Source organism: Aotus nancymaae, unplaced genomic scaffold (genome assembly GCF_030222135.1).
Source record: "Aotus nancymaae isolate 86718 unplaced genomic scaffold, 86718_ANA_hifiasm-v0.15.2.pri h1tg000115l, whole genome shotgun sequence".
NCBI lineage: Eukaryota > Metazoa > Chordata > Mammalia > Primates > Aotidae > Aotus > Aotus nancymaae.
The window spans coordinates 11,584,711-12,738,143 of record NW_026988530.1 but is presented as its reverse complement, the minus strand read 5'-3'; the positions used below and the strand labels follow the sequence as shown (position 1 = coordinate 12,738,143).

At 36.1% G+C, this 1,153,433-nt stretch overlaps 1 protein-coding gene, 1 long non-coding RNA gene and 2 pseudogenes across 3 annotated transcripts; 1 reads left to right on the top strand and 3 right to left on the bottom strand.

Moving 5' to 3' along the window:
* Positions 1–72,716: 72,716 nt before the first annotated feature.
* On the bottom strand, positions 72,717–73,922 carry LOC105727610 (importin subunit alpha-1-like; annotated as a pseudogene).
* Positions 73,923–507,893: 433,971 nt separating this feature from the next.
* On the bottom strand, positions 507,894–1,085,728 carry SPOCK3 (SPARC (osteonectin), cwcv and kazal like domains proteoglycan 3). 2 transcript variants are annotated; one of them, XM_064371038.1, is made up of 10 exons: positions 1,085,546–1,085,728; positions 897,441–897,486; positions 814,123–814,231; positions 722,318–722,441; positions 688,656–688,770; positions 564,512–564,631; positions 526,904–527,125; positions 521,281–521,343; positions 517,453–517,590; positions 507,894–515,121 (listed from the first exon to the last, which is right to left on the bottom strand). In XM_064371038.1, exons 1-10 carry the CDS (start codon positions 1,085,726–1,085,728, stop codon positions 514,952–514,954), a joined length of 1,290 nt encoding a protein of 429 aa, XP_064227108.1. In that variant the 3' UTR covers positions 507,894–514,951. The 2 variants fall into 2 exon arrangements, with proteins under 2 accessions (XP_064227108.1, XP_064227109.1); XM_064371039.1 differs by having other exon boundaries at positions 507,894–515,115.
* LOC110568954 (large ribosomal subunit protein eL33-like) lies at positions 794,463–796,935 on the bottom strand (annotated as a pseudogene).
* Positions 886,910–893,426, top strand: LOC110568953 (uncharacterized). Its single transcript, XR_002479101.2, has 2 exons — positions 886,910–887,275; positions 890,838–893,426. It is a non-coding gene; the product is annotated as an uncharacterized LOC110568953 (long non-coding RNA).
* Positions 1,085,729–1,153,433: the final 67,705 nt, after the last annotated feature.

Genomic DNA, 1,153,433 nt, shown 5'->3' with positions numbered 1-1,153,433 from the left:
AATCAAATTAGAACTCAGGATTCTGAAAGTAACTCAGAACCAGACAACTTTATGGAACTGAACAATTGGCTTTTGAATGTTGATAGATAAACAATGAAATGAATGCGGAAATAAAGATGTTCTTTAAAACCAATGAGAATGAAGACAAAATGTACCAGAATCTCTGGGACATATTTAAAACAGTGTCTAGAGGAAAATATAAAGCAATAAATGCCCACACAAGAAGTAAAGAAAGATCTAAAATCAACACCCTATTGTCAAAATTGAAGGAGGTAGAGGAGCAAGATCAAAAATACTCAAATGCTAGCAGACGTCAAGAAATAACTAAGATCAGAGCAGAATTGAAGGAAAAGAGACACACAAAAAAATTCAAAATATTAATCAATCCAGGAGCTGGTTTTCTGAAAAGATCAACAAAATAGACCACTAGCCAGATGGATAAAAAAGAAAAGAGAGAAAAATCACAGATGCAATAAAAAGCAATAAAGAGATATTACCACTGATTCCATGGAAATACAAACTACCGTAAGCAATTACTAGAAACAACTCTATGCACATAAACTAGTAAACCTGGAAGAAATGGATAAATTCCTGGAAACTTGCCTCCTCCCAAGCCTAAAACAGGAAGAAATCAAAACCCTGAATGGAGCAATAACAAGGGCTGAAGTTGAGGCAACAATTAATAGCCTACCAACCAACAAAAAGCCCAGGTCCAGATGGGTTCACAGCTGAATTCTACCAGACCTACAAAGGGGAGCAGGTACTACTCCTTCTGAAACTATTTAAAACAATCCAAAAAGAGGGAATCCTTCCCAAATTATTTCATGAGACCAACATCATCCTGATACCAAAACCCAGCAGAGACTCACCAAGAAAACATCAGGCCAATATCCATGATGAACATAGATACAAAAATCTTCAACAAAATACTGGCATCCAATTACAGCAGCACATCAAAAGCTTATCCATCACAACAAATAGGCTTCATCCCGGGTATGCAAGGCTGGTTCAGCATATGCAAATCTATAAACATAATGCAGCTCATACACAGAGCCAACGACAAAAACCAAAAGATTATCTCAATAGATGCAGATAAGGCCTTAGACAAAATTCAACAGTGCTTTATGCTAAAAATTCTCAGTAAACTAGGTATTGATGGAACCTATCTCAAAATAATAAAAACTACTCATGAAAAATCCACAACCAGTACCATACAGAATGGGCAGAAACTGGAAGTATTCACTTTGAAATCTGGCACTAGACAAGGATGCCCTCTCTCACCACTCCTATTCAATATAGTATTGGAAGTTCTAGCCAGAGCAATCAGGAAAGAAAAATAAATAAAGTGTATTCAAATAGGAAAGGAGGAAGTCAAATTGCCTCTATTTGCAGACGACATGATTGTATATCTAGAAGATCCCATTGTCTCAGCCCAAAATCTTCTGAAACTGACAAGTAACTTCAGCAAAATCTCAGGAGAGGAAATCAACATGCAGAAATCTCAAGCATTCCTATACACCAATAATAGACTTAAAGACAGCCAAATCAAGAATGAACTGCCATTCACAATTGCTACAAAGAGAATAAAATATCTAGGAATACAACTAACAAAGGATGTAAAAGACCTCTTCAAAGAGAGCTACAAACCACTGCTCAATGAAATAAGAGAGGACATAAACATAGGGAAAAACATTCCATGGTCATGGTAAGGAAGAATTGATATCATGAAAATGGCCATACTGCCCAAAGTAATTTATAGATTCTACAATATCCCCATCAAACTACCTGTGACCTTCTTCACAGAACTGGAAAATATCACCTTAAACTTCATATGGAACTAAAAGAGAGCCTGCATAGCCCAGTTAATTCTGAGCAAAAAGAACAAAGCTGGAGGTATCACACTACCTGACTTCAAACTATACTACAAGGCTACAGTAATCACAACAGCATGGTCCTGGTAGCAAAACAGACATATAGACCAATGGAACAGAACAGAGGCCTCAGAGGCAACACCAAATACCTACAACCATCTGATTTTTGTCAAACCTGACACAAACAATCAATAGGGAAAGGACACCTTATTTAATAAATGGTGTTGGGAAAACTCTAGCTAGCCATGTACAGAAAGCAGAAACTGGACCCCTTCCTGATACCTTACACTACAATTAACTCCAGATGGATTAAAGACTTAAACATAAGACCTAATATCATAAAAACCCTAGAAGAAAATCTAGGCAAAACCATTCAGGACATAGGCATAGGCAAGGACTTCATGACTAAAACACCAGAAACAATGGCAACAAAAGCCAAAATAGACAAATGGGATCCAATTAAACTCCAGAGCTTCTGTGCAGCAAAATAAGCAATTAGTAGAGTGAACTAGCAACCAACAGAATGAGAAAAAGTTTTTGAAATCTATCCATCTGACAAAGGGCTAATATCTAGAATCTATAAAGAACTAAAACAGATTTACAAGAAAAAACAAACCAACCCATTCAAAAGTAGGTGAAGGATATGAACAGACACTTTACAAAAGAAGACATATATGAGGCCAAAAAACATAAGAAAAATGCTCATCATAACTGGTCATTAGAGAAAGGCAAATCAAAACCACATTGAGATACCATCTCATGCCAGTTAGAATGGCGATCATTAAAAAATCTGGAGACAGCAGATGCTGGAGAGCATGTGGAGAAATAGGAACACTTTTACAACGTTGGTGGGACTGTAAATTAGTTCAGCCCTTGTGGAAGACAGTGTGGTGATTCCTCAAGGACCTAGAAATAGAAATTCTACTTGACCCAGCAATCCCATTACTGGATATACATCCAAAGGATTATAAATCATTCTATTATAAAGGAACATGCACATGAATGTTAACTGCTGCACTGTTTACAATAGCAAAGACCTGCCAACCCAAATTCCCCACAGTGATAGACTGGACAGGGAAAATGTGGCACATATACAACGTGGAATACTATGCAGCCATAAAAGGATGAGTTCGTGTCCTCTGTAGGGACATGGGTGAATCTGGAAACCCTAATTGTCAGCAAACTGATACAAGAACAGAAAATCAAATACGGTATGTTCTCATTCATAGGTGGGTGTTGAACAATGAGAACATATGGACAAAGGGAAGGGAGCATCACACACTGGTGTCTGTTGGGGGGGACTAGGGGTGGGAGAGTGGGGGTTAGGGAGTTGGGGAGGGATAACATGGGGAGAAATGCCAGATATAGGTGACAGGGATGGAGGTAGGAAACCAATTGCCATGTGTGTACCTATGCAACAATCCTGCATGTTCTTCATATGTACCCCAGAACCTAAAGTGCAATAAATTTATATAAAAATAAATAAATAAATGTTTAAAATAAAGAAATAAATAATTAAAACAGCAAACTTCTGAAAAAGGAAAAATAATTATGTTAACTATGCTTCATTCACAATACTGACATTAAAAAGTGCCACCCAAATATTATTGCACAAAGGACTATAGTTCAATAGTTATAAAAAACAATATGCACTATTAATGGTAATAAGTATAACAGTAATAAGCCTTATTGTTAGTAAGTTCATAGTCTTTAAATCAGTATTCCACTTTTAGCCAATAATACAATGGAGGCACAATGATTTTTTGCTCTATTTTTCATAAAAGGAAAGAGTTAGAACCTAAATGTTTGCTTAACATTATTCCTTCTGGACTTTCTTTTTTTTATTGCATTTTAGGTTTTGTAGTACATGTGAAGAACATGCAAGATTGTTGCATAGGTACACACATGGCAGTGTGATTTGCTGCCTTCCTCCCCATCACCTATATCTGCCACTTCTCCCCATGCTCTCTCCCCCAACCCCAAACCCGCTGTCCCTCCCCTATTTCCCCCCAACAGATCCCAGTGTTTCATGCTCCCCTCCCTATGTCCATGTGTTCTCACTGTTCAAAACCCACCTATGAGTGAGAACATGTGGTGCTTGATTTTCTGTTCTTGTGTCAGTTTGCTGAGAATGATGGTTTCCATGTTCATCCATGTCCCTACAAAGGACAAGAACTCATTGTTTTTGATGGCTGCATAATATTCCATGGTGTATATGTGCCACATTTTCCCTGTCCAATCTATCATTGATGGGCATTTGGGTTGGTTCCAGGTCTTTGCTATTGTGAACAGTGCTGCAATGAACATTCATGTGCATGTGTTCTTACAGTAGAACGATTTATAATCCTTTGGATGTATACCCAGTAATGGGATTGCTGGGTAAAATGGAATTTCTCTTTCTGGGTCCTTGAGGAATTGCCACACTGCCTTCCACAATTGTTGAACTAATTTACACTCCCACCAACAGTGTAAAAGTGTTCCTATTTCTCCACATGCTCTCCAGCATCTGTTGTCTCCAGATTTTTTAATGATCGCCATTCTAACTGGCATGAGATGGTATCTCAATGTGGTTTTGATTTGCATTTTTCTAATGACCAGTGATGATGAGCATTTTTTCATGTTTGTTGGCCTCATGTATGTCTTCTTTTGTAAAGTGTCTGTTCATATCCTTTGGGCACTTTTGAATGTGCTTGTTTGCTTTTTTCTTGTAAATCTGTTTTAGTTCTTTGTAGATTCTGGATATCAGCCCTTTGTCAGATGGGTAGACTGCAATTTTTTTCCCCCTTCTATTGGTTGCCAATTAACTCTAAAGGCTCTTTCTTTTGCTGTGCAGAAGCTGTGGAGTTTGATTAGGTTCCATTTGTCTATTTTGGCTTTTGTTGCCAATGCTTTTGGTGTTTTAGTCATGAAGCCCTTGTCTATGCCTATGTCCTGAATGGTTTTGCCTAGATTTTCTTCTAGAGTTTTTATGGTGTTAGGTCTTATGTTTAAGTCTTTAATCCATCTGGAATTAATTGTAGTGTAAGGTGTCAGGAAGGGGTCCAGTATCTGCTTTCTGCACATGGCTAGCCAGTTTTCCCAACACCATTTATTAAACAGGGATTCCTTTCCCCATTGCTTGTTTTTATCATGTTTATCAAAGATCAGATGGTTGTAGATGTGTGGTGTCACCTCTGAGGCTGCTGTTCTGTTCCATTGGTCTATATCTCTGTTTTGGTACCAGTAGCATGCTGTTGTGATTACTGTAGCCTTGTAGTATAGTTTGAATTCTGGTAGTGTGATGCCTCCAGCTTTGTTCTTTTTGCTTAGAATTGACTTGGCTATGCAAGCTCTCTTTTTGTTCAATATGATGTTTAAGGTGGTTTTTTCCAGTTCTCTAAAGAAGGTCATTGGTAGCTAGATGGGGATAGCATTGAATCTGTAAATTACTTTCAGCAGTATGGCCATTTTCACAATATTGATTCTTCCTAACCATGAACATGGAATGTTTCCCCATCTGTTTGTGTCCTCTGTTATTTCATTGAGCAGTGGTTTGTAGTTCTCCTTGAAGAGGTCCCTTACATGCCTTGTTAGTTGTATTCCTAGGTATTTTATTCTCTTTGTAGCAATTGTGAATGGCAGTTCATTCTTGATTTGGCTGTCTTTAAGTCTGTTATTGATGTATAGGAATGCTTGTGATTTTTGCATATTGATTTTGTATCCCGAGACTTTGCTGAAGTTGCTTATCAGTTTCAGGAGATTTTGGGCTTAGATGATGGTGTCTTCTAGATATATAATCATGTTGTCTGCAAATAGGGACAATTTGACTTACTCCTTTCCTATTGAACATCCTTCATTTCTTTTTCTTGCCTGATTCCTCTGGCTAGAACTCCCAATACTATATTGAACAGGAGTGGTGAGAGAGGGCATCCTTGTCTAGTGCCAGATTTCAAAGGGAATGCTTCCAGTTTTTGCCCATTCAGTGTGATATTGGCTGTTGGTTTGTCATATATAGCTTTTGTTAATTTGAGATAGGTTCCATCGATACCTAGTTTACTGAGAATTTTTAGCATAAAGCACTGTTGAATTTTGTCAAAAGCCTTCTCTGCATCAATTGAGATAATCATGTAGTTTTTGTCTTTGGTTCTTTATGTGGTGATTTACGTTTATAGACTTGCACATGTTGAACCTCCCTTGCATCTCCAGGATGAAGCCTACTTGATCATGGTGGATAAGCTTTTTGATGTGCTGTTGCAATCGACTTGCCAGTATTTTGTTGAAGATTTTTGCATCTATGTTCATCATGGATATTGGCCTGAAGTTTTCTTTTCTTGCTGAGTCTCTGCTAGGTTTTGGTATCAGGCTGATGTTGGTCTCATAAAATGATTTGGAAAGGATTCCCTCTTTTTGAATTGTTTGGAATAGTTTCAGAAGGAATGGTACCAGCTCCTCTTTGTATGTCTGGTAGAATTTGGCTGTAAACCCATCTGGACCTGGGCTTTTTTTGGGTGGTAGGCTCTTAATTGCTGCCTCAACTTCTGTCCATGGTATTGGTCTATTCAGGGTTTCAACTTCTTCCTGGTTTAGGCTTGGGAGGAGGCAAGTGTCCAGGAATTTATCCGTTTCTTTCAGGTCTACTAGATTATGTGCATAGAGTTGTTTGTAATAATCTCTGATGATGGTTTGTATTTCTGTGGAATCTGGGGTGATATCCCCTTCATCTTTTTTTTTATTGCATTTTAGATTTTGGGGTACATGTGAAAAACATGCAAGGTTGTTGCATAGGTGCATACGTGGCAGTGTGATTTGCTGCCTTCCTCCCCTTACCCTTCATCATTTTTTATTGCATCTATTTTATTATTCTCTCTTTTCTTTTTTATCAATCTGGCTAGAGGTCTATTTTGTTGACCTTTCTGAAAAATCAGCTCCTGGATTTATTGATTTTTTGAAGGGATTTTGTGTCTCTATCTCCTTGAGTTCTGCTCTGATCTTAGTTATTTCTTGTCTTCTGCTAGGTTTTGAGTTTTTTTGATCTTGCTCCTCCAGCTCTTTCAATTTTGACCATAGAGTGTTGATTTTAGGTCTTTCCTTGCTTCTCATGTGGGCATTTATTGCTATATAGTTTCCTCTAGACACTGCTTTAAACATGTTCCAGAGATTCTGGTATGTTGTGTTTTCATTCTTGTTGGTTTTGAAGAATATCTTTATTTCTGCCTTCATTTCATTGTTTATCCCATCAACATTAAAGAGAAAGTTGTTCAGTTTCCATGAAGCTGTGTGGTTCTGAGTTAATTTCTGAATTCTGAGTTCTAACTTGATTGCACTGTGGTCTGAGAGACTGTTTGTTATGATTTCCATTCTTTTGCATTTGCTGTGGAGTGATTTACTCCCAATTGTGTGGTCAATTTTAGAGCCGTTGTGATGTGGTGCTGAGAAGAATGTATATTCTGTGGATTTGGGGTGGAGAGTTCTGTAAATGTTTATTAGGTTTGCTTGTTCCAGGTCTGAGTTCAAGTCCTGGATATACTTGTTAATTTTCTGTCTGATTGATCTATCTAATATTGACAATGGGGTGTTAAAGTCTCCCATTATTATTGTGTGGGAGTGTAGGTCTCTTTGTAAGTCATTAAAAACTTACCTTATGTATCTGGGTGCTCCTGTATTGGGTGCATATATATTTAGGATTGTTAGCTCTTCTTCTTGCATTGATCCTTTTACCATTATGTAATGTCCTTCTTTGTCCCTTTGGATCTTTGTTGGTTTAAAGTCTGTTTTATCAGAGATGAGAATCGCAACTTTTGCTTTGTTTTGCTCTCTATTTGCTTGGTAAATCTTCCTCTATCCCTTTATTTTGAACCTTTGTGTATCCTTGCATGTGAGATGGGTTTCCTGGATACAACACATCGACGTGTTTTTTCTTTTTATCCAATTTGCCAGTCTGTGTCTTTTGATTGGGGCATTTAGCCCATTTACATTTAAGGTTAACATTGTTATGTGTGAATTTGATCCTGCCATTTTGATGCTAGCTGGCTGTTTTTCCCATTAGTTGATGCAGTTTATTCATTGTGTTGATGCTGTTTACCATTTGGTATGTTTTTGGAGTGGCTGGTACTGGTGGTCCCTTTCTATGTTTAGTGCCTCTTTCAGGAGCTCTTGTAAAGCAGACCTGGTGGTGATGAAATCTCTGAGTACTTGCTTGTTTGCAAAGGATTTTATTTCTCCTTCACTTATGAAGCTTAGTTTGGCTGGATATGAAATTTTGGGTTGAAAGTTCTTTTCTTTAAGGATGTTGAATATTGGCCCCCACTCTCTTCTGACTTGTAGGGTTTCCATGGAGAGATCTACTGTGAGTCTGATGGGCTTCCCTTTGTGGGTAACACTACCTTTATCTCTGGCTGCCCTTAGCATTTTCTCCTTCATTTCAACCCTGGTGAATCTGATGATTATGTGCCTTGGGGTTGCTCTTGTTGAGGAATATCTTTGTGGTGTTCTCTGTATTTCCTTGACTTAAATATTGGCCTGCCTTGCTAGGCTGAGGAAGTTATTCTGGATAATATCCTGAAGAGTATTTTCCAGCTTGGATTCATTGTCTCTGTCACATTCAGGGACACCTATCAAACATAGACTAGATGTTTTCACATAGTCCCACATTTCTTGAAGATTTTATTCTCTCCTTTTTACCCTTTTTTCTCTAATCTTGCCTTCTCATTTTATTTCATTGCGTTGATCTTCGACCTCTGATATCCTTTCTTCTGCTTGGTCAATTCGGCTGTTGAAACTTGTGCATGCTTCATGAAGTTCTCGTGTTGTGTTTTTCAGCTCCAACAATTTACTTATATTCCTCTATAAGTTGTTTATTCTCATTAGTATTTCATCAAATCTCTTTTCAGTGTTCCTTGTTTCTTTGCATTGAGTTAGAACATGTTCTTTTAGCTCACAGAAGTTTCTTATAACCCACCTTCTGAAGCCTGATTCCGTCAATTCATCACTCATTCTCCATCCAGCCTCTTTCCTTTGCTGGTGAGGAGTTGTGATCCCTTGTAGGAGGAGAGGTGTTCTGGTTTTGGATGTTTTCATCCTTTTTGTGCTGGTTTCTTCCGATCTTTGTGGATTTATCCTCCTGTCATCTTTGTAGTTGTTGACTTTCGGATTGGGTCTGTGAGTGGACGTCCAGTTTGTTGATGATGAAGTTATTGCTTTCTGTTTCTTAGTTTTCCTTCTAACATTCTGGTCCTTCTCCTGTATGACTGCTGAGGTCCACTCCAGACCCTGCTTGCCTGGGGATCACCTGCAGCAGCTGCAGAACAGTAAGGGTTGTTGCTGGTTTCTTCTTTTGCTATCTTTGTCCCAGTCTGAACTCTCCTTTGTGAGGTGACTCTTTGGATATACAGGGGTCAGGGAGCTGCTTGAGGAGACAGTCTGTCCTTTATAGGAGCTCAAGTGCTGAGCTGTCGGCTCTGTTGTTCATTCAGAGCTGCTGGGCAGGTACATTTAAGTCTGCTGCAGCAGAACTCATAAATGCCTTTTTTTTTTCCCCATGTGCTCTTTTCTGGGGAGTTAGGGCTTTATTTATGAGTTTCTGTTGTGCTGCTGCCTTTTTTCAGGACTTCCTTGCCCAGCAAGGAGGCAGTCTAGTCACTATCTGTTTGCAGAGGCTTTGCAGAGCTGCTGTGGGGTCCGTGCAGCTGCCATGTGAGCTTCCATGCAGTCTTGTTAATGTGGGTGTAGTTAGAACTGCCTCAGCAATGGCAGCTCACCTCTATTATGGTGGACTCTCTCTGTAATGGCGGGTTGCCTCAGCTATGGTGGGTTGCCTCAGCTATGGCAAACTACCTCCCTAGTGGTGGAGTGTCTCGATAATGACAGATGCCCCTGCCCCACAGAACTGGACCATCCTGGGTTCAGCTGTACTTTCTGTGGAACTCTCAATCCAGAGAGTTTCTAATTGCTGTTATTTTGTGGGGGTGGGACCAGCTGAGCCTGATCACCTGGCTGCCTGCCTCAGACCCCTTTTCTTTTTTTTCTTTTTTTAGTGGAACTGTTGACTCTCTCCCAGGTGTTCTAATTGCCTGTTGAAAAGGTGCCGGGATCTGTGTGATCTCCCGTGCGGCGACCCACTGCACAGGCTGAAACAGCCGCGCTGAGATTTGTAGTGCTTTTTTGCCCAAGAATCTCTTGGCGTGGCTCCCTGTTTCAGTCCCCTTTTTTATCAATGGGTGACTCTGTCTCCCAGGAGCTCCAAATGCCAGCTAAAATGGTGCCCAGACCTGTGTATTTTGTACGGAGAACCACTGCGCTAGGGCACTGGCCAAACAGCCATGCCAGCCAAAACAGCCGTGCTGGTGACCCGAGGGACTCCTCTGCCTGGGAATCTCCTGGTTTGTGGGCAATAAAAATCCATTTGGAAATGCAGCGTACACTCACCCTCCACACTTTCGCTGGGAGCTGCAATCCTGAGCTGCTCCTAATCGGCCATCTTGGATCCCCAGCAGTCCTTCTGGACTTTTTATTCATCCTTATCTCTATGTAGTGAATGCTCCTGTGCCTTCAACCTGCATAATTCCTACCACTTACTACTATGTTGGGCTTATCTTAAGATGCTTAACAAATACTTGTTCCATTAATACATTAAATTTATTTAACTGAGTACCTGTTAGAGAAAAAGTTTTAATTCAAATGTTGCTGTTACAGATATTGGTGGATTCTACTCTTGTTTGTTTAGCTTTGGTTTTCAAGTTTCTGCTTTGCTACATGGTTGAATTCAAGTGTGTAAAATATATATAATAAAGCAAAATCTATTATTTGAGTCACAGCATGTGAAATATTGGAAACATAACTTGATAAAATATTAATGTTATCTATTTGATAAAATCATATCTCTTAAGTTTACCATTTAGTGTTTTGGCTTATGTCTACACAAATGCCTAAGACTAAAATTAGTCAACTTTTTGTTGGCTTTTCATTATTTTAAACCACAATGAAATTTTATATGGCAATCCAAATGTATAGTTTATTTAATTTACTTTGAGTTTTCCTGATTAATCTCTTTGCAAACTGTATTAAGATGCCTTTTTCAATTATTCTCTCTCTCTGAAAGTTTTGCTTCTGTTGATTCCTTATAGTGGAAAATAAATAAATAAAGCTTATTAAATGCAGCTATTTTCCAGAGCAATAATATCTATGACCAAGATTGAAAGGTAATTCAACTACTATATATAAATATTTATTAAAAAGGTGCTCAAAGCTTTGATTCACATCTTCTGCTTTGGGGACATGGAGCTCCAGAACCCCAAAATGGTGTTGATTACAGAATAGAGAGAGTCAAAAATGCCTTTTATTTCCAACAGAAACAGAGGCCAAGGAAAATAGTATCTATACTTTTATATTGCAAACCTATGCCATTTCACATACTCATTTTTATGTGTGACGATTGGACACTCTAAACACTTTGAAAAATGCAATGACTTTGTGGTTCAAAGAACACATGTTGAAACTAAAGTAAGTCTCAATTGCCTTATTTTTCAAAGTATGTAACATTATTGCTCTATTACAATAAAACCAGGATTGTTGATCGTTGAGAAAAGGGCAATAAAAATAAAACCTAAAGGTCATGGTAAGGCCAGAAATAATGAATCAAAATGAAGGTATATGATCTTGGCATTCATATAAAATAAAATCGGCCATGAAAATTCACAATGAGACCAAGGCTATGAACACAATATAATAGAGAAAAGCTGGCCTTAAATGAATCCCAGAGGAAACCGTGCAGAATCTCTCTCTGGATGAAAGATGAATTCCAAAATACTTGTATTCATTAAAATTATTTGAAATGAGAAATGGCAAGCATGCTTTGGCATATATTTAGTCACTTCAGGGTACCGATACATTGTTAGTATTCAGCACTGATACCAGTGGGCACATTTGTACAGTTATTTTCCTTTTCTTGTGAGGTGAATGCAGTATTGTTTCCACATGCATACATTCCTCTATAGGCTTAATGAATGTATTTGTCTGTTGGCAGGTGCATGCAAATATTGTTAGATTGAATATGTGATTGTTTCTTTTTCAGAAATGTAAATTGAATGTTTTAAAAGCATTTTAGGTTCACCTTCTGAGTATGCTAGGCAAAGAACATTGTGTGATTCATTCCTTTTGCAAGGATAATGCAAAATAAAAGCCACTTCTCATCAGCATACAGCTTTATATCTCAAGTTCTAGATTCAGCATTTGGGAGTATGCTTCTTTTTATATACAGCTTGGAAAATAATGCATATTTAGTAAAGACATGTCACATAAATATGCTTTTGAGCACCAAGGAATACATTTTCATAGTCATCAAATGTTTATTGAACACTTACATGTGCCAGTTCTATTATATTGTCATAATAATCAATGTAAACATAGCAGTGAACAAAGTATATAAAACTCTTTACTCTCATGGGGATTACATTCTAATGGAGGTTAAAGAGAGAAAGCAAATCAAAGAAGGAATTGATATAAAATATTAGATAATAAGTGGTATGAAGAAAAATAAAGCAAGTAAAGGAAAAGTGTGTTGCCCAAGGTGAGATGTATACATTTACTAACTTGACCATATTTATGAATGAAATAATATAATATCTGACATTTTCTAGAAAATAATATATAGTTCAGTGTAGAGAAATAGAAGGGGCCATGGAAGAAACTCGACCATGAGTTGATATTTCTTTTACCTAATTGTTATGTGCATGGGGGTTCATAACCCTGCTCTCCCTGCTTTTGAAAATGTTTGTGAGATTTTTTATTTAGTTAATAAAAACAGGGTTCACAAACACTTTCCCCAGGAAGATAACATTAAAGAGCCCAATGGAAAGAAGTGAAAGATACAGGTGTAGGAATAGCAGTTACAAGCTGTTGAAATCATTGCATGCCTAGAAGGTTCTAGAAATAGTAAGAAGGTAAGTGTTGCTAGAGTGGAATGAGAGAAATTGAGAATATTAGGACATGATATAAAGGAACCAGACTGTGTAGGTCATTGCAAGAATTTCACTATGAATAAGATGGGAAATCACTGGAGAGGTTCAGCAGATAATAGATAATCCAATTTGAAATTTAGAAGCATCACTATGGCTGTGCTGCTTAGATAACACTAGAGATAAGCATGGAATTTCTGAGACTAGTCAGTTGGTGATTTCAAAATGCAGAAGATGGTGGCTTGGATCAACATGTGATAATGAAGTTAGTGAGAAATGGTCAGTCCCTGAATGTGTTACCAGGTGGCATCAATAGGTTTTGCTGAAGGAAAAAATGTGGGTTTTGATTTATGAGAGAAAGAAAAGACTCATGGATGATTACAAAGTTTGGGCTCATGCAAACAGAAAGAAGAATTTTTCTATTAAGTGAGAAAAGGAGAACTGCAGGAAGACTAATTAGGGGGAGATTGTATTGTTGGTCTTAAGAAAGACAGGAGTCCAGTCACGGTGGCTCAGCCCTGTAATCCCAGCACTTTGGAAGGTGGAGGTGGGTGTATCATGAGGTCAGGAGTTTAAGATCAACCTGAACAAAATGGTGAAACTCTGTCTCTACTAAAAATACAAAAAGTAGTCGGGCATGGTGGTGGATGCCTGTAATCCCAGCTACTCAGGAGGCTGAGGCAGAGAATTGCTTAAACCCAAGAGGCGGAGGATGCAGTGAAAAAAGATAGACAGAGGTGAGAAGGCACTTAATGTTTTAAGATAAGAAGGGATCATATTCCAGAGTCTCTCTTGATGTCTGCAGATGAGAATTGCAGCTACAGAGGAGTGATAGGCTTATAGTAAGCATATAGGGCTTTCTCTTGAAAAAATATTTTGGAAAAAGCAGAGTGTTTTTATATTTCCCAGTAGTATGTTTTATAAATGTTTCATATAGTTCTAGTTCTCAAATGTTTCCATTTAGGTGCTAGAAACTTATAAACCTGGTCGGTGCCTGAGAGTGCCCAGTGGTGAATTTGAGTGGCAAAGTGTAATCATAATCTATGACACTACATGCATTTCCTAATCTGCAAAAGCTACATTGCAAATAATTATATGAAATCCGTAGAAATGATTATCACTTGGGCATTAATATCACATCTGACTGATTATTACCAAGACTTAAAAAAATTACTTGTCTCCTTAAGATGGAAATAATTTATCTTAAAATCAATATTTACATTTACAAAGTGCAAGGTGCTTACATATATATCATATGTTTTGATGCTGATAGCACAGGACCTTTGCAAAAACACTGTTTTTCCTATTTTAAAATTGTGAAACTTGATATTAAGAGGTTGACTCATAACTAGGAACAGACTGCACACAACTAAAGCTACAATCTATACCACCTATTACCTTATATCACTTGTTAATATTGCTTTATACTTGACTATGAACATGTATATATGACCATATTTATATATACACGCACATGTATTTATCTATTTACACACATGCATGTATGTATTAACATATGTATTAATCCATTCACACAATGCCATATAAAATACCCGAGACTGGATAATTAATAAAGAAAAGAGGTTTAATTGACTGATGGTTCTCAGAGCTGTAAAGGGAGCATAGCAGTGTCTGCTTTTGGGGAGGCCTCAGGAAGCTTCCAATCATGGCAGAAGACAAAGGAGAAGCAGGTGTCTTAGATGGCAGGAGCAGAAACTAGAGAGAGCTATTGGGGAGGAGCTGCACTTAAACCACTGGCTGTCATGATAATTATTATAAGGGGAACAGTACCAAAGCGATGGTGCTATGTCATTCATAATAAATCTGCCTCCCACCAGGCCTCACCTCCAACACTGGGCATTACAATTCAATAAGAGATTTGGTGGGAACACAGATCCAAATCATATCGGTATATATATGCATACACACACACACACCACACACAACACACATACACACACACACACACACACTTCATTTAGCTAATGCTGTGTGTAAAGCTACCCCAAGACCTAGTGGTATTAAACAAAAATGATTGTATTATGCTCAGAGATTCTGGCCTCATCAATGTATGCCTTTATTCCATGATGAATAGGATCTTGGATTGAAAGTTTCAAATGGCTGGGGTCCCTTGAACACCTGGGGGCCAGGGTTATCTGGATACTGTTTAGTCATGTCTGGCACCTGGGATGACAAGACTTGAACCCGTTGATCAGACTATCTTCTCACTGCCTCTCCATATAGACTGGACTTTCTCCAGGCATGACAATCTCTGGGTTACTGACCATTTTGCATAGAGGTTCAAGGGTCCAAGAATGAGTATTTCTGTGAACAAGGCCTTTACAGCACAGCCATAAACATCACCTAGTGGTGCTTATGCCATGTTCTGATTGTCAAAACGGTCACAAGATTCAAGGACAGGCAACACAGACTTCATTTCTCAAAGGGAAGGGTATCAATACATGGCTGTGTTTTAAAGTCACCACAGAGACCAGCATGTTTAGAGGTTAGCTCTTACCAAAGTTTGGTAATCTTTTATAAAAATAAATACATTCAGTAAGTCTGAATCAACATGAATGTGTTATAGTAACAGTATTTCTGAGGAACTTGGGTTTTTAGTTCCTGAGTCTAATATTGAGGCAGAAGTCCTAACATTCTCTCACACTGCTGGACAACTAAAAGTCATATTTCCTGCTCACTGCAGGTAGTTTCACTTAGAAATACAAATAAAAAACCAAAGAAAACCAAGAGATAAATTGTTTGGAGACCCATTAAGGTAGTACATTGAAATAAGGGCTGTAATAGAATGTTACCAGTGAAAACAGAAACAAAATATGTCCTTGGTGTTAAAATTGACTTATGTAATCCTTTTGCATTTCTATACAAGCTGAAGATCCAAAGCTGAAGCAAATGCAAATACAGCCTCAAGCTATTGAGCAAAAGAATAGCATGCATTTACAGAGCAGTGCTTCTTAACCAAGAGTGCTACTGCCTTTTTTCTCTCCAGCGGGCATTTGGAAATGTGTGATTGCTTTTCACAAGCACTGGCAGTATTATTGGCATATAATCAGGATGGAGTGCCCATAAATTCTAAACATCTTGAAATAAAGCCAGTCCCATACAGCAAAGTATCATCCCAACCAAAATTTCAATGGAGCTCTAGTTGATAAATATTAATAGAGTGGACAGTCTAGAATATATTAACTTGCTTTCTGTAATAGATAACATGTGTATATATGTGTGTATGTATATGTATATATACAAATTAATTTATCATACCAGAAAATGGCAGCCATTATCACTGACAATCCCCATGAATGAATACCATAATAGAAAATATTTTCTAGTCAGTTCTTCTAAAAAGTTTCAGAAATATACATATGGCTCCTTTAAAAATTTATTATAATTTCCAGATAATATAGTACAATTTACATTGCTAATAAAGTCCAAGTTTTGTTGTTGATTGCCAAAGGGGAAGTGAAGTAGAAGAAAGAGTAGTCAATTGCAGCAATGTGGTAATGGTGACCATGGGTTTAATTTAAAAAATTGATGAAAGTACTTAGGAAGAACGTATGACCTGGTCTTGGTTTGAGGGAAATCAGGACTGTCTTTCTGGAGTGTGAGGAAAAAGCCTTGAGTTAGAGGAAAAGAATGCATCAAGATGATGATTTGGAGTATGGCAGTTCTGGCCACCTGAGCATGGTTCAGCATTATTGGAGCTTAATACATACAGTAAATGACCCAATTAGATCTGGAGCAAGAAGGACCTTCAGGATCTGACAGCGAAGTGTTAAGCAGGGGAATGATATTGATCTTTTGGCTTTAAGAAAACACTTTGCCTACATATAGGGAAAGAAATGTGGGAAAACAAACTAGAGGCTGGGATCCAGTTAAACCAGGAAAGAGACAATGATGGCACAAACTAAGTAGTGGCGTGAGGGACAGCAGTAAATTGAAGGAATCAGGAGATAATAGGATGTAGAGGAGTTAGGAACTTGGGAATTCGAGGCATCTAATATGTAGTGGCAAGGAAGGAAATTGAGATGGGGAATATAGGAGGAAGATCAGGTATTTTGTGTGTCATGGGAAAGGGGAAGAGTAATAAACAGTGAACCTGCTGAGCATATTGTAACGCAGTGTGCATGTTGTCAGAGATGCACAGTAGACAGTTAGATACCCAGGTGGAAAGCACAGAGAGACAGCTGGCCTGCACACCGAGACTTGAAAGTTTGTTGCTATATTGTATTCAGCCACCTTAACACGAAAGATTCAGAATGCCTTACAGATAACATGGTAGGGTCATTTAGGGAACTTTTTGCTTATTTATTTTTTTTTTTTTAAGAGGAATATGACTACTGGGGAAATGACATATCTAGCATTCAATTATAATGTAAATCAGAGACAACCAATTGGAAATCTCATCAGATTTAAATGATGAGAAAAATAGACATCAGCAATAAAAATTATATCTTCAGATAGAAAGATATCTATCTATCTGTCTATCTATCTATCATCTATTTCTATCTATACTTCTCCTGCATTCTTATTAATAAAGCTCTGAACACTTAAAGTCCAGTGTTTCAGCCTAGATTAAAATCCAATTCAAAAGCTGAGCATAGTCATCAGCAGTTTTCTTTTCCGATTTATGAACTTGGCTCAAAGAAAAAGATTTTCATATTTTTGGCAAGGTTGCAAAATTAAGTTAGTTAGAAAGCATTATCATGGAGAAAATAGATTGTGGCAGATGTAAATAATCAATAATTGAGGAGGAAAGAGAAAGTGTACCAAAAGAATGTCTAGCAGGATATGCCTCTGTCATGGGAAATGAGTAATTAAACTACTAAGATAATTTGCCTTCTACATCCTTTCTCTATCGTTCTATAGATAATTATAATGCTATTTTACTGAGGTTTTGGGGGAAATTTTTATGAGTTTTATAATTGAATATTTACAAAATTTAATAAATTTTGACTTTTAGAAAAATCAGTATCAAAGTAAGGACGATCTAAAAGGATGATTGCACCTCTATCTATATGCAGAAAGATTAATGTGGGATTAATAATTAGAATGAAAAATAACTGCTAGTCCATGTCATAAAATTTGTGTTTAACTCAAGGATACAAAAGATGAAGCTAACCTATAGCCTATCATTTAATAATGATTTCAGAATATGGGAATTATTAGATTAACAACGATTTTCTGAACTCATTTATTCATTATATATTTACTCAACAAATCAGTATAATAGCGAACAAGAGACACAATGTGTTACCCTTAAATCATTTATATTCTGTGATATAGGGGAGATAAAAACCTAGTTATAGGTAAGCATTCCAGTAAATATAAAGTTTTTAGTGAAAAATTGGTGATTAATATTCTGGATTCAGAATTAATTTGCAGATTTCCATTTTTGGCAATACACTAGAATAGATTATCTCAAAACTTTTCAGTAATAGTATTAGATTTCCATTTTTGGCAATACACTAGAATAGATTATCTCAAAAGTTCAGTAATAGTATTATAGACAACTAGAATAAAATATTAAAAGAGGCTCCATTATCAAAATGCTTAGATGAGTTTACAGAAAAGTAGTAAAATCCTCAGGTGCTAAAAAGTGAACAAGGATTTGGAACCCAAAGCATTAACATCAGGTAGAGACAGAAGGTGAAACCTTGCTCCTTTTGAAGTGGGATAATGCAATTAAGATTCATGAATAAAGATGAGATCTCAAAAGGCTTTCTTCTAAGGAAAAGGCTGTCATGTAAAAAAATTCCGCTCATGAATACAGAGAGATGTGAGACAAACTTGTCTGTCTTGGCCTGAATTCTGTGTCAGAATAATCATCATTATCCATATCTATGGGCCGGTATGTGCTGATGTTTTGGATTGAATTTTTATTATTCATGACATTAGGAATCTTCAATTAAAGATATTAATACAAAATTTGCCTCTTTATGACAAACACCACTGGATTTCTTATCACTAGCAAACCATGTCTATCTCTGGATAGATGTGACTTGATCCAGGTCATATGCTGTTTATACAGATAAAACTCAGCTGAATGTGAGCTCATAAGTCCAAATCACAAAATATAAGGAAAGGGAAAATCCATCACAAATGAGTCAGTAGCAAAAAAGTCACAATATTCTTATCTATACTTCCTCCCAAACCTCACATACCAGAAGGATTAGACTCTAAGTTAAATGTTTGGTATTGCTAAAGATATAAATATGTCCAGTGCATAAAAGTATTAAAGGCTTGAAAAGTAAAAAGCAGTTTTGAAAGAGACTCAACTCAAAGTTTTAGAAATAAAAATCATTATTCATTTAACATAGACAAAACTCTCAATTTATAGATTAACAGGTAAACTACACACAACTGAAAAAAAAAAAAACAAAATAAAGATCTAAACAGTATCTCTAATACAATGCAGAGTAAAAAGAAGAAAAATAAGGAATAGAATTTGAGTCACTGAGCATGGATCAAGGATTGCACTAATCATTAACAAGATATTTCAGAAAAATCAGATAGAGAAGAGGGAAGCAACTCAATTGAAACAAACTGTAATAGAATGCTTATGAATTCATAAAGTAACTAGATCCTCAGCATAAAGAGTTATAATGAGTCATGAGCACGATAAACAATAAATACTTACCTTGGGGTGTTGTACTGAAATATCGAAACTCAATGGCAAGGGCAATATTTTTAAAACAACAAGAGAGAAAAGGACAGATTACTTAGAAGTCAATGATCATGAAAATTAGGCCTGGTTTCTCATCTGAGAAAGACTAAACTGTAAGATAGTAAAATATCTTCTAGGTGGTGTATTAAAATAACTGTCGATATAGAATTGTATGTCTAAATGTACCATCATGCAAGAAGGGTGAAATAAAACTGTTTATAGACATACATAGAAAGGGGAAAAAATACCTTGCTGAAAGAAAGTAGACCACTAACTTTACAAAATGAGAAAATGAACCCAGAAAGTAAGGGTAAAATCCCAAAGGAATGATCACTGCAGAGACTAATGTTTATATGGGTAAATCTAAACAAAGATTGATAGTTTAACAAATAATAAGGGAGATGATAGTTAACAATGATAATGAAGTACTAATCATTCCGGAAATACAATAACAAAGAGTACTAGAATTTTGGATAGCCTAAGATGAGAAACTAGTTATAAGTTCCAAAGAACTTCGCAAAGTTATTTGTACTGTTCAAAAGTGGATGAAAGATGTTATTAAACTGTAATTTGGTTTAATCTATAAACATACAAATCAATTTAAAAAAAAGTGAGGATGCAGAAAGATCAAAAGAAAAAACTGTATATTTTGTATGTGTGTTTAAATATACACATGAATGCATGTTGTATATTATATATATGCATATATACACATGCCAACATATGAACATATATGTACATATGTATATAAATATGAAAATTGTGTGTGTATATGTATAGTTAGAAAATATACATACATGTATGTATACATATATTTATATGCATACACATGTGAATACATATACATGTATATAAATGTGAAAATTGGGTTTATGTATGTATACATAGAATATATATACATATATGTACACATACATAGATGTATATATATAGAGAGAGATTTATTTTGAGGAATTAGTAGACACAATTGTGGCAAATTTAAAATCTGTGGAGCAGGCTGGCAAGCTAGAAACTCAGACAGGAGGTGATTCTGCAGCCTTGAGACAAAATTTCTTCTACTCTACAAAATCTTGGGTTTTTTGAGCTTAAGACTTTCAACTGACTAGATGAGGCCTACCTGTGTTATTAAAGGTAATTTACTTAAAGGTCAACTCGTTATAGATGTTACCAGGTCTACAAAATACTTTCACAGAAACACCTAGATTAGTATTTGACTAAACAACTGGGTACTATAGTCTAACCAAGTTGGCACACAAAACTATTTAAATAACTAATTATATATATTCACAATAAACGTAGATAAAAATGAGTGGTCACAAAGGGAGATGTATGAATAAGCACATGGAAATGTGATCATCATGATTAAGGGAAATGCAAATTAAAACCATAATGAGGTCCCATTAAAATGTTCAAAATAAAGAAGACTGAAAACAAATATTGGCATAAAGCAAAATGATCATAGTATATTTTGTGGTAATACAAAATGGTTCAATCACAGGGCTTGGAAAATTTATTTATAAAGTTAAAAGGTATACTTACTGTTGGATTCAGCAAATCAACCCCTAGGTACATATCCTACAGATATGCAAATATATGTTGAGGACTGAAATAGAAGTCCTAACACATTCCAACAGACTAACAGACTCTCCTTTGGCTAAAAGTCCCCCAAATTTTGTTCCCTACCACTGCAGGACAGAGACTGGCCACATTGCGTTGACTTCCATCCTCTTTTCTTTTACTAATTGGGATGAAATTTTCTCAAAAGGTTGGCTTGAAAGAACAAAAGGCCCAAGGCCTGGACCAGTTGATGCCTCCCTCCTGATTTTACAGTTCTGATGTGACAGCTCTTACAGCCACATTTTTTAAAACTCTATTGCAATTCATTTAATTAATTAATAAACATAATTTTATTGTTTCCTTTTCTTTTTTTTAATTGCATTTTAGGTTTTGGGGTACATGTGAAGAACATGCAAGATTGTTGCATAGGTGCATACGTGGCAGTGTGATTTGCTGCCTTCCTCCCCTTCACCTATATCTGGCATTTCTCCCCATGCTATCTCTCTCCAACTCCCCACACCCCTCTGTCCCTCCCCTATTCCCCCTGAACAGACCCCAGTGTGTAGTGCTCCCCTCCCTGTGTCCACGTGTTACGTGTTCTCATTGTTCAACACCCGCCTATGAGTGAGAACATGCGGTGTTTGATTTTGAGTTCTTGTGTCAGTTTGCTGAGAATGATGGTTTCCAGGTTCATCCATGTCCCTGAAAAGAACGCGAACTCATAGTTTTTGATGGTACAGCCACATTTTTTTTAAGAGACAAGTTCCTGTTCTGTTACCCAGACTGCAGTACAGTGGTATGATCATGGCAGCTTCAAACTTCTGGGATCGAGTGATCTTCCTGCCTTAGTTTCCCGAGTAACTGAGACTACAGATGTGTGCCATCACACTCGGCTTATTTTTGTATTTTTTGTAGAGATGGAGTCTCACTATGTTGCCCAGGCTGGTTTCAGACTCCGGGCCTCAAGTAATTCTCCAGCCTCGGCCTCCCAAAGTGCTGGGATTACCAGCATCAGCCACTGCATCCCACAAGATATTTTTCTTGATAATTGACTGCAGGCCTGGAACTAGTTTTGGACAGTCTCCTGAGGATGCATGGGACTTGTGCCCTACATTTCACCTTTTAAGTTGTAGGACTTAGTTATAATGTATTTAAATGTTAAATTAGTGCCCCAAAGTGAACATGGGTCACATGGTTCTCTGTGTTTCATATGGATGCTTCACACATATCTACATGAATAGTCATAAACTCTTCCTCTATGCTGTTGAATATGTACACCCTGCCTCTCCTTTTAGCATATATACCTACCTTTTCCTCCTCCCCTTTGAGGCTTTAAGGTCTTTGCTGGAGGCTGGCTTCCTGCCTGCAGGACAGTCTCCTTAGAAATAAAGTTCATATATATATATATATTTCAGCTTTTTAAAACTTGTATTCTGTTGGATTTCAGTGGCAACAAATATTTCCTTGTAGTAGGATTATTATTATAAGAAACTATTGTAAGTTTCTTTTTATTATTATTACTGTACTTTAAGTTCTGGGGTACATGTGCAGAACGTGCAGGTTTGTTATATAGGTATACACGAAGTTCTTTTTAAAATTTACTGACACTGTGACTCTTTTTTTAGTCAACAACGTTAGCAAGGAAGGCTTGTACAAAAATGTTTATGGTGGTTTAATTAATAAAAATACTAAAGTGAGGTCGGTTGTGGCTGTTCACACCTGTAATCCCAGCACTTTGGGAGGTCAAGGTAGGCGGATCATGAAGTCAAGAGATGGAGAGCATCCTGGCCATCATGGTGAAACCCCATCTCTACTAAAAAAATTACCCAAGCACGGTGGTGCGCACCTGTAGTCCCAGCTACTCAGGATGCTGAGGCAGGAGAATCACTTGAACCCAGGAGATGGAGGTTACAGTAAGCCGAGATCATGCCACTGCACTCTAGCCTGTGTAACAGAGCCAGTCTCTGTCTCAGAAAAAAAAAAATCTTAATGGAAATCAATTCTATGTTCACCAATAGAGAATAGACAGACAGATTGTGGTACCATTGCACAATGGAATACTACATTTCAATAAAAAGGAACTCATTTCTAGTTACTTCTAACAGCTGAACCATGAATGAGTAACAAAACTGTTATGCCCAGTGGGGAAAAAGGGCCACTTATAAAATATAAGTACTGTATGTTTCCATCTAAATGAATTTCTCACACAGACAGAATTACCCTATACTGATAAAACTCAAATAACTTTTGTGGTAAGGGCATATTGACAGAGGCGTATGCAAAAAGCTTTTGGGGTTATGAAAATAGTCCAAATATTGAGGAGAGTGGTGACATTTATTTCCTCAAACTTCTCGAGTGATGTACTTGACACCTGTATTTTTACATGTTCTATAACTCAACTGAAAACAGAAAATAAAGAAAGAGTAGGATTTTAAAAATCATATGAGGCATTATATGAACATAATGCAGGTAGTTTAGTGATACTAATATATATATATATACACCCCAAATTGAACTCATGAAAAAGTAGAGATTAAAAACTATACCCCTAACCTTAAATATCTTGTCTATACTTAGCTCTTCCCAAAAGTAAATTACCAGGGCGAGACAGAAATGATATTGGGGAACAATTACTTCTTTTTTGAAACTGAGTTTCACTCTTATTGCTCAGGCTGGAGTGCAATGGCACAATCTCAGCTCACTGTAACCTTCGCCTCATGGGTTCAAGCAATTCTCTTGCCTCAGCCCTCCGAGTAGCTGGGATTACAGGCATGTGCCACCACATCTGGCTACTTTTGTACTTTTAGTAGAGATGGGGTTTCTCAATGTTGGTCAGGCTGGTCTTGAACTCCTGACTTCAGGTGATCCACCCGCCTCAGCCTCCCAAAGTGCTGGGATTACAGGAGTGCACCACTGTGCCCAGCCAAGGGGAACAATTACTTCTAATCTTCTAGTGAACTCAAAACAGAAGGACTATTCAGTGATTCCAACATGTATGGTACAAGCAATGAACATTATAGATTTCAGTCAGTATATTAAGTAGAATAATCTTACAAATGACATCAGAAAACTAGATTTAGCAGATATATGCACATATGTGTTTGTGTGTATTTTTTTCTAAAATACAAGCTAGTATAAAATTTTTGAAAAATTAATATAATTATCCACACAGATTAATTAAAAATCATGTCTCTCATAGTATATGCATAAGATATAATTCAATTAAATTGAAAGTTACTCATGATAGAACAGTTAAAAAATTAGGAGTTGGAGAGAAATTATTTTACCAGTTTACTCAATAACCATAAATGGGGTGGGTGCTAGCCTATACTGTCTTTTAAATTTTTACTTGTTTTTGAAATTGTATTTATTTTTTAATTGACAAAATTGTATATATTTATGGTGTACCCCAGGATGTTTTGATGTATATATACATTGTGGAATGGCTAAACCAGGCTAATAAGCATACATATTACTCCACGTATTTCTTAATTTTTGTAGTGAGAATCTTTAAAATCTACTCTCTTAAAATTTTTCAATTTTTTGAAACCAGGCATAATTTCCATTCTTTCCAGCATGGACACTTTGTTCATGGGCCCACTGAACTATGGCTAGGGGAAGACACTGGCTAGCATCCACAAAGTACATCATTTATTCTGCTTGGTTATTAACAGCCTCCTTTGCTCTGGAAAGTCTTTGGTATGCATTCACAAGTAACACAAGTATCTTCACAGTCTGTTCCAATCTGAGAGGTTCAGCCACATAACTCTTCCCTAGATTCCCTCATCACCAATCTTTCAATCCTACTCCCCCTAAATCCTGAACATCCACCCAAACTGTTAGCAGCTGCCCATGAACCGGTATCGTTCTGTACTTCTACCCATCTCTTCTCCAGACAAAGGGAACCACCAAATACACGGCTTAAAGCTCTGAGCACTGGGATTATTTTCCCTCACTTTGGTTCTGCACCATCTTGGAAGGCTCGTACTGCAAGGCTCTAGCTCTTCCCTTCTGGGTGACACCATGATATCGTGCATAGTCATGTAAATTAGGCTGAAGCTTTTCTGCCTCTGGACAGACAGTTGGCTATAAGCAACTCCCCAGAATACCATATGCATGGATTCACAGAGAGGAGCAATGCAGTAAGAGTTGTTTTTGTCTGAAAGCCCTAACCTGTACTGATGGAACTATGCTGAAATATTCAAAGTAAATTATTGACTTTTAATTTTTTAAATTACTTTACTTTAAAAAAAAATTTATTTATTATACTTTAAGTTCTGGGGTACATGTGCAGAACGTGCAGGTTTGTTACACAGTTACATGCGTGCCATGATGGTTTGCTGCATCCAATCCCCTGTCATCTACATTAGGTGTTTCTCCTACTACTATCCCTCCCCTATCCCCCCACACCCTGCTATTTCTCCCCTAGTCCCACATCCCCCAACAGGCCCCAGTGTGTGATGTTCCCCTCCCTGTGTCCACGTGTTCTCATTGTTCAACACCCACTTATGAGTGAGAGCATGCAGTGTTTGGTTTTCTGTTCTTGTGTCAGTTTGCTTTACTTTTATTAGTTTACTTTAATTTTGTCCTCAATTTATAACTCTCCATCTTCCAAGAATAGTACATTCCCTTTATTTATTTATTTGTGTATTTATTTATTTATTTATAGACAGTCTCACTCTGTCACCCAGCCTGGACTGCAGTGGTATGATCTCAGCTCACTGCAATCTCTACCTCCCTGGTTCAACCAATTCTCCTGCCTCAGCCTCTGAGTAGCTGGGATTACAGGGGTGTGTCATCACACCAGCTATTTTAAAAATACTATTTTTAGTAGAGATGGGGTTTCACTATGTGGGTCAGGCTGGTCTCAAACTCCTAACCTCAGGCAGTTAGCACACCTAGGCTCCCAAAGTGCTGGGATTAGAGGCCTGAGCCCCTGTGCTCGGTCCATTCCATCTATTTTTCAAGTTTTTTTTTTTAATTTTGCTTGCATTTGATGTTTCATAATCTTTATAACTTTATAGATTTTGCTCATATTTCTTGATATTTTGTCTGTTTACAACTAAATCTATTGCTTTTTAAAAATTTTCCCCCATTCTTGATAATTATAGCCTTTATTATTTCCATATCTCTTTATATTTATGTCACTGACAGAACCATCAGTTTGAGTGACACATAGGATTTCAGAGGCCACGACTAATAAAAGTAGGATAAACACTTCAAGTTTAGTCTGAGAGCATGACTGGCTACCTACTTGGAATCCAGTGCAAAATAAAGGATGTAGGACCCCTTGTTTCAAAATCAGGTATAAAGTACTTTAAAAGACACTAAAATATAAAATGACTCTTCCATGTTTTCCGTAGCTGCTGTCTCTACTTGTCATGGTGTTTGTAACATTTTCTATCTAATCACTGTACATACAGTTTTAAATTGTTAATGTTAATCTTATCATTCATCTTTCTGTTTTGCAATATTAGTGTCTAATGCAAATATAAGGTCACTTACCTAATTTGTGAAGTTACTAAATTATTATAATTCATATTTTGTAGCTCCGTATCCTTCTGTATTCCATTCTTATTAGAAGAGTAAAAATCTCACACAAATTTAACTCAATTGATTTTATTCTACTTCCTGATATGTGTACATTTCAGCAAAATTTCTAGCTTTGCCTAACTGGTGAGTAATAAAGAACCAAAAGGGAAAGGCACTATGGGGTATTCCATTTACATCATGAATTTGTTTTAAGAAGTTGGCTAATTCAGGGAAGTATCACAAGTAAGAAAGCATATGATAGGGTTCCTTGGTCATTGACATTTCTCAGAATGCCATCACCTTTCTGAGTTCAAGCAAGTTCTAGTTCCAGTGGAAAATATGGCCCCTTGGGACTATTAGCAATCAGCACTGTAGTTGTAGACCTACCATATTTACCTTGCACTTACTTTGAATCTTGTTGACGTCAGGTGGGAACACATCATAGGTCCATCAGAATTCTATGCTCAGGAGACATGGCAAACCCTATGTGAAAAGGGTGGCAAGGAATGGCAGACATGGGCGTTACATAAATCTCCTCTTCTCACATGAGTACATGCTCAGCTGTCCCTTCAAACTTTACATACACGAGGCACACATTCAAACATAAAATAATGATCTAGAGAAAGCTACAGAAGCACACTGAGCCAAGTCCTGGCCATTGTGAGCCTGTCATATGCTCATGAAGACAGCCCTGTCTACAAAGCATACACTTTCTTATGCTGCCGTATTGTTTGAATTGGGTTACATTAGCATAGAAAAGACACTTCTGCCACTTGGATTTTTCATGCATAGTTTTTTTTCCCCCACCACAGACTGTAAAAATCACTAAACTGTGAACTGTGGAGTAATAATAAAAGAGTGTTCATTCTATAACAAAATATCAAGAAGATATCTTGCAATATTAAAATGTTATCCAAGGTAGTAATTTTGCATTTTCAGCCTATATTGTATCTTTAAGTGATCTATTATTCTGTTTAACTCAAGGATGCTTATGTTTAAAAAGTTACTTTAGTTAATAATGACTTTTTAAATATGTATAATTTTGACATCAATCAGAAATTTAACTATTAGTGATATTTTAGTAAATATTCTGTCCTTCTTAATTGAAATATTAAAAAGTTATTTTTATTTTCTTAAAAGATTGTTTGTTTTGTTGGCAAATTTTTGATAATAAGCTCATACATGGTACAGCTTTCCGATTATTTTCAATTATTTTATTCTAACCCGTAATGATGTCTTCCTTGGCACTTTCTTTTACTTTGATTAATTTTGTAGAAAAATTCCTGTCATATTGTCGAGAAACAAATTCCCCAGTGATTCTATGAAATAAAATAATATTTTACATAATAATTTAGAAACCAATTTTTCTCTATCATCTGGTTATATTTTTTACTTTTATTTTATATGAAATTAATACTCTATGTTTTATCACTTAATTTAAATTCATATGTAAACTGTCATGAATGACATGAATTAAATGCAATAAAGGAAATGTCAATTTTAATCTTCACTCATTCACTTAACAAATATTTATTAGGAGCTTATTGGAAGGAGAGGAGCTATTATTTATTCCAAGGAATACTTAATTAAATCATCATTCTATAGTAAAAGGCAAATGTTAAAAAGCAAAGTAAAAGATGGAGAAAAGAAAAAAGAAATAAAATTAAGATATAAGTTTACAATAGAGTAAATTAATCAAATATAATTCTTTACTGATTCATCTCTTTTAACATACCATTTTGAAACAAGAATTTCTTATGAAAAAATTGTTTTTATCAGTCATTACTTTTCCTCATGTTCTTTTTAATGCACTAAACAGATTTGAGTTTTTGAAATACTGATACAGCTTTCTGAATATATAAAAGTATATTATTAAAAATAGAGAGTTGAGTTTAGCTTTCTTCCTGTGACTTTTATATTTAATAGCTCCAATGTATTTGATGAAACACAAATAAATCAGCTCAGATGAATTTAACTGTAATATGTATGCTAATATTCTTTGAATTCAATCTGTAAAGGAATCAGAAACTGAAGTGACCAAAAGTTGAATTTTATGTTTCCTGAGGGATTCCCTTGGAATAAGCAAGACATACAATGACTATTTGGGAAACATGTCAAAAATGCAGTGACCTGAGTGCCTTGCCTTTCAAATGGATGGAGGAAAAAAATAAATAAAACACAAGAAACAATTTTTTCTGTTGATAATATGACATACAATCATATCACTTATTTTCCTATGATCAAAACTGTATACATATAATTATTATATTTTGAAAATTAAATATTTTAAAGTTTTTTTATCTTTTGGCTTCAGGATCCAATAACATTAGAATGTTCTAGATAAATACTTATTTTTTTGGTTCCGTCACTGTCATTCATAAAGAAGATTAGCTGCTCTCTATATGATGAAATGAGGAGAGGGAATAAAATGTTTGTTTGGTTGCTGTCATCACAAATGTTAGGAGAAGTGAACCGTATTACACGACTGGTGGCATAATAAACTTGTAAAGCATTTCAGTGGAGAAATTTATTTCATTCCATTTAAATATGTATGCAATTTGACCCATTCATTTCATTTCTAATAATTCATTTTTGAGAAATATCATAGTCTTACATACTCTTTCCTTTATATAGAATGTTTATAATAGTATTGCTTATATTGTGAAAAATATTAACTAGGAAATTGAATAAATAAATCTATGTGACAGAGAATCAGCAGGCACAAACATATTGGTGATAGATTAATACATAACATATAATAAAATTTAATTATATTGAATATATCTTATTAAAATATATAACAAGTGTAATTAATGACATAATAATAAAGTAACTGTAATTAATAATAATGGGAAATATGCATGGTATGTTGACAAACTGTTAAATATGAAGATAATTACAAAATGTTATTTCATCATGTTTCAGTACAAGTAGAGATGTGTCTGTATATTATGCCTATCATAATAAAGTGAGGTGAGTGTAGAAAAAGACTCTTGCAATATTTGTCACAAAATTGATGGCAGTATTTGTCTTGCAATATCTGACTCCTGCAATATCTGTCATGTAGTTGTTGGAGTTACAGAGCTTTATATTTTCTTATTTTTTATTTTCTAAATGCTCTATTATAAACTTACTAAAATTCAAATATTAAATATTCTTTGTATAAAAGAGGAAAGTACAATGCCATTAACAAATTTTGGGATAGAAATGACCAAAATAAATTTTAGTTTCACCATGAACCCTCAAGTGAAATATGAATTTGTATTAAGTTTTCCAAACAGCTGTTAAAGCATGATTATTTAATATATAACAACCTTTTCCTGTTAAGAATGCACATAGAACTCTACTTAGGTAAGATATAGCTAAAAGTTAAAATGGGTTGATTATAAGGCAAAAATTAAATAAAGAAACCCCCTGCAGGACAGATCTGAACAGTATTTGAAACAGAAAGTTTAACTTGACTTCATATTTAGATCTCTGAGCTAAACCCTGTATTTCTTGGTAACCTGCATAACCTCAGCTATTTTGCATTTCAAAGTGAGAAATCCAGCAGCTGTAATCTTATTTTGGCTTTTAACAGTTAGAATACTATGTTAAATTCATTTTACATCTTTAACCCTTAGTTGCTCATATATAATGTAATGCTATTAGCACTATTTAAAATGTTTAAAAGGAATGACTGGGAGGAGATGGAGGATAGGAGACAGGGCTCACATCTAACTCCTACATGGATAAACAGACAGCATGTGGAGACTCATACCATGATAGTTTGTTCCAAGAACTACCTCAGGAACATACCAGGAAAACCAAAAGAATTCACAGATCCTTTGAAAGAAGCAGCACACTGCTGCAAATTCTGTGAGACAGGTAAAAAATTACAAGTTCCCAAAGCGTGAGGGGAAAAACCTACCTCGGAACACACATCTGTACTGGGGAATCTGAAAATCCAGATAACAAAAGAAAGATGTAACCTTGCCTAGAGATGAAATGGGTTTAGGGAATCCCAAGAAATATAAAAGTAAAAGCAGTAGTGGGAAGTGGCTTGAACACACACCCAATCTCCAGCTTGAGCCATGGGAGGCAACCTCTGACTATATCTTACAGGGGCCCTTGGGGAAGTCAGCCAGTGGAATTGAAGAGGAGTTGATGGGCAAAGGAAGCTCCCAACTGAAACCGGTAGTGGTTTTGACTGGGCATGAGTTTTCTTGAGCAGAGTCTGGGGGACAAGCAGCAGCTTCTGTGGATATGAGCAAGCTAGTACGAGAGCTCAGAAGCTTCCACTGACAGAGTGGGCAGATGGAAGGAGGTGAAGTCCAAAAGCTGAAAGTCATGCTTGCTTTCTCAGCATGGATACTTCATGGCCTGGGTCAAGGGATCAACCCATGGGACATGAGAATGTGAATAGCATTCCTTGAGTTTCAGATCTACCCATTGAATTAATCTACCCAAATTAAAAGGAACCAGAAAAATAATTCTGGTAATATGACAAACCAAACCAAATTCCTATGACATCCCCAGAAGATCACACTAGCTCCCCAGCAATGGATCGAAACCAAGAAGAAATCTCTGAATTGCCAGATAAAGAATTCAAAAAATTGATTATTAAGCTACTCAAGGTGATAGCAGAGAAAGATGAAAACCAACTTAAAGAAATTTAACAAATACAGGATACAGATGAAAATTCTCAGAGAAATAGATATCATAAAGAAAAAAAAAATCCCAACTCCTGGATATGAAAGACAAATTTACAGAAATAAAAAATTCAGTAAATAGTTTCTTTCTTTCTTTCTTTCTTTTTTGAGACAGAGTCTTCCTCTGTTGCTGAGGATGGAATCCAGTAGCATAATCTTGGCTCACTACAACCTCCACATCCAGATTCAAGAGATTCTCATGCCTCAGTGTCCAAAGTAGAGACCACAGGTGTGCACCACCATGCCTGGGTAATTTTTGTATTTTTAGTAGAGAAGGAGTTTTGCCATTTGCCCAGGCTGGTCTTGAACTCCTGGCCTCAAGTCATCCACCCAACTTGGGCTCCCAAAGTGCTGGGATTACAGGCATTAGCTGCTGTGCCGAGCTGACAGTTTCAACAATAGACTGAAACAAGCAGAAGAAAGAACTCCAGAGTTTGAAGACAAGGCTTTGGAATTAACCTAATCGGACAAGGACAAAGAAAAATATAATTTTAAAAAATGAACAAAGCCTCCAAGAAATTAGGGATTATGTTAAAAATTAGGGATTATGTCAAACAGCCAAACCTAAGAATAACTGGTGTTCTTGAAAAACTTACTTGAGGGAATAATTGAGGAAAACTTCCCTAGGCTTGCCAGAGATCTAGACATCCAAATACAAGAAGCTCAAAGAACAGCTGGAATATTCATTGCAAAAAGATCATCACCTAGGCACATATTCATTAGGTTTATCTAAAGCTGAGACCAAGGAAAGAGTCTTAGAAGCTATGAGACAAAGCATCGTGTAACCTATAAAGGAAAACCTATCAGATTAATAGCAGACTTCTCAGTAGAATCTTTACAAGCCAGAAGGGATAGGGATCTCATCTTCAGACTCCTGAAACCAAATAATTGTCAGTCAAGGATTTTGTATCCAGTGAAATCAAGCTTTATAAACAAAAGAGATAAAGTTTTTTGGGACAAACAAATGCTACTGCTACTAAGCCAACACTACAGAAATGCTGAAAGGAGTTCTAAATATAGACACAAACCCTTGAAATATGGCAAAATAGAATATCCTTAAAGCATATATCTCACAGAGGCTATAAAAACAATAACACAATGAAAAAAAAAAACAAATTATTAAGGCAGCAACCAATACGATGAATAGAACAATACCTCACATCTCAATACTAACTTTGAATGTAAATGGCCTAAGTACTCTGCTTAAAAAGATACAGAATGGCAGAATGGATAAAAAAACCCATCAACGAAGTATCTTCTGTCTTCAAGACACTCGGCTAACATGTAAGGACTCACATAAACCTAAGATAAAGGGGTAGGAAAAGATAGTCTACTCAAATGGAAAGCAAAAGCAAGCAGCAGCTATTCTTATAGCAGACAAAACAGACGTTAAAGCAACAGCAATAAAAAAAGACAAAGATGGATATAATGATAAAAAGTCCATCAAGAGAATATAATATTCCTAAATATTTATGCACCTAATACTGGAGCTACCAAATTTATAAAACAATTACCACTAGACCTGAGAAATAAGATAGATGGCAACACAATAATAGTGGAGAGCGTCAGTGTTCCACTGACAGCCCTAGACAGGTCATCAAGACAGACAGTCAAGAAAGAAACAATGGACTAAAGCTATACCCTACAACAAATAGACTTAACGGATATTTACAGAACCTTCTACCCAACAACTGCAGAATATACACTCTTTTCTTCAGCACATGGAACATTTTCCAAGATAGATCATATGATAGGTCACAAAACAAGTCTCAAGTTTAAGTTTTAAGAAGATCAAAATTATATCAAATATCCCCTCTGACAACAATGAAATAAAATGGGAAATTAAATTTAATAGGAACACCCCAAACCTCACAAATACATAGAAATTAAATAATCTACTCTTGAATGATCTTTGGGTCAACAATGAAACCAAGATGGATATTAAAAATTTTTTTGAGCTGAATGATATAGAGACACAACTTGTCAAAACCTATGGAATACAGCAAGAGTGGTGTTAAGTAAGTGGAGAGTTCATAGCATTAAATGCCTACATTATTAAGTCTTAAAAAGCACAAATAGATAATGTAAGGTCACATCTCAAGAAACTAGAGAAGGAAGAACAAACCAAACCCAAACCCAGCAGAAGGAAAGAAATAAAAAACTTAACTGAAATTCAAACAATGAAAAAATACAAAATAGATGAAACAAAAAGTAGTTATTTGAAAAGATAAAAATGATAGACTGTTACTGAGATTAACCAGGAAAGAGAGAAGATTCAAATAAGCTCAATTAGAAATGAAACAGGAAATACTACAACTAATACTCCAGGAATACAAAAGATTTTCCAAGACTTCTACGAACACCTTTATGCACACAAACTAGAAAATCTAGGTAAGATGGAAAAATGCCAGGAAACATACAACCTTCCCAGACTATATTTAACCTTTGAGTATATACCCAGTAATGGGATTGCTGGGTCAAAGGGAATTTCTATTTCTAGGTCCTTGAGGAATCACCACACTGTCTTCCTCAATGGTTGAACTAATTTACACTCCCACCAACAGTGTAAAAGTGGTCCTATTTTTTGACATCATCTCCAGTATCTGTTGTCTCCAGATTTTTTAATGATCGCCATTCTAACTGGCATGAGATGGTATCTCAATGTACTTTTGATTTGCATTTCTCTAATGACCAGTGATGATGAGCATTTTTTCATATGTTTGTTGGCCTCATGTATGTCTTCTTTTGAAAAGTGTCTGTTAACAATCTTCATCCACTTTTGAATGGGTTTGTTTGTTTTTTTCTTATAAATCTGCTTTTGTTTTTTGTAGATTCTGGATATTAGCCCTTTGTAAGATGGGTAGATTGCAAAAATTTTTTCCCATTGTGCTGGTTGCCAGTTCACTCTAGTGACTGTTTCTTTTGCCATGCAGAAGCTTTGGAGTTTGATTTGATCCCATTTGTCTATTTTGGCTTTTGTTGACAATGCTTTTGGTGTTTTAGTAATGATGTCCTTGCCTATGCCTATGTCCTGAATGGTCTTCATAGGTTTTCTTCTGGGGTTTTTATGATGTTAGGTCTTATGTTTAAGTCTTCAATCCATCTGGAGTTAATTTTAGTGTAAGGTGTCAGGAAGGGGTCCAGTTTCTGCTTTCTGCACATGGCTAGCCAGTATTTCCAATGCCATTTATTAAACAGGGAATCATCTCCCCATTACTTGTTTTTGTCAGATTTGTAAAAGATCAGAAGGTTCTAGATGTGTGGTGTTGCCTCTGAGGCCTCTATCTGTTCCATTGGTCTAGATCTCTGTTTTGGTACCAGTACCATGCTGTTTTGATTACTGTAGCCTTGTAGTATAGTTTGAATTCCGGTAGTGTGATGCCTCCAGCTTTGTTCTTTTTGCTTAGGATTGTCTTGGTTATGCGGGCTCTCTTTTAGTTCCATATGAAGTTTAAGGTGTTTTTTTCCAGTTCTGTGAAGAAGGTCAATGGTAGCTTGATGGGGATAGTGTTGAATCTATAAGTTACTTTGGTCAGGGTGGCCATTTTCATGATATTGATTCTTTCTAACCACAAGCATGGAATGTTTTTCCATCTGTGTCCTCTCATTTCTTTGAGCAGTGGTTTGTAGCTCTCCTTAAAGAGGTACTTTATATCCTTTGTTAGTTGGATTCCTAGGTATTTTATTCTCTTTGTAGCAATTGTGAAAGGAAGTTTTCTCTTGATTTGGCTCTAAGTCTGTTATTGGTGTATAGGAGTGCTTGTGATTCTGCACATTGATTTTGTATCCTGAGAATTTGCTGAAGTTTCTTGTCAGTAAGGAGATTTAGGCTGAGACAATGAGGTCTTCTAAATATACAATCATGTTGTCTGCAAATAGAGACAATTTGACTTACTCCTTTCCTAATTGAATGCCCTTTTTTTCTTTTTCTTGCCTGATTGCTCTGGCTAGAACTTCCAGTACTATACTGAATAGGAGTGGTGAGAGAGGGCATCCTTGTCTAGTGACAGATTTCAAAGGAAATACTTCCAGTTTTTGCCCATTCAGTATGATATTGGCTGTGGGTTTGTTGTAAATAGCTTTTATTATTTTGAGATATGTTCCACTGATACCTAGTTTATTGAGAATTTTTAGCATAAAGGTTGTTGAATTTTGTCAAAGGCCTTCTCTGCATCTATTGAGATAATCATTTGGTTTTGTCTTTGGTTCTGCTTATGTGGTGAATTACATTTATAGACTTGCATATGTTGAGCCAGCCTTACATCCCTGGGATGAAGCCTACTTGATTGTGATTGATAAGCTTTTTGATGTGCTGCTGCAACCAGTTTGCCAGTATCTTACTGAAAATTTTTGCATCTATGTTTATCATGGATATTGGCCTGAAGATTTCTTTTGTTGTTGAGTCTGCCGGGTTTTGGTATCAGGATGATGTTGGTCTCAAAATGATTTGGGAAGTATTCCCTCTTTTTGTATTGTTTGGAATAGTTTCAGAAGGAATGGTACCAGCTCCTCTTTGTATGTCTGGTAGAATTCGGCTGTGAACTCATCTGGACATGGACTTTTTTTCATTGCTAGGCTATTAATTTCTGCCTCAACTTCAGCCCTTGTTATTAGTCTCTTCAGGGTTTCTACTTCTTCCTGGTTTAGGCTTGGGAGGATGCAAGTGTCCAGGAATTTATTCATTTCTTCCAAGTTTACTGGTTTATGTTCATAGAGGTGTTTGTAGTAATCTCTGATGGTAGTCTGTATTTCTGTGGAATTGGTGGTGATATCCCCTTTATTGTTTTTTATTGCATCTATTTGATTCTTCTCTCCTTCTTTTTTTATTAATCTGGCTAGCAGTCTGTCTATTTTGTTGATCTTTTCAAAGAACCAGCTCCTGGATTTATTGATTTTTTGAAGGGTTTTTTTGTGTCTCTACCTCCTTCTTTTCTGATCTTAGTTATTTTTTGTCTTCTGCTAGTTTTTGAGTTTTTTTGATCTTCCTCTTCTAGCTCTTTCAATTTTGATGATAGGGTGTCGATTTTAGATCTTTCCTTGCTTCTCATGTGGGCATTTATTGCTATAAATCAATATCGTGAAAATGACCATACTACCAAAGTAATTTACAGATTCAATGCAATTCCTATCAAGGTACTGGCATAATTTTTCAATGAACTAGAAAAAAATCCTAAAATTCATATGCAACCAAAAAACAGCCCACATAGCCAAAGGAAGGCTAAGCAAAAGAACAATCTTGAGGCATCACATTACTTGACTTCAAACTACACTACAATGCTATATTTACCAAAACAACATGGTACTGATATAAACAAAAGCCAATGAAACAGCATAGAGAACCCAGAAATAAAGCCAAATGCTTACAGCCAACTGATTTTTGACAAAGCAACATAAAATGGGAAAAGAACACCCTATTCATTAAATGCTGCTGTGATAACTGGCAAACCACATGTAGAAGAACGTAACTGGACCCCCATCTTTCACCTTATACAAAAATTAACTCAAGATGGGTCAAAGATTTAAATCTAGGATCTGAAATTCTACAAATTCTAGAAGATAACATTGAAAAAACCCTTCTAGACACTGACTTAAGCAAAGGCTTCATGACCAAGAACCCAAAAGCAAATGCAACAAAAACAAAGATAAATAGATGGGACTTAATTAAACTAAAAAGCTCCTGCACAACAAAATAATTAATCAGCATAGTAAAACAGACAACACACAGAATAGATGAAAATATTCACAAACTATGCTTCTGACAAAGTACTAATATTCAGAATCTACAAGGAACTCAAACAAATCAATAAGAAAAAAAAACTCATTCAAAAATGGGCAGAGGGCATGAATAGACAATTCTCAAAAGAAGGTATACAAATGTCCAACAAACATGATAAAAGCCTCACTCAACATCATTAATCATCAGGGAAATGCAAATAAAAATTACAATGTATACCTTACTCCTGCAAGAATGGACATAATAGAAAAGTTTAAAAAATAATAGATCTTGGCAAGGATGTGGTGAAAAGGGAACACTTTTCAACTGCTGATGGGAATGTATACTAGTACAACCACTATGAAAAACAGTATGGTGATTTCTGAATGAACTAAAAGCAGAACTACCATTCAACCCAGCCATCCCACTTCTGGGTGTTTACCCAAAGGAAAAGAAGTCATTATATGAAAAAGAGTCTTGCACACACACATTTATAGCAGCATAATTTGTAATTGCAAAAATATGGAACCAGCCTAAATGCCCACTGACCAACAAGTAGATTAAAAAAATGTAGTATATATACACCATGGAATACTACTCAGCCATAAGAATAAATAAAATAATAGCATTCACAGCAACCTGGATGGAATTAGAGGTGGTTATTCTAAGAGAAGTAACTTAGAAATGGAAAAACAAATATTATATGTTCTTTCTTGCCAGCGGGAGCTAAGCTACGAGGACAAATAGGCATTAAGAATGATGTAATGAATTTTGGAGACATGAGGGGAAGGGTGGGAGGAGGGAGAGGGATAAAAGACTACACACTGGCTGCAGTGTACACTGCTCAGGTGATGGGTGCACCAAAATCTCAGTAATTACCACCAAAGAACCTATCCATGTAACCAAAACCTCCTGTTCCCCAAAACTATTGAAATAAGTAAAAAAGAGGTTATTTTCCCAAGTTCATATAGTTGAGAGATATTGGAGCCATTAAACCAGTAAGGGTGAAGAGAAAAATAGAACTGTGATATGGGATTTAGTGGTTTCAGACACCTACATCGATGGTATCTGCCTTGAGGAATGAGATACATGACAGTCCAGTGTGTTTCTTATTTCAATTTTAGAGATGCACAACAATAAAAAAAAGTAGTTGTAGAATCAAAGCAGATAGTTATATCCTCACTTAAATGTGAATAAAATATAATTGAGTAGAAGAAAATTAAAGAGAATAAAGATTATGTTGTACATATGACAAGTATTCAAAAGTCTATGTTTTGAAAAAAAAAAATGTTTGTGTGCTCTGAGCCTCAAATTTTAAAAAATATTTAAAACATTAGATCTAAATGCAATGTGGTGTTCTGGATTAGATCCAAAAAAAGAAAAAGGACATCCATGGAAAAACTAATGAAATCTGAATAAAGTCTTTAGTTTAGCTAATAGTAATAAACTAATGTTAATTTTCTGGTTTTGGCAAATATACTAGGGTTATGTATATGCCATATTAGAGGAAACTGGGTGAAGGGTAGATAAGGACTCTGTACTCACTTTGCCACTTTTTTGTAAATTGATTTCTTTGTTTGTTCTATTAAAAATTTCTATATCAGCAGGTCATCTCTTAATCAAATACCTCCTGGCCATCTAATTTTCTCTACATATGTATTTAAAAATTTGTCCTTATTTAATACTTAGTTTTCATGTCTTTTTTATTGTGCTAACTATACATAACAAAGTTGATGATTTTAAGTGTACAATTCTGTGGCACTGAGTACATTTACTTTATTATATAATATTTACTCGATCCATTTGTAGAACTTTTTCATTACCCCAAACTGAAAGCCTGTAGCCATTAATATGTCTGGTTTTGATTTAATTTTTTTTTTTTTTTTTTTTTTGAGACAAAATCTCCCTCTGTCTTCCAGGCTTGGAGTGAAGTGGTGCAACCTCCACCTCCCAGGTTCAAAAGATTCTCCAACCTCAGTCTCCCAAGTAGCTGGGATTACAGGTACCCACCACCATGCCCAGCTAATTTTGGTATTTTTAGTAGAGATAGGGTTTCACTGTCTTGGCCAGGATGGTCTGGAACTCCTGACCTTGTGATCAGCCTGCCTCAGCCTCCCAAAGGAATTACAGGCATGAGCCACCATGCCTAGCTGTTTTAATCTTAAAGAGAATGGGTCCTATGTTTAACTCACTCTGCCACTTCACCTTTACCTAGCTAGATACTTAAAATACTTTTATAATGATGTTTCTCTATGGCAATATGAGAGATTCTATTTAAATAAAAATGTAGAAACAGCTTGGTTTCCAATTCTAAGCAAAGAAAAGGGAGCTTAATTCATCCTTGCTTTAAAAAATAATAAATAAAACAGAAATAATCATTGTTATTTTCCAGATAGAATGATTGTTGTATGTCAAGGAGTTATAGAAAATGTATATGGTTTTATTATCTTATGTTTGCTATTTTTCAGCTTGACATATCTTTGGGTCTTTTTTTCATGTTTTATGTGTGCAAAAGCAATTTATCTCAGAATTGGAAAATCTTGATTCCATTTGTTGGATCTGCCGCAAATTAACTTGGTATTTAACTCTACAGAGTGTATTAAGTATACCCAATTTTAGTTCCTTCGAATCTAAAATAAGGGAATACAACTTAATTTCTAGGTGTATTCCCAATTGTAAACTATGAATGATCTTTATCACTTCCTATTAATTTATTTTGCTTTTTTAAAGATTTTTATAGATAAAAACTTTAAATGGTCTGGAAATTTTAAAACAAATTTGCAAAATTTTTGGCACTCCTCTACCAAAAAGTGGAATTGACCTTAATGATTCACCCCTAACAAGAAGAATGTGGTAGAAGTTTCACGGCATAACAGAGTCTGGGTTATAAAAAGCAAACAGCCTCTGGCTGGTTCTATGGGCCACTTGATTTAGAACTCAGCCACCATGTTATAAGGGAGCCAAACAGCCACATAAAAAGTTACCTTACAGGTTTTCAGTCCTGGCCCCAGCCCAGCTGTGCTTCCAGCCAAGAGCCAACATCACCTGCAGGCATGACAGTGAAAGGGTCTTCATTAGATTCCAGCCCCACTTGAGGGCGCTAGAGTAGAGAGAAGTTGACTCTACTCAGCCCTGTTCAAGTTGCAAATTCATGAGCAAAATATATGATGTTTTTATTTTAAGTAACTAAGTTTTGAGGTAGCATTTTTGCAGTAATAGTTAACTGAATGTAAGAGTAGTAATCAGGTTTATATAGTATATATTGTTGCTATTGTGCAAAAGCATTCCAGTGCATATGGAAGAGAATAATGATACAGAAAAGAATAAGAAGAAAAAAGTTGATAAACAGTGAAAGAAAGAATTAATTCATGTCACAGTAAAGTTTAGGAAAATATGTGGCTCTGAAATGGTAGGAGAGAATTACATGGTAGGAGAGTTGTAGCAGAGCAGCCTTGTCTTATGACTCAGTAAACATGATCAGGTGATATTGAAAGAAGAGTAGTTGACCTCTTATTAAAGTCCAAAAACTAAAAAAGGTAAAATAGGCTTTCTTTTTTCTAAAATAATGTTTCTTTTTGTCTCCATTTTCTGAATAGCTTATTGAAGTAGAGGTTTTTGGTTTAAACAAGAGAAATGAACTATATTTTTTATTAGTAAATGGCAAGTCCTCAGACATAGAGTAAATCATAAGCCACCAAATAACTTACATCTCAAAATAAAATGTTTCTTCAAAATTTGTATGACAGCTGTTGCACATGTGTAAGCATACCTCCAATTTATAATGGACTACTTCAAAACAGGTTTTAGGGTTTAATTTAACAATCTGTTCTAGCCAAATATCTATAGATACCTGTTATAGACTCACATTACTCCTAGGTTGAAAATTTGTACTAAACATTGTCTCAGTTATTAATAATAACAATAACAAGGTTTTTTTGTGAGATATGTCGGTGTTTGGATTAACACTGGAGTTTATCTACAACATATTTTGGTTGTACGAAGTGTTAGCAATTTGTCTTAATTATAAGCATAATAATTAGTTTTGAATATATGCAACACCCATGTTTGTTTCTGTAATATATAACCCAAGCCTGGTTGTTGGTATAAAGTTGTGTTACAAAACCAATAATACTGATGTTACAGGATTTATATTCTAGCATGGTATAGACAACAAATAAACAAGTAAACAGATATGTTAATTATACATACCATAAATGCAATAAAGAATATAAAACAGAGTAATTGGATAAAGACGGAGAGAGCAGAGACTTCATATGTATTGCACAGAGACGGAGTAATGTGAAGGAGACAGCTTTCCAAAGACTGGGGAGGTGTCATTCCAGACAAAAGGGGCACTATGGAGAAATAAGACTGTCATTCAAAAGTCAGAAAGAAGTTCAAGGTGCTAAAACCTAATCAGTGAATAAATTGTTTGTATGTAGGGGGGACGGGGCACGGGGGCGGGGATTGTCTTTACTTCCACATTTTCTTCAAATTTATTGGTATTTGCTAATTATAGTATTAAGGAAATTTTGTTCCCTATACAATGTTATACTGTGCCCTAGGCTTAGCTGGAGAGATATCCTCTGTATTTGTTCCTGGTCGGAGTCTCCCTCTGAACATTCTCGGGCAGCTTCCTCTGTTTTCTTCCCAGTGTGCTCTGCCATATGGGAACCACAAGAATGGTTATACAACTCTATTCTCAGTGCAGAAAGAAATTCTTCATCTTGGACTAGAGTCAAAATGGATTCCTAGTCCCAGTGAAGAGGCATATTTGCTAAGAAGAATACCTCTGGTATAAAACCATTATATATTTTTCTCTCTCTTTAGAGAGCAGAAAATTTATTTTTTGTGATAATGTAGGCTACCACACATGAGAAATGTTTGTCATTATTATTGAGATAAGACTCTGAACTCTTATAAGCAATGTTTTGTTACATAATGGAAAAGGACAATTAAACTTGACACTTTAATAGAAAAATTTTCTCTCCTACTTATACTTTAGCTTTATAACCTTTCTATGTCATCAAATGTATGCATTGACAGGAGTTTCAACTGAATTTTCTCTAGAAACCTTGTTTAGCTAGATGTTTACCCATCCATATTAGTTTTCCTGCCTACATCACCTTTTCTTTTTCTATTACACACCATTTCTTTCTAAATACCAATACCCTGAGTAAAAGAGGAATCTTGCAGAGTTCTGCTTTGCTTATTGAATAATTTTCTTTTCATAATTCTTTCACAGGATATGCCCAAGAAGCCAAACTCTTTCCCTTTTAATTAGGATGTTATCTGAGTTAATACCTTTTTTTTTACACGTGCCATTTGTTTATTTTTGTATAAATTTTCAGGGTACTAGTACAATTTTGTTACATGCCTAGATTGCATAGTGGTCAAGTTAGGGCTTTTAGGGTATCCATCTACCAAATATCATTCCCAATTGAATAAAGTTATCTAATAATATTGCCAAAAGGGATTTGGAGCTGGGCTTTCTCCTTATCTCATTTCACTCAATAAACACAAGTAAAACCAGTGTAGAGCTAATGGCAGGAATAGCAAGAAATGCTACATTTATTAATTTTATAACTGATGTTCACATTCTAGTTTATTGTTTTAATCTCCTATATTTTGTTTTATCATTTTCTTTATAGCAGTATTTTTAAATACTGAAGAAAAATCAAATATAAAAAGTCACTGAGAAACAACCATTAAGGTTTGACTCTGTGCTAACATTAGTGTTGCTATATGTATGTGAAGACAATTATTTAAATTAATGGATATGAGCAAAGTCTAAGAAATTCCCTCCAGAGAAATGTGGTTGGCTCAGATTTGCATGACTGCTAACAATATCGTAGAGGTTGGAGCAAGACTTACAACCATCAGACATAGTTAATAGATGTTATAGTAATTATCATTGCATTGAGTTACTCACAGTCAGCCAAGGGAAAAACTGTAGGTAGTTGAAATGCTTCCAGAAGACAGCTGCTTGGACATGTCAGAAAACTAATTAAAAAGTACTGGGACGAGCATGGCACTGAGAGGTCGAGCTGACCATGTGAGAGCCCTGCTGAGCTTGTGATGGCAGGATCACCACCAGCTTACTCTTCAGTAAGAAAAGATCTCCATTATTACAAGGGCAATGCCAGCCCACAAGGTGGCATTAACCACAAAGCAGCTAAAGCATTCCATGGGAGTACCCCTGAGGAACACCAAGCAATAAGGCTTTTGGGTAAACACACCATAGTTCATCATTATGACAGATAAACTCTCTGGAACTGTCTAGTGACAGATTGCTTGTTAATGAATAGCTTGTTAATAAGCAGGGCAACTGAAAGTTGAATGCTGATGTTGAGTTAAAGGTCATACCTGTCAATCTGTTTATGTCGAAATGTTTGTCCTTCATGGAGTTGCTACAAGTTTTCTTTAAATAAAGCATGAAGAAAATGTACATTGTATATTTGAAGCAGATATTAACAGAGGAATTTTCCTTTCACTAAAGCCTAGCTTAGGCAAGTACCACACAAACTGTAAGATACCCTAATGTATCATCCAGCCAATGTATACCTTAGATGCAAAGAAAAAGTATTCTTTAAAATAATTTATCTTCTTTAGCCTATCGACATTATAATTACCATGGATAATTTTACTAAGTGGTCTGAGACTTGAAAGTATTCCCAACCAGGAGGTGACTAATGGAAGTAGAATTTTTGATAAGCTTTAATTGGTTGTTGAGCTTAAGGAGTTATTTGAACTGAAGTTAAATAAGCAATTTCAAATATTTTAAGTCCAAAATGACTATCGATATCTACAAGGTCACTGAGTGAATGTACTTACTTAAAATCTTGGAGAATGCATTTGGATAGAAATACACAATGCTGTGTACAGAGATTTCTTATGGCAATTACAAGATTTAATGTGCCCTGCTGTGATAAACACATTATACTTACTGGCCTCTGTCAGAAAATCTGGCTTTGTTAGCCATGGATTCAGTCAGGTTGAAGATATATGATGAAAAATGTTGGGCAAAAAAGTTAAGGAAAAAAGATATCACATTTAGATAGGTCTAGAAAGTAGCCACTAGCTGATGAGTTGAGGACATTGGTGTAACGTCTACCTTTGAGGCTATAATATAGGTGATGCAGAGAGCTTGCTGGAATACAACTTCTTTCTTCTGATTTTTTTTGTGTAACATACATTAATTTACAGCAATGTCATATGCATATATCTGCTTTAAACAACCACACATTTTTCACTACACACATATAACCTTTTTATATATTGTTATCAACAGATATAAAATTTACTTTAAATTAATCTGAAATAATTTGGCAATATGTATTGTATTTTTCAAGTGCAAAATACAACTGAATCTGTAATTCCAAAATTTGATCAAATTCATTCACAAAAGTAGTAAATTTGTGACTTGACTGAAATGCTAGAGCTAATCATGTTTTCCTTTTCTTTATTTTATCTCAGAAATGCTTTGTTATGCCCATCTTTTGCCAGTGTTAATTGTTGCAGGAGGCAGATACAATGCTGCTTCTACTAAGCATTTTTTTATAATACTTATAAATTTGTTGGGTGTATTATTATTCTATGATGTAAATGTACTGCCAATCAGGATGGTTTGGCCCCCATATTTGGAAAATTGCAAATAGTTTTGAAAACAACTTTAAAGTACATATTTCAAATTACCATTGACTTTCTACTCACAAGCAATGGAATGGGAAATGAAAAACATCATAGCCACAAGCAGAGGTAAGATTTTGAAAGAGGATGCATAATGGTATTTTTGTGCTTAGATATACCTGAAACATGTATTGGTAATTTGTGAGTAGCATCTATTGGAATAAGACCTGCAAGAATCTCCAAGATGAGAAATTAAAATGGAATTAAGAATGACTTTCACTCCATCTACCCCTTTTAGAAGGGGTGGTAAAAATTATAAACAGCCTTAGTTATTAACATTAGTGGTGAGTCAGATGATGAGATATTCAAGTGCAAAAACATAGAATGAATAAAGTCTAGTGTTTGATAGCACAACAGGGTGGGAACAGTCAACAAAAATTTAGTTATTTTAAAATAACTTAAATAATGGAATCAGAATGTTCCTAACATAAAGAAATGCTAAATCTTGAGGCGATGTATACCCCGTTTACCCTTGTTAGGTATAGTGGGTTCCTCTTCAAACAGCTTGTTCAGCTGTTTGAAGTGGCAGAAGTATTGTATCTGCCTCCTGCAACAATTAACACTGGCAATTAACATCTCCCCATTCTTTACTCTCTGACTCCCTTTCACCTTCCTGCCCTAGTGACCTGCACTCTGGGCAATCTCTCCTGCCTCTGCCAGCCTCCTCCAACATGGCTGGTCATGTCTCAGCCTCAGTTTGCATTCCTTTCCTTATTTAGAAATATGTTAGCTTTCTAGCCCCCGGTAAACAAATGACCCCTTCCTTTTCCTTTTTCTCTCCATCATGCGCCCACCTTATCTGAGAGAAAGTCTAAGTATTTAGACAATAAAGGCTAGTTTAGATGGTTTGGTCTGACCCTAGTCAATGGGGACAGACACAGATGTAAGGACTGCATTAGGAATAAAAACCCTCAGTCTCTTTTGTTCAGTGTGCTCTTGTGATCATGACCCACACAGGCAGTACCCTTTTGTAGGAGTAAACTGCTTTGCTGGAAAACCTCTGCCAGAGTGCTAATTCCTCCTTGTGGCACCGAGCATTCATTTCTAATACCCTGATGTGATGAGTACATATTGTATGCCTGTATCAAATCATCACATGTACCCCGTACATCTATACAACAGCTATATATCCATAAAAAATTAAAAAATAAAAAAAAACCCTAAAACAATACCACATTAGAATCCTAACTTGGGCTCTCCCTTTTCTCCAATCACAATATTAATAAAGACATAGAAACAAATCTCTTTTAACGAAGCATACACACAAATCATGCAACACTGAGAAAGAAATGTCTCAGTAGAGTGAAATTTCTGGCTGATGTAACTGGAAGCTAAGATTTTAATCCATCTGTGACAGGCTCTGAAATCCCTGACCTTTCTTTTTCCTCCATCATTGCATGTCTAAATAATTATAATCATCACTCTCAATTATTACATGCCTACTGTGGCCAAACACCTTCTGTTTATGGCTGCTAATTCACACATGGTTCTGTGTAGTGGACAGTGTTATTCCTGTTTACACAGGAGAAAAACAAGTATTCATGGGATTTAACTTGACTTACATCTCATAGATAGAAGAGACAGAACTAAAACCCAGCTCAATTGTCTCATTGCCTTGCCTTTCAGGAACTTGCCTCTCAGGAACTTGAACTCAGGGAAATTAATGTTTGAAGAATTTTCTCTAATTTTTTGAAGAAGTGAAAATGACAGTATTTTATGAAGCAGACTAATTCTATAATTTTCCTTTATGCTGACATGCAATAAAACCAAATGGAAACTTTGTCAGAGAAATAGTTTGACAATTCTGTTAGGCTTTCAAAAGCAAATTTCTATGAATCTTTTCAGAACAAATTAAAAACAAAGAATAACTCAGTAAGTGGAAGTTCATTAACACTTGGCTTAGAGAGTTGAGTCATCCCATAAAGACCAGAGTTTGCAACACCTTAGCAATTATTTGTGCAATGCAACATCCTGTTAGGGATGAACTGCTTTAAGTGTCACCAGAAAGATACACTCATCCTTGGAGAAGGCTGTTGAATGAACGAAGTTTCACCTTTAAAATGACAACTCAATCAATAATCAGTAGAGACAGGGAGTTGTTGCATAATCACAATAGAAGCCACTTAACCTGAGTGATTGCATTGATTGTCAATTTTATCTCTGAGATAGTTATATGAGGTAAGAAAAGAACTTAGATCTGCATCAGCAGTTCCACTTAGGGAAGTGCTAACAGTTTGGAAAAAAGATTTCTAAGCATAAATTAGAGTTTTAAAGACTCCCTCAAAATGAGATTTGGTCCTCTTAATGTATTTAAGCTGTTTAAACTTTATTAGCATGTAATGCTGCCACTGAGTATCAAGTTTTATGAGATTGTTCAGGAATGCCTGGTATGGTCTTTGATTGTGGGCTACAGGAATGTATTCAAAGGTGACTTTTGCAACAAGACTTAAAGTCATGTAAGTCCAGGCATAAATAAGGGCCAGCGAAGGCCCTTCCCAATACCCTTTCTTCTTTTCTGAATAGAGAGCAAGAAGTGTAAGCAATTTTATTCATCATCATTCTTAGTTATTTGGTGAGTTTATAACAGCAAATTATTAGCAAGCCAGGATATAGGTATTCCTAAAGTTCTTACTATAAGGGCAGCAAGATGTTTCCTCAAATAAACTAACCCTGAAATATCATTTTTCCATGCCTCCTTTTTCTGTTGCCTTTAAATTTTTACCTTTAAGACACGATTAGAACAAATAAAACAATTTGAACAATTGAAAAACTGTTTTACTGTTTTTGATTAGGAAAGCTCAACATAATGTTTATTCTGAAAATTTATACTTTTGTTGCAATACCAATAAAAATAACAGCATTTTTCCTGAAATAAGACAGGTCAATCTTCTTATATTTAATACGTATATTTTATTTATTGCAGAAGAGGATGTTATTGTTTTGTATGCATGTAATTTACTTTATTTAAGGCTAGTCTAGTGAAACAATAGGATTGGAAGAGGAACAAATAAATCTGTAACTTGTTATCATCAATTTGTTGTAAATATTACTGCACTCGGACCAGCCTGCATGTATTTTTATTATGCAAATATACATATCTTAGTTATTATATTCTTAATCTTACTTTTTAAACTAAGCATGATATTTTTAAGTTCAAGGCATATAAATTTGTATACATCTAATCTGTTGCTTATAACTATTGCATAATACTCCATAGTGTACATGCACCACATTAATCTATCTCCTCTGCCAAACAGGGGCAGCTACACTGACTAGAATGTCTTCCTGCCAGATGTAATGCTGTGACAATATCCTGGTTCATTATGCAGTTGAGCATTTCCATGTGATATATACCTAAATGTATATTTTCTGGTCTACAAATATCCCAGAATGTTCTTCACAAGGGCACCATCCATTTACATTTCTATTACTTAATATTTCTAGACTCTATACCCTGTTTCCATCACACTGCTCTTAACTTTGTTTAGGTCCTGAATTACATAGGCAATACTCTCCAAGTTAGTTTTCTATATGCTATCTTGTCTCTTCGGATTCACTTCCCTATCAGTGCCAGAATGACCATTGCAAAGCATGTCTTGTGGTATCTTGTCTTGCTTTTTCTTTTTCTGTGGATCTTTTCAAAATCTTTGTATTATAAGTAACTCCTTTAAAACTTTCTAACTCCTCACCCCACACTCACCAGCCTCTGCCAAACACAGGCAGACAAACTTAAAGGACTATTAACTAAGCCATTGTAAATGTCTTGGATTCATAATTAAGTAGATATTTATTACTTTAATAATTTATTTCTAACATTAACATGTTCTAAGCAATATGATAGAGAGTATGTAATCAAGAGTTAGCTGGAGTTGGTCTGCTTTCTTATAGAACTTACATTTTACTTTCAGAAATAGGTAATAAGCAAGTAATCAAACATGTAAAACAAAATAAAAGATTACAGAGCTCAAGTCCATATATATAAATATATCTCACACTCTTTTCTTAATATTTTGTATGTATGGTGCCCTCTTCCTGAAAATTCCATTCATTTTTCACGTGGTGTTTCTTCTATTCTACGGACATAGCTTTTATTTTTTTTTCTCATTGTTTAAGGGACTATAAGAGAAATCATATTTTTTTCACTGTATGTTCTATGTCCAGCATATATATCAAAGTTACCCAATACATTTTTGCTGAAGTAATTAGTATATAAAATCATCTGTTAGGATATAGTTGCATACTTTTAAAATTATCGTAATTAGACGTTATGGTGAATGCATCAAAAAATGAAAAGTTGTCCTTTTTAGGAAAGTTATAATCTACTTCCAGAAACAACTAAAGGTGATGATACTATATTCTAAATGCAAAAATGTTGTATACAAAAGGAAAGATAACTATGTATAACAGTGTGTAAAAGTGTCAGAGATACATTGGAAATTAGTGAGCTTTAAAAGCTGAGTAGAATTTAGGCAAGCAGGACATAAAGTTTATTCTAAGGGTGGAAATGTATAGAGGTTCCCTAAGTGGGGTAGTTGAGAAACACAGAGAGCTCTGTTTCGTAAACTTGGACTGAGTGCAGAGAATGTTCTAGGTCTCAGGTTAGTAGGTCTCTGTTAATACAATGATAAACCCAAAGGCTGGTTGTGAGAGCATTTTGACTTGTGTGGTTAATTCAAGATGGAGACTGGGAAGATATGAAGTAGGTCTGATTGTCACAGTGTGCATGTGTGTGTGAGTGAGTGTGTGTGTGTGTGTTCTTGAAAGCCAAGCAAAAAACCTGAGTGTTTTCTTTATAGGCAATATGTTTGAAACTAAGAAATGATAAAATCCGTGAAAGAAAAAATGAGCTGTATCATAGTTGTGAACAGAGAATATTAGATATAAACAATTAAAATGAAAGCCAGGAGTTAGGAAATCATTTTCAGTGCCAGAAACTTTTTATATGATGGCAACAGTGGAAATATTAAGGAAGGATAAAAAAAATGCCAGCCCTTATTTTTTTTTTAAATTGCATTTTAGGTTTTGGGGTACATGTGAAGAACACTCAAGATTGTTGCATAGGTACACACATGGCAGTGTGATGTGCTGCCTTCCTTCCCATCACTGATATCTGGCATTTCTCCCCATGCTATCTCTCCTGAACTCCCCACACCCCACTGTCCCTCCCCTATTTTCCCCCTACAGATCCCAGTGTGTGATGCTCCCCTCCCTGTGTCCATGTGTTCTCATTGTTCAGCATCCACCTCTGAGTGAGAACATGCGGTATTTGGTTTTCTGTTCTTGTGTCAGTTTGCTGAGAATGATGGTTTCCAGGTTCATCCATGTCCCTACAAAGGACACAAACTTATCATTTTTGATGGCTGCATAGTATTCCATGGTGTATATGTGTCACATTTTCCCTGTCCAGTCTATCATTGATGGGCATTTGGGTTGGTTCCAGGTCTTTGCTATTGTAAACAGTGCTGCAATGAACATTCATGTGCATGTGTCCTTATAGTAGAACAATTTATAATCCTTTGGATATATACCCAGTAATGGGATAGCTAAGTCAAATGGAATTTCTATGTCTAGGTCCTTGAGGAATCGCCACACTGTCTTCCACAATGGTTGAACTAATTTACACTCCCACCAACAGTGTAAAAGCGTTTCTGTTTCTCCATAGACTTACCTTTAAGAAATATGTCATGCCTGATAGGATATTAAGACTAAAGTACAGACATGAACTAAAATCACCTAAAGATTTGCATTTTTAGGGTCTAGAAATTGGTTACCAAAAACATATATGCAGAGATAACATTTTTGTTGGAGAAAATGGTGTGTTTACTTTTTTTATAACACTGAGTTGAAATGGAAATATTCCATAGTTCGCTGAACATACGTGAAAAGTTAAAAAAAAAAAGTTACTGTAAAAGAAAATGGCAATATAAATAAAATACAAAGGATAAAAGGAAATCAGTATATTTTACACATCACTGGGCTGAATATATTTGTTAAGCCACCAGTGTCTTTTGAGTGTGTATATACACATTTTCTACTCACTATGTGTCATGCTCAATGTGCTAAATTTATATATATTATGGTCAAAACTTATTCTGATAAAACCATTTTTAACATTTAATACTAATCACAAATTTAATTTATTAAATTTTCTTAAAATTTAATTTTGCAATGACACCTATTTTATCTGATTTTTAAATTTTCCAAATATTTTGAACAATAAGAATCCATATTTTACTTAAACAAGAATCTGTTCTAAACTATAATACTATTTTAATATGTATTTACTATGGTTTAATCCATGTTGTCCTTCTCTCTGTTCAATCTTACACTTTCTTGGAACAGTATTCAAGAATATTATAAAAAAGAACAAATAAACATGATTTCTCTATTTGGTTACTGATCAATGTTAAACAGAAAGAGAGGGTAACATTGAATAGTAAATAAATGGAAACAGTAGTCACACCATAAACTTCAAAGTCAAACTGGCAAAAAAGAGAAATACTAAGGATACCCACACACATGGAAAGGAAGAAGGGAATTGCCCATCAGGGAGATCATGCTGTAATATTTAGGAAAGGGAGTGGCCAAAACTTAAGATATGGAGATTAAGTGAGATCTAGAGAAAAAAATAAGACACTGGCTTTGTGGCCTAGAGTAGACAAATGTTTTGGTGTAGGGTCATATGAATTATAAAGATAGAGTGATGTGAGGCTAAGATAGAGATAAAGTACTATTCTCTTTGAAGAGTCTGCTAAGATGTTATAAAAGAATATGGAGAAAGATGTGGAAAATATTATTTTACTCACTAAATTTTATTATTATTACTCTTATTTATTGTACTTTAAGCTCTGGGGTACATGTGCACATCCTGCAGGGTTGTTGCATAGGTACACAAATGCCATGGTGGTTTGCAGTCTCTGTCCCCCCATCGCCTACATCAGGCATTTCTCCCAGTGTTTTCCCTCCCCAGCCTCCCCACCCCCTGCTGTCCCTTCCCTAGACCCCTTCCCCTCAACCTACCCCTGTGTGATGTTCCCTTCCCTTTGCCCACGTGTTCTCATTGTTCAACACCCACCAATGAGTGAGAACGTGAGAAATTTGGTTTTCTGGTCTTGTGTCAGTTTGCTGAGAATGAAGGTTTCCAGATTCATCCATGTCCCTACAAAGGACATGAACTCATCATTTTTTTATGGTTGCATAATATTCCATGGTGTATATGTGCCACATTTTCTTTGTCCAGTCTATCATAAATGGGCATTTGAGTTGGTTCCAGGTCTTTGCTATTGCAAACAGTGGTGCAATGAACATACCTGTGCATGTTACTTTATAATAGAATGATTTATACTCTTTTGGGTAGATACCCAGTAATGGATTGCTGGGTCAAATGGTATTTCTATTTCTAGATCCTTGAGGAATCACTACAATGCCTTCCACAGTGGTTGAACTAGTTTACACTCCCACCAACAGTGTAAAAGTGTTCCTATTTCTCCACATGCGCCCAGCATCTGTTGTCTCCAGATTTTTTAATGATCACCATTTTAACTGGCTGGAGATAGTATCTCAATGTGGTTTTGATTTGCATTTCTCTAATGCAAGGCTGGTTCAACATATCCAAGTCTGTAAATGTAATCCACTGCATAAACAGAACCAAAGACAAAAATCACATGATTATCTCAATAGATGCAGAGAAGGCCTTCAATAAAATTCAACAATGCTTTATGCTAAAAACTCTCAATAAACTAGGTATCAATGAAATGTATCTCAAAATAATAAAAGCTATTTATGACAAACCCACAGCCAATATCATACTGAATGAGCAAAAACTAGAAGCATTCCCTTTGAAAACTGGCACTAAAAAAGAATGCCCTCTCTCACAACTCCTATTCAATAAAGTATTGGAATTTCTAGCCAGAGCAATTAGGCAAGAAAAAGAAATAAAGTGTATTCAGTTAGGAAAAGAGAAAATCAAATCATCTCTATTTGCAGATGACATGATTGTATATTTACAAGACCCATCATCTCAGCCCAAAATCTCCTTAAGTTGACAAGCAACTTCAGCAAACTCTCAGGATACAAAATCAATGTGCAGAAATCACAAGCATTCCTATACACCAATAACAGACAAACAGTGAGCCAAATCATGAGCGAACTCCTATTCACAATTGCTACAAAGAATAAAATACCTAGGAATACAACTAACAAATGATGTAAAAGATCTCTTCAAGGAGAACTACAAATCACTCCTCAAGGAAATAAGAAAGGACATGAACAGATGGAAAAACATTCAATGTTCATGGTTAGGAAGAATCAATATCATGAAAATGGTCATACTACCCAATGTAATGTATAGATTCAATGCTATCCTCATCAAGCTACCATCGACCTTCTTCACAGAACTGGAAAAAAGCACTTTAAACTTCATATGGAACCAAAAGAGAGCCTGCATACCCAATATAATCCTAAGCAAAAAGAACAAAGCTAGAGGCATCATGCTACCAGACTTCAAATTAAACTACAAGGCCACAGTAATCAAAACAGCATAGTACTGATACCAAAACAGAGACATAGACCAATGGAACAGAACAGAGGTCCTGGAAGCAATGCCACACACCTACAACCATCTGATCTGTGACAGAACTGACAAAAACAGTCAATGGGGGAAGGATTCTCTTTTATTTTATTTTATTTATTTATTTTTATGTATTTATTTATTTTTATTGCATTTTAGGTTTTGGGGTACATGTGAAGAACATGCAAGATTGTTGCATAGGTACACACATGGCAGTGTGATTTGCTGCCTTCCTCCCCATCACCTATGTCTGGCATTTCTCCCCATGGTATCTCTAGCTATTTTATTCTCTTTGTAGCAATTGTGAATGGCAGTTCGCTCTTCATTTGGCTCTTTTTAAGTCTGTTTTTGGTGTATAGGAATGCTTGTGATTTCTGCACATTGATTTTGTATCCTGAGACTGCTGAAGTTGCTTATCAGTTTCAGGAGATTTTGGGCTGAGACGATGGGGTCTTTTAAATACACAATCATGTCGTCTGCAAATGGAGGCCATTTGACTTCCTCCTTTCCTATTTGAATACCCTTTATTTCTTTTCCTTGCCTGATTTCTCTGACTAGAACTTCCAGTACTATATTGAATAGGAGTGGTGAGAGAGGACATCCTTGTCTAGTGCCAGATTTCAAAGGGAATGCTTCCAGTTTTTGCCCATTCAGTATGATATTGGCTGTTGGGTTGTCATAAATAGCTTTTCTTATTTTGAGATACGTTCCATCAATACCTAGTTTATTGAGGGTTTTTAGGATAAAGCACCATTGAATTTTGTCAAAGGTCTTCTCTGCATCAATTGAGATAATCATATGGTTTTTGTCTTTGGTTCTCTTTAAGTGGTGAATTACATTTACAGACTTGTGTGTGTTGAACCAGCCTTGCATCCCTGGGATGAAGCCTACTTGATCATGGCAGATAAGCTTTTTGATGTGCAGTAGCAATCAGTTTGCCAGTATTTTATTGAAGAGTTTTGCATCTGTGTTCATCATGGATATTGGCCTGAAGTTTTCTTTTCTTGCTAAGTCTCTGCCGGATTTTCATATCAGACTGATGTTGGTCTCATAAAATGATTTGGGAAGGATTCCCTCTTTTTGGATTGTTTGGAATGGTTTCAGAAAGAATGGTACCAGCTCCTCTTTGTATGTCTGGTAGAATTTGGTCATTAACCCGTCTGGGCCTGGGCTTTTTTTGGGGGGTAGGCTCTTAATTGCTGCCTCAAATTCTTACCTTGTTATTGGTCTATTCAGGGTTTTGACTTCTTCCTGGTTTAGGCTAGGGAGGATGCATTGTCCAGGAATTTATCCATTTCTTCTCTTTTTAATAAATGGTGTTGGGAAAACTGGCTAGTCGTGTGCAGAAATAAGAAACCACCCATTCCTTACACCTTACACTAAAATTAACTCCAAATAGATTAAAGATTTAAGCATAAGACCTAACACCATAAAAATCCTAGGGGAAAACCTAGGCAATACCTAGGTTTATGTTCAGAACATAAGCCTAGGCAAGGACTTTATGACTAAAATACTGAAAGCAAGGGGGAGATCCAAGATGGCCAGTTAGGAGCAGCTCAGGATTGCAGCTCCCAGTGAACGTGCAGAGGGTGAGTGGATGCTGCATTTCCAGACAGATTTTTATTGCCCACAGACCAGGAGATTCCCAGGTGGAGAAGCCCCATGGGTCACCAGTGAGGCTCTTTTGGCTGGCACGGCTGTTCTGCCAGTGCCCCGGAGCAGCGGTTCCTGGTACTGAGTAAATGGGACTGGGTCCCCTGTTAGCCAGCAAGGGGAGCTCTGGGAAGCTCCAAGAAGGCAGAGTCGCTCATTCATCTGATTAAAAAAATAAAAGGTGGACTGAAACAGGGAGCCAGGCCAGGAGATTCCCAGGCAAAAAAGCACCACGAATCTCAGTGCTGCTGTTTCAGCTGGCACAGTGGGTCACCGCAAGGGAATTCACACAGATCCCAGTGCCTTTTCAACAGGCAACCAGAACACCTGGGAGAGAGCTAACTGTTCAACTAAAAAAAAAAAAAAGGCTGCCAGGTGAACAGGCCCAGCTGGTCCCACCCACACAAAAACACAAAAAAACAGCAATTGGAAATGCTCTGGATTGAGAGTTTCACAGCAAGCACAGCTGAACCCGGGATGGTCCAGCTCTGTGGGGGGCATCAATCATTACTGAGGCACTCCACCACTACAGAGGCAGCCCATCATTGCTGAGGCAGCCTGCTGTTGCTGAGGAAACCCACCATTACAGAGAGAGTCTGTCATTACAGAGGTAGGCCACCATTGCCAAGGCAGTTCTAACTACATCCATATAAACAGGACTGCAGGGAAGTTCACAAGGCAGCTGGGAGGAGGCCACAGCAGCTCAGTGAAGCCTCTGCAGGCAGACAGTGATTAGGCTGCCTCCTTGCTGGGCAGGGCAGCCCTGAAAAAAAAAAAAGGCAGCAGCACAGTGGAAACTCTTAAATAAAGCCCTAACTCCCCGGGACAGAACACCTGGGAAAAAAACGGGTTTATGAGTTCTGCTCCAGCAGACTTAAATGTACCTGTCTGGCAGCTCTGAATGAACAACAGAGCTCACAGCTCAGGACTTGAGCTCCTATAAAGGACAGACTGTCTCCTCAAGCAGCTCCCTGACCCCCATATATCCAAAGAGTCACCTCATAAAGGAGAGCTCAGACTGACATTTGGCGGGTATCCTTCTGGGACAAAGCAGAAGAAGAAACTGATAGCAACCCTTACTGTTCTGCAGTTGCTGCAGGTGATCCCCAGGCAAGCAGAGCCTGGAGTGGACCTCAGCAGTCCTGCAGCAGAGGGGCCAGAGTGTTCGAAGGAAAACTAAGAAACAGAAATAACTTCATCATCATCAACAAACAGGATGTCCACTCAGAGACCCAATCAGAAAGTCAGCAACTACAAAGTTGACAGGTGCATAAATCCACAAAGATGAGAAGAAACCAGCACAAAAAGGATGAAAACACCCGAAACCAGAACACCTCTCCTCCTACAAGGGATCACAACTCCTCACCAGCAAGGGAAAAAGACTGGATGGAGAATGAGTGTGATGAAATGACAGAATCAGCCTTCAGAAGGTGGGTAATAAGAAACTTCTGTGAGCTAAAAGAACATATTCTAACCCAATGCAAATAAATTAAGAACATTGAAAAAAGATTTGATGAAATGCTAATGAGAATGGACAACTTAGAGAGGAATATAAGTGAATTGATGGAGCTAAAAGAGACAACATTAGAACTTCATGAAGCATGCACAAGTTTCAACAGCCGAATTGACCAAGCAGAAGAAAGGATATCAGAGGTTGAAGATCAATTCAGTGAAATAAAACAAGAAGGCAAGATTAGAGAAAACAGGGTAAAAAGGAATGAACAAAGTCAACAAGAAACATGGGACTATGTGAAAAGACCTAATCTACGTTTGATAAGTATACGGGAATGTGACGAAGAGAATGAATCCAAGCTGGAAAATACTCTTCAGGATATTATCCAGGAAAACTTCCCTAACCTAGCAAGGCAGGCCAATATTCAAGTCCAGGAAATACAGAGAACACCACAATGATATTCCTCAAGAAGAGCAACCCCAAGGCACATAATCGTCAGATTCGCTGGAGTTGAAATGAAGGAAAAAATGCTAAGGGCAGCCAGACATGAAGTTCAGGTTACCCACAAAGGGAAGCCCATCAGACTCACAGCAGATCTCTCAGTAGAAACCCTACAAGCCAGAAGAGAGTAGGGGCCAATATTCAACATCCTTAAAGAAAAGAACTTTCAACCCAGAATTTCATATCCTGCCAAATTAAGCTTCATAAGTGAAGGAAAAATAAAATTCTTTGTGAACAAGCAAGTACTCAGAGATTTCATCAACACCAGACCAGCTTTACAAGAGCTCCTGAAAGAGGCACTACACATAGAAAAGAACAACCAGTACCAGCCACTCCAAAAACATACCAAATGGTAAAAAGCATCAACACAATGAAGAATCTGCATCAACTAACAGGCAAAACAGCCAGCTAGCATCAAAATGGCAGGATCAAATTCACACATAACAATATTAGCCCTAAACATAAATGGACTAAATGCCCCAATCAAAAGACACAGACTGGCAAATTGCATAAAAAGACAAAACTCATTGGTGTGCTGTATCCAGGAAACCCATCTCACATGCAAGGATACACAAAGGCTCAAAATAAAGGGATGGAGGAAGATTACCAAGCAAATGGAGAGCAAAAAAAAGCAGGAGTGGCAATTCTCATGTCTGATAAAATAGACTTTAAAGCAACAAAGATCAAAAGAGACAAAGAAGGACATTACATAATGGTAAAAGGATCAATGCAACAAGAAGAGCTAATGATCCTAAATATATATGCACCTAATATATATATTATATAGGAGAACCCAGATACATAAGGCAAGTTCTTAATAACTTACAAAGAGACTTAGACTCCCACACAACAATAGTGGGAGACTTCAACACACCATTGTCAATATTAGACAGATCAACAAGACAGAAAATCAACAAGGATATCCAGGACTTGAACTCAGACCTAGACCAAGCAAACCTAATAGACATTTACAGAACTCTCCACCCCAAATCCACAGAATATACATTCTTCTCAGCACCACATCACACCTACTCAAAAATTGATCACATAATTGGAAGTAAATCACTCCTCAGCAAAAGCAAAAGAACGTAAATCATAAGAAACAGTCTCTCAGACCACAGTGCAATCAAGTTAGAACTCAGAATTCAGAAACCAACCCAGAACCGCACAGCTTCATGGAAACTGAACAACTTTCTCTTGAATGTTGACCAGATAAACAACAAAATGAAGGCAGAAATAATGATGTTCTTCGAAACCAATGAGAACGAAGACACCACATAGCAGAATCTCTGGGACACACTTAAAACTGTCTCTAGAGGAAAATATATAGCAATAAATGCCCACATGAGTAGCAAGGAGAGATATAAAATTGACACCCTATCATCAAAATTGAAAGAGCTAGAGAAGCAAGATCAAAAATACTCAAAAGCCAGCAGAAGATGAGAAATAACTAAGATCAGAGCAGAATTGAAGGAGATAGAGACACAAAAAACCCTTAAAAAAATCAATAAATCCAGGAGCTGGTTTTTTGAAAAGATCAACAAAATAGACAGACCACTAGCCAGATTAATAAAAAAGAAAAGAGAGAATAACCAAATAAATGCAATAAAAAACGATAAAGGGGATATCCCCACAGATTCCACAGAAATTCAAGCCATCAACAGAGATTATTACAAACAACTCTATGCACATAAACTAGGAAACCTGGAAGTATAGTCCCAGCTACAAAAAAAAAAAAAAAAAAAAACCTGAAAGTAATGGATAAATTACTGGACATTTGCCTCCTCCCAAGCCTAAACCAGGAAGACGTTGAAACCCTGAATAGACCAATACCATGGACAGAAGTTGAGGCAGCAATTAAGAGCCTATGACCCAAAATAAGGCCCAGGTCCAGATGGGTTCACAGCTGAATTCTACCAGACATACAAAGAGGAGCTGGTACCATTCCTTCTGAAACTATTCCAAATAATCCAAAAAGAGGGAATCCTTCCCAAATCATTTTATGAGACCAACATCATTCTGATACCAAAACCTGGCAGAGACTCAACAAGAAAAGAAAACTACAGGCCAATATCCATGATGAACATAGATGCAAAAATCTTCAATAAAATACCAGCAAGCCGATTGCAATAGCACATCAAAAAGCTTATCCACCATGATCAAGTATGATTCATCCCAGAGATGCAAGGCTGGTTCAATATACTCAAGTGTATAAATGTAATTCACCACATAAACAGAACAAAAGACAAAAACCACATGATTATCTCAATTGATGCAGAGAAGGCCTTCGACAAAATTCAACAGCCCTTTATGCTAAAAACCCTCAATAAACTAGGTATTAATGGAACGTATCTCAAAATAATAAAAGCTATTCACGACAACCCAACAGCCAATATCATACTGAATGGGCAAAAACTGGAAGCATTCCCTTTGAAATCTGGCACTAGACAAGGATGCCCTCTCTCACCACTCCTATTCAATATAGTACTGGAAGTTCTAGCCAGAGCAATCAGGCAAGAAAAGAAATAAAGGGTATTCGAATAGGAAAGGAGTAAGTGAAATTTTCTCTATTTGCAGATGACATGATTGTATATCTGGAAGACCCCATCATCTCAGCCCAAAATCTCCTGAAACTGATAAGCAACTTCAGCAAAGTCTCAGGATACAAAATCAATGTGCAAAAATCACAAGCATTCCTATACCTCAATAACAGACTTAAAGAGAGTCAAATCAAGAACGAACTGCCATTCACAATTGCTACAAAGAGAATAAAATACCTACGAATACAACTAACAAGGAATATAAAGGACCTCTTCAAGGAGAACTACAAACCACTGCTCAATGTAGTAAGAGAGGACACAAACAGATGGAGAAACATTCCATGTTCATGGTTAGGAAGAATCAATATCGTGAAAATGGCCATACTGCCCAAAGTAATTTACAGATTCAACACTATCCCCATCAAGCTACTGAAAACCTTCTTCACAGAACTGGAAAAAACCAACTCAAACTTCATATGGAACCAAAAGAGAGTCCACATAGCCAAGTCAATTCTAAGCAAAAAGAACAAAGCGGGAGGCATCACACTACTGGACATCAAACTCTACTACAAGGCTAAAGTAATCAAAACAGCATGGTACTGGTACCAAAACAGAGATATAGACCAATGGAACAGAACAGAGGCCTCAGAGGCAACACAACATGTCTACAACCATCCAATCTTTGACAAACCTGACAAAAACAAGCAATGGGGAAAGGATTCCCTGTTTAATAAGTGGTGTTGGGGAAACTGGCTAGCCATATGCAGAAAGTAGAAACTGGACCCCTTCCTGACACCCTGCACTAAAATTAACTCCAGATGGATTAAAGACTTAAACATAAGACCTAACACCATAAAAACCCTAGAAGAAAATCTAGGCAAAACCATTCAGGACATAGGTGTAGGCAAGAACTTCATGACCAAGACACCAAAATCATTGGCAACAAAAGCCAAAATAGAGAAATGGGACCTGATCAAACTCCACAACTTCTGCATGGCAAAAGAAACAGTATTTAGAGTTAATCGGCAACCAATGGAATGGGAAAAAATTGTTGCAGTTTACCCATCTGACAAAGGGCTGATATCCAGAATTTACCACGAACTAAAGCAGATTTACAAGAAAAAAACAAAGAAGCCCATTCAAAAGTGGGCGAAGGATATGAACAGACACTTTGCAAAAGAAGACATACATGAGGCCAACAAGCTTATGAAAAAATGCTCATCATCACTGGTCATTAGAGAAATGCAAATCAAAACTACATTGAGATACCATCTCACGCCAGTTAGAATGGCGATCATTAAAAAATCTGGAGACAACAGATGCTGGAGAGGATGTGGAGAAATAGGAACACTTTTACACTGTTGATGGGAGTGTAAATTAGTTCAACCATTGTGGAAGACAGTGTGGCAATTCCTCTAGGACCTAGAAATAGAAATTCCATTTGACCCAGCAATCCCATTACTCGGTATATATCCAAAGGATTATAAATCATTCTACTATAAGGACACATGCACACGAATATTCATTGCAGCACAGTTTACAATAGCAAAGACCTGGAACCAACCCAAATGCCCATCGATGATAGACTGTACAGGGAAAATGTGGCACATATGCACCATGGAATATTATGCAGCCATCAAAAATGATGAGTTCGCATCCTTTGTAAGGACATGAATGAACCTGAACAATGAGAACACATGGACACAGGGAGGGGAGCACTACACACTGGGGTCTGTTGGGGGGAAATAGGGGAGGGACAGTGGTGGGCAGGGAGTTGGGGAGAGATAGCATGGGGAGCAATGCCAGATATAGGTGATGGGGAGGAAGGCAGCAAATCTCACTGCCACATATGCACCTATGCAACAATCTTGCATGTTATTCACATGTACCCCAAAACCTAAAATGCAATAAAAAAAAATACTGAAAGCAATGGCAACCAAAGCCAAAATACACAAATGGGATCTAATAAAACGTAAGAGTTTCTGCAAAGCAAAAGAAATAATCATTAGAGTGAACCAACAACCAATAGAATGGGAAAAAAAATTGAAATCCACCCATTTGACGAAGGGCTACTATCCAGAATCTACAAAGAACTAAAGCATATTTACAAGAAAAAATACACAACCACATCAAAAAATGGGCAAAATATACGAACTGACACTTTTCAAAAGAAGACATTTATGCAGCCAACAAACATATAAAAAAATGCTCAATAAATTTTTAAATGAAAAATAAATATAAAATTTTTCTAGGAAGAAGAACTTAAGATAGAATGAAATCACTTTTCAGATGTTGAGTTTTTTGATTTGCATCTTTAATCAACAGTCATTGTTTGATCAAAAACAGTCAGAGAAAAAAGTACAACAGAGTACAGTATTGAAGCCCAGAGTTTATACATGCCAGATATCCCTCTAACTGTCTATGTCAAGTTGAAATTCAGTAAATGGAACTTTGATTATCTTAATGAAATAAGATAATATATTGCAATTGGTTTTTAAGCAGAATCTCCTAGTTCAAGGCATTAAAAGTATAAACCAGTTATAACATGCCAGAAATCATTCAGTTCCCTGAAATGTTTGTGATTGTGCTAATTCCATTGGGATTGCATTGGGTTTTGATCTTGATAGACAAAAAGGCTAATTGCCAAAGAAACATTGAATTATTTTTCAACTCTCTGTAAGAAAGGTTAAAGACATTAAGATGGTGAATTTGCTTTCTAAACTTGTTCTATTAAGTTGTTTAATTATTGGAGAAATCTGACTCACCAAATGATTTATAGCTGCTACTGATAGAACAAAAACATGAGATAAAATTATTGTATCTCTGTGTTATGTTGTCAGTAGAACTGTTTTGTATCCCTTAATTTCATTTATCTGTGATGTTACCTGACACATAATAGGTACTCATCATTATTTGTTGAATAAACAAATAAATGCCTCTCATGTCAAATAATATTCTGTCTCCTAGTCTTCTATTACACACAATAGTGTTAGGGTTTGCAGTTTCTCATTTCCCTCATTTTTTACTATATAGTTTCTAAATAATACAGAAGCAATTACAGTGTACAGGTGTTTCTGGCAATGACTTTTTGCATTAATTTATACATTCTGTGATAACTAAATTAATAGTAGCATTTTTCTGGGCAAGGAAAGAGTGACCTCTGACTGGAGCATTTCTCTAACTTTGTCATATGTTATGAGAAACTAAGATAAATGAAAATAATTAATTTTCTTATCTTTCTCTTTCACAAACACAGTTCTATTTTAATTAAATTAGTATTTTTGAGGTAACTTTCAAGTTATATAATTTAATCTGCAGTAATCTTGCCTATAGCTACATTACAACATGACTTGTGCTAAGAAAAAGGTCTAGTAATACATGTCAGGTTGAAGAGTAATACATAATTTTATTCATCCATCTTCAACATAACTTCTTGAATGTGGGATTAAACTTTAATATTTGTAGGAGGAAAACAACAAAGCATCTGCAGAAGCTTTTATAAACTTAGCTTTCTAGCATCAAATCAAATGACTACTCTATTCTTATGAAAGTATTTTCAAAAATGAACCATAAAGGAAAACTTGAAATGAAATGAAAAATGAAAGATTTTCAAAAATGAACTCCTGATCTCTCTTCCTAACTGGCTGTATTCTTAGTTCATCAATTTCACTTAATTCCAACACTATCCTTCCCCATCTCAGGCTAAAAACACAAGAGGCCTTCTTGAATCCTTTCATAATTCTCATACTAAACATTCGAAGTATCAGCCAGTTCTGTTGGCTGTATTGTGAAAATAGTCTAACATAAGACAAGGTGTCACCACCTCCCCCAGTCTCCTCCTAGGCTGAGGCTCATTAACTCTCACCTGGATGAGCAGTAGTTTCCTATCTGGCTTCTCATCTATTCTTATCGTCTTCTCTCTATGGTCTATTCCCAACAAAGTAGTCACGGTAGTCTTTCCAAAATGAAAGGTACCCAATATCACTCCTCTAAAACAACAACAACAAAAACTCCAATCGCTCTTTATTTAACTCAAAATCAAATCCAAAATTATTTATTTGATCAATAAAGCCTAGCCTACAAACTACACTCATCTGTAAGTCCTGACCTCCCTGTGACCTTCCAGACTGAATCTCTTATTTACTCTTCATCTCTTTCTTACTCACCAGTTCCAGCTATGCCAGCTGTGTATTTTCAAATAGGCTGGATACACTTCCCAAAACCTATGTACTGGCTGTTCCTCTACCCAGATGTATGTACCCTTTATCTCTTTCAAGCCTTTGTTCCAATGTCTTCTCATTTGAATCACAGCCTTTCTATATACTCATTATAGTGCATCTTCATTGACTGCTTTATTTTATTTTTATTTATTTATTTTGATTTTTGTTGTTTTTTGAGACGGAGTCTCACTCTGTCACCCAGGCTGGAGTGCAATGGCATGATCTGTAACCTCTGCCTTCTGAGTTTAAGTGATTCTCCTGCCTCAGCCTCCCAAGTAGCTGGGACTACAGGTGCATGCCACCATGCCCAGCTACTTTTTTGTATTTTCAGTAGAGATGGGTTTTCATCATGTCAGCCAGGATGGTCTCAATCTCCTGACCTTGTGATCTGCTCATCTCAGCCTCCCAAATGCTGGGATTACAGTCATGAACCACTGCACCTGGTCCTATTTTATTTTTCTACAGAACTTCTAATCTCCTGACATGTAGTAGCATACAATATAGTTTATATGTTTATTACATTCTGTATGCCTCCAACCAGAATATAATTATTATAGCAGCAAGGATTCTTATGTGTTTGCTTAATGATATAACGTTAGCAATTAAAAGAATGTGTGACACAAAGAGTTGGCACACAATAAATATTTGCTGAAATAATGAATGAATACATGAATGAGTCTCAAACACTGTAACAAGTTCTTTATGTATACCTCATTTAATACTTACAACAGCTTTCTGAGGTAGTGAATGTTATTTCTTAGTTAAAAATAATTAAAAATAACTGCTACTTACAGATGTGACTTGAGCTTTCAAAGTCATACAGCTGGTAACCCACACAGGCATACAGCCATAACACAATCTTACTTTTCTTTTTCAGAGTCCATGTGATATTACTGCCCCTATGCTGTCACAGAATCTCATAAAACTTTTGGCAACAAAAAACCTAAAGTTAATTTGGTAAGACAAACTCTCTGCATTGACAGGGAGTGAGCCATGGAGCCAGATGCTGGGGCTCACCTCTTTCTTCTGATGCCTGTTTGCTGTTTGTCCTTGGAAAAGTCACTTACTTTCACTTTGCTCATGATTTCATGCCTGTAATAGTAATAATAGTAACAATCACATCAAAGGGTAGTTATGAGAGTTAAACAAGTAGCTAGGGTGTATGGAAAGTATGTAACACCTAAGCACAGTGCTTGCTATGAGTGTCATAAGCTTTTAAATTTTTTTCAAATTAAGATAAAATTCACATACAATAAAATATATCATTTGAAAGTATGCAATTCAGTGGTTTTTAATATAGTCACAAAGTTGTGCAATCATTATTATTTTCAAATTTCAGAATATTTTCATCATTCTGCTCCAACAACTGTGTGTCCCTCAGTAAGTCACCCTCTAACCCTTTTTTCTCCAGCCTCTGAAAACCACAAATCTACTTGATTTATCAATTTGTCTTTTCTAGATGTTTCATACAATGAAATAATATCACACTTGGCCTTTTGTGTCTGACTCTTGCATGTAACAAGTTTTAAAAATTGATCCATGTTATGGTATGTATCAGTACTTCATTCCTTTCATGGCTGAATAATATTAGAATATATAAATATGTCATAGTTTACCTATCCATTTGGTGACAAACAGGCATTTGAGATATTTTTGCCTTTTATATATCAGGAATTATTATTCTGTGATGAATTGTGTACAGCTTTTTGGGTTGAACACATATTTCAACTCTGTTGAATAAACACCTAGGAGTGTAGTGGTTTTTTGTTTTTTTGTTTGCTTGTTTTGAGATGGGGTCTCACTCTGTCACCCAGGCTGGAGTGCAGCGGCACAATCTCAGCCCACTGCAACCTCTGCCTCTCAGGTTCAAGCAATTCTCCTGCCTCAGCCTACCAAGTAGGCAATGCACCACCATGGCCCACATAATTTTTGTATTTTTAGTAGAGACAGAGTTTCACCATGTTGGCCAGGATGGTCTTGAACTCCTGACCTTGTGATCTACCACCTCAACCTCCCAAAATGCTGGGATTGCAGGCATGAGCCACCACCCCAACCAGGAGTGTAGTTTTTGAGGTCCCATAGTAAATTTATGTTTAGACATGTAAGAAGCTGTCAAAATTGCTGTTTAAAGTAGTTGTACCATCTTACATTTCCATCAGAAGAACGTGCAGGTTCTAATTTCTCCAAATCACTGTCATTACTTGTTATTGTCTATCTCTTTGATAATGGCATCCAATACGGTATAATGTGTTATCTCTTTGTGGTTTTAATTCACATGTTCCTAAAAACTAATGATGATATGATAGAATAATGAGCCCTCAACGATGCCCACATCCCAATCCCTGGAAGTTATGAATCGGTTATTTTACATGGCAAGGGAGAATTAAGGTTGTAGAAAATCAGTTGACCTTACAATAAGGAGGCAATGCTAGATTACATGAATGAACCAATGTAATCACACGGGTTCCATGAAAGTGAAAGAGGGAACCAGATGAAGGTCAAAAGAGAGGGAGATAGAGAGATATGAAGATATTAGCTTGGTGCAAAAGTAATTGCTATATTTGCCATTACTTTTCATGGTATATATAAACTGTGAGAGCTTTATATAATTTTTGCCATTACTTTTAGTGAGAAAACAGCAATGACTTTTGCACTAAGATTAATATTATGAGACGCCCTTTGAAGACAGAAGAAAGAGACATAAGGCAATGAATGCAGGCAGCCTCTAGAAGCTGAAAATCAATAAAATAGATGTTTTTCCTGGAGCTTTACTCCAGAAGGAGCATAGCCTTGAGAACGATTTGGGACTTCTTAGCTTTAGACCTATAAGCTAATTAATTTGTGTTAAGTCACTAAATTAGTTACAATTTGCCACAGCAGTAATAGGATATTAATACAGATGTTGCACATATTTCAATATACTTACTTTGCAGAAATCTTTATTCAAACCTTTTGTCCATTTTATAATTGAATTTTTGAAGAGTTGTAATAGAAGCTGTGGAGTTTGATTAGGTCCCATTTGTCTATTTTGGCTTTTGTTGCCAATGCTTTTGGTGTTTCAGTCATGAAGGCCTTGCCTATGCATATGTCCTGAATGGTTTTGCCTAGATTTTCTTCTAGGGTTTTCATGGTGTTAGGTCTTATGTTTAAGTCTTTAATCCATCTGGAGTTAATTTTAGTGCAAGGTGTCAGGAAGGGGTCCAGTTTCTGCTTTCTGCACATGGCTAGCCAGTTTTCCCAACACCATTTATTAAAAAGGGACTCCTTTCCCCATTGCTTGTTTTTGTCAGATTTGTCAAAGATCAGATGGTTGTAGATGTGTTGTGTTGCCTCCGAGGCCACTGTTCTACTCCATTGGTCTATGTCTCTGTTTTGGTCACAGTACCATGCTGTTTTGATTACTGTAGCCTTGTAGTGTAGTTTGAAGTCTGGTAGTGTGATGCCTCCAGCTTTGTTCTTTTTGCTTAGAATTGACTTGGCTATGTGGGCTCTCTTTTGATTCCATATAAAGTTTAAGGTGGATTTTTCCAGTTATATGAAGAGGATCACAGGTAGCTTGGTGGGGATAGCATTGAATCTATAAATTAATTTGGGCAGTATGGCCATTTTCACAATACTGATTCTTCCTAACCATAAGCATGGAATGTTTCTCCATCTGTTTGTGTCCTCTCTGATTTCCTTGAGCAGTGGTTTGTAGTTTTCCTTGAAGAGGTCCTTTACATTCTTTGTTAGTTGTATTATTAGGTATTTTATTCTCTTTGTAGCAATTGTGAATGGCAGTTTGTTCTTCATTTGGCTCTCTTTAAGTCTGTTATTGGTGTATAGGAATGCTTGTGATTTCTGCACATTGATTTTGTATCCTGAGACTTTTCTGAATTTGCGTGTCAGTTGGAAGAGATTCGGGGCTGAGATGATGGGGTTTTCAGAATATAGAATCATGTCCTCTGCAAATAGAGACAATTTGACTTCCTCCTTTCCTAATTGGATATACTTTGTTTCTTTTTCTTGACTGATTCCTCTGTCTAGAACCTCCAATGCTGTACTGAATAGGAGTGGTGAGAGAGGGCATCCTTGTCTAGTGCCAGATTTCAAAGGGAAAGCTTCCAGTTTTTGCCCATTCAGTATGATACTGGCTGTGGGTTTGTTGTAAATAGCTTTTCTTTTTGAGATAACTTCAGTCAATACGTAGTTTATTAAGAGTTTTTAGCAGAAAGCATTGTTGAATTTTGTCAAAGGCCTTCTCTGCATCTATTGAGATAATCATGTTTTTTTTTTCTTTGCTTCTCTTTATGTGGTGAATTATGTTTACAGACTTGGGTATGTTGAACCAACCTTGTATCCCTGGGATGAAGTCTACTTGATCGTGATGGTTAATCTTTTTGATGTGCTGTTGCAATCAGTTTGCCAGTATTTTATTGAAGATTTTTGCATCTATGTTCATCATGGATATTGGCTTGAAGTTTTCTTTTCTTGCTGAGTCTCTCCATCACATTCAGTTACACCTATCAAATGTAGATTAGGTCTTTTCACATAATCCCGTATTTCTTGGAGGCTTTGTTCATTTCTTTTTACTCTTTTTTCTCTAATCTTGCCTTCTCATTTTATTTCACTGTACTTCTCTAAGCTGTTTATTCTTGTTTGCATTTCATCAAACCTTTTTTCAGGGTTCTTAGTTTCTTTGCTTTGGCTTAGAATGTGTTCCTTTAGCTCAGCGAAGTTTATTATTACCCACTTTCTGAAGCCTGTTTCTGTCAATTCATCAGACTCATTCTCCATCCAGCCTGGTTCCCTTGCTGGTGAGGAGTTGTGATCCCTTGGAGGAGGAGATGGGTTCTGGTTTTTTATGTTTTCATCCTTTTTTCACTGGTTCCTTCCCATCTTTGTGGATTTATCTACCTGTGGTCTTTGTAGTTGGTGACTTTCTGATGGGGTCTCTGAGTGGATGTCGTTTTTTGTTGATGATGGTTATTTATTTCTATTTCTTGGTTTTCCTTCTAACAGTTAGGACTCCTTCTGTAGGACTGCTGGAGGTCCACCCAGATGCTGCTTGCCTCAGGATCACCTGTGGAGTCTGAAGAACAGTAAGGGTTTCTGCCAGTTTCTTCTTCTGTTATCTTTGTCCCAGAAGGATACCCAGCAGATGTCAGCCTGAGCTCTCATTTATGAAGTGTCTCTTTGGATATATGGGGATTATGGTGCTGCTTAAGGAGACAGTCTGTCCCTTATAGGAGCTCCAGTGCTGATCTCTGAGCTCCATTCTTCTGTTCAGAGCTGCTGAGCTGGTATATTTGAGTCTGCTGCAGTGGAACTCATAACCACATTTCTTTGCCAGGTGCTCTGTCCTGGGAAGGTGGGGCTTTATTTATAATTTCCTGATGTGCTGCTGCCTTTTTTCAGAGATGCCCTGCCAAGCAAAGAGGTAGCCTAGTAACAGTGTGGAAGCAGAGGTATTGCTGAGCTGCCATGGGCTCTGCCCAGCTGCTGTGTGAACTCCCTTGTAGAGGTATAGTTAGAACTGCCTCAGTACTGGTGGTCTGCCTCAGTAGTGGCCGACTGCCTCCATAATGGTGGATTGCCTCAGTAATGATGGACTGCCTCAGTACTGGAAGACTGCCTCAGTAGTGGTGGGCTGCCTCGGTAATGGTGGATGCCCTTCCCCTGACAGAGCTGGACAATTTCAGGTCCAGCTGTGCTTGCTTTGAAACTCTAAATCCAGAGTAATTTCAGATTGCTGGTCCTTGTGGGGGTGGGACCCACTGAGCCAGATCACCTGGCTCCCTGTTTCAGCCCCCTTTTTTTTCAGTTGAATGGGTGACTTTGTCTATCAGGTGTTCCAAGGTGCCAGTTGAAATGGCTCCCTGATTTGTGTGAGTTTTTGTGTAGAGACCCACTGCGCCAGCTGAAACAGACATGCTGGGAGATTCATGACACTTTTCTGCCCAGAAATCTCCTGGTCTGTTGTTTAGTAAAAATTCATTTGGAAATTTGGTGATCACTCACCTTCTGCATTCTCACTGGGAACTGCACTCCAGAGCTGTTCCTAATCGGCCGTCTTCAATGAATATGTTGAATCTCTTGGTTTTTAACCATTTGATACTTCTTGTACTCTAGTATTCTTTTGAGTTTATGTCTCTCAATAATATGATTCTAATATATTCCTCTTCTGCTTGTGTTACCAAAGGCCTCATTCTGTGTCTTCCATGAAAATTCCTATCTGAAATAGAAATTGCAACTATTTTGGTACGTGATAAAAATAAGTTGACCCATTAGAAAAAAGATTATTTGGCAACATTTCCCCATAAATAAAATTCTGACTTTAGCAATACATGTTACATCCTGCTATATTTTGGTTGTGTTTCTCAAACATCATGCCACTCTTTGAAATCATATTAACTTTAGCACAAAAAATTATTTGTTAATATAACTTTATCTTTCAGTAACACTTGGCAATTTGTTTACGTTAGGATTTCAGTATACTTCACTGTCTTGTTGATAGAGGTATTGCTAATGAGAATGAAAGGAGAAAAGGAAAATGAGCCACTTTAAGAGGTGAGGTAACAATCTGTAAAAATGGTAGCAGCAAATTCATAAAGGGATTTATTGTTGAATCCAGACATTAACTACTAGTCCAATGAAATCATCAAAACAACTCAAAAATACTTTCATAGGAAGCAACAAAACCATGCAATAAGTACATTAAAATACGTAGCTAAGCAATAGAAATAACCCAAAATACTTCACAAAAGGTATCCTGGAAGACATGTTTAGTAAATTGGTGTTCAATGAAACTTGTTTGTTTTAATGATAGATACGCAACCCTCTATGTTTTACACAAAGCGTGACTATTGATAGATTTAGTGTTTTATGGTTAAACATAATGAAACCTTATAATAATTGCAATTTGATGGGTTTTCAGTTTGTTGAAACCACCAGCCAATTGAAGCAAGTTAACATATCCATTTTCTTATTAAGATCTTGTTGACTTGTGTTCACAGTTTAATACAAAGCAAGACTTTTGAACCAATTTGAATGATTGTCATGGCAAAATTAAGGATATAATTTTATAGCTGTTCTTGTTCCTAACTTACAGTCAAGGCAAAGGTTCAATTTAAAAACTATGAGGCAACAGTTTTGTTCTCCTATTAAAATTATAGACTTAAAAGTTTATAGTTGTTTTGTTTGTTTTAGACAGAGTTTCACTATTGTCACCCAGGCTGGAATGCAATGGCATGACCTCAACTCACTGCAACCTCCGCTGCCTCCCAGGTTCAAGCGATTCTCCTGCCTCAGCCTCCTGAGTAGCTGGAGTTACAGGTACCCATCACCATGCCCAGCTATTTTTTTTTTTTTTGTACTTTTAATGGAGACAGGATTTCACAATGTTGGCCAGGTTGGTCTCAAACTCCTGACCTTAGATGATCCACCCACCTTGGCCTCCCAAAGTGCTGGGTTAACACACATGAGCCACCACAACCAACCGAAAGTTTACAGATTTTTAAGTGAAGCTTCTTATATTTATAAGGATACTTTTCCTGAACCAAATCAGCATCAGTGCACTGAGAAATTGGTTAGCACAACATGGATATCTGAAGATTTAAAAATTTGTTAATATTTATTCTTTAAAAATTACTTTCAAAGGATGTTTGTCAGATTACAGGAGGCAATTTTTAAAATCTCATCTTGCCATAGACCTTAAGTTCTTGAAAGCTGTTCTTTTGTGATAATTTACTCTATACTGGTGGGCTTTGTGGTAAGTTTTAAATGATCTTTATGTATTAATGCAATCTATACAACATTTAAGTGAAATAATAAATCTGAGTTGTTCAATAAAACTATTTTTCATGAGACAATTTTAAGAGACATTTTTTCCGTGTATGGAAATTGAAATGGGAGTCTTTTTTTCCCCCAAGGACTAAAAATGTGGGTGCTTATCATTCAATAACTTTGTTTATAGCTAAAACATTGAATACACAATATGTAAATCTTGAGGTTGCTAAGCTTTTTAGCACACAAAGTATATTTAGAGCATAATTGAACTATTGCCTGTCCTACTTCATTTCTAGGACTTTTGAATATATTAAAGAGTTGGCCAAGTTTAAAGCTTGTAACTCTCCTTTCCAGGTTAAAACAGCCTAGACATTTAAGTTATTGTGTTCTACAATTTTCTTTCTACTGTGACTTTTTACTTACAGTGATATGTACATGTTTACATGTCATTTTTTACTTAAAAAAGTATGAAAGTATATACTTTACTTCCAATAATATGTATATATGTTACATATATGGAATTTGGGTAGTTTCTGATTTTTGCAGATGTTATTTACAATATATAATTATATGAAATGCAAAAATCAGAAACTATAAATCCAGTATATCTGATTTCCCAATTTTCCAGATTTCCCATTTTATTATGATATTAAATATATTTCCATTTCATTTACTATTTATTTTGTGCTTTAACATTTACTGTGGCTTTCAGTTTTTATATTTCACTGTTTAGTTTTGCAATATTCTGACATGAAGTCACCTTATTATAGATAAATCAATTCATACTATTAAAACAGTTTGCTTTATGTGAATAAATTTGATACCACCTGACAAGTGTCACAAAGTTTTCTCTCCAATTAGCTTTTTGGTGTGAGTCACCTCAGTGTTCCCTCTATTATTTTTCTTTTATATCTCATCTTTTTTGGAGGCTCTAAAAATTAATGCTTCATTCATCCGGTATAAATTAGGGATCAAACTTGGCCATCTATATAGATTTTCTAATTTTTGAGTTTTAAGAGCATGTTGTCTTTTCTGAATGGTGAAATATTTCCAATTTAAAAACATAACTTAAAAGTGTGTTGACTTCTTATCTTAATATGAACTTCAAATTTAAATTTTGAAAGCAGACAGATTTAGTGAGTTCCTGTGAAGAATGAAGAAAGGAAGGGTTACTTATAAAATGCCTGTCAGACTTTTGTGTTGTTACATATTTAACATAAAATTGAACGACCTGGAAAATATTTAATAATACTATTATATCTCTGTCATAAAAAGATACTTCCAAAACATCAAAGTGACATCTCAGAAAAGCATTTGTTAACAGTGTAAAAAAAGATTATTTTCCTGTTATTCATTAATTCCCTGGCAAAGAGCTTCCTTTTGTGTCTTAAAATCTGCCTTAGAGAGAACACTGACAAGGAATGGGACTAATCCATGATTCACAAGTGGCTGTATCTGGTCCTGACAGCCAGCTGTGATGTTTGACATTGTCCATGTAACTTCCTTCTGAATGTTAGTTTTGGGGTTGGTGAGTAGGCTGGGAAAGATGGCGAGTGCTCCTGCATCAATCACAACCTGTATGTTCATCTGTACCAGTGACATTCCCTATGGCTCTTAGTGCAGGAGTCACAATAGGCAATTCAGAAGCTCCTAGAAGCTTCACAAGTTGGGGCACAACTCCTGTTTTTATGACCATGTCAATTTGTTCATTTGGACCATCAATAAGGTAGGAAATAGCCCAACAGGTATCTGCTAATACTTCTGAATCATCATGATGCAGGAGCTGAACTAAGGTAGGAAGGATCTGCTCAATAGCATCTAATAGCGGTGAAGGATTCTTGTTGTGGCAAAGATTTGAAGGTGCCAAGGAAAGATTACATAAGTAACCACACACTAAAGATGGCATATCAGGAACTGCAAGAAGAGCCAACAGTGAGTCAAATGCACTGTACTTAATAACCAAGTCTTGGAACACTGAGCCATCACCTGCAATATTTCCTAGAGCCCATACAGCTTGTTCACTGATGTGAGCATGGGAAGATGCCAACAGAGAAATGAATGCTGGGATGGCACCTCCATCTACCACAGCCTTGGTTTGTTCTGATGTCCCAGAAGCAATGTTAGTGAGTGCCCAAGCAGATTCAAACTGAATCAAACTACAATCAGTTCTGCCAAAGAATGACACAAATTTTGGAATCAAACCAGCCTGTATTATGTTGTCTATGGGGGGCTGTTTTTCTTAGAAAGTAGTTTCCAGGCAGCTTGAGTAGCTTGGTGCTGATTTTCCACATTGTTGCTATTTATGCCTTTGATAATGTCATCAACAGACCAATTTACAGTGCCCTGGTTGTGGTTTTCCTGCTTTGGATAAGTAGCATCATCAGGAAATGAGCTTACATTTCTCCTCTTCAGCATCTGATCATCCTTCTTAGCGTTCCTCAGCTACACATGGACTTCTCTTCTGTGATGCCTCATTTCTGTATTGTCTTTTCCCTTGTTTTTGAACCTGTTAAGACAGGCAGTTGGTGTGTTAGCATTCTCGTTGGTGGACATGGTTATGAGACAAAGGGAGAAAGCTGCAAAGTGGGCCCAGGCTTCCACAGGAGGCTAAGTGGGGATCTGCAGCTATGGGGTGGCTGCACTCAAAGTGACCACCTCTGCTCAGCTCAAAGACTGTGTCTATTTTGGAGTTTTTTCTATATTTTTGTATCAGTAGATAATTTTTAATTGTTGTATAGTATTCCACTGCATGGATATGCTACAATTTGTATAAACATTCACCTCTAATCAATTGGATTGTTTATAATTTTCAGCTGTTATAAATATAATTGCTGCAAACATTCTTGTACAAATTATAATATATAGCTATATTTTCATTCTTAGGAGAGAATTGCTAGATCAGGGCATAGGTGAGGAAAACTAGTTTATAAGACACTGTTCTATAGTCTTCCAAAGTGGTTGTATTGTTTTCTATTACAAGAATATATGATAATTTGATTGCTCTTAATTTTTGGCAATAATTTATGTGGCAAGTCTTTTTGATTTTAGGCATTTTAGTAGTTTTGAAATTGAATGAATTGTATCTCACTGTGGTTATAACTTTCATTTCTCTGAGGAATCAAGGTAGGCAATTTACTTTTTATGTGAATGTTGGTTATGCTAAAAAAATCTGTACAGGTGTTATGCTCATTTACTTTTGATTTCTTCTCTTCTCATAATTTGTGGAAACACATACACCAACACACACACACACACCAAAACACACACACATTATATATATATATATACACACACATATATATACACACACACACATATATATATACACATAATTTGTGGAAACACACCCAACACACACACCAAAACACACACACAAACATGTATATATACACAGATGTATATATATGTATATACATATACATACACACATCTATTATTTATTCCAGATACAAGTCTTTTGCCAGATAAATGTATAACTATTAGTTCCCCACAGTCTGGGGCTATCTTTTTCTTTTTATTCTCTTCACAGTATCTTTATTATTTATTTATTTATTTTTAAATTTTACTTTAATTTCTGGGATACATATGCAGAACATGCAGTTTGTTGCACAGGCATACATGTGCCATGGTGATTTGCTGCACCTATCAACTCATCATCTAAGTTATAAGCCCACATGCATCAGGTATTTGCTTTAGGTATATCTAATTAAAACATCAGGAAACAATAGATGCTGGAGAGGATGTGGAGAAACAGGAATGCTTTTACAATTTGGTGAGAGTGTAAATTAGTTATTTCTTGTCTTCTGAGTTCGTTTGTTGTTGCTTTTTGAAGTGGTCGATTTTAGAGTAAGTGTTGCATGGTGCTGAGTGTGTATATTCTGTTGATTTGGTGGGGAGGGTTCTGTAGACATCTATTGTCCACTAATGACCTAATAGACATAGACATTGGTCCAGAGCTGAATTCAAGTCCTGAATATCCTTGTTAATTTTCAGTCTTGTTGATCTGTTTAATATTGATAGTATGGTGTTAAATTCTCCCATTATTATTGTGTGGGAGTCTAAGTATCTTTGTAGGTCTCTAAGAACTTGTTTTATAAATATGCGTGTTCCTGTATGGGTGCATATATATTTAGAACAGTTAGCTCTTCTCATTGCATTGATCCCTTTACCATTATGTAATGCTCTTCTTTGTCTTTTTTGATCTTTGTTGGTTTAAAATATGTTTTATCAGAGACTAGGATTTCAATCCTTCCTTTTTTTTTTTTTTTTTGCTTTCCATTTGCTTGGTAAATATTCCTCCATTCAACCCTTTATTTTGAGCCTATGTGTGTCTTTGCACATGAGATGTGTCTCCTGAATACAGCACACCAATAAGTCTTCACTCTTTATCAATTTGCCAGTCTGTGTTTTTTAATTGGGGAGTTTAGCCCCTTTACATTTAAGGTTATATTGTTATGTGTGAATTTGTTCCTGTCATCATGATGCTAGCTGGTTATTCTGCTTATTAGTTGATGTGGCTTCTTCATAGTGTTGTTTGTCTTAATATTTTGGTGTGTTTTTGCAATGACTGGTACCAGTTTTTCCTTTCCATATTGAGTGCTTCCTTCAGGAGGTCTTGTAAGGCAGGTCTGGTGGTGACAAAATCCCTCAGCATTTGCTTGTCTGTAAAGGATTTTATTTCTCCTTTGCTTATGAAGTTTAGTTTGGCTGGATATGAAATTCTGGGTTCATAATTCCTTTCTTTAAGAATGTTGAATATTGGCCCCCACTCTCTTCTAACTTGTAGGGTTTCTGCAGTGAGATCCACTGTTAGCCTGATGAGCTTTCCTTTGTAGGTAACCTGACCTTTCTTTCTGGTTGCCCTCAACAGTTTTTTCTTCATTTCAACCTTGGAGAATCTGACAATTATGTGTCTTGGAATTGCTCTTCTTGAGGAGTATCTTAGTGGAGTTCTCTGTATTTTCTGAATTTGAATGTTGGTCTGTCTTGCTAGGTTGGAGAAGTTCTCCTGGATAATATCCTGAAGTGTGTTTTCCAGCTTGGTTCCATTATCCTCATCACTTTCAGGAACCCCAATCAATTGTAGATTTGGTCTTTTCTCATAGGCCCATATTTCTTGAAGGTTTTGTTCATTTCTTTTCATTCTTTTTTCTTTAATATTGTTTTCACACCTTATTTCAGTAAGTTGATCTTCAGTCTCTGATATCCTTTCCTTCACTTCACTAATTTGGCTATTGATAGGTGTGGATGCTTTACCAAGTTCTTATGCTATGTTTTTCAGCTCCATCAGGACATTTTTGTTCTTCACTAAACTGGTTACTCTAGTTAGCTGTTCCTGTAAGCTTTTATCAAGGTTCTGAGCTTCCTTGCATTGGGTTAGAACATGCTCCTTTGGCTCAGAGGAGCTCGTTATTACCCATCTTCTGAAGCTTACTTCTGTCAATTCATCAAACTCATTCTCTGTCCAGTTTGTGCCCATGCTGGAGAGGAGTTGCAATCATTTTGAGGAGAAGAGACATTCTGGTTTTTGGAATTTTCAGCATTTTTTCACTGCTTTTCCCCCTCATTTTCATGGATGTATCTACCTTTGATCTTTGAGGCTGATAACCTTTGGATGGGGTTTTTGTATGGGGTTCCTTTTTGTTGATGTTGATGTTATTGCTTTCTGTTTGCTAGTATTCATTCTAACAGTCAGACCCTTCTTCTGCAGGTCTGCTGGAGTTTGCTGAAGGTCCACTTCAGAGCCTGTCTGACTGGGTATCACCAACGGAGGCTGCAGAATAGCAAAGATTTCTGCCTGTTCCTTCTTTTGGAAGCTTCATCCAAGAGGGCACCAGCCTGATGCCAGCGAGAGCTCTCCTGTATTAGGTGTCTGTCTACCCCTGCTGGGAGGTCTCACTCAATCAGGAGGCACAGGAGTCAGGGTACCACTTGAGGAGGCAGTCTGTCCCTTAGCTGTGCCTGAGCACTGTGCTGGGAGAATTCTCCTTGTCAGGATCTGCTGCACTCTTCAGAGCCAGAAGGCAGGACCATTTAAGTCTGCTGTAGCTGCACCCAAAGCCACCCCTTCACCCAGATGCTCTGTCCCAGGGAGATGGGAATTTTATCTATAAGCTCCTGACTGGGGTTGCTGCCTTTCTTCTAGAGATGCCTTGCCCAGAGAGGAGGAATCTAGATATGCAGTGTGGCTACAGTGTCTTTGCCAAGCTGCAGTGGGCTCTGCCCAGCCTGAACTTCCCAGCAGCTTTGTTTACACTGTGAGGGGAAAACTGCCTATGCAAGCCTCAGTAGTGGCAGATGCCCCTCCCCCAACCAAGCTGGATATTCCCAGGTCACCTTCAGACTGCTGTGCTGGCAGTGAGAATTTCAGGCCAATGGTTCTCAGTTTGCTGGGCTTTGTGGGAGTGAGACCCACTGAGCAAGACAACTTGGTTCCCTGGCTTCAGCTCCCTTTCCAGGGGAGTGAATGGCTCTGTCTCACTGGTGTTCCAGGTGCCACCGGGGTATGAAAAAAAACAAAACAAAAAAACAAACTCCTGCAGCTAGCTTGGTGTGTGCCCAAACCCAGTTTTGTGCTTAAAACCCAAGGCTCTGTGTAGGCACACAAGGGCATCTCCGGTTTGAGGGAGGCAAAAACTGTGAGGAAAGTAAAGTCTCTGAGATAGATGTCATAGTCCTTCACAGCTTCCTTTGGCTGGGGGAGGAAGGCCCACAGCTACCTGCACTTCCCAGGGAGGTGATGCTCCACCATGCTTCTGCTCACCCTCCATGGGCTGCACCCACTACCTAACCACTGCCAGCGAGATGAACAGGGTACCTCATTTGGAAATGCAGAAATCACCCACCTTCTGCATTGGTGTCTTTCAGAGCTACAGATTGGAGCTATTCCTATTCAGCAATCTTGCTATTACCCTTCACAGTATCTTTAAAGAAATCGTTTCTAATTTTGTTGATGTCCAATGTATAAAAGTTTCTTTTGTGTTTATTGCTTTTTTGTGACCCATCTGAGAAATCTTTGTGTAGTCAAAAGTTGTATTTTCTTCTATGTTTGCACTTGAATGTTTTATAGCTTTGTTTTATCTCGAGATACATAATCCATTTTGAGTTTATTTTTATTTGGTGTGAGTCAAAGGTTGTGGTTAACTTTTGTGTTTCTATAGAGACATACAGTTGTCCCAGTAGGATTTTTATTTTGAATTTCAAAATCAAAAACAAAACATATTCTGATTGAATTATTCTGTTATCTTTATAAAATAATCAACTGATCAAATATAGGCTAGTGTGTATCTGAAATTTCAATTTTTCTTTTATTTTCACATGCTTTGCTAGACCAAAATCATCCTATATTGTCTTGGTTTTGGAAATTAGACTAAGTCCACCAACTTCGTTTATCTTTTTCAGTATCATTTTGGCTAATATGGGCTTTGTTTTTTTTTTAATTTCGAGGTACACTTTAAAATTAGTGTCATTATGTATAAAAATAACAGCACTAAAATCTTGATAGAATTTTTGTTAACCCACAGAAATATTTTGAAAAATTTTACATCTTAAAATATTTAGTCTGTCAATCTATAATTAAACTAGGAATTAAATAAAACATCCTCTGACTAATAAAGTGTCTGTACCAAAAACCTAGAGTGAACAACTTGAAAACATATCTATGTCTTGAAATAGATTCTGGCTTCCCACCATGACAAGAATGATAGACTTGCCTTGCTAATAATAACAATTGTAGATTGGACAAAACATATGAGATAACTGTTTAGGTTTTGAATCTGGACAGTGCAGTATTGGATTTTTGAGAGAAGGAAAAATAAGAGGTAACTGCCATGATTACTCTGGTTTCCTGATTGAGGTACCTTTCTTATCACGACCCGAGGAAGTGTAGCCCAAGCAGAGTGGATGTCTCATGGAGGGGAGGCACAGATACACTTTCTAAGCTGCTAAGGCAACTGAAATTTACAGGGAAATTTGTCAAGGAGGAGGATGTCAAGGGGAAGTTGAAGTGGAGGGGCAAAAGTACTCATGAGACTCATGTTGGGTGCTTTGAAAATGACTAAACTGAGATGTCAGAAGACATTAAGTGTTGGGAATGTTAAAATTCTGGCCCAATCAGAAATAAGACAACTCACAGAGTGGCTCAATTATTGAGTGGTGAGCTATGAAAATCCACACCTAAAAATAGATAAAGTTCAAGTTCTAAGATAAAATTTATGCTCATCTAGTAAAGTGATAAGCCCAAAGTTAAAGAGGAAGTTCTTTAAAAACATCCAGGGCAAAAGAAAAATTTTATATGGAGAACAGTGTAAGTGATTATTGAATTTTCATCAGAAATATTGGAAGACAGAAAACAATGGATATTTTTTAGCTGCTGAAAAAAAACAGTATTGAGTCAGAAATGTATATTCAGCAAAATAATCCTTCAAGAATCAAGGTGATCAAGGACATTTTCAGATAAGTGAAAACTAAATGAATAATCACTAGCACATCTGCAATCCCAGAAAATAAAACAGGTAGTTCTTCAGGATGAATGGAAATTTTGCCACATGTTAATTTGAATATAGAGGAAAACATTAAGAGTACCGGAAATAGTAAATACATCTACTAGAACTAGTAGGTGAGTATAGCAATATTGTAGAATAAAATGTCAATATCCAAAAAAATTATTTCTATATAGTAATAAAAATATGCAGGCTGTTATACTGGAAACCTCAAAGCATTGATGAGAAAAATTAAAGAAGTGCTAAACAATCAGATACATATGCCATGTTCATAGTTTGGAAGACTTAGTAAGTTGTCGATATACCATTTTTTTCCAGATTGATCAATAGATTTAAGGCAAATCCCAAGAAATCACAATGAACATTTTTTTGCAGACAAGATTTTTCTAAAATTTATATTTAATAACTAATCAACTAGAATAGCCAAAACTATTTTGATAAGAAGAAAAAGTTGGAAGACTCATCCTGTCAGACATTAAATCTTGCTACAGTAATCAAGGCAGTGTAGCACTGACAAAGAAATACACAAATATCAATAAAATGAACACAGTCTAGAAATAACTTACAAAAAGTCACCAAGAAACATGGGGTGAAAAAAGAATCTTTATTTCAGCTACATGCATTAGCCAAATTCATAGAGCTGTATACATAAAAAGAATAAATTTCACCTTATATAAATTTTACCTCAATCAATATAATTTTTAAAAATATAGTTGTTGGGAGGATCCAAGATGGCAGATTAGACACAACTCCAGCGCACAACACCCAGCGAGAGAGATGCAGAAACCCAGATATCGCCTAGCTCCAACGGAGGTACCAGGTGCATTTGAAAGGTTCTGGTCGGATGGTGAGCAAAGCCCACTCAGGGCAGACCAAGGTGGGGAGGGATGCTGCTTCACCCAGAAAGTTGCTTCTGACTGGAGAGTCAGAGGCTTCACATCTGGCACTCCAGTCCAGATACAGCACTTCCCCCAAAGCCTCAGCAATACACAGAACAGGGGATCTTTGCCAGTCGAATGCTGGGAATTACAAGCATGGAGTTGAATAAGAGCCTGCAGACTGAGCTATTGCCCCCTCCCCTCTCCCAGAGAGAGAGGAGCTGTAAGCGGGAGCAGCTGGGCAGCCCCTACCCCATGACTGGAGAGAGAGCTGAAAGGGGGAGACTGCCGGGTGTGGCTTGTCGGGTCCCTCCCCTCCCCTACAAACCCCAGAGGGCTGAAGCTCTGACTCTAGTGGGTTTCCTAGCCAGTGCTACAGTCTGAGATTAACCCTGAATGATCCAGCCAAGTGGAGGAAGGGCACAACCTACCACTAGAGGGGTGGGACTGGGCTACATGTTTTAACAAAAATCACAGGAAGCCTACATAGCAATGGGATGGTGTTCTTGACAACCCAGCAGTACCTACAGGTCAGTGGAATAGGCGAGCCTAATCTCCCAGCATAAACAAAAAAGACACAGGAAACTTCCCTAGTAACTTGAAGGAGTCCCTAGAAACCCAGTAGCACCCCCACAGGCAGGCAAGCAACCTCATCAAGCAGCTCTCTGACACCACAGTCAGGTAAATCCACAAAGATAGGAAAAAACCAGCACAAAAAAGGTGAAACCACCATAGACCAGAACACCTCTTCTCCTTCAAGGGATCACAACTCCTCAACACAGGATCACAACTTGACAGAGAAGGAGTGCGAAGAGTTGGTGGAAACAGGATTCAGAAGATGGATAATAAACTTTTCAGAGCTAAAGGAACATGTTCTAACTCAATGCAAAGAAACCAAAAATCTTGAAAAAAGGTTAGACAAAATGCTAACTAGAATAACCAGCTTAGAGAAGAACATAAATGACTTGATGGAGTTGAAGAACACAGCACGAGAACTACATGAAGCAAACACAAGTTTTAATAGCCAAATCAATCATGCAGAAGAAAGGATATCAGAGATTGAAGATCTACTCAATGAAATAAAAAGAGAAGGCAATACAAGAGAAAAATGAGTGAAAAGAAATGAACAAAGCCTCCAATAAATATGGGATTATGTGAAAAAACCTAATCTATGCTTGATCGGTGTACCCCAATGTGACAGGGAGAATGAATTGAAGCTGGAAAACACACTCTAGGATATTATCGAGGAGAACTTCCCAAGTCTAGCATGGCAGTCCAAATTTCAAATTCAAGAAATACAGAGAACTAACAAAGACATTCCTCAAGAAGAGCAACCCCAAGGCACATAATTGTCAGATTCACAAGGGTCAAAATGAAGGAAAAAATGCTAAGGTCAGCCAGAAAGAAAGGCCAGGTCACCGACAGAGGGAAGCCAATCAGACTCACAGCAGATCTCTCGGCAGAAACACTACAAGCCAGAAGAGAGTGGGGGCCAATATTTAACATCCTTAAAGAAATGAACTTTCAACCCAGAATCTCATATCCAGCCAAACTAAGCTTCATAAGTGAAGGCGAAATAAAATCCTTTATGGACAAACAATTATTGAGAGATTTTGTCACCACCAGACCTGCCCTACAAGAGCTCCTGAAAGAAACACTAAGCATGGAAAGGAACAAGTACCAGTCACTGCAAAAGCAAACCAGTTGGCAAAGACCAAAAATGCAATGAAGAAAATGAGTTAACTAATGAGAAAGAAAACCAGTAACAAAATGGCAGGATCAAATTCACACATAACAATATTAACATTGAATGTAAATGGCCTAAACGCCCCAATCAAAAGACACAGACGGGCAAACTGGATAAAAAGTCAGAAACCATTGGTGTGCTGTATTCAAGAAACCCATTTCACATACAAAGACACACATAGACTCAAAATAAAGGAATGGAAGAAGATTTCCAAGCAAATGGAGAACAAAAAAAGCAGGGGTTGCAATCCTAGTCTCTGATAAAATGGACTTCAAACCAACAAAGATGAAAAGAGACAAAGAAGGACATTACATAATGGTAAAAGGATCAATCCAACAGGAAGAGCTAACTATCCTAAACATATAAGCCCCAAACACAGGAGCACCCAGATATGTAAAGCAAGTTTTTAATGACCTAAAATGAGATTTAGACTCCCACACAATAATAGTGGGAGACTTCAACACTCCACTGTGAAGATTAGACAGATCAACGAGACAGATAATTAACAAGGATATCCAGGACTTGAATGCAGAGCTGGACCAAGTGGATCTAATAGACCTATATGGAACACTCCACCCCAAATCCAGAGAATATACATTTTTCTCAGCACCACATTGCATTTACTCTAAAATTGACCACATCATTGGAAGCAAATCACTCCTCGGCAAATGCAAAAGAACAGAAATCATAGCAAACAGTCTATCAGGCCACAGCACAATCAGACTAGAACTCAAGATCAAGAAACACACTCAAAGCTCCACAACCAGTTGGAAACTGAACAACTTGCTTCTGAATGTTGACTGGATAAACAATGAAATGAAGGCAGAAATAAAGATATTCTTTGAAACCAATCAGAATGAAGACACAACTTACCAGAATCTCTGGGACACCTTTAAAGCAGTATCAAGAGGGAAATTTATAGCAATGAATGCCCACCAGAGAAGAGAGGAAAGATCTAAAATCAACACCCTAGTATCAAAATTGAAAGAACTAGAGGAGCAAGATGAAAAAAACTCAAAAGCTGTCAGAAGACAAGAGATAACTAAGATCAGAGCAGAACTGAAGGAGATAGAGACACAAAAAACCCTTCAAAAAATCAATAAATCCAGGAGCAGGTTTTTTGAAAAGATCAACAAAATAGACTGCTAGCCAAATTAATAAAAAAGAAAAGGAAGAAGAATCAAATAGATGCAATAAAAAGCGATAAAGGGAATATCACCACTGATCTCACAGAAATACAAACTACCATCAGAGATTACTACAAACAGCTCTACCCACATAAACCAGTAAACCAGGAAGAAATGGATAAATTCCTAGACACTGGTACTCTACCAAAATTAAACCAGGTGGAAGTTGAAAACCTGAATAGACCAATAACAAGGGCTGAAGTAGAGGCAGCAATCAATAGCCTACCAACCAAAAAAAGTCCAGGTCCAGATGGGTTCTAGACTGAATTCTACCAGACGTACAAAGAGGAGCTGGTTCCATTCCTTCTAAAACTGTATTAAACAATACAAAAGGAGAGAATCCTCCCTAACTCATTTTATGAGACCAACATCATCCTGATACCAAAACCAGGCAGAGACTCAACTGAAAAAGAAAACTTCAGGCCAATATCCATGATGAACATTGATGCAAAAATCTTCAATAAAATACTGGCAAACAGATTGCAACAGCACATCAAGAAGCTTATCCATCATGACCAAGTAGGCTTCATCACAGGGATGCAAGACTGGTTCAACATATGCAAATCCATAAATGTAATCCATCACATAAACGGAACCAAAGACAAAAACCACATGATCATCTCAATAGATGCAGAAAAGGCCTGCGATAAAATTCAACAGCGCTTCATGCTAAAAACTCTCTAAACTACATATTGATGGAACGTATCATAACATGATAAAAGCTATACATGACAAACCTGCAGCCAATATAATGTTGAATGGGCAAAAGCTGGAAGCATTCCCTTTGAAATCTGGCACTAGACAAGGGTGCCCTCTCTCACCACTCCTATTCAACATAGTATTGGAAGTTCTAGCCAGAGCGATCAGGCAAGAAAAAGAAATAAAGGGTATTTGATTAGGAAAGGAGGAAGTCAAACTGTCTCTATTTGCAGAAGACATGATTGTATATCTAGAAGACACCATCTTCTCAGCCCAAAATCTTCTAAGACTGATGAGCAACTTCAGCAAAGTCTCAGGATACAAAATCAATGTGCAAAAATCACAAGCATTCCTATATACCAATAACGGACAAACAGAGAGCCAAATCAAGAGCGAGCACCCATTCACAATTGCTACAAAGAGAATAAAATACCTAGGAATACAACTTAGAAAGGATGTAAAGGACCTCTTCAAGGAGAACTACAAACCACTGCTCAATGAAATAAGAGAGTACACAATCAGATGGAGAAACATTCCATGTTCATGGTTAGGAAGAATCAGTATCATGAAAATGGCCATACTGCCAAAGTAATCTATAGATTCAATGCTATCCCCATCAACCTATCAATGACCTTCTTCACAGAACTGGAAAAAAACCAATTTAAACTTCATATGGAATCACAAGAGACCCCGCATAGCCAAGAGAATCGTAAGCAAAAAGAACAAAGCCAGAGACATCACACTGCCAGATTTCAAACTATACTACAAGGCTACAGTAATCAAAACAGCATGATACTGGTACCAAAACAAAGACACAGAGCAATGTAACAGAACAGAGACCCCAGAAGAAACACCACACATCTACAACCATCTGATCTTTGACAAACCCAGTAAAAACAAGTAGTGGGGAAAGGACTCCATGTTTAATAAATGGTGTTGGGAAAACTGGCTAGCAATGGGCAGAAAGGAGAAGCTGGGCTCCTACCTGTCACCTTACACTAAAATTAACTCCAGGTGGATCAAAGATTTAAACATACAACCTAACACCATAAAAACACTAGAAGAAAACATAGACAAAACCATCCAGGACATAGGCATAGGCAAGGACTTCATGACTAAAACACCAAAAGCAATGGCAATAAAAGCCAGGATAGACAAATGGGATCTAATTAAACTCCAGAGCTCCTGTAAAGCAAAAGAAACCATCATTACAGTGAATCAGCAACCAACAGAATGGGAAAAAAATTTTTGCAATCTACCCATCTGACAAAAGGCTGATATCCAGAATCTACAAAGAACTAAAACAGATATACAAGAAAAAAACAAATAACCCCATTCAAAAGTGTGCGAAGGATATGAACAGACACTTTTCAAAAGAAGACATATATGAGACCAACAAACATAAGAAAAACTGCTCATCATCACTGGTCATTAGAGAAATGCAAATCAAAACCACACTGAAATATCATCTCACGCCAGTTAGAATGGCGATCATTAAAAAATCAGGAGACAACAGATGCTGGAGAGGATGTGGAGAAATAGGAACACTCTTACACAGTTTTTGGGAGTATAAATTAGTTCAACCATTGTGGAAGACACTGTGGCGATTTCTCAAGGACCTAGAAATAGAAATTCCATTTTACCCAGCAATCCCATTACTGGGTATACATCCAAAGAACTATAAATTGTTCTACTATAAAGACACATGCACATGTATGTTCATTGCAGCCCTGTGTACAATAGCAAAGACCTGGAACCAACCCAAATGCCCATCAATGATAGACTGGACAAAGAAAATGTGGTACATATACACCATGGAATACTATGCAGCCATAAAAAACGATGAGTTTGTGTCCTTTGTATGGACTTAGATGAATCTGGAAACCATCATTCTCAGCAATCTGACCCAAGAACAGAGAGCCAAGCACTATATGTTCTCACTCATAGGTGGGTGTTGAACAATGGGAACACGTGGACTCAGGGAGAGGAGCATCGCACACTGGGGACATTGGGGGTAGGTAGGGGAGAGACAATGGGGTGTGGGGAGGGAGGGGGTGTGGGGAGGGATAACATGGGGAGAAATCCCAGATACAGTATACATCTAAAGGAAAATAAATACATTTAAAAAATATATATAGTTGTTATACTTGATAATTGTTTAATCCTACTGACATTCACTTCATAATCCAAATCATGACTAATGACAAAAAATACAAAACCTTATGCCATATACCAGGTTACTTTTGAATACTAATGTTGATATTTAATCAGATTTGATATGTTATAAATGAATACTGAACATAGATTTCAAATTCAAAATATCAACTATCGCTAAAATCCAAAATACCAATTTTTGCTAATTAAGATAAAACATTTAATTAGAAAGATAAATAATTGCTTATAAGAATAATATAACTTCAGTAGGTAAAATTCAGTTATTATAATAATAGTATTTTGGCACTAGACTTTTCAGCACATGGAAATTTGGAAAAGATTGCATATATTTATGAAAAGTGTTATGAGCTGGGTCAGTAGAATGATTTACATTTGTATAGTACACAGGCTGTTTGAATAAGTAAAGTTATTTTCTCAAAACGCTTAATCCTTAAGAAAAATCATTGTAGGTAAATTTTATTGTAAGATTTCAGGTAAGATTTTTTTCCTTAGTAAAATCTTATTTCATATTTCCATATTTGGCATTTAAGAAAAGTTAGATTTAGTTTGAAGTAAGATTCTCTTGGAAGTGAAGTTCTCCCTAAAGTTTTGAACTCTACTTTTCTTAGTTTTTCTCAACTAGACTTAGATCATTTATTGTTTAATTATATGAAACAAAAACTTGTGGAACAGTTTGGGCAAGATTTTTCTTTGGATCCAAAGGACAGTTTTTCTTATTCTAAACTATTTTGGTCCATGAAGCGTGAGTCATTTTCTCTGTACATTTTCTGTGTTATTTCTCTCATTTATATAATTTAGAATGTGACAACTCAGCAAATATGATATCATTATTGGGGCAATCATATTTATATTTAAATATAATCTTTGTGGTAATATTTTATGTCCCATTAGAAATGAAAGAAGATATTAGAAGATATATTTTCATAACAGAAAAAATGTTTCTTAAATTAGAAAATGGTCTACTTGTAAAATTGATAAGATTTTTCTTTTAAAAATCATTTTATTTCTTTCAGATATTATGGGGGAGGCATACAAGATAACAAAGATGCTTTTCATGGCAAATAATGCTTATTTCTAATTAACATATTAATTACTATACATATTGCTTTCTACCAGTGTGTTGATGCAAATTATATATGCTGCAAAATAAGTAACTCCACTGTGAATGTTTCTGTATTCTGATTTGTTGTATTTTCTTTCACTAATATTTGATTAAGAGTTTGAAGAGCCAATATTAGAGAGAAAACAAAGGACGTGTGTGGGGATGTGTTGCCCTGCATTCTTTCCTTCTGTATAACGATGTGAGAGTTATCTGGCCAGGTCATATAAACACCATACCAGAGGCCATCACTGGCAAAATTCAGTACTGTAGTACTCATGTTCCAAAGCATATTTTGTACTCCTTTCTCACTGTAAACAGAGTAGGTTGAGCAAAATCTAAATGTTTCTTAATGAGGCAGTGCAACTTTAAGTAACATCAATGTGTAGGATTATTTACCTACATGCTAAATGGCCTCAAGTGTGCAAAATTAGTCACAATATACGGAGGACTACGAACAAAGGAAAAAGGACTGGCCTCTGTTCAGTAGTAGCATAGAGTCTGGCCTTCTAATTAACTTAACAGATATTTATTGGCAATACTCTTAATTTAACAGCTTTGATCACCTACCCATTCTATTTGCTAGATTGACCAGAGGGCAGAGGAAGGATAAAGAATATTGACATGTTATTTCTGTTTGAGCATGTGTATGTATGTATGTATGTATATGTGCATGTATGTGTGTGTACATGTATGTATATGAGTAAAAAGGAAATGAATGTATGTACATGAGTAAAAAGGAAATGAATGCATGTATAAAGACAAGTTTATGAGACATTCATACAAAGAGATGAAGTTCATGTCTAATAAACTCATTTTTTTTTTCTTTTTTTATACCGGTGTCTCACCCTGTCACCCAGGCTGGAGTATAATGGTGTGATCTCAGCTCACTGCAACCTCCACCTGCCAGATTCAAGCGATTCTCCTGCCTCAGCCACCGAGTAGCTGAGGTTACAGGCATCATACCAGTTTAATTTTTTTTTTTTTTTTGTATCTTTAGTAGAGATGGGTTTTCACCATGTTGGCCAGGCGGGTCTCAAACTCCTGACCCTGTGATCCGCCCACCATGGCCTCCCAAAGTGCTGGGATTGCAGGCGTGAGCCACCGGGCCCAGCCAACTCAATTTTTTATGTCAGGCATACTACCATCACTGTGGTCCTTGGGGAAGCAGAGGGCCATAGGCAGGACTGAGGGGTCCGGGCCACAAAAAAGAGGAAGGTACCTCTTCAGCAGGGGACCACTTCATGAGACAAAAAGTGGCCCCAGCAGGAATGTGGGCAGATGTGGATGGATTTGATTTTGGCTGGGTTGACAGAGAACACTGATAGGCAGCCCAATGATGTGCTGTTAACTTTGCGGAGGCAACCGTCCCTGGAGCAGCAATTCTGGAAAATGCATAAGAGCAAAAAGGATGATGCTGCTCCACCATCATCAAGAAGGATGAGTCCTGCCTGGATGCTCCAGCTCAAGGACTACTTGCCAACAGCAGAGGTATAGAACCTTTTTGATTAGGGAACTGGCTGAGGTTCCTGGCTTGGGGGGACACCAGACAACCAGTGGCCGCTTGTGGAACTGGCAATCTACTGGTCCCCCACCAATGTACAGTGGGGGCTGGCACGGGTGGACACTGGCATAGATTTTAGCCTCGTCTACAGGAAAGTGGATACATTTCCAGGCAAGGCTGCATGCACAGATGGCTATGGAGGCTGGTGAGTGAAAGTGAAATGTATATCTTTGCACCTTGACATTGGCTGGTTGGCTTCCAGCTTACACACTGTGTATGTCTTTCCCATACCTGAATACATTCTGCAGGTGGGCATATGCATCAATGGGCCCAGGTCCTGCCACAACCCCAATGGGTTACTTCCACCTGTCAATACTGCTTCCTAGGTGGGCATATGGAGATACCCGAGACTATGAAAAAGTTAGAAGAGGTGCACATAGTGTGTGTCACCCACACCCCTACAGTTCTCCAGTATGGCTAGTCAGGAAGCCTCACATAACCTGGTGGATGATGGTGGATAATCAAGAACTAAATAAAGTAATATCTTATTTACATGCAGCTGTACCATCTTTCATGGATTTGATGGACTGTTTGATTATGGAATTGGGGCAATACCATTCTGTAGTGGACTTGGCCAGTGCATGCTTCTCCATCAACATTGCTGCAGAGAGCCAGGAAGAATTTGTCTGCCTGGGAAAGGTGACAGCGGGCTTCCACAGTGTTGTCACGGGACTACGTGCATTGCCCTGCCATATGTCATGGTCTCATTGCCATGGATTTAGCCCCTGGAAATGTCCAAAGGGGGTCTGCGTATTGAATGATATTGATGATATTATGTTAACCTCTAATCTCTTGCAGATTTAGGAGCCACAGCACCCCTCTTGTGACATTTGGCAATACGTGGTTGGGCTGTCAATGAATCCAAGGTCCAAGGGCCTGGATTGTCTGTCAAATTCTAGGGAGTTATCTGGCCATACCAGAGGTCATCACCTGCAAAATTCAGGCATATTTCTGGCCCATCACAATGAGGCAGCTACAGACTTTTGTGGGCCTCTTGGGATACTGGTGGGCATTCGTGCCCCATTTGGCTCAGATGATGAAACCATTGTATCAGTTGACAAAAAGAAAAGGAAATACCTGGGATTGAGACAATGAGCTGAGATGGCTTTTCTGGTAGCCAAATGGGCCACACTGCAAGTGCCGGCCCGATGAGTAATTAACCCAGGATGCCCATTTGAACTCAGTGTGCAGGTAACTACAGATGGTTTTGACTGGGTCCTATGGCAGAGCTCAGAGCACTTTTGAACACCGGGTTTTTGGTCTCAACTTTGGAAGGAAGCTGAGCTCCAGTATTCATCAATAAAAAAGCAATTAGCAGCTGAATACACTGACCTTCAGGCTTGCAAGAGTGTGATGGGATGGGCCACAGTAGTTGTGTGGATGGCTTACCCAGTAGCCTGGTGGGTACATTCATAGGTAATGACTCCCTGGACTGGGATGGCACAGATATCCACATTAGCAAAGTTGGGCCCCTACTTACAACAGCGGAGACAGTGAGTGTGAGCTCCTTAGCAGCAGAATTACCAGACATCTTGGGACCTGTAGTCTTGTTGCAAGATAAGGCCATGGGTCAGCCTGGGGCACCCTTAAATTTTGAGCCCTTCCTATTTAAATAAGGGTGGCCCCACATTCCTGATGGGGCATGATATACAGCTGGGTCCAGCCAGCATGTTACTGCTGCTTGGATTGCTGTTGCAGCCCAGTCTAGTACTGATACCATATGGTTTGATACCAGGTGTGGACAAAGTAGTCAACGGGCTGAACTCAAGACAGTGTGGATGGTGATCACCAAGGAGGAAACACTTATGGTAATCTGCACTGATAGTTGGGCAGATTATAGAGGCTTGACCTGTGGTCAACTACCTGGAAGTTAAAGAAATGGCTAGCTGGCCACAGGCCCACTTGGGGCCAGTTCGTGTGCAAGACCTATGGGAAAGGGGCCTCCAGAAGGATGTAACTATTTATCATGTGTCAGGCCATGTGCCTTTGGCTGCCCCCAGCAGAGGAGGCAGATTCCCTGGCCAAGCTCCAGTGGTTGGAGGCAGCACCTACATAAGACGTGGGCCTATGGCTGCATTGAAAACTAGGCCGTGCAAGGGGTAAACTAATGCAACAGGTCAGTGAGAGCTGGAGTCCATCCTTGCCTTACCAGAAGTGCCCAGCATGCACACAGGCATACCTCAGATGGAGACAGCTTTCCAATGTCACACAAGTGATGGTAGGGCAGATGCCGTTGACAAACAGAGATGGCAAACAGGCTACATCAGGCTGCTGCCAAGGTCACAGGGGCATGCACACATGCTGATGGCTGTAGACACCACCACAGGTCTGCCGTCTGCCTACCCTTGCAGGATGGCCAATTAGTGACATACCATGCTGGCCCTGCAATACGTGAGTGCCCTCATGGTGGTCCTCTAACAATTAGAATGATGGGAGAGCAGATTTTTCTGGACATCAGGTACAACAGTAGGTGCAATGGATGGACATACAATGGTGGTTCCGTGTTCCATATAACCCACAAGCTGCTGGTATGATCAAGCGATATAATGGACTCCTGAGAATGGGTTACTTCCCTGTCTTTGTGGGGCTGGAGTTCAACATGGACCTGGTGCTCCAATCTTTGAATGAACAGCCGCAGAAAGTCAGCCTGGCCCCAGTGGAGGCACTGCCACAACAGGCCATTGCCCCCACCCGGTTACAGATACACACCAACAATGATCTCCTCCAATCAGGTATGGGGATGAATGGTAATCTGTTGTTGCCTTCTTCTATGCCACTATAGGAAGGGGAGCAAAACACCTGGCTTTGGCCATGGACTCTCCAAGCCCCCCATCACCAACAGTTGGCTACTGTAGCCCCCTGGGAAGAGGACCTACAGTGTGATTTACATGTCACTCCTTGGGTATTTAATATATGCCCTCTGCAATTGACCATTCATAGGGGAATGGCCAAGGAAGAAGCCTTCCTCCTAGGGTCATATGTATTGTCTGTGTGGCCTATGATGAGCTCCCTAGCAACTTTCACATGGATACAGGACCTAAAGGAACCATGGGGAGCTGAGAAGATGTGGTACCATTGCCCAGGGCAAAAGCCTTGGGGGTTGCATTGTTATCCAGAGATGACAAGTTGGCTTCTATTTTGCCTGAGGGGCATGACTTACCCTTGTTAGTCCTGTACCTACTTAGTAGTTTTGACCATAGGTTGACATGCTCCAACAGCACTGTGGAATGGCCCCACACCTTCACTGAGGTGACCAATGTTTCCAACTGTTGGATCTACACTGCCCTTTCAGCAGTTGCAGACATACCTGGCACATACATCCAGCTTCTGTGGAAAATTGGACATGGTTCCCAACTTGGGGTCCCATGGCAGAAGTATGTGACATGACATGGACAGTTTTGGATGGGGGTTGCCACAAAACCCAGGGCATGCCCATCCCTGGCTAACCCATAGCTCTATAATGGATGGGGCTGGTTATGGGAGAACACATGGTGTCCCCACCACAGGTACCATGAGGTATAGAGCAACATTAGGGTAATGTCACCCATAGCCTGCACAAATATAACATATGCCACCACTCGGTGTGGTGGAATAGGCAGCCTCATCAAGGTCAGACCACAATGTACTTTGTGCCCCCTGGGAGTTTATGGGTCTGTGGAGACGTGGGATGGGCATATTTGCCAGCGAATTGGACTGTCTGCTGTACCTGGGGGTGTCCTTATGTACCTGCCACTGTTATTTCCACATTGCCTAGACACACACATAACTGGGAGGCCCTACCTCCCTTTTTATTTTTGTGAGTGCAATGAGCCCCCGGTGGCTCTACCCCTTAGCATTAACTGTCCCTGAAGCAGATGTCATAACTGTAGAAATGCAAGTTAAGGCCCGTGGGGAACACACCGCTTGAGCCTTGAATTGCATCCAAGTGACCCTCCTTCTCTTGACAAATGAGGTGGTTCAAACCAGGAAGGTGGCATTGCAGGACCAGGTGGCCCTAGACATATTGACTGCTGCCCAAGATGACACCAGATCTCTTTAGAGATACAATGTTGTTCCTTCATCTCTGATGATCAACAAAACATAACAGCAGCTTTGCAAGGAATTTCTTGGGAAATCAAGGCAGTTTAGAGCCTTACTGATGACCCCCTACAGACATGGTAGCCATCCTTGGGCTCTGGCCTATGCTGGAGCCTAATAATTATGGGCAGCATAGTGAGATATTAGTGGTGAGTTATTGCTTTCTGTATTGCTGCTGTGGCCTCTGAGTCCAGGGTTCTGCCCTGCAGGCATATCTCCCTACTGGGAGGACTCCCTTGGTTTAGTGGGTGGAGTGTAAGGAAAATGACTGTGTTTGAGTCAGGAGTAGGCCAAGGCAGACATTCAGTACAGCATGACACAGCAGGTTTGGAGTGTAGGTGCACACCCCCAAGCATTATGTAATCACATTGATGTAGCTATTTAATGTAACCTGTTTGTGTGAGCTCATATCTGGCTTTGAGCCATTATTGTCTGTAAGTGACATAACTGCACTGCTGACTCTGTAGTGAAGGAAGATAATAAAGCCATGTCACAACTGCCTACAGTCCCTCAAGTGTTCTTTCAGCTAACTGCCACCCATCCACCAGTTCTTATTCTACCCCAGTTTGGGTTGAAACCTGATGAGTGCTAGAAAACCTGGCATATGATCTCTGACAACTATTTGGTTGACAAGAAGTAGGTGGGTCACATGGTAAGGGAAGAAATTCAGTCACAAAGCAAAAGAGGGTGAAATGTCATAACGAAAAACATTGTGTAATGGAAGATTTTAGTAAAAGCATTTTCCTAAGCCTGCACTGGGAAAAGTATTGCTTGCTGTTTCAGGGCAAAACCATGAAACAGCAATCAGCACCCTGGTGCTGACAGAGTGTGGAAGCAATATTAAGGTGATTCTGTGACTAAACAGGGTGAATAAATATCAGTTTTAGGGAGACCAATAGCTCTGCTGAGCATTCTCTTTTCCACAATGGACTTGAGATCTGAAAATGGGCAGGGTCAAATCTATCTTTAAATACAAGCCTTTGTGGCTTGCCTCTGGTTTCCTTCTTATACTATACTTAAAGGAGGAGTATTAGGTTTGTATTGGCATCTCCCCCTACACAGATACATCTAACAGTAGAAACTCAGTGAAATGCAAAGAAACATCTGAGGCCTTCAATTCCCAGTTGATTAACTGATAACAGATCAAGCCAAACTATAAATAATTTTGTTGGCATTCTTTTGATATTGGGAAAGATTTTCTTTCCTACTTATTTCCTCCACCTACTCCCTATTATCTTCTTCAAATCTTATAAAGGTCTTATCTATGATCTTTTCACTTTATTTTCAGTGTTTTAATTTGTACATGTAAAATGACTCTTCTATAGCTATAAACATCTTAAAACCTCTTCTTTCTAATAAAGTCCTCTCCACATTCCATATTTCTCTTGAAATAATATGGTCCTATCTTAATATTTCCTTTTATCACTAAAGTTTTTGAAAGGAGAGTCAACATAGAATTCAGTAGTGAACCATTTTAAGCAACCTGGCTTTCATTCTCCAATACAGATTCATAACCCAAAAGCTTTCTAGTTATGGAGTCCCACCAAAAACTTACCCAGATCCTAATTAATTTGACTGCTTTTACTAGTGTAAAAAGACACCAGTATTTAAAAAGCTTTCTCATTTCTTATTTCAATTATAGTGCTTTCACTTTGCATTCTTTTCTAACAGACTTTCTTATCCTCTTTGTGAGACATTCTTCAATGGTGGTGGGGTTTTATTTTAAATATATTTTTTTGTCCTTGGACTACAGCATTCTACATACTAACCTGGACAATATTTTCTAGGTAACTTGACTCAGATCTCACCTAAAACTCACGATACATATACAAATTCTCATCTTCAACTTTAATCTCTTTAGTGAGCTTCAGAGTCCTATTTATAATCCCGTCCTAAATATCTTCCATCAATGTCCCATATGAATCTCAAATTCAATAGGTTCATATCCAGTTGCATTGTGTATTCAATCTCTCCTCTGCAGTATGAATCACTGCTCTTTCCCCTACAGTATCTATCTCAAAAAAATGACTTGCTTTTCGTGTGGTCATGCTAGCGAACTAGGGTTTTCTTTTGAGTTTCTTCATCTATTTGACCTCCCTGCATCAAAATGAGTACCACATCTTTTCACTTATATTTTACTTAATGTCATGTAAATATCATTCCTACTCTCTATGTCTCTGCCTGATTTTAAGTTTTCACTATCTTTGACTTAAAAACTGTCATGTTGTCTATCTCTAATTCTTCCACTTTATTCTTATTTGAAATATCCAGTCAGTTAATTTTTCCAAATTAAAAAATTGATCATGTTAATCTCATTTCAAAAATTCTTTAGTACATTAAGAAAACAAATATTGAGGATGACATCACAAAGTTCTTCAGAATTAGCCCTTCTTTATTCTCTTTGTCATGTTTGGGAAACAGCTTTTATCCTCTCCACAGTTTTCTAGTTTTCAGTTCAGTGATTTACTCTAATACTTAATTGTGATGACTGTGAGGTAACTGCTAGGGTTCAGTTCACTTGACAGAGAACTCTGTCCCTATTATAATTTAATCATATTGTATTGGACATACTTCTTCCACTTGGTTGCTCAGGCAGTGAGTGGTTATGAAGCATATTTGTCATAGTCTTTCTTTTCATTTCATGTCTTCAACTATCTCTTTCGACCAATGGTCTAAACTATAATGGCTCAATTTTAGAAAGCTTTTATACTAATTTAATGTAATTGAAATTGAAGTGTTTTATATTTTCCAAATGCAAATAAATGGTAAAACTGCTTGAGAGAAAATGATTTTAACTATTCCTTTAGGAAAGAAGCTTGCAAATATTCATAGCTCTCCTACAATTATGTATTCTTTAATTTGTATTTGTTAGCTGAATAAAGGTTGTTTTGCTCATAATTATTTTGAAATATGGCAATAATTCATTAGAATATCTATAATGCATTTTAATTTTAAATAAACACAGATTTCTTATACTATGTATTTGATGTTTTAATATTGTCTTTTTCCACCTGAGGACTAGGTTTTCCTGCAAGTTTAGGATTGCCAAGTTACTGGATAAACATGGTACATTTTCCTAAAGCATCAATTTTACATAAAAAAAGTTGAGAAAAGTTTATATTACATTTCACAATTTTACTCGGCTAGAATAAAACAGGTGAAAGCATTTTAAAAACCCACAGTGAGACTTTAAAATAAGCTTTTTATTTTATTTTTTTTGAGACAGAGTGTCACTCTGTCACCCAGGCTGGAGTGCAATGGCATGATCTTGGCTCACCAACCTCTGCCTCCTGGGTTCAAGTGAGTCTCCTGCCTCAGCCTCCCAAGTAGCTGGGACTACAGGTGCATGCCACCATGCCTGGCTAATTTTTGTATTTTTAGTAGAGGGAGGATTTCACCATGTTGGCCAGGCTGGTCTAGAACTCTTGACCTCATGATCTACCTGTCTTGGCATCCCAAAGTGCTGGAATTACAAGTGTGAGCCACCATGCCTGGCTATTTAAATGAAATTTCTTACATACATCAGACATTTCAAACCACACACCAAGATGGGGAAAATTTTGACTTACATCTGGTATTGAGCTTCTTCCAATGGAAAATATTTCAGAAAGACAGTTTGCTATACAGAAATTATTTTAGTGTTTGCTTACGTTTGTTTGTAAGTTTAATTTTATGTTTTTTTTTTTAATGGAGGAATATGCAGTGATAAGAAATAAAGAATTGTTTTTCTAATATTTGATTCAAATTTCAGATTTGGCTTTGAATTTAGGGAAAATGGTCACACATATTGTAGCTTTCTGTAAAATGAAAGACAAAATGTTGATCTAGTATAAGAAGACAAATAAATTGAATTTCTGGCATCTGAGTCTCCATTTATAAAACTGCCTTTGCAAAAATTGTAATAGTGAGAAAAATTATGACAGTGAAAGAGATTTGACCCAAGCAAGTCCATCTTGCCGTTCACCTCCAAATTGTCCTCATGTATTCCTGGGCATAGGCTGAGCTAACTATAGGAGGAATTTAGTTTATAGTGTAACTAAAACAAAGTTAACAGCCCCTTCCTGAAACAAACCCCCTCCTTTCCTAGGGAACTGACTGTCTTTGTAAAACTAAAAAATTAGCCAAAAGGTTAAAAATCATGGATCAGGAGTCATGAGTCAGAGGCTACAAGATTCCTAAACTCCCCAATTGCTCCTATGGATAACATCACTATTGTAAAACCTAAGATTGGTGTTCTAAGTATTTTTCAGGCCCTGCCTTCTGATGGACCAGTGATGGACAATTTTGGCACCATCCAGACCAGTAAACTGGTTCATCTGGTCTTGAGGCCCTTACCCAGGAAATGACTTAGTACAAGAGGACAGCTTCAACTCCTGATGATTTCATCCCTGACCCAACCAATCAGCATTTTCTATTCCCTAGACTCCTGCCCACCAAACTATCTTTAAAAACCCTAGACTCCAAATTTTCTGAGATGGATTTGAGTAATAATAAAACTCTGGTCTCCTGTTTAGCCAGCTCCACATGCGTTGATCTCTCTATTACAATTCCACTGCCTTGATAATTCCGCTTCATCTGGGCAGCAGGCAAGAAGAACCCATTAGGCGGTTACATTTATGCCTCTTCTATTAGGCAAGTTATAACATTGTCATATATCTTATTTAACATTCTACTTGATACATATATTCTCTTTACATCCTTTCTAAAACTTAATCTACACTTTACAAGTGACATTTTGGTGATGAAAATCACTATATAACATTTGTCCCTATTGAATTGATAGAAAATTATTTTTCAAATTAATTGAAAATGCACCCTTTGGTGCATTCATTATTTAGTTCTAGTTTAGTCAACATTTCCACAGAAATTTACAAGCATTCCTATTCTATATCAAGTGTTCAACAGCTTTCTACAAAGTTGCAGTTTCTTTCTTCATCTTTTCTTATCTAAATAACTCCAGTCACATCATGCAAACCACTTTGAATCTTTTTAATGATCCAACATATTTTCCTTTTTATGTGCTTTAGATTGGCAAAAACACACTTAAATTATCACACCTAAAGTGGACATGAGTCTCAGAATATGGTTTAACCAGTCATGATTACAGTGTATATAATTTTTTTTCCTTCTATCTCATATGTTAAAAAATATGATTACAACATTGTTCTCAGTTTGGAATAGTTCCCCTTTAATATTCTTCTACATCCATTTTTATTTACTTTAATGTCCTTTTTCCTCATCTGCAATTTGTAAAATGGTCTATTTGTAAGTTAACTCAATATAATTTAGATTGCCACAGTAGACAATTACTTGACTCAGTTTCAAATTAAAGTGCTGGAAAAAAAAAATGGAAGCTCTAGTAATTTTAGATTGCTCTACCCTAAACCTAGCAATTAAAAATAATTGCCATATTTTCTATTTTTTTGTTGGAGTTACTCAGTCTGGATGTGTCCGAGCTTCTGGCCTGTTAAAATAAAAAGGAAAAAGATACATTACTTCTAATTATTACAGAGATTTACAGTAATTAAAACAGCTTGATTTGGGTAAAATTAGGTTGCTAGCTTTTTTTAACTTTGGTTCTACATACTTTAAAAATGTCTCAAAGGGCATTCATTTCAAATGATTTAGTTTTGACCAGAAATCTGTGGTCACCGATTTCTAGTCAAAACTAAATTTTCATCACTAAAAATGTTCAAGCAGAAGTGGAACATCTGTGGACCATATTGTTGACGAAATTTCAGTATTGATCTGGGAGAATACAGGGCCTACCAGAGGTTTGAAAAGCAGCACAAAATAACCAGTTAAATAACAGTTACCTGTAATGAATAAATTGGTGAAGGGTCTCATTTTGAATTCACCAAAAAGAAACCAAAAAAAATTACATTATTTGGGTAAACCTGTGTGAGCTTTCCTTCAGCTCAGGAACTTCCCTCAGGCATGACATTTATTGGAAGCTTAGATATAGGAACATTTATATTTTCCTTTAAAACACAAACAGATTGAATAGAATAGGATGAAAATGCCATATGTAATCCTTAATAATAACATATAAATCATAAATATTAACCTGGTTGGTGAATGCATATTGCTATTTCTCTTAAAGTCTTAATTTCACAAGAAAAAATGTCTGTAATATTCCGCATACTTTAATTTCATCCATATGTGTGGTGTGGCTTTTTCATGTGTTGAAATTTTCTTTATATCTGGGTTTTTATTCTTTTTTTTAAAATATATATTTTATTGCACTTAGGTTCTGGGGTGTATGTGAAGAACACACAGGATTGTTGCATAGGTACATACATGGCAATATGGTTTGCTGCCTCCATCCCCATCACCTATATCTGGCATTTCTCCCCATGATATCCCTCCCCAAATCCCCACCCCCCACTGTCCCTCCCCTAGTCCTCCACAACAGATCTCAGTGTATGGTTCTCCCCTCCCTGTATCCATGTGATCTCATTGTTCAACACTCACCTAGTGAGAACATGTGACGTTTGATTTTCTGTTATTGTGTCAGGTTGCTGAGAATCATGATGGTTTCCAGGTTCATCCATGTCTCTATAAAGGACACAAACTCATCATTTTTTATGGCTGCATAGTATTCCATGGTGTATATGTGCCATATTTTCCCTATCCAGTCTATCATCAATGGGCATTTGGGTTGGTTCCAGGTCTTTGCTATTGCAAACAGTGCTGCAATGAACATATGTGTGCGTGTCTTTATAATAGAACGATTTATAATCCTTTGGATATATACCCTGTAATGGGATTGCTGAGGTAAATGGAATTTCTATTTCTAGGTCCTTGAGGAATTGACACAGTGTCTTCCACAATGGTTGAACTAATTTACACTCCCACTAACCGTGTAAAAGTGTTCCTATTTCTCCACATCCTCTCCAGCATCAGTTGTCTCCAGATTTTGTAATGATCACTGTTCTAACTGGCATGAGATGCTATCTCAATGTAGTTTTGATTTGCATTTCTCTAATGACCAGTGATGATGAGCATTTTTTCATATGTTTATTGGCCTCATATATATCTTCTTTTGAAAAGTGTCTGTTCATATTCTTTGACCACTTTTGAATGTTTTTTTTTTTTTTGTAAATCTGTTTTAGTTCTTTGTAGATTCTGGATATTAGTCCTTTATCAGATGGGTAGATTACAAAAATTTTTTCCCATTCTGTTGGTTGCAGATTCACTCTAATGATTGTTTCTTTTGCTGTGCAGAAGCTCTGGAGTTTAATTAGATTCCATTTGTCTACTTTGGCTTTTGTTGCCAATGCTTTTGGTGTTTTAGTCATGAAATCCTTGCCTATGTTTATGTCCTGAATGGTATTGCCTAGGTTTTCTTCTAGTGTTTTTATGGTGTTAGGTTTTATGTTTAAGTCTTTAATCCACCTGGAGTTAATTTTAGTGTAAGATGTCAGGAAGGGGTCCAATTTCTGCTTTCTGCACATGGCTTGCCAGTTTTCCCAACACCAATTACTAAACAGGGAATCCTTTCCCCATTGCTTGTTTTTGTCAAGTTTGTCAAAGATCAGATGGTTGTAGATGTGTGGCATTGCCTCTGAGGCCTCTGTTCTGTTCCATTGGTCTATATCTCTGTTTTGGTACCAGTACCATGCTGTTTGATTACTGTAGCCTTGTAGTATAGCTTGAAGTCAGGTAGTGTGATGCCTTTAGCTTTGTTCTTTTTGCTTAGAACTGACTTGGCTATGAGGGCTCTCTTTTGGTTCCATATGAAGTTTAAGGTGGTTTTTTCCATTTCTGTGAAGAGGGTCATAGGTAGCTTTATGGGGATAGCGTTGAAGCTATAAAATACTTTGGGCAGTATGGCCATTTTCACAGTATTGATTCTTCCTAACCATGAGCAAAGTCCTTTTCTTTAAGGATGTTGAATATTGGACCACACTCTCTTCTGGCCTTAGGGTTTCTGTCAAGAGACCCACTGTGAGGCTGATGGGCTTCCCTTTGTGAGTAACCCGACCTTTCTCTCTGGCTACCCTTAGCATTTTTTCCTTCATTTCAACCTCGGTGAATCTGATGATATGTGTCTTGGGGTTGCTCTTCTTGAGGAATATCTTTGTGGTGTTCTCTGTATTTCCTGTACTTGAATATTGGCCTGCCTTGCTAGGTTGGGGAAGTTTTCCTGGATAATATCCTGAAAAGTGTTTTCCAGCTTGGATTCATTCTCTCCATCATGTTCAGGTACACTTATCAAATGTAGATTAGGTCTTTTCATGTAATCCCATATTTCTTGAAGGCTTTGTTCATTTCTTTTTACCCTTTTTTCTCTAATCTTGCCTTCTTGTTTTATTTCATTGAGTTGATATTCAGTCTCTGATATCCTTTCTTCTGCTTGGTCGATTCAGCTATTGAAGCTTGTGTATGCTTCATGAAGTTCTTGTGTTGTGTTTTTCAGCTCCATTAATTTATTTATATTCTTCTCTAAGCTGTTTATTCTCATTAGCATTTCATCAAACCTTTTTTCAACGTTCTTAGTTTCTTTGCATTGGGTTAGAACATATTCTTTAAGCTCAGAGAAGTTTGTTATTACCCACTTTCTGAAGCCTGTTTCTGTCAATTCATCAGACTCATTATCTTGCTAGTGAGACTTGTTCCCTTGCTAGTGAGGAATTGTGATCCCTTGGAGGAGGAGAGGCATTCTGGTTTTGGGTGCTTTCATTTTTTTCTCTGGTTTCTTCCCATCTTTATGGATTTATCTACCTGTGGTCTTTGTAGTTGGTGACTTTTGGATGGGGTCTGATTGGGCATCCTTTCTGTTGATGATGAAATTATTTCTTTCCGTTTTTTAGTTTTCCTTCTAAGCCAGGACCCTCTGCTGTAGGACTGCTGTAGGTTCTCTTGAGACTCTGCTTGCCTGTGGATCACCTCCAGCAGCTGTAAAACAGTAAGGGTTGCTGCCAGTTTCTTCTTCTTTTATCTTTGTCCCAGAAGGATACCTGCCAGATGTCAGTCTGAGCTCTCTTTTATAAGGTGTCTCTTTGGATATATGGGGGTCAGTGAGCTGCTTGAGGAGACTGTCTGTCCCTTATCATGGCTCAAGTGCTGAGCTGTGAGCTCCATTGTTCTGTTCAGAGCTGCTGGGCAGGTACGTTTGAGTCTGCTACAGTGGAACTCGTAATCGCCTTTTTTCTCCTAGTGCTCTGTCCTGGGAAGGTGGGGCTTTATTTATAAGTTCCTGATGTGTTGCTGCCTTTTTTCAGCAATACCTTGCCCAGCAAGGAGTTAGCCTAGTCACAGTCTGCCAGCTGAGGCATTGCTGAGCTGCTATGGCTCTGCCAAGCTGCTGTGTGAACTTCCTTTGGATTTTGTTTATAGAGATATAGTTAGAACTGCCTCAGGAATGGCAGTCTGCCTTGATAATGGCAGTCTGCCTCAGTAATGGCTGACTGTCTCTGTAATGGTGGACTGCCTCAGTAGTGGCAGATTGCCTTGCTAACGGTGGATTGCCTCGGTAATGGTGGACTTCCTTGGTAATGGTGGACTGCTGCAGTAATGGTAGACACCCTTCCCCTCACAGAGCTGGACCATCTTGGGTCCAGCTGTGCTTGCTGTGAAACTCTCAATCCAGAGAGAGTTTCAGACTGCCAGTCTTTGTCAGGATGGGACCCCCAAGCCAGATCACCTGGCTCCTTGTTTCAGCCCCCTTTTTTTCAGTTGAACTGGTGACCCTGTCTCCCAGGCATTCCAGGCTCCAGTTGAAATGGCACCCAGATTTGTGTGAGTTTTTGTGCGGAGTCCCACTGCATGGAATCATACAGCTGTGATGGAGACTCATCGTGCTTTTCAGCCCAGGTATCTCCTGGTCTGTGGACAGTAAAAATTCATTTGGAAATGTGGTGATCACTCACTGTCTGCATTCTCGCTTGGAACTGAACTCCAGAGCTGTTCTTATTTGGCCATCTTCGCAGTTAAGTCTGGGTGTTTTTTTTTTTTTTTTTTTAAGCATTTTGATCACACAATTCATGAACTAAGTGCTGCCAATTCTTGAATTTTTAAAACTTCATATGTATGCAGAATAAAGTGCCTATAGCTGAAATGAAAGAACATAACATTCTAAAAATAAATGTTTGAAATGAAAAATAGTCTGGTCCTTTAATCAAACATTTATTAAGTTCCAACATGGGTCTGCCACTCAGTTGAACACTGTATCCCAATGCTTACCATAAGTTTCCATGCCACATATCAGTGTGGCTTGGGTGTCATTTGTCCATTCACCTTGATTTTGAAATATATATATATATATGCTTTTGACTCAGCTCTTCCAGTCCATATCTGTGATGACAATTATTTTCTCCATATCTATTTTTGGAGCTGAAGGAAAAGTTAAGGTTTTGTCTTAAGTCATTTTTTTTCCTTTATTGTACTTTAGGTTCTGGGGTACATGTGCTGATCATGCAGGATTGTTGCAAAGGTATATATATGGCAATGTGGTTTGCTGCCTCCATCCCCCCAACACTTATATCTGGCATTCCTCCCTATGTTATCCCTCCCCAATCTCCCCACCCACAGCTGTCCCTCTCATTGTCCCCCAACAAATCCCTGTGTGTGATGCTCCCTTCCTTGTGCCCATGTGTTCTCATTGTTTAATATCCACCTATGAGTGAGAACATGCTGTATTTGATTTTCTGTTCTTGTGTCAGTTTGCTGAGAATTATGGTTTCCAGATTCATCCATCTCCCTACAAAGGACACAAACATCGAATTTTATGGCTGCATAATATTCCATGGTGTATATGTGCCACATTTTCCTTGTCTAGTCTATCATTGATGGGCATTTGGGTTGGTTCCATGTCTTTGCTATTGCAAATAGTACTGCTATGAATATACATGTCCATATGTCTTTATAACAGAATGATTTACAATCCCTTGGATAGATACCTAGTAATAGGAATGCTGGGTCAAGTGGAATTTCTATTTCTAGGTCCTTGAGGAATTGCCACACTGTCTTCCACAATGGTTGAACTAATTTACACTCCCACCAACAGTGTAAAAGTGTTCCTATTTCTCCACATCCCCTCCAGCATCTGTTGTCTCCAGATTTTTTAGTGAACACCATTCTAACTGGCATGAGATGGTATCTCAATGTGGTTTTGATTTGCATTTCTCTAATGACCAGTGATGATGAGCATTTTTTCATATGTTTGTTGGCCTCATAGATGTCTTCTTTTGAAAAGTGTCTGTTCATATCCTTCACCCACTTTTGGATGGGTTTGTTTGTTTTCTTCTTGTAAATCTGTTTTAGTTCTTTGTAGATTCTGGATATTATCCCTTTGTCAGATGAGTAGATGGCAAAAATTTTTTCCCATTCTGTTGGTTGCTGGTTAACTCTAATGATTGTTTCTTTTCCTGTACAGAAGCTCTGGAGTTTAACTAGATCCCATTGTCTATTTTGGCTTTTGTTGCTGACACTTTTGGTGTTTTAGTCATGAATTCCTTGCCTATGCCTATGTCCTGAATGGTTTTGCCTAGGTTTTCTTCTAGGGTTTTTATGGTATTAGGTTTTATGTTTTTTAAAGGGAGAGAGGTGTGTTAAAAATTTATGGCTGTATTTTATTATGTTTGATTATTAATGACCTGTAATTACAACAATATATATTGTATCCTTTAATCTTCCTAAAAAACATGTAAATTTGGTATTGGTATTAAATCAGTTTTGTAGATGAGGAAGAGGGACATAGAGAATTTAAAAACACACTCAACATTTCACAGCTAAATGATAGAGAATTTAAAAACACTTTCAACATTTCACAGCTAAGTGATAGAGAAGGCTTTGAGTCAGTCTGCCTGACTCAAGATCTGAGCACCTAATCACTATGCCATGCTTAATTATAATAAATATGCTAAATTACCTACTGTTGATGGTGATTTTTGCATTGTACTTGTTTTAAATGTTCTCTAATTGATCATCTTTTATAAAACAGATATTCAAGAATATTTTCAAAGCAGTAAATGAAAAATTTGAAAGCTACAGAGAAGTGGCAACAACATTAGGTTTGGCCTGTACAATTATCATATACATTATTTGACTTTCATCAAATTACTTCATGTCTTTGATTTTTTTTGAATTGTAGTTAAACAGTAAGTTCAATTTAATAGTGCCTTAATTGAATCTTTGAGATTTTAGGTGGAACTTCTTATTTTCTAGGTTTGTTCCACAATAATGTGTTTCTTGAAATTTTTCCATATTACATTTAAAAATTAACTTAATGCCAATAACAAGGGAAAATCCTTCTGGTGCTGGAAATAGATTCAAGTGGAAGATTTAAATTGTAGTTTTGTTTTTCATATCTTAAGCTTATTTATAGAATATGAATTCAATCACTTTTGCTTGATATGCTTTGAAATTAAATATAGACATTTCTAAAATATTTTTCACTCTAAGTGTAATTATATTTCTTAATAAGAAATACTACTCTTTATTAATGAAAAAATATTCTTAAAATATTAGCCAAAACCTTAATAGACACCTCAGCAAAGAAGATATACAGATGGCAATTAGGTATGTGTCACAATGCTGCACATAATCTTTCTTCAGGGAAATGTAAATTAAAACACACCGAGATATCACCACACACCTCTTAGATAGGCCAAAACCCAAGACATTGACAACACTACTGCTGGTGAGGATGGAGCAACAGAGATTTCAACCATCACTGTTGGGAATGCAAAATGGCACAGCCACTTTAAAAGATGGTTTGGTGGTTTCTTAAAAAACTAAACATAGTCTTACCATATAATAACAGCAATCATGCTTCTTGGTATTTACCTAAAGGAGTTGAAAATTTATATCCATACAGAGCCTGCACATGAATGTTTATAGCAGCTTCATTCACAGTTGTCAATCTAGGAAGCAACAATTATGTCCTTCATTAGGTGAATGGGAAATAAACTATGGTATAGCCAGACAATGGTTATTTTTCAGTGTTAAAAAGAAATGAGCTATCAATCATTAAGTGATATGGAGGGATTGCAAATGCATATTAATATGTAAAATAAGCCAGTCTGTAAGGCTTCATGCTGTATGCTTCCCATTATGTGACATTCTAGAAAAGGCAAAACTTGGGTGACATAAAAATGATCAAGGGTTACCAGAGATTTTGAGAGAAGGGGAGGAATGGGCAGAGAACAGAAAATTTTTTAGAGCAGTGAAATGTAAATTTTAATAGTGTCAAATATCATTTTCAATTTGTCCATACTCATAGAAAGTGCACCACCAAGAGTGAGCCCTAATGTAAATGATGAACCCAGAATAATAATGATGTGTCTCTCAATGTAGGTCCATCAGTTGTAACAAATGTACCACTTTGGTGGAGGACATAAGTACAAGGGAGGCTATATGTATGTGTGGAGACAAGCAATATGTAAGAAATCTCCACACCTTCTGCTCAATTTTCCTGTGAACCTAAAACTGCTTAAAAAATGAAATTTATTGAAGTGAAGAAGAGGAAATTTAAAAATACATTAAAAATATATTGGATCTATTGTAGAGTTATAAAAATGACTGAAAAAGTGGGTAGGAAACATTGGGTATAAACAATAATTACATTGGAAGAGAAAGAGGAAGAGTGTATCAAATGTCAGAATGGTAACCTGGAAATGGTGACTAGAGGAGGTGCAAAATGAAGTGTGAACCTTTTCTCATGGCTGACTGATAATGGAGAGAAATACAATCACATAGAAAGTGGCTAGGAGTGGTGGCTCACACCTGTAATCCCAGAACTGTGTGAGGCCGAGGAGGGAGATCATCTGAGGCCAGGAGTTCAAGACCAGCCTGACCAACATGGTGAAACCTTGTCTCTACAAAAAATACAAAAGAATTAGCTGGGCATGGTGGTGGGCACTTGTAATCCCAGCTACTTGAAAGGCTGAGGCCAGAGAATCCTTTGAACTCGGGAGGCAGAGGTTGCAGTGAGCTGAGACTGTGTCATTGCACTCAAGCCTGGGTGACAAGTGAAACTTCCTCTCAGAAAAAAAAAAAAACAAAACAGAGAAAGTGAACTGTTTAACAGCTTTTTAAAAATTTATTGTCATTTACTTTATTCAATTGATAATTAGTAATTGTCTTTATATTAAAACATGGTAGAAAACTTACCATTGTAATGATCTAGTTAAAATGTTGTATATTTTTAATTATAAATCCACATGCACCAGCTATGATTTTAATATAAATTATTTTCTAGGACATGTATGTTATAAATGTGAAAAATTTACACTGAATCAAAATATTCTTATATAAAGAAAATAGAATGGTGAAAGAACAGCAAACATTCAATATTCATCTGACATTGTCTTTATTAATTTTGTCCTCTCATGAAATTGTTCAATAAAGGTTATAAAGAGGATGATAGAAACACCTAAAATAATTTGCTTCAAGAAAACGTAAACTGTGTGAGGTAAAGGAAAGTAGTATAAAACAATATATTATTAAGTTAGGTCTGTATATATTCTTCAAAAATATTGAAAATTAGCTGAAAATTAAGGTGTACAGTTATTTTTCTTCTGTATATGATTACTCATGGTAATTTCCTCCATCCTTCTGTTGACTATATTTTACAATACCTTTAGCCTATTGAGATTATTACATAAACATTTTAATAAAAAATTTTATGAACAAAATTTGTTTAGTTGCATGGAGGAAGAAATCTAGGCCGGGCGCGGTGGCTCAAGCCTGTAATCCCAGGACTTTGGGAGGCCGAGGCGGGTGGATCACGAGGTCAAGAGATTGAGACCATCCTGGTCAACATGGTGAAACCCCATCTCTACTAATACAAAAAAATTAGCTGGGCACGGTGGCGCGTGCCTGTAATCCCAGCTACTCAGGAGGCTGAGGCAGGAGAATTGCCTGAACCCAGGAGGCGGAGGTTGCGGTGAGCCGAGATCGCGCCATTGCACTCCAGCCTGGGTATCAAGAGCGAAACTCCGCCTCAAAAAAAAAAAAAAAAGAAATCTAATTGTTACAAATAGCTAATCTTTCAAAAATTATACATTAGAGACAAATTATTCAAGGTAAAAAATTATTGAGGCAGCATTAGTTTAGAATATAAAGATGAGGAAGTCAAATTACAATGTATTGAATCATCATTTACTCCAATTACATTATACACATTGCAGAAAATGCAGTGTATCTGATTGCTTTTATGCACCAAGCATATAAAGACAATCTTTAGAAGAAAATAGAATAATAGAACTATTGGTATTTGAAATCATAGCCTCCTTGAAATTTTGGAAACACAGATTCAAAATTGACAAAAATTAATTATGAATCATCTCATAATATACAATATATGTATACACATTATTAAAAATGTTCATTTTAAGGCAGATTGCATTAACAATATAAATACATAATATGTAAAATGAGAAGTAAAACTGTGAAGAATACATACACAAAATTATTCAAACTTACTAATAATAAATAAAATGCTCAGTACGTGATAGAGGCATGTCAAAATTATTCGAGCCAGTTTGAAGAACCTTCCAATGGCCAAATCTGAAAATAGCAGTAATAATAGTAATCGATTGTAATCATGGGAAACATAATCATCCATAAGTCTGTGCTGATATATGTAAATAATTGAATGAATAAATAAGTGGACATGAAAGAATTTTTCTTCCTTACAGTAGAATTACAATCAATAAATGAAGGAATAATAAAAATATAAAATCAACACTTAGTGAACATTACGTTATTATTTGCTGTAGACAAGAATTATCAATATATGCTAAACTTAATGAATAAAAGTAGGATTAAAAATAGGTTAATTGCATAGTTTGAAATGATCTCCCAAGAAAATATGTATTAATTACAAAGGGAAAAATCATAGCAGAGAAACCTGTCATATTCCACCTCAACCAAATGATCAATGTTAAATTTACTGTAGAAATATTAATGTGATACCTTGTTTGATATTATGCATTGAGTACTGTCTCAACATTAATGTTGTGATTTTCACAATTGCATTATGGTTTTTATATTATGGGTATTAATATTTGGGAAAGCTAAGCGAGTTTGAGTTTTCAGTGAGCTATGTTTATGCTACTGCACTCCAGCCTGGGTGACAGAGCCCCTGTCTCAAGAAAAAAAAAAAAAAAACAGAAAATTTATAATTTAACTAGGAATATATTTAATAATTTATGTATATAATTTAACTAGAAATATAATAATTTATAATTATATTTAATTTAACTATATATAACTAAATATAATTTATATCTGTAGGAACATATACATATATGTTTGGTTAGATAGAGGATATTTATATTTATATGATTATATACAGGCACCATGAGTGTGTGTATATATATATACACACACACATATATGTTTGGAAAGTTAAATTACAATATGATACCAAATGTAACATATCAATAAGGGCTTTTTGGTTCAAAGGGGAAGAAGAGGTTATTACACTCTGATATTTGAAGAGAGCATCAAGTTCAATCTGATTTTCCTGAGTAGGATTGAAATTATCCTAAATGTGAATGCAAGATCAGATGGTTTGGAAGATCACATTATAGACTCAGACATATTTAGAAAACTTTGATTTCGTTCAGGTATAAATGAATGTTTTTGTTTTTGTTTTGAGATGGAGCCTTGCTCTGTTGCCAGACTAGAGTGCAGTGGGGTAATCTCAGCTCATTGCAATCTCTGCCTCTCTGCCTCCTGGGTTCAAGCGATTTTCCTGGCTCAACCTCCTGAGTAGCTAAGATTACAGGAGCGTGCTACCATCCCCAGCTATTTTTTTTATTTGTATTTTTATTTTAGTAGAGATGGGGTTTCACCATGTTGTCCAGGATGGTCTTGAACTCCTGACCTGAGGTGATCCGCCCACCTCCACCTCCCAAAGTGCTGGGTTTACAGGCATGAGCCACACACCCAGCCAAATATTTTTTGAAGTAATAATTACAATATGGTTATATATAATTTATCATGAAATTACCATTATTCGTTCATCCTTAGAAAATCATTTTATATCTTATATATATATTTAGCATATATATATATACACACACACACATACATATATATATATTTTGGAAAGTTAAATTACAATATGATGGCAAATGTAATATATCAATAAGTGCTTTTTGGTTCAAAGGGGAAGAAGAGGTTACACTCTGATATTTGAGGAGAGCAATAAGTTCAAATTGATTTTCTTGAGTAGGATTAAAATTATCCTAAATGTGAATGCCAGATAAGATGGTTTGGAAGATTGTATTGGAAACTCAAATATATTTAGAAAACTTTGAGTAGTCCATTCAAGTAGAAATGAGTATTTTTAAAAATAATAATTACAATACATTCATATGTAATTTAGCATGAAATTACTATTATCCATTTATTTATCCTTAGAAAATTATTTTATCTTCACAATAACTTTATTAAGTATCTTCTATCATTTTATTCACTTTTGTGAATGAGAAACAGGCCTTTAAAGATAATGTAAATTGTCAGAGATAAAGTGGTGGAGCTAGTTGGTCTGACTCTAGAGCCTCATTTCCCTGGTGAGAAGAAATTCTCTTCTAGAGATTAAACTGGTTTCATTTTCTGATTTAGGGAGATATGTAGCAGAGAGGACAATCTCCTCAAAGGCATGGAAGGAATTTATGTTGTGAATGCTTTTAAGTAATCAAGCTCTTTTGTCAGAGTTGGATGGTAATCACTGCTCTAGTGTTTGTGGGTTATTTTTAAAAAGCTACCAGAACTCTTCAGATATATAAAAAAATTGCCCCTTGCTTCTATGGCCTTAGACCACTTGGAAGCAATCAAACTGAACAATAGTCTAGGCAGACAAAGTAATCAGCTCTTCTATGTTAAAGGACCTGAAATGAGGGGTGCCTGGACGTGGGGAGGGAATGAAGAATGAAAGTCACTGAATCTCTGGGTAAAATGATGGACCATACCTGGTCCCTTCTAGATCCCAGTTCAAGGAAACACAATGGAAACTGAGAGTCATAGGAGTCTATATCCAAGGGAAAATTTTGTTAAGTTCAGTTTTAGATATATTGAAAGTGAGATTCATTTAAGCCATCCAAGTTTAGGTGTTCAGTAAACTGTTTTATCCCCAGGGAATGATTTGGTATTCGGATATAGGTTTGGCAAGTCATCAGTAGATTAACAAGCAGTATATTAGCAAGCATAATGCAGATATTAGCAGATACAATCCAGTCGATACAATCTGATCTGTAAACTCAATGAAGTCCTAGCAACCTACCCAATCTGAACCTTCATGAAAGTTCATGTAGCAATAACACATGGCCAGATCATTGAAAGGACTCGCAAGATCCTAAAGAGAGAAATCACAAGACTCCATAGAAAATTCTACAATAAAGCCCTAAGAAAAGTAAAGATATAGTACAGCAGGAGAAAGAATTATAGTCAACCATAGTGACATCTGCAAACCTTCAGGTGCAGATCTCAGGCTGTTTCTCAATCACATAGAATAACTGTCTTTAGATTGTTACACCAAGATACGTGTGAGATATCTTGGTCTCAGGGCAACCAAAACTTGCCTTCCACAGATAAGCTCTGAAGTTTGTTTGTTTGTTTGTTTGTTTGTTTGTTTGTTTGTTTTTTGAGACAGAATCTAACTCTTATTGCCCAGGTTGGAGTGCAATGGCATGATCTCGACTCACTGCAACCTCCACCTCCTGGGTTCAAGCAATTCTCCTGCCTCAGCCTCCCAAGTAGCTGGTGGGACTATAGGCATGCACCACCACACTCAGGTTTTTTTTTTTTTTTTTGTATTTTTAGTAGAGACAGGGTTTCACCATGTTGGCCAGGTTGGTCTCAAACTCCTGATCTCAAATGATCTGCCTGCCCACCTTGGCCTTCCAAGTGTTGGGATTACAGGTGTGAGCCACTGCACCTGGCCAAGCTCTGACCTTTGAAGCTGTATTTTAATGATACTTGCTGAGATCTCCTTTCTCTGGAACACTTTTTCTCTACTATCTGATCTCTCTCTTCACACCATCTTAGCTCTCTTTCTCTGAGCAGTCTCCATGCACTATCTACACATATTTCCTGGGTATTTCTGAAATCTTTGTGTATGCCACCTCAGAACTTTCTGGTCCTCCTGAGGTCCTTAGCTACTCCCTGTGAAGTCTGCCCTTTTGTGGTGCCTTTGGTGATGCTTACACTCAAATTGGAGTCTGCAAAGAATTTTCCTCTTCTTAATGACTCAGCCTCAGTGCTCTATTGCAGATCCATTCACAATATTCATGGTAGAGCCGTGACATTTCTGCAAGGTATGTTTGTTATTTCTGAATTCTGTGATTGCAGGACCCATCATTTTCTTCCTACCACTCCTGTTTCCTTGATTAAAAAGCCTTCTGCTCCTGCTATCTTTGGGAGTGAGTTGCTACTTTTAAGGCATGTTTTCAGGTGGAATTTCTATGACAACATTTGAAGACATCACCCAAGTTTGCTGTTTGTTTTAATTTAGTTATCCTAGTTTTATCTGGTATTTAGTAGAGTTACACATTGCATCAAGATGTTCAAAATTATTTCATAAAATTGTGTATCAGTAAAAGTGATTTTTAGTCTATGATCATTTTTTATTTTTAAATGACTTTGTTAATATACATTGGACTTTAAACAAACTATGCTTTTAATAAATATGAATATTTTGAAACAAAATAAAAGTACTGCTGTGTAAGTACTTGTAGGATGGAGTAAATTCACTTCTATGAGTTTTCATCTATGTATACATGTTTACTGATATATACACATATAAATGCTACTAAAACAAGCTTAGGTAGCATTTACCAAATCAGTAGTCCACAATTAAAAATTTTCTTACCACTTTTTCAAATATACCCTATTAAACAGAGCTATCCAGTATGGGAAAAGCAATTTGCCTTAACAGAGTGTTGAAGACACACTAGCTTTGCTAATGGATAGACATCATTTTACCTAGACATTAAAAGCAGGTATGTATTTAGAAGAATCTGTTTTATCATATTTCATTTTTAAAGGAACATCACAGTTGAGCTTTGCAAGTTCGTTAAAAACAAAGGCAACAAGAGAAAAATAGCAGTTCAGCATGAAAATCTACAGTAAAGAACAGTAACTTCTTATCTTTTTCAGGAAGCATTTTTGAAAACAAATCATCAAATCTGGTGCAACTTCAAAGAAGAAACCATTTCAATAGGATAAATCCAGAAGTCTGTAGTATACCTATCATTACAGAAATGACTGCATGGAAAATGAACCTATCAGCCGGGTGAGTTGGCTCATGCCTGTAATCCCAGTACTTTGGGAGGCTGAAGCTGGTGGATCACTTGAGGTCAGGAGTTCAAGACTAGCCTGGTCAATATGGCAAAACCCCGTCTCTACTAAAGATACAAAAATTAGCTGGGCATGGTGGCAGGTGCCTGTAATCCCAGCTACTTGGGAGGCTGAGACAGGAGAATTGCTTGAATCCAGGAGGTGGAGTTTGCAGTGAGCCAAGATAGTACCACTGCACTCTAGCCTGGGTGACAGAGAGAGACTCAGTCTAAAAAAAAAAAAAAGAAAAGAAAAAGAGAAAATGAACTCATCTGACCCATGTATCCATTACATTATTTAACTGGACAATTAGCTTTGTCAAAAACATAGTTTTGTATTTTTTTTTTTAAGACAGGTTCTTGCTCTGCTGTCCTGGCTATAGTGCAGTGGCTATTCACAGGCATGAACAGCACACATGATAGCTTTGAACTCCTAGCCTCAAGTGATCCTCCCACCTCAGCCTCCTGAGTAGCTGGTACTACAGGTGCATGTCACCACACCTGGCCTTTCATTTGGTATTTGAGGAATGTTACCATGTGTTAAAATGCATATTATGAGATCTATGTAGTACAGCTCTACCTCAGATTTACTATGAGGTCAATTCCAGATCACTGTAATAAAGCACATGTGACTGCAATAAAGCAAGTCACACAGATTTTTTGGCTTCCTCATGCCTGTAAAAGTTATGTTTACACTATGTTGCAATCTTTTAGGTCTGCAATAGCATTATGTCTAAAAAAATGTACAAATCTTAATTTAAAAATACTTTATTGCTAAAAAATGCTAAAGGTCATCTGACACTTCAGTAAGTCACAATCTTTTCACTTGTGAGGGGTCTTGCCTTGGCATTCATGGCTGCTGATCAATCAGGGTGGTGGTTACTGCAAGTTAGGGTGGTTGTGGGAGATAGCAAAGTGGTTGTGAACATCTTCAAATATAAGACAACAATTAAATTTGCCACATTGATTGACTATCCTTTTCACAAAGTATTTCTCTGTAGTATGCAATACCATTTGGTGGCATTTACACATAGTGGAACTTCTTTCAAAATTGAAGTCAATCATCTCAAACTCTGATGCTGCTTTATCAACCAAAGTGATGGAATATTCTAAATCCTTTGTTGTCATTTCAACAATGTTCACGGTATCTTTACCAAGAGTAGGTTTCACCTCAAGAAACCACTTTCTTTGCTCATTCATAAGAAGCAACTTCTCATCCACTCAAGCTTTACCATGAGATTGTAGCAATCCAGTCACATTTTCAGGTTCTACTTCTAGTTCTCTTGCTATTTCCACCACATGTGCAGTTACTTCCTCCTCTGAAGTCTTGAACTCCTCAAAGTCATCCAAGAGGGTTGGAATCAGCTTCTTCCACACTCCTGTTAAGGGTGATATTTTGACCTCCTTCCTTGAATCTCAAATGTTGTTAATGGAATCTGGAATGGTGAATCCTTTCCTTGATCCGTGGGCTGCAGAATCTTTTGCATTAGCAGGCGTAGCAATACTGATCACTTTGTACATCTTTATTAGAACTCTTGGTTGACCAGATGCATGTTCAATGAACGGTAACGTTTTAAAATGAATCTTTCTTTTTTTTCTGAGTCATACGTCTTAACAGTGGGTTTAAAATATTCAGGAAACCATGTTGTAGAGAGATGTGCCATCATTAGTCTTCGTTGCTTCATTTACAAAGCAGGCAGAGTAGATTTAGCATGGGGCCCCAAGATTTTCAGAATGGTCAATGAGCATTGGTTTCAACTTGAAACTGCCTTCTGCATTAGTCCCTAATAAGAAAATTAGCCTTTTTTTTAAAAAAAAAAAAAAAAGAAAAAAAAAGCCTTGAAGCCAGACATTGCCTTCCCATCTCTAGCTATGAGGGCCTCCATTGCATCATCTTCCAATGAAAAGCAATTTTGTCTACATTGAAAATCTTGTTTTCCACCTTCATCAAGGAACTCAGCTAGATCTTTTAGATAACTTGCTGCAGTTTCTACTCAGCACTTACAGCTTCATCTTGCATTTTTTATACTATGGACACAGCTTCTTTGCTTAAACCTCATGAGCTAATCTCTGCTATCTTCCAACTCTTCTTTTACAACTTCCTCACCTCTCTTAGCCTGCATAGAACTGCAGAAGGTTGAGACCTTGTTGGGATCAGATTTGGGCTAAGGGAATGCTGGGGCTTGTTTGCTATTTTATCAAGACCTCTCAAACTTTCTCCATATCAGCCATAAGGCTGTTTTACTTATCATTCAGGTGTTCACTGGAGTAACACTTTTAATTTCTTTCAAGAACTCTTGCTTTGCATTTACAACTTGGCTGACAGTCACAAGAGGCCTAGCTCTGACCTGTCTTGAATTTCAACATGCCTTCAACACTAAGCTTAATCATTTCTAGCTTTAGATTTAAAATGAGAGATGTGTGAGTCTTCATTTCACTTGAACATTTAGAGGCCATTGTAAGATTTCTTGTTGGCCTAATTTCAATATTGTTGTGTCTCAGAAAATAGGGAGGCCTGAGGAGAGGGAGAAAGATGGGAAATGGCTAGTTGGCACAGCAGTAAGAATATACACAATGTAAATTGATTAAGTTTGCTATCTTCCATGGGTGCAGTCCATGTCACCCCAAAGCAATTACATTGCTGATATAAAACATCAACTGATCACAAATCACCATAACATATATAATAATGATGAAAAAGTTTGAAATATTGTGAGAATTATCAAAATGTGACACAAAGACACAATGTGAGCACAGGCTGTTGGAAAAAATGGCACCATTGGGCATGCCTGGTGCAGGGTTGCTGCAATCCTTTCATTTGTAAACTATGAGGTGTCTGCAAAATGCAAAAACACAAAGCGCAATCAAATGAAGTATGCCTTTGAAACAGCCTATCTCTACACTGAAAATAAATTTAGATTAACATTTTTGTTTGTTTCTAAATATCCCAAGGTGTCATGCATATAAAATTCCTTAAAATGAAAACCTTGTACTATATTATCAGGAGTTCCATACACAGTGGCCTGTAATGAGTGAGTTAGTATTTATATTTGTTGTTCAATTTAAATCACATCCTCACAATGGGATCATATTGAGATATATTAGGTTGGAAGAAGAAACGTATGTGAAACTGTACCAGAACATGTTAGTCAGAAAAAACATTTTCTTCTGCCTGTTTACTTCAAGGAATAGGTATTCTGGTAAAGTGTGAGGAATCCAGTCAAAAACTGGGTAACTACTATGTCTCAAAAATTTGGGCTGCGTTGTTGTTGACATATGTCAGTGTTTATCCCTGTGGACATAACAACCTAAGATTAAAAAGCATCCCCATCACCTTGCCCAGACAGCATATTCTGAAACACTTCCTTCCAGTAACAAGGAAGGTTTGGAATTATGTGGCGATATTGAAAAAAAAGGATTTAATTTAAAGAAAGCTAAGAAAATCAACTTAAATATTAGAAGTGGGCATTTTCCCAGGTGTTCTTCACCGTATTTACTATATAGAACTGCTCTTCTACGTAAGTTTGTAAGTAATACTATCCTCTATAGTGTCCAAGTTACTCCTTTCCCATGTTGTGAATCTGAAGACTTAGATCATAGTATTCATTTGCTACAGTCAAATAAAGATTCTTCTTCTCTGAATACCAGGTTCCCCCTCACCTGCTGCAGCAGAATGACACAAGGAGCAAACATCTACTGCCTGGCCATAGTAGGCCCTCAAATAACAGAAGTTACTTTCAGCACTTTCTTCATGAGACAGGCTGGACAGTCATATTATTTTGTTTTGTAGACTGTTGTGAAAGGCCAGTTTATTATGATTTTTTGTTTTATTTTTATTTTACTACATTGCTGACTTGATGCTTTAGTAAAATATAATAATTAAACAATAAAAGTAATAATTATCACTATTGGTATTTAAGAGCCGTTATTTCCTAGGTTGTAGGCGGTGCCCTTAGAGTCATGTGGACCCCTCTGCAGATTGTTAGGACACACTAATAGGCAGATCTCAGCCTCCTCTCTGCTTACCCAGCATATTCTAGCCACCTGTCCAAACTGCAGTCCGTTTTTCTTTTCCTTTCTCTCTCTCTCTCTTTTTAAACTTAACAAGCTATTTTCTCTTTATTGCTTTGTTTCCTTCCTCCAATTCTATTTCCTCTTCTTTTCTGTTAACTTTTATTTTAGGTTCAGTGGTACATGTGCAGGTTTGTTATACAGGTAAATTCTGTGTCATGGGTGTTTGGTGTACAGATTTTTTCATCATCCAGGAAATAAGTATAATACCTTCTACGTAGTGTTTCCATCACCCTGCTCTGGCCCACAGCTCCTGGGCCGGCCCCGCCCCACTGCCTGTCACCTTGGGTGGTTTTTCACCCAGTGTGGCTGGGTCCAGGGCTTTTATAGGCTCAGAATGGGGGAGTGCATGCGGATTGGTTTGTGAGGATAGAAAAGAGCTAAAACAAAGACACCACTCAAAGGTGGGCATGACAGTGTAACAAAAACAATTAGGGAAGAGTAGGTATAGGTAAAAGAGGTGGAGAGTGAGGCTCAATCAGAGGAAAGAGCTCCACTGGGAAGAGAGGTTCTCAGTCTGGTGCATGGATCTGACCTGTAGCTTGGCTTTCCGGCTTTAAGTTGTCTTTGGCTGGAAGATGGGTTTTCCCTGGAGACCTGCCCTTATTTGCGTGGGCATTTGACTGCCTCCTGCTGCTATCTCAATGTCTAGAATATATTGTTTCATATACACTCTCTGCTTTTCTAGTTCGTTAATTTAGTTCCTGATACACCATATCAGGGAACAGAAGCAGTTGCCTTCTTCCATCATCAGAGGATATTTTCTCTGGATGTAGAATTCTACTTGCACAGTTCAGTTTTTCATTTTGTTTTTATCCTCTCAGCACTTCAAAGCTGTAATTATACCTTCTCCTGGCCTCCATTGTTTCTGATGTGAAGTCAACATTCATTTTTATCCTCCCTGCCCTGTAGGCAATAGGCAATGTGCTATCTCATTGAAACTCTGTTCATTTGGTTATCAATATTATTTTTTCTTGTTGTTCTGTTTGGGTAATTTCTATTCACCTGTCTTCAATTGCATGGATGCTTTATAATTTTGTGTCCAATCTGTTGTTAACTACAGTAGATTTTTAAAATTCAGACATTTATTTTTTTAGTTTTACATATCAATTTAGTTATTTTTAAATATTTAACATCTATTTTAAAGGTCTATGTGTTCACCTGTTATATCTATAATTTTCTATGAAATCTTTGACATATTTGTTTTCCTTCTTTTACTTTATTTATGTTAATATTTTGAAACAACATATTTCTCTGTTGCCCAGGCTGGAGTGCAGGGGGACAAACATGGCTTATGGCAGCCTGGACATCCTGGACACAAGCAAAGTTCCTGCCCCAGCTTCCCCAGCCTCCCCAGTTGCCAGGACCACAGGCATGTGCCACCACACCTGGCTAATTTATTAATTTTTGTTTTTTAGTGATGGGGTCTCCCTGTGTTGCCCAGGATAGTCTTGAGCTCCTGGGCTCAAACAATCCTTTTACCTCAGCCTCCCAAAGTGTTGAGATTACAGGCACGAATCACCCTGTGTCTTCCTTATTTTAAATTCTTAGCTTCTAATAAATATTTCATTTGTGGGTCTATGTCTATTGACTGATTTCTCTTTAGGCTCCAAGTCAAATTATCTTTGATTTTCCATGTCTAGTAATTTTTAAATTACATCTTGCATATTGAGATTAGAGACTAAGGATTCTGTTATCTTTATGTGAGAGTATTGACCTTTTTTTTTTTTTTAATCAGGTAGCACAGTTGATCTTGTGCAGTATTGTCTTTAAGCTTTGTTGTTTTATTTTTGCTTTTAGGCCAAGAGCAGAGCCATAAGTCCAGGCATGTGTTCCTTTCTAAAATGAGGTACTTATTGAGATTTCAACAGATACTCAATGGTTTTTAATGAATCCTTTCCAACTCCTTCTCCATCCTTTTGCTGAACAGCCTCAGAAATTTCTACCGAAGATTTTTAGCCTTCCAGTTCTTGTACTTCTCTAAGCTACTTGTAGGCTGATACTACACATTTATGGTGTAGGAATCAGTCAGGAATTAGAAGGGGTGAGATACTACCCCACAGACTCTCTCTTTTCCCCAGTTTTCGGCCACTGTAGCATACCCAAATGCCAAATTCTGACTTTTCCCCCAGAATGTCAACAGATCATTTTTCCTTTTTGGGGGAGAGGGTGGGAGGGACAAACATTCAGACCACAGCAAAAGTACAAGCTTCAAGAAGCCAAAACCCATGCTTGTATTTTAGTCTGAACTTTATTTTTTACTGAAGCTTAGGAATCCTCTTCCCCCTTTCTAGTGTTTGATGTACTCTATTATATATCTTATAACTCAATAAGAATTAAAATTCAAATTTGGCTGCTAAATAGAGTATTCATCTCTTTCCTCCCTCTTTTTGGCTCTTCAATTAGAATTGGTATCAAAGAATGGAGGTGCAGATAATCCTCCTAGTCATCATTTATGAAGCTACTCCCTGGAAATAAAACCAAACCCTAACCTCTGTTCAAAGCCAAAGTACAAAATACCTCATGGCTCAGTTAGAATTACAAACAGTTTACTAACAATAGTGACAGGCAAGACTAACAAACAGAAGTCTTATGACACTTTGAGTAAAAGTTTCCTCCTCTGTTGTATTTGTTTGAATAATATTTTTGATGACAGGCAGTTTTAGTGTTCTTTTCTCAACTTCAAAGTTTATTGTGTAGAGTATATCCTTTTTTATCAAAATTAATCTGTATTAGAATTTTTAGAGCCTTTTAAAGATTGTACCTCAAATTATTCATCTGGAATAATTTCTATAGGATATAAACATAAATTCACTTTATTCTCTGTGTTGCTTCTATTCTAACCAGATAGATGATAGATATGAAAGATAGATGGATACTTTTCAATATCTTCATGAGTCATTCCCAGATATCTTGTATAATTCTCAGAAAGCTCTGTTTCCCTACTTTATTGTATAAGAAAAAATATTATAACAAGTCATATCTAGAAAATTCTAAGAAAAATTTTTCATGATTTAAAATATGACAGGACCACTCCGCCAATTTTGTATTTTGTGGTAACTATATGATTTTCACAAAGAAGAACAGCAACATCATTTTCTTCTGGGCAACTTACTGGATATGAAGATTCCCAAGAGTAGGATATGGTCATGTCAAAATTCACAAAAACTTACCAGATACTGGGCTTCTTGTTTGAGCCTGAGTTCAGATAAGATAATATTATTTTAGAAAATATTATTATAATGTTTATTTTTCTGCCAAATTTCTCAATTGTGTCTGTTAATCCCTGGGATATACTAAGTGTATTTTTTTCCAAAGCCTTTATTTGCTATGGAAGAAACTTGAGGCTGCTTCTCATAAAACAATAACCCCAAATAAAGACTTTAAAATAAATTCTTCTCTTTAGACCTGAAATGTTGGTAAATCTCTGAATGGAAGACTTTTCTTACTTAATTTAGGTAACTTTAGTCCAGAAAACCATCTTACACTTCTGACATTCTATATTTGAAGTATAAAGCTATTTACAGAGATTTTGAACACTAGTGTAGAGATCATTTACATTTAGTATATTTTGGAACATCAGAACAGTTTCAAATCATATTTTTTTCCCAAATTTTTTCTAATTTTTAATATACCTTTGATATAGAAAAATTATTTACTCCTAGAATACATACACATATTCACTTTCATTTAAGGAAGAATCTAAAAAATAAATTGTGTTTATATAATTTATTAATGAAAACCTCTTGTTATAATTGAATACATTATTAAATTACAATTTATAAGTTTGAGATTTTGTCCTGTGACTACCAATTGCTTTCAAATAAAGCTATCAAAATCACAGAGCTGCAATAGCAAAATTAGTTTTTGACATGCACAAAAATAGAATTTCCTACAGTTAAGTGTAATTCTACATTGGTTCTAATTTTTAGATAGAGAACTAGCAGAGAAAGAGAACACACAAAAATGCTATTAGCTTACGATTTTTAAAAAATATTTCTTTGTACTGGGTTTGCACATTTTTTTATGTCTTATACTTTAAGTTTTGGGTACCTGTGCAGATCGTTTGCACATTTCTTAATAAATCTTTTCCTACATATTAAATCTTCTCTGATGCTATTATAAATATGGTTTTCTCAACCCTTATGTTCTCTAGTTTATTTTTTGTGTGTGCATAAGACAATTTATTTTGTACATTAAACTTTACCCTACTACTTCACTGAATTGTGTGTTTATGACTTTGTGTTATCATTGATTCTCTGAGATTTTCTAAATATTATGTCATATCATCTGCAACTACAGATTGTTTTACTTCCTCATATTGCAATGCCTTTGACAATTTCTCTTTCCAATTGTACTGGTTAATACCTCTAGTAAAATGGTGAATAATAATGGGGTAGTGGGCATCTTTGTTTTGTTCCTGATCTTGGTGGAAATGCTTCTTGTGTTTTCCATAAAGTTTAACCTCCATTCAATTACTTCATTGGAATTCTTGTGCATTTATTTTTGTTTTATTAATTTGATATTTTTTCCTATTTATCTTTGTTGCTCTAAAATTGTGTTTAGGGTGGTGATAAGTCTTTGCTTTTATTAATTTGACTACACACAAAGAATAAAGAGTCCTTTTTTGCATAATCGTAGGCCCTGGAGTATCACTGTAGTGAGTGGAGGGCTTACTGTTTTTCCTAAAAATTATAGTCTGCAAATGGCATCTTTCCAAAATACATGTGGCATAAGTTTCTGTCTATCATAAAAGAAAATAGCTGTTTTCAGGAATATGAGGCTTAATGTAATTTATTTGAAATCATATTTTAGGATTAAATTCAATATTGTACAAAATGGCTCATCATGTCTTATTCTTGTTTGTTTTATTATTATTATCTTTTGATTTGGTTATGATAGAAGATGGACATTTCTGATAACCAAGAGAAGCATTTGTTATTTAAATAAAGCCATTTTCAAGTAAATAGAATGTGAAAATTAGAGTGGCTTGGGTCAGAAACATTCAACTAAATTTAATCTTTGCCAATCTCAGCAAAATTTAGTCATTAATCACTTAATTTGTTTCAATGTGAATTACAGATGGTTTAAGCTTTCACATGTTACATTTCAGCCATATTTTGTTAAAATATCTCATTTTCTAGTTATTTATATAAAAAGATGATTTGTGTTGTCTTGACTTCATCTTGTTGCTTAGATATTCCTTTAATGCCCTGGATTCTTGAAAAAACACACTTACTCTTCGGGATCCCTTGGTGATCTTTCTACTATTTTCTATAGCAGATGTTATATGCCACTGGAATATGCAGTTCATTTGGTCGGTAACAGTCTCTTAAGATTTTAAAAAGATACAAAACTTTTATTAGCATGAATAGTATTTTGTTAGTTATAGAAGCAAGCCCTTTTAATAAACATTTCACTTTTATAAAACCAAAAGTGCAAGGAATGAAATACATAAAAATTACAAAGAAATTATTTTAATAATTAAAGTTAATATATAAATATTATTTAATTTTATAATTATATTGATAGTTGACTTTTCTTATCTAAAAATGTGAATATTTGTTTTACTTTTAAGAGAAAATGTATTCTATAACTACAATTATAATTTAAATCAATTGTTTTTAAATTAGGGACACTGTTGATTACAAATGTAAATTCTGCAAAAATGCAGAAAACATAGTCATTGATTTTATTGTATAGGAAACTTTTTTTTTAACTTAGCAACTAAAAATAATTTACATAAAAAATGAATATTTAGCATTTGTGAAATTTCTATTATGTCATTTTCTAAGATTCAGAAAACAAATACTTTTTTAAATAGCTATTTGAGATTGCATTAATGCAAAATATGGTCAAGATTTGTTTTTCCTTCTTAGAAATGCTATGTAGTTTTTCCTTTTCCAGAACGTCTTCTAGTGATAGATTTGATTCTGTGAGCATGGCTTGGAGACAGTCTGTGGCCTGTGTTGCTGCTATAAATATAGCAGATTCTCAGTGAAAGAGGTACATAGTCACAGCACTCAATCTATTATTTTGAGAAATATCCCTTTACTATGATTCAAACCCGAATATCCAACTTTCTAAAAGACATTTACACTAATGTGTACCTAAAGCACCTCACATTTAGTATGTCCAAAGTTGGATCTTTCCTTTTTTTAATCATAACTCATCTGTAAGCCATGAGTCTACTACTTCTCCTTCATTCTCAATTATAGTTTATTGTATCACAATTCTCACCTAAAATCTAAGGATGAATTTTGGAAGAAAGACAGAATACCATGTGAGCAGGACACACAGAGTGTGATACATTTCAGAATTTAGAGCCTCTCTAGCTCTGCTTTTCTTTATGGGCCAGCAATGTTAACAGCAGACCCTTTTTCTGCCCTTTCCCCTTGACCCACCATTATACTGATACAGCTGCTCTGGGTTTTCACATCTACTGTTTCCATCACTTGAAATAATTTTGTTTTAAATGTCTTCTCTCTAATGTGTCATTTCTACTGTCTAATAACTTCTGCTTCTGACTTCTTTCCATGAGTCTTGTTAAAAAAAATCTACACAAAAAGTATTTTAAAGAAAAGGAAAAAGTATTCTTGCAAAAATTCGCAAGGCAGATTTCAGAAAGATTGGCTCAAAAAAGATAATGAGTCATTAAAAGAGAGTATAAGTCACAAATTACCACAGATAATTTAGCCAAATATAAAATAAGCTCTAAAACAATTTTTCCTTTTACTGTAGTAATGTTTACCTATAAATTTATTATTTGGTTCATATAATAATCAATGAGCATAAAAAGCATGCTGACAGAAATAGTATCAACCATAGAATAACCAACTTTTATTGAGCACTTACTATATGGCAAAAATTCTGAATATATCATCATGTGTATTCTCATTTGAATAAAATAAAAACTGTGATGTGGTATGATTATTTTCCATGTTTTACAATTACAGACTGGACTCACAGAAATGATAATTTGAAAATTGTATATTCTCATTAGCAAATGTTGATAACAATATTATAAGAAAGTAAATGAGTTTGTATACTTAGCACTAAACAATAAGAGATTTAGAGCAAGAATATTTATGTTCAATATCTAAAAAGTAGGAATGAAATAAGAAATACATATTAAATATTTACTTTTGTACATATGCAGGTATAAATAGATAGCTTATTTGATAAGTATAGTTTATTCCATTAAATATATTTTAAGAATATATTCATCGATACTTATGCAGTATGATTTGATTTACTAAGTCATGATACCAATATATGTATAAATAAATACACCTAAAGTTACTAAGTTACAAATCAAATTGTTAGCTTGGTTGTTTTTGAGTGGTGGCATAAGAAGTAATTATTTTCATCTATGTAAAACAAATTCTTTAAAATGTACATTTATTATCTTTATAAAAAATGATTAAGTTAGAATATTATGTTTGTATGTGTATTTTTTAACATATACATTCTTTGGAAATGATATTTGATATCTACATTGAACTGGAAGTAACAAAGAAACTGTAAAAGCTCTTATTAGATTAGTTAGTAAGTTGCCAGGAAGAAATTGTAACTTAAATATCCTCATGAGTTCTTCTTTGGGTAGAGGAGCTCAGTGGAACTAAGCTATCAATTAAAACCCCATAGTAACCAACCTCTCTCAAATTCAGATAGTAAATAAGCAGCATCTCTTACATGTACTATGACATTTCCTATACAACATGCATATACTTTGTCATAGGTGAGGATGATCACCCCTTTAGGTAGCGGCTAAAAATGGTGGTTTTTAAATTTCCAGACAGTTTCACAGCAAAATGACAATGCTGAATACAGGAATGCCAGAATGTTTATCCAAAACACATTTGGCAATTTTAAAGTGATTTTCCCAAGCAAGGTGAAAACGAGTATCTGCTAGAACATTACTTTATGTTTTGGGAACAATGTCTAAGATATTTCTGGAGTGTTGCATTCTTTCCAAGTACTATCACATGCAGAATACATTAATGGGAGGAAGATCATATAAGAAGTTAAAAACAGTAAAACAAAAAAATAATGAGACTTTGTGAGAATTGAGAAATTGCAGCACACCTTTGATAAGTTCCAACCCTGAGATTACTTTTACACACTACGAGAGCTGAGCATAAAACAACAATTATTATTAGAGTTACCAATGAAAAAATTAAAGAACAACAACAACAAAAATGCACCACACCAGCTTCTTTGGTATCAAAAGTCTCAGTGTCGTAGGTACAAACCCTTAGTTCTTAAACTATTGAAGAAAATAATTTTACTGTTAAAAATGGAAACTTTGGCCAAGTGCAGTGGCTCAGGCCTGTAATGCCAGCACTTTCAGAGGCCGCAGCGGGAGGATCACTTGAGCCCAGGAGTTTGAGACCAGCCTGAGCAACATAGTGGGATCTTGTCTCTACTAAAAATTAAAAACAAACAAACAAACAAAAAAACCATGTGTGGTACCACACACCTGTGGTCCCAAATACTCTGGATTCTGAGGCAGAAAGATAGCGATTGCTTGAGCCCAGGAGGTAGAAGTAGCAGTGAGTCTTGATTGCACCTTTGCATTCCATCCTGGGCAACTATTGGGGCAGACATTATTCAAATCTTCACCTTTTGCTGAACTTTTTATTTTTTCAGATTCATTTTAAATTACGTATGTCATACCTATACTTGTCTATAATATTTAAGTAGGCCGTTCAACCAAAACATTGTCAGTGCTAAGGTCATGATTGACTTGATTCTCTCACTTCCTATGAGAGCCTGCAATTTACAAACCCTGTAGGCTTTTAACACTGAATCACACAGAGGACTTCTTCATTCATTTATCAGACCCTCCCAAGCCTAAGGACAAGAATTCTACAGTGTTCTTTCTTACACAAGCCTCTGCCCCAGAGGTGTGTATGACAAAGCATGAGGTGGGAAATTAGGTGCATCCTGTTGCTGCTGCTTCTTGGGACATTTTTCTCATGTCCCAAAGATGATTTTGATACACAACCCTGATTTAGAAATATTTGGTAGAATATAGGGTTCAGCAAATTTGCATTTTCTTTGAGAATTAAATACGTACATCTAATAATATTATTTCTGGGCTGGATATGCTAGGTCAGACCTGTAATCCCCACACTTCGGGAGGTAGAGGCAGGAGGATCACTTGCTCCCAAGAGTTGGAGACCACCCTGGGCAACATAGCGGAATCCCATCAGTTCTACAACTCTTTTTTAATTAACGAGGCATGGTGGTACATGCCTGTAGTCCCAGCTATGTGGGATGCTGAGTTAGGAAGATCACTTGAGCTCAGGAGTTCAAGAGTGCAGTGAGCTATGATTGTGCCACTGCATTCCAGCCTGGATGACAGAGTGAGACCCTGTCTCTAAAAAACAAAAAGAAAAGAAAAGAACACTATTTCTCACCTTATTTGTTTCTCTAGTCACATAGGTCTTTTTGATTTTCTAGCATACCCAGTTCTTTTCTAATTCGAGGTCTTTGCACATGCCATTCCTTTACCAGAAATGCTATTCCCTACACTGGCTTGGTGACCAGCCCTTCATATTCTAAGGGCTTCTAGCTTAAATTCTGCACAAAATGGCCTTTTCTTGATTTTGCTACATAAAGTAGCATCTCATGTTATTCTGGAGCTCATCCCCTCTTATGTGTCGTTTGTAGAACTTTTTACAATGTGTAAATATGTAGTTTATAATACATATACAAATCTATCTCCAAACCACAGTTAATGGCCCAAGTAGATAGGAATTTTTTCTATCTTCTCTACTTTAGCATTCACAATAGCCAGTGCAGGGACTGACAAGAGTACATACGATTTAACTTGTTGAAGGAATGCATGAAAAAGACGTAACTGTATTACCTTAACTTTAAAATATGTGAACACTATGGACATATTGACAAAATATATCAGTCATATCCATTTAATTTTAATTTTATTATTTTTGTTCCTTAAACTATTGAAGAAAATAATTTTACTGTTAAAAATAGAAACTTTGGCCACGTGCAGTGGCTCAGACCTGTAATGCCAGCACTTTGGGAGGCCACAGCGGGAGGATTATTTGAGCCCAGGAGTCAATAAAAACCTCCAATTTGTCAAAGATTTTATCATAGGTAGATCTTATATTTATCAGCTTATTCTTAACTGTAAGGTGTTAAATTTTAGTATTTAATGTTGCATTAATATTTTTATCATACTTTATAGTAATGATTTAGTGCATATCTATTAAAACTAATCCTCTGAGAGTCTTAGGTCCTCCAAGTGCAGAACTTTTACAAGTTCTAAAAAGGATATTAAAAGAGACTGCTAATGTATTATATCACACTTATTGACTTGTGTATGTTGTACCATCCTTGCAGGAATAAATCCCATGAGATCAGGCTGAAAGATCCTTTAGATGCTCTGTTGAACTCAGTTCACTAGTGTTTTTTGAGCACTATTTTATGTATATTCATCAGAGATACTATCATTTTTTTTTGGAGTGTCTTTGTTTGCCTTTGTTATCAGAGTAATGCTGGCCTTGTAAATGAGTTTGCAAGTATTTCCTTCTTTTCAATCTTTTTGAAGATTTCAAGAATGCTTGGTATTAGTTCTTTAAATATTTGATAGAACTCATCCATGAAGTTATCATGTTCTCAGCTTTTCTTTGATGGGAGATATTTTATTTCTCATTCAATCTTCTTATCTGTTATTAGTCTGTTCAGATTTTTGATTTCTTCATGATTCAGTCTTGGAGGGTTGTTGTTTCCCAGAACTTATCCACTTCTAGGTTAGCCAATCTGAAGGCATATAATTGTTCACAATAGTTCTTTATGACCATTTGTCTGTATCTCTTATAATGTCTTTTCCTTCATTTCAAAATGTATTTATTTGAGTCTTCTCTCTTCTTTACTTAATCTGGCTAAAAATTTGTCAATATTGTTTTTCTTTAAAAAGCAACCCTTAGCTTTGTTGATTTTAAAAATTTATTTCTAGTCTCTATTTCATTATTATTTCCTTTCTTCAATAACCTTGGACTTAGTTTGTTCTTTTCTAATTCCTAGAAGTGACATACTAGCCTCTTCATTTGAAATATTTCTTATTTATTTAGGCATTTACTGCTATAAACTCCATCTCAAACTGCTTTTGCTGCAGTATAACTTTTGGTATGTTGTGTTTTCATTTCCATTTTTCTCAGTATAGTTTAAAAATATTTCAAATTTCTTTTTGACATATTGGTTATTAAGGAGCATATTATTTAATTTTTATATATTTGTGCATTTTCTAATATTTTTGTTATTGGTTTCCAGTTTCAGATCATTGTGACTGAAAAAAACACTTGATATGTTTCAGTTTTCTTAATTATGTTAATCTTTGTTTTATAGCCTAATATATGATCTACCCTGGAGAATGTTCTGTGTGTTCTTGAGGAAAATGTACATTCTACTACTGTTGGATGGAATGTTCTGTGTGTTTCTGTTAGGACTATTTGGTCTAATGTGTACTTCAAGTTTGTTGTAATTTCAATTAGGATTTTTTTTTTTCTATTTTGGTCTTCAGGTTTCTTACTTTAGAGTAACTATAAGCCAAGATAGCCATTCTTTTATTTTTTTTAATCTGTTTTCTATCCTTTATTCTGAATTTTTCTTTGTCAATGGCTGTATCTAACATGGACCCATGCATTTTGCAGTACATGTAGTTAATATATGAATGATTAATATAGACAGAGACCCTATAGAAATTTCACCTGGGACCCCATGTGTCCTAAGAGCAGTGCCGGCATCTTCTCCTACCTAATTCCCTTGGATCCAGAAAAAGCTGCCCACAGTCTAGTCCCCAAGTCCATCATAAACCATTTCCGTCAACCCTACAAGTGCTTTTTAGCACAAAAAGCCCAATCTAGCAACCATGTTCCCCAAACAGAGAAGTATTCTTTCCCAAAGGTTAATGAAAATGTCCATCTCCAGCAGCTAAAGGACTCCTGGCATCTTTATTTATTTATTTATTTATTTTTAATTGCATTTTAGGTTTTGGGGTACATGTGAAAAACAGGCAAGGTTGTTTCATAGGTGCACACGTGGCAATGTGATTTGCTGCCTTCCTCCCCTTCACCTATATCTGGCATTTCTCCCCATGCTATCCCTTCCCAACACCCCACACCCCCACTGTCCCCCCCACTCCCCCCAACAGACCCCAGTGTATAGTGCTCCCCTTCCTGTGTCCATGTGTTCCTATTGTTCAATACACGTCTATGAGTGAGAACATGCGATGTTTGATTTTGTGTTCTTGTGTCAGTTTGCTGAGAATGATGGTTTCCAGGTTCATCCATGTCCTTACAAAGGACACGAACTCATCGTTTTTGATGGCTGCATAATATTCCATGGTGTATATGTGCCACATCTTTCCTGTCCAGTCTATCATTGATGGGCATTTGGGTTGGTTCCAGATCTTTGCTATTGTAAACTGTGCTGCAATGAACATTCGTGTGCATGTGTCCTTATAGTAGAATGATTTATAATCCTTTGGATATATACCCAGTAATGGGATTGCTGGGTCAAATGGAATTTCTATTTCTAGGTCCTTGAGGAATCGCCACACTGTCTTCCACAATGGTTGAACTAATTTACACTCCCACGAACAGTGTAAAAGTGTTCCTATTTCTCCACAACCTCTCCAGCATCTGTTGTCTCCAGATTTTTTAATGATCGCCATTCTAACTGGCGTGAGATGGTATCTCAATGTAGTTTTGATTTGCATTTCTCTAATGACCAGTGATGATGAGCATTTTTTCATATGTTTGTTGGCCTCATATATGTCTTCTTTTGAAAAGTGTCTGTTCATATCCTTTGCCCACTTTTGAATGGGCTTGTTTGTTTTTTTCTTGTAAATCTGTTTTAGTTCGTTGTAAATTCTGGATATCAGCCCTTTGTCAGACGGGTAGGCTGCAAAAATTTTTTCCCATTCTGTTGGTTGCCGATTCACTCTATTGACTGTTTCTTTCACCGTGCAGAAGCTGTGGAGTTTGATTAGGTCCCATTTGTCTATTTTGGCTTTTGTTGCCAATGCTTTTGGTGTTTTGGTCATGAAGTCCTTGCCTACTCCTATGACCTGAATGGTTTTGCCTAGGTTTTCTTCTAGGGTTTTTATGGTGTTAGGTCGTATGTTTAAGTCTTTAATCCATCTGGAGTCAATTTTAGTGTAAGGTGTCAGGAAGGGGTCGAGTTTCTGCTTTTTGCATATGGCTAGCCAGTTTTCCCAACATCACTTATTGAACAGGGAATCCTTTCCCCATTGCTTGTTTTTATCAGGTTTGTCAAAGATTGGATGGTTGTAGGTATGTTATGTTACCTCTGATGCCTCTGTTCTGTTCCATTGGTCTATATCTCTGTTTTGGTACCAGTACCATGCTGTTTTGATTACTGTAGGCTTGTAGTATAGTTTGATGTCTGGTAGTGTGATGCCTCCCGCTTTGTTCTTTTTGCTTAGAATTGACTTGGCTATGCGGGCTCCCTTTTGGTTCCATATGAAGTTTAAGGTGGTTTTTTCCAGTTCTGTGAAGAAGGTCATTGGTAGCTTGATGGGGATAGCGTTGAATCTGTAAATTACTTTGGGCAGTATGGCCATTTTCACGATATTAATTTTTCCTAACCATGAACATGGAATGTTTCTCCATCTGTTTGTGTCCTCTCTTATTTCGTTGAGTAGTGGTTTGTAGTTCTTTGGCAGTTCGTTCTTGATTTGGCTCTCTTTAAGTCTGTTATTGCTGTATAGGAATGCTTGTGATTTTTGCACATTGATTTTGTATCCTGAGACTTTGCTGAAGTTGCTTATCAGTTTCAGGAGATTTTGGGCTGAGATGATGGGGTTTTCCAGCATACAATCATGTCATCTGCAAATAGAGACAATTTGACTTCCTCTTTTCCTAATTGAATACCCTTTATTTTGTTCTCTTGCCTGATTGCTCTGGCTAGAACTTCCAGTACTATAATGAATAGGAGTGGTGAGAGAGGGCATCCTTGTCTAGTGCCAGATTTCAGAGGGAATGCTTCCAGTTTTTGCCCATTCAGTATGATATTGGCTGTTGGTTTGTCATAAATAGCTTTCACTATTTTGAGATACGTTCCGTCGATACCTAGTTTATTGAGAGTTTTTAGCATAAAGGGCTGCTGAATTTTGTCAAAGGCCTTCTCTGCATCAATTGAAATAATCATGTGGTTTTTGTCTTTGGTTCTGTTTATGTGGTGAATTACATTTATAGACTTGCGTATATTGAACCAGCCTTGCATCCCCGGGATGAATCCGACTTGATCATGGTGGATAAGCTTTTTGATGTGCTGTTGCAATTGGCTTGCCAGTATTTTATTGAAGACTTTTTTTATCTATGTTCATCATGGATATTGGCCTGTAGTTTTCTTTTCTTGTTGAGTCTCTGCCGGGTTTTGGTATTAGGACGATGTTGGTCTCATAAAATGATTTGGGAAGGATTCCCTCTTTTTGGATTATTTGGAATAGTTTCAGTAGGAATGGTACCAGTTCCTCTTTGTATGTCCCGTAAAATTCAGCTGTGAACCCCTCTGGACCTGGGCTTTTTTTGGGTGGTAGGCTCTTAATTGCTGCCTTGACTTCAGACCTTGTTATTGGTCTATTCAGGGTTTCGACTTCTTCCTGGTTTAGGCTTGGGAGGAGGCAAGTGTCTAAGAATTTATCAATTTCTTCCAGGTTTTCTAGTTTATGTGCATAGAGTTGTTTGTAATAATCTCTGATGATGGTTTGAATTTCTGTAGAATCTGGGGTGATATCCCCTTTATCATTTTTATTGCATCTATTTGGTTATTCTCTCTTTTCTTTTTTATTAATCTGGCTAGTGGTCTGTCTATTTTGTTGATCTTTTCAAAAAACCAGCTCCTGGATTTATTAATTTTTTGAAGGGTTTTTTGTGTCTCTATCTCCTTCAATTCTGCTTTGATCTTAGATATTTCTTGTCTTCTTCTAGGTTTTGAGTTTTTTTGATCTTGCTCCTCTAGCTCTTTCAATTTTGATGATAGGGTGTCAATTTTAGATCTCTCCTTTCTTCTCATGTGGGCACTTATTGCTATATATTTTCCTCTAGAGACTGCTTTAAATGCGTCTCAGAGATTCAGGTATGTGGTGTCTTCATTCTCGATGGTTTCAAAGAACATCTTTATTTCTGCCTTCATTTCATTGTTTATCCAGTCAACATTCCGGAGAAAGCTGTTCATTTTCCATGAAGCTGTGCGGTTCTGGGTTGGTTTCTGAATTCTGAGTTCTAACTTGATTGCACTGTGGTCTGAGAAACTGTTTGTTATGGTTACCGTTCTTTTGCATTTGCTGAGGAGTTTTTTACTTCCAATTATGTGGTCAGTTTTAGAGTAGGTGTGATGTGGTTCTGAGAAGAATGTATATTCTGTGGATTTGGGGTTGAGAGTTCTGTAAATGTCTATTAGGTTTGCTTGTTCCAGGTCTGAGTTCAAGTCCTGGATATCCTTGTTAATTTTCTGCCTCATTGATCTGTCTAATATTAACAATAGTGTATTGAAGTCTCCCACTATTATTGTGTGGAAGTCTAAGTGTCTTTGTAAGTCTTTAAGAACTTGCCTTATGTATCTGGGTGCTCCTGTGTTAGGTGCATATATATTTAGGATCGTTAGCTCTTCTTGTTGCATTGATCCTTTTACCATTATGTAATGTCCTTCTTTGTCTCTTTTTATCTTTGTTGCTTTAAAGTCTATTTTATCAGAGATGAGAATTGCAACTCCTGCTTTTTTTTGCTCTCCATTTGCTTGGTAAATCTTCCTCCATACCTTTATTTTAAGCCTTTGTGTATCCTTGCATGTGAGGTGGGTTTCCTGGATACAGCACACTCCTGGGTTTTGGCTTTTTATCCAATTTGCCAGTCTGTGTCTTTTGATTGGGGCATTTAGTCCATTTACATTTAGGGTTAATATTGTTATGTGTGAGTTTGATCCTGTCATTTTGATGCTAGCTGGCTGTTTTGCCCATTGGTTGATGCAGATTCTTCATTGTATTGATGCTCTTTATCATTTCGTGTGTTTTTGGAGTGGCTGGTACTGGTTGTTCTTTTCTATGTGTAGTGCCTCCTTCAGGAGCTCTTGTAAAGCTGGTCTGTTGGTGATGAAATCTCTGAGTACTTGCTTGTTCACAAAGGATGTTATTTTTCCTTCACTTATGAAGCCTATTTTGGCTGGATATGAAATTCTGGGTTGAAAGTTCTTTTCTTTAAGGATGTTTAATATTGGCCCCCACTCTCTTCTGGCCAGTAGGGTTTCTGCTGAGAGATCTGCTGTGAGTCTGATGGACTTCCCTTTGTGGGTAACCTGACCGTTCTCTCTGGCTGCCCTTAGTATTGTCTCCTTCATTTCAACTCTGGTGAATCTGATGATTATGTGCCTTGGGGTTGCTCTTCTAGAGGAATATCTTTGTGGTGTTCTCTGTATTTCCTGGACTTGAATATTAGTCTGCCTTGCTAGGTTGGGGAAGTTTTCCTGGATAATGTCCTGAAGAGTATTTTCCAGCTTGGATGCATTCTCTTCGTCACATTGAGGTACACCTATCAAACATAGATTAGGTCTTTTCACATAGTCCCTTATTTCTTGTTGACTTTTTTCATTCCTTTTTACCCTGTTTTCTCTAATCTAGCCTTCTCGTTTTATTTCATTGAGTTGATCTTCGACCTCTGATATCTTTTGTTCTGCTTGATCAATTCGGCTGTTGAAACTTGTGCATGCTTCGCGAAGTTCTCGTGTTGTGTTTTTCAGCTCCATCAATTCACTCATATTCCTCTCTAAGTTGTCCATTCTCATTAGCATTTCATCAAGTCTTTTTTCAAGGTTCTTAGTTTCTTTGCATTGGGTTAGGACATGTTCTTTTAGCTCACAGAAGTTTCTTATTATCCACTTTCTGAAAGCTGATTCTGTCATTTCATCACACTCATTCTCCATCCAGTCTTGTTCCCTTGCTGGTGAGGAGTTGTGCTCCCTTGTAGGAGGAGAGGTGTTCTGGTTTCTGGTGTTTTCATCTTTTTCATGCTGGTTTCTTCCCATCTTTGTGGATTTATCCACCTATCGACTTTGTAGTTGCTGTCTTTCTGATTTTGGTAATTTTAAGTCTGTAGCAGTAGAACTCATAAACCCCCTTTTCTTCCCCCGAGGTGTTCTGTCCCAGGGAGTTAGGGCTTTATGATTTTCTGGTGTCCTACTGCCATTTTCCCTGTCCACAAGGTGGCTGCCTAGTCACACTCAGCCTGCAGAGGCTTCGCTGAGCTGCTGTGGGCTCCGCCCAGGTTCCCTGTGAACTTCCCTGCAGTCCTGTTTATATGGGTGTAGTTAGAACTGCTTCCGCTATGTTGGCCCACCCCTGTAGTGATGGAGTCTCTGTAGTGGCGGGTTTCCTTGGTTATGGCAAATTGCCCTGGGAACTGCAGGGTGCTTCCGTAATGGAGGATGCCCCTCCTGCACAGAGCTGGACCGTCCCGGGTTCAGTTGTATTTCCCGTGGTGCTTTTTTGGCCCGGGAATCTCCTGGCTTGACTCCCTGTTTCAGCTCCCCTTGCTGGCTTTGAGGGGACTCAGTCTCGCTCACTCTTCACAGGGAGCCACTGCCCCAGGGCGCAGGCCAAGCTGCCGCGCCGGTCAAACCTGTGGCGCCGGCGACCCGTGGGGCTCCTCTGCCTGTGAATCTCCTGGTCTGTAGGCAGTAAAAATCCGTCTGGAAATGCGGCGTCCACTCTCCCTCTGCACTTTCTCTCGGAGCTACCATCCCGAGTTCCTCCTAACCGGCCATCTTGGATCTTCTCTCCCTCCTGGCATCTTTAAATAATGATCATTTTCCAGGCTCTTAGCCTCACCACACATCCACCCTACCTCCTTTCCTATCATTCTAATTCTAAACCTGTCAGGATCCAGCCTGAGCCTAGTCATCCTGTGTGTGATGTTTATACACTGACAGGCTGTGAGGTTAGAAACTCTTGTTTCAAAAACTGAACACAATCTTGTAAAATATGTAACCTCAGACAAGTTACTTAACTGAAGCTTCCATTTCCTTTTATGTGCTATAAGGCCAATTCTTTTTATTTTTCCAAAATTGTTTTGAGAATTAAACATGTTAACATGTAAGCCCAAAGCACAGGGCCTGGCAGAGAATGTTCAATGGGTGATTAACACCAGTTCCCTGTCTTTCTTCTCTTCAGTAACAGCAGTTTAAATTGCTCCTCTGCAGGTCATGTTTGCCTATTTGGATCATGAAAAACACATTCTTCCCAAAGGTGGTTTACATTTCCTTGGCCCCTCTGGGTCAGATTCTGGGCCAAGGGGTGGGGAAGAACTAACTCACAGACTGATCTTTTTGGAGCAAGTCTCTGGAGACAAAAGCAGAACAATCACTGCCAATTTAGAAAGCTCAAAGCAAAACTCATGAAACATTGAAACAACTGCTAGTGGAGGCCCAATGAAGAGACAACACTTGTTGTGGAGAGATAGACTTTTTCACCAATTTAAAGGTTCTCCAGTTGGGAATCCAGGTATTTGATATTCTCTCTGTGACAGGACGGAAAACAGAATAACCATATCTATTTAATAGCTGTCATTAGTTCTGCACTTGAAGACTTTCAAAGCACTTGGCAACACTTGGTCCTACAACTGCACAAGTCAGGCACATAGTGCATTAACTTCGTCTCTAAGGACAACTCAAGCCCAGGGTCAAAATGCCACTCTTTCTGCTCTAACCCTCTGCCCAGCATAAAGTTCATGTTGCATTCATCAGTTAGGAGGTACTGCTCTTTCCTTAGTTATGCACAAGTTCAAGTGAATGAGCAGATAAAACACCCTGAAACTATGTGCAGGAAGGAAGAATCCCAATAGGATGTGACTAAAGAAATAAATGAGCACTTTGACTTCAGAAGAAAGATGCTCTCTTTTACCAAGAAGCTATTGAAAACAAAGCTATGCAGTAGCAACAAGGCACAGTGAGAACCCAGTCCACTTTTTCATGGGCCTGGCTTCTGACTGGGTCACAGAAAGTTGGTGAATCTGGGCTTTGGAAGGCACCCTAGAGCTTCTTCACTCTAGTCCCCCATGCCATGGAGGATGTCCCTGATATGTGATGGTCCAACCACTGCTGGCCACTCCCAGACAAGGGTCTCTCACTCCCTCACAAAGCAGCCATGTGAAGGAGGGCCAGCCTACAACCAGGGGCCCCTTCTATACCTCCCACCTGTTGTCTTACTTTTGTCTTCTATATCAGTGCAGAGAAAGCAAATTCCTTTTCTGTGTGACAGGTCTATAAGGTGCCTGCTACATCCTCCTCATTTGTTTCTGTTTCAGTTCAAGCATCTTCAGTTCCTTCCACCAACCTGTATATGACATGCCTCTACACACCTCAGCACCTCAATTGTGTTTCTCTGGACATGTTTCGTTGGTGTCCACCTATGGCAGATACTGTTCATTGGCCAGTTCAACAAATGTTTGCAATTCTTTTGCTTTGGCTACTCCCAATGTAAAGAATGAAAAGCAAAACATTGCCTTTCCAAATCTTCCCTATAACTAGGGGTGGCCATGTGACCCAGTTCTAGCCATTCACACATAAGCAGAGACTTAGTGAGGGGCATATGAGGAAGTTTTTGCCTTTTTAATTGTAGTGAATTGTAGTGATAGATGCTACTAGTACAGTCTCTTCACCTTTTCCTGCCCCCTTGAAAGCAGATCAGATGCCTGGAGCTGGGGTAGCCATCTTATCACCATGAGAGACAGGCAAAAAATATCTCAGAGACTCAGGCAATGACATTGTTGAAGTGAGAATTGCCACCACCAGCTGTCTTCTTCCACACTTTCAGTGTAATGAAAGGATGAAACCTCCTGTGACTCTCTTGCCTCAGGAGAAAGCTTCATGAGAAGAGATGGTCTTGCTGGACACCTCTCAAGGCCTTCTGGGAACCGCAGGAAGTTAAAACCCAGATGTCCTCTTTGCTTGATAGTTCCTTGTTTCTCCCAGAAGTCTGTAGGGCCTGTGGCATCCAGGTGGTTGACACTTGGTTTTGCAGTTCCTCGTGGGACCATCTTTCCTTCTAGCCAACTCCCAAAAACCTGACAGCCAAGTTGGGAAGAGAAATGAATGTTGCTTTCATGGTTTCTCTAACTTGGCTTCCAAGATAGTCATTCTTTAGAAGAAGTCTCACCAGAGAGAAAATTAGGTTCAGGTGTTTCAGGTGAAACACAGATAAGAAGTAAAACCAAAATGCATGAAACAAAATGAAATCATTATGCACAACTACAAGAGAGGTTGGGGTGCTGAAGGGAGGACAATGGGTGGTCTGGAGGTGGCAGGAAGTTCAACCAGCATGTGGGGAGTGCAGGAGAGGCCCCGTGGAACTATACCTTTATTAAGGTTCATGGGCATTATCCCTTTGGCTTTTCCATGGGGGTTGTGAAGTGGCTAGTTTAAAGAAAACACACACAAAGAGAAGAAATTATTTACCAAAACTGGTGTTGACCATTAGGTTTTTTTGTTGCCTGTAGCTGTAGGTTGTGTTGGGTTTGGGGTCAGTGAGATGAGGAACAAGTGGGTTATATCACAAACAACACACAAGGAAGGATGGTGGTATAACCAGGACAAAGGTGACACAGTACACTGGATTTCCATCAACTTATGTCAGGCCTCAAAATGGTTATTGACACAACAACTGTATTAAAGTATTTTATGAGAAAGTGCTATGTTTCCTTATTGATTTTCTCTCTGGATGATATATCCATTGCTGTACATAAGGTATTAAAGTCCCTTAATATTATTATTTATTAGTCAGTTTTTCCCTTCGGATCCATTAATATTTGATGTGTGTGTCTGTGTGTGTGTGTGTGTGTGTGTGTGTGTGTGTGTATTTGATACTCTAATGTTGGGTACATATATATTTATAATTGTTATATCCTCCCGATATATTTATTTATTTTAGTCATGTAATGTTCGTCTGTGTCTGTTTTTATAGTTATTGACTTAAACTCTGTTTCATCAGATAAATATATAGCTACTTATACTCTCTTTTAGATTTCATTCACATGGATCCCTTTCCATTCCTTCACTTAAAGTCTCTGTGTGTTCTTAAAGGTGAAGTGAATCTTTTCTTATGAGCAGCATATAGCTGGATCTTGGTTTTGTTTGTTTGTTTTGTTTTTATTCATTCAGCCATTCTGTCTTTTGATTAGGTAATCTAATTAATTTGCACTCAAAGTAATTAGCAAAAGGTAAGGACTTACTACTGACATTTTGTTAATTGTTTTCTCACTGTTTTGTGGGTCCTTTGTTCCTTTCTATCTCTCTTGCTGCCTTTGTGATTTAATGGATTTCTCTAGTGGTGTGCTTTAGTTTCTTTTTCTTTATCTTTTGTGTATCTACTATAGGTTTTTGTTTTGTGTTTACTATGAGGCTTACATAAAACATTTTATGGTTATACTAGGCTAAAGTTGATAAAGACTTAAATTGTATACAAAATCCCTATACTTTTCATCCCCTCAATTTCATGTTGCTGATGTCACAATTCACATTGTTATATCATATATCCCTTAACAAATTATTATTGCTACTATTATTTCTAATAGTTTTGTCTTTTAATCTTCACACTAAATATATAAGTGATTTATACAGTATCATTATGTTATTATAGTATTCTGAATTTGACTATGTCTTCATTTTTCCCAGTGAGTTCTATACATCCTATGTTTTCATGTTACTACTTAGCATCATTTTCTTTCAGCAAACTTCCTTTAGCATTTTTTGTAAGGCAGGCTTTTTGTGATAAACTCCCTTAGCTTTTGTTAGTCTGATAAAGCCTTCATCACTTCTTCATTTTTGAAGATTTTTGCTGATTAAAATATTCTGGGTTGACAGGTTCATATATTTTTCTTTCAGAACTTTAAATATGTCATCGTATTATCTCCTGGTTTGTGTGGTTTCTGATGAGAAATCTACTGATAGCCATATTAGAGTTCCCTTGTGTGTAGTATGCTTCTTTTCTCTTACAGCTTCAAGGATCCTCTTTGATTTTTATGGTATGATTTTAATATGTCTTGGTATAGTCTTGTCTGAATTGAGCCTTATGGAAGCTTTGAAGCTTCCTGTACCTAGATATTTAACTTTATCCCCAACTTTGGAAAGTTTTTAAAAATTTTTTAAAAGTCATTTTTCTTCTCCTTTCTCTTTCTTTGCTTCTTCTTGGATATCCATAATATGTAAATTGGGTTGCCTGATGGTGTCCCATAATTTTTATAGGCTTTCTTCATTCTCTCCTCTTTTCTCATCTTTTCTTTTCTTTTCTTCTTCTTTCCTTTGTTACTCTGACTAGGTAATATCAAATGACCTGTTTATGACCTCACCGATTATTTCATCATCAAGTCCTCTTTAGAAGCTCTCTATGGAAACTTTAGGTTTGGTTATTGTGTTCTTTAGCTCCAGAGTTTCCATTTGTTTTGTTTTGTTTTTTAAAAAAGTATTTCTATCTCTTTGCTGAACTCGTTTGTTGGCTATTGTTTTTCTGATTTCATTTAGTTGTCTACCTATATTCTCTTGCAGCTCATGAATCCTCTTTAAGATTATTACTTTGATTTTTTTCAAGCAAATCATCAATATTTATTTATTTTGGATTGGTGACTAGTACTTTATTTTGTTTTTTTTTTTTTAAACTGTGCAATGATTTCCTGATTGTTCATGTTCTTTGTGGCAATGTTGGTGTCTATGCATTTGAAGAAAGAAGGAATTATTCCAGTCTTTGCATACCGGCTTTGGCTGTGGAAGCCATTTACCAGCTCATTGCAAGATTCTAGGCAGCCCATCTGCCATGGTCTATGGGAAATTTGCTCTTGGAATTCTTATGCAGGCTAGCCTCATGCCTGGGTTAACAGGTGAGCAGACTTGGCTGCTATATCTGCTGTGTTGGCCCTGGACCCTGGGTTTATTGCAGATGGACATAAAACTTGAGTCTGCCATGATGAACATCAATTATTGGTCCTGGAACAGGCCTGGACCCTGAGTCTGTAGGAGCATGGGGCTGCAGAGGCTGGCCTGGTGTTGGGCAGGACAGAATACTGGGTCTGTGGGACCCAGCCTGGGGTCCAGGGTTAAGTCTGGTATTAGTATTCTTCTGAAGCTTAAAGCCACAAAGGGTAGCCTGGTGCTGGAGTGGGTCTAGAGCCTGGCTGTTAAGTGTTGCTTTGAAGTTTGAGGCTGTGGAGCTTGTCCTGGCACTGGGGCAGACTGGGTCCTGGGTGAGCAAGGACCATTCTGGAGCTCGGGTTCATGAGTACAAGCCTGACACCAGGGAGGGGCTGGAGGCTGCATCCATAGAGGCTAAAGTTGTATTGGGGGTGGCATGAAGGCTGGGACTAGTGGGGCTAGCCTGGTGGTGAGGCATGCCTGGTCCCTGCAGAGATCTAATGTCTGGCTCTGCAGAGTCTAGCCTGGCACTGGGATTGGCCCAGAGGCTTGGTACTTGTGTACCAGCCTGATGACTAGGATTACAGGGGAAAGCCTCTGCCTGGTAAATATTAATAGTATTAATATTTTGTGCCTTTTTTATAGTTTTTATTTTTCTTTTATTTCTTTAATCTCATTACCCTTTCTTGCTTTATATTCTTATAAATTTATGCTGATATCTACCATCTTTGCAAAATATTACATAATTGCTTGTCTTGTTATATGTTTCTGCTGACTCTTGCTCATGGTAACTTGTTTTCTCTTGTGCTTTTTCCTTTTTTTTTAAAAAAATTATAAGTTCAGAATTATTGAGAGTATTTATTAAGCCCATACTTTGATGACTGCGTATAAGTGCCTTTCTTCAGGTAGTGATCCTTTGCTTCTGCTGGTATGTGGAAGCATTACTAACTCAGGGACGTCTCACACAAATAGTTATTATTATTTTTATTATTTCAAAGACCACATAGAGGCATTTGGTTTTCCATATATACATGTAGTGTGAATTACAGCCCAACATAAATGCAAATACAAGTTCATGATAAGAAAGTTTCAGGGAATAGTCTTTTTTCTATTTTGCAGTCAAGGAAGAAAACGACAATTTTTAATTGTTTCAATTTCAATTGTTTCCATCTTCAGAACAAGAATTACTTTCCTCTTAGTTTAACCATTAAGATGCAACCTGTCACAAATTGGAGCTTAATGCAGAGACATCTCTAGTATGATTTTCCATTCTACTCTTCTTTCTGGCATGTGGCCTATTAACATTCAAGTGACAATGATACTACAGGGCAAATGCTGTCTACAAGAGTGGCTTACCCCTATAATCAAGCATTTTCTTGACATTTTTGGCCTCAATATTCCATAAAATTCTTTTTTTATTCAATTATTCTGGGTATACCAAAAAGGTTTGTTCAAGTATTTAGTGTGACATCTTGCCAGAAATTAACTTCAGTAGCATTTATATTCTAATACTTCTGATTCTGTGATGCCATCTCTTTGTTGCAGTAGAGTATTTTTTGAATTTTCCAATGCTGTATATTAGAAGTTTTATTTAAAATATTTTGTAATAGTAGGACCTAGAATGATATTATACAGTATTTATTAGGAAATTCTTAAGAATATTGTCATGATCTTTAAACAATATATTCTTAGTAAAATTAAATAACAAAGTCAATGACACTTTAAATTCTATTTTTATTTGAATTGTTATCTTTTAACATTTTACTTCTTTTGTGAGGTATATCTCACACACACACACACACACACATACACACACACACACAAATATAGGAAAAAAGTTCATCCACCTGATAATTCAAAACTTTCCATTAAATAAAGTCTTGGGTGGCAGATTAAGTTTAAACTAAAATTTCACCATTTATAGAATATGCTAATAGAAGCTATAAATATATATGTATGTACATATATATATAAAATCTTTGCATTTGAAACAGTGATCTGAGAAAATTATATGCTTAAATACTTTTATCAACAAAATGAAAGAATTAATATAGATGAACTAAACGCCTAGCTCAGAAACTAAGAAAATAAAAATGATAAAGAAAATAACAAAAATGAACATGATTTCTTTTTAAGTAATGAATAGAGAAAGAGTAAATCTAAATGACAAATTGATACAATATTTTCTTGATAGAGTTAACTAATAAGGAACCATAAATTTAGATCAAGAAAACATAGAAGGAAGGAACTGGGAACTCTGTAAAACTATTGAATATCAGAGTTGTCAAACATTTTATAGATTACTCCAGATCATGGAAAATAAAAGTAGCTTAATTATTTGTATGAAATAAGTATATCATTAATACCCAAACCAAACCTAAAGGAAAGCAGTACCAAAAATGCAACTCTAATACAGAGATTATCACCATAAATGTCAACTCTGTAAGAACATTTGGTAGCTGAATTTTATCTGAGAAAATCTCTCAGGTCTTTGACTATGATTTCATTACTTTGGAAGAGGATAATGTTTTCATTTTGAAGTTAAAATAAGCCTTTCAACTCTAAGCTTAGCATATACCTTTCCTAAATTCAAGTCAAAGCTTCTCAGAATAACTATTATAAACTGTAATCACTTTTGAAGTATTGGTCTTCCTGTAAACACAAGAAATATCTTAGCTAATTAATTGTTTTACCCATGTTTCACACTTTAAAAAGGGTAATGCAACTATGCACAATTGGCGCCCCATACTCATGGGTTCCACATCTGTGAATTCAGTCAATTGCAGATCAAAAATATTCAGGAAAAATAATTGGATGGTTGCGTCTGCACTGAACAAACATAGGCATTTTTTCCTTATCATTCCCTAAGCAATGTAATATAACAACTATTTACATAACACTTACATTGTTATAGATATTGTAATTTAGAGATATTTAAAGTATATGAGAAGATATGAGATTATATGCAAATCCTATGCCATTTTACGTAAGAGATTGAGCATTCTTAGATTTTGGTATCTGTGGGGGATCCTAGAAACAATTCTCTAAGGATATGGAAGGCCAACTGTATTTTAAAGAGTGTGTTTGTATGTGTGTACATAATAAATATTTTTTAAAAGTCTTAAATAACATAACTTGACATCTAGAATTTATTCAATTACATTGAGAAAACTTCTGAAGTAATTTCTCAGAGAAAATACAATGCCTAATTCTATTTGGTAAGGTTAAATTTTCTCTTTGAAAACGAAAATTGCCAAGCTTTTCAAAGGCATAGAAAAAAGATTACACATGTAGGAAAACAGATATGGCGTAATTTGACTTTGACATAGTGTTTTAATTAAATGTGGAATGATGAAAAAGGCATACCTGTTCATTAGTATCTTACACATATTCACAAATGTTATGTTAATATTATATTAATATATAATATTTGCTATAATGGTGAAACTTCTCAATATGACAGAAACATGTATCTCAGCTACTTTCCTCCAATAATAATTAATGTTATATAAAATTTTTTAATCCAAAATCTTCCTTGATGAAAATAAAAGGATTATGATTAAAAAAATCTTAATCTAAATCTATTGTGATTCTCAGTTGATCTGTACTTATACTGTATTTCAGCATCAACTCGAAGTTATTATTTCTCCATTGTAATGTATATTAGTAATGTTACACTCACATGGCCTCTTTGACCTGTTTTCTGCTTCATTCAAAAGTTAAGTTATAATAATTTTCAAACCTTTTACAACCCACATTAATTCTAAAATATCTTTCTTATTTGCATGAACTGAAGCTTCATATAAGTTTTTAAACCTATGAAATAAGGTCAAGAATGAATGTCAATAGCTACTGGGAAACAAGGGAGGAATCAGCAGAATTTTAGAACAAGCATGATGGGGAAAGGACAAGGATCCTAAGGGCCTCAATCTAATTTCATCTGACCAGAGGCAATTAGTCCACAAGGTGATATTGCAATGACCAGCAAAAAAGCAGACAGAGATCTTCTGTGCTTACTCCATTCAGACAGACACTCTGACTCAAGAATACCTGTTTTGAAGGGGTCGAAGGGATTCATGTCATTATTTTTACTTGAAGGTTTTTAAATTGGTGATTTTTAGAAATTTTTGTTTTATATATTCTCATTTGACACAATTAGGTAAACATAGCCTTCTGATTCTGAAGGTAACACATTTCACTACAGAAAATTCTGAATATGGATTTGATCCATATAACAAACAACTATAGTATAAGTTACCATCAGACTTGTGAGCAGGGAGAGGAAGAGAAAGAGGGAGGAAGTAAATGTGAAGGAGAGGGCCAGGAAATTGGAGACAGGTATCTTAAGATGTGACATCAGAATTTCTTTCATGGTAAGACACCTCTTTGTTTAGTGACATATAATTGCAACAAATCATGACAGGAATATGTAAAAACCATCAAAGAACTATGGCAAATGCAAATATAAATTCAGCACTTAATAAGTAACTAGCTCTTCTTCACACAATAAAATAAAATCTTAAAATAAGCAGACATGAAAAGAATTTATTGAGGTAGAATAGTCCCATTAACATGGTTAAAGGCAATATCTCCGAAAGAAGATTTCCTGGAGGAGACAAGGACCAATGTATTTTAAGAATTTGGATGTACAGTATTTAACATTTAGTTTTTGTATGTGATGCATAGCCATGGAACCACTTTTAGTTTTTCTCTCCAGTTAAATAGAGCTACCACACCTCTAATAGATAGATACTTCATTTTAACTTGAAGAAATAGAGAGTTTGGGCTGGGTGTGGTGGCTCTCGCCTGTAATTCCAGAACTTTGGAAGGCTGAGGGTGGTGGATCACCTGAGGTCAGGAGTTGGAGATAAGCTTGGCCAACATGGTGAAACCCCATCTCTACTAAAAATACAAATATTAGCTGGGTGTGGTGGTGGGCACCTGTAATTTCAGCTACTCAGGAGGCTGAGGCAGGAGAATCGCTTGAACTCGTGGGACAGAGGTTTCAATGAGCTGAGATCACGCTACTGCACTCCAGCCCAGGCAACAAGAGGAAAATTCTGTCTCAAAAAGAAAAGAAAAAAGAAAGAAACAGGGAGTTTGGCCAATGTCAAAGAGTGAAATATGTATATTCAAATGAAACAAGAAAATTAACTATGTCTTCCCCAAATATCTGTAGTAATTGAGTAGAATGTTGGATTTTTCACTAAACCTGTAATCCTTTAATCAGATTACCTAAGTACAAATGGTTCGGGGAGGACACAATTGTAGGAAATCCAGAGACTGATATACATATAACTTACTCTTGTGTTTGATCAGATAGATCGCCCCTATAGGGACAAAACAAAACAAAAACCACAAAACACACATTTACTTAAAAGGAAACATAATCTGCAGAAATATAACTCTATGACAATAGAAACAACATTTTATACGTTAATGGGAACTGTCTAGATCCTCAAAGTAGATCCTTTGATTTGTCTTAGTAAACTCAAAATTATCCCCTCTCCCAACCAAATTGATGAGTTTCTCTTCAAACGTGAACAGAAAATGCTAAATTAAAGAACTCAAACACATAAAAATACTTGTTGTATAACTATTTATGAGAAATGCCCAGAAAATACAGAAAATAGATTAGTGGTTACCTGGGGCTGTGAGTGGTAATGGAGATTGTAATGGGCCCAAAGGATTTTATTTGGTGATTAAAATGCTCTAAAACTGGATTATGAGGGTGAATGCACCTCCATAAATTTGGAAAATTTAATAAATGATCATTAATTGTTCACTAAAAGTGGGTGAATTTAAAAGCAAGTTACACCTCAGTAATGCTGTTTTTAAAAATGGTCCTGATTTTAATATATATTTTTTCTTATTTCTAGCCATTGCTATCTCAACAACAACAAAAAACCCTTTATAGAAGACCTGTTTTCCAAGTGCAGTTACATTGGGGGACAGGGCTTCACCATATGAATTTGGGAGAACACAATTTAGTCCGTAACATGTGGGTCAGATACTCCTTTTCCATCTTGTAGCTAAGCCTTCTGGAATATATGGCTTCCAGGAATGATATGACAGACACTTAGCATTTTCTTCAAAAATTGCACAGAAGTATCTATTATAAAAATTATAACATTATAAACTGTATAAGTGGCCTACATTAAGAAATTAGGGTAATTATATCAATTTGATTGAACACTGTGTGACAACTTAAAATCATATTGTAAAAGACTATATTGTGAGAAATAGTCATGCTATAATAGATATGAAATAAAAAGGAATGATTTCATGATGTGACAGATGGCGATATATTTTTTAATAAAAAATTTATATCATAGAGGTTAGAATTGAAAATTAATATGACCATTTTAACTATGGTTGAGAGTGAATGATGAATAACCTAAGAGGCTTTAAAAAAATTCTATTTATAGAAGTATTATCTTCATCAGATACTAAATATATGACTTCCTATAATTCTAGACTTTCTATTCCAACACAGTATGTGTTTATTCATGTTGAAATAATTGTTTTTTATGTATTACACTTTTATAAAATTGTTATAATTTTGAATGTAAATTATTAAATAAATCAAAACTAAAGTGATTCATTGAATTTTTTATGCACTATAATTCCATATTAAGTAGAAGAATCTCTTTAGAATGTTGATTGACATTTCTTTTCTAGATAAGTCAGCCACTTGGAGAATGAAAGAATAAATATCACATTATTTTATTTTCTATCAAAAACATATTCTTTAAATATTCATTTTGCTCAGATTTTCTCTTTTATCTAAAGATGAATTCTGTGGTTTTCATTCCTATAGATTCTGCTTAGAATTTCTTGTTTGGTCAGGTAGGTAGATATGTACGTAATTGCTTTTAAATCCAAAAACCTTTGTTTTTGGACTGTGCAAAGGTTAGAAGTGGATTTGCATTTCTAAAATGGTGACTTTTATTCTGCAGGAGTTCTTAGTAACTTCTTGAGTGTGGCAGACTTTGGAACATGTAAATTTTTTGCTTGTAATGTTATCCTGTGATAGGGTTTTGGCAGGTACACACACTTCCCTATTTTATTTTGAGTCTAAGTTAAATGTTTTCTGAAAAGAGATACATGCACTGAACTCTTCCCACTGCGAATCAAAATGAGGTAAAATAAAAAGATCAAGACAAATGAGATCTAATACTTCTGCCAGTTTTAATGTCCACTGTGTTTTATACAGTATCTTTTTTTGTTCACTTTGGAGATTTTTACTAAAAATTGCACAAAATAAAATATTGTGCAAAGATGTAAGGTTTTTTTTGAAACTTGAAATGCATTAATAAATAGATGATTAAATAAAAAAAGAATTTCTTGTTTGGTTTAAATGTAGGTATTTTTATAGATCATGGTTTAAATGATAATTCATTTAAGATTTTAAAAGTAAATATTATTCTTAAATGTGTTTTAACTTGGTTGATATATTTATTTGGTATGGGTTACCTAAATTATGTTTCTACATTTATTCAACAGTTCAACAAATACTTAATTGAGTGCCTATTTTCTGAAGCAGATAATCTTATATCTATAACTAATAATACTATGCTGGAATAAAGAAGTTTGTAATAGTCTCATAAGTTTCAAGCTTCTCTAATTTTATTTTTAATTTTATTGATATAAACTTGACAAAAATATATATTCAAGGTATACAATGTGATATTTTGACATTTATTCACATTAGGAAATGATTACCATAAACAAGGTAATTAATATATCTATCCCCTCACATAGATACTAATTTTATTTTTTCTTAGAGAGTGTCTCTCTGCCATTCAGGCTGGAATGCAGTGGCATGGTCATATAGCTCACTACAGCCTCAAACTCACAGGCTGAGGCGATCTTCCTGCTTTAGCCTCCCAAGTAGCTAAGATGACACATGCATACCACTATGCTTGGATAATTTATTTGAATTATAATAACTTATTTTATGTTTTTTGTAGAGACCGGGTCTTCTGTGTTGCCTAGACTGTTCTCAAACTCCTGACCTCAAGCAATACTCTCTCCTCAGCCTCCCAAAGCCCTGGGATTACAGGATACAGTGAGGTACTAAACCTGTCCTGATCTTTTTTTTTCTCTCTGTGTGGTGAGAACACATGAGATCAGCTCTCTTAGCAAACTTCAAGTATGAAGTACAGTATTTGTTAACTATACAGAGAAGATTCAAAATCAGAAATGATAAAGGAAACATTATAACAGATGCCACTGAAATCAAAGAGATTCTAAAGGACTATTATGAATATTATACATCAACAAATTGAATAATCTAGAAGAAATAGATAAACTTTTATAAATAGAAAAACCTACCAAAATGGAATAAAAAAGACATAGAAAACCTGAACAGACTAGTAACAAAGAGATTGAGTCAGTGATCACAAACCTCTCAACAAAGAAAATTCCTGGACCAGGTGGCTCTCTGGGTAAATTCTACTAAACACTGAAAGAAGAATTAAGATCAATCCTTCTTAAACTCTTCAAAATATAGTAGAGGAAACACTTCCAAACTTGTTTTACCAGGCTAGCATAACCCAGATAGAAAAGCCAAACAAAGATATGACAAAAAAGAAAACTACTGGCCAATATCCTTGATACAGATACAAAAATCTCCTATAAATCACTAGAACACTGAATCTAAGATTACATTGAAAGTACTATGACTAAATGGGATTTATCCTTGGGTTGCTAAGATGTTTCAACATATGCAAACCGTTCATTGTAATATGTCACATCCATAAACTGAAGGGAAAAAATGATCATCTCAGTAGACACAGGAAAAACATTTGACAAAGTTCCACATCTATTCATGGACAAGATTTTTAACAACTTATGTGTAGAACAAATTTACCTCAATACAATAAAGGCTGTATATAAAAGGTTCACCACTATCATAATTAATGGAGAAAAATATAAAGCTTTCCTTGTAAAATGTAGTATAAGAGAAGGATGCCCTCCTCACCACTGCTATTCAACATAGTATTGGGAGTTCTTGCCAGAGGAATTAGACAGGAAAAGAAATAAAAGTCATTCAAATTGACAAGAAGTAAAATTTTCCCAGTTTGAAGATGACAAGATCATTTATGTAGGAAACCCTAAAGACAACAACAACAATAACAACAAGCCTCTTAGAACTAGTAAACAAATTCAGTAAAGTTATGGAATACAAAAACAACATATAATATCAATTATACTCCTATACACTAACAACACGCTATCTGAAAGGAAAGTTAATTCCCAATAGCAACAAAAATAATTTAATATTTAGGAATAAATAACCAAAGAAATAAAGGACTTGTACACTGAGTATTAGTAAACATACGTGAAGGAAGTTAAAGAAAACACAGATAAATGGAAAGGCATCCTGTATTTATGGGCTGGAAGAATTTATATGAGAATGTCCATCCTACCCAAAGTGATATACAGAATCAATGCAGTCCCTATTAAAATTTGGATGACATTTTTTTACATAAATAGAAATATCTTAAAATTTGTGTGGAACTACCAAAGACCTCAGATAATCAAAGTAATCTTAAGCAGGAAGAGCAAAGCTGGAGGCATCATACTAACTGGTTAGAAAATATTACAAGTTACAAGACTACAAACAGAATGGTATTGGCATGAAAAACAGATACATAGACACATGGAACAGAATAGAGAGTCCAGAAAAAAAATTCAGAATTCTATGGTCAACTTATCTTTGACAAGAATGACAAGAATACACAATAAGGAAACTGAAAATCTCTTCAATAAGAGGGGTGTTGGGAAAGCTAGATATTCACATGCAAAAGACTAAATTTGGAACTTTATCTCAAACCCTATATAAAAATTAACTAAAATGGATTAAAGACTTAATTAATCATAAGACTTGAAGCCATAAAAGTATTAGAAGAAAACATAGGGGAAAAAATGTCTTGACATTGTTCTGAGCAATAATTTTTGACTTTAATATCAAAAGCACAGGTAACAAAAGCAAAAATAAACAAGTGAGATAGCATCAAAGTGAAATATTTCTGCACAGCAAACACAAAACAAAACAAAATCCCACAATCTATACATGTGTTTTTATATGCACCTATTCCCTGATCAGGTTGCTATAGTAGGTATTCTACAACTCAAGAGTGAGACTTACTTAGTGCTTGTTGCTTGGTCTTGACCTGGTCCCTTCGAAAGTATTTTTTTTCATTTTTAGACTTTAAAATTATGTTTCCACTCCTGTCATGATGTTCAAGCTTGCTATTGGCAGAGGTTTACTATTAATATTGGAAATATCATTGCTTTCTTTTTTTCTTTTTTACCTACTGCTGCCATTACCTAACATCTATTTGACCTCAATTTTTAACTCTGCAAGGATGGAGGTTTGGAGAAAGATAGGTAAGGTGAGTGAGGAATTTCCTTTTTGACTAGGAAGTTTGCAGAGTTTTAAGATTGGAAAGTTTTAGAATTGATCAGGTTTAATCCTAACTCCTTCTCTCCTGGATGTTTTCAGTTCTTTGAGGAAACCTCATTGTTAGACATCTTTCAACTGGAGTTAAATTTATTTTTATCTTTGTGTAGATAATCTTTTCCTTATAATTTTTGCTTCTTAGCTCCCAGTGATGTCCCAGAATTCCAGTTTCTCTTTGATCATGTCAATTTGTCCTGTCCAGGGAGTCTTCTTCAACAAGTTGTAAGACACCTGCTCCCTTTGGTGCATTATTCACAGGTACCCCACATGCTTTGTCCTTGCAAATTCAAGATATATTTGCCATTCTCCAATTGGAAAGCCCAGTAGAGCAGCTAATCAATCTCTCATTTTAGTCCTCGGATTGTGCAGGAAGCAGTTAGTATGGTGTCTGGCATGGATAAATATTCTATGAATGTCAACTACAATTTTTCAAGGGAGAAAGTTTGACAGGTAGAACAGAGGTGTAACTTTCTCTCTTGAGTTAAGAAAAGGCAATAGTGGTTGAAAGAATACACATAGTTCTCTCCAAAAACCCTTTCTGGATAAGTTAGGTTTCTGAATTTTCTAAAATTAGGTTTACGGTTAAGAAAAAGCCTCAGTAGGCTTATATCCATATTTAGGAAGTATGAATGGTTGGCTACTGACTCTGAATAATGATTTTTAACTTTGTTGTAATAGCTGCTTTGCAACATGCCACTTCAGAAATGTACTTTATATATTCAATTTTCAGTTGAACTATACTATTTATAATTGTATTTGCTGTCATTATGTTAATTACCTGTGTCCAAATTGCAGATTTTAGTCTACTTTTTTCTTGATTTCCTAGTGACTAATTTCAAACTAAATTTTATTAATCAATTTTTTTTTTGACAGAGTTTCTCTCTTGTTGACCAGGCTGGAGTGCAGTGGCGTGATCTCGGCTCACTGCAACCTTCACCTCCCGGGTTAAAGCAATTCTCCTGCCTCAGCCCCATGAGGAGCTGGGATTATAGGCACCCACCACCATACCTTGCTATTTTCCGTGTTTTTAGTAAAGACAGAGTTTTATAATATTGGCTAGGCTGGTCTCAAACTCCTGATCTCAGGTGATCCACCTGCCTCAGCCTCCCAAAGTGCTGGGATTACAGGTGTGAGCCACCACACCTGGTCAATTTTACTATTGCTTGTATTCAACTTCTTCAGTTGAATCAGCCTATTTATTTTCTTATTTTCTTAATAATTTATAATGTTTAATTCTATGAATCTACCCATGACTAAACCTTTGGTTGTACTTCAACAATAAAAAAATTGTATGCTGGGCTTGGTGGTTCACACCTGTAATCCCAGCACTTTGGGAGGCTGAAGCAGGCAGATCATGAAGTCAGGATATGGAGAGCATCCTTGCCGTCATGGTGAAAACCCGTTTATACTAAAAATACAAAAATTGGCTGGGTGTGGTGATGCATGCCTGCAGTCCCAGCTACTTGGGAGGCTGAGGCAGGAGAATAGCTTGAACCCAGGAGGTGGATATATTTCTTATCATGTTTCTATATTTATTCAGAGGCTCAACAAATACTTAATTGAGTGCCTATTTTCTTAAACAGATAATCTTATCATTAAAACCAATAATAATTATGCTAACATAGTCTGTAATAGTCTCATAAGTTTCAAGCTTCTCTAATTTTATTTTCAATTTTATTGATATATACTTGACAAAAATCATATATATTCAAGGCAAACAATGTGGTGTTTCGACATTCATATACATTGTGAAATGATTACCTTTAAGAAAGTAATTTATGTATCTATTCCCACACATACTTATGATTTTTATTTTTTCATAGAGAAAGGGTCTTACTCTGCCATTCAGGCTGGAATGCAGTGGCATGATCATAGCTCACTGCAACCTCAAACTCCCAAGCTCAGGCAATCTTCCTGCCTTAGCCTCCCTAGTAGCTAATTTTCCTATTTTTAATAGAGACAGGGTTTCACCATGTTGGCCAGGCTAGTCTTGAACTCCTGACCTCAGGTGATCTGCCCACCAAAGTGTTGGAATTACAAGCGTGAGCCACCACACCCGGCCTATGAAACATTTTATCAAAAAATTTTTTTTTGTGAACAGTGCAAGTTCTGCCGTTTTACGGCAAGAAAAATAGAGTGTGATTGCAGACTCATCACAGTCTAAAATAATATGTGTCAGGTATTTTGGACAGCCAGGATTTAGAGAATAAAGAAGAGATATAAAATCATACCAGGCTTGTCAATGTCTTCCTTAGAATCAAAGATCAAAACCTACCATAACAAGGTAGGAAGTCATCATTCCAGCACAAATAAAGAAAATTATTGGTTAAAATTAGAGGTGGAACACAAATAAATATATAAATAAATAAAAACAACCTGATAAAGAATAGAGGGATTTGAGGAGTAGAAAAAAGAGTTATGAGACAATTTTAAATGAGAGAATTTTAAAACACTGAAGCCTGAGACAATAATCGTCTTTTATTTTGATATTTTCACTACAAATGTTAATCACTCATATTTTCCATGAGTCAAATGAGTCAGTTATTTCATTTTAAGTATTAATTACTGGTTTTATGAATACAAACTATGAATTTGATGACTAATCAAGCACAATGACATTGTACACTTGCCTTAGGTAATGTGGTTTCATTTTCAGTGGAAGTAGAAATCTCATTAAAAATGAGTTTAGGCTGGGCGCGGTGGCTCACGCCTGTAATCCCAGCACTTTGGGAGGCCGAGGCGGGTGGATCATGACGTCAAGAGATCGAGACCATCCTGGTCAACATGATGAAACCCCGTCTCTACTAAAAATACAAAAAATTAGCTGGGCATGGTGGCGTGTGCCTGTGATCCCAGCTACTCAGGAGGCTGAGGCAGGAGAATTGCCTGAACCCAGGAGGCGGAGGTTGCGGTGAGCCGAGATTGCGCCATTGCACTCCAGCCTGGGTAACAAGAGCGAAACTCCGTCTCAAAAGAAAAAAAAAATGAGTTTAAAAGGAAAAAATAATTTTATCTAATGGAGTCAGATCCTAGTGATAAGAATTAGAGAGAGAAGTGCACCCACACATATATACTTAACAAAACTAAATGTGAAATCGTGAGACACTAACTCAGGGTAAATTGCTATTTACTACTCTCCTATTCAGCCAATCATGCTTTTGTAGAAGGATGAGTCATGTAGATACTGAAAAGCACTATTGTGCAAGGCCTATACACAATTCTGGAAGAGAGAAATGGCCTTTTTAAAATTTTTTATATGGGCATTGCAGATTTTAGCATCCTGTTGATTTTTAAATTTTGTATAGGCAATGAATGCAGCACTGAATAAAAGAGAGCCATTTATTAAAAGTTCAGGGAACTTACTGGTGTGCTGCTGTTCACTGCTGTCCTCTGTTGCCATGGTAACATTATATTCTATGCAAAATGGGGTTGGGTGGTTGTAACTAGCCACGGTTTCTATGCCTTTGGAAGGGCATGATGCTGTTAAATTGGTAATATCATAGATGGGCTTAAATTTAAGAAGTTCAGAAGAGGATTATAATGATTATTCATAGCACAAGGTTTTTTTTAGAACTATAGACATCATAGGAAGAAAATAGCACTTTAACATATGATAATGATTAGTAAGGCAAGATAGGGAAGGAAAACTACAGATTTTGTGTTATCCACTTCTATAACATGTGATTCAATCCCTCATCACTTGAACTAATAAAAATAAATTATTTGGCCATTTAAAGAAAATTCAGAAGGAAGTGCTATGTATTTTGACTTTATACAATATATTCTATAGCTTTATGTTATGGCTGATCATCTGTTTAATCAAATTTCAATGCAGCAAAATAAACTCTTGGGAGAAATTTCTATTTGTCTCAAACACCTTGTTAAAATAATATACATAATTCTGAACTGTATATTGCCTTTAGAATACTATATTATTTTCTCAAGTTTCAATAGTAATTCAATTTCTGTAACTTTCAGCTCAGTGGATTTTGAATAGCTAACATAAAGTTTGTAGCTTAGCTCACAGTGAAATACCTTTTTTATTGCTTCTAAGATATCTACATATTGCTGTATTGAAGGCACTTGCTAGTGACAAATAGATTTTCATTTGTCTTGTGCTCAAAAAAGGGTCATAAAATTGGGTCAGAAAGGGGAATTCCACTGAGTGGAATTAGTAGTCTATGTATTACAGATCTGACTGTGCAGTAACTGCAACCCTGATGAAATCTAGCTCTTCATTTATTGCACCTCTTCACCTGCCCAGCTGAATGTGGCTTGGGACAAAATCAAGATGATACTGATTAGCCACTTTCTAAATTTATGACTATGAATATTGACTGAGCATTAATATTGCTTGACAATAATCTTGCTATACTTCATTTATTTTTTTTCCTTTTTTTTTGAGATGGAGTCCTGCTCTGTTATCCAGGCTGGAGTGCAGTGGTGTGATCTCTGCTCACTGCAGCCCCTGCCTCCCAAATTCCAGCGACTCTCCTGTCTCAGCCTCTCAAGTAGCTTAGACTACAGGCATGTGCCACCACACCCAGCTGGTTTTTGTATTTTTAGTACAGACAAGGTTTTGCCATGTTGCCCAGGCTGGTTGTGAACTCCTGGCCTCAAGTGATCCACCTGCCTTGGCCTCCCAAAGCGCTGGGATTATAGGCATGAACTACCATTCCCAGCCTGTAATTCCTTATTTAGACAGTTATTTCACATCATCCCTTCTGTTTTCTCTGACTCCTTCTTTTACTATTCCCACCTGTCCACCCTTTTCTAGCTACGGTGTTCTCCTTACCGTTCTTCCGATGTAATTTTGTTTTAATGACTTCTATATTCCATTCTCCCTCTCCCTGGAATACCATTCCTCGATATAGTCACATGGTTAACTACCTTAGCGTCTTTGAATCTTTACTCAAATGTTACTTCCCAGTGAAGTGTTCTGTGGAACTTCTATTTAAATTGCCATATGGCCAAAATTTCTGCACCCATTTACCTGGCACTTCTAATCCCCGTGACTTTTCTCTAGTTTTTGCATTGTTCCCATCATCTTCTATCACACTACTTAATTTAATATTTATTATGTGCCTAGTTTTTGGCCAGTTTCCCTCAGTAGCATTTACAATCCAAAAGATAGGAGATTTTTTGTGTGTCTTATTGATAAATTTGGTATTTAAATATTCCCCAAGCACCAAGAAGTTATTTAATAGGCACTTATTTGATAAATAATTGAATAAATAAGTTTGTTATCTGCCTATTTTCCAGGCTTTTATTCCCCTTAAGTATAGAGTGTCTAGTTTGTTTTAGAATGATACCAAATGCTTTCTCTTTTTGGAGTTCTGAATGAATCTTTAATATGGACTACACCAAATTAGACCACCACTTTGACTTTGGTTTACAAAATGTTGTTGTGTGCATTTTCTGGTTTATTTGCGTTGTTTAAAAACAGTGTTCTTTATCCTATAATAGGTAAAATTGACTCATAATCACAGAATCAATCAGGCTCCAAATGTTTTGATACTTTCAATCGACCTTTGGTATGTTCTTGGCAAACCAGTGTTTTTAGTCAGGGCTAGAATTTTTGCTCAAGAGAGCAGTCTGTCCATTACCAAATATAGTTTTGAGCAGATACTATTATAGTACTATGTACATATACCCACTTACATTTAGTTCTTCAGTGATAAAATCTGTAGTGAAAAAAACACAAGAAGATCCAAGATGGCCGGTTAGGAGGAACTTGGGATTGCAGCTCTGAGAGAAAGTGCAGAGGGTGAGTGGATGCCGCATTTCCAGACAGATTTTTACTGCCCACAGACCAGGAGATTGACAGGTGGAGGAGCCCCACGGGTCACCAGAGCTGCTGGTTTGACCAGCACGGCCACTTGGCCTGCACCCTAGGGCGGTGGCTCCCTGTGCAGAGTGAGCGAGACTGAGTCCCCTCTAAGCCAGCAAGGGGAGATGAAATGGGGAGCCAGGCCAGGAGATTCCCGGGCAAAGAAGCGCCACGAATCTCAGAGCTGCTGCTTCAGCCAATGCAACAGCTCCCATGGCAGCATATTTTTACTGCCCACAGACCAGGAGATTCACAGGCGGAGGAGCCCCATGGGTCACCAGCACTGCTGGTTTGACTGGCGCAGTCGCTTGGCCTGCGCCCTGGGGCAGTGGCTCCCTGTGCAGAGTGAGTGAGACGGAGTCCCCTCTAAGCCAGCAAGGGGAGCTGAAACAGGGAGACAAGCCAGGAGATTCCTGGGCAAAAAAAGCGCCATGGGAAACACAACTGAACCCGGGATGGTCCAGCTCTGTGCAGGAGGGGCATCCTCCATTATGGAGGTACCCTGCAGTTCCCAGGGCAATATGCCATAGTCAAGGCAACCCGCCACTACAGAGACTCCGTCACTACAGGGGCGGGCCAACATAGCAGAAGCAGTTCTAGCTACACCCATATAAACAGGACTGCAGGGACGTTCACACGGAAGCTGGGCGGAGCCCACAGCAGCTCAGCAAAGCCTCTGCAGGCTGAGTGTGACTAGGCTGCTACATTGTGGGCAGGGAAAATGGCAGCAGGACAGTGGAAAATCATAGAGCCCTAACTCCCTGGGAAAGAACACCTGGGGGGAAGAAAAGGGGGTTTATGAGTTCTGCTGCTGCACACTTAAAATTACAAAAATCAGAAAGACAGCAACTACAAAGTAGACAGGTGGATAAATCCACAAAGATGGGAAGAAACCAGCATGAAAAAGATGAAAACACCCGAAACCAGAACACCTCTCCTACAAGGGAGCAAATTCCTCACCAGCAAGGGAACAAGACTGGATGGAGAATGAGTGTGATGAAATGACAGAATCAGCTTTCAGAAAGTGGTAATAAGAAACTTCCGTGAGCTAAAAGAATATGTTCTAACCCAATGCAAAGAAACTAAGAACCTTGAAAAAAGACTTGATGAAATGCTAACAAGAACGGACAACTTAGAGAGGAATATGAGCGAATTGATGGAGCTGAAAAACACAACACAAGAACTTTGTGAAGCATGCACAAGTTTCAACAGCTGAATTGACCAAGCAGAAGAAAGGATGTAAGAGGTCGAAAATCAACTCAATGAAATAAAACGAGAAGGCAAGATTAGAGAAAACAGGGTAAAAAGGAATGAACAGAGTCAACAAGAAATATGGGACTACGTGAAAACACCTAATCTACGTTTGATAGGTGTACCTGAATGTGACGAAGAGAATGCATCCAAGCTGGAAAATACTCTTCAGGATATTATCCAGGAAAACTTCCCCAACCTAGCAAGGCAGGCCAATATTCAAGTCCAGGAAATACAGAGAACACCACAAAGATATTCCTCTAGAAGAGCAACCCCAAGGCACATAATCGTGAGATTCACCGGGGTTGAAATGAAGGAGAAAATACTAAGGGCAGCCAGAGAGAAAGGTCAGGTTACCCACAAATGGAAGCCCAGGAGACTCACAGCAGATCTCTCAGCAGAAACCCTACAGGCCAGAAGAGAGTGGAGGCTGATATTCAACATCCTTAAAGAAAAGAACTTTCAACCCAGAATTTCATATCCAGCCAAACTAAGCTTCATAAGTGAAGGAAAAATAACATCCTTTGTGAACAAGCAAGTACTCACAGATTTCATCATCACCAGACCAGCTTTACAAGAGCTCCTGAAGGAGGCACTACACACAGAAAAGAACAACCAGTACCAGCCACTCCAAAAACACACGAAATGATAAAGAGCATCAACACAATGAAGAATCTGCATCAACCAATGGGCAAAACAGCCAGCTAGCATCAAAATGACAGGATCAAATTCACACATAACAATATTAACCCTAAATGTAAATGGACTAAATGCCCCAATCAAAAGACACAGACTGGCAAATTGGATAAAAAGCCGAAAGCCATCAGTGTACTGTATCCAGGAAATTCCCCTCACATGCAAGGATACACAAAGACTCAAAATAAAGGGATGGAGGAAGATGTACCAAGCAAATGGAGAGCAAAAAAAAGCAGGAGTGACAATTCTCATCTCTGATAAAATAGACTTTAAAGCAACAAAGATAAAAAGAGACAAAGAAGGACATTACATAATGGTAAAAGGATCAATGCAACAAGAAGAGCTAATGATCCTAAATATACATGCACCTAACACAGGAGTACCCAGATACATAAGGCAAGTTCTTAAAGACTTACAAAGAGACTTAGACTCCCACACAATAATAGTGGGAGACTTCAACACCCCATTGTCAATATTAGACAGATCAATGAGACAGAAAATTAACAAAGATATCCAGGACTCGAACTCAGACCTGGAACAAGCAAACCTAATAGACATTGACAGAACACTCCACCCCAAATCCACAGAATATACATTCTTCTCAGAACCACATCACACCTAATTCTTCTCAGAACCACATCACACCTACTCTAAAACTGACCACATAATTGGAAGTAAATCACTCCTCAGCAAATGCAAAAGAACGGAAACCATAACAGTCTCTCAGACCACAGTGCAATCAAGTTAGAAATCAGAATTCAGAAACCAACCCAGAACCGCACAGCTTCATGGAAAATGAACAACTTCCTCTTGAATGTTGACTGGATAAACACTGAAATGAAGGCAGAAATAAAGATGTTTTATGAAACCAACGAGAGCGAAGACACCACATACCAGAATCTCTGGGACACATTTAAAGCACTTGCTAGAGGAAAATATATAGCAATAAGTGCCCACATGAGAAGAAAGAAGAGATCTAAAATTGACGCCCTATTGTCAATATTGAAAGAGCTAGAGGAGCAAGGTCAAAAAACCTCAAAGCCTAGCAGAAGACAAGAAATAACTAAGACAAAGCAGAATTGAAGGAGATAGAGACACGAAAACCCTACAAAAAATCAATAAATCCAGCAGCTGGTTTTTTGAAAAGATCAACAAAATAGACAGATCACTAGCCAGATTAATAAAAAAGAAAAGAGAGAATAACCAAATAGATGCAATAAAAAATGATAAAGGGGATATCACCACAGATTCCGCAGAAATTCAAATCATCATCAGAGATTATTACAAACAACTCTATGCACATAAACTAGAAAACCTGGAAGAAATGGATAACTTCCTGGACACTTGCCTCCTCCCAAGCCTGAACCAGGAAGACGTCGAAACCCTGAATAGACCAATAACAAGGTCTGAAGTCGAGGCAGCAATTAAGAGCCTACCACCCAAAAAAAACCCAGGTCCAGATGGGTTCACAGCAGAATTCTACCAGACATACAAAGGGGAACTGGTACCATTCCTACTGAAACTATTCCAAATAATCCAAAAAGAGGGAATCCTTCCCAAATCATTTTATGAGACCACCATCATCCTAATACCAAAACCCAACAGAGACTCAACAAGAAAAGAAAACTACAGGCCAATATCCATGATGAACATAGATGCAAAAATCTTCAATAAAATACTGGCAAGCCGATTGCAACAGCACATCAAAAAGCTTATGCACCATGATCAAGTAGGACTCATCCTGGGGATGCAAGGCTGGTTCAATATACGCAAGTCCACAAATGTAATTCACCACATAAACAGAACCAAAGACAAAAACCACATGATTATCTCAATTGATGCAGAGAAGGCCTTTGACAAAATTCAACAGCCCTTTATGCTAAAAACTCTCAATAAACTAGGTATTGACGGAACGTATCTCAAAATAATAAAAGATATTTATGACAAACCAACAGCCAATATCATACTGAATGGGCAAAAACTGGAAGCATTCCCTTTGAAATCTGGCAGTAGACAAGGATGCCCTCTCTCACCACTCCTATTCAATATTGTACTGGAAGTTCTAGCCAGAGCAATCAGGCAAGAAAAAGTAATAAAGGGTATTCAATTAGGAAAGGAGGATGTCAAATTGTCTCTATTTGCAGACGACAGGATTGTATATCTAGAAGACCCAATCATCTCAGCCCAAAATCTCCTGAAACTGATAAGCAACTTCAGCAAAGTCTCAGGATACAAAATCAATGTGTAAAAATCACAAGCATTCCTATACACCAATAACAGACTTAAAGAGAGCCAAATCAAGAACGAATTGCCATTCACAATTGCTACAAAGAGAATAAAACACCTACGAATACAACTAACTAGGAACGTAAAGGACCTCTTCAAGGAGAACTACAAACCACTGCTCAATGAAATAAGAGAGGACACAAACAGATGGAGAAACATTCCATATTCATGGTTCGGAAGAATTAATATCATGAAAATCGTCATACTGCCCAAAGTAATTTACAGATTCAATGCTATCCCCATCAAGCTACCAATGACCTTCTTCACAGAACTGGAAAAAACCACCTTAAACTTCCTTTGGAACCAAAAGAGAGCCTGCATAGCCAAGTCAATTCTAAGCAAAAAGAACAAAGCGGGAGGCATCACACTACTGGATGTGAAACTCTACTACAAGGCTACAGTAATCAAAACAGCATGGTACTGGTACCAAAACAGAGATATAGACCAATGGAACAGAACAGAGGCGTCGGAGGCAACACAACATATCTACAACCATCCAATCTTTGACAAACCTGATAAAAACAAGCAATGGGGAAAGGATTCCCTGTACAATAAGTGGTGTTGGGAAAACTGGCTAGCCATATGCAGAAAGCAGAAACTCGACCCCTTCCTGACACCTTACACTAAAATTGACTCCAGATGGATTAAAGACTGAAACATAAGACCTAACACCATTAAAAACCCTAGAAGAAAACCTAGGCAAAACCATTCAGGACATATGCGTAGGCAAGGACTTTATGACCAAAACACCAAAAGCATTGGCAACAAAAGCCAAAATAGACAAATGGGACCTAATCAAACTCCACAGCTTCTGCACGGCAAAAGAAACAGTCAATAGAGTGAATTGGCAACCAACAGAATGGGAAAAAATTTTTGCAGCCTACCCGTCTGACAAAGGGCTGATATCCAGAATTTACAACGAACTAAAACAGATTTACAAGAAATAAACAAACAAGCCCATTCAAAAATGGGCGAAGGATATGAACAGATACTTTACAAAAGAAGACATACATGAGGCCAACAAGCATATGAAAAAATGCTCATCATCACTGGTCATTAGAGAAATGCAAATCAAAACTACATTGAGATACCATCTCACGCCAGTTAGAATGGCGATCATTAAAAAATCTGGAGAAAACAGATGCTGGAGAGGATGTGGAGAAATAGGAACACTTTTACACTGTCGGTAGGAGTGTAAATTAGTTCAACCTTTGTGGAAGACAGTGTGGCAATTCCTCAAGGACCTAGAAATTGAATTCCCATTTGACCCAGCAATCCCATTACTGGGCATATATCCAAAGGATTATAAATCGTTCTACTATAAGGACACATGCACACGAATGTTCATTGCAGCACAGTTTACAATAGCAAAGACCTGGAACCAACCCAAATGCCCATTGATGATAGACTGGACAGGAAAGATGTGGCACATATACACCATGGAATACTATTCAGCTATCAAAAACTATGAGTTCGCATCCTTTGTAGGGACATGGATGAACCTGGAAACCATCATTCTCAGCAAACTGACACAAGAACAGAAAATCAAACATCGTATGTTCTCACTCATAAATGGGTATTGAACAATGGGAACACATGGACACAGAGAGGGGAGTACTATACACTGGGATCTGTTGGGGGGGAGTGGGGCAGACAGCGGGGGTTGGGGTGTTGAGGAGGGATAGCATGGGGAGAAATGCCAGATATAGGTCAAGGGGCGGAAGGCAACAAATCACACTGCTACGTGTGCACCTATGAAACAACCTTGCATGTTTTTCACATGTACCCCAAAACCTAAAATGCAATAAAAAAATAAATAAATAAAAATAAAGAAGAGGAAAAAGAAAAAAAAGAAAAAAACACAAAATATTTTGTGGTATAATCCTTACAGTTTTTGTTTTTATTTAATGTCTGACTTAATTTCTTCTTGACAAAATGACAAAATTAGCTTAAAATACACATGAAATGCATTCAATGTACTGCATGAAATTCTGTTTTCTACCTACTTGATTCTGATTCCATTTATGCATGTGTATGTATATAAAAAAACTGTATGTTGGTATTAGTTGGTTTATTTATTTAGAACATGATGTTAGGCACTCAATAAATAAATCCTGGTGATATAAATATAAATGAGGCATCATATTGCACAAATGCTTCTGTTTGGAGAAAGTCAATCATCACACACAGTCCCAGTTAAAAATAGAGACACAGCAACATATAATTACAATAAAACATAGTGCATATGGCAAATAATAAAAAATATTTGTTTAATAAGGATTTTAAAATCTAATAGAAGAACAAAAAGACAAGGAGAATTAGAGGCAATGATAACCGTCACGTTTTTGCTTGTATATAGTCTATGGTTACATCATTAATCAAGATGTAAGAATGCTACAACAGTAGCTGACTTTTCAAATGAGATACATTCAGATGATGTATTGATTTTGATGAGCTACTGTGAATTTTATAATAGATATTTTTAATAAGAAGTTTTAATTGTTTACCTGGAATTAGCAAAGGGGGTTGTGAAAAGAGATAAGGATGTAGAAATAATAAAAATACAGCTCATTTGAAGAGAATGGACAGAATTGAGTTAAAATAAATGTGATGGTGACTGTCAACTAGAGGGTCCATCCCACCTTAAGATGTGTGTATATATATATAAACCTAGTGAGTGCATGGTATAAGATTATTATGTGATTTATATGAGAACATTTAGTATTGTTAAAGTAATTTATGAACTATATATTTGGAAAACAAACAAAAATATAGTAAATGGTGTAAAATTCAGGACATAAATATGCACCAAGTTGTCTTGACTGATGGAGAAGAGAATCTAGTTTTTTCAGACCAAACTCTTCATAAATCCTCTCTACGGGAGGACATATTTTTAAAAAACTGCTGTGCCTAAATTTTTTCTATTTATAAAAAATGTAAAACAACAGAATTAAAAATAAAATCCTAGAAATTAAATCCAGGATTTCATTGAAATTCTTCAATCAAAAGTATTCATGTTAGATTTGGGTACTTTTTCTAGAGTTGAAGAGAAGCAGCATTGTGTAAGTATACTAGGCAGTGTTATATTAACTGGATTTACTGGAGCAATGAAGGATCTACTGAAGCGGATTGTTTTGGCAGGAAATTTTTGTTCCCCACATCATAGCTATTGTAGTATTTTCCTAGAACCAAAGTTAATAGACACGTATTCCCAAATTGCAGGTAGGGCAATATGTTCCCAGAACCAGCTGTTGAGAGATCCCTTCCTTATTCCCAGGTTTTGATGAAAGTGGTTAATTTTGGAGCTAATAGTTTAAAAATGAGCATCATGATTCATTAACAGATATAGCAGGGTCCTTGGGGGCCAAAGTGCATATTTGTGGGGAGTCATTGTTGGTCTCAGTTTAGGCCTTGCTCTGGGAGCCTTTCTAATTATTTGTAAATATCTGACACCTTATATTAAATACATTTTTATTTAAAATAGCTGAAGTGTGGTTTTTCTTATCTGCAACTCATATTGTGTTTGGTACCCAAAGTAGGTCTATGTAATAGTTGTTTTGGATGGGAATTTATTCTGTTTTATTGAAGTCAGTGAGAATCTGATTGATGTTATAGGGCAGGAAGCTGGTATTCCATGCTACATAGAGCTGACATTATCATTTGTGTTGAACTGGAATAAATTGTCCTTTGAAAACAACTTTAACAGGTGGAGTAACAAATGACATAGTAAAATACGATAGGTATGATGCATACAAGGCAGGCTGTTTTGTGCAAAACAGAAGTAAAATACCAGGTTATACATTTTAAATTATCTCAAGGGATGGTGGCTGATCCAGACATTTGTTATAATTACTTAGAGAATATCTTAAACTTTTAAGCTCCAGGGCTCATACAGCCAAAATTAAGACCTAGGGTTTGATCCAGCAAGTTTCTAAATTGAATGTAGAATGACTTCAAAGAGTTTTATGAAACAATTAAGACATTAACCTGTGAATTGTAAAGCTGGCATTTAGGAATGTTTCAGTAATTCTGAGTACACTGCAAACCAAAGATCTCTTTTCTATGCCAATAGAAATACTTCCTAATTTTCTGTTTAAAGAGGCTTGCATGAAACAATACCAAATCCCTAGGGATATCACAGAGATTACTGCATAAATAAGATCTTAAATAAAAGTTTATGAAACATATTACAAGATTCTTTCACTTAGTTGTTTTGTCTGTGAAAAAAGATATTTATTCCTCAAAAAATTAATGTAAGTTAATTAAAAATTAGATAGTGACTTAAATTGAATATGGTATTTATACTGGACAAAATGGTACACAAGTATTAACTGGAGAATATTTTACTTCAAACAAATAAATAGAAGAGTACTGCTTTCACTTGACAGGGATAACAGTACACAATTCTGTTTTTCTCAAGCATGTATCAACTCTCCTGAGAGAAAGTAATCATTTCATCATGCCATAGAACATCATGTTGGTACAATGCATTGGTGATATCATGTTTACTGAACTTAGTGAATAGAAAACAGCAGATATGTGTATGTATCTGGATGGGGCACATATATGGCAAAAAGTGGCCTCTTTCTTGAGTAGAGTTTCTTAAGATCCAGTGTTCTGATACCGGAAATACTGATTCAAATGTGAAGGATAAATTGGGCTGTCCCCTATACACTCTACCATTATCAAAGATATACTGTGCTCTTACATGAAAGCATCAAGTACCCCATTCGGGCATACTTCTCTGGCTCAACTGCTGTGATTATGATGTGTCTTTATGGTTTTTTTTTTTTAATATTTATTTGCTTGTGGCCCATTATGTTTCATGAAACTGTAAATTTATAATTTTCATCAAATTTGGAATATTTTCAGCTATTAGTTTTTCAAATATTTTGCTTCTCCTTTCTTATCCAACCCCATTTCTCCTCTCCTTTTGGGATTCCAGTTACATCTAAAGTAGGCTGCTTGATGTTTTTCCCACATGATGCTTTGTTCATTTTTTTCTTCAGATATTTTTCTCTCTGTGTTTTAATTTGATGGGCTTATTGCATGTCTTCAAATGTATTTATTTATTAACATTTTCTTCAGTGGTATTAAATCTGCAGCTAACCCCATTCAGTGTATTTTTTATCAGATATTATGTTTTTCATCTCTAGATGTTTAATTTGGATCTTTCTAAAATGTTCCTTACTTGCCTAATTATGTTCATGTTTTTCCCTATATGTGAAATTTATTTATACTCTTTCAATGTCTTTATCCGACAATTCTGCCATTTCTTCTTATGTGTCTACTAATTAATATTTTCTTGATTATGGATTATATTTAGTTTATTTGCATGCCTGATCACTTTTGTTAGATGCCACATTTTGTGAATTGTATTTTTAGATGATATATTTGTATTTCTTCAGAGAATGTTGAGCTTTTGCTACAATGTAGTTGATTTACTTGAATTCAGTTTTGACCTTAACACTTAGTTTTAAACTTTGTTAGGGTTTATCCAGAGTGATCTTTAGCTTAGGGCTACTTTCCCTTCTCTATGAAGACAATATCCTTTGAAGACTCTACTTCTACTTAATTCTGCATGTAGTAGGAGGTCTTTCCATCTTATTGATGAGAACATAAAAAGTCAATAAGCCTGTGTGAGCTCTTGGGAATTTTTCACCTATTTTCTGGAGGTAAATTTTGTTGTTGTTGTTGTCTTCCATAAAGTTCCCTCACAACATGGACAGATCAGCATTCAACTAATCACTTGTACAGACTCCTTACACATATATGAGAGTTGTTTTTCTCTCTCTTTTTGTGTGTACATGTGTGGCAACCAGGGACTGCAGTAGAGGGAATGGGGAGATAGTGGCCAAAGGATAGAAAGTTGCAGTTATACGTAAGTTTATTGCCATGCTGTTTACAATAGAGAAGACATGAAATCAACCTCAATACCCATTAATTGTGGATTGAATAAAGAAAATGTACATGTACACCACAGAATACCATGCAGCAGTAAGAAAGAATGAAATTATATCCTTTGCAGCAACATGGATGGAGCTGATGGCCATAATCCTAAGTGAACTAATGCAAGAACAGAAAATGAAATACTGCTTTGGATTATGTTCAACATGCAGTAGACACTGCAGATTGTTAGAGGGGAAGGGAGAGAAGAGGGTGTATGTTGAAAAACTACCTACTGGCTACTATGCTGCTTACCTGGATGCAGTATACTCATGTAATAAACCTGCACATATATCTTAATAAAAGTTGAATCAAAAAAAAAAAGATGAGTGAGTTCAGGAGTAAGAACAGCATGATGACTACAGTTAATAATACTGTATTGTATATTGGAAAGTTGCTAAGAGAGTAGGTTTTAAGTACTCTCACCACACACACAATGTAACAAAGTGAGAGGATAGATATGTTAATGAGCTTTATTTTAATTATTTCAAAATGTATATGTATATCAAAAGATTACATTGTGCACTGCAAAATACATGATTTTATTTGTGAATTATATCTCAATAAAGCTGGAAAATAAAAAAGAAAGACTACATTCATTCAATACCTAAATTTAAAGGTAAAGAAGACTTAAGAACTATTTGTGCTCTATTTTTAGCACACTAGCTTTACATTTTCAGGACAGCATAATTATCAAAATGTAACAATTTTTTTCTCAGTTCTTGTTTCCAACTTTTGATCCAGTCTTTACTATGAGTATGTAAAAAGAATAAAGTGCATTTTTCTCTTTTCTTTTATCTCCAAAATGCTAGTAAAAATAGTTCTGTGAAAATTAAATGACTACATACATTAATCACCTCACATAGCTTTTGGCAAAGCAATTTCCAAATAAATGCAGGCTAGTACTAAATGGGCACTTCTTAACGTATCTGGCCCTAAATTCTTGCTATAGATGTCAAATTGGCATTTATGTGCAGTTTCCCTTTGACTTATGGGTTCCTTAGACTCAACAGCATAAAGCAACAACGTTGATTCAACAGAAATTTCAGCCATTGAATGGCTGTGCTTCAAAACTTAACTAAAGTAGTTAAATCTCAGAAAGAATGAAAAAGTGAAATGTATTACTCTCCTAATTGCTGGCCTTATATTAAAGTCAGTGATAGGACTTCCAGATCGTGTATAGAAACATACTTCTATTTGTGACGTTTCCCCATTCTCTGAATTGAATATTAGTATTTCTTCCTTTGATTTCCCACAACTTGCTATTTGCAAGATATTTTGTTTTCCCAAATAAATAAGACTCTCTGGTGGCACGTTGAAGATAATTCAAGGAAGAAACAGAGCTAAACAAATTAGCAATTATGATTAGATTAAATCAGTGTTACACATTGATGAATTTGTGCTCAGTTCACACAGATTTTCTTTAAATAGTATTTGCCTTTAAAGCTGGAAGCATTCCCTTTGAAAACTGGCACAGGAAAAGGATGCCCTCTCTCACCACTCCTATTTCAACATAGTATTGGAAGTTCTGGCCAGGGCAGTCAGGCAAGAGAAAGAAATAAAGCATATTCGAATAGGAAGAAAGGACATCAAATTGTCTCTGTTTGCAGATGACATGATTGTATATTTAGAATACCCCATGGTCTCAGCCCAAAATCTTCTTAAGCTGATAATCAACTTTAGTAAGGTCCCAGCATACAAAATTAATGTGCAAAAATCACGAGTGTTTCTATACACCAATAATAGACAAGCAGAGAGCCAAATAATGAGTGAACTTTCACTCACAGTTGCTCCAAAGAGAATTAACTACCTAGGAATAAACTTACAAGGGATGTGAAAGACCTTCAAGGAGAACTACAAATCACTGCTCAAGGAAATAAGAGAGGACACAAACAAATGGAAAAACATCCCATGCTCATGGATAGAAAGAATCAATATCATGAATATGGCTATACTGCCCAAAGTAATTTATAGATTAAATTCTATCTCCATCAAGCTACTGTTAACATTTTTCACAGAATTAGAAAAAACTACTTTAAATTTCATATGGAACCAAAAAGGAGCCCATATAGCCAAGATAATCATAAGCAAAAGAACAAAGCTGGAAGCATCATGCTACCTGACTTTAGACTATACTTCAAGGCTACAGTAACATAACCGAACAGCATGGTACTGGTACCAAAACAGATATATAGGCCAACGGAACAGAACAGAGACCTCAGAAATAATGCCACACATTTACAACTATCTGATCTTTGACAAACCTGACAAAAGCAAGCAATGGGGAAATGATTCCCTGTTTAATAAATGGTGTTGGGAAAACTAGCTAGCCATAAGCAGAAAACTGAAACTGGACCCCTTTCTTACATCTTATGCAAAAATTAACTCGAGGTGCATTAAAGACTTAAATGTAAGACATAAAACCATAAAAATCCTAGAAGAAAACCTAGGCAATACCATTCAGGACATAGGCATGGGCAAAGACTTCATTACTAAAACACAGAGAACAATGGCAACAGAAGCCAAAATTGGCAAATAGAATCTAATTAAACTAAAGAGTGTCTGCACAGCAAAAGTAACTATCATCAGAGTGCACAGGCAAACTACAAAATGGGAGAAAATTTTTGCAATCTATCCATCTGACAAAGGGCTCATATCCAGAATCTACAAAGAATGTAAACAAATCTACAAGAAAAAACAGCCCCCTCAAAAAGTGGGTGAGAGATATGAACAGACGCTTCTGAAAAGAAGCGTATGTATCATGTCACAGTTAGGATAGGAGTTGTGAGGGATTGTAGGAAGCTTTGGTGATTCCTTTTGAAATGTAGCAAGGTCTGCAATACCCTCCTTACCCCAATCATTTAAAAGTTGCAAAGGGCTAGGTTAAAACAAGGAATGGCAGGCAATGGAAGACTGATCTTAGGTTTTTATAAAAGAAAGCATTGGCATTAGTGTAATTATTTTAAGACTCATCTTGATGAGATATCGGCAGTATATTTAAGTCTGTTTTATGCATCAGACTTCTTGTGTAAAAGGGATTATGATGACATAAGTAAAGATGGCAGATCATACCTCATTCAGAGGTGCTTTAGAAGGAAGACCAAGGTTAGATGATTTGTTATAAATTTTTACTTGATCTGCGATTGCAACGTAAAGACTTTTATGAAAATAACTTCTTACTTACCTAAAAATGTGTTGTAAGCTGTCATTGTTATTTCAAATTCCCAATTATGTAAATGGGAGAAAGGTATAATTCAAAATGCAAGGAACTACACTCCTATTTTCTGAACCAATTGTGAAAAGATTATTTCCTCTACCTAGTATATTCTAACTTGCATTTCTGTCATTGCCAGCCTGTCCTTCTTCCCCAGGCCTCTCCATTAGGTCACAGAGAACATATGTTATATATGGTGTGGTAAACCATATGGTAGTAAGATACAACTCCCCTAAACCAGTTGCTTACAACAACGAAGTCTCGTGTTTTGCTCATAACACAGAACACGGTTAGCTGTGACTCAGCTGTGGCCCTGCTGCATGTCTTCTTCATTTTGGGACAAAGCCTTTCTCATCAGCCTCTTCCTAGAATATCACCAGTCATCATATCATTGTGGAATAGGAAGAGGATGGAAAAAATGCATATATGACTCATACATATATGATTAGACACACAGAGATACACAAACTTGTATGGGCATGTGTGCATGTGTAGTGCAGATAATAAAGGGCCATTTTAAGAATGTAACAAAATTGTAGTTTCAGTTTGTACAAAGAAGCAAATAGAGACTAAATGTGTCTCAAATCAGTGATGTGCTGGAGCCAGCTTGCAATGGCTTATGAGAGCTGATTATTCACATCTCTTCCCAACTCCATAGTTATCCAGTGACTGCACATTGGTGGCTTGAAATCTGCCAGGGCGGGAGCACTTAGACTGTAACACTACAAATCAGGGCTAGTTGAGGCCACTTTCACTCTAGCACACCACTGCTTACAGGTAGCAAAAGTACAGCTAAACGATAGTCCTCAGAGTAGAGTAGAGGGGTTAGAAGTTCAGTTAAAGCCATGAATGTGTTAGAATCTGAAGATTGTCAAGGATGATCCACAGGCAGAAATCATCAGGCTGTCTGTCACTTTAGCTTGTATAGGTTGCCAATGAGACAGGAGCAGAAAACGGTGGTCTTTCAGGACAAAAGTCTAGCTGCACCACATGATTAGCTACAGACACAAATCAAATAACTAAATTTGCTTTTATAGCTCCTTGAACACAATGTTTACACAAGGAACCTCAATGGACTCATATATTTTAAAATGTTTATTCTTGATATATGGGGTTCTTTCTACACACCACCTGCTTAAATTCTGCAATGAAGTTAATGATCCCTTTAAATTCAGGATAAAGCAGAGACCTGATACAAACTCACTTATGGTACATTTGTTTTTGCAATGTTTTATTTTTTAAAAATGCCAAGATTATTTGCCTGAGAATGTATTTCTTACGTTAAGCTTATTCATAGACTTTACCAGAATTGTATAACAGATACTTTAAAATTTATTTGAAGTGGATTTACACTCATGCCTGTGTAGATGAGGTCTTGTCCTCATAGGTAGCATCAGCAACAGCAGAAAGAAAATATATTACAAAGCTACATTTTAAATTATTAAAATTTTGCATAATTTTAAGTTATCTAAATTATAATAACTTGTTCTAAATATTTTCACACCAAAACTCTTCCTTATAGATAACCATATTAAAAGCTTTTATGCATCTAACACTTTTGTTTCTTAAAGCAATGTCATCTCAATGCCAATATACAAACAGGTAACATTTGGACAAACAAGAACACATATATATTTTCAGAAAATGCAACTATTCAATGCATATTTTCTGAAGTGTTCTAAAATTAACAATATTTATCTCACACACTTTTTAATATATAAATATTTCCTTTTATAGATAATTGTTAATTTATTGATGATTATTATTTGCTTATTGGGCTGTTTCAAAACATTGGTATCATAAACAGCTGCAGAAATATTCTTTATGCACATAGATGTGTATGTATATATATCTTTGCATGCTCATGCTAAAGTATCTGTAGGAAAAATTCTTGATGGTCATATTAGTGGAAAACAAAAATAAATGTAGATTGAATTAATTTATATGGTTAATTAATCCTGTTCTGTGTATCAGTTTTTCACACATATGAAAAAGGCTTCATGGAAAGCATTTGCAGGTATGAATTAACTGTTTAACATGTCCTTCCCGTACTTCAAAATCACTTCAAATCTTACATACAAATGTGTATTGTTTGATAAAATGGTCATAAAATATCCATGGTAAAAATAATATATATTTTTAAAGATGACAGAAAAGCACTATTGTATTTCTTGATGAAGCAAATGTGGAAAATATAGATTCATTCAGGGGTCACCACTGGCATGTGTTTTACTTCACTTGATCTTAGGCAAAAGGCTGAGAAGTGATAATTGCCTTGCTTAAGTCCTAAATATTTATCAATTCTTGTGGAGACAATCTGATCCAAATTGGAGCAGCAGGAAAATTATCCACTTTGCAAAGTATTACACTCATAGTCTTTTCCACATCTTTAAAAAATATATGAAGAAAGTTAATGAAGTTTAGGCCAGGTAACTCATTTAGAGTATAAATCATCTTAAATATTGAGGGATGTTTCAGCTTCAATGTTTATATGTGGGGCAGGGGGCAGCTATGTACATTTTATATATACTAGTAAAAGCAGAGATTTTTTTAAAATGACAAATTAAATAATTATTTTAGAAACTAAGCTCATGAGATTATGATAATTTTTTCAAAGTGAATATTAAGTTGGGATAAGAGTATTCTTCTGTTTTGTTGCCTTGTGGTTATCTTAAATTGAATACAACTTCTAAAGGTAAATTGAAGGATGTGCAACTTTAACTAATGATATTTAAATTAAAATAATTTCATCAAGGCATTCAAATTGGAAAAGGAGAAATACAATTATGTATGCTCACAGATAACATGATCTTATATGTAAAATATCTTACAGATTCCATACAAAAACAAAATTATTTAATTGAGTAAATTAAATTACTATTTAGTAAATGAATTCAGCTAAGTCACGGGGTACAAAATCAGTGTATAGAAATCAGTTGTGTTTCTATAAACTAACATGAACATTTCAAATACAAAATTAAGAAAACAATTTCATTTACAGTAACATCCAAAATAATAAAAATTTTTAGGAATAAATCTAACCAAGAAGGAGACTTTTATGCTGAAAATTCCAAAATTTTTGTGAAAGTAATTAAAGACACCAATAAATGAAAGACATTCCACATTCATGATTTGGAAAACTCAGTATTGTTAAGATGTTAATACTAACCAAAGTGATCTACATATTCAATGCATTCTCTACCAAACAATTTTTTTTTTTTCTGAAACAGAAAAACGCTTTCTAAAATTCACCTGAAATCTTGAGGGTTACCAAATACTTAAAACAATCTTGAAAAAGAATGATGTTGGAGGTTTCACATCTGATTTAAAAACTTATTGCAACTCTACAGCAATCAAAACAGAGTAGTGGGATGGGCATTAAGGCAGCCATGTAGACCGATGTAATAGAATAGAGATTCCAGAAATATACTCTCACATATATGGTCAAGTGATTTTAAACCTGGGTGCCAAGACCATTCAATAGAGGAAAAGACAAGTGGTGCCAAAAATCTGAATAACTACATGCAAACAGATAAAGTTGAACCCTTACTTACCCCACACTCGAAGTTAAATCAAAATTGATCAAAGGGTAAGAAAACATAGGATAAAAGTTTAGGACACTGAATTTGACCATAATTTCTAGAACTTGACACCAAAAGCACAGGCAACAAAGCAAGAAAATTAACAAATTGGACCACAAAATAATTAAAATTTCTGTACATCACAGGGCACCATCAACAGAGTGAAAGGCAAGCCAAGGAATGAGAGAAAATGACACATTTGACAGTGGATTAATGTTGAGAGTATGTAAGAACTACAGTTTAACAGCAACAAAAATGAACAACACAATTTTTAAAACATGGAGAAAAGACTTGAATAGATATTTATCTAAAGAAGATAAATCATCAACAAACAAATGAGAAGATGCTCACTATCACTAATAATTAGCAAAATGCAAATTAAAACCACACTGAGGTATGACTTTATACCCATTCAAATAGTTATTCTAAACAAAGGAACTAACAAAAAAAGCCAAAAAGAAATCAAGCAAGCAAGCAAACAAACAAAAAAAAAAAAAACAAACACAAAGTAAGTGTTGGTGGGAAGTGGAGAAACTGGACCCTTTGTTGGTGGGAATGTAAAATGGTGCAGTCACTACAGGAAAGGTAAAAGGAAGTTCCTCAAATAATTAAAAATAGAATTACCATATGATCTGGCAATTTTACTTCAGAGTATATATCCAAAAGGGATAAAAATAAGGACTCAAAGAGATATTTGTAAACCCTTGTTCATAATAATATTATTCACAATCTAAGTGTCCATCAGTAGATAAATAGGTAAACAAAATTTGGTATATATGTACAATGGAGTATTATTCAGTCTTAAAAATAAAAGAAAATTTGACTCACACTACAACATGCATGAACTTTAAGGACATTGTGCTAAGTGAAATTATAAAGACATAAATACTGTATGATTCCACTTATATGCTGTACCTTGCATAGTTAAATTAATAGAGTCAAAAAATAGAATATTGGTGTCAGAGGCTAGAGAGACAGAAGGATGGAAAGTTGTTGTTTACTAGGTACTCAGTTCTATTTTTTCAAGATGAAGAGTTCTGTGGATGAATGGTAGTGATGGTAGCAAAACAATGTGAATGTACTTAATGCCACCAAACTACACATTTGAAGATAGTTATGATGGTAAATTTTATGTTATATGTATTTTACCACAATAAAAAATTTTTAAATAGCAATATTATCATAAATTTTTAATTGATATTGAATTCCTAGTATTCCGAGGAAATTATATGTTTAGTACATGTGAGGAAAAATAAAACTGTCCTCCCACATTAGAAAAATATAGTAATAAAATATTATACTTTGTATACTAGTATTAATAAGAAAACAAAATGAAGAGATGAGTTTAATTTTAAAATTTAATGACTTGTACATTAGTAAAAGAACCTAAGAGTTTTAGAGTAAGTTTATATTAGGTTTCTTATAGTTTTGCAAACTTACCTCAATCAATGTCTTCATAGATGTTATTTCAGAACTTATTGAGCATTTATGTAGTCTAAAATGATTTTATTACTCATTTGTAATATAAGAACTTGAACTGCTATGCACATTTATTAGAGTAGCTATTTCTGGTCTATCTATATTGTTTCTAGTTAACAGAACTGAATTTTGTGGATTTATGAGGCATCCTTGTCTGGAGAAAGGACATAGCTATACAAAGTGTCTAATTGATACTAATTATACTTTGTATAAAATGGGGAAGCTCCATCATAAAGTGACTCCCTGTATGCAATGTTCCACATGCATCAATCCTAGCAAATCTCTGTGAAAGCTGAAGTCATAACATATGCTATTACAGGGGAAAAAGGGAATTAATGGGTAGTATAGGACTTCTCCAAGAAAAGAGTGCTTAGCCTGCCATCTGTATTATTTGAATCATTAGAAATGTCTGGTTACAGTAAGATTTGTTATTTGGATGTGTTTCATTCAATAATTCAACCCTTTTTGTTCACACAAGGTATAACTCTAATAAAAGACATAATAAAATTCAAGACTAAATGTTCTACTGACACAGAGAAGAACATTGTATTATATAATGCTAAAGACCATAGATTACAGGAAAAACATGCAAGAGATTATATTTGTCAAATGAAATCAGGTAGAAATCTCCTTTGTATAGCAGAACTACAGAAAATTAGGGAATACACAAGTAGAAATAGAAATGATACAAATTAAGTGATTAAAAAAACTACTCTCAAAGACTAAGTCAAGTGGATACAATTTTAAAATAAGATAGAGAATATAAGAACATTACTTGTTAGCGTAATTATTAATATAGAACTACAGGGTTTAGTTTGCTATTTTGAGCTTGATAAAGGAAAATGCAGCATATTCTTAAATAATCATACTGCATTTATAAAAATCCATTATGCATTAAGTAAAAACACTGTAAGATACATAAGGTAGCAGTAGGAAACATACTCTTTTGATCAGAATACAATAAAAACTAAAAATAATAACAAAATAAAAATTATAATCATCATCCTACAGAAAATCAGCATTATTACACTAAATAATGCTTGGGCCCAGAGAAGAAGCAAAATTTCAGAGTGTTTAATGACAAATGATAATAAACATGCCAAAATCATAATCTATGAAACATAATTACAGCAATGATCATTGAAAAATACAAAGCTTAAATGCTTACATTAAAATGAAAAAAGGAAAATAAATTTGTAACTCTTAAAACTAGAAAAAGAAGGAAGATAAATTGATAACTCTTAAAACCAGAAAAAAAAAAAAAAAACATGGCAACACTACTTCCCCCAACCCCCCAAAAGACTAAAACTACTGTAATAGAAAATATAAAAACATACTTTAATGTGGTTAAAAAATTAAATAAATAAATGTAGGACTAATAAAACTAATACTAAATACAAAAGTTTAGATCTTAAGAAAGAAAACAGATAAACCATTAGTTAGCCCAGTGAAACATAAAAAGACATAGTACAAATATGGAAATTAAGAAATCACTGGAGAGGATCCAAGATGGCTGAATAGGAACAGCCCTGGAGTGCAGCTCCCAGTGAGAATACAGAGGGTGAGAGATCACTGCATTTTCAAATGAGTTTTTACTACCCACAGACCAGGAGATTCCCTGGCAGAAAAGCACCACAAGTTTCCAGCATTGCTATTTCAGCCAGTGCAGTGGATTGAGAGTTTCACCGCAAGCACAGCTGGACTGTGCTGGACTTGGGACAGTCTAGCTCTGTGGGGAGAAGGGCATCCACCATTACTGAGGCAGTCCACCATTACCAAGGCAGTCCGCCATTACCGAGGCAATCTGCCATTTCTGAGGCAGTCTGCCATTACAGAGGCAATTCACCATTACTGAGGCCGATCGCCATTACTGAGGCAGTTCTAACTATACCTCTATAAACAAACCACAAGGAAGTTCACACAGCAGCTGGGTAAAGCTCATGTCAACTCAGCAATGCCTCTGCTGGCAGACTGTGACTAGGCTACCTCCTCACTGGGCAGGGCATCTCTGAAAAAAGGCAGAAGCATGTCAGGAACTTATAAATAAAACCCCACCTTCCCAGGACAGACCAACTGAGGGAAAAAAGGCAGTTATGAGCTCTGCTGCAGCAGACTTAAACATACCTGCCCAGCAGCTCTGAATGGAACAATGGAGCTCATAGCTCAGCATTTGAGTTCCTATAAGGGATGGGCTCTCTGCTCAAGCAGCTCACAACCCCCATATATCCAAAGAGACATCGAATAAAGAAGAGCTCAGGCTGACATCTGGTGGGTATCCTTCTGGGACAAAGATAACAGAAGAAGAAACTGGCAACAACATTTACTATTCTGCAGCCACCACAGGTGATCCCCAGGTGAGCAGGGTCTGGAGTGGACCTCCAGCAGTCCTACAGCAGAGGGGATTGACAGTTAGAAGGAAAACTAAAAATCAGAAAGAAATAACTTCATCATCAACAAAAAGGACGTCCACTCAGAGACCCCACCCAAAAATCACCAACTACAAAGACCACAGGTAGATAAATCCATAAAGATGGTAAGAAACCAGCTCAGAAAGGATGAAAACACCCAAAACCAGAATGCCTCTCCTCCTCCAAGGGATAACAACTCCTCACCAGCAAGGGAACAAAGCTGGATGGAGAATAAGTCTGATGAATTGACAGAAACAGGTGTTCAGAAGGTGGGTCATAACAAACTTCTCTGAGTTAAAAGAACATGTTCTAACCCAATGAAAAGAAACTAAGAACCTTGAAAAACAGTTTGATGAAATGCTAAGGAGAATAAACAACTTAGAGAAGAATATAAATGAAATATGGAGCTAAAAACACAAAACAAGAATTTCATGAAGCATACACAAGTTTCAATAGCCAAATTAACCAAGCAGAAGAAAGAATATCAGAAATTGAAGATCAACTCAATGAATAAAATGAAAAGGCAAGATTAAAGAAATAAAGAGTAAAAAGAAATGAACAAAGCCTCCAAGAAATATGGGATTATGTGAAAAGAACTAATCTACATTCAATAGGTGTACCTGAACATGATGGAGAGGATAAATCCAAGCTGGAAAACACTCTTCAGGATATTATCCAGGAGGACTTCCACAACCTAGCAAGGAAGGCCAATATTCAAGTCCCAAAGGCACATAATCATCAGATTCACCAGGGTTGAAATGAAGGAAAAAATGCTAAGCGCAGCCAGAGAGAAAGGTCAGGGTACCCACAAAGGGAAGGCCATCAGACTCACAGTGAATCTCTCAGCAGAAACCCTACAAGCCAGAAGAGAGAGAGGGCCAATATTCAACATCCTTAAAGAAAGAAGTTTCAGATTAGAATTTCATATCCAGCCAAACTAAGCTTCACAAACAAAGGAGAAATAAAATTCCTTATGAACAAGCAATTACTCAGAGATTTCATCACCACCAGACCTGCTTTACAAGAGCTCCTGAAAGAAGCACTAAAAATAGAAAGGAACAACAAGTACCACCCACTCCAAAAATGTACCAAATGGGAAAGAGCATTGACACAAGGAAGAAACTGCATCAACTAACGGGCAAAACAACCAGCTAGCATCAAAATGGCAGGAACAAATTCACACATAACAATATTAACCTTAAATGTAAATGGGCTAAATGCCCCAATCAAAAGACACAGAGCGGCAAATAGGATAAAAAATCAGAACTCATTGGTGTGCTGTATCCAGGAAACCCATCTCACATGCAAGGACACACATAAGCTCAAAATAAAGGATGGAGGAAGATTTACCAAGCAAATGGAGAGCAAAAAAAAAGCAGGAGTTGCAATCCTAGTCTCTGATAAAATATACTTTAAACAAACAAAGATCAAAAGAGACAAAGAACGGCATTATATAATGGCAAAGGGATCAATGCAACGAGAAGAGCTAACGATCCTAAATATATATGCTCCCAATACAGGAGCACCCAGATACATAAAGCAAGTTCTTAACGACCTACAAAGAGACTTAGACTCCCACACCATAGTAGTGGGAGACTTTAACACTCTGCTGTCAATATTAGACAGATCAATGAGACAGAAAATTAACAAGGATATCCAGGACTTGAACTCAGATCTGGACCAAGCAAACTTAGACATTTACAGAACTCTCCACCCCAAATCCACAGAATATACATTCTTCTCAGCACCACATCACACCTACTCCAAAATTGACCACATAATTGGAAATAAATCACTCCTCAGCAAATGCAGAAGAATGGAAATCATAAGAAACAGTCTCTGAGACCACAGTGCAATCAAATTTGAACTGAGGATTCAGAAACTAATGCAGAATTGCACAACTTTATGGAAACTGAACAACTGGCTCTTGAATGTTGACTGGATAAACAATAAAATGGAGGCAGAAATAAAGATGTTCTTCAAAGCCAAGGAGAATGAAGACACAAGGTACAAGAATCTCTGGGACACATTTAAAGCAGTGTCAAGGAAAATTTATAGCAATAAATGCCACATGAGAAGAAAGGAAAGATCTAAAATCGACACCCTATCATCAAAATTGAAAGAGCTAGAGAAGCAAGATAAAAAAAACTCAAAAGCTAGCAGAAGACAAGAAATAACTAAGATCAGAGCAGAATTTAAAGAGATGGAGACACAAAAACCCTTCAAAAAATCAATAAATCCAGGAGCTGGTTTTTTGAAAAGGTCAACAAAATAGACTGCTAGCCAGATTAATAAAAAAGAAAAGAGAGAAGAATTAAATAGAGGCAATAAAAAATGATAAAGGGGATATCACCACCATTTCCACAGAAATACAAGCTACCATCAGAGATTACTACAAACAACTGTATGCACATAAACCAGTAAACCTGAAACAAATGGATAAATTCCCAGACACTCGCATCCACCCAAGCCTAAACCAGGAAGAAGTTGAAACCCTGAATAGACCAATAACAAGGGCTGAAGTTGAGGCAGCAATTAATAGCCTACCAACCAAAAAAAGCCCAGATCCAGATGGGTTCACAGCTGATTTTTACCAGACCTACGAAGAGGAGCTGCTACCATTCCTTCTGAAACTATTCCAAACAATCCAGAAAGAGGGAATCCTTCCCAAGTCATTTTATGAGACGAACATCATCCTGATACCAAAACCTGGAAGAGGTCCACAAGAAAAGAAAACTGCAGGCCAATATCCATGATGACCATAGATGCAAAAATCTTCAATAAAATACTGGCAAACCAATTGCAACAGCATATCAAAAAGCTTATCCAGCATGGTACTGATACTAAAACAAAGATATAGACCAAGGGAACAGAACAGAGACCTCAGAGGCAAAGCGACACATCTACCATCATCTGATCTTTGACAAACTCAGAAAAAACAGGCAATGGGGAAAGGATTCCCTGTTTAATAAATGCTTGGGAAAACTGGCCAGCTATGTGCAGAAAGCAGAAACTGGACCCCTTCCTGGCACTTTACAATAACATTAACTCCAGATGGATTAAAGATTTAAGCATAAGTCCTAATCCCACAAAAACCCAAGAAGAAAACCTAGACAATACCATTCAGGACATAGACATAGGCAAGGACTTAAACATGACTTAAACACTAAAAGCATTGGCAACAAAAGCCTAAGTAGACAAATGGGATCTAATTAAACTTCAGAGCTTCTGCACAGCAAAAGAAACAATCATGAGAGTGAACCAGCAACCAACAGAATGGGAAATATATAAATAAATATATATATATATGTAATTGCACTTTATATATATAATATATATTTTTCTTTATATATATATATAAAGAAATCACAAAAGAATAAGATAACACAAGTATGCAAAATAAACAATCACAAAGAGAAGAAATAATTCTTGAAACAGATAAAAAATCTTAGGAGAATGATTTGTGCAACTAATTTCAAATAAACTTTATAATGTATATGAAACAAATAACCAAAACTATACACATAGAAAGAAATTACAAACAGACAAATTGCCACAGAACTAAAATAAAATCAAAATTTCTCACTGCCGATTTTGTATCCTCCACACTAATAAATGATGCTTTCATAGAAGAGTTCTATCAGAATTTACATCTCCACAAATCTTAATACTTCTTAAATGATTCCAGATTATAGATAAAGTAAGAAAACTTTCAAATCATTTTTATTAAGGAGGCATAACATTGATTCCTAAATCAGATAAAGAAATCATAAGAAAAAAGTCTCATGATTATTGATTGTACAATTTTAAGTAAAACTGTTAGCAAAAAATCCAACAGCACATCCAAAAGTAATACAGCATGCTATGGTATTTTTGGTGTTGGTATTTTTAATACAGTATTTTAATATGTTATATGATATTTTAGTATGCTATTTTACAATTTTAACATATGTTAATGTTTAATTATTTTAAATCAACAGTAATCAAGACAATATTAATAAAGCAATACAACTGATATTTTTAAGGAGAAAAAATCAAATGTTTATCTCTTTACAATGCTGAAAAGGCATCTGACAAAATGGATATACTTTACTGATAAAAATTACTTGAAATAGAAATTGAAGAATATCCTATTAACACGGTAAAACATTTGGGACAGAAATAAAGAGAATGATCATTATTTTACACCTGCTAGCTAACATTTTATTAGCCAGTCTAGTGATGCAATCAAAGGAAAGGAGATGTACAATAATCTGAAAGAAAATTTAAGATTATTGTAGATAATAATATACTATATTAGAAAAAAAATCAATGAAACACTAAACAAAACTCAGAAAGTCAGCAAGATATAAAATTAACATAGAATAAATAAATTTTAATATTCTTCATACACACAAGCAGTAACAGTTCACAAGATTTAATTAGAACTGAAACTTCTTCTATTATTAACATTAAAATAAAATATGTAAGAATAAATATGAGCACGAGATTTGAGAAATGTATATCACAAATATTTAATCACTCCCAAATTAAAAAAAGTTATAATAGAACAAATAGAACACCACCCCTTTGAAAGAAAAAGTCAACATAATAAACGTGCCATTTTTTTCTTGTTAATATATGACCTAAATGGAATAGTAGCACTATTATGTGGGAGTGCTAAACAATTTTTTCTAAAATTATATGAAGGGTAAATGGTAAATAATGCATCTTTACCAATCAGTTGTTTCTAAAGTTATATGAAGGGTAAATGGTAAAAAATGCATCTTTACCAATTGTTTAGAAACAGTCATTTCTAAAGTTACATGAAGGGTAAATGGTAAAGAATGCATATCCTACAGGGAGTGCCTAGTCCAATCAGATATTCTAATGTACTCTTCAGCATTTACAACTAAAATACCACAATATCAGAAAACTAGCTTGACAGAAAAATAAAACAATAAAAAATCCAGAAGTAGCAGAATAAATTCAGAGAAAGCAGAGGAAAAGAAATACTGGAGGGTCATGCCCTAGGGATAGGGTCAAGATCGATATAAAATAAGTCTTACCCAACTGCACCCTAGGCCTCAGCTCAGTCCCTGACTGTACTGATCTGGTGAACCTGCTGAAGGGCATCAGGATCTGTGATCATTCCACATGCCAAGTAAAGACAAAAGGGAACCAACTATGGAGGAAGAAATATCATTGGAGGATGCTAAATTGAGAGAGAGAGAAAGAGTGTGTTTACAAAACATCTGGCATTCAATCCGAATGTCTAGACACGTGAAGCAGCAACATCATATGACTAAAATAAAAGAAAGAAAACATAAAAAGGGAACAAACTCCGCAGTAATATGCATGTTAATCTTAGAAGTCAAGAATTTTAAAATAGCAACATGTTTAAGCAAGTAAAAGATCACATGTATAAAATGAAAAATGGAATCTTTGTATAATAACTAAAAGTCATTCAAAATCTAAAATATATAATATCTGAAATCAAAAATACGATGGATAGGCTTAAGAGTAGATCAGACAGAAAAGAATATAGGATTAGTTAATTAAACGTCAAAACAGGTAAATAAAATACATACAGACTGAAGGAGAAATTACTATAATTCCTTACAGTTGGATAATTTAAGGAACTCAAAATCTTCTACATAGTGTTCTCACATAAAGGTAATGCTGATAGTACAGTAGGATAAATAAATGACAGGCAGCCATTGATTATTTCACAAATTTACAACTGAAGTCCTTCAAGACTGCTTTCTAAATGACACAGGATTTACTCCATTGGATTATGAATTATCAAGATATGTGGATGGTAACTTTGTGTTAGGGAAGTGCAGTAACAGTTTACTGAAAGATCTTTTTCATTCTGCTAGTCCTCTTACTAAAATCAGGCTACATAACTGTTTACACCACATGCAAACCAATGATCCATATATTCCTAAATGAAGTTGCTATGCTAGTATTAGAGGCCTCCAGGGAAATGTAAGACTTTAAAAATATATTATAAATCACTAGCTAGCATATCTCATTCTTATATTAACCAAGGGTCAATGGCAGTCTTCCAGGTGTTCTCAGAGAATATCACAGTTTCCCCATTCCATCTGCAGGATGGCTTTGTACTTATTAAGATATTTAAAACAAGGCAGGGCACAGTGGCTCATGTCTGTAATCCTAGCACTTTGGGAGGCTGAGGTGGGCGGATCACAAGGTCAGGAGATCGAGACCATCTTGGTTAACATGGTGAAACCCCGTCTCTACTAAAAAATACAAAAAATTAGCTGGGTGTGGTGGCATGCACCTGTAACCTCAGTTACTTGGAAGGCTGAGGCAGGAGAATCACTTGAACTGGGGAGGCAGAGGTTGCAGTGAGCCGAGCTCACGCCACTGTACTCCAGTGGGCGACAGAGCGAGACTCCATCTCAAAAAAAAAAAAAGATATTAAAAACAAACAGGAAAAAATAAGCTATAAAATTTATGCAACATATCTGTCTATCTATTTTATCTATTTTTAGATTTGTCTCTGTCTATATATCTATATCTATATCTCCAGCATGACAGGAGAGACTGGGTAGTAGGAATACTCAGAGACACTGGTCAAAAGTTTTCCTTAACTAATGAAAGACTATAGATTAATTAAACTATAGATCTACAGATTCAAGAAGTTCAGATAACTCCAACAGAAAATAAATAAATAAATAATAAATAAACCAACCAAACAAATAAACATCCCAGCATATATCAGTCATACTGTTGAAAATGAGAAACAAGAATATTCTTTTTTTTTTTTTCTTTTTTTTTTTTTAAGAGGATCTCTCTCTGTCTCCTGGGCTGGAGTGCTGTGGTGCAATCTTGGCTGACAGCAATTTCTGCCTCCTGGGTTCAAGCAATTCTCATGCCTCAGACTCCTGACTAGCTGGGATTACAGGCAAGCACCACTACAACGGACTAATTTTTGTAGTTTTAATAGAGATAGGGTTTCAACATGTTGGTCAGGCTGGACTCGAACTCCCAACCTCACATGATTCAACTGCTTTGGCTTCCCAGTGTTGGGATTATAGGCATGAGCCACTGCATGCACCCAGTCAGATTCTTAAAGGTGTTTATGCCAAAGAGAATATATATATTGACTTTAAAGTGGACTTCCTAAGAAGAAAATTGAATAAAATATTATAAGTACTGAAAGCAAATAACTATTAACATAGTAAAAATATTCTTTAGAAATGAAGAAGGCAGATACAAGTTTTCAGACAAATAAACCTGTCCATTTACTCCCAGAAGACCTGCTATAAAAGACGTGCTAACTGCTAAATGGAGTTATATAGGAAGAAGAATAATGATTATGAAGGAAATATGTAGATGTAAGTAGGGATAAAGGCACTAGAAAGAGTAAAAATGTGAATATTTATAAATTATTGTTTACTGACAATGCAATGATAGTAATGTCTTATGGAGTTAAAAGAAGAGAGTATTAAAATTCATGAAAACACTAATGCAAAAATGGCATGGAACAAATAGAGTTAAGGTTTTAAAAACGATAATCTTTAGATTCTAATAACAGAAGGAAGCATCCTTAATTCCAAAGGTAACCCATAGAATACATAACTAACATAAGGGCAAATAAACTTAGAAAAACATTTATTTAATTCAAAGCAAGTCACATATTAGCACATTATGAAAAATCACCATTCTAATAAGTCTAATGTACATTTTAAGAGAAGAATTTCAAAAATGTAAAACAATACCATTGAATGAAACCATGCTCATTGTTCACTATGATAATAAAGATATAGTGACAGATCAATTTTAGTCATTGCATTGTAAAGGGGTTTAATATATTAACTAAAATTTAGAAACTAGTGTATAATGTTATAATTATATTGAACTTCAAAGGTTCTTTGTACCAGTTGTCACTATTTGATCAATATGCTAATTGACTAGTAGAACACAGACTATTTAGGAACGTGGGAATACTGAAACAAGGAAACAGGCTCTGAGTTTAACTAGTCTCTCACAGTTTGATTCTTACCAAGGAAATATTAATAATCTTCACTCATAAGATTTTCATAGGCATTGCAATCAGTAGTTTTCAGTGGAAATAGCTACTTCTGTTTCTGCCCTATATAGAATATTTGATTCATCAACATGGTATCTATTCTAAAAATCTACTAGAATTACAATTGATGACCAAAATTTATGTTGGTATCCTTCATGTTTTCTCTTTGGTGTCTTTTAAAATACCTAACTTTTTAAAAGCTATTAATTTTACTATTGCCTATATATACAGGGCATTACAAATCTATTATAATTTATGTATGGAATTATTTCTAAAGATTATCTAAATATCCAAGGAGATAATTTAATTCGAGCCATCATGTAAAATCACTTTATTTAGATTACCTATTATCTTTGCTGATGAACTCAGTGAAAATCTTATAGCTAAATTCATAACTCATGTAATTAACTACTTGAGAGTTTTAAAATATATTATATACCTTGTTGTACTTCCTGTCTTCCCACTTCTTCCCAGCCTGCACCAGTTTCTGTATCTGGTATGTACTCAATAAGTATCTGTTAACTAAATGAATACAAAAGTTTAAATCAAAATATAAATGGTCACAATGTCTTTGTAGAACACATCTACATTTCCAAATGTAACACAGTCAGTCTTTTTCCTGGAGACATCCCTTTAATATGTTATTAGATGCCATGAACCATCCAAGGCAGCTATAGCAAGAGGTAGCAGTTCCATTTTAAATTACATACTATTTGCATTAAAGTGATTTAAGAAAAAATGTTAAGTGGCTTCACAAATGTTATTTTTATTTATTCTATATATTTAAGAGGTATTCAGGAAAGCTTAATTTTCTCTATTTAGAAAGTTTTGCATTGTCTTATCCATCCATAGTATCCAATATCTCTATCATAATGTTCCTTTCTTTTCTTTTTCTTTTTTTTTTTTTTTTTAATTGCATTTTAGGTTTTGGGGTACATGTGAATAACATGCAAGGTTGTTGCACAGGTGCACACGTGGCAGTATGATTTGCTGCCTCCCTCCCCTTCACCTATATCTGGCATTTCTCCCCATGCTATCCCTCCCCAACTCCCCACCCCCCCCACTATACCCCCTCCCCACCAACAGACCCCCGTGTATAGTGCTCCCCTCCCTGTGTCCATGTGTTCTCCTTGTTCAACACCCGCCTATGAGTGAGAACATGTGGTGTTTGATTTTGTGTTCTTGTGTCAGTTTGCTGAGAATGATGTTTTCCAGGTTCATCCATGTCCCTACGAAGGATGTGAACTCCTCGTTTTTAATGGCTGCATAATATTCCATGGTGTATATGTGCCACATTTTTCCTGTCCAGTCTATCATCGATGGGCATTTGGGCTGGTTCCAGGTCTTTGCTATTGTAAACTGTGCTGCAATGAACATTCGTGTGCATGTGTCCTTACAGTAGAACGATTTATAATCCTTTGGATATATGCCCAGTAATGGGATTGCTGGGTCAAATGGAATTTCTATTTCTAGGTCCTTGAGGAATCGCCACACTGTTTTCCACAGTGGTTGAACTAATTTACACTCCCACCAACAGTGTAAAAGTGTTCCTATTTCTCCACATCCTCTCCAGCATCTGTTGTCTCCAGATTTTTTAATGATCGCCATTCTAACTGGCGTGAGATGGTATCTCAATGTAGTTTTGATTTGCATTTCTCTAATGACCAGTGATGATGAGCATTTTTTCATATGTTTGTTGGCCTCATGTATGTCTTCTTTTGTAAAGTATCTGTTCATATCCTTCGCCCATTTTTGAATGGGCTTGTTTGTTTTTTTCTTGTAAATCTTTTTTAGTTCATTGTAAATTCTGGATATCAGCCCTTTGTCAGACGGGTAGGCTGCAAAGATTTTTTCCCATTGTGTTGGTTGCCGATTCACTCTATTGACTGTTTCTTTTGCCGTGCAAAAGCTGTGGAGTTTGATTAGGTCCCATTTGTCTATTTTGGCTTTTGTTGCCAATGCTTTTGGTGTTTTGGTCATAAAGTCCTTGCCTACGCCTATGTCCTGAATGGTTTTCCCTAGGTTTCCTTCTAGTGTTTTTATGGTGTTACGTCTTATGTTTAAGTCTTTAATCCATCTGGAGTCAATTTTAGTGTAAGGTGTCAGGAAGGGGTCCAGCTTCTGCTTTCTGCATATGGCTAGCCAGTTTTCCCAACACCACTTATTGAACAGGGAATCCTTTCCCCATTGATTGTTTTTTTCAGGTTTGTCAAAGATCAGGTGGTTGTAGATATGTTGTGTCGCCTCCGACGCCTCTGTTCTGTTCCATTGGTCTATATCTCTGTTTTGGTACCAGTACCATGCTGTTTTGATTACTGTAGCCTTGTAGTAGAGTTTGATGTCCGGTAGTGTGATGCCTCCCGCTTTGTTCTTTTTGCTTAGAATTGACTTGGCTATGCGGGCTCTCTTTTGGTTCCATATGAAGTTTAAGGTGGTTTTTTCCAGTTCTGTGAGGAAGGTCATTGGTAGCTTGATGGGGATAGCATTGAATCTGTAAATTACTTTGGGCAGTATGGCCATTTTCACGATATTAATTCTTCCTAACCATGAACATGGAATGTTTCTCCATCTGTTTGTGTCCTCTCTTATTTCGTTGAGCAGTGATTTGTAGTTCTCCTTGAAGAGGTCCTTTACGTTCCTTGTTAGTTGTATTCCTAGGTATTTTATTCTCTTTGTAGCAATTTGTTCCTTTCTTTTCTTTTTTTTTTTTTTTTTAAATTTATTTATTTTACTTTAGGTGCATACTATATCTGGCATTTCTCCCCATATTATCCCTCCCAACCCTCCCCTTCCTCCCCAACCCCTGCTGTCTCTCCCCTACCCGCCCCAAAATGCCCCCAGTATGCGATGCTCCTCTCCCTGAGTCTACCTGTTCTTGTTGTTCAACACCCACCTATGACTGAGAACATGCTGTGTTTGGCTTTCTGTTCTTGTGTCAGTTTTCTAAGAATGATGGTTTCCAGATTCATCCAAGTCCCTACAAAGGACATGAACTCATTGTTTTTTGTGGCTGCATAGTATTCCACGGTGTATATGTACCACATTTTCTTTGTCCAGTCTATCATTGATGGGCATTTGGGTTGGTTCCAAGTCTTTGCTATTCTAAACAGTGCTGCAATGAACATACGTGTGCGTGTGTCTTTATAGTAGAACGATTTACAGTTCTCTGTGTATATACGCAGTAGTGGGATTGCTGGGTCATATGGAATTTCTATTTCTAGATCCTTGAGAAATCGTCACACTGTCTTCCACAATGGTCAAACTAATTTATACTCCCAACAACTGTGTAAGAGTGTTCCTATTTCTCCAGAACCTCTCTAGCATCTGTTGTCTCCAGATTTTTTAATGATCGCTATTCTAACTGGCATTAGATGATATCTCAGTGTGGTTTTGATTTGCATTTCTCTAATGACCAGTGATGATGAGCATTTTTTCATATGTTGGTTGTGTTCATATATGTCCTCTTTTGAAAAGTGTCTGTTCATATCCTTTGCCCACTTTTGAATGGGCTTGTTTGTTTTTTTCTTGTATATCTGTTTTAGTTCTTTGTAGATTCTGGATATTAGCCCTTTGTCAGATGGGTAGATTGCAAAAATTTTTTCCCATTCTGTTGGTTGCTGATTCACGCTAATGATGGTTTCTTTTGCTGTACAAAAGCTCTGGAGTTTAATTAGAACCCATTTGTCTATTCTGGCTTTTATTGCCATTGTGTTTGGTGTTTTATTCACGAAGTTCTTGCCTATGCCTATGTCCTGGATGGTTTTGCCTACGTTTCCTTTTAGTGTTTTTATGGTGTTAGGTTTTATGTTTAAATCTTTCATCCATCCGGAGTTAATTTTAGTGTAAGGTGACAGGTAGGGGTCCAGTTTCTGCTTTCTGCACATTGCTAGCCAGTTTTCCCAACACCATTTATTAAACATGGAGTGCTTTCCCTATTGCTTCTTTTTGCTGGGTTTGTCAAAGATCAGATGGTTGTAGATGTGTGATGTTTCTTCTGGGGTCTCTGTTCTGTTCCATTGGTCTATGTCTCTGTTTTGGTACCAGTACCATACTGTTTTGATTACTGTAGCCTTGTAGCATAGTTTGAAGTCTGGCAGTGTGATGCCTCCTGCTTTGTTCTTTTTGCTTAGAATTGACTTGGCTATGCAGGCTCTCTTTTGGTTCCATATGAAGTTTAAGGTGGTTTTTTCCAGTTTGTGAAGAAGGTCATTGGTAGCTTGATGGGGATAGCATTGAATCTGTAGATTACTTTGGGCAGTATGGCCATTTTCACAATATTGATTCTTCCTAACCATGAACATGGAATGTTTCTCCATCTGTTTGTGTCCTCTCTTATTTCATTGAGCAGTGGTTTGTAGTTGTCCTTGAAGAGATCCTTTAAATCCTTTGTTAATTGTATTCCTAGGTATTTTATTCTCTTTGTAGCAATTGTGAATGGCAGTTCATTCTTGATTTGGCTCTCTGTCTGTTATTGGTATATAGGAATGCTCATGATTTTTGTACATTGATTTTGTATCCTGAGACTTTGTTGAAGTTGCTTATCAGTTTGAGAAGTTTTTGGGCTGAGATGATGGGGTCTTGTAGATATTCAATCATGTCATCTGCAAATAGAGACAGTTTGACTTCCTCCTTTCCTAATTGAAAACTCTTTATTTCTTTTTCTTGCCTGATTGCTCTGGCTAGAACTTCCAATACTATGTTGAATAGGAGTGGTGAGAGAGGGCATCCTTGTCTAATGCCTGATTTCAAGGGGAATTCTTCCAGATTTTGCCTTTTCAGTATGATATTGGCTGTAGGTATGCCATATATAGCTTTTTATCATTTTATGATACTTTCCATCAATACCTGGTTTATTGAGAATTTTTAGCATGAAGGGCTGTTGAATTTTATCAATGGCTTTTCTGCATCTATTGAGGTAATCATGTGGTTTTCATCTTTGGTTCCATTTATGTGATGGATTACATTTATGGATTTGCCTGTGTTGAACCAACCTGGCATCCCCGGAATGAAGCCTACTTGGTAATGATGGGTAAGCTTCTTGATATGCTGTTGCAATCTGTTTGCCAGTATTTTATTGAAGATTTTAGAGTTGATGTTCAACATGGATACTGGCCTGAAGTTTTCTTTTTTAGTTGAGTCTCTGCCTGGTTTTGGTATTAGGATGATGTTGATCTCATAAAATGAGTTAGAGAGAATTCCCTCCTTTTGCATTGTTTTGTACAGTTTCAGAAGGAATGCAACCATCTCCTCTTTGTACATCTGGTAGAATTAGGCTGTGAACTCATCTGGACCGGAACTTTTTTTCGTTGGTAGGCTATTGATTGCTGCCTCTACTTCTGCCCTTGTTATTGGTCTATTCAGGGTTTCTGCTTCCTCCTGGTTTAGTCTTGGTAGAGTACAAGTATCTAGGAATTGATCAATTTCTTCCTGGTTTACTGGTTTATGTGAGTAGAGCTGTTTGTAGCAATCTCCGATGGTAGTTTGTATTTCTGTGGGATCAGTGGTGATATCCTCTTTATCATTTTTTATTGCATCTATTTGATTCTTCTCCCTTTTCTTTTTATTAATCTGGCTAGCAGTCTGTCTATTTTGTTGATCTTTTGAAAAAAGCAGCTCCTGGAATTATTGATTTTTTGAAGGGTTTTCTTGTGTCTCTATCTCCTTCAGTTCTGCTCTGATCTTAGTTATTTCTTGTCTTCTGCTAGCTTTTGAGTTTTTTTTATCTTGCTCCTCTAGTTGTTTCTATTTTGATGATAGGGTGTCGATTTTAGATCTTTCCTCTATTCTCTGGTGGGCATTTACTGCTATAAATTTCCCTCTATACACTGCTTTAAAGGTGTTCCAGAGATTCTGGTAAGTTGTGTCTTCATTCTGGTTGGTTTCAAAGAACATCTTTATTTCTGCCTTCATTTCATTGTTTATCCAGTCAACACGCAGAAGCTAGTTTTTCAGTTTCCAAGTGGTTGTGCAGGTTTGAGTGTGTTTCTTGATCCTGAGTTCTAGTCTGATTGCGCTGTGGTCTGATAGACTGTTTGTTATGATTTCTGTTCTTTTGCATTTGCTGAGGAGTGGTTTGCTTCCAATGATGTCAATTTCAGAGTAAGTGCAATGTGGTGCTGTGAAAAATGTATATTCTGTGGATTTGGCATGCAGCATTCTGTATATGTCTATTAGGTCTGCTTGGTCCAGCTCTGCATTCAAATCCTGGATATCCTTGTTAATTTTCTGTCTCGTTGATCTGTCTACTATTGACAGTGGAGTGTTGAAGTCTCTCGCTATTATTGTGTGGGAGTCTAAATCTCATTTTAGGTCGTTAAGAACTTGCTTTATGTATCTCGATGCTCCTTGTTGGGAGCGTATACATCTAGGATAATTAGCTCTTCCTGTTGGATTGATCCTTTTACCATTATGTCCGTTTTTATTTCTTTTGATTTTTGTTGGTTTGAAGTCCATTTTGTCAGAGACTAGGATTGCAACTCCTGCTTTTTTTTGTTCTCCATTTCCTTGGTAAATCTTCTTCCATATCTTTATTTTGAGTCTATGTGTGTCTTTGTATGTGAGATGAGTTTCTTGAATACAGCACACCCATGGTTTCTGACTTTTTATCCAGTTTGCCAGTCTGTATCTTTTGATTGGTGCATTTAGGCCATTTACAATCAATGTTAATATTGTTATTTGTGAATTTGAGCCTGCCATTTTGTTAGTGGCTGGTTTTCTTTCCCATTAGCTGACCCATTTTCTTCATTGCATTTTTGGCCTTTACCAACTGATTTGCTTTTGCAGTGACTGGTACTTGTTCCTTTCTGTGCTTAGTGTTTCTTTCAGGAGTTCTTGTAGGGCAGGTCTGGTGGTGACAAAATCTCTCAATAATTGCTTGTCTGTAAAGGATTTTATTTCTCCTTTACTTACGAAGCTTAGTTTGGCTGGATATGAGATTCTGGGTTGAAAGTTCTTTTCTTTAAGGATGTTAAATATTGGCCCCCACTCTCTTCTGGCTTGTAGAGTTTCTGCCAAGAGATCTCCTGTGAGTCTGATTGGCTTCCCTCTGTGGGTGACCTGACCTTTCTCTCTGGCTGCCCGTAGTGTATTTTTTCCTTCATTTCGACCCTGGTGAATCTGATGATTAAGTGCCTTGGCGTTCCTCTTCTTGAGGAATATCTTTGTGGAGTTCTCCATATTTCTTCAATTTGAAATTTGGACTGCCTTGCTAGGCTTGGGAAGTTCTCCTGGATAATATCCTAGAGTGTGTTTTCCAGTTTGGATTCATTCTTCCCATCATATTCAGGTACATCAATCAAGCATAGATTAGGTCTTTTCACATAATCCTATATTTATTGGAGGCTTTGTTCATTTCTTTTCACTCTTTTTTCCTTGTCTTGCCTTCTCTTTTTATTTCATTAAGTTGATTTTCAATCTCTGATATCCTTTCTTCTGCTTGGTCAATTATTAAAACTTGTGTTTGCTTCATGTAGTTCTCATGCTGTGTTTTTCAACACCATCAAGTCATTTATTTTCTTCTCTAAGCTGGTTATTCTAGTTAACATATCGTCTTATCTTTTTTCAAGGTTTTTGGTTTCTTTTCATTGAGTTAGAACGTATTCCTTTAGCTCAGAAAAGTTTCTTATTATCCATTTTCTGAAGCCTGTTTCTGTCAATTCATCACACTCCTTGGTCAAGTTGTGATCCTGTGTTGTTGAGGAGTTGTGATTCCTTGAAGGAAAAGAGGTGTTCTGGTCTTTGATGTTTTCATCTTTTTTGCGCTGTTTTTTTTCCCATATTTGTGGATTTACGTGGCTGTGGTGTCAGAAAGCTGCTTGATGAGGTCGCTTGTCTGCCTGTGGGGGCGCTACTGGGTTTCTAGGGACTCCTTCAGGTTACTAGGGAAGCTTCCTGTGTCTTTTTTGTTTATACTGTGAGATTAGGCCGGCCTCTTCTGCTGACCTGTAGGTGCTGCTTGGTTGTCAAGAACGCCTTCCCGTTGCTACGTAGGCTTCCTATGTAGGGGTGGGTTGTGCCCTTCCTCCACTGGGCTGGATCATTCAGGGTTATCTCAGACTGTGGCACTGGCTGCACAATCCACTAGAGTCAGAGCTTCAGCCCTCTGGGGTTTGTGGGGGAGGGTAGGGACCTGCCCAGCTGCACCCGGCGGTCTCGCCTTTTTAGCTTCCTCTCTCTCCGATCATGGGGTAGGGCCCACCCAGCTGCTCCCAATTGCAGCTCCCTCTCTCTCCAGGCCAGGGGAGGGGGCAATAGCTCAGTCTGCAGGCTCTTATTAAACTCCATGCTTGTAATTCCCAGTGCTTGACTAGCAACAATCCCCTGTTCTGTGTATTGCTGAGGTTTTGGGGGAAGCACTGTATCTGGACTGGAGTGCCAGAGGTGGAACCTCTGACTTGCCAGTCCAATGCCCTATCTGGGTGAAACAGCACCCCTCCCCACCTCAGGCTGCCCTGAGTGGGCTTTGCTCACCCTCAGACCAGACCCATTGAAATGCACCTGGTACCTTGGTTGGAGCTAGGAGATCTCTGGATTTCTGTGTCTCTCTCACTGGGCGTTGTGTGCTGGAGTTGTGCCTAATCGGCTGTCTTGGATTGGATCCAATCTTTTCTTAAATCACACCAAGGAATATGATTGCTATCTCTTGTCCTTAACCTTAACTTGTTTACCTTCTAAGCCTGTTGCTAACTTATAAAACACTGATTTTGATTGTCAATTGTAATGTCAATATGTGTCATCCTAAAGAATTTTAAACTCTTTGATTGGAGGTAAAAATCAATTTTAAACATAACATGTGTTCAATTAAAATAACGTTTTTGGTTGGTTACAAAAGTTTGATTAAATCTAAGAGCTAATACATGACACAAATCTTCAACTATGAGGAGTAACTTGAAGATAGAGTAAAGAGTTATATTTAACCTCCAAACAATGTAAGTCAAAGGAGGCTTAGTTTTTAAGAACAAAAATAAAATATATTGGAAAATGAATCTATTTACTAATCCTTTATATATGGCAAACTGCTAAAATATTGTGAAAACTCTAACCTATTCCATTTAGTTTTTGACATTTTCTAGAGTGAGATATCAGAGCTGATCATCAACCACACAGTTGCTTAGCAACTGATCCATAAGAAGGAAGTAAAGTGACTTGTTCATAGACATTGTAGAATGTGACTGCCCTTAAATTATTCCAGTAATAAAATTATACAGAAATACAAAAATACAGGATAAAGTTCTGAGCTCTCAAATGTGAAACTAAAATTACTAACCTTTGAAAAGCTAATTGATATAGCACAGAAATCAGTACATAATCACTTTACCCATTTTGGAGGTGATATTTTCACTTCACGAGTACTTCACATGTAATAGGAGTATTCAAAAAGCAATCTAAGTGGAATACAGTGTTTAAAAGAAAATAAAAAATTTCATTTCTTTTTCTGTCTCTATATTTTTAATTCATGCATGGAAGTTGATGGTTAAAATTGAATTAAATGTCAAGTTATCACTGTCATTTGTAATTTGGGCAACTTAAAAATTTTAAATATGATAAAACACATTTTTTAAAGTAGTGAGAATTAAAAAGTTTATTAGTCACATCAGATGGGTTATAACACCCACAGGGTACCTTTTACTAACTAGTTGCAACTTTAGTGGTAATCATACAGTTTAGTAGAGAAGCAAGAGCTACATTCACATGAAAGAGAACGATAAAATAAGAAGTAAGAGAATTTCCTAATTTCCTATATGTAAAAGTAGATTCTGCAGTATAAAACACAGTCATATTAGTATTCAGTAGTAACTGACATGAATGTAAGAAAAATCACTTGCACACACAGTCTCTTGATTTATGGCCAAAAATGGATGGTTTAAATTCATGCCCGGAGAGTAAACTCTCAAAGTCTTCAGACATATTCTCCTTTCTCCCTTGTTATAAATTTTAAAGGGACACAGATGGTGACCCACTACAAATTTATGACAGCCTAAAATAATTTAGCCAAGTGTTAGCAAATGGTTATAAATGTCATGATTTGTTTCTGCTTTCAGATTTACCCCAGAGCATTCTACACACATATGTTCAATATATGACACATAGCAAACTTCAAAGGAAAATGAACACAAATTGAACTCTTCCTTTCTCTTCCTTTCACAAAAAGGGCAATTTTAAAATGTTCATTTTTACCATGATTCATTGGTGGCTTCAAAAGTAACCACTTTATTATGGATAGAGTCACATATTTCTTCCCCAAACATGGTAATGAAAGGTGAGAATAAGTAAAAATATTTTTCATACTAAATTTATAAATTTTCCTCATGGAAAGTTTTCTGAAAAGTTAATTTAACAAAAAAGCTAAACTTACTATATAATTTATTTTGTAAACTCACTGCTTGAACACTTAAAATAGCCAAAGATTGGCTGAGAGCAGTGGCTCACACCGGTAGTCCCAGTACTTTGGGAGGCCAAGGAGGGCAGATCATGAGGTCAGGAGATCGAGACCATCCTGGCCAACATGGTGAAACCCTGTCTCTACTAAAAATACAAAAAAATTAGCAAGGCATGGTCACAGGTGACTATAATCACAGTTACTTGGGAGGCTGAGGCAGGAGAATTGCTTGAATCCAGGAGGCAGAGGCTGCAGTGAGCTGAGATTGGCCGCTGCACTCCAGCCTGGGCAACAGAGGGAGACTCCATCTCAAAGAAAAAAAAATAGCCAAAGGTTACAAGTCAGTGTTCTACTGTGTTGACTTAATTCACATTTTAGCTGTCATATAAACACTGTGTAAAGTGCTTCTGAGAATATTTTTAGTGCTTAACATTGTTTCCTTGATGTTTCTCATAGAAATAGTTGTTCTTTTTGTTTCTTCACAGAATCCCTATGCATACAATATGTAAATGATGTCTTTTTCCAACTAGTACATTTACTATTTCTTATAAAGCTTATGGCAAATGATGTCATGAAAAAATTTACAACTAAGTTTTTTAATATTTGAAGTTTGTTCATGCATTTTCTCATTTCTCTTTCTTTTCCAATGTAAATAAATTTATGTTGCTTAAGCCACTCAGTCTATAATATTTTCTTTTTGCAGTCTTAGAAGACTAATACAGGGACTCTAGCAATTTAAAAATGTGATATATTTGTCTTCAATCCATTCTTATTTGATTTTTGTATATGGTAAGAGGGGAGGTCGAGTTTCATTCTTCTGCATATGAATTTCCCAGTTTACTTGGAATTTGTAAAAATTCTCTAACTCCTTTTAATTTCATGGGTGAAAATAGTCAAAATAATAGGCTAGTAAACTAGAAATAATTCACACTTTTAATAAGAATACAGTTTTTCTCTTTTTTAGCCTCAAATTAGGATATCAAAATGAGCAAATTCCGCAATTATCATACAAGTTTGGATGTGTCTTTTTCACATCTCAGATTCACAAATCTGAGAATATGCATTTAACAGACATATTTGTCCCTCAGGTAAAGTATGTTTCACCTGTTGAACAGAATTACTTTGTTTAGAACTACTGTGTTTATTTCTAGACTCACTTTTAATTCAACTTTCACGTCTGTATCTTAGTTTACAAAATTGAATATTTACAAAAAGAATGAAAACACATTTTTCTTAGTTTCTTATTTCTGAAAAAAATGTATATTTCAAAGCATGAGAAGTCAAACTTTATATGTGGTTTTGAAGAGATTTTCATGCTTCAAAATTTATTCTCAAGTTCATTAACTCTATTGTAATTGAGAATTCAATGTAAAAATTTAGTTCCTTTTCATTTTCTTATCTAAAATAAGAGAATATTATTCAAGGAAGATCTTATTCCCTAGGTTAATAATCAATTGACAGGTTTAATGGAGAGAATAACAAAGAGATTAGAAGCTACATAATATTTATTCTGATTTAGAGAATATTAAGAATATGATTTCATTTAGAGTTTCTTAGAACTTTACTATTCACAATATGCTTAGACATTGTTTATTTGCCTTTACTTATATCACCTTAAGTTAGATATTCTTATTCCTGCTTTTTCAGATGACAATATGGCTTAGGCCAAATGATTTGTGCAAAATTCTTCAGATAGTCATGGAATTAACTACTGTTTTTCAATCATAGCTCTATTTATGCAATTGCAGGTCTTTGAGATCCTCCATTGGAGCCACATGCAATTTTACTTTAGAATTGTAAAAGCACTGTTTTCATCCTCCATACAGCACAGTTTTCCGGCGACCAGTATGAACACTTGAAAATTCCTTGTTTTCTGGTCTGATCCTTTCACTGGTAAACTAAGACAGTGATTCCAGTAGGGGCTTTTATAGTGCACCAAGGAAGTAGCATAGTGTTTCTCAATGGGATATCTGTTTTCAGTTTACACTTTAGTCAAGACTTACTCTTGCCTGTGAATGTTTCAGATGGATTTTCTACTGACATAATGCACAAAAACTTTGATCCTAGATATAGAGCATCTGCAAAGAGACTGAATAGCAAATCCTTACCAAAGACCAGAGTAATAAAATAAATTACTTCAGAGAATGAAGCAGATAATTCCAATTATGCAGAACAAATGGAATGAAACAAACTTTTTTACAGAACTGTGATGAATTGAATGTCTGTGTCCTCTTCAGATTTACATCTTGATGTCCTAACCTCCTAGTTGTGGCTATAGTTGAAGATGGGCATGCTAAGGAGGTAATTAAGTTTAAATGAGCTCTTAGGAGTAGGATTAATGTTCTTATCAGAAGAATTGCCAAAGAGCTCATTCTCTTTTTCTTTATGCATGTGGTCTATAAGCCAGGAAGGGAGTTCTTAACAGAAATCAAATAGACCAACACCTTGATCTTGACTTTCTAGCTTCAAGAACTCTGAGGAAATAAATTATGTTGTTTAAGCCACTCAGTCTATATTTTGTTATTGCAGTCTTAGAAGACTAATACGAGGGCTCTAGCAATTTAAAAAATGTGGTAGATTTGTCTTCAATCCATTCTTAATTGATTTTTGTATATGGTAAGAAGCGGGGATCTAGTTTCATTCTTCCGCATATGAATTTCCCAGCAACATTTATAGAAGAGACTGTCCTTACCCCAATTAAAAAATTAAATAAATATGTATGCTATAAACTACAAGCTGTTATTAATGTTAAGGGCATGTAATTAAGACAAAGGTAGAGTAATGGTATCATGAATATCTTGGTATGCATCAAAAAGCTTGCAAGATAGATGTATTTAGAGACAATTTTCTCAATAATACAAGAAATTACTGAGAAATAATGAAAAAATACTGAAGACCAATATCACAACACACTGCATAATGAATAAAGATTTCATATCAAAATGTCAGTGTATCCATTCTGTTTTTTTAAATTTTTTTTTAACTTTTGTGGACACAGTAGATGTGTATATTTATTGTGTATGAGAGATATTTTTATGTGGGCATACAATGTGAAATAATCACATCAGGGTAAATGAATTATCCATCACCTCAAGCGTTTGTCCTTTCTTTGTGTTACAAACAATTCAATGATACTTCTTTAGTTCCTTTCAAATGAATAATAAATTATTGTTAATTGCAGTCACCCTGCTGTGCTTTCAGATACTAGATTTTAATCTTTCTAATTATTTTTGTACCCATTAACCATCTTCCCTCCTACCCCCATCTTCCCAGTCTCTGGTAAGCATCATTCTGTTCTCGATCTCCATGAGTTCAATTGTTTTAATCGTTAGCGCCCACAAATAAGTGAGAACATGTGAAGTTTGTCTTTCAGTGCCTGGCTTATTTCACCTAAAATAATGACCTCCAGTTGTGTCCCTGTTGCTACCTATGACAGAGTTTCATCCTTTTTAAAGACTCAATAGTACTCCATTGTGTACATGTACTAAATTTTCTTTATCCATTTGTCTGATGATGAACAATTAGGCTGCTTCCAGATTTTGGCTATTGCAATTAGTGCTGCAATAAACACAGGAGCACAGCTATCTCTTTGATATGCTGGCTTCCTTTATTTGGGGTATATGCCTAAGCAATGTGATTGCCAGATCACATGGTAGCTCTATTTATAGTTTTTTGAGGAACCTCCAAAATGTTTTCCATAATTGTTGTACTAATTTATAATCCACCAACAGTGTCTGAGGATTCTCTTTTTGTTATTGCTTATCTTTTCGATATTTGTTATTGCTTATCTTTTTGATATAAGCCATTTTAACTGGGATGACATGATATTTCATTGTAGCTCAGACTTGCATGTCTCTGATGATAAGTGACGCTGAGCACCTTTTGATATGCCTGTTTGTTATTTGCATGTCTTCTTTTGAGAAATGTTTACTAAGATGTTTTGCACATTTTTAAAATCAGATGATTAGCTTTTTTCCTATAGAGTTGTTTGAGCTCTTCATATATCCTGCTTATTAATCCTTTGTCAGATGGATAGTTTGCAAATATTTTCTCCCATTCTGTAGGCTTTCTCTTCACTTCATTGATTGTTTTCTTTGCTGTATAGAAGCTTTTTAACTTAATGTGATCCATTGGTTGCCTGTGCTTGTGGGGTATTACCCCAAAAATTCATTTTCCAGTCTAATGTGCTGATGAGTTTCCTCAATGTTTTATTTCAGTAGTTTCATAATTTGAGTTCTATAGTTAAGTCTTTAATCCATCCTGTTTTGATTTTTGTATATGGTGAGAGATATGGATCTAGTTTCATTTTTCTGTGTATGGATATCCAGTTTTCTTAGCCCATTTATAAAAGACATTGTCCATCTTCCAATGTAATTGGCAATATTTCCAAAGTTCTTGGCAATTTTTTAAAAAACGAGCTCACCGTAAAATTATGGATTTGCTTCTGGATTTGCTATTAAGTTCTGTTGGTCTATGTGTCTGATTTTGTGCCAGTACCATGCTGTTTTGGTTACTATATATTTGTAGTATCTATCATTTGAAGTCAGGTAATGTGCTTCCTCCAGTTTTACTATTTTTGCTTAGAATAGCTTTGTTGATTCTGGGTCTTTTGTGGTCCCATATAAATTTTAGGATTTTTTTTATATTTGCATGAAGAATGTCATTGGTATCTTGATAGAGATTGCATTGAATCTGCAGATTGCTTTAGACACTATGGACATTTTATATTTATTCTTCTATACATGAACATGGAATATTTTTCATTTTATTGTGCTCATTTCAATTTCTTTTATCAATGTTTTATAATTTTCTTTGTAAAGAACTTTCACTTCTTTGGTTAAATTAATCCTAAGTATTTTATTTTATTTGTAGTTATTATGTATCAGGTTAGTTTCTTTTCAGATTGTTTGCTGTTGGCATATAGAAATACTACTACTTTTTTAATGTTGATTTTGTATCCTGCAACTTTATTTAACTTACTTGTTCTAATTATTTTGTGATGAAGTCTTTAGATTTTTCCAAGTATAAGATCATTTCATCTGCAAACAATAACTTTTTCTACCTTTTCTCTTTCTTTCTTTCTTTTTTCTTTTTCTCTCTCTCCTTCCTTCCTTTCTTTCCTTCTTTCTTTCTTTCTCTCTTTCTTTCTTTCATAAAACAAAGAGGTTTAATTGGCTCATGGTTCTAGGCCACACAAGCATGACACCAACTTCTTCTTAGCTTCTAGTAAGGGCCTCAGGATGCTTACAATCATGTCAGAAGGTTAAGAAGAAGCAGGCATATCACATGGCAAGAGAGGGAACAAGAAGGGGAGTGAGGTCCCAGAGTTTAAAATAATCAGATCTCACATGAACTAAATGAGCAAAAACTCACTTATCACCAAGAGAATGATGCTGAACTATTCATGAGGGATCCATCCCCATGATGCAATCACCTCCCACTAGTCCCTATTTCCAACACTGGGAGTCATATATCAACACGAGATTTGGCAGGGACACACATCCAAACCATATTACCATTTCTCATGTGACAATGAATGGGAGTCATTGGTCATAGGTGTGGACATGAGACCATTTGGCAATTTTAAGACATGGCCCTCAAATTCCTCAACAGCATTCCAACTGAGAGATAGAATATCTGTCAATCATCTGTTTAGACCTTTCCCTTGGCTTTTGCATTCCTTGAATTCTGTCCTTACACTGTCCAATATGCTTATGCTTGATTTTCTCATAGTTTTGTTCAGTTGTTCATAGGACTGATTTCTATTCTTTATATGTGTGTACTAACTTGATTCATCCTTGCAAAAACATATCTTCCTCAGAACCTCAAAATTCAGGGTTGTAATTTATACCTGATAGAAGGAACTGACATCCTGAAATTACCCACACAGAACCAGAAACTGAAGAATCAAAAGAACACAAAGAGTTTCCTAAAAGTACCATGTCAAATGATTCACCAAAAGGAGCTACTCAAGAGAAGCTGAGAATTACTAGCAGAGTTTATATATGTTTATATAACAATATATAAATTTGTTTTCTAAATATATTGTTACATATCTATAAAAATAATATACTTAGAAAATATATTGTTTTCTATGTAGATTGCTCATCTAATATTCAGAATTAGTTTAATATATATTTTGGTTGTCTTTGTAGAATGTCAAGAAAAAGATATAGCTGGGGAAAAAGAAATGGTGAACCAAGGAGATACCATCTAAAAAAATGAACTGTTATTTCCAGAAAGAATAGTGCCTCTTTCTGAATGTTTCCTTGGGCATAAACACTACGCCATATATATACTTGCATGGCAACTGAGCCACAGGGGTACAAAAACAACATATACCTTTCTCAGCCTATTTGTGCTGCTGTAACAGAATATCGCATACCGGATAATTCATAAAGAAACAGAAAATTATTTCTAACAGTTATGGAGGCTAGGGAAGTTCAAGATCAAGGTGCTACCAGGTTAGTAAGCACCAAATGTTCAAGGCACAATCTTAGAAGTAGCCACTGATTCTAAGATGGTGTCTTGAACATTGCTTCTTCTGAAAGAGAGAAACACTATTCCTTACATGGCAGAACAATGAAAAAGAGCAAATCCACTCCCACAAGCCCTTTTAATAACAGCATTAATCCATTTGTGAGGGTGGAACCCTCATTACCTAAATATCTGTCATCAGGTCCCACCTCCCAGCACTGTTGCACGGGGATTAAATATCCAGTAGAAGAATTTAAGGAGATTCATTCATACTATAGCAGTGTATTTCTTTCTTTTAGCTACTTAGCCAGCATCATGTATTGTTTATTGATATGTAAATTAAATAACTCTTAGAGAAGTAATATGCATCAATTACATATTTGGTGCCAGGAATATGACATATTGTGGGTGAGGCAAACAATTATTAATAAATAATTCAGTATAATATAACAAAGATAACATAAGCTCATCCAACCCACATAATTCATTTGTTCTATTTCCTTAAATGAATATAAATCATTATAAATCTCTTCAAGTGATCTTTTCAACAAAAATTGACTATCATAATACCAGGTTGAGTGCTTCATGCTGAGTATCCTGAGTGTCTAGCAGTAAACTTTGAGTTTATAGTTTGGTAAGATATTTACTGGATGATGTCAGAACATAAATATGTGACCCAATTTTGGAGCCCAGGAAAACTACAAGAGAAGGAAGTAACAACTAAGCTGAGATTTGAAGCCAATGTATTTGTTCAGGTGAACAGGGAAAAGGGATGGTGAGAAAGAGTAGGTACTAATCAAGGAACTGATTAAACTTTAATATATATTCCAATCAGAATAAAATTAAGTCTATTCTCTCTGGTTCCTAATTTGGGCTGTGCTGATGTCCTTGATGAGCCAACGTTAAATCACTGGGTCTCAGGGAGACTGTGCAGCACTGCACTGCTTACAACAGACTTAACTGGATTTCTTGGGGCTGGAGAGTTTTTTGTACCATCACAGGCATACTGTTACGCAATTTTCTTCTAGGACAAACAAGAACAACAAAAACAACCAAAATGATCTGGAGACAACAGATGCTGGAGAGGGTGTGGAGAAATAGGAACACTTTTACACTGTTGGTGGGAGTGCAAATTAGTGTAACCCTTGTGGAAGACAGTGTGGTGATTCCTCAAGGACCTAGAAATAGAAATTCCATTTGACTCAGCAATCCCATTACTGGGTATATAGCCAAAGGATTATAAATCGTTCTACTATAAGGACACATTATGTTCATTATAAGGACATGTTCACTATAAGGACACTGAATGTTCATTGCAGCACAGTTTACAATAGCAAAGACCTGGAACCCACCCAAATGCCCATCGATGATAGACTAGACAGGGAAAATGTGGCACATATACACCATGGAATATTATGCAGCCATCAAAAACGATGAGTTCGCCTCCTTTGTAGGGACATAGATGAACCTGGAAACCATCATTCTCAGTAAACTGACACAAGAACACAAAATCAAACACTGCATGTTCTCACTCATAGGTGGGTGTTGAACAATGAGAACACATGGACACGGGGGGGGAGCATCACACACTGGGGTCTGTTGGGGGGAAATAGGGGAGGGACAGCGGGGGGTGGGGAGTCGGGGAGAGAGAGCATGGGGAGAAATGCCACATATAGGTGAAGGGGAGGAAGGCAGCAAATCACACTACCACATTTGCACCTATGCAACAATCTTGCATGTTCTTCACATGTACCCCAAAACCTAAAATGCAATTAAAAAAATTAAAAAAAATCACAAAAAAAAACAACCAAAATGAAACTTCTAAAGATCACTCTTATGGACAGTGTTTATTCTTTGACAAAAAAAAATCCTTTAAGTAAAAAAAATTCATTCACTTATTAGAGAGTTGCTTATAATTACGTGGTGCATTTTTATTTTCTATAAAAAATAAAGAGCAACATTATTCTGTCTTCACCATCCAACCCCCATCTCCCCCAAAAGTGGGAACATCCAGAAATATAATCTACTTGAAAACTGAAATATCTGTGCATGCAATAGAGGTTTTAAGGGAAAGTTTTCAAAAGAACATATGCTCCACAGTTCATTCTGAGGCAGTTTTTGGTATTTACAAGTAGGTGCTGTTCAGATACTTGTGCAAAGAACTATTCTAAGACAGAACCTAAAACTTCCTGAAGTTAATGGATTGCAAATACTGTATGAAAATCAACACTTTTGGTGGTCCCCAAATCTTTCCAGAATGCATTTCCTTATTAATGCAATTCTCTAAACTAAAACTAAACTTTTAATTCTCCTTACTCTAAATTATATTTTTCTTACTTAAAAGTCAGTAGTTAATACTTGTTTGCTGTAAAAAATATTCATGGATGTTTCTGAAGCTTTTCCCCAAAGGAGAGTTGGCTGAAAGTTTTTGTCTTAGAATATTTTGTCCTTTACAATGGTTTGGAAACATTGCTTTTATACTGACCCATGGTATTAATTTTAACTGACTTCAATTCTTTAGCGCATTTGTAAACAATGTTACCATTTAAAAGAAAAAGTTGTGTTCTTGAAATTATTATTTCCACAGGGCCGCTGCACATGCATTGGGATATAAAAGCCATAAACTCATTTATTATTGCAAATTGTACATGGACTATGTCAGCTATGGTTCTAAACAATTGATTTGTTAAATGGAACAAGTCCATTTACACTTTAATAGCTTAATATCTAATGTTAATTTGTTACATTTTAGACATTTGGGGAATTAATGGAAGCTTTATAATCCACTGACAAATTATCACCAGAATAGTCATATGCCATAAATAATGTTTCTTTAATGTGTGACATAAAATTAACTCAGAAGAAAGACATGTAAGTAGGTATGATATATGACTTCTTTTAGAACCAATTCAATGAATCATTTATTCAAGTCTTATTGTTGATTTTATTTATTATAAATATATATGAAATCATAGTTTCATAAAATGCCATTCATGAAAATAATAACTGAAAAGTTAGAAGTGTAGATTCTGCAAATAAATAATTATCATCATTTAGGCTGAAGAAATTTGATTATTTTAAGGGTACTTTGAAAATGGCATATTTTCCTATTATATAGTTATTAAATTCTTACCTTTAGAGGAGGAAGTATTTTTCCCAAATTTTCTATTTCTTAGCATATAAAAAGAACTATTTTTATTATACAGGCTGTATGTTTTATGCTTAATGTGATATATGTAACTATTTTGGGGGTTTACTTTAGCTTTACCTATCAAATTTCAATTTTCTTTAAAATGGTTTACAAGTATTAAGTTCTCTTCAAAAAAAAAAAGATAAGGAAATATGTCAAGTATTAAGGTTTGCCTCAATCAAATAAACCCATTTTTTCTCTTTATTTCTCCAAACCCAGCAGTAAGTATGATATTTTAATTCTAACTGAACATTATATACTTTACACAACTTAAATGTGAAGACCCTCCTGTGGGCAGCCTCTGATTTTGCAAATGTAAAACTCAGGCTCCATCCCAAAGTGGGATTAAATATTTTCCTTATTACCAGAAGCAAATCTACCCCAAAAGAGTATGAAAGAAAAGTGTACTGAATATTCTTTAGGGTAGACTGGAGAATGATTTACCCACAAAACATACTACATACAGATGTGTGTTTCCAAGCCTCTCTCAGCTGAAAGATTGCCTTTCTCTCCTATCCAGACTTCCTTTCTAGAATACATTGCTCCTAAAGAAAGCTCTTTCTGCAGCTCAGATGGATCCATTTCCCTCAGAACGAGTATACCCACTCAACAGACCAAAGCTCTGAGTGTAACGAGCCCAATGTTCTCCAGAATTTAGTTTAGAAATTATATAATTTTACTTGAAAGCATGCCTCCTCGGGAATCTCACCTCCCATCCTATGAGCCTTTTGAAAATACCCCAGAAAGTGGAGAAAAATTTTTTAGTATAATTTATTTAGTAAATAAATAATAAACATGTTGAGAGAAGGGAGTAAAAAAACTGTTGTAATTAGTAATTTCCCCATATTTTAATAAAAGATATGTGTAGTAGAATTTTTTATGCATTCGGTTTGCAAATGTCATATTGCACCTGGTACTATTTTGTTCAGTATCTGTGTGGGACTTGACACATTGAATCTAAAGAATTCCTCCATTGAACTATCAGCTTATCATTTCTTTGTATTTCAAGAAGTTTTGCAGGGCAATGTTGAAGAGTGCACATTTTCAGCTAATCAAAAATTTTAAATTGTCAAGTATCTGTTATGCTGCCCTGCAGAAAATGATGAGAAGAAGATAGTCTGAGTTTATTTTGTTCAATCTATGGAGAAGGTCATATCCTGTCTTCCTTGTCAAATATTCCATATAATATAGAACAAAAAAGGAGACAGGGTTGGGTCGTGATAAGAAATTAAAAAACAAAAAAGACTTTTGACCAAGTCGGCTTAAGAATCCAAGAAGTTTTTCAACATGCACATGAACATTTTACTAGCTGCTTATCCTAGATATTTCAAGATTCAATTAATTCCCATGTTTCACAAGTAAAGTTTCTAGTCAGATGTATGGTAATTTTTTTTTCAACTTTTAGTTTTGGGGGGTATATGTACAAGTTAGTTACAGGGTAAATTTTGTGTAACTGAGGTTTGATACACGAATGATCCCATCACCCAGGTAGAGAGCACACTACCTAAGAGATCGCTTTACCCTTCCCCTCTCTCCATCTTCCCCCTCCCCGTCTCTCCATCTTCCCCCTCCCCCCTCCAGTAATGTGTTGATTTTCTTTCCCTTCTCTATGGCATATACCATTAGTATGCCCTCATTAAACAGTTACTATCTTTCTGTATTTGTTTTCTTTTTGTGCAATTTCTGCACAAAATGCAATTGCATTACTACTTCTGTAGTCTGGAGCCATAATTTTCCACTTCTCATTCCAATCATAGTGCACTATTTAAATGTAAAGAGAACTGATTGACAAAATCATCTCATAAAGCACTTCCGTTATAATTCAGTATCACCTGATATTTTTGCATTAAGATAGAAAGTTACTTTCAACAACAACAAGAAAATTAAAGAGCTTTCCTGGATCAATCCATTATGCAAAAAAGAATATTTCAGCTATGCCTTATACAGAGGCAAAGAATTTGTGTCATATCTATAAGCTGTGTCTAAAAAGTACACAGTACCCATGGTTCTGGAATAGAACTGTCCCAACGCACACATTATAAGCTTCTCAAATCCCAAGGGAATTATAGGTATGGGGAATGTTACAGGGCAGTTGAATTATAGTGACAAGCCTTTAAAGAGGAAGAGATATGTACAAGAAAAGATGGCAAGAGAAGCTATCCCTATCTATTGAAGCCAGATTGCTGCTATTTTTTATGACACATGGTTTATACCTGGAGTAATTTATCTTTGTAACTATATCTAACATATAGTCTTTTCACCATAAAAATTTTTTTTACATGGTTTATACCTGGAGTAATTTATCTTTGTAACTATATCTAACATATAGTCTTTTCACCATAAAAATTTTTTTTAAGTATAATGGTTTTCCGCTAAATTGTACATAGTACTTACACCGAGATATATTCTCAGTGTGTGAATGATTCTCCCTGAAGAACTGCTTAAATTGATAAATAATTTTAGAAAAAGCAAACCAGCATGCATTAACTGGTGTACAAATGAACAGGAAATTTTATACAAGCAGTGGAGATTTCCAAACTGATAGAGCATATGTAGCTTTTAAGGTAAGTAACCACCCTTCTGGAATTGGAAAGCATAAAGAAGTGGTATATGGCTGCATTCTCTTTGTTCAAACCCAGATGTGACACCAGCTAGCTCTGGTCTCAAGGCTCCAGTGTGGTCATTAGTATTTGTAAGACACTGGAAAAGATGGTGAAAGGCAAATAATAATTATATTAGATTATTGTGAAAATTGCATTTTAAAATGTATATTCAACTCTTTGTACAGAATTAAATATGCAGTAAACACTAATTCATATGGGAGTTATGGTTGCATGAAATACAATGACTTTATTTCCTACACTGTATTTTACCTGTTCTTCTCAGTAGTTTGACCTCTTGTGAGAATTTTAAATCTAGTTATCTTTTTCTGCAAAATAAAAAATAAAAAAAGGTAAATACTTGATTTCTCACCCATATTATCAGAACAATAACACTAAGAGCAATAAGAGGCCCTCAATTTGGCATTATTGTTAATAATTATTAATAGTTATTAACAATTATGTTATTATTAATAATGCCAAATTATTAATTAACCTGATTAATATTTGAATTCTTCAACCAATCCAATAATATGTTTCATAAATACTGTGTATGTTTTCCCTGTCTCTACTGTAAAGTTTTCCTCTTTTCTATAGTAAATGCTATTAAAGAAATTATAAATATAATTTATTTTATAAACAAAGTTTAGACAATTTGAATTCATCATATGGAAAGCCAAGACTGTCAAACGTAACACTCCGTAACACACAACAATAATTTTAGGCTAGATGTATGATTTTGCAAAATAATTAGCTTACATAGATGCCTGAAAATTTCTATTTCTCTTTTCTCTCATAAAGTACAAATATTGTATGGGATTTTCTATAATAACCTAATCAGTTTTAAGTGGTATAACTAGTTAAGTCCAAAATGCTTTCATATAAATTTATGGAGGCAAGATAATTTGTTATCACAAAATAAAAAGTAGAGCATATATCAACACAACATTTGCCAATTTTGAAAAAGTGCTTTACAAATGCCATAGGAAATAAAGTAATTACAATACTTTCAATTTATTTGGTGCTCAAACTTCCAGGTTTACCGCTGAAATTATTATCTTTACATTGTAACTTTTATTGTTATGGCTCCTCTCTAATTTGGTCTTAAAATCTCTCTCTTGAGAATGACCACTAAGCCAACATAGCCATACTCTAGGAGAGCCTTGAAGAGGGCAAAGTTAGGTGTGGGTGTTTGTGTCAGGTGAAACACAATGGGGAGATGAAAACAAAATGCGTGAGACAGAAGACAGTTATTAAGCGCATTTATTTAGAGAGGTTAGGGATGCTGATGGGTGCAGCATCCCTACCAGCTGGTAGGGAAAGAGAGACAGAGTGAGAGGGTGAGAACAAAAGAGAGAGAAAGAGGGACTGTGTGAGATTACCACACAGCTAATGGAGATTATCCCTTAGGCTTTCCCAAGGGAGACTGTGGATTAGCTTTTTTTTTTTTTTTTTGTCTTTTTATTTATTTATTTATTTAGTTTTTATTGCATTTTGGGTTTTGGGGTACATGTGAAAAACATGCAAGGTTGTTGCATAGGTGCATATGTGGCAGTGTGATTTGCTGCCTCCCTCCCCTCCACCTATATCTGGCATTTCTCCCCATGCTATCCCTCCCCAACTCCCCACCCCGCCGCTGTCCCCCCCAACAGACCCCCGTGTATAGTGCTCCCCTCCCTGTGTCCATGTGTTCTCCTTGTTCAACACCCGCCTATGAGTGAGAAAACGCATGGGAAGGTGGAATTTATTTGCAAGATTCTATCATAGTTAGCAGCTCTTTGAGACGTGTTAGGTTTGGGGTTAGTAGGATAAACAGGTGTACTATATCACACACAATGAAACTGGGAGGGCAAGTTTTAACTCAGTCGCAGGTGATGGGGTGCTACTGGGTTTCAGACCATTTATATCAGGCCTACAAATGGATACCAAGGCAGTAGCAACTGTATTCAACAAATTTGGACACCTTATTAATTCTCACATAAACTCTGTAATTTGGCTATTATTATGGTATTGTTTTGAGGCTACTGAGACTCAAAGAATCATGTAGTTTTCCAAAATCTTACAGCAAGTAAAAGGCAAATTTCAAATTTATAGTATGTCTGTCTGAATCCAAATCCCACACGCCTTTTACTATGTAGGAAATTAATTACTCTGTTTCAAGAGAAATGAACACTCATGTTTTTTCCTTGATCATTTATAAAGGAAAACGCTATACTTCTGTGCTTGCTGATTCTACAGAAGAATGGATAAGAATATGGATAGTATTGATGTATTTATCTTTAGTTAAAACTGACTTTTGATTATCTGAATCTGTTTAATCACTTAAGTGAAACCCTTAAAGTGTCAATTACAGGGGCTTTTCCATGCCAAAAAGACAGGAAGCCTGCATCACAATTGCCAGAAATCTTTACTCCCACTCCAAAGCCAAAGTCACCTTTAGGCAAATCCCTAGGCTCCTTACCCACCTCTTAAGCACGGGATAAGAAGCCAATAGGCTTCACTTCGCCACTGTGTAGCCTTAACTCTTTGAAATATGGACTATGAGCTAAATTTACCTACATTTTGCTGATGATGCTTTGTTTCTGTTACTATTTGTTATTTCATATCTATTCACTTACATGGCTTACTGTTGACAATCTTGTTAAAATGAATGTGGGGAGTGATAATATAAAAAGTGCAAAATTCTAGTCTCATCAGGGGAACTCAATAACTACCAGCTTTCCCCTACTCATTTTGAAATTTGTTTCCAAATGTCATGACAAGTGTACAGAAAAATGATTGATTTTTGTATGATGACATCATATCCTATAATCTTGAAAAACTCATTTATTAGAGTTTTTTTATGTTGTTTTATGTTTGTTTTGTGGGTTTTTTGGTCAATTTCTTAGGATTTTCTACACAAACAATTATGTCATCTGCAGATAGGGATAATTTTATTTCTTCCTTTTAAATCTTTTCAGAGACAAATGCCTTTTGTTTCTTTTTTAATTTCAAGAGAAATTAACACTTCATGTTTTTGCCTTGATTATTTATAAAGGAAAACACTTTAGTTCCATCCTTCCTAATTCTACAGAAGTAGGAATAAGAATATGGATAGTATTGATGCATTTATCTTTAATTAAAACTGACTTTTGATTATCTGGATTTGTTTGTTCACTTACAACATTAAGTGAAAGCCTTAGAGTGTTGATTATAGAGGTTTTTATTTTATTTAAGATAAATACCTTTCATTTCTTTTTAAATTTTATTCTATTTTAACTTATTGTGCAGTTTAGGATGCAGTAAGATGTCCAGTTCTATTGATGATAGTGGACATATGTGCTTTGTTCCTAATCATATCTAGAACTATTCAGTCTTTCTTAAGTACGATGTTAATTGTAGGGTTTTGTAGATGCCCTTTATCAAGCTGAGCAATTTCTTTCTCTATATAGTATGCTGGGCATTTGTTTTGTTTTGTTTTTATCAAAAGCGGGTGTTGGATTTTGTCAAATGCCTCTCTGTCTTAATTGAACAATAATGTGATTTACTTTTTTAGATGAAGGGTTAGCAAACTTTTCTAGTAAAGAACAAAGTGTTTTAGATTTTGTGGACCATATAGTTTCTGTTGCATCTGACTTTTGTCTTTTAAACAATGCTTAAAAGGTAAACATTATTTTCAGAATGTGGTGCACAGCAAAATAGTCCATTAGCGCCATTTTACCCTGGGACAAGACTTTGCCAACTTCTGCTTTAGAGGAGTTACTAGAGGGGTTATATTGATTTTTGAATATTGAGTCGGCTTTGCCATCCTATAACTAACCTCATTTGGTTTTACTTGTATATATCCCCAGATTTTATTTGCTAATATTTGGTTGAAATTTACTTTTCCACCTCTTTTAATAAAGGATATAGGTTTGTAGTCTTTTTGTTTTGCTCTGTTAATTTCAGAGTAATTCTGACTTCATAAAATGAGTTGGAATATATTACCTCCTTTGTTTTCTGGAGGAGATTCTGGGTAGTTGGTGTGATGACTTCTTTAAATGTTTCACAGATTTTCTCAGAGATTTCTTTTACAGAATGTTTTGACCTATGATATAAATTTCTTTAGTAGATATAAAGTGGTTTAGCTATTTATTTAACCTCATGTAAATTTTTGTAGTTTGTAGTTTTCAAGAAAATGGTACCTTTCATCTAGGTTTTCAAAGTTGTGTGCATAAAACTTTTCATTATTTTTATTATCATTTTTATATCTACAGGGGATAAAATGATATTCTCATTTGTCCCCAGTGCTGATAATTTATATTTTGTTTTTATCTTTGTAAATATTGCTTGAGATATTTCAATTTTATTGTCCTTTTCAAAGAGATTGCTTTTGGTTTACTTGTTCTCATTGTTTTTCTGTTTTTAATTTTATTGATTTTTTTTATTTTACTTTATCGTTTTTTCTTCTCTTTGCTTTGAGTTTATATTGTACTTTCTAGTTTGACTAAGATAAAAATTTGTATTATTCATGTGTGGCTTTTTTTTCCTACTTTTAATTTTTTTTAAGTACTGCTTCAGCTGTATTCCACAAATTTTGTTTTACTTCCCTTTTTGTTTAATTCATAATATTTCCTAATTTTTGACTTCTTGTTTGACAATAAATCATTCAAAAGTATCTAATTTAATTTTCATATTTTGGAGATTTTCTTATCTTTCTTTCATTGTTTACTAGTTTTAGTCCATTATGGTCAGAGAGTACATTTTTGTAAGATTTAATTATTTTATGTTTGTTAAGATTTGTTTTATGAAGGATAAGTTGTTGTAACTATTTTCTCCTACAACTGTAAAAAAGGCACAATACCTAGTGGGTCTCTTTGGTTGTGGAGGTAACATATTCTTCATTTGGATGTCACTTTCACCTGTTTACTAAGTGACGCAAAAGCCACTTGCTTTGAGTTGGGGCACAGAACAAAGAAAGGCTCCGAAACAGGTTCAGGCTGCTGTGTCAGCTGGTCTGCAACTTAGGCAATATGATCCAGCAGATCCAATGTTCATTAATGTGTCAACAGCATATAGTGATATTTAAAGCCTTTGGCAGTCTCCTATAAATGATTTCTCAGGCCCTTCAGATTTTGAAGCAAAGCCCTGCCATTCTCTGCAGATAACTTCTCTCATTTTGAGAAACAGGTATGGCTTGCTACTGAGGCTTAGAGACCATAGACCACTAGATTACCATGTGACCTGAGCAGCCGGCACAAATTGGGTATTATCCAACCCACAAAGCCATACACTTGTACATACACAGCATGACTCCATCATCAAATGAACATGGTAATGCAAGTCCTAAAGCATAAATAAGTTACATGAAGCAGTTCAAATATCCACAGTCCCCACTTCTGCTATACTGCCCTCTCTCCTCCGTCCTGCACCTCATGGGAGTTTTCTATGGTCATTTTCCAGAGCAAGGGAAGACAAACATGGATTACAGAAAGTTCTGTGCTATATGTGGGCATGACCTGGCAAGCTACATTACAACTACTGCCACTTTATGGGATATTTCTATAGGACAGTGGTGAAGGAAATTCCTCCTAGTAGGCAGAATTTAGAACAGTTTTTTATTTACTTGGAAGGATAAATGGTCAGATGTGTGATTATTTACTGGTTCATGGACTGTGGCCAATGGTTTAATTTTGTGGTCAAATACTTGGAATAAACATAATTGGAAAATGTGTGACAAGGAAATCTGGGGAAGAGATGTATAGATAAATCTCTATGAATGGACAAAAAAAATGAAGATATTTGTGCCTTATGTGAATTTTCACCTCTAGCTACAAGAGGATTTTACTAATCAAATGTATATGAGGACCCATTCTGTAGATACTCCTTGGTCTCTTTCCCCAGCCATGGCTGCTAACACACAGTTGGATTGTGAACAAAGTGACCAGAGTCACTAGGATGAAGTTATATGTTGAATAAGCAAGGAGGAAATTTTCACTCACCAAGACTAACTTAGGTATGGCCACCTCTGAATGTCCAATCTGCCAGCATCAGAAACCAACACTGAGTTCCCGGTCTGGCACCATTTCCTGAGGTTATCAAACAACTACCTGGTTGCAGGTTGATGAGAGTCGATCACATCTGTTTTATAAGAACAGGATTTTGTTCTTACTGGAAAAGACACTAACTCCAGATATGGATTCACTTTCCCTGTATGCCATGCTTCCGCCAACGCTACCATCTGTGGACTGACGGAATGCCTTTTCTACTGTCATGACATTCCACACATAGTTCCTGATCAATTAACTCAATGCATAGCAAAATAAGTGAAGTAATGAGCCCATGCTCATTGAATTTACTGGTCTTATCATGTTCCCCACATCCTAAAGAGGAGATAAGTCATCATTTACACTGCCAACTAGGGAGTAATACTTTATAGGACTGGGACAAAATTTTCCAGAAGGCTGTATATGCCCTGAATCAGCATGCAATGCACAGTGCTGGTTCTTTCATAGCCAGGATTCATAAGTCCAGAATCTAAAAATTGGAAATGGGAGTAGCACCACTCACTGTTATGCCCAGTGACTTACTATCAACATTTTTTCTTTCTGTTCTCAAAAAGGTATGCTCTGCTGAACTAGAAGTTACAGTTCCAAAGGGAAAAATGCATCCACCAGGAGACACAACAGCAATTTCATTAAATTTGAAATTAAAACAGTTGCTTAGCCACTTTGAACTCTTTATGCCTCTTATTTAACAGGCAAAGAAGGGAGTTACTATGTTGACTGGGGTAATTGTTCCTGATTACTGAGTGAAAATTGGACTACCACTCCACAATGGAGGTAAGGAAGACTATGTTTGGAATATAGGATCTCCCTTAGGGAGTTTCTTTGCACTACCATGTCCTGTTATTAGGGTCATTGGAAAATGACAACAACCCAATCCAGCAGGACCATGCACGGCCCAGATCCTTCAGGAATAAACTTTTGCATCGCTTCACTTGGTAAACACCATGATCAGCTCAGATGCCTGCTGAAAGCAAAGAGAATACAGAATGGATAGTGAAAGAAGAGAATTACAAATACCACTTATAGGATATAACTAATTGCAGAAATGAAGAATGCAACTGACATGAATATTCCTTCTTATTTTATTATGAATATGTGTTTGCATATATATCAAATATCTTTGTTTTTCCTATCTCTTATTCTCTTATCATGTAACATAGAATGTGCATGGACTTTACATAATAGTATTAAGTATTGCTTATTTTATGTCATAGTATCTAAGTTACAGCATATCAAGAAGAATAGTAAACATCACTCAAGGTCCTTGTTTTTTGCTAAAGGTGTTAGTGCATTTTCAGTGCTATTCAACATGTTTGCATCATGGTAGGTAATATTATATTCTTGTTAGTGTTTTTCATTTGGAGAGGGCAATGAATATGGATGTCAAGTTGGAGGATGGACTTCTGATGCTTAATTTTACATGTCAACTAGACAAGGCAAAGGGGTGCCCAGATATATGGTGAAATATTATTTTGTGTGTGTCTGTGAGGGTGTTTCTGGATAAGATATACATTTGAATCAGTAGACTGAGCAAAGTAGATTGCCCTTACCAATATGAGTGAGTCTCTTCCAATTCACCGAAGGCCTGATCAGAGCAAAGTGTGAATAAAGAGATTTTTTTTCTGTCTTTCTTTGCCAGGGAACTTTGCTCTTTTTCTGCCTTCAAACTCAGACACAGGCTGGAACTATACCACTGGCTCTCCTGGATCTACAACTTGCTAACTATAGATCTTGGAACATATATCCTATTTGTTCTGTTTCTCTGAAGAACTGACTGATGATTCTCATGGCATATTTTTTTTCATTTTTTTTTTTAACTTACCTATATTGGTGTATATTTGAATTTAGTTCCCTGTAGACAGAATAGAATTGGTTGACTTTAAAACTCATTTCTGACCGTCTGTCTTTTACTTGGTGTGCTTAGGACAGTTACATTATATGGGATTTTATTGTTTGCTTTTCCTGTTTCCTTTGCCTTTTTCCCACTGATTGCTTTCCTCCTTCTGTTGTTTCATTTGAACACTTTTTAGTATTCTATTTTCATTTATCCATTGCATTTTGCGTATATAGTTTCTGTGTTGACTGTTGTCGTTAATTCTTGCTACCGTTATTTTTTATAATAGTTGCTCTATGGATTGCAATATATACACTTTACTTTTCACAGTATATTTTGAAGCAATTATTTAGTGCTTTAAGTAGAATATACAAAACTTACCACTCTATAGGTACCTTTACTCTCTTTTCTTTTGTTTTAGTGGTTCTATTTATTAAAAACATCTTTAGACAATTTTAATTTTTCTATATCAACTGTCAATCATTTATGTCAATTATGTTAAAAAATTCCTGGGGAAAGGAAAAATCTATTATATTTAATGCTTTCCTACTCACTCTTGAAATAAAATGAAAGTTTTAGCTAAGAAACAGAGGATCTAAAGAGGAACCAAACAGATTTTAAGCAGAACTTTTGCATGATTAGCTTAAAGAGTAGATTTCAGTTACCCTGAGCATATTTATTCTAGACATACCAAGTATGTAAGGTTTATAGACAATAGTGATCAATTCATTAGACCACTAAATAAAAAGAATGTAATGATTAACTAATGGTGGCAGAGGCAATTGGGAAGATAGATTATATAGGATAAGAAACAATAGTTATGTTACGTGGAGGAACATGAATGCACTTTAGATGTTGAGTCTGAGCTCTTTCGAGGAAATAATAGCTTAAATGTTTACAAGAAGACATCTCATTCCCATGGGTCTCCTCTAAGACAATTGTCTTTATACATTGATTTCCACCAAATATTTTCTTAATAGTGAACAGAGAAATATTTTAGCTAGTAAACAGAGTGATGTGAAATTACTTAACTCATATAAATAGCTCTTTTGTGATAAAATTATTTCTAACAATAAGCAATTTCACTGTATATTTGATCAACTTAACAGTCATTTAATATTTGCCAATTATGACAGTAAAAGCACTGTTTCTGAGATACATATGGGAAATCTGTATACGTTCTTGGTCAGCTCAGAATGTCTTTTTGAGTAATTAAAGTTCTGTTATATGTATCCAGGGGTCATGCTAAAATATGTAAACACTTTTGCTTAAGAGTTCTGGGATGTGAGGAATATGTCCTCTCTGGAAAAATGATGGGTGATTTCCCCATATAATAAATATTGGCTTAATTTTACCAAATTATTTTGGTTCATTAAACTGCGCACAAGGGGAAAAAACAGTTTTATGTTTAAATCAGGCTTCCAGACAACTTAAAGTAATGAGTAAAAAAGATACCCAGAAGCCATTTAGACACCTAAATGAATCCTATATTGAATTTCTAGTCTCAGAATATCAGTGCTTATTCAACTAGCAACAATTACTTCGATGGATATTTAAGGAGTGGTGGCAAAATCATTTCATAAACAGAGTGAAGTAATGCATTGTTAATGCTTTCTTACCAAAGTAAAAAAAAGTAATAGCAATAAAATGAGAGAGAGAGATAAGGAGAAAAGTGCAGAAAGAGAACTGACAAAGAATAAAAAAGGCAGCTTACATAACCAGGCTTCTATTTGGCTGAAAAATAGAGACTTAAAAATCATTGCTTATTCACTAATCTATAGTCACTCTTTCCCATGGTTCAGAGCGCTTTCCAGGAGCCTATAACTCTCCACCTGCCCTTTTTCAGGCACAATACCAGAAATGCCCAATCTTTTCTCTCTGCCCTCAGAACCCCAGCTCACTTTCCTTCACTTCAGGACTTGATATTTCAGTATACGTCAGGTCTTAATGATGGATTATTCAATTTACTCTCCCCTGTAGAACTATTTACATTTCAATTGTGAACATGTCCCACATGAATTTTCTTTTCCTTTAACTTTACTGAGGTATAACTGGCAAATAAACATTGTACATATTCTTAGCATACAATGTGATGTTTTGATACACTGTGATGTGATTAAATCACAATAATTAACATACCATCACTTCACATATTTGTCTGTTTTGTGTGTGTATTGAGATTATTTAAGATTACTCTCTTAATTTTCTTATATACAATGCATTCTTATTAACTAGAGTCACCATGCTATACATTTCATCTCTAAAATTTATCCAGCCTGTCTAACTGAAATTTGACAAACATCTCCATATCCTACAAGTCCCCGAGGCTCTGGCAATCATGGCTCTGATAATCATCATTTTATTTTCTGCTTCTATGAGTTCAAATTTTAGGTTCCACATACAATCATGTAATATTTGCCTTTCTGTATCTGGCTTATTTCACTTAGTATAATGTTCTCCAGGTTTATTCATGTAGCTGCAAATGATAGAATTCACTTATTTCTTTAGGGCTGAATAGTATTATATATAAAATTTCACACTGTATCCATTCATCTGTTGATGAACACAGGTTGATTCCACAGCTTGGCTATTGTGAACAATGTTCCAATAAACATGAGGGTGTAGATACATCTTTGACATACTGATTTCTTTCTTTTTTCTTATAATTGCAACTTTTACTTTAGATTCAGGTATACATGTGCAGGCTTGTTCACTTGCATATCTTGTGTGATGCTGAGGTTTGGTGTATGTTGATCCTGTCACCCAGGTACAGAGCATAATATCCAATAGTTAATTTTCAACACTTCTTCTTTTCTCCCCTCTAGTAGTTCCCAGTGTCTATTGTTGCCACCTTTGTGTACATTTGTACCCATTGTTTAGCTCTCACTTATGAGTGAGAACATGTGGTATTTCGCTTTCTGTTCCTGTGTTAATTCACTTAGGGTAATGCCTTCAGCTGCATTCATGTTGCTGCAAGGGACGTGATTTCACTCCTATTTATGGCTGCACAGCATTTCATGGTTTCTATGTACTACATTTTCTTTAACCAATCCACAATGATGGGATCCTTAGTTGAGTTCATGTCTTTGCAATTGTGAATACTGCTGTGATGAACACACAAGAAGTGTCTTTTGGGTAAAATGATTTATTTGTTTTTTTGGCTATATATCCAGTAGTAGGATTGCTGGCTCAAACAGCAGTGCTGTTTTAAGTTCTTTTTGAAATCTCCAAACTGCTTTTTACAGTGGCTTAACTAATTTACATTCCCTCATGTAAAAGAGAATACAGTGGATGAGTGCTCTCTTTTATCCCTGGCCTTGGCAACTGTTATTTTTTGACTTTTTAATAATAGTCTTTCTCACATGCACACGTATGTTCACTGTGGCATTGTTTACAATAGCAAAGACCTGGAACCAACCCAAATGCTCATCAACGATAGACTGGAGAAGGAAAACGTGTCACATATATACCAGGGAATACTATGCAGCCATAAAAAATGATGAGTTCGTGTCCTTTGTAGGGACGTGGATGAACCTGGAAACCATCATTCTCAGCAAACTGACACAAGAACAGAAAATCAAACACCACCTGTTCTCACTCATAGATGGGTGTTGAACAATGAGAACACATGAGCACAGGGAGGGGAGCATCACACACTGGGGTCTGTGTGGGGGAAATAGGAGAGGGACAGCAGGGAGGTGGGGAAGTCGGGGAGGGATAACATGGGGAGAAATGCCAGATATAGGTGATGGGGGGATAGAGGCAGCAAACCACATTGCCATGTGTGTACCTATGCAACAATCCTGCATGATCTGCACATGTACTCCAGAACCTAAAGTACAATAAAAAAGGAAAAATAATAATAATAGTCTTTCTGACTGGTACAAGATGGTATCTCATTGTGGTTTTGATTTACATCTCTCTGAGGATTAGTGATGTCAAGAGTTATTTTCATGTTTATTAGCTTCTTGTATGTCTTCTTTTGCAAAGTGCCTGTTCATGTCTTTTGTCCATTTTTGATGGAGTTATTTGCTTTTTACTTGTTGAATTGTTTAAATCCCTTTTAGATTCTGGATATTAGACCTTTGTTGGTTGCATCACTTGCAATTATTTTTTCCCATTCTGTAAGTTGTCTGTTTACTCTGTGGATACTTATTTGCTGTGCAGAGCTCTTTAGTTTAGTTCGGTCCCAATCCCCAATTTTTGTTTCTGTTGCAATTGTTTTTGAGGAAGTGGTCATAAATTCTTTCCCAAGCCTGATGTCCAGAATGGTGTTTCCTAGGTTTTCTTCAAGGATTCTTACAGTTTGAGTCTTACATTTAAGGCTTTAATTCATCTTGAGTTAATTTTTGTATGTGAGGGAAGGTAGGGGTCCAGTTTCATTCTTCTGCATATGGATAGCCAGCTATTCCAGAAACATTTATTGAATAGAGAGTCCTTTCCCCATTGCTTTCTTTTGTTAGCTTTGTCAAAGATAAGATGGCTGTAGACATACAGCTTTATTTCTGGGTTCTCTGTTCTGTTCCATTGGTCTATATGTCTGTTTTTGTACTAGTATCATGCTGTTTTGGTTACCATAGCCTTACAGTATAGTTTGAAGTCAAGCAATGCAATGCATCTAGTTTTGTTCTTTTTGCTTAGGGATCACTTTTCTATTCTGGTTCTTTGTGGTTTCAATAGGAATATTAGAGTATATTTTTCTTACTCTGTGAAAAATGATGTTGGTAGCTTGATAGGAATAACTTTGAATATGTAGATTGTTTGGGGCAGTATGGCCATTTTAATGATATTGATTCTTCCAATCCATGAGCATGAAAGGTTTTCCCATTTGTTATTGTCATCTCCTATTTCTTTCAACAGTTTTGTAGCTGTTCTTATAGAGATCTTTTGCCTCCCTTGTTAGATGTAATCTGAGATACTTTATTTTGTTTTCACAGCTGCGTAAATGGGGTTATTTTCTTGTTTTGGCTTTCAGCTTGGATATTATTGGTGTATAGAAATACTAATAATTATTGTATATTGATTTTGTATCCTCAAACTTTACTGAAATCATTCATCAGTTCCAGGAGCCTTTTGGCAGAGTCCTTAGGATTTTCTATGTGTAGAATAATATTGTCAGTAAAGATAGATGGTTTTTCTTCTCTTCCTATTTGGATGCCCTTTATTTCTTTATCTTGCCTGATTGCACTGGCAAGGACTTTCCAAAACTATTTTGAATAGGAGTGATGAGAGTGGATACCATTGTCTTATTCCTGTTTTTAAGAAAAATGCTTCCAGGTTTTTCCCATTCAGTACAATGAGGGTTGTGGGTTTGTCATGGATGGCTCATATTATTTTGAGGTATGTTCCTTTGATACCTAATTTCTTGAGAATTGTGGTTATGAAGAGATGTTGGACTTTATCAAAAGCTTTTTCTTTGATATACTGATTTCATTCTCTTTGAATATATATACCCAGAAGTGAGATAGCTGAATCAAATAGTTCTATTTTTAATTTTTGAGGAACCTCCATACTGTTTCCCTTAATGGTTTTACTAACTTACATTCCTACCAACAGTGTACAAGTGTTCACTTATCACTACATTCTCACTAACACTTGTTATCTTTTGTATTTTTGATTAAAAAAACCATTATTACTGAGGTGAGATAATATCACATTGTGGCTTTAGTTTGCATTTTCCTGACAATTAGTGATATTGAGCATCTTTTTATATACCTGTTTTGTATGTACTCTTGAGAAATGCCTATTCAGGTTCTTTGCCCATGTTTTAGTTAGTTTTCTTGGTATTAAGTTGTTTGAGTTCCTTATATATTTTAGATATTAGCCTTTTATTAGATGTATGGCTTACAGATATTTTCTTCCAATCTATGGTGCATTCTCCAAAAATGTAGTTTCACTCTGTTTATTGTTTCCTTTGCTGTGCAGAAGTTTTTATTTTATTTTTTTATTTTTTAATTGTACTTTAGGATCTGGGGTATATGTGCAGTTCATGCAGGATTGTTGCATAGGTACATACATGGCAATGTGGTTTGCTGCCTCTCTCCCCGCGTCACCTATATCTGGCATCTCCCCATGTTATCCCTCCCCAATCTCTCAACCCCCAACTCTCCCCCCATCCCCCACCAACAGACCCCAGTGTGTGATGCTCCCCTCCCTGTGTCCATGTGTTCTCATTGTTCAACACCAGCCTATGAGTGAGAACATGTGGTGTTTGATTTTCTGTTCTTGTGTCAGTTTGCTGAGAATGATGGTTTCCAGATCCAACTGTCTATTTTTGCTTTTGTTGCCTGTCCTTTTGGAGTCATATAAAAAATATCATTGCCTAGATCAATGTCAAGAAGTTTTTACTCTATATTTTCTTCTAGTAACTTTAAAGTTTCTTGTATTTAAGTTTTTAATATATTTTGAGTTTATCTCCATGATGTTAGTAAGAGTCTAATTTCATTCTTCTGCATGTGAATATCCAGTTTTCCCAACACTATTTATTGAAGAGACTCTCCCTAAAAGGGATAATTAAAAATATATTGACACAAACAGAAATGGAAACACAACATACTAAATCCTATGAGATGCACCAAAATCCAAAAGCAGTTCTAAGAGGAAATTTTATAGTGATAGATTCCTGCATTTTTTAAAAAAGAAAGATCTCAAATAAATAACCTGACATTATTTTTCAAAGAATTAGAAAAAGAAAGACAAAGCCCCAAATTAGCAGAAGAAAGGAAATAACAAAAATTAGAGTAGAAATAAGTAAAATGCAGGCTAAACAACAGAAAAGATGAACAAAACTAAGAGGTTTCTGTGAAGTGATAAGCAGCACTGAGAAACCTTTAGTTACACTAAGAAAAAAAAAAAGCACAAATAAATAAAAGCAGAACTGAAATAAGAAGCACTGCAACTAATACCAGAGAAGTAAAGGATCATAAGAGACTACTATGAGTAATGGTATGCTAACAAATTGAATAACCTAGAATAAATGGGTAAATTCCCAATAAGATACAATCTACCATGGCTGAATCACAAAGAAATTTTAAAAATCTGAACAACACAACAACAAATAGATTAAATAAGTAAGAAAAATATACCCATCAAAACAAAAGCACAAGTTCTGATGGCTTTATGCTTGAATTTTACCATCACTTAAAGAACAATTACCAATTCTACCCCAATTCATCCAAAAAAGTTGAAGAGTAGGAACACTTCCAAACTCATTTTCTGAGGCTAGAATTACCTTTAAACCAAAGCTAGTCAAGTGCATTGTCAGAGAAGAAAATTAGAGGCCAATATCGTTGCTGAACATAGCCACAAAAGCCTCAACAAAATACTAGCAAACCCAAATCCAACAGCACATTACAAGAATCATTTACCATTGTGAAGTAAGATTTATTCCTGGGAGGCAAGGATGATTCAATTTAGGTAAATCAATAAATGTGATATAGCACATTAACAAAGTAAAGGAAAAAATATATGATCATACCAATAGATGCAGTAAAAGCATTTGACAAAATTCAACATTCTTTCTTGATAAGACTCTCTGAAAATTAGGCATATAAGGAATTTACCTCAGCAATAATAACCACATATCACAAGCCCCGAGCTAACATCCATGATATTCAATAGTAAAAATTTAAAAACTTTTAATATCAGGAACAAAAAGACAAAAATCACTTGTATTCAACATAGTACTGAAAGTCTTTAAAATTAGACAAGAAAAAGAAATAAAAGACTTCCAAATAACAAAACAGGTTAAAGCAAGCTAACATGACAAGATCTTATAAAGAGAAAATTCTAAATGCTCCACCAAAGGACTACTAGAATAAACAAATTTGGTAAAGTCAGAGAAGAAAAAAATCAATATACAAAAATCAGTAGTATTGTTGTACACTAACAATGAAAAAAATATCAAGAAAGCAATCCTATTTATAATAGCATTAAAAAAGCAAAATACTTAGGAATAAATTTAATGAATGAAGTGAAAGATCTGTATGCTGAAAACTATAAAACATAGATGAGGCCAGGCATGGTGGCTCATGCCTGTAATCTCAGCACTTTGCGAGACTGAGGTGGGTTGGATCACTTCAGGTCAGGAGTTCCAGACCAGCCTGGCCAATATAGTGAACCCCATCTCTACTAAAAATACAAAACTTAGCCGGTCATGGTAGTGTGTGCCTATAATTCGAGCTACTCTAAAGGCTGAGGCAGAAGTATTACTTGAACCTGAGAAGTTGAGGTTGCAGTGAGCTGATATCGTGCCACTACACTCCAGTCTGGGTGACAGAGTGAGATTTCATCTCAAAAACAAAACAAAACAAAACAAAAACAGAAAAAAAACACACAAAAGAACATCGATGAAAGAAATTGGAAAAGATACAAGTAAATGGAAAGACTTTCCATGTTCTTGATTGGGAGAATAAATGTGAAAATGTCTCAAGGTAATCGTAGATTCAGTGTAACCTTGATCAAAATTCTGCTGAAAATTTTCACAGAAATAGAATAAACAATCCAAAAATTCAACAGAAAAGACCCCAAATAGCCAAAACAATTTTGAGCAAAATGAAAAAAAAAAATAGCGGTGACATTACACTACCTGATTTCAAAATATATTACAGACCTAGAGTAATAAAAACTGCATGTTGCCACTATAAAAACAGACCTATGGACAAATTGAACAGAAATGAGAGTCCAGAAATTGATCCAGTCATTTTTGGTCAGTTTTCTATAAAGTTGCCAAGAACATAAATTTTTGTCTATGAGACCTACCTATTTAAATAACTGAGAATACTGTCCATATGTCATTTAACAGTCATGCACATACTGTTGAAAGTCTCACACAAAGCATTCACCTAGATTGCTTTTTTCCTCATATAATTTAGTTATCAGCTTAGATAAACCTTCCGTAAAGAGATCCCTTCTTCTATTTCCTAAAGACGTTTTAAGTCTCTATCATAATATCCCGATGTGTTCTATCATGGCACTTTTGGCAGTCTGAAATTAACTGGTTAATTCACTTTTTATTATTAGTTTTATGCCATTGTGCTGTGTGTGTTTTATGAGCATGTGGTCACTTAAGAAAGTGGTTAGCACATAGCATTTGTTCTATAAACATACTGAATAAAAATATAATTCAACAGCTAAGAAATTTGACAAATAACTTTGAACATATTAATATCTGTCGATAATTTCATTACTATTTGTGTAAATAACCTAAAAATTTAGAAAAATAGTTTGCAATTATTTGTCCATTTTAATGTTTTTATGACTTAAAAATATGAAATCTAAATGCTTCAAAATAGCAAAATTATAACAAATTATTAGAATGCATGACTTCAATAGAATATCATGCACTTATTACATATTTTATGAACATGAAATTAGAAGATATGCAGATTATGTTTATTTTTATTTTATTACACTCATTTACACTTCAGTCAATTTTTTTAATATCAAAAGTTTGCTTCTCATAAAGCCTCAAAGATCTTTGTCATGCAGTAATAAAACAGAAATAATTTTCCACAGGTACATCTAAGATATCATTCCATGGTCCTCACCATATGCTTTGCATGATTAACTCGATTAAATTTGACTCAGCACCTGCTACACAGTCTCCGTGAGAACAGAATATAGCACTGATTAAACATATCAAAAACTGAGTTTTATATGTTCATGACTGAAATAGAGAGAAAACATAATTTTTTGCCCATATACCGTGAAGTAGTCAGTCCTACACTTCACAGCCCACTTTTGGGTGCATAGGATTATGTGGCCTTTTCTTGACAATGAGTTGTAAATGGGTATGATCAGGATTTATTTCTCTTCTCTCTGACAGAGCAACAGGCAATCTTTAACACAGTAATTATTAAACTAGGCTGGTGCTTCAAATTATCATAATATCAATTATGATTGAGCAACTTGTACTGGACAAGTTATGTGAGGAAAAAATGTTTACTATTTGAAGATACCGAGATTCAAGAATATCTTGTTGCTGTGGCATAATCTGGTTTATGCTTATTAATATATTATGCCTTAAAAACTTGTACATCCTTTACTACATTGTGTGATATATATTATTTATATTAAATGTCTAAGGAAACTGGATTAATGCAGTATGTCTAGCATAATTATTATACACCATTGTGACAACTTTACTTCGCACATGTGATCCATGTTTTGTATCTATTTAATGCATCCACAGGCTCATGCTGTAAAATCTTTGACTTCCTGCAGCAATCTCCTCCTGAGAAAAATCAAAGTACTTAGAATGATTAGATAATTAATATGTAGAGCATGTTAGAAGCCATCAAGGATTCTAAAAAATCATTAGTATCTATTTATACCTGTGCTTTAGTGAAATATAAAAATTAGCTCATCCATCAGGAGAACCCCTACATTTACAGCTATTCTGACCTAAAAAGATATAGGGCAGGTCCTCTGAAACCTTTAAATATGATTTAGCTTTAAATGAGGACTTTTAAAATAGGTCAGTATGTAATTTGTCAACATTGTCTGTTTAGAATTTAAGAGAGTTTCTTGTCTTGTAACAAGTTACAGGCTCTTTAACTTATTTTTTGGCATATAAAAAAGGTTGACGTTAGTGACAGCTAAAGCAAAATGGTAGAACATTTCGTATAAATCTACTGCGTAGGTACATTGTGCTGTAGAGGTTAATGGCAATCCTTATTTCAGGATGATACCTCAGGAGCCTAAAGTAATCTTTCATCTCTTCCCGTGAAAAATGAAATCTGGTAAGGTGAGTCCTGGTTGAGAAAGAATTGTTAGCAATTTTTTTTTACATGCTATAAATGACATCCTCTAAAAGGAAGTAGGACTAGAGTCTCCAAAGCATGATTTTGCTTCTAAGTTTCCAGTTATGAGGTATTTTAAGTAGAAATGAATCTTGTAAACAAATGTGATTGGTAAAGTCAGGATAAATAAAATATTAAAGAAGTATAAATCTCTTATCCACCATGATCAAGTAGGATTCATCCCGGGGATGCAAGGCTGGTTCAATATACACAAGTCTATAAATGTAATTCACCACATAAACAGAACCAAAGACAAAAACCACATGATTATCTCAATTGATGCAGAGAAGGCCTTCGACAAAGTTCAACAGCCCTTTATGCTAAAAACTCTCAATAAACTAAGTATCGACGGAACGTACCTCAAAATAATAAAAGCTATTTATGACAAACCAACAGCCAATATCATACTGAATGGGCAAAAACTGGAAGCATTCCCTTTGAAATCTGGCACTAGACAAGGATGCCCTCTCTCACCACTCCTGTTCAATATAGTACTGGAAGTTCTAGCCATAGCAATCAGACAAGAAAAAGAAATAAAGGGTATTCAATTAGGAAAGGACGAAGTCAAATTGTCTCTATTTGCAGATGACATGATTGTATATCTAGAAGACCCTATCATCTCAGCCCAATATCTCCTGAAACTGATAAGCAACTTCAGCAAAGTCTCAGGATACAAAATCAATGTGCAAAAATCACAAGCATTCCTATACACCAATAATAGACTTAAAGAGAGCCAAATCAAGAACGAACTGCCATTCACAATTGCTACAAAGAGAATAAAATACCTAGGAATACAACTAACAAGGAACGTAAAGGACCTCTTCAAGGAGAACTACAAACCACTGCTCAATGAAATAAGAGAGGACACAAACAGATGGAGAAATATTCCATGTTCATGGTTAGGAAGAATTAATATTGTGAAAATGGCCATACTGCCCAAAGTAATTTACAGATTCAACACTATCCCCATCAAGCTACCAATGACCTTCCTCACAGAACTGGAAAAAACCACCTTAAACTTCATATGGAACCAAAAGAGAGACCGCATAGCCAAGTCAATTCTAAGCAAAAAGAACAAAGCGGGAGGCATCACACTACCGGACATCAAACTATACTACAAGGCTACAGTAATCAAAACAGCATGGTACTGGTACCAAAACAGAGATATAGACCAATGGAACAGAACAGAGGCGTCGGAGGCGACACAACATATCTACAACCACCCAATCTTTGACAAACCTGATAAAAACAAGCAATGGGGAAAGGATTCCCTGTTCAATAAGTGGTGTTGGGAAAACTGGCTAACCATATGCAGAAAGCAGAAACTCGACCCCTTCCTGACACCTTACACTAAAATTGACTCCAGATGGATTAAAGACTTAAACATAAGGCCTAACACCATAAAAACACTAGAAGGAAACCTAGGGAAAACCATTCAGGACATAGGCGTAGGCAAGGACTTTATGACCAAAACACCAAAAGCATTGGCAACAAAAGCCAAAATAGACAAATGGGACCTAATCAAACTCCACAGCTTCTGCACGGCAAAAGAAACAGTCAATAGAGTGAATCGGCAACCAACAGAATGGGAAAAAATTTTTGCAGCCTACCCATCTGACAAAGGGCTGATATCCAGAATTTACAATGAACTAAAAAAGATTTACAAGAAAAAAACAAACAAGCCCATTCAAAAATGGGCGAAGGATATGAACAGATACTTTACAAAAGAAGACATACATGAGGCCAACAAACATATGAAAAAATGCTCATCATCACTGGTCATTAGAGAAATGCAAATCAAAACTACATTGAGATACCATCTCACGCCAGTTAGAATGGCGATCATTAAAAAATCTGGAGAAAACAGATGCTGGAGAGGATGTGGAGAAATAGGAACACTTTTACACTGTTGGTGGGAGTGTAAATTAGTTCAACCACTGTGGAAAACAGTGTGGCGATTCCTCAAGGACCTAGAAATAGAAATTCCATTTGACCCAGCAATCCCATTACTGGGCATATATCCAAAGGATTATAAATCGTTCTACTATAAGGACACATGCACACGAATGTTCATTGCAGCACAGTTTACAATAGCAAAGACCTGGAACCAGCCCAAATGCCCATCGATGATAGACTGGACAGGAAAAATGTGGCACATATACACCATGGAATATTATGCAGCCATTAAAAATGAGGAGTTCGCGTCCTTTGTAGGGACATGGATGAACCTGGAAACCATCATTCTCAGCAAACTGACACAAGAACACAAAGCCAAACACCACATGTTCTCACTCATAGGAGGGTGTTGAACAAGGAGAACACATGGTTACAGGGAGGGGAGCACTATACACGGGGGTCTGTCGCGGGGGAGTGGGGGAGACAGCGGGGGGGGAGTTGGGGAGGGATAGCATGGGGAGAAATGCCAGATATGGGTGAGGAGGAGGGAAGCAGCAAATCACACTGCCATGAATGCACCTATGCAACAACTTTGCATGTTTTTCACATGTACCCCAAAAACTAAAATGCAATAAAAAAAAAAAAAAGAAGAAGTATAAATCTTATAAACGTACTCAGAAGGAAAATATAATAAGAAAACCACACTTTGGGATCGATCCAAGATGGCCGCTAAGGAGGAAATCGGGATTGCAGCTCCGAGAGAAGGCGCAGAGGGTGAGTGGACGCCGCATTTCCAGACGGACTTTTACTGCCCACAGACCAGGAGATTCACAGGAGGAAAAGCCCCACGGGTCGCCAGCACCGCTGGTTTGAGCCGAGTGGCCGCTCAGCCTACACCCTGGAGCGGGGGGCAGTGGCTTCTTATGCAGAGCGAGAGAGACAGAATTCCCTCTGAGCCAGAAAGGGGAGCTGAAGCAGGGAGCCAAGCCAGGAGACCCCCGGGCAAGGGAGCGCCAGGAATCTCAGAGCCGCTGCTTCGGCTGATGCAGCGGCACACATGGCAGCGGATTTTAACTGCCCACAGACCAGGAGATTCACAGGCGGTGAAGCTCGCCGGGTTCCCAGCACCGCTGGTTGGACCGGAGCAGCCGCTCAGCCTGCACGGGGGCGGGGAGCAGCGGCTCCTTGAACAAAGTGAACGAGACTATGTCCCCTCTGGGCCAGCAAGGGGAGCTGTGGCAAGGAGGCAAGCCAAGAGATTACCGGACAAAGAGGGCCCCTCTGGAAACACGGCTGAACCTGGGACGGTCCAGCTCTGTGGGGGAGGGGCGTCCTCCATCAGGAAACACCCTGCAGTTCCCGGGGCAATTTTCCGTAACCACGACAACCCGCCACTACAGAGACTCCGTCACTACAGGGGCGGGCCAGCATAGCGGAAGCAGTTCTAACTACACCCACAGGACTGCAGGGAAGCTCACACGGAAGCTGGGCGGAGCCCACAGCAGCTCAGCGAAGCCTCTGCAGGCTGAGTGTGACTAGACTGCCACCTTGTGGGCAGGGAAAACGGTAGCAACACAGCTGAAAAACATAAAGTGCTAAACCCCTGGGCCAGAACGCCTGGGGAGAAGAAAAGGGGGTTTATGAGTTCAGCTGCTGCAGACTTAAAATTACCAAAATCAGAAAGACAGCAACTACAAAGTCAATAGGCGGATAAATCCACAAAGATGGGAAGAAACCAGCGCAAAAAGGATGAAAACACCCAAAACCAGAACACCTCTCCCCCTACAAGACAGCATAACTCCTCACCAGCACAGGAACAAGACTGGACGGAGAATGAGTGTGATGAAATGACAGAATCAGCTTTCAGAAAATGGATAATAAGAAACTTCTGTGAGCTAAAACAACATGTTCTAACCCAATGCAAAGAAACTAAGAACCTTGAAAAAAGACTTGATGAAATGCTAACAAGAATGGACAACTTAGAGAGGAATATGAATGAATTGATGGAGCTGAAAAACACAACACGAGAACTTCGCGAAGCATGTACAAGTTTCAACAGCACAATTGACCAAGCAGAAGAAAGGATATCAGAAGTTGAAGATCAACTCAATGAAATAAAACGAGAAGGAAAGATTAGAGAAAACAAGGTAAAAAGGAATGAACAGAGTCAACTAGAAATATGGGACTATGTGAAAAGACCTAATCTACGTTTGATAGGTGTACCTGAATGTGACGAAGAGAATGCATCCAAGCTGGAAAATACTCTTCAGGATATTATCCAGGAAAACTTCTCCAACCTAGCAAGGCAGGCCAATATTCAAGTCCAGGAAATACAGAGAACACCACAAAGACATTCCTCTAGAAGAGCAACCCCAAGGCACATAATCATCAGATTCACCAGGGTTGAAAAGAAGGAGAAAATACTAAGGGCAGCCAGAGAGAAAGGTTGGGTTACCCACAAAGGGAAACCCATCAGACTCACAGCAGATCTCTCAGCAGAAACCCTACAGGCCAGAAGAGAGTGGAGGCCGATATTCAACATCCTTAAAGAAAAGAACTTTCAACCCAGAATTTCATATCCAGCCAAACTAAGCTTCATAAGTGAAGGAAAAATAAAATCCTTTGTGAACAAGCAAGTACTCACAGATTTCATCACCACCAGACCAGCTTTACAAGAGCTCCTGAGGGAGACAATACACATAGAAAAAAACAACCAGCACCAGCCACTCCAAAAACGCACGAAATGGTAAAGAGCAGCAACACAATGAAGAATCTGCATCAACCAATGGGCAAAACAGCCAGCTAGCATCAAAATGACAGGACTAAACTCACACATAACAATATTAACCCTAAATGTAAATGGACTAAATGCCCCAATCAAAAGACACAGACTGGCAAATTGGATAAAAAGCCAAAACCCATCAGTGTGCTGTATCCAGGAAACCCACCTCACATGCAAGGATACACAAAGGCTGAAAATAAAGGGATGGAGGAAGATTTACCAAGCAAATGGAGAGCAAAAAAAAGCAGGAGTTGCAATTCTCATCTCTGATAAAATAGACTTTAAAGCAACAAAGATCAAAAGAGACAAAGAAGGACATTACATAATGGTAAAAGGATCAATACAACAAGAAGAGCTAAAGATCCTAAATATATATGCACCTAATACAGGAGCACCCAGATACATAAGGCAAGTTCTTAAAGACTTACAAAGAGACTTAGACTCCCACACATTAATAGTGGGAGACTTCAACACACCATTGTCAATATTAGACAGATCAACGAGACAGAAAATTAATAAGGATAGCAAGGACTTGAACTCAGACCTGGACCAAGCAAACCTAATAGACATTTACAGAACTCTCCACCCCAAATCCACAGAATATACATTCTTCTCAGCATCACATCACACCTACTCTAAAATTGACCACATAATTGGAAGTAAATCACTCCTCAGCAAATGCAAAAGAACAGAAACCATAACAAACAGTCTCTCAGACCACAGTGCAATCAAGTTAGAACTCAGAATTCAGAAGCCAACCCAGAACCACACAGCTTCATGGAAATTGAACAACTTTCTCCTGAATGTTGACTGGATAAACACTGAAATGAAGGCAGAAATAAAGATGTTCTTCGAAACCAACGAGAATGAAGACACCACATACCAGAATCTCTGGGACACATTTAAAGCAGTCTCTAGAGGAAAATATATAGCAATAAGTGCCCACATGAGAAGAAAGGAGAGAACTAAAATTGACACCCTATCGTCAAAATTGAAAGAGCTAGAGGAACAAGATCAAAAAAACTCAAAACCTAGCAGAAGACAAGAAATAACTAAGATCAAAGCAGAAATGAAGGAGATAGAGACACGAAAAACCCTACAAAAAATCAATAAATCCAGGAGCTGGTTTTTTGAAAAGATCAACAAAATAGACAGACCACTAGCCAAACTAATAAAAAAGAAAAGAGAGAATAACCAAATAGATGCAATAAAAAATGATAAAGGAGATATCACCACAGATGCCACAGAAATTCAAACCATCATCAGAGATTATTACAAACAACTCTATGCACATAAATTAGAAAACCTGGAAGAAATGGATAAATTCCTGGACAGTAGTCTCCTCCCATGCCTAAACCAGGAAGAAGTCGAAACCCTGAATAGACCAATAACAAGGTCTGAAGTCGAGGCAGCAATTAAGAGCCTACCACCCAAAAAAAGCCCAGGCCCAGATGGGTTCACAGCCGAATTCTACCAGACATACAAAGAGGAACTGGTACCATTCCTACTGAAACTATTCCAAATAATCCAAAAAGAGGGAATCCTTCCCAAATCATTTTATGAGACCAACATCATCCTAATACCAAAATCCCGCAGAGACTCAACAAGAAAAGAAAACTACAGGCCAATATCCATGATGAACATAGATGCAAAAATCTTCAATAAAATACTGGCAAGCCGACTACAACAGCACATCAAAAAGCTTATCCACCATGATCAAGTCGGATTCATCCCGGGGATGCAAGGCTGGTTCAATATACGCAAGTCTATAAATGTAATTCACCACATAAACAGAACCAAAAACAAAAACCACATGATTATCTCAATTGATGCAGAGAAGGCCTTCGACAAAATTCAACAGCCTTTTATGCTAAAAACCCTCAATAAACTAGGTATCGACGGAACATATCTCAAAATAATAAAAGCTATTTATGACAAACCGACAGCCAATATCATACTGAATGGGCAAAAACTGGAAGCATTCCCATTGAAATCTGGCACTAGACAAGGATGCCCTCTCTCACCACTCCTATTCAATATAGTACTGGAAGTTCTAGCCAGAGCAATCAGGCAAGAAAACGAAATAAAGGGTATTCGATTAGGAAAGGAGGCAGTCAAATTGTCTCTATTTGCAGACGACATGATTGTATATCTAGAAGACGCTATCACTTCAGCCCAAAATCTCCTGAAACTGATAAGCAACTTCAGCAAAGTCTCAGGATACAAAATCAATGTGCAAAAATCACAAGCATTCCTATACACCAATAATAGACTTAAAGAGAGCCAAATCAAGAACGAACTGCCATTCACAATTGCTACAAAGAGAATAAAATACCTAGAAATACAACTAACAACGAACGTAAAGGACCTCTTCAAGGAGAACTACAAATCACTGCTCAACGAAATAAGAGAGGACACAAACAGATGGAGAAACATTCCATGTTCATGGTTAGGAAGAATTAATATCGTGAAAATGGCCATACTGCCCAAAGTAATTTACAGATTCAACGCTATCCCCATCAAGCTACCAATGACCTTCCTCACAGAACTGGAAAAAACTACCTTAAACTTCATATGGAACCAAAAGAGAGCCCGCATAGCCAAGTCAATTCTAAGCAAAAAGAACAAAGCGGGAGGCATCACACTACCGGACATCAAACTCTACTACAAGGCTACAGTAATCAAAACAGCATGGTACTGGTACCAAAACAGAGATATAGACCAATGGAACAGAACAGAGACGTCGGAGGCAACACAACATATCTACAACCACCTGATCTTTGACAAACCTGAAAAAAACAATCAATGGGGAAAGGATTCCATGTTCAATAAGTGGTGTTGGGAAAACTGGCTAGCCATATGCAGAAAGCAGAAACTCGACCCCTTCCTGACACCTTACACTAAAATTGACTCCAGATGGATTAAACACTTAAACATAAGACCTAACACCATAAAAACACTAGAAGGAAACCTAGGCAAAACCATTCAGGACATAGGCGTAGGCAAGGACTTTATGACCAAAACACCAAAAGCATTGGCAACAAAAGTCAAAATAGACAAATGGGACCTAATCAAACTCCACAGCTTTTGCACGGCAAAAGAAACAGTCAATAGAGTGAATCGGCAACCAACAGAATGGGAAAAAATTTTTGCAGCCTACCCGTCTGACAAAGGGCTGATATCCAGAAATTACAATGAACTAAAAAAGATTTACAAGAACAAAACAAACAAGCCCATTCAAAAATGGGCGAAGGATATGAACAGATACTTTACAAAAGAAGACATACATGAGGCCAACAAACATATGAAAAAATGCTCATCATCACTGGTCATTAGAGAAATGCAAATCAAAACTACACTGAGATACCATCTCACGCCAGTTAGAATGGCGATCATTAAAAAATCTGGAGACAACAGATGCTGGAGAGGATGTGGAGAAATAGGAACACTTTTACACTGTTGATGGGAGTGTAAATTAGTTCAACCACTGTGGAAAACAGTGTGGCGATTCCTCAAGGACCTAGAAATAGAAATTCCATTTGACCCAGCAATCCCATTACTGGGCATATATCCAAAGGATTATAAATCGTTCTACTATAAGGACACATGCACACGAATGTTCATTGCAGCACAGTTTACAATAGCAAAGACCTGGAACCAACCCAAATGCCCATCGATGATAGACTGGACAGGAAAAATGTGGCACATATACACCATGGAATATTATGCAGCCATTAAAAAGGAGGAGTTCACATCCTTCGTAGGGACATGGATGAACCTGGAAACCATCATTCTCAGCAAACTGACACAGGAGCACAAAGTCAAACACCACATGTTCTCACTCATAGGAGGGTGTTGAACAAGGAGAACACATGGACACAGGGAGGGGAGCACTATACACGGGGGTCTGTTGGTGGGGAGGGGGTATAGTGGGGGGGTGGGGAGTTGGGGAGGGATAGCATGGGGAGAAATGCCAGATATAGGTGAAGGGGAGGGAGGCAGCAAATCATACTGCCACGTGTGCACCTGTGCAACAACCTTGCATGTTATTCACATGTACCCCAAAACCTAAAATGCAATAAAAAAAAAAAAAGAAAACCACACTTTGATGATGTCTCAATTGTTTTTAAAAATGAAGAAAACTATTAGCAGAAAAATAATATAAAAGCAAGATATATATGTCATACATTAAATGTATATGTACTAAAAACTCCCATTAAAATGCAGAGCTTGATAAAATTGCTAAGCAAAAAAACATTTAAAACGAAAAAAAATTGAAAAAGAATTTAGCACAGAGCTTATAAATAGACATCAGCTAAAGTCAATAAACCTAATACTAACAGATATTAGGCAATAATAAAAGATATGATAAAACAATAAATAACCATTATAAATCTACCTGTGTAAAACATAGCAGCCAAGTGCATAAAGTAAAATCCTATTTGATTATAAAGAAACTTGATAAAACAATTCATATATAGTGAGAGACTTCAATATAGCTCCTTAAGAATTGAACATATAAAAATAAACAAAAGATAAAAAAGACAAAATAAAAATTAAATGCTATGTTCAATCAAGCTGAATTAGTAATTTATTTATAGAACCAGTTCCATATATCTAAGTAGAACATATATATGTATATACTAATATATCTAATATGTATATACTACATATATCTAAGTAGAACATATTTATACATATGTATGTATATACATATATATGTTCTACTTAGATGTATACATACAAACATGGGGCATTAACCAGAAATATGTACCAGGCCAAAATTTTTTAAATTAATTCATTTAAAAGTAGACAGCAAGATAAATTATCAAATCAACATATGACAAAGTAAAAAATATGTAATAAATTAACAGAAAAAATATTAATTGCTTGACAAGAAATTCATATCTAGAGAAATCTTTGATCAAAGACTTAAAAAGACACTAGAGAGTGCTATTGTCTAGATACTAGAAAGAAATCAGTAAGAGAGACTGTACTAATACCAAAGTGTTTGTCACCATAAACCTTCTCTAAAGAATACTTACAATTAAAAATATTTTTAATTTTAAGAAGAAATTTATAAAAAAAGAATAAAGTGCTTAGATTAAGATATAGGAATAACAATACAAAACAAGAAACAAAGGAGGATTATTAACAAAGATAAAAGTGATATTATTAATAGAAAACAAGTAAATAGAAATAACCATTAATACATTTAAAATATTTCCTTATAAACACCAATAAATGTCTTGAAAGCCTGAGCAATTTTTTAAAAGAGTGAAGACAAAGCACACAATATAGGAAAGAGATTAGAGGTCTAGCTACAGATTCCAGAAGGTTTTAAATAACTGTAAAAGAATGTACCATGAAAATGTGAACCTTGATAACACACATGGAAATACTCAGAGAAAATGCATGATTCCTTACTAAAATAGCAATGCTCAAAGTGTAATTTAATTAGTAATTGCTAGGATGATATACTCCACATATTTGCTTGTGTATCTCTATACTTTTAACCATAATATCTGCATACTGTATAGCAAGAGTATAATTTTCTTGGATTTTAGCTTTTTGTTTCAATAGTTTCTGTCATTCTTCTGACTTTTAGCTTTCATTGGCATAGACACAAAGATCATTACTGATCTAGCTTTAAGGATAGCTTGATTTTCTTGTTTCAAAATTTGAAGTTGATAAAATAATCTCCAGATAGTCCTAAATGTGACTGTAATGTAGGGAAAAGTTTCTGAAATAAATATATTGAGAAAAAACTTCATGAAAGCCATAATTTTCATATAATATGCAAGTTATATACACTCAAGCTTGATTTCCATTCTGAGAAAGAGTAGAGATAAACTTTTCCCAAAATCAGTGTGGATGAGAAGTTCCTTGGTGTTGTTATTTAAAAATCAGTTAATATTAAAACAACCCCCCTGGGAATTTCTTCAATAAAAAATGACCTAAGTGAAAAAAAAAATGCAAATGACCATTTGTTTTAAGCAACCATTAATTATACCCACACTGGCATAAGCTTCAAGTAGAGAAGACTTCTTTTGTCCAAATAATGCATTAATCATTTTCTTTGTAGTTTTATTGAACATCCTTGATTGATTTTGTTCTTTACTGAAATAAAACTTATCAGACCCAATCATTTCAGCACCTGACTTCTTTGCTGTACTTAAGAAGAAAAGGGCATTTGGGGGCACTGCTCTATTTATATCAAAACAGCAGAAAAATCCTATTATATAACAGTGAGTTTCCCAATAATAAACATTCTGACCTGCAAAAATTGACTTCCTATTTAAAGTCAAAGCAGCTGCATGACTATTACTGCCATGCATTGTGATTTATTTCCTCACAACTATGACTGCATTAATTCAAATAATATCACAGTCCTCTGAAAGTGTTCATTGTGTTCGGATACCTGCTATCTCTCCTTCCTTTTCTGAAATTCCACGGCATTTGCCCATCCTTGAGTTTACTCTTAGGTGTATTCATATGTGTCTCCCTAACTCCATTCTCAGCTCCTAATATCAAATGTGGTGGTTTGTATTTATTTTTGTGTTTCCTACAAAGCCGACAATGCAGTCTTGAATTAAATAAGGGAGTAATTGAAAAGACATAGTAGCAGATAAGGTATTTTAATAAATTCAAATATTATTTATTACCACACGCAACTTGCTTTTAGATTGAAATTAATATTTTATATATCATTATGCTCCCTACATGCAGTTCATGTTGTCAAAATTATCTAAGCCCTAAGAAAAGTGTGCATATGATTATGAGTTATATCTTTTATATCTTGCCTGTCTGGGAACAGAGTATATAGCAGAAATTTTCTATTCAATATCATCATGAAAAAAACAAATAAAGCCCTTCTGCAGTATTCCAAATGTGCATTCATTGCCAGGCTTTTAAGCATGACAATCATAATTCAAAAGATCTTCAATGAGAGTAAAACCAGAGGTTCTTACATTACGACTGTAATGCAAAGAAAATGCTCATTATTACCATCTATATAAATAGAATATAAAAAACAACTTCACAAAGTAATAGAAACCTAACTCAGAGCTTACACATACAGACACATATATCTGTACACTCCAAGAGATTCTAACGTATTCACATTGAACTAACGTGGAGTGGAAGTACAAAGCATTTCATTCCCAGTAAATATGATCAAGTGAGGCAGTGAGTCTGGATCATTTAGACTAAAATACAAGGTATTTTTCTTCCATTTGACATCAAAATATCTTGTTTTTTTCTCTTCAGCTTTCCATTTAATAATAATAGTGCATTTGGGTGCTGTTCTAGGCTTTTTAAAAGTACATATAAGTAGTGGTTAGAGCAATTGGTATGAAGTCCATTCAACAGAAATGAAGAATAAGGAGTGTCTAGTGATTACAAAAGGACAGAGGCAGTAAATTTCTGAACAGGGACTATGGGGCAGACATCCTGATTTCTAGTTCATTGCTTTTTTTTCTTCAAATATAACACCTCTCACGTGGTTATAAAGAAAGGAAGATAAACAACATTTGTATATACTAAGAGTTATGTTCTTACAGTAAAATTATTTGAAATACTCTAAATAATCTATATGAAGTCCCAATTTTAGTGAATTTTAGTGGGGTGACTTCACATATGTTGATTGAAATTGGCTGACATCAGCAAGTAATAGGGTAGTCCAGACCTCCACTACTCAGTCGCTTCCTTTGAAAGACAATTATTAATGACTATTTGTTCTGTTTTTAAGCAATGATTTTCCAAAACTTTATTTGCTTGTTGTTCTTCAGCTAGATTATGAGTCATTATAGTTATGAATCATATCTTCAATTTCTTCTGTGTTTGCATGAGATTCCCAGTGCCATGTTCTGCAGAGGAGGCATATGTTCACCTGACTGTTAAATTCCTGACTATAAAATTTTACCATAAGTGAAAATTTCTAATCTTTTTATTTCTATTTATTGTGTTTGAATTAAATAATATTACAATCTGTGGCCTTATCTATAGAATAGATTTAATTCTCAAGTGCTTGTTAGCAAGAGAAGTGAATGATTAATCACTGCCAAATCTCAGTGTCCTACATTTGACTTACTCTCTTTGTACGTAATTTCTAGCTATATATTTTAATCACATCACTTCATATGACAATAGACTTCAAGGCCTTAACTACAATAATTTGAAGTTTAGAGATGCCTATCAGGTCTTATTTAGCTTCATCGATTTGAGCATTTTAACACAGGGTAAATCAAGTTAAATACCAATGGCTTCTTTTTAAACTCTAGAAATTAACAAAAGAGCCACCTAGCAGCTCATATGAGAAAGAAAACCTTACTCATTTAGGTTTGTGGTTGAGAATAGGATCAAAAATGATTTCTTTATCTGGTCGTGTTTTCCAGCAGAAGCCTGCAGCACCAATAGACTTCCTAAGTCATCACCCTGTAGCAGCCGCCTTAAGTGCACACGGGCCCCAGTGTGATCACTCACTTCGCTGCACCTCAGAGATGATCTCAGGTCATGCTTTGCCTCATGCTTAAACAAAGAAATGGTACAAGAACTGCATAAAAGCTACAGTATGCAGTAGGCTTTTATTTTTTCTACTATATAGGTAGATTCTGTAATAGACTCAAGGTAAGGTCAGGATATGCTTGCTCAGCTATGTAACTGTTTATACCAATTCCCCAAAATTACTACGATTTCAGAAATTTAACATTCTTTTCCGGATTCAGACTCTTTTAATTGTAAAGATGCAAACAACACTTCACAGTCAGGAATGTGTACTTTGTTTATTATAAAAACAAAACAAACAAAAATCCTCTCCTTCTTCATTACAGCCTACATTTCATGGTTCACCATTCAAATGGTTTACAAAACTCAACGCTTACCAGAATCCTTTGGGGAAATTTTTAAAAATACAGTTGGCAGATTGTATAGACCTACTATGTCAGACAGTCTAGGCCTAAAATCCAGAAATCAATGTACTTTGGACCTCTTCAAATCATTTTATTTACATAATCTATGTCCTGCATTTGGAAAACGCATTTCATTTAAACTAATTTTTTCTAGCATTCAGGCTTTCAACCACTGGAAACAATTCTATGTAAGTGAATCGGCAAGATATAGTAAATAAATGATAATTTGAAACATCTGACAAACCTCTTTATTTGTTTCAAAAAGAAACTCATGGACAGTGGATAACACTTGCCCTGAGTCAGGATGGAAAAGGCATCATCTTTTCTTGTGACTCCTTATCTGTTTTCTTTCTCGAATCATTATTATTTCTTAATACAGACAGGGTTTTGCCATGTTGCCCAGGCTGCTCTCAAACTCCTGAGCTGAAGCAATCCACCCACTTTGGCCTCCCAAAGTGCTGGCATGACAGGACTAAGCCACCGTGCCTGGCTGTTTTTCTATTAGAAGATTCCTTATCACTAGTAGCGGCAGCACAGTGTACTGGAAAAAGAATAGGTCTTGAAGCCTCACAGTTGTGAAACTGGACATGTTGATATACTTCAGTTTGCCCTGATGGTAAAAACTGGATTATAAGTACTTAATCCACAGATTTGCTGCCAGTTTAAAATTATGTAACGTTGTTGGTTATAAACCAGATAATGCTTTGAGAATACACTGTTTTAGGGAAATGTTAATTTCTTTCAGGACAAGAGGCACTGTCTTGGATTTTGTGTATTTTAATTTTCATCCTTTTCTAACCACTGCTATTTATAAAGTATGTTATCTCAGTAAGAGAACCATAATTCCAGGGCCCTAAAATTTATTAATGTGAAGAAAATTTAAACTTTACAAAGTCAGATTTCTGTGAATGATTATGTAAGATACTACCATATAGACTTGCAGCCCTGTCAGCAGAAAATAACTATAGAACGTGGACATAGTGAACAAGCCACTACATGAAAGCACTAAAGAGAGAACAAATGCAGTTAAACACTGATGGGGAGTTTGCATCACCATCAGTGGAGAAGGGGTACACAGAAAGCAATAACAAGCATAGAAATTGTAAATATTACACAAATATGAAAAATATTTTGCCATTGTCTTCTTAATTACTATATAATTCATAGATTTGTTTAAAGTTAAATTTGTAGTGTTGTTTTGTAGCGTTACAGAACATAGAAATATAATGTTAAAACTAGCTCATAAAGGACAGGATGGGGTGATGATCTTGTGGCTGCAAAGTTTCTGTATTTAATTTGTAGTAGTTTCATAATAACAGCAACAATTGTGAAAGCTAAGGATTTATACTGTAATCCCCTGAACAAACACAAAGAATGAAATATAAAAGTATGAGGTTTTAATATAGAAAAATACTCGAAAAGAAGGAAAATTAAAGAAAAAAAGCAGGACAAATTAAACCTAATAACAAAATGGTAACTCAACTATATTAAAAATTATACTAAGTGTGCAATTAAATAGAAAGGGTTTGTCAGATTGGATTAAATAAACAAGACCTACTTATGTGCTATCTACAAGATATGCAGTATAAGCATAAAAAATGATTGAAAGAAAACTGATAGAAAAAGATGTACTACATAAGTAGCAGAAAAAGATGAGATGACTAAATCAATATCAGATACAATATATTTTAATAGAAATAATCCATCATTCAAGATAAAAATAGTATTTAATATTTTTAAAAGGGTCAACTTGTCAGAAAGAAAAAAAAATCACAAAAATATTTTACCTAACAGTCTGCCTTCAAAATACATTCAGAAAAATACACAATTACCAAAACATACTTAGTGATTTTAACACCATTTCTTAGCAATTGTCAAAATAAATTGACAAAAAAAAATAGGAAATATACAGAAATACTGAACAATACTATGAACTGTGTTGACCTAGTTCATATTTATAGAACACATTTTTTTTTCAAGTACCCATATGAATACTTGAAAGTATCCACTAGAATTTACTGGACCAATAAAATGTTTTCCTAAATTTAAAAATTATAATCAGAGATTATTTCTCTGAAAATGTTGAATTAAATTAAAAATTAACAACTATAAGACAACTAGGTAAATCCAAATATTTAATTTTAACATAAAATAAAATTTTAAACAATATAATTTTACATAGAAATATTCAAAAGTGAAATCACTAGGCTAATAGAAAATATTACCAACTAAATAATAATAAAATAAAACATATCACAATATGAGAAAATAAAACATATCACAATATGAGTACTTACTAAAAATTCACAGCTTTTAATGCATATATTAGAAATACAGAAAGATCTAAAAATTAATGTTTCCAACATAAGAAACTAGTAATAGAAAAATAATTGCAAAGCAGAGAGAGAAATAACTAGGAGCAAAAATTGATCTTACATAAAATAAGCAGAGGAGAAATCAATAAAACCAAATGCTAATTCTTTGAAAAATATCTATAAAATTGGTAAAATGATACACAAACAGATAAAGAAATAGAGAAATTGCAAATGACCAATATCAAGATAGAAAGAAGAGACATCGCTAAAGGCCCTACAGACACTAAAAGGAGAATACCAGAATAGTATTAATAATGTATGCAATAAATTTGACAACTTAGATGAAGTGGACAAATTTACTGAAATATAAAAATGCCACAACTCTCTGAGAACACATAGAAAACTTAAAAATATCTATATTGAAGAAATTTAATTTGTAATTAAAAACCTTGTCTTCAAAGAAAAGCTAAAGCTCAAATGTTCTCATTGGTGAATTATTTCAAATATTCTAGAAAGACATTATAATGATCTCTTATAAATTCTGTCAGAAAACATAAGGAGGAGAGATAATATTTCAACTGAATTGAGGACTCCAGTATTACACTGACATCAGTATTTTTTCCAAACACTGTGGACATCATAAAAAGGGAGAACCACAGAGTAAAATTTCTTATGAAAATAGATGCAAGACCTTTTACAAAATATTAGCAAATTGAAATAGGTCATCTATCAAGAGGATCATACAATATGAATAAGTGGAAGTTATCATGGAGGTGTAATACAGTTTTAATATCTGAAAATCCATTAATATAACTTAATTGTGTTTATACTAAAGGGAAGAAAAATTATGTAAACAGTACATAATTAGGAAATTGAAAGAGATCTTGAAAAAAATTCAACAATGATTTATGTTAAAAATTTTCAGGGCCCACCGTGGTGATTCACACCTGTAATCTCAGTGCTTTGGGAGGCCAAGGCAGAAGGATTACTTGATGCCAGGGGTTTGAGACCAGCCTGGGCAACATAGCAGGACCAGGCCTCTACAAAAAAAATTATATAAAAAGTTATCCAGGTATGGTGGTGAATGCTGTAGTCCTAGCTACTTGGGAGGCTAAGGCAGGAGGATCACTTGAGACCAGGAGTTTGAGGTTAGAGTGAGTTATGATCCTGCCATAGTACTTCAGCCTAGGTGACAGAGCAATAGCCTGTCTCTAATAATAATAATAATAATAATAAGTAGTTGTAGTAATTTTTTAAAGCTTCAGCACCTACAAATGTAAATGAATTCCTTTAATCTAATAGAAGACATATAAGAAAAACTCACAGCTAATATAAAATCAATGATAAAAGTCTCAAGGCTTTCTACTTAAGATCAGGATAAAGTAAGGACATCTCTCACAAATTCTATGTAACTATTTACTGGAAAGTCTAGTCAGTGCATTGAGGCTGAAAAAGGAAATAATAGTAATGTAGATTGGAGTAGAGCATGTAAAATTATATTTATTTACAAGTATCATAATTATGTAAAAGAAAATTCTAAATTGAATGTAACGTCTATTAGAATCCTATAAAATATGCTTGGAAAAAAGAAAAACAAGTCCAAAAATTATTTGGAAGTGAAAGTCATCTAGAACAGTGCATTGAATTTTGAAAAAGAACAAGAGTATGTAACTCATACTGCTTCAAATATTTACTATTGCAGCTGCAATAATTAAGAGAGGCTAACATTGAATAGACACATGATTAATGGGACCAAATACAGATTCCAAACACCTATTTGTTCCATTTATTTATTTATTTATTTTTGCAAAGATGCCAAGGTAATTCAGTAAGGAATAATAATATTTTCAATAAGTGGTATTAAAAAGACTGAATATTTGTAAGAAAATAAAATGAAATAGGCCAGTCACAGTGGCTCATGCCTATAACCCCAGCACTTTGGGAGGCCAAGGCATGTGAATCACAGGGTCAGTAATTCCAGACCAGCCTGGCAAACATGGTGAAATCCTGTCTCTACTAAAGATACAAAAATCCGGTGGGTGTCTGTAATCCCAGTTACTCAAGAGGCTGAGGCAGGAGAATCGCTTAAACCTGGGAGGCAGAGGTAGCAGTGAGCCCAGATCATGCCACTGCACTTCAGACTGGGAGACAGGGTGAAACTCTGTCTCAAAACAGAAAAAAAAGAGAAATAAACCTGTGTCTCACATAAAATGTATCAAAATCTTTCTATTTCTTTATACTTCTCTGAGCTAAAATTCACAATTTCTATAAGAAAACAAAGAAGGAAACTTTTGTGACATTGAGTTAGGAAAAGATTTCTTAAACAAGACAAAAAAAAAATGAATCATACAAAAAAATTGGTAAAGTAGGCATCAAAAAGTTAGTCTTTTGAATTCTTTTCTTCGTAAGAAAATGAGAAAGTAAGCCACAGATTGGAGGACGAATTACAGAATGTACGTCTGACAAAAGTCTTCCAAAAAGTTTTTTTTCAAAATAATCCCAAACTTAGAAAACATACATGTTTTTCATCTGAGGAATGGATAAACAATTGTAATATTCAGCAGTAAAATTAGCAAAATACAGTAAAATAACCTAGATGAATCTCAAAATATTAGTTTAATACAAAAAACTGTGGTGTACTATTTATAGTTTGATTGACATGAAATTCTAAAAATGAGATCCACAGTTAAAAAAATAATAACGGTTTACAAGGAGTCAGAAAAAGACATGAATTATAAATATTTGAATCTCTATCTTGATTATGGTGATGGCAAAAGAGGATATGAAAATTTATACCAAAAATTGATTAAGTCTGTCGTATTATAAAATATATTGTCATAAAAATGCAGAGAAAAAATAAGTCAGACATGGTTAAATTTAGGTGTTGGAAATGCTGTTCCAGTATGACTATAATAGAACTGAATATCTCAGTTTGACCTGTGTGTTGATGGCTGGTAGAGGTAACTTAATCTTAACGTCTGATTTTCAATACTACGAGAAAAGCTGAATTAACAGAGAAGAATAAAGAATAGTTTTGAGAGAGTTCAAGACTCAATTTGAGAGGTTCAAGACCCGATTTTGTGTGTCTGAAGGCATCTACTCTGTCTGACCTACAACTTCTTAGGTGATTTATAAGGAGGATCTTCCATCACTCAATGTCAGTTTCCTTTCTTAAAATGATATCATTTTAAGATGATAACATTCATTCCTCAAGAAAAATATATTTTCCACATTTATGGATCATGTTACCTAGAGTTGTCCATCAAAGAAACAGCTCAAATGAAAGTAAATACTTGCACATCCTAGCATTTTTCCTTTTCTATTTGGAGCTTTTATTTTAAATTCATCATTTATTTCCTTAACCATAGCCTTCCATACTATTATATTAACCAGACTGTATGATTAATCTCTCAATACGAAGCTCTATTTAGAAGTTGTAGTAATATGGAACATTTCCCTTGCTATTAAAAATTGGTAGATGTAATGCATTAAGTCAAGCAGAGAAAGACAGATTGCAAACTCCCAGTGACATACATGACAGAATTAAATAATATACATAGATATATAAAAACACATTCTGTCCAACTTAGAAACTAGAAGCACCACAAGTACCAGCAAAACTATACATTTATAAAAATACATTATTTATTACCTGTTGAGCAAATGAGTAAAATGGATAACATAAATAGACATTATTTTTAATAGCATTATCTAAAGTTTTGCTTCTATTCCTTAAAATTCTCAAAAGCTACCTTCTGGCTTTCTGTCACTTTAGATTTACCCTATACCTTCTCCAAAATGCAGAAAGATAACATATACCAAAAATAGATGAATTCTGGTGTGTTAGAGGCTGATAGAGGTAATGTACTCTCTAAAGTGGTATAGAGCTAGACAGAAGGTAAAATGAATGTTCAGTGACAGCACTTGTTGATCATAAGAAGGTGGTGGGTTCAATCTGTGACCCGAAATACTGTGAGTAACCAAGGCCTTAACAGAAAGTAACTAGTAAGTAAAAATGCTATAGCTAAAACCTATGTCCAAAGTGAGAATACAAAATAAAAACTAGAAGATACAATTATTGTAATGACCAAGAGACACATAAGAAGTCATCCTGAGAAGTTTGATTCTGTTGTTCTTACATGAGTCTGTTTAGAACAAGATGGCCTATTTAGGAACACAACACTCAAAGATACATGTTAATTGTCTGATGGGACTTTATGTTTGCCAATCTGTTAAACATTAAACACTTCTCTAGATTAAAGTAATTTTCCAAATCCAGTCTAATTCAATGTAGGCTATACTACACTTGAAAGGGCATGGGGAAAAATGTCGGGACAATTGCACAGTGAGAGAAAAAGCATTGTATATGACAATTATCTCTGAATTCAAATGTGTGGAAATAGTTCACTACTTCCTCCAAAAACTTCATCACTTGAACTGTCTATTCTAGTATTACACTTATATTCCCCATTCAGGGAAATTCTCACCCTATATCAGCAAGAAAATAAGTAGCTAACACAGGAGAAATTTCTAAATGTGGACAAAAATATCAGTTGATAGTCTGAAAGCAGATCTTAGCTTCTTAGGCTTCAATATGTGTTGTATAAAATATTTCTACTGATTACTGCAACATATTACTTAAGTAGATATTTAAATGAGATTTATTTAGCAGATTGATTGTTTTCAATGTAAGAATACCGCCTAGGAAGTATTAAGTTTAGAAACAAATTATGAAAGTTAAATTTTGCAAATTTTATTTTTCAAAAATGTGAAATGATTTAGTTATATATTCTTACTGAAAATGATAATTGCAGTGTCTGGCCAGCAAACTTTAATAAATATTTGAAGAGTTTTGTTTACAACCTAACTGACATTGGACTGAGGATAATAGGTGCTCTTGATTTATCTTAGAAACTGAGAGATAGTTTTCAAAAATATCATGTTACAATGTAGTACCTAATTGAGATGCATATACTGTATTGTAATACTAAAATTTCCCCTAAAGTAGCCTGTAATCAGATGCCTAATGTTCATATCAACACTTTATGAGCAAAATGTTTGAGATTGTTGTAAAACTCCCTTAATCCTTAATAAAATGTACAAAGCAAGATGAAATATTTTTCAACCATATAATTAATTACAAATGCATACAGAGTTAATGCAGATAACTCCCTAGTAGAATAGATTTGTGAATGAATAAATGTGATGAACTATGATGAATAAAGAATAACTTCTTATACTTATAATTTATATGTAGGTCACTGCACTTTAAGTGACCTACAAAATACTGTCAAATAAATTATCTAATTCAGTCCTTACAATTAATAATAGTACAAGTATTGTTTTCTCTTTATGTAAAATCATGAAGAAATGTGACTTAGAAATATAAGTAACTCATTTTATATGCAAGCAGTTGGTATGGGTACAACCGGACTAAAATCCAAACAATCTCATACAAATCATGTACCACTTGGTCAATAAATCAGACAATTTTCATCCTAACATTTTCAGAGAAGTCAAAGTATAAAGCACAGAAGTACAGATCACAGAGAGTTTGTGTCTGCCTATTGTGTTTATTTTTTGTTTCAACATTATTTCAGTTAAGGTGACTGCTCTTATCAAATATATGACAAATGGATTTATTCTGTTTTTTAAATACTGAGTTATGGAAATTTCTTCAACTGATTAAATGCAAAAATAAAAAAGTGACATACTTATATCTGTAAGTATAAATATATTTAAAAATTAAATATTAAATTTCGCTTGAAAGGAAAAGCTTGACTACTTTAAAGAAGAAATCTAATAAAATTATGTACTCTGATGAAAAAATACTTAGGTAATACAGAAAATAAAAATATTAAAATATATGAATATTCTCATTTAATATTGTCTTTCCAGGTTCCATTTTTTTTATATAAAAAACTGTAGGTAGTTATTTGTCTTTACTGAATATCTCCTCCTCTTTGACATGGGAATAATTTTTCCTCTATTCATCTATATGATCAAGTAGTGAAGTAAATAGTAGGTCTTTAAAAGTATAAACACACAAGAAAATAAAAAAGTTCTTGTATTTCAAAGAAATTTAAGAATTATATTGAATAAGTCTTTTTTTCTTATATTTTGTATTTTGCTTTTATCGCAAGTGTCAGTAAAAATTTAGTATTAGACTATAGTGAATATACCTTCTCTAATCTCTGCCACTACCAGAGTTCTGAATACATGGAGTTCTTTATCATGGAAGCACTTTTTGAATGTCCACATAGCCAAGGCAATGCTAAGCAAAAAATACAAATACAAAAAAATAAAAGCCGGAGGCATCACGCTACCTGACTTCAAACTATAGTACCTAAACAGAGATATAGAACAATGGAACAGAACAGAGGCCTCAGAAATTACACCACACATCTACAACCTTCTGATCTTTGACAAACCTGACAAAAACAAGCAATGAGGAAAGGATTCCCTATTTAATAAATGATGTTGGGAAAGCTGGCTAGCCATGTGCAGAAAGCTGAAACTGGATCCCTTCCTCATACCTTATATAAAAACTAACACCAGATGGATTAAAGATTTAAACATAATACTTAACCATAAAAGCACTAGAAGAAAACCTAGGCAATACCATTCAGGACATAGGCATCGGCAAGGACTTCATGACTAAAACACCAAAAGCAATAGCAACAAAAGCCAAAGTAGACAAATGGGATCGAATTAAACTAAAGAGCTTCTGCACAGCAAAAGAAACTATCATTAGAGTAAAAGGGCAACCAATAGAACGGGAGAAACATTTTGCCATCTACCCATCTCACAAAGGGCTAGGATCCAGAATCTACAAGGAACTTAAACAAATTTACAAGAAAAAAACAACTCCATCAGAAAGTGGGCAAACAATATGAACAGACTTCTCAAAAGAAGACATTTATGCAGTCAACAATCATATGAAAAAAAGCCCATCATCACTGGTCATTAGAGAAATGCAAATTAAAACCACATTGAGATACCATCTCACACCAGTTAGAATGGTGATCACTAAAAAAATCAGGAGACAACAGATGCTGAAGAGGATGTGGAGAAACAGAAACTCTTTTACACTGTTGGTGGGAGTGTAAGTTCAACTATTGTGGAAGACAGTGTGGCAATTCCTCAAGGATCTAGAAATAGAAATATCATCTGACCCAGCAATCCCATGACTGGATATATACCCAAAGGATTATAAATCATTCTATTATAAAGACACTGCACAGATATGTTTATTGTGGCACTGTTTAGAATAGCACTTGGAACCAATCCAAATGCCCATGAATGATAGACTGGAAAATGTGGCACATTTACACCATGGAATACTATGCAGCCATAAAAAAGGATGAGTTCATGTCCTTTGCAGGGACGTGGATAAAGCTGGAAACCATCATTCTCAGTAAACTGACAGAAGGACAGAAATCCAAACACCACATGTTCTCACTCATAAATGGGTATTGAACGATGAGAACACATGGACACAGGGAGGGGAACATCACATACTGGGGCCTGCTGGGGAGTGGGTGGCTAGGGGAGGGATAGAATTAGGAGAAATATGTAATGAAGATGACGGAGTGATGGATGCAACAAGCCACCGTGGCACTTGTAAACCTATGTAACAAACCTGCAGGTTCTGCAAGTGTACCCTAGAACTTAAAGTATAATAAAAAAAAATTTTTAATTAAAAAATAAGTGAAAAAGGAATTCTGATAGTTTATTTGTAGATTATCTTGCATTTTTCATGTACTCAATTGTGTTGTCAGCAAATAAAAAAAAGAGGATACAGTACAATAAAATGAGAGCAATTATATTCAAATATATATCAAAAAGACAAAACAAGATATTTCATAATAAACAAAAACTGAAAGAATTTGTTACTAGAAGAACTGCCATACACAAAATACATCTTCTTAAAGGAAGAACTTCAGGCTTAAGTGGAAGGATACTATTTAGTATAAAAATAAATCAAGAGCATCAGTAAAGTTAATTAATAAGTAATGTGGAAAATAGCAAGAGGATATTTCAGTTTGTAACTTTTTTCTTCTGTCTGATAAAAATACAATGACTAAAAGCGGTAACTACTTATTTATTTATTTATTGAGACAGAGTCTCACTCTGTCACCAAGACCTGGAGTGTAGTGGCATGATCTTGGCTCACTGCAACCTCCACCTCCCGGGTTCAAGCAAGTCTCCTGCCTCAGCCTTCTGAACAGATGGGATTACAGGCATGTGCCCCCAAACCCGGCTAATTTTGGTACTTTAGTAGACCTGGGGTTTCACCATGTTGGTTAGGCTGGTCTTGAACTCCTGACCTCAACTGATCTGCCAGCTTCAGCCTCCAAAAGTGTTGGGATTACAAGCATGAGCCACAGCACCAGGCCAAAATAACTACTAAAAAAAAACCCCAAAAGTACAGAGCTATATTTCGGAAAATTTTGTGTATACTATTGAAATTAGACCAGTATTATTCCCCCATTTAGATTGTTTTAAATAAAGATGTTTATTTAATCCCCACAGGGCCACTAAGAAAATAACCCAAAATACATATATATGTATATATAGCTCTGTACTTTTTGGGTTTTTTAAATTCAACATATACATATATGTATATGTATGTATACATATATGTATATATATGTGTACATATGTATATATATGTACATATATATGTATATATTGAATTAAACATTGAACCAACAATGAACTAAAATGGTACATAAATGAAGGGAGTAATGAAGGAATCATCTTCCACCTTAAGAAGTCAGAAAAACAAGACCAAATTAAACTCAAAGCAAAGAAAGAGGGATATAAAAAATATTGGAGTAGAAATAAAGGAAATGAAGAACATAAAATTAATGAATCAATAACATCTAAAATTTGTTTTTTGATGAGTTCAAAATGGACAAAACTTTAGCTGCTAACATGATTAAACCCTAGCTTTACTAAAAGTACAGGACTCTACTTAACTAAAATCAGAAAAAAAAGAGGAATATCACTACTGATTTTCAGAAATAAAATGTTATGAAAAAATATGATTAACTGCTAAATTTGATAACCTAAGTAAAATGGATAATTTCCTAGAAAGGCAAAAACTGTCGAAAATGAAAAGGAAAACTCAAGAAATAAATGAAAGTTTGAATAGACCAATAATAAAGAGCAATGTGATTGAATTCATAATTTAAAAACCTCTCGAAAAGAAACCTCCACTCCTAGATTATTTCACAGGTGAATTCTGCCAAACATTTGTAGAAGAATCAACAAAAATTCTTCAAAACTTATTATAAAAAATAGAAGATGAAGTAAGTCCTCTCAATTATTCTATGAGGCCAGTATAGACATAGATAAAAAATCCTCAGCAGAATAATAGGAAATAAAATCCAGCAATATATGAAGGAGATTATAAACCATAGCCAAGTTAGACATACTTGGGAAGTGCAAAGTTGGTTTAGCAAAATTCACAGAAATCGTGCCATGTAATATACTATATTCACAGGATAAAGAACAAGAATTACATGAACTTCTGCATCTATTCACAAAAGCATTTGATAGAATTCAACTTCCTTGCATGGTAAGTGCTTAACAAACTAGGAATAGAATTGACCGTCCTCAACATGATGAAGAACATCTATTAAAAACAGAAAAACAAAACAAAACAAAACAAAAACCACAGCTTACATCATACTAATAGGAATACACTGAAAGCTTTTCCTCCAAAATTCGGAACAAGACAAGAATAGCTGTTGCTGCTTCTTTTCAGCATTCTTTGAGGTTCTAGCCAGTTTTATTAGGCAAGAAAAATAAAAAGGTCTAAAATTAAATAAATTCAACAAAAGAGTTATGTCTGTACATTGAAAACTATAAACTTTTGTCAAAAGAAATTAAAGAAGACATATAAATAGAAAGACATCCTGTGTTCGTGAATTGAAAGACATAATATTGTGAAGATGTCAGTCAATACTCCTCAAATTGATACATGGAATTAACATATATGTCTGATAAGGATATTATATCCAGAATACAAAATGAACTAATGCCATTCAACAATTAAAACATAATTTAAAAATGTAAAATAACGTGAATTGACATTTGTTTAAATTAGATATACAAATGATCAATAAGCAAATGCAAAATGTTTAACATCAGTAGTCTGTGTAATCTGAGATACCAAAGTAGATACCCCTTTATCAACTAAGATGGACTATAAGGTTAAGGAAACAGAAGTTACCAGGGCTCTGAGATCAGTTGGCATGACAACTTCCTAAACGTCTGTGGCTACTAGTAAAATCGCACTTTTGCTAAACTCCCTAGCAATAGGCTCTATCAGGCAAATGGTAAGATCCTTCCTAACTCTGATTTACAGCAGAGACCACTACATCTCTGATTAGAGGACTGACCTCGGGTTCTTTTCCAATAAGCTATTGTAGACTTTAGGCCAGTTTCAGCCAGCTTATGTAAACTTCACACAAACCGCTTTTGTGTCCTATAGTTCATTGTTTGATATAAAGAACCAAATTCCACCTCATTTTTTTTTTGTATTTTTAAAATTTATTTATTTTACTTTAGGTGGATACTGTATCTGGCATTTCTCCTCATGTTACCCCTCCCCATTCTCCCTTCCCTCCTCACCTCCCACTGTCTCTCCCCTACACCCCCCAACTGCCCCCAGTGTGTGATGCTCCTCTTCCTGAGTCCATGTGTTCTTGTTGTTCAACACCCACCTATGAGTGAGAACATACGGTGCTTGGCTTTCTGTTCTTGGGTCAGTTTGCTGAGAACGATGGTTTCCAGGTTCATCCAAGTCCCTACAAAGGACACGAACTCATCGTTTTTTATCGCTGCATAGTATTCCATGGTGTATATGTACCACATTTTCCTTGTCATTGATGGGCATTTGGGTTGGTTCCAGGTCTTTGCTATTGTACATAAGGCTGCAATGCTAAACTCTGCCCCAAAGATAACATGGGATATATGTTAGGTATAGGTTTCCCCAATGCACAATCACTCCACTTCTCTCATAAATATGTACAGCTTTTCACCCAAACCCACCAAATTTTTTTGTGTAATTCAAATCCTGTGAGGCATAAAAACCAACCTGGCCTTTCTGTCTTTGAAGAGAGAGCATCTTTGGTACATGCTAAAGACTGTCTCTTCTCTGTTTGCAAACTGATATTATGAATAAAACTCTTCTTTCTACTATTCTGCCATACTGGTGGTCTTTTGGATGACAAGTCATTAGGAGAATGCAGATCAAAGCCACAACAATATATCACTTACACACACTGGGATGACTAAAATTAAAAAAAAAAAAAGATAGTAACGTGCTGACGAATTTGTGGAAAATTAGAATACAAATATATTACTTGTGAAAGTATGAAGTGGTGGTGCAGTCACTTTGGAAAACAGCTTGTCAGTTCCTCAAAATATTGAACATAGATTTACCACCATATGATCCAGCAATTACTCATCTAACTGTATACACAAGAATACTATGCAGGTGAGAGTTAGGAATATGGATAGTTTATAACATTCCTAGTTCAAGAGCATTTCCTTATATCTGTATATTATGAATTCTTTAGAAAACAGATTTGTTTTCAGGTGCTAGAAGAAAATAAACCAATTTGGGGGGAGTTCTTGTTTGCTTTTCTAATTCCCTTTACCACTGTGATGGTTTTATATGTCAACATGGCTAAGCTCTAGTACCCAGTTTTTCAATTAAACACTAATACAGGTTGGTGCAATGAAGGCATTTTGTAAATGTGGTTAATATCTAGTCAGTTGATTTAAGTGAAGAATATGACCTTGATAATCTGAGTGGGCCTTATCTAACCACTTGCAAGGCCTTAGGAGCAAAGCTGAGGTTCCCCTGAAGAAGAAGTCTACCTCAAGACTACAGCATTAATTACTCTCCAAAGGGTTTCCAGCCTGTGGGCCTACCCTACAGATTTTAGACTTTCCAGGCTCCACAATCAAGTAACCCAGTTCCTTGAAGTAAATCTCTTCAGTCACCAAATTTCCAAGGTTGCCTAACTTCCCAGTTACCACCTTCTCTGCTAGAACCAATGTCTTCTCAGGACTAAATTTCAGGTCTGTCAAGTATAATTTTCAAAATATTAAAACCATAATTAGAATATAAATATGTAATGATCTCATGTCGATGTTTGTTTATTTACCACATTAATAAGGAAATCAATAGTATTATAGGATAACAGGGAGGATATAAATACTTATATGTGTATATATATGTGTATGTGTTCAATGAAACAAAGATACCAATAAATGCTGAATCAAACTGAATAGTTTAATAAAAACATGCGAAACATCCTATGTATAATAACTTCATATACTTTAATTATAAAATTAATTATATCTTTTTGCCTTATTATCAAATTTTGGATAATTTCTTACATATTCCATACACTCGTAAGTTCTTCCCTGTAGGAGTTCTTTGATCTACCAGGTGTCAGAAATGTTCTATTTCTTACTTGGTGTAGAACTTTTTTGGATGTTGATGTTATACTGTGCTTTATTGGTTTTAAGATTTCCACTTCCCTCTCTGAATAGTTGTATGAAATGAGCTTGATGTTTTTCTATTCGCAAACAAATTTGTGTTCATGGTACTCTGTTTTCCAATTATGCTAAAGGTGTAAGTTATATGTGTTTTTATTTGCTGTCCTTGGTTGATTTCAGGGTTTTTTTTTTTTCTTTTGAAGGCACAAGAAAGGATTCCAATCTTTGCAGCTACCATTATTCTAAGGCAACCCAGGAATTCATATTATGTTATGTATATCTCCATATATATTTACTAATGTTAAATAAATCAACTTGATGTGAAATACATGATTTTTGTCTTCTCTACCCTGAACTTTATCTTTCTATGTTTCCATGTACCTATATTTCCCTCATATAATCTTATTAAATTATCTTTTTCTTTCCACTCGGGATTAATTTTCAAGAAAGACGTAAGGCACTTAAGAGTGTTTACAATCACTGTGCTTTTTCTTCAAAGGTTAGGCTATTATCATTTAATCTTTTACATTTTAATTATAGAAGTAAAATCAATGGCCTGTGTTAAAATAATTTCAAGGGTCAGCAAGTAAATGAAGAAAGTGTAATCTGAGGCATGTGAGGTTTCCGGAAACTCCTGCAGGGTATTAAGCAGCTGCCTGCTCACAAGTCTAAACTAGAAGCAAAGATGGAGACAATCCATTTAGGATGCTTAGAAAAGAGATTATTGTGTCTTCATCTACTTCTCCTTTCTCCCCACTCTACCAAAAAAACTTACTCACTTGGGGTTATAAAAGAACTTGGAATGAGTTTTCCTATGTTACTACTAATAAAGAATATTTCATGCATTTTTTGAGATAGGGGAGAAAATTTCTAGATGAAAAGAATCTCAGAATTCTAATCAGAAACAGATTGATAATTTTCTCTGTTTGCCTTTTATTAGTCCTTTCTCTGATGCCAGTCTGATATTTAGTGTCTACCTATAATTTCAAATAAGAGTAGTTTACTTTCCCCAGGAGTCTGGCTTAAGTCTGTCTGAGGTCTTTTCCTGTTTTCATTATATTCTTTGTGTCATCTATGGTCGGTGAGAAAAGGATTCCGTGAAGATCCTGAGCAGACACCACTCTTGCTCTCAGTCTTGTGTAGATTTGTGAAGCAGCACTTCTACTGCCTCATGGTTTCTGGCATTCCAGACACCTGAGGTGGATCGTTCAGATGGGGGTAGTGGTGTAAGGTGAGGATTGATAATAGGAACAGAACATGGTAAATAAGAACCCTCACATGAAAGCTATGAGAAAGGACACAGGAGGAAATAAGCTGGGCATCCTGTGCATTTTGACTGTTAGGAATCCATTTGTTTATTAGCAAGATTTAAGTATGTTCTAACTGCATGTATAATAATTTACAAAAAGCAATTACTGATAAACTGCTGTTTATAGATGGCAAAATAAACCAATAAAGATGAAAACTGAGCATTTATTTAAATTATTTAAGTATATGGATTTAAATTAAGCATTAAACATAATTATAATACTTAGGTTCATATTTGTGGAATCAATATTTAAGAAAATTCACTCTCTGCCTAGTTAATGTTCTACACAATAACCATTAAGAATCCCTTGCCTATGTATCAGCTTGGCTCTTTTGTAAATTTTATTTAATTATAATAAGAAATACAATTGTTACATCTTTAATCTTTGCAATTTACAGCTTTTGTTTTACCCCTGCTTAAAACATTAAATGTTCATTATGTGTTTATGTGCTTTCATATTGTTCCTACAAATAAATATTTCAAACTTATACCTAATCATGGCATCACCACCTCAATTGTTTAGATACATTTTTAAAAAATGAAACTAAATTTTTCCTACCTAGAATTATATAAAATATATGTTTAATAAAGCAAATGAGACTGTGTATTAGAGACTACCACTTGAAGCAAGCCCTTGTCTATGTCTAATCACTTACCTTCAGTCACGTCTCTCCTTCTTTTTCCTAAATTCTGTTCTTTAGACTTTTTTGTTATGTTTTCTTTTGTTTTTAAAGGAAGTTGGGAGGATATTGTTTTATATACACAGGGAATCCTGTTGACAATAAAGAGAGTCCCATATTTCAGTTGGTTTTATGGTTGTATAAGTTGAAAACTCTTTAAAAACTGTCCTAACATGCTGAATGGTCATGAACAAGTCAAACAAATAACTAAAAAATTAATATAATCAGTACAATGTGATTTGTAGAAGCCCACTTTGATAGATACTTGCATTGTTTAATAAGAACAATTATTCATTTCTTTTAGTATTAGTGAGTTACACTTTACAAATATATATTTCAAACCTCAAAACAATTTTGTTAAGTAATTATTATTAGTAAGCACATTTTGTAAATGGGATATTTGAGATTTACAAGGGTTAAGCAACTTTCTCCAAGAAAAATGACTAGCAAGCAGTGAAGAGGACTCATGCCTATCCAGTCCAAGTCTGAAATCCATTCTCTTAACTATGACTCCAGCAGTCTCGAACCGTAAACTGAAGGTCTCTGAAGACCACTTTAAGAGTCTCCAATACCCCTTTAAAGGATCTTTTAGGATAAAATTGTTTTCCTAATAATACTAAGATGATATTTTTCTTTTTCAAGAGTGTACAGTGAGGTTTTCTGGAGGCTACCTGACAGGTGATATCACAAGCTGAACACAGAATTAGTTATAGTAATCTTGATTCCTTCTATTGAGCCAGACACTAAAAATATTTGATAAGTTAAATACAATGTCATTTCTCTCACGTTTGTATTTTGCAAAACATAACTAAATTTATTTAAATATTATTTATTTTATATAATAGATTCATTATTACTAAATATATAAATATTTTAAGCATCTGTTTTAGTTTCTAATGCAGTTAATAACATAGTGCACATATATAAACAAAAAGTCCTTTGAGTTCCTAAAATATTTTAAGAGTTCAGTCACAACCTGAAAGCAAAGGTTTGAAAACCATTGTGTTAAACTGCACTATTTATCACTTCCGATTACAAATTTCAATATATAATTGAATGATATCCTGTACATTTATTGTAATACCAGTACAACTAAGAATCATGGTTCTACTATTTTTTTTTTTATTGAATTTTAGGTTTTGGGGTACATGTGAAAAACATGCACTATTTTTGATTTACTATATTTTATTTTAAAGATTCTATTATCCACTTCCACTAGGTGGTCATTCTGATCTATGAGGATTTTACATTTTTTTAATTAAATTGCCAGACTTTAGTAAAACCAATTGTCAACCTAAATGTGTTAATTCTTTTTCCTCATGTCATGTAAAGTCTCATATCAAGTACCATTGGCAACTTAACATTCTCAATTTGTTCCACAAAAATAGGCAGTTTTACAGTATGAAGTTACAATAGAAGACCCATCAATCAAATGAATGGAACCCTGACTCAACAGAGAAGTAAATTCTTGGACACTATGAGGATGTAAACTAAAAATAAAATCCTAAGCACCCACATGCCATCCTCTGCATGGACTTACTCTTCAGCCAGGACTCTTAAAATGTCACCTGAGAGACTGTTTCAGGCCATGATGGGAAGTGGGGATTGGATGTGCCTCATTCTACCTCTCTGGCATTCACATAAACACAGACTTCAAGTGGGATAAGAAACATTTTACAACACATTCTCCCTGAAGCCTGCTACCTGAGGGCTTCCTCTGCAAATAAAACTTTGGTCTCCACAACCCTCTATCTTAACCCAGACATTCAATTCTGTTGATCCCAGGTCTTTAAATAAACTCAACTGTCATCCAGAAAGTTTAAAAATCTACCCATAAGCTGGAAGCCCCCACTTTCTGGACCAAACCAATGTATTTCTTAAATGTATTTGATTGATGTCTCATGCCTCCCTAAAATATATAAAACCAAGCCGCACCCAAACTACCTTGGGCACATGTTCTTAGGACCTCCCAAGGGCTGTGTCACAGGCCATGGTCACTATTGGCTCAGAATAAATCTCTTCAAATATTTTACAGAGTTTGACTCTTTTTATGGAGAGGGAAACAGTAATAAAATAAAGATTCTTCTGGGTTTTTGTATCAGGATGATGTTGGTCTCATAAACTGATTTGGGGAGGATTAAATCTCTTTTTGGATTGTTTGGAATCGTTTCAGAAGGAGTGGTACTAGCTCTTCTTTGTATGTCTGGTAGAAATTGGCTGTGAACCCATCTGGACCTGGGCTTTTTTTGGTTGGTAGGCTATTAATTCCTGCCTCAACTTCAGCCCTTGTTATTGGTCTATTCAAGGTTTCGACTTCTTCCTGGTTTAGGCTTGGGAGGGTGCAAGTGTCCAGGAATTTATCCATTTCTTCCAGATTTACTGGTTTATGTGCATATAGTTGTTTGTAGTAATCCCTGATGGTAGTTTGTATTTCTGTGGAATCTGTGGTGATATCCCCTTTATCGTTTTTTATTGCACCTATTTGATTCTTCTCTTTTCTTTTTTATTAATCTGGATAGTGGTCTATTTTGTTGATCTTTTCGAAAAACAGCTCCTGGATTTATTGATTTTTTGAAGGGTTTTTTGTGTCTCTATTTCCTTCAGTTCTGCTCTGATCTTAGTTATTTCTTGTCTTCTGCTAGGTTTTGAGTTTTTTTAATCTTGCTCCGCTAGCTCTTTCAATTTTGACAATAGAGTGTCGATTTTAGATCTTTCCTTGCTTCTCATGTGGGCATTTGTTACTATACATTTCCCTCTAGACACTGCTTTAAATGTGTCCCAGAGATTCTGGTACTTTGTGTCTTCGTTCTCATTGGTTTCAAAGAACATCTTTATTTCTGCGTTCATTTCATTGCTTATCCAGTAAACATTCAAGAGCCAGTTGTTCAGTTTCCATGAAGTTTTGTGATTCTGAGTTATTTTCTTAATCCTGAGTTCTAATTTGATTGCACTGTGGTCTCAGAGACTGTTTGTTATGATTTCTGTTCTTTTGCCTTTGCTGAGGAATGATATACTTCCAATTATGTGGTCAATTTTAGAGTAGGTGTGATGTGGTGCTGAGTAGAATGTATATTCTGTCGATTTTTTGGTGGAGCGTTCCAAGGATGTCTATCAGGTTTGCTTGGTCCAGATCTGAGTTCAAGTCCTGGATACCCTTGTTAATTTTCTGTCTTGTTGATCTGTCTAATATTGACAGTGGAGTGTTATAGTCTCCCACTATTATTGTGTGGGAGTCTAAGTCTCTTTGTAGGTCATTAAGAACTTGCTTTATGTATATGGGTGCTCCTGTATTGGGTGCATATATATTTAGGACCCTTAGCTCTTCTTGTTGCACTGATCTTTTTACCATTACGTAATGCCCTTCCTTGTCTCTTTTGGTCTTTGTTGGTTTAAAGTCTATTTTATCAGAGACTAGGATTGCAACTTCTGCTTTTTTCTGCTTTCCATTTGCTTGGTAAATCTTCCTCCATCACCTTATTTTAAGTCTATGTGTGTCCTTGCATGTGAGATGGGTTTCCTGGATACAGCACAGGGATGGAGTTTGAATTTTTAACCAATTTGCCAGTCTGTGTCTTTTGATTGGGGCATTTAGCCCATTTACATTTGAGGTTAATATTGTTATGTGTGAATTTGATCCTGCCATTTGATGCTAGCTGGTTGTTTTGCCCATTAGTTGATGCAGTTTCTTCATTGTGTTGATGCTGTTTACCATTTGGTACGTTTTTAAAGTGGCTGGTACTGGTTGTTCCTTTCTATGTTTAGTGCTTCTTTCAGGAGCTCCTGTAACACAGGCCTGGTGGTGAGGAAATCTCTCAGCAATTGCTTGTCTGTAAAGGGTTTTATTTCTCCTTCGCTTATGAAGCTTAGTTTGGCAGGATATGACATTATAGGTTAAAAGTTCTTTTCTTTGAGGTTGTTGAATATTGGCCCCCTCTCTATTCTGGCTTGTAGGGTTTCTGCTGAGAGAGATCTGCTGTCATTTCTGATGGGCTTCCCTTTGTGGGTAACCTGACCTTTCTCTCTGGCTGCCCTTAGCATTTTTTCCTTCATTTCAACCCTGGTGAATCTGATGATTATGTGCTTTGGGGTTGCTCTTCTTGAGGAATATCTTTGTGGTGTTCTCTGTATTTCCTGAACTTGAATGTTGGCCTGCCTTGCTAGGTTTTGGAAGTTCTCCTGGATAATAACCTGAAGAGTGTTTTCCAGCTTGGATTCTCTCTCTCCGTCACATTCAGGTATACCTATCCAAAGTAGATTAGATCTTTTCACATAGTGCCATATTTCTTGGAGGCTTTGTTCATTTCTTTTCATGATGAACATAGTTGCAAAATCATCAATAAAATATTGGCAAACAGATTGCAACAGCACATTGAAAAGTTTATCTATCATGATCAAGTAGGTTTCATCCTGGTAATGCAAGGCTGGTTCAACATACTCAAGTCTATAAACATAATCCACCACAGAAACAAATCCAAAGACAAAAACCACATGAGTATCTCAATAGATGCAGAGAAGGCCTTTGACAAAATTCAACAGCTGTTTATGCTAAAAACTCTCAATAAACTAGGTATCAATGGAATGTATCTCAAAATAATAAAAGCTATTTATGACAAATCCACAGCCAATATCATACTGAATGGGTGAAAACTGGAAGCATTCCTTTTGAAATCTGGCACTAGACAATGATGTCCTCTCTCACCATTCCAATATAGTATTGGAAGTTCTAGCCATAGCAATCAGGCAAGGAAAAGAAATAAAGGGTATTCAATTAGGAAAGGAGGAAGTTAAATTGTTTCCATTTGCAGATGATATGATTGTATATTTAGAAGACCCCATCATCTCAGCCCAAAATCTGTAAGAAACTTCAGCAAAGTCTCAGGATACAATATCAATGTGAAGAAATCACAAGCATTCCTATACACCAATAACAGACTTAAAGAGAGCCAAATCAAGAACCAACTGCCATTCACAATTGCTACAAAGAGAATAAAATACCTAGGCAAACAATTAACAAAGGATGTAAAGGACCTCTTCAAGAAGAACTACAAACCACTGTTCAAGGATATTAGAGAGGACAAAACAGTTGGAAAAACATTCCATGCTCATGGTTAGGAAGAATTGATATTGTGAAAATGGCCATACTGACCAATGTAATTTACATATTCAATGCTATCCCTGTCAAGTTACCAATGACCTTCACAGAACTGGAAGAAACCACCTTAAACTTCATATGGAACCAAAAGAGAGCCTGCATAGACAAGACAATTCTAAGCAAAAAGAACAAAGCTGGAGGCATCATGCTACCTAACTTCAAACTATGCTACAGGCTACAGTAATCAAAACATCAAGGTACTGTTACCAAAACAGAGATATAGACCAATGAAACAGAACAGAGGCCTCGAAGGCAATGCCACACATCTATAACCATCTGATCTTTGACAAACCTAATGAAAACAAGCAATGGGGAAAGGATTCCCTGTTTAATAAACGGTGTTGGGAATACTGGCTAGCCATGTGCAGAAAGAAAAAACTGGACCCCTTCCTGACACCTTACGCTAAAATTAACTCCAGATGGATTAAAGACTTAAACATAAAACCTAACACCATAAAAACCCTAGAAGAAAACCTAGGCAAAACCATTCAGAACATAGGCATAGGCAAGGACTTCATTACTAAAACACCAAAAGCATTGGTAACAAAAGCCAAAATAGACAAATGGGATCTAATTAAACTCCAAAGCTTCTGTACAGCAAAATAAACAATCATTAGAGTGAACTGGCAACCAACAGAATGGGAAAAAAATTTTGCAATCTACCCATCTGACAAAAGGCTACTATCCAGAATCTACAAAGAACTAAAACAGATTTACAAGAAAATAACAAATAAACAAACCCATTCAAAAGTGGGCAAAGGACATGAACAGGCACTTTTCAAAAAAGACATCTATGAGGCCAACAAACATGAAAAAGTGGTCATTATCACTGGTCATTAGAGAAATGCAAATCAAAACCACATTGAGAAACCATCTCACACCAGGTAGAATGGCAATCATTAAAATATCTGGAGACAACCGATGCTGGAGAGGATGTGGAGAAATAGAAACACTTTTACACTGTTGGTGGGAGTGTAAATTAGTTCAGCCTTTGTGGAAGTGTCACGATTCCTCAAGGACCTAGAAATAGAAATTCCATTTGACCCAGCAATCCCATTACTGGGTATATATCCAAAGGATTATAAATCATTCTATTATAAAGACACATGCACACATATGTTCATTGTAGCGCTGTTTACAATAGCAAATACCTGGAACCAACCCAAATGCCCATCTATGATAGACTGGACAAGGAAAATGTGGCACACATACACCATGAAATACTATGCAGCCATAAAAACGATGAGTTCGTGTCCTTTGTAGGGACATGGATGAATCTGGAAACCATCATTCTCAGCAAACTGACACAAGAACAGAAAATGAAACACAGCATGTTCTCACTCATAGGCAGGTGTTGAGTAATTACAACACATGGACACAGGGAGGGGAGCATCGCACACTGGGGTCTGTTGGGTGGAATAGGGGAGGGACAGCAGGGGGTAGGGAGGTTGGGGAGGGATAACATGGGGAGCAATGCCAGATAAAGTTGATGGGGGGATGGAGGCAGCAAACCACATTGCCACGTATGTGCCAATGCAACAATCCTGCATGTTCTGCACGTGTACCCAGAACTAAAGTGTAATAAAATATATATTTTTAAAAAATCTGTTATCTTTTTAATCTTGGCATTTATTCCCATTAAAATGCTCCTAATTAATAATCCCTGTCATAAGAGATCAAGGTCAGATGGAAAACAGTATGCAAGAGGTGAACAAGGAGGTTTTGGGTTAGTCTGTGAGGAGACTATAAAACCAATAGAAAGAGAGAAAAGACAAGACAAAACTTTTCAAGACTATCCATATAAAGTCATCACGTATCCTTGGGAAAATCCATGAGCACATGTTCACTGACTTAAGAGACTCTCATGGCTGTTGTTTAAACTCATTTAACTCATGCCAGGTAACAGCTCAATCCAAAAATGAAGGATTTACGAAGTTCATTTGTATGTGAGACCAAATATCTATGTTTTTCTCAAAGCATAATTTTGAAGTGTTAATGTAATTCTATGTAGAACTGAGAAGAGATGTTTGACATTAACTGGATGCCAGTACAAGTTTAGTAAAATGATTGAGTAAAAGATTAAGCATTGATCACAGTATTAGCTAAATACTTAGCTAACTCAGCAATGACATTTACCAAGCCCATTTTCTTATTTTAAGAAGATTACAAAAAGATGTAAATATTAAACTATTCTTCACTAAGACAGCTAATGATTCATTGGAGCTGCTTAATAAAGATAAGAAGAAAATAAGCCTTTTTTTCAATAATTTTACTGTGATAAACTATATCTAAAAAACTAATATTGATAATAAAAGAAGTAATGCATTACGTTGTATACTGGAGAGGTAAAAGGGAACCTCACATACAAAGGGAAAATATCAATAGAAAAATCAAAAGAAAAATATCAAAAGAAAATATCAAAAGAAAAATCTTTTTTTTATGAGAAGTGAGTTTTTGCAACTTCATTTTACCTGTTTCCAGGAAAAAGATAGAAATTATAATTAATATCTCAAGTTTTATATGTATTCTTTTGAACTTGCATTTTATTTAAATTTAAAGTACAGAATATATAATTTTTACAAAGACAAAAAATGTTGGTATGTTGTTGAAGGCATGTACTGCATTTAATTTTGCTCTGTAGTCCACCTTGGCCAAATGGAGCTAAAGTACTCACAGCTCTTAGTCATGCATAAGAGCTATTCTTAGTGAACTAGCCCCAGTCTCTAGGATTGCCCTTTCATCTCCCGTTACTCTGCTCTTTGTTTCTTTAACTAAATTCTTCTCCTAAAGCATGTTGGAGCTGGGATTTCAGGAACAATGTTAAGTATAAACATATAGCGTATTTATAATATGAATTATAATATATCTATTCATACTACATGTTCGTTCAGAAATAATAGTATTTAAAAGATGAATTTATCTTGAATTTAATTAGCTTCTTTCTTTAGCAATTCATAGTAGATGACAACACATAAATGTTTAAGAGCTGAAATAGATATTGTAGAAGATGGAAGAATAGCACTTGATGTGAGAGAGAGTATCTTTGCATATAGTATTTTAATAGGTAGTATGATGTAGATTATTTCATACACTGATCAACAGCTTCCCTGATGAATCTACATGAATGGTCTACTTATGGGAATGTAAAGGCAGTAATGAAATGGGTTTGGTGCAGGAAGCGCTAAGGAAGCTGCACTTTGGGAGTTGCAGTACTTCATGCAATATTTCTGGCTATAGAAAAATGTCATCAATATCCTGGAATAAAACTCCTTCTCGTAAGAAAATAATCAATGACTGTTAGTTTCAATCAATCATCCAGTTAAAATCTGAAATGATAATAAGAAAACCTCTAGAATTTTTCTGACATAATTTTGAATTTAAGAGATAAAAGATATCTGGAACATGAAGGAGGAAAATATAAAGTATCCTACAAAACAAGAATAATCTTTCTTTATTCAGGAACACTGAGTACCAAAATTCTAGAACAATGACAGAAATTTTTAGGGAAAAATATTGTGATTCAACATAAATACTCTTTATGATATTGTATTTCATGTTTATGAAACAGAAGGACTTGCTTTGGTATATGATAACTCAGACACACATACATCCCCATAATATATAAAATGAAATTTGAGAGAGAAATCAAGTAAATAATTCATGATTAGAGATGTTATTAGAAAAGTAGAAGCAGTGAATCAAATTGAATAATGAAAATTTCACTCTAAATAAATGTTATGAATCATACAAATATGATTACAAAGAAAAACATAAGTATAAAGAGATATAAAATACTCCTCAGTAATGACTGAGATATTCAAATCATTAGATTATGAATATTGTCATTGTTCCTAAGTATCCCACTCTATATGGGTTAGTTTCTTCCAGGAGGCATTTGTATTTGATATCTGCAGGCTCTACATACTTGGAAACACTTGGCAATAAATATCTATCCACTTGATGTTTTGGATACTATCCAGGTAGGCCTTGAATATATGTAAGGCCACAACATTACAGAAAACTTTAATCCATTTTCAGGTGAGATATAATTTCTCCCACTACCCAGTGCCTCGCAGGCTCTTCTGCTAAGTTTCTAATATGATCTCTCCAAGCAAACAGTGAACTTTTCACTCTATTCCCACACATCTCACAGACATTGAAACAGAAGCTCAAAGTCAGCAAAGATTGGCAAGGGCCTTCAGGGACTCACAGGCTTTTGAGTTTTTTACCTCTATGAATTTCTGCTTTCATTCAGATATTTGACATACAGTCACTTCCTTTACCTTCTTTTTAGCTCAGAAGCACATTGAAAAATATACTTTAATGAAGTTTCCCTTATGCAGAATGTGTACGTTCTGGAGATTTAAGGTATAGCATAGTGACTATAGTTTAGAATACTATATTGTATACTTGTAATTTGCTGAAAAAAACCTTAAATATTCTTACCCCACACACAAAATATGATAACTCTGTGAAGTGATGGATATAATAATTAACTTGATTATGGAACATTTGACAATTTATACATATGTCAAAACATCATGTCATATACTTTATATGCAATTTCTGTTGACAATCATACCTCAATAAAGCTGGAAAGAAATTTATAAGCATAGTTTTTTATTATATATAGAATTAAATTTGCTTTACAACAAATTCATTTGACTTCATTGGTATTGTTTTCCCTAGAAATTTTAATCTCCTTCTTTTTACGAATGTATAATAAAATGTTAAAATTGGTGTATTTCCAACATTGTTCATTTTACATTATATTGTCATTTGAAGCATATAAATCCCCTCTAAACAAAAATGGCTTGGCTATAGATGACACATATGGATTAAAGAAAAGCAGAGGACCTCTTTGGCCTGTGATGCAGAGAGAATCAGCCAATCTTATTCTTTTTCTTGAAAACATAGAATAAGAAACACAAAAATAATTAGGCAATAATTGTTAGAAGCTACAGTTAAGAGATCACTGCTAGCATTCAGACTGCAGAGTCATCCTTGGGAGAATGACCTAAAAACAAGCTAAAGAAGCTAAACAGTAGTAAGTAAGAAATATTGAGTGTGCAAAGTGTGAGGCAGGGCCAGGATCCAAGACATTTTTAGCTTCCAGATATGTCTTACATACAGAACCACTTTCTAAACTCCATCTTATAAAAGCACTATCCCATCAAAATAAAAAATTAACATTTACTGAAAGTTAATTCTGTGTCAGATAGTAATCCAAATGGTTCACAAGGATTAACCCATTTTATCTTCCCAACCATTTTAAGAGGTTGGGACCACAATTATTACCACTCTGCATATGGGAAGACCAAGACACAAAAAAGTAACTTTTCCTTAAGGCCATAGAGCGAGTAAATGATGCCTCCCAAAGTCTAACCTTTGAAGTTTCTTTTGAGAGCCTGCACTCTGAACCTTAGTTATAATGTACTGACATCCATTTACCATTCCTGTATTTGCATTTCAGAATCCCTTCTCATGTCATGTATATCTTTATAGTAAATACTCCTTTGCTTGTGCTAGTTTAAGTGTGCTTTTTTTCTCACAAATAAGTCTGCCTCAACATATTCCTGCATGTTTCTATAACAACGTGAATTTTCTCCAAGCAAATGTTTATTACATAAGTACTCTACTGTTACATTGCTCTTCTGTAGCCAACAGATCTCTGTGACAACAAGCCCCATTTGAGTCAGGGTTTATCATCATATCCAAATGTCTATCAAAATATGTGGCACACAGTATGGCTTTGTAAAGATTGTTGAAAGAAATAAAAGTGAATGAATGCTATTGACACATTAAAGAACACATATGAGAGAAAGAAAAAAATTTTTCAGTTCACTAAAGACATTTGAAGTGTTTTTCTACAAGTTTTATTAATAACTTAATTCAGCAATTTTTTATTGAGTACCACCAACCAGGCCTTTTTTGCAATTTTAATAACAAAAGTAAATTTTGATTTAATTTAATGTATCTCTAGTTGCAGGAGACATAACTCTTAACAAGACAGATATTGTTCCTTCCTCCACTGAACTTAGACTCTAGCAGTGGCGAGACAGATGATGAAATAAATAGTTATAATAAATCATGCCAAGTGTCTGATAAGCAAAATTTAGGATCCTGAGGAGGTCATAAAATAATCATGATGGGCAAGGGGAAGATTACACAAGGAGGAGAATTTTCATCTTTAGCCTAAAATGTAAGGTTTAGCAGATAGGGAAGCAGGGAGAAGAATATTAAAGTTAAGAAGCACTATGGGTAAAAGCTCCAAGACTGTCATATTCAGGGAGCCAGATATGAATTTAATTAATTTATATTTTATAGATAATCAGGATACATCCAACATCTACACAATATCCATTCCACACTGTAACTATGTGTGATCACATAGTTACACAGAACACAATAGGATCTTCTGTGATCACACAACACAATAGGAAGCAGAATCCTAAGATAAATGATTATCATTATAGTAGCTCCCATAGCACTGGAGTTAGCAATATCCGAAATGAAACCCCATTCATAGGAATACTTTCACAAAGATTCTGTGAGCATTAAAATTATATCCAAAATCACTTCTCATTTCCCACCCCTTTCCATCATCATTTACTGCAATCACTTCCATCTATTTGAAATAAAAGAGGAGGCTGAAGTGATTGCTTTTAGGTAGGCTCACAATCTTTTTTTTTTTTTGTCTTGTGTGGTCTCCAATTCCCTCTTTTTGAGAAAGAAAAAATAGCCTTGAGAGTTTTCATTTGAAAATTGTTATGACATTAAGAGCTAGGCCATGGCTTTCTTCTTTTAAACATACATAATTTCAAGAAAAACAACATCTGAGGAGGCCACTCTGTGACCGAGATGCAAGATGACACCTTTCTAACTTTCACTGAATACATATAAAAACAAGAAACTGTGCAAACCACAGACATGACCGATTTCCCTCCCTCCCAACTGCCTCAGCGAATGCTGCTTCGTCACCAATCAGTCTCCAACAGTCACTCCTCCCTTCTCAGTAAAAACAACAACAAAACCCCCAAAAAATTAGATACCCAATTATAGAATTACTCCCTCTTCCTGAGAACTCCCAGGTCAGAGAAAAGCTCTCTGCTTACTTCAGGCTTCACCACCATTTTCAGGGACCTCCAAAAAAATCATCTGTAATAAGCCATAATCCTTTAACAATTCTCACTTAATGCTTTTTGCAGAGGTCTTCATTGTTGCACTGCAGATATGTTCCTGGTGGTCTGTAGCCAGACATTTTATTTGTTTACTCCATGCATTTTATGAACTTCAGCTGTCTTTTATAAACACTGAAACTTTGACAGCATGTATCTTTAAGCAAAACATCAAAAATCCTGCTATTACTATGTTTCTACAACCTTATTTGCAGAGCCTGACAAATAATTTTGCAGACACATTTCTTTAAAGAAACTTTAAATTTATTTTGTTTACTCAATAATCAGGGAAGGGAAAAAGAAGAGCCATTCAAACTGTAGGCAAAAGGCAAAAGGCAAAGGGAGGAAGTTTGCTTTAGACATTGGACATGTTTATCACGAATAATGTAATTAAACAGGCTGAAATGTAGTAGATGTGGGAAGTGGCCATGGTGGTGAAGCCTGAAGTAAGCAGGGATTATCTCACGAGAAGCCTTGAAACCACGCTGCAATTTTTACACATTATTCCATATGCAATGCCAAATAACTGACCAATGTTAAGCTGGGAAAGATAATGAGGTGTGAATTTTGAAAGCATCTCTTTGGGGCTAGCATCTATAATGGAATAATACTGGAGAGATGAAGGTAATTAGGAGGCAGCTGAGTTGAGGAATGCTTGTGTTTATGCAGGGACTGTGGAGATGGAAGGGAGTACATACACTTGATATGAAAAGGTAGAAATGCTAGGGCTGCATGAGTGTCTGAATGGGATGGGGAAGGAATAAAGAATCACATCAAAAATTATATATTAGGGAATAGAGAAGATGATACTAGCATCTACTCTGGAGCGCTAGTGCATTTGGAGACGAAGTTCAATTTTAGATGTGGAAGCAGAAGTGCCAGAGGCATTTGAGAGGAGGGTCTAAGATTCAGTCGAACATATGGGTCAATAGCTCAGTAGAGATGTTTCTCCTCAGGGTAGAGATTTGAGAACTAGCAGCATTCAGATAATAATTGAAGCTGAAAGAGTAAGTGTGGTTGCCCAGGGGGAGAGTACATAGGCACCTTGAACTCTAATGCTGCAGGACCCAGGAAAGAAATATAGATGTGTAAACTGTCCCCATATAAACGCATAGGAGTGGAAGAAAAAAACAGAGTTCATGCCCTTCTAAGAGATTTTTTTTTTTTTTAATGTATGAATTGCATATAATCTGGAAAAAGACCAAAACAAACAAACAAAAAAAATCAAGAGGAAAGGAGAGGAGAATTTTTAGGGCACAACTCTGAAGAGTGTTCACACTTTCATAATAGGCTGGTAAAACGTGGTTAGGAAACAGAGGGAGAAGAGAAAACCATGAAAGTGTAGTGCCACAGAAAATGATGAAAGGTAATATTTTAAGGAAGAAGAAATGCCAGAAGTGTCCAATGCTGGGACCCTCTTAAATAAGTTATGGGTTTAAAAGGTCACGTTAGTCTTAGTGATGACGATGAGGTTGGGCTGACTGGCAGGAAGAGCTTCTGAGAAGCGTCTTTACGATCTGTTGTTAGGTTGAGGATTTAAAAGGATAAAGGGACGAGAGACAAAGTTAGCATCTGTAGTCAATCTATTCTGTGTTATAGCATATAATAATACACAGAGATATTGCATAATAAACTATGCTCACAGACTATTTTATACCCCTGCTTTGCAGAAATAGAACCGAAGTCCTCTACCCGTTTGTGCTTCCGCGCCTTCCACTGCAGTCCCTTAGGTAGCGCCAAAGAGCTGTATCCGGGTCGCCCTGGGGCGGGCTGAGGACAGCGGAAGCACCCTCGGTGCCCCTGGAGGTGGCCGGAGGAAATGGTGTTGGGGTGTACACTGAGGCCTCGGGGAAGGGAGGCTTCCGGGGTGGCACCGCGCCTCGTCCTGAGCGGCAGGAACACGGTCGGCTTCCGTATTGTGCCCTGTTGCAGGGCTCATTACCTTCAGTTGGTGAAGACTTTGTCTTTTGTTTCCCAGCCTCAGTGCGGACAGGCTAACTCCGTGAATGACCGGTCTGCCCTGCGCTGCTGCTGCTCTGTGCAGGAACCGGAAGTGGGTCCAAACCTTCATGTAAAGGTGCGCTTTCCGCGGGGGCGGGGCCGCCACGAAAAGTGAGGGAAAACCTGTGGGTGCAGGCGCACCAGGCCCCAGGGTGAAGAACCGCTGCTACGACCGCGACAGAGGACAGGGTGGGGCAGGAGAGCAGCTGCGCAAGTCTGTTCCCAGGCATCCGTGCTTCTGCCTCCTTTAGTGACTGGCGCTGCACCACGCTTTCTTCCTCCCAAGAGGGATTCTCTCAGGCTTTGGTCCCCTCTCCCTGAGGGGTGGTCCACATGCGGGTTATGTTACTCATTGACCCACTAGTCCCCTGTGCATGTCAAAGTCAGACTGAGGTGTGGGGTGTGTTTGGGAGGGATCTGGTGGTGCGGTGACTCAAGGGCAGAGATCCCTGCACAGAGCTGTGGCCCACCATGAATGACCACCATGAATGGCCACCAGTATGGCACCTGTCGTGTGGGTTCAGGCCTGAGGGGAGTGCAGCATGCCTGCATGAGCATCCCCGGTGAGTTCCCAAATCGTCACAGATAGCACTGCCGTGGGTTGTGAGGGCAGAGGAGCTTCCCAACAGCGTAGCAGTCCACATGATTGTTGGAGGGGTGAGGGGAGCAGAGAAGCCCTCCTACCAACCCTTTCCGTGGGACTCCGAGTTCCTTGGGAGTCAGTCTCCGCAGATTCCTGCAGCTTTCCTTTTCTGCAGCCCGGCTTTTCCCATAGGCACTCCTACAGGCCCTGGCTTTCTTCGCTCAGTTTTCCATTTGGAACTCGTCCATTCACCAGTAACTTTATCTTCTTTATGGAGATAACTGGCAATCAATGGGTCTAGTCAGACATCTTGAAAAACAACCTTCTATATTGTTGGGATTTTATGGTTTCACGACGTGAATGGGCACAGTAGTAATGTTAAGTATTCTGGACTCGTGATGCATATTGTAAATGCCATGTCTTTCACCACGTCTGAAAAATGTTCACGCAGTATTTCTTTGGAAGTTGCCCGTACCCTTTGCTTTTATTCTTTCAATAACTTATATTGCATATACCCTGGAGATTATTATTCTATTCTCCATCTCTCAATCTCTTTTCCATATATTTAACTTTGATCACACTCTGTGTTTCATTCTCAGCAAATAATCAGTTCTAGGGGACATTTATTCTTTTCTTTGCCACGTCTAAACTGTTGTTTAAACCATTCACTCATGTTATCATTTCAATAGCTGTTGTTAGTATCAAGATTTTATTTTTCAAATCTGTCCTTTTAAAAATACTGTCATCCTCTTCTTATATCTTCCGTTTATACAATTTTGTTTTTATCATCATAAATATCTTTATTTTTGATCTTCATTAATTTTTCTGTTATCTGAAATTCAGACTAGCTCATTATATGTGATGCCTTTTGTTTATGGGAGATTATTATTATTATTATTATTTTAATTCTAAATCATCCTCTTTTTGAATCTTATGTGACCTGGCTTGAGAGTGTTTCTGTCCAAATCAATTTGGCATTTGCTTTTGCCAAGTGTCCAAGGCTCTCTCCACCTTAGGACTGCCTAATCTGTTATTTATTCAGTGTAGAGTCCTGAGGTACTCAATAACATATATTTACATCACAGACAGATTAAGGGCATAAATGTGATTCTGAAATGTTAAGGATCTCAAGTTAAAAGACATGTTTCCATTACATCTACCTCTTCTAAGACACTTTTTATTTATTTATTTATTTATTTATTTATTTATTTATTTATTTATTTATTTTTTGAGACACCTGTTACTGAGGATATATCCAGTTTTATGTAGAAGACTGAATTGCAATTCCACATAGACATCACTTCGCAGTTGATGTCTTGAGATTTATCTTATTTTCTTCTAAACTCATCTATACTTAAAGACATAATAGTTTTTTGAGTATTTTAAATTATTCTTTAGTGAGAAGGGTTTAGTCTATGGAATGTAGTTCATGGAACAAACAGAAATTTCGTGACTTAATTGTTGAAGTTATCCTATTTCATTTAATACTTGCAATTTGGAAAAATCTATGTTTCATAATCAGTTTAGTGTTCTACATTTTGCTTATTGAGTTTCCTTCAGTGATTTATTTTTCTTTACTTATTCATGGTTTTGTGTTCCCCTCAAACCTCTACAGATGAAGCTATTAGACTCTCTAGAATAGAGGCAGACAAGTGGAACAAACTAAACTTTCTGATGTTGAGAGCTGCTGTAGAAGTATTGACAATTCATTACCCTTGTCCTGAAGAATAGAATGGATTTCTTTCTGCCTCTAGGACTTACTGTGTGAGTTATTGTCCTTTCTCCTCCCCAGGTACTAAAATGAAACTAACTCCACCATTGAAATTAATTTTCCTTCAGGTCCCCTAGGGTTGTAGGTTTGGGCCAACTTCCAATAATCACAAGCTAAATGTAGAAAATATGGTTCTTCTCAAGATGATTTACACAGCAAGTTTTGGAATTTGTATTTAGAAAAGGAGCTGTAAGATCAAGTCAGGGCTGTTCAAGATGTCAATACTACAGAAGGTGAAAGTTTTTTCACAGGAAGAAAATGGAAATCTTTGATCTTTTCACTTTAACATATAGAGATTCTCAGAGTCAATGCCCACTACAGACTAAGGTGCCATCTACAAATAGGAATGAACAAATGGCAAACTAAGACATTAAATAATTTGGCTGAGTGCAGTGGCTCATGCCTGTAATCCCAGCACTTTGTGAGCTGAAGCAGGTAGATCACCTGAGGTAAGGAGTTTCAGATCAGCCTAGACAATATGATGAAACCCTGTCTCCACTAAAAATACAAAAAGTAGCTGAGTGTGGTGGCAGATGCCTGTAAACCCAGCTACTCAGGAGTCTGAGGCAGGAGAATCGCTTAAACCCCTGAGGAAGAGGTTGCACTGAGCTGAGATTGCACCATTATACTCCAGCCTTGGTGACAAGAGCAAAACTCCATCTCAAAAAAATAATAATAAATAAATAAAATAAAATTGAAATATAATTGTGTAAATGTTAACAAATATAAAACCAATTACTTCTTTCAACAAATAAAAAGGCTAACACAGTTTTGAAGCTACTGAGGATTTCCATTGATTTCTGTTAATGAGTATTCCTTCTTTCTTGCTTTCCACTCCATTTAATCAGTTAGAAAAGGCAAGTCTGCTTATTTTCAAAATCCTCATTTCCCAATGGTAAATTGAAAACCTAGAAAACAATTATGGAAGAAGTGGCAGAGCAAAATGCAATAGTCACTCAGGCTATTTAAAGTTTTCCTGAACATCCATTTTCAATTGCTTCTTTTTCATTTAAATGCTTTGTACATATGCCCTCAAAAACCTAGAGTCTAGAATTTGAAAACTAGTTTTGACCAATGTATAAAGTGTCTCCTTAAAATGTCACACTAAAGAACAGAGTTCTAGAGTGTGCATAAAAATATTCTTTCTTTTTGGCCTTCTAATTTCTGCAATCTAATGTTTGGATCAAAATAAAAGATAATTTATATTATTTTAAATTATAGTAAATCAAATTCATTCATAGTTATTATTTTATGTATCTCAGGAGAAATTTCAGCAACTGCTTCATAAAGAGTGGCTAAATAGAGTTTTACATCCATGTATTTGGAAAAAAAAGAAAAAAATGAAGTCATCTCCATTTAATCATATTGCAGCTTTATTTTGAGAAAGATTTGCTTTGCTTGTTTTAAATTAGGACACAGAGGAGAAAGAGTGTAATAATGCCTTTCAGATAACTAAAAAGAATGGTGCATTCTTGTGTTGCCATCTCTTTTTAGCATCAATGAGGCTACAGGCTCAGCAGCATAAAAGCAATTGTCTCTTTAAGAGCTAAATCTTATTTGTGCACAGCATTAGCAATAGCCCCAAGGTAACAATGAAGATGTTTTCAAAGTATTGCTTGGGAATTTGTCAGTGATTCTCATTGACATTAATGGGAGTTTTATAGGCAGCTTTGCTCCCTTCACTTTGAAATGTGTGTGAGAGAGTTTCTGCAAGTGTTTTGTGCAGTCTTTTTACAAATTTCATGAAGAAATACTTTCAACTATGACTGTGTCTAAAAAATGTTGAAATAACTGTTAATCTGGGGAACACAATCAACTATAAATGATGATATCCACTTTAATCAAAGTGGTTATTTCAATTTTTAATAGTGGACATTTTACCTATCCTCTCCCTTTCATATTTTAGCTTTTTAAAATGGATAGTACATTTGTAGTTGGTATGAATTGATACACTTGTAAGAGAACTGATCTATTGCACCATATAACTGGAAATAATATATGAAAATACAATATCAAAATGTTTATTTTTACAGTGGCGAGCTTTGATATTAGTTATCTATTGACTTATTTATAATGCTTAGCACTTCACTAGACACAGAATATAAAGGTGGTAAAAGAAAACCATGGAGTTTACTATTACTAAATTAATAGAAATCAAATGCTCATAACAGAAGTACTTGTAAAGCCATAATGTGAAAAGCAACATGAAGAGACACATACATAATAAGAGGAATAATAGGGAGGTCCAGGAAGGATGTGGAAAGAATAGTCCTTCAGCTGAGTTTTTAAAGGATGAGTTGGTGTTATTATGGTAATAGAGGGATGAGGAAAAACATTACACAAAGAGGGCATATCAGTGAAAAACAGTTTTGTGATAGAAAGGATTATAGCAACTACTTTAAATTTGTAATAGGACACTGTGGCTTGAGTGGGCAAAAGTAGGAAGTCATGACCCATGAAGCGGCAGGGATGGTAGCAGAAACCAGACTGCAGTGATTTTAGTAGATGATGTCAGAGAATTTGGTTATTAGGTGGGAGAGTGCACGTGAGAAATGAAGGAGAAAGAGCCCCTTATAAAACCATCAGATCTTGTAAGAACTCACTCACTATCATGAGAACAACATGGAGTAAACCACTCCTATGATTCAATCACCTCCCACCTGGTCCTCACTTGACACGTGAGGCTTATGGAGATTACAAATAGAAATGAAATTTGGATGGAGACACAGAGCCAAACCATATGAATTTTCAGTGCTAATAAATCATTAAGTAATAAAAGGGCTAAAATTATATATAAATACATAGGCAGCTAGACAAATATAGATAGAAGTGTCTATTGAATTTAGCCAAAGAGAAAGAACAATGGTGATATTGGAAAAGGTATTTGCATTTGTAAGGTCAGAAAAAATCATCTTAATAATTGGCTATGAGCTCAAAAAGATTAGCAAACCAAAGATTGGAAGGATCAAAGTCTGGAGAGTTGTATGTACTGTATTTGATTCAGAAGAGAGTTCCTCTAGTATGTGTAAATACTGATTATTATAATTCAGTACAGAAATTAATAGAAGAGTCAAGAGAGTTCAGTGATAGTGAATAGAGTTAAGTGACTAGGAAGGGCAGAAGGATTTGCCTTTAAAAGCAAGATGGAAACTGATATGCCCTATGTTAATGACAGGGAAGAGGGAATCTATGAGCCAGGTAAACTGACAGATTTGTCAAAGGAAAAGTTTTGTCTCAAACATAACAAATGAGTATATTTTGTATCCTGTACCTTTGCAGCCTAAAACAATCTTTAATAGTGGCATGTTTAAAATTAGAACTCTATTATTGCTTGGTGCTCTGCCTCTCTTTTCTGTCTGATTCCATTTTATGCTTTCCTGTTAGTTGGCTGTATTGTGCACTGATGCTGAGGTGTGAAATTTTTAAATTCTAACATCACATACAGATGTGTCTCTAACATTTGCTTTTTCTATATGCTGTTATTATTCTGATAGATGATACTGATGTCATCTTGAACCGTGTTTTCAGTCTTTCCTTTCAACAACTTTTATGTATATATAAAATAGATTCTTTCTTTCCCATACACACAAACACATTCTTTTAAACTCGAGAACTAAAACAAAACTTGCTTTCTGAAAAACAAAACTTTATAATACTGAATGTGGTGAGAACAGATCAGATTCAATCAGGTCTTATGAAGTGTGCTTTTGATTCAAACTAAGTGTAATGCATTATATTTTCCAATTTTAATTACTCTTTAGTAAATTTCTTCCTATCTTTGAATTTTTAATATAATAAGATTACAATAGCCACTATTAATTGAAAACCCATACATTGCTAGAATCTGTGTAAGGTCACATTCCTCTGTTACCTTATTTACTTGGTATAACAATTATGGAAAATTTATTGTCATATAATTTATTTTGTATAATTTATATTGTATTTAAAATTATATTGTCTAATTTTTAAGAGAAAACATCTACATAGAGAACACATTCAATATTCTGAATAATCAAACTTATTTTAAATCAAAATTGAATTTACTTTTAAGATAGAAATAGATAAATCACAAAATGAAAGATATTTTTTAAACAATGAGAGTTTATTATTGTTGTAATGAGTTTGTTCAGCTCTGTAGACAAAATACTGCAAGTTTTGGTTAATAAGAAACTTTGCAATGAGTTTATTTTCATTTCAAGCACAGTAATAGGCATTACATTGTATTGGCCTGAAAGCCAAGTAGTGGTATGAATTTTTTTCTATAGACCGTGTATGTGTTTTCTCTAACAAAGAGAAACCCAGGTGTCATTGGCTCTCTTTTCATTGCTTCCCAAATTTGATCTGTCTCTGTCCAAAAAAAGAAGACTGGGCCCTTGACTAAGCCATCTCACTCAGAGTACCTCTTCAGAGAGAACGGGGAAAAATCCATTTGCTTTTTTAAAGAAAAACTGTGATCTAAGCCCTGATCTGGTTTCACAGGAACTTGGAGAGGGAGTTTCAAGCTGCAGCCAGGCAGGTACTTGATAGACTTCGCATTACTGGATCAACAATGTTTTCTCCCCTGTCTCACCTGTATTTGTAAACTGTACAGCCTGGTGACTGACAATGCCAAAGATGAACAATAAGCAGAGATCAGAGAAAGAGATGAAAAGACGCTGTGTTGGAAGAGGAAGCAATCAGTTCTTCATCATTCTATCAGAGCTTCTGCTTTGTGAGCGATAGATCGCTGTCAATCACCAAGAAAGTAGGATGAGAGGAACACAAAAAATCTCATTTAAATAACGTGTTCAGAGTGTTACAGGGATTCACAATCAGCAAGAGGTGAAGAGTTTTCCTGTCACAGATGCTAAAATACTTGTCTCTCTGGTTGACTTAAGATTATATTAAATGGTATGTACGTACACCAGTAAATAAACTCTTCTTTGTTTATAAAGTGCATTGTTATTCCAACCAGAGTAAATATAAGCCTCATTTACTGATGAGACAAATTGTACCAAATTATTTCAAGAAAACTAAGGTCTTTTTTTTAACAAAGTTTCCTTTCCTCTAACTGCCAGAACCTAAGGAATTAAAACTCAATAATAAACAAAGGACGAATATAGACATTTTTAAAAAGAAGACATACAAATGACCAGCAGGTATATGGAAAAATGCTCAACATCATGAATCATCAGAGAAATGCAAATCAAAATCCACAAGAGAATATCACCTGATTCCTATTAGAATAACTATTACAAAAATATAACAAGTGTTGGTGAGAATGTATTAAAAAAAAGAGAATATTTGTACACTGCTGATGTGAATGTAAATTGGTACAGCTCTTACAGAAAACGGTGTGGAGATTTCTCAGAAAATTAAAAATAGAACTGCTATACAATCTAGTAGTCCCACTACTGGTTATATATACAAAGGAACTGAAATCACTATGTCAAAGAGTTATCTGTACTACCATGTTTATTGCAGTATTACTCACAATAACCAAAATATGGAATTTACTTGAGTGTTCATTAAAAAGGAATGAATAAAAAAATGTGGTTTTATATATATATATATATATATATATATATATATATTTAATATTCAGCCTTGAAAACAGAAGAAAATCCTGTCATTTGTGACAACATGGATGAACCTGAATGACATTTGTTAAGAGAAATAAGACAGGAACAAAAAGACAAATGCCACGTGATCTCATTTATATGTGAAAATTTAAAAAGTCAGACTCACAGAAGCAGAGAATAGAATAGTGGTTGACAGAAGCTTAGGGTGGGGGAATTGGGAATATGTTGGTGAAAGGATACAAGATTTTAGTTAGATAGGAGAAACAAGTTCAAGAAATTTATCATACCTATTATACATCATAGTGATTATAGTTTATAACAACATATTGTATATCTGAATATTGGAAAAAAAACATCCTTTGAGAGGTCAATATCACACTGCGATAACTTGTGATATCCATGTTCTCACTGTTGGGCAGCATTTCTCACAGTAAAGAAGCTTTGGTGTCACTTATTGAAAACAAAAGCAAAAGCCCTCTGTTTTGTTTCTTGGAGAATATTTAAGTAATAAAAAAAGTTTTGACATTTTCTATTACAACATAAAAATGAAAGATTGACCAGAGTTCAGGCTTTGTCAAAATCATTCTTCTTAAATAGAAAGGACCCACTAGTTCAAAAAAAAAAAAGAAAAAATTGTGAAATTTTAAATTTTATTTTGGATTTAAATTTCTAAATTTTTCATATTATTGTTATTCCAAGAACACAGACGAAATCACCTGAAGTTCAGAGTCATCATGTTAGAAACCAAGAAGAAAAGTTGAATTATAGGCAGTTTTTCAAAGAATCTGATATTTGCTTTCTGCTCTGTAAATCTCTGCAAACATTGTTCCATATGGCCGCTTCCAAAAAGCAGTTTTGAGATGGGGCAAGTCTTAGAGCCAGAACACATAGACATAGTCCTCTATCTTTTACTAAAGACTTCGGCCAATCTTGGAACTATATTACTGAATATAATTAAAATTTCCTCTGGCTTTTCAACTCCGTGAAAGCATGGACTGCATTTGCATTGCTTCTTCCATAGATTTTTACGGCAAATGAAAATGACAGGAGTGGACCCTTGAGCTAATTGACACAATGCTGAGAAAAATTTAATCATATACTTCCATTAATGTAATATGATTATAAATGCAGCTAGCATAGTTCCTAGTACATAGTAAGTATCCAATGTGACTTCTTTTTTTTTCCTACTTTGAACATGAATGATCTAAGAACTAACTCACTTATAAGAACTGACATCTGCTAATCTCTCTCTCTTTCTCAAGATAGTTTGGGTCTTCTTCCTGCCATAAGAAATAATGTGTTACCTTTTTCAATGTTGTTTTTGATGTGTGTGTAAGATGCATAGAATGAATTTTACTGTGATATATGGTTGACACTTGAACAATGAGTGGCTTGGGGACCAGCACCATGTGCAGTCAAAAATCTGAGTAAAAGGTTTGCCTCCCCATAAACTTAACTACTAATAGCCTAATGTTAATCAGAAGCCTTATTGATGACACAGTTGATTAGCACATTTTCTCTTCTGATTTTCTTTAAGCTAGAGAAAAGAGAATGTCATTTAGAAAATAAGAAAGAAGAGAAAACATATTTACTATTAAGTGGAAGGGGATCATCATAGAGGTCTTCATCCTTGTTGTCTTCATGTTAGTAGGCTGAGAAAGAAGAAAGGTCCTGCTATCTCAGGGGTGGCAGAGGAGGAAGAAAATCCATGCACAAGTGGACCACACAGTTCAAACCTAGGTTGCTCAAATGTCAACTGTATTCTTAAATAGGTGTTTTAATGAAAAAAAAAAAATCTTTCTCTCATATACATCCCAGAAAAGCTCATTTAAATGTAAACTGATGTTTTAAGTTAAAAATGTTTTATTTCTTTTTTCTATTTGTTGTTATTATATCAAGAAGAAGACTACTTCTGATGCTTAGCTCCAACCATCTCAGAAATATCAGCAATCCCCTAAATTTCATAGAAAATTAAGACAATATAAGTCATACACCAAAGTCTTCTGTGTCTTTCTGTTATTTTGTAATGAGCTCTAGTTTTGAGCATGGAGCACATGGAAAGAAGATAAACCAGGCTGCTGAAGAGTCCATCACATCTGTTCAAATGTGCTCTGGCTAGTGTCTCATCACTATTGTCCTCACACATGCTCATAGTCACAATCAATAGCACTTTCATCATCTTTTGACTTATTGAAAGTTATTAGTAAAGTGCAAGAGAGATGCTTTTGTCTTTCAAGAAATAAGCTATGGACATGCTGTAAGTACCCAAAATTACATTAAGCCTCATAATATATCCTGGCCTAGTATATGAAGATTGTGACTGAGTTCATACGACATTTCTGGAATCATATTTTTGTTTCTTTGTTCTACTTCAGCATAGCTACATAGCTATTAAGTGTGAAAAACATAATAATGTTCATTTTAATAGGAAAAGTCAATGCTAAATACTCTAAACTGTGTCTAAATGTCTGTCATTTCTTCTAAAAACCAGTCATCCATGTCAAATAATTCTCTAAGTTCGTTGAGGCTCGTTTTATTAACAGTTCACTCTGGGGGAAGACAGAATGTTGAAAAGAAGAAACATAGGCAACTACAGGGAGGAAGAGAAGATAGATCACATTTCTATGACTCCTTTGTATATATCAGACTAAAAAGAAAAAACAAGTCCGACTTCAGTATAGCTACATCACTAGGTTATAGCTAGTTTAGCTAGGTTAGTATAGCTAGGACATTTACTCTGAATTACTGAAATATCATCTTTAAGACTCAGAAGAGATGTGCAGTAAATAAAAACAGCTAATCCTTAATGAGCACTTACTATGTGGAAGGTTCTCTGCTAAGCCTTTTGGCCTCTGCTATGAGGCCTGAGAGAAATGGCAGCTTGCCTCAGCTTATCCTCAGTTGTCCACTAGTCCATGAGTCATTGTAGTCATTAACTCATCAAAAAAAAAAGAAAAGATTTTCTTTTTTCTATTTTAGTTACTGTGTTTTCTGCCACATATGACAGTGCCTGGCTCAAAGTAGGCACTCAACAAATACTAGAAATATCGTCTAAAGCAGTCCAAAGCCCTTAAAGTTAGAAATTAAAAGAAAGCAAAGATGTGAATATTATTTTGAGAATTCTATGTCTCATAATACTGTTGCTTCTTGTAAGGTGATACAAGATATCATTTGTAAAATGTGTACTATGATGAATATATGAATGGATTAAATTGATCTTTTGTATTCCAATTTTTTAAATTGAAATACAATCTGAGGAAGGTCAAGTTGCTCTAGGTCACACAGGTAATAAGTCTCAGAATGAGAATTTGAGCCAAAGAAATGTGGCTCCAAAATCCAGCTTCTCAACCATTAAGTCATGCTGCTTTGCTACATAGCTTTATTATGAGCTTATGAACTAAATGTAAATAAGCAGATTTAGAAATGTTTTATTGTTAATTACTGTTGAAAATTTGTATTTTGTGATATGTACATCCAAAAATGCCTTCGTTATGATTATTTGATTCTTAAGCAAATACTTAGGAAATAAGAACAGGTGTCTCAAACAATAAGGTATCTTCCAGTTTTCAAAAGTCATTGATTTTAAGAACATATTTGGATGTGCTTTTAATTTTCATAAAGCTATTTCAAACTCAAGCTTCTGTACATGAAACAATGCCACAGAATCAAATAGATATTTATTAGTTATTTAAAACTTTTTGCCAATGTAGCTGATCATTTCTCAAACTATACTTCCATACCTATGAGGAATGATGGTGGCTGAGTCCTGAAATATAGAAGAATAAAGTTAAGTTCATCCATTTCCTCTGTTTTACTATCAGACTATTCTAACTTAAACTCAGTAAAATATTTGTTAGAGAGGAGGGAGGTGCAATCAGTTTTAACAACTTCAACAATTATTCACATGCATAACAGTAAATCAGGTTGATCTACTGGCATTTCAAAACTTTGCCCTTATGCTCCTAACCACATAACAATTGTCAAAAATATTGACTTTACCTCTTCCTCACTGGAGGTTTCAAAAAGTCTAATGTAGGCCTGGCATCATTTAGAACACGGGAGAAAAGACTTGGGGAGGAAGTGATGTGGAATGGAGACAGAGGCTCACACAAGAGTTAATAACATAGGTGATATAAGTTAGGTTTGCAGATGGAGGGTTTCCTTTTTTTTTGGTATATTTTAAGTAAGATCATTTAGCCCCATTAAATAACAATATTTCCATTTAAAAATAATTTAGGTTCAAGTAGTAAATTTGTAATTTTCTGAGAATAAAGTTTGAAATTACTGCACATATAATTTGCCTACCTGTGCTATTGATAGATTGTAATGAAAAGGAAAATTTGAAAACAAAAACAATAAAAGAACAGCAGCTCATTTACATAGAATCTCTGAGCTGTTCAAGTCAATTTTCTGTTGCCTTTTGGCAAATGTTTTTCATCGGCTTCAGACGTAGGATGCATTTGCATTGGTTTCAATAGCTCTCTAACAGCTGAAGCTGCAGCATGAGTCCAAAGTCTAATAGCAACCTTAAAATAAATCACTTTTACTCCATGTAATAAGGCAAAGCCATTTTACTAATGGATCACAAAGAGGGTATGAACATGACACAAATGTTAGAATAAATTGAATATGGTGAACACTATTAGTTCTGTAGACTTCACTGCTAACGGCTGTAGAAGATGTTCAACAGATTGGATTGTCAAGCTTTTTTTTTTTAATGTTCAAAATGAATGTTTTTAAGTGGCTTAATTTAAATTGTAGAACTGATAATGTTTGTGTCCCAAAAGTTCATATGAAAGAGCTCTTATATTTTTCTTGTCTTCCATATTTTCTAAGTATATTTCCAAATAGATCCTTTTATTTAGAAATCCTTATTGATTATAAAATAAAAACCCAGAAGACACACATGTATACCCGAAAACCAATTCCAAAAGCCCAGACAATGCCTGGTGGAGTATAATGACATTCCTTGAAATTGCTTATGTACACAGACATGAAAGTGCACTTAGTAGATGTATTTACAGCTTTTGCCACAGTCTAATTAAACAGCACATCCATCATATATATTGTCTGCATCGCTAAGAATTGTATAAATCACTTAGAAGCAAAGCAAGCGGTGAGTCGCTTCTTCCTCCCCACCTGCTGTTACTAACTGTAAACAAGCAACAGCTACAGGGAGAAAACAATCTTTCATACCAGAAAGTGATAAATGATACGATTTCCTGTTCTCAGTACTTCTTGGCTCAGACCAACAAAAATCTATATGTGCATTGTAATTATTGCACATTATTTGCTTGGAAATGAAATTTATCCTGTGATGTGAATCAACATCATTATTTTTCTATTTAGGCAAAAGAGAAAGATAATTTTTCCCAAGATGATAGAGTAGTGACTATGCGAAAGGGGTGTGCATGTCAGACAAACTAAATTAATTTCAAATGATAACTTCCATCACAGGCACGACTGGCTCTTTCTTTACAGCACAATTTTTCTATAATTTAAATGAAAGGAAAAGAGAGTTTAGCATTCACATTTTTAAACCAATAGAGTCTCAGTTTTCATTTTGAGCTTACTCAAACATTGGGAATTTGAAAAGAAGTGACATTATGAAGAAGAACTAACATATTGATAAGTGACTTCAGATAATTACTGAGAAGCTTTAAATCAGTCTTATGAGCTGACCATAACGTTACCAAGTTGCACACTCCTAAGGTGTCCAGTTGTCTAGAAATTAAGGGGAGAAAGGCAAAGGATTAGTGAAAAGTAAAGAATGGCACAAATGTTACTTTCTTAGAGAAATTTGAAAAACCGTCACCATTTTAGGGACTTACTGAAAAGCATAAGGGGAGAAGTTAGGGGTTTTCTTACTTATTCAAAGTAAAACCTGATTCCTTCCTTTCTCCAATGAGAAAAACTTAAAGAATAAAACTTGGTCTTTCAAATTGGCAACACAGTGAAGAGCATCAATGGGAAGGACGAGCATTAAAAGGTCATCGTTTCTTACTCATGGAAAAGCATCCCTTGGCAACCTCACGGGAAGGAAAAGCGTGCTCTGCTCACTACTTCTGACTTTTCACTGAATTTATGCACTTTATTAAAATCCTGGAAGTATTATGAGCCAAACACCTCTTTATAAATTACTTACTATGACCCAAAGAGATGATTTCACAATGCTTTCCTCTGGGTGAACATCTGAAAAGAAATCAGCTCAGGGTCAGAAGAGGCAATACCTGTGTGGCGACTGTTTCCATAGTTTCACCAAACTTCCTGAGGACCACTTGGTGGCTCCGTCAAGGTGTGCTCATGGAAGGAAAGTCCGGGCATGATTATACAGTGGTGGAAAAGCCATGTGGAAGGAGCTAGGACTCCACCAATTGGTTTTGTTTATTTCTTTGTTTTCTGTTCCTGGGAGCTGAAGAGATGGAAAGATGCAGGGAAGGAGAGAATGGTTAAGAATTATTGAGTTCTGCAAATTCATTCACTTCAATTCTTTAAATTATTTCTGACTCAGATGAGAAGTCAGCAATTTTTCATCTTTGCTTTTTCTACCCTGTATTATTCAGTTGGAGCCAAGTGCCAGAGGCTTAGTCGAACAAGGAGGAAGCAATTCCATAGAAATCTGACAATCCTTGCCACATATATACATGCTCTTTAGATAGGGACATACACTCATGCTTCACATTTTGAAACACCAATTTTTATAAACGCTTTTATGATTAAAGGTGTATTTCACAGAGACACATGCTTAATTCAAATCAGAAGGAAAATTGATTTGTTAAAAATAATTGCTGCTCTTAGATTCTTTAGTCAAGTTCTGTGACACCATGGCAGATTGCCTGCTATTTTTAAAAATTCCACTCAGCCCTATTATGATAGATCTCTGCACACCTGAAAATCTTGGATATTATCCATATTTGTGTTTACTATGTAAATGTAAAACTTCAGGCACATAATTTAGAGATTATTCTTGAAAATGTAGCATATTTGAGTTATTAGCAATAAAATACTAAGAGGTACTCCTGGTAAGAGCAATCTGAAGAGGTCTCCAATTTGGTTAATCTCTCACAGAAGAAATCAAATATAAAATCAGGAAAAATTTGTCAGAAACATTTCAGGTACACTGGAAATTAACCAAAATTAGAAAACAAATTGAGGCGTATTTATCCTGGAAAAACAGAAAAACTGGAGTTGGTGGTCTTGCTGGAGAGACCATCTCTATCCTCTCACCCTATTTACATGTATACAGTGTTAGTTGCATCAGATTGGATCTGGCCAGGAAAAAAAAGGAAAAAATAAAAAAAAAAACAGCAGCTTTGGTACCCAACATAGAAAATTCAATCCAGAACCAGAGATGTAAAAACCTATGGCTTTGCTAACTACGAGTGGCAGATTTTGTCACAGTCAGGAAAAATTGAGTTTTTGGTCCTATTTCAGGGCAAGAAACAGCCCAGCCAGAAATTTAACAGGGATATTCTGAAAACTGAGGAAACCATGGATAGAAGGAGTGAGGTGAGTTCTCCAGAGTCCCTAGGCTGACTGAAGCTATGCTTGTGTGAGAAAGACAAGGGATTCCTGCAAATCACGAGCTCCAAAGGAGATTTGAGAACAGGCCACAGCATCACATGTGTTCCAGCCTGCATCCTCTCCAATTAGCAGATGAAAGCTTTGTGAGCTGTTGGTGCTTAAGCATAACCTCCATCCACAGCGGCAACCGATGACTAAATTATGCAGACTGAAAAATAAGAATTAAAAAACTAACAGAAACATCTGTGGTGGTACACTGAGGGAGAAAAAGAAAACAGAATCCAGAGTTGTTGACATAGCATCTAAATGTCCAGCTTTCATAATAAAACAATAGCAGATATGCAAAGAAACAGGAAATTCTTACTAGTATTAAGGGTGAAATACAGTCAATTTAACCTGACTTAAATGGACCTTGAAGCTGGATTTAGCAGACAAAGGTTTTAAAGCAGCTATTACAATCATAGTAAAAGATTATGTAAAAGGAAGGAAATGATAAAGATCAGAGCAGAAGTCAATGAAGTAAAACAACAATAAAATTAATGAAACCAAAGTTGATTTTGTGAAAAGATTATCAAAATTGATAAATTAACTACGCAGACTAAGGAAAAAAGAGAAAGCAATAATTATAAAAACAAAAAAATGAAGGAGAACATTTTATTTAATCCTCATAGTAATTCTTTGAAGTAAGTGTGTTATTGTTCCTATTTTACATAATAACAGAATTTTATAACTATTCAATAAATAACCAAACTAATGTATTTGAAAAAAATACAGGACAACTATCATATGTTGGTTACTCTTCCAAGCACTAGACATAGAGTGGTGAATGAAAAAGACAAAACTTTCTGTTCTCTTCTCATAGAACTTATCTTCTAGTCAGGGAAACAAGAAAATTCTAGCTCTCTCTCTCTCTCTCTCTCTCTCTCTCTCTCTCTCATTTACCTGATTGAAGAAGGGACTCAAGAGGGAAGCCCGGGAATCGGCAGAAAAGCACCACGAATCTTGATGCCGCTGTTTTGGCCGGTGCAATGGGTTGCTCAGATTTCAGTGCTGGGAATCAACAAGTTGGACATCCACTCGCAGACCTAATTTGAAAGTAGGCAATTACAAAGACAACAGGTGGATGAACTCACAATGAAGGGAAGAAACCAGCGTAAAAAGGCTGAGAATACCCAAGATCAGAATGCCTCTCCTTCTATAGGTGATCACAGTTCCTCATCAACAAGAGAACAAGACCTGATTGTGAATGAGTGCGTTTCATTAACAGACTTAGGCTTCAGAAAGTGGATAATAAGGAACTTCAGTGAGTTAAAAGAACATGTTCTAGCCCAATGTAAAGAAACTAAGAACCTTGAAAAAAGATTTGAAGAAATCCTAATGAGAATAGACAATTTAGAGAGGAATATAAGTGAATTAATGGAACTGAAAAATACAATATGAGAACGCCACGAAGTATGCACAGGTTTTAACAGTCAAATTGATCAAGCAGAAGAAAGGATATCAGAGGTCAAAGACCAACTTAATGAAATGAAATGAAAAGACAAGATTAGAGAAGAAAGAGTAAAAAGAAATGAGCAAAGTCTCCAAGAGATATGGGACTATGTGAAAAGACCTAATTTACGATTGATAGGTATACCTGAATATCATGAAGAGAATGAATCCAAGTTGGAAAATATTCTTCAGGATATTATTCAGGAAAACTTTCCTAATCTAGTAAGGCAGGACAATACTCAACTCCAACTAATCCAGAGAACACCTTAAAGATATTTCTCAAGTAGCGCAGCTCCAAGACACATTATTGCTAGATTCACTAGGGTTGAAATAAAGGAGAAAATTCTAAGGGCAGCTAGAGAGAAAGGTCACGTTCCCCATAAAGGGAAGCCTATCAGACTCACAGCAGACCTCTCACCAGAAACCCTACAAACTAGAAGAGAGTGGAGGTCAATATTCAATATCCTCAAAGAAAAGAATTTTCAACCCAGAATCTCATATCCCGTTAAACTAAGCTTTATAAGTGAAGGAAAAAGAAAATTTTTCACGAACAAGCAAGCACTCAGAGATTTCATTACCACCAGGCCTGCTTTACAAGAGCTTCTGAAAGAAGCACTACAAACAGGAACAACCAGTATCAGTCATCCCAAAAACTTACCAAAACGTGAAGAGTCTCTATAATGAAGAATCTACATCACTAATGGGCAAAATAGCCAGCTAGCATTAAATGACAATATTGAACTCACAAATATTAATATTAATTCTAAATTTAAATGGATTAAATGCCCCAATCAAAGACACAGACAGGTAAATTGAATAAAAAGTCAAAACCCATCAGTACGCTGTATCCAGATCTATTTCACAAGCAACAACAAATAAAGACTCAAAACAAAGGGATGGAACAAGATTCACCAATTAAATGGAGAGCCAAAAAAAAAAAAAAAAAGAAAAGAAAAAAAAACAGGAGTTGTAACTTTCGTCTCTCACAAAACAGACTTTAATAGTTACAAAGACTAAAAGAAACAAAGAAGGACATTACATAATGGTAAAAGGATCAATGCTATGACAGGAGTTAATGATTATAAATATATATGCACCCGATACAGGAGCACCCAGATACATAAGACAAGTTCTTAATGACTTATAAAGAGACCTGGACTCCCACACAATAATAGCGGGAGATTTTGACACCACATTGTTAATATTCGATGGATCAATGACATAGAAAATTAATAGGGACATCTATGATTTGAACTTAGACCTGGAATAAGTAAACTTAGTGAATATTTATAGAATTCTCCACCCCAGGTCCACAGAACATACATTTTTCTCAATATAACATTACACTTACTTTGAAAGTGACCACATAATTGGAAAATTGGAAGTAAATCACTCTTCAGCATTTGCATAGCATTTCACAGACTTAAATGAAATATTGGTTGACTGTTTGTTTATTTTCTTCCCTTCTTCCTTCCTGTCTCCGTTGTTAAGCACAATTATTGGCATAAAAGAGGTTTTTAATACATATTTTTAGATTGCATTCCAGCCTGGGCAATAGAGCAGGAATCCTGTTCTCCCTCCCCCTTTTTCTCTCTCTTTCTTTCTTTCTCTCAAAAAAATAAAATAAAAATAAAAAACAAAAACAAACAAGCAACAAAAAAAGTAAAAAAAAAAAAAAAAGGATAAATCAAGTAGAAGTGATAGAACAAGTGGCATAAAAATAAATAAAGTAGAAGCAATGGATACCAGATGGTTGAATGGGGAATGCTATGTAATTTCAGATAAAGTGGTCAGGAGAAACCCTGCTGAGACAATAACATTTAAACAAAGACTGGAAGGAAGTGAGCATGTGATTCATGATCATAGTAGGAGAAATCAGTTTCCAGCAGGACAAAAAACAAACTGAATTTGTTTCTGGAAATTTCTAGGAGAGCAAAAAAGAACAAAGAAATGAAGTACATCCATGGAAAATAAGAGAAAGAAGAGATTTATGTTAAAAAGTTATGGGAGAAAATTGATGATGTAAAGCCTCACCTCATAATCTAGTGGAAGGTTTTAAGGAGATCTGAAATACAATCTGACTTGTGTTTTAATCTAATGGTACTGAAATGTCTGTTGAATAGGTTGAAGAATACAGCAACAGAGGCGATTGTGTGTCAAGAAAGTAAGTTAAGAGACATCTAGAGGGCTATCGCAACAATCCAGGTGAGAGAGAAAAGTGGCTTGAACCAGGATGGTAAGTTGGAAGCAATGAGAAGTGGCAGGATACTGTATGATCATTTTATGGCAGAGACAAAGGATTTTTTCTTGAATTGGGTATGGGGTGTAAGACAAAAGAAGAAGTCAAGAAACACACTAAAGATTTTGGTCTGAGGAATTAGTTTTATAGAATTGTCAATCATTGAGATGAGCAAGATCCTTTTTTTTTTGAGATGAAGTCTTACTCTGTCTCCCAGGCTGGAGTGCAGTGGCACAATCTTGGCTCACTGCAACCTCTGCCTCCCAGCTTCAGGAAATTCTCCTGCCTCAGCCTCCTGAGTAGCTGGGATTACAGGCATGTGCCACCACGTCCAGCTAATTTTTTTTTTTTTAAGTAGAGACGAAGTTTCACCATGTTGGTCAGGCTGGTCTCAAACTCCTGACCTCGTGATCCACCCGCCTTGGCCTCCCAAAGTGCTGGGATTACAGGCATGATAAGCAAGATTCTTAGAAGACCAAACTTGGAGTGGAAAAGCAGGAGTATGGTTTTGGAAATATGATGTTTGGATGCCTAGTAGATATACAAATGGAATAAGTAGATATTTGGGCATACAAATCTATAGTTTAGGAGAGAGTTTTAAATACATAAATGTAGTAGTTGTCAGCATGATGATGATATTTGAAGCCATTTGACTTTAAGCCAGCCATTTGTCTTTATAAATCTGATTATAAAGACAACAGTAAAAGAGAGAACTCTATCTCATCCAAAACAGAGAAACAGATAAGGAATGATCAACAAAACAAACTCAGAAGCAATGAGGTATGAGGAAAACCAAGATTTGGTGTCTTGAAAGACAAGTGTATTAGATATCTGCAGGTATATAACAAACTACTGTAAAATGTACTGGCTTAAAAGCAAACCATTGTTTGCTTATTGTTCATGGTTCTGTGGGTTGATGTGTTAGGCTGGGCTCTGCAGGTGTAGCTTGTTTCTACTCCATGTAAAATCACCTGGGCTCTTCTATACCTCTGGACCTCATATGGTAACAGTGGCATGGCTGAGGCCTCTGCTCACAAGGTCTCCTCACCATCTGGAGGTCAACTTTGGATTGTTCCGATGGAAGAAGGTTTCCAGTACAGAGAGCCCAAATTCTGCAATGTTCCTGAGGTTCAGGCTCAGAGCTACACAAGTCATTTCTATCATATGCTCTTGGTCAAAGTTGGCAACAAGTACAGTTCAGAAAAAGGGCACTGAGAATTAAAACTGTTTTGCAAAAAGCTATAAAAAATGTCTGACAATTCTTTGCAATCTGCCTATTTAGTGAAGAGAATGTTTCAGCAAAAGGAAATGGGAAACTGTTTACTGTTATATCAGGTAAGATGAAGGTCAAAAATGCACTTTTCATTAATACAATTAAAAGCTCAACCAAATTGTTTATAAAGAGAATGAGATCATGAGGAATACAAAAGGACCATGTTTAATTATTTTTTGTGTGGGAGTTATGCATATCACATGAGAACTTTCACAGTTTGAAGAAATTTGATGCATTGCCATGGGCTTTTAATGATATATTTAAGAAGCAACAGTGACCTTATTCACATTTTTATAGGATTTTAGTTTTCAGCCCCTACAGGTTCCTTTGTTAATTCAACCAGGTAGCAATTTGCTGTAGTTTTTATGTGAAAGAATGTTATTGAGAACTATATTTTTAAATAAGTCAAGGGTAACACCATGACAACTAATGTTTTATTCTCTGAAATAAAAAGCTTAATGGCAATTTAAAAAAAAAATAAGTGCTTGATCCGATATAAATGTATTTTTAAAAGGCTTACAATTTTAAAGTTGAGAAAAATATTAAAGATTTGAATATATAAAATTGCATTCGATTTTTCTATTTAAAAATATACTTACATATGACCTGAAGAGTAACAAGTTCACTTAAAAGAACACTAAGTGATTATTTTCTCCATTAAGGTAAAAGATAAATTATTTTTAATACTTTTTTTTCGATTGAGTGAAATTTAGTATATAACAATGAGAGACTCTTAGATGGCTATTGCTACAAGAAAGAAGAGCAAAAATTACTTTTGGAAAAATATCTTTGTTCTTACATTTGGAGTAACTAGAGACAAATAATCTCTTGTCATATGATTAAGTACCAAAGGAAGACTATTGTGTTTAAGTTGTGAAAAATCATCACAAATTTAGCACTAGATTTTTAAAACTACATACGTAATATTTCATTGCATAACCAATAATGATTAAAGCCAAAAGTCTAAATTAAACAATGCAGTTAAACAAAATTAAAAAAAATTCCACTAGTGTCAGATAACCAGTGATAACATTTTAAGCAAATTATTTGAAACATATTTCCATTCTAATATAAAGTATATATAATATGTATATAAAGTTAAGAAATTTAATATGTTCTGGCTGTAACAACTTGGATTTTTCATCCAAACATATATATCCTCGATTATTCAATCATTATATTATCGGAATTAACTTTTAACTTTATTGGTACTTATAAATTATTTAAAAATCTGTTTTTGTTGATTTTTCAATATTTTTGTTTTATTCTTGTAAATAATAAAAAAAATACATCTCTCATATACATGCCTTTATGTGCTATTAAAGTATCTTACAAGAATAAACTTCTATATCTGTGATATGATATGTTCAAGTTTTCATATATACTGCCAACTTGCTATTATTTTTACCTCCAAAAAAATATAAATATTTTTTCACTAGATGCAAGAGAATATTTGATTTTATAATTAATAAAAATTTAATCTATGCTAAGTTCATTTAAGTCCTTTGTGAGTTTAAACACATTTATTGTTTTATCTTGTTGGTTATATGGACTTCTAAATCGTGATTTGGCAAATCATGTTCCTAGCCCATTCCTGTCTCATGGTATTAAGTTTTCCTTTTGACTCATTTTAAAAACGTAGATGAAGGATATTATTCTGACATAGTTATTTGTAAATAATTTATTCTAGACTCCTCTCTGGTTTTTAGTTTGGTGACATTTTTCTAAATGAAAGCTGTTAACAATCCTATTATTTTCCGTCTTCTGTGTCATCTCCTGAACTCATCTAGGCACTCGTCATCCTATCTCCTTTCGGTACACTTTGCAAGATTTGTGCATTCTACTCCCACTCATAGATTATGCTTTCCTATTAAACTTGTGTGGTCAAACCTCATCATTTACACCTCAACTTAGAAATCATCACACTATTATTTCTAAAGTGGAGAATTCTACAGCAACATAATGATCTGTCTTTGACTCTTCCTTTTTTTTCCTTTATAGAGTTTATTTTAATTCATAATAATTTCATTTTTAAGAAAAAAATAGCTATATTTGTTGAATGTTAACTCTGTAAGGGCAGAGATTTTATCTGTGTCATTCATTGTCAGATGCCAAGAGTTTCACAGTTTAGCTATATCATATATGTTTAACCAATTTATTAAATGTATGAAAATGTTCCTAATTAAAAAGCCACTTATATATCCCATTACATTAAAATCTAGTCTTATTATAGTTTTATTTTTATATTTAATTCATTAAGCTACTTTTATTTTGCTGAAGTAGTAAGTAGGAATATGACTTTTTCAGTCAAAATTTGATAGATATCACATAATATGTTTATGTATTTATTTTCTTGTTGACTTAAAATGTCAACATGATTAAATACCAATGTTTTCCCCAAAAATGGTACCATTTCTGGAATATTAAATTGTGTCTCACTGTTCTGTTCCATGGGCAGTGACTCTTATCAAGATAAAGACTGGGAAATCATAACTAGGAGATATTGAAAAGAATTATATTTATGGAACACTCGAATAGGATGAGACTATAGTCACATAAATATTTTAAGCAAACGATCACCAGATGGCATCCAGAAAGTAGAATGTCATTATCAATCACCTAGGTAAGCCTAATGCATATTAGTTAACTTCTACTCTTAGCTGCCTGTATGGTTTGGGTGTATCCCCACCCCAAATCTCTTTTTAAATTGTAACTCCCACAATTGTGGGAGGGACCTGGTGAGAGGTAATTGAATCATGGGAGCTGGCCTTTCCCATCCTGTTCTCATGATACTGAATAAACCTCATGTGATCTGATGGTTTTGTATGCGGGAGTTTCCCTGCACAAGTTCTCTCTCTTGTCTTTCACCTTCCTCCATGGCTGTGAGGTCTCCCAAGCTATATGGAACTGTAAGTCCATTAAACCTCTCTTTCTTTACAAATTACCCAGTCTTGGGGATGTCTTTATCAGCAGCATGAAAACATACTAATACACCAATCTGTGCTTGCTTAATAAGCTCTTGACAGTGACCATGGTTTTGGGAATGGATGCTGTGCATGGAGTTGCCACTACCATCATCACTAGCCTAAAAAAATCCAAGACATAAAAGGAAATCCTGAGAAAGTTAATTTTCCTAGGATACTCTGGGCACGAAATCTTAAGCAGTGGCAAGCAGGCAAAGATAAAGATATATTTTTGTCCAATCATCTTATTATTGGCCAGCTAATATCATTCTGAACACCTTCATCAGAGTATGTCTTGAAAGTTGTTGGCTACTGTTTTTTTCCCCATGTTCAACCACAAGCACCATGCTAAGAGAGCTATTTTTAGGAACACCTCCTTAGACTGAAGCAGTATCTATCACAACAAAAGTGCTCATTAAATCTTAGCTATTAGCATTTTAAAACTATTATTAGTCTTATAAATAAAGAAATCTATATTGTAAAATCTTAGCATTAAAAATATTTTTCTTGGAAAATATAATTATTTCAAATGTTAAACAAATCAACTATTTTCTGCAGTATATATATATTATATAAAATTTAATAAGCCCTTGACCCTAAATATTCTACTAGACACTAGTTGCCAATGTCATCTTATGAGAGCTGTGAGGAAACCATTGTTCTTTGTTCATCATAATGATAAGTGTTTGTTCAACATGATTTTTGCATGTTGAACATGAAGAAGTCAGCCAAGAGACAATTAGTAAAGTAAATGCCCATTTCAAAGTAGCAATGTGGATTTATTTAATAATTTACAGATTATCTTCCTCTCTTTAATTATGCTATGACTTCATTAACAGATAACAGAAGGAATTTGGAGAATTTTATCTTTAGTTTTTAGCATAAATAAGCTTCCATTAGGCCATAATTGTAAAAGCAACTCTGCTTTACATTATCTATTGTTTTTTTGTGCAATGCATTTTGCAATACCTGAGCTCATTATTTTTGATACACCTGGGCCTGGACTTAAGCTCAAATTACAGAGTGCAGAAGAGATATTATGACCTTGAAATCATAGAAAAAATCTACACAAACTGAAACAGAGAAGGAAAATAATTGAATGAATTGATCATGAATTACCTATGGAATAACACACCATGTTCTAACAGTGTGTGATTGGAGTCTCAGATGGAGAGGATAGAGAGAATGATGGAGAAATCATACCGTAAGAAATAAATGAAAATTTTCCAGATTTGATTTTAAAAATCAACCAAAGTTATGGTGAAATCCAAGCAGAATAAACACATAGAAAACCTCAAGTATGCATAGCACAGTCATACTACTAAAAACAAAATGAAGAAGAAAATTTTAAATGTAGTCAGTGAAAAAAATATAAGCTATTATATACAGAGTAAGTAAACACATATTTCCATAGCTTAAAAAAATTGATAATCAGTGACATGAACGCTTAAGCAAAATGCATCAAATGTTGTGTAATTATCTAAAACAAATGACACTCTAGTCAAGTCTATGTTTTCTGCATAATATTAAGAAAAATTAATTTTAATGTTTAAGTCTTCAGTGATAAAATACAATAATTTTCTTCCTCTGTCCATTTTTTTTTTAATTGAACTTTAAGTTCTGGGGTCCCTGTGCAGATGTTGCAGGATTATTGCATAGGTGCCATGGTGGTTTGCTGCCTCCATCACCCCGTCACCTACATCAGGCATTTCTCCAAATGTTATCCCTCCTCAACCTCCCCACCCTCTGCTGTCCCTTCCCTAGCTGCCCACCCCCAAGCAGACCCAAGTGTGTGATGTCCCCCTCCCTGTTCCCATGTGTTCTCATTGCTCAACACCTGCCTTTGAGTGAGTATATGTGGTGTTTGGTTTTCTGTTCTTGTGTCAGGTTGCTGAGAATGATGGTTTCCAGATTCAACCATATCCTTGCAAAGGACATAAACTCATCCTTTTTTATGGCTGCATAGTATTCCATGGTGTATATGTGCCACATTTTCTTTATGCAGTCGATCATTGATGGACATTTGGGTTGGTCCAGGTCTTTGCTATTGTAAACAGGGTCTCAATGAACATACGTGTGCATGTGTCTTTATAATAGAATGATTTGTAATCCTTTGGGTATATAACCAGTACTGAGATTGCTGGGTCAAATGGAATTTCTATTTTTAGATCCTTGAGAAATTGCTGCATTGTCTTCCACAATGATTGAATTAATTTACACTCTGAGCAACAGTGTAAAAGTGTTCCTATTTCTCCATATCCCCTCTGGCAGATTTTTTAATGATCACCATTCTAACTGGCATGAGATGGTATCTGAATGTAGTTTTGATTTACATTTCTCTAATGACCAGTGATGATGAGCATGTTTTCATATGTTTGTTGATCTCATAAATGTCTTCTTTTGAAAAGTGTCTGTTCATATCTTTCTTCGACTTTTGAATGGGTTTGTTTGTTTGTTTTCTTGTAAATCTTCTTTAGTTCTTTGTAGGTTCTGGATATTAGGCCTTAGTCAGATGGGTAGACTGCAAATATTTTTCCCCATTCTGTTGGTTGCCAGTTCACTCTAATGATTATGTCTTTTGCTGTGCAGAAGCTCTGGAGTTTAATGAGGTCTCATTTGTCTATTTTGGCTCTTGTTGTCATTGTTTTTGATGTTTTAGTCAGGAAGTCCTTGCCTATGCCTATGGCCTGAATGGTTTTGCCTAGGTTTTCTTCTAGGGTTTTTATGGTGTTAGCTCTAATGTTTAAATCTTTAATCCATCTGGAGTTAATTTTTGTGTAAGGTGTCAGGAAGGGGTTGAGTTACAGCTTTCTGCACGTGGCTAGCCAGTTTTCCCAACACCATTTATTAAACAGGGAATCCTTTCCCCATTGTTTGTTTTTGTCATGTTTGTCCAAGATCAGATGGTTGTAGACTTGTGGCATTACTTCCGAGGCCTCTGTCTGTTCCATTGGTCTATATCTCTGTTTTGGTACCAGCACCATCCTGTTTTGATTACTGTAGCCTTGTACTATAATTTGAAGTCAGGTAGTGTGATGCTTCCCAATTTGTTGTTTTTTGGTTAGGACTGTCTTGGCTATGCAGGCACTCTTTTGTTTCCATATGAAGTTTAAAGTGATTTTTTAAAAAATTTATAAAGAGGTTTAATTGGTTCCTGTTTTTGCAGGCTGTACCGTTTATAAAGAGGTTTAATTTATAAACAGGTTTAATTGGTTCCTGTTTCTGTAGGTTCTGGGGAAGCCTCAGGAAACTTACAATCATGGCAGAAGGCAGGTGGAAGCAGGCAATGTCTTACATGGCTGGAGCAGGAGGAAGAGAGGGAAGTGGGAGGTGCTACACACTTTTAAACAACCAGATCTCATGAGAACTCACTATCATAGGAACAGCAAAGGGGGAAAATCCACCCTGATGATCCAATTACCTCCCATCAAGGCTCCTCCTCCAACAATGGGGATTACAATTTTTTTTTTTAATTGCATTTTAGGTTTTGGGATACATGTGAGGAACATGCAAGATTGTTGCATAGGTACACACATGGCAGCATGATTTGCTGCCTTCCTCCCCTTCACCTATATCTGGCATTTCTCCCCATACTATCTCTCCCCAACTCCCCACCCCCTGCTGTCCCTCCCCTATTTCCGAAGTGTGTGATGCTCCCCTCCCTGTGTCCATGTGTTCTCATTGTTCAACACCTGCCTATGAGTGAGAGCATGTGGTGTTTGATTTTCTGTTCTTGTATCAGTTTGCTGAGAATGGTGGTTTCCAGGTTCATCCATGTCCCTACAAAGGACATGAATTCATCATTTTTGATGGCTGCATAATATTCCATGGTGTATATGTGCCACATTTTCCCTGTCCAGTCTATCATCGATGGGCATTTGGGTTGGTTCCAGGTCTTTGCTATTGTAAATAGTGCTGCAGTAAACATACATGTGCATCTATCTTTTTTTTTTATGGGGGAAAAAATTTAAAAATCTCTCCCCAGCATTGAAACTTCCTGTAGGCTAGTTGACCAAATCTCAACATTAGCTCCCAGGTTATGTGTGTCCAAGCAATATATGCTTGAACAAATGCAGGTTGTGGGTTTTTTTTTTTTTAAGAAAGGAAAAAATAAAAAAAAAGGAATATAGAGAGAAAGGAAGAAAAAAAGAATGGAGGAGAGGAAGAAAAAGGAAGAGAAAGAGGAAGAGAACGGAAGTATTGCTTTATTGCCCAGACTAGAATGCAGTCTAAAAATGGGAATTGAAAACCTCTTTTATGCCAGTAATTGTGCTTAACAATGGAGACAGGAAGGAATAAGGGAAGAAAATAACAAACAAGCAGCCAACCAATGTTTCATTTAAACCTATGAAATGCTGTGCAATTACTGAGGAGTGATTTACTTCCAATAATGTAGTCAATTTTGGAATAGGTGTGATATGATACTGATAAGAATGTATGTTTTGTGTATTTGAAGTGGAGAGTTCTACAAATGTTTATTACGTTTACTTGTTCCAGTCTGAGCTCAAGTCCTGGATATCCTTGTTAATTTTCTGTCTCATTGATCTGTCTAATATTGACAATGTGATGTTACAGTCTCCCACTATTATTGTGTGGGAGTCTAAGTCTCTTTATGAGTCATTAAGAACTTGTCTTACGTATCGGGTGCTCCTGTATTGGGTGCGCATATATTTAGGATCATTAGCTCTTCTTGTTGCATTGATCCTTTTACCATTATGTAATGTCCTTCTTTGCCTCTTTTGATCTTTGTTGCTTTAAGGTCTATTTTATCAGAGGCGAGAATTGCAACTCCTGCTTTTTATTTATTTATTCATTTATTTATTTTTTCTCTCTGTTTGATTGGTAAATCTTCCTTCATCCCTTCGTTTTGAGTCTTTGTGTATCGTTGCGTGTGAGATTGGTCTGGATGCAGCATACCGATGGGTTTTGGCTTTTTATCCAGTTTGCCTGTCTGTATCTTTTGATTGGAGGATGTAGTCAATTTAAATTTAGGATTAATAATAATATATGTGAATTTAATACTGCCATTTGATGCTAGCTGGCTGTTTTGCCCATTAGTTGATGTAAATTCTTCATTATGTTAATGCTCTTTACATTTTGGTATATTTTTGGAAAGTCTGATACTGGTTGTTCCTTCATATGTGTAGTGCTTCTTTCAGAAGCTCTTGTAAAGCAGACCTGGTGGTGATGAAATCTCTAAGTACTTGCTAGCTCGCAAAAGATTTTATTTTTCCTTCGCTTGTGAAGCTTAGTTTGGCTGGATATGAAATTCTGGGTTGAAAGTTCTTTTCTTTAAGGATGTTGAATATTGGCCCCCACTCTTTTCTGGCTTGTAGGGTTTCTGCTGAGAGATCTGCTGTAAGTCTGACAGGCTTTCCTTCATGGGTAACCGGACCTTTCTCTCTGGCTGCCCTTAGTATTTTCTCCTTCATTTCAACCCTAATGAATCTGATGATTATGTGCCTTGGGGTTGGTCTTCTTGAGCAATATATTTGTGGTGTTCTCTGTATTACCTGGAGTTGAATATTGTCCTGCCTTACTAGATTGGGAAAGTTTTCCTGAATAATATCCTGAAGAGTATTTTACAACCTGGATTTATTCTCTTCATAACATTCAGGTACACCTATCAAATGTAGATTAGGTCTTTTCACATAGTCCCATATTTCGTGAAGACTTTGCTCATTCCTTTTTATCATTTTTTTCTCTAATCTTGCCTTCTCGTTTTATTTCTTTAAGTTGGTCTTTGACTTCTGATATCCTTCCTTCTGCTTGATCAATTTGACTGTTAAAACTTGTGCATGCTTCATGAAGTTCTCGTGTTGTGTTTTTCAGCTCCATTAATTCACTGATATTCCTCTTTAAATTGTCTATTCTCATTAGCATTTCGTCAAACCTTTTTTCAAAGTTCTTAGTTTCTTTGCATTGGGTTAGAACAAGCTCTTTTATTTATTTTTATTTTTTTTATTTGCATTTTAGGTTTTGGAGTACATGTGAAATACATGCAAGATTGTTGCATAGGTGCATATGTGGCAGTGTGATTTGCTGCCTTCCTCCCCTTCACCTATATGTGGCATTTCTCCTCATGCTATCTCTCCCCAACTCCCCACCACCCGCTGTCCCCCCTACTCCCCCCCAACAGACCCCAGTGTATAGTGCTCCCCTCCCTGTGTCCATGTGTTCCCATTGTTCAACACCCGTCTATGAGTGAGAAGATGCAGTGTTTGATTTTGTGTTCTTGTGTCAGTTTGCTGAGAATGATGGTTTCCAGGTTCATCCATGTCCCTACAAAGGACACAAACTCATCGTTTTTGATGGCTGCATAATATTCCATGGTGTATATGTGCAGCATTTTCCCTGTCCAGTCTGTCATCGATGGGCATTTGGGTTGGTTCCAGGTCTTTGCTATTGTAAACTGTGCTGCAATGAACATTGGTGTGCATGTGTCCTTATAGTAGAACGATTTATAATCCTTTGGATATATGCCCAGTAATGGGATTGCTAGGTCAAATGGAATTTCTATTTCTAGGTCTTTGAGGAATCGTGACACCGTCTTCCACAATGGTCGAACTAATTTACACTCCCACCAACAGTGTAAAAGTGTTCCTATTTCTCCACATCCTCTCCAGCATCTGTTGTCTTCAGATTTCTTAATGATCACCGTTCTAACTGGCATGAGATGGTATCTCAATGTAGTTTTGATTTGCATTTCTCTAATGACCGGTGTTGATGAGCATTTTTTCATATGCTTGTTGGCCTCATGTATGTATTCTTTTGTAAAGTATCTGCTCATATCCTTTGCCAACTTTTGAATGGGCTTGTTTTTTTTTTTTCTTGTAAATCTGTTTCAGTTCGTTGTAAATTCTGGATATCAGCCCTTTGTCAGATGGGTAGGCTGCAAAATTTTTTCCCATTCTGTTGGTTGCCAATTCACTCTAATGACTGTTTCTTTTGCCGTGCAGAAGCTGTGGAGTTTGATTAGGTCCAATTTGTCTATTTTGGCTTTTGTTGCCAATGCTTTTGGTGTTTTGGTCATGAAGTCCTTGCCTACACATATGTCCTGAATGGTTTTGCCTAGATTTTCTTCTAGGGTTTTTATGGTGTTAGGTCTTATGTTTAAGTGTTTAATCCATCTGGAGTCAATTTTAGTGTAAGGTGTCAGGAAGGGGTCCAGTTTCCGCTTTCTGCATATGGTTAGCCAGTTTTCCCAACACCATTTATTAAACAGGGAATCCTTTCTGCATTGCTTGTTTTTATCAGGTTTGTCAAAGATCAGATGGTTGTAGACCTGTTGCATTGCCTCCGACGTCTCTGTTCTGTTCCATTGGTCTATATCTCTGTTTTGGTACCAGTACCATGCTGTTTTGATTACTGTAGCCTTGTAGTAGAGTTTGATGTCCGGTAGTGTGATGCCTCCCGCTTTGTTCTTTTTGCTTAGAATTGACTTGGCTATGTGGGCTCTCTTTTGGTTCCATATGAAGTTTGAGGTGGTTTTTTCCAGTTCTGTGAAGAAGGTCATTGGTAGCTTGATGGGGATAGCGTTGGATCTATAAATTACTTTGGGCAGTATGGCCATTTTCACGATATTGATTCTTCCTAACCATGAACATGGAATATTTCTCCATCTGTTTGTGTCCTCTCTTATTTCGTTGAGCAGTGGTTTGTAGTTCTCCTTGAAGAGGTCCTTTACATTCCTAGTTAGTTGTATTCCTAGGTATTTTATTCTCTTTGTAGCAATTGTGAATGGCAGTTCGTTCTTGATTTGGCTCTCTTTAAGTCTGTTATTGGTGTATAGGAATGCTTGTGATTTTTGCACATTGATTTTGTATCCTGAGACTTTGCTGAAGTTGCTTATCAGTTTCAGGAGATTTTGGGCTGAGACGATGTGGTATTCTAGATATACCATCATGTCGTCTGCAAATAGACACAATTTGACTTCCTCCTTTCCTAATTGAATACCCTTTATTTCTTTTTCTTACCTGATTGCTCTGGCTAGAACTTCCAGTACTATATTGAATAGGAGTGGTGAGAGAGGGCATCCTTGTCTAGTGCCAGATTTCAAAGGGAATGCTTCCAGTTTTTGCCCATTCAGTATGATATTGGCTGTCAGTTTGTAGTAAATAGCTTTTATTATTTTGAGATACGTTCCATTGATACCTAGTTTATTGAGGGTTTTTAGCATAAAGGGTTGTTGAATTTTGTCGAAGGCCTTCTCTGCATCAATTGAGATAATCATGTGGTTTTTGTCTTTGGTTCTGTTTATGTGGTGAATTATACTTCTAGACTTGTGTATGTTGAACCAGCCTTGCATCCCCCGGATGAATCCTACTTGATCATTGTGGATAAGCTTTTTGATGTGCTGTTTCAATTGTCTTGCCAGTATTTTATTGAAGATTTTTGCATCTATGTTCATCATGGATATTGGCCTGTAGTTCCCTTTTCTTGTTGAGTCTCTGCCGAGTTTTGGTGCCAGGATGATGTTGGTCTCATAAAATGATTTGGGAAGGATTCCCTCTTTTTGGATTATTTGGAATAGTTTCAGAAGGAATGGTACCAGTTCCTCTTTGTATGTCTGGTAGAATTCGGCTGTGAACCCATCTGGGCCTGGGCTTTTTTTGGGTGGTAGACTCTTAATTGCTGCCTCGACTTGAGACATTTTTATTGGTCTATTCAGGGTTTTGACTTCTTCCTGTTTTAGGCTTGGGAGGAGGCAACTGTCCAGGAGTTTTTCCATTTCTTCCAGGTTTTCTAGTTTATGTGCATAGAGTTGTTTGTAACAATCTCTGATGATGGTTTGAATATCTGTGTCATCTGTGGTGATATCCCCTTTATCATTTTATATTGCATCTATTTGGTTATTCTCTTTTCATTTTTATTAATCTGGCTAGTGGTCTGTCTATTTTGTTGATGTTTTCAAAAAACCAGCTCCTGGATTTATTGATTTTTTGAAGGGATTTTCGTGTCTCTATCTCCTTCAATTCCGCTCTGATCTTAGTTATTTCTTGTCTTCTGCAAGGTTTTGAGTTTTTTTTATCTTGCTCCTCTAGCTCTTTCAATTTTGATGATAGGGTGTCAATTTTAGTTCTCTCCTTTCTTCTCATGTGGGCACTTATTGCTATATATTTTCCTCTAGAGACTGCTTTAAATGTGTCCCAGAGATTCTGGTATGTGGTGTCTTCGTTCTCGTTGGTTTTGAAGAACATCTTTATTTCTGCCTTCATTTCAGTGTTTATCCAGTCAACATTCAGGAGAAAGTTGTTCAATTTCCATGAGGTTGTGCGGTTCTGGGTTGGTTTCTGAATTCTGAGTTCTAACTTGATTGCACTGTGGTCTGAGAGACTGTTTGTTATGGTTTCCGTTCTTTTGCATTTGCTGAGGAGTGATTTACTTCCAATTATGTGGTCAATTTTAGAGTAGGTGTGATGTGGTGCTGAGAAGAATGTATATTCTGTGGATTTGGGTTGGAGAGTTCTGTAAATGTCTATTAGGTTTGCTGGTCCAGATCTGAGTTCAAGTCCTGGATATTCTTGTTAATCTTCTGTCCTGTTGATCTGTCTAATATTGACAATCATGTGTTGAAATCTCCCACTAATATTGTGTGGGAGTCTAAATCTCTTTGTAAGTCATCAAGAACTTGCCTTATGTATCTGGGTGCTCCTGTATTAGGTGCATATATATTTAGGATCGTTAGTTCTTTGTGTTGCATTGATCCTTTTACTATTATGTTATGTCTTCTTTGTCTCTTTTGATCTTTTTTGCTTTAAAGTCTATTTTATCAGAGATGAGAATTGCAACTCCTGCTTTTTTTTGCTCTCCGTTTGCTTGGTAAATCTTCCTCCCTCCCTTTAATTTGAGCCTTTGTGTATCCTTGCGTGTGAGATGGGTTTCCTGGATACAGCACACTGATGGGTTTTGGCTTTTTATCTAATTTGCCAGTCTGTGTCTTTTGATTGGAGCATTTAGTCCTTTTACGTTTAGGGTTAATATTGTTATGTGTGAATTTGATCCTGCCATTTTGATGCTAGGTGGCTGTTTTGCCCATTGGTTGATGCAGATTCTTCATTGTTTCGATGCTCTCTACAATTTCATGTGTTTTTGGAGTGGCTGGTACTGGTTGTTCTTTTCTATGTGTAGTGCCTCTTTCAGGAGCTCTTGTAAAGCAGGTCTGGTGGTGATGAAATCTCTGAGTACTTGCTTGTTCACAAAGGATTTTATTTTTCCTTCATTTATGAAGCTTAGTTTGGCTGGATATGAAATTCTGGGTTGAAAGTTCTTTTCTTTAAGGATGTTGAATATCAGCCCCCACTCTTTTCTGGCTTATAGGGTTTCTGCTGAGAGATCTGCTGTGAGTCTGATGGGCTTCCCTTTGTGGGTAACCCGACCTTTCTCTCTGGCTGCCCTTAGTATTTTCTCCTTCATTTCAACCCTGATGAATCTGATGATTATGTGCCTTGGGGTTGCTCTTGTTGAGGAATATCTTTGTGGTGTTCTCTGTATTTCCTGGACTTGAACATTGGCCTGCCTTGCTAGGTTGGGGAAGTTTTCCTGGATAATATCCTGAAGAGTATTTTCCAGCTTGGATGCATTCTCTTCATCACATTCAAGTACACCTAGCAAATGTAGATTAGGTCTTTTCACATAGTCCCATATTTCTTGTTGACTTTGTTCATTCCTTTTTACCCTGTTTTCTCTAATCTTGCCTTCTCGTTTTATTTCATTGAGTTGATCTTCGACCTCTGATATCCTTTCTTCTGCTTGGTCAATTCGGCTGTTGAAACTTGTGCATGCTTCGTGAAGTTCTCGTGTTTTTTTTTTTTAGCTCCGTCAATTCACTTATATTCCTGTCTAAGTTGTCCATTCTCATTAGCATTTCGTCAAATCTTTTTTCAAGGTTCTTAGTTTCTTTGCATTGGGTTAGAACATGTTCTTGTAGTTCACAGAAGTTTCTTATTACCCACTTTCTGAAGGCTGATTCTGTCATTTCATCACTCTCATTCTCCGTCCAGTCTTGTACCCTTGCTGCTGAGGAGTTGTGCTCCCTTGTAGGAGGAGTGGTGTTCTGGTTTTGGGTGTTTTCATCTTTTTTGCACTGGTTTAATCCCATCTTTGTGGATTTATCCACCTGTCAGCTTTGTAGTTGTTGACTTTCTGATTGGGTCTCTGAGTGGACGTCCTGTTTGTTGATGATGAAGTTATTTCTGATTCTTAGTTTTCCTTTTAACTGTTTGGCCTCTCTGCTGTAGGACTGCTGAGGTCCACTCCAGGCCCTGCTTGCCTTGGGATCACTTGCAGCAGCTGATGAACAGTAAAGGTTGCTACCAGTTTCTTCTTTTGCTTTGTCCCAGAAGGATACCTGCCAAATGTCAATCTGAGCTCTCCTTTATGAATTGACTCTTTGGATATATGGGGGTCAGGGAGCTGCTTGAGGAAACAGTCTGTCCTCAGGTGCTGAGCTGTGAGCCCCATTGTTCATTCAGAGCTGCTGGGCCGTTAAATTTAATTCTGCAGCAGCAGGACTCTTAAACCCCCTTTCTTTTTTTTTCCAGGTGTTCTGTCCCAGGGAGTTAGGGCTTTATGAGTTTCCGCTGTGCTGCTGCCTTTTTTTTTTCTTCAGTGCTGCCCTGCCCACAAGGAGGCAGCCTAGTCACTCTCAGCCTTCAGAGGCTTCACTGAGCTGCTGTGGGCTCCACCCAGCTGCCATGTGAACTTCCCTGCAGTCCTGTTTATATGGGTGTAGTTAGAACTGCTTCCGCTGTGTTGGCCCACCTCGGTAATGGCGGACTCTCTCTGTAATGGTGGGTTGCCTCGCCAACAGCGGGTTGCCTCGGCAATGGCAGGCTGCCTCAGTATTGGCGGACGCCCCTCCCCCACAGAGCTGGACCGTCCCAGGTTCAGCTGTGCTTGCTGTGAAACTCTCAACTCTGAGCATTTCCAATTGCCTTTTTTTTTTGTTTTTGTTTTTGTTTTTGTTTTTGTGGGGGTGGGATCAGCCGACCCTGATCACCTGGCTCCCTGTTTCAGAGCTTTTTGATTTTTGTTGAACGATCGGCTCTCTCCCAGGTGTCCTGGTTGCCTGTGGAATAGGCGCCGGGATCCGTGTGATTTCCCGTGTGGTGACCCACTGTGCCACCTCAAACTGCGGCTCTGAGATTTGTGGCACTTTTTTTGCCCAGGAATCTCCCAGCCCGGCTCCCTGTTTCAGCTCCCCTTGCTGGCTAAGTGGGAACACAGTCCCGTTTACTGTGCACTGGGAGCCGCTGCGCCGGGGCTCAGGCAAAACAGCCACGCTGGCCAAAACAGCCATCCTGGCGACCTGTGGGGCTCCTCCACCTGGGAATCTCCTGGTCTGCGGGCAATAAAAATCTGTCTGGAAATGTGGTGTCCACTCACCCTCTGCACTTTCACTTGGAGCTGCGATCCTGAGCTGCATCTAACCAGCCATCTTGGAACTCCCCAGAACAAGTTCTTTTAATTCACAGAAGTTTCTTATCGTCCACCTTCTGAAGACTACTTCTGTTAATGGAACACACTCGTTCTCCATCAGGCCTTGTTCCGTTGCTGATGAGGAACTGTGATTATTCTCTTTGTAGTAATTGTGAATGGCAGTTCATTCTTGATTTGGCTCTCTTTAAGTCTGTTATTAGTGTATAGGAATTCTTGTGATTTTTGCACATTGATTTTGCATCCTGAGACTTTGCTGAAGTTGCTTATCAGGTTCAGGAAATTTTGGGTTGAGATAATGGGGTCTTCTAAATATGCAATCATGTCATCTGCAAATAGAGACAATTTGACTTCCTCCTTTCCTATTTGAATACACTTTATTTCTTTTTCTTGCCAATTTCTCTGGCTAGAACTTCTAATACTATATTGATAGGAGTGGTGAGAGATGACATCCTTGTCTAGTGCTAGATTTCAAAGGGAATGCTTCCAGTTTTTGCCCAGTCAGTATGATATTGGCTGTTGGTGTGTCATAAATAGTTTTTATGATTTTGAGATACATTCCATCAATACCCAGTTTATTGAGGGTTTTTAGCATAAGGGCTGTTGAAATTTGTCAAATGCCTTCTCTACATCTATTGAGATAATTATGTGGTTTTTGGCTTTGGTTCTGTTTATGTGGTGAATTACATTTATAGACTTGCATATATTGAACAAGCCTTGCATCCCCAGGATGATGCCTACTTCATCATGATGGATAAGCTTTTTGATATGCTGCAGCAATTAGTTTGCCAGTACTTTATTGAAGATTTTTGCATCTATGTTCATCATGGATATTAGCCTGAAGTTTTCTTTTCTTGTTTAGTCTCTGCCGGATTTTGGTATCAGGATGATATTGGTCTCATAAAATGATTTGAGAAGGATTCCCTCTTTTTGGATTGTTTGGAATAGTTTCAGAAAGAATGGTACCAGATCTTCTTTGTATGTCTGGTAGAATTTGACTTGAACCTCGACTTTTTTTGGGGTGGTAGGCTATTAAATGCTGCCTCAGCTTCAGCCCTTCTTATTGGTTTATCAGGGTTTTGATTTCTTCCTGGTTTAGGCTTGGGAGGATGCAAGTGTCTAGGAATTTATCCATTTCTTCCAGGTTTACTAGTTTATGTGCATAGAGTTGTTTAGAGTCACCTCATAAAGGAGAGGTCAGACTGACATCTGGCAGGTATCCTTCTGGGTCAAACATAGAAGAAGAAGAAACTGGTAGCCAACCTTACCGTTCTGCATCCATGGCAGGTGATGCTCAGGCAAGCAGGGCCTGGAGTGGACCTCAGCAGTCCTACAGCAGAGGGACTTGACCATTAGAAGGAAACATAAGGAACAGAAAGAAATAACTTCATCATCAACAAAATAAACACCCACTCAGAGACCCCATCTGAAAGTCAAAAACTACAAAGGTCAGAGGTAAATAAATCCACAAAGATGCAAAGAAACCAGCGCAAAAAGTATGAAAACATGCAAAACCAGAATGCCTCTCTTCCTACAAGGGATCACAACTCCTGAACAGCAAGGGAACAAGGCTGGATGGAGAATGAATCTGATGAATTTACAGAAACAGGCTCCAGATGGTGGGTAATGAGAAACTTTCCTGAGCTAAAAGAACATGTTCTAACCCAATGCAAAGAAACTAAGAACCTTGAAAAAAGATTTGGCGAAATGCTAAATAGAATAAACTGCTTAGAGAGGAATATAAGTGAATTCATGGAGTTGAAAACACAACACGAGAACGTCATGAAGCATACACAAGTTTCAAGAGCTGAATTGACCAAGCAGAAGAAAGTATATCAGAGGTCAAAGATCAACTCAATGAAATAAAATGAGAAGGCAAGATTAGAGAAAAAAGGGTAAAAAGAAATGAACAAAGTCTCCAAGAAATATTGGACAATGTGAAAAGACCTAATCTACATTTGATAGGTGTGCCTGAATGTGACGGAGAGAATGAATCCAAGCTGGAAAAAACACTTCAGGATATTATCAAGAAAAATTTCCCCAACCTAGGAAGACAGGCCAATATTCAAGTCCAGGAAATAGAGAGAACACCACAAAGATATTTCTCGAGAAGAGCAACCAAAAGGCACATAATTTTCAGATTCACAAGGGTGGAAATGAAGGAAAAAATGCTATTGGGTAGCCAGAGAGAAAGGTTAGATTACCTACAAAGGGAAGCCCGTGAGACTCACAGCAGATCTCTCAGCAGAAACCCTACAAGCCAGAACAGAGAGGGGGCCAATACTCAACATCCTTAAAGAAAAGAACTTTCAACCCAGAATTTCATATCCAGCCAAACTAAGCTTCATAAGTGAAGGAGAAATGAAATCGTTTACGAACAAACAATTACTCAGAGATTTCATCACCACCAGACCTGCTTTACAAGAGCTCCTGAAAGAAGCAATAAACATAGAAAAGAACAACCAGTACCAGCCACTCCAAAAACATACCAAATGGTAAAGAGCATAAACACAATGAAGAAACTGCATCAACCAATGGGCAAAACAGCCAGCTACCATCAAAATGGCAGGATCAAATTCACACATAACAATATTAACCCTAAATGTAAATGGGCTAAATGCCCCAATCAAAAGACACAGACTGGCAAATTGGATAAAAAGCCAAAACCCATCGGTGTGCTGTATCCAGGAAACCCATCTCACATGCAAGGACACACATAGACTTAAAATAAAGTGATGGTGGAAGATTTACCAAGCAAATGGAGAGCAAGAAAAAGCAGGAGTTGCAAATCTCGTCTCTGATAAAATAGACTTTAAACCAACAAAGATCAAAAGAGACAAATAAGGACATTACATAATGGTAAAAGGATCAATGCAACAAGAGAAGCTAAAGTCCTAAATATATATGCACCCAATATGGGAGCTCCCAGATAGATAAGGCAAGTTCTTAATCGCTTACAAAGAGACCTAGACTCCCAAACAATAATAGTGCAAGACTTTAACACCCCACTGTCAACATTAGACAGATCAGCGAGACAGAAAATTAACAAGGATATCCAGAAATTGAACTCAGACCTGGACCAAGCAAACCTAATAGACATTATAGAACTCCCCACCCCAAATCCACAGAATATACATTCTTCTCAGCACCACATCACACCTACTCTAAAATTGACCACATATTTGAAAGTAAATCACTCCTCAACAAAGGCAAAAGAATGGAAATCATAACAGTCTCTGACCACAGTGCAATCAAGTTAGAACTCAGAATTCAGAAACCAACCCAGAACCACACAGCTACATGGAAACTGAACAACTGGCTCTTGAATGTTGACTGGATAAACAATGAAATGAAGGCAGAAATAAAGATATTCTCCGAAACCAGTGAGAACGAAGACACAATGTGCCAGAATCTCCGGGGCACATTTAAAGCAGTATCTAGAGGAAAACATATAGCAATAAATGCCCAAATGAGAAGCAAGGAACAATCTAAAATCGACACCCTATTATCAAAATTGAAAAAGCTAGAGGGAAAAGATAAAAAAAACTCAAAAGGTAGCAGAAGACAAAGAATAACTAAGAAAAGAGCAGAACTGAAGGAGATAGAGACACAAAAAATCCTTCAAAAAAATCAATAAATCCAGGAACATTTCAGATTGCTGTGTTTTGTGGGGATGGGACCAGCCGAGCCTCATCAACTGGCTCCCTGCCTCAGACCCATTTTTTTTTCAGTTGAATGGGTGACTCTGTCTCTCAGGCATCCCAGTCACCAGTTGAAACAGTGCCTGGATTTGTGTGACTTCTTGTTCATAGACCCAATACACCGGCTGAAACAGCCACTGGAGATTCGTGGCACTTTTTCACCTGGGAATCTCCTGACCTGGCTCCCTGTTTCAGTCCCCTTTTTATCAGCTGAATGGGTGACTTTGTCTCCCATGTGTTCCAGTCCCCTGTTGAAAAGTCACCGTGATCTGTGTGATTTCCCATGTGGCAACCCACTGCTCTGGCTGAAACAGCTGCACAGAGATTTGTGGTACTTTTTTGCCTGGGAATCTCCTGGCCTGGCTCCCTGTTTCAGTCCCCTTTTTATCAGTTGAATGGGTGACTCTGTCTCCCAGGAGCTCCAATAGCCAGCTAAAATTGCACCTGGATCTGTGTATTTTGTGCAGAGACTCACCACACTGGCCAAAACAGCCGTGCTGTCAGCCTGTGGGGCTCCTCCACCTGGGAATCTCCTGGTCTGTGGGCAATAAAAATCCATCTGGAAATGCAGTGTCCACTCACCCTCTGTGCTTTTGCTGGGAACTGCAATTCTGAGCTGCTCCTAATCAGGCATCTTGGATCCTACCCTGCGTTGATCCTGGTACCATTATGTAATGCCCTTCTTTGTCTCTTTTGATCTTTGTTGGTTTAAAGTCCATTTTATCAGAGACTAGGATTGCAACCCCTGCTTCTTTTTTTTTCTCTCCATTTGCTTGGTAAATCTTCTTCCATCTCTTTATTTTGAGTCTATGCATGTCTTTTCATGTGAGATGGGTTTCCTGAATACTGTACACCTATGATTCTTGACTTTTTATTCAGTTTGCCAGTCTGTGTCTTTTGATTGGGGCATTTAGGCTGTTTACAGTTATGTTAATATTGTTATGTGTGAATTTGATCCTGCCATTTTGTTTCTGGCTGGTTGTTTTGCCCCTCAGTTGAAGCAGTTTCTTCATTGTGTTGATGGTCTTTACCATTTGGCATGTTTTTGCAGTGGCTGGTAATGGTTGGTCCTTTCCATGTTCACTGTTTCCTTCAGGAGCATTTATACTCCTTGCTGATACATCGTTTTTTAAAGAGGACACCACATCTTCCTCTTCAGGATACTTGGGTGAGACTCTTCAATAGCTACCTGGATTTAGATTCCCTCTTGGACTTGGGGAGGACTCCTCAACAGAGATAGGAACCTGGACCACAAGTGAGATCTGTAGTTGGAGGAAAACTTGGACTTGGACCTTCGTGGGGATCTGGACTTGGAGGTTGACAGAGATCCAGAGTGAGTGCTGACGAGACTTGGGTGGCTATAGCAAGATCAGCTGGGGGACCTGGACCGACTCCAACTCCAGGATGGGCTGCGATGCTGCCCAAGGCTGTGGCTCTGGCAAAGGTAGCCACAGCCTCTGTATCTGCCGGGTGGCAGTTCCTGGGGAGGCTGTGGTGAGATTCTAGCTTGCGCTCATCCAGCACACCCAGTCCATGCCATCCATGGCATCCTTGGTGTTGAGCTTGTCATGGAAGTAAGCAGACCAAGGCAAAGCCGGGGGACTCCTTGGTGTTGCGTCCCACAGGATGCACACATCACCCACGAACGTACATCTCCAAGACATGCCTCAGCCTGTCGAGAGAGGTGCAATAGGTCAGGTTGTCCACCTTGAGGGAGGTCAAACCCTCCAGGTCGGGAGGGGGTGACTGTAGCTCATGGCTCTGAGAGATGGCCCGATCCCGATAGCAAACTGGTGCCAGCTTCTTCAGCTCTGAACAGTGGTGCAGCCTTTTCTCTGGCAGTTAGTTGCCTTCCAAGTGGGGACGCCAGAGAAGGCCTTGAGTGAGAACAGCACCGAGGAGCTCTGCAGGCCAGTGCACCTCAGCAACAACTCCCTCTGTTTCTTTAATGATTTAATGTTTAATAATTGAAATTTGGATCTTTATTATATCAGATTTTTCTTTGTATTTCTAACTTAAGTAAACTCAAAGAGCTTCCAAATGATATGCATTTGTTTTTAATGAACATAAAATGTCCTTCACAGTGACGATGTTAGTCCTCATGCAATAATAAAATGTTGAAATGGTTACATCCTGGAAAAATTGTCTATTGTTTTATATATGCAGCTTTTGTTTTTCACCAGTGTCTTCAAATCATGGTTATGTTTAATCCATTACAAGCACGTATTGAATCCAGTAAATAGAAAGTTCAGTGGCAATTTAAGGAGATTAAAAAAGAAGAAGTTATGGCTCTCAAACTTAAGCAGCTTACAATCATGGTGTTGACTTACTTTCATAAAGTAAGTCATTACTTTATGAAAATCAGTGAATCTCCATTTCTCAGGTACTAGAAATAAGTTATCCTAAGAACAGGACCATTTTTCATTCATTTATAAATATTTAGTGAAGACATTCACAGAAATTGGAGACACAGTGATGAGAAAGACAAAATCATTGAACCAATGACATTTGTATTTTAAAGGGAGGGGCTGACACATAAGTTAACCGCTGTGGTATATTACGACACTAGTGATATTTATGGTTCATATAAGATACTATGGAACTACAGAGAAAGAAATATAGTTCGTCAATAATAATCTGTGCCATTTTCAAAGGCAAGGAAGTTATTCAATATTTTATCTCAGCAGCCTAGTGCAATACTTTTGAAAAGGGGTGTTCAAAATGTACTCGCTGAAATCTATTCTAATGCCAAACAAGTCCTCTTAGAAAAGTTCACACGAGTTAACTCTTGAAGGACATTAGTAGATTTTCAGGCAATCAAGAGAGAACAATATATAATATGTGCAAAGATGAGGAGACATGAATAAAAGAATTATAAATATTTTGCATATCAGAACAAAGAAATGAAGAATGGAGCAAGTGAGATTCACAAGATACAGATTATGAATTTTTTGTGGCATTTCAAAGCCTTTGAATTTTACCCATATGCCAAAACAAACAAATAAACAGAAACAAAACAAAACAAAACAGAAAACCTCTGAAAGCTTTGAAGTAGGAGATTGATATTTAGAGAAAAGCCACACTGAAGGCAGGAGACTTCATGGGAGTCATCTCAATAGCCCCAATAAAAGTCAACAGTGGTTTGAAGTAAAGTAGTGAGTCTCTATTTAATCAACTGTCTCTCCACAGGATGTAATAACTAGTGAAAGAAGGAAGAGTGAAGAATAATTTCTAAATTTCTGTTTTGATAAACTGAGTTGATGGTATTATTTAACTCCATATGTGTTTTATCACTCACTATTTAAGACCAAAAATCTCCAGATTTAAAAGCAGATTTCCGTAGCTAACCCTGCCCCAACATGGTGTACTCCTCCACCTGCCCTGAGAGCTTAACTCAAAAGACATACACTTTTGGGAGCTTTCGTAGCCTTGCTCATTGCCTGAAAAACCAGGTTACTTACTCTGGGTAATTTGGGGCAAGCTCAAATCCCACTGCTACTGCTGCAGCTGGTGCCCTGTTGCAACCACCACCGCCTGGCTAGAGGCTACTGACAGTCCATTATCATGTCTCCAGGTAGAAGAACACTGCATCCAGAAAGAAAAAAATAAATACATGACCTCAGCTATCACCACTGCATAAAACACCCTCACTAAACAGAGGTCCTGAGTCTGCCTATGTGACAAGTTCATTACAGTCATAACCAGCATTTGAGAAAACCAGCACACTCATCCTATCTACAATGAAGGAATCTCACAGAGTCTATGTTACTTCTTTGCCACCTCCACCAGTGGTACCCACTCAGAAGGCTTAGATCACATCACCAGATGCCTGGAGAGTTTTAACCTCTATTATTTACTCCATCAAAGTAATTCTTTTGTCCGACATATTTTCTATGTTTGGGGTGGAATGCTGGATATTAGAACAGACATTGAGTTATATCACATGCAGAATGCTAGTGTAAGTGATAAGAAGTTTTTTCATAGAAGATATATTAGTTGGTCATAGCAGAATTGAGGGTATGCTGTTCGAATTCGTAAAAACAGGGAGGTGAAAAGGAGTCTTGATGATGAAATTTATGGGACAGAGTTCTGGTGAATACATAGTGTGTAGTGCTCCTAGGAAAATAGTAGTAGTTAGGGCATTTATTATGATAATATTCATGTATTCTGCTATAAAGAAGAGGGCAAATGAACCTGTGGCATATTCAATGTTGAAACCTGAGACTAATTCTGACTCTCCTTCTGCTAGATCAGAAGGGGTTCAGCTAGTTTCTACTAGTGTGGAGATAAATTATATTACGGCTAGGGGCCAAGATGGTAGAAGCTGTCAGAGGAATTCTTACATTGTGATGGGTGCATATAAGTTAAATGAGCTGCTTATCAGTAGAACTGATAGCAGGATGATGGTTCGGGTGACCTCATGTGAAATTGTCTGGGTCACAGCTCATCATGAGCCGATTTGTGCATAATTTCAATGAGATGCTCATCCTGATCATAGAATACAGTAGATGCCTAAGCTTGATGTGGCTAATATAAATAGGAGGCCCATATTAAAATTAATTAGAGGGTCTGATATAGGGAGGGGAGTTCATAAGAGAAGAGTGATGGAAAGGGTCAGGGTTGGAGCAATAATAGAAAGGGTAATAGATGTTGAGGGCCACAAGGGTTCTTTGGTGAAAAGTTTTATTGGATCAGCGAATGGTTAGAGCCACCCATAGAGACCTACAATGTTGGGTCTTTTGCGTAGTTGTAAATAGCCTAAGATTTTTCATCCGATGAGTGTAAGGAATGCTATAGTGATTAGAGAGGGATTAACAAGTAGGAGAAGGTTAATTATAGGCATATTATTTCGAAGAGGAGCTGAACTTCTGATTATAAAGTTTTAAGTTTTATGCAATTGCTAGGCTCTGCCATCTTAACAAACCCTGTTTTTGGGTAGGGTGGGTGATGATTTGTTAGATGGAAATAGCATCATCTATGGGGAGAGTACGCTTTATGAAGTGGACCCTATTTCTCTTGTTCTTTTGTTCTGGGAGAAATGTTAAATAGATAGAAACTGACCTGGATTACTCCGGTCTGTACTCAGATCATGTAGGACATTAATCATTGAACAAACGAACACTTAATAGCAGCTACACCATTAGGATGTCCTGATCCAACATCAAGATTGTAAACCCTATTGTTGATATGAACTCTAAAATAGGATTGTGCTGTTATCCATAGGGTAGCTTATTCCATTGATCAAATTGTTGGGTCAATGAGTATTAACTCACTTAGACTAATGCAGTCTTAGTTTAGGTTGTTTGGAGGTTGAATTATGCTCTGAGGTCACCCCAACCAAAATTTTTAATGCAGGGATAGTAGGCTAGGGCCTGTAGGCTTTCTGAGAGTGTTTATTTGCATTAACAAATAAAAGCTCCACAGGGTCTTCTCATCTTATTTGTTTATATCTGCCTCTTCACAAATAGGTCAATTTCACTGATTGAAAGTAAGAGACAGCTGTACCTTCATGTGGCCATTCATACAAGTCTCTATTTAGGAACAAGTGATGATGCTACCTTTGCATGGTCAGGATACTGCAGCTGTTGAGCATATGCCACTGGGCAGCTAGTGCCTCTAATACTGGTAATGATAGAGGTGATGTTTTTGGTAAACAGGCGGGGTAAGATTTGCTGAGTTCCTTTTACATTTTGTAATCTTTCCTTAGAGCATGCCTGTGTTGGATTAACAGTATAAATAATAGGATGCTTATTATATCGCTTATTAATATTAGGCTGTTAACTGTCAGTGGATTTATTCCAGTATGATGTAAGCTTATGCAATGGAGAATATCTTTATGTTATTTATATTAATATTATTGCTTCTATTAAATAATAGTTTAGTCCAACATGATATTAGGAGTTCAGTGGATTGATTAGAATTTAAGATAGATATTGAGCTTGAACTTTTTATTCTTTGTAGGTAATATTTTTTACTCTCTGTAGGAAGGTTGTTTCCTAGGATGTAAAGAGCTGTCCCTCTTTAGAGTAACAGTTGAACTTACACAGAGATTAAGTAATTCTGTGGGTAAGTTTAAACTTGAACTAAGATTCTGTCTTGGACAACAAGCTATCACCAGGCTCGGTAGACTTGTCACCACTACTCATGAATCTTCCCACTATTTTGCCACATAGGTGAGTGTGCTCTTTCTTGGGTAATTCAGCTGGTTTCAGGGGACTTGGCTATGATTCACTGAGTAAAGTTATTTCTAATTAATACATTGTGCAAAAGGTATTAAAAAGTGAACACCACAGGGAAATAAGATGCACTTTAAAAGATCCTTCCATTCCAGCTCCACAGGAGACAGTGAAAATGCCCACACACAAACTACATAACTATTACAACCAACATCTAAGAAAGTCATCACAGAAATATTTTACATAACCAAGAAATTTTACAGAGTCTTTACCCGTAAAAGCACCAAGAACCAAAGTAGGCTACAATAACCATAAACATGAAAATCACATCTGTAAGAGGAAAAAATAAAATAAAAAAACACAGTCCAATAAAAAAGTTTCAAGACAATTTGATGATTTCTATACAAATAAGAAGGAACCACAAAAGTAATTCTGATAGTAACAAAACAGGGTTCTATAACACCCCAAAAATATTACACTAGCTTCCAAGCAATGACTCCAAACCAATAAGAAATCGTTGAAATATCCAATAAAAAATTCAGAAGGTTGATTATCAGGCTACTTAAGGAGATACCAGAGAAAAATGAAAATCAACATAAAGAAATTAAGGAAACAATTCAGAATATTAATAAAAAATTTTGCCAAGAGATGAATACCCTAAAGAAAGACCAAAAAATGAAAATAAAATGAAAAACACACATAGGAAAATACAAAATGAAATGGAAAGTTTAAATAATAGACTAGAACAAGTAGAAGAAAGAATTTCAGAGCTCAAAGACAAAGCTTTCAAATTAATCCAGTTAGGCAAAGATAAAGAAAAAATAATCAAAATAATTGAACAAAAGTATCTAAGAAATATGAGATTATGTGAAATGGCCAAACCTAAGAATGACATGTTCCTGAGGGAGAAGAGAAGGCTAAAAGTATGGAAAACTTATTTGAACAAACAATTGAGGAAATCTTCTCTGGCCTAATATCAAAACCAAGAAAGTACATAACAAAAAAGAAAACTACAGATCACAATCCCTGAAGAACATAGATGCAAAAGTCCTCAACAAAATGCTAGCTAAATAAAACTGCACATTAAGAAGATAGTATATCACAATCAAGTGGGTTTCATACCAGGGATGCAGGGATGGGTTAACATAGGCAAGTCAATAAATTTGATACATCACATAAAAACAGATTAAAACAAAATAGTCTCAATATACACAGAAAAAGCAGTCGATAAATTCCAGCATCTCTCTATAACAAAAACCCTCAACAAAACAGGCATAGAAGGGGCTTACCTCAAAGTAATAAAAGCTTTATGTGACAAGCACATAGCCAATATTGTACTGAATGGGAAAAAGTTGAAAGCATTCTCCCTGAGAACTGGAACAAGACAAGGATACCTCCTTTCACCACTTCTATTTAATATAGTACTGGAAGTTCTAGAGAGAGGAATCAGATAAGAGAAAGAAATGAAGGATATCCAAATTGAAAAAGAGTAAGTCAAACTTTCACTATTCACCAATGATATGATTATATACCTACAAAATTCTAAAGACTTATCTGAAAATCTTCTAGATCTGATAAACAATTTAGTAAGGTCTCAGGATACAAAATCAATGTACACAAATCAGTAGCACTGCTATGCATCAACAATAATCAAGCTGAGAATCAAATTAAGAACTCCAACCCCTTTACAATGGCTGCAAAAGTAAGATGTCTACAGATATATGTAAACCAAGGATGTGAAACATCTCTGAAAGAAAAATGACAAAACACAGCTGAAAGAAATCATAGATGACACAAACAGAAACATATCTCATACTCAAGGATGGGAAGAATCAATATTGTGAAAATGACCATACTTTCCAAAACAATTTATAGATTCAATGCAATTCCCAGAATAGAGAACACAGAAATAAAACCAAATACTTACAGCCAACTGATTTTTGACAAAGCATACATAAACAAACATTGGAGAATAGACACCCTATTCGATGAATAGTGCTGGGAAAACTGGCAAGCCACATGTAGAAGAACGAAAGTGGATCCCCATCTCTTACCCTATACAAAAATGAACTCAAGATGGATCAAAGACTTAAATTTAAGACTTGAAACTATTAATGTTCTAGAAGATAACATTAGAAAAAAATTTCCTGAACATTGGCTTAGACAAAGAACTCATTACTAAAACACCAAAAGCAAATGTGACAAAAACAAAAATAAATAAATGGGACCTAACTAAACCAACAAGCTTCTACACAGCAAAACAAATAATCACGAGTAAACAGACAACCCAAAAAATAGGAGAAAAAGAACGAGAATGCAGAATCTACAAGGAACTCAAACAAATCGGCAGGAAAAAAAAAGAAACCCACCCAAAAATGGGGAAAAGACGTGAATAGACATTTCTCAAAAGAAGATATACAAATGGCTAACAAACATGAAAAAATGCTGAACATCACTAATCATCAGGGAAATGCAAATCAAAAACACAGTGAGATACCACCTTACTCCTGCAATAATGGCCACAATTAAAAGTCAAAAATCAATAGATATTGGCATGGATGTGATACATAGAGAACACTTTTACACTGCTGGTGGAAATGTAAATTAGCACAACCAGTATTGCAAACATTATGGATTTTCCTTAAAAAACTAAAATTAGATCTACCATTAGATATAACAATTCTACTACTGGATAATTACCCAAAGGAAAAAAGTGATTAAATAAAAAGATATAGGCACATGTATGTTTATACCAGTACAATTAACAATTGCAAAAATATGGAACCAACTTAAGAGTCCATCAAGCAACAAGTAGCTAAAGAAAATGTGATATATATACATGGAATATTACTCAGCCTTTGAAAAAGGAAATATTGTGTTTTGCAGAAACTTAGATGGAGCCGGAAGCCATTATTCTAAGTGAAGCAACTCAGGAATGAAAAATCTAATAATATACGTTCTCACTTCTAAGTGGGAACTAAGCTATGAGGACGCCAAAACATACAGAGTGATGTAATGGACTTTGGGGATTTGGGAGGGGAAGTTGGGGGTGGGGGTTAGGAATAAAAGACTATGTATTGGGTACAGTGTATACTGCCAGGGTGATGAGTGCACTGAAATCTCAGAATTCAGCACTAAAGAACTCATCCACGTAACCAAAAATCACCTGTACACCAAACACTACTAAAATGTAAAAAATAAAGGAAGATGGTCAGAACCGAAAGATACCCTGTTGCAATGGAGCAAAAGCATGTGAAAAATAAGACCATAGTTTATGCAATAAGTTTATTTATTTCAAATAATAAGTACTCAGGCACAAGGCCAAATACATGCAGAAAGGATGAACAGTGATAACTAGATGAACTGAAAATATTGGATCTGATTTTTACTAAATATTGACTGACATTTATATGTCACTATATAATGGCAAAGAAATGTAACAATGGTGGTGGTGTTGAAATATGCTAGAAGAAAACCCTATTATTATTAAAACATCTATGCACTTCAGGCAAACAAGGTACATAACTATTATTTTATTGCAAGCACACTGTATATGCAATGGCTGACAAAAGCAACTCTTTTCCTTAAATAATTTGCTTTTTCTATCTTGGTTTCATTTTTACCCAACTAATGAGTGCCACAAAAAGGAGACACTCCTAACAATATACACCAATATATCTCTATTTTAGATTATATTATAAAATGACAGGTATTCTAAATTTGGTGAGGTTGTTGAAGTAAATATTCAGGTTTTTAGCAGTTAAATAATTTATTTTCATTTGATTTGGAAAAATAAGGAGACCCTGGTAGGTTGTCTGAAACCGAGTTAACTAACTGCAAACCTCTGGGAAACATTTTTGTGGAACTCAAAAATGTTTAAAAACCCAGTGCTTAATAAACATTTGTTGGGTGATTGAATATTAACAACTTAAATTAAGCTTACTTATTTCTTCCATGTTCTTGAGAAACATACTGCATTTAAAATATATAATATCAAAAAGGTTCTGCTTATAAACCACTCAAGAAAATATCAAATGGCAGTGGAATATAATGTAAGATTTAATAAATTTAAATAATGAGAAGATACTGAAAAAAAATATTGACAGTTAGAAATGGCCCTACTCAAAGAGCTAATCAGAAACAGAGCACAGGTAGAATGAGAAAGAAATCAGAATGTACTTTTGTGTTGAGAAGAACAAAGAGCAGAATATGCAAATGCTATAGGATAGAAAAGAGGGATAGCATAAATTTGAATTTAGAAGAAAATAAATTTGAATAACAACACGGAAAAGTCAGAGGAAGACCTAATTTCTGTACTTGTCAAATAAAAAAGTTATGTCTATGGGCCAAAGTGAAGCAGATAAGGTCAATGTGGACAAAGAGTTATTTTAATTTCCTGGGGAGGAAAGATGTGACCAAAGACCAGAGAAGAGGGGATTTAAGGAGACGGAATCCTGATAGGATGAGAGACGTTAACAGACGGCTTAAGGAAAGTAGTGGTAATATCTTGAGAATTCTTAATGTGTATTTTCATGATTAATGTGTGCCTACAACTAATACAATAAAGGAAGTGCTTTTTGTTTTGGGGTGTGTGTGTTTGAACATGCGTAAGAAGAAAATGCTTAAAATTATGTTTCTTTAGATTTCCAGTTATAAGAAGCTAGTATTGTAAATGATCAAGAATGTGGGCCTCAGATTCAGGAAGACTAGGTTAAAATAAAAAATTTTATTTGCTATGTGATCTTGGATAGATAACAAAATAGTTCTGAGCCTTCCTTTCTCCTGTGAGAAACGGGAAAATAGAACATACCTTACAGGGCTGTTGTGAGGTTAATTGACATAATACATAAAAAGCCTTTGGCACAGGCCAGAAACATACTTATTAATTTTTCCTAGAATTAGCATCAGAAACTCTGTTGAAGAATGACAAATTATACTGTGAAAAGAAAAATCAAATTAGATGTGTCTATGTGAGTGTCTCAAACCTTTCTTTGTCTATTTTAATTGCCTGGGGGTAAAAGCAACTCATTCTGGTTCTGTTCCAAACCCCTGTTCCCTGTCTTTCGCTGGCCTATTCTGCCCAGCCGTTATTTATTAAGTATATTACATTAAGTACCATTCAAGCAGCAATCGAGTTACTGCTTGAGAAAATAAAAGCAAACTTATAAATACTTAGGAATTGTCATATTAAATACAGTTATTGCAATTATTTTCATTTTGACAAGATTTTTAATTGAAGGCTAGAGACTGAACATTTCCAAATCATTCCTGGGTGGAAGAACCACGTTCACATCTAATCATATTGAGTCCTCTTTTTCTCTCTGTCTTCCTCACTCCATTTCTCTGTTCCACTGTTTTCAGCAGAGGCAGGTCTCTGTGCACCAGATTACTCAGGCTCCCTTTGCTCCTGGCTTCTACTTGAGTTTAACAGATCAGAGGTCAGAAGGAGAGGGGCAACATGATATTTATTCTCCCACCTGCCTGGACACAGTTTGAGGGTGGCTACTCTTTTTAGGATCACTACACCCACAGCTAGAGCTGGAGGAGTGTCTGTGGCTCTTTTTCCTTTGACCTACCCACATCTATCCTTGTGTATGGCTTTGCATTAAACTCCGTTACCTCTTTGACTTTGCATTCTGTTTTTTGGGAGTGTGAGGAGGTGAGGCTCAGAGGGCTTCAAAGTGTTTCTTTTAAGTGGCCTTTCTACTGGGATAGAATTCTAGAGGTGAATTTTTAGTTATTTAAGGTATCTGAAGAAATGCTGTAGGAGGAGCAGAAAACACAGCACTTGTTTTTTGTTGTTGTTTGAGATAAAATTTTTTTACTAGTTCACTGTTGACTGTTGAGGGATGTTAAAGGAGTGGGAAGGGCTGAGGGTTGATTTAATATAGAGATTAACGATTATCTTTTTACCATTTAATAATGTCTACCCTCACATTCACATCTTCTAATTTGAGTTCTTAACCAGTACTATCATCTTAATGTATCCATACTTATCCTAAAAGTGAATAACAGTTTGTCAGAGGCCATATAATTATCTCTTATATCTCCTTGAACTACATTTTTTTTTCACATGTTCAAAACACTGAAATTCATGGTATAAAGTCCTATTGGTAAATTGCCGAAACCAAATTCTGATGGCATAGTATTGATAATAAGAGAAATGAGGGCTATTAGTGGTAGATGAAACCGTTTAAAAGGCTGACCATAATAACTAGAGCAAATAAGAACTCAATATGCTCTTTAAAACAAAAATCTAAATACTTTTAGTCTTTTCTTCAACATGGTGTTTTTGTTCTTTCTTTTGCTTTTATGTTTCTTTCCCTTTTTCAATGCTAGAACATGGACATAGAGCTGATGATCTGGAGGGTTGTTTTGTATTGTTTTTCGCATAATTGTAAGCAACAATTTAATATTTTTTATGCAAAAAAGTGGCATATTCAGCCAAAATTGTTCAAACTTGTATATATTTTAAAATAGTCCATCATGGCTGATTGATACAGTGGACTTTTTCTTTTCACCCTTGAACACCATCAACTAAGCATTAATTCCAGTGAATGTTTTAATGTAGGCAGTAACAAACCCAGACCTGTTCAAATTATGGATATCATATTCTTATTGTGCATTCAAACTATGGGGCATACTTTTTGATATCTTCCAGTGAAACTTAACATCAAGATGTTTGCATAAATAGAAAAGTGACTTTTTTTAATAAAGTAATCTTTATTTCACATTCAAAGTGCACAAAATAATTTATTTGACACACACATTTGGATTATCTGCATCTCAATTATGTTTTATTGTTATACTAAAGTATTTATTCTAAATTTCTTGTTTGATTCTTCTGTGACCCACAGTTTTATTTGTATTCTATTACTAGTTTGGCTCTTAAACACCTGTTTCTTTCTGCATGGAGCAACACAGTTGAAATGTTATAGTTTCAGGACCATTCCACAGGGTTTCTGTTCTTCTGTTCATGCAAGGCCAAACGTTTCTAAGGTTCTCAAAGAGGTTGGATTTCATTTAAAAGCAATATTTTCTGTGTTAAACTCAGCACATATGAAAGATGTGAATAAAAATTAACTAAGGGAAAATTAAACTCAGGTTATGGAAAAAAAAAGAAAGATCACTGCCAATTCACAAATACATAGTATAGAAAGCAATGCAATTACTTATTTGCCTGACTCTTCTTTAAACTCTTCTGGTCTCAAGAAAAAAAGAAAAAGAAATATCTGTAGATTCCAAAGATAGATGACAATGAGGAAAAAGGATGATAAGATTTTGCTTCAATGTAATTAAAAAAAGTGAAAGAAGATGTAAATGGTTAAAATGAGTGTATTTTAGGAAGAATTCATTATCCACTATTTTGATATTGGTTAATGATTTTAAAATCTACTTGAGAAGTGATTCTAACATATAGGTTAAAACAAGAATTTTTTTTTTTCCTGATACACAGATATTTATTGAAAGCAGGTATGATATTTCGCTCTCGGAATGCAAAGGTAAACAAGATAGGCTGAAATTTAATTTATAACATACCAAGAGAGATCTATTCAAATTAAGCAAACAAATGATAAACATAATAAATGCTGACAGTGATGCCAAATCAAAGGGACATTTAGCATATGTTCAACTACATTCATTTCCTAAGACATATACACATCACACATGAACATACAGTTTTTTTAAAAAAATAAGGGGGTATTTCTTCCAACCATTAAAGAGTGTATTCTACTAGAATGGGCATGTGGTGAGAGACCTGGCTGTACTGTTCTCTTAGTCTTTGTGTGTCTTGTAAATAGATCATTGCAATGCATTGCAAGTAGCTGAGTGATTCTAATATTCAAAGATGTATATTTTCATTCAGCATATCCACTAAATCTGAACCAATTCCTTATTCTTGAATTCAGCTGACAAAATGCTGAGCTAGTCTAACATTGCAGGCATTATGAGAGCATCCTAAAGGATTTTCAAAGCTAAATTTGATTATTTGTGGTTTTTACTTATTCCCCAAACTAGAGTGAGAGTGAGAGTTACCCCCACTCTAATTTGCAGGAGAATGTTGATGTTTACTTTGAATTTTACAACTGCAGTTCCACAATCTCTTATCTGTAGTATTGAAATCTGAAAATATGAAAATTGAGACATTTTTTCACAATCTATTTTGAGACAAAATATCACTTCATTAAAAGCTGACCTGAACTGATAAGAAGCTACTTGTAGTGTGACTAGTCATCTATTTCTGTGTAGAAATATTCCTTCCTTTAATTACTAGGGTTTGCCTCAGACATTGTTGGGACATTACACAATATGAGCCCTATGCCTTGTATGACATATCCAAATCTCCCAATTCAGAATGCCAAACATGTCACTCCTCAAGCGTAAAACAAGAATTTTTAAAAGGCATTACAACTTTGAAAAAGGAAAATAACACTCAGATGTATTGTTATTACTTTTTCTCTCCTCCTAAAATCTTGTGTGAGCACTTTTTAATGTAATACAACTTTAATCAAGGTCTAATTACCAATGTAGTTACTTCTTATGTTAATTTAATGAGAGATTTCTTCTCTTATAATTAATTTTGAAGATAACTTTATGCTCACCCTGTTATTTTGAACTATTGTTTCCTTAATTGAAGAATATTGAAATTAGTCCATATAAATTACAGCTGTTGCTGGAGGAAGAAATATGTTCTGTGTAGTCCTGTCTCCAGCAACCTTACTTATCCTGTTATACATACTTTCACTATGATAACCAATAGCCAAAACTATTTTTTAAAGAATACAGTTATATTCTAAATCCATGACATCTTTGCTCAGCTCAAATAGGCACAATAATTGTAGTCATTTGATACTGAAAAAAAACTTCCCTAGAGCAAGAGTTAATATATTCACTTGCTATTGACCATGACACATTTAAATAAAAATTCAAATAAAAATTTGAATGAATATACAAATAAATATACATGCATATTTATTCATTTGCATTTCTGAATTATAATACAGTAATTTAAAATATTCACTCTCTACATAAGTTATCAATGCAAATCTTGGTCATTTAGAGTGTCTGTAACTGGAAGTAAAAATTTCGTTAAGTGATTGAGTTATTGGATCTGGACAACACCATGAATACCTTGTAAATTTGCTGTGATATTTGTATACTTCTCAAATACTTGTGTTTTTTTTTTTCTAATATATTTTGTCATAGTTTGTGTGGCTTCTACTCCCATCCTTTGGGGAAAGAAAGGATTAATATGTAAGCCAGAAAAATAAAACAAATTAATGACATTTTTAATATATTGCTGTTTTGTGGGCTTCTTTGCTAACTAAACATTCTGATTTCCAAGGCTGTCCCAGGCCATGGATGATCCCAGCTACTCTAAAGAATATGGGTCAGGAATCACAAATCACTGCATACTAGAGGAGTAGCACAAAGGTTTATTTTAACAGAATCCTTTGCAGCATTTAAAGCAGACCTCTAGGAGTTAAGTTCTCACCTGATAACAGCCAGGGTTGCAGAAGGTAAGATCCATATGGGTGACTGTGGAGTCCACAATCGCTCAGAAGCCACATACCATGCAGGAGCCTGTGTTCTCTTGTAAGAAGTTACAAGCCTGTCTTTCAGTGTCCTGAAAGACACAAACAAGTTACAAGAGTCACTGTCCTCAGAGAAATCCAAAAACCACTGCTTCCAATCAAGAATTAATAATTCGTTTATTATTTATCTACATACAGATGTGCTGCGCCAATCACAGGTCATTTGATTCACAAATAACTTTCCTTAGAAGCAGTAGACATTCTTACCCTTATTAGGTTTTCAGGAGAACAGAGCTAGAAGTATTCAAGACTGGCAGATACACAGCAAAGCAAAGGATGTGTTTTCCCTTTCAAACAAATGTCTTGGCAGAATTTGCTCTTAATGGACTTTTTTGGTTGTTACTGCTAAAGAGACTCAACACAAAAATAGATTTGAAGTTCAAACATTTTATATAGAATATGTCACAATTTCACCCTTAGCTTATCTAAAAACAATGGGCAGCACTCATCGAATGCATTAATTTTAAAATGTACTATATATATATATATATATTTTTTTTTTTTTTTTGTGATGGAGTTTCGCTCTTGTTACCCAGGCTGGAGTGCAATGGCGTGATCTCCGCTCACCACAACCTCTGCCTCCTGGGTTCAAGCAGTTCTCCTGCCTCAGCCTCCCAAATAGCTGGGATTACAGGCGCATGCCACCATGCCCAGCTAATTTTTGTATTTTTAGTAGAGACGAGGTTTCACTATGTTGACCAAGATGGTCTCGATCTCTTGACCTCATGATCCACCCGCCTCAGCCTCCCAAAGTGCTGGAATTATAGGCATGAGCCACCACGCCCAGCCCTATTTTAGAATTTTTGTGAGTACATAGTAGATGTATATATTTGTGGGTTATATGAGATGTTTTGATACGGGCATGCAATATGAAATAAGCATATCATGTGGAACATGGTATTCATTTCCCAAAGCATTTATCCTTTGTGTTAAAAACAATCCAATTACATTCTTAAAGTTATTTAAAAATATACAGTTAAATTATTATTGACTATAGTCATCCTATTATGTTATCAAATAGTAAGTGCTCCTTTTTTATTCATTAACCATGTCCATTTCCCTCCCAACTGCCCACTACCCTTCCCCCAGCTACTCTAAAGAATATGGAGCAGGAATCACAGCCTCAATGACAATGTGTTCATTGTTTTGATTATTAGATCCCACAAATAAGTGAGAACATGCAACATTAGTCTTTCTGTTCTGACTTATTTCATTTAACATAATGATTCTCCAGTTCCATCCATGTTGTTGCAAATGACTGGATCTCATTTTATGGCTGAATAGTATTCCATCATGTATAAATACCACATTTGCTTTATCCATTTATCTATTGATGGGCACTTAGGTTGCTTCCCAATCTTAGCTACTATAAACACTGCTGCAACAAACATAGGATTGTAGATATCTCTTTGACACACTGAATTCCTTTCTTTTGGGTATATATGCAGCAGTGGGATTGCTGGATTATACAGTAGCTCAATTTTAATTTTGGAGGAATCTCCAAACTGTTTTCAATAGTGATCATAGTAATTTACATTTCTGCTAACTGTGTACAAGTGTTCCCCTTTCTCCACATTTTGCCAGCATTTGTTATTATCTGTCTTTTGTATTTTAACTGGGGTGAGGTGATAGCTCCTTGTAGTTTTGATTTGCATTTCTCTGTCGATAAATGACATTGAGCATCTTTTCATATGCCTGCTTGCCATTTGTAGGTCTTCTTTTGAGGAATGTCTGATTCCTTATTTTTTAAATCAGATTATTATATTTTCTTCTTATAAGTTGTTTGAGCTTCTTGTATATCCTGGTTATAAATCCCTTGTCAGGTAAGTAGTTTACAAATATTTTCTCCCATCTTGTGGGCTGTCTCTTCACTTTGTTGGTTGTATTCTTTTTGCTGTGCAGAAGCTTTTAAACTTGATATAATCCCATTTGTCTATATTTGCTTTGCTTGTCTGTGCTTTTGAGTTATTACTCAAGAAATATTTGTCCAGACCAGCATCCTGGAAATTTTCCCCAATGTTTTCTTGTTGCAGTTTTATAGTTTGACATATTAGATTTAAGTCTTCAATCTATTTTAATTTACTTTTTAGTAAGAGAGGGGCTTAGTATCAATATTTTGCATGTAGACATCCATCATTCCTGGCACCCATTTATTGAAGAGATTGTCTTTTCCACCATTGTATGCTCTTGGCGTCTTTTGTCAAAAATGAGTTCACTGCAGGTCTATGATTTGTTTCTGGATTTTCTATTCTGTGCTATTGGTCTATGTGTCTATTTTTATGCCAATACCATACTGTTTGGATTACTATAGCTCTGTAGTATAATTTGAAGTCAGGTAATGCGATTCCTCCAGTTTTGTTCTTTTTGTTTCATGTAGCTTTTTCTATCCTGGGTCTTTTGAAGTTCCATATAAATTTTAGGATTATTTTTTCTATTTCTTTGAAGAATATCTTTTGCATTTTGATAGGGATTGCATTGAACATGCAGATTGCTTTTGGTGTTATGAACATTTTTGTTTTCATTTGAGACAGAGTTTCACTCTGTCACCCAGGCTGGAGTACAGTGGTGCAATCTCAGCTCACTGCAACCTCTGCCTCCTGGGTTCAAGCTATTCTCCTGCCTCAGCCTCTTGAGTAGCTGAAACTACAGGCACATGCCACCACACCTGGCTAATTTTTGTATTTTTAGTAGAGACAAAGTTTCACCATGTTGGACAGGATGGTCTCAATCTACTAACCTCATGATCTGCCTACCTCAGCCTCCTAAATTACTGCCTGCCTCAGCCTCCTAAATTGATTACAGGTGTAAGCCACCACATCTAGCTGATGAATAATCTTCCTAATGTATTGTTGGATTCACTTTGCTAGTATTTTTTTGAGAATTTTTGCATCAATATTAATCATAAATATTGGCCTGAAGTTTTCTTTTTTGATGTGTCTTTGTCTGGTTTTGGCATCAGGGTAATATTGGTCTCATAGAATGAGTTTGGAAGTATTTCCTCTTCTTATATTTTTTGGAAGAGTTTGAGTAGGATTGATACGTTTTCTTTAAATGTTTGGTAAAATTCAGAAATATAGCTATCAGATCCTGAGTTTTTCTTTACTGGAAGACTTTTTATTAAGGTTTCAATCTCATACTTTGTTACTGATTTGTTCAGGTTTGGAATTTCTACATGGTTCAATCTTGAGAGATTGTATGTATTTAGGAATTTGTCCATTTCTCCTAGATTTTTCAATTTATTGATATGTAGTTGCACATAGTAGCCACTAATGATCATTTGCATTTCTGTGGTGTCAGTTATAATGTCTTCTTTTTCGTTTCTGATTTTATTTACTTTGATCTTATTTCCTTTTTCCTTAGTCAGGCTAATGACTGGTCCATTTTGTTTAACTTAAAAGAAAAAATTGTTTCATTGATCTCTTGTATTTTTAATTTCAATTGTATTTATTTCTGTTCTGATTTTTACTATGTCTTTCTTTCTAATTTTGGGTTTGGTTTGCCCTTGCATTTATAGTTTCTTAAGATGCACCATGAGATTGTTTATGTGAAGTTTTTTCACTTTTTTGATGTAGGCAGTTAGAGCTATAAACTTTCCTCTTAGTACTGCTTTTACTGTATCCTACAGGTTTTGGTATGTTGTGTTTCCATTATCATTTGTTTCAAGAAATTTTTCAATTTCTTTCTTAATTTCTTTATTTTACCCACTGGTCATTCAGGAGCGTATTGTTTGATTTCCACATATTTATACAGTTTCCAAAATTCCTCGTGCTATTAATTTCTAGTTTTATTTCATTGTGGTCAGAGAAGATGCTTGATATTATTTAAATATTTTAATACTTTAAGACTTGTTTTGTGACCTAACATATAGTTTATCCTTGAGAATAACCCCTGTGCTGAGGAAAAAAATGTGTATTCTGCAGCTCTTGAATAAAATATTCCTTAAATATTCATTAGATCTATTTGGCCTATAGTGCAGATTAAGTCTGATGTTTCTTTGCTTATTTTCTGTCTGGACAATCTATCTAATATTGAAAGTGGGTTGTTGAAGTCTCCAGATATTATTACATTGGGGCCTCTCTCTCTTTAGTTCTAATATTATTTCCATTATATATATGGAAGCTACAGTGTGGGGGTGCATATTTAAAATTGTTATATCCTCTTGTTGAATTGACTTCATTGTCATTACATAGTAATCTTCTTTTTCTCTTTTTATAGTCTTTGTCTTTAAACCTATTTTGACTGATATAATTACAGCAACTCCTGCTCATTTTTCGTTTCCATTGGCATGGAATATCTTCTTACTCCTTTTTATTTTTAGTCTCTCTGTGTCTTTAGAAGTGAAGTGTGTTTCTCATAGGCAACAGATCAGTGGGTCTTGTGTCTTCATTATTTATCCTCTCTGTGTCTTTTGATTGAGGAGCGATATAGTTTGGCTGTGTCCCCACCCAAATTTCATCTTGAATTGTAATAATCCTCATGTGTCTAGGGTGTGGCCAGGTGGAGATAATTGAATCATGGGGGCAGTTTCCCCCATACTGTTCTCATGGTAATGAATAAGTCTCATGAGGTCTGATGGTTTTATAAATGGGAGTTGCCCTGCACAAGCTTTCCTGCCTGCCATCATGTAAAAAGTGATTTTGATCCTCATACCTCTTCTGCCATGATTGTGAGACCACCTCAGCCATGGGGAACTGTGAGTCCTTTAACCTCTTTCCTTTATAAAGTACCCACTTTCAGGCAGGTCATTATTAGCAGTGTGAGAACAGACTAATATAGTAAATTGGTACTGGTAGAGTGGGGTGCTGCTATAAAGATGCCAGAAAATGTGGAAATAACTTTGGAACTGGGTTGGCAGAGGTTGGAACAGTTTGGTGAGCTCAGAAGAGGACAGGAAAACATGGGAAAGTTTGGAACTTCCTAGAGACTTGTTGAATGGCTTTGACCAAAATGCTTATAGTGATATGGACAATGAAGTCCAGGTTTAGGTGGTTTCAGATGGAGATGAGGAACTTTTGGGGAACTGAAACAAAATGACACTTGCTATGTTTTAACAAACAAACTACCTGCATTTTGCCCCTGCCTTAGAAATTTGTGGAATTTTGAACTTGAGAGGAATTATTTAGGGTGTCTGGCAGGAGAAATTTCTAAGCAGCAAAGTGTTCAAGAGGTGATTTGGGTGCTGTTAAGAGCATTCAGTTTTATGTATTTACAGAGTTATGGTTTGGAATTGGAACTTATATTTAAAAGGGAAGCAGAGCATAAAAGTTCAGAAAATTTGGAGCCTGATGATGTGATAGAAAAGAAAAACCCATTTTCTGAGGAAACATTCAAGCCAGCTGCAGAAATGTGCATAAGTAACAAGGAGCCAGATGTTAATCACCAAGACAATGGGGAAAATGCCTCCAGGGCATGTCAGAGGTCTTCACAGTAGCCCTTCCCATCACAAACCTGGAAGTCTAGAGGAAAAAGTGGTTTTGTGGGTCAAAACCAGGCCTTGCTGCTTTGTGCAGTCTTAGGACTTGGTGCCCTGCATCCCAGCCATAGCTAAAAGTGGCTAGTGTACAGCTCGGGCTCTTGCCTTAGAGGGTGGAATCCCCAAGCCTTGGTGGCTTACATGTGGTGTTGGGCCTGTGAGTGAATAGACGTCAAGAATTGAGGTTTTGGAACCTCTGCCTAGATTTCAGAGGATGTTTGGAAATGCCTGGATGCCCAGGCAGAGGTGTGCTGTGGGGCAGAGCCCTCATGGAGAACCTCTGCTAGGGTAGTGTGGAAGGAAAATGTGGGATGGGAGCACTCACACAGTGTCCCTACTGGGGTACTTCCTAGTGGAGCTGTGAGAAGAGGGCCACTGCCCTCCAGAGCCCAGAATGGTATATCCACCGACAGCTTGCTCTGTGCACCTGGAAAAGCCATAGACACTCAATGCCAGCCCATGAAAGCATCTGGGAGAAGGGCTTTACCTTGCAAAGCCATAGGCTTGGAGCTGCCCAAGGCTATGGGAACCCACCTCCTTCATCAGCATGACCTGGATGTGAGACATGGAGTTCCAGGAGATCATTTTGAAGCTTTAAGATTTGGCTTCCTGGTTGGATTTTGGACTTGCATAAGGCCTGTAGCCCCTTTGTTTTGGCCAGTTTCTTCAATTTAGAATGGGCATATTCACCCAATGTCTGTACTCCCATTATATCTAGAAAGTAACTAACATGCTTTTGATTTTACAGGCTCATAAGCAGAAGGGACTTGCCTTGTCTCAGATGAGACTTTGGACTGTGGACTTTTGAGTTAATGCTGAAATGAGTTAAGAATTGAAAGACTGTTGGAAAGGCATGATTGGTTTTGAAATATGAGGACATGAGATTTGGGAGGGGTCGGGGTAGAATGATATGGTTTGGCTGTGTCCCCCACCAAAATCTCACCTTGAATTGTAATAATACCCATATGTCAAGGCATGGCCAGGTGGAGATAATTGAATCATAGGGCGGTTTCTCCCATGCTGTTCTCATGGTAGTAAATAAGTTTCATGAGATCTGATAGTTTTATTCCTCCCAGTTCATTTTTAGGCAAAAGAGTATTAGAAAGAAAAAACTAGGGTTTTTGTTTGTTTGTTTTAAGGTTTGGGGGAATCACATTTCTCAGTGTGAGGGATACATCTGAGGGGCATGTCCTGTGGTATAGAGACATGGTTACCCATCTTGCTTTTCTTTTATCCTGAATAGGGCATCCCCATTGTCCTTGGGGTTCTGGAATAAACCAGTCTTACTCTGTCCCCTTAATTTTGACTCCATCTCATCACAATTATCCACTTGAGCATAGAGGAGATACTGGAGTAAACACTAGGCCTCCTGTTCATACTTAGGGTTCTGGAATAAACTAGTTAAGTGTACCCCTAGCCTTGTCTTTATCTCTGTTCTAATGGTAATCTGTTAGCCTGGAACCAATCTTCATCTGTGTCCTGTGGGTCTCTTGCACCTGTGGCCATGGGCTGGCCTATATCCTTGTGTCCATGACCTTTTAATGACTCTCAGTCAGAGCATTCTAGCAACAAAATGATTAACTCTGTTCTCAGATTTCCTTCCCATATTCTGTAAATAGATGAGAAGCCTGTTTTTCAGTTAGCTGCCGGAAAGGGACTGGACTTCCCTCCTGCCTCCCTTTGAGCATGACCTCAAAGGTCTTAATGCATATTGAGAAGGGCATGGAAGTGATTAGAGAAATGAAGGCTACAGGAGGAAGTGGGAGGAAGCGAGAGAAATCCTCATGGAAAGAAGCCTTCATATGTTTGCAAAAACAGCAGCCGTTGGATTCCAAGAGGACAATGTTTATTTGCCCTGTTGACGTAAAGTAATAACATCTGGAGGACTTGGGACTCAGGGTCAGAACTCAAAAATGGAAAAGGAAGAATTTGTCTCCTCTTAAAGGGATGTGAACTCAAAGAAAGCAAAAGCAAGTAGGCGGGATCCTTAAAGGGCCAGAGTGAAGTCCTATGCAGTCAGGCAAAGTGCTTTAAAAGCCACCAGAAAACTCCACTTTGAGGCATAACAGGAACAAAAGTATATGGTAAGTCATAAGGAGCTGGCAGAGCCAGAGTTCTAATTATTGTCTGTTTTGGTAATGTTCCAGTAAACATTGAAAAGGAACCTGTTTCTTTGCTGCTATGTGAACGCAAGAGCCATGGACACACAAATAACAGAGAGTCTGTGTTTTAAGAGAGGAAGATGTCAAGTGACATGTGAAGTGAAAGAATCGAGGCTGACAATTCCCTGAGGCAGAGGGTCCAGTAGGTGCACAAGGCCATTTCAGAATATACACAGAAGAAACAGGAGAGGAGGAAAAGAGGGTCTTTTGGGAAAGAGTCAATTTTAGTTAAAAAGCAGAGTAAACCCCAGACATTGCATAGTTTTAGGCTTTAGCCCTACTACTCTCACAGATCTCCATCCAGAGGGCAATAGTGCCTCAGCTCTACTTGGTGTGGACCCTAAGACCCTTTCCATGCCTGCAAGCCACACATTAGGGTGAGCTGAGAGAGCATCTGGAGAGACAGAGCTACTTGTGGCTAAGAGGGATCATTCTGGGGGTTGGTTAGTAAGCAGGAGAGCAAAAGGGAGAAGAAAACCGTGTACAGGGGTTGAATGCCTCTAGCTGAAGAAGGTGAGGGGTTGGGGTCTCTTATCACAAGGGAACGTATTGAAGTCACACGGCACCAAAGTATGTTAGCAGTGATGAATCTGTATGGGTCCACAACCTCAATTCTTGCGTCCTCAGAAGAAAGAATTTGAACTAGGAGGCATGAGGCAGAAGAAGAGATTGAGGCAAGTTTTAGATCAGGAGTGAAAAAGTTTTCAAGCAGGAGTGAAAGTTTATTAGAAAACTTTGCAGCAGGAAAGGTAGAAAGTAAAATACACTTGGAAGAGGCTCAAGTGGGCGACTGGAGATATTAAGTGCCTCATTTGACTTTTGACTAGTGGCTTATATGTTGGCATGCTTCTGGGGCCTTGCGTTCCTTCTCTCCTAATTCTTCCCTTGGGCTTAGCAATCTGCATACACAGTGGCCTGCTATCACTTGAGAGGGCAGCATGCAGTGTGTTTACTTGAGTTGTACACATGCCCACTTTAAGCCTTCTTACCTTACCAGCCAGATGTCTTGAGGAGGTCATATACCAGTCACACACCACCACTTTGCTTCTTAATGCCCATGCTTGAGCCCTGTTGTTCAACTCCTGAGATCTTAGCAGGAAGCTGTTTGTTGGGAGACTCCCTTTCCCTGGGACTGACTGTCATCAATTATTATTTTACAGAGAGATTGTGACAACTGCCTGACAGTCACCTGATGGTCACCTGATATTTCTGGTGGGGTGGGGCAGTGGGGAGAGGGACTGACTGTCATCAATTATTATTTTACAGAGAGATTGTGACAACTGCCTGACAGTCACCTGATGGTCACCTGATATTTCTGGTGGGGTGGGGCAGTGGGGAGAGGCTTTACTGCCCTCTTCGTGTCTGACTAGCTATTACTCTCACAAGTTTATCCTAGATGGATTTTATATTAAAGCATTGGCTTAGCCTTGTTAGTGGAATGAATTCTTGCCAAATCCAAAAAAGTGAGCATAATTTGATGTCTCAGCAGTGTTCTAAAACGTGTGTTGCTGACACTTTCTAACGTAAGTACATTTACATTTCTTGAACTTTGCTGATATTACACCTACTTTAAATGATCCATAATGGGCAAGGTAAAGCATATTTGTTTTTTATCAAAATGTATGTATTCAATTTGTCCTCATCCTTTTAAAAACAAATAATTTTAAACTTTTTTTTTGACAGCACATATATGCACACTTATCCTGTTCCCAAGTTAGAGAAGTTATAAAGAGAGATTCGTTTGGATGTTCAAGATATCTTCTGAGATTTGTATCTTCAGGTATGATTGCTTTTGGGTTGATTTCAGATGAGTTGTGATTTTGGCCTGATGACATCATATCTTCAGATACAGCACATTTCACTAGTCAACAGTATGAATCGTAAAAATATTCTACAGTACAAAAGAAAAAAAGTTGATCATGTGCTTTTTCCATTTATTGGCATTCTTAATGCATAATCATTATTATGTCTTTGAATCTTAGAATTTGTGAAAATGCCACACTCATAAGAATTGAAATTTTATACTGAATCCTTTTAAGATGTTTCTTGGTTACATGTTCACATTGCAACATCACATATAAATGTTGTATAATAATGTTATTCTAAAAATTTCATGGCATTTAAAAAATGCTCATGTCGATATCTTCACTATAAAATTGATGGAAAATCTGAGAATAATAGAAAACTAGATGTTCATATTATATAATAATTAAAATTGGGGATATTTTGTATCTTAAAAGTAAAAATTAGATTTTCAAACATAAAAGTAACTTGTTAGACCCAGAATATCATTTCGTGCTGGATGAAGAATATTTTTACAATTCATACAGTTGACTAGTGAAATGTGCTCTATCTGAAGATAGATCTTTTGAGTAATCCTGGATCTCCTCTCTGGTAAACTTTGTGATCTTGGGAAAATTCTTTAATATCTCTGAGCTTCAGTTTTCTTAGCCATAAAATGGGGAAAACAATTATTGCACTAACTTTACAGAGTTGTTTTTAAAATTACAGAAATAAATACATGCACAATGCCTAGAAGAGTACCTAGCCCATAATGGGCCTTCCACAGCTGCTACCTATAGAATAATATCTTTCTTTTCTTTTCTTTCTTTTTTTTTTTTTGAGACGGAGTTTTGCTCTTGTTACCCAGACTGGAGTGCAATGGCACGATCTCAGCTCACCACAACCTCTGCCTCCTGGGTTCAGGCAATTCTCCTGCCTCAGCCTCCCGAGTAGCTGGGATTACAGGCACGCGCCACCGTGCCCAGCTAATTTTTTTGTATTTTTAGTAGAGACGGGGTTTCACCATGTTGACCAGGATGGTCTCGATCTGTTGACCTCATGATCCACCCGCCTCGGCCTCCCAAAGTGCTGGGATTACAGGCATGAGCCACCGAGCCCGGCCCTAATATCTTTAAAACAGCAGCAAACTTGCAGTTCCATTTAAATCCTTTTTATGTTTACAATTTCATGTTTTAAAACGTGACAGAGAAAAATCATGTTGCAGTGCACATAGGTTCATGAGCGTTACAACCAGCTAGACCTCATTTAGTTTACCTTTAAATTCCTCACTTACTAGTTGTGTGACTTTGGTTCTAGTTATTGTTCCTCAACTCAACATTGAAATGAACAGCAATTTCCCTTTCAAACCCTAGTCAGTGCTAAATAACCTAATTTAGATAATGACCTACACCTAACATATAGGTAGCAATTAGTGATAGTCTGTTATTGTTATCTAAGTATTCAATTAAATAATAAAAAAATTATAGATTCTATTTATTTTTAAATGCCAACATTTGTTTTTATCTTTCTTTTAAGCAAGTTGCACATTAGCATTTTAACATAAAGTTATGAATGTGCTTCATGACCACAGTTAATAATATATAAGAAAGTAGATTGCCAACTGAAGATCTTGAGGCCATAAGCTCTTTGTGGCCTGTAACAACCTTTTCGATTTTGTGCATTCCTAGTTTCCTAGAGCATTCTTAATCAGTCTTTAGAGACAAAAATGTAAAAAATTATGAAAGTAAATGACTTGCATAGATTGATTTTGTGGTCTTAGCCTTATGTGTAGCAACCAATTAGGGAGGAATGAAACATTTAGTTAGCAATATACTGTCCACATACATGTGTGGCAAAATAAAAAATTAGACATTTTGTGTTTACTTTCTTTTATCTTAAATAGCTAATTATTATTAAACCAATTATACAACTGTCAGAATTGATCAATAAAAGACTTTTAAAATTATTGCCAACATTTTGGTTCATAAAAATTACTAAAAGATTTTGTGTGGTGGTTCAGACCTGTATTCCCAGGACTTTGGGAAGCTGAGGCAAGAGAATTGCTTGAGTCCAGGAGTTCAAAACCAGCCTGGGCAAAAGAGTGAAACCTTGTCTCTACATAAAAAAATTAGCTAGGCATGGTGGCACATGCCTGGAGTCCTAGCAACTCAGGAGTCTGAGGTGGGAAAATCTCTTGAGCCTTGGTAGTTGAGGCTGCAGTGAGCTGTGATCGCACAACTGCACTCCAGGCTGGGAAATAGAGTGAGACCCAGGTCTAAAAAAAAAAATTACAAAATGAGATACAGAAGGAAGATATATCATGAGTTAAGTTACTTTTTGAGATCCAGAATATACTATCAATATCAGAAAAAAGAAACAGACAGAAGAGGATACTTATGGCCAAAATAAGAACCAGGGTGGGACAGAGTTCTGGATAGGTTTGGAGAGAAACCCAAATCCAAATTGAGCTCTTCAGACTAGATTAAAGGGTAAAATTATACGGCTTATCTGCAGTCTAGTTTAGGGATCCATTTTAAAGAACGCTACAGAATCTCTAAAGTTCAGTATTTTAAATGCTTCCTCTAGTGTGGGTAGTATTTTGAGATTTTTCTTTTCTCCTACAGGTTATAATGGCAGTAATCATGCATTTTAGTCTCGGTGCAGGGAGGGGTCCTTAATTCTATTAACATTTCTTTTCAAAGGTATTTTGGTCAGCTTTCAGGTAGAATGAAGAAATCAGGGATTGCTTTCATGAGTCCACTTTCTACATTCGTGACAATGTGAACAATTTTTTATTTGCTATTAGGCTAGACTATTTTGGATAAAAATTCACATGCTCCAGCATAGAACACTTAATTGTACCTTGTATTTGGGTAACTGTATGTTCTTTCAATCATGGAGAAAAATTTAATATACACTAAACTAATCTCAGCAGGATTTACAAAGTCTAACATGAGCTATTAAAGTAAAACTTTATAAAGAAAAAGTATTTAACCCAGTGGTAAATTAAATTAATATGGTGAGTATTTTTATATAAAGTAGTAGGTTTGGCTGTTATCTGAAAAAAATTGTTTAAACAAATGTAACATTTCATAGGTGTTTCAATATGGTATCATCTTCGTATTACATGCTCTCAGAAAACTTTTCCTGAGATGATTAGAATTATTTAATTATAAAAAAGCAGTAATTAAGAGAACATGTAAAAAACAAATGACTAAAGCTGTATGACTATTTGTCTACCATGTTGAGTAAAAGGTTTGATATTATTAAAGGTTTCACAGTATTTTTCCACTGCCTTTGGGGCCAGATGAATTTTTGTGGTTATATATTTAAGTGCTAAGTAATTTCTTTTATTTTTTGTCATTTTATCTGAAATACCTTCAGGTTATCAAAAAGTTGCAAAGTAGTACAAAAAGTTTCCATACACTCTTCGGCTAGCTTCCCCAAAGATTAGCATTTCATATAGTTGTTTTATATAGTATACTTGTCTCAACTAGAAAATTAGTATTGGTATCCTGTTAACTAAATTATTGGATTTTATCAGGTTTTCCATTGATTTTTTTTTTTAATCTGAGATCCATTCCAGTTGTTACCATATCTACTTATTTATTGCCAAATCTGTACATTTGTCAGTTTTTTCTTGCTTTTCAGGACCTTAACAATGTTGAAGAGTACCACTTAAATATTTTACAGAATGTCCCTAAATTTGGACTTGTTTGATGTTTTCTTACAATTAGGCTGCATTATAGTTCAGGAGAAGAATAACATGCAGGCAAAGTGGCCTTGTCTTCTCATTATATGAAGGATGCGTGAGAATATTACGCATCCCTTGTGATGTCAACTTTGATCACTTATTATCTTAGACCATTTGTGCTGCTATCACAGAATACCTGAGAGTACTGCCTGAGAATGAATAACTTATAAAAAAACAGGACTTTATTTTTTCACAGTTCTGAAGGCTGAAAAGTCTGAGATCAAGGTACTAGAAGGTCCAGTGTCTAGGGAAGGCATATTCCTCATACATGGTGCCCTCTAGATGCCCTGAAAAGGTGAAAGGTGTGAAAGGGCAAAAACAGGATGAATAAAGGCTTCATGCTTTCATGAATGAAGAGCAAGAGGGGCCTAAGCAGCATTCCCCTCAGCCTTTTAATAAGGCACAAATCTGGATTGTTCATGAGTGCAGGGCACTCACAAATGGAATCACTTCCACAAAGGCCCACTTCTTCATAGCATCACAATGAGAATTAACTTTCAACATAAATTTTGAAGGGGACACACATTCAAATCACAGCACTTGGCCGCCATAGCTTCAAGTTTCTCTGCTTTAAAGTTGCTGTGTTATCTTTTTCATACTCTAATTATTAGAAGTTAGTCACTAAATCCAGCTCATACTCAAGAAGAAATAAATTAACCTCTAATCCAGGAGTAGTAAGTTTCTGTGCCACAATTAGAACTCATCTATAAAGATTTGCCTCTTCCTCCATATTTAGACCTTATAAAAAATCTTAGGTTAGAATCCTGTATCAACATTACTTATTTTGTTGCTTAAATTGCTTCAGCTTGGGCTGTTGGGGCTGTTTCAGATTGACTTGTGTGTCCTTTTGACGTGCTCTCTTCTCTTATTTTTTCTTATTTTTCCTCTGTTTCTTTCAGCACTTTCTTACTCTTTGCATTAAAAAAAAAACCTGTGAGATCATCTTGTCATTTTCTGGTCCCAACCTTGGAGTCAGTTGCTCCTCCAAGAAACCCAGGTGTCTTTTAGTGGAGAATAATATTTACAAATCAAGATGTAAGTTCCTGAAGTATCAGTGACACTATTCCCTCTCAGTCAACAGAGCAAGGAAATATGTGTATATATACAAAACTCAGTATACACATAGGTCTGTATTTTTTTCTATTTACCTCTCAGCTATCTATCTGATTTTTGCTCCCCACATCACCTTCCTCCATGTTTGACCTTCTTGCCACTCTATTATGAGTATATTATATTTACAGTTAGGGTCCACCTGGAGAATCCAGCCTTGTCTTCCTATCTCAGGATCCTTCACTTCATCACATCTGCCAACTCCTTTTGCCACATAAGGTAACATTCACAGTTCTGGAGATTATAGACACTTTGGAGGGAAGGGAGAGAGAACATTTATTCTGCTTAGCACATGCTTCTCAATTTCCTAATTAAATATCCAGGAATATTTTTATTCATAAAAACACATGACTAGAGATTTAATTAAAGTATTACATATTAGTAAATAATTGAAATCAACTGAAACCTTGATTAATGAAAAACTCTATATTAAATGTATAACATGGAATACTACATTTTAAAACTATGATAGATTCCTATTTACTCTGTACTGAGAGATGCCCAAAGTATGTTATTAAATAAAACAAAATTAGATTAATAAAGTATCTTTATTCAAAAACAGCTTTTGTGGAATAAGTGTATGTGTGTGTGTGTGTGTGTGTGTATATATATATGTGGAATAAAAGTGTATATATATATATTTTTTGTATGTACTTATGTATATATGTGATTCATGCATATATAGAAAAATATGAAGAAATATACATGCTAACCATTAAGAGCAATTACCACTATAGGGCTCCATTTGAAGTACAGAGAGTGGGAGGAATTTTTAGCATAAGAACTTTTGCATTTGATTGTATACTCCTGAACTGCTTGACTTTAAATAAGTATATATGTCTACTGTATCATTAAATAATATTAACATCTGCTTTCTATTGAAATTACTCAAATAAATTAACAACCAGTGCCTATAAAAATTATCTTATCTAATATGGAGGGGAATGGCCCTTGTGTTTCGTTCAGTTATCATTATGAGAGAACAAAAACAAGCAAATTATTTCAATCTTTTTTTTTTTCTTAATGGCTTAAAAGCTCTGCTCAATTTCCTGGAATGCACCATAATAATTGGTAACTGATATTCTGTGATATTGTTGAAAAAATTTGAGCATTTATATGTATACACACTTCCTTTCTATTTTTTTGTAAACAATATAAAATGAAAGCACAGGAAATAATGTGCTGTGCAGGTAGCACATCGCCTCAGAGCTATCAATGGTGTTGAAGTCACTGGTACCTAACAAGAAACGTCAGCTCAGTCACAGCCTCAGGTGCAATGTCTATCTTTGTCACAGGTTTCCATTTTCCATAACAAAGTATTTATCAAAACATTCGACAGGCATCACTAATCAAATTACAATGATATGTTTTGGGCTTTGATGGGCAAACCTTCAGAATGTCCTCAAGTCTGTTCAGCAATTTTTCTGGACACCCCTTCATCTGGGCTTCTGATGCTCTACTCCAAGGCGCACAGCCTTGGAAAGCAGGATGCGTTTCAGATCCCCTTACCTCTTCAGTGAGACACTTGGGCCCAATTTGGTGGGAACAACCAGCAGAACCACATATGGTAGCTGAACAACTTCCTATAGCCACGTGTCATGAAAGGAACTGAGACAGAGGAGATTAATGAGCTAATGATTGAGCACCACTACCAGGTGGCAATGATTTGAGATGAGAGGACTGATGCATAAAAAGTTAAAATTTATAGCTAGAACTGTGAGACCTAAATTTTTTTTAAAAAATCTGGTTTGTATAATTGATGATGTATACCCTTGTTATTAAATTATTATACATACAGGGCCAAATATGTGTATGTGCATATTTTGATAGGAGAAGTAGGTTCATGTTTTACATGAAAACATGAGATGTTGGCTAGGATTATTTCCAACACATTTTTCTTTACAGAACAAGGCACTGGAATGCACAGTGACTTGCACTTGCCACTCGCCTCTAAAATACATTTGACTACACATTTATCTAAATTAGAAAAAATGTAAGCTTCTCTGAACATAATTTGAGAACAGTTTCAACCCAGAGTCATCTTTCAATGAAAATAAGACCAGAAATAAATGGCTACAATTTCTTGCCATTCACTGCATCTACACCATTGTGTAATATGAGTTGATAGCACTTTCCATCAAGAACTGGTGTCTATTCCCTTACTTGTTGAGCCTGACTGGCATGGGCCTAGTGACTTGCTTTGGTTAAGAGAATGTGGCAAAAGTTGTGGTGTGCCAACTCTCAGCCTATCTTCAAAAGGCCAGGAAATTCATGCTGTCTGTCTGGAACCCATGTCATGCTATTGTAACAACCTATACTAGTTTGCTGGGGGATGGTTATTGTTTAAATAACTAAATCTTCAGGTCTTTTGCTATGCAGTGATACATTAACAATGATGGACCACATAATACCAAAATAATGTGGAAATGTAAGGATAAGGGAATGCTATAATTACCTTAGTACCATTTAATCATCAGCTATTTCTGATATTTTTGTTATGCTTTTGTTTTTTTTTACAAATGTATGCCTAAAGTTTGCCATATTGTCTATTTCAAAAGAAGTATGATAGACCATCAATGTTCCTTTGAAAATAGAAAATTTTATATGTTCGATATGGTTTTTATTAAATAGGAGGTTATATTTTAATTTCAAATGTATTTAGCATATATACTTAACATTGTATCAAACATGTATAATTTTGTGATAGCATACATACAACGATAGCATACACACAATGACAGATAGATGATAGATAGATAGATAGATAGATAGATAGACAGATGTGGTAGGTAGACTTCTATGATGCCAATAATTCCCATCTCCTAGTATTCATGCCTATGTATAATCCTCTCCTCTGGAGGGTGGGCTAAACTTAGTAATTTGTTTCTAACCAATAGAATTTGGAAAAACAGTGGAATGTCACTTCTGTGATCGGTTTACCAAAGTTTATCACTTTTGTGATTAGGTTATAAAATATTAATTGTTGGTAGCAGAATCTTTTTACTGCTTTCTTGACTTACACGTGTTGATGAAACAGGTTGCCGTGTTGGAGAGGCTCTTTCCTATAATGTGATAGAGCCAACCAGCCCCCTAGTCACATCCTCTGAATGGTCCCACCAGTCAGAACTGCTGTGTTCCTCCTCTTGCCAGACTACAATGCCCAACCTAAGTACCTTGTTTACTGCTAATACAACCAGTACTGGCATCCATAGGCAACTCAGTTGGTTTCTAACACATCTGAGATCTCATTTTCTTAATTCCTTCATTGGGTTACCTGGGATGTCACTTTGTACAACTCTTTATATTATAAATTCTTTCTCCTTTATCTATTCATTGAGATTGTTTGTTCCAACTTGAAGAAGCATATTTATGTGTTCTGTAGATAAACCAGAGCAGTTGGGTGTTGGGAAGTCACACAGCAAGGCAGATTGGTTCCAATAAAAATCAACTATCCCACAATATAACTAGGTTAACTCACTCTCCTATCTTCTACAATGACTACTTTTACATTTCTCCAATAATACTTGAAATTGTAATATTTCATCCACCATCTTTAGTAAATGCATTTATGTTATACTTCTTGAGAAACTGGGACACTAGATTCCTTTGGGAAAAATTGATTAGCATCGACTAATCAATATAAAAACCTACCTACATCTGTCATAATTCTCACATCCTTTGATTTTATATTTAAAGAGTTGTTAATTTGCTTCTAAGAATAATCCCTGCTGCTGTCTCCCCAGGAAAAGACTATGATTTTTAATCTATCTTATTGAGTCGGCACCTGTAAACTAAATCTTTTGTCTGAATATTTAAACATGTTCAGAGCTCAAACTTGAGTCCATATTTATCTCAGCTAATATATACACGTATATATTATGTACTATATAAGTACTTTTGTAGCCTCCAAGCGTATATGTGTATGTATATGTATGTGTGTATATATATATGTATACCTATACACTTAGGGGCTACAAAAGTACTTCAAAGTTTGGTTAATGACAGCAGCATTGACTCAGCTTTGTATGCCAGAAACCTAATATTCATCTTTGACACAGTCTCTCCCTTCTCTCTGTGTTTATTTTTAAATTATCTTCATTCCTTTCTATTTCTGCTGACTCATGCTAGTCAAAGCTAACAATTGTTTTTGAATCATTAAAGTATCATCCAAACAGATTCTCCATGTATATTCTGGACCTTCATCAATCTTTGTAATATAACCAATATTATCTTTTCAATAGAAACTGGTAAGTGATTTTGTTAACCACAACCATTCTTTTCATCACCCCATTCTTTATTCCATACCTTTTTCTTCAGGAAAAGTTTGAGCTTTTAAATATAAATTAAATATAAACAAATATAAATAACATAATTATTTTATTATAAATATTTATATAACAGTTAAATATAAATGCTATTATATTTAATTGTTTATATTTTTTAATTAAATGTATTATTTGATGAATAAATTCAATATATGATAATAGGTACATCTGTTTTTTATTTATTTTTAATAGGAGAAATAGTCATATGAAATTTATTTAATGTACATAAGCAAGGGGAATCACAGGAAAATGATTACCCAATAACCCAATGAGGTCCAGATGCTTATATGCCCTTCTTCATAGCACAAGGAGTAAATAACAAAGTTCCTTTGAGCTCTGAGGCAGGTGATGAGAAGGCAGGTGGCAGAGGTGTGAACGAAGGTAGTCTTTTTATCCAGACAAAGCTTTCCAGGTAATTTCCTGGAGCTGCCCTCGGAAGAGTGGTGGAGAGGTCTGTCTCAGTGTGGTGATGATTCTGTCTCTTCTCTTCTCTGGTGGTTCATCTTTTCTGGTTATTTGATGTGATTCTTAGGATGGAGGTTTTAAAACAATTGCATTTCTTTTGGAAAGTAGCCTTCTTAGTCAGAAAGGAAATTCTAGAGAGGGTCCATTTTTTAATTCATGAAGAAATAAGAGAGACAGGGAGGAGGGGAAAGGTCAGAGAAAGACCTTGGTTCTGAGGCTTGTTTCTAAGGTTCTTCAATTTTTTTTAATTCCAAGCCCTTAGCATGCCAAAGCATCATATTTTGGGGTATCACTTTCTGTACACCATAGGCCTCGCAACTATATTTTCAAGATCTATTTTTTTTTTTTTTAACTTAGGTTTTCTGTCCTTTAAAGGTGTTCTGTGGTCTATGTAAATGTGAGTTACTAAATACCTATTGTGAGTAATGTCAATTATTTTGTAATAAGATAGAAAAAGATTATAAAGCATAACCCAAGTTCTTAAAAGGAAGCCTGAATGGAAAGGACTACTTCATCCACAAAGAGGATAATTTTTGAAGAGTCTCTGTCTCTCAGAAATAAGACCCAAAGGGACAAAGAAGTCCAGTAAGGTTTCCAATAACTACCAGCTATCGACACAAAATGGAGGGCGTCAGGACGTGAGATAAGGCAACTGCTTTTAAGGTTTTACTTTGTTAGATTGCTACATTAGTAGTTTCCCCAAACTCATTATTAATGCTATCATTTTTTTCCATAGGTTTATGGGGAACAGGTGGTGTTTGGTTACATGAATAGGTTCTTTAGTGGTGATTTCTGAGATTTTGGTGCTCCCATCATCCGAGTAGTAGATACTGTATCAAATTCGTAGTCTTTTATCCCTTACCCTTTCAGGAAAAAAATGGTACCATTAACATATTTGCATTTATACTTAATTGTTGTCTTCATGAGCTAGAAATTTGTATGACCCTATAAAAATAATTTCTTAATAATTATTGAAGTGAATGAATGAGTCAAGAATGTGATCAAATTCCTAGTTTCTTCATACTTCTAGTAAACACCAGACTTCTATCTACAACCTTTGAGAACCTACAGTGTCCCTACCCATCTCTCCAGCTTCAATGAGCATAATGATATGTTCAGCTTCAGCTTCATTAAATTTAGTTTGGTTCTTGGAATTTCTAGGCTTTTTCCACATATTTACTGCTTTTACTGTTTCTCATTCTCCTCCTAATATGTGTGAGCTAGAGCAAGGTTAGGCTCATGAAGAAAACTACCATGTGTTTAAAATTTCATTTGTATGATTATAAAAGCTAATAAATATAATAAACTATCAAATAAAATATTTATCTTAATAAAAATAAAACAGACATGTATATAAAGTTCAGATTTTTATCTGTCTGAAATTTTGACAAAAATGTCGAAGACTACTAAATTTATGATTGTACAAGTTTCAGGCTTCTGTTGAAGGGAGATTTGATATTTATATGTCTGATAAAAGTAGTGATTTTTGTTAAAATGAAGGTAAAGATGGTTAAGAAAATATATATGACATTTTAACATAATTTCAATCCCTGTTCTTTCAACAAAACACCTAGGCTTATTCAATGATAATTAAATTTCTTCTAAATTATTATTAAATGTAAAAGGCAAATTACAAATATTGAGAAATAAAAAATATAGATCAAAATTACTTAAACTGAATTTAAACACTTAGAAAATGTAGCAAAACCTTATATATCTTTATAAAAATGGATGCTGTGTTTAACTTCAATTTTGTTGTTAAAATAAATAACTGATGTAATGCTTTGCTAATATTTCATCCAAAATTATAAATTTAGGAGTGGTATGGATTTCTAATACTGTAATGTGCTCCTCAGCCACTATTTGCCTCCACTATGAATTCAGTGTTAATTCATGAGTACTTTAGATCCACACATTGGAGTGCGAAAAGAACCAAGAAAATAGGCTGTCAGCACCACTAAGAAAGAAAAATTCTTTATGTAAGAATTGATTAAGTTCTTGCTATCTGAGAAGAAGAATTTGACAGTTAATAAATTTGTCTTTTTACTTACCTAACAGCTCCCACTGATCAAATCTTCACTGCGCTATAAACCTATGTCTACTTCTGACGTTGGCAGTGTGAAAATCTATAAACCCTCATAGCATTCAGACATAGTCGCCTTTTGTTTCAAGCATATGGGGAACGAACCGTGGAGTGTTCCTGGGCCACTGATGGCAGTGGTGAGGATGATTGCTTGAGGTTCTGGGCTGCACTGTATCAGTGCAAATCTGTGTCCTGAGTGATACTTCTGTGCCTGCATGTTGTTTATTAAATTTATTTTGCTTGCATTTGTAATATTCAGAGTGTCTGTTGCACAGTACCAAGGCTCATAAAGTCTTTATATGTCAGACATTTTCTTTCTCCATAGAAACATCCTGCATTGCAAATGCCTGCATACCTTTCAGAGCTCATTCAAATATTAATTTCCCAGAAAGCTTTTCTCAAGCCCTGCACTAGGTCAGTGTGTTCAGTGTACCAGTCAGTATATTTTATACTGCCTGCTATAGTAAGAACATGCCAATATTCCAGTGACTTTACACAAAGAAAATTCATTTCTCACTCACCCAAACTCTGATGCAAGATAGACATCCTTCATCCACCTTGAACCAACCTCATCTGGAATACATGGCTCATGGCTACTGCAGAGGAGGAAGGGAGAGATGGAGATGACATGCTGATGATTGTCTGTTCTAACCCAGTACTGAGTCATGTCATTTACCTTCAATCCATTGGTCAAAGCTAGCACCATTCCTAACTCTAAGCTATGGTGCAATATACAAAAGAACTCATAGATAACCACTAATAAATAATTCAGGCAATCTTTCTGCTTACCAAATATCCCTTTGTTTTGTTCTTTCCATCAAAACAACAGTTTCTGTCTTCTCTGAGAGAATCCACACAAAGTCGCCTCCTATTAATGTATCCATGTAAACATCCAAGATTGCTAAATAATGCAGTAGCCTTTTCATCACCTATGGAATTTTCTTTCTTCAGCCAAAAGAAATACATAAATGCAAATTACTTCCACCTTCCCACACCACATGCTAAAAATAAAATGGTGAAATGTGAACTGGAAAACTGCAATAATCACTTTATTAAGAGAAATGATGAGAAGACATAACTATCACTGGTCCTTAGCAATTCTAAAGGCCCATTGGACAGGCGTTGGTAAAGCTTGCTGTCTTTAGAGTCTGGGGGAATTCTTTAATGAGGATTTGAATCCTTTCTCCATAGAAGCCTCTTTATCTTTCTTTGTCTACTTTTTATGTGTGTGTGTATGAAGAAGGTAAAGGACTACATCCTTGAGTGCTGTTCAGCTTTCATAACCTTTTCCTTGTGAAAAGTATAAATATCTAAATAATGTTTTAAGGATGATAAACATTTTGTAAATTCCGGATTTGTGATTTCTTTGGCAATTGCATCATTCAAGACTATTGTAAGCTTTTGTCTATGGTTTCCAGTCACTTCCGTGTTCCGTTAAATGCAGTCAAGTTCCTTCCCGGGGACAGGCTAAGTGTGATTCCTTTGCTTCCTTGCCACATGCTCATCTGTCTTACCCTAACACTGGCTTCCTGGAAGCCATTAGGTTTGCTCGGGAAGGTCAAACACTTCATCAGACCTTTGCTCTGAGTCACTTGATCCAACTGAGAGTTCGGTGTCTGCCACACCTTAAATCTCATTTTTTCTTTGAATGCAATTGAGCTACTTTTATTAACTGTTTTTAATTTTTCCGTTATTCTATCTAAAATTTAAAAAAATCAAAACCAAAACAAAACACAATCTTAATTTCTTCCTTAGTTATCTTCTTTTTTGTAATCACAAACATAGATGAGAGGTGTCAAATTTCATTACTAATCTTATATTTTTCAAGTTATTCCTCATATCAACGTTTAAACATATTTCGGCTGATAATTTTTTTAAGTGTTTGCTGTTTCATTTTCTATTCCCCAACTTCAGTTTTTTGTTTTACTATTTACTGCCCCTAAAACTCTATCATACATTTGAATTTTTTAAAGCTAGGCAACGTCCAGTTTGGTTGCATGGCCATTTTCTGTCATGCATCTGTGCCATCTGAAACACACAGCCTCCAAGGTCACTATGGTAGAGACACATAAAGCAGACAAACCATCTGAGCCCCTAAGAGGCACATGTGATTATCTGCATCCTATTCATTGACTGAATTCATTGAATGGTTCCAAAATATTTGTAATGGGCACTGGGAAATGTGAAGGAGCTTATTGGATACCAGTGTCCATCAACTGTCTATGCCAAGGTCTATCTTAAGATTTCATAGACCAATATAAATTTGGCAGGATTTGCTCTTAGTTTTATTCACTTGGATCTGACCTCATAATTAGCTTCCCTGCCACTGTGCCCCAAGTCTCCAACAAATCGTGTCCAGAAGCCAGATGTCAATTTCCTGCTCCATTCAAAATACAGCCCTGAAGTCCAGCTCACAAAAAAAACAAGCAAACAAGCAAACTTACCTCAAAAGAGCAAGCTCCCAAAGAGCCTTCTTTACCTGTGAGTTCAGAGGTGGGGTGGGGTCAGAGGTAGATCCAAAATGCTTTCTTAATATATGTTTTCTTTGACTTTTTCTTGATCAATTTGTATAAATATTGAACACACATACATGCATACATGTAAACTTTCATAAATATACATACTTTTAATTTTTTGCTTTTTTATGCCTTACTTCTCTATTCTCTTTATTCTTTGCCTCCATACACAACAGTTTCTGTTACCATAACCATAAACCCATACAAAAACTCTCTATATTTTTATCCATCCTCCTATAACTATATAGATTTGTGTGTATGCATGTATTAAACACATATAAAAGGTTATTTTGGCCATTATTTTAGAGACTGACATCTATCTTACTACTTCATATATATATATATATGTATATATGTATATAAATGAATATATATGTACATATATACAGGATTTCATAAATAAAACTTTGAGAAGTGCTGTTCTAGCATATTATTTGTATTGACTGCATGGTGTTCATGGTGTGGATTTGACTTCATTTATTTAAGCATTTCTCATTTGCACATTTTCTGTATTTTCTAGTCTTTGCCCCTGTAAGAATTTCTGCAGTAGGTATGTTTTTGTGGCCATTATGCTTTCATTCCTGTGAGAAAAATTCCCGGGGGTAAGACTGTTAAGCCAAAATGTATATGTATTTTTAATTTTAATAGATATTACTAAAGTGCTTTCCAAATAGGCTGTAACAATATATGCGTTCACCAGTGATTTGTGAGATTATTCTTTTTCTCATATCCAGCACAATAGAGCTGGGTTCCATTACAGTGCCATTAGAGAAGATAGTAATCTAGTGGGATAAATGTATCTCATGGTTTTGATTTTTCATGTTTTTTATACTAATTTCCAGCCAGATTTACTGAATTAAAAAGAGAAAAATATTGTGCTCTTCCAAAATTGTATAACTTCTACAAAATTTGGGAGAAATAAATACTGTTTTTTAATTCTATGAAATACATTCATCCCAAGTACGTGGCACACTTTTCCATTTTTTGAGATTTCCTTTATGTCTTCCGATAGGACTTTATTGCTTTATTTATATAGGTCCCGTGCTTTTCTGGTGGGTGTTGTTTCTAAGTATTTTGTTGTTATTGTATCTATCATGGAGCGAATTGATTTGGAATTTGACTTCTGGCATGTCGTGCTATCCCAGAGATAAACTGTTGATTTGTGTATTTACAGCTTTTGTCAACTTTAAGTTTAGCAAAACACTGTCAGAAAACACTATCAGATAAGCAGAGCTACTGAAGTAAAAAAATATATATATATATATATTTAATTGATACGTTGGTTTTCTGAGATGAGGTCTTGCAATGTTTCCCATGCTGGAGTGCAGTGGCAAGATCTTGACTCACTGTAGCCTCTGCCCCCTGGGCTCAAGTGATCCTCCCACCTCAGCCTCCAGAGTAGCTGGGAGTACAGACGTGTGTAACCATATGCAGCTAATCTTTGTATTTTTTTGTAGGAACAGGGTTTCTCTATGTTTCCCAGACTGATCTTGAACTCCTGAGCTGAAGTGATCCTTGGGCTTCTGCCTCTCAAAGTCTGGGATTACAGGCATGAACCACTGCTTCCAGCTGGATGTTAGTTGATTCTTAACAGCACCTCAAAAAGGGAAAGAAGAGAAGAATACAGTTTTAGAGTCTGGACTGAATAACTGATTTTAAGACAAGCCTTGCAAAGTTGGGAATTATTTGAAATTGGGCAGTGTGCATGACAGAATAGCTATAGACTCATGGGCATAGTGAGATGGCATCTTCAACCAAAATTTGGTCAACAGGCTTCTAGTCTTGATAATTCAGATGTTTTGTGTTTTTGTAGATTCACATTTTATTTTCAGAACATAAATATTTCATAGAGTCACACTCCAATGTATCTTTTATTTCCCTCAGTCCTAATTATACAGTCACAAGAAGGTATTCAGGTAACTGTACTTTTTTTAAATTTTTTAACCACTGGGGAAAAACTACATTAGTTAAAGTTTACAGACCTTTTTCTCTTTAGTCACTAGTCTGCCCACCATGGAGATTACGTCATAGTCTGTGAACAGAAGCCATTCAAATCTTCACTGTTTCTCTGCTGTATTGTGGATATATGAAAAGGCTCTGCTGGTAGTCTTTCCAACATCTATCAGTACTAGATTTTTGTTGTTGTTGTTCTTTTTGTTTGAAGGTCATTTGTTGGATCACTTGTTGGAACAATGTCTATGCAGCATTTTTTCACACTGTGGAGATGACACATTCAAACACTACTGCACAAAAAACTACTAAGATAAGGATGTGATTCAGGGTTTGTGATCATGCTTCAAACAGGAAAAAATAGTACAGAAACTCTATTTCTCTGCATGTTTGGCTACAAAGACTAACTCAAAGGAATGGTTGCTGAGTATTGTTAAGACAGATACCTCCATATTGGGGCATGATTTCATAGGTTTTTAAAATATATATTTCTGACCATCTGATCCAGTGTTTTATGGTCATCTGAAACGTCATTTGGTGCTTGAGTTCAGTAGGAGATGATATTTCTTATTACGTGAAACTAGTGTCAGAGGAAGTTACCTGCCATCCAAATGAATGCAAGTTTAAATACAGTAATTATGTAGGAAATTATATCCTCTTAAAATTAAAAAGATTATATCATCTCAAAAATAGAAGCTTCTAAAGGACCCTGGCCTGAGGTCTTAAGCTAAGATAGATTTTCACAATTTGAGGACTACTTAGAGCTCTTCAATTGTAAGATAGAGAACTAAGTCTCAAAGTTGTAGAGTTTTACTGTTGCTGTAGCTGTTGACAACTTCTAGTAATCATTTTCCTTGAGGATCAAGTATGCATATTTTTTGTTGTCTTATCCAGAAGCTAAAATTTCCTGTACCAGAATCAGAATCATAAGAGTGGAATCGCTTTTTGAGATGTAGCACAAAATTAATATATAATGATGTGTTTAATTATATTCTGGGGGTAAATAATGCTATATAAAGTGAGAGTACTGAAAATCTTCAGGGATTCTTGACTTTTATCTTTAATTATATTAGGATTATCCTTGACTAACAAGGGAATTAGAACATAGTAATTTAGGAATACATCTTTTGGTAGAAAGTTCCTTAAACAGTCTTTGACTATAAAAACAAATATGTTTATTATGCAGCCATCAAAAATGATGAGTTCACGTCCTTTGTAGGGACATGGATGAACCTGGAAACCATCATTCTCAGCAAACTGACACAAGAACACAAAATCAAACACCGCATGTTCTCACTCATAGGCCGGTGTTGAACAATGAGAACACATGGACACAGGGCGGGAGCACTACACACTGGGGTCTGTTGGGGGGAAATAGGGGAGGGACAGCGGGGGGTGGGGAGTTGGGGAGAGAAAGCATGGGGAGAAATGTCACATATAGGTGAAGGAGAGGAAGGTAGCAAATCACACTGCCACGTATGCACCTATGCAACAATCTTACATGCTCTTCACATGTACCCCAAAACCCAAAATGCAATAAAAAAGAATAGCAAAAAAAAAAACAACAAATATATCATTGAGATGTACACAATTATTTAAATATATTGGTAGTTGTAATTTACACATAGTTAAGACAATTGAAATTTATATTTTTGATAGAGATTTTTAGGTTAAATTTAAGAGCTTTAGTAGAGTATTAATTATTAATTAAAATTTAAATAATGCCAAAGAATCCTAATTATTTCTATTAACTTCATTTTATATGGAGAAAGACCAAAACTTCATGTTACCTGGTGACTCACTGCACAAGTTAAGGTTTATAAGACTTTTTCATAGTTGAATTTTCTTTTAAATTTGGAATCAGAATTGAGGAAAGAAAAAAAAATACTGAGAGGGGTCATCAGAAGGGACAAATAGTAAGAAAATAATGCTATATAAATAAAGAAGTGGTTATGAAAATGACTTTTAAATACACAACAAAAAATGCTGAATATTAATAACAATTCTTTTTAAAAAATAAAGACATTTCATCAAAATGATTTTGGATTATTTCAAAAATTTCATCTAATTAAGTAAATATTTTAATAATGCTAAGTGTATCTAGATACAGCAAAAAAAGGTCACTTTACAGAAAGAGAACACTAATTCTATGTTTTTTATGTATCACCCATCCATCAGGGTTAGGTAAATTATCTGTAAGTTTTCTTTTTCATGAATAAAACCCTTAACATTGACACTACTTTGTAAAACTTAAACAAAATACACTTTATATTTTAAATTCACAATTTATAGACATTATCAAACCAGAGATACAATTTTACCTTTCAGATCGTTTACATTTTTAGTGTGGTCTCAAAATTTTTGTCTTCTATTTTTTTTTAATTCTTTATAAATGTTTAAAATTAATTAATCTTAATGGACACATGAATGAAAAACATTTTAATTTTAGCATTAAATTATGCAAATGACAAAATTTTGTCTAGATTGTCATTTTGAATTGTTATAATAGATGTATTATTATGTAAAATAAAACTTTATGCATATAAAAATTCCCTTAAGAAAACTCTTCTTTGTTATCTCTGATTTGTATTTTATTTCTCAGAAATCATTTAAAATAATTACCTACTTGGGAATATTGGCTAGCTTTTGTTTCTATACAAGAAAAAACTAAAGACAGAAACAAATAACTATCTATTTTGCTATCTTTTTCTCCATAGAATATGTTATATATAACTGACAAATTTTTAGGTGATCATGTGTGTATATACATTAACTCATATTTGGTTACTGGAGTTATTTTTCTATAAAAATTTAAAATGCTAATTTAAACTTTGTTTCATCAATAAGACCTCTATATTTTTAATATTGAAATTTTACCTGTTTCTAAAGACCATTAATTAACTTAAATTTAATATGTGTCTAGGGTCCTCAAACTGGTCAAAATCCTAAAATTGTAATTTAAGCCAAGACAGTATTTTAAAATAATTTGTAGGATTATGAGATGTCATAAAAATAAATCCTTTAAACTATTTAAAAGAGATAAAATATTGAACTATAACTGAATGAAGCATACCTTTATATTTTAAGATTTAGGCAATTTGTGGAAATAATAATTTACCGTAGAAGTCTGGGTCCATAGAAATGTGCTGGAGATGTAAACAGTGTGAATTATAAGAAATTAAGTGCAGGTCTTGTGTCAAGTAAAATCTGTCCTAACATTTTTTCCCCCTCTGTTATAAATCAGAGACAAAATACAGTTATTTTTAACACAAAAAATAATTTGTTCAATAAAATTCCCGCATATTATCAATATAATGTAAACTCTAATATAAACAAATCTCATTTGTAGATATAAAATAATATTTTCAAAGCTCTAACTGTATAGCTTCTTATCAAAGAACAGAGATTTTTACTCAAACTCACAATTGTTGCACTACTACACAAAGTAATAACAATAGTATTTTTCATATATTTTGCATATTATTGAAAATGTACTTAATTGGATCTTTCTAAAGCATAAACAGAAACTTCAGAACAATATTTTATGTTCAATAAATTTTCCTATTACTATATGAGTAAAATCTAGTATATATTAATCTACTAAGTATGAAACCAATGAGCAGAGTTGTTCTTTTATATTGATCTAAGTGAACTATCTTCTAGAATTGAAAAGTGACTTTACTAAGATGCCGCTCCCTTTAGTTTTCTGATGAGTCTCTTAATTGGAGTTTTATTATTCATTTTCTGTCTAAATACTATTTAAAATGTTGATAAAAAGAAAAAGGAAAATGCTTTAATTCAAATTTTTACATTTAAAATTCTAATTACATAAATGTTACAGGTAAAATTCTAATTACAAACATTTTTACAGGTAAAATTACATGTTTGAGAAATGTAATTTTCAAATGTAATGTAGTTTTCAAATGTACTTTCTCTTTCTTTCTTTCATTCTCTCTCTCTCTCTCTCTCTGCCTCTCTCTCTCTCTCTCTGTGTCTCTCTCTCCCCCTCTCTTTAGTATACTTAGCTTAATACTGGGAAAACTTGAATATTTATAGATTCAGGGAAGAGGACAGTGGATGGAGGATAATAAATTTTAAAATGTAAGTGAGAGAAATAACAACCAATCAAGATCCTTACAGTGGTAAGATGGATTCAAAACAAGGTAGACATTAAACTGAAAAGAAAGGGAAAAAAAAATACTGGAAGTTTATTCAGAATTATTGAGATGGAGAAGTTATATAGAAATATTGAAGTTGAAACAGAAAGACTAAAGACCTAATGTTACTTGGTTCAGCTATATGCATAAATTGTGATAAAATTGCAGTCTTGAAATACCTGATGAAAAAATGCTGAAGAATCGAAAAGAATGTATTACGAATCAGGGTAATAATGTATGAGTCAGTGGGCAATTAAAAATTGTTAAATGCCAGAGTGGACTCTAAGATGGTTCATGAGTATGGTGATCCTGCAATTTGTTACTGTCACCTCCCATGGCAAAATGACTTTAAAAATGTGATTAAATTAAAGCATTTTGGCCTATAGATGGAAAAGTCATCTTCAATCATCCTGATGGTTGTACTAAAACCTCCTGGTTTCTTGAAAGCAGAAAATCTTTCCCAGGTAGAGTCAGCAGGACATGTAAATGAGGAAGAATGGTCAGAGTCAGAGAGACCATGAATACTCAGATTTTTAAAAATTTATTTACTTTACTTTAGGTGCATACTCCGCCTGGCATTTCTCCCCATGTTATCCTTCCCCACCCTCCCCTCCCTCCCCACCCCCCACTGTCTCTCCCCTACCCCCCCCAACTGACCCCAGCATGTGATGCTTCTCTCTGTGAGTTTTGAAGACTAAAAAAACTACAAGCAAACAGTGGAAAAGGTAAGGAAACATTTTTTTTTCACAAAGTCTCCAGAAAGAAACACATCTTGCTGACACCTTGATTTTTGCCTAGTGAGAACTTTCTTGGACTTCAATCCTATAGAACTTAAGATGATAAATTTGTGTCGTTGAAGCCATTAAGTTTGTGATAATTTATTGCAACCACAATAGAAAACTTGTATAAGCATGAGTTGTCTATCTTTTTTTAGTTTTTCTCGAATTTCAAGATCCTGAAATAAAAGGACAAAAATCAAAGATTTTTCTCAGTAATAAGGATATGCAAACAAGAGCAGAAGAAGGAAAAAGCTAATGCTTTAGCTGATAGTGTAAAATTGTGTATATCATGCATGCCTGTGACATCCATATTTCCATGAAAGTTGTTCAAGTGCTGTGGGTACTTATTCTTGTGCCACACTTAGGACAAATTATTAAGCAGAAAAGGCTTAGAAGACTAGGTAATTTACTTTTCTGTATTGATCACAATTTATATTTGTAATTTTGTTGCTCTTTATTATGTAATGTTTTAGAATCAGCTCAAAATTGTGTAAATTTTCTTCTCTTGAGCACATTGTTCTACATGAATATAACCTTCAGACTAATAGGCATTTTTGCCTGTTTTTTACCCTATTTATGACCAGTGCCTGGAATACAATAGGCTCTTAATAAGTTAATCAGTATAGATAATATTTTAGATCATTTTTTCAATTTTCATATGCATTTTTATTGCCGATCTCATACATTACTCAAACTGTGTGTAGAAGCCAATCACATTGTTTGCAGCTTTTCCTTCTGACTGAGAGTGGAAGATTCAATGGCTGGAGATGTCCTGGATCCTGAACTGCCATGGCTCACTCACACTGTGGGCAAACGACTGGGGGAAATGGCACACATCCTACTGTTGAGTTGTGAGAGGAAGTTCAAGAATATTCCATGGTACCAACAGAAAAGGAAGTCCTAGTTTCCTATGTTTTGATAGTTTTTGCATGGAAATATATAATATAAATATAGAAATATCATAAACGTGTATACACAGCTCACAGATTTTTCAGAAAAAATGCTTGCATAATCAGCACACAAATAAATACATCATGACCAGAAGCAACCTTGTAGCCATTGCCAGTTGCTTACTCACCCTTACCTCTGCCTCCACAGATGGACACTATCTTCTACCACCATAGAATAGTTTTACTTGATTTTGAAAATTATCTGTGTAGTGTACACACACACACACACACACATATACACACACATAACCATATTGAACTACTTTGAATAATCTAGCCTGTGGCAGTTGCATAGTTGCTGATAAAATTTGCTTTAGTACTTCTTGGGACTTAAACTTATGAGCTCTTCAGGGAAGAAAAAAATATCAGGTAATTTTTTAGTCAATAGGATCAAAAAATATAATACTCATAGATTAGAAAGAGTTATTATATCACTGTGCTCCCTTAAGCAAACAATGTAAAACAAAAATTCAACAGGAGAAAACAATATAAATAATTTGTTCTCTGTTAAACTCTTTAAAATTTTAAAAGAAACAATGAAAATAAACTATATAAATAATTTTTTCTCTGTTAAACTCTTAAAATTTTTAAAAGAAATAATGCCAGCCAGGTGCAGTGGTTCATGCCTGTAATCCCAGCACTTGAGAGGCCGAGGTGGGGGGATCACGAGGTCAGGGGTTCGAGACCAGCCGGGCCAACATGGTGAAATCCCATCTCTATTAAAATACAAAAACTAGCCGGGCATGGTGGCACACACCTCTAATCCCAGCTACTCAGGAGTTTAAGGCAGGAGAATTGCTTGAACCCAGGAGGCGGAGGTTGCAGTGAGCCAAGATCACACCACTGCACTCCAGCCTGGGTAACAGAGCAAGACTCTGTCTCAAAAAAACTAAGAAAAGAACGAAAGAATGCCAATGCAGAGCATATCAATAAATATGTTAATATTGATTTTTTGCAATAAAGATTTGAAAATTACAAAGTGGTTGCATAAATGAAAGTGAGAATTTTTTACCAAACTAAAGCCTCCTAGAAACTCTGTGTAAACATGTTTCTAGGATAAAAAGAGATGAATGATTAGGTAGTAAACAGGTCACCAATTAATGAATTTGCTAGCTATATTTTTAATACATTAGCCCATCTTTGATTTCTCTGTGAAAAATAACCTGTGTTTAAATTTCCAAGAGCTTGCATGTAGCAAGTAAATTAGGATAATTGATATCTCTGGAAGAGAAAAATAAACAAAAATGATCTTTGTCTCTCTAGTTACAAAAGTAGCCATAACCTTTGTTTCTGATCTTTTGAACTATTTTATCATGATGCTTTCATTAATTAATTTTAGAAAAAAAATTAATATTTCTATAGTGTTCAAAACAGTGATGCTTGTTTCTGAGCATTCCATTAAGTAGCTGACAAAGTATATCTCAATAAAAAACAGTATTTTCCAAATTTAAGATCCAAATATTATAGTGAAGAATATATTGTCGGCCTATATTTCTTAAGTAAAAGATACAATTAAAAATGTATATTTATGTCAAAAAGTAGGAAAATGCATAGAAAATGGTATATCTTAAAATGTTGAATTTTACTAAGCAATCTTTTTAAGAAATTATAATGTAGCCTCTCCCAGAAAAGTATGGTCATAACTTCTCTCTCCTCAAATTTCCAACCACTTCTCCCATCTCCTTACTCTCAGATACTGACTTTGACTCTAACTTCTTTGAGAAAACAGTAGAAATAAGAAGAGAAGTTCCGTAAGATTCCTCAGCATCTTCCAATCTACCTTTATCTGATCCAATATATGCCCCTTACGTCTTATTACTATTAGTGAAGCTCAACTTCTTTATTTGTGCACCAGTCCCTTCCCCTGTTACCACATGAGCACATGCTGTAGTAACTCTGTCCTTTCTGCATCATGTTTTCCCCATCTATGGTATCTCCACATTGCTAGATGACAATCCACTTGTCTTCCCTTAGTCCTCAGTACTTTATGTATCAGCATCATCTGCCAATATGGATCACTTCCTCTGTCTTAAAATGTGTTGAATTTTTTCCCCTAGCTTTCAGATGTTACCCTCTTGTTGTTCCCCAACTTGCCCATTTGTTTCTCTATCACATTCACTTGTTATTTTCTCCTCTTCTTCTGACTGCCTAAAATTGCAGTTTCCCAGGCCTCCTTGACCCTATTTTTCTATGTAATTGTACTCACTCCTGTGGTGTTTTCATTTAGTCTCATGACTTTACCAAATATCTCTGATGACTACTAAGTTTTCTTTGCAGCCCAAATTTTCTTCCTCAAATCCAGACTTACTTATCCAAAGGTCTACCTGACATCACCTTTTGTATATATGATGGAAATCTCAAAATTAACTTGCCATAAACTGAACTGAACATCTTCCATCACAAACCTGCTCGATTCTTATTATTTTCATTGTATCTCTCTACTCTGTAATGGCAGTTCCAAGCCCTTAACGGCTTAGACCAAAGGCTGTAGAGTTAACCTTGACGAGCCATATGCGTAAAGAACTTATTTGCCAGTACAATACCTAATAAAAGTTTCGTTCTCAAAATACATACTCTTAAAATTCAAAAATGAGGAAATAAACACTTTTAAAAAGGCAAATGATCTGAATGGAAATGTCACCAAAGGAGATATACAGATAGTAAATAAGCATATAAAAATGTCCAACATTGTCAGTTATTAGAGAAATACAAATTAAAATCAAAATGCTATCCTAGTCTTAGGTATTTATGCAAATAAATTGAAAACTATGTTAACATAAAACATGGAGTACATATGTATATATAAAATATGGAAAATATATATGTGTATATTTATATTTTTCAGTTTTATTAAAAATATCCAAAATTTGGAAAGGACCAAGGTGTTCTTCAACAGATAAATATAAACAAACTGACATATCCATACAACAACATACTATCTGCAATGAAAAGGAAGAGGTTTTTATTCAGGTAACAACATAGTACTGGATGGTAGATACATAGCTAGGCATTTCTCAAAATTCACAGACTATACACCATAAAATTTACTGCATGGAAATTGGGAATTCACGTAATGGAATGTGGAGTATAAAAGAGGACTCTAACTGCATTACAAATGTGTGATATATATTAGGAAAGGGGGTGGGGGAAAGTTAGATGACCTATGTAATTTTGGAAAGCAGCTTTTTCAGTGGTTATTGTAAGCAAAAAAGGCAAAAAGAACTGTGGGTACACACTTATCTATTTGGTAAATTTTTCACAAAGGCACAGGATAGCATTTTTGATACTACTTTATTTATATACTGGAGTAGTAAAACTAAGTAAATAAATTGTCAGAGAGACATTACAAATAAGCAATAGAGGAAAGCTAGAACAAAACCTGTACTGCTGGATTTGAATCAGATAAACAATTCATATATATATATGAATATATATATATATATATATTTAACTACATGAACAGGCCAGATAATAATAAATTATTTAAAGGAAACTAACTTAACTCTGTGTGATTAAAAACTAGTTAAAAACTAGCATGATATATAATCAAATTTATATTTCTACTTTAAGTTAATTGACAGTATTTAATTTTTAACAGAAAAAAGTTTAAATTTTTTACCAATGGGTTAGGACTGGAAAGCAGATATTTTTACTAGCCTTAACAAATGATGTGATAATGCTAAATAATGATATAAAATTGTTAGATATTTTATTCAGTGTCATTTCATTATTATGGCCTTTTCCTGTAAATTTAAAAACGTTATTTTTAATGCTAACTTTTGGAGGATTGAAGCCATATATAATAATGATATAAAAATTTACTGTCTTGGAGTATCTAAGGAAAATCTGTTCAACCATTTCTGTAATGAGAATGAGTCCTGAAGAATATTACTTCACACCATCATAGATAATTGCAACTCTATTTTAACAGCTTGCTAAGCAAGATAAATTAAATTGATTGCTATCTTCAAATAAAGGAAAATCGACTTAGTTACTATAATTAAAATATGACTATTTTGAAAATCTTCTTACAAATAGAGCGAATGTTTCTTATGCAGAATTACATATTAATAATATACAATTTCCATGTTTTACTATGCAAATTAATTCAGTTATCTATATCATACTACATAAAATACTTAAAAAACTACCCTCTCACTGATAATTTTAGATACCGCTGAAATCCCATTAATGAGTTTGTACTCTTACTATATAGTTGACTATTTTTCCTATGATACTATGGAGAGATGTCGGCAAATGAACGAATTTTTTCTGATTTAGAAGAGCTAATTCTTTATCAAGATTTTATTATAGTCTTTTTGTATCAAAAGAGAGCCCCTTGAGCCAGACACTTACTGTGTGGTGCACACTTGTAGGATGAGTAACTCAGAAGGATGAGGCAGGATGATTACTTGAGCCCAGAAGCCCAGAAGTCTAAGCCTGCAGGGGGCAATGATCTTGACTATAAATAGCCACTGTACTCCAGCCTGGATCACAGACTCCCTCTCAAAAAAAGAGCACTTTCATAAGCAGTTTTCTACAATTCTTCATTTTCAGACAAAGTAAATGTTACAAAGTCAGAAAAAACTACAATGCTCTGCTCTGAAAGGCACTCACTAGATTTGCTTTATCAGGATTCAATTATTCCACCTTGGACACGATGTACCCTCCCTGTGGACTCATGGAGGTCCTCAAACTTGGGGCAGAAGGGGCTGCAGGACGCTGGTCCAGCTTTGTTTCCATTTGTCAGTGCACATGACTTACAAGATGGCTAAAAATTTGGAGAAATAAATGTTTTATATGGGACAGTAATATATTGATAGAATGACTCTCTTTTAGTTTATTATTTTTTGTAGAACTCAACTCATTTTCTTTACAAATAGTAACACAAAGTTTCTTTATAAATTCCACTTATCTGCAACATGGGCATATAAACTAAGTAAAAAATAATCGGGCCATGGATTTTAGTGTTGGAAATGTGAAGAAACTTCATGGTGCTTGGGAACAGTAAGAACCTAACACCTAACCTTTTTTTTCTGGTAAATTCGTATAATTTTCAATATAATCTTTTGTACTTTTTAGGTATCAGTCAAGTCATAAGTTCATAATAGTTTCTTCCTTTCTCTCTTTCTTTTCAATTTTTTATTCTATTTTTTTTTGAGACAGAGTCTTGTTCTGTCCACCAGGCTGGAGTACAATTGGCTATCTAAACTCACTGTAACCTCTGCCTCTGGGTTCAAGCAATTCTTCTGCCTCAGCCTCCTGAGTAGCTAGGGTTACAGGCACACACCGTACCACCAGATAATTTTTGTATTTTTAGTAGAGAAGGAGTTTTGCCATGTTGGCCAGGCTGATCTTGAGCTCCTAACCTCAAGTGATCCTCCTACCTCAGCCTCCCAAAGAGCTGGGATTACAGGTGTGAGCCACTGTGCCCAGACAATTTTTTTATTCTTAATTAAAAGCTAATTTATATTCCATGTCTGACTATACTTAACAGTTATAGATAAATAATAATTAGTAATGGCCAAAGCAGAATCATTTTATTCTTAACTTTAATGAGAATTACATATAGTGTCATTAATAACATATTTAATTTGACATAGAAATGTGTTCATATATATTAAAATATATTCTATTATTTTTACTTTATTAGGAAAGAGTATTGAATTTGTTAAATTTTGGGGGGAACTCATTTAATCTGTTAAGAATATAACACTCCAATTTCATTATGGAGTGGTATATTCTCCATGCAGTGTATTTAATGTTATGTAGTTATATTTATCGATTTATATTTCAATTAAATTTAGAGTATGTCTTGCTATTTTTTTTTATTTTGAGATTTTCTTTAGTTAACAGAGTGGAATATTGATTTAAATAACATTATAATCTTCTCTGTTACCAAAAACTTTATGTAAATATTTACCGGAAACTTCTCACTACCCAAAACTTTAAAGTAACTAGAAATTTTAATAAAAATTGGCCACTATTTTCAGTGATAATATGCAAATACTACAATTGTTATTATTGCAAATCTTATGCCATGTTGGGAAACACTGCAAAGGAGAAAGGACTTACAGAGTGCCTATATAAATTGGTATGAGCCGGGCGCGGTGGCTCACACCTGTAATCCCAGCACTTTGGGAGGCCGAGGTGGGTGGATCATGAGGCCAAGAGATCGAGACCATCCTGGTCAACATGGTGAAACCCTGTCTCTACTAAAAATACAAAAAATTAGCTGGGCATGGTGGTGCGTGCCTGTAATCCCAGGTACTCAGGAGGCTGAGGCAGGAGAATTGCCTGAACCTAGAAGGCAAAAGTTGCAGTCAGCCGAGATTGTACCATTGCACTCCAGCCTGGGTAACAAGAGCGAAACTCCATCTCAAAAAAAAAAAAAAAAATTGGTATGAGTGACATATAAACAAAGAAGAACAAACTGCAGAAGGCCACAGGAGGCCTCTGAGGGGGAAGGCCTTTTCATGCCTCATGTTCCAGTGCAAGGTGACCTCAGCTCTGTTACCATAAACATTGTGCTCAAGGACATAAAACCCCTTCATAGCACTATGACGTAGCCAGACTTGTAGCTCCTTGTAAGCCCTGAATTCCCTCAGCTGTACATAAATAATAAGCTAAAGATAACCACATGTTCTTGTTTTGTGAAACTCCCAAACTGCCACTGTTATCAATCCTTAAGATGACACACCAGTTCTGGCTCACTGATTCACTTCCGGCTCACTGATTCATTCCACCATCACTCCACCACTACCCTATAGATGAAAGTGATTGTAATTAGTAAATAGTGTGGACAATCAGAGCTCGGGGCCTTCACTGTTTCCTCCAGAGTAATAAACTAACGGCTCCCTGGTCCCACTTCTTCTCTTAATCTGTCTTTTTCTCATTCCTTTGTTGCCACCAAACTCGGGGTACCCACAGGTGATGTAGGGCTGGCTCCCTACATTCTGGTGACCAATGTGGGGCTCATGGATCCCTACAGTGCCAAAAAACCATATTTGTAGAGATCTCATATATAGCTTTTCAATTTTATAATGTGCACATAGAGATGGGTGGATAAATACTCTTTTACTAGCTATGGGAGCAAAGCCATATTAGATCAGTTTATTGCCATTAACATTTCTGAACATGTTAATTTTATGTTAGACAATTTGCTAGCAGATGGATAGCAGAAAGACAAAACTTCAAAATTACACATAAATATGGTTGTAAAATGAATTAGGATAGAATAAAATAGCAGAGATAAGTAATGAAGACACATCCAAAGGATAAATCAATATATGTACCATACAAAATTCCTTTCATTGTTTATTTTTTATATCCAGAAAATATTCCTATCATTTATTATTTCTGAGCCAAAAAGTCAATTAATTTCCAATAGTATCTTACTGTAACATAGAAAGCATGTTGCAGTACAATCACAGATAAATGGCTTCCCAGTTAAAGTCCTATGATTAAAATCCAACAGGATTCTCCTGAACTTTTGCCCTCACGTCAAACTGAGCTTATACATTTATTTTTCATTTACCCAAACTTCTGGATCACAATATGATAATTTAAAAAATTAAAGTAGTGACACTATAAGATGACAAATAAGAGTTCTTTGGTTTTACTCCTCTCTAAGAACTCTAACCAGTAGCTATCCACAGACAAGAATACCACCGTGAATATATGCAAACTTGAAAGTGAGACTGAGATACCTCTTGGACCACAAAAGCAGGAAAAGCCTTGATCAAACAGTGAGAGGAATGACTCTGTTTGACTGTGTAACAGCTTCCCCAGGACAGTATGGCACCACACAGAGAGAGTTTCCCCAGACTTTGAGTTTTTCTAGTGGGAAAAGTGAGTTGGAAGTGAACATCCAACTTCTGGGATTCTTCACAGGAGGCTCATACCTGATTCATTTTACAGAAAACCTTGGTTATATTGACAAGCTAAACCACAAGGAGTCATTTAAGAACCAAGAGCAGGGATGGGGCCCATAGCAACAAGCATGCAGATCTCGGTGGTTGCTTGCATTTTAGCAAATGAAGACAACCACCCAACAACAGTTCTCTGCATTACACTTCAGAAAACATGGTTGGTGGGTCTTGCAGGCTTAAATCTCTGACTGGCTGCCCTATGCAGCCCAGTAGCTCTCACTGAGTCTTCCACAGGTTAATTCTAGCCAGCCACTGTGCCAGCCATTGAAGCCAAAAGGCTTCATCCAGGATGGTGCCAGCTGCAGCAGTCCTGGACATAGTGTACCCTCTAGTGCTACAACAGCCTCAGTGGTCATGGGTTTAGGGACCACAACAGAGGGTCTGCTTAGAATTTCTGGACAGATTTACTGTTGAAGGACATTCTCATTCAAAGCAGACTAAAAATCTTCAATAAATATATAATTCTTAAATGCACAGATATTGATACCTAACCATAAGGATCAAGAACAATCAGGGAAACATTATTACATCACCAAACAGACATAATAAGGTGCCAGTGACTGACCGTAAAGAAAAATAGATAAATTAATTACTTTCTAAAGAAGTTAAAATATCTCTTTTAAGAAAACTCAGCAAACTTAAATAAAATGTAGAGTAATAAATCATAAACTTAGAAAAATTTAACAGAGAGATTGAAATAATAATCAAAACTAAGCAGAAATTTTGGAGCAGAAAATACAATGAGCAAAATGAAAAATAAAATAGAGAGCATGAACAGTTGACAGAAAGAATCTGTGACTCAAGACAGGTTATTTGAAAATATATTGCCAGAGGAGAAAGGAGAAAAAAATAATAAAAAGGAATTAGGAAAGCTTACAGTACTAATGGAACACCATTACAAAAGCAAATGTTTGAATTATTGGTGTCAAGAGGGAGTAAAGAAAGATAAAGGGGTTAGTGTATTTAAATAAATAATTGCAAAAAACTTTCCAACCTTGTAGAAAGACATAAATATCCAAGTACAGGAAGGTCAAGAGTTTCCACACAGATTCAATTCAATTAAGACTACTCCAAGACATAATGTAGTCAAACTTTTAAAATCAAAGACAAAGAAAGCATTCTGATAGTAGCAAGAGAAAAAAGCAAATAACATGTAAGGAAGTCCCAATACACATAGCAGCAAATTTCTCAGCAGAAATCTTACAGGCCAGAAGACAATAGGATGATATATTCAAGGTACGGAATGAAAAAACAAAACAACAACAACAAGAAAACACACAAAAGAGCAAAATTGACAATCAAGAATACAGTACCCAGCAAAACTCCCTTCAGAAATGAAGAAGAGATAAGACTTTCTTAGATAAATAAAAGCCAAGGGAAGCCACAAGACCTACCTTACAAGAAATGTTAAGAGTTCTTCAAGCTTAACAAAACAAAAAAAATGTTAATAGGTAACATAAAAACACTTGAAAGTACAAAATTCACTGGTAAAAGTAAGTACATGGTCAGAGTCAGAATACTTTAATACTCTGTTGGTGATATATGAATTGTTTATATCTTTAGCATAAGGATTAAGACAAAATGTTAGCAATAATAATTAAAGTAATTTTAAGGAATATGCAATGTGAGACGGTGTAAATTGTGACAACAAAAATTCAGAATGAAGAGAAACAAGTAAAGTGTAGGAGTTTTATTTGCAATAAATATTAAATTGTTATTAGCTTATATAGTTATACAGTTAAAACTATGCAATGTTTTCTCATGGTAACTACAAAGCAAAATCTTACACATGCACAAAGCAAAAGCAAGAAGTCAAAACATACTGCTAATGAAAAATCACTTAAGCACAAAAAAAGATAGAAAGAGCTAAAGAAAGTACCTGCAAATCAAGAATACAAAAACAAAATGGCAGTAATAAATTTTTACCTATCAATAATTACTTTAAATGTAAATGGTTAAATTTGCTTATTAAAAGGCATAGTATGGTGCAATGGATTAAAAACATACACACACACACACACACACACACACAACAAGACCCAACTATATGCTACCAATAGCAACACCAAAATAAGTGTATTTCAATTACAAGGAAACACATAGAATGAAATGATGGGATAGAAAAAGATATTTCATGAAACTGGAAATTTAAAAAGAATAGAATAGCTGTACTTAGATGAAACAGACTATCAATTTAAAACTGTAAAAAGACAAATGAGATATCATATGATGATAGAGGGGTCAATTTAGCAAAAGGACATCATAATTGTAAATAAAAATGTGCCCAATATTAGATCACCTAAATATATAAAGCAAACATTAATAGATCTGAAGGTGAAATTAGATTGCAATACAATAATATCAGGAGATTTTTATCCCCACTTCCAGCAATTGACAGACTATCTATAGAGATAGTCAACAAGGAAACGTGGGATTTAAACTACACTCTAAACCAAATGGAGCTAACAGACATATATAGAATATTTCTACCCAATAAATGCAGAATGTACATTCTTCTCACCTGCAAACAGAACATTCTCCAGGATGGAAAATATATTAGTCAACAAAAAAGAGTTAGCAAATTCAAATGAGTAGAAATTGTATCAAGTATCTTTTCTGACAATTATTTAAAGCAAGAAATCAATAACATGAGTAAGTCTGGAAAATTTGCAAATACATAGATATTAAAGAACATGTTCCTAAGCAATAATGAGTCAATGAAGGAATTAAAAAGTATATTAAAAATTTAGTGAGAAATATGAAAATGGAAACAAAACATACTAAATTTATAGACTACAGCAGAAGCAGTTCTAAGAGTGATGTTTCCAGCAACAAATGTCAACAAAAGACCAACAAACAAACAACCGAACTTTGCACCTCAAGCAACTAAAAAACAAGAATAAACAAAGACAAAAGTTAATTGGAAAAGAAAATAGTAAAGATTAGAGAAAAAAGAAATGAAATGGAAAATAGAAAATAATTGAAGGGATCAATGAAATTTAAGGTTGAAATTTTGGAAAGATAATATCAACAAACCTTTAGTTAGAGTAAGAAAAAAGTGAGAAGACTCAAATAAATAAAGTTAGAGAGGAAAAGGGAGATGATATGGTTTGGATCTGTGTTCCTGCTCAAATCTCATGTTGAATTGTTATCCCCAGTGTTGGAGGCGGGGCCTGGTGAGAGGTGACTGAATCATGGGGGTGGATCCTTCATTAATGGTTTAGCCCCATCCCCACGGTGTTATTCTAGTGATACTGAATGGGTAAGTTACCATAAGATCTGGTTGTTTAAAAGTGTGTAACACCTCTGTACCTCTCTGTCTTCCTCCTGCTTAGGCCATATAAGACATGCCTGCTTCCCCTTTGCCTTCTGCCATGATTGCAAGTTTACTGAGGCCTCTCCAGAAGTAAAAGCTAATATGCTTCCTGTACAACCTAGAGAACTATGAACCAGTTAAGCCTCTCTTCTTTATAAATTACCCAATCTTGGGTATTTTTTTAATGGCAGTGTGAGAATGGCACACAGGAGACATTACAGATGACATAATAGATATGTAAAAGATTGGAAGACACAGTTAAAACAATTATATGGCAACAAATTTAGTTACATTGGAAAAAAGATGAATGTGTCTGAACATATACAACTTATCAAGATTAAATTGTAAAGAAAATTTGTACAAAATAATAATGAATAAGAAGCTTGAATTAGTAATAAATGTTTTTCATCAAAGAAAATCTCAGGACCTGATGGTTTCACAATTGAATTCTACAAAACATTTAAAGAAAAACAAACCAATTCTTCTCAAACTCTTTAAAAAAATTGAAAAGGAAAGGATACTTCCTAATTTATTTCACAATGCCAGCATGACCTTGATAACAAAACCAGACAAGGTCACAATAAAAACAATAACAAAAATACAGGTCAATATCCCCAATCAACATAGATGCAAAATTTCTTAGTAAAATACTATCAAACTGGATTTAACAGACCTTTAAAGATCATTCAACATGATTAAGTAAGATTCATCCTAAAGATGCAAGGATTGCTTAGCATACATAAATCAATAAATATAAGCATCACATTAATAGAATATAGGGAAAAACAATCATTTCAATAGATGAGTATTGGACAAAATTCAATGTTTCTTCATCATAAAAAACTCTCAACAAATAAGATATGAAAGGAATTTATATCAACATAACAAAGTCCACATACCACAAACCAACAGCTAACATTCGATTGAATGAGGAAAAGGTGAAAGATTTTCTGCTAGAAACTGAAACACACCAAGAACGACCACTCCTGCTGTTTCTCTTCCACATGGTACTAGAAGTCGTAGCCCAAGATATTAGCTGAGAAAAAAAATAAACAACATCCAAATTAGGAAAGAAAAAGTTAAATTGTTCTCAATTGAAGGTGACATGATCTTTTATATTAAAAAAACTCTAAAGACTCTATGAAAAAATGGTTAGGACTGATAAATTTAGTAAAGTTGAAGGATAAAAAAATCAGCATACAAAAAATTAGTAGCGCTTCTATACACTAACAGTAAACCATCTAAAAAAGAAAAAGAAAACAATCTCATTTACAATAGCTACAAAAAATAGGAATTAGTTTAACCAAGGGGGTGAAATATCTTTATACTGAAAATTGTAAAACATTGATGGTAGATATTGAAGAAGACATGAATAAATTGAAAGATGTATCATGTTTATGTATGGAAAGAATTAATATTGTTAAAACATTCATACCATCCAAAGTTATCCATAGATTCAATGCAGTCCTCATCAAAATATCAATGACGTTCTTTATAAAAATTTTAAGCATCTTAAAACATTCGTGGAACCACAAACAACTTCCAATTACCAAAGCAATCTTGAGCAAAAAGGGAAAAGCTAGAGGCATAACCCTTCAAATCATTGTATAATCAACGTAAATGTCCCTCAATGGACTAGTGAATAAAAATTGTAGTAAATATACACACTGGGATATTATCTAACAATAAAAAAGGAAATCCTGGCGTTTTCAACAACATGGATAAACCTGTAAGAAATTAGATTAAGCAAAGTAAGCCAGGCAAAGAAATACAAAAACCACATGATATCACTCATGTGTGTGTTCTCCAAAAGACTGCCAGGATGGCTCAATAGTAAAAAAGAGAGTTGAAGGATAAAAAGTCAGCATACAAAAATTAGTAGTACTTGTACACACTAACAGTAAACCATCTAAAAAAGAAAAAGAAAACAATCTAATTTATACTTGCTACAAAAAATATTTAGGAATAAATTTAACCAAAGAGGTGAAATATCTCTATACAAAAATTTAAAAACATTGGTTTGTGTGTGAGGAAGAAAAAACCTCCAGCATGGGAGAAAGGTGATTACTCCTTGAAGAGGGAAAGGAAGGGTTGGGTTTTATGCCTCACGAAGTTGGTATCATACAATAAAGTCAGATGTAATCAATAGGATGGTGGGGAAAAGCTATAAAAGCCCAAAGTAATTTATAGATTCAACACTATCCCCATCAAGCTACCATGAACCTTCTTCACAGAACTGGAAAAAAACACCTTAAACTTCATATGGAACCAAAAGCGAGCCCGCATAGCCAAGTCAATTCTAAGCAAAAAGAACAAAGTGGGAAGCATCACACTACCAGACTTCAAACTATACTACAAGCCTACAGCAATCAAAACAGCATGGTACTGGTACCAAAACAGAGATATAGACCAATGGAACAGAACAGAGGCCTCAGAGGCAACACAACATCCAATCTTTGACAAACCTGACAAAAACAAGCAATGGGGAAAGGATTCCCTGTTTAATAAATGGTGTTGGGAAAACTGGCTAGCCATGTGCAGAAAGCAGAAACTGGACCCCTTCCTGACACCTTACACTAAAGTTAACTCCAGATGGATTAAAGACTTAAACATAAGATCTAACACCGTAAAAACCCTAGAAGAAAATCTATGCAAAACCATTCAGGACATAGGCATAGGCAAGGACTTCATGACCAAAACACCAAAAGCATTGGCAACAAAAGCCAAAATAGACAAATGGGACCTAATCAAACTCCACAGCTTCTACACAGCAAAAGAAACAGTCATTGGAGTGAATCAGCAACCAACAGAATGGGAAAATTATTTTTCAGTCTACCCATCTGACAAAGGACTGATATCCAGAATCTACAAAGAACTAAAACAGATTTACATGAGAAAAACAAACAAGCCCATTCAAAAGTGGGCAAAGGATATGAACAGACACTTTACAAAAAAAGACATACATGAGGCCAACAAACATATGAAAAAATGCTCATCATCACTGGTCATTAGAGAAATGCAAATCAAAACTACATTGAAATACCACCTCATGCCAGTTAGAATGGCGATCATTAAAAAGTCTGGAGACAACAGATGCTGGAGAGGATGTGGAGAAATAGGAATACTCTTACACTGTTGGTGGGAGTGTAAATTAGTTCAACCATTGTGGAAGACAGTGTGGCGATTCCTCAAGGACCTAGAAATAGAAATTCCATTTGACCCAGCAATCCCATTACTGTGTATATATCCAAAGGATTATAAATCGTTCTACTATAAGGACACATGCACACGAATGTTGATTGCAGCACAGTTTACAATAGCAAAGACCTGGAACCAGCCCAAATGCCCATTGATGATAGACTGGACAGGGAAAATGTGGCACATATACACTATGGAATATTATGCAGCCATCAAAAATGATGAGTTTGTGTCCTTTGTAGGGACATAGATGAACCTGGAAACCATCATTCTCAGCAAACTGACACAAGAGCAGAAAATCAAACACCGCATGTTCTCACTCATAGGTGGGTGTTGAACAATGGAAACACATGGACACAGGGAGAGGAGCATCACACACTGGGGTCTGTTGGGGGGAAATAGTGGAGGAACAGCAGGGGGTAGGGAGTCTGGGACATAGCATGGGGAGAAATGCCAGATATAGGTGTTGGGGAGGAAGGCAGCAAATCACACTGCCATGTGTGTATCTATGCAAGAATCTTGCATGTTCTTCACATGTACCCCCAAACCTAAAATGCAATAAAAAAAAAAACAGAAAAGAAAATTGGTACTGAGGAGTTGGGCGCTGCTATAAAGACACCTGAAAATGTGGAAACAGCTTTGGAACTGGGTAACAAGAAGAGGTTGGAAGAGTTTGGAGGGCTCAGAAGAAGTCAGGTAGATGAGGGAAAGTTTGCAATGTCTTTTTTTCTTTTTTTTTTTCCTTTGAGATAGAGTTTTGCTCTTGTTGCCCAGGTTAGAGTGCAGTGTCATGATGTCAGCTCACTGCAATCTCTGCCTCCAGGGTTCAAGCTATTCTCCTGTGTCAGCCTCCAGAGTAGCTGGGACTATAGGTGCACACCACTTCCCTTGGCTAATTGTTTTCTTTTTCTGTATTTTTAGTAGAGATGGGATTTCATCATGTTGACTATGCTGGTCTTGAGCTCCTGACTTCAGGTGATCTGCCCATGTCAGCCTCCCAGAGTGTTGGGATTACAGGAGTGAGCCACTTATGCAAGCTATAAGCCTGGTGGCTTCCATGTAGCATTCCACCTGCAGATGTATAGAGTGCAAGAGTAGTGGATTCTGGGCAGCCCCTGCCTACATTTCAGAGGATGTATGGAGAAGCATGGACATCCAGGCAGAAACATTCTTTAGTGGTGAAGCCCTCACAGAAGCCCTGCTAGCCTTCATAGAAGCCCTCCTAGTGTGGAGGGGAAATGCAGCATTAGAGACCAACTAGAGAGATTCCACTGGGACACTGCCTAGTGGAGCTGTGGGAAGGGGCCCACCATCCTCCAGATTCAAGAATGGTGGAACCACCAGAAGCTTCAACTCTGTACCTGTAAAAGAAACAGACACTCAAATCGAGCCTATGACTATAGCCCCAGGGGCTAGAACCTGCAAAGCTGCAAAGATGGAGCTGTCCAAGGCATTAGGAACGCACCCCTTGCACCAATATGCCCTGAATGTGGGACATGGAGTCAAAGGAGATTACTTTGGAGCTTTAAGATTTAATGACTGCCTTTCTGTGTTTTAAACTTGCGTGTGGCCTGTAGCCCCTTTAGTTTGTCTGATTTCTTTTGGAATGGGAATGATTACCCAATGCCTATACTTCCATTGTACCTTGGGAGTAAACAACTTTTAAAAAAGAATTTTACAGGGTCATAAGTAGAAGGGGTTTGCCTCCTTCCAAATTAGACTTTGAACTTTTGAGTTAATGCTGGAATGTGTTAAAAATTTGGGAGATTGTTCGGAAGGCATGATTGTATTATACAATGAAAGAAGGACATGATATTTGGGAGAAGCCAGGGGCAGAATGATATAGTTTGGATTTTTGCCCCTGCTCAAATCTCATGTTGATCTACAATTTCAAATGCTGGAGATGGGGCCTGGTGGGAAGTGTTTGGATCATGGGAGCAGATCCCTCATGGCTTGGTGCTATATTTGGGATAGTGAGAGTGTTCTCATGAGATAAGTTCATTTAAAACTGTGTAGCATCTCCTTCCTGCAGTCTTTCTCTCTTGTTCCTGCTCTGGCCATGAGCTGTGTCTACTCCCCTTTGCCTTTGACCATGAGGAGAACTTTCCTGAGACCTCACTAGAAGGACATGTCAGTGCTATGCTTCCTGTACAGCCTGTAGAAGCATGGGCCAATTAAACCTCTGTTGTATAAATTACCCAGGCTCAGGTATTTACTGATAGCAAGGCAAGAATGGCTTAACACATATAATTTAAAATTAATACATTTGAAAAATAAAGATTGTACTTTTTTTTATTATTTGATCATTTCAGAGTAAGATAGAATGCAAATTTTGAATATTCAAAGAACAGTGGTATAGCAGTGAATAGGTGTTATGAGTTTTGCTCATTGTTTTACTGATTAATTTAGAAAACTGACATTTTAAATTTATTACGAATTTTACATTTTTCAATAATTCTGAAAGTGCAAATATCAATTTGCTTTTGGAAGTAAAAATTTCCTATGTGAGATGAAGTGTAATATTTAAATATGCCTTTTAGTTATACACATATAAAATAACTGCCTACTCATTTTTGGAGAGTGATACCTAAATTCACTGAAAGAAAGCATACCTGCTTCAGACAGCATTATTGAGTATTCCGTTTAGGAGTGGATGCTGAGCTTTGTTCATGTAATACAAATTGAACTTAGGCTTTGCAGTTTATATTGTCTTTAGTGGAAAGTTGCTTTTCTGTATCAGTTAGTTAGTTGTTGTTTGGCAGTGAAGCTGGGGCTTCTGGGTTGTACACTGTTGTCTACTGAGCACTTTGCTTGGCCAGAACTCCCAAGAGACTTTCAGGAGGAACATCCAAGTCAATACCCTTCTCAGTGCTATGGAGAAAAGACTGAAAAGGAACTATGGCTGATTTTGGTGCCATGCAACCATACTAATGTGTTAGTATCCACCTTAGATTTTATTTGAGATTCATTAGCCAGACTTAATTATTTTATTTTATTTTATTTTATTTTTTCTCTGTTAAAGAAAAACAGAGCTGAATAATAGTTTTAGCGGTTAAGCAGATCTTAACCAGGAACTATTGCAGTGCAGGAAAAGAGACTTCAGTATAAACCAAACTCAATTCAGAATACAGTAAGAACAAGTGTGTGTTCATAGCCAAGGAATAGTTTGGGTAGGGTGTGGAGCTCAGCGAATGAAAATTTACTAAGAAGAAAATTTGGGAATAAAGGGATATTCTGGTTAAGTTGACCTACCAGGATTCTTGCTGAAGGCAGACTAGGGTGAGCAGACTCATCTGCAGGGTGGTGGGAGGGAATAAACATTCGAGACCAACCTGACCAACATGGTGAAAACCTGTCTCTACTAAAAATACAAAATTAGCCTGGCATGGTGGTGGACTCCTGTAATACCAGTTACTTGGGAGGTCAAGGCAAGAGAATCACTTGAACCTAGGAAGCAGAGTATGCAGTTAGCCTAGATTGCACTGTTGCACTCCAGCCTGGGCAGCAAGAGTGAAACTCCATCTCAAAAAAAAACACCAACTTATTAGATGAGGATGATCAGACATCAAAGAGGGGTTTGTTCTAAATGGGATTACCAAAATTCTTGCTAAAACTAGGTGATGCCCTTGATAGGAAAAGGCACTGAAGATCTAGACCTAGAGGGCTTAAAGGAGTCTGACTAGAGTTTGGCCAAGGAGAAAATCTTTTTGTTACTATTCATGTCCATAAATCAGACTAGCACCTATACATAAACGCTTTAATCACCCCATGAAAAATTAAATAATGCTCTGAGTAACCTCTTTCTACAGTCAAATACTTCCCTATGTCAGGTCCATTAAAACAATTATGACAGTTTGACTTCTGGAAAAACATCCCCACTTGCTCCAGAAGTTGGCCCAGCCATGGAAAATTCTCCACTGACACAATGAAAAGCAAGTTTTCTTTTGAAATGCTCCCTTGCAGCCAATCAGGGACTACCAAATGTGCCTGAAGATGGATTAGAAATCTTCCACTTCCCAAACTCCCACCTTAATTAAACACTTGCCAATCAGACACTCTTTCAGTGTTTCCTCTTTTAACTCTATCAGGTGAACTCTCCTTTGTAATACCTCTTAACCCCTACAGAAACAAAAGTAATGCTATTTATAATAACCCAAATCTACACAGAATCGCAGCGGTACTACGTGCGGTAGCCAAATCTACACAGAATCGCAGCGGTACTACGTGCGGTAGCCAAATCTACACAGAATCGCAGCAATACTGTGTACAATATCCCAAATCTAGAGCAACCACATGCCTATCAACTAGAGAATGGATAAATAATAAATAAAAAAAAATCAATATTCATGCAAAGAGCAAATGCTTGAACAAAATAAAATGCATAATATAGAACATTATAAAGCAATGAGAATGCAGGGGATATTATGGATGGATCTCACAAATATAATGCTGAGAGAAGCCAAACACAAAACAATGCATATTGTATGATTTCATTTACATTAAATTCACACACAGGAATATCTATTCAGTGTATTTGAAGACAGGATTATAGTTACCTAACTGAGGGAGAGTGATAGAAAGACAGCAAGGGTAAGTTTTTGGTCATATGTTGCTTGGTCTGGGTGCTAGAGGGACAGTGTTCATTTCATGAAAATTCAATGAGATAGAAATGAGCAAATTATGCATATTTATCTTTATATGTGCATACTATATTTCTAAAAAGATATTTTAAAACGTTATCTTCTCTTATTGCCATAGGCTAGAATTTTATATACCTCCTGAGACATACTAATGTGATATAAAATAATTTTGGAAATATTGTAAGCAGTATTAATTTTCTCTGCTCAAAGAAAAAGGAACTTAAACTTATGAAAAAACATTATCAATGTTAATGGGTGAGTGTATTAATGGCTAAGAGTATTTTTAAAACATTCTCATCTCAGTTCACTATTTACACCCTATTATACAATTGTCAATATCTTTCAGAATGAATCGGGTAAAAGTAGAAGACTTTTTCACTCTAACATTTTAAAATACACATTTTTTTTTTCTCTGACCATGCTCACAATAATATTCTTCAATTTCTATTTTGAATAGAAACACTATAGTAAAACTTCAGGGCAGTTCAAGATCTTGGACCAAAACAGATTACATAAACAAAATTCAATAAATAGAAAACTCACAGTTCTTATCAATAGATTGTTGTTTTACAGGTCTATATCACTTCAGAATAGTACTGTTTGTAAGACCTTGCTAAGGAATGGGTTTGAATTGTTCTCCTATGTGGCCCTGAATATCTCATCTCCAAGACAACCAATCACTACCATACACTTGTCTACCATGGAGTTCATAACACCTTGCCTACATACTTAGCTTTTCAAGGTTCCCTGAATTATTTGTACAGATCTACACTCAGCTTTTACTTACTATATACAGTTTCTGAACATAAAGAGCATAAAGTCAAATCTAACTCTAAACATAATTATACCTTAAAGCCTTAAAAGTTATAAAATTGCCATTAAAAAGTCCAGGCCAACTATATATAGAGAATATAAAAAGCAAAAATAATCAGTAAGTCAAGTCAAAATCTAATGTTGAAACTGACCCAATAGCCCCATAGACAGTTGTTTTGGATAAACATATAAATTGACCCTTCTGGTCTTAAAAGTTGAAACTTGTATTTTTTTTCTGAGTTCCTTCCTCAGGAAAGGATGCCTGGCCTCTCAGAAAGCATGAAAGAATGGAAACTTCCCAGATCCTCTCACCCAGAGAATGAGATGCCAGGATGCTCATTCATCAAGATTGCTTCCTTACTTCTGCTTACTTCCTGTCTTCCCACACATGCTTACATTTTTTCCTTGCTATATAAACCTCTACTTTAGTTGGTCAAGGAGATGGACTTGAGACTGATATCCCATCTCCTCAGCTGCAGCACCCAATTAAAGCCTTCTTCCCTGGCGTTACTTATCTCAATGATTGGCTTTCTGTGCGGCAAGCAGCAGGACCTGGAACAAACTCTTGTGTTTGTGTAACAATTTGCTGATTTCTACTCATACCAAGAAATGTTACTTTTGCTTGTACTCACTCATGGACTCCTCATTCATTTGCTTATGTGATTGAGCTTTTTCTTTTGGAATGTCATTGTTTCATAGTGCTACTTTCATGCTCCATTATGAACTAGAACATCTGAGTTTAGTGGCACAACTACTTAATATTTTGAGAAGCAGGGGCAATTTTCTAGACCTCAGCATTGTTAGAAAATACCGATAGTGGCAGGAGGCAAGCAACTCCTTGGCAGAAAGGGTTGGGTCCCCAGTGAAACCCCAGCTTCAATCCAAAGACAGTTTAAAGCCTGAAAGCCAAGCTCCAAGTCTGGGATAAATCCACAGACTGAATTGAGAACCTCTCTTTCCATTTTGTGTGCTTTCCTCTGATTGCTTCCCATCCATCACCTATTTTTCATGTGCCTACAGTTCCCTAATTTTTTTTTTTTTTTGCACTGTCATGCCTATTTCTGAGTGGTGCCATTTTTTAGCCTTTTTTGCATACTCACAAACCAATCAGCATGCACTCCCCCATTCTGAGTTCATAAAAGTCCCAGACTCAGACACACTTTGGGTCTTTTGACTTCTGCATTGGGGGAAATAGCCATCTTTGGGTGGGGGGACACCAGTTTCAAGTCCCCTCTTTGTTGAGAGATTTTCTGTTGCTTAATAAAACTCTTCTCCACCCTTCTCTCCCTTCCTTTGTCAGTGTAATCTTATTCTTCTTGGATGTGAGAAAAGAACTCAGGACCTGCTGAATGTGGATATGAAAAAGGCTGTAACACTATAGCCCTCCGCCCTTCACTGGTGCCAGGCAGTGATGCTACATGGGTTTTATGTGGGGATCATGGGTTACAAGTGGGGAAACATCCCTCAGATCTCGTTCCCAAATAGAAGTAGATACTGCATTAGTGTTTTTATTATAATAAAAGGAGAAAGACCATTGCCAAATATAGATGAGTGTTTTAAACTCACGGACAAGATTGATCCAACCGGGAAGGCTAAAGAAGGGTTTTGAGGAGAAACTTGGAACTTCTCCTGGAGTCTAACATTCTCCTTTCCATTCTTTCCTTCACAGAGCAAACCTCTGCTTCCAGGATTAGGCAGACAGGAAGGCAGATACAGAGAAAGACAATTTACCTCAGCAAATATCCGTGAGCAGAAACTTCTGTGGGAACTAGTACTGGCAGAAGAAAACCTAAACTATAAATAAAGAATTCTAGAGACTCAGTGTGGACAAGTTTTAAAGTTAAGAAATCCAGAGATCATAGAGAAATCTACCCATTTTTGTGAATTTTATCTACAAATTCTCACAGTGAAGATAGGAGAAAAAACAATTCCTTCTTCCAGCAGAGGGAGGAGGAAAGTAGACTCATTGAAATATGCCCAAAACATTCTGTTTTTAACAATTACTTCCCTCATGAAAAACCACTCATTATAGACTAAACTGAGTTATGCCAGGGCCTGCCTGACCTAGGGTTAGAAAAATACTCAATTCTAGCCCATAGCCTTCCACATGGGGGAAGAGAAATATTCAACTCCAGCTACCTCTGGCCATTCTGTCCTTCCTGAAAGAAACAGGGAAAATGTAAACTGACAAGGACTTGTGAAGGTCATAGCCTAGGTATGTCTGTTTATTAAAAGTCTAAGACCTATTCAGGGGACTATGGAATGCAGAGAAGGCATTCTATAGTCCCCTGAATAGGTCTTAGACTTTTAGTTCTTCTCTATTCCCCCAACTCACTACCTTCACATCCCCAAACACCTACTTACCACAGCTTCTATTACTAATATACCACGCCTGCTTTCAACAAAGATTATAAGTCACATCAAAAAGCAAAAAAACAAAAGAAAACAAAACAGTTTTTAAATTTTTTTATTATACTTTAATTTCTAGGATACATATGCAGAACATGCAAGTTTGTTACATAGGTATGCACATGCCATAGTGGTTTGCTGCATCCATCCCCCCATCATCTACATTAGGTATTTCTCCTAATGTTATCCCTCCCCAATCCCCCACCCCCTGATATCCCTTCTCTAGCTCCCACACTCCCTGACAGGCCCCAGTGTATGATGGTCACCTCCCTGTGTCCACATGTTCTCATTGTTCAACACCCACTTATGAGTGAGAACATGCAGTTTGGTTTTCTGTTCTTGTGTCATTTTGCTGAGAATGATGGTTTCCAGCCTCATCCATGTCCCTGCAAAGGACATGAACTCATCCGTTTTTATGGCTGCATAGTATTCCATGGTGTACATGTGCCACATTTTGCTTATCCAGTCTATCTCTGATGGGCAATTGGGTTGGTTCCAAGTCTTTGCTATTGTAAACAGTGCCACAATAAACATATGTGTGCATGTATCTTTATAATAGAGTGATTTATAGTTTTTTGGGTATATGCTCAGTGATAGGATTGCTGAGTCAAATGGTATTTCTATTTCTTGATCCCTGAGGAATTGCCACACTGTCTTCCATAATGGTTTTAAAAGACAGAGAAAGCGTAAGAACCAGACTCAGATATGGCTAGAATTTTGAAATTATCAGACTGGGAGTTAAAAAAAATAATTAATGTGCCAAGTCATATCAAAGGTGATCCATTAATATCCAGTGGCTAAAGGAGACAACATACATGAACACATAAGTAACAGAGGCAGAAATGAAAATTTTAAGAAAGAATAGAATTAAATGCTAAAAACAAAACCACTACCATAAATGAAGAATGCCTTTGGTGGATTCATTAGTAGACTGGGCATGGCTGAGGAAAGAATCAGTTAACTTAAGGGCATGTCAAAGGAAACATCCAAAGCTAAAAAGCAGAGAAAACAGACTAAAGGAGAAGAAAAAAAGAAACCTGATTTTCTAAATATTGTGGGACTAGTAAAAAAGGATAATGTGTGTTACAGTAACAACAGAGAGAGAAGCGAGAAAGGAACAGAAGAAATGTTTGAAGAAATAATGACTGATAATTTTTCCCAAATTAATGTCAGACACCAAACTACAAATCTAGGAAGCTCAGAAAGCATCAAGCAGGATCAATGTCAAAAAATCTACATTTATATCACAGTCATATTCACTGGCATAGCATATCACTCTGTATCATATTCACTTCAGAAAATCTTGAAAGAGGGCAGAAGAAAATGTACATTATCTAATGAGGAGCAAGGGTAAGAATTACATTGATTTTCAAAATCAATGCAAGCAAGAGAATGGAGTAAACTATTTATAGTGCTGAAAAACAACAACATAGAATTCTATAACCGGCAAAATTATCCCTGGGAAATGAAAAAAAAGTCTTTCTCAGACAAATATTGAGGAACTTTGTTACCAGTAGATCTATCTTACAAGAACTGTTACAAAAGTTAACAGAGATACAAAAATGACAAAGATGAGAAATTTCTATGTATATTTTTTAAACTACAGACAAAAATCAAAGAAAGTAAAATAAAATATTTTATTTTTCTGATACTCAACTAATCTAATATACAACAGTTGGTTCAAAACAATAACAGCACAAGGTATTCCATGATGATAGCCTAAAGATACGTGAAGTACATGGCAGCAATGATAAAAATCACAAAAGGGAAGAAGTGCCTTTATTAGAAGGCACTTGCACTATCACTGAAGTAGTACAGTATTATTTGAAAGTGGACTTGGATTAGTTTTAAATGCATATTACAAACTCTAGGGGAACCATTAAAAAAGGGAAAAGAAGTATAATTGATATACTAAGTAAGAAAAGAGAGAAAATAGAACCATAAGAAATGCTCAAATGAAAACAAACACAACTAATAAATACTGGAGGACAAAAAATGGAAACACAAAATAAGGGAAAAGGATAGAAAACACAACAAATATGATAGAGATTACTACAATTATATCAATATTCACTGTTAACATAAATGTAATAAATACATCAAATGAAAGATAGACTGTCAGAGTTCATCCAAAAATTAACACCCCAACTCTATGTCATTTATAAGAAACTCACTCTAATTATGAAGACACAGATAGATTGTAAGTATAGAGACAGAAGAAAAAAAAAACTATGGTAAAAGTAATCAAAAGAGAACTAACATAGCTATATTAATTTCAGAAAAAACAGCCTTCACAACAACAAAAATTATCAGGAATAAAGAGGACATTACATACTGATTAAAGGGTCAATTTTCCAAGAAGACATGACAATCCGTAATGTGTATGTGCATAACATAGTGTCAAAATTAATGAGACAAAAACTGATAGAACTGTAAGGTGAAAGAAAATACATTGTATAGATGAAGACTTCCACACATCTCTACCCACTATCAGTAAACAAGACAGGGAGCAGAAAATTAGAAAGAACATAATAGAACCGAACAGCATAAGTGAGCACTGGATCTAATTGACACTGATAGACTACACAACAGCAGCAGCAAACACATTCTTCTCAAGTTCACATGGGAATTTCTACCAATATAGACCACATTCTGTACCATAAAACATACCTTAAAAATATGGGAGAATTAGGATCATACAATGTATGCTTTAAGATGACAATGTATTTAAAATAGAAATCAATACCAGAAAGCTAGCAAGTGATGGCAGTATGAAAAGATATGTCAACAGAACTCAATACCAGGAAGATAGCATTGGTTTTTGCTCACATACAAACTTGTCCACACTGAATCTCCAGAATTCATTACTTACATGTTAGGTTTTCCTATCCTAGTTCTAGATCCCATGAAGTTTCTGCTCATGGATTTTTTCTCAGATATATTGACTTTCTCTGTATCTGCTTTCCGTATACTGAATTTTGGGAGCAGAAGTTTGTTCTGTGAAAGGGAGAAAGAATGGGAAGAAGAATGTTAGACTCTTGGAGAAGTTCCAAGTTTCTCCTCAAAACCTTTCTTTAGCCTTCCCAGTTGGATCAATTTTATTCTGAAGTTTAAAAGTTCATCTATATTTGGTGATGGTCTTTATCCTTCGGTTGTAATAAAATGACAAATTCAATATCTACTCCTATATGGGAACCAGATCGGAGAAATTTTTCCCCACCTGAAGCCCATGGTCTCCTGATGACTGTCATTTTTAGTTCCTTTAGCCTGACTTTAGTGATAAACCTTTCTTTAGTGGACAATTATAAAGTTTTCTAAGTGTTTAAGTTCTGTTTTCTAGATGTTTATATAGTTTTTGAGTTCCAAAGTTCTGATTATTATAAGGTAAGAAGCGTCACTTTTATTTCTCTATGCTGATCATTGTGCTTACATGGTTTTCTCTCAAGGATGTTTTTAGAGCAGTATTTTGGGCCACTTGTTTTGTACAAGATTTGCATCTTCTGAAGAGTTAAGAAGTCAATGGGTAAATAATACAAGTCAAATAACATCTCAAGAAAGGTTAAAAAATATTTTGTAACAAATTAACAAAATTACAAACATCAAAATCTGTGGGATACAGCAAAACCATTATTGACATGGAAATTTAGAGCATGAAACTCACATATTAGAATAGAAAAATAATCTAAAATTGATTACCTAAATGTATACATTAAGAAACTAGAAACAGAATAAACTAAATCCAAAGTAAGAAAAGAAATAAATATTTGAGCAGAAATTAATATTTGAGAGCAAGAAATTACAGAGAAAGATCAATGAAACCAAAAGTTGGCTCATTAAAAAAATTAATAAAATCAATGTCTCTAGGCAAGCTAACAAAGAAAAAAAGAGAAGACAAAACATTAACATAAAAATGAAAAAAATTACATTACTGCAAATTCCATGGGCATTAAAGACTAGGAAAAAGTAATATGAAAAACTCTATGTCTACAAATTTGATAATTTATAAGAAATGGACCTATTCTTTGTAAGACACAATCGGTCAAAACACACACAAGAAAAATAGTCAACCTAAAGAGGTCTTTATTTATTAAATAAATAGAATAAATAATTATTATTCTAAGAAGAAACACCCGGTACTAAACCAGAAACAGAAAACACCAGGCTTAGACAGCTTCATGGGTGAATTTATTTATTTATTTTCTCCTTTTCTTCCTTCGAATTATTTTTTATAAAGCACATAACCTAAGATCACTGGTGAATTTAAACAACCATTCAAGAAACATTATACAAAGCCTAAACTGCCTCTTCCAGAGGAAAGAAACAGGGGAAACACTTCCTGGCTTATTTTATGAAGTCAGCATAACCCTAATACTAAAACCAAACAAAACCATTATATGAAAGAAAACTAAAGACTAGTATCTCTCATAAAAAGGTATGAAAATTCTCACCAAAATGTTAGCAAATTGAATCCAACAATGTACAAAAGAATTATATGTCATAGTAGAGTAGGATTTATACAAGCTATGCAAGGCTGTTTCCAAATTCAAATCCATTAACATAATTCATTACATCAGCCAGCTAAAGAAGAAAATCACATAATCATATATATATATATATATTTTTTTTTTGGGGGGGGGGATGGAGTTTCGCTCTTGTTACCCAGGCTGGAGTGCAATGGCACGATCTCGGCTCACCACAACCTCCACCTCCTGGGTTCAAGCAATTCTCCTGCCTCAGCCTCCCGAGTTGCTAGGACTACAGGCGTGTGCCACCATACCCAGCTAATTTTTGTATTTATTTTAGTAGAGACGGGTTTTCACCATGTTGACCGGGATGGTCTCGATCTCTTGACCTCGTGATCCACCCGCCTCAGCCTCGCAAAGTGCTGGGATTATAGGTGTGAGCCACCGCGCCTGGCCACATAATCATATAAATAAATGAAGAAAAACATTAGACAAAATCCTACACCTACTCATACTAAAAGAAAAAACCAAAAATCTTTTTTCTTTTCTTTTTTTTTTTTTTTTTTTGAGACGGCGTTTCGCTCTTGTTACCCAGGCTGGAGTGCAATGGCGCGATCTCGGCTCACCACAACCTCTGCCTCCTGGGTTCAAGCAATTCTCCTGCCTCAGCCTCCAGAGTAGCTGGGACTACAGGTGCATGCCACCATGCCCAGCTAATTTTTTTTTGTATTTATAGTAGAGACGGGGTTTCACCATGTTGACCAGGATGGTCTCGATCTCTTGACCTCGTGATCCACCCGCCTCGGCCTCCCAAAGTGCTGGGATTACAGGCATGAGCCACCGCGCCTGGCCCCAAAACCAAAAATCTTTTAGCAAATTAGGAATAAAGAGAAAGTTCCACAACTTGGTAAAGAAAATCTATTTCAAAACCACCTTCTAACATTCTACTTCATGGAGAGAAACTAGAAGCTTTCCTACTATGATCCAGAACAAGATAAGGATGTCTCCTGTCACTATGCCTTTTCACTATCATAATGGAAGTCGTAGCTAATGCAATAAGACAAGGAAATTAAATAAGAGGTATATGGATTGGGAAGAAGGAAATTAAAATATCTTTATTTGCAGAAACATGATTATCTATGTAGAAAATACCAAGGAATTGACAGAAAACACCTAGAACTAGTAAGTGATTATAGTTGTAGCATACAGGCTAATGTATAAAAGTCAATAGCTTTCATAGACCAGCAAAAAAAAAAGGCATTTGAAATTAAACACAGAACACTATTTACGTGAATCCAAAAATGAAATACTAATTTAATAGAATATATTTGAGAGTTAAATTAGGAAAGCTACCAAACTCTTAAAGAAAATCAAAGAATGAAATAAATGGAGAGATGTTTCATGTTTATAGATATAAAGAGTCAATATTGCTGAGATGTCAGCTTTTCTGCATGTGATCTGTGGATTTAATGCAACACCAGCTAGTTATTTTGTGGATATCAACAAAATGATTCTAAAGTTTATGTGGACATGGAAAGGGAAAAGAGTAGCCAACACTATACTAAAGAAGAACAAAGTCAGAGGAGTGACACTCCTGGCTTCAAATAGTATGATAAACTATAGCAATCAAGACAATGTTGTATTGGCTTAAGACTAAACAATGTATCAATGGAACAGAAACATGAATCCAGAACTTTACCTATACAAATATATAGTCAGCTGATCTGGACTGACTGTAACGATGCCTTGATTAGGAGCAAAGACAATTAAATGTAGAAAGCTGCTGAGACAACTGAACATCTACATAAAAAATAATCAATGTAGACCTTACAGCTCTCAGAAAAGTCAACTCAAAGTGGATAACAGGCCAAAATGTAAAACTCAAGACTACACAATTCCTAGAAGATGATGTAGTATAAAACTTACATGACATTGAATTTGGCAATACTTTTTTACATACAACACCAAAGATTCAACATGAAGAAACAATGGATAAAGTGGATTACATTACAATTAAAAACTTTTGTTCTGTAAAACACTATCAAGAGAATAAAAAGACGAGCCATGGACTGGGAGAACAGTAAAAGATATATCCGACAAAACTGTTATCCAAAATGTAAAATGGATAATCCACATTATCCATTCCTTCTTTAGCTTGAATCTTTGATGTTGTTTCTAAAAAGGTATTGCCAAATTCAGTGCCACACAGATTTTATACTGTATTATCTTTAAGAATTGTGTAGTCTTGTGTTTTACATTTTGGCCTGTTATCCACTTTGAGTTGACTTTTCTGAGAGCTGTAAGGTCTACATTGATTATTTTTTAATGTAGATGTTCAGTTGTTTCAACAGCTTTACACATTTAATTGTCTTTGCTCCTGATCAAGGCATCATCACAGTCAGTCCAGATCAGCTGACTATATATTTGTATAGGTCAAGTTCTGGGCTTATTTTTCTGTTCCATTGATAGACTAATACAAAGAACTCAAGAAAATGAAAATGCATAAAAGATCTGAATAGACATCTCACCAACATAGATATACCGATGATGAGTAAGCATGTGAAAAGATGTTCAAAGTTATATGGTATCATAGATTTGCAAACTAACACAACAATGAGATATCACTATATACCTATTAGAATAAGAAAATCTTAAATACTAACAACATCAATTGCTGACAAGGATGTGTAGCAGCAAGAACTCTCATTCATTGCCATTGGCATGCAAAATGGTACACTCACTTTGGATGACATTTTGGCATTTTCATACAAAACTCAACATACTTTTACCATAAGATCCAGCAATCACATTCCTTGGCATTTCCCAAACGGTGTTACCAACTATGCCCACAAAGAAACCTGACATGGATGTTTACAGCAGGCTTATTCATAACTGCCCAAATATAGAAGCAAGCACAATGTCCTTCAGTAGGTAAACAGACAAATAAGTAGTACTACATTCAAATGGATGGATATTATTGACTGAAATAAAGACATGAGCAATCAAATTATGAAAAGATTTGGAGAAACTATAAATGCAATTTACTGAATGGAAGAATCCAATCTAAAAAGGCTATGTGCTATATAATTACAAGTATTTGACATTCTTATTTTTTTAAAGGCTAAACTATGGAGATGGTCAAAAGTCAGTGATTGCCAGGAGTTTCGAGAAAGAAAAGGAGGAAGAAGGTAGAGCACAGGTGATTTTTAGGGCAGTGAAGCTACTCTGTGTGATTGTACCTATGCACCAATGTCAAAACCATACAGTATACAACACAAAGAGTAAAGTCTAAGGTAAACTATGTACTTTGATTGATAATAATATGTAAATGTTTGGTTCATTGATTATAGCAAATTTACCACACTGGTGTGGGATGATGGTGGAGAAAGTTGTGTGGTTGTGTGTAAGGATCTATGGTAAAATTATGTAAGAACTCTGTACTTTCTGCCCAATTTTACTATGAATAGAAACCTGTTATAAAATTAGTGTACTGATTTAAAAATAATAAAAACTCTGGTTGACCACATGTGTGGTTTTAAATTCATTTTATTAGATAAAATAATAGAACAGACACAATAGCTGAAATATATGGCCAAAGACTTTCACATTGCCTCCCTCCATGTACTTACATAAAAAAACTTATCTTTTTGTTGTGGTTTATTTGCTATTTCTGCAAAACCAGGACCACTGGCTTTTTCACGTTTTATGGGAATGAGCATTAGCAGATGGTCAAACGCTATTTTACCTGGCTTCTTACTCTGAATTTGCCTTTCATTGTCAAGAGAGTGATATTTACTCATTCACTCAACAATATTGAGACCCTGTTATGTGCTGGGAGTAATGATCTGATACTCCTGGTTGAGTGCCATGGTAACGTGGGAAACATGGAAAATTGGCATTTGGACTTGAGGTAGTCCTGTGCTTTAGCTGCCGTTGACCTCAGGCAGGTTATTTCCCATATTGTCAAGTTCACCTCACCAGTAGACTACCGTGAAGTAGTTGGTAATAAAGTTTTCTTTTTCCCTCTCTTGATTTCTGTTTTCCTTGGGAATCTTGAATGGAGAGTACTGCTATCCTGGATTTGTCATGCAACAGTCACAAACATTTATCCCCTACAATTTCCCTGTAAATATAGGTCTGATCAATCCACAGACTAACAAGCCTCCATCCAAGGAATGCTTTGTTAGTGTTTGTTTTATTTTTAATGGTGTCAATAGCGGAAGAGTGTCCTGGCTCCTGTCTCAGGCACCATTCAGATAATTAGTTCTCTCCAGCAGACAAACATATTTGTTCTCAAATAGTGTTTGCAAACCACTGCTCAAAATAAAACTAGCAAAAATTGACAGCCCAGAAGACTTGGAGGGTTTCAGTTGTTTTGCTATTCCTTCTTAAATATTTAAAATGCTGTTTTGATAATAAATTCTTCAAATCAAAGTAAGCAGTGAGCTTTTACTTCTGTTTTATTTGGGGTCTTGCATTATTAAAAACATGCATTCTTGATGAGGAGCGGGTAAGCCTGGAATATGAAGGACTTCGCTAGTTTTGTGATACAATTATTTTACAGACTGAATATCCAGCTCAGCTCCAGGACCTCACAGTATGAAATAACTGTAGTTTTCTGTGCAAAACTTAGCCTAAAAAAGAAAAAAAAAATTCTAAAATTATTAGATGTCTATAAATGCATGAAAGATAAAACTTCAATTAGCTATGGTAACATAGCTAAGAAATAATGTTTCTTTGTCAATTACTATTATCTAGAGCACCATCAGAGCTGGGAAAGTAGATTTTTTTTCTAGATTTATCTGAATTCAATTGGTTTATTTGAAGTTATATTAGGTCTGATAAAAAAGTAACCTGAAACACTAAACACTTTATTATCAATTGTTTATTAAATGCTTAAGAGCTTGTGCTTGGTATTGAGGGATTTATTTCTGCATAAAATATGCAGGTATTAATAATAATTTTCTACATAAAACATGTTTAACTAGGATTCTGTATATTATTACTACTAGCTTATTCTGAGACAGATACTCAGAGCAAAAGAATAACATTAAACTTGAGTTATATGAAATTGTGACACTCCATGTGAACAAAAGACAGACTTGCCTGTTGCTACTTGTTTTTCTAGGGATAGAGCCTTATCTGACTTAGATACCTAACATCTGAAATTCTTTTAGGCAATCACAAACAATGAAAGATCTGCTTCTTTCCATTTATGTTTTTAATTCGTTAAAATCATCTAATCTTAACTGGATCCATCATTTAGTGGTCAACACTCTGGACTCTAAAATTGCCTAATCTAGAAAAATAATAGTATGCCTAGATTTGGTCATCATTTTTTCAATTAAAAATCCCATGGCAACTGGTTAATTTGCCTCTTTCAATGGCCATGCAAAATGTTTTGATATATTCTTATGTGTCCTTTCATAGATTGCAGTAATAAACAATTGTCAAAGCAAAGCAAATATTAGTTGATATCTATATGTGTATCTAACTATCCCTATCTATGAAAATCCTACATAAATGACATTTTAAAGTGCATCAAATATTCTCTCCGGGCATGAACACTGCTGAAGCAAGCTAATGCTCAGCTTATCATCATTATAATGCCATTAAACATTTAAGGGCTCTCTCACTGAGACTGGCAAAATAACTCAGCAATTTCTTCATCAGACTCTCTTCTGCTCTTTTTATTCATAATTTCATTTTTAATATCTTTCAGTTTTATCTAAAAAGAACACTTTGCTAGAAATTCTCATTTGGTGAGAATCAAGAACCTTAGAAAACGTCTTGCTATTTTCTGCCCCTGTGTTAATTTTTATGACTGAAATATACTAAGATCCTTGACATGTGTCCCGTCAGCAGGAAGAATTAGATTAACTAAAATAGGAAGAAATAGCCTTTACTTGATTTAACGAATATGTAAGCTGTAAACCTCCTGCAAAAATGTAAGCATTAATTCTTATGGCCGTTACAGGAAACAGAGAGATTACAAAAAATAAAGACTTTAGTCATTACTTAAAATCTTTTATATACTCTGAAGTTTTACTTAATATTTTTGAGAGAAAAATTTTAATGCTATTTTCCAAAAGAGGATCAACAGATCTTCATGATATTAATCTAAGAAATAATAATTAATTTTAAATAGTTATAAACAATTGTTTCCTTTAATAGTCTCTTAAAATATCTTAAATACAGAAACACTGTGAAGGAATTTTTAAAAATAATACATGGTTAATGCCCTGGAACTTCTTATGCAAAGCTGACAGGTAACACTTCTCAAAATAGATAGATATAGATATAGTTATATGTTGCTACATAGAGACATATAGCAATAATTCCATGGTAATGTAAAAGCAGTTGCTTTGTACTATAATAAACACTAATCATATAAATTATTAATAAAGTAAAACAGAAGTAGAATTTAATGAGAACCATTTCTTGACTTAGATCCTCAAAATCCAAACTGATGGGAATTATTTTTTTAAGTACCATGAAAAAATATCAAATTTTAACAAACGTGAAAATAGAAACAAGAAGATGCCACTATAGGCAAATTCTACTGAATATGTACACTTTAGCATTACCAACAGTGATTTAAAGACTTAACTCCTTTTCCTTTTTAATTTTTTTTTTTTTTTTTTGAGACGGAGTTTCGCTCTTGTTACCCAGGCTGGAGTGCAATGGCGCGATCTCGGCTCACCGCAACCTCCGCCTCCTGGGCTCAGGCAATTCTCCTGCCTCAGCCTCCTGAGTAGCTAGGATTACAGGCACGCGCCACCGTGCCCAGCTAATTTTTTGTATTTTTAGTAGAGACGGGGTTTCACCATGTTGACCAGGATGGTCTCGATCTCTTGACCTCGTGATCCACCCGCCTCGGCCTCCCAAAGTGCTGGGATTACAGGCTTGAGCCACCGCGCCCGGCCTCCTTTTTAATTCTTAATGCACTAGAGCAAGAGTCACCAAACCTAGCCCTTACACTTTTTATCTACTTTTTCATATAAGGTTATATAGATATATGGCCATACTCATTGCTTTGAATATTGTCTACAGTTGTTTTTTTCGCTAAAACTGTGGAATAGCTGCAACAGAGCTGGTAGCTCACAAAGCTAAAATATTTACCATCTGACCTTAAAAATGTTTTCTCTATGGAGTTACCACCTTCTTGACTTGGATGAGTGTGTGTGTTTCTGTGTGTGTGATGTGTGTGGATGTGTGTGTGGATGTATATGCATGTGTGTGTGTGTGTGTGTGTTAGAGAAATAGAATGAGACACAGAGATAGAAGGGAAAGAAGTAGAGACTTCATCTGTTAGAAGTTATTTTTATATTAATGAGGGGCCTTTTGATGTGAAAATTCATGTATTCAGAAGAATAGCAAGGGTGGTTTAAATTATGAAAAAAAAAATCATAAAGTGTAGGAGCAGTGGGTCTTCCAATTTCCCGAAAGGGAAATTTTAATACAATTTTTAAAAATATTCTTGATTTGATGGCATATATAATGTGAATTCCTTCAATACATATTATGATTTTCATTTTAGATGCAAAGTCTATATCAAGAACTTGACGATGTAAAAAAAATAAATGAAAGAGGTAGAGCATTCTGGGAAAATGGCAGAGTGAGAACTGCCAGTTATCTGTCTCCACACCTGGATAAAAATTGCACTGGCAGAAGCTGCCTAATGTAACTAAAGTTATGTGCCACATAATGACACTTCAATGACAGACTGCACATATGGCAGTGGTACCATATGGTTATAATATTGTATTTTCACTGCATCTTTTCTTTATTTAAATATGTTTAGATGCACAAATACTTACCATTGTGCTACAACGACCTCCAGTATTCAGTAAAGTAACATGCCGTACAGGTTTGTACCCTCATAGCAATGGCTATACCATATAGCTTAGGTGTATAGTAGACTATGCCATTTAGCTTTGTGAAAGTACACTCCATAATGCTCTTACAATGAAAATTGCCTGAGAATGCATTTCCTAAAATGTATCCCCTTTGTTAAGTGATGTGTGACCATATTTGGAAGTGTAGAGACTATTTAAAGCTTGTGACTTCCAGCAGAAGGCTTGGATGGTAAATTGTAGTTATTTTCAGCCAATTTCAGCTTTTAACACACTAACTACTGGTCCCCCACCCTCCAGTATCATGGCAGGCAGCCATGCACATGTTCTTGGAGCAGTTTGCACTCAACTTGCACAAGCCAGGGTGGGGAAAAGCAATCCTACCTGCCCTACCAATCTTGGGATTCTGTGCTCTGATTGCTGTTTCTAATGATAGAGGTACAGACAAAGATATGAGTGGTCATTACTGTTGTACCCCCGTACATTATCACAAGCCTCCTCACTGTAGCACAAGTTACTTCTAGGTGAGTTAGATGAGTGGTGCTTTCTTTTTCCCCTCTTCATTTTTCTCTTTATCCACTTTTTTTGGTGGTGCCAGACATTAAACACCAGGATATTCAAATGCAACTTCATATACACAAAAAAACAGAACTGTACATACTTCAGGTTCAGGAAAAGCATGAGATCTTACATTAGGCTGGTCCTTATGGAGAAAGCATGAAAGAAAATACTGTACTAAATAAATAAATAACAGCAAATCCTAGGAAGAACAAAAATATGATTTCTCTAATTATTACTTAATTAGATTAAAATGTCCAGTTTTCAACAAAAATCATGCTAGGAAACTGTGGCCCATTTAAAGGAAAAAAAAACTCAACAGAAATTATTCCTGAAAAAAGACCTGATAAAAGATATAATAGATAAGCACTTTAAAACGACTGTCTTGAAGCTCAAATAGTTTTAAAAAGAGATGTACAGAAAGACAAGAATACAATGTATAAACAAAAATGGAAACAATAGATATAACTCAAAAAAGAAAGAAAATAAATCCTGAAGCTAAAATGTACATTAACTGAAATGAAGAATTTACTGAAGGGATTTGAAGGCATATTTGAAGAGTCAGAAGAAAGAATCAATAAACTTAAGGATAGGATAACAAAAATTATCAAGTCTGAGGAGCAGAAAGAAAAAAAAATCGAAGGAAAGTTAACACAATCTGAAGGACCCATGGGACATCATAACCCTGACAAATGTCCCAAATTTGATAAATGACATGAATATTTATCTAAGAAGATAAATGAACTCAAAGTAAGATTAACTCAAAGATACTCTCAATGAGACATATTTAATCAAATTTTCAAAAGACAAAGAGAATTTTTAAAGTAGCAATAAAAAAAAGACACCCAATATAAAAGAGATCCTTAAAAAGAATGTCAGCAGATTTCTCATCAGAGACTTTGGGGGCCAAAAGGAAATGCATTAATATATTTAAAGTGATAAAAGAAAAAAATAATACACACACATTGTCAAACAAGAACCTTTTATCTGGCAAACCAGTTATTCAAACATAAGGGAAACCAGTCCTTCAAAGTAAAGAGACTACTTTCATATATGCAGTCTGTCATTGACTGAAATGCCATTATGCAGCATATAATTTTACTTTCCTAAAGAAAGGTTCATTTTATTTTCTAAATAAACAAAAACTGAAGGAGTTTATTACCATGAGCCTGCCCTGTGGAGTTGGGGAGTGGGGAGCTCAAGGAAGCTAATGGGTGAAATGAAGAGATACTGGAGAGTAACTTGAACCCATATGAAGAAGTAAATATTTCAATAAAAGTAAATACATGGACAATTATAAAACAAGTTGTATTTCAACGATGGTTTGTACTTTCTGTTTTGATTTTCTGCATAAGAGACTAATGCATTTAAAAGTACAGTTTATCTTTCAGGCACACAATGTAATTTGAGGATATCAACAACTGACAGGAATAGAGACAGAGTTTTATAGGAACAGGTTTTTTATATATTATTGAAGTTCAGTTAGTATAAATTCAAATTAAGTTTTCATATATTTAAGAGGTTAACTATACTCCCTATGGGAACCACAAAGAAAGTAACTATAGCAAATACCCAAAAGCAAATGAGAAAGGAATTTAAGCATTTCACTATTAAAAATAATCACCTAAACACAAAAGACTACAATAATGTAGGAAGTGAGGGACAAAAAAGCCATTTGGTATATATTTTTTAAATGTTAAAATGACAAAAATGCCCTCCTTTTTCAATAATTTCTTTAAATGTAAATGAATTAAACTCTCCAATTAAAAGACAGAGTGTCAGAATTGTTTAATACCTTTTTAACTATATACTCTCTATAAGAGAGTTACTTTAGATCTAAAGACACACATTAATTGAAAGTGAAAGAATAGAAAATGATATTTTATGCAAATTACAATCAAAAGAGAGCAGGGCTAGCTATAATTATAGCTTTAAATTAAGCTTTAAATTAAAAGTTTAATTTAAGAGAAATTAAACTTTAAATTAAAAGTTTACAAGAGAAATTAAGCTTTAAATTAAAAGTTCACAAGAGAAAAGGAAGGATATTATATATTAATAAAAGATTCAACCCAGCAAGAAGATATAAAAATTAGAAACATTTTCTCACCCAATGACACACCATCACAATATATGAAGCAAAAACTAACAGAATTGAAGGGCTAGACAGTTCTACAATAATACTTGGAGACTTTAATACCCAACTCTCAATAACAGATGGAACAACAAGAAAAAAGATAACTAATAAAACAGAGGACTTGAACAACACAAAGAGCCAACTAGATTGAAGACATATAAGGAACAATTTAACTAACAACAATAGCATCTACATACTTTTCAAGTGCATATGTGGCATTTTTTGTGACACACCATGTGCAGGCCACAAAATAAGTCTTAACAGATTTTAAAAGATAAAAGCCTCTTCTTTGTGCACAAGATGTAAAGGTTTTAAATCAACAATAGAAGAAAAACGAAAATTTACAAATTGGTGGAAATTAAACAACACATGTTTTAGCTACCAATTCATCACAAAGTAAATTAGACAATACTTTGAGATGAATGAAAATGAAAACACAACATACTAAACTTAGGGATACAGAGAAAGCAATACTAAAAGAAAATTTATAGTTATAAGCACATTAAAAAATAAGAAATACTTCAAATCAACAATCTGGCTTTACAACTTAAGGACCTAGGAAAAGAAGAACAAACAAAAACTTAGGCTGACAGAAACAAAGAATGAATAAAAAACAGAGCAGAGATAAATGAAATAGAGACTAGAAAAAAAAAGAGAAAAATCAATGAAATAAAACATTTTTCCTTTAAAAAGATCAACAGAATTTATAAACTTTTAGCTAGATGGACTTAAACAAGAGAGAAAATTCAGATTACTAACCTCAGAAATGAAAGTAGGGGCATTATTACCAATGCTACAGACATTAGTTAGATAACCTAGATTTATATGGACAAACTGCTAGAAACATAAAAACTGTAAAGACTAAATCACAAATAAATAGAAAATCAAAATAAAACTATTAATATTAAACAAAAGTAATAGACTTACAACTAGTAAACTAGATTATATCAGTAAACAAAAATTTGCTGAAAAATAAAAGCCATGTGCCTGATGGCATCTCTGGTGAGTTCTACCAAACATTTAAAAAAGTAACACTAGTGGAGTGCAGTTCCCAGCAAGAACAATGCAGATGGTGAGTGATCACTGCATTTCCAAAAGAGTTTTTACTGCCCACAGACCAGGAGCTTCCCTGGCTGAAAAGCGCCATGAGTTTCCAGCATGGCTGCTTCAGCCAATGCAGCAGGTCTCCACACAAAAACTCACACAAATTTGAGCAGCCATTTCAACTCATGCCTGGAACGCCAGGGAGACAGACCCACCCATTCAACTGAAAAAAATGGGGCTGAAACAGGGAGCCAGATGATCTGGCTTGGTGGGTCCCAATCCAACAAAGACCAGCAATCTGAAACACTCTGGATTGAGTTTCACAGCAAGCACAGCTGGATCCAGGACAGTCCAGATCTGTGGGGTAAGGAGGTTCACCATTACCAAGGCAATCCACAACAACCAATGCGATCCGCCATTACCAAGGCAGTCTGCCATTACTGAGGCAATCTGCCATTACTGAAGTAGTCCACCACTACTGAGGCAGAGCACCACTACCAAGGCAGTTCTAACTATACCTCTGTAAACAAAACTGCAAGGAAGTTCACACAGCAGCTAGGCAGAGTGCATGGCAGCTCAGCAATACCTCTACTGGGAGATGGTGACTAGGCTACCTACTTGCTGGGCAGGGCATCTCTGAAAAAAGGTAGCAGCACAAGAGGAACTTATAAATAAAGCCCCACCTTGCCAGGACAGAGCACCTAGGGAAAAAAACAGTTATGAGTTCTGCTGCAGCAGACTTAAATGTACCTGCCCAGCAGCTCTGAACAGAACAATGGAGCTCCCAGCTCAGCACTTGATCTCCTATAAGGGACAGACTGTCTCTTCAAGCAGCTCCCCAAACCCCATATATCCAAAGAGACATCTCATAAAGGAGAACTCAGGCTGACATCTGAAGGGTATACTTCTGGGACAAAGATAACAGAAGAAGAAACCAGCAGCAACCCTTACTATTCTACAGCCACCACAGGTGATCCTCAGGCAAGCAGGGTCTGGAGTGGACCTCCAGCAGTCCTAAAGCAGAGGAACCTGACAGTTAGAAGGAAAATTAAAAAACAGAAAGAAATCAATTCAATATCAACAAAAAGGACATCCACTCAGAGACCCCATCAAAAAACCACCAACTACAAAGACAACAGATAGGTAAATCTACAAAAATGGGAAGAAACCAGCGGAAAAAGGATGAAAACACCAAAAACCAGAATGCCCCTCCTCCTCCAAGGGATCACAGCTCCTCACCAACAAGGGAACAAAGATGGATGGAGAATGAGTCTGATGACTTGTCAGAATCAAGCTTCAGAAGGTGGGTATTAACAAACTTCTCTGAGCTAAAAGAACATGTCCTAACCCAATGCAAAGAAAATAAGAACCTTGAAAAAAGGATTGATGAAATACTGAGAATAAACAGCTTAGAGAGGAATATAAATGAATTGATGGAGCTGAAAAACACAACATGAGAACTTTGCAAAGCATACACAAGTTTCAATAGCTGAAATGACCAAGCAAAAGAAAGGATGTCAGAGTTTATAAATGAACTCAATGAAATAAAATGAAAAGGAAAGATCAGAGAAAAATGAATGAAAAGAAATGAACAAAGCCTACAAGAAATATGGGATTATGTGAAAAGACCTAATCTACATTTGATAGGTGTACCTGAATGTGATGGAGAGAATGAATCCAAGCTGGAAAACACTCTTCAGGATATTATCCAGAACTTCCCCAACCTAGCAAGACAGGCCAACAACATTCAAGTACAGGAAATACAGAGAACACCACAAAGATATTCCTCAAGAAGAGCAACCCCAAGGCACATAATCATCAGATTCAGCAGGGTTGAAATGAAGGAAAAAAATGCTAAGGGCAGCCAGAGGGAAAGATCGAGTTCCTCATGAAGGAAAGCACATCAGACTCACAGCAGATCTCTCAGCAGACACCCTACAAGCCAGAAGACAGTGGGTGGCAATGGTTAACATCCTTAAAGAAAAGAACTTCCAACCTACAATTTCATATCCAGTCAAACTACGCTTTATAAATGAAGATGAAACAAAATCCTTTATGAACAAACAATTGTTCAGAGATTTTGTCACCACCAGGCCTGGCTTACAACAGCTCCGGAAAGAAGAGCTAAATATAGAAAGGAATAACCAGTACCAGCCACTCCAAAAATGTACCAAATGGTAAAGAGCATCGACACAATAAAGAAACTGTATCAACTATTGGGCAAAACTGTCAGCTAGCATCAAAATGGCAAAATCAAATTCACACATAATAATATTAATGATAAATGTAAATGAGCTAAATGCACCAATCAAAAGACACAGACTGGCAAATTGGATAAAAAGTCAAAACACATTGGTGTGCTGTATCCAGGAAACCCACTTCACATGCAAGGACACACATAGGCTCAAAATAAAGGGATGGAGGAAGATTTACCAAGGAAATGGAGAGCAAAAAAAAGCAGGAGTTGCAATTCTAGTCTCTAATAAAATAGACTTAAACCAAAAATGATCAAAAGACACAAAGAAAGGCATTACATAATGGTAAAAGTATCAGTGCATTAAGAAGAGCTAATGATCGATAAAATAGACTTTAAACCAAAAAAGATCAAAAGAGACAAAGAAAGGCATTACATAGTGGTAAAAGGATCAGTGCATTAAGAAGAGCTAATGATCCTAAATATATACACACCCAATACAGGAGCACCTGGATACATAAAGCAAGTTCTTAATGACCTACAAAGAGACATAGACTCCCACACAATAATAGCGATAGACTTTAACACTCCATTGTCAATATTAGACAGATCAGCAAGACAGAAAATTAACAAGGATACCCAGGACTTGAACTCTGATCTGGACCAAGCAAAACTAATAGACATCTGCAGAACTCTTCACCACAGCATCACATTGTACCTACTCTAAGATTGACCACATAATTGGATGTAAATCACTCCTCAGAAAGTGCAAAAGAAGAGAAACCATAACAAACAGTCTCTCAGACCATAGTGCAATCAAATTTAACTCAGCATTCAGAAACTAATTCAGAACTGCACAACTTCATAGAAACTGAACAACTGGCTCTTGAATGTTGACTGGATAAACAATGAAATGAAGGCAGAAATAAAGATGTTCTTTGAAACCAATGAGAATGAACACAATGTACCAGAATCTCTGGGACACATTTAAAGCAGTGTCTAGAGGGAAATAGATAGCAATAAATGCCCACATGAGAAGCAAGGAAAGATCTAAAATTGACACTCTATCACAAAAATTGAAAGAGCTAGAGGAGCAAGATCAAAAAAACTCAAAACCTAGCAGAAGACAAGAAATAACTAAGATCAGAGAATAACTGAAAGAGATAGAGACACAAAAATCCCTTCAAAAAATCAATAAATGCAGGAGCTGGTTTTTTGAAATGATCAACAAAATAGACAGACTGCTAGTCAGATTAATAAAAAAGAAAAGAGGCTGGGCATGGTGGCTCATGCCTGTAATCTAAAGACTTTGGAAGCCAAGGCAGGCAGATCACCTGAGGTTGGGAGTTCAAGACCAGCCTGACCAACATGGTGAAAGCCCGTCTTTATATAAATAAATAAATAAATAATAAAAAAGAAAAGAATCAAATACATGCAGTAAAAAAATCATAAAGGGATATCACCACTGATTTCACAGAAATACAAACTACCATCAGAGATTACTACAAACAACTCTATGCACATAAACCAGTGAACCTGGAAGAAATGGATAAATTCCTGGACACTTGCACCATCCCAAGCCTAAACCAGGAAGAAGTAAAAACCCTGAATAGACCAATAACAAGAGCTAAAGTTGATGCAGCAATTAAGAGCCTACCACCCAAAAAAGCTCAGGTCCAGATGGGTTCACAGCCCAGTTCTACCAGATAAGCAAAGAGAAGCTGGTACCACTCCTTTTGAAACTATTCCAAACAATAGAAAAAGAGAGAATCCTTCCCAAATCATTTTATGAGACCAACATCATCCTGATACCAAAATCCAGCAGAGACTCAGCAAGAAAAGAAAACTTCAGGCCAATATCCACAATGAACATAGATGCAAAAATCTTCAATAAAATGCTGGCACACCAATTGCAACAGCACATCAAAAGGCTTATCCATAATCATCAAGTAGGCTTCATCTCAGGGATGCAAGGCTGGTTCAACATATGCAAGTATATAAACGTAATCCACCACATAAACAGAATCAAAGACGAAAACACATGATTATCTCAATTGATGTAGAGAAGGCCTTCGACAAAATTCAATAGCCCTGTGTGCTAAAAACTCTCAATAAACTAGGTATCAGTGGAACATATCTCAAAATAATAAAAGCTGTTTACAACAAACCCACAACCAATATCATAATGAACGGGCAAAAGGTGGAAGCATTTCCTTTGAAATCTGGCACTAGACAAGGATTCCCTATCTCACCTCTCCTTATCAATACTGTATTGGAAGTTCTAGTCAGAGCTATCAGGCAAGAGAAAGAAATAAAGGGTATTCAGTTAGGAAAGGAGGAAGTCAAATTGTCTCTATTTGCAGAAGATATGATTGTATATTTAGGAGACCCCATGGTCTCAGCCCAAAATCCCCTGAAACTGATAAGCAACTTCAGCAAAGTCTCAGGATACAAAATCAATGTGCAAAATTCACAAGCATTCCTATACACCAATAACAGACTTAAAGAGAGCCAAATTAAGAATGAACTGCCATTCACAATTGCTACAAAGAGAATAAAATACCTAGGAATACAATGAACAAAGGATGTAAAGGATCTCTCTCTTTTTTTTTTTCTTTTTGAGATGGAGTTTCGCGCTTGTTACCCAGGCTGGAGTGCAATGGCGTGAACTCGGCTCACTGCAACCTCCGCCTCCTGGGTTCAGGCAATTCTCCTGCCTCAGCCCCCCGAGTAGCTGGGACTACAGGCACATGCCACCATGCCCAGCTAATTTTTGTCTTTTTAGTAGAGACAGGGTTTCACCATGTTGATCAGGATGGTCTCGATCTCTTGACCTTGTGATCCACCTGCCTTGGCCTCCCAAAGTGCTGGGATCATAGGTGTGAGCCACCGTGCCTGGCCAAGGATCTCTTAAGGAAAACTAAAAACCACTGCTCAATGAAATAAGAGAGGACAAAAACAGATGGAGAAACATTCCATGCTTATGGTTAGGAAGAATCAATATCATGAAAGTGGCCATATTGCCCAAAGTAATTTATAGATACAACACTATCCACATCAAGCTACCAATGACCTTCTTCACAGAACTGAATAAAAAAACCTTAAACTTCATATGGAACCAAAAGAGAGCCCGCATCACCAAGTTAACTCTAAACAAAATGAACAAAGCTGGAGGCATCATGCTACCAGACTTCAAGCTATACTACAAGGTTACAGTAATCAAAACAGCATGGTACTGGTACCTAAACAGAGATATAGACCAATGGAACAGAACAGAGGCCTCGGAGGCAATGCCACACATCTACAACCACTGATCTTTGACAAAGCTCACAAAAGCAAGCAATGGGGAAAGGATTCCTTGTTTAATGAATGATGTTGGGGAAACTGACTAGCCATGTGCAGAAAGCAGAAACTGGACCCCTTCCTGACACCTTACACTAAAATTAACTGCAGATGGATTGAAGACTTAAACGTAAAACCTAACACCATCAAAATCCTAGAAGAAAACCTAGGCAAAACCATTCAGGATATAGGTGTAGGCAAGGACTTCATGACCAAAACACCAAAAGCACTGGAAACAAAAGCCAAAATAGACAAATGGGACCTAATTAAACTCCAGAGCTTCTGCACAGCAAAAGAAACAATCATTAGAGTGAACTAGCAACCAAAAGAATGGGAAAAATTTTTGCAATCTACCCATCTGACAAAGGGCTATTATCCAGAATCTACAGAGAACTAAAACAGATTTACAAGAAAAATACAAATGAACAAATCCATTCAAAAGTGGGTGAAGGATATGAACAGACACTTTTCAAAAGAAGACATATATGTGGCCAAAAAACATATGAAAAAATGCTCATCATCACTCGTCATTAGAGGAATGCAAATCAGAACCACATTCTGATACCATCTCATGCCATTTAGAATGGCGATCATTAAATAATCTGGAGACAACAGATGCTGGAGAGGATGTGGAGAAATAGGAACACTTTTACACTATTAGTGGGAGTGTAAATTAGTTCAACCATTGTGGAAGACAATGTGATGATTTCTCAAGGATCTAGAAATAGAAATTCCATTTGACCCAGCAATCCCATTACTAGGTATATATCCAAAGGATTATAAATCATTCTATTATAAAGACACATGCACACGTATGTTCATTGCAGCACTGTTTACAATAGCAAAGACCTGGAACCAACCCAAATGCCCATTGATGATAGACTGGACAGGGAAAATGTGGCACATATACACCATGGAATATTATGTTCCCATAAAAAACAATGAGTTTGTGTCCTTTCTAGGGACATGGATGAACCTGGAAACCATCATTCTCAGCAACCTGATACAAGAACACAAAATCAAACACCGCATGTTCTCACTCATAGGCTGATGTTGAACAACGAGAGCACACATGGACACAGAAAGGGGAGCATCATACACTGGGGTCTGTTGGGGGCGAGTAGGGGAGGGGCAGTGGGGGGTAGGGAGGTTGTGGAGGGATAACATGGGGAGAATTACCAGATGTAGGTGAAGGGGGGATGGAGGCAGCAAACAATCTTGCCATGTATGTACCTGTGCAACAATCCTGCATCATCTGCACATGTGCTCCAGAACCTGAAGTGCAATTTTATATATATATAAACTAACACTAATCTTTCTCAGACTTTTCCAAAAATTGAAAAGGATGGAATACTTCCTAACTCCTTCTACGAGGCTATTCATTACTCAGATATCAAAGACGAACAAAGACATTACAAGAATGGAAAACTGCAGACCAATATTCATTATGAATATTGATGCAAAAATCATCAACAAAATACTAGCAAACTGAATTACATAGAATATTAAGGAGAGAGATCCAAGATGGCTGATCACTAGCAGCTCGGGCACGTAGCTCCCAGTGAAAGCGCAGAGAATGAGAGGATGCCACACTTTCAGATGAATATTTGTTGCTCACGGACCAGGAGATTCCCAGTGGAGGAGCCCCACGGGTCACCAGAGCAACTCTTGTGGCCGGCGCGGCGGTTTTGCTGGTGCCTTAGCGCAGCAGTTCTAGGTGCAGAGTCCGGAGATTCCCGGGCAGAAAAGCACCATCAATCTTAACACCGCTGTTTTGGCCGGCACAGTGGATTGCTCAGATTTCGGCGCTGGGAATCAACAACTGACGTCCGCTCAGAGACCTAGTCAGAAAGTCGGTAATTACAAAGATGACAGAGGGATAAATATATAATGAAGAGAAGAAACCAGCCTAAAAAGGCAGAGAATACTCAAAATCAGAATGCCTCTCCCTCTACAGGGGATCGCAATTCCTCATCAATAATGGAACAAGGCTTAATGGAGAACGAGTGTGTTCCAATAATAGAAGCAGGTTTCAAAATGTGGGTGATAAGAAACTTCTGTGAATTAAAAGAACTTGTTCTAACCCAATGCAAAGAAACTAAGAACCTTGAAAAAAGGTTTGACGAAATGCTAACGAGAATAGACAATTTAGAGAGGAATATAAGTGAATTGAATGGAGCTGAAAAACACAACACGAGAACTTCGCGAAGCATGCACAAGTTTAAACAGTCGAATTGATCAAGCAGAAGAAAGGATATCAGAAGTCAAGGACCAGCTCAGTGAAACGAAACGAGAAGACAAGATTGGAGAAAAAAGGATAAAAAGGAATGAGCAAAGTCTCCAGGAAATATGGGAATATGTGAAAAGAGCTAATTTACATTTGATAGGTGTACCTGAATGTGACGAAGAGAATGAATCCAAGTTGGAAAATACTCTTCAGGATATCATTCAGGAAAACTTTCCCAACCTAGCAAGGCAGGGTAATATTCAACTCCAGGTAATACAGAGAACACCACAAAGATATTCTTCAAGAAGACCAACCGCAAGGCACATAATTGCCAGATTTACTAGGGTTGAAATGAAGGAGAAAATACTAAGGGCAGCCAGAGAGAAAGGTCAAGTTATCCATAAAGGGAAACCTATCAGACTTACAGCAGATCTCTCAGTAGAAACCCTGCAAGCCAGAAAAGAGTGGGGACCAATATTTAATATCCTTAAAGAAAAGAACTTTCAACCCAGAATTTCACATCCAGCCAAACTAAGCTTTATGAGCGAAGGAAAAATTAAATCTTTTGCCAACAAACAAGTACTTAGAGAGTTCACCACCACCAGGCCTGCTTTACAAGAGCTTCTGAAAGAAGCACTATACATATAAAGGAACAACCAATATCAGCCTTTCCAAAAATATATCAAAAATCAAAGAGCATTAACACAATGAAAAATTTACACCAACTAATGGGCAAAACAGCCAGCTAGCATCAAATGGCAATATTAAACTTATATATATTCTAATTGGATAAAAAGCCAAAACCCATCAGTATGCTGCATCCAGACCCATCTCACATGCAACGATACACAAAGACTCAAAACAAAGAGAAGGAGGAAGATTTACCAACCAAACACAGAGTAAAAATAAACAAATAAACAAAAAGCAGGAGATGCAATTCTTGCCTCTGATAAAGTAGACTTTAAAGCAACAAAGAGCAAAAGAGGCAAAGAAGGACATTATATAATGGCAAAAGGATCAATGTAACAAGAAGAGCTAACGATTCTGTAGATCAACCAGACAGAAAATTAACAAGGACATCCAGGACTTGAACTCAGACCCAGAACAAGTAAACTTAATAAACATTTATAGAACTCTCCACTTCAAATACACAAAACATACATTACAACCTCACACCTATTCCAAAAGTGACTACATAATTGGAAGTAAATCACTCCTCAGTAATCGCATAGCATTTCATAGGTTTAAATGAAATATTGGTTAGCTGCTTGTTTGTTATTTTCTTCCCTTATTCCTTCCTGTCTACATCGTTAAGTATAATTATTGGTATAAAAGTGGTTTTCAATACCCATTACTAAATTGCATTCTAGCCTGGGCAAGAAAGCAATACTCCCATTCTCTCTCTCTCTTTTTCTTCCTTTTTCTTTCTCTTCTTCATTCTTATTTTTCTTTCTTTCAAAAAAAAAAGAATATTAAAATGATTATGCAGTATGACCTGGTGAGATTTATTCTTTAATGTAAGAGTAATCCAATATTTAAAAATAAATCAATGTAATACACCATATTAATATAATGAAGATGATGATCTCAATTGATGCTGAAAAGGCACATAACAAAATTCATCACCTTTTTTTGATAAAAACAAAGGTCTTTTTTTACTGGTGAAAATACTCAATAAACTAGGAATCAAAAAAATTAGCTCAACATAAAAGGGCCAGATTATGGGGGGAAAAAAAAACATTGGCCACAGTGAACATCATACTCATTGGTTAAAAACCAAAACCTTTTTCTGTTGGATCAGAAACAAGAAAAAGATGCCCACTTTCTCTGCTTCTATTCAACATAATACTGGAAGTTCTAGCCACGGCAATTAGGCAAGGAAAAAAAAAGGTGGAGATGCATCTGAATTGGAAAGGAAAAAATACCCCCATGTGAAAGAACAAATATAGAACCTTACCTAATACCATACACAAAAATCAGTTTAAAATATATCAAAGGCCTACCATAGACCTGAAACTACGTAACTTGCAGAAGAAAACATAGGGCAAACATTTTATTACATTGGATTCGACAATAGTTTCAGAATATAATACTGAAGGCACAGGTGACAAAAGAAAAAGCTAGACAAATGGGACTTCATGAACATTTAAAATTTTGTGCATTAAAAGACACTATCCACAGAGTAAAATGGTAGCGCACAAATTGGGAGAAAATATTTTCAAATCATATAGACCTAGCAGATCAATATCCAGAACAAGGAACTCCCAGCTGAACAAACCAAACCCAATTCAATAATGAGAAATGGATGTGAGCAGCCATTTCTCTAAAAAAGATACACAAATGTGTACAAATGGTCAATAAACACATGAAAAGATGTTCAACATTAGTAAAATGCAAATCAAAACTACATTGAGATACCATCTCATACACATAGGACAGATACTGGCAAAAAAGCATAAAATAACTCATGTTGGTGAGGATACTGGAACCCTGGCATATTGTTGGTAGAAATGAAACATGATACAGCCACTGTAGAAAAGAGTATGGTGGCTGCTCAAAAAAATTAAAAATAGAATTATCATATGGTCCGATTAATCCTACTTCTGGATATATGCCCCAAAGAATTGAAACCAGCATCCCAATGAGATATTTTTACCCTCATATCCATAGCAGCATCATTCACAATAATTAAAACATGGAAGCAGCCCAAATGTTAATCACTGATAAATAAGAAAATGTGGTAAGTACATACAATGAATATTAATCAGCTTTAAAAAGAAGAAAATTCTGATATACACTACAACATGGAAGACACATGAGAGCACAATGCTAAGTGAAAGAAGCCAAGCACACACACAAAGAAAGAATACTGTGTTCTTCCACTTCTTTTTTTTTTTTTTTTTTTTTTTTTAAGTAATAACATGAGATTTAATGATGAAGACCTACTGCCAAGGCACTGGGGACACTGATGAATTAGTCATAGCTCCCACCATTGTGAACATGATACTAGGCAACAAGCTTTGTGTCAAATAAATATATTCCTCTGTTATATATTTATTATATTTTAACCATAAGTCTTAATGGTTTGATGAGACAACATTGAGAAAAAATGAAATATGAGAGATTTTAGCATCATCACAACTAATGCTGCTAAACAGAGTTATTAAAGATGTGGACATTATTGCATACTTTTTTTTTTTTTTAATTGCATTTTAGGTTTTGGGGTACATGTGAAAAACATGCAAAGTTGTTGCATAGGTGCATTCATGGCAGTGTGATTTGCTGCCTCCCTCCCCCTCACCCATATCTGGCATTTCTCCCCATGCTATCCCTCCCCAACTCCCCCCCCTGCTGTCCCCCCTCCCCCGCAACAGACCCCCGTGTATAGTGCTCCCCTCCCTGTGTCCATGTGTTCTCCTTGTTCAACACCCTCCTATGAGTGAGAACATGTGGTGTTTGGTTTTGTGTTCTTGTGTCAGTTTGCTGAGAATGATGGTTTCCAGGTTCATCCATGTCCCTACAAAGGACGCGAACTCCTCATTTTTAATGGCTGCATAATATTCCATGGTGTATATGTGCCACATTTTTCCTGTCCAGTCTATCATCGATGGGCATTTGGGTTGGTTCCAGGTCTTTGCTATTGTAAACTGTGCTGCAATGAACATTCGTGTGCATGTGTCCTTATAGTAGAACGATTTATAATCCTTTGGATATATGCCCAGTAATGGGATTGCTGCGTCAAATGGAGGAACGTACAGGATTCAAAATCATAGAGACAGAAAGTAGAATGGTAGTTTGCAAGAGCTGGGAGGAGGGACAAATGAGGAGTTATTGTTTAATGAATATAGAATTTTAATTTTGCAACATGAAGAGATGTGGAGACAGATGGTAGTAATGGCTGCTCTCTATAAGTGTATTTAGTATCACTGAGCTATATAATTAAAATGGTTAAGATAGTATAATTTATGTTATATGTATTATATCACATTATTTAAAAAGGTGAAAAAATGAAAGAACATCACTTTCCTCGAAGCATGCACAGTAATGGTGCTGAAGGGGATATAAGGTAAATATACTTTTACACTTCAATAACCTTGTTGTGCTCAGTATGTACATCAACATGTCATCCAACACCCTGACCACTCAGTAACCAGATTATATACCCTGTATAGTAGTAACTATATATCCTACATAACAATTGTGTTCTACTCCTTTCTCAACTACTCATTCCCATGGTCATATTCTAGAACACTTCCTTGCCAGAAAATCCACCACTTCCAAAATCTTAATCTCCAATATCACAGACTGACCTACACTTTTCATTTTTCTATTGATTTTCTCTACATTATCATTCGGCCGTGTTCAAGCCTATCATATTCCCAATCCTTTGATTGTATTGCTTGACTGCATGTCCTCATCTCCTGTGTTTCTTCCTTTCTCAGATCTATTGCCAGGACTCATAACTATCTGATCAAATTAGTAATGCATGGTCCAAAGCCTTAGACAAACAAAACATTTTTATCATCCATAATTTTCCAAGGGTTTGGAAGATACCTCCCAGGAGCTGACCAAGACCAATTCTGAAGTCAATGCTTTATTTGTAACATGAAGGGTTTGAGCAACCCTTGTCTGCCAGTTCTTTCTTTCCTGCACATATTTTTTATGGAAAACTGCTCGAAAGTTATAGATCCTTCGTGTACAATTCTTTTTCTCTAGTTATTCCAATGTGGTTAGAGTACTAGAGAATATTCAAAGGTTAAAATAAATAATAAAACCTTTTATTAAAAGGAACTGTATAAGAAATGCACATGGCACTATGTGAAACTCAGATTGAATTAGTGGAGTAATAGAAAACAAATGATATTTGAAACTAAGAAGTAAAATTGAGCAATAATTTAACCTCAAGTCAAGTTTGATATGCCCTCTTCAGTTTCTAAACATAGAGATGAAGGAAAATCAGGTTTAAAAAAACCCCAAAAAACCTAAAACTAAAAACATTGCAGAAAGGTGCTGTGACCATGTGGAAGCCATGTTTGTCCATAAGCTCTGGTTCGCTTGAGACAGTCCAAGTTCACAATTGTTTTTACACACAATTATTAATACTGTTCCTTTTCACTCTTAAAAAAAAGTCTAGTTTAGTTGATAAATTATATGGCTACTGGAAGCTGCAATCATTGTGGAGAAAACAGTTCCAGTGAGACAGAGAAAGTGCTTCATGAGAAATGTATTTTTTTCTGTGATGTGAATGTCAGATGAAACCGCCATCCAATGTTATTGGTCTTATATGAGACACTTTGGCCAAATCCTAAATGTTTCCTAAAAGCTAATTTTTGAAATAATTATTTTACAGGTCATAGCTGCTATATGCAGGAGAGTTTATCCCATAAGAACAAATATATCATTGCAAGAAAGAATGTAATCTAAAAAATTTGATCCTGGATACATTATACTTTCAAATAGGTTTGGCAATAGTACAGATAAGTAATGACAATAATTGCTTAGCTTCTTGACATATCATTTTGTAATATTGTGTGAGCTTTAAAATTAATCGTTTATTAGAATTTAAGCTCTGTGAATGATAGTACTGTTGTCAGTACTCTATTTCCAGTGCTTGGAATACAAAATTAAATGTGCTTTAGAATGAATGATTGCTGAATAAACCCCTGTTTTTATGTGGTGTCTTATTTGATCTATAACCTACAAAGTATTGAAAATGTGTTTATATTTGGGTAACAGATATGAATTTTAACACTTTAGAATTTTCATTACAAATCTAAATATGATACTGTCTGTTTCAGAAAATAATCAGTAATAACTAGAATTTACCCATTATTATATAATTTCAGTATAATTTTATAAGTATTCCTATTAAATCTTTTCTTTCATGTTAAGATTTAAAATCGTTTAATCTTAATTATCTAGTAGTTGAGATCAATGTCACTCTACACTATTGTATGTCTTAAGGAAATATGGAAAAATTACCATGGTGACATTACTGATTGTCTCTGAATATTGGGGAAAAAACCAAAATGCCAAAACACTGCAGATCTGGGGAGCATCCACCTTTCCCTCACATGTGATAGAACAAGGTTCCTTGGAGATTTAACCTCTCATTTACATGCAGCTACATAGCTTGCACAAAATATGCTATCAAAATAAGTTAGCTTCAACTACATTTGTAGAAAACACTTTATTGAGAAAGACATTTTATGTAGAAAAATATTTGCAAATGCCCATAAGAGAATCATGGAATATAATTTATTTATTATACATGGAAAATAAAATTCAACATCTGAAGGTTTGTTTTTTCATTCATATGGTATGAAACTCTAAGACTAATATTGTGTTAAGCTTATCAGTTTGAAATCTCGGTGTTTAGAATGGGAAAGAAAATAGGGCGTAAATAAAGATTTTGTATTGCTAGAATTTGAGCTCTGTCTTTAATCCACTGTAAAGTGTGTTTTTTGGCAATTCCCTGAAACTGTCTTGAGAAAAAGAAAATTGGCAGTAGCCAGGACTCACAGTTTTTTCAATGACAACATTACTTCAGCTAGATGACAAAAAAATATAAAAACAAAAATAGAGAATGACAAGAGTAAAATAAATGTCTAATGAAGTAATTTTTAAATAGCCTCTCATATGTTTGCTTCTACAGCACTTTTCTGTCACTACTTCATGATCCTAAGTGATTATGAAGACATTTATTTGTGTGGGAGGCAGAATAATGCCCCTCCAGTGAGGTCCACATTCGAATCCCTTGAACCTATGAAAATTTTACCATCTATGCCAAGGGGACTTGATGTTGCAGATATATTTAAGAATGCTGATATGGTTAAGAAAGTATGATTATTGTAAATTATGCAGGTGGATCTAATGTTATCACAGGGATTCTTAAGTGGAGGGGGAAGGCAGATTTATATGGTGTGAGAAAGAAAGACTCACCGTTACTGTCTCTGAAGTTGGCAGAAGGGAGTCATGAGGAAGTGAATGTTGTTAGCGGCATGAAATAGTAAATAGCCAGGAAACACATTCTCTTCAGAGCCATCAGAAAGGAAATGCAATATTGCATTTCCACTTATCAAAATCTGTTCTTCTGAAAATGACCTGATATATTCGATGCTACCTACAATGTAGTAGAAACATCTACATATTACATAACATATGGGTAGCTGAACACAAAACCTTCAGTATATCACTGAATAAAAGATACATCACACAGTGAAAGGTGAATTTTACGTTTCAGACCAGTGGGAAAGCAATGGGAGACTAATCAGTGATTTTCTCATGCCTTCTCTCTCTTAATAGAAAATGATCACTCCTTCTTCAAGTTTTACTATTAAAAATCTGTTTGTAGTTGTCTGTTTTGATGCCCTAAAGATTGCAAAGCATTGATACTAACCTGTTGACTTTACTGTAAGTAATTCGGATATTTTGTGTAATCTAAGAAAGTATAAATTTTGATTTAAGGAATAAGTAAATATTAAAACTGTTTATATCATGTCCTCCTTGTGGATAAAGTTGTTAATGAGCTGTTTACTCTAGAAACGTCCTTAATATGCATTGCTAAATCTTGCAGCACTTTCATCTTTGAAATGTACTGTTTTCTACCACTTTTTAGGCTAACTTGCATGAATTAATGCCAAGTGAAAGCACTGAACTTTACATTAAAATTTTTTGAAGTATTACATTTCCTTTCATATTTATTTATCATTTAAAAGTATGAATACTATTCTCATTTAAGTATTATCCCAGTGGGAAGAAGTACTTCCAAGAAACCAGTGTGTCACCAAACATAATAAAATCAAGAGAATTACTTCAAAGGCATAAACTTTAAAAAATGCTTGTAAAATGCATTAACGAAGATATTATTTGACATCTGAAAAAGTATTTTATCTTTAAAAAGTATATTTTTAAGATATCATTATAAACAAATTCTATATTATAGCCCTGCTTATATTTGTGCAATAGAAGCCAGTGGCCTCAGCCGTATGTAGAAGAACGTGGATTATTTGCATTAAACGATCTCTGAAACAACACTTATCCATGATAAGTTAAGGTGACTATCTTTGAGCTCATAGTACATTGCCTTATTTACTACAAGTTTATAAATACATTGATATAGGTTAGATTAGATCTTCCTTTTTTTATCTTTTTGTCCCAATCTTGGCTATTTTTAGCCTTTTACATTTTCATATAAGTTTTGGAAGTTGATGTTGCTTTCAAAAATATCTGGGATTTTAATTGAGACTGCAGTGAATCTAAGATGCCTACTTGGTTTGTCTGGTTGGTTTTGAATTGTTATTTTTCAGTCTTCTTTATGTATTTTATTCAGAGTATTAGTTACAACTAGCAGGAGGAATAGATTAGAATGCATATATTCCATGTTGTCTGGATCCAGAGGTACTGTAAGTTAATATTTTAAAATATCATTATGGAGAATGTCTCCCACAGAAAGACATAGCCTATGAATGAATAATTAGCCATATAATTTCATTAGTCTTTATAAGTCTTTAAAAATATATGGCAAAGTTTACACAAGCAAATGAAAGAATAAATGACAAAGTGGAACCAGTTGACTAATATATTTAGCAAACAATAACAATCTATAATATGTAAAGATAACTTTTAGTCAATCAATCAATATACAACATGATTTGAAAATAGAATAAACTTTATTCATAAAAGTAAACAAAATTAATAATAGTCCCAAAATATAAGTCATACACAACTCAAAGCAAAATAAAGTATTAATGAGATACCATTTGTACATATAAGATTGGCTGACAATAAAATATTTTATAACATTCAACAATGGAAAATGTTGGGAAATCATTACACTCAAAGAGTATTAGTAAATATAAAAATGTATAGAAGGCATGTATGAGGGCAATTTGAACTAATTTGAATTTTAGGTATTTTTTAAGCTAGCAAGTCTACTAGGAATTTATCTTACAGATATTTACATACATGTAAAAATGAAATAGATAATGTTATGCACAGTAGCATTCTTTGTAATAAAGAAAAACCAATAATATTCACATCCATAAATAAATATTTTGTTATTTATGATATATCTCCCTTTATTGAAAATCTGTGAAGGTAGAAAACCTATTCTGCCATGTTTGTAACTGTATCTTTAGTACTGAGCATTAAGTAGTACATACATATTGAATAAATGAAGGAAGCAATCATGGCATGGTGGCATGTGCTTATAGTCCCAGCTACTCAGGAGGCTGAGGTACAAGGATTGCTTGAGGGCTGCAGGGAGCCATGATCCCTCCACTGCACTCCTGCCTGGGTGGCACAAGAAGACCTGTCTCAGAAAAAAAAAGGAAAAAAGGAAAGAAAATCTCTCAACTTTATGTTTTCTGGACTATTACAATCTTATTTTTAAAAGAGTCAATCCCTTCAGCCACAATGTTTTAAAAGCAGAGTTCCATCATGCCTAAGGAGGGGCAGTCTCAGAATAAATATATCTCTGAGTCTACATAAAATGACTCTAAAAACATATTTCTCCTTATTTTTTATCATTAGTTCATAATAACCCTAACAAATTAAATGAAATCATTTCAAACTTGGAGCAACATCCAGAAAAGTTAAATACATTGGTTGGTATTACATGAAAACATAAAAGAAGTCTTTCAAAACTTCTAAATCCAGGACTCCAGAGGACATCTTTAAGTATTCCTGACTGAGGATATATCAAGTACACAATTGAACACACTGAGACTGAACACACAATTGCTCTCTTATTATGCAGTAATAGCTACATCAAAACCAGCAGGATGTTATATCATAGCACCAAGTGGAGGAGAAACCCAGCCAGGTATTCAAGTACAATAAAAAAGAAAGGATTTGTTGCAACAGCAAGGTTTGATTCCTAAAAGTAATGACTTACAAACTGAGCTACATATAATGTCTGATCTACTTTTGTTTTCAGAATAAAAATCTGTAAGTTCAACATGTCCCACTTAGCAACAAAGAAAAGAGATAAGGTAAAACTTGGTTAGAAAGAACATGTGACTTTTAAAACAAAATGATGACCTTTAGAATACCTGGATATAAAGCTATAAAGTGATTCATATAACCACTAGAAAATTCTCATGCTAATTATCTTCACATCTTTTCATTAATATTTAGCAAAGAAGTGTCATCAGGATAGGTAGGACATTTTTGTTTCATTTTAAAAGCTCTTTTTTCTCAAATTAAGCTGTACTGCTACTAAAATAGTTGTAATACCCACAGTGAATGTTGATTTCAATTGTGTAATGCAATGCCTGTCATACTCAATAAATACCTGTTAAACGAACAAAACTAATGCGTATGTATGAAGCTGTGTTTTTTATGTTGAATAAAAGTTAAAGGTCTTTTTTCTATTGTTCCAAAGCACGTCTTAAATGAAGAAAGTGCACGGTAATGGTGGCCGTGGTTCCCCTGTCCCCTCAGTTATGCCTAAGTACTTCCATCCCAGCTACTGCAAATGCAGGGCGCTAGGTGCTCCCAATGGAGCCCCACCCTGAAATCACCAGTGGCTGAAAGACATTGCCTGGCCCCAAATTAGGTAACCTCTCAGAGGCTGCATGTGTCCAATACTTGTTACTGTGGATGTCCAAAACCCAACTCCCTGGCCTTAGTTTAAAACTGAGAAGAGACATCCCACCCAGCTCCCAAGGCCTCAGTGAGTAACATATCATAAGTCAGCTTCTCCTTCCATCATCCCCTCATAGGTGTTCCTTCCAAAAGCACACACAAATTAAAATCCTGCACATGCATTTTACACACAAAGCTTGTTTTCTGCAGAATCTAAATTCAGAGAGTGGGTCAAGAGTGGTCTGAGGAGGCATACTCAGAAAGGATATTTGGAGGTGGACATGCCTCCTGCCTGTGAACACGGAGGAATCATCACCCTCACTCCACTGAGAGTGGATATGGTAACACCTGGCATGTGGTAGCAGTACTGATGTTAAATTTCTAGAAATGTTGAACTGGGAGGAAACACTGGCTGAGCAAATGCTCTAGCAGATACAACTCAGGCATATGGAAGGTGTTGAGAAAGTCATAATTATAAGGACAATGGAATCAGATAGGCCATGAAGAGTGCAATTGATGCCCTAGAGAAAAACAGTGAAGATATCCTTGGCAACATATAAAAAGAAACTAAGTTATCGCAGCTGCAGAGAAAAAAAAAATCTGAAGATCCACTTTGTATATATAGGAAGAGAAAATCACAACCCTGGTAAATTATTTTTTCCAGGGTTAAGGCCCTGATGAAAAGGAGGACCTGGAAATGTCTGACTGGCATGTCAGAGTTAATGAAAATCTTGAATCCGAGATACTCAGAAATTCTTGAGTGGGAAGAAGTGGCCCTTTCCTCTCTGCTGAAAGCTAGCAAGGGTTCTAGGATTCTGCCTTGCAAGGTAACTTATGGCCTCTGCCTCCAGGATTGCTTCCACATCGTCTGAGTGCCAGAGCAACGACTAGTTTAATTCATAACAGAGCCATTCTGGGACTGCTCAGGAAGGAAAGAGCCTATGCCCCCTAGTAACTCCAGGATCTGGCCAACATGTACTCCAGAACAGAAGCCAAGAGAAGGTGTGGAGGACGGGATCCTGAAATTCCTCAGTTACAGCTGGGAGACATGAAGCTGTGTAAGGGAGGGTTCACCTCTAACAGAAGCCATATACAGAGAAACTAATCATAGGAGTGGATTCCCACAAAGATACAACTTGGCTGCAATTAGCAGTTTAGGAGGTACCCTGAATGTTGGTTCAAAAAAGATCCTAGGATTGGCTCTTGGAAGATAACAGAGGGTGATGGCCCACACTCAGTGAAATAAAAATGCCAGAATTGTCACAGTGAAAGGGACCAACGGGTTTATACTAGTGGGCATGTAAGAGTACATATACTGTGGCATATGGAGAGAAAGAGAGAGAGAGAGAGAGAGAGAGTGTGTGTTTGTGTTTCCAATAAAAGATTATGTAGACTCTGTATATAATACACATGTGTAATATACATTTCTATATATGGGGAGAAACTACCAGCTAACTTTGTTCCACGGGAGGGCCCAGAGGTTATTTGTCTCATCAAAATTAAAATGAATATACTGGAGACAGGGATATCAGTACCATTGAGAAGCTCAGTGCTGGCTGTCCTCGTGCTCAGATTTCATTGCATTTTCATCTATGCCACCTAACAGCAACAGAGATAATATAATCCCAAGTGGAGGTGTCACTAAACTTCTTAATTAAAAGTGAGTACAGTTAAATAAATGAGCAGTAAGTTTGCAATGGCAACTGGGGGGCCAGACCACGGAGAACTATGAAGATATTTAACAGAGCCTGGCCTTGCTGGCAGTAAGGTAAATAGGCATTGAGCAAGAGTATTGATCTACCTGAATAACAAACTGAAAGCAAGAAGAATGATCAGGACACTAAAGGAGATTGAGAATTATTGCCTAGTTCCCAGTTCTTAGCTACTTCTCAGACCTAGGACCCACTGACTGAAGGAAAGGACAGGCCCCAGGAGGAAGAAGCCTGCAGCACTGGGGCAAATATGTGCAGCAATGGTTCCTCTAGTCTTTCTCAAAGGATCATGTAGTCATTTTTGAATGTTAGTACAATGGGAATAGGGTGCCATTCAGGCATTGTGAGAACTTCTAGAAACGGTCTTGAGTTAACACTGATTTCCAGAGATTCAATGTATCACTATGGCCTCTGTGCTAGGGAAGGACAAAGAGACACAAGTAATAGACAGAATTCTAGGCCCAGGACCAGGCTGCAGTGGGTATACCACACTCCATGGGCATTGTTCTAGTCACTGCATGTGTAATTGCAATGGGCATATGCCACATATTGGACATTGGTTCCTTAGCTTGTGGGGGGCATAAGGCATCAGTGAAAAAGAGTAAGTAGAAACTTTTGAAACCCCACACAATCAGTCAAGAAAGCAAACCAGAATACTATCATATCCAAGTGGGAATGGTGGAGAACGGCACCACTCTTAAATACCTGAAAAGCAGAAGTGTTATCTCCATTGTATTGCCATTTATTGTAGTAACATGGTTTTCCAAATGTGCAACACATACTGGAGGATGAAACTGAATTACATCAATTTCAATGAAGCTCAAGCTTCTTTTGCAGCTGCTGTGCCAGAGATGTTGTCCTATCTGGAGAAGATTATTATGGCCTAGGGTACATAATATGTAATCTTTGGATTTGCCAGTGCGTTCTACTCAATTCTGAAACATAAAACTCCTGATACTACTCCAGCCCTTGAGGAGACCAATCAGTTACTTGGTGACCAGTTAATTCTACTGAATAGCAACTCACTTAGTTAAGAACAGACACATATTCTGGATATCAATTTGCCTCTTTCCTGCCTGCAGGGTCTCAGCTGCAACTTCTGTCTGAGTGTTGACAGAATTGTTTTCTACTGATACAAGATCACACACAGTATTGTGTCAAAACAAAGCCTGCACTTTATAGCAAGTCTGCTGAGAAAGTTGGGCAGTGGACCATGGGGTTTTCTGGTCCTGTAGCATAATATGCTATCCAGACACTGCCACCAAGATAGAGCAACAGAACAGCCTGCTGAAGGCTCCGCTAGAACACACACTCAGAAGCAGGAATTTGTGAAAATGGGTAGACATTCTCTAGGTTACCGCGTACATTCCAAATCAGGGGTTAGCAAACTATGGCCTACATGCGAAATCCAGCTTTGCATTCTGCTTTTGTAAGTAAAATGCTGTTGGAACATGGACATACTCACGCCTTCACATACTTCCTTCAGCTGCTTTGCCACATCAACAGCAGAGGTGAGTGGCTACTAGAGAGCAGATTTACACAAAATCTAAAATATTATCTATTACTTTAAGAAGAACCAAACCCCTTGCTACTCCCTGCTATAAATCAGGAATCTTTATATGGTGAAGTCTCCAATTGATACAATTCGAGTCTGAGAGCTAAGATGTGGAAGTAGATATGGTCCTCCTCACCTTCAGTGTACGGAGAATTCTAAAATTTTCCTCTCTGCTGTATATTTTCTCCTGGAGCCTGGGCAGAATCTCTAAGTATGAAAATACAGTCACTGGCATGATTAGGTTATGGTACAGGGACCAGCTGACTTTAAGAAAGCAAGATTTACCTTGGTGAATCTGATCTAAGAAGGCCAACTCTTGAATGCAACCCTGCTCTTCCTGAAGAAGAAATTCAATACGAGGAGGATTCCACACCCCAGAAATCCTCTGCTTCTGACTTTGCAACGTAACAAGAAAGCTGAGTAAGTAGCCTCTAGGAGCAGAGAGTTACCTAAAGCTGAAAGCCAACAAGGAAAAGATTGATTTCAGCACTGTAATCACAATTCTGCAAACAACTTGAATAAACTTGAAAGAGAATCTTGAGCTTCACATAAGAGAGAAGCCCTGGATGACACCTTGATTTCCGTGTTCAAGATCCAAGCAGAGATGACCTGCGGCAACCAGGACATGGTTATAACCATACATGGGAGTTATTTTAAGCTGCCAAATTTGTGATAATTTTTATGTAGCGATAGAAACTCATACACAACCACTGTGAGTACTTCATTTCCCTTTTAATCTGAGTTCTGAGTGTTTAAAGTTTAGGGTAGAAGTCTTAAACTGTGGGAAATAGCAAGATTTCTGTGAAAGTTTAAGCTGTAGATACCAAGGAATCAAGAGGAAAGGAAAGGAGCCACCAGTGATAATTTTCCATGAGAAAAAGGACTCATTACACCATAAGCATTGGGAAGAACATACTGGGTTCCAAGACTACAGTTGGATACCTCTTGATACCCCTTGTTGGCAAATAGACCAGTATAGCAGCTATGACTTGATAAGTGTAGAGAGGCCAAAGATAGAGACCCTTCAGATCCAGAATTTATACCCAAGATTTAAGGGTGTATAGAATAGATACTGCAGCTGCAGGGGCTAGAGTTTATTCTACTAAACAACCATTGTTGTTGTTTTTAAGAGACAGAGTCTTACTCTGTTTCCCAGGCTGGAGTACAGGGGCAAGTGGTGTGATCACAGCTCACTGCAGTCTCAGTTTCCTGGGCTCAAGTGACCTTTCTTCCTCACCCTCCTGAATAGCTAGGGCTACAGGCACACATCACCTTGCCTGGTTAATTCTTTAGTAAATAGGAGGTCTTGCTGTGTTGCCCAGGCTGGTCTCCAACTCCTGGGTTTAAGTGATCCTCCCACCTCAGCCTCCCAATGTGCTGGAATTATAGACATGCACAACCACACTCAGCCTCTTTTTCAGGAAATGAAAACAAGTAGAATTCAGGAGGACCTCTTTCAAGGTAGGATACATTTATTATACTGAAATAGATCTGAGTAGCACAAGTGATGAGCTGTAGTGACGCCATAGGGAGCCACACAGATGCCATGTTTTAGACTGAGGCACATGCTTCTGGGAGTGCTGGCTTCAGACATTCTACAGATGAGTCTTTCGCTTGGGATAGTCTGCATTCTGTAACTGGTGAATGCAGAGCTCCAAATTCCTGCTCCTCTGGCCCTCTTTGGGGTTAAAACTTAAGAGCCATATCAGTTCCAGAGCTCTTGAGAGGATCAGCTAGGGCTTTTGCTGTGACTGCAGCTGAGTCTCAAATCTACTTATGTCAAGCTTGTTCCAATCATTCCCTCACAGGTATTGTTCGCAAGAGAACCACCCGATAAATTTTTGACATGACGTACAAATCCCCATACAGAGGCAGAGGAACTCATCATTAGACACAATTGTCTGAAGGTACGTTCTGCAGACACCCAGTCAGTAGCATATGTTTGTCTCTTGAAAACCTTGTCTCAACAAGGTGCACAAACAGAGCTTAGAGGCTGAAGAGAAATACTTGCAAGTTTGAATCACTGAGGCCCATGAGAAAATATTGGTAGATGTTTCTGATTTCTCACTTTGGAGAAAGAAAACAGAGAGATGCAGTATGCTATGGTCTGAATGTGTCCCTGAAATTCAGGTGTTGGAAACTCAATCTCTCATGCAACAGTGTTGGAGGGTGAGGAGTAGGGGGCATGTTTCAGGCCATTGGAGAAGGACCTATGAGAGTAGGGTTTGCTCTCTTGACCTCTTGCCCTTCTGTCTTCTGCCATGTGAAGAAGGCCTTCACCAGATGCCGGTGACTTGATCTTGGACTTCCTGGCCTCCAAAATTATGAGCAGATAAATTTATGTTCCTTGTAAATTACCCATTCTTAGATATTCTGCTACAGTAGCACAACTGACCTAGGGCACAGTAGGACAAGAATGTAAATGCAACACTTAGACTCGTAAACGAAGGCTGTCAAGTTAGATTAAAGCAACAGCAAATTGAATACACCAGAATGTGAAGTGTTTTCTTCAATATTGTCTTGGTAAGAGGTGATAAAAAAAGAAATCAGAGCATTTTTCAGAATAAAGATGACCAAAGTAATTATGTAATACGTATATGTGTTTTAGCACAAATAAGTGATATATACAAGAACTGTTTTTAAAGTATACCAAATACTAGTACCCATAGCTAGCTGTATCAAATTCTGTGAATTTGCCTTAATTGCTTCATTTTTTAAAGTAACGGACTTTATTTTTTGAGCAGTTTTAGTTTTATAGGAAAATTGAACAGAAGTAGATAGAGTTCCCATGTACCTTCTGTCCCAAATAGTTTATTTTAGTAACAACTTTCATTACTGTGGTACATTTGTTACAACTAATAAACCAATATCAATATATGATAATTAATTTAAGTCCATAGTTTACATTAGGAATTCACTCTTTGTGACAGGCAGTTCTGTGCATTTTAACAAATGTAGTAACATCATAAATCCAGCATTACAGCATCAAGCAAAAGAGTTTCACTGCCCTAAAGATCCCCTCATTCTACCTATTCTGTCTACCTTTTCTTCTGCTGAAACCCTGGCAATGACTAATTATTTTCTCATCTCTATATTTTCACCTTTTCCAGAATGTTATTGTTTGATACCTACGTAGCAGAACTTCTTCTGCTACTACACACACTCACACAGCACAGTACTTCTGGCAACAGATGTGTGTTACCCCACATACCAGGTAACTCTCTAGCAGACATCAGCTCAATGGAATTTAACTGAATTCTGATACTACTTACCTGGAGATACTGTCAAATCTTTTAGGCTCGGGGCTCAGTCTCACAAGACTGCCTCCCATTTCTTTTTCTGGTTGTAAGTAGTAGGTTGTTAACTTATACATTTGACCCACTGGCTATAAATCAGAATTCCCACAATCCCCTCCTAGGGTTCCATTAATTTGCTAGAGTACCTCACAGAACTCAGGGAAGGACTTCACTTAGTTTACAGGTTTGCTACTAAAGAATACAATAAAGAATATAGATGAACAGCGAGGTATAGAGATACATAGGGCGAGGTCTGGAAGAGGCCTGCATGCAGAAGCTTCTGTCTTTTGTGAAATTCCAAATTCTTTCTTCCTGTTTATTAACATATCTGCCATTCATGACATTTACCTGTCAGTTATAATCACTGGATACATTGTTGATATGAGTATTTTGAACAAATTTTTATCAATTAGCTCAATTATAATTTTTTAAAATGCCATTTATTTTGACATCATGTATTTTGTTTTGCCATACTTCTGCTTTTTTTATGTAGGTTTGAGTTTCTAAGCTATATCACTTTCCCTCTCTCTGAAGTACTACTTTTTACAATTCTTGCAAGGCAGGTCTATTGGCAATACATTTTTGCTTGAGAAAGTCTTTATTTCTCCTTAACTTTTGAAGGAAAATTCCATTGGGTTCAGCATCCTAGGTTAGTATTTTATTTTTCTTTCAACACTTTCAATATTTCACACTGCTTCCTTCTTGCTTGTTTTCTAAACAAAAGTTTCATTTAATTCTTATTCTTGATCTCTATAAGTAGGGTTACCTGTTCTTGCCCTCACCTCAGCTTCTTTTAATTTTTTTTTTTTCATTTTAATTTTCTGCAGTTTGATACAGTGTGCCTAGGTGTAGACTTTTTGGCATTTGTCCTGCTTCGTGTTTTCTGAGATTATTGGATCTGTGGTTTGGTGTCTGTCATTAATTTTGAAAAATTTTCAGCCATTACTACTTTAAATACATATTCTGCTTCTAGTTTTTCAATTCGTTAAACATGATGAATCTTTTGTGATTGTTCTATAGTTAGTGAACATTTTGTTTATTTTGTTTTCTTTTTCTCCATTTCAGTTTAGGAAGTTTCATTTTCAAGCATGCAAATTATTTCCTTGTCCATATCTAATCTGCTGATAAGCATATAATACATTCTGCATTTGTGTTACAGTTGTTTTTTGTTTGACTCAACAATGTCCTTATAACATTTTTTTAAAATGCTCATCTCTCAGCTGACAACAGCCATGTGATCTTGCTTGTTGTACACCTTGTCCATTAGAGCTCTTGACACATTAATCAGAATTACTATAAATTTCTAGTCTGACACTTCCAAAACTCCAGCCATATCAGTGCCTGCTTCAGATGTTTACTTTTATCTTCAGACTGCATTTTTTGTCTTGCAGCATGCCTTTTAATTTTTTTCTCATTTTGTGGCTGGGGAGCATGAAAAGAAACTGCAATAAATAGGCCTTAGTGTGAGGTTTTATAAGATTACTAGTCAGAAGTGTCTACTCTTTATAGTAGCTGTGTGTGTCAAAGGTATCACGTCTGCTAGTGTCCTTGTTTTTGTTTTCCTGGATGTCTCTGTGTGTCTTTAGAGACTTATTTTAAACAGGACTTGAGTCTTCGTGTTCTTTCCATTGTAATCCCTTATACAGGAGCAGAGCATGTTATGTAGTGTAAAATGTGTTAGGAGAAGCAGTCTATAGTCCTGTTCTTCAAGTTCAGTCTTTAGGGAGACTGTGCACCAGATATGTGACCTTCTAAAGTGCTTCTGAGGTGTTTTAGGATTTGTTTTTGTTTTTTTAATCCGTAGAGATGCTAGAGGGTGCTTGAGTTGGGTTTTCGTTTTCTTCCAGTTAGGTTCTGGAAAACCCAAATTATGTGGGCTCTGGTACAGTAGTTTCATTTGAAGGCAGGCTTCTGTTAAAGAGAAGAGAACGTTCTAGAATTATTTTGAAATTGTTACTTTTGTCCTCCTGCTACTGGAAGCTGGAGGGGACGTTTCACTGATTTTCACAGGAGAAACTGGTGGGACTCCTGGAGGGAAAAATCATGAAAATTTTGAGTCTCCCAAAACTGGGCCCCTTAATTTTTAACTGTCAGCTCATGCACACCAAGAGTCCAGCAATTCCTGAATTATAATTCTAGTGTTCTTCCAGCACTGGATCCAGTGGCAAGGTTCTGCTCCTGGGTTTTTGTTTCAATTAAGTAGTGATTTTCTCTGTTTACCTGTCTCTCCAATTTTTTATGGCAGCAGTTTGCTCGTGACCTCAATTTTCTGACAGATCTAAAGAGTTGTTGATTATCAGCTTGCTTTTTTTTCTGTTGTTGTTGTAAAGGCAGAAATGAAGGCTTCTCATCTCTTTATATGTCATATAAGACACCAAAGTCCTTTAAATTCCTTTAAAAACAATCTACTACAAATGCAATGGAAGCTCCCGAGTGATCTTCAGTGATTTCATTCCAACTCTAGCCTTAGGTATCGTCTTAGTTCTGGCTGATACAAAGAATTACCATAACCTGGGAGATTTAAGCAACATGAATTAATTTCTTGCAGTTCTGGAGGCTGAAATTCTGAGATCAGAGTTCCAAGAGTCATCAGGAAATAGTGGGGCACTTTTCTGAGTTGCAGCGTGCTATCTTCGTTTGTTTTTAGTGGCAGAAAGAGAGTGAGAAAGAAGTTCTCTGGGTTCCCTTTTAGGAGAGCACTATTCCCATTAATTAGGGCTTCACCCTCATCATCTGGAATACTTTGCCAAAATCCAATTACCCTCCAAAGACTCCACCTCTATTACCATCACCTTGGGGATTAGGATCTCAACAAACACATTTTGAGAGGACACAACATTCCAACACTTTTTGGTCCTGTGCTTTCAAAATCCATGCCCTTCTCAAATGTAAAATATATTCATTTCATCCCAATAGCTCTAAAAGTTTTAACTCATTCAGTATCAACCCTAAAGTCTGAAGTCTAAAATCTTACCTAAACATCATCTAAATCAGTGGTGACTTAATAAATGGGTGAGACTCAAGGTATAATTTATCCTGAGACAAAATTTTTCACCTGCAGATTGTGAAACCAAATGAGTTACATGCTTCCAAAATACAGCGGAGGCACAAGCATTGATAATCATCCTTATTCCAAGAGTTGGGTAGGGAAGGGTGTAAGGGTAAGAGGTTCTAAGCAAGGCAAACTCCATGAGAACTGACGGCCTGAGAATAATCCTCTTTGGTTCCATACCCTACCTTCCAGCCCCACTAGAGTGGCAGTCCCACCTTCAGAAAAACTGGGGCAGAGGTCCTGACTTCCGGAGCCACTGAGGTGGCAGTATCATGCCCACAGCTCACTGGAACACTGCCCATGCTGTCTCTTTCATAGTGACTTCACCCCTGCCACAGTGCTTTGGGGTGGCCCCACCCATGCCATGATTATTGTCTGTCAGGGCAAAGGTAGCACCCCCAGGGCTCTGCAGGGTGGCCTCCACCCCCCAGGGCTCTTCTGGATATGGTTCTTGTCCTTTGAAATCCAGGTGAAGGATCCTGCTCCCTAGGCCTGTGCATTTTGAGCCTTCTTCCCTTGTTTTTGAATGTAACATGCTTTTGCAGCTGAACAGCTCTATGGTCTGGCCCTAGGTCTAAGAAGTCTGGCAGTCTTCCACCATTTCATTCTGTTTTCTCTGTTTTCTTTAGTTCCTGCTGGCAGTGTTTCTGCTGTTGTAATCCAATCTCCATTCCTGGCTTTCGCTGAGATGGTTGATGTAGTCTGTGGTTCACACTGTGAGTGTTCTCTTCTGAACACTGTTTCTCATTTTTGGTAATATGTACAGGCAGGGAATTATCTGAATCTTCAAGTTCTGGTTCCTTTTTTGATTATCAATACCATCTTCAATTCATCTTTCTTCCTACATGTTAAGATAAGCAATCAGGAGAAATCAAGCCACTCCTTTAGCACATTGTTTGGAAATGTCCTTGGCTAAATATACAATTTCATCACTCACAAATTTACCTTCCACAAAACACTAGAACATAAATATGATTCAGTCGTGTTTTTTGCCAGTTTATAGCAAGGATAGTCTTTCCTCCAGTTTCCAATAACATGTTCTTCATTTGCATCTGAGACATCATCAGAGTGGTTTCTACCATCCTTATTTCCACCTGTATTCTGTTCATGATTACAAAGATATGCCCTGAGAAGACACAGGCATTCTCTACAGCCCTCCTCTTTTCTTTGCTAGCTCTCAACAGAATTGTCTTTAAAATTCATTTATGACAATCTAGGTTTTTTCTAGCATGTACCTCCAAACCCTTACCCAATTCCGAAGTTACTTCCAAGTTTTTAGGTATTGTTACAGTAGCGCCCTCACTTTGAGGTACCACTTTCTGTGTTAGTGGGTTCAAATTGTTGTGACAAACTCTCACAGACTGCAGACTAAACAATAGAAATGTATTCTTCACAGTTCTGGAGACTAAATATCTGAGATCAGAGTGCCAGGGTGGTTCAGTTCTGGTTAGAACCCTCTTCTGGGTTTCAGACAGTCTTTTTCTATTTCCTGACATGAGATAACAAGGATGAGAAAATCTTCCAGGATCAGGATTTTTTTTCTCTTTCTTGAGATGAAGTGTTGCTTTGTCACCAAGGCTGCAGTGCAGTGGCACAATCTTGGCTCACTGCAACCTCTGCCTCCTGGGTTCAAAGGATTCTCCTGCTTCAGCCTCCCAAGTAGCTGGGATTACAGACATGGGTCACAATGCCCAGCTAATTTTTGTATTATTAGTAGAGATGGGGTTCCACCATGTTGGCCAGATTGGTCTCAAACTCCTGACCTCAGGATCCACACAACTCGACCTCCCAAAGTGCTGAAATTACAGGTGTGAGCCACTGCTCCCAGCTTTTTTTTTTTTTTTTTTTTAATAAAGGCACTACTCTCATTCATGAGGGCTCCACCCAGTTTCCTTCAGTTTCTTAGTTACCTCCTAAAACCATCACATTGGGATTTCATTGGGATTTAGGATTTCTACATATAAATTTAGGGGGACACAAACACATTTCAAGTGTTTGCCATATAGAGGAGTAATATTATACATCTATTTTATATGTGCATACCCATACAAAATATATAGTAACATTTTTGCCCATTTAAAAGCCTCATGTAAGCAATTATATTGTGCGTAATTATTTCGTCTTACATTATATTTTATAGATTTGCTGATATTAATATATGTGGCTCTAATTTTCGTTTTGTTTCCTTTTTACAAGGATTAGGAGAAGTCTGAGATTTTATACTATTTGCAGGCTTGCAAATCAGCCTGCTACAGTTTTATAGGTGTTGAAGACATAACACTCCTGGGTCAGAGACAACAGATATTAATTTTCTCAATAGTCGCAGAAGTCAGAGGATCTAACACATTTTCTTTTGCGTCACAGGAAAATTGAAAGAGGTCCAGGAGACTCCTGCGCATGTAGAGAATTATGTTACAGGAGAGAAACACTGAACTGCAGGGAACCTGAGTGTTTTCAAATGGATGGTAATCATGCGTAACATTCTTCCATCTTCTAAGACTGTTCGCTGCACAAAAATCCTTGAAAAAATAATATGAATCAGTGGCAGTCAGTTACTTTTCTCAGAAACATGAGAAAATATGAAAAATCCATGGAGAATTATCTCTTTATGGATATTGGTTGCATAATAAAATCTGATTCATTAAAGCTATTGCTAATTTTATTAACAATTTATTACTTATTTTATGTAGAATGCTGCAGTCAACAGATTTGTGCGAATCTTGAACATATATGTGTATATATATGAAATATGTAAATCTTATATACTTATTTAGGGAATATAACATATACAAGATATATATTTCATAATATATGTAAGATTTATATATTTCATATATAATATATGAATTTATATAAATATATATAAATCTTAAGCATATATGTATGTTCAAGAGAAGCGTATGTGTGTATACATATACATATATTATCCAAATGAGTCTTCCTTTTTAGTATGATCTTAGGTATTCTGTTTTTTATTGCTATTGTATTGTTTTATTCTGTCTTTTTATATATTAAACTTATATTCACCACCTTGTTGAAGTCTTATATTATATATCTACTTTTTGCCAGTAGATAGTTTCTGTTATTATCACAACCCCTTAAGCCCTAGAAAAGAGTCACTCAGGTATTGTACCTAACAAAAATCATGAAAAATGCTTCATGAGAAAAGTAATTTATTGTCAAATAAGATGAGAACAGCATTTATTATTTACTTTATAAAGTTTACAAGGCACATAAGCATATGAAGCTTTAAGAAATTTTGATAAAAAATACAATTTGATTTTATTTTCTATTGTTTCTAAAATTTTATTTTCTATTGTTCTTTGCTTGAAATCTTTTCTCTAAAACAACTACATCTTCCTGTTTAACTATTTTTACACTATATATTTTGGAAAATAGTACATTAAATAATTTCACCTTTAGATTTTTGCAATTTGAGCCCATCTTTGGGGGGTAGTGTGTGTGTGTACATATAGATATACATATATACATATATATGTTACATGTACACATCATACATACACACACATGCACACACTCATACACTTTGGTGATGAGATAAGTTACACTTTTAAATGCTTTCATTTTAGCTTCACTAGGAAAGAAAGGCTAAACTCTTTTACTAAGTAGCCATTTATAGAGCATTAGTTTCAATCAAGGAGAATGAAAAGAAATAGAGCAAAGCCTTATAACAAGAAAGCACTCATTTCCTTTACCTCAGAATCCCAAACACATTGGCAAAGATGAAAACAACTTTCCTGCTGATGCTATTATCTATGATAGCAAATCCTTTCTTCCTCGCAATGTGTCTGGAAGAACAATTTGTCCCACAGGTGACAGAGGCAATACAAATGGGCAGGTGAAGAATTTCAGCATACAGACAATAAAAAATATAGATGGCTGGACAATCACCCACAACAAAAGAGCCAAAAAACCCGAATTTCATTGCTTGTGTTTGTTCCAACTTCGCCAGCTCTTTCTCTATTTTCTTAGTGTTCCTGTAGAGATGAGGAATTCACACAAAATGATCCTTTTCTAAGCCACACAGAAACAAAACAGATTGAAAACAAAGACACAAAAAGAAGAAAGAATTTATTTTAAATTTGTGATGCTGGGAAGTCACACAAATTTCATTTTCTTTTGCTTGTATGATTACTTGGAATGAGAGTAATTTTGTTAAACACACTTTTCTTCCAGTAGCTCTTAGGAAATGGCCTTGTGCTTAATGTTCTAGTCTAAGGTTTGAATGATGAAATGTTGTTAAAAAAAAAAAATTATGGGGAGAGTTTTTTTTATTTTGCAAGTGCTATTTTATAGAAAACACACTTTATATTTTTTAGATAAGTAATCTTTTAAATTATAAAAGTTATACAAATTTGAAATAAATGTGTAACTTACTGAAAGGTACACAGAAATCTTTAAGATTTCTTCTGATTCTGCCACCCAGAGAAAAAGAGACTACTAATATCTATAATGTGTGTGTGTGTGTGTGTGTGTGTGTATGTGTATAGATACTTGTCTCTATAGGATTCTATTAGATGAAATTTCTAGTTAGATGCATTCATGTTACACAATTTTATTAAAACTATTTTTATTGAGGTAAAATATACTTATATAATTTACCATCTTTACCATTTTTCAGTGTGCAGTTCAGCAACAATAAATACATTTATGTATTTTTTCTTTCATCCTCCTCCTTTTCTGGCCTCTGGTAAAAGACTATTGAAAATTATGCTGCAAGTGTAAGTGTAAATACAGTTAAAAATAGTATACACTCATTACTTTCTCCTGAAACATACCAGCAACTGGAATTGTTTAGATATATAGATGTAAGTAAACATGACATTTGATATGGCAAAAAAAATTGGAGAACATAATTTTTCAATTCATTTTATGTTGAGGTAAAGAAAATAATAGGTGGAATTATAAAGCATAAGAAATACAGACATCTTAGATACTGAGAAATAGTCAAACTAGCCTTGCTTTAATCTTTTCATGTACCTTTATTTGTTAATTGGAAGAAATATTTTTAAGTAATGTTCTCTAATGTGGGATCTTACCATGATCTTCATAAATTGTAGGAAAGAGAAACAAGAACATGTGTAATGAAAAGATCATTCCTTTTATTTCTACTTAACATAAAAGGAGGAAAGCCACACATTTTCATATTGCCTAGATTAAAGGATTTAATCCAAACTTCAAAATGGACAGTTGAATAACCTAGAATGCTCATAAAATTGATTTATCTCTTTTATCTTTTTGCTGGATATTCATGATTTTAAATACATTCTTATAGTTTTATAGGAATCCTAGTTCTTCTTCTGAAGCTTGAAAGCAATCTTTTGGGCACTACTCATGGTCCTTTCCATTACATCCTAAGCAATTTCCCTCTTGCTCCAAGCATGTCCTGTAACAACCTAAATTTTATACCACAGGGGATGAATCACAGACAGAATGCATCCCAGTGTGGAAGAGCATCTTCTACAGAAGAAAACTTGTCACTAGTATGTCTATATAGCTTACAATCTGCAGTGGAAAATGCCCATGATTTCATCAGACAGACCTGGCTTTGAACATTGTCACGATCTTTCATCATTATCCTGTCATCTTTGAAGCACTAATTATCACCAGTGAGCTTCAATTTCTACATCTAAAGAAATGGAGATAATTTGCCCTAGAAGACATGTGTATGCAATGTGCCCTACATGAGTCATTTTTCACTGAATATGGTTTCCCTAAAATTGTCTTCTGTATGATTTGCTTAATTTTATTCTTAAAGCAATCTTGTGAGATAGTTCCTACTCTTTCTATCATTCAAATTTTGTTGTGTAGCCAATTAAGAAATTAATATAAATTGAAAAATGGAGAGGCCATGATACAAGGTCTGGTAGTACATTTAGATGTGAGATTGAACCTAAGAAACTGGAAATTATCATACCTAATAGTCTGTAAATATTATAAACTCTGGCCATGTGTAATAATATGACCAGAAAAGCAAAACAAAACAGAAAAACAAGAAGATACAGGGAAGAGCTGTGGGACAACAGGTGATAATTCTAATTCTCATATGCCTCATAATAAAATGAGTTCATTCAGTCTGTCTAATTTGAAGTAGATATTTTGTCCATTTTTTTAATATTATGCTTTAAGTTCTGGGGGACATGAGCAGAATGTGCAGGTTTGTTACTTAGGTATACACATGCCACGGTGGTTGGCTGCACCCATCAACCCATCATCTATATTAGGTATTTCTCCTAATGCCATCCCCTCCCTAGCCTCCCAGTCCCCAACAGGGTCCAGTGTGTGATGTTCCCCTCCCTGTTCCACACTTGCACAGAAGTAAACCTGTCATTAGTGTGTCTATATACACTCTTCCACAGTTTACATCTGTGGAAGATATTCTTCCATATGTTCTCATTGTCCAACTCTGCCTTATGAGTGAGAACATGTGATGTTTGGTTTTCTGTTCCTGTGTTAGTTTGCTGAGAATGATGGTTTCCAGCTTCATCCGTGTCCCTTGCAAAGGATATTTTATGACTGCATAGTATTCCATGGTGCATATGTGCCACATTTTCTTCATCCAGTCTATCAATAGTGGGCATTTTGAGTTAGTTCCAAGTCTTTGCTGTTGTGAACAGTGCTACAATAAACATATGTGTGCATGTGTCTTTATAGTAGAATGATTTATAACTCTTTCGGTACATACCCAGTAATGGGATTGCTGGGTCAAATGGTATTTCTTGTTCTGGATCCTTGAGGAATCGCCACACTGTCTTCCACAATGGTAGAATGAATTTACACACCCACCAACAGTGTAAAATTATTCCTATTTCTCCACATCCTCTCCAGCATCTGCCGTTCCTTTTTTAATGATTGCCATTCTAACTGGCATGGGGTGTTGTCTCACTGTAGTTTTGATTGGCATTTCTCTAATGACAAGTGATGATGAGCTTTTTTTCACGTTTGTTGGCTGCACAAATGACTAAGTTTTAAGGGTGGCATTCAATCCAAGAGTTTTAATTCTTTGGGTAAGTCATTTCACTTGGGAGCCTCAATTTACTCATCTACACAATAAATTTTTTTTAAATGGCAAATTTTAAAAATATCTTTTCTTCTATTCTCACTCATAAATGGGAGTTGAACAATGAGAACACGTGGACACAGGGAAGGGAACATCACACACCAGAACCTGTTGGGGAAGGGAGGCTAGGGGAGGGATAGCATTAGGACAAATACCTAATGTAGATGACAGGTTGATGAGGACAGCAAACTACTGTGGCACCTTGTATACCTAAGTAACAAACCTGCACGTCTGCATGTGTCCCAGAATTATATCCATGATTATATCCAGAATTATGTCACATGATTATCTTGAGGGTGTGCTGGGAGTGAAGTTTCCCGATGGTTGATCACAGATGCGGATGTGCCAGACTGCAGGCCTGAAACATGGAGAGTCTCCTGGAACAGGGGTTTTTACAGAAACCACCACCTAGAACCCCTTTAAATGATTACGTTTATTCTCTTTCCTGCTGTCCCATTTTCTAATTTGTTTCACTGGATATGTGTCTCTTTCCTCTCTAGATCAATCTGTCCCTGGTCACTGGGCAAGGAATAGATAACATGAGAAACTAATTCTATTTGAGCTAACGCATCTTCATTTCCAAGTTCTTACTCTCAATTAGTTTTAAGTTTGTGGGATTGTGTAAATATAAGCTTGACAAATGTTCATGAATAACAATAAAAAAGTATTGCATTTAACTAGTGATAAATCTGATATTTCTCCTTTTTTTCTTCTCCCATGATTTTATCTTTATGCTATAAAAGTGCACTCACATCAATATTTCATTCTTAAACTTTTTCCTTCACCTAATTCTTTTTTTAAAAAAAAGTTCTTTTTTTTATTGCATTTTAGGTTTTGGGGTACATGTGAAGAACATGCAAGATTGTTGCATAGGTACACACATGGCAGTGTGATTTGCTGCCTTCCTCCCCATCACCTATATATGGCATTTCTCCCCATGCTATCTCTCCCCAACTCCCCACCCCATGCTGTCCCTCCCCTAATTCCCCCTGACAGACCCCAGTGTGTGATGCTCCCCTCCCTGTGTCCATGTGTTCTCATTGTTCAACACCCGCCTATGAGTGAGAACATGTAGTGTTTGATTTTCTGTACTTGTGTCAGTTTGCTGAGAATGATGGTTTCCAGGTTCATCCATGTCCCTACAAAGGACATGAACTCATCATTTTATATGGCTGCATAGTATTCCATTGTGCATATGTGCCACATTTTCCCTGTCCAGTTTATCAGCGATGGGCATTTGGGTTGGTTCCAAGTCTTTGCTATAGTAAACAGTGCTGCAATGAACATTCGTGTGCATGTGTCCTTATAGTAGAATGATTTATAATCCTTTGGATATATACCCAGTAATGGGATTGCTGGGTCAAATGGAATTTCTATTTCTAGGTCCTTGAGGAATCGCCGCACTGTCTTCTACAATGGTTGAATTAATTTACACTCCCACCAACAGTGTAAAAGTGTTCCTATTTCTCCACATCCTCTCCAGCATCTGTTGTCTCCAGATTTTTTAATGATCGCCATTCTAACTGGCGTGAGATGGTATCTCAATGTAGTTTTGATTTGCATTTCTCTAATGACCAGTGATGATGAGAATTTTTTCCTATGCTTGTTGGCCTCATGTATGTCTTCTTTTGTAAAGTATCTGTTCATATCCCTCGCCCACTTTTGAATGGGCTTGTTTGTTGTTTACTTGTAAATCTGTTTTAGTTCTTTGTAGCTTCTGGATATCAGCCCTTTGTCAGATGGGTAGATTGCCAAAATTTTATCCCATTCTGTTGGTTGCCGATTCACTCTATTGACCGTTTCTTTCACCGTGCAGAAGCTGTGGAGTTTGATTAGGTTCCATTTGTCATTTCTGGCTTTTGTTGTCAATGCTTTTGGTGTTTTGGTGATGAAGTCCTTGCCTATGATTATGTCCTGGATGGTTTTGCCTAGGTTTTCTTCTAGGATTTTTATGGTGTTAGGTCTTATGTTTAAGTCTTTAATTCCTCTGGAGTTAATTTTAGTGTAAAGTGTCAGAAAGGGGTCCAGTTTCTGCTTTCTGCACATGGCTAGCCAGTTTTCCCAACACCATTTATTAAACAGGGAATCCTTTCCACATTGCTTGTTATTGTCAGGTTTGTCAAAGATCAGATGGTTGTAGATGTGTAGTGTTGCCTCTGAGGCCTCTGTTCTGTTCCATTGGTCTATATCTCTGTTTTAGTACTAGTACCATCCTGTTTTGATTACTGTAGGCTTGTAGTGTAGTTTGAAGTTGGGTAGTGTGATGCCTCCAGCTTTGTTCTTTTTGCTTAGAATTGACTTGGCTATGTGGGCTCTCTTTTGGTTCCATATGAAGTTTAAGGTGGTTTTTTCCAGTTCTGTGAAGAAGGTCATTGGTAGCTTGATGGGGATAGCATTGAATCTGTAAATTACTTTGGGCAGTATGACCATTTTCACGATATTGATTCTTCCTAACCATGAGCATGGAATGCTTCTCCATCTGTTTGTGTCCTCGTTGAGCAGTGGTTTGTAGTTCTCCTTGAAGAGATTTTATGTTCCTTGTTAGTTGTATTCCTAGGTATTTTATTCCCTTTGTATCAATTGTGAATGGCAGTTCATTCTTGATTTGGCTCTCTTTAATCTGTTATTGGTGTATAGGAATGCTTGTGATTTTTGCACATTGATTTTGTATCCTGAGACTTTGCTGAAGTTGCTTATTACTTTCAGGAGATTTTGGGCTGAGATGATGGGGTCTTGTAGATATACAATCATGTCGTCTGCAAATAGAGACAATTTGACTTCCTCCTTTCCTATTTGAATACCCTTTATGTCTTTTTCTTGCCTGATTGCTCTGGCTAGAACTTCCAATACTATATGGAATAGGAGTGGTGAGAGATCACATCCTTGTCTAGTGCCAGATTTCAAAGGGAATGCTTCCAGTTTTTGCCTATTCAGTATGATATTGGCTGTTGGTTTGTCATAAATTGCTTTTATTATTTTGAATTATAGTCCATCAATACCTAGTTTATTGAGGGTTTTTAGCATAAAGGGCTGTTGAATTTTGTCGAAGGCCTTCTCTGTATCAATTGAGATAATCATGTGGTTTTTGTCTTTGGTTCTGTTTGTGTGGTGAATTATGTTTATAGACTTGCGTATGTTTAACCAGCATTGCATCCCCGGGATGAATCTTACTTGATCATGGTGGATAAGCTTTTTGATGTGCTGTTGCAATCGGCTTACCAGGATTTTATTGAAGAGTTTTGCATCTATGTTCATCATGGATATTGGCCTGAAGTTTTCTTTTCTTGCTGAGTCTCTGCCAGGTTTTGGTATCAGGATGATGTTGGTCTCATAAAATAATTTGGGAAGGATTCCCTCTTTTTGGATTGTTTGGAATAGTTTCAGAAAGAATGGACATACCATCTCCCCTTTGTATGTCTCATAGAATTTGGCTGTGAACCCATCTGGACCTGGGCTTTTTTTGGGTGGTACGCTCTTAATTGCTGCCTCGACTTCTGCCCTTGTTATTGGTCTATGCAGGGTTTCAACTTCTTCCTTGTTTAGGCTTGGGAGGATGCAAGTGTCCAGGAATTTATCCGTTTCTTCCAGGTTTATTAGTTTATTTGCATAGAGTTGTTTGTAATAATCTCTGATGATGGTTTGTATTTCTGTGGAATCTGTGGTGATATCCCCGTTTATCATTTTTTATTGTATCTATTTGATTATTCTCTCTTTTCTTCTTTATTAATCTGGCTAGTGGTCTGTCTATTTTGTTGATCTTTTCAAAAAACCAGCTCCTGGATTTATTGATTTTTTGAAGGGTTTTTGTGTCTCTATCTCCTTCATTTCTTCTCTGATCTTATATATTTCTTGTCTTCTGCTACGTTTTGTGTTTTTTTGGTCTTGCTCCTCTAGCTCTTTCAATTTTGATGATAGGGTGTCAATTTTAGATCTCTCCTTGCTTCTCATGTGGGCATTTTTTGTATATGTTTTCCTCTAGACACTGCTTTAAATGTGTCCCAGAGATTCTGTTAAGTTGTGTCTTCGTTCTCATTGGTTTTGAAGAACATCTTTATTTCTGCCTTCATTTGATTGTTTATCCAGTCAACATTCAAGAGCCAGTTGTTCATTTCCCTTAAAGCTGTGCGGTTCGGAGTTAGTTTCTGAATTCTGAGTTCTAACTTGATTGCACTGTGGTCTGAGAGACTGTTTTTTATGATTTTCATTCTTTTGCATTTGCTGAGAAGTGATTTACTTCCAATTATGTGGTCAGTTTTAGAGTAGGTGTGATGTGGTGCTGAGAAGAATGTATATCCTGGGGATTTGGGGAGGAGAGTTCTGTATACGTCTATGAGGTTTGCTTGGTCCACACTTGAGTTCAAGTCCTGGATATCCTTGTTAATTATCTGTCTTGTTCATCTGTCTGCTATTGACAATTGGGTGTTAAAGTCTTGCACAATTATTGTGTGGGAGTCTAAGTCTCTTTGTAAGTCTTTAAGAACTTGTTTTATGTATCTAGGTGCTCCCATATTAGGTGTGTATATATTTAGGATAGTTAACTCTTCTTGTTGCATTGATCTTTTTACCATTATGTAATGTCCTTCTTTGTCTCTTTTGATCTTGGTTGCTTTTAAGTCTATTTTATTAGAGATGAGAATTGCAACTCCATTTTCTTGGTAAATCTTCCTCCATCCCTTTATTTTGAGCCTTTGTGTGTCCTTGCATGTGAGATGGGTTTCCTCAATACAGCATACCAATGAGTCTTGACTTTTTAATCCAGTTTGTCAGTCTGTGTCTTTTGATTGGGGCATTTAGCCCTTTTACATTTAACATTAATATTGTTATGTGTGAATTTGATCCTGCCGTTTTGTTGCTAGCTGGATGTTTTGCCCATTAGTTGACACATTTTTTTTCATTGCGTTGATGGTCTTTACCTTGGTACATTTTTGGAGTGGCTGGTACTGATTGTTCCTTTCCTTGTTCACTGCTTCTTTCAGGAGCTCTTGTAAGACAGGTCTGGTGATGACAAAATCTCTTACCAATTGCTTGTTCATAAAGGATTTTCTTTCTCCTTCGCTTATGAAGCTTAGTTTGGCTTGATATGAAGTTCTAGGTAGAAAGTTCTTTCTTTAAAGATGTTGAATATTGGCCCCCACTCTCTTCTGGCTTGTAGAGTTTCTGCAGAGAGATCCACTATGAGTCTAATGGGCTTCCCTTTGTGGGTAACCCAATCTTTCTCTCTGGCTGCCCTTAGCATTTTTTCCTTCATTTCAATCCTGGTGAATCTGATGATTGTGTCTTGGGGTTGCTCTTCCTAAGGAATATCTTTGGTGTTCTCTGTATTTCCTGGACTTGAATGTTGGTCTGGCTTGCTAGATTGGGGAAGTTCTCCTGGATAATATCCTGAAGAGGGCTTTCCAACTTGGATTCATTCTCTCCGTGACATTCAGGTACACATATAAAACGTAGATTAGGTCTTTTCACATAATTCTATATTTCTTGGAGGCTTTGTTTATTTCTTTTCACTCTTTTTTTCTCTATTCTTACCTTCTCATTTTACTTCATTGAGTTGATCTTCAATCTCTGATAGCCTTTCTTCTGCTTGGTCAATTCCACTATTGAAACTTATGTATGCTACATGAAGTTCTTGTGCTGTGTTTTTCAGTTCCATTAAGTCATTTATATTCTTCTCTAAGGTGTTTTTCCTAGTTATCATCTCATCTAACCTTTTTTCTAGGTTCTTAGTTTCTTTGCATTGGGTTAGCACATATTCTTTTAGCTCTGAGAAGTTTATTACCCACTTTCTGAAGCCTGTTTCTGTCAATTCATCAGATTCATTTTCCATCCATCTTTGATCCCTAACTGGTGATGAGTTGTGATCCCTTGGAGGAGGAGAGGCGTTCTGGTTTTGGATGTTTTCATCCTTTTTGCACTGGTTTCTTCACATCTTAGTGGCTTTATCTACCTTTGGTCTTTGTAGTTGGTGACTTTCAGATCAGGTCTCTGAGTGGACATCCTTTTTGTTGATGATGAAGTTATTTCTTTCTGTTTCTTAGTTTTTCTTCTAACAGTCAAGCCCCTCTGTTGCAGGACTGCTGGAGGTCCACTCCAGACCCTGCTTGCCTGGGGATCACCCGCAGGGGCTGCAGAACAGTAAGGGTTGCTGCTGGTTTCTTTTTCCGTTATCTTCATCCCAGATGGTACCTGCCAGATGTCGGCCTGAGCTCTCCTTTATAAGGTATCTCTTTGTGTATACGGGGGTTGGAGAGTGGCCCGACCCCCAAGAGACAGTCTGTCCCTTATAGGAGCTCAAGTCCTGTGCTGGGAGCTCCATTGTTCTGTGCAGAGTTACTGGGCAGGTACTTTTAAGTCTGCTGCAGCAGAACTCATAACTGCTTTTTTTCCCAGGTGCTCTGTCCTAGGAAGGTTAGCTTTATTTATAAGTTTCTGTCATGTTGCTGCCTTTTTTCATAGATTCCCTGCGCCCCACAGAGTAGTCTAGTCACTGTCTGCCAGCAGAGGCATTGCTGAGCTGCCGTAGGCTCTGCCCAGCTCCTTTGTGAACTGCCTTGGTAGTAGTGGTCACCCTTTCCCCCAATGAACTTGACTGTCCTGGGTTCATCTGCACTTGCTGTCAAACTCTCAATCCAGAGTGTTTCAGATTGTTTGTTTTGTGGTGATGGTACCACCAAGACAGATCGCCTGGCTCCCTGTCTCTGCCCTCTCGCTTTCAGTTGAATGGGCAACACTGTCTCCTAGATGTTCCAGGCAACAGTTGAAACGGCCACCCAGATTTGTGTGAGTTGCTGTGCACCAACCCGGCACCGGCTAAAACTGCTGTGCTGAAAATTGTGGTGCTTTTTGGCCCAGGAATCTCCTGGTCTGTGGGAAGTGAAAATTTGTTTGGAAATGTGGTGGTCACTCACCCTCTGTGTTGTTCTTGCTGGGAGCTGCACTCCAGGGCTGTTCCTATTCGGCCATCTTGGATACTCCCCAGTATATTTATTTCTATAGAATCCATTTGCTTACCAGAAGCTCAAGTGACAGAACTGTTACATTTTCTAGGGCATGTCAAGTTGCCTAAATAAAATAGATCTATATACTAGTGCATAATTTTGGAAGAACTCAGTTCTCTGAAATAATATAGAAACAATAATATTTCCTCAGACTCCTCGTATACTATTTAAACTTAAAAATCACATGAATTACTTGATACCTTGATGCTTCCATGAATAATTGTCATAAAGATAGATTCTCACAGTAAACAAGATATTATAGGAGCTAGTGTCTTACACTGTGAAGAGTGCAGATATACTGTAGAAATACTATGCAAATGTATACTTCAAAAAATCCTTTAGCAGATTTTTATCTTTGACTGGCTGTTCCAAATAATGTGCATAAAAATGACTCTCTTACAGATCAAAAAACAAGTAGCAAATCTACAGAGATTTATAGATACACAAAGTCTAGACTGACAAATTCAGAAAAAAGAAATACCATAGGGGAATGCTTGAGTTGTGAAAACTCAACTTAGAAGGATACAATCTGGTAAAACTAGAATGACCCCCTACAGTATCAGATAAAACCTCAAACTGTCTTTGGTTGACATTTGTCTACAAAGCAACCTCTAGGGGAAAATTGGTGTGGAAATGATGTCAATAAGGTAGTGTAAATCCTGCAGGTTGTGAGCAATAGAAATCACCTGAGAGGTGTGCGTGTGTGTGTACACACACATACACATGTGTATATATATGCAATTTTTCTCACCTGAGAAATATATACAATTTCATATATATATATACACATACACATACATATATACATATATATGGATAAAAAGAGAAAGAGAGAGAGAAAGAGACAGAGGAAGGAAAAGAGACACTTATGAACAGTAGAAGATAATTTAGAGGGCCTAAAAGGAGTGAGATTTTTCAGATCAATAGAGCCTGGGGGTCTAGGAAAGAGATGTCTGGATAGATCTATAGAATTGGATGCATAGTGCAAAGCTCTTTATATTTGGAGGACTGTTAATACTCACCAACAACTAACCACTATAGAAGAACAGTAATCAACCAGGTGGATAGGATGACTTAGCCAATAGATATGAGTCAGTTTCTATCCTCAGCCTCCATGATATTAATACAATAGGCTCATGAATGGAATAGACATGTGGCAGAGATGGAGGCTATCGATAGGGCCAACACCTTGGATTTCTTTCACAAATTCTAATCCAGTCACTGCCTCTGCTGAATTTTGATCCTGTCACGAGAAGATACTGAAGTTAAATCTCTGATATGGTGCCATGTCTCAAAGAGACCAATACGCCTTCTGATGGCAGTTGAATTACATGGAATCTTTTCCAGCCAATAAATAGCAATGATTATCTTGATCAGGATTAGTATTTGCTCTTGATATAAACATGCATATCTAACCTGCGACGCCTCAGCCAACATCACTATTCAAGGGCTCACAGAGTATGTACTATTGACATGGTAACCCACACAACATCATAGCAATGATTTATTGGTGCCACAAAACCACAGGATTGAATGGTTCTGTTACAAAATGCCCCACCCAGAAATGGCTGACTTAATAGAGTAGTAGAAAAGATTCTTGAAAACATAGCAGGAAACCAGCTTGGAGATAACACCTCAGAGAATAAGGTGCCATCTTTAAGGATAGGTAATAGACCTTCAACAAATTGTTATTACATCTTTATTTGCCCTCCATTGACAGAAAACATGAGTCTGCGAACCATGGGTAGAGATAAAAGTAACCTTCACTTTTAAAAACCAATTGAGGATATTTGTATTTATCCCACAACTTCTTAAACTTTATAAAACTGGATATCCTAGTTTCCATAGAGGAGACAAGTCTATGAAGGAGTATGTTCAGAGTCTCAATAATTTTAAATTAGGAGCTAGTGTCTAGTCAATCTAAGCTCTTCATTCCAGTAGGCAGGCAGCCTCCAAAATGAGTTACAATACCAGCAGGAGTAATTGAAATGGAATGTCCTAAGGATGCAGGCCTACTCCTTCTTAATAGGGTCAGGAAGGAATATTTGACATTTATATGATCTGCTGAGCATCTTTTGCTACTGTATGTACAGTGTTAAATGAAAATATTCAAGGACTGCAGCTATATCCAGATAAAAACATAAAAAACAGGCTCAGAACTCTCAGTGATGTGGGTCTGCGTCACCCTACCAGCCAAGCCATGTCAACAGTGGAAGTGCTACCCAAGGGTGAGAGGAAAGTAAAATATGTGGTAGAGAAGGGATATGATGAATAAATACTACGGTTCGAGGATTAACGACAGCATTTGGAGCCATAGTTTATCCCACTAAACCTGCTTCTTCCAAAATGAAATTCTGACTAACTGGAGTCTTGCATAGAGGTTGCCCAGTTACAGTAAATGTAATGTGATAGGTGCGGTGGCACGTGCCTGTAGTCCCAGCTACTCAGGAGGCTGAGGTGGGAGGATCGCTTGAGCCCAGTAGTTACCGGCTGTAGTGTGCTATGCTGATCAAGTGTCCGCACTAAGTTTGGCAACAATATGGTGACCTCCCAGGAGCGGGGGACCACCAGGTTGCCTAAGGAGGGGTGAACTGGCCCAGGTCAGAAATGGAGCAGGTCAAAACTCCTGTGCTGATCAGTAGTAGGATCGCACCTCTGAATAGCCACTGCACTCCAGCCTGGGCAACATAGCGAGACCTCGTCTCTTAAAAAAAAAATAATAAAATAAATAAATAAATAAATAAAATAATAAATAATAATAAATAAATAAAATGTAATGTGAGTACAAGGAACAGACTGATGTAGAAGCAGTTTCCGTTTTCCAGTTAGTACGCCCTTTCCTCAGTGGCTGCAAGTGTCCTGGCTGATGGCTTCTACCTGTGACCTTTTTGAAAGGAATTCCTCGGCTGATGGGGATCAACAGCACCAGGAAGAGCTGGGAGGTCACACGTTTCACCAGCAGAGTAGCCACTGTCTGACTAATAAAGGACTACAACATTCAAAGCCCTGGATGAAATGGGGACGAAGTCTCTGTTGTAATAAAGACTTCAGAATCCAATCTCTACCATGTGGATCCGGCCAGTACTAGAACTGAGGCCACATTCTTGCATAGCTTCTTCCCCTCCTCCTCTTACTTTGTTCAATCCCTTAACAGATTTTTTTTTCTTTCCCTGAAAAGTATTTCTCCAATAAATCATGTTCCTTTGAAACCCTGTCTCAGGCTTTGCCTCTAGAGCACCCAGTGTAAAACAGTGATAATCTGGATATAAATACTTATATGCTGCCTCTATTTTACTATGCATCTGAGTCAAAGGAAAATAAAAGGTGATACCAAATTAACCTGACTTTGCCTGAATTAAGCCATTTTATGGCCAAAGACTAATGCACAAGGGTTATCTGAAGGCTTTCTTTACTGCCTGCCGATGATTGATTCCAGGTAATGATGGTTAATGTTTAGAAGTCAGCTTTGAGTAATAAGAGTTTAAAATATTGTCAAGAATTTAAAGGAGTATATGCAAATTAAGAGGCAATGAGGACAGATGAATAAATAAGTTCCAGATAACATTTCTTAAAACTAAAACTATGACTTAGTAGGTGATTTTTTTCCAGTTTCATGGAGACAAATCATCTATATTAAAATGTAAATGTTTTTAAATTTCCCACAAAACAATTAGTAATTCTGTGGACACCAAGGAACCGTATAGTTTGAAACATGCTTCAAAGAATGGTAAGTTCATACCTAAAATATTTATTTAGAAAATTAATAGATTTTCTCCAATTTCAACTTTAGGTTACACACCAATACAGCTTTAGACAAACAAGTGAAGCAGAAAGCCATAGTGTGTCACACTGACAACCATTCCAATAGCTCTGAAAAGTGCAGAACAAGCAGCTGACTTAAGTCACTACCATGGAGGCCAGATGCTGGTATTTCACATTCTCTATTTGAGTCTACTTTTGTAAAATGGTATGTATTAGGCTCATCTTTTCAAAGAAAGAACTTGGAGAAATATGAGAACATTGAAATCTCAATACCACAATTACCAACCATAAATTATTTCTGCCTCATGTTACTTGAGGTCAAAAAATCAGCCCGTGACAGTTGTAAAATAAATGAGTAGAAGGTCATTTGTTTCCACAAAACTGGAAAACAGCACTGACAAAAGATGTGTGAAATAGATTCAAATATTCATTAAGACTATGTAAATTTTTTAAGGCTAAGGCCCTGTACACTAACCCAAGTTATTACAGAAATAAATTGTTCGATTAAATAAAATAATATATAAAAGTTCAAACATGTATTTTGCATCAAAGGATTTTAATCCAATTAAATAGTATATTAATTGAAAGGAAGTATAGTAACTCCGTTAATCTACTCATGCACATTTTGAAATAAAACTTTAATATAATTATTACTGCTCTACCCAGAATATGACTCTTCATTTTAGCAAAAATTTCCAATTTTATGCTCGTATTTATTTGTAGGTCTCAGATATTATTGCTACAATCATATTTTTTCACTCTGTAGTGCATTATTCACTTATCCAATCATTCATTAACTCAGCAAATGTATATTGAAGAATAGTGAATATATAATATGGTCAAATACAGTTCAATAGTCTGTAAATACATCGTAGAATGCTACAAATAGAAATCTCTAACCTCATGAGATTTATTATTTACTGAAAAGAGACAATAAAAAATTAATAATGCAAATAGTAATCTTGTTTAAGGGCTCATGAGAACAACAGAGCAAGGAAGGCCAAAGACAATGTCATGAAAAAGGAAGAAATTCAATTTTAAATAATGTAGACAGCCAGCCAACTTTTGGGTTGATATTTGAATAAAGACCTAAAAAGATGAGAGTGTGAGCTACAGGATATTTGGAGAAAAGTGTTCTAATGCAAAGTTCTTGAGGAAAAATTGTGTCTGGCAATTTTAAGGAAAACAAAGGGGTTAATCATGCTGGAACTGAATGCTATCTCCCTATGTAAGGGAAATAGCAGCAGGTGAAGTCAGAGAGAAAATGCAGGTGTGTTGAGAACATGATCACATATCCTTCATGACTCATTTGAAGCTTTTATTTATTTATTTTTTTGAGAAAGGATCTTGCTGTGTCACCCAGACTGGAGGCAATGGCACAATCCTGGCTTACTGCAGCGTCAACCTCCCAGGCTCAAGCAATCTTCCTGCTGCAGCTTCCCAAGTAGCTAGGACTACAGATGTCAGTTACTATGCTCAGCTAATTTTTGTAGTTTTTGTAGAGATCAGGTTTCACCATGTTGTCCAGACTGATCTGGAAGTCCTGAGCTTAACTGTTCTGCCTGCCTCTCCATTCCCAGCCAGTAGTGGCTTTTAATAAGTTAACTAGACAACTATTGCATGACTTCAAGGAAAAATTACATTTATCTAGCTAGGATTAACCAGATCATTGTAGCTGCTAAATTCAAGGTAAGTGAAAAGGGATAATGGCAGAAGTTAGGGGAAATAGATGTGAAGCCCTTCCCATCATCTACAATACATGCAATAATAGATTAGAGAAGAGTTGTAGCAGTGGGTATTGAAAAAATAAGTTGGTTTCTGGACAGATTTTGAAGATAAAACCCACAGAATATGGCAAGAAAGAAAGGAGATTAAGAACACTCTATGTTTCGGCCTGAGCTACAAGTTGAATGTTGTTGCCATTTACTGAGTTTGAAAAACTGATAGTAACAGGGTTGGCAATTAAATATCTGAAGCTCACTTTAGGAAATGTTAGGTTTTAGAAGTAGTGGATGTAAACAATTCTAGTTAGTCAACTCATGCAAGGATACCAAGTGGGCCATTGATATTCTGTCCTGGTGTTCAGGGGAGAAGAGCTGGCTAGTGGTATACATCTGGGGACCTTGAGCACATAGATTACATTTACTGTCTTGAGGCTGGATGAAATAACCCAGGGAGAGAGTACAGTGAGGGGCAAGAGGTGAGATTTAAGCACTGAGCTGTGGGGAACTCTAATATTTAGACAATACAGCAAAAGATCTGGCAAGTAAGACTGTGATAAAGCAGCGACAGAAGTGAAAAAGAAATAAAAAGAAACATAAGTGAGAATGTTTTCTCAGAAACTAAGTGAAGAAAGAGTTTGAAAAAGGAGAGAGCAGATCAATGTGTCTGCCACAAGCTATTCATTCATAAATAGAGTAGATGTCCTCTGCATACCGAATTTTAATATGGATGTTTTATCTTTCAGTTCTAATTTCTCAGTCTCATTTTTTCTTTGACTCATGAATTATTTAAAAGCATGTTTGTAAGTTTCCAAATACACATGAATTTTCTTTATCATTTTTATCTTAATTGTCTAATAATAAAAACTTAGCCTATACTCAGGGCTGACGTTCAGTCAGTACATGACAGCCAGTATGTGTCATCATCCCTCAGTATCTGAGGAATTGGTTCTGGGACCCCCCTCAGATACCAAAATCTGTGGATGCTCAAATCCTTCATGTAATGGCACCATACTTGCATATAACTTACACACATCCTTTCGTATACTTTAAATCATCTCTAGATTACTTATAATATCTAATACCATGTAAATGCTTTGAAAATAATTGTTATACTATATATTTTAATTGCATATTTAAAAATATTTTCTATGGCTGTTTAAATTTTGTGGTGGGAAAGCCACAATTATGGAAGGGCTGACTGTATTGCTTTATGATTATTAATCAAATATTCAATCGGACTGGTCAGGCATCTTTTTAAATTTATCAGTCCCATCTTGTAACAGTTGATAAATACTTTGACCATTGCCTCTGTCTGTATGAAACTGTTCTTTGAATTTTGTTGGGATTTGTGGTCTAGTGCATGATTGATATTTGTAAATGTTATAGATTTCCTTGAGTAAAACACATACTCTCTTATAGGTTCCATTCATATTTTATATGTTCATTAGACCAAGCATGTGTACTGTGTCAAATATTCTATAACCATTGTTTTTTTTTGTCTCTTTTATTTTTTAAATTATTTTGTATTTCTTTGTTTTGGGGGCATAAACAGGGTCTCATTATATGGAAAGAATTACGGTAAAACAACTATAGAAGGACATTTATCGGTTGCTCTAATTTTATTAATTTTTACTGCATGTACTATGAGAAATGCCAGTGTCTTAAACTGTTAAATCTTTTGTCTCACTAATGCTTTTAAAATTAGTGGTATTCTCTCTATCTAATGATGATGCATTTTTAATAGTCTAGTTTTTGTTTTGCATTTATAAAGCTACACTCATTTTCTTTTCCTTTGTGTGTATGTATGTATGTATATATGTAGTTTGTATGTGTATATACATATATGCAAACATATATTTATTTTGCAAACTTCCATGACATTATCTTTTGGGTGTTGTTTTTTTTTGTTTGTTTTTTGAGACAAGTCTCACTGTCATTTGGGCTGGTGAACTCCAGTGGTGCAATCTCAGCTCACTACAGCCTCAACCCCCTGGACTCCAAAGGAGCTGGAACTACAGGCATGCACCACCATATTTTTAGTAGATACAGGGTGTTGTGATGTTGCCCAGGCTGGACTTGAACTCCTGGGCTCAAATTATCTGCCCGCCTCAGCCTGCTACAGTGCTGGGATTCCAGACGTGAGCCATTGCACCTGACTGACATTAAAATTAAAATGTATTACTTGCAAAGAGCATACAACTGTTTTTTTTAAAAAATAATAGATCTATTTGTTGCATTTAATCAACTTATTTTTATAGATATATTTTGCATTATTTCTACAATCTCATTTATTTATATTTTTTCCACATTTCATTGCTTTTTTGACTGCCTTTTTGAGTGTTAATACATTTTTATTTCTTTTATTCTTCCTCTTTTATCTCTTTAAAAATGCTTTGCTCCCGAAATTACATATTTAACTTAATAAACACAAGTGTCTCTATTTCTCTAGAAAATATGAAGGATTTTAAATATTTAGCAAACAATTTTTTTTCCTTCCAACTTATGTAATATTCTGACCCAGTATGTCATTGAAAATGTTCTTGCCAAGATCACCCATGATTCTCTGTTGCTGAGTCCAGTCCAAACTTACCACCCTTTATCTCACTAGGTCTTTCGGCAAAGCCTGACCACTCTTGTTTCCATGCATATACAACCTCAGGCTTGCTTTTCTGTAATACTTCATTATCGAAGAAACTGAACACAGTATTTTGGCTTGGATGAATTTGACAAACTAGAAGACACAAAATTCTGAAAAATATATTTGAAAACCTGGCAGGTGTGGTGAGAAGGAAGAGAATAAAATCAGGATTCTTTCCAAATGGGTGTTCTGATACATTGTTCTGTGCTTCAAATTAGACCTTTGAAGAGGTGAATCACTTTAGCATAAATAAAGCAAATATGAACCATCTTTCACATATATTATCATATATTATACTTTTTTCTGGTTGAAATTTTATTACAGCAATACTTGATTGCTTGTGTCAACACATAACTTATATAATCATATAAAAATTCCCCTGGTAAAAAGAAAATGTTAGTTTTATTTCTGAAATCATTTAGGCAAAAACAATGTTAACCAAAGATAAGAAAAAAATTGAATTTAAATGAAAATAATCAAAAAAGAAAGTCAGTGAAAACTAACCTACAATGACTCTTGATATTGAAATTAGTATACTGACTATTGTTAAAATACACTTCAGCAGACAAACATAATGAACTCTCTGGCTAAAAAGAGACATACTAAAACAACAAAACAGAACCAAATGGCCATGGCAGGCTGAGAGGCTGGTCACGTATCCCCGTGCTCACAAAGAAAATACATGTCACTATCTGTCACAAAGTTTTTATTCCTATAATTAAGCAGAACCAGTTTCTCAAAAACATGTCAAAACAGCTACGGCTGAAAATTCCCCAACTGACCTCAGACAGAACACCTGGTGGAGACTGACTGACCAGCTGGAACCTGCTAATTAGAAAACTTGTAGCTTCGTGCCTTAAAGACCATCCAATCCAGGCTTTTCTCCTTGCCCTTCTGATAACCTCCTGCTTTGTTGGCCTGCCACAACTCAATAGACTGAGATGGGCCTTACAAACCTTCTTTCCTGATAAACTGCCACAAACTTCCAGCCAGTTTCCACTGGTTTATAGAAGAGGTACAAAAACCTCCTTTGTGCCCAGTAGTTCCCTATGAGACAAAATCCCCCTTATTTTAATATTGAAATCCCACTGCAAAGTGAACGTAGAATTTATGTTACATTTGTTTAGCCATTACACACGTGCTTGACTTCCCTCAAAAATATACATACATTTTTTCACAAACTCCTCCACAAATCTCCTGTTTTATGGTTAACACTATAAAACAAATAAACTTAAAATGCTTAGGAAAATAACCATTAAAAATGAATAATTTTAGCTGAGAACTAGAAATTATAAAAAAAGAAATGATACTTTTGTTTTTTAAAGAACTGAATGGAAACTCCGACCAAAAAAAAAAAAGTTAAGCCAAATTAAGAATTCAGTGAATGGTGTTAAAGGATACATTGTAGCCTCCAAAAAAAGAAATGTTGAAGTCTGATTCCTCAGTATTCATAATGAGATGTTAAGTGAAAATAGTACCATTTCAAAGGCAATCAAGTTAAAATGTGCTCACTAGAATGGGCCCTGATCCATATGACTGGAATCCTTATAAAGGAAAAATTTGAACACAGAGACAACCACATGTGGAAGACAACGTAAAACAGGGAGAAGACAGTCATCTATAAGCCAAGAAATACCTGAGGCTACCTGTTTGCCTGTGTGGTATGGCAGTCCCAGAAAAATGAGACGTTTGTATTAGGTCTATGCACCAACCTTATATAACTGTGTGTTACACAAAACTGAAGAGAAAATTATCAACATAGGGGAGAACTCACAGTAACCCTTCTAGAATAAAGGAGAGACATTCAAAATAATAAAACAGGAGATAAAAGATATAGAGAATATAGTGAGAAGTGCTAAAATAATATTTAATTGTAGTCCTACTAGGAGAAAATATAGAAAATAAGAGAAGTAATATTTGAAGCAATAATGACTAAGGTTTTCAAAAACTGATGAATGCCAGTAATCCAAAAATTCAAGATGTTTAATAAAACACAAGCAAGATGAATGAAAATAAAGCTTTAAAAAACTGTAGTAAGAGAAGATTCAAGATGGCCGGTTAGGAGGAACTCGGGATTGCAGCTCCGAGAGAAAGCATAGAGGGTGAGTGGATGCCGCATTTCCAGACGGATTTTTACTGCCCACAGACCAGGAGATTCACAGGCGGAGGAGCCCCCCGGGTCGCCAGCGCCACTGGTTTGACCGGCGCAGCCGTTTGGCCTGTGCCCTGGGGCAGTGGCTCCCTTGCAGAGTGAGCGAGACTGAGTCCCCTCTAAGCCAGCAAGGGGAGCTGAAATGGGGAGCCAGGCCAGGAGATTCCCGGGCAAAGAAGTGCCACGAATCTGAGAGCCGCTGCTTCAGCCGACGCAGCGGCTCCCAGGGCAGCAGATTTTTACTGCCCACAGACCAGGAGATTCACAGGCGGAGGAGCCCCATGGGTCACCAGCACCGCTGGTTTGACCAGCACTGCCGCTTGGCCTGAGCCCTGGTGCAGTGACTCCCTGTGCAGAGTGAGCGAGACTGAGTCCCCTCTAAGCCAGCAAGGGGAGCTGAAATGGGGAGCCAGGCCAGGAGATTCCTGGGCAAAAAAGCACCACGAATCTGAGAGCCGCTGCTTCAGCTGATGCAGCAGCTCCCAGGGCAGCGGATTTTTACTGCCCACAGACCAGGAGATTCACAGGCGGAGGAGCCCCATGGGTCACCAGCACCGCTGGCTTCACCGGCACTGCCGCTTGGCCTGAGCCCTGGGGCAGTGGTTCCCTGTGCAGAGTGAGCGAGACTGAGTCCCCTCTAAGCCAGCAAGGGGAGCTGAAACAGGAGTCAAGCCAGGAGATTCCCAGGCAAAAAAAAAGTGACACAGGAAACACAACTGAACCCGGGACAGTCCAGTTCTGTGGAGAATGGGCGTCCTCCATTACGGAAGCACCATGCATTCCCAGGGCAATCTGCTGTAGTCAAGGCAACCCACCACTACAGAGACTCCGTCACTACAGGAGCGGGCCAACATAGCAGAAGCAGTTTTAACTACACCCATATAAACAGGACTGCAGGGAAGTTCACACGGAAGCTGGGCGGAGCCCACAGCAGCACAGTGAAGCCTCTGCAGGCTGAGTGTGAATAGGCTGCCACCTTGTGGGCAGGGAAAATGTCAGCAGGACAGTGGAAAATCATAAAGCCCTAACTCCCTGGGACAGAACACCTGGGGGGAAGAAAAGGGGGTTTATGAGTTCTGCTGCTGCAGACTTAAAATTACCAAAATCAGAAAGACAGCAACTACAAAGTCGACAGGTGGATAAATCCACAAAGATGGGAAGAAGCCAGTGCAAAAAGATGAAAACACCTGAAACCAGAACACCTCTCCTTCTACAAGGGAGCATAACTCCTCACCAGCAAGGGAACAAGACTGGGTGGAGAATGAGTGTGATGAAATGACAGAATCAGCCTTCAGAAAGTGGATAATAAGAAACTCCCGTGAGCTAAAAGAACATGTTCTAATCCGATGCAAAGAAACTAAGAACCTTGAAAAAAGACTTGACGAAATGCTAACGAGAATGGACAACTTAGAGAGGAATATAAGTGAATTGATGGAGCTGAAAAACACAACACGAGAACTTCGTTAAGCATGCACAAGTTTCAACAGCCGAATTGACCAAGCAGAAGAAAGGATATCAGAGGTCGAAGATCAACTCAATGAAATAAAACGAGAAGGCAAGATTAGAGAAAACAGGGTAAAAAGGAATGAACAAAGTCAACAAGAAATATGGGACTATGTGAAAAGACCTAATCTACGTTTGATAGGTGTACTTGAATGTGATGAAGAGAATGAATCCAAGCTGGAAAATACTCTTCAGGATATTATCCATGAGAACTTCCCCAACCTAGCAAGGCAGGCCAATGTTCAAGTCCAGGAAATACAGAGGACACCACAAAGATATTCCTCTAGAAGAGCAACCCTGAGACACATAATCATCAGATTCACCAGGGTTGAAATGAAGGAAAAACTACTAAGGGCAGCAAGAGAGAAAGGTCGGGTTACCCACAAAGGGAAGCCCATCAGACTCACAGCAGATCTCTCAGCAGAAACCCTACAGGCCAGAAAAGAGTGGGGCTGATATTAAGCATCCTTAAAGGAAAGAACTTTCAACCCAGAATTTCATATCCAGTCAAACTAAGCTTCATAAGTGAAGGAAAAATAAAATCCTTTGCGAACAAGCAAGTACTCAGAGATTTCATCACCACCAGACCAGCTTTACAAGAGCCCCTGAAGGAGGCACTACACATAGAAAAGAACAACCAGTACAGGCCACTCCAAAAACACACGAAATGTTAAAGAGCATCAATACAATGGAAAATCTGCATCAATCAATGGGCAAAACAGCCAGCTAGCATCAAAATGACAGGATCAAATTCACACATAACAATATTAACCCTAAATGTAAACAGACTAAATGCCCAAATCAAAAGATACAGACTGGCAAATTGGATAAAAAGCCAAAACCCATCAGTGTGCTGTATCCAGGAAACCCACCTCACATGCAAGGATACACAAAGGCTCAAAAAAAAGGGGATGGAGGAAGATTTACCAAGAAAATGGAGAGCAAAAAAAAGCAGGAGTTGCAATTCTCATCTCTGATAAAATAGACTTTAAAGCAACAAAGATCAAAAGAGACAAAGAAGGACATTACATAATGGTAAAAGGATCAATGCAACAAGAAGAGCTAACGATCCTAAATATATATGCACCTAACAGAGGAGCACCCAGATACATAAGGCAAGTTGTTAAAGACTTACAAAGAGACTTAGACTCCCACACAATAATAGTGGGAGACTTCAACACACGATTGTCAATATTAGACAGATCAACGAGACAGAATATTAACAAGGATATCCAGGACTTGAACTCAGACCTGGAACAAGCAAACCTAATAGACATTTACAGAACTCTCCACCCCAAATCCACAGAATATACATTCTCCTCAGCACCACACGACACCTACTCTAAAATTGACCACATAATTGGAAGTAAATCACTCCTCAGCAAATACAAAAGAACGGAAACCATAACAAACAGTCTCTCAGACCACAGTGCAATCAAGTTAGAACTCAGAATTCAGAAACCAACCCAGAACCACAGAGCCTCATGGATAATGAACAACTTTCTCCTGAATGTTGACTGGATAAACACTGAAATGAAGGCAGAAATAAAGATGTTCATTGAAACATACGAGAATGAAGACACCACATACCAGAATCTCTGGGACACATTTATAGCAGTCTCTAGAGGAAAATATATAGCAATAAGTGCACACATGAGAAGAAAGGAGAGATCTAAAATTGACACCCTATTGTCAAAATTGAAAGAGCTAGAGGAGCAAGATCAAAAAAACTCAAAACCTAGCAGAAGACAAGAAATAACTAAGATCAAAGCAGAATTGAAGGAGATAGAGACACAAAAAACCCTTCAAAAAATCAATAAATCGAGGAGCTGATTTTTTGAAAAGATCAACAAAATAAACAGACCACTAGCCAGATTAATAAAAAAGGAAGGAGAGAATAACCAAATAGATGCAATAAATATGATAAAGGGGCTATCACCACAGATTCCACAGAAATTCAAACCATCATCAGAGATTATTACAAACAACTCTATGCACATAAACTAGAAAACCTGGAAGAAATGGATAAATTCCTGGACAGTTGCCTCCTCCCAAGCCTAAACCAGGAAGAAGTCGAAACCCTGAACAGATCAATAACAAGGTCTGAAGTCGAGGCAGCAATTAAGAGCCTGCCACCCAAAAAAAGCCCAGGTCCAGATGGGTTCACAGCTGAATTCTACCAGACATACAAAGAGGAACTGGTACCATTCCTACTGAAACTATTCCAAATAATCCAAAAAGAGGGAATCCTTCCCAAATCATTTTATGAGACCAACATCATCCTAATACCAAAACCCAGCAGAGACTCAACAAGAAAAGAAAACTACAGACCAATATCCATGATGAACATAGATGTAAAAATCTTCAATAAAATACTGGCAAGCCGATTGCAACAGCACATCAAAAAGCTTATCCACCATGATCAAGTATGATTCATCCCAAGGATGCAAGGCTGGTTCAATATACGCAAGTCTATAAATGTAATTCGCCACATAAACAGAACCAAAGACAAAAACCACATGATTATCTCAATTGATGCAGAGAAGGCCTTCGAGAAAATTCAACAGCCCTTTATGCTAAAAACTCTCAATAACCTAGGTATCGACGGAACGTATCTCAAAATAATAAAAGCTATTTACAACAAACCGACAGCCAATGTCATACTGAATGGGCAAAATTGGAAGCATTCCCTTTGAAATCTGGTACTAGACAAGGATGCCCTCTCTCACCACTCCTATTCAATATAGTACTGGAAGTTCTAGCCAGATCAATCAGGCAAGAAAAAGAAATAAAGGGTATTCAAATAGGAAAGGAGGAAGTCAAATTGTCTCTATTTGCAAATGATGTGATTGTATATGTAGAAGACCCCATCATCTCAGCCCAAAATCTCCTGAAACTGATAAGCAACTTCAGCAAAGTCTCAGGATACAAAATCAGTGTGCAAAAATCACAAGCATTCCTATACACCAATAACAGACTTAAAGAGAGCCAAATCAAGAAAGAACTGCCATTCACAATTGCTACAAAGAGAATAAAATACCTAGGAATACAACTAACAAGGAACATAAAGGACCTCTTCAAGGAGAACTACAAACCACTACTCAACGAAATAAGAGAGGACACAAACAGATGGAGAAACATTCCATGTTCATGGTTAGGAAGAATTAATATCGTGAAAATGGCCATACTGCCCAAAGTACTTTACAGATTCAATGCTATCCCCATCAAGCTACCAATGACCTTCTTCACAGAACTGGAAAAAACCACCTTAAACTTCATATGGAACCAAAAGAGAGCCCTCATAGCCAAGTCAATTCTAAGCAAAAAGAACAAAGCAGGAGGCATCACACTACCGGACATCAAAGTATACTACAAGGCTACAGTAATCAAAACAGCATGATACTGGTACCTAAACAGAGATATAGACCAATGGAACAGAACAGAGGCATTAGAGGCAACACAACATATCTACAACCATCCGATCTTTGACAAACCTGATAAAAACAAGCAATGGGGAAAGGATTCCATGTTCAATAAGTGGTGTTGGGAAAACTGGCTAGCCATATGCAGAAAGCAGAAACTCGACCCCTTCCTGACACCTTACACTAAAATTAACTCCAGATAGATTAAAGACTTAAACTTAAGACCTAACACCATAACAACCCTAGAAGCAAACCTAGGCAAAACCATTCAGGACATAGGCGTAGGCAAGGACTCCATGACCAAAACACCAAAAGCATTGGCAACAAAAGCCAAAATAGATAAATGGGACCTAATCAAACTCCACAGCTTCTGCATAGCGAAAGAAACAATCAATAGAGTGAATCAGCAACCAACAGAATGGGACATGGATGAACCTGGAAACCATCATTCTCAGCAAACTGACACAAGAACACAAAATCAAACATCTCATGTTCTCACTCATAGATGGGTATTGAAGAATGGGAACACATGGACACAGGGAGGGGAGCACTATACACTGGGGTCTGTTGGGGGGAAGTGGGGGGGACAGCAGGGGGTGGGGAGTTGAGGAGGGATAGCATGGGGAGAAATGCCAGATATAGGTGAAGGGGAGAAAGGCAGCAAATCACACTGCCACATGTGCACCTATGAAACAACCTTGCATGATTTTCACATGAACCCCAAAACCTAAAATGCAATAATAATAATAAAAAAAACTGTAGTAAAACAGCAAAACCCCTAAAACAAAACAAAAAAAATTAAAAACCACATCTGCAACAATAAAAATTTTTTTAATCTTATACTCCTCAATATGTTTTGTAAGAGCCAAGTACATGTAATAAGCAAGTTATTCAATGTGATAACTGCATGTGTCTTCTGTCTTTCAACACTCCTCCAGAATCTTTACAAAATAATAATAAATAAAAACCATCTTCTAAAAAATAAAAACAGAAAATTATGAAGGTATTCTTAATTAGAGGGTGAGATTCTCAGAAATACTGTTGATTGAAGAAATTGTAAGCAAATACATCTAAGGATGACTGTTAGTACTTCAATAAAAGAGACTGCGTATAAACTTTTTTATGTTTAAATCAGAAAAATAAGTTTGAGCTATTCATACATGGACGTTTTATTGATAAAAGAGAAAGTGGAGCTGATCATTGCCCTAATCTTCAAATTGAGCTGTCCAGATTCACTGTGGCTTCTAAAAGTTTATGGAAAGAGAAGCTTTAGGTATAAATTAAACCCTAAAACTGACTCCTGGTTCTTTTACTAGCACCAACCTGAAAAAATACAGCTTTATATGTCTTATTTATCTGTAGTTTTCACCGTGTATGGATAGGTAAAGATAAGAGTGTTCATATTAAAGAACACAATTTTCTGTTGTTATAAAACATTCAGAGATGTGACAAAATGAGCAAAAAATTCTCCAGATCAGTATTAAAAAATGCATATTCTAGTTACTTCAAGTAGTATATTCAGCTAAACTGTAGGAACAAAAATCTTTTGGATCATAAATGTTCATCATTATGTATTTTTATTGTTAACCACATGAAAAATAAAATATAACTAAAACAATGAGATGGTTCCATTTCAATGTGTTAAATTTTTTAAGAGTCAATAACATATTTACTGGCATATCTCAATATGTTAAAAATGAAAATATTTAAAAATTAAATGTATTAAAGGTCTTTCCTTCTTAGTATTTAGAGCACTATATCATTGGTTTTCATGTTATATGGTATTCTGTGGTACTTTTGTATATTAATTTAAAGAATTTCTTATTTTTTGACATCACAATTGATTTTGTATATGTGTACAAGTTACTTACCATACTTCTCATAGAAATATAGAGTCTCTGTGTCCTTTCTTTCAATCTTGAAAAACCCTTGTTATTGTCTGTGTGGAAAGATTAAGATGGAAATGATGCCGAGTGATTACCAAGGCTAGGTTGAGGAAGGTGATACACTCTCCACCTGGTTTCCTCTCTCTCTCTCTTTCTCTCTCTCTCTCTCTCTCTCTCTCTCTCTCTCTCTCTCATTCTTTCTCTTTCTCTCTCACTCTTTGGATGATGACTTTGGAGTCTTGGATCACATGGAAGAGTCAGTCACCTAGGAATTCACCTGGGAAGGTACCTTGCTGGAGATGTCACAGAATGATCCCACACAGAGATAAAGGGATTGGCTGAGGAAACACAGCTATTCCATTCCTCAACTCTTTGAAAAACAACCTCAGGTGCCAGACATGTGAGTAAATCTTCAGCTGGTTCCAGCACTCGTCTCTATCTGAAAGTCATGAAGTGAGATACTGAGTAAGAAATGCCTAATGGAGTCCAGTTGATGCCCAGAATTATTAGAAATAATAAAATGATTAATATTGTTTTAAGTCATTAACAGAGTGATTTGATTTGTAGCAATAGATAATGAAGATAGATATTTAGGTCGTCTCTAATACTTTATCGTTTAAAAATAATAGGTATAAATCTTGGTGTTCTCATCTAATTATTTCTTCGGAATAAATTACTAGAAGTGGAATTGCTCTTATCAAAGACTATGCATATTTTTTACTTCTCAATTGCTCTCTGCTATTATATTGATTTACACACCCAGTAGTAGTGCTTACGAACATCATTGACAACCCTGGATTATATCATTAATTCTGCTAATCTAATAGAGTAAAATGATTTCTCAGTGTTCTCATTTGAATTTCTTTGATTGCTATTGAGATCTAACTCTTCCCATATTGTTTTTGAAACACACACACACACACACACACACACACACACACACAGATTTTATGTACTTTGAAATATTCATGGGAAATACGATCAAAAATTATACAAGTATTTCTCTTCCTATTAACTTAATAGAACAGAAAGTCAAAAGTGAAAAACATTGTAAAATTATAAATTAACACATTAGTTAAGACTAGGTAGGACTTAAAATTAGATTGCGATTAAGACTGAATTATTTCAAAATAGATTAACTGCCAAATTCCCAGGCTCAAGTGATTTGAGGAGAGGTTATATCTTGAAAATCATTCTTGTAAAATGCATTGAAACAGACCTCTCTTGTCCTTCAATATGTATATTTTCTTTTTTTTAAACGATGTTTTTTAGAAAAGAGTCTGTTCTTACGAAGCCATCACTGTTGTATTCACACACTACCCCTAAAGGTTGACCTTTATTGCAGGAATGTCCACTTCCATACACAGTCACAATGGAAGGCTGAGGGGGAAAGTGTAGTCTTGGTTTACTTAAACCCCTAGGGAATATCAGTTGTATTGTTATAGAATCTGGAAGAGACATGCAGGACACTAAAACTCTGACACATATTTCCCAGGAGGATGCTTTTGTCAACAGGGCTCAGAAACCATAAAGAACAAAACCAACAATGAAGGCAGGACAGGTTACATAAAGTTAAATTTAAATCTTCAAAAATAGGCCATAAATACATTCAAAATAAAAATAAAAAACCAGGAGAAGACATTTACCACCTGGAAAAAAAGGCCAAGAGTTAATATCCCCAAAGTCCAAAGAGCTCCTATAAAATAAAAATTCAAAAGATATTCAATTCAACTGATAAATGCATATGAAAACTACAGGATTATTATCTTTCAGAATAATCAATAAAATATAAAAACACTAATGATATTTCATTTTTATCGATTAGAAGATAATTTTAAAAGATTGAAATGTTTAGTGCTGGGAAACACAATTGTACTTTTGATAAGAATTTAACTTGTTATAATCATTTTAGAGAACAATTTGAAAATGATCATTAAAGTTTAAATAAGACAAGTAGGTAAGCATATGCATGCGAGCATGTTCAATAAAGCATTATTTAGAATAGCAAAATATTGGAAAACAATATTTCAAAATTGGGAAATGGTTGATTATTATATGAAGCATGTGCTTCACACAACAAATACTAAAAGGGCAAGCTTTCAATAATCAACATTATATTCAATAGCATTAGTTGATCTAAGAGAAAAGAGAAAAAGAAGGTGTTATAATTAGAATTTTGCATGTCTCACATTAGATCCTTAATTAAACTCCATAAGGTTGGTGCAAATATCACCAGTAAGGAGCCTAATTTTTAATACATAAATTAATAAGCAACGTTATATATCTAGTACATAAGAAAAGCAAATTTAAAATCAGAAAATCTGAAGAGATAGTGGATGATTAGCATATGAGTACTGTTAGGAGAAAATGATGAAGTAATTTTTGCCAAGTTGGGTGGTAGGAAAAAAGTGTACATGGGTGTTTGACTATATGATTTGTGGTGGGGACAACTGGAAGTCAGCATCTTCAGTAGAGACAGAGAGTGTGTGCTTCACCAATGATTAGAAGCTTCACCAATGATTAGAACATGGGTGGTGCTTTTTACTTAATAGTAATTTCGCTATTAGTAGAACAACATAAACATTTTTAAAATTCTGTCACATCACTTATTTTCAAAATGGTTCTATTTGCTGTCTGTCTTTTTCAGGATTGTTGAACAGAAAGAATAGCACATTACGGGTCTGATAATATGTTTAATATGTACTCACATGTAATAACCTAATGCAGAAAATTTCCATGAATATTTTCAGATTTCTAAAAATTTACATGAAAATGTCTTGAATTATTAGTGTAATTCACAGTCAAAAAACATTTACGGCATTTAGGTTTATCATACTGACCAAAAATATCACCACTTATGTACAACATCAGCTGTGTATTAGTTGCTACAATATCAAGTCTACATAATGTTTAGTTTTGTGTAAAAAATGAAATAATATTCCTATTACATGGTTTTCATCCATTTTATTCTGCTTTCTAACTCTTCTAAAATTAAATAAGATACTTCTCATCAGTCTCTGTGACATATATATTCAATGGCTAGTATGTAGGTGGTTTGAAGCTTGGGTTTTGTTTTCTAAACATTAGATTTATCTCCATTTTCACAGATGATAACCTGTATCAATTACTAATTACTCTCTAGTGCAAATGGAATTTGCCAAAGATAGAAGGGAGTTGAGAGATGGTGACATCTCAGAGAATTCAGAGTATTATACAAACTTAGAGACAAGTAATAAAAATTATAAAAGCGTTGACATATAGACCCTAATGTAAAAAGTTTAATGACATTAAGTCTAGTTAAAGAAAACAAAAATTTATAAATATATAAAAATAATTTTAAAAAACTGTTCAAGCATTTTGGAAAAAATATGTACTCTCTGAAGCTGAATAAATAAATAATAGGATTACTAAGTGTTTTTTTTCTGGGATGGCTTACATGTATGTGGCCAGGACTACACTAGCTGTCATAAAATTCTCACATGGTTGACGGAAAGTAAACTTAAAGCTTATGAAATATATTCTACCTACATTATAAGTGAAAATATGCCAAATCAAGTTACTCTCCATGACCATACATCAAATTACAGTAACAAAAATAGAACTCAGTTTTCTTGGATCTCAGTTTTGCCCTATAGTTATTATGCTATGATTTACTTTCTGTTTCTTCCTACTTTTGATTAAGTGCCTTTTTTTTTTTTTTTTTTTTTAGAGAGAGAGAGAATAGGAAGGAGAAAAAAGGAAGAGAAAGAGAGAGAGAGAATGGGGAGGAGGGAGAAGGAAAAGAAAGAGGGAGAGAGAATGGGAGTATTGCTTTCTTGCCCAGGCTAGAATGCAATTTAGTAATGGGTATTGAAAACCTCTTTTATACTGATAATTATACTTAATGATGTAGTCAGGAAGGAATAAGGGAAGAAGATAACAAACAAACAGCCAACCAATATTTAATTTAAACCTATGAAATGCTATGCGATTACTGAGGAGTGATTTACTTCCAATTATATAGTCACCTTTGGAATAGGTGTGAGGTGGTAATGTATGTTTTGTGTATTTGAAGTGGAGAGTACTATAAATATTTATTAAGTTTACTTGTTCCGGGTCTGAGTTCAAGTTCTGAATATCCTTGTTAATTTTCTATCTCGTTGATCTATAGAATCGTTAGCTCTTCTTGTTGCATTGATCCTTTTGCCATTATGTAATGTCATTCCTCGCCTCTTTTGATCTTTGTTGCTTTAAAGTCTACTTTATCAGAGGTGAGAATTGCATCTCCTGCTTTTTGTTTATTAGTTTATTTTTACTCTCTGTTCAATTGGTAAATCTTCCTCCTTCTCTCTGAGTCTTTGTGTATTGTTTCATGTAAGATGGGCCCGGATGCAGCATACCGATGGGTTTTGGCTTTTTATCCAATTAAAATATATGTAAGTTTAATACCAGCATTTGATGCTAGCTGGCTGTTTTGCCCATTAGTTGATGTGAATTTTTTATTGTGTTAAAGTTCTTTGCTTTTTGATATATTTTTGGAAAGGCTGATATTGGTTGTTCCTTTATATGTATAGCGCTTCTTTCAGAAGCTCTTGTAAAGCAGGCCTGGTGGTGGTGAACTCTCTAAGTACTTGTTTGTTCGCAAAAGATTTAATTTTTCCTTCGCACATAAAGCTTAGTTTGGCTGGATAGGAAATTCTGGGTTGAAAGTTCTTTTCTTTAAGGATGTTAAATATTGGTCCCCACTCTTTTCTGGCTTGTAGGGTTTCTGCTGAGAGATCTGCTGTAAGTCTGATAGGTTTCCCTTTATGGGTAACCTGAACTTTCTCTCTGGCTGCCCTTAGTATTTTCTCCTTCATTTCAACCCTAATAAATCTGGCAATTATGTGCCTTGGGGTTGGTCTTCTTGAAGAATATCTTTGTGGTGTTCTCTGTATTACCTGGAGTTGAATATTACCCTGCCTTGCCAGGTTGGGAAAATTTTCCTGAATGATATCCTGAAGAGTATTTTCCAACTTGGATTCATTCTCTTCATCACATTCAGGTACACCTATCAAACGTAAATTAGGTCTTTTCACATAGTCCCATATTTCCTGGAGACTTTGCTCATTCCTTTTCATCCTTTTTTCTGCATTCTTGTCTTCTCGTTTCATTTCACTGAGCTGGTCCTCGACTTCTGATAGCCTTCCTTCTGCTTGATCAATTCGACTGTTTAAACTTGTGCATGCTTCGCGAAGTTCTCGTGTTGTGTTTTTCAGCTCCATCAATTCACTTATATTCTTCTCTAAATTGTCCATTCTCATTAACATTTCGTCAAACCTTTTTTCAAGGTTCTTAGTTTCTTTGCATTGGGTTAGAAAAAGTTCTTTTAATTCACAGAAGTTTCTTATCACCCACGTTTGGAAACCTGCTTCTGTTATTGGAACACCCGTGTAATCTATTAAGCCTTGTTCCGTTACTGATGAGGAATTGCAATCCCCTGTAGAGGGAGAGGCATTCTGATTTTGAGTATTCTCTACCTTTTTACGCTGGTTTCTTCCCTTCATTATATATTTGTCCGTCTGTCGTCTTTATAATTACCGGCTTTCTAACTGGGTCTCTGACGTCCAACTTGTTGATTCCCTGCGCCGAAATCTGAGCAATCCACTGAGCCGGCCAAAACAGCGGTGTTAAGATTGATGGTGCTTTTCTGCCCGGGGATATCCGGACTCTGCACCAAGAACTGGCATGCTAAGGCACCAGCAAAACCGCCACGCCGGCCACAAGAGTCGCCCTGGCGACCCGTGGAGCTCCTCCACTGGGAATCTCGTGGTCCGTGAGCAACTAATATTCGTCTGAAAGTGTGGCGTCCTCTCGTTCTTTGCGCTTTCACTGGGAGGTACGTGCCCGAGCTGCTAATCATCAGCCATCTTGGATCTCCTGTTTTGTTTTTTTTTTTACAAAAATTGATAGAAAAAAAAAGCCTATGCTCAATTCAGGCAAATTCAGAAATATCTGAACAGAAAAATCCAGAACTGAGGCTGATAGTGGTGGGTGCATGGTTGTGTTATCAGATCATAAAGGTATTTAGTATTTGGCATTTGGCTTTCAGCAAGTTAAAAATACTTTAGTTGTACCTTTGTGAAAAAATAGAATGATGAATTGAAAATACTCAAACACAGATAATGTGCCTCTCACATTATCTAACAGAGCATAAAAGCTGAGTGACAAGATTTATTCTGTTCTCCTATAAAAATTACTGTCTTTGGCCAGAATAACAGAAGATAATTGACACTAGTGTCTTAATGCTAAATTGAAAGAACTACCCTGTTGTTTTAATTTTGTGATAATGAACTCTAAAGAATGCCTCTTCCTCTAGTACACATATGGCCAGATTGTATCTCAAAATGCTTTTCTGTCTAAATATCCAGAATAAATACCAAATAATGCCACTATTATTATGCAAAATCAGCATGATGTGAAGATTCAGGTACATGAAATACAGCAACATGGTACTTAGAGAAGTTTTTACTGAGCCAACTTTCATTCCCACAACATGAAAACAAAATCAATTCTGCTTAAGATAACATAAGTGATGCTATAATTGAGGCAATCTTTACAATACAGCTTGTGCAGTGACAAGAGGAAATGCAAGCCATTTTTATTTTGTTGGAAAACGGCTCAAAGGCAAAGAGATTTTAGCCCTTGGAGACTCGCAATAACCTATAATGAGGGCAACAGCCATCATCCAAGAAATATAACAGATGGCAGCATGGTTGCCTCACTCAGACACAGGTTACAAAACAGATGAATATAGGATTTTAATATTTACAATATCTGAAGAAGATGGCTCTTAGACCAGGCAGTAAAACCAAAAGACGTATAGCATCAAGAATGTCAAAACTATTATAAATTTTTTTCTTTTAATATACATTACTCTACATTGGATTCGAGTTCCTTATCAATATGACCCAAAACAATCCCTGGAGTTTAAAGTCCTTAAAGAAAGGAAATGTATTTTGTCCAATGCTATAAAATCGAAAGTTACATAGTGAGTATTCAAAAATATCTATTTATATTTGAATTAAAATATAATAGAAAGTATCAGAGTAGATCCATAAACAGAAACAGAAATATGTTTCCCATTGTGTCAAACTGCAAAAGAGTTTGGAAAGACCTCTGTCTATAACTCACCAAAAAGTATAAAGTTGGATGAAATATAAAAACACCTCTTTAGTTTCATTGCCAAGCAAATGCAGCAGCTAAGACATGGAGTGAGGAAAGAAATTGAGATCCAAGAAATGATGGAAACTCATTTTTGTGAGATTCACATTAACTGTCACTTTTTCCCCAGGCATTTCCCATTATCTGCTGAGGCCTTGAAGTTCAGCTGAACTGTGGTCCAGAGTTGCTGGCAGCCTTGCTGACATGGAAGGCAAAAATTAAAATATACGTGTACTAAGAAGACAGGAGTTGACAAAGTGCTAGACAAATTGGATTATTAGAGGAGTAAATTGGACATTCTGCCTAGGTTTGTCCTCAAAGTTATTTGGTGATTTTGAAATGCTCTGTTTCAAAAGGAAAGAAACACAGTAGAAACATACTGCTAAAATGTTAAACAAAAAGCCTAAGCTTTGGCCATCTCACCGACCCAAGAACACACACACACACACACACACACACACACACACACACAAGTGTACCTTAGAATGTTAGAAGAAAGAGAAAACACTTCATTTTTACAGTTAAAACCACAGAAAGAAAGAACCTTAAACTACCTGCAAACCAGAATAAACCCACTTAAATTAAACTTCAGATCACCTTCATTACTCTTTATTAAGTTGGTCTGCCTTCCAGAAAAATTAAACCTTCTCTGGAGGAAGGAAATATGATCTGCAGACCCTGAAAGTTTTCACATTCCATGTATAACATTAAACCAGAAATTACCATGTATACAATAATAGCACTGTTTTAGTTATCAACTATTACATAGCAGGTAATTTAAAAATTTGGTGGTCCACAACAGCAAACATTTTATTATCGAGACTGTTTCTGTGCATCAGCAACTGGTGTAGGGATTGGCTGGACATTTCTGGCAAATGGCCTTTCACATAGTTGTGGTCAGACTGTTGAGGAGGCCTCACTTGTGGGCTGTAGCAGCTCGGGGACAGCTGAGTATCTGTCTCCATGTAAACTCAGAGAACTTGGCCTAGAGTGACACAAGGGAGGTGCTTAGAACACAAAAGTCAAGGAGGCTTTCCCGCTCAGGGTCATGAAAGTGCAGATGTGGCACTTCCAAGGCCTTGAGAGGAGTGTCTTTTGGAGACACCTACAGTACAAAACTCAAAAGCACATTTTTTTTTTTTTTAATAGAAAGTCTTCACTTGCAAGACTGTAACGGTAAATATTTTCTTTTTCTTTTTCCTCTTTTTTTTTTTTTCCTCTAGGCATCTCTTTTGCCTCTTGTTCCTCCTCTGAACACTGACTTAGGGCTCACAATGTATTGTATTTCTGTGTGGCTTAACTTGGCATTCTTGGGAGCATGGTGGTCATAGGATACATGGTATAATCTACGGTGATTGAAGGCCTCAAGATAAGTTGTTATCCCAAAAGATAAGTGGAAACTCTATCACCATTCTAAGCTAGCTTCAACTTCTATATAGCACTATTTTCATTGCATTTTATTGAATACAAGGGAGTCACTAAGGTCCCACAAGTTCCAATGTGAGGTACGTATATATCACCACTTGATGAGAATAGTATCAAAAAATCTGGAGATTGTCTTAAAATATACCATCTGAATCATTAACAAAATCCAAACTAAAAATGAAACAGACCTAAAAGTAGTCCAGAGATTAAAATAATTAGACATAAACTTTGAAAGGATTAAATAATTATTTTTAAGGAAGTCAATAACAAGATGGAGAATTTCGCCAGTAAATTGTAATCTGCAAAGAAAATCAATATTCTAGAACAGAAAATGCAGTAACTCAAACTAAGAACTCATTTTTGAGTTTAGCGACAGATCATTAACATTGGAATAGAAGATTATTGATCCGAACTAAAAGAGAAAAAGTACCTGGAGTAAGGAATAAAATAAACATAAGATACAGCGCCAAAAGATCTAACTAACATCCATGGAATTACAACACAGAAGGAAAGGAGAAAGGAAATGGGTCAGAAGCAATGTCTGAAGAGCTACTGACTAAAAATTTCTCAAAACCAGTGAAAGACAGCAAACCCAAGATTCAAAATTATCAATGCTCAAAGGAAGACATATATCAAGAAAATCACACCAACAAATATTCTATTAAAATAGCTGAAGACGAAAGGTAAAAAGAAAAATCTGTGAAGCAGTTGAAGGAATATGTTGTATGACTTTCAGGGTAGCAACAATAGGATGGACAAATGACTTCTCATCAATAATTATGGGTGTCAGAAGATAAAAATATGACATGACCAAAACACTAGATGAAACTACATTTTTATATGCAGCAGAAATAATCTTCAGAAATGGAGGCAAAAGTTTTCAGATGATTATAAATTAATAAATTTTTTGATGGGCAGATTCAGACCAAGAAAATACTACAAAAAAATTCTCAGGCACAATGAAAATGTTCCCAGACTGTAATGTTATTATGAAAACATGAAGAGTTTGTGAAATTGTAAATATAAGAGAAAACTCAAATTACTATTGTTTATAAGGGTAACAGTGTCTGTAAAGTTATAAATAAGTTCTGTAAGTAGAAAACTAGAAGTAGACTAACATTTCCTTACCCTGATATAATTTATCTATAAAAACCTGCTGTTAACCTCATAACTGTGAAATAGTGAAAAATTTTCTTCTGTATCTGAAAATAAGTCAGACTATCTACCTTTACTGTTTGTAGTAAATGTGTACTAGAGTACCTTACCTGGACAGTAGACATTTGTTTATGTGTGTATTTGTGTGTGTGTATGTGTAAATTCACGTGTATGTGTGTCTACACAGTACTATGTAAAATTTGAAGATGGCAACGTTGTTTAAATAGAAAGTAATAATATTACTTATAATGTAATTATTAAGTAAATTAACCAAATCTGCTGGATTTAGTGTCAATATAAAACTCAAATCTGTATATAATTACACCAAAAAAATAGCAAATTAAATGTATACACACAGCCACTACTTGTGATTCACTCTAAGAAAACATTTAGTAAACACTCCACTCAATATGTCAATTTTGGGGGTAGCATGGGTACAGAGTATCTCTCTGTTGCCTCAGCTGCAGTACAGTGGTGCAATTACAGCTCACTGCAGACTTTACCTCCAGGGTTCAAGCAGTTGTCCCACCTTGGCCTCCTGAGTAGCTGGGACTAAAGGCATGCACCACCATGCCCAGCTAATATTTGTATTTTTTGTAGAGACAGGGATTTGCCATGCTGCCCAGGCTGGTCTCAAACTCCTGGGCTCAAGCAATCCTCCAGCCTTGGCCTCTCAAAATGCTGGGATTTATAGGCGTGAACCACCATGCCTGTTCAGAATATGTCAAAATTTTAAAATTATTTTTAAAAATTAAAGATGGCTTTAATGACTTAAAAGTTAGCCATTTATGATTGTTAGGCTTAATATATTAAAAGCTTAATTCTTTCCAAATCATAATTTCAAGAAAATTGCAGAAAACAGAAATCCTGCATGTTTTTGGTAGCTATTTACAAGATGATCTAAAATTTACAGGGAAATTCAGTCTTTGAAATATTCAAAACAGTCTTAAAGAAGTAGAACACCATGAAAGATTTACCATTTCAGATATAATAGATTACTACAAAGCTATAGTAATTTAAACTGTATAGTAATATTTCAATAATAGATACATAAATGAAATATAAATGAGTCTCAAAACATAAATATTTATGTATTTTTTTCACCTGCTTAACAACAAAGTAATATTATGATAAGAATAATTATGGGATTATTATATTGATACACAATGCTGGGTGAACTGATATCCCTGTGCAGATAATAACTTTGCCTTTAATCTTATATCATACATAATATCAATTTCAAATAGATTTTAAATTTAAATGTAAATGGCAAAGCAATAATGTTTCTAAAATATTGCATTGAAGAATATCCTCCTGACTTCAGGATTGGTACATATTTCCCAATTATAATTCAAAGAGCAGTAAAGACAAGAGGTCGATAAATAGGATCTCATTAAAATTATGAGCTTCTCTTTATCAAAATAAACCACTGAGAGAGCTAAAATGAAGGAAAAAGAAAAAATATATTTATAATGTATTTATTCAATAAGCACTGGTATCCAAAATATGTAAAGAACTTCTAAATATCAATAAGCTAAACACAGAAAACTTAATGAATCAGTGGGCAAAAACCATTTACAAAGAAGATATTCAATTGGAATTCAATCAATGAAAATAGTGTATACAATTGGACAAAATTAAAACCACAAAATAATATGGCTATAGATCAGAACAGCTAAACTTACATAAAATAAAACTGGTAATATCAAATGATAGCAGATATATGGTGTAGATTGAACTATCATAGGCTACTTTTGACTTTGTAAATTGGTACAATCATTGTAAGAAATTGGTGATTATCTACTAAAGTCAAATAGATACTTGTTCTAGAACCCACTATTCTACTTTTTTGTGTCTGCTAATTTAAAATAATAAAAATATGCACATATATGCACCAAACAACATTCTCTGGGGTGTATATAGTAGCATTATTTCTTCTATTACAAATTTAAAAACCAAACAAATCTCTATCATCAGTAGAATATTGTTGAAAGCTTTTATTGTGTTCCTGCAATGGAATATTACACAGCAATGAAAAAATAAACCCTAACTGTATGCAACATGTATGTTCGAATCTCAAAACAGTACTAAATGCAACAGACAAGAAAGCATTCTGAGGGTACGATTCTACTTATATTACCTTTTATTTAAGAGAAACTATTCTAAGGTCATAGAAGTCAAAATAATGATGACCACTGAGTTGTAATGACTATAGGGAGACCCAAAGGAGACTTCTAAAGAGCTATACACTTTTCTACATGTGCATTATGTTTAAATATAGAGATTTATTTTAAAATAGGGCTTAAAACTGGACTCTCTTATGTTGCTGATAAATAGAAAATGGTGCAATCATTTTAGAAACAGTTTGCAGTTTCTTGTAAAATAAAACCTACACTTAGCACAGCAGTGTCACTCCTGGGTATTTACCCAAGACGAATGTAAATATATTTCCACACAAATGTTTATAGCAGCTTTCTAACATCATGGGTAAACACTGAAAGCACCCCAATGTTCTTTAACAAGAAAAGGCATATCATTACATTGGACAACTATTCACCAATAAAAGTAAATGAAATACTGATCAAATAGTAACAGAGATGAAGCTGAAAATCCTTCAACTGAGAGAAAGACTCTAGGCACAAAAGAATACACGCAGTGTGATTCCATATGAAACTCTAAAAATGACAAAGTCATCTTTAGTGACATAAAGTAGTCCAGTAGTTTTTGAGGGTCAGGTATGTGTATAGTTGACTGGGAAGTGTCATAAAGAAAGTTGAGGGTAATAGAAATATTGTGTGTATTATTTTTTCTAGTGATTACACAAGTATATGAATTTTTCAGATCTCATCAAAATATATACTTAATGCAGTTCATTTTGTTAAATGTAAAGTATAACTCAGTAAACTTGATTTTTAAATGTATATAAATATATATCTAAATTATACATATGCATAAATATATAAAGAATTAAGTAAAATATTATTTTAAAATAAGGCTTAAATAGTGATGCTTCAAATTCAGCTTGTTTATAATCTTTCTGCTTTGCTACAAAGGCAGGTTTACTTAATACACTGTTGGTTTGTATCTTTTAATCCCCAGTTGTCCTAAATGCAAAAAAAAAAAAAAAAAAAAAGGAAGGAATAAGGCTAAGATTTCTATCAGTTTAAGCCAAAAATGGCAAAAATATCAATTGAGAGAAAACAATGTAGTTGTAATATGCTACAGATAAAAGCCTGAAGGGAAGGAATGATGTGTAGTGCAGATAGCAGCCATCTGGATTCTTTGTTTTTTGAGCGTTTCAACAACAAATAAATGTTCATTTCCCAAGGAGACCTACAAATCAAGATAGATTGACAGCTTTCTTTTTTAAAGTGGCGAATGCTCAAAGGTGCTCCTGGGAGGACACAGTAAACAAGCAACATCATCAGACCATGATTGTGTTTAACTTGGTCCTGCTATGCAGAAAAATGTGAGCAAAGAACACATAAATCCAACTCACTTTCTAAATCACTGTTAGTCGGACCCCCTCTTCTATCAAACACTTTGATATTAACACACACAATGCTATCTGCCTAGTGTTTATCAACAATAAGGAAATGTTAATAAAATATTATTTTCCCAAACATCAAATCCCTACTCCAAATAATACTTAATGCCAAATATTTTCTTGGTATTGGATTTTGTTTCCAATCTTTCAGATTAATTAAATCCTTGCCTTCACTTTATATAAGATATACAACCTGTTTTCTGTAGCCAAAGCCCAATAGGTAAAGTAGGTGAGAAATTCACAGTATACATACTAAGATGCCTTTTTGAATTTTGCAGTTCGTGTATCATGTATCAAGTCACAGGGGGAATGAAAGAGAATTCTAGGCTAGTAAAGCAATGATAATGGTCATGATTTGAAATAGAAGCTGACAAGCAAGCGAAAGTGTATTGGGGAAGGTTTGCTGTCTTGTACCATTTATTCTCATTTATTCCAGTCAACAATGCCATTGCAAGACTGACAAGAGGAGATATTAATGTAAATTAAAATTGAGAATTTTTATTCACGCTTTGATATAGCTTGAACATGTGTACCCACCAAATCTCATGTTGAATCATAATCCCCAACGTTGGAAGGGAGGCCTCATAGGAGATGTTTGGGTGATGGTGTCAGGTCCTCCATGGCCTGGTGCTGTCCTTACAATGGTGAATGAGTTCTCACCAGCACCAGATCTGGTTGTGTGTGACACCTCCTTACTCATTGTCTCTCTCCTGCTTCCACTCCCCCCATATGAGACACCAGCACCCCTTCATCTTTCACCATGATTCTAAGCTCTCGGAAGCCTCCTCAAAACAGATGTCAGCATTATGCTTCCTGTACAGGCTGCAGAACCATGAGTCAAAACTTCTTTTCTTGTAAATTACACAGTCTCAGGTATTTCATTTTGATAACGCAAGAACACCATCATGCATCCAGAGAAATAAAAAATGTGTCTCATTCAGTTAATGGAATTTAAAGGAAACACAGTTCCTCTGTTGAGTAGAAGACATACCATTTCTGATCTTTCCTTATCAACTCAAAAGACTTCTATTTCTACTATAGCTTTAATAACGAATTAGGAATAAAAATAATTAACATTTTCTGGGAAATCTTCCTGCAGAAGATCAGCCTTGGATCAGTTTTCTCTCAGTCTACCCCAATGCAAAATCACAGCTTCTAAACCTCATGCAACAGTCTTTAAGGATTGTGAGGCTAGTCACTGACATTTTTATTGAAGACAATTGAAGATAAGAGACATGACAAACAAAAGTCTTTGAAAGAATGGCCCAGAGAATCACATTATCCAATCCGTTGTGTACACGAGGCTCTATCTACAGGTGAACTGCGGGCTCAAGAGAAAGCTGACTAGAGCCTACAGTATTGCTCCCACGCGTCTCCCTCTGCCTGGGGAAAATGTATCAGTCCTGTAGAGTGGAACAGACATTGACTTGGCTTGCTCATTCTCATTACAAGATTCATTGATGACATTTATTTGCATTGGCAGCAATTGTTTAACCACATTCTTTTTGGACCTGACACTTAGAAAAGTTGAGAGCACTTTTGAGGAAACAATTTTTATAACGTAAAATTAGATGCAATGGCCTCCTAGAAGTTAGCCCAAAGCTTAATCTACCTTAGCATCTCAATAAATCCATTTTTGAGAACCAGGTACTAGATTCTGTATAAATGTGGAATTTCCAGAAGTTTGGGCTGTATCAGAAACAGAGTAGCAAATTAGAAAACACTGAAGTCAGTCCCTGTCATCCCACAGCCATGTCCAGTACAAGATGGCCAGTCAGTGTTCTGACAGACTAGTGATGAATATCAGCCTGAAAGAGACACTTCAAGGAATTCAAGGCAGCCTGGCAGTTTTCCCAGAAAAGGTTTTAGGACATTAATGACAAGATGCATCTTTACTATCCCACATTGTAGGCTTCATATATTCCCTTTCTGATAGCGAGTTTTCCATGAAAAGTATTTATTCCATATGACCTATATCCACTGAGACCACCCATGAACACTGAGAAATCATCCAGGCACCCGAACACGCTCCTACTCCCCATCACCTGTGGCAGTTGAGTGCATGCCTCTGTGCCTTCACTAAAGAGTAAACAGCGGAATGTCCATATGACAAGGAATATTGATTCAGAATTTCAAAATGACATTTTTCCCTGAGAACAGAGACAAATGGCCCAGCATTTCCCACTCTAGACCTGCTGGAGTAGCATTATTGAGAAAAGTAATGGAGATGGAATAGTATCAGTAGATGTTTATGTGCTGTGTTTTCAATTGCATTCTAAAGTAATGCAGATGTTCAATTCCAGGCATAAGTTTTGAGCTGCAAGACTTTTTAGCTCAAGGACTAGCAAGGCACTGAGCCAACATTTTATGGCATCAAGGTCCAGGATATAATAACAATAGGACATTGCAGAACCTGCCAGCTTGGTGTTCATAGTTAAAAGGAGCCACTAGTCCTAAATCTGAAATCATCAGATCTGGCCTCAAGCATTCCAGTTGCAGCTGCATTCTATTGCAAACTACTCTCAGGGTTTGATCAGCCTTCTTCATGGTTGTGAAAGGACAGATCTCTCTCCTAGCATGATCAGGGAGTGAACTCCAAGCTTTATGTTGGTTACTGTTGATTGGTTTAACCACTCCACTGTAGTTGGTTTATGGGAGCATTTCAGGAGGTGACCAAACTGTAAGGAATCAATCCTGGATGTGTTATTACTCACCCTCCATGCTCACAGATGGTTTGGCAAATCACATGTTCTTCAAATTATGTAAATTGATTTTTAAAGTCAGGATCTTTTCTTAGTATCATAGTACAGTGATACTTTTGATTACATATTAAAATATTATATTTCATACCAAAATATAAAATAAAACTGAATCAATTTTTTGTAATGAATATGATTTTTATATTTGGTAGGCACTAATGTTAAATGCTGCAAAGTCTCATATACAAAATATATTTAACAGCAAATTACATTTTTCTCTCATCCAAACAAGAAGAAAATCATGGCATTAACAGCAGTAGGTGATATCGGCCGAGTCTGGGCTGCCAGAATCTGAGGACAGGTGTCGTGTATGAGGACTAGAAGATCTATACTCTGATTATCAGGGAAGGGAATTGAGGAAGTAATAAGAAATCTAAAATTTGAAGTCCATGGGCACATAGAGAGGCTAAGCTCTAGGTGAAGTGAAGTGTTTCCAACAAGCAAGGGCCAACAGGCAAAAAAAAAAAAAATGAAACAGAGTTTGCCAAATTAAATCTAGAACGAGTGCCAGAGCTTAGAAGGTCACTCATTCTAGATTTAATTTGGCAAACTCTGTTTCATTTTTGCCAGTCTTTTATGAGATGTCTGTAGAAGAACCTGTAGGCTGAGAAAGATCCATAAAGAACATCCCTAGATTAGAGTGGAATCATCTAAGCAAGTGATTTTAGCATACTGCAATCACAGATCCCTTCAGTAATCCAAATAAAGCTATGAGCCATTTGCCACCTGTTCCACACTGAAAAGGCACATGGACTTCAACAATGAGTTATTATAAAATTAATTATTGCCTTTCCTTTTTGCTTCACCCCATTTATCAGAAAATAAGCAGCATAAATGAAATTGTAAATATTTTCTTCCACCTGAGGGAATTTTTTTTTTTGAGTTCAGAGTTTCCAAATGTTTCAGTCTTTACAGTGGAATTGAGTTAAATTGTATTAAAAGAGGAGAGTAGGGGAAATTTTATACTTTGAATTGAGAGAAGAATCTGACAAACACATAGAAAGGGTTAGGGATTCAGAGACTCAGAAGACAGTTGACTGTTTTTCAGGTGCTGATGAATAAGACCTGAAATGGCAGGTCTACTGGTGAGGGCAGCTGCGGGTATACTTGGCACCAGAAATCAGAGACGCTTATTGAGAGTAAGCGACTCTAAAATGTGGCTAGAGGAGGAGCTGTCCACAGAGCCTTGGAAATGAGCATTTCATCAGTGATCAGTGATCTTTGACAATTTTTCATAAATTCCATCATGTGCAAGGTTTTTTTGCACAATAAGAAAGAAGAAGGGGATATAATGGATATGGGGGATTGAGGTGTAGCATAAATTCCCGCTTTCTTTGAGTGTTCATTCATTCCTGTACCATATACTGGGAAGCCTAAACATTACACTGTCTAGACTCTCGATGATTTCAGAATGTGGTTCAGATTTGTAGTAGGATGCATTGTAAGTTGAGGAGAAACCAAGGCAGAAATAGTACTCCCAAAGCTTCTGTTACTGTCACATAAACCTAGTTTTACAGAAATTTACTCATTCAACTGCTGTGTTAGCAGAGACTTATTGCAATGCATCTATTTTTCTGATGTGCAAGATATTGGTTTTATGACTTGAAGTAGTGAGAAGCTTCTTGAATGTGGAGGATTCCTGACGAGCAGCAGAGTATGGCTCTAAAGCAGTTTCTCAATTTGAAGGCAGTAGCTGCTTTGGTAGACCACCAGGGGAATCAAGTTAAAAATTTCTCCCAGAGTCTATATCTGTAACCCTATCAGTCAATCCATAAAATATTAATATCTCAGAACAAAATCCCTTTCTAAGAATTCTATTTTCTGCAATGTAACTTGAACCGCTATGAAGCAGCATCACCAGATGACTGAAATTAGATGTTTCACTGACCGGGCAGTTAGGGCTAAATTCATATTTGATGAAATTTTTTTAAGTGTGTCATGTCTTGAAACCAAGTGTAACGTACTAGTAGTTCATGTTGATCATGTAAATGTGAAACTAAACTTTTCACACTGTGTCAAGGAGTTTACAGAGTTCTCTCAAGTCTTGTCCAAAGAATCACATGCTAAGAGGAGGAATCCAGTATAACAAAGCATGAGGAAGTCAACATAAGAAGTTTTATGTTAGAGGCTGTCCTCGGATAGCTATCATAGAGGAAAGAGTTCATGCACAAACACATGATAAAGCAAACAAAAGCGTAATCAAACGTGAGAAAAATAAAGATTTTTTTCTTGCAGTCACAGTCTCAGAGAAGAGGAGAAGAACACATTAGGGTGGGCGGGCATATGTATCTAGATATTAGAGCTGAAAAACTAAAAATAAATAAAGCTACTTACACTGAACAGTTTAGTTTTCTGATGTGATGTGGAAGTTTGCCTCTCTTCAATTTTAGACTTAATGCGGTCATTTGAGAGACTTCCCAGCTCTACAACCACAATTCACCGGAGTATCCCAGCTATCACAAATCTTGATTAAAAATAATGTATAAGAATGTACAAAAGCATGGTCAAAGAGAAAAAAAGAAGTAAGAAGAAGAAAAAACATCATACTTCTCTGATTCCTCATGCCTGGGATACATAGTAGCCTGTTATTTCTCAGGTAATTTTCTGAATCTTAAAAAATAAAAACAAGAAAATAAAAAAGTAAGAAAACAACAAACAAATGAAAACAAAACCTAGTATCAGAAATGGAAAAGTCAAGGATTGAGAGAAAAAGAGAGGGAGAAGTGTAATAGTATAATTTCTTCAGTCCCAGCGATCTTGAACATTCATAAAATATGGCTCAAAATTTGCATTTCTTGCCCATTTTTGACTTGATTCAAAAGTATCGTCTAATTCACTATCTCATTTCTTTTTTTCCCCAAACAGTATTTGGGAAAAGTCTCATTTATCAAAAAGCTTTTCTGTCTTGTCCATAGCTCTTCAAGCAGAACACAAGCCCATAGGCCTTAGTCCAAGAAAATCTAAACCAAAATGTGATGCTCTTTGAGCCTTTTTAGGGGATCTCATCCCATCCTGCTACCTCCTTTTACCTAGTCCCCAACTGCTTGTGCATTTACAAAACTTGGGTTTCTCTGGACATAGCTTCAAATACTTCAAACACTCAGCCCTGACCTCAGCTCTACTCCCAACTCTCTGGTCTTTGCAGATTTTTTGTGTTTCAACTGTTTGAACCTCAGGTTGATCTAGATTTATACTGTCTGACTCATGAAGGCTTTTTAAAATGATCCATAGACATAGATATCTCCTTGGTTCTTTAATTCCAGATAACTTTGTTGAAGTGTTAAAATAGTTGTGTCTTTTATGGACATAGTCTTCAAACAAATCAATGTGTTCCTATTTTATACACCTCAAAGAGATAATAGTTTGAGAAGCATAGGTCACTGATGGGTTGGCAGCTTTTCTCATTTTATATAAAACACACTGGTGACTTTCAATGTCAATTTTTCTTATATCTCATGGCAAATTTACCATCTTCTTTGGTAGCAAGATATAAACATATAAACATAACAGAAGGTCAATGAGCAGCAGAGGACTTGGAGAAAGGATCACTCACTTTGGAAGCTTATAAAATAATGTCAATAAGAAATATAGCGCCATTATTTTAAATTAAATTTGCACTATTTTTCAAAGTTATTGCCCTCAAAACTGTAGTCTTATTTCCTTTGTATTGTCCTAGACTGATTGATCATATTCTTGTACAAATGACAGAAATACATCTAAAAAATTTAAGTGCACTTAAATGTTTTCATGGTGGTATAAAACCCAAATACTTCCACATTTTAGTTCCATTCAATAAAGTTGTAATAACCCTAACTTTACACAGGCATATTTTATTATTTATCTCTCTTTGGGATTCTGGAAAAGCGTATTCCTTTTCATCATAAAAATACATTCTTCGTTTTTGCAAGATTATTAGTTATTATTTGCAAAATTAAAATATCTTTAAAAGTCAGCATCCTGATCGTTAATGTGCGATTTGTTCCATTTGTATTCAGGATTTCTTGGTAGAAATAAGCTGCCATTTCAAATTAGATCCTCCTAATTATGTTAAATTCATTCTTTTATGAACAAAAAGCCATGCTAAAAAAATTCTTAGAAATAATTATTGACTCAGCCTATAAACTGCTTGTAAGAAAATATTTTTCATATAACATAGTTTTATTTATTCTCCCTTGAAAAAAAACTGAAAAAAATCTGTTGACTGATCTTTTGGCTTTTCTGTTCAGAGATTCATCTGACATATAATGTTTATTATTATCAACAAAAACAGTTATTAAGTTTTGAGACATTATTCCAAGGTAATAAAATCTAGCTTGCTTCATTTTCTTAAAACTAGTGACATAATATAGTGGGAATTTAATGGGTTTGGAATTTGGCAGACAGGCAAGTGTGAATTTAATCCTATTTCACTATACACTCTGTGACCTAGAAAGAGAACTGTAGGAACCTGTTTACTCATCTGTAAAATGTCCACAACAATAGTCAATAAGTAGATTGTGATGGGGTAAAATAAGGCAGCGTAGGAGAAAGCAACCAACAATTTTTGCACATACTGAAGGTGCAATAACTGCTAATTTATATTCTTTTCTCTTCATTAGTCATGAATTTTGTGTATTTTTCTTTTCCCCCAACTATGTTCTCTCTCTCAACCTCTCTCCCTCTTCCTGTTTCTCTCTTCCCTTCTCCCTCACTCTCTAATCCTCTCCTACACAGACATACCTACACACACAGAGCATTAAAAACTAAAACTTAAAGACACAGAAGGCATACACAATGATGGTAATGGACTTTGTTCAATCCTATTCTATTATTTCAGTATACATACAAATGTATATACAGATAGCTAAACAAATTTAGTTGATTGTTTTGATTGTGAACACCATGAGATCATAAGTGTAATGCTTATGATTCAATTCAGTCATCCTACTATCTGACCAAAATTATACCGAACTTTTTCCAAGATAATCAAAGGCTTAAATCAACCATCACTTTGCCTGAAAAAGATGCCTGTGCTATCCTATGTGCCTGTGTGGTTGCAATCATACAGAGATGTTATCGATTTATGTAATCGAGGATAAGACTGGATAGAAATTTGTTTAGAATATGAATTTATTTATAGTCAGCATCACACACACACACACACACACACACACACACACACACATGCACACACACACACGGTTTCTTTACCAACCTTAAGAAACCCTCATTGTATCTCTTCAAGAGGAGATCTCGCTCATCTCTTATGAATGGCAAGTCATTCATTTCTCATTTAGGTTCCTCCCCATTAGCCTTGAAAAATATCATCTAGAAATCTAAAGTGAAGAACAAATAAATTAAATAAGTGATAATAAAAAAAACTATGGCTAATTTCATGCTTCATATATTTAAATAAAAATGGTATGCCTTATGTGTTGAATAATAACTGCTTGGAAGCAGGCAGTAGATTCAGCAGGTAATAGTCTGCTTCAATAAGAATGTAATTTTCTCTGGGGATTTGTATGACTCTGTGAGACGCTAGTAGCCATGATTGACATAGTATAAATTACGTGGAATTGGGCAAATGCCATCATGCAAAATAACCAACAGTTTCAAGGGCTGACTATACGTGTTTCAAGCTGTATCTATCTTAGGAATGTGGACCCTATCTATAACATAAATTTTTGGGTATCATGTTTGTGGGGAGTGGGGTAATATACTGAGGAATCATATTGGGAAAACAAAAGCTCACCGGTAGTCTCATTCTCCAATTGGTCACATCATTTAGTAGTAAGTATACCTCCTGTTCCAGAGTACTGTACGTATGCATATGAAGTTCAAGTTTCAGGTCACTTTCATAATCACTGAGAACGGCAGAGTACTCTTAGCCAAAAGTTTGCCCTAGTTGAAGTGTCAAATTAAAACTGAATTATGAACAGTATTAAATAAAGCTACCTGATCTTGTGGGAGACTAAGGGTGTAGAACTGGGCTAAGACATATTCTTAGGGCAGTATTGGTGTCAAGCATTGAACACCAGCATTGGCAGAGGTTCTGGTACTTGTAATATTCACCTAAATGGTTTGAAAAATATTTTTAACAAAACCTCATAGGTATTTTTTCTTTAAATTCAGAAAAGAATTGTCCTTGCTATATCCTCATGTGTCTTTGTACTAGTTGCTGCTGGAACTGTTATTTCTTCTTTTTTCATCAATGACAAATAGCCTTAGTACCAAATGATAGGCCTCACTTCTTTCCTTCTCTTTCTTTGTATTTCTCAGGTACAAGGGAGGAAGGACAAGCACCAGCTCTGCCCTTGTTCTGCTTCTTTCATAATTGTGCTTTTGATATACCTTATCTGCTGCATAAAGAGACATAAGGGAAACTTGATTAGTAGACTTAAATTCCGTGCTTATGTGGAGATCTTGATACAGACATCTTATGCACTGTTCTTCCCTGTAATCTATTCATCTCTGGCCTTAAATAAGAATCTGTCAGCCTAATAAATCTGCCTCTGGTCTATCCAACATAGTCAAGATTAATGCAGAGGCTATCAAAGCACCCCTTCCTCTGAGGAGGCTTACACAATGATTTGCTTGAATCTCATCAAAGTCACACTACATACCATATTTTATAAAACATATATATATATTATAGGCTCAAATAAGTCCTCAAATGCATATTCATTATACTGTTTCCAGATGGAATTTTCATTTGAGTGAAAAAAATTTCATCACATAAAATATCAAATGTATTTATTTTGCAAATAGCAAACTTAGTTCCATTTCGCCATCAATCATTTTGCCATCAATATTTGCCAATCTTTTCTCCATAAATATTTGGAAAAATATTGAATATGAATGAAAAAGAGAAGAAAGGAAAGAAACATATTTCAAGATGGTGAAATTAGCATGTGGGGAAACAGAGGTGGATGGGGACACTGAAGCCAGTACCCATGTCTGGTGGTTTGGTGACTGCCCGCACATAAACACAGCTGGCAGCTCATGATCTATGCAATTCAATCAGAACACTTCAGGATCAAAGTCCATTCCAAAGCTTTATGGACACATTATGGACACAGCAGTCTGCAGAAAATCATGAAGATGTGTGAAGGTTCAGTTAGATCTTGGATATCTTGATTATTCTTATAGTAGTTTTTGCAACATTCTATCCTTAATAACCAGCTATTTTCTCCTCTACATTACTAAAAATATGCTTCCCAAAGAGAAGGGCCTCCTGTCAGGTATAGACTACTGTTTGTTAATATTCAAAAGCAGTCCCCTTGCTTTGTCTGTATAGTTTGGGAATTATCCTGACTTCTTAAGGCAACACAAAGAAATTAACTTGCTTAGTTTACAGAGTGATTAGTGGAAATACCTCATGGGAAGACTTTCATTAATTTGTCATTTTTCACTGAAAACAGGTGAAAAGCCCTAAGAATCATCCATAATTTCTCTTATGGATGTAAGAGACATTCACTTATCTTCTGAATGAGAATAATCTGGTTTAAAAATGCATTACAAATGTAGTGATGGTGCTGATCACAAAATTCCTAAAACTTTCATTACTGAGGCAAGTGTATATTTAGCCTGGAGGAAATAAGCCTCATATAGGCATTTTCTCGTCATTTTATTTTAGAAAGGTAAGTCTGAAATGACTCTCATGCTGGCAATGGTAATATTGGCATTCTTGATTATATGTTTATATTTTTACCAGACAATTATAATATGCCTGTTATGTAGTTGACTACGTGATTCTACATTTCATATTAAGATATTTAGAGAAATATTCCTAAATAGAAACAGATCAGCATTAAACTTGGTACCAAATTGTCAGCTAATGGACTGAATATGTCACTTTTGGCATTCTGCCATTTATATGACTGAAAACTGACTACAATAATCTTACCGGAATTATTCCAGTGAAAGCTGAGACATGGAGGCAGTCCTTAGAATTTACATAAAGCCTAAAGATAATATACAGAAGGCCTCGTTTAAACAAACTACCCAAAGCCAGAGCTTTACTTGGCAGTATAATACTTCAGCAAACGTTTACTAGTGTCCAGCTTATGAAACCCAATATGTTAAAAAGGGAATATAAAATTGAAAAAGACACATTTTGACTGTCCAATCCTCCACTGTCTTGTGGAGAAGGCAAGTAAATAAACATATCCTTTTGAACAGCATGGTAACTTACATGATACGGGTAGGCTAGGAGTGCCCAGGAAGACAGAAAAAACCTTCACTGGCTCTAGACTTGAGCTGACCCAGGAAGCATAATGGAGTACAAATTAGCAACTGAAAAGTGGGAGGAGAGGCCTGCATTTCCAAAGCGGGAAACAATTTCAGCATGAAAATAGGAAGTGAATTGGCTGAGAATGTCTTAATCTTCCTGAAGAGAGGTAAGCCAGATGTGAGGATGAAGAGTTTTTCAGGGACCACTGGTGACCCCTTCCAAGCCAACCAGCTTGTCACTGTGCACCACTTCATTCTTTAACCCCAAGAGGCAGGTCTTTCTAGCAGTTGCTTTCTTCTTGAGCCTGCTTCCTGATTTGCTAATCCAGCTGTACTCTGAGTTAGTTCCCTTTTAAAAATGCACAAAGATTATTTTAGTCCTTTAGTTCCCAAGAACCACAATCTATCCAGTTCTATTTATGTCCATGCATTTTAATCCAATGAAAGCATGGTAATCAGAGAGTAAAGAAAAGACTGAAAGTGAGCCTTGAGTTACTCTTCTGAATTTGGGGAATTTATCTTTAAATTATTAAAACTCACTGACCCTGTTTCATTTTCAAGTATTTTCAAGTCATTCTTAGCATTTATACAAAGTAGTATTCAGCAAAAGTTGATCTTTTCACTATGACATGTTGGTACATGATTACAACCAACCCTCAAAGGGAAAAAAAATCAAAAATAAGTCTTGATTTGTAATGTTTTCCATAATGATGGAAAATACTCCAACTATGACCAGCTGAGCCATGACATCTATATTGATATCATTGAATTCAATGGTAAGAGATTTGGTGACTAAAAAAATGAATTTGCAAATTACTTTAAATTAATGAATAAATTAACAGACTTACCAAGAAAAAAATTAATAAACAAAAAATGTAATTTGATTTTTTTTCTGCTAAAAATTTCAAGCAACACATAAGTGTTAGAAGGCAAGTTACCATTTTGCAATAAGAAAGGTGTAAATCTTAGTAGACAAGCACAATTTGAGGTTCTGTGACTATGTAGATATAGGAATCAATATACTTTTTGATGTCATCCTAATGACCATAGAAACTTCAATTCATTTATTTTATTTGTACATCAATTTTCTCAATCCAAAACTGGAAAATATGAACCAACACTCAGATAATAAGGAGAATTCAGAAATCTTTAAATATGGAGCACTCTAGAATCAATAAGAATTGGAGTTCTGTCTACCTTTACATGAATAATATTATTAAACATTGACATGTTGGCTGTGATGTATCTGCTCTCCAAAACATGGAGCTAAACTTTTCACAAACTTGGTTTTTTGTGATATTTTATTGATACTTCAAGCCCATTTATTTTCTCTAGTCAGAGAACGAGTTCACCAACAAAACATGCCAATTGTTCCTCATACTTTTGAATTCACAAATAAAATAATTATAGTTAATTATAAACTAAACAGAATGTTTTGTTAATATTACATAATATATTGAAATGCTAATCTATGGCATAGAGGAAATTGTTTGAAATTTTAGGAAGAGGATCTAAAGATACAATAATAACAACAAAGATATTGACCAATAACATTTCTAAACAGCCAGTTTTGCCCAATGGAAATATGATGTAACCCATACATGGAATTTAAATATTTTAGTAGCCACTTTTTTAAAAGTTAAAAAAGACCAGGTGAAATTAATTTCCATGGTATGTTATATAAGAAAGTATAACCCAAAAATTATCATTTTAACATGTAATTAGTGTAAACATTTAAAAATATTTACATTTTTCCTACTTAAAACTTAAAGCCTGATGGGTATTTACACTTATAGCATATACTAATTTGATGCAAATTTGTTTTTAAAAAATCTGTATTTAGAATTCCTGAAATTTACAGTTGAAAGTAAGACTCACATACCCAAGCTTTTCCAACTATACTTAAAATTTTCCCATAATAAATTCAAACACAAAATTTTCCTTTATTATTTGTATACACACTAACAAACCTGATTCTTATTTTAGAAAATTTGATTTATCTTTGAAAATGTCCCATATTTTAAAATTGCAATAACTCTGGTCCTCTGACCTATTATTGCTGGAGAACTGTACACATAATTAAAATTTTTTTTCTAGTTGAAATTATTCTTTAACATATATAAAAAATTCAAAATATCTAAGCCAGGCAATTAATTATTTAGTCTGCAAAATAACAAAATTTCGTTGTATATTTAGAAGCCCTTTCACACAAAGCATACCAGTCTGTTAATTGGACAGTGTCTCTTGTATGACACATCTAAGGTTAAGTATCTTCAAATTTTCAGAATTGGAATCCATTAGTCTTTGATATTATTAGAATGGTTTTGTATTTTATGGAAAATTGTTTGATGGCTTCACTGAAGATTCTTCAATTTCTGTAAAACATCTTTTTTAGTCTTTTCATCATAATTTTCTCAAAAAAATTTATCATCGAAATAATATTTTTTACTATATTTTCACCTAAAAATGTGGTGGATTTTTATGCAAAAACTCAGCCACGTTTTAGCTGGCCAAAGTTATAAGCTGATAACATATTTTAAAATCATCAATAATTTTTGTGCTCACTTTATTCTGATTTTAGACAACTAGTTTTGTTATAGTTTTTTGAAGGTTGGGAGAAAATTCTTCATCAAATTTATTATTTATTTGGCAAAAATAGCTTTTAATATTTTCCCTTTTGTCAAATTTAATGTATTTGTTTCACACAACAGACAGCTCACCTATTTTACTCTGCTGAAACAGAGTATCATTATCTTTAATCATGAAATGTGCTAAATTCTCTTTCTCTCTCTCAACTTTTCTGATAACAGTTGTAGCTTTTGCATCTTCATTTGATTTTTACGTCAGAATTACTCCATTGTTTAAAACAAAATAGTTTCCTGCACTTAATTATGCAAATTGAATCTACATTTTTGCATAAGTCTAGTACTAGACATGATATGTGTCCTAAATATGCTACAATGCACCAAAAGTGTCTTATGCACTGCAAGTTTAAAATGTCCAGGAAATCAAAAAATTATGTTTAACAGAGAAATATTTTTTACAGTATACTAATCATGGTTTTCAGGAGAGAGAAGATCAATAGGAGAGAGACATATATAATGTATATATAAAATGTATATAGAAGGTATATATATCCTATATAGGATCTACATATATATATCTCAGATATATAGTAGCTATACATATATTTCATATATATAGGAGTTATATATATATATATTTTTTTTTAAGATGGGGTTTCACCATGATGGCCAGGCTGGTCTTGAACTCCTGACCTCAGGTGATCCACCCACCTCAGCCTCCCAAAGTGCTAGGATTACAGGCATGAGCCACTGTGCCCGGCCAGGAGCTATATATTTTTAATATATTATATATATGAGAGGAAATTTATTTGGGGATTGGCTCAGGCAATTATGGAGCTTGAAAGTCCCATGACAGTCTGCAAGCTAGAGCCCCCTAGATGGTGGTAGTTGGCTCAGTTCAAGTCCAAAGAACCAGGGAAGCTGATGTCACTGTCTCAGTGTGAGGCCAATGGCCTGACAACCCAGGGGTCTGCAGGGTTCGTCCTGGAATGCATAGGCTGAGAAGTTTCAGCAAATGGATCAATACATTCACCTTTGTGTCTTTCACCTTTGTTTCTTTTTTTTCTCTGCAGATCTCCAGCAAATTGGAGGGAACATGTACATCTTTAGGATGTATCTTCCCAACCTAATCCACTCAGACTCACTTGCTCATCCCCTCTGCAAACACTCTCATAGACACACTCAAAAATAGTGCTTTATCAGTGTTCCAAGTATTCCTTAAACCAGTCAGGTTGACACCTAAAATTAGGAATCACACACTGCCTTCGTATTAACACTTAATCAAAATAAAAAATTTAGTTGTTCCTCAGATGCACGAGTCTCATTTCAAGTCCTCAACAGCAACATCGGCTAGCGATGAGTATAGCAGTATGGATTCTGGGACAAACCACCCTATAGGACAGCACAGGTTTTAGAATAAACCACAAAATAGGCTTAGTAATATGGTATTCTTAAGTTTTTAAAGTTTCAAAGCAAAAAACTTCTTGGGTTGTTTGAATGCTATTTCACTTAAGGCAGGGTAAAAACAACAGAACTTGCAAAGTATGTGCCCCTGGTTGGAAGACAGACATCCTCCTCCTGTGGGACAAGGATGCTCACAGTCCTTTTGTGAAAGGTAGTAAAAGAATTATCATTCTAAAGAGTGTGACAGTCAAATGTGGGCGGGGTCCTTTTCACGTACCTTCTAGGACAGTTCCTACTTAGGTGTACAAATATTTCCCAGGATTTATAATAAAATGATCCATTAAAATCAATACAACACTGATTAAAATAACCTATTTATCATTTCAGTTAGGTACACACATATCTATATATATGTCCCTTTTTAGGATATCTAAATACTCAATAATTACTATACAGTTTCAGTTTTTATATTTTTATTTATTTTTAAAAACTTTTTTGTTAAGTGCCTCTTGAAGTAATAGCAAGTAACTTCAATAAGTATTTCATAATTTAGGTCTTCCATATTCTGTCAAATATACCTGGGAGAAATGGTGCCCTCTTAATTCAGAGCTTTGCACACTTCTTACAACAACCTTCCACTTACTAATGCTAAGCATTATGCGTATTTGCTTCAGTCATAGTCATAACACTTTCCAAAATAGAAAAGGGGCTGCGGCTTCTTTAAAAGATAAAGAAATAAAGGACAAATGGTGAGACAGTGTGTGTGAACAGATGTTCGTATTTCTATTTTAGTACTTAATCTCTGGACCACATTATCCTGTGGGGAAAACAGCCACTGTGACTGCACACAGCCTAACCCAGATCATAAAACTTTGTGGAAAGAATCCCTCCTTTTACCCTTCATGCTTTTATGAATCTTTCAACTCATATTACCATGGTGAATATTTTAAAAATTCTGGTGTATCGACGGACTTGCAACTACACTTCCCAAGTGACCTAAGGCTGTTCTGCCAATGGAGTTTACTGTGCCATAAATTGGATCATCACAGTTTTACTCACATCAGATCCCAATGGGACCGAAAACTGCAAGAAGATTGTCAAATATTTCAATTTGTTATTCTGTCACCCAAGATCCCTTTTCCCTCAGGCCCCAAATAGCTATGTGCAGTGGGATCTCAAAGAAGAGAAAGTGGTGAACGGGAATCTTGATACACATCGAAACACCCTGCCACATGTCACAAAATATTATTACCCTGAAGCAGACAAACTTATTAAAAGAGAAATGTGTAATACCAAAGAGTGAAAAATTGCCTTTTATATTACGACAACATCTCTTATCTGGAAATATTCCAAGGTGCTTTTTCAAGATGTGCAATTTGAATGACTTTGCTATATTGAAATACATTGACATATTGATTAATTTCTCAGTAGCTGAAGAATATATTTGTTTTAGAACATGTAAATAAAAAAAAATTCTTCTTCTTTAAGGTCCTCTCACCCTGCACATCAAGTTCCATGTCCTGTGCTTCCCATTCCACCTGTATAATTGCTTCCTCCTGAAATCACTGTTTGTGTGAAATTTATGTGAGTTATTGATCGCATATTGCTATTAATCTACCATCTGTTTTAAGATCTTTTTTAATAAAGAGCAGAAACGGTCTCATGTCTCAGAATGGATGGATTATTTTAAAGACTCAGGAATGATATAAGAGATAAGGAAGTTAGGGATGTCCTTGAAGAAGTGAAGTCATGGTCGAGATGGAGCTCATGCAAGTAGGAAGTGGAGGAAAGTCCCATCAAGGGACCTACACAGCAAGTATGCCAGCATTCCATAATAGACACAAATCGCCCGTTCTCAGACACAGCAAGTGTGCCAGCATCTTACACTATACACTAATCACACATTCTCACACATCACATATGCCAGCGTCCCACAGAAGACACAAATCACACATTCTCACACAGCAGGTGTGCCAGCATCATACAGTAGACACAGATCACACATTCTCACAAAGCAGGTGTGCCCCAGCATTATACAGTAGACACAGATCACACATTCTCACACAGTGTGCCAGAATCACACATTCTCACATGGCAAGTATGCCAGCATCTTACAGTAGACATGAATCACACAGTCTCACATGGCAGGTGTGCCAGCATCTCAGGTAGACACGGATCACACATTCTCACATGGCAGGTGTGTCTGCATCTTACAGTAGACATGAATCACACAGTCTCACACGGCAAGTGTGCCAGCATCTCAGGTAGACACGGATCACACATTCTCACATGGCAGGTGTGTCTGCATCTTACAGTAGACATGAATCACACAGTCTCACACAGAGAATCTGCTTTCCTTTCATGCTAAGCCTTTATGCCTGCTGCTGCCTCTACCTAAAATGCCTGGCCTGTTCTACATACCTGAATAAGCCTTACTAACTCTCGAGTGTTCTTTTGATGATTTTCTTCCTTGTGGTTATCATATTCTATGTTAAATGCTCATTACACTAGCCCATTTTCCCTCTTAGAACTGCACAATGCACCCCCTGAGGGCAGGGTTTCTATCCATCTACAACAATGCCTACCATGAGCTTGGCACATGATAGACACCACTAAGTGGTTGTTGAAGAAATGCAAGCAAATACATGTGCCTAAGTCTGTCCACCTGGTCTCTATTAAAACTAAGCAAACTAATTGCAGAGAATCAAAATGTTGGTTTTTTGCTTAAGTGAAAAATTATTGATGCTTTTATCTGAATCCTAGAGTTGCTAGAATAGCTGACTTAAATTTTTATAACATACCTTTATTCTCATTTCTTCTATCAACATTTACTTCCTTCCTTTAATGCATGATGCATGGTACTATTTGCTCTTAAAAAAAGAGTGAAAATTGCAGTTTCTTTCTTCAAAGACTTAAAAGGCCAGCAGGAGAGACTTAATGAAAAACAATAAAGAGATCAGTTACAACATAGAAATAGATAATGCACCAGTCAGTTTATTTTATGCTCTAGCAACAAAGCACTGAAAAATCTCAGTAGCTTCTGCGCTACTTGACTGTATCATCTTCACTCAGGTATACAAACTGGGACAGTCTGTGGTGGGACAGCTTCTATCTGCATTGCCCTCCATCTCCTGGAGTAGGAAAAGGATCATGGAGTAGCGTGGAGTATGCTGACTCTAAAACTTCTCGCCAAGTCTGCATTCATGGCATTAGGCAAAGCAAGTCACAGTTTCAATTTAGTCAAGCAAGCTGGGCATGCATCATCCTCCCACAAGGATAAGCACCTCAAGGAGAGACATTGAATACGGGTGAACTGAATCCCATCTTGACTTGTACTGAGTCTTGAAAGATGAGTTGGAATTATGGAGACAGAGAAGGAAGAGTGCTATTCCTGACACTGTGCCAAGACACAAAGGCAAATGGCAGCAGGACACATTATTCTGGCTAACCAAAATATACAATGTGTGGACACAGATGTCTGGGTAGATTGGAGGGGCCATGTTAAGGGTTTGGAAGTGACTGAAAATCATTAAATAATTCAAGCTGAGAAGGTAATCCGGTGCGCATTTTAGTAAAAATAGCTGCAGCCATCTGAAGAAGACGTTAATGGAAGTTGGAGTTAGGAGAATATGGAAAGAACAGTGATGTGTGAGAAGACAATTACAGCAATCCTGATAAAAAGTGTTAAGAGATAGAGATAATGTGTGAACAGAATAGAAGAGAGCAGCAAGAAAGGTGTTTTCTTATGCTGCTTCAATTTTACTCAGTGCCTTATGAGTAGGTCCAAGTAATTTACATTAGATATAATTGCAAGTTTCTTATTTCAGAATATAGGGGAAGTTATTCAATTGAGACAAATTAAAACTTTGGAAAAAAAGGTCATTGTAACTTTTGTTTTTATACCAATTTACTCTCGTTGACATCTCTGTCATATACTATCATTCTTAATTGCCCTATACAATCATTGTATCGTTTTAAACTATAATGAAACATGAGAGACTATAATCTTGAAAAATAGTGAGGAGAGAGATGGTTAAAGTTATTTGAATATTCTTTTCTCTGGATCTTGGATAGTAAGGTTAGGAAAATATCATTTCCATTCATATGTTTAAGAGTTTTATCTAAAACAAAAAAGAGAAGGTACCCCAGGAAACTCTAACAAAAGGTTACTGACATCTAATCACAAAGAGTTTGGAATTTTTTTTAAGAGTTGCCATTTTTTTTGTCAGTCCTCTTTTGGCATTCTTGGTTTCAAACCTTTAGCATACCTAGGTGCTTTGATTTTACAAAGGAAATTAAAAAAATGCAGTGGCTGCAAATAGCATTCACAGCTTGTGGGGACAATAATTAAGAGAGTTTAAAGTACATAAATAGCTACTTTAATTGCTGTATTTTAATCCAGAGTCCAGAAATATTGAATGTGGCCAATGTGTTCGATGTCTTTGTAAATTTTGGTAAATTAAGTAATAATATGCAATAGGTTTTATTCTTCCAACCATATAAACTAAAAAATGCCCATGCAAAATCTCTTTTAAGATGTTTTCAATATCCTCATATATATTAGTATGCTTTATAAAATCTCTGGAGAAATTAACATCAGGGACCAGTGTCATAAAATAAACTCTTTTAGAAGGAATAGAATCATCATCTGTTCAACAAGATGTACAATTTTAACTAGTTTGAAAATCTTTTGATAAATATCTTTATAGCATAACTGATACAGCTAAATGAAAGCAGAGAAGTAAAAATATATATTATTTTTTGTTATGTTATTAAAGAAAGAAAGTGTTTGAAATACACTTTCATTTTGAAAATGTTCTGGTTAGCCTGTTCCTTGCAAAAAGCTAAAAGTAGCTTCATTTGGCTAATAGAGCTTATCACCAAAGTGTAAATATAGGGAAAGTAGCATCAAAAAAACAAGCAAACCTGAAGGCCAAAGGAAGCAGAAACAAATCATGTCTATCAGAACGGGAGTCTGATTCAAACTAGGAAGAGTGTCAGGTCAACGTGGTGAAAAATCAGGAGGTAGAGGGGCAGTCATGAGAAATCACAGGGGAAAATTTATCTTCCATGTGATGAGCTATCTTTTATGCAGTAAAAACCTGACACTTTAAAATGTGAAAAGGATTTTTTTTTTAAAGCACCTGCTGTTCTGTAGAAGCACTCAAGAAGAAACTGTTCCACTTACACAATAACTATGGAAAGGGCCAGCCAACTACAGTAAAGTGGAAAATCTAGAGTTCGTAATAGTCAGTTCCTCAACAAATCTAAAATTACAAAATTAGAAACATTGCAGGACGTTTCAAAAACATTATATAAAATTTAGAATCTATTGAAGAGTACAAAATGGTACAAAAAATAAAATAAAACTCTTTAAAATTTCACCATTACAAATGCACACATAATTGCTCAATATGGTAAGTGAAATATTTGGTTCTCTCTTATAGATACAAACACATATATATGTATAGTATACATATGTATATCTGTATATAAACATAGCATTTTATCTATGATAAACATTCTTGTGTATATATACATGTATTTATGTATGTATATGTGCATATATAATTGTATAAATATGTGTATTAGTCCATTTTTGCATTGCTATAAATACCTGAGACTATATAAGGTATAAGGAAAGGGTCCAGTTTCAATTTTCTGCATACAGCTAGCCAATTTTCCAAGCACCATTTATTAAATAGGGAATCCTTTCCCCGTTGGTTGTTGTTGTCAGGTTTGTCTAAGATCAGATGATTGTAGATGTGTGGTCTTATTTCTGTGGTCTATATTCTGTTCCATTGGTCTATGTGTCTGTTTTGGTACCAGTACCATGCTGTTTTGGTTTTTGTAGCCTTGTAATATAGTTTGAAGTTGGGTAGCATGATGCCTCCAACTTTGTTCTTTTTGCTTAGGATTGTCTTGGCTACATGGGCTCTTGTCTGATTCCATATGGATTTAAGGTAGCTTTTTTCTAACTCTATGAAGAATGTCAATGGTAGTTCGATGGGAATAGCATTGAATCTATATATTACTTTGGGCAGTAGGGTCATTTTCACGATACTGATTCTTCCTGTCCACAAGCATGGAATGTTTTTAATTTGTTTGTGTCCTTGAGCAATGGTTTGTAGTTCTCCTTGAAGAGGTCCTTCACTTCCCTTGTTAGTGTATTCTTAGGCATTTTATTCTCTTTGCAGCAATTATGAATGGAAGTTAATTCATGATATCACTCTTTGCTTGTCTATTGTTGTATAGGAATAACAAAAATTAACTCAAAGGGGTTAAAGACTTAACTGTAAAACCCAAAACTATAAAAACCCTAGAAGAAAATCTAGGCAATACCATTCAAGACACAGGCATGGGATTTGACTTTACGACAAAAACATCAAAAGCAACTGCAACAAAAACAAAAAATTCACAAGTGAGACCTAATTAACTAAACAGCTTCTCCACAGCAAAATAAACTATCATCAGAGTGAATAGATCACCTATGGAATAGGAGAAATTTTTGCAATCTATCCATCTGACAAAAATCTAATATCCAGAATCTACAAGGTACTTAAACATATTTGCAAGAAGAAAACAAATAACCCTACTGAAAATTGGGCAAAAGACATGAACAGACACTTATCAGAAGACATTTATGTGGCCAACAAACTTATGAAAAAAAGCTTAACATAACTGACCATTAGAGAAATGCAAATAAAAACCACAATGAGATACCATCTCACACCAGTCGAATAGTGATGATTAAAAAGTCAAGAAACAACAAGTTCTGGTGAGGCTGTGGAGAAATAGGAGCGCTTTTACATTGTTGGGAATGTAAGTTAGTTCAAGCATTGTGGAAGACTGTGTGGCAATTCCTCAAAGACTTAGAACCAAAAATACCATTTGACCAAGCAATCCCATTACTGGGCATATACTCAAAGAAATATAAATTATTCTATTATAAAGACACATGCACATGTATATTCATTGCAGCACTATTCATGATAGCAAAGACATGGAATCAATCCAAATGCCCATCAATGATAGACCGGATAAAGAAAATATGGTACATATATACCATAAAATAATATGAAGCCATAAAAAGGAACAAGATTATGCCCTTTGCAGGGACATGGATGAAGCTGGAAGCTATTATCCTCAGCAAACGAACACAGGAACAGAAAAGCAAACACTGCATGTTCTCAATTATAAGTGGGAGCTGAATGATGAGAACACATGGACACAGGGAGGGGAACAACACATACTGGGGCCTGCCCATGTATTAACTAGAAATAACTTTACATAGAGAACCATAGCCAAGTCCTCCAAAATCAGATGAGCTACACAAGGATAGCTGAAAGAGCACATCCTGGTTAGGGGGTGGTGGGGGGGCAGAGGAACAGAGTGAATCAGCATAAATAGCTAATGCAATTGGGGCTTAATACCTGGGTGATGGATTGATAGGTGCAGTAAACCACCATGGCACATGTTTAACTATGTAACAAACCTGCACATCCTGCACATATATCCTAGAACTTAAAATAAGATTTTATATATAGAATATATATATCTTATAGATTATAGATATCAATTATATTATATAGAATATATATCTTATAATTGTAGATATCAATTATATATCTTATTAGATTATATATTATATATAATCCTATTAGATCATATATACCTGATATATAATCTGATCATATATCTGATATATAATCTGATTATATTATGTATAATCAGATAAGTATATAATCTGATATATATATAATCTGATTATATATTTTTTATATAATTTTATCAGATTATATATATCAGATTATATATTATATGTATAATCTTACTAGATTATATATATATGTATCTGAGACTGGGCAATTTATAAGAAAAGAGGTTTGATTGGCTCACAGTTCTGCAGGCCGTACAGGAAGCTTAGTGGCTTCTGCATTTCCAGAGGCCTCAGGACACTTACAAACATGGTGGAAGGCAAAGTGGAAGCAGGGACATCACATGGCAAAAGCAGAAGCAGGACTGGGATGGGAGGTGTCACACACTTTTAAGTGACTAGATATCACATGAATACACTCACCATCATGAGGACAGCACCAGCACCACGAGGATGTTGCTAAGTCATTCATGAGAAATCCAACCCCATGATCCAAACACTTCTCACCAGGTCCTGCCTTAAACATTGGGGATGACATTTCAACATGAGATTTGGGCAGGGATGCAAATCTAAACTAAATCAATATGCATGTGTACATATTTGCATATATCTTTTGTATGTGTGAATATATATACAGTCTATAAGCAGAAAATTTATATATATTCTTTTCATGTATATATATAAATTGTTGAGAAAATATATATGAATATTTTATATGATCTCTATATGTATAAAAATACTACTCTTTATATAGACATATATTCATTTTATTTATATACTGTGAACAATTATACATGTAATCAAGAATTTTCCTCAAGTATCCATTTTATTTGTTGCATGATATTCCTTCTTTTGTTTGTTTGATGTGCAGCAGCGCTGATTTACCATTTTCCTGGCATTAGGATAATCAGATTGTTTTTGATTATCTGTATTACGAATAGCACAATGTTGATGAGATTGTAGATAAATTCTTCACAAACATGATTTTATTGATATGTATTTTGGACTTTAGATGAAGTTTGCCATATTATCCTCAATTTTTTTAACCCATATTTACAGTATTGGAACATTACCATACCTGAGTTTATTGTTATCAGAGGGGTGTGTATATGTATTTTGTTTTAGAAATTTAATCATTAAAATCTATTATTTATGTAATCAAGGAATATTTCCTTCTTTTTTTTTTTGGCAGAATTTGCAGTATTTCAAACACACCAACACATAAATACACAAGGTGATGGATTTCCTAATTACTCTGACTTGATCATTACACATTCTACCATAATGCTTTTACATTGTTGGTGGGAGTGTAAATTAATTCAGCCATTATGGAAGAACAGTGTGTTGATTCCTTAAGGATCTAGAAATAGAAATACCATTTGACCCAGCAATCCCATTACTGGGTATATACACAAAGGATTAAAAATCTGTCTATTATAAAGACGTGCACACATATGTTTATTGCAGCACTGTTCACAATAGCAAACACTTGGAACCAACCCAAATGCCCATCAATGATTATACTGGATAAAGAAAATGTGGCTCATATACACCATGGAATGCCATGCAGCCATAAAAGGGAATATTTCTTAATTGGAATATTAGTCCTATGTGTATTTCATTGCTGCAACTCTTTGTCAAATACATTGAGTTTAAAATAGGTTTACAGTATTTTGTTTCATACATAGTTAAAACAGTTAATTATTTTATTATTTTAATATAATAATATCTATCTTTATTTTAGAGTTTCTGATTTTGGAAATATTATTAGGTCTTATTCTATGCAAAGATCCTATAAGTAGTATTTTTCCTTTAGAACCTTTATGATGCTCTTTTAAAAATTAAATGTTTACTAATTTTTATATTTAATAATCAAAGATTTATTAATTTATTTTATGTACATGTGACTTAAGATATAAATTATATATTTTTTCCAGGAGACTTACTAATTATGCTACTTGACTTATGAATTATTGCTGCACTAATTTTACATATCATGTATGTATGATGTGAAAATAGATAGATATAGATATATCTATCTATATATTTAGAGACAGGCTCTTGAACTCTGACAGTCTTGAGTGCCATGGCGCCATCATAGCTCACTGCAACTTCAAAATCTCAAAATATTGAGCTCAATGAATCCTCCTGCCTCAGCCTCCCAAAGTTCTGGGATAACATGTGTGAGCCACTATGCCTAACAAATACATTTTATTTTTATGTCTTTGGATATTTTTTAAATTTTGTATTGAAAGAGTTACAGTATTTTCATAAGAGTAGATTTACGGGGACATTTAATATATGATATAACATGTCCAGATATTTACTATTTTCTAAAAATAACATTGGTTATACTCATCACTCCCAAGACACTTACTTGCAAGTGACAGGAATTCATTTTTCATTCACTTATATTAAAGAAATTATGTTTTAATAATTTAATTATTAATAGAACTTAAAAAGGTTTGAATAGAAACCTTTATTTGCTTGGTTAGCTGAAGTATGGATTAAAAGATGGCCCACTGTGAGCAAGCTGGAAATGTCTGATCTGCCTTGGTTTAATGTAGTGAAAGGGATCCAAAGACTTAGGGGACTTGGGATGCTGGACTGGATTAGTCACTTTAGACCTACTCATCCCAGCTGGGAGGGTCCAGAAAATATACCTTTGACCAATATTTTGTGAAATAGATTTGTGAGGGCAGCTCCTACATCCTTGAAGTGTTCTGTGATTGCTCTTCTCTGTATGCCAGATCTTACAGTAGAAACAGCAGTCAACCAACTACAAAATTTAAATGCAATGGTATCCTGAGGTGGCAGGGGCCAAGTGGCAGCACTCACTCATCAAAGGTAAGGTGGGTGTAACTACCGTAATGAACAACAGATACAAAGCAGCAATCAAAATAGTCTGACTCATGTAGAGTTCTGTTATTGGGTAATTAATCACAGAATTCCTAGAAGCAAAGGTGTTAGGAAGCCTGTTGCATTGTTACTTAATTTATATAAGCAGAAAACTTCCAGATTGAGTAGACAAAAGACTAATTTAAATTATAAAAACAGAGAATCATGACCCCTCAATCATTTTTCAGACTTGAACCATTTTACTGACCCAGAACACTTTGAATGAAGGAAAGACCAGTTTCCCTTAAGGAAGGGCCCCACTACACTATAGACAATTAATGCAGTTCATCTTTCTCCCATTCTTCCCCATGGAGACCTCTGGCCTTTTAACCAGGGTAACTGTGAACTGAGGAAAGAGAAATAATCAGACATTTTGGGGACTCTTTAATAAACTCCTCTCTATCTACTCATGTATTCTATTATTTCTGTTTCTGACTAATACAACATTCTTTCCATGGTTAATTTTTTGAGAGTTTTAATCAGGGGTGGATGTTGAATTTTGTCAAATGTTTTTTCTTTATCTATTGGGATTATCATATTTTTTCCTTCTTTCTCTTAATATGGTGAATCATATGTACTTATTTGCCTGTGTCAAATAAACCTTGCATCCCTGAGATATATCCCACAACATCATGATGATTAATCCTTTTAATATACTGTTGAACATGGTTTGCTAGTATTATGTTGATATTTGCATCTATATTCATCAGTGATATTTCCCAGTAGTTTTATTATAGTATTTTTGTCTAATTTTGGTGTCAAGGTGATGCTGGCCCCATAAGTTTGGAAGTATTCCCACTTCTTCAATTTTTGGAGTTTGAGAATAATCGATATTAGTTCTTTCATAAGTATTTTGTAGAATTCATCTGTGAAGTCATTTGGTTCTAAGCTTTTCTTTGATGGAAGATTTTAAATTACTAATTTAATTTGCTTACTCATTGGTCTGTTCAGATTTCCAATTTATTCTTTGTTCACTCTAGCTAAGTTATATGTATTTTAGAAATTAATCTATTTCTTTTAAGTTGTTCGTTTTTTCACAACGTAGTCTGTTATTATCATTTATATTTGTGTATTATCAGTTGTAACATCTCTTTTCTATTTTTTTTTTTTTTTTAGTCTTTATTTCCACTATTTCTGCTCTGTTATTTGTTATTTCCCTCCTTCTACTAATTTTGGGCTTGTTTTGAAAGTTCCTTGATGTGTAGCCTAAAGTTGTCTACATATTTGAGGTTGCTCTTTTTCAGATGTATTTATTGCTATGATCTATCCATTTAGAACTGTTTTTGATGAATTCTATAATTTTGGCAGTTTGTATTTTCATTTGTTTTAAGACACTTTCTCCTTTAATTTCTTCTTTGATCCAATAGTTATTGTTTAATTTTTACATATTTGTTAATTTCTCATAATTTATTCACTTGTTAGTTTCTAGTTTCATATAATCTTAGAAAAGTTACTTGAAATATGTGATTTCAGTCTTTTTAAATTTATTAAGATTTGTTTTGTGGTCTATTCTTGAGAAGGCTTTGTAGGTACTTGAGAAAAATGTATTTTCTGTTGTTGGTATCATGTTTAGTATGTCTATACAGATCCATTTGATCTAAAGTGTGGTTCAAGTTCAATGTTTCCTTATTGGTTTTCTGTCCAGATGACCTGTTCTATGTTGAAAGTGAGGTATTGAAATCCCCAATTATAATTGTGTTCCAGTCATACAATTATTATGTTCTCTTGATGGATTCACCATATAATGACCTTTATTTTGTCTCTTTTGCCCTAAAGTCTATTTTATCTGAATTAAGCATAGGTACACTTGCTCTCCTTTTGTATCCATGTGCATAAAATATATTTTTCCAACCCCTCACTTTCAGTCTATTACTCTCCTCTAAGGTTAAGTGAGTCTTTTGTAGGCAGAATATACTGGGGTGTATATTTGTATGAGTGTGTATATATATCCATTTTGGCTGCTGTGTTTTTTGATAGAATTTAATTAATTTACATTTAAAGTAATTATTGATAGATAAGGAACTTACTGGTGCTGTTTTTAATTGTTTTCTGACAGTTTTGTAAATTTTTTGTTTTTTTCTCTTGTTTTCTTTGTGATTTGATGGCTTGTAGTGATATGCTTTAAATATTTTCTTTTTACCTTTTGTGTATTTATTATAGGTTTTCACTTTGTGGTTACCCTGAGACTTGTATAAAATGTTTTATATTACAGTAGGGTATTTTAAGTTGATAATTTTGATTGCATACACAAACTGTACACTTTTACTCCTCCCACATTTTATGGTTTTGATGCCATATTTTATCTTTTTGTAATTTGCATCTCTTAAAAACTTATTGTAGCTTTAATTGCTTTTAATAGTTTTTCTTTTGTACTAATTCTAGAAACATAATTGATTTACCTACTTCCATTATTGTATTACAGGGTGTTGGATTTGACAATATTCTTACTTCACCAGTGAGTTGTATACTTTTATATGTTTTCATGCTACAACTAATGTCCAACCTGAAAAGCAACCTTTAATATTCTGTGTAAGGTTTGCCTAGTGGTGGTAAACTGCCTCAGCATTTGTTTGTCTGAGAAAGTCTTTATCACCCCTTTATTTTTGAAAGACAAGAATGCTTGGTATAGTATTTTTGATTAGATTTTTTAAAAATTTCGAGATGTTGAATACACCATTCTACCACCTTTTGGCCTTCAAGGTTTCTGCTGAAAAATTCTTTGATAGTCTTATGGATATTCCTATATATGTGAGAATTCATTTTCTTCTTGCTGCTTTCAACGTAGTCTAATTTTTAGTAATTTGATTATAATATATCTTTGTGTGGCTCTTTTTGGTTCATTTTATTGGTATATTTGGGCTTCCTATAGCTGGCTTTCTGTTTCCTTACCCAGGCTTGGAAAACTTTCTGCCATTATTTCTCTGAATAATGGTTTTGGTTGTTTTTGTTTTTCCCTTTTTTGTCCTTTTATCTCTCTTTTCTGTTTGGCATGCTAATATTGCATAAGTTGTACTACTTGATGATGTCTCAAAAGTCTCTTAAGCTGCCTTCACTCCTTTTTTTTCCTGCTCCTCACATTGGATGATTTCTAGTTACCTGTTTCAAGTTCACTGACACTTTATTCCCTCAGTCCAGTCTGCTGTTGAATTGCTCTATTGAATTTTAAGATCAGCCATATTCCTCAGGTGTGTAATTTTTTTCTTGCTACTTTTTTATACTTTTTGTCTTTGTTGAAGTTCTCTATTTGTTTTTGCATTGCTCTCTTGACCTTGATAGGCATTTTAATCACCAGTATTTTGAATTTTCTGTCAGGAAAATCACATATGTCCACTTCACTTGGGTCAGTTTCTAAGATTTATCTTGTTCTTTTGCTCAGAATATATTCCCAGGTTGTTTTATTTTCCTTGACTTTCTGTGTTTGTTTCTACATATTGGATAATATGACTACCTCTTCTAGTCTTGCCAGTTTGGCCTCATGTAGGACAAGAATATCACCAATCCATCTGTACAACGATTTTAAGATGCCCCTCTAATCTTTGTGCTTGCTCAGACTCCTGTCTCTGTTTTAGGTGGCCCCCTCCAACTTAGGATATACCGTGTTATATCAGTACCTCAGACTGAAAAAGTAGGATCTAGCCTCTTTAGATGTAAGTTATAAGGTAGGGGTCTTGGCTGTGTTCTAGTTCCTTGTATCTTCACGGTGAAGCTGAGCACGGATGTCTATCTTCAACTCCCTCTCCACTAAGCCAGAGGGTGTGTGGCAAATGTCTGAACTCACTTTCATGCTTCATCCTTTGATCCTGGGGAGATACCAGAATATGGTCTGTTGTATATCAAACTATTTGGTTTAGAGCCACTCAAAAATGCAAAGCACGATTGACTCCCAGAGCATATTCGTTAAGATGACAGTCCCTTGAGTGGGAACTATAGAAGCTGTGGCACTCAGTATACTGCCAAACTCCTTCCAGGAAGAGTGGGTAGGTGTGAATTTATCACTGTGATGGGCTGAAAGGAAGTGCCAATCTTGGTTCCTGCTGTCAAAGGGTTATTGTTTGCCTAGTAATCTCCCTGATACAAGTTAGTTAGCATCCAGGCCATCAAGTATCCACTGGAATTTTGTGCTCTAAGTCCCTTCCAGACTTTCCTCCACTGCTCCAAGAGGATGTAGCCCCTAATAATGCTTATCTGACTAAGACCATGTCTTTGTTCTGTAATTTGGGGAGACTCATATATGCCTATTTTCTTCCATTCCCCAAGTTAAGAGGTTTAGCATGAAGTCCCTCAGAAGGTAGCTGTGAAAGCTGGGGTACTCAATGCATGTCATAAACATTTTCCAGGGAAAAACAAGAAGATACATTTTTAAAGCCCATTGTTTGAACTGCTCCTGGGGCACAAAGGCTCTTAGAGTGCTTACATGCCCATGTGAAACTATCACTTTTTTTCTGTGGCTTGTATAGACTTGCATACACTTAGTCCCCTCTACTCCCAGAGCTAAGAGGGTTAGGATACAGTCCCTCAAGTGGAAACCTAAAAAGTTTGGGTGCTAGTTGTGTGAACTAACTCCTTCCAGGAGGGAAATTAATAAATCTTAGAGTTATTTCTGGGGTAAGTAACGGGAGCAGGTTGGAGAAGTGCCACTCTGCCTCTCAGGCTGCCAACTGGGTTAACATTTATCTGCTCCTTTAACTCTCTGATACAAGTTAGTTAGCAGCCAGGCCACCAAGTATATACTGGAAAGGCATATCACAAACCTGATTTGGGGAGAGACAGAGGCCTACATATTTTAAGCCACTTTTTGGTACTGCTCCCAGGAAGTAAAGCCCCTGGAAGCCCTTGAGCTACTAAACTATCACTTTTTTCCCATGGTCTAGGAAGACTCATGCTGTATAATTCTCATGCCGACATAGTTGTTAATTAAGAGCCATATTGTGGGGAACCTTAGAGTTAAGGTGTTGCATGTGAAGTCCAAACTCCTCTCCACAAGGAGAAGCTGGATATTGGAGATTCCTTTCTTTATTTTATAGTGCCTGAGTATGTCTAAGCTTTTCTGACCCTTTTGATATGAATGTGATGTGATGGGCTACTTTTATTTGTAGCCCAAATAATCAAATTAATAGAATAAGTAGATGTGTAGGTATTTGTTAGGATTGCAAAATTTACTGCCAAAAAGGTTGTACCACGTTACATTCCTACCAGCAATGTGTTGAAATGCATGTTTTTACACAGCCCCAATTATAGATTGTGTTTCTTTTTATAGAATTTTATATCATGGTAGGCAATTCAAAGCCATTTTGAATCCAGAAAGGCAAGAGCCAAAAAAGAGGGTTCAAGAGGGCCAGAAATGTGCTGTTGCATGTGGAGGTATGTACAGAAAGGTGGGAAAACAGAGCTGATAGGAATCCGCTGCAATCATAAGCATTTGTTGAACCCTAACATTTTATCGGAATAGACCGACCTATTTTTTTCCATACAATTTATCTCTCTTAAAAAAATGAAATCTGCAATCCACCATTAACCCCAGTCAAGGAAAATTTCCTGTATTATAGAACCACTTCTTCTTTTTGGAGAATCTCTTACTTCCCATCCACGTAGATGAGTTGGTCACTCTGGTTCTGTAATGATGATTTCACAAATCTGATGGTAACCAAACAGGGCTAATCAGGGTTAAATCTAGACTTTCTTAGAGATTGTTTAGAAAAATAATGCTCTCTCTTACTACATTGGTTTAAGCTAACAGTGCGTTAACAAGATAAGAATACCAAGAACTGCCACAAGGCAATGTTTTTTTAGCTGGAAGTAAATGCAAAGGACAGCAGAAAAGGCAAAGAGGTGAGAGAGAGTACATTTTAAGGAAAGTAAATCTTTAGATTAAGCTGGGCCTATAGGCTAGCACACCCTGGACCTCTACTGATAAAATGCAGTGTTTTCTATTTTATTCATAGTAGTTTAAGTTTGGTTTCTTTTAATGTGTAGCCCAAATAATCAAATTAATAGAACATTATCTCAGAAATTATCTTATCCTTAGGAGACTCTTTAGTCATGTTATAATTATAATATTTCCTATAAATAAATACTTTCTCCTAGTTCAATTTCTGGTCATTAGGTTTCAAAGGATAAGAGAGTGTCCCTGAAACAGATGAACAGGTTCTTATGTTTGAGCAGTACAGTGAATGGAAAGTATCTTAGCTGTCAAGGGAGACTGAAGCATCCACATGGGACTGGCAATTGATTTTTCCAGTGAAATAGCACTGAGGCATATTTGAGTTTATCAAAGCATTTCAGAGTAGACCTCTTTAAGGTTCAGTGTGATCCATAGAGCAAATACTATCATATCTGTCAAATCTCTACTGATGGAAATGATCATTAATACGCTTTAGTTTTTAAAACACACTTGCATTTTAACAAATTCTGTTTTCTGGAACACTTTTCTAACTCTCCAAACCTGAGCCATTCTTACAGCTCTCCATTAACGTATTTCCAGAACCCAGCAACTATCAGACTTGCCTTTTGCTAATTGGCTCAATTGCCAGCCCGTCTCCCCTATCTCAGACTCTAGCTCACTGTATCCTACCCTGCATTCTGAGGTCCCTTTAGTGTTATGAGCTGTTTGCTTTCTGCCTAACAATTTCACTCCTTAACAAGTGTTCAGCCTCAGCTATATCTAGTGGTGGTGTTTACTGTTGTGATTTAAAAAAGGATAAGCCATTCTCATGTCAGTGAGATTGATATGCAAATGATAGCTACATTTCAACACTGTAAGTTCCATGAGAAAGGGGTAAGAGGTGTTATAACTCACTATGAAAATACAGTGGAGGAACAGAATAACTGTCTAAAAAGAGGTACTAGTTCATGGGAAAGGCTTCATGGTTAATATGAGACTTGAGGGGCAGTTTAATTTTTTATTTCCTTGAAAATTTGCTCCTTTTTTGCCATATCTAGGATTTCCATTTTTTGTAAGAAAAGGGATTAAGTATTATTTATTTGTAAATTTGCCAAATGCTTTTCCCTATGAAATTATATATCAAGATCATTTCTGTTTTGAAGTTAAGTATATTGAAGACTTCAGTTAAACACTTGTTTTTATAAAATTACTATTTTTAGGAATAGGGTTTTATTCTGTTTATCAGGCTGGAATGCAGTTCCATGATCATAGCTCACTGCAGCCTCCAAATCCTGAGTTCAAGCAATCCTCCTGCTGCAGCCTCCTAAGTAGTTGGGACTATAGGAACATGACATCGTGCCCAGCTAATTAAAAAGAAAAGAAATTTTTTTTTTTTTTGGCAGAAACAAAGTCTCACTATATTGCCCAGTTTCTATTTCTATGAAACAATTAAAGAAGTCAGACAATTCACATTATTATACTAGAACTATTGTTATGTAGGTTTGGTAGATTATTTACCAGTAGTTTTACTATCGGTATTACCGAAGAAGGAGACCCAGGCACCTGGGATCACCTCCCCCTTCACCTCCACACTACATTTCAATAGAAGAAAAGGCTGGCTGACTGGCGGCACCTCCTGAATCACCTTCCTATAAGATAGCAGGTAAGGTATGGGGGAATCTCTCAGAAAGACATTGTTTTTACTTAAACAAGATCAAACCCCCATCCCACTCCTCCATCCAGAGACCAGAACCCTTTCGCATGTAATTCCTAAAACTGTAAACCCAAGACCCTTTCAAATGTGATTTCTAAAGCTGTAAACCCAAGGCGCTTTCACTTGTAATTTCTAAGGCTGTAAACCTAAGATTCTTTCACATGTAATATCTAGAGTGTAAGCCTATATAAAGGCAGAGCTTCTCTTTGTTAGGGGAACTTGGCCGTTTGGACGCAACATAAAGCCTTGCTCCCGGGCCGTAATAATAAAACCGCTTCCTTTTCTAGTTCCATGTCCGAGAAGTCTGTTTCTCGCAGCCGCTCCGGCTTCACTACTATTACCATTGGTAGTTATAGGCATTTATATAAGAATATAAAATAATCACTCAGTATATTACTTTAATACCCAATCACTTATTTCCTCATTAATTTTATGAAGAAGTTAACTTAGAACTCAATTATATTACAGCATATGCTTTTATGATTAAGCAGGTGGTAATGCTTGGACTGTAAGCTCAGTCTGCCAAAAAGAAACTTCCTCCTACAATCAGAAATTAATGTGCTTGTAGGGCAACAGCAATTTGTTTACGGCCTTTTCATGCAAGGAAGACATCATTACAGGCCCCATCAATACCAGCACAACTTTGATAGAACCTTCAGTATAATTAGTTTTGAACATATTGAAATTGATAAACAACTTTCCAAGTGTGATTATATTCTACATATTTGCTCATTACATGTGCTGTGGAAGGAAGAATAAACTTCAAAATGTTTCAAAGTAAGTTCTTTGATTATATAAAAATAAACGTTTGGGTATTTTGTTTCTCTTTTGCATGTACAGGTGTAGGAAACTGTGTGTGTGTGTGTGTGTACGCGCGTGCACATGTGCACATGTGCTTTGGAAACTGACTCATGTTTTCTATTGCTTTGCAAGAAGAGAGAAGTAGAAAAGAGTGGTAACAAATGTAAATGAGAGGCAACAGCCTTCAGCCATTTCTGAGATACTAGAACTTGAAGGTAAAGCATGAATCACCATGTTTAACAGAAGTTTGAAGGAGTATGGCATAGCATAATCAATTATTTTGCAGCCAGTTATAAATATCCATGTGGAAACATTAACAAGGTATACTACCATGAAACAAGATAATCTTTAGTCATTCTTTTTATTTTTTGATGAAAACAAAGGCAAGTGAATTGTTGGAGTGGCTGAAACTTTCAAATCAAGGTCTCACCTGGTCAGCAAATCTGATGAACTGTTAACTAGCCAACATACTGCTACACGGAATTTGCAAGATTGAAGGAGGGGATCAATTAAAAAATAAGTTTTCACAACTTCATTTGAACTGCATTATTTCAAGTGTTATATAATTGCTATCAGGATAAAACTGTACTTGACAGGAAACATGCTGAAGAAAGGTATTTTTTCTTCCATTAGAGGGTGGCTAGGGCAATACTTTTGACTAAAGGTGAAAAACAAAAAAAGAAAGGCCTACCAGCATAGTTATTTGACCAAACAACATTGACTTTATTTAATTTGGTAGCCATTGAACACTGCACAGGTGCTTCTGCTAAGTCTAGAGAGCATGACTTTTTGGACTCAGGCCACAATTATACTAACCATTTGTTGCTCATCTCTGGCTCCAGGGATACAGCTACTTTCTTTTTCTTTTAAAGGGATACCACTATTCATTGAATTCCTTCCAACCCCTCTCCCCATGAAGACTTTCTGGTTAATAGCCTGTATTTTTCACAAAGAGTTTCATCTATAATGGCCATTTGGGATGATATATGCATATATATGTGTATGCTATAGGGGAATAGAAATTACAAAGGTCATGAAAATCCAATAGAACTTTCCCAGATTAATTATATCTATTATTATCCTCTTCTCATTTGGGCACTGACAAATGTAAAATTGACTGATTTATTTTCTCGTCTTTAATGTGTTATTTTCATTTTCAGAAGTCAGTATTGGAGATACAAAAGACTGCATGGGGCATTACCCATCCAGGTGTAGCCTCATCCACAATAATGCATGCATGAACAATGCCCTAGGAATGCCCTTTGAAAATGATTAATAAAGATGTTATATTTTTAACTAGGTACTACAGTAAGAGAATGTAATTTCTATTACATAAATTTAATTTTCATTTCGGGCTTTATAATTTGTCATTTTTTTTTCCTTGAGCATGAAGGATTAAAATAGACTGTGATATTTATAAATGTTTAACAGATCTTCCTTACAGCATATCCTAGACCGTGTTTTAAATGAGCAGCTCTTTGAATGGAGCCCCATCAAAGTTCAGGGCTAAAATTCATCTGCCTGAGGTAGTCCATGAACAGAGTGCAATTGTTTTGGTTGAGGAATGACAATGCCTGTCCTGGCATTAAAGCAGCTCAGGCTGCAGCCAACCCTGGGAAGAATACAGCTGAGTTGCTATATCAACTGTTGTGCTCTTGCAAGATTCTAGACCAGATTCTGGCACAATGGTTCCTGTGATCACATTAGAGCATATGTTATTATCCAGCTAAAACTAGTCATAAAGTCACTTCCTATCAGAGATCTTTATAAAAGCAACTAGAAACTATTGGCAGTAGTTTGGTACATACTGAACATTCTTCAGAGATATTTGTGAAAGTTTTCTGTATACCCTATGGTTTGCAATTCTCTTTCTCTTTTTTTTAAAAAAAATATTTTAAGTTCCGGGATAGATGTGCAAGACATGCAGGTGTGCTACACAAGTAAACATGTGCCACGGTGGTTTGCGGCATCTATCAACCCATTACCTAGGTTTCAAGCCCCACATGCATTAGCTATTTGTCCTGATGCTCTCCCTCCCACTGCCCTTCCCTGACAGGCCACAGTGTGTGCTGTTCCCCTCCCTGTGTCCATGTGTTCTTACTGTTCAGCTCCCACTTCAAAGTGAGAACATGCGCTGTTTGATTTTCTGTTCCTGTGTTCGTTTGCTGAGGATAATTGCTTTGCAGTCTAACCTCCGTCCTTAAAAGGACATGATCTCATTCCTTTTTATAGCCACATAGTATTCCATGGTGTTTATGTGCCACATTTTCTTTATCCAGTCTATCATTGATGGGCATTAGGATTGATTCCATGTCTTTGCTATTGTGAATAGTGCTGCAATGAACATATGTGTGCATGTATCTTTATGATAGAATAATTTCTATTTCTTTGGGTATATGCACAGTAATGCGATTGCTGGGTAAAATGGCATTTCTGGCTCTAGGTCTTTGAGGAATTGCCACATTGTCTTCCACAATGGTTGAACTAATTTACACTCCCACTAACAGTGTCAAAGTGTTCCTATTTCTCCACAGCTTTGCCAGCATCTGTTGTTTCTTAACTTCTTAATAATCAGCATTCTGATTGGCATGAGGTGAAATCTCATTGAAGTCTTGATTTGCATTTCTTTAGTGATCAGTGATGTTGAACTTTTTCTTATACATTCGTTGGCCCCAAATCTCCTTAAGCTGATAAGCAACTTCAGCAAAGTCTCAGGATACAAAATCAATGTGCATAAATCAAAAGCATTCTTATACACCAACAATAGACAAGCAGAGAGCCAAATCATGAATGAACTCCCAATCATGATTGCTACAAAGAGAATAAAATACCTAGGAATAGAGCTAACAAGGGATGTGAAGGACCTCTTCAAGGAGAACTGCAAACCACTGATCAAGGAAATCAGAGAGGACACATAAATTGTAACACATTCCATGCTCATGGATAGGAAGAATCAATATTGTGAAAATGGCCTTGCTGACCAAAGTAATTTATAGATCCAATGCTATTCTCATTAAACTACCACTGACATTTTTTACAGAATCAGAAAAACTACTTTAAAATTCACATGGAACCAAACAAGAGCCCATATAGCCAAGACAATCCTAAGACAGAATAACAAAGCTGGAGGTATCATGCTGCTCAACTTCAAACTATACTGCAATTTTCTTTAGAAAAAAAAAAAAAGTTGGTAGGGGGCGATTAGGTTGGGCACAGTAGCTAATGCCTCTAATCCCAGCACTTTGGGAGGCCAAGGTGGAAGGATCACAAGATCAGGAGATCAAGACCATCCTGTCCAACACGTTGAAACCCCATCTCTACTAAAAATACAAGAAAGTTAGCCGGGCGTGGTGGCACGCACCTGTGGTCTCAGCTACTCGGGAGGCTGAGGTGGAAGAATTGCTTGAACCCAGGAGGCGGAGGTTGCAGTGAGCCGAGATTATGCCACTGCACTCCAGCCTGGCGACAGAGCAAGACTCCGTCTCAAAAAAAAAAAAAAAAAAAAAACAGAAAACAAAATAAAAAAACAAAAATGAGCCGGGCATGGTGGCATGCACGTGTAATCCTAGCTACTCGGGAGACTGAGGCAAGAGAATCACTTGAACCCAGGAGGTGGAGGTTGCAGTGAGCCGAGATGGCGCAACATCTCTGGGTACAGGGAGAGACTGAGCCTCAAAAAGAAAGAAAAGGGCAGGGGATCAAAACACAAATAAGAATTTGACGCTAGTTAAAAAAAAGAAGAGGTAGCTCCTGTAAAGCTATGTTGAAATAGGATGCTGAGTGAATGGCTGGATGGGTTTCCTTACTAGCCAAGTGTCTTAGTCAGTTTGTGCTGCAATAAAAGAATATCTGAGGGTGGGTAATTTATAAAGGAAAAACGTTTATCTGGCTCACATCGTGCAGGCTGTACAAGAAGCCTGGTGCCAGCATCTTCTGGTGAGAAAGTCAGACTGCTTTCTACTCATGGTGAAAAGGGAAGGAAAGAGGTGCGGGCAGAAATCACATGGCAAAGCAAGGAACAAGAGAGAGGGAGGAGGTGCCAGACTTTTTTCAACAACCACTTCTTGTGGGAACTAAGTGAGAAGTCCCTCACTCCTACAAGAATCTCACCAATCCATTCATGATAGATCCACCCCCATGACCCAAACACCCCGCAAGCATCCCCAACCATTAACACTGGAGATCGGATTTCAGCATGAGACCTGGCGGAGCCAAACAGACCATATTTAAACCATAGCACCGAAAGAGCAGTTTACTCTCACCCGCCTAGGGTATAAGTGATTCAAGTTAAAAATGCATTTGTGGCCCTGAAAGACTTTAAGTGTGTTAAATGCCAAGTGTATATGGTAATTAACATAAAACGTAAGGTAACGTAACTTACTTATACTTATTAATTGACTTCCATTTCTCCTCACTATAAATTGTCAGCATGCAGTTTCATTTTAAATAATAATCCTTCTAGGAATACCCAGTAAAAAATAATACCAAGATGACTCACATGAAAACAAAAATTTATTCAAATTATGTCAAATTTTAGAAACTAAACTGAGATTGACATAGTCACACATTGCTTCTGTAATTATGAGGTTGATACCAAATACACATTGAATTAATAAATCAAATAAAGAGTCCCAATAGTCTGAGATTCACATGACCAACTGAACCAGCCTTGTACAAAATCATTCATTTTTTCCTCTGGCCAAATATAACGTATACACAACCTATTTTGCTATCATTTAATTTTATGAGAAGAAAGCAAGGTCTAAATTAGAGGCTTCTTTGGGTTAATTTTTCCACAAAGATGTCTTACAGTAAAGGGCATTTTCCTTTTATATTTTATGTGTTTCTCTCCAGATGAGCAAATTAGTTATGAAAAAGTTGTTTGGTGAGAAAATCATGAGCACCTGAAACACATTATCCTAAAAGAGAAAAATGTTTAAATATTTACATTTCATAGCAAGAAATATTGCACCTGGCTAAAACAGACTGAGAAGTAGTTTACCAATAATAGTCTATTATCAGGCTAATATTCACTTATATGAGAAAATAAGAGTTCTCGCATTTTTTACAAATGTGACATGATTTGTCACATATTTATTTACACTCTTTAGAAGTTATTTGAGAAAGTCAAATTGTTTTGTCCATATGTCTCATAGTTCCACCTCTATTTTTTAATCCCCCCAAACATAATAAATTGTTTTTAAATTATAACACTGCTTTTTAAAAAATTTTGCTTTCTCTTTTAAATCTAGTCACTTCTAAATTACACTTTGATGCAACCTCTGGTAAGCTCTTAAACAGATTTATAGTCTCTAATTATTGTTTTTATTTCAACTCTGGCATTTCAACAACTTACCCCATGGGGCTAAAAAGAATATTGAAACTTAGCATTATTTAATATACCAATTAAAAGGACACATTAAGAATTAGTATTACAGTGAAACTACATTAAGAATTTTCTATAAATAACCACTCTTTTAGATAAGAAATTGTGGATAATCAATGTTTTGAAAAGGTTAGCCCTTAAATAGGAATTATATTGTAAGAGAACATTTATGAGAGCTCAAGAGAAAGTTGATATTGGACTGCATTGAGTTGATGTTTCTTAAGTTTGTGATTTAGTTTCTATATTGACATCCCTGGTGAACTTAAGAGACCACTTTACTTCTCTGGACTGGATGTTTTCTAACAGAAAACAGGAATAACAATTTCTATATTCCCATCTTAAAAATATGATGGATCTATAAATAGTGGATGATTTATCGATTGTGCTTTTCTTCATTTTCCTCTTCTTAATAACTATTATTCAGTGCTGTGTGGCTAGGCACTGTTTTAAGTGCTTTTATAAGTATTAAAGTTTGTAATCCTCTGTCACAATGCTCTAAGGTGAGAATTAATATCATACCTATTTTACTGATGAAAAAATGAAGCCATGGAGATGTCAAGTAACTTGCCTAAAGTCACACAGTTCATGAGAGCCAGAGCCAGGATTCAAGACTGGTAGACTGTACCGCTTATGGCTTTTACCACTATGCTTACTATCTTTTTTTATTGTAGCTAAATTTTTTGAGCTAGGTATTTTACTAGAATTTGCACTAAGGCACTACTATAGCCTTATGAAATCCAAACACTGCTATTACTTTACAAGTGAAGAAAATCAGTGACAGCAAAGTTCATTATTGGCCCAACATCACAAAGCACTATCAGATGGAGCTCAGAGATTTACTGCCAGGCACTGCATTTCCTGTACTGCTACACAAATACACTTCATTCAACAGTGGAATTAATTTGTTTATGTTCTGCTTCACTTTACAAGGATTTCAGATGGCTTCAAAACATGTTGTATGTTGTTTAAGAAGAAGTCATCAGTTTCGGATCGTGGTTGCATATTTAAATGTGGAAGTAGCATGACATGGCTAAATAACTCGTGGAACCGGGAGGCCTGGGTAAAGATAGAGCATTGTCATGGTTCCATCCCAACCGCCTGTACACGGATGGGGGTGACACCTGTCTTGTCAAGCACCATACAGGCTACTTCAACTCACAGCCAGTCGGCCTCAATTAGTTGCAGGGCCTCAATCTGACTGTGAAGGAAAAATGAAGATATTACATGTGTCCGTAAAGGAGAGGAAAACCGGGAATGATGAGTGTTCATGATTTCTAAGATACTTCACCTCTAATATAAGAAAAACTAATACCCACCTCTTAGCTTATTGAATGAATTTAATGTCTATGATATTTGATGTATGGTACATACACTAAACTGACACAAACCTTAGTACATGTTTCTCTTGAAATACACCTATTCAAAAATGAGTGATTACTTAGAGAAGCCAACTAGTTAAGATGCTTGGGTTTGGAGTTTATTTTTTCATTTCTTCATATGACTTTTGCTATGGCTTATAAGCTTCCTTAAGTAACAAAAATAATTACATTTATTTGGTATTTACTATGTTCCAGACACCATGTGTTAACTCATTTCATCTTCACACTGACTCTATGATGTGAGCACTGTTTGTTATGTTTACTTGGTATATGAGGGTACTATCAACTAGATCATTTGTTTGAATTACTGTGAATAAAGCTGTAAAAAGAGAAGATAATTCTGACAACATATCTTGAAAACTTCAGTAATACTGCTGTTGTTAACCTGTTTTAAAGTTTTGAAAAAAATTAGCATTTAGTGGACACCTACTACAGGATAAACACAGTGCTCCTGCTTTAAATTTCTGTGCATGTAACCTTCATATAAATTCTCCAGGATAAATACACTAAGCTACGTTGACAGGTGAGAAAGATGACATGTAGACTCCAAACCTAGGAATATATGTATTTGCATATTTAAGGATGAATGAGATGGATGATCACTAAAATATATCAAAAATGTTTTCCCCAAGGATGTCTTTGAAAGAGTTGAATATGAATGTGATGGTGTTTATTGATTTTTGCGATTTTAAAAAATCTTTTCACCTACAATGGTTTACTATGCCATTTTAAATCAAGTTGAACCATATATTCATTTATCTTAATTTTACTTACTAAGCTTTTAACTGAGAAATTGGGAAATTAGGTAGCGATATTAAGTAGAACAATGACAGCAGACATTCATATACAGTTGAGGAGAGAAAATAATTACTATTCAAAAGGACTATTCTGATTTGTCTTGCCCCAGGAGGGATGACGTATATATCGTATACAGTGAAAGCTTAAGATGTTCTCTTTGACGTGTTCATTGACTTAATCATTAATAAAAGTTTCATGAAGCCAAGTTATAATTCATGAAATATTTTTAAATCACAGAATTAAACAGTTGATATTATTTTCTATAAAAATGTGTACTAGAAATAATGAAAATGTCTCCATTATATTAACCTTAATATCAGTTATTAGGTTTAAAATAATGTCAAATAGAATAAGCTTCAAGAAGCTAATATGATCATTTATTTACATCTCCATGCCACTTTAAATATTCTAGATTTTAAAATTTTCTTATTTCATCTGAACAATGTATGATATGGTCTAGCACATTTTATTCATTATGAACAAAAGATAAGAGAAATAAATGTGAAGCAATGTACTGAATTTTTTAAATTCAAAGAAAACACTGGGTGAATCGTGCATGCACACGTTTGTGTGTGCATATGTGCACACTTGTATCAGGTAGAGCCAGCACATTACTGATAATGACTGTGTTCGGTTTGGTTCATTCTCCACTTTCCCCCAAGCTATCAGGAATCTCTAAAATAGACTGTGTATGAAGCCCTTCATATTTCTCCACTTTCCCCCCAGCTATTAGGAATCTCTAAGGTCAGCTGTGTATGGAGCCCTTCATATTCTGTTGCATACAGCCAAGTCTTCATCAATTTTATATAAAACAGATCATCAAAATGTTTGTTATAAAACGTGTATTTATTCGTGCAATTCTGTAAATCTGCTCTAAATAAGCTATCACCAGCCTATAAGGATCAATGCTTATGAGACAATTTTCAAATCTTTAGTTTCATATAAAATCAAAATACTGTAAAAATGTATACACAGAATAAAGTACTTTTAGCAGCTGTTTTATTAATTAGAAAATTTTTGCTCATAATTTTGATATTTTGGTTTGATGGATTTTTTTCTATTAAATGACTGACAGAAATACAGAGTTTCAATTAGGCCACATATCACATTTTGATCAATATTATAATATTTTATGTTAATTATAAACTTGACTTTTTTTCTCCCAATAGTATTAGGCAGCATTACCATCCTGAATATGTACAGCAATAAAGCATCATTAGTTTCTGTACTAGATTTTGGCATATAAGGAATACGTGTTATTTTATTTGAATGTTTCTTCTTCTCATTTTCTCTAATGTTTAAATTTTCAATTTGCTGTAATTCAGAAGGTCTTGTAATTTTTGAGTTGCATGTGTGTTTCCTAAATAACACAGATGAGAAAGATAAGACACTATTATAGACTCTATAGTATGATGTTATACCTATGAATCAGATTTCAATTTAAGAAAGAACTAACTGTTGAGGTACTTGGTTTCTTCTTAATTAAAATGTTAAGATTTTGGGTTTGTATCAAGGACTTTTGTTGGGGGTTCAAAACACCTCATTCTTTATTCAAATTAAGTCTAGTAAACATCCACCTTTGATTTATTCCAATGGAGATTATAACTCTGTTGTATTAAGGGCTAGGAATTAAATGTATTGTGTCTTTACTCTTCATAGTTATTTTGTTAATTAATGAATCTCTAGTGTCTAGAATACTGTCTGCTTTACAGTAGCTATCCAATATTTATGTTTTGGGGGATACATGTATAGATATAATTGTATTGTATCAAAATATTTAAAATGAATTAAATGATAATGAAAAGAGCTAATATACACTACAAATAGAATTTTAAAATGCACACATAAAAATATATATTGTATACAAATGATTTACATAAAGTTTTATAGTGTAATTTTTTTAATTTTCTATCTGCTGTTGAGTTAGTTGCTTTCTTGGGAGTCTCAGAGACACTTCTTTAAAAAATAGCTTAACTTCAACATTACTATATTTGTTATTTTAAATTCATTTGCTAAACCTCTGTATAGAATTTGATTTTGTTTCTTCCCAACCAATCAGTTATATTTATATACATTTGTTAAATAGACAAGGCTATTTAAATCTGACAACTCTTCAAAATGCTGTTGCTATAGAAATTTAGCCAAATATGTTAAGTATGACTCCATAAAAATGGGTTTTAAAATACAGCCTTGACAAAAATATGATTCATTTTACAATATTATGACAAATGAAACAAATTAAAACAAACCACCACCAACAAAAATACATTTTTAACATATGTTGAAAAATAATATTCAAGATTCCAAGAACCCTAATTTTGAAATTCTAAAATTCAGGAAGTTCCCCTAGCTAGTTAGCAATGCATTCATTTTAAAAATCAAGGAATAGCTTAGGAAACCTTCATGCTACCACGTATACTCTGGAAAAACCATTAAGGAACAGTTTAATTTGGTTACAAGATTCTTTATTTTGTAAACTGTACATAAACAGTAAAAAAAAAGGAAATGCATTATACTTTAAATATTACATAAAGTCAACATTAAATTTTGTATTGAGTGTGTATAAATTAAATGGAGATAATTCATCAATTTTGCTTTCAATTAATTGTATACTGGGAAACCAGTTTATCCACTGTTGAAATTAAAGATACCAATATGTAACATTCAACAGGTTTTTCCATTTTTATTATGGGCACAAAACCATTGGTTTGATATACTTAAGAGTGATCATGTGCCAAATGTCTACACAATTAATTAACATGCTAACTTAAATACAGTGGTTAAAGTAATTTTTGCTACAGTTAAATGTTAAATGCTACTTTACACAATAATCATAAACAAGTCCACATGGCAATTATGTAACAATAGAAAAAAAGAAAGAAACATATCCCATTTTTCTTCATTCCAGCAGCAGTACCTTTACTGATATTAATCTGTTAATTAGGTGTGCTTATACATTGCCTAATATACTATATTGGTATGCATGCTAAAATCTTTCTATTTCTATTTTTGCAAGGCACCATACAATACGTTCTCTAAGTTTTGGCACTACTAACAAAAAAATACATAATTCTAAGATTAAATGCAAATTTTTATCTAAAATGAGAAATAAAATGAAAATTAAGAATTTAAAATTTGACCTTGGGGCAAATAACAAACTTTGTAAAAATATGGTTTAAATGAATCTTTCTCGTCTTCCTAATTTAAATTCTGCACCCTAAGTTGCTGGCCAGAAAGATAAAGAAATCTAGAAAGGCAAACAAATCATGTTATTAAAAAATATTTTTAAAAATCTGCATGAGACTGCCATCCAAATTAAAATACACATTGGAAAGAACAACTAAATTTTTAACTTTCAGAATCCATGGTTTTTCCATACTTGCCATTTTGTAAAATGTCCTATTAGATCCAGAATAATATCAGAGTTAAAAACACCACTGTTAATTTAAACACAACGGAGAACTCTACAATTGTACCTTTGTTTTTCTTGCCATGTGGTATCTCTCTGTTATCTTGACTCATCTAGGTCTAGCAAGATGCTACTTGGAATTGCAATTAAAGTCATGCATATTTTTCTTCAATCCTTAATGACCCAGGTCATTAATAAGTTATTTGTTTTAAATTTCTCTTAGAATTATCTTTCAAAAAATGAACACTATGATCCCAAGCACTGGTCGTCATTTTGCTTATGGAAGATTTACAAAGTTTCGTTTCATGAAAAATTTATGGTAATAACTTCAAAACTTTATTTTGTCTGGCTAGGCTGCATATGTATTTTCTTTTTATATAAGGAATATGAAAACTCAAAGCAAATGATTATTATTTAAACATAAAGTTCTACAACTTCAGCTGTAATTTTTCAAGTAATTATACAAAATATATGTGAGGTTTAGAATCATTTTGTTATTGGGCAAGAAGATAATTTTAAATAGGCTATCGCTTTTGTAAATATTAGAAATGTAGAATTTATAGATTTCAGCTGTCATCAATCAAATGTATCCATCATGGTCATCACCACCATCATCATCATCCCCTTCATCTTCATCATCGTCTTCTATTTCATCTTTATCATTCATAATATCGTCTTCATCATCCTCATCATCAGTCCATTCATGAAAATCTCCACTAGCAAAATCTCCAGAGATCTCAAAATCTATCGCTTAAAAAAAGTGAAAGTAAACATAACCCTTATTTGACTGATTAGTGAGATAATTTCTGAGAGATAAAATCCTTAAGAAAATTAAGAATATTTTGTAAAAAGTAATTTGTTTTCTATCTTATTTATCAAAGACAAGTAAAGATCCATTATCTGGAAAAGTATCACATGTTAAAACCGATTATTTCTTAAAATGTATTTGCTAAAAGCAGAATCATTATTGAGGTGTGTTATGCAAGATTTCCAGTCCAGTAATATTGATCTCAGCCCAGTTTTTACATAAATTTATGTCAGATTGTCCATTTTACAAATAATTTAAAATTTCTTCTACAAGTGTGACAGAATAATTGCCCCACCAAAGATGTCCATTTCCTAATCTCCAGAACCTATACATACGTTACCTTACATGAAAGGGGCTTTGCAAATGTGGGTAAGAAAAGGAGCTTGAATTGGAGAAGCTATCCTGAATTATCCAAATAGTCACTTAGGTTCTTAAAAACAAAGAATGTGTTCCAGATATATTGGGAATGAGCTATGACTACAGAAGAATGATCAGAGATGCAATGTTTTTGGCTTAAGGTTAGAGGAAAAGGTCCATAAGCCCAGGGATTCTGGGGCAACGAAACAGTGTTTCCTCTAAAACCTCAACAGGAGCACCACCCTGCTGACATCTTCATGTTGAGCTTAGTGAGACCTGGTTGAACTTCTGATGTACAAAACCGTAGGATAATAAATTTGTGTTGTTTAAGCCACTAAGTGGGAATTAATTACTACAGCAACAGAAAACTACTATTTTACAAAATATTTTTAAAGTAACTATCAGTATTTGTGGAGGCAATAATGGACATACATCTTAGCACTCACTGTGTATTGACTTTTCAACTCCTCAAATGCTACAGTGTGTTTATTTTCTACTCTTGCTAATATTTTATTTTTATAATTCTTTGGTAGCTAATTACAACAAATCCTATTTGATGTAATTCAAGGTTTGTAAATTGGTTGATCTCTCAAGACAACACACTAAAATCTTCATCTTAACTGAAGAAAATATTGTTTCTATTCTCCAACTTCATCTACTGTATTAGTTACAAAATGTTAAGAAAACTTAGATGTCCATGTTTCAAAGACAACGTTCTTGTTCACTTAAAGAACTCATCTCCGTATAATTTTTATATATAACATAAAAAGTTATTTATCTATCATTGTCATCAAACAACTGAAATAATTAATAATGCAACTACTTTACAGTATATATGACAAAGACATATTCCCTGAATGTAAAATTTATGTAAGACAGCTACTGAAAATACTCCTTCTTCCTACTTACATCTTATCACATTGGCCAGGTCAGCAAACCAAAACTAAGCTATTAAAAATGTTATGAACAAACAAATTCAGAGCAGGAATTTAAAGATTAAATGAGATTACTTTTATTGTGCATCATCTTTTCCTTAATAGGCTTGGTTTATTAGTCTGAAAATTCCTTGAAGAATACATCTAAATATTTCTAAAATGCAAGACTGAATAACTACTTCATTCTCATTTTTGCTCATTTATATTAATTGAAACACAGTGAATTAATTCCTGATGTGTGTGTGTGTGTGTGTGTGTATAACAAAGTGGCTTTTGCCATAAAAACTATCTATAATACAAAGATAATTGACACTTGCCTTCTAGAAAAATGTTTTATGAAGTACAAATGGTACCACAATGGAAACTTTTAAATACATGCATATGATGTTCAACTAATTGTTAACATTCTATTTTAAATACATACATAAATGCAAGTACCTAAAAAAGAATTAGACTATTAACTATAATTCCCTTTAAACAAACTACATTTTTCCTCACTCAAGCACAAGGAAACACGCTCATATAGCTGTAATTTATGGATATTTACTTTAAAAAGTTTTGGTTTTCTTTGGCTAGTGAACCCACATATTCCCTAAGTCACCATCTCCAGAGGTATATAGAAAAAAGGGAGTCATCTGAATATGATAAATAGGGTTTTTTGACAGTAGGAAGAATGAAAAAGGGCTGCTTTACCTGAGAGGAAAAGAAATACGGAAACAGCTTTCTGCATTTGAAGTAGGAGAGCAACCCAGCTTTTAATTAATCTCTCTAGAAAATCTAAATTATGCAATGGCCACTAATTATCTATTCAAGTTTTTAACATACTAGAAGCAAGTCTTTTTGTCACTCCCTCCACCCTATATATATTCTATGGTCTTTGCATAGAGTAAGTCCTCATTGAATTCTTGAACAAATGAATGAGGCTCTAAAGCACTTAATTCTGTGCTTGGAAAATTAGGAAATAAGTAACCCTCTCCTTACCACAGTCTGCAACACCATTTATTCTGGATCCCATGACTTCATTTCCATATCTGTCAACACACCAGCACTGCCCGACACTGCCATGGCATTGCGTTGGCTTGTAATAACCATCTTCATCACACAGGGGGATATAATGTCCTGTGGAAACAACACGTAGACATACAAACACACACATACAGTTTATGCATAAGCTGTGCTCCTTTTGATAGGCACCCATATGCATTAATGCATCAAAGACATACACATATGGAGTGTCCACTATATTCTAGGATAGATACCAGTGATGCCTTAGAAGAAATCAGGGAAGTCTTTTCTGTTATTATTGCCATAATAAACTGCTTATAGTTCATGGATTCATCTCCTTTGTTCAGCAAATTACTATCTTACTAGTTCCCACACTGTGAAGTGTAGTGTTTCACAGGCACGATACGGAATTAAAATCTGATTGGTGCCATGCTTATAGTAAATCACCCAGACCACTTAGCATGGCACACCTGTCACCATCTGCCTTCATCACTGCCAACTTTCTACTTTCATTTCCACAAAGGTTCATTCCTGTATGCCAAGCTCTTTCCAAATCAAGCTATCTGTTTTTCCAAATTCAATGCTGTTTCATCTCTTCAGGCATTGTTTATCTCAACTAGAATCTCTCTCTTCTCTCTTCCATTTTAGGATTTGACTTAAATGTGACCCACAATTTAAAGAGTTTTTTTCAAGTGAAAGATTTCTGATTACTTCTTGCATTGTATGTGTGTGTTTTTGTGTGTGTGTTGACCGTCACTGAATACTTTCAACACTACATTGTGATATCATCTATGGTTAGAAATATTTAGGTTCTCTTCATTTTCATTGTTGTGTAAACAACATCTGAAACCCACAGTCTAGTGGGAACACAGTCTATTGGCAATGGTAGAACAGATAGACACTTATTTTTATTTATTTATTATTTATTGAGACTGATTCTTGCTTTATCACCCAGGCTTGAGTGCAGTGGTGCAATCTCAGCTCACTGCAACCTCCATCTCCCAGGTTCAAGCGATTCTCCTACCTCAGCATCCTTAGTGGCTGAGATTGTAGGTGTGCACCACGACACCTGGCTAATTTTTGTGTTTTTAGTAGAGATGGGGTTTCACCATGTTTTTTTTTTTTTTTTTTTTTTTTTTTTTTTTTTTTTTGAGATGGAGTTTCGCTCTTGTTATCCAGACTGGAGTGCAATGGCGCGATCTCGGCTCACCGCAACCTCCGCCTCCTGGGTTCAGGCAATTCTCCTGCCTCAGCCTCCCGAGCAGCTGGGACTACAGGCACTTGCCACCATGCCCAGCTAATTTTTTGTATTTTTAGTAGAGACGGGGTTTCATCACCATGTTTTTAGGACTGATTGAACTCCTGACTTCAAGTGATCCGTCTACCTCAGCCTCCAAAAATGCTGGGATTATAGGCATGAGCCATTATCCCTGGCCAGACACTATTTTTTATATGTATAAAATATAACATACTCTATGGCACAATGCTCATGATAAATGCTTAATTAGTAATTTAAAAGTGATGTCATGTTCTTTAGTAAGTACTCCAACACCAGAATATAAGTTCTAGCAGATAAGAATATTTTCTTTTATTTTTTGACTGTTTTTTTTTTCTGTGACCAGAAGCAAAATAGTTCTTTGGTGAAATTTTAAAAAAATTAAGTAAACGGATAAAAGACAAAATTACTTAGTGTTGTAACCATATGGGATAATAATTTCACTATCTCAAAATGTTCGAAAATGGTTATACATAGATTATTAACTTAGGTTAAAAACTATAATTTATTCAAAATATCTGAACTACTAATCTTTCAATGAGATACACAGAATATCACTCACTTCAGAACACTTTCTCTGGACTGAAGGCCAGAAAAAAAATAAGGAAAAAATTCAACATTGTTACATCTACATCTTTTACAACTACCATGATTTGACATATTTGACATACAAATGTTAGGATGTATATTTACTGTGACCATAAATGATAATTTATGCCAGCAAAGTTGGTTGATGTTTGCAGTTTCAGCATAATTCTCTTTTAGATTCAAAGACTGAAATCAGGACATGTGGCACCATACTCCTCTGTAACAAGTGATCAATTTCCTACCCAAATTAGAAGAGATGCTTAAAGCCTTTCCTGTTCTCTGTAATAATTTTCATTTATATATGAAAGAAGAATGAAGATAACTATTCCCAAATGGGCATAATTTTTTTATAGCTTCAAATAATCAAAACCTGGATTCTAATAAATTTTTGTTACTAATAAACCTTATGTAGAAAATATTTTTAAGTTTAATTTCAATGGTTTTCTCCATGGTACATGGCTAAAATCTTTCTTTTTTCTTTTTTCCTTTTTTTGAGACGGAGTCTTGCTTTGTCGCCCAGGCTGGAGAGCAGTGGCGCCAACTCGACTCACTGCAACCTCCATCTCCCGGTTTCAAGCAATTCTCCTGCCTCAGGCTCCTGAGTAGCTGGGATTATAGGCACATGCCACCATGCCAGGCTGAATTTTGTATTTTTAGTAGAGGTGGGGTTTTGCCATGTTGGCTAGGCTGGTCTTGAACTCCCGACCTCAGGTGATCTGCCCACCTTTGCCTCCTAAAGTGTTGGGATTACCGTGAGCCACTGTGCCCAGTCAGAATGCACTATTTTCATCTGCAAGCTGTGATATCTCATGCATCTTATAAGAGATTTAAAAGAAACATGACATATTGTAGCATTTATCCTGGGTAATTTTCACACTTAAAAATGTTTTATTACAAAACATTAAACTTTTAATTTTGTATAATGGGCACTGAACCAAAGATTTGCAAGTAATATAAAAATCCTCTTATTGAAACATAATATATTGTAATTACAAAGATAGCAAGTCAAAATATAGCACAGATTAATCAGATCCAGACACATTAGAGTTATGTGCCACTAAATACACAAGTGTGTTAATATACATGAAAATAAATATTGCATGTGTGGTGTCATGCATTGGATTATAAAACAGAAAAAGATCAGTGGTAAAACTGGTGACATCCAAATGAAGTCTGAAGCTTACTTATAGGATTATAGCAATGCTAATTTCTTAGGTTTTTACAAATGTTCCATTGTTATTTGGCACATGCAAGATGTTATATTTAGGGTAAGCTGGGTGAAGAACGTTCGGAAGCCATGTACATTTGTAACTGTTTTTATAAATTTAAAACTATTCCAAAAACAGTTTGTTTAAAAATTGTATGATTACAAGAAATAAAACTCTTATAAAATAGTTTAATGATCTGTTTATAGACAAACATTCAAATATTTCAAGGCTTTGAATAAAATTTGAAATATCTATCTACATACTTACATATTTACTTATTAAAAGTAAGATAGCAAAAAAATACTAATGAAAAATGCTAACAAGTCTGTTCAAATTTCCCTGAGGTACTCAAAGTATCTTTTCATCCAATTTATAAAAGTACTTGGTTTAAATAACACATATATATATATATGTATTTGTCACCAGTTCTTAAATCTTAAACATAGAACTGAATTTTCTGCTGAGGTTATAACTTTAGCATTGCTTAAATCCTTCTTTTGACTTAATAACTTTCAAAATGAACATCATATTAGGGTAATAAAACAGACATAATATCTTTCAATAAGTAAGGTAATAAAAGTAAGTTTAATGGCTTTAAAAAAGTTCATAAATTTTGTTGCTGAAATTTAGCGCAGTCTATCTTTGTTGGATTAATATTGATTTTATGTTGCTGTTTCCCTGGGGTTATTTATGTAAGCAATAAAGCCGTCAGAAGAATGATCTATTACTCACCTAGGAGCTTCTTTACCCCTTGCCGCTTCTGAATATTGCTGAGCTCCGTCTGGCAAGGTGGGTCTGCAATGACATTAAAAATGTTACTTCAAGGATTGTAGTTAAACAAAGAAAGGATAATTTCTATGTTAGTCTTTGTGTGCCTTAGAAAACACATATTACATATTAATTGGTTTACTTATGAAAATACCTTCATATAGTATGTGTCAATCAATCAATCATCTATCTGATAGCTAGTTATAAAGAGAGATCACTCATACTGCTTCCTAATTGTCAACAGATCACCTTGGTTTTCCTAGGAATGCCTGGTTTGGATTTTTTAAAAGTATAAAACATATTTATATGACAAAAAATACTTCTTATCATTTACTTTTAAAATGTCAACCAACTCTAACAGTAATGTAAATTCAATGAATTGACTACTGTTGAAGCAATTAACTTATATTTTCCCCTCATTTAAATATCTGTGCATAACAAAAGTAATCTATGAAAAAGTTAATGTTTCTTTCCAGTTATGTTAGAGACCCTATTATAAATTTTAATATTGCATAATGTTAACAGATATTGTTCTTTTTAGTTTCATCCATATATGCAACTTAGAAATGGGACATAATATAAAATTATGTCTGATAAGCCATTAAATAAGCTGAAGACATTTCAACCAGTTTGGAAATAGTCTTTGCTTATTTTCAAACTCAAACACTTGAAGGAGGACATTTGTAGAGAAATGTAAAATTCTAAACAGTCACAATATAGTTTGCCTTATATTATTACTCTTATATTTACTGTTGGATCTTCATATCTGTGAGTTCTGCACCTCTAATGGAAAATTTTCAAAAAATAAAAATCTAGAGATGATTTAAAGTATATAAGAGGGAATATGCATAGGTTATATGTCAATACTTTGCCATTTTACAGAAGGGATTTAAGTAATTTGATTTTGGTGTTCACAATCGGTCCTGAGATCAATCCCTCTTGGATAATGAGAGATAACTGTATGTAATCATATACATATATAATATGAAATATATATAGTCTTGTCTGAAAGCAGTTCAATGGATTTTATATTCATATTCCAAACACTTGCTGTTAATGCTTGCTATATAAAAGTGGCATTATAAAATATTAAAACTGCAAAATAATATACTAGTTCTTATTGTCCTGTGGTACAACTTTTTAGGTAAAAGGCAAAGTATAATCAATTTAAATGATTTAAAAATCATATAATACCTTGAATTCAAAATATTCAATTATTAAATTGTATGCAACAAAGTAGAATAAAGAATGCGATAAGTGCTTAACATATACTTTGTAGTTTAATATGTGACTTCCATCTTGCAGAATCTAAAAAGTTTCATCTTACAGAATCTAAACTGTAACGAAAAAGAAGTGTGTTTGAAAATCTTGTATAATTACCATATTGTTTTGAAATGTATCCAATTGATCCGTTGGTTATTCCTAACAATCTCATGAGTCTCCTATATTAAAGCATTAGTAATCAGATTGCATAGTTTTTTATATAGACATTTAAGATTTTACAGCCCTCCAAATATAACATCTAAGAATTACAAGGAAAGAGTCCAGTTGGAGTTTCAATATTATATTAAAAACAGTTCTTCTAGTTACAATTGGCTAGTTATTGTAAAGTAGAAATAATATTTCTAATGTTTACCTGAACATCCTGGCGCATTTGTGTCTGTACGTGAAAATCCGGGTACATTTGATCTGTTTTTTGATTAGCAAACTCACAGAATAAGCCTGACTACCAATGCTACAAGCCCTGTGTAAGGGAACATTTTATAATTTCAAGAAAAATCATGACTGATTGGACTGTCCAAGTACATATAATATTTGATTTTAAACTATTTTCTTATTATTTATAAGCCAGCTCTGTAAGTCTGGCCTTTAGGCATTCTTAAGAGCACTTAAATTAGATTTCATCATTATTTAAACTTACTTGCAAACAACTGATTTAGATAAAATAATAATAACCCAACTAATTGCATTAAAGTTTGGCCAGAATCAGACTATTACGTCTATACAGGGTTTGAACTAATAGGTTAACATAGGGTATAGACAAGGATTCATCTCATTAGATTTATTTCCCGTACTGTGTTAACTACCAAGTGTTTTAAGTTTATGCTAAATTCTTATGTTACGTGCTTAAAAACTGTATGAGAATCACAAATCAGTAAAATGTAAGATTTAATTTAATCAATTTTTATTAATTGTTCTGAACTAATATGAGACAAGAATAAAAAAAAGATGTTAAATTTCCAGATGTTATTTGTTTTTAAAATAAAATTGTTTATTGTTCTGCATTCTGAATTTAAAGACCCAAACCCTACATTGGAGTCACTGCAGAAGGAATTGGTAGTTTTCAATACAACAGTAACAACACATTTTTATTTACCCATGAAATTCTGAACTAAATGAAACGTAATTGGGATAAATAAAGGTAAAATGCTATGTGTTTACAACAGTTACTACAATATAAAGTATGATTCTATAGTTGAAAGTAGTCATTTCTAAGAAATTTCTAAGAAATATTTGTTTTTAGCTGTCAAGTATATACGGATAATATAGAGTGAAAACTGAAAAGAAACTGGACATATGGAGTTTTGTGAATGAATCTTTAAGTTGGCAGTGTATGGCTGCACAGGCTGCATACTGCACAAGTCCACCAGGGACCATCTACTTGAATTGCACTTTCGATTGTGCTCTGAGGTTTTACAATAAGCCAGCCCTCTAACAGTTTTTAAGTAAACTGCACTCATGCACTCTTCTTCTCAATACTTTATTGGTCATGTGGCCTCTCATAGAATGGTTATACTTTTAAAATTTTATTAGGTTCATTTCATCCATAGAAATTTCAAATATTCACAATTCCAAATCTTCCAAATTTATTTCATTTAATAGAAAAACCGTATCTTTTCAAATAATGAATTAATCCCTTGTGCACTACACATTGATATCTCTTCCTGTTAATTAAATATATACATAACCTCCAAAAAGTCATTAATTTTAATCGCATTCCTAAGAAAAAAATACTGCATAAACTAGTTATTGTATGTTGATGTTGTTGTTATTCCATACTGAATAAGATGTTATTCCGTACCGAATAAGACTTTCCAATACGTTGCAGTGATGATTCTACGGCATTTTTTATATAATTATGTTGCTATTTCTGAAAGTGGAATTAAACTATTTGGAGACAGAAATCAGAGTTTCATTTGAAATACCAGTTTATTCATGCATTCATTTTATAATGTGAAGTTATTAGTTATAAATAAACTTCAGTCCTTAGCCATAAAATGGGAATACTTATACTTTCACAGGGCTATTTGAGTAATAAATAATTTTATGTACATAAAATATAGGTAGAGCTGAATAAATGTTAGTTTTCCTTATCTTTCCCTTATCTTACACAACAGGGTTTTCAATGAAATAGAAACTAATACATGATTTACTTTTTATAATAAGTAAAAGTAGACATACTGTTATGAAAGCACATTCTTAACATATAAGGTAACTGAAATTCCAATTTAATATTCTTCTACTCACTTTTTCGGGATTACTTAGAATAAAGAATTCTACAGATTACAACCATGTTCATTTTGTATTGCTTAATTGTCATGATTTTAGAAAATTAATGATTTTAGAAAATATATATAGTCATGAATTATGTATATAGTCATGAATTTAGAAAATATATATGTACATGAATTATATGTGTGTGTATATAGCAGCTATATAGAGAGCAGCTATATATGTGTGTATACTATATATATATATATAGCTACAATGAACTTAAGAATTTCAGGAAAACATTCTTTATAAGATGAAATATTTAAAAAATGTTTTTAAATTAATGGTTATTTTAAAATAAAATTACTTATTGAACTAAAAGAGTACATAAAAACAAAGTTGTATCATGTCACTAGCACACCCTCTCAGTTACCCTGAGAACTTCTATAATTTCTAGCAATTAAAGTAATGAAATATTGGCCAACAGTTTAGCCAAACCCTTCTAAGCATTAGAGAAACTGTATAAGCTCTTTTACCAGCTTAGGTAGCGTTTATTAAATTATTTCTGCTATGCATCACAAGATCTCAGAGAGTAAATCTTCGTATGGCTATACAAAAATTGGCACTTTGGGAGAATGCTGCTTTTTAAATGAAACATAGATAGAGTAAAATTTTTCTATGGGGACTTTTAATCAATTCTACAATTATTGCTACAAAACCCAAGAATGCTCTAAGATAAAGGTATTTATCTATTTCTATTGACAAAGCATTCAAAGTTACTCAGAATATTTTAAATGTTTGTGTATATACACCAAAAACATGCTAGCATGACACCAAAAACAACTAAAATAACATTTGTCATCATAAGAAAAGACTACATGACGTACATTCTGGCACTTTAGTTGGATCTACTACTTTTTACTATTTAAATTATTTAAATGTACATTAGTCATTAATACTAGTATATATTAATAGTTACAGTTAGGAGAACCTAATTAGAAAGCACATATAGAATGAAGTTAACAATGTGTGTTTGTGTGTGTAATAAATATTTTAATACAGTAAATGTTTTCTTAAACTTTGTTTAGACTGGTTTAAAAATTACTGTACTCAACTAAAGCTCCTGTTGACTCACCAATAATCAATTTATGCATACTCATTTCATCCCTAATTACTAAACTAAGTATGAAAAAGTAATTGAGATAATAAAATACCCCATATAATGTGTTAGTTTTCCATACCGAAGACTGAGAATCATTGATAAAGTATCTTGTTATTCCTCTTAGCTCTCAAGAATTTTAAAAAGCATTCACAATAGCAGGCTCTACCACATTAATTCCCAGGGTATTTTCCTAAATTAACATCAAAATTACACTTACCATTGTTTCCTTAGTTTCTCAAAACTTTATCATAATGTGAGATTCTTGTTTTTTCCCCATACACACTTAATATAGATTATCATTCGATTGATTCTGTGTGATTCCAATTTTACATTATCCAAATATACAAAGATGCATAGAGAATTGGTATTATTCCAAATCTTCACTCGCCTCACCTCCTCCTTCGTATTAAAGACAATTTTTCTGCTAGTGAATTTTATAAAAGTCAAGCTATTTTGAAAAGTTCGAAAGACTAAATCATTTTAAACTCACATGAATAAAAATGTCCTTATGGTAAATGCTCTGGTTCATTCAACTCATTGAGTAAGACCACAAAATAGAACATTAAAACTCTGCAGTATAGTGATAAAAAACCCATTTATTTTATATTGTGGGCAAAGCAGATAGCAAATTAATTTTAATGATTATTTTTGATATCTATTCTTGTATCTCTGTGTGCTTCTTGGTGGTTCATAATGGAAACTATAATGAAGTGCATTAATATAAAATATTGATTACTATTTTTCATCTTATTTAGCATGTGTCGCATCTCTAGCAGAGTTATTTGTTCAACATGCAGCTTATTTGCTTTTATTAAACACTTGAATTACAAAAATGTATATAAAATGAATGGGCATAGTATACTATTTTATTATTAAAAATAAGTAAAATTTGACTTGCAGGTCAACTATATGCATCTGTAGGTGTTCTTTTACCTTGCTGTCTCTGGAAGCAGTAGCACCATTCATTGTTAGATATTAAACTGTCCTTGTATGTGTCACAAGAGTTGAAGAATGCCTTGGTACACTGTTCATTCTTATCAAGGTAAATGCTTCTGAGCTCTGACTGGTCCAATAGCAGGTCATAGTTTGTATCAAGTCTGTTAAACATCCAGCCAAGTGAGTCCTTGCAAATTGGCAAGATACTGGTATCAAATCCTAAAGGCAAAGAAAGAAAATAATTAGGTAAATATGAAAGACACCATTAGCAGAAAGCAAAACAAGTCAAACATAGCAGGTAGCTAGTGTAGGACATCTAATGAATAGTCAGAGAAGTAGAGCATTAAATTCACCTTGACTAATTTGTTTCAAATTAAAGTGGACACAGTAATATCTACATTTCAGGATAGTTCCGAGAATTAATTAACTTGAAGTGCTCATATGAAACTCATATGAGTTAATTAATTAACAAGAAAGCATCTGACACTAATTAGTCATTCATTAGATTGCAGTTACTATTATAATTATATATTTTTTATATTACTTTACTGCTCAAGCTTCTTTTGAATAAACAGTATATAATGATAAATGTCTCATTAGATACATGTAAATATTAATTTTAAAACATCCTATGAACAAAAAATAGAATTCATTTTGATTATCGAACTGAAAATACCATTTTAACACAAAAATACACAAAATAAGTAATAACTTTACATAAAATAAAAAATAATTTTAATAATGCCCTATATCTTGGTAGGACTATGGTGACTGTGCTATTTCAAGAAAATTTTACAATTGCAAATGTGTTATTATGGGAGGCCAGATGATGCACTGGATAGAGCAGATATAGAGAGATGACAGAACTGAGTTTGTATTCAAGCTACACACTATTCCAAATGGGTTATCCCTGGTAAGCTGCAGACCTCACTAATCTCAGTGTCCTAAATAGCATCAGATGTAATGTCAGTGCTTTGAACAATCTTAAAAGACTTTTTTCAACAATTCTTACATTTAAGGTTTCGGTAGGCCCTAATATGTATGTTGCTCATCTAGTTGCTATTAAATTTGCTTTTTTCTATTCATTACAAGTGAAAGTAAACTAATTACTCAGTTGTTTGCATGGAAGGGAAGATGTATTAGACACACGGGGACTTATGAAAACAGTATCAAAAAGATGCAATCTTCAACAACAGGGTTTGAGTAGTAGTATAAACATTTATTAGTGCAATTCTCTCAGGTTTTGTCGCTAATTTTATGTTCTAGTAATACAGAATCAATTTTGATAGTTTTTTCTTGTTACATTTTATTATAAAATTAATAGAAATAAAGATGTAGATACTTAGGATTAAAATTAAATAGGAGATTTGGGAGCTTGAAAAATTTAAAATTTTACAAACTTTTTGGAATTTGTTTTATTAATTTTTCAGCAGATATTTAGTGCTCATGTCTGTGAATCACCATATGAGAAAATGGGAATACAAATTAAAAGATGTATTTGTGGCATTTTGATAAAAGTATAGAGAAGGAATTTCAGCATTTTGTTTGTTTAAATTATCTTCGTAAAATTGTTTATAGAATCAAAACAGACATCACACTCAAACAAACAGTAAACATAAATTCCTTATTTCCTATTTACTGTGCAGGCCCTGACCTTGGTTCTGGAAATGTAATGTTTAAAAATGTAGATTCAGTCCCTATTCCCTTGAAGCTTATTTTTAAAACAGCATATTTTGAGATATTGGTTTAAACTACTCTTTTTACCAGAAGTTGCCAAATGCCCAAGGAGTACATGAATAAAGCAAACTTGGTGTGAGATTTCTGGTGTGTCCTTGATCCAAAGTATACAATGCTTTGCATAGAGAAATGGCCATTTCATTCTAAAGTGAGTATCTGTTATCTACCTTATGGCTGGCAGAAAAAGAGCACTGGTGAAAGAGAGTTGGGTACAGCCACACAGATGAAAGACAAAAACTTCTCTGGGATTCAGCCAAGCCTGAAAGCTCAGACTCAGTTTGGAGGATGCAGAAGTAGATGAGATATGTGCCTACAGGTTTTCTATGTCAGAGGAACTTCCCAGAGATACTAAGCAAAAAACCAAGACCAGGGGATTCACCAATTAGGGTTTTCTGTCAGGAGAATATATGCAACCTTCTAACTACAATGTCTAGAGATGAAACATGCAATGAATTAAATGAAACATATACTGGATGGTATTAAAGCACATAGGAAATATTATATGAAAAAGAAAAAACAACCATGAGCCTTACTGAACCGTGGGACTATGTCACTCGCCATAACATATAAGCAATTGGGGTCTCAGAAGGATAGTGGAAGTGTGGGGTTTTAGAAAATTATATGAGAAAATGACTTAAAACTTTTTTAATTTGATGAGTATTACAAATACACAGCTACACAAAGTACAATTAACATCAAGTAGCAGAAAGAAAGAAAACCAAACTGAAGCATGCCATAAACAAATTGATGAAAGTCAGCATCAAAAAGAAAAAGAAAAGCTTAAAAGTAACCAGAACAAATACCAAAAGAGGAGAAATTTTATACAGAGAAACAAAGATGAGAATGACAACAAGCTTCTCCTCAGAGGCTATGAAGACCAGAAGATAATGGAACATTTCTAAACTGCTTAGAAAAAGAAAAAAGCCTTACCTAGCAAAATTATCTTTCAAAAACTAAGCTAAAAGAAAGACCTTCTAAAAAACAATTTAAAGCTGAAATATTTCAAGAGCTGTTAAAATAATTTATTGACAAAGAAGGTAATAATGCCATATGGAAATCTGGACCTACAAATAGAAATGAAGAGGGCCAGAAATGCTATATATGTGGGTAAACAGAGAAAAGTTTTTCTCCTCATTTTAATCACTTTAAAAGCTAATAAGTTGTTTAAAGCAAAAACCATAAAAAAGTACTGTGGAGTTTACAACATATATAGAATTAAAATATATGAAACTAATAGCACAAAATGTGTGTGTGCTGGGCTATGGGGTGGAAGTGTACTCTGGTAAGTTTCTTACAGTGTATGTGAAGTGCTATAATATTATTTGAAGGTACATTGTGGTAAGTTAGTGATGTATACTATAAAGCTAGAGCAAACATCAAAAGTAAAATATAGTTAATGAACTATGATAGTTTTGTTTTACTGCTGTAACAGATGACCACAAAATTTAATATCTTAAATAACATCAATTCATTATTTTATAATTTTGTAGGCTGATAGTCCAACAGAGATCTCAACACACTAAAATCAATGTTTCTGTAGGACTAAGTTCCTTCCTTGGGGCCATAGCAAAGAATCTGTTTCTTTGTTCAGTGGTGTTGGCAAGATTTAGTTCTTTGAAGTTATAGTATTGGGACCTGTATGTCCTTGCTGGTTATAACTAGAGGACAATTTCCCCATAGCCACCAACCACATTTCTAGGCTTGTGGTCTCTTTCCTCATATTTCAAAGTCATTTCTTCCACTCCCTTTTCCATCTCATCTCCTTCTGGCTACAGGTGGGAAAAGCTCTCCACTTTTAAGAATGTATGTGATTAGATAGGGTATATCCAGATAATCCAGGATAATATTCTTATTTAAATGTAAGGTGATTCCTAACTTTAATTCCATCTGAAATCTCAATTCCATTTGCCATGTAATATTACAGGTCCAGAGATTAGAATGTGAACATCTTTGATAAGTAATTATTTGCCCCCCATCTAAACCAAATATGGAGCTGAAATGCAAATAATGAAAAAGCATAAAATGGACATGTTTAATTGAAAAAAAGGCAAAAAGAAAAAGAAAATAACAGCAAGAAAATAAAATAATGCAAGATGAAATTTTTAAATGCAACCAAAATGACAATCATTAAGTTAATATGGGCTAAACCCTTAAATAAAAAGGTAGAGATTGTCAGACCAGACAAAATTGTCAACTCAACACTATGCTGTCTCTATGAGACCCATTTTAGATATAAAAATACAGATTGATTAAGAGTAAAATAATGGAGCATTTATTCATAAAAACTGGAGTGGCTATGCTTACATAAGACAAATTAGACACCAGAAATGGAGTTAAAAGTCTAATTTTCATTGTGGTGACACAAATCAGATTTCAGGTTTGAACTTCAGTTTTCATTTTATGTTTCTCAATCTCGTTCATAAATATTTATCATATAATGCTATATATACAATGCTATAATGATATATTATACAAAGTGACTGTATGATAGATTATATAAACATATATATTATATAGAGATGATATTATAGCATTATTCAAGAGCTCTCATAGTCACAAAATAGTAGCTATTCTTTAAAAAGTTCAGAAAATTTTTCCTCAAAATAATTTCATTTTATATTTGCGGCATCAATAGAATAATATTTGAAAGGTATACATATAATTTACAATACTATAATCATTTAATATCTAACATTCTTCATAGTATTTGTTGCTTCATCATCCTGATGACTCTTGTAGCATAATTTTGTTTATTAAGACAATAATAACAAAAATATAAGCTTGCTTTATCTTTGAATTTCAAGGTAATAGATTATTTTGAAGAATCCCCACATTATCTAGCTGTGTACATTAAGGCCTAGGCATATTAATAACAAACAAGGCAAGATAGCAGCAGAACACAGTCCAGTGAACTAAATACAAGTTAGGTAGTTTGATATCCTCAGTCCAAACCATTATTATTACATTTCATCAAATTGATTTTTTACCAAGCATGCATGTCTATATGCATTTCATTTATTTTTAATATAAAAGATACAATTTTGTTCTAATGTGTCGGAATGTCATTAAATATCTGTGCACACTGTGTGTTTAGAAATATTCTTTTATATTGATACATGAATTGTGGAATAAGCTTTCCTCAGATTAGAGCTACAGAAATTATTGCAAGTTTAAATATACTTTTGTTTCACACTATATTGACAAAAACAATAATAATGTATTTAAACTGTCAAAGATGTTTACATGGTACATCACACAGTTATTTATATTACCTCTTTTAAAGTCTTTATCCTGTAACTACTGTTATTTCTGGTAAAATTTTCTAGACTCATATTTCTCCTAATTATATACCATATTTTTATAGTTCTTAGCATGCTTGGTAAAATTTAATTGGATACCGAACTTTATGAATTTTAAATTGCAGCTTACTTCATTTTGTGGTACTCTTCCACAGTCTTAGGTTTTATTCTGACAAGTAGTTAAATAATTTGCACATCATCCTGATCTTTTTAAGGATAGCTTTAAAGCAATCTTTTCCATCCTGTGCCCCCGAATGGTATTGAATGCAGCCCAACACAAATTCATAAACTTTCTTAAAACATCATGTGATTTTTTTGCAATTTGTTTTTTAAGCTCATCAGCTATTGTTAGTGTTAGTATTTAATGTGTGCTCCAAGACAATTCTTCTTCTTCCAAGGTGGCCCAGGGAATTTAAAAGATTGGACCAGGTTTAAAGTGTTTTTAGGGCAGGCACAGAGCAGCCTTTGTCCCAAAACTAATTTATCCTTACTACTAATGTTTATCTTATTTTATTATATGGATACACAAGCATTTGTTTATTCATTCACCAGTTGAAGGACATTTTGGTTATTACTGGGTTTGGTTACTCCAAAGTTTTTATAAACATCCACAAATATGTTTTTACATGAATATATGTTCTAATTTTTCTATCATAAATATCTTGAAATAGGATTTCTGGGTGATATGGTTTGGCTGTGTCCCCACTCAAATGTCATTCTAAATTGTATCTGCATAATCTCCGCATGTCATGGGAAGGAACAGTGGGAAGTAACTGAATTAGGGGAGCAGTTTCCCCATGCTGTTCTCATGATAGGAGTAGGTTCTCACGAGATCTGATGGTTTTATGTGTTTGGCATTTCCCCTGCTGGCACTCATTCACTCTTCTGCCCCCCTGTGAAGAGGTGTCTTCCATGATGATTGTAAGTTTCCTGAGTCCTCCCCAGCCATGTGGAACTGTGAGTCAATTAAACCTCTTCCCTTTATAAATCACCCAGTCTCAGATATGTCTTTACTAGAAGTGTGAGAACAGACTAATACATTGCATCATATGTAAGTTTGAGTGTTGATTTAGAAAACACTGTCAAAGTGTTCTTTAAAGTGGCTATAGTACTTTGCATTCCCATTTGCCACGTGTGAGAGATCCAGTTACTGCCATCTGCACCAGCACTTGGTACTCTTGTTTATTTAGCTATTTCCATTCTAACATGTATAAAAGAGGTATGCCATTGTGATCTCTTCATTCATCATTTCCCTAATGATGACTAATGTTGAATCTCTTCATGTGTTAATTTGACATCCATCTATTTCCCTGGTGAAATGCCCAAATATTTTGCCCATTTTTTTTAAAGAGCTTACTTTTCTTTACAGCAGTTTTAGGTTCACAGCGAAATTGAGAGGAAGGTATGGAGATGTATCATATATTCCCTGCCTTCACACATGCACAGCCTCCTCTGTTATCAGTGTCCCCCATCAGAGTGGTACCCTTGTTCGAATGGATTAACCTACATTATCATGCTCACTCACGCTCCATCATTTACATTAGAGTTAATTCTTGGTGTTGTACATTTTATTGTTTTGGACAAATGTATGATGACATGTACCCACCATTATAGGATCATACAGAGAAGTTTCACTGCCCTAAGAATCCTCTTTGCTCCACCTGTTTACTTCTCCTTCCACCATATCTCCTGGCAATCATGAGTTTTTTTACTGTCTATGTAGTTTTGCCTTTCCCAGAATGTCATATGGCTGGAATCACACAGCATGTAGCGTTTACAGATTGGTTTCTTTTGCTTTGTAATATGCACTTATGTTTCCCCCGTGCCTCTTTATGTCTCATTAGTCATTCTTTTTAATGTTGAATAATATTCTATTATCTAGATGTACCTGAGTTATGTTAGCCATTCAGAAACTGAAGAGCATCTTGGGTGCTTCTGAGTTTTGGCAAGCATAAATACAGCTGCTGTAAGCATCCATTTGCAGATTTTTGTGGGGAGAGGTTTTCAACTGCTTTAGGTAAATACCAAAGAGAGCAACTGCTGAATTGTGTGGTAAGAATATGTTACATTTTGTATGAAACTACCAAACTGTCTTCCAAAGTAGCTGCACTATTTTTTCATTGCCATCAGCAATGAATAAGAGTTTTTATTGCTTCCTTCACACCTTTTTGAAGTTCAGTTGTTAGTTTTACTATTATTAAGCTTTAACTGTTTATTTTTGCTAGATGCAAGTATTATTTAAGTATGTATTTTGAAAATATTTTCTCTCAGTTTGTGGCTTGTCTTTTCATTTTATATTGGTATTTTTTGAAATCAATAATTTTAAATTTGATGAAGTTTGATTTATCACTTTTTCCCTTTACATGTCATATCTAAGAAACCTCGGCTAACCAAAGTTTACACATATTACTCCTTATATTTTCTTCTTTAAGTTTTATAGTGTTAGATTTTTCATTTAAATAGATTGAATTTTACTTAAGGTAAATAATGCCCTTGGAATTCTATTTCATCCACTTCGCAAATGGACAAAAATGAATGCTGAAGCCATGCTTCCTCCATTTTGGGTAGGATGAGAACTACAGTGAAGCTTTCAGCTGAGAGTCCTGACAGTGTTTTTCATTTCTGTGAATGCTCCCTGTGTTTTGCACATGCTGGAGGGTCATGCATTGACATCTTGTAGGACATGGATGTAATACTGGGTGGGGTAATTGCAGTGACTTATTAGTAATGATAGCTCCTTGGATGGAAGAGAATGGCTCAGGCAAATACTAAATTCTAGTGTCTCCCTACTTGTTACACTCAGGTTCTTTCTCTATCACAGAACTCAGAAGTTATGCAGGCTGAAACACTTCCAAGAACTCTGCTTCTCCCATTTTAACTCCTGCCTTTCAGAACTATTATTCTTGATTTGCTTCTGAGGCTGCACATACTCAGTGTGAAATCCAGGTACAAATGAATGTTTCCCCCAGCCCAATAAATTCACCAGTGCATTCACTTTCTCCCTTGTCCTGAATGATGAAGTGTGAAAACTGCAGGGAAGAATATTCAGTCAAAACTGCCTCAAAATAAATTCCATAACATTCAAGATTTTGAAGAAAATCGTGCAAAATCAGTATGTTTATGGATTAGTACAAATCTCATTTTATTTTATAATCAATCTTAAAACTACCATGAAGCTAAGACTGTACATAAGAAAAGTTAAATATAAACAGTTAGAATTTATTATTGCTCTCCAGTTTTTTCACATTTAAGATTTCGGACTAGTGAATTAAATACTACAAATAATACAGTAGAATGTCAAATGAACACAAAGTACATAATAGAATAAATGAATATTTTTGAAAATACTAACAGCATATAGCATTGCATAAAGTATGCAATGCTATATGCTGTTAGTATTTCCAAAAATGCCACATTCCATATTCATTTATTCTATTATGTTATTCTGAATGTGTCTATGTTGTGTCTGAATTGCAATGTGACCTCTGAAGTGTATCAACAAAAACTTTTCTTTCCCTAAAATATCCTGTGTGAAATTTCCAGGAGCATACAATTCACATCATCATAATAATGGTGAAGAAATTACATGTGAAATATTATGTAATAGCCATCTAATACAATCAAATCTGCTATTCTTTCAAATTAGAAGAAAGAGAGGCAAAAACTAAGGGAAAATTTAAATTTATAAAATTGAAATATGATATTATTGGGAAATTGATACAACAGAATATTCATAAGGACTTTTTAGGAGTCTAAATATTACTTAAAAATGACCTTTTAACTAATTCAGAAACAACATACTGTGGAGTTTTACAAAAATTATTTTTTTAGAGCGAATTCAGATTGCTAGGTATGACTCTAAGTATAGTCATCTTGAGATTTCTCTCTTTTTTGTTTATTTGCTTGTTTTTGAGACAGGGTCTTGCTCTGTCACCCAGGCTGGGATGCAGTGGTATAATCACGGTTCACTGCAGCCTCCACCTTCTGGACTCAAGCCATCTTCCTACTTCAGCTTCCCAAGGATAGGACTATTAACACATGGCACCATGCCTAGAGAATTATTTTTTATTTTTATGTTTTGTAGAGACAGAGTCTCGCTGTGTTGCCCAGGCTGGTCTCCAACTCCTGGCCTCAGGCAATTTGCCTGCCTTGTCCTGCCAAAGTGCTGGGACTACAGTAATGAGCCACCATGCCTAGCTTCATCTTAAGATTTCTGGCATCTCTTGACTTCATTAAAGTTAATTCTTAGCTCATGGTTTCTACAAGGGTCTCCTCTACTTGTTATGATTATTTTCACAAACTTTTGTAATTATTTTTCTAAATGGAAGTAACCAGGTCTCAAATCTATAAGAAATGTCATACCAGAAATTAAAAGAAAATCTTTAAATTTTTAAATTTTATTTTTTTAATATGTATATATTTCATTGCATTTTAGGTTCTGGTGTACATGTAAAAAACATGCAGGATTGTTGCATAGGTACATACATGGCAATGTGGTTTGCTGCCTCCATCCCCATCACCTATATCTGGCATTTCTCCCCATGTTAACCCTCCCCAACTCCCTACCCTCCACTATCCCTCCCCTAGTCCTCCACTGTGTGTGATGCTCCCCTCCCTGTGTCGACGTGTTCTCATTGTTCAACACCCACCTATGAGTGAGAACATGTGGTGTTTGGTTTTCTATTCTTGTGTCAGTCTGCTGAGCAAAAACTTTGTAATTTTTCTATATTGCAAAAGTCAAGTAATTATCATAAAGATGTCCCAATTTCCAGAAGCATACAATTCACATCATTTAAGCTAAAATTTAAATTCTGTTATGAGACTCTATACAGGTGTGAAAAACTGACACTTTGTTTTGCACTTTATTTTGCAGTGTAATAAAAGTACCTGTTTTTAGACTGAGATGTTTGACAATCACTAATAAGATTCTAGAGTTTAAAGCTAAATTGCACTGTGTTGAAAATTTATACCAGGGATTGTATAAGAAGATAATACTTTAAAGACATTTTTACAACATTCTGTTCTCTTATTTATTCATTTTTTTCAGTCTTCTTCTTTGTTCTTTCACTATTTAGCTCCTAAATATTGGTATTCTCCATGTTCATTTCCCAGCTAATTTTTATCTAGTGTACATAGCTCTTTATGGGTGATCATTCAATTATACTGTTTTAGCTAACATTCTGATCACTCACAATCTTGATCTCTAATCCAGCTACATCATTTGAGCTTCATACTACATGTATATCAGCATAGGAACACCAACTTTTGTAATAATTTTTCTAAATGGAGGTAACCAGTTCTCAAATCTTATAAGAAATGCCATACCAGAAATTAATAGAAAATCTTTTTAAGCATTTTATCTATATGGCAAAAGTCAAGTAATTATTGTAAAGATATTTAAGCTAAAATTTTAATTGTTATGAGACTAACAAATGTGTGAAAAACTGACAATTTAGTTTTATATTAACTAATATGTTGACTTTGACAATATACTAGTTTTATATTATATATGTAAATATAAAACTATATGTGTTGATTGGTGAAGGTTTTCTTCTATCTCAGGATGAAAACTCAGGAGGTCCCATAATTTGTTCATCTCAGCTTTCAGTAACAAAAAGTTGTATTGTCCTTGTCAGGAACAAATGTAAGTTAATTGTCATTGTAAAATGTCTAATTTTATACAATAATCACAATTCCAAACTTGATTTTTCCTTTCTGTAGCTGGATATTTTTCTGGTGCAAAGTCAGGTATGGAAAAAATGACGTTTCTTTAATCATTCTCTATTTTTACTTGTAACTCTCCTCCTCCATCTTTTTATGACCACCTCAAGTTTCTATGTGGATGGACGAAAGGTACGTAAGAGTGGGCAGGGAGTTTCTTACTAAATTGATAACTGTCTCAGGAAACCTTTGTGCTGTATGGACCTATCAGGTTTTAAAAGCTTCATCTATTTTTATACTCCTAGATCCCTTTTTGGGTCTTGCAGGGGTCCACAGAGTAAACATACAAGCGTACATCCCATCATATGTGATATTTTTCTCTGGCTACCACCTCTTCATCCCTGGATATCTGTGATCCAGGTTTCGCTGGAGTTTACTCAGTATTCCCAACAGCCCTCTTGGGCAGAATTTACATTCGTTCTCACCTGTGGCATTCAAATCTGGTCCACAGTAAGTATTCTTGTATTTCTTGCCCAGACCTTTAATTTCAAAGCAGTAGCAACTTTGTTTTGACACCAAATAAGTAAGCAGATCATGGTTGCCTCTGACTTTTAGATTTTTCTGGTGAAATTCAGGCCATAGTCTGCTTGTCTGGGAACACATACCAAGCTGTCTGAGAGGTTCTGTTGAAATCCCTCTCACAATTTTAAGTGCTAAGTACTCTCATCCCTCCTTATGGGAATGGTGAAAGCATAGTATAGGTCTTTCCAAAGACCCTCTTCACAAATTTTGTTGCCCTCTTTGCTGTCTTTCCTCTTTCAGATTCTCCTTTTGGATATGATGATGGTTTAAGTCCAACTTACTTACATTTGCAAATACCCTCTCATCAAAGCTGTACCTAGACTACTGTGTGGATGAATAAAAGGGACCCAAGATGGTCCCTTTTGGGAGGGATATTTTTAGAATTCTTCCTACCACAGTGTCTCTACAGAGAGACTATTCGAGCAGAAATTTAAAGGAAGTGAAATGACTAATCTGGGGGAATGGGAGAAGGGCATTCCACGTAGAAGGACAGGAAAAGTCACGGATCTATGGTCAGAGCATGATTAACTCTGAAACAAAGAACCGAGGCAGGTGGCGGGGTCGGAGCATGAGAGGTCTGCTCACTCACATGGTCACAGTGGAGACTTGGCTTTTACCTAGAGATCCTCTCTCTTCATCTCTGCTTCTTTTTCTCAAGGATGGCTTCCAAGTGATTGACCTGACCCACTGAAATAATGGACTTAACATTTACTGAGTTGAGAAAGACTGCAGAAGAGCAGGCCTGTATGGGGCATCTGGCTTTGGGTATGTTAAGTGTGAAATATCTGTTGAACTTTCAAGAGAAGATTGGAACACGAAGTCAAAGGTAAGATTCTGGACATTAAAACTGGAAGTATAAATCTGAAGCCCATTTGTACATAGCTGCTTTTCTAAATGGGATACTGAACAAAATCTAAAAGGTAATGATTACAGAGAGAAGAAAAAGTATCAAGTCTTTGGGACTACCAACGTATAGATATCAAACAGGTGAGAAGCAATCAGGAAGGTAGACTCAGAGAGCAGCCCATGAAGTCAAAAAGCTCTATTTATTTACTATTGTAATCCCGAATGGCTGGGGCAATGCTTGGCAATTAGTATGAATTTAAAAATATTTTGTAAAGACCAATTAGATGCATTAAGTGCTAAGTATATGCCAAATAAAGGGTGGGGCACATGCATGAAGAATACAAAATATGGAACAGGTATAAATATGTATTCAAACAACAAGAACAAACTCAAAGTGATAAGTGGTAGAGCAGGTGCTTTAAGAACAGAGGAAAAAGAAAACAGTGTTAAGTGTGAGGAATGCTCAATAAAGGATGAAACGCATGAGGTGAAATTTGAAAATTTAAAGAGTCCAGTAATAGTGCTTTGTGATGGAGAGAAATTTATCAGAGGGACAGAAGGAGAGGAGGAAGTAGATTTAAAAAAAGCATATTCTAGTCTGGGCACTGTGGCTCATGCTTGTAATCCTAGCATTTTGGGAAGCCGAGGTGGGCGGATCACAGGGTCAGGAGATTGAGACCATCCTGGCCAACATGATGAAATCCTGTCTCTACTAAAAAAACAGAAATTAGCCAGGTTTGGTGGGGTGTGCCTGTAGTCCAAGCTACTCAGGAGGATGAGGCAGGAGAATCACTTAAGAGAATCACTAATTAAATAAATTAAAGAATTTATTTAAAATAAATTAAATAAATTAAAGAATTAAATAAATTAAAATTTTTCTCTAGAGAGTGGATAGAGGTTTTTAATATAATTCATTTCAGAAAGTTTTAAATGCATATATTGATCTATCTCAATGTAAGCTATTTGTATTTACATGAAAAGAAACAAAACCATTCAGAAACAGTATAATTAAAGCAAAATAATTGCTATTAATTTTTTGTAAACCTTCCCAAATTAGGTAAAATGCAATAGGAAAACATTCTCTGTGCAAGCATGTATATGTGCCAGTGTGTACATGTATACTAAAGGTAGTTATTGCAAGCTAGCTGAGTCAGGTACTTGATATTGGTTTGCTATTACTTAGAGTCTGAGAGATTGATTGAGAAATTATATAATAAGTGAAACACTATAGGTGTCAAGCCCAGTGTGGTGGCTCATGCCATTAATCCCAGCGCTTTGTAAGGCCAAGGTGGGAGGATCACCAATGTCTGTATAAAAAATAAGAAACTGCACCTATAGTCCCAGCTACAACTAGGGAGACTGAGGCAGGAGCATCACTTGAGCCCAGGAGTTTGGGGCTATAATAAGCTATGATTGCACCACTGCACTCTAGCCTAGGTCACAAAGTGAGATCCTGTCTCAAAATCAATCAATCAATCAATCAGTCAATCAAAGTTACATTTCTTACTCCAAAAAACCTGGGGTTAAATCCTCGCTCTACTATGACTAACTCTATGACTTTGGGTTTTCCCTCTCAACCATTTTCAACTATAAAGTGAAACAAGTAATACCTACTTCTCAAGAACTGTAAAGGTTACATGAAATAAGGCAAATATTTATGTTTAATTGCTGAACCATATGGTATTGGCACTATTACTAGATGGCAACTTCCAGGTCCACACCACCATGTGCTTATTAATATTGAAAATACTTTTGCTTGTCCTGCCTCCTATCCTCCCACACTCTGCAATCTTCGTAATCCTTTAGAAAGGACCAGAGCCCCCACAGAACGTCTCATCTTTTGTAAGACTTGTCAAGCAATGTCTCTTCTATTCAAAGATATTTCAAAAAATTCTAAAAAGCAGAAGCTATCAGACATACATATTTATTTACAACAAAAAATTCAACATTTCCTGATTATTTATGTTATTGTAGAAAATGAGGTTATTTACTTCTAGAATGTAAACACATAAGCAGTCTATGTCCTAATCTTATGAACTAGCATGCCTATATTATCAATTGTACTTAGTTTGCAAGGTGCAATTGCTTAGCCCTTAAGGACAATTGCTGAGTCCTCAAGTAAATCATTAGCATAACTGAGATGAACATAAATCAAAGTAAAATCATTCAAGTGAAAGCAAAATCTGGGTAATTGTGCATTTCAAAACCTATTCTGAATGAATGAATTGTCCTCACTCATGAAAGTTTAATATTTTAAAGTACTGTAATACTGTTAGATTTGGCAAGGGGAAGGGGCAAACAGTAGATAATGAAAAGAAAAATACATTCTGGTCCACACAAGATTCAATATACACTGCGAGGCGTTGATGATTCAAGGACAGGTAAGACAAAATTCCTCTCTTTAAACTGTCATTTTAAAAATTATTTCAAGCCAGAGAAATCAGGCAAGAAAAAGAAATAAAGGGTATTCAATTAGGAAAGGAGGAAGTCAAATTGTCTCTATTTGCAGACGACATGATAGTATATCTAGAAGATCCCATCATCTCAGCCCAAAATCTCCTGAAACTGATAAGCAACTTCAGCAAAGTCTCAGGATACAAAATCAATGTGCAAAAATCACAAGCATTCCTATACACCAATAGCAGACTTAAAGAGAGCCAAATCAAGAACAAACTGCCATTCACAATTGCTGCAAAGAGAATAAAATACCTAGGAATACAACTAACAAGGAATGTAAAGGACCTCTTCAAGGAGAACTACAAATCACTGCTCAACGAAATAAGAGAGGACACAAACAGATGGAGAAACATTCCATGTTCATGGTTAGGAAGAATCAATATCATGAAAATGGCCATACTGCCCAAAGTAATTTACAGATTCAACGCTATCCCCATCAAGTTACTGTCTTCACAGAACTGTAAAAAACCACCTTAAACTTTATATGGAATCAAAAGAGAGCCCACATAGCCAAGTCAATTCTAAGCAAAAAGAACAAAGCTGGAGGCATCACACTACCAGACATCAAACTATACTACAAGGCTACAGTAATCAAAACAGCATGGTACTGGTACCAGTATAGAGATATAGACCAATGGAACAGAACGGAGGCCTCGGAGGCAAGACAACGTATCTACAACCATCTGATCTTTGACAAACCTGATAAAAACAAGCAATGGGGAAAGGATTCCCTGTTTAATAAGTGGTGTTGGGAAAACTGGCTAGCCATATGCAGAAAGCAGAAACTCGACCCCTTCCTGACAGCTTACACTAAAATTAACTCCAGATGCATTAAAGACTTAGACATAAGACCTAAAACCATAAAAACCCTAGAAGAAAACCTAGGCAAAACCATTCAGGACATAGGCGTAGGCAAGGACTTCATGACCAAAACACCAAAAGCATTGGCAACAAAAGCCAAAATAGACAAATGGGACCTAATCAAACTCCACAGCTTCTTCACGGCAAAAGAAACAGTCATTAGAGTGAATCGGCAACCAACAGAATGGGAAAAAATTTTTGCAGCTTACCCATCTGACAAAGTTCTGATATCCAGAATTTAAAACGAACTAAAACAGATTTACAAGAAAAAAACAAGCCCATTCAAAAGTGGGCGAAGGATATGAACAGATACTTTACAAAAGAAGACATACATGAGGCCAACAAGCATATGAAAAAATGCTCATCATCACTGGTCATTAGAGAAATGCAAATCAAAACTACATTGAGATACCATCTCACGCCAGTTAGAATGGCAATCATTAAAAAATCTGGAGACAACAGATGCTGGAGAGGATGTGGAGAAATAGGAACACTTTTACACTGTTGGTGGGAGTGTAAATTAGTTCAACCATTGTGGAAGACAGTGTGGTGATTCCTCAAGGACCTAGAAATAGAAATTCCATTTGACCCAGCAATCCCATTACTGGGTATATATCCAAAGGATTATAAATCGTTCTACTATAAGGACACATGCACATGAATGTTCATTGCAGTACAGTTTACAATAGCAAAGACCTGGAACCAACCCAAATGCCCATCGATGATAGACTGGACAGGAAAAATGTGGTACATATACACCATGGAATATTATGCAGCCATCAAAAACGATGAGTTTGCGTCCTTTGTAGGGACATGGATGAACCTGGAAACCATCATTCTCAGCAAACTGACACAAGAACACAAAATCAAACACCACATGTTCTCACTCATAGACGGGTGTTGAACAATGGGAACACATGGACACAGGGAGGGGAGCACTATACACTGGGGTCTGTTGGGGAGGAGTGGGAAGGGACAGTGTGGGGTGGGGAGTTGGGGAGAGATAGCATGGGGAGAAATGACACATATAGGTGAAGGGGAGGAAGGCAGCAAATCACACTGCCACGTATGCACCTATGCAACAATCTTGTATGTTTTTCACATGTACCCGAAAACCTAAAATGCAATTAAATAAAAGAAAAATAAAGAATAATGAAATAAAAAAAATTATTTCAGATTCCACTGTCAGTAATTGTTGAATATGGTCTTACAGAAGCAATATTGCTTCAGACAAATAATTAAGTTTTGGATTTTTTTTTTTTTTTTTTTTGCTAAAGCAGGAAGGGAATGAGGACTTGAGTAGGCAGATTCTTGTTGTACTCTGCACTTTGAGGAAGGAAGTCATGTGTAGTGAATTTCCAAGTTTTGCTGTTTTTTAACTAGGAGGTAGGCAGAGTTTTCATGATGCAAGGTAGCAATAACACTGGTGGAAAAAATGCAGACATTTTAGAGTGGAGAATCAGAAATTTGTAGGTAGCCACTGAGGAAAGAGGAAGAAATGCAAAAAGAACACGAAATAGATTACCACCAAATACCACCTACCCAAAACACAGATGATCTACCAGCCACATATGTATACAACAGGCTTCAATCCCCTCTGCTAAAGACTAGAATGCTGAATTGAGATTGGAGCTGGCACCCAAGGAAATGAGTTTCCATTTTGAGACCAACAAAGTTAATCATCTGTTAAATCAATCAAGCAACACTCTCTGGGGGAAAATAATGCAATACAGCATCACAAAATTCCATATTCATAAGGACCAGAACACTATCCTGAATTTTGAGACATGCTAAAAGCCGGAAATATGGAAGTCATTCTCAAAAAAAAAAAAAAAGATAATCAATTAAGAATAAATTTGAGAGACTGGAGGATCCAAGATGGCAGATTAGACACAACACCAGCGCACAACACCCAGTGAAAGGGACGTAGAAACCCAGAGCTCTCCTAGCTCCAACCGAGGTACCAGGTGCATTTCAATGGGTCTGGTCCAGGGTGAGAAAAGCCCACTCAGGGCAGACCGAGGTGGGGAGGGGTGCTGCTTCACCCAGAAAGTGCATCTGACTAGCAAGTTGGAGGCTCCACCTCAGGCGCTCAGGTCCAGATACAGCGCTTCCCCTAAAGCCTCAGCAATACACAGGACAGGGGATCTTTGCCAGTCAAGCACCAGGAATTACAAGTGCAGAGTTGAATAAGAGTCTGCAGACTGAGGTATCGCCCCCTTCCCCCGCCCGGAGAGAGAGGGAGCTGTAGGCAGGAGCAGCTGGGTGGGCCCTACCCCATGACTGGAGAGAGAGAAAGCTGAAAGGGGGAGACTGCCGGGTGCGGTTGGTCGGGTCCCTCCCCTCCCCTACAAACCCCAGAGGGCTGAAGCTCTGACTCTAGTGGATTGTCTAGCCAGTGCCACAGTCTGAGATTAACCCTGAATGATCCAGCCCAGGGGAGGAAAGGCACAATCCACCACTACAGGGGTGGGACTGGGCTACATGTCTTAACAAAAAACACAGGAAGCCTATGTAGCAACAGGACTGCCTTCCTGACCACCCAGCAGTGCCACCAGGTCAGTGGAAGAGGTGGGCCTAAACCCCCAGTGTAAACAAAAAAGACACAGGAAACTTCCCTAGTAACCCAAAGGAGTCCCTAGAAACCCAGTAGGCACCCCCACAGGCAGACAAGTGACCTCATCAAGCAGCTCTCTGACACCACAGCCAGGTAAATCCATAAAGATGGGAAAAAAACCAGTGCAAAAAAGGTGAAACCACCAAAGACCAGAACACCTCTTCTCCTTCAAGGGATTACAACTCCTCAACAACACAGGATCACAACTTGACCGAAAAGGAGTGCGAAGAATTGATGGAAACAGGATTCAGAAGGTAGATAATAACAAACTTTTCAGAGCTAAAGGAACATGTTCTAACTCAATGCAAAGAAACCAAAAACCTTGAAAAAAGGTTAGATGAAATGCTAATTAGAATAATTAGCATTATTCCAGCTTAGAGAGGAACATAAACGACTTGATGGAGTTGAAGAACACGGCAGGAGAACTACGTGAAGCAAACACAAGTTTTCATAGCCGAATCGATCAAGCAGAAGAAAGGATATCAGAGATTGAAGATCAACTCAATGAAATAAAAAGAGAAGGCAATACAAGAGAATAAAGAGTGAAAAGAAATGAACAAAGCCTCCAAGAAATATAGGATTATGTGAAAAAACATAATCTATGCTTGATCAGTGTACCTGAATATGACAGGAAGAATGAATCCAAGCTGGAAAACACACTCCAGGATATTATCCAAGAGAACTTCCCAAGCCTAGCAAGGCAGTCCAAATTTCAAATTCGAGAAATACAGAGAACTCCACAAATATATTCCTCAAGAAGAGCAACCCCAAGGCACATAATCATCAGATTCACCAGGGTTGAAATGAAGGAAAAAATGCTAAGGGCAGCCAGAGAGAAAGGTCAGGTCACCCACAGAGGGAAGTCAATCAGACTCACAGAAGAAACTCTACAAGCCAGAAGAGAATGGGGGTCAATATTCAACATCTTTAAAGAAAAGAACTTTCAACCCAGAATCTCATATCCAGCCAAACTAAGCTTCATAAGTGAAGGAGAAATAAAATCCTTTACGAACAAGCAATTATTGAGAGATTTTGTCACCACCAGACTTGCGCTACGAGAACTCCTGAAAGAAATACTAAGCATGGAAAGGAACAAGTACCAGTCACTGCAAAAGCAAACCAGTTGGCAAAGACCAAAAATACAATGAAGAAAATGAGTCAACTAATGAGAAAGAAAACCAGCCAGTAACAAAATGGTAGGATCAAATTCACACATAACAATATTAACATTGAATGTAAATGGCCTAATTGCCCCAATCAAAAGACACAGACTGGCAAACTGAATAAAAAGTCAGAACCCATCCATGTGCTGTATTCAAGAAACACATCTCACATACAAAGACACACATAGACTCAAAATAAAGGGATGGAAGAAGATTTACCAAGCAAATGGAGAACAAAAAAAAAGCAGGGGTTGCAATCCTAGTCTCTGATAAAATGGACTTCAAACCAACAAAGACCAAAAGAGACAAAGAAGGACATCACATAATGGTAAAAGGATCAATCCAACAGGAAGAGCTAACTATCCTAAATATATACGCCCCAAACACAGGAGCACCCAGATACATAAAGCAAGTTCTTAACAACATAAAACAAGATTTAGACTCCCACACAATAATAGTGGGAGACTTCAATACTCCACTGTCAATATTAGACAGATCAATGAGACAGAAAATTAACAAGGATATCCAGGACTTGAATGCAGAGCTGGACCAAGCGGACCTAATAGACATAAACAGAATGCTCCACCCCAAATCCACAGAATATACATTTTTCTCAGCACCACATTGCACTTACTCTAAAATTGACCACATAATTGGAAGCAAATCACTCCTCAGCAAATGCAAAAGAACAGAAATCATAACAAACAGTCTATCAGACCACAGCGCAATCAGACTAGAACTCAGGAGCAAGAAACACACTCAAAGGTGCACAACCAGTTGGAAACTGAACAACTTGCTTCTGAATGTTGACTGGATAAACAATGAAATGAAGGCAGAAATAAAGATGTTCTTTGAAACCAACCAGAATGAAGACACAACTTACCAGAATCTCTGGGACACCTTTAAAGCAGCATTGAGAGGGAAATTTATAGCAATAAATGTCCACCAGAGAAGAGAGGAAAGATCTAAAATCAACATCAAAATTGGAAGAACTAGAGGAGCAAGATCAAAAAAACTCAAACGCTAACAGAAGACAAGAGATAACTAAGATCAGAGAAGAACTGAAGGAGATAGAGACACAAAAAACCCTTCAAAAAATCAATAAATCCAGGAGCTGGTTTTTTGAAAAGATCAACAAAATAGAGCACTAGCCAGATTAACAAAAAAGAAAAGGGAGAAAAATCAAATAGATGCAATAAAAAATGATAAAGGTGATATCACCACTAATCCCACAGAAATACAAGCTACCATCACAGATTACTACAAACAGCTCTACTCACATAAACCAGTAAACCAGGAAGAAATTGATCAATTCCTAGACACTTGTACTCTACCAAAACTAAACCAGGAGGCAACTGAAACCCTGAATAGACCAATAACAAGGGCTGAAGTAGAGGCAGCAATCAATAGCCTACCAACCCAAAAAAGTCCAGGTCCAGACGGGTTCACAGCCGAATTCTACTGTACGAACAAAGAGGAGCCGGTTCCATTCCTTCTGAAATTGTATTAAAACAATACAAAAGGAGGGAATCCTCCCTAACTCATTTTATGAGACCAACATCATCCTGATACCAAAACCAGGCAGAGACTCAAATAAAAAAGAAAACTTCAGGCCAATATCCATGATGAACATCGATGCAAAAAACTTCAATAAAATACTGGCAAACAGATTGCAACAGCACATCAAGAATCTTATCAATCACGATCAAGAAGCTTATCAATCACGACCAAGTAGGCTTTATCCCAGGGATGCAAGGCTGGTTCAACATATGCAAATCCATAAATGTAATCCAACACATAAATGGAACTAAAGACAAAAAACACATGATTATCTCAATAGATGCAGAGAAGGCCTTCGATAAAATTCAACAGCCCTTCATGCTAAAAACTCTCAATAAACTAGGTATTGATGGAACGTATCATAAAATGATAAAAGCTGTATATGACAAACCTACAGCCAATATCATATTGAACAGGCAAAAGCTGCTAGAGTTCCCTTTGATCAGGCACTAGACAAGGATGCCCTCTCTCATCACTCCTATTCAACATAGTTTTGGAAGTTCTAGCCAGAGCAATCAAGCAAGGAAAAGAAATAAAGGGTATTCTATTAGGAAAGGAGGAAGTCAAACTGTCTCTATTTGCAGATGACATGATTGTATATCTAGAAGAGCCCATCGTCTCAGCCCAAAATCTTCTCAAGCTGATAAGCAACTTCAGCAAACTCTCAGGATACAAAATCAATGTGCAAAAATCACGAGCATTCCTATATACCAATAACAGACAAACAGAGAGCCAAATCAAGAGCGAACACCTATTCACAATTGCTACAAAGAGAATAAAATACCTAGGAATATGACTAACAAGGAACGTAAAGGACCTCTTCACGGAGAACTACAAACCGCTGTTCAACGAAATAAGAGAGGACACAAACAGATGGAGAAACATTCCATGCTCATGGTTAGGAAGAATCAATATCGTGAAAATGGCCATACTGCCCAAAGTGATTTACAAATTCAATGCTATCCCCATCAAGCTACCAATGACCTTCTTCACAGAACTGGAAAAAAACACCTTAAACTTCATATGGAACCAAAAGAGAGCCCGCATAGCCAAGTCAATTCTAAGCAAAAAAAAAAAAAAAAAAAGCGGGAGGCATCAAACTACCAGACTTCAAATTATACTACAAGGCTACAGTAATCAAAACAGCATGATACTGGTACCAAAACGAAAACATAGACCAATGGAACAGAACAGAGACTCCAGAAGAAACATCACACATCTACAACCATCTGATCTTTGACAAACCCAGCAAAAACAAGCAATGGGGAAAGGACTCAGAAAACTGACTAGCAATGTGCAGAAAGCAGAAACTGGACCCCTACCTGTCACCTTACACTACAATTAACTCCAGATGGATCAAAGATTTAAACATAAAACCTAATACCATAAAAACACTAGAAAAAAACATAAGCAAAACCATCCAGGACGTAGGCATAGGCAAGGACTTCATGACTAAAACACCAAAAGCAATGGCAACAAAAGCCAAAATAGACAAATGGGATCTAATTAAACTCCAGAGTTTCTGTACAGCAAAAGAAACCATGATTAGAGTGAATCGTCAACCAACAGAATGGGAAAAAATTTTTGCAATCTACCCATCTGACAAAGGGTTGATATCCAGAATCTACAAAGAACTAAAACAGATATACAAGAAAAAAACAATGCCATTCAAAAGTGGGTGAAGGATATGAACAGACACTTTTCAAAAGAGGACATATATGAGGCCAACAAACATATGAAAAAATGCTCATCATCACTGGCCATTAGAGAAATGCAAATCAAAACCACACTGAGATATCATCTCATGCCAGTTAGAATGGTGATCATTAAAAAATCTGGAGACAACAGATGCTGGAGAGGATGTGGAGAAATAGGAAAACTCTTATACAGTTGGTGGGAGTGTAAATTCGTTCAACCATTGTGCAAGACAGTGTGGAGATTTCTCAATGATCTAAAATATAAATTCCATTTGACTCAGCAATCCCACTATTGGGTATATACCCAAAGAACTATAAATCATTCTACTATAAAGACACATGCACATGTATGTTCATTGCAGCCCTGTGTACAATAGCAAAGACCTGGGACCAACCCAAATGCCCATCAATGATAGACTGGACAAAAAAAAATGTGGTACATGTACACCATGGAATACTACACAAGCATAAAAAACGATGAGTTCGTGTCCTTTGTAGGGACTTGGATGAATCTGGAAACCATCATTCTCAGCAAACTGACCCAAGAACAGAAAGCCAAGCACTGTATGTTCTCACTCATAGGTGGGTGTTGAACAACGAGAACATGTGGACTCAGGGAGAGGAGCATCACACACAGGGGACAGTTTGGGGGGTAGGGGAGAGACAATGGGGGGTGAGGAGTGAGGGGTGGGTGGGAGGGATAACATGGGGAGAAATGCCAGATATAGTATGCACCTAAAGTAAAATACATAAATTAAAAAAGAAAGAATAAATTTGAGATGATTCAGTTGGGATTAGCATATCATTTTAAAGCAACTAAAATTGTTAACTTCAATAAAGTAAGAGAAAACATGCTTGTAATAATTGCAACAATAGAAACTAACAGTAGAGAAATAGAAATTATAAAAATGAACTAAATGGGAATGTAAGAATGACAGTAACAAAAAACCCTTGTAAATTAAAAAATACAAATTAAGTACATGGATCTAATAGTAGAACTAAGCTGACAAAGGAAAAGGTAAGCAAAGTTGAATAAAGATCAATCAAAATTATCTAATTAAAAAAAAAGATTGAGGAAAGAAAAACTAAATAGAACTTCTGAGAACTGTTAGTTAATATTAAGTGGTATGACAAATATATTTAAAGCTCCAGAAGAAAGAAGAAAGGTAATAGTGTAAGAAAAATATTTGAAGAAATAATGTCAGAAAATGTGCTTAAATACTTAAATTTACAGATTAAAGATATGCAGGAGTTTTCAGGCAGAATGACACAAAGGTAATTCCTAATCAAACTTTCAAGAACTAAAGATTAAAACCAATTTCTGAAGCAGCAAGAAGAATATGACATATAGAAGTAAACAATACTTTAATTTGTCTGGCATCTCTTCAGAAATTTTAGAGACCAAAAAAGAGTTGAATAATATCATTAAGCAAAGAAAAAATTTGAAAACTTTCAACTCAATAATCTCCATTTATGAAAATATTATTTAGGAGTAAAGGCAAGGACTCTCTGCTTTGACCTAGAATGCAGGAAGTTTAGAGTATTGCTCACAAATAAACAGTGAGAAAAGTATGAGTAATTAGCAAAACCACAATTTTCTTGAGTCCATGAGTGAGTTTTTGTCCCAAAGCAATGCAATAACCCAGAACCAAAAAAAGACATGTGCTTCCAAGAAAGGGTGGAATGTGAACACTTGCTTACTTAAGACAGATACCAAATACCATGTAAGCAAATAAGAAGAATTCAATTTCTATTTTCAGTGAATCACTAAAGGCTGAGTGTAGGCGTGTATGACAGCAAATAACCTCTGGAAACCACAAAAAGAAGAGGAATTCATGTCTCGACAGACATGACTCCAGGGATCTCAGTGCATGCTCTCAAAGAAGACTTAGGGCATGATAAGCAGCCCAGGAAACCATCTGAGAAGCAGAAGTTGCTGGGGGAAAGGTATGAACTCCCATCCACATCCCTCTTCCCTACATACCTTATGGAACAAACTATTAAATTCCTAGGGGTAAGGCCGATAGCCCATCACTCTGTAGATACAGGCGAGAATCCCTTGAACCAAGGGAAAAGGAAAAGAATTAAAAACACAGGTATACCTGGGAAGGAATCAGGAGAATATCCTGAGTACAGAGCACTAAAGAACCCCTTCCACTAGGGGAGCAATAGGATTTCTAAGAAAGTCCCACCTTTGAGATTCAGACACACAGCATCTTCCTAAAGCTGTAGTTTAACAAAAATACCAAGCAGTGTTCCCACTACCAGAGTAACAAATGTTGCCTAACAAGTACCAACTTTCCACCAATGGTGGAGGGGTACACTCAAGGAGGGGTCCCTCTCTGAGGCTCAGTTGCACAGGAAAAAACAACATGAAACAAGTGAAGAAAAACCTGTGGCAAGCCAGTCTCATGCTAAGCACAAGGCAATGCTATAGTTAACAAAACCAAACCCAAAACCTAGTTTAATTATCTGAATAAACTGGCTCAACTGCCTTACTAAAAGCTTCGCAAAAGAAGAGGCATCACCATTTCTAGGCACAAATGCTATTTATATCAATCTCTACTGTTCTATACAAGATGTCCAGTTTTAACCAAAAAGACAGAGACATGTATAAAAGGAAGAAGAAAATAAACCAACAATAAACACTGCCAAGAGACAAGGCACTTGATAGAACAGATTAGAAATAACAGATGTAGACATAATCAGACAATCTAAAATTACAATGATTAATAAGTTAAAGGCTGTAGTATAAATGGTGAATACTTGCAATAAAACTATGGGTGGTAAATGTAGGAAAGAAACAAATAGAATTGTTTGGGAGGTGAAGGCAGAGGAAGTTAAGGAGAAAGAGAAGGAAAAGAAACCAGAGAAGGAAGATAGGAGACAAAGGAGGAAGAAGAATGTGAAAAGAAGTAGGAGGAAAACAGAACATAATAAAGCTGTGGTTATTAAAAAATGGTCTCACAGAGAAGTAATTAAAATATCAGAAGAAGAGAGACAGAACATGGGGTTGAAGAAATATTTCAATGATTGATTGAGAATTCTCCAAAATTAATGGAATACGTCAAACCACAGAGATAAGAATCTTAAAGAACACCAAACAGAATAAACACCAACCAATCAAACAGTGATACTAACAAAATCTAGATGCACCATAGTCAAACTGTTTAAAGAGTGATGAGAAGAAACATCTCTAAAACAGATAGATATTTCAGTAGAAATACATATTTCACTAGAGTAGTAAGAAAATAGCAGGTTTGTCATCAGACACCCACAGGCCAGAAACAACGGCATGACAGGGATAACATGCTGAAGAAGAAAAACAAAACAAAACACAACACAAAGCTCTTAACCCAGAATACTTTACCCAGTGAAAATGCATTTTAAAAAAGAAAGAGGAATATCTTTAAGTTTTATGGATATATAATATCTTTACACATTTATGGGTACATGTGATATTTGGATACAAATATACAACGAATAATGACCAAGTCAGGGTAATCGGAGTATCCATTATCTCAAATATTTATCACTTCTTTGTTTTGGGAACATTTCAAATCCTCTTTCTAGTTATTTTGAAACATACAATAAGTGGACAGTTTACTATAGTTGCTCCACTGTACTATCGAACATGAGTTCGTACTACTTTTAATCTGTGTTTTTGTACCCATTAACCAACATGCATCACACAATGATGAAGAATTAAACAAGAAGCCATAGTAACCCTAAATGTATAATGTAGATATCCTAAAAGAGTCTTCAGAATATCTGAGGAAAAATCTAATAGAACTGAAGAGAGAAATAGACAATTACATCTGAAAATGTCAATACTCTTCTAAAAAAGTACTCACCAAAGTAAGTAGATAGAAAAACAGTAAGGGTATAGATCTGAAAATCACTGTCAACAACTTGGCATAATTTATATTAACAGAATAGTCCAACGAATAATAACAGAATATATGTTCCTTTTAGGTGCAGATGGAACATATTCCTTACCATAAAATAGACATCAACAAATTTAAAGAACTAAAATCATTCGAAGTCTGATACCAGAACTAAAGAGAATTACGTAGAAATCAATAATAGAAAGAAATATGAAAAAATGGATAGCATTTAAAAAGAAAACTCAAACATAAAAATAAACATAATAACTGCAAATACATTATTTTTAATTCAATAAGGGTACATAATTTATTGCCAGAATCCTAGCTCACATTAATAAATTGTGAATAGGTTTGAAGATTTAAGTACAAAAATATATACATTAGGAGAATGTACACATCAGTATTTTTGTGAGACTTTCTTAAAAAACACGAACTAAGAGATATTCTAAAGTCAAAATAGAAAGGATGTAGTGAGAAAATATTTGCAACACAATGAAGTGTTAAAAGGTTAAAATGAACAGCTAGTGATAAGCAAACTGCCACATACTGTGCATAGTATGATCTTATATTTTTTAAAATAGGTCTGTTTATGTGAGTATGTAGTTTTGTATGAAAATGAAGCAGGATTTGGCAGGGCACAGTGGCTCCCTCCTGTAATCCCAGAACTTTGGGAGGCCGAGGTGAATGGATCACTTGAGGTCAGGATTTCAAGACCACCCTCGAAAACATGGCAAAACGCTGTCTCTACTACAAATACAAAAATTAGTCATGCGCTTGTAATCCCAGCTAGTCTGTAGGCTGAGGCAGGAGAATCTCCTGAACCTGGGAGGTAGTGGTTGCAGTGAGCTGAGATCGCGCCACTACACTCCAGACTGGACAACAGAATGAGACTGTCTCACACACACACACACACACACACACACACACACACACACACACACAAAAGTAGGCTGCTAAGGTTTTATACCTCATGACAAAAGGGAATGAATGAAGTTGGTGAAAGGATACTTTCTCCATATACCTTCACATGCTATTTTTTAAAATAAGCATGCATTACTTGTGTATTCAAAATACAAAATATAAAAATAAAGACAATGGAAAATAAACAATGTTATATAAATTATTCCTTGCTGTGATATTTATCACATTACTTATGTAATCAAAATACAAAATATAAAAATAAAGACAATGGAAAATAAACAACGTTATATAGATTATTCCTTATTGTGATATGTTGAAAATTGTTTAACACTCATTAATATCTCAAAGAAATCATAATAAAAGTAATTGCTTTTTTATTGGCGAGCATATGGTTCAAGAACTGCAGTGGTATATAGAGTCATTTGCTTTCACATTAAACAACCCCAGATATTTATTTTTTTAAGTTATTCTACTTGATTTTATATATACTTCTTCTGGGTTTAAACTATCACTTTTTTGATGCTTTCAAGACACCTATTTTGCAAACATTCAAGTATTTTATGTATTACTCAACTGGCATTGGAGTAAAGTTCAACAGGAATAATATTTATAATTGATTATAATTGACTAAATATATGTGGTAATGTAAAATTTTCTGTTTTGTTTTATTTTTCTGCAGATATCTTTTATTAACCACTTCATGTTCTTTTTCGGGGGAGGGGTGTTGTTTCATTTTGAATAGATTCTGATAGTTCAGACAGCTGGTTAAAATTGCCTGAACATCCTACATGGTTTTATTTTGAAATTAAATGTTTACATTATTGAAAACAGAATGTAATAAAGTTGACAACATTTCATTCACCCAGTGAGAAGTGTTAAAAAATCGCCAATGCTGATAGTAATTGCCATTATCTGGAATAATACAGTTCCTAAAGAATAAAGGATAAACAAAAGTTTGGTTCCTAGCAGATCCAATGCGGTAATTTCTCAGGACACAATAATGTAACAAAATAATTTCACTGCAGTTCACCATTCACTTAGTACTTTTATTTTATAGCAATACCTTTAAACTACATGGAATTACATTTATTTAGAGATATATGAAATGTATAATTTCAATAAAATTAAAATATACAATTCTTAAGGTAATATCTTAGTAATACTTAAGTATATAATTAAATTTTATTATAGGGAGTTATAATTTACAGAATAAAAGAGAAGAAAATGCCAGATGTCTCAATAATTAGAACCAAAATCAATGATCTGGATATCTCATTTTATTACTTGAAATAAGAAAATTTATCTAATCTTCTCAAACATTTTGTTTTCAAAAGATGAAGTCTCTTGCTATACCTAGAAGATTCCTAATTGCATTAAAATGTGGCATTGTTTTAAACCATCTGATTCCAAATTCAATCTTTCTCTTAATGTGAAGACAGCATGACATAAAGTGAGCAATATCTTGGTAAGAAATTAGAATGTATTCATTCACCCTGGAGGTTTAAGTAATTCCATCATTTTCTCTGACTGAGGAGAACATTTGGTGTGTAGGAAAGCAGAAATAAGACATTATCTTAATTTGAATCAGACTGCTAATCTAGGGATTTTGCATATGATGATAATGTCCTGATGCTTTCCAAATTGTTAAAGGGAAAATTAGTAAAATGTCACTTTCAAAAACTATATATTCTCGATCGTGGCCATATTTTTAAAAGCCTGGGTATAGTACTTCTGGTGCGCAATTTTTGGAGATTTAAATAATAAAACACAATCAAGCTATATTAATAATAATAGGCACAACATATTCTTACTGAATAAAGCATCACCAAGTATTTTCATGCTAATTATAACAGGATGAGAGGCTAAATAGTTCCATTTCCTTCAACTTCTTACCGTAAAACACATTTTAAGATTCTTACTATCTTAGTTACTTTTCTATGATCCTTCCTTTGTTTTGCAGTGACAGTTATAAAATACATCCAAACAAAATATGTTCAAGAAGCCTGACTTTATAAAATAAAGATTAGGTGTTGGTTGTTAAAAAATAATGACAGACTGTATAAACTTGACTTTTTAAAAAGCTATGACATTTTTGACCATTTTGTCAACTCAAACCATGTAGCTATGCAATATTTACACTGTCCAAGATTCAAGCAAAAAAAAACAATTCTTGAGTAACGACTGTGGAATTCTTTATGAAAATGGTGTAATAAAATTTGGTTGATTAAAATCTCAGGTTACTATCATAATGTGTTTAAGAGTTAAGTATAATTACTAAAGTAAGTACTAAAAAGACTATATTTCATCATATTTTAAATTTTAACTAATGCAACATATATAGCAATGTTAATTTGATAGTATGTGAGGCTAGCAAATCCCCCTTTTTTTATAAAATTATATTCCACTTTCAAGGTTAATTGACTTTTTGAAAAAGCAGAATATCATTCCATTTAAGTTTCATTAAGCTTTGACCCTTTTAATCTAATTCTGCTATCATCAGAATCATGTCCTTTTGGAAACTATGTTATGTAGCAAACCTAAGAAAGCAGCTACAGGCGATTTATCACTTTTCTGGAGTTAGTACATTGTCTAGGTAACAATATATGATTAAATTTCTTAGTTTATTCAGTAAACAAATTGTTACTGAGTCCCTAACATACGCCAAGGCCTTTTCTAGTAGCTGTAGATACTAGTGGAAAACCATTGACCTTAGAGTGCTTCTATTTTATTTAGAAGAGAGAGAAAATAAACTAGTAAACATTTGTGCATCAAGTAGCAATATTTGCTAGAAAGAATAACAAAGCAGCATGAAGAGGAGATGGATGCTCTGGGGTGCCATTGCTATTTTAGATGGGATGGAAGGGAAGGCACCTGGTGAGGGCTGTTTGGGCAAGAAGCTGGATGAAGTGAGGGAGTTAGCCATACAGAGACTTGGGGGAAAGTGTTCCAGGACAGGTAAAAGGCAAATATGAAGCATTTGCCTTTATTATGAGGAATTATATTAATCAAAACTTCTACAACACTTTCTATAAGTCACAGAGAAGCCAGCAGGCAATGGTGAGTCCCTGAGAGTAATCTGTCCTCACAGTTTTTAGCAATCCGGCTTATGATTAGGAAATGAAGTTAGAGAGCATGCTCCCATTCTGCATTCAGCCTATGGATCGTGAGCAGCCATGCAGTTAGAATATAAATGCTATGAATTGACATTAGCATCATGGGTTATGAGAGTAGGATAAAACAAAACAAAAATATTATGGCTTAATTTGTTTCTTTACCCATTATAACACAACTGGAAAATTAAACCCAAATAAAAGGTGTGTGTTACTCAGGGAGAGGGAGAGAAAATAGCTTAAAGTCTAAAGACTGACTTAAATATAACCAGTAGTCAATTCTTAGATGACTTATATCAGGTCTCTAAAAACTATTGTTTTGGCTGGGCAAGGTGGCTCACGCCTGTAATCCCAAAATTTTGGGAGGCCAAGGCAGGTGGATCACGAGGTCAAGAGATCGAGCTCATCCTGGCCAACATGGTGAAACCCCGTCTCTATTAAAAATATAAAAATTAGCCAGGCTATGGTGGCGCATGCCTGTAATCCCAGCACTTTGGGAGGCCAAGGCTGGTGGATCACCTGAGATCAGGAGTTCGAGACCAGCCTGGTCAACAGGGTGAAATCCCGTCTCTACTAAAAATACAAAAAAATTAGCCTGGCGTGGTGGCACATGCCTGTAGTCCCAGCTACTTGGGAGGCTGAGGTTGGAGAATCACTTGAACCTGGGAGGTGGAGGTTGCAGTGAGCTGAGATTGCACCACTGCACTCCAGCCTGAAAACAGAGTGACACTCTGTCCCAAAAAACAAAAACCAAAACCAAAAAAAAAAAAAAAAAACTGTTGTTTTGTAGTTCCAAAATTGGTAATTTCCTAAGGTTCAACTTAATATATGCATTCATGCTTGACAATGTTTGGCAAAGCATGCGCCCTTGCTTTGGCCACGATTTCCAGCTGACTTCTGGATTGTACTTATGGGCCTTATTACTTTATATTTGGGGGTGGAAAAGATCACATACTAAGACTTTGCAGTGAAACAGAGTGCTGAATTTTTCAGGTTATTTAAGGAGATAAAGTATTGACAAAGAAGATACATGCTAACATCCTTTCTGCTCTTTCCTCCTGTGTGCTCAGCAGCTCAGCACCAGCTCAACTGGACCTCTGCAAGTCATTCATTAACTTTCCACTTGTATGTTAGTCTATAAAGTTAGACGAAAAGGACGTAAATATTGAGGATTGTTTTTCAAGAAACTGCATATTCTATTCACACACATTCTTATAGTATAGAAAACAAGTGCTATGGTATTTCTAGATAGTAAATGTGACCATTTTAATGAACATTACATTTATACTTTAAATGTAATTGGAGATACAGATTCATCAAAAGACGAAGATCTACTTCAAAGGTAATATTGTACACATGAAACAATAGATATTGGCATGTAAATATTCTTCTTCTTCTTTTTTTCTTTTTTTTGAGATGGAGTTTTGCTTTGTCACTGAGGCTGTAGTGCAGTAGCACAATCTCAGCTCACTGCAACCTCCCCCTCCTGGGTTCAAGCGATTCTCCTGCCTCAGCCTCCCAAGTAGCTAAGATTATAGGTGCCTGCCACCATGCCTGGCTAATTTTTGTTTTTTTGTATATTTAGTAGAGACAGGGGTTTCACCATGTTGACCAAGCTGGCCTTGAACTCCTGACCTCAGGTGATCCACCCACCTCAGCTTCCCAGAGTGCTGGGATTACAGATGTGAGCCACGGCACCCAGTCTTAAGAATTCTTCCTTGCACAACCAGAAAAAGGTGTGATTTGGCCCTCTCTTGCATGTTTGCCCCTAACATCACTATTCTGATACTAAATACAAACAAGCACAAAATACTTGGTAAGTAATAACTAAGATAAACAGAGATTGGTATTGGAAGAAACAGGTGATTTACTTAAGTTTCTTATTTTAATTACCATTCAAGAATATATAGTTCTATTCATTGAGCATCAATAACAAATAATTTTAAAATTAAGTAAGATAATAAACAACATTTAATAAAAAACACAAACAAGCATTTTTCTACATTATTATGCAGACCTACTGTCATATGTTCTATATTAAACTTGAATGGTTAGGCATAGGGTTATTAAGAATAACTCTAATGTTTTAAAAATTCAATTCACATAATTTTAAAAAGACTGGCAAAAATGATTGGTTTAATATTATTTTAATAAAATATAGCTATGACTCTAGTGTTATCAGCATTAAATATAATACAGATTACATTATTATTCTATTTGGATATATTTTTCCTAAACTTGTATAGGTATACTGATGCAATTAGTTAGCATTACAACTAAGTGTTTGCGATTATAAAAAAACATAAATTTGGCTGGGTGCAGTGGCTCACGTCTGTAATCCCAGCACTCTGGGATGCTCAGGCAGGCGGTTAACCTGAGATCGAGTTTGAGACTAGCCTGGACAACATGGTGAAACCCTGTTGCTGCTAACAATACAAAAATTAGCTGTTTTGGTGGTATGTGCCTGTAGTCCCAGCTACTTGAGAAGCTGAGTCAGGGTAATTGCTTGAATCCAGGAGGCAGAGGTTGCAGTGAGCTGAGATGGCACCACTGCAGTACAGCCTGGGCAATAGAGTGAGACGTCATCTCAAAAAAAAAAAAAAAAGCATAAAAGTTTAACCAAATTAAATCTTGTAAATGACAAGCTTTGTTTAAACAGTAACTATGTTTTCTAATAAAGCCAACTTAAAAAAATCTCCAATAACTTTTGATAATTTAAAACGTTAGATGTATATTAGATTAAGTTAGTTAATAGGTATTCCTTAATATCTAACGTAATATCTAGACCATTTTTTAAATGATAAAACACAAAGGCATGCTTTGTAATTTATATACTTTTCGTCTCTTATTTTTGTAGTTTAGAGAGGCTGTATATACTTGGCTCTGTTAATAAACATGTTGATTCTTGCCAGATTAAAATGTTATACTATAAAGAAGGATATGGATATTAAAAAAGTATAAAATTTATATTCATAATATCTGCTTATTTACTACAAAATGCTGACAAACCTTACAACTATCCATCTCATAGTTATAGCTATAAGATAAAAATTATTATAATTAAAAATTATAAATGGTTTTCCTAGGAAAAATCATGACATAAGGCAACTTTGTAAATAAGATATACAAGACATTTTTAAAAGATATAGTGCTATCCTAATAGAAAATGACTAATCATCCTAAAAGTTTATGAAAAATGAATAAAATGTAAAAATTATAAAAGATTCCTTAAAAAACATTACTTTTTCATGGTCAAGGTTGACTAATTTTTAAAAGGTTTCTTAGAAGTTTTTAAAAATAGAATCAAATGTTATATTGATGTAAAACTAAAATTTGATTTTTCTGTATTAAAATGACAAAATGTTATTGGACTTCTTGTTTGCTACAAATAAGAGACTGTAAAATACGTTTTAATTTGTTTTCAGTATAAAATGCTGGAAGGCAAACATTCTATATCATTTTATTGTATTTTTTAATATACTTTAAGTTCTGGTGTACATTTGCAGAACATGCAGGTTTGTTACATATGTATACATGTGCCATGGTGGTTTGCTGCATCTATCACCGTGTCATCTACATGAGGTATTTCTCCTAATGTTATCCCTTCCCTAACTCCCACCCACTGCTATCCCTCCCCTAGCCCCCAACCCCCAACAGGCTGAGGGTGTGTGATGTTCCCCTCCCTGTTCCATGCATTCTCATTGTTCAACACCCACTTATGAGTGAGAACATTCAGTATTTGGTTTTCTGTTCTTGTGGCAGTTTGCTGAAAATGATGGTTTCCAGCTTTATCCATGTCCTGACAAAGAACATGAACTCATCCTCTTTTGTGGCTGCATAGTATTCCATGGTATATATGTGCCACATTTTCTTTGTTCAGTTTATCATTGATGGGCATTTGTGTTGGTTCCAAGTCTTTGTTATTGTGAATAGTGCCACAGTAAACATACCTGTGCATGAGTCTTTATAATGTAATGATTTATAATCCTTTGGGTATATACCCAGTAATGGGATTGCTGGTGTGTATTTCTAGTTCTGATACTTAAGGAATTGCCATACCATCTTCCACAATGGTCGAACTAATTTACATTCCTACCAACAGTGTAAGAGGATTCCTATTTCTCCACATCCTCTCCAACATCTGTTATTTCCTGATTTTATAATGATTGTCATTCTAACTGGCAGGCGATGGCATCTCAATGTGGTTTTTATTCGCATTTCTTTACTACCTTATCAGATTATTTTTTTCTGCCTTATGAAGACTTTTAACTACATCCTTAATTATTAAAAATAAACAAAAACTAAAACACTCCAATGTTTGCTTACTGTCATATTAAGAAATCAAAACCAAACTTTGGGTTTTCACAAGAAAGACACTTAATTGCATGTAATAAAGGAAAGTTGATCAAAATTGTTAACAAAGATATTAAACTTGATAAAATGGAATGTAGGGGTGATAATATCAGATAAGTTGAAAACTGTGTTTTTAGTTTCCTCCCAATTTTTATGTTTAAATTCACTACTAATAAAAAAATACAAATTTAATTAACAATGAAATATAAGAGCATATTCATCAGAATGGAAAAGTTAAAATGAATGGTGATTTTTTTTTGCTATTAGGGATGCAGGTAAAAGTTAACTCTCATGTCTTGCTGGTAAAAATGAAAAATGCCCTAGGCTTTTTACAATGCAGTCTGGCAATATCTATGATCTTATGTAATTTAAAATGCGTGCACATTTTGACTTATTCCTTCCACTTCTTGTAATCTTTCTCTTAGAAATAAAAGCATACAAATTGACTACACTAATTACTATCATGAAGAAAATAATGAATATGATCAATAATCATTCCTAGGGCACTAACTGAATGACTAAACTATGGTATAGCTACACAATGTAGTACAGTGATTGCTTCTTTGATTCATTCATTCATTAACTCCTTTCAGTTTCATTTAGTGAATACTATATGCTAAACTCTGTCCTACGTTCTGGCAATGCAGTGGTGAATAAAGATTTCTTACTTCATTGAGTTTAAAGTACTCTGGTTGGGAAGGAGAGAGACAATTAAATAAACAAGTAGATCATCACTATCTTAGAACTGATAAAAGCTCTGAAGGGAGAATAAAAATAGAAAGGAGATGGGAGTCTAATGTTGGATTCCCTCACAGGGTGCACAGATCTGAGGAGTTGAAGGAGTCAGCCATGTCTTGTCTATGGATTTGTCATATCTATTCCAATGAATAACTTCCCTTTGGAATTTTTTTTCTGGCTGGCCTCTGACTCCTTCAAGCAGTATAAATAATCCCGAGAATATTTAACTCTAAAGAAGCTTCTTATAATTCATCTACTACCTTTAAAGAGTCTCATGGCATTTATTGACAGAAAAAACTAGAAAGGGAAATATTTATGAACGTGTACAATTGCTCAGCACCTTGCAGAGTATTGTAGATGTTCTCCATCATCTATTTCTGTATCTGAAAGGAAGCATCAGTCTGAACTCAAGCTCAAAGTAAGAATCTTAGAGCAAGCAATGAAAATGTTCAAGTATGAATATTGGAAGTGAATATGAATTTTAAAAACAGGTGTGAACATGAATCTTCAAAAATCAATATGTAAGGGTGTGGAATAGACCTTCTCCTTAATCCAGACATCTTTTCTTCATAAATCCAGAGGCAAATATATGGAATCATTATTTCTATTAGGCAAATTCAAGCTAAAAGTCATCAAAACATTTACATTTGCCAAAAAATTAACCAATAAATCCAGAGATAAGCTCAAGGGACTCTCCTATAGGATATGAAAAATACCATAATTTCTTCCTGAAATTAATAAAAAGAAATATATGGATAGTCATTACACATTCAAAGACAATTACTAACCTAAAGGTAATGGCTTAATTGCACTTCTGTATTAAATCGTTTCAGTATGCAAATTAGATTCATAACTACAGTAAGTTGAAATTGTAGAAAATTCCTTAACGTAAAAACAAAAATAAAGCATTTTAGGTATCTATAGAGGATTATACGATCTTACTACATAATTTTGTTAGAAACTCCACTTTGAGGGTAGCAGGTGAGAGTGGATGGATCATGTCACGATAGGTGATGAGTATCACAGATAGCTCTTCTGTGTCAGCCAAGAGATGTGGCTCATAATTCCTGCTCCTTCCCCTTTACTTGTGTTTTGGAGCACATGCTTCAATCTTTGAAAGATTCAGCCTGTGTTTCAGTATCATTTTATATGCATTAAATAATACATACATTTTTATACAAAAGAAAATAATATAAAATGAAAAGTTTACAAAATTATTCATAACAAGTACCTTATTTCAATTTGTATTTCTTATTTCCAAGGAATTAAAAAAAAATCTTTTAGAGAATTATACTCATAAACAACAACAACAACAACAACTTATGGCCGGGCATGGTGGTTCCCGCCTATATTCCCAGCACTCTGGGAGGCCAAGGAGGGTGGATCACAAGGTCAGGAGTTTGAGACCAGCCTGGACAACACTGTAAAACTCCATCTCTACTAAAAATACAAAAATTAGCAGGACGTGGTGGTGGGCGCCTGTAATCCCAGCTACTCAGGATGCTGAGGCAGGAGAATCACTTGAACTTGAGAAACAGAGGTTGCAGTGAGCTGAGATCACGTCATTGCACTCCAACATGAGTGACAGAGCATGACTTTGTCTCAAAAAAAATTGTAAGAGGTATAGGGCTCTTTTTTCCTTCTGTGTTTGTTTTACTTATCTAATTTGCAGATATCCTCTCTTGTCTACTGATCCATTTCACAGAGGGTCAAAATAGAGACATCAGCAAAGCAATCTTGGCTACCACATGGGGGAGTCCTGTTGTATTCTCTAAAAATCTAAATACTCCAAATTTTTACCTTTATTTTCCGGTTGTTCTACTCTTTAGCACCTTAATAAAACACTGAAGAATATCCCCCTTCTTTCTATTCCACTGAAAGCTAAACACCCTCTGAGGAGACATTCCTTTTTCCTCCAATGAGAGTTGTCCCAAACGCCTTATTTCCTTGCAAAATAATACAGGTGTGCTTGGAAGTAATAATATTCTGATTTTTACTCAGTATATATGCAGTGAATAAATATTGAAATGTGTGTTTTGTTCTAAGTTGTTCACTGGAAATAAAACCTCTTATCAGATGATGATACAGTAGCAATGATCAAACAGAGATATCTTACTGCTTCTCTCAGGCCTCAGCAATGTTTCTGTCTTCTTGTTCTGACTCCCACTTTCATGAAGGGCCTTGAACCAGTCCCGCAATCTGTTTGCCACTTCCCTGAACTCCAGGTCACTGCATGCTAAAACAGAGAAACAACAGTGTTGAAAAATATCTCAGTATAATGTCAGTGCTATTTGCCCCATTATTCCAACAAATTGAAAGATAACAGCAACGAAAAGAAAAGAAGTAACTGTGTTTCAGCTTTTCAAAGTTAAATATATGCTTCAAAATAAGATGTAATATGACAAGAACATTTTATTTAATAAAGAAGTGGCATCAGTGGAATTCTATTTGTATTCTTCATTAGAATATGGCACTTAGAAGATCTGTATTATTAACACCACAAAAATTGAGAACTAATATTTATGTCATAAATACTTTTTTATGATGGGGTGGTAGGTCATCTGAGAAAATAAAGGGTTGAAAATCTGAAATGAATATTATATATTTATTGTTGGCCATATCTGCTATAAGATGTCACAATTTATTCTTCATTCATATACTCGGTATATGTAGGAATGCACTATTATAAATACATGATGTTCCTATTTGACTTAACATTAGTATTTGCTAAGCACAGAAAAAAGACAGCTATATAACCTGTAGTTAGGGAAAAAAAAAACTATAAAATATTTAAGAAAATACTATAATGTTTCTGTTGTAAAAAGAATTATTGCCAAACTTTGACATTTGGACTAAAGTAACTTCCTCTTCCTTTTTTAAAGATATCATTATGTATCAATAATTATATTCTTTAAAAATAGTTTACTCAATAAGCAATACCAGAATATATTATGTGCGTGTGAGTGGCATTAATATATAGTATTCAAATTTAGTACTTCACTGCAAAAATATTTTGAAAATGCATTTTAAAAGCCACTAATTTACATTGTTTAGAGGACACTGTTAGTGCAGACCATGATGCAAATGTGCAATTTCCTCAACTAACAAGTAACTCGTGCTAATACTCATTTGTCCATTTGGTTAAAATATTATGCAATTATAGTATGATTTATTACATTTAATATATGCCATACACATTATATCATTTGTATCACAAACAACATAATGTAATGTAATTGGATGTAATACCATCCCAGACCATTTCCTAGCTCTAAAGCATGCGTATTCAATCTTTTGGCTTCCCTGGGCCACATTGGAAGGATTGTCTTGGGCCATAAATAAAATACACTAACAGTAATGATAGCTGATGAGCTAAAAAAGAATTGCACAAATACATGCACGTTGTGCACATGTACCCCAGACGTAACGTATAATAATAATAATAAATTGCTAAATCATCTCATAATGTGTTAAGAAAGTTTATAAAGTTGTGCTGGGTCGCATTCAAAGCTGTCCTGTGTCAAATGCAGTCTGTGGGCCATGGGTTGGACAAGCTTGATCTAAAGGAAATAAGGTCCTAAATTTAAAGAAATTCCCCAGTACCTGGTATGGTGGAATGACCAAATTAGCAAATCACTGTGACATTTTAGAACACTGGAGACAAAATGAAGATCTTTTAAACTTCCATGGGGGCAAGTAACTAAAATTGTTACATACATGGAATAAGAAATCAGAAATACCTTCCAGTTTTTCAATAACATTGGAAGGCAGCATTGCAACAGAAAAATTATTTTATATTTCTAAGAGAAACAAGGTAGGAAAGTAAGGTAAAGAAATTTTTGCATGTACAAGGTTTGAAAAACTAACCATCCATACAACCTTTGCCCAGGATGCTACTGCCATATGAGATACACCAGAGAGAAAATCGACAAGAGGATGTCTGAGTCACAGGAACTACAGAAGAGAGAGGTGAGGGCGTTTCTAGGAAGCTGGTGAAGGGTAATTACAGAGTGTGTGCTGTGTGCAGAGCAAGACAGCAGGTAGGATTGAGGATTTTCGGCCAGCAACAGAGCAATGTACAGAATTCATTGGTATCCTTTCATCCAGGGAAAACAATAAGCAATAGTGAAAACCAAAGAAACCGTCACTTTTACTGATAAGATCCACCACAGCTGAGGCTGAGGTGATAAGGCAAAAAAATAGCATACTCCTGATATGAATGCTTACACTTTAGCCTGGTGTGTCTGTTTAAGCCTTCTGGGCATAGGTCTTCTGCTCCCCTTATAGGGATAGGCACAAGAAACAAAAATGTACTTGAAAATGAGGAATTCTGCATACTCGTACATGCTTGTGTAAGCATCACATATCTCTAGAAGAATTTCTATGACGATGTAACTACCAAGGGAACTGGATTAATGGAAGAAAGTGGTATGAGAGTTTTATTTTTACCATTCATCTCTTCTTTTAAATTATGTACTATACAGTTGTATTAATGTTCAAAACTCAAGAAAAAAATTAAAATTAAAAAACAATGACAAATGCGTTTAACCCTTGACCAAGCAATTCTGTTTCTTAAAAGGTATCGTGCAGCTATACTACATGTATACAAACACATTCATTTAAATTGTGCCATGTTGTGTATTCAGCACTTTTTTAATAGCAAGTTTGTTAACAGCATAACACTCTATCATGCACATTATGGAGGTGAGATCTGAGGAAAGGCAATGAACATTTATTGATCATATTCATCAACTCAAACATTGGGGTATTGGCATCTTTAATAACACCATCAGCTAGTGAATTCAAGTCCTGGTACTTCTAATTCAAAACAATTTCTATTATTTCAAATGAACACCTTTCCTTATGAAAAAAACAGTACATCAGTAATATATGTACACAAGGATACTGTAGGGTCACATCCCAGATTCTTAGTATTTGTTATTCAGAAAGGTTCATGTATAATGAGAATTGATTTGATAGAGATTTGAGGAACAGTTCAGTTTCCATAAGTCCAGGACATCTTAGTTTTGGAGGCCCCAATCTGTAGCATTTATTAAAAATTATACTTCATGTATAGAACTTTTGAAAACATTTTAAACAATTTTTCAAGTTAGTTTTCTTTTGCCAACAATTAACTGATTTACTTTAAAACTGGCAATGATTTATCTGAAAACTATTGAACAAAGCAGGGATTCTGGCCAAATTAGAAACTTTAAACCATACACTTCCTGAAATTAATTAAATTTGCTAAATATAAAATTTAAAAATTAACCAAGTTGACATATTTTATAACTATTAAATGAAGTATTTATTAATATTAATTATGCATTTTTCATTTTGTATTTCAGAATCAATAAATATTTTTTCAGCTCTCAAACTTTTACATAAGTTGTTACATTTTAATAGGCACAAAACTCTCTGCCTATTACAAAAATCTCTTAAAATGACCCTCGTTCCCTCACATTGTACTAACTGAATGTTTCTGTTCACCCAGATTCATATGTTGAAACCTAATCTACAATGTTAGGGTATTAGGAGGTAGGGACTTTGGGAGGTGATTAGGCCTTCACCATTGGGATTAATGCTCTTTTAAAATGGAGCCCAGTAAGATCCCTCTCCTTTCCCCACATCAGAACACAGCAGGAGGAAGGCCATCTGGAACCGGGGAGTGTTTTCATCAGATATGGAATTTGCTGGTGCTGCCCTCATTTAGGGCTTATGGTCTCCAATACCGTGAGAAATGAATTTCTGTTGTTTATAAGCCTGTGGCATTCTGTTATTCTTAGCCTTAATTGACTATGACACACTATAACATGCTGAAATGTGGTTATCAAGAACACGAGTTGATTAAAGAATGAATATACTCGTATCTGGCAATGTGAGTTGTTAATTATGACTATGTTATTCAATAAGGAAGCTCAGAAGTAAACACAGAGGTCCAGGCAGAGGGGATGCTCTGGGAAGTTTCAAAGCAGAGGCAGAGTCCACATTTTATTGTGTATTATTTTTCAGGAAGTGTTATCAGTTTTGTTCCAATAGTACATTTAACAAGTTGTCTTCCATCTCTGTTACCCTTGATTGACAAAGTTTTTAAAAGCACTTCTAAGGTCACTATTCATTTTTGCTTAACGTTAGAAAATAACACTTTACATCACAAATGATGAAATGAAGTAGTATAGGTATTCATGATATAAAGAAATTCAGTAAATTTAGTTCACAAAATACAAGGCATAAATTATTATTTTTTCCTTTATGAATTTTTGGTGACATTTCTCTAAGTCTGATCTATGAGGCGAAGAAATGCAACACACCATTACCTCTCTCCATAAATAACAAATATTTGCTATCACCATCTTCCACCAATGTAACGTTTAGGAATTTTGATGGTCTTCCTGATGGGATTAGTTTGTATGTGAGTGTGGTACAGTTAAAATCTGGCAGAATACAATTACTCTAAAGGCAAAAAGGATTGAGTTGGCTCCGATGTGATTATTTTCCTTCAAGACAAGCCAATTACACAAAGAAAAGTCCAAAGAACACGTCTCAGTGCCAACTCCAATCCTCCCATTACATAGAGCCAGAATGCCCTAGAGACGTGAAAAGGACGATAGACGACAAAGTGCTCTGCTGGCACAATGTTCACTTCAGATTGAGCAGCGAGGAGGATTTATTACTTGTTGATCTCTACTCTTAATTACAAGTACGGATAATCATATATTCTTGAATGGTCTCTATTTTTATACCTTGCTGCGACAGGCACAAAAGGTAATTTATAAATATTTATGATTTAAGTGGCACAGATTCCCACCTTTATTTCTGAGTGGCTTTTTTTTTAAATAAACCTTTGAGTATTTGCTTTATTTGATCTTTTATTCAATACACGTTCAGATAAACCTGCCTACAAATACGTAAAGAATAAGATGAAATTACATAATCTTGAAGAACTCTTTTGGCTTTTTATTTATTTTTCAGTGACTTTTAGTTTATGATATCCTTTCAAGAATCTCTATCTCCTTTTCCCACACTCTAATCTTCCATAATCATTGTTTCTTTCTTTCATTGGAAAGGCCATTTCTGAATCATCTAGCTGTTAGAAATTTTAAACTCTAGATTACTTTACATGAGTGATTGAAACATTTTTGCATTTTTAATAACAGTATTAAAAACTGTTTTTTTCTGAGTAACATAGTAGGAGATGCCAATTTTGTAAATGTATATTCTTACATATAACAATAAAAATAAACCAGTATATTAACACCAAAATCAATAAGTAGTTACTATGAAATATTTATTGTGTATATTTGCTATGCATATTTTGCATAGCTTGAATAATATCAGATAAACAATATTTACTCTTAAACCTTTTCATTATGTTATAAAATGATAATTTTTTAGGGATTTACAATAGCAAAGACTTGGAACCAATCCAAATGCCCATCAATGATAGACTAGATAAATAAAATGTGGCTCATATACGCCAATCGATACTATGCAGCCATAAAAAAGGATGTATTCATGTCCTTTGCAGAGACATGGATGAAGCTGGAAACCGTCATTCTCAGCAAACTGACACAAGAACAGAAAACCAAATACTGCATGTTCTCACTCATAAGTGGGAGCTGAACAATGAGAACATATGGACACAGGGAGGGGAACATCAAATATCGAAGCTTGTCAGGGGGTGGGGGTCTAGGGGAGGGATAGCAGGGTATGAGGGGATTGGGGAGGGATAACATTAAGGGAAATACCTTATGTAGATGATGGGGGGATGGGTGCAGCAAACCATCATAGCACGTGTACACCTACCTATGTAACAAACCTGCACATTCTTCACATGTACCCCAAAACTTAAAGTATAATAAAAAAAAATCTGACAACAAAATACCGTGAAGTGCTGCATAACAATGTTTCAGGGCAACAAAGGACATCATACACAATGATGCTCCCATGAGATTACAATGGAGCCGAAAAATTCCTATTATCTAATAACGTTATAGTTTAACACATCACTCATGCTTGTAGTGATGTTGTAAACAAATCTACTGTGCTGCAGTGGTAAGAAAGTCTGATACGTATAATTATGTACAGTATATAATACCCGCTAACTACAATAAACAACGATGGTAGTGATTTAGGTATGTATTATACTCTCCTTTTTATCACTATTTTAGAGTGTGATCCTACTTGTTCAACAAGAAGTTGACATTAGGACAGTGTGCTGTGTGAAGCCCACAGAAGCCTCATGCATCTCGGGTTTCCTGCATCCTTTGACTGTGTGATCTCCGTTGACTGAATCTCTTGTTTAGTTCACCATGACCCCTAACTGTACAAAAGGCTCTGCTAATCCTGCCAGTAAAGGTTCCTTAGAGCGAGTGTCGTGGAGACCAAATGAAAAGTGATTAAGGCCACGAGGGTGGAAAATCAGTGACGGCTATTGCTCCCCAGCAGGCATATCCCGTTCCACCATAGCTATGATCAAGAGCAAGAACAAAGTGACAGAAACTGTGAAGGAATCTGCTTCTTGGAGGCAACAAGACTAACGAAAACTCAAGAATGGCCTATATCAGATATAAAGAAACTTCTGATGATCTGGATTAAAGAGCAGATGCAGATGCGTATCCCTCTCAGCACCATGATAACTATAACCAAAGTGAAAGTTTGTTTGCAATGTTGTAAGAAAAGACAGGATCCAACTACAGTGTGGAATTCACTCTAGCTCTGGGTGGTTTAAATAGCTCATGATTGATTATTCATTATATAACGTAAAAGTGAGTGATGAGTATGCAAGTGCTGACGTGACAGCAGCTGAAGAATTTTTGGAATTTCCAAAAATCAGATTGTGTGATTCCACAGTCAGACAAGCTGATTGTGCAGAAAAATTACTTGCCAGAGCAAGTCTTCAATATGGATGAAAACCCCCTATTCTGGGAACAAATGCCTCAAAGGACTTTCATCCCTAAGGAGGCCAACTTAATGCGGGATTTTTTAAGGACAGGGTAACTGTGTTGCTTGGGGGCAGTACTGCAGGCTGCAAATGGGAACACTTTGTGAGCTGGCACAGTGAGAATGCCAGGGCTTTCAAGCATATTATCAAGAAGCACACACTGCCCGGGTACTACAGAAGCGATCGTTTATGGATGACCCAGCTTCTCTCCCAAGATGCCCTTCTGAGTTGCTACGTCAGCAAAATGGAGAAGGACTGTTTGAAGAATAGCATGCCTGTCAAGATTTTGCTTATTGTTGATAATGCTCCTGCACAGCCTCCTTTCAGGGGTGTCCATCCCAAAGGGAGAGTTTTTCCTCCAAATATCACCTTTTTCAACCAACTAATGGATAAAGGAGTAATAGCAGCTTTTTAAAAAAATTTTTCTTTTTATTGGTTTTATATTCAGTCTTTTTTTAAATTTAAATTTTTTTTTTTATTATATTTTAAGTTCTGGGGTACATGTGCAAAACGTGCAGGTTTGTTACATAGGTATACACGTGTCATGGTGGTTTGCTGCATCCATCACCGCATCATCTACATTAGGTATTTCTCCTAATGTTATCCCTCCCCAATCCCCTGACTGCCTGTTAATTCTCCCCTAGCCCCGACCCCCAACAGACTCCAGAGTGTGATGTTCCCCTCCCTGTGTCTATGTGTTCTCATTGTTCAACACCCACTTATGAGTAAGAACACGTGGTGTTTGGTTTTCTGTTCTTGTATCAGTTTGCTGAGAATGACGGTTTCCAGCTTCATCCATGTCCTCGCAAAGGACATGAACTCATCCTTGGTAGACTGGATAAAGAAAATGTGGCACATAGACACCATGGAATACTATGCAGTAATAGCAACTTTTAAGTCCGACTACCTGAGGACACTTGCCCAGGCTACTGCTACAACTGAGGAAGACCCTCAGAAGCCACTGATGCTGCTCTGGAAGGATTATGCCATCTACGACTGAATCCAGGATCTTGCTTGGGCATAGGGTGATGTTGCCAAGCAGTATATAAATGGCATCAGGAAAAAGATACTTAAAAGGTCCATACACAATTTTAAACACTTTTACAGGAATAGAAGTTTGCAAAAACCAACAAGCCTGTAGCTGAGGTGGCAAAAAAAGAAAAAATCTGGATGTAGATGAAGATGACACTGAGGAGCTCCTAGAAGTTATTCCTGAGAAACTGGCTAATGGGGAGTCGTTGGAACTGAAGCAGGAACACATAGCTAAAGGGGCAAAATAAAAGGGAATTGAGAAGAAAAAGAAGAGGAACTCTCCACCCCCAAGAAAGTTCACAGTAAAAGATTTAGCAGAAGGCTTTGCAGACTGTAGACATATTAATGAAAAGAGTGACACCTCCTCAAAAAAAGCCCCAGGCAGATCCTTCAGGAGGTATTCTAGAAGAAGGCATTGTGATCAGAGGAGGTGACAGCTCCATGCCTGTCATTGCCTCCGAAGACCTTCCAGTGGGACAAGATGTGGAGGTGCAAGGCAGTGATATTGATGATCCCAACCCTGTGTAGGCCTAGGCCAATCTGTGTGTTTGTGTCTTAGTTTTAGAAAAAAAAAGTTTAAAAGAAAAGTCAAAAAATAAAAAAATACTTATAGTTCAAGGATGTAAAGAAAGTGAAATCTGTGTATAGTATACAATGTGTTTCTATGTTAAAGGAAATTTTATTATGCAGTATCAAAAAGTTAAAAAAAATTAAGAGTTTATAAAGTAAAATAGGTACAGAAGCCAGGTTTAATTTTTATGAGTGAAAGAACATAGTTTTAAATATTGCATCTATCCTAATGGACAGTATCTCTAAAGCCTCCAGGGTCCCAGGCCTTCACATGCACTCACTGCTTACTCGGTGACACCCAGACCAGCTTCCAGTCCTGCAAACTTCATTCATGGTAAATGTCCTATAGAGACATATCATTTTTAATCTTTATGCCATATCTTGACTTCACCTTTTCTATGTCTATATGTGTTTAGTTTCACAAATGCTTACCATTGTGTTACATTTGCCTACAGTATTTAGTACATTGCATGATGTACAGATTTGTGACCTGGGAGCAGCAGGCTACACCATGTAACCTGGGTGTATAGTGAGCTACAGTATGTGGATCTGCTTAACTGTGCTCTATGGTGTTCCCACAATAACAAAGGATAAAATATATCATTGATCATATTCATCAACTCAGACACTGAGTATTAGCTTCTTTTATAACACCATCAGCTAGTGAATTCATGTCATCTTGTACAAATCATAGGTACTAGGTAGGACATCTAGTACTAATTCAAAACAATTTCTATTATTTTAAATAAACATGTTTCCCTACCAAAAAATGGGAATATATTCCTGCCATCAAACAACACATGACTATATCTGGTAGATACAAAAATTCCATTATATAAATATATCATAGCATGCTAAAAATTCCCACAATAAATATTGTGTCAAGAATATAGTTCCTAGTTTATGGGCTTACTAAAAAGACATAGGATTAGCTTTTATTCAACACATAATTACTGTATCTTATTACTGTGTTTCCTTTGAAAAACCTTAAAAATGGAGTTGCTGGATCAAATAAGATAAATATTTAAAGGCTCTTAGTACATATAAATAACTTGTTTCTGTAATATACACACTTCAAATTCCAGAAAACATTTCAAGTATATTTGAAATGTGTACTGTTTTATTTATAATTTATTTGTAATTGAATTGTTGAGAAATGAAGTAGTAAAGGAATGAAGCAATTGAAACAACACAATGAAGTTTAGAAAAATTCTCTAGTATAAAGCAGCACAAATGGTATTAATTACATATTTATCTAGGACAATAAAAATAAATGTAGAACGCATATTTCACAGAGTAACAGACACTGCACAATGCAAGAAGGCCAGAAACAGAGAGTTTCCTGAATTCCCCCAGGAATATGTTCAAGAAGCTTTAAGATAAATGTCAGCTTCTACATTCTGTTCAATTGTGAGATATGTTTTCGACACAGAGCCAAGTCAGAATGTTTTTCTGAAAGCAAAATTAAAAAAACATATCCATCACTGCCTTGAGGTAGATGATACATGCACAAAACACCAAAAAAAATTAATTAGAGAAAAAATAGAGAATAAGCAAACATTTTCTGGCTAATAAGTAAATGATGCTGAACATTTACAGGCATATTGGAGTTTTCTTCTGTCAAAATCGATGGGTAAAGACTTTGTGAGAAAGCAAACAAGCAGAGGCTTAAGACGTTAGGAAAAGATTGAAGGGACAAAGTGTGAAGGAAGGGAAGAAGATCAGCATGTCTTTGGCCTGATGAACAGCAATTCCTTTGATCAGCTGTAATAACAGCTGTTTCAGTTGAGTGGCTTATAAACAGAAATATATTTCTCAGAGTTCAGAGGCTGTGCCGAGGGGCTGGCAGAGTCAGCAGGTTCAGTGTCTGCTGAGGGTCCCCTTCCTAGATGGCATTTCTTTCATTGTTATAGTTTCACGTGGCAGAAGGGCTAACGAGCCCCCTTGGGCCTCTTTTATAAGGGTACTAATCAAATTCACTTGGGCTCAGCCTTTATGACCCAATCACCTCCCACAGGGAGCCTTAGGGATTAGGAATTTGAATGGGACACAAACGTTCAGCATAGCACTATGCTAGAAGCTTAGCCTGGTTAATAAAGAGGAACTGAAAATGTAAAGCAGGATATATATGTAAATAAATAAGTACACACAACTGACACCTAATTGCCTGATTTTAGAGTAAAATTCACATAAGCATCATTCCAGGGCAGGTTTGAGCAATTCTAAGCTTTCTTGCTTAAAATTTTCAGTTTAAAAATTCCTCCAGGAATTGTCACAGAGGGACAGATTTGGAATGGAGTCTGCGGCACTGGTGTATCTGTTGTACAAAAGTGCAAAATCAGGTAAGTTGGTATCCAATTGTTCTCTGACAAATAAAGCACACACACATGAGCACACGTGCACATATATCTTCAAAAATTATTCCTTACCAAGTATTACTTCAGTCTGAGTGTGCTCTATATTAAAGTCACACTAAAACTTTTAAGTGATAGATTCTGAAAGTGGAAGCATGAATCCTCAGCATTGCTATAAATCACATAGTTTTATTAAAATATAAGGTGCAATTTCTATAGCCATTAAAGAATATTGATGTTCACAAGTATTTCTGAAACTTTGTGATTCATAAATAATTTGCCTTTTGCAGATCAGCCTAAGGATGGAGCTGTTCTGCACTGAAGGCATTTTGTTCAGACATTAGTGACTACAAGTTGAATAGATGAGTCTCCATGCAGGCATTTGGGCAGTAGTAATGCATGATTCATTATATTCTGACAGCCAGTGACATTTGGGGTTATATAAAGGTCTCTCAAAAAATCAGGAGCAACTGGGGACAGGACCAAGTGACAAAGTGGCATTTCAGGCAAACGTCTTAAAGATGACAAACTTTGTTGGAATATTTAATGTCTTGCAAAACATAGATAAATCTATGTATGTCCTGAGGACAGGGAGAGAATGAATATTAGCTTGTGCCAACACACTTTTTAATCTAAAGCATCTGAATCAATATATTTGAGGCTTCAAATATCTGCTGATCTTTTGTACTAATGGAACACGAAACTAAAACTTAAATTTATCTATGACATTTACTAAGAATGTAACCAAAATGCTATTAAAATTCGATGTCTAGAGTTATTGTTACTAATTTGTATTTCTGGAAAGAGCAGTGAGATATACTTCTCTAATTCATCTGAATGTATACAGGATTCTTCCTATTATCTTATTAAATGCAAATTAACTGTGGAGTTGATCAGAGGAACAAGCCTCCTCTAATTTAATAGCTACTCTATATTCTCAAAGAAACCACAGTACCCTGCAGCAATAATAAAACTGAAAGAAAGAGGGGTTCACTAGCAGTTTCTATGGGACGAAGGGGGTTTGAAGATTTCTTTTATTGGCAGAGGTGTGAAAGCAGCATTGCACTGTGACCTTTGGCTTGGTTTGGCCCAGTCCATACTTAGGAAGTCTAAGCTTAGTAAGTCGTAAGATTTCTTAGTAAGTATAAGCTTTGTAAGTAGTAAGATTTCTGGGGCTGCCATAACAAAGTGCACAGGCTGGGTGAAAGATAAATAACAGAAATGTATTTTCCTATAGTTCTGGAGGCTGGAGTCCCAGATCAAGGTGTCAGCAGCTTTGCTTTGTCCTGTGGTGTCTATTTGGCCTGCTGAAGACAATCTTCTTCTCTTTGAAGGCCATGAGTCAGACTGGATCGGGGCCGCCAATGTGACCTCATATTACCTTATTTACCTCCTAAACGTCTTATCACCCAAATACAGTCCCATTCTGAGGCAGAGGAGCTTAGGGCTTCAATATATGACACAATTCAGGCCATCATGGTAGGCAAGCCCTGAGCTGGAGACACCTTATCCCAAAGTCACAGGACGTAATTGTTACCATCTAAAACTTGCACTATGGACATTAAAAAGTTCTTCTTCTCAAACATATGTTTTTAGATATATTTTAAATCTTTATATACATTTAGAAATCTTTGTATGTGTTCCTTTTTGAATCTTAAACTTTACATACCCTTGACAATAACCACTCATACTTGCATATTGAATAAAGTGATGGAAAAAACAAATGTACATGTCCCCTTTGTCTCCAAGTTCAACTGATGGTGCTGTGTCTAGAAGCAATGCATTTGTCTCTAGCCAGTGCCAGCCTGAGAAAAATACACTGATTAAGCAGTCAATTCTACTACTGCATTTCCCAAGACATTTGCAACAATCACAATTCGGTGGAGTGTTGTGTGTTGTTTTGTGAAGAAAGGTTCCAAAGTCAAGTCAGTGTTAAAAATGCCCAAGTTGGCCGGGCGAGGTAACTCATGCCTGTAATCCCAGCACTTTGGGAGGCTGAGGTGGGCAGATCATGGAGTCAGGAGATTGAGACCATCCTGGCTAACACGGTGAAAACCCATCTCTACTAAAAATACAAAATCTTAGCCAAGTGTGGTGGCACACGCCTGTAGTCCCAGCTACTTGAGAGGCTGAGGCAGGAGAATGGCTTGAACCCAGGAGGCGGAGATTGTAGTAAGCCGAAATCACACCACTGCACTCCAGCCTGGGCAACAGAGCCAGAATCTGCCTCAAAAATAAACAAACGAAATTCTTAATTTCAGAGAGATCCAAGATGGCTGGTTAGGAGGAACTCGGGATTGCAGCTCCGAGAGAAAGCGCAGAGGGTGAGTGGACGCCTAATTTCCAGACGGATTTTTACTGCCCACAGACCAGGAGATTCACAGGCGGAAGAGCCCCACGGGTCGCCAGCGCCGCTGGTTTGACCCACGTGGCCACTCAGCCTGCGCCCTGAGGCAGGGGGCAGCACCTCCTCCTGCAGAGTGAGTGAGACTGAGTCCCCTGTAAGGCAGTAAGGGGAGCTGAAACAGGGAGTCAAGCCAGGAGACTCCTGGGCAAAGAAAGCACCACAGGAAACACAACTGAACCCGGGTTGGTCCAGCTCTGTGGGGGAGGGGCATCCTCCATTAGGACACACCCTGAAGTTCCCAGGGCAATTTGCAGTAACCAAGACAACCTGCCACTACAGAGACTCCATCACTACAGGGGTGGGCCAACATAGCGGAAGCAGTTCTAACTACACCCATATAAACAGGACTGCAGGAAAGTTCACAAGGAAGCTGGGCGGAGCCCACAGCAGCTCAGCGAAGCCTCTGCAGGCTGAGTGCGACTAGGCTGCCACCTTGTGGGCAGGGAAAACAACAGCAAGACAGTGGAAAATCATAAAGCCCTAACTCCCTGGGACAGAACACCGGGGGGAAGAAAAGGGGGTTTATGAGCTCTGCTGCTGCAGACTTAAAATTACCAAAATCAGTAGGACAGCAACTACAAAGTCAATAGGCGGATAAATCCACAAAGATGGGAAGAAACCAGTGCAAAAAGGATGAAAACACCCAAAATCAGAACACTTCTCCTCCTACAAGGGAGCACAATTCCCCACCAGCAAGGGAACAAGACTGCATGGAGAATGAGTGTGATGAAATGACAGAATCAGCTTTCAGGAAGTGGATAATAAGAAACTTTCATGAGCTAAAAGAACATGTTCTAACCCAATGCAAAGAAACTAAGAACCTTGAAAAAAGACTTGACGAAATGCTAATGAGAAAGGACAACTTAGAGAGGAATATGAGTGAATTGATGGAGCTGAAAAACACAACACGAGAACTTCGCGAAGCATGCACAAGTTTCAACAGACAAATTGACCCAGAAGAAGAAAGGATATCACAGGTCGAAGATCAACTCAATGAACTAAAACGAGAAGGCAAGATTAGAGAAAACAGGGTAAAAAGGAATGAACAAAGTCAACAAGAAATATGGGACTATGTGAAAAGACCTAATCTACGTTTTATAGGGGTACCTGAATGTGACGAAGAGAATGCATCCAAGCTGGAAAATACTCTCCAGGATATTATCCAGGAAAACTTCCCCAACCTAGCAAGGCAGGCCAATATTCAAGTCCAGGAAATACAGAGAACACCACAAAGATATTCCTCTAGAAGAGCAACCCCGAGGCACATAATCATCAGATTCACCAGGGTTGAAATGAAGAATAAAATACTAAGGGCAGCCAGAGAGAAAGGTCAGGTTACCCACAAAGGGAAGCCCATCAGACTCACAGCAGATCTCTCAGCAGAAACCCTACAGGCCAGAAGACAGTGGGGGCCCATATTCAACATCCTTAAAGAAAAGAACTTTCAACCCAGAATTTCATATCGAGCCTAACTAAGCTTCATAAGTGAAGGAAAAATAAGATCCTTTGTGAATAAGCAAGTACTCAGAGATTTCATCACCACCAGACCAGCTTTACAAGAGCTCCTGAAGGAGGCACTACACATAGAAAAGAACAACCAGAACCAGCCACTCCAAAAACACACAAACTGGTAAAGAGCATCAACACAATGAAGAATCTGCAGCAACCAACGGGCAAAACAGCCAGCTAGCATCAAAATGACAGGAGCAAATTCACACATAACATTATTAACCCTAAATGTAAACAGACTAAATGCCCCAATCAAAAGACACAGACTGGCAAATTGGATAAAAAGCCAAAACCCATCAGTGTGCTGTATCCAGGAAACCACCTCACATGCAAGGATACACAAAGGCTCAAAATAAAGGGATGGAGGAAGATTTACCAAGCAAACGGAGAGCAAAAAAAAGCAGGAGTTGCAATTCTCATCTCTGATAAAATAGACTTTAAAGCAACAAAGATCAAAAGAGACAAAGAAAGACATTACATAATGGTAAAAGGATCAATGCAACAAGAAGAGCTAACGATCCTAAATATATATGCACCTAATACAGGAGCACCCAAATACATAAGGCAAATTCTTAAAGAATTAAAAAGAGACCTAGACTCCCACACAATAATAGTGGGAGACTTCAACACCCCATTGTCAATATTAGACAGATCAATGAGACAGAAAATTAACAAGGATATCCAGGACTTGAACTCGGACCTGGAACAAGCAAACCTAATAGACATTTACAAAACTCTCCACCCCAAATCCATAGAATATACATTCTTCTCAGCACCACATCATACCTGCTCTAAAATTGACCACATAATTGGAAGTAAATCACTCCTCAGCAAATGCAAAAGAACAGAAACCATAACAAACAGTCTCTCAGACCACAGTGCAATCAAGTTAGAACTCAGAATTCAGAAACCAACCCAGCACCGCACAGCTTCATGGAAAATGAACAACTTTCTCCTGAATTTTGACTGGATAAACACTGAAATGAAGGCAGAAATAAAGATGTTCTTCGAAACCAACGAGAATGAAGACACCACATACCAGAATCTCTGGGACACATTAAAAGCAGTCTCTAGAGGAAAATATATAGCAATAAGTGCCCACAAGAGAAGAAAGGAGAGATCTAAAATTGGCACCCTATCGTCAAAATTGAAAGAGCTAGAGAAGCAAGATCAAAAAACCTCAAAACCTAGCAGAAGACAAGAAATAACTAAGATCAAAGCAGAATTGAAGGAGATAGAGACACGAAAAACCCTACAAAAAATCAATAAATCCAGGAGCTGGTTTTTTGAAAAGATCAACAAAATAGACAGACCAATAGCCAGACTAATAAAAAAGAAAGGAGAGAATAACCAAATAGATGCAATAAAAAATGATAAAGGGGATATCACCACAGATGCCACAGAAATTCAAACCACCATCAGAGATTATTACAACTCTATGCACATAAACTAGAAAACCTGGAAGAAATGGATAAATTCCTGGACAGTTGCCTCCTCCCAAGCCTAAACCAGGAAAAAGTCGAAACCCTGAATAGACCAATAACAAGGTTTGAAGTCGAGGCAGCAATTAAGAGCCTACCACCCACAAAAAGCCCAGGTGCAGATGAGTTCACAGCCTAATTCTACCAGACATACAAAGAGGAACTGGTACCATTCCTACTGAAACTATTCCAAATAATCCAAAAAGAGGCAATCCTCCCCACATCATTTTATGAGACCAACATCATCCTAATACCAAAACCCGGCAGAGACTCAACAAGAAAAGAAAACTACAGGCCAATATCCATGATGAACATAGATGCAAAAATCTTCAATAAAATATTGGCAAGCCAATTGCAACAGCACATCAAAAAGCTTATCCACCATGATCAAGTAGGATTCATCCCGGGGATGCAAGGATGGTTCAATATACACAAGTCTAAAAATGTAATTCACCACACAAACAGAACCAAAGACAAAAACCACATGATTATCTCAATTGATGCAGAGAAGGCCTTCCACAAAATTCAACAGCTCTTTATGCTAAAAACTCTCAATAAACTAGGTATCGATGGAACGTATCTCAAAATAATAAAAGCTATTGATGACAAACCAACAGCCAATATCATACTGAATGGGCAAAAACTGGAAGCATTCCCTTTGAAATCTGGCACTAGACAAGGATGCCCTCTCTCACCGCTCCTATTCAATATAGTACTGGAAGTTGTACCCAGAGCAATCAGGCAAGAAAAGGACATAAAGGGTATTCAATTAGGAAAGGAGGAAGTCAAATTGTCTCTATTTGCAGATGACATGATTGTATATCTAGAAGACCCTATCATCTCAGCCCAAAATCTCCTGAAACTGATAAGCAACTTCAGCAAAGTCTCAGGATACAAAATCAATGTGCAAAAATCACAAGCATCCCTATACACCAATAACAGACTTAAAGAGAGCCAAATCAAGAACGAACTGCCATTCACAATTGCTACAAAGAGAATAAAATATCTAAGAATACAACTAACAAGGAACGTAAAGGACCTCTTCAAGGAGAACTACAAACCACTGCTCAATGAAATAAGAGAGGACACAAACAGATGGAGAAACATTCCATGTTCATGGTTAGGAAGAATCAATATCGTGAAAATGGCCATACTGCCCAAAGTAATTTACACATTCAATGCTATCCCCATCAAGTTACCAATGACCTTCTTGTCAGAAGTGGAAAAAACCACCTTAAACTTCATATGGAAGCAAAAGAGAGCCCGCATAGCCAAGTCAATTCTAAGCAAAAAGAACAAAGCGGGAGGCATCACACTACCGGACATCAAACTCTACTACAAGGCTACAGTAATCAAAACAGCATGGTACTGGTACCAAAACAGAGATATAGACCAATGGAACAGAACAGAGGCTTCGGAGGTGACACAACTTATCTACAACCACCCGATCTTTGACAAACCCGACAAAAACAAGCAATGGGGAAAGGAATCCCTGTTCAATAAGTGGTGTTGGGAAAACTGGCTAGCCATATGCAGAAAGCAGAAACTCGACCCCTTCCTGACACCTTACACGAAAATTGACTCCAGATGGATTAAAGACTTTCAGACCTAGCACCATAAAAACCATAGAAGAAAACCTAGGCAAAACCATTCAGGACATAGGCATAGGCAAGGACTTTATGACCAAAACACCAAAAGCATTGGCAACAAAAGCCAAAATAGACAAATGGGACCTAATCAAACTCCACAGCTTCTGCATGGCGAAAGAAGCAGTGAATAGAGTGAATCGGCAACCAACAGAATGGGAAAAAATTTTTGCAGCCTACCCGTCTGACAAAGGGCTGATATTCAGAATTTACAACGAGCTAAAACAGATTTACAAGAAAAAAACAAACAAGCCCATTCAAAAATGGTCAAAGGATATGAACAGGTACTTTACAAAAGAAGACATACATGAGGCCAACAAGCATATGAAAAAATGCTCATCATCACTGGTCATTAGAGAAATGCAAATCAAAACTACATTGAGATACCATCTCACGCCAGTTAGAACGGCGATCATTAAAAAATCTGGAGACTACAGATGATGGAGAGGATGTGGAGAAATAGGAACACTTTTACACTGTTGGTGGGAGTGTAAATTAGTTCAACCATTGTGGAAGACAGTGTGGCTATTCCTCAAGGACCTAGAAATAGAAATTCCATTTGACCCAGCAATCCCATTACTGTGTATATATCCAAAGGATTATAAATCGTTCTACTATAAGGACACATGCACACGAATGTTCATTGCAGCACAGTTTACAATAGCAAAGGCCTGGAACCAACCCAAATGCCCATCGATGATAGACTGGTCAGGAAAAATGTGGCACATATACACCATGGAATATTATGCAGCTATCAAAAACGATGAGTTCGTGTCCTTTGTAGGGACATGGATGAACCTGGAAACCATCATTCTGAGCAAACTGACACAAGAACACAAAATCAAACACCACATGTTCTCACTCATAGGTGGGTGTTGAACAATGAGAACACATGGACACAGGGAGGGGAGCACTATACACTGGGGTCTGTTGGGGGGGAGTGGGGGGGATAAAGGCGGGGTGGGGAGTTGGGGAGGGATAGCATGGGGAGAAATGCCAGATATAGGTGAAGGGGAGGAAGGCAGCAAATCACACTGCCACGTATGCACCTATGCAACAACCTTGCATGTTTTTCACATGTACCCCAAAACCTAAAATGTAATAAAAAACAAACAAACAAACAAAAAACAACAAAGAAATGAACAAACAAAAACAGAACTGAAAATGCGTTAAACTAGATATTTAAGATGCTTTCAACCAATATGCATCTCCAAGATTGATGTAATATCTAGTGCCATCAAAACTTTTTTTTTTTCATTGCAATAGAACAATATTTTCTTCTGGGCAATAATATTCTATGGATACATATGTGTGTAATATATGTCCTTTTATTCAAATGATACTTCATAAAAGGGAAACTGAACTACACCTATTATGTATTTTCCAGGAATACCTAATTTTCACAGTAGAAGTACACTGATAATAAATAGATCTCCAAAATTATTGGATGGATGGATGAATAAAACAATGGTGACTACAATGGCACTCTTTTTTTTTTTTTTACTGGAATCCAATCTCTTTTGAATTTTTTCTTTGATACCAGGTGGACTTTTAAAAATTATTATATTTTAAGTTCTAGGGTACATGTGCAGATTGTGCAGGATTGTTACATAGGTATACATGTGCCATGGTGGTATTCCTAATGTTATCCCTCCCCTTGTTCCCCACCTTAAAATAAATTTTCCTTGAGATTCTTCTTTTGTGGGTATAGCAAACTTTAAATATCCAGAAAATATGTTTTGTAATACATACAGTTTACAAACATAATCCTGCATTCTAGTAGGTTTTCTTTCCTATTGGATGATTATTTAATGATCACATATATCTACATTGTGTAAAAATAATGGTTTGATATGATTTGATAGATGAGGCAAAGTAACGCAGATTATTATTTTATCCAATAGACTGGCAGATTAATCTTTAATGGCAAAAGACAGACAGCAGAGGTTGCAGAAAGTTAGATGGTAATCAAAAAATGCATATTTAATCAGATGAGTTCCATTCAGGAACCTGCCAAGAACTGCTTTTGCTCCTGCATAATATTGATAGAAGGCATCCCTGCTATTATAATCAATTCTAGTAGCCATTAAGAAAATTACTGTGGGGTTAAAAAAAAAAAGTTGTAAGCTCAAAGGTTGGTACACTTGGCAATCATCTGAAATAATAAAAACTGACTTGCTTTGCAAGAGCAAAATACATAAGTCTGAATCAAGTAGATAAAATTTCAAGTTCATAAAATACCATAAGTACATGTTTCAGAAAACTGTTTACAATAAATACTATTTAAATAGCTTAGTCAGTTTCTTCCACATAGTTAAAAGGTCTAGTCTAAAATTGCATTTAAATATAGTTGCTGTTTGTGGGAAAGCACAACAAAAGCTTAACAAGTTTATACACCAGACACTGAATTCAAAGGTAATTGAGAATTGTAGAAAAGTAATATTACTTAAAAGCAACGTTGAAAAAAATGCTTAAATTATGAGATGTTGTTAAAACAGGGATATTTTTCTTAATTATCACCTCACTGTTATTTAAATTTCATGTATGTAAACAACATACATTTAGATGTAAGTCACTTTTTAATTTGAATCCACAAATTAGAAAATGTTCTTTATTATTGTCTCAAATACTTCACATGGCTCAAGTCTTTGGCAAGATCTCAATAATAAATTATGTGAGCTTTTTGATTACAATCAGTACATAATGCTACATGTTTTATATCTTCAGTTTTACAGTTGACAGTAAGTGAATAATTTTGTTTTAACAAGGTCGTTTATTTATTTCTTAGGCAATTAACCTATAATTGATGCTTCTATTTTGCATGTGAATGAACTAAGTTAAACAATGATAAAATTGAAAAGGCTATTTTCATGAAAATATTTCTTATAAAATAATATTTTAAAATATATATAATATATATTTAAAACATCTTCAACACTATTGATGCTTCGTATATATCAAATTTGTGAGTATATTATGTAAAGTACGTGACAACATTTTAGTAAAATTTTGAAACATACAATTGTTTGTTTGGATTATTAGTGTTTCATACTATTAATGCATTTGTCTTAAAGTAGGCATCCCTATAATTAAGGTTCAAATACTTGCAACACTGACTCTAGGAAGTTTTGGTAGGATGGTAGTCTCCCAACTTCATTCATGTGGGATGTATTCCAAGACTCTCAGTAGATACTTGAAACCTTGGATAGTACTAAAACCTATAAATACTATGTTTTCCTATACACACATACCTATAATAAACTTTAATCTACAAATTAGGCACAGTAAAAGATTAACAAGAACTAATGGTAAAATAAAATTATTATGATATACTGTAATAAATGTTTGAATTTGATCTTTATCTCTCAAAATATTTTATTGTACTATAACTGTACTCATAGGTTTTAGGACTGTAACAGAAACTGCCAAAAGTGAAACTGCAGATAAGGGGGGAATACTGTATAGTTATATCAGATCAAAGATAACTGAGAATTCAGCCAAGCACTGTGTGGTAGACCAAGAATATAGACTTTATTGTTGAGTTTTGCAAGTAGTAAGCAATTTGCAGTGAGGGGATGCAGCTGGCTTGGAGAATAGATGCTTAACATAAAAATTTCAGTCATATGGCCAGCTTTGGGGCTGAGTGACTATGCACAAAGCCTATAACAACAACAAAAGCAAAACAGGGTCAGTGGATTCTCCAGGTAAGATGGATCATATTAACTCATCTTCATCATTTCAGGAGTTTTTTACGTGTCTGAGTGCAGAGTGACTGATTAGCAAAGTCATGCCTGGAGCCCTGAAAGCTTCACCATGCTGTCACTATGCGTGTTCTGTTGTTGCCTGTCCTGTGTTCTTAACAGAGCAAAGAAAATGTACATTAGTAAAAACCTGACCTGCCCCATTATTTTACTCATCAGTGTGAACTCAAGACCACTGCTGCCAGTTGAGCAGAATGAATGAGGTACTCAACAATCCTTTTTTGACTGAACTCATTTCTGTCAGATTCTTTTGCCAATACTGAAGTTTGAATAGGACACATACTATAAAAAAGAAATCAAAATTTAATGATCATGTTTCAACTCTTCTATTTAGTAGGTAAGAAGAAAAAATTCTTACTATTTGTATTCCTTCGTAGGTTATATATACTTTGCAATATTGATCTCGGATGTCTTTTGAGTTATATAATATCTTCTCTGCTCCTAAATTTTCTTTCCATAGAAGTTCACAGTTTTCTTAAGATTTTTCTTCCATATATTAGTTTCAATAGCATGTCAATGATATAATAACTACTTCTAACTCAGGATCATTTTATCTTGCTATGTTCTCTATTACATTATAAGGCTGCAAAACTTTAAATTACATTTCCAGAATCCCTGCAGCATATTTCCAGACTAGATTTTACCTTAACAGAGACTCAAGCTAGATTTGAAACACAGAAAAAGGGCAGTCATCGTATTTTTGTTCCTCTAGAAGGAGGAAGCAGACCTATGAGCGTTGTTAGATGTGAAATTTTGCAGTTGCCCTTTGTTTATTGTTTGATTGTTTGTTTGCTTGTTTTTTCATAAAAGTCACTAACCTCTAAGTGATGTGGTAGCTGACTTTGGTACCTACCATCTCTCTCTGTGCTATGGACTGAATTATTTATCTCCCAGAGACATATATTGAAGCCCTAACTGCCAATGTGACTGTATCTGCAAATCGGGTCCCTGGGAGATAATTAAAGTTAAATGAGGACATATAGGTGGAGTCCTAATCTGATGAGACTGTGGCTTCATATAAGGAAGAGATTATTTCTCTCTCTCTCTGCCATGTGAAGGCACAGCAAGAAGGCTGCCATCTGCAAACTAGGAAGAGAGCCCTCACCGGAACTCCCCCATGCTGTCCAGCACTCTGATCTCAGACTTCAGCCTCTAGAACAGTGAGAAAAGACACTTCTGTCGTCTGTCATCCAGTCTATGGCATTTTATTATGGCAGACTGAGCTAACTAATGCACTTCCTGTAATCTAGCAAAACTCTGATTCTACTACCTGCCTCCCTTGGCTTTGGTTTCTCCAACATTTTCAGTGTTATGGCAACATATCATATTACCCTGAAATACCTTGAGCGGTTCCTGCATTTTTAAGTTTGTCTATAAAGTCCTCAACTACAAACAGAGGCAAAATTGGATGGGTTCTCATGGATTAAGAATATTTCCGTTTGATGGTGTGAAAACCTCATTATTTCTCAAATGAAGTCATTTTGCTCCCTCTTCAAATCAGAATCAGTACTACAGAAGACCGATTTTAGTGATCTTTTAAACAAATATCTATCATTAGGAAATGGATATAAATTTGGTTCTTAGACATCTTTGGAGTATAAAAACCAGAGTTTTAAGAAAACATAGTAATGAAAATACACTTAGATCAAATATTACATGGTTTATAGATTCTGTCATACTTCTTTCATTAATGATGATCTTAAACAGTAAAAAATAAAGTGAATATTACAAGACTGATGTGCTCAAAACTATAAATTTTAATTTATTACATTCTTCTGCTTGCCTTCCATCATTCCTTCCTTCTATTTTTGTTCCTTTTTTTGATCCGTCTACTATTCTCATAAAGTGTCAGTGTGGACAATTGATCAGAAAATTCAAAAATCTTTTGATAAACAGCTTATATACTGGAGGACAAATTTTTTTATGGCTTAAGCAATACTATCCCAGTGAATATTCCTTTTCAGTTCTTATTCCAAATATTTAAGCCATTCTCCTCTGTTGAGTGATTAACACCATCCTATGGCTAATGAATAAACGAAGATAATTTTAAAAATTAGCAAACAATTCTGATATATATTTATGTTCATTCCATGAACTCTGAGCCCAAACGAAGAGATACTGAAATAGGATAATACATTGAGTCAGAGTCAATGTCTGAGCTCTGCGTTCAATTCAGACAAATTATTCTTTCAGGCTTTGTTGTTGCTTCATCAGTTCGATAAAGCTAATGACATTTACTTTGCTATGTTGATGTAATAATCAACTGATATAATATGAGATAAAGAGATAAGCGACACCTGATAGCTGGAGATGACTGGGCACCAGCTGTGAAGCTTTGGTGTTCCTAAGTTGTTCTGGCCTCCCAGCTAAGCCATGGTGCTTCTCAGAACACCAATGTCAGTCAAGGCCACCCATGACCATGATGGAGTAAGACAAAAATGCAGTCTACTCTGTAATCATGTTAGAGCACAGACAAAACCAAAAATTTCTCCATACCATGAAATTAATCAAATATGTCTCTTCATCACCTTTCCTGACTAATATGAATAACAATCACAAATTTATCTATCACAGTTTTAGGTCTACTTCATTTCTACCCACTTCTCCATAAAAATTATGACACCTTAAACATGCAGTTATTTTCTCTTTTGCCAATATCCAATCCAGAGTCAAGCCTCAGTCTGTTGAACCCTTCCCCAAATCACTGAACACAAGTGCAAATGTGTACTGTCCTTTATTGCAGTAAGCCAACCAACCTCCCTTTGTCTGACATTGTGTGGGTCCCTGAGATCGTCAACTGGAGGGAACTGACATGTGCATAAAGGAAATAAATCATAATAACATATCACTAACATTAGTTTTATTTAATTTCTCTTCACATACCAACTAACTCCATTAGATAAAATGTTGAATGCCAGACATTACAGAAAGTATCCTGGTACTCATTCTCAAAAATAATATTTTCAATATTTCGTTAATAGAAATATTTGCTATATATGCTTTTATAGATATTTATTTTCAGATTAAGAAAGTTCCATATACTTACTAACTCCTTGAGCTTTTCATCATCAATGGATATTGAAAGTTATTAAATAATTACAAGCATGTGACTTACAATGCAGTTTTTTCAGTGTTATAAACAAAACTGATTTTTTAATGTTAAAACTCCCTTTAAATCCTGGAATTCATCCAACCTTGTGGTGACATATCATACTTTCTTTAAAAATATATTCATAGATTAACTGTTTTATTATTAGTTTAGGGTTTTTACAACTACGATTATGAATGAGAACAGCTTATTAATTTCCTTAATATACTTTGTTACCAAATAATATTGAGCATATAACATAAATTGGAATGTGCCACTTTATCTTCTGTTATTTGAAAGAAGTGTGAATGAGTTTTTTTTTTTTTTTTAAATCTGGGCCTAGATTTTCATTTGTAGAAAGCTGTAAATTTGTAACTCTACATCTACAAATAGGATTGAATTGTTTAAATTTTACATTTCTTGTTTGTCAATTTAAGTAATAACTTTTTTCTGTATTTATCTGGTTCAACTTTATATTCAAATGTATTGACCAAAAGTTTTAAATTTTATATTTTTTTATTTCTGTTGACTCTATTGTACTATCCTTTTCTTTATAAATGCTATTATTCATTTGTGAATTCCTTCTATTTCACATTCCCATTATCAGTTGTTTTACTACTACCAAATACCCAATTTTTGTCTTTTGTAATCCTCTCAATTGTATTTTTATTTGACATTTTTATTCATTTGTCCTCTGGTCTTTATTATTTTCTTTTTTCTTTGCATTTAATTTGTTATTTTCTTTTAACTTCTTAAGATAGATTATTTGATCACTGATATTCTGCTTTTCTTTTCTTTTGCATCTAAAGTTTGCAGGCTAAAGATTTTTTTCTAAGCATGGTCTTAGCTCTGTGCCATAAGTTGTGATACCTAGTATTTATTATCCTGTAGTTTCAAGTGTTTTCACTCCACTGTGATTTTTCTTTGACCTGTACATTATTTGGTAGTATATTTCTTAATGTGTAATGATGTGTGGGATTTCAGTGTCATCTTTGATATTGATTTCTAGTTTAATTGCATCATGATTAGAGACCATGGAATGATTCATATACGAGAGTGGCAGAGTTACTTGTACACAATGCTCCTTGGAGATCAGAACAGGTAAGAGTTTGGTGATTGCTACATGTGGTAATATGGAGTGTAATGCTAACCTTCAGATTGGTGATTGCTACATGTGGTAATGTGGAGTGTAATGCTAACCTTCAGATTGGTGATTGCTACATGTGGTAATGTGGAGTGTAATGCTAACCTTCAGATTGGTGATTGCTACATGTAGTAATATGGAGTGTAATGCTAACCTTCAGATTGGTGATTGCTACATGTGGTAATGTGGAGTGTAATGCTAACTTTCAGATTGGTGATTGCTACATGTGGTAATGTGGAGTGTAATGCTGACCTTCAGATTGGTGATTGCTACATGTGGTAATGGAGAGTGAAATACTAACCTTCAGATTGGTGACTGCTACATGTAGTAATATGGAGTGTAATGCTAACCTTCAGATTGGTGATTGCTACATGTGGTAATGTAGAGTGAAATACTAACCTTCAGATTGGTGACTGCTACATGTAGTAATATGGAGTGTAATGCTAACCTTCAGATTGGTGATTGCTACATGTGGTAATGTGGAGTGTAAAGCTAACCTTTAGATTGGTGATTGCTACATGTAGTAATATGGAGTGTAATACTAATTTTGATGCAGCCATCCCAGGACATGATGGAAGAGAACTGCTATTATTTGCAACACAGTATCCTTAATCATAGTGATAAAATTACCTCATTTAACTTTCAAAGCTATATATTATTATAATTCAATCAAATTTTAGTTTTGAAATATACCAGTTCTCAAAAACCTTTTAGGTTTTTTTTATTGCTACTTGGCAACAGTATTTTAGGAAAATATTTTCATTTTATTATTTATATTGAGACTGCCTAGATTGAATAATAAAGATGTTTAATTCTTAGTTATTTCAAATTGTACAAAGGTAGTAAGCCATAGTGAACTCTTAAAATTAAAGATCTGTGTTTTGCCCATTTTGTTGCATACTTCAAAAAATATTTAATCAGAACCTTAAAGTATCCAGAAATGTTCATTTTCAAATACTGATTGGTGTTTCCAATCAGTCTTTTCCTGTATTAATCATTCTACACAATATCTTTGATTTAATAAATTCATTGAGAATTTAATTCCTGTTCTTAGTGGGCTTAGGACCTCACCCAAATCACAGTAATGCACAAAATTAATCAAGTATTTATTCCATAATGATTTTCTATGACCCAATATATGAGATGTACCATTTAATGTTTTGAATCACTTTCAACTAGGTCTTCAATATTCTAATAAATGCTGTTTAATTTAAACTTAAATTCTAATAGGGCTTATACTAAAAGTAAAGTTAACATAAGAATTATGGTTAATATAAAGTAAGATAACAGAGGCAAAGTTAACGCAATGTAATTGTTCATTCACATAAAAATAAAATAAAGTGGTATATGTGATTTTCCCTTAAGGAAAGTATGCAGATGATAGAAATTTCATTTAAGAAAAATTGTCTTGAAAGGCCGAGGTGGGTGGATCATGAGATCAAGAGATCGAGACCATCCTGGTTAACAAAGCGAAACCCTGTCTCTACTAAAAATATAAAAATTGGCTGGGCGTGGTGGCACGTGCCTGTAGTTCCCAGCTACTCAGGAGGCTGAGGCAGGAGAATTGCCTGAACCCAGGAGGCGGAGGTTGCAGTGAGCCGAGATCGCGCCATTGCACTCCAGCCTGGGTAACAAGAGCGAGACTCTGTCTCAAAAAAAAAAAAAAAAAGAAAAATTGTCATACACAGAAACAAATTTATCATAAAAATTTCATTCTAAACGCAGGAAGAGATTCTAACTAAATGATACTGGATTTTTTTTTTTTTTTTTTTTAGAAATAGTGCTTCTATTTCCATTGTATTTCTATTTGTATTAGTTCAACTAAAATATTTAAAATATGTCAACAGTATGATATTGGAATGAATTTTTCTATTTTGTGAAATACTTTCATCAGACCATAATTCTTCACTGGGATGAATTAAATGTATTATTTAAAAATCTTTAAGGTTATATATTTTCAAAGTTCACACATACACACATATACTCACACACATATACATACAGAGTAACAATATATTATTATAATTTCTTTAAAGTCCATTGGTCATATGCTATCATTAAAGGTATTATGGGTTTTGGGGGTTTGGTGGGAGTATACTCTAAAATCAATAAATATAAGTACTTTTATTTTGTCTCTCCTTAATGTAGCATAATGAATTTTCTATTCCAATGATTCCATTTCATTACATAATTAACATAAACACTATAGTTATCATATCAGGGAAACACAGCTGCTAATTCTCACTGCTTCAGATTAATGTTCCATACACACATCCTGTCCATGATTAATGTATCATAAAACTTAAAATGATTTAAATTAAAATACATTTTCATGAAGTAAATCTGATCGCATTGTCTCACCACAATTGGGAAGACCACTAATCGTCTGTAGGACAAAGGCTAAATAATTGTACAGATGAATAAGCAATAAATATCCAGGGAAGGTTTACAAAGGGTGTGCAGCATATTCTCACATAACATATCATGGTCACTCTAAGATTCAAATCTGAAGATTGAAATGAAAACTCAAGGATTAGGTCAGCTCTGACGAATGTACCTGAAATGGCATCAATATGTCAGTTACCTGAAATTGAAGAGCAGCAACCCTAAAAATATTACACAGCAACTAGAAGTTTACCAAATATTTATTCACTCAAATACTAATTCATTTCAGTGAGAAATTATCAGAAAAAGAAATATACAAAAATAGAATTAGGAAAAATTGGAGTAACAGATATAACTGCATATTTTATAATATAACATATTATGTGCCTCAAATATAATATTATAAAATATAATTATATATCAATTAAATTTGGGAGGAAATAAGAAAATATGTGTATTTTAAATTGCATATAGAGGAGTCTTCAATAAGTTTATGGAAAATGCATATTATGAAAAAAACTGCATGGATTTCAAAATTCTTTTTTACCAAAATAAATTCATATTCTCAAAGAGAGAGGGTATGAAAAAAGTAAAAGATAAAATACAAATAAATAGACTGATATTAATTTGTTATAACATGTCTTAACAGAATCTAATTTGAGGCACTAAGGAGGATCAATTTGCAGAGTCCCTATCAGAGCAATGTGAATTCTGCTAAAACTCAAGCACAAGTGAACATCAAATTTATGGTAAAACTTGGGTAAGAACAGTGAAATTACTGATGCCTTACAAAAAGTACACAGGAACAATATCCCCCACCCTAAATCAGCAATTTACAAATGGATAACTTTCCACTTTAATAGGAAAGAACCCGGAAAATCTTCACTAGAGTTCTTCACTACAAAAATCCTCCTGTTCATTCTCATCAAACACGGGCAATTTGGCGAGCGTTTCAGTGAGAAATCATTAGGCACCCAGCTTACAGTCTAACTTGGCTCCTTCTGACTTCTTTTTGTTTCCTGATCTTAAAAAATCCTATTGGGCATCTGTGATGGTTAATGTTAGGTGTTAATTGGATTGGATTGAAGGACGCCTAGGTGACTGACAGGTAAAGGCATGTCCATGGGGGTTTTGCCAGAGGAGACTGACGTTGAATCAGTGGACTGAGAGAGGAAGACCCATCCTCAATAGCTGGGTAGGGACCATCCAACAGGCTGCCAACTCTGCCAGAACAAAGCAGGTGGGAGAAGGTGTGAGAAGCTGGCTTGCTGAGTCTTCTGGCTCTCACCTTTCTCCCTTGCTGGATGCTTCCATCTGTTTCTCCTGCCCTTGGACATCAGGTTCTGGGTGCTTTTTGACCTTTGGACTCTTGACTTTACACAAGTAGTTTGTTGGGGGCTCTCAGATCTTTGGCTGTGGACTGAAGGCTTCACTGTTGGCTTCCTTGCATTTGAGGATTTAGGTGGACTGTGCCACTACTGGCTTCTTTCTTCCTCAGCTTGTAGATGACCTATGCTAGGACTTCACCTCTGATTGTGTGAGCCAATTATCTGCAATAAACTCCCTTTCACATACACATATATCCTATTAGTTCTGTCCCTCTGGAGAACCCTGACTAATACAGCACCCACTTTTCTCTAGTTACAAGTGTAAAAAGACTGCATGGTAAATTCTCAGAGCCTCAGTTGTTTAGGGATGGACTCAATGATGGCTGATATCATCACTACAAATGTGTCCTGAACTTGATGGAGCTTATCTTGAAAAATGAAATCCATATTTTTTACTTTTATCTTCTGATTCCATTTTCCATGAAGTTTTTGAAGTTCCCTTGTATATATATATACTCATTTTTAAAAACGGCTGTTACAATGAGTATAGAAAGGCTTAATTTTAAAATTTCATCGTAACTTTTTTCCTTTCAGAACTAAGATCTAACTGATGTAGGAGAAACATTTTTGTATTTCGGAATTTTCCACATATTGTCAGACTGGTGATAGCGTGCCCATCAACTAACTAGTAAAAAACAAAAGAAAAAAAAAAGACCTATGATCACAAAATTGTATAATTACAAAAAGTGAATGAAAAACATTTATAATGTTATTGAATGTAGCTTAAATACTGACCATACTGACCTTATTAGGAATGAGAAACTGTACATTTATTTGATGTGATTATAAAATTATGAATAAATAAACTTGTCTTCCATGAAACATCTACATTCACTGAATATGATCTACTAAAAAAGGTGTGCATATTTTTAAGATTTAACACATGTAGGGCAGGCAGGGTGGCTCACACCTGTAATCCCAGAACTTCAGGAGACCAAGTGGGAAGACCACGTGAGGCCAGGAATGGGCAACATAGCAAGATTCTGTCTCTACCAAAAATGTCAAAAATTATATGGGCTTGGTGGTGGGCACCTATAAACCCAGCTACCTGGAAGGCTGAGGCAGGCGGATTACTTGAGCCCAGGAGTTCGAGATTACAGTGAGCTATGATGATGCCACTGCATTCCAGCCTGGGCGACAGAGCAAGACCTTATGTCTTAAGTAATAAATAAATAAAGAAAGAAAGAATAAAAAAGTTACATCTGCTAATTGGCTTTTAACATGATTAACCCATTAATCAACCCTAAGAGGCATTATCACTGTTTTAAAAATGAGGAAACTGAGGCTCAGACTATATACATAGTTAACCCACATCTATACAGCTAGCTAAATTGCGTAACGATTTACCAAATCCTGTTATTAAAAGCTTTGCAACTCACATCGTTCTTACTATTAAGCTACTACATTCTTACAATTACAGAGGTTAAAAACATAAATGCATAATCTGGTAGGAACTATTAAATAATTCCTATATTAAGATAAAGTAATCATCTAGAAAATGAGTTTAAATAATTTCTGCTTTAATTGCAGTTCATTTTGTCGTTTTCTGTTCTCTTTGAAAATGAAAGTAATTAATTTCAAATTCATTTAATGAAATTTTTATATAAAGAGGCTCTGTTTTTCTAAAAATTAGTTATCCTTCAAATTGTTTTGGCTTTAAAAATGAACAGGCTTTGTTCATAGATTCTATCTCAACTGTGTATATATATGTAGTTTTCAGTATGTGCTGTCCTTCTAGGCTGTCTCAAACTTCTTTCTATATCCTGGCTAATTGGTGCTATATGCTGCATTATTCATTCTGCTAAATTCATGCCAAAATGATTCTTATGTATATATACATTTTGGCCCTGAGGATTTTCAATTAATTTCATTGCCATCAAGTTAAAGCATTTTGTGTGTTTTATAAGGATGCAATTTTCCAGTCTGCCAAATACGTTTTGTTTTTGTTCCCTTCAAGGGCAAGCTTCCTCTGGAGCCACATAATATCACCATGTTGACTGGAAAGGATATTATATACAAGTCAAATACTTTACGTTAGGATGAATGCATAACCAATTTTAAATCACAGAAACTCTATTCAGTCTGACAAGATATTGAAAAGGCACATCATCTTTATTCTCTTCCCCAGCCCAAACCTAGTGAAACCACAGAAGTAAGAAATAAATATGGATAAAAACGTTAAGGAAAACACTATTAAAATTCTCCTTGAAGATAGAAGGCCGGCCGGGCGCAGTGGCTCAAGCCTGTAATCCCAGCACTTTGGGAGGCCGAGGTGGGTGGATCATGAGGTCACGAGATCAAGACCATCCTGGCCAACATGGTGAAACCCCGTCTCTACTAAAAATACAAAAAATTAGCTGGGCATGGTGGCGCATGCCTGTAATCCCAGCTACTCAGGAGGCTGAGGCAGGAGAATTGCCTGAACCCAGGAGGTGGAGGTTGAGGTGAGCCGAGATCACGCTATTGCACTCCAGCCTGGGTAAGGAAAAAAAAAAAAAAAATAGAAGGCCTCTGTGATTTGGTGTTAAGCAGAAAATCTTGGCTCAGAGGTTGAGGGTCCAGTGCAATGGGAAGGGTTTGATGCCCTTTGTACTGGGTATGCCATTTCCATCCTTTCCATTTTGTGGTAGAACAACAGTGTCAAGAACATGACCAGTCTGAATGTTCACACTATTTACACAGTAGCCTGACAGTTTTATGAATATTGGTAGAAGACCCAGACTCAGGGCAAGAAACAAAAGTCAGTTTATTACCCATAGCAACAGGAACAGCCAGAGGATAATCATTTTTCTTGCTATTTCCCCAAGGTCTGATTCACAGGGCAATGTGATAAGGGCCAGATGACACAGCAAGGACAGATAATACCTGCCTGTGTGGTGAGTTGCATGAAACTTGAGTTTAGGAATCCTGCATCTTTGTACTGAGCTGTGGGCAAACTTTCCCTCTTCACTAGGTAAGAAACATTACCTCTTATTTTCCAGGACATAAACCAACCTGCCTTTTACTCTAAAGGGAAACACTTTCATCTTCTTCTAAGGCTGTTCACCATGCGGATGTCCTTGAAAAGGCATTCCAGAATGAGGGCAGTCAGTGCCTTTGCTCATAATATAGGCATAAATGTGAGGGACCCATTGAGTATTGTATCTCAACTGAGAGTAGCAGAAATTCAGGGTCACAGAGTGATATCAAGTGAAACAAGAATCAAAATTGGGTGGAAAGCAGATTTTGTTTCATACAAACACATTATCTACTTCTGAGTGTCCCTGGACACCACTTCCTCATCCCAATTCCGGAGCCATTAAATCAAGAGAGAGAAGAGCGCTAAGAAAGAATCCAATTTAAGGAATGTAAAAACTAGAGCAGGCAATTAAAATCTAAAGAAAACCAAGGTAACAACATTAATATCAAACAAAATGCAAGTAGAAAAATAGCTTCAAAGGCAGAGAGGGATATAATGCAGATTTCAAGGGCGACAGGGATTAAGAAACTGGGACAGTAATTGACAGATACACACATAGCGATACAGCTCTAAAACACAAAATAAGGGCCTTGAGTTAATGCATGCAATGTGTCTGGTCTTCTTCTAAACTATTTAAAATTACCAATTCTTTTAATAACGTCAGTAACCCTATGACTTAGGTTACTATTATAATGTTCCTTTTTGAAAATTAAGAAAGATACAAAGAGTTAAATAATATGTCCAAGATTACATACTGATCACTTTTGTCAGATAACTGTTTTGAAAACAAAAATAGGTAATCTTCTCACAGATGAGTGAAAATGTCATATTTATCTTTCTGTTCCTGACCTATGTTACTTAATATAATCTTCCCTAGGCTCATTCCTGTTGCTGTGAATGACAGGATTTCATCCTTTTTTTGTGGCTGAATGGTATTCCATTGCGTGTGTGTGTGTGTGTGTGTGTATGTGTGTGTGTGTGTATATTATTATGAGCCAACTAAAAATAAAAGAGGATCCTTTTAAATTTCTCAGTATAGTGCCTATAATTATAAAGGTATTCAATAAATGTTAGCTCTTATTTTGTGATTCAAAACACTTGCTTAGTATAGTACACCAGTACAGTTACTAGCATTATAGTAAAAACATTTTGATGAAGATTTATGCAGTAACCTTTTAGAAAGAAGTTGTTTCCAATTTTCTTCTCTTGGCACAATTAAGTTTAACTTACTTTTTTGATTTATGTAGTTTAATTTGGATCATAAATTACTAGCTGTATTTACTTTCTACATACATAATATAAACTTAAAACACCATATCTAGTAAGTTTCTCTTTTTCTTTCTTATTACCAATTAGAATAGACGCATACGTCACTCATCACAACTAATGCTAAAAGCTGTTGTTGAAAATTGCACCTAAGACTTGTGCTTCTTTTAAAACTTCTGTGAAAATTTAATAGGAATACAAGATACTTTTAAAAGTCTCTAAACTTTTTAATAATTTGAGACATAAAAATCTATTCCCACGCATACATGTGAAATTACCACTGATTTTTAGCATAGCAGATAAGCACTCTCCTGTTAATATTTGGACAAAGAACAAAGCAAATCCAATTCTTGCTTATCCTTGTCACTACTTTTAAACTCCACATACTAAGGAAAAAAGAATACATGATGATCTCAACAGATGCAGAAAAATCATGCAGCATACCTAATACCCACTCACTCATTCTCAAGAAAAATGCTCAAAAAAGTAGGATTAAAAGAGAGTATCCTCAATCTGACAAAGGGCATCTACAAAAAATTACCTACGACTAACATCATAATTTAAGGCGTTAAGACTAAATGCTTTCCCTCTACGATAAAGAACAATGCAAGATGGAGTCTCACTCTGTCACCAAGACTGGAGTGCAGTGGCACAATCTCGGCTCACTGCTGCAATGCAACCTCTGCCTCTCAGGTTCAAGCCATTCTCCTGCCTCAGCTTCCCAAGTAACATGCACCACCACGCCCGGCTAAATTTTTTTGTATTTTTAGTAGAGATGTTTCACTGTGCTGTCCAGAATGGTCTCAATCTCCTGATCTTGTGATCCACCTGCTCAGCCTCTCAAAGTGCTGGGATTACAGATGTGAGCTGCCATGCCTGGCCGATATCTGTTCTTACTACTACACTCAACATAATGTTGGGCCTTCAGTCAGAGGAAGGAGGCAAGGGAAATAAACATAAGGTAACAAGATTTAAAAAGGAAAAGGTAAAACAGTCTTTATTTGCAGACAACATGATCTGTATAGAAAGTCCTAAGAAATACACACAAACATACACACAATTACTAGAACTAATAAAAGAGTTCTGTAAGGTCACAGGATATAGGATAAATATACATAAATATAATTATATACTCCTAACAATGGACAATCAAAAAAAGTAATCAAGAACACAATTCCATTCACAAAAGAATCAAAATGGATGAAATAAGCATAAATTCAACAAATACACACTGAAACTACAAAAGTTGCTGAAAGAAATTAAATATTAAATAAATTAAGAGATATCCACATTCATGAATTGGAAGACTCAATTTAAAAAAAAAAATTTTTTGAGACAAGGTCTTACTCTGTCACTCAGGCTGAAGTGGTGCAATTACAGCTCACTGCAGCCTTGAACTCCTAGGTTCAAGCAATCCTCCTGCATCAGCCTCCCAAGTAGATGGGACTGCAGGCATGCACCACCACACCCAGCTTAATATTTATAATTTTTCATAGAGACGAGGTCTAGCTATATTGCATAGGATAGTCTTGAACTCCTGGCCTCAAGTGATCTTCCTGACTCACCCTCCCCAAATGCTGAGATTACAGGCATTAGCCACTGTGCCCAGCCTGGACTAAGAATTTTTAAGATTGCGATTGTGTTCAAATTCGTGTACAGATGGAAGGCAATGCCTATCAATTCTCAGGAGAGTCTTTTTCAGAAACAAGCAAGTTGACTCTAATTAAAACAGTGAACAGCATAGTGACTATAGTTGTGATAATAAATATTTTGACAGTTATTTAAAAAGACACATTTTATATGTTCTCATCACAAAAATTGATGACACAATAGATATGTTAATATGTTTGATTTGATCATTCCATATACATATATCAAAACATTGTATTTCATAAATAAATGAAGTTATTATTCATTAACTAAAAATAAGGTAAAAATAAAACAATGTAGTGCTGGTATAGTATGACATTACATACTTATACAGATAGACATTTAGATTAATGAAACAAAATTGAGAATCTAGATATAAATCCTTACATTTAGGATCATATTTTTTTTTTTGACAGTCTTACTTTGTCATCCAGGCTGGAGTGCAATGGTGCAATCTCAGCTCACTGCAACCTCTGCCTGCTGGGTTCAAGTGATTCTCCTGCTTCAACCTCCCAAGTAGCTGGGACTACAAGCATGCACCACCATGCCCAGATAATTTTTGTATTTTTAGTAGAGACGGGGTTTCACCATGTTGGCCAGGATGGTCTTGATCTCTTAACCTTGTGATGCGCCCACCTCGGCTTCCCAAATTGCTGGGATTACAGGAGTGAGCTACCGAACCAAGGCGAGGGTTATATAAATTTAAGATTTATAGTCAACTGATTTTTTTACAAGGATGCCAACTCTCATACCAAACACTGACTTAAAGTGAAAGTATCCCCAACTTTAAGAGTTAAAACCCAGCACTTTGGGATGCTGAGGTGAGTGGATCACTAGAGCACAAGAGTTCAAGACCAGCCCAGGCAACATGGCAAAACCTTATCTCTACAGAAATTAGCCAGGTATGTTGGTGTGCACTTGTGGTTCCAGGTACTTGGGAGGCTGAGATGGGAGGATTGCTGGAGTCTGCGAGTGGAGGCTGCAGGGAGCGGAGACCATGTCACTGCACTCCAGTCTTAGTGACAGAGTGAGACCCATCTCAAAACATTTTTAAAAGGAATTAAAACTATAAAGCTCTTCAGAAAAAAACAGAAGTAAATCATTGTGACCTTTGGTTAGACGATGACATCTTAGCTATGAAACCAAAAACACTATCAATAAATGAAATAATTGACAAACCTCATAAAAACACAAAACGTCTGCAGGTCAAAAGACATTACCAAGAATGTGAAAAGACTGGTCACAGCTTGAGAGAAAAATGTTTCAAATGATATATCTGATTAAAAAAAAAACTGCCAGAAAACATAAAGAAATATTGTAATTCAATAATAAGACCTAAAATAATCCAGTTGAAAATAGAAAAATCCAATTAAAATATAAAACGTTTGAATAGGTATTTTATTAAAGAAGATATGCAAACTTCTGATAAGCACATGAAAAGATGCTCAACATCATTAGTCCGTAGGAAAATGCAAATAAGCAATAAAATGAAATACCACTTCACAGCTACAATTTGTCATGGAGTATACAGGTGTTGCCACAACTGGAAGTCTCATACACTGCTCGTGAAAATGTAAAATGGTGAAGACATTTTGAAAAACGGTTTGGTAGTTCCTAAAAAATTTAACTGTAAACTTACTTTATGACTCAGCAATCCCACTGTTACAGAAAAGAAAACATATGGCAACACATAGGCTTGCATGGAAATAATCAGAGAAGTGTTATTGACAATAATCAAAAAGTGGAACCTGTCCAATTTTCATTTCCTGGCAAATGGATAAACAAAATGTAGTATATCCTTGCAATGAAATACTATGCAGCAATAAAAAGGGACAAAGTACTGAAACATGCTACCACATAGATGAACCTCAAAGAAAGTGACACTAAGAAGAATCCAGACACCAGAGATCAGAAAGGAAAATTTACAGAGACAGAAAGTAGATTAGTGGTTGCCACAAGATGGGGATGGGAACTAAGAATGTCTGCACATGAGCATGAGGTTTCTTTGGGGATAATATACATGTTCTAAAATTAGATGGTGGTGAAGGTTGCACACATCTGTAAATGTGCTGAAATTATGTGAAATGGGGTGAACTTTATGGTATATCAATTATCTAAATATAACTGTTAAAATTGCATGTTATTGTTGATTAGGATAGACTAATTAACTATCAAATGTTTGAAAAAATATACAAATGACTGAGTAGGCATTTAAGTAGAATTGCATTTTAGGGATGCTTTTTAAAACTGAATATTCTGGAAATATTTCTGCCTTTTTTTAAACCGAATTTGATCCTAACAATACAAATAATATTGAAGACTGATTCTGAATTATATGATCACACTAATCATATCGGTGCTTATCTCACCATGAAGCTGCCACATTCCCTGGTGTCTACGTAGCACAGTTATGAGTGGCGTTTGCTCTGAAGCTTAATACTCTATCTTCACATCCTTGTTTTTTCATTCACCAATGAAATGAACTCAGACAAATTGCTTAATCTCTCTGTCTCTTAATTTTCCCTCTGAAAATGTGGATCGGTACTTGTCACATAGAGTCATTATGGGAATTATAGGAGCTATCCCATATAAACCTCTTTGAACACTCTTTGGCCATCAGAAGCCCTCAGTAAATTTTGGCTATCATTTTTAAATGTCTCTCAGATTTTTCAGCCCTAAGGATGTATAGATTTGCCCACAGAAGCGGTTTCTTAATTACTTTGAGAGCTTTCTTGGCATTCATAGGATGTCTGATCTCTCTTGCGGAGAACTGGCAGCTAAGCTGATTGTTTCTTGGATTGAATAACAGTCCTTTTCAAAGGCACTATTACACTCCATACACTCCAAGCTGTCTTTTTCAAATAGGATTGAGTAGAAATCCTGACAATTGGTTCCTAAAAATCTTTTATTCCTGTAATTTATCATCTTTTTTTCCCTTAAGTACATATGTCTTCTGTTCAGTCCATCTAGAAAAATGTGAATAAGTTCTGGGCCTTTAACTCTAGAAAGGTAATATAAAAGTACAGATGTGAAGGATTTGAATTTATTTTGTTTATTAAGTGGCTTTCGTTGGTTTAATATCTTTTTTCAAAAAGTGAGAGAAGCTCACATTTTTTTCCTCTTGCTGTTAATGGTACAAAAAGAGAAAACAATAAAAATAAACAAGCAAAATATTAGTTTATCTTGGCTAACGACTAACGAAAATGCATACTTAGGAAGCCACATGTGTATGTGACTGGAGTTGATATTCAGGAATTCACTTCACTGCTTCCCAAGAGCTCACACTGTGACTAACACTCACGTTCTTCTTTGGACTTTTTGTAAAGGTCATTTATTTTGTAACACATTTAAGGCTTCATTGTGAAAACATAAACCTTTGATTTTTTCAAAAACAAACTTGCATTTTCACCAACGGAATGTGAGTCAAAGTCATAAACACTTTAAAGCTGGGACAAATGAAAACAGCTTTACTTTACTCTACCATTTTCCTTCATCTTCTGACCAAATCCAGAGGACCTGCTACAGGACTCTGAAGCAGAGACACTAAATAAAAAAATCCTGGGGCCGGGCGCGGTGGCTCACGCCTACAATCCCAGCACTTTGGGAGGCCGAGGCGGGTGGATCACAAGGTCAAGAGATCGAGACCATCCTGGTCAACATGGTGAAACCCCGTCTCTACTAAAAATACAAAAAATTAGCTGGGCATGGTGGTGCGTGCCTGTAATCCCAGCTACTCAGGAGGCTGAGGCAGGAGAATTGCCTGAACCCAGGAGGTGGAGGTTGCAGTGAGCAGAGATCGTTGCAGTGAGCAGAGATCGCGCCATTGCACTCCAGCCTGGGTAACAAGAGCGAAACTCCGACTCAAAAAAAAAAAAAAAAAAAAAAAAAAAAAATCCCAGGTGCCTGAGTCACAGCATGAAAAGTCGACTGATGTGTATTTTATTACCCGGCTACGTGAGAAAGAGGTAAACTTTTACTGTGCCAAGTTGCTGAGATTTAGGTATTGTCTTATTGCAATACTTACCTTATGCCGACTGACATAAGTCATTTTGTAATTTCTGTGAAAATTCTGACCCATTCTTTTCCAGAACAACAATAAACATGATTTCAGGGTCAGGAACACTGGCAGCAGCACTGTGGTCCTGAGGCAGGTCACGGGGAGAAGAATAAACTCTTACCAACATGAAAATGGGAATATCCATTCTTTCCTTTGTGAATATGCATTGCATCGGCATCCCTAGTCTCTTTAGCTCCACCACAATGACGTTATGAGGTAGGTGTTACATAAATAAGCCAAAGATAGCTTCTATTTTTTTGCCTCTAGGTTAATAATTTCTTGATGGCAGGCTGACACCCATTTCCTCAAAAGCCCACTGACACCAAACTCAAATTTGTAAACATCCAATTATTGTTAAAAAAAAAAAAAGTCCAAGCAAGCAATTTTTTCCATTAGCATCTGTCTGGTTTGCATAATCTACGAAACCTCACCCAACAGCTGTTATCTGTTAATGACATCCGGCCTTGCAGTATTAAGGCCCTAAGCCGCTGCCAGGGAGTTCTCTGACCCAGGGACCCTTGCCCTGCTCCTGACATCACCAAGACGTATCAGTACTCATCCGATCACCTTCTACATTGAGTTCCCTTCTAGACGCTGACCTGGAACCGTAGCCTCTCAACTGTCTCATGCTGTGATGGATTTTTATCTTATGCAACCTGTTCAATTGCTACCCAACAAAGTTTGTTTGCTACTACCTCTAGTGACCATATCTTTTTCCTTGATCAGCCCCAAATCCCTTATTCTACATATATCCAATAGATTATCCCATTTATAACTATAGGGGTAGAGTCTTTGGAACATTGAGTTGCTGAGGCCACCCTGATCACTGCCATCCCATAAGTTGTTTACCTTTCATTCCACATTTATAGAGTCTGGATCTTATTCCAGAGTATTTCTTCTCTCTCTAGTATGATAATATCTGATGGATCTAAACTAATTTATTACTGACACATTTCTGAATGAGCATGTGACCCATTTCCAACCAAAGACACAGAGCACTAAGTCTGCTGGGAGAGTCCGTGAAAGGTTTCTTAGGTTAACACACAAAAATAAAATCAAGACATAAAGAAGAATCAGGCCTATTCTATTATTGATCATTGCTGGTTCTTCACATGATTCCTGAACTTGCAGAGGCCAGTATTTTGTTACACATTAGCTTGAGAAGAAGATTAAAGACACAAGAATAGAAAGATAGAAAGAACCTTTCCCTTTGATGATGGTGTTAACTAAATTTATCAATCCCAGATCACCTGTCTTTATACATATTACAGGAGATCATCAATCCCATTATTTTTACGTAATTGACTGGAGTTCTCATATCCTTGCAGGGAAAATTACACTAATTGATACACTTTACTAAAGTTGTATTGCCAATGGGGAAGCAAAGCAATTTAAACCTACTCTATGAAGATGAATACATGAAATTAGCAATATTAGTCTACTGTAAGAATGAAACCACATTTAATTAGATGGAACTGTGGAATAATAATTTGGCCTTGAAATATTTCATTTATTCAGACATTGTGTTATTTGTGAAATTTTTATACTCATAAGGAAGCTAAAGATTTCAAACATATATGACCCATGGAAATAAAAATAGTCACTATTATGTGACAAATAAAGTACCTAAGAAAAGAATCTACTTGATGAAGGTCTCAAGTAATATTAGATTTGATCTTGCCCTAATTTTACCATAGGTTCCAGTGTTTTTCTTTTCTGTTTTCTGACCTGAAAAGTAAAACTATTAAGAGTCTACTATTGTTAATTTAGTATAATAATATATTATTATTAAGGTATTTTACTGCAAAGCTTACCTATACTCATCTGAAATGTAACAGATATCAAAAATATTTTTCACAACTTAAAGGGAACAATTTTACACGGCTGGTGGGAATGTAAACTGCTACAACCCCTGTGGAAAACAGTACGGAAATTCCTTAAAGAACTAAAAGGAAAACTGCTATTCAATCTAGCAATCCCACTACTGGGTATCTACCCAGAGGAAAAGAAGTCATTACACGAAAAAGAGACATGTACACGCATGTTATAGCAGCACAATTGCAAAAATATGGAGCCAGCCTAAATGCTCATAAACCAATGAGTGGATACAAAGTGTAATAAACATACACGATGGAATACTATTCAGAAAACAACTAAATAATGGCCTTGGGAACAAGTGGATGGAGCTGGAGGACATTAGTCTAAGTGAAGTGTCTTAGGAATGGAAAATCAAATCTTGTATATTTTCACTTATAAGTAGGAATTAAGCTCTAAGGATGCAAAAGGCATAAGAATGATAGAATGGACTTTGGGGACTTGGGGGAAGGTGGAAGGGAAGACTGAGGAATAAGAGACTGCATATTGGGTAGAATGTACACTGCCAGGTGACAGGTGCACTGAAATCTCAGAAATCACCACTAAATAACTTACCCATGTAACCAAAACCACCCATTCCCAAAAAATCTATTCAAGCAATTTTTTTTTGAGAAAGAAAATAGTATAATAGAATTATAAGACCCAGAAGCCAAGATGTGGGTAAGGGTTAGATACAAAGCACAGAGTATTCATATTTCAAATAAACCAAAGCAGAACAGAGATTATAAACATTTTTAAAAAATAACTTGTAAAAAAGATTTCTTTTCCTGTAGTCTACAAAACAGAGATCAATACAGAGCTGTATTTTGTACTGTGTATCATTGTATGTCATCAATTCTAAGATGCACTTTTTTTCTCACTTAAATGTTTTACAATTTGGCAATTGAAGGTGCAAAGTAAAGTAAGCAACTTCTTAGTGGCATATAATATAATGGTGCATCATCTGTTCATCTTCAGGTCAATGGACCATGATAATTTAATAGACTGTCAAGTCAAAATTTATTTATTCATTCACTCATTCATTCAAGTAACAGGAAGGAGCAAACATTTCAATAAGATAATAGTCCAACTAATTGTTCTGGGCTCCATATCATTTGGTGTGGCTACCATTCTTGTGAAGAGTTTTCCAAATGGATATTGAGGCTAATTTCCAAGCCATGAACTTAATAGGTCAAAGAATATGTCTAATTTTAGAGTCAATATATCAAATATTTTTCTTTTTCAATTGACATTCTAACTTTGGATGATGTGAGAATGCACGTATCCCATATTTCCGTGAGCACAATACTTTCATAGGAATATGATTTTTGTCTTTGTGGCATTCCTCTTTTGTTCTTTTCTTTAGATCTACCTTACTCTCCCCTTTGTAGTCTTCTAGTGTTTTAGGTGAAGTTAGGTTTGATTCACCTCTAGCCCTCAAAGAGGGCAAAGGGCCTGGATGGAGAATCTGATTGTCCAGTCTCACCAGTCTCCAGAGATCAGATAAGGAATCAGACTAAGACAAAACTGAAATAATTAGAGACCTTTTTTTTGCTGGGCCAATTAAGGAAATAAAAATAAGAATTTATTTGGCTTTGCTTGTTTATTTATTTAGTAATCTAAAGTTTACGGGAAGTACAGACTCGAAGCTGCAGTGGTCTCTATATTCAATCAAACTTTATCTTTCCAATGGTGTTTTTCATTTTACTTTTACTTTGCCAACATTTTCTGGAGCGTTATAGCCTGATAATTAGCATTAACTTACCTGTTGATAAAGAACCAATAGCGTCAAACTATATGAACTAATTCTAAGTGAAGTTCTCCTTGAATACTTAATCTTTGACAAGTGATTTAATTACTATATATCTCCTTCCTGAGAACCACCTCCTGCCTTTGGAAAGGAGATAAGAAGAGGTAATTAAGAGATTTGCTGTTTACTTAAGATAAGGGTGTGTACAGCAGCTGGGAACACTGCCTGGAATGAGACAAGCATCCAAAGAATGGCAGTCATTACAGCTGTTCATTGAGTTGAATAAAATTTAATAACATTTATTTGATACTTCTTGTGCCATGGACGTGGATTTTCTAGTAGCACGTTTTATTTTGTTTACGGTAACACAGAGCTGACCTCAGTTACCACTAGGCTTTCCCATAGGAAAAATAAATGGCTCTGGTCAGTATTCAGAGAAAACAACAGCAAAAACGACTAAAACAACATCATTTTAAGTGAGAAAAATACATTCGGACTGTATATTCTGGCCAGCTTTAGTTGGCTGTTACTTGCTCTGATTAGCAGTAAATCTGTAGAGTATGCTGAAACCAAGTAAGTTCCCCATATATGACAGCATTTTGCACCTGACACCCACTTCAAATCTGAGAGTGAGAAAAATGACCCTTATATATACTTTACTCATCATGGAAAAAAAAAACTGTATGACAGAATGTAAATCATTCTAAGACCACATTATGAGGAACACATGCTAAATATGTCTCATATTACAGAGCATCTATCTTTTTAACTAAAAACTTTTAGCAGTCCATAAATTTGATTTAAATTTCTCCAAATCATTGAATCTGAATTATTATTTAAAAGAAAATACATCAGACACATACATAAGCAGCACAGCATTCAACAGCGTAATCAATTTTTTTATATTGCAAGATTAATTAGTTTTAGTATAGTATCTTCAGCTTTTAAAAAATTGTTAGTTGATATGTCCAATAGATTTATTCTTACATATATTCTAAATACCATAGAACTAGAATGAATATTAATTTCTTACAAATGGAAAAATATGGAAAACAACTAGCCACAGTTTATAAATTTAGTGTCATGATATATTATTTGTTCTATAATTTCAGACTTAAATTTTTATAAGCCAGATTTCTCAAACTTTCCTTTGTATTCAATTAGAAAATGACATCTTTTTCCAAATATAATTTAGCTTGGGATTTACAGATTTTTGTTTGACTATTTCCAGGGAAGAAAAATATTTATTATCAGCAATACACAGGAAATAGATAATATCATGTAGCTTATCATATTACATGGGAACAATTTTTCCCAGTTTTTACTTTACACCCGGAGGTGTCTCATAGTATCGTATTACTTATCTCCCGAGGCACACATATTATTATTATATTATCATAGGGTTTAATCATATTTCTAAGATAAAAAGCTTCCTCCTTGACACTGTGGTGGTAGGAAAATGATTGTTTTGCATTGTGGAAATGCAGAATAAGCATTTATCTGGGTTGATTCTGTGTTCATTTTAACACATTAAGAACAAAAATGTCTGCAGAATATGGGATATCACATACACAGTGACTGTGGATTTGCAAATGTTACATTTCAATGAAATAAGTATTTCTTTTGATTGTGGATCTTTATTTCACTCAAGCTTGTCCAAAAAGGCTTGAATCCCCCAAGAGCAATGTATCTTGCTTTTAACAGAGAGGAACGTGCTGAGATGTAATATTTCTACTGAAAAGACTGGATGCATCTACTGTTTCCCTATTAAAAATAATTTTATCTGAAATACTGAAAGTCTTGTGAGTGTGTTTGCTTATGAGGATTTTAAGTAGCCAATTTAAATGATATAAATAACTGATACCAGGTCTATTAGGTTTTGGCAATTGGTTTCTAAAAAACTTTACAGGAATGATGTAATCTCACAACACACAGAGAGACAAGCACAAACACAGACACAGATTAGATTAGATACTGCTGATATAGACTTTAGAGAATACATAATACATCAGAGTAACATGGCTCAACACAGCCAAAAATGTTGTAATGCTTTTTAACTGGAGATTACACCATGTAAGGTTAGCAGATAATTTAAAGATCACCTTTGTAAAGAATGAGGGCATTCATAACTAACTGGATGGAGGAAAATATCTGTACTCACTAACACTGTATTTTATTTTGTAAATAGGGCTGAATATACATTTAGGGCCAAAAGACTATTATAACTACTTTTCTGTCTTGTCCAACTTTCTAACGTGCATGTTTTATTTGATTTACCAATATTTTAAATTGAATAGAGAATGATTACATTTTACTATTTATTTAGTTATTTGCTAAAAGTACTAAAACAGTTTTATTTATTTATTTTTTTATTGCATTTTAGGTTTTGGGGTACATGTGAAAAACATGCAAGGTTGTTGCATAGGTGCATACGTGGCAGTGTGATTTGCTGCCTTCCTCCCCTTCACCTATATCTGGCATTTCTCCCCATGCTATCCCTCCCCAACTCCCCACCCCCCCCTCTGTCCCCCCTCTCCCCCCCCACAGACCCCAGTGTGTGATGCTCCCCTCCCTGTGTCCATGTGTTCTCATTGTTCAACACCCACCTATGAGTGAGAACATGTGGTGTTTGATTTTCTGTTCTTGTGTCAGTTTGCTGAGAATGATGGTTTCCAGGTTCATCCACGTCCCTACAAAGGACGCGAACTCTTTTAAAAGCACAAGCATTTTGGAATGATCTTCTAACTTATTAGTAGTCTCAATACAAAAATACTTTCTATGCAAATTCACACTGAGCAAGTTTCCTGCTTGGTTGGACAGTCTATATTATTGACACAAATTTAAATTTCTTAAACAAACAGGACTTATTGAATGTATCGTCTACATCTCAGATAGACCATACTGTTAATAACATCTCATAGCTTATCATAATACGTGGGCAACATTTTTTCCCACTGATTGCTTTACACCAGGCATTGTCTAATAGTAGCATATTACTTAACTCCCAAGACACATAGATTAATATCATAAAGTTTAATCATATTTCTAAGATAAAAAACTTCCTCCATGACATTGTGATGGAATTGACTGTATCATCTATGTTTCTTGAAAATTTGTATTTGTGAGAATTTTAAAAATATCATTTCTGTTTCATCTGGCAACTATTTGAATTTTTAAATGCTCACCTTTCTGGACCAGCAATGTTTCACTGTCTTCAGGCTAAATAACTTAATTTCTTATATCACTCTTCATTTTACATAGGATATCTGTCCAATACCACCCTTTCTATTCTATGGTTTGCATATCCTAATCTGGACACTCCCATTAAACAGGCTGCCTTAATAACCTAATAGTAACTGTTGTCTCTTAATTTGCATATTGAAAACTATTACAAGTAAATTTGTTTTTTACATGAGTTGCTTTCAAATCAGGTCATTTTTATTCTGTCATTTCAGAAATGAGTTTTAGGACTCTAAATACATGTCTTAATAAATGTTTCTGTTCATTTAAATCTTGTTGTTTAAAGATACTTTATAACTTAATTTAACAACTCTAATTTCACTATATCATTCATTAAGGGATCCATTCTTCTTCAGCTTATTTCATATTAAGATTCAACAAGCGTTGTGTGCAGTGTTTTACTCCTGAAATCCCATCACTATGGGAGGCCAGGGGAACCTCTTCCCCTAGAAGGGACGAGGAGTTCAAGACCAGTCTGGTCAACATGACAAAAACCTGTCTCAACTGATACTAGGTATCACAACTTATGGCACAGAGCTAAGACCGTGCTTAGAAAAAAATCTTTAGCCTGCAAACTTTAGATGCAAAATAAAAGAAAAGCAGAGTATCAGTGATCAAATAATCTATCTTAAGAAGTTAAAAGAAAATAACAAATTAAATGCAAAGAAAAAATAAAATAATGAAGACCAGAGGACAAATGAATAAAAATGTCAAATAAAAATACAATTGAGAGGATTACAAAAGACAAAAGTAGAGACAAAAATTAGCTGGGCATAGTGGCACACACCTGTAATCCAACCTACTTGGGAAACTGAGGCACGAGAATTGCTTGAACATGGGAAGTAGAGGTTGCAGTGAGCCAAGATCATGCCACGGCCCTCCAGCCTGGGCACAGAGAAAGACTTTGTCTCTCTCCTGTCCCCCTCCCACCCTCCAAAAAAAAGATTCAAGTATATCTTCTATGTATCTTTCTAGGTTTTTGGGGAAACTGATCAACAAGGTAGGACCAAGGACCGACTAATATCTAAAAGAAGCTAGATAACTTCCTCAAGGAAGAAACTATTTATTTCTTTTGTAATATTTTCATTGATTTGTACAAATGTCATTAAAAATTATCTTTAATCTTGAAATGAGGTGCTGCAAACTCTCCAGCACTTTTTTTTTTTTTTATTGCACTTTAGGTTTTGGGGTACATGTGAAAAACATGCAAGGTTGTTGCATAGGTGCATACGTGGCAGTATGATTTGCTGCCTCCCTCCCCTTCACCTATATCTGGCATTTCTCCCCATGCTATCCCTCCCCAACTCCCCACACCCCTGCTATCCCCCCTCCCCCCAACAGACCCCCATGTATAGTGCTCCCCTCCCTGTGTCCATGTGTTCTCCTTGTTCAACACCCGCCTATGAGTGAGAACATGTGGTGTTTGATTTTGTGTTCTTGTGTCAGTTTGCTGAGAATGATGTTTTCCAGGTTCATCCATGTCCCTACGAAGGATGTGAACTCCTCGTTTTTAATGGCTGCATAATATTCCATGGTGTATATGTGCCACATTTTTCCTGTCCAGTCTATCATCGATGGGCATTTGGGCTGGTTCCAGGTCTTTGCTATTGTAAACTGTGCTGCAATGAACATTCGTGGGCATGTGTCCTTATAGTAGAACGATTTATAATCCTTTGGATATATGCCCAGTAATGGGATTGCTGGGTCAAATGGAATTTCTATTTCTAGGTCCTTGAGGAATCGCCACACTGTTTTCCACAGTGGCTGAACTAATTTACACTCCCACCAACAATGTAAAACTGTTCCTATTTCTCCACATCCTCTCCAGCATCTGTTTTCTCCAGATTTTTTAATGATCACCATTCTAACTGGTGTGAGATGGTATCTCAATGTAGTTTTGATTTGCATTTCTCTAATGACCAGTGATGATGAGCATTTTTACATATGTTTGTTGGTCTCATGTATGTCTTCTTTTGTAAAGTATCTGTTCATATTCTTTGCCCATTTTTGAATGGGCTTGTTTGTTTTTTTCTTGTAAATCTTTTTTAGTTCATTGTAAATTCTGGATATCAGCCCTTTGTCAGACGGGTAGGCTGCAAAAACTTTTTCCCAATCTGTTGGTTGCCGATTGACTCTATTGACTGTTTCTTTTGCCGTGCAGAAGCTGTGGAGTTTGATTAGGTCCCATTTGTCTATTTTGGCTTTTGTTGCCAATGCTTTTGGTGTTTTGGTCATAAAGTCCTTGCCTATGCCTATGTCCTGAATGGTTTTGCCTAGGTTTTCTTCTAGTGTTTTTATGGTGTTACGTCTTATGTTTAAATCTTTAATCCATCTAGAGTCAATTTTAGTGTAAGGTGTCAGGAAGGGGTCCAGTTTCTGCTTTCTGCATATGGCTAGCCAGTTTTTCCAACACCACTTATTGAACAGGGAATCCTTTCCCCATTGCTTGTTTTTTTTCAGGTTTGTCAAAGATCGGGTGGTTGTAGATATGTTGTGTTGCCTCCGACGCCTCTGTTCTGTTCCATTGGTCTATATCTCTGTTTTGGTACCAGTACCATGCTGTTTTGATTACTGTAGCCTTGTAGTAGAGCTTGAAGTCCGGTAGGGTGATGCCTCCCGCTTTGTTCTTTTTGCTTAGAATTGACTTGGCTATGCGGGCTCTCTTTTGGTTCCATATGAAGTTTAAGGTGGTTTTTTCCAGTTCTGTGAGGAAGGTCATTGGTAGCTTGATGGGGATAGCGTTGAATCTGTAAATTACTTTGGGCAGTATGGCCATTTTCACGATATTAATTCTTCCTAACCATGAACATGGAATGTTTCTCCATTTGTTTGTGTCCTCTCTTATTTCGTTGAGCAGTGATTTGTAGTTCTCCTTGAAGAGGTCCTTTACGTTCCTTGTTAGTTGTATTCCTAGGTATTTTATTCTCTTTGTAGCAATTGTGAATGGCAGTTCCTTCTTGATTTGGCTCTCTTTAAGTCTATTATTGGTGTATAGGAATGCTTGTGATTTTTGCACATTGATTTTGTATCCTGAGACTTTGCTGAAGTTGCTTATCAGTTTCAGGAGATTTTGGGGTGAGATGATGGGGTCTTCTACATATACAATCACATCATTTGCAAATAGAGACAATTTGACTTCCTCCTTTCCTAATCGAATACCCTTTATGTCCTTTTCTTGCCTGATTGCTCTGGCTACAACTTCCAGTACTATATTGAATACGAGTGGTGAGAGAGGGCATCCTTGCCTAGTGCCAGATTTCAAAGGGAATGCTTCCAGTTTTTGCCCATTCGGTATGATATTGGCTGTCAGTTTGTCATAAATAGCTTTTATTATTTTGAGATACGTTCCGTCAATACCTAGTTTATTGAGAGTTTTTAGCATAAAGGGCTGCTGAATTTTGTCGAAGGCCTTCTCTGCATCAATTGAGATAATCATGTGGTTTTTGTCTTTGGTTCTGTTTGTGTGGTGAATTACATTTATAGACTTGCGTATACTGAACCAGCCTTGCATCCCCGGGATGAATCCTACTTGATCATGGTGGATAAGCTTTTTGATGTGCTGTTGTAATCGGCTTGCCAGTATTTTATTGAAGATTTTTGCATCTATGTTCATCATGGATATTGGCCTGTAGTTTTCTTTTCTTGTTGAGTCTCTGCCAGGTTTTGGTATCAGGATGATGTTGGTTTCATAAAATGATTTGGGAAGGATTCCCTCTTTTTGGATTATTTGGAATAGTTTCAGTAGGAATGGTACCAGTTCCTCTTTGTATGTCTGGTAGAATTTGGCTGTGAAACCATCTGGGCCTGGGCTTTTTTTGGGTGGTAGGCTCTTAATTGCTGCCTCGACTTCAGACCTTGTTATTGGTCTATTCAGGGTTTCGACTTCTTCCTGGTTTAGGCATGGGAGGAGGCTACTGTCCAGGAATTTATCCATTTCTTCCAGGTTTTCTAATTTATGTGCATAGAGTTGTTTGTAATAATCTCTGATGCTGGTTTGAATTTCTGTGGCATCTGTGGTGATATCCCCTTTATCATTTTTTATTGCATCTATTTGGTTATTCTCTGTTTTCTTTTTTATTAGTCTGGTTAGTGGTCTGTCTATTTTGTTGATCTTTTCAAAAAACCAGCTCCTGGATTTATTGATTTTTTGTAGGGTTTTTCGTGTCTCTATCTCCTTCAATTCTGCTTTGATCTTAGTTATTTCTTGTCTTCTGCTAGGTTTTGAGGTTTTTTGATCTTGCTCCTCTAGCTCTTTCAATTTTGATGATAGGGTGTCAATTTTAGTTCTCTCCTTTCTTCTCATGTGGGTACTTATTGCTATATATTTTCCTCTAGAGACTGCCTTAAATGTGTCCCAGAGATTCTGGTATGTGGTGTCTTCATTCTCGTTGGTTTCAAAGAACATCTTTATTTCTGCCTTCATTTCAGTGTTTATCCAGTCAACATTCAGGAGAAAGTTGTTCAATTTTCATGAGGCTGTGCGGTTCTGTGTTGGCTTCTGAATTCTGAGTTCTAACTTGATTGCACTGTGGTCTGAGAGACTGTTTGTTATGGTTTCCGTTCTTTTGCATTTGCTGAGGAGTGATTTACTTCCAATTATGTGGTCAATTTTAGAGTAGGTGTGATGTGGTGCTGAGAAGAATGTATATTCTGTGGATTTGGGCTGGAGAGTTCTGTAAATGTCTATTAGGTTTGCTTGTTCCAGGTCTGAGTTCAAGTCCTGGATATCCTTATTAATTTTCTGTCTCCTTGATCTGTCTAATATTGACAATGGTGTGTTGAAGTCTCCCACTATTAATGTGTGGGAGTCTAAGTCTCTTTGCAAGTCTTTAAGAACTTGCCTTATGTATCTGGGTGCTCCTGTATTAGGTGCATATATATTTAGGATCGTTAGCTCTTCTTGTTGCATTGATCCTTTTACCATTATGTAATGTCCTTCTTTGTCTCTTTTGATCTTTGTTGCTTTAAAGTCTATTTTATCAGAGATGAGAATTGCAACTCCTGCTTTTTTTTGCTCTCCGTTTGCTTGGTAAATCTTCCTCCATCCCTTTATTTTGAGCCTTTGTGTATCCTTGCATGTGAGGTGGGTTTCCTGGATACAGCACACTGATGGGTTTTGGCTTTTTATCCAATTTGCCAGTCTGTGTCTTTTGATTGGGGCATTTAGCCCATTTACATTTAGGGTTAATATTGTTATGTGTGAGTTTTCTCCTGTCATTTTGATGCTAGCTGGCTGTTTTGCCCATTGGTTGATGCAGATTCTTCATTGTGTTGCTGCTCTTTACCATTTCATGCATTTTTGGAGTGGCTGGTGCTGGTTGCTTTTTTCTATGTGTAGTGTCTCCTTCAGGAGCTCTTGTAAAGCTGGTCTAGTGGTAATGAAATCTGTGAGTACTTGCTTGTTCACAAAGGATTTTATTTTTCCTTCACTTATGAAGTTTAGTTTGGCTGGATATGAAATTCTGGGTTGAAAGTTCTTTTCTTTAAGGATGTTGAATATCGGCCCCCACTCTCTTCTGGCCTGTAGGGTTTCTGCTGAGAGATCTGCTGTGAGTCTGATGGGTTTCCCTTTGTGGCTAACCCGACCTTTCTCTCTGGCTGCCCTTAGTATTTTCTCCTTCATTTCAACCCTGGTGAATCTGACGATTATGTGCCTTGGGGTTGCTCTTCTAGAGGAATATCTTTGTGGTGTTCTCTGTATTTCCTGGACTTGAATATTGGCCCGCCTTGCTAGGTTGGGGAAGTTTTCCTGGATAATATCCTGAAGAGTATTTTCCATCTTAGATGCATTCTCTTCGTCACATTCAGGTACACCTATCAAACGTAGATTACGTCTTTTCACGTAGTCCCATATTTCTTGTTGACTCTGTTCATTCCTTTTTACCTTGTTTTCTCTAATCTTCCCTTCTCGTTTTATTTCATTGAGTTGATCTTCAACTTCTGATAGCCTTTCTTCTGCTTGGTCAATTTGGCTGTTGAAACTTGTGCATGCTTCGCGAAGTTCTCGTGTTGTGTTTTTCAGCTCCATCAATTCACTCCTATTCCTCTCTAAGTTGTCCATTCTCGTTAGCATTCATCAAGTATTTTTTCAAGGTTCTTAGTTTCTTTGCATTGGGTTAGAACATGTTCTTTCAGCTCACAGAAGTTTCTTATTATCCATTTTCTGAAAGCTGATTCTGTCATTTCATCACACTCTTTCTCCGTCCAGTCTTGTTCCCATGCTGGTGAGGAGTTATGCTGCCTTGTAGGAGGAGAGGTGTTCTGGTTTTGGGTGTTTTCATCCTTTTTGCGCTGGTTTCTTGCCATCTTTGTGGATTTATCTGCCTATTGACTTTGTAGTTGCTGTCTTTCTGCTTTTGGTAATTTTAAGTCTGCAACAGCTGAACTCATAAACCCCCTTTTCTTCCCCACAGGTGTTCTGGCCCAGAGGGTTAGCGCTTTATGCTTTTCAGCTGTGTTGCTACCGTTTTCCCTGCCCACAAGGTGGCAGTCTAGTCACACTCAGCCTGCAGAGGCTTCGCTGAGCTGTTTTGGGCTCCGCTCAGCTTCCGTGTGAACTTCCCTGCAGTCCTGTTTATATGGGTGTAGTTAGAACTGCTTCCGCTATGCTGGCCCGCCCCTGTAGTGACGGAGTCTCTGTAGTGGCGGGTTGTCTTGGTTACGGCAAATTGCCCCAGGAACTGCAGGGTGTTTCCCGATGGAGGACGCCCCTCCCCCACAGAGCTGGACCGTCCCGGGTTCAGCCATGTTTCCAGAGGGGCCCTCTTTGCCCGGTAATCTCTTGGCTTGCCTCCTTGCCTCAGCTCCCCTTGCTGGCCCAGAGGGGACACAGTCTCGTTCACTTTGCTCAAGGAGCCGCTGCTCCCCGCCCCTGGTGCAGGCCGAGCGGCTGCTCTGGTCCAACCAGTGGCGCTGGGAACCCGTGTAGCTTCTCCACCTGTGAATCTCCTGGTCTGTGGGCAGTTAAAATCCGCTGCCCTGTGTGCCGCTGTTTCAGCCGAAGTAGAGGCTCTGAGATTCGTGGCGCGTCCTTGCCCGGGGGTCTCCTGGCTTGGCTCCCTGCTTCAACTCCCCTTGCTGGCTCAGAGGGAACTCTGTCTCTCTCACTCTGCATAAGAAGCCACTGCCCCCTGCCCCAAGGCGTAGGCTGAGCGGCCACGCCGCTCAAGCCAGCGGTGTTGGCGACCCGTGGGGCTTCTCCTCCTGTGAATCTCCTCGTCTGTGGGCAGTAAAAATCCGTCTGGAAATGCAGCGTCCACTCACCCTCTGCGCCTTCTCTCGGAGCTGCAATCCCGACTTCCTCCTAAGCGGCCATCTTGGATCTTCTACAGCACTTTTTTAAAAAAAGTTATTTTGGCTATTCTGTTTTGCTTTTTCATGTACATTTTAGAATTAATTTTTCAACTTCTATCAAAAACATACAAACAAACTAGCAAAAAGAAACCCAAATCTGTAGGAGTTTTAGTTTATTATTGTGTAGAATCTATTGAAAAATTTGGGGAGAAATGGCATTTTAGCAATGTTGAGTCTTCAGCATCATTAAAATGGTACATATCTCTCTGAATTTGCTAAGTCATTTTTGATTTTGCTCATTGATGTTTTGTAGTTTTTATTTTGTAGGAAATTGTGTCAAGACAATGTTAACCTCACAAGGGGAGTTGGCATATATTCCTTTCTCTTCTATTATCTAGCAAATTTGGGGTAGAAACTGGTATCACTTTATTTTTCTTAAATGTCTGTTAGAACCTGCCAGTGAAGATATCTGGGTCTGGAGTTTTATTCATGGGAAAGTTTTTAATTACAAAGTAAATTGTATTAAAATATATAGGATAAAAATATATAAGGCTATTCAAGATATAAATTTCTTCTTAAGTAACCATTGGTAATCTATGCCTTTGAAATCATTTGTCCATTTCATTTAACATATCAAATTCATTGAAATTAGTTGTTTGCAACATACTCTCATTATGCTATTAAATAACATCTATGGTGATAGGGGTAATGTGTCTTCTCTTTTATTTTCTTGAACAATCTCAGAAGAGTCTTGTCTATCATATGGACCAACTTTTTGTAAAACATCTTTTGGTTTCATCAATGTTCTCTATTTTTGTTTTTTAATTTCATTTATTTCTGCTCTGTTCTTTAATATTCCCTACCCTCTGCTTTCTTTATATTTAATTTCCTCTTTTTTCTCTAAGTTCTTAAGGGGAAAAGCTTAGACTGCTTGTATGTCTTCTTTTGAGGCTCATCTAATGGTTTTTGCCTCCTTTTTAATGAGGTTTTTTGTTTTTTGCTTAAGTTCTTTATAAATTCTAAATGCAAGACCTTTGTCATATACATAGTTTGCAAATGTTTTCTCCCATTCTGTAAGTTGTCTGATTAATCTGTTGATAGTTTCCTTTGCTGTGCAGAAGCTCTTTAGTTTAATTAGGTACCATTTTTCAACTTTTGTTTTTGTTGTAATTGCTTTGGAGAACTTAGTCATCAATTATTTCCCAAGGCCAATGTCCAGAATGATGTTTCCCATGCTTTCTTCTAGGCTTCTTAGTGTGAGGTCTTACATTTAAATCTTTACTCAATCTTGAGTTAATGTTTGTATATGGTAAAAGGTAGGAGTCCAGTTTCTTTCTTCTGAATATGGCTAGCCAGCAATGAAATACCCCACATCAGAGAAATGCAAAGCAAAACAATGAGACACCATCTCACACCAATCAGAATGGCCATCATTAAAAAGTCAAAAAACAAAGCAAAACAAAACAGATGCTGGTGAGGCTGTGGAGAAAAGAGAACATGTATACATTGTTGGCAAGAATGTAATTAGTTCAGCTACTATGGAAATCAGTTTGGAAATTTTCCAAAGAACTTAAAACAGAACTAACTTTCAACGCAGTAACCCCTATATTCTGGTATATAGAAAAACGAAAATAAATTGTCCTACCAAAAAGACACATGTATTCTCACTGCAGTATTATTCACAAGAGCAAAGACATGGAATAAACCTAAATACCCATTAGCAGTGGATTAGATAATGAAAATGTGGTACATACACATCATGAAATACTATGCAGTCATAAAAAGAAAAAAGTAGTTTCCTCGCAGCAATGTGGATGCATCTAGGGGCTATTATCCAAAGCAAATTAATGCAGTAACAGAAAACCAAATAGCACGTATTCTCACTTATAAGTGGAAGACACACACTGGGTACTTATGGACATAAAGATGGCAACAATAGACACTGGGTCCAACTACAGTGGGGTGGGAAGAAGGTGGACGAGGATTGAAAATCTAACTGTTAGGTACAATACTCACTATCTGGGTGTCAGGATCAATTGTACCTCACACCTCAGCATCATGCAATAACCCCATGTAATAAACCTGCACATGTACCCCTGAATCTAAAATTAAAATTGAAATTATTTTTTAAAAAGCAAATACGTGTGTGTATGTGTGTGTGTGTGCGTGTATGTGTATTTTTAATTTCACTTGTGACTACCACTTTAAGTAATTGCTTATTTAGAAGTGCATTAATTTTCAAATATATAGTAATTTATAGTTTAATTTTATTTTTGTCAGGTAATATACATTACATGATTTCAATTCTGTTGATGTTTGCTTAATGATCCAGAATATGGGTGACTAGGTGAATATCATATGTGCACTTAAAAAGAATGTGTATTTTGCTCTTTTGGGGTGATATGTTCCATAAATGTCAATTATGTCAAGCTGGTTGATAGTACTATTCACGTCTTCTATAAACTTACTGATTTTCTCATTTTTTGTAGTATTGGTTATTAAGAGACAAATGTTGCAGTTTACAACTCAAATAGTGGATATATCTGTTTTTCCTTTCAGTTCCTAGCAGTTTTTGTTTTGTGTGCATTAAAATTACGTTGTTAAGTGTGTATACATTTGGCATTACATTTACATTTATTGTAATTTTTAAATATTGTTGGATTTAAACCCACCATATGCTAGTTACAAATTGCTAGTTAAATTCTATTTGCCCCAACTATTCCCCATTCTTTTTTGTCTCTTTTTCTGCCTTTTGAATTAATTGAATTTTTATGATATTCTTTTTTCTGCACAAATGGCTGTTATATCTCTTAGTCTTGCCTGGTGCACCTAGGGCCTGCACTGTGTCCTTTTCACCATTCTTGCTTCTCCTTCCAAATTCTGCTTTCTCTCTGTGGTTGCCTTTGGGCATGTATCATGTCACCTGCCCTCTCTTGACGAAACATGGTTCTATTTGTTCCTCTGCTTAAGAGGGGTCCTGTCTTTCCTCACGTAGAGAGATTTTGCTTCTACCTCAGCCTTAGAAGGAAACTGGCAAAGATGGTTTCCAATACCTTACTCAGATTTGCTTCTACTCCTCCCCAAGAAGCAAGAGCTCTTGTGCTGCTTTGGGGAGGAGAGGTGAGAGAATGTGTTCCCCCAGAGACTTAACACTATTGCACACTTCTCTGGTCTTTTACCCTGTCCCAAATCTTTCTCTTGAGCACCAATAAAAGTCCATGGAAAATAACTTAGCGTTGATTACAAATTCTCTTTGTTTCTGGCTCCCATGTATCTCAAACCAACTCATCTTGTTGTAATTGGGCTTTGCTAACTCATAACAATTCCCCAGCTTCTGATTGCTCATAAGTAGCCACTTTTTTCTCAAATGTTCTGCCAAATCTGAAACAGTCCATGTGACCTGTCTTTATTGGAGAGATCTTGCTCCTCTTTGAAATTCAGTTTGATTGCTTTACCACCACAGCTCTCTGATGAGCTCAAGAAAACTATAAATTTTAGAGAGCTAGGTACAGTGACTCACGCCTGAAATCCCAGCAGGTTGGAAGGCCGAGGCGGGAGGATCACCTGAGGTCAGGAGTTTGAGATCAGCCTGACCAACATGGTGAAATTCCGTCTCTACTAAAAGTACAAAAATTAGCTGGGCATAGTGGAGAGTGCCTGTAATCCCAGCTACTGAGGAGGCTGAGGCTGGAGAATCGCTTGTACCCGGGAGGTGAAGGTTGTTGTGAGCTGAGATCACGCCATTGCATGCCAGCCTGGGTGACAGAGTGAGACTCTGTGTAAAATAAAATAAAATAAAATAAAACAAAATAATATTTTGAGTACTAGGCCTTTTCTCTATCATCAGGTGATAAAATTCAAGTGGGATCCATATTCTCTTAGGGATGCCTACAGCCAAGTAAAAGCCCAAGTCTGTGTTCCTGGATGAGTGTAATAGGACATTTTCTTTGGTATTTTTCATTTGATTGTGTTTCACAAAATACCTGAACTGTTAAATAGTTTTGGAAACTAGATGAGAAGGAGCAAACAAAATGAATAAAAAAATAGTCTAGGAAATGAACCCCTTGTTTCATAAAATATATATGACCACAGAATTCTATATTTTGCTTGAGAGGATTTTATGTGTGAGGGTTTCTAAGTATTTTCTCTGTCTCTTTCTCCCCACTTTCTTCATCTCTCTTTGAATTAGAAAATTTTGACTATGTTTGATCGATCTGTACTTCTACTGTACTGATTTCTCAAAAATAGTTGTATAAACTAAGCTTTACTTTTTTTTTTTTTTTACTTTCCCAACACCTTCTTGGGTAAATTTGGATGGTTTTTACTATTCCTGAAATAGATCTATGAAGATTTACCATTATTATGTAAAAATATGAATTTGCAGTGCATAAACAGATTACCAGTAAAAATGTCTTTCTGTTAATTTACTGTGATATTTATATAAGTACTGTTAATAGCCATAATATCTTACATTTATCTATAAAATTGTTACTCATCATAAAATAGTAAAGGTTTCTGAACTAATTGGCTATAGTGTTAGAGTATAAAGAAATATTATCATTATTGAGATTATTTCTTCCTACAATTAAATATTATAATGTCCAAAAAACCTTTGGTCTATTTACAGAATTCATAAAGCCAAGAATGATTATAAGGTCAACATTGACATCAGCATTTGGTTTGAAAGATTCAAAAACAATATTTAAGTAGAAAATATCTGAGGAAACAAAACAAATCCTTTATTTTTTTAAATATCTGAGGTTATTTTTTTAAACATCTGAGGTTATTTTTTGTGTTATATCTTATTCAAAGAGGGCCAAACGGTAATAGCCAATGTAGAACTAGGCCTTCCTTTTTTATACATTTGTATGAAATCATCACTGTTCCTTTTCTGTTAAACTATTTCTTAGACAATTTGTTAGTTATCTTGTATGTTGTTCTGTATTCCAGCTTTAGTGGGATACACGTTTGTGAATTTTAAACATTGTTTATCTTTTGTAGACACTTTTTCTTCATCACCACAGGAATTTCACGAGACAATATAAATATTCCTTCAAAAAATTGTTTCATTATTAAAACCTTTGAGAGGCTTTCAAAAAAGTGTATTGTTATGTTAACTATATGAACCTTAGCAGAGTAAAATTTTCTTGTAAGCTTTATTCTTAGTCTTTCTGCTCTCAAGTTGTCTGCATCTAATAAGAAAAATAGATGAAATGAGGACCCACTATATCCTAAATTTGGTATTTTAGCTAAGTCTAGTACCCGTTCTCAGTCTTTTGAGTTATTTTCTGAAAGTTTAAAGCACAAAACAGTGTAAGAATAATGTAACATAGATTCATATATTAAGTTCCCAACACGATTTTATCATTTTATTTGGCTTTCTTAGAAATATTTTTAAAATAGAACATCATTAATATTTTGGTTGCCCATCCTTTTCATTTTCTTTCTCTAATGGCATAAAGAAACAACTACAATGAACTTACATTAAAACTACCACAAGGCATTGTTTGTAGAGCTTGAGAGGAAATTTTGTTGTTGCTTTTTTAGTCGAATCTACTGACACATATTTTTCCTTATGTGAGTTGAGATTTTTTGCCCTGTGAATTTACCTCAGTGAAGATTGTTTTTTGTGACAGTTCCATTTCCTAGGTGGTAAAAATGTTCCGTATGGAGTGGTTTTTGTTTTTGCTTCGTCTAGAGTTCTATGGATTTCTGTTGAACATGGCACTCCATTCCCGAAGACTCTTTTCATCAAACTTTAGTAAGTCTCCTCTGAGTACTTTCTGACCAGGTTTGACCTTAGGCTTTTTGCTCTATCCTTGTAGAATTTAGCCTGAGAAAGAATTCTGATATATCAATTTAGTGAAAATCTCCCGCTCTTGTTATCTGACCACCATCCATATCTTACCTCCCTGGCCTACTTTCAGAGATAAGTCTGATGAATCAAACAAAAATTTCCCTTAGTCCTGAGGCTTTATCTTAGTAATTTTCCATTCATGAACTGGACCTTGCTACTTGGCTACCAAATCCTACTTGTCCATGCTGCATTTGGAATTGAGTTCAATGTTGTTCCCCTTGCAAGACCTCATTGCAGTGGTTCCTATACCTGTGGCAATGGCACAGCTTGAATACAGTCTACCTCAACATCTTTAATAAGTGCCCAGAGAGGACTTTCTCCTTCATTATTGCATCTTCAAAAAGCTGGCAGGAATTTTGCTCATTCTTCTTTAAAGACTAGGAAGCGTTTAGATTCCTGGCTGATTTTAGGTGGGTCTTCTTTCTGAGTGGTGTGAAGTTAGAAACACCAGCTTTAGCCATTAAGCCTTAATAATTCCAATGCCCCTGTGAATAATTTCAGAATAAGCCCACCAATATCTTCTGGACTTGAGCTCTATTTTATTTTAAGGTAAGGACAAGGTTTCACAATGTTCCCTAGGCTGGTCTCAAACTCCTAGACTCCAGCGACCCTCCTGCCTCAATCTCCTAAAATACTGGGATTAAAGGCATGAGCCATCACACCTGGCCTGCATAGCTTTTTACTGCTTGCTGTAGCCATTACATTATATATACGAAACATCAATAGATTGCACTAATATTATCATTTCACTAGTTGTACAGAACTCTAGAAATTGTACTTCCCATTATAGCACTTTACCTTCCCTTATTTATGATGCAAAGTCATAAGTTACAGTTTGCTTCTGTCCTCAAACAAAATTAAGAGCACTCAATAGGAGAAGGGAATTCAATTGTGTTTACTCAGACTTTTTCTTACCATGCCCTTTCTTCCTTTCTGATGTTCCAAGATTGTTTCCTTTAGCATTTTCTTTCTTATTCAAGACCTTCCTAGAGTTATTCTTTTAGGGAAGCCTTGGTTGCTATATCTTTTCTTTCTTCTTGTGAAATAGATTGTGTTGCTTTCTTCTTGCCCCCATTGTTTCTAATGTTAAGTCCATTGCCAAACAAATTGTTTACGCTTTATAGAAAAATGTTGTTTCCCTCTCATTGCTTTCTTGATTCTTCATCTTTAATTTCACAGAAGTTTGACTATGATGTGTCTCAGTGTGGATTTCTTTAGTTTTATCTTGTTTGGGATTTGCTCAGCTTCCCAAATAAGTTTATGTCATTTGTCAAATGTGCCATTTTCCACTGTTATTTTATCAAAAACGTTTTCAGCTCCACTTGGCTTTCCACTTCTGTCCAAGACTCAGACACAGCCCAAACCTCAACTCTTCCTCACAAAACCCCCACAAAAGCCCCCTGGGTTTTGTATAGAGGGGCTGATTTCATTTTGGCAAAATCAGTCCACTCTCCCTCTGAGAGTATATTAGTGTGCTTCAGTAAACTTTGCTTTGAGCTTGCATTTTGGTGTTTAGTTTGTATTTCTTTACTCACTGTCACAACAACTGAGATTGCTGGTCCAGAGCTTCAGCTCCATTGACCTCCTCAGTTAAAGGGTCCATCCCAATGCAGAATTCCTAGTAATATCTTCAGTAGGAAAAGGGAGTGGTGCCTCATTACTTCCAGGGGAAGTGAAGTCTAAATTCTCTGTATGATTTGTATTGACACTTCAGTGAAGGTCATTTCCACCTAGTGGAGCAGAAAATTCCAGCTCCCTACACAGCAGTTTTTTCATAGTACTTTGGTACACAGTTGGGGTGCTTCATAGTCACTTGAAAATGTTCAAAGTCTAGGCTCCCCATTCAGCCCTGTCTGATTTGGGTTAGTATTGGCTACGTTATTTAAAAAACTTTATTTAGATGCAAGAGAACAATTACTGTCTAAAGTTTTCTTTCTTGCTAGATTTACCTTATCCTTGTCCTTTGGCAATAAAGAGCAAAGGGTTTAGTTGGGCTTTTTTGTTTATCTGTGCCCATCATATCTAATGCCCATCATTTCATCTTTAATGCGCCTATCATATCTAATGGACTTTCTAGGTTCCAGGTTTTCTAGTTCTGTCAGCTCCAAGTCTTGTTTATACAGTGCAAAAAGAAAACCCAGGGAACTCACCTGTTCTTTGGTTCCCGAGGTCCCTACCTAGTTGGCCACCTTCTCCCTACATTTCAGAGTCATGTTTTTCATAAACATAATTTTCAAGTTTCTAATTGTAGTTAGGAGAAAGAATAGGGAAAACAGTGTCTTATCCATCTCTCCAGAAGCAAAAGTTTCTTTTTTTTTTTTAATTAATTTTAGAGTGATTCTTTGAGAGGAAAGAAGCAAGCCTAAGTGTTGTGAGTCTGAAGTTTATCTCTTCAATTATTAGAGACTAATATAAACACGCTAGAATTTTGGGTCCAAAAAGGCTTTAAACATGGAGCTCTGGCTATTTAACTTAAGGTCAGTTATCAATTCCTAATTTCTTTAATCATTTCCATTTCTGGCTGAGGTGTGCCAGATGTGAGCCATACCAGTAGGATGTCACAGAACAATAAGAATATTAGGTGTAGATTCAAGCAAAAGAAAAATAACTTCACATAAATTTATACAATTATAAATTGTTGATTTACAATAAATTTTTTTTAAAAAGTCAAAGTAAGAAAAAAACAAAAATACTTTTACATTATGCTCTGGCTTCTATTGTTAACAAATAATAAGCAATCATTCTCTACTTCTTCCAAATTTACATCTATTTAGTTTTCCTGTACTTTCTAGTTCTTATTTTTGTGTTGGTCACTTTTGACTAGGTCTTATAAATATGCCCTTACTTAATCTTTTTTCATTTAATTTTTCAATTACTTGCTTTCATTTCTTAGTATGGAAGATTATAAAATGTCTTTAATTGCCCTTTTGCATATATGTTATTGCAAAGTAATATTCCAAATCCTCTTCTCTGTCTGTGGAAGGCAGAATTCTAAGAAGACCTCCACCATTCCCACCTCCTGTTCCACATAGCCTATACGATGCCTTCTGGAGTATGAATAAGAACAGTGCCTTATGTCACTGTTGAATGATGAAATATTTCTCCCATGATTAGGTTATGTTTTCTGGCAAAAGGCTAAGGGATCTTGCAGATGCAATTAAGCCTCTAATCAGTTGACTGTGACTTAATCAAAAAGGACATCAGTACATTTGGACCTCATCTAATAGGTGAGTCCTTTAAAAATGGTGTAGAAGTAAGGGACAAGATACAGCAGCAAAAATGTTGTTACTAGTCTTGAAAAAAGAATCTACCATGTATCTTGTAGTTTCAAGGAAATACATTCTGCCAACTATCTGCTAGGCTTGGAAGACATCCCTGGGGCTCCCACATGACCCTCATCCTGGCCCATGCTTGACTGCAGTCTTGTGAGTACTCAAGCAAAGGATCCAGTTGGCTCTGAATCTACAGAAACTGTGAAAGTATTAAATGCATGTTGTTGTAAGCCCCTAAGTTAGTCATACTTTGTTATGCAACAAGAAAATAACTAATATGGTGTCCCTCTCTCTATCCCTTGAATCTAGTTTGGCAACACAACTTCCTTTGTCAATGGGATGTTGCCAAAGGTGACACGAGCAAAGGCTTGAAACCATCCTAAATGACGGTGCTTGAAATTCTAAGATCATCATGTAGAAAAGGCTGAGCTAGCTTTCTAGGTGATGAGAGACCTAGTTATCCTCATCATCCCAGATAACATCGAGCTAATGACCAGGTATGTGAATGTGTCCATTTACACAATTCAGCCCCAGCCCAGCAACCAGCTAGGCATAAACACAATGTGGGCCAACAGAGTGTGGCTGAGCCAGCCCAGACCAAAAGTGGTTCTAAGCCACTACATTTTGGGGAAGTTACTTAGAAAAGCCCACTGATGTCTGTGTTTCTCTGGGTCAAAAACAAACAAATAAACAGAAAGTACCAGAATGGCTACCTGAGTTCAAATTCTACCACTGTCATGACTTGTATTAACCACTTTTCCCCCATCTTTATATTAGGTTTGATATGCCTACCTCATAGTATTTTTGCAGTGACTACAGGAAATTGATGTAATACATGTCTTAGCACAGACTTTATGTCATGGTCAATTCTGTGAATCAACCTGGCTTGGCCACGGTATCCAGAAGTTTGATCAAACATAATTCTACATAGTTCTGTGAAGGCATTTTTTTTTTTTTTAGATACAATTAACAATTAAATCAGTAAACTCTGAGTAAAGATATTATCCTCCACAGTTGGGTTGAGCCTCATCCAACCAGCTGAAGACCATACTAGCAAAAAGTTGACTTCTTTTTGCCAATTGACCACCTTGGACTCAAACTGTTAACACTTTTTGGGGTGTCTTGTCTGCCAGGGTCTGTCTGTCTCTTTCTGTATCTCTTTCTTGAGATATGTAGAGATATAGATAGATACAGATAGATACGCCTAGATATAGATCTTCCTAGTAAGATATTACTAGTAAGAAAATATATAGATATCTAGATCTCTCTCTCTCTCTCTCTCTCTCTCTCTCTCTCTCTCTCTACAGATAGATCCGTTTTGTTGTTTCTCTGGAGAACCCTGGCTAATACAGTATATATACAAAGGGTAACTATCATCATTTTTCCTAACTATAGTTGCTCAAAATATACTGAAATAGCTTTCTGCTTAGTGATACCTGGTTCTAATCCTACTTGTCCATGTTTTTTTTTCTTTGTTGATCTTTGGATTGCTGAGGCAGAATACAATGCATGTGCTGTTACCAAAGGTAAAAGACTTGTTAGTAGCTATAACCTAGCATGAAAATTCACAGACAACATGATTGAATTAACACTATAATTTAAAATGATGTTAAACAAATATAAACTTTTCTACTGTAACCCACATTATTTAGTAATATTACAGCACAATAAATAATCTTTCTGATATTACAGATAAGGATAAATTAGCTACAAGAAATCATATTTTATAATACTAAAATGTTGAAATCATATAGTAATTAGTAATTTATAACTGAACCATTTGGTAAAAAAAAATTAGTAATTTATCACTGAACTATTTTTTTTAAAAAAACCATTGGTATACAAAAATATTTTGCTTCCTTTTAATAAATGTTTATTAATTTTAAAAAGTGACATAGGGCATATGAAATTTTAGCAGAAAAACCATATGCCCTAGACAATGACACTTCCTTGTACAAAAAAAATTCAAATCTAACTGTGGCTTTAATTTATGTTAAATACTTCACTTTGTGCTATAACTTATAATCTCATATGTTTTCTCATATTTCAGGAAAAAAATACTTCCTGAGTACTGTTTAAGTAATTGAAGGAATTTTGATGCAGTTTATATTTTATAAACAATGTGTCTACGAGAACAAACAAACCAACTTTACCAAATTACCAGAGGGCAGGAAATTGGCTCCAGAGTTCAGTTTGCAAATGGCCAGAACATTTCTTTTATAATTACCAAGCAATAGTTCAACAATTTCAAACCCATAATCCAAAATGCCCTGTTCTGAGTTATTCCCACTAAGTTATTAACTAGGTGATTTTTAAAGCAATGGGACAAAAAATTACTCTATGATGCAATAAAATTTTCTGTATAGAGGTATACAGTCACATGTCACTTAACTATGAGAATAGGTTCTGAGAAATGTATCATGAGGTGACTTGGCCCTTTCAAGAACATCACAGAATGCACTTACATAAGCCTGGAGACAATGGCCTAATGGTCAAGGCTGTTGATGCCTGGCTACACACCAGCAGGCTCCTGTACTGAATACTGTGAGCAACTGAAACACAATGGCAACTATTTCTGCATCTAAGCATGTCTAAGCATAAAAAAGGTAATGCTTTGAGCTAAGACTTAATGAGGGCTACAACCTCATCATCAAACAGGAATATTCCAACTCCATTATAATCTATGAGACCATCTTTTTATTTGCCAACAATTGAAACGTTGCAATGTGGTACCTGACTTTTTTTTTTTTGATCTGCTAGGAATTATGGCTAAGAAAGAAAATTAGAGAAATGCTATTACTATACTAAAGGTATAAGAATATAGCAACAAGCTGGGCACGGTGGCGCGTGCCTGTAATCCCAGCTACTCAGGAGGCTGAGGCAGGAGAATTGCCTGAACCCAGGAGGCGGAGGTTGCGGTGAGCCGAGATCGCGCCATTGCACTCCAGCCTGGGTAACAAGAGCGAAACTCCGTCTCAAAAAAAAAAAAAAAAAAAAAAAAAAAGAATATAGCAACAAAAATGTTTCTATCTTTTACCTGTTAAATGACAGATTCATATTCGTTCATTATGTAAAAAATGGATGATATAAATGCAAGTAATATTATCATATATAATTTTGTATTATTGTAGATTAATAGATTATCCTTTTAATTAATTTGGACTAATATTATAGTCCAAACATCCCAACGGTGAACAGGAATAAACAAAGTTGAAAAAATATTTATGATTCAACCTATCTACATGAAAAACAAAGATGACTAATGTTCAATATTTCAGTAACAAACCAAAACATCATTGATCATACATTTTTGCCAGAGAGTTGGTAAAATACTTTAAAGCCTGCTTTTATTTTTGGACATTAGTTCATTTTCCTTCACACCTGAATTTGGTATACTGTAATGCCCTAAGTAAATAATAGGAGCTTCATGCTGTAGTGTGCTAGTGTTATGTTATGTTTTATTTATATTTTAATGATTTGGGTGTAATTTCTTAGGTTTCTGGTAATTGGCAAATCAATTTAAAAATTTTCAATAGCCTAACAGAATACTGTAGTCTATAATGACATACTTAAGAAGTGCAACAGAAGATTTAAAAAGAAAATTGATTCCCCATTTTCCAAGAAATGTACACAAAGCAGTATCATCCCAGGTAAATGTTCCTAAAATGTGGTTAAATCACAAAAGATATTAAACTGAATCAATCTCACAAGAAGAAAGGCTGTGCTTAATTTTGACAAAAAATTGACTTTTGACAAAAATAAAATGGTGCTCTGTAAGCAAAATAATCTCTCTATCCATCAAGAGATCTATTAAAAAAAAGTGAGAGAAAGAAGAAAACAAAAATCAAGCATTCATTTACATCAGAATTGAAGACTGATAGGTCATCTGGTACTGCAAAATACTGGTCATGTGATGGAGGAAATAGACAGATTAAGTTTCCTTTTCAAGCAAAGTGCTTTACATTTACCAGTTCACAGGCCATCTGGGAGGAGTTAAGCAACTTTGGAGATTCCTTTTATTATTCTGTCAGATAGGTAGTATAGGGAAACTTGTTAAAGATAGACTGAATTTCTGCATTCAGGCCAATGATTTAGATAAATTAAAGGTTTCTGAGGAATGCAACCTATCAGGACCTTCTATTTTCTAATATCATAAGGCACCTGAATACACTGAACTTGCAATTCTGAGGGAAAACAGAATTGATGCTCTGTTAAAGAATATGGAGATATTTATACCTGGACACAATGTTGTGAAGCAAACAGCACCTGAGATTACCTTTATGTAGCCCTGGAATTTGGAGAAAATAGAGCATTCCTGGGCATAATTAAGCCACAATTTAAAAGGGAAATCCTACATTGTTGTTGCTGTTGTTTTTAAATAAGAATCATGTTTACTTTTTTTACAGTTTTCAATGACAATTTTCAGGATTATTTGAGTAATCCAACACCAGCCATCTCTGTATAGGTCTGCTTTAAAAAAAGACTGATTAGGCAGAATTTACTCTATATACAATAAAACAAACAGAGAAACAAAAGCAATATCACTAAAGTTTTGATAATTCTGATACCAAGCATATAATAATTCAAAGACTTCTAGTTATGCAGCCAAATTGGGGAAAGATTTGTATCGTCTGAATTCTGTGAACATTTCATGAAACTACTAAAATCAAAGCTAGAAACCATTTGGCTTATAACCAAAAATCAAATCACAATCAAGTTGCCAACAAATTACACACAATAGTTCCTGAAATTCAGAATGTTGGATAGTGGTGTTCTCATGGAAACTTTCAAAAAATTGTAACAACCAATACTTCAGTTTTGTAGCAGTACATTATAGCTACCATAATAATTTCAATATGATATTATTGAATTCAGATTCAATAATATCTACCTTTGCATTGAAGTTTATAAAGGCTCATATTGCAAGTTACTTACAAACTGATGGAGTATGGTAGAGCTTTGATCAACTAACTCTTCAAATGACTGCAGCATAGATGTACTTCTGTTGACTAGGAAAGGGAGTCAGAAACTTTGAATTTGAGGAGAAGGGGAGTAAAATACTAAAACATTTGCCTGCCGATTACCTCTGTCAGGGTTTATAGAACGCTTGGGATCAATCAGTTGGCCCTAAGGCAGACAAAATCCTTTTTGTGACAGAGGGATGTTTCAAAATGCTCAGAGATATAAAACACCATGTAAAGAAATGGTCAGTAAGCATCTTAGCTGGATGTACTAGGAAAGCATTTGCATTTGAAATGCTTGGTGAACTGCCATGTGCTTTGAGTGTTCCAGGCTGGATACGTCATGAAACAAGTACTTGCCTTCAAAACCAGTCAGATGAACAAAGGTGACCCAACATCTGAACTCTGTTTTATGTACAAACAGAATTTATCATATCTACCTTTGCTGTTCTTTGGTTCAGAGCTTAAATATAAGACGCTTGTGCAGGTGCTCACTGATAAGATTCTGGGAGACAACGTGCTTAGCCAGCGTTTGAAGAGGGCCTGTGCAGAGGTCATGGTGTAATTTCTCCCTGCATGCTACTGTTTTCTTCTTTTTTTTTTCACTCCTTTAGCTCCAACTGCAACATTGTACCCCCTCTGTATTATCACATGGATAATTTTGTTGACTACTTTATTCTAACCAGTGATGTAAAATATGTCATCGATTGCTGTTCGATAGTCACCAACACCACGGGCATCATCAGACTTCATTTTATTTAGAAACCCAAGAAATTGTGTAAGTAAAGAAGCCAACATTTTACCAACTTTTTTTTTTATTTTCATATGAATATAGTTAGAGAATTTAGAACTGCAAGAATGCTACAACACAGGCCTCTTCATTGAGACTATAGTTTGTGGAAGTGAGACACAGCGTCTTTCAAGTAAGTCAGGAAAATAGTATATACCATCAATATTAATGGACTGATAACTAGCTGGTATTTTGATCAGTAAAATTTTTATGTTCATTCCTGTTTCTATACACATAATTTATGTGTGTGTGTTTGTATTTCTGTCAGTCTGTACATTACATATAAAGGAGATGGTAATTCCTTCATATAGTAAAAATAAAAAAAATTCAAATCTGTTCATTCTGTACTATAGTGGATTATTTTATTTGGTTGATGCAAAAGTAATTGTGTTTTTTTTTTGGTCATTAAAAGTAAAGTAAGTAATCTGGAGTCTCCACCTCACTGGAGAGACCACTAATAACAGGCACATTTAGAGAAAAATCATTTAATACTTGTTTGGTTGGGGAAGGTTTCACAAGACAGCAAGAAAATTAAAGTCATCTAGATTCATTTACTGTTTTAAAATATTTTATTTTAATTCTGTTAAAGTACACATAACATAAAACTTACCAGTACCTCCATTTTTGGGGCACACATTTCTGTAGTATTAAGAATATTCACACTGTTGTGTAATTACAGCAATGTAATTTTCATCATGCAGAACTAAAACTCTGTACTCATTAACCAGCAACACTCCATTCACCCTTACTTCCTCAGTTCCTGGCAACTACCATTCTACCTTCTGTCTCAATGAATTTGACTATGTTAGCTACCTCATGTAAGTGGAATCATAGTATCTATCTTTCTGGAACTGGTATAGTTCACTTAGCAGAATGCCCTGAGGTTCATCCATATTGTAGCATGTGACAGAATTCTCTAACTTTTTAAAGGATGAATAATATTTCATTTCTGTGCAGATCACATTTTGTTTATTCACTTATCTCTCAATGAACACCTGGATCGCTTCCCACCGTTTACCTAATGGAAAGAATGCTCCTATGAACACTGGTCTTCCAATTATTCTTTGACACTCTGCTTTCATTTTTGAGGGAATATATCCCAGAAGTGGAATTGCTGGATCATATGGTAATTCTATTCTCAATTATTTTAGGGACTGCCATACTGTTTTCCATAGCAATTGCATCATTTTGCATTCCCATCAACTATATACAAGGGTACCAATTTCTCCACATCTTTGCCAAGACTTACTATTTTCTGTTTCTTGACAGTAGACATATGAATATGTATAAGGTAGTGTATCACAATGTAGGTCATTTGCTATGTTTCAATAAACAAATTGGAATGGAATAGAAGATCTCTAGGTTAAAGTGCTATGCAATACACTCGTGATATGCTAGGGGTCTAGATTTTGAATGACTCTGAATGCAATTTTAAGAAATATGAATTTTATTTTAAGGAAAAGAAGTGAAAAATAAAATCCTAAACTTTCCAACCAGTGGAGATAACTAAACCTTTTGGCAAAGGAGATTCCAGAGATACGTTGAACACTGAGTTCCTGCTGTAACAGGATAGGAGGTCGGACAGGCCCCATTCAACCCCTCCATTCCCAGTCACCATAGGAGGTCAGACAGGCCCCATACATCCAACCCCTCCATCCCTGGCCACCATAGGGGGTTAGATAGGCCCCATCCATCCAACCCCTGCATCCCTGGCCATCATAGGAGGTCAGACAGGCCCTATCCAACCCCTCTATTCCCAGTCACCATAGGAGGTCAGACAGGCCCCATTCATCCAACCCCTCCATTCCTGGCCACCATAGCGGGTTAGACAGGCCCCATCCATGCAAGCCCTCCATCGCCAGCCATCATAGGAGGTCGGACAGGCCCCATCCATCCAAGCCCTCCATCCCCAGCCACCATAGGAGGTCGGACAGGCCCCATCCATCCAAGCCCTCCATCCCCAGCCACCACAGGAGGTTGGGCAGGCCCCATCCATCCAACCCGTCCATCCCCAGCCACCATAGGAGGTCGGACAGGTCCCATCCATCCAAGCGCTCCATTGCCAGCCACCATAGGAGGTCGGACAGGCCCCATCCATCCAAGCCCTCCATCGCCAGCCACCATAGGACGTTGGACAGGTCCCATCCATCCAAGCCCTCCATCGCCAGCCACCATAGGAGGTCGGACAGGTCCCATCCATCCAAGCCCTCCATCGCCAGCCACCATAGGAGGTCGGACAGGCCCCATCCATCCAAGCTCTCCATCACCAGCCACCATAGGACCTCGGACAGGTCCCATCCATCCAAGTCCTCCATCACCAGCCACCATAAGAGGTCGGACAGGCCCCATCCATCCAAGCTCTCCATCGCCAGCCACCATAGGACCTCGGACAGGTCCCATCCATCCAAGCCCTCCATCGCCAGCCACCATAGGAGGTCGGACAGGTCCCATCCATCCAAGCCCTCCATCGCCAGCCACCATAGGAGTTCGGACAGGCCCCATCCATCCAAGCCCTCCATCCCCAGTCAGCATAGGAGGTCAGACAGGCCCCATCCATCCAATCCGTCCATCCCCAGCCACCACAGGAGGTTGGGCAGGCCCCATCCATCCAACCCGCCCATCCGCAGTCACCATAGGAGGTCGGACAGTTCCCATCCATCCAAGCGCTCCATTGCCAGCCACCATAGGAGGTCAGACAGGCCCCGTCCATCCAAGCCCTCTATCACCAGCCACCATAGGAGGTCGGACAGGTCCCATCCATCCAAGTCCTCCATCGCCAGCCACCATAGGAGGTCGGATGGGTCCCATCCATCCAAGCCCTCCATCGCCAGCCACCATAGGAGGTCGGACAGGTCCCATCCATCCAAGCCCTCCATCGCCAGTCACCATAGGAGGTCGGACAGGCCCCATCCATCCAAGCCCTCCATCCCCAGCCACCACAGGAGGTCGGACAGGCCCCATCCATCCAACCCGTCCATCCCCAGCCACCACAGGAGGTTGGGCAGGCCCCATCCATCCAACCCGTCCATCCCCAGCCACCATAGGAGGTCGGGCAGGCCCCATTCATCCAACTCCTCCATCCCCAGCCACCATAGGAGGTTGGGCAGGCCCCATCCATCCAAGCCCTCCATCCCCAGCCACCATAGGAGGTTGGACAGGCCCCATCCATCCAACCCCTCTATCCCCAATCACCATAAGGCTTTCTTCATCAAGAGTTAAGCAGAAAAGAACCCTCTGAAAACACCTGTGCCACTCCTGACACTGCCCTGCTCTTCTATGGTTTCCATAAAACAATCAACTCATGTTCTTTTCTGAGAAGTGACCACCAGCCACACAGGGGTTCTGTCCAGTCATAAATCCCTGTGTTGTTCTTTCTTTCTTTGAAGGGTTTGTTATGGCTACTGACCAGAGGCTATGCTTCCCAGACCATCAGCATGGTCCCTGCATGCCACAACCCTTTATGAGAAATAAACCTCTCCTTTCCAAATCTAGGAACTTCATCACTCTTCAGATGACAGAAGTTAGCAGAGCTTTTAAAGGAAAGAAGTATATGTAATCCTGTGGGATTGAATAAAGTAGAAGAAAGTCTCAAAACATATTGTTAAAATCGTAGTTGTTATATTTTATTGCTGGTATTAAAATATTAATGTAACTATTAAAAAAAAGTACATGAACTGCCTGTAAAAGTCTGAATTAGTGAGACCAGCTTTGGACTAGACATGAGCAGTTGAGTTTTAACTTCAATGCCTGGACTGGTTATTTTCTTTTTATTATTTTAATTTAATTTTTTAATTTTTTAATTGCATTTTAGGTTTTGGGGTACATGTGAAGAACATGCAAGATTGTTGCATAGGTACACACATGGCAGTGTGATTTGCTGCCTTCCTCCCCATCACCTATATCTGGCATTTCTACCCATGCTATCTCTCCCCAAATCCCCACCCCCTGCTGTCCCTCTCCTATTTCCCCCCGACAGACCCCAGTGTGTGATGCTCCCCTTCCTGTGTCCATGTGTTCTTATGGTTCAACACCCACCTATGAGTGAGAACATGCAGTGTTCGATTTTCTGTTCTTGTGTCAGTTTGCTGAGATGGTTTCCAGTTTCATCCATGTCCCTACAAAGGACACAAACTCATCGTTTTTTATGGCTGCATAGTATTCCATGACTTGATTCTTTTCTTTTATAAAATAAAGACCCAATATCATTTCAAAAATGATAAATTCTCAAAGGAAAAATCTAAAATTTGATTATATATTTAAAATTGTATCTATTTAGATATTGAAAGAGGTTGCTAGTATTTCTAAAAATTAAATTGTAATTTAAAATTTATTCAACACAAAAAACAGTAATAGAAGAACTAAAACTGGCAATATGTGAAAGTCAAGGTCAAATGTAAGAGAGGTGAATAGTTATTTTAAGAATAAGTATAAGGACTCTTTTCTAAATTGTTTACATCAATTTTATAACATAAAAATGAATCTATTAAGCAGCATGAAATATTTCCTATGTGTTGATCTCTTATTTTTATAAAGTATTTTCCTAGAGGACCATATATTTTTTTAAACTGAAACAACTGTTCAAGGCCACAGTAACACCTTTCAATTTGGTGTGCATAAAGGCATTAAACCTCTCTCTCAATTTTTCACTCAGAAGTTTTCAAAGCATTTTACAGGATGAGTAATGGAGCTAAACAGAGGTTGTACAGTGGGCTGGGCATATTAGCTCACTCCTGTAATCCCAGCACTCAGAGAGGCAGATCACTTGAGGCCAGGAGTTCCAGACCAGGCTGGCAAACATGGCAAAAAACCATCTCTAATAAAAACACTAAATTAGCTGGGCATGGTGTCACGTGCCTGTAGTCCCAGTTACTTGGAGGTGGAGGCATAAGAATTGCTTGAACCCAGGAGGCAGAGGTTGCAGTGAGCCGAGATCACATCACTGCACTCCAGCCTGGGCAACAGAGCAAAACTCTGTCTCTGAAAAATGAAAAAAAGATAATCTTCAAAGTCAGCCATAGACAGAATCAACAACGAAATCAGCCAAAAACAAAGCACCATTTTCTACAAAATGTAAATCAGCCTTTTAAAACAATGTTAGTTTGAGCAATACGAAATTTCCAATATTCTGATTTTTTTACCTACAAAAAGGCAATTTCATATAGCTCAACTCAATATATTTTGCATTTTTTACTGGCATTCTAATCGTTGTAGATGTATTGAACTTATACATAAACAAACTCTCCCTCCCAAAGCAAAGAAGAATAGTACTGTCCTATATCAGCAAACCTTTGAATGTTAGAATTCTCCTTGTATTGGTGTCATGTTTTGTGCAGATTCTTGCTGTGAGAGGAGGATTCTGATATTCATTGTTTCCCAACAGCACTCTAACAGGTAGTCTACATGGTAAACTCTCAACAAATATGTGACTTGATTTGAAATACAAATGTGTTCTATTTGAAATTGTCCAAATCCTGATTTAACTAACAGATTATGTTTGCTACTGTTTGCTCAGCTTTGTTCACTGAGCAGAATAATTAAGAAATACCCAAATAGGAGGAGAGATCCAAGATGGCCAGTTAGGAGCAGCTCAGGATTGCAGCTCCCAGTGAAAGCCCAGAGGGTGAGTGGATTTACATTTACAGACGGATTTTTATTGCCCACAGACCAGGAGATTCCCAGGCAGAGGAGCCCACAGGTCGCCAGTGCAACTATTTTGGCCAACGCAGCTGTTTTGCCAGCACACTGGTGCAGCAGTTCCTGGTGCACAGTAAACGGGACTGGACATCCCCATTAGCCAGCAAGGGGAGCTCTGGGAAGCTCTGGGAAGGCAGAGTCACTCACTCATCTGATTGAAAAAAAGGGAACTGAAACAGGGAGCCAGGCCAGGAGATTCCTGGGCAAAAAAGCACCACGAATCTCAGCGCTGCTGTTTCAGCTGGCACAGTGGGTCGCCGCATGGGAAATCACACAGATCCTGGCGCCTTTTAAATAGGCGACTATAACACCTGGGAGAGAGCCAATTGTTCAACTAAAAAAAAAAAAAAAAAGATTCCGAGTCAGGGAGCCAGGTGATCAGGCTCGGCTGGTCTCCCCCCCCCCCCCCCCACACACACACACAAAAACACAGAAAAAACAGCAATTGGAAACGCTCTGGATTGAGAGTTTCACAGCAAGCATAGCTGAATCTGGGACAGTCCAGCACTGTGCGGGAGGGGCGTCTGCCATTACCAAGGCACTCCACCACTACGGAGGCAATCTGCCATTGCAGAGGCAGCCTGCCATTACCAAAGCAACTCGCCATTTCAGAAAGAGTCCATCATAACAGAGGCGGGCCACCATTGCCGAGGCAGTTCTAACTACACCCATATAATCAGGACTGCAGGGAAGTTCATAGGGCAGCTGGGCGGAGCCCACAGCAGCTCAGCGAAGCCTCTGCAGGCAGACAGTGACTAAGCTGCCTCCTTGCTGGGCAGGGCAGTCCAGAAAAAAAAAAAAAAGGGCAGCAGCACAGCGGAAACTCATAAATAAAGCCCTAACATCCCGGGTCAGAACACCTGGGGAAAAAAAGGGGTTTATGAGTTCTGCTGCAGCGGACTTAAACGTACCAGCCCAGCAACTCTGAATGAACAACAGAGCTCACAGCTCAGCACTTGAGCTACTATAAAGAACAGACTGTCTCCTCAAGCAGCTCCCTGATCCCCATATATCCAAAGTGTCACCTCATAAAGGAGAGCTCAGACTGACATTTGGCAGGTATCCTTCTGGGACAAAGCAGAAGAAGAAACTGGTAGCAACCCTTACTGTTCTGCAGCTGCTGCAGGTGATCCCCAGGCAAGCAGGGCCTGGAGTGGACCTCAGCAGTCCTACAGCAGAAGGGCCAGACTGTTAGAAGGAAAACTAAGAAACAGAAATAACTTCATCATTAACAAACAGGACGAACACTCAGAGACCCAATCAGAAAGTCAGCAACTACAAAGATGACAGGTGGATAAATCCACAAAGATGGGAAGAAACCAGCGCAAAAAGGATGAAAACACCAGAAACCAGAACACCTCTCCTCCTACAAGGGATCACAACTCCTCACCAGCAAGGGAACAAGACTGGATGGAGAATGAGCATGATGAAATGACAGAATCAGGCTTCAGAAGGTGGGTAATAAGAAACTTCCATAAGGTAAAATAAGATGTTCTAACCCAATGCAAAGAAACTAAGAACCTTGAAAAAAGATTTGACAAAATGCTAACGAGAATGGACAACTTAGACAGGAATATAAGTGAGTCGATGGAGCTGAAAAATACAACATGAGAACCTCGCGAAGCATGCACAAGTTTCAACAGCTGAATTGACCAAGCAGAAGAAAGGATATCAGAGGTTAAAGATCAACTCAATAAAATAAAATGAGAAGGTAAGATTAGAGAAAACAGGGTAAAAAGAAAGGAACAAAGTCAACAAGAAATATGGGACTATGTGAAAATACCTAATCTACATTTGATAGGTGTACCTGAATGTGACGAAGAGAATGCATCCAAGCTGGAAAATACTCTCCTGGATATTATCCAGGAAAACTTCCCCAACCTAGCAAGGCAGGTCAATATTCAAGTCCAGGAAATACAGAGAACACCACAAAGATATTCCTCAAGAAGAGCAACCCTAAGGCACATAATCGTCAGATTCACCAGGGTTGAAATGAAGGAGAAAATGCTAAGGACAGCCGGAGAGAAAGGGCGAGTTACCCACAAAGGGAAGTCCATCAGACTTCTCAGCAGAAACCCTACAAGCCAGAAAAGAGTGGGGGCTGATATTCAACATCCTTAAAGAAAAGAACTTTCAACCCAGAATTTCATATCCAGCCAAACTAAGCTTCATAAGTGAAGGAAAAATAAAATCCTTTGCAAACAAGCAAGTACTCAGAGATTTCATCACCACCAGGCCTGCTTTACAAGAGATCCTGAAAGAGGCACTACACATAGAAAAGAACAACCAGTACCAGTCACTCCAAAAACATACCAAATGGTAAAGAGCATCAACACAATGAAGAATCTGAATCAAGTAATGGGGAAAACAGCCAGCTAGCATCAAAATGGCAGTATCAAATTCACACATAACAATATTAAACCTAAACGTAAATGGACTAAATGCCCCAATCAAAAGACACAGACTGGCATATTGGATAAAAAGCCAAAACCCATTGTTGTGCTGTATCCAGGAAACCCATCTCACATGCAAGGATACATAAAGGCTCAAAATAAAGGGATGGAGGAAGATTTATCAAGCAAATGGAGAGTAAAAAAAAGCAGGAGTGGCAATTCTCATTTCTGAAAAAATAGACTTTAAAGCAACAAAGATCAAAAGAGAAAAGAAGGACATTACATAGTGGTAAAAGGATCAATGCAACAAGAAGAGCTAATTATTCTAAATATACACGCACCCAATACAGGAGCACCCAGATATGTCAGGCAAGTTATTAATGACTTACAAAGAGACTTAGACTCCCACACAATAATAGTGGGATATTTTAACACCCCATTGACAATATTAGACAGATCAATGAGACAGAAAATTAACAAGGATATCCAGGACTTGAACTCAGACCTGGAACAAGCAAACCTAATAGACATTTACAGAACTCTCCAGCCCTAAATCCACAGAATATATGTTCTTCTCAGCACCACATCACAACTACTCTAAAATTGATCACATAATTGGAAGTAAATCACTCCTCAGCAAATGAAAAAGAAAGGAAATCATAACAAAGAGTCTCTCAGACCACAGTGCAATCAAGTTAGAACTCAGTATTCAGAAACCAACCCAGAACCGCACAGCCTCTTGGAAACTGAACAAGTTTCTCTTGAATGTTGACTGGATAAACAATGAAATGAAGGCAGAAATAGAGATGTTCTTTGAAACCAATGAGAACGAAGACAACAAAATACCAGAATCTCTGGGACGCATTTAAAGCAGTCTCTAGAGGAAAATATATAGCAATAAGTGCCCACATAAGAAGCAAGGAGAGATCTAAAATTGACACCCTATCGTCAAAATTGAAAGAGCTAGAGGAGCAAGATCAAAAAAACTCAAAACCTAGCAGAAGACAAGCAATAACTAAGATCAGAGCAGAACTGAAGGAGATAGAGATAGGAAAAACCCTTCAAAAAATCAATAAATGCAGGAGCTAGTTTTTTGAAAAGATCAACAAAATAGACCACTAGCCAGATTAATAAAAAAGAAAAGAGAGAATAACCAAATAGATGTAATAAAAAATGATAGAGGGGATATCACCACAGATTCCACAGAAATTCAAACCATCATCAGAGATTATTACAAACAACTCTATGCACATAAACTAGAAAACCTGGAAGAAATGGATAAATTCCTGGACACTTGCCTCCTCCCAAGCCTAAACCAGGAAGAAGTCAAAACCCTGAATAGACCAATAACAAGGTCTGAAGTTGAGGCAGCAATTAAGAGCCTACCACCTAACAAAAGCCCAGGTCCAGATGGGTTCACAGCCAAATTCTACCAGACATACAAAGAGGAGCCGGTACCGTTCCTTCTGAAACTATTCCAAATAATCCAAAAAGAGGGAATCCTTCCCAAATCATTTTATGAGACCAACATCATCATGATACCAAAACCCGGCAGAAACTCAACAAGAAAAGAAAACTACAGGCCAATATCCATGATGAACATAGATGCAAAAATCTTCAATAAAATACTGGCAAGCCGATTGCAACAGAACATCAAAAGCTTATCCACCATGATCAAGTAGGATTCATCCTGGGGATGCAAGGCTGGTTCAACATACACAAGTCTATAATTGTAATTCACCACATAAACAGAACCAAAGACAAAAACCACATGATTATCTCAATGCAGAGAAGGCCTTCGATAAAATTCAACAGCCTTTATGCTAAAAACCCTCAATAAACTAGGTATTGACGGAACATATCTCAAAATAATAAAAGCTATTTATGACAAACCAACAGCCAATATCATACTGAATGGGCAAAAACTGGAAGCATTCCCTTTGAAATTTGGCACTAGACAAGGATGCCCTCTCTCACCACTCCTATTCAATATAGTACTGGAATTTCTACTAGCCAGAGCAATCAGGCAAGAAAAATAAATAAAAGGTATTCAATTAGGAAAGGAGGAAGTCAAATTGTCTCTATTTGCAGACGACATGATTGTATATCTTGAAGACCCCATCGTCTCAGCCCAAAATCTCCTGAAACTGATAAGCAACTTCAGCAAAGTCTCAGGATACAAAATCAATGTGCAAAAATCACAAGCATTCCTATACACCAATAACAGACTTAAAGAGAGCCAAATCAAGAACGAACTGCCATTCACAATTGCTACAAAGAGAATAAAATACCTAGGAATACAACTAACAAGGAACGTAAAGGACCTCTTCAAGGAGAACTACAAACCACTGCTCAATGAAGTAAGAGAGGACACAAACAGATGGATAAACATTCCATGTTCATGGTGAGGAAGAATCAATATCGTGAAAATGGCCATACTGCCCAAAGTAATTTACAGATTCAACGCTATCCCCATCAAGCTACCAATGACCTTCTTCACAGAACTGGAAAAAACCACCTAAAACTTCATATGGAACCAAAAGAGAGCCTGCATAGCCAAGTCAATTCTAAGCAAAAAGAACAAAGTGGGAGGCATCACACTACCAGATATCAAACTCTACTACAAGGCTACAGTAATCAAAACAGCATGGTACTGGTACCAAAACAGAGATAATAGACCATTGGAACAGAACAGAGTTCTCGGAGGCAACACAATATATCTAGAACCATCCGATCTTTGACAAACCTGACAATAAAAAAAGCAATGGGGAAAGGATTCCCTGTTTAATAAGTGGTGTTGGGAAAACTGGCTAGCCATATGCAGAAAGCAGAAACCAGACCCTTTCCTGACATCTTACACTAAAATTAACTCCAGATGGATTAAAGACTTAAACATAAGACCTAACACCATAAAAACCCTAGAAGAAAATCTAGGCAAAACCATTCAGGACATAGGCGTAGGCAAGGACTTCATGACCAAAACACCAAAAGCATTGGCAACAAAAGCCAAAATAGACAAATGGGACCTAGTCAAACTCCACAGCTTCTTCACGGCAAAAGAAACAGTCATTAGAGTGAATCGGCAACCAACGGAATGGGAAAAAATTTTTGCAGCCTACCCATCTGACAAAGGGCTGATATCCCGATTTTACAATGAACTAAAACAGATTTACAAGAAAAAAACAAAGAAGCCTTTTCAAAAGTGGGTGAAGGATATCAACAGATACTTTACAAAAGAAGACATAAATGAGGCCAACAAACATATGAAAAAAATGCTCATCATCACTGGTCATTAGAGAAATGCAAATCAAAACCATATTGAGATACCATCTCATAACTGTTAGAATGGCGATCATTAAAAAATCTGGAGACAACAGATGCTGGAGAGGATGTGGAGAAACAGGAACACTTTTACATGTTGGTGGGAGTGTAAATTAGTTCAACCATTGTGGAAGACAGTGTGGCGATTCCTCAAGGACCTAGAAATAGATATTCCATTTGACCCAGCAATCCCATTACTGGGTATATATCCAAAGGATTATAAATCGTTCTACTATAAGGACATATGCACACGAATGTTCACTGCAGCACAGTTTACAATAGCAAAGACATGGAACCAACCCAAATGCCCATTGATGATAGACTGGACAGGGAAAATGTGGCACATATGCACAATGGAATACTATGCAGCCATATAAAACGATGAGTTCATGTCCTTTGTAGGGACATGGATGAACCTGGGAACCATCATTCTCAGCAAACTGACACAAGAACACAAAATCAAACACCGCATGTTCTCACTCATAAGTGGGTGTTGAACAATGAGAACACATGGACACAGGGAGGGGAGCACTACACACTGGGGTCAGTTGGGGGGAAATAGGGGAGGGACAGCGGGGTGTAGGGAGTTAGGGAGAGACAGCATGGGGAGAAATGCCAGATATAGGTGAAGGGGAGGAAGGCAGCAAATCACACTGCCACGTATGCACCTATGCAACATCTTTCACGTTCTTCACATGTACCCCAAAACCTAAAATCCAATAAAAAAAAAGAAAGAAATACCCAAATAATTCCAACAAATTGGGTTCTTTGACTCTGTTAAAAATCTTTATAAAAATGTATGGCCTTACCATCAGTTATAATTCATCTAAAGATTTCTGTCAGTCATATTATAGACAGTCCATAATATTTAAAACAATGTATGCTATTTTGATATAACTTAAGAATTTAATTCCTAACCAATATGTTATCAAATTTATACAGTTGACTAAATTGTTTAAGTAGGAAGGGGAGTATTGGAGGTAGAGAGATGCTAGAGAGTTTCAGATACAGCAAAATTGTTTTCCTGTGGAATTCCAATAGTTAAGAGGTAATGAATAAGTTAATGAGCTGTTGACAAAACTGATAAAAAAAATAAGTAAGATCCCTGAGCAGCTACTAAGGAGTGGGACTATTTTTTTTTCTGTTGATCCAGAGCCAGAAACTTCTTTCCATTATTATCACCAGGAGTATCATGTTGGGGCTCAGAAACGGATGCTCCAAACTACAGCACATCGACATGCTGAATTAAGAATTCTCAAAGTCTCTCTAACTTTACTCACCCCACTGCCTGTCTCAAAGTAGTTGATGTTCCTTTATCTGCCTAAGAAGCACAGCCGCCTCCACGAACCTCTGTTTTCCTTTTCCTTTAAAACCAAGAATGTAACCACACCTGAAATGACTTTTTCACTGTCAAAAAGAAAAATGAAATTCACTGTAAGTGAATTTTCAGCAAATCTTCAGAGGGCCAAGAGAAAGTTTCCCCCTGACCCCAGAACAATCAGCTCAGCGCTTCTCATACAGATTTTTGTGATCTTGACGTTTCATTGAGAAAAGCTACATACATTTTTAAAACATACATACAAAAAATCAAAATAAATTGCAGCTTAAGTTCACAACCACCTGTGGTATACAAACCAAGGAGATCAGAGAGAATTGGCCACCAACAGGGGCAAAGCAACTCTATTTTTTTCCCACAAGCAGCTAATCTTTACTGGTGACACAGGGTTAGTGCTAGCTCCTGAGTGCTGTGAAATTTTAACCAACATTTTTCCATGTAGTGCAAACTGCTTCTTATTAAATTGGGTCAACTACTCTTTACACACATGAAAAAATATTTTTGCTGTAAAATAAATGCCTTTACTCAGTATTTTGTATGCACAGGCAAAAAACAAAAATGTGGTCTTGACTGTCTTCTGTCTACTACCATTCTTATTTAACCCTACTTAATTCCTTGAACTTGTAGGTTATGCGTAATGTGCCAGGAAAATCTTACATCAGAATCACTTGGAGGGTAATTAAAACACACATTCTGGACTCCTGTTTCTTGAGTTTTTGATTCTGTAGATGTGGGGAGGGGCCTGAAAATTTGTATTTCCTGAGGAGCTGCATTGAGCTCCTCAGGGAATGTGGTCTCCATATGCCTGCCCAGAGCCTCTCAGTGCCTCCCACCTCTGGCAGAAACCTGAGCTGCATTCACACAAGGCTTTCTCTCCACCCATTATGGAGGTTCCAGTATGCCTTGGACCCAAACTTGTTCAAGAAATAACCAGAGACAGGAATTTCAGGGTCATCTTCTTTCCTGCAACTGAGGTAAAATTTGGAAGAAAATTTAAAAGTTGAATTTAAATTTTCTATCATAAGTGATCTGAATACACAAGAAAAATATATTTTCAGAAGGCATTTAACAGATAAAATTTCTGTCCAGCTCCAAATACAAAGTCATTCAAGCAATTCATTCATATGCAGAGAAAGTAGTATAGGAACTGTGTGCCCGACAGGCTAACCACAGTCCTGCAGGAATTTGTTTGTACATTGTTCGCCTTTAGACCCTTTGCCTTGCCAAGAAGAAGTGATCTATATGATCCTATTCTCTTATAATTGTGTTCTCCTTTTCTGTGCATCTTGGGAATAATGTTACAATGGAATAAATTCTTAACTTATAGTCCAAAAGTAAAACTAACCCTGGCTAATTCCTTTAGCCAACATTTTGAATTCTAACATTAACAAAACTGGCTTCGTAACATAATTATGTTACAATATATGCTTATGGGTATCCCTGTAGTACCTAGCATAGCACTTGGTTATGGAAGATACTTGATAGATTTCTTTTAATAGAATGTGATTTCTTCCATTATACTCACTGGCCACTTCAGACCCATTTTTTTTACTGTACTTTAGATTCTGGGGTACATGTGCATATCATGCGAGATCGTTGCATAGGTACATTCATGGCAAGGTGGTTTGCTGCCTCCATCCCCCCATCACCTATACCTGACATTTATTTTTCGCCATGTTATCCCTCCAATAGCCCCCCTCGACGGACCCTGGTGTGTGATACTCCCCTCTCTGTGTCCAAGTGTTCTCATTGTTCAATACCTGCCTATGAGTGAGAACATGTGGTGTTTGATTTTTCTGTTCTTATGTCAGTTTGCTGAAATGATGATTTCCAGGTTCATCCATGTCCCTACGAAGGACATGAACTCATCATTTTTTATGGCTGCACAGTATTCCATGGTGTATATGTGCCACATTTTCTTTGTCCAGTCTATCATTGATGGGCATTTGGGTTGGTTCCAGGTCTTTGCTATTGTAAATAGTGCTGCGATGAACATGAGTGTGCGTGTGTCAGACCCAATTTAATACCAAATAGTTAAGAGTTAGACAATGCATGGTGGCTCACGCCTGTAATATCAGCACTTTGGGAGGCCTAGGTGGGTGGATCACCTAAGGTCAGGAGTTCGAGACCATACTGGCCAACATTGTGAAACCCCATCTCTACTAAAAATACAAAAATTAGTGGGGCATGGTGGTGCACGTTTGTAATGCCAGCTACTGGGGAGGCTGAGGCGGGAGAATCACTTGAACCTTGGAGGCAGAGGTTGCAGTTAGCCGAGATCACACCACTGCACTCCAGACTGGGTAACAGAGTAAGACTCTGTCTCAAAAAAAACAAACAGTTAGTATCTGGCAGCATCAGATATACATAATTCTACTGTGAAATTGGAAGGCTCCCTATTTTACCAAACTCCTGTGAAATCTTATGCTGTGAATTTTATCAGCTTCTTTGCTCTGTCTACATTCTCCATGCTTCCGTCTCAATATGCAATCTTTGGTCTATGGCAAATGGTGACTCTTCTATTAAGCCCATTCTGATTTCTTCCAAACTTCAACAGAATTTAGTCTCCATATTTTCATGCTACTTATTTACCTTTACCTCATATCATAGCACATATGAACAGAGTAAATAGACTAAGAATTCTTGGAGTAGAATAATCTATAATTTTCTTAAACTGCATCTGCCACAGTGACTTACCTTTCAGTAACAGATTTTTGGTAAATACATAATAGCGGTAAATTTTGTATTTAATATAAAGCATAATACATGTGATAATACATGTGAAACAAATTATTTATGAAAAATGAAAATAGGATAAATCAGAAAAATATGAGAATGCAAAGGAGGACTATCAGTTAAGGTACTGCATGAGCAAAGATGTAACAATATTTTTAAAATAAAACCAACATAAACACATTATTTTCTTCCTGTTCACTGTTGGGCTCTTTTCATTGTGAGTATAAATATATTTATACACACAGACACCCACACATACAATTTACTCTATGTATATACAAAGTCACAAGTCACTTAACATTTTAGTCAACAGCTGGCTGCATATTCAATGGTGGTCCCATAAAATTATAATGGAGCTGAAAAATTTGTAGCCCATGGTAATGAAGTAGAGGTTGTCAAATTATAGCACCATGCATTCCCTTTTTGATGTTTAAAAGCATGAATACTTACCATTGTGCTACAGTTGACTATAGTGTTCGGTGCAGTACCATGCTGCACAGGTTTGTAGCCAAGGAGCAACAGCTGTACCATATAGCCTAGGTGTGCAGCGGGCTCTGCCATCTAGGTTTATGTAAGTGCACTCTGCGATGTTTGCACAATGAAGAGATCACCTCCCCTAACACGTCTCAAAATGTATCTGTTATTAAGTATTATACAAATATACATATACATATACATATAGAAGGCTTAGACTGGTAAACAAATATAAAAAATAAACACTGGTATTATGTCTAATAGAGATTTATGTCTTAACCACATCTAGTCTGTCGGAGCAATTAATTTCTATTAAGTCAACTTGAGTTTAAAATTGCATAAATGTATTTACTCTTCTTCAGTCATCAATTACAAAGAAAACAAACTGGTCTTGAATATTTGAGCTAATATTTGACACACAATAGATACAACGTATTATAAACAGTGACTATTTTTAGTGCCAGAGCATTTTAACATCTGTAATCACACACATATGCCAGTAAGATGAGCTTTCTTAGAAAATTCATGTTTCTTATAATCGACTGGAATAAAATTATTGCTATGAATTGGACAATTCATTCACCTTGGGAACTTAAATAAACTATAATTTTTCTTTGTAAAGAAAGATCAGAAGGGGAATGTTTCAAGTATAATTAGCACCCAAGGGGTTCCTTGTACTAAATAGGACACATCTTCAGACACAGGGCACCACATTTGAAAAAAACACTCTCCAAAGACATTACAGGAAAACCCTACATAGTCAACAAGAGCAGAAGTATCCTATGTTTTATAAGGAATCTGTGAAGACAGTTTACAAATGTATCTATGACAAGAGCAAATATTTGCCAGTATCTATCAAGAAGACCATAACCTATTTAGGCTAACCATAGTGGCTAGAATTTATCTTGCCACTGGAATGTAAGAGAACGTAAGAGAATCTAATATAACTGCAAGCCACTCAACTAAGTAGTGATGAGTGACAGATTCCTGTGTTCTTATAAATCAGGCAGAGTAGGTGTCATATCACCTAAAGTGTTGTAAGTAAAATACAAAAATCCTATTGGCACTGGATTTTTAGGACTCTCCAGGGAAGATTATGCTGGGAATGATCACACTAGCAAGATGCCCATTTAGACAGGATGGTGTTCTCTGCATCAGAATCTTCTGTTCAATAAGTATCATACTGCAATCACTTTTTACCTGTCTTTGGTGGAGGCTTTTTAAGTAAAATTATTCAGGAAAATATTTTATTACTGAAAAATTTAGCAGCAATAGAGTGTTTTTTCACCACTCTGAGAAACCATGAGGTACACAGATTTAAAACAAATTTAAAAAATGAAGCAAGAAAGAGGAGAGAGAGCTAGAGAGACTTTAAATAGCTAATGAGACTGTGATAGAAATTTAAGTGCTGCAAATAGAATCAGTGAGATGTCTACTTAAATCGGGTAAAATCGATGATAAAGGAGTGCAAGAAATTTATGAATAACCTAGTATCTATAAAATAAACTCATTCAATAAAGAATGGGAAGAGAGCAGAAGTCCAACACCACTTTTTACTAAGGGTTAAGAAGTTCATGATGGGAAGAGATGGGAGGCGTTTCATAACCTCCTGTTACATTCCTCACTCAGGACACATGAAAACACGTTTGCACACATACATGTATTCATATGTACATGCAGAAAATATAACTCTTTGTATAAGTTAATTGCTTTGTAAACCTCACAGAATTCTTGTTATAATGTGGGCTTGGTGAATCTCAATTAAACTTTTCTGGGAACAGCATAGTCTGGAATAAAGTTATTATTTTGGGTACTATTGCACACAAATATTTTAATAGGAAGGACCTTAACTGGCAATTATTGGTTTTTGTTTCCTAGGCAAGTAGCTGCAGTAATTAGTCCTCCTGACTCAGAATGAAAAACAATTAGGATCATCCAAAAGCCAGAACTCAGATTCAATCTCCACTAGAAGGTTGACATACAGACCTTACCATAAGACAAGTGCAGTAAGCAACACATTTTATTAGTTTGATTTTGAGCCACAGAATATGATTATGCAAAGGTGAATGATAAAAATAAAAACCTAGATAAATTAAAAAAAAATCATCCTGAAGGAAACTCTGTGAAAGAATAAGTGTCTATCCCTCAAGTCATTTAGGTTAAAGCAGCAACCAGTCAGTCAATCTCCCCCACTCCTTCCTTTCTATATTTCTCGAAGTCTCTTACTAGCAATACTAGAAACGTTTGTGCTTAGATATACTTCGATAAAAAGCAAATCCTACTTTACTGAACTCCACTTTATAATTCTAGGTCAGCACTTCTTAAAATGGCAAAACAACCCATTTCAGTAGATGTTTAACTATAATGCCGAGACTGCCTTAAGCAATACGTTTGTTGAAGACTAAAGTGAAATAAATTTTCCTTTGTTATATGCAGGATGCCAACTGCCCATCCCACGCCATTTACATGTGGATCTCTCCAGCCTGGTGCTCCAAAAGGCAACACATTCCTGAAGAACTGACCTCTGAACTCCCGCTGGTCATCCACAACACACTGGGGTTTCTGAGAACCTGATTTGACCTTTCCTTTCCTGATCGGACACTTTAATTGCAATCTGTATTGCAGTGAAAACTTCAGGAAAGTCCCTATAAAGTAGACTGTTTGGGCAGCAGCTGCAAATTTCTTTCAACATTTGTCTGTTGTGCGATTCCTCTTCACACGCTTCCCTTTACTTTTCCATATTATAATAATTTTCTTTTACATCTGTGGATCCCTTAGCTACACTTTAGTAATCTCCAGAAAATATTTTATTTCCTTTTACCCGTCTAGAAATTTACAGTGTCTCCTAGCAAGCCCGGATGATGGAATTTTGTTCAACAGATACTGTGCTTAATCAAATAAAGTTTTTCCTTGGCTCTCTTAGTTGGCTGTGTTTTTTAGCACAGCAATTTAAACCCTGTTTAAGTGTGTATAAATTCAAGAGTTCATGCAGCAAGTAGGTTCAGATTGGATCAAAAGACAGAAATAGAAGCCTAGAAAATAAGTGCAGTGATTAAATTTAGAAAAAGCAGGTGGGAAGTAGGCTTCCTACTCGATGAACTTGATATGGCTTCTGTGCCTTGGGATATTTGAAGGTAACCAAGTTAGGAGTCTTGGAAAGAAAAAAAAATAGGAAGGCAGTAAAACTGTGAAAAAGACTTGAATGTAGCAAATTAAATAAAAAGTAACAGAATGCGCCTGTCAAGTTCATGGGCTCATACATCAGTGACATGACATTGAGAGAGTAATTAACCAATCTTGGCTAAGAGTTAGTATTGCTAGTAACTGTTTCATCTTACATTACAAAATAATCTGAAGTTTAAACATTTTAAGAGTTCTCCTTACAATTATTTGTTATGTTTTTAGAAACATAAATATTGGGATAATCACTTAATTTTTCTGAGAAGCTGTTATAAAGTTTGTAAAATGCTTATGCTAATATTACACAAATCATTTTATTTGATGATACTGATTTTTCCCATTTCTAGCAGATAAGTCAAGTAAAAATGAGGATTGAACTAGATCTTTACCATTTCTTTCTTTTTCTCTCAAGAGCTTTCAACCGGCATTTACTATCTATCATAGGACTCTTTGTTTACCCCTTGGTTTAATTTGTATTATCATTTACAATTTGTGGTCACAAATATTATAATTTTTACATACTCATAATTATTCCTTCAAATTCAGAGAATACAGAGAACAGCACTAAGATATTCTTCAAGAAGAGCAACCCCAAGACACATAATCGTCAGATTCTCCAAAATTGAAATGAAGAAAAAATGTTAAGGACAGCCAGAGAGAAAGGTCAGGTTACCCACAAAGAGAAGCCTGTCAGACTCACAGTAGATCTCTTAGCAGAAATCCTACAAGCTAGAAGAGAGTGGGGGCTAATATTCAAATTCTTAAAGAAAATAATTAACAACCCAGAATTTCATATCCAGCCAAACTAAGCTTCATAACGAAGGAGAAGTAAAATCCTTTCCAGACAAGCAAATACTGAAGACTTTTGTACCACTAGGCCTGCCTTATAAGAGCTCCAGAAGGAAGTACTAAATATGGAAAGGAAAAACCAGTACCAGTCACTGCAAAAAATACACCAAAACATAAAGACCAATGACACTATGAAGAATCTTCATCAATGAATGTGAAAAATAACCAGATGGCAACATAATGACAGGATCAAATTCACACATAACAATATTAACCTTAAATATAAACAGGCTAAATACCCCAATTAAAGGACACAAGCTGGCAAACTGGATAAAGTCAAGACCCATCTGTGTGCTGTATTCAGGAGACCCATCTCATGTGCGAAGACATACACAGGCTCAAAATAGAGGGATGGAGGAAGATTTGCTAAACAAATGAAAAGCAAAACAAAAACAAAAAAGCAGGGTCTCTGATAAAACAGACTTTAAACCAACAAAGATCAAGAAAGATAAAGGGCATTACATAATGGTAAAGGGATCAATGCAACAAGAAGAGCTAACTATCCTGAATATATATGCACCCAATACAGGTGCACCCAGATACATAAAGCAAGTTGTTAAGACCTACAAAGAGACTTAGACTCCCACATAATAATAGTGGGAGACTTTAACACCTCACTGTCAATATTAGACAGATCAATCAGACAGAATATTAACAAGGATATTCAAGACTTGAACGCAGATCTGGACCAAGCAGACCTAATAGACATCTACACAACTCTCCATCCCAAATTGACAGAATGTACATTCTTCTTAGCACCACATCCCACTTATTCTAAAATTGACCACATAAGTGGTAGTAAAACACTCCTCAGCAAAGGCAAAGGAATGGAAATCATAACAGTCTCTCAGACCACAGTGCAATCAAATTAAAACTAAAGATTAAGAAATTCACTCAAAACCACAAAACTACATGTGAATTGAACAATCTGCACCTGAATGACTGTTGGATAAATAATAAAATTAAGGCAGAAATAAAGATGTTTTTTGAAACCAATGAGAATGAAAACACAATGTACCAGAGATTCTGGGACACAGCTAAAGCAGTGTTAACAATGAAATTTATAGCACTAAATCCCCATATTAGAAAGCTGGAAATATCTGAATTTGACATCCTAACCTCACATTTAAAATAAGTAGAGAAGCAAAAGGAAACAAATTCAAAAGCTAGCAGAAGACAAGAAATAACTAACATCAGAATAGAACTGAAGGAGATAGAGACACAAAAAACCCTTAAATAAATCATGAATCTAGGAGCTGATTTTTTGAAAAGATTAACAAAATAGACCACTAGCAAGTCTAATGAGGAAGAAAAAAGAATCAAATAGACATAATAAAAAACGATAAAGAGGATATCACCACTGATGTCACAGAAATACAACCTACCATCAGAGAATGCTATAAACACCATTACCCAAATAAACTAGAAAATCTGGAAGAAATGGATAAATTCCTGCACCCTCCCAAGACTAAATTAAGAAGTTGAATCCGTGAATAGACCAACAACAAGTTCTGAAATTGAGGCAGTAATTAATAGAGCCTGCAAACCAACAAAAGTCAGATGGATTCACAGCCAAATTCTACCAGAGATTCAAGGAGGAGCTGGTATCATTCCTTCTGAAACTATTCCAAACAACAGAAAAAGAGGTACCCCTCCTTAGCTTATTTTATGAGGCCAGCATCATCCTGATACCAAAATCTGGCAGAGAAACAACAAAAAAAGAAAATTTTGAGCCAATATAACTGATGAACATTGATGCATAATTTTCCAATAAAATACTGGCAAAACAAATCCAGCAGCACATCAAAAAGCTTGTCCACCATGATCAAGTCAGCTTCATCCCTGGGATGCAAGGCTGGTGCAACATTTGCAAATCAATAAACGTAATCTATCACATCAACAGAACCAATGACAAAAACCACAGGATTATCTCAACAGATGCAGAAAAGGCCTTTGATAAAATTCGGCAGCACTTCATGCTAAAAACTATCAATAAACTAGGTATTGATCAAACATATTTCAAAATAAGATCTATTTATGAAAAACCCATAGCCAATATGGGCAAAAGCTGGGAGCATTCCCTTTGAAACTGGCATAAGACAAGAATACCCTCTCTCACCACTCCTATTCAGCACAGTATTGGAAATTCTGGCCAGGGCAATTAGGAAAGAGAAAGAAATAAAGCTTATTTAAATAGGAAGGGAGGAAGTCAAATTGTCTCTGTTTTCAGTTGACATGATTGTATGTTTAGAAAATCCCATCTTCTCAGTTCCCAAAACTCCTGAAGCTGATAAACAACTTCAGCAAAGTCTCAGGATACAAAACCAATGTTCAAAAATCATAAGCATTCCTATGCACCAATCCAGAGTCTACAAGGAACTTAAACAAATTTACAAACAACAACAACAACAAAACCAAACCAAACAACCCCATCGAAAAGTACATGAAGAATATGAACAGACACTTCTCAAAAGAAGACATTTATGTGGCCAAGAAACATGAAAAAAGCTCATCATCACTGGTCATTAGAGAAATGCAAATCAAAGCCACAATGAGATACTATCTCATGCCAGTTAGAATGGGAATCATTAAAAAGTCAGGAAACAACAGATGCTGGAGAGGATGTGGAGAAATAGGAATGCTTTTACACTGTTGGTGAGGGTGTAAATTAGTACAACCATTATAGAAGACAATGTGGCCATTCCTCAAGGATCAAGAATCAGAAATTCTATTTGACCCAGCAATCCCATTACTAGGTATGTACCCAAAGGATTATAAATCATTCTACTATAAAGACACATGCACAATATGTTTATTGCAGCACTACTTACACTTCAAAGACTTGGAACCAACCCAAGTCCCACTCAATGACAGACTGGTTGAAGAAAATGTGGCACAATACACCACAGAATACTATGCAGGCATAAAAAAGAATAAGATCATGTTCTTTGCAGGGATATGGATGAAGCTGGAAACCATTATTCTAAGCAAACTAACACAAGAACAGAAAACCAAAGACCACATGTTCTCACTCATAAGTGGGAGTTGAACAATGAGAACGTATGGACACAGAAAGAGGAACATCTCAAACTGGGGCTTGTAGCAGGGTGGAGGCAAGGAGAGGGAGAGCATTACGACAAATATCTAATTCATATGGAGCTTAAAACCTAGATGATGGGGTGATAGGTGCAGCAAACGACCATGACTCAAGTATAGCTATGTAACAAACCTGCACATTCTGCACATCTACCCCAAAACTTAAAGTAAAATAAAAAAAGAAAAATTATTCCTTTCAGCATGTGTCTGTTGGTAGGCATCAGATACCCAGCTTAAATTTATTTTACAAAATCTGAGTTATGTAATAAATAGTATTAATCAACTTATACAAAATATTTGGATTTTTGTTTAATTAATTTAAAAAGTACTGGGTGTAATATTTTGTCTCCTGACTATCTCATAGAATTGAAAAGGGCATCAAATTAAGAAATGAAGTAAGGGAGATCCAAGATGGCTGGTTAGGAGGAACTCGGGATTGCAGCTCCGAGAGAAAGCGCAGAGGGTGAGTGGACACCGAATTTCCAGACGGATTTTTACTGCCCACAGAACAGGTGATTCACAGGCGGAGGAGCCCCACGGGTTGCCAGCGCCGCTGGTTTGACCGGTGCGGCCGCTTGACCTGCACTCAGAGGCAGCGGCTCCCTGTGCAGAGTGAGTGAGACTGAGTCCCCTCTAAGCCAGCAAGGGGAGCTGAAACGGGGAGTCAAGCCAGGAGATTCCCGGGCAAAAACACGCCACGAATCTCAGAGCTGCTGCTTCAGCCGACGCAACGGCTCACAGGGCAGTGGATTTTTACTGCCCACAGACCAGGAGATTCACAGACGGAGGAGCCCCACAGGTTGCCAGCACCGCTGGTTTGACTGGCGCAGCCGCTTGGCCCACGCCGAGGAGCAGTGGCTCTTTGTGCAGAGTGAGCGAGTCTGAGTCCCCTTTAAGCCAAAAAGGGGAGCTGAAATGGGGAGTCAAGCCAGGAGATTCCCAGGCAAAAACGCACCACAGGAAACACAACTGAACCTGGGATGGTCCAGCTCTGTGGAGGAGGGGCGTCCTCCATTACAGAAACACCCTGCAGTTCCCAGGGCAATTTGCAGTAACCAAGGCAACCTGCCACTACAGAGACGCCATCACTACAAGGGCGGGCCAACATAGTGGAAGCAGTTCTAACTACACCCATATAAACAGGACTGCAGGGAAGTTCACATGGAAGCTGGGCGGAGCCCACAACAGCTCAGTGAAGCCTCTGCAGGCTGAGTGTGAATAGGCTGCCACCTTGTGGGCAGGGAAAACGGCAGCAAGACAGCGGAAAAACATAAAGCCCTAACTCCCTGGGACAGAACACCTGGGGGGAAGAAAAGGGGGTTTATGAGTTCTGCTGCTGCAGACTTAAAATTATCAAAATCAGAAAGACAGCAACTACAAAGTCGATAGATGGATAAATCCACAAAGCTGGGAAGAAACCAGTGCAAAAAGGATGAAAACACCAGAAACCAGAACACCTCTCCTCCTACAAGGGAGCACAACTCCTTATCAGCAAGGGAACAAGACTGGATGGAGAATGAGTGTGATGAAATGACAGAATCAGCTTTCAGACAGTGCATAATAAGAAACTTCCATGGGCTAAAAGAACATGTTCTAACCCAATGCAAAGAAACTAAGAACCTTGAAAAAAGACTTGATGAAATGCTACCAAGAATGGACAACTTAGAGAGGAATATGAGTGAATTGATGGAGCTGAAAAACACAAGACGAGAACTTCACGAAGCATGCACAAGTTTCAACAGCCGAATTGACCAAGCAGAACAAAGGATATCAGAGGTCGAAGATCAACTCAATGAAATAAAATGAGAAGGCAAGATTAGAGAAAAAAGGGTAAAAAGGAAGGAACAAAGTCAACAAGAAATATGGGACTATGTGAAATGACCTAATCTACATTTGATAGGTGTACCTGAATGTGATGAAGAGAATGCATCAAAGCTGGAAAATACTCTTCAGGATATCATCCAGGAAAACTTCCCCAACCTAGCAAGGCAGGCCAATATTAAAATCCAGGAAATACAGAGAACACCACAAAGATATTCCTCTAGAAGAGCAACCCCAAGGCACATAATCATCAGATTCACCAGGGTTGAAATGAAGGAGAAAATACTAAGGGCAGCCAGAGAGAAAGGTCGGATTACCCACAAAGGAAAGCCCATCAGATTCACAGCAGATCTCTCAGCAGAAACCCTACAGGCCAGAAGAGAGTGGGGGCCGATATTCAACATCCTTAAAGAAAAGAACTTTCAACCCAGAATTTCATATCCAGCCAAACTAAGCTTCATAAGTGAAGGAAAAATAAAATCCTTTGTGAACAAGCAAGTACTCACAGATTTCATCACCACCAGATCAGCTTTACAAGAGCTCCTGAAGGAGGCACTACACATAGAAAAGAACAACCAGTACCAGCCACTCCAAAAACACACAAAATGGTAAAGAGCATCAGCACAATGAAGAATCTGCATCAACCAATGGGCAAAACAGCCAGCTAGCCTCAAAATGACAGGATCAAATTCACACATAACATTATTAATGCTAAATGTAAACGGACTAAATGCCCCAATCAAAAGACACAGACTGGCAAATTGGATAAAAAGCCAAAACCCATCAGTGTGCTGTATCCAGGAAACCACCTCACATGCAAGGATACACAAAGGCTCAAAATAAAGGGATGGAGGAAGATATACCAAGCAAATGGAGAGCAAAAAAAAGCAGGAGTTGCAATTCTCATCTCTGATGAAATAGACTTTAAAGCAACAAAGATCAAAAGAGACAAAGAAGGACATTACATAATGGTAAAAGGATCAATGCAACAAGAAGAGCTAACGATCCTAAATATATATGCACCTAATACAGGAGCAGCCAGATACATAAGGCAAGTTCTTAAAGACTTACAAGGAGACCTAGACTCCCACACAATAATAGTGGGAGACTTCAACACACCATTGTCAATATTAGACAGATCAACGAGACAGAAAATTAACAAGGATATCCAGGACTTGAACTCAGACCTGGAACAAGCAAACCTAATAGACATTTACAGAACTCTCCAGCCCAAATCCACAGAATATACATTCTTCTCAGCACCAAACCACACCTACTCTAAAATTGACCACATAATTGGAAGTAAATCACTCCTCAGCAAATGAAAAAGAAAGGATATCATAACAGTCTCTCAGACCACAGTGCAATCAAGTGAGAACTCAGTATTCAGAAACCAACCCAGAACCGCACAGCCTCATGGAAAAAGAACAACATTCTCCTGAATGTTGATGGGATAAACAATGAAAAGAAGGCAGAAACAAAGATGTTCTTCGAACCCAACGAGAACGAAGACACCACATACCAGAATCTCTGGGACGCATTAAAGGCAGTCTCTAGAGGAAAATATATAGCATTAAGTGCCCACATGAGAAGATAGGAGAGATCTAAAATTGACACCTTATTGTCAAAATTGAAAGAGCTAGAGGAGCAAGATCAAAAAAACTCAAAACCTAGCAGAAGACAAGAAATAACTAAGATCAAAGCAGAATTGAAGGAGATAGAGACACGAAAAACCCTTCAAAAAATCAATAAATCCAGGAGCTGTTTTTTTGAAAAGATCAAAAAAATAGACCACTAGCCAGACTAATAAAAAAGAAAACAGAGAATAACCAAATAGATGCAATAAAAAATGATAAAGGGGATATCACCACAGATGCCACAGAAATTCAAACCAGCATCAGAGATTATTACAAACAACTCTATGCACTTAAGCTAGAAAACCTGGAATAAATGGATAAATTCCTGGACACTTGCCTCCTCCAAGCCTAAACCAGGAAGAAGTCGAAACCCTGAATAGACCAATAACAAGGTTTGAAGTCGAGGCAGCAATTAAAAGCCTACCACCCACAAAAAGCCCAGGTCCAGATGGGTTCGCAGCCGAATTCTACCAGAAAAACAAAGAGGAACTGGTACCATCCCTACTGAAACTATTCCAAATAATCCAAAAAGAGGGAATGCTTCCCAAATCATATTATGAGACCAACATCATCCTAATACCAAAACCCGGCAGAGACTCAACAAGAAAAGAAAACTACAGGACAATATCCATGATGAACATAGATGCAAAAATCTTCAATAAAATGCTGGCAAGCCGATTGCAACAGCACATCAAAAAGCTTATCCACCATGATCAAGTCGGATTCATCCCGGGGATGCAAGGATGGTTCAATATACAGAAGTCTATAAATGTAATTCACCACATAAACAGAACCAAAGACAAAAACCACATGATTATCTCAATTGATGCAGAGAAGGCCTTTGACAAAATTCAACAGCCCTTTATGCTAAAAACTCTCAATAAACTAGGTATCGATGGAATGTATCTCAAAATAATAAAAGCTATTTATGACAAACCGACAGCCAATATCATACTGAATGGGCAAAAACTGGAAGCATTCCCTTTGAAATCTGGCACTAGACAAGGATGCCCTCTCTCACCACTCCTATTCAATAAAGTACTGGAAGTTCCAGCCAGAGCAATCAGGCAAGAAAAAGAAATAAAGGGTATTCAATTAGGAAAGGAGGAAGTCAAATTGTCTCTATTTGCAGATAACATGATTGTATATCTAGAAGACCCCAATGTCTCAGCCCAAAATCTCCTGAAACTGATAAGCAACTTCAGCAAAGTCTCAGGATACAAAATCAATGTGCAAAAATCACAAGCAATCCTATACACCAATAACAGACTCAAAGAGAGCCAAATCAAGAACAAATTGCCATTCACAATTGCTACAAAGAGAATAAAATACCTAGGAATACAACTAACTAGGAACGTAAAGGACCTCTTCAAGGAGAACTACAAATCACTGCTCAACGAAATAAGAGAGGACACAAACAGATGGAGAAACATTCCATGTTCATGGTTAGGAAGAATCAATATCGTGAAAGTGGCCATACTGCCCAACGTAGTTTACAGATTCAACGCTATCCCCATCAAGCTGCCAGTGACCTTCTTCACAGAACTGGAAAAAATCACCTTAAAGTTCATATGGAACCAAAAGAGAGCCCTCATAGCCAAGTCAATTCTAAGCAAAAAGAACAAAGTGGGAGGCATCACACTACCAGACATCAAACTATACCACAAGGCCACAGTTATCAAAACAGCATGGTACTGGTACCAAAACAGAGATATAGACCAATGGAACAGAACAGAGGTGTCAGAGGCAACACAACGTATCTACAACCATCCGATCTTTGACAAACATCATAAAAACAAGCAATGGGGAAAGGATTCCCTGTTCAATAAGTGGTGTTGGGGAAACTGGCTAGCCATATGCAGAAAGCAGAAACTCGACACCTTCCTGACACCTTACACGAAAATTGACTCCAGATGGATTAAAGACTTAAATATGAAACCTGACACCATAAAAGCCCTAGAAGGAAACCTAGGCAAATCCAATCAGGACATAGGCGTAGGCAAGGACTTTATGACCAAAACACCAAAAGCATTGGCAACAAAAGCCAAAATAGACAAATGGGACCTAATCAAACTCCACAGCTTCTGCACGGTGAAAGAAATGGTCAATAGAGTGAATCGGCAACCAACAGAATGGGAAAAAATTTTTGTAGCCTACCGTCTGACAAAGGGCTGATATCCAGAATTTACAATGAGCTAAAACAGATTTACAAGAGAAAAACAAACAAGCCCATTCAAAAATGGGCAAAGGATATGAACAGATACTTTACAAAAGAAGACATACATGAGGCCAACAAGCCTATGAAAAAATGCTCATCATCACTGGTCATTAGCGAAATGCAAATCAAAACTACATTGAGATACCATCTCATGCCAGTTAGAATGGTGATCATTAAAAAGTCTGGAGACAACAGATGCTGGAGAGGATGTGGAGAAATAGGAACACTTTTACACTGTTGGTGGGAGTGTAAATTAGTTCAACCCTTGTGGAAGACAGTGTGGCGATTCCTCAAGGACCTATAAATAGAAATTCCATTTGACCCAGCAATCCCATTACTGGGCATATATCCAAAGGATTATAAATCATTCTACTATAAGGACACATGCACACGAATGTTCATTGCAGCACAGTTTACAATAGCAAAGACATGGAACCAACCCAAATGCCCATCGATGATAGACTGGACAGGAAAAATGTGGCACATATACACCATGGAATATTATGCAGCCATCAAAAACTATGAGTTCACGTCCTTTGTAGGGACATGCATGAACCTGGAAACCATCATTCTCAGCAAACTGACACAAGAACACAAAATCAAACATCATATGTTCTCACCCATAGGTGGGTGTTGAACAATGGGAACACATGGACACAGGGAGGGGAGCACTAAACACTGGGGTCTGTTGCGCAGGAGTGAGGGGGACAGCCAGGGGGTGGGGAGTTGGGGAGAGATAGCATGGGGAGAAATGCCAGATATAGGTGAAGGGGAGGAAGGCAGCAAATCACACTGCCACGTATGCACCTATGCAACAACCTTTCATGTTTTCACATGTACCCCAAAACCTAAAATGCATTAAAAAAAAAAAATGAAGTGTTACTTTTAAATCACTAAATGTTTTTTTTTCCCATTATCAACATCTTTTTTGTCACAATTTTTCTGTTATTAGCTTATCAGATCAATCATTGTACCGAGTAAGGCAAAGTTAGAATATTTACAAATATAGGAAAAATTTCTAGGAGCATCAGTCTATTGAAAAAACAGTTTAAAATACAGGTGTCTGTGCAGTGTTTTTTGTAGAGAGTCCGATCAATGATTTCAGTTAATAATTAATTTAATTAGATATTCTGGTTAGTTAGAATTATATTTTTACTGTGAATTATAGCTTGTTATGATTCAGCTTTTACTTAAAAAATCAGGATAATTTATAGTAAGTACCTCTTATCTGATCCAAAAATGCATGTCCACTCTGAAAACATAATATTAGATGTTCACTGTTGAGTTTATTAGGGCATTAAATATAATATTTTCACCCCTTTGCTCCAAATAAATTTGTATAGTGACTAAGACTATTTAGACAAAGTATAAATGCACAATAAGAAAAGTCTTCTGTTTTAGCAAAGGAAAATCTTTTAAAAAATATGTGTAATATTCTGGGAATTCAGATTTTTTTCTACAGAAATAATTAACATAACTGGGGTCTTCTATGCCTTGCTTTTTATATACAGCGCTTAATAGTACTAAAACATCATTTAATGGCTATATTCAAATCCACATATGCTTTATTAAGGCACTTCTGTATTACTGGATAGTCAGTTTTCTCCAGATTTATGTGTCATAAATTTTGTTTTCTCCAATGGCTACCTATGTTCAATAGTCATTTCATGATAAAGTTAGTGTCAACATTTTAATGTATTTATAATGTTGTGTTTCTGTTCGTTCTCATTTCACCACACGTTCCCAGTCCTAGGTATTATTATTTTATCATTATTGTTTAGTTAAATTGAAAGTCTTTTAATATGTATTTTATTTTCTTTTAAAGTTTTGTGCATTCTTTTGTTAACCCCTTTCTTTAGAGATTTTCTTTCTATGGAGAACTAAAACTTGCATTTGCTTATACTGTCAACTTGGTTATTGATGTTATACAGAAATACTGTTTATTTCCTAAATTATTATCCTTGTGATCTTCCATCCAGATCTTCCTAAATTTTCATGATTGCTTTCAAATTCTCAATCTGTTTGAGTTTATAAAAATAATTATATTATTTGCTAATAGCAATAAGTTTGTGTCTCTTTTCTAATCTTCTTATTTATTCTGGTTTACTAAATTATAGGCCAGAATTTCTAATAGTAGTGTATATTTTCCTCATCTTAAAGATAATTCACTTGAGTTATGATAAACATGGCATTTTTAAGAATATTTTTGGATCATTTTGGGGGTAAATTGTGGAAATCTAAATCGAATCAAGAAAGAAAAATTCCCAGCAAGGACTCATAAATAGGTGACCATATAAAATAATCAGCATCATCAGTGAGTTGAGATACAAGTTCACAAAAAATTTCTCCTCAAGTCCATTAATATAATCAGAACATCATATCAAAAACAATTATTTAAATGGAACAATCCCAGCATAGAATACAGATACATATTTAATTTTTATAACAAAGCCCAGGAAAACATTTATAACAATCCAGTTAAATAACGTAAGATAACAGTCACCTTTTTTTCTATTATTACTCCTACTACCACTATTACTATTATCATAATTATTTTTTTCTTTCAACTGAACTTTGTATACCCACTGGTAATCAGTTAGTTCACATGTTGTACTTTGCAAATTTCCTGCCAAAATGTATTTCAAGAAAACTATTCCTTAGTAACATGGAATATAGTACTAACTTATGATCAAACTAGGAGTCTGGTTGACAACTTTTATGAAAATTGAGTATTTCAAAAGTACATACTCCTGAAAAGTATTATAGTTCCAATCAGAAATGAGCTAGTGAAATATCCACAAATATAAATAGGTTTCTCTATTGCAAAGTTTTTAGTTTTCATGAATGCATTATCATCTCAGCAACTCCATATTACATGTCGATGTTATTGCTAGGTTGAAATAGTTCAAGATAAATATAATTAAAAACATGATTCTTAAATTATTTATCATACAAAAAAGCGAGATTCTGAATAAATATAGTGATGAATACTTCAGTTTTAACTAAATTGGACCATGACAGTGGAGCTACTAAGAGTGAACAAACCGAACCTTCTCCTCCGCAAGCTTATCCTAAGTTAGACCCCCCCATATGAGAACACGGGAGGAGACATCTGATGAAGGAATCATTTTAAATGCACACTTTGCAAAATTCAGAGTGGAGTTATTCAGTGAGATTCTGTGGAATAAGATAGTCCACAGTCTTATTTCAAATTATTGTTTCCTCTGACATTCTGGATGAAGATCACAGTAACTATAATGATAATTATAATAACACTAATTTCCCAGATATATAGATAGAAGTTATTTTTATGTCTTCCATCCATAAAGTTTTCATATGCATGAGAAAGAGGTAGAGAAGAGTAGAGAGTTACACACTGGTGAGAAAAAGGAAATATTATTTAAAATTATAGGATAGGTTTCAGTACAAAGGAAGTCTGAGTTTAAGCTACTATAATTATCATAAAACAGTCACTACTATTACTTAGTAACTAATAACATGTTGAGATGAATGGTTTATAAGTATAATACACTGAGAATAACTTCCATAATTTTGGAAAAGTTATTTGGCTAAATTTTAAATGATTACTGATTAATAAATTATATTAAATAAATTAAAATAATTAATTACAGGTAAAGACAACTAATGATTTTAAAGATTAGGCAAATGTGTAGTATATGCTAATATAAAGATAAAATAAAATAATTATATTTAGACATAGTTATAAAATAATAATAGGCATATAAATTAGGGCATAAAAGGATTATGATGTTTTTAATCTTAAGTACCGGATCTTAATTTGTGAAAGGAAAAACTGAAATTTAGAAGCACATTATGTTGAAGTAAAACTAATCTTGACTGCCAACATATATATTTTCCAGAAAAAATGTTTCTGTTTTAAATTTAATTACTTTTGTATGTATATAGTATATATGTATATGCTACATATACTATTTGATTTGTTGGATTAAGAAGTAAATGACATTATTTTAAAAATAATTTTGAGAATTTAAACTTCTTCATTTCCATTTCAGTTGCAATTTTAAGAAAATAAATTAGCTAACTGTAAACTACTTCATAATTTTGAGTTTTTGTTGTTCTTTCTTGCTCCTGTAGTTACACATTCTGGTAGCAAAATATAAAAATTACCAAGGTGCAGTGGCTCACACACGTAATCTCAACAATTTGGGAGGCTAAGATGGGAGGATCGATGAGACCAGTAGTTTAAAACCAGCCTGTGCAACATAGCAAGACCTTATCTCTTAAAAAAAAAAAAAAAAAAAAAAAAGCTTGGCATGGGGACACAGGCCTGCAATTGTAGTTAATCTGGAGGCTGGGGTGGGAGGGTCACTAGGGCTCAAAATAGAGGGCATAGTGAGATATGATTGTGCCACTGAACTACATCCTGGGCAACAAAGTATGACCCTGTCTCTAAAAAAATTAAATCTTACAATGTATAATCTTACACTGAGTGTCATTTGGACTAATTTGGAGGTATGAAGTTAAAGTTTTTGGAGAAACATTCCATGTTCATGGTTAGGAAGAATCAGTATCGTGAAAATGGCCATACTGCCCAAAGTAGTTTACAGATTCAATGCTATCCCCATCAAGCTACCAATGACCTTCTTCACAGAACTGGAAAAAACCACCTTAAACTTCATATGGAACCAAAAGAGAGCCCGCATAGCCAAGTCAATTCTAAGCAAAAAGAACAAAGCGGGAGGCATCACACTACCAGACATCAAACTATACTACAAGGCTATAGTAATCAAAACAGCATGGTACTGGTACTAAAACAGAGATATAGACCAATGGAACAGAACAGAGGTGTCAGAGGCAACACAACGTATCTACAACCATCCGATCTTTGGCAAACCTGATAAAAACAAGCAATGGGGAAAGGATTCCCTGTTCAATAAGTGGTGTTGGGAAAACTGGCTAACCATATGCAGAAAGCAGAAACTCGACCCCGTCCTGACACCTTACACGAAAATTGACTCCAGATGGATTAAAGACTTAAATATGAGACCTGACACCATAAAAACCCTAGAAGGAAACCTAGGCAAAACCATTCAGGACATAGGCGTAGGCAAGGACTTTATGACCAAAACACCAAAAGCATTGGCAACAAAAGCCAAAATAGACAAATGGGACCTAATCAAACTCCACAGCTTCTGCACGGTGAAAGAAACAGTCAATAGAGTGAATCGGCAACCAACAGAATGGGAAAAAGTTTTTGTAGCCTACCCGTCTGACAAAGGGCTGATATTCAGAATTTACAATGAGCTAAAACAGATTTACAAGAGAAAAACAAACAAGCCCATTCAAAAATGGGCGAAGGATATGAACAGATACTTTACAAAAGAAGACATACATGAGGCCAACAAGCCTATGAAAAAATGCTCATCATCACTGGTCATTAGCGAAATGCAAATCAAAACTACATTGAGATACCATCTCACGCTAGTTAGAATGGTGATCATTAAAAAATCTGGAGACAACAGTTGCTGGAGAGGATGTGGAGAAATAGGAACACTTTCACACTGTTGGTGGGAGTGTAAATTAGTTCAACCACTGTGCAAGACAGTGTGGCGATTCCTCAAGGACCTAGAAATAGAAATTCCATTTGACCCAGCAATCCCATTACTGGGCATATATCCAAAGGATTATAAATCGTTCTACAATAAGGACACATGCACACGAATGTTCATTGCAGCACAGTTTACAATAGCAAAGACCTGGAACCAACCCAAATGCCCATCGATGATAGACTGGACAGGAAAAATGTGGCACATATACACCATGGAATATTATGCAGCCATCAAAAACGATGAGTCCGCATCCTTTGTAGGGACATGGATGAACCTGGAAACCATCATTCTCAGCAAACTGACACAAGAACACAAAATCAAACATCGCATGTTCTCACTCATAGACGTGTATTGAACAATGGGAACACATGGACACAGGGAGGGGAGCAATATACACTGGGGTCTGTTGGGGGGGAGTGAGGGGCACAGCAGGGGGGTGGGAAGTTGGGGAGAGATAGCATGGGGAGAAATGCCAGATATAGGTGAAGGGGAGGAAGGCAGCAAATCACACTGCCACGTATGCACCTATGCAACAACCTTGCATGTTTTTCACATGTACCCCAAACCCTAAAATGCAATAAAAAAAAAACAACCTATATCCAGATAATCTCAGGAGGATGAACATAGTATTCAATCATAGATCATAAAATAAACCCAGGAAAACTCACATTTCTCTGAGAAATAGTAATCTAGCTTATGCATATTTTTATTTATTTATACATTAGAAGAAAACGACAACTGTTGAGAAAGTCAAACAATATCAATAAAAAAACTTTCTTCACTTAATCCCACAAAAATAAAACAATGACTACATGCTAAGTGTAAATTTCTCAAACTACTTGGAATTGGGGCCTATTTAAAGTAAACAAATGGTCTCTGGCCAAAATATACAAAATTTCTCTATTATCTTTTTTTCTATGCTATGATATACTGGCATGATTTTATGTTTACACATTAGTGACTTTAATGAAATTTATAGTTTTGATGATCAAGCCTAATTTTTGCAAATAAAATTTTAAAGAACTGTATGCTAAGAAAATCAATTAAAAGCAAATGTTTAGTTGGATGGGAGAACTGTTGGCGTTTTAATTAATTATTCAGAAAATTACAAATCTGTTCCCAGGCTAATGGAGCAGAGTTCTCCATTTGACTCAACTGAGCGACTGCAGACAAACGCTGGGAGGACTCTCTGGTGCCTGATCTTGCAGGATCAGCAGGAATCATTAAAAGGACAGTGCTGCTAATTTCACAAAATGTAAATTGCTGATATTTTGGTCTTTTTGGTTCAAGCAATCAGAGTTAAACACATGCCAAAGTGTATAGTCAAAAGTCTTAAAGCAGTAGGCATACGGCCATCTAAGTCAACCAGGGAAATTAAGATCTTTGGCTCTCCCTTTTCTCTCTCAGAGCTCCAAACTAAACCCTCAAGGAGAGCAGCTTTTGTTTTGCATATTTGTGCTCTTGAGTTCCAGAAAATCGGGGTCAGAAGATAACAACAGTATAATATCTACAATTTATGAGAAAGAAATGGCACTATGTCTAGTTAAAAATTTTTACACTGAGTCACAGTGCCGTCTTTGTATTCAAAAGGCAACTGATCAGCATTAGATACCAATACATTTTGTAACAAAAACTAACACATTCTGTGTGTGTGTATGTGTGTGTGTGTGTGTGTGTGCGTATTTCAGATTTCCAGTTTTAACTCCAACATGTAAGGAGCTTCAAAGTCATTCCCATATTTACACTAAGAAAACCTGAAGAAACTGGAAAACACTGACTCTTTTGGGACCCTTTAGATAACAGATTATAGGGCAAATCATCACACTGACTCTCAGAGTTGAGCAATTCCATAGAGATAGAGCATCTGGATTTTTTTTTTTTTTTTAGTTAAAGCTTAAGCTGATGAATGCCACACACAGGTAGAAACACTTAAATAGTAATGTTGATTAATTGCTAGAGGCTGAGTGTGGTCCAGATTGAAACTGAGAAGCTCCTGGGGCTACAATCAAAGGGGTAGAGGCTCATACTTTTACAGCTTGTCCTCCAGGAACACTACAATGTCGTCATGGGAGGATCTCAGAAAGTTCTCCAAGAGGCCCTGGAAGCAGGAAGGGAAGTGTGGTTATCATGAAATCTTCTTAGACTATTCTCCCTGATGAATCCCTGGTCTTCGGGAGAAGGACTTCACCAGAGGGCAATGCTGGTCCAATATCCCAGTTCACGGACGTAATCTCTGTTCCACTCCCACAAGAGAGAGACAGCTAAGATCAGCTTAGTTGGAACCAAAGCTATCAATGTAGTAAATTGATAGTGGTACTATTATATTTGAAGCCTTCAAGATTCCTTTGTCAGTAACTGATATAGCACGAAAAAATTAGTAACGGAATAGGGGACCTAAATAGTGCTACCAATCATCTCAGTCTAATTGATATTTACAGAATACTCCATCCCAAACCCGCATTCTTCTAAAGTGTGCATGGAACATTCACCAAGACAGTATATATTCTGGGCCATAAAACACATCATAATAAATGTAATATAATAAAAATTATACTAAGTATATTCTTAGAACACAAAGGAATTAAACTAGAAATCAATAAGAGAGATTGTTGAAAAAGCCCCAAATATTTGATAAACAAAATATTTCTAAATAACACAATTATTAGAATTGTGAAGTCTCAAGAAACACTAAAAATTACTTTGAGCTAAATGAAAATATGACTTATCAAAATCTTTGAAATGTAAAGAAGTGCTTAGGGGGAAATTTATTGCATTGAATAGTTATGTTAGAAAAGAAGATAACCTAAGCTTCCTGATATGGTTTGACTGTGTCCCCACCCAAATTTTATCTTGAATGGTAATCCCCATAATCCCTACAAGTTGAAGGAGGGACTTGATGGGAGGTGACTGGATCTTGGGGATGGTTTCCCCCATGCTCCTCTCATAATAGTGAGTAAGTTCTCACAAGAACTGATGGTTTTATAAACATCTGGCATTTCCCCTGTTCACACTTGTCTCTTCTACCACCATGTGAAGAGGTCCTTGCTTCCCCTTTGCCATCCGTCATTATTTTAAGTTTCCTGAGGTCTCCCCAGCCATGTGGAATTGTGAGTCAACTGAATCTCTTTCCTGTATAAATTACCCAGTCTGAGGTATTTCTTTATAGCAGTGTGAGAATGAACTAATACAATTCCACCTTAAGAAGCTAGAGAAAAAAGAAGGAATGAAATATAAACAAGTAAAATTAAGAAAATGATAATAAAAAAGCAGAAGTCAATGTAACTAAAAACAGTAAATCAATAAATAAAATCAATGAAACCAAAGGTGATTCTTAGAAAATATCAATAAAATTGAGACACGTTTAGATGAATCAACCAAGAAATAAAAAGAGGGAAAAATTAGCAACATCAGAACAGACAGAAAGGTCATCACTATTGCTTTTATAGACATGACACGGACAACAAGATAATATTATTAATAGTTCTATGCTCATAAATTTGATAATTTCTATAAAACAAACCATGTCCTTGGCAGACTCAGACTACCAAAATTCTTTTAAGGAGCAATACATAATCTGAATAGCACTATACCTATTTTAAAAATGGAATAATTGGTTAAAACATTGCAAAAAAAAAAAAAAAAAAGAAAGAGAGAAAGAAAAGACCTGCCCAAGTACTTCACTGGCAAACTCTACGGAACATGTAGAAAAATCAAATTACCAATTCTACACAAAATCTTCCAGAAATTTGAAGAGACAGAAACACTACAAATAATATAAGACAGTCTTTACCCTAATACTAATGCCAGATAAAGACATTATAATAAAAATAAAAACTAAAATATGACTATAAATGCAAAAAAACTTTAAAAATTCTATTAAATTTTTTGATATATAAAATAATATAAAAGGATTAAGCAGAATTTATTCCAAGAAGTAAGCCAAGTTCAGCATTCATAAATCAATGCAATTTAACATATTATAATATCAAATAGGCTGGGTGTGGTGGCTCACGCCTATAATCCCAGTAGTTTTGGAGGCCGAGGTGGGTGGATCACGAGGTCAAGAGATTGTGACCATCCTCGTCAACATGGTGAAACCCCATCTCTACTAAAAATACAAAAATTAGCTGGGCATGGAGGAACACGCCTGTAGTCCCAGCTACTCAGGAGGCTGAGGCCGGAGAATTGCTCGAACCCAGGAGGCGGAGGTTGTGGTGAGCCGAGATCGCACCATTGCACTCCAGCCTGGGTAACAAGAGCAAAACTCTGTCTCAAAAAAAAAAAAAAAAAAGAGAATATCAAATTAAAAAAATGACCATATCAACTAGTGCAGAAAAGTAAGTAACTAAACAAAGTTTAATACTCACAAAGTATAAAGAAAAACTTTCTCATTCTAATAAAGAGCATACACACACACACACACACACACACACAGAGAGAGATATTTATCTTAATTATTTTGACAGGCTGCAAAACCTAAGGTTGAGAACAAGAAAAATATCCTCTCTTATCACTCATATTAAACAGAACAGTAAAAGTCTGAGTAGTGTAATAAGACCAGAATAAGAGATAAAATGAGTAATAGAAGGTGGAAAGTGTACATATGGGATAAAGAGAAACAAAATTATCTTTATTCACTGACAACATTACTGGCTATATAAAAAATGCCAAAGAATCTACAAAAATCTCTTGAAAATAATAAGCAAATTTCGCACAGTTGCAGGATACAAGATCAGTCTCCTAAATATTAGCAATGACAAACTAAAACTCAAAATGGAAAAACAAAATGAACTATATATATGTATATACACATAAACTTATGTCCACATAAAAACTTGTACATGGATGTTTATAAAATTTTAATCACAATTGCCAAAACTTGGAATAAACCATGATATCCTTCAGTATATAAAATTGATAAATACAACACAGTGGGGCAACCAGACAAAGCAGTATTCTCCAGCACTAAATAGAAATGAGCTATCAAGCCATGACAAGACATCAAGGAAACTTAAATAAACATTACTAAGTGAAAGGAGCCAATATGAAAGGCTATGTACCTTACGATTCTAACTACATGACTGTCTTAGTTTTTATTTTGTTGCTATAACAAAATATTTGAGACTGCGTAGTTTATTTTAAAAAGAGGTTTATTTGGCTCATGATTCTGGTGGCTGAAAAGTTCAAAATTGATATCTGTATCTGGAGAGGATCTTCTACTGCTTCAATTCCTGGCGGAATGCAGAAGGGAAGCTGGCATGTGTAAATAGGTCACCTGGTGAAAAAGGAAGCAAGAAAGAGAAACAGGGGAAGCCATAGTCTTTTAAGCTACCTTTTCTCTCAGGAACAAATTGGGGAGAGGGAGAAGCTCATTCACTCCCGTGGGAGGCCATTAGTCTCCATGAGGGATCTGCTACCATGACCCAAATACTTTACACTAGGTCTCACCTCCCAACACCACCAGACAGGAAATCAAATTTCAACATGAGCTTTCATGGGGACAAGCCAAACTACAGCAATGACATTCTGGAAAAGAAAAACAATGAAGAAGTTAAAAAAAGATCAGTGGTTTCTGGGGCTTGAAGAGAGGGATGGAAAGGTGGAGCACAGAGCATTTTTATGGCAATGAACTACTCTGTATAATATCATAATGATAGATACTTGTCATTATAAATTTGTCCAAGCCCATAATATGTATAATAACAGGAGTGAACCTGCATCTAAACTATGGACTTTAGGTGATAATGATGTATCAATAACTTTATCAATTCCAACAAATGTACTAGTCTGATGGGAGATGTTGATAAGGAAGAGGCTATACATGTGTAGATGTATGGGTTATATGTTAAATTGCTGTACCTTCTGCTCAATATTGCTGTGAACCTAAACTGCTCCACAAAGAAAGCCTATTTTAATAAAAATGAGTTTTCATTTCAAATACTTATAGGAGACATGTATTGCACTTTGAGAATCATGATGTAGATAAATTTTAATGTACTTTCTTAAGATTCCCTGTTACTATTAAATTTGTTTGATTCCTGACCAATACATTCATAAACTCAACTCACTTAATTTGAACAATTATTTTCTGTGCATTTTCTACAAACAAGGCCCTGTGGAAGATGCTAAGAACATAGGTTGGTAGTTGGGAAGGGTATAGAATGCAACAGAAATAAAAGGGACAGATTCTAAAGAAAAAACATGAAGGCAAAGTGGCATCGAAGATCTCAAAAGCAGGTGGGTGTTCACTCAGAAGCATGTGGGTGTTCACTCAAAAGCATCTGGGTGTTCACTTAGAAGTAGAAATGGATTTGATAACAATATCATTGAGGACAATTTCACCGGTCTCTTTTGAACGTACACACACCTTGTAGTAGCTTTTGTCCCAGACTGTCATTCCAAAGATGCACGTATAGCAAATGATCTTAGGAGGTTGAGATCGTGTCCCCATGCAGGGGAGAGAACAAAATGTGTTGCTCTCCTGAATAGTAAAGGTAATGTATTTCTCTGGGGTAGAGGTTGAACAAGTTTGCTACTATCCTCTTTATAAGGATGGTGGTTACCTAAGCTCAGCATTCCTCAGCTAAGACTCAACCCCATCATGTATACAGCATTCTCCTGAGCTGAATCCCACCTGTAAGCTTGCAATCAAGGGGAATGAATGCCAACATGAAGCTCTTGTGAACAGTAAAGTCCTGTATCTCTGCTCTCAAAGTCCCCTGTATACTGCCAGCATCTGTGGCAGGCTGGCATGTTAGCTTGCAAGTAGAGAAAAGCATCAGACCCTTAAAAAATATAGGTCTTTCATAAATAGAATTGATTAGATACTGTGCTAAGGGCATTGTATCTGTGTGTTCAATTTGACCTTCACAAATACCCAGTGGATTTTACTTTACCTATATTGTAGAAGAGGAAACTGAAAATTAGCATATATTGCTAACTTCCTCAACGTCAAGCTTCAGGTCAGTGGCAGTGTCACCAAAAAAATAAGCACATACATGTGTGGCTCCAACATCTGTGAGTTTAAATACTGGGATCAAGGGATTCCCTGGATACTTAGGTTTTAAATAGAAGACTTTATAATAATGAAAATTTTTAGAAAAGTAAATTGTGGGATTTTATTTGGTACAAGACATATATGCAAAATGACAGAAATTAGAACAGATACAAATTTAATATCTTACTGGAAAAAGGAATCCCTAAAGTAGTTGAATTTTAATAATAACTCTTTTGCCTGACCTAGTTAAGTAATTATATCAATACCTTCTATTTATATGACTAGACAAGAATATCAGAAGGTTGTGCTAATCTGTCCAAATTGTAAGAGATTTTTGTTTTAAACAAATAACTGTGCACCTTAATTTGTGCTATGCTTACATATGGCTAAAACCTTTAAGAAAATTATCTGATAGAAGAGTGAGTGATCTACAGGTTTTTTTAAAAGGACATATAGATCTATTTGTCATATTTATAATATGTAAATCACTAATGCCATATAAATATTTATAATATGTTGGTTATTACTTTTGACAATCAGTACCACTTTTCTGCAATATTTTTGCATATTTAAAAAATAAGAAGCTAAAACTATGTATTATTAAAATACTTTTAGAAAAAGCAAATAGTTCAAAAAATCCCAAGTTATATAGCTTTAGATTTTCTAGTAGGTATAATATTTTAGACTATATTATCAATTTTACAGGCATAATACTTAATCACGACATTTCTTTCATGTGTACATGATTCATACAGCATTTTCTATAATGTAAATTATTCCTGTCTATAACACTAGAAGGTAGAAGACAAAAGATCAAAGCTTTCACGTATTAAGGGAACATGCTATTTTATCTGGCATTAAATTCTCAGCCATACTATGTACCAATTCTATGTTCAAAATAAAGACTTTTCTGATATTGAAGCTCCTAAAAAGTTTACCATGCCCACACAGTATTTAAGAAAATATTAAAGCATATAGCTATAGTCAAGAAAACCAAAGGAGACAATATAAGAACATGGAAAATATTAAATTAGAATAATTGTGAATATAGAGTAAGAGTGGAAATTACAAGTGTTACAGATGAGAATTTGCTGCAGGTTTAGGACCAAACAGATCTGGACTAGAACACAGTGTAGAAAGGTCTACAATAGACAAAGTGCTGAGTGAAGAGCAAGTGGTTTCTAAGCAGCAGAAAGCTGTGACGTCGCCACATTTTCAGAAATTTGGTCAGTAATTGAAACAACTCTGAAGGAATTTAGACAGTCCACTACTCATGGCACAGCAGGTTAGCAAAAGCTTCTTGATCACATGAGTTCCCACTGCCCTGCACATCCCACAGAGGCAGGAGGAGCCAGCCTAGCAGAAGGCCAAGCACACAGATATGTGGCATAGCTGAGGAGCAACGGGCTCAGGAAAAGCACAACCTAAATGGAACCAAGAGCAAACTCCCTCGCGGCTGCCTTGGAAGAAGGCATTACCTTTACTACCATGGCAAATCAACACATCTCCTCATAGAAGTGAGGGGCTTTATGATAGTCTAATTCAATAACTCCACTCACGAACATGAACGCAAACATTATTCCAGGGACATTTGCTTGGAAAGATAGTTCAACACTTGTGGGAACACTGTGGAGAATTGCTTTCCTACATACTGCTGGGAATGTAACTGGTCCTACAATTTGAGACTAAAGAATTCTGAAAATATGGCAATGGAATTTTGTTCTTTCATCTTGATGAAAAGAAAAAAAAGCAGCTATTTAGAAGCTCAATGGAAGAGAGTGAAGAAACTGAAGAAACAAAAACTTACGGCCTGGGGGTAATTATTAGCATAAAATAAATACGCATAAAAGTAAAAGCAGAAAAAAAAATCAAATATCATGTAGAATTTGGCGTGACTTTAAGCAAATGTTGACTAGATGGTCCATCAGGTCTTGGCACTCTCAATTTACTAGTACAAGGATGTACAGCATTTTATAGTGGTGATGGACATGTATATACAGCGTAATACACTGTATTATAGTAAACAGTATTTATAAACAATATTAATAGTATTGGTTGATTTTTAACGTGTAGCATCAAACTCCAGACTAACCATGCAAGACTTGTATTAGTTAAACAATATTACTTAAGTGTAAACAATGTAAAATATATATAGTGAAGGAAGTCGAGATGAATGAGCAGAATTAAGTTAGAATTAAGGGTACTGGGGACACTTTTCTGAACTTTGATGGAACAAGAAAAAATTTTACATTTATTATTGAAAGGTTAAAAATTAACAATGGGATAACTTTAATAATAATTTACTATCACCATGGGAAGGCTGGGGAAGAGAAATAAGATAAATATTTATTTTTCAAAATAGTAAATATTGCCTCTAATTGATACATTATCAATGAAGGGATACACACATCAAAGTTACAATAGAAAAAACCAAAAGAATGAAAGACTGTAGTGGTTAAGATGGTTACTTCCAATCAATAAAACAGGATTTTAAGGGCTTGTGCAAGAAGAGTTGATCTCATTATTGTTTGATGTGTACTAGTTAGTATTTTACCATGTACACAAATTATTTGTGTCAAAAAATCCTCTTATAGAAACTGAAATTCTGAACCTCTCAGGGCCATTTTAGATGTATTGATTCTGATTCAAAAAGTAGATTTCTCTGTGGCTATTTTCTCTGGTATCATTGAAATATTCCTTGATTATTCTTGCTTTCGGTAAATTGTGTTATTACAGTTGAAATATTTCTTTTACGGTGTTAAAACTGTTAAATTTAAAGTAAAGAGTTCCACTACAGAAACAAAACAAAACAAAACAAAACAAAACAAAAACGTAGAGACCTCATCTTCAGAAAACATAAGCTAAGTACAAATAAATATAAATATATTCTAAAGCAAATGTAACAGAATTTAAATCAAGTGCTATTAAATGCCAGATCTTTGGTAGAGAAAGACAAGAAAAAAAAACAATGAAAATCTCAAAAGGAAAGTGAACAGGAGGTAAAACGTTTCGGAGTACATTATAATGTAAAAATTCTCATTAACAGGTCATTTTTGTTCAGAGATAAACCATATTTTCATTATTAGAGATGATTTGGGAAAAATATATTAGAATTACTGAATTAATATTTTTTTGTGATAATAACTTCATTACAAGTGATTTTACATTTTACAGATATTACTAATAGTGTAAAAATAGTAGAAACTAATAATTTTGCCAGTAAGTGGAAATTTGATATGAATATACTTTAAAGAAAATGCAGATAAAAGATTAATTAGTAATTCATTAAGTCAATTGTCTATTGCTACCATAGCTATCTTCCTGCATCACCTTGGAAACATGAAAAATGCTGCAGGAAAGATATAAACAAAATGACTGGGTGCTGTGGTGCACACTTGCAATCCCAGCAATTTTGGATGCCAAGGCAGGTGGATCACCTGAGGTCAGCAGTTTGAGACCAGTGTGGCCAACATGGTGAAACCTTGTCTCTACTAAAAAAATACAAAAATTAGCCAGGCACAGTGGTGCATGTCTAAAATCCCAGCTACTTGGGAGGCTGAGGCAGGAGAATTGCTTGAACCCGGGTGGCGAAGGTTGCAGTGAGTGGAGATCATGCCATTGCACTCCAGTCTGGGTGACACAGCAAGACTCCATCTCAAAAAACAATTAAAAAAATTAAAAAAAAATCTAAGGAGAGAAAAATAAATGATGCATGTTTCCTTGTTGGCATCTCAGAATATTTATTAAGTAATATTTTATGAAAATTTGGCTCTCGAATATATACACTATCAGACATTGGCCAAAATCATAGGCAACATAAGCCAGTACATTTTTAGATGTTCAACAAGCAAACTCAAATGATTTAACATTGCTTCTTTAAAATGTATATTTAACTCTTAGCTTGTAGTCAGTTCACTACAAAAATACAATGTCAATTCTTTATATATCTCCGCTTGGTAAAATAATACAAATACTCTATCTCACACATAACACTAACATTATGTATTGTTATTGAAGGAACACATGACATATGGCCATAACAGAAAGAGAGACTCCAAAGGGCTATAGGACACTGTAACTAGGGGGCAGCAATCATCACTTCAGACCCTTGCTTTGATGCTTCTTACTTGTGTGACTCTAGATGGGTAACTTCTCCGTGGTTCAGGTTAATCATCTGTAAAGTGAAGTAAGGATACAAATAGCACCCACTTCCTAGGGCTTTGCAAGGACTAGATGAAATAGGTCCTGTAAATACTACATGCACCTAAAGGAGGGTCCAGCATATACCAGTAAGAGCAAAATGATATTAGTCCAGCCCTTTCACTCTAAAATGGCTAATAATTTAAGCCTAATAATTTTTTCTTTTTGAAACAGAATCTCGCTCTGTTGCCAGGCTGGAGTGCAGTGGTGAGATCTTGGCTGACTGCAACCTCTACCTCCCGTGTTCAAGTGATTCGCCTGTCTCAGCCTCCTGAGTAGCTGGAACTACAGGCATGCACCACCACACTCGGCTAATTTTTTCTATTTTTAGTAGAGATGGGGTTATCACCATGTTGGCCAGGTTGGTCTTGATCTCTTGACCTCATGATCTGCCCACCTTGGCCTCCCAAAGTGCTGGGATTGCAGGCTTGAGCCACTGCGCCAGGCCTCGCTACTGATACTCTGATTGCTAAAGTCTGTGGTCATTTCTCACGAACATCCATTCTGTAGTCAAGAGTGAAGCTCTTTATCTCTTTCCAGTCAGAATTATTCCTCAGCTTCTGGTACACTGATCTCTCCTGTTTCTCTCTAAGTCATCCATAGATTCTTCTTCCTTTTCTGACCCATGCATATTAGTCTTTTCCAGAACTCAGCCCCTGCTTTTCTCACTTTGTGATCCTCAGGGGATTTCATTCACTGTCATAATCTGATGTATAACCTGTAAATTCTCCAGTGTTTACTTTAGAAGAACCCGGACTACTTCTCTTAGATGTGTAAACACAAGTGTATCTACACTTGGTTTGGCCATTGGTGCCTTAAAAACAGTGCCCAATATTGAACCTAACAACTTTCCCATGTCATTTGAAATCTCTAACAAGTTTTCCATCTTGGTTTTATCACCATAATCTTCTCAGGAGTTATCATTAATTCTCCTTTCCCTTCCTGAAGTCAATCAACGAGGTGGGGCCATTTAGCTTCCTGAACGTTTCTTGAATTTATTATTTGCTTCCTATCTCTAATATTTTAATCACAGTCATTTCAAGCCTTAATTCTTACCAATTTCCTAACTGCTCACGCTTCTCCATTCTTGAACCATCATGTTTAACTTTTATATATCCCTAATTAAGTATTTATAAATCCATATATAACATTTCTCATAAATGTTGAATTCACTAAAAATCTTGGTGAACTGGTTTGTTCAATAATTTGTTAAATATATTACTTCTTTGTTATATTATTCTCTATTTATTCACAGACCTTTGTAATATGATTTCCAAATGAACTAATCCAACGGATACTGAAAAGAAGTATTGTAATAAAAACTCAGAAAACCATACAAACTTTCAAAATGTACTTTTAAATTAGCTGTTATATAGAATAAAATGTAATATAATTTTACCTTTGTAATGTTTTTGAAATTAAAAAAAATTCACAGGCACAGTTTACAGTCATTAACATATAAACAGAAACATCAGTCACAAAATTGTGTCATTTTTTTCCTTTTCTTATTTTAATCATTTGCAAAATGTCTGAAGTTTGTTATTTGCAAATACAGAAAATGATATATCCATAACAGAAACAATTTATTCCTAAGATAAATGGATTCATTTAGTAAATTAATAGTAATTGATCAAGTGATTTCAAAGTATAATTACAAAATATAGAATTATATATATAGTCTTTACTTCAGCTAACTTACTTGTTTCAAATATACTTTACAGAAAAATAATTCATTTTTATTTATTGCTTTTAATTCAATATGGCTTCATTATTTCTTTTGCTCCACAAAACATAGATAATATTTGTCCTATATCTAAAATTGACAATCTTTGCTGATTTTTTCCTGTTTCTGAAATATCAAATAAATAATTTCTTTATGAGCCTATGTAAATACTGCATTCACTTTGCTTTCCTTTCTTATTTTGAGGCTCAAAATTATCATCAGATCCTGAAATCTCCCTAGATTTTTTTTTAAAGCTGGTAAGTTACATAAAGAAACTATAAACTCAAATATTATTTCAAAAGACTGTTCAGAATGTGGGTTGCTAAACTTCAAATATATTTCATTATTCTTTTGTACACAAAAGGATTTCACAGAAGATCTTCTAAATACAAATCAATTGACCTCATTTACTTATTTGGAAGGCTGATACAGTCTATTCTAGAAGTGGAATAGCAAACATCTCCTTATTATCTATCGTACCTTATATTTAAATATTGGTAAAAGTAAATGTTGAATATGTGGTAGATCATACTTTTTAAGATACATACTGGAGGGAAAGGGGGATGACAGCCATGTGCATTCATAAATAATGTTTCATTTTGTACTATTATTTGTGGGTATATACTTATTATGTATTTCCTTCTTTGTAATAAGCTTGAATGGCATGTGGTTTCTAGGTTAGAATTAAAATGTGTAAATTAAACTTAAGGTAAGTTCAGCATGCAATGGCTTAAAGTGTAGAGATGATAGTCTGAAAAAGAATATTCCCTCCAGGGTAATTTTATGTGTTTTTTCAAGAAACGTACACATCTTAACATCCAGATCTCAGGAAAAGTGTTCACTGATATCATCCTCTTAATATATTGCACATATCCATTTTAAACTAAGAAATACTCAGCTTCTGATTTGAACTTCTGTTTGTATTTAAATCTAACATTCAACAGAAAGTACTGGTAGGCCAAACCACACAGTACCGCGGTGCTGACCGGGATGGCATCAGTTCTGATTTGTCGGGACCCAGTTCAAACTTGTTAAATATTGTAAGAATGACGACTGCTTTTAAGTGAGTGCTTATATTGCATTTTGTAAATAATTATCTTAAAAGGACATGCCATATTATGTCCTGGAAAGGAGTTAAACAAAGAATAAGTATAAATAGTTCTTTAGTGCTACAAGAACTAATACAGGGCTATTTTCATTTTTATATCTAATAACATGTAACTGCATAAAGTCAAAACTCAAAATTTCTAAGCAGAATTTGTAGGGAAGTTAAAATTTAGTCCAACATCTATTTCACATGTAATGTAAAATATTGTGTAAAATATGAAATTCATTATTTAACACAAAAATAGTCTTTAGGGAAGACATTGAACAATCTCCCCATCAGATTCTGTTCTGTTTTCAAACACACTAATTCAAGAACATATTTTAAATAATCCAAATGAGTAAAACTTTATTTTTATTATAAATCATTATGCAACACTTGCCAATAAATTTACTTAATTTTATTTTTCCACGAATCCAATTAAACAAAATTACAGAAGAACTTACCATTTATGAATACACTATATTAGTTATGGAGAAGTATGCATGTTGCAAGAGTATATTAATACACTGATGTTATTCTGTTTCTTATTGAAAAGTCATTCCATAATTCAGGGTATACAAAAAAAATTCCATCATACAAAATTAAATGTTAAAACTAAATTATTTGCTACCTGGAAAAAAGCACACATGAATTCTAAATGAATACTTTTTCCTTAAATAAATTAATTTATAATCATGCACAATAATGAAATAAACATTCTTTCATGACAGAGTACTGAAATGAATAATGGATAAAATGACTGTATCAGATTATAGAAGAACTCATCCCCATACTTTGTCATAGTGTAAATAAAAACTATCAGGCTTTGCAGTTTAATATAGAAAGAAAACTAAATATTACAAACCTATACCTATTGTCCCCACATCCATTTACAAATAATACAGTCAATCTCAGAGGAGGTATCTTTTATTAAATAAACAGCTATGTTTTTGTTTATGTTGTGGTTGTTGAGTGATTTCTGACTCCACACCAAAATTTCATGGGTACCAGTGATCTCTGATATGAGAAGGACTCATTAAAGTCCATCTCAAACTTGTGTCTGGTGTGGGTCCCAAGAAATAATTAAAGCAAGCACAAGATTTTTGTATTTTATTGATGGACCCATTGTACTTAGAAATGCATGGCTCACATGAAGGCCCAAAGTTTGAAAAAAAATGTCTTTTACTAACTTGTGACAAAAGCATATGAATTATTAAAAACTGCTTTCACTTAACAGTCCCAATTTGCATTTTAATACTCATATTCTGATAGAAATTGTCAAAAATCAAGTACTAAAGAATTTAAGAAAATTTAAATAATGTCACAAAAATATAACTGCTAAAACAATAAAGGAATGAGAATACTGTGTCCGGATAGTAGTTCACTATTATCTTTCCTGATTCCCTTGATGACAAAGAAAAGCTGTTTTTAATTACAAAATAATATAATGTACAGTTAGGCTAATAATTGTATCAAGAAGCAGTATATATCTACATATATCCCCACATATCCCTATCTACGAGTCTATAAATATATTTTGCAGTGGCTAGTAGCTATAAAAGAATGTGAAAGATTTATCAAAGAAAATGACCAATAATAACTTGCAGGCTAAAGAATTATAATGCTGAGTTGTTTCAAGGTCTCAATGTACAGATATTTTGCAAAATACGCAACTAGATCTATTTACTATAGTAAAAATTAAATCTCTTCAATTTTTGTCACCCAATATGATGTTAAAAACACCACATATAAAATTACAATTGTCATTTAATATACGAAAAATTTAAGTAATTTACTAGGATTCAACAGCATTTTACAGGTACAATCTGTTCAAATGAAATAGAAATGGAAAGATGGTTAAATTTGAGGAAATACATCCATAAATCCTTATGATTTTTATATTTTACAGATGAAGAAATGAGACTCATAAACTTAAATATATAGCTAAGGACCACACAGCAGTGAAGGACTGGAATTTTAAAATATATACCCTTAATGAATAAATTGTGCTACTCCACAGGATAACAATGCATAAACCAGAAAGAAATTCTATAAACTGGTTAAACACACACACACACACACACACACACACACTCACTCTTAGGATTAAAGTCCATTATGCGGGATAACAGAGTTATATGTTTCAGCATCAATTTAATTCTGACACTCTTGGAGAATAAGGAGAAAAGAGAAATATGATAAGTTACAAGAATCTCAGCTCCCAATAAAATAAAGCTCTAGTTGTATTTTTAAAAATGCAGGGCTGGGCACGGTAGCTGATGCCTGTAATCCCAGCACTTTGGGAGGCTGAGGTGTGTGGATCACCTGAGATTGGGAGTTGGGGACCAGCCTGACCAACATATAGAAACCATGTCTCTACTAAAAATACAAAATGGCCAGGTATGGTTGCACATGCCTGTAATCCCAGCTACTAGGAAGGCTGAGGCGGGAGAATCCCTTGACCCCTGGGAGGCGGAAGGTGCGGTGAACCAGGATCACACTACTGCCCTCCAGCCTGGGCAACAAGAGCGAAACTCCATCTCAAAAAAAAAAAAAAGAAAGAAAAAAAGAAAAAAAAAATGCAGGTGAGGATTAGTAGGAATTATAAACCATAGGCCCAGAAAAATAAGCTGGTCCTTTTGGCTAGCATTCTATAAATCACCCAGATTACTAAATTCAGAATTATCTTTGAGGGATTCTTTTTCCTTGTCCATCATATCCAATTGGATTTCAAGCCTTTTGAATTTCATCTCAGTAACATTACTCCAATTCAGTTTCTCCTGTTATTTCTTCATCTATTATCCTTGTTGCGACTTGGTTGCCTTATTTCTAAAATAACCACCCACCCCAACCTCAAACAAACGAACAAACACTTGTCTCAGTAACATAATAAGTTTCTCTAAGGTTTACTAGAAACTGTTGACTCTTTTCAGGTAAAACTTAGTATAACAGTTTTATAAATGTTAACTCTTTGCTCAAAAATATAAACATTTCCATATATCTGACTCAAATAAATTAATTCCAAAGTTCTTATGTCTGGCAATGACCTATTTGCTTTGTGTCCTAGAACAAAGGGATAGTTGGCTTGAAGCCACTTCAGGCCTTGAGGGCTCCACTTTTCTTTCCTATCTCCTCCTCTTTCACCTAGCTTCACATCTTACTTTTTTTTTTTATTATACTTTAAGATCTGGGGTACATGTGCAGATCTTGCAGGATTGTTACATAGGTATACACATGCCATGGTGGTTTGCTGCCTCCACCTCCTCATCACCTACATTAGGTATTTCTCCTAATGTTATCCCTCCCCAATCCCCCCACCCCTTGCTATCCCTAGCCCCCCTCCCCCAAAAAGGCCCCTGTGTGTGATGTTCCCCTCCCTGTGTCCACATGTTTTCATTGTTCAATACCCACTTATGAGTGAGAATATGTGGTGTTTGTTTTTCTGTTCTTGTGTCAGTTTGCTGAGAATGATGCTTTCCAGATTCATCCATGTCCCTGAAAAGGACATGAACTCATCCTTTTTTATGGCTGCATAGTATTCCATGGTATATATGTGGCACATTTTCTTTATCCAGTATATCATTGATGGGCATTTGGGTTGGTTCCAAGTCTTTGCTATTGTAAACAGTGCCACAATGAACATACATGTGCATGTGTCTTTATAATAGAATGATTTATAATTCTTTGGGTATATACCCAGTAATGGGATTGCTCGGTCAAATGGTATTTCTATTTCTAGATCGCTACTCTGTCTTCCCCAATGGTTGAATTAATTTAAACTCTCACAGGTTATTTTCCTTCTCTACGCAGACTTCACTGAAACTCAACAATTCAAACTATCAAGGTGCATAATGAGTATGTGTTTAGATGCATGTTGAGGTTAAAATATTCAAAATGATATTATTTAAAATAAATTATATTTTAAGAGATTTGACATATAAAACCATAAAGGCCATAATCATAAGGAAAGTGTTTTGAACTTTGGAATAATCAAATTTGAAACAAATGCAAAATGTCAATTAAAATGATCTTTTGAATCTAACCAGTGAAATGAATGACCAAATGGAGCACTTTAGATAAACCCAATATCTAAAGTTTACTGTGCTTATGCACCACTGCTGTGTAGACAATGTAAGATTTATCTAGGGCAGAAAAATCCTATTGTAAAATAAATGTTTTCTACAATATTTTTCAATGTTCTTTTTCAATGAACTTTTGTTTTGCAAGTCCCTTCTAATTGTTAGGATTGCATTTTATACATATACATAAAATCTATGAAAAACGGTCTATTAATAGATCATGCTCACATGTATGAATCTCTTATTTTCCTGGCCATAAAAATATGAGAGGCCTCTAAAAATCAGCTTTCAATATTCTTTGAATGACTTTGATCTACCTTCCAAATAATACTTTTTATTTGCAGTTAAACAATCAGTGAACACAAAAAGATGGAATAAAAGGAGGGAATCCGTTAAAGTGATCCGAGAGCACTGGCCTTTGTAATACAGAATTGATGAGTCAGAAAAGGAGAAAACTGTATTGTTAAGTTACTAATTGAAGGGAGTATGCTTACCTATTTATGTAAAGTCAGAATCTAGAGGTTAAAACACGGAATATACCTGTTTTTATTTACTTAAAATACTTGAACATATGTATTTGGATGAATTTATGTTTATTTGTTAATAAGTACATTAGGGAAATAGGAGAAAACTTTATACATACTTTATGAAGAAAATCTATATTTATCAGTGTTAATGCATTTCAAGTAGATTTAAAGATTCTGCTTTTAACATAGGAAAACATACTATCGTGCCAATTTGATCTCAAATGTAGGAAGTTAGAAAAATTTAAGAAATATTTCATTTTTGGTAGTTTATTCCTCACTTTTTCTAGAATAGGGATGATGTTAAATAGAATTTCTTGCACTGCACAGTCTACCTAAGGCATGCTTCTAATGTAAATAACAGCTGAAAGATGAGAAATGATACTAAACTCGGTCTTATATTTCCCCCGTCTCTCGGCCTTTGGCACTGTGTAAAATGATGTTCAAAATGGACTGTACTGCTTTTCTATAGCAGCTAGCAAAATCCTCTACTTGCTTTGCCCTGACAATTCATCAGAGCAGGATTAAATTCTTCTTGCCTCTCCTTCTATGCACAATTGAACACAAATGATCTTTATCTCTTGAGGATATGACTTTTAAAAGTTTTCTTCTTGATATATTAATATATACACTGTGCAGAACATTTGAGTAATGTGAAAAATAATTATTGTTTATTCACAAGAGATCCTCTTCTCAGATGTGTTACCTTCCATCTTTAATGCACACAGAATTCCTTTTGCAGCTTGTGGGAGATTAAGATAAATTAATACTATATCAAAAATGCCTTTTCATTCACAACGAAATCCAAAAGCAGAAAACCTCATTGAAGTAAAATCTCATTGAAAGGCTGTGGTACACTACAGATATACACTTACTATGACCGCTTCTCAAATGTTGTTCTTAATAGTCTTCAGTGAAAAAATTGGAATGTGGATATTGAACCTGGTAGGATATGTTTTCCACTTGAAGTGATTTTCAAAGATAAATGTGGTCAATTGTGTCTTCAATTTCACTGTGAAAATGTATTCCATCAGGAGTGGGAATGAGGAAGGGACAAACATCAAAACATTTCAGTTAAAAAAAAATCACAATTAGCGTTTGGATTATCTTGGATCGAATTAGTATATTCAAGGTGGTAGTGAAAGTCCTTATTTCGGCGGCATTGAAGAGAGTGTATTGAGGGAGATGAGGGCTGAGGATTACAGAAGGAATCACACTGGGTAGTGGAACCTAGACTGGGGTGAGTCAGCAAGGACGAGGCTTTAAGAACAGGGCTCTGGACAACATATACAGTGTAGTGTATACTGCTCAGGTGATGGGTGCTCCAGGATCTCACAAATCACCACTAACGAACTTACTCATGTGACAAAATACTACCTATGTCCCAAAAACTTATGGAAAAAAAAAAAGAAGAGGGCTTCTGGAAGGCCGTGTGGCATCTCTCTTCTACCAGCTGGCATCATTCTTCACATGGCCTAATGATTGAGCACTAATTTACCTTTAATTTTCAAATCAACTAATTTATTTTTGAATAATAAAATTAACTAGTCTCTCTTAAAGGCAATGCTATAACATTGAGTTTTATTTTGATTTTTCATCTTAAATATTACTTAATGAGTTAAGACCAATATAAGTGGCATATCTGGGGTTCAGAAGTTATATCTGAACTAAAATATTTATATTTTATTTCAGTATATCATGCTCAAGGAAATACATAAGTTTATATGAAAGAAATTTCATACTCAGTACATTTTTCCTGTTTGCATATCCATTCTTCATGTTTTTCAGGGAAAACAGGCAAAAATTACTTATTCACATTAATAAGGGTACCCAGTAATAATTATTAGATTAGAAAGGTTGAATAGTAATAAATTATATGATAATTGTTGATGACAGTGCTCTAAAGCTCTAAAATAGTTTTTGACTTAAGCAAGCATCTATTCTCCACACTTCCTTCTTTATCTAGACGTGCTGGGGACTGGAGCTAGCCACCATGGAGACTTTTTAAAAAGGCATAAACAATATTTCAAATAGAATAAATAATGTAAACTATAATAAATAATCTTAAGTCGAGTTATATATTATAGTACATAGCTGGTTAAATGCATTTCATTTTTATTAGACATTAAATGAATAAATATCATTTAAAGACTTCATCTGATCAAAAATAAGTTTAACTTATACAATTATTCCATAGAAAATTATGAAACACAAACAGTATACATGCGGTAGACATTTTCATTTAAAATGGTTAGTAGTAACTGGGCAGCTACAGATCTGATCAAACCACTAAATTACTTACTATTTTATCAATAATCAGTTTGCTGCTCTAAATGAAAAAAATAGATCTAAAACACACGTTTTAGACACAATTATTTAGAGAATGCATTGTTTAGATTTCCTATATATGACGAGCACATAGGAAAGAAGGATCTCGTTATTATGATCAAAATAAATGGAAATCTACAGAAAATCATTTCTTGCTGTAATAGTTGAGGCTAAAGGAAAAATATTTTCAATGAAAATATAATTAATATTAGGCATATGTATAAAACAAACTTCATTGTGTATTTAATGACATTTATTGCAAAACATTTTAATAGAGAAAAATAAATATAAAATCATTAATATATTTTTATCACTTACCTCTCTTAGCATTTCTGCTTGTACTGGTGGGCTTATCTGAAGGACACGGGCAATGTCCTTCACATTTGACTGAGATCTGTTTTCCTAAGACACATGCCTGATACTCTAGTTTGCACTGTATAAAAAGAGAAAAAAAGTAATTCAAATGCTTTAGTTATATGAGTAGAAACTCAAGAAATATTTGGAAAGAAAGGTAATTTTTATGCATATAATTTGGAGATTTTTCCACCAGGTAATAAGTCTTCCATACTAAGGTGCAACTTTACACACTTATGTATAGTATTATTGTTTCATAAAGAAGGCAGAAGTGCAGTTGCCTTGGGTATCATTTTGGTGAACAGTCACCGAGAAACATAATAGTTTTTAAAGTCATACTTAGTTTGCCAGATCTATTATACGACATGAGTAGAAAATTTTAGAATCAAATGGAGAGAGACACAACAGAGAGTTTGATAATACATCTCCTGAGCTTCTCAAATAGAATCTCGGTTTTTGGTTACTCAAGTAAGCATGTCTTCTATTTCTTACTGGACTCTAAGTTTTGGCTACAGACTCTGTGCATCAGTCTTTAGCCAGTGACTTGCACAGTGTCAAATGCCCCATCTTACATCACCCTAGGCAAAGCATTGTAAAATATGTATTTGTAAATTGATGTGTTCATTAAATACTTCTATATTTACTTGTGGTTTTCCACAAACATAGCACAATAGTTCAAACACACATTCATACACATAGAGAACAGACATATATTTACATATAAAATAAACCAAATATTTATGAGACTTTCTATAATATACTCCTTTGTATGCATACACATTTCACATAAATTTTTGGTATGATGAGGTACTTAGTGCCTCTCAAATCCTCGTGTGTAAATGTTTTTTAGGCTGAACTTCCCATGGGTCTTACATTTGAATAAATGTGCATTTGTAATAAGATATTGTCACATAAGACTGTTTCTACAAGCCCCAGAGATTATTTCACTTGTTTTACAAAAAACAGTATAGCAGCCTCTCTTCAGTGCTTGTATGACCACAGGACTGAAAACACTTAAGACGTGACGACAGTGCACTCGTGATTCCATTACACATGTAATGGAAAAAGATAAATAAGAAATCTAGAAGAGAGGAATGTCTGGATCTGATTCTTCTGAGTGTCATCTCCTAAAAGTGACATTTTGGGCTAGTTGCTCAAATGTTCTCAACCTCAATTTTCCCATTAAAAATATCTGAGATCATGACATCAAATTTCCGAAGTTTTAAGTACCGAAGAGCCAGTTCTTCCCTATGCAGTAGCTATCATGAGCCAGGCTCTCAGAAAATGCTAGTAAAAGGTGAATACTCTTAAATCAAAAATATTATGGCACATGAGATTTTCATTTGTTTGCTAACTTCTTATTTTAGTTTTAGTTGTGTTTAGCTTGATTTTCTTTGTAGAACATTACTTCTGGTGGAATTTTAATCCAGAGTATCTTTCATTTACTTGGAAGATAATATTTTATAACTGCATACTTGACATGATTAAAAATTATATTTCCAATTATGTGGTCAATTTTAGAGTAAGTGCAATGTGGTGCTGAGAAGAATGTATATTCTGTTGATTTAGGGTGGAGAGTTCTGCAGATGTCTATTAGGTCCACTTGGTCCAGAGCTGAATTTAAGTCCTGAATATCCTTGTTAATTTTCTGTCTCATTGATCTGTCTAATATTGACAGTGGGTGTTAAAGTCTTCCACTACTACTGTGTGGGAGTCTAAGTCTCTTTGTAGGTCTCTAAGAACTTGCTTTATGAATCCGGGTGCTCCCGTATTGGGTGCATATTTATTCAGGATAGTTAGCTCTTCTTGTTGCATCGATGCCTTTACCTTTATGTAATATCCTTCTTTGTCTTTTTTGATCTTTGTTGGTTTAAGTCTGTTTTAACAGAGACTAGGATTGCAAGCCCTGCTTTTTTTTTTTTTTTTGGCTTTCCATTTGCTTGGTAAATATTCCTCCATCCTTTTATATTGAGCTTATGTGTGCTCTATCTTTTAAGAGTCAATAATTATCTTTCTATTCTAAAAGAAATAGATCTTGCTAATTCTGAAGTAATATGACTTCTTTAGTGGCTACTGCCATAATTTACTCAGAGAAAATTATTTTAAAATTAAATAGGGTAGACTTTCTGGCTCCAACGGACAAATGCACCAGTGACTAATTTAATTTGGCTTCAGCTGATATCAAGAAGCACTGAATGTACCCAATAGCTAATCAGATTACTCACATCTCTACAATGTTTTTATTTTTTCTTGTCAAATAACTCCTTAATGAACAGATAAAATTCTTAACTAGCTCTGCAACAAATGATTTAAAATTATTAAGGGCTTTGAACATGTTTATGGTAGCATACTGGCCCTTTCAGGGGAACAAACGCTTTCAATGGTATCATTATTTTTCATTATTCAATGCTTCCAAAATTGAAAAAAAATGATTTTGTCATGGTAAAATCACAGTGCATTTTAAATGTAATTAAAATGTCCAACATCTAATCAAAAGTAGACATAAATAGTTAAGCAATTATGAATGCTTTAATGAAAGCCAAATGAATTTTATGAAAGTTTGAAACTTCAAATTTAATATTCTGCACTGTAACTTCTGTTAACTTAATATTTCACAACCCTGAACTTGCTCATATAATTCTGATTCATGACATAATTTAAGAAAAGTTCAGGAGCAATTGTCAGTGGTATATGAACAGACAAAGCCAAAAGCCAATATTAATTATAGCTAATATTGAATATTACCATTTGAATATATGTTTATCTCCCTTTATAGATGTGTTATACCACACTCATTTACGTTTTAAATGGAGTTTATTTAGCAGTGATTTTTTTAAATATAAAGAACATGAAAATCTGGATAATACTTGAAGGAGCAAAAAACATACAGCTGTTACTCATTTATTAAAAACAGGAATCATATTATCTGCCCAAAGGTTGATGATTCTTTTTTTTTTTTTTGAGACAGAGTCTCATTCTGTCACCTGGGCTGTCATGCAATGGTGTGATTTCGGCTCACTGTAACCTCTGCCTCTCAGGTTCAAGTTATTCTCCTGCCTCAGCCTCCAAAGTAGCTGGGATTACAGGTGCCTGCCACCATGTCTGGCTAAGGTTTTGTATTTTTAGTAGAGACAGGGTTTCACTATGTTGGCCAGGCTGGTCTCGAACTCCTGACCTTGTGATCCACCTTCTTCAACCTACCAAAGTGCTGGGATTACAGGTGTGAGCCACTGTGCACTGCCACTGATTAATTTTTTTTTTTTATTGTGTTTATTTGATTCTTCTCTCTTTTATTCTTTGTCTTGCTAGTGCAAACAGTCTCTCAGACCACAGCGCAATGAAATTGGAACTCAGGATTAAGAAACTCACTCAAAACCACACAACTACATGGAAACCGAACAACCTGCTGCCAAATGACCACTGGATAAATAACAAAAGTAATGCAGAAATAAATCAGCACTTCGAAACCAATGAGAACAAAGACACAATGTAGCAGAATCTCTAGGGCACAGCTAAATCAGTGTCTAGAGGGAAACTTATAGCACTAAATGCCCAAAGAAGAAAGCGGGAACAATCTAAAATCGACACCCTAACATCACAGTTTAAAGAACTAAAGAAGCAAGAGCAAACAAACTCAAAAACTAGCAGAAGACAAGAAATAACATCAGAGCAGAACTGAAGGTGATAGAGACACGAAAAACCCCCCAAAAATCAGTTTTTCGTTTTCTTTCTTTCTTTCTTTTTTATTTTTGAGATGGAGTCTTGCTCTGTCACCCAGGCTGGAGTGCAGTGGGCCAATCTCGGCTCACTGCAACCTCCGCCTCCCAGGTTCAAGCAATTCTCCTGCCTTAGCCTCCTGGAGTAGCTGGGACTACAGGTGCTGGCCGTCATGCCCAGCTAATTTTTTTTTTTTTTTTTTTTTTGTAGTTTTAGTAGAGAAAGGGTTTCCCCATGTTGGCCAGGCTGGTCTCTAACTCCTGGCCTCAAGTGATCCATCCACCTCGGCCTCCCAAAGTGCTGACATTACAGGAGTGAGCCACCATGCCTGGCCTGGGAACATAGTTTTTCTTTGCCTTATCTAGGTTTATCTTTAATGCTATACAGTAAATTTTGTAATTTGTTTTTACTCCACGTAATTCTTTTTTTATTTTTTATTTTTTATTTTTTTTTTATTGCATTTTAGGTTTTGGGGTACATGTGAAAAACATGCAAAGTTGTTGCATAGGTGCATTCATGGCAGTGTGATTTGCTGCCTCCCTCCCCCTCACCCATATCTGGCATTTCTCCCCATGCTATCCCTCCCCAACTCCCCACCCCCCCGCTGTTCATTTTTTTATATTGTTAGGCACTCGGAAAATAATTTACTAGAGAAGCACCTGATCTTTCTAAAAATGTGGTTAATTCTTCACCTTTGAACTTTGAAAAAATGTTTCACCTTTGAACTTTCTTTGACATGATTGCAATTTAAAATTTTCAAAGCTATCTTTATGATTTTCATGAAATAATAAAATAGATTTGCAAAAAAATTACTGTACATGTGAAATGATTTCAGAAAGATTCTACTCAACACATCTTTTTATATGCATTTCTATAAGGAATAAGAATCAGATGTATAGCGAATATACCCTATGTATATAATCATATGATTACAGCTTCTTGTTATTAGAAAGCTACTTAGTTTTACTTACTTGGGAATTAATTTTGGAAAAAAATTCCATGGGCAATTTTACTCAAAGAATATTAGGACGTCAAAAAATGCTACTTCTAAAATATTTTTTAGCTACATCCACTGACTGCATTTCTAATTAATAATGTTCAATTTACTTAATTACCACAATGCTGAAATATTTATTAAGGTATATGTGAACTAAAATATCACATAAAGGGCATGCTCATTAGTCTTTAATTGCCAGAAAATGCAAATAATATAGAGAAAGACATGATTAATGCATTCCTGATTATCTTATATCCAAGTATTGAGATCACTTAAGTTATGAGTTCTTGTGAAAAGCAAGCCTGCAGAATGAGTTTGACACTAGTCATGGAAAGTTATTTGATAGTCATTAGTTTAATAAGAGGACTGAAGAAGAAAATATGATCTTATTATTGGAGAAATATGCAGCATATGAAAAAGATCCCAACCATCAGAGTCCACAAACACTGGGACAGGCTGTTGTTACCAGGTTTCCAGATGATGAAATCATCATGGGCCTGCTGTATGGCTTAGAGCAGGGTTTTCAGCTGAGGGTAATTTCACTCCCCCTTCCCAGGACATTGGAGACATTTTTATTTGTCACAACTGAAGGCAGACAGGGGAGTGACTGTTTCTGGCATCTACTAGCTAGAAGCCAGGGATGCTGCTAAACATCTTAGAATGCACAGGACAGCCCCCTGCCAGAACAAAGATTTATTTGGCCCCAAATGTCAAGTGTGCCTAGTTTGAGAAGCCTGGATTAGGCATTAGTCTACTGTAAGACAATGAAAGAGTTAACTGAATTCTCAAGATTCCTTCCACAGTTCCCTTAGGAATTTTTTCTTGGGCATTCACTGAAGTAATCCATATAAAATAACAATTCTACTAACCAACTGTCAGTTAGAAATACTTTAATTATTTAGATAATCCAGAAAATATAAATCAGCTAAAACAAGAAAATATACAGTTGACAATGGCCTATTTTCATTGAGGCACAACCATAGTTTAGATGCATTATTCTTTTGAATAATTCATAAAAAATAAGACAGAGATATTTTTACAATAAATGTTGCAAGTGAAGTTTAAAGAGCTTATGTAACTGATGAAAAATATATGACTGAAATGGGATTCAAGCACTATTTTATAGTTCTAATGTAGAACAAGTACATAATTGGCAGTAGAAATAGCAGCAATGTTATTTTTCTTGTGGTAGCAATACAAATTTTTGTTCAAGTGAAAAAAATCAGAAAATATGGAATATCATAAATCACTTTTTTATTCTGTATTTTCATTTTTCTTGGACTGACTAATGTATTATACTTTTAATGCCCTAGAGAGCCAATATCAAAGACATGCTTTGAACTCTCATAAACAGAATTCCTCATATTCAGCTGTATCTAACCTCTTCCCAAAAGCAGCTTCCACTAAAGTTCTTCTGATCATTGTTGAATGGTGTTCCCCATTCAAACACAACCACAAGAGGAAATGAAGACTCCATTCAGCCTTAAATCCATTTGTTCATTCAATCAGGACATATCATTTACACAGAACTGTCTTAATTGCAGCATATACATACACACACAAGAAGTTAACCATAGTAACAGCATTAAAAGCCCTCTGCAACACAGTGGACACTACATCATTGTTCTCTCTGTGCAACACTCTATATTTTGTCACAAGTAACACCCTGCTTACTTGGAGGAGCATTTCCTTTTCTCAGTAGAAACTTTATTTTGAAAAACTTTTTATATCACAAAACGTTATATTGATAATCTATCATACCAGCCTCACCACAGGGAAAAAAATCATGTGCCATAGGGAAGTGAGAGTCAATTTCCTGCTTTCTTAATTGAAGCAGAGGGAAGAGAGGCAAGCCACTTGTAGGACAGCACTAGAGATGTGAGCACAGGTGCTGCTAAGCAAACTGAAAACAAGAAATGGACCAACAGAGTCCTGAGAATCTTAAAGTTCTTAATTCGAGCAGTCTCTAATGTTCACAGACGTGCAAGTTAAATTTTCATTCAGCCTTTACTTCCAACTTTAGGCATTCAAGGTAGCATCTAGAAACGGGGCCGTGTAAGGGACTAGTTGAAGTTAACGTAACTAAGCTGAGATGACATGAGGGAAGTAAGGACACTACAATCCAGGTTAGTAAGTTTGTAATCTTTGTCACGTAGTCATGAACAAGTTAAAATAGTGCTCCAGTTGGTAACCAGATTAACCAACCAAGGAGAACTGCCAGGAAGAAAAAGGAACAAAACTGTACCTAACCCTTGTCTTACCAAACACATTCTCTCAGTTGGACTATTATAGCCTCTGGACCAGTATATCTCTAATTTTCCGAACAGGAATTATTAGTACAAATATTTTACTTTTCTCCCAAAACGAAATACATCTCAAAATACTCTGCAAACATTTCTCATTTGACACAAAGCTCACAATAGCCTGTAGTGCAGTATCATGAAATGCCAAAAGAAAACAACTGGACACATGGATTATCCTAAACTTCAAAATGTGGTAATGAACTTTAAAAATTTAAAGATCAAAGGGTTAGCAGGTTTATCTTATCATAATTTCATTTTTATTTGTGTCACTAAACTTTGTCATTCAAACCAAAACTCTAGTTTAAATTATTCCAGATTAATGTTGCTTTCATTTAAAATAGCTTCAAGTAAAATAAAACCTATAAAAATATGTTGTTTAATGATTGGTATGATACGATTAATGAAATCATTTTTACTTACTCTTAACTTGCATTTTTTATTATTTACCTTAGTATGTAATAGGAGCTTTGACAAATAACAACCAAAAGAAATTTTCAAAGAGATGCAAGTGTTGTTAAACATAATAAAAATGAGATGAGAATAGAAGGTCATGAGGATGGCATTTCAGAGAAATTAATTTCACAGATGTAAATGAGAGTCAACTTTCTTTTTAAACAAGGGAGTTAAGCAGCAAGGGATACATTGTGGAAAAAAAAACATAGAAGGAGCTGAAAGATTCAGGACAGAGGCTAAATTTAGCTAACAAGGGAAAAGACTTTGAACATCTCAAAGTAGTAGACGATTTCAATGCCTTCCCAAACATAAAAACACTGAAGTATGATAGCTTGTGCAAACATTTCAACGTCTCTGAGGATGACATAACTAGATTGTTATATGAACTGCTTTAAAATACATAAAACATGAAGAAATTTCTTGTTTATTATGCTTAAGAAATAGCAAGGGCTTATGTGCTATTTTTATATGGAAGACACATGTTGAACGATCAAAAAGGTCCCCACACCTCATGCATGGTAACAACCGAACATTTTGGGATTGCTTACTGAGAAAGATGGGCAAGAGCTGGTGAATTTAGCTTTTACACAGTTATATGAACACATAAAGCGTGGTGTTTCCTCTGTGTAAAGTTTCCCCTTGAGTAAATCTTAGGGCTTAACCTAAAAACCCATGATTTTCTGAGGCTTAAAGTGCCCCCTGTTGACTCACTTCAGGAAAACTTATACATCTGACACCAGGGCCCAGAAAACACATTTGGGAAGGGGAATTCCTAGTCATGGTGGCTTAGTGAAGAGGCAGGATCTGTTAATCAGAGCAGTTAAAATATTATCAAGAGTAACTTTCTATAGGAAAGGTGAGTATAAAAAGGAAGAATCATGACAGTAATATGAAACAGAGTGGAAACAAACTAGTTAACCATTTAAAGGGTAAAAATCCATTAAATATTGTAAAAAAAAATAACTATCCTTCTCAGGTTGAGAGGGACATTATGCACTCTGGGTTATCCATCTCAGGGGAGAACCCTACACATGTCTGTCTGCTGCGTCTTAACATGGGCGTCATCAAGGGAAACTTTCACAAGGCAGTCCTGGAGGAAACAATGCTTTACTCACAGAGGGAAGAGACAAAACAAGATAGGCTTCAGTGTGTTTGTGGCCTGCCCCCATTCATGGCTAATGGACCCTCCAGCAGCTGACACAAGGCAACTGATATGCACCCATTTAGTGCACCAATTTTTTTAAATATGCAAGAGAATCAGTCTGACAATCTTGCTGCCTTTCTCTGTGCTGCAGTTGAAGGACTTATCCTCTCTTACGTGGAATCCGAAATTCTGAAAGCTTTGGACCTGCTGGGGTCCACTGAGGTGTAGGCTCAAGCAGAACAAAGGAACACTCATTGCCTTTGAAACAGGAAGAGATACTCCCACACCAAGTGCTCAGCCAAGCTCCAGCTGTGTGGCCTCTGTATCTCTTGGTAAGGAGGTGTTTCAGGCTCCTGGCCCAACTCTGTGTGGATGAGTGGGAGTCAAAAGTGCACATGAAACTGCCTTCCCAATTGCCAATCCAACGCCTCAGCATTCTTTGCAGTGTGCCTTTCTCCATGTTTGTAAATACTTTCTCCATGAATGAGAAACTTAGATTTAGTGATATGCTCAACCAGTGTTCTTAAATGTGCAATAGAATCAGTATCACAATTTTGCTGCCTTCCTCTGTAGTATAAAAATTCTAGGAACTTTCCTAACTTCATGGTCCATGCTCTTAAATACAGCTAGGCTTACCATTAGGACTATATTAGACAGCTCAATCTTCTCCCCAGGGAGGGCAGGGGAAAAGATTAACTTATTTTTTTCCTATAGCTCCTTCGATTACTAAGAGTAATAAAACCTTACTATGTACTACTGAGATAGGACAGCTTGTCCCTGTAAAACAGCTTTATATATCTCGTCACTATTTTGTTATATATCCATGGTTAGAACTATTGTATCAGATTTTTCAGGTGAATTAACATATTAATTATTATGTAGCAATTCTCTCCACCTTTTGTTTTCTTTTTTTTTTTTTTTTTTTGAGACGGAGTTTCGCTCTTGTTACCCAGGCTGGAGTGTAGTGGCACGATCTCAGCTCACTGAAACCTCCGCCTCCCGGGTTCAAGAAATTCTCCTGCCTCAGCTTCCTCAGTAGTTAGAATTACAGGCGTGCACTAACATGCCCAGCTAATTTTTGTATTTTAAGCAGAGATGGGGTTTCACCATGTTGGCCAGGCTGGTCTCAAACCCCTGACCTTGTGATCTGTCTGCCTCGGTCTCTCAAAGTGCTGGGTTTACAGGCATGAGCCACTGTGACTGGCCGTCTCTGCCATTTTCAATTTCTTTTATGTGAAGACCTAGTTTGTGGAATATTAATAGAGCCGGCCTATTATCATGTAGTGTTGGGGGACAGGTACCCGATGTATTGCTGTACCTTGCAGGGACATAGACACCAGCAGTCTTTTGCTCTGTATCATCTCTTACATTTTGTTTGTTTAGGAAACATAGCTGCAAGACAGAGGTAGTGTCTCTTTCTGGAGGAGATGGCAGAGTTTTGTTGTTGTTTTTTTTTTTCTGTCCAGTAAAACAAAGATAAAGTCTCTTCATGGGCAAAGTTTGGACAGGATTGTTTGCAGTCTTTTAGAACATATTGGGATTTCCTTAGCTGCAATGTAAAACCAATGCGTGAAGAACATGAAACTGTGCCACTGTGCATTACCCCTGTGGGACTTGTGAGGAAGGAAGAACTGACACAAGCATAAAAGACGATGCTTCTTGTGCAGTAAGTAAGACATTCCTTTCTCTCAGGCCTAGGGTATCGTGTCTTCTGACAACCTCCAAGAGACTGCGGCATCTTGCAAATAGGATACAATTTCCGGACCCTTCAGAGTCCTGGTGGTTTCGGCAGTGATGATGAGATGCTGACTGAGATGTGGCTTCTGGAAGTGGAAGAACATAGGCCCCTCAGACCAGATGAGAAGACCTAGGCATGAATTCTATCACCCGAATATGAACATGGATAGTGAAAGGCTTACCCATACTCTCTGGGATTAAAAGTTTCAAGCATAGTCTGTGTGCAGTGGCCTATGCTTGGAATCCCAGCACTTTGGGAAGCCAAGGCAGGAGGATCACTTGAGGTCAGGAGTTTGTGACCAGCTTGGGCACCATAGTGAGATCCCATCTCTACACAAAATTTTTAAAAAAAGAAAGTAGCTGGGATGGTAATGTGCACTTATAGTCCTAGCTAATCAGAAATCTGAGGCAGGAGGAATACTGAGCCCAGGAATTCCGGCCTGCAGTGGTCTGTAATTGTATCTCTGCATTCCAGCCTGTGTGACAGAGCAAGACCCTCTCCCTAGGAAAGAAAAAAAATATATATGTTTCAAGTCTGGACATTAGGTTTTGCTCAAACCATTCAAATGGTGCTTTGGTTGGTATTGCTCACTAACCTCCGGGCAGGAAGAGGAAGGGATGTTATCTTGACAATGGGCTCAAGGTTTCTCTCTCTGTCCAAGTGAGACAGAAGGCCGAGAACACTCATTCACATATACTGAAGAACGTTGTGATGGGGGATAATTCAAGCTTTTAAGATGGTATTGGATGCAGGTACCTAACCCAAGTCACTGTTACATCTGGTTCCGTTGGAGAAGGTGGCACAGATTCAACTGATAGGGTTTGGGCAGGGTTTACCCATGAAAGGCAATAAGGGAGGCCAGCCAACATGATCTTTCACGTGAGGTTTTGGAGCCAATTCAATGCATGCTATCCTTGCTTCCACATCTGAATTTACAGTAGTTAGTGCTGTGCTATGTCTCTGCACTTCTTTATCTGGTAACGCTAGAGGTGATTCTCCCTTTCCATGAGTGACCCAAGATCCATGTGTAAAGAAGTTTTCTTGTGCGAGGCGGAAATCTCTTATCGTTTGCCACAAACAGGTGAGTATAACCTCATGGATGGTTAATTTGGTGTCAGTCTGAATGGGCTAAGGGATGCCATATAGATGGTCAAACATTATTTTTGGGTGTGTCTATGAGGATGTTTCCAGAAGAGACGAACTTTCAAATTGGTGGACCGAGTACAGAAGACCCTCTCACCAATGTGGGTGCGCATCATCCTATCCATTGAGGGTCTGGATAAAATTTAAAAAGCCGAGAAAGTGCAAACTGCCTCTCTGCTTGAGCTGAGAATGTATCTTCTGCCCTCTGACATCAGCACTCATTCCTTTCAGGGGTTTGGACTCACATCTGGGACTTACACCATACAGCCCTTGACTCTCAGACCTTAGGCCACAGACTGAATTACCTCATCAGCTTTCCTGACTTTCCTGCTTGTAGACAACAGATCTTGTCAGCCTCCATTGCCACGTGACTCAATTCCTAGAATACATCTTATTTCTACCTGTATATATCCTGTTGGTTGTAATTCCCTGGATAACTCTAACAAACCTTCAATGTCTAAAGCTTTTCCTATGCAGATGATAGATACCCTGTTGTTTGGCAAGTCCAAAGCCTGAATCTCAATGACTGACTGCAGTATTATTCCACCTCTGCCAGAAGAGATGACTGATAAACTCCAGCAAAGTATGGCACCTGTTCACTATATTTGTTAGGGCTATCTGGGTGAATTTGCAAGGCTCATCTCTCCAACATGGAAGAGAAACTGCTATCTTTTCTTTTTATCACCAAAATGTAAGCCCCAAGCCTTCTTGCATGCTTTGGGTATTGAAGGGAGTATGTTCCCCACCTAGACATTCTCCTTAGTCCTTTGCAACTAAACCCACAGGCTGATCTGGAAGTCATCTAGTGAGTTGTGCGGCATCTCCTACCTGTGGGGCTCCACAACCCTTGTGAGTACCTTGAGCTACAAATCTCTACGCCATCACTGTTCCAGTGTTATCAGCTGACTCTGACAGCATCACTGCACCGTTTAAAAGGAATCCTTGTCATATGTTCAGCTCTTTGGCCTATGTGCAGTCTCACAACAGTGCCCCTTTTATCACCAAATCTACTCAGTAATGGGCTGACCTGCAAGGTATTTAAGGACTTCCATGCTTCCGACCATCCACAAGAATCTGATAGTGTTGGACACTGGGGTTGGCTCTTAAAACATAAACTCAGAAAGAGTCATGTCTCTGCCTCCCTCAGAGGTATATATACCTGTTTGAAACATTCAGGATTTCTCCTTACTGCAGGCTGGCCTGGTTGCTGTACCTCCAGGTGGCAGCCTGTTCAAATTGGGCCTGAGGGATTCAAACTCAATTCTGGATCACATTGCTCTTTGATTCCACTGATAGTAGTCCATGGAGGCAAAGTTGAGAACAAAATGGGTCTCTCTTTTATAAAACTTCCCTGTCCCTCCTAATAGACCTTTATGGATAAAATATTCTGGTGTAAAGCTTAGGAGTCGATGAGAAGAAAGGAAAATGTTAGTGACTGTAATGGAACCCACTAAACTTGTGGTGCTAAAGGGGACAACACCAGGTATTCCTGGAGAAGGAGCACCTGAGACTCTGAAATCAACAGAGAGACAAGAAACATTCATGATCTTTTGTTTTTCCAAGCCACCCTGACATCTTTCCTCCCCATGGAAAATGCCTTTGTGTGTTTCCCAAAGTGTGCAAATGCCTTAAATTTAACTGTGTGCTGGATCTGCCTTCCCCAGACATTCCTTTTTCCATTTCACTTAACCGTACCAGAGAAGTCTAGAGACAGAAGGAGATGGCACCTGCTCCTGAACTTCCCATGCAAAACACCTGTCAACATGTTTCCCACCTCCACTCTCATTCTGTGGGGTGAATGGATGCTACCAGTCTGGTTGCTAGAAAAAATAAGACAGATTAGGCAGACTTCCCTCAAGCTAGCACTCCAAAAATGAGGAGTAGAGTCTGTTATTCTAAGTGAATCAGGAAACCTGAGCCCCAACAGCAGGCTGGATAGCCGTATGTGATGAACTGTCAATGTATGTCCCTGAGCAATATAGGTCCCACCTGCAGAGTCACACCAGTTTAACAACACTTTCTCTCCAGAGTACTTTATGCACTGATAGCATGTACTTCTGGAAAGAAACACAGGAATTAATTTGCTTTTGTACTGAAAATACAATGACATACACCTCAGGGGTGGTCTTCGAGACCCTCAACTCCTTTAGGAAACAGCACCAGTAGATAATGTAGCCCTCAGCTAACTCAGGAGTGCTGTCTAAAGTGAATTTATCACCGCTTACATATTTCCAAGTGGGATACCAGACTCATTATTTATATACACCTTGCAGGAAGTTCTTTCCATAACAGGAGTATGCAACTAGGAAAGTTGGTAACAAAATGTGTCACTAACACATTTGTAAAGTGAAGTGATCAACGACAGAATGTCGATTCTGAAAGGCATTCAGGTCAGTCACAGTCTACCGACCAGATATCTGGATGACATGATTGTCCAAGATGCTTCTCTGCAGGTAAAATAGTAACATCTATGCAATCACTAGTGTATTCTGCCATATGTGACTGAATTCCACAGGCCAAATAGAAAGGCCGAGATGGAAACATAAGGCAAAAGCCACCTTGGATGTATAAGGTAGGTCTGGATGATTTATGCATTGTGTCCAGGTGGTTGGCTCTGAGACCTTGGAGTGGGGGTCAGAGTCACTGCTGACATAAATATTGCCTGCAAGCTTCCTGTATCATCCTCTTGCTTACAGTTCCCTTGACAATATCCTTAATTAAAAGCTTCATGAGATAAAGTGAACAGGTTTGGTTCAAGCACCTGTTGATGGAGTGGCCTATGTAGAGGAATGTTCTCCAGAAGCCAAGATGTGGGAACAGAGGACAGTGTTTGGAGGCAGTTCCCAGGGTTCACGCACACGTTTTCACATCCTGCAATCAGAGGCACTGCCAGCTTTTGTTCTGTGTACTCTTTTCAAGGATGTTTATGTAGCAAACGGTCTTAGAAGATTTTTTCCTTCTGAAATGCTGGCTTTTGAACTTTTAAAAATTTTCTTTCAATATTTTAAGGGTACATTTCCACTGTATTCTGAATCACATTAATCTTGCTGAGATGCTTTTTGTTGGTTTAATGGTACAATATTTTTGGTAGGTAATACAGCTTTTCTATCTGGATGGACTTTACTTTGGTAATCTCTCCTTTTCCTGTAATGTGTCTAGACTTGGGTTTCTTCTTATTTATCTCACTTGGTATACACTATGTTTCCTGTACTTGTGGAATCATATATTTCATCACCTCTGGAAAATTCTCAACTAATATTCTCAACAAAGATTCTCAACTAAATTCTCTTCTACTATTTTCTCTGTGTTATTACTTATGATTACTCTTTCTATATTTCAGATTAAACTTTGGATACTTTCTCATTCTACTCTATAGTCTATATATTCTATCTTTTTGGGTCATTTTTCAGAAATATGTATGTGTATACATGTACACACATATATAATATATATAATATTTTCATGTATTGCACACATATGTAATATATAATAGCTAATATTTGTGTATATTACAGTTTATTATGTTACATACATAATACATATATATATATATACTCACAAATGTATACAAATTATAGTTCATTATCTTTGAGTTCATCTAATCTGCTGTTTATTGACTTAATTTTTAATTAAATGGTATTTTAATTAAGTAAATGCTATTTGGTTCTTTAAAAGTTGAGTAATTTTTTCTGAAATTGTGTTTGGTATTACTTGAATATATCAATATCATTTTAAAATTATTAAATGTTTCACACCTTGAATATATATAATACAGTTGATACATATTACTAATAATTTGTCTCTAACAATTTTAGAATTTTAAGTGTTTAAAACATAAATCTTGTCTTGTTCTTGCCATTAGCATTGTTCACTCTTGCTCCTGTTAGCTTGCCTCATTTTGTTTTTTAGTTTATTTGTATTGTATTAGTGTGCTTCTTTATTTATGATGTTTATTTAAACGTGTATAAGCTCTGGGTCAGCAAAATCCTTAGAAGTTTGAATTCATAATAGATTTCTACAGAGAAAGAATATATATTGAGGCTTCCAAGTATTGGGGGAACTTAATGTATGAAATCCCTTAAGTAATTGGAGAAATGCTCCAATGTAGTGTCATTCAGAACACCAGATCCACGCAAGAATGGAATTATTACCCAAAGTCACCGCAGAGACCTGCAGGTTACTTTTCAGCTTCCTAATGCCTGATGACCCATATTCCCTGCTTTCTTTTCACTGGAGGCACAGCTGTTTGGAGGACCATCTAGTTCATCGACATCACTGTACCTTCACATGGAGCCTACTCTACCATTCTGTCACAGGCCATTCATCTTAAGATTTCTCAATTCTGGTTATCGACAGTTTTTCTCCCCTCTCAGTTTCTAGATTAGTGTTTCAGTTGACTGTTTATCTGGCTTACTTCAGATACAAAAACATACTTAATCCATTGTCAATTCACATAACAAGACCAATTTTCTTAGTAGAGTGCACATAGGGTGGAATAAGGTTAAAGGCCACTAAAACATATAGTGATCACAGAGTATATACAGCGTGATTGTGGAAAAAAATGTAATTTGCTTGTGTACCCTAAAAAAGATATGAAAGCCACATTCTATTGTGTTTATTCTATGATTTAATCGATTATAACCTTATACAGATACAATACATGACATACTATTTTATCATTATCTAGAAAAATAATTGTCATTATATTCATTTAAAAATCATTTGTGTATTATTTGTTATTGATATAAAATTAGCATGTTTAATTACGTTATATAAGATCATTTTATTATATTACTTTTATATCATCTATGTTTTTATTCACAGCCATATTATTAGTCCTGCTCTTTACTAGCTCTATGCCCTTATGAACTTATTTAAAATCTGTTTCAAATTCCTTCTGTTTAAAATGGGAAAAATATTAGTGCCTGTTAGTGTATGTTATATGTCTTATAGCATTGTTAAAAAAATCTGTTAATACATATATAAATTAATACATTAATTTCATTCATTAAAATATTAATTAAGAACACTGATTAACACACATGCATTCATGATATGTTAATTTTTTTAAAGAATATTTTGTTTATTGATATGAGTTGTGTGCCTTTGATGAAAGGAATATAGAGCTCTTGCAAAGGTGCTGTAAGTAAATTTACTCTAATTACCTAGAAACTTTCTGAGAAACTTAGCTGGAATAACTTCTAGTAACATAGTAAGGGTGGTACATGCTATAGTTAGGTTTATATATGAATAACATTATATTAATTGAAATAAGCCAGGCACAAAAAGATGTGGGAGCTAAAAGAATGTTTACAGCCCCTGGAAGTAGAGAGTAGATTTGGGGGTTTTAGTGTCTGGGAAGGGGAGAAAAATGGGGAGGATGAAAAGAGGTTGGTTTACAGACATACATGGATAACCTATTTACTTTTCTACAATCTTTTTGGAGAGTTGAAATGTATATGGTTTCTTTGTATCTCTCCCATTGCCTCCCATGTTCTTTTTCCTTGGCAAAGTGATAATTAATGAAAGGACATCATTAAGGTAAAATTCATATGTGATAAATGCATCGATTAGGGTCTGGCTTGGAGTTTTACTGCACAGTGCAGCGCCGTGGTTAAATGTGTGTGAGCTTAACTGTGATCCAATTCTAGCACTGTATTTTAACGAGCTTTATGGTTGACATGGGCTTCCTTGTCTTTTTCTATAGTTTGTAGGTCATTGTTAAAAATGTCCTAGAAATTTTAAAACATTAAATTCCTACACATCAAATATCTAGAATATTAATTGATATTATTACACAATTATTTTAGCAATTACTACAAATATTACTAGTACTTCCACTACCACAGCTAGTATATATGCCTAGTATTATTATCATTACACTTCTCTTAAAGAACATGTATATTTAAACATGTTTGACATAGTTTAGGATTTTTTAGACAAATGTGTTGCTTATAAATACAAACTAGATGGACTGTTCATAAAATACAAGATCTCTAAGATATAAATGTTAACATGAAAATTCCACAAGTGAATATATGTGGTGTTATTCCTTTTTTAGTACACAGTAAGACAAGATGTAGACATTGATATTATGTGTTCTATTGTGTGATAGCTATAGAAAAGTTAATTAACATGGGCTTAAGCTCTATTAAAAGTTTTCATTGTTTTACATACAAAAATCTATAGGTGACTTCATACCTAATGTTGAAAATACTGAACACTTTTCTTATAAATTGGGACTAAGGCAAGAAATAAAAAGATAAAAAAGGAAGAAATAAATCTGCCTCTATTTGTAGAGAAGGATATTATATGTAAAAAATCTGGAGAGATCTACTAAACATTACTAGAAATAATAAGTGAATTTAGAAAAGTGGCAATATAAAAGTCAGTATAGAAAATTAACAATATAACAATATACTATCAGCAAACATTTAAAAACTAAATTAAAATTAAATTTACAATAGTGCTAATAAAAAAAGTGCTTAACAAATTTAACAAAGGGCATTTACTAAATTCTATACTGAAAATTACCAAACATTAATTAATGAAATATAACTAAATAAAGAGATATACCAAGGCTGTGGATTTGAAGATTCAGTACTGCACAATATCAAAAAATGGTTTTAGCTTGTTTTCTATAGAAATCAACAGACTGATTCTGAATTTCACATGGAAATGCAAAGGGTAAACACCAAAGCAATTTAAAATTTTGAAGCACCAAAGAAGTTTTAAAATTTTAACTTTTAAAGTTTAAAAGTTAAAAAAGTATAACAAAGTTGGACTTCGCACCTGACTTGAAAAGTTAGCATTAAGGTACAACAAATTAGACATGTGATATAGGCTTAAGGACAAATAGTTTACTGAACATAATAAAGACAGAAGCAGAACTACACTTTTAGGACCATTTTGTTTTTGACAAAGACATCAAAGCAATCCAATGAAGTAAGATGCTATAAATGATTCTGCGACTGGTTGGCTACTTAAAAAAAAGTTTTTATAGAAACAGGGTTTTGCCATGTTGCCAAAGCTTGTCTTGAACTCCTGAACTCTGGCGATTTTCCCACCTTTGCCTATCAAAATGGTGGGATTACAGGCATAAGCCAACTCCACCTGGTGTGGTTGGCTACATTAAACATAACAAAACAAAACAAAAAATTCCTACCTTCTACTATACACAGAAACTGATCAATATCATAGACCTAAACCTAAAAGTTAAAATTTTAAAGCTTCGAGAGGATCCAAGATGGCCGCTTAGGAGGAAGTCGGGATTGCAGCTCAGAGAGAAGGCGCAGAGGGTGAGTGGACGCCGCATTCCCAGACGGATTTTTATTGCCCACAGACCAGGAGATTCACAGCAAGAAAAGCCCCACGGGTCGCCAGCACCGCTGGTTTCAGTGGCGTGGCCACTCAGCCTACGCCCTGGGGCGGGGGGCAGTGGCTTCTTATGCAGAGCGAGAAAGACAGAGTTCCCTCTGAGCCAGCAAGGGGAGCTGAAGCAGGGAGCCAAGCCAGGAGACCCCGGGCAAGGGAGCTCCACGAATCTCAGAGCCGCTGCTTCGGCTGAGGCAGCGGCACACAGGGCAGCGGATTTTAACTGCCCACAGACCAGGAGTTTCACAGGTGGAGAAGCTCCACGGGTTCCCAGCTCCGCTGGTTGGACCAGAGCAGCCACTCGGCCTGCACCGGGGGCGGGGAGCAGCGGCTCCTTGAGCAAAGTGAATGAGACTGTGTCCCCTCTGGGCCAGCAAGGGGAGCTGTGGCAAGGAGGCAAGCCAAGAGATTACTGGGCGAGGACCCCTCTGGAAACATGGCTGAACCCGGGATGGTCCAGCTCTCTGGGGGAGGGGCGTCCTCCATCGGGAAACACCCTGCAGTTCCCGGGGCAATTTTCCATAACCAAGACAAACCGCAACTACAGAGACTCCGTCACTACAGGGGCGGGCCAGCATAGCGGAAGCAGTTCTAACTACACCCACAGGACTGCAGGGAAGCTCACACGGAAGCTGGGCGGAGCCCAAAACAGCTCAGTGAAGCCTCTGCAGGCTGAGTGTGACTAGACTACCACGTTGTGGGCAGGGAAAACGGTAGCAACACAGCTGAAAAGCATAAAGCGCTAACCCCCTCGGCCAGAACACCTGGGGAGAAGAAAAGGGGGTTTATGAGTTCAGCTGCTGCAGACTTAAAATTACCAAAATCAGAAAGACAGCAACTACAAAGTCAATAGGCAGATAAATCCACAAAGATGGGAAGAAACCAGCACAAAAAGGATGAAAACACCCAAAACCAGAACACCTCTCCCCCTACAAGGCAGCATAACTCCTCACCAGCACGGGAACAAGACTGGACGGAGAATGAGTGTGATGAAATGACAGAATCAGCTTTCAGAAAATGGATAATAAGAAACTTCTGTGAGCTAAAAGAACATGTTCTAACCCAATGCAAAGAAACTAAGAACCTTGAAAAAAGACTTGATGAAATGCTAACGAGAATGGACAACTTAGAGAGGAATATGAGTGAATTGATGGAGCTGAAAAACACAACACGAGAATTTCGTGAAGCATGCACAAGTTTCAACAGCCGACTTGACCAAGCAGAAGAAAGGATATCAGAAGTCGAAGATCAACTCAATGAAATAAAATGAGAGGGGAAGATTAGAGAAAACAAGGTAAAAAGGAATGAACAGAGTCAACAAGAAATATGGGACTACGTGAAAAGACCTAATCTACGTTTGATAGGTGTACCTGAATGTGACGAAGAGAATGCATCCAAGCTGGAAAATACTCTTCAGGATATTATCCAGGAAAACTTCCCCAACCTAGCAAGGCAGGCCAATATTCAAGTCCAGGAAATACAGAGAACACCACAAAGATATTCCTCTAGAAGAGCAACCCCAAGGTACATAATCATCAGATTCACCAGGGTTGAAATGAAGGAGAAAATACCAAGGGCAGCCAGAGAGAAAGGTCGGGTTACCCACAAAGGCAAACCCATCAGACTCACAGCAGATCTCTCAGCAGAAACCCTACAGGCCAGAAGAGAGTGGGGGCCGATATTCAACATCCTTAAAGAAAAGAACTTTCAACCCAGAATTTCATATCCAGCCAAACTAAGCTTCATAAGTGAAGGAAAAATAAAATCCTTTGTGAACAAGCAAGTACTCACAGATTTCATCACTACCAGACCAGCTTTACAAGAGCTCCTGAAGGAGACACTACACATAGAAAAAAACAACCAGCACCAGCCACTCCAAAAACGCACGAAATGGTAAAGAGCATCAACACAATGAAGAATCTGCATCAACCAATGGGCAAAACAGCCAGCTAGCATCAAAATGACAGGAGCAAACTCACACATAACAATATTAACCCTAAATGTAAATGGACTAAATGCCCCAATCAAAAGACACAGACTGGCAAATTGGATAAAAAGCCAAAACCCATCAGTGTGCTGTATCCAGGAAACCCACCTCACATGCAAGGATACACAAAGCCTCAAAATAAAGGGATGGAGGAAGATTTACCAGCAAATGGAGAACAAAAAAAAGCAGGAGTTGCAATTCTCATCTCTGATAAAATAGACTTTAAAACAACAAAGATCAAAAGAGACAAAGAAGGACATTACATAATGGTAAAAGGATCAATGCAACAAGAAGAGCTAATGATCCTAAATATATATGCACCTAATACAGGAGCACCCAGATACATAAGGCAAGTTCTTAAAGACTTGAAAAGAGACTTAGACTCCCACACAATAATAGTGGGAGACTTCAACATCCCATTGTCAATAGTAGACAGATCAACGAGACAGAAAATTAATAAGGATATCCAGGACTTGAACTCAGACCTGGAACAAGCAAACCTAATAGACATTTACAGAACTCTCCAGCCCAAATCCACAGAATATACATTCTTCTCAGCACCACATCACACCTACTCTAAAATTGACCACATAATTGGAAGTAAATCACTCCTCAGCAAATGCAAAAGAACGGAAACCATAACAAACAGTCTCTCAGACCACAGTGCAATCAAGTTAGAACTCAGTATTCAGAAGTCAACCCAGAATCGCACAGCCTCATGGAAATTGAACAACTTTCTCCTGAATGTTGACTGGATAAACAATGAAATGAAGGCAGAAATAAAGATGTTCTTCGAAACCAACGAGAACGAAGACACCACATACCAGAATCTCTGGGACACATTTAAAGCAGTCTCTAGAGGAAAATATATAGCAATAAGTGCCCACATGAGAAGAAAGGAGAGAACTAAAATTGACACCCTATCGTCAAAATTGAAAGAGCTAGAGGAGCAAGATCAAAAAACCTCAAAACCTAGCAGAAAACAAGAAATAACTAAGATCAAAGCAGAATTGAAGGAGATAGAGACACGAAAAACCCTACAAAAAATCAATAAATCCAGGAGCTGGTTTTTTGAAAAGATCAACAAAATAGACAGACCACTAGCCAGACTAATAAAAAGAAAAGAGAGAATAACCAAATAGATGCAATAAAAAATGATAGAGGGGATATCACCACAGATGCCACAGAAACTCAAACCATCATCAGAGATTATTACAAACAACTCTATGCACATAAATTAGAAAACCTGGAAGAAATGGATAAATTCCTGGACAGTAGCCTCCTCCCATGCCTAAACCAGGAAGAAGTCGAAACCCTGAATAGACCAATAACAAGGTCTGAAGTCGAGGCAGCAATTAAGAGCCTACCACCCAAAAAAAGCCCAGGCCCAGATGGTGTCACAGTCGAATTCTACCAGACATACAAAGAGGAACTGGTACCATTCCTACTGAAACTATTCCAAATAATCCAAAAAGAGGGAATCCTTCCCAAATCATTTTATGAGACCAACATCATCCTAATACCAAAACCCGGCAGAGACTCAACAAGAAAAGAAAACTACAGGCCAATATCCATGATGAACATAGATGCAAAAATCTTCAATAAAATACCGGCAAGCCAATTACAACAACACATCAAAAAGCTTATCCACCATGATCAGGTAGGATTCATCCTGCGGATGCAAGGCTGGTTTAATATACGCAAGTCTATAAATGTAATTCACCACATAAACAGAACCAAAAACAAAAACCACATGATTATCTCAATTGATGCAGAGAAGGCCTTCGACAAAATTCAACAGCCCTTTATGCTAAAAACTCTCAATAAACTAGGTATCGACGGAACGTATCTCAAAATAATAAAAGCTATTTATGACAAACAGACAGCCAATATCATACTGAATGGGCAAAAACTGGAAGCATTCCCTTTGAAATCTGGCACTAGACAAGGACGCCCTCTCTCACCACTCCTATTCAATATAGTACTGGAAGTTCTAGCCAGAGCAATCAGGCAAGAAAAAGAAATAAAGGGTATTCGATTAGGAAAGGAGGAAGTCAAATTGTCTCTGTTTGCAGACGACATGATTGTATATCTAGAAGACCCTATCACCTCAGCCCAAAATCTCCTGAAACTGATAAGCAATTTCAGCAAAGTCTCAGGATACAAAATCAATGTGCAAAAATCACAAGCATTCCTATACACCAATAACAGACTTAAAGAGAGCCAAATCAAGAACGAACTGCCATTCACAATTACTACAAAGAGAATAAAATACCAGGAATACAACTAACAAGGAACATAAAGGACCTCTTCAAGGAGAACTACAAATCACTGCTCAACGAAATAAGAGAGGACACAAACAGATGGAGAAACATTCCATGTTCATGGTTAGGAAGAATTAATATTGTGAAAATGGCCATACTGCCCAAAGTAATTTACAGATTCAACGCTATCCCCATCAAGCTACCAATGACCTTCCTCACAGAACTGGAAAAAACCACCTTAAACTTCATATGGAACCAGAAGAGAGCCCACATAGCCAAGTCAATTCTAAGCAAGAAGAATAAAGCGGGAGGCATCACACTACCGGACATCAAACTCTACTACAAGGCTACAGTAATCAAAACAGCATGGTACTGGTACCAAAACAGAGATATAGACCAATGGAACAGAACAGAGGCGTCAGAGGCGACACAACATATCTACAACCACCTGATCTTTGACAAACCTGAAAAAAACAATCAATGGGGAAAGGATTCCCTGTTCAATAAGTGGTGTTGGGAAAACTGGCTAGCCATATGCAGAAAGCAGAATCTGGACCCCTTCCTGACACCTTACACTAAAATTGACTCCAGATGGATTAAAGACTTAAACATAAGACGTAACACCATAAAAACACTAGAAGGAAATCTAGGCAAAACCATTCAGGACATAGGCGTAGGCAAGGACTTTACGACCAAAACACCAAAAGCATTGGCAACATAAGCCAAAATAGACAAATGGGACCTAATCAAACTCCACAGCTTTTGCACGGCAAAAGAAACAGTCAATAGAGTGAATCGGCAACCAACACAATGGGAAAAAATCTTTGCAGCCTACCCATCTGACAAAGGGCTGATATCCAGAATTTACAATGAACCAAAAAAGATTTACAAGAAAAAAACAAACAAGCCCATTCAAAAATAGGCGAAGGATATGAACAGATACTTTACAAAAGAAGACATATATGAGGCCAACAAACATATGAAAAAATGCTCATCATCACTGGCCATTAGAGAAATGCAAATCAAAACTACATTGAGATACCATCTCACGCCAGTTAGAATGGCGATCATTAAAAAATCTGGAGAAAACAGATGCTGGAGAGGATGTGGAGAAATAGGAACACTTTTACACTGTTGGTGGGAGTGCAAATTAGTTCAACCACTGTGGAAAACAGTGTGGCGATTCCTCAAGGACCTAGAAATAGAAATTCCATTTGACCCAGCAATCCCATTACTGGGCATATATCCAAAGGATTATAAATCGTTCTACTATAAGGACACATGCACACGAATGTTCATTGCAGCACAGTTTACAATAGCAAAGACCTCGAACCAGCCCAAATGCCCATCGATGATAGAGTGGACAGGAAAAATGTGGCACATATACACCATGGAATATTATGCAGCCATTAAAAACGAGGAGTTCACATCCTTCGTAGGGACATGGATGAACCTGGAAAACATCATTCTCAGCAAACTGACACAAGAACACAAAATCAAACACCACATGTTCTCACTCATAGGCGGGTGTTGAACAAGGAGAACACATGGACACAGGGAGGGGAACACTATACACGGGGGTCTGTTGGGGGGAGGGGGAATAGCGGGGGGGTCGGGAGTTGGGGAGGGATAGCATGGGGAGAAATGCCAGATATAGGTGAAGGGGAGGGAGGCAGCAAATCATACTGCCACGTATGCACCTATGCAACAACCTTGCATGTTTTTCACATGTACCCCAAAACCTAAAATGCAATTAAAAAAAAAAAATTTAAATCTTGTAGAAGACATAGAAGATTGTTTTCTACAACAATAATAATTATAGAAAATTGATGAGTTAGGCTTATGTATCATGCATAATATCTAAAAATATAATTTTTAATATTTCTCTGACATCTCAGACTTTAAGCCAGTGAGAAACAAAAAACTCAATAAATTTAAAAGTCCTATATTATGATTTTTTAGTGATTCAAATAAATGTAGTCACCACATTATGTGTAGCAATATAGAAAAATAGAAGGACAATTAATAAAAATGAATCCGCTTCAATTTTACATTAGAAATGTAATTAAGAACATGGACTCTGGACTTAGCTGAATAGCACTGGGAAAATGACTTAAATTCTCTGTGCATCACAGTTTTCATCTATAAAGGATGGATAATAACCAGTTAATATATTTAAAATATTTAAAGTATTTGCCAGAATATACAGTCTACATAAATGTTTGATGTATACATGTACATACACACTATACATATGCACACAGACATGTATATATGAGGTAATGAAAGCTAATGCAGTGAAAAGGCCATGGGTTACCATGCTGCAAGATCAAAACACAAGTTATTGTAAATGGTAGACAAAAACTAGGCACCTGTGCCTCTGACTTATTATATTATACCTTCCCCACAGATAGGTCACTGGCACCAAGCTGTGGGAACAATTGATCGGAGCATTAGGAAAATAACTTAGGACCTAAAAATATCTGTCAAAGTAAAGGGACAGGGATGAAGGTATTCTGGAGCAATGTACCCTGGGTTCTCTTAGAAGGCTCTACTCAAAGGCACCAGTCATTGATCAAGTCAATGACCAATCAAGGATTTGAAAAACAAAAACAAACAAACAAAAAAGTAGAAGATGATATAGAACTCCTAACACTGTTAAATACTTGATTTTCATCTAATGAGGAATAGAGGTTGGAATAATCACTAATTTTTTTTACATCCTACATTCCTGATAAACGTTGTCCAACTGTTTTGGTGAAGGGATGGGAGCAGAAACAATTTCTTAGTGTTTTGTGGAATTGGCATGGGAGAAAGTAAAACAAGTAGATCAGAATCTTTCAGATCTAGATAGTGCATCAGAATCTTAAATTTAAAAGCCATTTATTGTTTGTGCAAAGAGGCATATATTTACCAACTTTTCATTTTTCTGATAAATTATGTGATAAGGAAATAAAATTACATAGACTCTTCAATATTGCTTAGTTTTCTAAAATACCATTTTAACTTTGTCTCTCACATCAAAGTATGAAGGTTAGAATCTCAAAATATATCAATATATAAATTTAGAAATTAGTAATACTTTTCTAAACTCTATGAATTGCAGCCATTAATATTTATAACTCAAGAGATCTTGAACAGGTCAAGAAAGTAAGCCTATATCTCTGTTAAGGTTAAAGAAAAACATAAATTAGCACATAAAGCAAACTTCTGGAGCTGAAGGAGGGGGCAGATATTAGAAGTATGGGTAAAAATTAGAGTATTAACCCTCAAAAATACAGAATGCTCACTTAGCAACTTCAAAAAGTCTTTTTTCCAGAGATAATCATGATTCTTAAGTATATCTTACTTTTTAGGATAATACAGACCATGAAATAAAACATTAAAATAAAGTTACATTTCTTCAACATAATACAGGTTGCAGAAAAGTGATTTAGTCAATGAAATAACTTAGAAGCAAAGCAAAAATGATCTTTGCCACAGTAATGTGATGTTGCACTTTATATAATTGAAGAATTCTTTGAATATTAAACAATGGAAGCAGCTAGTTTCCTGGAACAACACTTTTACAGACGCAGCGCATGTTTGGGTGCTTAAATTTAGTGCTTTTGTTTCTCCTTTTCCTTTCTGAAAGACAAAACCCTTCAAGGCTATAAACTATTTCCCTTACATTTATGTGTACATTTAAATATACTGCTAATGAAACAGTATATTATAAAACACTAACTTTCTCAACACATAATGCTCCATACACACAAAACGTTATGAGAAGAAAACAAATCTATGATGAAAGAACAGAATCCTTAAAATTTATGTATATTCTATATTTTCAGAAAATATTTAAGCATTTTAATTCATTGATTATTAATTCTTCAAATTCCACTGATAGATAAAAACATTTCAACTTGACTTGATAATAATATTTAAGCCGCACATATAATATGTACAGAAAAGGAGCATATTAATTAGTTTCTCCTGAATAAATAATTTTGGTTGACAAGATCAAAAAATCACACTCGGAGTTCTCTCTCAATCAAATGCCAAGGAAATAGCTGATGCCTGCAGCATTCTTAGCATTTAAGACTTATACAGAACCCTAAACTTTTATCTCTTTCACATGAATTTTATGCTTACCTCTATTCCATTTCTGTGGTTTCTAATATCTGTTAATAATAATTGATCATAATTCATATCATAGTTATATAATTTTATTAAATGTGACAATATGATTAAAATATAAAATTGAGGGTTGGATTTCTATTTAAAAACAATATTGAATTGTCTTAGACAATTCAATTGTCTTAGAAAACAATATTGTCTTAGACTCAATGAAGGTGGGCTATACAAAATAATTCTTATCTAAACAATGTGTCTGTGGGATAACTCTTAAAGAAAGGGGATAAAGTTTTGTAAAAATTAAATAATATTCTACCTGTGAAGCTGCTTTGCAAGTGTCTTTTAGTTATCTCCTTCACTATAAGTGGCAAATTTAAGAATTCACATTTTTCCCAGTAACTGAAGACAAGAGAGGATGTATTTTGTGCTTCAACATTGGCTCCAGGGAATAAGGATAGGGAGTGTTGGAAACAAAATCAATGTAAGGAGAGGAAAGATTTTCTGACAATTAGAACACTCCTTAAATATAGAGGTTTACCTCACAGAATATGATTTTATACCAGGGACTTTATCGAGTAGAAGTTTGTCCTAGATGTTTTTTTAAGTTCCTTTTAAATTTGAGATTTTATGACAAAGTTCATTCACATTATTTCTTTAAATGTTCAGTGCTATAATAAGAATTTATCCTCATAAATGATCATGATAATGTGCTGGTGTTGTAATACTGACTGAGTTGGCATACCTCAGCCAAAAGTCAAACCCAGCCTAAGTGGAAAAGAAGGTCAAACAGAAAGAATACACAGCCATTTCTAACAGTATAGCTTACTTTTTAGGATAATATAGATCTTCCAAAATCAAATATCTCAGCTCTAAATATTCAGAGGAAAGAAGACAGAACAACTACATACTAAAAAGTATAACATAACAATCTTCTCATAATTAGGTGTCAGAAATTATCTACCTTTCAAAATGTGCATACAGTTGCAATAATTAATAACTATTAAGAGAAAGTAACAACATGCCTCAACTGTGAAAAAAATAAATGACAGAAAGATTAAAACATTATAGTAGAGTTTCTGCACAGCAAAATAAGCTATCATCAGAGTGAACAGGCAACCTACAGAATGGGAGAAAAGTTTTGCAATCTATCCATCTGACAAAGGGCTAATATCCAGAATCTACAAAGAACTTACAAGAAAAAAACAAACAACCCCATCAAAAAGTGAGCAAACAATATGAACAGACACTTCTCAAAAGAAGACATTTATGCAGCCAACAAACATATGAAAAAAGGCTCATCACCACTTGTCATTAGGGAAATGCAAATCAAAGCCACAGTAAGATACCATCTCATGCCAGTTAGAATGGCAATCATTAAAAAGTCAGGAAAAACAGATGCTGGAGAGGATGAGAGAAATAGGAATGCTTTTATACTGTTGGTGGGAGTGTAAATTAGTTCAACCACTGTGGAAGACAGTGTGGCAATTCCTCAAGGATCAGAATCAGAAATACCACTTGACCCAGCAATCCCATTACCGGGTATATACTCAAAGGACTATAAATCATTCTACTATAAAGACACATGCACATGTATGTTTATTGCAGCACTATTCACGATAGCAAAGACTTGGAATCAACCCAAATACCCATCAACAATAGACTGGATAAAGAAAATGTGGTACATATATACCATGGAATACCATGCAGCCACAAACAAGGAAGAGTTCATGTCCTTTGCAGGGACATGGATGAAGCTGGAAACTGTCATTCTTAGCAAACACAAGAACAGAAGACCAAAGACCACATGTTGTCGCTCATAAGTAGTTGTTGAACAATGAGAACACATGGACACAGGGAGGGGAACATCACACACCAGGGCCTGTGGGGAGGTGGGGAGCTAGGGGAGGGATAGCTTTAGGAGAAATACCTAATGTAGATGACAGGTTGATGAGTGCAGCAAACCACTATGGCACATGCATATCTATGTAACAAACCTGCACATTCTGCACATGTACCCCAGAACTTAAAGTATAATAATAAAAACTATAGTAGATAGTTGAAATTTAGAAATTTTTGAATTGTAATACAAAAAGGCTTCCCCTTTAATGCTAATGTTATTCACACACACACACACACACACACACACACACACACACCCCTCTACCCTATATCCTTATATTTAAGTACTCAAAGGCAATAATTTGAAGGGATGCACGGTGATGCTCAACCATGGCTACGCATTAAAGTGACATGATGACTTTTAAAAATTCAAATCCATGGGGCCCCATTCCCAATCAATTTAAGCAGCATCTCTACAGCTGGATTTGGAAACTGCAGTCTAAAATAGGAAAGCTTTATATTTGCCTTCCTTCAAAACACAACACACACACACACACACACAATTTTATGAACAATACTCATTTCTAAGGACTTCACCTTGATTAGTTCAATTGCCAAGCAGTGCATCACTAAATATGATAGAAGAGTTTCAAATCATTCACTGTTGTCCTCAGGGAATTTATATTACACATGTTCTACTAAAGTTTAAAACATTAGTGTTGTTTATTGACTTGTGCTCATGGCAAACATAATGTACATTTTAAGTAAGAAAATGAGAAATACACCCATGGTCTAACACAAACACTATATTGAAGAACAATTCCTAGTTCTTACTGAAGCTTGACAATACGATCAAAATAGACTGCCTGAAGTAAAGAAATGAAGGCCTTAGTCTTTTGTGTCAATTTCAAGAATGATTACCTCTCAAACAACCTTGAACAGACTTATATTTTGATTTTCCTGGCATTGCTGAATTTGAAAGAATTCAGAGAACACTGGTTCTTTTAAGAAGAAAGATTAAATATGGTTCTAAAAACAGTAAATCATTTTTCTTAACAGGAAAAAAGACAATGTTCTAAAAATACTTTTATGAAAATCATAAATATCCCAAGATTTTTTCAAGTAAGCCTATTAATGCATAGTTCTTCATCTGTTCATTTTTTCTTTTGTGTATGAATTTTTAAAATACTCTGCTGAGGATTTCTAGAAACGCTGATTAACTTCAAAGCTTGAACTCCAATAAAATAATCATTCAAAACTGGTCACATTGCATAATGAAGTTTACCTTTCAAAATTATATCTTAGTTGTGTCATTTGAGTGAAGTTTTTCTTTGTGTACCTTCTGACAACCCTCTTTCCCACCACATCCCCAGCTCCTGCACCAACGGTATTTGGTAATGACCTCATCTCCAGGTAAGATGTGCAATGGAAATCTCACTTATAATCTCTTCTCTATAAACTGAGCTGATAGTAATGAACAACCATTGTGGGTCTGAAAAGAACTTGTAGGAATATTATCTGTAATAAGAAAAAAATTTTCTATCAATGTATGGGTCTACAATTCAGACAGATGAGTAAGAAAGGCCTCCACAGTAAGACTGCTTCCACCCTGAATGTAGGGCCCCACATCCAGGACTCATCACATCTGGCTTCTGATTAATCTTTAACATATCAGGACTACTCATGGGAGGATTTAAAAGTTGAAGCAAGGAGCTTCATGGACCCTACTAAGCTTAGAATTTGGAGCTCATCATTATTGTTCAAATGTGTTTACATCTGCCCTGTCATAATTCGCAAGTTTATTCACAAAATTAGGTGAGCCGAGAGCCAGAAGAAAGATCTTGTGATCTCTTACCTATCTTCTATTTTCAACTCTGACAAGCAGATGTTGGAATGTAATAAAATAACATTTATAAGAAGGTACTGGCTTCTGTGGTCTTTGTTCTTGATCCAGTAGCTCAATAGCCTTGGACAATACTTTCTTATGGTGGGGGACAAGTTGATGTCCTTAATTTGAGATTCAAATCAAATAAAGTCTTAAAAAAGATTAGTTAGTATAGTTTCACCTAAATTCTTACTGTACAAAGATTCTACTTAGTTTTTATTGTTTTATGTAACTCAGCCTCATCGCTGTCAACGCTAAAGCTCAAGATTAGGATGGATGGTCCACAGTGAAAAAGTCACTAAGCTAAATTAGAATTAACAGAAATAAAAATGGTGATTTAGGGTTATTAAAGACATACTCATTTGAAGTATGTGTTTTGTAATGTCTTTCTGTATAAAGAAAGCATTTGTTAAAAGTGACATCGATGCAAATAAATATTAAAATAATTAAAATATGGATTATCTATAAGATTGGTTTTGCTGATAATATTAATAAGATCAGCTGATTTATAAGCCAAGGTATCACCATGTGCCCCATACACAAGGAGAAAAATGAGGAAACTCCAATGAATTGAAGATACACCTGGATTAATCTACTTATACTAGGTGCTTTCAGTCTTGAATGAGAATATGAGGACTATTTCTTACATGTTATGCAACTCTAACATCATCAATCAAGTCTCAGAGTTCCACTTATAACTGTAACGTGGTGTCCTATGAAACTAAATTGGGAAAGGAAGGATCACCTGCTAGGAGCAACCTAAACAGAGTCCCAAACAGGTCAGAAGTCAGCAGACTTCTGTTAGCACTCTCTGGGGATAATGACATCCTAGGCACAAACCTATGGACGTCTGGCACATATTTCCAATGTTGAGAAAGACATACTTAGCTGGATGCCAGTACAAATTTCCAATCTCTCTACCACTGACTCAATTTGTTCCATCTATGTTCACCAGATAAAATTGGGATTAAATTTTTTCTTCCTCTGTAGTTATTCCTATGAGTTTGAAAATTACAGTCTGCATCCTTCATTGTAAGTCAATAAATCAGTTTAATGATTTATATATCATTTTCATGTGGGAATTAATATAAGTTAGATTCACTCTCTAACAACATGAATTCTCTAAACTTGCAAATCCAAGGCCCTATACCATGTTAATTTCACCAAGAGCAAGTCCATGTTGGAAGGACCCCCTCTCCTACCCATAACTCCGCTTCTGTATACATCTATAAAAGTTTAGCAGGTAGACATATGACAGCTTCACTAAGGATACACAGCACTTGGCACCTGGCATGTATTATGTATGTATTTAATTAAGAGCATGGTAGTGTTCTTGCCCCGATTTGTAATTGTAAAAGGCAAGTGGAAGTTGTAGGCAAATATTTGCTCAGACAAATTATGATTCATAAGCAGGTATCCACAAAACCAAAGCATGTAAAAGGTAAAAAAAATTCTAGAAATGACTTTGCAGTAAGCACAATCAGATATGAACTGAGGAAAGGTTATTTATGGAATTAATGTATACTCTTTAATAAGAATATTCAAACTGTTGCTTAAAGAAATACTAGTATCATTTTGTTGTTGCTGCTGTTGTTTTTTGAGACAGAGTTTTGCTCTTGTTAACTAGGCTGGGGTGTAATGGTGCAATCTCAGCTCACTGCAACCTCTGCCTCCCTGGTTCAAGTGGTTCTCCTGCTTCAGCCTCCCTAGTACCTGGGATTACAGACGCCCACCAGCACACCTGGAAGATTTTTGTATTTTTAGTAGAGATGGGGTTTCACCATGTTGGCCAGGCTGGTCTCAATCTCCTGACTCAGGTGATCTGCCCACCTCAGCCTCCCAGGTGCTGGGATTACAGGCATGAGCCACAGCACCCAACCTAATCGTTTAATTATAGGGTAAGCTCCTTCTAGGGACACTGCATAATATGCTACACTATCTTTCTAAAATACATATTTTTTAAAATCTAAATTTGTAAATGTATCCAGTCCCTAGGATTTCAGGTAAAAGACAGTGAGCCTGAACTCCTTCCTTTCTGTAATATAAGCTATGAAAATTTATTGATATCTTATTTAGGTATGTTTGTAAAAATACCAAAATATTTTAACAATATGGGACAATTAATTGGGAGGAAAAATGATGTAGAAGAGAGAGCAAAGGCACTGAATCAAAGATGAGAGCAAATTCTGGCCTCAATGTCAACTAAATATGTGAAACTTGCCAAATGTCCTATCTAATCCTGTTTTTTTCATCTAGTAAAAGAGTTTTTTGGAGGCTTAAATGAGATAATATAGGAGATAAGACATAATATTTAAAAAGGTAATTGTAGTGACAGATTGAGGCACATTTATTGCTGTTAAAACAATATTGATCACTAAATCCATTGTACAGCATGCTAACATTTCTGACCTCTTTTCAAGCAACAAAGGAAATGTTGGTTTTCATATCTTACGGTTTATAGCTTTAGTATTTCAAACCTTAAAAGTTCTGATACAGAAAAAAACAAATATACATTGAATCATATTCCAAACCAGTGAGATTATTCATATTGTTTTATAAGTTAAATGAATAATCTGAATTATCACATTGGATAACCAGTAGTTTTAATCATTTACTAATAAGTACATATCACTTATTTCATACTAAATGACTGTAGATGTCTTTACCTGAAAAGAGTAGGTATGACCATCTGAACCACAAACAGGGCTGGGATAGCCCAGTGGGCACTGCTTGCAGGTGGATGACATGGAACCCCTCCACTGCCTATGGCCTACTCCTGCTTCTTTCATCCTGTTAAAAAAAAAAGCAAGCATATTGAGTATATTTATTTAAAAATATACATTTATATTAGCTCACTCCTCTTCTCCACTGCCATTCCAACTGCTGAAGATACATTAGAATCAATAAACTATTCTCATTTTCAATTTATTATTTCATGCTATATTTTTCATTATAATCTTTTGTTTTATATCTCAATGCTTGCCTCTAATAAAACAAGAATATGTTCTTTAAATATATTCTGCTAGTCACGTATAAATGATAGTGATATTTCTTCATGTGAACCCTTTTGATAGCCCCAGAAACAGAAGCAACACTTGCTCAGCAATCAAAGACTTACATATCTGGCACCTTCGTAAAAGCTGTCCTCACATTCTGTTAGGAACAATTTAAAACAAAAAACACCTAATTCACTGGATGCCTAAAAATAAGAGTGGCTTACACCATGGAATACTATGCAGCCTTAAAAAAGAATGAGTTTAAGTTCTTTCAGGGACATGGATGAAGCTAGAAATCTTCATTATCGGCAAACTAAGATCAGAACAGAAAACCAAACACTGCATGTTTTCACTCATAAGCGGGTATTGAACAAATGAGAATGCATGGACACAGGGAGGGGAACATAACACACCTGTTATGGGGGTGGGAGAAAAGGGGAGAGATAACAGGGGGGTGGGAGGTTAGGGGAGGGATAGCATTAGGAGAAATACCTAATGTAGATGACAGGGTGATGGATGCAGCAAACCATCATGGCATGTGTATACCTATGTAACAATCCTGCACGTTCTGTACATGTACCCCAGAACTTAGAGTATAATTAAAAAACAAACAAAAAAGCTGTCCTCACATTCCATTAGGAACAATATTTAAAAAACAACAACAACAACACTTAATTCACTGGGTGCCAAAAATAAAAGTGGCTTACCTTTAGAGAAAACAGAAATAAAGAATTAGAATTTTACAGCATTTAACAGTATTTAGAAAGCCAAATTACTAGTAGCAAATCTCCTTTTAGAGTGTAGAAGTGTCTTATAACAGATCTATGCAGCTTTGATATAGAATAACTTGGAAAAAATCCATTCTCTTCTGCTACGTAAACTTACAATTATTTGTTTCTCCACTTTGAGTAAATTGCTTTATTCCTTTGCCTATTCGTGTGAACAATTTATACAGAGACAGGAAAAAGGCTTAAAAATTAGAAAACAAGTAACTGAGAATTCATACAAAACATTTAATATTTAAAAGTCCTATAGTTAATCAATATTCATTTATTAAAAGTGCTTGTAGAGAGAGTAATATGATGCCTATCTCAGGATAAGAATAGATATTTTACTACAAACTTATTTTTCCTTAGCTTTTTGTTTTCCTTTTATGAATATGTCAAACCTACAAAATATTGGTCCCAACAGACTATCAAGACACATTTTAAGGACTTTCATTATAAGAAAGAAGTTTGAACTCCGTGTTTCAAATTTTGCCAAAATCAGGGTGGCCATTAGACATTGATTATTCTCTCTCTCTCTCTCTCCCTCTCTCTTAGAAAAAGATTTTCGTGAAGCCTATCATAGTTTCAAATACGTTCAACTTTATTTCAGTTTTGTACATTCTGCCAAAAGATCACATTAAAACCTTGGCTTGCTACATAATTCATCTTATAATAGATACAATGGGAGAAAATAAACATGCAATTTTTTATCTGAAAAACAGTTGGCACAAGATCCTAGTGGGAAATAAAACAATGACTGAAAAACTTGCATTATTCTATAGCACTTAAAGGTTTATAAATCACAAAAATGCAGCAGAGAGAACTTAAAGAAAAATTAAAACATTCTCCTTGCACTGAATTTTCACTGTGTGTAATCAAATAAGACAGGAAATTATGCAAAATTATTTGCTCTTCAGATATATGAGGAGACAGTATAAGCAAGTTTGGGCTTTAATTCAGTGAAAAGTATTTTATTAGAACAAAATAGGATTGTAATAAAAAAAATAGGGTGTGTATGTCCTGTGCTTGGGTTTATATCCCAACTCTATATCTCTTTTTTTCTTCATTTCATTCTCCTTTCTTTTTTTTTGTCATTAATATATGGCATATTTAATGTTTTTTCTAAGTACACACTTTGACTCCTTAAAATTGAGCTGTTATTTTTTTAATACTTTAAGTTCTGGGGTACAAGTGCAGAACATGCATGTTTGTTACATAGGTATACATGTGCTATGGTGGTTTGCTACATCCATCACTCCATCATCGACATTAGTTATTTCCCCTAGTACTATTGCTCACCTATTCCCCCACCCCCTACTATACCTCCCTTAGGCCCCCACCCCCTGACAGGCCTGGTGTGTTATGTCCCCTCCCTGTGTCCATGTGTTCTCATTGTTCAACACCCACTTATGAGTGAGAACATGCAATGTTTGGTTTTCTGTTCTTGTGTTAGTTTGCTGAGAATGATGGCTTCCAGCTTCATCCATGTCCCTGCAAAGGACATGAACTCAGCCTTCTTTTTATGGCTGTATAGTATTCCACGGTGTTTATGTGCCACATTTTGCTTATCCAATCTATGATTGACGGGCATTTGGGTTGGTTCCAACTCTTTGCTATTGTGAAAAGTGCCACAATAATGATCAGACACTTCTCAAAAGAGGACATTGATGCAGCCAACAATCATACGAAAAAAAGCTCATCATCACCGGTCATTAGAGAAATGCAAATCAAAACCACATTGAGATACTATCTCACGCCAGTTAAAATGATGATCATTAAAAAGTCAGGAAACAACAGATGCTGGAGAGGATGTGGACAAACAGGAACACTTTTACACTGTTGGTGGGAGTGTAAATTAGTTCAACCAATTGTGGAAGAGAGTGTGGTGATTCCTCAAGGATCTAGAACCAGAAATACCATTGGACCCAGCAATCCCTTTACTGGGTACATATCCAAATTATTATAAATCATTCTATCATTCTCCTTTCTTAACACATATAACTTAAAAAACTCTAATGATATCTGGAAACTAAAAAGTGTTGTATTAATAAATTTCTTTTATAAACATAACCTTATATGACTTAGAAAATTATTTTTATCATTAATAATATTTTATTGACAGTCTTTTGACATGATCAAATAATTGACAGAATTTAATTGTAGAAACAAGGGTTTTTATGCAGAATCATATAATTAGTTTAAGAAATAAGACTGTATTGATAGTGCTCAGTAATTGAGCCAAGTTTATCAGTAAGAAAGTCCCAACAATTACAAACATTTCAGACGTCTGGAAACATTTTGAAATATATTTTTAAATGTCTTGCTTGCCCGGGCAACATGGCAAAACCTCTTCTCTACTAAAAAAGCCTTAGAAAATCTTTCACATTTAATGCAAAGAGTAAATATAACTACAAGTAAATTCCTTAAAAATTTGAAGATTTATTAGAAATTTGTGAAATTGAAATGAGCTCTTAAAAAGTAAAATGACAATGTACTTACAAAATATATTTTGAAGTAAAACAGATTAGTAGTTCTTATTCCTTCCAATTTAAAAGATACTGAACAGTAAATAAACATGTTCAAATTACTAAAGTATATTAATAAAAATGGTACTTTTTATTTAATTTTAATGCTGGTCAGGATTTGCTGGAGTGAAATATAATCATCAGCAATATACAAATGCATTTGTGAGTCTTACTGTTGGAATACAAAAGTACTTATACAAATTTATATAAGTCCAACTCTATGTGATATTGCCTGTCCAGCTCGATGAGATATCACCTGCCCAACTAGATGTGATATAATTATTCATCATGGAAGAGAATATTGTATTCCCAGACTCCTTTTATAAAAATGTATCCTAGATGATGGGTTGATAGGTGCAGCAAACCACCATGGCACATGTATACCTATTTAACAAACCTGCACATTTGCATGTATACCTCAGAATTTAAAGTTAAAAAAAAAATGTATCCTATGATGCAGAATGTGTTTGGTTTGGCATCAGAGATTGTTCTCAGAATTAGTGTTCTTCATAATCTATGGAAATTTTTTGTTCTTAGAAAAATTAGCCAAGTAGATGAAGATATTACATTAAAAACTGAACACATAATTAATACCTATGTATTATACATAATATGTAAACATGTATAAATTACATATACATGGGAATCATCTTTTGTTTGTTGGTTTTTAATTATATTTTGAAGGCCCCATTTAACAAAGAGCAACTATTTCTAAGAGAGAGATGAAGTCATGGTAGTCATTGTGTAGGTGAAGATGAGCAAAGCGGGGAAAGGGACATTTGGCTCAGGCTATGGGAATGGTTGCCTGGCAACTGTGGCAAGAGGAAGGCCAGGTAAGAGCTAGATCTGGAAAGAGCACAACGAGGTACATTATTCTGAACATTCTAGGTGCAGAAAAGATTCACCTTTGAGCATACATCTAATTTGTTGATATACCAAAGGTCATTTGCAGTTAGTTGTTTTAAATAATTATCAATAGGGTGCTCCAACTTGCTTCCATGAATGAAGTACAAAACCTAAGCTGGCTGAAAAACTCTGAACATTTTCAGAAATTGTTCTTCTGACAGCAGCTCCACTGGATAAATGTATGAATTTCAGATAATTATTTTTTCAAAAAAATATTCAATTGTAAAAATCTGAATTAAAAGTTTATACATGGTCACACCCCTTCCCTTAAGGAGCAAGAAACTGTATTTTTGAACCAAGGGAAATGAAGCAAATTAAATAATATATAATAAACAAAGTCAAGGTTTCTTGATTTTTCCCTCAGAATCATCCTTTTTGAAGATTCTAGATTCAAGGCCCTAAGTTAGTTTCATATCATTATAAATATTATTATGTTTCTATGAGCTAGAAAGTTAAACTAATAATTAAAGAGGAATTCACACTACTATTAGCTTTCTTTTAAATGACTCACTTCTAGGCAGTTGAATATTATCTTCTTACTACCTGAACTATTATCTTGTATTCACAATTTAACTTTCACTCTAGTCTTCAGTATGTCCCCAGCATCAGTCTCATATGAAAGCTCAACAGTCTCATTTTCCTAATAACTACAATGCTAATTGCTGCTACATCTGTTTACTCATTTATGGGCTACTTAGTTTTCTGTTTAAGTTAATCATGTTGTTCATTTTAACAAAATAATTTCAACAAAACTTCCATGTTTCACAATTTACATTGATTTCTGAAAGAGGGTAAATGATGTTACCAAAATGGTTAGCAAAAAACCCAAAAACACAAAAAACCCTCTTATTCTAATTTGATTTAAATTTGACATACGCCCATTTCATTAATCAGCCTTGGCAAGCCAGCCACCTCCCTGGGTCTTAATTTCTTTACTTGTACAACGACAGGCTTCATTATTATAGATAATTTGATCTTGAATAATCTGTGAGTCTATATGTCTTTAATAAAATTACTTATATGAAGTCTCTTAGCAAAAATTAGAAGCACAGATAGTGCATATTGGCCATATGTTATGATTTTAGGATTTGACATAGTGTTACCAAGTGAAGCAAATCTATCATTAGGGGTGAAGGATGAGGTTGGGTGTTGAAAGTGATAGCTAGAGATGCTGAAAGTACAAAGCAGGGCTGTCTCTCATAGCAAATGAAAGACATGGAGGAGCCCTGTCATATGATAACCAATGAATGAAGAAAAATAAAAGGTGGTGTGGTTGTGTTTAAAGAGGCATCAGTTCCACAAAAACATATCTGTGAATCAAATAATATTTCCATTAAAATGTTAAGGAACAGTAAATCATAAAAATAAATAGTATGACACATTAATTCTCTAAATAAACATATTATTTTTCTTAACCCTGTATTTCTTGAATCTGATTCCATATATTAGAAAGTCTCGGTTCTTAAGGTCATAAATATGTAAGCACAATAAAATGCCAATTTATGCATTATGTATTTACCACAGGAGAGAGATGGTTTGGCTCCGTGTCCCACCCGAATCTCATCTCAGTTTGTAATCCCCAAGTGTCAAGGGAGGGATGTGGTTGGATGATGGGGTGGTTCCCCCATGCTGTTCTTGTGATAGTGAGTGAGTTCTCATGAATTCTGATGGTTTTATAAGTGTTTGGAATTTCTTCCTTCACTTTTCTCTTTCCTGCTGCCTGGTGAAGAAGGTGATTTGCTTCCCCTCCCTCATGACTGTTACATTTCCTGAAGCCTCCCCAGCCATGTGGGACTGTGAGTCAATCAAACCTCCTTCCTTTAGAAATTACCCAGTCTTGGGCATTTCTTTATGTCAGTGTGAAAACTAACTAATACATACCGATATTAATTTAGTTATTAACAGAAGGATTTGCTTACAATCTGATAAAATAACATTCAAGGAGTATCTAAGATGGACGAATAGGAATAGCTCTGGAGTGCAGTTCCCAGCGAGAACAATGCAGTGAGTGATCACCGCATTTCCAAATGAGTTATTACTGCTCACAGACCAGGAGATTCCTAGGCTGAAAAGCGCCATGAGTTTACAGCATGGCTGTTTCAGCTGGCACAGCACGTCTCTGCACAAAAACTCACACAAATCTGGGTGGCCATTTCAACTGGTGTCTGAAATGCCTGGGAGACAGAGTCACCCATTCAACTGAAAAAAAAGGGGGCTGAAACAGGGAGCAAGGTGATCTGGCTCAGCGGGTCCCACCCACCTCAAAGACCAGCAATCTGAAATGCTGTGGATTGAGAGATTCACAGCAAGCATAGCTGGACCTGGGATTGTCCAGCTGTGTTGGGGAAGGGTGTCAGCCATTATAGGGGCAGTCCACCACTACTTAGGCAGTCTGCCATTAGCAAAGCAGTCTGCAATTACCGAGGCAGTCCACCGTTACCGAGGCAGCCCACCATTACTGAGGTAGTCCACCATTACTGAGGCAGTCCGCCATTACAGAGGCAGTCCACCATTACTGAGGTAGACTGCCATTACCTAGGCAGTTCTAACTATACCTCTATAAAAAAACTGCAAGGAATTTCACACAGTAGACAGGCTGAGCCCAGGGCAGCTTAGTAACGCCTCTGCTGGCAGACTGTGAGTAGGCTACCTCCTACCTGGGCAGGGCATCTCTGAAAAAAGGCAGCAGCATGTCAGAAACTTATAAATAAAGCTCTACCTTCCCAGGACAGAGCACCTGGGAAAAAAGACGGTTATGAGTTCCACTGCAGCAGACTTAAATGTACCTGCCCAGCAGCTCTGAACAGAACAACAGAGCTCACAGCTCAGCACTTGAGCTCCCATAAGGGTCAGACTGTCTCCTCAAGCAGCTCCTTGACACTGTATATTCAAAGAGAAACCTCATAAAGAAGAGCTCAGGATGACATCTGGTGGGTACCCATCTGGGACGAATATAACGGAAGAAGAAACTGGCAGCAACCCTTACTGTTCTGTAGCTGCCGCAATTGATTCCCAGGCAAGAAGGGTCTGGAGTGGACTTCCAGCAGTCCTACAGCAGAGGGGCCTGACTGTTAGAAGGAAAACCAAAAAAACAGAAAGAAATAACTTCATCATTAACAAAAAGAATGTCCACTCAGAGACCCCATCTGAAAGTCACCAACTACAAAGACCACAGGTAGATAAATCCACAAAGATGGGAAGAAACCAGCACAAAAAGGATGAAAACACCCAAAACCAGAACTCATCACCTCTTCCAAGGGATCACAACTCCTCACCAGCAAGGGAACAAAGCTGGATGGAGAATGAGTCTGATGAGTTGACAGAAACAGACTTCAGAGAGTGGGTAATGACAAATTGCTCTGAGCTAAAAGAACATATTCTAACCCAATGCAAAGAAACTAAAAACTTTGAGAAAAGTTTGACAAAATGCTAAGGAGAACAAACAGCATAGAAAAGAATATAAATGAACTGAAGGAGCTAAAAACACAACAGGAGAATTTCAGGAAGCATACACAAGTTTCAATAGCTGAATCAACCAAGCAGAAGAAAGGATATCAGAGATTGAAGATCAACTCAATGAAATGAAGTGAGAAGACTAGAGAAAAAAGAGTGAAAAGAAATGAAGAAAGCCTCCAAGAAATATGGGATTATGTGAAAAGACCTAATCTACATTTGATAGGTATACCTAAATATGATGGAGAGAACGAATCCAAGCTGGAAAACACTCTTAAGGTTATTATCCAGGAGAACGTCCCCATTCTAGCAAGGTAGACCAACATTCAAGTCCAGGAAATACAGAGAACACCATAAAGATATTCCTCAAGAGGAGCAACCCCAAGGCACATAATCGTCAGATTCACCAGGGTTGAAATGAAGGAAAAAATGCTAAAGGCAGCCAGAGAGAAAGGTCGGGTTACCCACAAAGGGAAGCCCATCAGACTCACAGCAGATCTCTCAGCAGAAACCCTACAAGCCAGACGAGAGTGGGGGCCAATATTAAACATCCTTAAAGGAAAGAACTTTCAACCCAGAATTTCATATCCAGCCAAACTAAGCTTCATAAGTTTAGGAGAAATAAAATCCTTTACAAACAAGTAATTGCTGAGAGATTTTGTCTCCACCAGGTCTGCTTTACAAGAGCTTCTGAAAGAAGCACTAAACATAGAAAGGAACAATCAGTACCAGCCACTCGAAAAAAGTACCAAATGCTAAAGACCATAGACACAATGAAGAAAATGCATCAACTAATGGGCAAAACAACCAGCTAGCATCAAAATGGCAGGATAAAATTTATACATAACAATATTAACCTTAACTGTAAGTGGGCCAAATGACCCAATCAAAAGTCACAAACTGGCAAATTGGATAAAAAGTCAAAATCCATCCCTATGCTGTATCCAGGAAACCCATCTCATGTGCAAGGACATGCATAGGGTGAAAATGAAGGGATGGAGAGCAAAATGAGCAGATGGAGAGCAAATGGAGAGCAAAAAAAAAGCAGGAGTTGCAATCCTAGTCTCTGATGAAATAGACTTTAAACCAACAGAGATCAAAAGAGACAAAGAAGGGCATTACATAATGGTAAAAGGATCAATGCAACAAGAAGAGCCAACGATCCTAAATATATACGCACCCAATACAGAAGCATGCAGATGCATAAAGCAATTTCTTAATACCTACAAAGAGACAGACTCCCATACAATAATAGTGGGAGACTTTAACACTCCACGGTCAATATTAGATAGATCAACAAGACAGAAAATTAACAAGGATATCCAGGACTTGAATTCAGATCTGGAACAAGCAAACCTAATAGACATCTACAGAACTCTCCACTCCAAATCCACAGTATATATGTTCTTCTCAGCACAACATCACACCCACTCTAAAATTGACCACATAATTGGAAGTAAATCACTCCTCAGCAAATGCAAAAGAATGGAAATCATAACAGTCTCTCAGACCACAGTGCAATCAAATTAGAACTCAGGATTAAGAAAGTAACTCAGAACCGCACAACTTCATGGAAACTGAACAGCTGGCTCTTGAATGTTGACTGGATAAACAATGAAATGAAGGCAGAAATAAAGATGATCTTCAAAACCAATGAGAACAAAGACACAACATACCAGAATCTCTGGGACACATTTAAAGCAGTATCTAGAAGGAAATTTATAACAATAAATGCCAACATGAGAAGTGAGGAAAGATCTAAAATTGACACCCTATCATGAAAATTGAAAGAGCTAGAGGAGCAAGATCAACAAAACTCAAAAGCTAGCAGAAGACAAGAAATAACTAAGATCAGAGCAGAACTGAAGGAGATAGAAACACAAAAATCCCTTCAAAAATCAATAAATCCAGGAGCTGGTTTTTTGAAAGGAAAACAAAATAGACAGACCACTAGCAAGATTAATAAAAAGAAAATAGAGAATAATCAAAAAGATGCAATAAAAATGATAAAGGGGATATCACCACTGATTCCACAGAAATAAAACTACCATCAGTGATTATTACAAACGATTCTATACACATAAACCAGTAAACCCGGAAGAAATGGATAAATTCCTGGACACTTGCACCCACCCAAGTCTAAACCAGGAATAAGTCAAACCCAGAATAGACGAGTAACAAGGGCTGAAGTTGAGGCAGCAATTAATCACCTACCAATCAACAAAAAAGCCCAGGTCCAAATGGGTTCACAGCTGAATTCCACCAGATCTACAAAGAGGAGCTGGTACCACTCCCTCTGAAACTATTCCAAACAATCCAAAAAGAGAGAGTCCTTTCCAAATCAATTTATGAGACCAACATCATCCTGATACCAAAACCCTACAGAGACTCAACAACAAAAGAAAACTTCAGGCCAATATTCATGATGAACATAGACGCAAAAAGCTTCAATAAAATACTGGCAAACTGATTGCAACAACACATCAAAAAGCTTATCCATCACGATCAAGTAGGCTTCATCCTGGGGATGCAAGACTGGTTCAACATACACAAGTCTATAAACGTAATCCACCACATAAACGGAACCAAAGACAAAACCACCTGATTATTTCAATAGATGCAGAGAAGGCTTTTGACAAAATTTAACAGCCTTTTATGGTAAAAGCTCTCAATAAACTAGGTATTGACAGAACGTATCTGAAAATAATAAAAGCTATTTACAACAAACCCAGAGCCAATATCATGCTGAATGGGCAAAAACTGGAAGCATTCCCTTTGAAATCTGGCACTAGACAAGGATGCCCTCTCTCACCACTCCTATTAAATATAGTATTGGAAGTTCTAGCTAGAGCAATCAGGCAAGAAAAAGAAATAAAGGGTATTCAATTAGGAAAGGAGGAAGTCAAATTGTCTCTATTTGCAGATGACATAATTATATTTTTAGAAGACCCCATTGTCTCAGCCCAAAATCTCCTTAAGCTGATCAGCAACTTCAGCAAAGTATCAGAATACAAAATCAATGTGCAGAAATCACAAAGCATTCCTGTAAACCAATAACAGACTTAAAGAGAGCCAAATCAAGAATGAACTGCCATTCACAATTGCTACAAAGAGATTAAATACCTAGGAATACAACTAAGAAAGGATGTAAAGGATCTCTTCAAGGAGAACTACAAACCAGCACTCAAGGAAACAAGAGAGGACACAAACAGATGGAAAAATATTCCATGTTCATGGTTAGGAAGAGTCAATACTGTAAAAATGGCCATACTGCCCAAAGTATTTTATAGATTCAACTATCCCCATCAAGCTCCCTATTACCCTGTTCACAGAACTGGAAAAAAACCACCTTAAATTTCATATGGAACCAAAAGAGAGCCTGCATAGCCAAGTCAATTCTAAGCAAAAAGAACAAAGTGGGAGGCATCACACTACCGGACTTCAAACTATACTACAAGGCTACAGTAATCAAAACAGCATGGTACTGGTACCAAAAGAGAGATATAGACCAATGGAACGGAACAGAAGCTTCAGAGGCAATGCCACACATCTACAACCATCTGATCTTTGACAAACCTGACAAAAACAAGGAATTGGGAAAGGATTCCCTGTTTAATAAATGGTGTTGAGAAAACTGGCTAGCCATGTACAGAACAGAAACTGGACCCCTTCCTGACACCTTACACTAAAATTAACTGCAGATGGATTAAAGACTTAAACATACGACCTATCCCCATAAAAACTCTAAAAGAACACCTAGGCAAAACCATTCAAGACATAGGCATAGGCAAGGACTTAATGACCAAAACACCAAAAGCATTGGCAACAAAAGCCAAAATAGACAAATGGGATCTAATTAAACTTCAGAGCTTCTGTACAGCAAGAGAAACATTCATTAGAGTGAACCAGCAACCGACAACATGGGAAAAAATTTTTGCAATCTGCCCATCTGGCAAAGGGCTAATATCCAGAATCTACAAATAATTAAAACAGATTTACAAGAAAAAAACAAACAAACCCATTCAATAGTGGGTGAAGGATATGAACAGATACTTTTCAAAAGAAGGCATTTATGAGGTCAACAAACATATGAAAAAATGCTCATCATCACCGGTCATTAGAAAAATGTAAATCAAAACCACATTGAGATACCATCTTATGCCAGTTACAATGGCAATCATTAAAAAATCTGGAGACAACAGATCCTGGAGAGGATGTGGAGAAATAGGGACACTTTTACACTGTTGGTGGGGGTATAAATTAGTTCAACCATTGTGGAAGACCATTTGGTGATTCCTCAAGTACCTAGAAATAGAAATTCCATTTGACCCAGCAATCCCATTACTGGGTATATATCCAAAGGATTATTAATTTTTCTATTATAAAGACACATGCACATGTATGTTTACAATAGCAAAGACCTGGAACCAACCCAAATGCACATCAATGATAGACTGGACAAGGAAAATGTGGCACATATACACAATGGGATACTATGCAGCCATAAAAATCTATGAGTTTGTGCCCTTTGTAGGGACATGGATGAATCTGGAAACCATCATTCTCAGCGAACTGACACATGAACAGAAAATCAAACATCACATGTTCTCACTCATAGGTGGGTGTTGAACAATGAGAACCCATGGACATAGGGAGGGGAGCATCACACACTGAGGTCTGTTAGGGAATAGGGGAGGGACGGGGGGTGTAGGGAGGTTGGGGAAGGATTACATGGGGAGAAATGCCAGATATAAGTGATGGGGAGATAGCGACAGCAAGCCACATTTCCCTGTAGGTAACTATGCAACAATCCTGCATGTTCTGCACATGTACCCCAGAACCTAAAATAATTCAAGTCTATATTATATATATAATATGTATATTATATATATATATATAATTTATGTGAGAAGAGATATTCTGTAGAATATCTCAACTAAGAATAACTTGATGTATTTCTCCTCAACTCAATACACCTACTATTTCATGTCCCAAATCATTGGCTTTTAAAAATTCTGCCAGAGTTGTGGTAGAATTCTTTCTTAAGACATGACTGCCAAGTCATGATTTCTTCCCTAGTGGTCATAACTTTTCAGGAAACAAGGCTACTTTTATCATGTTATGCCATGGGTCTTAGCAAAGGACAGATGGTATTAGCTGACTGCAGTAAATTATCTTTCAGTGTGAGAATATTACATGAAAGCTGGAAAGCCCTACATGGAACTTATGAAATCTAAAGCGAATACTATTTACTTTAAATGATTTCTATATTGTATGTCAGGAGTTTGAGCATTAAAGCAAAATACCAGAAGAAATAAATTGTAAGTAAGGTATGTACTCTATGAATACAAAAAAGTATTCTCAGTCAGCGTCCCATCCAATTACTAATTCAGGCCCAGCCCTGCTTAGCTTCCTAGATCAGAAGAGGTCAGATAGGATCGGGATGGTATAGGTTCAGGCTGTAGACTAAAATTTATAAAAGAAAATATTATTAACAATGTTGCTATTAAAAATGTATGATTGGCCAGGTGCCGTGGCTCAGGCCTGTAATCCCAGCACTTTGGGAGGCTGAGGCAGGCGGATCATGAGGTCAGGAGATCCAGATCATCCTGGCTAATATGGTGAAACTCTGTCTCTACTAAAAATACAAAAAAATAGCCAGGTGTGGTGGCACACGCTTGTAATCCTAGCTACTCAGGAGGCTGAGGCAGGAGAATGACTTGAACCCGAGAGGCGGAGGTTGCAGTGAGCTGAGATCACGCAACTGCACTCCAGCCTGAGAGACAGGGAGAAACTCCCACCTTTTTTTTTTTTTTTTTTTTGAGACGGAGTCTCGCTCTTGTTACCCAGGCTGGAGTGCAATGGCGCTATCTCGGCTCACTGCAACCTCTGCCTCCTGGGTTCAGGCAATTCTCCTGCCTCGGCCTCCCGAGTAGCTGGGATTACAGGAGTGTGCCACCACGCCCAGCTAATTTTTTGTATTTTTAGTAGAGATGGGGTTTCATCATGTTGACCAGGATGGTCTCGATCTCTTGACCTCGAAACTCCATCTTAAAAAAAAAAAAAAAGGAATGTAATAAGAAATCATTTGGCATATGAATAAAAACCTGACTTGCTCTATATATTTTTGAAGGACAGAAATTCACAAAGAAGCCAATTTTTAAACAAGTTTTAGAATAAAGTGGTAAGAGTAATTAATTAAAAAAAACCTTTTAAAATTATTCCTAAGATAAATTAACTGTGATCTAATATAGCTAATATAGTTTGCATGTTTTTCACTCCAAATGTCGTGCTGAACTTTGATCCACACTGTTGGAGGTGGGGGCTAGGGGAAGGTGTTTGAGTCAGAGGGCCGAATCCCTCATGGATGGTTGATGCCATCTGCATGGTCATGAGTGAGTCCTTGCTCTATTAGTTCTTGTGAGAACTGATTATTTAAAGGAGCCTGCAGCTCTCTCTTGATTTCTCTCTGGACTGTGATCCTGCACACCTTCGATCCCCTTCAGCTTCTGCAATGAGTAGAAGCACTCTGGGGCTCTCACTAAAAGCAGATGCTGGCACCTTGCTTCTTGTACAGCTTGCAGAACCATGTGACAAGTAAACTTCTTTTCTTTACAATTATGCCAGCATCAGGTATTCCTTTTAGCAACACAAACAAAGACACACTCTAAAAAATAATTGTAATAATAAATTTTCAATATGAACTGTGCTTACGAGGCCAACTAGTATGATGTAGAAAAGTTACCAAGAAATCAAAGTAATCAGTGATTTAAAGTATATGCTTTACAGAGCATTTATATTAAACATCAGAATTTAGCATTTAAAGAGAAGTGGGTAATTTATAATGAGAACCAATTTCTTTGAACAGATCCACTTATTATCATATTTGAATAATATATGCTGTCAAGTAAATGATTTTTTAAGTGGTGAGCACATTCATAATTATTGAAGGCATCAATAAACTCTTTTCAAAATTTCAATAGGCATCATGACAAATGACATGACTGCATATTTATAATCTCCTTCTCAATCTGACCCTCAACAGACTGAATGAGTAAAATAGCTTTGAAATGTATACAATGTAGTTGATATCAAATTCAGATTGTAGTGACCCAGGTCCATACTGTTTCCACATAGTTAATTCCACACTAGTTCAGTTTCTGAAGACCTCTTCATTTAAAAAGGTATATTCAACTGCAGATGATCTTTATTTTATAAGATATAAAGAGTCATTACCAGGACTTATAATGGACCAGAAATCTTTATAAATCCATTTCCAGCAAAACGCAGGCCAACAGATTGAGAATTCATAATCTCATGTATGACAAATTCATTTACTTAATTAATAGCTATGTATAGTTACCTTCATTGAAAGAAGTGTTAGAAAGTTATTTTTTCTTTTAAGTCAATAAATATTGACTTAAAATAAAAAATTTATTTGAGTCAATAAATATAACATTTTAATAATATTTAATAACATTTTATCATTTTAACAATCTTATGCAGTGTGTATTAGCCTTTAAATTGTGAGGCTAGGAAGAAGTAGAGAGAGCTTAATTATCAAGTTTCTGGTGCATACAACTGATTAATATGGACTTCAAGGGTTATCCTTTTCATTTGGTCATTTATGTTTTCCTATCATAAGTGTATATACAAAATTGTAAATGTAATGGAAAACCACATTCCAGTATTTCATACATTTCTAGACCAGTTGACTTAATAGGTTAAAAATGACAGCATCACTACCTCAGATTTTGGTTAGACTCCTCACCACCACCAAAATACAAGGTGGGTATCTAGGGAGGATACCGGGCTAATTAAATCTGAAATTTATATAGAGTGAAATAAGTAATACAATATCATAATCCAGATTCAGAATTAGTAAAAGGATTAACAAATAATGTATGAATTGGTTCTATTTAATTTGCATTGATAGGTATATTTATTTTCATTCCAGATATTAATGTTCATAAGCAAAACAAGCTTTCAACCATTAACTGTGCTACTATTTTAACGTGAACTAGCTTATAGTGTCAGCACTGAGCAAAATGTGAATTAAGATTTGAGTTCATAAAAATATGTGATTCTTAAATACAAGGAGATTCTACATTTGGTAAAATGTATTCACAGTTTAAAAATAACAGTGACAGATATGCAGCTTAAAATGAGAAAAATATTTTACCAAAAGAAAATGACTAAGTGCAACATTTACTAAAATACATGGAAAAATATTCTATTTGACAACTGAAAATACATTTTATATATAAAAATGTCTTGATTGTGAAAAATTCTTTTAATTTTTTAAAAAATATTCTTAACAAAAACCAATAGTTTTAGCTGCTTATAAAAATAGATCTGAAAGCTTTAGCAGAGCCACTTAACAATTAAATCCTGACTTTTATTTCAGTGAACAGTCATTAAAGACCATTCAAATTACAGGGAAACAAAACATAGCTTTTCCTTCATACACTGTCTTTGTGGAAGTCATTATTATTGCCTTTCTCCTAGCTTACTGCTTTACTGGAAAAGGAAAGTTGTAGGAAGAAGAAACTACCATGTTTTGCTTGAATCTGATTTACAGGATTAAACAAAAGATTGAGTGTGAAACTTTCAATATGCATTAGCTCTGACAGCTATATTTCAAGTATAGCAATCTGCTGATCACAGGCCTGACTTTTTCAAGTTAACAACTAATTAATAAAATTTGAAGGATAGTCTAATATTTTATCCTAAAGCCTTTTTCTTTCAGATTGTATTTGTTTCCTGTCCTGGAAGAGTATACATTCAATGATGTGTTGACTCTTTTTTACTGTCTGAAATGGAGTCTTGCTCTGTTGCCCAGGCTGGGGTGCAGTGGCATAATCATGTCTCACTGCAACTTCCACCTCCCAGGTTCAAGCAATTCTCCTGCTTCACCCTCCCGAGTAGCTGGGACTACAGGCACGTGCCACCATGCCCGGAGAATTTTCTATATTTTTAATAGAGTCAGGTTTCACCATGTTGGCCAGGATGGTCTTGATCTCTTGATCTCATGATCTGCCCGCCTTGGCCTCGCAAAATGTTGGGATTACAGGCGTGAACCACCGCACCCACCTATGTTGACTCTTTATGGCATAACCAGGAGTAGGGGCAGACTCACTAGACAAGGAACTGTTCTCCTGGAAATTTTATCTCAATACTTTTCACTATGTATTAAAGACTATAAAAAAGCCTTTCAAAAACAGTTTTATTATTGTTACTTATACTTACATATTATTACTTATAGTTACAGTCACATAAATGTTCTATGAACTGAATCAGGTACCATTAAAATTACCATAACCATCTCTCCCAATAAATTCTCATCTTCTAACCTACCAATAGTACCTATGGACCCTTCTAGATACTGTTCATTTATTTGCTCATAAACGTACAATGTGGTTCCCAACCCCCAGGCTGTGGCCGCACAGCAGGAGGTGAGCAGGAGGCAAGTCAGCATGACCGCCTGAGCTCTACCTCCTGTCATATCAGAGATGGCATTAGATTCTCATATGAGTGCAAACCCTACTGTGAACTGCACACTCAAGGGGTCTAGGCATTGCACTCCTTATAAGAATCTAATCCCTGATGATCTCAGGTGAAACAGTTTCATACCTAAACCATCTCCCTGCAAACCAGTCCTTGGTGCCAAAAAGTTTGGAGACCGCTGCCCTACAATACAGTCAGGAACCATTTCACATTCTAGTGCTAGGCACCAGATGGGCAGAGTCATTAAAGTATGGAGCTCAGCGTTTATTTGTGGACAAAAAATAGGAGTAGCTTGGAGTAGAATTTTTCTATAGTCCAGGAAGTAATAAAGACAATAAAGGGCCTGTCTCATGAAAGTATATTCATCTTTGAGGTCCTGACTTTGTAAATATTTTCTGACTCCCCTTATGATTTTATATGACTTGTCAATTCTATCGATCACCGATATGGTCATCTTTCCCTTTTGACCCAGCTTACACTCACACTCCCCTCATTCTGAGTCCCTTCTGTGCTCTCTTGACATCCACTAAACCATTAGAAGACATATCTGTGCCTCATTCCTACTCTTTTCTTCCTTATGCTGTTTCTCTTACTCTGAAGTTTGGGAGATTATGGACCCACTTAGAGCAATGGCCACTTTCTGTAGCCTAAAAATATTTCTAACTTGTGTTGAACTCCACTTACGAGCACATAGAAAGCAGCAGGGCAGTAAAAGATGTCATTTTAATCACAGTATGCTATTGCATGTAAGTTGAATTTAATCTCAGCATCCTTTGGAGTCGATATGACAAGCATTCTGACTTCTGTGCAATTTACCCAATCACATGCCTGCTTTTCATTTCATTAGATTACACCCCCAGAAATAGCATTTCTAAGACTGGGGATGTATTTTTTTCCTATGTCTGCTGTAATAACTTACCAAAAATGTGCTGATTTAAACAACAGAAATTTAACCTCTCACAGTTAGGAATCTAAAAGTCTGAGGTCAGTATCTCTTGACTGAAATCAAAGTGTTGGCAGGACCACACTCTCCTGGGGGTTCCAGGTGATAATCTGTGCCTTGCTTCTTCCAGTTTCTGGTAGCTGTGGACATTTCTTGGCTTACAGCTACAACTTTCTACTGAATCTTCATATCACTTTCTCTTCTCTGTGTCTGTGTCAAAACTCCCTGTCTCTCTCTTATAAGAATACATGTGATTATGTTTAGGGCTCACCTGGATAATCTAGGGTAAATCTTTCCTCTGAAGATCCTTAATTTAACCATATTTTTGGCACATATAGTAATATTCACTCTTATGCTTTATAAGATGATATTCACAGATTATGGGCAGTTAAGATATGGTCATTTTTTGGGGGGGGCATCAATTGGCTAACAACAGGGAGAATATTCAGAAAAGAAAGATTCTATATCTCTGACAACAAAGAAGCTTCAGGAATGGAATCCCCAGTTTGGAGAGATGCCATAATTAATCCTATGCATACATTCACATAGATAGCATATTTGCCCAGTCTAATCAGTTCTTTTACAGCTAATGCAAAAGTGTATGTGGTTCATGGTCACATTTGGGGATTCATTCATTGCCCATTAGCAACCTCAAGACTGTTCCCATCTATGCCTTGTCTTAATCACACACCACAGCCAGATCTAACTGATCTTCTGTCAGTAAAGACCAACTGCAGGATCCCACACAAAAAGTATTTAAATTCATCTAATTTCCCAGTGAAATGCAACACCATTTTTCTTTTCTCACTTTACTGATTTTTAGATGTTATATACGGGTTAAAGTTGTGAAGAACAGAAAACAATAGTCCCCATTTTATGCATTTAAAATTAAAAATGGTGGCAATATCAACATGCCTTATTTGACTCTCAATTTTATTAGACCAGGGGCTAATGACAATGACATTTTCTTTTTGTTATTTTGCATTTAGCAGTAGTGGTCACTGGAGAAAGCTGAAAGAAAGTAGTGGATACAAGGCTTAGTGTCACAGAATTGAGAAGCATACAGTCTTAGTGACATCCAAGGTTGACATCAGTTTGCCATATTAAAAGCCAGTCAGTTAGAATAGAATACAAATAACAAACTTGCCACTGAATTCAAACAAGTGTCTTTTTTTCCCTAAATATTACTTTATGCCATGATATAAAGGAACATGATGATGCATTTAACATAATTTCTTTTCTTCGGGAGGTTCAGTCTCTCAAGGACTCTTTTCTGCCTTGTGTTTTAGAATTTTTAGCATGCTTTCCATTATTCATTTAGGAAGCAAGCATTCAGGAAATTAAAAATTTGGCTCTTCACAGCTCTAAGTGGAAGAGTAATTTATACAGGCTTTTAAAAAATATTTTCAACCTTTCAGAACACTGTTAATTTACTATATTTTTTAGTTTCTCACATGACTTTTTAGAATTACAAAATCCATTTAATCTACAAAGTCATGCTTATTTCCCTTTGAACAATGCTCCCCACAGTCTCTCTTGCCTGTCTGAGAGTTTTTTTGGACCAACTGGAGGCCATAAAATATACTGCAGGCTAAGAGTTGTCTACACTTCCTGATTCTCTCACTAACAATCACTGAAAGGTGTAGAATGATGGCTAATTATTTATCATGTTTGCTGAACAAATGGCTGGTAAGTGGAATTGTTAGGCTGAAGCAAAAGGTTAGTGAGTCCCAGGGTGTGGACTCCCAAGATTAAGTTAAACTGACCTGGAAAATGCTGGCAAAAAGTTAGCCACTGTCTTCCACCATATTGAAGGGAAGATGAAATGGGCAACTTAACCCAGTGCAATTTCATATAGACTTTTGATAAAATAGTAACACTGTTGTATTCTCATTCGTTTTTCTTGTTAGAAGTTTGTTTTAACATTGATTTGACAAAAGTAACACTTGCATTATTTAGGATTGGGGTTCCCTGGGTTACTTATATCACTTCCTATCAACAGATTAAATATAACTTTACAGTTATAAATAATCTTGTATGGTAGAGAAGGGAACTCTACAAGCTTGCTTATAGAACAGGCAATACATAAACCAATAGCCATAGCTGAGTTCTAATAAAACACTTGTATGAATGATGAAATTGAATTTCATATAATTTTATATATCACTAAATATTACTTTTTTGTTTATTTACCTCAACTATTTGAAATATAAAAACCATTCTTAGGTCTCAAGTCCTACATAAAAAGACTGTCAGCAGGATTTTGTACACAGGTCTACTTTTTGACCCTGCTCTAAGAAAATAGTAGAGCTACAAAATTAAAAAAAAAAAACACCTTAATCTCTAAATCAACAAAAAAGAGACCTCACTGCCTGACCCTGAGAATACCCTTATTAGTTTAAAGTTTATATAAAAGGTACATTTATATTGTCATACCATTGAAATTTGGGGGTAAATTTGTTATAGCATTATGATAAATAATGTAGATCGTTTGAAGCAATTTAGACATATTAATATCTAAAATAATCTTATTTTAGCACAGAGTCAAAAAATAAAATAGTAGAAAATGATTTCTAGCCTTCTTGGTTTCTACCAGACATCAATTCAACCACTCCAAGGAAAATTTATTTTTTAAAAATATTTAAAAACCATTCTAACTTTCCAAGCATAGAATCTCAATCTTGGACTTGAAAGTGTGAAGAAATTTTAAAAGCAAAAATATACCTCAAAGTCAGTGCTGTGCTTTTGAATTTCCCAATGTGGAAAGAAAGAGTTCCAAAATGCATCTTATTTTAAGAAAACTCATGAAACCACATAAAGGCATTAAACTTATTTTCCAGTTTTGTTTGTTTGTCTGTTTAACAACTCTTTTTAAACAGGTATGCAAATATATCCCTGTCCCAATGGAAAATCAAACAAACTTCTTCTCTGAGTTACACACATAAATTGACACTCATTAATTTACACAACCACTTGAGTCAACGATTAGTAGACAAATTTTTTCAAAGCTTAGAGAATTTTTTATAGAAAGATTATTATTCATATAGCATAGTCAACAAGAGAAATAAATTATGACATAATAATCCCTTTGGTGAAGCTAAATTTTACAAGCCCTTTGACTGGAATGAAACACAGATGTTGAATAAATGTTAAAGTTTTACTAAATATAGAACACAAGAAGAAATTATCATGCAGTTTATGAATTATTCATCGAGTCACATATTCAGTAATTATGCGAACCCTATGGATTCTTAGGAGTGGGTCAGAACACTCAGAGCCACACAGCACGCATAGCCAAATCTGTAGAACTTCAGTTTTCTCAAAGATTTGAGGAATGCTATACATGTTTTTAAAAGAAAATGGCTGCCTTTGGTATTTGCTTCAGGTTATTCAGATCCCACTTGAAATAATACTGTGGGGAGGTTTGATATCTGGGTGTTTTTATTTTTTTCTAATAAGTATTTGAACTTAGTTTTAAGCTTCTTTGACAGAATTTTAAAATGTTGCCTTTATGTCCAAGCAACCCAGCAGCTGGTAAGAGATGCTTTAACTTTTGCCTCTACCCTATGACACTTGACCTTCTTTCCTCTACATGAGACTCAGGAGAAATTAGCAATAGATATGTATGCCATAATTACTTTTAGACAAAAATCATCCCAAGTTCTATTTTAGCAAGTTAGTAAAATGCCCTGTTACCCCAAACTCTGCAAATAGACCCTCTGAAACACACTAAGAGGGGCAATGAATATATTGAACAAAGTAAAGCAAAATAGGAGTCTCTCTCTCATTTCAACATTTCCATAAGGTATGAAAGAGGAAAAATTTAGAATGATTTAATTTCTAGCTTTATAATGCTGAAATCCCTGAAAAGGTGTATAAGGTGGCTTATGGCAATGGACAGTAAATTCTCTAAAAAATCCATATATATATTTCATAGCTGCAAATCATGACAGAAAAGCTACAAATATGAATTTCAGATAGAAATATGGATTTCATTGTGGGAAGATGTAATACAGAATAAGTTCAAATAATTTCTTCAGTAATAATACTTTACAACCTGACTATTAAAGGTATTCCATTTATATGGTTTCGCTCTATGTCCCCACTCAAATCTCATCTTGAATTGTAGCTCCCATAATTCCCACGTTTTGTGGGAGGGACCCAGTGGGAAATAAATGAATCATGGGGGTGGTTTCTCCATATAGTTCTTGTGGTAGTGAATATGTCTTATTAGCTCTGATGGTTTTATAAAAGGTCTCCACTTTTGCTTCTCTCATTCTCTCTTGCTGCCACCATGTAAGAAGTGCTCTTTACCTTTCATCATGTTTGTGAGGCCTCCTCAATCACATGGAACTGTGAGTCCATTAAACCTATTTTTCTTCCCAGTCTCGGATATGTCTTCATCAGCAGCATAAAAACATACTAATACACTCATAAAGTTGTCATACTCTTCACAAAATGTTATTCAAAACAGATCACAGACCTAAATGTACAACACAAAACTATGAGACACTTAGAATTCAGCACAGAGGAAAATCTACAGGACCTCGGTTTTGGAAACTGTTTTAGATACAACCCCAAAGGCGTGATCCATGAAAGAAAGAATTGAAGATCTACGTTTCATTCAAATTAAAAAATTTTGTTTTGTAAAAGACAGTGTCAAGAGAACAATCAGGAGTCAAGCCAGAGACTGGGAGAAAATATCTGCAAAAGACATACCTGATAGAAGTATGTTATTCAAAATATAAAAATAATTTTAAAATCTCAGCAAGAAAAAAATTCAATTTAAAAATGACCCAAAGGCCTTGATAGATAACTCACCAAAGATGATATGTATATGGCAAATAAGCATACTTTAAAAGATGATCTACAGCATATGCTGTTCAGGACTTGCAAATTTAAACTGTGGAATAGCACTATGAACTTATTAGAATAGCCAAAACTTAGAACACTGAAAACAGCAGAAGCTGGGGAGAATACGGGACAATAGAGACTCTGATTCATTGCTGGTGGGAATGCAAAATGATGCAGCAACTTTGGAAAAGAGTTTGGCAGTTTCCTCTCAAACTGAACATTCTCACCATATAATCCAGCAATTGTACTCCTTGGTACAAACACAAAACATTTGAAAAGATATGTCCACACAAATGCAGACAGATGTTTATAGCAGCTTTATTCATAATTCCAAAACCTTGGGACCATGGTCCAAGGTGCAATCAACATGTCCTTCAGCAAGTCATTGTATAAACTGTGGTATATCCAGACAATGAAATATTAGTCATCACTAAAAAGAAACTTAAATGCATTACGTGGAAGAAGCCAGTCTGAAAGGCTACTGATGGTATGATTCTAACCATAAGACACACTGGAAAAGGCAAAACTATGAAGACACAAAAAAGATCAGTGGTTGCCAGGGGATATTAAGGAGGAAAGGATGAATAGGCAGATTACAAATGACTTTTAGTGTGCTGAAACTACACTGTATGACAGTATAATGATAGATACATGTATTCCTAGCACTTTGGGAGGCCGAGGCAAGTGGATAACCTGAGGTCAGGAGTTCAAGACCAGCCTGGCCAACATGGTGAAACCTCATCTCTACTAAAAATACAAAATTTAGCTGGGTGTGGTGGCACACACTTGTGGTCGCAGCTACTTGGGAGGCTGAGGCAGGACAACTGATTGATCCTGGGATGTGAGGTTGCAGTGAGCCAAGACTGCACCACTGCACTCTAGCCTGGATGACAGAGCAAGACTCTGTCTCAAAATAAATAAATCAAATAAATAAATGAATTTATCCAAACTCATAGAATGTAGAACACCAAGAGTCAACTCTAATGTAAACTATGGTCTTTGAATGATAGTGATCTGTCAATGTAGATTCATGGATTGTACCAAATGCACCACACTGGAGGAGTATGTTGATAATGGAGAAGGCTCTGCAATGTGTGAAGGCAGTAGGTGTCTGGGAAATCTTTGCGCTCTCTGTTCAGTATTACTGTGAACCAAACAGTTCTAAAATAGTAAGTTTTTTTTTTTTTTTTTTCTGTATTTTTAGTAGAGGCGGGGTTTCACCATGTTGACCAGGATGGTCTCGATCTCTTGACCTCGTGATCCACCCGCCTCGGCCTCCCAAAGTGCTGGGATTACAGGCGTGAGCCACCGCGCCCGGCCCAAAAGTAAGTATATTAAAAAGAAAGGGAGAATGTTAGCTTTATGTTTAATACACATAGCAGAGTTGTTCTGGTTTGTTTAGAGGTAATTCCCTATTCCTTCCCACTGCGGAAGTGAGCAATTTGATAGATTTTAATGCATTTTCTAAATCTTCCCAGAGACGTGCTTCAGAAAGTGAATGTTGTGATTTTTCCATTCTTGATTGTGTTCACAATGTAGGTGCAAACAGATTGTAGATCAATGTTATTAAAGCTTTTTTTTTTTTTCTCAAAGTTGGGATTGGTATTTTCTCCCTAGAAGATTTCAGGGAGATCAACTCCAAAGAGCAAGATTTCAGTAGTTTAAATATCCTTATAGTGATTTTGTGAATCCTGGTAAATGTTTTTTTCCATCAGAAATCTCCCATTTTTATGCAGATTCTTCACAAATTCAAGAATCCCTTCTTCTCAACTGTCTGTTTAGTTCTCAAGGGCTACTGGGAGATGCTGCTTCATTTAAGTACAAAAACAAGATGTATACCATTCACCTTGCTCATTGGAAAATAAGGTATCCATCAGCTATATGATTTTTCCTCTTAGCTCTTCCCCACACCCTACTTAGCTTGAATTTTAGTCTAAGATATGTAAATTATTAGTCTAATATATGTGAGAACATAATTTCAAAAAAATTAAATGTTTGATGTATGTATAATGTTTGCATCAATTAAAAGAGTAATAATAACTATCATAGCAAAATGTAGTGATCTTTACTTAGTCTGATACAACTATTCAACTAAATAATGTTTAATAAATGACATACTTAAAGTTTCAAATGAGGTAAACGAATCATGATGTAGAGTAATATTGTTTTGAGATACCTTCTACTAAACTTTTAACTCTCTAACTCCTTGTTTCTATATATGATTTTTAATTGAATCTTTTTTACTGCTATATGTAATTGACTTTTTAAATAAAAAATTGTTTGGTGAGATGCATGACTACTCTTTGTAAAAAAAAGTTTTAATAAAATTACAAAAAAATATATTTTTTCCCTTGAAATAGTGGAGATGAAAGGGAAGATTAAGGGCAGCAAAGATTGAGCTGTAAACACAAAGCAATAAATATTTCCATATAACTGTCAACATACCTCTTTTACTATTTGTGCTATATGTGTGTAGGTTGTTTTAATGATCATTGACTATAGCAGTTTCCTCTATCATTTAAGCAACAAGTGTATTTATGTAGAAAGGAGCTAGTCTTATGAAGTTGACATAAATCTTTTTAGTATTCTATCCTTGTAGAAAAAAAAGACAATGATAGTCATAGTTCAATAGACAACTCTTTAATAATTCTGCTGGCATCATAAAAATGATAAAAAAGCAACCTTTCGTGAGGACAAAAAATCAAAGGGAGATGACTAAAAATAAATTTCTACATTATGAAAAGGTCAGACACTTAGATTACCACTGATGGCACTTATGGAAAACATTTGCGTTTCCTATCAAGTGACCACAAGTCAAAGCATAGCAGGAAAGTTAGGAAAGTTAGCATCCGTTATACTATAAGACACATGCCCAAAAGATCAATTTATTTTTGTTTCCAGATTATTACATTTTTAATAAGATTGCTAACATCACTTTTTAAAATTATGTTTTAAATATAAAACACACCCTCTTTTAGGTTTGTTACTAAAAATATAAATGTGTCAATTTGCCATTTGCTAAAATGGGTAAACTGGCTATTTTAGGGGTTCCCGAATGTTTCATTCCACATTTCTTGTAGTTACTTGGTTACACATAGAGACTATTCTCTATATGCATACAAATATACTACTTTAGGTGTGTGTATATGTAGCAAGAAAACCTTTGAGTTGCTTTCAGCTCTGCAATTAGAATTTGCTTTAAAGCAATCCACAGGTGCACATAAAAAACAACCTATATTACATTAATTTACCAAATATTTAATATTATATCCTTTAGATGTTAATTTTCTTTATAATTCTATTCACCCAGAATATAAGCTCCTTTTGAACGGAGATTTATGCATATCTTATTTTGCTGTATGTGTTATGAGTGGAATACTCTGTAATATACTTGTTCAAAAATATTTATTTTAAAGAATGAATAATAGACAGTAATTAGTATCTATTCTTCATCTACAGCCATTTCATTGTTTAGAGCATTCAATTTATGTTTTGTGTTTATTTTCACTCTAAAGTTTATTTCCCAAGTATTGATCATTGGTGCTACATTTTCTAATGCTGATTTTAGAACAGGGAAACAGTTGTGTTCCTTCAGAGAGAAGGAGGAGCCAGTAACAGGATCTCAATAGGCATTATGCAGAAAATTGTTGGGCAGTTGGATGTACCCTTTCTATTACTATGGGCCTTCCCTGTTACTGTTGGTATTTTAGGTCTTTTATTCTCTTCCTTTCAAGACACTTCTCCTATATCCTACATTCTATACATTTAAAATCCATGAATATAGAAATATAGAGAAAGAAAATATGAATTGTGATGTTTCCTGAGTATTGACAGAAACTCAAATTTCAAATTCATTACCATTATTGCTTTCAGAATAATGCATTTGATGTGCATATTTTAAGATTATATCCCTGAACCACAGGAATAAGCCTGACAATATGTCAACTCATTGCATTATTTAACTTATCAATGTTAATAAGACAACAGTTAATTTAGCAAAGATACAACTAAGAATGTCCTATGAGTTATTAGTCAATATTATTTTGTTCTGGAAATAATGATGAAGTATCATATCTAGTTTATCAAGAAAATTCCTAAAGTGACTACTGTTGGATATCAATCTTCAGTGATATAATCAAGAGCCTTTCTCCTACATGAGTGTTCAGGTATTCTTCACACAATATCATGTTTTTCCATCAAATGCAGACTAAGTTCTTATCCTGATAACATCAAAACTATAAGCAACAATATGATAATTAAGCCAATATAGATAATTTATCTTTGATATGAACCTTGTCATGATTCTATATTTAGAAGACCCATCGTCTCAGCCCAAAATCTCCTTCAGCTGATAAGCAACTTCAGCAAAGTCTCAGGATACAAAATCAATGTGTAAAAATCACAAGCATTCCTATACATCAATAACAGACAGAGTCAAATCATGAGTGAACTCCCATTCACAATTGCTACAAAGAGAATAAAATACCTAGGAATACAACTAACAAGGGACGTGAAGGACTTCTTCAAGGAGAGCTATAAACCACTGCTCAAGGAAATAAGAAAGAACACAAACAGATGGAAAAACATACCATGCTCATAGTTAGGAAGAATCAATATCATGAAAATGGCCATACTGCCCAAAGTAATTTATAGATTCAATGCTATCCCCATCAAGCTACCATGGACCTTCTTCACTGAACTGGAAAAAAATCACCATAAACTTCATATGGAACCATACATAGCCAAGACAATTCTAAGCAAAAAAAAAACAAAAAAACAAAAAGCTGGAGACACCACTCTACCTGACTTCAAACTATACTACAAGGCTACAGTAATCAAAACAGCATGGAACTGGTACCAAAACAGAGATATAGACCAATGGAACAGAACAGAGGCCTTGGAAGTAATGCCGCACATCTACAACCATCAGCTCTTTGATAAACCTGACAAAAACAAGCAATGGGGAAAGGATTCCCTGTTTAATAAATGGTGTTGGAAAAACTGGCTAGCCATGTGCAGAAAGCTGAACCTCGACTCCTTCCTTACATCTTACATAAAAGTTAACTCCAGATGGACTAAAGACTTAAACATAAGACCTAACACCATAAAAATCCTGGAAGAAAACCTAGGCAATACCATTCAGGACATAGGCATAGGCAAGGACTTCATGACTAAAACACCAAAAGCAATAGCAACAAAAGCAAAAACAGACAAATGCGATCTAATTAAACTTAAGAGCTTCTGCACAGCAAAAGAAACTATCATTAGAGTGAACCAGCATCCAACAGAATGGGAAAAGATTTTTGCAATCTACCCATCTGACAAAGGGTAGAATCTACAAATAATTTAAACAAATTTTCAAGAAAAAAACAACCCCATCAAAAATTGGGTGAAGGATATAAACAGACACTTTTCAAACTAAACAAACTTTCTTTAAGAAAATCCAGCCACAAGTGAATTCCTCTGAAGTTGTATTATGTTTTATAATAAAATGTAATATTGGAAGATTTTTGTTGCTAAAAATGTCAGTTTTGGTGAATGTCAACTGATTTGTTTCTCACTGAAATAAAATCTAGGAGAAATTTTTTTAAATTAATTGCTTAATTCTACTTCATGTGAATGTAGTCTATTTGATCTATGGATGGATGCACTGATAGGTAGATAGATAAATAGAGAGAGGTAAAAAGTTTTTTTTTTTTTTTGTGCATGATGTGAAGCTAAGTTTAAAAAAAGAATAGTTTATCAGTTGTTTAAGCACCATTTTTTGAATAATCCTTCTTTTCTCCACTACTTTGTGCTGTGGCTTTCACCTCATACTAAATGTTTATATCTATTCTAGGGTCTCTGTCTATTTTTGTGTCTTTTTTTTTTTTTTTTTTTTTTTTTTTTTTTTTTTTTTTAGAGAAAGAGAGAGAGAGAATAGGAAGGAGGAAATAGGAAGAGAAAGAGAGAGAGAGAATGGGGAGGAGGGAGAAGGAAAAGAAAGAGGGAGAGAGAATGGGAGTATTGCTTTCTTGCCCAGGCTAGAATGCAATTTAGTAATGGGTATTGAAAACCTCTTTTATACTGATAATTATACTTAATGATGTAGTCAGGAAGGAATAAGGGAAGAAGATAACAAACAAACAGCCAACCAATATTTAATTTAAACCTATGAAATGCTATGCGATTACTGAGGAGTGATTTACTTCCAATTATATAGTCACCTTTGGAATAGGTGTGAGGTGGTAATGTATGTTTTGTGTATTTGAAGTGGAGAGTTCTATAAATGTTTATTAAGTTTACTTGTTCCGGGTCTGAGTTCAAGTTCTGAATATCCTTGTTAATTTTCTATCTCGTTGATCTATAGAATCGTTAGCTCTTCTTGTTGCATTGATCCTTTTGCCATTATGTAATGTCATTCCTCGCCTCTTTTGATCTTTGTTGCTTTAAAGTCTACTTTATCAGAGGCGAGAATTACATCTCTTGCTTTTTGTTTATTAGTTTATTTTTACTCTGTTTGATTGGTACATCTTCCTCCTTCTCTCTGAGTCTTTGTGTATTGTTGCATGTAAGATGGTCCTGGATGCAGCATACTGATGGGTTTTGGCTTTTTATCCAATTAAAATATATATAAGTTTAATACCGGCGTTTGATGCTAGCTGGCTGTTTTGCCCATTAGTTGATGTAAATTTTTTATTGTGTTAAAGTTCTTTGATTTTTGATATATTTTTGGAAAGGCTGATATTGGTTGTTCCTTTATATGTATAGTGCTTCTTTCAGAAGCTCTTGTAAAGCAGGCCTGGTGGTGGTGAACTCTCTAAGTACTTGTTTGTTCGCAAAAGATTTAATTTTTCCTTCGCTCATAAAGCTTAGTTTGGCTGGATAGGAAATTCTGGGTTGCAAGTTCTTTTCTTTAAGGATGTTAAATATTGGTCCCACTCTTTTCTGGCTTGTAGGGTTTCTGCTGAGAGATCTGCTGTAAGTCTGATAGGTTTCCCTTTATGAGTAACCTGACCTTTCTCTCTGGCTGCCCTTAGTATTTTCTCCTTCATTTCAACCCTAATAAATCTGGAGATTATGTGCCTTGGGGTTGGTCTTCTTGAAGAATATCTTTGTGGTGTTCTCTGTATTATCTGGAGTTGAATATTACCCTGCCTTGCCAGGTTGGGAAAATTTTCCTGAATGATATCCTGAAGAGTATTTTCCAACTTGGATTCATTCTCTTCATCACATTCAGGTACACCTATCAAACGTAAATTAGGTCTTTTCACATAGTCCCATATTTCCTGGAGACTTTGCTCATTCCTTTTCATCCTTTTTTCTGCATTCTTGTCTTCTCGTTTCATTTCACTGAGCTGGTCCTCGACTTCTGATATCCTTCCTTCTGCTTGATCAATTCGACTGTTTAAACTTGTGCATGCTTCACGAAGTTCTCGTGTTGTGCTTTTCAGCTCCATCAATTCACTTATATTCTTCTCTAAATTGTCCATTCTCGTTAACATTTCGTCAAACCTTTTTTCAAGGTTCTTAGTTTCTTTGCATTGGGTTAGAACAAGTTCTTTTAATTCACAGAAGTTTCTTATCACCCACGTTTTGAAACCTGCTTCTGTTATTGGAACACACGTGTAATCTATTAAGCCTTGTTCCGTTACTGATGAGGAATTGCAATCCCCTGTAGAGGGAGAGGCATTCTGATTTTGAGTATTCTCTACCTTTTTACGCTGGTTTCTTCCCTTCATTATATATTTGTCCGTCTGTCGTCTTTATAATTACCGACTTTCTAACTGGGTCTCTGACGTCCAACTTGTTGATTCCCAGCGCCGAAATCTGAGCAATCCACTGAGCCGGCCAAAACAGCGGTGTTAAGATTGATGGTGCTTTTCTGCCCGGGAATCTCCGGACTCTGCACCAAGAACTGGCGTGCTAAGGCACCAGCAAAACCGCCACGCCGGCCACAAGAGTCGCCCTGGCGACCCGTGGAGCTCTTCCACTGGGAATCTCCTGGTCCGTGAGCAACTAATATTCGTCTGAAAGTGTGGTGTCCTCTCGTTCTTTGCGCTTTCACTGGGAGGTACGTGCCTGAGCTGCTAATCATCAGCCATCTTGGATCTCTCTCAAAAGTTTTTCACTTGCTTAATTTTTTCACTTTGCTTTTTTAATCTGTGGATATTACAGATTAAAAAAAAGTAAAGTGCTTTTTTTGGCAAACTAAATTGATTTTAAGAGCTATCTAACTGATAGGGGAAAGGTTTATTGCGTGTCTAGTATCCCTCTGATTTTCATATAACAGGTTGATTGTTGATAATTAAAAATAATTAAATATTTAAAATAATTAATAAGGAAATCACTTATGTCTAGGAATTTCTGTTTTGAATGAAATATTTGTACGTTTAATCAATGTAAGTAGCCATTTATACTTGTAATAAGAATCCTAGTAAGTATAAAAGCAGTGACAACTCCCTCCATTAATAAATTTGCTCAGAAGGTATTTTGGGGAAAATTTTTTTAAATGTGATTGCTAAATTTACTCAAACTTCAAACCTGAATAAATTTCATTTATACAATATTAAAATGATGATACTACAAATAACATTAAATGATTTCTCTGAATCCCTTTTGACTCCTGTCTCTGTGCTAAAATCAGAAGAGCTTTTTCAAATGATAATCTATTTTGCTAAAATATAATAAAACAAAACAACCAAATAACAAAAAACTATCATTAAAATGTTAATGGGTCCCTTTTGATCTTTACATAAACAAAGAAGGCCTTCACCTTACTTGGAAGCTATGGGATTGCCTGACTTCCCCCAGTTTCCCCTCACTCTGCTCTCCTGGCTCTGGATGCCCAGTCATAATCTTGGCTCAAGTGCTAGTTCCACAGAGAATCCCTCCCTGACTGGTTATATTCCTTCCAGAAAGTTCTGTTTCTCCCTCACCTCTCTCTCTCTCAGGAAATCTCAATTCTCTTTCCAAATAGGAAATGTATTAATAATATTATTTAACACATATATTATTAATGTCAGGAGACAATTCATGTGAATCCTCCATGTTGGCTCATCTTACAAGCAAGGAACCAACTGCTCTTCTAGACAATTCTTTTGAGGAAGAGTAAATTGCAAAAAGCCTTAGAACATAGAGATAATGCTTTCCTATGAAAGGAAGGGCAGAATTGTTCACTCTCCATTATAATAAAGATAAAATCTACCTCTAGGTAAAACACAGGGAGGCTTACTACTGTTATAAAATTTTTGGTTATCTAAGTTCAGGATCTTTCTCCTGCAAGGCAATCCATGGTATGTGGGCCCAGCTATGTTGCCCCATGGGACTAGGAACAAGCGAAATGAATAAATATTCTGATGCTCCATGTTGCTTTCTGTTTTGCAGGTAATCAGGTCCTTTTTCTCTAACCCAGGAGTCTTTTACAAGTATCCATGGAATGAAAACAGGCAGATTTGTTAGCTGACAGGTAGGGTAAAATCTCAAACTCTTCATAGTTCTTAATAATGCATAAAAAGAAGAGGAAAAATATGAGCCATATAACAAAATATAAAGAAAATAATGGAGAAAAAAAGTTGAAAATAATAGGGAATAGTAAGAAATTACACAATGACATAAATAAGAAAATAAAAATCACACATAATATCACCACCCAAGGATACCCAGTGCCAGTTGTTTGGTATGTATTTGCATTTAGAAATGATCGATATATGTGTTTATTTGTGGCAATAATTTATGATTATTAAAAACAATGTTGTGATAAATACTCGTTTTCCATATCTCTATAAAGCTAATTTCTACAAGCAAATTTTCAAATCAAAGATGAAATGCTTCCTGCTCCATTTCACTGCCTTCCAGAAAGGCAGTTTAAGTGGTAATAAGTACTTTGAAGATGAAGAAGCAAAAGTGGTTGTATTGCAGTTTTACATAGAAAGCTAAAAGCTGAAATGTTAACATTTGAGACACAAAAGCTGAAGGAGGTGAAGAAAGAATCTATGAAAATTCCAATTAGAGGAAACAGTGAGTAAAGTCACTCTGAGAAGCACAAAAGTTGGTTTGACCTGTTAGAGGAAGCAAGTGGGCAATAAAAAGTCAGACATGCAAGGAGTATAAATAGTAGAAGAAAAGGTGGGAAATGTAATGGGAGCTCAGACTCATGGGGCTGTTGAGGGAGTCAATGCACCACGGGGCTTGGCCACCTGTACTTTCTTGTGGAGTACGTCAAGAATGGGCCCTGACTCTTCCTATGCCAACTATTTTCCAGGGTTGGATTTCCATCCAACAACCTTGAGTTTGAGATAACATCTCCCTCAGCAAAGGGCAGGCTTGCTTCCACTTATTGTACAAGTGGAAAAACTCCAAGCTCAATGTTCTTCTCAAAGGTGTGAAGTGGTATCCACTGCAGCATCAGTACTGTGCCCATGGAACACCGGGACATGGGGAACCTACACAAATATGAAGCTCTGGCTGCTGCTTTTGCTGTAAGTAATAAAGTTCTAGTTTAAGAAAGCCAGGAATCTCCTGTCTTCTGCCAGCGTTCATGAAACAATAACAGGCTAACTTGCAGCTTGCAAGTAGGGTAAAATCCCCAAATTTGCATGTCTTTTTGACAAATTCATGTTGACCACTGTAAATGTAAGAACCATTTTGGTTTTTACCCTGAGTCATAAGAAGGATCATTATACAATTTGAGCACGAGGGTTAATGTGAGGAGTTAAGAAGTTTCACTCTCAGCTGTGTAGACTGAAACAAAATTACAATAAACAAGAATGACACAGAAAGCTACACAGGAGGTGATTCCATTAACACAGGCAAGACATGATGGTGGTCTCAACAAAAGTGATAGCCATGGAGGTGATGAGAAGCGGCTGCATTCTGATATATTTTGAAGAGAGAGATAACAAGATTTGCTTACAGATTAGATGTGGTATCTAATAAAATTTAAAAAATGGTCATGATAAATTACTAAAAGGATTGAGCTGTAATTAACTGAATTTGTGTGAGAAGGTCAGGTTTGAAAAGTCCAGATTTTTCCCTCCATTTTCAGTTCATAAGAGGTTTAATCATGAACTAGTATTGATAGGTATTGAAATTTAATAAATACACCTAATAAGAGGATTATAAGTTTTATTTCTTTTATTCTATTAATTACATTGACTAGTTTTGGGATTTTTAAACCAAACTAGCTTATTTTCTTAGAGTAACCAATACTGAGCTGTGATGTATTATCTTCTACATAGGCTTGACTATGCAAATTTTTTAAATTTCACACATAAATATTCATGAGCAATATTAACATACACTTTTTAAAAAGTTCTTATCCAGTTCTAGTATCATAATTAATCACAAATAATTTTCATAAATTCAAATCCTATTAAATAGAAGTTTATACACAATATTTGTTTTTCATCTTTAAATATTTAAATTAATGAGGAAATCACCCATGTCTATAGATGTCTGTTTTGGACAAGTTAAATTTTTCTAGAAATTTGTAGATTTAATCAAAAAGGCCAAATGTATTACCATAAAGTAGTTGTTAATTAACACTTAGAATCTTTTTAATGTCTGTAGGATCTAGTTATCCAGTGGCACACTTATTCCCATGTTTGACATTGGAGATTTTTCTGTTTTTCTTGATAATTCTTGATAGGGGTAAATCATTTTCATTAGTTATTCTCCCTAAAGCCATGTTTAGGTGAGCTGATTTTCTCTATTACATATTTGATTTCTATTTGATTATGGCTTACCTTACATTTATTATTTCCCTATTTCTGCTCTCTTAATTTTAATGTTTGAATCTTGTTCTACCGTCTTGAGTTAAATACTTAAAATGATGATTCTCAACATTTTAAAAAAAAATTTCCAATATACCTTCCAACAAAGGCTATATATTTCCCACTAATACAGATTTATCTATATTCCAAATGTCTTCATAGTTTTGTGTTTGATAATCTTATTTTCATTCAGTGTGAAATATTTTCAACCTTAATTGTTCCTTTTTTCTTTGATAATGGGTTACTTACAAGAATATTCCTTGATATTCACACATTGAGAACTTTTTTATTTACTTTTTAAATTGATTATTTTTAGCTGAATTCCACTATATTTAAGGACATATGTGAATAATTATTTGAGAACCAAAGTATTTGTCCTGGTGACGACAATAGGTAGATTTTTAAAAATATAAGCAAAAATAAGCACATAAGTATTTAACACAGCAGAAACCATAATAACGTCAATAAGCATCAAGTTGTGACTAGAAAATAAATGTAATACATCTCTGGGAATTTGAAAAAACAGGAAAGTAATTTTTCTTAGGATTACCATAGAGAATCTTAGAAAATGTAGGATTTGATCAAGCCTATGAATGATGTGTAAGATATGTGTGTATATATATGTATTTCCAGTCAAAACCGTTTTCAGTAATTGTAGTTGTTCCAGTTGAGCTGAAACAGAAATTTCTTCAAGCCAGAAAGTTGTAAGAAATACAGCTGGAGGCATAATTGGAGTTTTGATTATTTTGATTATTAGGCAAAGATGTTTCAAGCTTATCCCTACGGTAATGTGAGTTTATATTTTTAAACAGAACTTTTAAAACAGTGGGCTAGAAGTGATTTTGAAAGATTAGTATAGTGCCATCTGAAGAATGACAATGGGAATCCTCTCAAGTAGTAAAAGGATTGCTGAGGTATAAGTTAATACAAATACAAAAAGTGGCCGGCAGAGAAAAAATATGGAAGGAGCAGGAATAAAAACCACTTGGGAAGATAAATTGATATAATTTTGTCATTGATTACCTGCAAGAATGAGTTTCCTCTGAAGTTTCAACTTTGGAAATGTAAAAGTGCATTTCTATGAAACAAATATGAATATAGGAAGTATATGTTGACAATTACTTGAGTTAAAGACATTTTGAATTTCAGATGCTGGTGATCAATCTGGTAAAAAATGTTTAGTAGGTAATTGCAAGTTTATAACAAACTCAGAAAAGAACATAAGTACAAAATTTTAGAATTCATGATAAGAAATGTGAAGCCATTATTTTAATTAATATATACAAATGAAATCTCTGAAATATAAGAATGTGGAAAAACGAATTAAAAATATTATTTTATGCACACACATTTAGGATGCAGGAAAAAATGAAAAGGAAATGAAGAGAATAGGAAAGACATAATCAGCATTTAGTCAGTAAATAGATACAACATAACATAGTACCAGTCACACTCTAGTTAAATAAAAAGGGTAATCATATAATGATACCGCAGATGTTAGAGAAGGAAAGAATTCCAAGAAAAGAGGTGCTAATGTGCAAAGACAAATATATCGGTGGTTATGAGAAAAGAAAACCAGATACTTTTCTGAGTATTTACCGTTTGTCTTGCTAGATATATAAAGACACACATACACGCACACATACATTCACACGCACACACAGATACAGAGATTATCTTATGAAATGTATATAACATGTTTATATGTTTATATGCATTATAATCCATGTTTACACAGTAAGGAAAGAGGCTCTATACAGTTCAATGGCATGCTTGTCCTACCAGAAGCTAGTATTTGGTAGAATCTGGATTCTTTCTTTTCCCAAACTGACCCTCCAAAAGAAAGGATGGATTTTAGTAATGTAATATAATTAAAAATTAGGTGCTGGAATTGAGGGAAATGAAAGTAGACTGCAAAAACTTACTTGGTGAATGCAATTGAGAGTTAACATCATACCCATAACATGGATTCATTCTTTTTTTCATTTATTTTTTCAATACATATTTACTTACTGTTTATCATGCAAAATCAGTCCTATGAGATGATGGAAATAAAAGAGCTCAGCATAAATACAATAATAACAACAAAGCAATAAAAACAAATAACATAAGAACTTTCTTCTTAGGAAGATAACAGTAGGTGGGAAGCAATTGTGAATTTTAAAGATCATCAAATAGATGTAAAATTGTTACTAGCATAGTGCAAGGAAGGAGTTCCACAGTTCTATGCAGGAGATGATACCTGAGCTGAGATCAGCAGGAAGAGAAGTTATTTAGCAAATAAAATGTGCCTAAGTGTGTGACTGGGCTGGCAGGAAGAGGCTGTAGTATATATAATACATAGTAAAAGCTCATTAAATGATAATTGGTTTCTAAATTGATCTTATCTAATCACCTTGGTCTTGTTAAAAGTTCAAAACCAGAGTCTTGATCATAATATTCTAAATAATAAATTGCATTATCCTTTTGTTTAATAGAGGAAAAGCTGTTACAACAAATATATTTCCAACAACATTGGTAAGCATAACTGAATTTATTTCTCTTGTTTAAAGTCATTGCTACTAGAAACATATCAATTATACCATAAATGTATCTTATTAAAATTAGGATAAACTATAAAAACATAAGGTAAAAATCCTTTAGTTTATTTACTTTTTTCCCAGGTTTTATTAGACAATAGACAGATAACTTGATTTAATGATGCAAAAAATTAACATTTTCTGTAGTACTAAAAGAAATCCATTTAAAATGAGATGAATAAAACACATGGGGGAAATGGACGTGAACATGCAGTGACCAAGTGTATATTCCATGCACGGTGAGCAGTCAAACTGGTCAATGACATCTTTTCTACTACAGCTAAAACAATCTAGGAATGATTTTCAGGAGAGAAGAAATGTTTGTTCTGGGGATTCAGTTATCCTTCTGACTATGATGATACAATAATCTTAGGAATCACCTTTTGAGTGTGTGCCTTGATTACAACGTCCTCTCTTCTCTCAAAACTACCAGGTGATCTGGGCTGAGTTTCAGTCACTTCAGCTTCCCTACCCAAGTCCACAACAGAGACACTGACCATTCCATACAAACAGATGTGGATTCTGCAGTTGAAGCAGGAAAGGGAGTCAAGGAAGTGACCATGTTTTTGGGAGGCTGCAGCCATGGTGACCGTACAGTCAACACAATATGCTTCAGCTTCTGGATTGTAATTGAGTTCATTCAAGCAAAGCTATCTTCAGGAGGGATTTTCTCTTCTAGACACCATGCGCATTTTAATTTTACCTGTCCTCAAATTGACCCTTTGCTCATGGTAATAGTAAACAGCACACCTCTGGGAGGAGATTTAAGATGCTAATGAGATATGCGATACATGAACACTCATGTACAGCTACTGCGCATGTGCACCGAGAAGACAAACAGAACATGAGACAGCAAAGATCAGCATTCAGGAGAATTCGTTTACCGGAGTCTTCCATTCTTCATAAGGAGAAGGGAAGAGGAGGTACTCACTAGTGAGCACTTACTAGTGGTGCTTATTACTAACAACTAGTGCTTATTTACTAGTAATTAGTGCATACTAGTAACTCCTCTAGTGCTTACTAGTACCTCCTATTCCCACCTCCTTATGAAGAATGGAAGACTCCCATAAAGGAAATCTCTCGAGCGCTGATCTTTGCTATCTCATCCTTACGAGCAGCCCATCCTGAATTCCCTCTTTTTCGGGGTGAACTGTCTATTCTGCATCTAATTTTCCAAATATTCTTTTTCTTTTGCAATAAATTATTCTATGCTGCACTTCTTTTGCAGTCTCTTCTTTAAACTCTTTTAAACCATGAAGTCAAGAACCGACGTATCACATTAGTCATCAACACAGTCATATTTGGTCACAGTTAAAACAGATTCAGGAGGGCCATCAGGCAGAAGCTAGGCCAATCAATTTACGCCTCCCAAGAATGTAGGAAAAAACCCGGTCAGTTTCTAATGGGAAGTTAAAACCATAAGAATGTAAACTAAGAAACTGTGGACAAGAGAAACAGAAAACAAATGGATCCTTTTCTGTCACGATTTTTTCCTTAGGATTAGCAAAAGTGAACTTAAGAAAGACATCTTTGTGACTAACTCTAGGATGAAACATAGAACCATTAGAAGAGAGTTTATCTCATATGTGTTGTAACTGTTTCCCGTTTTATCAATTGTAGTATTACTCCTTCCAGCTATACTCTGAAAGCTAAAATATCTACCAAGAGGGGAATTATTATTATTATTATTTGTAATAACAGTGTTATCCTGTTAACATTTTAATCTCTGGGGATAGTTGGCTTCCGAGATGTCCCTCAAGAATCATTGCCTCTGGTTCACACCTGTGTGATCCTTCCCTTTGAGTGTGAGCTAAACTCATTGACTTCCTTCTAATACATAGGAGACAACTGTGTTGAAATGTCCATGATTAGTTTACAAAAAGACTGTGGTTTCCCTTGGTGGGTGCTCACTTTCTCTTGCTTTCTCTCAAATCACTCTCGCTAAGGAGCCAGCTGCATGATGTGAGTAGTTCCTGGGGCACTGTAAGAACTGAGTCTTTAGAGAACTGTGAGGGTTGTGTGGATGGATGTGAATCACTCAGCCCCACACAGTCTTGAAATCACTCCAGCCTAGGCCAACCACTTGAAGACAACTTCATGAGAGACCTTAAGCCAGACACACTCAGCTAAGCTGCACTCACACATCTGACACATAGAAACTGAGATAAGTGTTTGCTGTTTTAAGCCACCGTTTTCCAGTAATTTGTTACACAAAAATAAAAATCTATTATAATGCCATTTGTTATTTTTAATACACAATTTTATAAACACTTAAATGTTACAGTATCTCCCTTGGATTTTCTAACAAAATATAACTAGACCTTAAAATGTGGTTAATAAATCCACTATTCGAGTGTAGGTCACTTGGTGTTACTCTGTCACCCAGGCTGGAGTGCCGTGGCATGATCTCTGCTCACTTCAACCTCCGCCTCCTGGGTTCAAGCAATTCTCCTGCCTCAGCCTCCTGAGTAGGTGGAACTACAGGTGTGTGCCACCATGCCCGGCTAATTTTTGTATTTTTAGTGGATACAGGGTTTCACCATGTTGGCCAGGATGGCCTTGATCTTCTGACCTCCTGATCTGCCTGCCTCAGCCTCCCAAGGTAGATTTGTTTGTTGTTTTTCTTGTAAAAAAAAAAAAAAACCTGCTAAAGTAAAGGAGACATGACCTCTGGAAATATTGAGAAATCCTTTTCCCCAATTTTCATAGAACACTATATGTATATTTTAATAAACTGTTACTATTCTATTGATGTAAAATGCAAAAAAAATGCAAATAAGCAAAAAACTCAAAAGCAATGGGGCAGAAAGATTAAACTAAGAATACCCTATGGAATTTGGCCTAACACTTAGAAAGTATCACAGGTGTTGATATTTGCATGATACATTCAGGCAGAATTTATAGCAACTTAGCAGCTGTACTGTAAATAGTGTCTTATAAAAAGTCTATTAGCAATAATTGCTATTCAATATTCATGGCTTAATGAAAGTGACTTGTTGCAATTTTAAGCCACTTTAGAATCATCATTATGTAAAACTTTGACATGTGGAAACTGTTTATACTAGTTAGTTCGGGAAAAAAATGTGTGCACATATTCTGTCTTCTTTTCTTCCATATCAAGAGAGAAGAAAACATTGCATTCCATGTAAATAGTTATTTTTTGTCTATTTGTTTGTGTCATTTTAACAAAATTTTCAAAAGCATTTTTTCCCAATAGCAGTGAAGTTAGGCATGTAACTTTTGCCTCCTTTGAAAATAATCTTCCTAAGGAAAAAAGAATGTAACATATTGCTATTCCAATTACAGTATCACTGGCAATCAAAAAAAAATCGTTTTTCCTGCTAAAACTCACTAGCACTAAATTTAGTTTTTTATCCTAGTTTTGTTGCTTAAATATTGTATTAAAACATTCTGTGTGTTATTTTCTTTCTGTTAAAAATTTTATTTCCAATTGACACATCACAATTGCACAGATTTATGAGATGCAGTGGGATGTTTTGATGCATGTATGCATTGTTTAATGATTAAATAATGGTAATTAGCATATCCACCTCCTCAAACATTTATCAGATTTTTTTTAATGGTGAGAACATTCAAATTACTCTCTTCTAGGGTTTTGAAATATAGAATAACATCATTGTTAACTAATAGTCAGCCTACTGGGTATTACAACACCAGAACTTATATCTCCCAACTAACTGTAAATTTGTACCTATTGTCTAACCTCTCCCCAGTCCTTCCTCCTTATCACTTTCCCCAGCCTTTGGTAACCTGTCTTATACTTCCTTCTATGGGCTCAACTTTCTGAAAGTCCACATATGAGTGGGAACATGTGGTATTTGTCTTTCTGTGCCTGGCTTATTTCACTTGCCATAATGTCCTCCAGGATCATCCCTGTTGTTGCAAATGACAGGAAGTTTTTCATGGTTGAATAGTATTCTGTTGTGCATATATACAATATTTCCTTTACTCATTTATCTGTTGATGAACAGCTAGATCGATTACATATCTTGGTATTGTGAATAGTGGTGAAATAAACATGGCAGTGCAGATATTAATTTATTTACTGATTTCATTTCCTTTGAATATATAACTCAGTAATATGATTGCTGGATCATATCATAATTTAAGTTTTATATTTTTTTTGAGGAATCACAACACTATTTTCCATAATGGCAGTACTAATTTGTATTCTTACCAACAGCGTGTGAGAGATCCCTTTCCTTCAATTCTTCACCACATTTTTTATGTTCTATTATACAACAGCCATTATAACTGGAGTAAAATGATATCTCATTGTGGTTTTGATTTGTATTTCCTGATTAGTATGTTAAGCATTTTTTCATATATCTGTTGGCCATTGGTATGTCTTCTTTTGAGAAATATATATTCCAGTATTTTGCCCATTTTTAAATAAGGCTGTTTTCTATTGAGTTATCTGAGTTCCTTATATAATAAGTTGGAGCAAAACTAATATTTTTATATATTAACCCCTCATCAAATATATAGTTTGCAAATATATTCTCAGATTTTGTGGGCTGTCTATTCACTCTGTTAATTGTTTCCTTGCTGTACAGAAGCTTAGAGTGGATATCATCCCATCTGTCTATTCTTGCTTTGTTGCCTATGCTTTTGAAGTCTTATTCAAAACAATTCTTGCCTAGATCAACATCATGGAACTTTTCCCCTATGATTTTTTCTAGTAGTTTCATAGTTTCTGGTCTTACATTTCAGTCTTTAATCCATTTAGGTTTATTTTTGTATGTGTTGAGAGACAAGCATCTGATTTTCCTATTCTGCATGTGGATATCCAGTTTTCCCAACATCAGTTATTGAAGTAACTGTCCTTTTCCCTTGTGTGTTCTTGGCATCTTTGTCAAAAATCAGTTGGCTGTAAATGTGTGAATTTATTTCTGGGCTCTCTGTTCTGTTCCATTGGTCAATGTTTCTATCAAGTCATAATATATGGACATTAAAATGTATTCATTTTTAACTATACAAGTCAATGGTTTTAAATAAATATTCACCATAATCCAAATTCAATCAAATTTTTCTGTTATCCCGAATGATTCTCAGTGCCTATTGGGCAGTCACTCTCCATCCCCCAACCCCTGCTCCAGGCAGCCAATCATCTACTTTCTGTATCTGTAGCTAGGCTCTTCCTGAATATTCCACGTAAATTAAATCATTCAATACATGGTCTTTTGGAGCTGTCTTCTTTCACACAGCATACCTTTCTGAGTTTTATCCTTGTTTACTACTTCTGGACAACAAGAATTTACTGTATTTATTATATGTTCACAGAAATCCTTTCTACTGTTAACTCTTGCTTCAAGGTTCTTATTTTTTTTTAATCCAGGAAACTATTAAGTGAAATCACTGATATATAAGTTCATGATTCACACAAATTATTTTTTAATTAGTGTACAAACATACAAAAGCCTTTGTTAATATTTCTGGGTAAAACAGAAAAAAACAAAATTAAGTTTCTATGTCTAAGAAAACATATCAATACATTTTTAAAGAATATTGTATTGTCATAGCATCTATATTTATTTTAATTAAGTATTCTCGCTCACTCCCTTGGGCTGCCTGCTATATTACTAATTTGCCATTCCAATAGGCACTCAAAAGCCATAACTACCACAGATTAAATAGACCTCTATGCATTTCAGCATGTCAGTAGCTCATCAGCACAGTTTGAGTATTTCATAAAAGAAATAAATATAAATTAGTAATAAAGTTTCCTTTTACAAATATATAATTTATAACTATATTTATTACCTCTACTTTCTTGTTCTAACCCAACTTATATGTGCCCTGAAGACACTGTTTCTTCGACCCTTTCAAGCAATGACTTTTATTTCCCACTCTTACGTGACTACCATCATGAGCTGAGAAGCCGGATAGATGTCTCTCTCTCTCCTCTCTTCTGTCATTTTCTCTGGAAAGTGTTCACTTTTGAATCTCACATCATCAAATTTTACCATCCTTCCTCTTTATAGTCCTCTACAGATGCCGTACTCTCATTATTCCTCAATGGCTTTTGTTCCTGGTACGTTGTCACTAACTCCAACAGTTCTTGGTGAGTTTAATATCTACATCGAAGATACTTCCATTACTTTTGATAACGATGATCTTTTCCTCCACCCAAATTCAGCCACTCACTTCTATGGTTATACATTAGTTCATGTTACAGTAGTCCCTCATTATTTTGGGGGTTATGTGTCAAGCCCCTGAGCAGATGCCTGAAACCATTAATAATATTAAACCATATAGGTACACACACACACACACGCACACACACATATATGCACACACACACATGCACACACACACAATGCTTTTTCTATAGATACATATGTGATAAAATTTGATGTATAAATTAGGCACAGTAAGAGATAAACAGCAATAGCTAATAATTAAAATAGAGCAATTATAGCAATATGCCAGCAGCACTGTGCTTGCACTTTGGGTGCACTGTGAGGTAAAATAAGGGTTACTTGAACACACCCACTGTAAGACCTCGACAGTGGATCCGATAACCATACCAGCTACTAATTGACTAGTGGGTACGTAGCACACACAGCTTGGGAACCCTGGACAGAGGGAGCATTCACAGAGCAAGAAGGTAGGAGACTTCACCACACTACCCAGGGCAGGAAGCCAGTTAACACTTAAATATTGTTTATTTCTGAAATTTTCCATTTAATATCTTTGGAATGCAGTTGAACATGGGTAACTGAAACCACAAAAAGCAGAACCATAGGTAAAGGGGAGACTACTGTATTACCAAAAACTGTAGAATCTCCATGATCTCACATCTAAGCCCACTCCCTCTCATACCCACCTTCCACAGTTATTCCACTCCACCAGAATCTTCTCAGTCCCCCTCACCATGCTCATTTCTCCCTTCTCAACTTACCCAGTTTAGAGTGCACAAATCATGACTAAACTCAGTCCCCTGAAAACATTATCATAATGTTCATTTCATCATACACTGTTAGTGATGTCCCAGCTCTGCCCTTGCCCTCATATAGTTGTACATGTTTAAAAGAAAACACGGCCAGGCGTGGTGGCTCACGCTTGTAATCCCAGCAATTTGGGAGGCAGAGACACGCAGATCCCTTGAGCTCATGAGTTTGAGATTAGCCTGGCCAACATGGTGAAATGCTGTCTCTCAGAAAAATACAAAAAGCCAGGCACGGTGGCAGGTGCCTGTAGTCCCAGCTACTGAGAGGCTGAGGTGGGGGGATCTCTTGAGCCCAGGAGGCGGCAGTTGCAGTGAGCCGAGATCTGCACCGCACTCCAGCCTGGGTGACAGACCCAAACCCTATGTCAAAAGAGAAAATAATAATAAATGCAAAAACAAAACCCCCACATCATGCGAATATTTTGTCTCACTTTAAACTGAGGACCATTAAATTCTAGTGGGCCCTGAACTCATGCATTATTTTCCTGCAACACTGACTCTCCACTCTCTCTCAAAGTACGCTACCCTTTAGTAATAATCTATCAACCTGAACTCCTGACTTCCTTATTCCCTTAATGTGCCTCTCCTTCATTCTTCCCCATCTCAGTTATTTGCAACTCCAACATTCTAGTTGCTCAAGCAAAAATCTTGGAGCCTTCTTTGACTCTTCTTTATTTTCACAGTCTATGACAGAAGTGGTGGCTCTTTCTTGAAAATATCTTCTGAATCCATCACTTAGTAGAGATAGCGTCCAAAGCCTTGGGAGCCCACTCCTTGCATCAGTACACACTGGATATTGGACATGGAGTCCAAAGAGATTACTTTGAAGCTTTAAGATTTAATGACTGCCTCGCGGTGTTTCGGACTTGCATGGGGCCTATAGCCTCTTTCTTTTGGCCTCTCTTTTGGAATGGGAGTAATTATGCAATGCCTGTACCCTGATTGTATCTTGGAAGTAACCAATTTGCTTTTGATTTATAGGCTCATAGGTGGAAGACACTAGCTTTGTCTCTGATGAGACTTTGGAATTTGAGTTAATGCTGGAAGAGGCGAAGGATATAGGGATTACTGGGAAGGCATAATTGTATTTAGAAATGTGAGAAGGACATGAGATTTGGGAGGGGCCAGAGGCAGAATGATATAGTTGGGATGCATGTCCCTGTTGAAATCTCATATTGAGATGTAATCCCAATGCTGGGGGTAGCGGTTGGTGGGAGTTGACTGGACAATGGGGGAGGGTTTCTCAGGAATGGCTTCACACCATCCGCCTCAGTGCTATCCTCACAATAGTGAGTGTGCTCTCTGAGGTCTGGCTGTTTAAAAGTGGATGGCATCTTCCACCTTTGCCCTCTTCTCCTGCTTTCTCTGTGATGTGCCTGCTCCCCCTCTGCTTTCTGCCATGATTTGAAGCTTCCTGAGGCCTCCCTCGAAGCACATCCCGCTGTGCTTCCTGTACAGTCTGCAGAACTGCGAGCCAATTGAACCTCTTTTCTTATAATTAAGCAGGCTCAGGCATCTCTTTGTTGCAATGTGAGAACAAATGAATACACCTACTCCACCACTAATCTGGATTAAGCCATTGTTGTTTCTCCTCCGTGTTACTGCAGTAGTTCCTCACAGGTCTCCCTGACTCCAGTCTTGTCCTTGACCCCTCAGTATTTTCTCAGAAAAAGCAACCAGAGTGATCCTTTTCTCCTATACCTTAACTACATAATAAAATATACAGAAGGTGATAAACGTCTATGGAGAATAATCAGGGAACAGGAAAATGGACATCATGAGTGAGGAAGGGCTGCAACTTTAGGTGATTATGAAAGTCCACATGGAGAATGTAATATTTAAGTGAAAATATCTTTATTTTGCAACTGGCTGTCTCCTTCTACTAGAACCTAAGGGTTGTGATGGCAGACATTTTGGTCTGCTTTGTTTACTAATGGAAACCAGAACTGAAAACTGCATTCCTTCAACAAATGCTCCATAGGCACATGAAAGGGACAACCAAGACAGAAAGTCTTTCCTCCTTTTTTTGAACATAAAGTCAGTAAATATGTTGAGGAAGGGAATAGAGTGACGGGCTTAAAAAATGTTATGTCTTTGATAACATTTTATATTCAATGAAAACTAGTTACAAAGAGATTGATTTTTATTTATAAAGGTTGTCAAGCATCCAATTGATGCTATAAAAATAGCATTAATTACATGTTAATGATTTTAGAATGCGTGAAATGTTGTTATTGCAAATGTGGATTGCTCATTTGACATTGCTTACCTGGTTCCTCTTAAGTTAATGAAGCAAAAAAATAGGAAAGGAAATAAGGAGTGATCAAGAAAAATGTGAATATGTTAGAAAATACAGCCAATGACTTTTATCAACTAATTAATGCTTATGAGAGAAATGAGAAAACTAGGTTAACTGGGGAGGTGAGCTCAAAGACTGAATTCTCAAGAACTCTGGAAAAGTAAGAGAGAGAAACATAACTGGAAAAAATGTGAAATACTATCTTTACTAAATAATATAACCACAATTTTTAGATCTTGTAGAGCTACAGCTGAGATATTATTTACTAAAGACCAGCAATACTATTAAAATTACTGTAAACTATTTTATGTGTACCATATATATGTCAAAATAATAAAGGAAATATTCACATAGAATTTAATTAAGGGAGTAGGCACAAAAATTAAAAAATTTCCATTTCCTCTTTATGGTTATTTTCAAAATGAAACACAATAAAAGCATACTAAACTAATAATTGAAACAATTTACTCTAATTAGATTTAATGATTTTTGGAACTCTTTCATAATGTTACTCCTAGAGTACAAACCTAATAACTCACATATATAGTTTTATTTTTCTGACTATGAAAGTAGTATTACTCATTATAAAACATTACAATATGGGAATTATTAATTTGAAAAATAAAATCCCTTGATAACTGAAAGATACTTTTTTAACAATTTTATTTCTCTTATTTTTGGAATTGTTATACTTTAACAACAAAGCAAGCTTTTGTGCAGGTGATATGGAGAATACAAAGATAAAAAAGACAAGGAGAGTTATAGACCCTAGCAGATGGCTAGGCATCACTCATATTATAACGAAAGGCTGCAATGAGGGATATAAATTTCTATGAGATATAGAAGAAGGAGGAATAACTTTAGGTGAGGAACATCATAAAAAATTCACTGAATATCAAGCAGTTGGAATTTACTCTGAAGGATGGAGAGATGTGTCTGCCCTCTCAGAATATTCATTACCCCAGAATATAAAAGAATCAGTCTTAGCAGCTTTGGCAGTGAGTCTGATAGTGCAGCACAGCTACTCAAACGATGCCATAGAAACAAAGGGGCTTCTGAGACACCTTTATTCCTCAGCCTCTTCCCTGAGTGTGACAACTGGATTTGGAATTGTTAAAACAAGAGAGGTCCCTCCCAGTTTAGTCAGATAAGCTAAATCAATGCTTGGGATCTGAATGTGACAAATCGTGCTTGTGCCCAGAATAGGATGAACACTGATAAGTGGAGGATGCAGGAGAATATTTATGTGCAAAGAATAACAGGAGAAAAACCCTTGCAGTGGGCAGGCACAGGAGGGATCAGGTGTTAAGAAATCCTGTCTGGTCAGTCTTTCAGGGGACAGGGAAGTGAATTAGGGGAATGAAACCGGGTACCATGCTGTAGGAAGACTCAAGGGCTGAGGAGAACTGATCACATATTAGATGATTAGATCCAACACAGCTTGTAGATAGGATGAGAGATGGCCATTATTGTTCCTAAGGCTAAATAATCTGGCAGTTGTAGATTTAGAGTTTTACATTTGCTGAAATAAATGTACTCGTAATGTTAAAAAATGGATAAATATGGAAAGATAGGCAAATGATAGAATCATACGATAGAAGAAAACATTTTAAAAACCATCAACTTGGTGAAGCACAAAATAACCTAATTACATTTATATCCAAAAAATTCACATTTTAAAACATCAATTTTAAAAAAAAACCTTTAAACATGTGAGTCTCACCCATGAAATAAAAAAAAAAAAAACCTGCAACGTTTTAAAACATGAGTGCATATAATACATTGGCACCCACACAAATGTACAAAAATTATAAGCATATAATCTGAGGACAGCACAGAATTCAGCACTCTGAAAATCTGATGATTGAAATTTTAATTGAAGAAATCTTTTGGAGGATAATTTAGTGGGAGTCATAAAAATAAAATGTGTTTTTCGTTTGACCTGTTCAACTTGTCTCTTGAATTTGGATATACATATATAAATTTGGTAGTCATGGGCAAAGAAACCAAGATGTCATTTCCTTTTAAGAAGAAAAATTGAAGAAGAAAAATGCAGATATGAAGTGTTTTGATATGATTCAAGTTTTTGGCTCAAGTTTATTCCTGAGGCCGGAATCAATTCTGTTCTTTGAGTTCTATGAGATATTCCTTAAGGCTTACACAAGAAAATGTTCTCAAAACCTTTGAAAAGATAGTTTCTGGGACATTTTTTCCTTTCAATTCAAAAATTAAAACAAACAAACTTAAAAAGTCAGAAATGTTATTTTAATTGTTAAACCCTGGAGGTTTTTACAATTGTTAAATAAGCCCTGGAGGAAGAACAATTGTTCAGTCATCTGCCTTCCAGCTCCTCTAGACCTGAGCATCTTCATCAGAGAAAAGGGAGTCATTCTGATTCCTGTTCCATATTTTCTGTGAGCATTACAGGAGTTCAGACATCATAGCAGTGCTTTCCTTCTGGAAGCTCTAGGAAAGAATTAATCTTTGTATTTTCCAGCTCCTATAGACTGCCTGCATTCCTTAGCTTGGGTTCCCTGCTGTTCCGCTTTCTTCTTCAAAGAATTAGGCAGTTTTTCTTACGTGGGATAACTCTGAAGCTGACTATTCTTCCTCCCTTCACTCATTTAAGGACTCTTATGATTACTATAAGCCTACTCCAGTGATCCATAAAATTTAACATATCATAAGGTCAGCTGATTAGCAACCTTAGTTCCCTCTTTGACATGTAAGATATTCAGAGGTTTGATAACATTGGATATCTTTGTGAGGACATTCTTCTGTCTACCACACTACTTTTAAGATACTTAGATGTCCTCTCTGTGTATAAAGATGTCACATGACTCTTATGACTCTTATTATGTCACCCTGGGGATATTGGGGCTCAGGGATCTTGTACAAATGACACTTTTCTAACTACTGATATTATTGTGAGTGATAAACCATCATCTGTCTTTAACCGAGTAGTATTGTATATTCTCCCAGCATCTATGAAATTGTGGCAGGCTAACTTGGAAGCACTCAATTAGGGCAAACTTTCAGACATTTCCTAGTTGTCGTCAACATCTTCTAAGTGTTATACTATAACTCTTTTTAGTGTTTGTGTCATGATATTAAGCAGCACTAGAGCATCTTTCATAGTTAACAAGGATGCCATTTGCAATGAAATATTTTAGGGAGGACAGATGTAGGAAAGGAAGGAAAAGAGAAGGTGTTATAATGGAAACCTATGTTCTTTGCATTTGTATCTAAATGCTAGGATATTATCTTGAAGAGCACTCTATGACACTTCAACATTAGAAAACTACTTACACCACTAAAGTCGCAACTTCCATAGACCCTGCAATGTCTCAGGAACAGAGAAGCCTAGGTAGCTGCTGAAAAACAACTTATTCTATTTTCAAACAAAGAACAAATCATTTTCAAAGTCCCACTATGGGAAATATCATGGTGATTCAACAGAGGAAACTTTATCAGACTCTAATAATCCCAGGATAATTTTAAAATAAGAGGCATCAGCTCATTCAATCATGAGAATGTCAGCATGCAAGGACCATGACATGGTCAGTTCAAAATTTTCTGTATGTTATTTATCTTATTTAGATCCATCATTGAATAAATATCATTCCTTTTGTCATACAGTCATTCATAGATAATATGGTCTAGATACAACAATTTGCTTTGTCTTTGCTGTACTCCAAATTTCTCCAAGTATGTGCCCTAGGAACCTGCATCATCAAATCGTAATTCCTGATTTTTCCAAGCCTCATCTCTACTAATTCTGTCACTTGAAATGAGACCTCATAACTTTCTCCCTGATTGTAAAAATGTTTGTCCTGAACTTTACCACCATTACTAAAATTAGTTAAGTAAGAGTATCTTTTTGATGTTTTTGACAGATAGCAAAATATCCATGTGATTTGAAAAGAGAAATAGAAATGTGAGTGAACAATGATGTTTATTTCATTTAATGTAATATGTGGAAATTGAGATATTAGCCTTACAGAAGGACACAGATGCTTCTTTTATACTCTTTACAAGAAAGTAACATTATTTTCTATCAGTTAGAATTTTGTTCTTAAATCACCATTGTTGATAATGAAATATATTAAATGATTTAGTATTAGCACCATAACACTAAGAGGATTTTTGAGGACTTCATGCAGCCAAAAAGTCTTGGTATTAAAATTCATTAACTTAAGCCCCAGGAGATGACACTGAATAGGCAAGATTCATGTAAAACTGACAATTTATTTATTTTTTATTCAAATTAAAAAATAATTAAAATGTGCTATTAAATATTCTGTACACAAAATGTTGTTTACTTTCCTTTTATGCAAAGCCTTTGGCTAACATTCTTTGTTTTTCAATGGAAGGACGTGAATATGAATACAGTGTTTACATGATTTGCAACTTGTTTTTTATCTCAATGTCAGATTTTATTTTCTCCTTACTTTCAAAAGCATAAGAGACAAATAATTATTATATCAGATATCAGATATCATAAATCATTGAGTCAAACACCTTGATTAGTAATATGATTTAAAATATAAATTGAAAGTCTTACAATGATAGTCTCAGGATGCAAAGATTATACTCATATGTACTGTTTCTGTTTTCATAAAATCTGCACTTACTTTCACATAATAATTTGTCCACTATCTTGTACTTTTTTATACTCTACATAAGATTATGCATTCTGAGAACAAACCTACTGCCTTGTGTTGTAAATATATATAAGGCGATCAATAAATTCTGATTGAATAAATGAATTAGGGATAAACAGTCCTGCATTTTAAAGATATTATTTTCAAAATAACTTAAATTTTTCCTGAAGTCTTACTTGTGAATACACATTTCCTTTCTTCCTATCAATATTCACTATTGTATATTTTCAGAGAGAGAAAAAAACTAAGTAGAACTAGGAACAAAGCTAAAGAACAGCAGATTAACCTATGTTTCTATGCGATTTAAAAGTATTTAGACATCAGATACTTTTACAGTATCCTCCTAAATCTCAACCATATTGTTGTTGATTTATGTAAAATGCTAAGTCCTTAGAAAAATAGGCACTGAAAATGCACACAAAATACTAATAATTTCAAACAATTAGGGCACACAGGATCTCAAGTAATATCCTCATCATATATATTTATTCTATTTCATCACATAGTATACAACAGGCTGAGTTTGACTCCCCAAATATTTCACATCTAAATACACATATGTAACTATATAGTTGATATTATACATAATAATATTTATATGAGGAGATGGAGGGAAGCCTTGCAAATCTACGAGACTTGCTAAAATATTCTAGCTCTAAAAGAGAACAGGAGAGGTGAAAGAAAAATAAAATAAACAGTTTGAAAAATCAAATAACTAGCATTAAAGAAAGGTAATAAATTTGATCACTCTTCAATAAGGGAATAAATTTTATTTTTCTTTTAGAATATTTTAAAGTGTCATAAGTAATAAATATATATTAACTAAAAATAATTTGCATGCTATTATTTTGTGACTCAATACCCAGGAATGTGAAAAATTCTAAAGATGTAAAGACAAAAATGCCAATGTCTCTCCTGATGGGGCTTTTCCGTGTTCTCAAGGCTAACCTCTAGGCATCTGGTGATGAAGCCATTTTGAGCTCTTAGGCTTTTTTGAAGAAGCCCTGAATGAGTTTTAACTGGACTAATGAATTATCTGTTTATCTGGAAAACTTTTTAGAAATAAAAAGGCAATTACTTATGCAAAGAACATGCTTTTTTATTATTAACTATTTGAAATGCCTGAAAACATGTGCAGACTACTTAGTCAATACTCTACCAATTCATGCAAAACGTTAGAACTGGGTAATAGTGCATTTCATTTGCCAACACTCAGCCTTTTACTATTGTTATTGTTTTCATGGCTGTCTTTCGTTGTTTTTCTCTCTCTCCTTCTTTCCCTCGCCCTGTCCTTTTCTCTCTGCCTTTAGAGTTTTTGTAGTGAAAGGTCTGCTGGCAATGTATTTTCTATTGTTATTATTTTTTCCTGAATATGTCTTTGTTCTACCTTCAATTTTGAAAGTTAATTTTGCAGACTCTGGTATTTTTTCTTGAGCACTTTAAATGTGTTATTCTATTATTGTCATGCCTCCACAGTTTCTGATAACCACTTAGTCATTATTGATATCATCGTTCTCCTTTGTGGAATGTGTAATTTTTCTCTGGATATTCACTGGACTTCTTGGATCTATAACTTGTGTAGTTTATCAAATTTGAAAAATGTTTGCCATTAATCAAACATTTTGTCTCTGAGTTTATTTTTTAAAGCTGCTTTAGATGCACATCAATATTGAGTAGCCAATACAGAGGTTTCTCATATACTCACTGCCTCAGCAAATGCCTATCAACACCCCTATTATCGACATCCCCACTAGAGTGGCACATTTATCATAATTAGTGAATCTATATTGACACATCATAATGACACAAAGTCTATAGTTTACATTAAGGTTCACTCTTGGTATACATTACATGGGATTTGGATAAATGTATAATGACATGCCTTCACCATTATAGGATCACAAAGAATAGTTTCAATTCTCTAAAAATCCTCCATGCTCCCTCTTTCCATTCCTTCCTTCCTTCAGCCCCTCGCAACCACTGATCTTGTTATTGACTCCATAGTTTTGCCTTTTCCAGAGTGTCATATAGTTGGAATCATATAGTATGTATGTAGCCTTTTCAAATTAGCTCCTTTCACTTGGTAATATGGATTTCAGTTTCCCCCATGTCTCTTCATAGCTAGATAGCTCATTTCTGTTTAGAGCTAATGAGTGCTTCATTGTCTGATGGACCATCATTTATTCATCCATCCTGTCAGGGTTATTTTCTGTCAGGGGTTTCCTTGAAGTGACATATTTACTTCATTCATTATTAAAAATATATCTTCCAAAAGACCAATTCTGAATAAACATAGTTTTCCTTCAGTCATTATTTCATATAACATTGTTACTGCGACCAAAAAAAAAAAAAAAAAAGTGACCAGTTCTGTATGCAGCTAAATCTTACAAGTGCTTTCCCTTCAGACAACCATTTTACTCTATTTTGCAGCAGGATGTTTTCCTGCATCCTTCTGATTTCTTTATACAGATAATCAAAAAGCATACTCGCGGGTTAATAAAATCAATACATGTTACGACTTTGTCAAGGATATTCTGAAGTGAAACTGGTATTTTATACTGCAGTTTCTAAGCAGTGAAGAATAAAATGACTACTACCATTGTATGTTGCCACTGTCTTGAATTGTGCTAAGGTATTAGAAGGTTTATTCACCACTAAGGTATTAGAAGGTTTATTCACCGTGTTTTGGCAACATTGCTGCAAATTTTAACAAGTGGAAAAAAATGCAAAACATAATAATAATAGAATTTTTTAAATTTGACCTTACTGACCCTCTAGAAGAGTCTTGGGGATCCCAAGGAGTTTATAGATCACACTTTGATGATACTGTCATAGTGAAAAATTAGATCTATTTTCCAAAGACTGACTCATTTAGAGTGTCATGAGTCCCACAGATTCCCAAGAGAGGTTTCCATGTTCTGACACATTGAAACTCTCATACCTAGGAGCATCATGCAAACTCTACATATCCACTGAATTTGCAGCTCCCTAGGAGCTAAATTTGGCCCTAAACATGCATCTTGTCTATTTGGTCAAAGATGTAAGACTACCCCATGTTGATTTATGAAGTGCCTCCTCAAAGGAGTTAGTTCCCTAATTTTTATTAACCTTGTCTGCAAATTTGGCCACCTCAGCAGCCCTGAATTCTCAGCTGGGGAATCAGGGTTCATGTTCTGGGTTCTACCTATTTGCATAGTTGTCTGACACCCACCTAATGTGATTTCTTCTAACTCAAAGATTGAAGAACTGTACAGCTTGGTATCTGGTGTCTGAAAATGTTTGCCTCATACATCGTGCCCATTTTTATGGTGATTTTTGAAGGGAAGGTGATGGGGTTTGGCTCTGTGTCCTCCAACCGAAATCTCATGGCAAATTATAATTCCCAATGTTGGAGAAGGGACCTGGTGATTGGATCATGGGGGCAGATTTCCCCTTCGCTCTTCTCATAATAGTGAGTTTTCATAAGATCTGGATGTTTAAAAGTGTATAGCACTTTCTCCTTTGTTCTTTCTATCCTGTCACCATGTGAAGACATGCTTGTTTTTCCTTCCCCCTTCCACCATGACTGTAAGTTTCCTGAGATCTCCCCCTATATAGTTCATAGAATGGTGAGTCAACTAAACCTCTTTTCTTCATAAATTACCCAGTCGTGGGTAGTTCTTTAAAGCAGTGTGAGAACTAATTAATACAGAAAACTGATACAAGGTATGTGGTATTGCTATAAAGATACCTGAAAATGTGGAAGCCACTTTGGATCTGGGTAACAGGCAAAGGTTGGCACAGTCTGAGGGGCTCAGGAAAAGATAGAAAGGTGAGGGAAAGTTTGGAACTTCTTAGAAACTTGTTGAATGGTTATGACCAAAATGCTGATAGTGATATGGACAGTGAAGTCCAGACAGGTGGTCTCAGATGGAGAAGAGGGACTTATTGGGAACTAGAATAAAGGTCACTCTTGCTATGTGTTAGCAAAGAGACTGATGGCATGGTGTCCCTGCTCTAGAGCTCTGTGGAACTTTGAATTTTAGAAAGATGATTTATGGTAGCTGGTGGAAAAAATTTCTAAGCATCAAAGTGTTCAAGAGGTAGCCTAGCTACTTCCAAAGGTCTGTGCTCACGCACATAAACAAAGAAATGACCTGAAACTAGCACTTACATTTAAAAGGGAAAGAGCATAAAAGTTTGAAAAATTTGCAGCCTGACCATGTGGTAGAAAACAAAAACTAATTTTTGGGGGGGCAAATCAAGGCTGCAGAAATTTGTATAATTAACTAAGAGTAGAATTTTAATAGCTGAGACAATGGAGAAAATGCCTCCAGGGCATTTCAGAGACTTTCATGGCAGCCCCTCCCATCACAGGCCTGGAGGCCTAGGAGGAAAAAACGTTTTGGGTGGGCAGGCCTAGGATCCTGCTGCTGTGTGCAGTCTCAGAGTATGACGCCCTACCTCCCAGCTGCTCCAGCTCCAGCTATGACTAAACAGGCCAAGGTACAGCTTGAGCTCTTGCTTCAGTGGTTGCAAGCCACAAGCCTTGGTGGCTTTCATGCAGTATTGGACATGCAGGTGCACAGAAGGCAAGAACTGAAGTTTGGGAACCTCTGCCAAGATTTCAGAGAATATATGGAAAGGCTTGGATGTCAAGGCAGAAGTCTGTGGCAGGGGTAGAGCCCTTATGGAGAGCCTTTTCTAGGGCAGTGCAGCAGGGAAATGTGAGACTGGAACCCTCACACAGAGTCCCCACTGGGGCAATGCCTGGTGGAGCTATGAGAACTGGGCCCATCCTCCAGACTCCACAATGGTAGATCCACTGACAGCTTGCATCATGCACCTAGAAAAGCTGCAAGCACTCAACATCAGCTCATGAAAAAGCCAAGGGGGCTGTACCCTGCAGAGCCACAGGGGTGGAGCTGTCCAAGGCCATGACTGCTCACTGCTTGCATCAAGTTCTGAGACATAGAGTAAAGGAGATTATTTCAGAGCTGAAAGATTTAATGACTGCCCTGCTGTGTTTCAAACTTGCATGGGGCCGGTAGCCCCTTTCTTTTGACTGATTTGTCCTTTTTGGAATGGAAGTACTTACCTAGTGCCTGTACCCCCATTGTATATTGGAAGTAAATAACCTGTTTTCAATTTTTCAGGTTCTTAGGCAGAAGGGACTTGCCTTGTCTCAGAAGAGATTTTGGACTTGGACATTTGAGTTAATGTTGGAATGAGTTAAGACTCTGGGGAACCATTAGAAAGCTGTGCATGTGTTCTGCAGTGTGAGAAGGACATGAGTTTTGGGAGGGGGCAGTGATGGAATGTACACTTTGGCTCTGTTTCCCCATCCAAGTCTCATGTCAAATTATAGCTCCAAATGTTGAAAGAGGGAGCTGATGGGAGGTGACTGGATCATGGAGGTGAATTTTCCCCTTGCCATTTTTGTAGTAGTTAGTTCTCATGAGATCTCGTTGTTTAAATGTGTGTAGCACTTCCCCCTTCATTCTCTGTCTTCTACTGCCATGAAGATGTGCTTGCTTCCTCTTTGCCCTTCTGCCATGATTGTAAGTTTTGTGAGGCCTCCCCAGTCATGCTTCCTGTACAGCCTGTGGAACCATGAGCCAACTAAACCTCTTTTCTTTATATATAACCCAGTCTCAAGTAGTTATTTACAGCAGGGTGAGAACAGATTAATAAGGAAGGCTAGCCCAATACCAATCATTCCATCAAAGCCTTCTTATTAAGTAATTCAAAAATTGGACATAACTATAGCCATTGTCTATTATGTTTTCTGGCAGATTTCTAGGGAGTCTTATGAAACTATTACTGATTTTGATAAAAATGTATTATGTTTTATTGATTTTTCTGTTTCAGTATACACACAAATAATTCTTTCAATAGTGACCACGAGAATTCAAAACTATTTCAGCCTATCGAATGCAAATATTTTTCTTCAACTAATTATATCTCAAGGCTTAGAAACACACTCCTCTTTCTTATTGCCAAAATGCAATTATAAATAACTTTAATTATCAGAGGAAAAGTAGCTGTAGTCTGAGTAAGCTGATTCCCCCACTTTATCATCTTGCTACATTCTGGTCTGAGGAGTTCATTGACCTTTTCCATCTACCCGTAGACATTTTCTGTTTTGTTCAGTTATTAGTTACAGATCTTCACACCAGGTGGACTTTCACTAGCTCCTTACTTATAAAATTCAGATTTGGGATTTCATTACGGATTGGCTACACTTCTTTGGAATTCCTTGTGAGTCCAACATCAATATACCACCACTCTTATGTTTCTTGCCATACAGACAACTATAAATCCCAAAAACAAGATTTCAAAAACAGAGTGGCTGGGAGCAGTGGCTCATGCCTATAATCCTGGTGCTTTGGGAGGCTGAGGCAGGTGGATCACCTGAGGTCAGGAATGCAAGACTAGCCTGGACAACATGGTGAAACCCTGTCTCCACTAAAAATACAAAAATTAGCCTGGTGAGGTTGCTTGTGCTTGTAATCCCAGCTACTTAAGAGGCTGAGGCAGGAGAATCACTTGAACCTGGCAGGCAGAGGTTGTAGTCAGCCAAGATTGTGCCACTGCACTCCAGCCTGGGTGAGAGTGAGATGCCATCTCAAACAAAATAAAACAAAAACAAAACAAAACAAAAAAACCCAGAGTGATGCAGGACTTGATTCCTTGTAGTGTATTGTGAAACTACAATTACAAAACCCCAAACCTCTGAAATATATCAATACCATTTGGTATAGTGTCAACTCAAACTACAGTCATATGACTTATTAAGTTTGATTTTTGTTATTTTTATTTTATAAGACATAGAGTCTTGTTACATTGCCTAGGCTGGCCTCAAACACCTGGGCTCAAGGAATCCTCTCACTTTAGCGTTCTAAGTGGCTGGGATTATAAGTGCATACCACCATATCTGGGTTTGACTTTTTAAATTAGGAAAGAAAAGCTGAAACACATCATAAGCATAGACATGTATGTTTTCTGGCACCTAACTTCAATGCATAATTTACATACTTCAGAAGAAAGTTTTAGAGGTGTTTGTGAGATGTGACACAGTGAAGGGTAAAAGGCTTATGAATTTTCTAACACATAAATATTTGTACATAAAGTATCCCTAGGTTTTTCATCATGTAAATAGTTTTGCTATTTTGTGTTTTTAATTTTTCCCTCATGTTCTAATGCGTCAGATATATTTTTGTATTGTTTAACTCCATAAGAACAGAGGTTCTCTTTTTTAAACTGCTTGACTGTTTTGGAAGGCAAACATGAGGAAAGGGAAAAAAAAGTCTTTAACAGGATTTGAAGATTACCTGATATTTTGTACTTACATTCATGTCTGTGGTTTTTAACATGACTCTATTTCTCCCAATTACTACTAAATATGGAGTCATGTTTTCCTTTTCACAAGAACGGAAGGGTATTTTTTTGTCAATTAATAATAAAAGATAATTTAAAGTATTTAATAAACATAACTTTCATCTTGATTTTCTGTGAATACCTTTTATTTGTCCAATATTAAGTACTAGACGTGAATCTAAAATAAGCTATAAATCAAAACATGAACTGTTTAAGACTATAACTCCTTTAATCCAACTAATACTCCAATAATGCAGTAAAATAATGCATTCTCTATGTGTGTATTTTCCTGAAACATACTAGACATTAATAGCTTCAGCTTGCAACTAAACACGAATATTAGGGCAATTTTCACTAATGACAAATGGAGAATTAATCTGTGTGAGATTACTACTACAGGAAACATACCAAAATATTAAGGGCCAGTATCTTTAAAATGAACACAACTTGAACAAGTACAAGGCACAAGGTACAGTGTACTTTTGCTTTGCAAAAACACAAGTGATTTCTGCTGACTCATAAGATGGTACAAGAGAATTATAACTGGATAGATACACAACAATTATGCTAATCTAAGTTATATAATGATAACATTATAAAGGAAGCAGTGTTGTTCATTATTCCATTGCAAACCACTACTATAAATTCAGCCTTTGTGGTGTCTCACTTCCTGTGCAAAACAAACATTGATAATACAAGCTGGAAATTCTTCCAAACTAGCAGATTGATAGCACAAATTACTCAGCAAAAGAAAAAGCCTTCAGCAGCTTCAGAAGTGCTTTCTACATAAGCATGATTAAGTGTTTCTGCACAAAACCACAAATCACAATAATGAATCAGATGAAAATCTTCAATAAGAAACTTAAATGCACCAGCTGGCCTTCATCACTCAGCAACGTTACAATGTAAAATGATGACATTCTGAATAGCCCTGTTGGCAGCCTCAGCAGACTGTCTCAAGTTAGCTCCCTGTTTTGACAAGCACATCAAAAAGAAAAACTGACAAATCAAAAGAACATCACCCACTTTTTAAAACTCTCAGAGGGGAGAGAAAGAAACAGCAAAAACACTGATTTTCACACTGAAAATCAGTGTGAAAATTAAAATGGAAAGTTGTATAATCTGATGTCAAACACTTCATAACGTATTTAATGCATACTAAAATTGGCCCAGTTGTGAGTCAACATTGTTTTCAAGATGTTTATTTTAAAGCAAGCAAATGTAGGTTATTTTTCTTAATTGTTAATCAACTATGGGGTCAGTTAAACTACAGTCTTAGCAATATATTAAACTATATAAAATAATACAAATTATATAACAATAAGTAAATTACTATTAACAATATATAAAAGAACTAAAGGTGTGACAGGTTGAAAACTGAATCAAATTACACTAAATTTTCATCATACCAAAGTAATCCTGTAGTTTGGGTAAACTGTTGGAATAAAATATGCCTTTGTTATTTTAAACCACAAACAATGGCTGAGACATATTCAGATGTACATGCTGAGATAGTTTGGCTCTGTGTCCCCACCCAAATTTCATTTTGAATTGTAATCTGAAATGTAATCCCCAGATGCTGAGGAAGGGACTTGGTGGGAGGTGATGGGATCATGCGGACAGTTTCTCCCATGCAGTCCTTGTGATGGTGAGTTCTCATGAGATCTGTTGCTTTAAAAGCATTTGGCAGTTTCTCCTGCCCTCTCTTTCTCTCTTGCTACCTTGTGAGGAAGATGCCTTCTTTCCCTTCAACTTCTGCCATGATTATAAGTTTTCTGAGGCCTCCCAGCCATGTAAAGCTGTGAGTCAATTAATCTTTTTCGTTTATAAATTACCTAGTCTCAGGCAGTGTCTTTACTGCAGTGTGAAAATGAATTAATACATGTTATTATTTCCATGACACAACAATACCCATATTATTAAGAAGTGTCTCCAAAATATACTCAACACTAGAATAGCGCAGAGTAAAGAACTTGTTAATGGGGGAGGGGTCATCTCTTAGCTAAATAGAAAGTAATGATCTTATTACAGGTTATTGCTGCTGAAACCAGATGAGGCTTACCAACTAAATTCTTAAATGTTATCAAATAACTTAATAAGAAGAAATATAATTAGTATGAAATATAAGAAATATAAGAAGAAAGAAATATAATTAGTATGCAATGTAAATGAAAAATATTTGTCTGCTATGCCTGGATTAAATTTCATGCAAAACAAATTTGCCTTAAATTCACTGCCACTAGAAAAAGTGAGTGGTTTAATCACAAGTTGATTTAATTGCTGCTGGAAAAGATGAATCTAAGATTGACAAAAGATAACCCCAATGGAAATGCAAGTTACTTTTAATTTTTTAAGGATAATAAAACAACTTTTACCAAGAAACATTACGATAAAAACTTTGGAATACATAAATATATGCACACATTTTAACAAACTCTTTAAAAAAATCAGTTGTCTATAGCTAAGATATGTATCTGATGAACAAATATTGCCTATTTATATATCTAAATCTGAGAGTTCCTTAAAATATGAAGCTACTACCTGAGAAATAGTCATAGGTTAAAGAGAAAACTGAAAAATACATCAGTGGCAAAGTCCACCAGGTCATCTTCATGAGGTAAATTTGAAAAGTCACTTTTAAGATTCTCATGGAAGTCTAGCAATCCTTCAACAAAATTTTAAAATAGGCAAGATTACTGTGAAACTATTTACAATTTCAATTCTATTGTAAATAGAATATTATTTTTATATCATCATTTAAAAACTTCTGACAATAATAGTCAGGTATCCACCAATGTCTACCTTTTAGTTATGAAGGTTTTTATTAAGAATACCAAGATTGCAGAATTTGGAATTGGTGGCAGACACTGGAATTTTCCAGATTTTAAAATCTATTAATATTAAAAGAACATAATAACACTTCAAATAATTTTCAAACACTCGTAGAATTCATTTACAGTGAAATCGTCCATGCCTATGTGCATATTATGTTAATAATAATTGTAATATGTTTACAAATGACAGGACCTCAGTCTTTTTTATGGCTGACTAGTACCCTCTTGCGTATATGCAGCACATTTTCTTTCTCTGTTCATCTGTTCATGGACCCTAAAGTTACTTCCAAATTTTGGTTTTTGTGACTAGTGCTGCAATAAACATGGGAGCACAGAGATCTTTTCAATAGACTGATTTCCTTTCTTTTGGGCGTGTATCTAGCATCTTGATCTTAGTATGTCCTGAAGTGAGGGTCTATTCAATCCCTACATACAACACTCTCCACCCACCACAAAAAAATAACCAACAAATTAACTAACCATGAAAAATATCTGTTCCTACCAACTTCTTCCCATCTTACTTTTCATCCTTTGTGTTGCTCAGACCAAATTTTTGGAGGCATCATTGATTTATCCTCTCTAACTTGTTATCAAACCCTACTGGCTCTTCAGTGTAAGTATTTCAAAAGCCCAATCCATTTTACCTCCTGCACTGCTATCATCTCGGTCTAAGCCATCATCATCTCCCACCTGAGTCACTACAATTGGTCTCCATGGTTATCCCCTGGACGATTGCAGCCCAAAGTCAGCACAGCCAAAGAGCTTAGGCAGAGCTTACATTTAATGAGGGGTTTGAATTTTGTTGTTCCTGGAGCTCTCACTCTTGCCTTTAACCTTCACCCCTGATATTTGAATTTGAACCCAGAAACCCACATGACTCAACCTCCCACTGTGTTTCTTTAGGTTCTTTCTACCTCAATGCAGCCATCTCTGGCTACCCTAACTAGACTTGCAATGTCCTCTCCTTTCATCCTCCCAATACTCTCTATCCTTCTCCTTTATCTTTCTCCTTAAAATTACATTTCTGTACCTCTAGCATCAAGAAAAGCACATGATGCAAAGAATTGCTCAATAAATATTTACTTAAGTACCGACTGCAACTGATCCTCTTATTTCTAGTTTCAAGAATTTAATCTAGCCATTACATTCTAAATATTTTTGCCACTTGTTTTCACATTATGCTTGCTAGAAAAATCTCACAGATATTTTATATATATAGTCAAAGTGTATTTCTTTTACTATACCATTTAATTCTTTTTAAAAATTAAACTATTATTTAAAATTAGATTTTTATATGCAAAGAAACAAATTGAGAAAGGTGAATATGCCCAAGCTCACATGATCAATAAGAGGCAGAGCAAAAATTCAAGCCAGTCTTCTTATTTTGAAACTTATATTTGAAACTTTTATTGTCACAGTATTTGGTGATTCTTCTTTATGTCTGTAATGCAATTCAATGTAGATTATTTTTTGTTGTTCTCAGACATTTTACTCAAAACCTACCTCTAATAAGTCTGTCTTTTTTACTTTATTAGGTTTTTAATCTCTTTATAATCATATAGAGATGTACAAGTTAGGGATCGATTAACTTATTTTTAAAGGTCTTGTTTTGTAGAGTCGATTAATTCAGACTTATTTCAACTTAATCTCCTTTATGAAAATTCAGATAAAATGATCAAGACAAAAATATATAAGGAGTTTAAATACTTTAAAATATTCATTATGATAATTATTCAGTAGGCAAGATAGAACTATTTATTAAAGTTCATAATCATAGCATTTTCTGATAATATTGTAGCTTTTCCTTGCCAATTTTTAAATTGACTGTCATTATGAATTGCAGAAATTCCAGATAGGTTTTTATCTGTTATTTTCGTGGTAATGTGTAATGTGGATTGATAACAAATACTTGTGTTTTCAATTTCAGAGTATATATTCTCAAGGATATTTGGAGGATTTTGTTATCAGATAAGTCTGAATGAGCATTCTAAGTAAGTCATTTAAGCCTAATGCTTCTTAAGTGATTGTTCCATTGATAGTGAAGCCAGAATCTGATAGTCACTAACTTTTTTTCTAGAAATCTTCCATTAGTTGGGAAGGCTGCCAAAGCTCCTCTCTTTTAAGAAGAAGGTTGTAAAACAGATTTGAATCAGTATAGCATTAGATCAAATTTCTCTCTCTTGACAAAACTGCAAATGCATATACACAAAGATTTTAGATTCCTATTAGCAACACAAGCTTTTGACCTAAGTCTAGCCATGATTCAAAGTTATTGCTACAAATCTGCTGAAAAGTCTCCATTGACTCTTTTAAAACAAAGGATGAGTCTTCTATTACAGAGGAAGCAGATATTGATTCAAGGTTTCTGATTTAGTCTTCCATTAAGTATATCATAACCATGTGTTCACTAATGTTGGGCCAAGAGCCATACTAGTATTATTGGGAGTGGCAATTTCACAAGTTAAGACAGTTGAGTTCTTATACTCCAGAATTCTTACTTCTCTTTTCAATTCCTATTTTATTTTTCATGTCACATGAAATAATTCCTGGGACCCAGTGTACTCAGGAGCCCTGCTTAAGACAAATTGGAAAATGGCAAGCAGAGATTGAGTACAAGTAGGGAAAAAGGATAATGAACAGCAATCAAAGCCAGGACTTATGAGTCAAATAGGGAGAGTAATAAAAAAACTGGAGCAAGATGGTATTGGGAACAGTAGATCTCTGTTGTTAGAACCCAAGTTTTAAGATCACAGATGAATAAACAACACAGATGAATTTATTTTGTTCTGCTTATTTTGGTCTGTGTTCCCTTAAAATCTCCAATATATGAGGAAAAGGAAGGAAATGAACAATTATTGCATACCCAGCAGGTGCTGAGCTTGGAGTAATGTATTTTATATAAATTGCCATTTGCATTAACAGTTAAAAAAAAGTGCATGGATACAAGATGGCCGATTAGGAGCAGCTCATGATTGCAGCTCCCAGTGAAAGTGTAGAGGATGAGTGGATGCCACATTTCCAGATGGATTTTTATTGCCCACAGACCAGGAGATTCCCAGGCAGAAGAGCCCCACGGGTGGCCAGTGCGGCTGTTTTGGCCAGCGCCCAGGCATGGTGGTTCTCTGTACAAAATACACGGGCCCAGGCACCATTTTAGTTGATGATTGGAGCTCGGGGAAGACAGAGTCACCCATTCAACTGATAGAAAAGTGGACTGAAACAGGGAGCCAGGCCTGGAGATTCCTGGACAAAAAGGCATCACGACTCAGAGCGGCTATTTCAGCCAGTGCAGTGGGTCGCCGCACAGGAAATCACACAGATCCCGGTGCCTTTTCAACAGGCGACTGGAACACCTGGGAGACAAAAATAAAAGGCTCGGAGGCAGGGAGCCAGGTGATCAGGCTCGGCTGGTCCCACCCCCATGAAAAAACAGGAATGTGAAACACTCTGGATTAAGAGTTTCACAGCAAGCACAGCTGAACCCGGGACGGTCCAGCTCTGTGGGGGAGGGGCATCTGCCATTACCGAGGCAGTCCACCACTATGGAGGTAGTTTACTATTGTTGAGGCAGCCTGCCATTGCTGAGGCAGTCTGCCACTACAGAGAGAGTCTGCCATTACAGAGATGGGCTGCCATTGCCGAGGCAGTTCTAACTACACCCGTATAAACAGAACTTCAGGGAAGGTCACAGGGTAGCTGGGCAGAGCCCACAGCAGCTCAGCAAAGCCTCTGCAGGCAGACAGTGACTAGGCTACCTCCTCGCTGGGCAGGACAGCCCTGAAAAAGGCCAGCAGCATGACAGAAACTCATAAATAAAGCCCTAACTCCCAAGGACAGAGCAACTGGGGAAAAAAAGGGGGGGTTTATGAGTTCAGCTGCAGGAGACTTAAACATACCTGCCCAGCAACTCTGAATGAAAAATGGAGCTCACAGATCAGCACTTGAGCTCCAATAAAGACTGTCTCCTCAAGCAGCTCCCTAACCCCCGTATATCCAAAGAGTCACCTCATAAAGGAGAGCTCAGACTGACATCAGGCGGGTATCTTCGGGGAAAAAGATAGCAGAAGAAACTGCGAGCAACCCTTACTGTTCTGCAGCCACTGCAGGTGATCCCCAGGCAAGCAGGGCCTGGAGTGGACCTCAGCAGTCCTACAGCAGAGGGGCATGACTGGTAGAAGGAAAATTAAGAAACAGAAGGAAATAACTTCATCATCAACAAACTGGACGTCCACTCAGAGACCCAATCTGAAAGTCAACAACTACAAAGATGACAGGTGGATAAATCCACAAAGATGGGAAGAAACTAGTGCAAAAAAGAAACCAGTGAAAACACCGGAAATCAGAACACCTCTCCTCCTACAAGGGATCAAAACTCCTCCCCAGCAAGGGAACAAGGCTGTATGGAGAATGAGTGTGATGAAATGACAGAATCAGGCTTCAGAAGGTGGGTAATAAGAAACTTCTTTGAGCTAAAAGAACATGTTCTAACCCAATGCAAAGAAACTAAGAACCATGAAAAAACATCTGATGAAATGTTAATGAGAATAAACAACTTAGAGAGGAATATAAGTGAATTGATAGAGCTGAAAAACACAACACGAGAATTTTGTGAAGCATACACAAGCCAAATTGACCAAGCACAAGAAAGGATATCAGAGGTCGAAGATCAACTCAATGAAATAAAATGAGATGGCAAGATTAGAGAAAAAAACGGTAAAAAGGAATGAATAAAGTCTCCAAGAAATATGGTACTATGAGAAAAGACCTAATCTATGTTTGATAGGTGTACCTGAATATGACAGAGAGAATGAATCCAAGCTGGAAAATACTCTTCAGGATATTATCCAGGAAAACTTCTACAACCTAGCAAGGCAGGCCAATAATCAAGTCCAGGAAACACAGAGAACACCACAGAGATATTCCTCAAGAAGGGCAACCCCAAGGCACATAATCATCAGATTGACCAGGGTTGAAATGAAGGAGAAAATGCGAAGGGCAGCCAGAGAGAAACGTCGGGTTACCCACAAAGGGAAGCCCATCAGACACACAGTAGATCTCTCAGCAGAAACCCTACAGCCACAAGAGAGTGAGGGCCAATATTCAATATCCTTAAAGAAAAGAACTTTCAACCCAGAATTTCATATCCAGCCAAACTAAGCTTCATAAGTGAAGGAAAAATAAAATCCTTTACGAATAAGCAAGTACTCAGAGATTTCATCACCACCAGACCTGCTTTACAAGAGCTCCTGAAAGAGGCATTAAACGTAGAAAGGAACAACCAGTACCAACCACTCCAAAAACATACCAAATGGTAAAGAGCATCAACACAATGAAGAATCTGCATCAACTAACGGGCAAAACAGCCAGCTGGCATCAAAATGGCAGGATCAAATTCACACATAACAATATTAACCCTAAATGTAAATGGACTAAATGCCCCAATCAAAAGACACAGACTGGTAAATAGGATAAAAAGCCAAAACCCATTGGTGTGCTGTATCCAGGATACCCGTCTCACATTCAAGGATACACAAAGGCTCAAAATAAAGGGATGGAGGAAGATTTACCAAGCAAATGCAGAGCAACAAAAAGCAGGAGTCGCAATTCTCATCTCTGATAAAATAGACTTTAAACCAACAAAGGTCAAAAGAGACATAAAAGGACATCACATAATGGTAAAAGGATCAATGCAACAAGAAGTGCTAAATATATACGCACCCAATACAGGAGCACCCAGATACATTAAACAAGTTCTTAATGACTTACAAAGAGACTTAGACTCCCACACAATAATGGTGGGAGACTTTAACACCCCATTGTCAATATTAGACAGATCAAAGAGACAGAATATTAACAAGCATATCCAGGACTTGAACTCAGACCTGGACCAAGCAAACCTAATAGACATTTACAGAACTCTCCACTCCAAATCCAGAGAATATACATTCTTCTCAGCACCATATCACACCTACACTAAAATTGACCACATAATTGGAAGTAAATCACTCCTCAGCAAATGCAAAAGAACGGAAATCATAACAGTCTCTCAGACCACAGTGCAAGCAAGTTAGAACTCAGAATTCAGAAACTAACTCAGAACTGCACAGCTTCATGGAAACTGAACAACTGGCTCTTGAATGTTGACTGGATAAACAATGAAATGAAGAAAGAAATGAAGATGTTCTTCAAAACCAATGAGAATGAAGACACAACATACCAGATTCTCTGGGACACATTTAAAGCAGTGTCTAGAGGAAAATACATAGCAATAAATGCCCACATGAGAAGCAAGGAAATATCTAAAATTGACACTCTGTCATCAGAATTGAAAGAGACAGAGTAGCAAGACCAAAAACACTCAAAACCTAGCAGAAGACAAGACATAACTAAGATCAGAGCAGAATTGAAAGAGATAGAGATACAAAATCCCTTCAAAAAGTCAATAAATCCAGGAGCTGGTTTTTTGAAAAGATCAACAAAATAGACAGACCACTAGCCAGATTAATAAAAAAGAAAAGAGAGAATAACCAAATATATGCAATAAAAAACGATAAAGGGGATATCACCACAGATTCCACAGAAATACAAACCATCATCAGAGAATATTACAAACATCTCTATGCACATAAACTAGTAAACCTGGAAGAAATGGGTAAATTCCTGGACATCCTTCTAAGCCTAACCCAGGAAGAAGCTGAAACCTTGAATAGACCAATAACAAGGTCTGAAGTTGAGGCAGCAATTAAGAGCCTACCACCAAAAAAAAGCCGAGGTCTGGACGGGTTCACAGCCAAATTCTACCAGACATACAAAGAGGAGCTGGTACCATTCCTTCTGAAACTATTTCAAACAATACAAAAAGACGGAATCCTTCCCAAATCATTTTATGAGACCAACATCATCCTGATACCAAAACCCGGTATCAAATCATTTTCTCAAAGAGAAAAGAAAACTACAGGCCAATATCCTTGATGAACGTAGATGCAAAACTCTTCAATAAAATACTGGAGAACCGATTGCAACAGAACATCAAAAAGCTTATCCACCATGATCAAGTAGGCTTCATCCCAGTGATGCAAGGCTGGTTCAACATATGAAAGTCTATAAACGTAATTCACCACATAAACAGATCCAAAGACAAAAACCATGATTGTCTCAATTGATGCAGAGAAGGCTTTGACAAAATTCAACAGCTCTTTATGCTAGAAACCCTCAATAAACTAGGTATCGATGGAACGTATCTCAAAATAATAAAAGCTATTTATGACAAACCGACAGCCAATATCATACCGAATGGGCAAAAACTGGAAGCATTCCCTTTGAAATCTGGCACTAGACAAGGATGCCCTCTCTCACCACTCCTATTCAATATAGTACTGGAAGTTCTAGCCAGAGCAATCAGGCAAGAAAAAGAAACAAAGGGTATTCAAATAGGAAAGGAGGAAGTCAAATTGTTTCTATTTGCAGACAACATGATTGTATATCTAGAATACCACATCGTCTCAGCCCAAAATCTCCTGAAACTGATAAGCAACTTCAGCAAAGTCTCAGGTTACAAAACCAATGTGCAAAAAACACAAGCATTCCTATACACCAATAACAGACTTAAAGAGAGCCACATCAAGAACAAACTGCCATTCACAATTGCTACAAAGAGAATAAAATACCTGGGAATACAACTAACAAAAGATGTAAAGGACCTCTTCAAGGAGAACTACAAACCACTGCTCAATGAAATAAGAGAGGACACAAACATATGGAGAAACATTCCATGTTCATGGTTAGGAAGAATCAATATCATGAAAATGGCCATACTGCCCAAAGTAATTTACAGATTCAATGATATCCCCATCAAGCTACCAATGACCTTCTTGACAGAAGTGGAAAAAACCACCTTAAACTTCGTATGGAACCAAAAGAGAGCCCACACAGCCAAGTCAATTCTAAGCAAAAAGAACAAAGAGGGAGGCAGTAGACTATTGGACTTCAAACGATACTACAAGGCTACAGTAATCAAAACAGCATGGTACTGGTACCAAAACAGAGATATAGACCAATGGAACAGAATAGAGGCCTCGGAGGAAACACCACACATCTACAACCATCCGATCTTTAACAAACCTGACAAAAACAAGCAATGGGGAAAGGAGTTCCTGATTAATAAATGGTGTTGGGAAAACTGGCTAGCCCTGTGCAGAAAGCAGAAACTGGACCCCTTCCTGACACCTTACACTAAAATTAACTCCAGATGGATTAAAGACTTAAACATAAGACCTAACGCCATAAAAACCCTAGAAGAAAACCTAGGCAAAACCATTCAGGACATAGGTGTAGGCAAGTACTTCATGACCAAAACACCAAAAGCATTGGCAACAAAAGCCAAAATAGACAAATGGGACCTAATCAAACTCCACAGCTTCTGCATAGCAAAAGAAACAGTCATTAGAGTGAATCGGCAACTAACAGAATGGGAAAAAAATTTTGCAATCTACCCACTGACAAAGGGCTGATATCCAGAATTTACAACGAGCTAAAAAAGATTTACAAGAAAAAAACAAACAAGCCCATTCAAAAGTGGGCAAAGTACATGAACAGACACTTTAAGAAAGAAAACATACATGAGGCCAAAAAACATATGAAAAAATGCTCATCATCACTGGTCATTAGAGAAATGTAAATCAAAACTACATTAAGATACCATCTCATGCCAGTTAGAATGGCGATCATTAAAAAACCTGGAGACAACAGATGCTGGAGAGGATGTGGAGAAATAGGAACACTTTTACACTGTTGGTGGGAGTGTAAATTAGGTCAACCATTGTGGAAGACAGTGTGGCAATTCCTCAAGGACCTAGAAATAGAAATTCCACTTGACCCAGCAATCCCATTTGGGTATATAGCCAAAGGATTATAAATCGTTCTACTATAAGGACGCATGCACACGAATGTTCATTGCAGCACAGTTTACAATATCAAAGACCTGGAACCAACCCAAATGCCCATCGATGATAGACTGGACAGGGAAAATGTGGCACATATACACCATAGAATACTATGCAGCCATCAAAAACGATGAGTTCGTGTCCTTTGTAGGGACATGGATGAACCTGGAAACCATCATTCTCAGCAAACTGACACAAGAACAGAAAATCAAACACTGCATATTCTCACTCATAGGTGGGTGTTGAACAGTGAGAACACATGGACACAGGGAGCAGAGCATCACACTGCGGTCTGTAGGGGGGAAATAGGGGAGGGACAGCAGGGAGTCGGGAGTAGGAGAGAGATAGCATGGGGAGAAATGCCAGATATAGGTGATGGGGAGGAAGGCAGCAAATCACACTGCCATGTGTGTACCTATGCAATAATCTTGCATGTTCTTCACATGTACCCCAAAACCTAAAATGCAATAAAAAAAAATTGAAAAAAAAAACAGTAATAAGGCATGGAATGTAACTCTGAAGGAGAAGGAGGAGAAAGAATGAGAGGAGGAGGAGGAGGAAGGGAGGAAGAGGAGAAGAGGGAAGGCAGTTTTACTTGCTAAGTATGATCTCAAATAACTTATTGAGTATGAACATACAATACACACTCATATATAAAGTGAGGATAATAGAAAATTAAAGGGAAAAAATAATAAAATGTATTTGTTTTTCTGTGAATAAAATATTTCTAAAAATATTCAGAAGACATCAAAAATATGTTTTCCAGGAAAGGGATATGAGTGTGGAAGAGTGTAGGAAGGAGACATTTTCCTGTACACACCTTAGCACATTTTGAATTCTGAAACATGTGAATGTATTCTTATTCAAATAATAATTAGAACAATAATTATAATTCAGTTTTTCAAATACTTGCTATGTTCTAAGAACTGTGATGATCTATTTATAATGGAAGGTTTTTGGGGAAAAAAATCCCTTGCATAATTTAAGAGCCACAGATTCACATGCATCTCTGCAGATGTCTTCCTTATTTCTGGTGAGACTGAGAAAGAGCTCCTCCTTCTACCCAGAGTAAGCCTCCATCCATCCATCCATCCATATGCAGGGTCCCTCTCTTCTCATTGTCTCAAAGACTTTGTCCCTCTTTCTCCTGCACCATTGATCTCTCCTGCTTTACTGAACACCTCAACAATGAAAAATAGTCTTTGGTGGTAAACTGCAACCCTACAATAAAACAACATAAAACAATATAAAAACTTCTTGATTTCTAATGAGACATTCCCATTGTTTTTTCCCCAAAACCTAATTTCAAATTTCCTATTTTTCTCTTCTTTCCTCCAACTACTCTGCTCCGAATACCAATTCCAAATTGCCAAATTTAATGGTAATATTTTTCTGTAATTATCTCTCTCTCTCTTTTTTTGTACAAATCCACCCTTATTTACTGACTTTTCATTAGATTAAATCCTTGAGGGATACAGCATTACTTGGATTCTGTGTCCAATAATCTTAGCAGGAAGGTTGTTTCAGCATTTGGCATGAATCATGCCACTGTTTCCATGGGTCGGAGTTACCTTTCCCCAGATTACTCTGGTTTTGTGTGGTTTGCTGCCAGAAGTCACTGTGTTGTTCTTTGCTTTGTACACATGAGTGCATCTCTTGCCCAAATAGAATTCTGTTTTATCTCGGGCATAAACACCTACAATTTTATGAAGAACTGTGTACTCCCTTTGGTTCTGGAGACCCTGCTTATAGCTGGCAAAAATGGCCTTAGACCACAGCCTTCTAGACACAATTCCTTCTAGAAGTCCTGTTCCCAGCAGGCCTCCACAGGAGCCAAGATGGCGGGAAGAACCGTAATTATCTCTTTTAACTTCTTTGCAGAACAACCACAATCCACAACGCACTACATCTTAAAATTTTTCTTGGCTCTTGTTACAGGGACTCTGTATCATCTTCCTATTTCACCAGTTGTTCCTTCCCAGTCTCTTTTGTAGACTCTTCATCAATGTCTACCTCTAAAGAGTTGGAATTTCCCAGGGATCTATTCTCTTTCTTTTCTTCAGTCTGTCCTTAAAGTTCTCATCAATTTCCATGAATTTTAATATTCATGTGTTGAAATCAGTCTCTAGGCTGAACTCTTATGATAACTGTATCCTCCCACCCACCTTACTTCACATCTTTACTGGTTACCACATGAGCTTTTTAAATTTAATAAGTTCAAAATGGAACTCTAGATTCTTGTTCCCCTTCCCTTCAGTTCCTTAAACACGTCAAGTTTTTTCCTTCCTTAGGGCCTTTTCACAAACTGTCTCCTCTGCCTCAGTCTTCTTCCGGTGTTTTGCCTGATGACTTCCACTTAGTTCTCTGTGTTCATGCTTTGATGGCAATACCTTTAGAGACCTGACAACTGTGCCAATTTTGATATCATATCAACTTCATTTTCATGATGAACTTCACAGCAGGAATTTTATGCTGTATTTATATATCTATTCTTCATTTAACGAAAAATATATTAGATGTTAGCCTGCAGAAGAGCAATATGTACATCTCTTTTATTCATTAGTGTATTTGGCAGGCCTAGAATATTGGTATATTGCAGTAATAAATAATTGTTGAATAAATGAACAAAGAGATACAATAGTATCTTCCTTAATCATTCTCCATTACCATTACCAAGAATTTGCTTAATTGTATCAACTGAGAGCTCACCAGTGTCACAGAATAATTTGGGTGTCACTTTTCCAGCACAAAATCTCTGTGGCTGGTGGTGCCTTTGACCAAGTTTTGCTCAGACCCTCTGGGCTCATTCCACCCACTCAGCCTGGCAGGCTGCACTTGGCTCATGCTACCAGCCCAGATCCCACATCTACCAAGGGCAAGCCCAGAGCAGAGTGGTGAGGGGTGCATGAATGAGCAAGCGTGGGGTCCAGCTGCTGTGCACAGCTAGGCACACCAGCAGCTGCAGCAGGGTGCACAGCTCCAGGCTCTGGCACAGGCATTGGCTCCATGCAAGCAAGTGGCTCGATCAGATGCACTGCAAGCGGCTTCTACTGTAGGCACCTGTGTCTGGTTGAGGGGAATGTGGTGGTGCCCAGAACTTGGAGCCACCAGAAACCACAAAGCTCCAAAGAGGGTGTCACAGCCCTGCTTGGGGAGCCCCTAGGTCTGGGTTCCCAAAATGACCACAGCTCTTCTCTCCTTCCTGCCACCCACAACATGGTGAGTCGGGGTTGGGGTGTGTTTCAGCCCCGTTTGTGTTAAAGCTATTTCAGTTCCACCATTTAGCAGGTCCCGAGTTCTTGTCCCAGTCCAGGAAGAGTGAGGCACATGGACAACTGGAGGGTGAGCAAGGCAGAGAAAAGCTTTATTGAGCAACAGAACTGCCCTCAGGGGACCTCAAGTGGGTAGCTCTTTTCTGGAGGCAGGTTGTCCCAATGCGTGTCTAGCTCTAAGCCCAGAGGAGACCTGTAATGGGTAGCTCCTTTCTGCAGGCAGGTGATCCCAATGTGTGTCCTGCTCTCAGAGGGTAGGAGAGGTGGCGCAGGTGGCTCCTTTCTGCAGGCAGGTCATCTCGACAAGCTCAAGAGACATGAAGTGGGTAGCTCCTTCTGTACCTGGTAGTCATGGTATTTGTGCAAGCCTGGCTGAGTCCAGGACTTTTATGGGCTCAGAAGGAAGTGCGTGTTGATTGGTCCAAGGGAGGCCATGGACAGGCCTAGAAAAAGCACCCTAAGTTCTAACTCCTGTCCACTGACTTCATCCAGAATTAGCAGCCCAGCCCCCAGGGTTCAGGTTGTTCTTGGCTTGAAAGAGTGGTTTCACCAGGGACTCACCCCTTCCTGACCAGGAACCTGTCTGACTCTGCCATTCATCAATTATGTCATCTATGGCACCTTGACTGTCTGCACTATGGGGTGCCTGCAGGCCCATGCTAGCAGGTCTCAGGAACCCCAGCCTCCCTCCTGCACTTGTCAGCACCCAAAGTCTGGTGGGGGCTGAGGTGACAGGGGGATGGTGTGTCAGCACTGCCCTCATCTTGCACACACTCAGTACCTTTACCACACCACAGAGCAGATGCCAGAGTGGGGAGAGGCCAGGAAGTGGGAGTAGGCACTTCTCAGTCTGTGTGGACATGGGGCTTCCTGGGCCCCCAGAGTGCAGCGATGCCTGGGTCTAGAGCTGCAGTTGGTTGACTGCAGTTATGCCCAGGAGCACAGTGCTCTGACCCTGCTGACTCAGTAGGGTGCCAGGCTCCCACTGTTCCTGACTCCCTACTGGCTCCTTGGAGCATGCGGCCCCAGCCATGCCTCCCATTACAGCCAGGGTCTTCACAGAGGCTGCTCCAGATGGGCGGCTGCTGCCATCACTACAGTGGAAGATATGATTAATGCAGAGTTTACTGATGACACAAAACTGCCTTTGCTGCCATAACTACAGTGGAAGATTTACCAAACCATCAATACAGAGTTTACCGATGTCACAAAACTGCCTTTGCTGCCGTCACTACAGTGGAAGATATCTCATATGATCAATACAGAGTTTACTGATGACACAAAACTGCCTTTGCTGCCATCACTACAGTGGAAGATAAACCAATCCATCAATACAGAGTTTACTGTGACATGAAACTGTCTTTGCTGAAGTCACTACAGTGGCAGATACACCAAACCATCAATACAGAGTTTACCGATGACAGAAAACCACCTTTGCTGCCATCACTACAGTGGAAGATTTACCAAACCATCAATACAGAGTTTACCGATGACACAAAACTGCCTTTGCTGCCATAACTACAGTGGAAGATATATCATATGATCAATACAGAGTTTACTGATGACACAAAACTGCCTTTGCTTCCATCACTACAGTGGAAGTGTACATACGATCAATACAGAGTTTACCTATGACACAAAACTGCCTTTGCTGCCATCATTACAGTGGAAGATATATCATACGATCAATACAGAGTTTACTGACGACATGAAACTGCCTTTGCTGCCATCACTACAGTGGAAGATTTACCAAACTATCAATACAGAGTTTAACGATGACACAAAACTGCCTTCTGGTGACTTCATATCTCTTTTATCCATCTTTTATGTAGAAAAATCTGAGCACATATTTGCAATCTCACATAATAATAAATGCATTACAAATAACTCCTATAGATGAAAATAACATTTTAGGATTATCTATATAAATATCAAATAAATTATGAATTTTACTAAATGGAGAAAATGCACTTTGGATTTATTATGTTTACATTTCTATATACATTGAAAATAACTAGACCTTTGACTCACTAAATGCAAGCCATATTTATTTTTTAGATCATTTATGAAGAATACAGTGGCCCTGTATTTTGAGGCCATACTTGCACTCAAATAAAACATTCCTAGGAACTAGGATAGTAGCCAATTATAAATTAGGGTAAGGGGCAATATTGTGATTTAACAAACCCTTTTCCCCAAGTTCTTTCCTGAGCTAACCGTCCATTAAGCATAAGCGGAGCTGTTGTTAGTAAGGGCAAATTGTACAACTATATAAAATGTATTTGCATTCTAATAATGCAATCATTAACTTTCAGGACTTTTTCCATGTAGTATTGAGTCTATACCCAAAGGTGGAAAACTAAGCCATGGTGTAGCTGAAAAGAGTTAATTTTAGTGACTACTAATTTTATTCCTGCCAGTTTTTGCCTTTTTGTTTCCTGCTTGTTTCGTATACACAGCATAGCACAGGACTTCATATAAATGAAACCTATTATTTATTTCTTTACAGTATTTTATATTTATATTTAAATGACTATTATCTTCCCTCCTCCTTACCTTTTCAGCCTTTAATAGTCACAGTTCTACTCTCTACTTCTATGACTTCAACTTCGCTAGCTCCTACATATGACTGATAACATGTGATATTTACCTTCTTGTGCCTTGACTTTTTTCACTTCCTGTAACATCCTCTGGGCTCAGCCATGTTTCCCCAAAGGGAGAGGTTGTTAAACATAAATAAAATTACCTCTAGATAGGAGAAAAAAATTCTAGTGTTCTATAGCTGTGTAGGATGAATATAGTTAATAATTTAGTGTATATTTTTCAGTAGCCAGAAGACAGGATTTTAAATGCTCTCAACACAAAGAAGTGATCAAATCTGAGGTGATTAATATGTTACTTACCATGATATAAAATATGTATAATAATGTCTCAATTAAAAATAATAGTATACATCTCCCTTAAAAGAAAAACTGTTCACAGAAAACATATCACTTTGTACTCATTATCTGTTTTTAGCAAACATTCAGGACTGAATGTTGTCCTCAACGTTAGAATTTCTTGAATTGAAAAGGATCACAATAATAATAATCCTTGGAACCTGGTCTACAGTATTACGAAGTTTCAATATTGGATGTGACTATAAAATGATAATAATGAACCACATTTTCTGGCACTCACATTAACACTAGCATTATATAAGTAGTTGGGAAGGCAAGCAATTTTGTTTTCACATTAAAAGAAATACAAAGTCCATTTCTTGGAATAAAGGCCATTTCTTGGAATGAGAATTATTTATTCTATGAAGCTAAATGGGAAGAGTAGATAAGCAGATGCCTCTTGTATCTTAACAGAAAGTTGTAATCGTACAAACATCAGGATATCAACATTTCCACTTTGGTTTAGTACATTAAAACAAAAGGAACAGATAACGTGATATTATATTTTCTGTCCCTAGGTGCTAAAAGTTTAACAGATCTTTCCACTTTTAATCCATAATAGTGTGTCAAAATATATAACATTTTAAATCACAGAAACTGTAAATGAAATAATTTCACTCCAAACTTAACTGTTTCAAATTTTCCAAACCTAAATCACTATTATTTCGATACATCTTCGTGTTTCAAAGACAAAGTGAAACGCTGGAAAGCAAAACATCTCAAAGTCAAATTTTATCATGTTTCACTTGTTCAAAAATTTCTTATTTTTATGTGTGTAATTATTATGTCAATCATAAGTTAAAATAATAATTGAAAAATCTTTTTTGCCATGTTTTCCACAGGAGCTTTTGCTCATAGCAAGATGCTAGAGTGTTAGAGGGTTCCCCATCCTACCTGACCCCAACACACAGACACTTATTAAAAAGTCTCTTTCCTGAGTTGGAGAAACTGTCCTCCCTAAACTCCATATGATTGTAATGGGATTCCCAACGATAATATCAAATATCCTCCCTAAAGATAAACACATATCACACAGACTGCCTAGTCACAGTGCCCCACTAGCCTGTCTGTGGTGATTGGCTGAGAAATCTGCACCTCCTCAGGATTGGGCCCCCATGTTTCCAAGCCATCTTACCATTCATAATTTTACAGCACATGAATGAAGAATTCCTGAATCCTGTGATGTGTACCACCATTACAAAAGCAGGCTCACAATTTGTGATCACCACCAGCAAGTGAAATGGGAAAACTAGGGCAGCAATAAAAAGGGACTCTAATCTCTGAGATGAGAAATAAAATCGTATATCCAGGATGATATATCAATGTCATAGCTTCAATCTAGTGATTTTCCATAGCCATTTCAACAATAATAGGCTATTTGTAATTATTTATTATGGATTCACAACTTTCTTCCACAACACATTCACGTGCACACACACCAACATGAGATATGCAATTCATCCTCAGGTCTATTTGGTTTGACTGTCCAAGTGCATTCTGTACACTCATACTCTCACCCATCCTACTGCACCAACAGAATCTTTCCCGCAGAGTGACTGCCCTCACTCTCTGACTAGCTGGAACTAGAATTTCACTGTTGCTTCTCACAGCACCTGGCATGATCCTTTGCAAAAGAAACACTTTTCTTATTTTATCTTGAACAAAGCCCTCCCATGGATTCCCTGTTACATTTACGATAAAATGTAAATGTAACACAGCTCTATAAGATCTGAGTGCTGTGCAGGTTTTGGACCTGATATGTTACTTCTCTCATGACCAAATTGGCTGTTTCACTGCTTTACACACTGGCCATTTCACTGTTTTATATACTGACTATTTCACTGTTTTATGGGCACATTCCAAGTCTGTTTCTGCTACAAAATGTTTGCAATCTCTGTTCCCTGTGTCTGGCTCACCCTTCCCTGATATCTGAAAATGACTCATTTCTTTTCACTCAAGCAATTCTTCAGATATTTTCTATAATGAGAAAGCTTCCTTAACTGCTCTGACCTTGCCTCTTCCCTCAGTCACCTCTATAATTGTGTTGACACTGTTCATTATATTAAATTACATTGTGTATTGTATGATTTCTTTATAGTCTGTCTTCCACTCCAAAGTGTGAAAGTAACAAGATTAGAGGCTTTCTTTGTCCTTCTAATATGATAATCCAAGTGCCTCTATGCACTATTGGCTCACAATAGATGCTCAATACATGTGTTCAGTGATAAACAAATTTTGAGTAAATGAATTCAGTAGAAATCTCAAGTAACAGAAAAACACTAAGCAATAAATTTGGCAGCATAGAAGTTGCCAATGCCCTGGGGAAAAGGAGTTTCACAGCTTTAGCTGCATAAAAATTCCAAATTAAAAATTAATCACAAGTTAGATGAGGTAAAAGTCTCTATTTACAGAAAGACTATATAACTTGCTGAAAATTTTTATAATATGTGGTAAGTGGAAAAGCAAATAGGAGTCAAAAGAATAAAAACAAAATTATTCTAAAAGATGTACCTGAAAAGAGCAGCATAATTGCACAATATGAATTAGAAGGAAACCATAGCCACAACTTCTACATTGTAGAAGATGTGGAATTTTTGTATGCTTGCTTTAAAAAAAATCATTACAGAAATTTTCATTTGTTCATATATGCTAAGCAATAAGTTAGCAGATACAGAAAGATTAAAAATATTATACGGAGCAATAATTGTTAGAGCAAGAAATACAAAGACAAGAAATAATGCTTCTAGGGCTGAGAACACAAACTGATGGATATGGGATATATCGAAGAGGATGATGAAGGTTATGGTTGGTAACAATAATAGTAACAATACTAAAAGCAACAATAAGAATAGAAACCACTGTCCCGAGTGTTTCATGAGTATTAATTAAACTGGTGTCTCCATAAGTTAGTAAGCAAAATGTCAGAAAAGACCCAACTGGATGCTTTTTACTTTCTTTGTGAACAAAATACTGAGTTTTCTCATGGAGAACAGAAAGGAAGATAGCAATATAAAGCTTAATGCAAACAGAGTTTTACAATAGCATTTTATAAGAGAGATATAAACTGATTTCCAACACAGAACAATTAGCAGAAGATGTGAATGGTCCAGTTAGGAATACAGCATATTCATCTGTTGTGGTATCAAGTCAGCCACATAGGATTCAATAATAACATGTGGATTTTAGTCTCAAATATATTAAGAAATAAACAGCTGTGTGACTGTGGACAAGTCAGTTAACAGGCAACTAATAATGGAATTACTAGGCAGCAGATAATGGGAGGCTTTGAAATTGAATAGGTCTAAATTCTCTTCCTAGCTATGGCACTTAATACTGGTGTAGCCTTCTTAATTAATATCAACTGAGTTTCAGTGTCTTAATCTGTAAAAGGAGGATAATGATAGTAACTACAAAATAAAGTAACACATGTAAAGTACCTATAAATTTCCTAGTAAGCTCTTACCAATAGCAGGTACTGTTATTTCTATGATTCTCAACCTAATCCTCTTTCTTATCATTTTCATAATCATTAAAATCCTTACCTTACATTTAGAATGCAGGATGGAATTAAATTTCTCTAAATAATTTTCTAGATCCAAAATTAGTTTATTCTAGTTACATGCAAACCCTAGACACATCTCAGTCAACCTTATGCTAAAACGAGAGGAAAGAAACCTACAAAAATGATAAGAATGTACTCGACCCCTGTAAATGAATTAGCTGTTGGTATTTTGTCACTAAATCAGTAGGCCTGTTGGATTTCAAAGCCTCCAATTATTTGCTGCCATAGTTAGCTGCCTGTTAACTGGATTGTCCAGAGTCACACAACTGTCTATTTATTAATACATTTATGACTGAAATCTAGCTTTCTATGTTGCACATATTATTATTGGATGTGTGTGTCTATCTTCATATCACTACAAATGAATATACTTTACTCCTGACTTAAATAATTATGTGTTAAGTATCTGTGACCCAGGCTTAAGTTAATATATTTTATATTCTGTTTTTATATAAAGGCTTTATAACAGGCAAAAATCCCTCCAAGTTTAGTGAAGCCCTATAGTCTACAGTGATGTTTTATGATCATCTGGAAATTCCAGTATTTCTTGTGTTTTATGTGCTACAGTTTTGTCTGTGGGAGTAAAGTGTTTACATTTGCAAATGAATTACATGTGATTGTTAGGGCATATCTACATCTGGTCCCCAGTAGACAAGTTCCTCAAAACACTTATACAGTCTCCTATGCTTTTAACCAACGTAAAATTTGATGAGACAGTTACTAAGATTCCATCATACATCTCTATAATTTTTCCACCATCAATTAATTCTTAAATTTTCTTGGTAGTAGATTTCAAATAGACTTATTAATTGGGATAGTGATAGCTACTATCACACATCTTAAAAGTTCAGTGTCTTAATACAAATGCTTATTTTTCTTTCATATAATAGGCCAACGAGGCTATTTCTTGGATGATCATTCCTATGGTGATTCTGAATATAAATTTCATTATATATGTGATTATGCCATCCATTAGGTCTCAAAATTATCTGCTTTCATCTTATAGGTCCAGAGAGAGGGAGGAAGCAGTCATGCCCATATCTTGACCATCTGAACTCCCAAGTGATAAGCATTACTTTTGTTCTGTTTTGACAAGCAAAACATAGTCCCATGATCTCACAGATATGTCAGGGTTGGTGGGAAGAGTGGCTGGAAACTAGTACCTGGCCTGGAAGGCACTTTCCAGAAACAAGTCCACTCTGTGAAAGAGGAATATGATCCTTTGTTTTATGGCTAACTGTCTCTCTGCCCAAAACTGAATATCAATGAGTACAAATTACATACTCAAAATCACAATGTAAGGACAGAAATAAATAAGAAGTAAATTGAGCTCCATATTTTGACACTAGGTCCAATGTGAAAAACATTCTTGAAAATATTTTAAAGAAATTTAAATAAAATAAGTAAAATTAAGCAAGAATATAGGAATATAAAGATTATTCAGACTGAAATATATCAGCAGTGACTACTAATTTCATAATTATTCATCTACATTAGTCAGCAACAAGAAAAAAGATTTTCTACAAAGTTTAAAAATCAATATGCTCCAGCCTTTAATGTCCATTACCCAGAAAAACAGTTGTCTCTTTTCCAACAGTTGGCTAGCAGGAGATTTAGCTGTAATTTACCCAAAATGTTGGATTCTTTAATACAGACTCAATAACAGCAGGTTTGGATTTAATATTTAAAATGTCACAATTAAAATCAAATGAAGTTATTAATGAATTCATAGCAATCATCATTCCAATTGATCACTGGAAATCACATTATTAAGAATGATAATATTAAATACTGTAAAATTTTAAGAAATATAATTAACTGGAGAGAGAAATATTTAGAATAAGAAATACTCCACCAACAAAGAGATTACCAAAAACAGAAACATGTAAAGCACTAATTAAGTTCATTATAGCACCTGTCCATCAAGCACTAATTGCTTTACAAGCAATGGTCTAAATAATAGTGGAAGTAAATAAATTATGCACATTTTGTGGCAGCTTGAAGATCCAGTTCTTCTTTTCGACTGTTGAGCATCTTCTTAAGCCTCCTTATCTTGTGCCAAAACTATCCTCCTCTCCAAAAAAAATTGCTTAAGTTCCAAAATGTTATCAGTATAGTCAATTTCTTTTAATTCACCACTATTTTTTTTAAACCATGATTCACCATGTTACAACTTAGAGATAATGGCTGATATCAAACCACCAAAACTATCCACATAGCCCCTCCATTATTAAAGGCACACACACATAATTTATTCCTGAAACTGAAAAGAGATAATGTGACTTTTATTATTATTTATTTATTTATTTTTTGAGAAAGAGTTTCCATCTGTCAACCAGCCTGTAGTGCAATGGTGCGATCTCAGCTCACCGAAACCTTTGCTTCCCTGGCTCAAGAGATTTCTGGTGCCTCAGCCTCCTGAGTAGCTTGGATCATAGGCATGCACTACCACACCCTGCTAATTTTTGTATTTTTAGTAGACACAGGTTTCACCATGTTGAACAGGCTGATCTCAAACTCTTGGCCTCAAGTGATCTGCCTACCTCAATCTCCCAAAGTGCTGGGATTACAGGCGTGAGCCACTGGTGCCCAGCCCCTACCAATTTTAAATAAAAAATAAACTGTAACAGTTGAAAACTCAAAATTACCAATGTCTAAACAGTATTCTTTACTGGTGAAGGTGTGAAACAACAGGCATCTTGTTTACAGTAGAGAAATTGGTACACTCTCCTTTGGAGGCTGTTGGACAATATATATTAATATTTAAACATATTTTCTTTTTGACATAGCAATCCAATTACTAGGAATTTATGGCAAAATTTTCATACACATGTATATAAAGATACATGTGGAAGAGTGTTGTACAAAGCACCATAATAAGAGAAACTAGAACTAACCCTAATGTCTATCAATAAAGTATCAAGTAAATTATGGGACAGTCCTGTAATGGATTTCTTTACAGTCATTTAAAGAAATGAGATAAAATGCATTTGCTGAACTGCAAATGTTCAAAGCATGTTATATTAAAAGAAGGCACAAAAACATGCATAAAATATTCCCATTTGGAGGTAAGTGTGTCTGTGTAAATGTGTGTGGGTGTGTGTGTAGATAATTTCTGGAAGTGTAGGAGTGGAACTGAGTGGTTGTGGGGAGTGGGGAAGGAATCAAATCTGTACTCCCTTTTCTATCTTATGGAGTTGTTACCTTATTCACATGTTGTTTTCATAAGTGTTAAATTTTAAAAATAGTTTTTAAATTGCTATCACTTATACCACCTTTGTATAATATTTTTCTACCCTCTTCTGTGTAGCTAATAATCATAGTTTTTCTCAGTTCTTTCAAAATTATAAATTAAAGCAACATAGGAAAAGATCCAATTTAGAAAAACTAGAATAATCACTATTTTTAATAGGCAGCTAGTTTTCTCTTTCTCATAGACAAAAGAATAGGGTTTTGCTTTTATATGAAAAGCATCTATTACATACCTGTGTAAATCTCTCTCTTCCTACAATTCAGAAACCTAAGTAATGTAATTGGATTCTGTAATCTGAGCATTTTTATCTTCATCTCTTAAGGATATTTGACTAACAGACATTAAGCCGTGTCTCTTAAGGATGTTTGACTAAGAGACATTAAGGTCTATCCAAAATACTTTTTTAAAAGTAACCTTCATTAATATCCAATTTTTTCTCTCTTCAGTGGTTTATACCAGATTCTTGTCTATTTGGGGAACAAGAAGAAACCAAGAAATACTTGCAACTTCCTTTGCTGTACTTTTCCCCCCAATTCACACTCTTCCTTGTATAGGGGAAGGTATAGGGGACATTCATGAAGCACTAGTTGGAAGGCAGCGAAATGGCTTCTGTGTGAAGGAGTTCCTTCCGTTCACTGTTCACATTACACCACCAGCTGGCCTTCATCTATTCCCTGTGTCATACAGCACTTTTTTGTGGCTGCTCCAATTGCCCCGTCTACTGATCATCACAATTTAAACCCCTGTTCTCACAACTGAAATCTTGGTATAGGAGATTCAGAAGTACACACAGAGGCACATTTGTTACAAATCTGTTAGACAGACTTTAAAGCTAGTGTATAAGGCAAACAGAGCTGGGAAGGATCTATACCTAGACCTAGAATTTCCTTCCTCCAAATGCAAGGAGGGTTCCTGCTAAGCAGAAGGAGTCTTTAGGCCCAGTGGAGAAATAAAATCCCTCTGACAAGACATGCAAGGACTTAGCTATGCTCACTCATAAAAGGTGACATTCCTTGAGGCATCTACAATCCTTCTCCTGTATTTTGAAATTTCTGGTCTAAAGCTCCTCTGCTCCTCTTCTCTGGTCATGGGGACATGGGTAGTGCCAAAGGATGTAAAGCAGAGAATCATTATGGGCAGCAAATTTGTTGAAATTAAGTACTCTAATAATCTTTAACCCACAAAAGGTATGCCCGCCCCCTTGCTATTTCTCTTTAAGCATCTGTCTCACATATTCTATAACACAATGAGGGCTCATTGTTCCCATTCTCTTGCTCTCAACTGCCAAAATCATGTCCTTCCTTTTATTTAATGTATAAGGTAATCTTAAATATCATCTCCTATAATCATGACAGGAGTAGATCAATTTTCTCAAATACTTTGTTAATGGCAACCCAACAACTCACCTGTTAGCTATTAAATATACAAACAAACACTATAATCTCTGTGGGTTAAAAAAAAATTTCTAATGTGTCATGGGCACAAAGACGGAGGAGCATTTATTTCTACCTTGGGCTGGGAAGGAAGACTGAATAGACCTTTCTCAATAATTAATGTTTATTGAGTGCTTTCATTGTCAAAAGTGCTTTACACAAATTATGTCTTTAATTCTTACAAGAACAGAGGGAGATACATAGTATAATTACCCACTCTATCTTTTAAACAAGAAAACTGAGTCTGTGAGAATTTAATTTGCTCAAAATCATTCTGGAGAAAGGGAGACGGAGCCAGACTTCAAAGCCAGTCAGTCCAGCTTCAAATTACATACCATTAACCATTATGCTAAAAGCCTTCTCAGAAATGGAGGCTGCCAGAAGAACAAAGAAATAAATGGGTAGAACATATCACAAGAAAATAAAACACAGCCGTAACCCACACCCATGATAGTAAAATATACAATGTGTTTAGGAAAAAATAGTAATAGGGAAGCCTATCATAATCCCTATGGATGTGCAAAAACAACTAGACCTACTTGTTCCATGATACGGAAGACGAACAAGTAGTTCTAGTTGTTTTTGTACATTAAGTCACTAATCCTTAAAACAGCATCACAGAAGGTACCATTTGTATGACATCTACTTTACAGCAGAAAAATCTGAAGCACTCAGAGCTTGAGTAACCTGTCTAAGATCACATAGCTAAGAACAGTGGGGCTAGACTGGGAAGCTAGGCTTTCTGATTCTGGCCCCTTGGGCTCTGAAATACATTCTGCGCACTCTACAGAATGAGTTTCCTGCTGTGAGAAAGCTGCAGTGGACCACTGGGAGAAAGCCACGGAGGAGGCTCTAAAGCTACCTGGGCCAGGTCACAAAAGACCACAAGAAGGATGCTGGACTTCAATCAACAGGTTCCTGATTTTCAACTGGAGAGGAAATATATCCCAACAATGATGAGGTGTTCTGTGTACTTCAAAAATAAAGTCAAGCCTGTGACTTATTTTCATATATGAGAAATATGCTTTCTGTTTTTGTAATGCTTAACACCTAACACAAAGCCTGACCAAATCATAGTGACTGATCAAGATGTACAATCGAAGTAGTTGAATTTTCTGATTATAAGCAATTCTCAACTATGGTAGATTATACTCCCTTCAGGGTGATAGCAGAATAATAGGAGAAGCTAAACATTGTATATTCAGCAATAAAAAAAAGTGGGTTAAAACATGTTTAGAAACAGTACATTAGGCAATCGATACAGAGAAATTTCTTTTTTAAAAATATAGGGTTGTGGTAAGAAAAGATGAATTAACAATCTACAATGCTTAGAACAATGTCTCATTTATATAACATGCTTTATAAGCAACATAAGACAATACAACATAATAAGAGCACAAATTCTAGAACCACAATGGCCAGGTTTACTGTCCTCATCTACCAACTGAACAAATTAAATAAATTTTCTGTCTCAGCTTTTATCATAGGTAAAATGGGGATAACAACTGTAACTCACCTTAACTCCAACTATTTTAAGATTAAATGAATTATACACACATATGCATGTATGTATGTATGTATGTGTGTGTGTGTGTGCGCGCGCGCGTGCATATAGATACAAATTCCAGACATAAAGGAAACTCTATGAAGTTCAGTTATGATCTGTGTTTTAAGAAGAGGAATCAATGTTATACTAATTTACTATCCACAGTGCAATGACCGTTTGTAAATGTAACTAATTTAAAAAAGTTTTGCAAACCTTCATCATCCTAACTAAAATAAATTTATGAAAAGCTAAGTACCTATAAACATCTGTTCATATATAAAATTGATAATTATGGAAAAGAATGTATATATAAACAAGATAGATAGGCATGATTTTAAATCTGAAATCTATAATTTGTATCTATCTATCTATATCTATCTATCTATCCATCCATCCATCCATCTCTATCAATTATGCTTCTATCTATCTATTCTCAAGCAGAACACCCAGAAGCTCTGAGCCTCAGTATGGGCATAATAAAGCTTAATATAAACATCAGTGTCATTGTAAAAGCTATATCAATGTAAGGCATTTAGTAAAAAGTTTTGCATATATTAAGTACAAAATAAATACTGGATTTCACTCTCTCTGAAGACATTATTGATACATTTATATTCCACAGAAACTACATGTCTCATAAGTATAGAAGTATCATTTTTAAATGATTATGATAAGTTCAATTCAGTTCAACAAACATTTGTGTAACTCTACTATAACTTAGGCTTTGTGATTAAATCTTTCTGTCTTCGATATTTCAACAAAGAAAACACAAACGCCATAGCTATTCAATCAGTGATCATATAAATAAATTATGTCTTGTTTTAAAAATAGTCATTATAAGCCATGAGTCCCAAAATTGCATAGTTAAAATAGATAAATTTTAGGACTAGCTTTCTTTTGATAATGAGTTTTGATAAGTAGCATTTTACATTAGTTTCATCATATTCTAGGTAATGGCTTCTTAGGAGGTCAAAAGCACTTCCTTATTGATTCCCTTTCTTTAATCCTTAGGTGTAAATTAAGTAGAATTAACATGGCTAGTTTTGCCCTACAACAGCTTCTCCAACCTTCCTCTGTCTTATTATGCCAACCCTTTTTCTTTTAATATCAGCAGCATCGATTGGTGCCAGCAACACTAATCTAGAAATAGTGTTAATTATCTGCAGCTGCAGGGCAGCCAGGGAGCATAAAACACTAGGCTTCTTGCTCAGGATCTACAAAAACAATGAAACAACAACCCTCAGCTGTCCGCATTTGCAGCAATGTCCCCAAGGGTAGCAGTGTAAAAAAGGGATCACATTCAAAGCTTGGGAAAGCCATCAGGTATTTCATATTAAAGCATCTAAATAATGGGTTATGTGACCATATTGGAAAAACGTGCTGCAGCTAAAGTTCTTTCTCATTATTCATAACACTATTTTCTTTTAACTGGAAATGATCATGGTAAAAGAATGTTACCACAATAACAAAGATACCATCTTGTTTGAGACAAGTTCTTCACAGAAAAATTCATTAGGAGACAATATCCAAATAGATGACTTTGAACATAAGCTATTTGGATGGTTTACACCATCCTCTACACCAGCAGTGGTGGTCAAAGCTAGAGTAAAATTATGATTCACCTAATCATGTTATTTTCTGATTTCAGAGGACAATTATTGTTATTTAAAACATTAAGGAAGGAGAAATTTGCTAATTATTTCGATTATTTACAAATCCAAGTGGAGGACCTACCAGTTTCATAAAACCAATTGTTACATCCCTTGTTTCATATTTAAATATTCTTCTTTAACAAGATCATGTCTTTGCAGCAATATGTATGGAGCTGGAAGCCAGCATCCCAGAAAACCAACAAAGGAACAGAAAACCTAATACCACATGTTCTCAGTTATAAGTGAGAGCTGAACAACACATGGACACAGGGAGGGGAACAACACTCACTGGGGCCTGTCTGTGGGGGGAAGAGGGAGGGAGAGCATCAGGATAAATAGCTAATGCATGTGGTGATGGGCTGATACATGCAGCAAACCACCATGGCACACCTTTACCTATGTAACAAACCTGTACATTCTGCACAAGTATCCCAGAAGGTAAAATAAAATATTTAAAAATCCTTCTTTTCTAGTCTGTAAATCATGCATTCATTTATTCTGCCAATTAAAACATATTTGTTGATTGATGCCTATACCCTTCTTAATTCATTTTCAACAAATATACACAAAGCACAAAGAAAATAATGTTTAAACTTAGATTATCTAGATTGACCATTTCAATTGATCAAACTATTTGTTAAAATGTTCTTCCCTAAATATTCTACAAATAGCAGCTATTTTACTAAACTCCTCAAAGAAAACATGTACTGACCAGTAATTCAAGATCTGGGTACACAGTAATAAATTAGAAGCAGACCCTACCTTTACTGAGATTTCAGACTGTCAAAGGAGACTGATGTTTGACAAACTATTACAAATGTCATGAGCCTTCTAAGATGACAAGTTTAAAATTCTAAGGCAATGAAGAAATGAGTGTGATATGTACTATCAGTAAGAGGAGGCTGGAAAGCATCTTTGAAAAATTGTATATCCCTTGCAGGAAGGAACAGTAAGTTTCCTTTCTCTTTTATGAGATCAAGGAAAGAAAAATTAAGTTGTTCCTTTAAATGGAAAAAAGTAGCAATTCGTATTCTAAACTGTGTAAATGGACAAAAATTGATTAATTAAGCTGTCTTTCTCTGCTTTCTCTATCCCATCCCCCAAATACACACAATCCTCAAATCTAAGATCTAGATTATTTATATTAGCCATTTTTATTGATCAAAGTGCTTGGCAAAGCTCTTCTTCCCTAAGTGTTGTATAAACATTCACTATGTACTGACATCCTCCAAGCAAATAAAGCATATCAAATATTAATCTTAAAATCAATTTGTTGGAAACTAGTGATTTATTTATTGAGTAGAGCATGGATTGAGTGTACATTTATAAATAGTCTCTATCAGAAATAGAACAGGACCAAATACTATTTACATAAAACCTTTTGAAATTCACCCACTAAAAGCATATTAGTCTCCCCTCTGAACCCCCTCCACTACTACACCAAAGGCAAAGCTTCAGTAGTGCCCTATTCAGGATCCTTCAATTATATGTACTAAGGGACATTTGGCTATTGGTTTCTGATAGTTTTTATCATGTTAAGTAAGTTTTGTCTGTAGTTAAGTCATTTAACAAGTCAGAGAAGTAATGAGACAGCACAGTTGTAAAAAGCATAGACTCGGGTCGATCAATACAGATAGGAATTGAAGCTCTGAAAATGTCTAGCTTTGTAGTCTTGAGTCAGTTAGTTTAACCTCTTTTAGCTTCAGTGTCCAACAAGTGTCAAGATGATGTGTCTCTGCTACAGACATGACATTAATTGTCAGGTCTTTGTTCCTCTTTGACTTGGGTTCAGGGGGCCAGGGTTGAAGTGGCAGGTGAACCTTTTAAAAGCTGTTAAATGTCTGCACAGGGAAATTTTTCCCAGGGTTTCTAGAATTTGTGATAGAACAGTTTTTGCTTTTATGGGAAATAAACTTAGTTTCTGCAACTTAGGAGAGAGATCATATATAAATCCCTTTTTACACCCTTCTCTTTTTATTTCACCCCCAATATACAGACGTTCACATACTAATATTTTTAAATTTGTATGATTAATTAATAGAAATGCCAAGAAATTTAGAATCCTAAATATAAAAATGAATTTCTGGCCCAAAGCTCTGTTATCCCTCTGTAAAACTAACGTCGAAGTCATGGTTGACAGGGGATTTGTTACTGATAACTGCTTCACCCTTTTGTGCTTTCCAGTAGTACCCTGACTTTATGGAATTGTGATTTACAAGAATTCTTTTGTTCTTTACATCACCAAACTATTGTCTTCTTTCTCCTACTCCCTCTCTCTTACTTCCACAAGTACTTTACTGATATACCATGATTCTATCCTGATTGAACACATTTCCAAACCCCCGACCTCTGTTACATCAACCTCCTTTGGTTATAGAAATCTGCCACTATAGACTTAACATTGTGGAATAAAGACTTCTCCTAATCCACCCAGCATGTACAAGAGGGTGTCATGTACACGTGCTCTTACATTACAAGAAACATCAATGTAACTTAAATATTAGCTGTTTCCTAGAAATGCTACTTATACTCTTATTCTTATTTTCCAGTATTCTTATTCTCTTTCTGTTGGTGTGTTTGAGTAACAGAATTTACATGCAAGCACACTACAGCCAAAAACCCAACTTTTCTCTGAGCATAAACAAATAGCAAAATTTTCTTTGTTCATTCAATTTAAAAGCAATACATCAAGTCCATTATCACAGAAAGAATATTCTCTCAAAAATAACTTTAAAAATCATAAAGGAAATGAATACACCACTTGTTTTAGTCAGTTAACCAATGAATTCGCTTTTGATTGTGGCACATTCAAATTTTAAGACTCAGCACCAAACTACACAGGCTATTTCCAAATTATGGGTCCTTCTGCAAACAGAGCGTATCTTACAGAACCAGTGATGGTTGTTGTAATATACTTGAAATCCTCCCTTCCTCTTTAGAAATTGTGACTCAGCATCCAGGGAATTGATGCAAGGGCTCCACTGGTATCAGTGCCTCCTAAAGAAGTTGTGCTGAGGGTTTCAAGTCCCAAATCCCTATTTCGTGACCTTTAAACTCTTTTTATAAACATCAATCATTTTTCTCCTTTAATTTTCCAACTGTCTCCTGAGGGAAATAAAGATGGTTTAATAGCCATAAACAAAAATACATGGTGGGTACAAAACTAATTGTTCCTTAAACTTGAAAAAGCATAAACATTTAGCTGTAACATTTAAATATCATCTTTGTAAGACCTTCTTTATTCAATAATATATGCCTCAAATTCTATAATCCATAGCAATTGTGATTGATTCCAATGTTTAATCCAAGTGAATCATAATTGTATTAACCAAGCTTCTGAAACCATTTCAATAAAATTCTGCATAAAAGATTAGCAGGCACTGCCAAATATTTATACTCTGCAGTTATTCCCGGTAAGGAGTGCTGTTCAATCAGTGAGATTAGATTTAACAATGTTTACCTGTGTGTAAGCCTCCGGTGACTAATGCAGACTGCTGTCTGAGAATCTTGAGCAATGCATACTTTATGACGACTACATTTCATCTTTAAGCATGGATCTTTAGCTGGATCTAAAGTTAAAAAAAATGCACAGAAAATCAGCTTCTGTAAAAGGGAGTTATCAAATCCTGTCAAACACAATTTGATCAGGTAATTTACATAGTGTTTAGTTGTAAACTTTCTTCACATTCTTCCTCTATTAAGAGATACTTCTGCTTCTACCCACATAACTCAGAGTTAACACCCAGCTGTAGTTTAGTCTCCCCGACTCTATTCAGAAGCTGAGATGTGCATACGCCTATGATCAGACAATGTGTAATCAAAATAGAAACTTGGAGACCCAAACTCTGTAATTCCTACTACCTTCTAAGCAGTAAAGGTGGTGAAATAAAGTTAGAATATGTTCCTGGAATATTTTATGACAGTGAAAAACTACAATATATTCCTTTGCTTTCCCTAGATAAATGCTGGTGGGTAAATACAAAAGATGAAACGAACAAACAAAAATGTCAGTGGACATCAGTGGATATCTTTGGATATCCAAAGATAGTCTAGAGCTGTACTTGGGGACTGGATGAGTATAGCATGTAAGAACTGAGATACTGCATTTTCATTTTTACATCATTTGTGCATAATATTTTGACCACCATTTCTTCAAACAAACCTCTGTCTTGATGGCTGCCAACAAAAAGTCTACATGAAGTGTTGATTTTTTTTTTTGGTAACAGCTTGATTTACATATAATTCACATATTACACTATTCAGGCAGTTAAGTTTACAGTCAATGGTTTTCAGTATCTTTGCAATTGTAAACTACCACCACAATCAATAACAGAATAATTCTATCACCAACAATACCTAAACTATCCTCTTGTTATCATCTCCTATTCCCTCTCCCCTCCACTAGTATTAGCCAAATTCCCATCTCATTTCCATCTCTAAGATTTGCCTATTTTGGACATTTTATATAAATTGAATGATAAAATTCATGGTGCTTCTTGCCTAGTGTCTTTTACTTAGAACAATGATTCTGAAGTTCAATCGTGTTGCAGCATGAATCACTGCTTCATTCCTTTCTATAGCAGATTATTAGAACATTTTACGGATATACCACATTTATTTATTCACTAGTAGCATTTTGCTTGTTTCCACTTTTTGGCTATTGTGAATAATGCTGCTATTGGTGATCATTCATGATTAATCCTAGTGCCACTTGGTTGTAATTTGTTGTAGTGGGCAGACCAGAGGGGGAGTTGGTGCAAATAAACAAAAGGTGCTGAGTGTCCAGATTTGGTACATGCCAAAATTGAGAGAACGAAACAATGAAATATGCCAAACAAAACAAATCTAGTGCACAAAAAGAAATAGAACCAGAATAATGTGCATTTGGAATTTGCAGAAATACTTGGAAGGGCTCCCGGCTGACCAGTGGACATAAAATGTGTATTTGAAACAATCTTTGAGGGTAAGCTCAAGCTGATGTAAAAATCAAATTTAGCTTTTCATGTAAGTGCTAATTCTTAAGCATATTTAGTCAATAGCCTAAAAAAGGTGGATATATTCTGATAATCAATGCATTTTTATTTTATTTCATTTTTGAGACAGTGTCTTGCTCTGACACCCTGGCTGGAGTGCAGTGGTGCGATCTTGGCTCACTGCAACCTCTGCATGCCAAGTTTAAGTGATTCTCCTGCCTCAGCCTCCCAAGTAGCTGGGATTATAGGTGCGTGCCACCACACCCAGCTACTTTTGTATTTTAAGTACAGATAGGGTTTCACCATGTTGGCCAGGCTGCTCTGGAACTCCTACCCACCTTAGCCTCCCAAAGTGCTGGGATTACAGGTGTGAGGCATTGCCCTCGGCCTGATAATCAATGAATTTAATAAAATACAGACAAAAGCTATAATGTATATGCACATAGATCTTACTGATTTCAATATATAAATTGTATTTATGCAAAAATCTTATTAAAGATTTTACATAACTATGAGATTTAAAATAAAGAATGTTAACATGTATCATTGGTGAAATGTTACACAGACATTTTATATTAATCGATGCTAAAGTTCACTATGCAAATGTAAATTGCTACAACATTATTTTCAGACTATCACTTCGAATCATCATTAGTTAAGAAATGCTATCTTCAAAATACTGCACTATAAGAGTGTATTACTTCTTGTTGGACAACATAAAAAAAACACACACAATAACCTAGAAGACATCAAAAATGTTTTGAGTTATTTCTAATGTTTAGTCTATGTTGATTTCTAATTATTAAAATAACTTTAAAAAATTCATTAAATAATGTCATTGTTACCTGCCTCTGTACTATATAGACATACATGTCATATATTCTTTTTGAGTATATTCTATCTTGGACATAAGTTCTGAAAAAGGAGTCTTTTCATTTTGAAATAAAACACTACAGTACATTTAAAATTATCATTATTAATGTAGTTACGATTTCAGTGCAGACCAGTAATATCACAGCTATTTTTTTCTTTACCTTGTACAATCTATATCTGATAATTTCCAAAAGTTCTATGACACACTTTTGTCACATATATTCAAGAAAATAGAACTCAAAAATTGATATACAGTGAAAACAACAAATTTGACACATGAAAACACTGTAATGAATTTACATAGGATTCTATGTAAATGACCAAATAAGAGAGGAGCAATATTTGTCAGGAGGTGGAAAACACAGGAGAGAGTGAAAATAAAGAATCAGATGCAAGCATCTACAATAACAAAAAGACCACTTTCTGTGCATAAGATTTTAACCATCTGTATTTTTTAGTAGAACTCACATTGTTGGCAGCTTAAAAAACACAAAACATTACATGCTGTAAATACAGATGCCCAAGATTTTATTCTTGAAACCATAACAATAACACAACAAAATTATCTTGGCTGAAGCCCAAGGATTAGAATCGGTCCTGTGCCTTAAAGAGGTCTGGCATAAATTCATCATCTCCCTCTGTTGTGTTCTTCTTTCCATCCTGTTTTCCATTTAACATCTCCTCTTCTGTTCTGCATGGTTGTATTTAGCTTTCTCTCAAGCAGCCAGTCAAACTGCCTCTAGAAAGATTTCAGCAAGTGCATTTGATTTCACTTGGTTATGTTCTTTGCTTCACCCTAATCTCTAATAAACTTTGCGGTCAGTGGAAACTAACCTGGGTACTTGACAAATATGGTTTTCTTTTTTGGTGTGTTTTAGAAAATATCATCTGTATTTTAAACAACTGGCATATAATGTATCCTTTGAGCTTCATCATATTTGCAATGTAGGATTTCCCTCAATCTTTTACCAGAATACTTGTTTTTCAGTCCAGAATTTTTCCCAGTTATTTCCAGGTGAGTATAAACTAGGAAGAAGCAGGCCTCATGTAGCCCATAATGGTGGGAATGCCTGAGTAAACAAGGGCAGGTGAGAGCAAAAACAAAAGTGAATGGAGCCCCAGGTTAAGTGAAAAAAGAGATGTAATTTATGAGAAGTCCTAATGTGATGGGAACAGGGAAGTCAAGAAAACAAACGTGGGTGGCAATTTACAGGGAGGAGCAGAAAAGTTCATATTGATATTCATTTCTAGTGTATGTGGTTAAGAAAAGGCAAACAGTCACACCACTGAGGTGTAAAAATTGACATTAATGTTAGCATTAAGAATACAAATGACCACATAAACAGAACCAAAGACAAAAACCACATGATTATCTCCACAGATGCAGAGAAAGCCTTCAACAAAATTCAACAGACCTTTATGCTAGAACCCCTCAATAAACTAGGTATTGATAGAACGTATCTCAAAATAATAAAAGATATTTATGACAAATTCACAGCCAATATCATACTGAATGGGCAAAACTGGAAGCACTCCCTTTGAAATCTGGCACTAGACAAGGATGCCCTCTCTCACCATTCCTATTCAATATACTACGGAAGTTCTAACCAGAGCAATCAGGCAAGAAAAAGAAATAAAGGGTATTCAAATAGGAAAGGAGGAAGTCAAATTGTCTCTATTTGCAGATGACATAATTGTATATCTAGTAGATCCCATTGTCTCAGTCCAAAATCTCCTGAAACTGATAAGCAAGTTCAGCAAAGTCTCAGGATACAAAATCAATGTGTAGAAATCACAAGCATTCCTATACATCAATAATAGACTTAAAGAGAGTCAAATCAAGAATGAATTGCCATTCACAATTGCTACAAAGAGAATAAAATACCCAGGAATACAACTAACAAATGAAGTAAAGGATCTCTTCAAGGAGAACTACAAATCACTGCTCAAGGAAATAAGAGAGGACACAAACAGAAACATTTCATGCTCACGGTTAGGAAGAATCAATGCTGTGAAAATGGCCATACTGCCCAAAGGAATTTATAGATTCAATGCTATCCCCATCAAGCTACAAATGACATTCTTCATGGAACTGGAAACACCACCTTAAACTTCATATGGAACCAAAAGAGAGCCCGCATAGCCAAGTCAATTCTAAACTGAAAGAACAAAGCTGGAGGCATCATGCTACCTGACTTCAAACTATACTACAAGGCTACAGTAATCAAAACAGCACGGTACTGGTACCAAAACAGAGATATAGACCAATGGAACAGAACAGAGGCCTCAGAGGCAATGCCATACATCTACAACATCTGATCTTTGACAAACATCATAAAAACAAGCAATGGGGAAAGGAGTCCCTGTTTAATAAATGGTGTTGGGAAATCTGGCTAGCTATGTGCAGAAAGCAGAAACTGGACCCCTTCCTGACACCTTACACTAAAATTAAGTCCAGAAGGATTAAAGACCTAAACATAAGACCTAACACCATAAAAACCCTAGAAGAAAACCTAGGCAAAACCATTCAGGACATAGGCATAGGCAAGGACTTCATGACTAAAACACCAAAAGCATTGGCAACAAAAGCTAAAATAGACAAATGGGATCTAATTAAACTCCAGAGCTTCTCCACAGCAAAAGAAACAAGCATTAGAGTGAACTGGCAACCAACAGAATGGGAAAAAATTTTTGCAATCTACCCATTTGACAAAGGTCTAATATCCAGAATTTACAAAAACTAAAACAGATTTACAAGAAAAAAACAAACAAATCCATTCAAAAGTGAGCAAAGGACATGAACAGACACTTTTCAAAGAAGATATATATGAGGCCAACAAACATATGAAAAAATGCTCATCATTCGTCATTGGAGAAATGCAAATCAAAACCACATTGGGATACCACCTCACTCCCTTTAGGATGGCGATCATTAAAAAATCTGAAAAAAACAGATGCTGGAGAGGATGTGGAAGAATAGGAACACTGTTAAATTGTTGGTGGGAGCATTCAACCACTGTGGAAAACAGTGTGGTGTTTCCTCAAGGACCTAGAAATAGAAATTCCATTTGACCCAGCAATCCCATTATTGGATATATATCCAAAGGATTATAAATTGTTCTATTATAAAGACACACACATACATATGTTCACTGAGGCACTGTTTACAATAGCAAATACCTGGAACTAACCCAACTGCCCATCAATGATAGACTGAACAGGTAAAATGTGGCACTTATACACCATGGAATACTATGCAGCCATAAAAAAGGATGAGTTTGTGTCCTTTGTAGGGACATGGATGAACCTGGAAACCGTAATTCTCAGCAAACTGACACAAGAACAAAAATCAAACACCTCATGTTCTCACTCATAGGCTGGTGTTGAGCAATGAGAACACATGGACACAGGGAGGGGAGCATCACACATTAAGTTCTGTTGGGGGGGACCAGGGGAGGGACAGCAGGCGGTAGGGAGTTCGGGTGAGATAACATGGGAAGGAATGCCAGATATAGGTGATGGGGATGGAGGCAGCAAACCACAATGCCATGTATGTACCTCTGCAACAATCCTGCATGTTCTTCACACGTAGCCCAGAAATTAAAGTGCAGTAAAAAATATATATATATATATATTTAAAATAAATAAATAGACTAAAAAAAAGAATTCAAATGAACTTCAACATGGTAGGATGAAACTCCTAATCTGTACAGACTCATTTCCAATTCCTAACAAAACAGGTATTTTAGAAGATTGAATCTAAGCAAAATTACTGCCCCCTCATTTTTTTTTTTTTTTTCTGAGGTGCAGTCTTGCTCTGTTGCCCAGGCTGGAGTGCAGTGGCACGATCTTGGCTGTGCAGTGGCACGATCTTGGCTCACTGCAATATCTGCCTCACAAATTCAAGCAATTCTCCTGCCTTAGGCTCTTGAGTAGCTGGGACTACAGGCATGCAGCCACTACACCCAGCTAATTTTTGTATTTTTGGTAGAGATGGGGTTTCACCATGTTGGTCAGGCTGATCTTGAGCTCCTGACCTTGTGATCTGCCCGCCTTGGTCTCCCAAAGTGCTGGGATTACAGGCATGAACCACCACACCTAGCCACAAAATTACTCTTAAATCATGCTATATACAATGCTTGGTAAACTTAAGGATCTAATATTTCAAGGAGAAGTTAGGAGAAAGATGTCCCTCTGGTAGTCACCTTAAAGAATGTACATTTGAAACAATCTAGTTAGATTTTTAGGATGCTCAGTTTAATGACATATTTAAAGCAAAAAGACAGAAAACCTATTTTTATGGCCAGCTCTCTTATTCTCTTCCCACAGCACATTTTTGGGTTGGAACAGAGAACTCAGGCACCGTCTCCCAGGTTTTATGCATACCGGGAACAGATTAATGGACAATGATTTTCTTGGAGTCATCAACTTCTCGCCCATCACCTTAACATTTTGAGAACAGCTGTGAAGAAAGCATTAGAAAAACAGGGCTCTATCTGTGCAAACACTCTACTCTAGATGAGAAATGATTGGGAAGTTCCTAGACCTTAGAATTTCAATGCCCTTTAAAATACTGAAATATAATCACAAAACCCAAAAACCTCTGACAATTGAAAGGTCTTTGGGTTTTTTTGTTTGTTTGTTGTTGTTGTTGTTGTTGTTGTTGTTATTCCCGGGGATGGGGGAGCATGCAAACATTTGTGAAAATCTCATTCGATAGAGAAAATAATACTGTGAATTAATGTAAATTAATTTATGATTTTAACTCAATTTAGTGTTCAGCTTCAAAAGGATTACTATTTTTAATTGCAGGGTGGTGTGCTGCAGAATTTTAATTTTTTTACAGGATATGCATGTAGTTGTATGCAGTATATGATACACAGATCATATTTTTTTAACAGTATGATAATTTCAAAATTCCATACACATCTGTTCTAAGGATTGGGATGGGATATTATATGAGCATTCAATTATTGCAATTTATTCAGTATTTGCCATGTGCCAGTATAGTTCTTTTTAGTGTATGTGGAAAATATCCTTAAAGCCATTTTCTGAAACATGTTAGCATCTCAGTTTTAGATGTCAGGAAACTAGAGCTGAAATACAATGTTTGTCATAGGATGTATAACTAGTAAATAGTAGAACCAGGTCTCAAACCCAAGCCCTTGGAATTAGAAAACTTAAATAATTTGCCCCTGAAGAATCCTGTTTCCAGAGCTTTCCATGAGATTCAGAATAGCTGAAACAATGTCCTGGGATCAGCTTATCTTTATATTCTCCACAGAATAAAAAGTTAAAACCTTTGCTGTAATAATATTAATATCTAATATCTAGTAAGATAAGCAGAAAATACTGTAAGATTGATTATGATCAGAGTATTTGTCTAGTTTTGATTATAAGAGATCATTCTTATGATTACATCTGTTTCTTTCTCACTAGTGAATCAGTTCCATATACAATTGCTTGGAACCTAATACTGTATTCTGATAATTAGCTTACCCAGAAAATCATTCAATAGGGCCTAAAAGCCATCTATTTAATCTTTATGTTTCACATTAAAGCACTATCATTTTAAGGCAAAATACAGTTTTGGAAACCCTTTATTTCATCTGTTCATCAATTTTTCACTGTTTTTAAAATATCCATCCGATGTTGTGTTTTCAATCTGCCTCTTTTTCTATGCATTTTCTAGTCAGGGGCTCTGTTTCCTCATCCCTGTTGCTACCACAGCACTGCTTCCCTCCCACACTCTGTAGCCCTTGTGATTCAACACTCTGATGCGCCACTTTGCCCTTTCATCACGGCGTGGCCACATCCAAGTATTCTTTCAGTACATTTTGTTGTCTTTCTTTTCTATAAAAGTTCCTTTCCATGGAGATGTACTTAAGGGAAGTTTTTGTTGTTGGTATCGCTACAATTCGTAAGCCTGTCCTCTATCACTAGAGCCTGCTTCCAAGTAGTACATACATTCCTGCATTCACCTTGTCGTGTTATTTTTCAGGTCTCAGAAATTTGTGGATTTGATGGAGTTCCAGCAAGCATGAATACCCTCACCTCTGGCTCTATTCTTGTGTGACTAATACAATCCATATACAGTCACCCTTTCACATCTGTGGATCATTGGTTCCAGGACCCCCGAGGCTACCACAACCCATGATGCTCAAGACTCTTGTATAAAATAGTGTAATACTTCCGAATAATCTACACACATCCTCTTGTATATTTTAAGTAATTTCTAGATTATTTGTAATACCTAATACAATGTAAATACTATAAAATGGTTGCTGTACTATATTTATTTCATTTGTATTTTTATTGTTATATTTATATTTTAATTTTTTTCAAATATTTTTGATCCATGACTGGTTGAATCCACAGATGTAGAGCCTGCCTATATTGAGGGCCAGATGTAATCAGATTTAAGCAACAAGTCAGTCCTCACTGCAACCTCCATAAAACCTTAAAATATCTGGCTGCCAAGAAGTTAGTCATATGGTTCATAAAACAAAGTCATTGCCCTCTGGAAATCTAAAATGCCCTTTATTATACATGTAGAAATCCTTTTCTTCTTCTGTGACAAGAAAAATATTGACTAGGCTTAACAACATTAAAATGAAAAGTTTAAATTTGTGATAAGCCTGCCTGTATTCAATGGAACCTCTAAAAGTTTACTAATGATGCTTTTGTCAACAGCTTTTCCTCCTTTAGTGAGAGAAGGTGATAGGGCAGGGCATAATTATAAATATTACCATTGGCCAAAATCTAATGACGCTAAGGAATCAGACCTTCTAAATATCAGTTTAATGTATCTATTTCAAAATTGTATTTTGTTTCAAGAGAATTTATAAAAGAAATATATTTTTCACAAACATATTTTTAAGTGTTGAAAGGAAAAAGAATAAAAGATAATCCAGTGTTAATAAAATATGCATGTGTTCTCATTGTTCAACACCCACTTATGAGTGAGAACATGTGATGTTTGGTTTTCTGTTCTTGTGTAAGTTTGCTGAGAATGATGGTTTCCAGCTTTATCCATGTCCTTGCAAAGGGCATGAACTCATCATTTTTATGGCTGCATAGTATTCCATGGAGTATATTATGCCATATTTTCTTTATCCAGTCTATCATTGATGGGCATTTGGGTTGAAACACATGGACACAAGGAAAAGAACATCACATAACAGGGTCTGTCAGGGGGTGGAGGACCAGGGGAGGGAAAGCAGGGGGTCGGGGGCTAGGGGAGGGATACCATTAGAAGAAATACCTAATATAGATGATGGGGTGATGGATGCAGCAAACCACCATGGCATGTGTATACCTATGTAACAAACCTGCACATTCTGCACATGTACCACAGAACTTCAAATATAATAATTAAAAATAAATTAAAAAAATAAAATATGCACAAGGTTCATGAAAATTGGGAAGGCTAAGAAGACACTTAATGAAAATAAGTTTTAAAACTATAAATATATTTATTTCTTGAGCTTTAGCAGCAGTAGCAGTCCATTAGCATTATAATAGCAAGATTGCTTTACATCTATCTAAAAATGACTTTTTATATACGGAGTTGAAAGTTTAAAAATCAGCATTTTTTAAATGACTAATTTTGCAAATATACTAGATCATAATGAATTTCAGGAAGATTAACATTCTACTGTAATTTTAATTCCTGCAGCATGCCAATCCTACTATAATGTAAATATATACTTAATTCTTATTTTCAAATAGAGGATGATTAAATCATATTAGGACATTAACAATTCCTCTTAGCAACATTATAATATATATACTAGAGGTAATATTAGCATGAAGCTATAAAACTTGTAGCATAAAAGGCTATGGTAGAGTATTTGAATATGTACATCTTACCTATGTAGGGACCGTATAACGATGTTACACAGTCTTTTTAAGAAATTCCTTCTCCAAAAATGAATTATCATTTTAGATAGTCACATTCATCTCTTTAACCAAGTACACTGTGCTTATATGCTGACTCCTCTTTTAAAATGTCTTTTGTAAAATGTAGTACATGTATACCAGGTAATACTACGCAGCCATAAGAAAGAATGAAAGCATCTCCTCTGCAGCAACATGGACACAGTTGGAGGACATTATCCTAAACGAAGTAACACAGAAACAGAAAATTAAATACCACGGGTTCTCACTTATAAGCAGAAGCTAAACGGAGTACACATGGACATAAAGATGGAAACAATACACAGTGGGGACTCTAAAAGCAGGAAGGGAGAGTGCGGGGGAACAATTGGGAAACTACCTACTTGGTACTATGGTCTCTATTTGAGTGATGGGTTCACTAGATGCTTCAACCCCAGCATTACACAGTACATCCATATAATAACCTGCACATGTACCCCCAGAATCCATTGCAATTAAAAAGAATAACGTACCCCTAAAAACTTTTAAAATATAAAAGGTCTTTATAATAGAATGATTTATAATCCTTTGGGTATACACTCAGTAATGAGATTGCTTGGGTCAAATGGTATTTCTAGTTCCAGATCCCTGAAGAATTGCCACACTGTCTTCCACAATGGTTGAACTAATTTACAGTGCCACCAATAGTGTAAAATTGTTCCCATTTCTCCACATTCTCTCCAGCATCTGTTGTCTCCTGATATTTTAATGATCGCCATTCTAACAGGTGTGAGATGGCCCTGTCAGGGGCTGGGGGACTAGGGGAGGAATAGCAAGGGAGTGGGAGGATAAGGAGGGGTAGCATTAGTAGAAATACCTAATGTAGATGACAGGGTGATGGATGCAGCAAACCACCATGGCATGTGTATACCTATGTAACAAACCTGCACATCTACACATGTACCCCAGAACTTAAAGTATAATTAAAAAAAAAAAACAAAAAAGGTCTTTCATTCCTTTTTCTCTTGTAGAACTAATATGCTTCATAGCATATTTCCCTGATGATCTATTTCTCCTCCAATAAAGTCTGTTCCATATTCATAAAAGTGATAAATAAAAATATTAATAAACATCCAATAACAACAAAATAACTTAAAAAAAAACTAAACCATAGGCTAGGATCTGGCGATTTTAATATGTATCCAAGCATTACATGTTCTCTTGGGTGATGCAAAGAAAATGGGAACTTGGGAACTCTTTAAAGCTTGGATTCCTGAAGAGCTTGTTCTTTAATTAAATAGGAAAGCCTAGCAACTAACCAAAATAAATATAAAATTGCAAGTGTATCCAGATGCTGGTTTAAGAAATAATTACCATGAAAAAATATAAAACTCCAAGTCTTTTCCACATTGGTGGTGAGATTTTAATTTATATTATTTGCATGGTGTAAAAAATTCAATCTACTCATTTAACAAAATATTGGTAGAAACCGATTACAAATCCTAAGGCTGTGAGAGAAACAAATGCAAAAATCTGCAGTATGGAAAGTTTTCACAAGCCAGTGCATACAGAACCCTCACAACACCAAAAATAACAAGAAAAATAACAAAATAAACATTATGAAGAGGATCACGCACACAAAATTACAAACCATGCCAGGAAATGAATAATCATGGGGCATTCAACAAATTCAATCCACTCAAAAATTAGCATATCAAAAAATCAAAATATTATCGTAAAATCAGAAACAGGCAAAATATTAAGTACATTTACATTAATTTAAAACATAAGATAAAATATTTGATTAAAGATATAAGACAAATATAGAAATATAAAAAAGATACTATTAAAAAAAGACCTTCTAGAAATAAAAAAGAATCAAAATTCAAAAAGTAGTTGTAGATTAATAACCCGTCTTCAGAGGAAATAATAGTGAGTTGTGAGTACAATTATTAATAATAAAGTGACTACAAAAACACATCATGTTGAAACTGCAAAGAATGAACAATAAGTGGATGGGGAGAATAATCTGAAAGCCACAAAGGGAAAGAGCAGTCTGCTTACAGGGAGCAACCACAGACAGAGCGAATTTACGAGTTAATGGTAAATCATGGCAAAACATGTGAAATCATATATTGTGGTGAGGAACAAATAATTATCAATTAAGAATTCCAGACCACACACAGTGGCTCACATCTGTAATCCCAGGGCTTTGGGAGGCTGAGGTGGGCAGATCGCTGGGGCTCAGGAGTTTGAGACCCCCCCGGGCAACAGGGAAAAACCCATTTCTACAGAAAATAGAAAAGTTAGCTGGCTGTGGTGGCCATGCCTGTAGTCTCAGCTACTCAGGAGGCTGAGGTGCAGAGAATTGCTTGAGCCCAGGAGGTTGAGGCTGTAGTGAGCCAAGGTCACGCCACTGCACTCCAGTCTGGGGGATCTAGTGAGAGCTGTCTCAAAAAAAAATCCAGACAGATCCAAATTATTCTTTAAGAAAGATACATTTATGAAAAATATGTTCATAAAGACACATCCATAAAAAATTATTAAATGTATAGCACAATTTGTACATGTTGAAAGAACAACAAAAAGATATGCTTCAACAAATAGGAGGAAATTATAGCAATGGACCCAGAAGGAATAGTGAATTGCAAGAAGCGATATTGAGCAACAAACTGATAAAAACTTAATAATTTAAAATTAGCAGGGTTAGTGAAAATGTTAATCGAAAAATAACTAATTTGCAGTGGAGGGGAGATAAAATGTGGTGAAACTCATTAGAAATAGTGAGGAAGTTGAATGTGAAAGATTTGGGGCTAATTCGGGTTAAGATCCTAGCATTATTCAGCAGGACAATAGAGTAAATTATCACATAGTCACTTTCATTCAGTTGCTGGTTGTGCATGTAAACATTAAAATCAGTCACTCAAAGAAGAGCAAGAGATTTCATAACTTGTAAACTAGCAGAAAGCAAAATGATAAAAAGGAACTCAATATATCAAAACTTACAATTAGCGAAACAGAAAAAAAAAGATAATCTTAGATTGGACTTATAAAAACCTCTTAAGGGTTTTTGAAAGCTACGCCTAAAATACAATACAAATTAAGAATTCTTTTTTTTTTGAATGAGAGAAAAGCTTACCTGGCAAATCCTAATCCAAAGGAAAGCAGTTATGGCAATATTTATATCACATAAAAAATCCCCAACTGGTAGAAGGAAAGAGCCGGAAATGTAGTCAGTTGATTCAGGGGTTGTTGCCTTAAGCATACCTATTAAAACAACCTCTCTATAGCACTTTCCTTTTCTATTCTATAGTCATCATTGTTTCAATGCTGCAGTATTTCTAAACCTCTGCTTTGTATTGCTACCGTCCTCCAGCAAAACTCAAATATTTGTTACTTATTCCAATTTCAAATTTTTCAATATGCAAAGGTTAAAACAAGTCTAACAATTAAAAAATATTAACAATAACCATAACAACAACAAAACGTGTCCTTCAGGATCAATGTTGCTAAAATAGAGCTTTAAATGCTATGTCCTTATCTCAAGAAGTTGAACATGTCTCAGAGAATATTAAGCCTTATGTTTTAAAGATGAATAAGTTATTGGCCATATAAACATCAACTCATCAGCAAATGTAGCTTTCTAACAAATAAATACATAAAAAACCTATTGCTTTTATTGAATTCAGTCTCTTTTGGAGATCATTAATCTTGTAAATAGTAATTACATTCCCTCCTTCATTTAGCCACCAAGAAGCTCAGAATCGAACATGAGGTGTACTTTTTACAATTGTATAATCTTTCAGAATATACATTTTATATAATAGTCATCTCATTGTTTTATTTTATATCTTTTTAATATTTTTGTGTGTGTTTTAAATAAATTTTCTACATTCCTTTCATTCTTTTAAAAATATAGATTGGGATGAATAGTTTTAATCTTTTTAAACTTTAAAAAATGAGGCAACTTGTATTCAAAATGATTTTTTTCAGTAATTATTTTGGAGTGTGTTTTAATAATTAAAAATGAAAATCTGAAAGAAGTGTGCAAACACAAATGTCTGTGAATAGATGTAGAAGTAGTTATATAATTTACTTAGAATAAAGTTGTCAAGTATTAAACACTATTGGTATTATATAGCCTCTACTATTGTATATGCAAATGTGTAGCTTTCCTCATATGAGCTGAAAAAATGTTGCATAGGTAAAATTCCGTTTGCCTTTACTTCTTGGGTATTGTATTTTATCATAAAAATTTTGTATTGTGGCACATATATCTGCCATTATTATGGCAAACACGTAAGCAAATATACCCTTCTGTTGAATTTAAATTATAACATAAAGTATATTTAGGTAATGAGACAGCACTTGGAGGAAAAAAAGTCAAGAAAACAAAGACTAAGTTAGACATTTATCATGATTTAAAAACAGATGAATGGTAAAACTGAGAGTTTAGTGGCAATTTTGGAAAAATCACATGATGACACAGTGCAATCAGTACACAGCCACCATTCATTTGCTAAAATGTTTCTTTAAGCTTATTTGTGTGCTCTCACAAAAAAAGCAGTGACCAGTAACTTCAACATGATTTTAAAATCTTTTTAATAGTTTAACAATAAAGCATTAAATATGTTTTTGTTGTTTTGTAAGCCTGTAATAGCCTGCAGTAACATTTCTTTCACTGTAACTCTGCTGTAAAGCTATAGAAGAAGTGGTTTTCCAGGGAATTTTTTAAACTTGCCAGATGTTATAATTAAGGGGTCTGCAAGTGAACAGCATAGAAAGTAGAGCTAATGCTTGATAGTTAGTTAGACTTTTGACAGCCAATTTTGTGGTACTAAATGTGATTAAGTGCAGTGAGTCTTTGCAGTAACTTCCTTAGTTTCAAACCTTAATATTACTTCAGTTGTATAAAATCCATCTACTCTAACTCTGATCTCCTCAGTGCAAATATGAAATGCAGAGGGCTACCTATTAGCAGATTCTGATGTATATGCAGGATTAATTTATTTTGCAATAAATAAATATCAAAAAACCATAATATTTATTTCAATAATATCCTAATAAATGTTTATTAAAAGCGATAGCTACTACATTGACAAATCAAAGCTAATGAAAAACCTAAATGCTATTACCAGGCAGAAGTTTATTCTACTATTGCTCTACTCTAGTTAAAGGATTGATGATTTTAAGATATTATTCTCTTTGGTTCTCTACCATTTGTTTTCTTTGTCAATACATCACAATGTCTTCCAAACTTCTTAATAAAATAAATGTTAATAGTGTTTCTTTTATAAAACAGATGCCTTTCAGAATATTGATCACTGTATGTGCTACAGTGAATATTAGCATAAATATTCATAAATAAATATTAGCAATAATAAATATTATTTATAAAATGTATTATAAAATATTATTATGAAACATTATTTTTACCAGTTTACATTTTGTAATCTATTACTTGATATATAAAGATGAAGATACTGAACTCCCACCCTAAGGATTTCTATTTGGGATGCCCTTTCCAGTGTTAGAACTGAATAGCTCTATGATTTGCTTATTTAAAAAGGCTGCCTGAAATAGAATCATACAGGAAAGCCTCTGCAAATATGGCAATGCTGGCTTTGGCTTTATGTTTATCTGTGGTTCCTTGATGATGTCCCCTAACCATCCTAAACCTAATGTTTTCATTTGTAAATTGAAGAAATTGGGTTATTAATTCTAAAATGTAAAATAAAATATCCTACAGTTGTGTGATTTAACTGGCCTGGGAGGTAGCATATAAAAACATAAGAAATATATTTAAAAATTCACACTGACTTGAAAAGATGTGTATGTAACTATGAGTGAATGTGTGCTAGGTGCCTAGAGTATTTGCAGGTACACAGTAAGCTTATATTTGGGTATTATCATTTGTCTTTTGGTTGATTAGCTACAAAATCCCTATAAAATCTCTAGTTATGTGCCCTGCAGTTCTGCTGAGCTCCTCCTGGAGGACCTCTGGCCCACCTTGAGTAAGAATCTGACTTTTTCAGCCCTCTACTAGGACACATAATTTCCTCCATGTAATAAAATCTTTTTGACTCTAAACTCACCACTTCCCTAAATAAATTCTACTTTTTCTTGAGAGGTGTTTGGGGGTGGGGCTATTTTAAAGTAAACATGACAATTTTCACATAAACTCATTTCAAAGAAAAATGAAACTAAGGCTTAAAACAGACCAGGCAAGATGGCTCATGTTTATAATCCCAGTACTTTGGGAAGAAGAAGCGGGTAGATTGCTTGAGCTTTGAGTTCAAGACTAGCTTAGGCAACAAAGTGAGACTCCATATCATCAAAAAATAAAATAAAATAAAATAAAATAAAGTAAAAATTTAGCCGAGCATGGTGACATATACCTGTAGTCTCAGCTACTCATGAAGTTAAGGCAGGAGGATTACTTGAGCCCAGGAGTTTGAAAGTACAGTGAGCTATGATCATGTCACTATACTCCAGCCTGGGTGACAGAAAGATACCCTGTTTTTAAATTTTTAAAGACTGAAACAAAGGTTTAAGTACAGATATTTTTCCTTTGAAAGCTGTATCAAACATTGCTATCAAAATAGCCAACACACACATGCATACACACACATACACATAAACAAACGGCAGTAAGGGATGCAGATAGTGATAAAAATGGTCTTAACTCAGGTATCTGCATGCACAAAAATGTCTCAAACTACTTTTAAAATGCCTGCATTTTATTTTAGTAAATTATACCTCAATGAAAAAGAAAATTACTCTTTTTTCTAAGGTATTATTTAAAAAATTTTTTAATATAAGAATATTAAAAGCCTTTTAAATCAACTATTTCAGAGCAGAAAAACCATGCAATCAGAAATAAAACATCACAAATTCCACCACTAAAATTTAGATAGTATAATTCAGTTTCTCCCAATTCATAGAGGGTGCTCCTATGGAAGGTAAATACTTCTCACTGTAGACAGATAAAATTAATTTTAAAAAAACCAAGTTATGACAGGAAAGAAAACACAGAACTGGATCTCATTTTCCCTAAACTGCATTCAAATACTGTTGGCAATATTTATAAGAGACTTGGATTTAACTACTGGAATCTGAATACTCTAAAAGTGGAAAGAGGTTTTATATATCTCCAGACTTTTAAAAAACTGAAACTATTTTGTATAACCAATAATAATACTGGCTAAGGTAACAAGTTAATAGCATTTTAAACTAAGAATTCTTTTTAATTTTTATAGTAATTTTAGAACACAGTTTACGCATTAGAGCTTTGTAAATGTTTTTCAAATATTTCTTCTTTGAGGAGATTGATGTTGGTTAAACAGTACTACAATTGCAACATTAATAAACTATTTTAGCTAAGCATGTTAATAATCACCCTGGCAGGTAAGTGAGCCTTATGGATTTTTCTTAGCCTTTAGTTTGTCATTTCCAATTAATATCAGTGCTTACAAAAAAAAATCCATTGCAAAGTAATGATCCTACTGTTGTTAAATGACGCTTTCATTGATTGCCACCTACTTAGATGTGATTAGATTAAAATCCAGAAGTTATGGAAGTAATCACGTCAAATGATAGAGTGGTTTCTGACACTCAGTCCTTTCAGTAACCTTATTTTGTTAGACATGCTAATCTGTAGTTTATCCTGGTATAAATGAAAATTCCTAACTGTTGTTTACTAAAGGACTGCATCTTTAACACTGATCTATCAGATTAATAGTTTGCTATATATGGTGAGCTAATATGCCAAAGTGCCTAACTTACAAATCTAAAGACATTGGGAATTTTTTGTCAAAAAAAGTACTATCCAAATATTTGAAATATTCAAAAAGTATTTATAGTCAGTTTCTTGGGGTTATAAATTGACAATTCAATAAGATCCAATTAGGCCTGAGTGTATCAATTTTAAAAACTGAAAGGAAAGTGAAATTATAATATGTGGCTCAATGATATGAAAAATAATGGAAGCAACACAAATGGTTAAGCAGTTAAGTCTGTAAGTAGTTTTCACATTAAAAATTAGAAGTTTATTTTTCTCACTAATCTATTAGGAAAATAAAAAGAACATAATTAGAAAAATACCATAGAACAACAATGAATCTGAAACATGAGATGCTAAAGTATTTCAGGATTGATCAATGGTACAAAAAAAAGGGGGGATAAAGAGGGATACAATGCTGCTATATGATTTTGTTCAACTTTAAAACTTATATAATAGATAACATGTTTGCAAAATTGTGAATTTCACTTTTAGAGTGTAAAAACTTCACTCTATCGCACAAAATTTCCACTTTAAGAAAATGGGATATGTCACTGAGAGATGCAAAAAAGGGCCTAGAAAATCTTTTTCTGAATGGTCTGGCTTTGTTGTCCAGGTTGGAGTTCAATGACGCGGTCTCGGCTCATGGCAACCTCTGCCTCCCGGGTTGGAGTGATTCTCCTGCCTCAGTCTCCTGAGTAGCTGGAATTACAGGTGCCCACCACCACATTGGGATTAATTATTTGTATTTTTAGTAGAGTTTCACCGAGTTGGCCAGGGTGGTATTGAACTCAGGTAATCCACCCGCCTTGGCCTCCCAAAGTGCTGGGATTACAGGCCGTGAGCCACTGTTGAATTTGCAATTTAATTACTTTAAGAAACAAAGCTTTGGAAAAGTGTTTCCCAGATTTCTAATTACACCATTGCTGTCCTACTTAAGCTATCAACGATGAGCCTCAAAGACCAAGATCATAGGATTATTCTGTGGAATGTAATGGATCTCTATTAGGCTAGGATGTAGTAAAGAAATGATTTGAAACATGGGAAGAATACAAGAGCCTTCCCACATTTTCTGTCTTGGAAAAAGCGAGGAGAAAAATGGAGAATGAACAAGGGCAGCTGGCAAAGTGATTGAATCTGGGTTCCCGCTTCCCTTTCCTTTGAGCTTCAACACAACTTTTGGGCAAAACTCAGAATAGTGAGGGTAAAACTCCAAACAGTGCGGCAGGGGATCATTCGACACTCCTCTGTGGCTGTTACCATTTGTACAGTAACATAGAGGCCATCACACACATAGACCATCCTGGAACAGTCTCAGACACAGACATGTCTTAATAAGCGTGGGAGGAGAGCTGCTCAGTCTGAAGGAAATCTTTGTTTTCATTTACGGCCACCTCGGTTCCTGCCCAGAGTAGTCACTACTTAGAGAGCCACTAGGGCTTGCCATGAGACCCGTTCTCCACAGTGAAGTGATCTTGTCTCCAGAATTGAGTGGAGCCAGTGGACAGACAGAGGCCGTGATGGATAACTGGAAGTCTGCACTCAGCAGGACTAAGTCTACCCTTCACCAACGATGCCCACTTTACCTCCAGACAGACAGACACGATCTTGGAAAGAGGAAAAATGAATGAGGAGACAATTGAGAGACCCAACACCCAAGCGTGATTAGATTGAATTATTTTATTCAATTATTATCTAATTGTTACAGAGTAAATAAAATATCATATTGTACATTTCGACTTGGGAAGAAACTTGGGAGGTAACATAGACCAAGTAAATATATTCTATTTTTCACATATTCAAGTCCAGTTTTTATGCTGTGATATAGTTATAACTTGTATAATAAATGTATAATAATTAATATAATTTAAAAATCTAATTTTCAGAAAGTGTCTGCAGTGTTAAATTTGCTCCAGATGGCTTCTGCTTGTTACACCTAGTATTTCCCCTTCACCTAATATTTCCTTTTCTCACATAAAATCTAAGGCAGTATTTTTAGTCACCTTTACATAATGAAATGTCCAGCATAGTTTAATCATTGTCTATTTCTGAATGGCTCCATATTCCCTTTATTCTCCAGCGGGGGTCCTATTTCCATTTTGGAATTCTGGAGTGGGATAAGGAAAATTCTTGTCTTCTTCTTCTTCTTCTTTTTTTTTTTTTTATGAGACGAAGTCTCGCTCTTGTTACCCAGGCTGGAGTGCAATGGCGCGATCTCGGCTCACTGCAACCTCCGCCTCCTGGGTTCAGGCAATTCCCCTGCCTCAGTCTCCTGAGTAGCTGGGATTACAGGCACGCGCCACCGTGCCCAGCTAATTTTTTTGTAGTAGTAGAGACGGGGTTTCACAATGTTGACCAGGATGGTCTCGATCTCTGGACCTCGTGATCCACCCGCCTCGGCCTCCCAAAGTGCTGGGATTACAGGCTTGAGCCACCGCGCCTGGCCTTTTTTTTTTTTTTTTAAGATGGAGTCTTGCTCTGTTGCCAGGCTGGAGTGCAATGGCGTGATCTTGGCTCACCGCCATCTCCGCCTCCTGGGTTCAAGTGATTCTCCTGCCTAGGCCTCCCGAGTAGCTGGGACTACAGGCGCCTGCCACCATGCCTGGCTAATTTTTGCATTATTATTAGAGACGATGTTTCACCATGTTGGCCAGGATGGTCTCGATCTCTTGACCTCGTGATCTGCCTGCCTCAGACTCCCAAAGTGCTGGGATTATAGGCATGAGTCAGTGCATCTGACAAATTCCTGTCTTTTTCCCATTCCCTCCACTCTCTAAATATAGTTTGTGATTCTACAGACATTAGCCCAAAATAAAATAACAGTGGAAAAGAACACAGGCCCTGCTGGCATCTATGCCCTCGATGGTCAATGTTCAGTTGCAGGTCCTTCCAGCATGCTATTTTGGTTTCTTCAGAGATTCTCCCTCAGGATGTCTGACTGTATCTCCTGGATCAGTCATTTCTCCCCACTGGGGAGTCTAGGCAGCAGCCTTTGAGAACCCAGGATCTTATCACGTCCTTCAGGTGGAATCCCGCCTCTCCTTCAGGGGCTCTTCTTGGTTCTTTTGAAATAGTTTATGTTGGCTCCTATCAGCAGAGTACCCAGCAAAGGGAAGACCTAACCCTATCTTTGAAGGAAGGTATTTTCTTTCTCTGTGGAGCCACCTCAATTTTGCCCTGCTACAAACAAAGATAGCAATTTCCATTGATTTTTATCATTAAAATATCCAGCCCGGAATGACCACCAGTTCCCAGGTCCCTCAGGATCAATGGGACACTAGTCTTTCCAAGTGAGTAGCATGAAGCCACTTGAAACGATAAAAAATCAGCTGTTTCCCTTTCCCAAGAGGCAGGGGATGCACCGGCACACCACCAACTCTTTACAAGGGAACAGCAATCCACCCTCTCATCAGTCTTCAGTTTCTCTGTTAAAACTCAGAGCTGAGGATCAGAAAACCAGCTTCACAATCTCTTCACACTATTCAAATAAGCGCTCTTGCATTTTGAGTTAGGCTTTCAAGTCTCTGGGTCTTGGGCACCCATTTTATTGTTTGTGGCCTTTGAGTATTCTACTGTGACTTCTAAACCACAAATAAATTCAACCTAGTCTGTCCTGTAATTCAAAATAAAAAGCTAAATTTTTCTGAAAAGCTTTAGGGTTGTAGTAAAATGATGCACACTTACTCTTTCTGTGTTTTTCCACTTATGTATGATAAATACAAATACATATAGTTAAATATATGTGAGATAGATATAGAGTTATAATCATGTATCATTTATAGAGAATGTTAAATATACAAAATTATATATAGAATATAATATAAACATATATTTATATTTTACATGTTTCTTGTTTTAGATATACTATAACATACAAGTTTTGTATTTCAAATTGTTTGCATTTAGTTTTTTATTCCAATTTTTAAAATACAAAAGTAGTAAGTAATCATGTATTCTTCAATTTTGTACCTGTACACATGAAAGGTATTTATTTACAGAAAATTTAAAAAGCATGTTAAGGACTACTGAGCATCCTCCAAATGTCATTTTTTCTTCTCCTGAACAAATCATTTAACCACATTCTCTGACCTTCTTTTCTAAAGAATTATAGCCATGTGACTAAATTCTAATTGATAGAACATAAATAAAAGCAATGTGTATGAGTTTTAGACTCATCCCGTAACTATCCCTCCTTCACAATCCTCTGTAATATATTTCTCCTTCCTCTGAAATGGTGATCTCCAAGGCATTGGAAGGTCAGGCACTTGAAGACGGAAAAGCTGCATTGGCCTGGGCTGCTATGAGTGGCTGAAGCAGAAGCCCCTCTTAATTTGGAAATACTTTTGGATTTTACGGAAGTAAAACTTTAATTGAAATCAGGTAACTTTGGGACCTTCTGTTACTGTAGCTTAATAAATTTCACTGAGGCAGATATTGCTATCTTGCAGTGGGGTGCCTACATAAAAGAACCCTAAATTGTGTGCATTTTCTTACTAGTCAGGTAGCAGGTAGTATGAACACAGATACCACAGTTTGGAAATACGGAAACCCATGCCATGCAGTAATAAAACATCTTGTAACATTGTTATATAACTTTTAAGGCAGATGAAGTGCCTATTTGGCCTCTGGGGAAAATTTCTAGAATAGCATTTGCAGTTTCCCAAGACAGTAACATTTATTCAAAGTTTCTCTATTGCTTATAGATTGAATGTGTCCCATAAAAAATTCATTTTGAAACTTAACCTGCATTTTGGCATATTAAGAGATGGAGCCTGGGTGCAGTGGCTCACGTCTGTAATACCAGCACTTTGGGAGGCCGAGGAGGGCAGATCACGAGGTCAGGAGTTTGAGACCAATCTGGCCAATATGATGAAATCCCATCTCTACTAAAAATACAAAAAACTAGTCAGGCATAATGGCAGGCACCTGCAGTCCCAGCTACTCAGAAGGCCCAGGCATGAGAATCGCTTGAACCTGGGAGACAGAGGTTGCAGTGAACCAAGATTGCGCCACTGCACTCTGGACTGAGTAACAAAGTAAGACTCTGTCTCAAAAACAAAAACAAAACAAAACCATATGGAGTCTTTGGGGGCAGTTATGAAGTCATGGGGGGTGCTGTCCTTATGAGGGAACTAGGCTCTTATGTAAAGAGCTTTTGGGTATCAGTTCACTCTCACTCTTCTGCCATGTGGGAATAGTGTTCATGCATTCCCTCTGCTTTTCCACCTTCTATCATGTGAGGGCAGTGTTCACACCTCCACTCTGCTCTTCTTCCTTCTATCATATGAGGACAGTGTTCACACATCCCCTCTGTTCCTCCACCTTCTGTCATGTGAGGACAGTGTTCACACATCCCCTCTGTTCTTCTACTTGCTATCATGAGGATAGTGTTCACACTTCCCCTCTGTTCCTCCACCTTCTGTCATGTGAGGACAGTGTTCACACATCCCCTCTGTTCCTCCTCCTTCTATCATATGAGGACAGTGTTCACACATCCCCTCTGTTCCTCCACCTTCTATCATGTGAGGAGAGTGTTCACACATCCCCTCTGTTCCTCCACCTTCTGTCATGTGAGGACAGTGTTCACACATCCCCTCTGTTCCTCCTCCTTCTATCATGTGAGGACAGTGTTCACACATACCCTCTGTTCCTCCACCTTCTATCATGTGAGGACAGTGTTCACACATACCCTCTGTTCCTCCTCCTTCTATCATGTGAGGACAGTGTTCACACATCCCCTCTGTTCTTCCTCCTTCTGTCATGTGAGGACAGTGTTCACACATCCCCTCTGTTCCTTCTCCTTCTATCATGTGAGAACAGTGTTCACACATCCCCTCTGTTCCTCCATCTTCTGTCATGTGAGGACAATGTGCACACATCCCCTCTGTTCTTCCACCTTCTGTCACGTGAGGGCAGTGTTCACACCTCCCCTCTGTTCTTCCTCCTTCTATCATGTGAGGACAGTGTTCACACCTCCCCTCTGTTCCTCCATCTTCTGTCATGTGAGGACAGTGTTCACACCTCCCCTCTGTTCTTCCTCCTTCTGTCATGCGAGGACAGTGTTCACACATCCCTTCTGTTCCTCCTCCTTCTATCATGTGAGGACAGTGTTCACACATCCCCTCTGTTCCTCCATCTTCTGTCATGTGAGGACAGTGTTCACACCTCCCCTCTGTTCTTCCACATTCTGCCATGTGGGGCACAGCATAGACCCCTCACCAGATGCCAGTGCCTTGATCTGGTACTTCTCAGCCCCTAGAACTGCAAGAAATATGTATCTGTCCTTTATAAATTGCCCAGACTGTGGTATTTTGTTATAGCAAAGCAAATTGACTAAGATATCTATCATATCCCAGACTCCAAGTTTACAAGAATATTAAAAATAACTCTAAGGCACATGAAAAAAAGCATCATCTTTTTTTACATAAAATAATCGTATCCTTACTTCCCATTACAGAAAAAAAAATAAAAGGTCATCTCTAATAACCACTAATACAAGCAAAACAACAATCAAAGCAGCATATTTCAAAATTGTTGGGGTAAAGTTGAAGAAGATGGGTGGAGTAAGTGACGATGCTTCAGTTTCTCATTTATTTATTTATTTTTCACTCTTGTTGCCCAGGCTGGGGTGCAGTGGCATGATTTCAGCTCACTGCAGCCTTCACCTCCCGGGTTCAAGTGATTCTCCTGCCCCAGCCTCCCAAGTAGCTGAGATTATAGGCATGCACCACCACACCGGGCTAATTTTGTATTTTTAGTAGAGACAGGGTTTCTCCATGTTGGTCAGGCTGGTCTCAAACTCCCTACCTCAGGTGTTCTACCCGCCTAGGCCTCCCAAAGTGCTGGGATTACATGTGTGAGCCAGTAAGCCTGGCCCAATGCTTCAGTTTCTTAGGGCCAGAACTAAAAGGTAGAAAAAAGTGAATTCCAAATTCTAATTGGAAATATACTGTTAGATTCATTAAAGTACTGACTTGTCCTGAGAATGAAAGTTGAAGAAGCATTTAAGTTGGGTTACCTATTGAAACAAATTGATAAAATATTATTATACTGTGTCATTCATTAAATATAAATTATAAGAATACTGGACCTTGAAAAAACTTAATCTTCAAATAAAATGCTCAGACTTTTTAAAATCAAATGTTTCTTTTAAAGATATTTACTCTAGCTAAAACATAGAAAATGTTAACACAAAATGGCTCATTAAATTCCTATTTAAGTCATCTCATATAATTTATAAATTATATAAATCTTATAGACTTTAGAAATTTGGATGATTTTCTTTATTGCTGTCATTTCTTGCTAGTTAGTCCTGATGGAAAAAAGTTGTTAGATTAAACAAATATGTTAAAATCTGGTGATATCCCACCCATCAGTCCTCTCACTGGAGAAGTATAAACAGTGATGAGTGACTGGCTCCTATTTCTTCCCCATCAAGTTCCCAAAAGTGGGTGTCAACATTCTTATCTAGGGCTGTGGTAACCTCCACAAGGAAGGCAAACAGGGAAATTCCAGGGAGCAAGGGAGCTCCCACATCCCTAGCCCTCTCCCTGGCCAATTTCCCCAGATCAGATTGATAAAACCTGCACCAACAAACTTGAAGAAATTCCTAGAATTAAAGCCAATTTCCTAGAATGTGGCACAGGATCCAGAATGACCCATGATCTGTACAAAAAAAAAAAAAGGTCAACCAGCCACTACCAGGTGGCGCCCAACAGCAACCCGAACCAAGATAATCTCACAAATAAAGCCACGGAGCACTCCAACAACCAGACACAGACACGCCCAGATTGTTTCTTGCCCTCTCAATAACAGCAAATGCACAGTTCCACGGGTTTTTCCTTTTTTTTTGGACTCCAATTCTCCCACAGTGGGGATTAAATGTTTATAATGATAATACTTGGAGTATCATACTACCACCTCTATAACATAGTAATTCTTTTACTTGCCAGAGAACAGACGGTAAACCCTGCAAACGCTCTGCGATTTGTCACGATGGTGAAGTTTCTAGGAGCTCTGTTAGTCTGGAGCAGTGTGATACCCCCACGCCATCTGGATGCGCTGCTCCCATCCACTACAGAGTAACTCATAACACTGTGTGTCTAGGTAGGGCGTGGAGCAAACAAAAATCTGTACCAGATCCAGAATGAGATGCCAGCAGCCTGGCTACATGAGCCTTATGATCCAAGACCCAATAGGAGAAATACAATATACATCTCTTAAGATATTCACATGAAACACATTCCTCTTTTAACATCAACTGTTTTGCAATAGAAAAAATATTATCTAGCTTGTCTCCAAAGCCTGACCAGAGTAAACAAAGAAACTAGGCAGCCAAATTTGCCTGTTATAAACTGGGGGACTTAGAATGTGTAGGAAAATTCCATCATTAAATAAAACATGTATATATAAGAGCAGGGCCAAGAAGTTGTGGATAAGACAAATAAACTGAGTGAGGGACTCCGATACCCGTGGTGCTGAGCCATATTTTTGTACCACCTTTCCCTCAGCCCACAAGTAGGGCCTCAGATGGTGACAAAGATACAATGAAAAGTATGGCACAAGTTAATGGATAAGTCAAAAATGAATTCCATTGCATTATGGACCTCTTCAGAGGTAACCCTGAAATATGGTGATAAAAGTAAATCCTATCAGAGTGCAAGGCAGCATATCCCATAATGTGCTGTATGTGGGTGGCAACATGACTTAAATGACAAATAGACCCTGAGGCATGGGCCAGACTGGATATGCTGGCCAGCTGGTTATGGGCATGGGAAGAAAGATTGGGACAAGAAGTCAGTGAGAGAGATAGGTGGATAATCCACTAGGAATACACTCAGAGGAAGCAGATTTTCTTTGTTACATATAAATGCCACCCAGAGAGAGCTCTCAAACCTTTTATAACAGTCAGCTCTTTTTCTAGTCCCCCAAGATCTTTCTTCCAGCCTTCCCAGTTTTTGTTCAAGTAGTTCATGTACACGATAACTATGGTGACATGTACAGAGAGTATGCACAGAAGCTTTTTGGGTAAATGTTTTTTTACTTGGTCAATGCGAACTAATGACGTTTCCCTCACAAGTCTTATCTGGCTACTGACGTTTGCCAAAACTGCTTTTTCTGAGTTCCATCTTGGAAGCCAAAATGCTTCTGCCTGAACTAACTTCTATGAACTGAGAAAAAGCCTTATTTGTAGCCATGGGTACTGTGTTTGGAAGCCAGAGAATTCACCTGGGTGCATTCTAGTACTCAAATGTCTAATACTACTGGTCTACTGCTTAATGCAAACACCAAATACAGATGCCATAATTATTTCAATCCTATGGGAATTAAGATTTGGATCACCACACTAGGTTAAAAGAGGAATAAAAAAAGTCAACAAGCAAAAGTTGTTGACAAAGTAAGGCAGTGGAGGTATGGAATGGTACAGGAAGCTGCAGTTAATTATTAACTTTGCCTTCATGACACCAGGGGTGACTTTAGCAGCTATAGCTCTTTCATGAGTTATGTTTCTCCCTTTTTTTCTGCTTCCTTACATAAAGAGCACTGGTGGTGGGTAATGCTCCAGTTATGGTTCTGTAAAGAATATGGCAAAACTGAAACTCCCTTACTGTGACATAGTGAGACTACCAGGACTTTGTATGTTTCCCTCTTGGAGAAATGAGCCATAGAAAGGAAAGACTGCACATGCTGGGGAAAAAGATGGTAGACCACACTGAACATCTCCAAATGAAAGCCAGGCTGTTTTCTCTCCTGCTCTATACCGTAAGTCTGACCTCTTTAGAATTGATCATTTTGGCCTCCTTGCCCTCTCCAAAGTTATTGGTGGAGAGAAGCAGAAAGAAGTCCAAATGTATATTTCTCCCTTTTCTCTCGCTGCTCCTCCACATCTGTGTGCCTCTCCCTCTGCAGATGCTGTGAATGGAGAATCTCTCTCCCATGGTTACAATTTGATTGGGAAAACTGCCTGGGTTCCCTGTATCTTATAAGGCCTAAGAGTGATGGCAAAGTCCTCTGTTGCGGGATCCTGGGTGCTTCGCCATCCTTGGTCAGACTCCTTCACCTGTTCACACCTTTGCCCACAACTTCTACTCAATTTTCTTCAATTGCTGAATTGTACAATCTTTTTCCTGACATTTTCCAGCTGAAAATGAAAGATTTGCTCAAAAAAAAAAATGAAAACTGTAGAAATATTATATTATTAATTCCAATAGTCAGAATTATTTTCAAATTTATTTTTCATGTATAGGTAAGACCAGTAGCTCAAATAGTATAATAGGGTGAAAATTATACATATATAAATTTCTTACAAGTTAAATGGTTTATAAATTTCTTCTAATAAACCCTATTAAACTATATAAAAATTGCCCTGAAAATTAATTTTAACTCTACAATTATATTTCTAGAAACCAATCCCAAAATAATCATTGAGCAGGTTGTAAACAAAAAAATCAACAGAAATATTCTTCTATTTCAATTTGAACAAATATGTTAGCATCTGTGTCAATAATCACTCAAATAAGATATTATGCAGTCCCAAAGACATAAGAATGATATAATGGACTTTGGGGACTCGGAGGGAAGGGTGGGAGTGGGGATGAAGGATAAAACACCACACACAGGGTGTAGAGTCCACAGCTTGGGTAAGGGGTGCACCAAAATCTCAGAAATCACCACTGAAGAACTTACTCATGTAATCAAACACCACCTATACCCCCAATAACCTATGGAAAAATAAAAAATAGATTTTTCTCAAAAGAGTCCTTTAAAAATATTGTATTTACTAATTTTTTTTGATTTTTTTATTTTACTTTAAGTTCTGGGGTACACGTGCAGATTTTGCAGGACTGTTACATAGGTATACACATCATGGTGGTTTGCTGCCTCCATCCCCCCGTCACCTGCATTAGGTATTTCTCCTAATGTTATCCCTCCCCAATCTCCCCAACCCTTGCTTTCCCTCCCCTAGACCGCTACTCCCCAACAGACCCCACTGTGTGATGTTCCCCTCCCTGTGCCCATGGGTTCTCATTGTTCAACACCCACTTATGAGTGAGAACATGCAGTGTTTGGTTTTCTGTTCTTGTGTCAGTTTGCTGAGAATGATGGTTTCCAGATTCATCCATGTCCCTGCAAAAGACATGAACTCATCCTTTTTTAATGGCTACATGGAATTCCATGGAGTATATGTGCCACATTTTCTTTATCCAGTCTATCTTTGATGGGCACCTGGGTTGGTTCCAGGTCTTTGCTATTGTAAACAGTGCTGAAATGAACATACATGTGCATGTGTCTTTTTTTTTTTTTTTTTTTTTTTTTTTTTTTGAGACGGAGTTTCGCTCTTGATACCCAGACTGGAGCACAATGGCGCGATCTCGGCTCACCGCAATCTCCGCCTCCTGGGTTCAGGCAATTCTCCTGCCTCAGCCTCCTGAGTAGCTGGGATTACAGGCACGCGCCACCGTGCCCAGCTAATTTTTTGTATTAGTAGAGACGGGGTTTCACCATGTTGACCAGGATGGTCTCGATCTCTTGACCTCATGATCCACCCGCCTCGGCCTCCCAAAGTGCTGGGATTACAGGCTTGAGCCACCGCGCCCGGCCCCGTGCATGTGTCTTTATAATAGATCAATTTATAATCCTTTGGGTACATACCCAGTAATGGGATTGCTGGGTCAAATGGTATTTCTATGTCTAGATCCTTGAGGAATCACCACACTGTCTTACACAATGGTTGAACTAATTTACACTCCCAATAGTGCAAAAGCATTTCTATTTCTCCACATCCTCTCCAGTAACTGTCTCCAGATTTTTTTAATAATTGCCATTCTAACTGGCAAGAGATGGTATCTCAATGTGGTTTTGATTTGCATTTCTCTAATGACCAGTGATCATGAGCATTTATTCACATTTGTTGGCCACATAAATGTCTTCTTTTGAAAAGTGTCTGCTCATATTCCTTGCCCACTTTTTAATGGGGTTGCTTGTTTATTTATTTATTTATTTATTTTGTAGTGACTTGAAACAACAGCGATCATTTATTTTCCTAACAATTGCTGTTGGTCAGGAATTTGGGAGGGGCTTGGTTGGGTGGTTCTGGCTTGAGAGTCTCTCATGAGGTTGCAATCAGATGTCAGTTGTGGTTTGACTGAGAAGGGAACATTCAATATTAAGGTGTCTCACTCCCTAATGGTAAATTGGTGCTGGCTGTTGGGAGTGGGGTGGCGGGGTGGAGGGAGGTGTCTCAGTTCTTGTCACACGGGATCTCTCTATAGGACTGCTGAGTGACCTCACAACATGGTGTCTGAATTCCCCTGGAGTCAGTGATCCAAGAGACCAAGGTGAAATCTGTGATGCCGTTTGTGATTTATCCCTGAAATTCACATAATTCTGCTCTATTCTATTGGCCACACAGGGCCAATTCTGTTGCTTGTTTTTTACTTCTATATTTGGTTTAGTTCTTTGTAGATTCTGGATATTAGCCCTTTGTCAGATGGGTAGATTGCAAAAATTTTTTCCCATTCTGTTGGTTGCTGGTTCACTCTAATGATTGTTTCTTTTGCTGTGCAGAAGCTCTTAAGTTTAATTAGATCCCATTTGTCTGTTTTGGCTTTTGTGGATAAATGGTGTTGGGAAAACTGGCTATCCATGTGCAGAAAGCTGAAACTGGACCCCTTCTTTACATCATATACAAAAATTAACTCCAAATGAATGAAAGATCTAAACATAAGACCTACACCATAAAAACCCTAGAAGAAAACCTAGGCAATACCATTCAGGACATAGAAGAAAACCTAGGCAATACCATTCAGGACATAGGCATAGGCAAGGACTTCATGTATTTACTAATATCTTATTTTATTCTTTGTGCCTCTTCAGTGCTTGAAATCATGCATATCTTTCAATGGCAGAAATGTAAATCATTAATTTTCTAGATTTGTACCATGTGTCATAAGAAGCTGTCTGGCTGGACTGGATCATTGAGGATTAGATGCAGTGGGAGGCATATGTGCATAGTCCTCTTGGAACAGATGCCGTGTGAGTAGATAATAGATCTGAAAATATCTTTGTCCTTCTGTTTGTGTTCCCTAGCCACTCTCTGATCTTCAGCAGCTGTGTACAATTCTTTAGCCATTGAATGTTTTTCATTCTTAGAAAAACATACCCATTTCCAGAAGGTTTCACCCTGACTTCAAGTTTCAAACTCCCCCATTCACCAGCAGGCCAAGCCTACCAAAACTATTCATCCATGAAAGCAGCCATCATGTGGCTCTCTGAATGAAACTGGCAGTGTCTTAAACAAGTTAAAAGGATAAAAATGCACTACACCTGTGGCCTTAAATATAATAACATGTGCACCATGCCTTTCTAAAGTTTAATTATATTTTAATATGGATTTAACTTAGAAATATTATGTATAACAATATTAACCCAATTAGAGGCCCACTTGATCATCTAGGGGTTTCTCTTCCAGGTCAGTTACCTAGGGCTGTGAGAACCAAAGCAGGATTACAGACAGCTTTAGCAACTGTCAGTATAACCAACAACTCCAGACCCAGAGTGTGTCACCCCAAAGTAGTACAACAAAATGGACCAGATATCATCCCCAAAAGCATGTGGGTTTGTTTTGTCTCATTCTGTAGCTCAGGCTGCAGTGCAGTGGTGCGATCTTGGCTCACTGCAACCTGTCTCACAGGTTCAAATGATTCTCCTGCCTCAGCCTCCCAAGTAGCTGGGACTACAGGCATGTGACACCATGCCTGGCTAATTTTTTTTTTATTTTTAGTAGAGACAGGTTTTCATTGTATTAGCTAGGATGGTCTGGATCTCCTGACTGCATGATCTGCCCACCTCGGCCTCCCAAAGTGCTTGGATTATAGGAGTAAGCCACTACACCCGGCCACATGTGTTTTTAAATTATAGTTACCTCTTGAATCATTCTTACATTTTAAAAACACTAGATAACATAAATACAGTCATGCCTGGCTTAAAAACGAGTATCCCCTCTGAGGAATGCATTGTTAGGTGATTTCATCCTTGGGCAAACATCATACAGTGTACTTACCCAACCTAGATGGTACAGCCTACTACTCACCTAGGCTACATGCTATAGCCTATTGTCCTAGGCTACCACTCTGTACAGCATGGAACTGTACTGAATACTGTACATCCTTGTAACACAATGGCAAGAATGTGTATATCAGCCGGGCACAGTGGCTCATGCCTGTAATCCCAGCACTTTGGGAGACTGAGGCAGGTGGATCACGAGGTCAGTAGTTCGAGACCAGCGTGGCCAACATGGTGAAACCCTGTCTCTACTAAAAATATAAAAATTAGTTGGGCGTGGTGGTGGAAGCCTGTAATCCCACCTACTCAGGAGGCTGAGGCAGGAGAAAATCGCTTAACCCAAGAGGTGGAGGTTGCAGTGAGCCAAACCTAGTCACGCCACTGCACTCCAGACTAGGTGACAGAGTGAGACTGTCTCAAAAAAAAAAAAATGTGTTCATCTAAACATATATAAACACAGAAAAGGTAATTACATCACACTGCCATGTTACAGTGGCCATGACATCAGAGGCAACAGAAAGTTTTCAGCTCCATTGTTATCTTATAGAACTACCATCCTGTGTGTGGTCTACTGTTGGCTGAAACATCATGTGGCACATGACTGTAAATCAATCCATGTTGAATACATGCCACGTGGAGCCCTGTGTCGGGCTAACTAGCCACATCCTGGAGAAAAGGAAAGAGCTGCCCTGCCAGGGTCATCTCCTCACTTTATGTAATTCAATAAAACTTAGTGCTGGAATTTCTTAGTTGCTATGTATGTCAGATCACTATCTCAATTCTTCATATTAGAGATATGGGCATCTTCATCAAGAACTATAAACAATAACTGAAAGAAAATATTAAGGATAGTAAGATAAGGGAAAAAAACACTCTGCAATATTCTGCTTATTGGAAGTCCTTTCTGAGACAGAAAAGATGATGATTGGAGTGATAACCTTGGTCAAATAAAATCATTTGGCCTAGGCCTCTGAGCAAGTCTAATAATAGCTCTAAACTCACTGCAGATATTACTATATAGTAGTAATTAATTAAATTGTTAAATTTTAAGTCAGCTGTTTCTTATTGTTAAAGTCAAAATAATGAACTAAAACATAAGAATTTCTATGAATTAATTGATAGAGTAAAAATAGCTTATGACAATACACTATTTTACATCTGGATGTTGTATGCATTTTTAATATAATTTATTCTGTATGTTAAATTATTTTAATCTGAAAGTATATCACAGTGGTTGAAAAGTAAGTTCTGGCATTTGAATTTTTTTTTTTTTTTTTCGCAAGTGTCTGGCTTTTGTTTTTGAATTCATATATCTTCTTTCTAAAATGTGACATTTTGCGGTGACTGAAGAGAATCATAGAATACATTATATGACATGGTTTATGCAGTATTTCCTGTCCTTACCTCCTATCAGATAATTTTCTCCCTGAACTCTAATCAAATCGTTAAATCCCCAAATCCTTTCTTTCATGTTCTTTTTACCTAGAATTTGGCCACCCCCTCACTTTGATTAATTCCTAATTTATCCTTGACATTTTTTGAAATGTCATTCTTCAGAGAAGTCTTTCCCAACTTCTTCAGACAGAAAAGATCAGGTTTTCTTCTAATATGACACCATTAACACCCTGAAAAATTTCTTCATGCAGTCTTCACAATTTAGAACATTTATCTACTTGTTCTAAAATATTTCTGATTAAAATGTGCTAAATTTCTGTTAAATATTTGCACTTTTCATCCATTTTCTCATTAATTTTATCAATATTCACAGGTTAAAGACTATGTTGTTCGGTTCATACATCCTCATGATACTTGAACTTTTCTTGGGGAATTGTTCCTTTTCTCATTAGGTAATGTAGATTGTCTCAAAATTTGTTTAGGGATTTTCTCTGTGCTATTCAGTGGTATACATAATTAAGCCTCTTACTATAAAATTTTTATGTTGTTTTAGCTCTTTTGATTTAAAACATAGAGATTGGGAAACCAAGCCCCCAGGCAGTCAAAAACCCATCTATAACTGTTGAGTCTCCCAAAACGTAACTGTTAACAGCCTACTGTTAACTGGAAGCCTTGCCAATAACAATCCATTACATATATTTTACATTCTTTTCTATATTTCTACAATAAAGTAAGCTAGAGAAAAAAATGTTATTAAGAAAATCATAAGGAAGAGAAAATATATTTGTTATTCATTAAGTGGAATTGGGTCATCGTAAAAACCTTTATTCTCATTGTCTTCAAGTTAGGTAGGCAGAGGAAGAGGAGGAGAAAGAGGGCATTGGTCTTGCTGTTTCAGGGGTGGCAGAGGTGTCAGAAAATCTGTTTAGAGGACATGCACAGTTCAACCCATGTTGTTCAAGAATTAACTGTACCTAAAATTGTGGTTTTGTTTTCTTCAATGTAACAGTTGGGTTCATATATTTCTATTTAATTGTGATCAGCACATGTTTGAACTTCTTGTCCCCTTATTTTTTTGTTTTATTTACCATACTTCTGTTTTTCTCTTTGATACCTTCTGTTGAAATAGTAATACTCCTTGTTCTTCTCATTTTTTAAAAAATTGAGTAAAAATTTGTATTGGTTAAGAATAAGGGGATGCTGAGGCAGAAGGATCACTTCAGGCCAGGAGTTCAAGACCAGCCAGAGCAATAGAGTAAGACCTGGTCTTTACAATTATTTTTTTAAATTCCAAGTGTTGTGGTGCATGCATAGCTACTGGTGAGACTGAGGCAAGAGGATCACCTGAGCCCAGGAGATTGAGGCTATAGGGAGGTATGATCACATCCTGCACTCCAGCCTAGGTGACAGAGACCAATCTTAAAAAAAAAGAAATGCATGTGTATTATTGAAATGAAAAGTAATAATGATTTAATAAAAAATTATGCTGTCTGGGTCAAGTATGGAGCTACAGACTTGAGAGCCCCTTGTACCGTTCTGCCATTCTTGGCACCAGGCTTGCTATTCATGTATATCATGACCTCCTGAGTTTCAGTTATGTGTAATTTTCCAAAGTTACATATGACTTTCCCAAAAGTATTCCACTTAGACTTAGTCCTATGGCCATACTTTGCCTCCAAGGAGATTGAAAAATCTCTTTAGTTTGGGTAGCCATGTGCTCAACAAAAATTTGCCATTCTACTATTAAAAAAGGATAGGAACAACATCCAGTTTCTGCCATGAACACTCAATCATAGATATGCTTTAAGTAGGAACATCACACTTCATAAACTAAGTTAACTCTTAGTTTCTACTAACAAATCCTGAAGTCTTCACTGTCTCTTTTCTCAAACACTAGGATCTTAGCAATCATTTTTTTTTTTTTTGAGTGCTTATTTTAAGTTCTGGGATACATGTGCAGAATGTGTAGGTTTGTTACACAGGTAAACGAGTGCCATGGTGGTTTGCTGCACAGATCAACCAATCACCCAGGTATTCAGGCCATCATCCAGTAGCAAGTATTCCTGATGCTCTCACTGACTCCCCCAACATATGCATTGTTACCCACCATAAGTCCATGTGTTCTCATCATTCAGCTCACACTTATAAGTGAGAAAATTTGGTGCTCAGTTTTCTGTTCCTGAGTTCGTTTGCTGAGGATAATGGCTTCCAGCAATCATCAATCACACCAACTAGTACTCATATGAAACTCATTATTGATTTCTAACACTTTGTCTGAAACGTTTTGGGCATATAAAATTATTCTCTGGCCTTTTAGAGTCATAATAAATTAAATTTACTATCTTGTGTTACCAATTTCTGATAATCTTCCTAAATGTACCACTATTTTTTGCATTTTACTCTATTCCCAGGTGTTATTCTATTCTTCTTTTGAAGCATAACTGTCAGATGCTCTTTTAGAAGGGGCCTAAGCATGAAAATTATTTTTCTATGTGTTTGTAATTGTCATTATTTATATTTGCTTTCAGATTACAATTTAACAAAATATAGACTTGTACATCATAATTTCCTTTTCTTCAATTTTAAAGATACAGGTCAATTTTCCTCCCATATCTATTGTTAGTAGTAAGATATGTGCTGTAGGCATAATTGGCTTTCCTTTTAGATAATCTGTCTTTTCTCTCTGGCATGATTATGATATTTATTTACATTTGCTCTTCATCAATAAAGATGTATGTATGAATTTTTTCAATCTTTTGTGACATTTGTTGCACATATATTTTACATTCTTCTTTTAATATAGAAAATTCTCGATTACATTTTTAAATGTTTTAATTTTATTTTCATTTTCACTTAATAGTAACTTCTGGAATTCATATTAGGCCAATGTTGAGTTAATCATCCTTCTATTATTCTAAACCTTTTCTTTCTATTGGACTTTCTGATTTTTTTTTTTTTTAATATATATATTTTATTGCACTTTAGGTTCTGGGGCACATGCGCTGATCATGTGGAATTGTTGTATAGTTACATACAGTGCAATGTGGTTTGCTGTCTCCATCCTCCCATAACCTATAACTGGCATTTGTCCCCATGTTATCCCTCCCCAACCTCCCCACCCACTACTGTCCCTCCCCTATTCACCCCCAATAGACACCAGTGTATGATGCTCCCCTCCCTGTGTCCATGTATTCTCATTGTTCAACACCCACATATGAGTGAAAACATGCAGTGTTTAATTTTCTGTTTTTGTGTCAGTTTGCTGAGAATGATGGTTCTCAGATTCATCCATGTCCCTACAAAGGACCTGAACTCATCCCTTTTTATGGTTGCATAGTACTCCATGGTATATATGTTCCACATTTTCCTTGTCCAGTCTATCATTGATGGGTATTTGGGTTGATTCCAGGTGTTTGTAATTGTGCACAGTGCCACAATGAACATGTGTGTGCATGTGCCTTGATAATAGATGGATTTATAGTCCTTTGGGTATATACCCAGTAATAGGATTGCTGGGTCAAATGGAATTTCTATGTTTCGGTCCTTGAGGAATCACCACACTGTCTTCCACAATGGCTGAAATAATTTAAACTCTCACCAATAGTGTAAAACTGTTCCTGTTTCTCCACATCCTCTCCAGCGTCTGTTGTCTCCAGATTTTTTAATGATCGCTATTCTAACGGGTGTGAGATGGTATCTCAATGTGGTTTTGATTTGCATTTCTCTAATGACCAGTGAGGATGAGAATTTTTTCATATGCTTGTTGGCCTCATATATATCTTCTTTTGAAAAGTGTCTATTCATGTCCTTCTCCCACTTTTGAATGGACTTGTTTGTTTTTTTCTTGTAAATCTGTTTTAGTTCATTGTAGATTCTGGATATAAGTTCTTTGTCAGATGGGTAGATTGCAAAAAATTTTTCACATTCTTTTGGTTGCCAGTTAACTCTAATGATTGTTTCTTTTTCTCTGCAGAAGCTCTGGAGTTTAATTAGATCCCATTTCTGTATTTTGGCTTTTCTTTCCAAAGCTTTTGGGGCTTTAGTCATGAAGTCCTTTCCTATGCCTATGTCCTGAATGATTTTGTCTAGGATTTCGTCTAGGGTTTTCATGGTATTAGGTCTTATGTTTAAGTCTTTAATCTTTCCGGAGTTAATTTTAGTGTAAGGTGTCAGGAAGGGGTCTAGTTTCTGCTTTCTGCATATGGCTAGCCAGTTTTCCCACCACCATTTATTAAACAATGAATCCTTTCCCCATTGCTTGTTTTTGTCAGGTTTGTCAAATATCTGATGGTTGTAGATGTGTGGAATTGCCTCCAAGGCCTCTGTTCTGTTCCATTGGTCTATATCTCTGTTTTGGTACCAGTACCCTGCTGTTTTGATTACTATAGGCTTGTAGTATAGTTTGAAGTCAGGTAGCATGATGCCGCCAGCTTTGTTCATTTTACTTAGGATTGTCTTGGCTATGCAGGCTCTCTATTGTTCTATATGAAGTTGAACGTGTTTTTTTCCAGTTCTGGGAGGAGGGTCACAGGTAGCTTGATGGGGATAGCACTAAATCTATAAATTACTTTGGACAGTATGGCCATTTACACTATATTGATTCTTCCTAACCATGAGCATGAAATGTTTTTCCATCTGTTTGTGTCCTCTCTTATTTCCTTGAGCAGTGGTTTGTAGTTCTCCTTGAAGAGGTCCTTTACATTATTTGTTAGTTGTATTCCTAGGTATTTTATTCTCTTTGTAACAATCGTGAATGGGAGTTCACTCATGATTTGGCTCTCTGTTTGTCTGTTATTGGTGTATAGGAATGCTTGTGATTTCTGCACATTGATTTTGTATCCTGAGATGTTGCTGAAGTTGCTTATCACTTTAAGGATATTTTCTTCTGAGACTATGGGGTCTTCTAAATATATAATCATGTTATCTGCAAATAGAGACAATTTGACTTCCTCCTTTCCTAATTCAATACCTTTTATTTCTTTTTCTTGCCTGACTGCTCTGGCTGGAACTTCCAAGTATACTGAATAGGAGTGGTGAGAGATGGCATCCTTGTCTAGTGCCAGATTTCATAGGGAATGCTTCTAGTTTTTGCCCATTCAGTATGATATTGGCTGTGGGTTTGTCATAAATAGCTTTTATTATTTTGAAATATGTTCTATTGATGTCTAGTTTATTGAGAATTTTTAGCATAAAGGGCTGTTCAATTTTGTTGAAGGCCTTCTCTGCATCTATTGAGATGATCATGTAGTTTTTGTCTTTGGTTCTTTTAATGGGGTGGATTACATTCATAGACTTGTGTATGTTGAATCAGCCTTGCATCCCTGGGGATGAAGCCTACTTGATCATGATGGATAAGCTTTTTGATATGCTGTTGCAGTTGGTTTGCCAGTATCTTATTGAAAATTTTTGCATCTAGGTTCATCATGGATATTGGCCTGAAGTTTTCATTTTTTGTTGAGTCTCTGCCGGGTTTTGGTATCAGGATGATGTTGATCTCATAAAATGATTTGGGAAGGATTCCCTCTTTTTGGATTGTCTGGAGTAGTTTCAGAAGGAGAGGTACCAGCTTCTCTTTGCATGTCTGGTAGAATTTGGCTGTGACCCCATCTGGACCTGGGCTTTCCTTTATTGATAGGCTATTAATTGCTGCCTCAACTTCAGCCCTAGTTATTGGTCTATTTAGGGTTTTGACTTCTTTCTGGTTTAGGCTTGGAAGGGTGAAAGTGTCCAGGAATTTATCCATTTCTTCCAGGTTTACTGGTTTATTTGCACACAGTGTTTTGTAGTAATCTCTGAGGGTAGTTTGCATTTCTGTGGAATCGGTGGTGATATCCCCTTCATCGTTTTTTATTGCATCTATTTGATTCTTCTTTCTTTTCTTGTTAATCTGGCTTGCAGTCTGTCTATTTTGTTGATCTTTTCAAAAAATCAGATCCTGCATTTATTGATTTTTTGAAGGGTTTTTTGTGTCTCTATCTCCTTCAGTGCTCTGATCTTAGTTATTTCTTTTCTTCTGCTACCTTTTGAGTTTTTTTGATCTTGCTCCTCATTTCAATTCTGATGATAGGGTGTCGATATTACATCTTTCCTTGCTACTCCTGTGGGCTTTTATTACTATAAATTTCCCTCTAGACACTGCTTTAGATGTGTCCCAGAGATTCTGGTACATTGTGTATTTGTTTTTGTTGGTTTTGAAGAACAACTTTATTTCTGCCTTCATTTCATTATTTATCCAGTCAACATTCAAGAGCCAGTTGTTCAGTTTCCATTAAGTTGTGTGGTTCTGAGTTATTTTTTGCAATTCTGAGATCTAATTTGATTGCACTGTGGTCTGACAGTCCATTTGTTATGATTTCCATTCTTTTGCATATGCTGAGGAGTGATTTACTTCCAATGATGTGGTCAATTTTAGAATAAGTGTGATGTGTTGCTGAGAAGAATGTATATTCTGTGGATGTGGGGTAGAGAGTTCTGTAGACGTCTATTAGCTTCCCTTGGTCCAGATCTGAGTTCAAGTGCTAGATATCCTTGTTAATTTTCTGTCTTGTTGATCTAATATTGACAGTGGAATGTTAAAGTCCCCCACTATTATTGTGTGGGAGTCTAAGTCTCTTTGTAGGTCATTAAGAACTTGCTCTATGTATCTGGGTGGTCCTGTATTGGTTGCGTATATATTTAGGAAGATTGAATCTTCTTGTTGCATTGATCCTTTTACCATTATGTAATGCTCTTCTTTGTCTCTTTTGATCTTTCTTGGTTTAAAGTTCATTTTATCAGAGACTAGGATTGCAACTCCTGCTTTTTTTTTGCTCTCCATTTGCTTGGTAAATCTTCCTCCATCCCTTTATTTTGAGACCATGTGTGTCCTTGCATGTGAGATGAGTTTCCTGGATACAGCACACCTATTTTGACTTTTTATAAAATTTGCCATTCTGTGTCTTTTGATTGGGGCATTTAGCCCATTTACATTTAAGGTTAATATTATTATGTGTGAATTTGAACCTGCCATTTTAATGCTACATGGTTGTTTTGCCCATTAATTTGCACAGTTTCTTCATTGTGTCTATGGTCTTTAGCATTTGGTACATTTTTGGAGTGGCTGGTACTGGTTGTTCCTTTCTATGTTTAGTGGTTCTTTCAGGAACTCTTGTAAGGCTGGCCTGGTGGAGACCAAATCTCTCAGCTATTACTTGTTCATAAAGGATTTTATTTCTCCTTTGCTTATGAAGCTTAGTTTGACTGGATATGAAATTCTAGGTTGAACATTCTTTTCTTTAAGGATGCTGAATATTGGCCCCCACTCTCTTCTGGCTTGTAGGGTTTCTGCCAAGAGATTGACTGTGAGTCCAATGGGCTTCCCTTTGTGGGTAACCCAGCCTTTCTCTCTGGCTGCACTTAGCATTTTTTTCTTCATTTCAACACTAGTGAATCTGATGATTATGTGCCTTGGGGTTGCATTTCTTCAGGAGTATCTTCATAGTTTTCTCTGTATTTCCTGGACTTGAATGTTGGCCTGCCTTGCTAGGTTGGGGAAATTCTCCTGGATAATATACTGAAGAGTGTTTTCCAGCTTGGATTCATTCTCTTCATCACATTCATGTACTCCTGTGAAATGTAGATTAGGTCTTTTCACATAATCCCATATTTCTTGGAGGCTTTGTTCATTTCTTTTCACTCTTTTTTCTCTAATCTTCTCATTTCATTTCATTGAGTTGACCTTCAATCTCTCATTTCCTTTCTTCTGCTTGGTTCATTCAGCTATTGGTACTTGTGTATGCTTTGCCAAGTTCTCATGTTGTGTTTTTCAGCTCCATCAAGTCATTTATATTCTTCTCTAAGCTGTTTATTCTCATTAGCATTTTGTGAAACCTTTTTCAAGGTTCTTGTTTCTTTACATAGGGTTAGAACATGTTCTTTTAGCTCAGAGAAGTTTGTTATTACCCACTTTATGAAGACTGTTTCTGTCAATTCATCAGACTCATTCTCCATCCAGCTTTGTTCCCTTGCTGGTGAGGAGTTGTGATCCCTTGGAGGTGGAGAGGTGTTCTGGTTTTTGGTGTTTTCATCCTTTCTGCACTGGTTTCTTCCCATTGTGGTGGATTTATCTACCTGTGGTCTTTGTAGTTGGTGGCTTTCAGATGGGGTCTCTGAGTGGATGTCCTTTTTGTTGATGTTGAAGTGATTTCTGTTTGTTAGTTTTTCTTCTTACAGTCAGGCCCCTCTGCTGTAGGACTGCTGGAGGTCCACTTCAGACCCCGCTTGCCTGGGGATCAACTGTGGTGGCTGCAGAAAAGTAAGGGTTGCTGCCAGTTCCTTCATCTGTTATCTTTGTCCCAAAAGGATATCCACCAGATGTCAGCCTAAGCTCTCCTTATGAGGTATCTCTTTGGATATATGGGTGTAAAGGAGCTGCTCGAGGAGACAGTCTGTCCCTTATAGGAGATCAAGTGCTGAGCTGGGAGCTCTGTTGTTCCATTCAGAGCTGCTGGGCAGGTACATTAATGTCTCCTGCAGCAGAACTCATAACTGCCCATTGTCCCAGGTTCTCTGTCCTGGTAAGGTGGGGCCTCATTTATAGGTTCCTGACATGCTGCTTCCTTTTTTCAGAGATACCCTGACAGCAAGGAGGTAGCCTAGCCAGTCTGCCAGAAGAGGCACTGCTGAGCTGCCATAGTTTCTGCCCAGCTGCTGTGTGAACTTCCCTGTGGTTTTGTTTCCTGAGGTATAGATAGAACTGCCTCGGTAATGGCAGACTGCCTCGGTATTGGTGGGCTGCCTTGGTAATGGGGGATGCCCTTCCCCCCACAGAGCTGGACTGTCCTGGGTTCAGCTGGGCTTGCTGCGAAACTCTCAATCTAGAGTGTTTCAGATTACTGGTCTTTGTTGGGGTGGGCCCCACAAAGTCAGATCACCTGGCTCCCTGTTTCAGCCCCCTTTTTTTCAGTTGAATAGGCTGCTCTGTCTCCCAGGCATTCCAGGTGCCAGTTGAAACAGTCACCCAGATTTGTATGAGTTTTTGTGTGGAGACCCAATGGGCCAGGTGAAACAGGTGTGCTGGAAACTCATGGCGCTTTTCACCTCAGGAATCTCCTGGTCTCTGGGCAGTAAAAACTCATTTGGAAATGTGGTGATCACTCATCCTCTGCGTTGTTCTCTCTGGGAACTGCACTCCAGAGCTGTTCCTATTCAACCATCTTGGATCCACCCCTGGACTTTCTTTCTTTCTGTTTCTGGTTTTCTACGTCTGTGCTTCAATATCACATGGTATCTTAGTATTTTTCTCATTCTTCTCTTGCTTCACTCATTGATAAAGGTTTCTATTTTTGTTTTTAGTGCTATCTTAATGGCCTGTCTTCTATCTATCTATCTATCATCTGTCTGTCTATTTATCTATCCATCCATCCATTCATCCACAACTATCCATCCATCTAGAAAAAGAGAATTTGAGAGAGAGTAAAGAGGCAGAGAGTGATTTATTTTTAGGTTTTCTAATTACATTTTTAAAATATACACCTAGTCTTATTTCACTTTTACTTGCTTTTGATTAATGTTTTTTCTTTCCAATACCTGTTTTAATTATCATTTTGAGCAAGATAAACATTCTTTTATCAAGATCGGATTATCATATTTTGTTCACATTGCTTGTGCTGAATTTGTTTCTTAGCAATTGATTTAGTTTCTTGGCTGCAAGGAACATGTGAATCTTAGCTGGTCTAGATAGACTTCTTGTTTACCTCAAGGTATTGACTATTGGCCAAAATAATTAAATGTGCTAACTATAGGCAAGAAAATGACATTCTGTAGCAATGGGCCTATGAGTGTTTTGGGGGGTATGATATGTTAGCCTGTTTATGTTGTTTGGTTAAAATAAATTGTTCTGTGATTTGCACCTCATTTAGTTGAGGACTGGCTCGATTTGATGGTTCAGCATAGACATGACATTTAAATATTCCTGTGTGAATGTCCCCAGTAAGAGACTCTACCATAAGCCACTGGAGTTGACAGGACACAGTTGCTGAATTCTTGCACTTAACCCAAAACATGTTTTTGAATAGTAATTCTAGTTCTTAACTAAAGTTTCTAGCAAGGACACTTTTCGTCCTTGTTTCTCCAACAAGCTGAATGGACTCTAGGTTACTTCTTTATGATGTGAGACTAAAGTCAAAATGCCCACAGCCTGAACCAGGCACATTGCTCCATTTCCCATCCATGAGATACCTATCATGTGTGGAGTTTTAAAATTTCTCTCTCATCAGATTTTATATATAGCATCATACCTTTGAAGGATAATTGACAAATTATATTTAATGAGTAAACCACCAAAAGTTAATTTGGATTTAATCTTCACTTTAATGTTTAGATAAATACATATATTTTTATATTCAGATTAAAAGCTTCCAATTAATAAAAACCTGGTCTAATATTGAGGGTCTCAAAGGTACTATCTCTATTAGAGCTATGAAAAAAACCAACATAAATAGAATAAATATATTTGTTATAGCCCAAGTATTATCAATTGTTTTATTATTTGAGCTACTTTAGTAAAGGAATATTTACATTTGCTGAGGGGAAAAAAGAACCAATCTACTTGATAATTATTAATTGTCTATCATAAACACAAATATAGTCCGATTTTACTAAAATACTGTGTTCCCTAACAACAACATAAAGTCCTAAAAAGCACAGTTACTGTGATCAAAGTATTTTTGAATATATTCCAATATTATTATAATGATAAATGGCTCACTTACAAGAAAAAGGTATACTGTTAAGTGAATATTGCAGAATAGAGAAACTATTTGAATTACAGAGCTAAAAGTTTACAAATGTCTCTGCTCAACTACAGTGGATTAAAACACTAAGCAAAGAATAACTAGAGACAAGACTGGGCGTGAAGTAGAGTATTATGACATAGGAATGGAAGGAAAATAATTAAAAATAGGGTGGATGCATCAGCCAGCAATCTTTTCCTCTCTCTGTTGCATCTCCTTTCTTTTATTTTTGGGAGCTGACCCTCCTCACGCCAATGTGGTTGTATTCCAAAGATAGATGTGACAGAACTTTAGTTATAAAGGGAATATTTAAATACTGCCACTCAAAATCAGTTCTTTCAGATTTTGTGTCTGGACCATGTACAGAGGTAGCAACATTATTTGTTCCTTTATTTAAAGTATCTGGGGTTCTGTTAGTCATTTCCTGTTTGCTTAACTTGGCCAGGGCTGGTTCATTTTGCTTGCATTAAAAGATCAAAATTCGGCCGGGCACAGTGGCTCACACCTATAATCCCAGCATTTTGGGAAGACAAGGCAGGCAGATCACAAGGTCAGGAGATCAAGACCAGCCTGGCCAACATGGTGAAACCCTATCTCTACTGAAATACAAAAAAATAGCTGGGTGTGATGGTGGCATCTGTATTTCCAGCTACTCGGGTGGCTGAGGCAGGGGAATCCCATGAACCAGAAGGTAGAGGTTTCAGTGAGCCAAGATTGTGCCATTTCACTCCAGGCTAGGCAACAAGAGTGAGACTCATCTCAAAAAACAAACAAACAAAAAGACCAAAATTCACATAAACTTACTATAGCAGAACACTTACTTCAACAAATTAACAAAGAATCATAATTTAGATAAGGCTGAAAAACAAATCCAAACTTACGAGCCTAATAAATCAAAATAGCAAATATCATTAAATGACATCAAGATTTTAGGGCAGAATTTTGTTTTAGAGAGGGAGGTAGTATATGAAGCAAAGATAAAGAAAGTTCTCCATTTTTTTTACATATGATTTAATTCATTCGTATAAAGATGCTCAGTTAACAATATTAATGCTCATTAATAGATGTTGTCAGTTAGAGCTCCAGAGGCAAAAACTGACATGGTAATTATTTCTGGGCATAGCAAACTGGGTATCAGTAAGAAAATAAAATAAGATAGTGAGGAATGAAGCTTGGCGGCTGCTCTGCTGTTGAAGAGAATGGTTGGGCTAGAAGGGCTAGAAGTTGACCAGCTTCACAGATTACAACACTGTCAAATTTTGTTTATTTCATCAGTAAAATTACATAATGGATTGTGCAATTCCTAAGATCATAAAAAGTATCTTATGTCACTCTCAGCTGGTACTATATGCTCTGCTGATGCTTGCTAACCGGCTGCTGAAACCCTACATGTATGCAGAACATACATGTGTGCTTATCCAAGCTTTACAAATAAAATATCCAAGCTTTACAAAAAGAAAATACTTCATAATACTAAGATATAATTTTAATTTTATTAATTATCATAGGAAAAGGGCATAGAAGAGAATATCTCAACTTTAATGACATTTGACAGATACATGATCTGTATCCAATTCTGAAAATTAAAAGCTGCATTTCTAATTAGGTTCTCAAAAACACAGGAAAGAGCTCAATTGTCATTGTCTCTCAAGATGCTAGTGGGGCAATGAGAGCTGTTATTTCATTATTTGGGGCTGTTTTGGATTCATCTTCTTAGTTCCCTGTGAAAAACTGCTATATATAAAAACACAAATTCTTCAATTATTACTAATGGCTTTGTTTCTTAATTGTTCATGCTTAGCAGAGATACTCAGCAGGATTGCCCATTATTGTCACTGTGATTTAATTTAGTTCAGAGCCACTGGCAGGACATATTAGTCATAATATCATGGCTTCATGACATCATCATTATAATAAACATTATTGCTAAATTAAGAATAGGAAATCACCAGTGCCAAGCAGTATTATGTGACTTTTTTAAACTAAAAATAATTCTTCCCTAGTGCCAAAGTTATTCACCATTGAGCATCTTTTAGAGCTTGTATTTTCAAATCAATATATTGTAAATATATTTTAAATAAAGAAAGGTAGCATCATGTCTGGAAAAACAAAAAATACCCAATTTATATTTATAGTCCATTAAATAATAATTCAAGAAGTTATATTTCCATGATATATGCAATTAACCATTATCTTCATTATTATTAATCGTGTGACATGGGCTAAAGTTCTCAAGGCTTCATTGATCTTATTTAATTCTCACACCAGTCTTATGAAATGAGATTTTTTATTATTTGAAGATAGGAAAGTAAAGGTTGAATTGAAAGGACAGAAACAAACACAAAATAATTGAAATCATCAGTGTGACAATTAAATAATCACTCTACCAAATCAGTAAATACACGGCATGCAGGTCTTCACACCCCTCATCCACGGTGAACTTCAGAATGATTCTCAATACCACACTATAATGGTCCCAAAACATAGGAATTAGGATGCCTATGGAATCTTCCTTGCCTGCCTATGCCCCAGTGTTACCAAAAATATTTAAAGAAATTAAAGATGAATTTAAGGTTACTGTTACTGATAAACAGTCTTACTTCTCCATTTGAATTTACTAGATTAAGGCAGTCCTCTATAAAATTACAATTCACTCCTTGTTTTCTTCTAGTAATTGCATGTCAAATTCATAAGCTGTCTTACATCATTAAAAGTGTTTTACTAAGTAAATTAGCAAATTTATTATGTACTTCTGGACTTCAGAGTTCCCTTCTATCCCACAGAAATTATACCTATCATAAGAAAATAAATATTAACAGAAACAGCCACTATCTTATTGCAGAAATATCTTATAATAATAACTTTCAGGAAGAATCTATTGGAACTAAAAGATTTCCAGATTATCAAAACCCTCAGAATTCTTATGAATTTTATAAAGCTATTTAAATGTAGCCAATATAGGAATGAGTGAAAAAATAATTTGAGAGACATATATACAAATATCTACTAATTTTTCATGTGCAAAAAATGCATTCTCAAACAAGATATGAGTCTTAGAAATTAGAGATAAAATTTGAGTCCATATACCCAAGCTGTATCAAAACAACAACAAAAAAGAAACTGCCAAATAACAAACTAACTTGGGCATGGAAGAGATCAACTGATAAAAGGTCATCTCTGCATTTTTCAGTATGAGATACTGAATGTCTTCTGCTTAATAGAAAGATAGAGATGGCCAGGCGTGGTGGCTCACTCCTGTAATCCCAGCACTTTGAGAGGCCAAGGCAGGTGGATCACGAGGTCAGGAGATCGAGACTATCCTGGCCAACATGGTGAAACCCCAACTCTACTAAAATACAAAAAAAATTAGCTGGGCATGGTGGTACATGCCTGTAGTCCCAGCTACTCGGAAGGCTGAGGCAGGAGAATTGTTTGAACCCGGGAGGTGGAGGTTGCAGTGAGCTGAGATTGTGCCACTGCACTCCAGCCTGACAACAGACCAAGACAACATCTCAAAAAAAAAAAAAATAGAAAGATGGAGATAAGATTTAGAAGTACAGTTTGATACCAGGTTAACCATCTAACTAAAAACACTACTGCAATATGAAACCTACCCGGGCAGCATGGGAATGATTTCATTTTGATCAGCTCAGCAAGACTTAAGTCATGTTCTATGATTAAAACTATAGCTCCTACATATGTACTGTCACTAGCAACCTTTTTTTAATTTTTATTTTAATCATGTATCTATACAGTTTACATGCATGTACAAAGTTAAACAATATACATTGTTTAAAGAATCAACCAATTCCAAAAGACTTGCTAAAATAAACAGAACTTTCTAGATTGTCTACTCCATTTTTGGTTACACAGAGGGCAATACTTTTTTTTTTTTTTTAATCAGAATAGACTTTATTTATTTTTATTTATTTAACTTTAGGTGCATACTATATCTGGCATTTCTCCCCACGTTACTAGAAAACTTTTTAATACAGATAAAATATGGCCTCCAAGATCTATATCTGGTGAGAATTCCAATTTAACTTAAGCCAGCAATGCTGTATATAGAAAAATCACTGGAGGTTAATATATCTACATATAAAATAATGTTAAATTCATTTGAAAGGACACAGTTATTTTAAACTAATCAACAATAATGTGGTGTTCAGGGTGAAAACAAAAAAAGGCAGAGTATATGAATATAAAAGTAATTTAACTCCGTAAAGAATTTCAAATTTTGAGACTCTTCCTATGCTAAGCAAATATTTTACCAACAAATACATTTGTTCTCAAGTATATTCTGAGTAATGCATTAGTTCCTACATTCATATCTAACCATTGATAAAATATACATCTTCATAAATCAGTTTAAACCTTTACAGCAACGTATTCAGTGTAAGTTTAAAAAACAACCAAAAAACTAGACTAGTGAGTAGCAATAAGGGAGTATCTGCCAACTTAAATACGTAGGTCAACTCCAAGTAGAAGAAAAATACAAACACGAGTAAAGTTTGGGGGTAAAGGTCAAAGGACATAAAAAGCTATTTCTTCTTTAAAACTCAGAGGCCTGATGTGGCAGAACTTTTTGTTGTTATTGTGGCTGTTGTCTGTGAGTTTTGCTGTATGCCTTCCATTATTTCTATATGATTACCAGAACATCTCAGTGTGATCCCATATTTAGACTGGAGGGCAATACGGAAAGTAGAACAGGTTTAAATGTCAAGATAAGCATATGAAATAATGTAAGATGTGATAAAAAGTAAGTATCCCGGGGTAGGGCACTGAAACCTTACGGGCCAGCTAAAGAGAAGTCCCTAAAGGACCTACCTTTCCTTATGCAGAAGGAAATTAAACTGCTCCAAATGTAACACAGTCCTATGGATTAACCCTGAACTACTCTTGTAAAACCAAGAGTTTTGTAAAACCCTGAACCACTCTTGTAAAACCAAGAGTTTTGTAAAACCACCCCGATCATGTCTCATATGTGATATCAGGTTACTCTCTAACCCCAAAACTCAGTCTGCAATTTTCACAGTTGTGGTAATTGGTTCCCCCATCTGTCTTCCCTACCAGAATCCTGGCTAGGAAACATTTCCTAGAATCCTAGCTTGGACCTAGATCTGTCCTGATGTAGTCAAACCTTCATTCTTCTCCTAAAGGATTAGATGTCCTGTCAGCTAAAACCTATAAACTCATGTGCCTACTATCGGGAGTTCCACAATCACTACTTTTTCCTGATTTATGAAATTTCATGTCATTCTGCATTAGCAACTCTGTTCCAATTTACTTTTACCTTAACAATTCCCATTTCCCCTCTCTTTTAGAAAAACTATTCACCATAGCTTAAATATCATTAAAGATAAAGATTACATTTGAGCTTTTGCTGAATGCAGCTCCCAATAAGATAATCCTTTTTTTAACTTCATATTTTAAAGTTTTATGAAAGAACGTTTAATCTACCTTGTCCAAATATATTTAAATCAGAATCTCCCTACTCATGTAGCTACCCAGTGATAATATTCCTAATGAGACACCCAAATTGGCTCAACTATTTGAGTTCTGTTTGGTATGCTTTTGTGATGTGTCAAAATGTGTTTCCTTGGATATTTAGAACTGATAATTTGACTTTAAAGTGCCTTTATCTGCTTTTTTTATCTGTTCTATATTAAGTGAAAAACACCCAGTGTTTGAAAGTTTCTTCTCCTTCACTCATGATCTTGTCTTCCTTGACCTTATTTATTTATATCCCTACTGCAGTCTTGTGCCTAGTCACTGTTTCAACCAAAAATAACTTTTAGTCTTATTGTAAGGCAGGTGCAGAAGAAATGCACAAAAAATCTATTTTAAAATATTCTTGCTGACTTAATTATTCATCATTTTAGGTTATTATTTAGTGGCCTCGGAAATAAAAGACTTCTGATAGAGTAGCTAATGCCTTTAAGATATGGCATATTTTTAAATAAAAAAACACCACATGTTCTCACTCATAAGTGGGTGTTGAACAATGAGAACACATGGACACAGAGAGGGGAACATCACACATTGGAGTCTGTCAGTGGTGGGGGGAAGGGGAGGGATAGCAGGGGGTAGGAGGATAAAGGAGGGATAGCATTAGGAGAAATACCTAATGTAGATGACAGGGTGATGGTTGCAGCAAACCACCATGGCACATGTACACCTATGTAACAAACCTGCACATTCTGCACATGTACCCCAGAACTTAAAGTATAATAATAATAATAATGAATATAAAATGTTTTCAATGGAATAGTCTAGTCTTAAATTCTATGTTTTTTTATTCCTCTCTGTGAAGTGCAATCGATCACATCAAAAATATACAGCTACTGGCCAAGCAAAGTTTTAGCCTCACATATTGCTTATACTATTCTATATTCTAATAAAAATCAATATGACTCTAGATTTTTATGGTTTAATTTAAAAAAATATTTAGATGGCTTAGATGGATGGATATCCTCTAACTCTGTTATACCAACAACGAAATAATATTTTGGGGGATCCACATTGCTTGAAAATTTTGTAATTTTACTCTCAGAGATCACATCAAGTGTTTCTCCCTGGGTGAGATTGTGGGTCTAGCTCCCTATTTTATTCTTACTGCTTGAAAGGTCTTGACCACTGTCAAATGATAAGGTAGGTTGAAGATTTACACTTATAAATTACGTGTTTTTTTTACAAAAGAGATTGGAGAGTTGAGTTTGAGACCATTGCTGCTCAGCTCTTCACGCACTGAGGCAACTTTGCATCCTCAAAAGTAGGGGAGAAATTAAGGATATTTGCTTGTGCTTCATATAAACTATGCAGGTAAATGATTTTACAGGAACACTGTCCACACGCTAAGGATTTTTTGAAGTATCTCAAAGCATCTCCAACACGATTGCCTGGATTAGCTCATTGCTCTTAGAGCTTAGGCGCCACCTGCATACTCTGTATGCCTGAGCTCCCAGAGACACTTGGACTCTTCTGCATTGCTGGAGCCAGATGGAAGAGCAACAAAGAAGTCAGTATAGCTGAATGTATCATCAGGACAATAAACTTAAGTGGAGGTGTCTTTGACCTTTTAAGAAAATCTGGCTCTTCCCAAACATACAATTTGTCATAACATAGTCACATGAAGTATTTTCCTGAACTTGTCTACAGACCTAATTAGATAAAGTACATGTCTACATTTTAAGAAGGTCAAAGACTGTCTTTTTGGTTGTTACTTTTGTTCTTGTTTTGAAGCTGCTGATCTAATGACAAGGCCAGTCACAGAAATAGAAAGCTTTAGGGCAAATGCAATTTTATACACTATGAACATAGGCAATTCTCAGGAGAAGGACAATGACCTGGCATGTCCCCAAAAGGACCAGTTTCAACAGCACACACTATGAGACCCCAGAGACAGCAGGCTACAGAATAGTCACTGCATTCCTATAACACAGCACAATATACCAACTTCTTATATATGAGGAATCCCCTCTACTGCTATCTCAGCTCACTCAACTTCTAAAATTTAGGATTCCTTACAACTTAGGTTCAGACACTAGCATCTATATCATTAGAACACTTTCTGTTGGACATAAGAGAATCAAAAATGGCTTGGCCAAGGAAAGAAAAAGTAAAGAAATTTATGTTTACCGATCGCTTGACATGGCATACTTTCTTCATCTCTTAACACAGCATTCCTATATTTTGTGTTATTGCCAAGGTGGCTTGATTATCTCCAAACTTAAGTTATATTTGCTAGCTAATCCTGAAAAAGAGAGCTTCTCATTCCTATAATTCACTCTGCACATCCCAGAATCTAAATAGCCTGATTATGGTAACTGCTCACTGAGAACAGGGGGCAGGGAGGCTCTAAATTGGTCACATCTCAGTCACATGACCTCTCCCAAGGTGTCATCCACCTATAGAGAACCTGTGTTCTAAGACTAAGAGTGCAGTGCCTGTTTTGTTCCTTATTTCCAAAAACAAAACAAAACAAAAAAACCAGAATGCTAAAGCCAAAAAAACAGCTACTGCTTCAGCAAAAGTATTCATTCAAAATATATACACTCTATAGAAAGTTACAGAGTTAACTCACATATTAAAACTTATAATTAATATATATTGCTGATAATATTAAAATCAAAGTTAGGCATTCATCTAGGTTTATTCTACATCAGGTTTTGCATTTATGTGATGGAATATGTTCAGCAATTATAGAAATTATTTGTGGCTGCATAGTATTCCATGGTGCAGGGAACATCACACACTGGGGTCTATTGGGGGTTGGGGGGCTAGGGGAGGGATAACATTAGGAGAAATACCTAATGTAGGTGGTGGGAGGATGGATGCAGCAAACCACCATGGCATGTGTATACATATGTAACAATCCTACACAATATGCACATGTACCCCAGAACTTAAAGTATTAAAAAAAAAAAAAAAAGAAATGCTGTTAAAAAAAGATGAAACCTGAGCTACATACAAAAAAAACCCAAATTATTTAAAAATTATTTTAATAAGATTAATTGTATTAATTTCCTAGCACTGCTGTAGCATAGTACTGCAAACTAGATAGCTTTAAAAACCCCAGAAATTTATTATCTCACATTTATAGAAGCTAGAAGTCTGAAATCAAGGAATCGGCAGTGTTGGGTCCTAGAGGGCTCAGAGGAACACTCTATTTCATTATTCTTTCCTAGTTTCCTGGGCTGTCAGCAATCCTTGGTGTCCCTTGCTTCCCTCAGCAAAATTCCAGTCTCTGCTGCACTCATCATGTGGCCTTGTCCTGTGTATCTATCCGTGTCTTTCTCTTTTCTCTTATAAAGACACCAGACATATTGGATTAAGGTTCACCTAAAGACCTGGTCTTAACTTGATTATATTTACAATGACTTTATTTTCAAATAAGGTCATATTCATAAGTATAGGAGATTAGGACTTCAATATATCTTTTGGGGAACATAACTCCATCTACAACACTGACCTTACCTTACCTTATAGGAGGCAATAGTACTTAAAATCTAATATTACATGTAATGTAAAAATTTTATTTCTAGGATTAATGTCTACTACATTGTATATGTGTGTGTGTGTGTGTGTGTGTGTGTGTGTGTGTATATATATATAATATATAACAGCATTAACATCCATTTTCTTCCTAAGAAATAAAATGAGTAGAGGATATAAATGAGTAGAGGATACTTTAATTTAAAATGAGTAGAGGATAGAAATGTATGCATTGGCTCTTACCTCCATTTACTAAAAACAATGTTGAAAAGTTGCAAACCGTATAGAGTGTCAAAATTAAGTGAAAATTGGGAATTTTTAATATTTTAGACTAAAAGGTGTTATGTATAATTTAAATGTATATAAAGAAGCATTTCAAAATGTATGAATGTTATGTATATATACCACACAGAGTTGTATAAGCAAGGGAGACACCTTGAGCCTGAATGACAGATTGAATAGTCCAGCCCTCCTCTTCCTCTACCTTCTTTATTATCTATCTCTTGGAATTCTTTTGGGCTTAGGCTAAATGTTAATCTGAAAATGTTACCTTTGGCCTTGAGTTAATTAATTTTTCCAGTTTTGCAGAGCTACTAAGTTGTAGAGCTCAGACTCAAGTCTAGTATTGTCTCATTGCAAAGCCTACAAAATTTTGTTAAGTTATGCTGCCTGTCTTCCATTAAAGGTCACTTAGAAACTTTAAATATACTGCTTCCTATCTTGCATTAAACATATTTTAATTTCTAAAAGTTCTGACTTTACCTGGAAACACAGGCAACCCCACTGCAGTAAGGCAAGAGCTAGCTCATCTTTAATATAATAGTGAAAAGTAGCATGTGATTGTTTTAGAATATAAGATAGTAGGAAGGCACAGCACTCAGTGACAAATGACATGAGTTATGGTCCTAGAGGAATCATTTAATATAAATGGCTAGCTGTATAGTTATGTAATGTACCATTAATGTACATTTATTCAAGTCCCTTACCTTTTTGATTACGTGACTAAGTTGGGAATAGCAAGCCTCATTCTCCCATTCATATAGACATATTGTTAGCCTCAAATTAGAATGTGTAAGAAACTGAAAAATATTACAGATGCATTTATTAACTAATGCTTAGCTGACCATATGTGCTTTAAAATACATTTAATGAAATATGTTGCTAACAAGGACCTTCCCAACATGTTTTTTGTAAATTTATCTTGAAAGTTAAATTCATTCTTACAAAGACAAATCACTCTTCTTTTGTACAGAATATGAATGTAAACTACTGGCAGAATTAAATGTTATAATGTGTCAATATTTACATTCAAAGATACGATTATTAATATGTCATTCAATGAATTTGCAGAATATTAGAAAGATAAAACTTACTGGAGAAAATAGATCTTGTAAGTTATTTTCTGCAATTTTTCATTTTAAAAATAAGAAATTAAAAACCCAATAGATTTGATTAAATTATTAATACAAAGTTACAACGAGTGGCAAGAATTCAGTCTAAGTTCTAGTGGTAACAACAGCTTCCCCATGAGGTCTCACTTGAAGGTGTAACAGGTGGTTATGGGTAGAGTCAGGCTCACTGGCATAAATGCCCACCTCACTCATGATTCAGAGGCAGGCAGCATGTATGAGTGGAGAAGCTCTGAATCTGGAGTAAAATAAAATAGATTTAAATTCTGGTTCTTACTATAAATAGCTGTAGAATCAAGGACAAATTATTTTTCCTTATGAATATCAATGACTCTCCTCTTTATAATAGGAGCAGTAAAATAATAAACAGGGCCACAGAATAAAAGCAATAAAAATGAGAGCTTGTGTGAGACGTGAGTGAGATAAGCTAAATGCTAATGGTGTGTGGTTTGTGTTCAACAAATGAAAGCTAATATTATTAAATTTTGCACTCATGAAAATTATTCTGACAATAAAACATTATTAATAAACTGTTAAATTAACAAAGACTACATGATATCTTGAAAACCACAAAACCAGTATCTAGAAGATCTAAAATCTAATCTCAACTGCATTTATTAATATTTGTGTAATTTGTGCAAAACAAGCCCTAAAATATTCCCAGATTCTTCTTGTGTTAGAATTAGCAACAATCCTATTCCCTCTACAAATTTTGAAAGGTTTTTCTTGTGAGGGAAAAAATGAAACAATGTATGTGAAAAATACTATGAAAATGCTCTAACAAGGAGCAAAATCACTTCAAGAAAGACGTGAAACTCAGCTTTGGTGTTCTACTATACTTCAGGATGACTATAGCAAATAACAATGTATTGTATGTTTCAAGATAGATGAAAGTAAAGATTTTTTAATGCTGCTACCACAAAGAAATGGTAAGTGCTTAAAGTGAGGGATATGGTATTTAATATGATTTGACATTATACCATGCATACGTGCATTAAAAAATCCCATTGTACTTCATAAATATATAGAATTATTATGTATTAATTGCAAACAAATATTAAATAAAAAAGAAATGGTAAAATGTAAATTTTAAGTTAAATGATTTAAAATAACTTCCTAAATAATAAGCATTGCGTTAGACAAAGTCATCTGTTTACATTTGAACAAAATAACAGTTTCAAAATCCATTTTCCCTCCTATTAGACTTCTATTTAGTCCTTTAATTAGATACATCAACTGTGGCACTAAATATCCCAACATAACAGAAAACACAATGTACAGTCATCCCTTAGCATCGGCATAGAATTGATTCCAGGATCTCCAGAAGACACTAAAATGTGCAGATGCCCAAGTCCTTTAGTCGGGCCTTCTTATCTATGAATTTCGAATCAGGGGATTCAACCCATATGGAGGTATGTTCTATCCATGTGTGGTTGAATCCTTGGATGTGGAACCTATGGATAAGGCAGGCTGACTATAACTGCTACTTATAGAAGACTGCATTGAAAGAACAGAAACAACAAATAGGAGTTATGCATTTTTTTAACTTAAACTATGTCTGGATCAAATACATATGTTGTGAAATTTGTGAAAATATAAAGTTCAGAGATTGAGGCTTGGAGCTGATGATGTAGTACCCAGGCCTGAGCTTCATACAGTTATACGTTAAAGTCCTACCTAGTTGAGTTTCATCAGTAGACTGATCAGAAAACTCTGATTTATCAATATGTCTTAAATTAGTGTATGGAAGAAAAGAGAAATCTGAAAGGTAATTCATATTTAAGACAGTTTTATACTTGCACCACTCCCTATAAAGGAAAAACAATAAATCCCTCTTAAGGTTAAAAATGATTTCACTATCATATCTTCCAAAATAATCAAGTATTTCTGAACATGTTCATAGAGTTTTTAGAAAAAAAATAAAATAATCAACCAAGTTTATTTCCAGATGCTTTATAAGAGCTCAGGTTGATACCTAAGGGTCAAGTAAGTCATAAAAAATAAGTTGGGTGAGGGGTAGTTATAGGTGTGCCCCGATCACTGCTATTCCGTTATGTTTACTTATTACCCGTAGCAGATTATCCTGTTTTTTTTGAGATGCTGGAATTTTGGTGAGGCACACACCACTGGTTCTCTATGCAAGGCAACCCCATCACTTTTTCTGCCTCAATAGTTTTGTCTTTTACAGAATGTCATTTTGGTTGCATTATATGGTATGCAACCTTTTCAGATCAGCTTCTTTCACTTAGTAGTATGCCTCAGTCATTCCTCTGTGGCATGATAGCTCATTGTTTCATCAGTCTTTTCTGCTTTTCTTAAAAAAATCTTGTTTATATTTGGTTAGAGTTACACCAATGCATTTCATTTTACAGGGTACTAATGTAAATGATACTGCATTAATATAAAATTCCATTTGTTCATTTCTGAAGTATAGGAAGGCCATTGACTTTTTTAAAAATTGTACTTTAAGTTCTGGGATTTATGTGCAGCTCTTCCAGGATTGTTCAAAAGATACACACATGCCATGGTGGTTTGCTGTCTCCATCTCCCCATCACCTACATCAGGCATTTCTCCCAATGTTATCCCTCCCCAACCTTCACACCACTCGCTTTCCATACCCTAGCTCCCCACCCCCCAGCAGGCCCCAGTGTGTGACATTCCCCTCCCTGTGCCCATGTCTGCTCATTGTTCAACACCCGCCTATGAGTATGCAATGTTTTGTTTTCTGTTTTGATGACAGTTTGCTGAGAATGATGGTTTCCAGGCTCATCCATGTCCCTGCAAAAGACTTAAACTCATCATTTTTTATGGCTGAATGGTATTCCATGGTGTATATGTGACACATTTTCTTTGTGGAGTCTATCCTTGATGGGAATTTGGGTTGGTTTCACATCTTTGCTATTTTAAACAGTGGCGCAATGAACATACATGTGAAGGTGTCTTTGTAATAGAATGATTTATAATCCTTTGGGTATATACCAAGTAATGGGATTGCTGGGTCAAATGGAATTTCCTTTTTCTAGATATTTGAGGAATTGCCACACTGTCTTCCACAATGGTTAAACTAATTTACACTCCCACCAACAGTGTAAAAGTGTTGCTGTTTCTACACATCCTCTCCAGCATCTGTTGTTTCCAGATTTTTTAATGATTGCCTTTCTAATTGGCGTGAGATAGTATCTCAACGTGGTTTTGATTTGCATTTCTCTAATGGCCAGTGACAATGAGCATTTTTTCACATGTTCGTTGGACTCATAAATGTCCTCTTTTGAAAAGTGTCCATTCATATCTTTCACCCACCTTGGAATGGGTTTGTTTTTTTTCTTGTAAATCTGTTTTAGTTCTTTGTAGGTTTTGGATATTAGCCCTTTGTCAGATGGGCAGATTGCAAAATTTTTTTCCCATTCTGTTGGTTGCTAGTTCATTCTGATGACTGTTTCTTTTGCTGTGCAGAAATTCTTAAGTTTAATTAGATCCCATTTATCTATTCTAGCTTTTGTTGCCATTGCTTTTGGTGTTTCAGTCATGAAGTCCTTGCTTATGCCTATATCCTGAATGGTTTTGCCTAGAGTTTCTTTCAAGGTTTTTATGGTGTTAGGTCTTATGTTTAAATCTTTAATCCATGTGGAGTTAATTTTAGTGTAAGATGTAAGGAAGGGGACCAGGTTCAGCTATTTGCACATGGCTAGCCAGTTCTCCCAACACCATTAATTAAACAGGGAATCCTTTTCCCATTGCTCACTTTTGTCAGGTTCATCGAAGACCAGATGGTTGTAGATGTATGGTGTTCATTCTGAGGGCTCTGTTCTGTTCCATTGGTCTATATCTTTGTTTTGGTACCAATACCATGCTGCTTTGATTACTGTAGCCTTGTAGTATAGTTTGAAGTCAGGTGGCTCCAGCTTTGCTCTTTTTGCTTAGGATTGTCTTGGCTATGTGGGCTCTCTTTTGGTTCCATATGAAGTTTAAGGTGGTTTTTTCCAATTATATGAAGAAGGTCAATGATAGCTTTATGGGGACAGCATTGAATCTATAAATTTTGGGGCAGTATGGCCATTTTCAAGATATTGATTCTTCCTAAGCATGAGCATGCAATGTTTCTCCATCTGTTTGTGCCCTCTCTTATTTCCTGGAGCTGTGGTTTATAGTTCTGCTTGAAGAGGTCCTTTACATTCTTTCTTAGTTGTATTCCTAGGTATCTCATTCTCTTTGTAGCAATTGTGAATAGGAGTTCACTCATGATTTGGCTCTTTGTCTGTTCTTGTTACACATTGATTTTGTATCCTGAGACGTTGCTGAAGTTGCTTATGAGCTTAAGGAAGTTCTGGGCTGAGACAATGGGGTCTTATAAATATATAATTATGTGGTCAGCAAACAGGAACAATTTGACTTCCTCTTTTCCTAATTGAATACCCTTTATTTCTTTTTCTTGCCTGATTACTCTGGCTAGAACTTCCAATACTATATTGAATAGGAATGATGAGAGCATCCTTGTCTAGTGCCCATTTTAAAAGGGAATGTTTCCAGTTTTTGCCCATTCAGTATACTATTGGCTGTGGCTTTGTCATAAATAGCTTTTATTATTTTGAGATACATTCCATCGATACCTAGTTTATTGAGAGTTTTTAGCATAAAGGGCTGTTGAATTTTGTTGAAGACCTTCTCTGTATTTATTGAAATGATCATGTGGTTTTTGTCTTGGTGGTTCTGTTTGTGTAATGGATTACATTTATAGATTTGCGTATGTTGAACCAGCCCTGCATCCCCGAAATGAAGCCTATTTGATCATAATGGGAAAGCTTTTTGATGTGCTGTTGTAGTTGGCTTGCCAGTATTTTGTTGAAGATTTTTGTGTTCGTGTTCATCACGAATATTGGCATGAGTTTCCTTTTGTAGTTGTTTCTCTGCCAGGTTTTAGTATCAGGATGATGTTTGCCTCATAAAACGAGTTAAGGAGGAATCCCCCTTTTTGTATTGTTTGGAACAGTTTTAGAAGTAATGGTACCAGCTCCTCTTTGTACATTTGGTAGAATTCAGCTGCAAATCCGTCTGTACTTGGAATTTTTTGAGTGGTAGGCTATTAATTGCTGCCTCAACTTCAGCCCTTGTTATTGGTCTATTCAGGGATTCAACTTCTTCCTGGTTTAATCTTGGGAGGGTGTAAGTTTCCAGGAATTTATTCATTTCTTCCAGATTTACTGGTTTATGTACAGAGTTGTTTGCAGTAATCTCTGATCATAGTTTGTATTTCTGTGGAATCAGTAGTGATTGATATCTGCTTTATCATTTTTTATTGCATCTATTCAATTCTTCTCTCTTTCCTGTTTTATTAGTCTGGCTAGCAGTCTGTCTATTTTGTTATCTTTTCAAAAACCCAGTCCCTAGATTCATTGAGTTTTTGAAGGGTTTTTTTGTGTCTCTATTTCCTTCAGTTCAGCTCTGATCTTAGTTATTTCTTGTCTTCTGTTAGCTTTTGTGTTTTTTGATCTTGCTCCTCTAGCTCTTTCAATTTTGATGATAAGGTGTCGATTTTAGATTTTTCCTCGCTACTCATGTGGGCATTTATTGCTATAAATTTCCCTCTAGACATTGCTTTAAATGTGTCCCAGAGGTTCTGGTATGTTGTGTCTTCATTCTCATTGGTTTCTCAGAACATCTTTATTTCTGTCTTCATTTCATTGTTTATCCAGTAGTCGTTCAGGAGCAAGTTGTTCAGTTTCCACATAGTTGAGCTGTTTTGGGTGAATTTTTAAATCCTAAGTTCTAATTTGATTGCACTGTGGTGTAAGAGACTGTTTGTTATGATTTCTGTTCTTTTGCATTTGCTGAGGAGTGATTTACTTCCAATTATGTGGTCAATTTTAGAGTAAGATTGATGTGGTGCTGAGAAGAATGTATATTCTGCGGATTTGGGATGGAGAGTTCTGTGGATGTCTATTAGGTCTGCTTGGTCCAGATCTGCATTCAGTTCCTGGATATCCTTGTTGACTTTCTGTCTCCTTGATCTGTCTAACACTGATAGTGGAGTATTAAAGTCCCCCATTATTATTGTGTGGGAGTCTATGTCTCTTTGCAGGTCATTAAAAACTTGCTTTATGTATCTGGGTGCTTCTGTATTGGGTACATATATATTTAGGAGAGTCAGCTCATCTTGTTGCATCAATCCCTTTACCATTATGTAATGCCCTTCTTTGTCTCTTTTGATGTTTGTTGGATTAAAGTCTATTTTATCAGAGATTAGGATTGCAACCCCTGCTTTTTATTGTTCTACATTTGCTTGGTAAATCTTCTTCCATCTCTTTATTTTGAGTCTATGTGTGTGTTTGCATGTGAGATAGGTCTCCTTAGTACAGCACAACGATGATTCTTGACTTTTTATCCAGTTTGTCAGTCTGTGTCTTTTGATTGGGGCATTTAGGCTGTTTACACTTAACATTAATATTGTTATGTGTGAATTTGATCCTCCCATTTTCTTACTAGCTGTTTTGCTGGTTAGTTGACTCTGTTTCTTCACTGCATTGTTGTTCTTTACCATTTGGTACATTTTTGCAGTGGCTGGTACTGGTTGTTACTTTCCACGTTTAGTGTTTCCTTCAGAAGCTTTTGTAAGGCAGGTCTGGTGGTGACAAAATGTCCCAGCAATTATTTGGCCATAAAGGATTTTATTTCTCCTTCAATTATGAAGTTTAGTTTGGCTGGATGTGAAATTCTGGGTTGAAATTTTTCTTTAAGGATATTGAATATTGGCCCCGACTCTCTTCTGGCATGTAGGGTTTCTGCTGAGGGATCCGCTTTGCGTCTGATGAGCTTCCCTTTGTGGGTGATCCAACCTTTCTCTCTGGATGCCCTAAGCATTTTGTCCTTCATTTCAACCCTGGTGAATCTGACAATTATGTGGCTTGGGATTGCTCTTCTTGAGGAGTTCTTTGTGATGTTCTCTCCATTTCCTGAATTTAAATGTTGGCCTGCCTTGCTAGGTTGGGGATGTTGGATAATATCCTGAAGAGTGTTTTCCAGCTTGAATTCATTCTCCCTGTCACATTCAGGTACACAGATCAAGTGTAGATTAGGTCTTTTCACATAATCCCATATTTCTTGGAGGCTTTGTTCATTTTTTTTCACTTTTTTTTCTCTAGTCTTCCCTTATTTTATTTCAGTGAGTTGATCTTCAGTCTCTGCTATCTTTTCTTCTACTTCGTCAATTCAGCTATTGAAACTTGTGTATGCTTCGTGAAGTTCTCATGCTGTTTTCAGCTCCATCAAATCATTTGTGTTCTTCTCTTAGCTGGTTATTCTAGTTAGCATTTTGTCTAACCTTTTTTCAAGTTTTTAGTTTCTTTGCATTGGGTTAGAACATGTTCCTTTAGCTCAGAGAAGTTTGTTATTAGCCACCTTCTGAAGTCTGCTTCTGTCAATTCATCAAACTCATTCTCCATCCTGTTTTGTTCCCTTGCTGGTGAGGAGTTTCGATCTCTTGGAGAGGGAGAGGCGTTCTGGTCTTTGATGATTTTGTTTTTTCACTGGTTTCTTCCCATCTTCCTGGATTTATCTACCTTTGATCTTTGAAGTTGGTGATTTCAGATGGGGTCTCTGTGTGGATGTCCTTTCTGTTGATGTTGAAACTATTTCTTTTTGAGTTTTCCTTTTAACAGTCAGATCACTCTGCTGTAGGACTTCTGGAGGTCCACTCTAGACCTTGCTTGCCTGAGAATCACCCATGGGGTTTTTGGATCTGCAAATATTGCTGCCTGATCTTTCCTCTGGTAGCTTCATCCCAGAAGGTTACCCCCAGGTGACAGCTAGAGCTGTCCTGTATGAGGCATATTTTTGATTATACAGGGGTCAGGGAGCTGCTTGAGGAGGCAGTCTGTCCCTTGTCTGCATGCAAAGGCACTGCTAGGCTGGCATGAACTCAGTCCAGCTACTGTGTACGCTTTCTCTGGCTTTTGTTTACAATGTGGGTTTAGACCTGTCTCAGCAATGGCAGATGCCCTCCCCACTCCGAGCTCTATTGTCCCGGGTTGAGCTTGAACTGATGTGCTGACTGTGAAACTCTCAAGCAAGAGGGCTTCAGTTTTAGATTATTCTTATTTTCTTATGCATGCACTCAATGATATAAACTTCTTTGTAAGCACTTCTTTCACTGCATGACACAAATTTTGATAATTAGTTTTGATTTTTACTTAATTCAAAATATTTCAAAATTTCTCTTGATATTTCTTCGACACGTGATATCTACAAGTGTGCTGCTTAATCAACACGTATTTTTGAATGTTGGTTATCTTTCTTTTGTTGCTTTCAACTTTAATACCATTGTGGTCAGTCAGCAGCTGTTGTATGATTTTTATTACTTTACATTTGTTCAAGTGTGTTTTATGCCACAGCATGTAGCCTATATTGACAAAAGTTCCATGTGAGGTCGAAAAGGATGTTTACTCTGCTGTTGTTGGATTAAGCAGTCTATTGATGTCAATTTTATCCATTTGATTGATGGCGCTGTGAGTTCAACTATGCCTGATTTCCTGCCTGTTGGATCTGTGCATTTCTAACAGAGGTATGTTGTATACAGTATGATAGTGAATTCTTCTATTTTTCCTTGCAGTTCCCTCAGGGCTGCCTCACATATTTTGCTGTTATTTTCTTAGGCGTATGCAAATTAAAGATGATCTTTTTGGAAAATCATTATATAATGTCCCTCTTTGTCCCTGATGATTTTTTGTGTTCTCATGTCTACATTTTCTGAAATTAATACAGCTACTGCTGATTATTTTTTATCAGCGTGAGCATGGTATATCTTTCTCTATCCATTCATTTTTAATTTATATGTAGCTTTAAATTTAAATTGGGTTCCTTTTAAACATCTAGTTGTGTCTCTTATTTGACCCACTGTGAGAATTTCTGTCTTTCAGTTAGTGCATTTAGACTAATGGTATTTGAAGTATTTATTGACATAGTTGGAATAACATGTACCATATGTGTTACTGTTTTCCATTTGTTAGCTTTGTTCTTTGTTTCCATTTTCTTTCTTTTTTGCCTTTTGAGCATTTTTTTATGATTCAAGTTTTCTCCTTTCATAGAATATTTATTATACTTCTGTTTTAAGTAGCTTCTACTACTTAAATTATACTATTTTAAGTAGTTTTTCTAGAGTTTGTGTCACATATTTGTAACTAATCCATATCCATTTTTAAATAATTCTTTACCACTTTATAGGTAGTGCAAGTATCTTATAATAAAATATTCATAATTCTTTCTTTCCATACCTTTGTTGTTATTCACTTCACCTATACATAAGCATAAATAAGCACAGATATATAAGCATATCTACTTGAATACATTGTTGCTATTATAATTTTGAACCAATTAAAATCTATTAAACACATTAAAATTAAAAGGAAATAGTATTCATTTTATCCTCCCTTGTTCTTTTCTCAGTAGCCTTCCTTTTCTATGTAGATCTCAATTTCTAAATTATATAATTTTCCTTGTCTCTAAAGAATTTCTTTCAATATTTCTTGCAAGGCATATATGTCTACTGGCAACAAATTCCCTTGATCTTTATTGTATGGGTAACTCTTTATTTCTCTTTCATTTTTGAAGTAAAACTTACCAAGGTACATCAGGGTTTGTATTTCTAACTCGTTTTTCCCCCCTTTTAGCATGTTGATTTTTTGACTCACTCTTTTTGTTTTCATGGTTTCTGAGGCAAAGCCAATGTGACTCTTGTGTTTGACTCTCTTCAGGTAATGTGTTCCCCTCTTCCTGCCCAGCTTCTTTTGAGTTTTGTTTTGTTTTGCTTTTATTTTCTGCAGCTTGAAAATACTACGCCTAGATGTGGGTGGTTTTCTTTTGCATTTATTCTTCTTTATGTTCTCTAAGATCTTGGATATGTGCTTGGTATCTGACACAAATTTTGAAAAATTATATCATTATTGTTTCACATATTTGTTCTGTTCCTTTATTATCTTTATTTTCTTTCAGATATCCTTCTTTTTTCTTTTTTTTTTTTTGAGACAAAGTCTCACTATGTCACCCACGCTGGAGTGCAGTGGTGCAATCTTGGCTTACTGCAACCTCCACCACCCAGGTTCAAGTAATTCTCCTGCCTCAGCCTCCTGAGTATCTGGGATTATAGGTACCTGCCACCACACTCGGCTAACTTTTTGTATTTTTAGTAGAGATGGGTTTCATTATGTTGGCCAGACTGGTCTTGAACTCTGGACCTCATGATCCACCCACTTCGGCCTCCCAAAGTGCTGGGATTACAGGCATGAGCCACCGCACACTGCTTTTTTCTGAGATTCTTATGTATTTATTTTTAAAACTCAAATTATTGTAAGATAGCTGTACATAATGAGCATGAAATAAACAATAGTGTTAAGAGGAAGGCTGATCATTAAAACTATAAGTAACAAAAAAGTTGTGGGGAGCCAGAAGCAAAGACTCAGAAACAGAGAAACAAAATGAGCAAAGAGAAATGTCTAAATGTGACTCTAGTAAACAGTGTATGATATGTATCTACAACGGTGCAGGACACTGCAGGGGACATATAGGTATAACTATGTGCTGGGAATTTGATGAGCTCATGATCTCAGTCAAGAAGGCACATTAACTCTCACAAAACAAAGACCAGGTAAATTCTAAAGCAGGCATTCCTGAAGCTAAGTATAGTGGACTTAAAAGAGAATGTATTCACAGTCAGAAGAGGCATCTTCATAAGGAGAGCAGAGCTGGAATTTGATAGATAACATCTTGTCATAAACGTAACTGCCTGTAATATCTAATGAGTATTTTAAAAGTAAGGCAACTCTAAAAATAATTTGAATAGAGAGAAGTTATACTAAGTAGAAAGTTAAAGATTAAAAAATCAGGAAAGGTACTATTTTCCTTTTGACTGAAGATGTATTCTAACAACTCTATGAAGCAAAACATGTAAGTTCATATTGATTGATAACTAGTCATAAACTTTTATCTTTTTCAAAAGCCAAACTATGACTTTTAAATAATTGTATGAATTTCCTAAGATAAGCCACCAAGAAAAATGCATAATATGAATTTATGGGTTATGTTGGAATTATTGCATTGCTTGGTTTATGAAGCTTGCCAACTCATTTAACATTACAGACCTAAACTTAAGACACTATAAAAATTTAGATTCTAACTTTGGCAGTCAGACAATGATATTTCCATAGGGATGTTAATATTTGTTCTTACTGAAGTTTCCACAATCTTTACTCTTCTGTAATAATTGAAACTAAATGAGAAGGCTAAGTGGTAGTAGAAAATAAGTAGGCCTAGCGCAATGGCTCACCCCTGTAATCCCAGCACATTGGGAGGCCAGGCCAGCGGATAACTTGAGGTCAGGAGTTCGAGACTAGCCTGGTCAAAATGGCAAAAGACCATCTCTACATAACACAAAATTTAGCTGGGTGCAGTGATGTGCATCTGTAATCTCATGTTAAGTAGAACTATTCCTGAGCTCCATATATATGATTTCCTTTAGAAAGTTATAGGAAGTGTATAAAAATACTAGACATTATCTTAAAGCATGTAAGAGACAATTTCCTGAAATAATTATATATTGATTATATTGTCTAAAAAATCTCTTATTCACTAATAGAAGTAAATATATTCAATTCATCATATTTTTAGACATATAAGATCACATAAGCAAGCATTAGTCTAGAGTTTACATACAAGTTTATTAGGCAACTTACAGATATACAAAAGGAAAAAAACAAAGTAGTGTGTGGTATCTTTAAATAGTGAAAGCATTATATACATGATTTTATAATGTTTTAAAATGTTTATAATGTTTTAAAATAAGAGAAAACCAGACATGCCTAATATGTATTATTACATAGCATTTTGTTATACAGATGATAGGAAAACTGGAAGATCTTGACAACTGTATAAAACTGAACATACCTAGAAACTTCAACAGCTCAGGAAATACTATTTCCTTCCATAACAAATGTCTTAGAAAAAGGTATTTTCAGCCACTACATAAATTATAAAAGAACAGTTCCATGGAGGAAAATACGTAATAGAGAGAAACTTGTTTTAGTGAAGATAATTTTATAAGTTTCTAAATCTAAGGCCATATTAATTCATTTCTGATTAAGTGGAAGGCTCCAATTAGATGCAATCTCAATACAACTGGGATTGAAGAATTGAGCAGTCATTATATTTTTATTTATTCTTCATTAATTCATTTATTTATCCTTGTAATTTTGGCACAATTAATTACACAATAATCATTATGGCATATGGATAAATAATGATAGATACATAGGTTGGGGAGAGGTATTTATGTAAAAGTTTTTGTTTACTTTTAAGAATTACCGGTGGTTGAATCATAAAAATATAATTTGTTAACTGAATAATCTGTTAAACTGAAAATATAATTTGTTAACTTTTCATAACAAAATTAAATCCTAAACTTATGGATATAATCAGGTATGCAAAGATAGAAGCACAGGATATTCCAATGCATTTCAAGGAAAGTTTTATTTTCCTTTCCTTTTTGTTAAGACAGAATTTCACTCTTGTCACCCAGGCTGGAATGCAATGGCGTCATCTCTTTACTGCAACCTCCACCTCCTGGGTTCGAACATCTTTGAGATTTTTATTGTCTTTGAGTTATTTCCCTTCTTACTAGTAAAAAAGATTCAAAACTGAATTATAAAATATAAGTAAACTGGGTACAATATTAGCAAATTTCAAATTCTTTAGGATATTAGCTTCTTCACAAAACAAAGTACACTGTCTAAAAGCTGGAAGTGAAGTATAAGTTGATTAAATGTGGAACTTTGAAAGGGTTCATGTGAAAGCAAAGAAACACACTAATGTCACTGGGTTCTCAATCAGGATTCTGAAATATAAACCCAGATTATATCACTTCATTTTTACACGGACCATTAGTCAGTTTGAGGAGCAGTGAAAATAGATGTATTTTGACCTGAGAAAGGATTTTTACAAGATTTGGTGTAGAATATTCATTAGAATCAGAAAATTAGGCTCTAAAATCTAGATATTAAGTGATGTATTATTAGATGAATGCTCAATTTATCCAAAGATCATTTACAAAGATCAGATATTGGAGGCAGTCTGCTTAAAAAACTATATTTCTAGATTCTAAATATTAGAATACAAGTTACAAACACCTTATATCCTTTGTTGTGGAACAATTCCAAATATGATTCCACATTTGCCAAATGACTGACCCTTTCGCTGCCTTTGTTCACCCCTGCCATTCTCACCATGTCTTCTTATTAAAAGGGTGTAGACTCATTTGAGAAATGAACCGGGTAAACTGATTATAAATCAGCATTTCAAAATAAAAAAGTAAATGTTCTTCAAAACCACCAATAAAAAATTCCAAACCTCTGCTACGCCACTTACTAGCTTTGTATCTACTTTTGAAGGTAGTGTAAGTGTCTTCTATAAAATACTTGGCATATAAGTGGTGTTTGTTCAACGGAGGCAATGATTTTTCTTTGGGGGTTTCCTTGTTTCCCTCAATTCATTCTCAAAGCCCTTTGGTACCTGCTTCTGGCACCAGGTCTGAAAAAGTGAATAGGTTAGTTAAAATGCTCTAACAATCTAGGCTATTTTCAAAAGAAGAGCTCTTCCAACAGAAAATTCTCAGTATCACCAAATGAAATGACAAAAAGGAATTATTTTGATAAGCCATTGCTAGCACCTTATGATTCTCTACTGTACCTGCATAAAACAACAATTGGAGTTTAAAACCCAATCATATTCACAACATGAGGATAGATTTTAATAAAAAAATGTTGATAAGGATGTGGAAAAATTGGAACAATATGCATTGCCAATGGAAATATAAAACTATGCAGTTGCTGTCGAGAACAATATGGTGGTTTCCCAAATAAATGCAATTACCATATGATCCAGCAATTCCATTCCCAGGTACATAACCAAGAAAACTGAAAGCAGAGACCCAAGCATACTTACACACGTTCATAGAAGCATTACTAACAATAGCCAAAAGCTGGACATAACATACGTGTCTATGAATAGATAAACAGAGAAACAAAACATGGGATATACATACAATGAAATATTACTCGGCTTAAAAAGGTGGGAAATTCTGTCATATGCCACAACATGGTTGAGCCTTGAAGACATTACACTAAGTGAGATAAGCGAATCACAAAAGGACACCAGATTGTATGATTCCACTTACAGGAGATGCCTGGAAAAGTCAAATTCAAAGAAACAGAAAGCATCATGGGGGTCGTCAAGTGCTAGGGGAGGGAAAATGGAAGTTACTGCCTCATGCATGTAGAATTTCAGTTCATATCCAATAACTGAAGACAGCCATTAATGGGAAAATGAAAAGGGTTCTGGAGATGATAATTGAGTGCAAAACAATGTGAATGTACCTAATGGCACTGAACTATATTCCTAAAAATGGTTAAAATGGTAAATATTATATATTTTACTGCAATATTTTTAAAAAGTAAAAGACACACACACGCACACAGCAAAAACAAAACAAGCATAAGCACACATACCAAGTGCCCAGATTCTGCCCCAGATTAATTAAATCAAACATTCAGGGATCAAGCCTAGGCAACTCCACTTTTTTGTTTGTTTGTTTGTAGAAAGTGATTTATTTAAAGAGATAGAGAAACAGAAGGAGAGAGAAACAGCTAACTCTCACACTGAGTGAGAAAAAGAAAAGCCGCTCATACTGACTGAGAAGGGTTCCCAGACAGGGAAAACCAGAAAAGGAAAGCTCCTCTCACACTGAGTGAGAGAATCCAGAAAGATGGAATTCAGGAAAGAAAGCAGCTTCCACACTGAGTGGAAGGGAATAGAGAGAGAGATGGAGTTTAGGAGGGGAAGACAGGCTTCCATGAGAGTGTGGAAGGAGACCCAAATGTGGAGTCCTGCAACTCCACTTTTTAAATGAGTGTGAAGTAATTCTCATGCACAGCCAAGACTGAGAGTCACTTCTCTAGCCAGTAGAGACTTCCTGATAAAAGTATGACTTTCTATATACGTCCAGAGTTTATTCAATCTTCATAATACTTCTTACTGTGATAGATTAACAAGGCTTGAGATAAGAACATGGTTTCTTTTATATTTTTGAAAGCCAAACTATATCCAGCTTTATTAAAGATACCCTCCATAAACAATCTTGGAATTTCAGGAAGGAAATGGGTGGAAAATCTTTAACAATATGAAACAACTTTCAAACTCTCTTCTTCCATAGACTACCAAAAATCAGACGGCCACGAGAACACCTGACAAAGTCTTCACTCGATGCTCGGAACAGGCAGAGTTTAGAGTGAGGGCTGACATTTCACATTCAACATGTTGTTTAACAACTTTTCACGAGCTGACCCTGACTCTGACCTGACCCCCAATCACTGCTTACCAGTGCGCCAGGCAATCTGGACTTTCCAGTGATTCCACTGAGATGGCACCTGTCAAAAGAGCAATGGTTCTGTTTCTAGATTGTGGAGCTTCAGATAAATTCTGCCATTTTCATTTCACTTCCTGAAAGTCAGGGTCGGCTTGTGAAGAATATTGTTTCTTAAGTCACTGAACACCTTCGAAATGAATCTGATTAGTTTCCTGCTACATCTATTTGATTTACAATTTAATACCACATAAGGACATGGAAAATAGATACAATTTGCCTTCTTGTCCACCAGTGTAGGCTAATGTGATATGAAGCTAATCAAGTATTATATACTAATCTTGATTTTACCTTACGAATTAAAAACATAGACCTTTACATAGTATTTATTATTTTATGGAACATGTATCTTCATTTGGTATAGAACACAATTTAAGATTTTTGGTCCTTTGTTTTATAAACTATGGTGTAAAACAAGTAATACACCATCACTGTATAAAGAAGTAAGAATTGGATAATGGAATAAGTTCTTCATTTAGAAGCCCTATGTAGTTCTTAGGTACTAAATCTGACACAGAGTAAATGAACATTTACTTTTGGTTTCTGGGTTGAACATAATTTCTTAGCAGGTTTTCTTCAGGGATACAAAGGACTTCTATGATCTACAGTTGCCAATATGGATGATCCAACCAATGTAGGATATAAATTGATACAACTTTAGAAGTTGAATATCTTAGCAGGAAACTTGTCCAAAATATTCAAAAATCCTAAACCAATTCCTGTGAATTAATCAACTAATGATTCAATCAAATAAAGGCTCACAATTTACATTTCTAAATGACTGAGATCAGTTTCGGGAAATGCTGTAATCATGTAATCATCCTTGCATGTTGCCTCCACTGAATTTCAATTCTGGGAACACCATTTTTTCCACTGGAAAAATGTCCAAAGTCCCTGAGCTCTTAAACAAAGTAGTATTATGATACCAAGCCCATATTGTGAAGCATGGATCAGACCCTTCTATTGTTTCAGAATACTATCAATAAATGCCATCTGAAAACATAAAAAAAAAAAATGATACTCATGTAAACAAGTAAAAATGAAAGGCAACTGGAAGACAGCCAATATCGACCTTGTCTAATCTACATAACTATTCCTTAAAAAGTACAATAATGTATTTTCAGAAGAGGAGGCTAAGTTATGATGCATTTCCTCAAGCATTAGTCTTTTTTGGTTTCAGAAATAATTACACCCATTATACTATGAACAGCTCTGTTCATTGAAGGAAATAAAAGCTCCAGATGAAATCTCAACAGCTTTTCCTTTGTAGCCAAATACTGATTGTGAAAGGACATATCAGGCTGTGACTGTTATTATATGAGATGTTTTGCAAATGGATGGAAAAAATTATGGGAATGAGATAAAGCTCTAAGAAATGATTCTGAAGAGATACATACAATGGGTAAGTTCATCGCTAAACACATGACTGCCCTTCCAAAGAGCTAGTTATTTTTTCCTCACTACGCCCCATCCCTGACCCTCTGTTCCTTACCAGATGCTTCCAAGTTTAGCTGCCATGTATCTATCACTCATGGCTAGACTATCTGAGCTGCTTGAAAGAGTTTCCAGCTGGGTGCAGTGGCTCACGCCTGTAAAACCAGCACTTTGTGAGGTCGAGGTGGGTGGATCACGAGGTCAAGAGATGGAGACTATCATGGTTAGCACGGTGAAACCCCATCTCTACTAAAAATACAAAAATTAGCTGGTGTGCTGGTGCACACCTGTAATCCCAGATACTCAAGAGGCTGAGGCAAAAGAATTGCTTGAACCTGGGAAGTGGAGGCTGCAGTGGGCCGAGTTCACACCACTGCACTCCAGCCTGGGCCATAGAGTGAGACTCTGTCTCAAAAGAAAAAAAAAAAGAAAGAAAAAAAAGAAATTGTTTCCTCACATACCTCCCCTTCAGCAACTTTCGCTGAATTATCTGCAATCTTGGCCAGACACTGTAGTTCAGGCTTGTAATCCGAGCACTTTGATAGGCCAAGGGGCAGATCATTTGAGGTCAGGAGTTTGAGACCAGCCTGGCCAACACATTGAAATCCCGTCTCAACTAAAAATATAAAAATTAGCTGTGAGTGGTGGTGGGCGCCTGTAATCCAAACTACTTGGGAGACTGAGACAGGAGAATTGCTTGAATCCAGGAGTTGGAGGTTGCAGTGAGCCGAGATCGGGCCACTGCATTCAGACTCCATCACAAAAAAAAAAAAAAAAAACTTGTCATCCAATGAACCAGTAGGAGTTAGGCTGCCCTTCCTTGATAGGCCCTGATTTAAGAAGAAAGCACACAATGAAACTGTAATAACCTATCCTGGGCTAACATCACTGACTCCATCGTAGCTGTAAACTCTAACCTGGCTTCCCCCTCCTGATTACAGCCCCTTTGGGTGCATAACTGGGTCATGCTGCACTTAGAAGCATGAAGCATACTGTTCTTAATGCTTGTAACCACTGTAACCACATCCTGTTTGGCATACTTTTTCCCTTCTTTTATAAGAAAAATATTTCCCTTTGATCATTGTGTGAGAAGAGCCTGATCAACCCCATTTCCTTTGATTGTTGAATTGTACAGAAACCACCTGTGCCCACAGCCCCTTCCTCTAACCTGCTTTTCTGCTTCTGTAAAATTCTGCTTCAGTTAGGTATCCCCTCCCCTACTGAAAATAACATATAAAAGATAATCAAGCCCCTTCCTTAGGGCGAGAGAACTTTGAGCATTAGCCATCTCTCAGTCGCCAGCTCATTAAAAGGACTCTTAATTTGGAACTTAGTGTGTGGCACATTCCTTTTAACTAATTTGGAGGCCCTAGCAAGATAATTCCTATTATTCTTTTTTGCCACTGGGTGCAGACCAGCCTCGTTCTGGGCTCCTCTGAGCTGGGAGGTGGACTATAGGGGAGGTGTCCCATGTGACATTCCAGGGCCCCAAACACCACCCCTTGCCAGAGGACAGCAGATCAACTCCCAGCACGCTCCACCAAATTACTCTTCAGAGTCCCTGGTTCTGCTCTGCAGAGAAGGTAAGTCAGGCCTGATCTGGTTATTTCTGGAAGTTACAGGGATCATCCAATTATTGGGAGGCCAGAATTGACTACGGTGATTTCTGTGACCTTGGGCTCTGGGTGCCCCAGAATCCCTGGTCCTGGTTCTGGTTTTTGGACTCTGGAAGAGTCCCTGGTTCTGCTTTTTGGACTCTGGAAGAGTCCCTCGTTCTGGTTTTTGAACTTTCGTTGTCCAGGGTTCCTGATTCTGTTCTCTTTTTGAACTCTGGGGGTCTAGAGTTCCTGGTTCTGTCTGTTTTTTTGACTCTGGGTGTCCAGGGTCCCTGGTTCTGCCCTTCTGTCTGATTTAGAAGGATTCAGCCCTGATGAACATCCTCTGGACTCTGTCGCTACTGCACGACGCTGGAGGATGGAGTCCTTGGTATCTGTTTAATATTTAATATTTACAATGAAGACAAAAAAAATGTTCTTCAGGGTTTAAACTGTTTACAAAGTGTAAAAAGACTGTAATAATGTGTATGCATGGGGACCTCAGAGGCTTGTGTCTAATGATCCAGTTTGTGGCTGCACGGAGAAAGCTACAGAGTCTGAGTGGGCCCCAACTGTGGTGCTGTGGTGACCTCATATGGCCTAACGCCAGCATCAGGCTAGTTCCGCTGAGTTGGAATAGTTCTGATCTGAGTCGGGGGTTTATACCGAACTGTCTGTGTCAAGAGGCACCGATGTCCCCGTAAGGGGAGCGGCCAGGAGGGCATCTGAGAGTTCCCAATACGGGATTCCCCTGCCCTTGTCTGTCTTTTTAAATAACTACAATCATTTATCTACCTCAGTGCCTCATCTCCCTCATTTGTTGCTGTCAGAAGGAGGTTAAGTGTTGTTCCATGAAAAACTTGTATCCCTCAGTATATCCCATAATGGGTTCTGCCTCTTCTCGACCCTCTACACCCCTCCAGTGCATATTGAATAATTTTATCTTGAGCTTTTCAGGAGAGTACGGAGTCCACCTTACAAAAGGCAGGCTCCAAACCCTCTGTGAAGTGGAATGGCCAAAGTTTGGAATGGGATGGCCCCCAGCCGGGTCACTGGATTCTAAAACGGTACAGGCAGCATGGGAAGATGTTATCAGAACATCTGGGAACCCTGATCAGTTTCCCAATATTGATCAATGGCTGGGCTTAGTCCAGAATCCCCCACCTTGGCTACAATCCTGCACTGCTTACAATCCCTCATCCAGGGTCCTTCTAAGCCAAATCTCTCCTTTGCCCAAACCCTCGGTTCCCTCCCTTCCTTCTGTGTTGCCCACTTCAGAAGAGGCAGACAGTTCTCTTCCATTGCCTCCACCTTATAATCCTCCATGCCCTCACCTTCACCTCCCTTTGAATCCCCTTCTGTCTCTTCAGCTTTGTCCCCTGTGGCCTCTCCTCCACTACCATCCCCTGAACAGCCAGCTTCCACAGATCCTTAGCCCATAGCCTCTAGGTTGTGGCCCCAGGCAGAGGAGGTTGCTCCGCTGCTTCCCCCAAGAGAGGCACCACCCTCACCAGGCAGCAGGCAAGCTGGCCCGTTTATGGCCTATATTCCCTTTTCTACTTCTGACCTGTACCACTGGAAACATCAAAACCCACCATTTTCTGAGAAACCCTAGGTCCTGACTGCACTGGTGGAGTCTGTGTTTCAAACTCACTGACCCACTTGGAATGACTGCCAGCAGCTTCTTCTAACCCTCCTTACCGCTGAGGAAAGGGACCGCATTCGTAGGGAGGCTAGAAAGGTTTTTCTCTCCTTAGCAGGTAGGCCAGAGGAGGAGGCCCAAAACCAGTTGAAGGAGGTTTTCCCCTCTACTCAGCCAAATTGGGATCCAAACACTGCAGGAGGGAGGAGAGCTTTGGGCGAGTTTCACTGGTATTTTCTAGCAGGTATTAAGGGAGGCACTCGAAAGCCCATGAATTTGTCTAAGATATTGGAAGTTGGCCAGGGGCCTGATGAGTCCCTGGAGCATTTGTAGAGTGCCTCCAGTAAGCTTATCAAACGTATACACCATTTGATCCAGTGGCTATCGAAAATAGCAGTGCTATTAATTTAGCATTTGTGGTCCAAGCAGCCCCAGATATTTGTAGAAAGTTGCAAAATCTTGAGGGATTTGTTGGAATGAACATTTCCCGCTCCTAGACATAGCCCAAAAAATTTATGACAATCAAGAACAAGAAAAACAGAAACAGATTGCTTTGGCAGGTGAAAAGGCATCACAGAGACAGGCAAAAATCATAGCAGCTGCAATTCGGGAAACAAAAGTACAGCCCTCTGTAGAAAAGTTATACTGGGGAAAGGCCCAAGTCAAAACATAAGCGCAAAAGGCTGAGTTAATTGCTCTCACTCAGGCCCTCCGATGGTGTAAGAATAAACACATCAACATTTACACTGACAGAAGGTATGCCTTTGCAACTGTGCACCTTCATGGAGCTATTTACCAAGAGCATGGGGTTCTCACCTCCGCTGGAAAAACGATCAAAAATAAAGAAATCCTGGCCTTACTTGAGGCCGTTTGGCTCCCCCTGCAGGTGGCTGTAATCCACTGCAAAGGACATCAAAAGGAAAATACAGCTGTTGCCTGAGGGAACCAAAGGACCGACTCTGCTGCCCAAGAGGCAGCCCAACTTCCGGTTACCCCTTTAACTCTATTACCCACTGTATCTTTCCCACAGACTGAGTTACCCAATCATCCAGTCTACTCTTTTGAAGAAGAAAAACAAGCATTGGATCTTCAGGCCAGTAAAAACTGGGACAGAGGCTAGGTTCTCCCAGATTCAAGAATTTTCTTGCCCCAACCCTTGGAAAGGCCTTGGTTGGTTGCCTCCATTCTTCCACTTACCTAGGGGGAATAAAACTGGACCAGCTTCTAAGAAGCCAGTTTAAAATTTCTCACCTTCAAGATTTGACTAACCTTGCAGCCTCCCAATGTACAGCATGTGCACAGGTAAAGGCCAGACAAGGCCCAAAACCTGGACTGGGCTGCCATCTTCGAGGATGTAGCTCAGAAGAAAGATGGGAAATAGACTTCACTGAAATAAAGCCACACCAGGCAGGATATAAGTATCTCCTGGTGATGGCAGACACTTTTTCTGGATGGACTGAGGCATTTGCCACCAGAAATGCGACTGCCTTTACAGTGGTTAAATTCTTGCTCAAGGAGATCATCCCTCGACATGGGCTGCCATTTGCCATAGGGTCTGATAATGGGCCAGCCTTCACTTAATCCATAGCTCAATCAGTCAGCAAGGCATTGAACATTCAATGGAAGCTCCATTGTGCCTGTTGGCCCCAGAGCTCTGGACGGGTAGAATGCATGAATCGGACCTTAAAAAGTACTCTTACAAAATTAATCTTGGAAACCAGTGAGGGTTGGGCAAAGCTCCTTCCTTTAGCCCTCCTTAGAGTAAGATGCACTCCCTATAAAGCTAGGTTCTCTCCTTTTGAAATCATGTATTGAAGGGCACTTCCTATACCAACCAGGTTAAAGGATGCCCTTTTGGCAGAAATGTCCCTGGCAAACCTCTTACAGTACTTACATTCTCTCCAACAGATTCAGGATATCATCCAGCCACTTGTTTGGGGAGCAAACCCTTATCCAGTTCCTGATCTGACTAGGCTCTGCCACACCTTCTGTCCTGGTGACCTGGTGTATGTCTAAAAGTTCCAAAAGGAAGGACTCACCCCTGCCTGGAAAGGGCCTCACACCGTCCTCCTCACAACCCCGACAGCTCTGAAGGTTGATGGTATTCCTGCTTGGATCCACTACTTATGCATCAAGAAGGCCAGTAAACATCCAGAAGAAACATGGGTCTCACAGCCTGGCTCAGGTCTCTTAATGTTGCATCGAAGTCAGGTAGAAGCCCCCAGATAATTCATGCCCTCTGCCCCCATCTACTCTTTTCTCCTGATTTTAGAAATGGGCACATGCTCGCAAATACCTCCTGGGAAGAAGGTACTTCTAATCAGGTCTTTCTTAAGTTTGATATGTGTGCTTTGTTTCCAAATTCTTCCTCCCCAAGTTGGGATTTAACACATGAGGAAAAGCTCTGTCTTCCTCTTGGTGGTCTCAACCTTGCTGAAGGATTTGGACACAGGTTCTCCGGATGTGGAGAATCAGGTGAGGCTGAACAAAGGCTTCAGTCAATTGACTTCTACATGTTCCAAGAGACCATAAAGACATTGAATGCCAACAAAGTTATGAATTCTTCTGCCCTTACTGGTCTTGTGTTACTCTGTCCTCCACTCTCTACATTGCTCATGGGTCTCGCCCTTGGCGGTGTTATAAGGGGAACTGCAACCCTATTGTCTTAACCATCCATGGCCCCAATTTGGCTCATTGGTATTATGGCATGTCCTGGGGATTTAGATTGCATATGACAGGTTTTGACCTTGGATCCATGTTCACCATCCAAAAGAAGCTTCTAGTCCCCTTGCGCTCACCTAAGCCAATCGGTCCCCTAACTTGCCTGGATGACCCTATGTTTCGTCTACACCCTAACCAAGTCAGCTTGGTCAGTTTACCAGAATCAGCTAGTTCAACAGTCTCATTGCCAGTCCTAGCTCCAAAGCAAGCATCTCCAATCCAGCCTAATGTCCATACTAAATGGAGTGTGTCTCCTCCTTAATAACACCCAGCCTCAATTGGCTCAGGATTGCTGGCTGTGCCTGAAGGCAAAACTCCCATACTATATTGGAGTAGGAGTTGTGGCCCCTCTCAACTCTGGTCCTCTGTCCTGCTAGATGCTCCCCTGTTCCCTTATGCTAGGGGACATTGCTGGAAATGCCACCTGCCTAATTAGCAATGGGTATAAACTGTCTAAGTCTCCTTTTCAGGCTACCTGTAACCAGTCTCTACTTACTACCTTAAACACTTCAGTCTCCTACAATGCATCCAACAATACCTGACTGGCCTGCAGTTCAGGCCTCACCGGCTGCATCAATGGGACTGAACCCGGACCTGTCCTATGTGTGTTGGTTCAAGTGCTTCCCCAGATCTATGTGTACAGTGGACCAGAAGGATGACACCTCCTCGCTTCTCCGGGGCTACACTCCAGGTTTTGTTGAGGTGTCCCCCTCATTGTGTCCATCCTAGCTGGTCTCAGCATAGCTGGATCAGTGGCCACTGGCACTGCAGCCCTGGTCCAGGGAGAAACTGGACTAAGCTCCCTAACTCAACAAGTAGACTCTGATTTAAGAAACATCCAGTCTGCCATAAGATGTTACATGCCCAAGTAGAATCCTTAGCTGAGGTAGTTCTCCAAAATCACCAAGGCTTAGATTTAGTATTCCTCTCCCAAGGAGGTTTATGTGCAGCATTGGGAGAGAGCTGTTGTTTTTACGCTAATAACTCTGAAGTCATAAAAGACACCCTCCAAAAGGTCCAGGAAAATTTAGATAGACACCAATGAGAATGAGAGAAGAATGTCACATGGTTCCAAAACATGTTTAACTGGAGCCCATCGTTAACTACCTTAGGAACTGGGCTAGGGGGACCTCGTCTCCTTCTCCTGTTAGGCTTAATCTTTGGACTCTGCCTATTAAACTGGCTCCTTACTTTTATAAGGCAGCACATAAATTCTGTTAAACTCATGTATCTCAGGATCCCCTATAACCCCCTTGTTATAATTGAGGAGTCAGTGCTTTCACTCCCCCAAAACACAAGTGGAGAATGCAATAACTTACCCTGAACTAATATCACTGACTCCTTCTTAGCTGTAAACTCCAACCTGGCTTCCCCCTCCTGACCACAGCCCCTTTGGGTGCATAACTGGGTCATGCTGCACTTAGAAGCATTGAAGCATACTGTTCTAAATACTTGTAACCATTGTATTGCATCCTGCTTGGCATACCTCCCCTCTGCTATTATAAGAAAAATGTTTCCCTTTGACCATTCTGTGAGAAGAGCCTGATCACCCCCATTTCCCTTGATGATTGAATTGTATGGAAACCACCTGTTTCGGCAGCCCCTTCCTCTAACCTCCTTTTCTGCTTCTGTAAAATTCTGCTTCAGTTAGGTACCCCCTCCCCTACCTAAAATAAGGTATAAGAGATGATCAAGCCCCTTCCTTGGGGCCGAGAGAACTTTGATCATTAGCTGTTGCTTGGTCGCCAGCTAATTAAAAGGACTCATAATTTGGAACTTAGTGTGTGGCACATTCCTTTTAACTCGCTCGGATATAACAAAACTGCTCAGAAAAGACAGAAGGGTGCTGATCTAAGCCACAGCTGCTGCTTGCCCCTAATTCCAGATCCCCAAAATTGTGCAGGAGCAGGAGAAACACATCAAAAAATGAAACAGATTTGTTCTTATTTAATTTACTGCCATGGTAGATGCCAAGTAGAGCAATCCAAAGCTCCTTTGGATAGTGAAGTTATGAAAACATAGAAAGCATATTTTTCTTCTAAATCTTTCACCTCAGGACACCTAGAGATTTGTGATATTTATCATATGCTGGGGAAAATAAAGTTTAAATAAAAAGTGATCCTAGTAGATATGGCACCTTGGTTCAAACAGACTCTCTGAACGACAATAAGGATTCACTGCTAGAAATCTTACTGATGTATCTGCTGCACACCAATATTAAAACATGTTCACAAACAAGACAGATTTAACACTGAATGGAAAGATGTGTATATTTATTTTGAAAGCCATAGCATATTTATCTAAAGCATTGATTAAATTGTTGAAAAGTTTTATTATGTATTACCTAGGTTCATATACGTAGAGACATTTCCCTTGAGCTTATTTATCATAGTAAATATAGCAAGGCGTGTGTATTTTTACACCTTATTGAAGATGTATTTCCTCATCAAAACCATTTCTCAGGTAATGTCTGTCATGTTAACTCATGATTAGCTGCACTAATGAAGAGGAATAATAGCTCAGAACAATCAGTGTGGAGATTTCCAGACCAACTGATTGTCAGTATTGGCGTGATTTACTTCATTTTGCAGCAGATTTACCACCATCAAAATAGAATGGTTTTTACTTAAGCTTATTTGAAAACATTTTATTTCCCCAAAACTCTTACTGTTTTAGTGGTAAAAAAATAAACAAACTGGAAAAATTATTGATTAAAAGAAACAAATGAGATGAAAAAATATGTCACAGTTAAACCAAAAGGTAGATTAGATGCATATGAACAATCAGTTGATTTTACCTAGAAGCAAGTTTGCAAGTGCAAATGTGTCTGTCCATATGTAAATATGTAATCTACATGTTTATGTATTTATTTGTATGCATATGTATAAAAAGGAATTTTGTGCTGAGTAGTTATACCCTTCATATTATAAAATATTAATTAACATTGTCATTAGTGATACTTTAATTTCAGCATGCTTTATGGTGCATTCTATGGAAATGGAAGTAAAAGATAACCTTAAATGGATACATGAATCCTTTAAAAAGTATATACACCAGTATAAAAATATAATGACAAGGTAACTTTTTCTTCACTTTTTTAAGGAAACAAGCAAACCTCTTGCAAGGAAATAGAACAAAAAAAAAACTTATATTGATATAATATGGATGTCAATAATTCAGTGAAAAACATGGTAAATTAAAAATTATAAACACTCATGAAAAGCCTTTTAAATGATTTCATGTTTAATACACCATTCAGCTTTTGAAAATATTACTGGAAGAAGGGTCTGTCATCAGAAAAAAACAGGAAACTAGAAATGGACATGTCTCAAGTTTTTTCTGTCTAGCTGATACACACTTTCTTACTCAGAGCTAGATGGAAATAGGATTATTTTGCTCACTCCTCACTGTGATCTAAAACTGTTGGTTAATTTGACCCAAAGCCAAAAACAAATACACACCTCCATCTAATTTTTGTTCTATTTTTATTTTTTTGATACAAAACTTTCTTACATGTTTTTAACTATACATGTTCAAGAATTCAAAACTCCATATCTGATAGTCTACAAAATATTATTTTAACACATAGAAATAAAGCACACTTCATTTCTAATGTTTGTTCAAGTAAATGTACATTGTTAAAACATAAACTTCAAAATATCATCAGTATGCCATTATTTCTTGTTAGTGTTATCATAGGTGTGGTAATATTGCATAGCAACTAGGAAACAGGGTTGGTGGTTCAGACTGACTGAAATCAAAATCCCTACGCTGCCATACTGTGGGACTATAACCTGAGCAGAAGCTTAACTTCTTTCAATATCTCAACTTTCTAATCTACCTGGCAGGGTTATAATGATTAAATTAATATATATTAACACTTGTAGTAGTGACTCAAAATAGAACATTCTTCATAAATATTAAATATCATGTCATAAGCTTATCTCTGCCTGACAAATATAATATTTTTAAGTTAGTAGGTTAAAAACCTCTCTGAAAATTAAACCAAATCAATCCTGTATCATTAATTGTTTGGAAGATTCTCATATAGTATTCTCTTTTAAAAAGAGATAAACTGAAATTCAACATATTGTCATGCACACACAAAGGAAAAATGAAAACATCTTTATTATAACTGGATGCACCAAGTATGACAAATTTCACAGATAACACCCATTTTTCAAGGGTTATGATTCTATCATAAAAATTCATTTCCCAAGAAAGCCAGCAAAAAACATCTCTGTCTGCATGTCATTATTTGTTTTATTGCCTGTGTTTTAGAGTACTGGCTTGACTTATTAGTGACTAATTCAAAATTAATTCTTTTAGAATTTTAAAATACAGATCCCAGCAGGGCGTGGTTGCTCACGCCTGTAATCCCAGCAGTTTGGGAGGCTGAGGTGGGCAGATCACAAGGTCAGAAGCTCAAGACTAGTCTTGCCAATATAGTGAAATCCTGTCTCTACTAAAAATACAAAAAAAAAAATAGCCAGGTGTGGTGGTATGTGCCTGTAATCCCAGCTACTGGGGAGGCTGAGGCAGGAGAATCACTTAAACCTAGAAGGTAGAGGTTGCAGTGAGCTGAGATTGCACCATTGCACTCCAGCCTGGCTACAGAGCAAGACTCCATTGAAAGAAAGAAAAAAAAAAGAAAGAAAGAAAGAAGAAAGAGAAAGAAATAAAGAAAGAAAGAAAGAAAAAAGCAAGCAAGCAGATATCAAAAACACTCTGGAAAGCAATAGTGAAATCATATGAAATATATAGGGAAAAATGCTAATTCTGAGAAGATACTAGATGTGAATGACTTTTTCAGACTCCATGTTAATGACCATCTATGACTAGGTTCACACAGGTTGTTTCTCACTCATACACATTGGTTCTTGTAGCATTCATCCCAAACATGAAGTAAAAATCTGGTAGTATAGTAAAATACTTTAAGCTCCTTTAAATAACATATTATTTCTTCATCAACCAATCACTTCTAAACACTCTTACAAAGAATTCTATCTTTAAGTCAGCCTACTTCAGATAATATTATCTTTTGCACAGTTACCATATAGTTTATATAAAGAAGAATTTTTTTTTCTACTTTCCACAGACTATAGAAAGTTACATAAAGAAACTTTACAAGTAAGGTATTTTTAAACGTGAAATTTAGTGAACAAATTTATTTAGTAGTTTATGTCACTGTGATTGCTTGGGGTTTGAGGTGTCCATTCTCATTGCACATGTATAAGTATTTTCATTCTCATCCATATTTCTGTTTTCCCCTTAAAGGTAAGTTAATCAGAACTGCAAGCTGTTTGAAGAGGTGAGGAAGCCCTAATTTGGTATAACACTTTTCCTTTTTGGTCTTGTTAGGACACCAGCTGAGTCTAATTACCAATTTACTCATTTTAAATGAAACCTTTTATTAATTGGAAAAGAGGCCAAAAAGCCATTTGTTTTAAAAGTTTGCACAAATAAATATATTGCCTAGTGAATGTACTTGATAACTTGATGAAGTGACTTATATCTACTGATAAAAATAAACATGGTAAAGTTCAGAAGCCCAAAACAGTAATCTAAAACATGTATCTAAAAATAAAAGACATGCTGACATAATCATAACCAATTACCTTATGTCTAAAAATATGCTGAAATGGAAGAAATTGTTGCATAAATTTTTCCATTCCTGTAAGTTCTTCCATTTAGTGTTTTCAAGTTTAACTAGACAATAAATATCATTTCTAAAAGTACGAAGATTATGAACATGAAAAGATTTTTATTTTAAAATAATTAGATTCTTACCCTGATCGAAGGGTTTTCCCGGACTCCAAGTACGGAAATAATCATCCTAAGGGGGAAAATAATGTGAATTGAGTGTATATGAATAATTAAAATGCAAGGGTACATGTAAAATCTAAAATAAAATATGAAACACAGAAGATGTATACAAACCTCTACTTCCTGCAATGGCAAGCAGCGAATTATAAAATAAATAAATAAATAAAAATAAAAAAAGAAACAAGAGAAAAAGAATAGTTATCAAAAGGGAACACACTATTTGCAACTTACAGAAATGTCTTTTAATAAATGTGTTCATCTTCTTTGCAAGTCAAGGTTACTATAACACTTTAACTATTTTTGTTTGCCACTCCTCCTAAATACTACAACACAATACTTTCAATTACAATTCAGCACATAATATAACAAGCAGATAATTACCCTAAGCTAATAAGCAATTAAGTATTTTACCACTTTCCAATTATACAACTTCATTTCCCCCTCATACAACAGTAAATGGAACTATTCATATAGCAGAGAAACTACCAAGTAATTCTGCAATAGCCCAAAGAGTATAAATATGGTTTATGCAAATCATTCTCTTGTTAATTGAATATCTAAGTTCATCAAAATACAACCTAAAGGTTGAAAAAAAATTCACACCTAATTAAGTCCTGCCTAAAGTTTAATTCATTAATATGGAAAAGAATCAATGCAATATATTTGCAATATACTTAGTAAATACGACATTACAGCACAAATGTTGGGAAACATACACTGAAAAGAATTTTTAAAAGTACGGATAGGGAGATCCAAGACGGCAGAATAGGAACATCTCTGGAGTCCAGTACTCAGTGAGAACAATGCAGAGGGTGAGTGATCACTGCATTTCCAGACAAGATTTTACTGCCCACAGAACAGGAGATTTCCAGCCCAAAAAGTGCCACTAGTTTCCAGCACAGCTATTTCACCTAGTGCCACAGGTTCCTGCACAAAAACTCGCATAAACTTAGGAGGCAGTTTCACCTGGCACCTGAAATGGCTGGGAGACAGAGCTGCCCATTCAACCAAAATAGATGGGGCTGAAAACGGGGGACCAGGTGATCTGGCTTGGTGAGTCCCACCCCCACAAAGACCAGCAATCTGAAATGCTCAGGATTGACAGTTAGGCAGCAAGCACAGCTGGACCCAGGAAGGTCCAGCTCAGTGGGGGGAAAGGCGTCAGCTATTACCAAGGCACTCCGCCATTACCGAGGCAGTTCTAACTGTACCTCTGTAAACAAAACTGCAAGGAAGTTTACACAGCAGCCAGGCAGAGCCCGTGGCAGCTTAGCAATGCCTCTGCTGGCAGACTGTGACTAGGCTACTTCCTTGCTGGGCAGGGCATCTCTGAGAAAAGGGAGCAGCACACCAGAAACTTATAAATAAAGCCCTATTTTCCCAGGACTGAGACCCAGGGAAAAGATGCAGTTAGGAGTTCCACTGCAGCAGACTTAAACATACCTTCCCAGCACCTCTGAACGGAACAACAGAGCTTTCAGCACAGAACTTGAGATCCTATAACAGACAGACTGTCTCCTCAAGTAGCTCCCTAACCCCTGGATATCCAAGGAGTCACCTAATAAAGGAGAGCTCAGGCTGATATCTGGCGGGCACCCTTCTGGGACAAAGAGAAGAGAAGAAGAAAGTGGCAGCAACCCTTACTGTTCTGCAGCCCCCATGAGTGATCCACAGGCAAGCAGGGTCTGGAGTGGACCTCTAGCAGTCTTGCAGCAGAGGGGCCTTGTTAGAATGACAACTAAAAAACAGAAAGACATAGCTTCAACATCAACAACAACAACAAAAAAACACCAACTCAGAGACCCCATCCGAAAGTCACCAACTACAAGGACCACAGGTAAATAAATTGACAAAGATGGGAAGAAATCAGCACAAAAAGGATGAAAACACCAAAAACCAGAACACTTCTCCGCCTCCTAGGGATCACAATGTCTCACCACAAAGGGAACAAAGCTGGATGCAGAATGAGTCTGATGAATTGACAGAAACAGGCTTCAGAAGGTGGGTAATGACAAACTTCTCTGGGTTAAAAGAACATGTTCTAACCCAATGCAAAGTAACTAAGAACCTTGAAAAAAGGTTAGACAAAATGCTAATGAGAATAAACAGCTTAGAGAACGATATATAAATGACATAATGGAACTGAAAAATGCAACAAGAGAACTTTTCAAAGCATACACAATTTTCAATGGCTGAACCAACCAAGCAGAAGAAAGGATATCAGAGATTGAAGATGAACTCAATGAAATGAAATGAGAAGGCAAGACCAAAGAAAAAAGAGTGAAAAGTAATAGACAAAGCCTCCAAGAAATATGGGATTATATGAAAGGACCAAATCTATGTTTGATAAGTGTACCTGAATGTGACAGAGAGAATGAATCCAAGCTGGAAAACACTCTTCAGTATATTATCCAGGAGAACTTCCCCAACCTAGCAAGGCAGGTAAACATTCAAGTCTAGGAAACACAGAGAACACCACAAAGATAATTCTTCAAGAAGAGCAACCCCAAGGCACATAATCATCAGATTCACAAGGGTTGAAATGAAGGAAAAAATGCTAAGGGCAGCCAGAAGGAAAGGTCTGATGGGCTTACCCACAAAGGGAAGCCCATCAGACTCAGAGCATATCTCTCTACAGAAACACTACAAGCCAGAAGAGACTGTGGGCCAATATTAAACATCCTTAAAGAAAAGAACTTCCAACCTAGAATTTCATATCCAGCCAAACTAAGCTTCATAAGTGAAGGAGAAATAAAATCCTTTATAAACAAGCAATTGCTGAGAGATTTTGTCACTACCAGACCTACCTTACAAGAGCTTATGAAAGAACCTCTAATCATGAAAAGAAACAAACAGTACCAGCCACTCAAAAAATGTACCAAATGGTAAAGTCCATTGACACAATGAAGAAACTGCATCAACTAATGGGTAAAACAACCAGCTAACATCAAAATGGCAGGATCAAATTCACACATAAAAATATTAACCTTAAATGTAAATGGGCTAAATGCCCCAATCAAAAGACACAGACTGGCAAATTGGATAAAAAGTCAAGACCCATCAGTGTGCTATATTCAGGAAACCCATCTCATATGCAAGGACACAGATAGCCTCAAAATAAAGGGATGGAGGAAGATTTACCAAGCAAATGAAGATGAAAAAGAGGAGGAGTTGCAATCCTAGTCTCTGATAAAATGGACTTTAATCCAACAAAGATCAAAAGAGACAATTAAGGACGTCACATAATGTTAAAAGGATCAATGCAACAAGAGTCAACGATCTTAAATATATATGCACCCAATATAGGAGCACCCAGATACATAAAGCAAGTTCTTTTTTTTTTAATATATATTTTATTGTATTTTAGGTTTTGGGGTACATGTGAAGAACATGCAATATTGTTGCATAGGTACATACATGGCAATGTGGTTTGCTGCCTTCCTCCCCCACACCTATATCTGACATTTCTCCCCATGTTCTTAATAACCTACAAAGAGACATAAACTCCCACATAATAATAGTGGAAGAATGTAACATTCCACTGTCAATATCAGACAGATCAACAATACAGAAAATTAACAAGGATATCCAGGACTTCAATGCAGATCTGGACCAAGGGAATATAATAGACATCTACAGAACTCTCCACCCCACATCCACAGAATATACACTCTTCTCAGCATCACATCACACCTACTCTAAAATTAACAACATAATTGGAAGTAAATCAATCCTCAGCATATGCAAAAGAACAGAAATCATAACAAACAGTCTCTCACACCACAGTGCAATCAAACTAGAACTCAGGATTAAGAAGGTAACTCAGAACTGCGCAACTTCTGGAAACTGAACAACTTGCTCCTGAATGTCGACTGGATAAACAATGAAATGAAGGCAGAAATAAAGATGTTCTTTGAAACTGACAAGAACAAAGATGCAATGTCCCAGAATCTCTGGGACACATTTAAAGCAGTGTCTAGAGGGAAATTTATAACAATAAATGCCCATATGAGAAGCAAGGAAAGATCTAAAATTGACACTCTATCATCAAAATTGAAAGAGTTAGAGGCGCAAGATCAACAAAACTCAAAAGCTAGCAGAAGACAGGAAAGAACTCAGATCAGAGCAGAACTGAAGAAGACAGAGACACAAAAAAACCCTTCAAAAACTCAATATATCCAGAAGTTGGTTTTTTGAAAAGATCAACAAAATAGACCACTAGCCAGATTAATAAAAAAAGAAAACAGAGAAGAATCAAACAGATGCAATAAAACATGACAAAGGGGATATCACCACTGATTCCACAGAAATTACAAACTACCATCAGAGATTATTACAAACAATTCTATGCACATAAACCAGTAAACGTGGAAGAAATGGATAAATTCCTGGACACTTGCACCCTCCCAAGCCTAAACCAGGAAGAAGTTGAAACCCTGAATAGACCATTAAGAAGGGCTGTAGTTGAGGCAGTAATTAATAGCCTACCACCCAAAAAACGCCCAGGTCCAGATGGGTTCACAGCCAAATTCTACCAGACATACAAAGAGGAGTTAGTGCCATTCCTTCTGAAACTATTCCAAACAATCCAAAAAGAGGAATTCCTTCCCAAATCATTTTATGAGACCAACGTCATCCTGATACCAAAACCCGGTAGAAACTCAACAAAAAAAGAAAACTTCAGGCCAATATCCATGAGGAACATACATGCAAATATCTTCAATAAAATACTGACAAAGCAATAGCAACAGTATATCAAAAACTTTACCCATCACAATCAAGTAGGCTTCATTCTGGAGATGCAAGGCTGGTTCAACATATGCAAGTTCATAAACGCAATCCACCAGATAAACAGAACCAAAGACAAAAACCACATGATTACCTCAATAAATGCAGAGAAGGCCTTGTACAAAATTCCACAGGCCTTTATAGCTACGACTCTCAATAAACCAGTTATTGATGGAACATGTCTCAAAATAATAAAAGCCATTTATGACAAACTCACAGCCAATATCATACTGAATGAGTACAAACAGGAAGCACTCCATTTGAAACCTGGCACTAGACAAGGATACCCTCTCTCACAACTCCTATTCTATATAGTATTGGAGGTTCCAGCCAGAGCAATCAGGCAAGAAAAAGAAATAAAGGGTATCGAATAAGGAAAGGAGGAATTCAAATTGTCTCTATTTGCAGACAACATGATTGTATATTTAGAAGACCCCGTAATCTCAGACCAAAATCTCCTTAAAGTGATAAGCAACTTCAGCAATGTCTCAGGATACAAAATCAATGTGCAGAAATCACAAGCATTCCTATACACTACCAACAAACTATAAGAGAGCCAAACCAAGAGTGAACTCCCATTCACAATTGCTACAAAGAGAATAAAATACCTAGAAATACAACTAACAAAGAAGAAAAGGATCTCTTCAAGGAGAACTACAAACCACTGCTCAAGGAAAGAAGACGACACAAACGGATGGAAAACCATTCCATGTTCATGGTTAGGAAGAATCAATATTGTGAAAATAGCCATACTGCCCAAAGTAATTTATAGATTTGATGCTATCCTCATCAAGCTGCCAATGACCTTCTTCACAGAACTGGAAAAAAAAAACTTTAAACTTCATATGGAATCAAAAGAGAGCCTGAATAACCAAGACAATCCTAAGCAAAAAGGAACAAAGCTGGAGGCATCATACTACCTGACTTCAAACTATACTATAAGGCTACAGTAATCACAACAGCATGGTACTGGTACCAAAACAGAGAAATAGACCAATGGAACAGAACAGAGGCCTCGGAGGCAACACCACACATCTACAACATCTGATCTTTGACAACATGACAAAAACAAGCAATGGGGAAAGGATTCCTTGTTTAATAAATGGTGTTGAGAAAACTGGCTAGCCATGTGCAGAAAACAGAAACTAAATCCATTCCTGACACCTTACACTAAAATTAACTCCAGAAGGATTAAAGACTTAAACATAAGACCTGGCACCGTAAAAACTCTAGAAGAAAACCTAGGCAAAACCATTCAGGATATAGGCATAGGCAAGGACTTCATGACTAAAATACCAAAAGCATTGGCAACAAAAGCCAAAATAAACAAATGGGATGTAATTAAACTCCAGAGCTTCTGCACAGCAAAAGAAACAATCATTAGAGTGAACTGGCAACCAACAGAATGGGAAAAAAATTTTGCAATCTACCCATCTGACAAAGGGCTAATAGCCAGAATCTACAAAGAACTAAAACAGATTTACAAGAAAAAAACAAACCCATTGAAAAGTGGGTGAAGGACATGAACAGATACTTTTCAAAAGAAGACATATATGAGGCCAACAAATATATGAAAAAATGCTCATCATCACTGGTCATTAGAGAAATGCAAATCAAAACCACACTGAGATACCATCTGACACCAGTTCGAATGGTGATCTTTAAAAAATCTGGAGAAAATAGATGCTGCAGAGGATGTGGAGAAATAGGAACACTTTTACACTGTTGTTGGGAGTGTAAATTAGTTCAATCATTGTGGAAGACAGTGTGGTGATTCCTCAAGGACCTAGAAATGGAAATTCCATTTGACCCAGCAATCCCATTACTGGGTATATATCCAAAGGATTATAAATCATTCTATTATAAAGACACATGCATATGGATGTTCATTGTAGAACTGTCTACAATAGCAAAGACCGGAACCAATCCAGATGCCCATCGATGATAGACTGGACAAGGAAAATGTGGCACTTATACACCATGGAATACTATGCAGCTATAAAAAAGGATGAGTTTGTGTCCTTTCTAGGGACATGGATGAATCTGGAAACCATCATTCTCAGCAAACTGACACAAGAACAGAAAATCAAACACCACATTCTCACTCATAGGCAGGTGTTGAAAAATGAGAACACATGGACACAAGGAGGGGAGCCTCACACACTGGGTCTGTTGGCGGGGGTGCTAGGGGAGGGACAGCAGTATGTGGTGAGGTTGGGGAGGGATAACATGGGGAGAAATGCCAGATATAGGTGATGGGGGATGGAGGCAGCAGACCACATTGCCATGTATGTACCTATGCAACAATCCTGCATGATCTGCACATGTACCCCAGAACCTAAAGTACAATTAAAAAAAAAAGGCCAAATGGACTACATCTGTTTACCGTTTTTACCACTCTAAAATCCTTATAGAAGTACCTCATTAATATCGTATTTTATTGTAAATAAAAAGATGTCACTCTTGAAATTAAGGCACTGTTTTCACTATGGTAACCTGCCAGAGGAGGGTGCCTCATCACAGTGAAGCTGTCACATTTCCCAGCTCTATACTATCAGACCCACTCAAGTAAGATGATTGGAAAGCTACAGAACCTACAGAATTCAACAGGGCTAAGCAGAGATTATTTCTCTTTGTATAAATTTGAGGGATATAAATGCAGTTTTGTTACATGAATATTACACATGGATGAAGTCTCAGCTTTTAGTGTAAACATCACCTGAATAGTGCACACTGTTCCCATCAAGTAATTTCTCACCCCTCACACCCTCCCACCCTTCCAAGTATCTCATGTGTATTATTTCACACTCTATGTCTATGTGCACACATTATTTAGCTTCTACTTATAAGTAAGAACATGAGGTATCTGCCTTTCTCTTTCTGAGTTGTTCCACTTAATGGCCTCCAGTTCCACCTATGTTGAGGCAAAAGACATAATTTCATTCCCTTTTTATGGCTGAATAGCATTCAAATTTCTTTATCCAGTCTTCTGTCGATGGGGAGTTAGATTGAATCCAAAACATTTACTCTTCTGAATAGTTATGTGATAAACACAAAAGTGCAGTTATCCCTTTCATATAATGACTTATTTTCCTTTTTAAAATCTTCTTTCTAACCTCTTTGTTAGTGTCTCCAATGTATAAGGAAGAAAATGTAGCACTGATTTGAATCATAAAAATAAATACAATCCTTTATTTATGAAAATTTTGTCTCAAAAGTTTTTTTACAGTTCATCACTACCTTCTATAATCCCACCCCACCAACTTCAAATAAAAAAAAAAAATGACAAGACATCCCTGTAGTTGATATATTTGTATACAGACAGGGTTATATTAAGAGGAGGGCAAATTATAACAATCTACACCCACAGATTTTGCAATAAATTATTTAGGATTAGATTAAGGAAGGATAATGCCATTGGATAATTAAATAAACACTGATTATGTATTGTCTTAAAAATATTTTAAATACAATTATAGCATGATACAATTCTTGGAAGATTAGACTTTCAAATTAAATTACTCCCCTCAAGTTCCAAAACTTGAGCTAAGCATCATTACATACTCATCTAATATCTTTTATTTTTAAAAATGTATCTTATTATTTGAGGATGATGACTATTATTCATTTCAAGCATGGGGAGGAATTGGGCAGCTACAGGTTTAGGTCTCTCCTGAAGCTGAACAGACAGCTCGACGTGCACACGTGAGTGATGGATGAGTGATGGATTTGGAAATAGGCAAACCAGAACTTTGAGTCTGGCTCTACCACTGACTAGTTGCATCACTTTAGAAAAGATGATGGCGGCCGGGCGCGGTGGCTCACGCCTGTAATCCCAGCACTTTGGGAGGCCGAGGCGGGTGGATCACGAGGTCAAGAGATCGAGACCATCCTGGTCAACATGGTGAAACCTCGTCTCTACTAAAAATACAAAAAATTAGCTGGGCATGGTGGCGCGTACCTGTAATCCCAGCTACTCAGGAGGCTGAGGCAGGAGAATTGCCTGAACCCAGGAGGCGGAGGTTGCGGTGAGCCGAGATCGCGCCATTGCACTCCAGCCTGGGTAACAAGAGTGAAACTCCGTCTCAAAAAAAAAAAAAAAGAAAGAAAGAAAGAAAAAAGAAAAGATGATGGCTTAGACTCTCCTCAGATCCCTGTGACTAAAGTTGGAACAATAATCTCTACCTATTTGAGAGTGGGTATATTGGGCTTAGTTATAAAATGTTTAAAATGCCAGCACAGTATCTGGACTAGAGGAGGTGCTAAATCTTGTTTTTATGTTAATTAGTGTGATTTAAACATTCCATATTGCATACATATTAAAACACCACACTGTACCCCATAAATGTATAAAATTATGATTTGATAATTTAAAATATTAATGAATTTTAAAAAGAGCAGCTTTCTGTAAAACTAATTTGCCTATTACCTTTTGAGTAGTCTAATAAACAGTATCTTTTTTTTTTTTTTAATTATTATTATACTTTAAGTTCTGAGGTACATGTGCCGATCCTGTAGGATTGTTGCATAGGTACACACATGCCATGGTGGTTTGCTGCCTCCATCTCCCCCGTCACTTACATCAGGCATTTCTCCCATGTTATCCCTCCCCAACCTCCCCAACCACTGCTGTCCTTCCCCTAGCTCCCCACCCCACAACAGACCCCAGTGTGTGGTGGTCCCCTCCCTGTGTCCATGTAATCTTAATAGCTACTCATAAGGGTCAAGTTTATGTCTATCAGTGTCTTTGGGTAACAACATGGGTAAGCTCACCAAATCCTTTCTTTTTCTGGTTTCTTACAAACAGCCATAAACTTCTCCTACTATTTTCAAATCCAATGTCTAAACTGCCCCTCTCCAAAGAAAAAACAACAAGAGCAACAAAAAACAGTCAAATGAAGCAAATTTGTAAATGCCTACATGTATTGCTATAGTAAATGCAAGAAGGCAAATGTTTTTGCTATAATCTCAGTCTGTTCTGACATGGTACAGCTACCAGTGGCAACACCCAAAATGATGTGGCTAAGTTTCTATTATGACAGTGACTCCATTCATATAAACATCACAGAGCCCAAGAAGGTGGAAAAGGAGGATGATGACTATTATTCATTTCAAAAAAGAACTAATTGTCAGTGTTAGCATTGAAGTCAGATCATGTCAAAGGGGTGTGTTTCACACAACACACTACGCTTGCAACACTGAACACCTGTATAGATGAGCAGGAATTAGGGGAATTCATATTTAAAAAGAACATAATTTTAAAATTTGATCTCAACCACATTTAATGATCTTCCTTCAGAATAATATGGTCAAGTTTGGTTCATTTGGGACCACAGCTATTTAAAAATCCATAATCACAATTGTAAAACATGAACTTGGTTCTCTTGGTTATGTCAAGAGCAAGCTTGAAGTCTGGCCACTGTGAGGATCAAACAAATATATGATGGAAATGCAAAGTCGTTCCACTACTAAGCCAATTTTAGACACATTCTTTGTGTTCTCACACCATTAGACTTGTTTTTTAAAAAAAAATGAGAAAAAAAAAGTTTCACCTCATTAAATCTTAGGAATTTTGCCAGGGTAAGAAATAAAAGTACTTTCACATAAATGTTCATTCAGGCGCAATTTCTCTTGTTTCAAAAGCTTTGTGTGAATATTGGTCGTTCTCAGGCTTCAACTTTGATGCAAAGTAAGTCAACCAGGGATTTAGAAAGCAACTACAAGAAATGCCCTCAACTGGAGAAATTCTGGGTTTAAATGACTGAAACCAATCCTGAGTGTTTCAAGAGGCCAAGTTGGATTTTTGTCACACACATTCAAAAACGCATGCTAGTGAGTTACAGAGACCATTCAAATTTAATATTACACCACTGTCAATGTCTTGTACTTATAGAAATAATACTGTAAGTTTTCCATAAAATAAAGTCTACATAAAAATTCGATTCATGTATTTTATTATTTAAACTATTTCCTTGTGATTCTAATGCCGTATCTTTTTCTCCAATTTTAAATAAAATACATATGCACTTTATTGAAAACACTTATGTGTTATAGAGCATAGTTTCTCAGCCTTGGCATTATTGATATTTTGAGCCAGATAATTTTTTGTTGTGTCAGGGGTGGGGAGATTTTCCTGTACACTGCTCGCTATTTAGCTGTGTCCCCTGCTTCTACTCATGAGATACCAGTGTGGATACTCTCTGAAAGTGGGACAACAGAGAAGTGTGACAAGTTATTGCCAAATATCCTCTGGAAGAAAAATCACTCATTTGAAAACTGCTGATGTGGAGTTGTTGGTAAATAAAGACAAATGAATCAAACTATCTTATAACGAAATACTGCTATGAGTAACAGATTTTCTTCACAAATGTTTTATAATATTGACAGCATATCAAACATTCCACTTTAAATGTATAAGTTTGTGTAACATTTTATTACAAACATTTTACAACTGTATGTGTTTTTTCTTCAAAATATTTAATAGCTATATAATACCCTTTGGTATGAATTTACCGTCATTTATTTAGCTATGCTCTCATATGTCTATGCCTTTATATTGCCTATAATATTTAGCTAGAATAAATAACATACAAATATATCTGACTAAATTTCTACTTTCTTATAAATAAAAAATATAACTGTAAGTTCAGAAAGGTCATTAGTGTAAATAAACCCCACACTCAGCATGAAGAAACTGGTTTCCTTTCCCAATAACTGCTTACAACCAGGCTTTGTACAGTTGAAGTGGGTCAGAAGGATGACTTTACATGGAAAAGTCAACTGCTTGGTTCATTTGTGTCCACACAGTGACATCTGTACTGATAAACTCTCCCATGGTCTGAAGGAATAATGCGATTGGCGCAGAACTAGGTCAGAGATTGCTTAAACATCCTCATAGATTTTCATACAGAATCAATTGGGAATAAGGGAGTCTTGATGCCCGAAAGCTCCATAAATGACTACAGATGAACATAAAAAGTAATCCTCAGGCATTATGGTAGCCATTATTAAGCCATTTAAGCCACCCCCGCGGCTATGAAGAGCTGTTTTGACAATAAAATCTTACTAAAATCTATGTTTGAATAGAAATGCTAACAAAGCATCCCACTTTTAAATATTAGTAAACAGAGACACAACTGAAGTCTACTGAACAAAATTTTGTCTTATCTTCCCACTACTATTTTGCAATTTATATTAACTGCTCCAAAGTTTTTTTTAACTGTAGAAAAAAAGATCACATCATTATGAAGTGAGACACAGAGGATAATACTTTTGAAGACACATTTCAAATATAAAATGAATGTCAAAATGATGATTATCAATGGTAGCTATTTATGATAAAATATGCTCATATTCTAAGCAAATAAGACAGTCCAGTTCTGTGTGGGGGATAGAATATTCTGGTCAATCTACATCAAAACAGTTTAGCTAATAATGTTTCCATACTATTTCACTTTCTTACCTGAAGTCGGATGCCAAATTCTCTAGGATTTCATATAAGACTTTTGTATACAGTCATCCATTTGAAATACATACAAACCAACTTTAGATTCAGCTATGGTACTACTAACTATATTTATTGACACTATATTATTACAGTGAACGTCTTAGCAGTACTATTGTAAAAGGCTGTCTCCTTTTTGGGTATAGTGTAGAATTGACCTTTACATGGAAAGGTCAACTGCTTGGTTCATTTGTGTCCACACAGTGACATCTGTACTGATAAACTCTCCCATGGTCTGAAGGAATAATTCATCCCCTGTTAGCCATCAGTTATTCTGAATCCAAACCTACTTTCCTGACTAATTTCTCAATCTTGATGCATTGGCTTTGATTCAGTCTTGCTTGAAAGCAACGAACATCACTGTTGAATTCTTTTCACCAATCCAGTAAGAGGAAAAATGAGTCCTAGTCTCACATTCTACCCAAATAGGACATAATTACAAACACAACAAAAATTGCAGAAAGTGTTTTTGCCCCTAGTCTTCTCCAGGAAAGAAAAGATTGGGCCAGAAGTCCCACACTGAAAGGTCCTACTTTTTCCCAAGAAGAAGGTCAAAAAGCAAAATATTCATATTTGGGGAAAGTACAAATGCAAGAGACAGCCCTGATTTTTAACCCTTCTACAACCTTTTTATTTTTATTAAAATCTTCATAATCAAACCAAAGTTTTGTTAGGGTCACAGCAAGGCAAGCCCATAGACCCCCTCCCCATTCTCCCCTGCAAAGCCAAGTTTATAAAAAAGCAGCCTCAAGCCTTGTAAACAGCAAACCTAGGTTCCAGGATGCAGTCGCAGTTTTCTTAGAATAGTACCCAGCTACCTGCAAGTCCCCTATATAACCCCCATAGTCTGTAAACTAGGCTGCTGCCTTCACTGCCTGTGGTGAGGCAGCCAGCCTGGCAAGCTGAAATAAACTTGCTAAACCTGACCCTGGGTCTGCCTCCATCCTTTCGTTCAACCTCACAAGTTAAATATGCTACTGTTCCACTTACTGACAAACACTTTGTTAATCTTTATATATCTACACAGAAGTATAAATAATATAATAATTTTGTAACTCTATTCTAAGGATTTGAGAGGGAAATTTTCTATGATTTTTGTATTTTGTGATTATAATCCCCCCAAACCCTCTCAAACAAAACTTTAGAATTTTCCTATTATAATTAACTTTTATTGCTTGCTATATTTTGACAGCTCAGCTAAATCATAAGGCATTGCTAGTTCTAAAGCTAAAAAATAGCAATGGAAATCTGTTTTTTTCTGAAATGTGTTATAGATTATGGCATATATATGATCTCATTTACACATCTCATCCTATTATGGGAAGAATGGCTAGCATAATAGTTAAGCCAATAAATTTCACAAAAGAGGAAGCTTTCCTGTGTAGAAATACTTAAGGCATGATTTGATCACAAGATAGATTAGGTAAAGCTTTGTCTGGGTATAAAGGAATTATCTATATGAGACAAACTATCTATTTCAAGCCCCTAAGTGTCATATTTATTACTCAAGTAGCACTCATTTTTCCATGTTGTGGCCTAGAATCCTGAAAGAATTCATTTATAACACTTTGGTGAGCCCTTTATTTTTTACAGAGCATTTTATGCTCCCTGACTCACCACAGATTAAAAACATAAATAAAATCCATTGTGTAAAAAGGACAGTGCCATTGGGATAATTCCTCATTTGTCTCTGAAAGTCTCTGAAAATTGAGGTTAGAATCCCTCTGAATATATAGAGAATGTGTACTGGCTAATTTTACATTGATATATAAAACTTCTGATTCATTTATGTCAAAGAAAGGCACAAAGAAACAAATAAATTAAGAACTTTTAAATATTGGGAATCTTCATTGTAACTATAAAGACATTAACACATGTAAAAAAAATTAAGGAAAATAATGGCTTGAAGTTACTACTCACTTACCTTGTACCAGGACCTATTCTAAACACTTTACTCTCAGTATCTGCAAGAGGTAAGTGATTCTATCACTCCCATTGTACAGATGCGAATGTGAAGCAAAGAGAGATTACACAATCTGCTAATATTTACACAACTATTTAGAAGTACTCTTGGTATTTGAACCCCAGAAATATAGCCCAAAGCCTGCATTTGAAATCATTCCAGCATACCACAGCAGACATGATGGCCTACAGCCCAGGCCCACCACTTGTTTTAGTAAATAAAGTTTTATTAGTTACACCCCTTCTTTTACATATTGTTATAACTGCTTTAGTGCTTACTACAGTAGAGAGTTGAATAGTTATGACTGAAGCCATAAAGCCTCCAAAGCTTAAAATATTCACTATCTGGTCTTTTACTGAAAAATACCCCTGTTCTACACTATATTTTACTACCCTATACCTTACCTATAAAAGAAGGCTCAAAAAAGTGAAAAAACAATATTTAATGGAATACTTCTCTATTTCCATATAGGAAACAAAAAATCTTTTGTGGGGCTGGGGAAGATTTTTGTTGTTCTTAAAAAACATTAATTTTAAGAACATTAATAGAATTTGTATAATTCTAGTCTCAAATCTTAACATCTCTAAATTTTCTAAGTACTTTTATTTTTCTTTTCTGACCATCAGTATCTCATCTAGCTTTGGATACAATCTACAGATGACTTTATCATATTTTTAGAAAAAGAAAGCACAATGTATAATCTGAAGCCAAGGAAAATATGATTATAAAAAGCTTTACGATGTCCTATACAAAAAAATTTTAGGCACAGGTTTCAAATGTCAATTCTGCATTTTCATGATCCTCAATTTAAAATGAAAATCAAAGGTTAAATTAAGGTCAAGCACCTCTAAGTACTAAAAATGTGCTTCTAATCCTAGAATGCTTCTTAGATTAGTAAATCAAAATTTAGATATTATTTAGTAATTAAGCAAAATAACAATACCAATATTTCCATATTTATTTTGCATTCTTTGTGAAAATCTGTTTCCACATATACAATAAATATTAATATATTTGTATTATATTAATATCATAAAAATATTTATACTATTTTCTTATTTATTTTGCATCTGATATTTATAACAGCATTATCTTAGTGTCCAAATTTCATAATTTTTTAATCCTCTATAATGCTAAATACTGCATATAGTTTAAAAGAATGTTTAATCATATCATCAAATATAAATAAAAAATAAATTTATATAACATTTACATGTTAAATGCATGTCAGTCTGATTAAATATTTTCACAGAGTCAATATAAAAATACAGTACTGTTCAAAATTTTAACCAAATACTGTGTAAAATCAGTAACGATCATCATAAATGAAAGTAAAGGAATAGTTATTTTTTTAAGAAGAATAGGCTATCCTGAGAAATGCTGCATTCATAGTTTCATTATTGTGTCAAGAATGCATTTCTGTGCTTCTTTTTCCCTCTAGTAGCAAAAATAAGCTCTTTTATATTTTATACTGGTTAGGTCTTAGGGAGGATGTATGTATAACTGAACTTTAATTATTTCCCTCTGTGTCCTTTACTGTGATTAATACCTGTGAATACCTTTTTTGAACATATCTGTTTTTAGACACCAACTAAAAGCTGTTTTGTTACCACTGAGTTTTGATTTTTGTTTTTAAGATACTATTTTTATTTCATTGTTGTTATTTGGTTTCTACATGCATAAATTGAGATTCTGATGCATAATTGCTATTATCTGTAGTAACAGTGTTACATTCGTAGTTTACTGGTTTCTAACATCTTTGAACTAAAATATGATTCATTCTTATCTAAAAGCTTTGGTTTGTGACTATTAGCCTTTCTTATCCCTTTGGCATTATATAAACAGAGACTTTCAAAAACAACCCTTTGTACCATTCAAAAATTTAGTGTAATGTGTATATCTTGGGGTTTGTCCCAATATTTATATTTTAGATTTCTATTTTTTCAAAACACTAAAGTAATACTGCCAAATAATCAACACACTTTTTCTTAAAAATAGCTAGTTTTCCTGAAACTCAAACTGAGAATTATAATAATCGGTCAAGAGTTATATGAAAGACAGTAGCTAACGACAGTTCCCAAGAATCCACTTGAGTTTGCAGTGGCGGTAGGTGACTTGCCCCATTTCTCAGTAAACATGCATCAGCTGTCTATAGCTACAAAATAAATTATGCTAACATTTAGCAGCTTAGAACAACAGATATTTATCTTACACTTTCTGAGGCTCAGAATTCTGGGCATGGTTGAGTAGAATGCTGCTACCTGCACCTCTTCACCTGGCTAAAACTAAGGTGTCATCCAGGGCTGCCTGTGCTTCTGAGGCCTTGACCAAGGGAGGATCATCTTCCAATCCTTCACGTATTTGGGGGCAGGATTTTGTTCCTTGCTACGTGTTGAACTGAGGGCTTCAGGTTCTCACTGGTTCAGCTCGAGTTCTTTGCCACATGGGCCTCTCCACAGGGCAGCTCACATGGTGGCCTCCCTTAGAGAGGGAACTCCAGGAGAGTGTGGGAGGATGGCTGCTATCGAATGCGGTCTTTTTAAAGCCGATTTCATAATGACATCCCATCGCTATAGAACTGTGTTGTGAGAAGTGGGTCACAAGCCCACATTTGAGCACAAAAGCACGAATATCAGAATGTAAGGGTCATGGTGGCCATCTTAAAGGTTCTCTTCCACAGATGGAGGGCGAGGAGCTGCTGGAAAACCTCTGGAAACTTTTTCTATTTGACGCAAGAGTGCTTCATTTTTCTATTGTCAGGATATTCAAAGAAAGAAGGTCAAACCTCACTCATTTTCTTTTTAAAATGTTTATGGATACATAATAGTTATACATATTTATAGAGTACATGTAATGTTTTGATACAAGTTTACAATGTGTAACAATCAAATCAGGGAAATTGAAATATCCATAACCTCAAGCATTTATCGTTTCTGGTTGAGGAACATTCTAATTCTGCTATTTTAGTTATTTTGAAAAATACGATGTTATTGTTAACTAAAGTTGCCCTACTGTGCACTCATTTTGTTTAATTTCAAATTCAGTAAACTTTGCTGTGTATTCCTGTACTATTTATTTAGCAGCACTTTAAAGCTATCTGTCATGAGGAAACAGTTTGATTTTTTTCCAATGCATTACTGAAAAATCTTCTATAAAATACAAGAAAATTAAGCAATTAAAAATTGAAATGAAAATGAATACATGCAAAAGCAAAAGCAAATGTATTGCTATTAGAATTAATCAATATACAATTTTTCTGTCAAGTTGCTATGAAAGCTTTTCCAGGGCTGACACTCAATTTCTACACCATCCCACTCAGGTTACAGAGCAGCACCAATCTGTGAACCATTCTTTGCACCATATTGACCTCTATGAAATAGAGAAATGTAGCTAGAGATGTGTCTCCTATATATCTGCCTCAAAGTTTGCAATTTTTGAATAAAAATATGTGATTTCAACCAATAATAAAATGTCACATCTCCAAAAGGCTGTGAATATGTTAGCTAATTTGATAACTGGGAAAAGTACACTTATATCATTTTTGCTAATGATAAAGGGAGATAAACACAATAACCATATTTTACTTCGCTCTTTTTGTTTTTTAGAGATGAAGTCTTACTGTGTACCTAGGCTGGAATACAGGAGCATGATCACAGCTCCCAGCAACCGTGAATTCCTAAGATCAAGAGATCTTCTCACTTCAGCCTTGCAAGTAGCTAGAACTACAAGTGCACACCACCACACCTGGTCACTATTTTACTTCTAATTTTTATGTGATTTAGGACATTTATCTGTTCTTCTCTCTTACCTTACTCTACCCATCAAGCAGCTATCAATAAATGTAGCAGCTATCAACAGCTATCAAGCAGCTATCAAAAAATGTAGCCATGGAAGATAGTTTGCACATTTAAAAACTTACATTAAAATGAATCACATCTCTAACAAGAAAAGAGACATCAAGCCATTAAAAGACATTGAAGAAACTTAACACATATTACTAAGTGAAAGAAGTCAATCTACAAAGGCTATAAACTGTATGATTCCAACTCTATGACATTCTGGAAAAGGTAAAACTATTGAGCCATGAAAAAAATCAATGGTTGTCAGGATTTGGGTGGAGAGAAGGATGAGACAGAGCCCAGAGGATTTTGGGGACAGGGAAACTATTTCGTGCCATACTATAATGGTAGACACGTGCCATTATACCTTTGTCCAAACCAGTAGAATGAACAGTATCAACAGTGAACCATAGTGTAAACTATAGATTTTGAATGCTAATGATATATCCAGAAGGTTTATCAATTGTAACAAAGTGTGACCACTCTGGTAGGGATGTTGATAATGGGAGACCTGAGCAGTGGGAGCAGAGAGTATATGGGAAAACTCTGGACCTTCTGCTTGCTCAATATTGCTGGGAAACTTAAACTGTTCTAAAAAAAAAAAACCAAGTCTATTAGATCAAAAAATAAATCACAGGAAAACTGTATAATATAGGCAATATTATATCATTTGCATTTTTCATCTTCAATTATAATGAACTATACACAATAGAAGATTTTCAATAATGCTTACACTCTATGCAATAGAAACCAATATAAAAATTCTGCCCTGTATTTCACAAATATCCACTATAACAATAAACATTCTACAAAATAAACAAATTTTTTTTTCTTTTTATTGAAAGAAAGAAAGAAAAAGAATAAAGAAGAGGAGGAAAAAGAAAGAGAAAGAGAGAGAGAGAATGGGAGTATTGCTTTCTTGCCCAGGCTAGAATGCAGTTTAGTAATGGGTATTGAAAACCTCTTTTATACCAATAATTATACTTGATGTAAACAGGAAGGAATAAGGGAAGAAAATAACAAACGAGCAGCCAACCAATATTTCATTTAAACCTATGAAATGCTATGCGATTACTGAGTAGTGATTTACTTCCAATTATGTAGTCACTTATGGAATAGGTGTGAGGTGGTAATGTATGTTTTATGTATTTGAAGTGGAGAGTTCTATAAATGTTTATTAAGTTTACTTGTTCCGGGTCTGAGTTCAAGTCCTGGATGTCCTTGTTAATTTTCTGTCTCGTTGATCTATAAAATTGTTAGCTTTTCTTGTTACATTGATCCTTTTGCCATTATGTAATGTCCTTCTTTGCCAATTTTGTTCTTTGTTACTTTAAAGTCTACTTTATCAGAGGAGAGAATTGCATCTCCTGCTTTTTATTTGTTTAAAATAAACAAATTTTTAAAACTGTACAAACTGCTTCTTTTCTTAGGTGTTCAATAATTAATTAAGTTTAATTAATGTGAAACTACATTTTGCATCAGCCAATAGAATAAAACATAATAATGTGTAACAAGAAAGTCAAAAAGATGTGATTTCAAAAATCAAAAACTAAAAACAGGAATATTTAAATGGTATATAATATTTTAATAACTTAGCTTGCTATTTTTACATCCTTTTAGCAACATATCAATAAATACATGTTTACCATAATTAAGTAAAGTCTGCACATGAGAATAAAATGAAAATCTGGCAATCTGAAACTTATGTGTAACCTATGAATGGAATTGATATTTTAGAAATTGCATTAAAATATGTCAATTGAGATGAAAATAAGAAGCAAAAAATTGTACAGATGAAATGCACCAGAAAGGTTTGCATTTCATTTTATATTAAGTGACACTAAATAATATATGCATCTAAAATAATGAGATTTCTTCAGTATTTATGATTTGAAAATGTCAGTTTTAAAAGGAAAATAATTTTCATAAAATATAGAGACATAAGTTTTCAAAGGATAATAATTATACACACATACACACACACACACACACTTCAAAATTCCTTAGAGGCAAATAATCCTGCAGTGCCTACTATTTTGCACTAATGTTATCTCATCTGTAACAGAAAAAAAATGCTATAGCCCAAATCAAAAGTGTAGAAACAAAACTCATAAGGAAATGCATAAGATGCTCTTATCTAATTTCATCTTAGCTCAAAAACCAGAAGATTTTTAAGTGAACAAGATTCCCTTTAGAATAATCCTGTGTATAGAAAGACAGTATCTCTATTACAAGTGTGTTTTTTTTTGTATCAGTTTAATTCATTTTATTTAAGAAAGAGTATTTTAAATTCTACAGGTAAATTCCATGTGTTTTAAGTTAGAAAAAAGAAAGTTGCTTTAAACATCTAAGACATAAAATACTGCTTTCCTTTTCCTTCTTTTGAATAAAAGAAAAAGAACGACTTTCTAATGTGGTTCAATACTAATATTTACCAAATATTTGGTTTTATTGATGCTCTGTGCTCCTCATTCACACCTTAATATAGCCCAAAGTTAAGTAAGTTTTGAATATTCTAGAAGAAATATTACTATTGGTAACTATTTTGTATATTTAGTTTCATTATTTGTTGCACTTAGTTCATTCAGGTGAGTCCATTTATAGATGGAAGAGAGGAAAGATGGAAGAAAAGAAGGAAGAAAAGAAAAAGGGAGGCAACAGGGAGAGAAAACATGGTTTTAATTTAATGAACCATTCCTTCAACACCTTTATGCGCCAGTAGCCTCTAACCATTGGAAGATGAAAATACGTATGCACAGTCTCTGTTCTCATGTAATTTACATTCTATAGAGAGTGTCATGGCAGCAACATAATGCAGCTACATATGAATGCAAAATGTGAAACCTGCCTTAGCTTGATGTGATCAGGGTCAGAGTACATGCCATGAGAACTGTGGCTTGAAAAACGGCAAGGTATGATGTTTCATTCAGAAATACTGACAAATAGAAAGACACAGAGATGCAAGAAAGTGCAGAGAAGTCTAGAAACCACAGGCACTATCAGAAACCACAGGCACTAACAGATCAGAAACTCTGTGTTATAAGTTTATAATTATTATTATGTAAGTGTATACTTATGTGTGTCAAAATCACATAGATCATAACTCTCTCTCTGTGTGTGTGTGTGTGTGTGTGTGCAAGGGGATCTGGAATGTTGGGAAGAAATGGGAATGGGTGTAGGTGCTAGAGCAAAAGGTAAGTCAGCTACAGAGAGACAGGCAAACTCGTAATCAGGGTTGGTTTTGCAAGATATATATTTCCTATTTATTTCCAGATTCAAAGCAAGCCTAAGTGTTCTATGGTTGAAGTGTGCATTCTGGAAAAATCAATACATTAATATATTTGTATGAGTCCTTAATACCTAGAGAGAGTTTAGGTATTAAGGTTTTGTTGAATAACAATAACCATAATCTCTAATATAGTGCTTAGCATATACTAGTCACTCTTTCAACATTGTTATCACCCTATAATCCAGGTGTCGTCCTTCACCTCAAGTTACAGACTAGGAGAGGTTAATTTTATTATGCTTCAATTTTCCAATGTTTAATTTTATTATCTAATTTCCAAGTGTAAGTAGCAATCTGCTATGAAAAATAATTTAGGAATTCTAACCTAAATTATTATTGCTCATTGATTTACTCAGCAAATATTTATTGTCCTCTTATACTGCAGCTCTAAGCAAATCGTAAAGTGCCTCTGTGTGCCTGGAGCTTACAGTGTGACTCTGGGACTTTGTACTTATACAGTTCTATATAATTTTTATAAATAAGAGAACAGTTCTACAATCACTGGGAAGATCTCAGTTTTTCTAAATTTATTCTATTTTGATGTTTACATTTTATTGTTTGTATTTCCAAATGGTATTTGGACAAATGCAAATAAAACAAACAAACAAACAAAAAAGTCATGCCTAGCATTTATAATTGTGTATGCACAGAAATCTTAGATGCAGGCTCAAAGATACTGTCAAGTATAAAAAATGAAATATTGAAACATCTGTGAATGTCTAACGTACATTTTTAAACCACAGAACTATACCTTATTCCTTTCCTCTTCAAAATGTGCTAGTCTTCAAAACTTTCAAAACTATAAAGCTTCCTAAAAAATTGTTTTGTCAGTATCCACTCACAAGGAATGACCTATATCCCTTGATAGAATCTAATCTATGCTTCTTGCTGTGTTTTCTTTTAACATTCCTGGATTTAATTATCTGGAATAAACTGTTCCTCTTGACAGGAAATACTGTTTCTTGGTTTAATTCCATGTCTATAGAAATTTACAATCAGTATCCAATAAAAATGGGGGAAAATCTTTATAGACTAAACACATAGAGAAAATAAATGTCCATGGAGCATGGTGAATAGGGCCATTTCCTTAGTTTTCATCAGTGATTAGATGCCAAAAACACGTTAAGAAAGAAAAAAATCAAATGTAATAGTCAACTTCTCTGTGGATGTGTGATTAATATTGCCAGTCAATTGAATCTTGTAAGCAGTTCAGAATGTTGTTAATTATAGTTCAGGGGAAAGCAAATTCAATATCAAACACTTTTAAGCAAATATAAATGGGATTTTATGGTGTTGGCAAATGCAATGTGTTTTGAGCAGTGCCAAGCTACTTCATACATTAGCACAGTTGTTAATGGACTTAGTGAAATGATATTTAAAACATATTCTAATGTGGGTATTAAATTAGATCAGAAACTGTGCCTACCAGTTTCAGGGTGGGAGGCCATATGTGCTATAAAGATAAAAGGATGTAGGCAGTTGAAAAAGCAGTGAGTAGAGTTAAAAATCCCTATAATGAAGAAGGTGAGAGAATCTGCTATCTGGGGCGAGCACGTAATCTCTCACCAAGCAGAGTTCTTGCAAAATGCATAGACAGCAAATTTGCTTTTTACAGATGTTCTCCACTCCCACCGTTTTCCAAACTTGAGTACTTTTCACGGATTTTGGCCTCAGAACTATATATGTTCCTAATAGTCAATTGCATACTCTCTAAGACAGCTCACTTTGCAGGTGAAAGTAAGGCAATTTGCCATCAGTATTGTCTAACTTATGTTCTGTTGCACTAGTGGCTGAGGAAGTGAGATGGCATAAAGTCAGTTGACACTAAGGAATGCCACTTGCAAACAAGTTTCCAATGGTCTCAACAATTAGTTATTTTGATCGATAACTTCCCTTTTGTATTACAAACATTCCCTGAGAACATGCAATCCGTCATTTCTAAGAAGCAATTACAGCAATCTTGAGCAGTACTAGACTCTTATTAATGGGAATAAGTCTGTCTCTCATCTCCACCCCAAGTGAATAGAAAGGACAAAGAGTCATTTAAGATCATATGCCGTTTTAGGAAAGCAGAGGTCTAGGAATGACCCCTAAACAGTGTTTAAAAACCTATAGGGCAACTTGAGGAATTAGGAAGAATGAGATTTAGAAGAGTAAGTGGAATGACAAAAATGATAGCTCCCATGCAACTCTGACTCAGGTTTTGGTAGTAAAGTTATATCGTCTACCTCTACCTACCTGAGATGGAAAAACAAACGGGATGATAGATTATCCCATGCTAGGAGCTAGGAGAAGACACACCCAGCAGAGGTCAAAAGGAGACCTTGAGATGTCATTTTCTATGCCAACTTCTTGTCTTATCTTCATGATCATGACCCATATTCTTGATGATGATATCCTATATTCTTCAAAGAACACTTCTTTGAAGCTCACCCCATAACTCCCTGCTTTTGCTCTTATGCTGACTTTTGAGGCAGCATGGCATAGCAGAAAATCTAGAAATAATAGAGATGGGTAAAAGTTCTAGCTCAACCACTAACTGGTGCAGGTCACTGAAAAAGTTATATATATATACTTTTTACTTCAATATCTTCAACAGAAAAATGGTGAAACTGGACTTGGAAGATACTACCACGTGGAATACATAAATACACCAAGCATAATTTCCTGCATTTAACAAACTTTCAGTAAATAACTGAAAGTTTATTTGATGTCTTCTTTTTTGACTATGAAGTAATGTTAAATGGGAAAAATAATTCAGTGGCTCTCCTGTTAAGATTGTAGAGAATCACCACTCTGTTCATATTATTCACTCATTCACTCATGCCTACGATGTTCATGTTCACTCACTCATGTCTATGATGTTCATGTGTAGTTAATACGAAATAAAGACAACACAAACACATCATTTATATATCTCTGCCACAACCCCACAAAAAAGAAAAAGCAAAACCAAGTATGGAAAAATACTTTTACAACAGGATCCAGCTGTCGTTAAAATCGCCCTCTGGAGAATTCAAATGGGAACTATGTGAATGACTAAAGATTCAGTAGCAAGATCAGCAGCTGGAATTCCTTGGGAAAGAGAGAGGCAATGAGGGAGTCAAAAATAGAAGAATGCCAAAGGGATGGCCAAACAAAATCTACAGCTAATATGAAATTATGAAGGAGAAAATATATAGACCCAGAATGGATAGGCAGGTTAAGTAGAGAAAACAGAATTGAGTCTTATTAAGATATAGAAGCAAACCAAAAGAATTGGCCAGCTTCCGTCTCATCTCCTGACTGACATTTCCTTCCAGCCTTCGCAATGTCAAGCTGGAGTATAGTTTTGTTCCTCCCATGAATTCTTCATGCATCTCTCTCATCAGTATATGCATCCTCATACTCAATATCCAATACATACTTGGGGTATCCGAGTGAGTCTCTGTCCTACCAAACCCAAATCTCACAGATACATCATCTAAGTGGCAATTTGAAGTTTGAAGTACATGTGTACTGTTTATGTTTAAAAGGTGCTTAGTATTTGATTACTTTGCATTTGAAATCCCCTATATCATCATTCATGTGACTCATGGTTTATGACATGAATCAACATTCATGTCATGGAAATCTGCACAAGATAGTTAATCAACTAGTACGGGTTAGTCATACTGTTGGATAGAAAAAGTGTGAGCCCCAAATCCCTGGTGTGATCTGTTTGGTTTAATGCCAAATCTTTTACAGAAGAAGTTGCCCAATATGACCAGAAGATCAGCTGGTTTTGTCTTCACATAAGAGTTTTGTAAACTACTGCTGACAGGCCAAAACTGGCTACTGTCCGTTTGTAAATAAAATTGTACTGTAATTTGTTTATATATTGTCTGTAGATGCTTTAGGGACTTTGACAACATAGTTTAATAGTTTGAGGAAACTGAATGGCCCAGAAAACCTAATACATATACTAATCTGACCCTTTACAGAAATAGTTTCGTGGGCTCTGCTTTACATCATTGCATTCCTTTTAGTGGGAAATTCTGCAAGTAGCTTCTTTGTTTCTGAGGATTGAGAATGGAAAGATACGGAAGCACATAAGAGCAGAGGCTATGTGAGGGTTTATGCTTGCTTACTAAAATAAAGCTGGATAAATTAAGACTAAGACTTCCTTTTTCTCATGTCTTGGTGAAGTTGTGGGGGCAGGGACCCACAGTCTTCCTTGAACTTTGGTCAGTTTTTAGTAGTAACACAAATCCCAAAAGGTCATGCTGGAAGGTTTTCAGGAAGGAAGGGAGGGAGGGAGGGAGAGAGGGAGGGAGAGCAGCTCCCTACCTTGGCTACTGATCAGAACATCTCAGGCAAGGCAATCTGTGTTCTAACCAGGTGATTCTGATGCATGCAGAAGTTTGAGAACCACTGCCATTGATCTTAAAATAAAACCAGACTCAAAAACAAGCCTCAATTTTCTTGCAATTTTCTAAGAGTTACTTTCTTTCATTTATTTCAATTCAGAGAGACGGAGGGAGGGGGAGGGAAGGGAGAGGAAGGGAAGGAGGGAGGTAATGGGAGGGAGAAAGAGAGAGAGAGGGGTGTGTGTGTGTGTGTGTGTGTGTGAGAGAGAGAGAGAGAGAGAGAGAAAGGTGGCGGGGAGGCCAACCCTGATACTGGAAACTGATCTGACTCCACAGCTCAGGCCCAATGTGATTTTACACTTGTTGGGTTCACAGATATGCCATAATGTTCTCCTGCTGGATATTCACAATCTTGAACACTCACTTTAGATAAGGTCATTGTAAAAACTTCAAAATGGCAAAGAGCCTCCTTCTCACAAAATGAATTTGTGATACTTCTTAACTAATCACAGTTTTATGGTCAGTCTGGACAGATAAGATGCATTGAGATAGGTAGTCACAGAATTGCAACCAAATTTCTGTCCACTCGCAACCCAAAGCAAGCCTCTACTTCCTCAGACTTTCCCTAAGCTTCCTCCAACCAAGCCCAAATCCTGCATCAGGTTCCTTGTGATCCCCTCATCCTGAGATGCCCTGGAGTTCCCCACCGTATGCATTCGCCCTTGCTGCAGTGGGGAACGAATTCAAATGACTCAACTCTAAGTGTTCCCATGTCTGGGTGCAACACACTGGCCAGGCCTTTCCTTTCTCAGTACTTCTATCTACGAGATAGCAGTGTGTAAACCCGGTCTCTGCATGTAGACTGTTCAACTTGTGGAGGACTGTATTACCATTTTGTTTAGACAACGTTAAAAATAAAGCTTGGAGTCATAAGGAAAAACGAGCACTTAGACGAAGGATTTTTTAGTAAATTTATCTTTGCAGAAGGGTGTGTCTTGTGTATGGAGTAATGGCGAGAGCACACAGAATACAGGAAAGCAGGAGTTTTTATTATCTCTAACGCAGTTTTCATTTTTGTGTCTTTTCCCTATTGGTTAGTATTGGACCATACAAAATTTAAATTACACCAGATGACTAAACATTTAAACTTTTTTAGATAAGGTGGATGCATGATGGGAGAGAAGGGAGAGGAGAAAGGGGTCGTCTGTGGTGGGCTAGAAAACCAGTACTTTCCCAAATAAGGAAAGAAATGTGAGTTGGTGTTGTGGCATGCCCGGACATATAGTAAAATTAGAAAGCAGAAAAGGAGAAGAAAGAGAAGTTGGGGAGGAAGGTACTTGGAATTAAAGAATAAAAGGTTGAGGAGGCTGTTTGAAGAGAAACCTTGCCATATCTCACAGACAACAAAGCATGTCCTCTCATTTCAGGTTCATTTTATACTTACATTCAGGGGCAGGCTTAGTCTAGGACTTTTGCTAGTACAATGGTCTACCTGAAATGCTGTGGTCAAACTAGGCTATATCATTCAGCTGAGTACTGAGTCTGCATGAATGATCTGAAACCCATTGATAACATTTATATTAATATCAGAAGGATAGGGATAACAAGAGGTTATAGAAATTTATACAAGTTATTAACTTTCTTTGTTCACAGTTCCTGAACATCAATTATAACCCTGAAGTCTTAGAAGGTAGTTTCTTTAGCTGCAGGGCTTTTAAACCTAAATTGTTATGTTACATATTTCCACCAAGATCACCAAATGGTAAGTAATGGTACATCCCCTGGGTAGGCTAACTGAAAACTTTTTATTAATATAAAATGTCAGTAACTTGGGTGACTATTTAGCAGAAAGGTCAGGTGTTTTTCAAGGTCATGTAAAATATGGAGGACAATCCTTAGTTTGTAATATTTGAAACATATGAGTATTAGCACACTATAATAATTGGTCTCAGATTTCATGGTTGATGAGATTATGTGTTGCTAATACACATGTACAATAGCACCTAATATTAGGTCTCTCAATTTTTATTATATATTAAAAGTTATTAAAAGATATAGGTTATATCATGAGAAAATGTGAACCAGAAAAAAAAGAAAAAAATGATAGCGTTTATAATTGCCTAAATATGCTGGAAATCATAATCTCTGTCAATATCCAAAGAGGAAATGTTCATAATAGCATTGGTTCTACAGTAAGACACTACTGCATGTATTTTCTTTCTCTTTAAATTCAGTTTCTCTGCAATATTTTCCTCATTTGTGTGTTTCTCTCTTTTACATTTTTTCTTCTCTGGGAATAAGTCCACTCTGGATACTCAATGTCATTGCACAGCCCCCAGGCAAATACACTGATGTCGACTGAAATCTAGACAGAACCTGCATAGTTCAGAAACATTATCTTGACAGCTGCTCCTGCAGCACCCCTTATGTACATGGACTGTAGCCAAAAATGTCTTAGTGATGACTAGTACTGCCTTCAGTCTTGAAATTGTTCTCAATTGCCTTTCATAGGAAACAAGAAGTCTTGGAGGAGCCACACTAAAGGAACTTAGGTATCTGAAGTGCCCACCCTCCTAAGAGTTCAATTTACATCTTGGTGCTTTGGTGAAAGTTAAACTGAAAATAAATATAAACTACACACTGATTATTAATAATCAGCAAGAAATAATATTTTTTAAGTTTCACATTAAAATGTTAAATTAGATGACAATATGAGGTATAAATATATCAAAAATGAGAGCAATTATAAATAGAAATGTATTATGTAATATAAAGCCTTGCAAGTACAAACAGCCACTGGAAATTCAGTTTGACAGTGGGAGGCTTATTAATTGAGGAATCTGTTTTTGTTCCCCTCCCTCTGCTTTTGTCCAGAGGGATCCAGGGTGATGGGTTCACTTGGCTGCAAGCTTATTTGAGCAAACCATTTGACACAGTTAACAGGGATCTGGAAAAAAACTCCAATGTCATCAAATGCAGCCAAGCAAAATGTCAGGATCAAAGGAAGGAATAACCCCAGTTCATTCTTTCCTTGTCTGATAGTTGAATATAGAAAAAAACAAATGTCCTTTGAGTAATGACTATAGGAATTTGAGATGCTTATCTTGGAAGAGTAAATACTTTAAAGAGCAGAGAATAAATGAAGAGAGAGAAAATAAATGCCCAAACAGACTTTTTCCTTTGCTATTAAATTGCTTATCAAATCAGATCGAACTCTGGCAAGTGCCCAGAAAGGTCATATTGGTTGTTAAAAAGCAAAAGTAAATTTATTCCAGGACCTCTGTTTCCAGTTTCAATATTCTTTACATGACCATTTTTAAGAGGTCATGAGTTTGGTGACTTTGGAATCAAATAACACTAAATTGAAATATCTGCTTCCTTCCTTTCAATGAGAGGTAAATTTTCTTTTAATGAGGGGGAGCCATGTGGTGAAATTCATCCTTTGAAAAGAGGAATTTAGCGTCATAATGGAGGATGTGTCATAGCCTAAGAGAGGAGAGTCATTCTAAATATACACAGTAGGAATGACTGGATTTTCATGCTGTGCTATACTGGGTTTCTGTAAAACTTTCCTTCATCATTTTTACTTGTCCATTTTACAGTCCAGTTTTATAAGGTCCTGTACAGACGACAACTTATTTGGCAAGATGATAAGTCCATACCAACTCAAACTAGAAGTAATATATGTTTATATTAAGTTTCCAGAACAGAAATGACATCTCATTATGATATAGCTATTTATGTTAAACACAGCACATTATGTATTGAGAGTAGTTAATAATAAACATCCATTGTGGAGATAAACTACCAGATTATAATGGTGATGCAGGAAGAAGAGAATAAGATATTTGGCCTACTGGGCTGTGAGAAAGTAAATTATTGGTGGAAACTTTTTAGAGTTCTTTACTAATGTATTTATGGGGTTATGTTCTTTATCTTAATCCGGTCATTCCTAGAATGTATATTTAGAATGACTCTCCTCTCTTTTGGCTATAACACATCCTCCATCATGATGCTAGATTCCTGCTTTCAAAGGATGAATTTCACCACATAGCTCCCCTTCATTAAAAGAAAAATTACCTCCCATTGAAAGGAAGGAACCATTTTCCAACAAATAAGTTTTTTAAATGGCAAAAAAAGTAAAATTTGATAATAAAATAGTGAAATTATACTTAGCTTATTGATTTTAATGTTTTCAGAAAATCTATTGATTTTTTTCTGAAAATCTATTGGAAATGTTTTCTGAAAAATCTATTGGATTTTTCTGAAAATCTATTAGATTTTTTTCTGAAAATCTATTGGAAATAATATACTTAACTATACTTAACCTAAAATTAATGTCTTCATCAGAAGACATTTTAGTCCTTGTTTTGTTATTACAAAATGAATTGCATTTTAATTATATCATAGCTTCATATAATAAAATTTATTTACTAAAAGTGAGACTAACATACTCTCCAATCACTAATGATCAATAGATCAGACACAACAGCAGTTAAAACAAAAGGATGTCAATAGTAGAAATTCAGACAGCTCTTATTTCTGTCATCCTTTTACCAAAGAAGCAGACAAAAAAAGGAGCTGGTTTGGAATCAAATCAGTCTGAACATGGTTCTGGGTTCTGCTAACTGACGTGCTTTGTGGCTTGAAGAAAGTTACCTTGAAATTTCAGATTTGTTCTGTTTACAACTGTTAAATGGGAATAATGAAAATGTTTAATTTCACAGCATTTTTGTAAAAATCAACTTTTCATCTTCCAAGCACAGAGAAAGTGTCATTAAAACTGTCACTGGTTTTTTTTTCCCTGTTTCAGATGAAAATAATCACTTTCTACTTCTGCTATATTATATAAATATTGAATTTACTCCACTGAACAAAAAGCTCCCTAAAAACAACCAAGGCTCATTCTTTATAAAGCCTCTACAACTTTTAGCACAATGCACAAAACAGTTGACTGAGAAATATTTGATCATTGAATTAATAAGATCACAAATTTAAACTTTTTCAAGTATAGCATTTTTTTTTTTACCAACCTCAGAAATTGATAGGTAAAGCTAGTTTAGGGACTTAACAATGAATATTAATGAGCAAACTGTCCAGGTAGCAGTCATGATGCAGAAACAGCAGACTGTGGTACTTGGCTTAACTGAATCTATAAGACTATAAACAGGACATATTTCTTTGAACAAAATGACCTAAATAATTTATCTGCATATAATTTTATTTCTTAGATAAAGCTTAGTGTATACCAGGCAGTGTTTGTAGTAACTTTTTTAATTCATTTAATAATCATAACAACTCTATAAAGTATAGGTGTTACTATAACTCCCTTTCTATAGGTGAGAAAATTGCAACATAGATATTAAATAAATAACATGCTCAGGACCACAGTGCTTATAAATTTCGAGCCAGAATTTGAAACCAGGCAGAGGATGTACAGTTTCCGCTTTCCTAATTATCATACCATGATGTGGAATTTCAAAATATGTGGCATCACTACTTGCTTGAAATATGGAATGTAATTTTCCTGACATTTGTAATAAATATTTTGAGGTTACAGTACAAACCACTAATAGAAAATTTACTTTTACTTACACTAGTGACACCAGAGCATACTTTTCCACAAATCTTACCCCCAAAACATATCTGTTTCTTTTCCCTCCTAGGTGCTTAAACAATTCTTACAACATGTCACCATAAGATAGATGTTAGGAATCATTCAGAATCATTTAGAACTGTTTGATGATGTGTACATGCTATCTGAGATTGCTCCAGCAGTAAACTGCCTAAAGTTATTGAATTTATTTCAAGTTATCATATATAAAATAAACAACATTATTGACATGGAAGATATTTCATTTCCTCATGTTTCACTTACTTCCCACATACTAGGGAGCGAAAGTAGTCTATCATGATAGAATTCTGGCACACATTATTTCATCATTTATTTATAATCCAAATAAAAGCCTTCTGCTTTTAGCTATCAGAATTGTACTTAATAAAATCAGTGATGTAGATATAGATACTTTTTAGCTGTTGTTTTTATGGAACCAGAAAAACATGTAGTAGATAAGCAAAATCTGATAACATATGCCACCAATATACCAACACTAAGAGAGTTTATGAGCTTTGTCAATCAGAAATAAGATAAATTATTCCAAAAAATAACATCTTAGGAGCAAAAGTAAAGATGGCTGTTTTCTTAATTTTTCCTAAGGATGATATATAACTAGTACTATTCTAGAGGCACAGGAGAAAAGTTAACATATAATAGATGTCTCAGGAATTTGCAAACTTTAGCTTACAATAGAATTACCAAGAGGACTTGCTATAACATGGACTTGTGGTTACACAGACATTTGTTACTACGTAAACTTCTGGGCTCAATCTTCAGCAGTACAGTAAGCTGGTCTTGGGTTAAACCTCAGAATTTGCATTTCACACAAGGTTTCAGGGGATGCTGATGTTGTGGTCTGGTGCCACACTGAGAATCATTGCATTAGGGTTTTAATCTTTTCTTGGAAAGCTGGTGTGAAAGAGCACAACCTTGAATCACTTTCTGTTTCCAAAGATGGAGGAAGTATAGGTTGTCTTGCAAATAACACCTATGAAAAATGATCACACTCATCTTCAAGGTCAATTGAGGTATTAAAACTGTTTACGCTTAAAAAAATCCCTTCTATAGTAGCTAGTACCTACATTCAATGATGAATCCTAACTTGTAATTGTAATTGTACTAAACAGGCTGTAAATACTTGATTTATTTTTAGTCATTCACACATGTTCCCATACAACAAATAACTAATCCATCCTTCTTTGTAGATACAGTTATCCTATATGTCAAAAACAAAGCTTATTTGTTATGTTCAATAATTCATCAATTCATTAGGTCAGCATATACACATTGAAACTGCACATAGTTATGAGGTGCTGATGTTAAATAAATGAAAAACAGAAAAACCTGATATGTTAATTACAATAAAGATTAAAAATAAGTTTAAATATATGTGTGTGTGTATATATATACGTTTATATATATACATATAACATGTATTTACACATGCCATTTTATATAATATAACTGCTAAAGAAAACTAACTAAACAAACAAAAACTGAAAGAAAATGCAAAAGAGCAAGAATGTCTCTAGGATGTTGCAATTTTGCATACTATGTCCAGGGATAGCTTCCCAGAGGAAGTGGCATGAGTTAAGACATTCCACCTTACTCTTTAAATTTTCTAATTTTTTCCCTGAATTTTTAAAATATCAATCATTGCTTTGTTTTCTAATTCTTTTAGCCCATGCACTGATATGACAGTTATATACTCTTTATTCTGTGATTGGCTACTTTTGAACATTTATATGGCTTTTATACAAAATCTAAAGTTGAGACCTTGATAGCTTCAGCCCAAAATAAACACATCAAGTATACTGGGGAATTTTTAATCCCACAAATTAGACTTAAATAATATGTTTTATATTTATGCCAATTTTGTGGCAGTCTAATTTATATATGACATACTTCCCCCTTCAGATGTACACATCAGTGAAGTGTATCAAATATATAGTCTTGTCAATATCACCACAAACAAGATACAGACAGTTCCACCACCTGAAAAATTTCTTTCATATCTCTTTCTAGTAAATTCTCTATCTTCATGCCTCAGTGAACACTGATCTGCTTTCTTCCCCCCAAGTTTTGTCTTTTCCAAATGTTATGCAAATGTAATAATGGAGCACATAGCTTTTTCAGTCCTTGCTTCTTTCCCATAGCACGCATTAATCCATATTGCTGCAATGTTCAGTAGTCTGTTTCTTTTTTTTTATTGCTGAGTAATATTCCATTGTCTGTATGTACAACAATTTGGGTATCCTTTCGGCAGCTGCACATTTGGATAGTTTTCAGTATGGGGTAATTATGAACAAAAGTGCTAAGCATATTTATAACAGGTTTTGTGTGGACATATGTTTTTATTTCTCACATATAAATACTTATGAGTAGGACGGCTGAGTCATATGATATGTGTAGGTTTAACTGTAAGAAACTGCCACATTGCTTTCCAAATTGGTTGTACCATTTTACATTTGGGGGGTAATATGTAAAGTTATACTTGCTCTGCATCCTCATCAGCACTTGGCATTGCCATTTTTCTTTTCTTTTCATCCTTTTTTATTTTGGTCATTCTAATAAGGTATGGTGGTCTTTCATTTAGGTTTTAATTTGCATTAATGTATTTAAGTCCTGAACTTGTAATTTATAAAATTCTCTGTATGCATAAACCACTATCCTTGGTACAGTGTGAGAATTGGGAACTGATTTCTGGAATTTTTTTCCCATGTTTCCGGTCCAATGGGTTCTATGAATTTGCCATGTCTCTTGGAGACAGAGCTAAATGCCCTGGCATGTGCCTCTCTTTCTGAAGGCATCTCTGTTCACTGTGCTCTTCATCTACACTAGCAACAAAGGTCCTGCTATCCATGAACAAATCATAATTGTTCCTATTCTAGAAGCTTATACTCTTTTATCAGGCCACACTGTAATGGGATGTCCTCAGAAATGTGTTTTCTCTAACCCTTACTAAAATTGTCTTTCACTTTTCATTTATTTAAACTGGCTTTCTTTTCCAGATAGCACTTACACCTGAAATTACATTCTGTATTCATTTTCTTAGCCTTTGAAATATCACAAAATAAAAGACTCATAAAAAATGAGGGATATATTCTATTAAATGGTTATCAATATGTATTAATTATTCAGAGTAGAGATTTGAGTAATTCACCAAAGCAAACAAAAGGATTCTAAGATTTTTAATGTAATTATGGTACAATATGGCATGTGTAATAAATAAAAATAACAGAAGTAGTGCATTGTAATAGAGGCAACATCTCCAAGTTGCAAGACTTAGGAATTAAAACGGGTGATGTTGATAGCAAGAAAATATTACAGTTACTGAAAAGAATTAAAATTAAGCACTTAATCATTAATTCTCCAGAATTTCTTTGTCATTTTCATTATACATATTTTATAGAACTTACAAACTACTTGGCAAAAGGGAAAATGGAATGCATAGACAAATGAAAAATGCACTATTATTTATTTGACATTATAGGGAGTATAAAAAGTGAAAAGGAGGACCATATTTTATATCAGGGAAATTTTCAGAGTTGGTGAAGGTAATAATTTTAGGAGTTTGCTTAATTTTTTCATTCAAGCCTTTGAATGAAAAATGTTCTCTATTATTCTTCACTGTTGGACATTTTACAGTTTCTCGGCATTTTCCTCAGTATCTGCAGAAATTACGTTTAAAAGGATACAGACTCTGCCACGATACAGAAAAGAATAGAAAGTTTACAAATTACTCATCAAAACATGGAAAGATCTGGCTAAAATTCATGTTTCGGATATTCTGGTAATTTATATTATCCAAGTTATCACTGTTCTCAATTTCTACAAAGAATTTAAAGTTACCTAAATAAAAGGAAAATCAAAAGCAAATCACTGAAAGTTTCAAATACATTTTATCAAATCAGATCAATGCAGTAATTCTAAGGAGAGAGAACTCAAAGAAAGGCACTGAGATAAAAAGAAAATGCTTGCCAGGAGTGTATGAGGTGATCAGGGAGCAGGCTGGGACTGTTTGTTAAAGAAGGAAATCAGGAGACAACCCAGAAGGCACATCAAAGAGGTTTTGTTTATGTTAGTGACACTAATGGGGAAATCCCTTAGACTAGAGATTAAAGTTTTCATAAGGGAGGAACTCTTTAATCATACTATTATCACACTCAATTATACTTTAAAGTGAGCACTTGCAGGAGCAAAATGGCCTACATTTCTTTACCATATTCCTAAAATAAGAAACAGTTTGATCTACGGCCTTTGAGAAAAAAAAAAAAAAAACTATAATAAATTTCTTATGCTGTAAAGTATGTTCTGATGTGTAACTATAGACAGACTAACCAGAAGACTGTCATCCCTCTTCAATAACTCTTCAAATCTTTCCACATAAATTATTTGGAATTTAGTGAAGAATGTCACGCAACTAGGCTAAAAGGAAATTCAACTCTAGGGATTATATTAAAAAGCTGATTTGTAAATATATGCTTCTTCAAATATTGTTAACATGAAGGAAAACCTTTATTTGGGGAAAAATTTTTATAAGACACATTTTACAAACCAAAATAATTATACTTACACAATCACAATAAAATAATCAATTCCAATATTCTGTCAATTCCCATAGCCTATAGCTATAAGATTAGTTCAAATAAAGAAAAAGAAAAAAATATAAATAATTGTTTATAATTACATATGTTAAAGTACTTCATTTTAAACATTTATTTAAAAAGTAAACATTAATGTAATAATCAGGTTAAGTGACTGACTCTCAAAATATCATGTCATTTTAATTCATTTAGGTCTCATATACAATCCCTATTTTTTTTTTTTTTTTTTTTTGAGACGGAATTTTGCTCTTGTTACCCAGGCTGGAGTGCAATGGCGCGATCTCGGCTCACCGCCTCGGCCTCCCAAAGTGCTGGGATTACAGGAGTGAGCCACCGCGCCCGGCCCACAATCCCTATTGCTCGGCAATCTTGTCAATTGGTTGTGTCCATTTCTGCGGTTTTTGCCATTCTTATAGGTAAATAAATGGTATTTGATTGCTGATTTAATTTTCAATTGTCTATTGACAAGCCATGTTGAACTTCTTTTTATATTCTTATTTGGCATCTCTATATCACCTTTGGTGAGGTGTCTATTTAGATATTGTGTCCATTTACAAATGTGTTTGTTTTCTTATGATTGAGTTGTAAATGTCTGTTGTATATTATAGATACAAGTCCTTAGTAGATATGTGCTTTGAAAATATTTTCTATCAATCTGTGGCTTATAATTCACATTCTCTTGATAGCAATTTTCACAAGGTAGAAGATTTTAATTTTAATAAAGCAAAACATATCCTTTTGTCTTTCGTGGAGCATGGTTTCAGATCATATCTAAAATCTTATCAAACAAACCAAGGTCATGCATATTTTCTCTTATGTATGCTTCAAGAAGTATTAGAGTTTTGTCAAGAAATATTAGAGTTTTGTTTTTACATTTTGGTCTTTGATCCACTTGGAGGAACTTTTGTAAAACATGAAAGGTTTGTGTCTAAATTCTTTTTTTCTTTTGCCATTGAACATCAAGTTGTTCCAACACCATTTGTTGAAAATACTAATCCATTCTCCATTAAATTAACTTACTCTTTTGTTGGAGACCAGTTGATAATATTTGTATCGGTCCATTTTCAGGCTTTCTACTCTGTCCCATTGACCTATGTGTCTATTGCTTTTGCCAGAATCATGCTGTTTTGAATATGATAGTTATTGGGTAAGATCTCTAATCTGGTTGAATTTTGCAACTTTGTTTTTCTTCTTCAGCATTGTGTTGACTATGCTAAATTGTAAAATCAAGTTTTAAATCAGTTTTTCTATATTTAAAAATAGCTTGTTCAAGAGAATGAGAAAATAAGCCACAGTTTGGTAGAAAATAATTGCAAAAAATAAATCTAATAAAGGTTTATTACAAAAAAAAGTCAAGGAAAAAGAAACGAGAAACGTAATATAAACAGTGTGCAAAATATCTGAACAGACACATTACGAACAAATAAAGACGCAAAATAAATACATGAAAAGATGTTCAACATCTTATATATTCGGAAGTTATAAATTAAAACACCAAGGTACTGCTATACGCCTATTAGAATGACCAAAATCTAAAAAACTGACACCTAATACTGATAAGGATAAACCCACCACCATGCCCAGCTAATTTGTTATGATTTTAGTAGAGATGGGGTTTCACCATGTTGGCCAGGTTGGTCTTGAACTCCTGTCCTCAAGGATGTGGAGCAATAGGATCTCCTTTCACTGCTGGTGGAAATGCAAAATAGTAACACTGCTTTGGAAGACAGCTTGGCAGGTTCTTGTAAAGCTAAATGTATTCTTTCCATATAATCCAGCAACTGTTTTCCTTGGTATTTACCCAAATGAGGTGAAAATTGTTCACATGAAAACTCACGCATGAATGCAACTTTATTCATAATTGCAAAAACTCGGAAGCATCCAAGATGTCCTTCAGTTAGTGAATAGATAAGTAAATATATATTTAGACAACAGAATGTTATTCAGTCCTAAAGGGGAATGAGCTATCAAGCCATGGACAAACATAAACGAATATTAAAAAGTGAAAGAAGCCCATCTGAAAAGGCGATATGATGTATTATGCCAACTAAATGACATTCTGGAAAAGACAAAACTATGGAGCTAGTAAAAGGATCAGTGGTTTGCCAGGGTTTAGGACAAATGTTATCCGGGACAGTAAAATTATTTTGTATTGTACTATAATGGTGGACACAGATTATTATACAACTGTCCAAATCCATAGAACATACAACACCAAGACTCAACACTAATACAAAGTATGGACTTTGGGTGACAATATGTGTCAATGTAGGGTCATCAACTGTAACAAATGTAACACTGGTACAGACATTGATAGTAGGGGAGGTTGTGCATGTGTGTGTGGGAACTGGGAGCTTAGGGGAATTCCATGTAATTTCCACTTGATTTTGTGGTGAGCATAAAAGAGCTTTTTATTTTCTGTTTTTAAAGTTATACTTTAAGTTTTGGGATCCATGTGCAGAATGTGCAGGTTTGTTATATAGGTACCATGGTGGTTTGCTGCACCCATGAACCCTAATCATCTACATTAGGTATTTCTCCTAATGCTATCCCTCCCCTTCCCCCTCACCCACGACAGGCCCCAGTGGGTGATGTTCCCCTCCCTGTGTCCATGTGTTCTCACTGTTCAACATGCATTTATGAGTGAGAACATGCAGTATATGGTTTTCTGTTCTTGTGTTAGTTTGCTGAGAATGATGGTTTCCAGCTTCATTCATGTCCCTGAAAAGGACATGATCTCATCCTTTTTTATGGCTGCATAGTACTCCAAGGTGTATATGTGCCACATTTTCTTTATCCAGTCTATCACTGATGGGCATTTGGGTTGGTTCTAGTCTTCACTATTGTGAACAGTGCTGCAATAAACATAAGTGTGCATGTGTCTTTATAGTAGAATTATTTATAATCCTTTGGGTATGTACCCAGTAATGGGATTGCTGGGTCAAATGGTATTTCCGGTTCTAGATACTTGAAGCATCTCATATACATATTTTGATGGTACTTATTTGCCTTTGCCTCACATAACAGCATACATGTACAGAGTAAATAGACGAAGAATGTTTGGTTTAGAATAAATGTATAACTTTCTTATACTGCATCTGTCACAGTAACTTAACTTTCAGTAACAGATTTTTTGGTAAATATAAAATAGAGGGAAATTTAAACTCCCTGCAAATATTTTGTATTTAATATTAACTATAATACATGTGATAACACATATAAAATGAAGATCAATTATTAAAATTGAAAATAGAATAATTCAGAAATTTATAAGAAGAGAGAAGAGGACTATCAGCTGAGGTACTGCATTTACAAAAATGTAACAATATTTTTAAAATAAAAAAATATAAGCACATTATTTTCTTCCTGCTCACTTTTGGGCTCTTTTCATTGTGAGTATAAATAAATTTATACACATACACACACTCTAATAAACATATGTGTAAAATCACTCAACAAAATATTAGTGGGCAAAAATCAACAACATATAAGTATATACACTGGCAGAATGAAATTTATTCTGGATATACAAACTTGTTCAAAATTCAAACTCAGTACATGTAATCCACCCACATCACTACAAGTAATCCACCCACATCAAAAGGTAAAGAGAAAAAATCTTAAAATCCTATCAATTAATGTTGATTAAACATCTGAAAAAACCATCATGTATTCATAATATAACTATGAGCAAACTAGGAATAGAGGTCAACTTTTTTAACTTTATAAAAGAATATCCATAAAAACCCTAGAGTTATTAGTATACTTAATGATGTGAAACTATACACTTTCCTCTAAAGATATGAAAGAAGGTAAATTATGTCTTCTCTCATCACTATTATTACATTCATAGAAATTTTCTATATAGAAGACACTGTCATAGAAGAACAAAGATGATGTATTTTTCAGGGTTTTTTAGAATAATGTACATAGATATAGATACAGAAAGAAAGAGATTATTCTAAGGAATTGGCTCACATTATTATGGACCTTAGAAGTCCAGACGCAGAAGACCCAATGGTATTGATCCAGTTTGAGTCTGAGTAGGACAATGGTATCAATTCCAGTCTGAATCCAAATTTGAAGGCAGAGAAAGACGACCACTGTTAGCTAGAAGACAGTCATGCGACAAAAGGAATTCTTTCTTACCCAGCTTTTAATTCTACTTGCATATTCAACAAACTAGATAAGGCCCACCCACATTGAGCAGGGCAATCTGCTTTACTCAGTTTACCATGCAAATGTTAATCTTATTCAGAAACACCCTAACAAACACACCTAGAATAATTATTAAGTATCTGGGAACCCTCTGATACAGTCAACCTGACATAAAATAAACCATCACAGATGGTTTGAATTCTTCTTTGTGAACCTGTATAACTTTTACTTACTTTTTTGTTATATTATTTTGTCTTACTGTACCAGTAGGATGTTGAATAATACTAATGTCATCAAAGATAATTCTATGTTTAATAATCCAAGTTTATACCTTAGGAAAACCAGAGAAAGCACTGTATTCTATTCTATGACTAATCCTAAAGCAAGCAGTAGAAAAAAATAACAAAAATTAGAGAAGAAATGAAATTGAAAATGGAAATAGTAGATAAAATTAACACGTAATTTGAAAAATAAAATTGTAGCCATAGTAACTAAAGAGAGAGAGAAAGAGAGAACAAGTTACCAATATAAAAATGTAAGAGGAGTCAGTTACTACCCACCCACGGACATTGAACGGATAATAAACAAATACTATAAAGGACTCTTTACTCATAGAATTTATACCTTAATTGAAATGGATCAGTTCTGTGAATGATATAAACCTCTGAAACTCCCATGAGGGAAATTAGAATATCTGAATGTGTGTGTGTGTGTGTGTGTGTGTGTGCGCGCGCGTGTGTGCGCATGTGTATGTGAGATTATTTTAATAATTATCTTCTAAAAAGAAAGAACTAGCAGTGATTGTTTTATTAGTAAATGCAACAAAATAAACATTCCTAGCACTAATAAGCAAGGATGCAAGAAAACACAGCATACAAGGATAATATACAAATGTTACTGGCTTTCTTATATGCTTTCAAGAAACAATAAGAATCTCATTTTAAAGAAGCAAAAACATTTGCAATATTATCAACCAATGGAATACTTAGGTGTAAATCTAACAAAATAGCTATTTGCTTTGTATATGCAAAACTACAAAACTCTGAAGAAAGCCATAAAAAGACTTGAATAAATGGAGACATCGTTCATGTACATAGATAGGAAGCTTCAATATCATTCAAATGTTTATTTGTCTCATTTTTTTCTGTAGATTTAGTACAATCAAAATCAAAAGCCCAGGCAACTATATTTCAATACACTTTATTTTAAAAGCAGTTGTTACTTTTTTCCTACTGCTTACTTTAGGATTGGTCAGAGAATAGAATAGAATATTGTATTCTATTCTCTGGTTTTCTAATACAATATTCTATTCTCTGGTTTATGATATTCAAAATTCTCTGGTTTTCCTAAGATGTAAACTTAGATTATTGAATTTAGAATTATCTTTGATGACATAGGTATTTAGCATCATAACTTTATAAGCATTTCTTTTGCTGCATACCACAAATTTGGATAAGTTTTAACTTCATTTTTTATTTAGATCTATTTTTTAAATATCTTGATACTTCTTCTTTGACCCATGTGTGCTTTAGAATTATGTTCTTTAGGATTTTTCAAGCTCTTTCTGTTATGGATTTCTAATATATTCTGCTATAATCTGAGAATGTATTTTCAATGATTTTTATTCTTCAAATATATGATGTTAAGTTGTCATCCACAGTACAGTCTGTCATCATGAGTGTTCCATAGGAGCTTGAGAAGAATGTGGGGTTTTTTGCTGCTCCTTGATGTAGTATTCTACAAATGTCAATTACATCAAGTTGATTAATACCACTGTACAGTCATCTGTGTTTTCACTGATTTTCTCCCTGTTGATATATCAATTGCTGAAAGAGGGATGTTGAAATCTCCAGCTATAGTAGGGAGTGCATCTATTCCTCTTTTCGGTTCCATCAGTTTTTGCCTTACATATTTTGATACTATTGTGTGGTATACAGGCTTAGTATTGCTATGTCTTCTTACAGAATTGATATCTTTATCATTGTGTAATGCCCCCTCTAACCCTAATAATTTTCTTTGTTCTGAAGGTGACTTCATCTAAAATTAATATACAGTTACTCTTTTCTTATTTTCATTAGAATTAGCATATCATGTATTTTTTATTTCTTTACTTGTAACCAATCTGTATGTTTACATTTAAATTGAGTTTCTAAGAACCACCATATAGTAGGACTATGGGTTAACACATAGCATTTTAATAACTGCTTCCTATTTGTTGCATGTCTTTTTTCTTTAGCCTCTTATTTTCTGCATTCTCAGTTTTAAGAACTTATATTCTCAAGTTTTAAGTATTTTATATGAATCATTTTATTACCTGTCTTAGTTTATTAGTAAATCTTCTCTAGTATCTTTGCTTTTTTCTGCCTACTTTATTGACATTAGGGTTTCATCAATACTGCTCCTCAGAAAAAAAATCTGTGTGTGACCTTACTTTTTACTGTAATCTACTATTATTATTTTATTTGAGTCTTATGGGTATGGTGGTAAGATCTGTGGAGTAGAAGCAATCTGTCACCTTATAACCAATTTTTTAATTTCAACTTGAATTTTTAATTCAGGAGGCACATATGCAGATTTGTTACATTGATATGCTGCATGATGCTGACGTTTGGGACAATTGTTCCCATTATCTAGGTAGTGAGCATATTGACCGAGAAGTCCCATTATTGGGTATATAACCAAAGGAAAACAAATCAGTCCACCAAAAAGACATATGCACTCATGTCATCACAACACCATTCACAATAAGAAAGCCATGGAATCAGTATAGGTGATCATCACTGGTGGACTAGAGAAAGAAAACGTGATACATACACACCATGAATACCATGTAGCCATAAAAAAGAATCAAATCATGACATTTGCAGCAACATGGATGTCACTGGGGCCCATTATTCTAAGCAAATTAACACAAAAACAGCAAACTAAATAATACATGAATAATCTTAATCTTTTAGTGTGCTTGTGTCTCTGACCTGTGACCGTCACAAATGTGTCCCAGTGGTATAGCTTCCCCCAAGCACCTTATCTTACGTGCGACAAAAAAGCTAGAATATCTATTAGTGGCGGGAATGCCTTTATCCCAGACCTGTAACAGGGCTCTTAGAAGGTCTTTTTTTAATTGCATTTTAGGTTTGGGGGTACATGTGAAGAACATGCAAGATTGATGCATAGGTACACACATGGCAGTGTGATTTGCTGCCTTCCTCCCCACCACCCATATCGGGCATTTCTCCCCATACTATCTCTCCCCAACTCCCCACCCCCTGCAGTCCCTCCCCTATTTCCCCCCAACAGACCCCAGTGTGTGATGCTCCCCTCCCTGTGTCCATGTGTTCTCATTGTTCAACACCCATCTATGAGTAAGAACATGTGGTGTTTGATTTTCTGTTCTTCTATCAGTTTGCTGAGATTGATGGTTTCCAGGTTCATCCATGTCCCTACAAAGAACACAAACTCATCATTTTTTATGGCTGCATAGTATTCCATGGTGTATATGTGCCACATTTTCCCTGTCCAGTCTATCATCAATGGGCATTTGGGTTGGTTCCAGGTTTTTGCTATTGTGAACAGTGCTGCAATGAACATTCATGTGCATGTGTCCTTATAGTAGAACGATTTATAATCCTTTGGATATATACCCAGTAATGGGATTGCTGGGTCAAATGGAATTTCTATTTCTAGGTCCTTGAGGAATTTCCACACTGTCTTCCACAATGGTTGAACTAATTTACACTCCCACCAACAGCATAAAATGTTTCTATTTCTCCATATCCTCTCCAGCATCTGTTGTCTCCAGATTTTTTAATGATCGCCATTCTAACTGGCATGAGATGATATCTCAATGTAGTTTTGATTTGCATTTCTCTAATGACCAGTGATGATGAGCATTTTTTCATATGATTTTTGGCCTCATGTATGTCTTCTTTTGTAAAGTGTCTGTTCATATCCTTCACCCACTTTTGAATGGGCTTGGTTTTTTCTTGTAAATCTGTTTTAATTCTTTGTAGATTCTGGATATTAGCCCTTTGTCAGATGGGTAGACTGCAAAAATTTTTTCTCATTCTGTTGGTTGCCAATTCACTCTAATTACTGTTTCTTTTGCTGTGCAGAAGCTGGGGAGATTGATTAGTTCCCATTGCAACAGCACATCAAAAAGCTTATCCACCATGATCAAGTAGGCTTCATCCTGCGGATGCAAGGCTGGTTGAACATATGAAAATCTAAAAACGTAATTCACCACATAAACAGAACCAAAGATAAAAAGCACATGATTATATCAATTGATGCAGAGAAGGCCTTTGACAAAATTCAACAGCCCTTTATGCTAAAAACCCTCAATAAACCAGGCATTGATCAAATGTATCTCAAAATAATAAACGCTATTTACAACAAACCAACAGCCAATATCATACTGAATGGGCAAAAACTGGAAGCATTCCCTTTGAAATCTGGCACTAGACAAGGATGCCCTCTCTCACCACTCCTATTTAATATAGTATTGGAAGTTCTAGCCAAAGCAATCAGGCAAGAAAAAGAAATAAAGTGTATTCAAATAGGAAAGGAGGAAGTCAAGTTGTCTGTATTTGCAGACGACATTATTGTATATCTAAAAGACCCCATTGTCTCAGCCCCAAATCTCCTGAAATTGATAAGCAACTTCAGCAAAGTCTCAGGATACAAAATCAATGTGCAAAAATCACAGGAATTCCTATATACCAATAACAGATTTAAAGAGAGCCAAATCAAGAATGAACTGCCATTCACAATTGCTACAAAGAGAATAAAATACCTAGGAATACAACTAACAAGGAACGTAAAGGACCTCTTCAAGGAGAACTACAAACCACTGCTCAATGAAATAAGAGAGGACACAAACAAATGGAGAAACATTCCATGTTCATGGTTAGGAAGAATCAAGATCGTGAAAATGGCCATACTGCCCAAAGTAATTTACAGATTCAACGCTATCCCCATCAAGCTACCAATGACCTTCTTCACAGAACTGGAAAAAAAACACCTTAAACTTCATATGGAACCAAAAGAGAGCCCGCATAGCCAAGTCAATTCTAAGCAAAAAGAACAAAGAGGGAGGCATCAGACTACCGAACTTCAAACGATACTACAAGGCTACAGTAATCAAAACAGCATGGTACTGGTACCAAAACAGAGATATAGCCTAATGGAACAGAACAGAGGCCTTGGAGGCAACACAGCACATCTACAACCATCTGATCTTTGACAAACCTGACAAAAACAAGCAATGGGGAAAGGATTAATAAATGGTGTTGGGAAAACTGGCTAGCCATGTGCAGAAAGCAGAAACTGGATCCCTTTCTGACACCTTACACTAAAATTAACTCCAGATGGATTAAAGACTTAAACATAAGACCTAGCACCATAAAAACCCTAGAAGAAAATCTAGGCAAAATCATTCAGGACACAGGCGTAGGCAAGGACTTCATGACCAAAACACCAAAAGCATTGGCAACAAAAGCCAAAATAAAAGGTCTTTTCTACTGGAGACTAAGTCTCATCATGGAGAATATTCTAGGTGTGTTTAGCAATGATTATTCTTACCCTCCACCTGCTAGAACCAAGAAGGACTCTTTCTCAGAGCTTTACTATGAGAACCCGCTGGAATTTCTGGAGGTAAAGCACAGAATAAAGTGGGTTCTTCCTCCTAAGACTACAGATTTATAGGGATTTCCCTATCGCTGCCTAGTCTTCACTCACCCTTCAACAATTTTTCTTGATTAACATTTTAGAGTTCCTAGTACTTTGTTACTCAGTATCTTCTCCTCCCTGCAAGAAGATCTAAGCTATCTTTCTCTCCATCTAATCTATTATTTATTTAAAATCATTCTTTTTCCTTTAAAATTTTTGAAAATAATTCCCCACTTACTTAAGTATTACATATTTATAGAACTGATCTTCATGTACAGCTCTTATTATTTCACACCCTTGTTTAAATCTTCAAAGCTTCTCCTCATCTACAAAATGAAGTCCAGTGATTTTCCAATCTTGTTTTTTTTCTCTCTTTCACATCTGTGATTCTCCCACTCAGCTTATTTTCCTGTTTCCAGCATTTTAATTTAGCCACTTTATCATCCCTTTGTTGATGGGTTAACTGTCACTCTTTGCTATGTCTTCAAGTCCAAAAATTATCTAACCTTTGATAAGCATCTTCATGCCAAATATTCCAAAAAGCTTCTCCAGATTCCCCAGAAGAAACTCTATGCCTTTTTTTGAAAATGCCCATAATATTTTATCTATCACTTTCTGATGTATGGCTCCTTTTCTAACAAAGCTTATGCTTATTTATATTTTAATTATTTACTTTACTGCAATTTGTGCATCTAGAAGGAAGGGATTGATGTCTAATTCATCTTCATAAACTCCAGATCACCAAGTATAGTAAGTCTGTCACATAGGATATGTAGAATCATTATGTTATTATAAATGAGTGAGAATATAATAGTTGTTTTCTATTCTTTCTAGAGATTTTTCCCATTCATTTTTATTATACTTTTCATAGTTAATTTATACAATTATATTTGTGAATCTCGGTTCATGTATTAAAAGCATAAAATTGCAAGATTTTAATATTTTCCTCATTTATTAATAGTTTTATGATTTTAAGTCATTTTCATTTGTATATTTTTAAATACTGGGATTAAATATAGCAGATCTAACAGCATATATAATTCCTGATTTCCTACTGAAGTGGCTGTAAAGGCACAAAATATGAATATACAAGGACAAATATAATGGTTATTTTGATATATCAAGATAATATTTTCTTGTTGAAAATTAGATGCATATGTGACAAATGACTTAGATCAGAAGTACATGACACTTAATACCTGCAAAAGTTGGAGTTAATGAAAAACAAGCATATTTGACATACAAAGTTCTGTAAAGGCTCAGAAATTGGTGCCATATACACAAAGCTATGCTTTATGTTTACCTTTCACATTTAAGCAGTAAATTTAAAGTTTCTCTTAATTATAATTTCTTCATTTCATTACCTTCTGAAAACAACAGGTATATAAACTGTAGTTACTTGGGCTTTGTTATTTTTTTTTTACTTTTTTTAATTTAAAAATAACACTTGGTTGTCATTTAATGGACTTCGGTTTGAATCATGTTTGTCACTGTAATTTTTCCTTTCCTCTGCTTAAGTGTCCCTTTTCAAATAATTAACCTATTACTTCACAGAAAAACTGATACTACTATTCAAAAGCATCTTGGTAAAGCATTGAAGAGCTTTTCAAAATTGCAGTATCATTTGACACAGTAATTTCTTTCTTCATGACAATTATGTACAACTTGGTCTCAGTTATCATAATAAATATAACCTAATATCACTTAGGCTTCACTTTGTATTTATAATACATTCAGAAGTTGTTTATTCTCACATTTTATATGAATTTATGCCTGTATCACTAAGACATGTCTCTCCTTTTAAAAAGTAATGAATGCCAAACTCTATCAACTTATTTCTTACAAAATATTTTATTTCCATCAATAAATAAAGCAACCAAGATGTAATTTGCCAAGGTCTCTTGTCTCAGTAATTTCAAATGCCATGTAACACAGGCAGCTATTGTTAGATTCCTCTCTTTCTCTGACCTCTTCTAACCAGCTGATTCTATTCAGTAGCTGCCAGCCTTCTCTTTTCTGTTACTAAAAGTGATTATCTCACTGGTTGCTTAGCTCAGTGACCAAAAACATCCTGAAGGATACACTTCCCTTTCCGTGTCTGTCTCTGTCTGTCTCTGTCTCAGTCTCTCTCTCTCTTTCTTTTCTCTCTCTCTCACACATACACAAACAAAACCTCATTCTCTCTCAGAAAATTATTTCTCAGATTTATTAATCAATGAAGAGTCAACCTCACCCTCCCATCTTATCCCTTCTGCATTAAAAATGTTCAGAAATAATAATGATATAAAATATCAACTGAAAAGCAATGGATTTACATCTAATAAAAATATTAAAATATTCTGAAAAGAGTTTTGATGTTTCTATTTTATTGTATGCTAATTATTTACATGTTGGTTAATTTATGAGGAGATGATCTTGGTTAAGCAAAATACCATCAATCAGATCATTATATTCCCAAATCCAATTATTCCCAAATAGGTAATCACTTGCATTTACTTCTAGAATATATTTCTGAGAAAGAGAGAATGTTATACAAATCTTTCTAGTTTCTTATGTTTGCATAAAGAATTTCTAGGATTTAAACCCTAAATGTGTTACCATCACGCTCAAATTCCCATTCAGTTACATAACACCACTGTACATGTCCTGGAACACAGGCATGGTAATTGTTTGAAACTCAGGGTCAGTTTTGGTAAAACTTCCTAAATGTTTAGTCTCAACATTCTCATTAATATTTTCTCTAATTGAAACTGACTCTGTACTAAGGATAATGCTTTCCCTAATGAGCTCTTCAGTGGTGGCTGTTTTCTTTATTACACTAGTGCTGCAAAGGCCCAGGCATGGGGTAGTTGTTCTTCTGACTTCTAAGAACTGTGACAGGGCCTGCTTGTCATTTCTAAGTTCTCTCTCCCTCCCCTTTCCCAAACATTTTATGCTTTGGTTCTCCATACCCTTCTTACTGTACTCACTACCTTTCTCCCTAGTTATAACCTTCTTTTGACTCCTTAGTCTCCCCACTTATTCATTGAGACTGACTTAATGACAATTTCTCCACAACCACTCTCATCAAAATCCTTGGTAATTTCATTATCCACACTGATGACTTTCCACACTGGCCTCTCAGCTACTTGTCCTTTTCTTCAATGATACAATTATCTATATACCTCAGACACTCCCAAGAGTATATCTAAGCTTGTCCAATTACCAATAGTGCTAAAGAACTCAGTTGAAACTCCTCACCAGCCACTACTCCTCCTTCTCCAGGTTGTTTCTTTCAGTATGCTAATTCCCCAAATACCTAAGACTCACCAGTCTCTTCAATTCATCATTCTTACTCTTTTTTCCCCTTTTATTTTTTGTAGCCTAAAATCTAAATTGGCAAGACTGTCATAACTTGGATTCTTGTGGGTTGAAATAACCACTTTATTTTATTATCTAAGCTGAAACGAGGACAAGGGGAGACTGGGAAGAGGCAGCTTTCTAAGGAGATCAGATTGAAGCCTCAGGTAACAAGATAGATTATAGCTGGCATCTCTTTCTTCAGCTGTGGTTTGAAATGACCTCAAAATAAAGCTCAAAGATCAGCCCTCAGTGAACAACAACCTCAAGTTTAAATATTCTGGAGAACATTCCAGATGGGGCAGACCAATATGGCTAAATAGAAGCCTTCACCAGGTGCCTCCTTTCCCCTGCAGGAACAGCAATTTATCAACTATCTACACCAAAAAAGCACCTTCATAAGAACCAAAAATCAGGTGAATAATCACAGTACCTGGTTTTACTTCATATCACCAAGAAGCCCTGAAGATGGTCAAAAAGACAGTATTGAATTGCTGATACCACCCTCCCCCATCCTCCAGCAGTGGCCTCCACAGCGTGGAGAGTATGTGTGCATTGCGGAGACACAGTACAGGGACTGTGGAACCCTGTGCTGCTGAACTCATTGCATTGAACTCAGTACTGCTCTGTCACAGCGAACATCAAAACTGGGCTAAACTCAGCCAATGCCCACGCACAAAGGGAGCATTTAAACCACCCTGGCTAGAGGAGAACTGTCCACAGCGGTTGAAATTTGGATTATGTCACACCTCGCCACCATGGTCTAACGTGCTCTGGGGTACCAAGTAAACTAGAAAGGCATTCTAGACCACGAGGACTGTCATTGTCAGGCAAGCGCTAGTACTGTGCCGGGCTCAGAGACAGTGGATGTGGGACACCAGCCAGTATGGCCAAGGAAGTGCTTGTATTGCCCCTCCCCAACACCAGGCAATACAGCTTACAGCAACAACAACAGCAAAGTCACTCCTTCTTTCTGCTCGAGGAGGAGGGGGAAAAGTAAAGATGACTTTGTCTTACATCTTTTTTTTTTTTTTTTTGAGACGGAGTTTCGCTCTTGTTACCCAGGCTGGAGTGCAATGGCGCGATCTCGGCTCACCGCAACCTCCGCCTCCTGGGTTCTGGCAATTCTCCTGCCTCAGCCTCCTGAGTAGCTGGGATTACAGACATGCGCCACCATGCCCAGCTAGTTTTTTGTATTTGTAGTAGAGACGGGGTTTCACCATGTTGACCAGGATGGTCTTGATCTCTTGACCTCGTGATCCACCCGACTCGGCCTCCCAAAGTGCTGGGATTACAGGCGTGAGCCACCACGCCCGGCCTTTGTCTTACATCTTGAATACAAGCTCATCCACATTGGGAGAGGGCACAGCTAGGGTCAGGAGGCCCCATTCTAGGTATTAACTCCCAGACCACATATCGGGAGACACCCTAGGCCAAAAGGGAACCCACTGCCTGAAAGGGAAGGACCTGGTCTTGGAAGAATTATTGTTCTGCTGCCTAAAGAGCCCTTGGTCACTGAAGAACCAACAGCAATACTCAGGTAGTACACCATGGACATTGCGAAAGACATTGAGAATGCTGGCTTCAGGTATCAGCTTGGCCACAGTAGGACAGAGCACCAGGTGGGCTCTTGGGGTCTCAGATTCTAGCCCTCAGCTCTTGGATGGTATTTCTAGATTGGCCCTGGACCAGAGGGTAACCCATTGCCTGGAGTGGTGAATCCCAGGGCTGGCAGCACTCACCACAAGCTCGCTGATGAGCCCTTTAGCCTATGGAAGCATCAGCAGTAGCCTGGCAGTAGCTCCTGTGTGTCTGCTAGTGTACGAGGCTCCTCTGTCTGTGGGAAAGAAAGGGAAGAGTGGGAAGGACTTTGTCTTGCAGTTTCAGCACCAGCTTATCTGCAGTAAAATAGAGCACCAGGTAGATTTCTAAGGTTTCTGACTCCAGTTCCTGGCTCCCAGATGTCATCTCTGGATCCACCTGAGGCCTGGGGGAAGTCACTGCCCTGAAGGGAAGGACACAAGCCTCGCTGGCTTCACCTCCTGCGGAGAGTAGAGCCCTAGGGCCTTGAGCAAACATAGGCAGTAGCCAGGGAATGGTTACCATGGGCCTTTGGTGAGACCCAGTGCTGTGCTAGCTTCAATACTGACCCAGTGCTGTCCCAGTGGTGATGGCCACAGGGTTGTTTGTGTCTCCTCATGCTCAGCTCTGGGCAGCTCAGCACAGAGACCCCATTTGATTGGGAGAAAATAAGAGAACAAGTATCTCTGCCTGGTAATCTAATACCACAATGAGTATGCAAGAATCACAGCATTACTAGGCTTTTGGTGGGCCCTAATGCAGACATGGTTTAGAGCACACACGCAAGTCCTTTCAGGTACCTAAAAAGTCTTCACAAAAAGAACAGGTACAAACAAGCCCAATCTGTGAAGACTACAATAAATACCTAATTCTTCAATGCCCAGACACCAACAAACACCAACAGCCATCAGAACTATTCAGGAGAACATGACCTTACAAGACGAACTAAATAATGCACCAAAAACCAGTCCTGGAGAAATAGAGATATGTGACATTTCTGACAGAAAAATCAAAATCGCTGTTTTGAGGAAATCCAAGTAAATACAAGAGGACATAGAAGAAATTCAGAATTCTATCAGGTACATTTAACAGATTCAAATAATTAAAAAGAATCAGCAGAAATTCTGGAGATGAAAAATGCAATTAGCATACTGAAGAACGCATCAGAGTCTCTCAATAACAGAACTGAGCAAGTAGAAGAAAGAATTAGTGAGCTTGAAGACAGGCTATTTCAAAACAAGTTGTCAGAGTAAACAAAAGAAATAAAAAATAAAAAGAATGAAGCATACCTACAAGATCTAGAAAATAGACAAAAAGGACAAATCTAAGGGTTATTGCCCTTTAAGAGGAGGTAAAGAAAAAGACAGGGGTAAACAGTTTATTCAAAGGAATAACAACAGAGAACTTCCCAAACCTAGAGAAAGATATCAAAATTAAAGGAAAAGAAGGTTAGAGACACCAAACAGATTGAACCCAAAGATTTTCTCAAGGCATATAATAATTAAAGTTCCAAAAGTTAAGGATAAATAATGAATCCCAAAAGCATCTAGAAAAAGAAAGAACACAACTGAGCCCCAAAACATCTGGCAGCAGACTTTTCACTAGAAACCTTACAAACCAGGAGGAAGCAGCATGCCTTATTTTAAGTGCTGAAGCAAGAAAAGAAAAACAACAATATCAAACTTTTACCCTAGAATAGTATATCCAGTGAAAACATCTTTCAAATATGAAAGAAAAACAAAGGCTTTCCAAGACAAAAACTGAGGGATATCATCAAGAGACCTATCCTACAAGAAATGCAAGAGAGTTTTTAAGTCAGAATGAAAAAAAAATCCACAGAATATTCTAACACTATAATTAGGGTGTATAAACTAATCTTAAGTAAGAAAAGTAAATGATGAACCAATGGAAAATAATAACTACAACAACTTTTCAAGACAGAGAAGGTACAATAAGATATAAACAGAAACAAGAAAAATTTAAATAATGGAGGAACAAAGTTAAAACACAGAGTTTTATTAGTTTTCTTTTGGTTGTTTTTCTGTTTATGCAATCAGTGTTCAGTTGTCTTCATTTTAAAATAATGAATTAGAATATAATAATTACAAGTCTCAGGATAATATCAATTTTTTTTAATTGTACTTTAGATTCTGGGGTACATGTGCAGACCATGTAGGACTGTTGCATAGGTACATACATAGCAAGGTGGTTTGCTGCCTCCATCCCCCTATCATCTATACCTGGCATTTCTCCCCACATTGTCCCTCTCCACCCTCTCCCCACCACTATACCTCCCCTAGCCCTCACCAACAGACCCCAGTGTGTGATGATCCTCTCCCTGTGTCATGTGTTCTCATTGTTCAACACCCACCTATGAGTGAGAACATGAGGTGTTTAATTTTCTGTTCTTGTGTGAGTTTACTGATAATTATGGTTTCCAGATTCATCCATGTCCCTACAAAGGACATAAACTCATCACTTTTTATGGCTGTGTAGTATTCCATTGTGTATATGTGCCACATTTTCTTTGTCCAGAATATCACTGATGGATAACCTCAATTTAAAAAAAAATACAACAAATACACACACGCATAAACAAAAAATTAAATCATACCACCAGAAAAAATCACCTTCACTAAAAGGAAGACAGGAAGAAAGAAAACAAGGAAGAGAGACCACAAAACAACCAGGAAAAAAAAAATCACAAAATGGCAGAAGTACATCCTTATTTACGAATAATAACATTGAATGTAAAGGAATTAAACTCTCTAATTAAAAGATATAGAATGGATGGATAAAAAAAAAGACTCAAAGATCTGCCATCTACAAGGAACACACTTTACCTATAAAGACACATATAGATTGAAGATAAATAAGTAGAAAAAGATATTTCATGACAATGGAAACCAAAAAAGAGCAAGAGTAGCTATATCAGACAAAACAGATTGTAAGACAAAAATTGTAAGAAACAAAGACGTACATCATATCATGATAAGGTGGTCAATTCAGCAAGAGGATATAATAATTGTAAATATATATGCACCCACTACTGGAGCACCCAGATAAATAAAGCAAATATTATTAAAGAGAGAGATCCAATATAATAATAGTTGAAGAGTTTAACATCCCACTTTCAGCACTGGACAAATCTCCCAGACAGAAAATCAACAGAGAAATATCAGACTTAGTCTACATAATATACTCACTTACAGGTACATACAAAACATTTCATCCAACAGCTTCAGAATACACATTATTCTCTTCAACACGTGGATCATTCTCAAGAACAGACCATGTTAGTTAACAAAACATTTTAAAACATTCCAAAGAAACTGAAATAATATCAAACATCTTCTCTGACCACAATGTAATAAAATGAGAAATCAACTACAAGAGGAATCTTGGACACTATGCAGACACATGGATATCAAACAAATAAGCTCCTGAATGACCAGTAGGTCAATTAAAAAGTTAAGAAGGAAATTTAAAAACTTTATTGAAACAAATGATAATGAAAACACAATATACCAAAACCTATTGGATATAGCAAAGGCAGTACTAAGAGACTAAGAGGAAAGTTTATAAATATAAGTACCTAAATCAAAAAAGAAGAAAAACTTCAAATAAATAATGTAATGATTTATTCAGAAAAGCAAGAGCAAACCAAACCCAAAATTAGTAGAAGAAAAGAAATAATATAGATTAGAGCACAAATAAATGAACTGAAATAAGAAAAAAATGCAAAGGATCAATAAAACAAAAAGTTGTTGGTTTTTTTTTTTTGAAAAGATAAAACTGACAAACTTTCAGGCAGACTAACTAATAAAAAAAGAGAGAAGACCTAAATAATTAAAATAAGAGATGAACAGGGAGACATTACAAGTGATACAGCAGAAATTCAAAGGATAAATTTTTATTATGTCAACAAATTGGAATATCTAGGAGAAACAGATAAATTATTAGACAATAAAACCTACCAAGATTGAACAAAGAAAAAAAATCAAAAACCTGAACATATCAATAACAACTAATAAAATAAAAGCCATAATAAAAAGTCCCCAATAAAAGAGATGGCCAGGACCCACTGGCCTCACTGCTGAATTCTCCCAAAGATGTAAAGAACTAATATAAATCCTATTCAAACTATTTCAAAAAATAGCAGGAGAGGCAATACCTCCAAACTCATTCTGCCAGGCCAGTTTTACCCTGATACCAAAACCAGACAAAGATACATAAATAAAAGAAAACCACAAGCCAATATCACTGATGAATATTAATGCAAAAATCCTCAACAAAATACTAGCAAGCTGAATTCAAAAACTTATTAAAAGGATCATTAGTCATGACCAAGTGAAATTTATCCCAGTGATGCAAGGATGGTTCAACAAACACAAATCAATCAATGTATTACATCAACAGAATGAAGGACAAGAACCATGATGAAAAGCATTTGATAAAATCTGACATTCTTTCATGATAAAAACCTGCAAAACATGGTGATAGAATAAAAATTCCTCAACATAATAGAAGCCATGTATGACAGACCCACAGCTAGTATCATACTGAATGAAGAAAAACTGAAAGCCTTTCCTCTAACATTGGTAACACAATAAGGAGGCCCACTGATATCAGACAAAAGAAAGATATAAAGGACATCCAGATCATAAAGGAAAAAGTCATATTATCCTTGAAAAAGTCAAATTATCCTTGTTTGCTGATGACATAAACTTACATTTTGAAAAACCTAAAGACATCACAGAAAAGTAATTAGGACAAATTCAGTAAAGTTGCAGAATGCAAAGTCAACATACAAAAATCAGTAGCATTTCTATACGCCAACAGTGAGCAATGTGAAAAAGAAATCAAAAAGTTAATCCCATTTAAAATAGCCACACATAAAATTAAATATCCAGGAATTAATTTAACAAAAGAAGTGAAGGATTCCATCTAAAAAAGGATTAATAACAAGAATTTATAAGGAACTCAAGCAACTCTATAGGTAGAAATCTAATAGTTTAATCAAAATCTGAGAAAAGGTCTGGATAGACATTTGCCAAATGAAGACATACAATGACAAACAGGCATATAAAAAGATGTTCAACATCATTCATCATCACAGAAATGTAAATCAAAATTACAATGAGATATCTCACTCCAGTTAAAATGCCTTTTATCCAAAAGACAGGTAATAAAAAAGGCTGGTGAGAATGTGGATAAAAGGAAACCCCCATAGACTGTTGGTGTAAATTAATACAACCACCATGGAGAACAGTTTGGAGGTTTCTCAAAAAACTAAAAATAGAGCTCCCACTCAATCCAGCAATTTCACTGCTAGGCACATACTCAAAATAAAGGAAATAAGTATACGAAGAGAATGTCTGTCGACAGATGAATGGATAAAGAACATGTGGTAAATATACACAATGGCTTAGTATGCAGCCATAAAAAGAATAAGCTTCTGTTATTTGCAACAATATGGATGGAACTGGTGGTCATTATGTTAAGTGCAATCAGCCAGGCACAGAAAGAGCAGACTCCACATGCTCTCACTTATTTGTGGGAGGTAAAACTTAAAACAATTGAACTATGGAGAGAGAGAGTAGAAGGATGGTTCCAAGTGTCTGGGAAGCATAGTTGGTGGTGGAAGGACTGGGGACGGTTAATGTGTACAAAAGTAGTTAGAAAGATAGCGAGAAAATCATACTTGCTAGCATAGCACAGTAACGATAGTCAAAAATAATGTAATTGTACTTTAAAAAAATAACAAAAAGTGTATAATTGGATTGTTTGTTACACAAAGGATAAATGCTTGAGGTGATGAATATGTCATTTACTTTCTTGTGATTTTTTTACTTTGCATTTCTGTATAAAAATGTCTCACATGAGGACACAAACAAATGAAGAAACATTCATTGCTCATGGCTAGGAAGAATCAATATCGTGAAAATGGCCATACTGACAAAGTAATTTATAGATTCAATGCTATCCCCATCAAGCTACCAATGACCTTCTTCACAGAAGTGGAAAAAAACACCTTAAACTTCATATGGAACCAAGAGAGCCTGCATAGCCAAGACAATTCTAAGCAAAAAGAACAAAGCCAGAGGCATCAACTACTTGACTTCAAACTATACTACAAAGCTACAGTAATCAAAACAGCACAGTACTGGTACCAAAACAGAGATATAGACCAATGGAACAGAACAGAGGCCTTGGAGGCAATGCCACACATATACAACCACCTGATCTTTGACAAACCTGACAAAAACAAGCAATGGGGAAAGGATTCCCTGTTTAATAAATGATGCTGGAAAAACTAGCTAGCAGTGTGCAGAAAGCAGAAACTGGACCCCTTCCTGATAGCTTACACTAAAATTAACTCCAGATGGATTAAAGACTTAAACATAAGACCTAACAACATAAAAACCCTAGAAGAAAACCTAAGCAAAACCATTCAGGACATAGGCATAGGTAAGGACTTCATGACTAAAACACCAAAAGCAATGGCAACAAAAGCCAAAATAGACAAATGGGACCTAATTAAACTCCAAAACTTCTGTACAGCAAAAGAAATACTCATTAGAGTGAACTAGCAACCAACAGAATGGGAAAAATTTTTGCAATCTACCCATCTGACAAACAACTTATATCCAGAATTTACAAAGAACTAAAACAGATTTACAAGAAAAAAACAAACAAACCCATTCAAAAGTGGGCAAAGGATGTGAACAGTCACTTTTCAAAAGAAGATATATATGAGGCCAACAAACATAAGAAAAAATGCTCATCATCACTGGTCATTAGAGAAATGCAAATCAAAACTACATTGAGATACCATCTTATGCCAGTTAGAATGGCGATCATTAAAAGATCTGGAGACAACAGATGTCAGAGAGGATATGGAGAAATAGGAATGCATTTATACTGTTGGTGGGAGTGTAAACTAGTTCAAACATTGTGGAAGACAGTGTGGCGATTCCTCAAGGACCTAGAAATAGAAATTCCATTTGACCCAGCAATCCCATTACTGGGTATATGCACAAAGGATTATAAATCATTCTATTATACGGACACATGCACAGGTATGTTCATAGTGGCACTGTTTTCAGTAGCAAAGACCTGGAACCAACCCAAATGCCCATCGACGATAGACTGGACAAGGAAAATGTGGCAAATATACACCATGGAATACTATGCAGCCATAAGAAACAATGAGTTTGTGTCCTTCATAGGGATATGGATGAATCTGGAAACCATCATTCTCAGCAAACTGACACAAGAACAGAAAATCAAACACCGCATGTTCTCACTCATAGGTGGGTGTTGAACAATGAGAACACATGGACACAGGGAGGGAGCATCACATACTGGGGTCTGTTGAGAGGGGCCAAGGGAGGGACAGCAGGCAGGTGGGGAGAGATAACATGGGGAGAAATGCCAGATGTGGATGATGGGAGGATGGAGGCAGTAAACCACATTGCCATGTGTGTACCTATGCAACAATCCTGAATGATCTGCACATGTACCCCAGAACCTAAAGTACAATTAAAAAAATAAATAAATAAAATGTCTCATGTACCCCATACATATCTACTATGTACCCACATTAAGTTTAATTCTTCTAATACCTCTTGGTCTTACTTGTTTTACAAAGAGAAATACTTGAAGCACACAAAAGTATATGCTAAGAACCTCAAATTGTGCTAAAAATAAAATAGAATGAAAAATAAAACCTTAAAGAAGAAAAAAGAAAACAGAAAAACAAAGTACTATGTGAAGAAACAATGAAAGCTTCCACTCAGAAAAAAAGAAAATAAACAGCACAGTATACCTCATCCTAAAATCCTATTCCTGCTGCACTGTTAATGTTTCTACCACCTCAACCCCCACGTCCTCCTTTCTAGTCTTACTAGCCTAAACTCCACGATAATTATTTTAATTTCTTTTAGACATGTAAACACACAACTCCCTGATGCCTGCTCTCTCTAGAGTATTTGCTTGGGTAGATCATAATTCTATTTTCAGCCACATCTAATGCTCCTTGGGGTCTGAAATACAAAGCTGCATGGAGTTGGAGGGAGGCACACAGCCACACAAGCTTTGACATCATTTGTGATCTCCCATCTCAAGGGGAAGCTTAATGGTTGGTACCCAACACCCTTTGCCCTAGAATGCATTCACGCTCTCATTCCCCCAAGAGTATTCCACATATTTCTTTCTTGAAGTAGAAATATCTTCTCTCCCATCTTTCCTCATGTTATGGCCACTTTTTCTGTATTTCTCAGAGGAAAGAAAGAAAAAGAAATTACTTCACAAACTCTCACCACCATATTTACATTTCTTTTTAGGTTATGGAGGGGTCTGAGTACAAAAAAGTCTTTTAAAATATTAAAATATTTTAAAATATTTGTTTAGGAAATACACACTTGTAGAAAGGATTCTCACCTCTTATCTACATGATTCTAGTCGCTGAACTTATTAATGTGGAATCCAGTGTCAGGGCTGATAAATTAGACTCTTAATCAATGAAAGATCAATGAACCAAAGAATAAAAAGGTGAAAGGGAAGAATTCATCAAAGAAAGAATGAATACCACCTTCATTTGTTTTCTATTTAATCATTTATCCATAAGACAATATCTGTTGAACCCTTATTATGTGTAAGGAAGTAATAAATATTTTTTTGGATGAATGAATAGATACACTTATAGGGGAGAAAATTCCAAAATACAGCCCCAAATTCCAGGAAACTTTTAATAATATAAAGATGTCTTTTAAAAAAATCCCTTTCAACATAAGATTAGTACCCACTCGTGAGTGTTCCTAAAATGAAGATGAGTCTGTCAGTGCTGACAATGTTACCATGTAATTTATTATACTGGTTGGGAGGTTTTACAGTTTATTTTCTTTCATTTTTTAAAAAATATAATCATCAAGAGTATGCTACATAGTTATCATCACAGTATTTTGGAATGGCATACTAATATATTTTATTTGATAATGAGCTACTGGACACTTACAGGGCCAAAAAAGAAAATATAATTTAATATGAAATCATTGATGTGTTATTTTCCCTTTTTAAAAATAAATGACATATTTTAAAATGTGGATGTATAAATTATATGCTTTATATATAGTCTATATGTATAGACTATATATATATACTTTATATATAATTCTTAAATAAGGAAAAAGTTCAAAACTAAAAACTGGTGAAATTTTTCAACTGAATCAAACACAAAATGCAAACATTCAAATAAGAGCATTAAGATAGATAACAAAGCCTGCTGACTCAAGAACATATTCTCCAATTGCAGCACAATCCTAGGGAGAATTTTCATAATTTTCATATTCACAACAATCTTTTTTTTTTTGCCATTAAAAGTTGAGATAAACAACTGGTCTTTAGCCTGAATGTGTTTTTAAATTACAGTCATGAGACCCAATCTCAACCAAACATTATGAGGCCCTTACTGACAGGATAATCACAATTAGCGCCATCTGACCTATTTATTCTAAATAAACTATTAAAAGACATTATTGTACATAAGACTTGCTTAGTTTTTAAAAGTAACAATTAAAAATGTTTGAGACTAATTTCTCACCAGACACTAAAAGTAAATATCTCAGCTTATCTCTAGTTAACATTAATTCACCCCAACGTGAGAATATACAATATCATTATCACAGTTCAGTTATAGGAAGATTGCTGACAAAGGCCAAAGTGGGTTGTAAATTTTGAAAAGCATCCTATTGCTAGAGTTGACGACTGGATTCATAACAATGGATCATAAAAGATAGTGCTACCAGTTTAAAAACAGAGCTTTTTTTTTTTTTTTTTTTTTTTTTGAGACATGGTCTTGCACTGTTACCCAGGCTGGAATGTAGTGGCACAATCACGGTTCACTGCAGTCTTGATATCTCAGGCTCTTGTGATTCTCTCACCTCAGCCTCCAAGTAGCTGGGACTACATGAGCGAGCCAACACGCCTGCCCAATTTTTTCAATCTTTTTTGTAGAGATGGGGTCTCACTATGTTTCTCAGGCTAGTTTCAAACTCCTGGGCTCAAGCAATTCTCCTTCCTTGGCCTCCCAAAATGCTGGGATTACAGGCCTGAGCCACCAACCCCAGCCTAGAAGTAACTTTTAAAAAGCTTTAGTTTGGTGAAACATTCAACAGGAAATATGCTAGCATCTTAAATGTGTATATATGCTTTAACACTCTTACTATTAGCTTGGCTGGGTGTAGTGGCTCATGTCAGTAATCCCCGCACTTGGGGAGGTCGAGGTGAGCAGATCACCTGAGGTTGGGAGTTTGAGAGCAGCCTGACAAACATGGAGAAACCCTATCTCTATTAAAATACAAAATTCACCAGGCTACATGGTAGCACATGCCTGTAATCCCAGCTACTTGGGAGGCTGAGGCAGGAGAATCACTTGAACCCAGGAGGCGGAGGTGACGGTGAGCCAAGATCAAGCTATTGCACTCCAGCCTGGGTGACAAGAGCAAAACCCCATTTCAAAAAACAAGCAAACAAAAAAACTACTAGCTCATAAAACACCTGAGTACAATATAATTTCCTGAAAATATCTAAATCATATGAAGCCCCTAGAGGAGTGCTTTTGGCAGAGGATAGAATAGTAAGTAACCATAAACACTTAAACAATAGAGCAAAGTGTTCTAAAAATCACTTTTCTAAAATGTTACAAGTATGTAACTCCTGTCAGTTTTTAAATACAAATTGCTTAAGTAGTGTATTAAAGCATATTTATAACTAGATAGGTACTGGCTTGCTATTATTTAAGGGATTTTGCCAGGGTCTGCCTACCTGCTTTATTCCCACATGAAGGAAACAACAGGTTTAGGCTTTTCCTCAAGATCCAGGACCCTTGCAGGAAAACACAGAGAATGAGGGGGTTGTTGCTAATACTTCAAAAGATTGGCATGGGCCGGGCGCGGTGGCTCAAGCCTGTAATCCCAGCACTTTGGGAGGCCGAGGCGGGTGGATCACGAGGTCAAGAGATCGAGACCATCCTGGTCAACATGGTGAAACCCCGTCTCTACTAAAAATACAAAAAATTAGCTGGGCATGGTGGCGCATGCCTGTAATCCCAGCTACTCAGGAAGCTGAGGCAGGAGAATTGCCTGAACCCAGGAGGCGGAGGTTGCGGTGAGCCGAGATCGCGCCATTGCACTCCAGCCTGGGTAACGAGAGCGAAACTCCGTCTCAAAAAAAAAAAAAAAAAAAAAAAAAAAAAAAAAAAAGATTGGCATGTCTCCAACAGAAAGTGGAAAAGATGGGAAAGGGTAGAAAAACATAAAGCCTTCAACATTCCTTTGTATTACTCCTTGAAAATTGTTCCAGTACAGACCTGGTTTCAAAGAGCTCTGTCAGGTGCAATGCAGCAATAGGAAAGAAATGAGGATTGGAGGAAACCTCACAAAATTGCTTTAAAATGAAAACAGACAGAAATACCATGGGGTGTGATCTAAGACAGACCCCATCACAAATTTCCCTAAAAAAATCTATGCTCCAAGGACTCTATTCAAAAGTGCTCTTTTAAAAATAAAAGTCATATATTAGATGTGTAAGTGTAAACCAAGAACTACCTGAATGTAGCCCTGTGTGCTTGTCTTTATACTTGTATAAGTACATCCAAGGACACTGGATAACTGAATTTCCTCCCCTATTATCAGGCTATTTCAGTACCAAGTGATTTGCCTGCTTGATCATATTGATTTTGTATCTTAGCAGCAGGTAGAAAGAATCAGTGTGAAAAGGTCAACATGTCAAGAGAAGAAGTGCAAATCTTAGGCCAATTGTTGTAGTAATGAAAAATACTCAAAGTCAATGACAGTGACAAACTAAAGCCAGTTGAGCTTTTTTAATCTCACTCTAGTCCAAGCCACTGCATTTTAATTACTGACTTATTTCTGAAGTACATTGCCACTTAGATTCGTATTTAACAACTCTGTAAATCTTTTTCTACACAGTAACCTGACTTTCTGTTTTTCAATCCTGTGCTTTATGATTATACAATTTATAGTAGTATGCACTTGCATGGTGGAGGGGGTTCTTCTTAAGAAGTTTTTTTTACCACTATCTTTTAGGCTTTGTTCTCTCAATCAAACACAAGTCTGCATAAGGAAAAAGGCCATAGTTTTCAGCAAAAAACTATCCTAGCTATACAGGCTTAAAACACCCTCTAATTATCAGAATAGGAATAACAATGTGTTTCAGTCAGTGTCTGAGCAGATGGATGGCACTTTCAAAGGAGTAACTGATAAAAACTTTACCTAAGGGTCTATTAAGGGAATTGTTGGCAGGATTAAGGGAACAACCAAAGGCAGGATACACACCAACTTTCAAGCAACAGCAGGAAACCTCGTTGGCCTAAGGTACAACAAAGAAGCAGGATGTAATGATACCAGCACCAAGTGGATGATCACCCACCCACAAGCGCTGTGGCCAAAGGTGAAAAAACGACCAGAGGGAATGAGTGTCTCAGCCTCTCTCAGCTGCAGCGCTCTGCTCCTTCATTTGCTGCTTCCCTCTCTGTAACCCAACAGGAAGTCATTCAGCAACGGAGTGTGGCCAAAGGCGTTTCTAGAACCTTCTGAGGCACAGAGCAGAATAGAAAAATACAGAGAACAAAGTGGAAACAGCAAACGGAAAATAACCAGCACAAAGTGAGAGACAGAGGGGAAAACTTTCCTTTTTAATTGTATTTAAGAGATTAAAAAGTCATAGGTGAATGTTCATGCTCCAGGAATGGCAGACTGCTTATAGCAGACAAAACTCTCCTCTAAAACAAACAAGAGAAGGTAGAAGTTAATCCAACAAACAAACAATGAGAAAATACACAACTATTTGAGGCATCGGAGAGCTAGCAAGTGAGCCAGTACTTGAAAGCCAAAATCCTGAAGAGAAACTCATGGAGGAAAACCTAATAGCTATGCCACTTCTCAGTAAAAGGTAAAAATACCTTTTTCTAAATTCAGAAAAAGATGCTGATAAGTTAAGTAGAACAGCTGTGAAGAGACAGAGAATCTGAACAGAGTTTCTTCCCATTTCTTAGGACCAGTAGATGAAATTCAGGTATTCTAAGACATCCAAGATTAAATATACAAGCTCCCTCAAGAAAGGGAAGATAAGAAGGCCTGCATGTGTCCCCTCTAATACTCACACACATTTATAAGCAGTGCAGGTACAGAAAAAAAAATAAGGAATCCAGTATGGAGACGTGAGGCTTTAAATGTAATTTTCAGCAGTCAGAGTGGCAGGGAGATGAAGTGTGACACACAAGGCTTGGCAATAATTAGAGTTCCTAGTAAATTCCTGAGATTTTTCACTTGAGATTTCTGAAAATAAGTAACTCTAGGAGTAATGCAGAACAAGAAACAGACCAGGTCTGTAAGTACTAAAACTCAGCCTTGATATGACTCATCCATGTTGTGGTAAGGTTCCTACATTAACCATGTACTAAAGATAATGTCTCATCTAGAGTCACTACAGTGTTCATACTAAGACTCTAGCATTCATGGAAGGGTAAACAGGTATAGCAAGAGACATGACTAAGAGAAAAAACAAACAATAGAATCAGACCCACACATTAAAATTATAAGATACCATGTTAAAATAATTTAAACTAATATGCTTGGAAAATAGCAGGAAATGTGTTAAATTTCACCAGGGAACGGGAGCCTATAAATAGAGTAACACTATAGCCACAGGAAATATAATAATTAAAATTGTGAACAACTAATAGGTTAGCTTGAACCAGAGAGTGGGAGACTGAAGTTTATGGGCAAAATTTGGACTATTCCTTGCTTTGAGAACTATTTTTCTTTGAAATACAATTATGTCCATTTGGTTACATATTGTCTATGGCTGATTCTGTGCTAAATGCAGAGTTGCCTAGCTGTGAACTAAGACTGTGTGTCCCACAAAGTAAAAGATATTTGCTATCTGACCTTTTACAGAAAAAAATAATGACACAAGAATTAGGCAAGGAAGAATATCTGATTGAAATATATCTCAGGAGAAAATTTCCAGATTGAAGCACCAAAATAATATCTTAAATGAAAATGAAATGTGAAGCATACGATAAAATATGGGTCCTGGGTAACTTATGTGTAATTATAATTAAAGAAAGAAAGGAGAAAGTAACACTGCTGTAATACTTGAAATAATTGTTGAGATATTTTTAAAAGGAGTGAAATATGCTATAGATTCAAGAAATATGATTTTCGTGTTGGTGAATAGAAACAAACATACAAAAACTACCTAGGCAGATTAAAGTCGAAGGTAAAGAGACAACAGCAAAAACTAAAATGCAGCTGTTAGAAGTAGAGAAAGATGGAGATGCTTGCCTTCAAAAGCGCAACAATTAAAATTAACAGCTAACTATTCTCAGCTGTAATGATGAAAGCCAGAAGCCAGGAGAAAGAGGTTAATAACAGAAGTTAATGACTTTGAGCATCTTTAAAGTCCTGAAAGAAAATAACTTACAGAACAAAAGTCTGTATCCATATACTTGAAATTAAAGAATAAAACTAAATATATCCAAGCAAACTTAAACAGAGAATTCATCAGCAGTGGGATCACATTAGAAACAATTACTGAAAGTAGTCCTTCAGGTAGGCGGATATAACAGAGAAAAGCACTAAAATTCAGTAAGGAATAAAGAATAATGAAAAGGAAAATTATGTGGGTAACCTAAATAAATATTAATGATTAAAGCATTAATAACATCTCATGGAGTACAAAATATATGTAAATAAAATGCATGACTTATGTATGCTCTATGACCCAGAAATTTCACTCCTGTAAAAATACCCAAGAAGTATGTGCATGTGTACAGACACATACACACACGTGCACACACACACACACCCCAAAAGGCATGAGGAAGAAAATTCCTTGCGGTATTAATTTTAATGGCAAAAACTGGAAACATAATAAATGTAGCTCCGATTATAGTTAAGACATAGAAAAATCCAAAAAGACTATCGCTTCCTCTTTGAAAATGAAAGCAAGTCAAATAAATTCCAAAATTATTTTATTATATTTTAAACCCACCATGGAGAAAACTTAGAGGCACTAAATTCCAGATACAGACAAATGCTTCTTGTGACAGAAATGACCCATGGTTGCCTTCAACCCTGGGCCATAGTAAATGCAAGAGAAAAACTGGAATGCTCCCAACACAAAGAAATGACCAATGTTTGAGATGATGGATATTCCAATTACCCAAATTTGATCATTACACATTGTTGCTTGTATCAAAAAGTTGCATACACCACATAAATATGTAAAATGATTACATATTCATAAAAATTAAAAATTAAAAATAAGAAAAGTAACATTAGTAGAATATGTAACACAATGTAAACTGCCACTTGTGAGCTGGTATGAGAGAGAATTCTGAAAAGCCCTAGTCACGCAATGTGTTCTGACCTGCCTACCAATTCATTTCCATAGGACCTTTACTGAACATCGGGGGACCACGTGAGGAAATCTGAGCCCCATGCAAGAGAGATGAAAGATATGTCCTGCAGTGCACAGAGCCGCAGAAAGCTGCAGCAGGCTGGCTCAGGCAGAGGAACTGAGAGAGGGGACCCTGCACCCACATAGTACACGGCCTCCTAGTACACTGACAGACTAGAGCTGCCTAAAGCCAGGGTGAACGCAGGACTGTGGACAGAACATGCCCAGGGCTTTCAGGAAGTAAAAGCGGCAAGCAATTGAAATCTAGGGCAGAGCAGCAGGGCAGGAAGGGCTCTCCCAGGAGGTGAAAATCCAAGGGAGGCTGTGAAGAGCCAAGTGCAATCTCCAGTTACTATCCCGAGAACTGATAGTTAGGCTGCACGGAATGAAGAGATTTCTGGGGCACATGTGCAGAACATGCAGGTTTGTTGCATAGGTATACACATGCCATGGTAGTTTGCTGCAACCATCACTCCATCATCTACATCAGGTATTTCTCCTAAGGCTATCCCTCCCCTATCTCCCCACCCCCTGCTATCCCTCCTCTAGCCCAAAAACATAAAAATAAAATAAATAGCAAAGAAAATACAGATATTTATATTTTTAGCTATTATTTCAAAAAGGAAAGAATATTACTAATGAAGATTGGAAGGAAGATATTTATGAAGACTATCTACAAGATTAAATGGCTGATTATAAGGAAAACCATTAATTTTTTCATCTTTCATACCAAGAAAATAGACTTAATATAACTGTACCTTCATTATAGTGTATGAACTGGTCTCAATTTTAAAAGTATTTCAAGTCTCTATGCTTTTCAATGAAAAAAAAAAAAGAGATTTCTGGAAGTCAATGCAAATATTTCAGGGAAAGACTTAGTCTCATTCCACATCTTTGAAACAGAGGAGAAGTGAGTCTGACTAAAATGCAACAAAGCTAACTAAGACCCAACAGATTGTGTCACATGACTCAGCACAAATACAGATTACGATGACTCTGACTCCACTTTGGGAGCATGACAGAGAAACAGTGAGAGGAAATGGCACCTACCTCAGCCTCTACTACTCTTTTACATAAAATGTTTGGTATGCAGCAGATGTGACCCATAATTAGAAGCACTAGACTCTTTGGGTCAAAGCAACATTTGGGCTCTGATCTCCTGCTTGAAAAGTTCTTTCGGTATTCTAACAGCCTCTCCTACTTGAAAGCCTGTTTGAATTTGGCTAAGCAATAATGTATTGAATGTGCTGTTTCTATGTGTGTATTATAATTAATCCAAAAAGTAAACTAGCTAGATCCAGAAGCTAAAAGTGATTTCATAGCTTATAGAACATAATGAGAATCACACATCTTATCTAAGTGCTTTCTTACTAGAAGAGCTCCACAATCACTTATAAATCCAATGTAATTATTTCCTTACTTTTCTTTCGGTTACTGCTCCATTAGATTTCATAGAATGCCTATCTCTAAAGTTCACCCTTAATTAAATAAATTCATCCTAATGATACCAAGAAATACCCATTATTACTCTTTTTAAAAGGCGGTGACGTTATAGTCTAAATGTCCTTATGAATAGTTCATATCTTTAGAGATGGTCTCATTTATTTTGACTGTGTCTATATTTTATGATTGCTTATGTAGCATTTTCAACTTTAAAATTCATGTCAATGAATCCCTCTGAACACCAGCTGCCATCTCAGTTAAATCTTAAATAGACAAATTGCTCATATTTCATGTACAGTTATTCTTGAAAAAGCTTCATCAAAGTGGCATTATGTCCTGTTTTACAAGCATTTTTTTTTTTTTCTACAGGAAAAAAAAGGAAAACTTGGCATTTATTGCTCAGGAAGCATAAATGCTGGTTTCTTTTAGCTATTTTGTTTCTTTCTTCCTAAATACTCAAAGGTCAATAGCAAATCTATGAGAAGGGATTTATGTAACCCATATCAACTTTCCCATTTTTATCCCCCATCTTCTATTATCTGCTGCTGGTTTAAGCCCTCCTTACTTGTACTTTGATTATTTCAGAATCTCACTGTTCTCTCAGCAACCAATCTCAGCTTTTCCAATTCATCTACATGTCTAGGAGTCTGGGCTGAATCAAGAAGTTCATCACGCTCCCAAGTAAACGAGAGGTGCACAAATAGCTATCATATACCAAAGCTAGCTCACTGCAATTTTATGTTCTAAACTAGAAGAGAGAGGGGAAAAGCACCATTTCTTTTCAATGATGGCGCACAAGATAGCCTGTAATGGCAATTCTAGAATTAAATAGAAACACAATTTCTATTGATTATGGTGGAATGTAGGCTCTAAGATAGGTGAAGAGCACATTTCAACAATCTCTCACATACAGAATGTGATCAGAGTAATCACGTATACGTTAGTGAAAAGATAGAGTGAAGATATGAAATAATTCCCAATAAATACATTTGAGAGCAGATGTTTTAGGACTTGATATCCCTGAGTCTTATTTAAAAAAATGCCTTTTGATGATTTTTATTCTAATATCCCTTAAAAATAACTTTTGCCAGTAAATAACAGGTTACCAAAGTTTTCAGAATAACAAATGTTGCTATCATATCTTAACAAAATAGTAATCTCCAAAGTAACATCTCTTGAAGTAATTTAAACCATCATGAGAAATGCTGGCATTATGATATGGCAGAAATAAACTACAAGTGAAGGCCTGAGGGATGACATCCGTCACAGACTTGTTTGTTTGATGCATATCAGAGAAACAACAAATTTGTAGTTTTTTTTTTTTTTTTTTTTTTTGAGACGGAGTTTCGCTCTTGTTACCCAGGCTGGAGTGCAATGGCGCGATCTCGGCTCACTGCAACCTCCGCCACCTGGATTCAGGCAATTCTCCTGCCTCAGCCTCCCGAGTAGCTGAGATTACAGGCACGCACCACCACGCCCAGCTAATTTTTTGTATTTTTAGTAGAGACGGGGTTTCACCATGTTGACCAGGATGGTCTCGATCTCTTGACCTCGTGATCCACCTTCCTCGGTCTCCCAAAATTTGAAGTATTTAAATAGGGAATGTTATGTCTATAACATAGTGGATACTCTGTTACCTATTATTCCATGTTAACATTTATTTAATAATTTCATTACCTGGCGGAGCCCAGAAGACATGTGGATGTGATCTTGTATGATCATCACTACTGTCCTGTCAAATAATCGTTTTTCTTCTAATGTCCCAAAGGTTTCAATCAAAAAAGGAAAAAATAAAAAAGAACTCCTTGCTGATGAAAATAGCTACATTTAAAACTGGTACATCATTTCCAATGAAATATCTTACAGTAAAGCAGTACGCCTCTTAAATTATATACATGATAGATTTTATGTTTCTGTAAATAAGGGTCATCATGTACACATACATATGTTTATATATTAAATGCAAGTTTCAAAATTATATCCAATTTCAAGAGGCACAATAATATTGTGGTTAACAAGTTAGACTCTGCGCCCAGGGTTCTTTAGTTGAGATATCTGCTCTATCACTTTCTAGCTATGATGCTTTGGACAAGCTACTTAAAAACAATGTGCTTCAATTTTCTGATGTATAAAATAGAAATGACAGTATCTTATCCTAAAGCGTTGATGTGAGGATTAAATGGATTAATATATATATATAAATTACTTAGCACAGTATCTGATACATAGTAAGGTTGTAGAAATTTTAGATTTTATAGTTATGTTCAAAGACCATTTATGTAAACAAGAACAATATTGATGCTTCTGGCTATCATGTTAAAGTAGGAACGACTTGACAATCAAGCACTGATTATTAAAATGCTTTTGAAAAATTAATAATTCAATCACTTAGTGTTTGTTCTTAGTATTACAGTTAGTCATTTCTGTTAGCATATATTGTCAAGAAATAATGAAGAGGATTTTTTTGTCCTTGAATTTAGGATTTGTGACTGAATTTGCTAACTGCTCTTTTTAACAAATATTATCCTTTAATAGGTAAACCCTATAGTTTAAAGATCTGTTCTTCCCAATGTTGCCATTTCAATCAATTCCAACATTGGGTAACATCATAATTTCAATGAAGATTAAGTCACTTAAATTTATAACTACCACTTGTCTATTTTTTCCATATATTAAAATGCCTAACTCCACAAGATTATTAGTACTCCTCATCCTTCAGTGGATTTTGATACTCATTCTGCAGACCCAGAAACCATTCGATGGCGCTGACAAGTTCAACAATCTAACCTGTGTGTTTAAAAATCTGGTTTAACACTGCATGTTCTCACTCATAAGTGGGTGTTGAACAATGAGAACACACGGACACAGGGAGGGAAACATCACACACCAGGGCCTAAGGGGTGGGGGACTAGGGGAGGAATAGCAGGGGTGGGGGGATTGGGAAGGGATGCCATTAGGAGAAATACCTAACATAGATGATAGGGCAATGGATGCAGCAAGCCACCATCATGGCACGTGTATACCTATGTAACAAACCTGCATGATCTGCACATGTACCCCAAAACTTAAAGTATAATTTAAAAAAAGAAAAAAAATCTAGTTTAAAATTAATCATAAACAAAGGATAGCCATGTCTCAATCTAAGACATATTAAACAACATACAATTTATATAAATTCATACACAAATGGTCAGAACAGTTCTAGGATATTGACATTTACCACACAGGACTTCTCCAGGTTAAAGAAGCTCATTCTTTCCTTAGCCATGGCTCATATTTCCACAGATCACAGGATGGATAACAATAATACATTCCTCATAAAAATGTCTCCCTTGGGTTCATGGGCAGATCATGGAGGGTTGTTGCATAGTTACATACATGGCAAGTTGGTTTGCTGCCTCCATTCCCCCATCATCTATATTTGGCATTTCTCCCCACATTATCCCTCCCTGCCCCTGCTGCCCCTCCCCTAGTCCTACCCAACTGACCCCAGTGTGTGATGCTCTCCTCTCTGTGTCCACATGTTCTCACTGTTCAACACCCGCCCAGAACATAAAGTACAATAATAAAAAAATCTCTCTTGGCGAGTTCTCATCTCTCTTCCTGTCAGCAATCTGACTGCATTTTCCCCCGAGTTTTGTGTTATAGTGTTGGATGAGAGATGTCAGAATCCATTAGCACCTCATGTAGAGATTTCTTCTCTGGTTTCAAATTAAAAAAAAAAAAAGTGAATGTGGATGAAATTAATTTTCCTACCTCAGAGCTAAATCAAGTGATAGGAAGCAATAGGAAGAGATAAGAGGAAAATATTGAAAGAGATAAAGGAGGGCAAAAATTTATCTGATAGAATTCCTCATATTATGTGACTGCATAACATAATTTTATACTATTCATTTCTAATCTGGGAAAAATGTTACCAGCAGGATTCATGCTCACCTACTACCTCCCCATTTTCTCACCCTTAGAGAACAACTGCATAGCAGTGATAGCCTGCTGTTCCAAACATTTTCATCAAAATACAGTTGCTCTGAGGTTCCTCTCAGTTTGGGGACACTAAGAAGCCATCCCTATGAAATAATAATTCAGGTAACTTTAATATATTAATACTATACTTAAAACTATTTTAAGTGTTATAAATAAAAATGAATAAAATATACATTCACATAATGTCAGATAACTGCAAACAATAAAATAGAAACATGAATTTACCCATGGCAAACCATAATTTCCAGTTATTCATTAATAATCTATCTTCCTTTCTTTCTTTCCTTCCTTCATTTCTTCCTTCTTTCCATCTTCCTTTCCTTTTCTGTTCTCTTTCTCTGTTTTTTCTTCCCTTTCTTTCTTCTTTTTCTTTCTTTCTTTCTTAGCCAGTTCTCATCTCTCTTCCTGTCAGCAATCCAATTGTTTTTTCCCGAGTTTGTCTTTCTCTCTCTTTCTTTCTCTTTCTTTCTTTCTTTATCTCTCTCTCTCCTCTCTCTCTCTCTTTTTTTTTTTTTTTTTTTTTTTTTTTGAGACGGAGTTTCGCTCTCGTTACCCAGGCTGGAGTGCAATGGCGCGATCTCGGCTCACCACAACCTCCGCCTCCTGGGTTCAGGCAATTCTCCTGCCTCAGCCTCCTGAGCAGCTGGGATTACAGGCACGCGCCACCATGCCCAGCTAATTTTTTTTTGTATTAGTAGAGACGGGGTTTCACAATGTTGACCAGGATGGTCTCGATCTCTTGACCTCGTGATCCACCCGCCTCGGCCTCCCAAAGTGCTGGGATTACAGGCTTGAGCCACCGCGCCCGGCCTCTCTCTCTTTTTTCTCTCTTTCTTTCTTTCGACAGGCTCCCACTCTATCACCACATCTCACTGTGGCCTACAGACTCAACTTCCCTGGGCTCAAGTAATCCTCCCACCTCAGCCTCCCAAATAGCTGGGACAGGCATGAGCCACCATGCCTGGCTAATGTTTGTATTTTCTGTAAATACGGGGTTTTGTCATGTTGCCCAAGCTGGTCTAGAACTCCTGAGTTGAAGTGATTACGCTCTTTGGTCTCCCATTGATAATTTTCAATTGTATTATATCGCATTATGCAGTAAAAATTGTACAAGGCCATCAGTTAACTTTTTCATCCTTATAGATAGGGAGGAAAAGTCATCTTACTTCCTTTTGGGATACAATACCTCAGTGAACATGATACAACTAGAATGTAGTGTGAAAACATTGTCCTATTGTACTGGTAAAGTCATCACCCATTCAGATGAATATAATACAACACTGACATGTTTATACATATCAGTTATTCTTCCTTCATTTCTTAGAGCTGGTATTTAAAGAAGGAAGTAAATATAGTAAAGAGATATATGAATATTAATAAAATGTGTAATTACTTCAAACTCACAACTTCTGGAGAACACTAAATTATAAAATAAATTTTCAATATATTCATGAATGGTGCTAAAGAACAATAATCAACTCAATAAAATTTACCCACCATTGCAATCTTTACCAAACATCTTTACTTTTTATTCAAAATAGTAGTAGTGCCAGCCTCAGAATAATGGTAACTAGCACTAGACAGTATGTTACCAAATAATTTAAAAAAATATGGAGAGTTTTCAGAACTAAAGAGATTATTTTCAAAAATTAAAAATCATGCCCTCAATAACACTAGTGTGGTTAAAAGGGGGAAACGGTAGAATAAGTAGGGAGGGCAGAATAGAAAAAGTAAAAAAACATCACTCCAGTCTGCAAGAAGCTAACGCTGAGCCAGGCAAACAAAACACAGGAATGTAGAAAAGTTGAATAATGTTTAACGTGGTAAAGTCTATTTCAATATAGTGACACAAAGAAGCCTATTATAAATCATTTACTATGACTGATATGGGAATTAACAAGTTAATGAATAACAACAATTAAGTGATTTCATTAGCAGCTATACATCCTTAGAAGTCCAGTATCATTTTGTGAGGAAAAGTGTCATAACTTAAGATTCTCTTTCCCAGTTTATCTCCTAAATACGGTGGTGTAGAGTTCTATTTGATGAGCTATCCAGACTAGGTACTGCAAATTTCCTTTAAAAAGCGTCAAATATACTGGTAGTTGTGCTAAGTTTAAAACGTGTAGATCTACAGCAATTCAGATCATCAACACTCTGGGCGGATTCAGTCAGTTTACAGTTGCCAATCACCTTCCTGTACCAAGCTGTTTCCGTGGTTCTAGGATTGATTGATTGTATACCATTCCATCTGCCTCTGCCACTCTCTGCCAGACTGACAGTCTAATTAACACATGCATGGCATGTCTGCAGAAGATAGTACCCTTCAGTCATATTTTCTGCTCTTCCCAGAGCCCAGAAAAGATAGCTGCAAAAAGACATCTTACAGTATGTTTTCTTCACTAAGAATTCCGGATACCAGCCCCATATATATTCCTCCTTCCTATAACCTCTTGTTGCTTCCTCTTAATATTCCTGACCTCTGAATGCTGAAATCCCAAGGCTACAGACTAGTCCTTGAATTTGTTTCTTTTTCGCCTGTCACTCACCAGGGACTTCAGCTGGGCTTATGATTAAAATATAATCTAAATGCTAGAACTTGTTAAATTATTTCTCCAATTCAGATTCTCCCCTACACTTCAGAGATGTATATCATCTCTACTCAATATCTCCTCTCAGATATCTAATCAGAACCTCAAATTCAGAATGTCTAAAACCCTCTTATTTTTTGTTCCCCACAGCCAGGATCAGGTTTTCATGTGGTCAGATATTTTCATCTCAGTTAACAGAAAGTCTTTTTTTATAGTTCCTCAACCAATATCTTTGATGTCCCTTTTTCTCTCACACCCTCCAATCGGTCAGCTCTACCTTCGAAATATATCCTGTCAACACCCTAACTCAATTACCATCATTTCTCAACCCTGCATGATGCAACAGCTTCCTATGAAGTTTCCCTTCTTTTTTCTTTTTTTTTTGAGATGTTCAGTTGATTTTCTACAAATTAAACTGAATGACTCTTTTAAAACAAATTGAATTATGTCATCAGATAGAAGCCCTCAGTTGTCTTCACAGTTCATCTGTGGAACAGCCATAGTACTTACCATGACTTACAATCTACAGTCCCTTTATCACACTGACCTCATCTTTCAACACCCTCTTCTCCCTCACTCACCTCCAGCTATCTCCTTTCCTCACTATGACACAGTAAGGCCATGTGGTCTTGGCTCTCACTGGGCTTCTGCTTGAATGTCCTTTCTCTGCCCAATATCTCCCTGGATGCTTTCCTTACTTATTTCAATGTTTCATTCTAAAGTCACTATCTCAGCGAAGTCTTTTCCGGTTATGCTATCTTAAAATTTACTTACCACTTAAAATTTATTTTCCTCCTTTCCTTACTGTACTTTTTTTTATTTTTTATTTTTTTATTGCATTTTAGGTTTTGGGGTACACGTGAAGAACATGCAAGATTGTTGCATAGGTACACATATGGCAGTGTGATTTGCTGCCTTCCTCCCCATCACCTACATCATCCATAGTACTAAATTAAGAAATTATACCTTTTCACTTACTTGTCCTTCTTATGGGATAACTCCTCCATTAGAATGTTCTCTGTATGGGGGCAGAGTTTTGTTTTTCTTTTGGATCTAGAAAACAGCCAGGCATATAGCACTCTATAAATGTTTATTGAATAAATTGATGAGGGATCTTGACAAGTGTATTAGTTAGGATACAGCCTGCTTGAAAGAAAGAAAGAAAGAGAAACAAAGAGAAAGAAAGAAAGAAAGAGAGGAAGAAAGAGAGAAAGAAGGAAGGAAGGAAGGAAAGAGGGGAGGGAGGGAGGGAGAAAGAGAGAGAAAGAAAGAGAGAAAAAGAAAGAGAAAATGGTACTAAAAAAAATTCCATTTATTTCTTTCATGTAGAAGATAACTCAGGGAATGCAGAAATAGTAGTTCAGTTTGACAGTGTTGGCGAATGACGCTGTTTCTAACTGATTGCTCTATCACCTTCAATATCTTGGCTTCATTTCATGCTCTAAGATGCTCCCACAATTATTATTTTTGATTTACAGTTGCAGGGAAGAAAGGAAAAGGGAGATGGAGGGCATGACCTCCTTTCTCTTCAAGAGCACAATCCAGAAGTTACACATTTTATTTTTACTCATAGCCTATTGGCAATAACAGGCACAAAATACACCTAACCACAACAGAGGCTTGGAAATATATACTTATTTTAGGTATATATATATATATATGCCCAGCTTAAACAAGAAAAGGGTGAAATTGTTACTGGATTAAAAGAGGCAAAAGTTTGCCCAAACTCTGACCTCCTAACCCTATATCAAGCACAGTGACTGACACCTAAGGTAAGGTCGGTCAGTCCACAGTCTGACTGGACATGTCTGCAAAGAAACCTTATAATAAGTTGACTGTAGGCTGGGCACTGCGACTCATACCTCTAATCCCAGCACTTTGGGAGGCTGAAGGGAGTAGATCACCTAGGGTCAGGAGTTCAAGACCAGCCTGGCTAACATGGCGAAACCCTGCCTCTACTAAAACTACACCTGTAATCCTAGCTACTTGGAAGCTGAGGCAGGACAATTGCTTGAACCTGGGAGGCGGAGGCTGCAGTCAGCCGAGATCACACCATTATACTCCAGCCTGGGCAACAAGAACGAAACTCTGTCTCAAAAAAAAAAAAAGTTCATTGTCAACACATTGATAAGCTTATATACCTATGAATTTCTAACTCTTGCAATACTGAAAATAGAAAAGAAAAAATAATCCTTAAAATAGACAATGATCTTCTCAGGCCCACTATACCTGAGCCCACCTAAGTATGCCAGCCTTTCATCCTAACAATCAAGTCCTAATTAGCCACTAACTTATCCTTTTAGAAAACTACATATGCAGTAACAGCAAAATCTGCTTAATTTATTTTATCTGTTCCAGGCATTTGAATCCTACTCCATCTTCCATTTCTGCCTCTGGTCCCTCTTCCACGCCTCACTTTTCCCTACTCACCAAGTCGCATACTGTTTTTGGCAGAAAACCAAACCAAAGAAACCTGCCCTGTGCCTGGGCCTATATATTCCCCTCTCTCTTCTTCTGGCAACTTTACCATCATACTGCAAGGCACAGCCAGGACATATCCTGGTAACAAATGGCTCAGACCAATATGAACCATCCATAGAATAGACAATTGAGTGAATGGAATTGACTTTTTGATTGATATTTTAGGGAGGAAAATAAAACTTAAAAGAAGATGTGTTATAAAGGTTTCCAATAAAGTATTCCTAGCCGGGCGCGGTGGCTCATGCCTGTAATCCCAGCACTTTGGGAGGCCGAGGCAGGTGGATCACGAGGTCAAGAGATTGAGACCATCCTGGTCAACATGGTGAAACCCCGTCTCTACTAAAAATACAAAAAATTAGCTGGGCATGGTGGTGCGTGCCTGTAATCCCAGCTACTCGGGAGGCTGAGGCAGGAGAATTGCCTGAACCCAGGAGGCAGAGGTTGCGGTGAGCCGAGATCACGCTATTGCACTCCAGCCTCGGTAACAAGAGCGAAACTCCATCTCAGAAAAAAAAAAAAAAAGTATTCCTGAAAGATAGTATCAAGATTTTGACTCAAAATCCAGTATTGGTACTTTTTTATGCCTCATATGTGTCAACAGATACTAGTTTGCTTTGACAAATATAAGAAACCAAAGCAAACCAAATGCATGCGCACGCGCACACACACACACACAATCAAGTCAAACTGATTTCTTCTGTACTTAGTTGTATTCCCAAGACTACTTTTTTATATTAAAGAAAAAATAATAAGCCATCTGAAAGATTGTTGGGGAAAAGATTTTTGGGGAAAAGATTGCTGGAACATTTCTTTCTTTTTTCTTTCGTTTTTTTTGTTTGTTTGTTTTTGGAGACAGAGTCTCCCTCTGTCACCCAGGCTGGTGTGCAGTGGCCCGATCTCGGCTCACTGCAACATCTCCCTCCAGAATTCAAGCGATTCTCCTGCCTCATCCTCCCAAGTAGCTGGGATTACAGGCACCCACCATCACGCACAGCTAATTTTTGTATTTTTAGTAGAGACAGGGATTCACCATGTTGGCCAGGCTGGTCTCAAACTCCTGACCTCAGGTAATCCACATGCCTCAGCCTCCCAAAGTGCTGAGATTACAGGAGTGAGCCTCTTCTCACAGTCTGGAAAATTTCTTAATTGGCAACCAATTATTTATTTATTTTATAATTATTCTATAAAAATAGAGTGATGATAAATAGCAAAGACCTGAAAAAGTTGAGAAGAAAATAAATTTTCCTAAACTTCTTCAAATTTTGGTTTCCCATTACAAAAGAGGTATAATGAAATTATCAAAATAAATTACCATACACTGTGACAGCAGTCCGAGGAAGATCTCTGAAACAGCATTAGACATTTCATAGCTCCCTTGGTGCTCTGGACACTACCCGTCCCACTTCCCAAAATAACTTGCAGAATCAATTATCACCTTCCTCCCCAATAATTAATTACCGCTTTCCTCCTTGTTCTTCAAACTCTTTCTTCACTAGACCTTTGCTTTCAGCAGATAAAATTGTTTGAGCTTCTTTTCCATGCACAAATTGTAAAATTACTTAGACAGATCTTCTAGCTCTTTCCCTGAATACTCAAGCACACTGAAAAGCTCCTTCCCTGCACCTCCTCTCATTCATTCCTAAGTCCCAAACCATCTTGCTTCTACCAGAATCACTTCACCCAACTCTTCCCAAAATTAGTTCTTTTATTGCCAAACATAGGCTTTTTACCCTTCATCTTACTGGACCTCTCTGTAAAATCTAACACACGAATTTTTGGTATACCACCATTTATTACATTGTGCAAAAATGTAGTGGTCTTCATCTTCTACTCAGTATTTATCTCCCTGTCTCTTACTTGCTGTGCCTCCTGCCCATTCCCACATAGTATATGGAGGTGTCTGACCATTTGGCTTTCCTGGGCCACATCTGAACAAGAATTGTCTTGGGCCACACATAAAATACGCTAACACTAATGATAGCTGATGAGCTAAACAAAAGGTCTGTGCAAAATTTTCGTGATATCTGCCACAACAGATAAGCAAAAAAGTCCTCACACCAAGGGTTGGAAACCTGTATTACCATTCGTTCTACTCCTAGTCACTCCTCTACATGAAGGAATTTAAAGCCCACTCTGCCTGCTCACTGTGTCTCTTTTGTTAAGTTTACCAGGAGCACCCAATCCCAACAGTTTTCCTCCTCACCCACCTGAATGGAGGATTCTCGGGTGATGGGTGGGCTTTATTGTACTCTTGTGGGCACCTGGGCCGTTTCCAATCCCTACCAGACAGTGAGGTGAAATGCACTGATGAGAAATGACCTTGAGAGCGTTCTGTGTCCCTGCTCCATACCCATGATTCAGTGGCTGCTTCCCACTGTCACCATCCCCTAAGACAAACACACCAGGAGAAGCGCAAGACTGAGAATGGCAGAGTAGTGCTTTTCAACGTACTGTCTTTGACACATGTAAAAGCATCATCAGCATCACCCAGAAAGACGTCAGAAACGCAGATTCTCAAGTCCTGCCCCAGATCTACTGAATAAGTGACTGTGAAGACAGGGCTCAGCAAACTGAATTTTAAGCATCCCATTACATGACTTGGATTGAGGTCCAGGTTTGAGACACATGGCTGGAGAACATCAGATACCTGCTTAAGTACCAATGTGGTAGCTCTGGACTCACTAAAAACAGCCCTGGGGAATAATTCTGGAAACACACTCTTATCTGGTGCCCTGTCTCCAGAATCATTTATTTACTGAGACAGGCACAGCACATTGGAGACTCTCCTTGCCAGTGTCCTATTTCATCTTTTTCATTCCGTTCCGTTTAGTGTTTGAGCAATCTCTTTTTCTTGTATACTTTTGGTCTATTCCATTTCTAATTTCAGACATTCTGTTTCTTTACTTTTTTCAAATACAACATTTCTTCATTTCCTTGTCATTCCAAATACAATATTCAAAAAAATATGATAGTTAAAGCACAGACTGCTATGTAGAACCATTAAACACGTAGTCAGCAAATGCACTTAAACCTATGGACTTGAGAATACATAAATTTAGAAGCTTGTATTTCACTATGAAAGAACTTAGATAAAAAATAAAATATAAATTTGTTACAACAGAAGGAGAAAAATGTCAGTTTTGAAACTGCATAAAAGGGTGAGATATATATTATTTAAAGTTGCACTAAAATTTCTTATGCTCAACTTGCACGGTTTTTGATTTCATCTCCCCAGTGAAAATCTGGAAGCTGTCTTGTCATGAGAGAATGTTTCGGTGACATTTACATTTAACAACCTAAGGCAAAAACATATTTCCAAATATGTTTTCCAAAAATAAAATTCATTAAAAAAATATTTGAGATAGGATCTTGCTCTGTCACCCAGGTTGGAGTGCAGTGGCATAATCATAGCTTACTGCAGCCTCCAATTCCTGGGCTCAAGCCATCTTGACCCCCACCTCAGCCTTCCAGTTTTTGTAGAGAGAGGGTCTCATTATGTTGCCCAACCCAGTCACAAATTCCCAGCCTCAAGCAATCCTCCTACCTCAGCCTCCCAAAACATTGAGTTTACAGGCTTGAGCCACTGCACTCTACCAAATTAAATACTAGATTTAAATAAATTTAAAATAATAGATTGTATTAATTTCTAATTATCAAAGTTAAATTAGACATAAAAATTTAAATTAGACATAAAAATCTGGAGGTTTTTGTATTTACTGCAAAAAGCATATTTTGCATAACTAGTGGGTAACATATGGAATATAAGAATAAGAGGCAAAGTCAATACAAAGATGTCAAGCCATTAGATATAATGCCTAAACATTTCTGACGACTCACACTCATTACCCATATTTTAACCTATAGAGTCATTTGTGAAACTTAAAACAAAAATAAAATAGTATTTAGTTTACATGTTTTTGTACTTAATATAAACATCTTTCTACCAGCAGTTTGCAACTAAACACCACATTCATCTGTGTAAAATCAATATTATCATCAAAAAATGGCAGTTAAAAAAAACCCATCCAAGTAAGAAAGTTAACATTTACAAGGTATGACTAGCAGTTTCTCTACTAGAAATGCTCTATAAAATCAGTTTTGTCTTACAGTCAATCAAAACATAAAAATTATAAGCAAAAGACTGAATCATAAAATAATGTATTATAAACATGTCACTAGAAAAATCTAGATTACAATATGCTTCACCATACTAAAATCTGATCTTTATTTAAAAGATGGCTTAATTCCAGAGGGAAATATTACTAATAAATACCTTATAGATGTCATTCATATCTATTTTCCTTAAGCAATTATATTAATGTTAGGTGAACTAGACTCTAGATCTGATGATGAACAAAAATCAACAAACCTTAATAAAGCTTACATTCTAAATTTATATTAGTAGAGTAAATTTAAGGCTCAGAGTTTTTTTTAATATTACTAAACTAATTGTACAAGCACAAGACATGAACAAGATCCAATGGTGAGTGACATAGCCAAGATTACTTTGTTTTCATTGTCCATAGCTAAAGTTCTGCCACTTTCTCCATCACATTAAGAATTAAATTATTAAAAATGAACTTTTAAAAAATGAACTCAACCAAAGATAAAATGTGCTACACTATGACACCAAAAAACTAGGAGTAAAGCTGGGCGCAGTGGCTGACGCCTAGAATTCCAGCATTTTGGGAGGCTGAGGCAGGTGGATCACCTGAGGTCAGGAGTTTGAGACCAGCCTGGCCAACACTGGTGAAACACCATCTCTACTAAAAATAGCAAAATTAGCCAGGCGTGGTGGCACATGCTTGTAGTCCCAGCTGCTCAGGAAGCTGAGGCAGCAGAATTGCTTGAACCCAGGAGGCAGAGATTGTTGTGAGCCAAGATCACAGCACTGCACTCCAGGCTGGGCAACGAGAGCAAAACTCAGTCTCAAGAAAAGAAAATCATTCATCTAAAACATTTCATATCAGAGACCAAGCATTTATCTTTCAATTGTTATATTGTTATCACAGAAGACAACTCATATATTATCATAAATGACAAATCATGTCTCCAGAGATGAGATTTCTATATAGTTGTTTAAAGATGTGTCTTAACATGTTAAGGTCTTGAAGATTATACAGTTACAATTTATGAAATAGGTAACTATCAAAAGTTATTTATTTTAATCTCCTTTTAGAAAGCCCCTAGTATTTGAAGGATAATTCTGAACTTTGAAATTTAGAGACTGTATTACTTTCCTTTGGCTACTGTAACGAATTACCAAAGGCTAGGTGGCTTGAAACTAGAGTTGTATTCTTATTCAGTCATGGAGGCCAGAAGTCAGAAATCAAAGTGTTGGCAGAAGCCAGGGGAACAAACCCATTCTTTGCCTCTCTGATGGCTTCAGATACCTGCCAGTGAACCCTGGCATTTCTTGGCTTGTGGCCACTTCACTCCAATCTCTGGCTCCATCTTCACACGTTCTCCTTCTTCTGTGTCTCTCTCCTCTGTGTGTTTCTTATATACACACATGCCATTGGATTTAGGTCTCATCTGGATAATCAAGGGTGGCCTCCTCTTCTCAAGGTCCTTAATGTCATCTGCTAAAGTCCTTTCTTCCAATCAAGATAACATTCCCAGGTTCCAAGGATTTGACATGGATGTATCATTTGGAGACTACCATTCAATCCAGCAAAGACTAGACATCATAATTATATAAACGTTTCCATTATTGTCTATAGCATGCAAAATAATGGTCTCTCAAATATGTCCACATCCTAATTCCTGGAGCATGTTACATTATTACAAAGCAAATGAGTTTTTGCCAAACTGGTTAAATTAAGGATCTTGAGATAAATAGAGTATTTGGATTATTCAAGTGGGCCCAATATCATCTGAAGCATCATTTTAGGAGGAAGGCTGGAGGGTAAGCATGAAAGATGTGAGGATAGCAGCAGAGGTCAGGGTGATGGAACCTGGATCCAAGGGATGCCAGCATCACCTAGAAACTGGACAAAGCAAGGAAGGGTTTCTCCTGCAGTTCCCCCAGATGTATCACAGCACTTGAATTTAGCCTCATCAGACCAGCTGTAGACTTCTACTTCCAGAACTGCGACATAATAAACGTGTGCTATTTTAAGCCACCAAATTTGAGGTAATATGTTGCAGAGTAATAGGAAACTAATGCCCTGTCATGCATTCTTGTAAAGCAGATAACCAGTTGTAGATGTCTTTAAGAACAGAGACTGATTACTGTGGTCAGGCAGAGAGTTGAGACTGCCTAACTGAGAAAAGTGAAGAAAATCTATTTTATTTTTAATCACACGAGTTATTTTACTTAACTTGGGTTCAGTTCTAACATCATTAGTAATTAGTTTGTTTTGTGTTCTCTTGGCTTCTAAATGGTGCCTGAGATTCATGCTGTAAGAGGACAGGTAATGAATGGAACAGCATTTCATGGAACATGCTCAGAAGTCCTTCCCCTATTAGAAAGCTGTGTCCAAAACTTTCTGTTTAAAACTATAAAATAAATTGGTATAAAAATCACTTTAGAGTATTAGACAGTTAATAAAAATAAATTTCAAACAGAATCTGTTATGCTTTGCCATATTACTTTTATAACTTGTACATCTTTATTTTATTTTATTTTATTTTATTATTAATATTTTTTGGGATGGAGTCTTGCTCTGCTACCCAGGCTGGAGTGCAGTGGCATGATCTTGGCTCACTGCAACCACCACTTCCCTGGTTCAAGTGATCCTCCTACCTCAGCCTCCCCAGTAGCTGATACTACAGGTGTGTACCTGAGACTACAGGCGTGTAGCTGAGACTATAGGCATGCACTATTACCCCGGCTAGTTTTTATATTTTTTTAGTTTTATTTTTTGTATTTTTAGTAGAGATGCAGTTTTGCCATCTTGGTCAGGCTGGTCAACTCCTGATATCAGGTGATCCGCCCGCCTCGGCCTCCCAAAGTGCTGGGATTACAGATGTGAGCCATAATGCCTGGCCTTTGATAACTTGTACACATTTTATTTAAATTTTCCTGAAGGAAAAGCTAGATATTTGCAGGTGGGAGCATTGCTGTTGGAGGGCAAATGGCAAGGAGTACTGATATTAATAAACTGGTTTCTCGATTTAATTTTTATTTGCTATTATTTTTCCATTTCAGTGTCGTTTTAATAGCATGAAAGTTGTCTGGGTAGTTATGGTCTTACCAAATATGATTGTCAAGTTAAGAATTTCTTCTGGTTTTATTTATGCATCACAAACTTTAATTTTCTTTTTAAAGTTACGTTCTGAAGGTTATCAAAAGTATTCAAAGCCTTCAAAGGTCATATTTACCATCACTTAGACTGTTCTATGTTGTTGTTGCATTTAGTCTTTCAGTTGTTATTATTTTGCCCACATTGCTCCATTGGAGATTTCCTTAAAAGTAACGTGAAAACATAGAACTATGTAGCAAGTTTACCTTCCTAACTTGGATTATTTCTCAGTTTCATTTTATTGACTTTTTCTTAGTGCACTGGTCAGCATTATTCAATACCTTATTCCCAGTTCTATTTAGAGTTTCCAGATCCATAAAGTTAAAAGGATTAATCCCAACACTGATATTGACTTTATAGTTCAAGTAGAACTTAAGAAAATACTTTTAAGATGCTGTTGGCTCAAACACATATAAATGTACATATATATATTTAATTATTAGTGACTGATTTGAATTTTCCTGATTATGTCTAGATTAAAAGTGAAAAGACCATTTGTCTTATCATTTATCTTCAGAGTCTAAAAATGCGTACATAGAAAACGTCCTGTTTTAAGGCTTTGTATCCACTACCACTCAAAATATACTAAAGATTTGGAAATGTTTAAAATAGGACAATGTTCCATTTTAAAATGTAACACACATGGAGGAAAAAAGTGATTCCCCATCTTGCCATTTGTAATAGAAGGTGCATAGATCTAAAAGAGTAATTTGGGATTGTCATCATTGGAAGATAATATTAATCAGATTCAGTCACAAGTAGTTGTCATCTTTCTCCGTGTTCAGCATCTCACAGGAGACAGCTCACCTGTCTCAGCAGCCTGTGAACACTCTGACCACCAGTGTATTATATAGAAGTCATACTGGAAATGTACTGAAATTTCAAGGCAGATCAAAAACCTAGCATGTGTACAATGTTTTACCATTTTTAACCTAGATATATTAATAGATTTATTTTCCTATAGAAAACATGATTTTCCTATAAAAAACGTGTGTGTGTGTGTGTGTAAAATTGTCAGGCTGTTTTAATCCACCAGAAACTAAAACAAAAGTTTTAATGATTGCTGAATAAAATACTTGTCACCGGAATGACTGAATGAAAACACATGCATTCTCCAGTTACATAATGCTGCAAAGGTTATCATCCTACTTCCAATCTGATCTGTCAATGAGCTAAAAAAGGAAACCATATCCTTTCAATGTCTACTAAGAATAGATCATTTTTAAAAAGTAAATATAAAAACCCTCCTAAAGCAACAAACAGTGAACGGATAAAAAGAATATCCCACCCTTTAGCTAATGTCCAAATATGCTTGTTTTCATTTATTCCCATATCAGGCAGTGGTTTTCAAAGTGTGAACTCCAAGACAAGCAGTATCAGCACCTCCTGCAATCTTGCTAAAAATGCAAATCTCTAGCCCCACCCCCAACCAGGAGCTTCAGAAACTGGTGGTGCAACCCAGGAATCTCAGGCCTCAATGTGATTCTCATGTAAGCTAAAGTTGAGAACGGCTGTTCTATGGCCATCTAGGGACAGAGGGTATTTGAGCATGTGTGAGTGTGTGTGTATGTGTGTGTGTCTGTGTGTGGTGAAGATATGACACAAAGATTAAAAATAGTTTATTTTTGGCTGGGCCTGGTGGCTCATGCCTGTAATCCTAGCACTTTGAGGCTGAGGTGGGCAGATCACGAGATCAAGAGTTCCAGACCAGCCTAGCCAACATAGTGAAATCCCTTCTTTACTAAAAATACAAAAAAAAAAGAAAGAAAAAAAAATTAGCTGGGCATGGTGGTGAGTGCCTGTAATCCCAGCTACTTGGGAGGCTGAGGCAGGAGAATCACTTGAACCCAGGGGCAGAGGTGGCAGTGAGCCCAGATCGCGCTACTGGACTCCAGTCTGGGTGACAGTGTGAGACTCTGTCTCAAAAAAAAAAAAAAAAAAAAAAAAAAAAAAGTTTATTTTCTAGTTGTGAGATTATTATTGCTTAGAAATTTTCTCTTAATACCTTTTTTGGGCTGGGTACAACAATAACATATATTTCTATAAAAAGGACAAAATAAATGTAACAATAAAAGCACTTAGTAGGGTAGTCAACAGTGAAAATGAAACTTATTGTCATATCAAAGATTCTATATATTTCAAACAAGTTTGGAAACATTCATTTTAACGAGCAGTACTCTCCGTCTGCAGTAATAAATATCTATCAGTCCAAATACTGTCAAATGATTTTGCTGATTACTGTTGCAGTTTATTTTTTATGAATCTCTGGTATTTCTGGCCCATTTAGAATGCTAGAGAGGATCTAGACAACAAAAAAGCTGAGAAATATTTCATTCTATAATTTTTTAAAGAATACCAGAAGTGAGGGTTTACTAATATTAACAAAATTTTCCATTGCTGAGGGAGTGTTAAGTAATGGAATGTGTACAGAATAGCATTTAGGAAAATTCAGGGGTTTCCATTAGAACATGAGTTCCAGGACAGTAGGAATTTCCATGTAATATATTAATGTTAGATTTCCAGTGCTGAGAAGCTGGCTCAGTGACTGGTCAATAGTTGTTTGATGAATGAATGCCCTTGATCAGGTCATTTAATCCTGTGGCATCTCACTTCTCTCACCCATAACATTAACATCTTTGATTATAGAAAAATCCAGCATTATAATTCTAGGGTAATAGGTAGACCACTTTGCCAAATACTAAATATAAGTAATTTTTATGTAAAGTACTGTATTACTCATAAATGTAGCCTCTGATTTCCCTTTCTCTTCCTTATGTGAGTGCTTCTCTAAAGCAAATATGGACTGAGCAGAGAGAAAAACTGCATTTCCTCTGAAATATCTTGAGGCAATAAATAAATTAGTAGATAAATTACGAATAAAAATGCTCAGTGAAAACAAAAATCATAAATACTTACAGTCATTTTTTCCTGAGTGTTTGTCATCCATGGGATCCAGTGTAAAATAAAGAAATAATAGAACTTGAGTTAAGTAAATATCATATAAAATAGGTTTGGTTATGTTTCAAACTTAGTTTGGCATCTTCTAAAAAATTCAATATAAAGGAGGATAGAATAAATTTAAAAATCCATTATTTTTACTTAAAAATTGAAAATCCTATTACTTTTATTGATTAATTCTTTGGATGAAATCTGATTTTTGCATATATGCTGTTTAAAATCTAAAATAAAATTTTAATTTATCTCAGCTATCAACTTTACGACACTTCAGCCTGACCTCATTACTAGATATCATTGATTCTTTCATAAAGGGATACTGCTTTTTATTTATTTTCTGACTATACAACTAAATCCTGCCCATTATAGGTAATAGACAAAATAAAGAAAAAGGAAAGGGGGTAAAACTTTAAAAAATACCAAAATCATGGAAATAGTTACTAAAATACTTGGGGTTAAGTATGTTTATTTTTCATATTATTGCATTTTAAAATATGTCTAAGTGTTTATGCAAATAAATCTAATACATGAGTATGCATTCAAATGTATTCAACTACTCTAATGTGACTCTGATATTGGTTTTAAGCTAAGGTGGTCCTTCTATATTGAGAGATGTAAAACTCAAATACTCGTATTTTTCTAAGATATTTATGGTATCACATTTTAATATTTAATATTTTAAATAATCTTAAATTTATTTTACTGTTGGTTTTGACTCTAACAGTATTTTACATTTATATTTTCCTAAATGACCAATTATCCCAGCACCATTTTATTAAAAAGTTAGTTTTATTCAGTGATGTTAGTGAACTAGAATGAAAGCACCTTTCGGGTCATTTCTCTATTTTTCATGCTATCCACAGACACAACAGGAGCAGACATGATAAAGGAAGAAGGTTCTGGAACAGGGTATCATGAAAACATTAGGTGTCAACTTCAGGTCACCTCTAGTATCTCTATTATATTCTGCTTTCGATGTTCAGTCCTATTTACTGAATTTTATCACTGAACAAGATTATTCTTACTTTTTTATGATTGTTTCTATATATATATATATATATAGTATTATTTACTAAAGATTTATATTGTCATTGAGAGAGACATATACAGAGACTTTTAGAGTGAGTGAAAAACAATAATTAGATCCAGGATTTCGCTTCTCTCTTCTTCCAGGCTTGGAAGAAGGAAGAGCTGGTTACACGTCATAGCCTAGAATTACTCTATTCATTTCCCATCGACTTTAAGAGTCTAAAAAGAAAACCTATATTTGGGCGCTGTAAATAAAAACATAAGTAAGTTCATATCAAGAACACTTAAGATTGGGAGAAGGGAGAAGTGAGAGCTTGCTGCGTGCTGCATCCCCACTGATAAGAAAGAGTGGTCTTCAGAAAAAGTCAATTTGCTTTGGGAAAAATACCCTTAAAAATGTCATTCTATTTTCTAAAAAGAAAAGAACAAATGCAAAAGTGGATAAAAGGAAATATACTAGTGGGAAGCTTTTATGTGAGATATTTTTATCTTCTAAACATTTCCAGGAATCATTTGAAGAGGAAAAAATTCATAGGACTAGAATAAATTAATGCAGTTTCATGATCTTCAATTAATATGACTTACAATTGAATTAATTTATTAGAATTTTAACAACAATAAAAAGTTAAACCCTGCAGTGTCAGAAAATTTGTTGGAAGATAAGGGTAGTGAAAAATGTCACTTAATAGGATCAATTTGACAAGACCTTCTCACTAGGTGCCTTTTCTCTGTAACATGAAGGGTCTTTGGCAGAAGCCCTTCCATCCTACATCCATGCTTCATCTCTAAGCCCATATAATAGATTCATATAATCCATGATTCACTTAAAATCATGTAAGAAAGTAGATAAGAAGCTGAGCATGTAAATTTGAGTATACAATTGCATCCAGCAACTTTTCAGAAGACACTTAGAAAATAAGGTATGTGTCCATCACTGAATGTTAATTACTCAACTGATACATATAAATTAATGAACTACACTAAAAAACCAAGTATACAAAACTATACATGTTAAATGTGTTTATAAATATGGCCCAAATTTCTGTGAGAAATAATAATTCTGGTAGAAAACATGGAAAGTAATTACAGAAAAACTAGATTTAAAATTATTGTCAATCTGAAGGTTATGCTAGTATGAAATAGAAACATGGACTAACAGAGGTGACATGTTGGGTAATAATTAACAGTCAATTTCTTGATATATTTTCAATATATAAAAGTATTTTTATTTCTCTTTAAATGTAAAATTGGAGGATGTGGCCATGAGAATTTTCCAAATAAGATGACAGGTTTTCTTAACAAAATCAGCAATGGCTCATATTTTCATAACAATTTTATTTGCCAAAATCTCAGTAATTTCCCTGAATTTCATTTTACAAAGCCATTTCAATTCAACACAAAAAGCAATTTAAATAACAACTCCATTATAGCTTATATCCTTCATCTCTCAGATTATTACTTTAACTGAGCTGTGGCAATTACATTACCCTAGCCAATTTTTATTTTACAAAAGGCTGTGTGACTCAGTTGTCCCCATGTAACCCAATTCTGCACCACAGTCTTATGAGAAAAGTTTTATGCTCTCATCAAGAAGTAGGCAGCCCCCTTACTCTCCTGGACATTACTGTATCTGAATATGATACCTGAGCAAGTTTGCCATTACGATGTAATCAAGTCTGCAGCAGAAATTGTAACACAGGATGGCAGAATGTGGATGCTGAAAGAATCTGGGTGCTCAGTCACATAATTAAGTAGCTGAATGTACCAGATGCAGCCATCTTAACTTTGATTTCCTTCCGTGAGATGATGGATTCATTTACTTTTATATTTGAATTTGGCTTTCAGTTGCTTGTAGCACAAAGCACGCTGGATAATAGTGAATGAGTGTATATGCTCCATCAACTCCATTTAAGACAATAAATCTTCTGGAACATATTGTCAGTGACAGTTGTAAATATTCTGGAAGATTAACTTTACTGGAAAATGCTATACATATTTATCTTAATAGATATAGTTTATACCTAATCAGTCTTATGATGTGCATAGCTTCACTGCACTTAAAATAATTCATAGCAAATAACACCACTACTCATTCAAATAGATCATTTTTCCCAATACTATATAGTTACATTAGGTGACAGAGAACTTATCTGCCTGAAGAAAGTTGCTTCCAAAGAATTGCAATTGTCTTAAGACCCCTTCCCTGGGAATCTCATCTACCAACCAGGAAAAATTAAGTATTGGAGAAAAGACTAAAAGTTGTCACTGCAACTAGACAGATTTTGTATCTATTCTCCTGATGACAGTTTCAAGAGATTATCTGGGAGACTTTATTAACAAAATAAGAAAACCTCTGTTCACAGTGAAGTTCCACCCCTCATTTCCTGCCACCACCCTGAGAGTTCAGAAAAGCTTTATCTCAGGCCATGGTCTGTTTTTTGGTCTTATTGATTTTCCCCGAAAATTGTTTACTACCCTCCCAATTGCCTCCATCCCCTATCTTTCTCTCTCCTTTAAAGAGGGTGCCATTTCACTGGGGTCTGTTGTGGGGAGGCGGCAAGGGAGGGAGAGCAGGGGGGTGAGGAGGTCAGGAAGGGATAACATGGGGAGAAATGCCAGATGTGGGTGACGGGGGGATGGAGGCAGCAAACCACATTGCCATGTGTGTACCTATGCAACAATCCTGCGTGATCTGCACATGTACCCTAGAACCTAAAGTACAATAAGTAATAATAATTCACCAAAGAGAAAAAAAAAAGAGGGTGCTATTTAAGCACCAACCACCTGGCCCTTCTTTAAGTTTCATAGAGAGGGATTCCCATGTTCATGTGCACATTAATAAACTTATATATGCTTTTTTCCTGTTTATTTACTGTCAGTTCATTTCAGCAGATTCTAACCTTCAGAGGTGGAGGAAAAAATCTCTTGGTCCATGCAATCCTTTCAGGTTGACTTCAGAGGAGCTGGCCTCCTGAGAAGCTCTATAGAAAATAGTTTTAGCTGATTGCTTAAGGTGAGAAGTCCTATTCAGCTAACAGATTTGGACCTCAGCCCCAATTACACCAGGAGAAGGGTGGATATTTTATATTTTCCCATACCAAAATGCCATTTTGGCAAATCTGGAAGCTCGTATGAGATGTTGTACAGTCATAAATAAAACTCTTGGACCTCGGCCTCCCAATTTTTCCAGATGTCCTAGTGCTCATCTCTCACCACTGGGGTTGAGTTGACAGGCTATAAATAGAGCAAATGTTCAAGACACCACGTTTCTAGTTTATTCTAATTTCTGATCACAATAGGGGAGGACCTAGTGCTTTTCCAATCATTACATTTAAAAGTACCACAGCTCTAAAATCATGGTCACTCTCCCAAATCCGGTGTCCAATTCAGCCCTAGGATGTAGTCATAAATGGGAATCTCCAAACTTGCTTTTATTCTGCCATGGTGTCTTTCCCAATGGCAGCTGATCCAATAGGTCTGCTGTGTATGCTCCTGTCCATCTGTGTTTGGTGCATAATGCAGCTGGCAGATAAATGTTATTACACCTCCAGAAAATAGAGCAAAAAGGTCAATATGGAAAATAGGAAAGAAAAGATAGGGAAATTAGAGGGCAAATCCAGAAGTCCAACTTCTGAATAAAAGTGCAGGATACATTCCACTGAGATAACAGACGGCAACAAATTATAAACTAAATAATTATAATTGAAATGTATCAGTTCCCAAATTTCAAAGGGCTACATAGAACCCAGCACAACAGATTAAAAACTATAATAAGGCAACATACTGTAATTAGAGCAAAGAAAACGTCTGTCTTTCAGAAAGCAAATAAGCTTATTTATAAAGGAAAGAAATCTAATGGCTTTGGCTTTCTCAACAGCAACACTGGAAGGAAGATGTTAATGGATCCATGGTTTCTAAAGAAAAACTATTTCCAATTTAGAATGTTTTTACCCTGCTCAAAACTTCAATATACTTTATTGACACATCCGTTAAGTATGTGAGAACAATAAAGCATTTTTAGACATGAAAAGTCTCAAAACTTTTGTGTTTCTTCAGGGGGCTGCTGGAAGAAGTACCCAAGCAATATATACAAATAAATGGCAGCCACAAAACAGAGAAAACTGAAGATCTAGTCAAGAGAATAGTCAAGGATGTCTCCACAATGGTAACGAGGTGAGATCCCAGGCTGGCAAGCATACTAAGACAGACAAGGTTGGTGCAGTAAGACTCAGTGAGCAGGCACGCCATCACCATGCTTTCATGCTGAGGAGACTACTGGACGCTATCCTTACCTATTAAAGCAGTAAATCAAAAAAAGAGGCAGCCACGAGGAAAAAAAAAATCCAACAAGAAATTATACTGAAAAAGAACGTCTTAGAATGACAGTCACGTAACAGCCACACAAATAGAAAGAGTATAGTTATTTTTAGGAGGAAAGCTTTAAACAAAACAATGGAAGACAATAATGTGAATAAAGAAATCACACCTTATGTTGACCTCATTGAAAACTGCACTGAAGTTTTATTTGAAAGTTTGAAGAGTAGTAATAGATGCAAAGGAGATTAAGCAAATGAAAACTAATTGCTGAATTATCAATTTTGGGAAATAGGTTAAGAATGGAAAAATAATCAGAGCACACAATAATGCTAAAAAATGAACAATAGGAACAAAGGTATGCTAATACAAATTCTTTTTTTATATATTTGATTTAGTAAAAATTTTAACTAAATAAATTGAAGGACGGAGCAAGGCAACAAAGGTGTCGACACAGTAAAACCACCAGTTCCTTATTATGATAACAGGAAGTCAATACATACTATGATGCCACAAGCTGATGAATTAATAGCAGCTTTCCCAGGTAGTTAGAAATACAGAGATGTGTAAAAGTCAAACAGATCATGGTTGCATCAAAGGCGAGGAAATAGAGACAGAGAGTCCCATTTTTATTATATCCTCTGAACACTATTCAAGTCTTTAAAACTGTGTGCATATGCTACTCAAATAACTTAACAATCAATGCATAAAAGTAAACAAATACATCAGCTCGGTCCAATAGAGCACACATCTCTTTCACACTCCTACAGAATCGCAGGCAAACTGAAAGAGGTGCCAAAGATACTTCTGTCCTTCAGCTACCTTCATGTTACTTGTAAAGTGGAAAGATTGTGGTTTACGGATTCAGAGAAACTTGGATTTGAATTTCACTTCGTGAATTTCTGATTTGTCATCTATCTCCAAGTATGATAATACTTTTTGTTAAAAATCAAATAATAGAAAAGTGAAGCTCTTAACAAATACCTAGCAAACAGTAAGTGATCATCATTTTTAGTCCCCTCCCATCCTCGATAACATAATACAGGCAGTAGAAAAGCCAGCTACTGTATTTTACTGACTCAAAGATACTTACCCTTTACTATGCTGAGCTGAGGATACACAACTGTGTCTTAAAATTGCCAGATGCCATGTTTTTATATTTTATCATCCCTGAAATTGGACTGGTTTATAATGGATAGTATCTTAGACAAAAAAAATATGGCTTAAAAATCAAAAACTAAAATAAACTTATATTTATTTTCTAAATGGAAAGTCAATACAATACAGTCAGGCACTACTCACCACCCCACTGCCCCAAATGGCAAAACTTCAATGTGAAACAGGTAAATATTTTAAACAAACATTTAGCTTATATGTAAAATTCTTTCAATGAATGAGGTATGTAACCAATAAAATAACAGACCCGAGCAAGGATTGGAAATTGGCATGAAAGTTAATATAGGGCCAGCCAGATGGATGACAGAGCGGATAGTATCAAAGTCACTGAAGATACTTACCCACAATTCATTTACCTAACTAACGCTACACAGCACACGTTATGTTCCAAGCATGGAAGAAGTCACTGGAATACAACGGCGTCAAACAAGCACATGCTCTTCAGAAACTTGCTTCTTATCTTTGTCCTATTTCTAGCCTTCCCTTTTTCTGTTTTACTCTTTTCCTCTTCTCCTGGTGACATCTATAACAACCTCAACTTAAAAGCCTATGGAACTATCATAAACAGTCTACTTTCTCTACTTCTTTCTGTGAATAAGCTGCTAAAAGCACCCTAACAATTATCTTTGAGCTTCAGTAGAAATAACTTCTCAACTACACTAAAAAATCCCTTATTTATAATGTACAATTGCCCAAAAGTAAGAAAATATGCTGTGTAAAATTATGCACTAACTTCTTAAAATAATTTCAAGTGCTTAATGTCTCCTGGAAAAAAAAAATAGCTGCTCAATGCTGTTTACATGTCATACATTCATTTGCTCAGCTTGCAAGTTTTTAGTAAACATCTACTATTGGCCAGGCATAGCCCTAGATTTCGGGTTTAACAAGGACTCTATAAGATATAAAAGCAGAGAAAAAAGATTATTAGTGAAGAGCGTCAGACAGTGATAGGTAATAAATAATATGGAGAAGGGAGAAAGGAGAAAAGATAAATCAGAGAAAAGTGGAAGGTTGTGATTTTAAACAGAACAGGTCTCACTGAAAGAAATGTGAAAGATAGAATCATGCAAATATCTAGGGAAAAAAACAAACAGGTAAAAGGAAAAGCAAGTGCAATTAATTCTGATGTAGAAGCAACATATAACATGTTTGAGAGCAGGAAGCTGGAGAAGAGAGTGGAAAAGTGGTCAGAGTTAAGCAGAGAGTAGAGAGGAGTTGTTGATCAAAGAGCCTATCATTAATATAGAGAACCACTGGGGGGTTTGAAAACATAGCATTGTCATAGGCATCTCAAAATTAATAGCAATGATACAAGCTCATTTTATTTTCAGAAGGACAATTCGAAAGCTTTTCAGAAAAAAACTGCATCACAGTACATCATGAGATATGAAATTAATCCCAGTGATACATGATAATATATCCAGGGTGGTCATGCTGGAGATGGGGAGAAACTGTTTCTGGATTTACTTGAAATACAGTCAACATGATTTACTGATAAACTGAGTATGTACTATTAAAGAGAGAAGTCAGTGATTATTTTTTGTTTTATTTGTTTTGTTGAATAAGGTGAAAGAACAGGACTGCCATTTACTGAGATGGGAGACTGTGGGAGAAGTAGCTGGGCAGGCGGGAAGACCAGTATTTGTGCTTTGGACATGTGAACTTTAAGAAACCTATTACATAATCAGATGGAAGTATCATTAAGCTGTCAGATACATTAGTGATATCTGAAGATATAAATATGGGAAGCATATAATTTTTTTAAACCATGGAATTGAACAGGGTCACCAAGGAAATTTATGAAAAAAGAGTTGTCATGAGTGAGGCTGTGTGTCATCATAATTTAAAGGCCAAGAAAATGAAAAGGAACCAAAAAGCAAACAAACAAACAAACAAAAAGCAGCTGAGATGCAGATACCAGTGAAGTCTGAGAAAGATCGAGAGTGATTTCTCAGAAGCCAAAGGAAGAAGGTATTTCGACGTAGAAACATATGCTGAGAAATGCTGCAGACAAAGCAGTAAATTGAGATCTAAAAAATGACCTCTGTAGCCAGCAATTCACTGGTGATTTTGAAATTAGAAGTTGCAGTAGAATGATGGAGATATGGCCTCATTTCCATATTTCATCACTCTCAACAGTGTACTCAACCAGTGAATTTGTCTTCCAGGGGATCTCTGCCAATATCAGGAGACATTTTTGATTCATTTTTGATGTCACAACTTAGATGTTTGGGGAGTTGCTCCTGATATCTAGTGTGTAGAGACCAGAGATGCTGCTAATGTCCTGATACAAACAGGAAAGCCTCTCCCTCACAACAAAGAATTATTTGGCCATATATGTCAATGGTGGTGAGACTGAAAAACCTTTCCCTGAAGGAATCTTCTAGCATCACCTGGTCCTTCCAAGAAATGATGACTCTCAGAGTTCACAAATGAGGCATAGTGGCTTAAGTATGATAAAATAACTAATTGACTTCAACCAATCATACTAAACTTTTACTCTACTAACCCTTACCTGTTTTGTCATCATAAAAATGAGGGCAACATACTAGATAATCATCCTATAAAAGAAAATCAGGCTGGGATGGTGGTTCACGCCCGTAATCTCAGCACTTTGGGAGGCCAACGTGGATGGATCACAAGGTCAGGAGATGGAGACCATCCTGGCTAAAACAGTGAAAACCCGTCTCTACTAAAAATACAAAAAATTAGTTGGGTGTTGTGGTGTGGTGCCTGTAGTCCCAGCTACTCAGGAGTCTGGGGCAGGAGAATCGCTTGAACCCAGGAGGCAGAGGTTGCAGTGAGCCAAGATCACACCACTGCACTCCAGCCTGGTGACAGAGTGAGATGAGGTCCCCCCTCAAAAAATTAATTCTCCAAATATAGATTTCTGTTATAACTGATATTTCCCTAAGCTTTCTATGAATACAACCGTGTATAGTCTCACATGTATACATTCCCCAATAGCCGTTACGGAGATATGCAATTTTTTTAATTTAATTTCAGATTTTGAAATTATTTAACAAATTGGGTTTTCCTTTGAATATAGTGCCTTCCCTGAAACCAAAACTGAATAAATTAATTTCATAAAGCTGTTCATACATATTAAAAATAATTTTCAAGGCAAAGTGAACAAGGTAAATTTATTTGTTTTGAAAGCTAAAAAAATTATTTGGAAAATTATTTTAGAATCAAACAATATCCAAATAAAATTAAGATGTGCTATACAATAGACTGAATATTTTGATTCACTTTGAAGAATGTATTAATTTGAGTAAATGCTTTGACTATCGATCATATAAAAAAAAGAAAATTTGGACATGTCTCTTGAACTAAAGTCACTGAGCAATAATAATGCATATACAAAATTAAATCAAAAAGAACTCTAAGCCATGTGACCACAAGAGCAATAACTGCTTTTGGTCTAAAAGATATTTGAAAGCAATTACAACTGTATATCATTCAATTATTTCAGTAGTTCTCAATTCATTCTTGTGCACAGCAAATATATATGGTCTACTATGATAAAAAAAAAATTTTCCAATGTACTGAGAAAATAACAGAAAAAAAGGTAGGCATAATCTTTGTTCTCATGCTGATTTACTTACTCATGATTTACTTATTCATTTTAATTTTTTTTCCTAAGCAATCCCTATTTGCTATACAGAAGGGTGCTTCTTGCTAAAAACTGTTCATTTGCACACAATTAAAGATTCCTGTGAAGTCTTCATGAGGGAAATACCTGCCAAAACACATGTGTCAATGGGATACTGTAAACAGATATGCCCTGGGCTACAATTATGCTTTGAAGAAAATATAGATTCTTCTATTCCTTGATATTGCTCATAACTACATAAATTTACATTGTTCATTTATAAACTAATATTTTGAAATCAAGTCAAAATCTAAATATTTATTAAGCCTATTAGTGTTTGCACATTAACACGTGGCTATTACCATTGCATGACATTGCTTTCTCTCATTTTGGAGTCTTAAGGTACATATATCAGGATGTCTTTAAGCTGCTAACCAAATATTAAATATTATTACTATTAATGCATGAGTTCCTTAATTGTAGAGAACCTTCCATATTTGAGAATACATACATGCACATATATATATATATACAGTGTATATAGATATACAGTATATATCTATATGTGTGTATATATACACACATAAGGCTTATTACTATATATACACATACACATATACTAAAAGTATATATGCAGAGATCTGAGTTTGAATTTGAACTCAGTCACTTACTTTGTGACTTTGGGCAGGATACTTATCTAAGCTACAGGTATTTCATTTAAAGGCTTGTCATGAGGATGAAAAGGGGTGATTTGGGGGAAAGCATCTGACTGACAATAACTACTCGATAAACAGCTGAATTGTTCTCTTGATGTGTAACTAATTTTTTCAAAGAGACACCTACAGAGCAGATATTCTGTAACTGTTCCAAGTAATGTATGAATGGAATAAAGGCTTTTAATCTGTTTTCCAAGAGCATTTAGAGTCCTGAAATGCTATCCTTGAATTTGGCAATAAAGACCTTATAATTTTTTTTTTACAAAGATTATTATAAGTATGGTTAGTCTGAAGGTCAGTGTGCAGGCTGTAAAGATTACTGATTTTTTTGTTTAATGTAAAAATAAATACACTTTAAATAGTAGAGGAGTTTGGCAGAAAAGTTACTGAAGAAATAGATAATATTTAGGTGAAAAAGAAATAACATATATAAATTTTTTTTGTTTTATTTTTTATTATTATTTTTAATTTATTTACTTTACTGTAGGTGCATACTGTAACTGGCATTTCTCCCCATGTTATCCCTCCCCACCCTCCCCTCCCTCTCCACCCCCCGCTGTCTCTCCCCTACCTCTCCCCCCACCAACTGTCCCCAGTGTGTGATGCTCCTCTCCCTGAGTCCATGTGTTCTCGTTGTTCAACACTCACCTATGAGTGAGAACATACGGTGTGTCGCTTTCTGTTCTTAATCTTATGTACAACCAGGAAAGGTAGGGAAAGGCAAGGTGAAATCAGAAATGATCAGAGGAAGAAATATCCTGAAACACAGTGGAGTAAGTGGACAACACAGCCAAATACTAAACTGTCTGGGGAAAGTAAACCAGTACTTGGACAGTACTGAAACATAAATGGCCAAATATAGTAGGAAAATAGAAAACTGCAGACATACAGTTGTGAGAAATCAGTATAGTCATATGCGTGTAATGAGAGATGAATATCTGATATTGTTGAAGAAGTAAGGACATTATGTTTGATCCACAAAGTGAGAGGGCGAGGCTCTCAAGGGGTTATCCGACTGTCAGTGGGGACATACTGACTTAGTGCTTGCAGAGGTGGAGTTTTCCTAAATAGTCCTAAGGATGGCAGCTGATAACCACAGTTAATATTCAGAAATTCACTGTGTCAAGACAATCAAGTAATTCAGAGTTACCAGTATGGATCCCCAAATTACTGTGAATGATAAGCATGTTCTTCATTTTTAAAATATTTATGATCAGAGTATAAAATTTAAGAGTACTGATTGCCTTATTTTCCTTCTTGGCTGAGGCAGCTGAAGATAATATTGCAACTGAGCCCATCATCTGGTGAAGCATGATGTGCTAGATGAGGATGTTGATGTTTCCTGTAGTGGTTCTCAAACTGCACTGCAAATTACAATAATCTGTTGACAATTTTTTATAGAAATGTTGATGTGCAGGCCACACCCAAGATGAGCCAAACTGGAGTCTCTGAGGTAGGTCTCAGGCATCAACAACTTTTAGTGCTTTTCGGGTGATTACAATGTGTAGTCAAGTTTGAAACTCATTACTCTAAATTGAGGAAACAAGGCACCAGATTTTGCATAGAAGCCTCACTCTGGAGAGGATGACGTAGGCTAGCAAGAGCTCAAGACAGAGGGCATGGCAGGACCAGGTGCAAGCCTGCCAACCCAAAGGCTGCTCAGGCTAACTTTTTGTTGTTAGTGACTTTTCAGTGTCGTAGAAGGATAAAGAGGAAAAGAAGGGAGAAAATTAAAGAGTGTGAAATATCTTTCCTCTAACTGTGAAAATATTGTCATATTCTGTAGCTTAATGGTTTCATTGCTATGCTCTGCTAAGTAAGCCATCTCACAGCTAATGACTTACTGCATGCATTTTTGTGTCAGACTGGCTTTCAGTGCTAGACAGTAGAGACAGGCCCTCTTAACAAACCTTTTTTGTTCATACAAAACACACTAATGAGTCTCTGAAATTTTTACTTAGAATTTAAAATACATAATGAAGCCCCAAGACAAATTAATAAAGAAGAAAAATAACAGTTTTACAAAGTGAGATAAGGTCTTTTGAGATACAAATATAAATAGCTTTTATCTTTGTAAAAAATAACACTGCATGTCCTAAAATGGCCATTAGTTATGAGAACATCCATAGATAATTTTATGACTTAAGATTACAAGCTAAAGTACACCATTAATATAAATGTTTCAGAAAACTGTGGAAGAATTGTTAGGTGACTAAAAGTTTAAGTGTACACAAACCAGATTATCCACCATTAACTACACAGGGATGAAAAGAGCAGCAAAATGATTAAGGACAGAAACATTTAAGGAGAATGTGACCAATGCTGATATTTTACATATATAACAACGAACCATGGAGTAGTTTCTGAATTTAATCAATGTAGAGAATGAAACTAATCCAGACAGTCGAATATCGTCATGAAAATAGTTCGTAACAGATATCTGATACATCTATGTGATAAAAGCAACACCTGAACACTTTAAATAATCATCTACTCTTGGACTAAACTGAAATTTTAGCTTTTCAATAATGAAAGTGCACTTAAATATAAGTCAAATGTAATTATAAGTGGTTGTTGATGGCTGAGAGCAGAATTTCCCATTTCAGGGGGATAAATCATCTTTCCAAAAAGTAGGTAAAGTTCAACAAAACAAGTAAATGAAGCATCACATGCTTTCAAAGTAATAATGCACTCTAATATCTATCTTAACATATTGACCAGAATATTTATCAAAATATGTTTTTAAAAATTATTACAAATATATTGAGACAAAAATTAAGTTTTTCTTTAAGACGAAACGTTTTATTTGTTTAACTCCTCTATTTGGATAGTTTGACAATTACTCAACGTAAAGAAATCCAATAATATCTATCATTTATTGATTAACAATAATGTTAGATACTGTGCTAAGCTCTTTAAAGGTATTTAATTTTTTTCTAACAACACCATGAGAGAGAGATTACTTTTGTCATTCTGCAGATGATAAAACTGAGGTCCAGGAAGGTGAGACAACTCATCAAAGGTTATCATCATATATGGTTAGTGTGTGATCAGGCTTTCACTGAATTGCAGATCGTCTGTCTGTCTTCTAATGCCCTATGCACTCCATGTGCTATCTTCTTGCCATGCACTTAGCAATCACTCTCAAAAAACAAAAGCAAAATAATAAAACCATGGGAATAAGTGGTGTGTTCATGGGACAGTAAAGCAGAGCCACTTCTGGTATCGATTCTAGACATTCTTGCTTAGAAAACTGTTAGATTATAGAAATCAAACAGGATTGCTTTACAGGGCTGCTGTCCCATATGTGACTATTTGAACCTAAATCAAAATAATTAAAATTAAATTGAATTTTAAAAATTTAGCTCCTCAGAAACTCCTGCCACATTCCCAGTGCTTCATAATCACACGGCACTAGTGGCTGCAGTACTGGACAGTGCAAATACAGATCATTTTTATTATCATAGAAACTATTCCTGGACAACACTCTATTATACCATTACATTAAAAATCTTAGAGACAGAAAGTCATATATTTCACTTTGTGGCTTTAAATGTTAGCAGTACTTTTCCTAGCATGTAGGATGTCTAAAAATCACAGTGAATACATCATTAGCATTCAAATGACTCATAGCATCAAAACACAAGGAACTTTTAAGTCATCAACTAATAAATACAATTATATTACTTAGTAATATTCTGATTACAGGTGACAGTAACTGATTTCAAATTAGATTAAGTGGGAAAAAATGACAAGACATAAGTAGGTTTTGGGGAAAAACTAGATCCAGGGCTTTCATCCCTGTCAGGACCTTGCTTTCCATGTCTCCTCTCTGCTTTCTCCACATAACTGTTTCATCCCCATTTCCACCTCCAGCCTCCATATAGTTTTTGTTCTCTCTGTAAGAATCACACGTAATATTTATCACAGATTTAGTTTTTCTGTTATGTTTTGATACATTTTAATGAAATTGGTTTCCTTTAAAATCACAAGTATGTTATTATATTCATATAAAAACATTTTTCCAAGAAGGAGTATATAGACTTCACCAAAGTGATCCTTGTCACAAACGCATGCACACAATTTATGAATACTGCATAGAAACAGAGTAAAATTATATTCCCTCTAGTTTAAACTCCAAAATTCTCAGAAACGGGGTTAAGCAGTTCAAATTTGGGGCCTGTTTTGGGACCAGGATTAAGGTTCTAGGAACACTCAGGGGACCCAGCATAAATCATATGTGTAGAATGAATGTGGGTCAGGACCAAGAAAAAATGAGGTTATTTTTCCAATATGAGAAGGTTAGAGGGAAAAAAGAATAATCACTGGCTGCCATGCTAAAAGATTTTAGTTCTCAGTTCCTACGCACCTGTCATAGCTTTAAAGAACTGAGCTAAAGAAACGAATTATCTCAATAGCAGTTGGGGGAAAGAAGTTTCTTCAGCATTCCTTTCCAGTACAATCCCGACACAACCTCTTCAACAATCCCCCCTGCCTATCATTACTTGGGATTCAACAAAAATTGAAAATTTCTGTCAAATCTGTGATCTTTCTACAAATCAATCTTCACATTACAGAATGACTACAGATTTTCAGAGCATCATTACAGAATGTCAATTTTATTGGAATCCATGGTTGAGAAATATAAGCCCTGCTGAATAGCATCTCAAAAATCTGATCACAGGAACCTTACATGAAATTGCCAGCATCCAGCAAAGTGGCAACAACAATAATGCTGCACTTTGCAATCTCTCCTGTTTTCTTGGTGTTTGATAATTATGAGGAGGAGAGGAAAAACAGTATTCAATTATCTTAATATTTTGCCTTGAAATTATTTTGACCTAATACCTGTGTTAAATCAGTCATCCAAGTAAAGTTTTATTGCCCTCATAACAGGAAGTTATATAGTATATCTAGTGATGTATTATAATTTATTTCAAAACGTTGTGATGTAGCCACAATTTTTTTTTTTTTTTTTTTTTTTTTTTGGTGGAGTCTTGCTCTGTTGAAGGCTAGAGTGCAGTGGTGCAATCTTGGCTCACTGCAACTACCACTCTCTGGCTTCAAGCAATTCTCCTGCCTCAGTCTCCTGAGTAGCTGGGATAACAGGCATCCGCCACCAAGCCCAGCTAATATTTTCTATATTTGGTAGAGATGGGATTTCACCATCTTGGTCAAGCTGGTCTTGAACTCCTGACCTCAAGTGATCCACTGGCCTCAGCCTCTCAAAGTGTTGGGATTACAGGCATGAGCCACCATGTCTGTCCTATCTACTATTTTTAAATGCACAAAATGGAACCAAACAATACTCACAAGTGTTTTCACTGAAGTTATAACAAGCTCTTGAAAGAAAACACATGAGATACAGTAAAATTGCTGGGTAAAGCAGCTCAAAATCTAACACTTTTCAACTCATTAAAGATCAAAACGCCTAGAACACACTTTTAGTTCACTTGAGTTTTAAAACTTTCACAGAATAAATCTGAAATCATCGGGCATAGAGTATTAAATGTGGACTTTGTTAACAAGAAAATATAGAAAGGTTTGAAAAGCTCAAGGAAGTTAAAAGAGCAAGGAGAAAAATATTGACTACCATATTTGAAGACATAATGCAGCTGTATCTAATAGAAATACTATCCCAACTACATGTGTAATTTAAAATTTCCTAGTAGTCAAAGGGGAGGGAGAGCCTTAGGACAAATACCTAACTCATGCAGAGCTTAAAACCTAGGTGACAGGTTGATAGGTACAGCAAACCACCATGACACATGTACACCTAGGTAACAAACCTGCACATTCAGCACATGTATCCTAGACCTTAAAATAAATAAATAAATAATTAAAAAGTTAAAAAAAAAAAGTTTTTCTAGTAGCCACAAAGAAAAGTAAAACAAAACAGATAAAATAAATTTTAACAATATATTTCATACAATTCAAAATAGTATTGCAACATTTAGTCAGTATCTGTTGAGACAGTTTACATTATTTACATATATATATATATATACACATAATTGAACTTTAGGTTCTGGGGTACATGTGCAGATCATGCAGGATTGTTGCATAGGTATATACGTGGCAATGTGGTTTGCTGCTTCCATCCCCCCGTCACCTATATCTGGCATTTCTCCCTTTGTTATCCCTCCCCAAACTCCCTACACCCACTGCCCCTCCCCTAGTTGTCCCCAACAGACCCTACTGTGTGATGTTCCCCTCCCTGTGTCCATGTGTTCTCATTGTTCAACACCCACCTATGAGTTAGAACATGCATTGTTTGATTTTCTGTTCTTGTGTCAGTTTGCTGAGAATGATGGTTTCCAGATTCATCCATGTCCCTAGAAAGGACAAAAACTCATTCTATTTTATGGCTGCATAGTATTCCATGGTGTATATGTGCCACATTTTCCCTGTCCAGTCTATCATCGATGAGCATTTGGGTTAGTTCCAGGTCTTTGTTATTGTGAACAGTGCTGCAATGAACATTCAAGTGCATGTGTCCCTATAGTAGAACGATTTATAATCCTTTGGAAATACACCCAGTAATGGGACTGCTGGGGCAAATGAAATTTCTATTTCTAGGTCCTTGAGGAATCGCCACACTGTCTTCCACAATGGTTGAACTAATTTACACTCCCACCAACAGTGTAAAAGTGTTCCTATTTCTCCACATCCTCTCCAGCATCTGTTGTCTCCAGATTTTTTAATGATCGCCATTCTAACTGGAGTAAGATGGTATCTCAATGTGGTTTTGATTTGCATTTCTCTAATGACTAGTGATGATGAGCATTTTTCATATGTTTGCTGGCCTCATATATGTCTTCTTTTGAAACGTGTCTGTTAATATCCTTCACCCACTTTTGAATGGGGTTGTTTTCTTCTTGTAAATCTGTTTTCATTCTTTGTAGATTCTGGATATTAGCCTTTTGTCAGATGGGTAGATTGCAAAAATTTTTTCCCATTCTGTTGGTTGCCAGTTCACTATAATGATTGCTTCTTTTGCTGTACAGAAGCTCTGGAGTTTAATTAGATCCCATTTGTCTATTTTGGCTTTTGTGGCCAATGCTTTTGGTGTTTTGGTCATTAAGTCCTTGCCTATGCCTATGTCCTGAACGGTTTTGCCTAGGTTTTCCTCTAGGGTTTTTATGGTGTTAGGGCTTATGTTTACATCTTTAATCCATCTGAAGTTAATTTTAGTGTAAGGTGTCAGGAAGGGGTCCAGTTTACATTATGTTTAACACTAAGTGTTCACAATGTGTGTTCTGTTTTATGGGTACTATCTGCCTTCCAAGTGCTTGATAGTGACCCTATGGGCCAGCAAAGATACAGAGATATCGTTAATGGGAATGAGGATACAATGATGATCATCCTGTTTCATGACTCTTTGAACTTCAATCCATAAAAACACAGGGAAGTTAATAACTTAGAACTCAATTTTTCTAAATCATCTGCCAATTATGTTGTAACAACAGAAGACATGTCTGCACATGTAAGTACACGTGTACAGCTTAATCTGTCTGCACCATGAATGACGTTTTGAGTATGAGTGTTAAGCACTGAGTGCTTTAGTCTCCTTTTTGTAGTTCAGGCAGGTGAAAAGATAAACAAGAGCGACTCCATGGACAAAAACTATGAGACATAAAATCGTTTTCTCTTAATTATAAAGAATGTAAAATACAGGATTTACTTAAAAGCAAAAACATAAAGCAACGAATTAGAAAAATAAATTCTGTAACTTACTGATGCGTGCATAATTTCCCTAATTCATGTAAAACAGTCTCTTCAAAATGAGCCCTGAAGCATGATGAGCTATGCCAATCCCATTGTAAGCGTTTATAGCATCCAAAGTTTCTCATCCAAGACATGTAAAGAGCTGTAAATGGAATTATTAAAACTGTTCCACAATTCAAGAATGGAAATTACAGGGCAAGACTTAAAGAAAGACAATTACTTGAACTGGAATTAGGCCAAACAATGGATTTCTAACAAAGGATACACTGAAAATATTCTGTAATTTTTAACAAATATCATGATACTGAAACTTGATCTGAAACTCTGACAGTAAATGATGGTTCTCTTGCATTAAATTTTACTTACAAAGTCTGTGACTGCATTATTCTGGGAGGGGCAGTAGAAGTACAGAAAATAATCATATTCAGAACAACTCCTTCAAAACCTATGACTTTACAAGTTCTGCTTTAACAATTTATGAAACAGATTATTAACTAAAAAGCAGTAGAGAGAGAAAGTGGGAGAAAATTCAAAAATATAAAGCTTAGTTTCTTAGCTGTTATATTTTTGAGAATAAGCAGCTCTACAAAGATTATAAGGTTGATTTTCCAAGCTCTGACATGGTCTAAGTATAGTATTATATTATGATTTGGTAGGATAAGTTAAAAGGTGAAGCATATAATAATTTAAAGAAATTTACAATTTTTTCATTTAAACTGTACTCATGCAAAGCAATAAAATAACACTTGCATAATGCTATTAGAATTTTTCTTGACCAACTACATATACAATTTTTTAATTTGAATAACCTTGTGGATTGATCAACACACAAAAAAAAAAGTGGCAGTGGGGAGAGGGGTAGTGGAAGTTTCTGGCATTAAAAACATCTGGGAAATGAAACATATTATATTTCTTCTCTCAGACATTTACCAAGCATTTTCAGATAGGAAAGGTTGTTTTTTTTTTTAATACCACAATTAATGATTGTTTAAAAACTCTTTTTATTTTTTTACCTTTTCAATGTAATATTAGTAAACATATTACCAATCCAGATTCTAAAAAGCACACTTCTGGAAATGCTACTATAGTGCAACTATTATTATTGTACAAAAATAAACACATATAAACCTAGTTTTTATTTCTCTGATCTTTCTCCAAATCTATGGAAATCTGCATCCCATTCTGCCTGTATTTCTTTCTTGCCACATCATTTCCACTTCAGTGAAAGTAATGGAAGTAATAGGGTTTGCAACAAGCCATATATGCAAGTCACTGTGGATTTTTGTTTTGATAATAATCCAAAGGTCTTCTTTATATTCTTTTCAATTTTTATTTTTTAAATTGCAAATATGTTTGGGTGCTGTATAGATCAAGTATAAAAATAACTATATCTTTACAGCATTTTACTTACTAATATAACATAGATATTTGAAGCTGAAAATGATTGTTTATAGTCCAAGGAGTATAGAAAAAAATATATATGTGCAAAAGAAAACAAATCTAAGCCTACTCAGTTGTAGCTTATAGTGATTTTAAGCTCTATCCTTAAATGAGGTGCTTTAAAAAAAAAAAAACATAGAAATGGGATATACACTATATAGTCTTTGGTAATAAGTCACAGAAATATAGAGCCCTCCTTATGTCATCATCCCCCAAGAATGGCCTCTGTTGTGGTTTTAAACATAATTATTTAAATAATAATTGAAAAACATATTAAGACGTCAAGCCTGGCCATCAAATGTGAATACATATACACATCCATATGAAATATGGTGGGTGTCATCATCAGCTTGTCAGTAACAATCCATCACATATCTTGCTTTCATTCTGAAGCACAGTGGAGTTTTGTCAGGATTTGTTATTATACACAGAAGATCATTTTCCCTACCAGAACACTATTCTATCCAGAACTAAGCAAATAACCTTTGAGAGTTACTAAGAAATGAATCAACCCTCAAGTGGCTTTCTTTCAGAACATGATGTGTAATAATTACTAACAAAAGCCTAAGAATATTACAGTTTTCACATAGTTCAACTCAAATAAACTCTATTTCCTTGAAATAGCATAGGAGAAATAAAATTTGGAGTAAAATCAAATCCACACATATTATCTAAACTCTTACCTGAATTTATAATTGAAATCTTTACAGTAGATAATACCTAGGATTTTTAAAGAAATATAACTGAGGTAAATGTTCATCAGAATATTTTTATTTTGTTTATTGTCTGTTTTTTCCATGGAAAAAGTTCAGTAAAAGTAAAATACCTACTCATGCAAACTGGAAGGAAGGAAGAGCTACTTAACCAGACGTGTTCATGTATACATAGTTAGAACAAAAACTTCAAAAGGAAACATCTTATTGAGCTCAATCCTCAAACATACACAATGATATATGTTAGCAAATGCACAGGAACTAGCAAGAACAGAGGTCTAATTATCCATCTGTCCTTGGTGTGAATCCTTCATAATCTGAGGTAAGTTGTTTAACCTGATTACGCTTTTATATTCTCATCTAAAAAGTAATAGCTATCTGGCATAACTACCATAAGTATTAAAAGAAAAAAATGTCTTTTTAGTTTTTATTACAATATGTGCCATGGTGATTATTATTATAATAATTAACATATGCTTGTGATAGGATTCAGAACAACCACCCAAAATATGGCATCTTGGCATTTGAGAAAATATCCGAAGCAGAAAGTTCTCTCTCATCTTTCATCTGCCCTTCTCTCATAATGCAGGTCATAATATCCTTATCCTGAGATGGTCCCCTGGACCCAGAGAAAATAAAAATACTTCTCCAAGAAGACACAGAAAAGACTCTGAATAAACAGGCATTGCTAAGCCACTGCCCACCTGTTAACGAACACTAGATTATACCCTTGTGTCTAAACATACGTCTTCCTGATTATCTACCTCTTCACCAAATCTAGCATAAAAAATACACCAGTTTATCTGTTTCTTTGAGGTATTTTGGAAGGCTTTTGTGTTACACTAAACGTAAATAAATTTATATGCATTTCTTTTGTTAATCTGCTTTTTTTATAGAAGACTTAGCCCCAAACCTAGCAATGGATGGGGAAAATAAATACCCTTCTACTTGACGCAAGCATTATTTTAAGCACTATCCATGTATTAACACTTGAACAACAAACTTTCAAATCTGTGCTGTCCAATACAGTTGTCACTAGCCCTATGTACTTACTGAAGTTTAAATTATCAAAAGTAAGATGTAGTTTTTCACTTCAGCTGGCACATGCACCCGATGACTGCTGTGTTCAACAGCACAGAATACAGACAACACCATCACCACAGATGACGGTCGAGTGGGCCAGGGCTGCTCAAAGTATACATTACAACCAATCACCTCTTAATATTACAGAAGAGGAAAGAGAGTTACAGAAAGGGCTGCAGCTGGGAGAAAATCATGGCCCTCTGCCTACATTGCATAATTCTGCCTTTCCTATTATGCCAAATGTTCAGCAAATGCCAACTGTATTTACTCTCAACTTTTTCTTACATAATTTTAAATCTGAAGGTAATTTTTTAAAGGATTTTATTTTATTTTATTTATTTATTTTGAGATGAAGTTTTACTCTTGTTGTCCAGGCTGGAGAGCAATGGTGTGATCTCGGCTCACCACAACCTCCACCTGCCAGGTTCAAATGATTCTCCTGCCTTAGTCTTCCCAGTAGTTGGGATTACAGGCATGCGTCACCATGCCTGGCTAATTTTGTATTTTTAGTAGAGATGGGGTTTCTCCATGTTGGTCCGGCTGGTCTCAAATTCCCAACCGCAGGTGATCCGTCCACTTAGGACTCCCAAAGTGCTGGGATTACAGACATAAGCCAATGCGTGCGAACCTGAGGGTAATTTTTAACATCAAATATGAAGATGTGCAGGGTTCATACAATAATCGTACTAAATTTAGTATGCAAAATCATAGTGGGAAATTAATTATATAATTATAGTGGGGGGATCCTACAGGTGAACTCGGCAGTAGCAATGACAGCTTATTTTTATTTTCTGGGTAGTTATATAGTTTTTTATTTATAATTATTAAATAAAATATAAATATCAATTTATACATCTTCCATGTTTTATGACACATTGTTGATACTATAACCTGTTTGAATTATATTAAAGTATGATTTAAATTTTTTCTTAGCTTTTTTATTATAATTTTTATTTAAATAAAATTTTTGTACTACTTGAATGCAATAATTAAAATGTAGTCTTTATTTTGGGTGGGGGAGGATTTTTTTTTTTTTTTTTTTTGCCAAACCTAAATTATAGGTAATCCTCATCATGTTAAACATGAGAAAATTTCACTACATGAACATGTGTTCCTTTTTTAAAATGTTTATTATTTTTTCCATGAAAAGTTTCTTTAATTTTTTATTTTGATGGATACATAGTAGGTATATATGCTCATGGGGTACATGTGATATTTTGATTTAGGCACACAGCATGTAATAATCACATCAGGGGAAATGGGGTATCCGCTACCTCAAATATTTATCAGTTTTTTTGCATTACAAACGTTCCACTTATACTCTTATTTCTAAATGTACAATAAATTATCGTTGACTACAGACAGCCCGACATGCTATCAAACACTAGATTTTATTCATCTAAATATATTTTTGTGCCCATTAACTCTCCCTACTTTCTCCACCCCTCCCCACTTCCCAACCTCTGGTAACCATTCCACTGTCTATTTACATAAGTTCAATTGTTTTAATTTTAAGCTCCTACAAATAAGAAAGAACAAGTGAAGTTTATCTTTCGTGCTTGATTGATTTCACTTAACATAATGTCCTCTAGATTAATTCGGAACATGTGTTCTTCATGCCAAATTTTGTTTACCAGCAAGTTAGCTGATAATCACTCAAGTGAACAATGAATGTGATTCAATTTAGAATGATCCAGAAAAAAATTCTCACCTTAAATGTGAAGATAAATTAGGTCTTCAGACAAGAGTTATCATGTTTTTATGTAATGTAACTGGTTCTATAGCTTATCAATTATAGTCTATTAGAAGAAAAGTCTTCATTTACTCCATAAAAAGTTAGACATGTGAGGAAATCTTAGAAATTTGATTTGAGAACATGGAATAAAAAATAAAATCGTAGGATTTAAGGTTAAAATGTTCAGATCTCATTTTCTTTAAAATACTAAACCCAGAAAAGACAAGGCTGTTTAGCCTTTTTTTTTTTTTTTTTTTTTTTTCTACTATTTTTAAGTCAATTATAGTTAATTCAGTTTTGGTAAGCATAATGCCAAAGCAATTTGTGTTAGATTCTGAAGATACATCTAGCAGATCAGAAATTTTATTCTTAATGCTAAAACTAATTTACATGGGAAAAGCACACTAAAAGCAGAAATAGCCATGAAACCAAGCCAAAAAATAGAGAACAATCACAGTTACTCATTTCTTGTGAAACACTAGATCTTTTTTGCCTTGAGCAGGTCAGCCTTCTCCTGTGGTTCTGTGTGATGCATCTCATTGATAAATATAGAAATTATTACTCCAATGACTGACAGACAGGGATCATCAGTCTCTCCTCTGAAGCTTGGTAAATGTCATATGCAATGCTTGAACTGTGTCCTACTCAATTGATTTTCAAGAAAGATATTTTTTCTTAATGTTCAGTGTTCTATATATATTAAGAAAGATTACATCAGTAATGAAAGAGATGATGACAATTAAATGGTTATCTTCTAGCTCCTGCTTTCCAGAGGTTTCTAAGGTCTTTCTAACCATATACCTCATACAGTAATTTTTAAAGAAAAGCAAACTTGTGATATCTCCTGCCACTCCTCTATGTGTTTTTCAAATATTTAACATTTTTTTTCTTTCTTACCCAGTAATGGATAGGTCAAATGGTATTTATGGTTCTAGACTGGTGAGGAATCTCCATGCTATCTTCCACAATGGTTGAACACTCCCACCAACAGTGTAAAAGTGTTCCTATTTCTCCATAACCTCACCAGAATCTATTGTTTCCTGAATTTTTCCTAAGCAATACCATTCAGGACATAGGCATGGGCAAAGACTTCATGACCAAAATACTAAAAGCAATTGCAACAAAAGCCAAAATTGACAAATGAGATCTAATTAAACTAAAGAGCCTCTGCACAGCAAAAGAAACTATCACCAGCATGAATGGGCAACTTACAGAATGAAAGAAAATTTTTTCAATCTACCCATCTGACAAAGGCCTAATATCCAGAATCTACAAGGAACTTAAACAAATTTACAAGAAAAAAACAACCCCATCAAAAAGTGGGCAAAGGATATGAACAGAAACTTCTCAAAATAAGACGTTTATGCAGCCAACAAACATATGAAAAAAAGCTCATCATCACTGGTCATTAGAGAATGCAAATCAAAACCACAATGAGATACCATCTCATACCAGTCAGAATGGTGATTATTAAAAAGTCAGGATCACAAATTCTAAACAAGAAACAAGGTAAAAGCTCTTCCAGTGTTAAATTTGGTTTAATTCCTAGAAATTAGAAGCAATACCTGAAGGCATACACACACTGAAAAGTATACATAAACCAAAAATATAATGGTTAAAACTATACATAAATGCCATAAGAAATGACTTTCAAATGGAGCATGCATGTGAGGGAGGCCTGTTGAGCACACCAAAATATTATAGATCACACAATATTGCAATTGCACACACAAGGGAGTTATCAAAGATTCAAGAAAAATCCAAATGTAAATGGATAGATATTACATCACCCTAAGAGGACATATGTGAACTGAAGAAAAATAATCTCTTTGGGATGGGTCAGGAAAATCTTTATTCACAGAGATTCACAGCACTGAGAAGAACAAAGAAGTACTAAATTTTTTGTTTTCAGCCAATAATTGGCATCACTAGGATAACTCATGAAATGAAAAGAGTAAAAATAATGTTTCAGATAGTGACTTACGAAATTTTATGTGGTTTAAATAGCATCTTAATGAAAAGGCAATAAACTCTAAGATAGATGACACGTTGTTACTCAAAATAAACAATTACAGACAACAAAAAGAAATTCATAACCCACATTCAATGAAATTCTATAGCAAAAAATATTGAAAAATTATTAGTTACAAAACTTGTATTTCATCAAATCCAATATAGCTATTTGCTTTGATACTGTAGAGAACTAGAAATTCTACACTATTTTAATATTCTCTAGACAAAACTAGAACATTTCAGGAAAAAAAATCTTTTTAAAAATAAGAAGTAAATACCTACGATTCCAAGAAATTAAAACACAACTGAGTATTCCACAGAATCCAATAGGCACAATTCTTTTCAACTGTACATCAAGGCTACATAACATTTTTTTCTTACTTTCTCAAGTAGTTGACAGCTTACAACCCTCTCTCTTTATACTGCACTAAAAGGTAAACTGATCTGTCAGTAACCCTGGTACTACAATCCATCTCTCAAGAGCAGGAAAATATTAAATTTCTTACTACACTGTCAAGAGTTCATGTGCTCTTACTGTCAGAGTTTTCTGCATTTTTATAACTCTGGTTATAAAAGCACCTGTAAGCCTTTTCAGCAATTAGTTTCCTGGGGACTAGTTAATTGTGCCCTGTCAGACAGCTAATATTTATGACAATGGAAGGTAAATGGTCTGTTGAAATGTGGCCCACCTATCATTAATTTCACTCCTTGGAGGAAGAATAGCAGTTTACATATTTCTTTTGACAACTGTTAAAAATGTATGCATAGGATTTTGAAAATGGCAATGGTTTTAAAACACCAAGGATTCTCTTTGTATCATGATTCTGTAGAGGAATAAAATATTAAATGAACCTCTTCTATTTCTCAAAGATTTAAGTCTTAAGAAACAAACTGAGTCTTTTCATAATAAATGGAGTCCCATGTCCTAAATATTTTTAAAGAGTCATGAAAATATTAAGCTTCCATATATTTCTGGGAGTTTATAGGACACTTCCAATTCAGATGCTCTCATATGATGTTTCATTGCATATTATTTTTATTCTTGCTCCTTAAGTAACAGTCCTGTCTTTCCTGATGCGAATTTCACCTGGACATTTTGTACTCTTTTCTATATCTTTCTTAAGAATAATGTATTTAGATTACAAAGAATGAGATCACCAATAATCACAGACATAAGCATACAAAAATAATATTCACAGTATTGAAACTTCAATTTTTATTTTATTTTATTTTTTGAGATGGAGTTTCACTCTTGTTGCCCAGGCTAGAGTATAATGGCATGATCTCAGCTCACCGCAACCTCCACCTCCTGGGTTCCAGCAATTCTCTTGCCTCAGCCTCCTGAGTAGCTGGGACTACAGGCGCCCACCACTACTCCTAGGTAATTTTTTTGCATTTTAATTAGAGACAAGGTTTTGCCATGTTGGCCAGGCTGGTCTTGAACTCCCGACCTCAGGTGATACATCCACCTTGGCTTCCCAAAGTGCTAGGATTACAGGCATGAGCCAACACGCCTGGCCAAAACTTGAATGTTTTAAAAATAGTTTCAAATGGAGGAGGATTTAAGGAGTGTAATTCCTTTGCCATTGTGAAAGCTGATTGCATTTTGGTGAGAATGGGGGTGAGTTTTAGCAAGAGCCCTCTTTCACCAACAGCCTTTGGCAATTCCAAATTATGAGACATGATTTAAAAGCTGGGGCATCTTTCTACAAGTGCCTTGCAATTCGATTTAATTGAGTCAAACTCCATCTGTTTATTAAAACTTTTGGAAAATTGTAAAAAAAATCATCAGAGTGTATGGTATTTCTCACTATTATGAAGAGAGGAACATGAAATAAAAATAATTAGTATCTTTTGTGAAATAATTCATCCTAAGAAACAAAACCTCACTTTCTGTGATAGAGGATCTGTACAATAAGAAGATATGCCAAGATTAAATTGAGTCAAATGTAGTCAGGGAATGTTTGCTCCAGTATAAAGCAGTTGAGAAGACTTGATTTAATTTATCAATATATACTTACAATTCTGTATATAATAAACATGCTACTGCAGGCATTGAAAATTCAGGGGACCGTTCATATCAGTGTGTACGAACAGTGTTAAATAGTAGTGCTATGTTTGGTTGTGTCCCCACCCAAATCTCATCTTGAATTGTAATAATCCCCAAGTTTCAAGGGTGGGGCCAGGTGGAGAAAACTAAATCATAGGGCAGTTTCCCTCATACTGTTCTCATGGTAGTGAATAAGTCTCATGAGAACTGATGATTTTATAAATGGGAGTTCCTATGCATAAGCTCTCTTGCCTGCTGCCATGTAAGATATGTCTTTCCTCCTCATTCATCTTCAGCCATGATTGTGAGGCCTCCCCAGCCATGTGCATCTGTGAGTCCATTAAACCTCTTTCCTTTACAAATTATCCAGTCTTTCATATGCCTTTACTAGCAGCAGGAGAAAGAACTTAATACAGTAAATTGGTCCTGGTAGAATAAGGTGCTGCTGTAAAGATATGCGAAAATGTGGAAGCAACTGTGGAACTGGGTAATAGGAACTATTTGGAGGGCTCAGAAGAAGGAAAATGTGGGAAGGTCTGGAACTTCTGAGAGACTTGGAGGGCTCAGAAGACAGGAAGATGTGGGAAAATTTGAAACTTCCTTGAGACTTGTTGAATGGTTTTGACCAAAATGCTGATAGTGATTATAAACAGTAAGGTCCTGGGTGAAGTGGTTTCAGATGGAGATGAGAAACTTTTTGTGAACTGCAGTAAAGATCACTCTAGCTGTGCAAAGGGACTGGCAGCATTTTGCCCCAACCCTAGAGGTCTGTGGAACTTTGAACTTGAGAGAGAGGATCTGAAATTGGAAGTTAGGTTTAAAGGAGAAGCAGAGCATAAAAGTTTAGAAAATTTGTAGCCTGACAATGCAAGAGAAAATAAAAACCCATTTTCTGGAGAGAAATTCCAGCAGGTGCAGAAATTTGCATAAGTAACAAGCAGCCAAATGTTAATTGCCAAGACAATGGGAAAAATGTCTTGACAGGGCATGGCACAGACCTTACCAGCAGCCCCTCCCATCACAGACCCAGAGGTATAAGAGGAGAAAATGGTCTTCTGGGCCAGGCACATAATCCAGCCTGCTAGCTGCTCCAGCCATGGCTAAAAGGATCCAAGGTACAGCTCGTGCCATGGCTTCAAAAGGTGCAAGCCCCAAGCCTTGGCAGCTTCCATGTGGTATTAAGCCTGCAGATGCACAGAAGTCAAGAATGAGGTTTGGAAGCCTCTACCTAGGTTTCAGAGGATATACGGAAATGCCAGGATACCCAGGGAGAAGTTTGCTGCAGGGGCGGGGCCCTCATGGAGAACCTCTACTAGGGGAGTAAAGAAGCGAAATGTGGGATTGAAGACCCCACATAGAGTCCCCACTGGGGCACTGCCTAGTGGAGCTGTTAGAAGATGGTTACCGTCCTCCAGATCCCCCGAATGGTGGATCCACCAACAGCTTGCAATGTGTGCTTGGAAAAGTCATGGACATTCAATGCCAGACTGTTAAAGCAGCTAGGAGGGGAGTTGTCCCCTGCAAAGCCACAGTGTCTGTGGGTGCCCACACTTGCATCAATGTGACCTGGATGTGAGACCTGAAGTCAAAGGAGATCATTTTGGACCTCTGAGATTTGACTCCCCTGGTGGATTCTGGACTTGCATGGGGCCTGTAGCACCTTCGTTTTGATCAATTTCTTCCATTGGGAGTAGGTATATTTATCCAATGCCTGTATCTCCATTGTATCTAGGAAGTAACTAACTTGCTTTTGTTATTACAGGCTCATTGGAGGAAGGGATTTGCATTGTCTCAGATGAGAATTTGGACTGTGGACTTTTGAGTTAATGCTGAAATGAGTTAAGACTTTGGGGGACTTTTGGAAATCAGAATTGGTTTCAAAATGTGGGGACAAGAGATTTTGGAGGGTCCAAGAGAGGAATAATATGGTTTGGCTGTGTCCCCACCCAAATCTCACCTTGAATTGTAATAATCCCCAAGTGTCAAGAGTGGGACCAGGTGGAGATAATGGAATCATGGGGCAGTTTCCCCCATACTGTTCTTGTGGGAGTAAATGAGTCACACAAGGTCTGATGATTTTATAAATGGGAGTTCCCCTGCATAAGCTCTCTTGCTTGCCGCCATGTAAGACATGACTTTGCTTTTCATTTGCCTTCTGCAAATGTGAGACTGTGAGTACATTAAACCTCTTTCCTTTATAAATTACCCAGTCTCAGGTATCTCTTTTTTAGCAGCTGAAAATGGACTAATACAAATAGTACATTTAATAATGGTAGAATAGTATTAAAATTGCTGAAATTCAATGAAAAAGACTAGTCATTTCTTTTTTTTTTAATTGTATTTTAGGTTTTGGGGTACATGTGAAGAACATGCAAGATTGTTGCATAGGTACACACATGGCACTGTAATCTGCTGCCTTCCTCCCCTTCACCTGTATCTGACATTTCTCCCCATAATCTCTCTCCCCCACTCCCCACCCCCCACTGTCCCGTCCCCTATTTCCCCCCAACAGACCCCAGTGTGTAGTGCTCCCCTCCCTGTGTCCGTCTGTTCTCATTGTTCAACACCTGCCTATGAGTGAGAACATGTAGTGTTTGATTTTCTGTTCTTGTGTCAGTTTGCTGAGAATGATGGTTTCCAGGTTCATCCATGTCCCTACAAAGGAAATGAACTCATCATTTTTGATGGCTGCATAATATTCCATGGTGCATATGTGCCACATTTTCCCTGTCCAGTCTATCATCAATGGGCATTTACGTTGGTTCCAGGTCTTTGCTATTGTAAACTGTGCTGCAATGAACATTTGTGTGCATGTGTCCTTATAGTAGAACAATTTATAATCCTTTGGATATATACCCAGTAATGGGATTGCTGGGTCAAATGGAATTTCTATTTCTAGGTCCTTGAGGAATCGCCACACTGTCTTCCACAATGGTTGAACTAATTTACACTCCCACCAACAGCACAAAAGTGTTTCTATTTCTCCATATCCTCTCCAGCATCTGTTGTCTCCAGACTTTTTAATGATCGCCATTCTAACTGGAGTGAGATGGTATCTCAATGTAGTTTTGATTTGCATTTCTCTAATGACCAGTGATGATGAGCATTTTTTCATATGTTTGTTGGCCTCATGTATGTCTTCTTTTGTAAAGTGTCTGTTCATATCCTTCGCCCACTTTTGAATGGGCTTGTTTTTTTCTTGTAAATCTGCTTTAGTTCGTGGTAAATTCTGGATATCAGCCCTTTGTCAGATGGGTAAACTGCAAAAATTTTTTCCCATTCTGTTGGTTGCCGATTCACTCTATTGACTGTTTCTTTTGCCGTGCAGAAGCTGTGGAATTTGATCAGGTCCCATTTGTCTATTTTGGCTTTTGTTGTCAATGCTTTTGCTGTTTTGGTCATGAAGTCCTTGCCTACGTCTATGTCCTGAATGGTTTTGCCTAGATTTTCTTCTAGGGTTTTTATCATGTTAGGTCTTATGTTTAAGTAAAAAGACCAGTCATTTCTTTGTTTATGCCCAGGGTCACCATTTAGGAAAGCTACTGTTTCACTAAAATATAAATAAAGGGTGTCTATTTGGTTTGCTCTATATAAAATGCTAGAAAGAAAAGTAACCTGAACTTTACCTACTCTAAGACAGTTTTCGAGTGTCTGATATCTTTAAGTAACTCAACTTAAAAGCCCTAAAAATGCACCAGGTGCTGATGGTACCTAGAGGCAATACATCATTCATTCAGTAATATTTGCTATATGGCTGTCATCAACTATATACTTTTCTAAGCCAAGATAATAATGAGAGCTAACATTTACTGAGCAATTTCAATGGGACAGGAACTAATCTAGATACTTTACTTGTATTAACTCATTAAATCTCCATGACAATTCTATAATCATTCCAGTTTTCCTAAGAGAAGACCAAAGCACACAGGAGTCATAATATCTTGTAAAAGTCACACAGTTGGAAAGTGACAGAATTCATCTTTGAATCCAGCAATTTAACTGTGAGCCGAAGATTTAAGCTGTTAGTCTCTATCAAGTTTATAATCTTATGTTTTCATAAGAAAACTTGATAAAGAAAATAAACAATTATCTAAAACCTAAACATACTTCAGAAAGAACATCATGATTCATAAATTACCAAAAGAACATCATTTTTCAGAAATTACCAAAATACTTGAAAGGTATTTTGCCTTACCTATATTAAGAATAGACGACTTGAAAGACTAAAGCATCCAATTCCCCAAGTTTTTCAGTTAAAACGCATTTGCTATGAATAAAAATTTGACTTCCTAAAGCAATAACTGAGAAAGGAAGGGCTTATTTGACAAATGATTTATTTTGATTTTTTAAACTAACCAGCTACACATTAAAGGTGTAGAATGTGCACAGGTTGATAAGAACTGAAGTTATGCAGTTTTAGAGGATTATATCTTTTAAACAGTATGAGATATTCAGTGCATCATTAGAAATTTAATGTAATTCAGACATCTCCAAATACAAAGCAGGTTGGCTTCCAAGAGTGTGTATTTAAAGTACTTGTTTAAAGCAGGTAACCCATTTCCCAAAGAGGAAAAAATATATAAAAGGTGCTTAAGTTATCATGCTGATCATCAATCGCTTAATCAGGCCTTATTTTCACTGAAATGTTAATATTTACAAAAAGTAGATAATAATATGATAATGTGCTCATTAACCAAATGACCACATTTTATATTTCCTCCTAAATGTCTGTTTGAGAAGACAACACAGACTTAATTAGAAGAAAATTACAAGGCAGGCGAGACAATCCAGGAGCAGACCCTGGGGATGTAAGTATGTTTTGAAAGTTAATGTTACTATATTTTGATTATATCTAACTTTGCATTAAAATATATGGCATTATTTCCCTTAACATAAATGCATTTATGTCTTATTAGGCATCATTATCATGATCTCATATATTTCTTTTCTCTTGTATGTGGGACGAAACAGGGATTTTCTGTTTATCCAGTTGTTTAAAAGCTATGAAAATGAGAACAAACAGCTAGTAACCATTGCAAGCTTAGAAATAATTTTTGCCCCAAATGGCTTATTTAAAAAATGTATGCAATATTGTATTTCCAGGCAAGAACACAGACCCTGAGAGTGAACTCATCAGCAGGCCGTAGTCAATCTGGTTCTAGAAACTTGACATCATGTGCTTTGAGCTGATGGCTGTACTCCAATCTCATATAAACAAAAGAAAGCAGGCTCACACAGCAAAACTAGAATATGAGCACCAGGCAGGGCCCAAAAAAAAAAAAAGAGTAAATTTAAAAAAAAGAAAAGAGAAAAGAAGAGGATTATTCCCCCCAGATAGTAAAAAAAAAAAAAAAGCAATAGAAAGGCTGAACTATAGGAACAGGATAAAGAGGATTCTGCATAAAGGTAAAAAGATATGGAAGGAGATGAACTTAAGTAGATTTTAAGACATAAAAGAAGCTAATGGGAAGGACAGCAAAAGTCAGCTGCTTCTGGCGACTCTTAGGCAGAAGAGTCTGTGCAGACCAGCCTGGAATCTCAGCCATGGGCACTCCAGACAGGCACCAAGAGACTGACAGAGAGACAGACATAGGAAGGGGCAGGGTACAACATTCACTGTGTCTATAAATCTAGTATTGCACACACCAAATAAGAACCAAAATTCACAATCAGAATTTCTTCACCAGGTCATCCTTATAAACTTCATTGACTTAGTATCTGTGTTTACACTGGGACTATACCAATTTTTAGTTTGGCAGTGTGGAAGTAAATGATCAAATATCATTTTTCATACCCAACAGAGAGTCATTCGTTTTCTAAAATGGCATATCTCTAATGAAGGCAAGAGTTGCTCAATCTAGTGTTTCTATATATAAACTGACAACCAATCATTCATATCTATTTCTTGAAATAGGATTCCTAATCATTATTTCTTCTTTTGATAGTTCAAATTAGTATATATAGATATAAATGAAAGAATATTTCCTAAAATACATAAGCAATTTCAAACCAGTTTCCCTTAATTTGTCCAAATGAATTAAATCAGTTAGTTTTTACTATACTCAAGTTATATCTAGGGACATATTTTTTATAAATTGGTTACAATTTGTAATAAACATTTTTCAAAGAGAATATGTATATGTGTAAATGTATGTATACATCTGTCTGTGTGTGTGTGTGCAAGTATTTAATTTTGGAAAGACATTATCTAGTTGACAGTTCACCAAAGGTTTCAAGGAATTTGGCAAGACTTCAGAGCTTATGCTTTTTCAAGATCACATTACTTTAAATAATTTTTCATGTACTAATTATTTAAAAATCTTAGAAAATTGATCACAGAAATAAATCCTTTTCTTATTTCTCTTTCATATCCTTTATATTAATTAAGCTGGAAATGTATAGAGCCATACACCAATCGAATGTCTTCCTTTCATTTACCATCCAGGACAGTAGTCCATGTTTATGTTTCACTTGCCTTGAATTGTATTTTTATGACTTCTCACTTTCATTCTTCAGGATGAAAGGCAGGAAATAGGTACCCAGAAGCACTCTGTTTATCTATGCAGAAGTGGCACTTTATTTGATGTTGCAACACAAACTAAAATATCTCTGTATTTTTACTTTTCATTATTTTCTGCTCCTTCTATTACAGTGAGTACAATCGCCTTTATTACGGATTCTCAATATATATGTAAATTGCCTGCACAATATTGCCTTACATATTTTTAAGTTCCTCTGAATTTTGTAACTTTTCTTTCTGGTACTTTGAGCCTATATTTCCAACTACTTTCCTGAAAGAAGTGTTTGTCTTTTCCCTAACTACATCTCTCTGGCCCGTGCCCTGAATGTGAAGGAGATGTTTATTACATACTGCTAGTAAATTTCTTCATATGGCCTTCTAAAATTATTTCATAGTGACAATGACAAGAAAAATTTGTTATAATACAAGAAATATTCCAACCTCTGTCCCCAATCATTTCTTTACTGGCTTGAGCTTCCTTTTCTTGACCAAACAGGCATGCTTGAGTGCCTACTGAGTAACGAATACTGTGCTAAATGCTGGGGTTTCAAACAATAACCATCTTCGACTTAACGAATCTGAGTACAGTGAGAAAAGCTGACAAAAAAGGAGGAGGAGGATGACGAAGACAAGGAAGGAAGAGGAAGAAGAAATTAGTTATTATAACCTTATATGATCATTGCTTAAACAGAGTATCCCTGGATTTATAGAGCCCCATAGGCCTGAGAGGTTCAGGAAATACTTCATTGATGGAGTTTTAACTTGAATAAAGTGAAGATAAACCAGACATTCCAGGTGGAGGAATAAAGCAAAGGTAACATGCAAGATAATTCATTCCAAGTTAAGGTTTTTGCTACATTTTTCTCATGATTTTCAGTATTTGATCACTATTGTTGTTTTTAATAGCTTCAGAAATGAAACAATAACATTTTATTCAAGACTTCTTTATGCAGGAACACAATGGAATATCCATCCAAATAAAACATACAACTATACAATATTGATGTAAACAGCAGTCACAGATATTATATCACTGTACGATTCGTCAGTACAAGAACTACTGTAATTCATAAAGCAAATAGCAATTTTATTAAAAATTTTAAAAAATCATACTGTCTTTTTAAAAGGATAATAAAAGATATACAATTTAAAATACATGATCTTTCTTATAAAAATGTGTTTTAATGGTGTACTTTATGTTTCAGAGAAAAAAAGATGAGCAAAGCTACTAGTTATATATGCACTACAGATTGCACTCTAAAATTTTGAAAAAAATAAAATCACTCCACGAAAGTAAACAGAGGTGACCAAAAATATATAGGGACAGTTCCCAGGATGAAACAAGGAGGCAGCTGATGAAAAACAGCATTCAGAGAAGTTTTAAAGGACCAGTCAAGTCAAACACTAGGTAGCAGTTACTCCTGTGGAATCAAGAGATGAGCCTGGAGTTTGTAGGATGAGAATGAAGGCTCTGGAAGCCAATAAAGATGTCGCATCTTGACATGTGGCTAAAGTAAAAGAGATCTTGAGGAAAAACTGCTTCAGTTAAAAAGTTCTAGAGTAGGGCCTTGGGGGCTCCATTAGTAAGCTTTAAAAGTTCTTCATATTGTTTGGAAGTTATGCAAACTTAAGCACATACACACATATACACACAGGCTTGCAGACAAACTCTTTGAATGAGAAACTAATCTTTTTTTTTTCTTTTGTAATACACATTTTCAAAGGAATCCTTGAAGTTTTAAGCCCCACTGATCCAGGACAAATCTAATAAGAGGCAAATTTTCGTTAATTATGATTTGGTTTGCTTCTTCTATACTAGGATACAGTTGCCACGTGCTATATTCAACAAGCTATTTTGCCTACTACCTGTAGAATTATCAGGGATGCTCAAAATGATGTAGTAACCACATATTTACGGGGGCCTCATGGGAAGACATGAGTGACTTAAAGACCTTCTGATGCCACTAAAGGAAATTCTCCATAATTATGAAAGGGAGTTGTTTTTAGAACTGTTAAATTGCCATTTCCCATAATTGAGGTTGTATCCCAATGGTAGAATCAATGATACTACTTCTTATTAAACCAATAAGTCATGGTCCCTCTGCAATACAGCACATTCCCAATTATAGTGTCCTTTAAAAGAATCACCTTTGTCAAATCAAAGTTACGATTAAAATAATTATTAGATACTTTGTGTTTCTGAGAATACAGTCATTGCTCTAAAATTTTAGGATTTGCTTTAAAATAACAAAACAATGATTATGGATTTTTTGTTTCCTTCAAAATGTATACCTTGAAAGCCTAAGCCCACATACCTCCGAGTGGAACCTTATTTGAAGACAGGATCTTTACAGATGTAATCAAGTTAAACTGAATTTACTAGAGGGGACCTGTACACAACATGACTGGTGTCCTTAGAATATGGGGAAATTTGAACCCAGAAACATGCACGGGAGAGATGTTGCGAAGACTTGGGAAAGACAGCCATCCATGAGCTAAACAGAGGCCTGGAGCACATCCTTCCCTCACAGCCCTTACAAAACACCAGCGCTATTCACACCTTGGTCTTACACTTCTAGCTTCCAGAGCTATGAGAAAATAGATTTCTGCTGTTTACGACACTCTGGTACTGTGTTATTTCAGCCCTACCAAACTAATACAATACTATCAATAATAATAAATCTATTTAGTATATTGTATTCATTTCCTATTGCTGCTGTAACAATTTATCACAAACAATAACTTAACCAATGCGAATTAATATCTTATATTTCCATAAGTCAGGAGTCTCACTGAACTAAAATAAAGGTGGAATCAGGGCTGCATTCCTTCTGGAGGTGCTATAGAATTCTATCCTTGCTTTTTCTAGTTTCTAGAGGTTGCCTGCATTCCTTGGCTCAAGGCCCCGCCATTCTGACCCTTGCTTCTGTGACCAAATCTCTTTATCTGACTCTGATCCTCCTTCCTACCTTTTATGACTCTTACGATTACACTGGGCCCATTAGATAATTCAGGATAATCTTTCAACCTCAAATACTTAATTATATCTGCCAAATCTCTTTTGCTATGTAAAGTAACATATGCAGATTACAGGAATCAGGTCATGACCATTTTTGGGGAACCATTTTTCTACCTACCACAGATATATTGAGTGATTAGCACACAGAAGCAACCAGCTAAGTACTTTACCTTAAATTTCTCACCAACCACTTCATCTCCATTTTTCCAAACACTTAATAAAGTACATACTATTAGCATGCCCATTTTACCTGAGGATTTCATTTTTATGTTTTACTAATGAATTGCTCTATTCTAAACCTTCTTAAATTACACCATTAAATGTCATTTTTTTTTTGTCAATATATCTTCACTGTCTGTATATTCAACTAATTTTTTGCATAAAGTTAAGTGCTTCCATCTCTTCCAGTTCTTGGGTTCACTATATCCCATTCAGTCTCATCTACCAAAAATGGAGCAGTAGAACCTAGATAATGAGTGTGATACAAAAAAGGGATTGTTACTGAATAGGGTAGAAATAAAACTGTACATAACATGGCAGGGAAATCCTCAGCATTTACAAGTCGGTAGTAAGAACTGCTCCATATGGAGAGAAGGCCAACTGGAACACAGGGGCAGACAGAGCCCTGTCAAACGTTGGGAACACAACTACTTAGCACAAAATCGCAGTACAGGATCACAGCAGTACCAAGTACAAGGACTATGTTTGTTCCCACCTATGTCCTCAGCATTGTTGATTGCTGAGTAAATCAGTTGATGAAGATGAGAGACAGCGCTATTTTTTCAAAATATCCCCAATTTTATCATTAACAAGGCAATATTCAACTAACCTCTACCAAATAGGTTAAAGTGTTTGTCAAGTTCAAGAAACTGGAAAGGCAATTATTTGGCAAGGCACTAGTCATCATAGGCTCTTCTTGATATGAACAGACAACTGAGTTACTGACCTGAGAGTAACCTGAGTAACCTGAGAGCAGGGGATGACAGAGGATGGAAGGTCTTCAGGAGAAGAACACAGAAAAGCACAAGTCAAAAGGCCCAGGAAACAGGCACAGAGGGGCACTTTTTTTTCTAGTCTGGCATGTTCTGAGCACTTTTCACATACTAATTAATCATTGTGAAAACCTTATAAGGAAGATGCTACCATTACCATCAATACTGACACGCCTTCCAAGCAAGGAACACAAAGGGAACATCTGTAGTTCCATGAGTTGGATTTAATACTTGTGGCAGTGAGGGATGTACATGGAGAATCATGGGGCACCTCCGGGAGTGACAGGAAGGACCTATTATGGAATTCAGGCTTAGGCAAGGAGATTTGGGAACAGGGCTCCAGAAAGCAGATCTCTCTAGTCTGGGTGCTGTGAAGAGACAGGAATAATTCTATGATTGAGTATATTAATACATGTTTTCTAGAGGGAGGCTAGTCTATAATAAAGCTAACAAAGTAGCAATCCCTCAAATCTGCAGATATTTTGTGGTTTTTACAGTGACCTTTTTCTTTTATCTGCACTGAGTCAAAACTGTCAACTTGCCTCTCTTTGTCTTTATGAAGGTCACAGAATCATCTTGTCTGATGTTAATGTTCTGTGAGATTTCTTTATGTCTCATAGGAGAACACCAAGTTTTTGCTGTGATTGCCAGGGCAGCTCCTACCCACACTAAGGCCTAGATGTAAGTTTTCAAGTTCTTTTTCCAAATACCAGGGCTACTTCCCTCTGTCTCAGTCTCTGTATTATCTATTGAGAAGCAGAGGCTCAGAAAGTTTCAGAAACTCACTAAAGGTCACTGAGCCATGTGCAAAGCAGGAATTGAACCCAGGTAACTGAGTTCCAGATTCTAAGCCTTTGGCCATCGCTGTATTATCAGCAGCCAGTAGCAGCTGTAGTGATAAACGTAATGCCACATTCCCCAGCCCAAAGCTCCTACAAAGATCTCAGAGGTATGATGCTGTGAATGCTTCCACAGGATTCAATTTCTGTGACTGTAAACTTCTATTTTTAAAACTACTCTGCCTGAACGGGTGCCAATGGTGAGGGTTTCACATCGCAATATTTACTTTCAACCTTTGCCATTGTTTAAATAATTTATATTCTTCCATATGAATAACAGTTTTCACTTATGTGGACTCTTACTATACGTTCAGCATTACACCAAGATGAAAAAACCTCCTAAGTGAAAAATCGCTAAGGCAACTTAAAATACTGTTGTCCATGAAATTACCTTTAATCAAGTCACCAAAATTCCCCATTTGTTTCCCTGGAAGTCCCAATTTCATCACCTTCCTAACATTCTATGCTATTAAAATAAGTTTATAATACATGCTCTTTATTTGATCAACATATATTAATATTAGTTCTTATATAACTTAATCCTAAAGACATTTTTAACATTTAGATACTCATGATGTGAGAAAAAATTTAAATAACTTTTAACATTTATTCAAAGAGCTATGATAATAACATCCTGAGCAAAGGATTTTCAAAATGTTATAGGTAATTTAGAAAATCCATACAATTTAAGAAAGGGGATAAAAACCATGATTTCATAAAAATAAAAGATGATGTAAACATAAAATGCTTAATTAAAATAAAATACATGGTATTACAAAATGGCATATTTTTATATCCTGTTAGAGGCTTAAAAAGAATTGTTTTTAAAATGCCAATTTTTATAATATATTTGAAATTATATCAAATTAAATTTGATGAAAAACTTTCAATGTCAATTTAAAAATTTTGCAAGTAGTTATTTCTTTTCCAGAATTATTTTTGGGATTTCCTGAATAAAATCTGTAAAGATGACTGACTTGTAACTGCTATTTGCATAAGACAGTTGGAGAGTCTTTGCCAAATGGAACCCACAGAGGCTAGGATAACATTTACACTGGAGATAGGCCCTGATTAGATACTCTGACATTTCATTCCATTGTTACAAAAATGCATTTTGCTTACTGATCAAGGTAGAAAATTCCCAGGATGAGAGTCTCCCTTTTACATGTCTATGCTAGCCACAACCAATGAGCCAGACTCTCTGCTTCAGAGCCTGTGTCCAGCTCACAATCTTTAAAACAAAACAAAAACCACTACAGACAAGCCCTACAAACGTACCAGGGCAGGCACACACATATAAACCTACTTATTAATCTACTTCCCATTCCCTCATCTGAGCAGTTGTAGTTCCACAAACCTCTTTGAGTTGCTAACATGATTTCCCAGAGGAAATATTTTTTATAATCAAGTAACTTTTATTCATTCATACATGTTCTATTTTCTTTATCTAATTTATTACATATGGGTTTCTTACAATCTTAATATAAAAATTTCATGAACAGCCATGACAATCTATATTGATTTTACCTGCTATCCTTTAACGTTCAAAAGCAGTGGACATTGCACATTTTGCTATATGGATGTCAGAATGATAGCACATTATATTAATAAGGATATTTTCATTCACAGTATGTAAGAGGCAGTGGTCTCAGTTATGTCAAAACTGAATTTTAGGCATGTCTCTTAGAAGAACTAAGAAGAAATCTCTCTTCTTGCATTTAAAATGTATTTGTGTTTACTGACTGACTTGAAGGCTTGTGAGTTTTCTAGAATAGAACTCAAAATATAATGGTGAGAATTAAGTAACTCACAGAATGGCTAATATACCAGGATTAGTACAGGATGGACAGAGAAGCAAGATTAATGCCCCAAAGAAGGTATACTGCAAGAAGGGAATGTGGCTTTCCAGGGAGGGATTCCATTTCAAGGAAAGGGATATGGTATACAAGCTGGACTCAGTGACAGAGCCAGAGGGTCTGAGAGAAGTAGTGCTTCTGAGTAAAATTGTGGCACTGCTATTTCAAATCGATCCAGCCTTCCTTGGGAGCACCTTGGTAGAAAAGAGTCAAGTAAAATTTGGAAAAACAGTAACTACTCAGGGTCTTAAGAAACTCTGCTCTGGAATGCTTCTTACACAGAAATCAGAGGAGAAGGACATATGCCAAGGAGACTGAGAGGCAGAATTTAGGATGATTCAGCTCATACAAAGTTGTACTGAGCAGCAGGAACACCTGAACATTAAAGAGTGCCCCCAAAAGCAGAGGCGGTCATGGTCAGGCCAGAACAGGGGCATTAGGGGCAAGACCATGTGGGCAGCAGCCTGAGAGTTAGTGTTAAACCACAATCATAGGCTGAAGTTTCATTACCCATGAGGAGAAAGCATAAAATTAACAGAACCTTGAAAGAGAGGTTATGTTTCTGTAAATATGTACATAGGTTCTAATAAGCAAAAATACTGAGGCCTAACAGGGGGTCTCATTTTTATGTACACAATGATGAATCACAGTGATATTGCAGCATTTATATTTTAAAATTAATACCTTTGGGAGGCCGAGGCGGGTGGATCACGAGGTCAAGAGTTCGAGACCATCCTGGTCAACATGGTGAAACCCCGTCTCTACTAAAAATACAAAAAATTAGCTGGGCATGGTGGCGCGTGCCTGTAATCCCAGCTACTCAGGAGGCTGAGGCAGAAGAATTGCCTGAACCCAGGAGGCGGAGGTTGCGGTGAGCCAAGATTGTGCCATTGCACTCCAGCCTGGGTAACGAGCGAAACTCTGTCTCAAAAAAAAAAAAATTAAATTAAATTAAATTAAATTAATAACCTGGTTGGTGTTCATTGTGTGCCTGGCCTGTTTATATTTTATAGCCACCTGAAAAATTGCTAAGATTATGACTATGAGTCCAATAATCCAGGTATTTAAGAAAGGTCAGATTTAAATCAGGAAGACATGGCCAAATATTGTTAGAATAAGAACATCCATATAAGAGACTATATACATATAAATATACATTTTTTTAGTTCATTTTTTTTTAGAGACAGAGTCGCGCTCTATTGCCCAGGCTGGAGTGCAATGGTGTGATCTCTGCAACCTCGGATTCCTGGGTTCAAGCAATTCTCCTGCCTCAGCTCACTGCAACCTTGGCCTCCTGGGTTCAAGCAATTCTCCTGCTTCAGCCTCCAGAGTAGCTGGGATTGCAGGCATAGGTTAATGACTTGCAAATGTATACCTCTGTTCCCATTTTTTCCTTTATCCTCAAGACTGTGAAATCTATATCCCTACTGACCTTAAACAGCATTCTCCCAAAAAAGCTCCTCAATCTCTCTGTAAGCATCCTCCTTGTGTTCTTCCCCATCTTGTTAAAAAGCAACTGTATTCTTAAACTGTACAGGATGAAAAGCCTTGAATCATCCCTGACTCCTCTCCCCAAGGATTCATCAGCAAATTCTGTGGTTGCCTCCTTCAAAATATATCTCCAGTCTGACCACTTCTATCTCTGTTGCTACAGGTCCTCCTCTGAAAGACTGTGGCAAGAATTTCCTAACTTGGCTCCATGTTTCTACCTTTAGTCTATTCTCCAGAGAATTGGATCAAGTTATTGCTTTGTTTAAAACCTTCCAATAGCTTTTTTTCTGTCTAAAATTATTGTTATTAGTCTTGGCCTAAAGGTTATATTCTGATCCTGCTCCTTACTACCACTCTGACTTTGTCTTCTGTATTTCCCCTCAGCTTCCTCCACTGCAGTCATAAAGGCCTCCTTGTTGTAACTCAAATTCCCATACTCCCATCCCAGGATCTTTTCACTTGCTTTGTCTTCTAACTGGAAAGCTCTTTAATTAAATAAACATATGTCCTTACCTTCCTTTTGTTCCAGGCTATACTCAGTAGTTGCATTTGCAGAGAGGTCTTTTCTGATCACCCTATGTTTGCTTCTTCTCACTAACTTTATCTGCTATGTTTTTCTTTATTTCAGTAGTCACCCAAGTAATATTCATTTTTGTTCATATTTGTCTTCTACCACTAAAATGTAAGTACCATGAAGTCCCCTGTAGTATCCCCTGCACATGTGATAAGATTCTCAATAAAGATCTATTGGCTAAATTAAATAATAGCAGAAAAATTAGAACTTCATGATTTTTTAAGCTACTGTCTTTTAATCTATCCTTTAAGGACTTTCTAAATAATTCATTGTACAGAGTTACAATTTGTAAAATTCTAGCAATTTTTCTGTTTTTATCAAAATACTAGAGAATGCATAGTACCTAAACTGGCAACTTTTTATCCCCTTGGTTATCAATTTGAAACAATGCTTTGTTTTCTAGCCCTCAAAGTACAACCATAGACTACAATTATCTATCTAGTTTTCCAGCAGAAAAGAAAGTATGCATACTTGGGCAGAACTAACATTATCCCCTGTAATCTGATTCCACCAAACCCTTTTACATTTATATATGAACAAAAGGATTCTAGAAGGAGTTCCTTGAAGACAAAAGAAAGACAAAAAAAAAAAAAAAGATGTACTCCTGAGTCTCATGCTGGAAGATATTTGGAAGAAGCCAGAAGTCAATAAAAAAAAAATCTGCAATCATAAATATATACCTGACAAGTACTGACAAAGCAGTTTTTTCTTTCTTTCTTTCTTTCTTTCTTTTTTTGGTATTTTTGAGACAGAGTCACTCTGTTGCCCAGGGTGGAGTACAGTGGCTGTATCTTGGCTCACTGCAACTCCGCTCCTGGGTTCAAGCAATTCTCCTGCCTCAGCCTCCTGAGTAGCTGAGACTACAGGCATACACCACCACACCCAGCTATTTTTTGTATTTTTAGTAGAGATGGGGTTTCACCATATTGGCCAAGCTGGTCTTGAACTCCTGATCTTGTGATCTGCCCACCTCTGCCTCCCAAAGTGCTGGAATTGCAGGTGTGAGCCACCACTCTGGCCCATTATCTTTCTTCCTTATCTTTTAGCAGACTGTAACACTGACCTCAATCTTTTACATGTGTTTGTGCTCATACCTGTCCATGGCTTCATTATTGACAAGGCAGGTGCCCATCCCTTCACTCTGCATCCTGCCCATGTGTTCAGTGTGGCCATTCTGAGCACAGAGTTGAGGAGGCTGGGCAAGTTCCTGGTTGTTCTTGTTTCTTGGGCATTACAATGATTACATCAGACCTTCCTGGTCCTAGAACAATCACAGAATATGGAACAGAGCAACTCCAGCTAACCCACAGAACTGCTGTAACAAGCAGAGACTCCCAGCCACAAAGTCCTGAAAAAAGTATTCAGCCCGGCCCAGCCCAGACCAGCACAGCCACAGACATTCGAAAAATAATAAATGATCATTGTTTTAAGCCACTGAGTTTTTAGGTAGCTTATTATGCACATCATAAAACCAATATAATCTTCTTTCCAAAATATCTTTTATACTTACTTAAAAGACTTTTTTTTGCTAAGTGAGAAAAAAAAGTTCAACCACGTAAAAAATATAAAATGACTTCTAATCAGAATTTAGGTTGATATATTCGGCATGAAAAGAATGACACTTCTTTAAAACAAAATGCATAGAAGGAATTTCTAATGAATTATCTTCTTAAGGAAATATGAATAAAATGTGATACTGAATTGCTTTCGTGATTAAAAAAAGTCTGAACAAAACAAAATAGGAATAAAGAGAATAAAATGCTTGTGATATTCATTGATATTAACATTTTATCATTTCAAAAAGAATCTTAGTGTACAGTAGCCACATAAAATTATAGTTTGCCTAAAAGAAATGAATTCCCAGAATAATAAAAGCTACCCTTTGAGAAACAGAATAAAGAGAAGCCTACAATTTATCAGACTGTAAATAAGAGATTGTCTAAAGGCCTATGAGAACAATGACAGCAAATAGTCTTCAGCCATGAGAGCTTACCAGAATCAACCTAACATAACCCTCAGGGCCCATTAAAGAAGATGCAGATGAAATACCTAGACATGGAAACTTTTATTAGAGATGGTCATAAAACACTGATTGAAAACCTTTTTGAATATTATACCAGGATCATTTATTTGAAGCCCAAATGGTTCATGAGTTACCAAGATGCTAATAAATCAAAATGGACGTGAAGGTAATTTGTTTAACTTCCCATTTGTTCTTGTTAAATGTATATACACTGAAAGAAATTGTTCCCATTATGTGCACACTGAACATATCTCTTAAATGGAGGCTTCAATTTGGAGGGACTTTGAAATTAATCCCCTTTCATTCTTATGCCTATTTTTCCAAAAAAATCATCATACATGTATCTAGGCATTAACTATTCCTTTAGTCTGACAAGAGAATATATCACCAAATTGAATCAAGAAACAGCCAGTTCAGTTTTAGGTGTCATATTTCCACTCACAGGAATTCAGAGCGGGAATAACATGGACCCTTGGTTATGTATGTCTTAAATGCTCCTAATTTATTATATATCATTCTCTCCTATGGTAATTGGTACTCTGTCATATTCAGCAAAAAATCTCATTTATGCAAGATTTAGTAGCAGATAACTTTTACTGAGCATTCACATGAGCCAGGCACCATTGCAGGCAGGCACTTTACCAGAATTAATTCCTTTAAGTCTCATCACTAACCTATAAAATAGACTATATTGTCATCTCGATTTTATAGGTTAGAGAAGTAAGGAATAGATTTGCTAACCCTAGATGGAACCAGCATACTATTCCAGGCAGACTAATTCTCTTAGCCATTATATCACAACTCTTAAAAACTGGAAAATAAAACAGTTATCACCAGATTTCCTCTTAGTATGCGAACAGTCTGATTTTAAAATACCTTTAAAATTTCTTAATTTGGAAGCTGAGACTCTGAGAAAATTACCTATCTGTAGTATTCTAGGGAAGAAAACAAAATCATCATTAACTTCCTTTAAATACGAAATGCAAGGCAACTTGGTGTTGAAGAGTGAACTGGGGTAAGTCTAGACATTTATGTAGTAGAAAAGGAAGTAGAAATTGTCATTAAAAACAGAGATGTCTCATACCCAATTGTAAGTTGTTTAAATATGTAATATAAAACCCCTACCCATCCCTATTTCAAATTAACAAGTTGGTTACATTTTATCTGCCTTGTACAAATTTTATTTTGTTTGCATTATGTGTTATGGATGGTTGGAAATCAAGAGTCTGGGTTCTACCTCTGGGTATATACTAGTTTAACTCAGTGAAAGCAAAACGTTAAAATGTAGTAGTAATCATGACAATCTTAGGTTCTTAAAAATTCACAGAAATCTTTAAAAAAAAAATTTAAGGCCTTGGACTCTCATCAGGGCATGGAATATGGGGGCATTTGGAATCACTTTTAATGATTAAACCCAGTTGATAATTTGTCACACATTTATCTTTTACTGTAATTTCCCACCATTGATACACTGGCAGCCATCTTCTCCTGGCCTCCAAGGTTACCCATACTTCCAAGAGCAGGTGCCTCACCCTCTGCCTACACACTGAACAGTCAGTGAAGCTTTCTGTCTGTTCTTTCATCTTTCTCTTCTTTTTTCCTGTTCCTCTGACTTCTTCCCTTCCTTCTTTTCTTTCTCCACCAGAGAACTGACCCTAAATCATCCAAAGCTCTGCCAAGTGAACCATCAGTCAAGGTTCCCCATATAAATGCCATCTGCTATGTGGGTTCTTCTCCCACAAATAATTGAGCTGATTAGGAAAATACAATTGTCAGTGAAGTCAGATCTATGACAAGGAGCACAAAAAACCAGAAAGATGGGAGTTTGCCATACTTTCGCATAAACTGATAGTGTGGGAGGGGCATTCCTCACTAGCAACAGCTGGCCTTTCACAAAAATTAGAATGTAGATCTTGACAACACAATCATAGGATGTTTTTTGTAACCAATGACTTTCTAAAATAAAAATGAAAATATTAATTCATTTCTTTCTTTCACCCTTATCCCAGATTCTGATAACCTACATTCTTTCACAAACACCACTATATTAATTAGACAAAGGGAACAGTAAAATGCTTTGCGCTATTTCCAAACTGCATATGTACCCTCAAATATAACATACGCCCTATATTCTTACCATTTGCTGATATTTATTTTACCATAGAACTCTGAAGATGTAAAAGTAGATGATACTGATACTGGAAAGAGAACCAAGATGGAAGAATAATTTAGAAGACTCCCATAGCATGCAGAGTTTCTCTTTAGGATGAATGTTTTTCAGAAAAACAAAATCAAATGAAACAATTAATTGTAAAATACTATACCTGGAACTTACCACTCAACTAGAAACATAAATGCAAAAAGTAGAATAAGATTCATAACACAAAGAGAAAAATCTAAAAGTTTATGTTTAAAAATACATATTCTAGTTTTATATTTTTCTCATTATATTAATATTTGTTCACATTTAAAACAAATCTCTATTCAAGACAGTAGTCCAGTTGGGTGCAGCAGCTCACGCCTGTAATCACAGCTCTTTGGGGTGCTGATGCAGGTGGATAATCGGAGGTCAGGAGTTCAAGACTAGCCTGGTCAACATGGTGAAACCCTGTCTCTACTAAAAATATAACATTAGCTGTGCGTGGTGGCATGCACGTGTAATCCCAAGTACTCAGGCAGCTGATGCAGAAGAATTGCTTAACCCAGGAGGTGGAGGTTGCAGTGAGCCAAGATTGCACCACTGCACTCCAGCCTGGGTGACACAGCGAGACTCTGTCTCAGGAAAAAAAAAAAAAAAAAGACAGTAGACAGTAGTCCACTTCCTAGACATAAATTATCTCACTAAGAACAGAGGTCAGAAATGATACTTTTATATTAACTTTATGCTGGTTAATTTTTAAAAACATACACAGTTAATAGACTTACAGGGATCATATTAAAGCATCCATCATGTGCCACCTCATTTATCATGGCGACTTTACATTCTTTCAGGATGTCATGATGCTGCAACTTCTGCCTCATCTTTGACTCTTTGACGTTTCCTTTGCACAAAACTTTGCCTCTTCTTTCTAGAAGCAACCTTAGGGTTCCAGTTTGATTTTCCCATTCTCAATGACAATGTGCCAGATGGCCTCCCTCATGAACCCAATATGGTCTCTACTTTCTCCATATTATAACACCCTACACATTACAATTTTTTCTCATTTATTTGTAACCATCCACTTTTGATTCCACAAGTTCTTAAACAAATGAACTACTGCTGGAATTAGAGGTATTCCCCTCACCCCCAGTCTTTTTTTCCTTTTGTAAAGTACTATGAATATTTTTATGCTTTTTAAATTTTTTTCTTGGTTACTAAGATACTATAAATGCTATTAATTTTTCACTTAAAATCTTTTGATTAGGAACTTCCATTTTCATATATATTATCTTCTGATCAATAATTTTAGAAAAACGAACTCCTTTATTATCAAATGATTCAATCAAAATGAGTGTGAGTTATGTGCAATGCTACTTTAGTAAACATTATTCTGACACCATTAATTACAGATGACATTTGCTATGCAAGGCCATTAATTATGTCTTAGATAATGGACACATATCAAGTGGATCTGGGCTGTCATGAAAGGGGAAGGGGAAGAAGAAAGACTGCTCACTACACCCTGCACTGAATGGCAGACAGAGGTTACCAGAGGAGTGACAGAAATATGAGAAATCCGCAGTTCTCAGTTTCAGAAAAGGGTCTGCTGCTAAAAGGTGAGGCTAGAGAAAGAATATTGAGAAAAATCCCACAGTAATCCACACAGCACATAGTGGAGGTTCATGACTGAAAGAATTTGAAGACTCATGCATAAAAGGTACACATGGCAGCAATCAAACCCAAACTCAGCCCAACAACCCGCTGTATTCATTATGGCTCCCGTACTAAAGACCTGACCAGAAAGACAGTGGCTCCTTTTGGGGAGTAAATATTACTTAACTCAGTTTCTACTGTTCATTTATATATTTACTCACAAGACTGGGCATTCTATAAAAAATTACAAGGCATACCAAAGAGGAAAAGAGATCACTACTGATAAGTGGAATAGTGAACAGCATATAACTAGAAATAGCACAGATATTGAAACTATAAGAAAAAACATCTTTAAAATTTATGATTAATATGTTATGATGTTACAGAAAAAAGTGGACAATATATGAAAGATGGGGAACTTTAAGAGCACAATGACAGCATGAAGATTAAAGATATGAAAATGCCAAAACAAAAAGTCTAAAATCAATAAACATGAAAAGTGGAGATAAATTTGAGCCCAAAATAAGCAGAAAAAAATAAACACAGTGAAACTCTATCTCTACTAAAAATACAAAAATTAGATGAGTGTGGCAATGCATGCCCATAATCCCAGCTAGCCAGGAGGCTGAGGCAGGAGAATTGCTTGAACCCGGGAGGCAGAGGTTGTGGTGAGCCAAGATCACACCACTGCACTCCAGCCTGGGCGATGGGGCTAGACTGCGTTTCAAAAAAACAAAAAACAAAAAAAACAGAAAAAAATAGAATCTATCAAAACAACCTGGTTCTTTGAAAATATCACTGTACTTGTTAAATAACCACCACATTTATTTTTCAAAAGCCACAATTGCTAATATGAAGGAAGCCAGAGGGAGCATTACTATAGATCTTATGACATTAAATTGATAATAAGGGAATATTAGAAATATTTGCCAATACAATCATTAAAAAATCTGGAGACAACAGATGCTGGAGAGGATGTGGAGAAATAGGAACACTTTTACACTGTTGGTGGGAGTGTAAATTAGTTCAACCATTGTGGAAGACAGTGTGGCGATTCCTCAAGGACCTAGAAATAGAAATTCCATTTGACCCAGCAATCCCATTACTGGGTATATATCCAAAGGATTATAAGTCGTTCTACTATAAGGACACATGCACACAAATGTTCATTGCAGCACAGTTTACAATAGCAAAGACCTGGAACCAACGTAAATGTCCATCGATGATAGACTGGACAGGGAAAATGTGGCACATATACACCATGGAATACTATGCAGCCATCAAAAACGATGAGTTCGTGTCCTTTGTAGGGACATGGATGAACCTGGAAACCATCATTCTCAGCAAACTGACACAAGAACAGAAAATCAAACACCGCATGTTCTCACTCATAGGCGGGTGTTGAACAATGAGAACACATGGACACAGGGAGGGGAACACTACACACTGGGGTCTGTTGGGGGGAAATGGGGAGGGGACAGTGGGGGGTAGGGAGTTGGGGAGAGATATCATGGGGAGAAATGCCAGATATAGGTGATGGGGAGGAAGGCAGCAAACCACACTGCCACGTATGCACCTATGCAACAATCTTGCATGTTCTTCACATGTACCCCAAAACCTAAAATACAATTAAAAGAAAGAAATATTTGCCAATAAATACAACAATTTAAATGAAATTGACAAAATCATTAAAAGATACCTTCCAAAGTTAAGACAATAAAAGAGGTAATGTTTATAGTCCTAGATATATTAAAGAACTTGAATTTGCAGTTAAAATTCTTCTCCCAGAGAAAACTCCAGGCTTCATTGTTGAAGTTTATCAAACATTTCAGAATGAATAGCAACAACCCTATAAACATTCTTCTCAAATAAAGAAAAGAAGGAAGCACCTTCCAACGCATTTTATGAAGCCAACCTTACCCCAATGTCAAAAATACACAAACCACAAGAAAACTACAGAGGAGTATTCCCATGAGTTCAGACAAAAGAGAAAACATAAAAAACCTTTACAAATATTAGCAAATAACACCCAACAATATATAGTACACTAGACAAAGTCAAATTTGAAGTTGACTTAAATATGCAAAATGTGCACGACTGCTTCAACATTAAAAGTCAATTAATTTACCTTGCCATATCATATTTAGAAAGTTTGCCAGCTCATTACAAATACAATTAATAATGCACTTACCATATAAGTCAATAATGCCATTTAACCAAGAAACATGCTGATTTTATAAATTTGTAAAGGCATTAATAAGTCCAAAAAATTTTATTTTTTCCAGCTTTATTGAGGTATAATCGGCTAATAAAAATTTCTAGGTGTACAATGTGATGATTACATACATACACATTATGAAACTTGATTACCAAAATCAAGTTAATTAACATATCCTTCACTCCTCAAATAGCTACCACTGTGTGTGTGGTGATTACACTTAACATGTACTTTCAAAAAAAAGTCAAGAATATAATACAGTATTAACTAGTCACAATCACACACTGTACATTAAATCCCCAGAACTTTCTCACCTCAAAACTGAAAGTTTGTATCCTTGACCAGCATCGCATTTCTTCCACCACCCAGTCTCTGCCAAACGCTGTTCTACTCTCTGCTTTTATGAGTAAAACTTTTTAAGATTCCATATATTAGTGATATCCTACAGTATTTGTCTGAGTTTCGCTTACTTTACTTAATACAGGAGAAATCTGTCATCCAGTCTCATCCATGTTGTCACCTATGAAAATATTTCTTCTTTTTGGCTGAATAATATTCCATGGTACATATATATTAGTTTTTATTTATTCATGAACACTTAGATTGTTTTCATATTTCATCTATTGTGATTAATGCTGCAATAAATACACAGATACAGATATCTCTTCAAGATACTGATTTCATTTCCTTTGGAAATACACCCAGAGCAAGATTGCTAGGTCATATTGATTGTAACTCTATTTTTAACTTTTTTAGGGAACTCTATACTACTTGCTGTATTAATTTCCAGTTCCACCAGCAGTGTATAAGGTTTCCCTTTTAGACACCCTCACCAAGATTTATCTCTGATCTTTTTGATAATACCCATTCTAGCCAGGTAAGGTAATACCTCATTGTGGTTTTGATTTGCATTTTCCTGATTATTAGTGATGTTGAGCATCTTTTCACATACCTGTTGGACATTCACATATCATCTTTAGAAAAAAGTCTATTCATGTCCTTTGACCATTTTTGAATTGTTTTGATTATTTTGGTATATTTAGTTGCATACATTCCTTACATATTTTTGGATATTAAGCCATTATCAGATTTGTGGTTCATAAATAGTTTCTCCCATATACAGGTTGCTTTTTCATTTTGTTGGTTGTTTGCTATGAAGAAGCTTTTTATTTTGATGTAGTCTCACTTGTTTCTTTTTGCTTTTGTTCCCTGTGCTTTTGACGTCATATCCAAAGAATCACTGCCAAGACAAATGTCAAGGAGCTTGTTCCTACGTTTTTTCCCTAGGGGTTTGATCATTTCAGATTTTACTTTTATGTCTTTAATCCATTGTGTAAGTTTTGTGTATGATATAAGGGTCCAATTTCATTCTTTTGCACTTGAACATCCAGTTTTACTACTATCATTTATCCAATATCCTTTTCTCATTGTGTATTCTTGACACTTCTGACAAAGATTTGTCTACCATTAAGTGTATTAATTAATTTCTGATCTCTTTATTCTGCTCTATTGATCTAAGTTTCTGTTTTTATGCCAGAACATACTGTTTTGATTACTATAGCTTAGTAGTATATTTTGAAATCAGGAAGTATAATGTTTCCAGCTTTGTTCTTCTTTCTAATCACTATTTTGACTATCCAGGGTCTTTTGTGGTTTCATCAACATTTTAGGTTTGTTTATTTATATCTTGTTTCTGTGAAAAATGCCACTGAAAATTTTACAAGGATTGCATTATATCTGTAGTTAAAACTGATTATATGGAAATTTAAAAATTTTTTTATTGTGGAACAGAAATTGGACAAAATGCACAAACAAAGCAAGAAAAGAATGAAAACAGCACAGATTTATTGAAACAAAAATACACTCAATATAGTGGGAGTGGGCTCAAGCAAGTGGCTCAAGAGCTGATTGTATGGACAGTTTAACAACATTAAATCTTCCAATCTATGAATATATCCATGGGATATCTTTTCATTTATTTCTGTCTTTTTAAGATTCTTTCCTCAATATCTTACAGTTTTCAGTGTATGGATTTTTCAATTCCTTGGTTAAATTATTCCTAATCATTTTATTCTTTTTGATGTTATTGTAAACTGGATTGTTTGTTTAATGTCTTTTTCAGATAGTTGGCAGTAGATTGAAATGCAAATAATTTTGTATACTGACTTGTATGATACAACTTTACTGAATTCATGCCATAGTTCTAACAGTTTTCTGTGAAGTCTTTAGATGTTTCTACATATAAGATTATGTCATCTGCAAACAAAGACAATTTAAATTCTTCAGTTCATATTTGAATGTTTTACGTTTCTTTTTCTTGTCTAATGCCCTGGCTAAGACTTCCAGTAACATGTTGATAGAAGTGGTAAGAGTGGCAATCCCATCTTGTTCTTGATCTTAGGAAAAAAGCATTCAGTTTTCACTATTTAATATGAGGTTGGCCACAAGCTTCTCATATACAGTCTTCATGAGGTCGAAGTATATTCCTTCTTTACTTAATTTTTTGAGAGTTCTTATCATAAAAGTCTATTGAATTTTGCTAAATAATCTTTCTGCACTTATTGAGATGATCATTTGATTTTTACCATTCATTCTGTTAATTCAGTATATCACATTTATTGATTTATGTTGGGACAATTTTTGCATTCCAAAGATAAAGCTTATTTGTTTATAGTATATGATCCTTTTAATTCATTGTTGAATTTGGTTTGATAGGAGTTTTTTTTAATATTTTGACATTTAAATTATTCAGGGATATTGGCTTATAATTTTCTTTTCTTGTAATTTCCTCTTCTAGCTTTGGTATCAGGCCTCATAATATTCCAACCCCATAATATGAATTTGGAAGTGTTCTCTCCTGTCCAATTTTTTTGGCAGAGTTTGATATGAATTGAACGAAGTCTTTTTTAAATGCTTAGTGTAATTCACCTCAGGAAGTCATCTGTTCCAATGCTTTTATTTGTTGAGAGATTTTTTTTGTCACTGTGTCAATCTCCACCATTGTTATTGCCTTGTTTACATTTTCTATTTATTCTTCATTCATTGTTGGTAGGTTGTATGTTTCTGAATATTTATCTATTGTGTTTGTCTTTTAAGAAAAACATTCTTGGCTGGGCACGGTGGCTCAAGCCTGTAATCCCAGCACTTTGGGAAGCCTAGGCGGGCAGATCACCTGAGGGCAGCAGTTTTAAGATCAGTCTGGCTAACATGGTGAAACCCTGTCTCTTCCAAAAAATACACAATTAGCTGGACAGGGTGGCACATGCCTATAATTCCAGTTACTCAGAAGGCTAAAGCAGGTGAATTGCTTGACCCAGGAGGCAGAAGTTGCAGTGGGACGATAGAGTGAGACTCCATGTCAAAAAACAAAAACAAAAACAAACAAACAAAAACCATTCTCTTACAGTTACCAATATTTCGTGTTGTCTCTCTAGTTCTGTCCCATTTTTTTATCTTCTAATTTGTATTATTTCTTTCCTTCTATTAGCTTTCAGCTTAGTATGTTTGTTCTAACATCTCAAGGTGTACACTTATTTACTTGAAATTCCTTTTTTCTTAATGCAGGTATTTATCACTATAAACTTTTCTCTTTGAACTGCTTCTGCTGCTTCCCATATATAACTTTTGATATGTTGTGTTTCAATTTTCATTTGTTTCAAGATACTTTTTTCTTTTTCTTTTGATTTCTTCTTTGACCCATTGGTTGTTCAGGAGTGTCTTGTTTAATTTCTGTATATTTGTGAATTTCCTAATTTTCTGTTGTTATTTTCTTCTAGTTTTATACTATTGTGGTAGAATAAGACAGTCTTCTTAAATTTGTTAGCACTTATTTCACGACCCAACATATGATCTATCTTCAAAAATGTTCTGTGTGAGCTTGAGTAGAATATGTATTCTGCTGCCATGGGTGAAGTGTTCTTATGTGCCTGTTGGGTCCATTCATTCACATTTAAAGTTATTATTGATTTACAAGGACTTATTTTGCCATTTTGTTGTTTGCTGATTGTTTTAGAGTTCCTTTGTCCCTTTCTTTCTCTCTTGCTGTCTCTTATGTAACCTGTTGATTTTCTTTGTAGTAGTATGCTTTTATTCCTTTCTCTTTGTATTTTACATACCTGTTAGAGGTTTGTGCTGTTAGTACTGTTAGGTTTACATAAAACACTGTTGTTATAATATAGCAGTCTATTTTAAAATAACCAACTTCAATTGCATATAAACCCAACACATTTCCTTTTCTCCTCTACATATATTTTATACTATCAGTGTTACTCTTTACATCTTTTTATATTGCACATCTATTAATAAATCATTATAGCTATAGTTATTTTACTTTTGTCTTTTAACTTTTTAATAAAGTTAAAAGTAATTTATGCACACCATTTACACATTACCATTACAGTATTTGAATATTCCAACTTCACTATATATTTGTCTTTACTCGTGAGTTTTTCTATGTTCAGTTTTACCATACATAGTATTTTTGATTGGTAGTTATTTTTATTTCAACACTTTAAATATACTAATCCATTCCCTACAGGCCTGCAATATTCCTGCTGAGAAACCCAAAGATAATCTTATAGGTGACAAACCACTTTCCTCATGCTGCTTTTAATTTTTTTCTCTGTCTGACTTTTCACAATTTGATTATAACATATCTCATGGTCAATTTCTTTGGATTGATTTTGCCTGGAGTTCTCTGAGTTTCACAAATCTAGATGTCCATATCTTAAGATGTGGGAAGTTTCAGCCATTGTTTATTTAAATATGCCTTCTACCCATTTCTTCCTCTCTTCCCCTTCTGAAAATTACATAATATACATATTCATTTGCTTTTTGGCATCCCATAGGTCCAGTATGTTTTCTATAGTTTTTCATCCTCTGTTGTTTGTTCCTCTGCTTTCTTCACTCTTTTTCATTCTCTTTTCAGTGTGTTCCTCTGTCTCACTTTAAATGCTCTGTTTTTGAGTTCACTGATTCTTTTCTCTGCATGACTCAGTCGGGTGTTAAAACTCTCTACTGAATATTTCACTTCTGTCATTGTATTTTCCAGTTCTAGAATTTGTTTGGTTCTCTTTCTTACACTTTCTAATTTTGTATTAGATTTATTATTTTGTTCAACTTCTCATTTTTGTGTTCTTGATTTTGTTTAGTTGTCCACCTGCATCTCATCTTTAAGATGATTTTTTTTTAATCAGGCAGTTTATAGATCTCCATTTGTTTCAAGTCTGTTACTAGAGCTTTATTAGTTTACTTTTGTGGTGTCATGTTTGCTAACTCCTTGTGATCCATGTAGGCTTTCATTGGTGTCTGTGCAGCTGAAGGAGTTAACACCTCTCCCAGCATACAGACTAGTTTCAGCAGGTAAAGACCTTCTCCTGTTTTAATGCCTTAGCTGATATGATTGCCATTAAGACTGCAGCTTACCAGTGTTGAAACAAGTTCACAGTATTGCTGCAGGATCCACTGTCAGGTTTCATGGACTTGGGTAGTTGTGGATCTTGTCTGTTCCCTGAGAAGACTGGATTGTCTCTAGGACCTTGGCCAGTAGGGCTAGTGCTGGGACAAGGATACACTACTTCAGGCTCCACAGTAGGGTCCTAAGACATGGGGACTGTTACCATAGCTTGGATTGATATGGCTCCCATTGGGTCTCTGGGAAGATCCCTGGGCAGTACTAGCCCAAAACCACAGCTGAGGGGATCTGAAACTGAGTCAGGCCTGCTTCAGGGTCCAGAGCTAATACTGAGGTCTGCAGGCCTACCTCCAATGATGTGGATGGGCGTGCCTCCTGCTGGATTCCAGGGTGAGCAAGACTGCCCCAGACCATGAGTAAGCCAAGTTGAAGACAGGTCACAGGGCTGCTTCAGGATCTGATGTCAAACCAAGGGACATCGATGGGTATCTCACCCATTGGGTACTTGGGCAGGCAAGATTGTTCTCAGACTGTAGCTAAGAGGAGCTGGAGCCAAAAGTACAGGGCTGCTTCAAGATTTGCATTCAATCTGAGGACAGCCGGCCTGAAACTTAGGGTGTGGACACATGAGTCTCTCTTCAGGTTACTCCTTGTCCCATTTTCAGACCATGACTAAGAGGGACTGAAGATGAGTTACAAGGCCATTTCAGGATCCAAAGTCAGACAAGAGTAAGCAAGCCAGTCTGCAGGGTCACTATGGATGTGTTTCCAAGCAGGTAATTGAAAGTGCAGAACTGTTGAGAAAGGCTAGAACCACGTTACAGGCCATTTCAGGATCTGCTGTGGGACCAGATTGGTGAGCCTGCATCTGAAGGCATAGACAGGCATGTCACCGGGTGAGTTCCCAGCTGAGCAGGACCTCACCTAGACGAGGACTGAGACAGGCTAGAGCCAAGTTTAGAGCTATTTTAGTATTGACTGTGGAACTAAGATCAGCAGGCCAATTACCCCAAGTGTGGGTGGGTGTGACTCTTTTCAGGTCCCTTGGTAGATGGTGTTGGTGGCGGGACCGAGGCTAAACAGCATTGCAGATGTGTTCACAGGAGGAGGGGATTGTTTCTGTGTCTGTGGCAGGGACCATGGTCAAGGAAGTTATGCCACCTGGGTGCAGAATTTCCTTCTCAAAATGACCAGGGTGTCACAACCTACTACCTGGGTCCCAAAACTTTTACAAAGGAACTTTTATTTGTGAATGGCTACCAAGTTACTGTTGCTGTGGTGGATACCCAGTGGGGAGCCTCCCATTCTGTTGTATTGCTCATGTCACTCTCAGATAAATTTTAGATTATCATAAACCTGTTCTCCATATTTAATTTAGTGTATATTCTACCAGTTATTTTGTAATGTATTTATATCTATTAATTTTTAAGAAAAAAATGTATCATACAGAGTATATTCACTGTATACTCAGAATGCTTGCAAAGAGTAAACTCTGCAGCCAATTTTTAATCATTTAAAAATACACCAACAGCTACTATATCATTTTTAATGCCTGGACACCCTGGTATATAAATATACCAAAATATTCCTATTATTTTATGTTGTACTTGCTTTGTTTTGGGGTTTTATTTTCATTTTTAAAGTATACAGAACTGCAAAAATTAACATGTTTGTTGTATTAATTATCTATTGCTATGTAAGACAAATATAAGAGCTTAAAACAACACACATTAATTAATCTCACACTCTCCATGTGTCAGTAGTCTGGACACAACTTCACTAGTTCCTCAACTCAAGGTTTCAAATGACTGTAATCAAGGTGTCAACCAGCTGCATTCTTTTCTAGAGTTCAGGGTCCTGTTCTGAGTTTTGATGATTGTTGACAAAATTCATTTCTTTGCTATTATAGGAGTGAAGACCTCATTTTTTTCAATAGATATTACCAGGGTCCACTCTTGACTCCCAGAAGCCATTCCCACATTTCAGATGGTCCTCTCATACACTGGCAGCTTGCTTTCTCAAGACAAGCAGGAGAATCTCTTTCCATAGTCTGCTAAAATGGAATTTTATATACTACGGCATTATCATAGGAGGGCCTGTCCCACTGTTTTTACCATATAACATAAGCTAATCAAGAAAATGATATTCTATTACCTTTATGAAGGTTTGTTGTTGAGAAGCATATCACGGTTTCCACCTACACTTAGAGGTAGAGGTTAATACAAGGGTGTGAAGGTGTGACTCACTGAGGGTTACCTCAGGGTACATCTACCATCCTTGGTTCCACTGTGTGTAGCCATGATAATTTACCCAGTCTTGAATTTCTAGCCTTGGGATGGATTATTACACGTTTTTGTTAAAGCTTTCATGTGTGCTATCAATTTACCTTTATCAGAGGTCAAATTAAAGTTTCAAATCCACCTGAAACGCAGAATTATACACTGTATAATTTCACCAATTTCAATAATATAGATTAAGGAGTACATTCTGAGCTATTCAAAAATAATACTAAATGCAAAACAAACAGGTTAAACATATATAAAAATTAGAAATTATTTTAAATTTACACATTTTAATTTATGGTGTAAGAATTTAGGCTATTACTTATAAGGTAGATGAAATTGTAACAAAAGTGAAATAAAGTAATGGAAATTTAAGTGTGAGAAATTTATACTTCATTAACTCTAAAGCTGTAGATAAATGCTCAAAAGTTAAGTTATCTTAACATTATTTTAAGATTGTACTCTAATATCTTAATTGCCTTCAACCAGAAACAAAGAAACATCACACCAAAGTGAAAATAAACTTGTGAAAGTAATTTAGATAAAGTTAAAATAATTAAGGAATAGGACAAAAATAAGGTTTTGCCACAATTAGCTATTTCCACTTCCAAGCTCATCTAATGTTAGAGTTTAAGTTTGCGTTCAAAAAATTAGCATGAAAGATCCAAGATGGCCAAAAGGAAGTTTCTCCAGACTGCAGCTCCCACCGAGTGAGACACAGAACCAGAGCGATATCTGCATATCCGAGCAAGGTACCTGGTTCATCCCAAAAACACTGGTTGAACAGTGAGATTAACCCCCTAAAAAGGTGATGAAAGCAGCCCACAGCAGGTGAGCCAAGGCAAGGTGGGGCACTGCCCCTCTGAGAAAGTGTATCTGGCATGGAGGACAGGGTGGGGGGCATCACCCCCTTGGTACTCCGAATCAGATACAGCGATTCACTCTGAGACTTCAGCAGCACACAGACCAGGAAAATGCCGCTTGGCTGAGAACTGCCCAGAGTTGCAGACCCAGACGACAGCCCAGGCCGGCAGCGGCGGACAGACCGGTGCTTTGTCAGTGCAGACCAGGGCAGAGATTTGGACTAACACCAAGAAACTTTGCGAAAAGGGACGGCCCATCCCACAGAAGGGAGACTTGAAAGCAGGGAGGGGGATATGGCCAGACAGGCCCCACCCCGACAAGATCCAGCGGCCAGAGTCCCTCTCCTTGGAGAGTTTTGCAGTTAACACATCAGACAGAACTCGATCTGGGAGCAGTGGGCTTCGCAGAGGGAAAGAAGCCTGCCATTGGGAAGGCGGGGCTAAGATGACCGGCATAAGAGGAAAGCAGGAGAAAAATAAACAGCAGCCTGGCTGAGTCTGAGGCAGCCCAGCAGCGCCTCCACAGACGGACAACGGACACTGACTCAAGTGACACACACACCTGTGTTAAAAAAAAAAAAAGGAAAAAAAGCCTCATATAGGAGAAATAATCCCAACATTAACAGAAAGGACATCCAGTCAGATAAGTTCGGAAGAAACTAGCACAAAAAGGACAAAAACATCAAAGTCCAGAACACCTCTCCTCTCGAGAGAGATCACAACTACTCACCAGCAAGGCAACAAAATAGGTCAGAAAATGATTCTGACGACTGACAGAAGCAGGCTTAAGATGGGTGATAAACTTCTCTGAGCTAAAAGAACATGTTCTAACCCAATGCAAAGAAACTAAGAACCTTGAAAAAAGATTAGATGAAATGCTAACTAGAATAACAAACCTAGAGAAGAACATAAACTACCTGATGAAACTGAAAAACACAACACAAGAACTTCGTGAAGCATACACAAGTTTCAAGAGCCAAATTGATCAAGCATTAGAAAGGATATCAGAGATTGAAGATGAACTCAACAAAATGAAAAGAGAAGGCAAGAAAAGAGAAGAAAGAATGAAAAGAAATGAACAAAGCCTCCAAGAAATATGGGATTATGTGAAAAGACCTAATCTACGCTTCATCTGTGTACCTGAAGAGGACAGGGGAAATGAATCCGAGCTGGAAAACACACTTCAGGATATTATCCAGGAGAACTTCCCCAACCAAGCAAAGAAGGCCAACATTCAAATAAAGGAAATACAAAGAACAACACAGAGATACTCCTCAAGAAGAGTAACCCCAAGGCACATAAAAGTCAGATTCACCAGGGCTGAAATGAAGGAAAAAATGCTAAGCGCAGCCAGAAAGAAAGGTGGGATCACCCACAAAGGAAAGCCCATCAGAATCACAGCGGATCTCTCAGCAGAAACCTTACAAGCCAGAAGAGAGTAGGGGCCAATATTCAACATCTTTAAAAGAACTTTCAACCCAGAATCTCATATCCAGCCAAACTAAGCTTCATAAGTGAAGGAGAAATAAAATCCTTTACAGACAAGCAATTGCTGAAAGATTCTTTCACCACCAGACCTGCCCTACAAGTGCTCCTGACGGAAGCACTAAACACAGGAAAAAACATCCAGTACCAGCCAATGCAAAAATGAACCAAATGGTAAAGACCAAAGACACAATGAGAAAACTGCAGCAACCAATGGGCAAAACAAAGAATCAGTAACAAAATGGCAGGATCAAATTCACACATAACAATATTAACATTAAGTGTAAATGGCCTAAATGCCCCAATCAAAAGACAAAGACTGGAAAACTGGGTAAAAGTGAAGACTCATCAGTGTGCTGTATTCGGGAGACCCATCTCACACACGAAGACACACGTAGACTCAAAAGGATGGAAGAAGATTTACCAAGCAAATGGAGAGCAAAAAAAAAGCAGGAGTTGAAATTCTAGTCTCTAGTAAAATGGACTTTAAACCAACAAAGATCAAAAGAGACAAAGAAGGACATTATGTAATGGTAAAAAGTATCAATGAAACAAGAAGAGCTAAGGATCCAAAATATATAGGCACCCAATACAGAAAAACCCAGATTCATAAAAGCAAGTTCTTAATGACCTACAAAGAGACTTAGAGTCTGCACAATAATAGAAGGAGACTTTAACCCTCCACTGTCAACATTATATCAACAAGATAGAAAACCAACAAGGATATCCAGGACTTGAACACGCAACTAGAACAAGCGGACCTGACAGACATCTGCAGAACTCTCCACCCTAAAGCCACAGAATATACATACTTCTCAGCACCACGTCGCACTTACTCTAAAAGTGACCACATAATTGCAAGTAAATCACTCCTCAGCAAATGCAAAAGAACGGAAATCATAACAGTCTCTCAGACCACAGTGTAATCAAATTAGATCTCATGATTAAAAAGTAACTAAAAGCCACACAGCTTCATGGAAACTGAACAACTTGATCCTGAATATGGACTGGATAAACAATGAAATGAAGGCAGAAATAAAGATGTTCTTTGAAACCAATGAGAACAATGACACAATGTACCAGAATCTCTGGAACACATTCAAAACAGTGAATAGAGGGAAATTTACAGAAAAATACCCACATAAGAAGCAAGGAAAGATCTAAAATCGACACCCTATCGTCAAAATTGAAATAGCTAGAGAAGCAAGATCTAAAAAAACTCAAAGCTAGCAGAAGATAAGAAATAATTAAGATCAGAGCAGAAATGAAGGAGACAGAGACACAAAAAACCCTTCAAAAACTCAATAAATACAGGAGCTGGTTTTCTGAAAATATCAACAAAATAGACAGACTGTTAGCCAGATTAATAAAAAAGAAAAGAGAGAAAAATCAAATAGATGCAATAAAAAATGATAAAGGGGATATCACCACTGACCCCACAGAAATACAAACTACTATCAGAGATTACTACAAACAACTCTATACACATAAACCAGTAAACATGGAAGAAATGGAAAAATTCCTGGACACTTGCACCTTTCCAAGCCTAAACCAGGAAGAAGTTGAAACCCTGAATAGATCAATAACAAGGTCTGAAGTTGAGGCAGCAATTAATAGCCTTCCCACCAAAAAAAGCCCAGGTCCAGATGCGTTCACAGCCGAATTCTATCAGACTTACAAAGAGAAGCTGGTACTATTCCTTCTGAAACTATTCCAGATAATACAAAAAGAGGGAATCCTCCCCAACTCATTTTATGAGATCAACATCATCCTGATACCAAAACCTGGCAGAGAATCAACAACAACAAAAACTTCAGGCCAATATCCATGATGAACATAGATGCAAAAATCTTCAATAAAATACTGACAAACTGATTGCAACAGCACATCAAAAAGCTTATCCATCACAATCAAGTAGGTTTCATCCCGGGGATGCAAGGCCGATTCAACATACGCAAGTCCAAAAACATAATCCACCACATAAACATAACCAAAGACAAAAACCACATGATTATCTCAATAGATGCAGAGAAGGCCTTTGACAAAATTCAACAGATCTTTATGCTAAAAACTCTCAATAAACTAGGTATCGATGGAATGTATCACAAAATAATAAAAGTCATATATGACAAACCCACTGCCAATATCATGCTGAATGGGCAAAAACTGGAAGCATTCCCTTTGTAATCTGGCACTAGACAAGGATGCCCTCTCTCACCATTCCTATTCAATATTGTATTGGAAGTTTTAGCCAGAGCAATCAGGCAAGAAAAAGAAATAAAGAGTATTTGATTAGGAAAGAGGAAGTCAAATTGTCCCTATTTGCAGACAACATGATTGTCTATCTAGAAGTCCCCATCGTCTCAGCCCAAACTCTCCTTAAGCTGCTAAGCAACTTCAACAAAGTCTCAGGATACAAAATCAATGTGCAAAAATCACAAGCATTCCTATAAATCAATAACAGGCAAACAGAGAGCCAAATCAAGAGTGAACTCCCATTCACAATTGCGACAAGAAGAATAAAATACCTAGGAATACAACTAACAAAGGATGTAAAGGACCTCTTCAAGAACTACAAACCACTCCTCAATAAAATAAGGGAAGACACAAACAGATGGAAAAACATGCCATGCTTATGGTTAGGAAGAATAAATATTGTGAAAATGGCTATACTGCCCAAAGTAATTTACAGGTTTAACGCTATCCCCATCAAACTACCAATGACCTTCACAGAGCTGGAAAAAACCACTTTAAACTTCATATGGAACCTAAAAAGAGTCCGCATAGCCAAGACAATCCTAAGCACAAAGAACAAACCTGGCGGCATCATGCTGCTGGACTTCAAGCTATACTACAAGACAACAGTAATAAAAACAGCATGGTACTGGTATCAAAACAGAGACATAGACCAATGGAACAAAACAGAGGCCTCTGGAGCAACACCACACATCTACAACCACCGAATCTTTGACATACCTGACAAAAAGAAGCAATGGTGAAAGGATCCCCTGTTTAATAAATGATGCTGAGAAAATTGGCTAGCAATGTGCAGAAAGCAGAAACTGGACCCCTTCCTGACACCTTACACTAAAATTAACTCCAGATGGATTAAAGACCTAAACATATAACCTAACACCATAAAACCCTAGAAGAAAACCTAGGCAAAACCATCCAGGACATAGGCATAGGCAAGGACTTCATGACTAAAACACCAAAAGCAATGGCAACAAAAGCCAAAACAGAAAAATGGGATCTAATTAAACTTCAGAGCTTCTGTACAGCAAAAGAAACAATCAGAAGAGCAAACCAGCAACCAATAGAATGGGAAAAAAGCTTTTGCCATCTACCCATCTGACAAAGGGCTAATATCCAGAATCTACAAAGAACTAAAGCAGATTTACACAGAAAAAATAAACAAACCCATTCAAAAGTGGGCAAAGGATATGAACAGATACTTTTCAAAAGAAGACATATATGAGGCCAACAAACATATGAAAAATGCTTCTAATCACTGGTCATTAGAGAAATGCAAATCAAGATCACATTGAGATACCATCTCACGCCAGTTAGAATGGTGATTGTTAAAAAATCTGGAGACAACAGATGCTGGAGAGGATTTGGAGAAATGGGAACACTTTTACACTGTTAGTGGGAGTGTAAATTAGTTCAACCATTGTGGAAGACAGTGTGACAATTCCTCAAGGATCTAGAAATAGAAATTCCATTTGACCCAGCAATCCCATTACTGGGTATATACCCAAAGGACTATAAATCATTCTATTATAAAGATACATGCACATGCATGTTCATTTGTAGCACTGTTTACAATAGCAAAGACTTGGAACCAACCCAAATACCCATCAATGATAGACTGGAAAAAGAAAACGTGGCACATATACACCATGGAATACTATGCAGCCATAAAAAACGATGAGTTTGTGTCCTTTATAGGGATATGGATGAATCCAGAAACCATCATTCTCAGCAAAGTGACACAAGAACAGAAAATCAATCAATGCATGTTCTCACTCATAGGTGGGTGTTGAACAATGAGCACATGTGGACACTGAGAGGAGAACATCACACGCTGGGGTCCATTGTGGGGGGCTAGGGGAGGCATAGTGGGAGGGAGGTTGGGGAGGGGTAATGTGGGGAGAAATGTCAGGTATAGGTGATGGAGGGATGGTGACAGCAAATCACCTTGCCATGAATGTACCTATGCAACAATCTTGCATGATCTGCACATGTACCCCAGAATCTAAAGTACAATTAAAAAAAATCATGAAAAATGAAGTGAACCCCTAAATGGCCTTTGCAAAAGAAGTTTCTTGATCCTTACAATAAACGTTATTTTCCTCATTACCATCCATAAAGGGCAGATCCAAACTATGTAGGACAAGTCTACAGAAGATACCTCATTCTCTCTGATTCCAAAAAGACCAACGTGTGTAGGTTTGCAACATTCTTGACAATGATTCCACTAAGTTGCTAATGTAGCTTTTCTAACTAAAGAGTGTGCCTTCTATTCATTTGTGTTTGGTCCATCTTTCTGATATACAAAAAATCTATGTCCATGGCTGGATTTAAACTCCTAAAATAGAATACAGCTGGTATCAGATTATACATATTTTTAGTCAACCACAGAAATACGGGTCTTGAAAAATATATTTTCCTCTTGAAAATAAGAATGTCAAAATGGAGCTACGATGAATGGGATCCATTTGATGTTATTAATGCTATCATAAACTTCTTGTTGTTTAGTATTCAAAAAAAAAAAAAAAGCCTTTCTGTGGAGGTCCCTATCACAATCCCCAAAGCCAGGCTAGAGTGTCTGGCATGGCTATGCCCCTGCTAGGTGACATCCCTATACGATAGTTTGGTTATACATGTCTCACAGCTTTCTGGAGGAAAACAGTGAACTCCATCTTGTTGAACCTGTAGCTTCTCTAAAAAGTAAGAGTTTGTGAATCCTACGTCTATGCAATTAAGTCCACACATATTTCTAAAATTACCAAATGTCAATTAGATGTAGAAATACCAAAATCTGCATTTGGTTGATATAAGCCCAGTATATACAATCTACTATTAGGATATTGCTCAAAATAACTTTTTAAAAAATTAGGAAAACCATACTTTTGTGTTAGTTTTTATTTGTGTTTTTCTTTTATTTTGTTAGCCTGTTTCAGATCTCTTAGTGTACATGCTTTGAATCCTACCTCACCTCTTTGCCTAGCTCAGTTTCTAAGAACCATAGTTCAAATATGACAACAGATTTCAGCTCACTCAAGGAGACTTTTACAGCAACCTACTTAGATTACAACATTAAACTCAGTAAAATTCGCCTCTAATGTAATAGGCTAGAGCAAAAGTCACAAATTTAAATCCTCGTTAATCCCACCTATAATATTTGATTCTAAAGTCTATTTATTAGTTTAAGAAGGTCCAGAAAACATTAGGTAGTAGCTAAAAACACCATCATTTTGTATGGAAAATATCCAATTATTCATCTTGTACTAGCCACAAGTATATTTTTACATACATAATAAAGTGATCACTATTTGTATAGACTCATCAGAGAAACAAATCAGTAAAGCTCAAATTGCATTCATATTACTGGAAAGCAGCATAGCACTGCTTGTTGCCTAAAATTTGTAATATACAAAGTCACAGAAATCATTGTTAGTATAAACAATTTCAAGGAATTATATTAGTCATGATCCTCAATAGGCAAAATATCTGTGTGTGTATTTAGTAGTGTTCCCCAGACATCTCTTCAGGTATCTCATTCCCCAGCTGTGAGGTACATTGGTTGCTCATGGCTTACAGGTGAGATACTCTGTAGGTACTGCCTTCTGCCAGTGGCAGCTGCCTAACCCAAAGGTACACTCTATCCCTCTGGTAACCCATATCCAAATACTAGGCAATGTGCAGAAACCAAGACTGGCCCCTTGCCTAAGTAATTCCGTTCTTAAGGGTCATTCTTAAGGGTCCACAGTTCCTCACATGATTGGTTACGGCAGCTGCTGTGACTTCATTCCAGGTCAGCTTCTTCCTCTACCCAGTTCTCTCCCCTTGTCCTAACCCAAAGGTACACTCTATCCCTCTGGTAACCCATATCCAAATACTAGGCAATGTGCAGAAACCAAGACTGGCCCCTTGCCTAAGTAATTCCGTTCTTAAGGGTCATTCTTAAGGGTCCACAGTTTCTCACGTGATTGGTTACGGCAGCTGCTGTGACTTCATTCCAGGTCAGCTTCTTCCTCTACCCAGTTCTCTCCCCTTGTCCTCATAGATGTTCAAAACGAATAGCCCCCAGGAAACCTCTTGCATTCAAATCTGAAAGCTGGTGTTCTGAGAAACCCATCTTATAATGTGTGAAATAAATAATAATAACTTTAAGTACCAATACAAATAACTATTATCATCTCTGAGTAACGAAATCATAGAAAATTTTTCTGTACTTTTCTGTACTTATTGTATATACTAAAATGAGCATCCTTACAAATTTCCAAAAAAAAATCTGTCTTTAGAAAAATCCTACAAATAAATGAAAAAATTATGTAATTACTAAAAATGAAAAAAAGTCCATGAAAAATATGTAATCTATTTAATAGTGAATGTTTGAGAAAATAAAAGACACAACAGATGCTTTCAAATGTGGATATAAGTATTATATAGACAAGAAAGTACTTTTTAAATTTCTGGATTTCTCGAGAATGGAAACTCAATAGCAACATATAAAAATTGTTCCACAGATATTAGTAAAAATACAATCAAGTATTTTCCAATAATCTCTGCTTGTCTGAAAATTCAAGATGCAAAAGATAAAATATGAAGGGGATTCATTTACTTGATGGATTGAAATCCTGCTTAAACAGATGATCAGCTTAGATATTTCTATGTATTCAAAGAAACACAATAGCATCTACTGTTGGCTTAAACACATAAAACTAGTGTAGAAATTAAAATCTAGTCTGTTTCATTGACACAGGTACAATACTATTATAAAATAAATCTTTATGTTGTTTAAGGATGCCACATTAGATTTCACTAATAACTAAATTTATAAGTTGAAATTACAATGTACAGCAAGGAGCACTATATTGAAAAGGCAATGGGCTCCATCAGTCACTAGATACACCATAAAGTGCTCTCAGCAAACAACTTTTTCATATATTTCATACCTAAGCATTTTACTCTAATAACATACATGTAATATTACAACTGATAATAGCTATGAATGGGAAAGTCAGCAGATAATGAGCAGATACTAAGGAGCAGAAGAAGGTCAAATGATGGAAACTGCCTCCCCAGAGTTGCTGATTTCACCACCAACAGGGCTCCCACAAGAGTAACTATGAAATTTCCAATCCTGGAAGTTGAGAAAACAAGTTGAAAATTCTACTGAGTTATAGCACATCACTTTATTATAAATGTAGGAGATTAAAACACTATTTATTGTATTAAAAACAAAAGTACCTGGAAGTTTTGGTTGACAAAAAAAGAAAGTGTATCCTCTGGGTATGGTATTCTTCACAGCAGTTCATCCAAAACACAGCCCTTCAGCAGAAGCCACCCACTGTGGTGTATGCAGGCACACCAGCTATAATTAAACAACTTAATTTTAACTCTTGCTGCACAGTTTATTAAAGCTTCTTATCATACTTTAAAACAACTGAGCTGAGTACAATTTATTCCTTAAGATATTGGCAATTTCTCCTTGGTGCCATGATGGATAGAAAAGCAGGGTCAGAGATGGAAAGAGGAGAGATATTGCAAGCTCTAAGAAGAGAAAACTCAGGAGAAGAAAAATAAAAATGCATCCCTTTAAGAATTAGGTAAGAACACAAAAACCTTGAAAATCATAGCCATACTGTATTTATTCTCTTTTCAACAGTAGTAACAAATATGATTACTGTACATTGTTACAAAATTATAATGGGTTAAAAGTTATTTCAAATGATGATGATAATTGATGCTGACATTTTTCTGTCATTAAAAAGAATATACGGCAGGGCGTGGTGGCTGACGTCTATAATCCCAGCACTTTGGGAGGCCAAGGCAGGTGGATCATGAGGTCAGGAAATCAAGAATAGCCTGGTCAACATGGTGAAACCCCATCTCTACTAAAATACAAAAAATTAGCCATGTGTTGTGGCAGACGCCTGTAGTCCCAGCTACTTCGGAGGCTGAGACAGGGGAATCGCTTGAACCCAGGCAGCAGAAGTTGCAGTGAGCCAAGATCACACCACTGCACTCCAGCATGGAGACAGAGCAAAACTCCGTCTTAAAAAAAAAAAAAAAAAATATATATATATATATATATATATATAGAGAGAGAGAGAGAGAGAGAGAGAGAGAGAGAGAGAACACAATCCACATCCCAAAACTGTACAAAATATATGAGAATTGGGAAGACAAAAATATGAAGGCTATGAACACAGAAACTGTCATATTTTCTTTAACGTATCTAATGCACTTCTTAAATTGAAATTGTATTTATTATTATTAAAAATAAATATCTAAAAATGAATGCATGCCTTCTTTTGCAAAAGTAATATTGTCTAATTAATAGAAATACTTGTATAAATTTATGTAATTATCAAGATGCAAAAATATGTGCCTAAATATATGCATATTAAGAACACATTTACTGAATTATAACAGAAGAAGAAATCACCCTTATTTTTTTTCTTCTTTAATCACTACTAATGTGGAACAATTTCTAAACCAAACATTGCATCTGGTAGTTATGTGACGTACCTAAAGTTAGCAGTATTGTAGGAGAACTAAATTTAAAGGAACTTAACTAAAGAAATTTAGTTAGAGTCTAAGGAACCTAACTAAAGAAATTTAGAGTTTTACCTGCAGACCTTTCCAGAATAAACGAAACTGATAATATGATTTATGTGTGACTTTTTTGGAGCAATTTTCCAGTTCTACATATTGTTATCATAAACTCATGAGGATATAATTACTCTTCTTCAAGAGTAATTGTTCATCTTCATGAACTTTAATTTATAGATCAGAATTTATTGATCTTTTGGTCAAGTCAATATGTTTTGGCTTCAAAAATTAAATGTAATTTATCAAATAACAGTGTAGAAAATGTTGTTTTATAATTTTACAACCATTATTAGAACTAGCTCCTTCACCTAATCCAAATATATCGTTGCATTAAATGTTAAACTTTACTCTTAGATGCCATGTTCCACCTGCACACTTGAAACAATGTAATTTTCATCAAATTTTTTTCCAATTATGCAGTACTATATTAGCAGTCTCATAACTGCAATCTATTATTTATGCAAATTACATAGTGATTTTTATTAAAGTAGTATATACAGAGTCACTTTATAGTTTTTATAAAGGTTTATATAGACATGAGAAAAAGAAAAAATAGATTGTGTACATGAAAATTTATTCAAAGCATATAAAATATATCAGCTGTGTGAAAGTAACCATTTTAACTAGTCAGCAGGTATCATTAAAACACATTTGCTATTCATGGGATTGGAGCATTCAGGAATACCACATGAATCCTAGCATTTATGCCACAACCACCTTAAATAATCCAATTGTCACTATTTGCAATGAATTTGTTATAATTCTCCTTCTGATTTTTTAATACTTCTCTTACAAACCATATTGCCAATCTCAATTGTGAAGGGTAGAGATATGAATACATCACCTTCCACCTGTTTAATAAGGATCTCTTTATACTTTTGATAAATGAACTCTTCCCAAAATAAAGTTAAGTGTATTCATGAACAAACCCATGGAGACTGCTTTTTTTCCCCTATTCAAACATTCTTAGCTCAAAAACAGATGTCAGCAATATTAAGATGTAGATAAAGGGGAATACTAAACCATTTGGCCTATATTTAAAAATGTTTAATAGTAACTTTTTTCTCTCCTCTTAAACACTCTTTTGTAATTTTTGTGTTTCTTTTGATTTTTTAAAAAGTAAATATTATAAAATAATCGTGTTATTTTGATATTTGTATTGATGCATACACAATTAAAATATGATTATTCCTAATGTGAGTAAATTATAAGATATTGAATTAGATGAAATCATGACTTGAAACTCCAAAATTCTTTTCAGATATTACTGAATTTCTGTATTTTGTGTTTACTATTATAATGTGAAAATATTACATACTGATTTTTTTTCTAAAGTTTATGAATAGCATTAGTGCAATAACATAAGGTCATGAACATTTTATTTATTAGAAATCCAATGTTAAAGAAGCAAACCACTTCAATTTGTGTAGTAACTTCTACATAAACTTTCTAGGTATTTTTTTAAGTAAATAAGCAAACATCTTACCTATATACATATTTTAAGCTACATCATTTAATTGTGGTAGAGGCTCTTGGATGTCATTCCAGCAGACTTTCTCAAACACCTTCTTTTCTGCTAAAGTACTAAAAATGGTCAATATTAATACTCCCTGAAACTAAGGCAAAGAATGTGTGACCCAGTATTTGTCACTGAAACCTGAGATGAGACTGCTTAGATCACAGAAAAGATATTTCTGTCTGATTAAAAAAAAAAAAAAAAAGACAGAAAAGAAAGCTAAAGCAATGAGGAACCACCCTCCCTGCATTTGGTTATGACTTTCTCAGAATGTGATACTGATTAAGGCCATGAAGAAAAAACTATGAATGACTACCTTGCTGAGGATGTGGAGTAAAACTAAAGAAAAAGAGTGTAGTCCTTGATAAAATCCCTGTGAAATGAAATAATCAATCATGTCACAGCTCTACCCATATGAGATAAAAAATATTCTTGTAGTACAAACCAGTTTTAGCTTTGTTGCCTAATACTTGCAGCTGGAAATATTCTAAATGATACACTACTATTTAAGGCAAGGACTATTTCTCTGTAAAATTTCTAAAATAATATATTCTAACATTTCTGTAGCAGAAACTGCTTGTTTTCATCTAATATCCATTCTTTCCTTGTGACAGTAATAGAACCTCCAGTTTTAAATGTACGCACAGCTAAAGATTTGACTTTCTGATCTCTTTGTAGCTATGTGAACAGATATCACTAAGTCCTAGCAAAGCAGATATGAAGGAAATTGTTTTATACAACTTCCTAGGTTGAGCCCTGTAAAGTAATCCTGCCCTTCCTCCTTTCCTCCCCTTCCCAGTGGCTGGAATATAGATGTCCTGACTCAAGGAGAGTGTCTATCATAAGCCACTGGATAAAAACTCCCTAGAGACAAGGGTGGAACAAAACAGGAAAGAAAAACTTGTATCCCCCTGTATTAATCCATTCTCACACTGCTATGAAGAATCAGCGGAGACTGAGTAATTTATAAGAAAAAGGTTTAATTGACTTGCAGTTCCACATGGCTGGGGAGGCCTCAGGAAACTTACAAACATGGCGGAAGGCACCTCTTTACAGGGCAGCAGGAGAGAGAATGAGTGCCAGCAGGAAAAATGCTAGACACTTATAAAACCATCAGATCTCATGAAAACTCACTCACTATCATAAGAACACCATGGGGGGGGCCCACCCCCATGATCTAATCACCTCCCATGAGGTCCCTCACTGGACATGTGGGGATAACAATTAGAATTACTATTCAAGATGACATCAGATTACTATTAAAGATGGAAACATGGAACCAGACCACATCACCCCTACACTGTACTACTAACATAACACTCTTTGGTTAATTAGTCTTGGTACACAAGAAAAAAAAATCATCTTCTAACCTTTTAAAGTCACTGATTTTTTTTGGGGGGAGGGGTCTTTGTTATAATTACAGCCTTTATTATAATGAAACTAATATTTATTTATTTATTTTTTAGAAATCAAGTCTTGCTCTGTCACCCCAGACTTGAGTGTAGTGGTATTATCACAGTTCACTGCACCTTTGAACTGGGATCAAGCAATCCTCCTTCCTCAGCCTCTCAGGTAGTGAGCTCTATGGGTGCTGGGGGCACAGTACCATGCCCAGATAATTTTTGTTTTTCTTTTTTGGCAGAGAAGGGGTCTTGCTATGTTGCCAAGCTGGTCCTGAACTCCTGGCTTCAAGTGATTTTCCCACCTCCGTGCCCCAATATATATACATTATACATATAAATAATAAATAGTTTGTTTTGTTTTTTCCTGAGACAGAGTCACTCTATCACCCAGGCTGGAGTGCAGTGGCATGATCTCAGCTCACTGCAACCTCTGTCCCTTGGGTTTAAGCCATTGTCCTGCCTCAGCCTCTGGAGTAGCTGGGACTACAGGCACTCACCACCATACCTGGCTAATTTTTGCATTTTTAGTAGAAACGGTGTTTCACCATGTTGGCCAGGATGGTCTGGAACTCCTGACCTTAAATGATCCACCCGCCTTGGCCTCCCAAAGTGCTGGACATGAGCCACTGAGCCCGCCCCAAAAATAGTTTTTAAATAGGAAAACTGATTATGTTTTTATTTTCAGTTTAAATTTGTTGAAATAGTTTAGAAAAATTTTTGATTTTTCAACTTAACTACCTGTATATTCCTATTACATTCCTTTAATTTTAGATTTTTTAAAGGAGTCTGTTTATGCACTTTGGGAGGCCAAGACGGGAGGATCACCTGAGGTCAGGAGTTCAAGACCAGCCTGGCCAATGCAGTTGAACTCCATCTTTACTGAAATTACAATAATTAGCTGGGCATGAAGGTGTGTGCCTGTAATCCCAGCTACCCAGGAGTTTGAGGCAGAAGAATCGCTTGAATCTGGGAGGTGGTAGTTGCAGTGAGCCAAGATCACGCTGTTGCACTCCAGCCTGGGTGACAGGAGCAAAACTCTGTTTCAAAAAAAATAAAAGTATGTTGCATACACAGATAGAACATTTAAATCCCAAAAACAAAAAAAAAATATATGTATGTACGTGTATATGTATATATGCAAACAAAATGTAATGAATTATTTTTCATTAAACAACAGCTGATTAAAAATATATAAGCATTACATAAAAAGATAAAACTATTATATTGTTTAAAAAGTTCATCAGCAAGAATGACTTTCGGCACTTTTCTCAACAAACGTATATGTGCTTTGGTAGCAATGAGTCTTAAGAAGCAATAAATATTTCCAGTGAAATAGAAGATACTAAATTCAAAGGAACATTATATCAATCTAACACAATAAAACTCCATCTTAAGACTCCAGTAATTCTGTTAACAGATACCAACTTTTTTTTCTTTTTTGTCAAAGTATCTTTTTTTTTTTATGGTCCTGGACTTCTTGGAGGTTTTTAGTACAATGACCAACGTAAGTTGCTGAAAATTATCAAAATTAAGTAACTAAGTGGCCACCTGCCAATTTGAAAATACTTCATAGAAAAGATCTGTTATAGGATACAAAGTTACATCTAGATAGGAAAACAAGTTCCAGTGTTCTACAGCACTGTACGATGACTGCATAGCTAGAAGGATATAGAATGCTCCCAACACAAAAAAGATAGATGTTTGAGGTGATGGATGTGCTAATTACCCTGATCTGATTACTATAATTGTATGTATTGAAACAATACTATGTATCTTATAAATATGTGCAACTATTATGTTTCATCTTTAAAATTTTAATTACATTTTATAAAAAGAAACTATGGATTTTGTCTTTAAAAAGTTGTTTTTCCAAATGTTCTTCAATGACAGACTGGATAAAGAAAATGTGGCATATATACACTATGGAATACTATGCAGCCATAAAAAAGGATGAGTTCATGTCCTTTGCAGGGACATGGATAAATCTGGAAACCATCATTCTTAGCAAACTAACACAGAACAGAAAACCAAATACCTCATGTTCTCACTCATAAGTAGGTGCTGAACAATGAGAACATATGGACACAGGAAGGGGAACATCACACACCAGGGCCTGTTGTGGGGTGGAGGGGAGCAGGGGAGAGATATAGAGGGTGGGGGGATAAGGGAGAGACAGCATTAGAAGAAATACCTAATGTAGATGATGGGGTAATGTATGCAGCAAACCACCATAGCATGTGTATACCTATGTAACAAACCTGCACGTTCTGCACATGTACCCCAGAACTTAAAGTATAATTTTTTTTAAAAGTTTTTATTTATCTGAAATAAAATTACATGAGAATGCATGGGTAGTAAGTATTGACAGATCTGTTGATTTACTGTTTAGATAATATTGTTATTTATTTAAACTCTCTGATAACAAACTATTACTTTGACAAAATAAAGATCTGCTCATGGAGGTAAATGAGCATTCAAGTACTAGCATTCTCAGAGTCCTGGCATTATGACTTTATAAAGACTGTATTTTAGAAAGCTTATATGTTAACAGAATACTGTCTTACTTTCTAACATAAAAATTAAAAAATAAATGTAGAAAATAAAATTAAAATATTTTCAACTACTATATCATATGTCATGTATTTGGTAAAAATCACTAAAGCTGTATGTTTTTTAAATATAAACCTTTAACTATTTTAAACAATGAAGAGCATAAGGTAAAACCATGTTGGTTATTCATTTATTACCTACAAACCCAGTCTGTGGCCCTACCTAAAATATTTCTTTTAATATCTCATTTTAAATCTTGTGAAGCAGGTTAGACAATTTTCAAGTAATAGTTAATATTAATATAAACCTATTTCAATAAATTAATATGCAATTATAAGTTTTGGATCACTCATTTTCTGAACTATAGACAAAATTCAGTTCCAGATTGTCTCTGGTAACCAAGAATTGAGCCACAATGCTTTCATTTTATGAAGACACATTTTATCATGAAGCCAAGGAAGCTTGATGTATAAATGGCTTTCGGAGCTTTCCATGGACTAGCTCTTACTCAATGCTCCATCTGATTTGAAGGCCAACCCAGTCCCAGATCCCTAAGCATTTGGTAAACACTTTTTCATTAAACAGTTGTGCCAATAAAACATGTTCTACAAGAAATTTTCCAACTGAAAAGATGAAGGCAGGACCCTTAAAATATTTGTCTTTGAATCACCATTGCCAGAAAGTGGGAAACAAACTGGTCAGGGGGCAATTTCTTAGAGATTTACTAAACGATAAGTAAAATTAAAATGGTACAACAACAACAGAGGGAACATTTGTTTCAATTATTTGTATTTTGCTATTTCATTCATAGTTGTTCCTCTGTGAGCAGAGATTTAATAGGAAATGTAGTTGGTTTCTTTTATTTTGGAGCAATATTTCTCTCCAAATACTTATTAAGTCACTTACTTTTAGGAAAATTATTTGCAATTTGGGAAATCAGTAGACAACACTGACTAAGATCTTTGGCTTCAGAATCAAACAGGCCACCTCTACGACTTACTAGTTAAGTTATTTTGGGCAAACATCTTAATTTTCAATCTAATATTCCAAATTTAACTGGCCTTTATTATTTCTTTTTTATCTCATTACTCCTTGTTGAACTAAGCACATTTTTGATAACATATTTACCACTTGATAGTAAGCTGAATGACATTTGATTCACATTTTTGTTTATATACATAGATCTGCTAAAAATATGAGAAAATATTACTGTAAATTTAGCATGATTTTATCTGTTAAAAGGACTAGTGATTATTTTATTAATAGTTAGAAAAGAAATTGTCCTATGAAGGTTACAACTAGTAAGAATCTTAATATCTTCATAAGGGAAACATTAAAATCTTGTGAATGGTTTATATTTGGTTGCAATCACTTTTCAAAAATTACATATGCTAGTTAATAATCATTTATTTGTATTCTGCACATAGATCACTAATAGTGAAATTTCTTCTTTGGCATTTTAATAAACAAATGAAGTGGATGACTATATTGTGATTATTGTCTTGTTTGCTGTAAAACAATCACAACTATTAGAGTCACCACTAAAGTCAGAAGGGCATCTGAATTTAGTTTCAAGAAGCCAAGAGAAAGGTAGACTAGCTTTTGTTAACACTGTGCTTCTCATACTGGGGTTCGTGTACTGGGTGACATGACATAGAATGTTTGATGTTTCTGGAAAAATAGTGGTTTCTCCTGAACTCCCAATATGTTAGTTTTCTACATAATATTTGAAAATATCATTTTTAAGTTGAAGCAAATATGTTTCTGATTCTTCAACTAGGTTTTGACGGATGAGTAGAATTTTTCACTAGTATGAAAATGGAACAGAATGCAAAAGGCCTATGAATTTTAAATAAAAATTATATTTCAAAGATATTTCATAATAACAACATTGAAGAGTATTTCAATCTGATATGGTATGGAAATTAACCATATTTTCTGTGTTTGGAGGTCAGAAGAAAATCTTTCATGTTTTTGTATATCCTTATGTTCAAAAACTCCCCACTTTCATTAAAGAGTTCTTATTGCCCTATTTAGAATACAAATTTTCTCAGTTCTCATTTTCTCACTTAAATAGCCAGAATATAAAATGTGGATGGATTCACCATTCATTACATATAGAAGATCAATAATTTTGTACTGCATTACCTGAGAATGTAGGAGCATGTGCTTAAACGCTAGCAAATTGGGGACACTCAAACAATTATAATATAAAAGAAAAAATTTTAAAACTTTAATAAATTTGGTATTTTTAATTTTTTTTGAAATAAAGCGAAGTAGACATAATAGGAGAAAAAGGCACAACTTCACTGGAATTTCTTATACTAATTTCTCACTCTGCTTTCTATTTTGAATTGCATATAGGGCAGTGAGGGTGCATCACAAGTTGTTCAGGTAGCAGCACCTGCAAAGGTCTTTCTCTGACCTTGCGGATATCCATCAAAATCTGTCAAGGAGGCAATTGTGGGAACTCTCCTTTGTTTATGAAAATCATCAGATTAACAGCTTTTAGAAATAACTTCAATTCCTAGTCCTAATAATTTTCGGTCTTTTCTCTCGATAGTGGGGATTCCCTATCATTCACTCTTTATGCACGTTTAATTTCTTATTGTTACGGAACATGCCATTGTGCATTTATGCCTCTATAATTTTGCACATGTAGATACCCTGTCAGGTATGCTTTCTTCCACTTGTCTAAACAGCAAACTCTGCTCATTCATCAAAACACAGATTAAATGTCATGGACTCCTTGAGGCCTTCATTGAATCACCTCCCCCTACAGATATAATTTGCATGTACTTATCTGGCCTCTGTTGTCACAGTGCATTGAATCATTATTCAATATTTCAATTTCTTCAACTCTTACAAGGATTCTTCAGGGAGGAGATGGCGTGTCTTGGGTAGTGGGCTAAAAGTGGCACATAGGATTATTTAAAAACAAAGAAGGCTTTTCCTCTTTTTTGACATATTTTCAATCTCAATGATTATTATAAATTCTATAAATATTAAAAGATAAATGTGTGTATTTAGCAAAGGACTTTAATTTTATACAGAAGAATGTTTGTTTTAGAAATATATTTTAGCAATTTATTATTTTCCAAAGTGTTTTTTCATACATTTGATTATCTGATATTCACAATAATCCTCTCATTTCCTGAAAAACAAACATCATTCTCATTTTTAAAGGATGAGTCACACAAATATATTACTAGCTTTAGAGCAAAATAGGTAAGTGTGGAAGGCCCTCTCTCTCTCCCTATGTCACTCTCTACATACATCTATATAATTTTAATATCTGATCACATATTTCAGTTATTGCATAGATACTTCTGATTTACTGGAAAATGATAGACCCTACATATTTTGGAAAACACGCTTAATCTAAATGTGGTTTAGTTGGCAATGAATGATTTTTTTAAGTTCAACTTAATTTATAAATTATGTAATTGATAATGACAGAAATAATGATTAGCATATATTATGTACTTAATATACATAGTTGCATCAGCGTGACCTCGATATGAGACACAGGATCAAAGGAGACAATTTTGGAGCTTTAAGATTTGACTGCCCCACTGGATTTCGGCCTTTGTTTTTGTCAGCTTCTCCCATTTGGAATGGCTATATTTATCCAATGCCTGTACCCCCGTTGTATCTAGGAAGTAACTAACCTGCATTTGATTTTACAGGCTCATAGGACGAAGGGACTTGCTTGTCTTAGATGAAACTTAGACTTTCAAGTTAATGCTGGTATGAGTTAACACTTTTGGGGACTGCTGGGAATGCACGATTGATTTTGAAATGTGACGATATGAGATTTGGGAGGGGCCGGGGCAGAATGACATAGTTTGGCTGTGTCCCCACCCAAATCTCATCTTGAATTCCCAGGTATTGTGGGAGGGACCCCACAATTACCCACTAGGAGGTAATTACCCACTAGGAGATAATTGAATCATGGTGGGAGGTCTTTCCCATGCTGTTCTTGTGATAGTAAGTCTCATGAGATATAATAGTTTTAAAAAGAGCAGTTTCCTGCACAAGCTCTCTTCTCTTATCTGCCACCATGTAAGACATGCCTTTCACCTTCTGCCATGACACTTAGGCCTCCTCAGCCATGTGTAACTGTTTAAGTCCATTAAACCTCTTTCTTTTGTTAACTGCCCAGTCTAGGTTATGTCTTTATCAGCAGTGTGAAAACCTACTAACACATGCATATATTGGAATATAGTAAATATGGTAGTTTTCATTTTAACAAGAGACACTGGCATACTTTTAATCAATTGTTTTAATGAAACAATTTTCCTGTGCTGAGCTATGCATATATAAAACAGAAACTTCAAGACTGATTTGCATTTCTATTTACCAAATTGTTCAAGCTTCTATACAATGTACAGCGTAAATATACTGCCTCTAGCAATCATTGGGCAAATCTCTGACCACTCTTTTCTGTTCATCTGCTTACTCTGGCCTTCTGGAAAATAACAACAATACCTACCTTACAGGGTTATTAATATAAACAAACACATAATACATGACAAAACCAGTTCTAATACATGATTTTTTTATTCCAAGTCACTACATTCTGGGTAATATTCATTTCAGATTTTTCACTAAAGTTTTTCTTTTGTCTATTTGACTTTATAAAAAAGATTTACCGCGGTGGCTCACACCTGTAATCCCACCACTTTGGGAGGCCGAGGTGGGTGGATCACGAGGTCAAGAGATTGAGACCATCCTGGTCAACATGGTGAAACCCCGTCTCTACTAAAAATACAAAAAATTAGCTGGGCATGGTGGCGCATGCTTGTAATCCCAGCTACTCGGGAGGCTGAGGCAGGAGAATTGCCTGAACCCAGGAGGCGGAGGTTGCAGTGAGCCGAGATCGCGCCATCGCACTCCAGCCTGGGTAACGAGCGAAACTCCGTCCCAAAAAAAAAAAAAAAAAAAAAAAAAAAAAAGATTTACTCTTATTCCTCTCAATACAGACAGAAATCTGGACTCAAAACTTTGATAATTTTAACATAAATCATTTTTTTCTAATAATATTGCTTTGCACAAGTTGTATCTATATCAGTAAACTATTTAATGTAATTCAGAGAACCAACAGTCAGGGGACACATTTCTTCACCCACTACATCATAATAGAGAACAGAAATCACATTCAATTCAAAATACATTTAGAGTCATTACAAAATTGATAAAATACATTTTTTTTTTGCAATTTGCTTACATAACATCACTAGAAATTATACTCTAGGGTACTAGAAATACATGATAAGGTTGAGGTATTTTATAAAATTAGAGTGATTTTTGAACTTTTTTCAAGATACATGATAAAATACAAAACAAATGAAACATAGAGCATTCACACATGCCTTTAAGAACTAGCTTAGAATATTTCGTTTGGCTACTACTCCCATCTGTAATGAAGATTTACAATCTAAATCTAAGCATTTTCTAGACATTTATTTAAAGAAATGTTAATACTGTCACTCAACAGTATGTCATTGAATCATTTAAGTTTAGCATAGATGGCCTGGTGTCAGCCTATGCTCACTGATGGCAAAGTAAATGGCAAAGTTGCTCTTCTAGGCCTCGGTTTCTTTCTAGGGAAAGAGCTCTGCCCTTCTCATGTAATTTAAAAAAATCAACCTAATGTTTTATTTTTGTCCATGGAATAAAACTGTTTACATGTGCAATTTCGTCCTATGTTTGTGCAAAAGCAGATGCAATTCTGTGTCACATGGAGTCAGAATGTCATATAGATATGTCACAATTTCTTCAAAATTGTAACTATTTTTCAATATTTTCTGCTATTTGATATTAAATATTCCAGATTTTTCTCATATCACAAAACTGCATTAATAATAACAGTAGAAGTTCTAAGTGATATTATAAGATTAACTCTCCCCATAACTTAGAAAACTTAAATATTTAACAAGAAACTTTTTTTTTTTTTGAGACAGAGTTTCGCTCTTGTTTACCCAGGCTGGAGTGCAATGGCGCGATCTCGTCTCACTGCAACCTCCACCTCCTGGGTTCTGGCAATTCTCCTGCCTCAGCCTCCTGAGTAGCTGGGATTACAGGCACACACCACCATGCCCAGCTAATTTTTTGTATTTTTAGTAGAGACGGGGTTTCACCATGTTGACCAGGATGGTCTCGATCTCTTGACCTCGTGATCCACCCGCCTTGGCCTCCCAAAGTGCTGGGATTACAGACATGAGCCACCGCGCCCGGCCCAAAAAATTTTATTTTATTGTGGTCTTTCGTCTTTTCACCAGTATCATCTGCTACTTTATGGAGAAAATGGAGCTATAGTTTGAAACATAAACAGTCTGGCCAGAAATATTCATTAAAATATAACGGAGGAAATAGAAATCTCTTTTTCCCCATGATCAATTTCAACACCAATTATAAGCCAAAACATCATAGCTTCATAAATTCATAACCTTGTATTACCAGTGTTTGATGATGAAATCCTAAAAGATGATGCATCATATATCTTGAATCTTCAGAAATCTTACAAAAGAGCACTAAATGTATAAAATATCACATCATAATATAAATGAGCAGTCACCATAAAAAACGGTAAACGTCAAGGTGGCATTTCATCACATAGATGAGTTTATCTATTGCACTGTCACAAGATCGCATGATATAAATATTTTTATTTTTTCTTATGATGAAAACTGAAACAATATAATCCAATACTCTAAAATGCTATGGTAATATCGAAGCATTTAGAGTACATGATTTGATACCAAATTATGTTCTCAAAGGCCTCATTTCTGCTTTTGATTTTGAGTGTAGATGCCATCTTTACTAAATTGGCTGAGAATGTATTCCAAGATGTAAAGTTAGAAGAGGTTTTAAGAATATAGCAAAGCATAACATCATGAAATCACCCAATAGGTAGTATGTATAATGTTTTCAGTATTGTATTTATTACTGTTTCTATGTGGTTTAAAGAATAAAATACGGATAAACAATAGTTGTCATTATCTTTCTTAAGTAACTTTATATAAAGCATAGATTATATATCCAGTTGTCTTTCATTAGTATTTTAGATTCTCCAGAGTTGAATGTATAACACTATACCATTATAAGCAAAATAAAAAAAAAATGTTTTCTGAGAAATTGTGATTTCAATTTTGTTTGGGGTACTAAAAACATTGTCATTTTTAAAATTCATAAATAAAACTTCAAGTTACTTAATATATCTCAGATTATTTGCTTCTCAGTAACAATCATCTGGCTTTTCCCAAGTGATTGTTCTTATCATATTTTTATTATAAAATTAGATCTAAAAGTTAGCTTAGAATAGATGCTCTTCCAGAAAACAGAAAGTCAATAAATTTCACTTTTCTCTAATTTTACATACAGAGAATGAATCTTAAGAGTGAATCTTAGAATCACTTGAGTCTTAGCGGCAGGTCACCAATGTTTCTTCTTAACTAAGATGTTTCTTATTTTTACAAAGTTTGAGTTCAGACAACAAGAAGCAGTGAAAATTCCTTATCTAGGTTTGAAAGCTTGCCTTGGGGCAGCTAATTTCTGTGATGACTTACGGCAGAAATCCAGCAGCCTACTGTTGACATTTTCATAGTAATTATAGATCAGGAGTTGGCTGCTCTGAAGAGCAAAAACATGTTGCATATGACATGGCAAACCCTTGCTAATACATATATGTATATTTACTATATATATCAATATATTTATTAAATACATATATTTACTATGGTTCAAACACGGTAGTAAAAAGTGTTCTTGTAACGTAAATGAGTTTAAATGCAAAAACCAAAATTTGGGAAAGACTGACTAGAAATTAAAAATGAACATGTGATCCATAAGTGCCAGACTCAATAAAAAATTTCTACAGAAGAAATAAGATAAAATGTTGTGTTAACAACTAATAGTATTAACCTGGGTTGGGGTATTTATTCTAACTACTAACTCCTATACTTAATCTGCAGAAAATGGGTTACAGTTTGCTTCACTTACTCATATTTGAATGTTTAATGCATATTCCTTCTGCACTCCTGGAGTGCAAGGCACAGACCTCTGAGGAAACATGGCTTTTTCCATTGCTGACCCTGCCTCTCAAATAGTGCTCCAGGTAGTCATGGAAAAGACAGGTTGCATCTGACTACAGAAATCATGGAAGAGGTCATGGAAAAAGGGAAACATAAAAATGGGTCGTGAAAAATGAGAATGAGATAAATAACAGGACGAAGGACTTATTTTCCAGTAAAACAACTCACTATGAAGAAGACACAAAAAAAGAAAGAGCTGCAAATGTGGTAGGAAGATAGGTAATTCCTGATTTGTATGAAGAATGCATGAAAGAGGAAATAAGGATAAGAAAGCAAATGTGGTTTGGAGGCAGGCAGTGAGAAGCTTTTGGATTTGGGAATAGGAATATTGGATGTTGTTCGGTGTTGACATCTGAATAGAAAGCTCCTGGTGAGACCAGTCTATCATCAGGAACATCCTAGGTGCCTGTGAAAGAGCTCACACTGCAGTATTGCCTCGATGAATTTACCACCATCCAGGATCTGGATTTCAGCCCTAAAGCCTCAGAAACCTGGTTCTGTCAGCAGAAAACATGTGTTGGGAAGACTGGTACATTTGTTCCCTGAGGCTGAGCTACATTAAAATCAGAAATTTGCTGGGTGAGCATGGAATTAAAGAAAGGAATTTTTTTTGACCTGTACATGTTGTAGAACATTAGACTAATGTTAGAAATGACCACTCTCTTTTCTTAGCACTGGCAAATGTTGCCTGGGTAAATGATTTTTCTGTCTCATTTCAGATTCCTTCTGATGAACAGTTTTTCTCCAAGTATATGTTACAATATTTAAAGAGTCTCCAATAGACTTAGTAATCACATGATCTCCCTCTAACTTGACTATACATCTATATGAACTGATCCATTATATAGAATTTGCAGTTTATCCACCAAAAACAATCCTGTTCACAGATTTTTGGAAGGCAACTTACAGTTGGCAGCTATATGCAATCCTATTCTGTAATAAATTAAAGGATGTATGGAAGCTTTTAAACAGAAGAACAAGATCGGAACTATGATTTGGGAAAAATTAATTGATCAAAAAAGCACTAGAGGTGCTTGCAGGCAGAGAGAAGCCTGAAAACATGAAGGTTATCTACACAACTAGCCTAAGGGATAGAAAATGAGGATCTGGCCCAAGGAAGAGTGAACAGTCTTGGATTTGAAAAATACTGCAGAGAAGACCCTGACAAAACATGCAAGTGATTTGATGGGGAACACTGAGGAGGAAGACAGGAGTTGGAGGAATCAGCAATAATAAACTTCCTGTAATTACAAGATCATTTAAAATTTTTTTGTATAGCTTTAAGGATTCTGTTCTGCAGAAATTACTTTCATTGCACAGCTCACTTTTACCTATGTTTTAACTAATTACAGCTGAGAACTATGAATTCTCTTAAATATTATACATAACTTTTTGCATATCTAAATATTTTCTGAAAAAGTGACCACAGATGGCCTCAAATTCTGAGTTTCTGTACCTCAAAATAATTAAGAATTTTTAGCCCAGAAGATTAGCTTTGGAAAAGCATCAGTTTCATAAATGTAGAAACACTTCATTAATTATGTTGCAAAAGTAAACACTCATAATTGAATGACGATATTATAGAAAAATCCTAAAATAAATATAAATAAGATCAGAGAATAAACTACTTTGCCAAACTAAACACATACACAAATTGCCTTAGCCAATGGCTTTATTAAAGACCAAGAAACAATTTGTTAAACACTGTGAAATAAAATGTATGTGGCTACTTTGCCTTTTATTAAGGAATATGAACTTTAAAAAGAAAACAAAAGTTTGTTAAAGAATAATTTGAGTATCCTTGGACAATTTTATTTACAAGGTTATGTCAGTTAAAAATTATAATACAGTTGACCCTCTGTATCCATGAATTTCACATCCATGCATTCAACCAACCACAGGCTGAAAATATTAAAAAAAAAAAAAAAAAAAAGAATGGATAGATGTCTCTCTACAGAACGTGTACAAATGTTATTTTTTTCTTGCTATTTTTTTCCCTAAAAAATACAGTAAAGCAGCTGGGCATGGTGGCTCATGCCTGTAATCTCAGCACTTTGAGAGGCTGAGGTGGGCAGATCACCTGAGGTCAGGAGTTCAAGACCAGCCTGATCAACATGGTAAAACCCCATCTCTACTAAACACACACACACACGCGCGCACACACGCACACACGCACACACAAATTAGCTGGGCATGGTGGCGGGCACTTGTAATCCCAGCTACTTGAGAGGCTGAGACAGGAAAATAGCTTGAACCTGGGAGGCAGAGGTTGCAGTGAGTCAATATCATGCCATTGCACTCCAGCCTGGGCGACAGGGTGAGACTCTGTCTCAAAAACAAATAAATAAGCACAGTAAAGCAACTATTTACATAGCGTTTATATTGTATCAGGTATTATAAGTAATTTAGAGGTAGAGTATATGGAAGAATGAGTGTAAGTTACATGCAAATACCATACTGCGTTATATAAGGAACTTGAGCATCCATGGATTTTGGTATCTCTCACGTTGGGGGTGTCCTGGAAACAATCCCCTGTGGATACTGAGAGAAGACTGTACATGAAAATGTTTCAAAAACCTGAAAAATATGCTACTGCAAATTTGCATAACATACATAATTCTATTCATATGTCCTTTACACAGCTTGATTTCTAGGGGATTTATCCAATATTTATTTAAGAAAGAAACTCGGTGATAGATATATATAACTTATACCCAATTTAAAAATCAATCTGAAATACATATTTTCAAATACTGAATGGCTATACATGATATGAACATTACAACATTGCTATAAAAATTGAATTGTAGATTTTTTATTATGCCATCTAGGAGGAAATACATAGTTTCATTAAAGTAAAGAAAAAAAGTTCAACCCACAAACCACAAGGGTTTTAGCAAACAACAAACACAAATCAGAAACATCACAGTATAGTCCAAAAACAAAAAGGTGAAAATTAAATTATCAAAGTCTAATAACTAAGAACATTTTTTAATTACAACTTCTAAATCATGCAACTACCTACCACTTAAAAGAACTACTGTTCACGAATATCTTACTTACGTTTCTAAGATGGCGTATTTCTGAATAGCACTTAAAAGCTATTCAGGAGCACATAGGCTGAACAATCAGAAGTCAGGGAACTGCCCTTAAATGATCCTGCATTATTAGCTCAAAATGATCCTGCATTAGCAAAGTAAGTGTCTAAGGTCCCAAGTAAACATTAACTTGGCCTCAGATGATGTGTTGACGTTTTACTTGACTTCTGATCCTGGTTCCAGGAGTAGCAACGGGCACCAGGGGTGCTTTTGTCATCTTTGAGGGGAATGCCAAGATTCTAGAGCAAATAGCATATTCAATAAAGAGGTACTCCTTCCAAGAATAAACATAAGACTTTTTGTAGCAAAGCCAGGTGGCTTTCAGCTACTCAGAGCAAACCACACAGCTTTGAAATTAAATGTCCAGATCTCATTCACTAACCTAAAAACTGCCTATGCTTCTCAATCATATTCCAAACTTGCTTCATGGCATACATTTAATTTTTTTAATATATTCCCTAAAAAAATAATATGGGATATTCTTTTTCCTATCTTGACTACTAATTAGTTATTTGAATCAAACATGTCATTCCCCATAGACAACCTTCCCATTTTTAAAAGTTTTTATCTAGAAAAATATGTAGACTAAAGACAAAAAATATTTTAATTCCAAAATAAACAATTTTAAATGACAATAACATTAGCAAAGGAAGTTAATATATGTAATAAGAAATTCCAGGAGTAATATACTAAATGTGTGGTCTATGTACAAATTATCACTTTGCCTAGTGTTACTTTCAAATTTCACAGCTTCCAAACTAGCACTTCGTTAGTTCTCAGTATGGAGTGTGCCTTTAATTCACAGTTTCAGTAAGCACAATAGTTCTTTAAAACTATCAAGTGTATAACATCTCAACTTCAAAAAAATATATTTTATGTCAAGGAAAAATGTCTCAGGTAATACTAGGTTAATGCTGTTGATACAATGTTCTAGAAAAGTTCTGCCTTAGGAAATGTTCATTTTAGATGAATCTGACTGCCTCAGGGACATCTGAGGAGAATATCAGATGTTGCCAAGGGCACCTTAGGCAGCCTTACTGGAAGACTAGCAGGTTGCCTATAATTTCACACTATACTGTATGCCATGAAAGGCTATAAATATTATCCTGATATTCTAAAACTGATTCTCAGCAGATGCTAATACCATGTGCTAAGGCAATTAGCAAGCTCATATTTCACAGTATACTGCCTATAGTACCCTATGTAAATATTTTGAGAGTCACAAAGTAGCCTGGTGATAGAAGGGTAAAACGGAGCTGTGATTAAGGGACTATCAAATTACTATTTTTAGAAACTGTATCTAATATTTTATCAGTATTCAGGCACACAATGGCCTGCAATGTTTTATAACTCAGAAGACAATTAGATTAAATTGTGGCATTTTTGGTTCCTCTCTCATTCCTGCTAAATGAGATTTTACTTACGCTAAGAATAAAGAACTCACAGAATTATCTGGAACACTCAACATAAAGATTTCTAGTTGACTGAAAGATTTAATTTTCATCAGAGAATATTCCATATAACCATTTAGTTCACATACTTAGTATGAAATTTAGCATAAAGTTCTCTGTAACTTAAAAATAAATTATAGAAATTACTGAATTTTAATTTATTCTATATTTTCTTCAGTGTAGCAGATTAATTTTGCTTTTTGTTTTTTTGCTAAAAAAATCTCCAAAACAGAATCCATGTTCAGTGTTATTGTTCATAATATCTTAAATGAAATTCTAGATATAGAGGACATCAAAATATATGTAAACAACAAAATATTCTAAAAACTTACATATATTCCAACCTATCTTATATATGATAGGATTTCATTTTTAAGTCAGTAACATTAAATCTCTTTGATATTCAACATGGAAAACAGAAAACTACATTTTCTACTAAGACAGAGATTGGTAAGTTTTTTTAGAACTCATTCAACAATGGTTACAATTATATTGTATGTGTTGATTATATATAATAAGTTGTGAACTCCTAAAATTTAATTTTAAAAAATAATTCATTTTTCATTTCCATTTTACCTAATTTGATAACAGGAAGAAGTTAATGTCTCTTCAGCCAAAAACAAGGCAGGGTAGAGGCATAACTCTAGAAATTAAAAATTAGGCACAGTAACACTTTAAAAAACAGCTTCCAAAGACGTTAAATAAACTTACAAGTCAAACAACAGCTACTGTAAGAAATTTTTTTTTTTTTTTTGAGACAGGATATCACTCTGCCATCCAAGCTGTAGTGCACTGGTATGATGATGGCTTACTGCAGCCTCAACCTCCTGGGTCAAGCAATCCTCCCACCTCAGCTTCTCAAGTAACTGGGACCACTAACACCCACCATTTTTTTTTTTTTAATTTTGCAGATAGGAGGTCTGGCTTTCTTGCCCAGACTGGTCTCAAACTCCTGGCAGCAGGTCATCCTCCCACCTTGGTCTCCTAAAGTTCTGGAATTATAGGCATGAGCCATCCCACCTGGCCTAGTATTTCTTTTAACAGCTATTTCTGACCACATAAAATATTCAGACCTGCACTGTGACATTAAAAAAGGTCAGTAATAAAAATGTCAGTAATATGCTGTGGTCAAATATAGTATCTCTATAGGTATAAACATTACTATTTGAACAGTATGTGATTTGAAGCTACTGGCATTTGTAAGACTAATGAAGGACAGGCAACTAGAAGTTTCCTACTGCAGCTTCAAGATACACTGATCAAATTATAGCAAGATCATAGTGATTCTGTATAAAGGACAACACATTCTAATACAAATTACAAACCTTAATCACTTCCTTGGTTAAAAAGACTAACTGTAAGTCAAAAGATAGAAAACCAAGCCAGACACAATGTGCAACGCCTGTAATCCCAACACTGTGGGAGGTTGAGTCGGGAGGATGGCTTGAGCCTAGGAGTTCAATACCAGCCTAGGCAACAAAGTAAAACCCTAGTCTCTACAACAATTAAAAAAAAAAAAAAAAAATTAGCCACACATGGTGGCACATGCCTGTAGTCCAAGCTACTTGAGAAGCTATGGTGGAAGGATCACTTGAGCCCAGGAGTTCCAGGCTGCAGAGAGCTATGATGGCACCACTGTACTAAAACCTGGGCAACAGAGCAAATAGTGGACTATTTATTTTTATTATTATTATTATTATTATACTTTAAGTTCTGGGGTACACATGCAGAACGTGCAGGTTTGTTACATAGGTATATGTGTTATGGTAGTTTGTTGCATCCATCAACTCATCATCTACATTAGGAATTTCTCCTAATGCTATCCCTCCGCATCCCCTAAATCTCTGACTCTTAAAAAATAAATAAAATAATTAAAACAAAAAAAAAAAAACAATTTGAGCTGACTGTAATAACTGATTTAAAGTGGTCAACTGTTAATTAAACAAACAAACAACCCATAGTCTTTAGAGTTGAAAACCCATTTCAAACTTCACTGATTTTGAGCAGGTTGATTAAGCTTGGTGATACTGAGTTACATTATTTGTGAAAGAAGATTACTAATCTCTACTTTTTTGATTAAAAGATTTTCTGAAAAAGAAAAAAACACATAACCCAATTAAAAATGGGCAAAGGACCTTAATAGACATTTCTTCAGAAATAATATATAAGTAGCTAACAGTATACGAAGATATGCTCAATATTACTAATCATTAGGGGAATGCAAATCAAAACCATGAAATCAATTCACATCCATTCAGAATGATACCAAGGACAACAACAAAACATAAATTAACAAGTGTTAGCAAGGGTGTGAAGAAATTGGAACCTTTATTCATTGTGAGTGGGACTGTAAAATAGTATAACCACCATGGGAAACAGGATGGCAATTCCTAAAAACAAATTCAAAATAGAATACCATATGATCCAGCAATTCCATTTCTGAGTATATATCCAAAGAACTGAAAGCAGGATGTTGAAGAAATATTTGCATACCTATGTTCATAGCAGCATTTTTGCAATAGCAAAAAGGTAGAAGTAACCCAAGGTGTTTATTGACAAATAAGTGGATAAATGTGGAATATACAAATAATAGAATACTGTTTGATCTTTAAGAAAAAGGAAACCCTGTCACATGCTACAACATGGATGAAACTTGAGGACATTAGGCTAACTTAACAAAAGCCAGTCACAGACAAATACTATTGTTCCACTTACAGATCTAAAGTAGTGACATTCATAGAAACAAAAAGTAGGATAGTTTTTCCCAGGGGCTGAAGGAAGGGTGAAATGGGATGTGGTTAAATAAGTATAAAGTTTCAGTTCTGCAATGAAAACGTTCTGGAGATTGGTCACAAAACAATGTGAATATACTTGACACTACTGAATTATAGACTTAAAAATGGCTATATGGTAAATTTTATGTCAAGTGTTTTTTACCACAATTTAAAATTTTATGTCATGTGCTTTTTACCACAATTAAAAATTATATGTATAATTATATATAATTATATACAATGAATAATATAATAATTTAATAATATATAAATAATAAATTTATATACAGAGAGAGATTATACTAAGTGGGATAACATATTTAAAGTGTCTAGCATATAACAGATAGCCCAAACAACATTAACAGACGAAGAAGTATTACTCTCCTATGTTTAAGGACAAAGTTTCTGGAGCCAAAATTCTATTACTGGAGGGAGGGCTTTGACCATATTTACTATCTGTGTGATCTTGGCCCTGAGTTCCCTCAGCTACCCAATGGATTAAAAGTTGCACATTCCTTATAGGGATATTACTAATCAATACATTTTCTTTAACTGGTCAGGCACAGTGGATCACGTCTGAAATCCCAGAACTTGGGGAGGCCAAAAGAGGAGAATCACTTGAGCTCTAGAAGTTCAAGACCAGCTTGGACAATATAGACAGTCCCTATCCCTAAAACATTAAAATAAAAGTGAACTTATAATACTCCTTGCATGTAATATGCCATATAAAAGTGCTTGTTATTATATTATTATCAATTTCTAGACAAGAAAGACTGTCGTTATATTTTTATTATTAAATTTTTAGTAGTTACCTCATTTAATATTTTGGATGAGTGCATTTTACCATCATCATCCTTTATAGCCAAAATAAGTCAAACTTTGAGTTACCATCCGCACATAAAATACAGATCTTTTATGCATTTAGCTTGTTTTTCAAAGTAATCTGGTTAGAAAAACAGCCATTAATTAAATTAAAATCTTTTAATTATTTTCAGTCTAATATCTAATAAAATTGTATTTACTTTATAAATTCTGAGACCACAGTTTTCCAACACATATTTTTCCATTTTTGGCATCTTGCTTACTACATACATGTTTAGCGCACTCCTAACGACATTGTATTTAGACACAATTACCATACTTAGTTGGAATTTTCAGAAATAAAATAAGGCAAAAAGAGGAATCCATGATAAAATAGTATGGAAAAGTTAAAATAGACTTTATTTTTTCCTTGTGTATTCAAAAACATAGATAAAGATGTGGTATGATTTTATTGATGAAATGCTATAATAATCTGAAAATAGAAATATTAGCATATAGTTCATTCCTAAATCCATATAAAGAGCTTAAGTGAATGCTGTGGAAAAAGAAGCAATTTTTGTATATGCCACTTGCTATTTGTTTGTGTGTATAAAATAGCTATGTATACCAAATATAAGTGCCTTTTCTAAATTATGTTAGTAGTTAACTAAGCTACCAAATGTTCAAATCTAACAAAAAAAATATAATTACAGATTGCTGCAATAAAATGGTACTTAAACTTTATTTTCTATATTGAAATAGCATAATTTAAATAATCAATAACTTTTCTAATCAGTTATGAAAACAGAATACTGAATTTAATTATCTGTTTGACAATAAGAGTGATAATATGGCTTAAAAGTATTCAAACCATACAAGCCACATACAAAAATGAAAAAATCTACCTCACACAGATTCTTAAGATTATTATTTATTCAACATGATGTTTTTAAAACCAATAAATGAACTAATGAAATTTAATGATGCTATTTCTGAAGGATCAAATAAAAATTTTTATTAGGCCATTAGTCTTAAATTCTAAATCGAAAAATCTGCAATATATATTTGGAGGTGGGACACGATATTTCTGATTCAGACCATTATTTCCTTGATAAAGGAATCAGCTTGTGAGCAGAAATCTGAAGGCCAGATGACTTCTGGTTGAAGAATATTAGGGAAAGCATCAGTCCTTTGGGAGAAACGACATGACTGCAAGGGAAAAATAACTGTAAAAAGACTTTTTACCTACCCTTTTACCTTATATATCTGTAAATTCTATTATTACTATTAATTTATGTGTAATAAAATATTAAGCAAAATTATATAATCATCACTTGTAATATAATCATGCCATGAATATGTATGAAAAATAATAAATAAATATGAAAGTTTTTATTTATCAAGTAGGAAGAAGGAAAAAAAATCAAGGATTTCTCCAAAAAAACAAAACCTGATAGACAAATAGACCAATTCACCATCTCTGCTTATGATTCAGTTAAGGAGCTCAAGCATTCTAATTGCCAGCAATCTCCTATGTCAAGAAAAAAAAAAACTCTAAAGATTAAAGCCTGTATGGGAATTCTGGCAAATCTGATTTGCTGCAGATTTTTATTTCCTAACTGTCCCAGAGATACTAGAACCAAAAAGACTGTTTTCTTTGCTTTCAAGCCTAAGAGCTGCATGAACCTGGCAAGGGTGTCACTTCTAGTATTATTTCGGCCAAATGTTGTTTGTGTTAATTACTTTCCTTTTTCTGCATCAGAGGAAATACAGCAGTAGCAGCAGGAGAGTATCCTGTTCTTTAACGAAGAGATGTGAGAAGTAAATTCTGATTCTTTCCCACCAATCACCATTAAGGCCTTAACACAGGAATTCCAGACCTACCACTGAAGACCTACAGCTCAAAAAAAGTTTCACAGAAGACAGGCTAAATGATTTCACCAAAGGAAAACAGCATTGGTCAGTAGATGCAGGCTTTCCTTAACATGGTAACTTTTTGGATAGTCTTCTTCGGTTTTTGATCTTCAAAATTTCCTCTTAGAAATTAGCACACTACTACTTGTCACCAAACTCCTACACCTAGAACGTTATGTACTACATGTCATAGTTCTGGCCCAACCAGCACTACTCAAGTGTGTCCATCATGGCTAAGAGGATACTGGGATAATATGGAATTCAAAAGACTGATTAGGGAAGGAAACAATGGACAGGCAATGATTAAAAAAAAAAAAATCCCATCAGAGAACACAGGGGTGAAGACCGAGAACATCTTCAACAGCTATTGAGATGACTGAAAGAGTATAACCAGATATCACAGTCACCAAAATTTTCTCCTAGTGCTGAGTATTGCTTGCTTTCTTTTAAGGGTCAGTCATTCCCATTAAAGATTAAATTTCCCTGTGTCCCTTGCAGGTAGGTGTTGACATGTAACTAAGTTCAGGTCTGCGGGATACAAGCAGACGTCATGTATGATCACTTTCGGTTCAATTCTGGGACAAGGTGATTGTCCTAGATTTTCTCTTAAACCCCTCCTGTTAGTTAGATTGGAAATGGCCATTAATAGAGAAGCTTGCTTAAGGGAGTCACCATGAAGCCCAGGCTGGACACCCACTTCTTGATGGTCTCTTGTTTGGCCAGCAGAATTCTATCATTTCCCAGGTACTCTGATTCAGGGTCTCCTTTCTACAGGAACTGAATCTCTCTCTAACCAATGCATTGGCAGCTGAGTCAGGTGGAAATGAAAGAAATAAATCTGAACTGTTGGTAAAGTATCCAGACTTACCTATATAACCATTAATTGAAGTTCAGTAGTTGAAGAAGAAAGAGAAGATACTAGTGCTTGATATTACCTATTAGGCAGCAAAACTATTTAAAGATATTAGAGTGACAGAATTATGTTTTCAAAGAGAAACTACAGAAAAAGAATTGGACAAATTGGGAGAGGGAGCACTGTGATGCACGCTAATGTCATCTGCTGTTGACTATTCTGAAATTGAACATGACAGTTTGGACACGGCATTTCTATTTTGACACATTTTGGAACCTGTAGGACTTAAGTGGTTTAATACATATAACTTTACATTTTACAAAAATTGAATTTTTATTTAAATTACAAAACTGGGCTTGAGGTGATCAGAAATGGAACTGGCCAATAAAAGACAACACAGTTCTAAAAAACCTTTAGGTAAGGATGTTTCAATTGGCAGTGTATTTTGAATGTCCCCTCATTTAGTAAATATTTTCTAGTGATAACTCTGAGACAATTATTGTGGTAATGCCAGGTGAATTATAGGACTGTGGAGAGGAAAGGAGATTATAGTTTGTAGCTGTAAGGAGTTCACAGTCTAATGGGGTGTCCAAATCTGTAAACCAGAAGAGGCAGAAAGAGGAGAAAAGATGATTTTCAGAAATGAAAAAAGATATATAAATACTCCAGGAGCTTACAGGACTTGGATACTGTTTATAGAAGTCAAAGATCAGTCTTTAAAAATAAGTACATAAAATGAGATAAAATTATGACCCAGATCATGAAAACTAAAGTTGTATAAGGATATAAAATGTCACTCTGAGTCACAATCATAAGATCTAAAAGCATCCAACCCCAAAGTCTTACTGTCAGAGTAGCAAAATAAATGCTTTATAGCAGTACACGATGTTCCTTTTGTATATCTAGCTAAAAAGTTTAAATATGTAATCCCAAACAAGCTGACTAGCTGTAAGAAACAGAAAAGCACACTGTGTCCACAAATGTAACAGTAAATGAGATCAACTTCTCAAGTTATAAGATGCACAAAACCTAACCAGGAAAAGAAAACAAAAAACAAAGAAACTTAACGTCTTAATATTTTGGCGGTGGGTAGATGGATATTGGCGTTCTACTCAACATGTTATATATAACAACTACACACATATATGGTGCATACAAAAAAAACTTATAGCACAATATATAATTGCCTCTGTTTTTTGATTAATCTGTTATCAACTTGACATACATACACATAATACATATACATAAGATATATATTCATGCATGAATCTACACATAAATATAAACATATACAACATACACAGAGTAATTTGTTTCTCTTACTTACAGTTTTACACTTAGTTACACTTTTCTAATCATTCACTGGAAGTTAGAGAGCCAGAGAGTTAAAAGTATTGTTTTATCCTCTTTAATTTCTGTTAGGATGAACCCATGGAAAATGGACTAAAGTTCTGTGATCAATTCATAGCTCCAGACACAGTCTGATAATGTGATACCAGCTAGAGCTAAGATTCCCTCCAGAAACAAGCAGATGAGTGGACATTCTCTGACCTGCCTTCCTTCATCATGTGATAACTGATGACAAAACCAAACTTAAATCCTGACTGGTAAGCATGATAGTGGTTGCAGTAGCAGGTTTAATAAATAGGGGTGTGGAATTGATACTATGATCATGGCTTAAGTGGTATCCTGATGACAGAAACAACAGTCAGGATGCTGCCAAGTCTAGCTCTTTGCTGCTGTACTCACTGGCCCCAGAATTGTCAAAGGTTGCCTATTGCTTCTCTTAAGAGGTCAAGTGCCTCTCTCGATTAAATCTCCCCATGATTTAAACAATATGAATAATAGTTCAATAAAAATACTACTGTGTGCTACAGTCTTCACCAGCTCTATCTGCAAATAGATACACTATATTCACAAGCTTTTAAGAATTAAACACAGTGCCCACAATCACCATAAAAGCAAAAGAGAGAAAAACACTCATGATAATGCACTCAATTAACTGTGAAGAATTCCCACGAAACGCCTGTGTTCTCAACTACAGTGAAGTACAGGTAATTATTACCAGGGTTACAAATATTGCTCCATAGTGAGAAACACTGAAAATGTACATTTTCCTAAGAATTGGATATCCATTATTGAGAAAGCATTCTTGGACTGAAAGAATAGTTTATTAAATATATCCAAATTATTAATAAATCTTCAATTTTAATTTTGATACATGCTGTTGAAAATAGATAACTTTGTTGCCAGAAAAAAAGGATCCTTCAATGGTAAGGGTATGCCTGTGACTCAAGAAATACAATCAGGGCACATCATAAACCTAAAAAATGTACTGAGAGAGCATTCCTTAAACATTCTCATTGCTTGAATTTTAATGTTCTCTAGAGCCACAGGATACTTTATTTTGCATAGACATAGAAAGCAATTGTTGTATTTACATTCTAACAACAGTAAAAGTTGACAGACCCTAGGGAACCTTTACTCCTCTGTAGCCCACTAAGTGCCAGGAAATATCCCACGCCATCAGCCATTATCTCTTAAATAATCCATACACTTAAGAACCTCACCTTACATGAAAAAGGAGAATAAAAAGAAAAAAGAAATTATCATGTTCTACTTACTATTCAACAGCCCCAAATCAGGTGTTTTTTTTAAGTCAACTTATATTGAGTGCCTCCGAGACACGTCAGCCTGTATTTTATATTTTCTCAATATTCTACATGTCCTTAAGCTTATATTAAGGTTAAATTTGTAAAGTTAAATTGTAGAACTTTGTTATTGCATTAAATATATCTGAAGGATATCAAACATCACCGAAGGAATAAATGTAAACTGAAGTTTATTATGGTTTTCACAACACTAACCATTCCTTAAAATAAAAAGTTCAAAATGGGCCCCAGGTATTTTTATTGAAAAACAGATTTAATCTAGAACTATCAAATTTCCATTAAAGGGCACAATCCTGTTTTTATCATATGATTTACTTAAAAATTAGCATGGTCATCATTCTTCTTTATTCTGGATCTAAAATACAGTATTTGAAGGCTTCTCATATTCTATCTTTGTCATCCCTAATTACTGCATGTCTATCAGTAAAATCAGTAATAGATAATTTTGATAATGTTATTATACCATGTATTACTAATTAATTCATTGGTTCCAAATTCTATACTCATTTATTATATGATAAAGGGTATGGTCTAATTAAACTATAAAATATGTTTGAAATATGTAATACATGAGCCACCTGAGCTAATAATTCAGTTTCCTCATAATGATCCTGATTTCCAATTCTCCTAATATATTCACAAGAATGGGATGAATGAACCCTTTACTCCAGCTCTGGGAGAAGATAATGGTATTCCCACAATTTTCTCACTGAGGAATCTTGCATACTTAATTTTATCACTGTCCAACAGGGCCCCTCACCAAAAAAAAAAAAGCATGTAACCAGTATATCTACTGAATATATCCCATTGTTGAGAGAGTTACATGGGAAGGCCGGGGGGAGGGATACATGGGGAGAAATGCCAGATGTACGTGACGGGGGGAGGGGATGGAGGCAGCAAACCACATTGCCATGTGTGTACCTATGCAACAATCCTGCATGATCTTCACGTTTACCCCAGAACCTAACGTACAATTTTTAAAAATCACATAATTATAACCTAAGTAAAGCTTGCTGGTTCTATCTCCTGTACTTAGGTTTAAATGTGTTGACTTTTCTATATCTTTAGACTAAGTGAAACTTTTATGTTTTCCTAAAACATAGATATTAAAATCTCTATCAGAATTTTTATACTAATAACCAAATAAATTAATAACTTTAAAACAGTGAAAGTTCTTTACGGCTATAGCATTAAACATGGTAAATTCCAAGGTCCTTCAAAAGGACAACAAATGTAACGAACTTTATTCAACAGACATTGTAGCATAGAGCAGTTAAAAGTCTTTGAGGTTTCTTCTGCAGTAACGCCTTCTCACTGTAAGCTTGTCTTTGTTACTTCTCTAGCATTTATACTGGGGAAATTGAGAAAATGAGCCACAATGACAGTGGTTCTCATGCTCGCCTACTCTCAGGTAACTCCATCCATGCCCTTTGTTCCTAAAGCTTTCTTATAAATAAATTTTATTTACACATTTATATTACATATAAAATATATAAAGAGTAACATTTATTTTTAAAATCATTCAATTAAAATATAATGCTAAATTATATTTTTAAATATTATTTAAGATAGTTTTCAAATATATTTCAAAAGAAGGAACAGTTCAAACTTTCACTAAAACAATGCTGATTATGTTAAACAGTCACTTGAGAAGAAAAAAACAATAAGGATTAATCTCAGCAACAATTATGCTGATACTTCCCAAGTCTTTTTTTTTAATAAATAAAATAATATCTTATGGGGAAAAAAAGCACAAATGTACCTCACAAATAATATGGGGAAAAAAAGCACAAATGTACCTCACAAATAATATGGGTAAAAAAGCACAAATATTAAATTGTTTCTCAAATAAGAGGTTCAGAATTCCATATTTCTTTGCCCTAATATAAACTGAGTACATAAATCCATTATTTAAGATATCAAAGCTCATGCAGAACATTTAAAGGTAGACTCATGCAGTCGAGTATTATTTCAAGTAATGCCTTATCACCATGTGCTTCCAGCTGCAAATGAACTGAAAAATAACATCCTGAAAGCTACAGAAAAGATTATTAAGCTAATGATTCCCCAAAAGGGAAAGAATATGCATAAATAGCAGTGGGATGGATGCTCTAGATAAGGATTCTGTAATATGCACTCTGAGTTATTATTTGAGAAACCACACTGTCAGCATACATTTCATCATGTTAAGAATAAGCAACAGGTGGTTCACGGGTAAAACATGATAGCGTTTATCTGCTCCATGCCCTGCAGAAGTCATCTTTACAAAAACGTAACTGTCTTACTAAAATGGTAATACTCAAACCTGATGAAAGTTTTTCCAATGCATCAGTATTATATTTTTAAGTATTGCATATACTTAAAAACACATATTTGCTTAAAATGTATCAGTAAATCCTTTTGAAAATGTATGTACAATTTTGATGGACTTTTTCCTTGAGATCAGAGAACATCTGAAAATTATATAGCAATAAAATACTGTCTCTACAGAAATTGACTACATAAGTTTTAGCATATTTAGTTCTATAGTAGACAACTCAGCTTGTCTCAATAGTTTAAATCAAATACATTCACAAACTGTCCAAGTCACTCAATAATTCAATAAACTAATTTGAATAAAGAGAATATGAAAATACTCAAAATTTAAAATACAATTTAGAGAAGAAAGCTTTTATCTCTGCTCCTGGTGAAGGTATTAATACTCCTAAAATTCTCCCACTGAGGACTCTTTTGTAGTTGATTTTATCACTATCCAACAGAGCTAAACAAACAACAACAACAACAACAAAAATTGAAAACAGCATGCAACCGGTAGCTACTAGACACATCCCATTGTTGAGACAGGTTTCAAAAATTCATTTCTAAAAGATTTTAAAGCAGCCACTAGATAATGAAATGCCATAATGTGAAACAGTGTTCAAATACTTATAAACTGTTCAATATTTTTTGCCAAATGAAGGCATGATAAATCAATTCTCTTTAGGTGTAGGACTATCTCACTTGCTTGACTTTTTGCTTGTACTCAATATAAGTATAAACTTAAATATGCAAAAGGTATGCTTTTACAAGGGCATTTATTTAGCAATAAAATGATGCTTAAGCTTTGTTCCTAAAGTAGGTAGGCAAAGTTCTCTATTAAATATTCCCAATCAACTGGCTACACCTAATGTTAAAGAATGTTTATTCAGGAATCGCTCTGCTACGTTTGGCTGTCAGCTGCCTCCTGGAGAGGCTGAGAGAATGGGTTAGGGGAGGCCGGATGGAGTCAGCCTAGGCTCCGATTCATTTTCCCAAGTGGTGCCCAAGTCAGAGCTGACGGCAGAAGTTAACCCATCATCTCCAGGTAGTGCACTGCAGATGGACTACACGAGAAATTCCCTCCAGTGTCACGGGAAGGACTGGCCATGTGCCTGTGAACCCGTCCCGCTCCGAGCCAAGTGGGCTGGGGGCGGGGACCCACCATCAAGGTGGCCTCTTCCCGGGACCACGGAGTTCAAGGCTTCCACGTGGGTGGCTCTCACCAGGCTCAGCTCACATCAGGTGAGGAAAATAAGGACTGGCTTCGGGGGTCTGAACTTGGCTCCCCCTTAACCTCCGTGGTGAAAACTCCGCAGGGATGGGGGAGGTCTACAGTTTAACCCCTTCATGGCTGTCACAGACCCCTGCCCACGCACCCACTCCCCGCAGACCTCAGGGCACCGATCCATGTTGGAATAAAGCGAAATTAAAGTGCATTACAAAGTGCTGAGGATTAAAGTCACGCCGAAGCGTAAACCTGGCCGACACTTTAGGTAATCGGGAGCAGTTCAACGAGGGCCTGTTGGGGCCGCCACACACCCTACCGTCCGCGGAGAGCGGAGAGAGGGGCGCAGCTTTTAGAAAGCTTCCCTCAAATTCCTTAACGGATCGTTAGTGAAGGGATCGATCCCAGGGACTTTCGCAGCGACACCGCGCACTGGCACCGGGGCCGGCGACGCCGCTGGGAAGTGCGGAGGGAGCGCCGCGCTTTCAGCCTCTGCGGAAGGAGGGCGCGGAGAGAGCGGGCGGAACCCGAACTCGGGTCTGGAGGAGGAGGCGGGACCCAGCGGGACCCGAACTCGGGGCGGAGGAGGGGCGGGACCCGGTGGGACCCATTGAGACCCGAGCCCAGCGCCTCCGAGATGCAGCCCGTGAACCGGCCAGGAGAGGCCGCGAGCCGCAAACTACACCGCCGCGCGCCCCCGAGCCCCCTCCCCGGAGCCGCCCCCCGCACCCGCGCGGCACTCACGTCTCGGAATTTGTTCCAGCGCCCGGCTTCCTTGTCGTACTGCGAGACCGTGCTGAGCCACTGCTGGTCATCCAGGAAATTGCCGCCGTCCGAGCGCCCCCCGCCCGCGATCCCCGCGGCGGCCAGAGCCTGACTGCACCAGGCGGCGGCGCACACGCACAGCACTGCTGGGACCCGCAGCATCTGGGGGGACACGGGGCGCGTTAGCGTTGGCGAGGGCAAGGCCGGGGCCCGGGGAGCTGGGCGAGACCGGCTGAGGCCGCGCGTCACTCCCCGCAGGCTGCGCCCCACGGCCCCGCGCTCACGCGCAGCAGACCCGGGAGGAGGGCGGCGGGTGAGGTCGAAGACCCAGGAGGAGGGCGGCGGGTGAGGAGGGAGACCCGAGAAGAGGTGGGATGAGGAGGGAAACCCGGGAGGAGGGCGGCGGGTGAGGAGGGACCCGGGAGGAGGGCGCTGGTTGAGGAGGGAGCCCCGAGAGGAAGGCGGCGGGTGAGGAAGGAGACCCGGGAGGAGGGAGGTGGGGTGAAGAGGGAGCCCCAGCCCCGCCGCCAGGGCGCCCCGCCACTGCCCGGCACCTCACCTTGTCCGGAGCCCCACGGCGCCCGCCGCTCCCGCGGAAGCGCAGCCTGGCTCTGCCAACTCGCCGCGCTCCGGAGCTGCACGCGCCGCCGTCTCGAGCCGTCCACTCCGCTCCCTCCCCGGCGCCCCCCCCTCCCCACGCGGAGCTCTGCTCACTCCCCCCCGCCCCTCCTCCTCCCCTCTCCTCCTCCTCCCCTCTCCTCCTCCTCCCCCTCTCGTCCCACCTTCCTCGCGCGGGATCCGCGGCAGGACGCTGGAGGACTAGGTGACTGCGCGCCTGAGAATCCGGACCCGCTCTACACCCCTCCCCCTCCTGAGAGGGGCTCGCGTGGGAGCCGCCCGCCCACCCAGCGCCCGGGAGGAACACGGCGCGCCACCTCTCGCGGCGGCTCTGCCACAGTCTCGGGAGCGCAAGCCGGCGCGGGAAAGAGAAAGGAAAGCTGAGGAAAACTTCCTGGGTCCACAGACTCGAATCCCCGCGCTTCCCGCCCTGATGGCCTCCTGCACCCAGCTCCGCCCTCCAGCAACGCCGGATACCCAGGAGGTCTGGGGAGAGCTCTTTAATTTCAGAAAATTTAAAGTTTGTGTGAAATTCCGGATTATTACCGAAAGCGATGTTTCATGTTAAAGGTGGCAGTTTTTTGTTTTGTTTTGTTTTTTTCTTTCATTTTTAAAAGAGAGAAGCATCACCAGGTAAGGCGTTGGAAAACACCTATATCTCCCACATACTCTACCTGCATTTTTCTCTTCATAAAAACTCCCTGGCAACTGCACTTTACAATGTAGAACCTGAATCAGAAACTTTTAAAGCCTACTGTCTCCCTCCTGCAAAACCAGAAGAGAGTTTTGAAGCCCGAACACCAATTTTGTATTCCGTAGTTCATTTATGACAAAATATTGGCTTTCCATGTCTTTTCTACATACTCTAAACTGGGAGGAAATCAGTAATTAGTTTTTTGTAGAGAGAATCTGATACAGAGAACCTCTCATATTTAGAGGATTTAGGGGAAGTGAATATTTCACGTAAATCAACAAATGTCTGCAAGCCAATAGACTGCGATAATATTCTGTATCACTATTTGAATTATTAGAGATTTCAGCCAAAACTACATCTCCCAAAGTTATGACCTTTGAAAATTTCTAGTAGCCTCCAAAACTTAAGATGATATTTGAATAGCAGTAGTACACTTAAGTGTTTGGAGGCTACTAGAAATTTCGACTAGATTGATACAGTAATACAGTAAATGCAAGTACATTTACTGTACGATGATTAATATTAGTATTAATAAATTTATTAATGATTAATATTAATTTCTATTTTAATGTAATATTTCCAAATGAATGTATAATACGTATGGTAGGAAATATGTATGTAATATTTGTATAGGAAAGAAATTACTATTTTTAACTTAGGAAAAAAATACATTTTTCTCAATTGCCCCCATTTCTACTGCGATGAATGGAGAAAAAGCACAGAACTTACTACTGCAATTCATGGGAGCCCTGATTGACACAAACGTATGTCAGAAAACTAAGAATGTAGATGTATGCTAATTCTTCAAAGATATTTATTTTAGCTTATCCACAGAGGGTCATTGCCATGTAGTTGACATATTTAAATTCTTGTTTACTACATTTATTAAGACAGTAGTAGTGGTGGTCCATCCTCCACTCTCACCGTTTTCTGACCCCCTGGTCCTTCCACCTCCCACATTCTCACCCTTAGCTCTCTACCTCAAAATTTGAAATACTTTCTTCTTAATATCTCATGGTTTATAACCTCATTTTTCCAAATTTAAATATAATAGGGGAAGCACAGAAATTGCTTCTTATGAGAAACTGATACTCGGCAGAAGTCAGTAATTTTAAAAGTAAAAATGGCCTTCGAACCTTTGTAACTTACCTTTAAAAAAGTCGCTATTAGCTGGAAAATATTTGATGAGAAATGATGCTCTAAGACTCATCCCCTTCAGCATCTGCTGTACATTTTAGCTCAGTAATTGCCACCATCTAAGCCCAACGTGGTCACCTTTAGATTTTTGGAAGCACATATATTTATGTTTATACCACATCCCTTCCCCCCCAGTGCATCTATTTTGTGGCTGACTTTCTAATATTCGTAGCATGTTTTCACATCTGACTTTCACTGGCAGCTTCCCATACTGCATCTCCACAGGGACTTCTCCAAGTTGTGAAATCTGTTGAAAAACAAATAATGACAGTTGAATGCATCTTGGGAGAAAAGGTTTTGATAGGGTCTTAAACTCCAGATCTGACAATAGAGTAGGATTCCCCAGCAAACTGCAAGTTTAAAATTCTAAAGTGGAAAGAGGCAGAGTGCACCTGTCTACAGTGTGTTTATGTTGGCCTGGTGTGTGATTCAGTCACCCTCATGCTCCTGCAGCTCCTTAAGCTTCTCTTTTCAAGCCATTGTCATCTTCTAGGTTAAGTGACTAGGCACCTTCGTAGTGAGAGTCAAAGTGTAATAGGTGTGATGTTGTGATGTTATTAATCACAGGGAAAACTTTCTGTCAGTTTCTCTATACATCAACATTTGAGTCCTCAAACAGCCTTCTTTCAAGGTTTAAATAATCCTAGGAGAATTCACACTTCAGTTAACACCTTGGTTATCAGTTATCACCTCAATGGGGATTCATTGAAAGCTTGCTGAGAGCAAAACACAGCAGGGAAAAATAAGGAAAGAGGATTAGGTGGGAGGTAAGATATTGGAAGAGTAGTCAGGAATTTGCAAGTCAAGGGAGGTGAGTAGACAGGAAATACTTCACTGACTACTTCCCAGTTTGATGGAGAGCCAGTTTAAGAAACTGGAGAAGCCATAAAAGCAGACAGAAGGGTGCAGCATTGGAGATAGGTAGAGTGAGACACTGGGGCCAGGGCTGGGACTTGATTTTATTTTTCTGATCGTGGTCTACAAAATTGGAACTCACAGCAGGACACAGGTCTTCAAATTCCCATCCCCTTTGCTGTCACTCAGCAGCCTCATGCAGAATCAAAGTTTAGATATGAAAAGCCAATACTGGGGCCACTGCTAGATTGAACTTTGCCTTCATATTTGTTTAGTTGTCCCTTTCTTTCTCTATTAGACATTCAGTAAATCAGTCCACAAGTATCTATTATCAAAGATGTAAAGAATATTTTTGATAGGTATTATTTTAATTCATTTCTTCTGTAGGTTTCCTTACCCTCATTTTCAGACTTGCCACGGCTCTAGAAAGAAAAATGCTAAGCATATATAATAACAGCCGGTCCATTTCTAACCATCTTTGAGGTTGGATCTGTGAAGACCTTAATATAACTCCATTTAAATGCCTGCACATACAAGCATGTGCACAGATGTGCACACACATACACACACAGAGCTGTCTTTCATAGGATTTTTTTTTTTTTCGCAGTGAGTATAAAAGCATGCTACTCTGTTATCTGTAACCAACATGAGAATATATAGGAAGGGTCCAATTTATTGCACATCTTCCATGTACCAGACACAGAGCCAGTCTTCACTGCCTGCCTAAGATCCCATAGCTAGTAAGTGCAAAGGAAAGTTCTGGAGAATGATCAAGCTACATTGTTTCTAGATATTTTTTTCTCCATGTAGAAATATCTCTGAATCATCTTCTGTTTATGTTCTTTAATTCTACTGCCCCCATATCTTTCCTTCTCCACCTGTTGCATATTTATTTATCACTATTTCAGTAAAAGCTAGGACTCATCTATAATTAAAGGCAGGAAAAAAGAGAATGGCTACATTAGGGAGCTTACTAAGCTAGGCAGAAGCAGCTGCACTTGTATAATGAACACCTTAGTCCCTGACTCAAATGATGACCCTGTCCACTAGAATCTTTCATCTCAGCAGCATCCGGCCAGTAGCCTGGCAGGCAATCCAACTGGGCTGAGAAGGGAATTAACCAAGAGTGTCTGTCGCTCCTTATTGCAAATGTTGTTTGTCTTCGCTGTAGGAAGACATTCTTCCCATCACCTTCCCAGCTGGTGGAAGGTATGGAGACATTTGCATTAAAGGACTTCCAAGTGTCTGACTTCACCCAAAGCTGTAGTTTAATGATGGATGAGTTAACCTAAAAACAAAAATTTGGCCATTTCTGAAACATTCATTATAAGGCTAGGGAAACAGTACCTGATCTGTAAAAGTCAACCATCTAGAGTGGTGTCTTATACCAAATCCATCTGTGAGCTTAAATTAAGCATATAAAAGAGAAAAAAATAAAACAAAACCCTGGATATTAAAAACTCATGAGTAAATTAAAGACAATATAAAATGATGTCAAGAACAAACATTCTGGGTCTTCAATTGGGAATTGTATTTACTGAAGCCTTGTAAGTCTTAAAAATATTAATTTAATAGAAAGTAGCAGCAACTATTGGCCGGGCGCGGTGGCTCAAGCCTGTAATCCCAGCACTTTGGGAGGCCGAGGCGGGTGGATCACGAGGTCAAGAGATCGAGACCATCCTGGTCAACATGGTGAAACCCCGTCTCTACTAATACAAAAAAAAAATTAGCTGGGCACGGTGGCGCGTGCCTGTAATCCCAGCTACTCAGGAGGCTGAGGCAGGAGAATTGCCTGAACCCAGGAGGCGGAGATTGCGGTGAGCCGAGATCGCACCATTGCGCTCCAGCCTGGGTATCAAGAGCGAAACTCCGTCTCAAAAAAAAAAAAAAAAAAAAAAAGAAAGTAGCAGCAACTACTAATGTTTGCATTGAGGAAATCAAAAACAAACAAACAAACAAGAAAAACAGAATGGAGGGCCGGGAGCAGTGGCTCACACCTGTACTCCCAGCACTTTGGGAGGCCGAGGCTGGCGTATCACCTGAGGTCAGGAGTTCAAAACCAGCCTGGCCAATATGGCAAAACCCCGTCTCTACTAAAAATACAAAAATTAGCTGCCAGGCACAGTGGTAGGCACCTATAATCCCAGCTTCTCAAGAAGCTGAGGGAGAAGGAGAATCACTTGAACCCAGGAGGCAGAGGTTGCAGTGAGCTGAGATTGCACTCCAGCCTGGGTGATGGAGCAAGACTCCATCTAAAAAAAAAAAAAAAAAATCCAGAATGAAATTTCTAGAATAGGATGTTTATAGACTTTTGTTGTTATTTGTTTGTGTTTTTAGAGATGAACCCACTTAAGCAAACTTAGACAGTATTAGATACCTAATTTGATAAACAGGCCCTCTTGTGATTTAACTTAATCTAAAACATTCAGTAGATAAACCGATTTTAATAGCTGGAGTAGATATTGGAAGCACATCAGTCAGTTCAATTACTGTAATTCTTAAAAGTATTTTTCAACATTTAAACCATAAGGTCAATCTGATTGAATTAATTGATTACTAAGTAGATGATACTGGAAAGTGGCAAGTAAGACAATTAAAATTTGTTTTTTGTTTAGATTGAAATATATTGGCTTTGTAAAATAAAGACTTTTTAAAAATTTCAATGGGCATTAATTATAAATATTTAAATTTTCATTAGGGCTATGAGGTACTGACACCAAAAAGGATAAAATAAAATGTTTAAGAATAGTTTTAAAATAATTTCACTCTATGCTCATGCGCAGAAATACACGTATTCTTATATTAAGGCTATTAAATTTAAAAATTTGCATGTGAAAAAGATTTCTAGGAACACTTCGGTTCTTTAGATTTACACCAGTGTGGTTTTAAAATTTTGCAAGACCTGCGTATTTATTAATTTAATAATCTTAATATAAGAATATATGTGGAGCCAGTTTATTCTTTGACTCAGAATTCTATTTGTCCTGGTAAAGCATACTGTTCTAAAATGGATATAGAGTCTCTAAGTCAAGATCTACAAAGAACCTTTTATGTTTATCTTTGTAAGTTGTTTGTTTATTGTTAGCTAACTAGTGCAAAACAGGCATTATATATCATTCTCTGTTAAATTACCATGGGCTAGCTATTTCAGAAGATAAAAACTATCCCAAGTACCATTGCAAATTCTTGCCACTTATTTCTGTCCTCTTGGGTAAACAGACAGTTCCCTTAATGTGAGGCAGTCATACTAAAAATGAATATAAGGTTATGATTACTGTTCGTACATACTACGCCAAGCATCCTGTTCTCTACAAGATAACTGAAAGTAAAAAAGGAATTAAAAATTAAACTAAAATGTGAAACAATTTTTGAATATGTTTATTCATTGTTCTCTAAATGGTATGCTGTAATCTTCAAACGGGCTAAAAAATGTAAGTTGCTACATTATCTCTCACACTCTTGTGAGAAAAAACACATAAATTAATAATTTAATTAGAGTATGATGAGTGAAGATAGGTAATACATGAAGCAGGTTTCTTCCTGAATTAATATGAGGGCACTGAAATCTGAATGTATTGTCACATATAAATAAAAAGTTGAGAGGTAAGGCTTGACCTCAGACAAGCAGCTGAAAGCTGGTGATCTTCTCTATCATCTGCCAGTTCAATCAATGGACTTTATAACATGAAACTCCAACCCTCCAAATTCAGGTGCCTTAAACAATGGCATAACTCTTCCACATCTCACATTATGGAATATCACTTACCTATCTCACATTATGGAAAACGGACAGATTCTTTTCCTAAAATTCATTCATAAGAAAAGGAGAGTTCCTCCACCTTGGAAGCTTTAACAGTTCTGACCTTGAATCATATTGGTTTTCATTTGGTTACATGTCCAACCCTGAACTAATCCCTAGTGACAAGGTGGATGAGAAATGGACAATGGTAACCCAACACTCAAGCAGTGATAGGAAGCAGTCACTACCAAATCTTTGATTTGTAACTCTGAGGGACCAGTTCTCCAGAGAACATACTAGAGCATTGTTTCACCAATGGCAGGATCAAAGACGGCAAATGTAACAGATTCTACCAGAGACCTGCAGGGGATACTGTGGGAGCAAAGAAATGAGCCACTTAAGAGACAAGATGTGAACCTTGAAAAACGAGAGTTATTAGGAAAAATGTGGTAAAAATAACATGTTTTGTGGAGGGAGGAAGATGGGTAAAATCAGACAGCTGTGAAATAACATGATGTTCACATTAATATTGGTTTTCCTTACTTAAAACATTAATACATAAACACAAGTAGAGTGTATAACACTAAGTGAAAAGTCAAAGCAAAAAAAAACTCTCTTAAAATGCATTTTGAAGTGTTTCTCAATCTAATATGCCTCACTTACCGGCATGAAAAGCTTTCCAGTGCTCACTGATGCTCAGAGAATTCTCCTGTGAATCAAGCAAATTCTTGTCTTACTTTTTAGAACATAATGACACTTGGGATAACACAGATCAATAATGCAAACTCCTCTTTTTTTAATAAGTAAAATATATTTGCTCTTAAAAATTTTTAAACAAGCAACACTAGTTTAAAAGATTTGTTCTTCTAATCAAGCTCTGGTTTGCAATCAGCAGTGACACAGCTCAATTTACTTTGAGTTGTACTCTGAATTGAGGTATTTTTCTTAACCTTTTAAAGGAGTTTTTAATAACAAATGTAATCTTTTCCTTGGTATAGGAACTATTCAGATTATATATGTCATCTTAGCTTGGTAGTGGGTAGATTTAAAGGAACTGATTCATTTCTTCTAAATCTTTGAACTTATGAATATAAAGTTATTTGTACCATTCTCTTCATATCTTTCTTCTGGCTGCAGGATCTGTAGTAATAGCCTCTGTTTTATTACCAAGATTGGTGATTTGTTTCTTCATCCCATTTTTGTTGGTCTTGCTAGAGGTTTATGACTTTTGTTAGTTTTTTGATAATTAACTTTTTGTTTTATTGATTTTTCTATATTAGTAGATTGCTACAAAAGTGACTGCAGTTTTTGTCATTACCTTTAATGATGTTTAATGACAAAAACCACAATTGCTTTTGCTCCAAGCTAAAATATTTGTATTTTCAATTTTATTTATTTCTTTATTTTATATCTTTATTATTTTCTTCCTTCTGCCTGTCTGGGGCTATTTTGCTCTTTATTTCTTAATGTCTTAAGGTAGGAAACTAGATTATTAATTTAGGAATTTTCTTTTTTCCTAATTATAAGCATTTTATGTAATAAATTTCCCTCTTTGCACTACTTTAGTTTCACTCCACATATTTTTATGTATTGAATGTTCATTTTATTCAGTTCAATGTATTTTTGGATTCCTTTCAGAATTCTTCTTTAACATATATGTTTAGAAATGTGTTGTATAATTTCCAAATGTTTGGAGATTTTTACATTTTTTATTATTAATTTCTAGTTTTTTTCACAATGGTCAGAGAACATATTCTGTATGATTCAATTTTTTTAATTGGCTGAGATTTATTTTATGACCAAAGATTTTAGTTATTTTACACAAGAAAACATACATATTTAACTTCTCATATTGAGGTTTTACCTCTTTGAACAAAACTTAAAAAATCTTACCTTCATTCCTTACCTTGAATATTCTCTCTACATACATTAGGCACTACATTTAAATGGCATTATAATTTTTGCTTCAACCATCAAATATGATTTAACAAACTTATGAAAGCAGAGTCATTTATTTACCCTACTTTTTACCCAGTTTAATGTTCTTATTCCTTTCTGAAGTTCTAAGACTTTTTTTGGTTATAATTTTCTTTCTCTTTAAAAAACTTAAGGTAGGTTTGCTAGTGATTTTTGTTTTTAGTTTTCTTTGATCCGAAAATGTCTTTATTTCTTCTTCATTCCTGAATGATAGTTTCACCAGATACAGTATTCATGGTCAACAGTACTTTTATTTTACCACTTGGAAAATGATGGACCCTTTTCTTTTATACTCCATGGTTTCTGTTTTATATGAGAAATCCACTATCATGTGAATTATTCTCTGCATAACACAGTCTCTCTCTACAGACAATTTCAAGATTATTTGCTTTATTTTTCATTTTGGGAAGTTTAGAATGTGGGGGGGTTATATTTCTTTGGTGTCTTGAATTAGTAGATCAATGTCTCACAATATTTGTGGAGTATTTACCCATTATTTTTTTCCAAGTACCTTGTTAGCATTTTTTTCTGAGTCCTCTTCTTTGACTCCAATAAATAAATGTTAGCGAGATCACCTTTTGTTATTGGTTCATGGCTCACTGACATTCTCTATTTTTTTAATACATTTGATTGATGTGTTCACTGATTTTCAAGTCCACAGATTTACTTATACTTTTCAGTTCTGTAATTTCCATCTGGTTCTTTTTATATTTTTTGTTTGTTTGCTAATTTTTTTTCATTTTTAAAGAGAATTTGTAGCTGTTTGTTGAAGACCATTTTAATGCTTCAGTAATCTTTTTCAGCTAATTCAAACAACTGATTCACCTTGGTATTGATGTGTATCAGTTGTCTTTCTCATTTTGGATATTCTGTTACGACTTGATTCTATTTAATCATTTTTTTTAGTAGGCACCCCTGTTGAATTATATAACTAGAGCCAGGTAGGTAAGTTCAGTTTTCCCACTGACTGGGTCTTGCCAACCCTACTGCTGGCAAAAGTGGAACATCATATTGCCTTTGGAAGATGCTTGAGGTGGACATTGAGCCACTGCCAACATCTTCCCAGCAAAAGTAGGATACCTTCTTGCCTTTGAGTTGAGGAGCAAGGCAGGGAACTTAGCTCCCTACTGAGCAATGACAGCATCTGAGAGGTGGGAATTATGAGAGCAACCCACACCTCTTCATTGCTGAGTACGAAGGGAAAACCTCAACTACTCTGGAGCCATCTGACATTAAAGGATGGGATGAAGACAGAAATGCCAACTGGCTTCTACTCCCAGTATCTTGGTCACCCTTGTTAATGACTGGTGAGTATGGACGTTTGAATCCCCACTGGACTCCAGTAACACTAATAACTGGGAAAAAGTGGAGTGCTGATTACCTAAGCCTCACTCTACCTTATTCAATCTTTTGATTACTAGTAAGGGTGGAGGCTCAGCTCCACGTTGAAATTGCAGTTTATTCACTGATATTTGGCTGGAGTAGAGTGGTTATTGCCAACAACATGTTCTGTTGTAAGGCCACTCTTTTCCGAGTCCTTCACTAAAGAAAACCAGATTTTTTTCTGAGGATTTTGTCTGTTCCCCTTGTAACTTCATGGTGGGAACCTTCTGCAGTACCTTGTCTGGGATATATGGTTAAGAATAATGAACCTGGGAAACACCTCCATGTTGTTTCTCAAGTCTTGAGATCCCTAAGCAGTTCAGTTCCTTCTTTCCCACCTTTCAGAGTTTTCCTATACTGATTTTTTGAATTGTATTCAGGGTATTTTTCTGTTGTTAAGAAGGAGTGTCTGGGCAAAATGGGCTACTCCATCATTTTCACCAAAACCAGGAATCTCTTGACTGTTTGTTTTGTTTTGGTTTTTTGTAGAGTCAGGGTCTTGCTCCATTTGCCAGACTGGAGTGTAGTAGTGCAACCACAGCTCAGTGCAGTCTTGAACACCTGGGCTTAAGTGATCCTCCTACCTCACCATCCCAAGTAGCTGGCACTACAGGTGCCCATTACCACACGTGGTTAAATTTTTTGTTGTTGTTGTTATTGCTGCTATTGTAGTCTTTCGTAGAGATGGTGATCTCGCTCTGTTTTGAACTTTCGACCTCAAGCAATTCTTCCATCTCACCCACTCATAGTACTGGGATTGCAGACATTAGCCACTGCACCTGGCCATTCTTGAGAGCTTTTAAATAATAATTCGTTGGCTCTACCCTGACATTTGCTTTCATTATCCCTCTTTGAAACAGAACCCCAAAATTTAGCTGGTAATAAAAGATAATAGTTCTCAGTCTTCTATGTAGCTAAGGGAGCAACATAGTTCTAGCCAAGTTTAAATAAAATTCATTAATACTTCCTTGAAATGTCTTTACAAGGTAAGGGTGCTACCAGTTTTCTTCTTCCCACTTCTGGGATAAAAGCCTACATGGCTAGAATTCTACCGGCCATTTTGTCATCTCCATAATGCAAGTCAGTTATTGAAGATGTCAGAATAGCACGATAGGAACATGAGTCCCTGATGATATTGGGTAGTCATTTCAGTTAGAAAGAAATAAACTCAACTGAGTGTGGTGGCTCACCCCTGTAACCTCAGCAATTTGGGAGACTGAGGCAGGGTGGATCACCTGAGGTCAGGAGTTCGAGACCAGCCTGGCCAATGCCTCTACTAAAAATACAAAAATTAGCTGGGTCTGGTGGCAGATGCCTATAATCCCAGCTACTTAGGCTGAGGCAGGAGAATCACTTGAACCCAGTAGGAGGAGGTTGCAATGAACCAAGAATGTGCCATTGCACTCCAGGTTGCAGTGAGCCAAGAACGTGCCATTGCACTCCAGCCTAGGAGACAAGATTGAAACTCTCTCTCAAATAAACAGATAAACAAACAAACAAACAAACTCATAAAAGTGGGATGGTTTTAAAACATGTCTGCAAATACTTTGAATTTAGTGACTCATGTCTTACAAATCAAATATGGAATAATGCTATGTGACTTCCGAGGCTAGGTAATAAAAATAATAGTTTTCACCTGGCTTTCTGTATGTCTCTCTTTCTTTACCATATTGCTTGCTCTAGAAAAGCTAGCCACCGTGTTGTAAGAACACTCAAGAGACATCTGAGGCTTTTCACAAAGAGTTGGTACCAACCAGCCAGGCACTGGAGTGAGCCACTCTGAGAAGCACATCTGCCATGCACAGTTAAGATTTTGAATGACGGTAGTTCTGGACAAAATTTTGACTGCAACCTTATGAGGGCCTCTGAATGGGAACTGACCAGTCAACTGTTCCTGAATTCCTGACCCACAGAAACTATGAGAAGTAATAAATACTTAGTGCTTTAAACCACTAAGTTTTGGAGATAATTTGCTATGCAGCAATAAATAAATAATGCAAAGTCTATTATGTTAGGTCATTTGTTTTGTGGGGTGTGTGTGTGTGTGTGTGTGTGTGTGTTACATGTTGTAATAGGGCATCTGAACCCAATCTGGACTGATGGACTTACTCGGAGGAGGGGATGGAAACACTGTGAGGAGCACTGGGATATAGTTGGACTTCGAAAGTCATGATCTGAGACTTGAGAGCCACAATGACTATGCCACATCTTTCAATTTCTCTCTACACATCGACCTAATTTTCTTTAACTATGGCCAACATCCTCCACTTAGTTGAGTGATATGGAACCATCAATACTCCCACATACTATATCCATTCTCAGGAAGGGACTAAGTCTTTTCTATTAAAAAGAAGATAGGTTTACATATTCCAATTGAACAGCTGAAAAAGGAAGGTATCTGAAGAGGGTGGGATTAGACATTTTCTGTAAAAGGAGATGGAAAAACGAGTGACACACAGTCCCATTTAAGTCATTTACACATGCTTTTTTACCATTTCCTAAGGCAAGCTTTTTTGGGTCATTCTTCTTCATGAACTACCTCCTTGCACAAGACAACATATTTTTTTCTAACTTTAGGATAAGGATTAAGAGATTTTTAAGTCTAGAGATGTGTCTATTTAACCTAAATAGCACTTCTTCTGGAAAGCCTTCCTTGATTCCCTTGATACTGACTGGCTACTCTCTGCTCTGTTTTTCTCTGTGTATTTCTATGTTCTGGTACTTATTAAAACAGTGCCCTACAATTGTGTCCATTTGTTATATTCCAACTATGCTGTATATTCCTGTAGGAAGAGAGATTGCTTAATGATCTCTGCATGCCTTCTGCCCAAAATAGGTGTTTAACATGGTGAGTGAGCAAATCTCTGACTAGAGATAAGAGAGACTGAACTAAATTTTGAAAAGGTTATTTTATTGATTATCTCATATGTAGTTTTCCTTTTTAATACTTTCTAACTTTGTCCTAGTTCTTCACCTAATATGAGTAGACATGAAGAAAATCTCAGTCTTTTGGTCACTTTCAGCAGTATCCAGACAGCTGAGGTTAAACAGAACATGCTTAATAAAAAGATCTGGGGAAACTCATCAAGTATCCAGGACAGCCAGAAAATCATTCTTGAAGACTAAACTTTCCAAAACACTGACCTACCCAGAACCTTCCTGTGAAGATTCTGTCACTCTAGTCACTGCCACCATCATTGCCAGAAAAATGTGTTCTGAGTTATGCATGCTGCATGACATTTTTGGAATGTAATAGTGTCTGATCCATAGAGCCTAACTTCAGCAAGACTGTACAAACAAGTTTCTGACTTCTGTCTTGGGTAGGCAGGACCTGTAAGAAACTTCCTTAAACAGAAGATGATTCTTCAAAAAATACCACAAAACATAGCAAATATCCACTACAGTTAGAAGGATCCAGAAATACTGCCTTAGAGATTATATTCAGAGCAATGATTTGACAAATTTTCAGTCATTGAATAACATTGGATATTATTCACACACATAAACTCAAATTAACACTTGATTTTCTTAGCCAACCAAATTTCATGTTGGTATCTCTCTCTCGGGAAAATTTTTAAATGTCAGAGTGTAAAATCACGTCATATTATTTGCAATAGTTACTTGATCCTAGTTCCTTGGTAAGCTTTGCCTTCTATTTATGTGGCTTTTCTGAAAAAGAGAAGTAATTCCTCATTAAATTATGAGACTTACTGTTAATTATTCAAATTGGAAGATTTATATTTAAAAACTCTAAAAATGGGAGTTGGAAAGGAATAGGCCATAAAATAAAGGACAAACTTGGATTTTTGAAGTGGAGTTTGTAGAGACAGGACACAAGTCCAGCCTCATTATGTTATGAACAGAGAAGCTGAAGGCCAGAGAATAAATATTATCCCAAACTATGAAGTTAGTAAGCAACACAATCCGTCAGGTAGCACGTTTTCCTCATCACAGCATAATAGAAAGTTAGCAGACTGGAGTTCAACCTGGAGGATCAAACATAGGCATTTATCTCTGGCTTCTTAGGAAACCTCAAAAATGATAAAACAATACAAATGTTATAAATGACATAGACAAAAAGAGCAGGAGAAGAGGTGACAGAAAACTGAAGGGGTCAGCACTATTTGTAAATCGATTAAATGGTAGGGCTGGAGTATCACCACAGGTCCTTTTGATTTTACAGACTGTGAACACTCCATTACATTAGATGTTTTACTAATCGCCCTCATGTAAGAGGAGTTTTGTTCTCAGCTGCCTGCTTCTGTGTAAAAGTCAACACCTACTTGGCACTCTTTCCCTCTTTATAACTAGAGGATTAGACTAACTAAACAATGTATTTTCAAATTAGAAGTACATAAATACATTTTACTTTATGTCACAGTAAAACAAAGCACAAAAACTCATAAACACTCAGACACAAGTTTCACAAAAACAACTCACCTTTACTACATTGATAGCGGTATTCTTTTTGCCTTGTTATTTTCTATATTGTTATTTCCAATTGTACCTATTTGGTTAAAGCAGTGGGGCCAACTAAATGCATTTCATAGCTCACTAATGAGCTTGACATGCAACTTGACATAGCTGGGATTACAGGCACGTGCCACCAAGCCCAGATAATTTTTGTATTTTTAGTAGAGACAGGGTTTCACCATGTTAATCAGGCTGATCTCAAATTCCTGATCTCAAGTGATTCACCGATCTCAGCCTCCCAATGTAAGATAAACCATTCTACATAAATAGCATTGCATGAACACTTCCTTTTCTCCCACTTCTTTATGTTTTTTCAGCTTTTTGTTAATTTTACCTTTCACTTCCATGTCTCTCCATTATACGTTTGTTACTATTTTTTGTTCTTCTGTTTTTAGGTATTCCTTTATTGATTATCCTTGCTTCCTTCTCTGCAACTCACCTGCTGCCCACACACACCCCCATCATCCCAGCACAAGTGTAGTATCACTTTGATGATACAAACATACAGCTGTTGCCTCATCTCATGAAGTAAATGCTTTTCAGAGTTGAACCATGTAATAAGTTGTAATTGCTTTTTCTTTATTGCAAATCTTTTATTGTTGAAGTTAACGTTCTCTTTAGATCTTTTCAATTTGTAACACATTTTAGCTTTTTACCAATTCTCTAAATCCTCTCTGAAAATGTCCAGAGAAAATAGCTTTGCCATCTTTTATCTTTCAGAAGAAATCTAATTCAGAGCCATTGGACCACTCCCATCTGGATGGTTTGTCTTCTTCTCTCGGTTTAGCACACAGTTGTCCTCCTAGGATCGACCTTCACCATCACCTTGCTGAGTTCTGATGTTTTTCTTCTGCCACCGACCTCCTACCCATATCTGCCACCATCCTCTTTCTTGGAATTTGCCCTTGTTTGGTGGAATACACCATCCAGTAGATGTCCTTATGAGTGTACAAGGGAAGTAAAAATCCTCATTAACAATATTCATTAGTTATTTTTAATCCCAACTTGCTTGGTTCTTCTTTTCTAGAATTCCTTTATTTTATGTTTTTAATCTCTTGAACTTAGAAAAAAAAGTCTTGGTCCCACTTTTATTTGTCTGTTTGCATTTTCTCTACTCTCAGAGAAAATAATTTCCCTTCTGTCTGCCATGTCAATTCCTGAATATTATGTTGAGATAGTCTTTATGATATGCATATATATCAGAAAGGATATATGAACACATGTATATAAATAAATATGAATATATATATGTATATTCTTTTTTTCCAAGAGCTCTTTGTTTCCTCTGACCGTCCCAATTTTATTGTACTCTGTTCTTGATTGATGGTTGCAGCATTTTTGCCAATCTTTCCAAGGATGCTAATTATAGTTTTTGAATTATTTTAAAAATCTGCCCAAATTTTGATTCCTCCTTGTTGCTTTCTTCTGTTTCTTTATCTTACTTTCTATCTTTTATTTTAGATGCTACCTCCTATGTTAGACTCTTTCTTTTTACTCATATACTGACTATTTTGGGCCTGTATATTGGGGTTTATATATTCTGAGCATCGATCCAAGGAAATATGCTTCTTAAGTGAATCTTCAGCTAATCCTTTTTATTTTAACCTTTTTTCACTTACACACGAAAAAGTAACTCGGTTCAACTTATTTTGTTGTCTTGTGGGGATGGTGCAGTGTTATTATGGTGTAATTTGCTTTCCTGTGTACCTTCTAAGGATTCTGTGTTTTGGGGTCACTTATTTTCTCTCAACATCTAATGTTCGTCATCGGCATTTTGTACCTGATGTAAACTGCCTTGTTCTTTCCTTCTTCATTTATGCACTTTCAAAATCTCTTTATCTTCATTTTAGTGTGGTTTTAAGAGAGGGTGAAAGTTAATGGATGTATTCTATCTTCCATATTTCCTGAAGTCTTTTAATATGGAATCATTTTTAATAAAATAAAACATTTCAAGAGTTTCAGACTGAATCATGTCCCTATTTTTAGATTAGTTGCAACCTATTCATTAGTTTATGAGGAAAAAACTCTCTGGAAATAATTATAAAACTATTGATGTTTCAAGATGGAAACACTGAAAATGAGATTTCAGTTTACTTTTAAAAATTAAAAAACTCACGTAAACCACATATAAGGTCAGTGTTGTCCATCAGAGCCAGTAAGTATTATGAGCCCTGAGTTAAGCTTACCTTTCTCACCTTAAAGCAAGACATTATATTCACATTAAATATTTCAGTGGTAAAACGAGTCTTCCTGAAACATTTAATAGAAAATCCTTTGCCATTGGGAGAATCTTCCCTTTTGAAATCCATTGTAAAATGCCTCTTATCTTACTATGGGGCAAAAGGAGATAACATTGAGAATTTAAGTATTAACAATCAATTAAAATTACATTGCATTACTACTGTAAGGTTAGAAAAATAGATAGGTTCTACCGTGTGAGTTCTTCAGGCAGATATTATTCACTGCTGCTACTGTCTGGTAAGCTTTGCAATATTTTTATCAGCCTCACAAATACCTCTCTTGCTTTCATACTGTCCTCATCAAACTTCTTTTACATATTGACTTAGATAAAAATCAATTCGAAGTAGTCCTTTGAGTTCACATATTTTGATCAAGAAAAAAATTGTTCATTAAATTAAAACAAAACATAAGAAAACTGTATTTGCTTCAAGGGATAAAAGAAATAGAAGAACAATGCGTAGGGAATATAGAAGCTATTTATGCACAATTATTTCCAAAGCCAAAGTGATACATATCTATTACTTAAAAATTCATCAGTCAATATAATGCAGAACAGTTTACACTCTCAAATATTCTAAGTGAGTATAAATGAATCCACTGGTAAATTCCAACTGGAAAGATTCAAGTATAATAGGAGTTTGGGGTTTGTGCTTCTGAAGAGAGAAAATGGGTCTTTCATAGGTATGGTATTACTCACCACAGTGATGCTAAGTATATTAATTTAATCTCAAGACTTATGGATGGGAGAAGCCTTTGAACATATTTAATGTTGCTTCAGATATTTCATAATAATTATATTTCAGTATGGTGCTTTTAAAAATATATGTCTGCCCCTAAAATTTGTGGGTTCTGGGGCCAGAATACATATAAATGGAGGTCTAATATCTAATATCTATATGTAATATATCTACACATTTTGAAGTTATTAATTAAGTTATCCTCAGCTCTCTCTACATTGTTATTCATAATCTGCTTCCTATGAATTCCCCTGATGACTTGAAGACTAAAAGAGACATACTCAACCCTGGGTCCCCAGCCACCACCAACTGAACCATTTGCTTGCAAAGTAAACCATGAAGGCTTATCTATATTACTTAATATTAAAATAGCAACAACTATAGAACTAAAGAAATCATTCTTTTCAAATTACAAAAATCATGAACATAGAAAGATTACATAATTAAAAAGAGAAACTGAAGAAGCAAGGAAGTTTTGAAAATAAAACAATATATAATACTAAAATTAGAACACAGGCTTAAGGTCAAGTAAATTGGTTATGAAATACATATAAATGCTGGGAGTGGTGGCTCTTGCCTGTAATCCCAGCACTTTGGGAGGCTGAGGCAGATGGATCATGAGGTCAAGAGTTCAAGACCAGCCTGGCCAACATAGTGAAACCCCATCTCAACAAAAATATAAAAAAAATTCTCCAGGTGTGGTGGCAGGTGCCAGCTACTTGGGAAGCTGAAGCCGGAGATCACCTGAACCCAGGAGGCGGAGGTTGCATTAAGCCAAGATTGCGCCATTGCACTCCAGCCTGGGCAACAAGAGCGAAACTCTGCCTCAAAAGAAAAAAAAAAAAGAAAGAAATACATATAATTGGTACTAACTCATTTTTTAAATAAAAGATTATCAGATTTGATCAATAAATAAGATCCAATATTGACTATATCAATACTGACTATATTTACTTATATGTGGATATCCTGTTTGGCAATCAATAGACTGTCAAAAAGAAAGAGTGATTCAAAATGTTGAAATTAAAATGTGAATAAAACCAAGTAAATACAAGGAAAAGAAAGCATGGGTTAATATATTAATATTAAATATGATCAAATTTAATACATAATTGTTTTTTTAATTTATAGAAGGCTGTATAGCTATATATAGTTTCATGGGAATTTTTAAGGTTATCGAAATCACTCTTAGAAATATGCAAATACAACAAATCATATTAAATATGTAAACGAAAGAGTAATGATAGTGTGTAGGAAATTATTAGGACTTTAATAATACTAAAATATTAGTTCATGTTTCTTAGCCCATGGCCAATCAAGAAGGCAAAATATAAGGATATGAAAAGGTGAGTAATACAATTTATAATAGTTGACAAAACATGTATCAATTAGGATGAAGCTTGACTGAATATATTATAGAAAGCCAATTTAACAGTGTCCTTATCTAGCTGGTATAGTAGCACATAACAGAATCCCATACATAAGCATGCCTCTTAAGGCAGTGTCACATTAATTGGAAACTAGAAATTCTTCCAGCTCTCTGAACCATCCCAAGGTAGTGGCCCTCATGTTGTCCACAATGACTGTTGGACATGCAGATATCATATTTAAACAATAGAATTGAAGAAGGAGCAAAGAAAGGTATAGTAAGGGTATATTTTTCAATTAGCTGTCATTGGCCAAAACTTAAGCATGGCCTCATACCCAACTGTAAGCAAAGCTGAGGAATGTATTCTTTTAGCTTTAGCAATGTGCTCAGCAAAAGCCAAGATGGTTTTTATTAAGACAGGGAAAGTGGATATTGGGTTGTATCTATCTACCTATGATCAACTGTCCCTTGGGTATCTATATCTCCATGTGTACTTCTATGCTTGCAAAATACTCAGGCCTTCATAGATGAGCCAAGCTTTTGTTCCACCAGCTTAAAGTTGGGTTTTCTGGGCAATGTGCTATGCTCTCCATCAATCTAAGATATAGCTGCTCATATCCTAGCAATCAGCTAATAGACATGATATCTTGTCTCTGTACATCCCGTGTACAGTGGCTGATGGGTAACAGAAGAGCCAAATAAAAATTCCCAATTGTAAAAGGAAAACACAGAACTTACAGGTCAATAGCTACCAGCACTAAAGCTTTTTCCAAAAGGATTAACTGATTTGATTATTCAATATAACTATTTCTGTCTCCTCTTGGGAAGAATATCTTGTTATCTTGCAAAGTTCTTTCCTCTGACAGGTTTTTTTTATTGTCCTTTTATCTCCCCTAGCCAACTCTAGGGCAAATATTGGTACTGGAAAAGGCCGGGGTCCCAGAGGAATGATTTAGAGGCTGACAACCACAGGCTGCTTGTTGCTACCCAGACAAGGAGTACTTAAGTCTTTAATTAATTTTGAGTTGCTTTTTGTTTATGAATAAGATAGGGTCTCAATTTCATTTTTTATATGTGGATGTCCTGTTTTCCAATATGATTTGTTGAACAGATTATTCTTTGGCCATTGTGTATTCTTGGACCTCTTTTCAAAGATCTGTTGACTGTATATATGTGGGTTTATTTCTGGGCTCTCTATTCTGTTCTGTTTGTCAAAATTTTGCACAACAGAGGAAACAATCATCAAAATAAAAAGTCAGCCTACAATATTTACAAACTGTATATACAATAAGGAGTTGATTTCTAAAATGTTTAAAGGATTTCTACATGTCAATAGCAAAAAACTCCAAAAAAATGATTTAAAAATGGCCAACGGACTTGAGCAGACATTTCTGCAAAGAAGACATCAAATAGCCAACATGTGTATGGAAAAGTGCTAAACATCATTCATTTTCAGTGACATGCAAATCAAAACTACAGTGAGGTGTCACATCACACCTGTTAGGATGTCTGTGGTAAAAGAACAAAGGTAAATTTGCAGGAGTTTGTGGAAAATTGAAACCCTGTTTATGCACTGTTGATGGGAACATAAAATGAGACATCATCTAAAAAAATAGTATGTAGTTTCCTCAAAAATTAAAAATATATTAATTCACATAATTCAGCCACATAGTTCAGCAGTCTCACTCCTGGATATACATCGAGAAGAACTGACATCAGGATTTTAAGGAGAATCTGCACTCTCCTGTTCATAGCAGCATTATTCACAATAGCCATGACATGGAAACAGTACAGGTCTTATTAATGAATAAATAAAGAAAATGTGACACATACAGAGGATGGAAAAAAATTCAGCCTGAAAAAAGAAGGACATCTTGCCATTTGCTACTATTTGTTAAACCTAGAGGACAGTATGCAATGAGAAACAACCAGGCACCTAAAAAAAAAATACATGATTCCACTCACATGAGGTATCTATAATGCTCGAACAAGTAGAAACAGAGAATACAATAGGGTTTACAAGGACAGTGGGAGGGGAGAATGGGGAGGTCTTCCATGGGTGTAAAGAAAGAGAGAGACAAAGATATGACTAACCTTAAATGTATATGCTTGAAAATTACTCATTTTTATAATGAATGCAGTGATTATCTCATAAATACTTACAAAGAACCAAAAAAGAACAAAAGAAACCCAGGAAAACCCATCGAATCTATAAAGAAAATATAAATATTAATTTGAAAAAAATGGAATTGATAAATAACTTTAGAAATGGTTGGGTAAAAATGAAAAACATTTAGGTAACCTAATCTAGGAAAATAAAAAGGAAGAATGACCTAAATTTGGCTTCTGACTAGATAAATAACTGCATATTCTGAAGAAAACATATTAATAATACAAATATCTTTAGCCCCTTTGTAGGCAAATACATTTAAAGAATTTGGAAGAAACTAATGATTTTCCATAAAAATATAAATCATCCTTACTACAAAAAGATGAAAAAAATTATAATCTATACTAAAAGTGCTAACTGGCACAAATGAAATTGAGAAAAAATGGCATGTTAGGGGTTGTTACATAGATTAATTTTCCTCAAATCTTCTAGAAGCAGGTAAATTATAAAGTTATTTAAGTTATTTGAAAGTTAAAGAATGGAATCTTGTAGGGGCCAGCATAACACTGACTCCAAAATCTAACACCTCACTCATCATATCAGAATACATCTTGGTGTATCAAACATTTAAACCATAGAAACAGAATCTTTAAAAAATATTTATTAACTTTGTAATCTTAGAATGAGGAACGTATTGTTTAGAATAACCAAAACCCAGAAGGCAAAAATATCAAAACAGTTAAATTTAATAACAAAAAAAAAGAAAATAATTTTTAGGCAAAACAAAATAAGCAGCCAAAACAAAAGTAAAATAATAGCAAAAGCTGAGGAAAATGTATGTTTAATACATACAATATAGGATCAATTCATTTGTTATGAAAAAATATAAATCATAAGAAAATATTTTACTATTCAATAGAAAAACAGATTAAATTGATAGGTACAGAATAGAAAACATCTAATTTAAGTGAGTTTAGATAATTAATGCATCATATGTTAAACAGAAAATAAATATTATTACACCTTAAGCATTCAATGGATGTTAGCAAAATCTATGGACAAAAGATGGTTATTTTTTAAAGAGTTCCTTTAATATTGGTAAGACATAATATAGACTGTTCAGTAACTCAAGAAAGAGGGAAGAAATTAGTTTATCTATATATCCATTGAAGATATTAGTGTGTCTATCAGCTAATCTTCTTTACCAAGTTTCTATACCATTTTAGAATTTTCTTTTTATGAATTTTGACTTTTTTCTTATTTTTTGGAAATGTATGGTATTGAAAATAATACATTTTTTTCTAATTACAGTCATATGTGTATATCTCTATAGATATATTATATACGATCATGTTTCAAAGTTGTCTTACCCAAAAGCTTGCATCCTTGCTTGTGCTTCACTAAGCCATCTGTTGTTTTCTAAGTTGTAATAAAGTCTCCCACAATGACTGAGAAATGTGGTTTTGTCAATTTCTTATTAAATTTCTGTCAAGTTTGTTCCATACTTAAAATCTATGGTAAGTTTTGCATAATATTTATGTTTTGAATTCTAGCCCAAAATGTGTCAACTTTTGAACTCAGAACTAAGTCAAGAGTTTACTTCCTCAATGTCCCTTAGGAATAAAAAAATAGGAGAAGCTAGATAACTTCTAATGTTCCTGTCAAATCTATCATTCTGTGATTTTAATTTATAATGAATTTTATTTTAAGGCACCTATGAGAACGATTTTTTTTTACAATAATTTCTTTCTCTATTGTAAAAATTAGGAAATTCATGAAACATAAAGATCAAAGAATTGGTCCTCATGGTGAGAAAACTTTCCTTTTCCATCTGAACTGAACTTAAATACAAGCATGGAAGGAAAGCTTGTAAAATTGGCATCTTCTCTCTGTGAGAGTGAGTTCAGGTCTCCAGAAACTGCATGAAATATATCACTTGTTAGAGTAAGAATTTGTCTTCCCCAAAAGGCAATAGAATTAAATTTTTCACCTCACCAGTATGTTATTAATATCTTTCATACCATTACAGTCTTGAACATATAATTTTAAATGATTTCATAGTATTACTTTATATGACTGTAGTATCTTTACATTAACTAATATCCATTGTTGTATCTTTGCATTGTTGCAAATCTTTTCTACATCAATATAACTAAATTCAACTTTCATGGTTATTTATCCCAGGTAAAACTAAAAAAGTTCTGAATGTTCTACAATTATTAGCAATTACCCTGTAGCAATCTATTTGTATGTCAACTGTTGCTCTTAATTTAATTGCATTGACCAGAGCAACCTAATAAGCACTTCATTGATTACAAATATGATTACCATAGAATGTTTAGTAATTCTTAAAGTTGTCTTATCGGACTGATTTAATTTGTGCTAGTAGAAAACTTCAACTATGTTGTGACCTTCTCATGAGTGTATTTGTTTGCTAAAAACATGATGAACTTTTGTGTATTTTGCCTTCAAAAGGCATGAAATTGACATAAACAGACTATTGGAATTTTTGGCATATTGTACCTTTTATGTACAGTCATACCTAAAGAGTATGAATATTTCAGAACTTAGATTTATTTTAAAACCTCATACAAATTTCAAGATTTAAAATGTTTAGCAAAAACGTGAAGAAAATACCTTCTTAGGCTAAAAAAAAGTATTGCAAAAAGCAAAACAAAAACAAAAACCTAACTAATAAAAGTTGAGAACATAGGCCTAGCCCTATGAATTACCTTTTAACAACCAAAAGCCCATCAAAAAACAAAAATTAAAATTGTTGTTCTGAGTATTTCTAAAACATTGTATCTCATTTATTCAGTAAATCACCTTTGTAATGTTATGATTATTCTCACTATTTTGATAAACATTTTTAGAGAGTAGCATAAATAATACTTGACAAAAGCTAATGTGATTGACCAAACTGCCTAAATGCTGAATTATTATATGGTCAACCTGATTATCTTAGGACATTAGCTATTAACCCATTTCCCATTTGTCCTGAGAATACTCTGTCTCTAAACCTATATCATATACATTTCTGTTACATTAGGATTAGAGACCAGTTTTGTTTATAAAGAACTCCAAGAACAGTTTTTATGTTTTATTTTCACATTGAAAATCAGTCACATTTGCTTCGACCTCAAAGAGCATATTTAAGTAAAATTAAATAAGCACTGGCAGGCAGTGCTATTTTTTCTAAACAGAAAATGGGTTAATAAGACAAATACTTTTGTTGTAAAGAATACATGATTTAAAAATAAAAACTACACTTTTCAGACTGACACCTGATATTAAATTTAATAATAAAACATAAATTAGAGGTAAAGATAAAGTCCGTAAAAGTATCTTTAGCTTTCCAGGGGATTCTGTTTGAACATCACAAGTAGAAACATTCATATATCTCTTAAAAGTTTCAATCACGGCCGGGGCTGTGGCTTACACCTGTAATCCCAGCACTTTGGGAGGCCAAGGCAGGTGGATCATGAGGTCAGGAATTCAAGACCAGTTGGCCAAGATGGTGAAATCCAGTCTCTACTAAAAATACAAAACAAAGAAACAAACAAATAGTCAGTGTCGTGGCAGGCTCCTATAATCCCAGCTACTCAGAAGCCTGAGGCAGGAGAATTGCTTGTACCACAGAGGCAGAGGTTGCAGTTAGCCAAGATTGCACCACTTTACTCTAGCCTGGGCAGCAGAGTGAGACTCTGTCTCACAAAAAAAAAGAAAGAAAAGAAAAGAAAGAGCTTCAGTCGTGTGTTGCTATCCTGGAGAAATTTATTTTATACGTTGGATAGTCCATGAACTGATCACATTTTGTAGGTATAGTTCAAAATTCACTAGCTATATGCTATGTCAGCAGTAGCAACAACAACAAAATTTCATCGAAGACCTGAATTTCCCATTTTAACTCCAGTGAAGTAAAGCTGACTTGAAATTTCAGAAAAAAAATCATGATTCAGTGGTGGTTGCCCTTTCTTCTTTCTCTTCATCATACTTTTTCAATTATGACTCTGCACTTGCAATTTAAGTTCTCAAAACCCTTTTTAAAAATTCAACTCATTACAGATTGGCTTAAATCCTTACCACTTTACTAAAAATAGCAGCCTAGGTTTCACATTGTTTCCCACTATCTATAAGCTTCTTTATCTTTCTGCAGCACTTGACACAACAAAACCTACTCATTCTTGGCTTACATAAAATCAATCCATTCTGTTTCTTCTCAGCTCTTACTCAATACCTCACTCTCTCTTTTTTCTGGCTTGTCAACTTGTTCTTTTTTTTTTTTTTTTTTTTTTTCCCCAGACAGATTCTTGCTCTGTCACCCAGGCTGGAATGCAGTGGTGCAATCTTGGGTCGCTGCAACAAACCTCTGCCTCCCGGGTTCAAGCGATTCTCATACCTCAGCCTCCCAAGTAGCTGGGATTACAGACATGCACCACCATGCCTGGCTAATTTTTGTATCTTTAGTAGAGATGGGGTTTCACCATGTTGGCCAGGGTGGTCTTGAACTCCTGGCCTCAAGTGATCTGCCTGACTGGGCCTCCCAAAGTGCTGGGATTATAGGCATGAGCCACCACACCCAGCCATCAACTTCATCTTAAATGCTGATGTTTCTTAGATTTCTAAGGTAAACTTATTTTTCTTCCTCTGCATAGATTTAGATTCATTTCTTATTGAATCTTAGATATATTCACTGCTTTTATATTTCTTCCCCTGAATAAAAAACATGACCTACATAGCCTATACCAAACTGAAATCATTGTTTTATATTGAATCTTTTCTTTAGTATTTTTCCTAAATATATATCTTCAAAGCACTTTAAACTTACAGAATAATTGAGCAGAAAATACAGAAAGTTTTTGTATCTTCCCTCCCCAATACTCCCCAATTCCCCTACTGACATTTTTCATCAGTGTGGTACATTTGTTAAAATTGATGGACTGATATTCATATATTTCTATTAACTAAAGTTCCTAGTTTACGTTAGGATTAATCTTTGTGTTGTACCTTTTGTGGGTTTTGACAAATGTACAATAACATCAATCTGCCATTATAGTATCATATTAGATAATTTCACACCTGCAAAATGTCCTGAGCTACACCTATTCATCCCTCCTTCCCTAAAACACTGGCAACCACTGATCTTTTTTACTGTTTTCATAGCTTTGCCTTTTTAGAATGTCACTTAAGTGGAATCATATAGTCTATCGCCTTTTCAGGTTGGCCTCTTTCTTAGCACTATGCATTTAAGATTCCTTCATTTTTTTTGTAACTTACAATTCATTTTCTTTTCTTGCAGAATAATATTCAGTTGACTGCATATGCCACAATTTATATATCCATTTACCTATTCAAAGTGGTTGCTCCCAGGTTTTAGCATTTATGAGTAAAGCTGCTATAAATATTTGTGTGCAGGTCTTTAATGTGGACATTAGTTTTTAACTCCATTGGGTAAATACCGGAGTTTGATTGCTTGATCATATAGTAAAAATATGTTTGGCTTTGTAAGAAACTGCCGAACTATCTTCCAAAGTGGCTATAACAGTTTACATTCCCGCAAGCAATAAATGAGAGTTGCTGTTGCTACCCATCCTCACCAGCACTTGCTGTCATTAGTGTTTTGCATTTTAGTCATTCTGATAGATATGTAGTGGCATTCCATTGTTGTTTTGATTTGCAGTTCCCTAATGACCTATGACATGGACAATCACTTCATATGCTTATATACAATCTATATATATTCTTTGGTGAAGTGTCTATTCAGATCCTTTGCCCATTTTTTTAAGGTTGTTTCTTTTGTATATATTTTAGACAGTTCTCTGTTATCAGATACGTGGTCAATATTTACTTCCAGTCTCTGGCTTCTCTTTTTATTCTCTTAACAGTGTCCTTGGCAGGGCAGAAGTTTTAAAATTTTAATGAAGTTCAACTTGTCAATTTTTTTCATGGGCCATGCTTTTGATGTTATATGTAAGAAGTCATTTCCAAACCCAAGATTCTTTTGGGTGTTAAATTAAGTTTAGTCGAAAGCTGCCTTCTTACATATTTTAAGTGCAACCTGAAGGTCTCTCTGTACATAGTGAACTATAACCTAACTGGATGTGTAAGTAGGCTATAACCTTCTCTTGTATCAGTCACCAAGCTTCAGCCCATCAGTGGCAGTCAACTGTTCAAATGTTGAAATAAGGCAAATGCTGAGCTATAACTGATCTGGCTATTTGTGTACCTCACTTACATTTTCTGCACCTTCCTTTCCTTTTCTGTCTGTAAATACTCTTTGACCACATGACAGTGCTAAAATCTATCTCATCCCATTTTGGTTTGGAGGCTGTCCGATTTGCCAATCATTCTTTGCTCAGTTAAACTCTGTTAACATAAATTTGTCTAAGGTTTTCCCTTAACATAGTAGTTTTATAGTTTTGCTTTTTGCCTTTAGGTCTGCAATTCATTTTCAGTTCATTTTTGTTGAAAGTATAAAATCTGTCACTTTTTTACATGTGGATGTCCAGTCGTTCCAACATCATTAGACTGCAAAGACTATCTCTTCTACATTCAATTGCTCTTTTAAAAGACCAGTTAACTATATTCGTGTGGCAAATTTCTTAGTTATCCATTTGTACCACTAATCTATTTGCCAATTCTTTCACCAATACCATGCTGCAATTATTATTGAAGCTTTAGAGTAAGTTTTGAAGTCTGATAATGTCAGCCTTCATTATTTTTAGCTATTACTTTGGCTATTCTTGGTCTTTTGCCCTTCAACCTTTTTTTCTAGCAGTGACATAAAAATACATCCATTCTTAATTTTCTTTTCTTCTCACCCAACAACATTGACATCACAGTATTGTGAACCCAGTTATCTCTTCTGGAATTTTACAGAATCTGCTCTCTTCTGTGTCATCACACTGTCTTCACTCAATCCCATAACTTTTACCTGTAATAAGTCATCCTCCATGCTATTCTTAGTATCAGTCTCTTCCCTTTGTAGTTCTCTATGTTACTTTCAAAGTTGTCATTTTTTACAAATTGAAGTAATATTTGCCTCAATTAGCAACATTTAATAAAATTCAGAGAACATAAAATATTTAATGAGTTTTAATAAATAGATACTTTATGTAGTCATGATCTTAATGAAGATTTAGAAAATGTTAATCTCTCCAAAAAATTCCCCAAAGGGCACTTCCAGTCAATCTTCATCTCTCATAACAATCCACTATTATGTTATATATATTAATAGATTCGTTTGGCTTTTCTTGAGCTTCATATAAATGAATTCAGTACATGCTCTTTTATGGCTAGCTTTTTTTTTTTTTTTTTGCTCAGCATAATGTTTCTGAAATTTATTCATATTTTCCCATTTTAAAGTAGGTTACTTATTTTTATTGCTAAGTAGTATTCCATTGTATGCATATATCACAATATGTTTGTCTACTTTGCCATTAGGGACATTGGGATTGAATCCAATTTTTGGCCATTATAAATAATACTGCTGTAAAATTCTAGTGCCATACACACACACACATATATACATATACACACACACACACACACACACACACATACACACATTTCTCTTGGATAAATATGTAGGAGTAAAATTCCTGGTCCACGGGGTAAGTTTATTTGTTTAACATTGTAAAAAGCTACAGAACACTCTCCTAATGTGATGTACATTTTACACTCCCACTCCCACTCCCCAAGTGTTTGAGTGCACCAACTACTCCCATGTTCTTGCCAACTTTTCATGTCATTAGTCCTTTTAGTTTTTGACATCTGGTGGGTGTTTAATGGTATTTCATTGTTGCTGTCAGAATGACAATTTAAAAATCAAATGAGTTCATACTGTCTCTTCTTTCAACAGCTCTGGTGAGTTGGTAGCTTTCCTGCTGCCTTACAAAAGAAAGTCCCTCTCCTCAACGTCACTCTACGGTCTTTCACAGTGCTCCAGAATGCATCGTGTCATGCGATCATACTTCCAGTCCCATCTTTGTCTGTTTTCTTACTCTTACTCTTCTGTTCTCAATACATAGATTAAGCATTTCTCGAATACTCAGTGCCTTTCTCCTATCCCTGGGCTTTTATGTATCCTGATTTCTCCCCATTGGTGGCCACTTGTTTTCAACTCTCTGGGAAAATAATTTTTATTCGACCAGCTCAGATGCCCCTTTTCTCTAGAAACTTCCTCTATTTCTTTGTGCAATGCTAATAAATACTCCTCCATGTTCCCAGGAAATAGTGTATCTTGTTCTCATGTTTCTATTTTAGCCTTTATACTTTAATTACTTTCTTCATGCCAATATCTTTACCAGATGACAGCACTGTCCTTAAAACCAGAGTGTCAGAGGCTCGTGAACCAGAGCAACTCCATCTTGAATTGGGCTGGGTAAAATGAGGCTGAAACCTGCTAGGCAGCATTCCCAGATGGTTAGGCATTCTGGGTCACAGGATGATGTAGGAGGTCAGCACAAAATATGGGTCATAAAGACCTTGCTGATAAAACAGGTTGCTGTAAAGAAGCTGGCTAAAACCCACCAAAGCCAAGATAGCCGTGAGAGTGACCTCTGGTCCTCCTAGCTGCTACACTCCCATTAGGGCCATGACAGTTTACAATTGTAATGTCAATGTCAGGAAGGTACCCTGTATGCTCTAATAAGGGGTGGGTGGCATGAATAATCCACCCTTTGTTTAGCATAACATCAAGAAATAACCATAAAAAAGGGCAAACAGCAGCCCTCAGGGATGCTGTCTATGGAGTAGGCATTCTTTTATTCCTCTACTTTCTTAATGAACTTGCTTTCACTTTACTTTATGGACTCACCCTGAATTCTTTCTTGTGTGAGATCCAAGAACCCTTTCTTGGGATCTGTTTTGGAACCTCTTTCCTGTAACAAGAATATGAATAACTTCACATTGTGCCCTAAGCTTCAGAATAGTAATTATCAGTCAAGACCTATTTATTAAAAGAAAGAATAACATTTTTACCATCTTCTTTGGTCTTCAGTATGGGAAGAATGTCCGTGTGTTTCACAGAGAAGGGAGAACAAAACATTTCTCTTTGAAGGAATGATTTTTGAGTTTTTTTTTCTGTATTTAATGTCCCCCAAAATCTATTCTCCAAAGCATCCTAATTTATAATTAGATTCTATGTGTTTGCCATAAATTTAGTTCAAAATAGGCACTGGTCAATTTAAACTATAATTTATTAACATAAACATGACTTTAGATATTTTAATTGAACCACCTGAGTAAAAGTATTAGCAATCATTTAATTATATCTTTAAGATTTTGGTTTTTCCTATATTACTTATGTTCAATAAGTTATTTATGTAAGTGTATTTACAATATTTAACTAATAAACGTCCTAGTGTTTCTTGAAAATTTTAACCAAGCCAATTTTTGTAATAAAATGTCATAAACTATTTTTAACCTCTATAAAGGTTAATGAGTAAAGGACAAATAAAATGCACTTAAATCAATACATTGGTGGAGTGTCACGAAACTTGCCAATTCCATGGGTTGCCTAAATCTCCTACCACCTTTTCCTTACTGACATGGCCTGCCTATCAAACTGGTCTTGACCAATGAGATATGAGAGTCTGAAGAAGAGTGTCTGGAGAGGACATTCCTCCATGAAAAAAAAGACATGTGAATACAACTCTCATCAAACGATCTCACCAATCTGCCCTGTTTTGGAACACTGAATGGGTGCCCTAGGAATACGTCCTCTGTGAGACATTTTACGATTACGAACTGGAAGATAAAAAGCCAATGCACTGTGTGTGTCTAGCTCACCACCCTCATCTGTGAGAACTTCTCTTCCATAGACAGAAATAAGCCTCTAACTGCAGATCTATAATGTTTTGGCTCTGGTTCATAATTGACTATAACCCTGACTCAAGCTGGAACAGTCAGATTCTCTCCCACAGAAATTAGGAAATGGCATTGAAGAATTCCTGCCAGTCTGGGCTGAACACCAAAATTAAACTACAAATGCAGAGTCTGAGGCTGAGGATGCCAATTCTGTAAAAGTAGGTCATCAGAAAAAAGGAAGGCATGAAACAGATATACAAATCCTTACACTGCTCTAATTTTTTCCCGTCATTTACTTCTAATATCATATACTTCATTCAACATTATGTTTATTGCGTACTGATTGTCTCCTACAACTAGAAACTTATTTCCATGTTTGTCAGGATTTTTTTTCCCTATGCATGTGTACCAAGTGCTGAGAACAATGCCTTAGCACTTCTATTGACAAAAAGGTATTCAAAAAGAAAAGGTATTCAATATGTAATTTTCAAACAAATGAATCATTATTGGTTTCAAGCTGGACTCATTTTAAAATAACAGATTTATGTTATGGAATATGTAATCTTGCCATAGATTTATTGTTCAATTTTTAGGTAGCCCAAAAAATACAAAAGCATTTTTGTCTAAACAGTTTCAATAAAGGAAATAATTCTGATTAGAAATGAAATGGAGCAATCTGAGGAATTTAAAATTTATTTAAAATGCACAGGTCAAGAAGTCACCTAAATTATAAGTTTGGGATATTCCAATTTGCTCATAATTGACAAAACAAATAAAAAATGCTAAGTGAAAAAAACAAAATTGCAGTGTCATTTTGATGTTAGATTGCTCTTTGTTTCCATGAGTGGAGTAAGCAGAAAGGAGTGTGTACTTACTTACAACACATCAGAAACCAAACCAATACTTATCAATAGCAGCCATATAGCTTAGAGTGTTAACTTAAAAGTGAAATATGACAGAAAGTGCATGGAGATCACATTAGTGGGATAATAGAAAGCCTTGACTTTTCCCCTAAATGCATCTGTAATTTTGATTCAGTCACACTGAGTCTTTTTGGTAACCACCACTCAAGAAATCATATATATATACATATATATATATACACACACACATATATATATACCATATTTCTTGACTTGATTGAGCACAATTTTAATTGTGAGTAAGCATAACCCCTTAATCTGTTTCTTTTAAATTATTTGGGCTAGAATTTTAATATTTGATCTCTGAATACTGAAAGGAAGAATAGACATCTGAGCATGATACATTGACTAATGTCAAGTCTGCTACTAAATAACTGTGGGAATTTGGACAAGTCACTAAGCATCAAAACCAATACCATTAAGTCATATTTCACAGAAATATATATACTTTTTGTTGCTTCACAAAGAAAACTGTTATATGTTATATTTCCTTTTAGCCCTTTCAATGTTAGAAGTAACTCTGAAGAAGCAGATGTTCTTACCAGTGCCAATTTAACAGAGCAGATCTTCATAGCACAAGTCAAATCCTTTACAGCTTATTTAAAACTTTCATAGAGAAGACTCTGTTTAATCCAAATAACAAATCTGTGAGGAGTAGGAAAGTTGTTTTTACTAAACCATTTCATAGCTTAGAAAACTGAGACTTAAAACGCTCAAGTAGCTTCTACAAATTAACAAAATATAATATACTCAAGAAAATATGGTAACTATCAAAAGAGTATAACTTTCTCCCAATGCAATAGCTTAGATCAGCATCAAGCTCAACTCTCGTTGGTTCCTCTTATTGTGCTGCTCTATCTTCTATTTTAAGTCCACAGAGCAGGCAAAACAATTTCCTAAAATATATACTATGTTGCTTCCTTCTTTAAGACTTTAACAGATCACAATTACAACTAGAATACACATCGGGACGCCACACACCATCCCACATGGCTCTCTATAATATGTCTGCCATCTTTCCCTCCCACCCTGTTGTCTCTTCTCTGTCCTTTCCATTAGCTACATACTAGCTCCCCTCCTTCCAATACCTGATGCTCCTAATAGTCTCAGTGCCTTTCCACTTTTTTTCTTTTAGGATCCTCTTCCACCAGATCTTTTAATGACAGTCTTCATTGTAACATCAATTTTGTAGCTGAACTATGACTTCAACAGAGCATCTTCCATGACCTCTTGTCAAGCAGGTCTGCCATATGGCTAAGTGCCATATTACCATGGTGGGCTTCCTTAAGGAATCTACCTACCTAAGATTATTTTGTTTAGTTTTTATATATTCATATTATACATATGTTTACCCCAAATGGAAAATCAGTAACAGATAGTAGAGATTGTCTTTTGTTCTCTGCTATATTTTTACAATTTAGAATGCAGAGTAAGTCGTCAATAAATATGAGTTACTAATGAAGACAGAAATGAAACCAACCTCCCTTAATCTTATTCTGCCACCAAGATATGAGCCTATATCTTTCATTTGATCATCTCCACTCTCTCATTCCCTATTCACCACTCTATTCAACACAATCTGGCTCTTGCCCATACCACAGTGCTGCAACAGTCTCCCAAGGTCCAAACAACATTGTTCTTCCTCCTGACATCTCTCTGGCAGTTTTCACAGTTTACTACACTTTTCTTCACAGCTGTATCCTCCTTTGGATTTTTATAATACAGTTGAAAAATTTTTGTACCTTAACATATGCCATTTTACCTTCCTAGATGGCTTCATTACACCTGAACACTTTCAAGCCTAAATTCTTCTTCAAAATGCCTCTGAAGGCCCCAAGTTTCTCTGGGAAAATTTTCTTACTTTTCTTTTATGGTCCAATTGCTCATTAAACATAAAATACTATTGTTTCTTATTAACAGTTTTCCTGTCTCATTAAGAAAAAAGCAAACATATGAAAGAGAAACAGCATTTTCCCACTAGCATGTCTAGAAAATATTCTTGGCAATAATGCAGATGACTGATGTGAAAAAATTATGAGGCAATTATATTCTGTAAAAAGAAAGTAGAGAAGGATAAAGTCAAGGGTAGCTTGTAGGAAAAATTGGTAAAGGAAAAACTGAAAGAAGGAGGAAGGAAGAACAAAGGAAGAAAAAAAGAAAATGATACCTTTGGCTTACATGTTGCTATAGAAAGACTGTACAGTCATACAATTGTCTTCTCTCAGTGCGATTCCTCATTTCTGATGTTTGTACATTACTGAGAATTTCAGGTGTGAGTCAGTACAGTATATCCTGAAAAAATAATAGGTGATCTCTTTATAATGCCTGTAGCATTTAAACACTTCTCCAGTCATGCCTTTCTTTTTTACCATCTATCCTTAAGGGTTATTATCATATTTTTTTCAAAACCCACAACAGTTTTGCCATGATGCAGATATATACCATGATGATATTAAGAAAATATGTTGACAGAGAACTTGGGCTTTCTTTTTCAGGGGGAAAGTTTTCTTTAAAACATCCAAGTAATTAAAGTCAATTATATTTTGATACAACAAAATCATGATAAACATGGTTTTTTCAAGTGACTACTGCTTTAAAATTTAAGATTATTCTAAAGCTTCAGACTAATGGTCAACTACACAGAAAATATGTTTTCTCGAAGTTCTGACATTGTGGAAAGGAAAATCACTAGGATTTGAGTTAAATAACCTGAGTTCCAATTCAAAGCTTGTGACTAAAACCAGCTGTGAGCTTTTGACATATAGTTTGGCTTCTGTGAACAAGAAGCTATTCAAATATTGCTGAAATTGAATGATTAAACCCAATGTAAAAATGAGTGCCCAGTGTAATCGTTAACAGTAACATTTTCTTAAACAGAGCATTCTAAAAATCAATATCGTAAAAATTCATGGATAGAACCACAACCAACATATGATTATATCTGGCATAAATACAAATTTTAAAATGCAAATCTTAGTATAATGAGAAGAAATTCTAAGAGCCCCACCCTGATGGCTTATTATGATAACTGTCATTTCTCTAATGTTGTTCAACAGTATTTATTTTTAAAAGTCACATAATTATGCTAGGATGTTAATTCAGCTCATGCAAATTTCTTACATATATTTCAATGTAAATTATTATTACATATTGTTTTTAAAAATTTCTTACAGGGTTATTGCAATCTTAGAACATGTCATTATGTAACTTGACATTTAAGAACTCCATGAATAAGTAGATTGTCTTCCTTTACTGACTGTTCTGATTCTTGATTACTTGAAGGACCAGCAAATGATTGCTTATTATATGAGGCATAACTATTATTAAAGATAATTATTAGAACCATAGATATTAGAAATGGAAGGGACTTAAAAGTTAATATAGTTTTTCTCATTTTGCAATGAAAAACTTGAGACCCTCAGGGGTTAATTGATCTATGCACAGTTGTACAACTAATGAAATGGCAAAGCCAGAATAATATCTAACTTTTTAAAAAAATTTTACTTTAAGTCCTGGGATACATGTGCAGAATGTGCAGGTTTGTTATATAGATATACATGTGGCATGGTGGTTTGCTTCAGCTATTAACCCATCCTTAAAATTCCCTCCCCTGGGCCCCCACCCACTAACATATTCTGATGAGCATTGTTTGCCTTACTGCATCCATTGGTTCTCATTGTTTAACTCCCACTTATGAGTGAGGACACACAGTGGTTAGTTTTCTGTTCCTGTGTTGGTTTGCTGAGGATGAGGGCTTCCAGCTTCATCCATGTCCCTGCAAAGGACATGATCACTTTCCTTTTTATAACTGCATAGTATTCCATGGTGTATATGTACCATATTTCCTTTATCCAGTCTATCATTGGTGGGCATTTGGGTTGATTCCATCTTTTTGCTTTTGTGAATAGTGCTGCAGTTAACATACATGTGCATGTATCTTTATGGTAGAATTATTTATGATCCTTTGGGTATATACCCAGAAATAGGATTTCTGGGACAAATGCTGTTTCTGGTTCTAGATCCTTGAGGAATTGCCATACTATCTACCACAATGGTTGAACTAATTTACATTCCCACCAACAGTGGAAAAGCATTTCTATTTCGCCACAGCCTCAACAGCATCTGCTGTTTTTTGACTTTTTAATAATTGCTGTTCTGATTGGCATGAGGTGGTATCTCATTGTGGTTTTGGTTTGCATTTCTCTAATGACCAGTGATGATGAGCTGTTCTTCACATGTTTATTGGCTGCATAAATATCTTCTTTTGAGAAGTGTCTGTTCAAATCCTTTGCCCAATTTTGATGGGGTTGTTTGTTTTTTTCTTGTAAATTTGTTCAAGTTCTTTGTAAATTCTGGATATTAGACCTTTGTCAGATCGGTAGATTGTAAAAACTTTCTCCCATTCTGTAGGTTGCTTGTTCACTCTATTGATAGTTTCTTCTGCTCTGCAGAAGCTCTTTAGTTTAATTAGATCTCATTTGTCAATTTTTTGCTTCTGTTGCAATTGCTTTTGGTGTTTTTGTCATGAAGTCTTTGCCCATACCTATGTCCTGAATGGTATTGCCTAGGTTTTCTTCTTGGGTTTTTATGGTTTTGGGTTTTACATTTAAGCCTTTAATACATCTTGAGTTTTTTTTGTGTGTGTGTAAGGTGTACAGAAGGGGTCCAGTTTCTGTTTTCCACTAGCCAGTTGTCCCAGCACCACTTATCAAGTAGAAGATCCTTTCGCCATTGCTTGTTTTTGTCATATTTGTTGAAGGTCAGATGGTTGTAGATGTGTGGTGTTATTTCTGTTCCATTGGTCTATATGTCTGTTTTGGCACCAGGCAATATGCATTTTTGGTTACTATGCCTTGTAGCATAGTTTGAAGTCAGGTAGCATGATGTTCCCAGCTTTGTTCTTTTTGCTTAGGATTGTCTTGTTTTTACAGGGTCTTTTTTGATTCCAAATAAAATTTAAAGTAGGTTTTTTTTTCTTATTCTAGGAAGAATGTCAATGGTAGCTTGATGGGAATAGCATTGAATCTGTAAATTACTTTTGGCAGTGTGGCCATTTTCGTGATATCAAGTTTTCCTACCCATGAAGATGGAATGTTTTTCCATTTGTTTGTGTCCTCTTTTATTTCTTTGAGCAGTGGTTTGTAGTTCTCTTTGAAGAAGTCCTTCACATCCCTTGTTAGCTGTATTCCTAGGTAATTTTTTCTCTTTGTATCAATTGTCAATGGAAGTTCACTCATGATTTGGCCCTCCACTTGTCTGTTTTTGGTTTAAAGAAATCCCTGTGATTTTTGCACATTGACTTTGTATGTCGAGATTTTGCTAAAGTTGCTTATCAGCTTAAGGAGTTTTGGGATTAAGAATCATGGGGTTTTCTAAATATAGAATCATGTCCTCTGCAAATAGAGGCAATTTGAATATCCTCTGTTCCAATTTGAATGCCGTTTATTTCTTACTCATGCCTGATTGTCCTGGCCAGAGCTTCCAATACTATGTTGAATAGGAGTGGTGAGAGAGAACATCTTTGTCTTGTAGCAGTTTTCAAACGGAATGCTTCCAGCTTTTGCTCATTTAATATGATATTGGCTGTGGGTTTGTCATAAGTGGCTCTTACTATTTTGAGATATGTTTCACTAATACCTAGTTTATTGACAATTTTTAACATGAAGTGATGTTGAATTTTATCAAAAGCCTTTTCTGCATCTATTGAGGTAATCATATGTTTTTTGTCTTTGGTTCTGTTTATGTGATGGATTATATTTCCTGATTTGCATATGTTGAACCAGCCTTGCATGCCAGGTATGAAGCCAACCTAATCATGGTGGATAACATTTTTGATGTGCTGCTGGATTCAATTTGCCAGTACTTTATTGAGAATTTTTGTATTGATGTTCATCAGAGATATTGACCTAAAGTTTTCTTTTTTTGTTCTGTCTCTGACAAGTTTTGGAATCAGAATCATGCTGGCTTCATAAAATTAGTTAGGGAGGAGTCCCTCATTTTCAGTTGTTTGGAATAGTTTCAGAAGGAATGGTACCAGCTCCTTGTTGTATCTCTGGTAGAATTCAGCTGTGTCTGTCTGGTCATCTTAGAATTTGTTATTGGTCTAGTCAGGGATTCAACTTCTTACTGGTTTAGTCTTAGGAGGGTGTGTGTGTACAGGAATTTGTCCACTTCTTCTAGATTTTCTAGTTTACTTGCATAGACACATTTTTAGTATTCTCTGGTGGTAGTCTGTATTTCTGTGGGGTCAGTGATGACATCCCCTTTATCATTTCTTATTGTGCCTATTTGATTCTTCTCTCTTTCCTTCTTTATTAGTCTTGCTAGAGGTCTATTTATTTTGTTAGTTTTTCAAAAAACCAGCTCCTAGATTCATTGATTTTTTGAAGAATTTTTTGGGTCTCTAAAGCCTTCAATTTTATTCTGATCTTAGTTAATTTTTGCCTTCTGCTAGCTTTTGGACTACTTTGCTCTTGCTTCTCTAGCTCTTTTAATTGTGATGTTAGGGTGCCAGTTTGAGATCTTTCTATCTGTCTTATGTGGCCATTTAGTACTATACATTTCCCTCTTAACACTATTTTAGCTGTGCCCCAGAGATTCTGGTACATTGTCTTTTTGTTCTCATTGGTTTCAAAGAACTTCTTGATTTCTGCCTTAATTATTATTTTCCCAGGAGTCCTTCAGGAGCAGATGTTCAGTTTCCATGTAATCGTTTGGTTTTGAGTGAGTTTCTTAATCTTGAGGTCTAATTTCATTGCACTGTGTTCCAAGATACTGTTTGTTATGATGTCCATTCTTTTGCATTTCCTAAGAAGTATTTTACTTCCAATTATGTGATCAATTTTAGAGTGAGTGCCATGTGGTACTTAGAAGAATGTATGTTCTGTTGATTTAGGGAGGAGAGTTCTGTAGATGTCTGTTAGGTTCACTTGATCCAGAGCTGAAGTCAAGTCCTGAATAACCTTGTTAATTCTCTGTCTCATTGATCTGTCTAATATTGACAGTGGGGTATTAAAATCTCCAACTATTATTGTGTGGGAGTCTAACTCTCTTTGTAGGTCTCTAGGAACTTGTGTTATGAATCTGGGTGCTCCTGTATTGGGTGCGTATATATTCAGGATAGTTAGCTCTTTATGTTGAATTGAGACCTTTACCATTATGTAACACTTTTCTTTGTCTTTTTTGATCTTTGTTGGTTTAAAGTCTGTTTTATTAGACACTAGGATTGCAACCTGTGCTTTTTTTTTTTTTTTTTTTTTTTGGTAAATATTCCTCCATACCTTTATTTTGAGCCTATGCGTATCTTTGTATATGAGATGAGTTTCCTGAATAGAGCACTCCAATAGGTCTTGACTCTTTATCCAATATGCCAGTCTGTGTCTTTTAATTGTCACTTAATTCATTTACATTTAAGATTAGTACTGTTTTGTGTGAATCTGATCCTGTTTTCATGATACCATCTGGTTATCGTGCACACTACTTGATAAAGTTTCTTCATAATGTCCTTGGTCTTTATATTTTGGTGTGTTTTGCAGTGGCTGGTACCAGTTTTTCCTTTCCATATTTAGTGCTTCCTTTAGGACCCCTTGCAAAGCAGGTCTGGTGGTGATAAAATCCCTCAGCATTTGCTTGTCTGGAAAGATTTTATTTCTCCTTCACTTATGAAGCTCAGTTTGGCTGGATATGAAATTCTGGGTTGAAAATTATCTTCTTAAGAATGTTGAATATTGGCCTCCACTCTCTTCTGGCTTGTAGGGTTTCTACTGAGAATTCTGCTGTTAGTCAGATGGGCTTCCCTTTATTGGTGACCTGGACTTTCTCTTTGGCTGCCCTTAACATTTTTTCCTTCACTTCAACCTTGTAGAATCTCATGATAATGTGTCTTGGGATTCATCTTGTGGAACATCTTTGTGATGTTTTCTGTATTTCCTGAATTTGCATGTTAGCCTGTCTTGCTAGATCATGGAAGTTCTCCTGGATAACATCCTGAAGTGTGTTTCTCAGCTTGTTTTCATTCTTCTTGTCTTCTTTGGGTACTCCAATCAATCATAGGTTCAGTATTTTTACATAGTACCATATTTCTTGAAGGTCTTGTTCATTCTTTTTTCTTTAATCTTGCCTTCATGCCTTATTTCAGCAAGGTGGTCTTCAAACTCTTGTATCCTTTCTTCTGCTTGGTTGATTTGGCTGTAGATAGTTGTGTATGCTTTATGGAGTTCTCATGCTGTGTTTTTCAGCTGCATCAGGTCATTTATGTTTCTCTCTAAACTGGTTATTCTAGTTAGCAGCTCCTCTAACCTTTTATCAAGGTTCTTAGCTTCTTTGGATTGCATTAGAACATGCTCCTTCAGCTCAGAGAAGTTTTTTATTATGTGTCTTCTGAAGCCTACTTCTGTCAATTCATATATCTCATCCTCCGTCCAGTTCTATGCCCTTGCTGGAGAGGCATTGCTGTCATTTGGAGGAGAAGAGGCACTCTGGCCTGTTGGGTTTTCAGCATTTTTTTTTTGTTGTTAATTTTTTTCTCATCTTCATGAGTTTATCTAGTTTTGATCTTTGAGGCTCCTGACCCTTGGATGGGGCTTTTTTGGTGTCTTTTTGTTGTTGTTGATGTTGGTGTTGCTGCTCTCTGTTTATTTATTTATCTTTCAATGGTCGGGTCCCTCTCCTGTACAGCTTCTGTGGTTTGCTGGGTGTCCACTTCAGGCCCTATTCATCTGATTTGCTCCCATGCCTGGAGATGTCATTAAAGGAGGTGCCTCCCTTGACTGGGCACTGGGAGCTCCCTGCCCTGTGTGACTCTGAGGTGGGCCACTGCACCACATTGCTCTTCCTTCCTTTCCATGGATCACATCCGCTGCCTAGTCAGTTCTGATAAGAGAACCTGGATACTTTGGTTGTTGGCGCAGAATTCACATGCTATTATGGTTCATTTTGATGGGAGCCTCTGATCACTGCTGCTTCTAGTCAGCCATCTTGGAACCCCTAACTCGTCTCACTATTAAGGGTTCTTTTGACTACTCCTAGAACTTTTTAACTACTCTAAGCTCTGCTCTAACGTCCCTGTAAACCTAATTATATTTTTTATTCAAAATTCTTTTATTGATTGGCTTAACTTTCATTTAAATCATTCATTTGAAACAACTGAAATCTGACCAAATCATCTTAAATTAAAATGATAATGCCAAATCAATAAATTTGTCACTGTTCATCTTGGAATACCCTTAGCCTATTCACATAAAAAGTGCTAAAATTAAAATTGTAAGAGCTATTATCAACTTTTCATTTGTATTTATGACAATTAATAAGAGGAATAGATTATATTCTGACTTAGTGTAATGTTGGCTTTATACTCATGTGAAACACTTAGCTTATTACTACTCCTACTACCTCATATTTCTAGTCCTAATGTTGTCATTAAAGAAAAACTCTATTGGGTTCATCTTCAAATATCATTACCATCTCTGAAACACTCCAAATAACATTAGCACCATATAAGGAGAATAACACAGTTTCATTTTAATGTAGAATCTTTATGGATTCCTGCTAAAGTGTTTAATATAAAATACATGGAATGTTAAATGTTTACCAGCTGACCAAAGAAACATTGAAAATGGAAAACTCATTAATGTATTTCTAAGTTTCAGCAGAAATAAATGCCATTTCAATATATTCTAAAGCTTTTATTCTCAATGGAAATATTTTTCCATTCTCAAGAGAAAATATTTTTTTTCCTGAGAAAACAATTTAGTACAATTATAAAGGGAGTTCAATTATTTAACCTTTTTGCTGCAGTTGTTAGTGAATTGAGTTTTTATTTTTATTGCATTTTAGGTTTTGGGGTACCTGTGAAGAACATGCAAGATTGTTGCATAGGTACACACATGGCAGTGTGATTTGCTGCCTTCCTCCCCTTCACCTATATCTGGCATTTCTCCCCATGCTATCTCTCCCGAACTCCCCACCCCCTCCTGTCCCTCCCCTATTTCCCTCCGACACAAACCAGTGTGTGATGCTCCCCTCCCTGTGTCCATGTGTTCTCATTGTTCAGCACTCACCTATGAGTGAGAACATGCAGTGCTTGATTTTCTGTTCCTGTGTCAGTTTGCTGAGAATGATGCTTTACAGGCTCATCCATGTCCCTACAAAGAACACTCATCATTTTTGATGGCTGCATAATATTCCATGGTGTATATGTGTCACATTTTCCCTGTCCAGTCTATCATCGATGGGCATTTGGGTTGGTTCCAGATCTTTGCTATTGTAAACAGTGCTGCAATGAACATTCATGTGCATGTGTCCTTATAGTAGAACGATTTATAATCCTTTGGATATATACCCAGTAATGGGATTGCTGGGTCAAATGGAATTTCTATTTCTAGGTCCTTGAGGAATCGCCACACTGTCTTGCACAATAGTTGAACTAATTTACTCTCCCACCAACAGTGTAAAAGTGTTCCTGTTTCTCCACATCCTCTCCAGCATCTGTTGTCTTCAGATTTCTTAATGATCACCATTCTAACTGGCGTGAGATGGTATCTCAATGTAGTTTTGATTTGCATTTCTCTAATAACCAGTGATGAGTATTTTTTCAGATGTTTGTTGGCCTCATGTATGTCTTCTTTTGTAAAGTGTCTGTTCATATCCTTCGCCCACTTTTGAATGGGTTTATTTGTTTTTTTCTTGTAAATTTGTTTTAGTTCTTTGTAGATTCTGGATATTAGCCCTTTGTCAGATGGGTAGATTGCAAATATTTTTTCCCATTCTGTTGGTTGCTGATTCACTTCAATGACTGTTTCTTTTGCTATGCAGAAGCTGTGGAGCTTGATTAGGTCCAATTTGTCTATTTGGCTTTTGTGGCTAACACTTTTGGTGTTTTGGTCATGAACTCCTTGCCTACGCCTATGTCCTGAACCGTTTTGCCTAGTTTTTTTTTTAGGATTTTTATGGTGTTAGGTCTTATGTTTAAGTCTCTAATCCATCTGGAGTTAATCTCAGTGTAAGGTATCAGGAAGGGGTCCAGTTTCTGCTTTCTGCACTACTGGCTAGCCAGTTTTCCCAACACCATTTGCTAAACAGGGAATCCTTTCCCCATTGCTTGTTTTTGTCAGGTTTGTCAAAGATCAGATGGCTATAGATGTGTGGTGTTGCCTCCAAGGCCTGTTTTGTTCTATTGGTGTATGTCTCTGTTTTGGTACCAGTACCATGCTGTTTTGATTACTGTAGCCTTGTAGTATCGTTTGAAGTCCGGTAGTGTGATGACTCTCATTTTGTTCTTTTTGCTTAGAATTGACTTGGCTATGCGGGCTCTCTTTTGGTTCCATATGAAGTTTAAGGTGGTTTTTTCCAGTTCTGTGAAGAAGGTCAGTGGTAGCTTGATGGGGATAGTGCTGAATCTGTAAATTACTTTGGGCAGTATGGCCATTTTCACGATATTGATTCTTCCTAACCATGATCATGGAACGTTTCTCCACTTGTTTGCATCCTCTCTTATTTCATTGAGAAGTGGTTTGTAGTTCTCCTTGAAGAGGTCCTTTACGTTCCTTGTTAGTTGTATTCCTAGGTATTTTATTCTCTTGGTAGCAATTGTAAATGGCAGTTCATTCTTGATTTGGATATCTTTAAGTCTGTTATTGTTGCATAGGAATGCTTGTGATTTTTGCACATTGATTTTGTATCCTGAGACTTTGCTGAAGTTGCATATCAGTTTCAGGAGATTTTGGGCTGAGACGATGGGGTCTTCTAGATATAAAATGATGTCGTCTGCAAATAGAGACAATTTGACTTCCTCCTTTCCTATTTCAATACCCTTCATTTCTTTTTCTTTCCTGATTGCTCTGGCTAGAACTTCCAATACTATACTGAATGGGAGTGGTAGAGAGGGCACCCTTGACTAGTGCCAGATTTCAAAGGAAATGCTTCCAGTTTTTGCCCATTCAATAAGATATTGGCTGCTGGTTTGTCATAAATAGCATTTATTATTTTGAGATATGTTCCATCAATACCTGGTTTATTGAGGGTTCTTAGCATAAATGACTGTTGAATTTTGTCAAAGGTATCAATTGAGATAATCATGTGGTTTTTGTCTTTGGTTCTGTTTATGTGGTGAATTACGTTTATAGACTTGCGTATGTTGAACCAGCCTTGTATCCCTGGGATGAAGCCTACTTGATCATGGTGGATAAGCTTTTTGATGTGCTGTTGCAATCGGTTTGCCAGCATTTTATTGAAGATTTTTACATCTATGTTCATCATGGCTATTGGCCTGAATGTTTCTTTTTTTGCTGAGTCTCTGTCAGGTTTTGATATCAGGATGATGTTGGTCTCATAAAATGATTTGGGAAGGATTCCCTCTTTTTTGATTGTTTGGAGTAGTTTCAGAATGAATGGTACCAGCTCCTCTTTGTATGTCTGGTAGAATTCAGCTGTGAACCCATCTGGACCTGGGCTTTTTTTGGGTGATAGGCTCTTAATTGCTGCCTGAACTTCAGACTTTGTTATTGGTTTATTCAGGGTTTCAACTTCTTCCTGATTTAGGCTTGGGAGGATGCACCTCTCCAGGAATTTATCCATTTCTTCCAGGTTTACTAGTTTATATGCATAGAGTTATTTTTAATAATCTCTGATGATGGTTTGTATTTCTGTGGAATCTGTGGTAATATCCCCTTTATCATTTTTTATTACATCTATTTGATTATACTTTCTTTTCTTTTTTATTAATCTGGCTAGTGGTCTGTCTATTTTCTTGATCTTTTCAAAAAACCAGCTCCTGGATTTATTGATTTTTTTGTCTCTATCTCTTTCAGTTCTGCTCTGATCTTAGTTATTTCTTGTCTTCTGCTAGGTTTTGAGTTTTTTTGGTCTTGCTTCTCTAGCTCTTTCAATTTTGATGATAGGGTATCAATTTTAGATCTCTCCTTGCTTTTCATGTGGGCATTTATTGCTCTTTATTTTCCTCTAGACACTGCTTTAAATGTGTCCCAGAGATTCTGGTATGTTGTGTCTTCATTCTCTTTGGTTTCGAAGAACTTCATTATTTCTGCCTTCATTTCATTGTTTATCCAGTCAACATTCAAATACCAGTTGTTCAGTTTCCATGAAGCTGTGCGGTTCTGAGTTAGTTTCTGAATTCTGAGTTCTAACTTGATTGCACTGTGGTCTGAGAGACTGTTTGTTATGGTTTCCGTTCTTTTGCATTTGCTGAGGAGTTATTTACTTCCAATTATGTGGTCAATTTTAGAATAGGTGTGATGTGGTGCTAGAACAATGTATAGTCTGTGGATTTGGGGTGGAGAGTTCTGTAAATGTCTATTAGGTTTGCTTGGTCCAGGTCTGAGTTCATGTCCTGGATATGCTTGTTAATTTTCTGTCTCGTTGATCTGTCTAATGTTGACAATGAGGTGTTAAAGTCTCCCACTATTATTGTGTGGGAGTCTAAGCCTCTTTGTAAGTCATTAAGAACTTGCTTTATGCATGTGGGTGCTCCTGCATTGGGCGTGTTTACATTTAGGATCATTAGCTCTTCTTGTTGCATTGATCCTTTTACCATTATGTAATGTCCATCTTTGTCTCTTTTAATCTTTGTTGGACTAAAGTCTATTTTATCAGAGATAAGAATTACAACTCCTGCTTTTTTTTGCTCTCCATTTGCTTGGTAAATCTTCCTCCATCCCTTTATTTTGAGCCTTTGTGTATCCTTGCATGTGAGATGGGTTTCCTGGATACATCACACTGATGGGTTTTGGCTTTTTATCCAATTTGCTAGTCTGCGTCTTTTGATTGGGGCATTTAGTCCATTTACATTTAGGGTTGCTATTGTTATGTGTGAATTTGATCCTGCCATTTTGATGCTAGCTGGCTGTTTTGCCCATTAGTTGATGCAGTTTCTTCATTGTGTTGATGGTCTTTAACATATGGTATGTTTTTGGAGTGGCTGGTACTGGTTGTTCCTTTCTATGTGTAGTGCCTCTTTCAGGAGCTCTTGTAAAGCAGGTCTGGTGGTGATGAAATCTCTGAGTACTTGCTTGTTCGTAAAGGATTTTATTTTTTCTTCACTTATGAAGCTTAGTTTGGCTGGATATGAAATTCTGGATCTAAAGTTCATTTCTTTAAGGATGTTGAATATTGACCCGCACTCTCTTGTGGCTGTAGGGTTTCTGCTGAGAGATCTGCTGTGAGTCTGATGGGCTTCCCTGTGTGGGTAACCCGATCTTTCTCTCTGGCTGCCCTTAGCATTTTCTCCTTCATTTCAACCCTGGTCAATCTGACAATTATGTGCCTTGTGGTTTCTCTTCTTGAGGAATATATTTGTGGTATTCTCTGTATTTCCTGGACTTTACTGCCTTGCAAGGTTGGGGAAGTTTCCCTGGATAATATCCTGAAGAGCATTTTCCAGCTTGGATTCATTCTCTCCATCACATTCAGGTACACCTATCAAACATAGATTAAGTGTTTTCGCAAAGTCCCATATTTCTTGGAGACTTTGTTCATTTCTTTTTACCCTTTTTTCTCTAATCTTGCCTTCTCATTTTATTTCATTGAGTTGATCTTCAACCTCTGATATCCTTTCTTCTGCTTGGTCAATTCGGCTGTTGAAACTTGTGCATGCTTCACAAAGTTCTCTTGTTGCGTTTTTCAGCTCCATCAATTCACTTATATTCCTTCCTCTCTAAGTTGTTTATTCTTGTTAGCATTTTGTCAAATCTTTTTTCAAGGTTCTTAGTTTCTTTGCATTGGGTTAGAACATGTTCTTTTAGCTCACAGAAGTTTCTTATTACCCACCTTCTGAAGCCTGATTCTGTCAATTTGGCACACTCATTCTCCATCCAGCCTTGTTCCCTTGCTGGTGAGGAGTTATGATCCCTTGTAAGAGGAGAGGCATTCTGGTTTTGGGTGTCTTCATCCTTTTTGCACTGGTTTCTTCCCATCTTTGTGGATTTATCCACCTGTCATCTTTGTAGTTGTTGACTTTCAGATTGGGTCTCTGAGTGGATGTCCAGTTTGTTGATGATGAAGTTATTTCTTTCTGTTTCTTAGTTTTCCTTCTAACAGTCTGGCCCCTCTGCTGTAGGACTGCTGAGGTCCACAGCAAGCCCTGCTTGCCTGGGGATCAGTCTGTCATTTATAGGAGCTCAAGTGCTCATCTGTGAGCTCCATTGTTCATTCAGATCTGCTGGGCAGGTACGTTTAAGTCTGCTGCAGCAAAACTCATAAACCCCCTTTTATTTTTCGCAAGTACTCTGTCCTCGGGAGTTAATGCTTCATTTTTGAGTTTCTGTTATGCTCCTGGCTATTTTCAGGGCTGCGAGGAGGCAGCCTAGTCACTGTCTGCCTGCAGAAGTTTTGCTGAACTGCTGTGGGCTCTTCCCAGCTGCCATGTGAACTTCCCTCCAGTCTTCTTTATATGGATACAGTTAGAACTGTCTCAGCAATGGCAGCCCACCTCTATAATGGCAGACTCTGTCTGTAATGGCAGGCTGCCTTGGCAATGGTGGGCTGCCTCAGCAATGGCAGACTACCTCTGTAGTGGTGGACTGCATCGCTTATAGTGGACACCCCCTCCCCCACAGAGCTGGACCATCCTGGGTTCAGCTGTGCTTGCTGTGAAACTCTCAATCCAGAGCATTTCCGATTGCTGTTTTTCTGTGTCAGTGGGACCAGCTGAGCCTGATCACCTTGCTCCCTGCCTCAGAGTCCTTTTTTTTTTTTTAGTTGAATGGGAGACTCTGTCTGCCAGGTGTTCCAGTCATCTGTTGAAAAGGTGCTGGGATCTGTGTAATTTCCCATGCAGTGACCCACTGTGCCAGCTGAAACAGCAGCGCTGAGATTTGTGGTGCTTTTTTGCCTGGTAATCTCCTGGCCCGACTCCCTGTTTCAGTTCCATTTTTTGTCAGTTGAATGGGCGACTGTGTCTCCCAGGAGTTCCAATCACTAGTTAAAATGGTTCCTGGACCTGTGTATTTTGTGCGGAGAAACGCAGCACTGGGCAAAAGAGTCATGCCAGCCAAAACAGCCATGCTGGTGACCCCTGGGGCTCCTTCGCCTGGGAATCTCCTGGTCTGTGACAATCAAAATCTGTCTGGAAATGCGGCATCCATTCACCCTCCACACTTTTGCTGGGAGCTGCAATCCTGAGCTGCTCCTAATCAGCCATCTTGGATCTGTTCCAAGTTGTTTTTTTTTACAGACAGAGTAACATGTGAAGAATACACTAAGTTTAATATTAAAAATAGTATTATGTGTATATCAATAGAACTACTGTTATCAATAAGAAAACTACTTAAAAAAAGTAATAAACTGAAATCTGACCTTTTTTCCTTGTGTAGTTAGTAAAATACTTTCTAAAGCTTTTATTCTCAATGAAAATATTTTTCCATTCTCAATAGAAATTTTCTCTTGATAAAAAAATTTAGTACAATTTTAAAGGGAGTTCAGTTATTTAACCTTTTTGCTGCAGTTGTTAGTGAATTGAGTTTTTAAAGAACACAGTAACATGTGAAGAATATTCTAAATTTAACATTACAAATAATATTATTATATCAATAGAACTACTGTTATCATGAAGAAAACTACTTAAAAAAGTCACAAACTGAAATCTGACCTTTTTCTCCCTGGTGTAGTTAGTAAAAGAGCGCCCCCTCGTGATTTCTGAATACTTATACAACAGTGAGGTCTACTAATCTTGGGCAAAATTTGTTAATTAAGGAAAAAAGTTTCCTCTCATCCTTAAAATACAACCAACAGTTTATTTTTGCACATGAAACTATTTTAATTTTAAATTTATTTTACTGGAAGTAGAAAGAAAATGTTTCATGGAGATTTATCAGAAAGTAGTTTTAAGAAAACCACTAAACATTCTAGGACGCCCGCTCACAGAATGCATATACTGCTGCTGTTTTCCATTTTTATGCCCACGTAGGTGGCTCTGTAGAGATAGAACACTGTTTCTAGAGAATAAACCTGCTGAGCTTACATCGATTGGAATTTTCCTGACAGTGCAGCATGACTCTGACGTGTTTTGTGCTTACTCTTCATTATGAACTTATGACACCATAGATAGGACCATATGTTCCTCTGAGTCCTCAGTGGAACTCCCAGAGATACCAACAGGGAGTAGTGTAGATCCAAGAAACAGCAGAGCTCACATTGAGACTGGGGTTGCCATGACCTTGGGAACTTTGGCTTATGCATATCTGAAACACTGGAGGACATTTGATATACCATTAAACTGAATGTAGTACCAATGAGAAATTGTGAAATTAGGTCAATGGAAGACTGGGGATTTAATATGAAATTACTAGGCTAATTTGACCACTGTTTACCCTCAGTCAATACTTTGTGAACAATGTAGCTAGTTAAGGTTGCAGAGTATCATACTTCTCTGGAAGGACAAAAATATTTATATGTAATAAAATAGTTTAGTTTGAAATAATTTTGGACTCTCCATTTCTAACCATGAACAAAATGATCTCTCAATTTAATTAGTCAAAAAATAATATTGAAGGACAAGATAATAGTTTGGTAGAATAGAAGGGTGACTGATAGATGAGGGAGGCTAAAAAAATACTAGCCTTTCTAGTTAAAGCCAATTTGTCAGCGGTAGATCAACTTTTTAAGGCTTCTAATAAAAGCTGAAAATATAACCAACTATATCAATGGTAGATATTTTTCAGATTATTCATATTTCACAGTCATCAAAAAATAGAACATTTGTAAGTGAAAGTACAAGAAAAAGAAATCTGTTTTCTGTGAACATTTGCCTAGACCCAAATTTCTTAACAGGGCTGGAGCAGTTTTACCCCAGGGAACATTTGGCACTATCTGAAGACATTTTTGATTGTCACAGCAAGGTGAAAATATTACTGGTGTCTAGTGAGTAATGGCCATAAATGTTGCTAACTGTCCTAGAATTCACAGAATAGTTCCCAATAATAAGAAATCTTCTGATCCAAATAGATAGACTTACCATTTTAGATTTTAATAACCAATAAGACTCACCACTCCTATTAAATATGGTACTGGAAGTTCTAGTCAGAGCAATCAGGCAAGAAAAAGAAATAAAGGGTATTCAAATAGGAAAGGAGGAAGTCAAATTGTCTCCATTTGCAGATGACATGATTGTATATTTAAAAGACCCCATCATCTCAGGCCAAAATCTCCTGAAACTGATAAGCAACTTCAACAGTCTCAGGATACAAAATCAATGTGCAAAAATCACAAGAATTCCTGTACACCAATAACAGACTTAAAGAGAGTCAAATCAAGAATGAACTGCCATTCACAATTGCTACAAAGAGAATAAAATACCTAGGAATACAACTAACGAAGAATGTAAAGGACCTCTTCAAGGAAAACTACAAACCACTGCTCAATGAAATAAGAGAGGACATAAACAGATGGAGAAACAGTCCATGTTCATGGTTAGGAAGAATCGATATCGTGAAAATGGCCATAAGTGCCCAAAGTACTTTACAGATTCAGCACTATCCCCATCAAGCTACCAATGATCTTCTTCACAGAACAGGAACAAACCACTGTAAACTTCACGTGGAGCCAAAAGAGAGCCTGCATATCCAAGTCAATTCTAAGCAAAAAGAACAAAGCGCGAGTCATCACACTATGGGACTTCAAACTATGCTACAAGGCTACAGTAATCAAACAGCATGGCACTGGTACCAAAACAGAGATATAGACCAATGGAACAGAACAGAGGCCTTGGAGGCAACACAACACATCTACAACAATCTGATCTTTGACAAACCTGACAAAAACAAGCAATGGGGAAAGGATTCCCTGTTTAACAAATGGTGTTGGGAAAACTGGCTAGTCATATGCAAAAAGCAGAAACTGGACCCCTTCCTGACACCTTACACTAAAATTAACTCCAGATGGATTAAAGACTTAAACGTAAGACCTAACACCATCAAAACTCTAGAAGAAAATCTAGGCAAAACTATTGAGGATATAGGCGTAGGCAAGGACTTCATGACCAAAACACCAAAAGCATTGACAACAAAAGCCAAAATAGACAAATGGGACCTAATCAAACTCCACAGCTTCTGCACAGCAAAAGAAACAGTCACTGGAGTGAATTGGCAACCAACAGAATAGAAAAAAATTTTTGCAGTCTACCCATCTGACAAAGGGCTGATATCCAGAATCTACAAAGATCTAAAACAGATTTACAAGAATAAAACAAACAAGTCCATTTAAAAGTGGGCAAAGGATATGAACAGACACTTTACAAAAGAAGGTATACATGAGGCCAACAAATATATGAAAAACTGCTCATCATCACTGGTCATTAGAGAAATACAAATCAAAACCACATTGAGATACCATCTCACAGCAGTTAGAATGGTGATCATTAAGAAATCTGGAGACAACAGATGCTGGAGAGGATATGGAGAAATAGGTACACTTTTACACTGTTTGTGGGAGTGTAAATTAGTTCAGCCATTGTGGAAGACAGTGTGGCGATTCCTCCAGGACCTAGAAATAGAAATTCCATTTGACCCAGCAATCCCATTACTGGGTATATATCCAAAGGATTATAAATGGTTCTACTATAAGGACACATGCACATGAATGTTCATTGCAGCACAGTTTACAATAGCAAAGACCTGGAACCAACCCAAATGCCCATCAATGATAGACTGGACAGGGAAAATGTGACACATATATACCATGGAATACTATGCATCCATAAAAAACGATAAGTTCCTGTCCTTTGTAGGGACATGTATGGACCTGGAAACCATCACTCTCATTAAACTATCACAAGAACAGAAAATCAAACACCACATATTCTCACTCATAGGCGAGTGTGGAACAATGAGAGTACATGGACACAGGGAGGGGAACATCACACACTGGGTTCTGTCAGGGGAAAATAGGGGAGGGACAGCAAGGGGTGGGGAGTAGGGGAGGGCTAACATGGGAGAAATGCCAGATATAGGTGATGGGGAGGAAGCAGCAAATCACACTGCCCTGTTTGTACCTATGCAACAATCTTTCATGTTCTTCACATATACCCGAAATCCTAAAATGCAATTAAAAAAAAAAAAGAGTACTTGGAGATATGAAGCCGCCTCACTCTCCTCCCTGGGGACCTTGTGTCCTTTGTCCCAAGAGGCATTTCCTTGGTGCTCTGCATTCTCCCTTCCCTTAGGAGCAGGAGTCCCCAAGAGGAGACCTAGACCACTGGGTCCCCTTCAGTTCCCCTGGGCCCCCCTCAGTTCTCCTGGGAGCCCCTCAGTTTCTCTGCCCTCCCCTCAGTTCACCTGGGTCCCCCAGCCCTGTGTGGCATAGGCCAGGGACTGTCTGCAGGGCTCCAGTGATGTGAGTCACAAGGGCTCAGGTTCCCTGTTCAGGATGCTGTCCCCACAGTGGCTGTGCTCCCAGTTTGGCACTTGTCACCAGTTTCAGGGTCTAGGGGAAGGGCCAGAGACTCTGTGGGAGCTGGTGGTCTGGTGTAATGTTCTTAAGAAGCTCCAAATCGCCGCCCACACCACTGTTTGGATTCATGAGAGCAGAGGAACTTTCCAACAGTTTGGATACCTGAGGTCAGCTGCAGGGGTGAGGGGAGCCCAAGCACTCCCACCTGCCCTTTCTGCCAAATAAAATGTTCCTTGATGCTCCTGACTGGACTCTAAGCACCTCTTGCTTTTTCTGGGCCCCAGGTTCATCCCATGAGGCTCTGCTGGGCTCCAACACTTTCCCCATCATGCTCTGCTGTACTTATGAATACCCATGTCAAGAACCAACTTGGGTTCTTCTTTCTGAGAACTGACATCTGACTTCTCTAGGCAGCCATTTCCTAGTGTTATTTATTCCAACCTGGCTCAGCGGCTGAAGATCCGTTAATATAATTTAACAGACTGAAGAAGAAAAATACTCAAAGAAAAAAGTATTTGATAAACTTCTATAAATAGTCATGATAAAATATTAGCTGCATACAGAAAGAAGAAAACTTCCTCAGTCTGGTAAAAGATCAGCAACAGCAGCAGAAACTGCCACTTCTACAACTAAGGTCATATGTAATGATTAAATTCAGAGTAAATTCTCTCCTAAGATCAGAAATATAGTAACAGCTCTCGCTGGCACCACTCTTACTGAATATTGTACTTGAAGTACTAGCCAGGGTGAGACCACACAAAAGACAAAATAAAAATCAAATAAAAATAAATTAAATAAATAAATAAAAGAAAGGAAGAAATAAAACTAGCTTTATTTACAGACAAGACTATCTACATAGAAAGACTAAAATAACTACTATAAACCTTCTAGAACTGAGTGGGTTTAGAAAGTTCATAAGATGTAATGTTAAAAGACAGAAAAAGATTGTTGTGTTTTTATTTATTGACAACAATGCTTTATTTTTCTGTATTTTTATTTATTGACAATGAGCAATTGGAAATTTAAATATTAAAAAACCTGATAATTCATAATAGTATCAAAGCCATAAAATAAGTATAAATCTAATAACTATGTTCAACATCTGTACATTGAAAATTGTACAATTCATTGATGAAGAAAAAAATCTAATAAATCAGAGATAATTTGTAGTCATAAATTGGAAAAGTCAATATTATTAAGATTTTAACTTTCTCCAATTTAATCAAAGATTAATGCAATTCCATCAAAATGTCCAAATCTCCTAAGGAAATTTTGTGGAAATTAACAGGCTAATTCTAAAATTTATATAGAAAAGCAAAAAAACTATAATAGCCAAAAAAGATGATATGAGACCACAAAATTGAAAAACTCACACTAAATAACTTTAGCATTTTCTGAAAAGCTATACTAAGCTAGACAGTGTGGTATAGGCTAAGGGAATGCAACATATATCCCCCAGGTCATAACTCATTTTATGAGGCCAACATCATCCTTATACCCAAACCTGACAAAGACTCAACAGAAAAAAAAAAAAAAAAAAAAAAAAAAACTTCAAGTGAATATCCATGATCAACATCGATGCGAAAATCCTCAATAAAATACTGGCAAACTGAGTGCAACAGCACAACAAAGAACTTATCCAGCTTATCCATCACGATCAAGTAGGCTTCATCGCAGGGATGCAAGGCTTGTTCAACATATGCATGTTTATAAATGTAATCCATCAAGTAAACAGAACCAAAGACAAAAACCACATGATTATCTCATTAGATGCAGAGAAGATCTTTGACAAAATTCAACAGCACTTTATGCTAAAAAACCCTCAGTAAACTAGGTATTAATGGAATATATCTCAAAATATTAAAAGCTATTCACCACAAACCCACAGCCAATATCATACTGAATGGGCAAAAACTGAAAGCATTCCCTTTGAAATCTGGCACTAGACAAGGATGCCCTCTCTCACCACTCCTATTCAATATATATTGGAAGTTCTAGCCAGAGCAATCAGGCAAGAAAAGAAATAAATGGTATTCAATTAAGAAAAGAGGAAGTCAAATTATCTCTATTTGCAGAACTTCAGAAAAGTCTCAGTATTCAAAATCAATGTGCAAAAATCACAAGCAATCCTATACACCAAAAACAGACAGAGATCCAAATCATGAGTGAATTCCCATTCACAATTGTTACAAAGAGAATAAAATATCTCAGAATACAACTAACAAATGATGTAAAGGACCTCTTCAAGGAGAACTACAAGCCACTGATTAAGGAAATAAGAGAGGACACAAACAGATGGAAAAAAATTCCATGCTCATGGATAGTAAGAATCAATATCATGAAAATGGCCATACTGCCCAAAGTAATTTATAGATTCAATGCTATCCCCATCAAGGTACCACTGACCTTCTTCACAGAACTGGTAAATAAAAAGCACTTTGAACTTCCTATGGAACTAAAAGAGAGCCCACATAGCCAAAACAATCCTAAGCAAAAAGAACGAAGCTGGAGGCATCACGCTACCAGACTTCAAACTATACTACAAGGCTACAGTAATCAAAACGGCATGGTACTGGTACCAAAACAGAGATATAGACCAATGGAAGACAACAGAGGCCTCAGAAACATCACACATCTACAACCATCTGATCTTTGACAAAGTTGACAAAAACAAGCAATGGGGAAAGGATTCCCTATTTAATAAATGGTGTTGGGAAAACTGGCTAGCCATGTGCAGAAAGCTGAAACTGGACCCCTTCCTTACATCTTATACTAAAATTAACTCCAGATGGATTTAAGATTTAAACATAAGACCTAACATCATAAAAATCCTAGAGGAAAACCTAGGCAAAACCATTCAGGACATAGGCATAGGCAAGGACTTCATGACTAAAACACCAAAAACAATGGCAACAAAAACCAAAATGAACAAATGGGATCTAATTAAACTCAAGAGCTCCTGCATAGCAAAAAAATACTATCGTTAGAGTGAACTGGGAACAAAGAGAATGGAAAAAAATTTTTGCAATCTACCCATCTGACAAAGGGCTAATACCTAGAATCTACAAAGAACTAAAGCAGATATACAAGGAAAAAAAAAAAACCCATCCTAAAGTGGGCAAAGTATATGAACAGATGCTTTTCAAAAGAAGACATATATGAGGCCAACAAACATATGAAAAAATGCTCATCATCACTAGTCATTAGAGAAATGCAAGTCAAAACCACATTGAGATACCATCTCAAGCCAGTTAGAATGGCGATCATTAAAAAATCTGGAGACAACAGATGCTGGAGAGCATGTGGAGAAATAGGAACACTTTTACACTGTTGGTGGGAGTGTAAATTAGTTCAACCATTGTGGAAGACAGTGTGGCATTCTTCAAGGATCTAGAAATAGAAATTCCATTAGACCCAGCAATCCCATTACTGGGTATGTACCCAAAGGATTATAAATAGTTCTATTATAAAGACACATGCATACGTATGTTCATTGTGGCACTGTTTACAATAGCAAAGACCTGGAAGCAACCCACATGCCCATCAATGATAGATGACAAAGAAAATGTGTCACATATACACCATGGAATACTGCGCAGCCATAAAAAACAATGAGTTCGTGTCCTTTATAGGGACATGGATGAATCTGGAAACCATCATTCACAGCAAAATGACACAAGAACAGAAAACCAAACACTGCATGTTCTCAATCATAGGCGAGTGTTGAACAATGAGAACACATGGGCAGAGGGAGGGGAACATCACATACTGGGGTATGTTGGATGTTGGGAGGCTAGGGGAGGAACAGAGTGTGGCAAGTACATGAAGATCTTCAATCTCTGATATCCTTTCTTCTGCTTGATCGATTTGCCTATTAAAACTTGTGTTTGCTTCACGTAGTTCTCGTGCTGTGTTCTTTAACTTCATCAAGTCGTTTATGTTCTTCTCTAAGCTGGTTATTCTAGTTAGCATTTCTTCTAACCTTTTTTCAAGGTTTTTGGTTTCTTTGCATTGAGTTAGAACGTGTTCCTTTAGCTCTGAAAAGTTTCTTATTATCCACCTTCTGAATCCTGTTTCTGTCAATTCTTCACACTCCTTCTCAGTCAAGTTGTGATCCTGTGTTTTTGAGGAGTTGTGATCCCTTGAAGAAGAAGAAGTGTTCTGGTCTTCAATGGTTTCACCTTTTTTGCGCTGTTTTTTCCCCATATTTGTGGATTTACCTGGCTGTGGTGTCAGAGAGCTGCTTGATGAGGTCGCTTGTCTGCCTGTGGGGGTGCTACTGGGTTTCTAGGGACTCCTTCAAATTACTAGGGAAGCTTCCTGTGTCTTTTTTGTTTATGCTGGGAGATTTGGCCCACCTATTCCACTGACCTGTAGGCACTGCTGGGTTGTCAAGAACACCGTCCCATTGCTATGTAGGATTCCTGTGATTTTTGTTAAAACATGTAGCCCAGTCCCACCCCTCTAGTGGTGGGTTGTGCCCTTCCTCCACTTGGCTGGATCATTCAGGGTTAATCTCAGACTGTGGCACTGGCTACACAACCCACTAGAGTCAGAGTTTCAGCCCTCTGGGGTTTGTAGGGGAGGGTAGGGACCCTACCAGCTGCACCCGGCAGTCTCCCCCTTTCAGTTTTCTCTCTCTCCAGTCATGGGGTAGGGGCTACCCAGCTGCTCCCACTTACAGCTCCCTCTCTCTCTGGGTGGGGAGAGGGGGTGATAGCTCAGTCTGCAGACTCTTACTCAACTCTGCACTTGTAATTCCCAGTGCTTGACTGGCAAAGATCCCCTGTTCTGTGTATTGCTGAGGCTTTGGGGGAAGCGCTGTATTTGGACCAGAACGCCAGAGGTGGAGCCTCCCACTTGTGGGTCAGATGCACTTTCTGGATGAAGCAGCACCCCTCCCCGCCTCAGTCTGCCCTGAGTGGGCTTTGCTCACCCTCGGACCAGACCCATTGAAATGCACCTGGTATCTCGGTTGGAGCTAGGAAATCTCTGGGTTTCTGCATCTCTCTCACTGGGTGTTGTGTGCTGGAGTCGTGTCTAATCTGCCATCTTTCATCCTCCCTCGGATATGACATTTTTAAAGTCTTGTTTAGTGTTCTCCAGAACTTTTGTGAAACGTAGTGTTTCATTTTTGGGTCACTGGTTGAAAGTGGATCATTAATGAAGTAACTGTTAAGGCCTACCCAAGAAAAATCCTTGCATCAAATATATTTTGTATTGAGTGGAAGAAAGAGGAGGACTGACACAGGTCAGTATCATCCAAGTGAATGCTCACTGGCAACACTGTCATTCCACTCATGTGTTCCATTACAGCCAGCAAAGCTTTTGCTGTCTCATTATGTCATATATATCATCTACCCAGCTTTTTTATAGAAAAGGAATATTTTGTTTGAAATAGATATTGTGTCTCATTTTCTTTTTTTTTCAACAATTTTTTTTTTTTTTTTTTATTGAGAAAGAGAGAGAGAATGGGGAAGAGGAAAAAGGAAGAGAAAGAGAGAGAGAGAATGGGGAGGAGGAAAAAGGAAAAGAAAGAGGGAGAGAGAATGGGAGTATTGCTTTCTTGCCCAGGCTAGAATGCAATTTAGTAATGGGTATTGAAAACCTCTTGTATACTGATAATTATACTTAATGATGTAGTCAGGAAGGAATAAGGGAAGAAGATAACAAACAAACAGCCAACCAATATTTCATTTAAACCTATGAAATGCTATGTGATTACTGAGGAGTGATTTACTTCCAATTATATAATTGGAAGTAACTTTTGGAAGTCACTTTTGGAATAGGTGTGAAGTGGTAATGTATGTTTTGTGTATTTGAAGTGGAAAGTTCTATAAATGTTTATTAAGTTTACTTGTTCCGGGTCTGAATTCAAGTCCTGAATATCCTTGTTAATTTTCTATCTCGTTGATCAATAGAATCGTTAGCTATTCTTGTTACATTGATCCTTTTACCATTATGTAATGTCCTTATTTGCCTCTTTTGATCTTTGTTGCTTTAAAGTCTACTTTATCAGAGGTGAGAATTGCATCTCCTGCTTTTTGTTTATTTATTTATTTTTACTCTCTGTTTGGTTGGTAAATCTTCCTCCTTCTCTTTGAGTCTTTGTGTATTGTTGCATGTAAGATGGGTCTGGATGCAGCATACTGATGGGTTTTGGCTTTTTATCCAATTGCAATATATATAAGTTTAATACTGGCATTTGATGCTAGCTGGCTGTTTTGCCCATTAGTTGATGTAAATTTTTCATTGTATTAATGTTCTTTGCTTTTTGATATATTTTTGGAAAGGTTGATATTGGTTTTCCTTTATATGTATAGTGCTTCTTTCAGAAGCTCTTGTAAAGCAGGCCTGGTGGTGGTGAACTCTCTAAGTACTTGTTTGTTCGCAAAAGATTTAATTTTTCCTTCGCTCATAAAGCTTAGTTTGGCTGGATAGGAAATTCTGGGTTGAAAGTTCTTTTCTTTAAGGATGTTAAATATTGGTCCCCACTCTTTTCTGGCTTGCAGGGTTTCTGCTGAGAGATCTGCTGTGAGTCTGATAGATTTCCCTTTGTGGGTAACCTGACCTTTCTCTCTGGCTGCCCTTAGTATTTTCTCCTTCATTTCAACCCTAATAAATCTGGCAATTATGTGCCTTGGGGTTGGTCTTCTTGAAGAATATCTTTGTGGTGTTCTCTGTATTACCTGGAGTTGAATATTACCTTGCCTTACTAGGTTGGGAAAGTTTTCCTGAATGATATCCTGAAGAGTATTTTCCAACTTGGATTCATTCTCTTCATCACATTCAGGTACACCCATCAAACGTAGATTAGGTCTTTTCACATAGTCCCATATTTCCTGGAGACTTTGCTCATTCCTTTTTATCCTTTTTTCTCTAATCTTGTCTTCTCGTTTCATTTCACTGAGCTGGTCCTCGACTTCTGATATCCTTTCTTCTGCTTGATCAATTCGACTGTTTAAACTTGTGCATGCTTCGTGAAGTTCTCGTGTTGTGCTTTTCAGCTCCGTCAATTCACTTATATTCCTCTCTAAATTGTCCATTCTCGTTAGCATTTCGTCAAACCTTTTTTTAAGGTTCTTAGTTTCTTTGCATTGGGTTAGAACAAGTTCTTTTAATTCACAGAAGTTTCTCATCACCCACATTTTGAAACCTGCCTCTGTTATTGGAACACACTCGTTCTCCATTAAGCCTTGTTCCGTTACTGATGAGGAATTGCGATCCCCTGTAGAGGGAGAGGCATTCTGATTTTGAGTATTCTCTGCCTTTTTCGGCTGCTTTCTTCCCTTGATTATATATTTATCCATCTGTCGTCTTTGTAATTACCAACTTTCTAACTAGGTCTCTGAGCGGACGTCCAACTTTTTGATTCCCAGCGCCGAAATCTGAGCAATCCACTGCACCGGCCAAGACAGCAGTGTTAAGATTGATGGTGCCTTTCTGCCCAGGAATCTCTGCACTCTGCACCAAGAACTGCCGCTTTAAGGCGCCAGCAAAACCGCCGCGCCGGCCACAAGAGTCGCTCTGGCAACCCGTGGAGCTCCTCCGCTGGGAATCTCCTGGTCTGTGAGCTACAAATATTCATCTGAAAGTGTGGCGTCCTCTCGTTCTCTGTGCTTTCACTGGGAGCTACGTGCCCGAGCTGCTAGTGATCAGCCATCTTGGATCTCTCTCTCTCTATCAACCTCATTTTCTTATGAAATTTAGTTTTATGTTATTCTTTCTGTAAAATGAAAGTATAAACAATATAAATAACAATGTTTGGGAGAAAAGTTTAATGATGCTATTAAGCACAACAGTAAAAAAAAGAAAACCATTTATAATGTCAAATTAACATAATTTTAAAGTTCTTTGTATTTATATTCTAGAAGAATGAAAAAGTAATCACTAAAGTGTGCACTGATGAGGAATGTTGGCATAAAAAGACTTATTTAATTTTTTCCTTATATATTTGGATATTGAGGATGATTTACATGGGTCATAGATTACTAATGGCTTAGAGGTTACTATTACATCAAGCCAGTATATATATTTTATATATGTGCATGTATGTGTGTTCTCTCTCTCTCTCTCAATATAAAATCAAATGTACTTCATATCCATATTATCCAAAAGAATACTTGTTTTTGCTTCACATTTACTTTCTGTTCTCATAAAAAACAAATGACACAAAGACTCAAAACCTCTGCTTAATACTTGATCATTTCTCTAATAATATGATTATAGAAAAGGCTATCGGGGGAGAAAAAATGGTTAAGAGTTAGCAGAATGTTAGCTTAACTTATTCTAAAATTTTAAGCCACTAGGAAGGGAAGTTTAGTATCTACAGAGAAATAGGAAAGCAACAGTTCCATAAGAATAGATTTTTCATGATATCATTGATTATAAAATGAATATAGGAATGAATGTCCCACATCTTTCACTATGTTAAATAAGCAGTGAATTTCTAGAGAATATTTTAAACTGTAAACTGACATGGATTATATTTAAAATACATTTTACTCAGTTAAAAATTATAAACTGTTGAAATAAATTTTTATATAAGCCCTTCTCTTTTTGCAAAAGAGTTTTCTAAAACATAGATAGATAGATAGATAATTTGGCTAGGCTGAGATGTTTTAGAAAAAGGAAAATTCTACTAACTTCAACAATTGAGAACCATAGTTTAGTAAAGTACTTTACATATTACCTTAAGAAAAGACAATCAATATGGCATTTTTTCTTATTATGCATCTCACAATTAACAGCTAGAATTTATTCAGATCATAAAATTTAACATGCAAATATACTGATATGAATGCTAATTAAAAATTGTTTGATTTCACGTGTATATATTGTACTGAATCTTGTGTTATGGTTTTCATACCATGAGCCTTCATTACTAATTGTTCAATGTCCTTGCTGCTCAAAATAAACATTTGCCAAGCAAAATAAAGGGTGCATGGTTATGAGTAAACACTTGATTTATCTTTTTTATGTCCTTCAGAAGCTGCCTATCATTTTGTAGTGGAAGTGTATTACATAGAGGCCTTCTGGCTGCTTCCCATTTTCTTCTTTGGACTTTCTTTTCCGCTTTTCCTAAGTGTTTCTTAAGGTGATGTTCCCGAAAATAAGAAAAAATATAAAAAAACTGTGATTATAAAGAACTGATTAGTTGAAAGGAATTTTAAAACAATTACTTGAAAAGTGTTGGATTTTGCTTTCTGAACTATGATTGAAGTATTATCTTCTAGCTTCACGTATTTTCAATTCAAATATGAAAATCATTTCCATTTTATTGAATTTTAACAGTATCATTCTGCAATACTTAGAAAATAAAGTTACTCAAAGTGTAGGAAGAACTCAATAATATGTCATAAAGCAAAACCTTCATGAGTTTATGAAGTAATGCTACAGATAAACAGCAACATGTAGAAAGGGCACAAAGGAATAAATGTGCCCTTAACTATAATTTAATCACCTTCATTTCAAAGCAGACATACAAGAAGAAATACTTAAAGCTTACAATTCAGAATGTTTTCTACCTATCTGATATAATATATATGTATATATATAATATCAACATTTCTTAAAAAACAATTGTGTATTATCTTTCAGACTCTAGCTTCACAATTATATTTAGCAAAAATAATGACAAATATATATTTTCATAGATGGGCCTGAATGAGGATCCCTGAATAGATCTAGGAACATAATCTATCTGCCTTGCTCAGCCTCTGAATCATTTGCAATTAAACAATTGCATAAAAGGGGTGCATCTATTAACCAGGCACTCTGTGTTTTCTAAAAGTACATTTTGCCACTTAAAATTTTGTAAAGGCAATGTTCAACAATACTGTCTCCAGAATATCAGAAAGGAGCACTTTCAGTGAATCCTCAATTACATTGAAAAGGTCCAAGTTTTTTTTTTTATGTCAACTAAGTTTATCCTCTAAAATCTTCACCACTATAATTGACACATCAGGCTCTCACATACTCACTGTTATTATCCAATGACTTATTTTAGGAAGATAATATTTGTACTCAGTGTCAACTCACTGTTTATAAATCAGAATGTTAATAATGCCCACTGAATGAAAATTCCTTGAGGACAAGAAACATATTTCCTTTTTTTCTTTCTTTCTTTTTTTCCTTTTTGTTTTTATTTGCATAGACTGGTACTGGATTAATATTGGAAACCAAGAAAAAATAAATCAAAGAATGAATAAGTGAATTCTGTTCCATAGCATTTGACCTTACCTAAGGCCAAACAGTTTGATTGGAATTTTTCCATTTAAACCAATTATTGTTATGGTAATGAGAAATTCACACCTTTCTAGCTATACTTATATCACTGTATATTCTTCATGGGCACACTGAGAGATTATTATAAATCAGTTATCCCTTTAACAATTGCTTTCCTTATAGTGAGCCCTCAATGTTGAAAACAAAAACAAAACAAAAGCTATTTTTGCCTGCTTGACTGATATTAATGAAATGTACTTGCCTTATTCACCAAAATGTTCATTGAGATTTGTGTTCACAATGCTTTGGAGGCAAAGGGGAGGCTGCATTTGAGATTCCTTATTTAATTTTCTCTCTTCTACTCTCCTATGTTGTCTTGCTCTGTGTTCATACTCCTTGTTTTCATGATGGATGATTCAGGGAAAGCTAGGTATCAAACAGATAACATTCATTGCTACAAAACTTTTTGCATTACTCATAGCATTCATCATTTTTTATTTATATGCTATTAAGCTATTTACTTCCTGGCATTAATATTAAAGAGGAATTTGCTATAATATATTATTACTACTGGTCACTGTTATCTACATAAACAGCTGTTACAGCCTGATGGGGAAAGAAAATACAAAGGTTATCTATCATGACCTTGCCACACACATACAGGTGGTTTACTTCATCATTGTCACTCCTGCAGATGATTACAGTGACAGAAACTGCTTACCTAAGGAATTTTCTAACAGCATGGCATTTAGAGAATTCTGCACTCCAACTGTATAATGAGAATAGTAGCATTATAACCTTTTGTAATCCTAAAAAGAATATCAAAGAACCAAAGACATCCACAAAGGAAAATGAACTTCTGAAAACAAGAAATGAAAACTGAAGACAAATCTACAGTAACAACTCACTAAGCACTACATTAAGTAAATACAAAATCTAAAACTATAAAATAGTTGAATGACAGTGTATTTATTATTATTTACTGTACCAAGCAGTTCTTTTAAAAAAAATCAGGAAAATATCAAGGATTAAAGCTAACAAAATGTAATATATAAGGCATCTGTACAGACTAAAACTTTAGAGTTTATTTAAAGAAATAGTTATATCCTAAGAAATGTAATAATATATTAATAGATAGAAAGACTCAGTATTGTAAAAATGTCAATTTTATAGAGTAAATGCAATTTCAATCAGAATACCAAGTGGAATGTGAGTGTGTTTGCTTATGTGTATGTAAATTGACAAGCTGATTCTAACATTTATATAAAAATGCAAATGTCCAGGCAATGTCAAGGCATTTTTGAAAAACAAAATTTTAATATTTATACTGCCATCTATCAAAGCAATAATAAACAACATGGTGTTGATATAAAGATAAAAAATAGATTAGTGAAACAAAATAGATTTGAAAAGGAATTCTACGTATATACAGATACCAGATAATTGATAAAGGTGACATCACAGTACAATGTAGAATATATAGTCTCTTCACAAATGATTGTGTTTTTGAGATATTGATGTTTTGAAAAATAATATTGACTGTTTCCACACACCATTCAGAAAATAAGTTATGCATTAATGGCTGGTCTAAATATAAAAGGTAAGTGATAAAATCCATAGAAGACCTTATGAGAAGACAATTTCCTGACCTGGAGTACATTTTTTTTTAATAGAATACAAAACAATGCAAACCATAAAGGAAAAAAAAAATTTTAATCGACTTATATGATTGTGAAGAATGTCTATTCAAAAGACACAAGAAAAAAATGAAACTAAAACCACAGAATGAGGGAAGATATTTGCAATACATATATCTGGTAACAGCCTCATATTCAGAATATAAAGAGAACTAACACACATCTTAGATAAAAAGAAAAACCTGTAGAAAAAATAGACCAAAAATTTATATAGATGCTTTACAAAATGGAATATGTGACTGACCAATAAATACATTTAAAATGCTGAAATTTGAAAAAAAAATTTTCTCAGAAATACCAATTCAGAATAAAATACTTACATTTATTTGTCATCAGGGATACATAAATTAAAATCACCACCAGAAATAGCTAAAATGTGAACCTCTGACAATTTCAAGTGTTGGGTGAGAATATGGAGCAAATCAGAACTCTTTAATACTGCTGGTGGGAATATAAATGGTACAAATATTTTGGAAAGCTAGCACTATCTGCTAAAACCAAACATATGTATCATTTTTACCCAGTAATTCCTCCTCTAGTTATAAGGTACATACTCAACAGAAATGCACTGTGTACACACACACACACACACACACACACACACACACACCACTGACTAAATGCCATGTATAAGAATATTAATAGCAACATAATTAGTAACATACATCTAGAACCTTTCCAAATGCCTATCAAATATCTATCAAGAGAAGATTAGATTTAAAAATGTAGTATATTCAGAAAGTAAACTATTATATGCAATAAGAATAAAGATGCAGACTTCTGCCAAGATGGCCGAATAGGAACAGCTCTGGTCCCAGCTCCCAGTGAGTGATCCAGAAATTGAGTAATCATCACATTTCCAACTGAGACACCACATACAGGAGAGCTCTGGCTGATATCTGGCAGGTACCCTTCTGGGCTGAAGCTACCAGAGGAAGGAACAGGCAGCAATCTTTGCTGTTCTGCAGCCCCTGCAGGTGCTTCCCAGGCAAGCAGGGTCTGCAGTGGACCTCCAAGAGATCTGCAGCAGAGGGCCCTGACTGTCAGAAGGAAAACTAAAAAACAGAAAGAAATAGCTTCAACATCAACAGAAAGGACATCTACTCAAAGACCCCATCCAAAAGTCACCAACTTTGAAGTCAAAGGTAGATATATCCATGAAGATGGGAAGAAACCAGCACAAAAAGCTGAAATCACCAAAAACCAGACCACCTCTTCTTCTCCAAGGGATGACAAATCCTCACCAAAAAGGGAACAAAACTGGATGGAGAATGCATGTGATGATTTGAGAGAAGCAGCCTTCAGAAAGTGGAAAATAATGAACTTCACCTAGCTAAAGGAGCATGTTCTAACCCAATGTAAGGAAACTAAGAACCTTGAAAAAGGATTAAACAAAACGTTAACCAGAATCACCAGCATAGAAAAGAACATAAATGACTTGATGGAACTGAAAAAAGCATGAGACCTTCGTGAAGTATGCACAAGCTTTAATAGCTGAATTGATCAAGTGGAAGAAAGGATATCAGAGACTGAAAATGAACTCAATGAAACAAAGCGAGAAGGCAAGATTAGAGAAAAAAAGAGTGAAAAGAAATTAACAAAGCCTCTAAGAAATATGGGATTATATGGAAAGATCAAATCTTGTTTGAGCAATGTACCTGAATATGATGGGGAGAGTGAAACCAATTTGGGAAAAACTCTTCAGGATTTTATCCAGGAAAACTTCTCCAACTTAGCAAGGCAGGCTAACACTCAAATGCAGGAAATACAGAGAACACCACAAGGATACTCCTCAAGAAGAGCAACCCCAAGGCACACAATTGTTAGATTCACCAGAGTTGAAATGAAGGGAAAAATGCTATGGGCAGCCAGAGAGAAAGGTCCAGTTACTCACAAAGGGAAGCCCATCAGCCTCACAGTGAATCTCTCCACAGAAACCCTACAAGCCAGAAGAGAGTGAGGCCAATTTTCAACATCCTTAAAGAAAAGAACTTTCAACCTAGAATTTCATATCCAGCCAAACTAAGCTTCATAAGTGAAGGAGAAAGAAAATCCTTCATGGACAAGCAATTGCTGAGAGATTTAATCACCACCAGGCCTGCCTTACAAGAGCTCCTGAAGGAAGCACTAAACATAGAAAGGAACAACCAGTACCAGTCACTGCAAAGGCAAATTGTAAAGACCATTGGCACTATGATGAAACCCTACAAGACAGAAGATAGTGAGGGCCAATATTCAACATTCTTAAAGAAAAGAATTTTCAACCTAGAATTTCATATCCAGAAAAACTAAGCTTCATAAGTGAAGGAGAAATAAAATTCTTTATGGACAAGTAATTGCTGAGAGATTTCATCACCACCAGGCCAGCCTTACAAGAGCTCCTGAAGAAAGCACTAAACATAGAAAGGAACAACCAGTACCAGTCACTGCAAAAGCAAATTGTAATGACCATTGGCACTATGATAAAACTGCGTGAACTAACTGGCAAAACAACCAGCTAGCATCAGAATGGCAGGATCGAATTCACACACAACAATATTAACCTTAAATGTAAATAGGCTAAATGCCCCAATTAAAAGATACAGACTGGCAAACTGGATAGAGTCAAGACCCATCAGTGTGCTGCATTCAGAAGACCCATTTCACGTGCAAAGACACATATAGGCTCAAAATAAATGGATGGAGGAAGATTTACCAAGCAAATGGAGAAGAAAATAAAACAAAAACCAGGGGTTGCAATCCTAGTCTCTGATAAAACCGACTTTAAGCCAACAAAGATCAAAAGAGACAAAGAAGGGCATTGCATAATGGTAAAGGGATCAATGAAACAGGAAGAGCTAACATCCTAAATATATATGCACCCAATGCAGGAGCAACCAGATACATAAAGCAAGTTCTTCATGACCTACAAAGAGACTTAGACTCCCACAATGATAATGAGAGATTTTTAACACTCCATTGTCAATATTAGACAGATCAACGAGGCAGAAAATTAACTAGGAAATGCAGGACTTAAACTCAGATCTGAAGCAACCAGACCTAATAGACATCTATAGAACTCTCCACCCCAGATCCACATAATACACATTCTTCTCAACACCACATCACACTTACTCCAAAATTGACCACATAATTGGAAGTAAATCACTACTTAGCAAATGCAAAAGAACGGAAATTCTAACAAACAGTCTCTCAGACCATAGTGCAATCAAATTAGAACTCAGGATTAAGAAATTCACTCAAAACCACACAACTACTTGGAAACTGAACAAGCTGCTCCATAATGACTACTGGATAAACAATGAAATGAAGGCAGAAATAAAGACATTCTTTGAAACCAATGAAAACGAAGACACAATGTACCAGAATCTCTGGGACACATTTAAAGTAGTGTCTAGAGGGAAATTTATAGCACTAAGT

Excerpts from the sequence above, each read along its gene's own strand:
- SPOCK3 (XM_064371038.1), bottom strand. The coding sequence starts at position 1,085,728 with ATGCTGCGGGTCCCAGCAGTGCTGTGCGTGTGCGCCGCCGCCTGGTGC. Across the intron at positions 722,442-814,122 it reads CACCGGAGGCTTACACACAG|GATGAAAGAAGCAGGAGTAG; the intron begins GTAAACATTGTT and ends TTTTTTTAACAG. Across the intron at positions 688,771-722,317 it reads GTCATACCTACTCTTTTCAG|TGCAAACTAGAGTATCAGGC; the intron begins GTAAAGACATCT and ends CTTTTTATACAG.